Source organism: Vanessa cardui, chromosome 19 (assembly GCF_905220365.1).
Source record: "Vanessa cardui chromosome 19, ilVanCard2.1, whole genome shotgun sequence".
Taxonomy (NCBI): domain Eukaryota; kingdom Metazoa; phylum Arthropoda; class Insecta; order Lepidoptera; family Nymphalidae; genus Vanessa; species Vanessa cardui.
In genome coordinates this window covers 831,411-1,984,843 of record NC_061141.1, presented here as the reverse complement: position 1 = coordinate 1,984,843, position 1,153,433 = coordinate 831,411, and the positions used below count along the sequence as shown (strand labels likewise).

The 1,153,433-nt window shown below is 34.0% G+C and overlaps 15 protein-coding genes and 26 non-coding genes across 45 annotated transcripts; 12 read left to right on the top strand and 29 right to left on the bottom strand.

The window, feature by feature from the left end:
• Nucleotides 1-47,133: 47,133 nt before the first annotated feature.
• Nucleotides 47,134-250,203, bottom strand: LOC124537788. 4 transcript variants are annotated; one of them, XM_047114690.1, is made up of 6 exons: nucleotides 249,847-250,203; nucleotides 232,609-232,682; nucleotides 198,314-198,354; nucleotides 146,458-146,500; nucleotides 48,928-50,375; nucleotides 47,135-48,740 (listed from the first exon to the last, which is right to left on the bottom strand). In XM_047114690.1, exons 5-6 carry the CDS (start codon nucleotides 50,357-50,359, stop codon nucleotides 47,650-47,652), a joined length of 2,523 nt encoding a protein of 840 aa, XP_046970646.1. In that variant the 5' UTR covers nucleotides 50,360-50,375; nucleotides 146,458-146,500; nucleotides 198,314-198,354; nucleotides 232,609-232,682; nucleotides 249,847-250,203; the 3' UTR covers nucleotides 47,135-47,649. The 4 variants fall into 4 exon arrangements, with proteins under 4 accessions (XP_046970648.1, XP_046970646.1, XP_046970645.1 ...); XM_047114689.1 differs by lacking the exon at nucleotides 232,609-232,682; XM_047114691.1 differs by lacking the exons at nucleotides 198,314-198,354; nucleotides 232,609-232,682.
• Trnaw-cca lies at nucleotides 78,900-78,971 on the top strand. The gene has a single exon. It is a non-coding gene; the product is annotated as a tRNA-Trp (tRNA).
• Nucleotides 250,204-266,992: 16,789 nt separating the features above from the next.
• On the bottom strand, nucleotides 266,993-293,732 carry LOC124537941 (venom acid phosphatase Acph-1-like). The gene is made up of 8 exons (XM_047114914.1): nucleotides 293,622-293,732; nucleotides 285,348-285,452; nucleotides 284,634-284,744; nucleotides 277,202-277,459; nucleotides 274,839-275,021; nucleotides 269,490-269,610; nucleotides 267,638-267,855; nucleotides 266,993-267,248 (listed from the first exon to the last, which is right to left on the bottom strand). Exons 2-8 carry the CDS (start codon nucleotides 285,447-285,449, stop codon nucleotides 267,081-267,083), a joined length of 1,161 nt encoding a protein of 386 aa, XP_046970870.1. The 5' UTR covers nucleotides 285,450-285,452; nucleotides 293,622-293,732; the 3' UTR covers nucleotides 266,993-267,080.
• A 12,277-nt stretch (nucleotides 293,733-306,009) lies between these two features.
• On the bottom strand, nucleotides 306,010-306,083 carry Trnan-guu. Its single transcript has one exon. It is a non-coding gene; the product is annotated as a tRNA-Asn (tRNA).
• Nucleotides 306,084-306,177: 94 nt separating this feature from the next.
• On the bottom strand, nucleotides 306,178-306,251 carry Trnan-guu. Its single transcript has one exon. It is a non-coding gene; the product is annotated as a tRNA-Asn (tRNA).
• Nucleotides 306,252-311,945: 5,694 nt separating this feature from the next.
• On the top strand, nucleotides 311,946-314,304 carry LOC124538093. Its single transcript, XM_047115097.1, has 4 exons — nucleotides 311,946-312,210; nucleotides 313,264-313,624; nucleotides 313,983-314,056; nucleotides 314,150-314,304. The coding sequence occupies exons 1-4, from the start codon at nucleotides 311,946-311,948 to the stop codon at nucleotides 314,302-314,304; spliced, it is 855 nt and encodes a 284-aa protein (XP_046971053.1).
• A 14,898-nt stretch (nucleotides 314,305-329,202) lies between these two features.
• Nucleotides 329,203-333,509, bottom strand: LOC124537896 (carboxypeptidase B-like). Its single transcript, XM_047114855.1, has 5 exons — nucleotides 333,376-333,509; nucleotides 332,406-332,618; nucleotides 332,080-332,158; nucleotides 330,430-330,750; nucleotides 329,203-330,077 (listed from the first exon to the last, which is right to left on the bottom strand). Exons 1-5 carry the CDS (start codon nucleotides 333,447-333,449, stop codon nucleotides 329,502-329,504), a joined length of 1,263 nt encoding a protein of 420 aa, XP_046970811.1. The 5' UTR covers nucleotides 333,450-333,509; the 3' UTR covers nucleotides 329,203-329,501.
• Nucleotides 333,510-337,341: 3,832 nt separating this feature from the next.
• Nucleotides 337,342-343,656, bottom strand: LOC124537886 (carboxypeptidase B-like). The gene is made up of 6 exons (XM_047114844.1): nucleotides 343,560-343,656; nucleotides 342,694-342,897; nucleotides 341,046-341,154; nucleotides 340,013-340,135; nucleotides 338,613-338,801; nucleotides 337,342-337,984 (listed from the first exon to the last, which is right to left on the bottom strand). Exons 1-6 carry the CDS (start codon nucleotides 343,625-343,627, stop codon nucleotides 337,388-337,390), a joined length of 1,290 nt encoding a protein of 429 aa, XP_046970800.1. The 5' UTR covers nucleotides 343,628-343,656; the 3' UTR covers nucleotides 337,342-337,387.
• Nucleotides 343,657-351,422: 7,766 nt separating this feature from the next.
• LOC124538029 (carboxypeptidase B-like) lies at nucleotides 351,423-357,111 on the bottom strand. Its single transcript, XM_047115029.1, has 6 exons — nucleotides 356,986-357,111; nucleotides 354,572-354,781; nucleotides 354,025-354,127; nucleotides 353,096-353,218; nucleotides 352,568-352,756; nucleotides 351,423-352,086 (listed from the first exon to the last, which is right to left on the bottom strand). Exons 1-6 carry the CDS (start codon nucleotides 357,063-357,065, stop codon nucleotides 351,469-351,471), a joined length of 1,323 nt encoding a protein of 440 aa, XP_046970985.1. The 5' UTR covers nucleotides 357,066-357,111; the 3' UTR covers nucleotides 351,423-351,468.
• Nucleotides 357,112-363,441: 6,330 nt separating this feature from the next.
• LOC124537869 (carboxypeptidase B-like) lies at nucleotides 363,442-367,922 on the bottom strand. Its single transcript, XM_047114821.1, has 5 exons — nucleotides 367,815-367,922; nucleotides 367,428-367,637; nucleotides 364,942-365,044; nucleotides 364,237-364,542; nucleotides 363,442-364,150 (listed from the first exon to the last, which is right to left on the bottom strand). The coding sequence occupies exons 1-5, from the start codon at nucleotides 367,877-367,879 to the stop codon at nucleotides 363,545-363,547; spliced, it is 1,290 nt and encodes a 429-aa protein (XP_046970777.1). The 5' UTR covers nucleotides 367,880-367,922; the 3' UTR covers nucleotides 363,442-363,544.
• A 4,580-nt stretch (nucleotides 367,923-372,502) lies between these two features.
• Nucleotides 372,503-375,821, bottom strand: LOC124537876 (carboxypeptidase B-like). The gene is made up of 5 exons (XM_047114827.1): nucleotides 375,713-375,821; nucleotides 375,060-375,269; nucleotides 374,427-374,529; nucleotides 373,550-373,858; nucleotides 372,503-373,389 (listed from the first exon to the last, which is right to left on the bottom strand). The coding sequence occupies exons 1-5, from the start codon at nucleotides 375,775-375,777 to the stop codon at nucleotides 372,760-372,762; spliced, it is 1,317 nt and encodes a 438-aa protein (XP_046970783.1). The 5' UTR covers nucleotides 375,778-375,821; the 3' UTR covers nucleotides 372,503-372,759.
• Nucleotides 375,822-393,442: 17,621 nt separating this feature from the next.
• On the bottom strand, nucleotides 393,443-393,514 carry Trnae-uuc. Its single transcript has one exon. It is a non-coding gene; the product is annotated as a tRNA-Glu (tRNA).
• An 11,418-nt stretch (nucleotides 393,515-404,932) lies between these two features.
• On the top strand, nucleotides 404,933-405,004 carry Trnae-uuc. The gene has a single exon. It is a non-coding gene; the product is annotated as a tRNA-Glu (tRNA).
• A 44,607-nt stretch (nucleotides 405,005-449,611) lies between these two features.
• Nucleotides 449,612-449,683, bottom strand: Trnae-uuc. The gene has a single exon. It is a non-coding gene; the product is annotated as a tRNA-Glu (tRNA).
• An 85,058-nt stretch (nucleotides 449,684-534,741) lies between these two features.
• Trnan-guu lies at nucleotides 534,742-534,815 on the bottom strand. The gene has a single exon. It is a non-coding gene; the product is annotated as a tRNA-Asn (tRNA).
• Nucleotides 534,816-534,884: 69 nt separating this feature from the next.
• Trnan-guu lies at nucleotides 534,885-534,958 on the bottom strand. Its single transcript has one exon. It is a non-coding gene; the product is annotated as a tRNA-Asn (tRNA).
• Nucleotides 534,959-538,679: 3,721 nt separating this feature from the next.
• Trnan-guu lies at nucleotides 538,680-538,753 on the bottom strand. Its single transcript has one exon. It is a non-coding gene; the product is annotated as a tRNA-Asn (tRNA).
• A 69-nt stretch (nucleotides 538,754-538,822) lies between these two features.
• On the bottom strand, nucleotides 538,823-538,896 carry Trnan-guu. The gene has a single exon. It is a non-coding gene; the product is annotated as a tRNA-Asn (tRNA).
• A 69-nt stretch (nucleotides 538,897-538,965) lies between these two features.
• Trnan-guu lies at nucleotides 538,966-539,039 on the bottom strand. The gene has a single exon. It is a non-coding gene; the product is annotated as a tRNA-Asn (tRNA).
• Nucleotides 539,040-539,108: 69 nt separating this feature from the next.
• Nucleotides 539,109-539,182, bottom strand: Trnan-guu. The gene has a single exon. It is a non-coding gene; the product is annotated as a tRNA-Asn (tRNA).
• A 6,215-nt stretch (nucleotides 539,183-545,397) lies between these two features.
• Trnan-guu lies at nucleotides 545,398-545,471 on the bottom strand. The gene has a single exon. It is a non-coding gene; the product is annotated as a tRNA-Asn (tRNA).
• A 69-nt stretch (nucleotides 545,472-545,540) lies between these two features.
• Trnan-guu lies at nucleotides 545,541-545,614 on the bottom strand. The gene has a single exon. It is a non-coding gene; the product is annotated as a tRNA-Asn (tRNA).
• A 69-nt stretch (nucleotides 545,615-545,683) lies between these two features.
• Trnan-guu lies at nucleotides 545,684-545,757 on the bottom strand. The gene has a single exon. It is a non-coding gene; the product is annotated as a tRNA-Asn (tRNA).
• Nucleotides 545,758-548,825: 3,068 nt separating this feature from the next.
• Nucleotides 548,826-548,899, top strand: Trnan-guu. Its single transcript has one exon. It is a non-coding gene; the product is annotated as a tRNA-Asn (tRNA).
• Nucleotides 548,900-557,834: 8,935 nt separating this feature from the next.
• On the bottom strand, nucleotides 557,835-557,908 carry Trnan-guu. The gene has a single exon. It is a non-coding gene; the product is annotated as a tRNA-Asn (tRNA).
• A 69-nt stretch (nucleotides 557,909-557,977) lies between these two features.
• Trnan-guu lies at nucleotides 557,978-558,051 on the bottom strand. The gene has a single exon. It is a non-coding gene; the product is annotated as a tRNA-Asn (tRNA).
• Nucleotides 558,052-558,120: 69 nt separating this feature from the next.
• Trnan-guu lies at nucleotides 558,121-558,194 on the bottom strand. The gene has a single exon. It is a non-coding gene; the product is annotated as a tRNA-Asn (tRNA).
• Nucleotides 558,195-558,288: 94 nt separating this feature from the next.
• On the bottom strand, nucleotides 558,289-558,362 carry Trnan-guu. Its single transcript has one exon. It is a non-coding gene; the product is annotated as a tRNA-Asn (tRNA).
• Nucleotides 558,363-560,312: 1,950 nt separating this feature from the next.
• Nucleotides 560,313-560,386, bottom strand: Trnan-guu. Its single transcript has one exon. It is a non-coding gene; the product is annotated as a tRNA-Asn (tRNA).
• Nucleotides 560,387-567,833: 7,447 nt separating this feature from the next.
• Trnan-guu lies at nucleotides 567,834-567,907 on the top strand. Its single transcript has one exon. It is a non-coding gene; the product is annotated as a tRNA-Asn (tRNA).
• Nucleotides 567,908-567,976: 69 nt separating this feature from the next.
• Trnan-guu lies at nucleotides 567,977-568,050 on the top strand. Its single transcript has one exon. It is a non-coding gene; the product is annotated as a tRNA-Asn (tRNA).
• A 69-nt stretch (nucleotides 568,051-568,119) lies between these two features.
• Trnan-guu lies at nucleotides 568,120-568,193 on the top strand. The gene has a single exon. It is a non-coding gene; the product is annotated as a tRNA-Asn (tRNA).
• A 2,911-nt stretch (nucleotides 568,194-571,104) lies between these two features.
• Nucleotides 571,105-571,178, top strand: Trnan-guu. Its single transcript has one exon. It is a non-coding gene; the product is annotated as a tRNA-Asn (tRNA).
• Nucleotides 571,179-571,272: 94 nt separating this feature from the next.
• Nucleotides 571,273-571,346, top strand: Trnan-guu. The gene has a single exon. It is a non-coding gene; the product is annotated as a tRNA-Asn (tRNA).
• Nucleotides 571,347-615,985: 44,639 nt separating this feature from the next.
• Nucleotides 615,986-1,030,392, bottom strand: LOC124537892. Its single transcript, XM_047114852.1, has 6 exons — nucleotides 1,030,171-1,030,392; nucleotides 947,570-947,612; nucleotides 838,713-838,749; nucleotides 729,373-729,408; nucleotides 619,088-620,605; nucleotides 615,986-616,865 (listed from the first exon to the last, which is right to left on the bottom strand). Exons 5-6 carry the CDS (start codon nucleotides 620,529-620,531, stop codon nucleotides 616,012-616,014), a joined length of 2,298 nt encoding a protein of 765 aa, XP_046970808.1. The 5' UTR covers nucleotides 620,532-620,605; nucleotides 729,373-729,408; nucleotides 838,713-838,749; nucleotides 947,570-947,612; nucleotides 1,030,171-1,030,392; the 3' UTR covers nucleotides 615,986-616,011.
• On the bottom strand, nucleotides 708,974-710,408 carry LOC124537891. Its single transcript, XM_047114851.1, has 2 exons — nucleotides 709,980-710,408; nucleotides 708,974-709,321 (listed from the first exon to the last, which is right to left on the bottom strand). The coding sequence occupies exons 1-2, from the start codon at nucleotides 710,140-710,142 to the stop codon at nucleotides 709,155-709,157; spliced, it is 330 nt and encodes a 109-aa protein (XP_046970807.1). The 5' UTR covers nucleotides 710,143-710,408; the 3' UTR covers nucleotides 708,974-709,154.
• A 44,987-nt stretch (nucleotides 1,030,393-1,075,379) lies between the features above and the next one.
• Nucleotides 1,075,380-1,125,960, top strand: LOC124538092 (protein cramped). The gene is made up of 20 exons (XM_047115096.1): nucleotides 1,075,380-1,075,540; nucleotides 1,075,955-1,076,052; nucleotides 1,103,796-1,103,946; nucleotides 1,104,448-1,104,735; nucleotides 1,106,588-1,106,791; nucleotides 1,110,184-1,110,359; nucleotides 1,110,737-1,110,893; nucleotides 1,111,584-1,111,748; nucleotides 1,112,051-1,112,451; nucleotides 1,112,776-1,113,024; nucleotides 1,116,707-1,116,956; nucleotides 1,117,546-1,117,663; nucleotides 1,118,475-1,118,600; nucleotides 1,119,011-1,119,095; nucleotides 1,120,463-1,120,586; nucleotides 1,121,755-1,121,839; nucleotides 1,122,389-1,122,495; nucleotides 1,123,225-1,123,353; nucleotides 1,124,664-1,124,806; nucleotides 1,125,485-1,125,960. The coding sequence occupies exons 1-20, from the start codon at nucleotides 1,075,528-1,075,530 to the stop codon at nucleotides 1,125,590-1,125,592; spliced, it is 3,177 nt and encodes a 1,058-aa protein (XP_046971052.1). The 5' UTR covers nucleotides 1,075,380-1,075,527; the 3' UTR covers nucleotides 1,125,593-1,125,960.
• Nucleotides 1,078,386-1,097,648, bottom strand: LOC124537855 (lipase 1-like). Its single transcript, XM_047114802.1, has 8 exons — nucleotides 1,097,413-1,097,648; nucleotides 1,085,556-1,085,766; nucleotides 1,084,980-1,085,091; nucleotides 1,084,017-1,084,257; nucleotides 1,082,421-1,082,579; nucleotides 1,081,283-1,081,364; nucleotides 1,079,991-1,080,109; nucleotides 1,078,386-1,078,837 (listed from the first exon to the last, which is right to left on the bottom strand). The coding sequence occupies exons 1-8, from the start codon at nucleotides 1,097,506-1,097,508 to the stop codon at nucleotides 1,078,658-1,078,660; spliced, it is 1,200 nt and encodes a 399-aa protein (XP_046970758.1). The 5' UTR covers nucleotides 1,097,509-1,097,648; the 3' UTR covers nucleotides 1,078,386-1,078,657.
• A 2,015-nt stretch (nucleotides 1,125,961-1,127,975) lies between the features above and the next one.
• LOC124537854 (GDP-Man:Man(3)GlcNAc(2)-PP-Dol alpha-1,2-mannosyltransferase) lies at nucleotides 1,127,976-1,135,439 on the top strand. The gene is made up of 9 exons (XM_047114801.1): nucleotides 1,127,976-1,128,191; nucleotides 1,128,518-1,128,745; nucleotides 1,129,051-1,129,283; nucleotides 1,130,158-1,130,375; nucleotides 1,131,874-1,131,996; nucleotides 1,132,869-1,133,030; nucleotides 1,133,720-1,133,918; nucleotides 1,134,588-1,134,783; nucleotides 1,135,282-1,135,439. Exons 1-9 carry the CDS (start codon nucleotides 1,128,172-1,128,174, stop codon nucleotides 1,135,361-1,135,363), a joined length of 1,461 nt encoding a protein of 486 aa, XP_046970757.1. The 5' UTR covers nucleotides 1,127,976-1,128,171; the 3' UTR covers nucleotides 1,135,364-1,135,439.
• Nucleotides 1,135,430-1,138,121, bottom strand: LOC124537856 (ubiquitin-fold modifier 1). Of its 2 annotated transcripts, XM_047114804.1 has the most exons (4): nucleotides 1,138,011-1,138,121; nucleotides 1,137,882-1,137,938; nucleotides 1,136,166-1,136,296; nucleotides 1,135,430-1,135,797 (listed from the first exon to the last, which is right to left on the bottom strand). In XM_047114804.1, coding segments are annotated over exons 1-4 (264 nt in total). In that variant the 5' UTR covers nucleotides 1,138,013-1,138,121; the 3' UTR covers nucleotides 1,135,430-1,135,723. The 2 variants fall into 2 exon arrangements, with proteins under 2 accessions (XP_046970760.1, XP_046970759.1); XM_047114803.1 differs by lacking the exons at nucleotides 1,135,430-1,135,797; nucleotides 1,136,166-1,136,296 and adding an exon at nucleotides 1,136,733-1,137,741 and having other exon boundaries at nucleotides 1,138,011-1,138,118.
• A 405-nt stretch (nucleotides 1,138,122-1,138,526) lies between these two features.
• Nucleotides 1,138,527-1,152,308, top strand: LOC124538089. The gene is made up of 15 exons (XM_047115095.1): nucleotides 1,138,527-1,139,085; nucleotides 1,139,171-1,139,843; nucleotides 1,140,163-1,140,327; nucleotides 1,141,683-1,141,861; nucleotides 1,143,855-1,143,950; nucleotides 1,144,581-1,144,710; nucleotides 1,145,440-1,145,501; nucleotides 1,145,740-1,145,909; nucleotides 1,146,073-1,146,149; nucleotides 1,146,880-1,146,952; nucleotides 1,148,429-1,148,555; nucleotides 1,149,747-1,149,870; nucleotides 1,150,670-1,150,783; nucleotides 1,151,206-1,151,394; nucleotides 1,152,064-1,152,308. The coding sequence occupies exons 1-15, from the start codon at nucleotides 1,138,630-1,138,632 to the stop codon at nucleotides 1,152,231-1,152,233; spliced, it is 2,805 nt and encodes a 934-aa protein (XP_046971051.1). The 5' UTR covers nucleotides 1,138,527-1,138,629; the 3' UTR covers nucleotides 1,152,234-1,152,308.
• Nucleotides 1,152,309-1,153,433: the final 1,125 nt, after the last annotated feature.

Sequence of the window (1,153,433 nt, the reverse complement as noted above, 5' to 3'; positions counted from 1 at the left end):
CATAACAAAACAATTATGGTCTCATTTTAAAGAGTTCCAACAATAGATATGCAGAGAGATGAGTAACTTGCAGTTTATACTGAAATGTAATCAAAACAACACTTGTTTTGATTACATTTGATTACATTTGATTACTTTGACACTTCTAAAAAAATAATCTGAATGATCTGAAGTTAATTCTCTGAATTAGTTACTAGTTAGTTCTCTGAATTATCTTGAGCTTTTTATAATCTTCTTATTTCAATAACATTAAATCCTTAAATACATACGAATACGAATGAAAATTAGTTATTGTATGTAATTTTCTTAACTCTCATAATTAATATATACCTATACATTTATTTGTTATATTTTAGTATAAATTTTAAGTTTTATAAAACTATATAATAACGCCATTATATTCTTTCCAAAATAAACTTCAAGCCAATTTATATTTCAGACATAACGTCATCCAAAAACGTTATCGAAGGCAATCCCCACGTTTAAAACGCACTTATTATTTTGTCCCAAACCCCGTCATGCCCCATTAATCAAGAACTATACACCAAGAAACAGCCCCAGACCGTGTGAATAAAAATGATTTAACATTTAATTATGCCCCACGCGTGATTTAAGCCGCCAAGTTATTAATAACCCCCCTTTTATGGTGACACACGACCTTAAATAATAGAGAACAAAGGTTTCATTTTTTAATATATTATTATCATTTTAATAATTGTTTCGAATCTATAATAATAGTTCATTATAACAAGAACAAAATAAATAAATTAAAATAAAAGAAGACAATATTATATTTATCAAATTATGAGTAGATATAATTATTAATAAAATAATTAGTTGGATATCTGACATTCTTAGTTAAAGTACCTAGTATTAGTTTTAACTTGATAAAGAAATAACTATATTTGTCTAAATAATATATTATTTCTGTATTAATATTAAAAATATGAAAGTCTGTATCTGTTTCTCGCCATTCACGACCAAACCGCTGAAACGAATTTCATATTTTTTAAATGTTGGAAAAGAGTAACTACTGAGTTTCTTGCCGGTTCTTATCGGTAGAATCTACTTTCCGAACCGGTGGTAGCTTCACTTAATTGTATAATGACGAATCAAAAGTGCTTGTAAAAGCTTACTTGAATAAAGTTTATTTTGATTTTGATTGATAAAACATGGTATGAGGCAAAGTTAAAATCCAAGAAAGGACATATGCTATTTTTTTTTCCTGACACATGACAACCAATACCATAAAACGAGCGAAGCCGCGGGCGTCTACTAGCTATAGTTAAATTTATGATGAACTTTTAAATGTTCAGCGTCATATATAACTGTGTGTATCGCGTCAGATACAATCAGCGGGGCATTCATAGTGTAAAAAGTCAATATAGATAGCTCGTTTGTTTGTTCGGGCATAATTATTAAATACTATTTGATTCATACGACTTTCATTGGTTAGTCAATAATAAATGAGGTGTGTTTGTATGGTTTTACGTTAAAATCTGAAATGTATGATCACATTTCCCATATTACTAACAACGTTTTTTTGTTGTGGTATAGGGTGGCGGACGAGCATATGGGCCACTTGATGGTAAGTGGTCACCATCACCCATAGACAATGAAGCTGTAATAAATATTAACTATTCCTTACATCGTCAATGTGCCACCAACCTTGGGAACTAAGAAGTTATGTCCCTTGTGCATGTAGTTACACTGGCTCACTAACCATTCAAACCGGAACACAACCATACTGAGTACTGTTATTGGGCAGTAGAATAACTGATGAGTGGGTGGTACCTACCCAGACGGGCTTGCACAAAGCCCTACCACCAACGTTTAAATCTTACAGCAATTAGGAACCTAAGAAAGGATCGTGTATGTTGTAAGTCCAAACACTATCTGTGTATCTAAATCGCTTTTTATTTCTTAAAGCTATTTTATAATATTCACTAAAGACTATATGTAAAGTACTTAACGAATACGCTATATTATTCTTACGTCTGGTATACACGTTTATAATATGCAAGTAGTCGCCCCCGGATGTTGGTGGTCATGTGTCAGGCAAAGAAGGTAACTGTCCTTAATTGGAGTTCAAGTTTGCGTCATAACAAAGTTCATGAAATTCGCTTCAGCGGTTTGGTCGTGAGCTATAGACAGACAGACGTACTTTCACATTTAAAGGATTAATATACATACATAAATCTATGGAACGTAGTACATTTATTAAAAAAAAAACTTATTTAAATCGACACAGAAGACAAAGAATACGACAAAACAAACACTTTTATTTTTTTTCTCGCTGGAAAAACCCATTACGCGCTTCCCCCACGTAATGGAAAGTGGGGGGGGGGGGCGTGTGGGACTCCTCGAAGCCCTCAACACCGAGTGCGCCCAAGTACGCCGGGTTTACCCACTAAAAAACCAGCGGTACCCTCTCCGTCTTTCGATGGACGCCACGGGAACGCTTACGCATGCTAACGTGACGACATTAAAAACACTAGAAATAAATGTACAACAACAACAACATAACGAAAGAGCCCCATTGTTTTCACAAACAAACGCCACATCTGCCCCATAAAGATTATGTTACAGTAACAAATTTATCGAGTTAATTATCTATTTAAAAGTCAAGGAACGCCGTGGAACATCACTGTATATTATAGGAAGTCATTTATGTCATACCGATGTAATTAATGGCCTTAAAATGTAATATTTACAAGGGTTTTGTGATCTTCGTCGTATAAGTCTGTTTTTATAGATAATACGCCATTATTAGTTGTTTTATGAGCTTTTAATGTGTAATTATTTACGAGATGAATATGAAATATAAATCATGCATCGTAATTGTTAATTGCAGGTTTAAACCCGGGTAATCCCCAATGATTTTATTTGTGCTTAATTTGTACTTTTTTTTTCAGCCATGATTCGCCACGGGTAGGCTGGGAGTGGAGTTGGTGAAAAGAGGCTGAGTGACTGCTCTTCACCACAAGTCATATATTGCGCTCCATCCACGCTTGAACCGTTTTTTGAAGAAAGTTGACACATCGGTAAAAGCATTTCAGGACAAGCACGCCCTTCAGTAATGAAGCATACAAAAAGAAGAAGATATTGTATTTTATAATTCATGTAGTAGGCGATGAAATAAGTTACTTAAAAAATCTAAAAGATTATAGATTCTACCGAAAAAAACTGGTAAGAATATAAGTTATTAAACATCATAATCATCATCATCATCATCCTGCCCTTATTCCATTTTTTTGGGATCGGCGCAACATGTCTTCTCGTGTTAAACAAAAATCATAGTTTTTTTATCCCGCCTAGAAGTCAATAAAATACTAAGTATATGTTATATTATCTTGTTTAGGATAATATACGTTATTTGTTAAATTTTTATATATGTTTTAAAGATTTTATATAGATGCTACTAAATACTACACACACATATATATATTCAGGTTTATCCATAAGTTTATAGTAAGCTAACAACCTTAGCTCTTACTCCTTTTAATTAAGAAATACTGCGAAATAATGTAAAAAAAATCCTATTTGAATGTGGTGACCTTTGTAATTTAATACGAAAATATCGTAATTATTTGTTTTAGGAAGTTAGAAAAAGACCCCGTAACGTTAATTGCTTAGAAGACCCAACATTCTTAATTCGACCCTGCGTATAATCTTACTTTTTATGTTATTGGACGACCAAATGTGTCGCCTAATGGTAAGTGGTCACCATCAACCTTAGACATAGGCGCTGTAAGATTATTAACCATTCTTTATATCACCAATGCACCACCAATCTAAAGAGCTAAGATATTACGTCCTGTTGTTACACTGACTCACTGAAACCGAAATACAAAAATACATTTAATTGCTGTTTGAAGGTAGAATATGAGAGGATGCTACCTACTGAAACGGGCCTTCACAAGGCACAAATACCAAGCAAAATAACAACTAAGAACCTAGTATAACACCTATATTGTTAGACAATTTTACATGTCAAACCTAAGAATAGTGTTTAAAATATTTTTACGGATTAAATTGTTAAAGTAAACTGTAATACCATATCATTATCATTACATACTATAAAACAAAGTCGCTCATCGCTGTCTGTGTCTATGTATGCTTAGATCTTTAAAATTACGCAACGGATTTTGATGCGGTTACTTTTAATAGAAAGACTGATTCGAGAGGAAGGTTTTTGTATATAATACATGGACAATATAGTAAATAAACACTGATAATTTTAGAAGTTTCTAATGTAAGTACCCGTGTGAAGCCGATGCGGCTTGCTAGTTGTATTATACGTGTAACAAAAATAGTCATAATTCTCGTATAGCTAGTAGTACACATAAAGTCTGGTTCAATAGTATAATGATAATTTAGATTAGAATATTCCCTTTATGTTAAACGTACACTTTGATGAAATATTAACCGTGCTCCACCAGGATCGCTGTGCTGACTATTGCTAGATTAGTTGCCATTTGCTTGGGACTTTGACGCACTAGTTTACTACTTTTTAATATATGTATATATATGCAAATATCACAAAACACAGTCGGGTCCATTTAAAATTATCTTCGAAAATAACAATTAAGTACAATAATAAGCCAAATTAATAATTAATTTATAGAAAATTAAAACGATTTCAAAATTAGAAACAACAAGTGAACTAAAAATTAAATATATATATGAAATTACTCAACCGATTTTAATGAAACTTACACATTTTAAGTTGAAGTGTATTTAACTTAAATTAGAAAAGATCATCTCAATACGGCTTTTAGTTTAAGAGAAATTAAGAACAATTTAAGAAGTTTGTTAAAAGGTATACTCGTACCTACGCTAAAGTCAATTATAAATTTAAAAAAAAACAATATACAGACGAATTGATAACCTCTTCCTTTTTGAAGTCGGTTGAAAAGTATATAATCGATTAAAATTTTCTTCTCTCAGAAATTTATTTTCTTTTTTTCTTAAGTTGAGCTAGAGTTGTTTTTCTTTTAATGCAATCCTTCACTAGTCGAAGAACATTCTTGAATAAGTAATCCCATCAAAAACATAAATGTAAAATGAGAGCCAAGTTCAGTATTATTGAATATACCTTGGGTGTTGATTTCAACAACAAAAGAAATGAGATCTAAATGGGTGCCAAGTTCAATAGTCCTTCCCCAAATTTATTTATATGTAAATAAAATATAATTTCTTCCTTACTATGCTATTTAGAATAATGTCGTTTAAGGTCTGACTTGGCTAGTTCTCACAAATTAAGCACGAAAAAAATAAATAATACGACTGTAGAAGTCGTTCGAAGTCGTTCTTAAATAAGTAAAGTAACAGCCTGTAAATTTCCCACTGCTGAGATATAAGGCCTCCTCTTCCATTAAGGAGAGGGTTTGGAACATATTCCACCACGCTGTTCCAATGCGATGGCGGAATGCACATGGCAGAATTTCGATGAAATTAGACACTGCTGGTTTCCTCACTATGTTTTCCTTCACCGCCGAGCACGAGATGAATTATAAACACAAATTAAGCACATACATATATATAGTGGTGCTTACCTGAGTTTGAACGCTCAATCATCGGTTAAGACGCGTTCTAACCACTGGACCATCTCAGCTCCCATATAAATAAATATAAATATAATAGATCCCTTAAATGAGTAATATCTTAAAATACAAATCTAAGCAGGCTAACAATACCGAAGTTTTAAATTCCCCGCATGGATTGCAGGTTGAACTCGGAACCATTCCCGATCGCACTACAAAACTTCAATGCTAGTTTTTCTTGTGAATAAACACGAAAACATGCCATTAACTTTGCAGTTTCGTTAACATTAGCTGTGCTCCGAGGCACGGCGCACTGCGGTTAGCAGGCATAGGGATGTGCGTGATCACAAGAAATTTATATCGATGTCGATTTTTTATATATTCTTTAACACATTCAATGTAATGTTGTGTAAGTACCATGTGTCACCCTTTTTTTGTATAATGAGGAGGAAATGCGTTAACGCATGCCGCCCGGTCGGGGGACCGGGACGGGTATGTGGGTCTCAACCGGAGCCATAAGGGCCCCGTGCCAGGGCCTAATGCCCTGTCCTACCCACTAAAACCATCCTCGGGTTTCCACCATGTCGCTGAGTGGCGAGGGAATGGGATCCCCCAGGGCATGCAACCGCGACCCCAACAGCGGCAGGCGCCGTGAGGCGGCTAAATGACAAAAGTGGAAAGCGCGCCTAGTGCGCGCCTGCAGGGTACACCACGAGGAGTTGACTGACATACAACCTATGTGTCATCCTAGCGGTGCAGCTAAGAAAACATATTCTCTGTTATGTGGAGGCCGTAACATCTATCTTATATATTGTAGGAAAGTGATAAATATATTTGGATGATGTATATTGAAAACTTAATGCTAAGGTGTACCTTTTTTAATACGGGGTCTCTTTGTTAACGTAAATTAGAGAAGAAATAAAATTCGGTCACATCACATCCAGTTTTAATTTCTTAAACGTTACCGGGTCTATTAAGCCCCGTATCGGTATAATAAATGATTTCATATGAGGTCTTAAACGCCCCGTACCGCAGGAATTAAAATAAGTAAAAGATGTCGCTGCAAAGTGTTTAAATACTTGGTGATTGGGCTTAGTTGCTTACTTAGCATTGTTTTGTTTTGAATGGTGAGTGAGAAATTGTAATCACAGGCAGAAGGGACATAACATGTCAAGTTCCCAAAGTGCTATGAAGTTGCTATGAGTTCACATTCCCAAGATTTAGTTGCAGATTTGATCCCCATTCATGCTCCAGACATTTTAATTTTAATTAAATTTTATAGTGTAAGAATTAAAGTATTTCTTTGACAAATTAAGCATTCTAGCAATTCTTGGGTAGATCCCATGAATTAATGCTTGCAATTATATTGACTCGATTACAAAGTATTGATATATTTCATAGTAGGTGATAATGATAAATAAGCAGTAGAGTCAGAGAGTTTTGTCTTTCAATCCACCACGTGATATCCATACTAAAATTTTTATCTGTGAAAAATAAATGTTTTGTTTTTATCGATATTACAATTTCAATAATTCCCATCACTAAGCACACATCCCTGATCGCGTGTTTGATTCCGATGCACCTCTCGCCTCGGGGGACAGTCGACCGGAAAATTTGGACATAGGAGCCTTCTCCAATTGATTCTTAGCGAGGAGTTAGCGGATAACTTTCCTATTTAAAGAATTCTATTTCTATTTCCAACTCGTAATCCTTATTACTATATACATAGAGTTGATAATATTTGTGTGGAGACATATGAAAGATTTATAGTTTTTCCTTGTTAAGATTTCGCTTGGCTTGTAGTTACATTGTGTGTATACACTAGCTACGCGTCGCGACATCGCACGGATATAATAAATATTATCTAGTGATATTATTATTATGTAAACAGTTATTTATACAGGGTAACTCGACGTATATCCGTTAGGAGGTGATAGGAGTGACTATTTGCAATATTTTTAATCCCCATGTGCATATTCCAAAAGTGAACCATTTTTGAGGTTTTTTAGCTTTTTTTAAAATTTGTCAAAAATTCAGCTTAAAAAATTTATTTAAAAAAAGTATCAATTAAAATCTATTTTTTTTTCTTTTGTTTTATAAAAACAATTAAACACTGGATATTTGTTAATATTTACATAATAATTATCGGTCCAAACTTAAAAATGCCAGACGAAAATCGAATTTATTTCAATATTTTGTTTGATTTATTTTCCTCAAAAATGCCTTAAAAACTAAAAAAAAAACATTTTGAAACTTGGCCTGCAGATTATTTTAAAAACATAACCGTTTTCTAAGCTTTTCAAAAATATATAAAAAGAAGGAAATGATTTCAAATCAATCAAAATAAATCACCAGAAAGGACGCTATACCTAACATTACTACCAAATTATGCATTATCCCTGTCTCTCTGGTATATGATATTTTGTCTCGTAATATTCTTTCTATAAGTAAATCTTCGATCATCATCATATGAGGATATTTTTGTACCTCTACTCACTCCAATGAACATGTCATTATGATAATTAATAATCCCATCTTGATCGAATTTGGCTTCTAATGGTTCAGAGTTCTTTTCCAAACAATACGCGACTTCTGAATCCGCATTAAGCACAAATTTACTAAAAATAATTTTCGTTTTAGAGACTTTTTCGTGAAGATAATAGTAAGGATAGAATCCTGCATTATTCATTGTAGAATTACATGCTGTGTGTGCTGTGCTCTGTTATAGAGAGTTTCTCGGATTCGCTTATCAATATTTTATTTAGGCTACATTACAAAATGTGTTTTTTATAACTTAGCTATTGAACTGTTTCTGTTTCTAAATTTTATTTTAAATTTGTATTAAGTGTGTCAGTTTAGTAAGTAAGTAATTTTTTTTTTCATTGGTTTTTATTTTTAGTTAATTTTGTGAGGTTTTTAAAGAGCGACCTTTAGTACGAATTCATTCATGTTCGAATACGAATGTCCACCAGCGTCCTTTCTGGTGATTTTTTTTCGATTGATTTAAAATAATTTCCTTCTTTTTATACATTTTTGGAAAGCTAAAAAAACGGTTATGTTTTTAAAATATATATAAAATAATTGGAGTGTCTGTTTTTAAACACGGTCCATATACCAAAATATTTTTTTTACAATTTCTGTCTTTCTTTCAGTCTGTTTGTTCCGGCTAATCTCTTGAAATGCAGGTTTCCTCACGATGTTTTCCTTTACCGAGTATGAAATGTACTATAAACACAAATTAAGCACATGAAAATTCAGTATTGTTTGCCTGGGTTTGAACTCACCATCATTGGTTCAGATACACGTGTTCTAACCACTGGGTCATCTCGGCTCTCCAACATGTAATTTAATAAAATACATACAAACACACCCATACATTTACAAAATTATTTGTATTTCTTTGTATTGTGTGGCCTAATAAGTTGTACAAGAAATTTCTGTAACGATGTTGATTACAAAAATCATAAGAAACGCCACACGTGTTCACCACGCCTTTCTGTAACGATGTAGAAAAAGCAAGGATCTTTAAGATAAGATACGGCCATTACGAGGTAGCGAGGTATTTACAGGCTGTTACTTCTTACTATTCCATTTCAGCCCGACTTTACACGAGTAATATTCATACAAAGTTAGAATCCAAAGTTGACATTTCTTAAAATAAGTTTCTAGTGCGGTAAGTTAGTTAGTATATTTCGCTTATATATCTATAATAAAATTGGAGTGTCTGTTTTTTATTTTAAAAAATCCTTTTTTACTCAATGCATATGTATGTTTTGTCTGTCTGTCTGTTTGTTCCGGGTAATCTCTGGAACGACTGGACCGATCTTGACGGGACTTGCACTGGCGGATAACTGATATAATAAGGAGTAACTTCGGCTACAACAATATTTTTTTTGTTAAATTGAAGGGCGTATAAGGTCGCGGGCACAGTTCGTCTATAGTAAAATTCCACACATTTTAATAGTAATAAGATAAATTGGTAATAGTAAAAAAATACATTGGTAAAGAAGCCATATTATTCAGTACAAGATTATGTAGAAGATAAAAAGGCGTGGCGTGGCAAATTACTTGAAGACTTCCACATAGGATAAATTACATACCAATATATTTGTAAATAACTAACATGACTGTATTTTTAAATGATGAAAAAGAGTAACTACTGAATGTCTTGGCGGTTCTTCTTGGTAGAACCTTCTTTCCGAACCGGTGGTACCTTAAATTAAAATAGTTAATAAATGACAATTCGAAGGTCTTGTAAAAGCCTACTTGAATAAAGTATATTTTGGTTTATTTTGTTTTGATTACCCGATGAGTCGAGATAGCATAGTGGCTAGAAAGTGAGCATCTTAATTGATGATTGCGGGTTCAAACCCAGTGTCTAATCCATTGGAACAGCGTGGTGGAATATGTTCCAAACCTTCTCCACAAAGGGAGAGAAGGCCTTAGTTCAACAGTGGGAATTTTATATGCTGCTAATGTAATATACAAATTAGTAGATAACTGTGAAATAATAATTGTGAATTCATTGAATATTTTGAATCTCTAATTATAATGTATGAAACAGTTTATCTTTTGTTAGAACCTATGATGATGTCGAGAAAGACAGTAGAGATGTTTTTCTCCAACATATTAGACAAGAGGGTAAATATATAACAATTAACTTCACTAAAGGCCATCTTATCGAAGGGAAAACAATATCTTCTTTTATTTATATTTCAACTAGGTGTGCCCGAGAATTTGGCGTTTGAATTTAACAAAAATTTTTTTGTTGTAGTCTAAGATCCTCTTTATTACATCAGTTATCAATGAAAGCCTCGTCAAAGTCGGTCCAGTCGTTCTATAGATTACTTATTATTTGTAGCGTGTAGAGAGACACATGTGTTTAATAAAAGCGGTTATTTTAATATAACAAACAGACAATCCAGTTTTATTATATAGAAAAAGATATATTAAAAATATTTCTCGTTCAATTATCTTTAAGTTTTTTTTTGTCTTTTTAAACCATGGAAGCGATTGCAAGATTCGTAAAAACAAAGCTAATTTGGTAAAAAAAAAACTGTAGAATTTTTGACCCAGTTCTATTTTAGAACATCTGTAGCTACTATTTATAACTTGACAATGGTATAAAATAATATATTTATGATTTTTATTAAATTTGGACATAAACTAATTATACAAACTTATTAACTTGTCTTTTTTGTATATTTGAAATTGTACGCCTTTCTAAAGCAGGAGATAAAGAGTCAATAAATAAATAAAAATTTTAACAAAAAAAAAAACCGACTTCAAACAAAACACTATTTTAAAACAAATGAATAGGCACTAAAAAGTAATAAAAATAGTTGCGTATTCAACATATTTTTTAGAGTTCTCCTGAGTAAAATGAAATGAAAAATATTAGACTAATTAAAAGTCGATTTACGATTATATATCGTAGTTATAGTTATTGTTATATTTGGAGCCGGTACATTTTTTTTAAAGCAATGAGGTATCAAACCTAAAAAAAATACAGGCGAATTGATAACCTCCTCCTTTTTGAAGTCGGTTGAAATGTCATCAAAAAGTCAAATTATCTATTTTAAGTTTCGTTTGTTTAATCGTCAAATGTTCAGTATAAAATGAAGTCTAAATCCTTTGAAGCATCAAATACAGTTTAAATGTTTACCTATGAAAACGTAACAGACGAACTTACTTACACGTTTAAATATTATAATGATAAATAAATAAATGATTGCTGTAGCTGAACAAACGGGACATTTATATATGACCCACTAGACGGGTGAATAAATGTCCCGTTTGTTCAGCTACAGCAATCATTTATTTATTAAAAATCATTCATTTATTTATAAAAGATTATGTCCTACGTCGGGATTCAACAACAACAACAACAGCTTGTAAATTTCCCACTGCTGGGCTAAGGGCCCCTCTCCCTTTCAAGGAAAAAGTTTGGAACATATATCACACTGTTTCAATGCGGGTTGGTGGAATACACATGTGGCAGAATTTCTATGAAATGTGACACATGCTGGTTTCCTCACGATGTTTTACTTCACCGCCGAGCATGAAATGAATTATAAATACAGATTAAGCACATTAAAATTCAGCAGTGCTTGCCTTAAACCCGCGATCATCGGTTAAGATACACGCGTTCTAACTATTAGGCCATATCGGCTCCGGGACTCAAACTATCTCCACACCAAATTACATTAAAATCACTTCAGCCATTTAACTTTGAAACAAAACATAATTACTCTCGTATTTATAACATCAGTCTTATATATTTAAAGTTAAGTAATACACAACAACGATATAAAGCCTCGTACACATGTGCACATACAGCGTGCATAAATACCTGCATAATTCGCTCGCAGTTCTCGCCAAGTTCGTTATGTATACATACAAACACATACAAGTACATACAGCTCGAGTCTCGAAACAGACAAGTGGGTATATTGGACAAGTCTAGGCAGTTCTATTTCACGCCGCATCTAACAATTTATTCGTTTTCTTATATTATTGTAATCTTGGTGGTAATCGTTTTTTGATTTGTATTATTTAAAGTAGTTTGATATTTAATTTTTATTTAGGGTATATATACTAGCCGTCAGAAGAGGTTTTACTTAGAAATAAATATACAAGTGGTAAAGTAAATAGAACTTTTTGTTTTTACACTTATAATCAAAATAATAAAAGATTCGTTACATTAGTAGATTTTTAACTTAATTTGGTGAGAGGTCCTCTTCGTACAAAATCTCGAAAAAGTAATCTTATACTCCACTACTACATAGTATAAAACAAAGTAGCTTTCCTTGTCCCTATGTCCCTCTGTATGCTTAAAGTCTTTAAAACTACGCAACGGATTTGATACGGTTTTTTAAAGATGGAATAATTCGAGAGGAAGGATTTTGTATGATAATACATGGACAAAATGCTAAAGAAATACTAATAATTTTAGAAGTATGTAATGTGATGTCGTAAATAAACAAATATAGTATATTTAGTATCAGTATTGTACCCGTGCGAAGCCGTGGCGGGTCACTAGTTATAAATAAAATTAAACTTTCATATTTAGTCTTTCGAAAATAATGTATTACGCGTTTATTTAAACTTTTTCAATCTATAACAATCTTTGTATGTAAATGCTATCCTGGGCTACGGTTTGGAGTTTATTCCACCCAGCCAATCTAGTGATGCTTACCTTTGCTAGAACTAAGTTACCACCACAGCTAGAGTATCTCAATCATCCTAATAAAAAAAATTACTCGCATATAATTTTTACGTAGTTACATATAAATTTACGTGCCCTGTAGTGAAACTAATTACCGTATACTTTTAAAGAAACTAACAAATAACGTACACAAATCTTGACGGAATGATGGTTTAAAATCTCAAAGCATCTATTTCCCAAGGAGAAAACAAGGCAAAATATTTACGAATAGTTGCATAAATATAAAACAAATCCAAGTGTACGATTTGTCCTCAAGTCCGAGTTATTTACTTCCCAGACATTTAAATAGCATAGAATAAAGTATTTGCAAGGAATATACATTTAACATCACAACTTGTTAATGTAGGTTCAAGCGGAGCGAATTTAGTTCGTACATTGCTCATGTGATACATTCATGACGCCATCTTGATTACTTTACGAATTTTCTGTAATGTTTGCGTTTAAAATTATATCGTGCAGATTGTTTCTTTGTTCCTATTACTTTAAAGTAAGCTTTTGTGACATCTATGATATCTTAATAATCATTAAAAATATTAACCTATATTATCATTATTATTCCAATTTACAAGATTGTACAGATGATAAAAAATCGTTTAGTTAATACTTGTGTACTGCCAGGTATATATAACTGTATTTAACTAACATGACCGTATTTTTAAACGTTGAAAAATAGTAACTACTGACTTTCTTGCCGGTCCTTCTCGGTAGAAACTACATTCCGAACCTGTGGTAACTTCACTTAATATAGTTGTTAAATTCGACGACCTCCGTGGTCGAGAGGTGTGTACACCGATTTTCAAGGGTCCCACTCCGAGGTCCCGGGTTCGATTCCCGGCCGAGTCGATGTATATTACCGTTAGTTTTCTATGTCGTCTTTGATATGGGTGTTTGTGGTACCATCTTTACTTCTGATTTCTATAACACAAGTGCTTTAGCTACTTATATTGGGATCAAAGTAATGTATGTGATGTTGTCTCATATTAAAAAAAAATTACGATTCAAAACGGTTTGTAAAAGCCTACTTGAATAAAATATATTATAAATTGATTTGCAAGCGACTTTCTGATTCTAATTATTAAGGCTTGTCTTGAGCATTATATGGACCAATCTAAGAAAAAATATATATAAATATGGAAGATTTATATCCATCAAAAGCAAACATTATATAAATTGAAAATTCTAGCTAACAGACAGATCGTAACGCAGAGAAGTTGGCGCACAGTTGACAGGGCGCCACACGCCCGACATTAAGATAGCTAGTATTTATGTCAAGTTTTTGCGGTATACGCTGTAATATGTGTTTGTTCATATATGAAAATGTCTATGTCAACAAAGTCTTGTTATTTTTCTTTATTTAACATTAGAAGTTCACAAGATTCATTGCCGCTTATTAAAATTAAACGAGGTGTTATTTTGTGAGCCGAATTGGCCCAGTGGTTAGAACGTGTGCATCTTAACCGATGATTGCGGGTTCAGACCCAGACAAGCACCACTGAATATTCATGTACTTAATTTGTATTTACAATTCATCTCTTGCTCGGCGTGATCCAAAATATCGTGAGAAAACCTGCATGTGTCTAATTTCAAGTAAATTTTGCCACATGTGTATTCCACCAACCTGCATTGGATGGCTCAAGGGGAGCGGAGGCTTAGCCCAGCAGTGGAAAATTTACAGGCTGTTGTTTTTGTTATCTTGTTGATATTACACATTACTCTTCGACAATTACAATCGCTATGTTCGTTTAATGAGTTTAGTTGTAACAAAGTAATTATAAATTAAATTAATATATCAAAATACAGAAAATAGGTAACGATGAGTCCAACTGTTCAAATTATGAAGTACACACACAGACAAATATTTACAGACATAATGATTTAATTATATATATGTTACAGCCAAAGTAATAAATCTGGATATTATGTCTGTAAATATCTACTCAGTTTGGTTAAAGTGATAATGAACACAAAATTGATCACATTAACTAGCTATTATATATAACGGAGAAGGCACGTCCGAGCCCGTTTTTAAAAAACATGACGTCAGCATAGCTGACGTCACGAGTGACAGAGTTTCGATCTTTAACCATCTTCGGTGGTATGAAATAAAACTCAGGAAATAATCATCTCTGATTTATTCCAATATGAGACGGTCCGATCGCTCCGACGGCTCGACCAAGTCTGTCGAAACCGGCGGTCGCTTGATCTTTTATAACAAAAATAGGTGGGTAGACTTATTCACTCAAGATAACAGTTGTTTACAAACATTAAATTTTTCAGAGTAATTTAACATTTCAAAATTCACTAAAAATTATTCATTTAACAATGAAACAGTTTTAAATTATTAAAATAATCATTTCTGGACACGTGTTTTTCTTAAATTCGTGGTTCCGCGCCGACACGGCCATTCTGACAGGCGGTGCGCGCTCTGCACCTGCCTAAGTTGTGCGATTGGAAATCTGCGAATCAAAAAACATTTTTGAAGCAGGTATCTGTAAGCAACACATCATGTTGACCTTTGATAATTGTTTTGTAAAACAGTACACAAAGAAATCTCTCATGCACCTTTATTATAATAAATGTGGGCAGATTTTACGCATACTATGCTCATAACTGTTAAAGGTTCTCGTAGATCTGTGGTGTATACATGTCTATACCACGGTCCACAAGGTCTCCCTACGGTATCTCATGGTTCTCTGTGGATACATCAAGGATCCGTGGGTAGCTCGAGGGTAACACGTGGTTAGCTCAGAGGTATCACTCTCCAGACTATGGTATATACATGGCTACTAAAGGTTCTCGTAGATCTGTGGTGTATACATGTCTAACCACGGTCCACAAGGTCTCCCTACGGTATCTCATGGTTCTCTGTGGATACATCAAGGATCCGCGGGTAGCTCAAGGGTAACACGTGGTTAGCTCAGAGGTATCACTCTCCAGATTACGGTATATAAATGGCTACCACGGCTCCACAACGCCTCCCAACGGTATCTCATGGTTCACTTTTGGATACATCAAGGATCCGTGAGTAATACGAGGGTAACACGTGGTTAGCTCAGAGGTATCACTCTCAAACGAGAGTGTACGTGTGTAGTTATGGTTGCATGAGGAATCTCAATGGTAATTAATATTCAAAATTTTTTTTTTTTTTTTTCTTTTTTTGTTATTGCTCTTTTTTATTTCTTTAGATTTTAAGAGGTAAGATAAGTAAATTTTGCCTCACAGTTTTATGCGATGATTAGTTCTCGTCGATGCTGACCACTCGCACTGACTGACCAGCTCGTGATATGGACGACAACTCCCACTGTCACGGCCATTCTGCGGGACGGTGCGCGCTCTGCACCGGTCGCGTTTCTGGTTGTGGTGCTCGGCGAAGCTGATCACGAGCGCCCTCTGCCAAGCTGATCACGAACGCCCTCTGCCGACCACCTTCTCCGCTGTCTTAATTTTTATGAAACCTGTAAATCTCGAAAGACACACTTAATTAGTCATATCATGTAATAGTGGTTACGTGGACTCTTAGTCTTTATGTTGAAAATAATTAATTTTAGTTTTCTGAGAATAAAAAGATGACTGTTATATTTCGAACAAGGGTCATTCGTTGCTGTAGTTGTGTTATTAGTGACATTCTGCGGGATGGTGCGTGCTCTGCACCAGTCGCATTTCTTGGTCGCCCGGCTGCGGTGCACGACGAAGCTGATCACGAGCGCCCTCTGCCGACCACCTTCGCGATGCGATGCGTTCTTATGAAACCTGTAAATCTCGAAAGACACAATTAATTAATCACATCAAGTAATGGTGGTTACGTGGACTCATTAATCTTTATGCTGAAAATAATTAATTTTAGTTTTCTGAGAATAGAAGCGATGACTGTTTTATTCCGCACAAGAGTCTCTTGTTGCTGTTGTGTGTTGTTAGTGCTGCAAAGTCCTCTGGTTATTAATGTCCATCAGGTTTAAGAAATTCAGGTGGTATGTGATGTTTTCTTTGTGTAATAAGAGAGTGGTGCAACTCCATATACTAGATGCACTGTTCAGTCTCGTAGTTCTTAATAATAATCAAGAACTAATCTTAACTCGTTTTTGAGGGTAGTAATAACTTTTTCCACTTAGCCATTTGCTCGGCTGTTTCCTGACGTGTTGTTTATCTTAGTGTCTCATTTCCCCGCGATATCCATGATCTCCGTGATATCCATGTGGATCACTTGTTGAGTTTTCAATTAAGATGTTCCACACATATGAACAGCATGGCAAATGAGGATGCCCTTGTAGCGTATTATTCTTAATTGTAAGAAGTAGCCGCCTTAAGTGTTGACGAAGTGGGTACTCCCGCATTAATCGGCCTTGGAGCTGATGAATGATTTACTGGATCCGTGGTTTGCGGTCCTCCCACTTAGATGGGCCCCATTACACCGAAGTTGCTCGTAGATGTACCAGGCAGTTAGTGTGAAGTGCTTAGAGATCTTCTTATCAATTCGCAATATGGTTCTGTCTTGTAGCGATCCTTATGTGACAGGTGGAACCGAAGCTGATGAGGACGTAGCAGAGATCGGAGCTTGTTCCAATCCCGCTTCTGATAACGGAGAAGGCACGTCCGAGCCCGTTTTTAAAAAACATGACGTCAGCATAGCTGACGTCACGAGTGACAGAGTTTCGATCTTTAACCATCTTCGGTGGTATGAAATAAAACTCAGGAAATAATCATCTCTGATTTATTCCAATATGAGACGGTCCGATCGCTCCGACGGCTCGACCAAGTCTGTCGAAACCGGCGGTCGCTTGATCTTTTATAACAAAAATAGGTGGGTAGACTTATTCACTCAAGATAACAGTTGTTTACAAACATTAAATTTTTCAGAGTAATTTAACATTTCAAAATTCACTAAAAATTATTCATTTAACAATGAAACAGTTTTAAATTATTAAAATAATCATTTCTGGACACGTGTTTTTCTTAAATTCGTGGTTCCGCGCCGACATATATAATATCTTCGATGACTTGGATAATGTAATAAAACATGTAGGTATGCGTTTAAAAGTATAAAATTATATTTCAATTTGCCGTAACTAATCATAAAGATTATTTAAAAAATTAAAATAACATAAGATAGTAATTTCACGTCAATTAATATTTTTATAAAGTTATTTAACTTTAATTTATAAATTAAATTTAAAGCTCGCTGGCTATGAAACAAAAAAAAATATAAAAACACAGGGATCAACACCCAATAAATACAAAAATAATAAAGTTTTTAAAACGAACTGACATTAATTAACCAGGTCATAATTATTATTTATTCTTACAAGTAAGGCTCTTGTGACATTTTGAGTTACACGTGAGGTTTGACTTTTTACATTTACACCTATTTGAAACGCATTCTCTAGTACAGTTGCAATGCTGAAATCCTTGGCCGCCAAGATGTAACTCTTTTTTTTTTACATTCCCTGACGGCAACTTCACGTTGAGGAACGGTATCTATTGTAAAAAACGTTTCTTTGCAGACAGTGATCTGATTCCTTGCTTAAAGTTGAAGATGAAGAGAGGAAGGGATAACAAGTCGGCTAGACCGTATTTATTACTTTGACTAACATTGACACGTTATTATGAATAATGTCCAGATAAAGTGATTAATTTATTACTTTGTCTAGTGAATTTGGCCATTATATATAATGACCAGTCATTATGTATAATAGCTATTTAATCACTATGACTGTAACATATACACTAACAGTGCCCAGACTTTTCACACTTTGAAATTAATAAAAAGTTATTGTTAAGTTTACAGTTAAAACGTCATCGGGTCTTAGTTTTTCAAAAATGGCGAACGCTATAGTGCCATGCTCAACTTTCTCCTTCTTCTTCTTCTGGACGAATTGGGACTGGAAAATATGTAATTTAAATATCCTGAAGCAACCATTGAAATACTATTGTAAGATCAATTCTTCTTCACTCGAAATTCTGACTGCATATCCAGGTTACGTAATCCGTCGTTTTGGTGATTTGCAGTGGCCGCAAAAATCACCCAAAGTAACCATTCGAGTCTCAAGTTAGGTCAAGGGTACTTGAAGTCACAAGTCTATGTCAACGAACTTCAGGCTCTTGAAAGCCTCGAAGAAAATATTCGACAGCAATGCGGGAACTTATCGCCGAAAGTTCTGACAACTGTGACGTAAAATGCCATCAATCAACCTCAAATAAACACAGTCCAAATGCAAAACTTAAGTTTTTCATTAATCAAAAAATTACAGTCAAAGAAGATCGAGTGACAACTTTACCGCCATCTTGTATATATATGTATACATAGTACGACACAACTTAGAAGTCGCATCGGCAAAATTCGTAAAACCGATCACGTCCGAAATAAATATGCTATCCCAAATTATATCAATATTTATTTCTCATGTGAATATGATCTTTACACGAACGTCATAACTTGTAATATAGTATGACCTATAATGTATATTCGTCAATTTGACACGTCGATTTACATGCAGTTGCTTTGAACAACCAATAGAAATAGCTCCCTATCGCGCCATTCGCCGCTAGTCGTTGCGTCGAAAAAGCAAGTGTATGTAAATCGACGCGTCAAATTGACGAATATATTAGGTCATATGATATTACAAGTTATTACGTTTGTGCAAAGATCATATTCGCGTGAGAAATAAATATTGATAATTTGGGATAGCGTACTTAATTCGGATATAATCGGTTTTACGAATTTTGCCGATGCGATATCTAATTTGTGTCGTACTATAGCTCGCTCAATCTTAAGGATATTGCAAAAATACCATAGTCTTATCTTATAGTGCTATCTTTTCAAAATTTTTCGTCTAATGTCCACGCAAGCCCCTATTGTAAGGCAACGCCGTCGTAACTACAGATGGGTCTCTGGATGCATTTTGAAACTTTCCATAGTACTATATAAAACAATTAGCGAAACTTGCCATCGCGATGTAGAAATGACAACGATTTGACATAACGCCATCTCGTATTCAGAAGTAACATCATTACTAACATATTTGAGATAAAACTGTTAATATCCCACGGCTGGGCAAAGGAAGCTCATTTAACGTTTCGGCTTTACTCCTTAATTACAAGCACGTACGCAGCTTAAGTACAAACATAAATTTATCATGATTCCTTAGTATGTTTTCTTCAGCTACCGAGCTCAAAGTATCCTGAGACAAACAACTATTTTATTTTTGTTTGTGACGTATAACTTGGTACTTGTCTGGTTTTAAACAAGTGTCCTTTAATTAAGATCTATGATACATGGCATTTTCACGGATTTATTAGTAAAAATAATAAAATATATTGTATATTTCGAGGCGAGATGGCCCAGCTGTTAGAACGCGATGAACGATTGCGTATTCAAGCCCAGGTGTCACTGAATACTCATGTGCTTAATTTGTGTTTATAATTCGTCTCGAACTCGGCGGTGAAGGAAAGCATCGCGAGGAAATCTACATCTGTCTAATTTCATAGAAATCCTACCACAAGTGTATTCTACCAACCCAGTATGCCAGTCTGTATGCCAGCGTGGCAGTATGTGTTACAAAACATCTCCTCAAAGGGACAACATTAGCCCAGCAGTGAGATAATTTAGAGGCTATTGTTGTATTGTCGTATAGTTTATTACTCACATAGTATTTTATGCCAGACGTCATTCGTCTCATACTTAGAATTAACAAAAAACATACACAAACGATACTATATCATATTCAAATAAAATATATTTGGCAAGTAGCTTCGACTAATCTCTATAGGCCGGTCAAATTTGAACAATCATTGCAATTCGAACCTTATCACAAATAAATAAGATTCCAAATAGCTTATAATTTTTATGACCCATTTCGAAATGCCATCCTTGCGTTCATAAATACAGCTTTTTAGGCGTTTCAAATGGGACCTAGGTCTTCACAAAAGGTATGTATATGGGACGTTTCAAATATATCCTCTAGAACTAGTTTTTAGTCAGAGCTTAGTTCGAACGAAGTCACTTCTAGCTTTCAGACGAGTGTAGTTAGCTAGGATTGCACGTAATTTTCTATTTACAACTATAGCTCTCTGTTTTTGTTTCAATGTACGACATTTGCTTTTAAGTTGTTGATATCTTTACTCTGTGACTGTGGGTTTAGTTTTTATAAGATATTTAGTTTTTTTATGGAGAATAAAATTTATGAGTGGAGCTAATACTTGTTGACTTCCAGGATGTATTACATACGTCATACATATATGTATAATTGTATTTAAATAGCAACTTCGTATTTTTAAATGTTGAAAAAGAGTAATTACTCACTTCCTTGTCGGTTCTTCTCGGTAGACTGTATTCCGAACCGGTAGTAAAGTAAAAGAAAGTAAAGTAACAGCCTGTAAATTTTCCACTGCTGGGATAAGGCCTCCTCTTCCATTAAGGGGGTTTGGTACATATTCCAACACACCGTTTCAATGCGGGTTGGTGGAATGCACATGTGGCAGAATTTCGATGAAATTAGACATATGCAGGTTTCCTCACGATGTTTACCTTCACCGCCGAGCACGAGATGAATTACAAACGCAAATTAAGCACATATATATGCATATAGTGGTACTTACCTGGGTTCGAACCCGCAATCATCGGTTAAGATGCACGCGTTCTAACCACTGGGCCATCTCAGCTGGCACAAGGGACATAACATCTTAGTTCACAAGGTTGGTGGCACATTGACTATGTAAGGAATAGTTAATACTTCTTACAGCGTCATTGTCTATGGGTGATGGTGACCATAAGAAAAAAAAAAGAAAAAAAAAATTGCTTCAAGGTATTTTACAAGTGCTTCGAGGTATTTTGCTTGAGGTAGGGTACCTCATCCCATCATGTCAGAACCGAAAGGAGATACGTACCCAATAACTCAGGATTACCACGCTGCTCCGATATATAAATACAAATAAAAAAATAGCTACTGCATAAATAATAATTATTGAATAGAGTATATATTTAATATTGATTTTGATTTTTTTATAAAAAAAGCGTCTGAACTGTTTACATTTACAGTTCTATAAAGTAACCCAAAACTGCATGATATAGGTTACTATTTTATGTCATTTGTTCACCAATATTTTAGTGAGGGAAACGTTTTATTGCAGTTGACATTTTTTGTACCATAGTTGTATATATTTGTAAATATTTTTAACTTTGCCGTTCCGACTTCCAGGCAGGATACATTATATACATATATAATTGTATTTAACTAACATGACTGTATTATTTAAATGTTGAAAAAGAGTAACCACTGAGTTTCTTGGCGGTTCTTCTCAGTAGAATCTACTTTCCGAATTGGAGCTTCACTTAATTGTTGAATGACGATTCAAAAGTACTTGAATAAAGTCTATTTTGATTTTTGATTTCGTTTAGTTAAACTCAAAATCAAAGAAAGATGCATAACTAATTGAAAATACCAGGAAGGCTCCACAGGTCAAATTACAAAGAAGTTTTTGTTAAATAAAAAAAAAACACGAGTTTCCGGAATTCACGAGTTCTTCTGGAGTAGTCGGAAATAGTTCAATTTTTTATTATTAAAACTAAAATTAATTTATTCATTTGTCGTCGAAACTTCAGCTTAATTGCGAAGTTAGACTGAGGCGGAATGTTGAAAAAAAATCTCCATTGTGTTAGCATAAAGGAACTTCATTAAAATTCTCTCTTTTGATAACATTAAGTAAGTTATTTAAGGGCGAAGTTGGTGATTTCCAGCTAAACCTAAATATCCACTAAAACATAGCTGATAATCATATTATATTAGAATTACAATATCATTTTTCTTCATTTATTTTATTTAGGAAAAACCTGAGGATACTTTTGTTCTTCTCGCGACGACACAGAACGGTATCTGATGCCTCTCATCGCAATGAACCTCTGCGGCTTTCGCAGCAGGGCCCGATTCTTAGCGGTGAGGGTAAAACGTGAGGATACCTACATGTGTCCAATTTCAACGAAATTCAGCTACATGTGAATCCACAAATCCGAACTGGTACAACGTGCTGGAATATGGTCCTAATCTTTTCCTCAAAGAGAGGCCTTAGTCCAGCAGTGGGAAATTTACAGGCTGTTACTATAAATGCGACATGCCAAGACAAACTTTTGTATAAAACAACCAACCAACCAAGTTGATCAAGGAAGCACCACTGACGCGCACGTTACGTACTCTCAATGTGATAGCAGGCAGAGTGGATTTGTTTTGTTGCAGCCTAAGTGGACTCAGTGAAATATATCAAATACAACTTAGATGGTATTCATTATATTATAACATAGATTTATAATTTAAATATTTTTACTTTACTTGCTATAATATCGAATTGGGACACCGTCCTGTAATGTTATGTATACAGTTTGGCATTATAAATAAATAAATTATAATATATGATAATATATGAGACAACATCACATACATTACTCTGATCCCAATGTAAGTAGCGAAAGCACTTGTGTTATGGAAAATCAGAAGTAACGACGGTACCATAAACACCCAGACCCAAGACAGCATAGAAAACTAATGGTAATCTACATCGACTCGGCCGGGAATCGAACCCGGGACCTCAGAGTGGCGTACCCATGAAAACCGGTGTACACACCACTCGACCACGGAGGTCGTCATGCTAATTCATCCCAATCAAATAGAGTTAATGCTTCTATATTTAATCAATTAGAATCTTTAACAGCTTCAGTTAATATCCATTTACATACGTAAACGTTAATATTCATGACACTAACGTATGTAAAAAATAAACACAAATTTCATATTAATCCTCGCCATATCCTGCGGCTGTCGGTCTCTCACAATCAATTCACGTTCCGCTGTGTGTATATGTAACCGCATTTTTCGTAACCACGCATATTATTCGTTCGATTTTAATATCCAATATGAAAAACCATTTATTTATACATTCAATTTACACTCGCTACTTTGTAGCTTAGAATTGTTTTGAATTTCATATGCTATTTTTTTTTAAATAAATATGAGACAACATCACATACATTACTCTGATCCCAATATAAGCTGAAGCACTTGTGTTATGGAAATCAGAAGTAACGACGGTACCACAAACACCCAGACCCAAGACAACATAGAAAACTAATGGTAATCTACATCGACTCGGCCGGGAATCGAAGCCGGGACCTCAGAGTAGCGTACCCATGAAAACCGGTGTACACACTACTCGACCACGGAGGTCGTCAGATTCGTCTATTTAATAGTACCCTTACTGATATTATAGTCGTACGTTCCTATTCATGGATGTTTGTTACTATGACACGCAAAAATAACTGAATGGATTTAAATGAAAATTTACAATCATAGCTTATACATCAGAATTATATTGACTATAATTTAAAAATATATTACGTGAATAATACGACCATCAACAAACTAGTATATACACACGGAAATGTGTGTGCAGTGAATTCTCTCTAATGGCTGGGATTTATCTATATTATACACTACTTGAGTTGAGATGTCCCAGTGGTTAGAACGCGTGCATCTTAACCGATGATTTCGGGTTCAAGCCCAGGCAAGCACCACTATATATATGTGCTTAATTTGTGTTCATAATTCATCTCGTGTTCGGAAGTTAAGGAAAACATCTTGAGGAAACCTGCATGTGACAAATTTCATAGAAATTCTGCCACATCTGTATTCCACCAACCCGCATTGGAACACCATGGTGAAATTTGTTCCAAACCTTCTCCTCAAAGGGAGAGGAGGCCTTTAGCCCAGCAGTGGGAATTTACAGGCTGTAAAACTCTATTTAATATATTTTTATCATGTAACACTATTTCTTATTTTAAATATGATTGAACTGTCATTAGAAAACAATTGGACGATAGCGTGGCATTGTAACAAAGGATAGAGAGATTGGAGCATCATTGTAAAACGATAATATTGTTTTGGCCGTCCCGAACTACTGAAATTACACTACCTCTTCCAAGAACGGTCTTGTCTTAAAATAGGAAAGACGTGCCTACTAAAACTTTAAGCATAGCGTTACACACAAAAATAAATTAAAGTAACGCGCTATTTCTTAGCAGAAATGGCTCCGGGGTCTAGAAAGGAGCATTCGCTGGAGGCGCCAGATGGCAGCGGGCATGATACGAATTAAAATTTAAACTGAATAAGCGTTGGCGTCTTGTACGACACACGGAAATATGCTGCAGTGAAGTCACTCTAATCGCTGGGATTTATCTGTACTATACTAGCGACCTACCCCGGCTTTGTATAAGTATTTAATATTATGACGAAATTACGTAAAATCATCATAAATTGTAGCTAATGTGTTATTCTGATTTATAACCTGTATTACTATTACAACAACAACAACAGCCTGTAAATTCCCACTGCTGGGTTAAAGGCCTCCTCTCCCTTTTGAGGAGAAGGTTTGGAACATATTCCACCACGCTGTTCCAATGCGGGTTGGTGGAATGCACATGTAGCAGAACTTCGATGAAATTAGACACATGCAGGTTTCCTACTATATAGTGGTGCTTACCTGGGCTTGAACCCGCAATCATCGGTTAAGATGCACGCGTTCTAACCACTGGGCCATCTCGACTCATTACTGTTACATTTCATCTAAATTCGTTCAGTGTTTTTTTCGTGACTAATAAATTTCCATACTACAAACATACAGCTATGATCACATCCATGAAAGAGGTACTCCAATTTTGTATTTTAATTTATACGAAGGGCCAAAAAGTAACATGTATTTAAACTTTTTAAATTGACATGGTTACTTGTTTATTACTATCTACGAATGTCTTGTTCACGAGACTGACTGAGACTGTGTGAGGCTCTTGATACATTCGTAGTGTTAGAAATATTTCTTTATGCTAATACATTTATATTATAATTATATATTTAATAAACTCATATTTTTTTAGTGTATCCGTTTTCGTAAAAGTCTAGTCGATTTTAGAACGTAATTGGTATGGCTGTATAAAATAATACAAGATGTTTTCCCGCGCAAGCGGATTATTAAAAAAACAAGAAAAAGTCGCGCATGGAACGACATTTAATAATTATTGTAAAAGATTCGATTTGTAAACTTCAGGGCAATAATATAAAAATAAAACCAACAATAAATAAATACTATACTTTCTACTGGCGTATTTAATAGTATTACTTAGCATAGCATTTGATCTATTTGTAAGTATGAATCCATATCTATTAAATATATTCTATAAGCTATATTACCGGACGTAGATAGTAAAGAAAAGAAGTCATCATGAAATCTAACAGTGATAATGTAACGCCTGGAGCTGAGATAACCTGTATTTTTGCAATTGTGACAAATCAAGACCCTTCTCACATTGACTAGATATTAAATTTGAACTTTCAGTAATTTTTATGACGATGATGACTACCTATGTGGTCGAGTAGTGTGTAAACCAGTTTTAATGGCTACGCCACTCCGATGTCGATGAAGAATAAGTTCATTAGTTTTCCATGTTGCCTTAGGTCTGGGTTTTTGTGGTACCGTCATTACTTCTGATTTTCCATAACACAAGTGATTCAGCTACTTACATTGGGATCAGAGTAATGTATGCGATGTTGTTCAATATTTATTTAACTCGAGAGTCTAGTGTCAATACAATTATAGAGGAGTGTTGGAACTAGCAACATTGGGTTTTTCTGTTAATAACTTCTGAGATATGACTCAGTGTTAGGAAATTGGAAGTTTACACTCTCGTGCATCGAAAATCTAATAAATTGGTCCTAAGCCTGAAGTCTATATTTTCTGTTTTCACTTATGTAAACCTTATTAATAAAAAGCCCGAAACTTAACTCTTGATTTATTCTTGAGCAGTAATAAATTGGATGGCATTTTTTATTTCGCTGTATACACACATTACGCGTTTCCCCCGTGAATGAATTGATATACTGTGCATAGTTTTTATATATTTATGTATACATCGCTTATCGCCCATCGCCGGATTGACGTTGATTTCTGGGACCGTGTATAATGATTCTCTCCTAGTATGTGAACTAAGGACCCCGTATATTATTTTGTTGTTTGTGTAATATTTTAAATTGCTCATTGCATGCGGTATTTCCATATATGAAGGGCGCCATAGGATCGCTTTCGCATACTACCATAGCGTCGTCGCCTCCATAGGTTAAAAATATTATTAAAAAGAAAAAAATCCAATAGTTTCCAAGACCAAGTCGTTGCGAACACACCTCGCAGGGAAGTCTCTCCATTAGTGTAACCCCGGTGCCAATCCGCCGGTAAATCTTGTGAGATTCAACTGATATAAAATCAATGAAGTCTTTACACATCCGAACGTAGTTCAAGTATTTTATTTGAAATAAAGACGATGTTTTATTCGAAGCGAAACTGTGAACTGCATTTCATTGCCGCTCAGAATAATCCTTCGACAGCTCGCATGTATTCTTGCAACGGAAATGTATATTGTGTAATACGTTAGAAGGAAAATTCACGCCATCGGTGTATTTGGTAGGAGTTAATGCCCGAAATTATGAGTTCATAATCCGGGTTGCATGTAAGTTATTATGTTTTTCTGTCAAGATATTATTATAATTTATATAAGAAAACGTCGTGATTATGTGCATTCCACTAACCCGCATTGGAACAGCGTGGTGGAATATGTTTCAAACCCTCTCCTTAATGGGAGAGGAGGCCTTAACAGAGCAGTGGGAAATTTACAGACTGTTACTGTACTCTGGCTAGATTTACGCTTTAGAAAATGTGAAACATAATAATTACCCCCTCCTTTAAGCTCATCACTTGTATTAGGAGTGGAGATGATAATAGCCCAAGGGGTCAGTATCAATCCTCCAACTTTTTTCACCGCTTGGTTCCTATACCATTGCATTATTGACACTTCCCGACTCTGTTAATAATGATTGTGTTTGTTTCAAAATATGAATAATCATTCGAAATTATCTTGAGAAACAATATCTCCTCCAATATTCCAAACTTATACAAACATCCACTTATTCTAAAGCAATTTACAATCAGAAAAAAATGGACTAATATGAAGTTCATAACTAAATTTTATAAGTCGGAATATATCCTTTGGTAGGCAGGCTACCAAAAAGGCCTAGAGATAGACATTGCCAATATCGACAATGCACCAGCAACCTTGGAAACGAATATATTATATCCATCAAAGATACATACAATACCGAAAACACAACAATACTAAGTATTACTCTTTGGCGGTAGAATAATGATGGCGTCACAAGGGCTTACAACTAAGTCATTCATACTAGAAGCTAAACTTATGAGTTTATGCTACTTACTTTATGTTTATGCTGGTCAGAAATATTAAGATATATTTGCATATATATTAATATTATAAATGTGAAAGTATCACTGTCTGTCTATATGCCTGTCACTCTTTCACGACCCACCAACTTGGTGGTAGGGCTTTGTGCAAGCCCGTCTTGGTAGGTACCACGCACTCATCAGATATTCTACCGCTAAACAACAGTACGCAGTATTGTTGTGTTCCGGTTTGAAGGGTGAGTGAGCCAGTGTAACTACAGGCTCAAGGGACATAGCATCTTAGTTCCCAAGGTTAGTGGTGCATTGAGGATGTAAGTAATAGTTAACATTTATTACAGCGTCATTGTCTACGGGTGATGGTCATCAGGTGGCCCACATGCTCGTCCGCCAACCTATTCCATATTGATGAGATTTGTTATGAAACAAACTTGAACTCCACGAAAGAACATAGTCTACTTTTTGCTTAGCACATGACAACTAACGCCATAAACGTGAGCGAAACCGCGAGCGAAAACTAGTACTTTATATATTCAATCTTACTCTCATAATATGTCAAGGGCAAGGGCGATTAATCAAGCGCCGAAGACGTTAACGACGGTTTAAAGGTTTACGAGGGAAATGTCCCTTCCGCTGAATATATCACTGTATGGGCATATCGTATGTTGTATATTTACTTGTGGATGATTACCACTATCAATTGATTTATCATAGCTATATTTCGCTTTGAAAGGAGATCTGATATATTTGTTTGAGAACTACGAACAGTCACCATTTATACTTTAATTAATGAAAACATTTTGCGTGAATATGTGTGAGTCAGAGATGGCCCAGTGGTAAGAACGCGTGCATCTTAACCGATGATTGCGGGTTCAAACCCAGGCAAGCACCGCTGATTCATGTGCTTAATTTTTCTTTATAATTCATCTCGTGCTCAGCGGTGAAGGAAAACATCGTGAGGAAACCTGCATGTGACAAATTTCATAGAAATTCTGCCACATGTGTATTCCACCAAGCCGCATTGGAACAGCGTGGTGGAATATGTTCCGAACCTTCTCCTAAAAGGGAGAGGAGGCCTTTAGCCCAGCAGTGGGAATTTACAGGCTGTTGTTGTTGTTGTTGTATGTGTGAGTCTCTGCGGGATCGCCACAGAAATGAGGCGATCCGCCAGAGAACTAAAGTCATCGACATAGCCCACCGGATTAGTAAGCTGAAGTGGCTTTGGGCTGGCCCTATTTGTCGCAGAACCGATAACCGTTGGGGAAAATGTGTTCTAGAGTGAAGACCGCGTCTCGGCAAACGTAGTGTAGGACGTCCTCGGGCACGGTGGAGTGACGACTTACGCAGGACGGCTGGCAGGAGCTGGATGCGAGTGGCCCAAGAACGATCTCAGTGGCGTGCAATTGGAGAGGCCTATGTCCAGCAGTGGACGGAAATGGGCTGATTGATATGATTTGTGTGAATCTTTAAGATGACCATAACATGCATTTTGAGGTATAGTATATAATTTACTTATAGCAGATTATAGCATAAGCAATAATTTTGTATTATTTCTATACTAGAGATTGTTAATCTGATGTTAAGTGATGAAGTTACCACTTACCACCGTCCATAGGCAATGGCGCTTTTAGAAATAGTAAGCATTCCTTACAAAGCCAAATAATCCAAGGTTGGGAGCAAACTTGGAAACTATGCTCCTGCACCTTTAGTTACACTAGCTTACTCATCCACCAAACCGGAACACAACAGCAGTAAACATTGCTGTTTGACGTCAGAATATTTGATAAGCGGGTGGTACCTACTAAACTTCCAAGTACTACAAAACAGTAAAACGAAACCACATTTAATTTTGGAAATAAAGCAATCTATATTAATAACATATTGCAGATTCATATCCAGAATTACGAGTATATACCGTTAAAATATTATGATACTTTCTTTTAGTTGACGACATATATATGCAGAATTCGCGCAATCGAGATATTTCGATATTAAATTCATGAAATTCAATTACGTGACAGTTCCACGGGCGGCCATGTTTAACTTTTAAGGATGCGTTCAGAAGGCTGTATAAAAAAAGATTATTGTTTTACAACCTAAATATAACATATAGTCGAGATAGCCTAAGGGTTAGAAAGCGTGCAACTTAACCGATGATTTCGGTTTCAAACCCAGGCAAGCACCACTATATATATATATATATATATATATGTGCTTAATTTGTGTTTATAATTCATCTCGTGCTCGGAGGTGAAGGAAAACATCGTGAGGAAAACTGCATGTGTCAAATTTCATTGAAATTCTGCCACATGTGCATTTCACCAACCCGCATTGGAACAGCGTGGTGGAATATGTTCCAAGCCCTCTCCTTAATGGGAGAGGAGGCCATTAGCCCAGCAGTGGGAAATTTACAGGCTGTTTACTTTACTTTTATAACATATAGGATATATATTTGATAACAACGTTTTTAAAAACATATAAAAAAATATAAATATAAATGATACACCTTATTCGCTTACTTTAATCAATTCACCCGCGCAAAGCCGGGTTTTCGTCTAGTTAATTTTATAATTACGAGTGCACTAATGTATTTTATCGCTTTAACAACATATGACAAATTAATCAAATAAAACAATGTTTAGATAAACAGTCAGTGAGTTCGTGAACTTTTTGGTATAATATTTATTAATCTTTTATATCGTGTAACGAGAGTAACCTTAGCCTTCAATACGGTGTTATGACATTCGATTCTATATCATAATTTATATCACATTATTATTGCATAATTATTAATATAGTAGGAGCTATTGAATTTACTTTATTATATACAATTATTATTGTAATTAATTGGTCAATAATTTGTAAAACTGTAATTAATATTATTTTATATGGCGTAGCATTTAATTCTGGCATGTAACACTATTTCTTATTTTAAATATGATTGAGCTGTCATTATAAAACAATTGGACTATAGCGTGGGGCATTCTAACAAAAGATAGAGACATTGAAGCATCATTGTAAAACGATAATATTATTTTGGCTATCCCGAACTACTGAAATTACAATCGATAGAATTCATATTATTTATGATTAAATCCGTTTATATTATATTAATCTCTGAATTTATGACTATATTTTTGAAGCAAAACTATTTTATATCGTTCTCTTATTTCTGTGGTTCCGATTTCTTTCATTTTCGAAAGTACGTTATGAAATCGTACATTACATTGAAAGGGTCCTAATCGTACAGGAACCTTACGCTGAATTTAGAAAGTTATATTTTCATACCAATGATACTACCAGAAATGGCAAGGATATTCCATATCGTTGGCATATTATGAGTCGAGATGGCCCAGTGGTTAGAACGCGTGCATCTTAACCGATGATTGCAAGCTACGCTGATTCATGTGCTTAATTTGTCTTTATAATTCATCTCGTGCTCAGCTGTGAAGGAATACATCGTGAGGAAACCTGCATGTGACATATTTCATAGAAATTCTGCCACATGTGTCTTCTACCAACCCGCATTGGAACAGCGTGGTGGAATATGTTCCAAGCCTTCTCCTCAAAAAGGAGAGGAGGCCTTTAGCCCAGCAGTGGGAATTTACAGGCTGTTGTTGTTGGCATATTATAGTATTTCGTGGTCGATATGGTTCAAGACTGATCCTATCTAACTAACGACCAACGAACAGCTTAAGCCAAAATACGTGGAGATGTTAGGCCGTAGATACCTTTTGTTTTGAAATGTAGTATCAGTATGAAAGGATTGCGAAATTCAATCCATCAATCTTTAATTTGATTCATTCCATGTTATTCTAACATGATAAAGGGCAGATAGGCCAACCAGAATCAAATATTAAAACTAAGTGATTACAATCAAAGTATTAATATATTTTTTAATATATATACATGGGTGTCCCTTAAAATTTTTATCTCTAAAATCCTTCAAAAAAAAAATACGTTGTCTGACAATCCTTTACAATTTTGTCAATTGAATTTTTTTTTTAACCTTTTCTGGTATTCTTTTTATTTGGGATATTTTATCCTTGTTCCTGGTATTAACAGTATGTACGTCAGAATTTCTGGAAAAAACATTCGTTGCAAGAATTCCTTTGCGTATTAATTAATATAAATTGTACACACGGAACAAAAACTATATGCCCCAAAGTGGAAGCCTGTAGGTACGTACTGTGTCAATAACTAAAACTTGGCACGGTTGGCGAACCGTATCTACATTGGTCAACAGCCTAATATTGTTTACCGTGAGGTTGCAGAGTCTACACGCCAACTTAATTATATGAGGGCTTAGAATCCATTATAATCTTGGAGCTAGAGACTCTCTTGATATTTTAACAAAGTAGGATAACTCACAGTTACTATATATTTACACCAATATTATGTATTATTTACAATAACATTGATCACTTTGGTAGAATTAGTGGTAATTATAATCATTGTATGAACACGAATCTTCTAACGTAAAGTTATGTCCATTATAATGACAAAGCAATTTTTGAATTTCTATTAAAAAAAATGTGCTGAAATGTGCCCAGTATGTGCTATGATGTGCCGCTTAAAAAATAAATTTACTCAAAACATATCATTTTTATGAGGAGGTCCTTTTTTTCAAGTCCGGTTAGCACCGCTACTTTAGTTTATCGAATTTATTAAAATTTTGCTGTAGTGTGCTCTACATGTGGTACCATGTGCAAATGTCTCATCTCAATGCACGTAATAGCACATCCTGGGCATGTGTCATGATAATGGACATCGTAAAGTTCCCGATACCGCAAAGTCAATAAATCCTTCTTGGGCAATGTATCCAAATATCTTTAGAATAAATTGCGTAGATATTTTTAACTTTGCCGATTCATAAATTCATATGAAAAAATGGAACGAAACCGTGTGTCCAAAATTATGCTAATGGAATAGGCGTCGTGTGTGTTATGGATAAAATAACTTATATTTATAATAATGAGTAAAAAAAATACCATAAACTTACCACTTAAAATCTTTACCTGAATGTAAATATATATGAAAATACTTAATTATATACAATACTATACTTGGTGGTACTTCAAGCCTGTCTGGCTTTTGGGTATGTACCAATATATACAAATCGTTGAAAAATTAATCGAAAACATTTTAAAACTATATTTACTCAACAATATAATAACAATTCTGAAGTATCCTTTCGTGCAATGCGACTTAATGTTTTCCTTAACCGCTAAGCACGAGATAAACCCAAATTAAACCCATAAATACAGCGGTGCCAGCCAGGTTTGGACCAGAAAACTGGTTAAAATTTACAAGTTCAAAGAACTTGACAATCTCGCTCCTTTTTTGGCCTAATTAGATGCTAATGCGTGTTAATGTACATAGTTTCAACAGGCAGACATGCAGCACTTAAAATATATATCTTCCTGAAGAATGCTTTTTTATACTATTGAAGGTAAGGTCACCACCGCCCATAGACAATAGCGCTGTAAAAAACATTAACAATTCCTTTCATCGCCAATGCGCCAATAACCTTGGGAACTAAGATATTTTCCCACTTAGGTCTGTAGTTACACTGACTCACTCACACTTCAAACCGGAGTACAAAAATATCAAGTACTGTTGTTTGGCGGTAGAACATCTGATGAGTGGTTGGTACCTACCCAGATAAGCTTGTACAAAACCCTGCCACCAAGAAAAATGTTGTTTATTTTTAGCTATAAATGAAACGCGGTGTGCTTTCCCTTTCACAGTGCATGTTTCTGTTACGAATACAATATTGAATCAATATATATTCAAGCTTATTGATGCGAATTTATGTGTCTTTTTTTTTGATTACACAATACTATGTTGCCATATTAAAAAAAAAGTGTAACCTTTTTGTTAAATTCGAACGCGCAGTCGACGAAGTCCATAGCTAGTTATCAAACTATATTCTTTGCGGATATACGATCTCGTCACACTTATTTTACGTTTCTTTTTAATGGAAAACATAAATAAAGCTATCATCTCCAATATTCAAAACACCAAATCCAGATGAGCATTACATTAAAGCGTGGGTAACACGTTCGCTATAACTAACGAGCAAAACAAACGCAAGTGTAGCTTTAGCATGTTATCGTGATATTTGGTGAATATTTAATATTGAAGTAGTTAATTTTTATTATAGCTACGTTCTTAGAATGTATTCAAACTAACCAAATTAAATATAGGTCCGCCTCCCATAGTCACCTGCAATACCAAGGCTTCCAAGTGCCTTTAAGAGATGTGTATAGTACGACACAACTTAGATGTCGCATCGGCAAAATTCGTAAAACGAAAACCGATCACATCCCAAATTATCAATATTTATTTCTCACACGAATATGATCTTTGCACAAACGTAATAACTTGTAATATTATATTACCTAATATATCCGTCAATTTGACGCGTCTAGTTACATGCACTTGCTTTCTCTGACGCGTGAATCTATAGCGATGAATAGCGTCGAATGGCGCGATAGGGAGTTATTTCTATTGGTTGTGTAAATCGGCAGCAATCGGTTTTATTTTCATCCCATTGCATTTTCCGATGCTACATCTAATTTGTGTTGTACTATACGTCTTTATTGGAGGTTCCCAAGATGTATCGGTTCGGTAAACTGACGGCGAATGCTGGTTCCACAGAGTTGTTGGGTGAGGCAGAAAAAGTATTTTTAACTCGATGACCGTAAATGAAATAATAATTTTTACCCTATCTATATTAATATCGTAATTGTGAAAGTAACTCTGTCTGTCTGTCGGTCTTTCACGACCAAACTGATGAACCGAATTTAATGAAATTTGGTATGAAGCAAACCTGAAATCTAAGAAAGGACATTCACACAATTTTTTTACCTGGTACACTTCCGATTACCCCTTATATAAAAACTAACAAAATCCTCTATTTAATTTAAGCATAAACAAGTTCTATTTATAAAATATCATGCACAAAGCCAAGTTAAATAACGAACGTTTGCCCAATTTTGAGTTAAAAACTGTTTCCGAGTACGTGATATGCAATATTTGTTTGTTCTTCGGACTTTGGCGTGTGTGGCGCGGGCGTTACAATCCTCTCTTTCCCGCACGGCCAAATGTTCTCGTTTATCACGTGAATATACGGTGAATTAATTATGAGCACGCGTCTTTATGACTATAGGGATAAGGTTCGAAATGCCATGGCATACAGTCATCGGGGAATTAAGATTAATTACAGTGAGACATAATTGCTACGTCAATAGGAGGAGCTGGTCGTTTACGTTACCCGTGAGAGTGACATCTGGAGCGTTCTATGATACCGACCGCGTAGTGAGGCCGGTTAATATGGAGATGTATTCTGTACTTCAGATACATTGAATTGTCGTTAAAGTATAATCAAGTTGATACAATAATTTAATATTAAGTCCTGATAATAAAACACATGGATTTTTAAACTGGTTGGATTATATGTATGCTGTTACATCAACGGGTTTTCTTTCGTTTTGAAAGGAAGGTTTGGAGTTTGCGTGGTAAGTGGTCACCACCGCCCATAGTAATTGACGCTGTATTAAATATTAATCGTCAATGCGTTGAAATAAAACTAGTTATAACGGATTTGAATCGCGTATATTAATTATTTTTGACATCCCGACATTTCGAGCACTTTACAGCGTTCGTGGTCATGGGTAGACGAAACGTCGATTCAAATCCGTTATAACTAGTTTTATTTCAATGTGTAATAATCGCGAAAATTTTAGACAACATTGTGTGAACCAGTAAGAACTGAAAACATCAAACGAAACGTCGGGATGTCAAAAATAATTAATATACGCGATTCAAATCCGTTATAACTAGTTTTATTTCAATGTGTAATAATCGCGAAAATTTAAGACAAACATTACGTCAATGCGTTACCAACTTTGAGAACTAAGCTTTATATCAAGGCTCACTCACTTCAAAACTTTAATATCAGATGTTTGGTTGGTATACCCCAGGCGGGTTTGCTTGCTTGCTGTACCACCAAGTGAATAACGCCGATCTCCCCCAATCCGGTTTATTGGACGATGATGATTACACGATGGTTATCTCCACGAGATGAGTTATAAACATAAATTACCAACTTAAAAATTCAATGGTCTTTACCTGGATTTCAATCCGTGATCACCGATTAAGTTACGTACTCTATGTTTTTGAATTTTCATGTATTTAAATTGTACTATATATCCGCAGCGGTTTAGGGAAATGTTTTGAGGAAAAATGCTCGTTGGAAAGAATCCTGCTGTACGCTCTGATCGGTGCAGTGCAGTGCAATAAGCTCCAAAGCCTTGTCCTTGGATTGAGATGCGCTACGTTTAAGGAAATATAACTCAGAAAACTGACGTTGTGTGTTATCTGACTATCCGTTTGTGAAGAGTGTATTTTGGTGACTACATACGTCACCAAAGTACACTCTTAAACACAATGATGCAGTGACTCTAAATCATCAGTCCAGAAAAATGTAATGTTACTAGAAGTCGCCCGCGGTTTTGCTCGAGTTTTTGAATTTTGGATATTCAAAAATACTTTATGCCCACAACGTTCAATTTCGTCATATAAACTGTCGTCAAATTCGATTAACTATTTTACCTTTGGCATACTAAGAGATGGTCAGACAGAGTTACTTTCATAATTATTCTATTCTAATAAAATTCTGCAGATATTTTTAACTTTGCCGTTTCGTAAATTCAAATCGTTTACAAAAAATACACAATTTGTTACAAAATTTTATAGATGATAAAAAAGCGTGAAGTTAATACTGGTTGACTTCCAAGCAGGATATATTAATTTAAATAATTGTATTTGACTAACTTGACTTTGTATTTTTTAAATGTTGAAAAAGAGTAACTACTGAGTTTCTTGCCAGTTTTCTGCTTGTAAAAGCCTACTTGAATAGAGTTTATTTTGATTCTGATTCTATCATACTAATATTATAAATGCGAAAATTTGTGAGGATGGATTTATGTATGTTTGTTACTTTGTCATGAAATTTTACAGTAATATAGGTTATACATCAGAAAAACACATAGGCTACAATTTATAATGAATTTATGTAAAAAGTAAAGTAAAAAAAAGTAAAGTACCAGCCTGTATATTACCCACTGCTAAGACATCCTCTCCCATTAAGGAGAGGGTTTTGGAAAATATTTCACCACGCTGTTCCAATGCGGGTTGGTGGAATGCACATGTGGCAGAATTTCGATGAAATAAGACACATGCAGGTTCCCTCACGATGTTTTCCTTCACCACCGAGCACGAGATGAATTATAACACAAATTAAGTATATAAATATATATAGTGGTGCTTGCCTGGGTTTGAACCCGTGTCGTCGGTTAAGATGCACGCATTCTAAACACTTGGCCATCTCATCTGATTTTATGTAATTTGGTCATAATATAACGATACGTATCAGGTACCCGTGCGAAGCCGGGGCGGCTCGCTAGTTACATATAAAGATATAATTCCTCGCATAAAATAATTTTCAGTAATATATAAATCAGAAATTGGACCAAGAAGTAGTCTTAAGTATTCCCTTCGACTCTTGTAGTTAAGTGTTTACTTAGTTATTTATTGAACTTTATGTGAAGAAATATGTTAGGGAAGGCGTCTGAAGGCAATTCGTAACTTTTATAACATATGTACAAGTTATGTACGCTAATAAATAAGTATACTTTGTTAGAAACGAGATTATGATGTGTGGAAAATATATGGAGCGATATTTACAAAGTTATGACGTAATCACTTGATTTTAAATTGATGTTAATTTTTATTGCAACGATGTACTTTAACGCGGTTTACAGTGGAATGATTTGACAGAAATCGTCACCCAAGGGAACATCGATACACCCCCTTTGGGTAACCTTTCGCTCTTCTCCCATTCTCTTTCTGTTTTTATCTTTATATTTTTGTTATTGTTTTAATAAATACCAGGTTTTAATAATAATTTTGCCAATGTTAATGTTTGCCAAAACTTAATTGTTCTCAAACTTTATTTATTTATTTAATTATCTGTTAATAACTGGTTTATAGCGTAACTAACTTCATTATAACCGGGTGTCCCACGACACAGATCTTTAATAGTTTAATAGCTCTCTAATAGTTAAGTAGCTCTGTCATCTATAATAGTCTTATAGCCCAACTCACAATCTAGCCAAGATTATATGGTAGTCGAATATCTAAATATGGCGTATGTTGGTAATGTTTCCCTCCCCTCTTCTTTGTGCCATCCTACTGAATAACGTGAGTGAAAAAGTAGATTTTAAATTATTTATTTTAGCAACATCATCGGAACAGTTAGCTTATTCTAAGGATATTGCAACACTAATGAATTTCTAGTTGACTGCATGCCTTGGGAGTGAGATGATCGAAAAAAATCGAAAAAGAATAAGTAAATAAATATGAGACAACATCACATACACTACTCTGATCCCAATGTAAGTAGTTGAAGCACTTGTGTTATGGAAATAAGAAGTAACGACGGTACCACAAACACCCAGACCCAAAACAACATAGAAAACTAATGGTAATCTACATCGACTCGGCCGGGAATCGAACCCGGGACCTCAGAGTGGCGTACCCATGAAAACCGGTGTACACACCACTCGACCACGGAGGTCGTCGTGGATTGGATCCCACTGAGTTTCTTTCGCCGGTTCTTTTCAGGTCTGTAGTATTAAATTCCGAACCGGTGGTGGATTTTTGACTATCAATAAGAAAGTGTAAACACTTCTATTTTGAATAAAGATTTTTGACTTTGATTTTGAGTTATTGACGTATATGGCATCAGGGTAGCACAATATACTCAAAATCTTCTTCTCAATAGGCGTTTCCTTTTACTATTTTACTACAATTAAGAACAGTTATGTTTAGGGATGTTGGTTGTCATGTGTTAAGCAAAAAATTAGTCTATGCCCTTTCTTGGAGTTTAAGTTTGCTTCATACCAAATTTCATCAAATTCGTCGGTTTGGTCGTGAAAGGGCGACACACAGACAGACATAATTACTTTCCCATTTATAATATTATGAAGTGTACGAGTGGATGTTTATGGTGTGTTATTTGTATGTGTACATTACAATATTAGAGAATGTTTTTTTTTAATAAACATACATCTTATGAGCTGAAATGGCGGAGTGGTTAGAACGCGTGCATCTTAACCGATGATTTCGGGTTCAAACCCCGCAAGCACCACTATATATATGTGCTAAATTTGTGTTTATAATTCGTCTCGTGCTCGGCGGTGAAGAAAAACATCGTGAGGAAACCTGCATGTGTCTAATTTCATCGAAACTTTGCCAAGCCGCATTGGAACAGCGTGGTAGAATATGTTCTAAAACCTTCTTCTTAATGGGAGAGGAGACCTTAGCCCAGCAGTGGGTAATTTACAGGCTGTTACTTTACTTTACTTTATACATCATATATTGCTATACTATAGGCAGTGTTTGCGCGATGTGTTTCATAAGTTACAAATATTAAAATCGTTAATTTATGTTCAGTAACACAAAACGTAATTTAAAAAAATGGTCCAGAGCACCGCGTCGAATTGCATTTCGTCACAATCGCTCAAGAATTATGGCTGTTCCACATTTACGTGTGATATATTATGATTGTATATTTTCAATACCAAAATTGTAATTTTTTTTAAATATGAAAATTTTTATTTCAAATTTAATTTTTTTTTTATTTATTTATTTAATTGGAGTACACACAGCCGTTGATAAACAAAATAACAAATACTTAATAACTATTAGACAATTATTAATAACAGTTCTCACATATAACATTAAAGAATAGAAAAAAGAATCAAAACCAAAAATAATAACAACAATACATATAAAAATAAGTATACTGATACTTTAGAGTTTTTACTGAAAAAAAAGTTAAAATTTAAAATAAATAGTTAAAAAGTAAAAATATCAAAACATTATATCTGATTTACTTCTGAATCACACTATATTGGTACTCATATAACTACAGGCACAAGGGACATAACATCTATTATCCCAACCCAAAGTTGGTGGAGCATAGACAGTACAAGATCATTTTTCTGATGCCAATTTAAGGACAGTGGTGACCACATGCCATACTAATTTCACGGTTAAATTTGAGTGTAACTTATCGAAATGTTTCATATATTTACACGAACGAATAAATTGTTTTCTATTAAACTGTGTACAATGTGTAGTTAACGTTAAATAAAAATCAACTTGCATGAAGCGTGTCTCTGGATAATACATTTGAAACAACAAAACTGCGTGAGTGAGGTCGCAGCAGTATTTTAAAAACATTGCTTTTGTTACGAAAAAAAAAAACAAAAACAAAGAAACAATACAGGGTTGCCAGAAATGAAATAAAAATTCGCAATTATATAAATATGTTTTATATTATTGTTTTTGTATTTTTAGGTTTAATTATATTACGCTCATTGTTAAGAATATTGAATTTTGCACCACTGAATTTTCATGTGCGTAATTAGTGTTTATAATTCATCTCGTGCTCAGCGGTGAAGAAAAACATCGCGAGGAAACCTGTGTGTGTCTAATTTCATAAAAAAATCTGCCACATGTTAATTCCAACCTTGGAACAGCGTGGTGGGACAAGATGTCTTAGCCCAGCAGTGGAAAATTTACAGGCTGTTATTGTTGTTGTTGGATTCGTCGAATGTAATATATTAAAGGCTTTATAGGAAGCTCACTTGCTGGATCGTATGCTGAGTAAATCTTAGAACTTTGATATTGTCATTGATTTCCAATATTGCAATGGGATTATTAAATATATATGTATATATTAGTAAAACTATTTAATAAAGTTAATTTGCATATCTTATATATTAATAGAGTAAGCCAATTTTTGTCCCAGTGTACATCGGTTATTCTCTAATTTTGAAGTGCTATAGTCATAGATGGGTAGAAAAATAAAGAGGATTCTTGATTGTGATTTAACAAAGATTTAATATCAGTGAGGGAAAAGGCTCCTGGATAGATAGGTAATAGGGCTGTATAATAAAAAATAAAATAAAATCGTAAACAAAATCAAAGAAAATTAATCAAAAAATGCCAATTCTTTTGAATAGACGATATTCCATGGGAGACCTACTAGTATATTATAAATGAAACAATTGGTCATGTTTTTCATATATGACGTGTAATTTTAATTCAAATCAATTAATTAATCAAACAATCATGTAATTTAAACGTTGGAAATGAATAATTATTGAGTTGCGTTGGCAGCTATGTTCAAATTAAGGAAATAATCATTACACAGTATAAAACAAAGTCGCATACCGCTGTCTGTTCTATGTATGCTTAGATCTTTAAAATTAAGCAACGGATTATGATGCGGTTTTTTTTAATAGTTAGATAATTCGAGAGAAAGGTTTGATATATAGTATATAGACAATAGAGTAAAGAAACACTGAAACACAAAATACATTGGTAAAAAGGGCACATTATTCGATACAAGATTTTGTAGAAGATAAAAAAAGCATGGCAGTTTCTGAGTTTCTTGCCGGTTCTTCTCGGTAAAATCTACTTTCCGAACCGGTGGTAGTTTCACTTAATTATTAAATGACGATTCAAAAGTGTACAAGCACTTTGAAAGGCCATTTCAATAAATTTTATTTTAATATTGACTGATAAACAAATTCCGTTGAATATTTAGTATCACTGGGCGGGTTACTAGTTTACTGATATAATAAAATAAACGTATATTATTAATAACCGAAATCCTCATTTTATTACGAAAGCACGTATTTTAGTTATTAAAGGTAAACAGATTTTGGTAATTCAATCATGTTATTCCATGCCGGCATACTAAAAACCAACTCGATACAAAAATCCGTAGTAACAAATTCACTTGTAAACAAAGCGGCATGTGTTTTTGGCAAGTTACCGATGATTACGAACTACAACGCTAAGTTTAGAATACTGAGCTTAACGTAAAGTAATTCAACGTAAACAGTTGTTTGAACGCGTGATTTCCACCAAAACACTGGTGAGAATTTATGCTTTATTCGTGAATACCTTTAATTAATTCATACCTTGTTCTTTAAAGAAGCATGGTGGAATACGGTTTATCCTCAAGAATCATTAAAGAAGGAGAACAACTGTCGGGTTTTATTTGTCTTTAACGGAATCCTAATAATGTGTTTATAGTGATTTAGTAAGTATACATATAAATGGAAGAAGAAAAAAGATAAACTTTATATCATATTTCAAGCAATTTTCTAGTAACTCATCTGTGTTATGGTCTACTAAGAGTTTATGATAAATGTACATATTATGCTTAACTACTTATATCAACTCTAATATTATTTTCTAAATTTAGATGACAATTTGTCGATGTTCTAAACGCACTTTTTCACAAAACCATAGTGAATATCATAGATTAATCAAGCTCTCGACCAATGGTATCGCGTCAATTTGCTGTAAAATTTTGTTTATTTTGCCTTTCTTTGATTAGAATACGGTTATGATTTTAAAATCGCCAGTGAATACTATAGAGAAAGAGTCACTTAGTCAAGACTCTGTTTGAAGTTCTAATTTTTTAATGTTGATAAAGAGTAAATACTGGGTTTTGTGACGGTTCTTCTCGGTAAAATCTACATTCCAAACCGGTGGTAGCTTCATTAAAATAGTAGTTAAATGACGATTCAAAAGTGCTTGTAAAAGCCTACTTTTCGATTGATTGATTAATTGAATCAAATAAATATATCAAGTGATCTGTACTTTGCTTTGTTAACTTAGCGATTGCAGCTACGCCATTGGTTATATCAGCAGACTAAAACATAATTGTTTAGAAGATATCGTCGAATAAACACTTTAACACTTTCTAGTCTCTGAACGTGAAATACACAGACCAAGAACGGAGTACGAATCTATTTTAGTATGATTTCTGATTGAACACGTCCAGGAAGCAGCTAAAGGTCGTTCACACGAGTTTATTTGGTGCGATTTGAGACGTACTCGCTTCCTCTGTAATGTGTTTGATAAGAAGTTACTTTTATTTACGGCGGTAGGGCTTTGTGCACGTACGATGCTGACCACTAGTCATTATAGCCACTAAACAAAAGTAGTATATTTTACTGAATTGCGGTTTCAACGATGGAATCAAGACATTTTTAAGCGACTTCAAAAAAAGGAGTGTTCTCAATTCGACCGGTATATATATATATTTTTTTTAATGTTTGTTCGCCGATTACTTCGCCATTTATGAACCGATTTTGATGATTTTTTTTTTGTTAGACAGAATGATACCATGATGAGGATATCAAAGTCTGATGTTATCCTAGAGAAATCGAGAGGAACCCTCAAATTATATAGGCACATGTACCGTGTTTTATATATTGGCATGGCTGAAGTTATATTGGCATTTGCTTCTGGCAATCACAATTTTATACTGCTGAGCTGATGATGGAAGGTGTAAGTAATCAATTACTAGGAGTTAGGAAATAGTTCTTTCAACATTAATATATGGATTTATACTTCTCTTCGTAGCTTTTATGAAGAGAATTACTGGTTGACTAAACTATTCTTTTGTAACATAACAATCTTTTTGGACTTTAATTTAATAGACCCTTTATCTAATTTGGTGTCAAATTAAACTTTTATGTTGTATTGGTAAATAGTAATGTGTTTTGTATGGTTCCCGGTTGGATGGTGAGTGAGATGGTGTAGATTACTTAAGGGACTATGACGATATGAGGAATGATTTTTACATAAAGCAATGTTGTTGTTTTGATATAGTGTCACTTACATCAGATGCAGTAATTGTTTCTAAACTAAATTTTTATTAAATATCTGTTACGTTCATAGCTTATATAAAAAAAATTAAAGTAACAGCCCGCAAATTTCCCACTGCTGGGCTAAGGCTTGCTCTCCTAATAAGAAAAAGGGTTTAGAACATATTCCACCACGCTGTTCCAATGCGGATTGGTGGAATGCACATGTGGCAGAATTTCGATGAAATTAGACACATGCAGGTTTCCTCGCGATATTTTCCTTCACCGCCGAGCACGAGATGAATTATAAACACAAATTAAGCACATATATATACAGTGGTACTTGCCTGGGTTTGAACCCGCAAACGTCTGTTAAGATGCACGCGTTCTAACCACTGGGCCATCTCTGATCAGTATATATAGTCGTTACAGTATTTTAATATTTAGAATGCCTTATTAGTAGCCTAGCTTTCACGGAACTTAGTCATTCTAATTCAAAGGTTCTTCCTCTATATGTTTCATATACTACTATTTGCCTGCGACTCTGTGCGCGTTTCAATTTACGGTTTGAGGTATTGTTGTAGCCATAGTTACTCTTTATTACATCAGCTTTCTGCCAGTGAAAGTCCCGTCAAAATTGGAACAAACAGACAAAAATTTATAAAGATACTATTTCGGTATATGTACCGTATATACTGGATATACATTTAGAAGCGGTTATTTTAATACAAACAGACACTCCAATTTTATTATACGTCTAGATCAGAAATATTATATATATATATTTAAAAAAATACCATCCCTAGCGTCTTAAAATTTATGAGGCAAGTATTGGGCAGTAAAAATCACAATGGGAGTGCGTTTATGGCTTGTATTTAGGTCATCGGTTCATTTCTCTCCCACTTCTTTATTACCCCCTCTTTCCATCCCCAAAGGTTTTATGTATCGGTGAAGAAAGGGCTCATTTATGTAGTCGGGTCAGTATTATGAGGTTTCGTCACAATTGTGTTTATGTTCATTGGTTTATAGTTTGCGTCTGTGAGACAGACCTAGTTGTTGAATTTATCAACAAACAATTACGCGACAATTAGTTCATTATAAACTAATATATATTAGTTTATAATGAACTAATTGTCGCCCGTGGCTGTACTCGCGTTTTAATTTGCTGATTGTCATGGGTTAGGTAAAAAAGTAGCCTACGTCTTTTCTTGGAGTTGGTTTGCTTTACACGGAATGAATAAAATTGAAATAAAATTTTATATTTGGATAAGGCTTTAAAGAAAACTAAAAAAATAGTAACTCCCAGCGTGGTAGGACTTTGTGCAAGCTGAGTACGTACTACGTACTTTGCGTATTTAAACGTTTCCATATCTAGTTATGGATTACATATCTAGTTATTGCCTATAATATCTCAATATAGTCATTAAATCAGCTTTTGACTATGTAACAATATAAATTGTTTGTTGTGGGTAGTACAAGCCCGTCTGGATAGGTACCACCCACTCATCAGTTATTCTACCGCCAAATAAGTACTCAGTATTGTTGTGTTCCGGTTTGAATGGTGAGTGAGCCAGTGTAACTACAGCCACTAGGGACATAAATTCTTACTTCCCAAGGTCGGTGCCACATTGACGATGTAAGGAATAGTTTGCATTTCTTACAACGTCTTTGTCTATGGGTGATGGTGACCACATGCTCGTCCGCCAACCTATACCATAAAAAAAAGTTTGTATCGACTCAAAAAGGTAACTTATTTTTAGAGATATTAAAGGTTGAAATAAAAAATAAATATACTGAAATATAGCTTTAATCAGTTTTAATAATGTTCATAGTATGTACATGTAGCGCTTACATCTATATAAAAACAAAAGTTTACAGTAAATATTGTGAAAAACGTACGTTGTACTTTTCGTCTTAAAAAAAAATCATACTGTATAATTGACCACAAAACATTTTAGTCGTCGAAAATATACTAAAACGATTCGTTATTTACTCGACATAGCTCATACATAATTATTAAAAAAGGTTAAAATATAAAACAATTTCACATAAATAATTCATACGAATTTTAAAACGTTTAAAATTGCAATGATGTACTGATCAATACAATACATTATAAGTATGAAATCAGTATAAATCATTTTATTAACCGTTCCCATTACAAAAGTCACTATTTTGATGATTGAACAATATTTATTTGTGAACGTTTATAATAACACGCTGTATAATGTCATTATCGTGCGAAATCACTTAAACGCTAAGCACAATATGACAAAATAAAACATACATGTAATTACTATCGATAAAGTACATTCGATTAAAAAAATAATAAATAAGTTTAAAAAAAAAAACATTACAAAAATAAGCACCAGTAACTAATAGACTAATGTCATCGTAACGTCGATATGCACCACAGTACAGTCAAATACAAAAAGTGCTTTAACATTACACGAACTTTACCATAAATATAATTTTACGCACCATGTATAACATTTTTTTTTTTTTGGTTACGTCTATAGTGATCAATTCATGGTTTAATATATCTTATGTATATTTACAATAAAAGGATTTTTTTTCTAAGGATTTCAAGTTGGTGCAAATCGACTGGCATTAAAATCTCGAGGAACTATATTTTCTAATCGTTTTTAAAATAATTTGTTCAAAGCTACTGGATACATAATCACTGTTTGGAATGGTTTGAATCGAACTCGATCAAGAGACATTTTCGAGACTTTTCTGCAATTATAAGAGGTAGATAAATTCAAGCAATTAATTTTGTACGATCAAAATTTTTACCTCTATTTACAAAATTTTTGATTACATTTAATCTGAAATTGCATATTGTCATTTGTTTTAAAAAACGTCATTTGAAGTAAAATATTTGTTTGATAAAATACACAGTCTTAAAAAGAGCTAACAACTAAAATTATATTAACTTAAAAATTAAGTTAAATATTTCAGAAGTATGAATGTATATGAGTGAAATATAAAATCCACACAATTGGAAATTATCGAAATGTCGCCATTGAAACGAGATATCATTTTTGAACTAATAAGGGGTACTTCGGAACACATCGCGCGTTTTCGGCAATGGAAACTGAAGGATTATAACCACTTTTGGTAACTATTGACGCAATCAACAGTTGAAAAGCTAATCCATACCATCTTTCCATTCAATTTTAGTTCCAATAAGATCTCATTCGAAATTGGTATAGGTATACACAACGTAGATGTAGCATTGGCAAAATTCGTTAAACCGATCATATCAATATTTATTTCTTATGTGAACATGATCTGTGCACAAACGTGACTGATGCGATCTATAGCGACGAATAGCGTCGAATGGCGCGATCGATAGCTATTTCTATTGGTTGTATAAATTGGTGGTAATAAGTTTTATTGAATTTGCCGATGCCACACCTAAGTTGTGTCGTACTGTACATGAAAGTATAATGTGGAATTAATACAAAACAGGAATGTCGAATGCGAGAGTTAATTTAGGATAATCAGTCTTGAAAGTCGATGAATAGACGCCCCTACTAATGGCAAGCGAATCGAAAAGCTACCGTTTCAAATACTTAAAATTATAACCACACATAATAAATACTTAAAATATAACGCATGTGTATTATAGTTCGCAACGTAAATTACAGGGCTGTGACGTTAACTATGACGTCATCGCGTATGGTCCATAATGCAACTGTACGCATTAGTAAAAAATCTAGCACGAGATATTTACACGAGCACCGCAAAATAATGATCCGATTGCACTTCAAATCGTTCACTGATCACTCCACTGACGTATCACTAAAAGCTCGTTGGCACTTTTGTTCAGTCAATCCCGATTTTACTACACTTCTGTGCCGTCCTCGCCTTCGTCCTCGAACAAGGGTTCGTTCGGGTTCACTTCTGTGCTCGGTTTTTTCTTAGGCTTCGGCGGTGGTCTAGGCGGGATCTTACCACTTCTACCCATAGTGCCGGATTGATTCAATGATACATTGCTCTCGTTTTTACGTGGATCTTCTCTAGAGGGTGAACCTATTTCATCTTTATCCGATCTTGGATTCCTTCTTAATGAACCTGTTTCTGGTTTACCCTTACGACTAAGTGTACTGTTGTCAGATATTTGCGACTGAGCATCCGCATTCCTGTTATCCATCGTGTTGATTAACTGCTTCCTGGGCTCCGTTTGAGGAGTGGATGTGTTTTTCGCTGTCCAACTCATTCTTTGGTTCACTGGTTCTTGTGGACCTGGTGTGGAGAGTTGATTTGATATTTGCGAACTAATGCTGTTTCGAGTGGGGGTAAATGGAGGTGGTACAGGGGAAGGAGCCGGTTCTTGTTCTTCTATAGGAGCGTAGTAAACCGGAGGGTGTGGGTTAGGGTAAACAGTAGGTGTTGCTGGTAGAGGTCTGTTCCTCATTGGCGAAAATTGCTGTTCCAATCCCGCTTTATTTAAAGATAAAACAGAACTTCCATCTGCAGTTGTTCTTAAGCCCAGGTTATCGTATAGAGGTTCTTGTGCTTCTGCGCTTGGGAGTATTTGTGTACTGGCTGTGCTTGACCACGATGGTACCCTAGGTCTTCTCGGTATTGTAACATAGCCTTGCCTTGGTGTTACCACTGGTGGTGTAATTGGCGCAGTGAATGGAGATTGTGATCGGGAATACGGTAAAGTTCTGAAGAGATTTTGGTTTGTTGTCATCCCGTAAATAGGTGAGTGGATTGGGCTCACTGGATTTATTTGTAGTCTACTCGTGTCTGGAACTGTAGAAGCGTTGCTCGCTGCTGGAGAAATTTGCGCGGCTCTCGCTGGGAACGATAAGAGGTCCGGCGGATACGCCCGTCCGTCAGTACGACCATATTCTACGTTCAGAGCGTCTTGTGACCTTTTCGTGTGTTGATCAAAATCTAGCGATCTCTTTTCGTCGTCGTTGTGAGCTAAAACAAAAGAAATAGTATATGTAAGTATGATTTCGGAAATTATTTACTACGACTATAGATCACTCCAGTCCATTTTATAAAATATTTTTTATATATTTTACTAGGTTCGTTTACTTTATTAACTAGTAAATTAGATATATTATTAAACCACACATATTATACATAAGTAAAATAGTCAACTTACCGAAAACAGAATCATTATCAAGTAATGTCTTATTTAGTTCCGACATTTCAGTAGCGCTGGAGATCGATAGAGGAGCGTCGTATCTTCTAGGCGGCTTTGTAACTGGATTAACGGCTGTGATCAGACTTTTCTCCATTTCTGGTATAACCGAACCTTCAATTAGAGCCTCGCCATTGACGTTATCGTTCTTTTTCTCTGAACCACGTCTCCGACAGCAGTAATAACAGAGAATTACTAAAATGATCAACAATATTGCTGCAGTGCAAGATATTCCAATTAAAACTGGTAACATGCTGTTGTCCATTCCTGGTGGTGCAACGATACCAGGAGGAGCGTGAGCTATAGCTAACGTCAGACTCCTTTCTTCAACGCCACCAGCATTTTTGGCTACACATAAATATTCTCCATTATCAGAACTACCAGCATCGAAGATAGTCAGGTTTACCCATTTACTATTTTCTGAATTACTTTGAGTCACAAAATATTTAATTTCTCCTTGATATCTGTACGTGCCATCAATTATTTGAGCATTTAACACCCAATTCACTTCTGGCAAAGGATTGCCATCGACTTGGCAAGAAAGGGTTACGTTTGTATCAGACGACCGCAGCGTTGTTTTAGTCGACGGATAAATTATACTTGGCCTGCAAGCAAAATCGCTAGAATCTAGCTCCTTCCATAATTTTCCATTTACTTTTGCCGGTTCGCTACACGATATCGGTGACGTGTAGAAGTTTTTGCTAATGACCCAATTTCTGAAAGGTTGCAAGTAGCAATCACATTTCCAGGGATTATCGTGAACGTCGAGATTAGATAATGACGTTAAGGCGCTGAGCGTATCTATTTTAAGGTGTTCTAATTTATTACCATCCAATCGTAGGATGTTAAGCTTTGGCACATTCATAAAGGTTTTAACTCCTATTTGTACTAGATGGTTGTTACTTAGATCGACTTTTTGTAGGAACGGTAAATTATTAAACAGGCCATTTTCTAACTTCTCAATTTGATTATCATTGAGCAAGATCCACCTTATTTTCGATGTTTCCTTAAACGTTTCAGCGTGTAACGTTTTAAGGTCGTTTTTCGATAAGTCTAATTCGATCATAATCGCGAGACCGCTCAGTCCATTTTTGTGTATCGTTATCAACTTGCATTCTTTTAATATAAGTTTCTTTAGATTTATCAATCGGACGTCTTCGAAGGCGTGTCTCGTGATTTCGTATAGCTCATTATTAGTTAGGTCTAGTATCTGAATCTCTGTGCTTAGTGTTTTCGGTATGTCATGAAAGTTTGAGTGTGAGCAGTCGGCTTGCTTGTTTCCGCTCGCCCAGACACATTTGCATTCTTGTGGACAGTTTGCAGTGAAATCTGCAGTGACTAACGACAGCCCCAGGCTGAAGGCTACTATGTAGTAAAGCGTTCGGATCTCCATTTTGTATCTCGGATTTCTGCAACAAAAGAAAATTCTATTTTATTTTTTATCCTGTTGAAACTTTATATCCTATATCGAACACAAACATTTTAGCCTATATAGTCAATTAATATATATTACAGATTCTATTACATTCCAGTTAACATATTAAATTAAATCAATTTCATGATAGAAAATTTACTTAAATCACCAATTACAAAACGAATGTTTATTTCGGGTCGTTGATGAAGAATTTAATCTACTCCTTACAAGGGTTTAAGGTTACAATAGAAAGCGTTATTACAACTTAAGGACCGGTCTAGTCCCATAAAAACGTTAAGACACTTAAATAAACGTGTTTTGGAAGCGTTATAACAGCAATAAAGTCAGCTGCTGAAAATAGGAGCAGTAATAACATACGGTAGTTTTAATGGTCGCATTAAGAGCCAAACGTACGTTTACTTTCTAGTAGAAGTTAAGTTTACAAATGTAAAGTATTTACAGATGAAACGAGTCAAATAAACACGTTTTGTAAGATCGACGTGAGGAATATTGAGTTGTTTGGATGATAGCGTTTGGGATTTTCACTCTCAGTTTGGTAAAAGATCATGTTTACAATAAATCAAGTGTTTTTTGTTTATAAGAGGTTATATTTCAATCGTTCGTTGGACATTGTTTTATTTTATGCTCCGAGAACTAAACATCTGGTTTTCTTTGACGGTTTAATTTATCGGCGGATTTTTATAGGTTTTTATGTGTGAAAATATATTTGTTTCGGTTGACTCACGAGAAACCAGACATGGGTGTACGCTTAAATAGAAATTCACATTTATAAACACTACTCATATTGAGTATTTTAACAATTTTATTATATTCTTATGATCAATATTATATAAGTAAGACAGGTATGCCAATATCCTTACAATTACTGTAAATGAGAAAGGGTTTGTTAGGGTTTACGCTATTAACTACTAAACTACACATACGAACTTTATGAACTTTTGTATAAAAGTTATCATGCCTACAGAAAATGACATAATATACACTCTACCTTACAAACGTACTATCAAAGTCGCGATTTGAAACTAGTATTAAGCTTAATTAGCCAGACGGGCTAACAGCGTATGGATAAGGTATTTATCACAAAAGTGTACCTAAATAGCAATGTTTAGTATTATTGTGTGCGTGAGTGTGTGTGTGTGAGAGAGTCAGCATGATCAAACTTCCTAAGGTTGGTAACGCATTTCTGATGTAAGAAATGATTAATATTTCTTGCAGCGCCAATGTTTGGGCCATTGGTACCACTTACCACCGAGTGGCCAATTTGCACGTCTACCTTGCTATAAAATTCTTTTAAAGTAAATAATTTTGCAGCTTTATCTCAGTAAAACAATTAAACAAGAAACTCGGGTAACTCTTTGTACTTTTTTAACTTATTTTATGTATTTAACACTCAAAGTACAAGCAATAAAACTAATGGTCTTGCTTATAAACATTGTTTCAAGAATGTTCTGTTAAACAAGTATCTATCTCTTTCCTTACCTTTGATTTGACATTCGAAAGAAAAAGACAGCAATGCTTAGCTAATCAAATCTTAAAGAACTTTTATGTGTTACGCTTTAGGGTTGCTTTATATATAAAAGAGATTTTTGCAAACCCATAAATATTATTAATGTTGTCTGTATGCCAATTTGTTAAATTTTGTATGAAGCAAGTTTGAGGCTCAATAAAAATGTGGTTAGCAATGGTGTAAGATATGGCACATACTACATAAATACATTACAGTACAGTAAAAACCTTCTTCAAACAAAACGCAAAATTAATATGCCCTAAAATCACATCACGTAAAGAGTCGGTATCAACCAAAAAATATATCTAGCAAAAAAATTATACTTTTTAGAAATATTGTTTTTACAAATTAACTTTTACACGAACGACAGTATACTATGAACACTGTGGCCGAGTACCAATACCTAATCAAAATAAACGAACGAACTTTAATACGGCACATAATGCAGTTACTATATATCTCCGACATGACTTATAATAATCAACAAAAACAAAGACAAAATGTACTTCATTCAAATAGGCGTTTACAAGCACTTTTGATTCGTCATTTAACAAGTATATTCAGTGAAGCTACCGAGTTCGGAGAGTAGATTCTAACCAGAACAACCGGCAAGAAACTCAGTTAGTCTTTTTCAATATTTAAAAATACGTCTTTCCTTCGATCATCTTGTATAAACCAATTCTCTTCCATTAAATAAATAAATAATAAATATGAGACAACATCACATACATTACTCTGATCCCAATGTAAGAAGCTGAAGCACTTGTGTTATGGAAATCAGAAGTAACGACGGTACCACAAACACCCAGACCCAAGACAACATAGAAAACTAATGGTAAATCTACATCGACTCGGCCGGAAATCGAACCCGGGACCTCAGAGTGGCGTACCCATGAAACCGGTGTACACACCACTCGACCACGGAAGTCGTCATTAAATAGGTACGCATTGAGCTCGCTGCTCCGAGATGCGTCACATTTTCGGAAGACTGTTCCTGACATTTGTCAGGACAATTCCATTTTAATTAAATCCAACAACTTTCAGGGGAAATAACGCAGAAACGTTGCATAATTTTTTACGTCAGACGACGATAATTTCGTTTCCCGTGTCGATAAAACGCGAGGAGCTTTCGTGTTTCATTACATAGCTGTTTGTTTATCAGATCTTTTGTATCTTATATATTACAAATTCAGCTAGTATGAGTATATATATTTTGGACTAGCTGTGCCCGCGACCTTGTACGCATTTGAATTTAACAAAAACAAATATTAATGTAGCCTAAGTTACTCCTTATTATATCAGTTATCTGCCTGTGAAAGTCCCGTCAAATCGGTCCAGCCGTTCCAGAGATTATCCGGACCAAAAAGACAGACAGACAAAAATTGTAAAAAATGTATACATACATTGCATATGCATTGAGTAAAAAGGGCTATTTTAATATTACAAACAGACACTGCAATTTTATTATATGTATAGATGTGCGGCTTTACTTTAATTTTATAAGACTTTACACAAATGGCATACCAACCGTCACCTCCAATTTTTTCCCTTAAGGAATGAAAAAAGAAGCCTATCTCCATAAACACTTTTATATTATTGGGTTCAGAGGTTTAATTAATAAGGTCATAGAGAATTACTTTAGAAAATATAAGCATAGTTATAGGTTATTAAAATACAAGAATTCCTAAAGTTAAAAAAATGTGCTACAAATTTCTAAAAAAAAAATTCAATAATCATTTGACTAAGAGTTAGATACGTCCACCTAACACATGCACATATAGTCGGGGAGTCTGAGTTACGATCTCCTAAGCGAGCCTTAGCAAATGCGAATTTGATTTGACGGGAGGCGAGTAAAAAGCTCGTTTTAGGTAGTTTACGATAATTATCTTAAACGTTGTGACGGCGACGCGTGAACAGAGCAATTTAGACCTAAGTGCGTTCCGCTGGGTGATCTTTCCCTCATGATTGTGGTGTGTGGTGCAAGCATTATTTATTATTTTAATGTCTTCTTTACAAAGTATAGTTAATTTTTGTACTACACGATGTTGAATGTTACATCGTTCATACACCAACAGCTTATCCTGACATCATCATTCTTGGTAGGGCTTTGTGCAAGCTTGCACACCACACTTACCTACTCATCAGATATTCTACCGCTAAACAACAGTACGCAGTATTGTTGTGTTCCGGTTTGAAGGGTGAGTGAGCCAGTGTAACTACAGGCAAAGGACATGTTGTTGGCACATAGAGAATGTAAGGAATTGTTAATATTTCTTAAAGCGTCTTTGTCTATGGGTGATGGTGACCACGTACCATCAGGTGGCCCATATGTTCGCCCGCCAACCTATTCCATAAATAAATAAAAAATATCATAATAAGAAGATAATGTATGAAAGATTCGTTTATTATATAAGGTATAATTCAACCGATACGACCGTTTTAAGCGCGCAGATAGATCCTAATATTAACGCGTTCATACAAAATTTTCATCTTACTTTCAACAATTTGTAAATGTCCCATTGCTGGTACTAGTAACTAGTAAAAATTCCCATCATTTGGGGATGTTTGCGATTTCAGCACCACTTTGCTCTACGTCAATAGATGTGGCAGAACTTAATTGAAATTAGACAGGTATGTAGGTTTCCTCACGATATATCCCTTCAACGAGAGAAGCACTTTAGCGTTCTATAATAATATAAACATGTACATCTTTATTTATCACCCATCGTATAGCGTTTTTCAATATTAAGTATTAAAGTTAGTAATTACGGGATAATTGCCATGTTTTTTATTTTTGTCTGGTGGAGATCGATATTTCGACATTATCTTTTACGACATTATTACCGCTGATCAGTGTAACTACAGGCACACGGGACATAACATCTTAGTTCCCAAGGTTGGTGACACATTGACGATGTAAGGAATAGTTAATATTTCTTACAGTGTCATTGTCTATGGGTGATGGTGACCACTTACCATCAGGTGGCCCATATGCTTGTCTGCCAACCTATATAACATAAAAAAAAAAATCTACGAATGTCTTGTTCACGAGACTGAAGTTTGCGGGTAGATGTCGATAACGTTAGAGGTGTCCGTATCGGACTACCTCCTTTCTCGTACGTTTGCTGCGTAAACACAGGTCACCACTACTATTGTCGCTTTGACCCCTACTACTGTCACTAGTTATTATAGTCTATATAGTATGTTTTACTAGAAAGTAATCATATAAAAACGCTTCAGCCTGTGACGTGTACAATTGTAATATACATGGTGCGCGTAACTTTGCTCTTTCGTCGTAACGTTATGTCGTAATTCCAAGGCTTGTTATTGGGACAGAGGGATTACAGGAATACCCCGTATATCGCTAGCTGATATTATATGTGTTTAATAACATATATATAGGATACGTTTTCCGTTCTTATTCCCTTCACGCGACTTTCAGACGCGAGTTATACCCGGAATGTCAGTCAACGAAAAATTAATTAAAAAAAAAGACAAGTTTACGTAGACGTATATAATACAAGGTACGTTTTTGAAGTCTGCTAAAAATTAAATGTCTAATATGTAAACGCGCTTTTTTTTATAATTTATCATACATGCAGGTTTCCTGGCAATGACATTTCAATGCTGAACACGTTTAAAAATAAAATGGAACTGGATGGCATTATTTTAATTTCATTACTCAAATTCAATATAACTAAATTAATAAATCGATAATTAATGTTTCTTAGAATATTCTTTACAGAAAAAAGATATCGGCGTGGCCGGAAGTGATATATTTGTATGTAAGTGTATGAGTGCACCGCCTACGCCGATGGTTTTAAAAATCTCTCTCTGATTGGGTTGTCTGGAAGAGATGGCTAATTAGCCATAAGTCCGCCCCTTGTACAACACTTTTAATCTACATTTTTTTTTATATTCTATTTTACGTTTCTGTATGTTATTAATTTTGTGTTACTTTCTTTTTTATTTGTTGGTGGTGTGCAAAAAGTATAATTCCAACAAATTTTAAATTAAAGAATAATTATTTATTGAAATAGTCTTGTAATAATTATCAATGAAACCCTAGACCTCTAAACTAGGAAGACTGGCCTCTACTTTAGAGATATTGTACTTATACTGTACATATAATTAATATATAATACACATAATACATTATAAGTTAGATACAATTTTAAGACATTTACTTGTTAAAACGATCAGGTATCATTTCCAATATGGAACTTTTAACATCTTAACATAAATATCCAATATTTTTTTGTCCAATCGGGATTCGAACCATCAAAAGTATGTAATATTAAAATAGTTCATGTTTTCTGTTACGTATGACATTGTGACGAAACAATGTCGCTATAACGAAAGCAATGTTCAATAAATAAAACGCAATCATTTACTGAAACAAATGTTTGATCACGTTCACGGCGCGTATCTAAAGTAAATATATAACAATCTTGATATGATTCGAATATAATAAATTACAACTCTTAAGTCTTTGTAATAGGGTTCATTTTTGAAAAATCAGTAATATATTAGATGTTGGTCAAATGCCTCCTTAATAAAAATTTTGGAGCGTATTCCATCATACCGTTCCATTAGTGAATACTCATGTGACAGAATATTTTCATCTGGCGCATACAATTTATCACCATACCACGTAAATATTTCACCGTGTAATGACGTCACAATAAAATAATTACACGACATAGCATTCGCGTAGACATAGAAACAAGTACTCAGCAAAAAAAAATCGTTTTTAGTAAAAATTAAATTATTTAGTATATCTAATATATACTAATATTGTAAATCCAAAAGTAACTTAGTCTGGCGGTTGCTCTTTCACGATCACAAATCAATTAAGCATATTAGATGAAATTTTGGTATGGAGCCAGCTTGAATCCCTTACAGGAAACGGGGCTAATTTTTCATACGTAACACGCCTGCCATCAAAAAATTGAAAAATCCGAATGAAGCCGCGAGCGTCAACTGTTTATTGATGTACATAGAGCGCACATACATTTAAACTGATGATTGCGGGTTCAAACCCAGGCGACCACTAAATTTCCATGTGTTTAAAATTCATCTCGTCGGTAAGGAAAAATGTCGCCAGGAAACCTCCACGTGTCTAATTGCAACGGAATCCTGCCACATGTCAATTCACCGACCAGCATTGGATTAGCATGGTGGAATATGCTTATCCTTATCTTTAGCCAAACAATGGGAATTTTCCAAGCTGTTACTATTATATCGTGTGACTTATCTCTGTACGTCCGTACATCGTTTTCATTTATATCGAAAATCGAGACATCTATTCCAACAATGCGACGCTTTCAATGAGGGCTCTGTAAAGGTTACGCTTTGATTGACCCCGCTCCGTTAAGGGTTACGTGATCGTGAGCTTTGTGTGGATAAGACGATATTTAAACTATATTTTCTTTTATGGACAAATTAACTATCGCTGTTTTGTAAAAATCCTTAAATGGAAAACAAATTTAAAAAACATACTAGATTTTTTTAAGGTAAAGGTTGGCGGACTAGCATATGGGCCACCTGATCGTAATTGATCACCATCACCCATAGACAATGACGCTGTAAGAAATATTAACTATTCTTTACATGTCAATGTGCCACCAACCTTGGGAACTAAGATTGTCCCTTGTGCCTGTAGTTACACTGGCTCAATCACCTTCAAACCGGAACACAACAATACTGAGTACTGTTATTTGGCGGTAGAATAACTGATGAGTGGGTGGTACCTACCCAGACGGGCTAGCACAAAGCCCTACCACCAAGTAACAAAGTTACAATATATACACATCAACACCGTCTAGGGATATTTTGTATAAAATTCTTAAACTCAAAAAATCATACCCGGTTTTAAAATCTTTTGATGAAAGACTATTTTGTAAACCTTCTTGGACGATTCTAAATTTGAATTTGAAAAAAATAAATAAAAATAAAATTTTTACGCGACATAATGGTAGCGATGGCCGAAGGTTACGTTTACCTACCGTCAAATTAAGATATTTTTTTGTGCCAAATTTAAGTTTTATAACAAGTTATCGATTAATTTCGAGTTAAACCTATTGTGTGCATCATGCAGCGGTGCCATTTAACGAGAGAAGAAATGCTAAGGGCAGGAGGCATGCTCCAAGCTGGGGCTACTCAACAGAGAATTGCTGAGGAGATTGGAACAAGACAAAACGTCATATCTAGGTTGTGGTCACGCTACCGTGCTACTGGTGAAGTGACTGAAAGATATCCAGGTGGGAAGCGCATAACCAATCAACGACGAGACCGATATTTGCAAGTTGCCGCGAAAAGAGAACCAAATGTTACGGCACTTCAATTGGTTCAGAGGCTCCAGCCAGAGGACCAGTTGCTTGTGAGTGACCAAACTGTAAGGAAAAGGCTGCATGAAGCGAACCTTCATGCTCGCAGGCCGTTTCGTACTCTAGCACTACGCCGAGGAAATCGTGGACGACGACTAGAGTGGGTTCGTGTAAATTTGCTCTCGGATGATAACCAGTGGTCTGTAGTGCTGTTTACCGATGAGTCCCGGTTCGGTTTCCATCCCGATACACGTGGCGTATGTGTTTGGCGATTCCCTGGTCATGATAGCCGTCTGCAACATCTTCAGAAAGTGAATTCATACCATGGCGGCATAATTATGGTTTGGGCGAGAATTTATCTTAGTGGAAGAACAGACCTCGTTTGGATCAGAAACACCATGGCAGCCAAAAAATGTCGTAACGAGATGCTTGTGCCAATAATTTAGCCCCATAGACTAAAAATGGGCCAAGAATTCACGCTCATGCACGATAGCACCCGTCCACACACAGCGGGAGTGGTGGCGAGATGGTTGTAGGAACAAGACGTATCGGTTTTAGGCTGTCCCATTCAATCACCTGACCTAAACCCCATAGAGCACGCGTGGGCCATACTCCAAAGAAGGGCTTCGAGGAATTTTCCTGCAAATATTGCGACGGATGAGCCACTTTTTTGCATCTTAGTCGGACCTGGGACAATATACCGCAGCAAGACTTGGATAACTTAATCCAAAGTATGAAAAATTGTTGCTGGACGTTATAAATGTCCTGGATAGTTTTACAGACTACTGATTTTTTATATGACTGTTAAAAACAATAACTTTACTTCATTTTTCACATTTTCTTGAGACAAACATTAATTGTTAGTTTTACCATTATTTTACGTTTTTTCTTTATTTAAGGATAAAATTGTTTACGCAAAATAATATGGTTTATTTTTTATTCTGGAGTATAGTCAGATAAATGGGCTTTATAAAAATATAAACATGTTGCATGTTATCTCTAATAAATTTTGAAATAATTCAGTAAATTCAAAATATCCCTAGACAATGTTGATGTGTGTATATTTCAATTAACTATTTCTCTAGTCAAATTACTTTTTTCAAGAACTTAGATGGTGAATTTATACGTTGGACTGATTCAGGTCCAGTCCAGATAATAATAAAAATCAGTCAAAAATAATTAAAAGTAAGCCAGAAGTTTATATCATCGTGACTGGAGAGTTCATCGCTTTGATCAGATCGTGATGGATTATCATCCCATCCACATGAGGCCGAGAGCATAGTCAGTTTGACTATGCTTATGGACAGATTTGATTAGCCTCCGAGATTAACTGGCTGAAATATCAGGACCATACTAACTCATTATACAAAATAGCCATAGAAAGTCAGCAAAATTAGGCGTAGCTAGTATTTGAGACACTGTATTCAAAATGAAATCATTTCAAATACAAAAAGTTAATATTAAATGTTCAAATAGGTAAGACTTTATAATTTGTTGATTTGTCGAGCGAGGCGAAGTATTCTAGTACGTTATTAACTTTCATTGTTAAGTCAAAGAGTCTGTAATAGGCTTGAGAGGCAAATTGTTGCGGCTAGCGGTGAGAGCTGTCGTTGACATTGTTTAAGACTTCATAAATCAAACTGAAACACATATATAAATAACATGAGTTTATGTAACATACTATGCATAGCAAAGTAAAGTAAAATAACAGCCTGTAAATTTCCCACTGCTGGGATAAAGCCTCCTTCAACACGCTATTCCAATGCGGGTTAGTGGAATGAACATGTGGCAGAATTTCGATGAAACTAGACACGTGCAGGTTTCCTTACGATGTTTTCCTTCACCGCCGAGCACGAGATGAATTATAAACACAAATTAGGCACATATGTATAGTGGTGCTTGCCTTCCTTGTTCTACCCACTGGGCCATCGCAACTTTTTAGTTTTAGTGTAACTATAAAAATCTACAAAAATTTTTTTTTATTTTATGTGACGTATCCATATATTCCTTTGTCCTTTTATATTTCCTCATCTCGACTGAGTTAAATGATCCAATTCGTGTTCGTGCGTTTCTTCCAATTATTATAGTTAGCGCCTTACTGTGCAATACGAATTGATAAAATTATGCTTTCAATTTGAACGGAATTGATTTAATTCCCTTCGTTTATTATACAACGAGCTTTCATCAATACGAATTGTGTGGCTTATGAAAATATAAGGAAATATGTAACCATGATGAAATTATTCATTAAAACGAAGCATTTCAGTGTTAAATTGTTTCACTATGGTAAGATTTTTCTAGAAAGTGTATTTGTGTGTGTGTGTGTATGTGTTTGTATAATATAAACGTAATTATATTTCTATTCCAATAACATCGAGTTTCCATCAGGTGTCTTTAGAAAGCAGGTTTAGGCAGCAGCAGCAGCAGGAACAACACCGACTCCAAATATAGCAATAATTATGACTACATTATACAATCGTAAATCGACTTTTAAGTAGTCTAATATTTTTCATTTCATTTTACTTAGGAGGACTCTAAAAAATATGTTGAATACGCAATCATTTTATTAATTTTTATTTATTTATTTGTTTTAAAATAGTGGTTGAAGTCGGTTTTTCTTTTTGTTAAAATTTTTATTTATAATCTTCTTCTTCTTGGTCCTCTATTATCCGACAATTCGTAACTCCGACACTGCCCAGGATAAATTACATACACACATAATGATTGTATTCTTAAATGTTGAAAAAGAGTAACTACTAAGAGTAAGATTTTCTCGCCGGTTCTCCTCGGTAGAATCTACTTTCCGAACCGGTGGTAGGTTCTTGATTTTGCCCTGCATAACGTTTGTCGGATTACTAGGGTATTTAAAAACAGCATTTTGATGGCAGAGCACAAAGTAAATATCGTAAGGTCTTTCTTCTTAGTATCGTATATGTTGTTTCTGAACAAAGCTACATACATTAATGGCCTTTGTTGCTGTAATGTAAATTAAAACACCGCACGCAAGGTAAATGAAATATAATTAGAATTTATGTAACATACTCGTTTGTAGGGAAATTTATACTTTTTTTATTCATACAACATTATAAATATTATGATGAGCTTGTGAAACAACTACAAGATTAACGGCGAAGTTTTCCTCTTTAGCTTTGTGCAAGCCCAAGTTAGGTACCACCTACTGTTTCCGTTTGAAGAGTAAGGGAGCCAGTAACTACAGGCACAAGGGACCTAACATCTAAATTCCCAAGATTGATAACGCATTGATGACCAATGTCAAAGAGTAGCAAAATGCCATCAGGTGTGTATCATTTGCGATCTTTCTGACACCATCAAAAATTACCAACATTTTTCTAACCAGATTTAGTCATTGTAAGCTGGGATGGATCTGGGTAAAACACGTTAAACATACCGAATATCGTGGATGCAAACCCTAATAGTCAATTTCAATTATTGTATTGATCCAGGTGTGTGAGTATGTAGGATCCTGTGGCGCCCAATGAATAGACGGAGAGGGTACCGCTGGTTTTTTAGTGGGTATTCCGATGTGCTTGGGTGTACTCGGCCTTCTGATCCACATACCGCTCCACTTCAAGGGGGAAACGCTTAAGGCGTTTTTACAGCAAGAAAAAAAGGGATATGAGTAAGTAACTACACTACCTTAGTATCATGAATTGGTAATGCAATTCGTCACAACCAGAATAAAAAGGTCAATGGATTTACGAGCTTTATAATGCAGATTTGTTTCACACTAACTTATTTCCAGACTGATATAAAACAGCAATGAACGTTAAAATCGATGTGTTCCAAATAATTTCACAATGAGAATGCATGAGCGATACAATTATCACGAATACGAGTACAGTACATTCAGCTTTCTTTGAAACTATGACGCGTTAACTACCAAACACACTTAGCATGATGTATTTGATAAACGTTAGTCATATTGACGGTACTATTTATCTCCTTAATGAGGTGAGGTAGATTGCGATAGGCGCATGTTGACGTATGTTGTATGACGTATGTTTCTGTTTATTTATAATTTAAAACGAAATGGTATACTTCGTGTATACCATTTCCTTAATTTTAAAACTTTGGCTGGCAACGTTTTTTATCATTTCAATTTCTGTGGCACGGGATTTATTAGACCCCGTATCGTTTACGAAACTAAACTTGATGTGATTTGATGATGTGTGTGATCGAATTTTATCGCGAATTTCATCGAATTTTATCGCGAATTTGATCGCGTCGTACATATTTGTCACTTTCCTACAATCAATAATATCTAAATCAAAATAAACTGTATTCAAGTAGGCTTTTACAAGCACGTTTGAATCGTCATTTTACTATTAAGTGAAGCTAATTACATTCTACCGAGAAGAACCGGCAAGAAACACAGTAGTTCCTCATTTTCAATTTTTAAAAAATACAAAGTCAAGTTAGTTAAATACAATTATTTAAATTAATATATCCTGCCTGGAAGTCAACAGGTATTAACTCCACGATTTTTTATCATCTATTAAGTCTTGTATCGAATAATATGCCTTTTTTACCAATGTATTTATAAACGATTGAATTTACGAAACGGCAAAGTTAAAAATGTCTATATATCGTATATGCGTACTTAATAATATTATTAATGTGAAAGCAACTATGTTACGATTTGGATGAAATTAGGTTTGGATAGTTTGAGACCTGATGGCAATTTAGTTTATTCACCCTTCGATGGTGTAAAATTGGGGTATCGAATTGCGTGCTATAGGTAAAGTTTTATAAATTTCGCGCGTAGAGCCGCATCTAGTAATTAATCATTTATTTAAAGTGACAGCGCTTTTCGCAGTTTGTATGTTTATAATCTCCGGAACTGATAACACTCTAAAAATATTTTACAAACAAAATGCTACTTTATTCATAAGAGCTATATGATACAAATTATATTTATATAATTATTTTCTTTATAAATCATTAGTATTAAAGTGAAGCCGGGACGAGTCGTTAGTGTAAAGTGCAGCCGATGTACACAACAACAACAACAGCCTGTAAATTTCCCACTGCTGGGCTTAGGCCTACTCTCCCTTTGAGCAGAAGGTTTGGAAAATATTCCACACACGCTGTTGGTGGAATACACATGTGGCAGAATTTTCATTGAAATTAGACACATGCAGGTTTCCTCGCGTTGTTTTCTTTCACCGCGTAGCTAGAGATGAATTATGAGCACAAATTCGGTTAAGACGCATACGTTCTTACCACTGGGTTATTCTTTTAAACTGGTATAGGATAGGGAATGACTGTGTGAAATATGACTTTGTATTTTTAAATGTTAAAAAAGAGTAATTAGTGAGTTTCTTGCCGGTTCTTCTCGGTAGAATCTACTTTCCGAACCGGTGGTAGCTTCAATTAATTGTAAAATGACGATTCAAAAGTGCTTGTAAAAGCCTACTAGCATAATGCTGCTAGCATTCTTGCCACCATTCCACGCGGTCAAGATTTATACAGTAACTAGTTTTAGTTCATATTTGTATATATATATATATATATTAAAGCCTACTTGAATAAAGTTTATTTTGATTTGATTTGATTTGGAATCGTTTTAGGGTGACCGCTAACAAGCTAAGAGTCTAAAGAGCGCTTTTCAAAGTCTGTCAATGTATGAGCAAATATCTGCTGTTTTTTAAAATTGACCATGGCTTTATAAATGGATTGGAATCCTTTATATCATTCCATTTGTACCTCGGAATGTCTTTGATGAGCGCGTCAATGTAAAACGTACACCATGAACACATACTAATCTCACTATTAATGTGAATATACAAACTTAGGTCCATTTTATTCCGTACATGACTTGTAGTTACAATGGGTGGAAGTAATCTTGCAAATAACACACACAAATTTTGTGTAATGGAATATAATAGCCAAGCCGAGATGACACAGTGATTAGAACGCATGCATCTTAACCGATAATTGCGGGTTAAAACCCAGGGAAGCACCACTTACATATATAAGTGCTTAATTTGTGTTTATAATTCATCTCATGCTCAGCGGTGAAGGAAAACATCGTGAGGAAACCTGCATGTGTCTAATTTCATCGAAAATTGTGCCACATGTGCATTCCACCAACTCGAAGAGGAACAGCGTGGTGGAATATGTTCCGAACACTCTCCTTAATGGAAGAGGAGGCCTTATCCCAGCAGTGGGAAATTTACAGGCTGTTACTTTACTTGGAATATAATACCTGATGGTCACCACTCCTCATAATGATAAGCGCTGTAAGAAATATTAAACATTCCTTACATCGCCAATACACCATCAAGCTTGGAGGTTAAGTTGTTATGACCCTTGTGCCAATATTTACACTGCCTCACTCATCCTTTAATACGAAAAACAATATTATGCAAAATTGCTTTTGTTGACTGGTGTAGAATATCTGATGATACAAAGACGGGTATTTTTACTTGGTGGTAGGGCTTTGTGCAAGACCGCCTGGGTAGGTACCACCCACTCATCAGATATTCTACAATTCAATTAAAAAAAAAATAAACAGAGATATATGTAGTGATATTTTCCGACGTATCTGTGAATACATTTAGTGTACCACCAATTCAATACAGAATCTACTGCCTTAGAATACTCAGTAGTACTGTGAACCGGCCTGAACCGCTGGTTTTCCAGCGAGCAAAAGAAAGGTCAAAGGTAGATAGGTATATAGTAAGTAAATAGCTTTACGGTAGTATTACATAGGTGATGATTTTTTTTATCATATAACTTATTTTAATATCTCTTACTGTTTAACACCGAAACTACTGAATTTTGTTAAAATTTGTTAAAAAACAAAAAGCGAGCGAAGCCACAGGCGACTACTAGTTATACATATATTTTAAATTCCTGTGTTATTATAGGACCATAAATAATATTATTTACCGTCCTATGATAACACGTGTTTTGTTAATTAACAACATTTGTATATTAAACAATCGTCATTAAATTTACCCCAATTTTGATAAATTGAAACTTTTGTTATCTAAAAAGTTATCCAAAATAAACCTAATCTGTGCTTTATAATTAAATAGCACCCGTCTTGGCTTCGCACGAGTACATTATAAGCATCTTTATAATATGACCAAACAACATAAAATCATTATGAATTGTAGCCTATATGTTAACTGATGTATAATCTATATTACTGTAAAATTTCATCCATATCCGTTCAGTAGTTTTTCGTGAAAGAGTAACAAACATACATACATCCTCAAAAACTTTCGAACCATTACATAGTATAAAACAAAGTCGCTTACCGTTTGTCCCTATATATGCTTAGATCTTTAAAATTGCGCAACGGATTTTGATGCGGTAAAGTGATTCAAGACGAAGGTTTTTGTAAATAATACATGGACAATATATTGAAGAAACACTAATAATTTTAGAAGTTTCTTGTGATGTCGTAAATAAAAAAATCTGTAGTATATGTAGTATCAGTATTGCAAATCAAATCAATTTTATTCAAGTAAACTTCACAATTAAGCGTTTTTGAATGGTCGATAATTAAATACTACCACCTTTGCGAAAAGCAACCTCTAGCGAGAAGAAACGGCAAGAAACTCGCATAGTTGCTCCTTTCAAATAAATAGATCTACAATGTTGTACTTTACTATAATTAATTAGTGTCATGTGATAAAACCCGAGCTTAAATCCAGGCGTTTTTTTTCTAAAGAGTACTCTTTTAATCTATACTATATAATAAAAGTGGTATAAAAAAGTGTCTGTTTAAAACATTAAAATAGCTTTTTCAACCGACTTCCAAAAGGAGGAGGTTATCAATTCGTCTATATTTTTTTTTTCCCTGGGTGGACCGATTTTGATAATTTTTTTTGTTTTTTCCGATGACGGTATCCATATGAAAACGACATAAGTCTTAAATTTGCATTATGTATATGCGCGACAAATAGGTGAATAACTGAAAATCACGTTAACCAATTTTGATAATTCTTTTTTTATTATAATATATATACTTCAAGGGTAATTTGGTGAAAGTTTGGTAAGGTTCTAAGCACAGGATCCATGACAAAGTAACGGAACGGAAGGGAACGGAACAATTCTGAGGAGCACGTTAGCGATACTCAGTCGAATCTTTTATTTATAGGTTATTTGGATATTTGAGTCACCTTCCGTAATGTTTATGTAATTATCATAGTCGAATATTATAATCAACTAGCTACCCACCCCGGCTTCGCACGGGTGCAATACTGATACTAAATATACCACAGAATTTGCGTATTTACGACATCACATCGCAAACTTTTAAAATTATCAGTGTTTCTTTACTATATTGTTCATGTATTATATACACAAACCTTGAATCACACTATCTTTTAAAAAACACCGCATCAAAATCCGTTGCGTAGATTTAAAGATATAGGGACAGAGAAAGCGACTTTGTTTTATACTATGTAGTGATGAAACTCCTATACGGCTCGCAGTTAGGGTGCGATATGGGGCAGAATTTCTTACTATCTTTAATCAAATTTTGTGTATGTGATGTGATGTCATATGATGTTCGAAATATAGTTGGTCTTTTTCAAAGTTTTTTTGCTGAGTTCGATTACAGCTCTTTCGAAGGATCCTTGTAGTTTACGCCGCGTGACGTATTAAATCCGCATTTTCGAAAGTCTATTTTTGCTTTATTCGCAAGTTTCCTTTGAAATTGTCCTCGAAGTAGTTTCTGACTCATATAAACGGAACGCTTAATCTATCCATATAAAAAAAAAATTAGTTAGTCAACATCAGCTTCACTTAAAATCAAAAAATAAATAAAAATTTTAACAAAAAGAAAAACCGACTTCAAACAAAACACTATTTTAAAACAAATGAATATGCACGAAAAAGTAATAAAAATAATTGCGTATTCAACATATTTTTTAGAGTCTTCCTAAGTTAAATGAAATGAAAAATATTAGACTACTTAAAAGTCGATTAACGATTATATCATGTAGTTATAATTATTGTTATATTTGGAGTCGGTGAATAATAAGATTTACTTATTGCACCAGTGCGAAGCCGGGGCGGGTCGCAAGTTTGTAATATCGCCTGGCTGCCTGACATAATTTTTAATTAGTCAATGTCAATATAATATTTTTAAAGTTCGATTTAATTTAATTTAAATTAGCTTTGAAGATTATTAAACTTAAAATTTTGATTAACTTTTAATAATAATTATTTGCATCTATACTGTAACTGTAAAAATTGTATGAATTATTTAACATAGGAAACAATTTAGGTTTAAGTAATAATTTTTGTGTTAAAATTTTTATGTATTCAATAGTTACTGTATATTTCCAAAATAAATAAATAAATATTAGTAAGATATAACGTGTCATTAAAGGAGCAGCGATCGACTGCCCGCGTGTTGATTACGACAAACGTACGTCCTTTATTTAATCCGCTCTCATTGTCATATTAATTTGAATCGTAATATTGCCGGTAACGCTTTCTGGGTTAATAATTAATTTAGTAAGTTGACGCGTGGCATAATTTGCAACGGGATCACATACGATGTACATAATTGTAAAATTGGAATAAAATTATATATTTGGATAAGATTCAAGACTGTTTGTTTTACAGTGAAAGCTGTGCGTCAGGATATACAAAGATAGTAAACACGTCTTATGAAAGGATCGCCTGCAGGCAGATTCATTTATGAAGACAATTTGCGAGCAATTTCGGTGTATCTTTTCGTACTGAGCCGAATTCATCTCGAGATCGACGGTATATAAATAAATATGAGACAACATCACATACATTGCTCTGATCCCAATGTAAGTAGAAACTAAAGTACTCGTGTTATGGAAATCAGAAGTAACGACGGTACCACAAACACCCAGACCCAAGATAACATAGAAAACTAATGACAATCTACATCGACTCGGCCAGGAATCGAACTCGAACCCTCGGAGAGGCGTACATAAAACCGGTGTACACACCACTCAACTACGGAGGTCGTCAAACGGTGAAGGAAAACATCATCTGGAAACCTACATGTGACTATTTTCAACGAAAATAAGCCACATGTAAATCCAAACCGCGTTCTGCTCTAGTGCTCTACAGGGTGGAATATACTCCTAACCTTCTCCTCGAAGTGAGAGGAGGCCTTAGCCCAGCAGTGGAGAAATTTACAGGCTGTTACTTCAACTAATACTTCTTACTTCTTTTGACGTCAACTTTACCTGTGTAATATTCTTTTTACGGAATACAATAACTAAGGGCACAAGGGGCATGACCTCGTAGTTTCCAAAGATTAAAGAGACATTAAAATTTCCTACACCACGAATGTCTATGGGCGATAGTAACCACTTATCATGAAGTAGCCCATTTCTCTTCCAACTAAAATAATAATAATAATACATATCCCTAAAAAGGGAAAGGCTTACCTTTAAATTGTGATGGAATTTCTGTCTATATTATATAATTACTATGTTTCGTTGATTGACGTGGGTTAGTCCTAAATAGTATCAAGCAGTCGGGTTTAATTAAAAATACGATTCCTGTTATAAATGTTGAATTTGTTTTATCCCTATTATAATATATACTATATATTTAGTAGTAAGACTAATAGTTTTTATGCTATAGTGTGGCGAACGAGCCTATGCCATCCATGATAGTAAGTGGTCAAAACCACCCACATACAATGACGCTGTAAGAAACGTTACCCATTCTTTAGATCGCCAATGCACCACCAACTGCGGGAACTAATATGTTATGACCCTTGTAACTGTAGTGATACTGGCTCACTCACCCTTCAGATGGGAATACAACAATACTAAGCACTGTTGTTAGGCGGTAGAATATCTGATGATGGGTGGTACCTACCCAGACGAGCTCGCACAAAGCCTACAATCCAGAAACATAAAATATGAAGAAATATAAATCAATATATACATCACGTATAACTATTGTATTTAAAGATCAAAATGGCCTATCACCGTAAAAGGATTCCAGCGCTTCAGTTCCAAAGAGACTGACAAGCAATTTTGACCTTTATTCAAATATTACAGGAAAAATTGTTCAAAAAACGTTCAACAACGCTTTTCCGTAACATTAATAAAGAAAACAAAACTCGAGTCAGTTTTAGGAAGGCGGGACGGGACAATCTTCTGTCATCCCGTCTTGTGGCGCGATGTTTATTTTATTTCGTTTTCAACATACAGTTGAAACTCAAAACTTTGTGTATATAATCTAAAACAGATGTTATAAACCACGATTTGTGAAATTTTGTTTTTATTTCGCGACCAACGCCTTTGTGTAAGGTAAACGGTATGGGAGCTTTAGCTCTTTTGGACATGGATTGGATTAACTACCTTATGTTAATAAACCATAAAAATTAATAAAATAAAATAATCTATTCTGTCTATATCATTATCTACAACTATTTTTACTGATATTACAAAAATGAAAACGGATATTAAAATATCGCGTAAATATTAACGAAAAGGAGCAGCTGGTCTGAATACTTCAGTTTTTTATTTTGTCAAATAATTAGCGTACTAATATCTATAAGTAATGACCACTATCCGTAGTCGAGTCGATATATGTAGATTATCATTAGTTTTCTATGTTGTCTTGGGTCTGAGTGTTTGTGGTACCGTCGTTACTTCTGATTTTTCATAATACAAGTGTTTTAGCTACTTACATTGGGATCAGAGTAATGTATGTGATGTTGTCTCATATTTATGTTTTTATGAAAAAAATGGACTATTACATTATGAAATTTACAGACTGTTATTGTACTGTTCTCAGGTCCAGTGTCTTCGTTTATTTTACTGTACAATAAATAAGGATATATAAAAAATCGAAGTGTTCTCATAAACACATTGATGATATAACGAAATAACTATCAAATCTAAAATAATTTAACCAATTATCTCACAAAAGATTGATTGTTTCATTAATTGCTTGATGAAACAAAACAAAAAAAATTGCGAATCCAGAGATCTTTGCCTACAATTAAAACATTTCCATTCCATCGCTGATTCGAAGCGATATATCGAAATATTCGTATTAATAATAAATGAATTTATTTCAATCCAATTACGACGTGACGATAGATTACTCTGCGTCGGAGTGCGCTGTGACCCGAATCTTGATGTAATAAATATATTTTCAACTGGAATTGCATTTTTTTTTTAAAGAAAACCAGCTTCAGAACAGCCTCAATTATTTACTTTAAGTGTTAAACGCTGGGACGATCTGTCACCGTTACACAAACAAATATACATAATTACTAACTGTGCCCGCGATCCTGTACGCGTTTGAATTAAACAAAATAATATTATCCCTTGGAGTAGTGGTGCAAAAAGCGTCACCAAAGTATAACACCTCGCCTCCTTGCCTCCACTGGTGACAGGAGGGCTGGTTCGTTTTTAGCCTAGAGGATCGGAATTTCGATTCAACGGGGAAATGCTGCTAGCATTCTTACTACCAGTCCACGCGGTCAAGATTTATATAGTACCTAGTTTTAGTTCATGTTTGTATATATTTAAGCATTTAATGTTATTAATTTTTCAATTATTATGTAGAATAAATTGTAATTAATTGTAGCCTTTATATCAGTTATCTGCCAGTGAAAGTCCCGTCAAAATCGGTCCAGCCGTTCCAGAGATTAGACGGAACAAACAGACAGACAGATAAAAATAAAAAAAAAACTTTTTGGTATATGTACCGTGTATACATTCATATGCATTGAGTAAAAAAGGGCTATTTTATTATTACAAACAGACACTACAATTTTATTATATGTATCTTTTATGAAGGCGTACATTTGTTAATTTAATTCTTAAACTTTTAATTATTTTGGCCTTTAAATACATTATGAAGTTCCTCGCTAAACCGCCCACTGAGTGTCAAGCGGATGGAAGTAAAAAACTTCCCAGCTTATCTTATTTTATTACAACATTACTTGGTAGGACTTTGTGCAAGCCCGCCTGGGTAGGTACCACTCACTCATCAGATATTCTACCGCTAAACAACAGTACTCAGTATTGTTGTGTTCCGGTTTGAAGGGTGAGCGAGCCAGTGTAACTACAGGCAAAAGGGACATAGCATCTTAGTTCCCAAGGTTGGTGGCGCATTGACGATGTAAGGGTTAGTTAATATTTCTTACAGCGTCATTGTCTACGGGTGATGGTGACCACTTACCATCAGGTGGCCCTTATGCTCGTCGCTGACATATACCATAAAAAAAACTTCTAATACATGTTATAATGATACATGCATAAAATAAAAGAGAAAAACTGATAGCTTCATCTAATTATAAACAGCTCAGAACGTTGATTATATAAGTATATTTAGAGTATCCGCATTGCACCCGTGTGAAGCCGGGGCGCGTCGCTAGTTACTTCAATAAAGATTAATTAAATAATTCTTAAATTAAAATGACCCAGACTTATCGGTATTCCCTGAGGTTTGAACTCAGAACCTCAAGTTCTGTGACACTATATCTAGCCTCTAGACCAATGTGGTAAGATTGGTGATTACCGTTTATAATAGGCTGTTTACACTCTCGATAAAATTTATAAACTAACTTACATTTATCCAGTGACACACATACATACGTAGATCACATACTCTCATTAGGATAATAAACACACACACGCATACATCACTTCATAGAGACACTAAAGCAATGGAGTAAACACAAATGTGTAATCCTATGCATGAATGCACAAATAGCACATTACGAGCAATTTATGCTTGCAACACACATATGTTCCATTTTGAACTTTATTACTATAACACAATAAGGACGTACTTATTTTATTGCGTTCTGTTATTAACGATTAGAGCAATAGTATGGATAATACTTTGGTAATTATAATATATTTTGATGGTTTTGTTAGGACAGACTGATAATCAAATATGCTTTATTTTGGTAGGTGACCCCCTTCCCCCTTCGAGAGTGGTTATCAAATACTTATCTTATTATTCAACACCACTAACCTGTACTTTAGAAGAATTAAATATTTTTTTTTAACAAATCTATTTTGTAAATCATAAAATCTAAATAAATAAATTAAAGTTCATTAAATCTTAATACGTAAACATACATAAAAGAACCAACAATTAAAACTACCTTTAAATTATCATACCCTATCTAACCTTTACTTGGTGGTAGGGCTTTGTGCTAGCCCGTCTTGATAGGTACCACCCACTCATCAGTTATTCTACCGCCAAATAACAGTACTCAGTATTGTTGTGTTCCGGTTTGAAGGGTAAGCGAGCCAGTGTAACTAACTACAGGCACAAGGGACATAACATCTTAGTTCCCAAGGTTGGTGGCACATTGACGATGTAAGGAATAGTTAAAATTTCTTACAGCGTCATTGTCTATGGGTGATGGTGACCACTTACCATCATGTGGCCCATATGCTCGTCCGCCAACCTATAACATAAAGAAAACCATCACCCCTCATTTTACGCCCAAAAAGAACAAAAAAGGAGTATGTACACGGTGCTCAAACTATCTCAAAAGTTTAAGCGTGAAAGGTAGGAGAGTAACTTTTGCATTTATAATGTTATAATATACTAGTAGTTGCCCGCGGATTCGCTCGTATTTTAGGGTATTGGTTGTCATGTGTTAAGCAAAAATGTAGCTTAAGTCCTTTCATAGAGTTTATGTATGCTTCATTCATGAAATTCGATTCAGCGGTTTGGTCGTGAAAGAGCGCAGACAGACAGAGTTACTTTCACATTTATAATATTAATATAGATGAATGCATTATATAAGGTTCAAGGTTCAATTCGATGCAGGAAACGGAATGCTATATCGAATACAAAAATCCGAAATCGCGAGATATAACCCTAAACATAAACGTAAAATTTCACAGCGTTCTTATACATACGAATGGCGTTATCGAAATCTTCTGTAGCGTAGCGCAGACTTACGACGTCTTATTCCAAATTTGTTTAAAAATTAATAAAGTCTATACAGAGCCGGGATGGCATAGTGGTTAAAACGCGTGCATACCAATATGTATATACCATATACATAATATAGCATACCAATGATTGATTTGTGTTTATAATTCATCTCGTGCTCGGCGGTGAAAGAAAACATCGTGAGGAAACCTGCATGTGTCTAATTTCATAGAAATTCAGCCACATGTGTATTCCACGAACCCGCATTTAAACAGCGTGGTGGAATATGTTCCAAACATTCTCCTCAAAGGGAGAAGAGGCCTTAGCCCAGCAGTGGGAAATTTACAGGTTTTTGTTGTTGTTGTTTTAAAATAACAGCTCGCCCGATTTTATATTCACTGAAATATTTAACAGCGACAGTATGTTTTATAATTAAGACAAAGAGGGCTCAATAGAACACTTAAGAGCTGAAAGAAAGGGTAACAAATTCCATCACAGACACAAACTTAGGACTGATTTGTTTAATCAGTGAAGAAAAATGTAAATTCGTTTGATAATCATTAAAAACATATACATGTACTTCGCACTACAATACTTGTATAATTTTAATAATCAAAATATAAAATTTAACACTTGCTTAAAATCAGTATACAGTTCTGTCCATAATTTATATATCTAGTCTTTACGAATACAGCTCAATTATTGTTTGATATGTAACATACTTGAAATCTGGAAATTTTATGTTATTATTTTTAGTTGAGATGATCTCATACTACGCCGGTTCTTTTAAATATTGACGATTCAAAAACGCTTCATTGTGACGTTAACTTGAATAAAATAAATTTGATTTCATTTTACTGAGGTCCACTCAGTGATTTCAAGCTGAGGGAAAGCCCATTAATCCAACAAAAGGCCATATACTCGTTGTTACTTTTTACTTATCAAATATTTTTTAATTATAAATAGACAAATCTGTCTTAAGACAAATACGTCTCAAGTCGACGATAACATAATATTGTGATGCGGAAATTTCTAGGCAAACGTATCAAAGGAAAGGTTGGAAAATTTCATCAGCCCGATATCATTTGACTGTTAGATGCGTTCGTGTTTTGATTTCATTGGTAGTAAATATCATTTAGACTATTACGTGAATTTGTGTCATGTCAGCTTTGTAGACATTTTATATTGATATAGATTGAGACATATTGATAGAGTATATGTATTTCTGTTTAATCAAAAGATTCTCTCTTAATCAGAAGAATCTCGTGGTTACGTACCAATTTGTAAGGATATTTATCTAGTAATATCAAAAGCAGTCAAGGATTGCAGGTCCTCTGATGGTAAGTCTGCTTTGCCATTTGACATTGAATAAAAATAAACTTGTTACTCCAAATATACTCTTTTTTGGGGTAATGTATAGGATCAAAAAAATCAAAAGTAAAGTTTAAAAGAAACGTTTGAAAAAGAATATTTCAATACAAGTCACTTTTTAGTTGACTGCACACCTTGGGAAAGAGATGATCACCTCAAGGCTGTTTCAAATGACGAATATATGTTTTAATTATTAAAATAAAAAACGCGAAATCTTTTATATAATGGTGTAGATGAAATTAAAAAAGAATATACAGGGTTACAGGTTAAGTCGACCGAAATCCTTTAAGAGAGGATAGATTCCATCATTACTAACCGATTTGACTATGGAACCCCATATCCTAAACCTAACCCTTCTCAAGTTATTGGCCTTTGAATTTATTTTATAAAAATGACAGATTTTTTGACGATTGCCTCTTTATTTTCGTTTTGTGTCCCAATTTTGAATTCTTTTTGCTATTTTTGAGTAGAAGATTAGTTGCTTTATTATTTTAAGCTACAAAACTGCCAGTAACTATACCAAATGAGTCGTAGTAGACAGTCAATTGTTAAAAAAAATAATTACAATTAAAAAAAATATTTTTTATTTCTAAGATATCTTTAAAAAAGTCTATGACAGATGTACTGCAGATATGCTAAAAAATATCTACGGCTCTTCAGCTTTCCGATAAGGTATAATAACATAGGGTATTATTAGAATCCTTGGAAAATCTTTAAACAAAGACGCCCGAGTAACAAACGTTAAGCCGCTCGCAGCGCCTGTTGTCCTGCAATGAGTGCGAGTGGGACATTTTTCAATGTAAATAGGTACGAGAGGCATAGGTAAAAACTATTTTGTTGTTATTGTGTGTGCTTTTTGATAATTTCTTAATTCCTTATTCAGTCTGCTTACGCGATTCGTCCGTGGTAGATGCGATACAAAATGCTCTTGGTTTTTTACTCGATTTGGCTTGTTTTCTGGACTGTTTCTTCCTATTCGTGACTGTGCTTGTTAACTTGTGTGTTATGATAATTAGTAATCCCGTCTTGGTCAAATTTTGACTCATCAGTCCACAAGATTCTTCTAAATAACAACGGATCTTCTATTGGTATAGTTACTGGCAGTTTTGTAGCTTAAAATAATAAAGCAACTAATCTTCTACTCAAAAATAGCAAAAAGAATACAAAATTGGGACACAAAACGAAAATAAAGAGGCAATCGTCAAAAAATCTGTCATTTTTATAAAATAAATTCAAAGGCCAATAACTTGAGAAGGGTTAGGTTTAGGATATGGGGTTCCATAGTCAAATCGGTTAGGAATGATGGAATCTATCCTCTCTTAAAGGATTTCGGTCGACTTAACCTGTAACCCTGTATATATCCTGCTGAGATTCTTTCGCCGGTTCCTCTCAGGACCGAGGTGTAGATTTTTGACTATCAATAAGCAAGTGTAATCACTTCCATATTGAATTTGAAAGATTTTTGACTTTGGCTTTACCATGTAAGTAATACTAACAATTCCTTACACGATGAATCGGTAATAAGTTCCTTGTAACTAATACTCACGACAAATTCAAGAAAAATATATTGTTGTTCGATGGTCAGGGCCGTTTTCAACTCCTTGGAGGCCTTGAGCATATTAGGATATTGGAGATATCACTTTAAAAGTATACATGTTAGAATAGACAAAGAAACTTTCATTGATTTTCAACTTGCGAATAAATAATACTCTATTGACATATAGTTATTTCAACTATAGTTACTAATCTATCACTGTCTCTGTAGGTTCTGGATGTGTTGGATAAGTCAGAATATGTGTTGTGATAAATATGCAGGTCATTTAATTTTGTTTGAGGTGGACCCCTATCGAACTTGCTCACTTGCCCAAAATGCCCTGGGAGTTAAGCAAAATGGGTCTGTCTGTGGTACTGTAATTGATGAGAAGCGAACTTGGACCAAATACTCTTCTAGCAAGCGAGTTCTTCGTTCTAGCTTAAAATTAACACGTTCAAATTTCGTACGCAAAAATTGCGGACGGTATATTGATCCACACATTCGTATCGTCACCACGCCTCGGTCCCATGGTACTCATGTCTCCGCACCAAACACGTAAGTACAAAGCCGTTAAAACTCCTATTTAGGCAATAAATTTCATTACTTTTAGCCAAATAACAATGATTAAATATTTAACATTTATCTATACATATAATAAAATTTGAGTCTGTTTGTAATATTAAAATAGCCCTTTTTTACTCAATGCATATGTACACACGGTACATGTACCAAAATAACATTTTTTACAATTTTTGTCTATCTGTCTGTTTATCCGGCTAATCTCTGGAACAGCAGGACCAATTTTGATGGGACATTCACTGGCAGGTAACTGATATAATAAGGAGTAACTTAGGCTAATTTTTTTTTTTTGTTAAATCGATACGCGTATAAGTACGCGGGTAAAGCTAGTTATACCTAATTCGTGTTCGCTTCACATAATCCTTTTGAATTTCATTTAACGTGATTGAACTAAATTTAAATCGGCCACTGTCACTGTTCGGAATGTAGAATCGGTTCGGAATATTGGGAATTACCGGTAAGAAAATATTTGTTATTGGTTTCTATTAAATACACAGATTATTAAAAACAATACTTATTACAGTTGTTAAAAAAATCATCAATTTTTATAATTGTCAAGTGCAACCAAAAAAATGGAAAATGTGTTAACAAGCAAATGGAAAAGAGGAACTAAATAGCGACTATATTCAGTATAATTTATACGTAGGTTATAATAAAAAAATACTATATAACAAAAAATATACTTTTATACTTATCATTTCATTTTTCATCATCCAATTAAGTAAAGATCTGAATCCAATTAACTATTGTTTATGAATAAATCAACTGTCTAACCAATTAACGAATTAAACAAATATATCATGAATATTTAACGCTTGGTCTGATTCATGTTTAATCAATCAAAATACCTAACTAACAAACTAAATTTGATTGCGGTTTAGAATCATAAGTGTTAATTAAAAACTAAAAGCATAAACACAATACACAAGATTGCAACACGATTTGCAGAAAAAATAGAATCACTATCAGTACATAGTATAAAACAAAGTCGCTTCCTTTGTCCATATATCCCTTTGTAAGCTTAAATCTTTAAAACTATGCAACGGATTTTGATGCGGTTTTTTTAATAGATAGGGTGATTCGAGAGGAAGGTTTTTGTATAATACATGGACAATATAGTAGAAACACTGATGATTTTAGAAGTTTGTAATGTAGTGCCGTAAAATTCTGTAGCATATTTAGTATCAGTATTGAACCCGTGCAAAGCCGGGGCGAATCGCTAGTGAGTAATAATAAAAAACTAAAAGCATACGCACTCTACACGATTGCAACACGATTTGCAGAAAAATAGAATGTGACTTAAAGGAGTTACGAGGATGTAAATCAAAATTGAAAACAGCTAGTGTACAAATCATGACCGCATGGAATAGTGGCGAAAACGCTAGCAGTATTTCCCTGTTGAATCGCTGTATCGATTCTTTGGACGACGAATGAACTAGCCGTTTATACCAGTTCGGTTTCGAGCAGTGTTCATTTTTTTGGAAATATGATCAATAAAAAGCCTGCACAACCACTTTGTGGAACCAGCTTTCGCCGGCGGTTTTTCCGAATCGATACGACATGGGAACCTTCAAGAAAAGAGCGTACACCTTTCTTAAAGGCCGGCAACGCACACCTATGTCATAAAAAAAGATTGGTTTTACTTGGTGATGGTTTTACTATAGCACTCACAATACGCTCTCGCAGTAGACTTTGTGAATGCTTCATCTGGAGGTTTGTGTCACTGACACCTATCTCAAGACTTCACTGTTAGTAAAGTAGGTAGATAAGGATAAGAAATGGCCGCAAACGGCTTCAATTCCAGGTCGGTTTGAAAAAATCTCTAAAAAACTATCCATCATGGAAGTGAAGGCATTGAGAGGTCATCTGTTTTGCACTTACTCGTGTCCTATATGATCGTCATTGGTCATGACGTCATCATCATCATCTCACTGTTGGTTAAGTTAAGCAAAACACCCCTAGTAAAAAATCCTTATGTCATAGGAGTTGAACTCATGAGCTTGTAGATCCTCACTGGTTGACACTTTAAGTCCTATCGATACTTCTTACAAGATGAAGTCTTGCCTAATCTCGTTTATAAATTGTGGGACTGACTTAAAGTCACCCCTAACAATTTTATATCAGTTTAGTCCAACTAATTCATACAGTCTAAGCTGTTCGTTTTTTCATATGATGATTTTAATTCTGTATGTATTGTAATTTTTAAACAAAGCCTTCCATTATATAGATAATATTGAGAATTGAAACACGATTGCAAAATTCGCTCTACATCTCATCGACTCCGTGGCGCAACGGTAGCGCGTCTGACTCCAGATCAGAAGGTTGCGTGTTCAAATCACGTCGGGGTCAAACTCATTTTTTTTTATTTTATAATAATTTACAAATATCAATATTCATACAACAAAAATATATTTACGATTACTAGCTGAAACTAGTACTACTTTTCGCACCGAGAAGATTCTTCCAACTATATTATAATTGATAAACAAAAAAAGAGATACTGTACTGTTTTGTCTTTGCTCAATTACAAATGAGAACAGTTGAGAAAAAAATAAAAAAAACTGCCAGTATCAAGAATGAAATATTTGCGTTCCATTTATGAACTCTAGCAAAAGTGGCGTAAATCACGCCACTAAGAAATCAAATAAATTGAAGGAATCTAAGGGTATCCAATTAATCTTGGTACTGGCTTAATAATGAATGAACGCTTGACACTAATAACCATTGATCCTTAGCTTAACCGGATAATATATTAGAGGAATGGTATACATTTGCCAATAGATTGTTATGAAACATATTTCTTTTGAATTATTTAAAATGGATAAGCAAGCTGAAAAATGCCCTTATACAATCGGCCCCCATATCACCCTTGCGAACTAAGACTGTACGCTTTTCTTTCGCTCATTCATTCATTCTTTAAAACCGGAACACAACTATACTTAGTATTAATTTGATGGTAGATTATGTAATAAATTGGTGGTACAATTCTAGTCGGGCTGGAGCGAAGCCCTACCAAGATAAATCTGGTAAAATAGAACGAAGATTCTTCTTTGATATACATTTAATCTTATATGGAATAGAATTGCCCAGTCCGTTAAATCACCCTAAACACTTTCAAAATTTCATGTAAAAAATTGTCTCAGTAATTTATCTCAAACTCATGTCTTATTTCAATTTTGTCAAATGCGTAAACAGCATCCCACATAGTGAATGTCATGAAACCTCTCAAAGTGGGAAAGCCTTAGCCCAGCAAGCCCAGCATATGGAAATTACATACTACAGGCTACATTATTCCTACTTTGTGTACAATTCATGTATGTAATTTAATTTGTATAAAGTTATCATTGGCCCAGGTATCTATATGTGAATTGGTGGTTGTATTTCTAGATTTTATTAAAAGCCTATGTAAATGACGTATGTTTTCATTTGGATGATAGAAATTCTTTCAAATGAAAAAAGATCGTGGATTCAAAATCATAAATTTCTCATAGCTTCTGGTAAAGTTGAATAATTTTCTGCCTGATTACTCCAAAATTGTCAAAAACTTGAGACGATCAGATCGATAGTAATTTTGTTCGTGGTAATTTTTTTGTAAGAAATTAACAATAACCATTCCTTACAACACCAATGGGCCACCAACATTGGAACTAATATACTATGTATGTGCTTATAGTTACACTGGCTCACGTACGCTTCAAGCGGAACACATCAATACTGAGTATTGTTGTTTGCCAGTAGAATATCTGATGACTACGTAAAGTTATTTCGTATAGCAAAAATAGTCGCGTTTGTAATCCGTACCAAAGAGTATTGTTTAAAAAAATAACAACATTTTACTTACCGGACATTAAAACCGTCCTATACAACACGCCAACAATACAATTTACGATACAAAAGAATCATTCATCAGCGCTTTAAGCTGCGGTAACACTGGACGAAACTTTGCAAAATGAAATTAATTAAAAAATATTACGAGATTTAATTTGTGGAATTACTTTCATATTTCGGTTACAAGAATATTATTTAGAAGAATGTTTTTTTCCAATACATAACCAAAATCAAAATAAACTTTATTCAAGTGGGCTTTTACAAGCACTTTTGAATCGTCTTTTAACAATTAAGTGAAGCTACCACCGGTTCGGAAAATAGATTCTACCGAGAAGAACCGGCAAGAGACTCAGTAGTTACTGTTTTTCAACATATAGCACAATAAACGATTTATTTATACGAGTTCGAAGTTATTTTTTTTATAAGCAATCGTATATAGATCGGTATTGTCAGTTCTTAAGCCTTCAACACTTTTTATAAATAGGGCCCAATAGTGATGTCATTCATGGTATAACATCAGACAAAACGCGTTACAGTACGAAGACCACATTCGCGAAAAGGAATTTATTTATAATCAGAAAATAAATTATATAATATATATTTCAGACATAGTGTTGTATTTCAAAACACTGGACGTATTATAATATTCAAAAAAATTCTGTTTTATGGTTTCAGTAATCCACTTGTTTATTAGGTTTACAGCGTTCTTTGCGAGTTTTTCGGTCTCCTAGAAATGAAAAGTTAATTAGAATACGCGGTATACAGTGAACACGGTATAATATTTTCGTATTTTCGTTGAAAATAATGCAAGACATTATGACGTCACGGGAACAGAGTTCACAAATTGCAATTTACACGTATGCAATGTAATTATATTTTACTATAATGCTCGTGTAAGGAGATAAAACACAGGCGATGTATTCATTAAAAAAATACGAGATACATTCGTGTAATACGTAACATAACATCATATCATGTGCTATCGTTATTGTTTTTGTGGTTTGGCAACTATCAAATATACATTGAAAAGTTAGTTTTCATTTAGTATTCACTAGTTTTCATTCGCGTGTGAGGGGGGGGGGGGCAGTTAAAGCTGCCAAGTCTTTCTACAAAGTCGCCTAGCTACTGCCGGCTCTTCAGATATTCTACTGCTAAACACCAGTACTCAGTATTTTTGTGTTCCAGTTTGAAGGGTGAGTTAGCCAGTGCACTAAAGGCATAAGGGACATGGCATCTTAATTTCGAAGATTGCTGGCATTGGCGATATAAGAAATGGTTATAATTTACAGCTCCATGGTATATACACAGTGGTGACCCCTTACCATTGATCAGTCGATCTATATCACAAAAAAAGCCAAAAGTAGCCTAGTTCCTTCAATAGAGTAACGCTACCTTAATTGGTGAAAGCGTAACAAATACATAGTCAGACAGATTTGCTTTCCCATTTGTAACATTTAGTATAGAAGATAGGAATGGCAATAAGGCCAACTGATGATCAATGTTTGTTGACCCATATGCATTACTGCTGTAATAAATATTAATGCCACCCACAGGAAGTAAGAAATTTGGGCCTACAGTAACACGTACTTCGGTCGGACGAAAAAAATTTTTTTTTTTTTTAATACAAAAGATAAATTATTATCTATTATTAACTTTGATATTCGACGTGTCTGGCCGTATCTTAACAAAATTGAGGACTAAATACATCGGATACGGACCCATTGTCTCTAAACAACCGTGGCACGACCTCTAAACGCTTTTGAGGTCTTTACGGCGAGAAATATCACCATTTCCGATAGCACAGACGATTTCCGATTTTTATATTGTATTCGTGCTTCAGAGTTAATGGACGGGGGAAGACAATGGGGCCGGTTAAGAATCTTGATTGACTTCAAATGATATTCCTTTTTAAGATATTTTTTGTCAGAGTCAATATTTATGTGATCTATCGTGATGTTTTGCCTGCGAATTTTTATTATGAAGTGACTGATTCAAGAAGTGTTTCAAATAAATATATCACAGAACAGTATTAAGGAGAAAAGTGTATACAAACTCACTTGCGATTTTTATTGCAACACTTTCATATTCCTAGAGGACAACCACCCGACACGACCATTAGATATTTCAGACAAAACGTGGTTCACCAGGAACACACATTTTTAACTTTCTAACGCCGTCTTGATACTTAATTTCTTGACAGACTAGCTGTACCCGCGACTTTACAATTTAACAAAAATAACTTTTGCTTATGTATCAGCTGTCGGTAAAAGTCCCGTCAAAATCAGTCCAGCCGTTCCAGATATTAGTCGGAACAAACAGACACACATACAAAAATAAGGTATATGTCCCTGTTAGAGCTTAGAGCTGAGATGGTCCAGTTGTTAGAACGCGTGCATCTTAACCGATGATTGCAGGTTCAAACTCCGCCAAGCACCACCTTATATATGTATGTGTTTAATTTGGATTCATAATTCATCTTGTGCTCGGCGGTAAACGAAAACATCGTGAGGAAACCTGCATGTGTCTAATTTCATCGAAATTCTTACACATGTGCATTCCGCCAACCCGTATTGGAACAGCGTGGTGGAATATGTTCCAAACCATCTCCTTAATGGAAGAGGAGCGCTTATCTCAGCAATGGGAAATATACAGGCTTATGCATTTATTAAAAATACACTCCAATTTCAGTACACGTATACCTAGTATCCATAAATCTGCAAAGAAATATAAGTAGATACTCTCCATGCTATTAAATAACTGGTATTAAAAGTAGGAGACCGACTTACGTGAACAATATCGAAGATGGCTTGCATAAAGTAAGCGATTCCAATACATATATTAAAACTTATAGCGGGTCTGTCTTTCAAGTTAAGTGAAGCAAAAACACCTAATAACGGATATTGGAGAAGTGATGATTACCCAATAAAGAAGATCTCGGGTAAAAAACACGCCGTTACTACAATATTAGTACCCTTACACCTTAAGGTTCCAGAATGTTAGCGCATTGCGTGTGAAACCTTTTTATTATAACTAATAGAAATGCCGAGAATATTGGCAACTTTAACCCATTATTTTTTTTAATTTAGAATAAGTAGGCAATTTATTTATGGTATATCAGTGATGACCATTTCTTACAAACTTGGAAACCAAGACGTCACTTGTGTCTGTAGTTACACTGGCTCACTCGATAAGGAATTTTGAGGAATATTGAGGAACTAACTATGACAGGTTAAGATGATGTAAGGTGTTCCCTGTGCTTGATATACCAATCAGCAACACCAATGGAGGTCAGTAATTGTAATCTTAGAACCTAGATTGACTTTACTGTTTGAGGGCAGTTCGTTATTCTTGCCGGTTCTTCTCGGTAGAAACTACTTTCCGAACCGGTGGTAGCTTCACTTAATTGTTAAATGTCGATTCAAAAGTGCTTGTAAAAGCCCGCTTGAATAAAGTTTGTTTTGATTTTGTTTGACTTCGAACCAAGTCTTGCAATTTGCAGGAAGTCTGAACATAGTACAGACCTAAACATATAAAATTATAAAATAAAAATCACAAGTATATTGAAATACCATTATTATATATCATTGAAATTGTATTCAGAGGAATGTTAAAAATTGGATTTGTCTTCGTTATTTTTTAATTAAGTTAACTAACTACGTCTTGGACAATTTTATAAAGGTCGACTTACGGCTTGTATGGAGATATTTAGTTAGTAGGTAATTTCTTTTTCGTCTTAATCTTTCATCAAAAAATCTTTATTACAAAGAAAGCGCGAAATTTGTCGCTTTTTTGTGTTCCTTTGTAAGATTCATTTTATTTTATTTTATTCAATATTTGATTTTTATAATAGTTGAGTTTAATATTCGTTAAGTTTTTTTTAGTTTAAGATATATGTGAATTAAAAATGTTTCATATTTTTAGGGTTCCGTACCTCAAAAGGAAAAAACGGAACCCTTATAGGATCACCTTGTTGTACGTCTGTCCGTCCGTCCGTCCGTCTGTCAAGACCCTTTTTCTCAGGAACGCGTGGAGGTATGAAGCTGAAATTTATATCAATTACTCAGGTCTACTGTCCCTTGAAACTGTGAAAAAATCAAACTTCTAAGCCAACGAAATCAAAAGATACAGCCGTTTATGCCGCAAATTTTCGACACTTGCAAGGGAATCAAAACCTACAGGGTGCTTCCCGTGAACTCAGAATCTTGAAATTTGGTACGAAGCAACGTCTTATAGCATAGATAAAGGAAAAATTACGAAAACCATAAATTTTTAGTTACATCACATAATATATATTTTTTTAATAATTTTAAACTTACTACCCATTTCCTCATAAACGCGTAGAGGTATTAAATTGAAATTCATACCAAATACTCAGGTCTATAATACCTTTAAGCTGTAACAAAATCAAACTTCTATGTCAACGCAATCAAAAGAAACAGCAATTTAAGCTGCATATTTTGAAACTCGCAAGTACTCGCAAGGGAATCAAAACCTAATGGGTACTTCCAGTCGACCTAGAATCTTGAAATTTGGCATGAAGCAACGTTTTATAGCACACTTAAAGGAAAAATTCCGAAATCCTTAAATTTTTAGTTACATTACAAAATATATATTTTTTAATAAATATAAACTTATTACTTTTTTCCTCATGAACGCGTAGAGCTTCGATTGTCGTAATGAACGAACTTTGTAAACCTTGCAGGTTTGTACGGAACCCTCGGTGCACGAGTCCGACTCGCACTTGGCCGGTTTTTTTTTTTCGATAAAACTACATTCTATAAATATCGTTCTTTCCGCCATTAAAAACACCAAATATTCTTTAACCATTTCAAAAGCTGTGGTTTGGAGTATTTCAATGTAGATAAACTACGAAGGCCAATATTGGAACAAATGTTCCTCAAAATTCTTTAGCAAAACTTCGAAGGCCAGTATTGGAACCAATCTTCATCAAAATCCTGTAGCAGAACTTCAAAGGCCAATATTTGAACCAATCTTTCTAAAAATCTTCTAACAGAACCACGAATGCCAAGGTTTGAACCAATCTTCCTTAAATCCTCCTTTGACTCTTCCATCGTTTCAATATTAGATGGATAAATCAAGACTTCCATTTAAACTAATATTGTTCTACTTACGTGTGGCTTTTATTAGGGTTCCGTAATAAAATACTGAAGCTGCCAGGCGCTATGACAATCTCTTCAAATAACATTGAATCAATTTGAATAAAATTTTCCAAGTTATTTCAGCTTTTAATGAATAGTATAACTCCAGGTGACCGTATAAATAATATTTGATACCTTTTATTTGCATAATCCTATTTGAACTTGACAAATTTATGACTCGATCTATTTCAATTAAACTTTTAAAAAGTCTAATTTAAAATTAACGATGACAAAATAAAGCGGGATAAATAAAAGCCAAGAACTGTTTAGGAAAGTCAAAGGGGGAGGAGGGGAGGTAGTGCTTCAAGGGGGGCTTCCTACTCCTAACATAAGCGTGTCTTAATTGGAGGGGATAATGTGTGTAGATATTTTGAAAATTGAGAGGTGATGATGATAGTTATGATGATCATGATGGTATCTTCCCAACCGATTTGTTGGTACAATTGTGTGGGACATATTAGTGGACAAGTATTTGCTGTTACACAGATATACTCCCTATTCTCTCATTTCTCTCATCACCACATCAATTTCGACTTCAGGCTCACAGGCCTTTAGGTTTTCCGTACAAGTAATCACTAGACTAATACAATGTATTATTAAACTAAGTAAAGTAGCAAAGTAACAGCCTGTAAATATCATACTGCTGCGCTAATGGTCTCCTGTTTCATTAAGGGCTTGGAATTGGTGGAATGCACACGTGGCAGAATTTCAATGAATTTTTTTTTTTCGGTTTTCCTTTTCCGCCGTGCACGAGATGAATAATAAACACAAATAAGGCACACACACATATATATATATATATATATATATATATATATATATATATATATATATATTTATCCCGCAAACAATTGGCCGTCCACTGAAGGCGAAAATGCATTTAAACTGGCGTCCACCTGCTTTTGGCGTCCGTATACCGGACGCCACTTTTTTAGCCGGTGGCACTGAGGTCCAATTCATCCTAGCTAGCCGTAGTACAAAAATCGACGGAAGCTAAAATTCGCTTAAAATAGTTGAAATAAAATATTGAAAAGTTCCCGAAGAAATCACCGCGCGGGTGAGGCGCTGCCGCAGCGCGTATATCGCACACAGTATATCTAGGGGAATTCCTGACTACGGATTCGCTAATTTGGCGTCCAAAATTGCGACGTTGCCGTCTCGCTCATTTCACTTACGACTTGCATAATACCTATTCGGTGCTTGATTATTGTTTGTTTTACATCAGTGTGTAGAAATAAACTGTTATTGAAACTTATTTAATGTTGTATCAAATATGTCAATAATGAATATATGAATTCCCGAGGACTTCGTGGAAGAAATTTTTTAAATATTTTACAATAATTAATATGTATATTAATTATTCATAATAATAACATAAAGTATGTCAGTCTGTCTGTTATCTTTTCACGCATAAACCGATTTAGATTAAATTTAGTATGGAGACATTGTAGAGAAGAACATAGGATAATTTTGTCTCCAAAATCATGCCCTAACGAGGTAAAAAAAGGAAAGTAGAAGTTTGTACAGGGAATCTATATCCGCTTAACTGATTTAAATTAAATTTGATATAAAGATAGGATAGTTTCCATCCACGAAATCATCCTCTAAGGGACTAAAAGGGGGTGAAAGTTTGTACAACATCTATATCAATCGTGATTGGTATCTGTACTGTTAAATCTTCTGTGTAAACAAACCGGCGTAAAGCTTAGTACTTCGTACAGGCGCTAAATAGCCATATACGGACGCCCAATAGCTGTATACGGACGCCCAATAGCTGTATACGGACGCCCAATAGCTTTATACGGACGCCCAATAGCTGTATACGGACGCCCAATAGCTGTATACGGACGCCCAATAGCTGTATACGGACGCCCAATAGCTGTATACGGATGCTCAATAGCTGTATATGAACGCCCAATCAAAAAAACATAATCAAAAATCAAAATAAACTTTCAAGTAGACTTTAACAAACACTTTTGAATCGTCATTTAACAATTAAGTGAAGCTATCAAGCTACCACCGGTTCGGAAAGTAGATTCTATCGAGAAGAACCGGCACGAAACTCAGTAGTTACTCTTTTTCAACATTTAAAAATACAAAGTCATGTTAGTTAATACAATTATATAAATTAATATATCCTGCTAGGAAGTCAACAGGTATTACACGCTCCACGCTTTTTTATTATCTATAAAATCTTGTTTCGAAAAATACGCTTTTTTTACCAATGTATTTTTTACAAACGATTTGAATTAACGAAACGGCAAAGTTAAAAAATGTGCAGAATTTTATTATAGAATCGGATACCTTTGCCCAAGAAGGATTTATTACCTTTGCGGAGTCGGAAACTTGGCGTTATAAGCTTATCTTCAGTTCTAGTGCACATACAATGATTATCACTGATTTTATCAAAGTGATCAATGTTACTGTGAATATACATTATATTGTTGTAAATATATTGCGACGTAACAGTGAGTATTCCTACTCTATTAAAAACACCCCGAAGAGAGTCCCTAGCTTCATGATTATAAATAAACCGGATTGCTCTCTTTTGTAAAATAAAGATAGATTCAATATCTGCAGCGTCAGGCCCGCCGCTAGCTATTTTGTCGCCCGCGTGCAATACCTATGATGCCGCCCTTTTTTTTCGCTGCAAAAACGCATACCACTTTTCCTCCAAATGAGGTAAGGGGCGGGTTGTATACCTGCTAAAAAGCCACTCCGTCTTTTTGGAGGATCTCACGAGATCGTTTGTGCATACTACCGTCACGTCCTGACGGTAGGCTCACCTCTGCGGGGTTCCATTTCCTAGGGAGTTCTCAGGGTACACAAACCCTTAACCCCGGGACACTTATGGCGGGAGGAGAAGACATCCGAAGACCCCTTCTTCTGGTCTTCTTCGGCAAAGCGGGTCAGCAGCACTGTTCCCACGGTCCCACAAGATAAGAGCCTTATTACGAGCATTAAGGGAGTCCAACCAAATAGGGTGTTTATTTTCCTTCCAAGTACAGAATCAGCAAACAAATCCCATACCATTGCATCGAGGAGTGAGACAAGGGGACGTTATTTCCTCCAAATTGTTTACTATTGCAATGGAGGATATGTTCAAGACGCTGAACTGGAAAGGACGTGGCCTCAACATCAATGGCGAATACATCTCTCACTTGAGATTCGCAGACGACATCGTCATCGTGGCAGAAACGCTGCAGAACCTACAACAAATGCTGAACGAGCTGGCTGATTCTTCTATGCGTATCGGCCTACGGATGAACTTGAGCAAAACCAAGGTCATGTTCAATGAACATGTTCTACCGGAACCGATTGCGATACATGGTACCGTCCTCGAAGTTGTTCAAAAATATGTCTACCTTGGGCAGACTTTGCGATTAGGTAGAAATAATCTTGAGGACGAGGTGAATAGAAGAATTCAGCTAGGGTGGGTAGCGTTTCGAAAATTACGTCGAATCTTTACATCGTCGATCCCACAGTGCCTTAAGACGAAAGTCTTCAACCAGTGCGTCCTACCCGTCATGACATACGGAGCCGAAACGTGGACACTGATGGCAAGGCTGGTCCACCAGTTTAAAGTCGCTCAGGGTGCTATGGAAAGGGCTGTGCTCGGCGTTTCTGTGCGGGATCGCATCAGAAATGAGGCGATCCGCCAGAGAACCAAAGTCATCGACATAGCCCACCTGATTAATAAGCCGAAGTGGCAGTGGGCTGGCCATATTTGTCGCAGAACTGACGACCGTTGGGGAGAACGTGTTCTAGAGTGGAGACCGCGTCTCGGCAAACGTAGTGTAGAACGTCCTCGGGCACGGTGGAGTGACTTACGCAAGACGGCTGGCAGGAGCTGGATGCGAGTAGCCCAAGAACGATCTCAGTGGCGTGCAATTGGAGAGGCCTATGTCCAGCAGTGGACGGAAATGGGCTGATGGATTGAATTAGATTTATTGATTTACAATAAATAAAAAAATACCATGCCATAGAGCGCACGCAGGCAAGGTGTTTAAGGTCCTCCTACGTTGGCATTGATGAGCTTCAATCTGAGTTGGACAAAATGTTGCCCGAAGCTCCATCTACCATCCAGGATGAGGCCCTGATCCCTCACATGTATCTTAACTACCGTCCCTTGGAGGGCGGTAGACGCTCCTCGAGGAGACCTCAGCGAGAACCGTGGATTAGAAGGGCATCGTCGTCTGCGTAGGACAACACACCCATCCTGCGGGCACCGACCTTGCCCGGGGGCAAGGTTGGTGCCCGCAGGAGCCAGTCAAAACCAACTTCAGACGCCGGACAAGTCGTCCATCGCCCCCTCCCAAAGGATCACCTGATCCTGGAGGTATGCCCCAACGGCCTTCTGAGATAGGAAGGTAACTCGTGATATCGAAGTGCATCCCCTATGGTCTCGAAAGGACGACGGCGAGCTTGAAGTCCAGCGAATATCTGCTGATGTTAAATAAAAGTCGTTCGCCACGTCCGGTGATACCGTTAGTACTAGTTTTTCATAGGATAACAGACGACGGACTTTTAACTTTACTCAGTGCGATATTTTTCGATGCTTTGAATAATTTATTCTACTTGAGGATTTGTGGGAATTATAATAATGACTTGAATTAGGTACATGATGTATTGCTCAATTTGCCGCCCCCTGGGCGTGCCGCCCGCGTGCTGTGCACGCGCTGCACACCCGCTTACGGCGGCCCTGTGCAGCGTTACCCCATAGTAATATGCCATAACATATTACTGTGAAAATAACCAAAATATACTAGACGAGCGGTATCAACATCAGTTAGTTGTCTAACTTTTCTAACCGCGTATGTTGCGGAGCTGAGTCTTCCTGTTAGGGATGATAAATGAGGACTCCACTGAAGTTTGGAATCCAATTCTATTCCTGAGAACACCGTAGTATCGGCTACATCAAGACGTGTAGACAAAATGTGTAGTTATTACCCTACCCAATGTTGACATTGGGTAGGGTAATAACTACACATTTTGTTTTTTGAGCATTCAAAACTAAATTATATACTGTAAACCAATTGTGTATCTGTGATAATGCACCGTTAACGTTGTCATAGTCAGTTTTTTTTGTCAACCTTTAAAATCTGTGAAGTATCGTCAGCAAACAACACTATATAACAAATACATTTAATATAGAAAGAAAGATCATTTATATATACCAGAAATAGAAAGGGACCCAAAATTGAACCTTGTACAATAGCAGAGCGATAGTAATCTTGAGGCATACAGTATTATTTGAGGTGGTATATGTGGCTGCAAGCTATCAACTATAAAATGAAAGCACTGTTCCCAGTAAATTCATTTTATTATAAATACTATCATTTTATTATTGTAAATATGAAAATTGGTAGGTAGATTTTATGACATACAGGAAAAATAAAACACAGGAGATAACAAATACAACAACAAAATAATGTGATAGAGAGGACATAATTATTCCGATGAAGTTTTATGGGCAGAGCCACTTGTGCTAAGAGCGAAAATGAGAGACACGATCATATTTACGCAAACCAAATATGAATCCCATTTTGAAATCGCCCAAGTTTTTCGCTGATCCTCCGTGAGATGTGTATAACAGTCGTCGGCGTAATCTAGGATAGCAAGTAAATTCGTATTTACACATTATAACATATCGGGCATCCGTATACATGTAGAAGTCTTACGAATATTGGAACAAAATAAACGTTGAACTGTTTGTACAGAACAGCGATAGGAAAAGAAAGAGATAACAAACCTAAAGCTGGCAACGTCGCACTTCCAAATACAGTCCATCCTGTGAGGACGCTAAATAATCTCGATGCCATAGGTAAATTATGATCGATATATCGCGGATGCCTCAAATGTATCATCATGGTTAGGGGTTCAAAAATGTTTGGGCCTGACTGAAAGATGAATATCGCGGATTTTTTTTTTATCAGAAAACAACGTATCCCAAGGACCTGGAAATCAAAAAACTAAGCAGTATTCATTAAGACATGTTAAGTAAAGTAAGGGGAACTTGGGGACGTCGTAATGATGCACCACGTGCATGACGCCAAAAATGTTGTAGGATGTATATATATATATATATATATATATATATATATATATATAGTGCGTTTGAACGAAAGAAAGAACTGAAATCATCGGTTAAGATGTACGCGTTCTAACCACTCGGCTCGGCTCGGCATGTATTATTGAAATGTATTAAATAAAAACAACTTGTTAAATAATAATAAAACCTAATATAACAATAATCATCTATTGCTTAGTTAAGAAGTCTCGTCTCAACCTAGTAGGTCAATAAGAAAACTTATTATGACCACAATTACTTCTAGTAAAAGTATAACCACTATAATACTGTATTATTGAACTAAGGTCCGGGTTTTCTAACACTATTTAATCTAGGAGCGCTTAATGATTCAGTACTTCTCCGTGTAACGTCTTAGGAGTCCGGTCGAGTCTCCAAGCAATTTGTTTTCAATCTCAATAGATAACTAATCTTTAGAGGGTATCAATTATTGTGCTAACGATATTACGCTTTCTAGACTTAGACAAAGCGCTATTTGCTGGATTAATGTTAATGGATTACGGTTATATTTGTACTAGTTGTTGTCTGCGGCTTCACTTGAGATTTAGGGATTAATCATCAGGTGTTTCATATAAAAACCAGTATAAACGTTCTTCCTTGGAGTTCAATCTGGATCATTAAAGTTTGGTCTTTGGACAGACCGAATTACTTATGAATTTCTAATATTACTATCGATTAAAGAGGCTGACGCGATCGTGTGAATGAAATACATGGTGCTCAACAGATCATCACAGAATTCTTGCTTAATTGATTAAAGTGTGGCTCAATAGAACCTACAATGCACCGAACCTACAATACCTACAACCTGCAGTCTCAAGTAACGCATGTAACATACATATGCTTATAGATTCGTATATCCTGACTGACCAATGACCAATCGAAGTTTGGAACACAGGGGGATTAAGCAATCGTCATTGGGTAAAAAATGTACATCAATTTCATTATTAGTACAGAATCATGATTATTTATATTCCCGCGATGCGTTGACAAACCGTCGGCGTAATTACGTTTCGCTGAAATCCAAATTTGTACACTTTTAATCTCACTCGTATACGCTGATAGGAATTTAATTAAATTCAAAATAACCTCTTATACAAGGTACTATATAAGGATTTTGTCAAATACATGTCAGCAGATAAATCTTAAAACATAAGCCAATTTGATATAATGAGAGGAAATTTTGTTTTGAAAGTGAATCTTCTTCAAGTGGAACCATTATGGTTGATTTCCTTTTCTACACGGACGTTACAAAATGTACGCTTGAGGTAAACGTTCTCTTTTCTGTTAAGATCATTGCGATGGCCATTCTTGTCATAAATGGGAGAGGCTACAGGATCCTGTCAATGCAATGCCTCGTGCTGTGCTCTGCTTGTTACTACCCCCCTTCCCCCCGTAGTTCTTGCTAGTGCATTCAGCAGCATGAAATCTTCTATATCTCAAGCATCAGTCCTCAGTTATATCAAGTTAGCTGCAATCTTTCAAAATGTCTGGAATAAGGACGATGATAAATAGGGATATAGTTTCCAGTCATTGTTGGATTCAGAATTGCATATATATACTATATTTATATGTATTTCGATCTGTTTCTGTCAATTTGTTTTTCACAGCCACACAAATTGGACAGCTTCCGAGAACTGAAATAAAATTCAGAGAAAAACTCAAACCGAAAAAAAACTTTACAATTACTGAAGGCCTGTTTACTTAATAAGTATTAAAAGGCTGGGAAATCCAGTTCGCCAGGCTTTGTACTTTTCCCTTTGTTACTTAGTCATTACATTTTGGTATGAAAACTATTAGACTGTTGAAGTTATATTTTACAAATTGCCTTGTTGTTTCAGTGGATAGCCTTAAAACTTAGTGGGGTCTTCGGAAGGTCACTTTAAGGAACCTTAGGAGGTAGATAGCTGAGATAAACTCGCGCTGGCTTATACTCCCTTTATGAATAGATTGAAATTAAAACGAATTCCTTTCTGGTGCCGAGCAACACAGAAGGCTTGAGATGAAACTCTTCAATCGTAACCTAAATTTTATCTTTCGCGATTTTGAACCAGCAACCATCAATAACAATCCATCTATCCTTTCCTTTAAACCATATCAACTTTTATTATTGACTAATTGACAAAAAAAAAAACATAAATACAGCACGTGAAAGGAATAAGAACATGTTTTATGAATGAAGCTCACATCCGCCGCTGGTCGCGGTTTAAAATCACAAAGACTTGGGTCAGGTTATTTTTGCGTCAAAGTTTTGCTCGTTTTTGCGTAACGAATATGGCCGGTCATTCAAGTGTCTGGATGTAGTTCTGAATATAAATCGTAGCGATGAATCATTTGTAGTCGAGTTACGATTATAATTTCCTTTTGGTTACTGGTTTTATGAAGATTGGAGGATGGGGTTAATCTTAAACCAAAAAATTTTAAATAGTATTACTTGTTGCCGTTACATTTTAAGGATATATTTTGTTTGTAAGTCCTCATTGATCTAGTCTGATCACGGATATTGAGGTCCTCGGTTCGACCCCGGCTCAGATCGTTAAAAAGTTACAAAGCTTTTCTTTCGAAGACAGTAACAGCCTGGAATCTGAAAGACGTTTGTATACTTCTGTGCACCGGAAATAAAATAATGTCGTCCTGCTCCTCTGTCCGTACATTTTTGATTAACTAGAGAATACGTCTGTGTGTACGCACACACATGTTAACTCTAAGTAATATATCCTGCGCAATTTCTTGGTCTCCCTTGAGGTATACTGTCGTGACTGAAAGCAGCCAAGATGACGTCATCAATTATTTTGAGTGACGGTTACTGATATCGGATATGAGTAAATAACTTAATCAATTTTAAAAGAATACAATCTTTCGATAAATTGAAATTATAATACATATGTATATGTATAAGCGATACATGAGATGCTATGACAACTCTTTTAAAACTTTTACTCTATGAGCTGAGAGGTCCCAGTGGTTAGAACGCGTGCATCTTAATCGATGACTTAGGGTTCAAACCCAGGCAAGCACCACTATATATATTTGCTTAATTTGTGTTTATAATTCATCTCGTGCTCGGCGGTGAAGGAAAACATCATGAGGAAACCTGCATGTCTCTAATTTCATCGAAATTCTGCCACATGTGCATTCCACCAGCCCGCATTGGAACAGCGTGGTCGAATATGTTCCAAACCCTCTCCTCAATGGGAGAGGAGGCCTTAGCCCAGCAGTGGGTAATTTACAGGCTGTTGTTACTTTACTTTATTTTTACTCTATCTTGTCCAACTTTATCAAACTAATCTATATTAATATTATAACTTTGAATTAAAGTATGAGTGTGTTAAAGAAGAGCGACTTCTGGCACGGGAGCTCACGGCACTCAAAAGAAGTCAACCTTTGAGATGTTATTGTACTGTCTTGGTTATTGATGAAATAAACATTTATTATTATTATTATTTGTGAAAGTAACTCTGTCTGTCTGCCGCTCTTTCACGACCAAACAACTGAATCGATTTTGATGAAATATGGTATGAAGCAAACTTGAACTCCATGAAAAGACTTACTATTTTTATGCCAAGACATAACAACCAACGCCCAAAAACGACTATTATTCACTAATAAGATATACGAGCATTTCACATAGTGATATATTATTTATAAACATGTTTATATAATATTATTTACTGATAGTAAATAATTTAAATCATCATCATAGCCACTTATATGGCAATACGATTGAAACACTTCAGCTTGTAACTCTCAATCCGTGCTAAGCGGAACGCTCATACGAGAGAGTGTTTTAAGTGTTTAGCGAGAAAAATTAAGAATTGGTTCATTGGAAAGACATTTTCACTTTATGAAAAGAAAATAACGTCCTACGCGTGGCATGAGTTTTTAATTCATATAAGCTGTGTCCGCGAAATTGTACGCGTTTGGATTTAACAAAAAAATATGATTGCAGCCTAAGTTACTCCTTATTATATCAGTTATCTGACGGTGAAAGTCCCGTCAAAATCGGAACAGCCTTTCCAGAGATTAACCGGAACAAACAGACAGACAGACATATGCATAGAGTAAAAAAGGGCTATTTTAATATTACAAACAGACAATCCAATTTTATTATATGTATAGATTTTTCTCATCGTTACGATAAACTACTATCGTCGACTTGTTTTAAATCGTACTTAGAAAATATCAATATCAAAGTTCCATGACCTCAGATATATTAAAAACCACAGACACAAGGTTTAATAAATATGTTATATTATAAGTTATCTGTATACAACTATGTATAGTCTGTGGTAAATTTCGTGCCTTTTTCTTTCTTCTTAGCATTACTCAGCTCTGTGACACAATAAAGACTGTTAATTATTAAAACGTTTATTACAAAAAGCCAAATCCACTAATTACTGCAACAAAATACACACACATAATCATCACAACGGTGTAATAACCTAGCAATGATTACTAAACTATTTGTCGCTTACGGCTTTGCTTGCGTTTTCATATCGTCACATAAATTAACTTGTCTATCCTTGCAGATCAAACTTTAATATTGTATGAAATTTGATACAGAGGCTTGACAGTAAACAACAGACAACCGAACAAGAATTACTTTAGCATTTATATACATTTGTTCAAAAGCGAATTTTATATTAATTACTATCTGCTATCACATTTCCAATTTCAATGATATCGCTATTAAATGTAATAATTAAAACATTAATTACTTATATTGAAATGTGTCGTAATTAAAAAATAATACTGAAATAATAGACCAGGTAGGTTGTAAGGGGCAAAGTCGCCTTGTGAGGAAACATTAAGAGTCTTTGGAGATTATTCTGAGCTACGGTAAACAATGCAGGTTGGTGAATACAATGAAACTCGTATCAGACCGCAGGTGTAAGATATTGTTATTTGTAAATTTTATTATTATATCGTTTTGGTGATATGAAGTGTAACTAAATATGTTTTTAAATTCTATTAAAAACATTGAACTGATCGCACTTTACATGATTACTATTGATTGCTTCATTTCATATATTTTATGTAAAATTTCCTAAACGAATACAACAACAGTTTTCATAGGTACGCCACTGCGAGGTCCTGGATTCGATTCCTGACCAAGTCGATGTAGAAAAATTTCATTAGTGTTCTATGAAGTTTCGGTGTTTTTCGTAGCGTCACACGTGCTTTTGCTACTTACATTGGGATCAGAGTAAGGTATGTGATGTTATCCAATATATTAAAAAAAACAATCAATTATTGGTGTCCGGAATAGCTACTGCGATTGATAGATTGATATATATGTATTTATGCATATACATATACTCAATATATTCTATTAGTACCGCTGCAAAAGTGGAATATTCAGGGATGCGCAACGTCCCACTCAATTTGAAAATATATTTATCGTGCTCAATCAATGTGCATCTAGTCTCAAGTAAGACAGTTCATTGACCTATACATATTCTAAAAATAATATACAATATATTTTTTAAATAACTTCTAACAAAAGAATATGATGCTCCATTTAGGCTTCCAAGCACGTGTGCTAAATTTTGTAAGTATATATTTGTATGTTTGTTCAAGTATTTCTCGAAAACTAAAAGTCGTATTGAGATCATCATTTTTAAATTAAGTCAGGTGCGGTTCAATTATGGAACAGTGTAAGTTACATTCAAATCGATTTAGTAAGTCTCGATTCCCGGCCGACTCAATGTAGATTATCATTAGTTTTCTATGTTGTCTTGGGTCTGGGTGTTTGTGGTGCCGTCCTTATGATTTTTCATAACACATGTCCATGTTATAATACATTTAGACTTTTATCGTAGTTCAATCATGAAACTGTTTATAAAGATTATTTTTGTATGGCATAAATAAATTATTATTATTATTTTCAAAAGTACACAATCATTTACTTATTAATCGTTTGCATTTCTATGTTCAGAAAATTTCTATCTTCATTCAGATCCGAGGATAAATTCATATGAAATTTCATTAAAATACGTTTAAGCTCAGTCATTTAGACTAGATTAGGTAACGAAGAGACAAAGTTACTTTCATGTATTATGAAAGTAAGTAATGTATAAAATTAATATTAAACTAGTTAATTTAATGGCAGTCTACCAGTTATATACTAGGTTATAGAATTTAATTTTAAATAGAACAGTGAGTACCCATAAGATTTCACTTGGAATCTCACTCGCGAAATGTTGAAAACCATTTTACGATGATCCGCCATTTTGTTACGTATATCCCATACATTTTATAATCATTAAACCCAATGTTGCATATTGTCTAGAGTCCAGTTTTCTGGTAAAGGAAGATATATAAAGCATCATAGTCATTTGTATGACCAAGCTCTTTAAATACAGGAAAAAAAGTCACTGTCACAATATCTTGGTGTGCTCAGCAAGGCAAGATAAGTACATCATGTCAGCCCATCGTCTAAAACTATACAAGGCGCCAATTTAGCTTCACATGCAATAAAGGTCACCTCTGGGTGGGCAGTTCCGTGCCAGATTCTTCCATTTTGCTTCTATCATGAAATATGTCAAAAATGAAAAAACAAAATCAAAATCTACTTTATTCAATTAGGCTTTTACAAGCACTTTTGAATCGTCATTTTACAATTACGTGAAGCTACCACCGGTACGGAAAGTAAATTCTTCCGAGAAGAACCGGCAAGAAATTCAGTAGTTACTCTTTTTCAACATTTAAAAAATACAAAGTCAAGTTAGTTAAATACAATTATTTAAATTAATATATCCTGCTTGGAAGTCAATAGGTATTTACTCCACGCTTTTTTACCAATGTACTTTTTTAAACGATTTGAACTTACGAAACGGCTAATTTAAAAATGCTATGAAATAGCTAGAACTGGTAAATGGGTAATACTCGGGCGTCATTGTTTTTTTACTTTTATTTATGCCGATAGGACACAGATTATGTCAATGTTAAAAGTAAAGTAAAGTAACAAACAGCCTGTACATTTCCCACTGCTGAGATAAGGCCTCCTCTTCCATTAAGGAGAGGGTTTGGAACATATTCCACCACGCTGTTCCAATGCGGGTTGGTATAATGGACATGTGGCAGAATTTCTACGAAATTAGAAACATGCAGGTTTCCTCACGATGTTTTCCTTCAGCGCCGAGCACGAGATGAATTATAAACACAAATTTGAATTATGTCAATATTAAGCGAGACAAATTTAAATATTCAATTGATATTGATGGGATTATTAGTTAATCCAAGATTTGTGTAATTCAATAAAGATTGAGACTTTAATTTCTGTCTGCATCTAAAATTTAAGGTTACAGTTCATTGACCTATCTACCTACGTCAAGAAATTCAAATACCATTATCAAATTTATTCAACTAAGTTTTTATTTAATAATATTGAATGAAACATGAATCGTTTATAAGACGTGCCTCAATAAAAAAATAAAAAATAATCTTATCTTATACTATGCACAACCCAAATTTATTTATTTATAGTAATTTCAACCCTGTCCCCTTGCTCTGTAATCGTCTACAATTCTAAGAACTCTTCTCTAAATTGTAGTAATTAATAGGCTATTTCTATGCATATACAATTATGTATCTAATTATTTTACAAACAAAGGACACCCGCTGCTTTTCTTTCGCCGGTTCTTCTCAGGTCAGGGTGTTCCTTTTTCCGAACCGGTGGTAGTGTTTAATTTGACCATCAGTAAGAAAGTATACCTAATGCTTCTACCTTGAATAAAGTAATTTGAGTTTGAGTTTGATCCTAATAATACTTTATAGTTAACATAGTTTTCGACAGAATAATTTGTCATATTTCATACAAACTTTATCTGGCCCAAAAATACTAATCATTTTAAGTTTTTTGGTTCGTGCCAAATAGGAACACTCAAATTAGCAGAGTGAATTGTGCGTGCTAACTTACAGTACATATTAGTACAGCTTTCTTTAGGCAGTAACAAAAATACATATCTTTGTAAGCACGTAATTTCAAAGATGGGATGCTGTCATCCTTAGACCTAAATAAATAAAAATGTAGTGTTTAGAAATAAAACACGGAACTCGATTTATAACCTTTTACTGCGCAGACACGAATCTACCGTCTATACTTTTTATTATTATATTTAGGATTATTGAAAAAGTATAAGTATAGTATTTACAATCTATTCATATATTAAAATTGGAGTGTCTGTTTGTAATACTAAAATAGCCCTCTTTTAGCCAATGCATGCACACGGTACGTATACCAAAATAAAATTTTTTTACAATTTTGTCCGTCTGTCTGACTCTGTTTGTTCCGGCTGGAACTGGAACGGTAGGACTTTCATTGGCAGATAACTGATGTAATAAGGAGTAACTTAGGCTACAATAATTTTTTTTTGTTACATTCAAACGCGTACAAGGTCGCGGGCACAGCTTATATACAATATAACATTATATACCTACAACTATTTGTAATAATATGATTATTATGAACACACAAATCGAACCATTTTGAAAGAATTCCAACATAAAAATCTAAAATAGCTTGCCTGATCGTTTCGAAATTTTTCATATTTTCAAGGAACAATTTATGGCAGATTTGTTTGAGAATTATGACAATTAACTGTACTATTGTTTACGTTCATTATGAACGTTTAACAAGTACCTATATGATAAAAATTAAATTTCTCATATACTTATGCAATAGATAACTCGTCGAACCGGATTTTGTAGCGCGTTTGGTTCACTTAGAAGTAAAAGTATCTAACGTCCCAGTTCGGGTATGACCGCTATAAATCAACTTGTCTGCAGTTATCTAGTATTTGCAGTCGATTTTGAGAATACTCAGCTATAAGATAAACTTGTATAACAAACTCGGGTAGTTTTATTTGTAAAGTTATCGGAGACTTAAATAAAATACAAATCGCAACTAGCTCGCTGTTTCCCTCTGGGATATTGACTGTTGGATTTCTGGAAAAACATAAATTAAACTCGACTGGTAATCATGATTGGTATTTGAACTGAATTTATGAAATACTAATGGAATGAAAAATGTGTCATACGATATAATAGCCACTGAAAATTATATACCAGGCCAGCAACGTATCAGCACATACAGGTACTTCCGCTCGTTTCATCTTAAGTAAAAAGCAAAAGCAAATTTACTTGAACCAAGTAGATACTCAATGGAACACTCACTACCGCTCCGAAATTTAAATGCTACAGGAGAACTATCATTAAATTCAATAGATTCTGATATTTCAGCAGATCACATCTGATGATCAAGTACACAATAAATAAGTTTAAAGTCAATGACCTCAAATGAATAACAACTAATAAGCTCTTGCATCCATCTTCTGGTTTCGTATCAGTTGATATGGTAAATGCTATAAGTATTGTATCATCTGTGTTATATAAATTTGCAAACATTTCGATACAACAACAAGCAGGTTAGAATCAACTTTCTATATTTATTTATAGACCGAGTTATGATAGCAGCTCATTATGGACATTAAGTTTTACTACATCACCAACGTTAAGAAATCATTCATCAAGTCATGTCAGCCGAAGAACGTCCACTGCTGGACATAGGTCTCCCCCAAAGATCACAACGACCGGTCCTGTACTGCCCGCAACCAGCGGCGTTAAGAAGTAATGTGATTAAAATAAGCTCTGCCTAACTCGATCCATTGCCCCGTACATTCCTGGACGTACTTGAACGTGGCTATTTCTGTCGGACAAACGCTTGACGTTCGGAAATAAACCGGCAACCGCTGATGGACAGAAAGCTAAAGCAATGTAATAAACACGATCAGTCAATCAAATTATTTCAAGTTTTAAATGGAAGATATACAATTTCATAATTTTCCTAACGTTCCTACTGAAGAATCTCGGTTAACTCTCGAATAATCTCAAAGATTGATGGAAGATCTCCCTAATTGGGATAAGTACTCTTATACACTTTAATTATCCCGTTTAGTTGAGTTTATTGTTCGTAAGATTATCTGTACTTTGCTTAAATGAAATCTTTCAAGTCAAGAATTGAATCTGTGTAATTGAAATCTGTTTTGATTGGACATTTATTGGTGTTCACCGAAGCGATCATCTAGAGCAACAGGTCTCAAATAGTAGTAGCTTGTATTTATCGTATAGAAGTGCTACTTCATAAACCATAAATGACTACGAGGAGCTTTTTAATCATTATTTTGCAACTCACATTTCTATTTCTTGGAAATATCAAGGACAGCAAACTGGTATTAGCTTTTTGACTAATCAAAGGTGTTAATACCTGTCTCTGCTTTGCTGCCTGCCTGCTTTGATTCTACCCAAATAACCCTACTGTAATAAAATACAAATATGCAATATACATAAATTATGTATCTTTGTTATTACTTTTAAATGTCATAAATATATTTAAATTGATACAATTCTGATGCTATCGATAAGGACATATGAGAATTGATGGATTATTCAGTGTTTGGAATCAAGTAAATAAAGTTGGCAAGGATCTCAATTGTCGTTTTAAATTCACAAGCGATTGGTAATCTTGATCGTAGCTGAATTATCGAATGATTCTTGGCTGTTCAGATAGAATTTCAAACAAAGCTTTTAGCTCTTAAGAGAACAAAGTCATATATGTCACAATTAGTCAATTTAACGCGGGACAGATTGTAATCTAACAGTTTAACTTCGATAGATTACAATCTAGTGAAAAATAATGCGTTAAATTGCAAAAAATCATATTACACGGTTCACAATATTTCGACAGTTTACAATCTGACGAAATAGATTGTAATCTAACGAATTTTATAATCTTCCAGTGACATATGTTTAATTGTTTCTTTGCTTTTATGGCTAGTAATAAGAATGCAGTTCCAACATCTTTAGGTTCAAAAACTATGTCGACTAATAAAGAGTGTTTGGATTATTCTGTCGAGATATTTTCAGTAGACCGAAGTTTGAAAGTTGGCGGAGTATACACTTCAGTGCCATTGTATAATAGATTATTTAGGTTCTGCGATGCGATTCTACTCGATTCTACTGAGAAGAGGCTAGGAAGTCAGTATATATATATACTGACTATATATATATATATATATTTAAATTTAAATAAAAGATTTACCTATATTTAGTGTGTATACAGTTCGAGTAATACAAATAAATATAAATATGGGACAACATCACATACATTACTCTGATCTGAATATAACTAGCTAAAGCACTTGTGTTATGGAAAATCAAAAGTACCATATTCACCCGGATCGAAGACAATATAGAAAATTAATGAAATTTTTCGACACTGACTCGACCAGGAACCGATCTCCGGGCCATGGAGTGACGTACCTATGATAACTGATGTACACACTACTCGACCACGGTCATCGAGTAAGAAGACCAGGACATCGATATACATAGAGATGCATATATAATATAACAATGGCAAAGCCTTGATTTTTCCCTCCAAACTTCGTAGCTGTGGCGAAACAGGAATATTACCCGTCATCCATCTAACAAAACCTTGAATAATGATTTCGCATAAAGCCTCGAGGAAAGCAGTGTAAGGGTAGCCTTTCGGCTTCATTGCTACAAGATATGAAAGTGGATTATTAATGATTGACAGTGATGGAAGAAATTATATGGAGTTACGATATTGGATGTCTGTAATCAGATTTTATAGCTTTTCATTCTTTTAGTTAAGCGGTTAATTAGTGTCTGATTTAAAAATATTAATTATTGATTTATTTTTAATTCTAATAATATAAAATCCATGTATTGATTCTCTGTTACCTCTTTACGCTTAAATTGCTAAGCCGATATAGATGAGATGTAGTGTGGAAATTGTCATTGTCATCTGGAGGGGGTAAAATAGGGGTAATGGATTTTGTGCTATATAGATATAAAATAATAATAATAATAATAAATTAATATGTAATAACATAGATAAATATATAATAGCAAACGATAGTCTTAACCGAAGATTGTGGTTGTGGAGTCCAATCTGGACAAAATCCTAACAACTTTCAATCAAATCTGAAAGATAAATAAATTGATTTCTAAAAATACAGCCTGATACTGTTTAAAAGGATATTATTAATAATAGTAAATTTCAATGCAATTAAATTAAAAAAATATTACGTATTGATTTAATTGATAGTCTATCGTCGGTTCGATAACAATTAAGTAATTTATTTAATTCAGATCTTATTTAAGATGAATAAAATACAAGAAACACCGTGTATAAGCTTCCTCATCATATTTAAAAATTAATTATATACACCAATTAACTTTCTTGCCTGGGTTTGAATTCAAAACCATCAATTAAGATTCTTACCTTTTAATCACTGGATCATCACGCAATTTACTACAAGCAACTATTTCATTATTCACTTAGCATATTCAAATCAGGACACGAAACAAAAGAAACAATTGATAGATCCTTCGAGAAGGGATCGCGACTTCAATCGGTTTAAGAAAACAATATTCCAACGGAATAAATCCAAGTAAAACAGGCCTCGATACAAGATTGATCCAATTTATTCATTACGTCCCTATGACAGTTACATTATTCTATTCTAACAAGGTAGGGTGGAAGTAAACTGAAATACATGCGATTCTTACTGTCACTGTACTCGTTATTTTTCAACACTCCTTTCTCTTTCTATCTTGTTATACTTCTTTTGGTGCGAGTGAATAAGTGAATATTTATAGAGCGCGCAGGCATAAAAGCTACATGATGATGATGTCCGCGAAACCGTTCAATTCAAGTGTCAAGACGGTCGAAATAGACAACTTCACTCCTTAGCTTATTTTGCAACTAGATGTACCAGCGGCTATACGCGCGTTTGAATTGAATTGAAATTTTATAACTCTAAAAAAAATAACCTAAGTTACTCCTTATTGACATCAACAAGGAGTAACTTAGGTTATTTTTTTTTAAGTAGCTATTAGTATTAATAAGTAGTTATCTGTCAGTGTCCGACAAAATCGGTCCATACGTTCCAGATATTAGTCGGAACAAACAGACAGATAGACAAAAAATATGTTTTTAAAATCACAAACGGACTCTCCAATTTTATTATATGCATAGATTTGAGCAATAAATTCGCTCTGTTTGTTTCTTACAGAGCGAATAAAAATCGAAGGAGTTTTAATCAAATAGATTAATATAAAAGCTGTGAAACATGAATGTAGGTATAATTATCTGTTAATAAAATCAGAGAAGTCAGACGTGCTGTGCATTTGCGATGTTATCACACCTCCGAGTTGGTCTGGGTCATAATGAACCCGCCACACTTGCGATTACATCAACACCGTTTAATATTTATATCATGCATTTATGTAAACATAACTAGTGAACATTATTTATGTATAATATGTGCCGCACTGATTTCTAAAATCTTCTCTTTCTTTGAAGGGATTTGTTGGTGATTATTTCACCATACTAAAGTTAGATGATAGGAGAATAAGTTGTGGCATTTCGTCCAGTTACATTTTACGAAACTCAGTTAAAGAAAAAAATATTCAGCGATGTCTTAAGATTAATAGAGAATGGATAGGAAATTATTCTTATTATTTATGTATGGGTCACTTGAAACTGGAACCTTAAATAGCGGTTACGATACACGTGTTCTGAGCCAGAACATATATTAAAATGTGTTAGTTAAATAAATCTCATACTTGGTAATTCCAAAGAGATATATAAATTTCTAGCTATCCCCGTTATTTATAAAAACCGCACAGAAATATGACTTTTATTATACAAATTAATTATAATTTAAAAAAATTGCAACGAATATTTAAAAATTATGTATAAGGTTCGTCGAAATGGGGAGCAATTCGTGTTTTAATATAATGACAGCAATTTTAAATTTTAAAATTTCTAAGTTTATTTTTTGTTATATTTTCTCTGACCTTACTTTATACTTTGTAAACCTTTATATCATACTCTCATATAAAAATATATTAAACATGTTTATAAAATATAACTTAGTAATTTGTAACATGTAAATATTTTTATACGTACGTAACGTTTTTTAACAGAAACGATACTCGCACAAGAGCGTAAATATCTGACTAAAAATTTCATTTTAATACATTTTATTATATTTAAAGGTATTAAGCAATGATGTTCTAGTAAACAGATATGTTATTAACGCGCAAAAAGTGAAGACTAGAAAACGTCCTAATTGGGACGTTTGTCTTCAGTCGTTTTACGTAGTAATACGTTCTAAAACATCATAATTACGTAGTAACACATTTTTTGTAATTAAAACATCTAGTTATCCCTTTTACTTATTGTTTTTATCAAGCTATTCTTTTTACTTGTAACGAAATGTAAAATAAACGGTCCCGGCACACTTTTTTCTATTGTTTAGTATGGGTATAACATATCTGTTTATTAGAATATCATTGGTATTAAGTATATCTATATTAATAATATACGGAAGTAACTATGTCCGTCTGTTATGCTTTTACACATAAACTACTCAACTGACTTTGACGAAATTATGTATGAAGCTCAAACATCAAAGCACATATCAACCAGTCAATCAGTCAATCCATTTTCGTCCACTGCTGGACATAGGCCTCTGTGATCGTTCTTGGGCTACTCGCATCCAACTCCTGCCAACCTTAACCTGTCCTGCAAAGTACACATACTAGACTATTTTTATACCCAACATTTCACAGCCAAACCCCAAAATGCGAAAGAAACGCGGGCATTCGCTTGTATCGCATAAAAATCAAAAGGAAAAACTTTACGAAACACGTAAGCATGACAAATGATACGCGTAGTCGTGCGTGACATCGAAAAGAAGGATTCTGTAACGAAATATCTCATAAAAATATCCTTTATTAATGTTCAGATGCCATTATACGATCAATTTATAAGCGGCTACAACCTAACGGCTCAATGGATACACAAGTGTACTGACTGCAGATTCAAATACAAGTTCTACTTGGCGGTAGGGCTTTGTTTGCACAAAGGGCTTGCGCCCATATGGGTAGGTACCATCCACTCATCAGATATTGTATTGTCGTGTTCCGGAGTGAGCCAGTATAACTACAGGCACAAGGGACATAACATCTTAGTTCCCAATGTTGGTGGCGGATTGGCAATGTAAGGATTGGTTAATATTTCTTACGGCACTATTGTCTATGGCGGTTGTTGACAACTTATCATTTGGTGGCCCATACGCTCCTCGTCGAATATACACAGTACCAATGTTTATTGACAGTGGTGACCATACAACAAACAAACAACAACAGCCTGTAAATTCCCACTGCTAGGCTAAAGGCCTCCTCTCCCTTTGAGGAGAAGGTTTGGAACATATTCCACCACGCTGTTCCAATGCGGGTTGGTGGAATACACATGTGTCAGAATTTCTATGAAATTTGTCACATGCCTGGGTTTGAACCCGCAATCATCGGTTAAGATGCACGCGTTCTAACCACTGGGCCATCTCGACTCTTTGATGTGGTGACCATAAGGTTGCCTATTAGCCAGTCCACCTACCAATGACATCATAATAACAATTCGTCTCATGTTAAGGAAAATATGTTTAGAAAACTCCATGTGTCGAATTAAACATTAATACAAATATTGTCGTCAAGGAAATATCCGAACCTTCTGAAAGGGTTATATGGATTATTAGGTTACAGTATAACGAAAAATATTTCTTCCATGTTAATAAATCTATAAACAGTATGCAATGCCGCTTTCTCTTTCTGTCCGTAATGATTTTCTTCAGGAAAGAGAGTAATGGACGACGGTTCGTCTATGAATTTGTGTTTGAAGCCGTTGTTATGTCTAACAAACACACTACATAGTATAAAACAAAGTCGCATTTTTTGTCCCTATATCCCCATGTATGCTCAAATCTTTAAAACTAAGCAACGGATTTTGATGCGCTTTTTTTCATTAGCTAGAGTGAATTGAGGTATATATATTTTTTTATGTTAAAGGTTGGCGGACGAGCAGATGGGCCACCTGATGGTAAGTGGTCACCATCACCCATAGACAATGACGCTGTAAGAAATATTAACTATTCCTTACATCGTGAATGTGCCACCAACCTTGAGAACTAAGATGTTATGTCCCTTGTGCCTGTAGTTACACTGGCTCACTCACCCTTCAAACCGGAACACAACAATACTGAGTACTGTTATTTGGCGGTAGAATAACTGATGAGTGGGTGGTACCTACCCAGACGGGTTTGCACAAAGCCCTACCACCAAGAGAATATACAAAAACATGGACAATTTAGTAAAGAAACACTGATAGTTTTAGAAGTTTCTACTATGGCGTCATATCATTGCACCCGTGCGAAGCCGGGGCGGGTCGCGAGTGTAAAACACGCTGATTTAGCTAACACTGGCTGATTCATATGAATCTGTTACATACCTACTAATATAAATTCTAAACTGTTTCAGTTACGTCTTCACGCTTAAATTGCTACAAATCGATTTATAAATTTGGAGATGTTTTCAATTTTGGAGAAGGACATAGGCTACTGTATCTGACGCACCCCTTGAGGGGGCAAAATGCGTTTGTAATGTTTTCGTGGTAGAACCGAGGGTTCATGTAATATTCTACAAAAATGTATATCTTAATGTTGTCTTAAATTTTCGCGATTATTACACATTTAAATAAAACTAATTATAACGGATGAATCGCGTATATTAATTATTTTTAAACATCCCGACGTTTCGAGCACTTTGCAGTGTTCGTGGTCACGGGTAGACTAAGATGACATTTGTCTATTTGAAGAACAAAGGAAATATTATTTACAACTACCGCCAACGATTTCTCAATTGATGTCTTGAGTAACGTTCCGGTTGCACGCAGAAGGCACTAACTGTATCTTTAGGTCTTGCAGTCTGTTGGATTTGGGATTTTAAATTTTTAATAAGTGGATCCCAGGTGTTAGAAAGTCTCCAACCATCTTCTCTATTGAAGTTCGGATGTTTTTGAATTTCAATAGCCTCGCGTATCATTCTAGGAATGAATCTGTGTTCTCTAGCGAGGATCTGTGGTTTATCAAATCGGATAAAATGGTTAGGTTTATCCAGAGCATGTTCACAGACTGCAGACTTTGAAGAACGCCTATTTTTGACATCTCCTATATGTTCCTTGACCCTGGTACCGATGCTTCTCTTTGTTTGGCCTATGTAAGATAAACCACACTCACATTCGAGTTTATATACTCCTGCAGTTTGTAAAGGGATATTACTCTTGATAGGTCTCAAGAACTGGCTCACTTTCTTATGAGGCTTGTAAACGGTTTTAATCGAAGCTCGCTTCAAGATGTTGCCAATCCTGTCTGTAACTCCTTTCACATACGGTAGAAATGCAGGTTGTCGCTCAACTGTGGGTGGCTTGGTACGGCTTCTGCGATGCTGGCGAGGCACGGGCAGCTTGTTCTGGTGGAAAGACATCCGCGTTAATATCAAAACATCAAGAGAAATTAAATCTGGACAAAAAATCACTCGTGCCTACATGTGCAAAGCCGCCAAAACTGTATGGGTTACCTAAGATCCATAAAACTGGTGCTCCGCTGCGTCCTATTGTAAGCCAAATCGATACACCAACATATAGATTGGCTCAACACATAGCAAGGATATTATCACCCCTCCGAGGACACACTGCGGCGTATGTCAAGGATTCTTACCAGTTTGTTGGTGAAATCAAAGACCTTAAATTAACCAACAACGAGAAAATGGTTAGTTTTGATGTCCAGTCATTGTTTACATGCTTACCCATACAAGACTGCATCGAAATTGTTAAGAGGAAGCTACAGACACACAACATGCCTATTGAATATGCAGAGCTGTTACATCACTGCCTCACATCAGGTTATTTATTGTGGAATGATGAATTCTATGTACAAGTTGACGGGGTAGCCATGGGTTCTCCAGTATCCCCCGTGGTCGCCGATTTATTCATGGAAGACCTGGAGGAGAGGGCTCTTCGCTCAGGACCAATAACACCTAGGTTTTATAAACGGTACGTAGATGACACTTTCACAATATTACCTAGTGATCTGACATCTGCATTTTTAGTACATCTTAATTCTATAAATAAAAACATTCAATTTACTATGGAATTAGAGGCAAATAATTCTTTAGCTTTCCTTGATATCCTTATTATCAAGAATCCTGATAATACATTAAGTCACACAGTTTATAGGAAACCCACACACACCAACAAATACCTCAATGGTGACTCGCACCACCACCCTAGTCAGTTAGCTACCGTTGGCAAATCTTTGTTTCAGAGAGCCCACCATCTCTGCGATGCTGAACACCTAGAGGACGAGCTACGTCAGGTCAAGCTTGCACTCCACCAGAACAAGCTGCCCGTGCCTCGCCAGCATCGCAGAAGCCGTACCAAGCCACCCACAGTTGAGCGACAACCTGCATTTCTACCGTATGTGAAAGGAGTTACAGACAGGATTGGCAACATCTTGAAGCGAGCTTCGATTAAAACCGTTTACAAGCCTCATAAGAAAGTGAGCCAGTTCTTGAGACCTATCAAGAGTAATATCCCTTTACAAACTGCAGGAGTATATAAACTCGAATGTGAGTGTGGTTTATCTTACATAGGCCAAACAAAGAGAAGCATCGGTACCAGGGTCAAGGAACATATAGGAGATGTCAAAAATAGGCGTTCTTCAAAGTCTGCAGTCTGTGAACATGCTCTGGATAAACCTAACCATTTTATCCGATTTGATAAACCACAGATCCTCGCTAGAGAACACAGATTCATTCCTAGAATGATACGCGAGGCTATTGAAATTCAAAAACATCCGAACTTCAATAGAGAAGATGGTTGGAGACTTTCTAACACCTGGGATCCACTTATTAAAAATTTAAAATCCCAAATCCAACAGACTGCAAGACCTAAAGATACAGTTAGTGCCTTCTGCGTGCAACCGGAACGTTACTCAAGACATCAATTGAGAAATCGTTGGCGGTAGTTGTAAATAATATTTCCTTTGTTCTTCAAATAGACAAATGTCATCTTAGTCTACCCGTGACCACGAACACTGCAAAGTGCTCGAAACGTCGGGATGTTTAAAAATAATTAATATACGCGATTCATCCGTTATAATTAGTTTTATTTAAATGTGTATATCTTAAAATAATCTACAGAAAAGTCTGCAATATCATGTATCTACCTTTAAAGTACGCTGATAGTAATTAGCACTACGATTTCTTATATTACAGAATATTAAACACCTAATTGTATTTGCTAAGTCAATTTCCCCGATACAGAAATAAACCAACGTTATGTAATAAATTTACCTGTAACTCTTGTTTCTTGCTGAACGTACTTAGCATTTTTTTAATAATAAATCGCACACGTGCGAAGGCAAGCTGCTGTTATTCAATATTTCATATAATAACAAAGCTTATTACTCTTATACCCCAAAATATACTCTTTATACAAGGTTGGTACAGAGATAAAACATACATACATATGGGTTACCAATAGTCGTACGCGGCTACGCTCTCATTTTAGTGTTGCTTGTCATTTGTTAGGCAAAAAAAGTAGTAGTAGTACTATGTCCTTTCCTGGACTTCAAGTTAGCTTCGTATTAAATTTCATCAAATTCGATTCAGCGGTTTGGTTAAGGTAGGTGGAAGAGCGATAGATAGACAAAAAGAGTAACTTTAACATTTATAATAATGTAAATTGGAATAAGATTTATAAGTAACTCTACAATCAAGCAATTTTGGATATGTCAACAAAACATTTCAACTACCAAAGTTTTGCAAACTGGCGAATAGAGACGGCAATGATACTTATTGCTTTAACTAAACCAGACATGATGATTGCTTGCAGGTAGTGCTAAGGGTTTAGAGCTATTATATGCATATATATGCGGCTTTTTTTGGAGTATATGTAGGCAATTAGGTCGGAGTCACTTTCCATCAGGTGAGACTCCTGTTCGTTTGCCACCTATGTCATAAAAAAAACATTGTCGTTTGAAGATAAAACACATACGGCCTACACATAGACCACCCAATTTCTGCGAAAGTTAATTCACGCGTTTTACTCCCGACCTATCTGAGCTCAGATTCTCTAATACTTTTATTCTAGTATCGAAATACTGAAGATAAAATCTAAAATCCTAGTCCATTCAAGCATAGGCTTTGAGTCACTCGTTGATCCGTCTATACGATCTGAAATCCGTCCTGACGCCCCGTTCACGTTTCATGACGACTTGTATTAGATTCGACATTCTATCGACGTTTTTTTCTATTTATGGTATTCAATGCATTCGTTATTTGCTTTTTTATAGAGATTACAACTGTTTTTATTATTTAACTGACGTTTAGAATAATTATCATTTTTAACTTTGCCGTTTCGTATATTCAAATCGTTTGTAATAAATACATTGGTAGAAAAAGCATATTAGTTGATACAAGATTTAATAGATGATAAAAAAAGCGTGGAGTTAATACCTGTTGACTTCCAAGTAAATAATTGTATTCAACTAACATGACTTTGTATTTTTTAAATGTTAAAAAAGAGTAACTACTGAGTTTCTTGCCGGTTCTTCTCGGTAGAATCTACATTCTGAACCGGTGGTAGCTTCACTTAATTGTAAAATGACGATTCAAAAGTGCTTGTAAAAGCCAACTTGAATAACATTTATTTTGATTTTTGAATGAATTAGAAATATACGATTTAAATTGTATACAATTAAAATACGTTTTGTCATCCAGCAGATTACATTTGAGGTTATTTCAATTGTGGTTTGATTAGCTCAACTAATCGTACAATCAAATGGGAAAATTGCCTGTATTTATAAGTTAATTTAACAGGTTTTTCGAGAAAAAATATTTTTACCGGCTTCATAGATTGTTATGTAATCGTATTCTGTACTTGTTTTTGACAAGGTGACGGTCTACCACTTTCTATTTTCATGAGACACTATACAGTCAGAGCATAAAACTATCAACACTATAAATCCTTAATATTATAAAGTAGAACGCTTTTATGTATAATTGTTTGTTACATGCAAAAAATACTGAATGGATTTTAATGCAATTTAACATAACATCAGAATAACTCATAGGGTATAATTTATAAAGATATTTATGAATAATATCTGACCAGAAACCTACCCCGAAAGCGCGAGCGGAGCCACGGACGAAAATTAGTTATTTTTTAAACATTAAAGTATCTTGTGCAATATTATATACAAATATTAAATTATATAAAACATGTGAAAGGGGATTAACTGTTATTTTACAGGGTTATTGGTAAATCTTTAACATTTTTAAATTTGGACAGATAATTATTATTTTAAAATGACAAATATTCAGTGTTTGATCGTTTTTATAAAACAGAAGAAAAAAATGATTTTAATTGATATTTTTAATTAATTTTTTTGACAACAATTTGAAAAAAATTAAAAAACATGATAACTCAAAAATGATTAATTTTTGCACCATGCATATGGGGGTTAAAATTATTACAAAAGTCACCCCTATCACCTCCTAACGGATATACGTCGAACTACCAATATCCCTGTGTAAAAGTAAGTCTGTAAATTTCTAAGGCCTCCTCGCCCTTTAATATAGAAACTCGCTCGCTTCCATAAAATATTTGGAGCTTATTCAACCACGCTGCTCTACTGTGGTTTGGTGGACACACAGGTAGCAGAATTTTGTTGAAACATGCACATTTCAAAACGATGTTTTCGTTCAAGCGCGAGATTAATTAAAAATAAATTAAGTAAATTAAATATCAGTGGTGCTTGCCTGGGTTTGTTCTGTAATCATCGTTTAAGATGCACTAATACACACACTATATAATTCCTGTTATTTGGTGACGTAATAATGACATCTAAGGGTTGTTTCAAGAATCGCAACTTAAAATCTTGATAAACATATCTGCAGTTTACATTAAGAGATTATGCGCGCAACGAATACCGAGAGATAGCGGGCAATTTATGAGAGGTTATAAATAAAAGATATCTCAAAAAGGGCTCTTTCATTGTTGGGGAGACGAATTCTTTGTTCTTTGTTGGATGACGCGTTATGGATTACACGTTTTGGAAATAAATAAAATTATAGGAACATGTTCAGTTACATTGAACGTTACTATATGATGAGTTAAAAACAATTCTGGTAACAAAGATATAGCCCAGTGTTAAGAAAACTTGAATCATAATAAACTACGTGTTCAAATTCGGGTGAAAAATTAATGTACTTAATCTGTGATTATAATTGCGTTTTATGAATATAAACTACATGTGATATGAGGAATATCTGACAGATAAATATATAATCGATCAAAATGTAACAACAACCCGCATTGAAGCCTCTCTCAAAATCACCCCTTTAGGGATATATCTAGTATATAGTAGATACTATTAATAGTTATTTTAAAGTTTCAAAGACGATTTTTTATCTGTAACATACATTAGAGGTATTTTACATTACAGAAATCAGATGTTATGAAGTTAATCTACTCATGTTTTTGAGAGTTATTATTAATATAATATATAAATGCAAATTATTCAAAGCATCTGACCGGATACACCTGGTTTGACGCATTGAGTCATCCGGCTAACTCCTTAACGCGATCACTCGCCAGACAAGATGCTGAGATTGTTAGTGTACTTAAAAATAAACTTAGATAACACATCGGGAATACGTTTTAGCAGTTTTTTGTTACGTTTTTTTAGACATCTGTCTTTATTTATGTTCGTTCTTTTTAAATACTTACACAAGATTAAATGATTTATTAACTCTGAGGCAATTACACGTGTAATATTTTAAATAGCGATTGTAAAACCATGCAACCTTTGAAAATTGAAAATTATTTAAAGTGCGTGTGTCTTGGTTTTAATTTATTTAATAAAATATATGTATGTAATAAATGTTTCTAGAAAATACTACCGATTCCAAATTAGATGCAAAAACTCGCTCGTCAATGTAATGAGTGATGGTTACCTGTAACAAAAAAATTTAGAAATTTATTTATGTTGAAATTTAAAGTTGAAATTTAAATGTTAAGTCAATTGAAGAATAATGTTGTCTTAAATTTTCGCGATTACACATTGAAAAAAAACTAGCTATATACGGATTTGAATAGCGTATATTAATTATTTTTAACATCCCGACGTTTCGAGCACTTTACAGTACTACTACAGTACTATTACTGTAAAGTTTCGCGATTCAAATCCGTTATAGCTACTTTTATTTCAATTGAAGAACTTGCATCTTTACCCCGGGTAATTAATAAAACGTTACCTGTAGCACACCAACCGTCACCCCCTAGAGGAGTAAAATAGGGCTATTTTACTCCTCAAGGGGTCAATTAAAAGAAGTAGCTTATATCTTTTTCAGGACTCAAACAATCCGTACAAAATTTCATCTTAATCGATTCACTAAAGCGTAATGAAGAAACAGCTAATGATTTTCACATTTGCAGTATAAGTACAGATTGTTTATTGTTTGTATGTATGTTATGAAAACATTATCACGCGTGAAAAATAATTAAATATTGAAGAGTTGTTTGTTTATAATTACAATTGAAAGGCGTTAAAACAAAACATATTCGACACAATGTATCATTAAATGGTATTTAATTCACAAACTATATCATTGAATAATTGTATGTAAAAATATTTAAATACGTGAAATTAATGGATGTTTGGTGCTGTTTTGGATCTGTATTATTCGTAACGTAACGTTTTGGCTGATTGGATTACGTTTGTACTGCGCCCTGTAATTTGAAACATTTAAATTTTAGAAATGATTTAATATATTAATGAGTCATTCTATTGAATGATATTAATTAATTCGAATGTTGAAATTAAAACATTTTGCACTGTTAACTGAAATGGTCTAGATACACTGAATCTTGACGGGAGTCAGGTTCAAACCCCGGCAATTAACAATGACTTCCTTCCTTCCAATATAAAAAATATTTTTGATAATTATCGTCTGTCTATCTTTTCCGGCTAATCTCTGGTACGGCTGGACCGATTTTGACGGGACTTGCACTGACAGTTAGCTGATGCATTAAGCAGTAACTTAGGATCACAAATGTCATCTCATACCCAGATGTGCTTGCTCACAAAGTCGCAAGCACATCTAGGTATATTTATATTCAACAAACAGTAGTATTAAGTATTGCTGTGTTCCAGTTTCAAAGGCGAGTCATTGTAACTACAGGTATAAGGGTATAAAATCTCAGATCCCAAGGTTGGCGGCGCATTGGCGATGTAGGAAATGATTAATATTTATCACGGCGCCAACGTCTATTGGCAATGGTGACCAATGATCATTTGCACGTCCGCCTATAATGTGACTATATTAATATTTCCTTTACATTCTCTATTTATCTTAAGACATCGCTGATTATATATTTCTTTAACTGAGCTTCGTATACTTTAACCAGACGAAATGCCATAACTATGTCCTTCAGAGATTAAGACTGGCGTCCAGATAACTCTGTAGATATAACTTTGCCAATTAATACATTTTAAACATATGTTAACAAAAGAAAAACACATTTCTCAATACAATATCATATAGACGACATATAAAAAATGGCAGAGTTTAATTGTTAATTTTCAGACAGAATTATCATATTAGCACTAGACGAAAACCCCGCGTCTTCGGGATATAAGAATTAAAATTAAAGAGTATGGTCTATTTCATACAACATTTGACTTTTTGATAAACATGGATCTATAGTTTATTGTAAATAAGTAACACGAAATTATTACTTGGAACACAATACTTGAACGCACCCGTAAACGTCAAACATGGCCGACTTTTGAACTGTCATGACATTGAACTTCACAAACATAATAGGAATTTTGCAGACTTATGTTATCGACTAACAAATGAGTCGAGATGGCTCAGTGGTTAGAACGCGTGCATCTTAACCGATGATTACGGGTTCAAACCCAGGCACGCACCGCTAATTCATGTGCTTAATTTGTCTTTTTAATTCATCTCGTGCTCAGCGGTGAAGGAAAACATCGTGAGGAAACCTGCACGTGACAAATTTCATAGAAATTCTGCCACATGTGTATTCCACCAATCCGCATCGGAACAGCGCGGGGAAATATATTCCAAACCTTCTCCTCAAAGGGAGAGGAGGCCTTTGGCTCAGCAGTGGAAATTTACAGGCTGCTGTTTTTTTGTTTTTTTTTTTTTTATCGTAGACGGAGAAATTATTAATATAGCTTCCGCATAGCGCTATATAGCATCCTGTGGACGAGGAATCTAAACAAAACATCGCTCATTCCACAACGTCACGGCTGATTGAGCGCTGTCCGCGTATTTAGGGGACTGTTTGACTTCCAAATTGACGTTTCCGTAACTCATCCGGTGGACAGCGACGTTGATTTAAACTGGAACAAATGCTATTCGCTTCAGTGTTTACAGAAAAAATCGCAGATATAATTATATACAACAACAACAAAAACAACAGCCTGTAAATTTTCCACAGCTGGACTAAAGCCTCTTCTCCCCTTGAGGAGAAGATTTAGAATATATCCATTGGCAGAATTTCTATGAAATTAGACACATGCAGGTTTCCTCACGATGTTGTCATCTACCGCCAAGCACGAGATGAATTATAACCACAAATTAAGCACATGAATATTCAGAGGTGCTTGTCTGGGTTTGAACCAGCATCATCAGTTAAGATGTACACGTTGTAACCACTGGGCCATCTAGCCTCTAATATATGACCCTACCTAACGACACGCTTTATATACTTACGGAAAATAGTTGGAAATTTGCAGAATGTTGTTGTTTTATATAATGTTATCAAAAACATCATCAAACAAACTCACTTATGACATTATTAAATTAGCAAGGATACATTATAATCGAATTTGAACTACTGTTTATGTAGGTACCACTCTACCACTAAATAAAAACTCGTCAAGACAATAACATTGCAATTGTTAACCAGCGGTACCACCTAGTCGTATCTTAAGTGGTATGCGGAAATGTTAATCAACAGTTATGGTCTAACGATGTAAATAATTACAGCTTCCAGCGTTGGCTAATTTCTTACTTCCCGTTTAATGTTTTGCACACAAACTTCTTAACTATACGTGCTTAGACATTAGTGGGTCTGGGTAAGACGGTATATAAACATAGCGTTATACTTTATTTATGTATTGTTAGTTGCGTGATAAATGTATGATGTATTAATTTAAATAATTGTAATTAACTAACATGACTTTGTATTTTTAAATGTTAAAAAAGAGTAACTACTGAGTTACTTGCCGGTACTTCTCGGTAGAATCTACTTTCCGAAACAGTGGTAGCTTCACTTGTAAAATTGTAAAGTGACGATACAAAAGTGCTTGTAAAAGCCTACTTGAATAAAGTTTATTTTGATTTGATTTATGTTATGTTATGTTTTATTACGGACATGTCAAGGCCGAATAAATAAATATTCGAATCCGATGTGATATTGTCTGGAAAAAGACATACAGACGTATAAAACTCATATTCTATCAAATATTAGGTAGGGTAGGAACAATCCATTCATCATATTACTATACACTATCCATACTACAGCCGAACAGCAATATTCGGTATTTTTGTATTTCGGTTTACAGGATAAAAAAACAGTATTACTGCATTCGCAAGTTTCATTTTGGTGATTTTAGGAATTAAAATTTCTTACGTCGCTAATCAAATGGCGTTTTTAGTCCGTCCACCTAATTATGCAATACAAAACAAAACAAATTTCATAGAAATTCTGCCACATGTGTATTCCACCAACCCGCATTGGAACAGCGTGGTGGAATATGTTCCAAACCTTCTCCTCAAAGGGAGAGGAGGCCTTTAGCCCAGCAGTGGGTGTAGCATGATGTCCCACTACCGGGCTTATCGTCCTTGTACCATGCAGTGCACTTGTATTCCTATGAAACCTGCATTGGATCTCACTGTTCAAATTTGTAAAAACAAACGCCCAACTTACACCAATGACTACACACAGTGTACAAGATGAAAAATTAAAAACCATATGTCAGGCACATGAAAAGTCAACGGTGCTTACTCAGATTGAAATTCGTTAACTTTCGAAACAGTTGAAAGACCTCGGCTCTATAAAAAATACTATTATTACCGCAAAAATAGTAGAAAAGGATTGTATGTGTTACAATTCACTAAAAGCTTCCTTTTTAACATAAAATTAGCAGTTAAGCAAATGGGCATGGAGAACACTTAATAGGCCATGGCCTTGAGACATTGGCGCCGTAAGACATCATCACAAACCACTTTCCAACACCAACATTGGTGCATAAGACATTTTCCCCCTCGAGTCTGCAACTAAAGTATCAGAGCGACATTTGTATTCTCAAAAACAAATACGGCCATATTTGTGTTTGTGTGTGTGTGTGTGTGTGTGTGTGTGTGTGTGTGTGTGTGTTTGGTCTCGTAGTGTTAAAAATGATGACACTGAAAGCATTGAGTTCATTGCAACAAGCTGAAGGCGAAATTATATGTATTGTTGAGTCGATTTCCAAGTTTACAAAGTATCACAAAGTAGGTACTATTCATTTTATATATTCATTGCATATTAAATAGAATAAGACACACAAAAGTATGTGCCTTAATCTATATATCCGGCAGAGATTAAGATATTAACTCGACCTTGAAACCGATTCAAGTTAATATATAGTAAGATTATTCAAAACACCAACAAACGCCCACATACAAACACACACCGAAACAAATCACTCAGATACACAGATACAGTTACAAAAAAAGAACAAGCACTATATCACACATCCGTGTAATATCTTATTAAAACAAATATTATATTACTAAAAAAACATGACCGTCGTAGCGGATTAAGACATTCTAAAATACACTACCAATAAAACAGTGCAGGCTAATGTACTGGGCAATGAACTGTACAGAAATAATAGCAACGCTTTCGTGTTACTAGATGTGGCATCAAACAATGATGTGCATCAAGTGATGCTGTACAAAATACTTGTTATTTAATTCTTTGTATGGAATGTATGATTCTTGTATTACCTATCATATCATATTTTATTACATTATTATTATTTATATTGATTAATTATGTTTTATATTTTTCAAGGTCAAAGCTGTTTGTTCCTTTAAAGACGTAACACTTTCTACTATTTTACCTATATTAATTTGTAATTTTGAGTGTTTAGTGAAAAATTGACGGTGTGTCATTCTCAATAAATAGATCATAGTCCAGTTGTGTACATAACTTAATAACTTAAAAGAAATCAGTATTTATTTATAACAACAACAATAACTAATAAAATAGAAAAAGAACCAACACGACATCCGGTATAATTGAAAAATCCCATAGATTTCGATTCGACGTTGAATATGTTGCAACACTAAAAAATAATTTCCTCAAAAAAAAAACACATACACAGAGTCTCTTCTAAGCTCTCTACATCTTCGTATAACCGTGAATTAGATGCTGGAACAGCCGTGATACGTCACGCTTCCTATGACGTCATACTCATTCATATTTTTTGCCACTATGTAATTTATTATCCATTTGTCGACTGAACTTGTAGTTTCATTATCTGTGTGTGTATCAGCTGCATTATTTTAATTAGATTTCGACGTTATAGTTAACAAAATAAAGTTCAAATTTATCCAGCATCATTCGTCGAGAGTGTTATGTTTATAATGCTGTTTCTATTTGTATGAGAGTGTATCTTTCACACGGGTATGGATTTATCGCTCGTATTTAGTATATTTTCGGTTCAATTACTTTGATTTATTTAAGTGGTTTAGTGAATTCTATGAATCATGTTTTCGAAATTACGACTTCGAGTATGTTTTATCTGTGGTGTTCATTAAATTAATTACACATAATAATAATCATCTATATATATAAAATAACATGTTCTGACTGACTGACTCATCATTGCCGAATGTAAACTTTTAAAGTTAGGGCTATGAAATTTGGTAAGTAATATATATCTACCCATAGGGAAATCTGACATTTTTTATGTTAGAAATATGAAACTTTATTTTTGGGATACTGATTAAGAATTAGTCAATAAGTATTTAAGCGTCTCCAAATATCCATCCAATACACGCTACTGTAGTATACAAAAAAATAACGTAATACTGTAAGTGCCAGCCAGTGTAACTACAAGCACAAAGGACATAACATCTAAGTTCCCGAGGTTGGTGGCACATTGACGATGTAATGAATAGTTAATATTTCTTACAGCGTCATTGTCTATGGGTGATGGTGACCACTCACCATCAGGTGGCCCATAAAAAAAAGTTAATTTGTAAATATATTCAATTTCCACACGAGCAATACCGCGGGCTAGCTGCTAGTCATTTTATAAAGCTGAAAAATAAGGTCATTTACCCTGATTATATTGGCATATTCTGACAAATATTGGTGCAACTGTTGAATTGTTTGTTTAGTTGTTTACGTAGTGAATTTCAATATTGACATTCAACAAACTCATACATAAAAGAGTTGTGAACAGTTTGACGGAGATTCCACACCAATTCAGGTCAAAGTGAAGTCAACTATTTCAAAACTAACAACATGCTCTAAATTAAATGGAGAATCTTCTCCAACTGAAGGTATAACGTGTTTAATTCATAAGTATAATGAAGAAGAAATGTCCATCTATGGAAACCCCTACACCTATAGAACCACTACATCTAGATGAATATCTATTTAAGATTTTAAATTAACATAGTTATTTTTATTATTGCAGTTATTAGTTACGGGGTATTTACCATGTTTTTTTTATTTTATCCGTTGGAGCTCGATTGACGACCTCCATGGTCGAGTCGTGTGTACACCAGTTTTCATGGGTACGCCACTCCTCGGTCTCGGCTTCGATTCCTGGCCTAGTCGATGTAGATTACCATTAGTTTTCTATGTTGTCTTGGGTCTGGGTGTTTGTGGTACCGTCGTTACTTCTGATTTCCAAAACACAAGTGCTTCAGCTACTTACATTGGGATCAGAGTAATGTATGTGATGTTGTCTCATATTTATTATTTATTTATTATATTTCGATATTATCTACGAACGTCTTGTTTACGAGACTATCTTCGAGGGTCTATCTTCTATCCGTAAAAAAATATCCCGTAACTAATAACTGTAATAAAGGTGAATATCATCTCATCATTTCCGTCCATGGGTAACGTATTGGCGATGTAAGGATTGTTTTATGAGATCAATATCTATATGCAGTGGTGATTACTTAGATAGATAGCTATTTTCCATCTACCTAGTAATGCTCATCTCATACGGCTCATAAAAGCACATTTGAAACGATATGTATCAGTATTGATGTAAATACAACGCCACTGGTTTTATTAGAATCGCACAATACAAAGCCTAGCCGTACGTTACTGTGATCCTCCAAATCCACCATGGCAACCAATTAACGAAGACTAATTAATAACGCTACGACATTATACTAGCCGTATATATTTGGCCATGCATTTGTGAAAACAAAGATTTATTATCTATTCCCGAATAATAATTCGATGGGGTGAGAATCATGACTAGAAACAGATCAGCACGCCGTTCCAATTTACATGATTTTTGAGGAATGGAACTTTCTAAATCCAAGCTATGGTTAGAGTTATGCAACAACAACAACAGCCTGTAAATTCCCACTGCTGGGCTAAAGGCCTCCTCGCTCTTTGAGGAGAAGGTTTGGAACATATTCCACCACGCTGTTCCAATGCGGGTTGGTGGAATTCACATGTGACAGAATTTCTATGAAATTCGTCCCATGCAGGTTTCCTCACGATGTTTTCTGCTTGCCTGGGTTTGAACCCGCAATCATCGGTTAAGATGCACGCGTTCTAAACACTGGGCCATCTCGGCTCACTGGGCCATCTCGGCAGTTACCCAATTTGCATTACTATATAAAGCAAGATGACTCGTTACAATGTGTAAACTTCTCAACATACTTGTTATTTTATTGAAATCATTCAGGAAACAAAGATATTTCTTTAAGAATAGTAATATTTGCAGCCTGTTTATTTCAGACATTTTCTTTTTACATTTTTATAAACATTACGAGTTCCCCCTACATAAGCCAGGACGTAAGACGGTCACATCGGTGCCTAAAACGTCTTCTAATCAGAATAATCAGTAAAGATCCAGCGCCACCTACAGTCTCTTCTGGGGCGTCACGGGATCTAAGCATCCAGATTCCTGAGTAAAGGACACCTAAACTCTTGAGAAGAAGGGTCAGAGAATACAATGTATCTTACATTGTCTTTTTTCGTCAAAGATGAAATCACACAAAAACTAAATTAACCTATTTTGTACACTGCTGGATTAAGGGACACCTTTTGAGAAGATTAGGAGCTTATTCCAATATATCCTTTAATTCCGTTTCTAAATATAAATTGATACCCTAACAGTTCCCTTAATAACAATATAAAACTATCGTTTCAACTAAAGGAATGTCTGCAAACAGACAGCTCAGTTCGGAGTTACTATTTGCAGAGCCAACAGTTTGTGTTTGTACAACACGTTATTTTGAAGATACGCCTCAAGACAGCGCTGGTGGCGATAAAACTATCAAATGTTAATATTTGCCCAACCGTCAGTAGCGGTTTAAAACAATTTAAAGCTGCTTAATTGTTTCTGTAACTGTCAGATTTTCAGAAAAATGTCAACTCTTTGCTTTTTGATGTACCAAAATTTAGGTTCTCTTTTGTAGAACATCTGTTGTGTTACCATAATACATTATATACCTTGAATACAAATTATGATAACTATTCCGTTTCCTATCAATTATTTTTGATAACGATACAAGCCTTTAATCATGTTAGATTTTTGCCTTATCCTAAGCAAAAAATTTACTTCCTTACCACGGCAAGGGAAAATAAACAATGAAAAAATTGACATTGACTATCTCGACAAATCCCAATAATTAAATTTCTTGGATGGGGTTCCAAGACTTTAGTTCTATATCCTTATAAACCAAACATACAAAAAATACAAATAAAACAAAGTTATATTAAGGCACAGACAACATTTCTGTGAAGATATCTGTTTGTATCTGTCAAATATAACAATAAAAAGCCATATAAATTAGCAACTAGATCAATGAAGTCTTAATTACATCAATGTAAAATCTAAAGCTACATTAAACAATTCACATATGAACATTAGAGACCGTCCCTTTGTATAAGAGCTTAAATCTTTAAAACTACGCAACGAATTTTGATGCGGTTTTTGTATATAATACATGGACAATATAGTAAAGAAACACTGATCACTTTAGAAGTTTTAATGTGATGTCGTAAATAAACAAATTCTGTAGTATATTTATAGTATCAGTATTGGACCCGTGCAAAGGCGGGTAGCTAGTTAATAATAAAGAAAATACACGGATACTAATCGTAGATAAATCCTGAACAACAATATCCTTGGCCATATCTACCACGCGGTGTTTACATGGGCCATATAAAGCACGTTCTTCCCTTAGTCGTAACACTTAAAAACATTTTCCCATGTTTACATTTGCCGTGAAAACGTTGCGATAATCTAAAGAGATAATATTTCACTGAAACGTTTTATGTATTACGTTTTAATACGATTTTAGGTTTTATTACAATGAATATTAGAGATAATATTTAAAGCTTTGAATTATTATAATAATGGTTATAATCTTCAAAGAGATATATTTACTTTACAATACTCAAATGAATTGATAGGTTTAAAGGGAATACTGAAATAGCAAATGTAAAAATGTTATTAGCAAATTAGACAACTATTTAGATGATAATAATGATTTGAACTTTATAAGACAAAAACAGCCTGTCAATTTCCCATTGCTGGGCTAAGGTCTCCTCTCTCTTGGAAGAGAAATTTTGGATATTCTACCACGCTGCTCCAGTGCGGTTGGTGTACTATAAATATGCCTGTATTTTTTCATTAGCGCAATATTTTAAGGGCAACCAAACGATGTTAAAGACGAAGGGCCGATCTTGACACTTGAGTTATTGTCGTCACCACTTCTAACACTGTACCAAACTTTATCACTACTAACCAAAGTTTATCACTATAAACTTTATTGGAGGAGTAAATACGAACATTAGGAATTACTTATGATGGGGTAAAATCATAATTCTTTTTTTTTACAGTATAAAAAAAAATAAACGAATGTTTGTACATACAAGTACTAGTTGATACAAAGTACATATATATATATATATATATAGTTATATATAATACCTTTTTGCTGCAAATTACAGTGCATAGTCAATAATAAAGAGCATTCAGATTCCGTCAACTCGTATTTTTGCTGATTTTATTTTCCGAAGAAAAATAGTTTCCTATCTAGTTATCTATTTTAATCAACGTTATGTTAAATTTTCTGATCATGTAGACGATAAAATCGCTTACAATCTTCCTCATCCAGATAGACTTTCATTGCTGATCACACGATGAAAGCAAGAAGAAAATCAGAGCCAAGATAATATTGAACGGGTGAAACTAATTGCTCAAGACTTAAGAAAATGTGGAAAAATAATAGCAAGCAATTTTGCTTTCTGTATATATGATCATAAGGATTTAGGAAATTGTACAGGTTTTTCATAAGTTTATCTGAGAAAAAAATATGTACAGTCGGGGTGAGAAAAGGTTTGTCACCTTAAGATCTATTTTCGTGTGCCGTATTTCGTGCTTTACCAATGCGAGATTATATGACACTGACTGACACTTCAGTATAAGGAAGGTATATATCTAATTTAAATTTGTAATTACTAATTACGCCTTTAAAAATATTTCATGTTGATGATGTTACACTATTTTGAACCAAGTTATCGATTCTATGTAAGTTTAATTTAAATTGAGTTGTCAGTTTAGTGCTTCAGCTTCAAAAGGTACTATGAGTTTAAGACTTGATAAAGGAATAAATTTGACGAAGATTTTCTTACTCTGAATGTGCAGACGAACACAAGCTATTACCTTATGCATTTCTTTGTTCAAATTCTACAAATTTTGATCAGAGAAATGGACGTGTATGGAAGATGTTTACCCTCGCAATGTAAAGGACTATTGTAGATGACTATCTCAGTAGAATTGCAAACTAGAATTGTAGGTTACCACAGAGCTAGTTCATAATTTTTGCAATACAACAAAGCAGTACACAGGTGGAATAGTTAATATTTTGCTTGGCTTTTACTTTCTTCTGAAGGGAACAAAGAAAATTGCTTCTCGGGCATAATTAATTCTACAGTAAAAACGCTTTTAAAGGGCACTAAAGGCTTCTTTGTGATTCCCTGAGCGAGATGAAAAAATTGCTGACTCGGAGTGCAATAAAATCCGATTAAAGAACCAGTTTTGGAAATATTTATTTATTTTTGTAACTCACTACACATTTTTAATGTAGGTTAATATGGTTTTAGCTTAACCAGACATTTTGAGAAAATATAGGCAGGCGAGAAAATATGCCATAGATATAACTGCTGTAAGAAATATTAAACATTCTTTGTACCGGCAATGCATCCTCTTTGGAAACTGAGATGTTATGTCCCTTGTAGTTTTAATAACGCTGGCTCACTCACCTTTGGAACCGTAATAAAACAATACTAAGTTTGACGACCTCCGTGGTCGAGTGGTGTGTACACCAGTTTTCATGGGTATGCCACTCTGAGATCATGGGTTCCATTCCCAGCCGAGTCAATGTAGATTATCATTTGTTTTCTATGTTGTCTTGGATCTGGGTGTTTGTGGTACCGTCGTTACTTCTGATTTTCCATAACACAAGTGCTTTAGCTACTTACATTGGGATTAGAGTAATGTAAGTGATGTTGTGTCATATTTATTTATTTATTACTTACTAAGTACTGATATTTGGCGTATACGTGATGAATTGTACCACCAATTCAATAAATTAAATTCAAATACCTAAACTTAAAATGATATTATCTATTTACAAACATTTCAAGATTAATACCCAAAATACTCACATGTGGTTATATTAATCTTGTCTCGGTCTACATATTAATTATCATGACAATTAATTAAATGTAAAAATAATTAGACATATGTGTGCCCATCAATCCACTTTAAAGCGTGGTATACGAAACGGATATGACGTCTAAGCCTAGGAATATCTTAATGGATTCAGTCAGTGCTCATACTTACGACGTGTCAGTTTCTTGAAATAAGCGACTGTTAGCGAGTAACCCCAGCCTCCGAAACGGTGTTGTGACACTTGGTTCCGTTCAATAGGTTGTATCACATTGTTGTTGCATATTATGAATAGGTATTAATATAAATAATTGTATATATGTATATTAATTTAAATAATTGTATTTTTTAAATGTTGAAAAAGAGTAACTACTGAGTTTCTTGCCGGATCTTCGTGGTAGAATCTACTTTCAGAACCGGTGGTAGCTTCACTTAATTGTTAATTGACGATTCAAAAGTGCTTGTGAAAGCTCACTTGAATAAAGTTTATTTTGATTTTGATTTTTTTGGTATAGCTAGTCAATAGCTTATTATATATAATTATTTTTCTAAGTTATTGATCAATAATTTGATCAACTGCATTTTAATTCAATATTGGCATATAACGCTTTTTCTTATTTTAAAAATAATTGAACTGTCATTAGAGAACAATTGGATGATTAATCATTGTAACACAATATAAAGATTGGAGCATTATTGCAAAACGTAATTCTATTTTGTCATCCCGAACTACTGAAATTACACGACGTAAGTCTCCTATGCCGGAAATACACATACAAACAATTGACGTATGCTTGAGAAATAGCGTCAAACATTGTTCGACGTTACTTGAAATGACGTAAGTCGGGGACCGCCTTTACTAAGATCAGAACCATTACTAAATGAGATAAATTCAGTCAAAATGTAACAATTCACCATTGACACGAGACACTTGTCATCTACAAGGCGCTGAAACTGGATTCACCACTTTAGGAAATTGTAGAAAATGGTACACAGTTGATGGCATTGAATAGGAAAACTATATCTTATTCCGGTAGCGTCAGCAAAATAATACCGTTACGAATTTTACTTTAGTTTTTTTGGTATCGATCCAGTAAATTGACGAAGCAAAAAAATAAAACGTAAGTTTTGTCAAATCTTTTTTAAGATTCGAAAATTATCTTGAGTTGTTTTTAGTATTTTATGGTAAGAACTAGGCCATAACTTATATATAACAATTTCCTCAGCTTAACAATAACTTTGTACTTAAATTTATGAATATTTAAATTCGAGACCAAAAACTAGCAATAGTAATCATGAAAAATAAGTCATAACTTATTACTTTCTGGAGCTAGAGTGTAATGATATTTTTTAAAGTTAATTATAAACAATTTTTCTAGAGTATTCTGTTGCCAGTACGAGCAGTAACAAGCTTTTAGAATTGAGTCCAAGTTATTTGCATAGCGCCTTGAAAGTATGAGACTTTGTTCTTCAAACCGCCTCAGGCTCTATTTAGTCTCGGATTTCGCTCCGGTATTTTACGCATTTTTATCAAACAATCTATCTTTTATCCTTCTGTGATAAACAAACATAACTCTATATTTACTGTTTATATTGAAGGCTTACCAGTACCAGCCAGAAAATATTTTGAATCTATATTTATTTTTTTCTGACATTTTTTATAGAAATTATTACAGCTACACTAATAGCACGCTGATAGATAGATACGAAACCCATCTTGATTTAAAGAGATCGTAATATATAAAGATATTTTGGATGATTACATATATAAAGAAACATGTATATGTATACATCAAATTTTCTCCTATAACGATGACTTATTTAGACAAAAAAATATACTGTCTGAAACGCGCCAGTTTTGAAGAATTACAATATAAATCATGTTTTTAGATCTGTTTATTTGCAAGATAAATTGAAGAATAAATTGAAAGATAAATTTTTTAGTATCACATAGTTAGTCGGAGGTCATCAAACGGTGCGTGACCATTGGCGCTGGAAGAAATATTAAATTAAATTGATTATCTTAATTTCACAACCAAGTTTTGGAACTAAGATGTTATGACTTGTACCGGTTTTACACTAGATTATTTAACCTTAGATATATAGTATCGGTGATTGAAGAATTTCTAATTTTCAGCAAGTGATAATGATGTGTGTAATAAATATTCAGATTTAATTCAGAACTATGTTTATATACCTATTGACTTCAAAGCAGGATATATTAATTTAAATAATTGTATTTAACTAACATGACTTTGTATTTTTTAAATGTTAAAAAAAAGTAACTACTGAATTTCTTGCCGGTTCTTCTCGGTAGATGCTACTTTCCGAACCGCTGCACCGGCTACCACCGCGTTGGTAGCTTCACTTAACTGTAAAATGACGATTAAAAGTGCTTGTAAAAGACTACTTGAATAAAGTTTATTTTGATTTGCTATTTTATAGATAGCACAGAAGCTGTAAGGTATTCTAGCGACAAAATACAGCAGTGGATATAACGATAAAAGGGTCTAAAAACAACAACAGCCTGTAAATTCCCACTGCTGAGTTAAAGGCCTCCACTCCATTTGAGGAGAAGTTTTGGAACATATTCCACCACGCTGTTTCAATGCGGGTTGATGGAATACACATGTGGCAGAATTCCTATGAAATTTGTCACATGCAGGTTTCCTTGATGTTTTCCTTCACCGCTGAGCACGAGATGAATTATAAAGACAAATTAAGCACATGAATCAGCGGTGCTTGCCTGGGTTTGAACACGCAATCATCGGTTAAGATGCACGCGTTCTAACCACTGGGCCATCTCGATTCAGAGTCGAAAGTCAGAAGAGTCAAACAATATCGAAGTCCACTAATCTCAAACACATAACAACATCAGCTTATATATTCATTGAACTTATGTGTATATTAGATATAGTTTCGAATATTCTAGATCAATTGACATTTACAGACTCGATAAGGGCGTAATATATTCGAGTGAGACTTGAAATATGATAGTTTACTGTGACACGATGATTGGTATCGACGCTCGGGTACTTTTATCGCGCAATATTTTCGGTACATTAGATATTATTGAACGCGTACTTTATGAAGCACTTGGAGTTAGTAATGTGTTGGCATATTATGTATATCTTATACTTATAACTATGTCAATATTAGATTTTAAATTAACGTGGTTATTTTTATTATGACAAGTATTTAAAACGGGATATTTGTCATGTTTCTTTTGTGGAGGTCGAAATTTTGACATTATCTACGAATGTCTTGTTCACGGTACTCTTGAACTTGTCTTTAGCTCCACCAAATAAAAATAAAAACATGATAAATACCCCGTTTTAAAAATTAGTCATAATTTATATTAATATTATAAATATGAAAGTGTTTATAAATATGAAAGACTCTGTTCAGACTTAAACCGCTGAACCGATTTAGATGACTTTTAGTGAGGAAGTAGTCCCAAGGATTTAGGTAACATTTTTAATTTACGCCACGCGGAATAAAATGGGGGTAAAAGTCTGTATGGTATATGTGATAAAGCTTTACAAAATTTGCGCTGTAAAATCTAGAGATATAACTAGTTCATAAATAAATTATTTTAGTATTTCGTTACCAGTTTAAGGTTAATTTGGAAAATTTTATAAGAATAATTTATTATTAATAATAAATTAATACATTAGTATGAAATAATGAAGATTTAATTTCAAGGGTTACACATAGACTACTAAAGCGTTACGTATATGTTAGTTTTAAACATATTCTATTTAACTCATATCAGTGCTCGCTATAAAATGTTTTATGCTAATACATCTGCTATGTTGTGCAGACTATCCTGCATTTTATTAAATGTAGCATAATTTTAAATTTTTCCATCGGAACAAGAGCCTCTTTGAATTTTAAAATATCCAACAAAAATGTTTGAAAACTCTCCATAATAGTTTAGTGTATTTTTTGACGTTTAATATTCGAAATGACGTTCCAGTTTCAAAACTCGAGGAAGACTTTGACGACATTTGAATTTGCAACTTAATATGTCAGACAGAAGTCGAGATAAAAAGGCTTTGATATTTGTAGACTGTCTTAGATTCTTATGTAATAGGTAAGGCATGCGTATTAATGTATTTAAAATTATATATTGTTATTATGTGTATGTTGTATGTATATTAATATTGTAGTTTTATTTTTATAATATATTATCATGAAAAATTGAAAATCAACGTTGGGTTCTTGGAACCCAACTTGGAGGCTGAATGGTCACCTTTAGGACACTAAGCATCATTGTGTTGTTTTGTATTAATAGTATTGTAGTTAGTGAGTAGTTAATATGTTTTTATTTTTGTTGTTTTTCTTTTTTTTGTTTTAAATTTTTTATACTTCTTATTCTTTTATTATATGTGTCTATTATGTACTGTGACTTAATAAAAATTTCTTTCTTTCTTTTTCTTGCGTTTTAGTTCTATGACTAGACTTAAGACGTCTTAAGCTTGAATTAAAAGAATACAGTAATATATTACCGGTGTAATCACCTGGTAATGGGGAGGACACAGTGACCCTTAACTAATCCGACTACTGGTCAGTTAGGTAATCCATACACACAACAACCTTAACTTACCTAAGGTAATTACAAAGTTGCAATCCAATCAGAAAAGCGACCACGTAAACAAAAGATAAATATACATAAACAGATTACATTTATGTATTTAATTTTATCATTTTATACACAATAATAAATACTCATTTTCTTTCCAGATTCCCGATGAAACCTACGTTGCGAACCGACGGCTTAATGTTTAATTTGATTACTGTATCACCATTCAAAATTGCTTCTTATGGCTTATTCAAATAAAGTCTAACATTGTATTAACTCATTACTTAATAAATGTGAATCGCTTAAATAAATGTTCAATCAAATAAATATTACACGAACTGAAACTAATCTTACCAACAAATTAGACAAGACAATACAAAGCGAAGTTCGTGTAATGGCAACATTCATATTTCAGAGCAAAACTCGGATAAGAATAAAAATATTCCAAGCACGCGAAGCCGCAAGAAATATCATATACTTAACCCATAAGCTTTGAAGATAAAACGCAACGTTGTCAATGCTTAAATGACGACTTAACTCTAGGAAGAGATTCTTTTCTAATCCAATAACTATCAGGTTTACCCACGAAGACTAATTATGTAGCTTGTTTGAAAAATTAGCTATAGCTCATATATTTTATTATTGGATTATAGCTGAGCAAAATATATAAAGATAACGTCATTATCACTTATTTCATACAATTCAGAAATTCCTTGTAACTCTAATTACACTGGCTTACTCAACTAGGCAAATATAAACAAACACAGCCATACAAATAATCAGTACTCTACTGATCTGTATAATTGATGTTTGTAGAACGGACTAAAAATTGAATTGGTACAAATACATCTTTCTCGTCATGTAATTATAATTACAGGGTTTGAATTTGATATAAGATAAGTAAGGCTGGTATGAAAAGAAAGTTCGTACTGACTACATGTTCGTAGTCAGTTGCCCGATCTTGGGTTTAACATCAACATTGATTAGATTATGTAATTAAGAGTGACGAATATTTGTAGTGTGTTTTCTTTATGACATAGGTGGCAAACGTGCTGGAGGCTCACCAGATGGAAAGTGACTAGCACCGCTCATGGACATCTGCAACACCAGGGGGCTTGCAAGTGCGTTGCCGGCCTTTAAAAAAGGAGTACGCTCTTTTCTTGAAGGTTCCCATGTCGTATCGGTTCGGAAAAATCGCCGGCGAAAGCTTTGTTAGAGTTTTGCGAGGCAGAAAATGTCTAAGAAATCGCGCTTTAGTGGATTTTCGGACATCAAGGTATAACTTTGCAGCAAGCAGCATTACTTTTTATGGTAATTTTCCAGTTTAAAAGTCAAAGACAAAGTCAAAAATCTTTATTCTAAATAGAAGTAATAGAAAGATAAAAAGAAATTAATTTGCTTATTGACAGTCAATCTACCACCGGTTCGGAATTTAACATCTCGTACCTGAGAAGAACTGGCGAAAGAAACTCAGCGATATCTATTTTTTTAATTTCCATGATTCATATACATTAACAAACATATTTTTGTTGTTTGAAACTTGGAGGCGATAAAGTTAACTACAGGCACAGGGGACCAACACTTAGTTCTCAAGGTTAGTGGTCCATACAAGATATGAATATAGAAAGGGGTGTTGATCACTTACCATTAGATAGCCCATAGCCTAACTATTTCATAACAAAAACAACAACTAGTATAAAATGGTTTTCAATTGTTTTCTCGAAAATTCTAGAAATGAAAATTCTAGAACTTTTCCAAATGTCATCTATTATTTTCTCGAGGAAAAATATATCATTTTTCAACGAAAATACTCTTTGAATGAACACGATTCTGTTTACTCGTTGCCTTTGTAATCGTCTTTCAATCCGACTCGGATGCTGTGATTCGAGAACCAAAAGACGTATTTCGTGACGACAATACTTTTAATAGCAATAACGGTTGTGTATTACACTTTATATATTGATAGGGAATGTTTTTGTATTGATTGAAGTTATAACGCAATAAAAAAACTACTGATTCGTAATAACACAAAGTATAAAACATTTATTCAATCATCATCAACAGACTGTAAATGTCCCACTGCTAGGCTAAGGCTCTCCCTTTGAGAAGAAGATTTTTGGAACATATTCCACCACGCTATTCCAATGCGGATGGAATACACTTGTGACATAATTTCTATGGAATTAGACACATGAATTATAAACACAAATTAAGCTTATGAATACTCAGTGGTGCTTGCTTGGATTTGAACCCGCGATCATCGGTTAAGATGCGTCATCTCGAGCTGAATTTCAATTTAAATGTAATTAGCTCATTCATCTGTAAGATCATACATTCTTAATGAAATCTCTTCAAACAATTCCCTGTTATGCTCCAGTGGAGTTATAAATGTTTAAGCGTTTTTCTAGTAACATTCGTTTCAGCAACGCATACATTATGTAAACAATCACTCATCGCGGTTGAAAAATAAATTAAACTTGGTACTCTCCGCTGACAGCGATAGCTAGGCTGAATTAATTTTTATAGACTGTAATTAAAAAGTATGTTTTTTTTTTTATTTTAAACGAGTTCAACCGAGCGACTTCATTCGTGAATAACATTCGAGAATATATTTTTTTTTATACAGATTAAAAAAAAATACCGTATCGTGGAACAATATCACATTTATGTCATTAAATCCAGTTTCCACATACGCTCAGATCTTTTTAGAAAAATATATTCATTGCTATTAATTGTTTAAGCATTTAGTATTACTCGGTTTTTTCAGTGGAAATATTATATTCAAGGCGACGCTTAAAATTTAAATAGTAAGCTTCAGTGAATTTATATGTACTTTACTGAATGTAGCGGATGTGTCTAGATCATTAGAGCAGTGAGTCTTAGCCCAGCGCTGGGCTATTGACTTGTTCTTATATTAGAATTGTCATTAAAACCAGTTTCATACGCTCAGATCTTTGTAGAAAAATATATTCATTGCTGTTAATTGTTTAAGCATTTAGTATATAGACTCGGTTTTTTCAGTGGAAATATTATATTCAAGGCGACGCTTAAAATTTAAATAGCAAGCTCAGTTGAATTTATGTGTGCTTTACTGAATGTAGCCGATGTGTCTACAGCATTAGAGCAATGACGTCTTAGCCCAGCACTGGGCTATTGACTTATTCTTATATTAGCAACGGCATTATTTGGTGATTAAATATGGAATAGTATATCCTATACTGTTATTAGTTGCGTTGATAAATTACGTCAAATGATTTAGAAATGGTTTGTTAATTTTATTTAAGCAATTAAAAATAATATAACGCCTATGACCTTTCCTGATGTTTACACACTCACCACACAATAAATATGCTTAGATAATTGAAATGGGAATTCACAAACACTATTTATTTTAGTTATAATTTTATAATAAGTTTTACAAATTTACTGGTACTCTCCATCTCTTATTATGGATTTCGAAAAATAAAAATACTGTGGAAATAAATTTGAAGAAAAAAGATATGTGACCGTCGCGGGACACCGAAAATAAATATATTTTTCATAATTAATAGCAACGAAATACACGAGGGAGCAGACAGGAGCGGGCGAGCGTGACGAAATAAGAGGGCGGCGTGTCGTTTACCGTGACGGCATACGAGACCATCTTACCATCAAAATTATTATATATAAAGACTTTAATATATGTTTAGGCTTTATAACTAGTAAATTTAAAACGGTTCACACACATAAACAGAATGATTCAAGAGATTGATATAGCAAATGCATATAACAAGTATTAAAAACGGGATATTTACCATAATTTTTATTTTTATTTGTGGAGCTCGATATTTCGAATTACGAAAGTCTTTTGTATAAATAAAATATAAAAATACTTGTAGTAATAAAAATAAATTACTTTAAAATCTTATATGCGTGTTATAGTGGTATCAAATCGATAATAGCCGGAAAAGTACTAATTTTTTCAATTTATCTCTGTTCTTCTATCTATCTATACTTATATTATAAAGATGTAACGTTTGTTTGTTTGTTTGTAATGAATAGGCTGGACCGATTCAAAAAAATCTATTACCATTCGGAAGGTACACATTATCCACAAGTAACTACTAAATTTTATTTTAGAATAAATAAGGTTCGGACGATGAAGTCGCAAGCAGAAGCTTGTGTTATACATATATATAGAACCTTAATGTAATTTTGTGAAGCCGGTGCAGGTATAAGTCATGTATTGCCGTCACTTTGATCAAATTTCAAGAACTTAGGATATACGCATTATTGTTTGAAAGTTCTTGCTAAACGGGCTGTATTTTCTGAGATACTCATAGTCCGATGGGACGGTAATCCCAAACGACCACAATATATCAGAATGCAGACACATTATTTGAGTTAGCTATATAAAAACTGGAAATGTATAATAATACATACTAATAATACAAGTAATTTGTATTATTAGTATGTATTAATTTAAATTCTGTTACTGTGACAGATTAAATAGATCTAAGTAGAATCAAACCTGAGATTGCCTAATGGTCAGAACGTGTGCATCTAACTATGATTGCGGGTTCAAACGCACGCAAGCCCCACTAATTATTCATGTGCTCAATTTGTATTTATAATTTATCTCGTTCGCGGCGGTGAAGAAAAACATCGTGAGAAAATATTCCACTGTTCGCGAACATGTTCCAAAACCTTCTCCTCACAACCCCATGAAGAGGAGGCCTTAGTCCAGTAGTGGGGAAATTTACAAGCTGTTGTAGTTGTTGTTGAATCAAACCCAAGACCTCATACAGCTATCCAGGCTTGCTCATTCTCCTTGGTCGCATAGTAAAGCTAAACAATTCTCATTTCATACCGTGAGCATGAAACAAAACAATTAAATGATTACTATTCATAAAACTCATCGCATTAATGGCGGTATTGTTAATGAGCTAATTTTTAAAGTATCTCTTTGATTAAATTGATAGCATTCTACTTAACACAATAGTTCATCAGTAATTTTTATACGGAACACTTTGTTTTCTCTTTGCCGTTGTAATAAAGAGTTGTTGAGTATTCTATAAGAACTCAACTCGCTATTATGACGTAGATACCGTTAATTCTTTACATGCTATAATTACATAGTATAAAACAAAGCTTACCGCTGTCTGTGCCTATGTATGTTTAGATCTTTAAAATGTACGCAACGGATTTTGATGCGTTTTTTTTAATAGACAGTGATTCGAGAGGAAGGCTATATTGGCCATATATTAGATACAAAAACCTTCTTCTGTTTAATAATTTTAAGGAATATTAATCACTACGTACTATAAAACAAAGTCGCTTTCACTGTCCCTATGTTCCGTTGTATACTTAAATCTTTAAAATTACGCAACGGATTTGTGGATTTTTTAATAGATAGCGTTTCGAGAGGAAGGTTTTTGTATATAATATATGGACAATATAGTAAAGAAACACTGATAATTATAGAAGTTGATGTCGTATATAAACAAATTCTTTAGTATATTTAGTATCAGTACCCGTGCGAAGCGGGGCGGGTCGCTAGTTATTTTATAATTTCAACATACACGACTGTTTGGAAATGTTACTTTCGAAACAAACATAGCATGTGCGTCTTCTTTTGTCGCTAAAGTAGAGTTAAAGCACGTTAAAATAGGTCATGAGTAAAATTTTGCCCTTTTCAATTATGTACGTAGGAAAGAGATAGCAATATACTTAGTTCTTTAAATAACATTAAAGGTATTACAAAATATAAATAACACGTTATCAGCAATGTTACTAATCATCATTATATACATATAACTAGCGTTCGCCCACGGTTTCGTTCACGTTTGAGGGGATCGGTTGTCATGTGTTAGGCAAAAAAGTACTCTATTACCTTCCTTGGACTTCAAGTTTGCTTCATACCAAATTTCATCAATTTCGCGTCAGCGGTTTACAGAGCGAGCAGACAGACAGATAGAGTTACTTTCACATTTATAATATTAGTATAGAAGTATAGATAGTATACTATCTATACTTCTATACTAAGACTTTTAGCGAGTTAGCTGTGTGGATAGGTACCAACCAATTATAGGATTATAAATTAACCCATCCTCTCTATTGAAATTACTATGATATTTATGGGTTTCAACTGTCTAGAGTATGAAATCAAGTAATAAAATTATGCAAACCCTCGCAAAATAAATATAAAATAAAAAAAAATAATTAAAGGTACAAGAGACAGAAAATTTAAATATAATGGTGTGTAATACTAATAGTACAAGGAATGCCTTGAACACACCTAAATTAAAAAAAAAACGATAAGATATAAAATAAGTGATAGCAAACATCGCTTACAAGTATCGCGGTATAAGTATTACAGGGTGATAGGTTGAAAAAAAAACTTAATTTATCTTTTAAAATGTCAATCTCTTGGTTTTTCGCGCGCTAGAAGTGTGCTTCGTGTACTTTTTTCCCTATCTATTAACGAATATCTTTGAGCGCGGACATGAGACAAAATTTGAACGAGTATTTGTCTTAAATCCGTGAAATTTTTATCAATATACATAGCTTAGCATACATTCTCTCTGCTTAATTGGTAATATATAATAATGATAAACAATATTATCATTTATTTATGTTTTATTGCACGAATACTTAATGTTACGTTATAGCTAAAAAAAGTAGCATTAATGCAACAGGCGCCTTATCGCTAAAACACCGATCTCTTCCATGTCATTATCATTAATCATGAATGATCAGTATTGATTTTGCTCCAAGAATACACTGGTCTTAAACCTCAATAGATTGATAGTTTGAGCAATTTAATGACTGTAAGCTGATGACAGCAATTAAATCGTTAAGATATACCACAATTGCCCATCACATTAATAGAATACATGCAAGCTTAAGTCTCAAAACTGCCTAACCCTTCCTAGAATAGGAAAGGGTCATATATATAAATCTGACACGTAACTATATTGCGCGCGACGAATATGTACATATAATTAAATTCGAATGTCTGTTTTAAATATTAAAATAGCCCATTTTTACTCAATGCATATGTATCTATACTATATGTGTACCGTGACACAAAGCAAAATATTTTTTTTTTTACCATTTTTGTCTGTCTGTTTGTTCCGGCAAATCTCTGGCACTGGACCGACTTTGGCGGGACTTTCACTGGCAGATAACTGATATAATAGTAGCTTAGGCTGCAATTTTTTTTGTTAAATTCAAACGGGTACATGTTCGCTGGCACAGCTAGTCATAAATATAATATGAAATCAAATAAAACGAAAAAATCGAATGAACTTTCCCATCCACCAAGCTTGACCAATTGGCACTCTCATAAATTTAAATAAAACTATTTATAACGGATGAATCGCGTATATTAATTATTTTTTTTTTTTTTTTAAACATCCCGACGTTTCGAGCACTTTGCAGTGTTCGTGGTCACGGGCAGACTAAGATGACATTTGTCTATTTGAAGAACAAAGGAAATATTATTAACAACTACCGCCAACGATTTCTCAATTGATATCTTGAGTAACGTTCCGGTTGCACGCAGAAGGCACTAACTGTATCTTTAGGTCTTGCAGTCTGTTGGATTTGGGATTTTAAATTTTTAATAAGTGGATCCCAGGTGTTAGAAAGTCTCCAACCATCTTCTCTATTGAAGTTCGGATGTTTTTGAATTTCAATAGCCTCGCGTATCATTCTAGGAATGAATCTGTGTTCTCTAGCGAGGATCTGTGGTTTATCAAATCGGATAAAATGGTTAGGTTTATCCAGAGCATGTTCACAGACTGCAGACTTAGAAGAACGCCTATTTTTGACATCTCCTATATGTTCCTTGACCCTGGTACCGATACTTCTCTTTGTTTGGCCTATGTAAGATAATATCAATCTGTCAAAACAAAGTTTAGATGAATCGACTATTGCGGTGTTAAACAAAGGCCTAAATTTTGCACCGGCTCCATCCAAAATACCGTTTGAAGACATTATTTGCAATGTGGAGGAGTGTCTTTTCAAAAATAACATCACAAAGGAAGACTCGGAAGCTATTCGACAGGACATTTCGAGTGTTTTACGTCGAAGCCGGCCACCGAAAAGAAACCTTACTCGTGATGAATCTATTGCACTGAAGAACTTACGCAACAATAAAGACATTACAGTCCTCCGAGCAGATAAGGGAAACGCGACCGTTGTGATGGATACGTGTGATTATAACCAGAAAATTTCCGCGATTTTATCGGATGTAAAAACTTATAAAAAAGTAACTAAAGACCCTACTAATAACATTCTTAAAAAGACATCCGCATTAATATCAAAACATCAAGAAAAACTAAATCTGGATAAAAAATCACTCGTGCCTACATGTGCAAAGCCTCCAAAACTGTATGGGTTACCTAAGATCCACAAAACTGGTGCTCCGCTGCGTCCTATTGTAAGCCAAATCGATACACCAACATATAGATTGGCTCAACACATAGCAAGGACACTATCACCCCTCCGAGGACACACTGCGGCGTATGTCAAGGATTCTTACCAGTTTGTTGGTGAAATCAAAGACCTTAAATTAACCAACAACGAGACAATGGTTAGTTTTGATGTCCAGTCATTGTTTACCTGCTTACCCATACAAGACTGCATCGAAATTGTCAAGAGGAAACTACAGACACACAACATGCCTATTGAATATGCAGAGCTGTTACATCACTGCCTCACATCTGGTTATTTATTGTGGAATGATGAATTCTATGTACAAGTTGACGGGGTAGCCATGGGTTCTCCAGTATCCCCCGTGGTCGCCGATTTATTCATGGAAGACCTGGAGGAGAGGGCTCTTCGCTCCGGACCTATAACACCTAGGTTTTATAAACGGTACGTAGATGACACTTTCACAATATTACCTAGTGATCTGACATCTGCATTTTTAGTACATCTTAATTCTATAAATAAAAACATTCAATTTACTATGGAATTAGAGGCAAATAATTCTTTAGCTTTCCTTGACATCCTTATTATCAAGAATCCTGACAATACATTAAGTCACACAGTTTATAGGAAACCCACACACACCAACAAATACCTCAATGGTGACTCGCACCACCACCCTAGCCAGTTAGCTACCGTTGGCAAATCTTTGTTTCAGAGAGCCCACCATCTCTGCGATGCTGAACACCTAGAGGACGAGCTACGTCAGGTCAAGCTTGCACTCCACCAGAACAAGCTGCCCGTGCCTCGCCAGCATCGCAGAAGCCGTATCAAGCCACCCACAGTTGAGCGACAACCTGCATTTCTACCATATGTGAAGGGAGTTACAGACAGGATTGGCAACATCTTGAAGCGAGCTTCAATTAAAACCGTTTACAAGCCTCATAAGAAAGTGAGCCAGTTCTTGAGACCTATCAAGAGTAATATTCCTTTACAAACTGCAGGAGTATATAAACTCGAATGTGAGTGTGGTTTATCTTACATAGGCCAAACAAAGAGAAGTATCGGTACCAGGGTCAAGGAACATATAGGAGATGTCAAAAATAGGCGTTCTTCTAAGTCTGCAGTCTGTGAACATGCTCTGGATAAACCTAACCATTTTATCCGATTTGATAAACCACAGATCCTCGCTAGAGAACACAGATTCATTCCTAGAATGATACGCGAGGCTATTGAAATTCAAAAACATCCGAACTTCAATAGAGAAGATGGTTGGAGACTTTCTAACACCTGGGATCCACTTATTAAAAATTTAAAATCCCAAATCCAACAGACTGCAAGACCTAAAGATACAGTTAGTGCCTTCTGCGTGCAACCGGAACGTTACTCAAGATATCAATTGAGAAATCGTTGGCGGTAGTTGTTAATAATATTTCCTTTGTTCTTCAAATAGACAAATGTCATCTTAGTCTGCCCGTGACCACGAACACTGCAAAGTGCTCGAAACGTCGGGATGTTTAAAAAAAAAAAAAAAAATAATTAATATACGCGATTCATCCGTTATAAATAGTTTTATTTAAATGTGTAATCATCGCGAAAATTTAAGACAACACTCTCATAAATTTATATGTTAGACGCTAACAGTATTAAAAGTCTGATGTCTGCGCTCCGAGACTTTTCTCGAGACGATTTTTTTTTGCTTTAAAATTGCTTCAAGTGCTATAAATGTTAAATGATAGTTGCTTGGAAATCTTTTATAAAATATTTTATAGTTAAAATATTATATGGCGCTTGTATTTGCGATCATTTCGTATACTAAAGGTATTCTTGACATTTCAAGACCATATGAAATGCTAATAAAAAAGTTATTGATTTTCATATATTTATCGAAAGGTTACGAAAAAATTTAAATCTCAACGTAGATTTTGATCTTAAGACATCTGACAGTGACTCAAAAATTTAATATACAAAGTTCCTTTAATCATCATTACATAGTATAAAACAAAGTCGCTTACCGCTATCTGTCCTAATGTATGTTTTTTTCATCTTTAAAATTACGCAACGGATTATGATGCTGTTATTTTAATGGATAGTGATTCCAGAGACAGGTTTTTGTATATAGTATATATAATATAGTAAAGAAACACTGATAATTAAAGTTTCTAATGTAATGTCTTAAATAAACAAATTCTGTAGTATTAGCATTCGTCCGGGCGAAGCCGGGCGGGTCGGTAGTTTATGATGAAATACAAAGGTTCTTTAATTATTCGATAAGTAGGACACAGTAGGTATAGCGTGTCATCTTAAGTCGGTTTACAATATTTGTCAATTTCCGTTAATCAAGGGAAAAGATAACATTTTGGGAAAACTCCGTGGAAAAATATTCCATGACAGTGACCCGTCGATCCGACCGGCATTAAATTAATTACGCAACAGCGCTTCCAAAATCTTTTTCTCGCAAATATGATGAGAGAGAATATAAAAATATAAGTATATTTGAGTTATATATTTTATAATCCACCTCCGTCGAGTAGTGTGTACATCGGTTTTCATGATTCTTTCGGAGTCGGTGTAGAAAAAGTTCATTAGTTTTCTATGTTGTCTTGGGTCTGGGTGTTTGTGGTACTGTCGTTACTTCTGATTTTCCATAACACAAGTGCTTTAACTGCTTACATTGGGATCAGAGTAATGTATGTGATGTTGTCCAATATTTATTATTATTTATTTATTTATAAACAATATAATAATATTAAAAAATATTATATACATTAGTATACAATATTTTCTAATATTTATTATTATTTACTTATTTATAAACAAAACGAATACTATAAATGTGAAAGTGGGTTTGTTACCCTTTTACATCATAACTACTCAACCGGTCGTGATTTTTTTTGACTTAACCAAAGCCTTTGACTGTGTTCAACATGATATCACTTTGGAATTAGAGAATGTACGTTCGACCTATTGACTACTTATCTTAACAATAGGTATTAGAGGGTCGACGTTAAAAGAAAAAAGCCTCTTGGGGTTTTAGTTGGTATGGAGATCCCTTAAGGATGGTGGTCCCTCAAGGATCAATTGTCGGACCGTTTCTATTTCTCATAATGATAAAATAAGATGCCGTGTTTTATAGAAAAAATACATTGACATAGTATTGTTTGCCAATAATACCTTCTCTGTGTTTGTGTTGTTTTACGTGTGGTCCTGAACACAAGCCGGCATAACTTCACTTAATGTAGTAATTTCATGTATATCATGAAACTTAAAAAATAAAATGGTGGACGTATATAACCTCGGGATATACTACTGATTTTATTTTTAATTGCAATTAAAAATTTTGACGACTTGAACTTAGTACTTAGGACTTATCTAATTTTTTTTTTGCTTGAAGTACACAATCATTTTCATTAATATATTGAATAAAAGATTTAAACTCTTCTTTTTACATATTTTTGTTTTTAATTTAAACGAGTAAATGTTTTGTATGTAAGAGAGTATTAGATAAGTACACATTCGACATTATATTATCCTTACATTATCTATATTATTGTTTATAGGCACAAGACATAAAATTAAATTTGAATTATGAGACAATGATAGCGATTCGAGTGTTATTACCTTTTCACTTATTCCCTTTTCATAACAACAGCCTGTAAATTCCCACTGCTGGGCTAAAGGCCTCCTCTCCCTTAGAGGAGAAGGTTTGAAACATATTCCCACACGCTGTTCCAATGCGGGTTGGTGGAATACACATATGGCAGAATTTCTATGAAATTTGTCACATGCAGGTTTCCTCACGATGGTTTCCTTCACCACCGAGTACGAGATGAATTATAAAGACAAATTAAGCAAATGACTCAGCTGTGCTTGCCTGGGTTTGAACCGACAATCATCGATTAAGATGCACGCCTAACCACTGGGCCATCTCGACTCTTCCCTCCCTTTTCATAACAAATTAAAAACAAAATCCAACTAATCAATCTTCAATAAATATAAATGAAACAAGTTCTAATTGTAATGTTATAAACTCAATAGCTCTTAAAGTAACTCTCGTTTATTCCAATAATGACTTCCTAATCGACATTTCCTTTGCAAGTGATAGGTAAAAATAATAAGGTAATCATTTTTTCAAAATTAATTAAAACCATTGAATATACAACGAGTAATTGGGGTAGCTGTATTCGTTTGAGTTTAATTCTTCTTTCAATTAGTCTTTCGTAACTTGTAAAGCGGTGAAGGCTTAGGTCGTGCTACAAGAATTAATTTATAAACGAAAAACGCTTAAGTGGTATGAAACAGCTTCTTATTGCTTTGAGTGCTCCATCCATTAGGCTCATTTCTCATTATCGCTGATCTTTATAAATGAAAAGTGTATTAGGAATATTCTAAGAACGCCTATTTATTTAATCAATCTATACTAATATTATGAGTAAGTTTCTCTGTCTGTGTTTTGCCCTTTCAATGTCAAAAACCTGCACTGAATTTTATGTTACTTTGTTATTTGGTATGGTTGAATCCCAAGGACGGACATACTTGCCTCTATGCTATGTCTACCTGACCATAGACCACTAAAAAGTATTTATTAAGCAAACATTACCAAATACACACAATCCAAATAACACGGAATTACATATAAATTACGGACAATTTAACGGAAAAAATATGTAATTGGTTACGATATGACTATTAAAATTTATAAAAATACTTATCACTGACGACATGACTGATTTTTATCTTATTCAATTATATATATCGCAGTATACTGCAGTATACTGTACTACTATTAGTACAGTACAGTTAAAGTATTTGGTGGAAATTCCGTAACTGTTTCCTTACATTTAATGATCTAAAGCTTGTATAGATAAGTGTATTATTTTAAACATGCGCCATGTGGGTTTTAACATTTCCATCGGAGCCGTTTTTCATAGAATTACCCAAACAACGGGCGAAACTCGGGAATCGATTCCTGCCTAAACTGAGTCTGTATAAAAAACATTCTTAATTTAGACGAGATATAAACAAACGTAATCTCATCTAATCTTTCACAGAATACTAAATCATTTTAGAAGCAAAAAATATTACTTCCATTGATAAAATGCTTCGTACTTATGATTTAAATGTAGATCAACGCATTTTATTAATAAAGAGTACATTAAGAACGGTGAAGGAAAACATCGTGAGGAAACCTGCATGTGTCTAATTTCATAGAAATTCTGCCACATGTGTATTCCACCTGTGGAATGAACCACAAAGGGAGAGGAGGCTTTAGCCCAGCATTGGGAAATTTGCAGTCTGTTATTATTATTATTATACATTAAGAACTATTGAAAAACAATCCACTAATTTAAATAATGATAAATATTGTGGTTTTCGGTCAAAAGTTTAAGTCTTAATAGTAGTTTCAGACATAAAAGTCGGAAGTAATTAGTGTATTGCACGAATAACTGTTGAATCTAAATGCAGCTGACAGTTTGTCATGCTTTTTTGGAATTAATTTTCCACGAGCACAAGCGTCCATTGTTTTTGATTACTGGGTGACGCAATCTTCTTGTTGTGTTGATGTTTATTAAATGCATCATTATTTATAATAATGATCATAGGGTACGTTAAAGTAATTTTGTAGGTCGTAAAATTGAGCCGAGATGGCCCAGAACACGAGCATCTAAACCAATAAATGCAGGTTCAAACCCAGATAAGCACCACTGAATACTCAATTGCTTAATTTGTGTTTATAATTCATCCCGTGCTCGGCGGTGAAATAAAACGTCGTGAGGAAACCATCATGTGTTTAGTTTCATAAGAATACTGCCACATGTGTATTCCATCAACCCGCATTGGAACAGCGTGGTGGAGTATGTTGCAAACCTCCTCGACAAAGGGAGAGGAAGGCTTAGCCCAGCAGTGAGAAATTTACAGGCTTTTGTTGTTGTTTAAAATTATTTACAAATATATAAACAAACTAGTATGTGATAATACCACTGATAAATTTGACGTAAAATCGTTAAAACATTCAGGATTAGGCTCACGTCAAATGAGACACGTCACTAATTGGATTATGATAATATTAAATCTGATTTTAGTGGATTCCGAATTAGAACTATACGGACACATTCCAATAGTTGAAATTAATAATAAAACAAATCAAATCAAAATATACTTACTATATTCAAGTAGACTTTTACAAGCACTTTTGAATCGTCATTTAACAATTATAGTAACTGAAGCTACTACCGGTTTTGAAAGTGGATTATATCGAGAAGAACAACTAAGAAATTCAATAGTTACTCTTTTTCAACATTTAAAAAATACAGTCATGTTAGTTAATTACAATGACGTATGCATGTATGTAATTTATCCTGACTGAAAATCAACAAGTATATAAACAATGGAATAGATTAATTGATAAAAAAATCGTGATAGACAAAACGCTATCAATGACCAATGTTTGTGCATCGTAAACACAAAGGTGTAAAAGGCTTTTGATTATAATAATCCTCAGAGGCAATAATTAGATTACTTATATAACAATGCGAGCAGAAGTTTGTTTCCTAAATTGTAATCAGTTTGTAAGCCCTGAACGATTTACTAATTTGTGCAACGTCTTAAGAGACAAAGCAAAATGTCTTGAAAATCAAAATATCATAAACAACGTGCGGTTAATTCGGCCCGGATTAACAAGTATGAATATAATTGTAGACAATATTGAGATTTTGAGTTGTATAACTGCAAATGGAACAATAGGTAATTTACAAACATTTATTAATTATATAAATGATGATATGAATGAAGTTCTTACCTTAAATGTACCACGAAACAGGATAACTGCAAACGCTTTTCATCTGTAATTAAGAAGACATTGTTTTAAAATTTTTGTAGAATTACTTATACCTTATGCTATATTAGGTTAAAAAGAAACTCTAATAAAATCATCTATTTTTAAGTGAATTCAAATTTTGAGGAATAATATAGTCGAATCTTCATCAGATATGAATAATAAACTTGTTAAACTTTTTGTTTCAATGTCTCAAAGAACAAATAGGAAATAAATAAATATGAGACAACATCACATACATTACTCTGATCCCAATGTAAGTAGCTAAAGCACATGTGTTATAGAAAATCAGAAGTAACGACGGTACCAAAAACACCCAGACCCAAGACAACATAGAAAACTAATGATAATCTACATCGACTCAGCTGGGAATCGAACCCAGGACCTCGGAGTGGCGTACCCATGATAACGATGTACACACCACTCGACCACAGAGGTCGTCGTATTATATAGTATTTGCTTAGATGTAATTCGGAAATGAACAGTTTTCAGTTTGATAATGGTAACTTAATCTGCAGAAAGGAATATACTTGTTCAGAAACCTGTTCGGTTTCCAGTTCAACAATTTCATTCACTCCGTTAAGAATATTCTAGAAATTTGTCTTTGTAATTTAATAATGTAGTTACGGAAAGGTGAATATTTTGTACAAAAATGCTGACGGAAGTAAGCCAATATGAAGCATTTTTTACAATTTTCGTCTATTTTGCTGTCGTGTCTCCGTTCGGTATACTCGTCACGTACGAAGAATTGAACGGATTTGAATGGGACTCTCGCTAGGATAATCGCTAGGGTCCAGATTTAAATATGGGATATTTTTTATCTCAATTGAAAGGACATATTTCGAACGGTAATTTTTGTTCATAAACATTGTGGCGTTTTGGTCTTTTACGCTTCAACATATTACGCTTCAATATACATATCTGATGGCGGGGAAGTAGACCAGCTGCCTTCACCAGCTCACTTAGTAGCTACCGACCCCCCATTTTGTATCCTGTAAAGGCTTAGACGGAAAATATTGTTTGCATATTAAAAATGGAAATTGAATTTGAAATAATACTTAACAAAACACATATTTCCAGTCCTTAACAGGCATTTTCGCTGCGTTTCTATAACTGTTCAGGTTTTATTTTTTTAGGTGAGTAGACGAGCAAATATGTAGGTCATTTGATGGTAAGCGACGAGATAACGTAACCGTAAGAACTGCAATGCTATGTCCATTGTGTGGGTAATAACACCGATACACTCACTTTTCAAATCAGAACACAGCAGTACTTATAACTGATGATATTATGGTGTTTTTTTAATTCAGAGTATCTTTCGACGACCGCCGTGGTTGAGTGGCGTGTACACCGGTTTTCATGAATACGCCACTCCGAAGTTCCGGGTTAGATTCTCGGCCGAGTCGATGTAGATTAATATTAATTTTCTATTTTGTCTCGGGTCTGGGTGTACCGTCGTTAATCCTGATTTTCCATAACGATAGTGCTATAGTTACTTACATTGGGATCAGAGTAATATATGTGATGTTGTCTCATATATATAACTAAGGCTGCCTTTATAAAAAAAAGTAGTTGTCAAGCGATAACATCACCTGACAAGTATTTATAGTTAGCGGTGCGACAGGAAGAAATGTATCGTATCTGCGACTTCTACATCAATAGTTGACCGTTACACGTGGACTCATCTCATCTGATGTTCCAATTAAAATCAAAATAGATAACTGATTTAATATTTTCCTATTAACAGTTTATACGTGCTATTTATTTCCATAGGGATTATTCACAAGCAAATTATAAATAAATAGAAATAGTTACTGTACAAGCCGTAAGAGCCGAGATGGCTGCGGGTTCAAACCCATTCAAGCGCCGCTGAATATTCATGTGCTTAATTTGTGTTTATAATTCATCTCATGTTCGGTGGTGAAGGAAAATATGAGGAAACCTGCTTGTGTCTAATTTCATAGAAATTCTTCCACATGTGTATTCCACCAGCCCATTGGAAAAGCGTGGTGGAATATGTTCCAAAACCTTCAAAATCAAGAGAGAGGAAGCCTTAGCCCAGCAGTAGGAAATTTACAGGCTGTTTGTTGTTGTTGTACTGTACAAATCATAACCATATGGAATGGTGGCAAGAATGTTAGCAGCATTTAACCGTTGATTTCCAATTCACATCCTCACATCAAAAAAATTAACCAACCCTTATGAGGCGAGATAATATTCTTTCTTTATTTTCAACTAGCGACCCGACCCGGCTTCGCACGTGTGCAATACTGATACTAAATATACTACAGAATTTTTGTATTAACGTCATAACATTAGAAACTTCCAAAATTATCAGCGTTTCTTTTCTAAATTTTCAATACAAAAACCTTCCTTTCGATCACTCTATCCATTAAAAAAACCGCATCAAAATCCGTTGCGTTGTTTTGAAGATTTATGCATATACAGGGACATAGGGACAGAAAAGCGACTTTCTGTTATACTCCGTAGTGATGATTGCTAATTTAAACTTCATTTACATCAACAATTGTTTCAGTATCATCTACAATCAAGATATCATCTCTTGAAGATTTGTCAATGGTAATTCATCAAAAGCCCTACACAGTTCCTTTTCATCCTCTAAGTCCTGTGTGAACGTAAACGTGTTAACAGCCATCACACAATGCCGTCCAGACATGTCATTGAGTTATTAATAATTAATGCGAGGACATGCGTGCTTTCGTCCAATTATATATATCCCTTTGTCACGCTGGTCTAGCGTGTCAGAAGTTTCAACTGGCCAAGTAGCCAATTTCTATATATAATTGATAAATTAGTATTGTTTATCAATGATAAATATCTGTATTGGGTTTTTGTGATTCTCTAATGATTTGTTTAGAATAATATATCTTATCACGTAACCGATAAGGTTTAAATTATAATTGTGATATATTTGCAAATTACAAATTCAAAGGAGTCTATAGAGTGTCTGTACAGAGGATTAAATAGCTACTTGTTGTCAACACGTACTACAATATTTTAATGTTGTTGATAACTTTAAATAATTCAATTCTGAACATTTATAAACAAATGAATTACTGTATCATCATCATGTTTATAATTACACATTATATATAAAATGTCGCTTACCGCTGTCTGTCCCTATGTATGTTTAGATCTTTAAAAATACGCAACGGATTTTGATGCGATTGTTTTAATAGATAGAGCGATTCGACGAGAGGTAAGTTTTTGTATATAATTCATAGACAATATATTGAAGAAACAAGAAAAAATCTGTAGTATATTTAGTATACTCGTGCGAAGCCGGGGCGATTCTCTAATAGAGAATAAAGTTAACGGTATTTACGTCTAATAAGATAATTTTATAGATTCTATAATATCGTAAAAAATATTCAATAATTCCAGGAGATTATAAATACAAATATTTCAAGCCAAAATCCAGTAAATGTGTAAATTATAAATGAAAATCTAAAATGTTTGTTTAGTTTTGTCTGTACGAGTGCATTTCGTTTTTCAGACAGATGAAATTAAACCCGCCTGAAGCCGGAAACGTTAAGTAGCTTTAAGCACATTTTTCGTTTTCCTCAAACTGACTTTAAAGTAAAATTCTCGTTAAGGTTTTTTTAAGCTTAAACCTTATAATCATAATCTATAGCTACATTGAACTACGTTTTTTAAAAAGGAAAATTTAATAATAAAATTTAAATTGGGGGTAAGCTGTTTAGGAAGGTAACCTCCACAATATAATATATTCTACCAAACAGCAACACTCAATGTTGTTGTGTATCAGTTTCAATTGTGAACGAGCCTGCCTAACTACAGGCATCACATCAGGGACATAACATCTGACTTCCCAGGGGTAATGATAACCCATTTAGAGTAGGTTCATCTGTTTTCGCATAAGATCTACTTATTAATATTCATGTCACTTGGTGGTAGGGCTTTGTGCAAGCCCGTCTGGGTAGGTACCGCCCACTCATCAGTTATTCTACCGCCAAATAACAGTACTCAGTATTGTTGTGTTCCGGTTTGAAGGGAGAGTGAGCCAGTGTAACTACAGACACAAAGGACATAACATCTTAGTTCCCAAGGTTGGTGGCACATTTACGATGTAGGGAATAGTTAATACTTCTTACAGCATCATTGTCTATGGGTGATGGTGACCACTTACCATCAGGTGGCCCATACGCTCGTCTGAAAAGCTATAACATAAAAAAAGTGTTTATAAAATATCATGAACTGATAGAAACTACTTAATGAATATCAGAAGATTTTCTGTTACAAATGAATACATATATCTAAATTCCACAATACACAGAGAAACCATACCAATTTTTATGGAACCGCAAAAAATCTTGTATCAACCAGAACGTGATATTCATTACGAAATAAAAGAAAAACGAATAGAACACTTATTCTATTGGGAAAAAGACATAAAATCGTTCGTACGTTGACTTATCCTTCGCTACTGCAGATTTATTAATGGGATCATGTTTGCACGAGACATGAAGATCGTGTTTCGGCGCGTCTTACATTAGCTTTCTTTATCTGACATAAGGCTGTTTGTGAATGTGTGAAGAGGACGAAGTATATAAGATTATGCGCCCACATTAGTGTCGGATTGTGGCTGATATAAAGTTATATGTATGTCACGAAAACTATAATGTCATCGTACTAAATAAAAGAATAGGTGGAAGAATTTTATTAGCCGTTATTGGTATACTTTCTTTTGTTTTTGTCGACAATGGTCGTGATGTTTTTTTAATGAATGATGACAAATTTATGACCAAAGCATATTAACGGAGAAGGCATTTAATTATATCACTACATAGAATAAAACAAAGTCACTTTTCCTGTCCCTATATCCCTATGTATGCGTAAATCTTTAAAACTACGCAACGGATTTTGATGCCGTTTTTTTTTAATAGATACAATTGATTCGAGAGGAATGTTTTTGTATAATAATCCATGGACAATATAGTATAGAAACATTTAAAAATTTAAGAAGTTTCTACTGTGATGACACATTATTGCACCCGTGCGAAGACAGGGCGGGTCACTTGTAGAAATATATAATATAAAATATAAAATCATTCGCAGACGTGCCTCAAGATCCATAGCTGATTGATAGATATGAACCAAGCTGACACGATTTCTATCGGCATTGCAGAAATTCTTTTGATAAACTCGACGCATTCATTGAACGGAACTCGCTGATAAATTCAGATAATCTCGAGAGAAGTAGGATTGTGATTTTAAAACGAATAGTGTTTCTGATCGAAATAATAAATGTAGATGGTAGGAATCAAGTTGGACTGAGATAAAAATGCTCGTACAATACTTTTTTGTGGGTATTATTTTTTATTAATCCAGCGAGTGAGGTTGCTTTAAGCTCTTACTTATAAATTAAATCTCAAGTGAAACATTTTTGTTATTTCCTACAATCATAATTACATAGTATAAAACTAAGTCGCTTACCGTTCTCTATCCCTATATATGCTTAGAAATAAACCATGCGACGCCGGGGCGGGTCTCAAGTATAAATTAAATCTTAACCTTTAAGTACCGACGTGCATTTTTTGTAACGTTAGTACCGACGTGAGGCCTGAGAGGCCGCGTATATAATATCAGTTTTTTATATCAAAAGTATGAGTTGAATATTTTTCCTTAGATTATGTTGAAAACTAAAGGGTTTTACGCAAAAATAAACATAGAAATAAATTCTACTTTATGAAACATGTAATTTTAACACAATAATATTATTTGCCTTCAATTTCGGGAAAATTTTAGACCATTCGATATAAAAAATCAAAACACAAAAAATACTCCTTTCAGAATAGCAAAAAATAGCATTTCTAACTTATGACTAATATACCTCTTAGATAAAAAATAATATATTGTCATAAACCTTCTGAATAAAAAAACATCCACAGTCCAACTTCTCCTTAAATTTTAAGCCCTGCCAGGTCACACTTGTTTAGCGCACTACAAACAAACGTATTTATTACACGAATAGTATGCATAGATCGATTTTCTTTTGAATTTAGGTTGATGTGAAAGAAAATATGAAGCTGAGGAGACACAATTCTTGACTTCCACAGCTTCAAGTAGTCTTGCCAAACTCATTCTACGTACACGTGCAACCTAATACTAACTGTTGACTTTTTTTACAAATATATCTCTATCACAATGTTTTCCCGTATTAATATTATTTAAAAGATAAGAATTGACGCAACTAATATCTAAAATTCTGTGAAAATTGACATAGGCCACCGTCTTGCTCGGCGACTGCATGTGTATACTGTATCAAATTATTTATCTACACCGCCTTTCATAGAATTATAAAAAAAATATAATTTCTGTCTTTACTGTTTGTTTTGTCGTTATGAAGCATTAATTAAGTTAAATTGACTGCTTTTCCCTTCTTCGGAAGATGAGACCAGATCGTTAAATCCTTTGTAAAAACCAAATAAAGTTATATATACCTAATGTTAGTAGGGAAAAACCCTGGGGGGTATTTTTTTTAATTAATTATTTTTTTTTAATTATTTCATTAATAGGCAGAAGTCCCTGGCGTATCTATAGTTCATAATATCTTTAAAAATAACATATTATTTAGAATATAATTTAATAGAAAAATTTACGTTAGTACCGACGTGAGACCTGTGAGGCCGCGTCGGAATTTCAAAAGGTGATTACTCACCAAATATGCCCTCTACAACAATATTCCCTGTTCCAATATCAATGAAGGCGCTAACCATGCAGCTACTGAAAAGCTGGATTCGATATTGTGCAGGGAAAGGGGTAAACTAGCAATTCGTATACCTGTCGGGGCCTGTGAGACCGCACGTCGGTACTTAAAGGTTAAACAAAATATCGCCACAGAAACGAAATGCAATACTTTAAAAGAAACATCAATAGAACTATTTATTTTTTAAGAATGAAGATTCTAAATCTAACTCCAATTTAATTCAAGTCAATATTAATTCAACCGCACAGAATATAAAAAAAAAATCCACAAAACAATTCTCAGCGCAGAATATCCAAATGGATTTATTCCACATGAATTGGACGATGTGTGGAATTTAAAAGCAATTTAACTTTTTGTCATACGAGTCGATGACCCACATCTGTTAATACTGGAAATTGGTAATACGAGTTTTATTATTGCTTCCGACGGCCGAGCAATTAATACATTCTGTTATAGCAAATTTTTATATGTTGATAGAGTTATTATGATGCGTTAATATCTGTCATTTCGGTTTATATAGGGAGTTACGACCTTAAACGATTCGCACTTTTCTAACAACTTGTCCAATAACGTACACGACTCGACTATCTTGACATCGAGTCATTTGGATCTCTTTTTATGGTTAGTGCTCGAGCATATGGGCCACCTGATGACAAGTGGTCAATGCCGCCCATAGACAATTTCGCTGTAAGAAACATTAATAATTTCTTTCATTGCCAATACGCCACTAACCTTGGAAACTAAGTTAAAACCCTTAAGTCAGTAGTTACACTGACTCACTCACCCATCAAACCGGAACACAATAATACCAAGTACTGTTGTCTGGCGGTAGAATATCTGATGTGTGGGTGGTACCTACCCAGACGGACTTTCACAAATCCTTATACAATAGTCCCTTAATTATTTTATTAATTTTGTAGAATAGTTAATACTTCTACATGACCAGTGTTTAAAGTGTTTATCTTTATTATTCTGTCAGGACGTATAATTTTGAATTCCTTGTATTCTGATATGACTTCTGAACAGACAATTGTGTCAGGGTTCCAATAGGATAGGATTTATCCTAAGACTCCATTGTCAATTAGTACGTCTGTCTGCCTGTCACCAGGCTGTATCTCATAAACGGTGATAGACACTTGAATTTTACACTGTTAATATATTTCTGATGCCGCTTTAACAAGTAACAAATAATAAAAAACAACAGAATAAAATTAATATTTCAGGAGACTCCCATACAAGAGACAAATATTTTTGCCGTTTTTATACGGAAAGCTTGCGCGAGTCCTACTTCCGCTTATAAATAACAAATGTACATATAAATATGCAAAAGACTTGTATAGATGGAACTACTTAAGTATCAATAATGGTACCGTCGTTACTTCTAATTTCCATAACACAAGTGCTTTAGCTACTTACATTGGGATCAGAGTAATGTATGTGATGTTGTCTCATATTTATTTAAAAAAAAAAAATACTAACAAAAGGTTATAAGATCCTTCTATAGGTTGACAAAATCTTTTTAAGCATCCGATCAGATGAGATCTCGAGAAAAGTGATACCTGTGTTGTGGCATGATTATATTACTTTATGTAAGCAAAATATTCAAATTGTTTCAAGTTTGCTTTGCGTCAAATTAATTTGAGTCAGAGGTACTCAAAATATGATATTCGTAAGTTACGTTTAGTAGTTTCGTAAGTTATTAAAGTAATAATGAAACCGCTAATAAAGTTTAAGAAATAAATCTAAAGTTAAATAAACGCCTGTAAACATGTCACAACAATGTCCCACAGCTGGGCTAAGGCCTATACTAGACTAGGTTTTGAGGCTAGGCTGCTCCAATGCGGATTGTAAAACACACATGTGACAGAATTACATTGAAATAAGACACATTTCGGTTTCCTAACGATGTTTTCCTTCACCGCCCAGCACGAGATGAATTTATAATACACATTAAGCGCATAAACATTGACGCTTGTCTGATTGTGAATCTGCAATCATTTTTAAAAACCACTGGGACACCTCAGCTTAAGTATAATTCTTAATACGAAACTTGATAGATAGGAGCTGAGATATCCCAGTGGTTAGAACGCGTGCATCTTAACCGATGATTTCGGTTACCACAATATATATGTGCTTAATTTGTGTTTATAATATATCTCGTACTCGGCTCTGAAGGAAGCATCGTGAGGAAACCTGCATCTGTCTAATTTCATCGAAATTCTTTCAATTGCGCATTCCAACAACCCGTATTGGAACAGCGTGGTGGAATATGTTTCAAACATTATCCTTAAAGAGGAGGCTTTAGACCAGCAGTGGGTAATTTTCAGGCTGTTACTTTTTTTACTCACTTTTTACAAAATTTGATAAAGGACTGAAATAATTACATATACATAATCGCGGTTGTATCAAACTAAAGAACATCAAAAATTACTAACAAGTATACTTCATATTAGAACAAATACTAGTTAAAGCATACCTCTAAAACAATTGCATCAGCCAATCGAAAACTAAATTCATCTGTATGTATTGTATTAACAGCGGTATCTATGTGAAACAAAATGTATTATAAAAATAAATTTACAGTGTGTAACTCACTTTTATTGCGACGCCCGTTTGAATATTAATGTTGTACATTACAGAGGCTTTTTGCCACAGTACTACAGACTACTCCATCTTACTCGCTATGTAAGTAAAATATTCGTCTTTATCTAAATCCTAGGCATGTACAATTTTACTAAACGGCTCGCATTTTCTTTCCGAGATATAATGTTATGTTAATATTTAAGTAGGGTTCGAGTAATCATACTAATTCTCTTTAATGTAACCTTTGATATATATTAATATTTAATATGCTAATACTTAACAACAGTTAAGTAGCATTCGGGAAATATCGCTCAGTTGGGGAAAACCCTCCGCTGATTCAATGCTCGAATACAAGTCCAAAATCAAAATCTACACATACTTTATTCAAGTAGGTTTTTACGCGCACTTTTGTTTCTTAATTTTGCAAATTATATTAAAGCTACCGCCGCGCCGGTTCGGATTGTAGATACAAACGCGATGAGCCGGCAAGATACAAAGTTATGTTAGATATACACAACTATATAACAACTAACGGTATTACACGTTGTATCTTCAATGAAGTTCGACGTACAATACACATTCCACTAGTCCTAGCAAATTAGTTGACCTGACATTGATCACCATTTCCACTGTTAATATTACGAAGAAATTCGATCACGTGCCACAAGATATTATTAAGAATATCAAAAACATCAGAGCTGTTAATAGGAAAACTTATATCAGACTTAGAAACGAAAAAGAAAAAAATATCTGCATTAATATAAAGACAAATAACAATGAAAAAGCTGAAAAACATCCAGCGAAGGAAAGTCGAGACGGCCCACTGTGCCTAATATCACAACACGATCAAACGATCATAGTCCGCTGAACTACGGTTATTCTGTGGCCTATACTACGAGTTGGTTGAAATAAAAATACTCCAAGCGAAACTAGTATTTGTGTCTTTAGCTACAAGGCATCAAAATTGCGTGAAAGGATTTTGTAATGACGGTCCCGAGATCGAATATCTATTACATATTCTAAAGCGTTATGTTTGGTCCACGGGGTACAATGGCTAATGTCGAAGACTTGCTTCGGAGCAAACATTCTTTGTAAGTAATATTTCATTAGGTTATCATCACGTTCGTATCTTCTTAAAGGCCTTTATAAGTTTACGACGAAAGTTTTCATACCATTAGTTTAAACTATACTAAGATGATTTGTTACGAACCGAAATGGCCCAGTGCTTAAATAAAACGAATTTTACCAGGTGGTAGGAATTTGTGCAAGCTCGCCTGGGTAGGTACCACCCAATCATCAGTTATTCTACCGCCAAATAACAGTACGCAGTATTGTTGAGTTCCGGTTTGAAGAGTGAGTGAGACAGTGTAACTACAGGCACGACATCTTAGTTCCCAAGGTTGGTGGCACATTGACGATGTAAGGAATAATTAATATTTCTTACAGTGTCATCGTCTATGGGTGATGGTGACCACTAACCATCAGGTGGCCCATATTCTCGTCCGTCAACATTTACCATAAAAAAATTGAAGCATAGTGGTGGAACCAGCTCTAAAAACTCCTTTAAGTACTGAAACATTTACTGTTCCTTACTTTAACTTTTTTTATAATGATAAATATTAATTAGAAAGAAAAATAGTTTGAACAAATAGTGTATCTGATTGGAGGTATTATCTTTACCCAAACACAAAGGCACTATTCCATGTAATAGATTCATGTGGTATAACCACAAAGCCATCTCGTACAGGGCATAAAAATTTGTAACTTAATTTTCTCACACCAACAAAAAGGAAACATGCTTATCGTTATAGATAAAATTTTCTTTTTAGAAGAAGCACATATTATTTTTTATAGAAATTGAAATATCAGATATTAGATATACTTATATTATAAATGCGAAAGTAGCTCTGTCTATCTGTCTGGTCTTTAAGGGCCAAGCCTAGTAACAGAATTTGTTTAAATTGAATACGAAGCAAGCTTAGACCCCAACGAGACCATAGGCAAACTTTTTATACCTAAGAGTTAAAAAGTTATTCTTCATATAAGAACTTTTACTGGCATTATGTACATTATTAATCTTTCAAATACTAACACTATCGACCCACTCCGGCTTCGCACAGTTGCAATACTGATACTAAATATACTACAGAATTTATTTAATTACGACATCACATTACACACTTCTAAAATGATCAGTGATTCTTTGATATATTGTCCATGTGTTATATACAAAAATCTTCCTCTCGAAACTCTATCTATTAAAAATTCCGCATAAAATCCGTTGCGTAAATTTAAAGATCTAGGCATACAAAGGAACATTGGGACAGAGAATGCGACTTTGTTTTATACTACGTAGTGATTAATATTCCTTAAAATTATTAAACAGTTGAAGCAATACCATTAACGTCGACATTCCTTTTATGTGCCAGGAAGCAAATTATACTTTCTGTGGTAAGTTTCTAAAGCTTTGATGTGGCGTTTAAGAGAACATGAGTTTTTAACCTCATTAAACTCATTTACTTAGTTAAACGAGTTTCAAATACTTGGCTACGAACGAAAAGATTTCATTAAACATAATTTTAGCTAAGAAATTATATCGACACGTCTTTTCTCATCTATAAATCGTTTCTTCATAAACACAATACAAGTATTAACATAATAAGGTATATAATTTTTACAAGATCTTTCATGATATAGATAGGTAGAAGAAAACAGTCAGCACTGCCAATAGAGTGGAGATATAAGAGACAAACCTTGAAAGCGTTAACATAACACTTTATCGAGAGTTCCTTGATAAAATAAAATCCAAAGAAGGTGTTACGAGCAAAACAGTTGGTTATAGGTGGAGCAAAACAAGATGCTAAATAAATTCAAACAACAAAACAATCCACTTTAAAATACAATTTTCAAGAGAATCACAAGATTACTGCTCTTGTTGTTTTAAAGAAAACGATAAGAATGTACAAGCTTTTAAGAGTATTCTTCCATTAAGCTACGGAGCACTATAATTTTCTAACGTTCATTTGAGAAATGCCATGTATACTCTCTTGTACAATATACAAAAACAACAGCATATTTCCCACTGCTGGGTTAAGGCTCAATGCGGGTTGGTGAAATTTACATGTGGCAGAATTTCTTTAAAATTAGTCACATGCAGGTTTCCTCACGATGTTTTACTTCACCGTCGAGTACGAGACGAATTATAAACACAAATTAAGTTCATGAATATTCAGTGGTGCTTGCCTGTATTTAAACCGGCGATCATCGGTTAAGATGCAAGCATTCTAACCACTGGGCCATCTCGGCTTAATATATATACTCGGTACAACATATATATTCACTATATTCTATCAACGCTCAATGCCTTTGAAGTTGTAGACAAGTTGGGCTGGCTAATTAGTTACGAAGGCTGGATGTTACCATTGGAACATTTCTTCAAGGCAATATTACAGTATTTATTTTATTCTCTTTACGTTTGGTACTTAATGCTCTTGAGTTTTATGATAAATTTACATTGTTCAGATATAATCTGACCCTTTTTAATATAAGTGCTTACTCAGACGGAAAGGCAACCTGTAGATTCTAGGTTACGCTAATAAACAGATCTTGGCTTTATTCCGAGAAAATTGCTCGGCTCCAATCGTCCACTCAGCGGCCTAAATATATTTACCATTTATGAAATTACGTAACACGTAAGAGGAAATTTGATATTATGGCCATCAGCACTGCTAGGACGATTATAGAAGCCAACCATGCAAACTTAAGTTATTCTACTTTTAAATTAACACCAATTTTATGTATGGATTTTTTCATAGAAATGACGCTATTTGAGGTTCCATGGTACTGGATGATGCACTTTGCAGTTTTATAAATTTAAATCATTTCTAAAAAATACATTTGTAAAGAAGGCATTTTATTCAGTACAAGATTATACAGACTATAAAAAAGCGTGGTATTAATACTTGTTGACTTCCAGGCAGGATATATTACGTATACATATAATAGTAACTAACTAACATAAGTGCTTTTAAATGTTAAAATAGAGTAACTACTGAGTTTTTTTTTCGATTCTTCTCGGTAGAATTTACTTTCCGAACCGGTGGTAGCCACACTTAATATAGATGTTAAATGACGATTCAAAAGCGCTTGTAAAAGACTACTTAAAGTATATCTTGATTTGATTTCATTTGATTTGGTGATACTACTATTTATTACTGTGCCATTGTTCTTGGCAAAGACCACTTCCAAAAAGTATTCCATTATTCTATTTGCATTCCAATTTCAAAATAAATAAAATCGACCAATAATATGACAATGAATCGAGTTGTGATAGTAAGGACCATATATCCAAGTTATTATTGGCTTAAACGACCATAATGTAGCTTTATTGGTGGCACGTGAGGTGTTTGCCCCTCCATATTGAACACCGGAGGAGAAACTTTGGCTAGTGTGGTACTGGACTGGATATTTACGTTATATAAGTAACTAGTTTATTAAGATATTTGAAATTATTATTCGTTTAATTAATTCCATTATAACTGCAATTGTGTCTCAAGCGAAGATGAGCTCTAATGCCTGTAAAATAAATTAAATTTTCATTTATCAAAGTCAATAAATCCTTCTTGGGACAAAGTATCTGTTTTTATAATAAAATTCCACAGACATTTTTAACTTTGCCGTTTCATAAATTTAAATCATTTATAAAAGTTACATTGGTAAAGTAGGCATATTATTCAAGACAATTTTAAACAGACGATTAAAAAGCGTGATATATTACATTCATGTATGTTTAATTGTATTTAACTAAATTGACTGTTTTTTAAATGTTTCAAATGAGTAACTACTGAGTTTCTTGCCGGTTCTTCTCGGTAGAATCTACTTTCCGAACCGGTGGTAGCTTCTTTTAATATAAAAAAGTTGTTAAATGACGATTCAAAAGTGCTTGTAAAAGCCTACATGAATAAAGTATATTTTGATTTAAATTTTGTGTATATATAACAATTCATTAATTCGGATGAAAATCTTCCATACGTGAATTCACCGATCTACATTGGAGAAGTGTGATGGAATAAACATGTCTCAAACGTAAGCGTTAATTCGACAGTAGGACATTTATATAAGATTACAATTAGAAGATTTTACAGTTGGTTACAATTATCTTAATGTCTAGACGTATTGCATTATCTGAATCCTTCAATTTTATTACAACTATTATGTGGCATTTATTTAAAATAAAAGACTTTATTTCAATGAACATTCAAACAAATGAAAAGTAAGATTTGGTCTCTCATAATTGAAGTTTATCTTGAATGTCAATGTAGATTACAGTCTCCGTAGGTGTCTTTATAAAACAGCTTTCATTACGACGTAATTTATTTTAAATTATTTGTTTCAAGTTTCAATGTTTATGATGTCTTTTAAATTGTTATTGTACAGGTTACTACTTCACTTATTAAGTATGGAATTGTTATTTACCTAATAATATTAAAAAAAACAGTATTTTTTTATTTTAATTCTAATTCGTAATAAAAATTGTAACACACAAAATTGTAAAAACATATTTGTAATACCTCTGAACATTCCATATTTGATTTGCAGTTACAATATTCCAATAGATTAATTTCATAATTTAAGAATTATATAATTTTTACAAGAACAAAACAAATACACACTTATATACCTATCTAGTTTTTCAGTTAAACTTTTTTGAATAGAATGACCGTTGGTGAATCAATATATAAAATAGATATCAACCTACCATAACTCTGAAGACACATATTAAGCGTTCAATTTAAGAAGACAACAATGATAGTGATCTTAATTAGAAAGGTAGACGAAACGTGACCATGTTTGGAGAGCCTAGCCAACAAACTACGTGTCACGCTACCCTCAAAACAAACTCACAAACAAGTCATTCCCATGAACTCAAGACGCGTGACATAAAAACTTTGTTACTCCGAAAATTTCATAAAGCCAGCCTATACAGAATTATAAGAGATGGCCCAGTGGTTTGAAAGCGTGCATCTTAACCGATGATTGCGGATTCAAACTCAGGCAAGCACCGCTGATTCATGTGCTTAATTTGTCTTTATAATTCATCTCGTGCTCAGCGGTGAAGGACAACATCGTGAGTAAACCTGCATGTGACAAATTTCATAGAAATTCTGCCATATACGTATTCCACCAACCCGTATCGGTAAAACGTGTTGGAATATGTTCCAAACCTTCTCTACACTGGGAGAGGAAGCCTTAGCCCAGGAGTGGAAAATTTTCAGGCTGTTGTTGTAGGTGTAGAACTGTACCACCGAGTGAATATACAAACTTACGTAATAAATCCTATTTAAATTGAATAATACTACTTGTAACAAACCTAAGGGGTATGAGGTGGTTAAATAAAAGACCTTAAAGTTTAAAAATGTAAATGTATATACAAATGAAATGAGATAATCCATTATGGAATTATTTATCACCTTACAAGACCCTATACTTATAGAAAAAATAATCCTTTTGTCTCTCAAATTACAATCACATTTTTCCTAATACTATCTAGGACGCTTTGGCTTCAAATAGCCCAAATCAAATTAGCTGTAATAAAAAGTCGTTCCTAACCGGTCTGGTCTGCGTGTTCCGAGTGTACTTGCCGACATCCGTCTAGATTTTAGGCTATTAGGGCTGTCAAGATTATTATTTTATACTTTCCATGTTAAACATTCTAATATATGATAAAATCTTTATTAATATTATACATGTGAAAGTAACTTTGTCTGTCTTTCTGTCTGTCGCGTTTTCAAATACCGAATTTGATGAAATTTATTATGAAGCAAACTTGAACTCCAAGAGGGGACATAGAGTACTTTTTTTGCCTGACACACGATAACCATGGCCCTAAGATGCGAGCGAAGCGTTGGAAAAATAGTGTCTTTTCTAATTCTCTTATATTTGTCTGAGAAGTAGAGGGCTAACTCACAACTCAGTCTGCCTGTGACCTCTTCACACATAAACCTGAATCGATCTAGATGGTATTTATTACGGAGATAGTTCGAGTCCCGGGCAAGAACATAGGCTCTTTTAATGTAACCTACACCGTTCAATGTTCACCCCTTAAGGGTGACGGTTTGTATGCCATAGGAACATTGTTTATAAATTTCGCCTTTTTATGGTATAGGTTGACGGAGGATATGGGCCACCTGATGGTAAGTGGTCACCATCACCCATAGACAATGACGATGTAAGAAATATTAACTATTCCTTACATCGTCAATATGCTACCAACCTCTGAACTAAGATGTTACGTCCCTTGTGCCTGTAGTTATACTGGCACACTCACCCTTCAAACCGGAACACAATAATACTGAGTACTGTTATTTGGCGGTAGAATAACTGATGAGTGAGTGGTACCTACCTAGACGGGCTTGCACAAAGCCCTACCACCAAGTAAAAAGCCTAAGGAGGCCAATCCTTCAAATCTTTTTAGATTCAGCTAAAATATAATAACATTATCAAAGAGAATTTACTTGTACCAGCTCGTGTGGGTAACACCTATTAATCCAACATATCCAACTGCCAAACTACAGTACTTGTATAGTATTGTTGTGTTCCGGTTTGCAAAGTTAGTGGAACTACAGGCACGAGGGAAATAAAATCTTAGTTCCCAAGTTTGATGCTAGTGATATTAGGATTGATTAATATTTTTTACAGTGCTCATGTACATAGGCAGCGGTAATATTACGGCGGTAATTAGAAGACATTTGTCAGTCCATTTATTTGTTACATAAACATTAAACTTACTCTAGACGAAAGCCTCTTTTGTATTCAAAGGGTCTGGAGGTTATTCCACCACGATACTCCTATGCAATATACAGAGGTGGTAGATTTATTATCGACAAAAACTTTCTTCAACTGAATAACATATAACAATGTACGCGGTGAACTATAAATAAAAAAATGCTTGACCGGGTTTGAACGCGCAATCTTGAATTAAGATCCACGTGTTCAAACCACTGAGCCATCTCTGCTTTCACAACTGTACAAGATTATGCATGTGATAAAAAACGTGACCTTTTTATCCCTTTTTTATATAGATAAAACAAATTTACTATGCATATAAAGTTAATTGCTGATAGACACAAAATATCAACAACTATAGTGGTTACATTGGTCACTTAATCTTCGATTCTTTTCCAAAATGATTGTAATGGTCCACCAACTCATTGCGTCATATTCTACAGCTAAACGCTTATATACTGATTCAAAGAGTGAGTTAGCCAGTGTAACTCGAGGTACAAGGACACTTAGGACAAGGACCTTAGTTCCTAAAGCCCTGACAGACGGATGCCTACTATTAATTTAGCTAAAAAATAAAGAATATGAAAATATAACAGTTTAGTAACATGATTTGTGTTTTCGTTGAATTTATTTCGTAAACCCTGGATGTGATGCTAGTTTAGCATAACATTGACACGTGTGGATACAGCCATAATATCTTGATCTTCGTTACCTTTTACGATGTATCGTATCGCGTCTTATATTGATTGGTTTCTTTTATCGAGTTCAATGAAACGTGCTCTGGCCTTGATATTGCAATTTGTATTTACATTTTGATTTATTTCTTATCTTACATATACTATATCTGTTTATATATATAGCAACAGAACTCTGAGATAAAATATATAATTTACGATTGCGGAATGTTTGTGTTGAAACATCGTGTTCGAGGAAAATTGAAAATGTTGACGAACATTTACTTAACATATATGTTTATATATTTAAATAAATTGAACATATATAATTATTTGCGAGTGTTTAATTAACTTGTTAGCCAGTGTTAGTCAGTATGACAAAATAAACTGCAGGACTATAATTAAATAAGTATTTCCTATAATTAATATATTTGGTAATTAGTTAGTAAGTTGTATCTCAATAAATAAAAAAAATACATAAAAAGTTTTCAGAGACTATAAACCAATTGTGAAATCGAAAACTAGATATATTCAAGAAAATATTAAAAGTGCAGCTCCATACATCTTATTTGTGCAATTGAAATAGCCGTAACAGTACACCAATGTGACCTACATAACTATATAAGGCAGTCAAACTGCCTGGTAATCTTTGCATACTCGTTTTTGTCTCAATATTCGTACTTCTTTATTACTGGTACAATTAAATGCTATGTAAACATGTAACCCGGCTTTAAAGGCGGGTTTGCTACGAAGTTTCGTGTAAACTTTGTAAGGACTGTCGCTAAACTTCTTAATGTTTTTGTTATAAAAGCGACGAATGTTTAGGGAGATTAAAATTTAAGCAGCTTCAGTGAAAACTTTTAATAAAACTCACAATTTATTTATGAAATTCACGCAACATTGGTATTTAGTGTACAGTCGGGGTAAAGTTTCGTAACCTTAAGATCTATTTTCGTGTGAGCGATAATCTGCTTTACCGATCGAGAATGACATATTGCGTCGCATGATTTGATGTTTAGTTTCGAAAGGCACTAAGAGCTGAAGACTTGGTGAAGGAATTTTAAAATTGACGAAGGTTTTGTTACTCTGACTGTACATTTATATCTAACGAGTCATATAGATATTTTATTATAACGACGTACATGGAATTACGAGCTTCGCGTCTTTATACGACTCTGAAGCCGCGTCTGATTTGAGTTACCTGTCGAGTATTTTGTATGTCATTATTTTTCAGAGACTATAAACTATAAACGAATTAGCTAAGGCCTCTTCTCCCATTAAGGAAAGAGATTGAAACATATTCCACCACGCTGTTCCAATGCGGGTTAGTGGAATGCACATGTGGCAGAATTTCCATTAAATTAGACATACAGGTTTCCTCACGATGTTTTCCTTCACCACCAAGCACGAGTTGAATTATAAACACAAATTAAGCACATATATATGGTGCTTCCGTGCTTGTCTGGGTTTGAATCCGAAATCATCGGTTAAAATGCACGCGTTCTAACCACTGTGCCATCTCCGCTCACGAATAATATTGAAATATGAAACTTTAAATGAATAATAGTGAAATTTGTAAATCTAAAATATAACACATTTGTGACGAAATATTCGATATTTGGTAACGGGACCAAAACGATGGCATCATATTTCGTTAATATTTTTTACGTATAATAATTTCTAAATAAATTATAAAAATCCATATTGTTTTTTCCGAGAATTCCATCATTCCGAGAAGAGAAATAAATTTGATGTTTTTATCATAATTAATTGATATGGAATTACAATTGATATAATAAATAATATATTATGCAATAATGATATAATATACAATTGATTAAAGAAACAACAATAAAAATATAATTATATTAATTACAAACATAAATTAAGCACATGAAAATTTAGAGGTGCTTACCTAGTTTTAAGCCCACAATCACATCCATACATGCATTTTAATTACTGGACAATTTCAGCTCATAAATTAATTTATCGTCAATACTAAAACGTCGCAAACAAATTAACCTCCTTGAAGATAAAAGACAAGAATTTAAGTACTTCTAAAAATCAATCAGACGGAATTTTAAACAGCTTTTTTTAGTGTCAAGTGAAGCCTTGGAAATCTTATTACCAAACTAACAATATTACAATTATCTATTAAACAATTGTAAGCATATTTCGAACCCAATTCCTGTAACGTTATATTAGGCACAGAACCTAGTCGACCGCAAATATTTCTAGGCTCGTTTCCATTATTTCTGGACGATAACCTTTTAATCCTGTAATATTCCTAAACGACTCCGTGACGACGACCTTCGTGGTCGAGTGGTGTGTACACAGATTTTCATGGGTACACCACTCCTAGGTCCCGGGTTCGATTCCCGGCCGAAATGATGTATAACACAAGTGCTTGAGCTACTTACATTGGGATCAGAGTAATGTATGTTGTTGTCAAATATTTAAAAAAAAAACTATACATCAGTTAAATTTACGTTTTACTATTTTTACTTGGTACTACGGCTGTTTGCAAACCGACAGGGCGTCACGGTATCATGCGAAAGTGATCTCGTGAAGAACCATCACCACCACCAACCACCGAAAAGACGGAGGGTACAGCTGGTTTTTAGTGAGTGTTCCGGTGTACCTTGCGTACTCAGCGTAAAGGGCATCGGGCATCGGGAAGCGCGTAACGCGTTGTCCCAGCGAAAAAACAAGGGCTGTTTGCAAGCCCATCTGACTAGGTATCAGCGAGTCACCAGATATTGTACCACCAAATAACAATCCTTAGTAGAGATGAGGGTGAGTGAACCAGTGTAACGACAGGCACACATAATATTATAGCTCCCAATGTTGGTGGTGCAATGTTCAGATGAAAGGAATGGGTAATATTTCTTTTAACGCTAATCTTTAAGGCCAAGGCTGTTACCACTTATCCTCAGGTGCCCAAATTGCCAGGCCACCTGCCTACAAATAAAAAAACAAATCTTACATCACTGTACCTATAAGTCACTTCTATAATGTCTCGATAAATTCGCCATTTTTTGTAAGTCACGACATTTTCGCCGGAACGTTTTCTCGTCATCATGATCTAACGGAAACCGGTTCTAAGCAATGACCGATAAAGCCATTGAATTGGTAAACGCTTTAAGTAAATATCTTATTGACCTGACAGAGCTACCTTGGGTACCAATTTGGAATCTATAATTCAATTTACAATGTTTAGAATTGACATTGTTCTACAGGCTCGAATACATCTGAACATTTAATAGGATTGTTGCTGAGGGCACCTCATAATTATGACAATTGTTAAATAGCCTTTGTGTCAAGTTTTTATCGCCATTGGGACTCTTGATTGTTTTTGGGTATTATCTCATCTCAATACACAATACCTAAAGAGCATGTTTTTCATAAAGCATTTTATTCAACACAAGATTATATACGTGATAAAAAACCGGAGAGATAATATTAAACTACCATAACTAAGTATTTTAAGTGTTGGAAAAGAGTAACTACTAAGTTTCATGTCGCTTGTTCTCTGTTGAGTTTACATTCCTTTTCATTCTTGAATAAAGTTTATTTAGATTTTTCTTTGAGTCGTCAATCGTAGTCATACCAATAGTCAGTACCCAAGAAATTAGGAAATCGCGGAAATATTGGCAAATTATGTAACCCAAAGGATAAATAGAAGGAAGGAAATGCATTCCATTTACAAATATACTTGTCATAGTATAGCCTTGACTCCGCCATGATCCGGGCGCTCATGTACCCTCGTGTTTATATTACAGTATCCACAATAATATCAGCTTAAAGGAGCAAAGCAAACTATGTACCTCTGACCGATACGGTTTATCATGAACTGGTAAACATTATAAGCAAATATTGATTGATTCCTGGATGGATGTCTGGGGTAACTTTATTGACTCAAAATGTATTTATCAGCCTTAATAACAAGACTACTATTTTGATTGTAACTGTAATTTCGATTGAGTTTTTCTAAAGATTCTAATTTATTATGTACTAGCGGCCAGTCCCGGCTTTGCATGGGTGGGTGTACGTTTTTTTGATTTATATTTTTTATCTTTTTCCGAATGTTTAACACTTATCGCTCTATTTCAATTTATTTACACAAAAACCTTAATAAATTATATACCCAAACCTTCCTTATGAATCTTTTAGTCTATTAGTGAAATCTGCATGAAAATTCGTACAGTAGATTTCGAGTTTATGCCGAACACACAGACAGACAGACGAGGTCGGTTGACTTTGTTATATAATACGTAGTGATATACCATAATAAACTTTGCGCAATGTGTCTGTCTCGTGTACTTGAATAGCGAGTTTATTCCCACTGGAAAGATATATTCGTACTTATAAACATGTTTGTTTCGATCTCGATGTGTTGCTCTTATGAGTCTACTTCGCGCACGACAAGAGCACTTAAGCTGTCGGTGCCTTTTATTATCAGATATTTTATTAAATTTCCAACACTTACCTAAAAAAATATTTACGTAGCGACCATAGCATACCAGATGCTGATAAATTAAAAGTAAAAATATAATTATTAGATACAGTTAAGATGCCTGAGATAAAATCACGTATAGCACGTATAAGGATAAAATCACGTACCCAAAAATGTTATGTTTAAACACAAGCAAGAAGCAGCAATTTTGATATGGTAATTTCTTTATTCTAGTTCATGTATATCCACTAACCGGCACTTGAGTAGTGTGGTAATATTAGCTCTTAACCTTCTCCCAAAAAGGCGATACGACCTTATACTAGTGGGTCACCCACAGACTTACGATACTTAAATCAATAAATTAATCAAAATTATAACAACAATACTTGTCACCTTTTATCATAATCTAATAATAAGCTTTTACTCACGATCTTATAAAATCACAACACTAATTTGTCATCCTAAAATTACGATAAAATAGAAACACGTTTCACGGAACAATAAATGTATACAAAACAGCGTTAAATGTGTCAATATTTCATGGCGTGGGTTCTTTTTACGGCGAGATTCAGCACAATTACTCGCTTAAATCGCTTTTGTTGGTAACATTGACCCAAACTTACAAAAGACCTAGACGGCGTTATCATTCAGCAGTTTATGAGGATACGACAATTTGTCTTGCGATACGCTCTTCTGGCAATGAGCCGAGATATCCCAGTGGATAGGAATGTAGGATCTTACGCAAACATGATAGGATCATATCTGGTCAAGGAATTTCGAGATTTTCAATTGTTTATTATATTTATGCGTTATATGCACTTAAGCATTGTGAAACCACTTTCGTTGAAACTTTTGTAGATATTGTTGTCTTTTGTAAAGATTTCTTGGCATAGTATCGGACAATTTATAATAGAATTGTAAGATGTATTATAAAGTATGATAAAAATGTCAAATTGCCTTAAAACGAGAGACAATTTAGGTCTTACAGTTGAATGTCCATTTAACACATTGGATTTGGAAGCAGGAAGTTCTAGATTCGACGTCGTTAACAATTCTTGTGTCGCATCCGGTTCTACGACACGATTACAAAGAAATAAAAACGGCATTGAACTAATTGCTTTCGTGAAATAAAATATACTTCTATTTCAATAACATTAGAAGCCTGTAAACGCACAGTTGGGCCAAGACGCTTCTAAGACATGTTTTGTCTACCAAACTGTTCCAATGCGAATATTTTGATAATATTTGTACATTTCTTGGAACTATTCGTTCATACCATAGACGACCATCTAGTAATTTATCTTTCGTACAAATCATTTATATCTTTTCCTAACAAGTTAAGCTGGTGATAAAAAAACGTTACGTTCACAAGTTTTTTTATAGCGTATCAATAAATCGCAGGACATCTATATTACGAAAGAAATATCCTCTATAATAAATCACGTGTCATCGATTCCCCTCAACCGAACTAATCAGTCAATGTTATTAATCAAAAACACGAACATCCGTCGGTGCGTTCGAAACTAGTGCTTATCATATACGATATAAAGGTCACTTTTAATTAAATACTAATAATTTAGTTGTGTAACTTGAATCAGAAAGGAATCATAAAATTGATAATAAATCAATGAAACAGTTCATATACAAATTAAAACCTTAGCATTGTTTCAAACTTCTTTTACGTATTACAGGATGGTTAGTGTAAATTTGTTTGAAAACATTTTTTTGACGCTGCAAACCTGTGCAAAGTCTAATACGAACAATTTAATGAACCCTTAGGAATCAGATGGGTCTTGTTACAGTAAGTTCCCATACTAAACGAAAAGTTTTTGAGCTTGCTTGATTGGGCGTTACCGATAAACATACCACGGAACCTCTTACCCTATGATCTGTTATTGCGGAGAAGAACGTCATAAGTGCGTTCATAAAAACTCGACCCTCATTGTTTTGTAAGCACAAGAGGGCATCACGATTTATTTCTATTAATTCTTACTGTATATTTTTTTTGGAGGAGAGGAAATGCTATATACCGGAAACAATTACTGAGCAAAAGGAAATGAAGCGATTTCACTCATACCTGAGCAGTAATACCTTTGATCTGATGATGATAGAGAAATAGTTTTAGTACCTCCATATTGTACTTCAGATTCACCTGAAACCAATTTTCTTTTCTACTCTTACTTAGTTCCAAATTTTATTAATACCTACATAAATAAATAAAAAATTAGAAATCGATTGTATTTCGATTTGCCTATTTATGATGTCCTGACCGATTTCGGTATTGGTCAATCTCAAGGGACTACTAACTACTGCCTGATAAGATAAGATTACTTTTTAATCTTTAATAAATTAATAATTACTATTTGTACTGTACATTGTATTGATCTGAACATTTATTACATTTTTGTTAATGTAATAGTACTGTCCTACTGATGACTTTTCTTTTGGCAACGGCTGTCAGTCTTAGGGGAAACTAACTAAATACACAAGATCCATAGTAAATAGAAACACAGATGCACTTTCTATTTCCTCGTTCTCGTAATCCAATGGGACGACAAATCCATCATGACCATAACGAGTTCAGTTACAGGTCGAATAGCTTAACGTGCTTTCCGACGCACGGAAGTGTACAATTCTGACGAGCCCTTAATAAGAATAAACCTGCACTCACTTGCAGCTGGAGAATCCTAAACCTTGAAAATTTGACATGACTAATATTTTCTTTCCAAATACTATCTTGAACATTGTATAAAGATTTTTTTGTTTCAAAATCACTAATAAATATAGAACTATATGAATATATATACACGAGCTATCAACCTATATACAGCTATCTCAACATCTAAACTATCAGGAGGATTTAATCGGACATAGCTGCTCGTATATAAATATATTACCATCTTATCTCCGGACGCTTGCTACCTATTCTGAGTGGACGTAAAGCCATCAATTTCACGTGCTGCCTTAATTGATGACAACTGTAGCTGTTTCAGATCGTTCATTAATTTTAAAACAATTGTTAATTACTGGTGACTGGTACTAGTTGGTACAGAATTGTACTGCATCCGATGAGTAAGTAAAAAAATATCTTCACTATTTGCAAAACTTCTTGATTTTAGGTATAAGAAAAAATAATTCCAATTTTCTTTGGCTAAATCATTTTTTTTGAAGTTGCAAACATGTGCGAAGTCTAATACGAAAAATTTAACAAACCCTTATAATTAGATAAATCTTGTTACGGTAGGGAACATACTAACTGAAAAGTTTTAGAGCTTGCTTGATCGGGCGTTATTTTTGGCTAAATCGCGCAGTTTTTTTTTGACCGTCTGAAATATCCAAAATTGAAAAGTCTTTTTGAAAAGTTTAAAGTAGGTAACAAGCTGTTAACATTCCACTGTTGGAAAAAGGTCTATTAACTATTGAAGAGAAGTGTTGGAGATTACTCCACTATGCTGCTCCTCTGCAGGTTGATAGATATATGTGGCAGATTCTCATCCACCACGTGCAGGTTTCCCCAATATACTTTCCTTCATGAGATGAATCATAAATAAAAATTAAACACATTTATTCAGTAATTATTGCCAAAGCTTTGAACCAGCTTGGCTGTAATCTCTGGACCATCAGGTCTCTGTAAAATAAGCGTATACTTCTGTTTTGAACATGGATTTTAATTTTGACGTCCGACGACGTTCTCTTTGATCACGATACTTGATGTAACTTAGACGATACATATACAAGTAATGTTATATATAGGGCAAAATATAGATCGCTCAATCAGAATCCATTAGCATCAACTGCGTTGGTTTTCAGAGGAGCCTAAAATAACTTTAGTAGGACAATATCGCTGTGTGACGTAAACATTATTTATAAAGAAAACAAAACATTAAAAGAAATGTATATAAAGATATATAGTTAAGTATAACAAAATAATGGATATGATAAAACATTAACAATAATATATTACACAGTTTGTAAAAGCTTGTAAAAACAGTCAGTTGCTGGAAGGCGATAATTTCTTACAAATGGATCGAAGTTGTTGGATATTATCAATCTATCTTATCTAGTAACATTAATCTGTTTTATTACTGACTATTGTATATGTATGTCATCCTGAACCATTTCGGCCTCGGCGGCAAACACCAAGCCAGACAAGTGAACTTCACAGGACATATTCCACAAGCTCATGTACCTCTCTATTCCAAATATGACACGTCCGGTAAAAGATCAGGCATAGGACCATACTCAATGCGCTTTCGGAGTTATGGTTATGAGAAAACTAATAGAAAATCCAGAAACTTTTCATCGGTTTGACCTGGGGTATGAACCAGGTCATAGGAACCTGCAGCCTTATTTCTAACCACCGGGGACCATCTAGCGTTTTCAACCAACTTTGTCAACATTTTGACCTAACCAATTGAAAATATAAAAAACATTAAATAAAAACAAAGTTCTTGGGTAGATAAAAGAAACCCTCCTTAAAAAAAAGAAAGATTTTTGTGGATATTATTTGTCTTGATCCTTTATAATATGATAATATATATGTATTGGCTTATATATTTCATGTTTTTATCTACAGTATTCTACACGAGAATATATGCCACAAAAGAACTGTATGTGTGAGAGAGAAATGCGTCTAGACGTTGAAAAATTTAAAAGTGTCTGGAATTTGTTCGCGACTATCTAGACACTTGAGTACAAAATGTATTTTAATGGAAAGTTAAGAAAACGAAAAAGTAAGGCGACCAAGATAAGATGTCAAGTCAGCCAATAAATACAAAGCGACCAATTTAAATAGATCCTATAACATCAATATTACGGTCAGATTTTTAGGTCAGCTAATATTGAACGAAGTGGATAACAGCTTGTACAAATTAATACACTCATTACAGATAAAATATACTAATTGACACTTGGTATACTTAATGGAGGACTAATATTTGAAAATGGAACGGCGTCTTCCATTTGATAACGGATATTAGTTTTGCGTCTCATTTTAAATAAACGTTTTCCTCCATAATTATTTCTTACGACTTCGTGAAAATTCTACACAGTAAGGACATATCTACAATTTATTAATATGATAAATGTGAAAGTAACTCTGTTTGTCTGTCTGTGGCTCTTTCACGACCAAACTGTTGAAACGAATTTGATGAAATTTGGTATGAATCAAACTTGAACTCCATGAAAGGACAGACTACTTTTTTGCCTGACACATGAAAACACTGAAACGCAAGCGAATCCGCGGGCGACTACTAGTAATATTATAAATGCAAAAGTTACTCTGTCAGTTAGTTCTTCACGCTTAAACAGCTGAGCCAATTTAGATGAATTTTGCTACGGAGAAAGTTGAAAACCCGGGGAAGAACATAGAATACTTTTCAAAATTCACCCCTCGAGGGGATAACATGTGGGGTGATGGTTTGTTGATAAGACCGAAAATCCAGCTATTATAATAATAAAGATACATGGATACTTATCTCCAATCAATAATTATAAATATTTTTTAAAATTTTTAAAAATACCTTATTGAAAACACATGGAAAAAAGGGGAAATACAAAACATGAAATGCTTATAGCGATTTCTCACAGACAACCTTTGGTGATAGGAGCTAAGAACGAAAACAGGTAAGTGAAGTAATGTGGTAGCTTCACTTAATTGTAAAAATGACGATTTAAAAGTGTTTGTAACAGCCTACTTGAATAAAGTTTATTTTGATTTTGAAGAAAAAGATACAGAAATTTGAGGAAAAGTACAATATAATAATATTTATACTAAGGTATAGTAATAAACTACACGTAACTACATCCCAATAATACATACATAGAAATATTTTATAATTATATCAAAATACATATACATAATTATAAACTACATATTGTACTACTATGTCAGATTATAAAACATAATTACTATATAATGAATGAGAAGAGATATGTATTTAAGTATACACGTGTTTCGTTTAATCGTTACTGGAGACTTGGATTTGAAAGGACGTAAGTTTCATTCATAGCGACAATTGAAAGCAACAGGTGTTCATCGCGTCATCATCAACGTACTCGCACTCTTTGTGAGGCCTTGAGGCCCTGTCAGCCAGAAGGTGTAGTACGACACAACTTAGATATAGCATCGGTAAATTCAATAAAACTGCCGATGTATACAACCAATAGAAATAGGTAACTATCGCTCCATTCGACGCTATTCGTCGCTATAGATTCTCGCGTCTAATAAAAAATAATAAAAAATAAATGTTGATAATTTGGGATAGCGGATGTAATCGGATTTACGAATTTTGCCGATACTACATCTAAGTTGTGTCGTATTGAAAAGTAATATTTATAAAATAAATGTTCGAAAATAAGGTATAAAAAAGGATGTAACCTTGTCTGTTCGAATACAGACATCTAACATTAAATAGGTGGTGAAAGAATACACCGTAGAGTCATGGGTAGGATGAAATTCTTCTATACATATAAATCGTATTGGAGCATCTTTGAAACGTATCAAAATTATTAAAGTCATTTTCTACATAACTTTGGTAACCTGGAACGAATAATATTCCTTTTATTTAAATTAATATATTCATTATTATTCTTCGTTATTACATTGCTTCAACTTTGGGCATGGTTCGTCTTTGGGTGTATTTTAAAATCCCTTTTTTTTGCAAAACAGTTAGGTTAGGTTATTTTACATGTGAGTAGGCGGTCCGTCAGGGCGTCAGGGCGTCACGGTAGCATGCGTAGGCGATCCCGTGGCGCCCGCCGAAAGACGGAGAGGGTACCACTGGTTTTTTAGTGGGTAAACCCGGTGGACCTGGGCACACTCCATCACGTGGGGGATGCGTTATTCCAGAGAAAAAAAAATTGCATGTGGTTACTATTTATAATCATTTCAATGTGTGCGTCAAAATTCACACCACTACAAATACTGACGATATGTATTTACTATTTATACTAACTAATTTCAATGTGTGCGTTAAAACTAACACTACAACCACAGACAATATGTATCTACGAATTATTTCATTATATTTTTATTAAAATATTAGTTTAAAAATACATGTTCATAAAAGAAAATAAAAAACAAAATAAACCAGTTAATTAAACCATGAATAAGATTAATGCTAAAATGTTTTGGAAATATTGGAAAAAATAATAAAGTCTGGAGAGAAATGAAGGCTGTTTATAAATATAAAAACACACAGGGGTGTTTTAAACGCCGAAATGAAACGCTTAGTAAGTTATATCGCTGTCTCTTTTTATTGTCTTACTCTATAATATGTTAGTCTAGAGAAAGAAAATAGGATTCATAAAAAAATATAAAATTAATGTCATTTTATGGCTGAAACAGATTAACTACTAGTTTTTTTTGACGATCTCCGTGGTTGAGCAGTGTGTACCGGTTCAAATGGGTACGCCATTTCGAGGTCCTGGGTTCGATTCCCGGCCGAGTCGATGTAAAAAGATTCATTAGTTTTCTATGTTGTCTCGGGTCTGGGTGTTTGTGGTACCGTCGTCACTTCTGGTTTTCCATAACATAAGTGCTTTAGCTACTTACAATGGGATCAGAGTAATGTACCTAAGTGATGTTTTCCAGATCATGAAATGAATACAGATATATGAATAACAATTTACCGGTTTCATATCTGAAACGGTTACGGATACGAAATAAGTCCCGATTATCCGAATGTTCGGATAGTTGCAGTTACGGATATTCGATTATTTAGAAATTGTAATAGAAACAATTACAAGATATCAGTTTAATTTTATTTGTAAACTATTGCTTAGTTTCGTTTCGTTTTTCTCTTTTAGTATCGCACCCACCATGCAAAAACAAAATTATACTAAATATTGTTTATGTCGGTTTCGATTATGGTTAGAGATAGAATTTTATTTCGGGTAAGTTGCTTTCGATTACAATTACGAAGATTTGAAACAACATTTAATGGAATTAATACTTAGTAATCAATGTTAGCTTATTTCTTGATTGTACGGAACAGTTTAACTAAGATCAGTTATAAAATAAATAAATATCCCTTGTGTAGTTTTCACGTCAAACCATACATATATTTGTACACAAAAGCAAAGATACCAATAATATGACATTTGTAAAGAACACAAGTATGTTCTGGGTAGCATTATTATTAAAACTGGTGCACAATATGCTATAGATATACATAAATATATATAAAGGTTTTTTTGTCTATATATCGCATGCAAAGAACCCATCACTGAGCACCGTTTGTTTACTACGAATATGCAAGGGCGTACTATTATAGAAATACTTGGACGCAATCTTGGCCGTATTTCACACGGTCACGGCTATGATTATAACAATACAAATATTAGACATTTATTTATTTATTTTATGGTATAGGTTGGCGGACGAGCATATGGGCTACCTGATGGTAAGTGGTCACCATCACCCATACACAATGAAGCTGTAAGAAATATTAACTATTCCTTACATCGTCAATGTGCCACCAACATTGGGAACTAAGATATTATGTCCCTTGTGCCTGTATTTACACTGGCTCACTTACCCTTTAAACCGGAACACAACAATACTGAGTACTGTTATTTGGCGGTATAATAACTGGTGAGTGGGTGGTACCTACCCAGACGGGCTTGCACAAAGCCCTACCACCAAGTAAAGACAAGACATTTTTTGTAAGTGCATTTGGAGCACGGCTAATATTATAATGTGTTCAATACAATATAAACATTTACATAGTTCATTGACTACTTTAGGTTTACTTTAAAAGATGTAGATTCTAATTTGGACAAAAATTTCTTGGGGAATGTTCATTTCAAGCAAGAACGAACACGATTTTACACTCTTCATAAATGTTAAGCAATATTTTTGTCCGTCAGTGGAAAAATTACAAGTTATTTTTTTCTGTTTTAATGAAATACCAAAATGTTATACGAAAAATATAATCACGTTAAAATTATATCACACAGGTAACCAAGTGAAATACATTATTTGATAATATATTTTTTAATTCATATAATATTTTTAACGACTATGTTTTTTTATTTATTTTAGTTCACTTTCAGTGCCTCTTTCCAAGGAACAACTACTCTTTTTAAGTCCGGCTAAACATAAAGCTTGTGGGACTAGAACAGCTCAAGCTATATAGCCAGCTATTAAGGTTTCAATTAACATTAAAAAGAACACATTATCACAAAGTTTGCATATAAAAATATATTAACCATTACCCCTGTTAAGCTGTGCGATAAAGCAATGTAATAAAATTAACTGAAAACAAAGACTTTTTAAGAATAGGTTAAGTGTGCGTAATACGCGACTGTGCTTCTATGCGGGTAGAAACAATTTCTTTTTTAAATAAATATTTACAATGGCAATTAGCGTCTTTTGTTCCCGTGATGCCCTTTTTATTTTAACGACTTTGTACATACACGGTACCAGAGATTGTATTACCTTTGAATAATGTATCATAACTCAGATAAAAATGTATCATTTCGTATGTATTTTCATTTATTTGCATTTTTATATTAAGTTGTAAATTATTCTCTATAACACTATTAATTTATTTTAGACATCTATGAAACTCAGTCAATTAAAAGCTTTTACAAGCACTTTTAAATAGTTATATTTAAAAGATTAATTATTACACGTATGTGTAAAAAACCCGCTCAACTCAATCCTAACTAACTTAATTATGTATTTATTAAGTATTAATAATGAAATACGTAAATAATCACACTCACAGTATGAAAATAAATTTTTATAGCTACCACGGGCTACCAAAAATTACTAATTAGATAAAAAAGCGAGACAAGTAGTTGACTCATCTATAAATATATTTTTAATAACCTTTGAAGCTCAAGACATATGTAATTATAAAAGAGATTATTTTGAACCATAACTAGTGTAGCCATTAATAATACATCGTTTGAGATATTCCTCTTTAAATTAAGCCAAAATCGATTACTAGTAAATGAATTTGACACTAACGAACTAAAATGTCTCATTTATTCTGACGCTCAGTACGGTGTGATAGATGGCCCCGAGACAGCTGACGAATAATGGACAGGGAGGTAGAATAATCAAATCATACAACTTAACACCTACACTCGTATATATAAAGGTGATAATTGAATATCAGTGTATTTGCAATATGGGGCGCTGTACGGGGTGTTTTAATAGGGGATCGAGCTCTAAAATAGAGGGGATTAGGGGAAATTACGTTGTCATAGCAACGGCGTGCCGTCGAACGAAGCCGGTGCATAAAAACATTTCGGAAGATTTTCGGATTCCGAAGATGTTTGCCGCTTCAATTTTTATGAAAAATTTTAATAATAAGCGATGCGTTTCTTTACTATATTGTCCATGTATTATATACAAAAACCTCTCGAATCATTGAATCTATTAATCTAAGAGAGCAAGAGCATACATAGGGATAGACAGCGGAAAGCGACTTTGTTTTATATGTAAGAATAAGAATGTACGTATGAGGGGCACATTTTAGGGGCATTATTTTATATTATACGTTCATTCAATCACGCTGCTCCAACGCGAGTTATTTATCACATGTTGCTGATTATTTCATCCGATATAAAGTTAACTTTCATTGATGGATACGAGATGAATTAGGATCAAATATTATACCGCTCTTTTATTGATATAGGTAGCCAGACTGTCAAATGAATTTGATGGTGGTCACTACCCATACAAAAAATATATAAACTATGTGATGAGTAGATGGTACCACCAACTAACTGAAGTATTCCGGCATTATCACGTTTGTGTAATAATAAACTATTTGTCCTTTGTATGATTTTGTTCTGAACAAAATATAATGTTAATATTTAAAATTTTTCAACAGCATTACCTTAACTTTAATAAAATACATTTAAAAATAAAACACTAAGTTAAACGATCTGACAAGACAATGATTAATGTTGTAAAATGAATTTGCTTTCAGATATCGTACCTTTAATAATCGTGTTCAGGATTAAAGTGACCTTTTAATAATTCTGGCAGAATTTACCCGTAAGGTCTTACGGACTAGTCATTAGAGGCTTTGTCATTTTACACCAATCATTTTATTAGGCGAGGTGACCTCTGGCATCTGACTGGGCTAATCTTATCTATTGAAACAATTTCGTTTAAGAATTTACCCAGTATTATATATACCATCGACCCTAAATACATAATATAATACTAAGTATGGAAGTAGAATTCCTTTATATTGATGGAAGCTGCTATTTAACACAGTGTCAAGCCTAATCGTACTTTAATACAACGGATTAGAGTTTATTATTTATTAATTAAACGACTCGAAAGAAAGGGCTGCTAATAACGGTGACTGGTGTAATCTACAACTAGTAAATCACATCTTGTTTAAGTCTCAAAACTGAGGAAGACCTCTCCCCTTGACAAGCGAAATGACCATAATTATTTTGTCAGTCTGTCTGTCTTTCTGTCTGCAGCATATAACGCTTAGCGTATAATTATAACCGTAAACAACGTTATGAGAATAAAATGCTGATTTTTATACCTATGCTGATTTTTAATGTAATAACAACGCCATTAGGGTTCCATAACCAAATGGTAAACACAGCCCTATTACTAAGATCTTATGAACCGGAATAGTTAGACGCTATATTTATTTTTCCATTTAAACAATTGAGTTGATTATATTTCTTACAAAACAACCATTTACAAATAATGTTACGGAACTCTTTATGCGTCAATCTGAATTTCAGGCCAGATTTTTCTTAGTCACCACGTTATGATTTCATTACATAGTTAACAAAAAAAAACATAAAAGAGACCAGTACAGAAAGAGGCATTACTTAAAAACTAGAAAGTAATTCACTGCAAATATAATGCGACAAATCTTCGTTTCTGGCTAGTTTTGTTCATAGTCCAGTAATCCTATAGGTTTCGGTTTATCTTTGTTGTAACTGGATTATTTACTGCTAAGTATTTCAGGTATTACTATAATCTATTTAGGGGAAATTCGTCTTGGAAATAAAAGAAGCCCAAAGCTTAACTTACTGTGTACAACGACGATTTGTTCAATATTTCACGGTAAGATTAGTTAGTACTGATTTAAAAAAAATAGGTCAGTGGATCGGAAAGCTGTCTGATGGTAAGTGGTCATCACTGCCCATAACATTGGCCCATTTAACTTTAATGGTTACAGAAACACATGACACATTTTCATCAACAAATGCCATATGTTTATCTGACCGTGTGGTCCCGGATTAGAATAGGAAGAACTCTACTCTTTGGTGTCGTAGGAGGCGACTAAGGGTATATATAAAGGGCCAACCTGATATTTGGGCAACCCACGCGTTAGCTGGTAAAAAACCACGATGGCATTTCTAAGGCAATGACAAGTCAAAGACTTTAAAATTTAAGCCACCACCCTTAGGACAATGAAAACCATACGAGGTCTTGAGCATGAGGATGGATATAGAGGTAGAGGATGACCAAAGAAACGATGGATGGATTGTGTGAAAGAAGATATGGTTAGAAATAATGTTACTTGTGAGATGACGTCACACCTTCCATACTTCTTGTATAGAAGGAGAAGACAAGGGCAGGAGGATGATGATGGATGATGAAATACCATATATTTATCTGGAATTGAATCCCAAATCCTCAGCTAAGACAGTGTGTTTTAATCATTTCTATCTCGACTCTAAAACTACTTAGCTCTTTATAATTACCAAAACATGGTGAACATACGTATTGTAGACCCAGCTTCAGATAAACAGGAACATCAAATAATTAACAATATTTAATACGGTTTACAATATTTATTTTTACAGTTTTCTTTACAATCGTCCATTATTTTTCGTATTTAAAGGCAGATTAACAATTCCCATGTCAAATGTAATAATATTCTATTTCTACTTTTATTTATAAAACTGTCAAACCAAAAAGTATTCATTACATTCATATAATTCTGTGACTGAATGTAGCTCAACAGCTAGAAGTTATATAACATTTAAAGATTATTTATAAATATTATATTTAAAATACTTTATAGGCTTACAGTATATATAAAAGTATAATTAGATTAAACTACAGTAATAAAGATATATAAGCGTTAATGGACACTCTGTTACTTTATCCAGTAGTATAGTTACGTAATTACATTTATACTATTATATAACCTTACTTGTTTCGTTGTTTGTACACTAATTTGAAGACTAGAATACAGGCGGATTTTTTATATATCTACAAGGTGTGAGTAGCTGTGCTGTGGTTTTGCTAGCGTAGAAAATATGAACATATTTACAAATTAACTTAAAACATTACATTGATGTTTACGACCCTTTTTTACACTTAAAAACTAGCCTATCTCCTTTCTCACTCTAGACTATTTGTGTACCAAATTTCATTTAAATAGGTCCAGTAACTTTGACGTGAAAGCGAGACAGACAGACAAATCTACATTCGCATTTATTATATTAGTATGGATTTTTTTTTGTGCGTAATATTTATTTTTTAAACTGTTAATAATGATCAAATATCAAGACCATAAACAACCATTTAACATTTTTTTTAAATTAAATAAAAATATAATCGCAGATAATTACAAGAGCGCTTTAATTAGAAAAAGAAGACGCTATCCGACTGCTCGATAAATTCCCACAACTTCTCCTCTAACTTCAAATTAAGTTCGTAACGAAGAGGATTAAAATAATTCAAGACCAATCAGGCGAAGTTACCCGATCAGCAACTTATCCCATTACACTACAAGATGCATACGTAATAGCATCCTTATTTTTAACGTTAAAACTTATTGCATATATTCTAATCCTTCTCATCAACGACAGCGTGTCTATTTCCCACTACTGGGCTAAGGCATCCTCATCCTTTGAGGAGATCTTTTAGGAATATATTTCACCACGCTGTTCCAATGCAAGTTACTGGAATACGCATGCGGCAGAATTTTTATGAATTTGATGCAATTTTCTTTCAGCGCCGAGCACAAGATGAATTATAAACACAAATTAAGCACATGGATATTCAGTGGTGGTTGCCTGGATTTGAACCTGCAATCATCGATTAAGTGTTGGAATAATATAAAAATTCTCCTCACAATCATTACTTGTATCTCTCCTGAAGTGGTTCACAATCAAAACTGATACAAGATTGATTATTTTGCTCGATCCTTCCAATTCGACGATTAAAGTAAGAATGACCATTTCTAGGCTTACTCCTAGTATTTAATATTTACACGCCCCTCCTCCGACTGTAGCAACATAAATTGTAACAACTATTTCAATCTAATTATTTATTCTGGTAATACTTTAATACAATAAAATATGATTATATTAAAATAAATATGCTAACATAAGATGCACGTGTTCTAACCACTGGGCCAATCATGAGTTATTGATATATTCTGCCTTATAATTCTCAGTAGCATCAGAGTTAGTCTTACAAAGGTGTTCTATCGCGTCAGATTGGCTTCAATTTGATTATGAAGGTGGGCAAATATTCCCCGCCCTCCAATAAGATCGTGCACCTGTTTGTCAAACTCGCAAACTATAATAACTTATTCCCAAGTTAGCTAGTTATTGCCGAAAATCGGTTTGTAGAATCGAAAAATAATTAAAACTAATATTTGAATAACTGATATAATCACGGATATCTATCTTTGTGCAATGTGCATATAATAAAATTGGAACGTCTGTTTGTACAATTTTTATCTGTCTGTTTGTTCCAGCTAATTTCTGAAAAGGCTGAATCGATTTTGACGAGACATTCACTGGCTTAAGTAATAAGAATTAACTGAGGCTATATACATATATGTATATAGGTATTCTTAGATAATTTATATATATCTAGATCACACTACAAAAACTAAAACAAACCAGCTTAATGTCTTGGCATGCGTGACAGCAAAGCTTGACAATTAACTACTTAACGAATACTTAATATAACTACTGGCCAATATATGTATATATAAGTGTGGAGAAGATATGCTGTGACGACCCCAAATAAAATTGGGATGAGGGCAGGAGGATTTTAATGACTTTTAAAGCATTACACATTATTGAAACAATATATCGTATTTGAACGGGTTGTGTTATACGAACTATAATAATACATTTGTCTTGAAATCTATTGATACTTCAAAATCAGCGGAGGCGTGGCTTCGCATCTTAATCCTAAGTGACATTTGAGAGATAATCTGTACTCTACTGGCACAATTTAAGGCTTAATGGCGAAGAATGGAATTTAAAGTAAGTACGCGTCCATAATTTTACATGATATTGTAGCTGTTATTCAAATAGAAATATAATATTAATAGCGTATCTTTATAATCATCATCATTACTTAGCATAAAACAAAGTCGCTTACCGTTGTCTGACATGATATTTATACTATAAACTGGATCGTATGGAGCTAAAATTTGCAACTATATATATGGTATTAAAATAATTCCCAAACAATCAGGCTCAGTTCCGTAGGAACTTCACTTATTACCCCTGAAGTGAGCACAGTCAATAGTATAAAGCTATTATCGATAACTGCACGAATATCCGAGTTGGGATAGTTTGCTTAAATATTATTCAATTCAAATCACTTGTGTTTCAATACATTCTGATTTATATTGTTTTGTTATAGTCTGAATATAAGTACCATTGCCTCATATTAAATATTTACTAATATTATAAACGTGAAAGTAGCTCTGTCTGTCTGTCTGTCGCTCTTTCACAACGCTGAAGCGAATTTGATGAAAATTGGTATGAAGTCAATTTGAACTCCAAGATAGGACATTTAATTAGTTTTTTGCCTAACACACAAAAAATCGAGCGAAGCCGCGGGTCCACGATTAGTTAATCATAAATACAACAACAACAACAGCCTGTAAATTCCCACTGCTGGGCTAAAGGCCTCCTCTCCCTTTGAGGAGAAGGTTTGGAACATTTTCCATCACGCTGTTCCAATACGTGTTGGTGGAATACACATGTGGTAGAATTTCTATGAAATTTGTCACATGCAGGTTTCCTCACGATATTTTTCTTCACCGCTGAGCACGAAATGAATTATAAAGACAATTCACGTGAATCAGCGGTGCTTGCCTGGGTTTGAACCCGCAATCATCGGTTAAGATGCACGCGTTTTAACCACTGGGCCATCTCGACTCGAGTCATAAATAGAAATACGATTATGATATAAAAGTTAATCGCGATAGTACATGTCTTGACATGACATATCTGATGTCATGTTAAGGTACAAAATTAAATGTAAAGGCTTATATCGAGGTTATTAGAAAAATACCTTATTATTAAAAAACTTAGCCCTCTTAATAGTTTACATAATTCAATGTTATCAAAACTCAAGAAACAGGTGCAAGGAAAATGTAAGCGTAGTTTATTATTTATCTTCTGGTTCGCGTGGAAAGCAAAGTGACCTTTAGCTTAGCACAGGTGGTGCTTAAGTCAACAAATGTTTATAGATTCATTATAAACGAACATTAATACAGTGATTAAATCAGTTCTTATGTATAATACATGAATATTGTTATTAGTAGAGAAAAGCGGGAAATTTACTTTCCTAGTCAGCAAGAAAGATTTTTTTTCGTTCGTCAAACTAAAGGCTGTAAATAGACCCTTATGGACAGATGGCTTGTTTTTAATAAAAAATAGCATCTATCAGATGAGTGAGTAGTGTGTACACCGGTTTTCATGGGTACGCCACTCCGATGTATCGGGTTCGATTACCGAGTCAATGTAGATTTTATCATTAGTTTTCTATATTGTCTTGGGTCTGGGTGTTTGTGGTGCCGTCGTTACTTCTGATTTTCCACAACACAAGTGCTTTAGTTACTTACATTGGGAACAGAGTAATGTATGTGATGTTGTCCAATATTTATTTATTTAGTATTATTTTATTAAGTATATCTTGCTTGGTATTAATCATCGCTTATTCAAATAACAATACTTAGCAGCGATAGTTATTTCAGTGTTTAGAATCTGAAGATTAGCCAGTCGGAAATGGCGACATAACAAATTAGTTCCCAAGATTTGTGACGTATTGGCGATATACAGTGACTAACATTTCATAGTGTGACACTGTCACACATACATGATCACCTACTTTCGTAATACAAGGCATTTTACCTTGTAGTATTATGAATGTGTATGATAATTATTTCAATCATTATCACAGTACATAAGTTGTGCGGCAATAAAAAAATAATCATGACTTTATAAATTATTTCCATGTATTAATGGATTATAAATTGTATGTCTTATTTAAGTTAATATTTGTAAGTGCACACACGATTTTATCCTTCTCTAGACATACAGCCGCCAGTGCGAGCGTTATAAATTATCTGTTTTTTTATTTGCGTAACATACGTCTAGTAAAACGCGATAAATATACACAAAATATCTGAACTTGTGTTACACTATCTTATATTTTAATTCAAGTATATTTGTAAGTAATTTATACACATGTGCTAGGTATGTTAAGCTTTTAAGTTAATTATCAGCAATCAGGTCAGGTTGCTTCGTAATATAAGCCTCGTCTAATTCCTACCACTTATTTCTTTTGCTGACCCTTTAAGAGATGTCCCTATGTTTTTATCTGTATTTCCTGTCTCTTTCTATTTCTTCGGTACCATTCTCTGTCTCACGATTCATTTTCATACCTAGTCGTTACAAATCTTTCCTTGGTTACATTTATAACATTAAATGTTACTTCGTATTAAAGAGATGCTTCTTTCTTTTTATCTGTATTTCCTGTCTCTTTCTATTTCTTCGGTACCATTCTCTGTCTCACGATTCATTTTCATACCTAGTCGTTACAAATCTTTCCTTGGTTACATTTATAACATTAAATGTTACTTCGTATTAAAGAGATGCTTCTTTCTTTTTATCTGTATTTCCTGTCTCTTTCTATTTCTTCGGTACCATTCTCTGTCTCACGATTCATTTTCATACCTAGTCGTTACAAATCTGTCACCTTAGTTATGTATCTAATTATACAATTTACTTCGTATTGATCAAAATACTATTTTATGTCGAAAAGACCATCCCTGGTAAATATCTACACAAATTGCGATTTGCATACGTCCGTAACAGCTCGATTTTAATACCTATATCGCTAGCAAGTGACACACATTGTATGAATAGACCGTCCGCTGCTAGGCTAATATTCGGGTGCAGAATAATGAAAATACCTAACCGCGTCACTAAAGTATCACAGCGAAGAGCTTTATCTATACATATAATAAAATTGGAGCCTCTGTTTGTAATATTAACAAAGCCATTTTTTACGCATTGCATATGTATTTATAGACGGTACATATTTAATATAACACAATCTCTGGCTAGACCGATTTTCAAGGGAATTTCACTGGCAGATAACTGATATAATAGGAAGTAACTTAGGCTACAATAATATTCAAAAGCGTACAAGATCACGTTCACAGCTAGTTCGTAATATAAACATACGTTACCGTGACTCGGCTGTAGTCTCCTGTTTTACTTCACGGGCTTAATAACTCACGAGCCTAGAGTAACAAGATAATCCTATTAAAGATGAGATGAAATGACAGTTTCATTTATTGCCTCTTTCAGATTCAAAATTTCTTCATCAATAATTTATGGTATTTGAAGAGCCAGGTAATATGAGATTATTATTTAATAAAAATCCAAAATCAAAATAAACTGTATTCATGTAGGCTTTTACAAGCACTTTTGAATTGTCATTTTACAATTAAGTGAATTTACCACCGGTTCAGAAAGTAGATTCTACCGAGAAGAACCGGCAAGAAAGTCAGTAGTTACTCTTTTTCAAAATTTAGAAAATAATGATAATAACATGACTGATGTTAGTTAATACAATTATTTAAATTATTATAATAAAACTCCAGTAATCAATCGCAGTTAAACATATAACCAATGGGTTAGCTCACCTTATTTATGTAAATGTAATATTAATAAACAAACAATAACAAACGTAAGTTTTTAACATATTTATCTAGCTTCTATCTTTAATGTTAAAACAGTATATAAGTGAGATATTATGGTAATTACCATTACCTTACTCAAAAGAAGTAAAATATCTTCGAAATGTATATTCTTATTGACAGCGATCTTATTCTATTCGGACAAAAATATACCAAACATTCAAACTTTTACTGTAGCGAAGTCACATTAATATAGAAGATTGAAATATTGCAGATATGTTCATAAACGGACGTACGAAATACGACAGTTTCGAACATATTTCATAAGATCGAAAATAGATTACGAATCGCTCGCTAAATTCGAATTCATTTAACGTCTAATCTCAAATGCGGGCATCGTTTAACGATTCGAAGTTCAAAAGTCAAATTATGAACTAAATACCGCAATTGCTTTCTTAATGACGAGTGAGTTATGTCCGTTGATAATACAGAATAATACCGTCATATTGACGTATTGCGTATATGCCGATTTGGTTCGTGCTCAGTCTGACCCGAATGTACATATGACAAAAAAAGATGGTGAACACTTCATTTTCTAGATACGAAACGTTTGCTAATTTATAGTGTATCTGGCAGACTGCCGGATTCTTCTAGTCCAATAGATAGTGGGAGTAAAAAGACCATATAAATTATGAACACACTTGCCCCACCTACATTCAGTTCAAATCGAAGACGATAAACAAACAAACAGCTTTACAAATTCAGCATCAAAATCACTGAACTACTATTTGCGTTTTATATTCACCGTCCGAAGACAATGACGCTGTAAGAAATATTAACTATTCCTTACATCGTCAACCTTGGGAACTATAATGATATGTCCCTTGCACCTGTAGTTACACTGGGTCACTCACCCTTCAAACTAGAACACAACAATCCTAACTACTGTTATTTGGCGGTAGAATATCTGATAAGTGGGTTGTACCTACTCGGATGGGCTTGCACACAAAGCCCTACCACCAAGTCTGAGAACATTCGCCATCATCCAAAAATTAGATATCTTCCAAAATGATTTTTACCAATGGTATTTCGTCAATTTCGTGACAAAGTTGTTTATTTATGTCCCATTCGGCTGCGATTGGTTCGAATTACGTTTAACTTGTAGACCCGTGACCTCCATTGTCCGAGGTATAATTATTTCATCGTGGATTACGTGTATGTCACGCGATCGCCACGATTCCGATGATAACGTACGGCCTTGCGTTTGATTGCCTGTTAAAATTCCATTTGGTTCTGTCGTGCATCGGACCGTGTATATACTTATCCGAGCCGAGTGTAAATTCAATATTCATGGGAAAATAGCCTTAAAAACGAGCGCAGTAAGGCCTACAGGTGCACGGCTTGTTTGTTAGTTGTTAGGTGTACTTTAGTAGGTTTTCGGAAAGCTTTTAGCGTGCAGCATTAAAAATCACTCTGATGTTTGTACACACGAATCAAATAATTTACGTAAAGCTAATATTTCTATTCAATCTGATTTTGTTATTGGTCAGGGGTCAATACGTTTTGGTAACGAATCTGATTGCCTGATGGTAGGCGGCAATGGGAAGTCACGGGCATTAGTTGTAAGGTATTTTTAGTGTGATACAATTGGTAAATATTTTTGTTTGTGTTGTATTGGGGTCGTGTGGCACGTTCGATGGTGACGAAAAATACATGTGTCGGATAAAACTCTGTTGGCCATTGACCAGAATTGGTGCATATATGTGTCAATAGTTAATATTATAATGTCTAAAGACATTTTTTATGACGGCAGGCTGACGAGCAAATGTGCCATCTGATGGTAAGTTCTTGCCTGTGACACTCCCTCACCATCTACTGTTTGGCGATGAAATATCTGATGAGTGGCTGGTACGATCCAAACGAGCTTGCACAAATCCCTACCACCAAGTAAAAATCTAATTTTATAATAACGTATTTGGATTCTAATCTAGACATTGAAATAGGTGATGAAGGAAACGCTTAAACATTTTTTTTTCATGTCGATAAGCAGACAGAAATAAACGTGTAGCCCCCGGAACTGGCACGCCAGACGGGACGGAAGAAGTCGGGGCGGCGCGGCGTGTCGCTACGATTTATCACAACGACTCGCTGACGGGGGCCGAATGCAAATTATACACGTTGCCTACGCAGCGTATGTTGCGTAAATTATTACATGGAAAGATGATCATTATCACAGTTCTGATACAAGTACGTATATCGAATTAAATTAAAAAGAAACAAGCATTTTGCATCATAAACGTTTCATCCAACATCATATTTGACAACCTCCGTGGTCGAGTGGTGTGTACATCGGTTTTAATGGGTATGTCATTCCAAGGTCCCGGGTTCAATTCACAGCAGAGTAAAAGTAGATTATCATTAGTTTTCTATGTTGTCTTGTGTCTGGGTGTTTGTGGTACCGTCGTTACTTTTCATTTTCCATAACACAGGTGCTTTAACTACTTACATTGGGATCAGAGTAATGTATGTGATGTTGTCTCATATTTATATTATTTATTTACTTATTTACGTTGCGCTCAAAGTTAAAAGACGAGATGGCCCAGTGGTTAGAACTCGGGCATCTTAATCGATAATTGCGATTTCAAACCAATATTTATGCTGCTTAATTTGTGTTTATAATTCATCTCGTGCTCGTGGAATATGTTCCAAACCTACTCCTCAAAAGTAGATGAGGCCTTTGCCCAACAGTCCGAAATCTACAGGTTGTTGCCGTTGTTTCTCAGTTTTAAAATCGAAATATCTAACACTCGTTTAGCACATCTTAAATAACTAAAATTTTATTTACCTTGAAGAGTTATTGAGCCAGTGAGCATACACACTGCCTCACACTAAAACAAACAAAATTGAGTACTGCAATTTCGCTGTATCTGATGAGTGGATGGTATCTACCCAGACCCAGTTATGCACAAAGCCCTACCACCAAGTATATATAGATATAGCTGTTTTCCAATTCCGCTAACACAACTATCCAGTAACAGTTCGATCGGATTAGAATCGGAATTGTTTCGTAATCGTAAATTCGTGGAATTATAGGCAAGGCTTAAATTAAGATATTTGTAGGAATTCGTCTTTGTTTGTAGGCTAATCGATAATCTTATCTTGGTCTTATATATGTCCAAAGATTTGCTTTAGAAAGATGAACTTTGCTAACTACGGCATTACTTTATGAATTTTTATATAGCTTATTGAAGTTGTAAGGAATTACAAAATTTAACAAAAATTTACTATTTTGTTCTCGGTTAGTGGTATTTTATTTTTAATTTAACTTCATAATTTAGCCTCTGATTTTCTTCTTTAAGAAATGAAGCATTTTTTTGCACCCTGAACGACATTGGCGACTGTTGTTTACGCCTTTGACTGAACCTTTATATTATACTAGTAGTCGCTCGCAGTTTCACTTGCATTTTAGGGTTGTCATGTGTTTGGTCAAAAAGTAGCCTATGTCTTTTCTTGAAATTCAAGTTTGCTTCATCAAAATCGGTTCAGCGATTTAATCATGAAAGAGTGAAAGACAGCCAGAGTTTAAATAAAACTAGTTATAACGGATTTGAATCGCGTATATTAATTATTTTTGACATCCCGACGTTTCGAGCACTTTACAGCGTTCGTGGTCACGGCTAGACTAAGGTGGCATTTGTCTATTTGTAATAATTAATATACGCGATTCAAATCCGTTTTAACTAGTTTTATTCAAATGTGTAATAATCGCGAAAATTTAAGACAACATTAGAGAGCCAGAGATTTATAATATTAATATGGCTATGTAAATGTTATGATTAAGCAAATTAATAAATGCAACTTAGCTTGATATCTTCAAAATTAATGAGTTTACCGATTGGTTAAAGGATTCCGATGATTAGTACTTACGGACAATTTACCAATGAAATGCAAATGAATGAATACTATATTCGTGTTAAAAAAACCTTTAGTTATCAGCGGGAAGCCAGCGGAAATATTAAATTGAGATCGCGTTTTAGTAGAGAGCTCTTGACCTAGCAGAAATATGAGTGGTAAAAATTCAGGATCATCTCAATTTAAACGCTAAATTGATGGCATTTCATATGCATTTTACTAGCATATATGTTGACTCGCTTTTTTATATAGTAATGTCATTTTGATTTTTAAATATATCACTAGTGATCAATTTGGCAATCAATAACGGGTAATTCATTTTACGTACGACGATTTAGACGCGGAGGGGGTTGATCATTTTTATGTTTTTTTACAAGGGGGTGGGAAGGATTTTCTATAGTTCTGACGTAAGAACAAAAACAAACACAACCTTAAAATAATTTGAAAAAGCGAAAACAGGAAACCGTGTCATTGCCGAGAAGTAACACATAAATATTTCAGAATATTGTTACTTAGAATAGTAAATATTAAAATTAACCAAATGTGTATTGACTGTTTTCTTACGTAATAATTATTAATTATTCTTATTTTTTCTTATAATAGGTGGGAAGGGGTTTGTCGAGGGGGTATTTATACTATATTAGCGAAAAGAGTTTCACGTTATAAATAAACGGTCTTCTTTGTTGACTAAATAAATTTGATTTGATTTGATTTGAGTAGCATAAATTATATTTTGAGTAAATTGCTGCTGGTCTAGAGATTTATCATCTACCTAAAAACCTTTTAAGAATATATAGATTATATTATAGATTTATCCATTATGTTTAATATATGTATAACTAGTTTGTTGATATACTAAATTTGATTACAAACTGTTACGAACAGCGTTGATGAATTAATAATTTATGGTTCAATATTATAGCTTATAGAATATGATGACACGTGATGATTGATAAATAATTAAAATAAAATTCAAATATAAATTACTAGTTGTTGCCCGCGGTTTCGCTCGCGTTTGATTGGTTGCCATGTGTTAAGCAAAAAAGTAACCTATGTTCTTCCTTGGAGTTTAAATTTTTTTTTATGTTATAGGTTGGCGGACTAGCAGATGGGCCACCTTAAGGAAAGTGGTCACCATCACCCTCATCGTCTATGTGCCACCAACCTTGGGAACTAAGATGTTGTGTCCCTTGTGCCTGTAGTTACACTGGCTCACTCACCCTTCAAACCGGAACACAACAATACTGAGTATTGTTATTTGGCGGTAGAATAACTGATGAGTTGGTGGTACAAGCCGTACAAGGTGGTAAAGCCGTACCACCAAGTTTGCTTCATATAAAATTTCATCAAATTCGGTGCTTTGGTTTGGTCGTGAAAAAGCGACAGACATACAGAGTTACTAACACATTTATTATATTAATATAGATTGTAAGTTGGAATACAAACATGGAGAATAGACTATAGCAGAATGTTATATCAATGACGTCACAAATGCTCGTAATATTTCGAATCTTATAAACACCTAATTTGTCAAAAGGGATTAAGGCGTTTATATCGGAGCACAGAAGATTATATATAGATGTGACATATGCATAACCCCTATTAGTAATTATGTGATAGGGGCGAACTGTTATAATAATGCTACTAAATACATATGTTTCTAATTACGCTGTCACATTTTTTAATATGTTTTAGGCCAAAAATCAATCAAAATAAACTTTAGTCAAGTAGGCTTTTACAAGCACTTTTGAATCGTCATTTTACAATTAGAAGCTTCCGCCGGTTCGGAATGTAGATTCTACCGAGAAGAACCGGAAAGAAACTCAGAAGTTACTCTTTTTTAACATTTAAAAAATACAAAGTCATGTTAGTTAAATACAATTATTGAAATTAATATACCCGCTTGGGAGTCAACAGGTATTAACTTTACGCTTTTTGACACAAGGAAGGTACCATCTTAGCACAAAAAGTTACGCGTTGGTAAAATGAGATAATTATTATTAGCGAATTTGTTCGTCTATTTAAAAATGGCTTAAGAAAAGGTAGACTAGAGTGAGATGAGATGAAGTGCCAATATCATATGAATGCATTGTAATGGGACATTTGACGGCCTCCCTGGTCGAGTGGTGTGTACACCGGTTTTCATGGGTACGCCACTCCGAGGTCCCGGGTTCGATTCCCGGCCGAGTCGATGTAGATTAAGTTTTTTATACTTCTGATTTTCCACAACGCAAGTGCTTTAGCTACTTACATTGATATCAGAGTAATGTATGTGATGTTGTCTCATATTAGAGAAACTAGCTAACACCCGATGGAGCCGATGCTCAATTACCGTTTATTGACCCTTCAAGGTCAAATCAACTTCTGACGCTTGAATAAGAACTCTCCTTATATCTTTGTCATGGTAATATTACAATTGAAATTTCAAATTATGTTTGTAATCTGATAACAAGTTAAATGTTTTGTTTTGTTATCATAAGTGCAAAGTATATAATGATAGTTATATTGCTATATATTCAATGTGTTTTTTGTATGAAAACGACATAAGTCTTAAATTTGCATTATGTATATGCGCGACAAATAGGTGAATAACTGAAAATCACGTTAACTAATTTTGATAATTCTTTTTTTATTATAAAATATATACTTCAAGGGTAATTTGGTGAAAGTTTGGTAAGGTTCTGAGCACAGGATCTATGACAAAGTAACGGAACGGAAGGGAACGGAACAATTCTGAGGAGCACGTTAGCGATACTCAGTCGAATCTTTTATTTATAGGTTATTTGGATATTTGAGTCACCTTCCGTAATGTGGTTATGTTTACGTAATTATCATAGTCGAATATTATAATCAACTAGCTACCCACCCCGGCTTCGCACGGGTGCAATGCTGATACTAAATATACCACAGAATTTGTTTATTTACATCACATCGCAAACTTCTAAAATTATCAGTGTTTCTTTACTATATTGTTCATGTATTATATACACAAACCTTCTCCCTGAATCACACTATCTTTTAAAAAAACCGCATCAAAATCCGTTGCGTAGATTTAAAGATATAGGGACAGAAAAACGCGACTTTGTTTTATACTATGTAGTGATGGAACTCCTATACGGCTCACAGTTAGGGTGCGATATGGGGCAGAATTTCTTACTATCTTTAATCAAATTTTGTGTATGTGATGTGATGTCATATGATGTACGAAATATAGTTGGTCTTTTTCAAAGTTTTTTTGCTGAGGTCGATTACAGCTCTTTCGCGGGATCCTTTTAATTTACGCCGCATTGACGTATTAAATCCGCATTTTCGAAAGTCTATTTTTGCTTTATTCGCAAGTTTCCTTTAAAATTGTCCTTGAAGTAGTTTGTGACTCATATAAACGGAACGCTTAATCTATCCATATTAAAAAAAATTAGTTAGTCAACATCAGCTTCACTTAAAATCAAAAAATAAATAAAAATTTTAACAAAAAGAAAAACCGACTTCAAACAAAACACGATTTTAAAACAAATGAATATGCATGAAAAAGTAATAAAAATAATTGCATATTCAACATATTTTTAGAGTCCTTCTAAGTAAAATGAAATGAAAAATATTAGACTACTTAAAAGTCGATTTACGATTATATAATGTAGTTATAATTATTGTTATATTTGGAGTCGGTGTCGAGTATTAAGGTCAATATAATACGTCAAAGCAAAAGATATGTTTAAACCAATGATAATAAACGTTACGTATATATATAGCCTGTACGTGTTCCAATGATGAGCTACCTTTCCCTTTGAGAAGAGAAGGTTTGGAGAGAATTCCACCACGCTTTTCAAATACGGTTTGGTTGTTACCGAATCTTTGAAGTTAGAATCCATCATTATGTTTACCTTCAAAAATTGTATACTAAATTCATCAATGCCTATCCGCAATTAATGTAATATATCATTGTTAAATTTCAGATCTACTAAAAAGTAGATCATAGCGGCTTTATAAAAAATAATCCTTAAGAAAATATCAACATACCTATTTTTGTAAATAATTTCATAGCCATTTATTGAAGCGTGAATAAAAAAAAACTGACACCCGATTTATCCAGTTAACACTACAAATTTTACAATTCTGTATATGCGATGTTATTTTCAATCAAAATCGTTTCAATACATCAAATAAAATGCCAGTTATAACTAACGACAGCTGTTGTAAGCGAATGGTCACCCGATATAGGGCACTTCCAACCCTTTGGAAACCACATGTCGATCCAACCCTTACACAAACGTGACCGCTATGTTAGTTTTTGGAGAAATTAGGAAATTCCTTATAAATTCTATCATAGGTCTTCTTGACCTGTGGAATTTGGAGGGTTTTGTGTTACTATACAAAATTCAACCTTAAAACTTTGGATTAGAGTTAATTTTCGTATGATTGTTTGAAATTTTCGGTTTGTTTTTTCACCCATGACCGATTTTTCTTAGAACTTTGTAGCGCTTCCATTGAACAGTGCATTGAAAGTAATAGAGTGCACTCAAGAGGAAACGTTAGGGCTTATGGTGTAAGTATATAAAACGCTTAACGATATCTTGGTGGTGAAAGCGTTACTTCTCGAACGTATAAAATGAACATGCGCATCGAACTCGTAACCATCAACTGTGGATGTTAGTAGTTTTGGCTTTGTAAGTTTTCTAAGATTGCGTCGACGTTTCTCTTTTAGTTTAAACTACTTTTAATAATAAATATAAAGTGTATATATTTAAATACATAACGCTCTGCTTTTATAATAATAAATATACTTTATTAATATAGGATCCTAAAAGGAAATGTAGAATATTAAAGATTAATAATCCGCCAAATGAATAACAACTTATCCCTTATATACATACATACATAGACAAATAATAACTACACATATTTATATTTTTTAAATGCTGAAAAAGAGTTAACTAGAACTACAGAGTTTTGGTCGGTTCTTCTCGGTAGAACCTACTTTCCGAACCGGTGATAGCTTCAGTTAAAATAGTTGTTAAATGACGATTCAAAAGTGCTTGTAAAGGCCTACTCGAATAAAGTATATTTTGAGTTTTGATATCCGCATATACCTATGTATATTTATTCAACGAAAACAAAAACTATGTACACTAAATAACCGTGAAAGATATAAAATTATTCACGTTTTGTGTTATAATTAAATAAAAGAAAATCATTTTCACATTTATTCAACTCTGCAAAAGAAGTATTTTGACAACTCTTTTTACATTTGAAATAAATTCTATACAAAGGAAAGGCGAGCTATTGTATCGTAATGTTTAGTATCTGGACTTCTAAAGTTAATTGGTTGGGAAGGTTTTAGGTTTAAAGTTCGACCTTTTCTGTAATACTGATTGTATTCGAGTACAATAAAATTAAAAAAATGCTATAGAATTATGATATATTAGAAATAAAATTGAATCAATGATAACAGATGCCATAATTATATAAAAGATTTATAAATCTCAAATAAGTACTTAAAAATCAGTTAAATATATATCTTCCACAAATAAGATGACAATGACCTTTTGTTATAATTCTTTTGAACGCCAATTTAAGTCAATTTGTAATGATATGGGTTAGGTTGGACTATTTAAAAGGATTAAACTGTGCAAGCCCGTCTGGGTAGGTACCACCCACTCATCAGTTATTCTACCGCCAAATAACAGTACTCAGTATTGTTGTGTTCCGGTTTGAAGAGTGAGTGAGCCAGTGTAACTACAGGCACAAGGGACATAAAAAAAAAGTTAAATCATAATTATCATCGTAAGGAGGAAGCTAGACATATATATACATACGTAAATATTTTCAGTGTGATATAAATGATATATACAACACATAAGGCAAAGGGTAACACAGTCCTTAAGTACACCATTCATGGTTGGGTAAATTTAACTATTTATCGCATCAATAGACTCATTCATTCATTCCGCTCGGTATATTAAAGTGTATTTCATAAGAGCTAAGTCCACAAACAATGCTATTGTATTCTAAGTGACCGGGTTATACTATATGGACTGCGTCCGTGACGGTATGGAGTACTGGTGATGTCAGAAATTAATACTATTCGCTGATTGGACGTTTTTACATTGAAATTAATATTATCATCATGAATTGAAATGCTTATATGTAACTGGAAAATATACTCTAGCTATGATATTACTGATTTTATATAATATCCGGTTAGGCATATGACTCCACTCCACCTGATGGTATGTGGAAATGGAATCCAAACGCGAAGACGACTAGTACGCAAAGCAAGGATGAGCTGCACTAGTCACCCTCGCCATGCCGGCCCGCAAGATGCCTCTTCACGCCTCGTTTGAAGGCACCCAGGTTATAAGAGGAGGGGAACACGTGTGCTGGTAAAGAGTTCCATTTTATAGCAGTGCGATAAAGAAAAGAGTTGCCAAATTTCTAATATAGTTATATGTTATTAACTGTTACATCTTTAAGTTCATTGTCCTGCGTTCTAAGTGTTATGGATTTTACGAATTTTGGATAAATTTTTGTTTCGCATAGCTTCAGCATATTAAGAAATTGTAAAATAGTATTGTGCAAAAATGTGTGTGCGAACCCAGATACACTCACAGTTTTCTATCTTATAATCCGATAAATAAAACATCAAAGAAAATTATCTCCGACGTAATCGAGAGGTTATTGACCCTCGTCAGGTTTGACCGGCTTCCAAGACACACCACATATTATATAATGAGAAATAACTTACATTAATTATTTATAGTGCAGATATGGACTGGATATAGACACCTGAAACAAATTAATTAATAACATTAATTTAATCATTGAGAGAATAAGGAATATCTGATACAATATGAGACAATTAAATTTACTAACTTATGCACAGTTATTGAACAATTTCCTTTAAAAGGTTCGATAAGGTACATAACAATCATTTATTTATTGTGATAAGATTTAATTAATTCTAAAATGTCACAAAGTGACTTCTGGTTATGAGAACCAACTGTGTAATTTTAACATTTTTTTTTCAAAAAAAACAACGAATACAAAATTTGGCATACATACATACACGTTTTAAAAATATTTAAATCTAGATATTTAATAAGGTACATTTGATATAAATCAAAGTATTATTAATCGAACATGAAAATCTTTTTTTATAGTTATCAAACTTTGCATCGAATAATATACTTTCTGTATCCTTGTATATGACTAATATATATTATTAACCACTTGATATTTTAACCTAAATAAAATATAAGGAAAATAAGAGGTTTAGATGTCAATTGGGAAGCATTCATTGATGAGTAGATGAAAATCAGATCAAGCGTGAAAACAACAGTAAAATTGTTTGCTTCACATTTTAACTTCTACATATATAATTAGCGAAATTTGCATGCGTTGGATGAACAACGACAAACTTGCAATGAAGTAACGTTATTTTAATAAAGTCATCTGATGGTAAGTGCTCACCAACGCACTTATTAGCCAATGCGCAAACCTTGGAGCCAAAAACTTATGTTTATTCCTTATGCCATTACATTATATATAAAGGCTCACTAGAAGTTCAAACTGGAATAGTATTGTTGTTTAACAGTAGAATATCTGATGAGTGGGTGGTACCTATCCAAACCTTCTTGCATAAGGTCCCACAACAAAATAAAGAGAAAAATTTTCTTCTCAAAAGACAAACCTTAGCCCATCTGTGGGCATTAAGGCATCATAGGCTGTATACATAATTATTTTATTCCCTCATAATATTTCATAACATCTAAAGCTCTACTTCAGAATCATCAAAGAAAATATTTGCACTATAAAGTTGGGGGTACATTTTAATTTATTGCAATTATCCCCATAAATAACAATGTAGTTGGCCCCATAAATAACAATGTTTCGTGTAATTAGGGCAACGTTTCTCTAACATATATAACCGGACACAGGCTTGAAACATTTTTGAATAAGTTTTGCTTACATCACATAAATTACAATCCAGTATATGGCCCGCAACTGTTTAATCATTCTCCTTTATATTATACTAGCGACCGCCCGCGGCATCGCTCGCGTATTAGTATATAGAAGATAGAGATAGAATATCGCGGACTTTTTTGTGGAAATAATTAAGACGAACCAGGTAGCCATACATTGTTTTTAATTTTAAGCAACTGTTTAGCCAGCGCCTGCAAATAATTATTTTTTATGAGATATTTTTTTCCGACTTGCTAGACTAAAGTTTTGATAGCTCGGTTAATATAAATGTTTATACATCAGAATAACATATATTGTAATGATTTAATGTGATTTGGTCATATACATAGAAGCCTGGGCTAGTTAATAATATTAGTAAGGACTGATTGTCAAATTCACAAAATTCAATTTAAAGTTCTAAACCACTAACGTTTGCCTGTTAAAGAATGGAAGGCAGACAGAGTTAATTACGCTATTACAATATTAGTATAGGTTACTATGGATTGTGGAAACCAAAATAAATTATACAGAAATTCAATATATTATTATATTGCTTTAACTGTACCAATCGTAATCGTATAAACGATCTCAGCATGGCCATGTTTTAGCAAGCGACATGTCGGTACGATTAGACTATATTTATAAATAATAGATGCAGTCCGCATATGTGTACGGAAATGTTATTGCGACTGTGGCGCCATCTTGTTTCTCTTTGTATAATATACAGTCTATACTCTAAGTCTATATTGAAATACTTCAAATATCAACAATAAAGAAAACTTATTAGAAAGAGATAGATATACGTTCCAGTTCTTCATTGAAAGCTATTTCTATCTCTATATATACTTATCTATACATATAATTTGAGTGTCTGTTTGTAATATTAAAATAGCCCTTTATTAATCAATGAATATGTATGTATACACGGTACATATACCAAAACAACCTTTTTTACAATTTTCGTCTGTCTGTCTGTTTGTTCCGGATAATCTCTGGACCGATTTTGACGGGACTTTCACTGGCAGATATGTGATATAATAAGGAGTAACACAGGCTACAATAGTATTTTTTTTATTTGTTAAATTCAAACGCGCCCAAGGTATCACCCGCTTTAAGTGTAGACTGTTAATAATTTCGAAACACAAATAAATAATAGGTAAATGATAAATTTTCCACTTATTGTCCCTTAGGTTTCACTAGAGTTTTTCGTATTCGTCATGTTTTAGACATAAAAAGTAGCTCATGTCCTTAGATTTCGAGCTTGTTTGAGTGATATGTCAAAACTATCTTTAAGTCACCATCACCTATAGACAATGACGCTGTAAGAAATATTAACTATTCCTTACATCGTCAATGCGACACCAACCTTGGGAACTAATATGTTATGTCCCTTGTGCTTGTAGTTACCCTGGCTCACTTACCATTCATACCGGAACACAACAATACTGAGTACTGTTATTTGGCGGTAAAATAACTGATGAGTGGGTGGTACCTACCCAGGCGGACTTGCACAAAGCCCTACCATCAAGTAAAAAAAGTTTTTAGTTCCAGCTTGGTTGAATGATATGTCAAAACTTGTTAATGGCACATTTAGGCATAAAACAGAATTTCAGTTTGCTTAAAAACAATTTTCATCAAATACACAGACAAACAGATACTTACGTATTTATAATATTAGTATATATTCTAATGTATCAACGTTATATATCATTGCCGTTCCAATTGACATACTATACATGGTCACTATCGAGAATCAGCGTATTTACGATCGCAACGATAACATCCAGACACGACGGTGGTTTTAATTAGCAATATACACAGATATTATCGAACGATATATATTTAAATGTCAATATAATGTTTACCTATACGAGTGACAAACGACGTAATTAATTAGTATTTTAATTGGTGCCTTATATTAATTACAATATAAATAACATCGTTATTAAATTATACGCACACTTTCAACCTACGCGAAAATTAAAAATATAAAACCTTTTTTTCTTTGGACCTCTTTGTAAGTAACGAGTCTATGTAATCTGTTTGAGAAGATAGGGTGTTGCCAGTAAGGTAAGGGCGCGTGTCCTATCGCGGTCTGTGTCACGATTTACTTTGTTTGTTGATCAGAAACATCGTCTTAACTAAACTTATCTGTGACTAATATAATACAATGTAATTATAAAATGACACATTTATTAACAAAGGTGATCATTATTATTTTATTTGTTTATGTAATTTATTGGACAATATAATTAAATAGTACTAAAATGTGTAAACTCGTAAATTTTTTTACCAGTTAGTACACGGAAATTATTAATATAGTAGCGTAAAATTATCAAAAATATTGTAAAAATAGTTCGCAAAACAAAATATGAATAATAGGTTAATTTTAAATTTACATAGGTACCTACATAATTATATAATAAAATATATAAAAATAGATGAAAAAAATGATAATATAATTTAGGTTTTAGATAAAGATTATTTTTCATTAACCTTCATTAACACCTGTTAAAACCCCACAGCTGTACTAAAACCTCCATTCAAGTTAAGTAAAAAAATATTATTTCCTATTACTGCAGTGCGAATTGGGCATGTGACCAATTTGATCATCAAATGCCAAACTACGCAATTAATAACAAATTACACGAAATACCAAATCGGCGAATAATTCGAATAATAAAAACAATTAATTAGCTATAAAGTGAAGCAACGATGGTTCTCACTAATTACAACAAAAGCCTGTAAATTCCCACCGCTGGACTAAAGGCCTCCTCTCCCTTTGAGGAGAAGGTTTGGAACATATTCCACCACGCTGTTCCAATGCGGGTTGGTGGAATACACATGTGGCAGAATTTCTATGAAATTTGTCACATGCAGGTTTCCTCACGATGTTTTACTTTACCGCTGAGCACGAGATGAATTATAAAGACAAATTAAGCACATGAAACAGCGGTGCTTACCTGGGTTTGAACCCGCAATCATCGGGTAAGATGCTCGCGTTCTAACCAATGGGCCATCTCGACTCTCTCACTAATTAGCCGTACGTTTTTTTTTTAGTACTTCCTCCTTCACACAACATGCCTATTTAAGTCAAGAAACACCATGGCTTAAGACAGGAGACAACTTAAAAATATCTTAAACCGAAACTTGGAACGAAGGGAACAGATCTGAGCGGCTTATAAATATGTATCTTATAATCAAACGCATAAAGACTACAATAGGTTGACGTTGATGCGAGTAACAATAGCACTGTAGAAACCCTTAGAGTCGTACATAATTAAGTAGGATAAACGAAGCCCAACTTCAAGCAAAATGCTTTTGAGTGATCAATCCTTTATATTTATAAACATATTTATTTTCATGTATTTATATGTTTTTTTTAATGTTATTTATGCCATAAATGCGTTTGCTAAAAAGGTGCTTTTGAACAATGCTGTTGGGTTTCGAGGATGCATCACCGCTTTCTGCATTCATAAGTTAACCATTTAATGTTACCAGTTGAGAAATAAAATATACAACAACAGCCTCTAAATTTCACACTGCTGGGCTAAGGCCTCCTCTCCTTTTGAGAAGGTTTGGAAAGCACGAGATCAATTATAAACACAAATTAAGCACATGAATATTCATTGGGTTTGAACCTGCAATCATCGGTTAAGATGAAAGCAGAACGCTTTCATCTTAACCGATGGGCCACTGGGCCATTTCGGCTATTTCTGTTAACTATCAATATTTATTTATGCAAAAATAAGACTATTGAAAGCGATATTAAATAATGTTTTTTGAGGATTACTAAAATTCCTGTCTCCGAGGATTTCGAGGGTACAAAAATAGTTAAGAGCCTGAGATTTAAAGGATTATTTGGCAGAAACAATATAAAACATGGATAAAATCGTCATCAACATTTAATCTTTTATCTTAGAAGGATTCCATTATTTCGAGAAATGGTAATATTTGCTCTTAAAAACTCTACATTTCACCAAAACAAATTAAGGCTAATTTTCGAACTGAAACAAAAAGACCGCCAACTGTGGCTCATTAATTTTATCTCGGGAACGAAAGGATAAAAATTATTAAGGTATCTTAAAACTGAATGAATCTAGTCTTAAAACATTTTCTTTAGTATAATTTTCATTTTCTTACTTCATTTCGGAATTAGGAAGAAAAAAATTCGAGATAGCTTTCCTTTTCTTTGTTATTCTTATTAATATACAGATCTAAGTAGTTCACAAAATAGAAACACCAACAAAATAATTGAAAAATCTTATAGGAGAAATACACGACAGCGTAAGAGCTCTGGCTTTGGAGGAAGAATTTATTAATTGAAAATAAAACGCTCGAAAAATTGTACAATTTCGAAGAGACAAATAATACTTGAAAATTATATCTTTGCAAAGACTTGCAATAATATTTAATAACAATAATATTTAATTAAATAACTTGAGTAGTGAAGACTAAATTGTGAATTCCGTAGCGCTTCCGATGAAGTGAAATTAAGTTAAGGTGTTTCTGAGAAAATCTTAAGATTTATTGAAGAAAAGTTCGTTAATGTAGCATTGCTATGGAAACATCTCTGCCTCTAATAAGATTTTAGATTCAGATTTTGTACCATATTTCTGCTTCACGATAGCATTGATGAGTTGATTCTACCAAGTGTAAGTCTCCAACATTAAGAATAGACAAAAAGTTGATAATAATCATAAGGTCGTATTACGATTGCCAAAAAGAGTTTTTTTTATCTACTGACAACCATAAAATCTTGATTATATATATTTTTTTACATTTAAGTATCCTCTTCGTCGAGAACACTTAACCGTTATCAAGTAACAAAAACAGGGATGTCAAAAATCCACAATAGATACTAAAAGCGTTTCAACATTTTATGGTACATAAAGATAGCTCACGGCAATGTTCGGCACTTAACACCCTTCCCGGGGCGCGACTGAATTGGAATTCCTTGAGCACTGAGTTGCAGCGTGCAGCTGCGATATATGACGACATTTGACGAAATTACTTAGAGTAATCAGCAGCTCTGCAGGATCACATCCTTAAGTCGGATAATCTATGAGACTTAATGATAGCTATTGTGTAGTGCTATGTCGATACTGCTCATATGATTATACACAAGATGTTTATAGCTTTGAGAACACTCTAATTGTATATTACTAATTATACATTATACATTAATTAACACGATTTTATAAAATAGCGAAGGATTTTTTTTTAATATCATTTTTTATGGTTTTAACAAAACTTTCGTGTAGTTTTTTCTGTAACTAGCCGTTAAATTACGGAAAAGCTTTTCATTAAGAAATAAGCAATTTATTTCCAGATAAAACTGCTGCTCGAAATAATTCGAACCGGTGGAACAAAGTTTAAAGTATTTTCCAGTATTTAAAACTTAATATTGTTAAAAAATACAGATACAAAAAGAAAGACCGCTTTCATTTGACATACATTCTTTTCCATTTTTGGCACCTTATGAAAAGCAAATGAAAGTTGGAATGCCTTTGGGGAAGGTTGACGTTAATTAAGCAACAATAAAAGAATCAACAGAACGGCTGGCCCGGGTTCTTTTTGTCGTATTTTTCCAAGTGTGTTTAATATTAACGAAGCTTTGGTTTTATCTGTAAATAGTTTAACTTTGTCTACAGCCTGTTCTTCGAAGTCGAGTATATATATCGAATTATATTACAAATTTATATTTATCATTTTGCAATGGAAATATCTGAATAAAATTAAGAGCTTTAACACTTTTTTATCTCAAAGTAGCGACCCACCCGGCTTCACACGGGTGCAATACTGATACTAAATATACTACAGAGTTTGTTTATTTACGACATCATATCGCAAACTTATAAAATTAACAGCTTCTTTACTATATTGTCCATGTGTTATATACACAAACCTTTCTGTCGAATCACTCTATCTATTAAAATAAACCGAATCAAAATCCGTTGCGTAATTTTAAACATCTATGCATACATAGACACAGACAGTGTAAGCAATTGATCTTTAATATGTAATCATAACGCTTTATAAGAATTATCAGAACTAAATTTTTAACTATAACACTTTTTTATCTCAAATGCTATCTTCATTATCTCGTTCACAAGTTGAATTAATGACTGCGTCTCAATCGCGAGGTCCTAACATATGCACACTCCAAAGTAGTTAAGTGTGTGTCAAGACACATAAGTCGCAAGTCCGTGTAACTTAAGCATCGCTTAGTAAGTTAAATTATGCAAACAGGCAGTAAGTGCCGTTGATAGGGTGACTGTGTTCTCAAGTACACTTTCCGTAAGATTTCTCTAGATATTCGGTTATTATATATTGCTGGACTCTTATTCTGGAACTTCGCAGACAACGAGTTTTTCAAACTTAACCCTTTTAAAAATTAAGTTTTATATATATTGAAGTCAAAAGTAATAAAAAATCATGTTTAATAAATTTTCATGGAGCATATCATTTTCAGCCCTCAAAATGTATCCGTTTTTTGTGTACATTTTTAATACTTCGACATTTTTTTTTCTTTTTTTTTATGAAATAGGTTAGCGGGGAGCATATGGACCACCTGATGGTAAGTGGAAATCGTAATGGTGGGGTGATGGCACCCATAGACTATGACGCTGTAAGAAATATTAACTAATCCTTACATCGTCAATGCGCCACCAACCTTGGGAAATAAGATGCTATGTCCCTTGTGCCTGTAGTTACACTTGCTCACTCACCCTTCAAACCGGAACACAACAATACTGCGTACTGTTGTTTAGCGGTAGATATCTGATGAGTGGGTGGTACCTACCCAGGCGGGCTTGCACAAAGCCCTACCACAAACGAACATTTTTCGGTTGCATCTATTTGTTACAGCTTAATTTTTTAAATATCGAAACTTATAACAATACAAATTTACACATATACATAATTTGCATTTATCACCACTAATGAATATTCAATACACATAGAAAACTATAAAAATCAAACTCCATCTAAATCAAGACTTGTATCTCGTTGATTTATATTTCTTTTATCTATTGAGAGTATTGGGTATAGATTATCTGGAGATAACTCTTAACCTCTACCGAGAACTGCAACGGCAGCTATTTATAAAATACTGGCTAAAATTTTTTGAATATTATGTTTACCAGAGCATTAAAAGGCTTAACGAATGTTTAATGTACACGGAATAGTTGACTTTGGAAGTGTACTTATCACACAAATAAAATTCTAGGATTTTAGCGCACTTTAGACCAAATATTTCATATAGTTATATATAGTATATTAAAGAGTTTATATAGATGGAAATATTTCTATTAAGATTTAAATAGGTTCTAGGTGTGAATAGTAATGGCGTGCATTTGGAGAGGCCTCTGTTCAGCAGTGAACAAAAAGTCTGATGATGATGATGATGATGATTTATTAAGATTGAATGCATGACATTAGAAACCAATCTATATATACCATATACTTTCTTAAATTGATAACTTTATTTAGTCAAAACAGATGAAATCAAAACTATTAAAATATATAATGCAATAAAACGAACGTACCTTGTTTCCATTGAAATAATTTATTTACATCCCGCGATAGGGTATCCACTAAGGTATTCTAACAAGGCTAAGAATAGAAGCGGAATCACGTCTTCCCATCTGATACTTCATGAATCATTTACATACTAAAACGTCTAACCACGAAGCAGTTCTAGCCTAGCTCTTGAACTAGGTTCCATTAAAGGCTTACCTACTGTTTTTGCTATATTTGGCCCTGTTAGGCGTTGCAAAGCGTACATACATTGAAAAGCGTAATCATTCTATTATCAATTCGAAACACACCTTAATAATATAAGCACGACAAAATAATTTAATTTGATAACAATAACTGGGTTCGTGAAATTATGTATTAGTTTCCTCACCATGACCAAATATTCAAAGTTGGATTATTTATGTTACATATCTAGACAGCGTTGTACTACAAATTAATTAAAACAAATTAATTGTATTGGTGTGAGTGACAGCTACGCGCTTGACGCTCACTTATTAGTGTGCGTGTAACAGTAATTTTTCGACACACCCTCAGCATTGACTTTGTCTCTCTAGAAATGTAAATAATGGAAGCATTTTTAGCCTTAAAATTAGATAACAATATCAACAATAAAACACGAACGGACCAACCAAAAAGAATGTACGATACTATACGCGATATGGTACATAAAACTAAGCAAGCAATTTCAAACTCATACATTTTATCATTAAAAAAGTGTCACCGAGGAAAGTTCTCATTTCTCTATAACAACATGATTTAATTTATCTTATTCACGCTTTTAGTATCTTTGCTACGCTTCTTACTATTTTTATATTGCTAATTTAATTTCACAATGTACACTTTTATTAATAACATACTATTATTGATGAGCATACTGATGCACTTGGTGGTAAGATTTTGAGCATTTGGATACATCTCGTCGTATAAAATCAAAATCAAAATAAACTTTATTAAAGTGGTCTTTTACAAGCACTTTTGAATTGTCATTTAACAATTAAGTGAAGCTTCCACCGGTCCGGAAAGTAGATTCTACCGAGAAGAACCAACAAGAAACTCAATAGATAATCTTTTTAACCATTTAAAAATACAGTCATGAAATACAATTATAATTGTAATATATCCTGCCTGGAAGCCAACAAGTATTAACTCCACGCTTTTTTATCGTCTGTGTGATCTTGTATTGAGGTGTTTTATAATAACAAAGATTTGGATTATACTTCCCACCGAGTGATTAAATGAATAAACAATATAAAAGCAATTAGTTGAACATTTGCAGTGATTTATCTTAAATTGAAACAGCTAAATCGAACCGGTTGCAGTGCTACCAAGATCACATAAACAAAAGGAGTACTGTAGCGGTCCGCATATATGTTTAGCTGTCATACGATACTAGTAAATTAGAAGAGGTCTGCATACACTGCGGTAATGTAGATCACTGGGTTAAGTGAAATTAATGATAGCTTTAAATATTTACCTGAACTAAAGCAAGTGTAATAAATGCTAAACAAAAACGACATACGATTTATTTTCATTATTTTTCGTGGAAAACAGTAATTATTAAATACAGATTCTATTTAAGAATATTTTCATGTTTTTAAGACTTAAATATGACTAAGCTTATTTAGTAGGAAATGATATGATTGCGTACAACCTGGATAAATGTTTTCACCAGTAATACCATTGATTTGTTTTCGTCAGTTTTTCTCAATACTTGGATAAGTAACTTTATAATATGTGTCAGATATCGTCATTTGCATCCTTTATCTGAATAGAATACAAAATCTCTAAGACTTAGATAGTAAGGGCTTTCTGATATTAGCATTCATTGAAAATATAGGAATAGTTAGCCGAAAGTTTTCTTACAATATTGAAAACTTTTTTTTTCAAATAGTTAAGTTGTCTGGGAAATAGAACACCTGGTAGAGTGTTGTCACCACACATGTGACACAAAGACTAAGAACTATTACAACGACAATACGCCAGGAGCTTGAGAACTAAGATTGGGTTTGAAGATGTCTCTTGTGCCTGTAGTTCCACTGGTTCACTTTGCTGTTTGACGGTAGAATATATGATGAGTGTAACCCAGACGAGATAATTGAACACCTCTCGAACATAACTTGTTACGAATAAATGAACCACTAAAATTGATCTCTATCTCTAAAGATCTCTAAAGTTATTTAACTACGCAATCAAAGATGTGCAAATTATCCAGCATAATAAACGGATTTCATATTCAAATGTGATAACAAGTTAAAACGTTTTCAGAGTTCGCGGTGACAGAACACACAGCTGGCTGAAGCTTGTCTAAAGACTGCCAAACTTCGCTGAGGATTCAGCGAAGTTGTTAACCAAGTTCGTCTTCTAAAAATTCAAATCCAACTCGACGAATAGGTTTCGAAGAATAAAGATTTGTAAATTCTCTAAAATACACTTCGAAGATGTATTGAGGGCGAATCAAAAGCGATATCAAATTTGGTTTTTGTTGAAGCAATATTTATTATTTTACGTTGACTGATGCCTTCGATCTTTTATTATTTTTACAGCGACCTCAACTGTTTCCTTGTTGACCGATTCCAAGAATTTCAAACCATGACACATATTGAAATTTCCAGTCCACAGAGACACTTTTTGATACAAATATTTAAAAATATAAATAAATCAAATAGGCATCTCTGATTTGGAGTAATCAGATCACGGAATACAATAAGTATTGAATGTATGGTAGCAGTCAAAATAACATGACATGACGACCTCCGTGGTCGAGTGTGTACAGTGTGGTTTTCATGGGTACCACACTCTAAGGTCCCGGGTTCGATGCCCGGCGGGATCGATGTAGATTATCATTAGTTTTCTATATTGTCTTGGGTCTGGGTGTTTGTGGTCCCTCCGTAATTCAGATTTTCAATAACACAAGTGCTTTAGCTACTTACATTGGGATCAGAGTAATGTATGTGATTTTGTCTCATATTTATTTATTTATTATGGTAGCAGTCAAAATAAAATTTCTGATAAATTGTGTGTCTAAATTTAATTAGTTTTATATTGTTCTTTTAGTGTCGATAAAGCATTCTGAGTATCTCTTTACAAGTATTACGTGAACAAAACACACTGAAAGGCACTGATTACGAAGGGAAATTCGTGATATACGAAACAAATCAGAAAATTTTAATTGAAGTGCTCTCAAAAAGATTGTACTAGAAACACGTTGATTGACGAAACTACTCTCCTAAAAGATTCATCAATAAAAGCGAGTCCCCTACAGGAATTTTATTGGACAAAGCACCATAAAATCCCCTTGATTCGAATCAACGGGGGCGTCCTATTCAGTACTATTACATCGAATGGTCGAGATTAGTCATGAAAGAGGTCGTAAGTAAAAGATCGCAGAGACATAGAAGTCTAAAGCAAGATCGAAAACATTAGAAATTTTAATTAAAAAAATATAATTAAGCATTAGTTATATTTATATATAATAAAATTGGAATGTCTGTTTGTAATATTAAAATAGCCCTTTTTACTCAATGCATATGTACATATACCAAGATAACATTTTATACAATTTTTGTCTGTCTGTTTGTGCCGGCTAAACTCTGCAACGGCTGGACCGATTTTGGCGGGACTTTCACTGGCAGATAACTGATATAATAAGGAGTAACTTAGGCTACAATATTTATTTATTTTTTGTTAAATTCAAACGCGTTCAAAGTCACAGGCACAGCTGGTTTACATATAAAACGATTTTAATTATAAATTGATGAAAAAAAATATCAATGAAGTTCGCATTAAGGAATATTCTCTTCGCTTGTATTCACAGCGAATACAAAAAAAGAACCGTTTATGATGCAAACTTGTTAAAAATTCATAGCATTCATTAAGAAGACGCTTCCCTTCAGACTCGAGTAATAAATGAAGAGAGAAACTAGACGACGTGAATTTTGAAAATGATGAAGAAATTACTCATCACAGCACTCAAAGAAGTGTTAGTTTAATATTATATAGAGTCGCTGTGCACTTACGGCGTTTTGCATTTCACGTCGCATCAAAACATTAATATCTTAGGATCAAGCGACTCTGTACACGGACTTATGATAAGCATTGAACCAAAATTGTAGAATAATCCACGGAGGGGAACGCTCGCCCTTCATCTTTGCTTAGGACTTGACTTATTGTGAGGTTCCCAACGAGTGGGGAACGTACGGAGGGTAGATTCAAATTTATCGGCAATACGTGCGTATTTATGGACCACTTATGTGCGTGTAAGATCGCTTGAAGGTGGAAACGCATCTCAAAAACTACTAATGATACGATATTCTTTGTCATATCAAGTTATAAATTTCCTCCCTCAGCTACGATGACGTTAGTATTCATAAAAAATAATACCAGTTGAATTTTATGCCGACCCTTTTTTTATGAAAAGAACTTGTTAAGAGTCTTTGTAAAAATTAAATACACATTGTAGTACTGCTTTAAATATAGATGAAGTGCTGTAGAAAGTTATCTAACACGATCGTGCATATAATTCATATAGAACCATAATAAGACCCATAGAGGTGGCTTGTGAAAATAGGTGATGATAGTCACCTGAACCTTATAGTCAAAAACATATGACTGTATCTATATATAAACGTGAAAGTAACTGTCTGTCTGTCTGACACTCTTGAACTCCAAAAAAGGACATAATCTATTTTTTTGCCGAACACATGACAATCAACAGCCTAAAAAGCGAAACCGCGGTCAACGACTAGTGTTGATATATTTTATAACAATAATATATCCCATTATTTAATAAAACGTAAAGTAATAACAGCGAAGACAAATGATTATTAAAATGTAAAGGTATATATTATAATCACGACGGCACAATAAACAATAACACGAGTCCACGATGAGACGCGATCACGAACGATGCACCCGGTCTGAATATTGAACTGTTCGCTTACCGAAATTATATAAACACAACACGTAGCTAATACCCCTTGAGATGACCAACGTTTTCTCGACGAAAAAAAATGTACACGGTGACAGTGAAACAAATGCCGTGACAGACGACAAACTGCCCAAGAATTTATGGAACTAACATTGTCGGATGTAGATCAGACGATAAATTTAAATATTTCTAATTCATCAACAGCCTGTTAATTTCCCACTGCTGGGCTAACGTCCTCCTCTTCCTTTGAGGAGAATGATTTGACCATATTCCGGCACGCTCCTCAAATGCGATTGAGACACATGCAGGTTTCCTAACGATGTTTCCCACATGAATATTCAGTGGTGCTTGTCTGGATTTGAACTCGCAATGATCGGTTAAGATGCACGCGTTCTAACCAAGGAACCATCTCGGCTCTTAAATATTTTTTATTTAATTAAAATATTTCTAGTTATAAGTTAACAGTATACGTTATGAAATTGACTCAACGTAATAGGAGTTTTTGTAAAGGTTGGAGTTCCTGAAACTCGTTCCAAAAATTCAAGTAAACAGTGATAAAAAGAATAAAACGAGGCGAGGTCCATTGAATTGTTTTGATTTTAAAAGCTTACATTTTGTTTAGAGTTCAAAGGATCAGTTGGTAACTTGTTTCCTTGAACAAAGGTCTATTGTCCTGAGCAGGAATAATATTATTTGTGTTTATGAGTTCAGAACAACCTTACCATTCAATCGTTATTTATTTTATCGTTTTTCTAAACAATCAGTCCAATTTTAACCAAAAATGGACCGACAATTTTGAAATACGAATGAAAAGAAAAAAATAGATACGATTATTGATATTCAAAATTGTAATTTGATAACTTTGATTACAGGATATTGGAAACCAAAACATAGACTTATCCATATTATCGTACAAATATTATATGTAAAAGTAAAGTAACAGCCTGTAAATTTCCCACTGCTGGGCATAAGGCATTAAGGAGAGGGTTTGAAACATATTCCACCAAGCTGTTCCAATGCGGGTTGCTGAAATGCACAGGTGGCAGAATTTCGACGAAATTAGACACATGCAGGTTTCTTCACGATGTTTTCCTTTGGTGGGTTCCTTTCCTGGGTTTGAATCCGAAATCATCGGTTAAGATGCACGCTTTCTAACCACTGGGCCATCTCAGTTCATATTATATATAGTTTGATGTTATATTAGAGTTGGTCTTTAATGTGATTACTTATTAGCACACTTAAGTTGCTATAAAATAAGTAGATAGAAAGACCATACATAACATGATCGACTCCGACAAAGTAACCTAGGTTCCCGTGATATGCTGTAGAAACTTCTAGACTACCGAAGTAGTCAATACGTGTTTACATAATAATGTAAAAGGAGCATTATTAATACTCCATACATTTAAACAGGTAAGCCGTTTTATGTTCTTAAGAAATGTTCGTGATGAAACGGTCACGAATGGTTGAGGTAACTTTGTAAAATAGCAGCAAGTAAGTGCTATAGAAATATGACTAATCAAATATTATAAAATAAGTTTTAATTATTATTTACGATATTCTAAGTAATTTAATAATAGACTACAATATTAAATTTCTTAAGAACTTTGATAATAATAAGTTTTTATATATCAAAATTAATGGCTTGCATTAAAAATAGAGTCTTTAAATTTTCTTGAGTGGATAGTTTTATATTCATTGAAAACTTAAATTAATAATTTTAAATTTAGTTTTAGCAAAGCAAAGCATAGCACCTAATATATAACAAGCCTTATAATCTGCCTACATTTCCATGATTGTATCTGCTACAGCGAAGTCGGACGAGTTTGGCACCGTTAGGCCATTTGCCGACCTGAGCCTTCGTTATGGTGCAAATCTAGATAAACTTAACAATTTCTATCGCAACATTATAATTTCTAAATATCCCCACGCCATTATCATATAACTGTATTATTAAGCAAAGACGTAAGCCAAGATTGCAAAGTACAGAACAAGGAAATCTTTACATAAGATTCCTGGTTCAAATTTAAACAAACAAAACTGAATTTTCATGTCGAGTACATATATGTATTTTTCTTGTATTCGGCGACGCAAAATCACATGTGTTTATACCACAGCCCTCACAAGAAGAAAAGTTCCAGCCATCAAATCAAATAAAATCAAAATAAACTTTATTCAAGTAGGCTTGTGCAAGCACTTTTGAATCGTCATTTTACAATTAACTGAAGCTACCACCGGTTCGGAAAGTAGATTCTACCGAGAAGAACCGGCAAGAAAATCAGTAGTTACTCTTTTTTCCATGCGACTTATACAGACTGTTAGTATAAACTTCTGCACATGCATTAACAGTGAAATGATCAATTCAGGTCACAATCCGTTATATTTGGTACAACATGAGGGAAATAGTAATAATACTACATACATAAAATTTGTCGAACACTTATGATAGAAAGATATCTATAATATTGGCCTTATTAGATAAACACAATGATAACAGTTGGATTAACATGACAACGCCATTGGACATTAGTGGACTATCTGATTAAATCACCGCCATATTGGTCGAGTAGCTTCAGTTGATGATGAAGTTCTAATTTCAAACCCCCAATCTGCCCAGTAAAACTTTTTAAGAACGAATATAAAAAAAGTTATTAATTTTGAATGTATCATTCTTTTTTTGAAAAAGCATGTTCTCGCAATCGTTCTATCTCTGGATCTATCGGTCGCGTTGGATTACTGTCCTATCGGATTACAATACTGAGGAAATTGAGAGGTTGTTCTGCAGTTATATATCTCATGCACAATTGGCTCGTACTTGAAATCGGCCGCCGTGGCCTTAATTCCCTCAGGATAACATTTACTAATGTAAATGTTTTCGTGAAAATTTATTGTTTAATTTTAAAACTGTTTAAAATTGTAAAAATATTTTCTATATGTTTCCAATTTTAAATAATTTTTTTATCCAGTCTCCGAGAATATTTTTGACATGCTATTCTTACTAACATGCCACAATTTAAAAAATGTTTCGACCAAGTCAGAGTCAAATCTTTATTCAATATAGAAGTGCTACATCTGCTTATTGATAGTCAAATACTTACCACTGGTTCGACAATAACATCAGAACAGGCAAAAGAAACTCAGCAGGATTTTTTAGAGTTGTTTTTTACAAGTATCTCATCTGTAGGATCAGATAGCAAAAAAAATGTTGGTAAATAAGGTAATACCTTAACCATCTCTTTAAAGCAAAGTAGTTCACCATTGGGACATTTACAGTCTGTTACTTACAGCAAACAGACTCAAACAGAATCAAACACAATTATCAAAAGAATCTCACGTATCAATACAGGCTTACTAAGCTTACAGACAGCCCACTGAATAGTCTTAATGCCTTGTCTTAGACGGATTGGATTCTGTTCACTAATTAATTTAGCTGTTCCTATTTGCATTCTGGTTCCCAAGATATGCCTCTAATGGACGATCGCTTAATATACTGTGCACAGAATACTAATGTCACCGAGTACGTCCATTGCAATATTGCGTTGAGCCCTTAACGAGGAATTAATTCCACCCTTTCCTTTTATAATGTCTATCCAAAAAAATATTTCGACTTTTACTAAAAATTCAAGCCAGAACTCGTCAATTTCAGTTTAGTTGATCGGAAAATTACCGAATATTCGATGCTCGTCCTCTCGTCCATGTTTTAGCTTACCTACGTGCGGAATATAGTTAAGTCAACACTTACTAAATTTGTAGCAAAATCAGTGTATATGATATTTTCCTATAAATTATTTTGTTAGCTAAAAGTGCCGCAAGTTCATTTGAGAAGAGGCCACAAACATTAAAAAGTCGACTATTTCAACAAGTCTTATATTCTGCACTTGGACTGAAGACGTGATCAAATATTCTTCACCAATTCTCTATTCATTAATTATTTCATGTTTTGAAAATCTTACATTTGGTACATAACCTAATCTGTAAAAATAGTTTCATATCGATATTTAGATGAATATCAATACAATATGCGCGTTCTAGCACCATTTACAACGATTACCATGGAATATATATTATCATTAATCCAACAAGAGCTGTGCAACAATAGAACTAATACAGTTCATCTGTTATTCATTCACAATGGGTAAATTGTACAGTAAGTGCCATGTTAGGTGCCTATAGATCACAGATTTATATCTATCGAAACGGCACTATTCATTCATTCATTCAAATTTACCTTACTTTTTGGGACTAGCTTTTGATGATTTTGATGAATCGTTTTTCTTTTTTTTTTAATAATAAACAAACTAGTGATATATCTGTATCGATATTATAAATCTGAAGACTGTTTGAACGCGTTCACCTCTATAGTTTCTTCCAGTCAGATTTATAAATATAGTTAAGCGTTTGATGACCCAATTTGAAGGAACTTTAATCCTATTTTACGTCAAAGATCACTTACTTAATGGTAGAGCTTTATGAGAGACCGTCGAGGCAGGTACTCACTGATCAGATATTCTACCGCCAACTGAGTCAGTGTAACTATAGACAAGAGGTATAACATTTTAACAAATGTGCTAACGTATTGGAGTTAATATATCTTACATAGATAATGCCAATGTCTCCAATGTCTATACGCGTGGGGACCACTTTCAGCCGAAAGAAGTCGGGACGGATTAATACCCGGGAACTAATACCCGGGATAAAAACAAATGCAACGATCAGAATCTTCTTGGCAGTTATCAACCGCATTGCGATACCACTTTTATCGCGCCTCTTACATTTTTATCATATTTTAAAATAAAAAATATTTTTAAAACTCGTGTTGCATATTGATAAGGTAATTGACATTTTATATGAATAATCTTTTGATATTTACTAATTTATTGTTGGATACTATTATACGTATATATATTTAAGTAAGAGCCTATAAATTACCCACTGCTGGGCTAAGGCTTCCTCGCTGTTCCAATGCAGGTTGGTGGAATACACTTGTGGCAGAATTTCGTTGAAATGATACACATGCAGGTTTCCTCACGATGTTTTCCTTCACCACCGAGCACGAGATGAATTATAAACACAAATTAAGCACATATATGTATATATAGTGGTGCTTGCCTGGGTTTGAACCCGAAATCATCGGTGAAGATGCACGCGTTCTAACCACTGGGCCATCTCAGCATATTATAATTTATTTAATTTGCCATATAATCCTTTGTTATGACTATATATACTCCCTTCTTTTAAATTTCATCCAGATACGTACAGCGGTTCTGACGTGATTTCGTAACTAATATCCATCGAAACTTTCTCCTATATATTATTAGTAAGATTGTAGTAAGTCTTTAATAAATCTCATACTATGTCACTAATGAAAAATTATCACTTATAGAAGTTACAGTAAACATATAATGTGAATGTATATGTTTTATTTTTGAGAAGGTTTATTGAAACATTTTATTAAATATATGATTATTTTTCATCGTTATCGTTTCAGACTGTATGTTCATTAACATTGCAAATATTAATATTATATGAAAGCAAGCATTTTAATTAAATGAAAAATAAATAAAGTGGACAACTGTTCCACGATCAGTTCTGGGAAATCCAGCCGAAGCTCGCAGCTGACAGAATATCATCTTAAATATTTTTAACGTTTTTTTTTTTTTAATTAAAACAGAGCAGGTCGCTTTGGTCTGAATTGATTTTTGTCAATTTTCTTTGCAACTAAATGGCATAGAGGTAAGTAAGGGTTCGGCGAGGCATATGTTTGGATAACATATATATATATCCAATGCGTACCTATCCACTTTACGTTTACATATATGAATTAAATCATAAGTAAATCATTTAACAATCCATATACAACAGCAGCCTGTAAATTTCACACTGCTGGGCTAAGGCGTCCTCTCCCTTTGAGGAGAAGGATTAGAAAATATTCCACCACGCTGTTCCAATGGGTTGGTGGAATACATACCTATTAGACAAAATTTCTATGAAATTTGACACATGCAATTTCCCTGAGAACGAGATCAACTATAAACAGAAATTAAGAACATGAATATTCAGTCGTGCTTGCCTCGGTTTTGAATACGCAATCATCGGTTACGATGCACGCGTGGCACCACTGGGCCATCTCGCCTCAACAAGCCATACAGTCTAAGTCACATTTAAAAAAACACACTTCCTTATAATAATAGATAATCAAAAATCAACGTTTCGAAAACAAACACCACCAAAAGAGAACCAGCGTCAAAAACTCAGCGGGTTATTTTATGTCATATTTTTATAGCACTGGAGACCTCGATCAGTTGGTTCGTAAAACAAAACACAGACAAACATTCATTCAGAACGAGACTGAATCGCAAACGTCAAATAGTAGGTTCATTCAATATAAACTCAGGGTTTCTAAATTAACATCAATTAGAAACATCTGCTATTGCATAAAGTAGGATGACTCAATGGCGTTTGATTGCATTCATTGAAAAAATTCCTTTTATGCTTTTTTTTTATAATTCCCCATGTGATATGTGCCATGTCGAGTAATTGTATATCTGCAGATTTAACACCTGTTTTTTTACAATTTCTCACGGGTCTCTTATGACTTTTTTGTTTAACGAACACAATATAAACACTAATGTTTGTTTTTTAATTAAAACATATATTTATGAATCATAGCTTAGAAAGAAATATTCCTTTTTATATTCAGTTATTAACTCTAGTCAAAAAAAAATTTTTTAATTGTCTCGTAAATTGGCCAACGATACTGAGATATCAAATTGGATATTTACTCATAAAATTCTAACTTTAATTAAATTTCATTCATTAGTCTGTTTGCTTAAGAGTTTGCAACTGAATTAAAATCAGTCCATCCAAACAATAGAATCTGTTTTGTAATGGTGGGGGAAGAACAACTATATACATAAACGTACATATATCAAAATGACACGTATTAGAACACGGATTAAAAAAAAAATCCCTTAATCTATGTCGAATGAAATAATTGCAAATCAAAATATTCTTAATTCAAATAATCCTAAAAAGTTAACACTTTTAAATCCTTATTCGGAAAGAATGTTACAAGAATGTTAGCAAGAAACTCTGATATTACCTAAACAAACAAGATATCAAATAAAACTAATATAGTTGCAAATGAAACGCTTAGCTCATGATTAATTGCAGAAGAAATATAAACAGCTTCAACGATATTATTTTCACTCACAAACCAGTTTGAATGACAGATAATAAAAATCGACACACCAGGTGTGGTTCCGAACATCTGTCGACTCAATGGAACTCCATAAACAAACACATACAAACGTAATGATACCTGCGTGATATTGTTCGGATGAAACAAAACTCTCTACGAGTATATGTATGGGTCGATCTTGACATAGATTTTGATTCCATTTTTATTATATAATAAAATATTTTGACGAGAAACTCGTTTGGGCGCGATGAGAGTAAAACTTCAAGGTCATATGTGTGATGTTTTAACGTGTAGGTGCTACTTGCCACCGATTCAAGGCGTATCTGGGCCACCTGATTGTAAGTGGTCACCACCGGCCATAGACACTTACAGGTTTAAAATATTAACCATTATTTATATCGCCAATGCGCCACCAATCTTAGGAATTAAGATGGTATATCCTTTGTGCCTGTAATAACAATGGCCACCTCACCTTTCAAACTAAGACACAACAATACTTAGTACTGTTTCTCCTACCCAGACGGATTTGCACAAAGCCCTACCACAATGTAGGTCAATAATAACGTAGCATTAACAAAAAAAAATATGTTGTACCCAAGAACCTGTGGATTCAGAGAAATTCCACTTAATTTTACCACTGGACACAAACTCCTTTAAAATTGGACATTATTTTATCAAACCCATCACCCTAACAATACTGCATTCATCCATATACAAGTTTATGTGTTATAAATAGAGCACTATAGCTTTGAAGAAATTAACATTATCAAGTTCAATGACCTTAAACACATTTGCTAAAATTAAAACATCAAAGAACATTACAGTATTCATCTCTTTATCTAATCTTAAACACAGACCTTAGTGTCGAGACTTTGGAAATGTATACTTGGAAAGTACAAAAAGAAAATGTTTAAACGGATTATAATTTAAATAAGATAATGGATGTTAAAGGTCAATAGCCTCGACTTGGTGTGCAGAGTTGTTCTGTAACTGCGTTCATAGGATTTTAGTCGATCTGCTGAAACAAAATCGACTCGAGAATCTTTTTATCAAACTAAAAATACTACGATAAAAGTGTAACTTTCATTGATTCAAATTCTTTTAATACACATACCTAATAGTATGCAGTTTATCTATTGTGCTTAATATCATAGGTGTATGTTTGTGCTCATATTTCTCGAAAACTAAAAGTCGTATACAAATTTTTAATCTAATCTAGGTACACTTCGACTTCAAAACCTGTAGTGCAGGACATTTTATTTTTAGTTCACCAGGGTCTTCTAATTTTGAAGTCGGTTTAATTTTTTGCATGTTATTTATTTCAATGTTACCTATTCGTATTAACTTCGTTCGTGTTCAGTTAATCACATAGTACAACATTTAACTCAAGTTAAACTTGAGAACTAAAACAAGAACACGCTGTACAAGGAAAACGCTCCTCATCCCTGAGGATAGGGAGCTTAGTATACCACGCAAGAATAAGTTCTACCAAGCTAAGCTGGTTTCTGGATAAACAAGTGGCCGAATTGTGAGCAGAAAATGTTGTGGTTCTTAACTTTTACTTTCAACCCATAATTATTTATTTTATGTTATACAAGGAGAGGCAATTGAGTCGATGATGATGAATAAATAACCATCAACTGGTAAGCGCCCCTATGGGCGGTGGTAACCGCTTATCTGTATATTGATCTCTTATGTATGTATTGACATGCTCATGCGCTTAATTCCGATGAAATTTGACACATGCAGTTAAGATGCACGCGTTCTAGTCACTGGGCCATCTCAGCTCATTCCCTTCCCTTTAAAGGGTCTTAGGAGCATATTCCACCAACTCCAATGCGAGTTGTTGGATTCACGTGTGACGGAATTTCGTTGAAATTAGACATACGACGTCGATTACTTCACAGCTGAGCTCGAGATGAATTATAAACACTAACTAAACACATGTAAATGAGTGGTGCTTTCCTGAGTTTCAACCCGCAATCATCGGTAAAGATGCACGCGTTCCTACCACTAGGCCATCTCGATGCCATGACATAACCACATTAAAATACAAAATACTAACGTAACGATCATTATCACATGTTTTAGGCGTCAATAAATTAAACACGTCCGTTCATTCATGATATCTAAAAAGGCGAGCTCTTATGTAATTTATGTTAATCTTTTTAATAAAATTCAATGAAGTTTGTCATTGTTTTTAATATTATGTTTTTGGATATGGGTACCCATTTAAATAGATTTGCTTTGGAGATGTGAATAAAAATAAATAAATATTGACAACATCACATCCATTACTCTGATCCCAATGTAAGTAGCTAAAGCACTTGCGTTATGGAAAATCAGAAGTAACGACGTAACCACAAACACCCAGACTCAAGTCAACATAAAAAAACTAGTAAACTTTTTCTACATCGACTCGGCTATGAATCGAACCCAGGTCCTTGGACTGACGTACCTGAGGTCATCAAATCAAGAACCAAAAGAATTTACGACTCCTGTTAACATTAATAATCAAAACTATCTTCAAAATTAAATAAACAAATCAAGTAGGTCATTTCCTCGATACAGTATAATAAAAAAACACGACATTTACAATTCATGACATAAAAATCTTAGAGATCAAAGGCCTGACCTGAACCGAAATGTCCTTGTAACGTCTATCAATATTAAAACAACAATAGAGGTCTACATTGACGTTGTCCATATCCCTTAATGCTTTAGGGATGAAATATAATAGCGCTGATCTTCATTATGGAACAAATTGAAGACAGCGTTCGGTACTAAAGATGATTAATGCCGAAAATAATTAACTTCAACCTTTAAAAGAAAGAGCTTCCTACGCGATATCTTTAAGGTATTTGCAATGCAAATCATATTACTAATATTTCCGTTTTATATTACGTGCTACTCGCCCCGGCTTCAAGGGTATATATGTCGCCGTAAAATAACAAAATTCATTAGATTACAATCTGTCTCATCAGATTGTAAACTGTCGAAATATTGGCATTTGATTGACATAATTACAACTGTAAGATTGAAGAAGAAACATAAGATTTCTGTCTTTATTCCGCCTAGGTAAAATTGAATTTTTGGCCTTTCTCTACTGTATGCATATAAATCTTCCTCTTAATTTTTTTCTATTTATGAAAATCGTATATAAATCCGTTGCGTCACTGTTATAATCTAAGACATGCGTTTGGAGAAGACTTCAATTTACTTTTAGATATTACGTTTCATTACATATTTATAGTACTTCGAATAGTTTTTTAAAAAAAATAAAATAAACAGTGACGTAATGATGGTTCTTTTTCAATGTAACTGAAAGTCGATTGAAATACATAGAGTTTAAATCGAATTTGATACATTAGTCGTTTGGATTGAATCGAAGATTTTCTCAAATAAAGAGGAATTTTCTTCGATTCTCATTTGAAGCTTACCGCTGGACGTAAGCCTCTCAACGGTTTTAACTTTTCACTGTCGTTTGTTTCACGACGCTCGGATGAAGATTATTTACAATAAGATATTAAATTCCCTCCATCTCACAAAATAGCTATACGTTACGTTTATTTACTTTTCGGTAACTTGAAATATTCCAAAAATGCATTTAAGAGTTCATGTCAAGCGTACAAAAGAATGACTGGAATGTACCCAATTTCGTAGGATGCAATAAGTCTATCCCGTTTTAGAAGAATGCTTTTGGTTTGACGGGACTTAATCAGCTGTTCCATTGAGCGAACCAAGAACGATATATTAGGTCCATTTCTCATTTAAGGGATCCCAAGATTTGTTGTTATTATAGCAATAAGTCGTCGAAGCACACAACATTAATGGGATAATGGAAATCGATCCGTTAAGCCTGAGTATGAGGATATTAATCATTTCCGTATATTTTTACAGGAAACAATGACGAGAAAATCATAAAGACCGGTGCGCCGTGATTTTTTATTAAACTAGGAACTTATAAAAAGCGCTGAAACCGCTCACGTTAATAGTTCCAGTGTTCGCTTATTAAAAAGTTTATAGCTAACATTACCACGAGGGAATAATAGGCTGAAAGTGTTTAAGCCGGGAATGAAAAAATGGATTTTTAACCGTTCATAAAATACTTTCACCGAAGCCTTTACCGGTATGAGATTTTTCATTTAAGTGGCTTTTTGCAGCGTTCGTTGGTCTTAGTTGATATAGATTAGTCAAAGGATGGCTTCAACAAGTTGTACGAGACAGGTCAGACACAAAGGATCGAAACAGCAGACTGAAAACTGCTTTAAGAATGGAATGGCTCACACAAAGCAAGAGACATAAGATAGAGCAGACTAAAAGTTCCTTCATGTTTAAACCTTAACATAGACGTAATTTAATCTTTAAAATTGAGTTTACTTAGATTCCAAGAAACAAGAAGCATCCTTAATGTGCATTAGCTTTAAGTGATATTTTACCTAATTTAATCGTTGTTACTTCCGTACCTTTCAATTAAAAAGGGACTCCAAAAGATCACTTCATTCGTCAGTTTTTGTCTGTTTTTAAGAACGAGTATACAGTTGAAATGAATACCAAATATTGATGCTTCTTGGCCATCACGTATCGAAATCACACTCAAAAGATATGGCCATTTATGTCAAATTTTTCGTACATTCACAAAGAGAATAAAATCCGTCTGATAGTGGACCCTCAGTTCTCGACTCCAAATCACACTTGGCCTGTTATTTCACAACAAAACACACAATATGCCATTCCTTTTTTAAAATCGAGCTAGTCTTGTTGACACAAACGTGATGGTTTCAAATTTCGTAACCCGACGCGATTATTGATGACCCATATGTACGGTTTTGTAAATCATGTTGGCGATCTTTCATTGTGCCGAATGTCAAATTCTACAATTCAGCAGAAATGTAACAGCTTGCGTCACAATTTCGATTCCAATTTCAAATAATTTTAGCAATATTATAGTGAAGTATCGTTTAGTTAAAACTTTAAGACTATTCAGCCAGTATTTTTTTATAGCGTCTTCTCTCTTTCTCACCACAGTAATTTCACATAAGAAAGAAGAAGACACATCATTGTTTGACTAATAACCCACATTATAATATACACTTATGATGTCTTTTATGATTTGAAATTCAGCGAAATTTCTATTCCTTATGTTTATTTACGAAGCCTTTTTTTAACATCAATAGACCTTGCTGTTTGCTTTAATAGAAAACGAATGTTTAATTATAGCAACTCAGAACTGGGATCGTAATTAAAAAAATAACGAGCAAAAATATACTCATTCTAATAACTAACTAATTCCAATTTGTAACAGCCCAGCAGACATTTATATTGTATAAAAAGACTATTCGATTTCGCTGTTACATATACAAATAAAAAAAGCGTCTGTCTCCAATTTCAAAAGGACTGCCTCTCGTTATAACTACATACTATAAAACAAAGTCCCCGGCCGCTTCTGTATGACTGTATGTTCACGATAAACTCCAAAACTACTGAGCTGATTTACATGCGGTTTTAATAGACGTAGGGATTCATAAGGAAGGTTTAGATATATCATTTTTCAAGGTTTTGTGATAAGTTAAAGTACAATGACAATTGTTAAACATGCCGGAAAAAAAACAACAAAAATGTGAGTATATTTCTACCTTTAAAATTAAAAGTACCGCAGTCGTGCCGCTAGTATATATTAATATGCAAGTTATTGAATCTATAAGAAACATTAATTTTTGTTGTCTTTACTGTCTGTTTGTCAGTTACAGTTTTTTAATCAAAATCGATGTAATAAATCAAATTAAAATGGTATTAGTTCATCGCTGTGTAATCCATTCATTAACAATTTTTAAATCGAATAACTTTTATATTTTTATTATTATAATGAAACAAAAATCTATCCCCGTAAAACCGCGAGGCACAGCTAGTTTTAAATATAATTAAAAATCATTGAACCAAGTATTTCAATAATCGCTGAGGATGGGTAAGATGTACTTATGTTTTGCAGTAGAAAAATTACTTATGGGGCGTACAGATACATATAGGATAACAGTAACTGCTCGTGGTTTTCCGAATTTCAGTAGAATCTACATTCCGAACTAAAGACAACTTTAGACATAATATGATCTTGTATAATCTTAATTTACTTGCAAAAGCTTACTTGATTATAACTGAACTCACACCAATTCGAGGAAGTGTAACAAATTTTCTTAGTAATATGTATAAATATGAATTGAATCAAATCTTCGAATGTATTTCCCAAACACATAACAGTATTAGATCACACATATTGTATACGGTCTTTATTTATCTCGGGATTTTGTTAGGACAATCATGAATGTGAGCTGAATATCATTAGATAAGTATTACGTAGATTTACTGTATCGAAATATTTGATTCCATTGTTATATATATATACATATATCATACATATATGTTTATTTTCTTTGTAATATTTTTCTTAATTAATTATATAGCAAATGGTCATATTTGAACTAGGAATGCCTTACATTGTCAAGTAACCACCAAAATAATGAACTAAGATTTTGTGTTCCTTGTGCATGTACTGGCTCACTCTTCCAACTGAAACGTATAACGAAAAGTAAGAATAGTATTTTCACATTTATATATAAACCTACTAGACTGAAGAAACATCCTGTTTACAACGAGCTGTGTAGTCGTAAAGGATGTTGACAATATTTTTTAAAATAAATAAATATTCTACATAAATACAATTTAAAAAAAATGATCACATTGAAAAATATGTTCTAGTGATATGTCGTTTTTTGCGTATTTTGATTAAAGTATGAATAGCTAAAAGATTATTCGAAAGAAATTAGCTTTATTGATAAAATATTTTTTATTAATAATTCTTCGTTCATCAACTTCATTATAATAAATCATGAACGGTAATCAGTATAAATTGCAACTATTCAGCTCATAGATGCTGTAGGACATCCATGAAACTCCATGAATTGAAAGATAAAATAAAAAAATATTATACACACTAGCAACAGTACCGCACGGTTTCAATACGGATACTAAATATTTAAAATATTACAGAATTTGTTTAATTACGACAACACTTTAAAAACTATGTAATGGTGATGATAGGAAACCGATGCATAAGAAAATAACAATTTTTTTTGTAAATTATTTTTCATTGTGCTATTTCAATTTCGTCAATATTTTTTTGCTTCTATTTCTATAACTTTCTCTAATCTCTGTTTGCTGGTATAATTTATCAAAATTGAAGGAATACGCAATTTAGTACTTTAAATATTATTTCCTTGGTTTTTTTGGTCTGTTAAGGTCAAACCTTGCAACCTAAATGGATTATTTAAAGACGTCTACTTATCATGGTTTTTCAGTGTTTTTTTTATCTGTTTTTTTTTTGGGACGTTTTAGCGACAAATCTAAATGTCAGTCCCTTTGATTTCCTTCCTTTAATAACAATTCCACCACCAATAACAATAATAATAAACTACTATCAAATTAACTAATCAAATTCTTGTAGCAATATATTTTATATCAAGCATGACGTGATGAGCAGCGTTGAAGAACAGTCAATGGCTTTTTTTTTCATGTCCAATAAAAAAAAATTATGCATGCAGACTTAAGACACGTGATGGCAAATGTTCACCACTATTCATAGACATTGCAAATTTTGATTATCTTGTAAACTAAGATTTTATATTATATTTATATCCCTTGTGCCTGTAATTACACTGGCTCAAATAGGAACATCACCATTGGTACCATGTCAGCACAAAGCCCTACCACCGAGCAAAGAAAAAAGCACTAAGCAAGATCGTTATAAACTTTTTTCCTATTAATTTTATTCCTCGTGTACAACAACGTTCATTAATCCGAATCCCCTTGTTTTATACAGGGTGTGATGATTTTGCGAAATTAATATGCAAATTCGGACATTACAGACCTCTGTACACGATGTTCATCATGATGTGCATTGTCGTGACTAATTTCACTCGGTTTCATTTCAAACAAATGTGTTGTATTTTCTTTGACGCGAATTCATATGAAGAAAACTTTAAACACTATTTATTTTTTTTCTTTTTAATTCAACTGTCACAGTGTAATTCAATTTTTGTGTAATATTCTGTAATGTCAACTTGTTATAAGTAACAAAGTTGAGACACAACTTTGGAATCCTTTTAAGCCAACATAATAATACGTATTATTATTTAACGAATATTAAATAGCTTATACTTTGTTGCATCTATTTTTTGAGTTATTTTAATATATGTATTGTTTATGTTTGTAATGTTGTCATAACTAAATTATTTAATTACCACATGATTTTAAATTTTAAATGTACTAACGCGAAGATTCTTTAAAAAAAACGCAAATAATGTGAGTTATAAAACTATTATTTATAAAAATAAAAAAATAAATCTATTTAATAAATTTAAAAAAACAACTGTAATGCTGAATTTCTTATCTGATCTTCTCAGTTAGGACTGACTGTAATTGAGTATATTTTTCGATGTTATTTCTATCAACTCTTGTGTAATACTAAATATTAATAAAATAATTAATATTGCAGTCGTTTTTATCAATAAAATCAAAGAAATAAATGCGAGAGACAGTTAATTTGATGGATCGGTGTCATTATCTGCAATCGAATGATTAAGTGATCAGTTAGGAAACCAAATAAGGCACCATTCCCACAGAGTATTTAATATATGTATATAAAACTTAAGTAGTCCAAGGATGGAAAATAATTACAAATAAATACTTGTTTTATTTATATCTAAATACTAGAGAACTACCCCGGCTTCGCACGGATGCAATACTGATACTAAATACACTACAGTTTTTTAATTTACTACATCACTTTACAATCCTCTAGAATTATCAGTGTTTCTTTGGTATATTGTCCATGTATTATACACAAAAACCTTCCTCTCGAATCACTCTATCTATTAAAAAAAACCCTTTAAAATCCGTTGCGTAGTATTAAAGATTTAAGCATACAAAGGGTCATAGGGACAGAGGAAGCGACTTTGTTTTATACTATGTAGTCAAATGACTGTTCGACTGAAATAGTGATCTATCAACGCACAGCCCAGACCACTGGGCGAATTCGCTGAAATATGGAAAAAGGATTTTGATAAATTCCATCCCTAAGGGGATAAAGTAGGAGATGAAAGTTTATATAAATCTTCTTAGATTTTCGACTAATTAAACTGAAATTAAAGATTGGAGCTATTATGACCCCTTATTTTATCCCCCAAAATATTTATATATAAGATACTCCAATATGTGCTACTTTTGGAATACGTGGATCTTAATCGAAGAAAACAACTTCAAATTGCATACGAGCATCGTTGAGTTTTCACGCGTTCAATGTGTTTATAATTCATTTCACGCTCAACGATGAACGAACGTACTCGTCAGGAAATTCGGTCACATGTTTATCCACTAATATGCTGTATAGCAGCGTGGTGAAATAATCTTCAAGCCTTATCTTAAAACGAGGCCTTTAATATCTAATAAAACATTCAGTTGTACAGAATTTCAAATCGAAAACCCTGTGTTACAATTCTTGTAATTTTAAGTCCATGATAAATTAGATAAACAGTCTTTTGAAATAACGTATCATTTCCAGAATCGAGATCTTCAGATGTTATTAAATTATAAATAATTAATTATAATTATGTTATCTGGTTAACTGGTATAAATATGACGATTTATTAACCATAAACAATTTTAATCATATCGATAGAACAATAAGTTTAACACTACGAGCAATAGTAGAGGATTACGACAATTAAATATAGGGATATATTATGATGCATCAGTGTTAATATCACATGGACTTAGGTCTTGGAAATGTGATTGAAATATATTTCTTAGCCGTCAAAGTAATTATATCATATTAAATCAAAATGTCAGTCAATTTTAAAATTCGAACGATTTTGTTCTGTGAATAGTTTTTTTTTATGTCTTCCGTCCATATAAATTGAGTAAGTTAAATGCAATATGCACGTATGCCTGTGCATTTGTATCATCTATAAATCCACAAAACGTAATAGACAAAGGCTTGAATTCACCAGTCTTAGTTTTAGTTGAACTCGAACTAGAACCACGAGATACCGTGAACACAGCCTGAGGGCAACAATCAGCATCGTACTGTGCTTGACTGCTCATACAGCTTTAGAGAAAAATCAACCTTAATTTACCTAGGCTAAAAACTAAATCTCCATCAACTAATTCCGCATCAGCTCACACGGGAATTTTAACCATAACTCAATCAACTTTAAAGTCTAAATTCCAATGTAGCTTATCAATGTTACGGCGTTTCGAAACGGTGTCGTGAAAACCGGTGCGACCAGTGTCTGGCCAGTCAGGCAGTTGCTCTGCATAGCAAAAAATAACCACGGAATTGTTTGAACTTATCACGGGGATATATTTCCGACTTTTAAATTACTAATATGAAATCTGACGTAATATTTCAAAGCAAAATAGACAATTGAGACAATTTTTCAACTCATATTCTAATTAAGCTTTCATATATGTACATATATACATATATTTGTAAAGTTCACAATTTGTTCCATGTCCTAGCATTCCGTCACTGTGTGAGATTCATTTTACAGGTATTTCAACTTTTCAAAAGCAACAACACGTTCAAAAGTTTAAATTGTATAAAGCTTCAACTTTTAAAAGCACATGAACTTTCAACGTCCACAATTCTGACACTGGGATATGACGAATTTTGCCCGTGATTTAATCCTCATAGACTATAAGAATATAGTATTATATTATTATGGATTAATGGAGTGTATTGTATTTAGTATGGAGAGACATACATTACTTAAACCAAGTTTATGTATCACCAGATATTCTGTATTTATCATTCGTAACAAAAGCGTCTCCTACCTAATATTGTCAAAACATTTCGAGACAAATAATTGAATCCGAATGTTATTTCAATATAAGCTATCTCAGTTCGTTTTATAGGTATTTTAGAAAGTATTTATCGTGCTGATAGGTCCAAAAAGACCGTACAATTCATAGGTCATAGAAACAAAACTCGTGAAAGTAAAATACAAGGAAAGTTAGTTACAAAAATTGAATTGTTCACGAAACACTGAGATGGTCTACACTCTCTCATTCATTGGTATCGAATAGAAATCACCAATTATCAAATTGAACTGTGAATAATTGAACACGAGACCACGAAACTGACTTTTCGACATTACAACCACAAGAATGTGCCTTACATGACTGTATTTTTAAATGTCGAAAAAGAGTACTATTGAGATTATTGATTTTCTACTCGGTAGAATCTACTAACCGGTGGTAGCTTCACTTATATTAGTTGTTAAATGACGATTCAAAAGTAAACGCTTGTAAAAGCCTACTTGAATAAATTATATTTAGATTTTGATTTTTTTTGAATAATAGTAAGCGTTCAATGTATATGAACCATTCTCCTGCCCTTATCCCAATGCTACTTGAGGTCGGCGCAGCATGTCTTCTCCTTCTATACTTCTCTCTCGAATGTCACCTCACAAGCAACATTATTTTTAACCACATCGTCTTTCACACAACCCATCCATCGATTTCTTGATCGTCATTTACCCATGGTCATGGTCCACATTCCTCCTCATAATATGTCCATACCATAACAACGTCATGGTACGTTTAATGTATATCAACACTAACACTTATTCATACATGTAATTAGACACTGCTAAAGAGCAAGATACAAATGTAAAGTAAAGTAATTAGTACTCAGTCAGCTTTATTCGCATTAAAGTTAAATTTCCCTCGACCTAAAATTTAACATGTAGAGAAAACTTAGCGAAAAGTTACACAAATCATAGTTCAGCTCAAGAAATTTAGTAACGTTCACATGTTCCAAGATGGTGAATATCCAGCGGCGTCATTAAAGTTTAAGATATGACAAAATTATACCCATAAAATACCCATTGAAACAATTCAAACAAACCCTCTCCACAACTTTAGCATTATAACTTAAAGTGGGGGTGAACGAAGAAGGGTAATAAATCTAGTCTACGATAGCCTGCTGGCAGTACACACCTACTCCATTGCGGTAACGTTGCATTGTGGATTCAAACCCGATCAATGCAATATATTTAACATAATATCGTAATAGTGCTCCTCGAAATTGTATTTCCGACGGTATTTTAAACTTAACTTTGATTTCACGTTGTAATACGTTACTATTATGAAATAAAGTGTTTGGTTAAAATGATACGTTTTTAATGGAAATGGTTGTTTATACTGTTTGTTTTTTAATGGTATTGTACCATTAAAAAAGGTTTTTTTGTTTTAGTAAACATACTATTACATAAAATTATATAGTCATCATCCTCCTGCCCTTATTCCAACTTACTTAGGCACGCAGCTTGGGTTCTTGTCCCATACTTCCCTATCTGACGTCATCTCACATGCAACATTTTTTCCAGTCAAAGCATCTTTCACAGAGTCCATATATCCAAAAAAAAAATTAATTTGGTTTATCTTACATATCCAAATTACATAGACAAAATTCTATTTGAATGGTCCAAGCCGTAACTGAAAACACATTAACTAAAAGCTTAAGCCTCCATTTTATCAGACTTTCCGCATTTTAATTTGGAAGAACAGATCTCTCATTTGTTCCTTCATTCCTGTAGCGATAATTATTTCTAAGTCACGTAGATATTTCAACCCTCATTCAATGAATGCAAATGCATTCAACAATTTAGAAAACTTTACGAAAAGTTATCAGAACGGTTTTTCCAGCTTTTTACCTTATCTTCGAACAATTTCTCGCTGTGCAAATATGCTAGAAGAATTACGCAGCCAACGTGCATACTAGACATTCATACTGGAATTTTCCAACTTAGCAATATAAAGCGGAAGAAGAATTTATGCAAATCGCTGACTTAATTCCTTTTTTTTTTCATAAAATATGCAAGCGGAAATATTTACGAGCAAATAGGGCACCTGATGGTAAGTGGTTAAATATCAAGAATTGTCAACGTCAATACATCGCCAACATTCGTGATTAAGATACGGACCTTTAGTTACACTACTAATCATTAACTGTTTGGCAATCCAAGTATGGCCTATTATCTAACTAACTATATTTAACTACTGTGACTTTGTTGAAAACAGTAACTACTGAGTTGTTTACCAGTTCTTCTCGGTTGAATATGCATTCCGACCCGGTGGTAAAAAGTGATGGAAGTGAATACTTCATATAGTTTATTAAGTGACGATTCGAAAGTGCTTGCAAAAACCTACTTGAATAAAATATATTTTGATATTGATAGAATTTGTGTAGATGTGTGTATACACTAGTCACAAGAATACATCTGTATCAGATATATCCCGAGATAAAACGATGAAGGGACTAGATCTGGACAAATGTTTATATAACACTTACAAACATTTTACTTCTTGTAAGAGCCGTACTTCGCCAAGACAGGTAAGACGAATGGCCATGCTTTATTGCAGCAACTGTTGTTGGACAAAATAAAAAAATAAATACAATGTATAAGGTCGATGTTTATCTTTGAAAATCTGTATAGTAGTAGCATAACACGAACTTTGCAAATTCAACCTTGTTGATTTAGGTAGACGGACGGGCAAATTTGCCAACAGATTGTAAATGGTCACCACTGGTGTAATAAATATGGGATATCTTAGGAACTAAGATATTTCGTTCCTTTTGACTGTAGTTACACTGGCTCACTCACCGTTCAAACTGATGCACAATAATACTGGGTACTACTGTTTGTTGGTAAAATATCTGATGAGACGATGGTTCTTACCCAAATGGTTTTGCACAAAGTGCTACCGCCAAATAAACAAATATACAAATTTTGAAACAAATTTCTGGTAAAGTTATTCCAATACGACTTAAAAGAGATCGTTTATACACCGTTAACGATGTTATATCACCACATACATGCAATATTCATAAAAGCTCCAAGTTTCGTCCAAATATCGCATTATTATCTCAACATCTTTGTGTGAAGAAACAATGGGATTGAGGAGTTGTGCTTTGTAAACTGAATTTATGGCTTGCTATAAAGAAAGATCTTACGCATTGGCAAAGTTGGCATACAACCGCACCGACATCGCCAAGAATGTTAGTCATGATAGCAATTAACTTGTCAAAACTTAACTACTTACTCAGTCAAAAGAAAAAGTTAAATTACAAAAGTGACATTTAATTGAGACAAAAGTATTCTTACAGTAAGTTGTCGACTGTGTTGCAAGTAGACTTGTCTGACCATTTAAAAGATAACTAATGATTCTATTATGCATTGTAAATTTCATCTTAAATAAAAAAAAGGTTTTAACGAGACGCCTTGAAAATGTAATTATTGCGCTATTGTCTGCGTCATCTAATGAAAGACGTTTCTCAAATGCAAAAGATTTAGCTTAATCAAATAAAAGAACACTATAATTTTCTTTTAGGTATATTTAAGAACATACATTTTTTAGTATTCAGAGTCCTTTGTTAACTTTTATGTTATGCAGATTGCTTTTGCACAGAATGGAATAGAGTTATTTATATTCTACCAGTGATCGAAGCACTGCCGACAAAATGAAGCTTAGCAGGTGTGCACTTGGAAGAGAACATTTTTAGCATTTCATATTTGTAATATTTTAACATAAGCATTGTATTTTAAAACCTCTCAACCATATATAATACAAGCTGTGCCCGCGACATTGTACGCGTTTAAATTTAACAAAAAAAATACTAATGTAGCCTAAGTTACTCCTTATTATATCAGTTATATGCCAGTGAAAGTCCCGTCAAAATCGGACCAACCATTCCAGAGATTAGCCGGAACAAACAGACAGACAGACAAATATTGTAAAAAAAATTATTTTGGTACATTGAGTAAAAGGGGCTATTTTAATATTACATACAGACTTAAACTTTATTATATACATATATAACTAGAAGTAGATAGGAAGCCATATGTCACATAATACATTCGAATTCTGAATAATAGATAAGTGTTGCTTATTAAATATTCCCATTAGTATTATCATAATTCATTTCGTCAGTAATTTTGCAACAATGGCGAGAATTTGAAGCGAACACGTAATAAGTGCCCGTAAATGGTTACTGGAAAAAGGCAATGACACTAAAAAACGTGCCCTATCATTCTCACAACTCGGCCACCTAAAAACGACACGGCAGTCTCCAATTCTTTCAACCTACATCGGCTGACAACGTAACTTACGATCACTATTCCACATTTCCCTGACTAACGAGATTTGACTTAAATAACACGACAATTTAAAAAAAAAATTACGTTTTTAACTTTAGAACAGTTATATATTTTTTCATCAGTGTTCGTGTCTCTTTTGTAAGCTTTTTCAGCTAGTCTTTCCACAATTGGTCCAGTATTAAATAATGGGGAACGGGGTTTACGTAACGACTCCAGTTTTAGTTTGACGCTGCCAGATTTTTTATAGGACAGAGGCTTTTGTCGTCTCAGTATTGCACATTACTGAAAAAGTCCAGTGTATGAATGTACGACATACTTTAACAAACGTATATATATATTTTTTTCTAGTGTTGGTTGACTATTTATTATCCATTGTGTGGGGAGTACTGGATGGTCATTGTATTCCGGCTTTTGTTGTACAGATATTGGTCCAATAACTTATTTTGCTACGCTTGCTACAAGTTATACAAAAACAATTTTGAATTTATTTTCGTTCATCTAATTTTACGCTAAAAAGTACATAACATAGATACCATATACATAAATGTAATTTAATAAATATCAGCACTTATTGCAGCTTTATAAAAACACCCTAGTAACAAACAAATTAATGATAGTATATATTACCATTTTCAACGAAACGGGATTGCAAAACGGCTCAATCTGCATCCTTTCATTGAGCTGTTTTTATCGCAACAAAAAAGCGCTTAAAGCGCTACATAAAAATACATACAATGTTATTCTTAATTACAACGTACAGGATAAAACGCTGAACTAAATTAGTTTTTCCGAAAGCAAATATTCTTTATCGAAGACGGGAATTACGGGGTAGACGTACCGCTAATTCAATTTGTCGACAATTTAGGACGAATTGCGCAGAACTTGTTCTCCCCAAAGAGTTGAGGTTTCAATCTCTGAGTACAATAGATTTATTGCTTGTTTGGACAAACGAAGGACGCATGAGGTGGCCCTGCGGTTTGTCAGAACTTTCAATTACATCGTTCAAATAAGGATATCGAAACAATTTGTTTCATATAAGTTTCATTCATTAATAACGAAAATTAACTATTGTTTTACAGCTAGATTTTAAGCATCATATTTTGTAATAGTTTGTAAACAATGGTACGCACAAATATATTTTAACGAGGTTATTAATAAAACTTTAGTAAAGTGCCGTAACATCAATAATGGGTGCTCGACAAAGTTTTGCTTGATTTATTGTACTAGTATGTAGAGTTACTTAACTCGGTATGTCGTACTTAAAAACAAAATTATATTGCATAAATCTTTTGCCTCTTAGACCTACTTTTACAATTGTTTCACCAGCTCAGATACGGCTGCTTATAGTATTATATTCTACAAATATAGTACCCATTATAGCAATATTGCAATCTTATTTATGCTATAAACATGTATAACAAAAACCCACAATCGACATTACAACTTCAAAAGCATAAACGACCTTAACCAAAATACAGTTCTGTTTTGTTTATGTCATCAACTAATAAGACAACCTCATTAAATAAATTTATCGTTTGTAATAGCTGCCTTCATTTTTTTCTAAATATGGTAATACAGCGCTTCAACTATTATAATTATCAAGCCAAGTAATCTACATCCATCCATACCATACATACATACTATTCCATTTAAGGCTAAGAAACATATGAATCTATTATTACTATAAATGATTCTCAAATAAATTGCAAACTAGATACACTAAGAATAGTTGTAGTAGTAACTGTACAAGCTACAAAAACAAGAATACATACATGTGTTACATTATTACTACGACTGTATTTCATAGTTACCATAATGTTCGCAAGTAAAAACAGATTCATCAACGTTTTTTCCCGGTTATGTTGCATCATTAGTTACATTGTCATAAAACGTAAAATACTAAAACATACCACGGCATATTCTTGAAAGTATAGCTTTCATTCCATATTACTTATAAATCTATTCACATATGAAGGCTTCCCCCCCCCCCTCAATGCTGAATAATCGGAGTGCATTAGTCTGAGAGTCGTTTGAGATTATCAGATGGCTTAATACAGAGATGACTAATGTAAGAAGTGAAGAAAGTAAAAAGATATAGATTATGTTTCTTAATGCACACTGATAACGTCGACCGCCTTTGTAAGAACAGACCTCGATAGTATATCTTTAGTAATACGAATAGGAAATTAAACAAAGAATTCATTTGAAATATATATTATTACCTTTCCTCGACGATAAACAATTCTATAGGCTTTTGAAAGCGATGTCATCACTTTGATAGCTGATTAAATTAATTTGAGAGTTAAAATGTAACAAAACTGAATTCCGAAAGAGATCTCAGTTAATTCAATATGATTAATCTTGTCAAAGGTTTTTCAATGGCATTCAAAAACGCTTTTAGATCTGAGAAACATGTTCATTAAATCATCGTTAGTACTCATAAAATACAAATAATCACTGCCGGTAAACTTTATAATTGCTTTTTAAACAATTTAAAATGTTGTTAATTAAGGTCAGTAAATTTTAACCCAAATCTCGTTTCAATCAAAATTGTGCCTATACTTTAACTATGGGTCAGTTACTCAAAAGTTGTTCAGAACTATAATTTAGCTTATTTTAAACATACAGAACATAATATATGTAAAGTTAAACATATAACCAACAGTCTGGTAATCTTAGAAATCTCGTTAATATTTATATACTTAATGACGTAAAAATAGCAGAAATATGCACGATATCCTTTGTATACAATTTCATACCACTCGCCTTTACATCGTTATGTAATGTTATCACGGAATGAACTATTGACATTCTGATTTCCATGCAAGTGAAATGGTCCAAGGCAAATACATGCAACACTTAAAGTATTCAGGTCGATATACCATGGAATGCAGACCTCATTGTTAATATCTAATTAATAAATCAGTCTTATGCATAAAATGCATTTTGAAAATACAAACGTTATGTGACGTGAATTAATGCCGTATCGAAACGTCGATACTGATAAACCGCTGATAACTCACGACGCTGCCCTTCCCATCAACCTCTGAACAATCACACATTGATATCGTCAAGTTTGCAAACTAATAACGACGTTATCTAAAAGGTAAAACGGACGATAGTCGTGTAACAAAAGATGAAAGAAAAGTGTATCGCTAGGTAAATGTTGATAAGGATTTATTTACACACTTGATATGAAATACGGAGGGAACGATAAGTTGATGGCTTATTGCGAAATCAATCGAGGCGTGTTAAAATACTTGATACAGGTGTAATCGCCAATTCGCAAAATATCCCTCATTTATCGGAAGGCAATAATTTGTGACATTATTTCCTTTATCATTAAATAATTGAAATAAGGTGAATTTAAAATTAAAAGCAGTAATAAACGACCTAGTACCAATTAGTCTGGGCAGTGGTAACGCTTTTTGTATTAGACGATTAAGAAGACTTCTTTCAAAAATCAAAATCAAAGTATACTTTATTCAAGTGGGCTTTTACAAGCACTTTTGAATCGTCATTTAACAATTATGTGAAGCTACCACGCTTTGATATTTTGATAATGATAATTACATTTAAATCTAAACTAGAAACGTTTGCAATTTTATATAATACCCGACGATGGTAAACGGTGCAGTAACTTTGTATACAAGAAGATCAAATAAAAAAAAACAACTCAGAGTCAAAGGAAGTTATTACGAGGCGAAGAGAGGAATTCAATTTCCACTCGATTATAACGAAACCTTCTCAGGATATTAAATCTAATTTATGGTCTTTTTTAATAATTAGATCCATTTTTTAAATATCCAACAGGAAATATTTAAGCATTAAGATTTCGTACAAAAAACAGAATCAAACTCTATATCATAAATATGTACAAAAATCTTGCCTACCCACAATAACTAGCTACAATTCGCGGAGCGCAGGATACATTACAAATGTACATATCCCGTAATGAAAAACTGGTTTTAATTAACGTTTAAAGATAATAATAATGTAGTAATAAAGGCTAACCACTGCGATCAGGGTATTGTATTGTTCCATTTTTAATTTCGAAAATTCAAAAATCCTGCGGCTAAAAAATATATACCCAGAAACACGAAATTAAGGCAAACAATGAATAAAACAGTTCGTATGCAAAACGGGCGTTCTACATAGGTACATACACGATGATACTCGTATATCAAAATGTGTTTTAAGCCGGCGCAACAGATTAATTGAAAGCGTTTGTACAAATCGATGATTTTGTACAATTATTTGGAATAATCTGGTGAAAAGGTTCTCAGATTTGTATGCGTTTACCGCAGTGAATAGTTTGTAAAGATTTGGATATTTTCATGGACAAAATTATTTCTTATTTCTTTTTAGATGTTTTAATATTTACTTATGTCATTTTGGTTGGTTATTCAAATACTTGTAAATAAATAAATAAATTATTGGGCAACATCACATACATATTCTGATCCCCAATGTAAGAAGCTAAAGCACTTGTGTACCGACGGTATCACAAACACCCAGACCCAAAACAACATAGATAACTATCGACCTTTCTCTACATCGACTTGGCCGAGAGTCGAACCTCGGAGCGACGGACCCATGAAAACCGGTGTACACACTATTCGACCACGGAGGCCTTAAGAAGAATTCTATTTATTTAGATTAACAGATATTACTTCATGGAGACATCTCGTAGTTTTAAAGGATGCAGAACTGAGTTGACTTTTGAGAATGTCTTTAAAGACGTGAAGGCTTCTACACATTTCTCTTCATCGCATAGCTTGGAACGAAATGCAAACAAAAACTTCTGTAAGAGAACCCACTTTTGCTCAGATTATACCCGCACTTTTCAGTCTAATTCCAAGTTCATTCACTGGACTGTTTCGACTCCATCTTATTGAATTAAAATGAATTATGGCATACAATGAAGTTTGGAGATTAATGGATTTAATTTCATATCAAAATAAGGAGCATTTATCTTTGAAAATTGAGATGATTCATCAATTACCGAAACTGATGGTACTAAAAATTACCAATTAGATATTCCCTTTGGTAGAACCAAATATATTACAATTTATTATATTTTGCCGCGGATTTATCGGCCTTTGGGAATATTATAAACGTAGCTTCAGGCTCGGTTATAATTATCTACAGCGTCAGTTAAAAATTAGCCCATATCATTGCTAATATTTTACCTAACATTGACAATTATTCAAAATAGCGAGCGTGTGAGCGTTGTTAATAAAAAACATGACCTCACTATTTTTGATTGGGAATTCTGAGTAATGTAAAATACAAAAAGTATAATTATATCTGAGGTCGTTTAACAATTTAGGTACAGTTCGGTTTTTATCGATTCCTTTCCGGCTAATTAATTTTTTACTTGACAGAAATATTTTAAGATAAATTCTGAACGATTTAATTAAACATAATAAAAAACGTCTTATGAGTTTGATTAATTGAATAGAAACTACAAATGAAGTATTACCATTTCCAAACACTTTTTAAAAACAAATCATTCTTTAGTCAAATATTGAAATTATTGTTTTTAATCTTGTATTTGTAAAGTATTTTAAGAGAGATAGATCGCAGACCAGATTTAAATAATCCGTAGTCCCTAAAGAATAAATAAACTGGATTATACCCATCGTCAGCAAAGTATCCGTAAAAAGGGTAGGAATTTCTACAATATTAAACCTAGAAACCTCCTGAATGTACCCAGAAAGTTTTTCCTACTACGTTATTCAGCTCATTAAATCATGGTATGGATGATAAAACTTTGCATATTATATTTTCAGCATAAAACTTTCGTAGCGCATTTCATTATTCTGTGAAGTTTTAAATTTCATCCTGGGAGTACACTAGCAGCTGTCCCCTAAATGCAACTTGTTACTGTCTCAATATAATGTCCCCCGAGAAAGCAGACGCCACTCGGCTATAAAGTTGTGAACACAATTTACTCTCTGATACTGACCATTTTAGAGCACACAAAATTCAATCTATAATAACTTCCGCATCGTCAGGTATTGAATCAGTAACCTAAAGGGATATATCAGTTCTAATAGATTAGTTATTCTTATATAATCCTCCAGAAATATGATTATAAAAGGTCACTAGGAACATGATAGATTCTAATAAAGAAAATTGGGTCAACCTCTACGTGCTATGGCGGCAATCTGTCTAGTCCCTTTCTTATCATCAAATCCTCGAGGGCCACTTTTGGGGCAGCGTGCTCAAGAAGCGATAGCGATGTCATTTTCCTACCCACTTATAGGTACTTCAATTTGTACGCAGGTCTTGACTTAATTCATAAAAAAGGTGAATAGATAGAATGGACTGCATTCTCACAGGTAAAATGTGTTACTAAAATTGCAATTTTTAAAACACCTTTATTATTTTAAAAATTTAAAATTTTGGTTCCTATTTCAAGAGGAAGATGGAAGGAGTTTGAAAGTTATTTGTTAGATAAATATGGCAACACAAATTATTTTAATATTAAGTTGGTACGATTGTTTAAGTTTTTTATGTTGTGTAACGATTAGCTATATTGTTTTTTTCTTCTTCCATGTTCAAAGAGTACGCTGTGTTGGGTATGATTAGAAGTCTAATTAATTAAAATAATGTATATAACAGGGACAGTTTTTATTCATTATATTTAACACCATTTTGCCGACCGATTATGCTCATCACATACAAGCAAATTTCACCACGATTTCTTAATCGCCAAGAACGAGATGAATTACAAATGCAAACTAAGCACATACAAAACTCAACGTCACTGATGAAATTTGAACCTTCTTCACAACTAATAATAACATAATTCAACTAAAACAAACGGAAATGTTACTTGAAGCCACAAATTGACAAATGTTTTATCGCACTTACTTCTGAACAATAATTATGACGTCATTTCTTAGCATAATTTCCTATGATTCAAAACTTGTTGACAACGGCGAGAACTTCTTACCGATCCGTTATTTTAATTTGTTCATAGTCATGTCGGATAACTTTTCCAACTCGCGATACTGTGATACATTAAGTAATTTCCTTAATAGGATTTTAGTAGCGAAATCTTTAATCTTTACAATATTAATGAAAGGAAGCACTCCAGTACTGTAACTAATAAAGTATATAAAATTTATTTATCATCCAATAAAGTTTTCAGGAAATGGTTATTTGTGAAATTTGAAGGAAAAAGCATAATAAAAACAAGAAAGAACAAAGACTACAAGTTTATTGTTCAAAATCAAAATCAAAAAAATTTATTCAAGTGGGCTTTTAGACTTACAAGCACTTTTGAATCGTCATTTAACAATTAAGTGAAGCTACCACCGCTTTGATACTATAAAACAGCAATGGATACTATAACATCAACTACAATAGTTCAATATGTACAGTCGGAGTAAGGAAAGGTTCGTCACCTTAAGATTCAATTTCGTGTGCTCAGTATGAGCGATAATTTGCTTTACCGATCGATAATGACATATTGCGTCGCAATGATTTGATGTTTAGATTCAAAAGGTACTAAGAATTTAAGACTTGATAAAGGAATGAGTTTGGAAACTGACGAAGGTTTTCTTACTCTGACTGTACAAATCTTTGTACTTGTTCTTTTGTTATGTTAGAAATGATAGTGTTTATCTTCAAGAATTATTTGGTCCACTACCCAATTAGCACAAGAAGTCCATTCTCAGATTTAACAGCAGATTTCAAACATTAGCAGGTGTCTTCGATGACATTTTTGCCGAAAGCAGTTTCCAAGTTTAGGACACAAGTTATTCAATTAGACGGAAAACGTTCGGGTTTCCCGAACAACTAATCAAAGTCTGCAATTCCGCAACACTCGTTGTCTTAGCCTCGTAAGGCCGACCACAGACCAAGCCACTGTCCATTAATTAGTCTACTGTGGATTAAACGAACAAATCCAGTGATAGTTTACTCCAAACAATTACTCTTCCCTCTTATTTAATATGCCTGGTAGAGTATTACGGATAACGATAGGAATTATTTTAGTATAGTAGACACAACTAAGATGTAGCATCGTCAAAATTCTTAAAGCCGATTACTGCCGATTTACTCAAACAATAGAAATAGCTCCCTATCGCTCTATTCTACGCTATTTGAGATTATAGATTCTCGCGTCAGTTCAACTCGAGAAAGCAAGTGCATGTAAATCGACGTGTCAAATTGACGAATATATTTGGTCATTTCATTCATTCATTGATATTACAAGTTTGTGTAAAGATTATATTCACATAATCAATAAATATTGATAATTTGGGATAGCGTACTTAATTCGGATGGTATCGATTTTACGAATTTTGCCGATGGTACATCTAAGTTGTGTTGTAGGTACTATACTGTTGATGATAAAAGATTTTCTGAAAAAGAGTTTTTAAGTTGCAGCCTCGATATTCTCCGACGCTTTCGATAATGAGACATTCGCTAAAAATCAGGCATGCGTTCATTCCTTTGATATATTCAGAACATCGAATTGATTTATATTGTATTCGGAGATCTAAAAATGTACTATGATTTTTCAGTATTATTATAAAATAAAATGTAACACAAAGATGTTATGCAGAAAGTAATTTAGATACATGCATATTTTTTTACTGAACTTGATACGTTACACTATCCACGTGAAAGGGTTAGCGAGTAAAATAAAAATTCACTCGAGTAGAAAATTAACTTGAAGAAAATGTAGCGGGGACCGAATATGTATATTTGATCTTCGGTAGAAGAAATAGAAACGTAATGTGTGCATTCCGAAGTTTGATTATAGTTGGGTATATTGAATTGTTAAGATGAAGCAAATTAATCCTCAAATTAAATTTCTCCAATTGTGACGAAACTCAAGAGTTCTAGTCGCCATTGAAAGTTTCCCCCTGGCTTTATGACCAATGGAATATGCCAAATCTATGTAATTAAGATGACAATAATACAATGTAAATCTTAAATTTTATGAGTTATAAGTATCTTACCAATTTCACAAAAGCAAAATTGAGTAATTCGCAAGTGGTATTGGCAACATAATCTATCTCCGTATGTATAAATAAGAGACCATTTTTTTTTTTTTAATAGTATTCAATTTAATTCAAATTGGATGAGTGTTATGAGGATCGTGAGGTTTCTGGGTGTAAAGTTCAAGACTTTTAAGCTATTGGAGTCAGTGCGAGGTTACATAACACCTGAATACTGCGACCATTTTAAACTTATAATGGATTTTGGAGCATGCCTTGTATTTTCGTGGCAGTTTGAGTTTTGCTTCAGTATACTGCATTAATTTGAACCGAGCTTGCATTTATTGTAAAATGTTAGTGTATCGTATTACAGGTTATGCATTCCGTGCAAAATTTTCCAGACTGTATGTGGTGTTCTCTAGTATAAACGTCGAGACTTTATGTGACAGATAAAACGTTTTGGGGCTTCATTTATTCTGTTTGGACTCAATATTTTTGTAAAATATGTATGACACTTGATTGTAAGGGGTCATCAGCACCTAGAAGCATTATAGGAATGTCATTAAACATTTCTTACATCAATAATGTGCCGACAACTTTAGTTTTAGCTCGGTCATCTTTCAAACCGGATCACAACTATATTAAGTGTTACTGTTTGGCACTAGAATAAGTTATGAATTGGGGTACCTGCCCAGATGATAGTAAAAAGCTGTAGCACCAATTTAAAAAAATACATAAACTGTTACAAATGAAAGCAACTTGTAATAAGGTTGTATATTATAAGTCTTAAAAAGAGAGTTTAAACTTTAAAAACAATATCAACCAAGATCAATATCGTAAATAAAATTGTAAGTATCGATGTTACGCACTTGTTTAATCTACCATAACTGTATACTGTTTTAACATACAAACATCTCGCTGGAAATTCTCAGTTGTGTTTGTATGCCAAGTTTGTTCGTTCATACACAATTAGGTAAGATCGTTGCTTTGTAAGTTATACCAATAATATTGGGGTGTCTTCCTTTAACTATTACACTAACATTAAGTTTTAAAACCAAATATGATAGTTTGGTTATGAATGAAATGTCTTAAAAAGTTTCTCTTTATATTGTACAGAAATATATGCATAATATCTTTAATCTACACATAGTAGGTACGTGAATTACTTTGTAAAAAGGCTGTAAATTCGTTATCCCATCACGCGTCAAATAATAGATTATTTTTCATTTAATTTGCTGTTGTAATTGCTAAATACATTTCTTTACGTAAAGAGTTCTTTTTAAAAATAATAAACATTTGAATTAATATACCACAAGAAAGACCGTTAGAAGGTGCGGGCACAAAGTTCAAATAATGTTGAAAAATTATGTAATAGCTCTTTTGTTTTTCAAATAAACAATTGTAATAGTTCGTACCCTTTGTAACAGACCCGAGATGTTCGAATGGCTCTCAAAGGAACGGACAGCAGTGTTCTTACTTAAACAGGAAGATCCATGTCCCCTGCGGTAACAAGTTCGGACTTCGCAAAGAGACATTGATTTATATACTTCGTGCCCATAGGACAATTACTTCGTTGTCTGATTGAAAAGGGCTTAACCTTTAAATTGATTAAATAAAGAAATCAAGAAACCTTTGAGAAACAAATGAATTTGTGATTTTTTTTTGTATGGTGGTATGTTCATTTTGGAGAACTATTCAATTCGATTAAGGAAATTTAAAAACAACATATATTACAGAAGGTATTACTTTATCCAACTAGGCAATTTAAGAAAAACCGTTAAGTGAAAACCGTATCAAAATCGTTTCAAATCTTTAAAAGAAAGTGGACATATATAAAACGACATTCTCTGATATTCTATCTAAAGATATACATTATTCTACTATATGATATAGTATATTTCATTATTCGATTGAAACTATGGCTTCAACAAACCACAAAAATATTACTATCCAAAGTTAGACTCTAAGTCAATTATCCGACTGTATACTGTACATACAACTGTTCTGTGTCTTCGAATAGTTGGCGTGTGAATTGGTCCAGATATATAATCGCATATGGGATTATCAAAACTTCGATAAAATACAAACGCTGCATTAAATGACACGATTATTATTATTTCACGTTCCAACTAACAAATGACATTTGTTCTTAGAAAGTATAAGCTCACAATTTTACATTAAACTACAGACGTTTCGACAAGTCAAAGAGAAAAATGATTATGTAATATAGAAAACGTTACACTTGATTATTAATAGTCAACAATCTACCACCGCTTCGAAAACGTACACCTCTGACCTGAGAAGAACTGACGAAAGAAACTGAGCAATCTTTTAACAATTATTGTTTTTATAATGACATACATATATCATTGTAATTAACTAACATGACTGTTGGTATTTTAAGTATTGAATAAGAGTAACTACTGAAATACCTTCCAAGAATTTTAAGAATAACATTGTCTATTATGCTCGAAATCCCTGTAACTGTTGATAGCTTATACCTTTATATAAATCCCCACAAGAAAACGTTACTTAATCTCGTGTATAATATGTATACATATAATAAAATTGGAGTGTGTGTTTGTAATATTATAAATAAAAATTTTAACAAAAAGAAAAACCGACTTCAAACAAAACTCTATTTTAAAACAAATAAATATGCACTAAAAAGTAATAAAAATAATTGCGTATTCAACATATTTTTCTCCTAAGTAAAATGACATGAAAAATATTAGACTACTTAAAAGTCGATTTACGATTATATGACGTAGTTATTGTTATATTTGGTGCCGGTGTGTTATTTTGAATTCGGTTGAAAATAGCCCTTTTTTACTCAATGAATATGCATCTATACACGGTAGTCGGTACATATACCAAAAAAACATATTTTTTAATTTGTGTCTGTCTGTTTATTTGTTCCGGCTAATCTCTGGATCGATTTTGCCAGTTCCGATAACTTTAACTGGCAGATAACTGATATAATAAGGAGTAACTTAGGCTACAATAATATTTTTTTTTATTAAATTCAAATGCGTACAAGGTCGCGGGTAGAGCTTGTATAACATAAGCGCGTAGTAAAAACAGTTGTTCACGTTGTTATGACTTCTTGTTACACAATATAGACATCCCTCATTCTAACTACAGAGAACAATTACGCCTCTTATACAACGTAATTATATTAAATATGTCCGTAAAATAATTTCTTATGACAATTTGTTTTTTTAATGTCATATTTCATTATATACATATATTTTAATTTCTTTAATTCCAGGTAAGATAAATAAATGTAAAATATTAATATTTAAACGAAAAACCAATGTAGTAGTAAACTTATTTAGTTTAGTACGTACAGTACATAAAAGCAAAGTATGTACAAATCGCAGAAATTATGTCAAATTTATTATTTATTTATGATACATTTATATATTTATATCATGAATAAATAAAGTATAAGTGTAAATAAACAACCAATATTTAAATATTCAACATAACGTACAATATACCTACGACAAATTGTTAGCACGAAAATCACGAGCTTACTTTGTCAATCACAGATAAAGGCAAAGGAAAAAAGATTAATGTTGCCAACTTATTATATATATGGTAGGCGTTCTCATTTGCCAACAAATTACAAGTTTGTATTGTATTGTAAACAGCGAGTACCAATGATGTTGTAGTAAACAGATATGTTATTAACGCGCAAAAAGTGAAGACTAGAAAACGTCGTAGTTGGGACGTTTGTCTTTAGTTGTTTTACGTAGTAATATGTTATAATACATCATAATTACGTAGTAATACGTTTTGCGTAATTAAAACATCTAGTTATCCCTTTTACTTATTGTTTTTATCAAGCTATCCTTTTTACTTTTAACGAAATGTAAAAATAAACTAAAATAAACGGTCCCCGGCGCGGCACACTTTTTTCTATTGTTTAGTATGGATATAACATATATATATCTGTTTATTAGAATATCATTGGCGAGTACTATATTTTTACTCAGTCAAAATTCTGTTTCGAGATTTTACTCACACAACTTTAAAAACATGCACACACAAACACACACATGCATCTGATCCTACCAAAACATATTTACTTGGTCACAAATCAAAATACTATTAAGTCGAATATGAATGTTGTTTAATTTTCGACTTTATTGATTAAACATTAAGTCATAATGTCGTAAAACAAAGAGAAATACATGAAACGAAAACAAATATTCGATAAAATCGCTATTTGGTCAAGATTAAAACGACAGATGCATTTATTTCGTCCTTTATAGTTTTTACTTCGAAATGAAATAGGATCAATGACCCTAATTAGACACGTATCGAAATCTCGTTACGGTTAGACAAAAAATTTACCGGATTTCATGCGAATATCGATTTTAACACTAGAGACATTTTATTTTGGACATTTTTTATCTGTGCTCGCGATTTCGTCCGCGTTTAATATGAACAAAAAAGTCATTGTTATAGCCTAACTTCTTATTACATAAACTATCTGCCTGTGAAAGTTTGTCAAAATCATTCCAATCGTTGCAGAGATTATCCGGAACAAACAAAGCGACAAACAGACAAAAATTGAAACAATGACAGACATGTGCATTTAATAAAAAAATATTTTAATATTACAAACACACACTCTAATTTTATTTTATATAAATATACAATTCCATTTAAACATTTTTAAGCTGATTTTGATGATGTATGAATTAATGTTTTTTATACTATAATTTAAATGTGTATTTAATGCTCGTTAATTTATATGTAATTAAAACATCCCTACCATATCGTATTAATAAGTAATACGATATGACGAAGAAAGCCAATATAAAAGCCAAATAAAGTATAATTTATACGCGATTCTCGTAAATTTTTCTACTAATATTGGTCGAAATCATTCGGCAGACATTTTGCGTTTAATTATTACCCGGTAAAATGACGAATGTCATGTCGCATAAAAAGCAATAATACATAACTTATGGTTCAATGTCATCGAATTTGTGGTTTTTGTATTTTTTAAGATAACCTCCATTCCTCTATGAATCATTCCATTCAACAAAATGTTTATAGAATGAGTTGTCAGAAATTAACAATAGTTCTCTATTACGTCAAAATATAAATTTAAATTGATTGTGTTTATTTTTAAATTTATATTTAGTAACTACTAACTTTACTAGCCATTTATATCATTATATTTAATATATTAAAAAAAAGATAACATACTAGAATAATATCACCTAAACGATGACACTGTTATATACAACTAATAAGGGAAATAAAGCTTTATTATTATTATTAACTGGCCATTTTATGTCCTTATATTTTTTTTTGGTACCTATGTTGTCTCTGTGTGTATATATTCATGATTCTTTATTTCGTCTTTAATATCTTGAGAACAAAACACGATATCGACCGGTACATACATTCGAATTTCGAATGCGTTATTTTTTTTTTTCATATCAACTCTGTTGTGACAAATAAGAAACCCTTTCACATGACACATCTATTCTTTTTAATTTGATTCTGATTAAAATTATTGAAAGCGGTTTATGAGATGATGAGATCTGTACATAGATAGTACTTTTATTTATTAAACATATTATGTAAATAAAATATGGAGATATTAAATCATCGAAAAATAATAATAGTAATATTATATTTCATAAAAATAGCGAAATACTTATACCAACCATAATTGCAATAAAAACAACACTAACTTTATAAAAACCAAATTTAATAATAAAATACCCGCATTATGTTGGGTTAGTACCAATTTTGCAAGCTAAAATAAATCATATTTAAAAAACTTGTCCTGTAAGTTATGTATTACCTAAAATATGTAATAAATCCTCAAAGAATAATTATCTTCAGCAATGTTTTGCACATAATAATATAATAACATCAATAAACACGTTACGCATACGTTACTAGTAATTATAAAACAGATTATATAACTACCGATTATAATTTCTTTTTTCTTTTTAATTTCACTTCTTACTATGTCGCAGATCTGATTAATACTTTAAAATATTATGTTTATGTTTATGAATGACATAAAACGGGGCTAATGATTTTTTATAATATAGGGGAAACCCAAGTAGACTAGATAAAACAAATTTCTAAATAAAACAGACAAAGAAATTGTACAGGTGTTTTAAACTATAGAAGCAACCTTTGCTTACTTATTATTAAAAAAATAACAGCAGTCTTATCTTTTGTCTCTTTTTAGTACGTTCAATTTTATGAAAGAGAATAACAATCTGTGCCGTGGTAATTAAAATGTTAATTTATAATATTTTATGCATAAATATAAAGAGACGAGATAAAATTTAAGGTTAAAATAAGGAAAAAGATTTACACTATCAACGGATAATGTCAATTATTTATAAACCTTATCACTTAAAACTATCAAAATTCGTTCGATAAATACGTAACTCATAAAAAAACAGCTAAAATGAAGACGCTTACCTTATTTTACAGCAAACTGGATTTAGGAAAGTCGAAAAATCAGCCAAAGCAATCACAAAACATATTCCTTATAAGGTACACATAACTTGAGATTTAAAATATATGTACAACTATGACACAAACTGAATTTCTTGTTCACAGATGAATCATCGAAGAATGCACTATGTTACACTTTAAAATACCTACACAAACTTACATAACACACTTGAACACTGTTAACTAATAAATATTTCGAATTTCAAGTCGTTTCAATAATATATTTACAATGTTTTCGATGAAACAAAAGTTTTAAGAACGCTTAAAAACGACACGATAATCCCACATAGCATCCAATGAGCGACTGCTAGGCGGTTGACAGAAGTATAACCTAACAAAATTGAAGAAACCCACGCGGCCCGCTTTCGCTATAGAATCTGTTGCACTCCCCAACTTTGTCAGGTTGGCGTTGGAGAAACTATAAACAACACTCGAAAAACTTTTGTTTCGAGTTGTTTAAACGTTCTCTTAGCTATTAAAATACTTGTTAAGTGTTTGGACTAGTAAATAATACATTGTGCGTGATTTTAAGCATTGATATCAGGTTAAATCTCATTTTGTTTGTAGTTATAGCACGAACGCGGTAAGCGGGCAATGTACACGAGTGAATATAGCCACATTTTTACAATAGCAGCGTATTGTAGTGTGCTGCTAACTTCACGCGAGTGAATGAGAAGGCAGGCGGTTACCACTTACCTGCCAGTTTTTGTATAGGTACCTATTTTTTGTACAAAAACTAACTGTAATGATCTTTTGTCCAATAAAGAATTCGAACCGGCAGCTGATAGTATTCATATTGTTAATTGTAAATTTAGAAAGTTAGATCATTTGTTTTAAAAATGCTTTGTGTGGTTAAAATACTTACTTTTTATTGTATTTGCAAATCAAAATATTTTGAAATAATTACGTATAATTATGGAATTTTCTTATCAGCGTGTGTGGTATTAACAATTTATTTGTGTGTATAAGTAATTGTGTTAATTAATTATTTGCCCTATTATCACTATCTGTCATACACTTAATGATACCGCAAATTCTTCTATTAGGTATTTTTTTAAATGGAATCATTAGACAATAAGTGTAATTCTTATTAAAGTTTTGTGACTGTAATAATTTAGTTGTATAATCTGTAGTATTTTATATTTTTTTCACGTGACACAAAACGGTCCTGATTATGATGATGCCGAGCTTATGATGAAGTCACTTGCTTGTTAACCTTGCTTGCCTTCCTTTATAAAATTAAATTAAAATACAGGCAAGTGACGTCACCGCCCCATTGCAGCGCCATATTGTTCAAGTAGCGTTTTCGCGCGCTATTTATATATGGAATTTTTAATGTGATATTTTTCGGCAAATATGTACTAGAAATAAAAAAATCTATTTTCACTGGGTTCCTTAACTTAACTAAATAATATAAAATAGATTTTAAAAACCAGTCAAATATTGAATGGCTTATTTCATTTTACGATTTTTTACATTCGAAATATTTAGTAAACAACTTTTTGTTTATAGGATCCTCTATACCAGGACGACGGGAATAACAAGCCATGTGTTATTATTATTTTTTACTTATAAGTTATCTACACATAAAATGAGTTATACCGTATCCATTTAGTCATTATGAAAAATAATAAATGAAGTTCCCTTATTGGTGCAACGACCAACGTGTGTTATGTTATATTGCCAAATAATACTTATTTGGTATTGTTGTATTCCAATTGAAAGGACGATTTAGCCATTAGACGCAAAAAGCAAGATTACACCTTATTACCCAACAATGAGGAGTAATTAATAATAAGTTACCGCACCTAAATCAATGGCATTTGTAACCACTTACAATAAAGTGGCCTATTTGTAGACCGCCGAACAATACTATGGATAAAAAAATGGCTGGTCGTTCTACTATAAGTTCAAGTATGCAAGAAAAAATCTCTACTACGGTTTGACACTTCAATATGACGTAACAAATTGGCTACCACTCAGTTCGGTGTTTAGGATGATACCCAAACATTACACGAGCTGGAACCATTTCCGGCACAATGAGTTATTATTTGCTTATTAAATGACCACCCCAAATTGTGGTGAGTCCTACACTACGCCTGTTGAATATTTGCATATTCTTTGCATAAAGATTACTTATTATTGTCATGTTTATTAGATTTTTGAGACTTAGATTCTTAGTCAAGGCCTTACTGGTCACGCTATAATGGTTAAATCGCCAGTTCGCTAAAAATCCGATTAATCGAATAAACCGTATCTAGAAGAACCAGTGACAGATGAGCTTTGATGGATTGATAAAAATAACTGATGATATTATTGATAGAGGTGAATGGAAGAAAAACACTAATATTATATAATTATAATAATATTATTATAATATTCGACCCCTATTGAATGTAATGAACAGGCGAATGATGATGCAATTCTATTATCTTATTTTTGGAATGATATTTGTTCGAAATTTGACTTAAATGTACCAATAGTTCAGAAAAAGATAAAACAGCCAAGAAAAACCAGTGAAAGTGACTCGCAAGCTGTGTTTTGTGCGTCAATGATAACAATTGGTTAACAATAAGGGTGAAAACGTGATATTTTTATTCTATGTGGCTTGAGGCTGGGAATCGTTTCATTCGCATTGTGTTCGTCCTCTACGAGTCGTGGTTTTGTAATATCCTTTAGCACACAAACGATTAAGGGTGTCACAAAAAATATAAAATGGTCTGTAACACGACGAATATATATAGAGCGTTTATTATTATTCCTTCATAAGTTCAACCGACTCGATTGTATCATCAAGGTCATCATACTCGCCGTTGTATAGTAAAAGTAAAGTAAAATAACAGCCCGTAAATTTCTCACTGCTTGAAAAAGGCCTCCTATTCCATTAAGGAGAGGGTGTGGAACATATTCCACCACGCTGTTTCAATGCGGGTTGATGGAATGCACATGTGGCAGAATTTTGATGAAATTAGACATATGCAGGTTTCCTCACGATGATTTCCTTCACCGCTGAGCACGAAACGAATTATAAACGCAAATTAAGCACATATATATAGTGGTGCTTGCCTGGGTTTGAACCCGTGATCATCGGTTAAAATGCACGCGTTCTAACCACTGGGCCATCTCAGCTCCACTCGCGGTTGAAGCTCTTATAAAGTAATACCTTGTTATTGTCACACAATACAACAAGTTATAATTTTCCCACGACTGGGCAAAGATCACTCGTTTTGTGTTATTGAGCATCTTTTTTATATAATAAATATCCGAACGGGAAAATTAACCGCCGGATAGATCACTACCACCCATAGATAAAACTACAATGCACTACCAAAATTGGGAGCAATATTATGTTCTTGTACTTATAGTCGCACTGGCTCATTCACGTTTCTAACCACAATGCAACAATATTTGCTATTGTGGTGGTACCTACTTACGCCATCCACTAAGACCTCTTTTTGTTCCTATCTTCAATGACGTCAGTGGATGTACATGTGAATGTACAGTTCATCATGTTTGCTTACATGAAGACGAAGCGTTTTCCAGTTTTATCTACACACAGAGTAACGGATCTAGTTAGTCAATTTCGAATGACTGTTTAATTATACAAATTTATTTGAGTATTTTTCTGTTTATATTTTAAAAATTAGAAAATGAAGTCCGATTTTAGCTCCATAATTTAGGTTTCCTGCTATGAAATATCCGTCATTTGTTAAGGTTATACATATATAGGTACTGATTTGCTATCGAAACTTATGCGATCGATAAGTTTGATTTTCGTATCGAATGAGTATCAGGTATATTTTTTATGTTAAATTTAGTTTTGCTCCTATTAGGGCGCTCCTTAAATAAGTGAGTATTTCTAATTTCCAGCCTTCATGTGAAATATATATTCAAAAAAATAATTAAAATTCAATTTTGGACTAAGTTTAGGTCCTTCTCAAAGAGAAGAAAGAGGTCTGAGGTCAAGAGGCTATCAGGCTTATTTATATGATGTGATATGATGATTCGGTATAAATTTTTGTTTTTGAACATTAACTGCTTTACTTTGAAACTGATAATTTGTGTTTTAACCCTATTTCAAGTAACAATAACTTACCATTAGTAGTTGACAAACTTTTTAACCTTGGCGTAGAAATGCAAAAACTGCTGGGCTGGTTAATTTCTTGGCCAGGAGGAATTCCGATTTAACGAAGAAATGCTGCTGGAATCCTTGCCACCATTCCACGTGGTACAGTTACAATTTTTTTACCCATATTTTATATACTTTAGGCCATAATGTTTTAACTTCATTATTCTAAACATGGGCATGAATCATAAGACTAAACATTATCTAGGTGCAGTATCGAATAAGGCCTTAGGCCATAACTGTAGTCGTAAGCCTGAATGTTAATCCTGCTTTATTCTGATCACTTAACGGAACTGTATATACACTTCTACAAAAATACAAGAGACTAATCTGACTATGCTTAACTTGAGGAAAAGCAGATTCTCCCTACCTGAATGTGATAAAAATTAAGTTCTGACCAAATTTTTAATGCTACGGTATAAAATGTGTAAACAAAAACTATTCATGATAAACTTTAATACCTCACTAAAGATTTAGTATGTTAATGCCTTATAACAAAGACTTATTTAATTAGGCCTAAAATTTTAACATAATATAGGAGGCCAACATGCTACATAATATATGGGATGTATATTTTGACATTATATTTACATAATATATGAGTACGTTTTATTACCGGTACAAAATGCGTAACAGTTTTTCTTCATAAACTAATATTTTGAGTATAAATAACTTAAATCTCAGACGAGTTTTAAGTTATGTATACTCAAAACTCAGTAAGAAAGCCCTGTCTTTTTTTAGTCTTCTTGACCTTTAACTCGTTGAGGATTACGATTACTTGATTTTTGTGCATTTAATTGGAATTCCTTGATATTTGTAGAGTAAAAAAAAATTGTTTCTTAATTTAATTTTTTTACAATTATCTGAATTTCGAAAGAGAGTCTTATTTTTAAATTTTACTTTAAATTAAAAATATTATCGCTTAAAAAAATTGAGAGTGCTAAAGTCTACATTACAAATGTATCAAAAATGTGGTAATGAGCACCTCTGATTTTTCATGATCACGTGATGAAAGGTGAAAAAAAAACATCACAAGGAATCATGTATCATAAATCCTTCCCTGTCAGAACACTCTTCGTTAGACCAGCGAAGTAATTACTGGCGCATTAACGCAGTAACGGTTAACATTTCTTACTATAATTTATGCTCAGTGATGTCCACGTACCACCACTGTCAACTTTATCGGTATAGACACCAATAATAGCCATGTCCACTCCATCTTTTATTAACCTTGTGTATACAACAGTAGTAGACATATCAGTCTGTATTAGTATGGCTTCAAATAAATCATTATCATCCTCCTGCCTTATGCTAATTTTGTATGGGCTCGGCGTAGTATGTCTTTTCCTTCCATATTTCGCTGTCGGACGTCATCTCACACAATACATCCATCGTTTATTTGGTCGTCCTCTACCTCTATATCCATCCAATTCCATGCTCAAAACCTTTCTTACAACATGGTCTTCATTCCTCCTCATAATATGTCCATACCATGTCAGCTGGTTTCCACATAGCTTCTCGGTTACTAGCGCCACTTTCTTTCCTTGTATATGCTGCATAAAACAAATATAACTTCAAATTAGTATTCAAGTGATCATATCATAGTGTCAATTTTTATATCCACATCCTACACATTTATTATTCAGCGTTATGCAAGTAAATCTCGCATAAAGCCGCCATGCCACAGCGATGCACGCATGCATGCACGTTTTTCAGTTTCATTTTGGATTAAAATATATAAGCTATCGAATCCGAACGGAATATCCGAAAACATTTGCCATTTAATAAATTTAATGCTATTAAAGAATCATTAACGGCCTCAGTGGTCGAGTAGCGTGTACACCGGTTTTCATGGGTAAACTCCGAGGTCCCGGGTTCGATTCCTGGCCGAGTCGATATAGAAAAAGTTCATTACTTTTCTATGTTGTCTTGGGTCTGGGTGTTTGAGGTAAGTCCTCTAGCTGCTTACATTGGAATCTGATTTATGTACATATGTGATGTTGTCCAATATTAATTTATTTATTATCAGACTTATTTCTCAGATATTCTTATTTCTCAGATTTTACTACCTGACCAGATTTCATCTTGTCTTATCAAAGAATATTGACTTCGAAGTTATTAATAAGAAAAAAAATGTTTATTATTTTTCATGAGAAGAATTAATTAATATGGCTTTTAAATTTCCTAATTTTACTATTCCGTGCGCCATTTTGATTTTACCATTTGTTAGACATTTCCATCTGACAATAATCAAAACAACTCTGTTTATTTCTCCACGGCATTTATTATTCATTTTCCCATTTGCTGGTGGAAATAATAAATGCTATCTGCCTCTCTGAGTTTTTCTCCTTCACCTCGCTTAATCGGACGTATCATTTGAGACATTGTTGACATTGTAGATCACAAAATAAAGTATTAGCGGTTTTGGTCTCGTTTACACGAGATGTTGTGACCAATGGAAATAGGGATTCTTATATACAGAAGATTTAAGAAAACTTCAAATGCTTGACTGATTTACAATAGACATCCTAAGTCGGTAGGCCTAACCGGATTAAATTTGTCCAGGAATTCCTTATGGAACGTAGATACACACTAAGAAAGGATTTTCTAAATACATCTCCACAGAGCCTCAAGAGATGCTTCTTTATATCTGATGTTTGAAAATGGAAATCGGTATTTAGACTTATTTTTATAACTTATAGGATGTTAATGCTTTTTGGAAAATGCAACAATTACCGTTTAAAAATTGGAACGAAAATTATTGACGTATGGCTGTTGATGTTTATACTTCTGCGTGTATGTAAAAGCCAATTGTAACAGAGTTTTTCGAAATTGATCACCAACGCTTTACGTTGGGATTAAATTTGGATCGAAACTCGACTTTTTGATGTTGAAAATACGGAAATCGGTTCCGATGGGATATTCCACCGTTCAGTAATACGGCTAAAAAAATCTAAAAACTATGAATATTAACTGGTTTATAATATTCGTGAATTTCAAATGAAGATTGCAAGTTTGAAGCCGAGCAAGCACTACTGAATTTTCATTAATTTTTGCCTTTATCCTAAAGGATAAAAGAAGATATCGTTAGGAAATGTGCAAGATAAAATCTGCTATATTTATCTATAATGGGGCCAGCGTAAATGTACCTTCCTTTCAAATCTTACCTCAAGAGGAGAGCAGCCTTTAGTCCAACAGTGAATCACAAAATGCGGCTATGACCGGCTTACTTATTTTTCTTTTTAATAAATTAGCTTATTTATTGCATCGCTTACGGTGGTAAGGCTTTGTGCAAGTCCATCTGGTTAGATACCACCCACTCATTAGTTATTCTCCGGCTAAACAACAGTACTCAGTATTGTTGTGTTCCGGTTTTAAGGGTGAGTGAGCCAGTGTAACTGCAAAAAGGCACAAGGGACATAGCGTCTTAGCTCCCAAGGTTGGTGGCGTATTGACGATGCAAGGAATAGTTAATATTTCTTACACTGTCATTGTCTGTGGGTGATGGTGACCACTTACCATCAGGTGGCTCATATGCTCGCAAAAAATCGCTGTGTCCCTGCTTTGGATAGCTTTAAATAACGTTTAAATGTATGTATTTGTCATTAAAACGTATGATATTGTTATTTTGACAAGCAATTAATACGTAAATTTATATGATTGTACAGTCCAATGTAAACCTGTCATGTAATACAAGTTAACGATGTTTATGTACGGCATTATATTGTGAGCCTTTTTAAATTGACCTGTTGTAAAAAAAAAACCAAAAATAAATTTTCCATATTCTAAATTTAAATTGATTCTATCGAGGCTTAGATTAAAGATCGTTATGGACTGTTGCTTTCTATATTGATGGAAGATTGTGGGGATGACGTTTATGAAATTATTTTATTTTTTATTTTTATCTACATAACAATTAACCCGTGAACAAACCAAATTAGTTTGTATTGAAAAATAAGCTTATGATATATACACACATACATACATGTAGCCTGTAAATTTCAGCTTACAGCTGGGATAAGGCCTCCTCTTCCATTAAGGAGAGGGTGTGGAACATATTCCACCACGCTGTTCCAATGCGGATTGGTGGAATATACATGTGGCAGAATTTCAATGAAATTAGACACATGCAGGTTTTCTCACGATGTTTTCCTTCACCGCTGAACACTAAATTAATTATAAACACAAATTTGCTTAATTACTTATATATGGTACTTGCCTGGGTTCGAACCCGCAATCATCGGTTAAGATGCACGCTTTCTAACCACTGGGTTATCTCGGCTCTTATTATTTATGATATATGATATGATAAAACAAATGGTATTGGTCATATGGCATGCCGTCGTGAATATTGCTCATATAATATATCTCTCATATAAGATATAAATAATTAAATTAATAATCTTAAATATTTAATTATATTAGTTATAAAGTGTAACTGATTTACTAATCTAACTTCCATATAGTTTCTTCAGTAAAAAGTGTCAGTAGAAGTCTCCTGAAATCCAATACGAGAAATTATTGTGTCTTGTGAAATTGCTTATATTTGATATCGGAAGTGGAGCAAAAATTTCTATAAAGTCCCTTCGTTTTACCTGCCGGTTGCAGTGACGCGAAGCAATACGTGCTAAAATAAAATTGGCACAATTAAAGGCCATTAAAAATCTGTAATCAATTCTACTTTACTTTGTTTTATTAACGAAAAAACCGACCACCTCTTAGTGTTATCTGTAATAATAATAAATAAATAATAATGGGAGACAACATCACATACATGACTCTGATCCCAATGTAAGTAGTTGAGGCACTTGTGTTATGGAAATCAGAAGTAACAAAGAACCACAAACACCCAGACCCAAGACAACATAGAAAACTAATGGTAATCTACATCGACTCGACCGAGAATCGAACCCTCAGAGTGGCGTACCCATGAAAACCGGTGTACACACCACTCAACCACGGAGGTCGTCAAAGTCATAGTTATGGTAATAAAGTCGTTATGTACGTGAATTTCTGGCTACAGCCTTGTTCAGCATATAGATCACAGCTTTCCCGAAGCCAGAAGAACCCGCTGCTTCACCCGCATTCATTTCGACTTATAACATAGATACCTTACCTTTAAAAATTGAAGAACTAACACCTCAAAGTTCATACCTTTATTTACTCTATTGAAGGACGAATTACAAAATTTAATTACTTATGTTCTTGCTTAGGATTAGTGGTTACTTTTGAGTGGTTAAATTTTTTCAATCGTTTTTGTGTTACAGTTCGGTAAACGTAAAAACTAAAATAAAGACTTTATTGGATAACTAATAAGGACGAATCAGAAAGTAGTAATATATAATTCACAAGACAGGTTTTTATTAAAAACATAAAAAAAACCTGGCAAGTGGCGCTGGGGGATCTATTGAAACGAAATTCTAAAGGTACACAAATGCTATCCGGTTATAACGATAAATCACGTGACTCATTCACTCCACAAAATGGCGGTGAGGTGCGAAAATTCATTCATTCGCGAGACAGCAAATACACGAATATTAAAATGGGGCTAAACAAACTTGGCCGCAACGTTTCGCTACGTGATAACATTTAGAGTCCGGCTCTTGAATATTCGTGTATTTTTAAGTTTGAAGTCTGTAACCACGTGTTTTAGTTTCATATGATTTTTCATGATATATGACTGACTGAAATGCATAGATTACACGAGAATTCGTATGATTTAGAAATTATATTCTGTATATTTATCGGTAGAATATAAACACTGGATTTGGTAATTATTTAAGATAATATATATTTATTACAGACTAAAATAGAAAAACCATAATTTCGTAACAAAAATGGATTCTTTTCTTATTATAATAATATAAAGGAACAAAGTATATAGAGACATATGGGACATGCATACACAAGATTAAAAATGGTAAAAGCCTTCCATATGCGACATGTATAGAACGGATCTTTTTAACTGATCTTTGGAAAAAGTAACTCTTTTAATTCAAATTTGTAGTTACATCTTCCTTATACTTCATTATAATTAAATATTTAAATACGTCTCATAGAAATAATAGATAGTTTAATTTTAGATTAAATCATTTAAAATATTTAATTCAAAAACAATTCATTTCTAACTAATTACAAAAATATAATATAATACGCTTCGAATTAAACTTTTGACATATGTAATCGTTATTTAATAATCAAAGATATCATTAGTAATCTAAGCATTCGTATATATTGGTAATTAAATTATGTATGTAACTATTTGGAAATATTTTTACAAATATAATTGAAATTGCATTAACCTTAATCATAGCTGATAAATATGATCGTGAAACGAATTACTACGTAATCATTCGTATCTGTCATATCGTATAAACGCGAATAAGTGTCGTTAATCCCGCTCTGAACGTTTCTGACTAATTACGAGCCGAATACGTTTAAATTTTAAAACTTTTACTAATTAAACTGTTTGAGTGTGCACGTGTGTGTGATGTATATATGCGAAACCTTTATTCTTTGCAATAACGAAATAAAGAGCTCATAATTTGACCTCTTTATTTAATAGGGTCTATTGTTTTATACCATACATTAGGATATTCGTTTTATTGTGTTTGTAAGCTGAAAAAGAACATCTCGTTTTTATATATGAAACAGTAACTTGGTATTTCTTTTTAACTACAATATATAAATTCGGTGCTTGTGCGTTCTCTTGCTTCGCGACTTGACCGATTTTGATGAAATAGTTTGTGTACTTTTTTTTTCAAACTGCTACGTTTCAATGATAGTTGAACCGTTTAATTGGTAGAGTCCAACATCCAGATATTTATTTTTAAACAACATTATTTTCCTATACATTTTTGTATCTCATACAAAAAACAAAAGCTTAATCTATATCTATCAATAGCCCAGAAAATATCGGCTTCGCAAGGACATTTACAACTCATTCATTATTTTGTACTTTCCATCGATTTTTCTAAGAATAATTTTAATAGTATTAACCATCCATCATAAGAAGTAATTTGCGTTTGTTTTTAGGTCAATGTGCGCCTGGTTATTTTAAATAGCAAATATGTATTAAATACTTATTTGGTACAACACGTATCAGGCGTTATACTATTAATTACTTATGTTATGTTATACGATAATGTATTTGAATGTTTATGTAATTTAATGTTTTCTATTTAGATATTTCACAGTAATTTTAATTTATTTTACTTCGATTTATAAATGAATGTATTTGTTCAAATTCAAATTTATGTAATGTAAACTTCAATTCAATTAAAAAGTACAATTATTTGCTATTTTGGTAAACAATTTTCTTTTTTAAATTAAAAATGTATTAAGCCCTCTTGATCCTCGAATCCGCTTATGATTTTAGTTAAATATTTTCGAATGTTGATAAGAAGTTTTACCAACATAAAAATAGACCGATTACGAACTTAAAAGCACGTTGAACAAAAAAAATCTCTTAATCCGTTTTTAAGTCTCTTATTTTAAATTTCGAACAGTCTTTACAAAATGGACGGCATTAAGAATAATTCCTATCTTCTCAAAACAGCAACTATGTTCACTATAAAGAGAAGCTCAAGCATTATTTTATTATTACTAGTATTGCTTTGTGATAATTTATTGTCATAAGCATGATTCATTTTAAGTTATTTATAAAACTTAACAAAAATGTTTATACGGCTTTTTATTATTGATTTTAAATAGTTAGTGACTATTTTGCTTTCAACGATGTAATAAGTATAATCATACTTTACATCGCTAATACGCTATAAATCTTTTGAATTAAGATGTTATGTATTGTACCTATACCCACCCAACCTATCCCAGCCGAGTCGGGCCAGGAAAAAGTTCATTAGCTTTCTATGTTGTCCTGGATTGGGTGTTTTTGGTACTGTAGTTACTTCTGATTCCATAGCACAAGTGATTTAGCTACTTACATTGGGATCTGGTATTTATTAATTTATATGTGTTAGGTTATCTTCAGTTTGACCTTGTCTAAATCGGTCAGGACAACTTGAAACATGTTGTACAAAATCCCCCAAAACTACACGATAAAATGAAATTTATCAACTGTTAAAAACAACTTAGAAATCACGGATAGCAAATGGTGTTAAAATTAAACTAAATTTAATAATTATGTAACAAACCCCAAGCCGTGCGGACTGCGGTAACCACAATGCGATTATATTTAATATTGATCTGGTAGAAGTGAATTATCGTCATAATTCGGTATTATAACACGTTTACCAGATATATTGATATGTTTTAACGGTGTATAATTCGCAATGGCCGGAAGTTGGGCTGAAATTAAATTATAATTAGGAAATAAATACATATATCTGTAGAATTAGAAGATGGATTGGATAATGAGCCATCTAATGGTAAATGGTTACCACCGCCCATAGATATTGGAGCTGGAGGGAATGTTAACGATTCCTTATATAGTGCCAATCTTAATGACCCAGTGGTTAGAACGCGTGCATCTTAACCGATGATTGCGGGTTCAAACTCAGGCAAGCATCACTGAATATTCATGTGCTTAATTTTGATTATAATTCATCTCGAGCTCGGTGGTGAATGGAAACATCGTGAGGAAATCTCCATGCATCTAATTACATAGAAATCCTGCGACATTACGCCAACCCGCATTGGAACAGCGTGGTGGACTATGTTCCAAATATTCTTCTCAAAGGGAGAGGAGGCCTAGACCAGCAGTGGGAAATTAACAGGATGTTGATGTTGTTGTTGTTGTTGTTTAAAGACCATGCAGTTTTCAATATGATAGAGATAATATCGTAAGTAGTCACTAATGGAAGTATTTCGAAACCTACCCTTTTCATCTTTTGTGATAGATTTTCGGAAATCTAATATTGAGTTATTGTCTGTGTAGTGTAAGCGTCCATACCGAGTTTGAATTGCGAACAATTTATTAGTTAGAAACAGGACTTTGGTAACTCCAAGGAAATCTTCCAACGAGGTCATATTCAGAGAATTACAGAATTGTGATACGTATCTGAGAAGCTCACATTTCCCGGGATAAAAGTATACTGTGGAGTATTCGAAAACAGAATTCCGTATGCGAAATTTAATTTAAGCCGTTTATTAAATTGCATTTATAGTAAAATACACAGAATTGAATTATGCTGCAGATCTATTGCATAGAAAACGTGCATTTCCTCGGTACAAACAACGCCTCTATCGTTGGACTAACATCCCATTGACAACTGCACCATCACAAAATTAGAATGTTTTCGGCCATTAGGGAATGAAATTAACAGCATATGGTTTGTTTTTTATAAAAAACAGCTTTCTTTCCAAGTTTAGTGATACTTCTTGCAGATTGGTTAATATTTCTTATAGCGGTAATGTCTATGGGTATTGGTCGTAGGGCCGCTTACCATCAAGGGGCCCATTTGCAAGCACGTTTTATCACTTTGGAAGTGTCTCTCGCGCAAACTATTCAGATTAGAAAAAATGCTATTAGAAATCTCTATATAATTTTTGAAGACCTATACACAGATACCCCACACGTCGTTCTTATAGCTTCGGAAAAAAGTGGCTATGACATACGGACGGACAGACAGATAGACAGATATGACGAATTTATAAGGGTTTCGTTTTTTGCTATTTGGCTACGGAACCGGAATTAACGATATTAAAAGAGTTATTCGAGTATTGTAACGATGTCTTGTCCTTCTATTTACAAATAGCGAGGATATTGACGAGGATTACCATCTATTATCAAATCAAATCAAATCAAATCAAAATAAAATTTATTCAAGTAGGCTTTTACAAGCACTTTTAAATCGTCATTTTACAGTTAAGTGAAGCTACCACCGATTCGGAAAGTAGATTCTACCGAGAAGAACCGTCAAGAAACTCAATAGTTACTCTTTTTTAACATTTAAAAAATACAAAGTCATGTTACTGAATACGATTACTGAAATTAATGTATCCTGCATGGAAGTCAACAGGTATTAACTCCACGCTTTTTATCATCTATAAAATCTTGTATCTTATATAAGTAAGTTAAGTTCAATAACAGTTCAATCAAGTTAACATTAAGATATGTTCCAATTTGTAATTCGAAAACAACAATAAATAAAATTAAGGCAGTTAGCCAATATGTTAATTAGACTAATTAATTGAGAGCCAGAACAGAGTAAATCAGAGAACCTCTTAATCTGTATAAGAAATAATCTTTTATAATAGTTCTTCTTTATTAATTCCATCGTCGTTGGGAATAATTGTTTTTATAAATGTAACGTTTTGTGTCATTTCTAAAACATTTAAAAATAAGTAGGGTTTTCCAAATTAAATACAATATCAGTGCTTATGTAACCGACATCATATGAATTCTTTAATTTATCTTCACGCTGATATTTCGAAATTGTCGATGAATCACATGACACGACATGCATCATGAAAAACCTTGAATATATATATTTTTTTCTTTTTTTTTATGTTATAGGTTGGCGGACGAGCATATGGGCCACCTGATGTATAGTGGTCACCATCACCCAGAGACAATGACGCTGTAAGAAATATTAACTATTCCTTACATCGTCAATGTGCCACCAACCTTGGGAACTAAGATGTTATGTCCCTTGGGCCTGCAGTTACACTGGTTTACTCACCCTTCAAACCGGAACACAACAATTGAGTACTGTTATGTGGGTGGTACCTATCCAGACGGGCTTGCACAAAGCCCTACCACCAAGGGCAGTCAAATATAATTAATAATTAGTAAAAAATAAATACTTTATATTTTTTAACGCGTGATAAAGATATGTCATGTTATTTCACAAAGACAAAAAAAGAGTGATAATAGCTGGTAAGTGAACACGACCGCCAAAATAAAATAACACTGTAAGTGATATTACCAATTCCAATATTGCTACTGGGCTACTGGTCTACATTGCAAATGATGGTAAAAGGTAACCATCGCTCATATCTACTTCTTCGTGAGCTCCATTACAGAAGGTCGTCCTTGCCCTGAAATGCTTTCACCGATGTATCGACTGGCTTCGTCCTCACCACTTTGTCCTCGGAAATTCTTAGGACAGTCTGAATATTAACTCCCATTATATTTTGCATCTGGTCGGACCAGTGGGTATGTAACCGCCCATGTATGTAAGTACGAAATAAACATCCTCAACTAAGATGGTACCTGTAATTACACTTGCCATTAAAATCGAAATACAAAAACATTAATTTGTTTTCCATTGGTTCCTCGGCTGATATTTACCCGGACTTGTAAACAACCCAAGCAAGTAAACACTTCTTATAGATCACATCGAAACATTGTACAAAACCACACTGTTCATGACACGCTTATAGCTGTTAATATTATAAGTCATTAACATAACTGTAGGTAAGCAAATTCGCCGTAGGATTAACAATTCCCGTCCAACGTGACAAGGGACACATCTCACAAACGTTTGACGCGGCAATAAGTATACCCTTATCAAAATCAGTTATGCAAAAGGATTGTACACAGTAATTTGTTACTTTATATTCTGGTAATTAAATCTACGAAACATTATGGTTGATATAAAAGTTTATGAAAGACATAAATATTGACATTTTGGGTAAAATTATGTCACATGACGTCACTGATCATTATTTATGAATAAGAGGTCGTTTACTGACAGACATTGGGTGTAAGAAATTTAAACCATTCCTTACAATGTCAACACTCCACCTCCAAGCTTGGAAACTAAGATCTTCCTACTAAGATGTTCCTTGTGCCTGTAATTATGATGATGTTCATCAATTATAGTGACGTTGGATAATTTTATAGCAAACAACCCAACTTCGCAGGACACAGGTGCACTCTCGTTACCGTTATTCTCATAATTCGATGGAAAGACAAATTCTATAGGGTCGAAAAGAGTTCAGGTGTACGATCAACGAGTGTACATACCAGGATTTGGGAATTTCCGAAAATTTGAAAGTGCCGGGACTCGAGACATCTAAAATTATGACTTTCGGACTTTCAGATGAGACGTTCCGAGATCCAAATCCTAATTCACTTCTAACTTCTAGATTTCTTGCCATCTAAGAATTTTTCGACGCAAAAATCCGATAACTTTTTATCACTTACCATTCCAACTTACAACAATTTTAAGGAGCGTGTATTAGTGTTACTACATTAAGTGATTATTGGGTAGCATCTACCCAAAGCAATTGCACCAACACCTACCAAATAAAAAGGTTTTAGCTGAATTACTCAATCTCAGATTTAAGCAAATGCGGTATTTTTTTGGTACAAGTAAATAGTCTATGTGCTGTGGGAGTGCGAAACCACTTACTACCTTTTAAATATACCATTCTTACCCAATTTAATATTGATATGCTCATATAAACTTGAAGATTTGGTTCAGAATTCTAGGGATATTCTGGCAATATGCCCAAAAATGTTCGAGGGAATACGTTTTAGTATGAATATGATTATTAGGACTCTCGAAATAGGAATCTATGTAACTCAATTATCATAATTAATTAATTTATTTATTTTATAATAAAAATGACTTTATTTTAGTTTAAATAGTTCCTATATAAATAATTTAATAAAAAAAAAATCAATAATATAATTCTAATACATACGCATAGGTTCGGGCTATATAAAATATAAAGATACTGTTTTTATCACATACATTACTCTGATCCCAATTTAAGTAGCTAAAGCACTTATGGAAAATCAGAAGTAACGACGGTACCACAAACACCCAGACCCAAGACAACATAGAAAACTAATGATAATCTACATCGACTCAGCCGGGAATCGAACACAGGACCTCAGGGTGGCGTACCCATGAAAACCCCACTCGACCACGGAGGTCATCAATGTAGGTCAGTCTCTGCTAATATAATAAAATTAAAAAGGAATTAAACATTTCTGTAAATTTGGTTCATTTTCCGTTTCCCTATTTTAAATTTCGTAACACAACACGCGTGAAATGGAATTAATGAAACGTCACCGCACCCATGCTTCGTAAAAAACATTAATTTATTTTCTTTAATTACAAAAAATCAATAATACTTATTAATAAATAAATTATCACAGTTCCGTCCTTATATTACATATATTGTAAAATTCCTTTTCAGGTAGTAAGAAGTCTTTGGTGATCTCCTTAAATTTGTCCAGGCTACAATGGCAGCTGGATTCGCAGCCAGTGAAGTGTAGTAATTGCGCTGTTGATTCACCAGCTCTGGGTAAGTAGATAGGCTGAAAAAAGCGAATACATTGTTGCAATTAATTCATCAGAATAATTGGCAAAAATCAGTGTATGAAAACCTGCTTTTTTATTACAGCATAGGAAGCTAATATAATTAACTGTCTAATTGGTCTAGTTAGATGGCTTATAATATTGATTGATGGATTAGTAGACTATTGACTAGACCCAAAGCTGATGGTTCTGTTTCTTCTTCCAGTTGTGTCAGAATTGTCACAGTCGATTATAAGAGCGAAATAGTTGGGATTGAATTTGTTTTACTTACACATGTGTGCGTTATGCATTATAGTATGTGTGTGAATTCGTGTGGGATCCATGTGTGAGTGTCCTTTGCTGAAGTTGGTTTTGAGGAAATTATTATAAGAAATCTTAATAAACTTACCACAACCGTCAATTCTCCATTACCCTTGGACCGATAAAGTTCAAGAGCAAACAAAGAACCGTATTCTGGATTGCTCTGCTCATGTCTGATGACCCTGGTCACCTCCATCATTGAGCCAATATTGAAGTCGTGGGCGGAGAACATCCGGAACCGCTTCTTGACCGGCTTTCCTGATGATATATCTGATGCGGCCTCAATGAAATTGTTAAGGATGACCCCTGGAAAATTTTGAAGAAATTTATGATCTTTGAACGTGAAAAGTTTAAAGTAACGCTCTCATTAATTAACCTTCATAAAACATTAAGCCGTGGGGTTCGAATATCTTGAACATCGCATAAAACAATCTGATGTTGTTATATCAGACTGTTTTGTTGATCAGATAATGATGAAAAAAGAATTATCAGAAAAACCCGTATTTAAACATTTTAATATTTTTATTTTTGTTATTAATTTTATCAAAATAAATGGTAACACAATATTAAAAAATCTATTTGATAAAGCCCAAGTTAATGCCCTTTTTCGACAAGTAGGTACTTCATAAATAACCAAATTAACTCAAGAACTCTTTGTATTTTCATAATTATAAATATTTATTTCATGATAAAATTGACTTTTAAGATAAGATACTTGTAGCTAGGTTTAATTTCCAAGCCGGGTACCAGTCAGACATCAAATTCTACCGACAAATTGCAATACTTAGTAGGTAGTGTTCCTGTTTGAATGTGAGGGACCCTAAGTCGCTACAGATACAAGGAACGTAATATTTTAGTTTCCAACATTGGTGGGGTTGGTTGTACGTTGGTCGTGTAAGAGATGGGAAATATTTCTTAGTGTAAATGTCTATGAACGGTGACCATTTATCATAACCGATTTGTTAAACAGCCTACATATTAAGAGTAGCGATATTATGCAAACATAAAACTCCATTCTAATATTATAAATGGGAAAGTAACTCTATTTTTTATGTTTTCATCGTCGAACTACTGAACTGATTTTGATGAATTTTGAAGCCATGTTAAACCGTGATAAAGGCTACTTTTTCCAAAAAAAAAACCGACCAGTTTTTAAATTTCGAGCTAGACCGCTAATGACAACTTGTATCACATACTCGTATTATATATACATAGTGGTTTTACGTATACCTTTGTATAAAAAATATTTTAATAAATATACGAGAAAAACCAAATGAAATATAAAAATGAGATCGTAATACGTGTCACATGCGGACATTTATTAAATTTAATGAAAAAGAAATTATCTATCCATGTATCCATGGAATAGCTTCTACCCGAGACTTCTCCCTTCGTTGAACATTTTATCAGACCGCATACTTCAGTAATGATTATTCAAACAAAATATACTAGAGTTGAGTCTATTAACAAATCATCGGTCTTTGAAATATAATTAAAACTAAAGATGTATAACCCTTAATTTAATTTATAAAATATTTTTTGGGTGGAAGAGCTTTGCCCAAGCCCGTGTGAGTAGTTACCACTCATCATAATGTACCGCCAAAAAGTAGTAGACGTGTGAGCCAGTGTATTACAGGCACAAGGGACTTAATATCTTAGTTTCCAATGTCGGTGGCGCATTGATGATTTAAGAAATGGTTAATATATCTTACATCACCACTGTCTATGAGTGGTAGTGTCCACATACCAGCAATACAATATGTCAAATAAATTTTCCGAGTAACCATAAAACAATTACGTAATTTCATTTATTAAGGTTTCCAGATATAATACTATTAAATGAAAAAGACACATTTGTTTTAACCTGTGTCAGACTATTTGTAATTATTATGCGATTAAATTAAAAATGCTATCGCGTGTAAACACTCTTAAAGTCTTACCGCCACCGATTTTCTTCATTTCGTCGTATCTAAAGTACAGCCTGTACGCAAGTCTGGCAGCCTCCCCTAATTTCGGCAGTAACGGCTTAGCCCATTCGGGTATGTCTAGACCAAGGCTTACCTGTGAAATATTATTATAATTTGAACATTCGTTAAACTTTAAAACGTGAACGTTAAATTAATTCGATATGGCTTCAAAAAAAAAAAATTATCTTGAAATTTTTTTTTTTTTTAGAATAGTGTAGAATAGAATATTTCGTGAACCTTTGTTATGGGTTTTGGAACAGGTAAATAGTTTTTAATATACAGTAAATATTGTTCTTAAAATTATGAAAACAAATTTAAGAATATATGAAATTCTAAAGGACTGTCTTCAAAGGAATCTTGGAAGGAATACTGATGTCATTTATACAAAAAAATCAATAGTGGCAAATATAAGGCTGTTGAGCCTAAGGTCCTGAGTTCAAACTCCAAGTCAGGCAGATAAACATTTATTGTTAGAAAATCAGTAACAGCTCGGAGTAGAGAAGTATGAAAGTATACTCTAAAAGTGGACTATAAAACTGATGATACCGCACCAAAATTATTTCCAGTTTAATTGCACTCATCGTCCCATCAGATTTTATGAGTGATGGAATAATAAGTGCACTTATTTTTCCACTATAATATGTCGAGATATGCCTAACTGAAAAATAAAACATCTAAATACACAAAAATATGTATAAAAAGGCATATTATTCGATACATGATTTTATAGATGATAAAAAAGCGTTTATGACCTGACTTTCAAGCAGGATATTAATTTCAATAATTGTATTTGACTAACTTGACTTTGTATTTTTTAAATGTTGAAAAAGAGTAACTACTGACTTTCTTGCCGGTTCTTCTGGGTAGAATCTAAGTTCCGAATCGGTGGTAGCTTCACTTAGTCGTAAAATGACGATTCAAAAGTGCTTGTAAAAGCCTACTTGAATAAAGTTTATTTTGATTTGATAAAACTTATCCATACTAGCGACCTGTACCGTTTTCGCGCGGATGCTATACTGATTACTGAATATACAACGTTAAAATGTTTTTTTAAAAAACGTAAATATGTTTTTTTTTTACGATATTACTTAATTTCTCTACTTTATTGCACAGGTATTATATAAACATTTCTATCGAACGAAACTATCTATTAAAAAAAAAGTAAAGTAACAGCCGGTAAATTTCCCACTGTTGGTATAAGGCCTCCTCTTCCATTAAGGAGAGGGTTTGGAACATATTCCACCACGCTGTTCCAATGCGAGTAGGTGGAATGCACGTGTGGCAGAATTTCGATGAATTTAGACACATGCAGGTTTCCTCACGATGTTTTCCTTCACCGCCGAGCACGAAATGAATTATAAACACAAATTAAGCACATATATACATATATAGTGGTGTTTGCCTGGGCTTGAACCCGTAATTATCGGTTAAGATGCACGCGTTCTAACCACTGGGCCATCTCAGCAGCTATTAAAAAAAACCGCATCACAATCCGTTGCGTAATTTTAAAGATCTAAGCATACATAGTTACAGACAACGGTAAGCGACTTTGTTTTGTACCATGTAGTAAAGAGGCAGCTTTGTTACAGTTTTCTCTTTCGTTATATAATATTATTAGAAGCTTCGCAGTTTCTTCCTCTTTCAATTTAGACTATTGACAGGTCAAGCGTGAATTACATGGTTTTGTAATGTAATAACAACTTTCTGATGTTCCTTTGACTAAACTTTTAAATAAGGAAAATTATTTTAAGGAAAATTGACTCGTATTACTTTGCAATAATTTTGTGTTTTTTTTTGTCGTAAATAAAGAAACATCGTGTTTTTTATGTGTGTACATGTTATTGAAACGGTTCTGATATTTATCGTGCCTTCAAATAAGTAAATATTTAGCTTGTATTTGGAATGTTAACAGCCCTAGGCTAAGAATCCGATGGTTCGGAAAATCCGAAGCGATCGGAAAATTTTCAAACGGATCATTGATTACGGGACTCAACTTCCAAATTGCGAAGGGCTATTCAGGTTTATTTTGACAGAAAGACTTTCTAATATTTTATCATTCCAAACTAGAGTTCAACCCGGGACCATAATTTCCTGCCTTATATACCAAGTAGAGCCACAGCACAGTTGTTAATTCGAGAATTAATAAAGGAGTGAACTCCGGTTAGGAAACCAGGGACCAAGATTTGCTGCCTTATATTAACCAAGTAGAGCTACATCACAGTCAGTTTTCAAAAAAAAAAAATTGGAAAAAATGAGTTATATATTGTAGTAAATTCAAATATGGAATATTTTAATGAAACAACAAAAGTGTGACAGTGACAGCAGATTTTAACTTATCATTTTCGTACTGGGAATTTGTATTCGCTTTCTCTTTTGTTGCTTCATTACAATGTTCAGCGCGCTCCATCTGTGTTGTGTTTAATAAACTTCGCATAGAATTCTTGAATTTATTTTGATGTTTAAAAAGACGCATAAGCAAGAAGATAACATTATCTTGGCGAAATTGTCGAGCTAGACAAATTATATTTTATAATGACGCTCTTTGTTAATGGTATGATAGCTGAAGATAACCGAATATCAAACTTTCACCTTCAACTTTCAGCGTTGATACTCTTTAAGAACTCACTTCGTTTCTCACTCGTGATATGTTTTCAACCTACAAAAGTGATACGTTATTATGATACGTATCCTTTAATTTAATTATTCTGGTTAATGTCACATATTATACGCTGACATTTCACGCTCGTTTTCTCAGGTGAATTATGAGTTTCTTTTTATAGAATGCCTCTAAAATCTGTTGTTTGTTATGACGGTTTAAAGACATAATTGTTTTAATATTCTAACTGATAGAGTAAGTAAAGTAAAGTAACAGCCTGTACATTTCCCACTACTGGGATAAGGCCTCCTTTTCCATTAAGGAGAGGGTTTGGAACATATTACACCACGCTGTTCCAATGCGAGTTGGTGGAATGTCGCAGGATTTCTATGAAATTAGACACATGCAGGTTTCCTCACGATGTTATTCTTCACCACCGAGCACGAGATGAATTATAAACACAAATTAAGCACATATATATAGTGGTGCTTGCCTGGGTTTGAACCGCAATCATCGGTTAAAATGCACGCGTTCTAAACACTGGGCCATCTCAGCTTTTAGTAACTACTTGGTAACAACTGTTAGTAGACATTGGTACTATGTACAAGAATAAACATTTCTCAAATCACCAATCTTAGCCCAATTTAGGCTAACACAACAATCAATATTGCTTGGCGGTAGAATAGTGGGTGGTACTTACCCAGACGGGTAGGTTTTATTTATGTAGACATTTTTTCATACGAATGATTTCGTATGAAAAAATGTCTCATACCAGTCAAATTGGCGAATATTCATAATTCTATTTTGACCTTTTCTGAATTCCTCAACATTTATAAGACCTTATGCGTGCCTTCACTCTTTTATCCTCTTTCGGGTTATCATGAAATGAATTTGAGCAATTTTTAAAGTGCTTTCTTTCAAAACATCAACACCTTACTTCAAATTATCATTTACTTTTTAACCTGATGGGCCATTAATTACAGACATTTTGGTTGAGATTTAAAACAGATCGCAGCCCTAGTAAGTTGTACTTAATTTGTACTTAAATATACCCCACTCTGGGCATTGGGACTTAGTGGAAAAGCTCCTATTAAAGCTCTATAATAGAATGGATGTCAGTACCCAGCGGGATATTATATTTTACGGGTCGTTTTAACGGAAATAAATTATGCAGCGTAAATCTTAATCAAATAAACTTTATCTATTTATCAGAGGAGCTTAACAAATCTAAGCGGAAATGTTTTTAATTCGATCAGAGAAAAGTGTAAAGTTTTCGATTTGATTAAAATATTTTTCTCACTTTCGAGTTAGTTTGAATAACACAGAGTTCGAAACACCTTAACTTTGCATGTGAGGTCGACCAACAAACAAGAGTTTTAGTACTATTCTGTAATAACTAAATTCGTATCGCACTGACATGCATCTGAGATGCTTAAAACTAACACAGTGGTATTTTAGTGAGTTTATCATTTATATTGCTCCAAGCCTTCTTTTTACAAAAGAGGGGTGATATTAGCTTACTAAGACCAATACAGGACAACAATGCCAAACAGCTTTCAACTGCAAAAATGTTGCAACACAACGCCAGTTCTTCCTAGTGGAATTCCCAACACTATTTTTTTTATTTTTATGGAATAGGTTGGCGGACGAGCATATGAGCCTGATGGTAAGTGGTCATCATCACCCATAGACAATGACGCTGTAAGAAATATTAACTATTCCGTACATCGTCAATGCGCCACCAACCTTGGGAACTAAGATCCTATGTCCCTTGTGCCTGTAGTTACACTGGCTTAATCACCCTTTAAACCGATACAAAACAATACATGCATACTGTTGTTGAGTGGTAGAATATCTGATGAGTGGGTGGTACCTACCCAGGCGGGCTTGCACACAGCCCTGCCACCAAGTAAATTAACTTAAAGGTATATTTGAATAATAATTATAGAATGCAAACTTTTTACTAAAGGATTTCATCACATAATTTCACATCATTTCACATTTCCCAACTGCACGACCAAGTTCTTAGGCGAGTTTCGAGATCTTCCAAACAGAATATCTCTAGAACTTCAAGTGAAGTGAGTAACGGCTTCACTTAGGATATTTATCGGTTTCCAGCGTGACAAAATAGAGCATGGGAAAAATGCATACTTTAATTATTAAAGTTGCACATGCTGTGTAGTTAGTACCTTTCCAGTAGAAACTGCAACCATCTACCTCAAAGTTAAACATTATAACTTACTACTTATGTACATATGTACATATGTACATACAGGGTTATTGGTAATTCGACGTATTCCCGCTAGGAGGTGATAGGGGTGATTATTTGCAATAATTTTAACTCCCATATGCAAAGTGCAAAAATTAACCAATTTTGAGCTTGTTCAAAATTTTGTCAAAAATGCAATATCAAAAATTTATTTAAAAAAAGTATTACTTAAAACATACTTTTTTCTTCTGTTTATTACACAAAGGATTTTTATCAATATTTCAAAAAAATAGTATCGGTCCAAATTTAAAAATGTGAGACGGGAAAACCATATTATTTCGATATTTTATTTAATTTTTTTCAATGGTAGTTAGGAATCCCATCTTGATTTTTTCCAAATAAGACGCGATTTCTGAATCCACATTAAGCAGGAATTTATAAAAAATAATTCTCCTTTCAGGGACCTCTTCGTGAGGATAATGATAAGGATAGAATATATAATAAAAGTTCATCGTACCTGACTTTTGAACAAGTCAAAGAGCGTTTCATATAAAAGCGGATCCTCTGTGAAGTTCCTTCCAGTTTCCTTCTTCACTATCGTCACTACATCTCTGAACTGCTGGAACTCCTGGTTGATGGCTTCTTCCTTCGCTATTTTCATCAGCTGGTTGAAACGTTCACAGTTTGAGTAATAACGGAGCTGAAAACAAAGAAATAGTTACTACTGAAGATAGGGAACATCAATCATTACGTAATATTTTTTGTCTTAGCCAAAGCTTGCATCATTGAAAGGCTACACGCGTTGGATGATAAATCGGCCACATTTGCATCTGTCTACTTACAGGAGCTGGGTGAAGTGAGCTCCAAATCATATCTTTAACAGAATACCTTAGTTTACCAGTAACACAACAAGGACCAACAGCCTTCTATTCCAAATATGTCGAAACACATCGCCATTATTGTAGGACTCCCAAAATAAAGAAACTCGTTAATATCAGCATCATCATCCTCCTGCCCTTATCCCAATTTTATTTGGGGTCGGCGCAGCATGTCTTCTCCTTCCATACTTCTCTGTCAGGCGTCATCTCTCAAGTAACATTCTTTCTTACCATATCATCTTTCACACAATCCATCCATCGTTTCCTTGGTCATCTTCTACCTCTATGTCTATCCACATCCATGCTTAAGGCCTCGTTAAGGTATAATTAAATAATATAATCTATACACATAATAAAATTGGAGTGTTTATTTGGAGTTTGTTGCATATCAAAATAACTGCTTTTTATTAAATGAATGGTATGAATGTACGATAAATATACCCAAAATAACATTTTTTACAATATGTCTGTTTGTTCCGACTAATCTCTGGAATGGCTGGACCGATTACGTTGGGATTTTTACTAGTAGATAGATGACGTAACAAGGAGTAACATGGGCTTCGTTTAATTGGAAATAAGTTACAGTAAAATTTTACTGTTTATAAGAGAGTAATAACTCTCTTATAAAAATCAAACGTACAGCCAGTCAGAAGTCGCGGGCATAGCTATGACACAATGATATTCTAATAAACACATATGTTATATCCATACTAAACAATAGAAAAAAGTGTGACGCGCCGGGGACCGTTTATTTTAGTTTATTTTTACATTTCGTTAAAAGTAAAAAGGATAGCTTCATAAAAACAATAAGTAAAAGGGATACCTAGATGTTTTAATTACGCAAAACGTATTACTACGTAAAACGACTAAAGGCAAACGTCTCAATTAGGACGTTTTCTAGTCTTCACTTTTTGCGCGTTAATAACATATCTGTTTACTACAACATCATTGCTATGACAATTATAAATTAATTTTATCTATATATTTATACATTACAATTTATATTTACATATCGAAGTTATCATTGCATTCGTTTTGTCATATTAAAATCTATCTTTCATTATTATACACACCGATATCATTAAAGTTCAAGTTTATGTTCCAATTTTAATTACAATTAAGTGATATCAAATGCAAAACGTGACGTTACACGCTTATAAATTAATCATTAGGTTATATAACTAAATTGATAAGTTATTTGCGCAACAAAAGTACATCCGGTATTCAGATAATCTTTTCGTTCCTGAATTAACAAATTTAATCTTTTGACCTATTTATTATTTTCCATTTTCGATGAAAATTTCCTTAATAAATATTATTTTTATCCTGATTTAATATCTACTAATGTTATAAATGCAAACGTGAGTTTGTCTATCTGTCTGTGTATTCTAATCCATTGAACTGCAATTTCTCTCATACTAGAATGCTAAGAAAGGATATACTTTTGTATACTTAATCCCGATCAACCAAAAAACGCGAGGGAAACCGTTGACGATAAAGAAAGTTTTCGTGGTATTTTGTGAGAGAATATATTTATCGTGTATGTGCTGCATTTATGTATGTCAATAAGTTGTGGTCCAGCGGTCATGGTATGGTCCTTGTGCATCTTAGCTTAGATCAGGCACGTTTCAAATGACGTTGACATATCTCATGAGTGGATGATTTCAGGCACAAATGAAAATAGCAGGAAATACAAAGTTGTATTCTTTTTTAATTACCTCTACATTTTTAATAAATTGATATATAAATATTTGACGACAACACTAAATTACTCTGGTCCTAATGTTAGAAGCTAAAGCACTTGTGTTATGGAAAATCAGAAGTAACGGCAGCACCACAAATTCCCAGACTCAAGCGAACATAGAAATCTAATGAACTTTTTCTAAATCGAGTCGGCCGGGAATCGAATCCTGGACGTCGGAGTGGCGTACCCATGAAAACTGATGTGCACACTACTCGATTACGAAGGTCGTCATTGATATATAAAAAAAAAACTACTTACATAATCTTCGGACAGCGGAACAGCAGTGTAAGGTACTGGTTGCCATATTCTTCCAAGACCTTCATCCCATTGCTGGTCGACTTCCGGTGGGTATAACGCAGCCATGGCCATCTGAGCGGTCATCTTCGTCCTCTCCTTATCAGTACTCCTTAAAGCTATCTCATCTTGAAGGTAAAGGTCGGATAATAGGCCGTACCCTTGAACGCCGTATCTTTGCCGAATAAATTTACCAATTTGAAACGCTCTTCGTTTGCCGGTCTGAAATTTCATGCTTATTAGTTTACTGGTCCCAATTTGCGTCGCAAAATATTTGAATAGGATTCCGTTGTTTCGTCACTGTCGTCATCAAAATTGGCTGATTAGTGTTACTGAAGAAATAAATGGCAAAGCGAAAATTTGTTACGAATTTTATTTATTCAGTGTATTCAAGTCTTCACAGTCGAGATGGCCCAGTGGTTGGAACGCGTGCATCTTAACAGATGATTGCGGGTTCCAACCCAGGCAAGCACCGCTGATTCATGTGCTTAATTTGTCTTTATAATTCATCTAGTGCTCAGCGGTGAAGTATAACATCGTGAGGAAACCTGCATGGGACAAATTTCATAGAAATTCTGCCACATGTGTGTTCCACCAACCCGCATTGGAACAGCGTGGTGGAATATGTTCCAAACCTTCTCCTCAAAGGGAGAAGAGGCCTTTAGCCCAGCAGTGGGAATTTACAGGCTGCTGTTGTTGTTGTTGTTGAGTCTTCACAATTCAATTATGTAAGCTACAGCAAATAATCACCAAAATAATATGCTGGACTTCGAAGACTTGGTCTTAAGAAGTCGCTAAAACCCTGTCTAACTGGACCAATAATATAAAATCATAGCCATTAGTCTTTATGTCATAGCCATAGTCTTTATGTTTTACCATTTATAGTGTATTTTCTCAGACCCAGAGCCCAAAAAAATTTTTGCCAAATCTTGCTTGGGGGGTAATTTGAGGGACAAAACGGGATGTATATCACAAATAATATTTTTCAAATCGATTCATAGTTCAAGTTCTGAGGTAGCAATAAAAAAAAATACAAACGAACCTCCTGTTTATAGTATAGATGAACGGTCATACGATACTGATGATATGTGGTAACTACCCTCATAAAGACTGTTGAAATATTACCCGTTCTTTACATTACCAACCTTGGTAGTTAAGATGTTATGGCCCACTCACTCCAAAAAACGATAATAATTCCTATTGCTGTTTGGCCGTATAATCTATCTATATTAATATTATAAATGTCAATTATCTCTTTCTGTCTGTTGCTCTTTCACGACCAAACCGTTGAACCGAATTTGATTAAATTTGCTATGAAGCAAACTTGAACTCCAAAAAAAGACATAGACTACTTTTTTGTCTAACACAAATAAAATCAAACAAAATAAACCTTATTCAAGTAGGCTTTTACAAGCACTTTCGAATCGTCATTATACACCCAAGTCAAGCTACCACCGGTTCGGAAAGTAGATTCTACCGAGAAGAACCGGCAAGAAACTCAGTAGTTACTCTTTTTTAACATTTAAAAATACAAAGTCATGTTAGTTTAATACAATTATTTAAATTAATATATCCTGGAATTCAACAGATATTAGCTCTACGCTTTTTTTCATCTATAAAATCTTGTATTGAACAATATGCTTTTTCTACCAATGTATTTTTTACAAACGATTTGAATTTACTAAACGGCAAAGTTAAAAATGTCTGCGGAATTTTATTATAGAAGCGGATACCCTTCCCCAAGAAGGACTTATTGACTTTGCGTAGTCGGTCACAACAACTAACACCCTAAAACGCGGGCGAACGCAGTTCACATTGGACAAAGAATTCTAATTTTAATTCTCAGTTTTGTAAAGCAAAGATTCAACTAGCAAATGCAACAAATAAATTTTAAAAACATCTCTTCCTGCTTGGGTATGTCTGACACATAAGACATTCAATCCTTGAATTCTGGTAATTAATTCAATATTTATTTTAATTAGTAAAATAATTTAATATATAATAACTGTAATATTACTGTAATGTAAATATTCGTTTATATATGGAATTATTTTATTATTACTCTGCACTATTTGTACTCCAAAGACAAAATGAAACAATATTTTCGTACCAAAAATATTTTATCAATACTTGTATAGTCTACAGTTTCTAATAAATGCGAATGTGAGCTTATTATGCTTATACGTTTTACTTAACTGATAATCAAGAAATCTTTTACAATGTCAAAACAATAAACAAAGTACCTAAAACCTGCACCCTAGCTCACTTGTTGGCAAAGCCTAAATTAAAAACTAGTATTTTAGTACAACAGATTATTTGGGTTTATTTTTCAACCGACTTCCAAAAGGAGGAGGTTATCAATTCGTCTGTATTTTTTTTTTTTTATTTTTTTTTATGTTTGTTACCTCATAACTTTTTACTGGGTGGACCGATTTTGATATTTTTTTTTTGTTTCAAAGGTAGGGCTTCCCGTGGGGTCCCATTTTTTTTTAATTTTTTTCCGATGATGGTATCCGTATGAAAACGACATAAGTCTTAAATTTGCATTATGTATATGCGCGACAAATAGGTGAATAACTGAAAATCACGTTAACCAATTTTGATAATTCTTTTTTTATTATAAAATTTATACTTCAAGGGTAATTTGGTGAAAGTTTGGTAAGGTTTTGAGCACAGGATCCATGACAAAGTAGCGGAACGGAAAGGAGCGGAACAATTCTGAGGAGCACGTTAGCGATATTCTGTCGAATCTTTTATTTATAGGTTATTTGGATATTTGAGTCACCTTCCGTAATGTGGTTATATTTATGTAATTATCATTGTCGAATATTATAATCAACTAGCTACCCACCCCGGCTTCGCACGGGTGCAATACTGATACTAAATATACTACAGAATTTGTTTATTTACGACATCACATCGCAAACTTCTAAAATTATCAGTGTTTCTTTACTATATTGTTCATGTATTATATACACAAACCTTCCCCTTGAATCACACTATCTTTTAAAAAAAACCGCATCAAAATCCGTTGCGTATATTTAAAGATATAGGGACAGAGAAAGCGACTTTGTTTTATACGATGTAGTGATGGAACTCCTATACGGCTCGCAGTTAGGGTGCGATATGGGGCAGAATTTCTTACTATCTTTAATCAAATTTTGTGTATGTGATGTGATGTCATATGATGTACGAAATATAGTTGGTCTTTTTCAAAGTTTTTTTGCTGAGTTCGATTACAGCTCTTTCGAGGGATCCTTGTAGTTTACGCCGCGTGACGCATTAAATCCGCATTTTCGAAAGTCTATTTTTGCTTTATTCGCAAGTTTCCTTTGAAATTGTTCTCGAAGTAGTTTCTGACTCATATAAACGGAACGCTTAATCTATCCATATTAAAAAAAAATTGTTAGTCAACATCAGCTTCACTTAAAATCAAAAAATAAATAAATATTTTAACAAAAAGAAAAACCGACTTCAAACAAAACACTATTTTAAATCAAATAAATATGCACGAAAAAGTAATAAAAATAATTGCGTATTCAACATATTTTTTAGAGTCTTCCTAAGTTAAATGAAATGAAAAATATTAGACTACTTAAAAGTCGATTAACGATTATATCATGTAGTTATAATTATTGTTATATTTGGAGTCGGTGTCAGCCAATAAAACCCTACAGTATATCTATCAAAAAACAATACGAGAATACTTTAACAAATATGTTTTTTACAAATTACCTTTTACACAATAATATACTGGATCAATCAAGGGGCTCGTATCGCTTCTTTCTTTTGATTGTTGGGGCAAGGGCACCGTGGCTGACACCGGCTCCAAATATACCAATAATTATAACTACATTATATAATCGTTAATCGACTTTTAAGTAGTCTAATATTTTTCATTTCATTTAACTTAGGAAGACTCTAAAAAATATGTTGAATACGCAATTATTTTTATTACTTTTTCGTGCATATTCATTTGTTTTAAAAAAGTGTTTTGTTTGAAGTCGGTTTTTCTTTTTGTTAAAATTTTTATTTATATAGATGGCAAACGAGCAGGAGACTCACTTGGTGGAGAATGACTACCACCCATGTGCATCTACAACACCAGGCTTGCGGATGTGTTGCCGGCCTTTAAGAAATGAGTACGCTCTTATCTTGAAGATTCTCAAGTACATCGTATTATATAATTAAACAATCTTAAAGCGTAGAAGTTTTGATACCGCGTGTATAAAGATAACTCGAGTTATGTAATATCCTTCAGGATACAAGAGAAGGCAGAGCAATGTTTAATATTGTTTCAAGATTCTTAGAATACGGAAACCATTATGTTTATAGTGTGCAAACATTCTGTAGAATTTGCCTTTCTCATATAACATGGTTTGGGGGTGACCACTTATCAGGTGCCTATTTGCCAGTCATCCTACCTATTTTATTAAAACGATGGACGTGACTTGGTGGTAGGGCTTTGTGCAAGCCCGTCTGGTAGCAACCACTCATCAGTTATTCTACTGCCAAATAAAAGTACTCAGTATTGTTGTGTTCCGGTCTGAAGGGTGAGTGAGCCAGTGTAACTACAGGCACAAGGGACATAACATCTTAATTCCCAAGGTTGGTGGCACATTAATGATGTAAGGAATAGTTAATATTTCTTACAGCGTCATTGTCTATGGATGATGGTGACCACTTACCATCAGGTGGCCCATATGCTCGTCCGCCAACCTATACCATAAAAAAGAAACGTGACTCTTGCAAATAAGTTATAGAATAGTGTAAGTAGAAGATTTTTTATGGCGTTTAGTAGAATAACCTTGCTGATCTCGAAGCCTGAATGACATAATAAGTTGAGATAATCATTATTTATCGAGGTCGACAGAGCGTGGAGTTCGTGTACTTAATAATAGTAATAATCACTCACTATCCTCCAGCTTCCAGACGCTAGGTAACGCAACTCACGTTTATTTTATTAAAGAAAGCAATTTTACTCAATACATGTAGAATTATTAATTAAAATAACTGTATTAAATCACATGACTTTGTATTTTTTAAACGTTGAAAAAGAATAGCTCTTGAGTTTTTGCTGATTCTTCTCGGTAGAGTCTATTTTCCGAACCGGTGGTAGCTTCACTTAATTGTAAAATGACGATTCAAAAGTGCTCGTAAAAGCCTACTTGATTAAAGTTTATTTTGATTTTGATTTTTTTTGATTGGATGTATTCTTATCCAAAGGCACGGATTAAAAATTAAGGCAAACACAAATGATCTCAGGATCTTTAGCTGTTAACTTTACTTAGCTTGTAGCTTAGGTCACCGAAATTAGGCCCAATTCTTTCCAAATCTCACAGTTAAATGAATAAAGTATACAATACAAGCCTATAATAGCCTCTTAATATTACAATTAAACGACATGAATTGAGAGAGTATTTATTATACAAAAAAAAATGTCACACTCAATCAGTGTTTTTTTCGCAAGTCACGGTGTTTTTCACTTTTCACACTTGACAGACGGGAAAAGTTTTTATACTAATTTAATGATTTTTTCCATTCAATCCTTTTATGAAAATACAGAATTAATTATAAAATTAACTTTGCCTCAGTATGAAACTGTCTAGATTCCATGAACAAATAACAATAAAAAAGTTGTCGAAATGAGGTCGAAAAATCATCGTAAAGCATTCAGCAAGCTTTATGATATTTTTCATTAAGAGTCGAAAACAGTCAATTTATTTAGCAATAAAACTATTTTTCCTTGAAAATATTCTTCTTTATTATAATTGAAGTAACAGTTCGTAAATTTCCCACCGCTGGGATAGGGCCTCCTCTTCCATTAAGGAGAGGGTTAGGAATATATTCCACCACGCTTTTCCAATGCAGGTTGGTAGAATGCACATGTGGCAGAATTTCGATGAAATTAGACACATGCAGGTTTCCTCACTATGTTTTCCTTCATCGCCGAGCACGAGATGAATTATAAACACAAATTAAGCACATATGTATATATAGTGGTGCTTGCCGGGGTTTGAACCCGCAATCATCGGTTAAGATGCACGCGTTCTAACCACTGGGCCATCGCAGCTCTATAATTGAAGAATATTTTTGTTTTATGATAGCGACTAAAATGAATACAGAATCAAGCTCTCTTTAATTCCATAACCCAGTGATGTAATGGTTATATCAATGAATATTGTTATTTTAAATAATGACTTCGCAACTTGCCGGAGAAAAGATAAAAGGTCTTTTTACTAGCTTCATTTTTGTGTAATTTAAATAAAATTACGGAAAAATATACCAAAATTACTTCCTTTAAGGTTATACATCTTAAAACATCAGCTACAGGTCTAAATCAAATAAAATTTACGATGCCTTTGATTAATACGAAGTAAAATCACATGTAGCTGAGGTGGCCAAGTAGATAAAAGATTTGACTTAAATTAGGAATAACTTAAGAGTGATGAGCTAAATAGATATCAGATTTTAAGAGCTCTGATTTTAAGGGTGATTAAATCTGAGGTAACATTCACAAGATTATATAATAACAAAGTTCTCAAGGTTGATGAGCATTAGTGATGTAAGAAATGGATAATACTTCTTACAGCGCACTAACAAAGTATAGTTTGACACAACTTAGATGTAGCATCGGCAAAATTTGTAAAACCGATCACATCCGAATTGAGTACGCTATCCCAAATTATCAATATTTATTTCTCATGTGATTATAATCTTTGCACAAACGTAATAACTTGTAAAATCATATGACTTAATATATTCGTCAATTTGAAACGTTGGTTTACATACACTTGCTTTCTCTGACGCGAGAATCCATAGCGACAATATTTTTATTGGTTGTGTAAATCTTCAGTAATCGGATTTATTTTCATTACATTGCATTTTCCGATGCTACATCTAATTTGTGTCTTACTATACTTACTCATAAGATAGCATATTAACATAATTTTATGTATATTTAAATGCATATTAATGTTATCCTTGACTAAACTGAATGACATTCCATACTATTATTACAAATGTGAAAGTAACTGTGTCAGTCTGCCGGTCGCTCTTTCACTACCAAACCACTGAACCGAATTTGATGAAATAGGCTATTTTTTGTACGTAGCACACGACGAACAAACCCCATAAACGCGAGCGAAGCCGTTTATATCCGACCATTAGCTTATAATACATATGTAAGCCTATTATGTATTATGATTGGGGTTAATTCCACCAGCAGTTCCCAGGTCAGATCTCCAGCCTCAGGACATACATGAACCACGACACACAAACACATGAATTTGTCTTTTTGTATTTAAAATATTTTCTATCGGAACATGGAATTACCACATGAAAACTTGCGACTTGGCAATGTATGACATTCGGCACGATAAATCAATGTACTTACATTTGTAAGTCCCTCTAAACCTTCAATGTATGTTAAGTTCAACAATTTTTCTTTCTGATCAGATAGAGACAGTTCATCTGAATCCGGTGTCCTTTCACCATGGCGGTTGATCTGTAAAAAAATATAATTTGAACTAAGATATTAAGAACAATAAAACACTAAGATCTTTGGTCTTGATACCAAATCCGGAGAGATCCTGTCATACTGAATTGGCAACCTATAGATTATGAGCATGGTACTGTCAATCCAAGATTTTTACATATCGGGAAATAATGAGCAAAATTATTTTCATATCTTTTTTTTTGGAACTTTTTAGCAATAAAGCTAAATGTCAGTCCCATATTTCACGTAACCAACCACCAACAATAATAATAGCCTTATAACTAATTTTATCTTATACTAGTAAATATTTTTGCAATATCTGAGTCGGATATAGACAGCGGGCTTTGAAAAATGCCGACATCCTTTAGATTTAAATCAAAACGTCACGTCAACTCAGGAGTGAGACAGGTCTCATGGCTGCATTTCAGGCGCATTCCACTAGGAAATGACGTATGTCATCCTCTATCCCACATAAATCACAGTTTGGGGAATTTAATTTCTTCATCGCAATACAAAAACCATAACAATTTGTTGCGTCAACCCTAAGTCGTCCCTGGGTACTTATACATCTAAGAACAGGGCACTTATTTTACCTGATAGGAATTGACTCACCACAAAAGCCATCACCATTTCCCTATCACCGTTCAACTCGGTGATAGCGCTGCTGCTCATCAGATCGAACTGCAACATGGCTATGATGAGGTACCAGAACATTTTCTGAAACAAAATATAAATATGAACTCACTACCATAACTAACGTCCTAGAGCTCTCATAATCAACTTCCATAGAACTCCTTTATCTAGCTTGAGTCTAAAGATCTTCCATAGAACTCCTTTATCTTATTTAGCTTGAGTCTAAAGATAATTATTTTTCCTACTCAAGTATCGACAATCAATTTATGTCAGTGTGAAAATTTTAATCGAACTGTTCAAATGACGACGCTTACAAAATCAGATTGCTGATAAGCTGAACGAGTCCCGTTTCGATCACGTGCTGTATCTTTGACCCACCTATCTCTTGTATCTTACTCTTCTTCAATAATGTAACCATTTGTTTTGTTTTTGCTTAAATTATAAGATAAGTGACGCGCGTTTGACCGCTACTATCTTTGAGTAAAATAAATTGTTGAAAATATCTATAATTAGTGAGAAAACTGACATACTTATTAACACTACATGCAGAAGACATCCGAAATTGTTTATAACATAAATAATGTGTTATCTAAACAATAAATTCTTTCACAATGCTTGTAAACAAATATATTTATTTAAGAGATAGTACGGAGAGTAAGATGTTTTTTTTTTACAGTGTCAACATTTTCACTTGATGCATATATGAACGGAAAGGTCTGAATCATTGGATGTTTTAAATCATAATTGTTTTTAATTCGATTGTTTTCAATTAACAACAAATATACCTAAGTACACTCTACACATAGAACTCATCTTAACCGATGATTGCGGGTTTAAACCCAGGCAAGCACCACTGATTATTCATATGCTTAATTTGTGGTTATAATTCATCTCGTGCTCGGCGGTCAAGGAAAACATCGTGAGGAAACCTGCATTTGTCTATTTTCATAGAAACTCTGCCACATGTGTATTCCACCAACCCGCATTGGAATATCGTGGAGGAATATGTTCCGAACCTTCTCCTTAAAGGGAGAGGCGACTAACCCAGCGGTGAGAAATTTACAGGCTGTTGTTGTTGTATGCCCAAGTAAAAAGCAGAAATTGGGTCATGTAAATAAAATGTATGTTATAGGTAAATAAATTAATGAAGAAATCTATTCGTCTCATGTCCGCAGCTGTTCAATCATACTGAACATTAATCTGAATTAAATTTCACACATCAAGCAATAATTAGATCATGATAAAAGAGCGTTGAAATTGGTTCAGTAATATCGGTATCAGGAAATGTATACGTCGGAGGAAGGTCGATGGAAAGTCGAATTCGCGTCCACATAAAACAACTTGTAGATATATTTCCTTGTCAATCTTGTATTGAGTAAAATTTATGTATTTTTATTCGTGTTACACCCATTTGTATAAATTTATCGTCTCGCTTTTGTGATTCTCTCGTGAGACAGAGTTGCATTATTCTGCTTGTTTTCTTGTTATTCATTTTTTAAATCTAATATTGTATATTGTTTTCTGATATATATATGTATGAAATATATTCTCTAGACTCAGAACAAAAACATTATCATTATTGGGTTTGGTTTTAATTTAAATAAGAGTTCAGTTGAGCCGAAATGGTCCAGTGGATAGAACGCGTGCATCTTAACCGATGATTTGCGGTTCAAACCCGGGTAAGCACCGCTGAATATTCAAGTGCTTAATTTGTGTTTGTTATTCATCTCGTCCACGGTGGTGAAGGAAAACATTGTGAAGGAACCTGTATGTGTCTTATTTCATAGAAATTCTGCCACATGTGCTTTCGACCAACCAGCATTGGAACAGCGTGGTGGATTTTTTTCCAAACCTTCTGTTGAAAGGGAGAGGAGGTCTTAACCCAGCAGTGAGAAATTTATAAGCTGTTCTTTTTGTTGTCCAATATGTTCTAAAAACCCAATTTGTCGTTTCAATATTTTTCTTAACCAACTTATTTATGATTCAAGAACAGGTTTATTTTTTGATTTCAGTGAATGATTTGTCAATTGTTAGTATGGCTTACGATGTATTCCAGTCGTGTTGCAATTCGCTTTGTTCAAAGAGAAAGGATTCGAACTATGATTCACATGTCTGTGGCGTAAGAATTATATCTGGCAAAAGACTGGAGCTAATCTTAAAACTTCAAAAGTCCATTTAGATGTTACAACACTATACGATCTTAATGACCATGTTTTAAATCTTTCGGAGTAATTATTTAAATTACATAAGGTTGTATGAGTTTATTACACCAAATATTATACTTTAAATTTTTGCTTATATTTTCTGCTTTTCCTATATAAACTTTTTTAAGATAGATTTTTATGTTTGATTTAATTTACGAGTGAACGTTTCAAGTTTTCACCGTCGAGTGTAATCCAAAACGAAAAAGCCATTCAGTAAATTAAAATGCATTTTGACTATCGATATCATTATAAATATACATGTTCAATGTATAGGAGCTGAGATAGCCCAGTGGTTAGAACGCGTGCGCGATGATTGCGGGTTAAAACCCAGGCAAGCACCACTATATATATGTGCTTAATTTGTGTTTATAATTCATCTCGTGCTCGGCGGTGAAGGAAAACATCGTGATCAAACCTGCATGTGTCTAATTTCATGGAAATTCTGACACATGTGCATTCTACCAATCCGCATTGGAACAGCGTGGTGGAATAAAATCCAAACCCTCTATTTAATGGAAAAGGAGGTCTTATCCAAGCAGTGGGAAATGCACAGGCTGTTACTTTTTTACTTTATATAAGAACATCAAATTTTAATTATACAAAACAAATATACAATAAGATTAATTAGCGTGGTAACAAAAAACACTTTGATTAACAAATACACCAGGAACAGGGAAATGATAAGATCGACCTTTACTATCAAGGATGTACGGACGAGACGGGCAGATTAAATATGGTTAAAAAATGGGGCATTGACCTTACCCAAACTCATGTTAGTCGGTCAAACATCTAATCTGCAAATGGTAAATTAATGATAACAGACTTTGTGGAACATTAGGTTAATATCATTGGAAATCAAAATCGTGTTATATATTTGGTTTGATTTTTTTTCTATGTCATGTTTAATTATTTCTATTTTGATAATCAGCATGCTGTAGAGACTGGACTATGTCTAATAAAATGAAAATATTCTTGAGGTAGGTTATCATTTATTATTAATATTTGAGAATGATCTTTAATTATATGTATATAGCACATTATTGCTACAAAGTAAAAAGTAAAGTAAAGTAACAGCCTATAAATTTCCCACTGTTGGGCTAAGGCCTCCTCTCTCATTAAATAGAGGGTTTGGACAATATTCCACCATGCTGTTCCAATCCGGGTTGGTGGAATGCACATGTGGTAGAATTTCGATGAAATTAGACACATGCAGGTTTCCTCACGATGTTATCCTTCACAGCCGAGCACGAGATGAATTATAAAAACAAATTAAGCACATATATATAGTACTGCTTGCCTGAGTTCGCAATCATCGGTTAAGATGCACGCATTCTAACCACTGGGCCATCTCAGTTCTCTCATTATTGTTATATAGATTGAGAATCTCATAATTCGAGACATGTATCCGAACTCAGATCTAGATGTGGACTTTTGTTGCTGAATATAAAACAGTCGTAAAGTTCGTGTGTGCAAAAGGTTATTATACAATTACTTAGTTCAAGGTTGCACCTTGGTGAAACAATCGCCTGCTGGCTATTTCTTTGTGATATTAAATATATGTAAATAGAAGCGTTCTGAGTTTCTTTTGCCGGTTATTCTCAACTAATTTGTAGGTATTGTAAGTGTTTAATTTGACAGTCAATAAGTAAGCATCCATATTGAGTGAAGGGTTTGACTAGTTATTTGACTTCTCTATTATTTGTTTAATCTGTAGTAATACGATTAATGTGAAAGTAACTCTGTCTGACAGTGTGTTTGCCGCTCTTTCACTACCAAACCAAAGAACCGATGATGAAAGTTGTTATGAAGGAAATTTAAACTCAAAGGAAGGACAAAGACTACCTTTTTTAATCAAAATTTTTTAAACAAATCGAAACAAATCATGAAAACAATTCATGAGCGAAGCCTCGGGCAACAACTTGTGATTGATAATCCGTTGAAGACAGTCAGTGAAATAAGATGATTAATTATGGGAAAAACCCAGACGTGTGTTTATTATTACACTAGCAAATTACAAAGCACAGGTGTTAAGAATTTCACAAAGGAAGACAATAGTTTAATGAAGATGTTTATGTTTTTTTTTTATGGCTTAGGTTGGCGGACGAGCATATGGGCCACCTGATGGTAAGTGGTCACCATCACCCATAGACAATGACGCTGCAAGAAATATTAACTATTCTTTACATCGTCAATGTGCCACCAACCTTGGGAACTAAGATGTTATGTCCCTTGTGCCTGTAGTTACACTGGCTCACTTACCCTTCAAACCGGAACACAACAATACTGAGTACTTTTACTTGGCGGAAGAATAACTGATGAGTTGGTGGTACCTACCCAGATAGGCTAGCACAAAGCCCTACCACCAAGTAAAAATTTATTCTGTTAATTACCCATATCAGTATTAGCTGTAACCAGTTCATATAAGAGTCGTGTGTGTGAACTGCTAATTGCTCTATTTAAAAAAAGTCATAACCGGTTTGATCTGGATTAAAATAAAATCCTGTTAAATATCAAATGCGATCAGCCAATTACTGATCCGGTTCGCGCCGGTTTTTTTTTTGTAGATCGATGCGAACTTGATATAAATGCTCTTCGTTTTTTTATTTTAATATAAATATATAAAGATGTTATAGCACAATATTTATACTAATATTTTAAATATAGAGATATCGAAAGTATACCCAGAGTTACTTTCTATGTCTGTCTGTTACTGAAATATTATGAAATTTGGTATTGAATCAAAATTTTAAATTATAAACCAGTGTTTCTTCATATTTATAAAGTATTAACCATTTTTTACTTCACCAATGCTACCGACCTTAGAAACTAAGATGTATCTTGTGCCTTTAATACCTATTGAAACTTCAAGTCAGAATCACAAATTGTAACGCCTAACTACAAAACCTTATCATCATTTTAATTCTCTTCTATTCTATCTTTCTATCTTTATGTATTCTTTTATTTTTGTGTTTTATTCATGTAGGCTTTTGCAAGCAAACTTGACTCGTCATTTCAAGAACTATATCAAATGAAGCTACCACCGGTTCGGAATGTATATTCTACCGAGAAGAACCGGCAAGAATTATGCTCCGTATTGTATAAGAAATGGTAAACAATTATAGTGCCAATGCAATGATGGTGACCATTTACCAGAATATTACCGATTTGCCAGTCCACTTAACTGACCGAAATATAAGAAAATGAAAACATAGCATAATTTTTCAATATATTAACGTTTCAAAGTGGAGTATACATCGTGCCAACAGTTGGCCAATAACACGCACACCAGTAAAGTAGTATGACGTTTTGTGTTTATAGTCACGCACACAACGATAAATAAGTTGGCTCGTTTTATATAGATCTTCAACACGACAATCTATCTAAGATAAAAGTACTGTGTAATTAATGTATCAATTGTATTCAAGAAAAATTCACAATGAAGCGCTTGTGAATCGCTAATAACTAAATACTACAACCGTTTCGGAAAGCAGCTTCAAGCGAAGAAACGGCAAGGAACTCGCATAGTTGCTCTTTTCAAATAAACAGATTTACAAAGCTGTTATTTACAGTCATTAGTGTCCTATGATGGAACCCGAGCCTAACTCGAGGCGTTTCTTATTATTACTTTACCTTCTGTATTTTTAACAATACTGTATTCATGCGTGGTGTTTTCCTTACAGATATAACTTGTTTTATTTCAAAACATCGTGTTAAGGTAAATGTTATTCTATTAAGCTAATTCTCAGCGTATAGTATGACACAACTTAGTTGTAGCATCGGCAAATTCAATTAAACCGATTACTTCCGATTTACACAACCAATAGAAATAGCTTTCTATCGCGCCATTCGACGCTATTCATCGCTTTAGATTCACGCGTCAGATCTACCCGTAAAAAAGTACAAAGTAAAAGTGTCAAATTGAAGAATATATTAGGTCATTATAATATTACAAGTTCTTACGTTTGTGTAAAGATCATACTAACATGAGAAATAAATATTGATAATTTCGGATGTGATCGGTTTTACGAATTTTGCCGATGCTACATCTAAGTTGTGTCGTACTACCTGGTAAGTGCCTTTGACTTCTCAAATAAGTCAACTTCGATGGCATTTTAGCCTTATCAATAAACTCTACATTTGGAATATGTTTATTTTTGTTTATTGTTTTACATATTCAACAAATTATTATTATGAATATGTTTTATTTTATGAATTTATAATCATGATAAGGATTTAGATTGAAAGCTGATAAAAGATATTACGATAGATAGTTGTATATCAAACGGCACCGCACACACACACACACACGCACAAGTCTACGTATAAGGTATATTCGGCAATGTTACTGCCGGAGATATACGAACGTCTATTTGATTAGCCTTTCGTTTAGGATACTTATTCTGTGATTAATAAAGACGTTCGATGCTGAACACGATCGTAAAATATAGAAAGTAATATATAAAAATGTTTGGTGTGACCGGAGACATCGTTAAGAAACAGGAGAGTTGCTCTGATAGCTTTTTTACAATTATTAATAATTTTTACTTGGTGGTAGGTCTGGGTAGGTACTACCCATTCATCAGTTTTGCCGCCAAATAACAGTACTCAGTATTGTTGTGTTCCGGTTTGAAGGGTGAGTGAGCCAGTGTTAATACAGGCACAAGGGACATGACATCTTACTTCCCAAGGTTGGTGGCACATTGACGATGTAAGGAATTGTAATATTTCTTACAGCGTCATTGTCTATGGGTGATGGTGACCACTTACCATCAGGTGGCCCATATGCTCGTCCGTAAACTATATCATAAAAAAATACTTTTTTTGGCATGGTAACGTAGGATTCGGTGAGAAAGGCCATAAGGTCATGCGTATGAAAGAAATATTTACACTAATATTATAAATGCGAAAGTAGCCTGATACACCTCAATATTAAAATCGTTAAACCGATTTAGATGGAATTTGTTATGGAGATAGTTTGAGTTCTGGAAAAGGAAATACCCTAATTTTTTAATTCGAGGAGGTAAAATTTGTGGTGACAGTAAGTATTGTAGGTAAAGTTTTATTATTTTAATATTGACACCTAATTGCAAACTCACCATCGAGTTCTCTGTCGAGTTTCGAGTTTCGATTTTCGAGTTTCGAATTTGTTCTAACAGAATAATCCCGCTGAATCGTAAATCATCTTTACGGGGTCCTATTAAAGGGAATTACTTAGAAGTCCTTTCTGTATGTTTGAGATTGGGGATGGTGGCCTTACGTACAGTAATTATTAAGTTCTCTTGTTTCTAGGATCAAGTTCCACATTCCAGCTTAGGAATTAAGGATATACTTGAGGAAGATTTTAATTCGATACTGGTTGGTTTACACGATGTTTTCTTTTAGCATCGAGCATTATAAACACATACTAGTGACCCGCCCTGGCAAACTCAAACTCAAACTACTCTATTCAACGTAGAAGCATTACACATTCTTATTGATGGTCAAATCAAACACTACCACAGTTCGGAAAAAGGAACACCCTGACCTGAGTAGAGCCGGCGAAAGAAACTCAGCGGGTCATTTTTTGTCAAATTAATAAGATACATAATTGTATATGAATAAAAACAGCCAGGAGGCAATCGTTTTATTCCCAAGGCTTCTACCGGATGCAATACTGATAATAAATAGTTATACTTCAGAATTTGTTTATTTACGACATCACATTAGAAACTTCTGAAATTATCAGTGTTTCTTTACTTTACTGTACATGTGTTATTATATAAAAAAAAACCTTCCTCTCAAATCACTTTATGTATTAAAAAAACCGCATCAAAATCCGTTGCGTAGTATTAAAGATCTAAGCACACATATGGACAGACAGCGTTAAGCGACTTCGTTTTATACTATGTAATGATAATGATGTTACAAATTAAAATTTTCTTTAAAAAAAAAAACTAATACAAATGAAATATTTAATATAATTATTAACGCTCATATTTACTTAAACACAGACGTGAAAAGACCATCTTTATAAACAAAACACTAACTAGAAATAATTTAAGGTACTTACTGTTTTTCTTAATGTCCACGAAACTATGAAATGAAATAAATAAAATATACGTTGTCAATATACCGCCGTCTGTTGTATCACTGCGGACTGCGCGCGCGCCGCGACCTTTAAAACGCAAATCGTGAATCTGAACTAGTTTTTATATCATACTTTACTTGTTTTTTTTTTAATACGAGTATTGAAATATTATTTTTATGATTGATTTAATATGTTCTACGTTACAGTAACAGTCTCTAAATTTCCCACTGCTGGGCTAAGGCCTCTCCCAATAAGGAGTTTGGAACATATTCCACAATGCTGTTCCAATGCTGGTTGGTCGAAAGCACATGTGGCAGAGTTTAGATGAAATTTGAACCATGCATGCTTCATCACGATATTTTCCAAGCAAGCACTTTCAAGCAAGCAAGCACTTTCCTTCCCAGGCAAGCACCATTTCGCTCCGCCGAGCATGAGATGAAAGGGTGCTTGCTTGGGTTTGAACCCGAAATCATCGGTTAAGATGCACGCGTTCTAACCACTGGGCCATCTCAGCTCTATGTAACTGTTATGTTTGTCTTATTGTGAGACTAGCTTCCCGTCCTAACTTTACACGAGTGTAAAAAGGGTCTTAACTTTTATCTATCTTTATCTTTTAAACTGAACTATAAATATAAAACTATATTTATCTTATAGTATTGATAATATTAACCTTCCTCTTGAATCACTCTATTTATTGATGAGAACCGCATTAAAATTAATTGCGTAGCTTAATCTAAGTGTACATATGGTGAGCAGTGACTTTTTTATACAACGTAGGTATATAAATAAATAATAAATACTGGACCACATCACATACATTACTCTGATCCCAATGCAAGTAGCTAAAGCACTTGTGTTATGGAATATCAGAAGTAGCGACGTTACCACAAACACCCAGATCCAAGACAATATAGAAAACTAATGATAATCTACATCGACTTCGCCGGGAACCGAACCCGGGATCTCGGAGTGGCGTAAGTAGTATGTAATTTATATATTGTGAACGTTGCTCGAAATAATTCAATACTTACAACTGAAATTGGTTCTTATCGAAGTAATGGCAACTTAAAAGTTCGGTACACTCTGCTAGGTACCAAAAACACATTGCAGTTCTGACAGAATCCGCTAGATGGCGTTGAAAGTGAAAATAATATAATTACTAATTTTTAATCGTTGTCATAGCATAGATAAGATTAATATTACTGTCTAGATTTGTTACTACATAATATTATCTAATATATATATATAGCGTAAGTTGATTTTTGATTTGTTTATTTTTGTTTTGGACGATAGCTGCACCTAAAAATCAATTATGTTCTCATTTTTAATTTTGTAGAGGTTCAAATAATTACAGAGAAATAATGAATGAAATTTAATAAATTTTTGTAGAATATAACAAAGAAAAAGAGCAGAAAAATGTTATTGGCCGATTATATAGCGATGCTATAAAAACTATGTATAACTATATATGCTCTGTACTGTATTTCTTTCTACTCGTGCAGCCTGTGGGCTCAATCAAATCAAATCAGGCTCAAAAATCGTACAGCGCCCTCCGAGTACAACATAAAATCAAAATCAAAATAAACTTTATTCAAGTGGGCTTTTACAAGCACTTTTGAATCGTCATTTAACAACTATTTTAAGTGAAGCTACCACCGCTTCGGAAAGTAGATTCTACCGAGAAGAACTGCAAGAAACTCAGTAGTTGCTCTTTTTCAACATTTAAACAATACAAAGTCATGTTAGTTAATACAATTATTTAAATTAATATATCCTGCTTGGAAGTCAATACGTATTAACTCCACGCTTTTTTATCATCTACAAAACCTTGCATCGAGTAATACGCCTTTTTTACCAATGTATTTTTTATAAACGATTTGAATTTACGAAATGGCAAAGTTAAAAATGACTGCGGAATTTTGTTATAACAACGCATTAAGTGTGCCGATGGGGCCGCGATTCTGTAGTGCATCGGGAATGTTCGTGGAATATCGGGTCGATTGTTTTTATACCACGATGAGTAGAATAAGCGCAACCCTAGTGCGAAAAGTCAGTGGCAGCATCAACAGCATGATAAGGATGATCGCCGGCAGACTTGATTACTTGTATATTAATCAATGTTGTGCGTTCTCTAACGGAATGGCACAGTAGTGATTGTTAACACTTCTTTCAATTTGATTTTGTTTTTGTTATGATACGATAATTGTTACTAACAAAAATGGACATATAGTCTGAAATAAATGATTTATTATTATTTATATAGACTGTAAAATAAAATTAAGGTGAATTATTATCGACCAACTGTAATGCTAATTTAATTATTATACGCTATTGGACATTGTAAATTTCATTTCAATAAAATGAGATACAATATATAATTAAATTAAAAATAAAACAAAAGCTATCATACTTTTTGATATATCTTGAAAAAATGCGAATTTTCGAGGGAGACCCATTAGTAGATTTTGATTGAAACTCTTGTAAATAAATATCGGTAAAGATTGGTTCGAAAAATTTATGTATACGGGCCTCTACTCGTTGATACTGTAGGTATAGACGAAAACGATGGACTGACGCGCGTCACATCAATCATCTTTAAATTAATCCATAGTAAAGTAAAGTAACAGCCTGTACATTTCCCACCGCTGGGCTAAGGCCTCCTCTCCCATTAAGGAGAGGGTTTGGAACATATTCCACCACGCTGTTCCAATGCGGGTTGGTGGAATGTACATGTGATAGAATTTCGATTAAATTAGACACATGCAGGTTTCCTCACGATGTTTTCCTTCAGTGCCGAGCACCAGATGAATTATAAACACAAATTAAGCACATATATATAGTGGTGCTTGCCTAGGTTTGAACCCGTAATCATCGGTTAAGATGCACGCGTTCTAACCACTGGGCTATCTCAGCTCTAAATTAATCTATACTAATACTAAAAATGTAAAAGTAACTGCCTGTCGCTCTTTCACGACCAAACCGCTGAACCGAATTTGATGAAATTTGCTATGAAGCAAACTTAAACTCCAAGGCATACACAGGCATAACTTACATTCCTGACACATAACAATCAACCCTCTTAAATGCGAGTGAAGTCGCGAGAGGTAACTAGTTTCAATTTTTTTTTATGGTATAGGTTGGCGGACGAGCATATAGGCCACCTGATGGTAAGTCACCATCACCCATAGATTATGACGCTGTAAGAAATATTAACTATTCCATACACCGTCAATGTGCCACCAACCTTGGAAACTAAGATGTTATGTCCTTGTGCCTGTAGTTACACTGGCTCATTCACCCAAACCGGAACACAACAATACTGAGTACTGTTATTTGGTCGTAGAATAACTGATGAGTGGGTGGTAACTACCCAGATGGGCTTACACAAAGCCCTAACTCCAAGTAAATATAAACACTATGAAAATACTTTTTTATAGTTTTTATATTCATAATATCATTTACGTTACTAATAAAAATGGCTATTAAATAATCAATGATCCTGAACCCTGTTTCAACAAAGGATTACTGTAACAAAACATCTTACAAACTAGCATAATTGACCCAGATCTTGTTGAGCCCTGAAGAGTAATTCGGGACACCGTCACAAAAACAAAATCGATTAAGGCTCGAAGTAATCAAAGTTCGTCGGAAAATGGTCGATTTTTCCGCGACAATTCCTTCCCTCAAAGGGTGGATATAGTGAAGAACTTGGCTCCACGACGATTGTCTAGTATATTTACATCCTAAAGTCATTCGATAAGATTTCATTAATATTAAAGGAAATAAACAGTAAAATGACAAATATCAATTAAATTAAATCGAGTTTAAAGCAATCTATACCTACTAATATTATAAATATGAAAGTATCTCTGTCTGTCTGCTCTTTAACTGCCAAACCAATGCATCGAATTTGATGAAATATGCTATCAAGCAAACTTGAACTCCAACGAAGGACCAACCAACCCCTAAGCGAGTGAAGATCACTAGTACTGAATAAAACGCAATGTGATGCTTTACGATTTATTCAGTAAAACCTTCTTAGTGATTTTAGGTATACTAGATACCTAAAATCACTAAGAAGGTTTTATATGCCGAATGCCTAATTCATTCGACACATCAAGTTTTCTTGATCAGATCAGACCTTGAATAAAATTGGCAGGCTGGCTGGCAATTGGGTCACCTGTTGCTATGTTGTCGTTTTGTTGGCGGTAGGGCAATGTGCATGCCAATGGGTAGATACCACCCACTTATCAAACATTCTACCGCCAAACAAGGGTACTCAATATTGTTGTGTTCCGATTTGATAAGTGTGTCTGTAACTACAGACAAAAAGGACTTAACATCTTAGTGCTCAAAGTTGGTGGCGCATTGGCGATGAAAGCAATAGTTCTAAATGCGATTATCTATGGGCGGTGGTGACCACTTATCAACAAGTAGCCAATATGCTTGTTCGCCAATATATGCCATAAAAAAACCGCCGCAAAACATAAGGGTAAAACTTTAGGAACTAAGATGAAGAAACGATTGAGTGCTAACAATTATTCTTGTCCTCGGTGGAGAATCTACTCGTACTGTCATCATGATGTGGGACTTAGCGCCGAGTGCACCGAAATATTCATTAAATAACCAATACGTACTCCGTATCTTCGGGAGACATCACAGTGTCAAGAGCTCATGCTGTCATGACGCCTAGACACTATGCGGGTCTCCAATACTCACTGGAGTTTTCGTGATAAGGTAAAGAGTATCCCATAGCGAGAGGGTGGTAACCTTGTGGCTTTCACAAAGCGCTACCACCAAGTTATCAACCGACTTCAATAAGGAGGAGGTTATCAAGTCGCCTGTATTATTTTTTTGTTTTGTTTTTTAATGATATCGTATTCGTATCGTCGGTTGAAAAGGCGTTCGAATCACGAGATTATAGAAGTTTGAATTGTATTCTCAGTCATTCTATTTCACTTTCGTTTCAAACTTTTCATAACAATTTATACGGATGAGTATTTACTGTAACAAAAATTTAAGCCGCTATGAAACAGAAGATTTCAAAATTCTACTCAAACTTAATAATATCGAAGATAATAGAGTTGGTACGACTTTATAGTTATACTGAATCTAACGTAGAAACATATATGTACGTTCTTAAACAAAATATTACTTGAATATAAACGAACTTACATCTGTCAACCTCCGTGGTCGAGTAGTGTGTATACCGGTTTTCAAGGGTACGCCACGCCGAGGTCCTGGGTTCAATTCCCGGCCAAGTCGAGGTAGATTATCATTAGTTTTCTATGTTGTCTTGGGTCTGGGTGTTTGTAGTACCGTAGTTACTTCTGACTTTCCATAACACAAGTGCTTTAGCTACTACATTGGGATCAGAGTAATGTATGTGATGTTGTCTCATATTTATTTATTTATTATTATTTAACCTTAGGTCACAATCTTAGGTGACAGATAGTCCCTTCTTAAGTCACACAAGCGCTTGGATACAGGTATAGTACGACACAACTTAGATTTAGCATCGGAAAATTCAATAAAACCGATTAATGCCGATTTATAAAACAATTAGAAATAGCTGCCTATCGCGCCATTCGACTCTATATATTCTCGCGTCAGTTCAACCCGAGAAAGCAAGTTCATGTAAATCGACGTCTCAAATTGACGAATATATCATGTGATATTACAAGTTATTACGTTCGTGTAAAGATGATATTCACATAATAAATAAATATTGATAATTTGGGATAGCGTACTTAATTCGGATTTGATAGGTTTTACGAATTTTGCCGATGCTACATCTTAGTTGTCTGTCATACTACAGTGTTTTGACATATCCTCCCCCCTCACAAAAAAATAAGAGATACTGAGTCGCTTTCTGGTTCAAGGTTTCGACAAGGCACCTCTAATGCTTGGTTCCTTGGTTTTCGGAACCTTTGCGCAATAAGTAAAGGAAGGTCCGCCTAACAAGACATGTAATGAATCATTCAAAGTACATATTTTTTTAAGGTATCAGCTAGTTTACTAGAAACTCACGGAAGATCTGGGTCCCAAATATTCATCAGTCGGCAGATATGTGTGACATAACTATCTTGAGTTATGTTAAAGCGATTGATCTAGACTACTATCTAGACTAATATTATAAATGAAAATTTCTCACGTAATTTACATGCGTACTCACACACACACGCACACGCACACACACACACACACACACACACAGAGAGAAAGAGAGAGAGATAGAGAGACTGACGCGTGCGCATTCTACCATTGACTATTATATATATTTTTGTAATTCTTACCTTGTTTCATCTTATAACTTTGAACTAAAGTATGAGTGTGTTAAGGAAGAGCGACTTCTGGCACGGGAGCTCACGGCACTCAAAAGGAGAAGTCAACCTTTGAGATATTATTGTACTGTCTTGGTTATTGATGAAATAAACATTTATTATTATTATTATTAAATGGGAGACTCACACTGTGGATGGAAATACAAATCATTCCTTGAAATATTCCAAAAATATATACAATATTTTGTGTGCTTAGAGGTGAAATTTTAATCAAATGTTTCCAAATCGAGGTGTCAGAGCGTTTCCAAAGCGTAATATTCGAAATGTTGTTGTCTATTGTTTGGGAAGCTCTGTATTGTTCGATACACTATTGTTCCGTTACTCTAAATTTGAGAAGGTATGGATTTACTGTGTCCTTATTTCCAAATATATTATTCAAATAAATGTTATTTATAGAACATAGTCGCGTTGCTATAACCTGAGTCGGCTCAATCTTAACCAATGGATTATTCGTGTATTAAATATCATTGTTTGTCCCATTTTCTGTCGTAACTCTTGACCCTTGGAGTAGTGGTGCAAAAAGCTCATTGCCTCCACTGGTGACAGGAGGGCTGGTTCGTTTTTTGCCCAGAGGATCGGAATTGTGATTCAACGGGGAAATGCTGTTAGCATTCTTGCCACCATTCCACTAATACATTATGAGTGTCTCTACAAATTCGCGTGGTGAAAACGTTGATATTATATATTAATTAAGTTCTATATTGATATCAAATTATTATACATAGATTTTTAAAGTATACTATTGGGCCATCCCGACTTCGTGCAGTAAAATAAGAGATCTATATTTTTTGATAAAAATTAAAATTGTGAAATCTGATTTGGTCAGTGCTGTTACTTGGTGGTAGGACTTTGTGCAAGAACGCCTGGGTAGGTACCACACTCATCAGATAATCTACCGCTAAACAAGAATAGTAGTTAGAGTAGAGTAAACAAGAGTAGAGAGTAGAGAGTTGGCGGACAAGCATATAGGCCACCTGATGGTAAGTGGTCACCATCACCCATAGACAATGAAGCTGTAAGAAATATTAACTATTTTTTACATAGTCTATGTGCCACCAACACTTGGGAACTAAGATGTTATATCCCTTATGCCTGTAGTTACACTGGCTCACTCACCCTTCAAACCGGAACACAACAATACTGAGTACTGTTATTTGGCGGTAGAATAACTGATGAGTGGGTGGTACTTACCCAGACGGGCTTGCACAAAGGCCTACCGTCAAGGAAAATGAGGAGAATGGCAAATTACCGTGTGTTATTACAAACAGATACTCCAATTATGTTACATGTAGATAATATCTAAGTCCATATATTAGTAATTCCTCGTCCCAGGAGGGATACATTGCATTGTGTATTGTGTATTTTTAGTGAGATCGTAAATAAACTTCTATGGGACACAATTATTCTGTGTCACGATTTCGTACCATACTTCCATACGCTTTTAGCCTAATACACCCGACTCCCTGAAGGAAACGAGACGTAATACTAACGGCGTTACATGAAGATATATTTTCCTTCAATATACCTGCATTACCTTACGTTGATTCCCTCACGTCTAGGGTTGGGAAAAACGAACGTCATAAATATCGATATATTTTTTATTATTAAATTATATTTTAGATTTAAAGTTTAATTTAATTGATCTTCTGATTAGTAGAATTTTTTTTTAATTAATTCGTGAACGTTGAACAAATGGTTTCATTGTGGTATAGACATATGTATATTTCCTGAAAATTTCAACTCACATACTTATTATATGTAGAATTTATTTCACCACGTTGCCCCCGTGGGGTTTAGTAATTTATTGTGTAGTAGGATATACGATCAATTTAGAGCTGTAATTGACAAAAATAAATGTGATATCATTATATTATTGTAATTTTAGAACTTGGACCAATTTGAAATTGACTATATATATCTATTGTAAAACGTTTAAAACGTTAAGAGAAAGAAAGATACTCAAAAAATAAAAATAAACTTTATTCAATTGGTCTTTTACAAGCACTTTTGAATCGTCATTAAACAATTAAGTGAAGCTACCACCGGTTCGGAAAGTGGATTCTACCGAGAAGAACCGCCAAGAAACTCAGTAGTTACTCTTTTTCAACATTTAAAAAATACAAAGTCATGTTAGTTAATACAATTATTTAAATTAACTAACTAAATTAATAACATGAATGTATACTAAACATGATCAAATACGATAAACTGGCAAATTTCAACTTCTAGTTAAAATTATATCATCTCTTCTTTTGACATTGTTTAAAAAGTATCTCAAAATGAATATTTAATCCTAGATATCGATAAAAAAATCAACATCCTTATTGTATTACTGAAGCAATCTCCCTATTTACGAGCATGCAGTGGTGCAGAATCTATTAAACGTATACGAGAGTCGATGGTCCTGAATTAATATCGATTATCTCGCACAACACTAGCCCATTACGCGACATGAGCGACTAATTAGGTGTTAACAGTGCTGTTTAACTTTCGATTAAGCAATGAATTATAATGATCGGAAAATTGCATTAAACGACGCACAGATAACGAAAAATATGTGTTATCTATATTAATGCTATCATTGTGATAGTAACTCTGCATGTGTGTGTGTTGCTCTTTCACGACCAAACCGCTGAACCGATTTTGATGAAATTTGGTATGAAGCAAACTTGAATTTAAGAAAGTACATAGGCTATTTTTTGTCAAACACATGACAAACAACCCCTAAAATGCGAGCGAAGCCGCGAGCGATAACAAGTACTGAATAAAACGTAAAGCATCACTAAAAACACTAAGAAGGTTTTTTATGCCAAACGCCTACTTCATTCGACTCATAGTCTTTTTATTAATAGCCTAGCCATTATACTAAATGGCACCGTTCAACTGGCAGCTTAAATGACATTAAGCCATATCTCAAAATAGGCTAATTTCCATTACATTATCCTGAATATAAATATTGAGATTTGTCAGAGAATGTGACATTGTTTTTAATCGTTATAACATTAAAACGACATACATATCATAATAGCTAAAACTAATCTAGTATAACATATATCTACTAAAGATATATTTTGATAGTATTCACTATGTGGACTAAACTACTATACTAACCTAATCTAGGGTAATGAGGCATAGCAAAGTTGTCATACCTTTACAGGTTCTAATTTAAGCTTGCTATTAACTCTATTTGATTATGAAACAGAAAATTTTCTGTTTCGTGTATTTGATGTTGATATTGTAGAGCTTAGTTAGAACGAATGACGATCGCAGAACGCGATCGTCATTTGTCAGACAGTGATATGCGAAATTAAGTGTAATATTTATAAAATTTTAAGGATATAGGTACCAAAATACCGTATCATCTTAAGTCGGTTATCGACATTTTATAATTGGAATACGTTCGTAATATGGCACTGCTATTTTATTGAAAAGATCTTATCTATACTGATATCAATGTTATAGTACGACACAGCTTAGATGTCGCATCGGCAAAATTCGTGAAACCGATCACATCCGAATTGAGTACGCTATCCCAAATTATCAATATTTATTTCTTATGTGAATATGATCTTTACACAAACTTGTAATATCAAATGACCTAATATATTCGTCAATTTGACACGACGATTTACATGCACTTGCTTTCTCGGGTTGAACTGACGCGAGAATCTATAGCGACGAATAGCGTCGAATGGCGCGATAGTGAGCTATTTCTATTGGTTGCATGAATCGGCAGTAATCGGTTTTACGAATTATGCCGATGCTACATCTAAGTTGTGTTGTACTATATCTCATTTCGATTTATAGATATGATCGTAATTAAATTTGACGTTTAATTTCAAGTTGGATATGGAAAACAATTACAGAATCAAAATCAAAACATGCTTTATTCAATTACATTCATAAAAATTAAAACTATTTTATTATATATATATTATATGTATTTATTTATGTATGTATTTATTATAGTATATATGTATGTTTATATTATATATATATTTATTGCTACTTGTGTATTATGTACTATTATATTATGTATTTTTACGACATATAAGTAAAATGACTTAAAGTTACTGTACCCTTCCCATTATATCAATATTATGATCCTCTGCCCAAAGGTTGCCTGGAAGAGATCGCTGCTTAGCGATAAGGCCGCCTGTTACACTTCGTGCAACTTTTTTGTAACAACAATGGTTATGTTACAGTTTTGAATTAAACTTAAAGCTTCCACCATTTCGGAAGGTCCTAGAAGAATCTATACGAAACTCAGTAGTTACTCTTTTCCATCATTTTCACAGTATGTCAGTTAAGTACAATTAGTCAAATTTGTTCCTCACTATTGAGAATTAGTGTTATTTTGTTAATGACATATATAAACATTGGCGCTGTGAATATTAACCATTCCTTACATTGCCAATATGCCAACAACATTGGGATCTAAGATGTTAATATGCCCTTCCTTTATGCCTTTAGTTACACTGGCTCACTCACCCTTTAAATTTGAACACAAAGAAAGTCTTGCGTTTGGCGTTAGAGTATCTGATAAATGGTTGGTACATAGTCAGATGAATTTCACAAAGTCTTTCTAAATTGTATGGTTAGCCAAGGGTTTCGTATCGATTAGTAGCATAACTTTCACGCAGGATATATTAATTTAAATAATTGTATTTAACTAACATGACTTTGTATTTTTAAATGTTAAATAAGAATAACTACTAAGATTCTTGCCGGTTCTTCTAGGTAGAATCTACTTTCCGAACCGGTGGTAGCTTCACTTAATTGTAAAATGACGATTCAAAAGTGCTTGTAAAAGCCTACTTGAATAAAGTTTATTTTGATTTTGATTTTTGTTATTTAAATTTCATATGAATCTCACTGAATATGAATGAGAAAGTTTGGATGAATGAATTTTTGTTACACATCCGAACGACTGAACGAAACTGAATGTTTTGAAGATGAAGAATGGGTCTATGGCTTTTTCTCGTGGGGTTTTTTCTTCGGATTCGTATTCTATGATATGCAACACGCAAGCAAAGTCGCGGATGGAAACTAGTATTTTCAAAAAAAAAATAATTACGTTATCAATATATGTATGTGCAAGATATATTATATATATCTGTATTATTTAAAGTGTTTATATTATATATATTAAACTATGCTTATAAATAAATATTAAACATAAAAATTAATGAAATGTCAATATAACATCTTAATTATTTTAAAAATTGTAAGTGACTTTATATTATGATTGATATATCATTTTCGGCGCATTATTCTCACTGCACTATGATAGTGCATAATGACAAGCTAGTACATTAGTTCAATAACAGATGGCGCCAGTTGTATTTTAAATCGCGCTATAACTTCTCACATCATAGATCATAAGATACTGAAAAGCGTGTTATGTAATTAACAAACAAACATACATACATACTTACTTTTTGGCGAGCAGGATAACAGACTATATTGTCGGTGATACCACTGCTCAAAAACGTATCTTAAACAAGCACATGTTGTACCAAGTTGTAATGGGACTAAACGCGTGGTACACTTTACTCTCCAGTGTTGTAGTCTGTAGATTTATCGATAGTTTTACTTTGACCTCGAAAACTTTAGGATATCGATACTACTATCAATAGTGTCGATAGCTCTTCGTAAACAATACGAAAGTAAGCAATACTAATTGGTAACAGCGATGCTATTGATAATATTGGTAGTATCGATACTATAGGTTTATCGATAGTTTCTGAATGAATTATGAGAAAAGGATAATACCTAAGTCTTATTTTTCGTTAACGTTTCTTGAATCGAGGCCCTGATTGAAAATTGTTTATCTTCGCAACGCGTCTTTGTACATCGACGGAAAAATAAAGAAAGAAAAATAACTGGCTATCGACAGTACAAAATTATCGATAGATACTATCTTTAAAATCTTAACCATCAATAGACTATATATAAGGTACAGCTAATACTAAGTATACTTGTAACAATACAAAGTTAAATCATTACTAAAACAGAATAATAAGCGCCCCCGGGTGGGCTCGAACCACCAACCTTTCGGTTAACAGCCGAACGCGCTAGCCGATTGCGCCACGGAGGCTTATGAATATTTCAATAAATATACACACAACAAGCAACTGAAATAGCGTTACAACAATAGGTTAGGGTTCCGTTTCCTACACAAAAATATAATTCGCCCCCGGGTGGGCTCGAACCACCAACCTTTCGGTTAACAGCCGAACGCGCTAGCCGATTGCGCCACGGAGGCTTTTGAATAATTTAATAAATACTCACAGCTCAAGAAACTTTTGTTAGATTATTATTTCTCATCTTATATATTGATGTGTACATCTTAGCTCTCGTTTTAAAGATTCATTTAAGTGTCAAGCGACATCAAGTATGCCTTATATTTGTAATTCCCGTCAATTCTCCTGAGTACCTAGTACTCAATCTACCAATATGCAAACATAAAGTTCTTGTTTTTTTCTTTGGTATAGGTTAGCGGATTAGATAGACAATAAAGCTGTAAGAAATATTAACTATTCCTTACATCGTCAATGTGCCACCAACCTTGGGAACTAAGATGTCATGTCCCTTGTGCCTGTAGTTACACGGGCTCACTCACACTACAAACCAAAGACAACAATACTGATTACTGCTATTTGGCGGTAGAATAACTGATGAGTGGGTGCTACCTACCCAGACGGGCTAGCACAAAGTCCTTCAATATAGTTTATCGTCAGAGTTTTTAACTCTGATCAACTGCTAATTTGATTGACATAGTTAATTAACATTCCATATAACATAGACTGATATTTCCTAGTGATATTTGTTATCTATACATATAATAAAATTGAAGTGTCTGTATGTATATTTAATATAAAGAGTTACGTTTTGTATTTGCATATTGGTAGAATTTAGTCGAAACAGTAGGCTATTTGACTGGTTTTTAAACTCCATTTTATGTTATTTAGTAGAGATTAAGGAACCCAGTAAAAGATGTTTGTTTTATTTCTAGTACATATTTGCCGAAAAATATCATTTTAAAAATTCCATATTTAAATAACGCGCGAAAACGCTACTTCGACAATATGGCGCTGCAATGGGGTCGGTGACGTCATTTTGCTGTATTTTAATCTGTGGTAGGTATATATAGTAGAAAAGCAAGGTTTACAAGAAAATGACATTATCTAAAGCCCGGCCAATCAGGAGCGCTTTGTGTTATGTGACAAACGTTTGAATACATGCATTTTTATTTATTGATTTTTGAATAAATTAAGTATTATTTTCAAGTTTCGTTAGGAAATAAACATTTTTAAACTCATAATATACACTGATTACAATAATTCACAATTTATTTTTCGCATTGTCAAATAGCCTATTTTAAATGTTTGCCAAGGTACTCAGGAGAAAGGAGGTAGTCCGATATGGACACTCCTAATGTCGCCAGAAAGCCGAGATGGCCCAGTGGTTAAAACGCCTGCATCTTAACCGATCATTGCGGGTTCAAACTCAGGCAAGCACTATGCTTAATTTGATTAAATAATTCATCAAGTACACGACGGTAAAGGAAAACATCGTGAGTGAAAAATGCATTTCTATAATTTCAATGAAATTCTGCCAAATGTGTATCCACCAACGCATTAGAGCAGCGTGGTGGACTATGCTAAAACCCTCTCCTCAAAAGGGATAAGAGGCCCAGCAGTGGGAAATTTACAGGCTGTTGATGAATGCCGTCAACATATACCTTGCAAACTTCAGTCTCGTGAACAAGACATTCGTAGATAATGTCGAACTATCATAATCATAGTATATGATAATTATTAAAGCTTGAGTTTGAAGTATTTTTTTTCCTTTTTTGATTCATTAAAGGCTGTTTTAGATAAGTAAGTCAATTGGAATAGACCGTATGCTCTATATTTTAGAGTCGATAATCGAATCGATCTTCAATGAATACGTGCCGATTCTTCGTTTATGGCGTAAAGTTTTCGAAATCTGACTCCGGCACCCTCGTAAATAATATTCAGAACTGAAGTTTTTGTATTAGGAGAACTTGTACGACCTTGGAAATTTTATCATTGGTCGGTCATAATTAATACGTATATTAGGTGAAAATGTTGAGAAATATAAAAATAACACAGCACAGTATATTATGCATATAATAGCGACTCACCTCAGTTTCGAACGTTTGTAATACTAATACTAAATGTACTACAATAACAGCCTGTAAATTCCCATTGCTGGGCTAAAGGCCTCCTCTCCCTTTGAGGAGAAGGTTTGGAACATATTCCACCACGCTGTTCCAATGCGGGTTTGTGGCGGTTTCCTCACAATGTTTTCCTTCATTGGTTAGCACGAGATGAATTATAAAGACAAATTAAGCACATGGATCAGCGGTGCTTGCCTGGGTTTGAACCCGCAATCATCGGTTAAGATGCATCCGTTCTAACCACTGGGCCATCTCGACTCGAATATACTACAGAATTTATTTATTTACAACATCACATTAGAAACTTTGATGACGATGACTGTTTCTTGACTTTGAAAATCATCAGTGTTTCTTTGCTATACTGTCCATGTATTATATACAAAAATCTTCCTTTCAAATCACTCTATCTATTAAAAAATACCGCATCAATATTCGTTGTGTAATATTAAAGATCTAAGCATACATAGGGATAGGCAGCGGTAAGCGACTTTGTTTTATACTATGATGATAAACTTTCCACTTGCATCACTGTTTATTATTTAGTACCACATAAATATTAATAATAATAAATAAATATCAAACATCACATACATTACTCTGATCCCAATGTAAGTAGCTAAAGCACATGTGTTATGGAAAATCAGAAGTAACGACGGTACAACAAACACCCAGACCCAAGACAACATAGAAAACTAATGATAATCTACAACGATTTGACGACTACAGAGGTCGTCAAAATTAAATATTGGAAGTGACTTTACTATCCCATGTAGAGTTTATGTGTTTATACACATAACTTATGTTATTATTTGTGATTAATAAATATTATTATTAATACTATTTATTATTTTCGTAAAATTTTATAGAAGATGAAACAAAGTATAAAAATAAACATGAAAATATATTCGAATATTTGGAAACGGAAGTATTTTTCATTCCTCTATTGATACAAGTACATATTTACTTTTTCGCATTTTTTATAATAAAAATTTAAAATATATTTGGGCTTCCACACATGCACATAAATTCTCGATTACTCACACACAGACGCATAACATAATTAATCTTTTATTTTTCCAAAAGTTACAAAGTTTGAGCCCGAGAGGCCAAAATAAACCGTTTAATTATAATATGAACTATTTATCCAAAAAAAACGAAGTAAATAAATTGAAACTACTAAGAAACCTCGGCTTTACCCGCGCCATATTTATAAAACTAATTGTTAATACACAATAATTTTCACCACCAATTTCACCATACAATGTAAATCCTCAAAGAAAATTAAGTATCTTTTCTGTAACTCTTAAGGGATGATCTGTGATAAAATATGTTTCCTTTCCCTGGACTCAAACTATTTCCATACCAAATTTCATCAAAATCAGTTTAGCGATTTAAGCGTGAAGAGGTATCAGACAGTTACTATCGTAATTATCCAATTAGTAACATATGAGCATATTTTCATACAGTGTCTTAAATGCATCATGCATCATTAAATGCATATGTAAATGTGAAAAATCAATACATACAATTAAATTGGAGTATCTGTTTGTAATATTAAATCTCTGGAACGGCTGGACAGATTTTGGCGTGACTTAAACTGGCAGATAGCTTAGGAGTAAGGATAGATAAGGAGTGGCTTAGACTACTTTAATTTTAGAATTATATACAAAATAATATCATTCGCAATGCAATATATAATACTGCTAGTAATGGACGTCGCCTTCAGATTGGATGCCTTGTAACAACGACTTAATATCACACAAGCTGCGTAATACAGAATTAATAGGTTATAGTAAAATCTAAACAATAACTTTTTGTTAAATTCGAAGGCACACGAAGTAGCGGGTAAGTAAGTAGTGAAAATTTAACCCGCCTCAGCATGGCGCGGGTGCAACGCTGACACTAAATATGCTACAGTTTTTGTCTTAATTCTTTACTACATTGTCTATGTTGTATATAAAAAACCTTCCTCTATCACTCTATTTATTTAAAAAACCTCATCAAAATCCGTTGCGTAATTATATAGATCTAAGCATACATAGGGACTAACATATAGGTGATAGTTTGAATGTTTTATAACTGTGCTATTGTTATTAATTTAATCCAGGCTTTACAGTAGCATATATTTACATATTATCATTAAAATTGAGAAGTAATATTTTGAGTCTAAAATATATATCTGAACAACAGTATTATTTATTTATATTGACGTGTTATAAATAAATTCAATTATGTTTTAAAATCAGTTAAAATAAATTATAATTAATTATTATAAACAAGTAAGTACGACCCATGTATTATATATTTGGTCAAAAATTTAAAAGATATTTAAGTAACAGTCACCCTACTGGGCTAAGGCCACATATCACTATTGTGTTGCAGGTTTGGAGCTTACTCCATCACGCTGCTCCTATGCGAATTGGTGGATACACATGTAGAAGGTCATCGAAATTAGACACATAACCTACATGTCCTTACTAATCGCCGAGAACAAGATAAATTACAAGCAAAAATGCAGAATGTGAAAATTAATTGAGGCTTGCCTGGAATCGAACCTATTAAGCACGCGTTTAAACCTCTGAGCCATCTCAGTTTTATAATGTTTATATAAAAGAAAAATATACCGGTCGAATTGAGAACACTCTTTTTTTTGAAGTCGCTTAATAATATATGTAAAATAAAATATAATATAATATTTATGGGTGAATCTTGGTAGCGACACCTATCGTCGCTTTACAAAACTTTAATAGTTCTTAAGTTTGTGCATAGATGGTGCCTAGCGTTACGATTCTTGTATAACACTGAAAATGTATATTATGTAAAAACCCGACGAGATAACTACATAGGCTATTCAACGATGTCGCCTATGTTATAATATATTAGGTACGTATAAAGCGAAATGCATGAAGGCACTTGTAAAATTTAGTCATAAATACAAAATATTTGCAGTGATTGTAAATTATTCAGGTACTTAGTTATGTATTAAATTTTACGATTTATTTTTTAAATACTTATTTCACTGGAGAGATTATTTTTAAGTAACTTAAAAATCATAAACAGTTTTTTTTAAGAGCCTGTTAATTCCTTACGACAGGCCAAAGACCTCGCGCCTATAATTTCGAATTTCAGACACATGGTTTCCTTACGATGTTCCTTCACCGTACACAAATAAGAAGAGACGGCCCAATTGCAAGAACAGTCTTTTTTTTAGTTTGATTTTGTTGTTTTTTTGCTTCAACTTTGCTTTGCATTGTTGTAACAGTCTTATTGGCATAGGTAGCCAAACTGGAAAATGGTCTACAAGGTAATCGGTACGGCATGTACATATTGCCGTTGTAAGGTATTTAAATCATTCATCATCATCTGAGTTTTTCTACAGACGCCGGAAGCTTTGGTCGCGATCATTCCCATCTCAGATACGGATACACAATGATAAATTATATTAAAACGATCTTGCAGATACTCCAATCAATTAGAAGATTCGTCAATCAAAGCTTTGATTTGTCTTAAATAATCCTGCATAAATTTATATTCCAAAGTTCAATACAACGTAGGGTTTATTTTAAACATATATACAATAATTTAGTTGGTATTTTAACTAATCATAATTGCGAACAGGAAAATAAGTTAACGCGTTCGAAGTCATAATTTGCAAAAGTATTTATAAGACATTCCAACGTAACGGACACGTGCAAGTACTAAATAAAATAAAACTATCGTCCATTACTGACGGAAATCTTGAAAAACTTCAAGATGCTAGCATTAATGTTAATATTGCCTTTCGTTCTTCGGCCTTCTGAGGCCACATATGTCATATCTCTTTACGGTGATGTTTATACAGACGTGGAGTTCTTTACGAGGACGTTTCCATGGATAATAGATAACATTGGAGGGGAGATCACCGTGGACTACTATTTGCAAGGAAGTGGGAGGTACTCTGTGCCCCATATGTGCGCATTGAACGAAATGAAGATGAACACATTTCTCCAGGCACAGTACTTGAAATGCGAAGCTGAAGGTATGGTTATATGTTGTATCTCCAAGACTCATTTGTTTAGAAGTTCAAAGGCCGATGATGTCCTGGGTTCAAATCTAGGTAGATCGATAAAAAAGTTGTTTTGTTTTTCAATTGAATAAATTTTGTTACGATGCGGTTAATTATAAGTCGCTTTCAACTCGGTCTAGTTAAATGATACAATAACAATTTAGTCATAAATTGTGGTGAATTCGGTGGTCTCACTAGATACAGAGACTTCACAGTCGATTTTTCTCCTGTCAGTCAGATTCAGAGTCGAAATGGCCCAGTGGTTAGAACGCGTGCATCTTAACCGATGATTGCGGGTTGAAACCCAGGCAAGCACCGCTGATTCATGTGCTTAATTTGTCTTTATAATTCATCTCGTGCTCAGCGGTGAAGGAAAACATCGTGATGAAACCTGCATGTGACGAATTTCATAGAAATTCTGCCACATGTGTATTCCACCAACCCGCATTGGAACAACGTGGTGGAATATGTCCCAAACCTTCTCCTCAAAGGGAGAGGAGGCCTTTAGCCCAGCAGTGGGAATTGACAGGCTGTTGTTGTTGTTGTTGTAGTCAGATTCAGGGACAATCGTTGGCATTCCTTCTAGTCCTGAGAACTTGTAAATTGATCCATAGTGATCGCTATGTATGGGTGAGGTAAAAGAAAAGGTTTGATCATATTCATCATCATATTTTATATCTTCGATTGTAATTGTGCCATAAGTTTCCCTCTTTTGACTTTGTACAGTGGTAGATATCTGTAACAACTTCCTGCCTATGTTAAAATTACAGTTCGGTAGTTGTTTATGAATTTTATAAGGGAAGGGTCGCAGTTTTTCTCAATTGAGTCCCTTTGGGTTATAACCTGATCCTTTCGATTAGTAAGTAGCTTATTTTATCACTTTATTTCCTTTCAAGATTCGGGGCTTATCGGAAAAAATTGTCATTAAATATTTATATTCCAACTGCCTCAAAGTTTATCAGATTTTCTTTTATAAAATTCAGATTTACTATAATATTATTCTATTATGACTGTTTTGTATTTCAGGTAACCCAAGTGAAATATGTCTCTGTGAAGCAGGTATCGATCCCAAGAAGTATAAGCACTGTGTCCTAACCAAAGGCAATTATGCCAGTCTTTCAGCATCCAAGTACAACCAGCTTGGCATCGACGCCAGTCCAATAATAGAAATCGGTTATAAAAACACGATCTTTGGAGTTGATGACAGTTGGTATTTGAAGAAGATTTGCACAATATTCGGCGATAATCCACCAAGAGGCTGTCGAAGACCATTTTCTTGTAATGGAACTGAAATTGTTAGTGACAGAAAAGGAGTCGTTAATTTCGACTGTCTTCATTGTCATAAGTTTAATGTTCAACAAGATGAAACACCATATACAGGGCCGCCGTAAGCGGGGGTGCAGCGCGTGCACTGCACGCGGGCGGCACGTCCAGGGGGCGGCAAATTGAGCAATACATCATGTACCTAATTCAAGTCATTATTATAATTCCCACAAATCCTCAAGTAGAATAAATTATTCAAAGCATCGAAAAATATCGCACTGAGTAAAGTTAAAAGTCCGTCGTCTGTTATCCTATGAAAAACAGTACTGTCGAAGTTAGGAGAATCCCCTTTAAGCTTCCTTATCAATTGGTACATTAGGTATCCGTTACTTGTATTAGGGCGTTGTCGTAGGGGGGCTTGAAGGGTATCGCGCCGTAAGGTATATTGGTGGCCGCTTGAAATAGCAGAGCTATGCCCTCAGTCTCAACGCCAACTTAGAGGTACAGCTGTGGGCCGCACATCGCCAGTTGAAAAAGGAGTTAGAAAAGACGTTAAGTAAGTAAGTAAGAGCAAAGGGGCGCCCCTATCGTGGTTTGCAAGGGAAGCTCCGGACACACGGCGCTCCTGATACGGAATAAATACCGCCAGATCTCCTGCGACTGGTCGGGGAGGTATTTCCGGGAAACCGGGCGGGACACTCAACCATCGATGCCCTAAAACACCCTGAAGACCCGGATATTGGAGGCGGTAGTCCAAGGGAACGTAGTCCTAACGGTATCACCGGACGTGGCGGACGACTTTAATAGTCTTCCTTTCTTTTTTTTTTAATTTAATTAACGATATCCTCGGGCTCATAACTGCCCATGCCTTTTTTATATTTTAAATTTATACACTTGGGCGTTTTATATTTTATATTTTTACTTAACATTAGCAGATATTCGCTGGACTTCAAGCTCGCCGTCGTCCTTTCGAGACCATGGGGGATGCACTTCGATATCACGATTTACCTTCCTATCTCAGAAGGCCGTTGGGGCATACCTCCAGGATCAGGTGATCCTTTGGGAGGGGGCGATGGACGACTTGTCCGGCGCCTGAACTTGGTTTTGACTGGCTCCTGCGGGCACCGACCTTGCCCGTGATGGGTGTGTTGTCCTACGCAGATGACGAGGCCCTCCTAATCCACGGTTCTTGCTGAGGTCTCCTCGAGGAGCGTCTACCGCCCTCCAAGGGACGGTATTTAAGACACATATGAGGGATCAGGGCCTCATCCTGGATGGTAGATGGAGCTTCAGGCAACATTTTGTCCAACTCAGATTGAAGCTCATCAATGCCAACGTAGGAGGACCTTAAACGCCTTGCCTGTGTGCGCTCTATGGCATGGTATTTTTTTATTTATTGTAAATCAATAAATCTAATCCAATCCATCAGCCCATTTCCGTCCACTGCTGGACAAAGGCCTCTCCAATTGCACGCCACTGAGATCGTTCTTGGGCTACTCGCATCCAGCTCCTGCCAGCCGTCTTGCGTAAGTCGTCACTCCAACGTGCCCGAGAACGTTCTACACTACGTTTGCCGAGACGCGGTGTCCACTCTAGAACACGTTTTCCCCAACGGTCGTCAGTTCTGCGACAAATATGGCCAGCCCATTGCCACTTCAGCTTATTAATCCGGTGGGCTATGTCGATGACTTTGGTTCTCTGGCGGATCGCCTCATTTCTGATGCGATCCCGCACAGAAACGCCGAGCATAGCCCTTTCCATAGCACGCTGAGCGACTTTAAACTGGTGGACCAGCCTTCCCGTGAGTGTCCACGTTTCGGCTCCGTATGTCATGACGGGTAGGACGCACTGGTTGAAGACTTTCGTCTTAAGGCACTGTGGGATCGACGATGTAAAGATTCGACGTAATTTTCTAAACGCTACCCAACCTAGCTGAATTCTTCTATTCACGTCGTCCTCAAGATTGTTTCTACCTAATCGCAAAGTCTGCCCAAGGTAGACATATTTCTGAGCAAATTCGAGGACGGTACCATGTATCGCAATCGGTTCCGGTAGAACATGTTCATTGAACATGAGTTGGTTTTATCCAAGTTCATTCGTAGGCCGATGCGCACAGAAGAATCAGCCAGATCGTTCAGCATCTGTTGTAGGTCAGCGTTTCTGCCACGATGTCGTCTGCAAATCTCAAGTGAGAGATGTATTCGCCATTGATATTGAGGCAACGTCCTTTCCAGTTCAGCTTCTTGAACATATCCTCCATTGCAATAGTAAACAATTTGTAGGAAATAACGTCCCCTTGTCTCACTCCTCGATGAAATGGAATGGGATTTGTTTGCTGATTCTGTACTTGGAAGGAAAATACACCCTATTTGGTTAGACTCCCTTAATGCTCGTAACAAGGCTCTTATCTTGTGGGACCGTGGGAACAGTGCTGCTGACCCGCTTCGCTGGAGAAGACCAGAAGAAGGGGTCTTCGCTATGGATGTCTTCTCCTCCCGCCATAAGTGTCCCGGGGTTAAGGGTTTGTGTACCCTGAGAACTCCCTAGGAAGTGGAACCCCGCAGAGGTGAGCCTACCGTCAGGACGTGACGGTAGTATGCACAAACGATTTCGTGAGATCCTCCAAAAAGACGGAGTGGCTTTTTAGCAGGTATACACCCCGCCCCCCACCTCATGTGGAGGAAAAGTGGTATGCGTTTTTGCAGCGAAAAAAAAGGGCGGCATCATAGGCATTGCACGCGGGCGACAAAACAGCTAGCGGCGGGCCTGACCATATACTTCTACAACTACTACTGTACCCCATAATTTTGACCTTTCTTACTAAGGCCGATCTATTTACTTACTAACTGCGTCTTCTCAGTCTCATTAAATTAATCATAATTAGTATCTGCCTAATCAGCATTAAAATTTTAATGAACAATAAATCTTACTTCAAATTTTCATTAAATTTTGACTATAAAAATTTTAGTAGAACATTTTAGAATTAAATATTTCAGTACTCTTTTGATTACGAATTGGGTATAATAAGAAAAATCATTTCAGCTCATTACAAGGTATTATTTATAGTAAATAAACTAGCCATTAAAAAAAATCCGTTACTTTTTATATGTTTTCTGAATTTCACTTTCGGACTTCGCGTCATAATTTGTACCAATTCACTCGCACCACTTAGATGTCCGAAAATCCATGAAAAAGCGATTTTTAAAGCATTTTCTGTCTCGCATAACCACTCATCTCTCTCTCTCTCTCTCTCTCTCTCTTGCAACCAGCCTTGGTTTACGGTGTGTTCAAACCGAGACATAGTAACCTTTAAAAAAAGAGTACACATTTCTCAAAGGCTGACAATGTACCTACAAGTCCCGCCGGTATTGCAGATGTCCATGGGCGATGGTACAGGCAGTCTTGTACTTACGGCATGTTAGGTTCTCGAAATACGCGACGCAAATCGAAACGACGTAAGTCATACTAGATTGCTTTATATATCTTTTTTGATTGATAAAAAGTCAAGGCAACAAAAATTTGCTCGAGGGATAGTGTCAAACATCGTTGGACGTAACTTGAAACGACGTAAGTCAAGGTACTGCCTGTAGTCACTTTACATCAGGAGGCTCCTACTAGTTTGTCTGTACTATAAAAAAACGTGAAGAAAAAACACAATAGATTTTTCATTGTAATGAAATAAATATTTGAAATTTATTTTATGTCCCATTTTTATTTAATTATCAAATGTTAAATCAATTATTGAAAAGTTAAGAGACAGTTTTCTGCACTTAACTTTACTGTGCGACAGGGAATTTACTGGAATCGAACCGCATTAAGTAGCCATTGAATGTCTTTGAGTGTGACTCTTTCAACTTGGTTTTAAACTTGAATCTCAGGCATTGTTGACAAATATCATACCGAACTATACGGAACCCCTTTAATTTAAAAACAATTATGATGTAAAATACTATTAACGGATAAATTATTATAGAGTTTTACTTGGTGGGAGGGCTTTGTGCAAGCCCGCCTGGGTAGGTACCACCCACTCAACAGATATTCTACCGCTCAACAACAGTACGCAGTATTGTTGTGCTCTGGTTTGAAGGGTGAGTGAGCCAGTGTAACTACAGGCACAAGGGACATAGCACCTTAGTTCTCAAGGTTGGTGGCGCATTAACGATGTAAGGCATAGTTAATATTTCTTACAGCGTATTGTCATGGTGACCACTTACCATCACGCCCATATGCTCGCCAAGCTATTCCGTAAAAAAAACAAGTAAGATCTGGTGGAATTGTGATGCTGGACTATATCAAAAAACTTATAATTGTTTTCTGGAAATATTAGTTGTTAATAATCCAATTATTTATTGGACGGTCCATCAAAAATTGTTAGAAGAAAATATTAAAGAGGAAAAACGGATATTGCAGAAAGAGTAAGTAATCGAAATAAATTAGATTAGAGACTCTTATGAATATGTTTTACTATTTTTCATTTATTCAGAAGTGACCCCTGTTTGTTTCCCTTTAATGCCATTCCCTGACTTGCATATGTCATATCAGTGACGCTGCCAACATAGCTGTACGTTGAATCTTTAGAATTTGATTTGATAGAATTTGAATCAAAGATTTCTTGTTCAAATCCACACTTTTTTCTTTCGTAATATGTTTTTATAAACCATATCGTGATCGGCGGTGAAGGAAACCACGCGAAAACCAGCGTCACTGAGTTGGATAAAAATTGGCCACAAATATACCCAAAAACTTATAGATAATCTCCAAAATTTTTAAAAGTTTTCTTCAAAAAAAATTTCTTTTTTTTTTATTTTAGTATTGTATGCAGCAGAATTAGCGCTAGTGGTTATATTAAGAGCATTCTACACTAGAGTAGTAGCAATAAGAAGTAACGGAGCGTTACGCCGCATTGCACGCGTTTGCGTCTACATGCAATGGACGTAACGCAATTTGCCTTTGCGACTACCGCGCCACGATAATTATGCGGAACTACACCGGTATCTTAATACCAGGAGCATATAATATATTTAATTCCAAACGTAAAAAGTGGTCAGAACGCGTATATCTTAACCGATGAATGCGGATTCAAACCCAGACCAGCTGGGTACTGAATATTCATATGCTTAATTTGTGTTTATAATTCATCTCGTGCTCGGTGGTGAAGGAAACCATCATAAGGAAACTGCATGTCTCTAATTTCATAGAAATTCTGCCACATGCGTATTCCACCAACCCGCATTAGATCAGCGTGGTGAAATAAGTTCCAAAACCTTCTGCTGACAAGGCAGAGATGGCCTTAGCCCAGCAGTGGGAAATTTATAGGCTGTTGTTGTTGTTATAAAATGTACTTTGCATGATCTATGGTCAGATATTTGCGAAAATAGCTTATAGATGAATCTTAAAATAATATTCCGGTTATAAGTTTACTAGGGGTAGCGCTGTGTGCCAACAACCTAGATAGGTACCATCCACGTTATACATATTCCACCGCCACATAGCAATACTTGGTATTGTTTTTTTTAAGGTTCAACTTTAACAGTAATTAGTAATTTTAGTTACCAAGGTTGAGTACATTGGCGATTTTCTTTCTGATGTTCTCGGATCGAGAAAATTTGTAGTATAGCAATATTTTCTGGCACAAGTATAGGAACAAATAAAAGACCAATATATGATTGGTTACATCAGTGTTTGATTATCTATCTGGTGGCACGGAACTCTCAGTAGACGAAACCGTCTTGATCTTGCCAGGTTTTTTTTAAATCACCATCTTTAATTGTATTCAGTAAGCAATCAAATTTATATAATATATGGAAATCAATGAAAACTTTGTTTTTCTCGCTGGAAAAACGTATTATGCGCTTCCTCCACGTGATGGAAAGTGGGGGGGGGGGGGGGGGGGGGGCTCACCGGAGCCCTGGACACCGAGTGCGCCCAAGCACACCGGGTTTACCCACTAAAAAACCAGCGGTGCCCTCTCCGTCTTACGCATGCTACCGTGAAAGCAATGAATACTTGCTTGACTCTATTCAACAATTACATTTTTAAAAGGCAACGTTGTTCAAAGGAATTTTATCAAACAAACAAAAGGTAGTAAGTACCCTTTGTTATTGTCGTTGAAAATGACATATAAATATTTGGATCAATAAATCTGGGGGTTATTATCAACTCTTTATAAATACTATCAATATTCACTTATATCGCCCGCATGGACCGATGTCGATTGCGACCGACGATTGATATGCATAGCCACAATACACAGACATACATGCGGATCCGAGAAATAGGCCTTGATAATATTATGCATAATTGAATTTGTACACAAAACTACGCAACTAACATGATTTTACCAGCTATTCCTGCCCTCGTGCGAGTGAAGTTACCAAGTTACGATCGCATGTAGCGCATTTCGAATAAGACTTAAGTGTATTGTATATATTATATTGGAAGTAGCGTTTCGTTGTTGAACTAGTTTTAAATTTACATTCATTTTCTTGTTACTTTATATACTCTATCCGTATCGTATGATTTATGCATAGTAACACCTCCCATTTTCATCTTCTAAACTCTAAATTACCTTTCTAACTGATCGTCAAAGTCGTGAAAAGATATAATATGTTACTTTTTATCACAATCAGACCTATCGTTTCAGAGATCTGATTAATCAGTCAGCTGCATCATATAAATTGATCAAGCTAAATTAGTGAGCATAGTCAAGATTAGCATTTTATGAGGTCAAGCGTTTGATTCTGAACCAAAAAAGTTTGAAAATAATGCATCAAGTTCTGAACTAAAGTACTGTAAAAAATGCTACAGCTTTTTAACGTCCCACTGTTGGGGTACGGCCCGGAGGTTCACTTCTGGTCTATATTCCACCACGCTACTTCAATGTGCATTGTTGACATACAGATGTAACAGATTTTTTTCAACATATGAAAGTTTCCTTCACGGCTGAGCACATAGAAAATTCTGAGAAAATTCAGAGATTACTATCTATGTTCAGTCTAAATCATTTGTTACATACGTGTACTAAGAACTACCAAAAAAAATCAATCTTTCATAGGAAGTACAACTACACGTTCTGCGTTACCCTTTGAGAAGCGGTGTCGGTGTGAGCTCATAATCATAAAGTAACGACCTTCTCAAAGATGAATGACTGTTCCAACAACAACAACAACAACAGCCTGTAAATTCCCACTGCTGGGCTAAATGACTCCTCTCCCTTTGAGGAGAAGGTTTGGAACATATTCCACCACGCTGTTCCAATGCGGGTTGGTGGAATACACATGTGGCCGAATTTCTATGAAGTTTGTCACATGCACGTTTCGTCACGAAGTTTTCCATCACCACTGAGCACGAGATGAATTATAAAGACAAATTAAGCACATGAATCAGCGGTGCTTGCCTGGGTTTGAAACCACAATCACCGGTTAAGATGCACGCGTTCTAACCACTGGGCCATCTCGACTCTTACTGACTGTTCCGGTTAAATGAAATCATACAAGCAACTAGCAGTACGGTGTTGAAACAATCGTAACTGAAACCGTTCCATCTCAATCCATAATTCCATATAAACTTGATATAGTTCTATGGCTTTTAGTATATGAATATCAATAGCTCTCGTTACCTCAATGGTTCAAAGGCACATGGACTGAAGCAATATTATATTCGCCTGTAAAATTCTGTTCATTTGTTTTACGACTCTTAACACAAGCATTTCTTTTTTATATTATAGGTTGGCGGACGAGCATATGGGCCACCTGATCGTAAGTGGTCAATATCACCCATAGACAATGACGCTGTAAGAAATATTAACTATTCCTTATCGCCAATGTGCCACCAACCTTGGGAACTAACTAACACTCGCTCACATCCTTCGAACCGGACAACAATACCAAGTACTGTTTTCTGGCGGTAGAATATCTGATGAGTGGGCGGTATCCACCTAGACGGGCTTGCAAATCCCTATAGTAAGCAAGAATCTGTATAACATTGCTGATTTTACATAAGCTATCAATGATTACTTAATGATTGATCAGAATTCATTAAAACAGTATCATCGCATAAAATTGGTAATGAGCGTGTCTGGTTTTGGCGTGCTTCGTTAATTTGATAAATAGATTTCGGTACTGAAACTGACATATAAAGCTGAGCTACACTCAAATATAAACACTATGCAAAGAAGTTTTGATAATTGATTATTTTCTGGGTATTGTTAATATATAATAGCCTGTAATTTCCCACTGCTGGGCTAAGGCCTTCTCTCCCTTTGAGGGGAAGGTTTTGAACATATTCCACCACGCTGTTCCAATACGGGTCGGTGGAATACACATGTGGCAGAATTTCGAAGAAATTAGACACAGAAATAAATAAATAAATATGAGACAACATCACATACATTACTCTGATCCCAATGTAAGTAGCAACAGCACTTGTGTTATGGAAAATCAGAGGTAACGATGGTACCACAAACACCCAGACCCAAGACAACATAGAAAACTAATGATAATCTACATTGACTCGGCCGGGAATTGAACCCGGGACCTCGAAGCCAACCGATGAAAACCGGTGTACACACCACTCGAGCACGGAGGTCGTCGACACATGCAGGTTTCCTCACGATGTTTTCTTTAACCGCCGAACATGAGATGAATTATACCCGCAATCATCGGTGAAGATGCACGCGTTCTAACCACTAACTAAGTTAAGTTAGCCAAGTATGAGAGCTTAACTGAAGAAAGCTCTAGGTTCTATTAGGAATTTCCATTAGTTTCCTGGTTTAAGGTGTGCGTTAAAAATTTTATTTAGTCGATACATTTATAAAGAGGAATAAATACTCATTTAATTTAAGCAGATAAAACTGGATTATTCTGGTTTATTAATTTTTTAATATTAATATTTTAAACGGTATCACTGGCCACATCATTAGCTCAGTGTTATAGTTTAATAATATAGCTCTCAGTGGAATGACAGCTTATATCTTGAGAGGAATAATGATCGTAATAAACAAGATACGCGTCTGACTTTGTCTGTATTGATTTGGTACATAGCTCGTAAACTTTGGACTATCTGGTAATCTATATTAATATTATAAATGCGAAAGTAACTCTGGTTGAATAAAGCTTAAAACATTAGGGAGGACGTAACTTAACTGATCAAACTCTAAACGGCTAGCAAAATCGCAGAAAAAAAATATTTTATATAGATTTAATATATAACATTACCGAATATAGCTACCGAATTATATAAATGCTGTAAAGTATTATAAGTAGTATAAGTATTTTGAGAACTATATCTTAGCCCCATTTACGTCATCATCGTCATCAACAGCCTGTAAATTTCCCACTGCTGGGTTAAAGGCATCCTCTGAGGAGATTTTTTGGAGGATGTTCAACCATGCTGCTCCAAGTGGTGAATACACATGTGGCAGTGGCAAGTGTGGCAGCTCTAGATGAATTATAAAAACAAATTAAGCAAAAATTCAGTGGGTGCCTGGGTTTGAACCGCAATCATCGGTTAAGATGCACGCGTTCTAACCGCTGGGCCATCTCGGCTCATTTATTTATTAATCTTAATTCAGCTGCTATTGCAAATGTATACTGTATTTTAAAATAAAGACTGTTTTTTGAAGAACGACTCCATCAAATTGCATTTATTTTTATCATTTATTCATATGCATCCAAGTGATTGAAAAATTTTAAAATAAAAAATCCATTAGCTCCCGAGCCTTGCATATTCATTCGTTATGCAAGTTTCGCTGTCAATTTCGAATGTATCACGACTGTAATTAGTATGATACGACATAATTTTTGCTTTAAAATATTATTTCCTATGTGTGTATTTTTAATACTATCGCTTTTCCATCACGTATTATAATTATTTATTATTATTTTATTACAAAATATAAAATAAAGTTGCTTGCCACTTTATGTCCATATATATTAGATCTTTAAAATTACGCAACGGATTTTGATGCGGTTTTTTTTCAATAGATAGATTAATTCGAGAAGAAGGTTTTTGGATATATCATATGAACAATATATTTATTTATTTTTTATTTATTCATTTATTTAAGGACCACTAGTAGCTTCTACATGTTTTAATGACAAATGTAAAACAACTATGCGAAAACAGCCAACATGTGAAGCTTTTTAAAGTAGCCACAACAAATACAATATCTGTTTCAAAAATAAATTAACACACAATTACAACAACATGAGAAGAAAGATTAAGAAAAAAATAATGTCAAAATTGATAAAAATTAAAGAGCATAAAAAATAAACAAACACTTAATAAAATTAAAATTATAAAAACACAAATAATTTGAATTGATATAGGCTCAAACTAAAATTAAATAATTCATTAAATTCATGCAAAGTTTACGTTACAAAAATCACTAAAAATATAATAATTAATACAAAATAAAATTAAGATAACATTATTCATTTATTTATTATTTGCATCTCTCAACAATTCTAGCGCCCGTTTACGATAAATCATGGCAGAGTCATTAAAAATATCTAGATCTTGACTAAAACCATTGTACAACCGAGATGATCTAGGTATTGGTGCATTACATTCTAATTTCGTTTTTGATATTCTGACATCAAAAGTACCCAGAAAACTACGAGCATTGCGCCTTGGAATACGATAGTGTATATTTTCAAGTAAGTAAGTACAGTCGATCTCTTTACGAATTATCTTAAATAGGAAAGAGAGATCTAATAATTGTCTGCGTACAGAGAGACTATCCATATGAAAATCTTTCAAGTGATTGCTGTAATTTTTATTAAATTTATTGTATGAGATTTTTTTGTTTCTGGATAGATGATATACAAATCGCTTCTGTATTCTCTCTATACGCCGACGATGTACATCGTAACAGGGATTCCACACTACACTACCGTACTCCAGTACACTACGCACGTAAGCGTTATAGATTATTTTTTTCGTGTTATTCGTGAAGTGTTTACCGTTTCTAATTAAAAATCCTAACGTTTTGGAACTTTTCGCAATTATTTTGTTGAAGTGCGGGACAAAAGTAAGCTTGTCATCAAAAATGACACCCAAATCACTTATTTCAAAAACTTCCTCCAACTTGATGTTATCAATGCTATATATTGTTTCAATTTTATTGAGCTTTCGCGTAAATTTTATATGCTTGCATTTACTGACGTTTAATTCCATTTTATTATTTTTACACCAATTATATATAGCATTAATATCCACCTGCAAGAGCTCTGAGTCAGCTAAGTTGTTTATTACTTTTGTTAATTTTAAATCGTCCGCAAATAGAAATACTCTACTATATTGTACCGTATCGCAAATATCATTAATGAAGATATTAAAGAGCCAAGGTCCTAAGTGTGACCCTTGCGGAACCCCGGAGCAGGCTTTATATAGACTCGAGCTAAAACCTTTTAAGACCACCAATTGTTGTCTATTGTATAAATATGATTTGAACCACTGAAGCATATTACCATTGAATCCGTACTTACTTAGTTTTAAGAGTAAAATATCGTGCGAAACTTTGTCGAAAGCCTTGGTTAAATCAGTATAAATTGCGTCAACTTGCTTGTGGTTATCAATAGCTGCCACAATGAATTCACTGTACGAAACAAGATTTGATGTTGTAGATCGACCCTTTATAAAGCCGTGCTGGTTATTATTAATCATTTGCTTAACATGACATTCTAGATATGGGTAAACTATTGCTTCAATAAAAAAAACACTGATAATTTAGGAAGTTTCTTTGTCATATTGTTAAAAAAATATCGTAATTATGAATGTAGTTCTGTTGTAGTAGAAAAACAATATTTTAGAAGGGCAAATAAGTCGAAAGGTAAATTGCCTAAGGGCCGTTATGGTCCGGTCTTATTTACCTATATGAGCTTGCAAAAAGTCCTCCAAGTATTTATCAAAACATATTTCATAAAATACACTATTAAGATTGTGTTGTTCCTTATTTTGACGAAATTTTAATCACTTCACCTTGATTTGTATAAAAAATCAATTTCCGAATAATAATATTATATTTAATAATTAAGAATAGCAAAAGAAAGTCAATAAATCCTTCTTCGGACCAGGTTTCTGTTTCTACAATAAAAATCCGCAGATATTTTTAACTTTGCCGATTCATAAATTCAGATGTAAAAAAAAAACAATAGAAGCTTATTATACATTACAGGATTCTAATGATGATAGAAAGGAATGGCGGGAATACTTGTTGAATTCCAGGCATAATAAGAATTTGGAGAATGTGCATTCCGAACTGGTGGTATCTCCACTTAATATAGTTTGTAAAATGACGATTCAAAAGTGCTTGTAAAAGCTTTCTTGAATAAAGTATATTCTGATTTGGATTTTTCTTATTTTATATAATACTTATAACAAGGAATTTCTTCTCATAGTAACGTTATTTTATTTAAGTAATGTTACTCTTTCGCGAACGCGTAACGAGCAATAAGAAGGGAGAGATTAAACCATTAACGCGAACATTTTCCGAAGCCGAAGAAAACAATTTTCTCGGTCCTGTTTTTACCTCTTTTTACACCGTATCCGAAATTAGTAAATAAATAAGTAAATTATTAATTATCCATTTAATACGTTATTTTAAACTTGTCATTGACTACGATGTTCTAGGTCAGTTTAACCATATGTTAAAAAAATTCAATTTTTTTAAAGTAAAATATGTAAATATCCTGATAATATTGGATAAAGATGTCTTCTTTTCTTAAGAAGGTTTTAGACCTGGATCCATTACGGAGTTCCAGTGCGCGTATGAGGTGAGATGACCCAGTGGTTAGAACGCGTGCATCTTAACCGATGATTGCGGCTTCAAACCCAGGCAAGCACCGCTGATTCATGTGCTTAATTTCCCTTTATAATTCATCTCGTGCTCAGCGGTGAAGGAAAACATCGTGAGGAAACCTGCATGCGACAAATTTCATAGAAATTCTGCCACATGTGAATTCCACCAACCGGCATTGGAACAGCGTGGTGGAATATGTTCCAAACCTTCTCCTCAAAGGGAGAGGAGGCCTTTAGCCCAGCAGTGGGAATTTACAGGCTGCTGTTGTTGTTGTATGAGGTGAGATCCTCTACTGAGGAGATCTCCCGTCAAGCCAAAAATGAAGCACATCTCGGGCCAGTTACGTTATATTGTCATGATTCCAAGAGACCCTTGCTGAAGAACGTCATTGTAATGATTTCAGAGGGTAAAATTTGTATCCGGTTTTATACCAAGGGGTAAGAAAGATGTTCTAAAGTTTTCTATAGTTTGAGAGGGTTTAATTCCCGTGTAGTCCCATTAAAGTCCGTATTTTTGGTAGTTTATTTTATAGTTTAAGTCAAGCATAAACGACAATACAATTCAAGATTGATTTTTACTTCACTACAAATACGAAAAATGATCATGTCTTTGTATATTTACTAATTAAAAGATAAATAACAAATCGGTGTAAGATGCGGTCGGCGGCATTCACAACTTGCGCCGTACTTCCTTTTTACTCCGAACGACATATTCATATTTAAATTTATGGTGAAACTTGGGATAGTTTAAGACTAGAAGAAGCAATATAAGTCTGTCTCATTGTTCTAGTTCGTGAAGTCGCCATCTTAAGAGATTTATGAGTTGCATTGTTACGAGATGAGTGCGAGAGTGAAATGTAATGATTTTTTCTTTATTTCAACCATTTTATTTATTTAATCTGTGTAACTAAATTTATGAGGGACGTACCATCTTAGTTTCCAAGGTTGGCGTATTGAAAATGTAAGGTATGGTTACTACCTTTGACAACGCTAATGTCTGACGGTGACCATTTATCACCAGCCACCATATTTGTCCAAAACCATCTGCTTCAGTTCACGATTGTGAACATTGAGAATTTAATTGATGAATTAACTTTAATATCTTATACTACTATTATTAATACAAAAATAACTCTTTCTGTCTGTTGCTCTTTCATGGCTAAACGGAACAGCTTCGGAAATTGGTATCATGTGAGATGAGACATATTTTTTATCTTTAAAACTGAGTAACGTCTTATACGCAAGCAGAATTGCGGGCGCCAAGTTTCGTATAACGTTAAAAGAATACACGCATCCAATGTACAGTCGGGGTGAGAAAAGATTACCTTAAGATCTATATTCGTGTGCCCAGTATGAGCGATAATCTGCTTTACCGATCGAGAATGACATATTGTGCTGCAATGATTTGATGCTTAGAATCAAAAGGTATTAAGAGTTTAAGACTTGATTAAGGAATTAATTTGGAAACTGACGAAGATTTTCTTACTCTGACTGTACTATCGTGAGTAGGTTTTCGTTGTCACAAGTGGGATATGATGTGAGTTCTTTCAGAATAGCACTGCAGAGCGACGGAATGCAAGTGTTCACGACAGTTGCTTTGTCTGCATGTTTATGTAAAAAAGTCAGTGTGGTTGATCTCTTCGTTGTGACTCATCTCGTCCAGAAATGTATGATTTTATTTAATTGTTATAAAAAGTTAATGTATCTCTGCGTGTCTGAATAAAAGTTTCAAAATAGTTGCCTAAAAAAATTTACATAGACATTAAAAAAAAACAAATTTCTCGGCAATTTTCTTTATGTTTCATATAAATTATGATAGTCTGAAACATACCTAAATTTCGAGGAGGTAACGCTTTTGAATGTGACTTTTACGCTTAGGTAATTTCCTGATGGATTTTGGTAACAGCGGCTACCGAAATGCATAAGGTTATTTTTATGGGAGGTGTTACCTTAAGGGTAACCAACCAACTATGCACTAGATTATCGTAGTGCACAGGTGTGGGTAAAGCATAGGTGCACTCTCATAATCCGATAGGACGACAAATCCGGTACGAACACAAAAGAGTTTAGGTGTAAGATTGGTTTCGGAAGCACTTAAGAGTACTCCTCCTGCAAGAAGAAGACTTTTTTCAAGAAAAAATCCAATATTTATTTGTTAGCTTGACATCGGGTCATCCGGAAAACAGAACTAAGACTAATATAGACCAAAGAGGCAATCGGGACAGTGAGGTTACACTTTACATATCACATGACATTTAACGAATCCTACCCAATAAATCTTGAACAAAATTATCAGTGTTTTTTAAATATGAACTTTTAAATAAAAATACATGCATTAAATATAGAAATATTCTACATGTAACTGATGGCATTATATTTTGTTGTCTGTTTCGTTATTTTAAAACGAGTAAGATTTTCTCGACACAAGGGATTATGTTGGATCAATTTTCAAATTGGAAATTTACTTTTCATCTATTTTGTGACGCCAGATGTTTCGTGAACAAAACATTGTATTGTTTTGCTTCATCTTAAATAAGAGGACAAATGCAATCATCTCATCTGATCTCATCAGGATGACAATCTAACATATTCACCAGTTAAGTTCTAATCAGCGTGAGATGTCGCGTCCTGTTCTTTCTTTACAGTGCAACTCCGACCTGTTGAAAAACATTATTGGAAAGGAATATCCAAACATTACTATCGGTTTGATTCTGGACGGCTAGTTGACAAGCCAAGCTTGTAATGTTGTATACAAAAATCAGTATTATTTACAGTAAACACCTTTATTATATTGCTAGCGAGCCGCCCCGAAACATGACTAAAAATTTGTGATGGTGAGCTAGATACAAATAATAATTAAAAAAAGCAACTTTTTAGAAAAAGTATTTATTTTAAACACAACATATACAATAATATAATACGAATGCTAATAAATCATCGCATGCATAATATACCGCCGACTCATCATGTATTCTAACGCCCAGTAGCAATACTTAAGGGTGGAGGGTGAGACAACCATACAGTCACAAGGGACATAACATTTGAGTTCCTGACGGTGGTGGCGAACTGCAGATATCAGGAGTAGATACTATTTTTTACAGCGCCAATATCTATGGGCGAGTGGTCGAACGATTAATACTTAAAATTGTATTAAAAACTATTTTAATTTTCTTCCTTTATTCCGTATCAACTTGTATTCGCTAACTATTTATATTCGCGTTAGGTTTCATTACACTTTGGGCTGCGATAGCTACAGCATTCCATACATTTTCAGCGATAGGTTTAATTTTTGTATCTGGTATGATCACTCCGCTTACACCTTCCTTTTCAATATTGATGTTAAAAGTATACAAAACTTCATTATCCATGACATAATCTGTGCTGGTACCAGACGTCCTATCACCAAGTGCTACAGAACCAACATCAAGTACGTAATCATCACCCATAGCTGATATCATTTGTAAACCAAGTAAGTGATGTTGACGAAACATGCCACTTGCGGCTCTCTCGTATTGCCAAGGATACGAAATGAAACGTCCATTATTCTGCAGCGAAATATACAATCTTATAGTTCTTCCATGTTTTTCGATTAAATTCTTAATCATTTTCGTTTCAGGTTCAGAAAATGCTTCAACACCACCGTATATATGGCTACATGGACTGGTGCTGGTGTCTGAGAAGAGCCAGTCAATGTCAAAGTTACGATTGATGTTGACTCCTGGACAGATTGGACCGAGAGAACTTCTAGTGCTCCTTGATTTTGTCCACAGACGAAGCTGAAATTAGACAGCAAATGTCAGTAATGATTTTTTATAGATTATTAAATAGTGTAATAATAATTAAACGAAATATGTTATTTTTAATATGTAGCTAGAAGTAACGACGGTATCACACACCCAGACCAAAGACAACAAAGAAAGCTAATGAACTTTTTCTACGTCAAATCGGCCGGTAATCGAACCCGGATCTCGGAGTGGCATACCTATGAAAATCCGTGTACACACTACCCCGACCCCGGACCAATTTATCGTAATTGAAATTTGTTAGTGGATTTACTTTAAAAGGTGCTTATATTTTAACTACAATGATACAATCTTATTACTTTTTAACTGATTCAAATATACTTACATTTGTATGAGTATATTCATATCCATCAGGATTTAGTACAGGAATTATAATCCATTGTAAATTTTCCAAGAAAGTCTTCTGATCTTCTTGGATTATTTTGTCAATGACGTTTATAGCTGCAGGTACTGTTATCCACTCTCTAGGATTTATTCCAGCTTCAATGATTACTAAAGGTTTTTGAGTTTTCAGAGAAGATTTGGCAGTAACCGTTAAATAAACCAAAGGTCGATCTTCATCTGTTCTGTCAGCTTCAACCAATTTTATAGAAATTTCATCTGAATTTGAATAAGCTTCTTCAATTGACTTCAAGTAACTAATTATCTGTAACAATATACTTATAAAGATTTATTATAGCAAATTATTTTCTTTTGAAAAATTGCTTTAGACTTACTCATTAATTATAATTTTTTTAGTATTTTTTTTTTTTATTTTAATTTAATTTCTTTTGTAGTCATATTTGTTTTGAAAGGATATATTCGGAATTAACTACTTATCATGATACTATAGTTTCAAATAGGTTAGGTTTAGGTTACTTTTTCCGAACCGGTGGTAGTGTTTAATTTGACTATCAATAAGTAACTGTAATGCTTTTATATTAGATAAAGAAATTTGAGTTTGAGTTTATGATTACTTGTTGGCAGTTCGTCTGGATCGGTAGAATATACATCATATATTCCATCCCCAAACATATACATTATTGACAATGCTGTGTTTTATTTTGAACGCAGAGCAAGTCTAAAAGAGCAAGGAATAATGTCTTAATTCCCAAGATTAGTGATGGTTTGATGATGTAAGGAACGATTAATGTGTCTAGCAGTGTCAATATCTCTGGATAGTGGCGGCATCTCACCATCAGTTGGTCTACTAATATCAGACAAAAGACAAAACGCCAGCTATTACAGTTGCTACTAAAAAGAGTTAGTTTTAATTTATTTGTTATGTAGATGGAAGCCATAACAATCCACACAGCTCTGTATCTGTCATGCGCTAATGTAATTCCGATTCATCATTTGTGTTTGAGTTGCGTCCATGCTGAGATGTGTGTTGATGTGATTAGTGTCTAAGCTTCATGTGCACAAACATCGTAAATCTGGCTTATATTGATACTTGTTTCTCAGTCAATTTAAATATTGAAATGTTTGAACGTATTTTAAGGAAATTTATCTATAGTGGAAACTGTTTTAAGTTCGTATTATTTATCATGTACCTTAAATTGAATTTAACATATTTCAAATTTAATTCTAAATTTAAAAATCTCGTAATTGTGTTTATATAATAACTAGTTTTCACCCGCGACTTCGCTCGTGTTTTAGGGTGTTGGTTATCATGTGTTAGGCAAAAAAGGAGCCTATGTCTTTTCTCGGAGTTCATGTTTGCTTCATAACAAATTTCATCGAATACAGTTCTGCAGTTTGGTCGTGAAAGAACGACAAACAGACAGAGTTACTTTCGAATTTATTATATAAATATGAATTATTCCTTTATCCATATATCAGTGTAATTAAATTCTCAAATTGTCCACAATCTGTGGACGGATGAAATGTAGAGATAAGCTGTTTAAAAACACATTCGATTGGTTTGTGTTTGAACGGTCTGTTCGTCAGACATAGTTTTTAATAAGGTTTTATCTTAAGTTGGAGAAGAACTTACTTTGTCGTACCTGTGGTAATTATTGTAATCAAAATTGGAATCTATTCCTTCTTCATTAAGATCTATTTTATGTAGATATCTGAAAAGAGTTTTTAATGTTTATAACCCATTAATAACTCACCATGTTTAGAAACTATTTTGAAAATATTATTTCGCGAAAAGTAGGATTATTTTTATTTGTTTATCAAAATTGTATATCGAATATCGACGCTTAATTATTTCGATGATTATTATTTAATCGTTAGATAAATTACATGCAAATAAGATGTAATTAAATTTGATAAAACTATAATCAAATCATCACTTAAAATGTATCTAATACTCACTCGTACACATCATCTATGATAATATCTTTTGTTATATTGTTTTCTCCGAGTTTTTCCTCGAACCATTCAAAATGTGATGGTGGTACCATCGCTTGACCACTAACATTGTGTTTGTAAGAGGGTTTCCTCAAAAAGTCAATCAAATCACTTTTTAACACATGAAAATTATTCTCTTGTTGATTATTAAGCAAATCAATGTTGTATATTCGGTATCTGAAATATATATTTAGTAAGCATGTTTGTAAGGAGAGTCGTAACTGAAATAAAAATATAGTACTGCTGATTAGCCAAAAATAAAATGGTGTTCTGTGAGAAACTAATATTGAGATTGTTGTGATATATACATATATTTATAAAATAAAATAAATAAAAGTGTAAGTATGATTTATACAACATTTTTCGCGCAGTTTTTCTTTGACTTTATGACAGCTCACTTCAATTTATATTGTACCACATTACAAGGAATTACTGTTTATTACTATTTACTGGAATTTATCACAAATAGAATTTTAATAAACTCATTTTGAAATAAAACAAAATCGAAACATTGAAAGATTAAATAAAAAATACAAACTAAAATTTCCAAATTGTCCGAAAAATCTTTTATATTGAGAAATCAACTCACAACCAATGATATTCTAATAAACAGATATGTTATATCCATACTAAACAACAGAGCCGCGACGGGGACCGTATATTTTAGTTTATTTTTACATTTCGTTAAAAGTAAAAAGGATAGCTTGATAAAAACAATAAGTTAAAGGGATAACTAGATGTTTTAATTACGCAAAACGTATTACTACGTAATTATGATGTATTATAACGTATTACTACGTAAAACGACTAAAGGCAAACGTTCCAATTAGGACGTTTTCTAGTCTTAACTTTTTGCGCGTTAATAACATATCTGTTTACTAAAACATCATTGCTCACAACTTAATATAATAAGTAATTTAATTTATATACTCACCCCTTATATAATTCATTTTTACACAGACCACTTGAAACTGTTATAATTATTATGTACATAAAAATCGAAAACATTTTTAATTTACCAATTCACGTTTTATGTTTACGTTTCGATCATGTGTGCCAATGATTAATTAAAATCGCGTTATCAAAACGTTATTAATATATAATCCGTTATGCTTATCTTGTAATAATTATGTTTTAAATTATATACTTATATAAAGAGCAATATCACGTGTTGCTGATTATAGCATCAGAGGATTTCTTTGTTTTGGAATATGATGGTGCACTCTGAAGGAATTTCGACCTTAAAGTTGAAGATTTTGATTTGAAAAATGATTTATATTTATAAATGTCGATACGACTGTATTCTTAGACGCTGAATTAGTCTTTAAGGCTTTTTTGCATGGGAGACACTTCCATCATCCAGTCTTCTAGCTGTTATAGTAAGCTCAATATTTTTATCAGTCCAAACTGATATAAACTGTGAATCTGTTTAGGATCTATAGTCATTTTCTTGTTAATATTATTCTATTTAATTTAATAAATTTATTTTACTTAGACATTCATTTTAATTTCATTTTTTTTATTCAACATCTAGTTTTCTCTATTTATCTAAAGTTTCTTACAAGATGATATCCACAGGTTTAATTAAATAGGACTGGCCATCTGTGTACAACATATATCCACAAAGGTGTATTCCCATTCCCTTTTTCTCATAATCAGAAAGCAAATTTGACATGACCAGATGGACTTGCGTGACTCATTAATAACTTCGAATCTCCAAATTGTTACTAAGAAGACAATACGTTAAGGGTGAGTGAGCCAGTGTCACTACAGATACAAGAGACATAACATCATTAGTTTCGAAGGTTGGTGATTTGAGGAATTATTAGTATTTGTTATAGCGTCATTCATTGAAGTAAGACATATTATGCAGGTTTCCTCACGACGTTTTCCTTCACCGCCGAGCTCGAGATGAATTATAAACATATTAAGCACATATATATATATGTATATAGTGGTGCTTGCCTGGGTTTGAACCCGCAATCATCGGTTAAGATGCATGCGTTCTAACCACTGGACCATCTCAGCTCTTCAGCCCTATTTAGTACATACTACTTACATAGTAGAACGTATATATGTAATGCTTGTGTTTCCAATCGTAAATCAGTAGTTATTGCCATTTGATGGCTGTTTTCAATACAGAGTTTGACATTTGCTAATCATAAATAACTGTCAATGAGAAATAATTCATAACCTTCTGTGAAATTGGAAATTAGGTCGTTCGTCCAATGAGTGCGCTTAGATGAAACGAATTCGATAAATTTCGAAGCTATTTTCGCTAACATAAGTATAGATATGTACATTAATTACAAATTCTAGCAGTCCCAGTTCTAGTGTCACATAAGTCCTTTTGTCTTAATTCCTGTAAATCCTTCCGTTAGTACTGTAATATGTAATACTAGCGACCCGCCCTGGCTTCGCATGGGATCAATACTGATACTAAATATACTACAGAATTTGTTTATTTACGACATCATATTAGAACTTTCCAAAGTTATCAGTTGTTGTTCTTTTTTCTCGAATCACTCTTTCTGTTTAAAAAAAACTCATCAAAAACAGTAACAGACGGCGGTAAGCGACTTTGTTTTATTCTATGAATTGAAGCTACAGTACATTGGATTTTATCATTATGTGCGTACTTATTACTATTAGGGCTTTTAATACCAATCAATACTTAGTTTTGCTTAGCCGCTGTAGTATAGATATAATAGGTGGTGCATAAGATATTGCTCCATGGCTTGAAAATGCTGCAGATTCCAAAGTCTTGCACTCAAGTCCATAATAAGTCATTATCTATTGATATGTATGTATGTTTACATGCTGAATTGTCTATATTATATTTAAATAGCTTCCTCTTTATCGATTTTCACATCCCTAGCTTATAAGTACATCACTATGTAACCGTAATTTTAAGATTCTCTATGTTATCTGTGGTTGAACGAGTGTTTAATAAAGTATAGCCTGTAACTTACAATTACGATTTGTTTCACCAAAAACAACAATACAAATATAATATGTATTTAATCAATTTCATTAGAAATTCGTTTACTTTTCAATGCTATTGTTTTGTTTAGTATCAATAAAAATAATGCAAAAAAAAGAAAAAAATCTTTGAAGACAGTATCATCACTGTAGCGAGGCTACGTTGAAAAAACTAATACAGGTTTCAGTAATATGTTCTCGAAGTAATCTCATCTACGTTATCGGCGGTAAACGAGATCTTGCATTAGGTTATTTTAAAAACATCTAATACTAGAGAACTAATACTAGAGTACTTAATATGTATCCTTATATTATAGCCAAATTATATAAAATTGTTATGAATTGATATTATATCACTGTAAAATTTCATCAAAATCCGTTGAGCAGTTTTTTCGTAAAAGAGTAACAAACATACATCCATCCATTATCACAAATTTTCGCATTGATAATAATAATAGTAGGATTTAATAACAGCTAAATTTTATGTATGCTCAAGAACTTTTGTTCGCATAGGCGTTCAATAGAAATGTTTAATTAGTTCATTTTATAAATTAGATAAACCAGTTACTTAACTAACTGACGAGTCGGTCTGGTCTGGTCTGGTCATATGACCAGCATTTATATAATTCATAAAATCTTACAATGCTACATTTACCGGCCGCAGTACAAAATACAAGGAACGTAGTTGGAAAATTTCAAGTTTCTAGATGATATATATTAATAATTGAGTAGTATTTTACGTTTATATTTATAGATTAAAGAAAATGTAAAACAGATATATTTTCTGCAATATAATTCTTTGATTTTATAGGCTATTGTTTGGTAATTAATGGTTTTGGAAAGATGATAATTTCGGATAGCCGATGGAGAGAAAAGGTTGCTACTCAGAATTTCTTACCAGAACAACTAATTGTTGTTTATTGGGATTTGAATCCAGAACCTCTAGATCAGTAAACCAATAAAACAGATGATAGTAATTAATAATACTAATCGCATGAATCCAATTATCATGTTTTGCTTAGTTCACGAATTGTTGTGATGTGTCCCGTAAGCACTGTGTCAAAGTGTTCATCTAGTGACGTGTCGTAATGAACAGATTTATGTGCAGCCTCCGCTTTACAATACTCCATCCGTTATATGAGAATCTAGAGCAGATACGTCGAGATAATTCATTTCACATATATATATTTCTGTACTTTAACTCGAACTAGCGATCCATACTATATATAAATATACTACAGAATTTGTTTATTTAGCTAAACTTCTAAAATTATCAGTGTTTCTTTGCTATATTGTCAATGTATTATACACCAAAACCTTCCTCTCGAGTCACTCTATTTATCAAAAAAGCGGCATCAAAATCTGTTGCGTAATTTTCTAAGTATACATAGGGACAGACGGCGGCAAGCGATTTTGTTTTATACTATGTATTGATTGACAATTAATCATAATTTTAATAGAGAATGATTATATTATGAATTTATAATAGCTATTTTTTGATCAACATATATATAACATATATGTAAATAATAATTAATAATAATTACATAGTAGTCATATATATACAGTAATTATACAGTAGTCGTCGACAAAGAAATATAATTAGGTATTAATTAATTAACCGATAAAATGAACGAAAAGTTAATCGACTATAATTACTGACATAATTAAATCTAAATTTTTAATTAAAGTAAGAGTAACAAAGGATATCAGTCTATTAATCTGAGCCTGCATACTACAGCCTTTCCTAGTTTTTGATGAGAAGTTTGGAAAAGCTCAACTTTTTTCATCAGGAACTACCTGTATTTGAACTTAGTTGAAACGTGTAAGATTTTCTGGCCACGTGTAAGTTTACGTTGTGGAAGTATATAAAATTCTGAGAAATCTTTCATGACGTTAAGTGCAATAGAAAAAAAAATCATTAATTTCGAACATTTTATTGAACGAAAATAGTATAGTAAAAATTAAGCCAAATTCCTGCGGATACTACGTAGGAAATAAGCGCCTTCCTTAATCCCTTCCCACGTTTGAACTGCAGACGGCTTAATGAATTCAGGATCAACTAAAAATCCTAAAATCGTAGAACCAAAGTTCCTAAGACCTGGCAGTTCGTATGTATATGACAATGGAACACCAGCTTTAAGACCGTAGTCCATAGCGGTACCAGATGCTGGGTAAAGTACGAGAGCTGCATTACCGACTCTGTAATTTAAATTCCAATCCTCTTTAACTTCATTGATGGCTGTGGCCATTTGTATTCCTCCAACGTGCAAAGAGAATGCATTTTCGGGCAGTTCACCAGTTCCCCAACCGTAGAGGATCAGATTACCGAAGCTGTGTAAGTCCAAAAACATTTCAATACGATCGTCGCTGTGTAATATGTCCCTAATGACCTGAGACTCTGGTTCAGAGAATGGTGCGGTGCCGTGGTAGATTTCAGTGCAAACATTGTTGCTGGATCCTAAGCCGTAGAATACGTCGAAGTTTCTGTTGAGATCGACACCGAGGCAAACATCTCCGGGTAGTATTCCGTTCCTGCGGTTTTTACGCCAGAAGCGACCCTGTAAGAGACATGGAAGAAAGTGAAATTTTATCCAATATAACATTACTAGCGACTCGCCTTGCTTCGCATGAATGCAATACTGATACCAAAAATTCCACAGAATTGGTTTATTTTTAGAATTACATCACATTAGTAACATCTAAAATAGTCAGTGTTTCTTTACTATATTGTCCATGTATTATACAAAACCTTCCTCTCGAATAACTCTTTCTATTAATTAAACGGCATCAAAATGCGTTGCGTAATCTTAAAGATATAAAAATATATATGTATTATTAGTGGTGACCATCACTCATCAATTGGTCCAATTGCACTAACTAGTTGAAACAAAGAAATAGACGCAATGGCAGTTGAGGTTAACTGATGATTGCGGGTTCTAAGCCAAGTTCAAAACTACTAGATATTCGTATGCTTAATTTGCGCTTATATGTAATTCATCTCGTGCTCGGCGGTGAAGAAAAACATCGTAAGGTAATCTGCATGAGGAATATGTTTCAAAGATTCTCTTCAAATGGAGAGGAGACCTAAGCCCAGCAATGGAAAATTTAGAGGCTGTTGTTGTTTTTGTTGTTGATGCGCGTCCAGAAATGAAATTTGAAATGATAATTTTCAGTTGTAGTACTTACTCCATCGTGACTGAACTCGTAGCCATCTGGGTTGGCGACTGGCATGATGATCCAATCGAAATCATCAATCAGGTCTTGATCAGTGACGTTGACGACTAGTTTCTCAATGGCGTACAAAGTTGTTGGTAGCGTTACCCATTCACGAGCGTGAAGAAGCGATTCAACGAAGATTATTGGTTTGCTTGCGTTCTGTAATAATTAAGAATACAAGGGTTTATGTATAAAGTTTGATTTGAGTTTTTCGGTTGAACTATAGTACGACACAACTTAGATGTAGCATCGGCAAATTAAATGAAACCAATAGAAATAGCTCCCTATCGCGCCATTGATGCTATTCCTCGCTATAGATTCTCGCATCAGTTCAACCCGAAAAAGCAAGTGAATGGAATTCGACGTCTCCAATTGACGAATATATTAGGTCATATGATATTACAAGTTATTATGTGTAAAGATCATATTCACATAAGCAAGAAATATTGATAATTTGGGATAGCGTACTTAATTCGGATGTGATCGGTTTTACGAATTTTGCCGATGTTACATCTTAGTTGGTTCGTACTATACATTCCTAAGCAGTTGTTGTAATATAACGATATAGATCGATCGATCGTTGCATAATCTATGATGTGTTTTATTTATTTGTCTGATACTTGCAAGACAAAATTTTACAACAAAAGTATTGGAGATAAGCATGTTATTTGCTCTAAGGTATTCTATTGGTAACAAAGGTTCGTTTGGAGTCAATTTTAATGCCTGTCCTATAATAAGATTGACATAACTTGGCCTATGAAATCAATTGAATTATTCAATACAAGATTATATCAAAGATAAAAAGACATGGTCTTAGTATTTGTTGATTTTGAGGTAGTATAATATTAATTGTACTTGATTGACATCTGTAATTAAAAAATGGCAAACAACATTAGAAGTCCAAGAGTTTTATAAAAGTATTAAATATAAAGTAAGTGTGGTTAGCAGTGGTGGATTTACAAATCTGCCGATAGTAGGTTATAAGGCTATTAAATTTTTACCACCCCTAATTTTTTTTGCAATATTTATGATTTGTGTTCTATCCTCCTCATTACATCTGTTTTTTTTCCGATATTAGTATGATTATAAACTAGGTGATATTTCGGTCAGTTACTAGATTAGTTTTCCAACCCGCTATGTAGTGACGAGTATACAGATTACGGACGTAATTTACATACATATAATTTTAATTTTTTTTTTAATAATTTCTGTAAGATAATAACAAATTTGGGCTAAATTTGCCGCTCCTCTAAATCTGCCGCCCTAGGCTCCAGCCTACTTAGCCTATTGGTAAATCCGCCACTGGTGGTTAGATTAGATATATATGTATTTCGTATTAAATATGTTTTGGTTATTTAGGAAGATCTCACCTGAAAATTGCTGTTTGATATTTTTAAGTAGTTAATGTCTCTGCCCTCGAAAGACTTTCCTCCACTGACCAAAGTGGCGACATCAGGATACGCTTCAGCTATTTTTTTGAGGTAATTGTTGACCTGCAAAAACCATTGGAAGTTTCACGAAATGTTAATTTTCGAATCAGGTTTCTAGAGTACTTGAGTTCTCATTCACAAACTTTATATATTAATTCTGATCTTGAGATTATAACTTGTTATCGTTATTTTAGTGTAATGGGTTTTTATTTACAAATGCGACTTAAGTTTATCAAGATTAATTACCATTTTATCAGTTAGAATATTTATTCTATAATCTTATTCTAACTATTTTTTATAGTTATTAATCACTAATCACTTTTACGTGAATAAATTCTAAAAATTATTACAAACGTAAAATAGACAAGTGATAAAAAAAAAATCGTCTAAGTACATGTCGCAATGTTATTATTGTAGAGTAAAAAGTAAAGTAAAGTAAGAGCCTGTTAATTTCCTACTGCTGGGATAAGGCCGCCTCTTCCATTAAGGAGACGGTTTGGAACATATTCCACCACGCTGTTCCAATGCGGGTTGGTGGAATGCACATGTCGCCGAATTTCGATGAAATTAGACACATACAGGTTTCTTCACGACGTTTTCCTTCACCGTCGAGCTCGAGATGAATTATAAACTCATCAATTAGTTAAGATGCACGCGTTCTAACCGCTTAGAACGCGTGCATCTTAACCGATGATTGCGGGTTCAAACCCAAGCACTATATGTGCTTAATATATCTTGTGGAATTATGTGTAATTTATCTCGTGCTTGGGGGTGAAGGAAAACATCGTGAGAATACCTGCATGTGTCAAATTACATATAAATTCTGCCAAATGTGTATTCCACCAACATGCATTGGAATAGCGTGGTGAAATATGTACCAAAAACCTTCACCTAGCAGTGGAAAATTTCCAGGCTGTTTTTGTTGTTTTTGTTTGCTTTTTTTAAATAAATAATAATAATAATTTAAGTGTACCTCAGTGAGATTGTAAATATCGTCAAAGTTAACTAACAGATCATTATCAGATCTCATCGCCCTGCTTCTAGCTTTGTCAGCCCTCAATTTGTCTTCAAGCTCCAGTGAACTGAAATAGTAAAATTTTTTTGATCAATTATATACAATCGAATTTAACAAGATGATTTAGTGCTAACAATATTTATTAAGTCTCTTTTCGTATTCAAAAATATTTATGGAAATTTGTATTTTTAATTCATCAATTAAAAATTAATTTTGTATAAAATTGCTATCGAAACATTGTTGCTATCAATGTAGGAACTCAAGTGGCTCAATAATGCACATAAAGAAACATTATTCAATGACAAACGCTTTTTCAAGAAGAGTAAATCATAAGATAATATAAGGTAGACGAGGGATGAAAGATGTATGGTTACATAAAAATTACTGCGATCTTAATCGTGCAACTTTAAAATGTACACATATTATTGAAATATATTTTTATAAACATAATAATTGATTAATCTGTTGTCTAAACACTAAGTCCTTGGAGTAGTGGAGCAAAAGCTTCATCACAAGTATAACACCTCGCCTCATTGCGTCCACTGGTGATAGGAGGGCTGGCTCGTTTTTTGCCCAGAGGATCGGAATTGCGATTCAACGGGGAATGATAGCATTCTTGCCACCATTCAACGCGGTCAAGATTTATACAGTAATTATTTTCAATTCATATTTGTATATATTTAAGTACTTAATTTTATTAATTCTTATGTTAATAATCATAAAAACTGGTTTGTATTATTTGTATGTATTGACTCAAGATATAATGTGTTTTAATGAACTTGGTTGAAGAGGATTTTGTTATTTAATATTTGGTTGTTGGAACTAATGCCTTAAATGAGGTCAAATAGATATAACTATTTAATAGTTATATCAAATACTAATCAATTTAAGAATTCTGAATTAATACTAGTGGATTATAAGATTAACATATATTTATTTATCACTTTTGGACAAAAGTAAAAAAATTCCGGCGTTTATCTTTGTTTATTTCATTAATTTGATAAAATTAATTTATTAATACACACAACTTTTGTTAATTATTGTTCATTGATATAGTTTCATAAATCCTAAATTGAAAATGGAAGTATTTAGATAATTGTAACATGCAGCTTCATATACGTTTGTAAAATAAAACAATCTTCGTAATATTATTTGTCGAAGTAATCGAATGTTGTATGAAATTATTATTATTTTTAATTACGAATTCAACCTGTGATCCCATTTCCAACGAAATAACGATACATAATATATATTTAATTTTCAAAGAATAATTCAAACGATCCAACATAATAAGTAATATTATTTAAAAATCTATCGAGAGAGATTGCTTTAAATAAATTAATATTGGACAACATCACATACATTACTCTGATCCAAATGTAGCGAAAGCAGTTTTTTGGAAAATCAGAAGTAACGACGGCACCACTAACACCCTGACCCAAAACAACAGAAAACTAATGAACTTCGGGACCTCAGAGTGGCGTACCCATGAAAACCGGTGTACACACTACTCGACCACGAAGGTCGTCTGTTGCTTTGACATGTATCATTTTGTTTATAATACTATTTTATGATAACTTATTACAATGTATTGTAGCATACTCACTCTTTAATATTTTCAACTTCAATAACGAACTCTATCCCCTTAGAATAAAGCTCATCTTGGAACTGCTGGACGTAGCCTTTGGGTACGAGAACTAGACCGTTTCGTTCTTGCGTCGCGTACAGCCATATATCCATAGGATAATCCAGGGAATTGAAGTAGTTAATCTGCTCCGCATCTTTGGCTTTTACTGAGAAAAGTGCGGACCTGTGAATTGAAACAAGGTTTGTTTATTAACTGTTAAGGACGTCAGAATATACATCACAAACACCCAGGTCCAAGACCACATAGGAAACAAATGGTAATCTACGTCGACTCGGCCGGGAATCGAACCCGGGACCTCGGAGTGGCGTACCCATGTAAACCGGTTAAAACCAGTCGACCACGGAGGTCGTCAAAGACGTCGATCGTCAGAAGACATACATCATGCTCAGTGTACATTAAAGTAAATTTCCCACATCTGGGCTAAGGCTCTTTCGTGGGTTGTTCAATGTTCATCAATGTAACCAATTAATGACGACAAAAAGCAATAGGTAATCTATACATGTAAATTGTATAAAACGAAGTCACTTTCTCTTCAATCAAATCGAATTGTAACTTATATTAAGTTCATGAATACTAATCATCGGATAAGATGCACGCCTTTAACCACTTGGCCATCTCGGCTTACCATTGCCATTGCCAACTGCATGGAAATCTGGAGACACAGACATATAGGAGACAAATATAGTTATTTTTTTTATTAATATGTAGAGATCCGATACGAGTAGCCGGAGAAAGACCACAGTGGCGTGCATTTGGAGAGACCTATATCCAGCAGTGGACGAAAATGAGCTGATTATGATGATAATGTAGTACATTAAACTTACTGATCATACTGCTCATGCCGCGCGTAAACGCAACTTATGCACACAAATATACCCAAAAACCAACGCATCACTGTAGCGTGTCGAGACCACGAATCGTATGGACATAATCAATTCATATTATATTCATTAAATACTATCTGATAAGAGCTTCCGATTAGGTATTTAGTTATCTTACTTATTATAAATTCATATGTGTGTTTGGATGTTTATTTGCTCATAGCGTCAAAACTATTTCGATTAATTTGATTTGACTAATTGGCTACTGTTTGTATGTTTCTTATACAAAATTAAATTACTGTGTGATGGTAGGTGATAGGTGGTTCTTTTTCAGTATCTCAATTAAACTACTTATATCAAATTATAATTTTTATTTTAAAATATTTAAGCAAAAAGAAAGTAAAAGGTTTAGATGTTTGTATTACCTTGTTTTAACTTAAAATGTCTTATTACTTAATAATGTTAATTATTGTCGAAGATTAAGGCTCGTAAAATTATTGCTTGCATTTTAAAAAGTTAATAATGATCAGCTAGTTGTTAGTATTGTTTACTAGCTAACGATTCTGGCTTCACTTGAGTACAATAATAATCTAGATTGAAGTTAGTTTAATAGATATAGTGATTCTAGAGGAAGGTTTATATGTATAACAAGCTGTGCCCGCGACCTTGTACGCGTTTGAATTTAACAAAAAAATATATAACTGTACCCTAAGTTACTCCTTATTATATCAGTTATATGCCAGTGAAAGTCCCATCAAAATCGGTCCAGCCGTTCCAGAGATTACAAGCAGCCAGACAGACAGACAAAAATTGTAAAAAATGTTATTTTGGTATATGTACCGTATATGTACATATGCATTGAGCAAATATATCTATTTAAATATTACAAACAGACACTCCAATTTTATTATATGTATGTATCGATAAATTTTAGAGAGAGTTAAGTTTCTAATGTGATGTCGTAAATAAACAAATTCTGTAGTATATTTACTATGAGAATTGAATCCGTGCGTAGCCGGGGCGGATCGCTAGTTGATTAATATAAGAATAATCCGGATAGCGAAAATAGATGTGAATTTGTAAATATTTTAATTAGCGACGAACTTATCCTATTAGTTATCCGCTTTATTACTATGTATCCGGTCGCTGCACTCTGAAATATTTAAGCCTTAAACTTTACCTTATAAATTAAGGTTACAAAATTTATTCATATTAATAACACGTCCAAACTTTTAATAAGAACAGCACAGGGATTACATATATATCTAATACATAACTATCTAATTTTCACTTCTTCTAGCTATCCATTCCGGCTTCATTCGTGTATCATAAGATTCTGGATTAAAGTTGGTGGAAAATTGAAATCTTTGACTTTTCTCTAAAGTAATATATACATATATTACAAACATTTCACTTAACTTTAGAGTTAGTCAGTTTACTGGAAACGGTATTTAAATCTGTTGCTTAGTTTAAAGAAATTAAATATACAAATAACCTTTGCTTTTATGATACGAAGTACTTTTCTTCGGTTTACAGTAGAGTATCCTGGTAGGGGACACTTCTGTGGAGATCGTAGCTGTGAGGGCCGTAGCACGGTGGCGTAGAGCGACTGGGTACAGGCGGAGGTACTACAGAGTAAGCGGCGGTTATCTAGGGTCTAGTAGGCCTAACGAGGGAGAGAGACGCTAAGAGTTGTTCGAAAGAGATGGTCGCGTGAAAAGAGTCCCCCCTCCAAGCAAACGCAGTCTCCTTCTTTTTCTCTCTTCCTTAAGTGTAAGGTTTGACATTAAATTAATTAATCTTATTTATTGATATTATTTTTTCAACCATGACTATTCATATTAGTAATATTGGTATTATATCAAACCCTCTGTATTTATTTTTCGCCCCTAGTGAAAGATTTATGGAAATCTAATTTAAAGTTAATATTAAGATTTGATTTACGAATATCTTTCACGAGGGGAATAAAAAAGGGAAGTTAAACTGATTAATTTTAAAATGAACAGTAACAAAATGTAAATTTCTCACGGCAGGTCTCCTCTCGCTTTGAGGAGAAGTAGTAAATAACAGTCTGTAATTTTCACTGAAGGGCTAAGGCCTCCTCTCCCATTGAGGAGAACATTTAGAACTTATTCCACCACGTTGTTCCAATGTTGGTTGATGGCATACACACGTATAATTTCTATGACTTTTGACACATGCAGGTTTCTTCACAACGCTTGCCTTCACCGCCGAGCACGAGATGAATTATAAACACAAATTAGGCACATGAATATTCAGCGGTGCTTGCCTGGGTTTGAACCCGCAATCATCGGTTAAGATGTACGCATTGTAACCGCTGGGCTATATCGCCTCTGCGGCTTAAACAGTTTTTCAGCCATTAGACAATATAAACCGCTATGTCCCTGCATTTTAAATCCATGGTGTCTCTGAAAGTAAATATGCTGTAAAGGGCCATATTGAAATCGGAAAGTACATAAAGCTAAGAATGATTTCTGTGGCTGAAATCGGTGTTGAGGACATAATTAGCCTGATTACTTGGGTTTTAACCATGATAATTATTTTAGACTGAAACTTATAATCAAATTCTTAATGTTAATCAATTGGATTAAATTGATTAAATATTTAAAAAAAGGGTATTATCATAGATATCAGATAATATATACATATATTATATATCCTAGAGTGTTATTATGTAATAATTTTTCGAATTAAATATAATCAATTTACTATTTATAAAATTTAAAAAGTTTATTATAAATTAATAAATAAATCTATATTCATTAAAAAAGTACTTTTTGGGAAAAAGCCTCTAATTTAGATCGGATTTCATCAAAAAACACTTACTGTTGTATAAAATGGCATTGTAAATCTGTTTATTTGAAAAGTGGAAGTGGAAGTATGCCTTAAATAGGCCATTTGACTGGTTTTTGATGTTAATTTTAAAATCCATTTTAAGTTAAGGAAACCAGTAAAAGTTGGTTTTTTATTTCTGGTACATATTTGCCGAAAAATATGGTATTAAAAATTCCATATTTAAATAGCGCGTGAAAATGCTACTTGGACAATATGGCGCTACAGTGGGGTCGGTGACGTCATTTGCCTGTATTTTAATCTGTGCTACATATAGTAGACAAGCAAGGTTAACAAGCAAGTGACTTTATCATAAGCTCGGCCAATCAGGAGCATTTTGTGTCACGTGACAAAATAAAAAAAAATGTATTTTAATTTATGGCTTTTTGAATAAATTAAGTATTATTTTCAACTTTCGTAAATAAATAACCATTTTTAAATTCATGATACATACTGATTACAACAATTGTCACTTTAGTTGTCACAGTGTCAAATAGCCTATTATCGACGATTCAAAAACGCTTCATTGTAAAGTTTATTTAAATAAAATTTATTTATTTATTTGAAAGTAAAAGAGCATGCTGGCTGACCCTTGTAGTTAAGAGATTTTTTTCTATATATATTTTTAATTAAGAAACATGGAAATCCTTGTTAATGATTCTGTTTATGAGTGAAAGCTATGAAAGCCTTTTAAATGTATTGCCTTGGAGGGTGAATATTTTTTAAGTTAAAAATATACTTACTGGAAGACCTCCGTGGTCGAGTGGTGTGTTCACCGGATCTCATGGGTACGCCACTCCGAGGTCCCGGGTTCGATTCCCAGAGTCGATATAGATTATAATTAGTTTTCTATATTTATTTATTGAATTAAGTTAATTAAGGCTTCTGTTTATAAGTAAAAGATCAATGTTGCAGTGTTTTGCGATAACATATCTCATTAGGTACGCGATTTGTATTATAATAATATTATCTCTGAAATCTTTAGGTGTAAGTCTTATTTTTGTTTATTAAATAGATTATCTGTAAGGCGTTCTAAAAAAACCCAACCTCACATACTACTATAGATTAAAATCATAAAAATGTATATATGTATATATTTTATTAGTACCTTTTTTATTTTAGTTACTATTATTAGTCAAAATCAAAATTAATATAAACTTTATGTGTTCAAGTGGGCTTTTACAAGCACTTTTGAATTGTCATTTAACTAGGTGAAGACGACCGGTTTGGAAAGTAGATTCTACCGAGAAGAACCGTCAAGAAACTCAGTAGTTAATCTTTTATCAACATTTAAAAAATACAAAGTCATGTTAGTTAATACAATTATTTAAATGAATATATACGTTTTTATCTCCTGTACATACAGTAACATACACATATCTATAGTAAATTTATAAAGATAAACTGTTTGTTGGTTTGGTTCAAAGCGGTAATATCAAAAACTTGTCCAATATGAAAAAAAAAATCATTGTTAGATAGCCGATTTATCAAGAAAGGCTATCGATAAGCTGTATATATCACTATAGGCTCTATAGTCCACGGCGTAATATTATTCCTTTTGAGAACTTCCGTTGCGTAACGCTTTATCGCAAAATTCGAGCACTAGAGAATCTGTAATATAGCCGAGCTAAGTCGCGACTAGCAGCTAGTCATGACATAAATTCCCAACTTAACTATTTAAAGTATAAGTTAAAATAGTGTAAAAGATAGCCCGCTATATAAAGTCCTTAATAGGGATGGGCGTTTAGTCACAGGGCGTTCTCGATAATAATAATGTGGAGTTTACAGAATGCAGCAATCGTTCCAATAGTGTTATTTACAACAGGAGTCACACCAGTCCATGAAAACTTTAGGTTTGGCTAAGAATACATACATCCAATTGCAAAAAGCTAGCATACTAAATGTTCGGATTAATCCCGGCTGCTGAATTTCACCTTCGGACATTTCGTCGAAATTCAAAGTTTCACCCGTACCACTTCGATGTCCGAAAATCCACAACAGCCCGATTTTTAAGACATTTTCTGCCTCGCACAACCACTTTGTGGAACCAGCTTTCGCCTGCGGTTTTCCGAACCGATACGACATGGGAACCTTCAAGGAAAGAGCGAACTCCTTCCTCAAAGGCCGGCAACGCACCTGCTAGCCCCCTGGTGCTGCAGATGTCCATGGGCGGTGGTAATCTTATAATTTCACTAATGTTAAGGTTTTTTGTTTAGGTTTTTGGGGCAAAATTAAAGACGCTTTTGTATTTATCGATACATATAATTCTGTAGAGCGAACATCACTAAACGTCCAATAGCAGGCATGGCGTCACGTCGCTTCCTAAGACAATATTTTTCGTTTACACTTCACCCTGTTATTAAGAGCAGTCTACATTGAACAAAAAAATAAAAAATTAAAAATGTATATAAATAAACATATTGATACTCATAGTAAGTTAATCGTTTACTAACTAGTGATTTTAGTACCGGTTTTGCTCGGTAGAATCTAATTTAATGACGATTCAAAAGTGCTTGTAATACTCTATCTATATATTTTGATTTGTTTGTTTAGTATCAACTTGGTGATGGACAGCTCGCTTCGCTCAGAGTAACAAATTATATTTGTTGAAATGATTTCTTCATGTTAAAATTCAACAATATCTGTAACTTTTTTGACGACATTATAATCAGAAATTATAATCTAAAAGTTCAACTTTTAGGCTTCAGCTGAATTCATAACAGCTTAGAACATGCTTGACTTACGGCGGTACATCGCGGTAGATTCTACATTTTTCTATAAAACGATGATTCAAAATTGCATCTGATAGTTTACTTGACTAAAGAATTCTTAAATTGATTTTATTTTCGTAATTGGCGGTACATCAAAAGTATATAGAAGAACGCTGTTTATGGGCTAGAGTGAATTAATTAGGCCATTAATACTACAAGTAATTAGACAGATTTAGTGTGTCAAGTGTCTGTGTAGTCTTTACTTTCTTTTTAGTATGTCAAAAATATAATTGTAATAAATATTTGATCAAAATTGTGGTAGGGCTTTGTGCAAGCCCGCCTGGGTTGGTACCACCCACTCATCAGATATTCTACCGCTAAACAACAGTACGTAGTATTATTATTACAGTACTATTGTGTTCCGGTTTGAAGGGTGAGTGAGCCAGTGTAACTACAGGCACAAGGAACATAGCATCTTAGTTCCCAAGGTTGGTGGCGCATTGACGATGTAAGGAATAGTTAATATTTCTTACAGCGTCATTGTCTATGGGTGATGGTGACCACTTACCATCAGGTGGCCCATATGCAGGTCCGCCAACCTATTGCATAAAAAAAATAATATCAATATACACTATTGTCACTTGTTGCTATTAAATTTCTTTAAAATTATGTTTGAGGAGGAAAAGTAAGTGTTAAGAAGCATGTGGTCTTCTTCAGTGTGCCATCTGTGGATTACAACGTCAATGAAGATAGTTGAAGAAGTGTTATTCGAAGATATTTTCAGACAATCGAAATCCGTTACTGAGTGTTGCTTCTTGTTTCAAATATACAGTATACATATATTGGAGTAATCAGTTATTTTGAATGATGACGTCATAAGTGTCTTTTGTCCTTTTTTATTTTTATTTATAATTCATAAATTATATTCACCGTGCGTTGTGCACTAGCCCTTATATGTATTTGAAGAAATATCTCGAATTCCTGCCATTATTACTTACCTGTGTTGAAAAACAACGGATTTCTCACTGATGTCTGTTTTCTCAGCACGAACTCACTCGCAGAATATTTTATGGGAATACCTCGAGGGTATTGTTTATTTCTATTTATTGGTGATTTATGGGAGCCTCGGAGTCGATGGGATTGAGAGTATTGGTTAGTTAAGATGATATATGTATAAGGTTTTCGTTAAGAATGATATTTTTTATAAAGGTTGAGGGTTGCTGATCTGACATTTAAATTACTTTTTTTATTCTTTATGTGTTTCAAATTCAAATTCTTAATCTAATGTAAGTTGTTACGAAGTATTATTTAACTTTCTACGGGTTTTTAAATATAATCGGTCTACAGTGGCTTTACAGTATGTTTATATCATATGAAAATAACACACATCTTTTTGAAAGTAACGGTAGTGAGGAAGGATAAAATAATAACACCTAGTTCTTGACTTCGCACCACTAATAGGTACATACTATTTGTATTTGTACTGGGCCTATTAACAAAATTTAAGCTCATGGAAAAATAATTGAGTACATTTACTAGTTACAGAAGTCCTAATGATGAAAAGCGTATATTTAGTATTTTTATTTGATTTCTAGATATGTTTATAAAAATGTAATTATATTTTACTGGCAAACTCTATTGGAATGATGAAATGGAGTTAAATTGGAATTGTGAAGCTACTGAATTTCTTCTTTTATTCTCGGTAGAGACTACTTTTCGAACTGTTGGTAGCTTCATGTACGATTAGTCTATTGTTTTTGGGTGATAATAAATTTATTTAATTCGTGAATCACCTAAAAGCTTACTGTAATTGCTTTACCGTTTAATGCGTAAAATTTGATATATTAGCACCTACTTTTTTATGGTATTGTTTGGCAGTCGAGCATATGGGCCACCTGATGGAAAGTGGTCACCATCACCCATAGACAATGACCCTGTAAGAAATATTAACTATTCCTTACATCGTCAATATGCCAACCTTGGAAACTAAGATGTTATGTCCCTTGTGCCTGTAGTTACACTGGCTCACTCACCCTTCAAAGCGGAACACAACAATACTAAGTACTGTTATTTGGCGAAAGAATAACTAATGAGTCGGTGGTACCTATCCAGACGAGCTTACACAAAGCCTTACCACCAAGTATTATGACTACTAGCCAGTGAATTTTGCATTTTAACTTTTCGACCAAATTGTTTAAAAAAGTTTGAGACTAGAGAATAAACAGTCAAAATCACAAATTAAAGAATAAATCTTAAGCGCATTAAGGAATCTATAATGTATAGTCAAAATGAAATAACGACAAAAGTTTCATAAGTGTCACATTATTTTAATAGAATTCTTTTTAATATCAAAACATTGTAAAGTCATCGGTTTGATTCTTGAAGTACATTCTGTTCTGGACGACATATCGAGCTGCCACCTTGATACCTTCCCAGGTTTCAAAACCAGCTTGACGAACGAAAGCAGGGTCAACAAGAAAACCGTTTATGGTATTCAGATTTCTATAAGCTGGCAGTTCGTATGTATAGGAGAGACCACGACCTATCATTGACTGGACGTAGTCGCTGGAACCACCAGATGCTAGGTACAATACTGCTGCGATATTACCAACTCTATAATTAGGATGGGATGACCATTTGACAGCGTCGATTCTCTGAGCCATTTGGACACCGACTGTGTTCAAAATCAAGGCATTTGGCGGCAGTTGTCTGTTACCATATCCGTAGAGTATCAAGCTTCCGAAACTATGGGCATCAATGAATAGAGCAAGACGGCTTCTAAATTCGGTGATGATGTTCCTTGTGATCTGTGTCTCTGGTTCAGAGAAGGGTCTGGGTCCGTGGAAGGTATCACTGCAGGCAGAGTTGCTGGAGGCGGTTCCCCAGTTGAAGTCGTGGTTCCTGTTGAGGTCAACGCCAACGCATAAACCGAGGCCAGTTCTGCGGTTCTTCCTCCACATACGAGTCTAAATGATAACATACGTGTCATTAATTAATATAATATCATTCTTAAAAATAAAAACGTAACGTATTTTTGTACATGAATGAAATATTACAAAAAAATTGTTTGGTCTGGATGAGTCCTGTTTAGTTACTAACGGAATAAAAAGTGGCACGAATCGAGTTTTTAGCATTTCTATTTAAATTAGATAGCCAGACTATAATGGGTATTGGTCACCAACACTTATTAACATCGGCCTTGTATGAAAAACAATCTTAATGCACCAACCGTGGAAGCTGAAGAGATGCTATTTATTATTTGCCTGTTACACTGGCTTACTCATTTTTTATGGTATATGAATATAATATTTAGAATGAATGGTAATCAAACTATATAGCCCAGCTATGCGAAGTCATAATAAGCATTTTATTAGATGTTTGATTATTGATATTGATTATTGAAATATGTCAGTGTGATAATAAAATAAGTGTTTGTGGGATACATACTGTGGTGTGAGTAAATTCATATCCGTCAGGGTTGGCAATTGGCAAGATAATCCAATCAACGTTCCTAATCAGATCCTGTTCGGTGACATCAATCACCAGCTTGTGAATGGCATACAGAGTCACTGGGAGGGTGACCCATTCACGAGCGTGGAGGAGTGACTGGATCATGACCACGGGCTTATTACTGTCCTGTAAATATTTGAGAGTTACAAAATATCGAATATCTAAATTGTCCGAAATTATTTATGGAGGAAGAACCTCAAAATTATATATGAATCTATAAAAGCTATTCTGAAAGACTTAAAAATTTGAAAAGTCACTTCAGAAAACGATCGTATGATGTCAGAAAGTGAGCTGTGGCCTTTGTAACTTTAAATAATGATTATATTAAAAGCTACAACAAAGCATAAATCAGTCACTTTTTTACAAAATAGAATGTACAGTTTTAATTATTAATAAGTCTCGAGAGTGCTACAGTACAAAATGTTGCCTGTTCCTATAATTTTGTAAATATATAATTAATAATACCTGGAAATTATTTGAAGATATCCTAAGGTATTTGATGTCTCGACCTTCCACACTTCTCCCAGCGGACACGACGCGGACAGTTGATGGGAACCTATTGCCCAGATCGACGAGGTATCGGTCCACCTATTGGAGTTGTAATATTTTTAATATTATTTATACAACAAGAGCAGAATCAGTCTATATAAGCAAATATCAAATTAAGTAGAGCATACTATTTCTGTGAATATGTTAAGCCACTGCGTGTTCAGATTGAAAATAAAACATAGTTAAAAATGTTTCATAAATTTATTATACTCCTTTATTTTCAAACATATAACACAAAAGGTAAGTTTACGTTATTAATTCTTTCCTATACAAAAACGTTATCACGTTTAATGGTGTTAAAGACCACAATGTTATAACTTGCTCTTCATTTTTATATAAGTTTTGATTTAATGCCAACCCACATTGGAACAGCGTGGTGGAATTTGTTCCAAACCTTCTCCTCAAAAAAAAGGCGAAAGGAGACCTTAGCCTTGCAGTGGGAAATTTATGTTTGATTGTTGTTGTTGATCAAATGCAAACATTTAAAGAGCTAATAATTAAAAAAAATATGTATGCGATAATTAATTTCGTCTCCGATAAGTTATTACGGGAGTCAGCTTATCTTCAAAATTCAATCTAAATTGAATCACTATTAGTTAATCTATGCTAATATTATAGGTACGAAAGAAACTCTTATCTCTTTCTCACGGTCAAACCACTGAATCTGTAATTGAATTTGGTATGTAGCAAGTGAACTCAAGAAGACATAAACACTTTACTTTTATTGACTAATACCTGACGATGAATCACTAAAACACAAGCTAACCGCGTTTAGTAAAAAATATTTCCTATTCGTATCTTAAATTTTCGATAATTTTCCATATAATATTTGTTCGCAAACTTACCACATTGTAACGGTGAATGATATCTAGAGATATACCTCCAGACCTACTGAAATTGCTCGTTCTTGCCGCATCAGCTAACAATTTATCTTCCAACTCCAGTTGTCTATGAAATAATATTAAATTTTAATCGTTATTTATCAAGATGGTAGTTGATTGTGACGTTTCATCAGAAGTATTTTGAAGCAGTCATATGAATTAAAATTATCTTTATCAAGTACTTAATGAAACGGAATATTTACCCAAAAGTAATAATCAGTAATCTTAGTAGTTTCCCAAATGAAAGATAGATATTGACGTTAATGGTAAATAAAATGGCAAATGGATCTGAGTAGGTGGTCACTATCCATAAACATTGGAGTTCCAAGAAATATTAACCATTTCTCATATCGTTAACGTACCAACGACTTTGTTAACTAGGATGTTATGTCCCTTGTGCCTGTAGTTACACTGCCACGTACCCTTCCAATCAGAGCACAACAATACTGAATATTTCTTCTCGGTGGTAGGAGATACGATCTTTTACAACAATGAAAAAATATATACTCACTCTTTAATATTTTCTGAAACAATTTTGTATTCTACTCCAATTTTATTAAGGGCATTTTCGAAAAGAGGTTTCATGTTCTTTGCAACTAGAATGAGTCCTTCTCGGCCAGGAATAGCATACGACCAACGATCCAGAGTCATGTCTTCGACTATTGCGTTTACCTCATCAACTTGTACAAGGTCATTGACCTTGACTTCGTACAAGGAGTGTCTGTAAGGAGAAAATAAAAAGTAATCATCATCTTTATCCGGTACCTTTCAAAGCGCGGTTTGAAATTTAATCAAACCAAATATGTTCTGTTCAAGTAAACTTTACGGTAAACCATTTTTGTTTTTTTTTAGCAATGCCCAAAACGTAAGTAACAATTTCTAATATTCCTACGTGGAGTACATCCTTTGGAGCTTATCACTTGTGTTAGGAGTGGGGAAGACAATAGCCAAGAGGGGTATAATTGATCCTGAACTTTTTAAATCCCTAGTCAGCGGGTAAACTATTGCGCTATTGACGCTTCTTGTTTTTCGCATTTTCAATGTCTCAATTTTATCACCATTTATCAAGAAACTCGCCCATTGTTATTTGAAACAGCCAGTTTTTAAATTGTGTCACAATTATTGTTTTCAATCAGTCCTGTGTCGGATACAGTTCCTACACCTAGGTATCTTTATCCAAAAAATGTTTCTACTCAAGTACCTCATAATTACTTATAAATTTTGAATTCGTCATTCCGACTGGTTCTGGTGCTTGCCTGGGTTTCAATCCGAAATCATCAGTTAAGATGCACGCGTTCTAACCACTGGGCCATCTCAGCTCATCATGTTTCAACTGACTATAGTTTAATGTCGAATTAAATAATATTATAATATAAATCTTCGAGAGCTTCTAAGGATTGTATTCCTTCAGATCACCAAATTAATTAATGTATTTTGTTTTTTGAATTCGATATTGGATAGATATTATAAGAAAAGATAATTTAACAATAACAAATGATAATATGTTTACCATCAATTAATTAAAGCATTCTCATATTATCTTTTACATTCAGAAAACATTATGCAATAAGGAAGAATCGCGAATCAAAACATGAAATTTTTTATCGGATTCGTGTATCTTTATTATAATTAGGTTCTATTAATAATTGTAGTAAAATTATTATTTGAAAAATTATGGAATGCTTTAATTAAATATTTGTCAGACTATCTTTTTTTACAAAGTTACAAAGTTACAAAATTAATTTGATTGTTAAGTTTCCAGTGGTTTTAAATTTTTCTGTTCTGTAGCTGTCCTGACTGACTGATATCATCGCCGAGTGTAAACTATTAATGGGACCATGAAACGTTTTGAGTGGGATCATTTTATTGAGTAGATGTTCACTAAGGAAGGAAATTTGGAAATTCTATCCGTAAGATGGTGGAATATGGATTGAAAATGAAAAAGGCCGTCATTTTTTAAATTAGAAGCATGATCTTTTGGGCTACTCATTAAAAATCGAGAAGATATGGATTTAAGCGTTTCTAGATATTGTAACCTTAGCGATGAATTATACATCAATGTGGTATGCAAAGAGGTCTTATATCAAATATTTTAAGTTAATCTGTAAATATATTCAACTTTAACAACAAAAAAACAGCTCCACATATAAAAAGTATATAATTAAATGCGAATAAGAGCACAATGCTTTATGTCTATTTATGTATGGGACAAGAAGACTTATAAGTTAATGAGTCGGCAGGATGTACCACGGGCAGATGAGGTTGGCTTGGAGCACAAGGTGTAGTTTGCGTTCCCTTACATCCATGGAAAGACCACAGTGGGCTGCACTTGGAGAGGCCTATGACCAGCAGTGGACAAATAGGGCTGATGATGATGATGATGAATAAGAAATAATTATAAATAACTGGTTCGAAATATTATATGATACAAGTTAAAGTGAGTATTATGTCCTATTCCATTGCTCAATTTAGTCATTCAAGGATATATCTCTCAACTTTACTGAACGGTGTTGTTCAGCTCGGCCCGAATAGCATCAGACATTTCCTCTTCCATTAATGTAATCGGTTATTTGATTTACATCTTATTTTCTTGAATTGCGTGTAAAATTATGACTCTGATAACTAACTCTATACGGACTTCTTCTTTTGAAGCAAGTGATGATGTTAAATTGTTACGACACACAAGCTGTACTGTATTACATTTATTATGCAAGTGAAATGTACAGGATATTCCATAGCGCTGAAGTTCTACGATTATTGAAACATATCCTTATCCAATAGAGTCCCTATTCTGTAAACGGAAGATAAATTGCCCACTGGTTGAACGCCGTTTAGTAAAGTGGCAAGGCGTTTTACAGAATGGCTTATTTAGCAAGTTGGTGGTAACATACATCTCACTATATACATATTGTTTAAAAATCTTACCCATCATATTCTTCGTGTTTAGCTTGCACTATATAAACAGAAGCAAATATTAGGAAAATAATTTTAAATAAATCTGCCATTTTTGCGATGGCGAAAATCGGACAAATGGCCAAAATGATTTTGGTTCCTTTTTTATTACATTCGAAACGGATTTACGATTAGCAATCAGCTTAAAATGTATTATCTTGTACGTAAAAGAATATCTGAGATGATTATTCAATGATAAATACTTAAAATATCTTTAATCGTCATTAATCTAGTTCATTAAAATCGTAATTAGATATCATTATACAGTCTATCCTTCCGTAATAATAAAATCCACTTTGTTTTAAAATGGACAACTAAAAGGAAAAACTGCTAAATCACTTTACGCAAAACGAGTACCACAAAATGCAGAGCGTTTTTTAAAAGTTCTTCCGTTACTTTGTGTACATTTTTTAAGCATTTATTTAGTTCATAATGGTATCAATAGATGTCGTGGTTCATTTTATTCGTTGTTCTGAATCACGCTATCCTTTGTCAAAATCAAAATAAACTTTATTCAAGTATGCTTTTACAAGCACTTTGAATCGTAATTTAACTATTAAGTGAAGCTACCACCGTTACGGAAAGTAGATTCTGCCGAGAGAACCGGTAAGAAACTCAGTAGTAACTCTTTATCGACATTTCAAAAATACAAAGTCAAGTTAGTTAATACAATTATTTAAATTAATATATCCTGCTTGAAAGTCAACAGGTATTAACTCCACACTTTTTTATCATCTATAATGGAAATAATGTTAGATTAACAATACAAATTGTACGAAACGAGTGGTAGTTTCCCTTTGCAGTTCCAAACGTGTTTAGTCAAGACTTTTTTACATAACAAGCGTAACATTCATATTATTGCTTAGATAAATAAAAATACTAGTTAAAACGATGGCTTTAACCAACAACAACAACATCCCGTAAATTTCCCACTGTTGGGCTAAGGACTCCTCTTCCTTTGAGGAGTAGGTTTGGAATATTTTCCACCATGATGTTCCAATGCGGGTGGATGGAATACACATGTGGCAGAATTTCTATGAAATTTTGACACATGCAGGATTCCTCAAAATGTTTTCCTTCACCGCCGAGTACGAGATGAATTTATAAACACAAATTAAGCACATGAATATTCAGCGGTGCTTGCCTGGGTTTGAACACGCAATCATCGGTTAATGCACGCGTACTAACCGCTGGGCCATATCGCCTCTGCGGCTTAAACCGCGCGAAATTTATTAAGCTGTCGCATTTAAACGTTCACCCATAATTTATCCCCACACAGAAAGTGATTGATTCCCCATACTTTTATCCTCAAGGGATGGTTTTCGTGATACAGCTAACCGACCTTAATCTATGTTCGTTTTCGATACTCATACTATTCCTACACCAAAATTAATTAAAATCGGTTCAGCAAGGCGAAAAGAGGTGGCAGAATTTTTTTTCTATGCTATACGTTAAGAATACGTTTGAGCATATGGGCCGCCTGGTGATAAGAGGTCACCACCACCTGTAGATATTAGCGATGCTAGAAATACTAACCATTCCTTACATCGCCAATGCGTCACCCAACCTTGGGAACTAAGACATTATGACTCTTGTCCCTGTAGTTACACTGGCTCATTCACCCTTCAAACCGGAACACAACAATACTGAGTCTATGGTGCGGTAGAATATCTGATGAGTGGTTGGTATCTAACGAGACTTGCACAAAGCCCTACCAAGTAAAAGTAAAGTTACTCTCTTATTTATAATATTAGTAGGGATCTATTCGTGGTATACATGTACACGTATAGTTAATTGGATTTGCGTTATTGTGTTTGGTAAGTGTCAGCCTCTGAGCCGAGATGGCCTAGTGGCAAGCACGGGTGCATCTTAACCGATGGTTGCAAGTTTTTTTTTATGGTATATGTTGGCGGACGAGCATATGGGCCACTTGAAGGTAAGTGGTCACCATCACCCATAGACAATGACGCTGTAAGAAATATTAACTATTCCTTACATCGTCAATGTGCCACCAACCTTGGGAACTAAGATGTTAAGTCCCTTGTGCCTTGTGTAGTTACACTGGCTCACTCACCCTTCAAACCGGAACACAACAATACTGAGTACTGTTATTTGGCGATAGAATAACTGATGAGTAGATGGTACCTACCCAGATGGCATTGGACAAAACCCTACCCCCAAGTAAAAGTAGTTACTCTCGCGTTTATAATGTTAGTAGAGATCTATTGTATTATACACGTACAAGTATAGTTAATGGGATTCATTTGGAAATTTGCGCTATTGTGTTTGATCCGTGACAGCCTCTGAGCCGAAATGGCCCAGTGGAAAACATCGTGAGGAAACCTGCATGTGTAATTTCAACGAAATTTAGTATAGAATATTATCTATATACTGTATATAAACATAAATCAATCTGTATCTGTATGTAAACATAAGTCATTCCTAATACATACATATAATTTATTACAATTAGATTTTATCCGTATGTGTGTAAGATTGGACTATAAATTAGTATCGACTAGAGTTAATCTAGCTTCCTTTTAGTAGAACATACATCCCGAACAAACAATCTTTTAAAAAATACTTGAATATTTTGTTTTTATTTTTTTTTTATGAATCTGTAATTCGAAAGGAAAAAACGAACCATTATAACATCAGTTCATTCTCCATCTCTCTGTCTATCTGTCTGTCAAGAATCTTTTTTTCAAGAACTCGTAGAGATATAAAGTTGAAATGAATACCAAATACAGCGCTCAATCAAAAGGTATAGCCGTTTATGTTGCATTTCCCATTTGCCAAGGGCATCAGAAACAAGAAAGATAAGATCTATTTCGTAATACGGAACCCATAGTGCGCGAGTTCAATCCACACTGGCTCAGTTAATTCAAATATATTTTTCTCTCATTTATGAGATAGTATATCATGCAAAAAAAATCGAAATTAATCCAAAAAATATAGACGATTTAAAAGACGATACGGGTGCAAATATAGCATAATAATCTTATCAAAACAACAAAAGTTATATCTGGTTTTTATCTACAAACGTTAGATACGTTGTCGTGGATTTTCCTTTGGACATTTTAGAAAATCGATCAGATGAAGAAAGAACATATTTAATTGATATAACGAGATATCTCATAAAAAATACAACATGTATATCATAAGGTTTCTCTTACTTACTTGTTTTTCTTGTAAAGAAAAACATCGTAAGGAAAATTGCACCTACATTAAATGCCTTCGGAGTAAATAAGCTCCAAATATTCTACTCAAATAGTAAGGATGAGCTAAGGGTCATTTACAAGCTGTTAATTTATTTTTATTTTATGGATTTTTTTACATTATAAATATATTGTATTAAAAGGGAATGATTAGCGTGATAATATCGTCTCGATATATTCAGTTCATGTCGATCTTTCTCCTAAGAGAATTTGTCTACAAATATGGAGTATACATTATATAACATGGTAGTGTTGAATCATCTGCTCAATAATAAGTGCTCTCTAGACGGGTATTTGTAACACCTTCTGCGCCCTTAAACTCATCATAATATGTCAAAGCGCTCAAACAGCAGTCTTTAGTATGGTCCGGTTTGAAGTGTGAGATAGCCAGTGTAACTACAAGTACAAGAGAAATAACGCTTTCGTCTTTATGACGTGGTAGGGGATAGATAATATTTGCAACAGCACCAATTTGATGATGGTGAATACTTAACATAGTGGCACATTTGCGGATAAAAGGACTTGCCATCTTCGCAGCAGACGAAGTAGCGGTCCCCACCCAAAAAAACCTTATTTCATATTTCATCACCTTAGCTAGCTTAGCTTAGCTTATAACTTGAGATGATAAATTGCAATGGAAACATTTTATAAAAAAGTCGGTGTCTTTGCATTGCTGTCTTAAAAAACAAATATACTAAAGTTACTACCGAGCTTGATATATATAATGTTATAAAATTGTTACTCTCAGGTGATGTAGTCAATATCTATACGACATTAGTAATGAAGGTAGTATTTTAATTTTTATTGCTGGGGATAGCTTTAGCTGAATCAAATACTATTAAGTCGTCATATGTAACTTCATTAGTGTACAAGAGTAGTTATTCTACCGCTAAATAATAGTACTCTGTTGATTGAGCCAGTGTAACTACAGGCACAAGGGACATAGCATCTTAGTTCCCAAGGTTGGTAGCACATTGATGGTGTAAGGAATAGTTGTCATTTCTTACAGCGTCATTGTCTATGGATGACGAGGGCCACTTACCATCACGTGGCCCATATGCTCGTCCGCCAACAAATACCATAAAAAAGAAAAGATTTCGTCCACGATTTTTCCCGCGATTGACTAGCGTTATGAATAAGAAATACCAAATTTTAATTGGATACGTTTAGCCGTTCTGGCGTTTTTGAATAACAAAGATCTGTCCTTCTTCTGTCTAAATTTTGTTTTTTTAATTTTAGTTACAATAGTACTTTTAAAGTGAAGTAAATAAACAAATAATTAAATTGTAGTAAGCGCCATCCAATGTAGCTTAACGACATTTATTAAGAAATTCAAGTTGATCTATATTGATGTTATTAGAATTGTTTTAAATAGACAATAGGTGGCGTAACATTCGTCTTTATTTTACTAATTTCCACTGCTTATAACTCGACTGCTTGCGTGATGGTTTGTCACCATCACCGCCATGCAAGAGAGTCAAGGAAAAAAACGAAGTTCCAGTTTGTATTATAATTAAACGTGCCTACAGGTCCTCAGAGATCACACAGAATGAAGGTGAAAGTGAACTCTCTACTGTATTTAAGTGCATACGGTAACGTAAGCAACGCCACGACCAACAATGACCGATGGTTTATATTAGATGGTATTGTATTAAACGCAGAAATCAAGGATGCATAAAATCTCTTTCAAAATATACTATACTAGTAGTGGCCCGCGGTTTCGCTCGCGTTCCAGGATTGTTTTTGACTGTCATATTGTGTTAGGTAAAAAAAGTAGTCATGTCCTTTCTTGTGAGTTCAAGTTTGCTTCATATGAAATTTCATCAAATTCTGTTTTGCGGTTTGGTCGTGAATGATCGACAGACAGACAAACAAACAGTGTTACTTTCACATTTATAACATTAGTATAGATTCTAGTATCTAGTAATTTTTTTGAGCATACGACTACTACCCGTATTGATTGGCGTTGTAAGAAATATTAACCATTCTTTACATCGCTAACCCACCAACCTTAGAAACGAATTAATTTGTATACCGTTTATGCCTTTTGTACATTTACCAATCTAACACCACAATACTAAGTATTGTTATGCAGTCTGTGGATGAAGGCGTTGTTTTTGGGTGTCAAGATGTTCTGCCTTAAGTTACAACTAGCAAATGGTTTGAGAGTGTCATCGAAAGAAATGTTCTTTTTATTTGTAGAACGGAAAGTATTCAATAATATATAGGAAAAAACATTTATTCTTCCTTAGTTCGACCTGGTCTAGAATATTGTACTCAGGTCTGGTCTCCACACTATGAAGTCCACATCAAACGCATCGAAAGGGTTCAAAAGCGTTTCCTATGGCACATTGCATATCAATGTAATAAGGTGAAACAGTTACCGACATATCATAGTCGGTTAAAATGCTTTAAACTAAATAGCTTGCTCAATCGGAGACATTTATTGGACCAGATTTTGCTTCACAAAATCGTCAATGGCAATTTAGACTGTCCTAACCTCGTAAAAAAAATTAATTTTAATGCGCCGTCAAGGTTTCCTCGTGCGAGTAAATACGTTCCTTTTTCGATTCCACGCTCAAAAACGAATTTAGGACAGAATTCTATCATGAGTAGGCTACCTAGACAGTATAACCTACTCATAAAAAATCAAGAAATTGATACTGACGTTTTTTCAGACAGTCTGCCAAAATTTAAAAGCAAAGTTATTGCTAGTTTTAAATCGCCCAGAATAAATTAATAATTGTAAGTTGAAAATAATAAAATAAAGATCACATTCCAGTCCTTCAACATCGATCACGTTTATATTGTGTCGTTTACATTCTGTATTACAGTTGTTTGTTTGTTATGTTTGCTATAAAATATATTATGTTGTCTAAAAAAAAAAGTTTCATTTTATTTATTTTTAATTTTCAATTGTTTAGTAATAAGTTGGTAATTTGTTATTGTCTTTTGTAATTTACATTTTATATTGTATCATTATTGGTAGTATTTTTTGTTTGTATAATAGAAGTAGAAAAAAAAAGTTGTATTAGGTTAATAGAAAATATTGTCCTTTTCCATGCCGTGATAACTTTTAATTGAAACAACACTTAGCTAAAAATGTAATTACCTTTATTTTAAAACTTTTAAGTGGTGTATGTTTTGTAAGTTGTCCTTATAAATAAATAAATAAATAAAACGGCACGTTAATATATTAAAATGAAACCACTGTTTTTTGTACACGTATACTAAATCAGTAGATATAAATAAAAACATTACAATTTATGGTCTTAACTATTTATATACAATATCATAATATTTTTAAAGCACAATTATAGATTTCTTCTTCCGTATAATTCACCAGCCCTTCTAGCCCCAACGACAAAAGATGCCCAGGTTTCTATACAGACCTGATGAATATAAATAGGGTCTAAGTGAAAACCATCAAAACCAGATCGCAGACCTGGCAATTCGAAAGTATATGCCAATGGAACTCCTCTGTAATGAGCATAATCTTCAGCAGCACCTGCTACGGCATAATTGAGGATTAGCATTCCATTGCCTACCACGTAATTAGGGAAATTCGGCAGTGATAATTTATTAATAGCATCAGCCATATCGATGCCAACAGTGTGAAGAGAGAAGGCGTTTTGAGAGAGAGTACCATTATGGCCCCATGGGTAGAGGATCATGCTACCGTAACTGTGCACGGTGATGAAGAGTATCATTCGATCAAGGTTTTCCTCAATTATTTCACCAACAGTCCTACTTTCAACTTCAGAAAATGGTCTACTTCCAGCGTAGATGTCAGAGCATGGGTTGTTGCTTGTACCTATTGTGTTCCAGAAGAAGTTAAAATTACGATTTCCATCGACGCCTGGGCAGATTTGGCTCAAAACGTTCTGGTCAGTTGAACGAGTTTTTCGCCACATTCTTTGCTGTAACAAAAAGTTATATTAAGAATTTAAATTTTTGTCTTTGACGTGTAATATAATCATAAGCGGTATTATTCATTTCAACTTACCCTTTCAAAAGTATGTACGTAACCATCAGGATTGACGACTGGAAAGAGAATCCAGTCAAAGTTATCAAGAAGATCAGGCTCAGTGACATTTTCAACGAGTTTGTGGATGGCGTAAATGACTGGTGGGGGTGTGATCCATTCTCGGGCGTGGATTCCAGCATCGATGAAGATGACTGGTTTGTTGCTGGCAAATTTATCCTTAGAAATCTTCAAGTATTTAAGGGGTCGACCTTCAAATGATTTGGAGTTAACTAAAGTTACAGTTTCCGGATAGTTCTCAGCGATTTTGTCGATATATTCATATATCTGTAAAAGAAGAAGACTTCATGTCAGTGAAACAGCAACAGAATCGCAAATAAGCAATCTGATGATAGCGATGTGATCGCCATTGTCTATATATACTGTTATTACATCGTCAATTCAGTAAAAGAATATTATCTTTTGTCCTTAAAACCACTTTTCAAACTGGGACAAGATTGTACAGCGTACTGATATTAGCAGAAATAACTGCGTAAACCAAAATTGCTTAAAGTAGTTGGTGATTTTGTTATCTTTGGATTTTGTACTTTATCAGATCTTCAAAGACCTGATAAAGTACGAAATCCGGAATCTGGGAATCGAAAATCCGGAAAAAGACGGATTTAGTATATTTTGTAGTTCATTGTTTATACACTACTCATAAAATTATCTTTTCAAATAACATACCACGTCCAGAGGTTGATAATTATCGTAAGGTATCCTGCCTCCATTGACAGAACGTGTTGCTAGTTTTCTTGCTTCGATTTTCTGGTCATCGATGTCAAATTGTCTGAAATAGAAGATAGAAAATTCAATTTATGTTTTGGAGACACCTTGTATTCTTATCGCTAATAAACTTTAAATAAAAGTTATTATATTTTTAAACGATGCTAAAGCTACTTCTGCTATAATCTTATTCCTACATAGAGGAGATTTGCTGGTTAACACAAGTTAGTTTCATAATCTAGCTGGAATAACTAGTCTGTACGCCAAAACGTCTATTTTAGTGATTATAGTTATTTCTTTGACAATTTATAATTATGATACGATGTAAAATAAATTTATTACTTTTTATTAATATTTATTATTACGCTCGTGCTCGGATTAGTTGTGATAATATGCTCTGATTGTGAGTATTTGCTTATCATGTTGATTATGCATGCCCTTCAATCCTCTTTTTCCTACTTGTTTTACTTTTGTGTTTGGGTCTTTATAATGTTGGTATTCAGTCTTAGTGAATTCTATTACAGCTACTGCTTTTCAATTTCTAATCCTTGTAATAAATGTTATGTTGCGTCTATCATAATCGTTTCTATTTTATTTATGAGCCTTTTTCCTAACTAGGTTTTCTAATGAATTCTTATGATTTGTGTTGAGTATAGTATTTTTGCTATCAGTATATTAAATGATTATCTGTAGTACTACTTAAATCAGTATCTATTGGAATAAATTTGAAGTCATAAATTAAAAAATGTAAAACGGCAGCATGCTTTAGTTAAAACCTATAATACACTGATAAATTATTTGACGATCGTTTTATTGTCCAATGTATCAAAGAAGATTAATAAGTCATCCGAAATACTATTGATAAATGAACTTTATAATCTTTTAATGACCACTTGTCTCATAATTAGAACATTCCAAGTGATAAAAGCTAATACATTTATTACTGTAAGAAACGGTTTATAATCTTTTCAAGCTCCTTACTTTAAGTTTTGACATTTGATAATTTTAATCAATGTATATCATCATGAGAATTATATTCAAATAAGCATGATTGCAGAATTGAAGCAATTAAGGAAAATTAAGAAAAAGTAAATAAAAACGGGAATACCCGAAGAAAGACTACAGTGGCGTGCATTTTGAGAGGCTTATGTCCAGCAGTGGACTAATATGGACTGCTTATGACGATGATGACGAAGGAAAGAGATGTAACAATAACTCTTTATGATGAAATTAATAGTCTTTGAAACGGTTTAATAGAACTGAAATAATATATTTAATACATTCTATGGCGAATACACCATGCTTAGTCGCCATATATATTGTGCCGCTTTAGCTTCTATTCACCAATTCAATTTTATTCAACCGATCGTCATTTCATACGTTAAATAAAAATCGAAGTGTAATTTATTCAACTGTTGCTTTTGAATAGTCCTTTTCCAAGGGTTATATCAAACTACCACCGGAATTTTGTTTCTACTGAATAGAACAACTCACAAGCGAGAAACTCAGTAATTAATCTTTTTCAATCAAAAATCTTTGACATAAAATTACCATGCGGTATTATGTATCCTGAGCATTGATGAGCAACTTGCTTTAAACCGACTAAGGGGCGCATGTTTGAGGACTGCTCGGAGTTTCTCTCTCTACTACGTCAAATAGAATTCTAAGAAGTTCGACTCTCTAACCTATGTGTTATTTGATTGGCAGATTTCATTCAGATCCGTTCTGCCGTGATGGCGTAACAAATCTATCCCTTCATACGTTCAAAATCATAATATTAGTAAGATTAGTGTTTTTCTAGTAGTCTTTCTTTTAGTAATCCATAATATGTTGACTATTTTTCAAAAATTACAAAATCTCAATCTGACAATTAGAGCTAATTTCGAGATTTAAATAACTTTAAATCTTTTGTGAATTTGCGCAAGATTATAAGTGAAACAATCCAGTGCCTCAGATGTGAAATGAATATGAAACTTCATGGATAAAAACAATCAAATTTAGAATATAGCTGAATCTATTTAAGTATTTATAAGTAGTTAAATGCTATTTGATAGTGTTTTGTTGCATCTATCCTACCTGATAAATTTGATTAAAGTATACAGTAATGGACTTTACATGTTTCACTGCTGGACTAAGGTATCTTCTTTCATTTTTCTCATGAAAATTTATTCCACCATGTTCCCCAACTCAAGTTGAAAAAAGTCAGAACTTTCCATGGACAACTTAAGGTTTCCTCACAGTATTAATCGTTCACGAGGTGAATTAATAACACAATTTAATGAGACGAAATTAAGTGGATTCATAACTAAAATTTTCGAACCAAAGACCTATTCGGTTCAACAATAACGATGTGCAATAAAGTTCTAAGAAGAACACATTTGCTCAATAATAAGTCACACCAGCCTTAATGAACACTTGAAAGATATAGCCAAAGTTTCAATACTCACTTTTTAAGATCATCACTATGTATCTGATGGAATATGTTCTCGTCTGATAGGAATTTCAAAAAGTCCACTTGGTACTGGGGCTTAACCAACACAACCCCTTCTCGATTCACCGCTGCATTACTGACAAAGTCGAGATCGAACTCTTCGATCTTGCTCGTCAATTTCGACAGCTGATCATGGTTCACCGGTTTGACGAAGAAAGATTTCCACCTGGCACAATTGGTAGATTAAATAAATACAATAATAATCAGCAGATTCATAACAATATGTCAATTATAAATATAGCTCTGATGGCACCAAATAATTTTCCCGTTGAGATATTGAGATATTTTCTTCAAGGAAATTGGCAATCAAAAGTATTCTAAAGTAATATTATGTATGGCTCACCCAGAGTATGTTTCATGTTTGGCGTGAATCGCCGTCACAAAGAGCATCAAAACTAAGAACTTCATCCTGTTCAAATAGACCAAAAGTATATTAAACGTCTTATTTATACAATAACCAAATTGATAACATTGATCGATAAAACTTCGTCAATCCCTGTAATAAAGTATTTTGATGACTTATCTTATTTAACACTGATCGCTTTTGCTCTGATAAACAATAAAATAAGCTACTGGTATTTGTTATTAAACTGATAAGCATAACTAGTTCTTGAAGTTATTTCGATAGATAAAAACCCATAACAAACTATTGTGAATGATTTTTTTTGAATTATTTGATATAACTTTGGCTATCACAAATCGATAACTTGATGATTATGGTAAGTATAGCCAGTAATAACCAATTTTATTCCGACTACTTAACGAGAGTAAGGCTGAATAACTGACTTTATTTGTAGAACATCTGTTACCATAATTATTTCAGGGTTATATGATATTATTTTATTTTATAGTAAGAGTTATATTTTACAACTATAAAAACGATAGATACATACATGTCACTTTGCTTATTTAGTATATAATTTTTGTTAGGTTAGGCTTTGGTTGTTTTGTTGTTTGGATCAGTAAATAGGATTTCTTAATTTGTATAGTGTTCGTTTAACTTTGCTTATACAATTAGTACTGTTTTTAATATGAACACGGAAACAGTAGAATATATTTATTTCATTTATTTGTAGATAACAGCATAAAACATTACTTACTCAAACCGTGTAGTTGTTTATTTATTTATGAGGGTGACACAAATTTAGAATTGGTAGTTATTGACTTTCACAAGTTGAGTTTCTGTATTATTATGTCAGTACTTATTCATTATAAAAATGCTTCGAAGAATACTAATCCTCTCCTAATAACTCATAAAATATGAGACCTAATCTACCTGAATCACAAGAATCTGCAGAAAATTTTTACTTTAAGAAGTAAGTGTCATAAAAAAATGCAATATTAGGGTACATCTTTTATTTTATTTATATAATTATAAACAATAATTTCACAAAAATATTTATTTCGTGTCGGCTGTCCTCATTTTTAGGAATATTTCAACTTAAGCTACCCAAAAAAGGTTTCAAATCTTTGGCTACCACAAGGTGACTGCAATGCACACTTTTTTAAATTATTTTATAAGAATATGCTAAATTATCAGTTATACAAATGCAGTACAGATATTGTTTTCCATACAAGTCACCAACTTTTATAGCCCTAATGAGAAAAACCTCCCAGGTCTCTATACAGACCTGATGAATATAGGATCCAAAAAAACATAAAGAAATTCACCTGTATCTTTGAATTCGAAACCTGGCTGTTCGAATGTATACGTCAATGGAATTCCCCTATGATGAGTATATATAGTTATATAAATATATATATATATATATATATATAGATTAGATTTTGTCGATATATTCATATATTTGCAAAATATTGCACAACATTATAATTAATCAAGGACAACAGAATGAGCAATCCTACAGGATTGCCAGTTTGCTATTATAGTAACGAAGTGATCGTCTTTTTTTTTGTTTTACGATGAGCAAAGGCATTTACGCCTCCCGCCCGGCCGGGCACCGGGACGGGTATGTGGGACTCAACCGGGGCCATAAGGGCCCTGTGCCAGGGCTGAAAGCCTTGTCCTATCCACTAAAACCATTCTCGGGTTTCCACCATGCCGCCGAGTGGTGAGGCAACGGGATCGCCCAGGGCATGCAACCGCGACCCCACCAGCGGCAGCCGCCGTAAAGCGGCTGATTGACTTACGTGGAAAGCGCGCCTAGTGCGCGCCTTCCTCCTCATCCTCCACGTGCTCATGTGACGAACTCCCACGAGTCCGCCACTGGAGGCTGGGCGTCAACGAAGCTGACGCCCTGCTGACGGTGAAAAAGATGGTAGGCTCCGCCGCTGACCGCCTTTGTAAAACACCTGGGAGGCTCGAGTAGCGAGCCCTCCCACTTCCTCCTAGCCAACGACAAATAAATCAAATCGCAGAGTAAGAATGTTACTTCCTTATGCCTGTAAATACCATTTAAAATGGTACATCTCTGAACAGGTCCAAAATTATTTCAAAGGGTTAGTGATTATTTTTCAAAAAATCTTAAAGGTTTGCCAAAAAATATAAGTGCTTTGTCAATTTTTTTTTTGATTCCATAATTCTTAATATATTTTAAGCAGCTCTTTATTAATACCGATTTGCCATATAATAAATCGATCCATGCTTAACACAATCCTGAAATGACATAAAGTAACTTAATACCCGACAACCTCAATACTATTAATATTTTAATCCCATCAAAAACATAAGTGTGAAATGAGGGCCAAGTTCAATATTATGATGCAGGCCTTGGTTGTTGACTTCAACAAAGTGGGATCTATATGAGCGGTACGTTCAATGGTCAGTCCTGAAATTATTTATAACGGCATAGAATATCTTCTTATAACTTAGTCGAATGTATTGTAGCCTAAGGTCTGACATGGCTAGTTCACTAAGTATGTTAGTGTTCCTAATATAATTAATTGAGAAATTATAATTTGAAGTGTCTAGGTCATCGGGAACTTTGGTTATTTTTTACCTATAGGTCAGTCATTTATAAAAATGACGATTTTTGAAGTAAATATCTAATGAACTGTTTAAGATATATTTATGAAATTTAGAGCACATATGAGCAAATCTCAATATATAAGCCTAAGACATGTTTAAGTAAAATAGTTTTTGAGTAACAAGGGAACCAAAAGTGGTTCTTAATGGTTCGTGTAATACACAGTACTGCTCTACAGTTCTGTAAGTTGAACTTGGCTTGACACGCTGCCACGTGTCTAGATAATCGCTAAATAATCTGTTGATTTACAATTACTTATATGGTAATACTTTTATCGCTTCTAATGTTCAAAATAATCATAAATACAACGTCATTATAATTTAAAACTAGTACAACCTAGATACGCGATAATTTTTATCAAATAATCATGACAATTAAATTCGAACAAATAAGCTTGAACAATACTTAAGATTATACTAAAACGTCATCAAGAAGTCTTTATTTACATGTAAAATGGCCGTTGTTTCAGATTTAGTTTGGTATTCTGCACCAAAGATATCGCCCGCTTTATTACTGGTTGATTGAAGGAAAAAGTTAAAAGTCCCATATATGGGACACTAAGACAAACCTGACGCCAAAGCACAGCCTATAAGGTCTAAGAATGTTGAATATAATTTTCCTTCTACCGCTAATTACAATCTCTTTCTCAGCATTCAAATTGGAACACAATTAATATTAAGAGCTGAGATGGCCCAGTGGTTAAAACGCGTGCATCTTAACCGATGATTGCGGGTTAAAATCCAGGCAAGCACCACTATATATATGTGCTTAATTTGTGTTTATAATTCATCCAGTGCTCGACGGTGAAGGAAAACATCGTGAGGAAACCTGCTGCTGTGTCTTATTTCTTCGAAATTCTGCCACATATGTATTCATGTGTATGTTCCAAACCCTCTCCTTAATGGAAGAGGAGCCCTTATCCCAGCAGTGGGAAATGGCTATTACTAATATTGCTCTTTGTTGCTTTAATCCAGGTTGCATTTGCTGCACAATTTTTATTATAATTTGTACTTATAGGATTGTTGACGATGTTTTCTTTCACTACCGTGCGCATTATGAATTAAAAAAAAATTAAGCACGTAGATAATCTTTGTGGAAATCCCTCTGTAAATCATGAATCCCCATCATAAGGAGCACCAAAACTAAGAACTTATACTAAATTGATAATGATTGATAGAACTTACTCAATCTCTTTATTAAAATATATTATTCACGTTTTATATCTTATCTAATTTAGCTATGATCGCATTTCGTCTGATTGATAATCTGATGACGTTTACTATTGATAGTATAATCGACTTTATTTCTTGAGGAAAAATTTGTTCACAAACTATTTCCAATGATCTTTTTGGAACGGTGGACAATCAAGGCCTTTCCAACCATTCTCGATTTACAGTATATAATTCCCTTAATTATTTTTATTATAGGGTTAGATGTCACGTGATATTTTTTTCTACCTTTTATTTTAAGTCCAGAGTTTGCAACCTGAACTCTTTAAGGTCATATCAGATATGCTTCCCACATTAAATTATGGGTGATTTAAAAGTGAACCTGCATTTTTTCAAATATTTGTGAACCAAAATGTATCCTGCTTAATTCGGCAGTTTCGGCTGATCTGCGTAGCAAAAATCTATCAGTACAAACAACTAAACACACCAAAATACCTGAAAAATAAGATATTTTTTTTGCTGGAAAAATGCATGAAGCCTTTCCCACGATGGGGGTGTGCGTATGGGCGGCTCGCCGGCTTTGAAGGCACCGGAATTTCCACTAAAAAACCAGCGGCACCCACTCCGTCTTTTCAGGGGATCGCTTGCGCATACTACCGTGACGTCCTGACGGTAGGCCCACCTGTGCGGGCCTCCATTTCCTAGGGGACTCACAGGGTACAGCGACCGGCAACAATTATGATGTTAGAAGAAAGCTGGTAGATAATATGTATTAAGTCAATATCATATATAGCTATTATTTCAAAGCTATCTCATAGTTATATATCAAAGGTTTAAAGTAATTATTGTTTTCTTATATAAATTAAAAAATACAGTATCAGTAAATATTTTTTATTTTTAGATTATCCTTACTATTTCCTAAAAAATACAGAATAATTTTCATTTAGGATCAGCTGTCTTGGTAATTAGAAGTGTTCAAGACGATCTTAAGTCTTTAGTTTCGTTACCATCACGTAGCTCCAACAACTAAAAACACGTTCTCTTTTCATTTACACTTAATTTAAACTTATTTAAATAAATATTTTTTTATTGTGTTGAAATTAAAAATAAAATTAGCAGTTTTTCAAAACTATTATAGATTCTTTTTTCCATACAATTCACCCGCTCTTCTGGCCCCGGTAACAAAAGCTGCCCATGTTTCTACACAGACCTGATGAATATATTTAGGATCCAAATAGAAACCTTGTGTAAATTCATTTGATTCATCATCTTCATCTTCGAAACCCGGTAGTTCAAACGTATAAGTCAATGGAACTCCCCTAAAGTGAGCGTAATCATCAGAAGCTCCTGATGCGCCATAACCGATAGTTAGCATTGAGTTGCCTACCACGTAATTAGGGAAATTTGGCAGTGACAATTTATTGATAGCATTAGCCATATCGATTCCAACAGTGTGAAGGGAAAAGGCGTTATTTGACAGAGAACCATTATGGCCCCACGGGTAAAGAATCATGCTTCCGAAACTGTGCACGGTTATAAAGAGTACCATCCGGTCAATATGTTCGTCAATTATGTCACCAACAGTCCTAGTTTCTGATTCGGAAAACGGTTCAGTTCCAGCGTAGATCGGAGAGCATTTGTCGTCATCTGCACCGACTGTATTCCACATGAAGTCAAAATTTCGGTTTCCATCAACGCCTCGACAGAGAAAGCTCGTAATACTCCAGTCCTTCAGGGAACGAGTTTTTCGCCACATTTTATCCTGAATTTGAAAATGGTTATACAATTTTAAGATATTATTTTCGAAGCTCATTATCACGAAGCATCAGCGGATATAACGTGTTATCTTTTATAGTAGCAATGGTTATCCTAATTTAGGGAGTTACACAACACAAACAATAATAATAATAATTTTGACTCACCCTTTCATATGAGAATACATATCCATCAGGATTTACCACTGGAAAGAGAATCCAATCGAAGTTGTCAAGGAGGTCAGGTTCAGTCACATTTTCAACCAGTTTGTGGATGGCGTAAGTGACAGTGGGTATAGTGATCCATTCTCGAGCGTGGATACCAGCATCGATGTAGATGACTGGTTTGTTGCTGGAAAATTTATCCTTAGAAATCTTCAAGTATTTAAGGGGTCGACCTTGAAATGATTTGGAAGAACTAACTAAAGTTACGATTTCCGGATAATCCTCAGCGATTTGGTCGATATATTCATATATCTGCAAAATAATGCACAGCGTTATATTAAATCACAGACAAGCAAACGGGGAGCCTCATTGTAGAGAAGTTGCATTAGCCCATAGACACTAACAAGTACAGCACTGTAAGAAGTATGAACCAATCAGAGACGGGATATAAAACGCCATTACCGTTGTGCCTATGCATAGACAGTTATACAAAGTATTGGTTATTTAGTAGTGGATTAGCTGCGTAACGCAAAATTACTTCATATTTCTTGGTTTAAATTATTTATAACTGGTTGTTACAGCTTCTCTCGCGTTTTATTGGTTGGTTGTCATGTGTTAGGTAAGAAAGGTAGGTAGGTAGCCTATGTCCTTTCTTGGAGTTTATGTTTGGTTAAAAATAAATTTCATCTCATTCGTTGATTTGGTCGTGAAAGAGCGACAGACAGACAGCCAGTTAATTTCACATTTATAATATATTCTTATAATTAATATATTCTTGGTTTATCGAATAGCCAAGTTTTCTAAAACCAAAGTAATTTATAAATTTTGTGATATGCTGTTTGTAGACTACACCACAAAATAATATTTTCAATGTACATACCACGTCGAGAGTTTGATAGTTGTCGTAAGGTAACCTGCCTCCGTTTATAGAACGGGTCGCGAGATTTCTCACTTCGATTTTCTGGTCATCGATATCAAATTGCCTGGAATAGAAGAAAATTTCACACAAATGAACACTAATTTATTTTTATTATACGGTTTATATAGCGCCTAATTAATTACTGCGATGGATCATATGTTAATGCATAGCTTAAATAATTGATTAGCTTAGGTACATCCAGATGAACACAGCAGTTTACAAAATACCATATAATTTTACTTATTGATGCAGTACAGGTTGCTTTCGTCATATTCCTTTTTATTATACATAAATCAAATTAGTAATTTCTCGCCTCATTGCCTCTACTGTTTTTTGCCTTGAGTGCTGGTTCGTTTTTTGCCCAGAGGGTCGGAATTGCGATTCAACGGGGAAATGCTGCCACCATTCCACGCGGTCAAGATTTACACAGTAACTAGTTTTAGTTCATATTAGTATACATATATATATTTAAGCATTTAATGTTGTTAATTCCTATGTTTATTAAATAAATTACCCACAATTTTGGTACATCCAAAATTAGTAAGCACATCAATGATAGAAAATATTTAAGAAAAATTATGACGCGATACTCACTCTTTTAAATCTTCAGAATGTATCCGATGGCATATTTTCTCTTTTGCTAAGAATCGCAAAAAGTCATTCTGGTACTGCGGTTCAACCAGCACAATCCCTTCTCGATTCACCGCAGCCTTGCTGATGAAGTCGAGATGGAACTCTGGGATCCTACTCGTCAATTTCAATAATTGGTCATTGTTCACCGGCTTTACATAGAAGGACTTCCACCTGAAAGGTTATGAATGAAATTTTGATCAGCAATCCCAATAGCATTGGCACTTTACTAATATTCCTATCGTGCTAAGTAAAAAATCAGTTTAAAATGTTCTATAAAAGGAAATTGACATTTCAAAGAATACTTGGTGGTAGGGCTTTGTGCAAACCCGTCTGGGTAGGTACTACGCACTCATCAGATATTCTACCGCCAAACAACAGTATTTAGTATTGTTGTGTTCCGGTTTCAAGGGTGAGTGAGCTTGTGTAACTACAGGCACAAGGGACATACCATCTTAGTTCTCAAGGTTGGTGGCACATGGGCGATGTAATGAATAGTTAATATATCTTACAGCTTTTATGTCAATAGGTGGTGGTGGTGGTGTCCACTTACCCTCAGGTGGCCTAATAGTTTATATATAAAAAAAGTATTAAATAAGATATCTGTGCCGGCTCACCCTGAATATTTTTCATGCTTCGCGTGAATCGCCGTCACGAACACCAATAATACTAACAACTTCATCCTATATAAATCAAAAGCAAATCAAACGTCTTATTTATACAACAATCGAATTGATAATGATCTTAGAACTTCGTAAATCTCTTTATTGATGTACAGTGTATATCTTATCTGATTTAAATCTGATCACATGTCCGCTGATGAATAATTCTCTGATGTTTGTTATCAAACTGATAAGACAGACAACTTACTTGGTAGTAGAGCATTATGCGAGCCCTTCTTTCTCGCCTATATATCTTCCACTTATTTTATATATTCTACTTCTTTTTTTTATGACATACGAGCAGAAGGCTTACCTGATGGAAAGTGACTACCATCGCCCATGGACATCTGTAACACCCGGGGCTTGCAGGTGCGTTGTCGGCCTTTAAGAAAGGAGTACGCTCTTTTCTTGAAGGTCATATGTCGTATCGGTTCGGAAAAACCGGCGGCGAAAGCTGGCTCCCCAAAGTGGTTGTGCGAGGCAGAAAAAGTCTAAGAAATCGCGCTGTGACGAGATGTCCGAAGGTGAAATTCAAACACCAAAGTCTTCTTAGTACAACTATACACTTAAAACTTTAAAGATCTTTCAACGACAACAACAGCCTGTAAATTTGCCACTGCTGGGCTAAAGTCTCCTCTCTGTTAGAGGAGAAGGCTTGTAACATATTCCACCACGCTGTTCCAATGCGGATTGGTGGAGTACACATGTGTCACGATTTATATGAAATTAGACACATGCAGGTTTCCTCACGATATTTTTCTTCATCGCCGAGCACGAGGTGAATTATAAACACAAATTAAGCACATGAACAATCAGTGGTGCTTGTATGGTTTTGAACCCGCGATTACCCGTTAAGATGCACGCGTTCTAACCACTGGGTCATGTCGGCTTAAGATCCTATAGCGGTCGATTAATTTGATCGCTTGATTCAAATATTAGAGCAGACAGACGTTTTTTTCCATTTTTTTTGGACAATGGCAACATATGAGTATAAAACCTAACTAAAAAAATAATAACGACGTATCTGCGAACTTTCATGGTAACCGGTCAAACGGTGTCAAGGTCTACTTACCTATTGCTATGTTTATACATAAACGACCTTTTACTCGCGACTTTGCTCGCGTAGAATACGAATATGTTTACTAATTAACTTTAAATATTATGTTGATGATTGGTATTATTATTATGGTAGAGGCCGACCAAGGAAACGATGGATGGATTGTGTGAATTACGATATGGTTAGAAAGAATGTTACTTGTGAGGTGACGTCTGACAGAGAAGTATGGAAGGAGAAGAAATGCTTCGCCGACCCCAAATACAATTGGGATGTGGGTAGGATGATGATGATGATTGTGTTGATAATTGGTATACATAAAGGTCTTTCTTTTACAAAAAAAGTAGCCTATGTCCTATGTGATTATCAGTGTACCAAACTTTATTTAAATCGGCCCAGTAGTTTTGGCGTGAAAGCAAGACAGACAGACAAAGTTACTTTCGCATTTATGATATTAGTATGGATAAAGACTAGTAGTGGGCACGTTCTGCCTAATAGATGTTTGTATGAGCATGTATGTTTGAATTTAATTTGGATGGTGATCACATTTGATTGTAATTATCGCGTATCAGAGTAACTGGTTTAAAATAATCATGACATAATCATCCCGATCACAACGCGATCACCTGATTTAATTAATAATAACATTTTGTATAGCACTTAAATTAATAAGAAAGTTGATATATTTGTTTTATCACACTCTTTACGATACGTTCCCAGCATTAGATAGTCATGCCAAATGTGGGTCACTCCAAAGCTTAGAATTATGTCTTAGAACGAGCTCAAGATTTTTGAAATAGTGTCCATATTTCAGCATAAATATCATGTCAGCCAAGATCCATTGAAAATTAGTTCTAAAACATTTAGTACTACAGAATTTAAAGATTCAAATGTAAATGTGAGTTGTTCTTTGAAATGTCTATACAGAAAATAGCTTGCATACTTATTCAAAACTTTCAGAATCAAAACATGCAATAAATAGTAAAGGAACAGCCTGTAAATTTCCCACTTCTGGGATAAGGCCTCATCTTCCATTAAGGAGAGGGTTTGGAACATATTCCACCACGCTGTTCCAATGCGGGTTAGTGGAATGCACATGTGGCTGAATTTCGATGAAATTAGACACATGCTAGTTTCCTCACGATAATTTCCTTCAGCGCCGAGCATGAGATGAAGCACATGTATATAGTGGTGCTTGCCTGGGTTTGAACCCGAAATCATCGGTTAAGATGTACGCGTTCTAACCATTGGGCCATCTCAGCTCTATCATGCAATGCCACACAATAATGTAAGGAGATTTATATTCAAAGGACTTTTCTCTTAGGTTTGAGTGTTCTGAAAATATGTTCTGCTATGGATGTGTTTGTAATATAAGGACGAAATATTAGGATTAGCCTCATTATGATTGACGTGAACGCAAGCTGCTCTGGTGATTTAATTTATTAGATACAGTCAGAGTAAGAAAACCTTCGTCAGTTTTCAAATTCATTCCTTTATCAAGTCTTGAACTCTTAGTACCTTTTGAAACTAAACTAAATCGACAACTGTATATAAAATCAAACTAAGACGGAGAAAAAAAATAGATAAAACTTAATAATAATCTTTATTTGAAAAAATATAAGCATTACAGTATTTACACCAAGTCGCTTATATCTACACTAATGACTAAACAATTTTTTAAATATTCTTACTAATTTAAATAAAACATACTACGAGGGCAAATTAAATAAAATTTAGTAAAAAAAAAAAAATATATAAACAAAATAAGCTTAAATCTATTTAGGAACTACAAAATTAATCTTTAAAATTCAGGAATATGTAAATTTGTTTGGATATAGTATAAATGGGATCATAAAATATGTCTACATCTCGACAACGTAGAAAGTTATTCACAAGTTTAACAGCCCTAGCATTTTGGCTGTTGCTACCTTGAGGTGAATGCCACATAGGTGGGTAGCTAAACAATCTATATTGCCGTCTTCCAAAACCACGCATATATTACACAGCATCTCCTAATCAATGCGATTTGTCAAATTAATATAATTTCAAACCTTAGCACTGAACATGATCATGAAATTTCATAAAGTTTGTCAAACGTTAACCTAAATACTATTGATATATTAACAACTACCAACTTAATTATCTTTTGATTAAAACTACTTTGAATTTTCTAATTAATAGTAAACATCTCATCCATGTTAAACTACTAGCCCTAAACTTCGATACATGAACATTTAAATGAAATCATCATTTTAATTATATTCAAACAAACAAGCTTGACAAATTACACTATAACGTGATGAAATCTTTATCTACATGTAAATTGGGTATTGTTATATTAGTTTTAGATTAGTATACTTTGAAGTTAGACATTTCCCATTTAATGAATTTGCTTTTAGTTACTAAATTAGTTAAGTACTAAATAAAGTCAAAAGGGTCAAAGACAAAATATGGGATATGGGTATGTTAAGTTTTGTCTAATTTATGCTAGAATTACAATAGGAAATAATTAATGAGCATAAAATACTAACCCATATGCACAAAGGTGTTAAAAAATTACCAAGAATTTTTACTCGTTTTACCACGCTGTTCCATCGCAAAATTGTTGAAGATGCTTTCCAGCCCTATCGATAACGAGATAAATCAGAAACAGAAACTAGTTAAAAACTATTTAACATATAAAATGATGAAGATTTGATTAATGAGTCAAAAACTAGTATTTACAGAACTTCTAGAAGAGATTTGAGAGAAAATGTTAAAAATAGCGCTCCTCGCTGCTTACAACAACAACAACAACAGCCTGTAAATTCCCACTGCTGGTCTAAAGGCCTCCTCTCCCTCAGAGGAGAAGGTTTGGAACATATTCCACCCCGCTGTTCCAATGTAGGTTGCACTGCTTAAGATCCTCTGAATGTATCAGATTTGATACGTTTTAGACGTCTTGGAATTTCAAAAAATCGACCTGGTACTGGGGCTTAACCAGAACAATAGCTCTCGATTCGCTACTGCTTTGCTGAAGAAGTCGGGATCAAACTCTAGGATCCTAGTTTTCAATTTTAACAGCTGGTCAAGACTCACCGGCATTACGAAGAAAGATTTCCATCTGACACCATTTTCCCTTCAAACTGGAACACAAGTCAATTGTGTTGTGACTATGCTAGTGGAACAACTGCTACATTAGAAATGACATCTTAATTCGTGAGGTTAATATTTTTTACAGCGCTGTATCTAAACGTGATCATCTACCATCAAGTGGTCCATTTAATTAATTAATTAATTTACATGCTTGAATACTTATGTTATAAAAACAACATATAAAAGTTTATTCTATTCTATGACGATAAATAACTTAGTAAAGAAGTTAGATGATACAGAAAATAGTTTTGTAAATATTCGATCAACTTCCCAACAGTTGGAGTACTTGGGGATGTTTAAGATTATATTATAGAATGTTTAAGTTCAAGAAGTTTGTTTTAACAAACTCGTGTGTAATCAGCGCAGTATAGTACGACACAACTTACATGTGGAATCGGCAAAATTCGTAAAACCGATCACATCCGAATTAAGTACGCTATCCCAAATTATCAATATTTATTTCTTATGCCAATATGATCTTTACACTAACGTAATAACTTGTAATAATATCATATGACTCAATATATTCGTCAATTTGACACGTCGATTTACATGCACTTGCTTTCAAGGATTGAACTGACGCGAGAATCTATAGGACGTCCTCTTGCACGGTGGAGTGATGATATACGCAAGGTGGCAGGCAAGAGCTGGATGCGAGTAGCCGGAGAAAGACCACAGTGGCGTGCACTTGGAGAGGCCTATGTCCAGCAGTGGACAAAAACGGGCTGATGATGTGATGATGATGATGTGATGTGAGAATCTATAGGGACCAATAGCGGCGAATGGCGGGATAGGGAGCTATTTCTAATGGTTATATAAATCGGCAGCAATCGGTTATTGAACTTGCCGATGCTACATCTAAGTTGTGTCGTACTATACGTAAGAAAATAATCATGAAATAATATATAGTTTACCTTCAAGGTGTTCAAAGTGCTTTAAGTTGAATGCAGCGACGATATTTTTGTAAAGTTTTAAAAATAAATTAATCAATCATTATTTTCTTTTACAGTAAATACTTTAAAGATATAAGTAGGATCTTTTTGTGCTGGTTTCCAAGTTGCGGTTGTAAAATACCCCCAGTAATTGTATAATGCAGAAAATGTTGTTAAATATTTCCAGTTATCGAGCTGGTGTGGATGTAATATCGAATTCTGACGCGCTGTCCGACAGTGAAATTTAGCGGCTGGGATAAGTCTAAGCCATTCCACGAAACATTCCTCGGGAAATTGTTGTAATGTATTTGTGTAGATGCAGTAGTTCAACATCTCTGGGCATAACCAACGAATCTAGCTGGTTAATAAGGGCTGGTCAACAATTCGAATAACTTTTAAGGGACGTCTGGCGTCTGGCGTCTATTGCCACTTTGGAACTCCATTGCGGCTTTGTTTCGTGAAAAAATCAAAATCAAAATAAACTTTATTCAAGTGGGCTTTTAAAAGCACTTTTGAATCGTCAATTAACAATTGAGTGAAGCTACCACCGGTTCGGAAAGTAGATTCTACCGAGAAGAACCGGCAAAAAACTCGGTAGTTACCTTTTTTCAACATTTAAAAAATACAAAGTCATGTTAGTTAATACAATTATTTAAATTAATATATCCTGCGAGGAAGTCAACAGGTATTAATTCCACGCTTTTTTATCATCTACAAAATCTTGTATCGAGTAATACGCCTTTTTTACCAATGTATTTTTTTATAAACGATTTGAATTTACGAAATGGCAAAGCTAAAAATATCTGCATGTGCAACATGGAACTGCGGTTTTCTCACCATGTTTTCCATATACCTAAATTAACCTTATGAAAATTCTGGCTTTTTGTGGTCTGGTATATAGTAACACTGTATTTACAGTGTCATGGTTGATATATAAATTGTATATAGTTGAAATCAATTTCAGTTCTCCGAAATTAAACATTTATTTACCAACTTTCGTAAAGCCTTTGACAAAGTTAGTCATTCGATTTGATCTACTTGAAACAAGAAACTTGATATATGCAGTATCGGAGGAAATTAATTGAAATTTAGTTTTTATTATTAATTGACGATGTGCACCAATTCTCATTTTCTTTTATCGGTCGGGAATACTAATTAATTAATTTAATTAAGATAAACATAAGTTGCAAAAGCAAAAAGAAACAAAAGTAGTCCAAAAATTCAATTTTTATACTGTATTTCATTAACTTAAATTTCAAGTGTTTTACCATATTAATTGAGTTTGATATTTTACAAGTTTTAAATATTTAAAACTTTACTTATATAAGTAATGCAATGATTAAGGGAAAAATTTAAGATTGAAATAGGCTAAATTTTTATTATATAATTTGTTGCAAAACGTTTTGTAAGTACAGACTTTTATGATTCAATTATATTATACTTACTTTTTATTAACAGAAATTTTTTACTGCGAACTACTGAATATTTCAAAATATAAAGGATTTTTGATTGCACACCTTACATCAAAATTTTACGTGAAAACCTTTTCAAAAACAGCAAAATCAATTTTTTCTCATAAACACTGATTTCCATATTTCACTGTGTAAGTCACAATAAAACGGCCCGGTCCTCTTTATAAACTTCCAACCCAAATCCCTTTTGGGGTAAATAATTTGCAAAAACGACGTAACCGCTGTCTCTTAATCATAAACATTTTTCCATACTTCTAACATCAAAATAAAGAATTTTATTCAGACTTAAATTTCCTACGACCCTCATAGAAGACATATTTTGAATAATCCTGTCAGTGCAGTATATTGTGGAAAATTTCAGCTCATTACATAAGATTAGGTTGTGCGGCATATGTCAGTAGGTGTTAAATTTTATTAAGTAGAAATATTCTAGTAATTTATTTTCATTCCACTAAATAAAATAAGAAATCCTAAACTTCGCAAGACTTATGGGGAAGAGTTTAGTGTTAAGTATAAGAGCGATGGTAACTCCTGGTGTTGGTAAGTTAAATCATATTTTATGATGAAAATCAATATGAATTTGGTGGTAGGGCTTTGTGCAAGCCCGTTTGGGTAGGTACCACTCGCTCATCAGTTATTCTACTTCCAAATAACAATACTCAGTATTGTTGTGTTCCGGTTTGAAGGGTGAGTGAGCCAGTGTAACTACAGACACTAGAGACATAACATCTTAGTTCCCAAGGTAGGTGGCGCATTGACGATGTAAGGAATAGTTAATATTTCTTACAGCATCATTGTCTCTGGGTGATGGTGACCACTTACCATCAGGTGGCCCATATGCTCGTCCGCCAAACTATAACATAAAAACGAACGTCTCTCAGCAAGATCTTCCATAGAACTTACTTTAATTTGGTATACTGATGTTTATCAAGATTATAAATCAGGTATAAAGACAACTTTATCAAGAATAATGATTAATATTTGCTTCTCCAACTGTCCTGAAACGAAAAATATTAAGCCAAACTAAATAAACATTTTAAAACATACTTATGAAGTTTCAGAACTGCTTCCGATATAACGTCGTTTTATTTGAAATAGCCGATATAAAATTTCTTATACTCGAACTCAACTAAAAGTTTTATTGAAATGGGACCAATAACGGTACTTTCTTCGCAACTTTGATTATCGAGTAGGGTAAATTTCGAACAGCTGTGTCCGGCAGCAGCAAATAAAAAAATCAGTGTCACTTACGATTTGTAATTGAAAACAAAATTCAAATTTAGAATTAGCATGTTCTGTTTGGTTTGATAATTCTTTATGTATGCTTGTATAGTATGACACAACTTAGATTAGTAGCATTGGTAAATTCGACGCTATTCGTCACTATAGATTCTAGCGTCAGTTCAACCAAAGAAAGCATGTGAATGTGTGACGTGCCAAATTTACGAATATATTAGGTCATATGATATTACAAATGATAACGTTTGTGTAATGATCATATTCACATAAGAAATAGATATTGATAATTTGGGATTGCGTACTTAATTCGGATGTGATCGGCTTTATGAATTTTGCCCATGCTACATCTAAGAGTGTCGTTCTATACGTAGTTAATTACCATTATACTGAGAGGTAAAAAGAATTGGTCGTTTTAAATATCACACAGATTGGAATTTGCCAGTGTAACATTATCGTACCACAAAAAGCACGAAGAAACTTCGTCTCAACTCATTCAAATCAAATCAAAATATAGTTTATTCAAGTAGGCTTATACAAGCAATGTTTAATCGTCATTTAAAAACTATTTTAAGTGAAGGGTGATGAGAGTTAGGAAACAGAAAGTGAACCTGGTTTTACGCACACAGGCGCAAATCCTATATATCTTGCAAATTTTTTCTTCAATATGGCAATAGTGTAGATTTCTGATTGGAATCTTCAACTTATTATGTGGAGTTAAAGTTATTTGATGTTTTAAATTAAATTAAATGGATCACGCTACAATCGCCTTCAGTATCTATTAAAGCCGTTTGAAGTGTCATAATTTTAAGAACATCAAGACAAATATATATTTTTGGCTACTACTGAAACCGCACTGATATATTTAAAAAATATATGTTTTTCTCTATAAATTAATTAGCATAATTTTAACACAGCTCCTGTACCGTGTTCTTAGTTAACAAGTTTTAGTTAGAAACCCTGAAGTTTAAACCAACTTGAGAATTGTCTTGTATAATACTAATTGTTACTAGTATGTTATTATATCTAAGATGGCCAATTGGAAAGACACTTGGATCTCAACAAAAGATCGTGGTTTCAAAAGTATTATATTTCATCTTATTTGGAAGTTGAGTTAGATGTTTAAAATTTTTGATGATTTATTGTCTTCGAAGTATATATTGATCCAAAATTGGTTTTAGCTCCAAATCTTTTGCATAATCTAAAAAAATGACATAGTGTGCCACTTTTCAGGCATCCGATGGCCTCAATTTTCGGGTATCATTGAATTAGATAAGCAGAACACAATGTAATAATTATTAATAATCAATGATTGCTATATATATTGATAATAATTATATTCTTGTTGTGATTTAATATAACAGTAAGCTGATGTCACCTTATATTTTAATAATGACGTCACTTAGTATTGTCGAAGCGATTATTAATTATTATTATAATTGAACTCTGTAATAAAAATAAATAATCTATCGTTATATGCTACGAGGGGAATAACATTATGGAACTCGTAGATATAGTATTCTTAGGTAAGAAAAGGTTCGTCACCTTAAGATCCATTTTCGTGTGTCTGCTTTACCGATCGAGAGTGACATATTGCGTCGCAATGATTTGATGTTTAGATTCAAAAGGTACTAAGAGTTTAAGGCTTGATAAAGAAATGAATTTGAAAACAGACGAAGGTTTTCTTACTCTGTTTGTACATAATTGACGTTTAATTAAGCAATCATGAGATTTATATACTCGAGGTCATAAAGGCTAGACCTGTACCGGACTGACCTGGGGTAAGAATTTTTGCAACGTAGCGTGAGAGGACGACTGAGTTTTTTGCTTTGAAATTGGTAAGACACAGTTGATATTGCTTTATGTTTTCTAGGTAAGAGGTGTCAGAGGGATCTATTTCATAATGTTTTCTCAAGTGATATTGTATGAATTATCAAGAAACGCGGTAGCGTGTCAAAGTCACTTGGCTCGCCAGTACTGATACTAGTGTAATATTGCACGAACCATTTGAAGCCACTTTTGATCCCCTTATAACTCAAAAAATATATAATTTATATATGATATCTCAAACGGTTATTTAGCTCGACGATCTCTGTGGTCGAGTAATGTGTACACTGATTTTAATGGGTACGCCACTCCGAGATCCCGGGTTCGATTCCCGGCTGAGTCGATGCAGAAAAATTTCATTAGTTTTCTATGTTGTCTTGAGTCTCGGTATTTGTGGTATCGTCCTTACTTCTGATTTTCCATAACACAAGTGCTTTGGCTACTTGCATTGGGATCAGAGAAATGTACGTGATTTTGTCCAATATTTATTTATTATTATTATTATATAAATACTTGTATTAAATATAAATTTTAAATTAAGAATTATAAATACAAAAGCCACAGTTATTATGTTCATTTTATACTTGTAGTTTTCTTCCATTTAAGTTGTTTCAAATAGTTCTTATTTGTACGCTTCCTATAAAGGTCCTTAAAGAAATGAAATTATTACTGACTGTTATTAAGTTTTCGCTCGCTTCTTCGCGACCTGAGATTGCTATTATAAGTCCTTCCTATGTCTCGAAATTGGATTTTATTTCAGATCATTCAAGTTCATTCGTCGCGGAGATATTATTAATTTAATACGTTTTACTTTTAAATGTTAACGTTGATTTATTTGATAATCTTTATTAATATTATAAATGTGAAAGTAACTTTGTCTGTCTATTTGTACGTTGCTTTTTCACGACCAAACAGCTGAACAGAATTTGATGAAACTTTGGTATGAAGCAAACTTGAACTCCAAGAACGGAATTAGGCTTTTTTTGCCTGACACATGATAACCGTATGTGACGTTGTCCAATATTTATTTATTTATATACTAGAAAAAATGATATTGGCTAAATCCCTTCCTAAAGCCTTTCTGATCAAGGTCAACCATCGTATGGGTTTTACTGTGTAACAATTCCAAGTAACCATCCCTTGATATGGTATTAATATAATAGTCAGTGTCCTCTAAGAGAAATGTAAAATGAATCCTAGAAATTACGTTTCCTTACAGAAGTAGGTTACATATACGCTTAACAGATTTTTATATCAAGACTTCAGTTAAATCAAACAATTTTAAACAACTTTACATGGTGGAAAGGCTCTGTGACAACCCGTGTGGGTAGGTACCACCCACTCATCAGATATTCTATCGCCAAACCATAGTAGTTGGTATTTTTGTGTTCCGGTTTGAAGGGTGAGTAAACCAGTGTAACTGCAGGCACAAGGTACATAGCATCTTAGTTTCCAAGGTAGGTGGCATTGGCGATGGGCGGTGATGACCATTTACCATCAGGTGGCCCATATGCTCGTCTGTAAAACAATAGCATAAAAAGAAGCTTTTCAAGACATGTCTTTCCAATTTAAAAATTTCACACAGATGTAGAATATCATCAAATGCAAATCTTCGACGCTAATAATAATTTTCATTAAAATCTTCCTCATAGTTAATTACCTGGTAGTCTACAGGAGGTCGGCGAGACATAAATGTCTGTCAAACTGGATATGGCTCAATGAAATTTAATAAGAACATTAAACTTTGAAAATAATAAATCACATTTTATTTAAATAAAATACAATTGAAGCTCATGCTATAGATACATGAATTAATAACAACAACAACAACAGCCTGTAAATTCCCACTGCTGGGCTAAAGGCCTCCTCTCCCTTTGAGGAGAAGGTTTGGAACATATTCCACCACGCTGTTCCAATGCGGGTTGGTGGAAAACACATGTGGCAGAATTTCTATGAAATTTGTCACATGCAGATTTCCTTACGATGTTTTCCTTCACCGCTGAGCACAAAATGAATTATAAAGACACATTAAGCACATGAATCAGCGGTGCTTACCTGGGTTTGAACTCGCAATCATCGGTGAAGATGCGCGCGTTCTTACCACTGGGCCATCTCGACTCATCGACATTAATTAATAAATTGTTACATAATCCTGTATAAGATTGCATGTTACTAGCAAACCATCATGGCTTCGCACGGGTGCAAAGCTGAAATTAAATATTCAACAGAATTTGTTTACTTACACCACATTACTTTCTAAATTACCACCACCACCACCACGCTACATCAATGCGGATTTGGATTCGCATGTGGCAATATTTCTTTGAAATAAGACTCATGCAGGTAGAGCGAGGTGAATTGTAAACACAAATTAAGGACATGAAAATTTTGTGCTGTTTGGGTTTGAACCCGCATTCATCGGTTAAGATGTACGTGTGCCAAACCACTGAGCCATCTCGGCTCTCAATGCTATATATTTATTTATATTCTTTTGACGCTATATATAGGGATAGGTTGGCCGACGACCATAGGGGCCATTTGATGGTTAGTAGTCATCATCACCCCATAGACAATGACGCTGTAAGAAATCTTAACTATTCCTTACATCGTCAATGCGCCACCAACCTTGGGAACTAAGATGCTACGTCTCTTGTGCCTGTAGTTACACTGACTCTCGCACCCTTTAAACCGGAACACAACAATACTGCGTACTGTTGTTTAGCGGTAGAATATGTGATGAGTGGGTGGTACCCATCCAAGCTTGCTTGCACAAAGCCCTACCACCAAGTAATCTAATCCAGGCAGGATATATTAATTTGAATAATTGTATTAATGTCATGTTAGTTAATACAATTCAGAATCAGTAGTTACTGAGTTTCTTGCCGGTTCTTCTCAGTAGAATCTACTTTCCGAACCGGTGGTAGCTCCACTTAATTATTAAATGACGATTCAAAAGTGCTAGTAAAAGCCTAATTTATTAAAAGTTTAATCTAATGCACTAAACATTTGAGATATAAGTTAATAGCACATCTAGATAATCTTATTCAAATACCAACCGAAGATGGCAAGAATTCATTAAAATTTCTCATTTGAAGTCTCCAAGTGGCACCGTCTCCAGACGTACGTGGCCCCGACTAGTAACTCACTCTATTTAAAAGAATTTTAACTCACTACGAATGATCTTGTTCGATTGAAGATCTGGAATTTTAATATCTCAGTGGAATTTGGGACGGATTGAAATACTTTGATTCAGATTCATGATTTAAGGACTGTAATGTTAAATTAGATAGATCAGTACTAATAAATGATTAGACGAATTTTTTTGTAAGGTCTTTTCGAAAACTTATTTAATCAATATATAGTCTATATTAAACAGTGCGCTTCTGAGATTTTTTTCATGTGAATGATGGTCCTGTTGTTAGAAAGCGTGCATCTTAACTACTGATAGTGGATTCAAACCCAGGCAAGCACCACTGAATTTTTGTGTGCTTAATTTGTGTTTACAATTCATCTCGAGCTCTGCGGTGAAGGAAAACAACATGAGTGAACCTTGTGTCTAATTTAAAAAAAAATCTGCAATATGTGAATCCACCGACTTGCATTGGAGCAGCCTGGTGTAATATGCTCCTAACCTTAGCTCAGCAGCGGGAAGTTTGCAGGTTGTTATTGTTGTTTGTTGTTTTATACTAACATCTGCTCTTTGAACGAACCGTTTTAAAAAACAAGTCCCGGTCCAATAAAAATAAAAAACAGTCCCAACCCTGCCCCACCACCGCGTGGTAGGGCTTTGTGCAAGCCCGTCTGGGTAGGTACCACCCACTCATCAGTTATTCTACCGCCAAATAACAGTAGTCAGTATTGTTGTGTTCCGATCTGAAGGGTGAGTGAGGCAGCGTAACTACAGGCACAAGGGACGTAACATCTTAGTTCCCAAGGTTGGTGGCACATTAACGATGTAAAGAATAGTTAATATTTCTTACAGCGTCATACCTATTACATAAAAAAAAAATCATGCAACAGAAATAACAATAACAACAAACTGTAATTGAAAAAAAAAATCAATAATAAATAGCGAATATGTAAATTTACTGAAAAATTGTATTTATTTGACTTCCTGTTTCATTCTCCGTATTACGAGTAAATGTTTACATATTTATTTGTGAGCTGCGCACAAAAGCTGATCAGAAGGGACTTTGTGACTGAAAATTTTGTTTATTGATTTTAATATGTGTTTCGAATGAACATTTGTGTATTATATTGTTAAAATATATATTTCTTTCTTCTATTTTTTTATTTGAATTATGATGAGACTGAATTTAATTAATCATGGTGTTGTTCTACCCTTCCTTATCCTTTTCCTATTATTAAATACTAGCTGTCCGTCTGTTTGTTGTCATAATTATGTAAGGCAATAAAAAGTAGCCCATGATTCTTGGAGCTTAACTGTGCTTCATACCAAATTTCATCAAATTCGGTTTAGTGCTTTGGTAGTTAAAGAGCGACAAACAGACAGAGATACATTTACATTTATAGTATTAGAATAAATATAGATTAGCAAATTACTTGCAATACTTGAAAAGATTTGGAAAAATACATACTATTAACAAAACAAAATTACTTTTATAACAAATTTATTGCAAGGATATAAAATAATAATCATTAACAACAAAATACTTCAATCAATTTCTGGTTTTCTAATAATATTACAGAAACAGTAAAACAATGATGCAACAACAACAACGACAGCCTGTAAATTCCCACTGCTAGACTAAAGGCCTTCTCTCCCTTTGAGGAGAAGGTTTGGAACGTATTCCACCACGCTGTTCCAATGCGGGTTGGTGGAATACAAATGTGGCAGAATTTCTATGAAATTTGTCAAATGCAGGTTTCCTCACAATTTTTTCCTTCACCGCTGAGCACGAGATAAATTATAAAGATAAATTAAGCACATGAATCGGAGGTGCTTGCCTGGGTTTGAACCCGCAATCATCGGTTAAGATGCACGCGTTCTAACCACTGGGCCATCTCGACTCTAATACAATACTTAAATCACAAATTTGTATAATCTTTATTTCTTCTTCGATTGGAATATACTATAGATATCTAAAATACTTTGTTTGAAAACATATTAAAATTGAAAATATTGAAATGAAATCTCAGATATTTTTATCACGAACAGCAAGCAATAATAAATACACATAATAACTTCTTGTTATCAACGCTTACAGAATTGCGTGAATCATTACAGGTAGGTTTAGTACGACACAACTTATATGTAGCATCGGCAAAAGTCGTCAAACCGATCAAATCCGAATTAAGAACGCCATCCCAAATTATCAATATTTATTTGCTACTAGCTGCTGTGCCCGCAAGTTCGTACGCATTTGAAATTAACAAAAAAAATATATCATTGTAGCCTAAGTTACTCCTTATTATATCAGTTATCTGCCAGTGAAAGTCCCGGCAAAAATGGTCCAGCCATTCTAGAGATTAGCCGGAATAAAAAGACAGATTGATAGACAGACGATTTGATATGTGTACCGTGTATACATATATATGCCATGAATAAAAATGGGCTATTTTAATATTACAAATAGACACTCCAATTTTATTATATATATAGATTAAATTTGATCTTTACAAAAACGTAATAACTCTCTAATATAATATCATATGAACTAATATATTCGTCTATTTGACACGTCGATTCACATGCATTTGCTGTCTCGGGTTGAACTGACGCGTGAATCTATAGCGACGAATGTTGCGATTGGGAGCTATTGGTTGTTCAATTCGGCAGTAATCGTTTTTATTGAATTTGCTGATGCTACATCTAAGTTGTGTCGTACTATACCGATGTACTGAGAAAAATATCGAAATCAGCCATCTGAGGAGATTGTTTTTTTTCGACGTCTGATATTTTCAATACCTTACGGTGAAATGATTTTATCAATTCGATGCAAAGGAACACGTTTTTCGATATTAAAATGGTGTTATATTTTGTACTAACCGTGCCCGCGAAACTGTACGCCTTTGAATTCTTTTTTTTTTGTGGCAAACGAGCAGATGGCTCTCTTGATGGAAAGCGACTTCTACCGCCCATGGACATATGCAACACCAAGGGGCTTGCAGGTGTGTTGTCGGCCTTTAAAGAAGGAGTACGCTCTTTTCTTCACGGTTCCCATATCGTATCGGTTCGGAAAAACAAAATTCTTGAATCTAACAAAAAAAAAAATTGGAGCCTAAGTTTCTCCTTATTGTATCAGTTATCTGCCAGTGAAAGTCTCGTCAAAATTGGTCCAGCCGCTCCAGAGTGTATAACACACATATTTGCTATTTTAATATTGCAGACAATCCGATTTTAATATATATATATATATAGATTTCTCGATTGGTACGGTGTTATTTTCAAAGTGTGCGCAGATTCGATTTCTGACTGTCACTAGAAATCTTTTTTTATGAGATAACTTGGCGGGCGAAAAAATGGATAAATGGTAAGTGGTCACCATTACCCGTAGACAATGGCGCTGTAAGAAATTTAACCGTTCCACACATCGCCAATGCGCCACCAACCTTGGAAACTAAGATGTTCTGCCCCTTGCGACTATAGTTACACTAGTTCACTCACCCTTCAAACCGGAAGAAACCAATACTTAGTACTGCTATACAACTGAAATATTATACATTCGAAACATGTAATGTAGTAATTTGTGTTTATAATTCATCTCGTACTTGGCGGTGAAGGAAAACATCGTTAGGAAACCTGCATGTGTCTAATTTTTAGAAATTCTGCCACTTGTGTACTCCACCAACCCACATTCGAACAGGGTGGTGGTTGGTTTGAATCACTATATCGTATAAAACTAAGTCACTTTCTCTGTCCCCATGTCTCTTTGTAAGCTTAAATCTTTAAAACTACTCAACGGATTTTAATGCGGTTTTGAATAGATAGAGTGATTCGAGAGGATGTTATACATGGACAATATAGAAAAGAAACACTGATAATTTTAGAAGTTTGTAATGTGATGTCGTAATTTAAAAAAATCTGTAGTGTATTTAGTATCAGTATTGCAAGCCGCGGCAGGTCGCTTGTAAGAAATAAATATAACTGTTCCCTACATCGCCAATGGACCACTACCCTTGGAACTGAGATGTTATGTCACTAGTGCCTGTAATATCATAAGGCTTCAAATATAACAATAACTATAACTACGTTATGTAATCGTAAATCGACTTTTAAGTAGTCTAATATTTTTCATTTCATTTTACCTAAGAGGACTCTAAAAAATATGTTAAATATGCAATTATTAATAATATAATTATTTTTATTACTTTTTAGTGCATTTTTATTTGTTTAAAAATATTGTTTTGTTTAAAGTCGGTTTATTTTTTTGTTAAAATTTTTATTTATTATTATATTGAAATAACCGCTATTTACTGAATGTATTATGTATACACATTACACATGACAAAATTACATTTTTGCAAATCTTATTTGTTTTCCGTCTGTCATTTTGATGCGGCTGTTTGAACCGGCTGGACCGATTTTGACGGGACTTTCACTGGCAGATAGCTGATGTAATAAAGAGCAACTTAGGCTACAACATTAACTTTATTGTTATATTCAAACGTGCACAAAGTCACGGGTACTACTAGTTCTAAGTCAATACTTAGAACAGCTTGGTGTTATTATAACTGTCATTTGCTTCTCAATGTTTCATCTCAGGGATTTAGAGATGATACGTCGTTCCTTATTTAAATATTGGATGCATATAAGCGACATTCTCTCTTCAGTCATCTGCTTGAATGTATATCATGCAACGCTGCGCAATGCTATCAGGAGCGCGAAGCACTTCGTCATGGCCGTGACACATGGTCTAAGACTTTAAACAACATTATTGGATATACGAAATATATTTAAATTGTTTTGGAATTAAACGCACATAAAAAAAAAAACTATAAAAATAATTATATGGCGTTAGTATTATATGAAATTGAGTTATAGATTTATTTCAACAAAAAATACAATTTCCCGTACCGGGAATCGAACCCGAGCCTCCTGGGTGAAAGCCAGGTATCCTAGCCACTAGACCATACGGGAGATGAGTGGTGCGACAAAATAGTTATTCAATATCTAAAATTAAACTTTAAATGTATTAAATACATATAATTTTATTATATCTTTATAGTGCACTATATTATTGCAACTATGATATATGCTACAATCAATATTATTTATACATGTTTATTTTTTTTTAAATATTATAAATGTTTAGCGTAAACAATATTCTTCTGACGTAATCCTTGGAGACGTCTATTTGATTCCTGGCTTTTTAGTAGTTCTGGTCCCTTACGTCATTAGGTTATTTTAACGAAATACTAAATTATTATCCAAATAAATTATATATACGGCAAAGTTTGTACTAATCAGTAGTTGGGGAGTACCCAATCGAATTCATGGGTTAAAGTAATATTATTTGTTATTACTTTAATCAGATTTTTTTGTGCTATTGGTTGGTGGATGAGCATATGGGCTACCTGATTTGAAGTGTTTACCACCGCCCAGAGACAGTGGAGCTGTAAGAAAGATTAACCATACCTTTTTCGCCAATGCGCAACCAACTTTGGGAACTAAGATGTCATGACCCTTGTGCCTGTAGTTACACTGGCTCACTCATCATTTAAACCGGAACACAGCAATACCAAGTACTGTTGTTTGACGGTAGAATATCTGATGAGTGGGTGATACCTAGCCAGACGTGCTTGTACAAATTCCTAACACCAAGTAAAAAGTTTCTTTAAAACAGCTCTCACTAACAGTAGCATTAAATGTGAACACATCTACATGACTCAATTTATGTACGTACTAGCGACCGTCCCCGGCTTCGCACGGCTGCCATATTGATACTAAATTTACTACAGAATTTGTTTATTTATGACATCACATTACAAAATTCTAAAATTATCAGTGTTTACTATATTGTTCATGTATTATATACAAAAACTTTCCTCTCGAAGCACTCTATCCATTAAAAAACCGCATCAAAATCCATTGAGTAGTTTTAAAGATTTAAGCATACATAGGGATATAGGGACAGAGAAAGCGACTTTGTTTTATACTATGTAGTAATGATTATTTTAAATTCCATTGGCTCACAGTTGCACGTGTCTTTATTTTTATTTTACTCTCTGAAGTCGCAATGTTCGAACAGATTTGTAAGTATTTGAGGCTTTAGAATCCTTATATTGTCGTATTGTCAATAAATTAATTAATTCAATCAGAGTCGGGATGGTAGGAAACGACACAATTTATTTTTGACTTGACCTATTAAACATTAATTAATAAGTCATATTATTCAATACAAGATTGTAGTCCAATCATTATATAAATTTGGAATTGCGAATGAAATGAAAAGGCTTGTTTTTGGGTATGTTGTATGTAGGTCTTAGAAAGCTTAATTTGAAATTGTGATCTTCGTTTTGCAAAGCGCGTTCGCGGCCGTCTAGTACAAAAAGATTGATTTTAGTTTTTGCGATAACTTGCCTGAATAATTATAATAATGATGTAATAATGACACTTTTTTGATGCTTCATTTACGTTTTACGATTGAGGTTCTATATTTTAAGCCTACGGCTGGTTATTGAGATGTCTCCTGGGGCCTCAGAATATTTCAGAAATTAAAATAATACCGATTGTGTGATATTTTCGGTTCGCTGTTCGTAACAGCCATGTGTATCATCAATGAGCAGACTGAGGGCAGTTTTCACGGTCCGTAGTCACAGCACAGCGTAATCGTTGACACAGCACACAATAAACAATTCTAATTCCTTCGCCGTAGAGTGTATAATTGAACGAGATAATGTCGGATTAAGTGAACATACTTGACACACAATTTAATATGATCACATGCATTTACTGGCTTTATGGGCATGTAACATTAAATCATTCATGGGATGATGAGGCAGCATTGTTAATTTTAGGATTTAGAATTATATCAAATACATATATGTTTTGTCGTTTTATTTTCGTGTTTGAATTTAGAAAAAAAATTTTAGCCTGTGAAGTTCCAAAGATTACCCAGAACAAACAGACAGAGAAAAATTGTAATGTAATTTTGGTATATGTACCGTGTATACATTCATATTGTTTTAGTAAAAAGCGGTTATTTTAATATTACAAACAGACAATTAAATTTCATTATAAGTATTGATGAAAGAAATATCTGTTTTGTTCCAAATCTATGGGTACAACTGAATTGAAATTATAGCTTTTGTTTTAGTATTTTATGTAAGCCGGTCTGGGTAGGTTACTCATCATGTATTCTACTGTCAAACAGCAAGACTCAGTATAATTGAGTTCTGTTTTAAAAGAGACAGTTTAACTAAGTACGTACATAACGGAGTTTCCACGGTTGTCTTTATAGGCGGTGGTAACCACTTATCATCATCATACAAAAACCACATTTTGAACCACATCATACAAAAAGGCACACAAACCCCTTTTCGCTGTTTTGCTCCTTAGAGAGGGGAAATAATAAATACGACCTCCGTGGTCGATACACTCCGAGGTACCGGGTTCGATTCCCGGCCGAGTCAATGTAGATTATTATTAGTTTCCTACGTTGTTTTGGGTCTGGGTGTTTGTGGTACCGTCGTTACTTCTGATGTTTCCATAACACAAGTGCTTTAGCTACTTACATTGGAATCAGAGTAATGTATGTCATATTGTCTCATATTAAATAATTCATGTGCCCAACTGCGATTCTAAATATCCATGTGACCCCTTAAATTCTAAGCTAACATACTTATATTTACAATGAGCCGCGAACAAATTATAACTTAAGAGTAAAAAAAATTTAAATTAAAACAGCGTTTTTGCTTAGGCTAAGCTTACTCCATATATAATTTCATGAAATTCGTGAGACAGAATTTCATTCATAATATTAGTATGGATTCTTTGATCTTCTTAATTGAACGATATTCCATTAAATATCTATTTCGTTAGAAGCCACACGATCAAGTTACCAAAATATTGGCAATCGCGACGATCTTCTATACGGGCGGAAATTAAAGGCTGTGAACGAGTTTTCGATATAGAGCACTCCAGCCGCATTCTGGTTATAACCGATTCAAACCAGTTCGAGCAGGTGCAAACTGGCTTATGTCTTCGTTTTTAAAGAGTTTTGAAGAACTTTCACAGTTTAAGTAGCTTAAATGAATAGCACTATATATTTGCTAGAGTATATAAAAAAATAAGAAGTAGCGTTTATATAACTTTTTGAGGAGTTACAATCAACAATTATATTCATAATGATAATGATTACTGAAGACACCATTTGTTATAATATTTTTACAATACATTTTATAACTACTGATACTATTATATACAATTTTAATAAGTCGAATAATATATATTACATATATTATATCTTGTACTTTATATTTAAAATATATATGCTGACCTTGATTTTATAAATATGTGAGAAATTTTGAATCAATATTTTTTTATAATATCCGATGTATTATAAATAATTCTTCGTTAGGTTAGATTAGGATTATATGTAACTCAACTGAAAGTTACTACAATAGATTACAATCTGTCAAAATATAATGACTTAAATTGTACGCAGTATGTTTAAAATGTTTTAACAGTGAACGCGGTCGATTATAATTTAACATACAAATTGGGAATATTTTCTGTCTTTAGGATATATGCCTACAACGCTGCTCCAATATTAGACACACATAGAGCAATATTAATTCGACACGAGCAGATTGCACGCGAAATCCTCCACCGGGCACAAAGTGTATTGTTAACACAGATTAAACCAGTTTGAACCGCAATCTTGACCTACAAAAGGAACCCAGATCGATATACAGATTGTAAATACAAATAAACATCCCAAGTGAGAACAACAACAACAGCCTGTAAATTTCCCACAGCTGGGCTAAGGCCTTCTCTTCCTTTGAGGACATGGTTTGGAACATATTCCACAACGCTGTTCCAATGTGAGTTGGTGGAATACACATGTGGCAGAATTTCTATGAAATTACACACTTGCAGGTTTCCTTCACCACTGAGCATGAGAGTATTATAAACACAAATTAAGCACATAAATATTCAGCGGTGTTTGCCTGGGTTTTAACCCGCAACCATCGGTTAAGATGCACGCGTTCTAACGACTGGGCTGTCTCGCCTCTTCAACCAAGTGAGAAACCCGTGCGTAATATTTTCGCTCTCGTTGCTACGAGATTCGTAGCCCCGCGTGTAATAATCGTATTTGTCAAACACAATCATACCATAAACAGTTTGTGAGACGTTGTCAAATATTGTTTTATGACGACGGCATCGTTTATTTCTCTGGGGCGTTTCATTGTGATCGCTTTTTTTACTCCGGTCTTTAACTCACGCCTCACAAATTACGGTTTCTAAATTCAAAAACAAAACCCATTGTTTTCGGTCGAACCTACATGGTCGAGTAACGTGTACACCGGCTGTCATGGGTGCTACATTCCGAGGTCGCGGGTTTAACTCCCGGTCGAGTCGATGGAGAATAAGTTCATTGGTTTTAGGCGATACTTCACGAGACGTGCTTACCAAATCAAATTTTAAAATTGGAATGAAAGATTTCCAAATATGTAATATGTTATTGGTTCTATTAGCTAAAAAATCTCAACAGGATACAGCTATCGATAAATACGAAGTTAAGTTAAATTGAAGTGAGTTTAAAAATAAGAACAAAGTCAGGGACAATGACTTACGTACTTACGTATAATAATCTACTTAACAAACATAGAAGAAATTTTCAAGTCGTTACGGAATCAACACTACAAAACGCTGTCGAGTGTAAATATGAACGATTTAGGGTGACCACACCTTACTATATTTGAAGGATAAATATATTTTTTTAATCTTATTAGACAAGGATCCATTGTTCCTTTTTTTACACGTCTTGATTATTATTATGATGATACTCTCAACAAGTTCCTGTTCGAAAATTCTCGATTGGGGTAGCTAACAGAGGTAGCAGAGATTGGGCAGAGACACTAACTTATAATGTAAAATTTTTGTCCTACATATTTAACAATTTCTGAGAACGTAGAACAGAGATAACGTATCACAAAATTTGTATAACAATACTATTATAAATTATATAGATATAAAATGTGTCATGAACAAAAAAATCTGCTGGTTAGGTATCATTATTGATGAATTCGCCATAGATATATACTGTCAGGACTTCTTGATCAAACCGTACTTTTTGTTGGACAAATAAATTTTTAAATAATTTAAATGATTATTTTGAAACTCTTAGTGGTAGGGCTTTGTGCAAGCCCGCCTGGGTAGGTACCACCCACTCATCAGTTATTCTAACGCTAAACGCAGTACGCAGTATTGTTGTGTTTCGGTTTGAAGGGTGAGTGAGCCAGTGTAACAACAGGCACAAGGGTCATGACATCTTAGTTCCCAAGGTTAGTGGCGCGTTGACGATGTAAGGAATAGTTAATATTTCTTACAGGGTCCTTGTCTATGGGCGATAGTGTCCACTTACCATCATAAAAAATACTAAACAAAAAAAATCTTTACCAATAAAACTTTGAGAAACATCAAATCGAAATATTTTATTCCTGTTACCTCTGATAGGTACCAAAATTGAGACTGTGAAAACTTTTGGGCATTTCATCCTGACTCGAAACATTATCTTGATTATAAGTAAGCGCAAAAATGGACCATGAAGCCTAGACTATTTATATTATCTGTTTCAGATTAATACACACCAAGTACTTACGGTAAAAATTTGCATATTCGTGTATTTTTCCATTAATAAAGTCAATTTTGATTTCATAACGTATCATGGATACGTTTTCCTTCATCATCGAGCAAGGGACGAAATTTGTTGTTTTGTTAATTCGATTAAAACATTGTCTTTTCGTTATTCATGGTCACCCCATCTCGTCTCCGGTGACTTCCCGAGTTCTGAAGTAACTACGTGACATGATGTGCTTGACAACCTTCCGTTTTTTATCTCAAGGGAATGTATTCTTTAAATCAGATGCGTTACGGCTCACATCTCCTTAGCATATCTCAATCCGTCTGATAATAGCATTTATAAAGCGACAATTTATTACAGCGTAAATATTTTTACAAAACTAACTTGTTATATTTATAGGTAGCTTCACTTAATTGTAAAATGACGATTCAAAAGTGCTTATAAAAGCCTACTTGAATAAAGTTTATTTTGATTTTGATTTTGATTTTGTTAAATTGTATTCAATTTAAATAATATAAATTATTCATCCATAACATATATATTCATATAAATACTAAACTTATCTTATGTATATACTAAAGGATATTACAACACTAATTACTTTTTAGTTGACTGCAAACCTTGGGAATGAGTAACATAAAACAAAAATATGTTTATTGCTGTATATTGTAAATTTAAAATAAAAAAAGACCCCGCTGAGTTTCTATCGCCGGTTCTTCTCAGGTCTGGGGTATTATATTCCGAACCGGTGGTAAATTTTCGATTATCAATAAGAAAGTGTAAACACTTCCATTTTGAATAAAGGTTTTTGACTATCGAAGAATTGTCCGTAGAAGGTTTTAGGCTACTCATTTTTAATTCGATGGAACATTTTCTACTTTTTTCAAGAAACAGTTACTAATATATTGACCACTGCTAGGCATATCACTCCAATAGCACCCCAATAAGCTCGATCTTCAATTCTTAACTTGTGTCAATTATATAACTTCACTTCATCATATGTCTTGCTTGGTTTCCATTTCATAATACGTATGCTCCAATAATTATCGGTTCTGCTACGTTCAGATTACTGCCACTCTAGGTCACCTATCGTTTATGGTTCTCTAGATGATCCTCATATTTGGAATAAGATCTGTCAGGAAATCTTCGTTGTCTTAATTTTATCTAAGTTAATTTGTTCCACCAACCCGCATTGGTACATCGTGGTGGAATATGTTACAAACCCTCTATTTAATGGGAGAGGAGACCTTAACCCAGAAGTGATAAATTTACAGGCTGTTACTTTATCTTACTTTATATTAGTTACTTTTTATTACTTTCTTAATGTAACCTATTGCCGTAACAAATTGGCTTGCAATTAGTTACAAGAATGTGTTTTTTTAACTATATAGCGATGTTTTCCACACCAGAATCTTAAGGGCATTGAATAAAGTCAATAAAGTGGTACGTACAGTTTTGGGCTACGACTTCCGGGCCTACTGCCCCGGGGCCTCCACTTCAAGTTTCTAAAACATCCCAATTCCGACGAGCAAACATATTTAACATAGTATAACATATAGATCAATTAAGATAAATACAAGTATAAGTCTCTTAATTTACTATACGTACAGTCAGAGTAAGAAAACCTACGTCAGTTTTCAAATACATTCCTAAATCAAGTAAACTCTTAATACCTTTTGAAACTAAGACAATAAACTGACAACTGCATATAAAATTAAACTTACATAGTATCTTTGCTAGACGTGGCATATACTGACATTGCGACGCAATATGTCATTCTCGATCGGTAAAGCAGATTATCGCCCATACTGAGCACACGATAATAGGAATTATGGTAACTTACCTTTTCTTACCCCGACTGTACATTTATTTGCTTATAAAAAGTATTCAAATAGTTATATAAAAGTTACTATATACAGAAGCTCAAATACTTTTGTTTTTTTTTAAACACCTAGCTGATTTAATGGTTCAATTTGTTTGGAAAATCATACCGAACCCTTCGAAGCTCTTGGGCACAAGAATTAGTTTAAAAAGCAAAACCGGTAGTGCGAAATTTCTTCTTATACATCAATAGCACCGTCACTTAAATTTTTAACTATCACTACACACTATGGAATTATGTTTGCATTCGCTTCAACTATTAAAAGTATTATTTTATATGGCGTTTCCAATTATATCCTAATTATTCTAATTAATAAATAAATATTGTACAATATCACATACATTAGTCTGATCCCAATATAAGTAGCTAAAGCACTTGTGTTATGGTAAATCAGAAGTAACGACGGTACCGCTAACACCCAAGAGAAAGAAAACTATTGAACTTTTTCTACATCGACTCGGCCGGGAATCGAACTGAGTAGCGTATCGATTAAATCTGGTGTAAACCCTACTCGACCACGGATGTCTTTATATTAATTTATAACGTTAATGTATATGTAAGTGCTACCCCATAATACACATAGGAATAATATGAACGTAATAGGAATTTCAAAATGTTTTAATGCAATTAAGTGAAGGAAAGAGCTTTTTATTAAAATAAATTTTTATAAATATAAAAAAAAACCGCCTTCAAAAATGAACTAAAAAGAAAAAAATAATCAGTTACATCCATATCCAATTTACGATTTTTTAATCACCTCTGATAGTCGGTGCCAACATTGCTAATATAGGTACATAATACATACATGCAATAACTAAATCTATTTATTGTATAGATTTCAATATAGACAAACCTTACTATCGATACAAATTAAATGATTTCAATATAGGAATTTATTTACTTTGTTGGCACCGACTTCAAAAGGTGATTAAAAAATCGTAAATTGGATATGGATGTAACTGATTATTTTTTTCTTTTTAGTTCATTTTTGAAGGCGGTTTTTTTTTATATTTATAAAAATTTATTTAATGCTTTTCAGTGTTGTTTTGTTATTTATAATTATAATTGGTAGTGTTTGTCATTCACTTTATTATACTCAGTACATTTCGGCTTTCGACTCTAAACATAACTCAACGCCGTTTCAATACGATGTGGACTGCAACTCAAATTAAGCGTTACCTAAGTTACAATAGCCTAATGTTAACTGCTCATCGGCAATTAGACAATACCATTTTTCCCGATGCAATGCCGTTAATCATTGAGGAATTCTCCTGGTAGTCCACCATCAGCTAGACTTCATCATAGGCATGTTTACTAACATCAATTGCTTGACGACTATCCTAAAGAAATGGAACCAAACCCGTAAAATAGTTACTTACAAATAGGTTCTGATTACCAGTTGTGGTCTACATCATCAGTTCCACTTCATCAAATGTCACTTTTCGTGAGCATATGATCAAGGCACTTTGAATAAAACCGACATCACTATAGGTGTGCCTATAAAATTTGAGGAATTCCCTCGATTTCTCCAGGATCCCATCATCAGATCCTGATCTCCTGTCAATGGGACCACCTGTAAAACATGCCCTTTCAAACAAAAAAAGAATTGTCAAAATCGGCCCAGCCATCTTCGAGTAATTCGGTAACATACATAAAAAATAAAAAAAAAAAAAAATAAAAAAGGCCCCGACGAATTGAGAACCTCCTCCTTTTTTTGAAGTCGGTTAATTACTTAAATCATTACGTTCACACATTCGTCAAAATAATTCGTTATCGTGTTACCAGGGGAAACCACACTACCCGCGCATTGGTTTAAAACTCGCTCGCCAAACTATACTGCATACAATTCGATTTGAAAACATTTTTTTTTTTACATTAAACAACAATACACGAACAATGACAAAGTACTTGAACTGATATGCTAATAACACTTTCAGTAAACAAAACCGACTTGCTTTAATAATTGTGACAGCTAAACATATATCAAAGAAGAAAAAGTTATATAATATAAAATTACAATCTATACTAACTATACTTCTATACTAATACATATTATAAATGTGAAAGTAATTCTATGCCTGTCTTTCTCTCTTTAACGACCAAACCAATGAACCGAGTTTGATGAAATTCGGTGTGAAGGAAACTTGAACTCCAAAAAAGGTTAGGCTATTTTTTCCTAAAACATAATAACTAACTCCTAAAACGCGAGCGAAGCCGCGGGGGACAACTAGTAATTTATGTTAATTCTGAAACAAAAAAATATCGTTCACTTAAAGATAAACTTAACTTTTTAAACAATATAATATTTCTTATTATGCTAACGTTTGCTTACACTTGCTTGATAAAAAAAAAAGATAAGTGTGAGCATTTCTGTTCTATGAGGGCCCCCTTAAATTTTTATTATATTCTATTTTGTAGTATTTTTTAGTATTGTTACAGCGGTGACAGAAATTCATTATTTGTGTAAATTTCAAACGTTCATGAGACTGTTTCTCAAATCTCATCTTGTGATAGACAGACAGACAAATATTGGAGCCTTAGTTATATTATTTCCCACTGCTGGGCTAAGGTCTCCTCTCCCTTTTGAGGAGAAGATTTATATTTAATTCTAAGAATAAAATTATAGAATCCTTTACGTGCGGAACTCAAAAAAAGCCTCTTTGTTTTTAGTATACAAAAACAAAGAGGCTAGAATTTCTTAATCAGTAATTATAATTATTATAAAACAATGAATTGATTCATTAAATCCTTATTAAAAGTGACACTATTAACAGTCGTACGATCAATGCTTCAAGAATAATCTCGTAAGCCGATTCTGACTACTGACAGATTGTGGAATTATAACCGCAGCGCCCTGAAATATCTATTGCTTATAGTCCTAATATCACAGCGGGCTATATTTGGGATATAAGGATATTGGTGTAGAGAATTTGACAATTGAAGTTTCAATGAATACATGCAGGCTGTATTTGCGCTCTATTTCCAGAACATTTCATTGTATAAAGTTCTATGAATAAACAAATATTGGAACATCACATACATTACTCAGATCACAATGTTAATAGCTAAAGCATTTGTGTTATGGAAAATCAGAAGTAACGACGATACAAAAAACATCAAGACTCAAGACAACATAGAAAACTATTGAACATACTCTACATTCTACATCGACATGGCTGGGAATCAAAGCCGGGACCTCGGAGTGGCGTACCTACCCATGAAAACCGGTGTATACACTACTCGACCACGGAGGTCATCGTTGTATATAACCTTTGTAATAACTTCAAACGTATAGTACGACACAACTTAGATGTCGCATCGACAAAATTCGTAAAACCGATCACATCCGAATTGAGTACGTTATCTCAAATTATCTAAATTTATTTCTCACGCGAATATGATCTTTGCACAAACGTAATAACTTGTAATATCATATGACCTAATATATTCGTCAATTTGACCCGTCGATTTACATGCACTTGCTTTCTCTGACTCGTGAATCTATAGCGACGAATAGCGTCGAATGGCGCGATAGGAACTATTTCTATTGGTTGTGTAAATCGGCAGTAATCGGTTTTATTTTCATTTCATTGCATTTTCCGATGCTACATCTAATTTGTGTCGTACTATATGCTATTGCGTAGAATTTTATTGATTCCGTAAATAGCCAATTGTACGACCTTGACAATCTCCAACCGACAAATAATCTATACGATTATTGAAGCATCAATTTTATAAACTTTTATATATTTTATTATTTATTTTAAAGTTGTTTTTTTTTTTATTTTAACTATATTATTTTTATTAACAGTGATTATAAAATTAAATTTGGATACAGAATAACAATTTTGACAAGTTTCTCATATCCCGTATGGTCTAGTGGCTAGGATACCTGGCTTTCACCCAGGAGGCTCGGGTTCGATTCCCGGTACGGGAAAACAAATTTTTTAAATAGTTTTTTTCTCATTTTTATTTTTAATCACATTGTTAATTAAATTTAATATATTTTGTAGTAGTATCGAAAAAATATTTTGTCCCAATAATGTAGGTTGAGTACATAAGATTTTTTTTTTTAAATATATTTTTCGAAATTAAGTATTTAAATCAGTTCAACATATAATATTATTTATATTTGACTGTTTTGTTCGGTATTACAAGGTTGCCAGCCGGTAGACACAAAAAAAGTCTGAAATGCGTTGCATCCCACGCAGTGTGAACTGACCTTATAAAAAGTTGACAATGAATGTGTTATGATAATTTTTTTTTATTGTAATGATGAGAAATGGTATAAAAATCCATTAACCATATAATCCTGTTATCAGCTTAATATTAAAGTACTATATTTTAATAATGTACAAAGGCTTTTAATAATTTTATTGATTTCAATTATATTTAGTATTGACTAGTACAAGCAAAAAAAAAATTGTGTTACGAGAGTAACCTTAGCCTTTAATACGGTGTTATGACATTAGATTCTATATCATAATTTATATCACATTACTATTGCATATTATGAATATAGCAAGGGCTATTTAATTTACTATATACAATTATTATTGTAATTAACTGATCAATAATTTGTAAAACTGTAAGTAATATTATTTTATATAGCAAAGCATTTTATACTGGCATGTAACACTATTTCTTATTTTAAATATGATTGAGCTGTCATTAGAAAACAATTGGACGATAGCGTGGCATTGTAACAAAGGATAGAGAGATTGGAGCATCATTGTAAAACGATAATATTATTTTGGCCATCCCGAACTACTGAAATTACAAAAACTTCTCACATGATTGAAAAAGAAGGAGGTCATGGTATAAATGCTTATAGCTACCCACATTAGTGGAGTAATAAGCTACATCATAAAACGACAGGAATATAAATAAAAACAAAGATTTCATGTACATTGTACGCGTTAGAAGTTACATTTCTTCATAGTTATTTAAGTTTTGCGTGTAAATAATTGATTACAATAGTATAATTATAGTCAATTTATAAATGATAATTATGAGTTTGAATGTCTGAGTTTATTACGACGGTTCTCAGGTCAGGGATTTTTTTTCCGAACCGGTGGTTAATTAAGAATAGTCACTGTCCCTTATTCTACATGCGTCAATAGACACAACAATACAACTACAACAGCCTGTAAATTCCCACTGCTGAGCTAAAGGCCTCCTCTCCCTTTGAGGAGAAGATTTTGGAACATATTCCACCACGCTGTTCCAATGCGGGTTGGTGGAATACACATGTGGCAGAATTTCTATGAAATTTGTCACATGCAGGTTTCCTCACGATGTTTTCCTTCACCGCTGAGCACGAGATGGATTATAAAGACAATTTAAGCTCATGAATCAGCGGTGCTTGCCTGGGTTTGAACCCGTAATCATCGGTTAAGATACACGCGTTCTAACCACTTTTTTTTTTTTTTTTTTTTTTTTTTTTTTTTCTCGCTGGAAAAACGCTTTACGCGCTTCCCCCACGTGATGGAAAGTGGGGGGGTGTGTGGGACTCCCCGGAGCCCTGGACGCCTCGTGCACCCAAGTACGCCGGGTTTACCCACTAAAAAACCAGCGGTACCCTCTCCGTCTTTCGGCGGACGCCACGGGATCGCTTACGCATGCTACCGTGACGCCCTGACGGTCGGCCCGCCTATGCGGGCCTCCAACTCCTACGGGGAATTCCCGGGGTACTGGGACCCCCCCTGTTCCCTGCGGCGCCTATTGAGGCGGGGGGAGAAGGTGCGCGTAGCGCCTTTTCCTCCTCCCCGGTCGTCTTCTGCGGAGCGAGTCGGCGGCGGCATTATTTTCCCGCTCCCGCTCCGCGGCTTCCTTCTGCGACATGACACTTTCGCAGAAGGAGCGCATCTCTGACCAGCACATCTCGCTACTGAGCATGGCGTTGATAACGCTCGGTAGCGAGAGGTCTCCACCCATAGTCGCCGCAAGGATGTGCCTCTGGGGTCCCCACGCAGCACACTCGTACAGGGTGTGGTACGCCGTGTCCACTGGCGCACCACACTCGTGGCAGGAGGGTGTTTCCTCCCGCCGCGCTATCGCGTGCAGGTACTTACCGAAGCATCCGTGCCCGGTAAGTACCTGCGTCATTCTGTACGACAGTGTGCCGTGCTTCCTTTCAACCCAGCGACTCAAGTGGGGACGGATCGCCTCCACTGTCGCCAGGCCTGCTGTGGGTGACCCCAGATCCTCCTGCCATCGGACGATCAGGGCTTGCTGGGCTAGAGTCCTGATCCGCCCGATCTCCGTTGACCCTGGACGGTCGCCGCGGTCCCTCACCTCGACCCGGAACCGGTACACTTCCGCGAGCACCTCCGCCTGGAGCTCCCAGGGCGGATCGCCCGCGAGAAGTGTCGCCGCAGTCCACGAAACCGTACGGTACCCTCTGATGCCTCTCACCGCTATGACCCTCTGCGGCTTTCGCAGTAGGGCCCGATTTTTAGCGGTGAGGGCGTCTATCCAGATCGGGGCACCGTACAGCGCCATCGACCTCACTACGCCGGAATATAGAACGCGTTCTAACCACTGGGCCATCTCGACTCATACGGACACTCAATACATACACTATAGCGTTGATGTCAGAAGATATAGTACGACACAACTTAGATGTAGCATTCGCAATATTAATAAAACCGATTACTACCAATTTAGTCAAATAATAGAAATACCTCCCTATCGCCCAATTTGACGCTATACGTCGCTATAGATTCTCGTGTCAGTTCAACTCGAGAAAGCAAGCGCATGTAATTTGATATGTCAAATTATCGAATATATTATGTCATGTGATATTACAAGTTATTACGTTTGAGTAAAGATCATATTCACGTAAGAAGTAAATATTGATAATTTGGGATAGCGTACTTAATTCGGATGTGATCGGTTTTACGAATTTAGCCGATGCTACACAGTGGCGGATTTACAAATCTGCCGCTAGTAGGCTAGTAGGCTATTCAATTTTTGCCGCAAATTTATCATTTGTGTTATATCGTCCTCATTACATCAATTTTAACTCGTTATTAGTATGATAATAAACTATGTGAGATTTCTGTCAGTTATAAGATTATTTTTTTCAACCCGCTATGTAGTGACGAGTATACGGATTACAGACGTAATGTGTATACATTTAGTTATAATTTGTTTTTTTTTATTTCTGTAAGATAATAACAAATTTGTGCTAAATTTGGCACCTCCCTAAATCTGCCGCTCAAGGCTCCAGCCTACTTAGCCTGTTGGTAAATCCGCCACTGATGCTACATCTATATTGTGTCGTACTACACTTACTTTTGAGTGTTAAAAAAGTAGGTATCTTGCATCCAACGACAATGGGAAGCATTTAGTGTTTGGGACTGCTGTCCACTCCGTTTCTCCTTTGAACCCTTCACTCCTTGGGCAAACGTTTACAAGATATTCGCTGTTTCAACAGTCAGTTTCTTTCAATCGTGGCAAGTCTACCCTAGGTTTTAATTTTCTAATCAATAAGTAATACTTCTGTATTGAATGAAATAATTTGATTTGAAGCTACAATTTAACTTTGTAACAAAATAAACAGTGTAAAATAAAATAAGGTATGACGTTGTCTATTTCGAGCGTCGATTTAATTGGCGGTTTTGTGAACTTCATCATCTAGGTTTCATGTCACAGGGTGATTGCTGGTCGAAAATCTGTTCTTTTTTTTAGTTAGGGTATTTAAGAGCGTACTTAGAACAAATCATCAGAGTTTCAAAATAATTGAACAAATTTAAAAGAAAAAAAGAGGGGTGTATGTACATAAATTTACAAAAATAAAATTAAAGTAACAGCCTTTAAATTTCCCATTGCTGGGATAAGACCTCATCTTCCATTAAGGAGAGGGTTTGGAACATATTCTACCACGCTGTTCCAATGCGGGTTGGTGGAATGCACATGTGGTAGAATTTCGATGAAATTAGAAGATTCAAGATGTTTTCCTTCACCGCCGAGCACGAGATGAATTATAAACACAAATTAAGCTCATATATACCTACAGTGAGCCGAAATTATCCGAAATTATCGGTTAAGATGCACGCGCTCTAACCACTGGGCCATCTCAGCAGTAGGTACATAAATTTACATATAAATAAAGATTTTCAAATCAAATTAAAATATACTCATTTCGAATAGTACTTGGAGTTAGAACTTTGTGTAAGTTCGTAATAATTAGTATTGTCGTGTTCAAGTTAAAAGGTTTAGGGTTACGAAATAGTTCATATTTATTACACTGCCAAGCTTAGAGCTTTTGGCGGTGTAGAGTTGATAAGTGTTACAACTGCCAGTCCGCCTAACAACATAATAAAAAGGCTCTTACAAACGCTTTGGACTTATTTATCAAAATTTAAATGAATTATAAATTACCGTTAGTTAGGATTGTAGATCACGGTACGAATTTGTCTCTACTACTTGTTGCCCGAGGCTTCGCTTGCGTTTTAGGGGTTTGGTTTTCATGTGTTAGGCAAAAAAGTACTCTATGTCCTTTCTTAGAGTTCAAAGTTCCTTCATACCAAATCTCATCAAATTCGGTTCAGCGGTTTGGTAGTGAAAATGCGACAGACATAGTAACTTTCACATTTATAACATATTAGTATAGAAGTAAAGATGTGTAATGTTTCTGTATTTTTTTTTTTATGTAAAGTGAAAAAGTATATCAAAGTCAAAGTCAAAAACCTTTATTCAAAATAGAAGTGTTTACACTTTCTTATTGACTGTCGAAAATCTACCACCGGTTCGGAATATAATACCTCAGAGCTGAGAAGAATACCAGTTTTAAATAGCACTATTATATTTTATATATGTATGTGCAGACAGATAATGAACTATTTTACTCATATAGAAAATGTATTGTGTGTATAAACCTACTTTTCTTGTTGTCTTTTTAATGATTGCGCCATATTGTGAAATCGACGATGAGTCACAACTACATTGCACAACATTGTGAAATAAACTTGAAATATTTGCAAAATGTGATGAAAAATTATATTTATTGCATTTAAGGATGAAATAGATTGGAAAAAATATTTAAAGTAATATTTTTCAAAATTAGAAAGAGCTAGTGAACTAAAGAAAAATACGTATACCTTTAAAACTACTAGACCGATTTTAATGAAACTTGAACTGTTCCCTACGTTGAAGTATACCTAAACTAGATTAAAAATGACAATCTCAATACGACTTAGGTTTCAAGAAATTCGTACATACAAACAGACACTTTTGAATGTAAGCACAGGTGTTTGGAAGTTTAAATGGATCATCATACTCAAATATAATGGTATTCTGACAATGTTACATACATACATGTCGAACTGATAACCTCCTTTTTAAAAGTCGGTTAAGCAGTAACTATATCTATCTGTTGCTTATCATGATCGATTGAACTGAAGTCCAGGAACATAGAATACTTTTTAAACGACAAATTTTATTATATAATTTTGCATATTTTATGGTATAGGTTGGCTGACGAGGAAATATTAACTGCTCCTTACATCGTCAATGTGCCAACAACCTTGGGAACTAAGCTGCTATGTCCCTTGTGCCTGTAGTTACACTGGCTCACTCACCCTTCAGACCGGAACACAACAATACTGAGTACTGTTATTTGGCGGTAGAATATCTGATGAAGTGGGTGGTACCCAGAAGGGCTTGCCCAAAGCCCTACCACCAAGTTCGAAGTTCTTGTTCGTGTCGAAGCATCAAAAAGTTTAATTAGGATTTTTTTATCGTATATTCTGGTGACGTCAGTATGACGTAGAACAGGGGGCAGCTAAAAAGTCATATTCAGGGAATATTGGAAAGAAAGATATTACGAACGTAAACGGCTAGACTTATATCATCATGTCTGATGACGAGTTTATGTACTCCTCGTTATATATGTGGATACATAAAACCAAGGATACTTATTGGATAAATGAAAGTATAAGGTCATTGTCCTGGTAATATTGAACGTGTTCCAACAGCTTAGTCTAGAATCTAGATCCAAATTCATATTTAGTATGTTTTCATTAATATTATCAGAAATATTATTGAATATGTCAATTCTATTTGCTAGAAAATCTGTGTCATTTTTTAAATTGGTAATAAAGTAGTAACTGCCAATCAACGTGGAGCATTGGTGACATAAGCTGCAAAACTTATCTCCAAATGGGCAGGAAACCTCAGAGAAGTGTTTGGGGTACTATAAGAGTGTTATTTATCTAAATAAAGCTTAAGATAAACAATGTTCGCAAAACCAGTTTAATTTTCTTGCGAATTGAGTCACAATAATTAATTCGAAAAATATTTGCATAACATGATTCCATGCATCTAAAAATTCTGATGAAATGTTATGTTGTTTTTCACGAACGTTACCCAGACTATAATCCGATTTCTGGAATCCGTATAAAATTGTTGTGAAATCGACGCCATATAAATACTAAGGCAGGCGAGCACGGCCACACTTGCAAAACGACTATCGTCGAGACGCGTTGTATTGTATTAAAGTATAAAATAAAATACAAAATGAGGGATCACTTTGGTTGCGGAAGATACATGGAAACTCGTGAGTCACCATGCCATAATTTCGGCTCATTTGGACATGGGCCACGAGGTCCACCTCCATCTGACCAGCAATGCAGTCCGCATGGTTTTGGACATCAAAGAATGGGTCCGTTTGGACATGGTTCACATTGTCATGGGCCCCGTCGTCATAGTCCTTACCACCATGGACATCATGGACACCATCACGGGCATCATGGGCATCATGGACACCATGGGCACCATGGACACCATGGATACCATGGACATCATGGACATCATGGTCATGGTAAAGAGTTCGGCTTCTTCCGGCATCATTTTTGGGGACCATGCGGAAGATTTGGACATGAGAGACCTAGCTGTCGTGGAGGAGAATCGAGATCTTGCAGAGGAAAGTTCGGTCGTGGTCCTGAAGAGCGCAGAGGACATAGTTGCAACCGAAGAAATATGGACCAAAACTCTGATGAAGAGACTGTCTTAGTACGAGGAATTGTCATTGAGAGAGGACAAAGACCGAAGTCAGTTTAAGAGAAACCATATAAATTTGGAACAATGACATACATGTACGTATATTATCTTATATCTTATCTAGTACATTATATTTTCACACAATATCTATACATTTTATTGATTGCTCGATAGCATTGTTTATAAATAGTTGATAATGTTTGTGATAAGTGTAAATACTCAAGGCGTAATTTGCGTCGGTATTATTGACTGCGTAGTTTTTGTAGGATATTAAAGATTTAAGGGCATAGTTGGTTGTATTGAATGATGACAAAGAAGCTATGAAGGTTGTATGTAAAGACACACTTAGTACATTTAGCAGCACTCGGGATTAAATATTTTTTTTTATTTGAATTATTAGAGCTTGGATTTACGTTGGGACATATAGACAAACAATTTTTACCTCCTTGTAATATTAGTATAGATTTATAGGAAAGCGAATACTATTTTCAAAAAGTATTAATTTTATAAATAAATTATGTCACATACGACTTTTTAGACTGACAATTTTATCTGTTTTTAATTAGTATAGATAATACTATTTTCAAAAAGTATTAATTATATAAATAAACTATGTCTCATACTACCTTTTAGACTCATAATTTTATCTGTTTTTAATATAACTTGTTTATCAACTCCTTGTTTATTCATGAGACATAGATGTAAAGATGGAAGGAGAACCGGTCAGCAACTTAGTCGTTCCTTTTGTATGTCATAGCAATAAAATATAAAGACATCCCGTACTAACTCGACGCTTTTAAATCACCTTAATAATCTTGTATTATTTAATATATAATATACTTTACATAGTAATGTTTATTTAACAATCGATAAGAATATATGATTGGTTTTCCCAAGTTTTTACAGTTAGTCAACCTTGCTTTATATAATGTGGATTTTTGGCACAGAATATAAATAAATATACAAATTCTATAAAATTAGAAAGGAACGATATATATGTATTATGTTTCAAATTAACATACTAGTAACATATCGTTTTATTAATATTTTTTCTTTACACTTACATAGAAGTTTTAGTTGATTTCTATTTTGTATTTTTATTCTTATTGTTTTGTTACAGATTAAAAAAATGACATATTCGGGATATGGAAATCGTCGGCCATATTGAATTCACAAGCCTCTAAGCCATTGAAAAATCGCGTGGATCAGTTATCCCATGGCTATTTAAAAATGGAACAAACGAAATCATTGACATATACAAAATTGATTTTCTATAAAATATATTTAAAATATTACTATACAAATCAATTAGGTAAGGTAATAGTTATTATTTTAAAAAAAATGTATTCTACCTACTTCAAAAATTTAAATCATAATTTAAAATTAGTTTTCTTTTTTTTTTAATTTATCTAATTTCTTTTTTAGTATATTTAAGTTCTAAAATAAACGTTCTTATATAATATGGAAACAGAGGATTAAAGGAAGTTCTAGAAGAATGTATTAAAGGATGATATTAATGTGGAGGCTACAGACAGCGGATACAAGCTTATTTTTAGATATATAAATATACGTTTATTATATTGTTTAATCATAATTATAAAATAAATTTATAAGAAAAAAATATGGATTTTTATTTATTTAAATACATTGACCTCAATATTTTAAGCAAGATATTTAAATTTCGAATTTATTTATTGTCGCTATAAATTATTTCTTCCACCAACCCGCATTGAAACAGCGAGATGGAATATGCTCCATACCCTATCCTTAATGGGAGAGGAGGCCTTAGCCCAGCAGTGGGATTACCCACATAAATTACTTTTTTATAAATTCTTTCAATTTAATTGTTAATCCGTTAGTCGATAATTTAAATAATTGTGTTTAACTAACATGAATTTGTATATTTGTATTTTTTAAATGTTAAAAAAGAGTAACTACTGATTCTCTTGCCGGTTCTTCTCGGTAGAATCTACTTTCCGAACCGGTGGTAGCTTCACTTAATTGTAAAATGACGATTCAAAAGTGCTTGTAAAAGCCTACTTGAATAAAGTTTATTTTGATTTTGATTTTGACATAAGTATCGATTGGTAAATTAATATAGTGACATAAATTAATGTTATGTGAGTAGTTTTATTACATTGGTATGATAGGCTCCATATTAACATACATACAAGCTCGTTTTTTTTTAATTATAATTTCTAGGTAAAAACATTGTAGACTAGATACCGTCAAACACATAACACTTTTATATTCATTAGGATAAACGTTTCTCATCGTAACTCTGCGTGTTCGTAACAGATAACTCGTGTAAACAGGATATGTGGAGCGACACACTGCGCCTTAATATGCCGTACAATGAAGTATGTCAAAACAAATGCCTGAAATATGTATGTATATGTATGTCAAAACAATGCCTGAAAATATGATCCTTCTGAGTTAAGGCTTGTGCTTTCATTTATTAGAAGGATTGCTGCTTATCCGTTCCAAAGAGGTTTGATGAGAATGAGGTCGCATATGTTTTTATTTTTTTAAATTTATTTTGACATAATATTATAACGTTGGTTAGTCTGTTCAATACTTATGAACTCTACCAAAATGTTATTTAAGGGTACGTTATCTCCAATTTATAGAATCACTAGCTTTTGTTCGTCTGTCTCATTACAAAAAAATACAGTATGGGATATATATTATATGTGATAGTATGTCGCTTGTGCCATTTATATATAAGGTTTGTTATCATTAATGAAAAATAGGAGTCAATAAAAGCGAAACAACAAAAATGTTGGTTATTGTAAAAAAAATAAATATCATTTTTTTGTAGAAGAACACTCCACGATGAAGTTACGAAGTATAGTAGATGCGAAACGCACACATAAGCAAGAAAAGACTATCGGAAGCGAGAGCAAGTGATGAGTGGCATAGGATAGCATGCTTTTTTGAAATTAATAGACGTACATTGACGCTTTAAAAAAATTGCCAATTCTGTACGTCATGCCCCAACCCTGTCAGCTAAGAAGTTATGTCCCTGGTGTACATTTACTCAAGTTTATAAACCTTTAAACCAGAACACAACAGTGAGTGTTGCTGTTTGGCCTTAGGATATTTAGTGTAGTTTATCCAGACTTGAATCTTGCATCTGGCCCAGTGGTTAGAACGCGTGCATCTTAACCCATGATTGCGGACTCAATCCCGGGCAAGCACCACTGAATATTCATGTGCTTTATTCGTGTTATAATTCATCTCGTACTCGGCAGTTTAGAAACCTCTTGAAAATTCTGCAACATGTGCATTACACGAACTCGCATTGGAACAGCATAGAATATGTTCCAAACGTTTCTCCTCAAAGACATTAGCCCAGCAGTGAGAAATTTATAAGCTGTTCTTATTGACAATGACGCTGTAAGAAATAATAACTATTCCTTTCATCGTCAATTCGCTACCAACCTTGGAAACTAATCAATCATATCAGTCAATAACAATACTGCGTACTGTTGTGTAGCGGTAGAATATCTGATGAGTGGGTGGTACCTACCCTGGCCCTACCACCAAGTAACAATTTGCAAGTATGATGCTTAAGGTTTGACATCCTTTTAGACAGTGTGTTCAATTTTGTACAACGCAGCACCCATAAGGCTGACTTGATTAACATAAATAGTAAACAAGCGCCCGCATAATTGCTCCAAATATTTAATGCAACATTATAATAAAGTGTATCGTGTGAAGGCTTGCCTACACATATATGATAAAATTATAACAGCTACGTATACTATAAATATGAAAGTAACTCTGTTTGTCGGTCTTTCACGACCAAACCAATTTTTTGGAAATATGGTCTAAAGCTAATTTGAGCTCCAAGGAAGGAGGCTACTTTTTTGCCTAACACTTTTTGACAATCATATCCCTAAAACGACAAATAGTAGTTAGTAAGTAACTTTATCACAGTCAATTAAAATATAAACAGCAAAATTATAATGGATGTTCCAAACAACAACAACAGCCTGTAAATTCTCACTGCTGTTTAGCTCAGGCAACCTTACTCTCAAAGGGAGAGTAGGCTCTGGCCTACTCTTGCCTGGGTTTGAACCCGCAATCATGGGTTAAGATGCACGCGTTCTAACCACTGGGCCATCTCGACTCTTCCAAAATTTACACACTATTTTTACTGACTGCTATCTGCGTGTGCATGTATGTGTTATTTATTCATTTATTTACTAACGTAGAAGAAGAATAGTTGATAAAAATTAATTAGTAGTTATCTCATAGGGGATATTGTATATTTGGTACAGCTCGGTAGAGTTTGACAGATTATACCTGTCTGGGTAGTAACAGTCATCATATTGTCGACCTCCATAGTCGAGTAGTTTGTACACCGGTTTTTATGGGTACACCACTCTGACGTCCCGGGTTCGAATCTAGGTAGAGACGGTGTAGAAAAGGTTCATTAGTTTTCTATTTTGTCTTAGGTCTGTATGTTTGTGGTAGCGTCGTTTTTTGATTTTCCATAACATAAATCCTTTAGCTACTTACATTGGGATCAGAGTAATGTATTGCTATCCAATATTTATTTATTTATGTATCAGATATTTTTTTACTGAGACTGTTCTCCATATTGAATTTAATTTAAATGTCTATACGATTGTTCTCTACAAATGACTGATAATATATATCTTATCAAAAGCAATAATACGATATACGAATGATTTAGAATGTGCTAATTAAAAAGGCGCTCTTTGTAAAATATATATAATAAATGATACCCCCATTCCTCAATAGATACAACATTGTAAATAGCGTTCCCTTCGGATTATATTTGAATACTCGGCGTGAATTTACTGCAGTGGTACAAGTATATTTATGTAGCGTTTTAGTAAATATATATAAAGAAGTAAAGAAAACTAACAGCCTGTAAATTACCCACTGCTGGGCTAAGGCCGCCTCTCCCATTAAGGAATCGGTTTGGAACATATTCCACCACGCTGTTTCAATGCTGTTTGGTGGAATGCACATGTGGCAAAATTTCGATGAAATTAGAAACATGCTGGTTTCCAGGTGGTGCTTGCCTGGGTTTGAACCCGAAATCATCGGCTAAGATGCACGCGTTCTAACCACTGGACCATCTCGGTTCAACTGGGGCATCTTGGCTGGGCTATATAAAGAAAGTAATAAATGAACAGTAATATAATGTTGAAACAATCCCTTTAAAACAAACGAAAGAAAAATTGAACATATATTTCAAATTTCGAACTTCGAAATTTGGACCAATCATGTTGCTTATTTTTCCCAGCGCAGAACATGATCGTTGAGGTCGTAAAGTAATAAGCGACATTAAACTTAATAATAATAACATTTGGATGGTATAAGGATCAAAACGGCATATCACATTAAACAGAATAAAAGCAATGTATTCCTTAACGTCTCTTAACATTAACAAAAAAATGAAATTAAGAACTTGTTCGAATTTTAAATTTATCTGCTAAATGTCATCACTCACACCGTATACACATATCGATTGAATACAGATTAGTTGGCGAATTTAGAGACCACTTCAAATCTATCGACGGTGTAAGAGTAACGAACTGTTAAGCCCGGTATTTTAGATAATCGGTCTGCAATATATATTAGCTCTTATTATATATGAAATACGAACTAAAATGCAGTGCGATTATTTAGTGTTAGGATAGGCTCTGATCAACACTACTTACGATTATTTTTCTACCGATTGGATGTTTATTTTTTCCTTTATATTTCCAACAGAAAATTTATAACGAAACGTAACGTTTACAATCTATATGAGTATTACAAAATGTATACGTAACTTTGTCTGTCTGTTTGTCGCTTTTTCACTACCAAATCTATGGATCGAATTTGATGAATTTTGATATGCAGGAAACTTGAACTCCGAGAAAGGACATTTTTTATGGAATAGGTTGGCGGACGAGCATATAGGCCACCTGGATGGTAAGTGGTCACCATCACCATTAGACGACGACGACGAATGACGCTGTAAGAAATATAAACCATTCCTTACATCGTCAATGCTCCACTAACCTTGGGAACTAAGATGCCACGCCCCCTGTGTCCGTAGTTATACTGCCTCACTCACCGTTCAAACCGGAACACAACAATACTGCGTACTGTTGTTTAGCGGTAGAATATCTGATGAGTGATCATAGGCTAATTTTTTGCCTAATCTACGCCAACTAGTTAAAAATAAACTACAAAGCTGATCTCAAATCAATATTTCATACGATTTATAAGTATATTACAATTTGCAAAAAATACATATAAAATGTACCAAAATGTTGTATTCAAAAACATTTTTCTAAATCGCGCTAACGTTTGGTTCACCACAATTTATATATAGGGTCTCGACTTTGAAAATATAGACTTTGCAGTTTAGAACATTTTTCCTCAAAATAATGATAACTGCGGGAGAATGTTCTATAATCACAGCAGGTACATAAAAATCACACTTATTTCTTGAAAATGTAGCTTAAATAGAAAGCCTTAAAAAGTTTTTAAGGACAATCAGACTAACTGCTCCCCATTCCTCGTTCCAGTCACGTCCAGCCTGTTATCTCCATAAATACCTGTTCTTACATTATAAATAATTTTGTCTGGCGCAATCTTTCGTTTTTTGTAAATCGTTTTGTGTTATTTACATTTAGTATTTTTTAAATAACAGTAGTTTTTAATTTTTATCATTATGATAATAGAAGTATGGTGGTCGTATATTCCACTGCTGGGAAAGGACTTTTTATACGAGTTAGTGGATATACATTTTGCTGAATTATATTTAACATTTTTTGAAAATAATAAATAAAAATTTTAACAAAAAGAAAAACCGACTTCAAACAAAACACTATTTTAAAACAAATAAATATGCACTAAAAAGTATTACAAATAATTGCGTATTGAACATATTTTTAGAGTCCTTCTAAGTAAAATGAAATGAAAAATATTAGACAACTTAAAGGACGATTTACGATTATATAACGTAGTTATAGTTACACTTTACTTAATATACGCGATTCAAATCCGTTATAGCTAGTTTTATTTCAAGTACTACCTTTCAAAGAAAAAAAAATATCAAATATATCATAAAAAGTTATGAGCTAACAAACATTAAAAAAAATACAGACGAATTGATAACCTCCTTTTTGAAGTCGGTTGAAAAAGAGATTATCATGTTGATAATTATAGATAACGAAGCTGATTATGGATAATGAATAAAATTATGATATTTCTGATGTGGCTGGATTTTGAAACAATTTGTAATTTCTAACTTACAAACTACATATATCTACAAACACTATATTCTACTAGTCAAATGTACATCTCAATAATGATGGTAATTTTTTTTATTTCAATTAAATTCGACGACTCCGAGGTCCCGGGTTCGATTCCCGCCGAGTCGATGTAGAAAATTCATTAGTTTTCTATGTTGTCTTGGGTCTGGGTGTTTGTGGTACCTTCGTTACTTCTGATTTTCCATAACTCAAGTGCTTTAGCTACTTACATTGGGATCAGATTAATGATGTTGTCCAATATTTATAATTTTATTTATTTATTTATAATTCACCATGGCCCAGGCTATGCTCTAAGATGGCTTGAATAATCTTTACCAAACAAATTTGGTTCAAATAATAGCAATTACACAGTACAGTTACAATGTGTAATACATTAGGTATATCCCAGTTTTGGGCGTTATCTATACCTCGTCGTCTCCCACTAAGCATTCACGGATCTCGTAAATCATACCTTCATGAGCGAATGAAGCGATTACAGTACGGGATATTGCGTATCACTATAGTCTGCTGTTGTCAAATAAATAATCTTGAGGCTTTGAATGCATTTATTTAGTCATTTATGTTTATCAAAATCTAAATATCTTCTATTGATTTACATTCAAAGCTACACTTTACTTGGTGGTAGGGCTTTGTGCATGCCCGCTTGGGTATGACCACCCACTCATCAGATATTTTACCGCCAAACAACAGTACGCTGTATTGTTGTGTTCCGGTTTGAAGGGTGAGTGAGCCAGTGTACTGGCACAAGGGACATAGCATCTTAGTTCCCAAGGTTGATGGCACATTGACGATGTAAGGAATGGTTAATATTTCTCACAGCGTTATTGTCTATGGGTGATGGTGACCACTTACCATCTAAAGCTACCACCGGTTCATAATGTATACTACCAGGTTACTCAGCAGTTACTCTTTTTTATCAATCTGTGTTTTCTCATAAGTATTATCTTGACGACTTTGTATAAGCTCGTCAGATATCACCCACTCATCATAAATTCTACCGCTGAGCAGTAATACCCAGCACTAGTATTCCAGTTTAAAGAGTGAGATCCAGCATTATAATACTATATCTATAATAACTACACTAACAAGGAACATAATATCTCGGTGCCCGAGGTTGGGAGCGCGAACATATATAAAAAAGTTCATAAGCAGTTGTGATCACTTACCATCAGATGGTCATTTTGGCCACGGCCCGTCCGCCTTCCGATGGTATAAGAAATATATCAAAAATGTATAAGAATTAACGTTAATTTTATAGTAAAAGATCTATTAAATCCTTAGTTATTTGCTAAAACAAAAAGCCCAAAAACAATTTCCAGCTTCAGCCTCTTTAAGTATTTAATCGCACCCTGAATTATTTTTTTCTTTATCTTTGTATCGATTCCACCGAGGCTAAGTGTTCGTGCCTTCGCTTAATTTCCTCTCTTTATGATCATGACCATTTAAAAAAACAAGGAACTATAATTGGTTACATCAACAGCCTGTAAATTTTCCACTGCTAGGCTAAGGACTCCTCGAAATGAATTACAAACACAACAAAGTTCGTTGGTGCTTGCCCGAATTTGAACCGGCAATCATCGTTTAAGATGTATGCACTTTAACAACTGATTACTTCAGATAAAATATAATTGGTTACTTCAGATATAATGTAGTGCTTCAATAAACATCAGATAGAAAGAGTATGGTACTTTTGAAAATTGTCAAAAGAAATTTGGTCTTAGAAAACGTTTCGGCGTCGCAAGGGTGCATATTATTAATAAGGCAAATGTTTTGATATAAACATATTTCCTACTTCATAGCACTCAAGAATAATGTAGCTTTCAATGAAAATATGTTTAGCATTCGATCATGACTTCCGGATATAAACCCCTATTATATACAAAAAAATTTTAGCTCTTTAGAATTATTTATAGTATATATTAATACGGAATATTGCAAATAGGATTTCACTATCGGCTCCAACAAACAGTTTTATCAATGTCAACGAGTTTCTAGTTTAGTTTAGTTAGATTTTTTAAATAACCGTATATCGAAAGATATTAACATCGCTTACATTTTGAAATCGCGACAGGACAAGCCACGAGCGGAGTACAGAACGATAAGGATAGCTACATGTGTGTATATATAGGTTATATCGACATGACCCCAAAGCCTCTTTGATCTGTCTCGTAGAAAAAAATCCAGAAAGAATAGGGTTTTTCCGAAAAAATTGCAAGAGGCTAGAGAGTCTGTTACCTTTTATAATAATATTTATATTTATGATTTATTTATGTTATCATAAAAGTATTTATAAAATATTTTTAATGAAAATAAAGTTAATAAAATGTATTAAATAATACGTATAAAAGCATGTATCAAGAGTGATCTATCCGTAACGATCGCGATGCAACGGCTGCATTTGGCGTGACGAGACGGGCGACGCGAAATTAATAGTATCAGTGATAAATATTAATTGTTATACACCATATGTTTTCTACATAATACGTATTTACAGTCGAGATGGCCCAGTGGTCAGAACGCGTTCATCTTAACCGATGATTGCGGGTACAAACCCAGGCAAGCATCACTGAATATTCATATGAAGGTGAAGGAAAATATCGTGAGATTGCGTGTCTTATTTCACAAAAAATCCTCCACATTTGTATTTCACCAACACGCATTGGAACAGCGTCATGGAAAATGTTCCAAACCTTCTCCTCAAAGGGAGAGGAGGCCTTAGGCCAGCAGTGAGAAAATTTACAGGCTGATGTTTTTGTTGTATGTATTTACATACTTGTTACAGTAACACATTACTCTACGATCAGCTGTGCGATTCTGTAAGAATTCGTAATCATTTAAATAAAACTAATTATAACGGATTTGAGTCGCGTATATTAATTTTTTTATTTTTTATTTTAACATCCCGACGTTTCAAGCACTTTGCAGTGTTCGTGGTCACGGGTAGACTAAGATGACATTTGTCTATTTGAAGAACAAAGGAAATATTATTGACAACTACCGCCAACGATTTCTCAATTGATATCTTGAGTAACGTTCCGGTTGCACGCAGAAGGCACTAACTGTATCTTTAGGTCTTGCAGTCTGTTGGATTAGGGATTTTAAATTTTTAATAAGTGGATCCCAGGTGTTAGAAAGTCTCCAACCATCTTCTCTATTGAAGTTCGGATGTTTTTGAATTTCAATAGCCTCGCGTATCATTCTAGGAATGAATCTGTGTTTTCTAGCGAGGATCTGTGGTTTATCAAATCGGATAAAATGGTTAGGATTATCCAGAGCATGTTCACAGACTGCAGACTTTGAAGAACGCCTATTTTTGACATCTCCTATATGTTCCTTGACCCTGGTACCGATACTTCTCTTTGTTTGGCCTATGTAAGATAAACCTCAAGATAACAATTGAGAAATCGTTGGCGGTAGTTGTCAATAATATTTCCTTTGTTCTTCAAATAGACAAATGTCATCTTAGTCTACCCGTGACCACGAACACTGCAAAGTGCTCGAAACGTCGGGATGTTAAAAAAAAATAATTAATATACGCGATTCAAATTCGTTATAATTAGTTTTATTTAAATGTGTAATAATCGCGAAAATTTAAGACAACATTATTCGTAATCATATTTCGCTCTTGAAATATTGACAACCAATTCACAGTGGTGCGCCATTTTGACACGTGTAATCGTGTACACTATAATTTCTATAATGATTATAGTCAATATCGCATATTATATTCTGACATTCCAAGTTTCTGTTCTAGGTTGAGTTCAAGTTACTGAGTAAATTAAGAGGGCTGGATTGTCTATTACATATCGTAGGCCGATATCAAGCTACAATATAAATATTTATGTAAATATTAAAGTTATTAATTTCGTGATATTTACCATGTTTTTTATTTTTGTTCGGTGGAGCTCGATATTGCGACATTGTCTACGAATGTCTTGTTCACGAGACTATTATACTAGACTATTATATATAGACTATAAAAAAAATATATAAATGTTTCCTTCAGACAAACATATCTGCTGTTTTGAATTAAGCTATGTTATACATTTATAATATAGTAGAAAAATGAAGTAATTATGAAAACATATATCGTTAGAAAAGGTGTACTCAATTCTTGGTCAACTACTAATTTACAAACTATTAACAGTTAAAACATGACGTTAATGCTACTAACTTATACTTGAAATTTACATCAAATAATTAAAAATAGAGGAGATGTTATCGTATGCTAATCCTCAAATTAAATACCTTCTATTAAATGATTTTATCCCTTGTTATATAATAGAATAACTTATCTTATGCACTTATAAATTAAATAGTTTTCATAAATAAAATTACATTATTATAATATTTAAATAAATAATCTATATATGTATATATCAACCTAACTAACTGATAAGCCCACACACAAAATTGTAAAAGGAAAAGATTTGAAGGCATCATTGATTTTAGATTAGATTGCAGAGGAGTGCTAAGAGATTTTGCAAAATTGCTAAAAAAGAGGGCAACACCTCATGGGGGCGTTCCTCGATCTTGGAATTTATCCCATCGAAACTTCCCCATTGTCATTATCCTACACCAAGCTATATAAGATTATATATTTTTACGTTTTGGTATCAAGAAATGCTCATGTCGTATTAAAATCTCTTTTTCTGCCCTTTAATAGCTGGGCCTTAATTTGCAGCATCTTCAGAATATCTGATGCACTTAAAAATTGGTACACATACGAATGCCCAATAATACTGTAAATTTTATGTTATCAAATATTCAGGCTAGGATCAACAAGACAAGATTGATACTAACGGCAAAAGTTCATTGACTTGTCTTTTAAGCAATTATTATTTTTATTTATGAGAGAAGTCAAAGGTAGTGCTTGTACAGGTATATTAAACTAGCTATCACCCATGGCGTGTTCGCGTTGAAAATATGAATATATTAACAAATTAATTTTATCTATCACATTGATGTAAGACCTCTTTGTTTACAACACTTTTTTTCGATTAAAAAGTACCCTATGTCCTCTCTCAGGCTATAGACGATTTGTGTACCAAATTTCTTTTAAAGCACACCGGTAGTTTTTTGGCGTGAAAGCGTTTTTTTAGGTATTATCTATTATTTTGTAAAGTAACACGAATAAATTAAAGTGTTCTGAAAAATTAAAAAAAACTAAGTATTAATTAAAAAAATATATGACCTCTTTAACTTAGACGGATAGCAAAAAGACGGAAAAGATTGCCATTAAGGAGCATTGTCTCGATTCCTTTGTCGTCCCTGATTGCGGACTCCATCCGAACAAAGTCCCAATAGCCGAATATCTTAAAGGAAATCTCTGCAGCCCGCTTCTGAACCGCAAACACTTATTTTATGCCTGATCGTCCGTTCGATCGCTCCTCATTTCCTCATCGGATCGTTTATCCTACGAAATGAGGAGGAACTTTGCGACGACTTTCGAGTTTATTCGGGATAATTGACGGCTCTCCCGAACGATCTCGAGGATTCGATTTGTGGTAATGACGCTGACATTTGTTTCATTTAGTAAGAATTCATATTTGAATTAATATTTTTTAGTCATGGTTTATTTGTTACTACATTTTATGGATATCTTAGAATATAAAAATTACGTTATATTAATGGGTTATGATATTTACACTTTTAATTATTTTATTCTTTCATAATTAACACATACATATAGGTGACGGCATAGTCTAAAATAAAGTCGCTACCCGCTGTCTGTTCCTATGTATACTTTGATTTTTAAAACTACGCAATGGATTTTGATGAGGTTTTTTTAATAGATAAATGAACGATTAAAAAGGATAGTTTATATGCATGATACGTGCGTAAGATATTAGTGAAATACTGTTAATTTTAGAAGTGTAATTTTTAACGTCAAATACATTAGTTTTACTATAACCAGCCAGTAACTTTTTACGCTTATTAAATTTAATATACTTCAATCAAGAAACCCTTTTTTCATCTTTGGCTGAAGTTCTTCAAACAAAAGAGGACGTAACTGTTTTTCATCATTTCATTTTATTCATTCATATTCAACTCATTACAGATTTATATTAAGGTTATGATGGAAACACTTTGTGGTTAAAGAACTTTATTTCTCATAAGAATTTACAATTCACTTAAATGAGATTACAGAATATTATATACTAGATTACAAAAATTTTAGAGTTCTCGTATCTTGGAAGCATGCATCACACAGATATAATATAACTAAGCAAAGAAGAAATTTAAATACATATTTTATAAAATTATTTTAAACAAAGTATAAACAAACTTACAATTTTATTATTATAGGATTTTTTCTTTAATATACAACTTTAGCTTTTTTTTAAATACATTTATATTTTCCATTTCTTTTATAGTATGTGGCAAATTGTTAAAAAGCTGAGCTCCCTCAAAAAGTAGATTGTTCTTTCCAAATGTTTTTGTTCGTGGATGACGAACATAAATTTTGTATTTATTCCTTAGACTGTGACTGAAGGTGCGCTGTGTTAATGTTATATTCGTATGTATGTGTTTTTTCAGTATTTTTTTTACTAGAATGCATGTCTTGTATGTGAAAATATGTTTAATATTGAAAAAACCAGTTTTTTTATACAACTCTGTAGTTGGTGTAAGGTAGTTGTAACGAAATAGGGCTTTAATAAGTTTATTTTGAACGATTTGTATTTTTTTAATGTAAGTCTTTGTAGTAGATCCCCATATTTCTATCAGGTACTCTAAATGTGGTTTAACAAGGGAATTATATATGATGGGTCTAAATTTGTGTGGAACATAGTTTGATATTTTACGTAAAACACCTGTTAGTGAAGTTAATTTTGATGTTATTTTATTTATATGAGGGCCCCATGTTAATTTATCATCCAATATTAAACCTAAATATTTTTCACAATTCGATCTTTGTAAAATAACATTATTAATGGATAGTGGAATATGATTTGGTATTTTTTTATTCTTTGCACTAAATATCATGTATGATGTTTTTGTGGTATTTATTGTTAATAGATTGTAAGAAAAATATTCATGTAACAAGTCTAAGTCTTTTTGTGCTTGAGCTATGATGTCATGAATTGAATGAGCAAAGTAAAAGATACATGTATCATCTGCGTATAGCGTCAAATCACCTGAGAGATTTAAGTTTGTGATGTTGTTTACATAAATTAAAAAGAGCAATGGTCCTAATATGGATCCTTGAAGAATACCGCATGTTATGGTTCGGGGCTCACTTTTAAAATCAGATATTTTAACGATCTGTTGACGGTTCGTAAGGTAAGAAGCTAAAATACTGAATGCTGACCCGGTGATACCGATGTTTCTTAACTTTTGTAACAATTTAACATGACTAACGGTGTCAAAAGCTTTCTTAAGGTCAATGAAAATGGCTAAAGATATATGTTTTTGGTCAATATTTGTTTTGAGTTTAGTTATTACATCAATAGCTGCAGAGAGTGTATTTGACTGCGACCTAAAACCGTATTGTTCTTTTATTAAAAAATTTTTCCTATCTAAGTAATCATTTAGTCGATTATATATTATTTTTTCAAATATTTTAGATATCACAGGCAGTACTGATATTGGTCTATAATTACTTGGATCAGATTTCGAACCGGATTTGTAAATTGGAGTAACTTTTGCAATTTTAAGGCTATCAGGGAATTTGCCTTGTAGTAAACATTTATTTATACAATTAACTAGATCAGTGACAACTATTCCTTTTATACATTTAAGTGCTTTTGTACTGATTCCGTCAATACCAGTGCTAGTGTTACAATCTAAATTACTTATTATATTTGTGACTTCTTTGACAGTGCACGGCTGCAGCTGACACAAGACAGTTTCATGGTAATGGTTTTCTTTGTACATTAGAGTGTGAATAACGCCTGAGTGAAATTTTTTTGAAATGTTATTTGCTAATCTAGTACCTATCGTCAAAAAGAAATCATTAAATAACTTACAGATCTCGTTACCATCAGTCACAGCACCCGTTTGTGTATTAAGTTTTGGAAGAACACAGTCACTTTTTTGTTTGTTTAAAGCTAGATTGTTAAGTAGATCCCACATTTTCTTCGGTTTCTTTCTACATTGGTTAAAAGCCTTTTGGTAATATTTGCTCTTTGATGATCTTATCATTTCATTCACCCGAGTTCTTTCTGTATTAAACAGTTTTTTAATTTCTTCATCATTTTTATTTTGTTTTACCAATGACCATAAAAGATTGCGTTTATCTATCATGTTGATAATATCTTTACTTATCCAATCATTCCTCGGTAGATTTATTGATTTAACTTTTGTTATTTTATTTTTCGTAATACACTGCAGTATGAAATTTTCTAAATAGTAGTAGTCATGTTCTTCATTAATGTATTCAAATTCAGAAGCATTTTTCAAGAGTCTGCTGTAGTCAATAGCAGTATATTCAACACGTTGGTATGTTGGTGCCTTACGTTTCAACAATTCAATAAACATTTGTTTGTGGTCGGATAGAGAAGATTCTATTATAGAAAAAGTAAATCTGTCGTTATTTAAATCGGTGCATACGTGGTCCAAAATAGTTTTAGTTGTAGTTGTTTCTCTAGTGTTAAATTCTTTTTCAATTTTGTTTAAAATATCATATCCGGCAAGTTCTATAACCTTCTTATAGTTAGTTATATTATTAGTTTTACTTAGTAAATCGAGATTAAAGTCACCAAAGACAATGGTTCTCTTTCTTCTCTCCAATTGAGAGGAATATATATCTAAAAAGTCACTTACATTACTATCACCAGGTGTATAGATTCCACCTACATGTAGTGCATAATTATTCAAAAATACCCACAAGTAGTGATTTCCGGTTTCTGTTATTTTTTCTGTTATTTCAAATTGTATCGAGTTATGTATAAATATAGATACTCCTCCTCCTCTACAGGTTTGTCTAAAGTTATAGATATGAGTATAATTTTGTAGTTTGAATAGATTTGCATCTTCCTCCGATCTAATCCATGTTTCAGTAAAAACAATAATATGAATTTTTTTCGTAACAGCTTTTAGAATACATTCAATTTCTTCAAACTTGCCAGCCTTTCGTATACTTCGTAAGTTGGTATAAAAGAATTTTAAGGAACTTGATATAAATGGTAAATCACTATATTTTTGAATTAAATAGTGAGAAACAAAATGGGCATTTATATCAATCGGTTTTATATTATTGGTGTTTTTAATAGTGTTAGCTAATCGTTTTTTGATTTTATTATTTTAGGTATTCCTTGTATATATTTAATTATAATATCAGTTTCGCCATTATTTTTTCGTTTTTGTAGTTCGTCCGTTAGTTGTTTCATGTACTTTTTTTGAGACGGTGTTTGATCGGAATATATTTTGAATTGCTTGTCTAATTTAGACTTATTACTGAGTATTTTCTTAGGAATATCGGTACCATTAAAAAACACCTTCAAAGGTCTATTTTTGTCTGGTTTGTATTTACCAAGACGCATGGTTTTTATTGGTTTCGGACATTGATCATATATGGAAGTAATAATTTTAAAAGATTCAAGTTCGTCGTATTTTCGCCGAGCAGTAAAATTTTTATCACACAATTCACGAATACCCACTATGACAATATTTTTTTCTCGATTACAACGATCTTTGAGTTCGAGGATGAGGTCTTCGTTTACAAGCGACAGCGATTTATTTTTATTTTCATAATTTGTTGATGGAATGTCCTGTTCAATTTTCGCAATTTTATTTTGTGCCGTACTATTTTCTTTTTTTAGTGTTTCAATTTCTTTTTCTAATGTGTTATATTTTGTAACTAAGTTTTCGGAAGTAGATTTTATACATTTTATTTCTTCTCGCATTCCAGTAATTTCTTGTCGTATAAGGCGTAAAGTTTCGTTTTGTGCGATCGAGAATTCCTTAAGATATTTATTAATATCTTTTCGAAAATCTGACAGGTCATTTTTAATTTCATATTCCAATGAACGCTCTTTGCGTTTTCGTGGATGTATATTGATATTTGTCTCCTCTTCATCTTGAATAGACAAATTAGGTGTAGAACCAGCAGTGTCGCCGCGTCCGAGATTTCCGCTATTCGATGCTTCCTTTGTACTCATCCTTAAGTATTAAGTACGTAGCAAGTGCGTGTGAGTGAGCGAGTCGAAAAATTGCAATTGTCTTCTTTACTCCTGCGGGTTGGGGGGCGGGTGCGTATAGCACTGCGCTTACACACAGGATTTAGATGATGGATTTGTTCACACAAATTAATACTTTAATAATATTTGTTTGTAAGTGTCACTTTCGTTAAAACAACAACTGCGATTTTATTTAAATATTTTAATCTTTTTAACTAGCACAATGCACACGTCCGCACGATCCGAGAGTGTTTTGTATTTGTTTGTGTTTTGTATTCTTTCTGAAAGAAATCTGTAGTTAAATCAGAAATCTACCTCTCCAGCTGTATATAGTAGTAGTATTTTTTTTTTATGTAATAGGTTGGCGGACGAGATTATGGGCCACCTGATAGTAAGTGGTCACCATCACACATAGACAATGACGATGTAAGAAATAGTAACTATTCCTTACATCGTCAATGCGCCACCAACCTTGGGAACTAAGATGCTATGTCCCTTGTTCCTGTAGTCACACTGGACCCTTCTCTTTTCCTCTGGACCACTGGACTTACTCACCCTTCAAACCGGAACACAACAATACTGCGTACTGTTATTTAGTGGTAGAATATCTGATGAGTGGGTCCAACCTACCCAGGCGGGCTTGCACAAAGACCTACCACCAAGTAAAAGTAGAAAGTAAAAGTAGTAGTAGTAGTGTTGACTATTGGTTGGATTTGGACCTGTTAATATATTATGCTTTATTAAAAAAAAGTCGCACACACCTTCCTTGTATAACACGTGGCCTAAACCAATTAGGATGATATTTCTCAATAACTTTTATAAGAATTAATTTAAAAACAATTAAGCGCCTTGAGTTGAAGTGGGCGTAATAATACCATTTCGGAGTATTGTTTAAATTTCATTGTCATCGCTGATAGTAGAGCCTGTTCGGTCATAATAGCGTCGAATATCTTTAATTAATTTAAGACACCATTGACAGTGTATCGCTAATTAAAGATATCAAGTTTACTAAGTATACAGAATTTGTTTACAAAATCACATAAGAAACTTAAAAAATTATAAGTGTTGCATACGAAAACCTTTTCTCTAATCACTACATATTAAAAAAACCGTATCAAAATCCATTGTAATTTTAAAGATCTAAGCAAATATATGCACAAACAGCGGTAAGCGACTTTGTTTCATATTCCTATTCCTATGTGATGATGTTATCAGTTTTTAAATGACCTTCTTTCTCTTCTGATAAAAAGAGGTAGGTTCTACATTCATTGTATTTTGTTGGATTTTTGTTTGGTAAAATTTAGCCTTCTTATGAATGTCTCACGATGTGTTTCTTTACAAGTGATCGTTACGTTCCGAAAAGCCCATACATGTTTTCTTGTCATACTCCTTTTTTTTTGATTCGCTGAGCGCAAATATAATAAACGCGAATAAAAAACTGGCGCTTACTTTATTTACAAGGTCAAATCTAGGTAATTATTTGCTAAAAAATTTGCAAAGAAAAAATGTCATTGTCTAAAATAATTTTCGCGAAAAAACCCGTCGAAAGAAAGAAAAATGTAATAGCTTAACCTGCGGCTTCACCCACGCGAAATTTATAAAACAAAGTACCAATCCCCGTTTTACACCCTTAGGAATAGACTTTCGTAAAATCCGTTCATACCGGATGGCTATATCCTATAAGGGCCAAAATTTCAAGTGTATAGTTTCTTAGATTTCTAGATTTCGTCATTCATCAAATAAGTAAATAAATATTGGACAACGTCATATACATTACTCTGATCCCAATGTACCACAAATACCCAAGACAATATAGAAAACTAATGAACTTTTTCTACATCAACTCGGCCGGCATCGAACCCGGGACCTCGTGGCATACCCATGAACACTACTCGAACACGGAGGTCGTCAAATCAAATCATGAGTGATTCTTTCGTTTTTACATATATATATTACAAAACACTTACTAAAAATGTTTTCTCTTTCATTGTATACTATCATTAACCTCTAGAGTATTATTATATATAAAATCAAGCAGAGATTTACGGTCTGATACTTTTAAAAGTGTGGCCCCGTACCACTTAATGTTTTGTTTATGACGATTAATATAATAAAATCGTCCCTAAGCTGACGCTTTGGAAAATAATGAGAGTTTACGATCGTATAAAGAGTGCTATAAAATAAGAGATTATACTTTCACAAGCGTTGTAAATGAATGATCGAGCTGTTTTCATTGAATCATTGCTACCTGGTAGCAAGTTGTATGACTAACAGTCATTATATTATATTTTCTACTATATTTTTTTTCCCCCACTATGGATGTGGGGGGGTATGTAGGACTCCCCGAAGGTCTAGACACCGAGCGCGCCCAGGTACATCAGAATACCTACTAAAAAACCAACGGTACCATCTCCATCATTTCGGTGGGCGCCACGAGGTCGCTTTCGCATGCTACCGTTATGCCCTGACGGTCGGCCCACATATGCTGCCCTCATATGTGGGCCGACCAACACCTTGGGGGATTCTCGGGGTACTGAGACACTGGTCTGGTACTGGTCCCTACAGCGTCTATTCAGGCAGAAGAAGAAGGTAATTATACCTACTATTACTATTTAATGATTATAAAATTATTATTATTATTTTCATGTTAAACATGTAACCATGAACCTTATGGAACCGTTTCGTATGTGACCGTAGGTGGTATGAAGTAATGTTCAGCTGTTATTCTCTAATTTATTGTGTACGATTTCTGAATATTATAATCTCTTTTGTGGTTAGGAGTATATTCCACTACGCTGCTCAAGCGTGGTTTGTTGTTTTTACATGTGGCAGAATTTCGTTGAAATTAGACACATTAGTTACATTGTAAATACGGAAAATTCGCTCAAATGAAAAAAGCTTTAATAGGTGCTTAAAATCAATACTGAAAGGACTTTTCGTATTTAAACTGCTGATAGTAAAAAAGATTTATTAAATTGAAAAAGCAATGTTCATTCTATTTTTAATAAAAAAAATGTTACTTTTAATATGTATTTAAACTATTTATTTGCTACACATAAACACACATTACATCGATTATACACAGGAAAATAATTAAATTTAAAGAAGACAGTGTAGGTAGCAAGGGGTTCATCTCAGTATAAGCTGTGCTGTGCATTAAGCACTGATTTTCAGATGGCCCCTGACTATTAGGTAAACATTATCACATGCGCGCAAACGAAAATAAATAAATGAAATTATAAGAACAAAAAACTAAAATTATAAAGCCCTTATCCTTGAAAAAAAAAAAATTACACAAGAAGAAAAACATTACAAGGAACTTACCCGAATAAAAAGACATTAAAAATGAATATGATAAATACTAAGCCACTAACTATGAGGTAGCATGACTGACACTATATTTGGCGGTTGTTATTCTGACTTTTGTTTATTTAAAAATAATACCGTCAAATGTTTTGTATTGTAATGTATTACTAATAAATGCATATGGTTATGAATGTGTGTGTGTGAAGTTTGAATCATAAGTTATTAATGCACATTGACATTAGCGATGTGAGAAATATTAAGAATTCCTAGCATCACCAATCCGCCAACATAATGCGTCACATAACATCTTAGTTCCCAAGGTTGGCAGCGCATTGGTGATGTTAGGATTGGTTAAAATTTCCTACAGCGTCATACCATCATTGTTTACCAGTACGCTCACTGGCGGCGCAAGAACGAATCTTAATGTAGGTAAGATACAGTTTGCGTTTTTTTTTTTCAGTACTCTGATCCCAATGTTTTGTTGTATGGCTGTTTCTTACCAGTGGCGGCGCTAGATTGAATCTAAATTGGGGCAAGAGTTTGCGAGGCCCTTGTTTTTTTTCAAATTTTGGATGCGAGGCCCATTGCATTGGCGTTGACGTTGGCCGCAACACCTAACGCCGCCACTGTGTAAATTTCCCTATTATATAAAAAAACATCTAAAATTAAAGCCAATATACACAAAATCTTTTATAAACACACTTAGCCTTTTCTCACGAATCTGTCTGTCCACAGACAAAGACAATTTCGAAATGCGGCGCGTTGTCTTCATTTCATAATCAAAATCAAATCAAAATCAAAATAAACTTTATTCAAGTAGGCTTTTACAAGAACTTTTGAATCTTCATTTAACACTTAAGTGAAGCTACTGCCGGTTCGGAAAATAGATTCTACCGAGAATTACCGGCAAGAAACTCAGTAGTTACCCTTTTTCAACATATGTAATAATATCTAAAAAAAACCTTTGATGGTGTAACAAACAATTAGGTTGTATTTCATAGTATAAATAAGCAAGGCAATGTAATTACTTAAGTTGCTTTCAAAATGAGCTTGATTAAGCACTTTACATGATGAAAGATAATACAGAAGACTAAAAAACCTTGGCGCGGTTTATAATTGTCAAGGCTTTTACGCTTGTGCTTTACATGTATGAGTGACAGAGTTATTATGTGAACAAATCTAGAAGTCTATATTGAGCTCCTTCTAAACGAATTTATGAATTGATTTTTAAATTTATATTGTATATGCTAATTGCTTTTTCGTATAATAATTTAGTAATCAGTCTATTTACACATGTTAATTATTAATATATGTTCTATTTTAAATAACATATACATATCTATTTATGCGACCTCCAGTACACATTAAATGTATTTTTTTTTTATTTCGATGATTTATATTAATGAAGTTCTGAGAACATAAATTATGTTGCAAAACTATCATAATTCGAGCTGCCTCGTATAGTAAATCAGCAGACTCTGTTAGACGTAACTTTTAATTATTGCACAAAGTAACCCGATGTTGAGTCCTTAGAACAGCGAATTCATAAAAATGGTAACGATACGATGTTTATGTACCAAGTCCATATGGGTAGGTTCAACTTATCACTACCGACAAACAGTAATGTCTATTATGTTCTCGTTAAAAGGGTGTACAATGTAATTACAGACATTGTCGAGCATGGCCATTTCGGACACCAAGATTTATGAACGGCAATAATAATAAATAAATCAATATGAGACTACATCACATACATTACTCTGATCCCAATGTAAATAGCTAAAACACTTGTGTTATGGATATCAGAAGTAACGACGGTACCATAAACACCGAGACCCAAGACAACATAGAAATCTAATGATAATCTACATCGACTCAGCCGGGAATTTAACCCGGGACCTCGGAGTGGCGTACCCATGAAAACCGGTGTACACACCACTCGACCACGGTTGTCAAATGAAAAGCTAATGACCACTTACTTAATCAACCAATAGAAAATTCTATTCACCATAATATAATCACTTTTCAAATTTCGAATGATAACTTTACGGTGATACAATATTTTGAGCTTCATTTTATTTTTGGTTTTTCACGATCGTGTTACGTTTACGATGAATATCTAGTTTACTATTGCATCTACGTTGTTCGATATTTGAATTTGTTCAAATCAAATCAAAATATACTTTAGTCAAGTAGGCAATAGACTTTTGAATCGTTATTTAACGATTTAATATTAAGTGAACCACTTGGTACAGTGGAAGGTAATCTTGACTATATTCAGCTTAATGGAATAATCTAGCCACTTCTAATCCAATCAGTGTTCTGAGTCTGCATTTTCAGTACATCGCCCAACGTGCAGATGTTCTGTCGCTCAGATTTAATTTATTACCGTTAATTAATTAAATTAACAAGTTCGTATTCGCTCAGAATGTCTAAGATGAAGTAAGTGTTTCATACAATGTGCAATAATTTTGTAAAGCAAATCTTACTTACATTATTGAGCAGAGATTTCGCATAAGTTCGGATTTATGTTTCTCATTTATTTCAACAATTATAAATATAAGTTGTCGTAGAACTGTCAACAGCCTGTAAATTTCCCACTGCTGGGCTAAGGCCTCCTCTCCTTTGAGTGTTCATATTCGACATATTCCACCGCACTGTTCCTATGCGGGTTGGTGGAAAACACATGTGGTAGAATTTCTGTGAAATTGTATAATGTAAATTTAATATACGTGCAGATTTCCTCACGATGTTTTCCGTCACCGAGTAAGAGATGAATTATTAACACAAATTAAGCACATGAATATTCAGTGATAATTGCTTGGGTTTGAACCCGCCATCATCGGTTAAGACATTTTCTGCCTTGCACGAGCACTTTGTGGAACCAGTTTTCGCCGGTGGTTTTTCCGAGCCGATACGACATGGAAACCTTCAAGAAAAGAGCGTACTCCTTTCTTAAAGGCCGGCCACGCACCTGCAAGCCTCCTGGTGTTGCAGATGTCGATGGACAGAGGTAGTCACTTTCCATCAGGTGAGCCTACTGATCGTTTGCCACCTATGTCATAAAAAAATTCTAACTAACCAATGGCCCATCTCGGATCTAGAACTGTCAAAATATAGAAAACTCCGTATTAATACTGGCTTACTCAACTTTTACTGTAACGTAAAAAACATTAACCAAAAAATGGGGTCCAGGCACCTGGCGATGAAAAAGGAACAAAAGCATTGCCATAGAAAAACAACGGACCTATAGATAGATAGATAGATACATAGATAGATGACGGAGAGGCCACGGGATTGTGGTCATGACGTGCATCCGCGGGCTCTCCTGTGCTCCACTCTTGGCTCGGTGGGTATATCCCCTCGGTAATGCATATGAAAGGTCACCCCGGCTACTGTCTTCCTCAGGATTGCCAAGGTCACACCTTGTTTCTTCCTGGGCGTTGAGACTGTACGTTATAAGCCACTGCATAAGAGAAGCATTCACATAGTTTACATTAATGTTGTATATGTATATGATATTTAATATGTATTCCATTATCTCGAAGGTTAATATTATGTGCATCGAAACTCAAGAACGTGTCACGTGAGTGATTGTCTGGCTTAACTAGATATATAGGTAATGCATTTGAATCTGTCAGAAAATGTGTGTTTCTACAGTCATCTAAACATAATATCTGATAAAAAATCTCAGCAATAATTTATGTTTAATTTCCTACCACATATTAGGTTTCTGGGTTATGATTGTTATATATAATATAAAAAATAAATGTATGTTTGAGAAAGACCACAATGGCGTGCATTTGGAGAGGCTTATGTTCAGTAGTGGACAAACTCAGGCTGATGGTGATAATGATAATGATGATGAAATGTATGTTGGGTATGTTAATAAAGATATAATATTCATGTACATAATTAATTTATTTGGTGGTAGGGCTTTGTGCAAGCCCGTCTGGGTAGGTACCAACCACTCATCAGTTATTCTACCGCCAAATAACAGTACTCAGTATTGTTGCGTTCCGGTTTGAAGGGTGAGTGAGCAGTGTAACTACAGGCACAAGGGTCATAACATCTTAGTTCCCAAGGTTGGTGGCACATTGAGAATGTAAGGAATAGTTAATATTTCTTACAGCGTCATTGTCATTGGGTGATGGTGAACACTTACCATCAGGTGGCCCATATGCTCGTCCGCCAACTTATACCATAAAAAAATAATAATAATCTATTTTAAAAATGTACAAAAAATATTTGAGAATGCTTTACAATAAAGCATAGGTTATTTAAATCTTGGTGTTTGAAAGTCATTTTTAGCATACAATTAATTGTGTCCAAATTCACGTTGCAAAATTTATCCTGCCCCCATACTCGTTAATTTATCTGGCAATAAAATGCAGTCACATTAAAATAACAAAACAATTGTAAATAATGTGATAACAACGGCACAAACAAATTCGGGCCTATTCGAAAGATTTTGTAGGAAATTCGAAACCTATGAGTAGCTATCGTTCCATAATAAACTATAGTTAATTAATCGGATAACGCTTTTATTATATAATAATATATGTAAATACTATGTATACATAAAATGTTGAATTAGAAACAACCTACAAAACACTGACACCCAATATATGGTTATGTACATGTATGTGTAGATATAAATTAAAAAATAAAGACTTTATTTTTTTATAGATTTCTTACTACTTATTTTAAATTAATTTTATTAAATAAATAAAGTTAATCGGGGTTCATAGCACTACGTAACGAATGCCCGTTAGGGATTCCACTTACAAAGCGTACAATCTTCATAAAATCCGCGCTAGTAATAAATTCGCATCCTAAATAAACTTTCTTTAATGTTACAAGGCCCTTAAGGAACCTAAAATAACAGAAGAAACGTGATTTGGGTATAAAGTGAATCTATTAAGAGAAACAATAAAATTTATAATAAACTTTTCTTAGCGTTAAGTGGCTAACTACACAAAGTACTTAATTGATACACTTCTGGACAAATTGCCCTTCTTCCTTGCGCCGTTCTTATACGACCGAAATTGAATCTGATTATGGGTGAACGTGGGCCTTTCTTGAGCATTATTTTTAGCTTTTGTTTTAATTATTGTGTAACTATATTTCACTCACAATACACAGCTAAATTTGCAGTTTTCTGCCCCCTCAAGGGGTGAATAAAATAAGTAACTCCTACTATCTTTACATCAAATTCCATCTTAATCATCCATCGAAACTTTACGTGCTTTCCAAGATACAGATGTTACAGATTATTCTTCGAAAGAAATACTCAATATCTTTTTAATGGGCCGACCTGGGGTTTAAATGTTGAAGAAGAGTAACTATTGAATTCTTGCCGGTCCTTCTCCATACAATCTACTTTCCGAAGATAAGCTACCACCAGCTTCACTTAATAAATTTGTTAAATGAAGATAAAAAAATGCATGTAAAGGCCTACATGAGTAAGATTTTGACTTTGATTTAGGTTTTTTATTTTGAATTCAGAATGTCGACATCTGACTAATAGGACAAGGTCTGCCATAATTATACCCAATCAAAGACTCCATAATTTGCTTAAAGTGATCAGCTATTTGTCACACAATGAGAGCAATCTCTTTCAAATAGATATCCCAACAGCGTGACGGAGACAATAGAATTGTGCTTCAATTGTTCAGTTTAAACGGTACTTTTGTAATTATGTTCAGCAATTTACCAGCTGACCTTTATAAACCGGACGACCATTCAAATATATATTTACCAAGTTATAAATGCTTTTTTTATGCTGAGAACGGTATTTCGTGGCAATTTGAGTTATTGTATAATTTTAACATTAGAAAAAAAAGTTTTACCTATTATTTAAATCTATTCAACTATCGTACAAAATGTAGGGATTGACTTGAGGATAACGACCTCCGTGGTCGAGTGGTGTGTACACCAGTTTTCATAGGCACGCCACTCCGAGGTCTTAGGTTCGATTCCCGGCTACGTTGTTTTAGAAAAAAATCATTAGTTTTCTATGTTGTCTTGGCTGTGGGTATTTGTGTACCACTCGTCGTTACTTCTGATTTTCCATAACACAAGTGCTTTAGCTACTTACATTGGGATCAGAGTAATGTGTGTGAAGTTATCTAATATTTATTTATGACATATCAGTTGTTAAAAATAATCGGATTAACTTAAATTAAGATCAATTAAATGTGCCATGCTGAGATGGCCCTGTGTATCCACCAATGAGGATTGGAGCAGTGATGTGAAATAAGCTCCAAATCTTCTCCTCAAAGGGACATGAGGCCTTAGCCCAGTACTGTAAATGCGCAATTTTAATGTATAGAAATTAAATCTTAATTATAATGTGCCATACCTTCAGACCCTCATAATATGAACATAACGCCGCAGATACAAACGAATTAGCTAACCACAAAAGAGAAAATAAAAACGCGTTAATGGAAATGTTAAGTCATCTACCAAATTGGCCTTGATTTATTACAGCCTATTGTTATTCAGTGATAAATATAATGTTTATCAGATTAAAATAATCATTAATCTTTTTTAAACAAAAAAAGTAACTGTCAATTTTCTCTAGTCAGACAAACTCAAAGAAGAAGAAAGAAATAGAAATATAATATTTGAATACACTGTTTCTATATATAGGAAAGATATAAAGGTATATGCAAGTTCCAGGGCTGAAACCTCCTCTCCTTTTAGAGGAGCTGGTTCAGACCTTCTTACATCAGTTAGTTGATCATACAAACAGGTTTGCTCAGGATGTTTTCTTCCAACCGAGCACGAAATATATTGTAATCACTAATTATGCTGAATTGGAAAACTTGAAAACTCAATAATGCTTGTCTAGAATTGAACCAATAGGTCAATTCAAATTGACCTTATAATAAAATAATAAAACTTGAAGCTACACTTGAATATTGAAGTACATAAGTTTCAAGTACCTCGAATAGTTATTGATTATATCAAAATCTTTGTTTAAAATTGTTGTAGCCAATTTATAATTCTAAATTTATATAACGTCTGAATAACATCGTCTATTATGTTGAAAATTTTTAAGGTGTTCTTGTTAAATCTTTCTGAAGTAAAATCATATTTTTGTATAATATTTTTTAAGCAATGTATACCTTATTGTTAAGCCTCCGGGCGACCGTCAGGGCGTCACGGTAGCATGCGAAAGCAATCCCGTGGCGGCCATCGAAAAGACGGAAGGGATACCGCTGGTTTTTTAGTGGGTATTTCGGTGTATCTGGGCGCACTCGGCGTCCAGACTATCGGGGAGTCCCACATTCTCCCCCCCCATATCCATCGTGGGGGAAGCGAATAACACGTTTTTCCAGCGAGAATAATAAAAAATAGTGATTTGAAAAATATAATACAATGATAGTTAGTAATACTCGTACAACTTGCTACTAGGTAGCAATGATTCAATGAAAACAGCTCGATCATTCATTTACAACGCTTGTGAAAGTATATTATACCTACCATACCTACTTCAATCACACGGGGGAAATACGTAACGCGTGTTTCCAGCGAGAAAAAAAGGCTAAAATTACTTTTTCTTATAATTTACTATTACTTCACTCAAGATTTCAATTACAAATTGAAGAAAGAAATAAGAGCCAAGTATGTGCTGTTTGAGGTTTTCGTTACAACTGGCCTTATTTACATATGAGTTGGGACCAGTGTGAATCGTTTATAGTCAAAATCAAGTCGTTTGGAATAAAGATTGTATATTTATCACAATATTTCATAGATTCCGAAAGAAACAGAAACTAAAAGAGATATTTATTATTTTTCCAACGATATGAATCGTTTAATATTATTATTTTTATATGTAAAGTAAAGTAACAGCCTGTAAATTTCCCACTGCTGGGCTAATGGACTCCGTGCCCGTTATGGAGAGAGCTTGGAACATATTTCACCGCGATGTTCCAATGCGACTTGGTGGAATGCATGTGTGGCAGGATTTTAATGAAATTAGACACATGCAGGCTTCCTCGCGATGTTTTCCTTCACAGTCGAGCACAAGATGAATTATAAACACAAATCAATCCCATATATATAGTGGTGCTTGCCTGGGTTTGAACCCGAAATCATCGGTTAAGATGCACGCGTTCAATTTTAATTGAACTAGCATGTAGGTACGTCGTATTCCCTATATAATCTTAAAGTCTGCTAGGTCCTATATCAAACAACCTGTCTCCTATTTAACCGGTAACTTTAAATATACATTTTTTATGATATAATACAATATCTGCTTAGTTTTATGCGTGTATGTTACAATGTCTGAAAAATAATATAATGAATACATTTTATATTATGCATATGGTGATGTTATCCTATAAAATCCCTCTTCAGCAAGATAAAGATCGATTTATATTCTCTGTAGTCAATTTATCAAAAAGTGTTTACTCTCGCTGAAGCAAACATCAGCCTGAAAAAAACCTTACTTAATCCCATTATGTACTACGCTACGAATAAAACGATTCTTGAATCGTCAAGATTCCCTATTTGCATAGGCTACATATGTCAAATGGATTTCTATTAAGCTGAGCCTAGTCGAAAGCTAAACTTGAACCGATATCGAACTAACCCGCTCAAGATCATAACAGTAATGACTATGGACTATCTGAAATCAAGAAATGAAGTCGAGGTAGTTTGCGGTACGGAGATAAGGGTATCTAAACCATTTGCCGTATAGCTGATAATTTCCGTTGCAAGATGGTGTCATTTACGCCTGGTTCGTCTGCAGTGTGAGCGGGTTACATTGTTATAAAATATTTTATTAAAAAATCCTGCGTAAAGTAATATAATTTAACGCATATATAAAATAAGTTAACTTAATTGTGTTTTTTCATGTCTGTACACCTATATAATACAAATTGAGACAGCATAAGTATAGAGCTACATAGATAATGCGAATTGCCGTGAATTTCTTAAAAAAGCTACTATGCAGGTGGATTTTGTAGCCTTTTCCAATGGCAGTAGGAAAAAAGATAAGCCTTAAATTTACGTATTTCATTTGTTTTACTTTTTCTAAGAGTTCATGATAAATATATCTCTATTTATCTATCATACTACACTATTGCAAAATTCGAATAAAAGATTTATAGACGTTCAAAATGCAATTTTTTGTGTATCCATAATGAATATCATAGGTTAATCGAGCTCTCAACCAATGATATTACCTTAAATTTGCCGTCCAGTGTGGTTTATTTATTTTCCTACAAAAGTTGAATTAGCGTATAGATATTTCAGATGAACTTTTTAGTTATTTTATTTAAAAATAATTGACAAAGTAATGAAGTTCAACTCTATCCATGCATAAAAATATATGGTATCGATGTTTTCATATAATATATGTTGGGTCGGTGATACCCAGCGAATTTGAATATTCAGGCAATACTAAGAGTAATACAGTTGACCCTATACTTCTTAAATTATAAGGGTTTTCTGTAAAGGAAGTCTCAGTTGAAAAAGACTGAGCCCACGATGGAACTATCCAGTCGTGTGAATTTTCCGCCATATTAAAGGACATGACTGAGGCAATACAAGATACAGGCGTATTTGCACATATATGTATGCATGAGCACTATGACGTCAGAAAAGTGGTGGTTCTAATTATCACTATTGTAAATTGTTTCAGAATAAATTTTAGATATCATATTTTTGATAAGAGCCGATATGGCCCAGTGGTTAGAACGCGGGCATATTAAACGATGATTTCGGGTTCAAACCCAGGCAAGCACCACTGAATAATCATATGCTTAATTTGTGTTTATAATTCATCTCGTGCTCGGCGGTGAAGGAAACCATCTTGAGGCAACCTGCATGCGTTTAATTTCATAGAAATTCTGCCAAATGTGTATTCCATCACGCTGTTCCAATGCGGGTGCGTGGTGGAATATGTTTCTAACATTCTCCTCAAAGAGGGAGGTATCCTTAGCCCAGCAATGATTAATTTAAAGGCTGTTGTAGTTGTTATTGTATTTTTGATTTCATAAACCGCTTAAACTAACACCGCACACCAGAATATCGTACGAGGCAAACATGAAACTTTAGAGCGATTTTGAGTCTTATCCCATCAACATAAGACTCCGATGAGTTATATGTTAACTCCGACCGATTCGAACTGTCTCTTCTATAGTGACTTGAAATGTTGATGTCATTTGCGAGATCTTTTGATTAAGATATTTTACGAAATATTGCAAAGAAGGTATAGAATATCGAATAGAAAATGATTTAGCTGTATTTTCTCGATACATATCTTGTATCATGTAGATATTTTATGTAATGCCAGCTGTGCCCGCGACCTTGTATGCGTTTGAATTTAACAAAAAAAAAAAACAATTATTATAACCTAAGTAACTCTTTATTATATCAGCTATCTGCCAGTGATAGTCCCGTCAAAATTTGTCCATCCGTTCCAGAGATTAGCGGGAAAAAACTGACAGACATGCAGGCAAAAATTGTAAAAAATGTTATTTTGGTATATGTACCGTGTATGCACATGCATTTATTAAAAAACCGGCCAAGAGCGTGTCGGACACGCACATGAAAGGGTTCCGTAGCCATAAGATGGGCCATAAGATGGAAATTTAGCAATCTCTATTTTTACCCTGGCCCACTTCTGTATGTAAGTATGTAACATTCCTACTTATTTTCATAGTTTGTAGGTAGTTATTTCCATACATTACCATTTAGTTAGGGCAAATGCACGTCATAAGTTGGTCGAGTATAAAAATAACTATGTATGATACCTACAGAATCCGCTATAGTTTTCGTTGAAAGTACTTACTTGGAGGTACACAGCACATTTTTCCATAATTATTGTAATAGTATTTCAAAAGTTAAGTATATATATATAATAATTAGTATATCTCGAGACTGGGGGTTTGATCCACATGGTTTCAAGGCAATTTTTGTTGTATTTAAAGACACATTTTAACGATACCCCACACGATGGGGTAAGTCGAAATTTTTTTTTCGAATTAATTTTTCGATGTATTGTCGCTGAGGGGTGGTAAAAACTTATTACTTTTCGATAATTTTAATAATCAATTTTTGGATTATTAGTATACATCTCTCCACCAATTTTGCGTGGCTATCGGTGCAGAAACGGCGGAGAACGAGCCAGGACAGACAGACGGACAAACATGACGAAACTTGTAGTTTCGTCATGTTTGTCCGTCTGTCTCCAGTAGACCCAGTAGTAAAAAGGGACTATTTTAATATTACAAACAGACACTCCAATTTTATTATATGTATAGATTGTCTGACTTGCTATTTTACAGCTTGTAAGGCGAGAGATCGAAAAGTTCCGAGCTCAAACTTTGGAACTGGATACAGACTGATTGGTTGTTCGCGTTTATCTGTAACAAATTGTATTTCGATATTATTCTAAACTTAAAATGGATGAAACTTTTTGATAATCACCATTTCTCACACTTTAATTTGTTTTTTAATAATATTAATAGGTTGGCGGACGAGCCTATGGGCCACCATGGTAAGTGGTCACAATCACCTATAGACAGTGACGCTGTAAGAAATATTAACAATTCCTTACATCGTCAATGCGCCACCAACCTTGGGAACTAAGATGCTATGTCTCTTGAGCCTGTAGTTACACTGGCTTACTCACCCCCCAAACCGCAACACAACAATACTAGGTACTGTTGTTTGGCGGTAGATTTACTGATGAGTGGGTGGTACCTACCCAGACGTTATAACTCTGTTCACTCTAAACCAGAAGTTTTACCTCTGTTCTCTCCAAATGCTAATTCTCAATTTAACCCTCTGTGATAGATTAATAAACAGATGTATAAATATTGATTTACATATTCTTCAATTAATAAAAAAAGAATTTCCGTACGAACTTTCATCCCCAATTTCACCCTTGATGTATTCATTTTAAATATTGCTCCTTCAGCGATGATTGTTTCATAACCTTCAAAATCAATATTGTAGAACCTTTAAAGAATGACGAACAAATATAAATTTACATCATGAAGTCCACTCTCTTTGGTGATTTTTTTTTATGAGATAGGTGGCAAGCGATCAGGAGGCTCATCTGACGGAAAGTGACTACCACCGCCCATCAACATCTGCAACACCAGGGGGCTTGCAGGTGCGTTGCCGGCCTTTAAGGAAGGAGTATGCTCTTTACTTGAAGGTTCCCATGTCGTATTGGTTTGGAAAAACCGCCGGCGAAAGCTTGTTCCACAAAGTGGTTGATGAATTTTGGATTTGTTTTGTGGGATCACTTGCATATGTGTTACAAGGAATTCCTTTGCAAAACTTCATCTTGCTAGACATGCAGGCTGTATGTAGTATAGTTAGTCAGTTATTTTAATATTAAGTAGATATACTAAAACCTCCGAAACAAGAAGCATCTTTTGGGATAAGTTTTATGTATATTGGCTTAACAAAATTATCAGTTACATTACTATAGATTTCAACTCTAGTATATAAATATATGATTACTATTGACCATAATAATTATAATAACCTACTATATACATGTTAATAACAATATTAAATGCTCGTGCAATATTGTCCTCATATTCTTTCATAACAATAAAAGTAATAAAGCCAATAAATAATGATTGCTTTTGACAGCACGTGTAAATTATTAGTTATTTATTAATCGAACATTTATTATGGGTAGGGCTTTTTCTAAGCCTCGCTGGGTAGTTGTCAACCATTTCTTAGGTATTCCACAAACAGTATTGTTGTGGGGTGTTAGAAATTTAGACTGCATTTGCAGATATGACAACTTAGTTTCCGTGCATTATACAGACGTTTTTAATTTTGCCGTTTCATAAATTAAAATCATTTGTAGAAAATGCATCAGTAAAGAAGCCATATTTCAATACAAGATTATGCAGACGATAAGAAAGCGTGGAATTAATACTTGATCACTTCCATGAAGAATATATTACATACAAACATAATTGTAATTAACTAACATGACTGTATTTTTAAATATTGAAACAAACTGTAGAATCTACTTTCCGAACCGCCGGTAGCTTCTCTTAACATATTTGTTAAATGACGATTTAAAAGTGCTTGTAAAAGCCTACTTGAATAAACTATATTTTGATTTATAGTATACTAGCTGTGCCCGCGACCTTGTACGCGTTAGAATTAAAAAAAAAATATTATTGTGGCCTAAGTTACTCCTTAGTATATCTATTATCTGCCTGTGAAAGTCCCGTTCAAATTGGTTGAACCGTTCCAGAGATTAGCCGGAACAAACAGACACTCCAATTTTATTATATGTACTTATATATTAAATATAAGTTAAAATTAAAAATCATTTTGGATCAAATGTATTTTGTAAAACGATTTCGTTAAATATTCGATTGTTTTCGATACTTGCCATGCATGGTGCATCCACTATCATCTACTCTTAACTGTAATTATTTTATTCCCCATATATACGCTTTACAATAGTATCACATACAATTCAATTAATTCAATCCTCGCTCAGTTACGTAACTTGTAACTTGTAGAACTCATAACTGTTTCGTTATAGTGTATATCTGAAGCCTTCGCCTCTACCACGAGCCTCTCTTGTAAAGCAACGTTTGTATTTGTTGTTTGTATTACATATATTTGTATTAATAACCGAAAAGGCCTTTGTACCTCTTTTGAATATTTGTGCAAATTAGGTCCGAGATTTAAAATCTTAATATTTATTTAGTAAAACAGTTCATTATTAAAAAAAAGTAAAGTAACAGCTTGTACATTTCCCACTGCCGAGATAAGGCCTCCTCTCTCATTAAGGAGAGGGTTTGGAACATATTCCAACACGCTGTTTTAATGCGGGGTGGTGGAATGCACATGTGGCAAAATTTCGATGAAATTAGACACATGCAGGTTTCCTCACGATGTTTTCCTTCACCGCCGAGCACGGGATGAATTATTATAATTAATTTGTATAATATAATATTATTATACAAATTAAGCAACCCGGTTTGAACCCGAAATCATCGGTTAAGATGCACGCGTTCTAACCACAGGGTCATCTCGGCTCTTATTCATCGTTATCTTCATCTTTCTGCCCTTATTACAATTTTACTTTGGGACGCAGCAGCCATCTTCTTCAATTTCTATGTATGACGTCATCTAACAAGGTATATTTATTCCAGGCATATCGTCGTTCACACAATTCATTCATCGTTTCTTTGGTCGTATTCTTCCTCTATATTCATCTACGTTGCTCAAGATCTTCCCCACAACATGGTCCCCCGGATAACATGACCGTACCATGATAGTCGGTTTCCACATAGCTTCTCACCTTAGTCAATATATTTATAACAAATACACTATCTATACTAATATTATAAATGGGAAAGTAACTCTATATGTCTGGGGTTCTTTTGTAGGAGAACCTCTAAGCCGAATTTGATGAAATTTGGTATGGAGCTCAACGAAAGGGCACAGTTTTTATAGCCCTAACTCCAACCGACCAACTACTAAAACGCGAGCAAAGTTGTGGGTTGTAAGTATTGTTTTATTTTATGGAATAGGTTGGCGGATGAGCACCTGATGGTAAGTGGTCACCATCACCCATAGACAATGATGCTGTAAGAAATATTAACTATTCCTTACATCGTCAATGCGCCACCAACCTTGGGAACTAAGATGTTATGTCCCTTGTGCCTGTAGTTACACTGGTTCACTCACCCTTCAAACAGGAACACAACAATACTGCGTACTGTTATTTAGCGATAGAATATCTGATGAGTGGGTGGTACCTACCTTGGTGGTAGGGCTTGCACAAAGCCCTACCACCAAGTAAAGTATTAAAGATTCTTAGTTTTCTTTCGCGATGCCAATATCGAAACACGTCATCTTAAACAACTGTATGTAGGGACATTTTTGTCCTATTTTTTGGATTGTTTTGTAAGGTTTCGCTGTCAGTTTGATTTTTTATTTGACAGAAGTATTGTTGTCGATAACGTTATCTTAATTCAATACAAAACAATGAGTCCTATACTTTTAAAAATAATTCAAGATATTTCTGTTTGGAATTCGAATTATTATTTAAGTCTTCGATTTATTTTTCGTAATTTATTGAAGAAATTCTCAATATGTTTTGGTTGATTAATATTTAAGGCTTTGTTTCTTGTTATGTCGAAGTATTTTAATCTGAAACTGTACTACCAACATCTCAATATGAACTGTTAATAATCTTGAGGCTAATAAAACATAGCAAAATATATGTGTTTATAATTCATCTCGAGCTTGGCAGTGATGAAAAACATCGTCAGGAAACCTGCATGTGTCTGATTGTATTGTATTGCCTATGTAATATGCTCCTAACCTACTCCTTAAATAGAGAAGAGCTTACTTAGACCAGCAGTAGAATTTTAATTATATATTAATAACAAATTAATAAAATGTGATATGTTTACCAATTTTTCTCATCACCATCAAATCGTTGGTCAAATTTTAACAACTAAAAAAAGTTATGATATGTTAGGTTTCTATATTTAATAAAACTGAATACAACCACTAAGCGCTTTAAAGCTGCTTAAATATAGAATTCGAATTTTAAACACGAATGAAAAAAAACTAACATGCATTAGTGTGTGTGTTAAATCTTCTGATAACCTATAGTTGCCTCACAGTGTTCGCTTGCGAATTTCTATCGTTGCGGCTCATGGTAGAGTTTCTAATTATAAATCCTAACTTCTGGTTAGGTAACATTAGTTTGTATTATCCGAGCAAGATTCAAAACGGTGTATGTAAAGTTATCAAGCAATATATTTAGCGTATAACATTTCACTTATATGTATATCCATACATGTTATAAGAATGGGAATGACTTATTGTAATATTAAAATAATCGCTTTTTACTAAACGTCATATGCGTTTGTACACGGTACTCATACCAATTTTTTTTTATTTATTTTAATCTGTCTGTCCATTTGCTCCAGATAATCCCCAAATCTTCTGGACTGAACTTAGACGAGACTGTCCCTGGCAGAAAGCTGATGTAATTAGGAGCAAATTAGACTACATAAACCTTTTTTATTAAATTGAAATGTGTATGAAGTCGAGAGCAACCCCAACATATATGTATAGGTATGTAATAAGTACCGGCAAATGCTTTGTAGGACGCCCCCCCCATAAGATAGACGGATGATTTGGTCAAGTCCGCGGGCTATCAATCAAGGTGGAAGTCATTGGGAGAGGCCTATGTTCAGCAGTGGACGTCTTACGGCTGGTATGACATGATGAGGATCATGACATGATGATGATGATGAATAAGTCACAGGATTGATCTTCGAGCTATGGTCGTCCTCACTTCTAACACAAGTGATAAGCTTAAAAGGAGGGGTAAATAGGGATATTAGTAATTCCTTAATTATTTTGGGGCATTATGGCTAAACTTTAAAATATATATGTGAAGTTTATTTATAATAAAAATATTGATGTGTATATCTATTGCCTTGAAGGTATCGACTAGTATGCCGTGACGACGAATGATATATCGCTCTCTTATGACGTCATACTCCCCCTCCGCCCCCGCTCTCTGCCCCCTGATACATGCCAATATATTTAAGACTGTATTTAAGTATTTAACCTACATATTATAAAACAAAGTCTCTGCGTTGTCTGTCTGTCTTATCATAGCACAAAAACTGATGAAAGGATGTTTTATTTATAACATACGAGTACAAATATATCGAAAAATCACGACTCCAATAATTTTAAGTTGAATTGAAATAAATTAGCTAATTAAAATTAATATTTTAGTAAAAATAAACAAAAAGAGATTTCCCGTACCGGGAATCGAACCCGAGCCTCCTGGGTGAAAGCCAGGTATCCTAGCCACTAGACCATACGGGATATGGAAGTTGGTCCGAAATATTTGTACGATTAAAAAAAACAAGTAATACGTGCTGGTATACATAAATAAAATTACGAGACTTAGGTTTATATGTATATAGCAAATTAAACATTACGTTAGAATATTTTAACACGTTCGCAGCAGCTTCATTTTTCCATTCCTGCGGTATGGGGTGAATAAGACCTCGTATGAAAACTATCATAATATCAGTACGGGGCTTATTAGACTCCGTAACGTTTAAGAAACTAAAACTTGATGAATATGATGATACAATGTGATCGAATTTTTTTCTTCAGTGCGGTAGTTTGTCAAAGAATAAATACTGAATTTATTGCCGGTTTCTCTTAGAATCTACTTTCCGAACCGGCGGTAGCTTCTTTTAATATATTTGTTAAATGACAATTCAAAAGTGCTTGTAAAAGCCTACTTATTAGATAGGTTTGTACTCATAGGTAGAATATGTGATGAACAGGATACCGATCCTGTCCAATGGGCCTGTACGCAACCTTACCATCTGTATTATCACAGCAAAAACCTAAATTAAAACACAAGTAGGTACAGTCAGAGTAAGAAAACCTTCGTCAGTTTTCAAATTCATTCCTTATACAAGTCTTAATCTCTTAGTACCTTTTGAATCTAAACATCGAATCATTACGATGTATTGCATAAATTACAATATGTCATTGTCAATCGGAACAGAAGATTATCGCTCATACTGAGCAAACGAACATAGATCTTAAGGTGACGAACCTTTTTTTATCCCGACTGTACATGCTTTTATACAGAGAATGTTGTCTATATAAAACACGTTTTGGAATTTATGCATATATTGGATACAATCAAACAAATTTTCAATTCAAAGACTTTGATTTTTAAGGAAATCCTCAGTAAAGGTACGAAATCTTTTAAATACTTTACATAAACCGTTCTTTCAAAGGCATAAAAGCAATTACTAAATTGGTTGGGCAAACGATTGGACGAGAGGAATCCGGAATATTTATAAGAGCTTTTAAAAGATACGCCAAGTTACTTGACGTCGAGCCAAATAAATTTGTGTAGCGTTTACATTTTATCTGAACGGAGATTGGAAAGTAAAAGACAATAAAGGTTAAAATAGCAGCCACGTGGTAACGGTAAGGGTAGGACCCTTAGAGGCGGTTATTTTAATCTGCTAGGCTATAGTTTGAGGAAAACATAAGGGATCTCACTCCACCATGCTGCTCCAATGCTGATTGATGGATCACACACTCGAGGAAGTGACTGACTGATTGACATCCAACATACGTTTTTCCTAGGATATTTTAATTGACCCCAAACGCAATTTTGCCAAAAATGAAACATATGACAATCTCTGGTTGATTCATGTGTCTGGTATAAGTATTTATAAGGCTCATTGACATTTTAAGGAGATTTCCTTAAAAGCGGCTTTATGGGTTACCATCGTTTTTCAAAGAATTGTAATAAAGGCTGCCAATTATCAAACTCCAGGCTGTTATTGCTTTCTGAAATTAAAGCCCAATATCTTTTATATAGGCCTGACGGTAACCAAGTGAGCTGAGATGGCCAAGTGATTAGACCGCGTGCATCTTAACCGATGATTTCGGGTTCAAGCCCAGGCATGCACAACTATATATATGTGCTTAATTTGCGTTTATAATTCATCTCGTGCTCGACGGTGAAGGAAAACATCGTGATCGGAACCTGCTTGTGTCTAATTTCTTCGAAATTAGGCCACATGTGCATTCCACTAACCGGCATAATATGTTTCAAACCCTCTTCTTAATGAAAGGAGGCCTTAGCCCAGCAGTGGGTAATTTACAGACATTTACGTTTGCATTTCGTTAACCAAAGGATCTCGTGAGACGGTCTTCGAATTTAGCCACGTGACCAATAAGACTATTACATAAGTAGAACTCTTGTAATATACGTTTTTAAGGTTTTGAGAGGTGTAGTCTATAATGCTGATGTCCTTAGTCAGTTAAGTCTGTGCGCCCCAGATAGATATGTGTGGAGGTGACATCGACTGTCGTTGCTAGCGGTGCCCACCGGGCGAACCAAGTTGCTCAAGGAAGCAACACTGACGCGCACGTTACGTACTCTCAATGTGACAGCAGACTGATTGGATTTGTTTTGTTGCAGCCTGAGTGAACTCACAATAATTGCTGCTTGGAATATATCATTTACAATTTAGTTTTATATTATAACATGGATAGATATTTTAAATTTGTTTTTCTTAAAGTGCTGTATATATCGAATTGGGGCACAATCCTGTAATGACATGTATACAGTGTGGCATTAAATAAATAAATGCCATGCCGGAAGGATGTAAACGCGGCATCATCCAAAAACGTGTTTTAAATTCGATTGGCTCGAGAACATTCGGTTTTTTTTATTTATTTTTTTAGCATATCCATGTACCTTTTGATTCTACGCTTGCAATGTTAACGTAGTTTTAAATAATGTATCAGGCGAGTAAGCTACATCAATTACTCTTTATTAAATACTCATTATAAAACTACGAATTGAACGTTGGAGAATGTCATTTAAAGTTTGGATTTAAACCCAACTTTGAATACATCTATTTGTAACTATTAGTCGCCCTTGGCTTCACTCGCATTTTCAAAAGTCAAAGTCAAAAGTCAAAAACCTTTATTCAAAACAGAAGTGTTTACAATTTCTTATTGACTGTCGAAAATCTACCACCGGTTCGGAATATAATACCTCAGACTTGAGAAGAAGCGGCGAAAGAAACTCAGCGGGATTTTTTTTTATAATGTCAATTTACAATTTACAGTAATAAACAAAAACACAAACAGTTTTAGAGTGTTGATTGACACGTGTCAGGCAAAATAGTGATATATCTATATCAAATTTCATCAAATTCATTTCAGTGGTTTGGTCGTGAAAGAATCACAGACAGACAAAGCTACTTTCACATTTATAATATTAATGTAGATTTATTTTTGAGATATTATTAATTAAATATTACCTTTTTGTAAAGAGTAATCTATGTGTGCGTCTTTGTAAGAAGAAATAAAAATATGAATGACATTAGGAGGCCACTGAAAATCAGTGTAGAAGCTACCATGTTTCTATGTATATTGAGTGATCTCCTTTTGGTTGAATTGCACTGCTGCGCACTTATACATACCTACTACCATTTCTTTTCTAAGTTTATTTTATTTATTTATTTTCTTCTCTTTTGTTTTTCATTTTTTTGTTTTGTGTATAATTTTTGTATCACACAGAATAAGTGTCGTTTGGTTCTGTATTAATTACTATACATTTTGTGTCTACAGACACAAAATGTATAGTAATAGTGTAATTTATTCAGCCAATAAAGATTATTATTATTATTATTATTATTATAAATAATATAATTAATTAAGTATAAAAATTAAAATTAATAATAACTAAAAGTCTGAAGCACACACATTTCGCGGCCGCCTAAACTCAAACCCAATGTGACAGACACATTATTTTCTAATATATCATCATCTCATATATCATCGCTACAAGACATTAGTGTAAAAGACCTTAGACTAGAGACTAATTTAAATTCAATTATATCTAGTAAAAGACGTAGGAATTTTAACATAGAGTTTGCTTTGCATATTCGTGGCACGTTTATTACTATAATATGACACATATAACGTTATATAATATGATGACTATAAATATATATTGGACAACATAACGTACATTTCTTTGATCTCACTGTAAGTAGCTAAAGCACTTGTGTTATGGAAAATCAGAAGTAACGACACCACAAACACCCAGACCCAAGACAACATAGAAAACTAATGATAATCTACATCGACTCGGTCGGAAATCGAAACCGGAACCTCGGAGTGGCGTACTCATGGAAACTGGTACACGCTACTCGACCACGGAGGTAGTTAAATATTTTATTTATTTTTCAAAAATTGTAATGTAATTGTAAATTGTCTGCTGGTACCAGCACGACATTGAAAGCTCTTCTATTTTAGGATCACTAAGGGTTATTATCTCTTGTGAGGCCCTTGAAAAAAGATTCCAGAAAACCTTTAAGAATTTTCAATTGTATAATTTAAAAGAATCACTAAGGAACGCTTCTTCGTTAAAAGGTATTACTAAACCAATTACTTTTTAAATTGACCTTGGGAATAAAACAATTATATTCTGGTCGTTTCAAATAAAAGTATATTTCATTTCATTAACCTTCAGACTTTCTTTTTCTGGTTTTTCTTTTATAACTGAACTGGTGGTAGAAAGTAGGCTTTCAGAAGTAAGTAATGAAAATAGTGACATTTAATATATCGTGACGTTAGATGGCCCAGTGGTTACGCAGAACCCAACTGATTTTCTGATGCAAGCATCACTGAATTTTCATGTGCTTAATTTGTGTTTATAATTCATCTCGAGTTCGGCGGTGAAGGAAATCATCATTAGAAAACCTACGTGTGTCTAATTTCAATGAAATTCTGCCACAGTTGAATCCACCCACATTGGAACACTGTGGTGGAATATGCTCCTACTCTTCTTCACAAAGGGAAAGACAGTGGAATATTTACATGTCATTATAATATGTATTGATTATTTAATATATTGTAGTAAATTAAACATGTTCATTGAAGTGAGATCTACATCTTTGTCACGAGGGGTTGCAGAGCCTCAAGTTGGCAAACAGTTCGGAATTCTGATCACGTCATTGATAAGGTTATTTGTGATGAATTTACTAGTCCTGTATTGGCACAATGGATCCTGAATATATCCTAATATATCTATAGTAATAGTATGATTATTTTTATATTTCAAAACAAAGTCCCCTGATCTGTCAGTCTGTAAGTTCGCCATAGACTCCAAAACCACTAAACGGATTTTTATGAGGTTTTTATTCTTGGACCTTATATTCATGTATAAAATTTTCACGATTCTCATTGACTGCCCTCAGCTTCTTGAACTTTTTAAATTTAGGATACCGTATAGGATTTCCCGGCATCCAATTTCTACGTTTCAACCACCCTTTCGTACCAATGTCTTTGGTAAAGGATCGCCGATACCTCGCATGTGTAGCACATTTAATACATGGCTCACAAACAAACCTAAAGATATTTCTCCCTTGGACTCAGCCAGTTTCGTGCACTTTTGATAGAAAACATTCCTAATAAGATGTGTAAAATAAGCGTTTTTTTGATTGTTGAATGATTTGTATGCAACATAGATTTTTTGCATGTTGTACTCGCCTCTAAGTGGCATACATATTAGTATTTAAGACTAAGATGCTTAAGATTTTATTGTGAATATGTTATGCTGTTGGTGTGTCTAAATAAAGAAATAAATATATAAAAAGTATTTTTTTATCAACCATCGGTTGGGAATGTTAGATATATAGAGAAGAACTGAAACTTTACAGTTGATAAAATTAAAAATATCTGCGGAAGGTTTGTTATAGAAATGAATACCTTACCCCAAGAAGGATTAATTGGCTTTGCGGAGTCGGAAACGTGGCGTTATTAGCTAATCCTTACGTCACGTGTACATGCGAATGTCGCTGATTCTATTAACGCGATCAATGCTAGTGTGATACATAGCATCGTTTCAAATATACTGTGACGTAGCTGTGACTTTCTATTTTGTTATTTAAGTGAAGCTGATGTAGACTAACTATTTTTTCTTAATATGGATAGATTAAGCGTGCCGTTTATATGAATCAGAAACTACTTCAGGGACAATTTCAAAAGAAACTTTCGAATAAAGCAAAAATAGACTTTCGATAATGCGGCTTTAATACGTCATGCGGCATAAACTACGAGGTACCACCCTCGAAAGAGCTATAATCGACCTCAGTAAAGAAACTTTGCAAAAGAGCTAATATATGTCGTACATCATATAGCATCACATCATATACATAAAATTAGATGAAAGACAGTAAGTGATACTGCCCCATATTGCACCCTAACTGTAAGACGTTTAGGAGTTCCATCACTACATAGTATAAAACAAAGTCGATTTCTCTGTCCCTATATCTTTAAATCTACGCAACAGATTTTGATGCGGTTTTTTTTAATAGATAGTGTGATTCAAGGGAAAGGTTTGTATATATAATACATGAACAATATAGTAAAGAAACACTGATAATTTTAGAAGTTTGCAATGTGATGTCGAAAATAAACAAATTCTGTAGTATATTTAGTATCAGTATTGCACCCGTGCGAAGCCGGGGTGGGTAGCTAGTTGATTATAATATTCGACTATGATAATTACATAAACATAACCACATTACGGAAGGTGACTCAAATATCCAAACAACCTATAAATAAAAGATTCGACCGAGTATCGCTAACGTGCCCCTCAGAATTGTTCCGTTCCCTTCCGTTCCGTTACTTTGTCATGGATCCTATGCTCAGAACCTTACCAAACTTTCACAAAACTACCCTTGAAGTATATATTTTACAATAAAAAATTGGTTGACGTGATTTTCAGTTATTCACCTATTTCGCGCATATAAGTAATGCAAATTTAAGACTTATGTCGTTTTCATACGGATACCATCGTCGGAAAAAAATAAAATTAAAATGGGACCCGCGGGAAGCAGTACCTTTCAAACAAAAAAAAATTATGAAAATCGGTCCACCCAGTGAAAAGTTATGAGGTAACAAACATAAAAAGAAAATACAGACGAATTGATAACCTCCTCCTTTTTGAAGTCGGTTGAAAAGTAACTATGTCTGTCTGTCACGACCAAACCGCTGAACTGTATTTGATGAAATTTGGTATGATGCCAATTTGAAGTCTAAAAAAAAGGATATAGGCTACTTTTTGCCTAACACGAGCAAAGCCGTGGGCTACAGCTAGTTATGAATATATTTAACTCTCCTTTGTGTAATAAAAATAGATTCGATCTAGAGTTACCCTAAAGTAAAATATATGACATCGTGCTATGGAAATAATCAAAATATACTAGCGAGTCGTATCAGTTATTCCTTTATTTTCTAAATGCATATTCCGTGGAGCTTAGTCTTCCTGTCAGTGATGATAAATGAGAATTCCACTAAGATTCCACAAATCTATGGCTATTCTTAAAGCACCGTAAAATTGGTCACTACAAAATAGTTATAATTTAATGATATATAGTAATAAATTTTAACATTAGGTAAAACTATAAATTTTGTTTAATTTTTTATTATTTAAATCTAAATTTATTATAGGTAACTTATAGTATACGGGGAGTATACTATAAGTTACCTTTATTTAGACCGTCATACTTTATTACTGACATCCTTAAAAATCAGTGAAGTATCGTTAACAAACATCACTATATGACACATCCTTAAACATGGAAAGGAAGATCATTGACGTATACTAGAAACAAAAAAGGTCCTAAAATTGATCCTTGTAAAACTTACATAATATCTACAAAAGATCATAATCACCATTTTAATTGTCAATATTAACTGTTAATATTGAAAAACAATTATATAAATAATCTTTTACAAGATGGTAAGGAGTCGAGATAGCCCAGTGATTAGAACGCGTGCATCTTAACCGATGATTTCGGGTTAAATCCAGGCAAGCGCCACTATATATGTCTGCTTAATTTATGTTTATAATTCATCTCGTGCTCGGCGGTCAAGGAAAACATCGTGAGGAAACCTGCATGTGTCTAATTTCATCGAAATTCAGCCACAGACGTATACCATCAATCTGCATTGGAGCAGCATGGTGGAATATGTTCAAAACCCTCTCCTTAATGGGAGAGGAGGCCTTAGCCTAGCAGTTGGAAATTTACCAGGCTGTTGCTTTACTTTTACTTTATTTTACAAGATGATATTGTTTGTTTTGCAATCTTGAAACTCTTAGCAACTAAATAATCAAAGTACTATAACTGTCGAAATGAGTAACTCCTATATCCAAAACACAGATTCAAAGATAAAGATTACGAGGGAATGGAACGCTTAAGCTAATTTAAACTAGTGTTATCAGTTGAAGGTCGTAAATCAACTTTAGATGAAATATTGCGTGTAGTTTTGAACGTGATTTAGATAAATTATTTCTTAACATTTATTATCTATTTACTATGGCATGATTTAATACAAATAATAAGTAATATTTAAGAATTGTTGAAAAGTCTAATCTCTTAAGATGTTTTAGGCTTTATTCGCAATGCTTCTACTAAATACTGAGTTACTTAATATAATCCTGTCATTATTCAAAAGTTGTTTTATACTATTTAAATAAGGTATTAAATTAAGGTATTGAGTAAGCAAAAATGTATCCATACTTCATAACATCGAAACATTTATACAGGTTTCCTCCTCACCTTCAGTAAAAAACACGAGAAAGACTAAAAACATAAATAATGTACATGCAAACTATGTAGTGCTTTTACTGGATTAGTTACTACTATGTTTATATGGTGAAAATCAATTTCTAATATGAGGTCGACGTTTCTATGTTACCTTAAATACTGCCACGTGTTGCATTAATTTCAATTGTCTATAAAACGAGATGTTAGGCGTTATCAGATATGATGATATTTAAAATGTAAGTCTAATCGTTTATGTTCGTAATATCTTTCTTTCGATATTCCCTGAAATGTCACTTTTTTTCTGTAATGTATTTTACGTCATACTGACGTAGGCAGTATGTACAGTCAGGGTAAGAAAAGGTTCGTCACCTTAGGATCTATTTTCGCGTGCTCAGTATGAGCGATAATCTGCTTTACCGATCGAGAGTGACATATTGCGTCGCAATGATTTGATGTTTAGATTCAAAAGGTACTGAGAGTTAAATGTGCTAATAATTGATAAAGGAATTAATTTGAAAACTGACGAAGGTTTTCTTAAATCCTACTATCCTACTTCCTACTACTATTATAAAGGCGAAAGTTTGTATGTATGGATGTTTGTTACTCTTTCACGTAAAAACTACTGAATGGATTTGAATGAAACTTTACCACAATATAGCTTATACATCAGAATAGTTACTTTCACAGTATAATGTCCTACGGTATTATGCTTTGGGGTAACGCAGCCGCTATCCAAACTATATTTGTGCTGCAGAAGAGGGCTATTCGCGCAATCTATAACCTAGGAGCCAAGGAATCATTAAGGTATAGATGTAAAGAAATTAAGATATTGACTGTTGCTTCTCAATACATATTTTGTAATGTTTTGTATGTACGGAAAAATATTAATGTTTTTATGAGAAAATGTGATTCTCATAATATTGGTACAAGGAACAAACACAATCTTGTTACTCCTGTAACTCGACTGCATAGAGTCAGTAACTCTTTTGTGGGGCAATGTATACGCTTCTACAACAGGATCCCAGAAAGCGTTCAAAATGCTTCTGTTGCCAAATTTAAAAAAATTGTTAAGGATCGCTTGTGTGCAAAAGGTTACTATACAATTAGCGAGTTTATGTTTGATAGCACACCTTGGGAATGAAACGATCGCCTCCTGGCTATTTCTAATCATATACTACTATGTATTTTATTAAATTGACAAAAAAAAAATAACAAAAAAAAGACCTGCTGAGTTTCTTTCGCCGGTTCTTCTCAGGTCAGGGTGTTCCTTTTTCCGAACCGGTGGTAGTGTTTATTTGACAATCAATAAGTAAGTGTAATGCTTCTATATTGAATAAAGGAATTTGAGTTTGAGTTTAATAACACATAGGCTACAATTTTTGAGGTTTCTAATGTGAGGTCGTAAAAAAACACATTTTTTGCCCTTACATTGCAAACGCTGACTGAATCCTACAAGATAGATCAAAGCAATGTACTACAGTATTGTACAACTTAAAAAGATCTACAAAAAAGTCCGTGATGGTATATGTTTATCTCTTAGGATTAACCCACAATAACCATTTTTTATCCTTTACTTTGTACGAGAAATAATGGCTTATTTACGAAGCGATTTTAAGTGATTACTAGACTAGACGGGACGAACCTGAAGTCCACGCGAACGAAGTCTCGGACAAAAGCTAGTAATATAATAAATCCTAATTAAACTTTTGGATCTTTCGACATATACATATATTAAGAATTGCATAAATGTTACGTGTTTCAACGAAATATTTATGCAGATTAATCTTGAGAACATATTATGAAAACTCGCCTGTCAGAGCGAAAGTCAGAGAGAAATGGCTAGACGGATTTTAATAAAAATCCTCAAAGTGATAGATCGTCTCTTGGATCTGAATAGATGTGAAAATTCGAAGTACATTCGATACATTTCATATATATAAAACAAATTGTAGTGGCTGTTTGTAATATTAAAATAACCCTTTTTTACTCAATGCATATGTATGTAGATATACACGGTACATATACCAAAATTTGTTCCGGCTAATCTCTGGAACGGTTTAACCGATTTTGACGGGACTTTCACTGACAGATAACTCATATATTAAGTAGTAACTTAGGGTACATTTTTTTTGTTAAATTCAAACGCGTAAAAGGTCGTGGGCACAGCTAGTCTTATTTATAATTTTAACCTAAATACTACCATTATTTTTGTAACTAGTTTTGAGTTACTAATATAGGCTGGGCTAGTAATTTCTCTGCTTCAGAGAAAATTTTACCAACACGATTCATTTGAATTAGTCCTTCTACAATTATCTTAATATAATTAAATTATGAGTGATCTTTTCTTGATCGAAAAACAAAAAAATCAGGACTTTGTAGAGAGTTTAAAGAAAGCTAATATAAATAAATAATTAGCACAAATATCTTATAATATCTCATATAAAAGATAGCAAAGATTTCCAGAGCAGTATTTACATATTTAATAGTTTAAGATGCTCTACGCAGCTTGTTATTTTTTTATACCAAGAGTTGACATCAGCAACGTTTATGAAAAATACCACTGAAGATACTTTTATAAAAATCGCCCCGTTCATTAAAATGTTCCGGTTAACGCATTAAAAGGGAACATTTAACATTGTAAATAAACATTCTACTTTAATCTCTTAAGTGGTTCATAAGGTGTATAACACAGTAAGGCGTACACTATTAAAAAAATAATATTAAGATAAAATTAATCAATGAATCTTATTATTTACTAGTTATCGCCAACGGTTTCGCTAGCGTTTATGTGTTAGGCATAAAAGTAACCTATGTTCTTCCTTGGAAGTTAAGGCTGCTTGATGACAAATTTCGTAAAATTCAGTTCATTGATTTACCAGTTAAAGAGAGACAGATAGATAGGCAGATCTACTTTTACATTTATAATATTAGTATTTCTTCAGGTGCGGATTCCAAGACCGTTTAAGAACAATAAATATCACTAATAAATATTCCAATTTTGTTTGTTTTTTATTGATGACATCAGTGACCGAGTGGTGTGTACACCGGTTTTCAGGGATACGCCACTCCTAGGTCCTGGGTTCGATTCCCGGGCAAGTCGATGTAGATTACCATTAGTTTTCTTTGTTGTCTTGGGTCTGGGTGTTTGTGGTACAGTCGTTACTTATGATTTTCCATAACACAAGTGCTTTAGCTACTTACATTGGGATCAGAGTAATGTATGATGATGTCTCATATTTATTATTATGATATATTTTTTTGTATATTTAGTTACTGCTTAGGTAATGTACAGATTTTTTTTTATTTTGGTATTTTTTTTCACATATGTGTGCATTTACATTTTAAACCTGTTTATTTAAAAGAGAATCTATGAGAGAATTATATCGATGGAATCTGTAATCAATTAAATCGCATGATTAGGTAATTGTTCATATCGTGCCCCAAATGGTTTTAAATTCGTAATTTTGTGTTTATTTGTATAAATCCTACTACTATTATAAAGGCGATAGTTTGTATGTATGGATGTTTGTTACTCTTTCACGTAAAAACTACTGAATGGATTTGAATGAAACTTTACCACAATATAGCTTATACATCAGAATAACACATAGGCTACAATTCTTGAGGTTTCTAATGTGAGGTCGTAAAAAAAAACACATTTTTTGCGCTTACATTGCAAACGCTGACTGAATCCTACAAGATAGATCAAAACAATGTACTACAGTATTGTACAACTTAAAAAGGTCTACAATAAGTCCGTGATGGTATATGTTTATCTCTTAGGAATAACCCACAATAACCATTTTTTATCCTTTACTTTGTACGAGAAATAATGACTTATTTACGAAGCGATTTTAAGTGATTACTAGACTAGACGGGACGAACCTGAAGTCCACGCGAACGAAGTCGCGGGCAAAAGCTAGTTTTAAATAACTTACTGTTCTGTTGGATTAACATTATTCTCTATTTCATTTCTGCAATAGATGTTATAAAAGTATTTAAAACACTCAATATTAAAAAAACTAACGACGTATGGGGCATTTCGGTAAAATTCATAAATAACATCATACACGATATTGCTCCGTATATAGCAGTAATTTTTAACAAGAGTTTGGACACGGGTTCATTTCCTGACTTGTTAAAATGTAGTAAAGTCTTACCACTTTTTAAGAATGGAAATAGGAGCGATCCCAGTAATTACAGGCCTATTTCAATACTCCCATCTTTAAGTAAAATTTTCGAAAAAAATATTTTAAATCAACTTCTTATCCATTTTGGTACAAATAAAATTTTTCATAGTAAGCAATTTGGTTTTACAAGAGGTCGATCAACAACTGATGCGGGAATTGCGCTTCTTAAGCATATTTACGATGCTTGGGAGAAATCACAGAATGCTATTGGAGTATTCTGTGATTTATCTAAAGCATTTGATTGTGTAGAACACGAGACGCTTCTTTATAAGCTCAAATATTACGGCGTTAAAGGTAGGGCTCTTGATCTCATTGCTTCATACTTAAGTCAAAGAATCCAGCAAGTTTTCATTAATGGAATAAAGTCTACTGGATCTACGCTAAAAATGGGTGTTCCACAAGGTTAAATTTTGGGTCCCTTTCTATTCCTAGTATATATAAATGACCTTCCTTTCTTTGTTAAAGGTATTTGTGATATAGTATTGTTTGCTGACGATACTTCACTGATTTTTAAGGTTTACAGGAAAAAAAACTGACTATGACGATGTGAACGGTGCCTTATCACAGATACAAGATTGGTTTAATGTAAATAATTTGGTTTTGAATACTCAAAAAATAAAATGTGTAGTTTTTACCCTACCCAATGTTAGAAAGCAAAATTATAATATGTCTTTAAGCGGTGGCCCGCTTGATGTAGCCGATACTACCGTGTTCTTGGGAATAGAATTGGATTCCAGACTTCCCCATTGGTCGTCCCTAACAGGGAGACTCGGCTCCGCAGCATACGCGGTTAGAAAAGTTAGACAACTAACTGATATTGATACCGCTCGTTTAGTTTATTTTGGTTATTTTCACAGTATTATGTCATATGTCATATTACTTTGGGGTAACGCTGCAGACATTGAATCTGTCTTTATTTTACAAAAGAGAGCAAATCGGTTTATTTATAATCTTGGAGCTAGAGACTCTCTTCGGGATGTTTTTTAGTAGGAATACTCACTGTTGCGTCGCAATATGTTTACAACAATATCATGTATATTCACAGTAACATTGATAACTTTGATAAAATCAGTGATAATCATTGTATATGCACTAGAAGTAAAGATAAGCTTATAACGCCAAGTTTCCGACTCCGCAAAGCCAATAAATCTTTCTTGGGGCAAGGTATCCATTTCTATAATAAAATTCCACAGACATTTTTAACTTTGCCGTCTCGTAAATTCAAATCGTTTATAAAAAATACATTGGTGAAAAAGGCGTATTATTCGATACAAGATTTTGTAGATGATAAAAAAGCGTGGAGTTAATACCTGTTGACTTCCAAGCAGGATATATTAATTTAAATAATTGTATTAAACTAACATGGCTTTGTATTTTTTAAATGTTAAAAAAGAGTAACTACTGAGTTTCTTGCCGGTTCTTCTCGGTAGAATCTACTTTCCGAACCGGTGGTAGCTTCACTTAATTGTTAAATGACGATTCAAAAGTGCTTGTAAAAGCCCACTTGAATAAAGTATACTTTGATTTTGATTTTTTTGATTTCATTAGTCGTACGTACGGTACGACTACAGACACTAAATGAATAAAATTATAGCTGTAAATGTACTATCTAATGAAAGAGCTTCTTCTTTTTACATAAAACTGATAGATCTCTAGATTAGTGTACAAGCCAATACATTCTTCAGTTTGATTTATAAATTATCATATTAATATATTAATAATAACTAAACTTTAACTTTACTGTTTCGTAAATTCAAATCGTTTATAAAAACTACATTGGCAAAAAGGCATTTTATTCGATACAAGATTTTATAGATGAAAAAAAAAGGTTGGAATTAATACCTTTTGACTTCCAGGCAGGACATATATAAATACATATATAATTTGTATTTAACTAATATGATTGTATTTTTTTTTAATGTTGAAAAGGAGTAATTACTGAGTTTCTTGTCGGTTCTTCTCGGTAGAATCTAATTTCCAAACCGGTGGTAGCTTCACTTAATTGTTAAATGACGATTCAAAGTGCTTGTAAAAGCCCACTTGAATAAAGTTTATTTTGATTTTATACTAATATGTAATATAGATAATATTGTAGAAAATATTTTTTTTCATTTTAGTGTGCTAAATCTTTAAGACGTTTCCGTCAGACACAGCCTTCTTCTATTCAAGGCTTTGTTGAATAAAATGCAATATTCAACATCTTTTTCTAAACATTTTTGTAAATAACATTTAAAATTTAAATTGTTTTAAAGAATACGTTTATTAAACGCGAAGGTATAGTAACTGGTTAATTTAGTAGAATTTTAAGTATATATAGTACGATACAAATTAGATGTAGCATCGGAAAATGCAATGGAATGAAAATAAAACCGATCATTGCCGGTTTACACGACCAATAGAAATAGCTCCCTATCGCGCCATTCGACGCTATTGGTCGCTATAGATTCACGCGTCAGAGAAAGCAAGTGCATGTAAATCGACGCGTCAAATTGACGAATATATTAGGTCATATGATATTACAAGTTATTACGTTTGTGTAAAGATCATATTCGCATCAGAAATAAATATTGATAATTTGGAATAATTCGGATGTGATCGGTTTTACGAATTTTGCCGATGCGACATCTAAGTTGTGTCGTACTATACGCTATTTTATATTAGAAGTTGCTCTTTTCCAGCATTTTAATTACTGTATATTTCAGTAAAATATAATTTAACTCATAAATATCCTGCCTAGAAATCAAGAAACGCGCTTTTTTATCTTAGACATAAACTTATGTTTTTTTTATAATAGGATAGGCATATAACTCCACTCAAGCTGATGGCAAGTGGAAGTAGAGTCCAAATGCGAAGGCCACCAGTACAGTCAGCAAGAATGTGTTGCACTAGTCGCCCTCGCCATGCCGACTCTTCACGCCTTTGAAGGCACCTAGGTTATACGAAGAGGGAAAACGTGTGCTAGTAAAGAGTTCCAGCTTATGTCATATCAATGTTATTGACACGAGTTTTAATTATTCTAATAGCCCAACTCAAAAAGTAAAAAAAAATATAATTGAACCTAAAAATACATATTCGTGTTGTCATGTTACGTACTCAAATTGAATCTAACATACGACGTTTTAAGTACTAATGGTGTACTTGATACACCAAGTACACTACAAGTCCAGAACATAATTAATAATAATTAAGCATGTCCCATATATACGGCTAATCGTAGTGTAAATATAATCTACTGAGTGTGTCATATTTGCAGATTAATATAAATTAACGGTATTAGATGAGTAGCTGCCTCCACAGTGTAATGAGTAAGCAGACGATATTATTGTTAATTATATTTTTATTCTACAAACAAGTTATTTTTATGTAGAATAAACCGTAAGATAAATTCTTTTTTTATGGAATAGGTTGGCGGTCGAGCATATGGGCCACCTGTTGGTAAGTGGTCACCTTCACCCATAGACAATGACGCTGTAAGAAATATTAACTATTCCTTACATTTTCAATGCGCCACCGACCTTTCGAACTAAGATGCTATGTCCCTTGTGCCTGTAGTTACACTGGCTTACTCACCCTTCAAACCGGAACACAACAATACTGCGTACTGTTGTTTAGCGGTAGAATATCTTATGAGTGGGTACCTACCCAGCGAAGAAGGCTTATTAGGTTAGTGAAGTTTTATTTTGAGTATATCTATTTAATTTAACCTTAAACAAAATAGACAAGTAACTCGTGTATATTTAAAAATCGATACGTGAAGCCTTGACGAGGAAGTATGAAATTTTTTACATTTTAAGTTTACAAACATAACTTGAAAATAATTAAATTAATAAAAAGTAATATTACACACACTACTATGCTTTGACACACCCATACAAATACATATTCGGTGCCGGATTAGAAGATCTGCAGGTCCCGTGTGGAAGCCCTAATAATTATTTTATAAACTAATTATAAAGTGTTTCTTCCTAAATGAACTTCCTATGTGAACCAATTTTATCAAATTCTAACATTTTCCAAAAATTTCCTGATATACAAACAAACTGTCGAAATGATTGATTTGACTAATTCAATCAGTGCGCACGTCTGTCAAATCACGGTGCCAATCAACAAAGGAACACATAGTCATTTTAAAGAATACTAACGATGCCCCAAATTAAATAAGGAATTACTAATAACCCTATTTATTTACTTTTAAGCTTATCACTCGTGTTAGGGACGACAATAGCCCAAATAGGTCAGGTAGGTTTATGGGTACGCCACTCCGAGGTCCCGGGTTCGATTACCGGTCGAGTCTATGTTACCATTAGTTTTCTATGTCGTCTTGGGTCTGGGTGTTTGTGGTGACCTCATTACTTCTGATTTTCCATAACAAATGCTTTAGCAACTTACATTGGGATCAGAGTAATGTATGTGATGTTGTCTTATATTTATTTATTATTATTATTAAAAATATGTTTTTGGAGTTCGCTATACTTAGAACTGAAATTAAAAAAATATTTTTTCATCAAACCCATACGTGTCAATGGATAGGTCATCAAAAATGATATTGAGTTTTCTAATATAATTTTCTACCCCTCATGGGCGAGTCCGACTCGCACTTGGCCGCTTTTTTACCATTGCGCTATTGACTTAAAACACACACACTGAAGGATACGATCTTAATCTTTTTTTTTCTTATATTTTCCTGCCATTCTTCTCTATATATCTCCATCTGTTCACCTTCACCTCTTTCGTATTCGTTCACGCTCATCACTCCTAACTCTTTACTCCAAAATTCTTACCTTGGGTTCCTTAGCAGTATTCCAAAAATATCCATTGTTTTATATTACCCTGTGACACAGTTACAGTCATCCGATGCAGCCGTCTTTTGATTAATGTACATTGCAACGGCCGACATTATGGCTCTTCACGCGTAATTAATTACACTACAATCATTAGCGTGTCAGTTTCAGTTGCTATAAAATTTGAGCAAGTTTTTGAAGAGCTCCGACTCGGATATGAGCGTAATGTTAATTGGACGGACTGCCAGTTACTTGCAGATACGAATGATGTATTTCGAAACCTAATTACCTTGTGTTGAATGAATGGCTTTAAGACCCGCAGATCCAAAGTCCTTGGGACAAATCCTGGGTCAATAAAAAATGGTCAGGGTTAGTAATGTACATTTACCTGGTGATAGAGCTTTGTGCAAGCCCGCCTGGGTAGGTGGAACCCATTCATCAGATATTCCACCGCTAAACAACAGTACGCAGTATTGTTGTGTTCCGGTTTGAAGGGTGAGTGAGCCAGTTTTTTACAGGCACAATCAGCACATTTTATTTCCCAAGTTTGGTGGCGCATTGACGATGCAAGGAAGAGTTAATATTTTTTACAGCGTCATTGTCTATGGGTGATGGTGACCACTTACCATCAGGTGGCCCATATGCTCGTCCGCAAACCTATTCCATAAAAAAAATATAACTCCTCGAGAAAACTCCAAGAAATTCATCGGTCCTGCAGCTGCACTCCTTCGGGTGATGGATTTGTCTTACCATAGGCTTATGAGAGAGAAAGGATAAACAGTGCACGTGTATTTGCGCACACATGCACACACACACTCCAATATGTCCAGCGTATTTGGATCAGCGAATAGATTGGTCATTCTGGATAAATTTAGCTTAGAATGCATGCATCTTAACCGACCAAATCCAGAACTGAATTTTCATGTGCTTTATTTGTGTTTATAATTCATATCATACTCATCGTTGAGAGAAAACATCCTGAGGAAATCTACATGTGTGTAATTTCAACGATATTCTGTCATGTGTATCTACCAATCTGCATTGGAACAGTATGGTGAAATATGTTCCAATCCCTTAGCTCAGCTATAAGAAATTAACATTTACAATTAATAAACTTATTTTTGTATAAACGACGGTTATCACTGTCTGATACCCACCCGCTTCGCCTATATAGTTATTATATAATACATACATAGCAATAATCATGCTTATGTAAATCTCGTATTATAATGAAGCATTGATGTTATGATTATATATTCAAATTACAAAACATAAACACATTATCGATTTAAACCGTATTGTAAGCGATAAATTAAATGTTTAGATTTGACTTAGGCTGTTTGGATTTTAATCCATTGAACGTAGGTATTGGTATTGTAACAAAATAATAAAGATTCCTCATCAGAAGCAGGATACTTACATTTTGATTTTCAAAATAAATACTAATGTTTTTTATGGTACAGGTTTAAGGACGAGCATATAGGCCACCTGATGGTAAGTGGTCACCATCGCCCATAAACAATGACGCTGTAAGAAATATTTACTATTCCTTACATTGTCAATGTGCCACCAACTTTGGGAACTAAGATGTTATGTCCCTCGTGCCTGTAGTTACACTGGCTCACTCACCCTTCAGACCGGTATACAACAATACTGAGTACTGTTATTTGGCGGTAGAATAAATGATGAGTGGTTGGTAACTACCCAGACGCACAAAGCCCTACAACCAAGTATCGTTAGGACGTTAAGAAAATATCCTAAACTGAGAAGGAACGGTGAACGAAACGCAGCGGAATAATTTTTGATTATACAAACTGCCTAACTTACCCTCCAAACCGAAACTGAAAAATATTAAGTATTGTCGTTACGATAAGAAGATGCTGTGTACAAGCACGTCAGGGACCTACCCAGAAAATCCTTAGACCAAATATGATTTGTATATTTTCTAATTTGTATAGTTTTTAAAAAGCCAATCTTGTATATGAATTTATCTGTGCAGGAGATAATTGTCCCATTAAGTCTGTGCAAAATAATCTCAGAAGCTTAAAACTTAACGTTGAATACATCTTTCTGGAATTCCATTTTAAACTTATTAACCAATATTTGTAATGCCAGGATATATGCAACCTTATTACAAAGCCCAATTAAGTTTTTTTGTTCTAGTTATTAAATACCAAGAGTAACCAAAAAACCGAATGACTACAAACTCATTATAACCTCAGCAACACTAAAAAGCTAAGATAAGTTGTAACCAGTAATGACTTCAATTCTCGTTACCAACGTAAATATACCCTATTCGAGCTCATTTACGGTGATGAATACTAAAATATTATGAATCACTGAATTACATTTACTTGACCTTAGACTAAATTGTCATGGAATGAGCGCTTGTCTATTCAATTTCAGTATTTATATTAGTAATTTTATTTTTACCTGTAAACACACTATACTTAATCTTAAGAATGATTTAATTCCTAAATTATTACTTCACTTTTTTTATTTACCTTTCAATTAACTTGTATAATTTGAACTGTATATATATCTAACTCTAAATCTAAATTCAACAATAACATATTTTCTTCTTACGAATCAAACAGACCATAACAATAGCACGATTTTTGAAGAATTTTCTGCTCAACCACTCAGTGGAACTAACTTGGATCTGACTGATCTGATCAAGATCCAAAATCTTGAATCAAAATCAAAATCAAAATAAACTTTATTCAAGTAGGCTTTTACAAGCACTTTTGAATCGTCATTTAATAATTAAGTGAAGCTACCACCGGTTCGGAAAGTAGATTCTACCGAGAAGAACCGGCAAGAAACTCAGTATTTACTCTTTTTTAACATTTAAATATTCAATAAAAGAGCCCATACACTTTGGAAAGGTCGGTAATATGCCGCCTCCGTCCCAGTTCGTTAGAGATGTTCATGGTTGTAATCGCTTTCCATCAGGTAAGCCTCCTGGTCAATTGTCACCTATAGTGTAAAAATATGTATATAGTTTCGAATAAATAACGTACTGATATGAATTTTTTTAAGTTATGAAAATGTAGTTATATTTGTGATTTAATATTACTGTGGCGCAAAGAAATGGCCACCACGCAGTTCGTTATCGAGAATACCTTCCTGCTGATACCTGAGTGAATTAAGCGATCTTCATAATAAATCAGCAGATTGACACAGTTGCAGTTTCTATTTATTTTTCCAACGGCTTAATAAAATTCTGTCTTAAATAATTAATTAATAACAAAATATTTTATGTAGTTAAAGTCATCGAAATGAAGTTAGAGTATTTTATGGTTTGTAATTTTCGGTTGTTATACATTACAATTTAAATTGATATACCCGACACTGTCAGAGATCTTCTATGATCAGCCAACAGCTCAATGGGTTTTCGCAAGGAGAAATCATCAAGAAGGATCTCACTACCTATTTCTGGTCATAAGTAGACAAAAGTGATGTTAACATCGATATAAGCGCACATTGTTACAAAAGGAACGTAAGTACTTCTTAAATATATCAGATTATAATTTCCATAGCTATTCTACAAAATATATCCTGTTCTTAGTTTAAAATTTTAATTTGTGATTGTACACACTAAAGTGACTAAAAAGTGCTACTTAATCTACAATGGTAGGCTTTTGTCTGCTTAGGCGGTTATCATCCCCAGATCAAGTACTCTACCATCAAGCAGATGAAGGTTGTATTGCTATCTTTTTTCTTCATGTAGGTGAAGTAGTCTCTGTTAGCACGTACTTTTCAAAGCACAAACTATTTTACATAATTTGGTGTCATTACAATTTTTATCTTATTCATCATAGTCTGTACGACGTTTTATAGCATTTAACCTCGGTCCTCATAAACCTTATCTTGGGCTCTAAACAGCTCGCAGAGTTTGAACAATACCCTCTTGATACTAAATAGGAATTATAAATATTAATTTTGCTATGAACGTTGGCGTGGCCCAGTAATCTCGTGATAAGAGAATTTTGACACTAGATTTTCATTACACTTTAGTGTTTAAGTATAAGGATTGGACCGTATCCCTTAGCTTCTTAATCATGGTCAATGATTTTAAAATCATTCCAAGCATAAGTAGTACATTTTATATAACATAAAGCAGTATTCATGAGTCGAGATGGCCCATTGGTTAGAGAGTCGAGATGGCCCAGTGGTTAGAACGCGTGCATCTTAACCTATGATTGCGGGTTCAAACCCAGGCAAGCACCGCTGATTCATGTGCTTAATTTGTCTTTATAATTCATCTTCTATAATCACAAATTATAACAATTTGTGGTTATAGAAGTCTTTTAGAATAATTTGACATTAGAAGGAACAATTTCTCTAGAATTTCCCGTAGTGCTTCTAAAAGTCTACTTGAATGATATTCCGATTTTTTCGAATATTCCTTTATCATCAAAGGCATTTTTTCCAATCTGATATCAAGAATTCAACGACTCAATACACTACTCATATGACAATGTCAATTATATTAATATTTGTAATAAAAGAAAGAATGTAATTCACAAAGGAAATAATAAAAAACATGTTTTATCAATAAGTGAGTAATGAAACACATGAAAAGGATTTGTCAACGAGATATAAAGTTATATGCAAATAAGACTATGTTGATATCAAAGGATCAGGACGCCTTGACTGGATGACGGAAAATATGTTGCTATAATATACTACCCGAACATATTATTCGATACAAGATTTTATAGATGATAAAAAAGCGTAGAGTTAATACCTGCTGACTTCCAAGCAGGATATATTAATCTAAATAATTGTATTAACTAACACGACTTTGTATTTTTTAAATGTTAAAAAAGAATAACTACTGAATTTCTTGCCGGTTCTTCTCGGTAGAATCTACTTTCCGAACCGGTGGTAGCTTCACTTAATTGTTAAATGATGATTCAAAAGTGCTTATAAAAGCTTACTTGAATAAAGTTTATTTTGATTTTGATAATACACTAGTTGTTGGCCTCAGTTTCGCTTGCGTTTCATAGGTTAGTTGTTACGTGTTAGGCGAAAAAGTAGCCTTTTTCCTTCCATGGCATTTTTCTTCATATCAAATTTCACCAAATTCGGTTCATTGGTTTGATAGTGAAAGCAAAAGACAGACAGAGTTACTTTCACATTTATATTATTAGCATAAGTTATACCTTGAACATTGAGAATTTATTATTTTGAGTTTAATCTCATCATTCTTAATTATCATAATTTAACATAATTAAGTTTAAATACAGTAATAATTCTATATTATACTATATTAAGTACATATATTATTATTAGGATTTTAGACCAATGGATTTAAATGCTGTAAAAACTTTCATTAATAGTAATTTATTATTACTCTTGAAAGTTGTGTTCTGGTTGAATGCCAGGTTCAAATATGACCAAGCATTTGCTGTGATTGGCCAACGCATCTAATTGGTTATTCCAGATTGAGTCAAATTAACATCTAATAATTTCATTCATTGATCGAGTAAAAATCATCCAAAGTTACTAATATAACATTTATATAATAGAAAAACACTATCTATCAAAATTTTACATTATATTCAAGTCATGACATTTATCTTGTAATCTTATAAGGTGTTAGAAATAAAAGACAACAAAATTAGATGTTTGGATTTATGATATATTAATTTACAATTTTCTTTTCTCTATTTTATTCGGCCAGTATTTGTACTGATATTATAAACACGAGAGTCGAGAGTCGAGATGGCCCAGTGGTTAGAACGCCTGCATTCTTGCACCTTCTCCACAAAGGTTTGGCCCAGCAGTGAGAATTTACAGGCTGTTGTTGTTGTTGTTGTTATTATTATAAACACAGTAAAAGTAACTCTGACAGATATTCTTACTTGTACCTAGATGATAATCCGTCTAGGTACAAGTAAGCACTTAAGGCGTATGTATATAATTCCAGCTAAAATATTATAAATTGTCTAGTTGCTTTAATACCAATGTTTTATATAACAACAAAATTGAAACGTACTTTCAAGTAACGATTTAAATTACAAACAAAAATTTCTTTAAATTTGTTTCAACCGAAAATAGACAACTAAATTTCATCACAATTTTTTTTTTACCGTCCAACTTTCGTTAGGCCGAAAGTAATTGAAAGAAAAAAAAAAGTATTAAAACGACCGACTCAATAATTGGACATTTCTCATCCCTCCCATGATTCGAGCGGATGAAATTTTTTTTTTACTACTTAATACAAACTTTTTCGAACAACTTACCTTAAAATATTGAAATATTGGTTTCTCCCCTTGAATCTTTCGTTAATATGACTTTGAAATCATATAACCAAACTTTTATTAAATTTAGTTTGTGGATTTTTTTTTTATAATTAACTTCACTTCCGGCTTTGGAAATAATATGGGTATTATATAATTTTATAACTCTATTGGTATCCTTGGCATCGGTAAATATAATAATAATAATATTTAATAAATATTGGACAACATCACATACATTACTCTGATGTAAGTAGCTAAAGCACTTGTGTTATTTCACCAAGTAATTTTAAGCAGTTTCGCCGGCGGTTTTTCCGAACCGATACGACATGGGAAACTTCAAGAAAAGAGCGTACTTCTTTCTTAAAGGCCGGCAACACACCTGCAAGCCCCTTAGTGTTGCAGATGTTGATGGGCGGTGGTAATCACTTTCCATCAGGTGAGCCTCCTGCTCGTTTGCCACCTATGTCATAAAAAAAACGACGGTATCACCAACACCCAGAACCAAGACAATATAGAAATCTAGTGAACTTTTTCTACTTGGATTCAGCCAGGAATCGAGCCCAGGACCTTGAACTAAGTAAAGTACCCATTAAGTATTACTTCTGACAACATCTTCCATAATCATCGTTATATTGTCTTCAATTTACGTATAACCTCAATGAATTTATACACTTGTATCAAAATCCGCCTATTGATGAAAACCGTATATGGGAACGGAACGTTTTTGCAAGTTATATCACTGATTACAAGTGACAGAGGACGGTAAAACGGACGGACGGTAGACGGTGCCAAAGCTTTCAGTTCACCGCATTTTATATGCAGTTGGGTCACTCCACCCTTTTCATCATCGGTTCACCTCGCTACAGAATGCCTACACTGTATTTGCGGAACCGTGTCTCTACTTTAGGACTAATCCGTACTGCCACTTCTCTGTTCAGCTCGCTGTCACTTCAGTCTGCTAACTTTGCAAGCTATATCAATTTTAATTTTGGTTCTTCTCCAGATTTTATCCTCAATGATACTTCGAGGAGACCTCGCTTCATATTCCAAACATCACTACCAACGCAGGCAAACTGATCAAATTTATTTATATGTTCATAGAAAAATAAGAAATAACTAAAAATGTAATTATTTTTAACTAAAGTAAAATAAAACCTTTTTTGTAAATTTAAACGTAAATCTTTATAATTCAAAATAAAAACCTTACCTTATAATTTCAGTTTCTTGTATTTTAATTTTCAACAAAATATATATCCACGGCAGATGCTTTTAAATTGTCTGTCTAAGTTAATTGAATAATTGCCTCGTTCGATATCACGTTACATTAAAAGCGATACGTTTTGACATTCCGTGAAAGTCCCCGAGATTTACAGATGTGATGTGCCTTAAATTATAATAACAGCTTGAATTTTAACTTACCCACAATGTATGCCATACGTACCATTCAATTGTAAATTTAAATTAAAAAAACAAAAAACGGCGCTAGCTTAACATTTACTCCAATTAAAGAAATTTAAAAGTGTTTGTAAAAGCCTGCATAAATAACACCTCGCCTCATTGCCTCCACTGGTGACAGGAGGGCTGGTTCGTCTTTTGCCCAGAGGATCGGAATTGCGGATCGAAAAAAAAGTTCAACGGGGAAATATTTGTATCTAAGCATTTAATGTTATTAATTCTTAGGTTAATAAACCTAAATAATGTATATTTTAACTTAACAAATATATTTTTTTAAGAAAGGATGTTTTCTAATACATTATCAAAAAATTTTTTATACTATCTAAAAACTGATTTAATTATCATAATCATCCTCCTGTATTTATTCCATTTTATTTCAAGTCAGTACAGTGCAGTTTCTTCTTCCATACTTATCTGTCTGACGTCATCTCACACGTAACATTATTTTCACCAACAATTCATCCAACGTTTCTTTTGTCTTCAAAATTGACCCAATGTAATCTTAAATTTGTAATTAATTAATTTTAATACTAAGTGAGAAATTATTACAATTAATATCGTTTACATTAAGATCAAAATGTCCCAATTAATTATCGGACAATTATAATTCCGTAATCATCTAATAATTATGTCGCCAGATCACATTACAATTCATGGATTAGGGATTCAATTTACTGAGCTTGTAGATACACGGAAATAATTAGATGTGTAAAATCATACTGTATAACCACATGCATCGAATCATATGATTATCTAGCTGATTCAGCGGGATTATCAGCGCCAAATTTAATAAAACACAAACTTCTAGCTTTACCGATGTCCACACCATATAAGGAAACTATCAAATTTCAAGTCTGTTGTTGTTATAATTATTTCCTGATTGATCATTGAGTGGTATTTCGCTTATATAAATATATATATACTCCGTGCTGTTACTGGCCATTTAAATACAAAGGAGTCTGAATATCTAATTTAAATAAAAAAACCCAATAATTTTTTATCGGCCCGTCTTAGGGTTTGAAATCAGAATCTCGGTTTCTGTAGCCTCACCACATCCTACAAATTAGGTATTTGTTCGCAGCTCGAACCTTGAATGTAGAACTGTGATTCTTTTTTTAAATAATCGTAAGACAAAGACAGCAAATGAAAGATGAGATGGAATGTATTTTAAAAGCGTCGGTATAGATGATAATGGATTGGAATCCAAAGCAAATTACCCACTACGAACGGGAGAAGTATTTAGAATGTCATTCAGGTAACGGGGACGCTCAGTGAAATGGCTAGGCTGTTAACTCTATGGCTAATTAAGCTGGTTGCTAGAATGTATAGCAATTGTCATGGAATTTTTCGAACGGTAAAAACGTTGATGTTTATTTCATATTCTTACAAATGTATATTAATATTATAAATGTGAAAGTATGTCAGTCGGTCTGTTTGTCTATTGCTCTTTCATTACCATACCGAATTTGATGAAATTTGGTATGATGCAAACTTGAACTCCAGGAAAGAACATAGGGTATTTATTTGCCTGACACATGACAACCAACGCGAGCGAGGTCACGGGCAAAAACTAGTTTTCTATATTTAAATAATGATTAATCTAAATAATGCATACGTTTAAGACATTAACTTAAATTCAATATTTGACTACTACACGAAATGTCTCCGATGTTTATTAAATTACGCTTAGTGATTTTATTACAGGCCATCGAATATACCTAAGCGAGTTAATTAACCAGTTTTAGGTACCCTTTACCTTTTTTCTTATAAAAAAAAACTAAAACTTTTTTTAGCAGATGTCAATAGACTCTGGAGTTTCAAACCTCGGGTACAAAGATGTTATGTCTTTCGTGTCTGTCTGTATACACACTTCTGAGTTACAACAATTCTGAGTACTGCAATTTGCCGGTAGAATATCTGATGAGTGGGTGGGACCTATCCAGAAGCTTATACAAAGGTCTACTACCAAGTGTTAGAAAATTGTTGGCATATAAGAACGCAACCTACGTTATATAGTAGTTGACAAATATGTGTTCTTACTTTTAAATGTAATTTGAACTGACATGTAAGCTTGTATAAATTTTATTCTTACAATATACGTCGTTGCATTTTCTATGTAATCATTTTTTTATTTATTTCCACCGAAAAATCAACAAAAATGACAGAATTATTTAATTTTAAGAACCAGCGTATATGTGTAAAGGTGACAAATGGACCATAATCATAGTACATTTGCAGTGTAGGACATATTTTCATTGCTTAATACCACAATATAGTACTCAGGATTGGAAATACGATGTTCTATCCCTGACTGACTGACTCACTCGCGGCTAATTAATGAGCACCAAATTCTCCCATTTGCTATTAAAATAAACCTCAGGCTTAATGGCAGTATTATAAAAGAAAATATTCTTACAAGGCTAAGTCAAATTGAAATTCTGTTACGATTGTCTTGTAACGAACCGGTGTCTGTCTTAGACAAGACAAGCGGTGTGATAAATAACAGGCGTCTATTAAGTATCTAAGAGCTGAGATGGTTAGAAAGCGTGCATCTTAACCGATGATTGCGGGTTCAAACCCAGGCAAACACCACTAATAAACTAATTTGGATATAAAATCGGCGGTGAAGGAAAACATCGTGAGGAAACCTGCATGTATCTAATTTCATCGAAATTCTGTCACATGTGCATTCCACCAACGCGCATTGGAACAGCATGGTGGAATATGTTCCAAACCCTCTCCTTAATGAAAGCGGAGGCCTTAACCCAGCAGTGGGAAATTTACAGGCTATTGTACTTTTACTTTTTTTAAGCATGTAAGGAAAGCCTGCGTCAGTACCATGAATACTGGTAATAAATATACTGATTGTCCAGTTCGTCTATAGTATGTTTTGTAATGGCTAGCTTTTAAACAATGCCTAAGGTCCTAATATAAAAAAAAACCTTTTTAAGTCGATTATTCCTCAATAAATCACGTCTCGTGAATTATTTAAATTCGTTGGCTGCTGTCCTTTACATGAACTGGTTTTAAAAATAACGTTTATCGTTGTAAAAGTATATGTTAATTGTTAAATTAAGAAATACTTTTTATATGAGGTTTTTATAGTACGAGTATATGTAAGTGGACGAGAAAATAGATCATTCACATTGGTGCTGTAAAATATATTGAGGATTTTGACATCGATTCATCACCACCAATTAACATGTTATGCTTGTACTTACACCGATTCACCCTTCAAACAGGAACAAATTTTTTTAATCTGATACGTGGCAGGAACCTACCAGCAAGTAAGATTAGTAATTAGTTTTTTTTATTAACATATTAATATATATAATATAGAATTACCTTGATTTATATATGTAACAATAAATTGTTAGTAAATTCTCAAATCAGTTGAAAGTTGACGAACATATTGACTAATTTATTTTCCGTCACATAACACTTGAAATTTTATAGTAAATTAAATGTCTATTAAAATATTCCAATGTCTATTGCTATCATCTTACGTAATAGAGCCTTAAGGCTGGACATTGTTTCGTTTCTTGTATGAAAATTTATCATGAATATTTATAAGACTAATATTTCATTTCGAATTTTTCTCATTAATAGCAGCGATTTATTAAAAAAAAAATGTCCCATTCTTATCGTTTCTTTTTGTATAATTGAAAATATTTTTTAAAACTTTAATTGTTTTATAATCAAAAAAATATTCAAATCACTGGTTGATATACCTTTTAGACTATTATTAATAAAGAACTTTTTTACTTTATGATAAGACTGCGACTATTGTCCAATGGTTAAAGGGCTGAACAATATAAAAAGTCGCAGATTCGAACCTGACCTCTATGTCGTCTTAGATCTGGGTGTTTGTGATACCGTCGTTTCTTCTGATTTTCCGTAACACAAGTGCTTTAGTAGTTAGTATTTACATTATTTGTTTATCGACAATGACTGTCGATAAACAAATAAATATTGGCAATGTAAATAACTAAAGCATTTGTGTTATGAAAAATCAGAAGTAACGATGGTACCACAAACACCCACACCCAAACTAACGGTAATCTACATCGACTCGGCCGGGAATCGAACCCGGATCTTGGAGTGGCTTACCCATGAAAACTGTTGTACACACAACTCGACCATGGAGGTCGTCAACACGATCTAAATAGCATAAGATTTAAATAGTAGGGTGAATAGGAATATCATTAATTCTCTAAAACGGGGCATTCGGTTATGGTTTAAAAAATTTTTTTTTTTTCAAAATAAAAAAAAAAAAAACAAAACGTCGATTACATGAGAATACACTGGCACATATGTAACTACAGGCACAAGGGATATAGCATCTTAGTTCCCTAGGTTGGTGGCGCATTGACGATGTAAGCAATAGTTAATATTTCTTACAGCGTCATTCTCTATGGGTGATGGTGACCACTTACCATCAGGTGGCCCATATACTCGTCCGCCAACTTATTCCATAAAATAAAAAAATAATAACGCATAAAAACTTACGTAAAATTCGTGTTGGTCTTAAAATAGCTACCCATTCAACGCATTGATTTATTATTGTTATTGATATTATTATTATTATTTAACGTGATTGTGCTTTTATGTATTTAGCCAGTTTGGTCTCATTAATTCTAAGGACTGTTAAAATTAGTAAAATATCATCGAATATCTAATTGATGAATGACTACATTCAGATGGACAAAATGCACAATGGAAAATTGTGATCGATCATCGAGCAAGCGGACCAGCACATGAATATTCTAACTATTACGCCACCAAAATTATGCTACTAAAAACCTTGGGGACTAATACACTCTCCATACCATTGCTGTTTGGCGGTATAATATCAGTTAATTGGTACTTACCCAAAGCTTGAACAAAACCTTACCAAAAAGTAATTACAAATGTGACTTTGAGTCAAAACTCAACTCAAAACTCAAATAAATTTATTCAATATAGAAGCATTACACTTTCTTATTGATGGTCAATTAAAACACTACCACCGGTTCGGAAAAGAAAATACCCTGGCCTGAGAAGAACCGGCGAAAGAAACTAAACTTTTTGTTTGTCTCATATATTATATAAATAAACAATTTAATATGAGATGAAATAGAGTATTTATTTGTTTCAAGTGTTATCAAAATCCTGAACTTAAAGATGCATTACATATACTCATGTTTGTTAAAATGTACTTAAATATTGAAAAATAGCGAGTGTTTTTTTATAAATTAGAAGAAACAAAATCGAATTTAATAGATACATTTTTAAGTTGCACTTTTGAAAATTTTTGACAAAATGGTTGATATTTGTATTATGGCTAGGGGTTAAAGTCTTTGAAAATAGTCACCCCAGTCATCATGTGCTAACAGGAATACCTCGAATTACCAATAACCCTGCGTATGATATATTGTTTTTACAAGACATAGTTAAATTAGGCATATACATCATATATTTAGGGATACAAAATTTGTACCTCACCAACCTACTCAGGCGGGAAATAGGTTAAAACATATTACTATAAGGTCATGAAAATATATGAGTACTCAAACTACATACAATATATGTATATAAATGTTTTGGCTAACAAATAGAAATGGCTATTAGCAACTTGGAGTAATTAATCGTAACTAAAAAGTACTTTAATCGTAACTAATCTCTAGAGCTGGGCTTGAAGTCAGACTAACTTATTTAATTAGAGTGCCGTAATGTAGGCGACAATTTGAATACAGAGGACTTACATTTTTAGTTAATCGCAGGCTTATTTGAGTTTTGTTTCTCAACTAACATGGAAAAAGAAGGATTAGGATTTATCATTTAAAATCAAAATATACTCTTAGAACCTTTGAACCTAATTCCATTTTTTACAAGAAAAATTGCAATTTTTTTTTTGGCCGATTGTCTAGCACTTCTTCCACCTTCATCGAAGTTAGCGTGTTCAAATCCGGGCAAACACTAATGAATTGTTACGTTGCCAAATAGCAATACTTGATGTGGTTGTTGTTAGATTTACTCGCACGAGGAATATAACATGTTAGCTTCTGAAACTGGTGGAGCATTAAATTTAAGCATGGTAAATATTTCTTGCAATGTCAATTGTAACGGGGTGTTGTATCTTCTGATTAAAATTTATTTCATGCTCAATGGTCAGTGAAAACAACGTAAAGTAAACCACGTGTTGTACGAAAACCCTTCTACGTGTGATAGCAACTCGGGAACAACATGGTGGCTTAAGGACCAAACCTCAAAATGAGCCTTAGTCTAGCTTTTTAAACATATATATTCCAGATTTTTTCTGCTAGTGACGATGGCGACACGCATATATAGCGATTCTTAACACATTTACTAAATTTTTTTTTATTTGATAGATGTTAAACGAGCAGGGAGCTGCGATGGCCCAGTGGTTAGAACGTGTACATCTTAACCGATGATTTCGGGTTCAAACCCAGGCAAGCACCACTATATTTAAGTGCTTAATTGGCGTTTACAATTCATCTCGTGCTCGGCGGTGAAGGAAAACATCGTGAGTAAATCTGCATGTGTCTAATTTCATTGAAATTCTGCCACATGTGCATCCCACCAACCTGCATTGGAACAGCGTGGTGAAATACGTTCCAGACCCTCTCCTTAATGAAAGAGGAGGCCTTAGCCCAGCAATGGGAAATTTACAGGCCGTTACTTTGATTTTTGTTAAGCGAGCTGGAGGCTCATCTGATGGAAAGTGACTACTGCCCATGGACATCAACACTGGGGAGCTTGCAGGTGCATTGCTGGTCTTCCCAAGTCTCCAAGTTCCCAAGTCGTATCGGTTCGATAAAACCGAGCGTGAGGCAGAAAATGTCTTAAAATTACACTGATGTGGATTTTCATTATTGATACTTCTTACCTATTATGTTAGGTAATTACTTAATTTCTGTACTTTAGCATTTAAAACTAAATTATTCCCAAGCAACTCGTGTTAGTGATAAAGTACTGTTAACATCGTTATAATTAGCTTACTTTGTGCCAAGAGGGTTCACCACAGCAACCGGCACCTGTACCGTGCAACCGCAAAGGCTCTCCTTGCTAACATTCTCGAAAAGACCCAAGCGGAACCTTCCAGATCCGGTACGTTCTGCGGCCGGACTATCGCATTTTCATAAACTTTTGTTCAAACTAAATACCACTAACTCTGCAACTATAATTTATAAAGGGACCGTATTATTATCAACTTTTAATTATAAGGCATATAATTAAATTGAATTATACCATTCATTAATAATGTGTACCAAGGCAGATCTACCAACTCAGAAGCCCCAAGACATAATAGAAAATATGGTTTATTACACCTCTTTTCATTTTAAACATATCATGATATGTTTAAAATGAAAAGAGGTGTAATAAACCTGTATACCTTCGGGTTACAGCCGAATGGGCCGGCACGCCCGGGGAAGTACCACTCTCTCACTTAAAATCGGCGTAAAGTGGTGGCTATGCTACCGCGTTTCGTCCGGTAAGTGAGAGTTCCGGAGGCCCAATCCCCCTCCCCCCCAAAACTTGATGGTTGTGCAGAATTTGGTTAAATTACCCCAGGAGGGTACCATCAGCGACAGCGGTGGAGAATCCCTCTCTGGGCATCCATGCTCAGGACGTACACCGCCTGAGCAGGGATGCCCAGGCTGCCCTCCGAATTCTGGGGGGGGCAATTTTGCGCTCGCCACTGTTCGGGGCAAGCGGAGCAGGCATCATAAGGCAACCCCTACCACCCTCGCTGTGGACTTCTGCAACATAAGGGGACTCAACTCCAACCTCAACGCCGTTCACTATCATCTGGAAACGGCGAAGCCGGCCTTGCTCTTTCTAACCGAGACCCAGATATCTTCTCCTGCCGATACGACTTTTCTCTCGTACCCTGGGTACAAATTGGAACATTCTTTTATACCACGAGCTGGGGTATGCGTTTACGTCAGAGATGATATCTGTTCTCGACGCCTCGGCAGCCTTGAAGGACAGGACCTATCGATTATCTGGCTACGTGTAGACTGCGATGATCACCCGCGAATCTATGCGTGCCTTTATAGGTCCCATAGCGGTAATGCCGAAACCGACCGACTGGTTGAGCACGTCCAAATGGCTACAGATTCCGTGCTTCAGCAGATTCCATCCGCAGAGATCATTATTCTGGGTGACTTTAATGCTCACCACGCAGAATGGCTCGGCTCACGCACCACCGATCATGCGGGTAGATCTGTTCTGGACTTCGCTCTAGCATATGATCTGACACAACTGGTCAACTCGCCAACGCGAATACCGGATGTGGAGGATCATACACCTTCCCTGTTGGACCTTCTGCTGACTTCGCATCCGGATGGCTATCAGGTTATCGTCGATCCCCCTCTGGGCTCGTCTGACCACTGTCTCGTCCGGAGTACAGTGCCGGTTGTGCGGTACTCACGGCCTCGCTTTGTTGGGTGCCGCCGAGTATGGCACTACAAGTCAGCAGATTGGGATGGGATGCGGTCTTTTTTTGCATCGTACCCATGGGGGCAGATTTGTTTCTCGCCGGATGATCCGAACGCTGCTGCTGACTCTGTTGCCGATGTGGTGCTTCAGGGTATGGAACTATTCATTCCTTACTCTGCAGTACCCATCGGTGGCAAGTCCCAGCCTTGGTTTGGTCGTTTCTGCAAAACGGCATCACGCCGAAAGTGGGAACGCTATCAAACCTGGGCTAATGCATCTGCGTCTCGTGATGTAAATACCAGCGCATTCAAAAAGGAATATAACTCTGCCTCTAGGTCCCTCAAAAACGTGATTGCTAGGGCGAAGACGGAGTACATTGGCAGAATTGGCGAGAGACTGGTGCGTCTCCCTTCAGGAACACGAGCGTTCTGGTCTCTCGCTAAGGCTGTCTTAGGGAATTTCTGTCAGCCCTCTTTTCCATCTCTGCACAGGGACGGTGAGTCATTGGCCCATACCGCGAAAGAGAAAGCTGATCTTTTAGGCTCTCTCTTCGCGTCGAACTCGACTCTGGATGACCAAGGAAAATCTCCACCAACAATTCCGCGGTGTGATACCACGATGCCGGAAGTTAAATTCCGGCAAAGTGCAGTTCGTAAAGCACTTCTTTCCTTGGACATTCATAAGTCGAGCGGACCCGATGGTATCCCTCCAATCGTGCTACGGACATGTGCTCCCGAGTTGGCACCGGTCTTAACGCGTCTTTTCCGGCAATCCTACACATTAGGCGTCGTCCCGAATTCCTGGAAGACAGCTTTGGTGCATCCGATCCCTAAAAAAGGCAACCGCTCAGACCCGTCCAATTATAGGCCTATAGCCATCACCTCCTTGCTCTCCAAGATAATGGAGTCCCTTATTAACTGCCAGCTCCTGCGGTACCTAGAGGAGAATCAGCTGATTAGTGACCGCCAGTACGGTTTCCGTCGGGGTCGCTCAGCCGGTGATCTTCTAGTTTACCTTACTCATAGGTGGGCTGAAGCAGTTGAGAGCAAGGGGGAGGCATTAGCAGCCAGCTTGGACATAGCGAAGGCCTTCGATCGCGTATGGCACAAAGCGCTTCTTTCGAAGCTTCCTTCCTATGGGCTTCCCGGGAAATTATGCAATTGGATTACCAGCTTTTTGGCAGATCGGAGCATCAAGGTCGTTGTCGACGGTGCATGCTCTGACTTAAAATTCGTCAATGCTGGTGTTCCACAAGGCTGCGTTCTATCACCCACTCTGTTTCTTCTGCATATCAATGATTTGTTGCAAATCGGGAACATTCATTGCTATGCAGACGACAGTACCGTTGACACCTTATACACCGGCCGCGCTAATATTTCTCGGGAAAACGTCGAAGAGAACCGGAACAAACTTGTGTCTGAAATCGAGTCTTCATTAAACGAAGTCTCGAATTGGGGCCGGCTAAATCTAGTCCATTTCAACCCCAAAAAGACGCAAGTTTGCGCGTTAACCGCTAAAAAAACACCATTTGTCGTATCTCCACGATTTGAGAACATTCCGATAGCCGCTACAGGTAGTATCGGAATACTTGGCGTTGATATTTCGAGCCTCGTTCAGTTCCGCGGTCAATTGGAAGGCAAAGCCAAATTGGCTTCAAAAAAGCTGGGCGTGCTCAGCAAGGCGAGACAGTATTTCACGTCGGCCCATCGCCTAAAACTTTACAAGGCGCAAATTCGGCCTCACATGGAGTACTGCTCTCACCTCTGGGCGGGTGCTCCCCAGTACCAGCTCCTTCCATTTGACCGCATCCAACGTAGAGCGGCTCGAGTTATCGACGATCAAGCCCTTTCCGATCTCCTTGATCCTTTGGCTTTGCGTAGAGATGTCGGATCACTCTGCATCTTCTACCGAATTTTTCACGGGGAATGTTCCGAGGAATTGTTCGGATTAATCCCGGCTGCTGAATTTCACCTTCGGACATCTCGTCAAAATTCTAAGTTTCACCCGCACCATCTTGATGTCCGAAAATCCACAACAGCGCGATTTCTCAGACATTTTCTGCCTCGCACAACCACTTTGTGGAACCAGCTTTCGCCGGCGGTTTTTCCGAACCGATACGACATGGGAACCTTCAAGAAAAGAGCCTACTCCTTTCTCAAAGGCCGGCAACGCACCTGCAAGCCCCCGGGTGTTGCAGATGTCCATGGGCGGTGGTAGTCACTTTCCATCAGGTGAGCCTCCTGCTCGTTTGCCACCTATGCCATAAAAAAAAAAAAAAAAAAAAAAAAAAGCGAAAATCACTTTCAAGGTTTCATAAAAATATTGGCACTGGTCTCGGCGGCCATTTTATGTTAAATACGGTGCTGTATCCAATGATAAATAGAAACTTCAATTAAGGTATATGTATATATATTAATAGCTTGTTGTGGTACCGTCATAACTGTATGTCATGCTAGCTTTGTGGGCGAATGATACTTATGTCCATTTAATACCATTTCGTTTTCTAAATAGTTTAACGATGGTTTGGGAAATACATAGATGCAGCTGATCTTCAAATTAAAAATTCTGTAAAAACTTATGAATTTCCTTTGATGATTCAAATTAAAAATTATCACACCTCCATCACACTAACTATGATTTATTTATTTTCTAAAAATTAACAATTTATCGCTTGGCAATGTATACGTTATGTACACTTTGGCTCGCAGCCATTACGCCTTTTCTCCAAAACAGGAACATAAAAGTGGTTGACGTTTTTCAGGCACGCATGAGTAAGTGAGTTACGTCACTTATCGATTTGGATATTTGCCAGATCACATCTTCTATATTTAAAAAAAAATATAGTTGAAGTAATTATGGCAAATTAAAATTAATATTCTTACCTTTACCTGACAGGACTAGGACTTGACTGATGATCGTGAATTCAAGTTCGGACAAAATAGTGTTCTGTTAAGTGATTGGAGTTTTTCATGCCGTACATGTAGGCGAACTGAATAAATCCACCCGTGGCAATGATAAACCTAAACTAGCTACGAACAATTAAACATTGGCACTAAAAGATATGATTCATAATATATTCATAATTACTAATTAGTACCTTGGTTTTATGTCATTTATATCTGTATTTACACTGGCTTCAAATCTTTCAATATCAAGTCAAATCAAATTAATTTTATTCGAGTAATATTTTGAATCGTCGTTATTAAAAAAAAGAAACTACCTTCGTTTCGAAAAGCAGCCCCGGTCAAAAAGAAATGGCAAGAACTAGCACAGTTGCCCTTTTTAAATAATCATATTTACAATGCAGTTTTTCCATCCAATGTCATGAATTATTATTAATATATATACTGATTGTTGCGTTGTTTTAGAAAACTATTCTATTTTCAAAACGAATTCTATTGAAATGATCTTGAAAGGAACAACCAGTTTGTACGCAATTATAATTGACATAACCGATGATGCCGAAATAACAAGATGATGAAAGCTGGAACACTGATTTAATCCAAAAATAACGACTATAATAACTCCGACCCATTTCCCCTGGCGACTGAATCTACCCCATAATTATGGAAGTCCAACCCCGGTTACAGGAAGTCATGAATTTAAGGCGAGATAACAACGGATCATCCCTCAGAAGAGACGTTAAAGTTTTAAGTAATTAAATTCGCAACAGTAAACATTTTAAGATTTTAACTTTTAATTAAAATTAATTGCATTAAGAAATGTCAAGAGTCGAGTGGATCAATTATATTCTTGACAAATGTCAAAGTTGCTGAATTAATTTCATACCGACAAGGATATGATGAGAATGCGAATCCATTAATGTGAAATGGATGTGGTTCACTTTTTAAAAAGAAGAAGTTACATTCTTTGTTACCGTTGAACCTTTGCATTTATTCACTACTAATTATCGCCCGCTGCTTCACTTGCGTTTTATGGGTTGGTTGTCTTGTATTAGGAAAAAAGGAGTCTATGTCCTTTCTCGGATTTCAAGTTTGCTGCATACCAAATTTCATCAAATTCGGTTCGTTGGTTTAGTAAGAAAATACCGCCAGACAGACAGAGTTACTTTCACATTTATAATATTAGTAAAGATTTTATTATAGATAGTTAAGAGAAAAATTGGTTTTTCTGTAGAAAATCTACCGTACGGAGTAACCTAATATATATCAAAATTAAATTAAAATAAACTTTATTCAAGTAGGCTTCTACAAGCACTTTTGAATCGTCATTTTACAATTAAGTGAAGCTACCACCGGTTCGGATAGTAGATTCTACCGAGAAGAACCGGCAAGAAACTCAGTAGTTACTCTTTTTTAATATTTAAAAATACAAAGTCATGTTAGTTAAATACAATTATTTAAATTAATATATCCTGCGTGGAAGTCACCAACAAGCTATAAAAAATATAACACAGGTTATATAAACATATGGTTCGCTTACCAGCGGAAACATTATTTAGAATACAACAACAACAACAGTCTGTAAATTCCCACTGCTGGGTTAAAGGCCTCTTCTCCCTTTGAGGAGAAGGTTTGGAACATATTCCACCACGCTGTTCCAATGCGGGTTGGTGGAATGCACATGTGGCAGAATTTCTATGAAATTTGTCACATGCATCCTCACGATGTTTTCCTTCACCGCTAAGCACGAGATGAATTATAAAGACAAATTAAGCACATGAAACAGCGGTGCTTGCCTGGGTTTGAACCCGCAATCATCGGTTAAGATGCACGCGTTCTAACCACTGGGCTATCTCGACTCTTTTATTTAGAATACCAACAAATTATTCAAAATTATATAGTTCAACGTCTAGTTTCATATAAATTCTCATCTCCTGTATGATACGTTTATAGGGTGGATATTTTAAACATGACGATCTTTGAAAAGAAAATGAAGAGCTTGTATTATTCTTTCGCAAAGGTGATTTTATTCCTTAACAGATGCGTATATACCAATATTCTAATTACTAATACAAAAAAGACGCATTACCGTGCAAATTTTTGTCTTCCATTTGACCCCATCCATATAAGTTCTATAGGGAATTCCTGGACTAAATTTCATCATGCTGGACCGACAGATGGTTTAAACTGCTTTGCAAGTCATTTTAATGTTTTATTAATAAAATAATGTTAAAAAAATTCTTACGTATTTTTTTTGCTACAATATAAACTTACGATTATCATGTTCTTGATTTGACTCTTCCCGATTTCGATGACCGTACGTTCAACAAAAATGTTATTAACACAAAATACCGATAATATTATTAGCACAATCCTGAATATTTGTCTGTGTGTTGTAACATATACTTACTAGTATTTATAATATTCTAGTATCTAAATTTTACTGCATAAATAATTATCAAAACAATCCTGATCTACGAATCTCCCAGTGCTGGACTAGGTACTTCATTTGAAGAGAATTCTTGTAACTTCCATCATCCAGCTCCAATAGGTTTATTGGTTATTAATTCTGTATTGGTAGATACATGTGGCAAATTTACATCTGGCTCATGTGTCTCATGATGTTAATAGATGTATGTGGATCTATAACCTTTGGTTAGCTACTGTATTGGAAGATACATGTGGCCAATTTACATTTGACCCTTGTACCTCATGATGTATTGCATATAGATCTATTGGATCCTTTGGTTAGAATCCATGAGTTTCAAAAACGGGTCATCTGATCTCATATGTTATTTCGTTGGAATGTTCCTCGTTACAGAATAAACATGGCGCCACGTTCCAGCCATGTTTACTGCTCGGTGCTTGCTGAGCACTCGAGCTAAGCTGGAAATATCGACTAGGCCTGCACTGGAGTATTTTAACGCTACTTGATAAATACATTTCTGTTATAAATATAATAAAAGTTTTTACTTAGTGGTTGTTTTGTGCAAGGCCATCGGGTAACATATTCTACCGCTAAGTAACTCAGTATTTTTATGTTTCGATTTGGAGAGTGTGTGTCAATTATAGGTATAAGGTGTTCCTCATATCTTCCTAATATTTCAGTTCTCAAGGTTTGTGGAAAATTGATTATGCGGCCAGCATACCATCGGTTGGATCATTTAAAAAATGTCTTAATATAAGGATGGCTTTATGCATCTACTGTACGCTCTTTCTTGCATGTGCTAAGGTTGGCTGGTAGATAAGGCTATATAGCTTTAAGCCCGCCTTTTGCTCAATTTATTTTTTGTTAAATAGTTGTGCAATAAAGTTTAAATAAATAAATAAATAAATAAATCAATGTCATTTTACCTTATTAAGGTGACATTTTTCAATCTACCTTACCTTACACAGAAGTATTATGAAGACGAATTTAGGTAGTGGTTTTGACTTCGCGGTTCTAATCTAATCTATCTTCATTACCTATTAACAAGAAGTTAACTTTAGGTTTATTTGTTTGGGACATGATTAATAACTAACATAATTTCTTTTACTAAATCGCATTAACTAAACGTTACATGGAAGAACCTTATGTTTGTTTATTCGAATACCTTACGAGGAAATGATAATAATAGCATTCAAACTTCGATAAAGGTCGTGATAAATATAAAATAGAATAACAGTTGAAAGAAAACGAGCAACAGTTCGAAAATAAATTTATGAAACTTAAACATTTATTGCATCGCAAAATATTTCACTTACTAAATAACACTTAAATACTTTAAACTTTACTTCCATCCTCATTCTTCTCGTGTTCAAAGTCACTATAAAGCACGTCTACGAGACATTTAAAACCTTAGACAAGAAAGTATTGGTAGTGTCATAAAGCATACATAATATGTTATATTAGATCTAATTTGGGGATAGGGCTTTGGGCAAGCAAGAGTAGCAGTATAATAACGTCACACACAAAAGGAACAGAGGTGCTATACTATGTAGTGATAACAAATAGGTAAAATATATACAGTTTTCACTCATTAGGTATACAAACCTATATGTACCTGCGTTTTAAAACTGTAATATCTTCGTAAATATTCATTTAAATTGCATGCTGTAAAGGACCGTATTGTTCTATATTGAATGCACAATTTTTAGAATTTTAGAATGTAAGCCCAAAAATATTATAAATTTACGACATCATATTAAAAACTTTTAAAATTATCAGTGTTTATCTACTATATTATCCACGTATTAAATATACAAAATCATTCTCTTTAAGTGACTCTATCTATTAAAAAAAAACCGCATCAAAATCCGTTGCGTAGTTTTAAGCGTACAAAGGGACATAGGGACAAAAAAAGCGACTTTGTTTTAAACTATGTAAGAATCGTAAATTGAACTCCGTATACAATTCTGTTAGAATTATTATTTTTCTTTTCTATATTAAATAAGTCTAATAATACACATTTTGTCTGTGGGGAATTTTGAATGGACTTATTTTTGTGAAACAACTTAGTATTATGTCATAATTGGGTTTATTTAAATTGTTAAATGTGAAATACAAGGCTGCGGATCAAACTTCAGATCAGACCCAGAAAATGTTATTGCGTTTTGTAGCCAAAATATTCTATTAGCAGCCTGGATCCTTGAAAAACACCAAAGCTTTGATTCTGATCTTGAAATTGATTATGTTGATTTACTTACATATCTAGATCACAGTAACATACACTAATACTACTAATAACTACTAATAAACTAATAGCCAATATACACTAATACACACAAAAAATAGTCCAGGGGAAGTTCAATTAATTCATTCAATACTGGAGTGTTCCTCGAAAAGCACCAAGGCTTTGGTCATAAGCTTGAAAAACTAATTACCTTGATTTACCCTGGAGTCGAGATCACAGTAAGAATCAAATCAAATCAAAATAAACTTTATTCAAGTAGTCTTTTACAGGCACTTTTGAATCGTCATTTAACAATTAAGTGAAGCTACCACCGGTTCGGAAAGTAGATTCTACACCAAAAAACCGGCAAGAAACACATTAGTTACTCTTTTTAAACATTTAAAAAATACAAAGCCAAGTTAGTTAAATACAATTATTAAAATTAATATATCCTGCTTGGAAGTCAACAGATGTTAACTCCACGCATTTTTATCATCTATAAAATGTTTTATCGAATAATATGCCTTTTTTGCCAATGTATTTTTTATAAGCGATTTGAATTTTCGAAACATCAAAGTTAAAAAATCACGCATGTAACTTGCACACACACACTAATAGTCCATATGAAAAAATAGTCCAAGAGAGTTATAACTGCAGTGTTGGATAAGTTAATTCAAAGCCTGTCATAATGAACACATGCCATTTCTACGATAATCGCTGTTCTTAGTTTAAAGCGACCCAGTTGATGGCAGACTACTTTTTCTCAGTTCCTAGCGCCTTCCGAGAACAATTAATTTCTCACAGTTGTACATTGAAGTAGCTAATGGTGTGTTTAGTCGGGATCGCATGTCTCTCTAATGGCTTCTAGAAGTTATTTTTCAAATCGTTGTATAGTAGGTAGCATTAATTCTTGCCCTTATCTCATATACAGTAACGTACAGTAACAATAATAAAGTAAGTTGCCCACTGCTAAGGCCTCCTATCCCATGTTCCAATGCGGGTTGGTGGAATGCAGATGGCAGAATTATTATGAAATTAGTCATATGCAGGTTTCCTCACGATGATTTCCTTCACCGTCGCGCGATGAATTATAAACACAAATTAAGCACATGGGTATTCAGTGTTGCTTGCCTGAGTTTGAACCCGCAATCGGTTAATCGGTTTATATTGATATTATATATGTGAAAGTAACTCTGACTGTCTGTCTGTCGCTCTTTCACGACCAAACCGCTGAATAGAATTTGTTGAAATTTTGTATAAGGCAAAAAGAACGACAAGAAGGTACACAGGCTACATTTTTGCCTTTCACGTAACAACCAACACCCTAAAACGCAAACGAAGGTGGGCTACTACTAGTTAGTGTTAGTTCTATTTTGTGTATGTACATCTCGTGCTTAGTGGTGGAATATTGGTCACAAGAAATCGTATTGAAGCAGCCTTATGTGATGATATGTCAACAGTTTTTACAAAAGAAAAAGGGTGTACGGAGTCACTTATAAACCGTTTCTGATATTATTGTTAATATATATGTGAATCGTGGTTCATTTCTTCGGACGAGCATATGGGCCACCTGATGGTAAGCGGTCACTACCACACATAGGGCAGTGTTTTAAATATTAACCATACCTTACTTCGGCAAAGCGCCAACAATCTTGGGAACTATAATGTTATGTCCCTTGTGCCTGTTACACTGGCTCACTCACTCTTCAAATGGAACACCACAATAGTGTAACAATTATAGATTAATAACAATTTTGACATAATTATACTTTACGAATAACCGTTAAAACTTTGTTAATACCTAAACAGTTAAGTATAGTTGATGAACCAAGTCAGTAATGAAACAGTTATAAAATAATTTAAAACACGACCTTCGTTTGTTTTACAAAATCTCATTAAAAAGATAAAAAAAAAGTTCATAAAAAGGGCTAAGAGCCCTCGTGGTGTTTTAAAATAAATCTTCATTATTTTATAGGCCATGAGGCGATTGCTAAACGTGTAACAATGTTTTATTACTGTAATATTTCGTATTATATGTATTACGTTTTCATAGACAATTGACGGTTTTGAATTCAGAATGAATAATTGTAGAATGAAGTAAAATTTAAACTTATTTCTCAGGTTCACTTTAATTGTGATACAACCAGCGGCCCGTTCCGGCTTCGCACGGGTGGACATAATTATTTTTTTAATTCTTTCCTTCTATTTATATTGGTTTGTAGTTTTTTTGCGACATTTTTAACAATTGTCGTTCTATTTCAACTTATTTAAACAAAATTCTTATTAAATTATATACTTAAAGCTTCCTTATGAATCCCTGTCTATTAATGGAAACAACATGACAATCCGTTCTGTAGCATTGGAGGTTGTCACGAATATAAAGACGCGGCCGGGGCACTTTTTTTATAATAATATGTAGTGATTAGGGTGAGAAAATGAGTCACGTGAAGATTTATTTTTTAATTTTGAAATACAAAATGAAGTTTACATGTTATTGACAATGTTTAATGTGATTGTTTTATTGTTTATGTCATTCAGATCATTTACTGAAATATTTTTATACCGATCGTAAATTAATTTTCAAACAAGACAATGCAATATATAAGTCATAGTAAATTTATAACGTTCATTTTTATAGTTAATTATTCAGTGATCAATTTATATTTGGACTTTATTTCAATCGTAGGTACGATATACACTAATCTATAAAAATACGCGCCTAATATATCATATTTATTAATTCAAGTTTCCAATTATTTAAAAGTGTTAAAGGTGAATCAATAATATAAATATTTTAACAGCAATTTTTCTATTTTTCAGTCACACAAAATCCCTAAAAAAAAACAAGTAATTTTTGTTAACACATTCGTAATGATAATTCCACACCAGTCCCTGGACTAAGCAACAACTCTCCATATAGGTCCCGTTTTATTTGACAGGATGTTTTATAGACGAGACTTAGTTTCATGTTAGTTTATAACTGAAATAAAAAATCTGTTTGCGAATTATTTTAACACTAATTTCCTTCGAAAGTAATTATTTATCAACGGTTTATATTTCTCTTCAGTAAAATGAAAAAAAAAAGATCATTAATATCAAATTTATATCAAATGTTAATTTTACTAAATATCCTAAAAATTTCAAACTACGTATAATACATAGAACAAATTATGAATTTGATCGAAGGGCAATGCTATTGAATAGGATTAGATCACGTACAAAATAAACGCTTAAGCGTACTTTATAAGAACGGCAATGTTTTGAAAAAGTATTACTCTTTAATTGAATATAATATCGCTGTAATACTTTTAGTATATAGTATGCAAACCGAAAATTTTCCCAGCTCCTGGACTATGAGTATATTTAATTTATATAGGCTCATAGTTCATGTCATAGCTCATGTCCTGTATTATTGACAAGATGTTTTATAAGTAGAGTTTTGGTCTTATTTTACTTTATTGAAATGTTTTATATAGGTGTTTCTGCTAATACCTTTTCATTAAATAAATAAGCTTTTATATTTGTTGGATTTTAATTATGATAGATACTTTGTTCGAAGACAATCATTATAGCAGTCCAAACATTAAGCAGATAAAACTAGTTTTTTTTTAAATTGTAAAATATTTCTATCTCTTACATACCTAGAAAAATCTAATCATATCGTTCTTGTATGCCACTAATCCAAATAGCCAGTTAAACAATAAGTGTTGATGATATAGGAAAGGGATGGGATGAAAAAATGACTTTTAATATAGAATACCAGTTATGACATACTTATCCCATTATAGAGAAGATTAAGTAACTTATTCTATCCCCCTTCTACGTAGTTTAGAGAAGAAGGGAAATACATGACGAAGAATTTCATCAGTCAGGATTCCTCGCCGTGTCACCTTCAGGCATAATCTATACATATAATAAAATTGGAGTATATGTTTGTAATATTAAAATAGCCCTTTTTCACACAATGCATATGTATTTATAGACGATACATATGGCAAAATATATATTTTTTTAATTTGTCTGTCCGTCTGTTTGTTCCGGGATTTTGACGGGACTTTCACTGGCAGATAACTGATATAATAAGGTGTAACTTTGATTACAATAATATATTTTTTTGTTATATTCAAAGGCGTACAAGGTCGCGGGCACAGCTAGTTAATTATTAAAATAAAACTAATTTAGTATAAATCAATAATAATCCGACTTTGAACAGATAACCTAAGGTTACGAGTTTGTATTCTATGTAAAGCTATCTTGGTTTAATTATAATTATGAATGATACGCTCATAAAAGTTAAACCTCAGAGATTAACGAGGAATTTATGATTTTATAACTCAACAGTTCAGCGCGTTCAAGGGTTAATGTGGGTTGTGTGTAAACCTGGCTAATCATTTCGCGTTGGGGTGTATGTTGGGGGATATATATAATCACTGAATAATGTCTGACCCAATTTTAATGAATATAATGCTTTGTTATATCACTATATAGAATAAAACAAAGTTTCTTTCTCTGTCCCTATATCCCTATAAATGCTTAAATATTTAAAACTACGCAACGGATTGTGATGCGGTTTTCTTTAATAGATATAGCGATTGGAGAGGAAGATTTTTGTATATAATATATATATGGACATATAGCAAAGTAGCAAGAAAAATTCTATAGTATATTTAGTATCAGCATTGCACACGTGCGAAGCTGGGGCCGGTACTAGTATATACATAAACGTAATACCACTCAGTGATTTAATCAGAAAATCTTAGAAAGTATAACAACTACAATCTTGACATTTGGCAGCTAGGTTCTTTATATAATGTACTAGTAGACAATATACTTAGGATTTGAGGCATCTATACAACCTAAGGGGTAAAACGGGGGTTAGCATTTGATGTCTTAGAAATTTCGCGCGATTAAACCCACGGGTTCAGATATTATTTACATAATAATTGCAATAGTTTATTAGAACGCGTGCATCTTAACCGATGATTGCGGGTTCAAACCCAGGCAAGCACCGCTGATTCAAGTGCTTAATTTGTCTTTTTAATTCATTTCGTGCTCAGCAGTGAAGGAAAACATCGTGAGGAAACCTGCATGTGACAAATTTCATAGAAATTCTGCCACTGTAATATATACTCTGAAATATGTTCCAAACCTTCTCCTTAAAGGGAGAGGAGGCCTTTAGCTCAGCAGTGTTTTTTAACCTAGTCTATAGATGACAGTGACAACCTACCATCGGGTAGGTCCATTTTCTGTTTACGTCATCAACTTTCGATCAACCTACAACACGTATTCGTTAAACAAATAAATACGTATTATATGTTGTCCTAAATGTGCAAAAATCCAGTTAACAATTTTAAAAAGCAATTTATGTAAATGATAGCGTGTAAGTCCACTCAGCGTTTGCCACAAATCTCAGTCTGTGACATCTGGTGTTAACAGTGTGGAAAACGTGAACTGGCCGCCCGTTTTTAATATGAAAAGTGCTATTTTGATATACGATTTTTTAATATTTAAATAGCCTTTTTTGGTTTCGTAACTGTTTTTAGGAGATGGTTCTGAATTTTCGAAGATTTTTTCGGATGTTTCATCATAAGCAACTATTCTGGTCGTTATATGTTTGGATTAAAAAAGTAAAGTCGGCCCTACGTTGTGGTTCAAGTTTGCATACTAAAAAATTATAAATTTGGTTCAGTGGCTTGGCCCTAAAATCGTAACAGACCCAGGAACTACAACATTTATGATATTAATATATAGATAAAATTAGCTAAGCCTGTGCGTAATTTAGAAGGCATTACCTATAGCACAAAAGGCAACAGCACTTATTATTACACCTTAATAATTAATAAAAGTACCCTTTCTCTTTTCCCGGGATTCAAATTATTACTATACCAAATTTTATACAAATCTGTACAAATTTTAATCATCAAATTTGAAGGGTAAGAGATAAGAGAATTAAACTTTAACGTCCTATACGAAAGTAACCTTTTCGTATAGGACGTTCGAATTTAAAATTCGTATCATATATTTCCTCATTTAACAAAACACATTCGTATGGTACATTGTACAGGGTACATTTTTATTCAATCTAATTCGATGTTACTTGTAATTAGCCAAAATAGTAAACAAAACTATTTTGATACTTTATTATTTTGTAACGCATAATACCAACAATCACGTTTCAACTACGCCTTTATAAAATGAGTTTTTTACAGGTTTGATGAATATATAAATATTTGTTTTTATTATTATTTAACATACTAATGAAAACCGTGATGGCGTATTAACGTGAAACATTAACGCGTGTGCTATTTTTTAATAATTGTTTTGTCTTTGTCATTTATTTAATTGTGCTGTCATTTACTACATAATAAGTATTGAAAGAAATTCTACTATTTCTGGCTTAAGACACCTCTAGTATTTTTTAAACTATGTGTAAGAAGCTTACTTGTTGTGTTACAAAACATTTCAAGGTACACTTTTGAATAAATCGCGCATATAAAATATAGTTGAGTTATTTAAGATATATTTAAATAAAAAATAAGCTTCAATCATTTTGATATACAGAGCGATATGCGGCAGGCGATGGCTATAATTTTATTTATACGAAGCGCAACACATAAAAAGCAACATAATATTGTGCGATCAGGGTTGTAAATTCGAGTAGATTCATATCTGTTGTATATAAAGTGAAAATAAAAAAGCAACTTTAAATGATATCTGCAAAAACTCACCAAAGGATATTAAGAAATATATTTATTGCAATAATATCGCTTCGATTAAACATTAATGAAACTGCACTGTGCGTTTTCTTACATAAGGGCGTACTGAATGTACTGACGATTAGACAGAGCGTATAATATGCCCCTGTATACCAGATACTCAATAAAAACCAGCTGTGCTGTGTCTGCGTCTTTGGGCAGCGTGGAATCGCTTTCGTTACTGTGACTGTTTGAAGTCTTATTTTTCTGAGTCAGCTCAAAACAAAAAAAACGTCTGCACTGGTTCTCTTATGAGACGAACTTTTACAACGCGGGTTTTTCTTAATATTTTTACTACATACAGTAAGCACCGTAAATAACATATTTAATAGTAGCTGCTATTTGTGGGTTCTGACGGTGTGTGTCAGCGCTAATTATTATCACTATATATCTTTATAAACCCTTTATTGTTGAACACACATATATTTTGTATGTTATAATTGTGATTATGAAAATAGCGTAAGTTTTATATGTTTACTATGTACGTTAACTGCCTGGTTAGTCTAGCTATTAGGTCTTGCAAATTTCAAACTACGTGTGTAATAAACTACAATAAGAAAGGATTATACAAAATTGTTCATTTAAAATTTAATCCAATCCAATAAAAATATATGTTTTTGGGTTTGAAAGTGAAGCTAGATTGTAAATGTTCTGTCAAGGATTGAAATCCTTGGTCAGCTCTAATGATGATTTTACAGGCGTTTCTATAGGAATTATAATTATTTTCGAGGAAAGAAGCTTCAGTAGAAGCTTCTTTGAAAATGATGTAAGGTATTTAACTCTAGACCATGAGCCTGATTCTCTTCACTTATATTAGACTGGTGTTCCAAATTAGACTATAAGACTGGGACTGCGTATATTGGACCATCTATCTTTGTAATTGGCTGTCAAAAGACAATGACAATAAAAAAATTAACAAAAAGAAAAACCGACTTCAAACAAAACACTATTTTAAAACAAATAAATATGCACTAAAAAGTATTAAAAATAATTGCGTCAGCCTTCCGTTCCGTTACTTCGTCATGGATCCTATGCTCTGACCCTTACTAAACTTTCACAAAACCTTTTGACCTAATTTTGAGTTATTCACCTACTTATGGCGCACATACATAATGCAAATTTAAGACTTATATCGTTTCCATTAATGATACCATCATCAGAACTGGACTAAATTAAAATGGGACCAATGGCATGGAAGCACTAGCTTTCAAACAAAAAAAAATATCAAAATCGGTCCACCCAGTTATAAGTTATGAGGTAACAACAATATCAGATATTTGTTCTAATCATTTCTATTGAAATATTTCCAAAGCATCCGAAGTATGTACAATCAGAGTAAGAAAACCTTCGTCAGTTTTCAAATTAATTTCCTTACCAAGTCTTAAACTCTTAGTACCTTTTGAATCTAAACATCAAATCATTGCGACGCAATATGTCATTCTCGATCAGTAAAACAGATTATCGCTCATACTATGCACACGAAAATAGACCGTAAGGTAACCAACCTTTTTTTACCCCGACTATACTTATTTTATTTACATTTTCTTTTCATAGCCGATGTGAAGCAGCTGTTTGATTGGATATTAACCAAAGATAGTGAGTTCAAATACATCCGTATTATGATTTATTAATAATGAAGTTTAATGTGTGCCAATAAGTCGTATGTGTATATGCCAAGTGTGTGGAACGGAGTGGTAGAACACGATCCTTCATTCATAGCGGTCTTTCTATTTGCTTGAGTTTTGAAACCTGAATTCCAAAATGAAAACGGTGGAAGTCAAAGTAAATTTTTTTATGTTTAGGATCTATTAATCGATTCTTACAGACACAATTATAATTATATCGAGTGAATATGTAAAGTAAGTAAAGTAACAGCCTGTAAATGTCCTACAGCTGGGCTAAGGCCTCCTCTCCAATTAAGGAGAGGGTTTGGAACATATTCCAACACGCTGTTCCAATGCGGGATGGTGGAATGCACATGTGGGAGAATTTTTATGAATAAACAACTTAATAAACTACTCACTAAACTAATGAACAATTAATTACACAACAATTACAAATTATACGTGTTACATGTATACGAGTAACAAATTAAGAAACGACTTATTTCAATAACCATTTACGATCCCATTCATTCCTTTTGAGTTTCAATCCCAACTATTTGGAAATCGTTCGTCTGCGAATGAAGTTGTCGAATGAAATTATATCGTCTCCGCTCCTCAATGAGATTTATTTTCGATTTACTCTCTGTCATGATCCCAATCGAGTCTAAGTTGGTTTTATATCGGATACGAGCTCAGACTTCAACTGTCAAAATGTCTGATTACTAGATAAACTAATAACATCCGATCATTTCTATATATTTTAAAGTACCCACTCATTCGTACGATTTAAATAAGCTTGATAGCAAAGCATAGCATATCAACAAAAATATCAGGTAAATCCTTGATATTTTTGTTTAAGAATGAGATGCGTTACCAAGCTTGGGAACAAAGATGTTATGTAAATTGCATACATATATATTGGCGCGAAACCACGAATTTGAGAAAAACACGTGTCCAGAAATGATTATTTTAATAATTTAAAACTGTTTCATTGTTAAATTAATAATTTTTAGTGAATTGTGAAATGTCAAATTAGTCTGAAATATTTTATTGTTTGTAAAGAGGTGTTATGTTGAGTGAATAAGTCTACCCACCTACTTTTGTTATAAAAGACCAAGCGCCCGCAGGTATTAACAGACTTGGTCGAGCCATCGGAGCGATCGGACCGTCTCATATTGGAATAAATCAGAGAAGATTATTTCCTGAGTTTAATTTCATACCACCGAGGATGCTTAACGATCGAAACTCTGACACTCGGACATGCTTCTTCGTTATATATAATTGTAAATGACTAACATGACCGTATTTTCAAATGTTGCGAAAGAGTAACTACTGAGTTTCTAGCCGGTTTTTCTCGGATCGACTTTCCGAATCGATGATTCAAAAGTGCTCGTAAAAGCCTACTCGAATAAAGTATATTTTGATTTTGATTTAATGTTCCTGTAGTTACTCACTCGCCCTCCGGACGTGGTGCCACTTTGATGTTATTTAGGTACGGTTTTAGTTTAAATAATGTGAATAAAAAAATCCCAAAATATACACGATAATACTTCTTGTGTGTGCAATAGTCAAAATTGTCACCTGGCTGGACAGTAAGAGCTTGTAAATTTCCCACTGCTGGGCTAATAGCCTCCTCTCCTAATAAGGAGAAGGTTTGGAAAATATTCCACCACACTGTTCTAATGCTGGTTGGTGGAATGCACATGTGGCAGATATGGCAGAATTCAAATATCAAACCTAGAGTATGACCACTAACCTAAGCCCAGCTGTGATAAACAGACTTTATACTTTACAATGTTTATAAATTTATTGATATTTAGTTCTGAAAACATTTATGATACTTCTTGAAGTTATAAAACAATTCATAGTATTATCTCGCTCATAAATTTCGCCACATATAAAGTATGTTTTATAGTAATAGTTTCACGATTTCTACAATAAAAGGAGTACGTTGTGGCGTTAGTACGTTATTTATTACATCGCTTAGAAGCGCTCGTATGTGTAATAATCTCTTAGTTTGTAAATATTTATTTTAGTGTAATTAATTAGAAAATATACTATAATAATAATATATTTTACTTGGTGGTAGGGTTTTGTGCAAGCCCGTCTGGGTAGGTACCACCCACTCACCAGATATTCTACCGCCAAATAACAGTACTCAGTATTGTTGTGTTCCGGTTTGAAGGGTGAGTGAGCCGGTGTACAGGCAGAAGTGACATGACATCTTAGTTCCCAAAGTTGGTGGCACATTGACAGTGTAAGGAATTGTAATATTTCTTACAGCGACATTATCTATGGGCGGTGGTTAACACTAGCCATCAGGTCGTCCACAAGCTTGTCTGGCAATAATGCTATAAAGAAATTGCAACAAGCTTGTACTCAAAGGAAGGTTAAATGCTACTTTTCATATCTCATGATATGCCCTAACTCTTGGACGAAGCATTTACAAAAAGTGTGATATATATAATCAAACACTTCTCATAGCAACATTAGAAAGTTATTGCCCTATTACACAGGACATTGGTTACAAAGTTGAATTCTTCTTAAAAATAAATGTTATCCCCATAGAGGTATTTAGTCCAAAGTGTAAAAGACTTCAGCTTTAGAAAATTCGATACGAGAATGTTTTGAGGTATCGCAACTTGGAAACTTAATTTGTCAAAAGTTAACTGAATTGGAAACACGAACACTGCGAAGTGTATTGTTTTGTAAATGGCAATTTATTTTAAACTTGTCGAACATTTTCAATGTGCTGCAAATGTTTGAGTATGGTGTTCCTAACCCTTTGGATTCGTAATGAGACACTGGAACTGACACTGGTAAGGTTTTACATTAACAGCCTGTAAATATCCCAATGCTGGGCTAATGCCCCCTCTCCCTTTGAGGAGAAGGCTCGAAGGATATTCAACCATGCTTCTCGGAAGCGGGTTGCTGGAATACACATGTGGCAGATTTTGTACCCACAAATTCTGCCACAGAATGATCACTGGTGATCCCGAAAAAAAGTTAAGCCCAAAGATGCCGGTTATCTTTAAGGGTAGAGAAATTTTGACCCCCACGGTTCCTTAAAACGACGGCACATTGTATTGTTATTGTATAAAATCAATAATTGTCAAGTATTATATTTAAAATTAATTTATTTTAGAAAGAAACGCCTGGAGTTAGGCTCGGGTTCCATCATAGGACGCTAATTACTGTCAATAACAGCATTGTAAATGTGTTTATTTGAAAAGAGCAACTATGCGAGTTTCTTGCCGTTTCTTCTCGCTAGAAGCTGCTTTCCGAAACGGTGGTAGTATTTGATTATTGACGATTCAAAAACGCTTCATTATGAAGTTTACTTGAATAAAATTGATTTGATTTGATTTGATTTGATTTGAAAAAAGAAAACGGGCTGAGTTTCTTTCCCCAGTACTTCTCGGTTCCGAGGTGATGACTTCCGAAACAGTGGCAGATTTTTAACTACCAATTAGGAAAGTGTAACACTCCTATATCGAAAAGATAAAGATTTTTGACTTTAAGAGGTCACTATTTAACGTTAACTGCCTCTAATTACGGTAAGGTAATGCCGATTTTTAATAGAAACATATTTAAAGCATAATTCAAAGCAATTTTAGCTCATTAAGGATATTCTAAGCCACTTTGATAACGCGGTGCCATTAAAAAAATATTCTTGTCTTACGATATAAAGAGAAATACAAGGGGCAGACGTTGACAATGGATAATTAACGCCCTAAAGACGGTCTGCCCGCGCGATTACAAAATGGCCGCCCCCGCAAAATGGCGGAACAATGATTATGTAAAAAATATTATTAGCGCTGATGATAGTTTAAGAACCGAGCTTTAAATTCACACGATATTTTATTATTTTAAATTAACAATGAATATTTATTAATAATATTAAAACTGAACGAAACTGCTTACACTGATCGATTTATATTATTAACTAGCTGTGCCCGCAACCTTGTATGCCTTTGAATTTAACAAAAAAAAATTATTGTAGATACTCCCTATTTTATCAGTTATCTGCCAGTGAAAGCCCGTCAAAATCGGTCCAGCCGTTCCCGAGATTAGCCGGAACTAACAATCAGACGGACCGACAAAAAATGTTATTTTGGTATATAATGTATGAATACATATATATTAAGAAAAAGGCTATTTAATAGTACAAACTGACACTCCAATTTTATTATATGTATAAATAATTATAAATACTTTAAAATATATAAGAATAATTGTCATTGTCCTGACTGATTACAGCAAGGTGTGTTTCGCTGTGATAGTTCGGAAATATGTACATACGTAGATACAGCACTATCACTGTTTAGATCTGTTTAGGCTTCAGGAACTGGTAAGTCACCAAAGGCGCCGAGGAATAGAAGCTCAGCACGCCAGCTCAACTTAACCACTTCGAAAACCCATAAAACATATTGGGCTGAAACATAAGAAACAAAGAGGAAATAACGCAACATTGTACTGTTAGCGAAAAACTTTAAATGTGTTTGGATAGAGTTACAATCCAATAATGGCTAACTGACTAAATGGTTCGAGTATTTATAGATAATACTAGCTACGCCCGTGTCTTCGCACGCGCTTCAGTTTAATAATAATATATTAATATTGTATTAAACAGATTTTGTGACATAAAGATTGCGAGAGGCCACTGACGTGGCTACGCAGTGGTATAAGCGAGGACTACGCTTGGTTTTAGACAGTATCGGGGCAATGCAGCGTGATTTTATATATAATTCTATAATAAAAGTAGCCTAAGTTTCTACTTATTACATCAGCTATCTACTAGTGAAAGTCCAGTCAAAATCGGTCCAGACATTCCATGGATTAGTCGGAACAAACAAAGAGACAAACATAATTTTTTTGTTACAAAATATTTTTTTAGTATTGTCTTAAATTTTCGCGATACTTACACATTGAAATATAACTAGTTTAAACGGATTTTAATCGCGTATATTAATTATTTTTAACTTCTCGAGCACGAACGCTGTATATACGCGATTAAAATCCGTTTCAACTAGTTTTACTCCATTTTTTTAGTATTTGTACCGTGTATATATCCATATGCAATTAGTAAAAAGCGATTATTTCAATATTTCAATTTATTTTATCCAAATTATTACATGTATATTTAGGTATGAAGCTATTTAAGGTGGCTTACAATGGCCTAACCTGGCCCCCCCTCTCAATCTCTTTTCGTCTCTTTTTATTAAATAACAATTTTATTTCTTGTCACTTGCCACATTATTCTTCAACGTTGTTAATTTATTTCATTATGGTTGTTATTTAATGTGGGGATAGCTACTTCGTTCCAAACGTGTGACCGACGGAACCTCTTGTTTTAGCGAATTAAGTATTTCGTACAGCTTACTGTGTTAGATACCAAACTTGTGAGATTAAAGTAAAATGTTTATATTCATTCATTTCTCCCGCTTTTATTGATTATAATAAATCCATCTTTGTAGTGGACTATTTTACAATAAAAAATATGGCACAACATTTAGAATAACATTAAAAAAAAACGCCAAGTTGGCTCTGTCCCCACATCCAATGGGGATCCCATTCTGATTTGATCGTTGAAAATGACAAAAGTAAATCCAGATATCACCATGCTCCGTACTACCAAGCTCTAATGAGATTCACCCAATTCTGCATAAAGTGAGATGCGACGTGACTTCCAACAAGATTGCATTATTGTTATGTGAAAAGAAAATAAATCACTTAAGACTCATCTCTTGAGCGAATGCGCTGCAACCAAGTTATATATGTAAATTGTGGACTCGTGAAAATTACCTTCCAATTTGATAATTATGGCACTTAGATTTAGGGAGAGAAAATATTAATATCATAATTTTTTTTCTGTATTTTTCTAATAGCTGTTTAATTGTATAATTTAATACTGGCAATTTAGTATAGTATTACAAACACCCACATACATACATATAAAAGATAGATACACACATGACTTATCTTATCATGTGGTGGTAATATCTAGGGGCAATCTTGGGATTCTTGATGTCAGTTTTGTTATTATGGGTTCAGTAGTTAAGATGTGAAAGCGTAAAAATTAAACAAACAAACTAGCTCGAGCATTTACAGCAAGCAAATAAATTCGTCTAAGTATCTTAGATGATAACCATGACTTGGCGACTTTGAGAGAGGAAGACTTACCAATTTATGAATGCATTATCTGTTCCCTAACGGATGAAAATGTCGTTTCATCATCCTATACTACATTTAATAAAATTGGAGTGTCTATTTGTAATATTAAAAAAACTCTTGTTACTCAATTCATATGTACATATATATACATACATGGTACATGCACCAAAATTACGTTTTATACAATTTTTGTCTATTTGTTTGTTCCGGTTAATCTCTGTAACGACTGCACCAATTTTGATGGGACTTTCACTGGCAGTTAACTGATAAAATAAGGAGAAACTGAGGCTACAATATTTTTTTGTTAAATTCAAACGCGTTCAATAGCGCGGTTACAGCTAGTTTCATATTAAAGTTGGTCAAGTAAGTAATCTTCTGAATAATGATCTGAATTTAATAACGTTAGAATTAAACATCAGGCCCTGTGACGTTCGCACAAAGGCGGCAAAGAACAAAAGGCTCGACTTTAATCTGTTTATAATATAATCTGCATTCTCAAGTTGAAAGTGCTTCAGAGAATTCAGTTTAACGTTTCAGATATTTAATAATATCTAGTCCCTTATAGTTTTTAAACGATGATTGCGGGTTCAAATCCAGGCAAGCATCCCTAAATATTCATGTGCTTAATTTGTATTTATTATTCATCTCGTGCTCGGCGGTGAAGGAAAACATCGTGAGGAAACCTACGCGTGTCTAATTTAGAATAGAAATTTTGCTACATGTGTACCAAACCGCATTGGAACAGCATGTTGGAATATTTTCCAAACCTTCTCCTCAAAGGGATAGGAGGCCTTATCACAGCAGTGAGATATTTGCTGACTGTTGTTGTTGTTGTATAATTTCCGGTACAATAAAACTGGCTGATCAATCTTAATGTAAATATGTTCTATAGTCATCATCTTCCTGCCCTTGTGTCAATTTACTTGGGGTCGGCGCAGCATGTCTGCTTCTTCCATACTTCCCTAGCCGACGTCATCACACAAGTAACATCATTTCCAGCCATATGATCTTTCACACAATCCATCCATAGTTTCATTGGCCGTCCCCTTCTTTTATATCAATCCAAACAAATTGTATTAATGTTCTGTATTAATGTATTTGTTTTGTTCTTTTCTTAGAGTATCGTACCCAAATCTGTCCGTTTGTCTGTCTGTCACCAGGCTCCTGATGAACCGCTAATACAATAAATATAAGCAGAATAACATGACTATTTAAGGGACTAAACAAAAAAAAGTTGTTTTTTTGCCTTTTTATGAATAATGATACGAAATCATTTTTGGACGAATTCCACTTGCACTTGATCGGTTTTTTATATCATTATACATATTTGTATTCCCATAGACACAATATAAAGCAAAAAAGTGAATAATGCCATAACAGCAACAATTCGACAATCTTAGTTGGGACCACTGACATATGCATGCCTTTGGTATGTCTTCGGTAAATAAACAGTTTCCATTGTCAGGCAACACCACAATCTGAATTTGAAATTTATATTACAATTGTTCCTTATTCATATTATATACTAGCTATGCCCGCGACCTTGTACGCGTTTGAATATAACAAAAAAATATATATGATTGTAGTCTTAGTTACTCCTTATTATATCAGTTATCTGCCAGTGAAAGTCCCGTCAAAATCGGTCCAGACTCCAAAGATTAGCCGGAACAAACAGACAGATAAACAGACCAACAAAAATCATATAAAATGTTCTTTTGGTATTATATGTACCCTGTATACATACATATGCATTGAGTAAAAAAGTGCTATTTTAATATTACGTACAGAGACTCCAATTTTATTATATGTATACATGGTTTTCATAAGCAGTATGTCTGTCTGTAAAAATTAACTAAATTACTTAAACTTGTATTGCTATTTACAATATCATACTCCTTTTCACAGAAACAGCGATAATCATATACGATTCTTATTAAGAGGTAAGCATTTTTCCACGAACATTCAATTTTCATATCATATTTTATAGTTTTGGTACACCTTCCCGGAAGCATTCGTTTCTATAATGAGACTTCGCAGATATTTTCAACTTAAATATAATATTTAAATCTACTTACACACTTTCTGACTTCCGGGAGTGTTTTTAATAGAATAAACCCAGGAACTTTAATTGGCTCGATGCCAAAAGGGAAGTACTAGACTAATGAAACAGCTTATGAATTATTTATAAATGGGACGTTCGGATAATAACGTATTTGGTTATATGCCCTTTTTATTTTAGCAAAAATCGAACGTGTCATTATTTCACGTAAAGGGAAGTGGTTATCTATATATAACATATTGGTACAAAAAGTAATGAGTGCCAATTCTAGCGCTTTCTTTGTGTTGTTAACTATTAGATTTACAAGGTAACATCCATTGTGGCTTTAATTACACTGGATTGGTCACGTTTCAAATTACATACTTTCAGGTGGGTGCCTACCCTGTCAGGTTTACACAAAGACGCTCCTGAAACCTGTAAAGTAACAGTCTCAAAATGTCCTACTGATTTATTTTTAGAAGAGCTGAGATGGCCCAGTGGTTAGAAAGCGTGCATCTTAATCGATGATTTCTGGTTCAAAACCAGGCAGCATCACATATATATGTGCTTAATTTGTGTTTATTGTTCATCTCGTCCTCGGCGGTGAAGGAAAACATCGTAAGGAAACCTGCATGTGTCTAATTTCATTGAAATTCTGTTACATGTGCATTCCACCAACTCGCTTTGGAGCAGCGTGGTGGAATATGTTCCAAACCCTCTTCTTATTGGGAGAGGAGGCCTTGGCCCTGCAGTGGGAAATTTACAGGCTGTTACTTTACTTTAGTACATCGGATGGAATACCTCCTTAAATATAGAGTATACTAATATGTATTTACTCCTCAGAGATTACTCTATGAATGTATCTCTAGTGATGTTTTAAGTTAGATTTACACAAAAACGCTCCTGAAACCTGTAAAACAACAGCCTCAAAATATCATATTGATTTTTAGGAGGTGTTGGTAGTCATTATCAAATCATCAATAGCAGTTGTGACCATCAAAAATGTCACGTAAAGTCAGTCTACCCGTGAACACGAACGCTGTAAAGTGCTCGAAACGTCGGGATGTTAAAAATAATGAATATAAGCGATTCAAATCCGTTAAAACTAGATTTATTTCAATATGTAAAGTCAAATTGGCATTAAAACAATTAGATATCCACCGAAGCAATGATGTATTTCACGTCAGCCCATAGCATCGCACAACCACTTTATGGAACCAGCTTTCCCTGGTGTTTTTACCTTTGGAATTTTCATGAGTTTACACGTTTTTTAAGACTGGCAAGCAAGGCTCGAGGCTTTGGAGATGTCCATGGGTCTGTGGTCCATGTTATTATTTTCCATCAGGTGGGTCTTTGAATAGTATGCAAATGTTTACCTTTACTTTACAAATAATTAACTTGCATTAAATTTCATTTATTTACACTTCCAATTTTGAAATACGGACTTTCTATTTTATCTCTTGGAGTTTTATGAAGAAATAGTTGCAAATTTACTTGAAGGACTTTGCATATAAAATATAATTCCTTGACTATTCCTTGCGGATTATTTTAAGCACCTTCGCAAGTTTTATTCATTATTTTCTCTTTTAGTCGCAGAAGATATTACTTTACCAATTTCACGTAGTTTTGAAATTCGAAATGACAATCTTCAAACAGGTAATTTTAAATGATTCTTAACTAAAATTCCACTACTTTCTAAAGGCTTCTCTTGTTGACAAGGATCTCTAAAAAATACATGACGGGTATGATAATATATATATATATATTATTAGAAATAGAATTACGAAATGATATTTTTTAAATATTTCAATGGCGGCCAACAGACATTTTCATTCTATGACAGGCAAATCGCTAGAAATTCTGACGATTATCGCCAACCAGTCGTCGTTATATTATATCCGGTCACAGTGTTGCTATTTGTTTTTTTAATTTTCTTCTAATAATATATATTTCAAACATTAAAATAAATATCAATTGTAAATATTGATTATTTGTCTCGTCAAGTTAAAATTTAATTTTCAGTGAATTCCTATACGTATATTAATAATGCGATCGCGTCTTCACTCGCATTTTAAATATAGTTCAACATTGATTTACGAAATTTCATTAGACTTAGTTCAGTAGATATGTAAGAGCAACAAATTTCTACCCAACTACATACTTCAAATACCCAGGGAGCCATAACAAATGACTTCCCTCAAGTAACCAGCACAACACCACATATTAGAACTACGCTGGGAAATAGTGACCAAGGATACTGGCCTGAGAACCGTAAAAGTGGTTTTATACATGGACACCAACTACAAGTCTTCAGATAGACGTTTTAAACGTCAGCAGACCAAAGAGTACAGCAATGTCAGATGTAGTCCCTGTGAAAGGTACAAGAATAAACATTAATCGTACAGTCGGGGTAAGAAAAGGTTTAACACCTTAAGATCTATTGTCGTGTGCTCAATATGAGGGATAATCTGCTCTACCGATCGAGAATGACTTCCGTTCACTTTGACCTTGAGACGGCGAAGCCGGCCTTGCTCTTTCTTACCGAGACCCAGAAATCTTCTCCTGCCGATACGTCTTTTCTCTCTTACCCCGGGTACAAATTGGAGCATACTGTTGATTTATTTTCGTGTGCTCAGTATGAGCGGTAATCTGCTTTACCGATAGAGAATGACATATTGTACTGCAATGATTTGATGCTTAGATTCAAAAGGTACTAAGAGTTTAAGACTTGATAAAGGAATTACTTTGAAAACTGACGGTTTTCTTTCTCTGACTGTACAAAGTACGACACGCGGCGGGTCGAAGTGGCGGAACTAAAGAACACTCTGTAAGGTACACGCGACAAAACGTACTTAATTGACATGAAAGCAGAAAAGACTCCTTCAAACTAATGCTGCTAATAAAATATACTAGAGGTTCTCCCTTAAAACATTGCGTTTATTTAAAAGATTTTTTAGTAAATTCGAAATTTGTTACAGATTTTATTTTGATTTCTTTTCATTGTAAACTGTCAATCATCTACGTTTAGCGCCATTTCTTCAAAACTTATTTTGAAGAAATTTATCATTAGTTCAGATAAAATTGAAGTTCGTCGAAAGTTAACTTTAATATTGTTTACGTTTTTCTTTCTTTCTTCTTATATAGTCGTTTTTTTTTTTAATAAATATGAGACAACATCGCATACATTACTCTGATCCCAATGTAAGTCGCTAAAGCACTTGTGTTACGAAAAATCAGATGTAACGATGGTACCACAAATACCCAGACCAAAGACAACATAGAAAACTAATGATAATCTATATCGACTCAGCCGGGAATCGAACCCAGGAGTTCGGAGTGGCGTACCCATGAAAACCGGTGTACACACCACTCGACCACGGGGGACGTCAAATCGTAGTACTGCTTTCTAACGGGCCTGTTATTCCGCTCTATAAAATTAGTTATTTGTCAAATCGTAACAATTTATTAAATTGCAATCAAGAATCATCTTTAATTATCTATACATCTATGGCTGGATCTTTTTAAACTGAGACCATAACCGTTTTCTCATGTGTTTTCATGCGATTGGCTGGCTATAAGAAATAAGAAATAAATTCCCACCGCGACGGAAATTATATTCTTATTTATTATTCCTTATTTTTGAATTATGAATTGATTAACGGTGCTGGCATCACTGTTTTCCGCTATTCCTTATTTCTCATACCTTATTTTTTCATTGTGTAATGGGTTTAAGATACCAAGAGCTTAATTGAACAAAGGAATATACACAGACATTTTTAAACCATTGACATCTCTAAACTGACAAACTATTAAACTTAATCACGTTGTATTTCTAACAAATGAGTTTGTATACGTGGATATTCATAATCGCTAAACATACATAAGATTGTAAATTTCATAAAATGTAACCATACATTAGTGTATCGTCTACCCATGCGCTATCATTATGCAAGTTTAAATGACCTGTACTTCGATTCTATGTGATTTCGTTACAGAATCTTGTACAGCCATAAAACAACGTGAAGTACATTTTTATCGACGGATATGCTATAAATATTTATAAAATATTGCATGCGTATACGTTGCTTGTCACCAAGCTGGCGTTATCTTCAGTTAATCAACGTCCCTGCTGCAATAACAAGCTAAATGTAACCAGCTTTTCGTTATCAAACACGATCCGAACTCTGCAACTTCCATGAAAAATATTAGATTTTTTTTTTCTATAATCTATATTAATATTATAAATGTAAATTCAACTGTGTTTTACTGTCGCTCTTTCGCGACCAAACTCTAAACCTGAAATGACATTTGGTTTGAAGGAAACTTGAACTCCAAGAAGAGACATAGACTACTTTTTTGCCTAACACATGACAAGCAACTCCTAAACGCGAGCAAAGTCGCGGGCAGCCACTAGTAATCTGATTGTAAATGAAGTCTAGAAACATAAATTACAGATAAAAAAATTATGGACTGAATATGAGATAAATTCTTCATCTTCCTTCTATTCCAATTCCTTCACAGTAAAAGCAGTACGCCTTTGGAACTCCCTTCCTATTAGCATTAGAAAAGCGCAATCCCACACCTGTTTCAAAAAATACTTAAAAGAACATTACTTGTCGCTTAATACGTCATAACTTATTTTACACTTTTGTTAATATGTATGTATATGTATATGTATATGAATATGTATATGTATATATGTGTATGTGTATGTATGTGCATGTGTATGTATGTATATATTTCATTTATATCTATTATTATATATTTATATATTTTTTCCATATTGATATATATTGATTCGCATGTAATATATTTTAGTCAATTAATTTATAACTTTTGTACGCCTCCAAACCGCTTCCATTTATTTTTTCAGTCCTATGCCCAAAGGTTGTCTGGAAGACATTGCTACCGTAGCGATAAGACCGCCTTTGTACATCTACTCAACATCTTACCCATTTGCCTTGTTTTTTATTATTGGTGTACAATAAAGAGTATTTATTATTATTATTATTTATGTTTCTCTTCTGTTTTTTCTCCCTTTTAGAGGGGTAGTGGAACTGATACACGAGCCTAAGCCAAGTGTATCGGCCTTTAAATTAAGGATCTGATAATGCTAAGAACTTACGAGTGAGACGGCAAGTGTTGAGGATAACTGCTTTCTGAATGAGTCTGATGGTGGATGAGGGCATTTGCAGGGCATTTAGGTTATTCGATAGAGTTTTCGGGACAACGCCCGTTGTAGATATTACAATGGGCAAGATTTTTATGTTGATGATATATGATCTACTTGCCATTGCCTTTTAATCTCATTAGCCAGTTCTAAGTATTTTGTTATCTTTTCAGTGTATGTATTAAGGAGATTGTGTGTGTTGCATACTGCTATGTCTATAATAATTACTATATTTTTATTTTTATCTATTACTGTAATGTCCGGTCTGTTATAATGTATTGTCTTATCTGTAATTATAGTTCTATCCCAATATATTTTAAATGTGCTGTTTTCTAATACGGTGTCAGGTGTATATTTGTAGTAGGCAACCTTTTTAGTTATTAATGAATGAGCATGAGCTAGGTTCTGGTGGATGATTGCTGCTACTTGGTCGTGTCTATGTTTGTAGTCAGTTTGGACTATGGATTTGCAAGCCCCGGTGATGTGTTGAATGGTTTCAGAACTACTATGGCATCGTCTGCATAAATCAGTTGGTAAGTTCGGTAAGCGGATGATGTGCTTTTGGTAATTTCGAGTATCTATTACTTGATCCTGAATGGCGATCATAAAAGCCTCTGTTTCTGGAAAGAGCTCTCCTCTCCGTAGCCATTCGTTCGACGCATCTTTGTCGACGTGTGACTGGCCAAGATCGGCTAGATGCCTTCCGTGTAGAGACTTTTGAGACCACAAATCAATTTTTTGTTGTCTATTAATTAACTTTGGTTGAATACTTCTATTGCTTAGATTAAGAGGCGTTAATTTTTTGTCTATTTCGATTGCGTGCTTGTGAAGTTGTGAGTGATCAGCCTTAGAATAGAAATAGGTGCGTAGTTTGTCTGTTAAAGTGTTACGTAAATTTTTAATATCAATTAACCCTGCGTCCTGACGAGGTAATGTTAAGCGTTGTACGCATGACCTGGGATGACGTTTTCTATGGTGAGACATATGTGTGCTTATCATACGCTGTAGTTTTAGTAGATCCGTTTGAGACCAGCTTATGATCCCAAAGGAGTATGTGAGGACCGGGATTGCGTAGGTGTTAATAGCTTTCACAGTATTACGAGAGTTTAGTTGCGTCCTTAAAATCTGGTTCAGTCGAATTTTAAACGCCTTGATCAAATCTAACTTAGTTTGTTTCTGCTCTATTTGTTTTGACTGGTGAAATCCTAAATATTTATAAGTGCTGTGTTCATCCATGTATTCTATTTGCTCACCAGTATCAAGTATGTAAGTATTTCTTTGTGATTTCCCCTTAATAATTGAGTGTATTTTGCATTTGTCTACCCCAAACTGCATTTGGATGTCTGTCGAGAATGATTGTGTGATGTCAGCTAGTTTTGTAAGTTCGGCATTGTTTTTTGCATAGATTTTTATATCGTCCATATAAAGTAAATGTGAAAGGGTATGATATGAGTCGTTATGTTTCATTTGTATTCCCATTTCAGTCTTATTAAGTAACTCTGACAAAGGGTTTAGCGCAATACAAAACCATAATGGACTGAGCGAATCTCCCTGGAAGATACCTCGTTGGATTTTAATTGTTTCAGTAGTAAGTGATGTATTATTTTGTATTAATTTTAGCTTAGTCTGCCATTGAAGCATGGTAGCATGTAAAAACGTTATTAAATTAGGGTGAATTTTGTAGTGTTGCAGAATGTAAAGTAACCAACTGTGAGGGACTGAATCGAAAGCTTTTTTGTAATCTATGTACATAGTGTGAATGTTTATTTTCTTTGTGTGTGCTTGTTTCATTACTATTGCGTCTATTGTTAACTGTTCCTTACATCCTTGACTATTTTTCCTGCATCCTTTTTGTTGCTCTACTAGTATGTTATGTTGATCAATGTGTGAATAAATTAAGTGACTGATACATCCTGTTATTATTTTGTATATAGTTTGAAGACATGTAATAGGTCTGTAATTAGCTGGATTTTTGGGATCTGAACCTTTCGAGACCATGTAAGTAATTCCATGAGATATGAATGAAGGCATAGTGTGTGGTGCATGAATAAATTGGTTTATGTGGCTGTGAATGAATGGATGTACACATGTGAGTTTTTTGTACCAATAATTGTGGATGTTATCAGTCCCAGGTGCTTTCCAATTGTGTGTGCGTTTTATAATTTGAGTGAAGGTATCTATGGGAATATTTATTATTATTAAATTAAATGTGTTAAATATATTAAAACGTTTTACTTTTTCCACTATGTTAAAGTTTTTACTTAAAAAAAGCTAGAACACCACACCTTGACTAATTTTGTAAAATAAGGTGTAAAGTTGTTTAATTCAAGTGACTTGACACTTAATTGATGGTTCAAGTAGGAACTTAGTCAAGTCACCTTTCGCGCATATTAAAAATGAACACTCATATTTTCTCATAATGCGCCTAAAGTAGTATGTTCAAGTAAGGTTAGGTCAGTTAATTTTTTTTTTTTTTTTGTAAACAAACCGCTTAAGTATTTGAGGCCAGGGTTATTGTGTAATGTTTATTAAAGATTATGTATGTTTTAGACTATTTCATTTTAACATTATTTTTGTACTCTGTACGTTGCTTTATACACTGCCTATATTTTCTGACATGAAAAGTAAACATGCCGGCAAACTCACGATCGAAAAACCGCTTCCGGAATCCGGTTAACACTTGTTACCACGCGGAAATTATACAAAACAAAACGTTACAAAAATCTCAACTGTGTTCTAAAAGCCGAGACCCTATATATATTGCGGTGAACCAAACGTTAGCGCGATTCAGAGAAGTGTTTTTTCATACAACATTTTTGTATACATTTTTTTTACATCTTATTTAAATATCTACCTCGTAAGTTCTAATTTCGAATCCATATGATTAATAAAAAATTGAACCAAAATGATTAATAAAAAATTTAAAAGATGTATTGTTAGGTTTAACGAAAAAGTTTTTATTTAAATGCTTTCTTAACGTCCACTCGTCTTAACTTGCACAACTTTATTCTTATGCATTTTTAAAATACCTTCCTATCTTCACTATAAAGTTTTATATGAATTTTTATTTCATTTAAAGATAGATATTACTTTATAATCATTTAAGTAAATATATATTAGTGAGAATTATGAAAAAGAAAACAAAATAAAATAACATTTATTTCGTGAGACATGAGAGAACCAATTGGTGAAACAAAGGATTTACTTAGTGGTCTTCAAGTCTGGATAGATAACATAGATATTTGTATAATAGATAGATAACATCCTTAGATATTCTGCTGCCAAACGGAACAATATTTCACTCAGCTCTATGTCTATGTGGCCCACTTAACAGCATATCATAAAAAATGGTGCACAGTAAAGAATAACTAAATTTACATAATAAAATATCAAAAATAAACACTTTTTTTTCGTTTTAGAGACGGCTTCTAATAAAAAAAAATACTGACTATATATGTATGTATTGTGTTGTGTTATTATTCTTCACTGACAAACTCAGAGGGCGCGTACACAGCTATACAGGCGCTATGTAAATTATAAACAAAAAAATATCACACAAAAATTAAATCATGAAGCTACTAAGCTATTTAACAAGCATAATATAAAAGTTACTGGTGTATAATGATAAAATACCAGCCAAAACCCGTTTCATAGTTTAATAGAGTTACGGAGTTCGGGAAAGGTTCATTAATAATACATAATTTAAACACTGAAAACTATTCATAAGCAAGGCAACGCATTGTTGACAAACTCGTTTTATGGTTAGCCTAAATATATCATGCTTCATGGAGGACGCTAAAGTTTTAAAAACATAAATTGTAATGCATATTATCTATACAATAGGCGGGATGCACGAGTGCAATGTATGTGCGATATACTACAGAATCTGTTTATTTAAGAAATCACATTAGAAACTTCTAAAATTATCAGTGTATATACAAAAACTTTTCTCTCGAATCACTCTATCTATTAAAAAAATATCGTATCAAAATCCGTTGCGTTATTTTAAAGATCTAAGCATTTATAGGGATATACAGCAGTAAGCGACTTTGTTTTCAACTATGTAATGATAATGATAATACAAAGGGCGGCCAAAACCAAATGGCCATAATTTTCTATCTATTCAGCATTGTATAGCGGTGTTTGCCTGGGTTTGAACCCGAAATCATCGGTTAAGATGCACGCGTTCTAACCACTGGGCCATCTCAGCTCTCAAAGCATTATAAACTTATTATTATTCCATTATAAACTACAAGTGCTTCCGATATATCAAAATCATTGTTTTACCTATAACGCGCTTTGCAAATATATTGTGTTGAACTTCAGAATTACAAACAGACGCCCATTGTCTTGTAGATGTTATCTCAATTACGGGAAAGTTTGAGTTTGAAACTTATACTAGAGCGACAGTGATTTTTGTCTTTAAAGCAGGATAACTATGATATTTTAGTACAAAGTTTATGGAAAAAGCATAAAAGTAATTATATTTAAATAGATGCTTTCTCTGTCTGTATATTTCTCCGACTCTTCTATGATGGAACTATAGATTCCTTTGTACCCAGTGCCATGGAATCAAATTAAATTGTATTCAAAATTTATTCTTCATCCTGGGCAAGAAACCAGAGCGAATCTATTGTAACTTAGAAGTAGATAGAAATTTATGATAATTATAGTGTTAAGTGTAGGACGTCCTCGGGCACGGTGGAGTGACGACTTACGCAAGACGGCTGGCTAAAGCGGGATGCGAGTAGCCCAAGAACGATCTCAGTAGCGTTCAATTGGAGAGGCCTATGTGTATGTATACGAGAGTGTGAAGTAAAAGAATGGAATTTTGAATGAATGGAAAATAGAAAATATTGGAGATAAGCAGAAAGATACAGGAGGTGAGAGGCACCATAAGAAAAGTGGATTGGTGGTGTTGTTATACCTCACATTAGGGGTTTTTAAAATTTATTTAGTAAAAAAAAATAGTTAATATGCCGTAAATGTCCTTTAGATTATATTCATAAAAGAGGCCGTTTAGAGGCCCGCCACACAAATGACATAGTTTCACCTGAGTTATAGATTTCCTCTCATTATTTTCATCCACTTCTTGAAATTATTTACATTTACTAATATTTTTTATTGATTTCATTATGTCTGTATTATTATATGTTAAATATGTATGTATCATGTATTTTTTTTATTTAATGTACTACATGCACAGGCTCGCAGTTGCCCGTGCCTTTTTTACATTTTATATTAAATTACATTTTGAGGTTTTATGTTTTATACTAAACATCAGCAGATCTTCGCTGGAAATCATTCTCGTCGTCTTCTTGGGAGACGTGGCCCACACTGACATTTTTTTTTAATAATATATACATATTCTATAATAAATATATTATGTATAAATATATAAATTTATTATGTATCATAATAAACAAATCATAATTTGTCCATAAATGACCGAATCACTTGGATGTAATAATTAACTGGTAACAGGTACATACAGCGATACCATTGGTTGTGAACTGAGAGGCTGGAGGGATATATGGTTCTTAATAATGACTTTAATTAAACTACATATGTTTGTGAACGCACACATATATCATACAATTTCCTGACAACGTTTTTACATCCCCAAATACGATGAATAAACAACAAAATACAAATTCAGTGATTACCACGTGGAATAGTAGCTCAAAGAACGTCAAAACACTTTTTGCTTTAATTATTAACTAGCGACCGTCCCAGGCTTTGCACAGGTGCAATGATTTAACATCATAGTAGAAACTTTTAAAATTATCAGTGTTTCTTTACAAAATTGTCCATGTGTTATATATAAAAAAACTCCTTCTCGATTTCTATCTCTTAAAATAAAACGCATCAAAATCCGTTGCGTAGTTTAAAATATTTAAGCATACATAGGGATATAGGGACAAAGAAAGCGACTTAGTTTCATGCTATGTAGTGACTATTGACGTTGGCCTGCCTGGTTGGTGTAGTTCTCTTTTAGTGAGAAGTATGCCTACCTAAAGTCCTGGATTAAAATACGTATACCGATAAAAAGTTATTGAATTTTTCTATCGTTCTAGCGTTTAGCCCGGAGTCTAGAATTTCGGGCGTGTATTGATTCTCGTGCCTTAGAAAGCACTTATATTCAAACCTATAACAACAGCAGCCATCGTCTTTAAAAAATATTGAATGCTACAAGGTTGTATAAAAAAGAGCCAATTAAAAGTACACATCTTTTTCCTGTTACAATAATACTCATACTCTTTAAAAACAATACAAGGCATTGTTGTTGCACGCTACAATAGTTATATTCATGTTTTCCTCTCAATAACTAATGAACTAGCTATGTACTCAGCCTTAGATCACTTATGCCTTCTACCATTAAATGAAAAATAAACGTAATAATTCAAATCGTAATGAAAATGTATATAGGTATAATACGATAAAAATAAATGCTGCAATTAATGCATGCAAAACCTCCTAATTTATGTTTTCATATTTATATCAAATATATAAACAGAATATCAAAACAAAAATAATCGAAATATACTTTATTTAAAATATACTTTTACAGGCACTTTTAAATCGTCATTGAGGATGACAGTAAATACGATTAAAACGTCGCAAAAATAATTGAACATATTGTTTAATTATTTATTACCAAGACTAGATAAGATATAAATAATTATATAATAATACAGCTTACAGCAGCTGTATAATATAGATATGAAATACTAGCGGTCGCCTAGTACACCTAAAATTCAATCGAAGCTATCGCTTGCTTTTTGGGTGTCATCATCTCAGAAAGATTTACTTTGGTGTTTATATTTTTTTTCTTATAGATAATATAGGTATCATATTTTTATTTATATTAACATTAGGCGTCTGTATATCCTACAATAATATTAATTTAAATTACTTTGTATTTATATTAGTGTGATTTTACAAATACCTTAGCAAAAATGCCACCAGATGCCGCTGTAAAGAGTCTTGGTAGCGAGTGGTAAGCATGCTTTTAGTTCAGTTGATCACTGAACGTTGGCTATGACACTTCCTACCTAGCCTGCATTAGTGACTTATCAAGATTAATTATTTCAATGCTATTTCATTATACACGATACCTTCCATTATCCTAAAATCCAGTTGCGTCCACATATAATCCATCAAATTCAATTGATCAACAATCCTAAATAAATGATATAGATAAGCTTTAATATTCTCTGTATCCAAACACCTCGTCAAAATTCAAAGTTTCATCCGTGCCACCTAGTCCGAAAATCCACAATAGCACGAAAAGAGCGTACTCCTTCTTTAAAGGCCAGCAACGCACCTGCAAGCCCCCGGGTGTTACAGATGTCCATGGTTATGAGCTGAGATGGCCCAGTGGTTAGAGCGCGTGCATCTTAACCGATGATTACGGGTTCAAGCCCAGACAAGCACCACTATATATATGTGGTTAATTTGTGTTTATAATTCATCTCATGCTCGGCGGTGAAGGACAACATCGTGAGGAAAACTGCATGTGCCTAATTTCATCGAAATTCTGCCACATGTGCATTCCACCAACCCGCATTGGAACAGCGTGGTGGAATATGTTCCAAACCAACTCCTTAGTGGGAGAGGAGGCCTTAGCCCAGCACTGGGAAATTTAACAGGCTGTTACCGTACTGTACATGGGCGGTGGTAATCACTTAAAACATAAAAAAATAAGCCAAAAAAGGCATGTTGAGGCCCCTTTAGTCAAATAACAGGTCAGTACATTAATCATATATATCTGAAATTTTAAATTACACTCCGCTGACAAAACCAAAAGTGAAAACAGCCATGTAAAATAATTATCTCTCTAAATCTTTGTACTTTATATTTATTAAGAAAATACTTTATTACGCACAGTTAATTGAATCATAATTAAATATAAACGTTCAAATTATAATCAAACTGTAACATGAATAGTTAATACACTGTTAATACTGCTATTTCAATTAATTAATTATACACCAAGTATTGAGAGAATTCCATTAGTGTAATGTTTAATATATTTGACTAACAGGTTTTAATGGTTAAATTAAATTTATTGATGGTCATTTGATTTCTATGGAGAAGGTAAATAAAGGCTTAGAGCTGGCTCCTTCTGCTAGGTAGCTTTTTTGCGTTAAAAGTAATATATCTCTAAGTGATCTCTGTCGCAAAATTTCATCCAAAAACGTCCAAGCGTTTTTAGGAGTGGACGTTTATTAAAAAGTCCAAACTTATCTTCCATCCGATGTTTGTCTGATGTAAATAATAACTGATGTTATTATTGAAAAATGATATGGTTAGTTAATATTTTGCGTGTTTGTTTGTTACTTTTAAGTCATAACTTATTCGGTCAATATGAAATGTTGTACTTTTCCAGAAGTTCAAATAAAAATACAGCGCATCAGTTTCCTTTCGAAAAACGCAAATGAGATCGCGATGGGAACCTAATACCAATCAAAAGTGAACCAGCTTATTTAAATGAAAAATATTTTGTTTATTTAATTTGTCAACCTGTAACCGTATTTCTTAAGAAGCCCTTTTTTGAATAGATAGAGACAATTACCGTAATTAAAACAATATGTAATAATAAACTAAAACGATATAAAAAATAACTGAAATCCTACAATTATATTAATATGAAAACAATAAACATATTTAATACTTTATTAATTAAAATTAAGCGACACTGATGTAAAATGGCCGATACAACTACGACTAATAAAATTAATGTATAAAAAGCATCATTAATTAGGATTTTGTTTCCAAGAAGTTTTCACCTTTCAAACTTGATTGACGAAAAATTAACTATCACATATTAGTATAGTATTAAAAATTAGTGAAATTATTTTCATTAAATTTTCTTTTTAAACGTATCAAACTATTTCGTAACTACTTATCTCAATTCTGTTAACTAACAAGACTATAATAATAAAAGTAGTTTGAGGAATGACGCGAAAAAAGATCGTCGAGCACTCTCTGCTGCTTCGCATAATGAGTCGTGCAATTAACAATTTTTAGATGCATGCATATTTATGTAAATTCATTTCTAAATGCATTTAGTGAAGCAGGAAGTGATTTAACTGTCCCTCGTGATTTAAGGCCTTTTATTTATTTATTTTATTTATTGCTTTAGAAATACCATCGGCATATTCACAAATCATATTTAGGAAAAACCACAAAAGAATACTTGTACAGTGTGATACACCATTACAGGTATTTACATTTTACATTTTACAACTTACATGTTAACAAAGGTAACTAAACACTACACTCAAACATTTAATAAAATCTGTGAGACTAAATTTTAAACAAAAATAAAATATCAGTACAATAGGATAACAAACAATCTTTGATAACAAAAAGGATATTATAATTATTTGACTTACCAATAACACTAATATTTTTAAATATTAAATATTAATTACTAACTAAAACAGTATTTAAATTTTTCTTAAAACTATCACTACTTAGTTCGTATATGTTCGTATATCTTTTCATTTAAAGAAGAATATTTGGACCTTATTTCAAATGGCTGTTCGCATGCGTCTTCAAATCTATTTACCAATGGCAATGGTTGGCGTGTTCCTTTACCCATGATGATATTAAGTGGTTTTCAAGAAGCACCGTCTCACTCATTGCATCATCTGCTCTTCAGCGAAGTACGTCGTGATAAACCCAACACGTCTAAGGAAAATCCGTCACTTTTACTTCAAGTAAGATTTGCTTAGTTGGTGGTTCCTGAAAGCCAATATGTGTAGGTAAAACCCACTTATCAGATATTCCGATTTGAAGGGATAGCAAATCAGTGTGACTACAGGCTCAAGATACATAACATTTTGGCTTCCAAGTTTGGTGACACATGGGTAAATTAAGGAATGTATAATATATCCACCCACCCGTCCAAGAACATCAGGTGCCCCACACGCCCACCTAACTATATAATAAAAAGTCAATAGTACACAAAAAAGTCATACATATCTCAATGTAACAATGACATACAATGAAGGCATTGTACTTGACTTATGACGTTATAACGTGAACAGTAAAGCCCATAAAGGCATACACACACAGTTGGACATGAAATAAAAAGGGAGTGAGACGTAACAATAAATTTTCACATGACGAGTCTCATAAGGTTCCTCGGACGATAAAAGGGCCCGTAACACGTGTCTCCGACTAGGGTTGTCACTGGAATTGTATTCGAAATAATGTAATTAATACAATTAAATAGATTAAACAAAAGACACAAAAAAACAAAAACAACCTGTAAATTCCTACTGCTGGGCTAAAGGCCTCCTCTCCCTTTGAGGAGAAGGGTTGGAACATATTCCACCACGCTGTTCCAGTGGTTGGTGGAATACACATGTGGCAGAATTTCTATGAAATTTGTCACATGCAGGTTTCTTCTTCACGATGTTTTCCTTCACCGCTGAGCACGAAATGAATTATAAAGACAAATTAAGCACATGAATCAGCGGTGCTTGCCTGGGTTTGAACCCGCAATCATCGGTTAAGATGCACGCGTTCTTATCACTGGGCCATCTCGACTCACCACTGGGCCATATTGGGTGACTCTAAATGGATTAATTTATTTAATGTATCTCTTTTTTTACAACACTTGTTTTCAATTAAAAATTGGCCTATGTCCTTTCAGGCTCTAGACTCTTCGTATACTAAAGTATCATTTATATTGGTCTAGTAGTTTTGGTGTGAAAGCGAAACAGACAGTCAGAGTTACTTTTGCATTTATAATGTTAGTACGGATTAATAAACTCGAGTACTGTTTTTCCAATTTCCTGAATTTTATATTTGTATTTTTTTATCCTATGGAAAATATTTTGTCAGTGTTCATTTTGTTGCAACTCGCCGCTAAATGTCACTGTAACAAAATGCCAATTCAATACCTATATGTTAAGATAAAATCTGCTACCGATACCCATGGAAGTTTGGACATGAAAATGTGTTATTTAACTCAGAATATGTTTTTACAATTAACTTTCTTTGAAATAGCCTATATTCAATTAAGTATGCCATCAAAGAGATTTTGGTAATTTTTAATTTTGGAGTGAGTTAAAGTCTTCTCATTAACCATTTAGTAAGTGAGCAAGAAATAAAACTAGTTATAACGGATTTGAATCGCGTATATTAATTATTTTTTGGCATCCCGACGTTTCGAGCACTTTACAGCGTTCGTGGTCACGGGTAGACTAAGGTGGCATTATTTGGAGAACAAAAGAAATATTATTCACAACTACCGCCAACGATTTCTCAATTAATATAATAGTTATAAATAGTTAATAATAACTAGTTTTATTTCAATGTGTAATCGCGAAAATTTAAGACAACATTAAGTGAGTAAGATTTATGGTTTTCACCCCTATTTTGGGACACTTTTTTCAGCTATAATAATATATATATAATAATATAAATATTTTTAAATTAAAATATTATGAAGTATTAAGCGTGATCGACAGCCCTAATCTCAAACAATTTATAGCATCGCAATCACTCGCGTACGTTACAACGGCTCTTCCGCGAAGTATTATTGTTAGCGACGCAATCAGGGGCATATATGAAACTTGCATTTCTTGACACGAATAAAAGTAATGGCTACGCTTATTACATTTTTGCCCCTTAATACTTCGAACGAGGACCACCCAATCTCCCTGAGTACCTTAACAATAGCTAAAGTGTATGGTTTCACTTAAAAAATACATAAAATGTCGCCTTTTATTTAAAAAAATGGTTTGGAACAACAACGACAACAACATATATTTGAAATTTATAGTCGCTTTTAATGTTCTACTTTCTTTCTTACTCAATTAATATGTATACATACGGTACATGTACCAAAATAACATTTTTTACAATTTTTGTCCGTCTGTCTGTCTGTTTATTCCGGCTAATCTAGAACGGCTGGACCGATTTTGACGGGACTTTCGCTGGCAGATAACTGATATAATATGGAGTAACTTAGGCTACAATATTTGTTTTTTTCGTAAATTCAAAAATCGTGGGCACAACTAGTAAGTAATAAATATTTAATTGATGTGTAATCCACCCGGAAGATAATGGGAAAGACGAGGCAGATCTGGCCTCAAAAATTTGGTTAAGAAACTGAAAAGTTTCATAATTGATTATAAAAGGCAAATCAATTTTATACCAGTTTAAAAAGATGACCAGTTTCAAACCACGTCTTCATCTGCGTGTGAGAGACACAGATGAAACCGTGATCTATTCATATCATTAAAATATTTAATTACTTACCGGTCCCCATCGGTAAATCCTCCCCAAACCGGAAGTATCTTAAAGTTTTGAATAGTTCTTATTTCAATAGTGATTGTAAAAGTCTAATGATACAATAACGTATTTTATGAAAGGAGATTTCCAACTAAATTAGCATGTAATTTAAATAAATACACGAAAACCGTTTCGAATACGCTATGACCCATATTTTAGGATGTGCGTGACACATGACGTGTTTACAACTTTCCTTTCCAGGATTGGTTTTTGTAAATAAAAATCAGAAAATGTTTATACACTATGCATTGTTATGTGGTAGGGTTTAATGCAAGTCTGGGTAGGTACCACCTATTCATCAGAGTAAATGTGTTCAATCAGGTTGGTTTGTCGCTTTGATGATGCATGGAGTGGTCAATATTTCTTACAGCACCAATATTTAATGCCTTATTGACACTCACCGTCAGATGATCCATTTGAGGGTAGCGGTAGGTATTATGTATATTTTTATAAGACAATAAATAAATAAATATATTTAAATTTAGTATAATACATGATGGTATTATTGATGGTGGAGCTTCTCTTTAATGTAAATAAATTAAAAATATTTTTATTTGTACTAATACTACAAAGAGCTAAAACTTTATTTGTTATACAGGGGGTATTTTATTTTTACTATTGGTCTTAACTATTGGTCTGGTTTTTAAAAGCGAAGGTAACATTATTTCTGAGTTATATAGGTTATAAATTATATACATATTATGTCAATTTCTTTATTAATAAAGTAGATTTTATTATTACAATGTATTTATTGTCATTTTCTTATCACATTAAAAGTTCTTATTAATCCTCTTCTATTTAATGTAATGATAGTGCTTGAAGCGAGGACGACAATAGCTTTAGACGAAAAAGGGAAACTGCGACTTTTAAATCTTTAAGTAAGCCGGTGAGCTATTCACTGTTAAAGGTAAAAGTGGCGTAGGATGTGGGCGAAGCGGGTCGCGCTAAAAACTCAAGGATAGAACTATCCCGGATATCGGAGACCGACAGACAACAATCTCCTAAAATATAAACGGCTGCGTTATCATTGCAGCAAAGTCTGTAGGGATGCTCAACGAAACTATATACACAATTCTGTTAGCATCAAGAACACCGGCAAGGTATGGCGTTTTTTGTATGCGATGGGTATTGGCCGTCAGTCACTAGAAGTAAGAAATGTTGACGCTGAAGCGCTGAATAAGCACTTCACGGCGGCTACCATGGACAATGCGAATAAATGTCACACCTTGAGTTCCATAACCACACGTCCTAAGCCTAATTTTTCTCCTTTCTCTTTTACTCTAGTGACTTCTGAGGATATCAGGAAGAGTATTCTTGGTATTCAATCAGACGCCGCTGGATGTGACGGTATCAGTCGCAAAATGATACTCCTGTCCTTAGATACCATTCTTCCTGTTCTATGCCACCTATATAATTTCTCTTTAAATTCAGGTATTTTTCCCAATAGTTGGCAAATAGCTCATATCCTACCCATTCCCAAAATCTCTAATCCTACTTTGTTAGCTCACTACCGTCCTATATCTATCCTTCCTTTCCTTTCTAAGGTTCTCGAACGCATTGTCCATGGACAGCTTTCCAACTTTCTCTCATTAAACAATATTTTAAGCCCATTTCAATCGGGATTTCGCCCGGGACATAGCACCACAACAGCTTTGATCAAAGTCTGTGATGACATTCGCTTTGGGATTGATAACAAAGAAATTACTATTATAGCTCTTCTTGATTTTTCCAATGTCTTTAATACTGTTGACCATGACATTCTCTTAGCTATTCTTGATTCTTTAAATTTCTCTTCCAATGCTGTTTCTTGGTTTCAGTCTTATCTTACAAATCGTCAACAGCGGGTTATTGTTGACGGTAAGTTTTCCTCCTGTTGCTATCTCAGGGCGGGTGTCCCACAAGGTGGTGTTCTGTCCCCTCTCCTTTTCTCAATCTTTATAAATTCTGTCACTAAACATCTTTCTGTTTCTTTTCACCTCTATGCTGATGATTTGCAGGTTTATTTAACGACTCCTGTTGAGAACATCGCTAATGCTATCGATCTTATGAATAATAACCTTCAATCGATTAGTGAGTGGAGCAAGTCATATGGTTTATCGTTAAATGCCAGTAAATCACAGTTAGCTATAGTTGGCAATCCAAAACAGCTTGCGAAACTTAATCAAGTTAATGTTCCTCCCGTAGTGTTTGACGGTACAACTTTGATTAATAATAACATTGTCACTAACTTAGGTCTTATAATAGATGACAAATTTTCTTGGGCAGCGCAAGTGTCAAGTCTAAGTCGGAAAATGTTTGCAGCTTTCGGCTCATTAAGAAGATGGAAGAAGTTGTTGCCAATCAAAACTAAAATTTCTCTTTCGAATGCACTTCTTCTTCCCATCCTAGACTACGCAGATGTATGCTACTTAGGTCTATCCGAGGAGCTACTTGACAAGCTTGAAAGGTTGCAAAACATGTGCATACGGTTCATTTTTGGACTGAAAAAGTTCGACCACATTTCCGAATATCGTACCCGACTTGGATGGCTGACAGTCAGACAAAGACGTAATTTGCACGCCCTTTCTCTCCTTTACACTATTCTCTTCTTTCCCCAAACTCCAACTTACCTCAAAGAACGCTTTTCCTTTCTTGGCTCTAATTCTTCTCTTCATCTCAATCTTCGTTCTCTATCGGACAACAAACTACAGCTGCCTCCCAGCCACTCACACTGTTATAATGATTCATTTACTGTCAGATCGATTAAATTATGGAATGCGCTCCCACATGACATTAGGATGTCACAGTCCTTAAATATATTTAAAAGTCGAGTCAAACATCATTATATGTCTTCGTAACTACTCTTTTTTTATATTTATATGTATGTATGTAGGTAGGTATATATGTATTTATGTAGATATATAGGTATGTATGTATATATGTATGTATGTATATATATATGTATGTATGTACATGTATGCATCATAATATAATTATGCACTACCCTCTTTACAGAATATGTTGTCCTCATCTGTTGGGTTGCCTGTAAGAGATCGCTTTTAGTGATAAGGCCGCCCTTGCTGTCAATTTTCTTTATCTAATCATGTTATATTTACTGTTATTTTATATGATATTGAGTGCAATAAAGTTTTTATCTATCTATCTATCTATCTATCCCATTCGGTTATTATAAGCTCCATTCTATATTTGAATAAAAATTATAACTATAGTTATAATTATAACTATAGTTATAATTTTTATTAAGTTATTTTTTATTAAATATAGAAGCGTTATAAATATGAGTCGAAATGGCCCAGTGGTTAGAACACCTGCATCTTAACCGATGATTGCGGGTTCAAACCCAGGCAAGCACCGCTGATTCATGTGCTTAATTTGTCTTTATAATTCATCTCGTGCTCAGCGGTGAAGGAAAACATCGTCAGGAAACCTGCATGTGACAAATTTCATAAAAATTCACGTGTATTCCACCAACGCGTATTGGAACAGCGTGGTGGAATATGTTCCAAATCTTCTCCTCAAAGGGGGAATAGGCCTTTAGCCCAGCAGTGGGAATTTACAGGCTGTTGTTGTTGTTGTTGTATAAATATGAGACAACATCACATAAATTACTATGATCTCAATGTAAGTAGCTAAAGCACTTCTGATGGGAAATCGGAAGTAACGACGGTACCACTAACACCCAGACCCAAGACAACATAGAAAACTAATGATAATCGGAGTGGCGTACCTATGAAAACCGGTGTACACACCACTCGACCACGGAGGTCGTCAGAAATGCTGATTGATAAAAATGTACTACTACCTACTTCTGCAATAAGCATTTCGGATCTGAGGAGAACCGGCGAACATTTACAGTTGTATATTAAAATAACAATCCTCTGATTGAAATTGTGAATTAATAATAATAATAATAATAATAATAAAGAAGTTTATTCGCCAAGCATAGAGGATGTTAACAAATTTCTTACTACTAAATAAAAAAAAACACAGAAGAAAAAAAAACACATTAATCTATGCTGGAAAAAAGGTCGTAGACTCAGCTTAAAGCTGCTTTTCAGTCTGCACCTACAAACAAATGCTGCCAACACAAAGTGTAAACTAGTTATTTTATAGTAACAAAGTTTAGAAGAAAATAAATATATATAGGGTAACAAAAAATTGTGATAAATTTGAAGTTAGTAGTGAGCTGCCTGAGATAAAATTTTATATTTAATGTAATATACTAAATCATATAAAATCTTGTAACAAAAAACAAAAAAAACTGTCTGTTAATGTACAATTTAAAGTAAATATAGTAATGGAATCATGTGGGTAGTCTCGCGTTTAGCCAGTTTGACTGCGACTTTTGATATTCAGTAAGCCATTATTTGCAAAGTTTCCGAAATGTAAAAATAGATGAGGCAAATTTAATCGGTGGTGGAATATCGTTCCAACATTTTGATGCTGCAAAACGGAAACTACCTCTAAATGATACTAAGCAAGGACGGGGTACAACTACATTTAAAATACGGGAGGGGCGGTGATTACCGGAATCCATAGAGTTTAGTCAGTTCAATTTTCGGGCTAAATAAGGTGGATACTTTTTCTTTTTCAGACTATATACAATAGTATTCAATTTCAGAATACGACGGTGCTTCATATTTAATATATTATAACTATTTAAAATTGGAGTAATATTGGATCAACGTGGGATATCATAACAGAACCTCATACAAGAGTTCTGTACCTTTTGAATCTTAGATTCTGTTTGTTTTAACAGACAAGGTCCATAAACTACATCGCAATAGTCAAGATGTGAGAGTACTAAGGAATCCACCAGTCTTCTTCTAACAGCAATACTTAAAAACGGCCTAAATTTGTAGATCATCTTAAGGGAAGCATAACTTTTGGCAATTTTTTCTTGAACATGTTCCTTAAAACGTAGCGATCCTTCAAATAGTACACCGAGATTTTTAACTTTAGACACCTCTTCGATGGGGCAGTTGTTGATCAAAATAGTAGGATTGCTTCGATGGATTACATCTATTTGTCTTTTTGTGCCAAATATCATAAAAGTACACTTTTGTGGATTTAAAATAAGATCATGATAATTTGACCACATATGAATTGATGCTAAATCTTCATTTAAACTGTCAATATTTTTAGTAAAATCTATATTTAAGTTTAATTTCATTAAAACCTGTGTATCGTCAGCATACATATGTATTATAGAAGATTTTGTGTAGTTGATTAAATCAGACGTATAAACAGAATAAAGCAGAGGACCTAAGATAGATCCTTGCACCACGCCTCTAGTGATACTTAGGGGACTTGATCTAGTTAATTTACCATTCCTATCCGTGCACTCTACGATTTGAAAACGGTCTGAGAAGTAATTTTTAAACCAATTACATACGGGCTCATCACATCCATACATTCGCAATTTATTAATTAAAATATTATGATTAAGGCAGTCAAACGCGCGACTATAATCTAGTAATACCAAAACACACGCACTGTTATCATTTGATGCTGACAAAAGTTCATCGACTATATATAAAAGCGCTGTTGTAGTACTATGCATTCTACGAAAACCAGATTGTTGAAGTGGTATAATATTATTGCTTTCAAAATAATTTGATATTTGATTATATACTACTTTTTCTACAATTTTAGATAAAACTGGTAGCAATCCTATGGGTCTTAGATCTTTTATAGTTTCAACACTGACTTTCTTTGGAAGTGGTTTAATCAGGGCTGTTTTCCACTTGTATGGGAATTCGCTGTTAACTACCGAATAATTCACAATATGAGTTATTGCATCCAATGAATAAGGTAATGTGAGTTTAATCATTTTTATGCTCATACCATCAACTCCCATAGCATTCGAGCTTATAGAATTTATTATTTTGAGTACATCTTCTGAAGATACTTTATGAAAATTAAATTTTTCTTTGGACTGATCAAACTTAATACTGTGATCATTATTAATATTTTTATTACTTCCAGTTGTTGGAATTGTTTCTATAAAACTTTTATTAATTTTATCTGGATCGCAAAGATGAACTGGTAACATATTATTTTGTGATGAAGAACCTAGTATTGTTTGCAGTTCTTTCCACATTTTGCTTGAGTTACGGATATTTTGATTAATTTTGTGAGTAAAATAATACTGTTTTTCAGTACGCGAAGTCGAAAGTACCAGATTTCTATATAATTTATAAGTATTCAAATCACTATGATTATTTGTTTCCTTTGCTCGTTTACACGCGCAATCTCTATCAAGCATAATTGATTTTACGGTATTTGTTATCCAGGGAGTTGGAGGAGCAGTAAATTTTTTAGTTTTTAACGGTACAAAGTGATCAAATAGACCGAGCATCAAAGATGTGAAACAATCCACTATATTGTTAATATCTTTTATTTGGAGTACCCATTCCCAAGGAGTTATTGAAGAAGCAAATTGATAAGTTTCAATATCAAATTGATCAAATGGCCTATAGTTTACAGTTCTTATATCTGTTTTGTAAATTTCAATCGGGAAACTGGCTTGAACAAAAGCGTGATCACTGAGGTCATCGTTATGTTTTAAAATTACTTCATCTGGATTTAGTTCAACACTACAACAAATTACATCTAATAAAGAACGACTATGAGGTGTTATACGTGTTGCATCACGGACTATCTGTTGTAAGCCGTGCTCGGATAATAACTGTTGAAATTCCGATTGATTAATGCCATCCTTACACAATAAATTGATATTGATATCACCTGTGACAAATATATAATTATAAGTTGGACCTATTGCAGATAAAGAATTTTCCAATTCATCCAAAAAAACTTTAAAACTACACTTTGGGGGCCTGTAAAATACACCAACTGCAATTTTATGTCGCTTAAGTTTTACTTCTAACCACAATTGCTCTAATTCAGATGACCCGACACCTAATTCTTTCACTTGAATCCCATTCCGAATGTAAAATGCAACTCCTCCTCCTCTCTGAGTATTCGACCTGGGTTTGTGAATTAGAGTATACCCGTTAATTTTATAAGATTTTATTTCAGACGAACTACTCAGCCAGGTTTCAGTTATTGTAGTTATGTCAGGACTTAATGATGTGATAGTACTAACAAGTTCATCTCTACCGGTATTAAGGGACTGTGCATTCAGAACAGACAGTTTAAAATTAATATTTTTCCTTTTCATCTTTTTGGTAAAATGAACAAGAGAAACATTATGTTGTTAAAAATAATATCTCGCAGCTCAATGACACTAAAACAGTACACATAAGTATAACAAACAAAATTTATCACGCTCTTAATAAAAAGTATATAAAAAATACTACTAAAATGATTACGTTTACTAATGATAGATAACTTTATATTATAATTATTTCTAAATAGTCATATTATAACCGTGTTAATGTCATTTATCTTAGAAGTCTGAATAGCACGCGACTTTTCTGTTTTACGAACAAATATCTTGCACTCCTTCACCCACACGTAAGCATAATTTTTTTCACGTGCCTTTTGTTTTGCCGCACCCAAAATATGTTTGTTCATAGGAGTCAAATGATCGTTGAAAAAGATACGATGCTTTTCGCCGCTGAATCCCGCGTCACTAGTTGTTAGACTACCACCCGTTCGATCGTTTCGCCATGTTTTAGCAGCTCGCAACAGTTTAATTTTTAACTCACGGCTGTTCAATCTTACAACAATTCGCGATTCTCTTGATCCTTTTTGCGTAGAAACTACGTTTGCAAAAGAGACTTCGTCAGATTGAACTTCTTCTTGAGGCGGCGAGGTCGACTCTTTTCCTGAATTCCATACTCTTGTTCTATATGCATGATCGATATCATTCTTTTGTAAATTAATTTTTAAGAGATTAGCTAACTCGATTATTATGTTATAGACATTTTCTTTTGGAAGTTGCGGAATGCCGTAGATTTCAATATTATTAAAACGGTCTCGCTGCTCTTTTAGATTAATTTGGTTTTCTAATGCTTCGTTCCGTTCTGCCAAACGGGTAATCTTAGATTCCATAGAACTTGAGCACTCGGATTTGTTTTCTAAATATTTTACTTTCATTTGCAGTTCGTTTAATTCATTTCGCATCGAGGTAAAACTTGATTGTAACATTTTCAATGCTTCATCCTGCTCATTAAGCCTAATATTAACTTCAGCACGAAATGCTCTTATCTCAGATAAAACAATGTCATTTGTGTCTGTATCAGTGACACCCCGGTTTGTGCTCAAATTTGTATTATTTTTTCCTTTTTTAGATACCGATAAGCACGGCGAACACTTCCATGCTGCTCTTGCGGTAGAAGATTCATTAGTAAAGTTAACGTAATCAGAATGAAACATGTTTGTACAGTTTATACATTTAATCCTTTTCTGATTGGCCCCGATATTTGTATGGCAAGTTTCACAAACAACAACCATGTTTTATATTTTACTTTATTAGATAAAATATTTTAAAAATAAATATCTTATCATGGGCATTGGCCGTGGGTTTGAACCTTCGACTGAGGCGGCAGATCTTGAGTCTCACACCGCTGCGCCACCGTATTCGTTACGAGCTTATGTGAATTTATTGACCAAGTTATACCAAAATAAATATGAGTTATGTATTATAATATTAAAACAAGGTAGAAGTAGAAATTAAAGACACAATATCACTTCAAAACTTGTTTCACTTTGCACTGCAAAACTGTTTTATACTATAGATTTCGAGAGATATTCATATTTTCATATTAGAAACAGTTCTTTGACTAATTAATTACAGGGGCACATACTTTTCTACTAAAACAGTTATTATTATTACCTATTTTTTATTCATGTTTGTATATATTTAAGCATTTAATGTTTTCAATTCTTATGTTAATAAAGATGTTTTTTTATGGTTGGCGGACGAGTTTATGGGCCACCTGATGGAAAGTGGTCACCATCACCCATAGACAATAACGCTGTAAGATATATTACCTTACATCGCCAATGTGAGAACCACAACCTTGAGAACTAAGATGTTATGTATTATCAAACCGGAACACAACAATACTGAGTACTATTATTTGGCGGTAGAATAACTGATGAGTGGGTGGTACCTACCCAGACGGGCTTGCACAAAGCTCACCACCAAGTAAGTGTTGTAACACTAGTATTTATTATTTTTATTTATATAAATAAATGTGTTACAGAACCGTTAATAAGTACCTTAGCTTAGAATTAGCGAATACAAAAGGATTTATATAAGATATCCGAAAACAATTTGTTTGTTTTGAACAAAGTGTTTTATTGTTTTAAGTTGTATTCGTCAAATAAGCTTCTTTTAAATGTCTCTCTAGAAATGAAACAGTTTCAATTGTCTCTTGATGGTACTTAAGAGATCAATTTCGAATCCTTCGTTTGTCCGGAGAAGTTAAATAAATATTGTTTAGTCGGGAAAAAAAAAATTTTTTTGCAATAAAATGTTGCTTCAAAAATTAAATACTCTGAATCACGCTTACGATTGGTTCAACTCGATATCATATATATTAATAGCGTAAATGTCACATTGATTATAGGAAGCATGCAGCGTGCATAAAACGGTTACTATGTAACAAAGAATTAATTTAGAGAGCGGAAAAAAGTTTTCTCGTCTGTTAGAAAATGGTTCGGCTGCTTAAGAAAAGGAAATGAAATACGTAACTAACTAACTGAATTAACGTATACTATTTTATAATAAACATTTCTTTAAAAAGATTTGTCATTATTATGGCGCCAAATGGACTTCATTATATTATAAACTGTAAGTCATTCGACTTGCAGTTTACAATATAATGAAGTCAAAACAAAACTTATCACAAGTTTCGCAATTCCTAAAAATGCAATTGAATAATAACACAAACAAAACAACGTAGTGTCGCGGGAGAAGAGTATATCGTAACATTAAATTAATCAGGTGAACAGCCAATATTGCAATAGAGATCTCCTAAGATTTTTTTAAGATATCGCTACAATAAGTACTTGAAATTCTGTACAGGAATATATTACAGCAACAAAATACTAATCGCCCTCGGGTGGGCTCGAACCACCAACCTTTCGGTTAACAGCCGAACGCGCTAGCCGATTGCGCCACGGAGGCTTCTTTAGTTTTTTATTAATACCACTACAATACATATTAGTAATATACTTACAGCAACAAAATACTAATCGCCCCCGGGTGGGCTCGAACCACCAACCTTTCGGTTAACAGCCGAACGCGCTAGCCGATTGCGCCACGGAGGCTGCTTAGTATTTTTATAAATACACATAACACAAGTAGCAGTTGCAATATCGTTACTTTGCAATAATATTTTAGTTTTTTATTTACATAATAAATCGCCATAGATGGATTCGAACCACCATCTCTCGGTTAGCAGCCGAACGCGCTAAGTGACTGTGCCACCTGGCTCTTATAATCTTCTGTAAAAAATTTTAAAGAACACACCAGGAGTTTCAAAAACATGTTACATTGCACCCAGCACGATGGAAAGAGCTATAGTCATACTTTCATCCTAAGATGTAAAAGGGCAAAGTCACTTAAGTCGAAATAAGTATAATAATATTAACAGAACATGAGTTACTGCTTAAAACAATTTACTCACAGGTGCTAAGAAATAATTAATTGCTTTGTGAAGAGATAAATTATAATAAAATGAACCATATCTTGTAAGGCTAATATCACGGATGTAACAAATAGGTTGAATATGAGGAAGGGAAAATTATTTGATATTTGATTGATATGTCTACCTGTGATTATACTTATTGACTTTCAGGCAGGATATATCGTAAGGATATATAATTGTATTCAACTAATATGACTATGTATTTAAAATGTTGAAAAAGGGTAACTATTTGAGCTACTTGCCGGTTCTTCTCGGTAGAATCTACATTCCGAATTGGTGTTAGTTTCACTTAACTTGATTACACGGTCTATTCTGCATACTGTTAAAAAATTCACAAGAACTTATTGGTCGGTGATCTTTCTATGTTTCGTTTGTGTCCTGGCGCCAACGAATTTATTTCTAGCAATATTTTCTAGAGCTGAAATGGCCCAGTGGTTATAACGCGTGCATCTTAACCGATGATTTCGGGTTCAAACCCAGGCAAGCACCACTATATATATGTGCTTAATTTGTGTTTATAATTCATCTCGGCGGTGATGGAAAATATCGTGATTTGCATGTGTCTAATTTCATCGAAATTCTACCACATGTGCATTCCACCAAACCGCATTGGAACACCGTGGTGGAATATGTTCCAAACTCTCTCCTTAATGGAAGAGGAGGCTTTAGCTCAACAGTGGGAAATTTACAGGCTGTTACTTTACTTTTTGTTTTGAATATTTTCTTTAACTGTGGTTATCCTAATTTGGAGCCGTCTTAGATGGTAAAGCTGTTTATTTTGCGAACTTCTTATTTGTTTATTTATATAGATATTGAGTCACTGAATACGGTGATCGCTTGGGACTATCATCTGTCATCATTGCACAGACCGTGCGATTGAAATACTGCGCTAAGTTTCCAGACGAAATTGGAGAGGTGTTTCCATGCTATGGCAGCTGATGGTTTTCCGTTGATCTTACTATTATTGGTGTATATTTGATGTAATAGGAATTTACAGCTTGGGTTGCAATGTGTCCACGAGTTAGACCTCATTCATTGTGAGTTAGGACAGTTGAACTCATCATATAAATATGTATTCACTAAAACATTTTTAAAAGCCCATCTGGGTAGGTACGACCAACTCATCATACATTCTACCGCCAAACAACAGTACTTGGTATTGTTGTGTTCCGGGTTGAAGGGTGTGTGAGCCAGTGTAACAACAGGCACAAGGGACATAACATCTTAGTTCCCAAGGTTGGTGACGTGTTGGTGATGTAAGGAATGGTTAATGTTTCTTACAGCGCCATTTTATACTTTCGAGAAAACTTTCGAGAAATTCAAGATTTCCGTAATAAAAAAATGTATTGTGAGTAACAGAAAATAAAAAACTCAGCATTATTTGTCGTTGTATTATTCCCGTGCACAAAGGGTGAACCCTTTTATTAAGCGTAAGGAAACGGCCTGTGGAAAATGTTTGTATCTTCCACGGGGTTGTATCCTTAAAACCTCAATAGCTCGCCCATCATGACAAATGACAATAGAAAAATCAAGTGTGCTTCAGAATCCTTACACCGCGATTCAGGCATGTGGCAATTTATTTTATGTGCCAATTATGTTTTATTTTCGTTTTAATTTGATTAAACTTCTAATCTAAAGCCAATCCTGTTGGTCTAATGGCCAGATATCAGAGAGATCATGAGGTGGGATTAAATAACAGATGAGACCGACAAAAGAAGCGCGCTTGCATCTGAGTTGTCTGTTTGAGTCAGTCAGTTTCCAAAATAAGGTCATCTCTGTTTAAATAGTAATTTTTAGATAGTAACCTGAAACTACTTAATAGTCGCCCCTTAATAGCATCTCAACACGTCTTCGCTGTTCGCGATGTTTTACCGGTGCCATACTATGGTAACTATATTAAAAAATATGTTAATATAATAAAAAAAACCCCTTCGTCATCTGGTAAAAGTTTTATGCATATTGGTTCACTATTTTTTTTTCAGTAATAAGTCATCTTTTTTGTTTTTTTTTTATATAGTTTGGCGGACGAGTATATTTGCCGCCTGATGGTAAGTGGTCACCATCACCCGTGGACAATGACGCTGTAAGAAATATTAACTATTCCTTACATCGTCAATGTGCCACCAACCTTGGGAACTAAGATGTTATGTCCCCTGTGCCTGTAGTAACACTAGCTCACTCACCCCTCAAACCGGAACACAACAATACTGAGTACTGTTATTTGGCGGTAGAATAACTGATGAGTGGGTGGTACCTACCCAGACGGGCTTGCACGAAGCTCACCACCAAGTAAGTGTTGTAACAACAGTATTTATTATTTTTATTTATATAAATAAATGTGTTACAGAACCGTTAATAAGTACCTTAGCTTAGAATTAGCGAATACAAAAGGATTTATATAAGATATCCGAAAACAATTTGTTTGTTTCGAACAAAGTGTTTTATTGTTTTAAGTTGTATTCGTCAAATAAGCTTCTTTTAAATGTCTCTCTAGGAATAAAACAGTTTCAATTGTCTCTTGATGGTACTTAAGAGATCAATTTCGAAACCTTCGTTTGTCCGGAGAAGTTAAATAAATATTGTTTAGTCGGGAAACAACATATTTTTTGCAATAAAGTGTTGCTTAAAAAATTATAAACTCTGAATCACGCTTACGATTGGTTCAACCTGATATCATATATACTAATAGCTTATTTTTTTTTCAGTGATTATGGGACGCATGCAGCGTACATATTATGGTTATGGTCTCAATTTTAAAGTGCTCTAGGTATAGATGTGCAGAAAATTAAAGAAGGTTCTTCTTCCCAATTCTTCTTCTTCAAATCTTGATTAAAGTTTACTAAATTGTTACTATGTAACAAAGAATTAATTTAGAGAGCGGTAAAAGGTTTCCCGTCTGTTAGAAAATGTTTCGGCTGCTTAAGAAAAGAAAAAAAAAAAAAGCGAAAATAAAATTAAAGAAAATTATTTTCGATAAACGCCAATTCTAATTGAACTAATGTACACTATTTTCTAATAAACATTTCTGTACTAAGATTTGTCATTATTTTGGCGCCAAATTGAGTTGAATGACTTGCAGTTTACAATATAATGAAATCAAGACAAAACTTGTCAAAAGTTTTGCAATTCTTAAAATGCAATTGAATAATAATACAAACACAATAACTCCGTGTTACGGAAGACCCGTATAACGTTACATCTAAGGTGAATAGCCAAACAATATCTTAAGGTGAATAGCCAATTAATATTGCAATGGAAATGTCCCAAACATTTTGTAAATGTCACGAAAATACATACTGGATATTTTGTACAGGCATATATTACAGCGACAAAACAATAAGCGCCCCTGGCTGGGCTCGAACCACCAACCTTTCGGTTAACAGCCGAACGCGCTAGCCGATTGCGCCACGGAGGCTTCTTTAGTTGTATATTAATATCACTACAATACATCTTGGCAATATACCTCCAGCAACAAAATAATAAACGCCCCCGGGTGGGCTCGAACCACCAACCTTTCGGTTAACAGCCGAACGCGCTAGCCGATTGCGCCACGGAGGCTTCTTTAGTTGTATATTAATATCACTACAATACATCTTGGCAATATACCTCCAGCAACAAAATAATAAACGCCCTCGGGTGGGCTCGAACCACCAACCTTTCGGTTAACAGCCGAACGCGCTAGCCGATTGCGCCACGGAGGCTTCTTTAGTTGTATATTAATATCACTACAATACATCTTGGCAATATACCTCCAGCAACAAAATAATAAACGCCCCCGGGTGGGCTCGAACCACCAACCTTTCGGTTAACAGCCGAACGCGCTAGCCGATTGCGCCACGGAGGCTTCTTTAGTTGTATATTAATACCACTACAATACATATTGGTAATATATGTCGGAGATATATTTGGGTTGTCAGCTTCCATTGCAATTAAACGCAGCCATTTGAATATTATTTATTACATGATATTAACAATTTTATAAAATTAAGTAAATTCTTCGAAAAAGTGTCAATGCGATGTGTCGTTGCTAAAACAATCTTCGTTTCTAAAGCGTTCTTCTAGAATAATTCAAACAGATATTCACAACTACAACTTTGATCATTATTTATGCCAGTATTGCAAATTCATTCTTGAAATACAGTTTAATATTAAAAATGAATATTTATAAGATTCTTATTCTTAAATACAGCTCTTAATCAAATACAAGTGATTTACTTAAAATAAGTGATATAAACCAACATTTCTATTACATAGTCCGTTATGACACATTATAGGTGGCGCTGTATGACGAATCCACATTTTAGTTTTACTTATTACATTGTAGTGTTTTACAAATTTACATAATAAAATAGGAACATTAAAATGATAATTAACAATATATAATTATTAATTAATATCATTAATATTTTAAACCATTGCCGATAAATGGCGACATGAGCTCACATCTTCCAAAGAATAAAACAATCAAGTCTCTATTAATTATTAGAGCCTGATAAATAACATCATGTTTACAAATAGATATTAAAATACATATTTAAGCTTCTTAGACATTTATCTAATTAAAATATAATAATATAAACGATAACTTAAAATATAAATATCGTTATTTAACAATCATTACCGATAGATGGCGACATGCGCCCATACGGCCATACTGACTCCAGCGCGTCCCCTGCGCTGTTACATGTTATAATATAAAATCACACAAGGCATCACCCATTCCGGGATCTAGCCAACACATAAGGCATCACCCATTCCGGGATCTAGCCAACACATAAGGCATCACCCATTCCGGGATCTAGCCAACACATAAGGCATCACCCATTCCGGGATCTAGCCAACACATAAGGCATCACCCATACGGGATCTAGCCAACAAGACCAGGATAAGGATACGCATGGTGGCCAGCCAGCCAGCCAGCGTTTAAGGAAGGGATGTTGGATAGGATAGGTTAGGGAAAATAAATATAAACACACACATTAATTATATCATTAAATAAATCATATCAACACAAAAATAATGTTAATTACTCGATAAAATAAAACATATCAACAAAAATATATATTTGTTAATTACATCATGAAATAAATCATATCAACAGAATGCAATCACACCAACGTTGACCGCAGCAGAAGTAGAAGCATCGTCACGTAAATCGGTCTCACCAGATTCCTTTGCCCATACGGCAAATTCGTTCGAGTCGTCAGAATCATTAAAAAGGTCTGACTGAGCTGTAGAGGCAGGTCGTCGTTTTGAGCACCCACGAAGTTTAACATGCTTAAGTCTGTATAGATCATTTATCAACATTTTTAATATTTCCATCGAACCTTCAAATTTAGAACCTGGCTTAGTGTCGTTCATGGCGTCGCGTTATCAAATCAAATCAAATCAAAATAAACTTTATTCAAGCGGGCTTTTACAAGCTCTTTTGAATCGTCATTTAACAATTAAGTGAAGCTTTTTATTATTTTTATGATAAAATCACCGACTTTAAATGGGCGAATTCTAGCGTCGCCTTGATCAAAGTACGTTTTATCATTAAGGAACCGCTCGTCCATCCTTTTCTAAGCAAATGATCTAACCTTCTCTAAGTTGTCTGTCAGTATATCATCGTCAAATTGTAAAATTTTGATAGAACTTCGGGAACATCCATTACAAATTAATATAATAATTCAAATGGTCTTCGCCTTATAGTTTTTGATGCTGTTTCAGTTAACAACCAGTTGAAATTCTTGTGTATCAGTACGTTATATTAATTTATAAAAAGAACATATTATCTTTTATAACTTTCATTAATCGTTGAATCTGCCGTAAAATTAAAATCTACATGAACTGTGTGGAGGGCATAACTATTTTATCATTGTTATATAAAGTAAAACGTAAATATCTGTTATATTTTTAAAAATAAAATCACCTTTTATTTGTTTTACAAAATTAGCTAGACTTGAATCGCGTTTTTATTCAATAAGTTGCCAATTATGGACCAACGATATGAACAGACCAATTTAATGAACTTGAGTTAATAATTTTGAAACATTTAATTATTTGACATCTATTGGAATTTTAATTGGATTAAAACTGAAAAAAGTTAGCATGTACAAATTTGAAGCCCTTGTGGTATTCAATTTCACATTGAAAATTTTGCGTAAAGACCTATGGGTTTAAGGTCACGTTTATGACTCGAAGTCAGAGAGTTCCAGTCTGTGACTACTATAAATTATCGATCATGAAGAAAATATCGAAAAAGTTTCATTACCTTTACCACAGCAAGAGACTCCAGTTCATAACAGTAATATCTACTGTCTGTTTAAAGGTCTTGTACTAAATTTAAATTATATTTAATCATTAAATTGACATTCCTCTTTTATATTTTTAGGTCTTACGAGCCTGATTTTTTCTTAGATTTGGCTTCATAGTGGCATCTATATTAATATTATAAATGTGAAAAATTCTGTCTATCTGTCTTTCGCTCTTTCACGACCAAAATCACTGAACAAAATTTCATGAAATTTGGATTACTAGTTTTCTATAATCTTACCAAGATATTCAATTTTAGTTTCGCAAAGTAACATTTGGAAATATATAAATAAATATCAAATATGAATAAATTTGACCCATCTATCATTTTACGAATTTATAACCAATCATCTCCAGTATATAAATAAATACTTATATTTTTGCTAATAATAATTACGTTAATGGCGCTATGTTTAATAGATGAACAATACGTAATTAATGCTTTTATTCGAGGAGTTATGTTCATTACTTTGATGCCGGTAACAATTTTCTCAAAATGGCTCTTACGATGATAATAACTACATTCAGTAATCTTAGCGTTTCTATAACTAGCACTAAAGTGGGAATTACTATTTCATTGCAAAAATAAGAGCTAGGCTTAGATGATTTTTTATCTCTACAATCGCGTGACAAATGACCCAGCAATTGAAATATATAATTTGATCCTTTAAAGAACTCTAAACAACACATAATTTTTTAGAATCGTCATATTTACTTTCTCTATTTTCTCTTTTACGTTTTCTTTATGTTTTAAAAATCGACAATAATTTGGGGAGCGCATCGTGTGCACTTCTCAACAACTCGAATCCCAATAAACTAAAATACTACTAAATACCTGTGATCGGTGCATCTACCACCTCGACAACGGAGCTCGTGGTCTAACTCTCTAGTAGAGCGTCCAGGCTGTCGGAGCATACTCAGCGTAGCTGCTCGCCTGTTCCGAAGTGTAGCTGCGCCATTTTTGCACATCATCCGCGTACCGGAACTCTTCACCAGAAGTATAGATCAGCTCCTGCTTCACCTGCTAATACGTTGTTGAGTGCAGCGACCAGGTGTCTTGGCTCGTCTTCCCAATTGCAGAATAGCCTTCATTCGAGCTTTGTGTGGCGGAATATTCAATTTCATAATGATTTCATCAATATTAGCGCAGCAGTCCCTGATGTCTTGTAATCTCTCATCAGAGTTCAACGGCGGTATATAAAAGTCATGGTGTCGCCGCAAAGGTACGGTCTCTGCAGTTAAAGTTGCTCCTGCAGCGCTTGTCACAGCTGTCTTCGTAATAGATTAAACATATAATAGATTTAGAAGACCCATAACTTATTCCATAGTAAATTTTGGCTCATCCGGAGGTCTTGAAGAGTTTGGGGGCTTGTGATCCCACCGCTGCTGTCGGAGATTAGTTGGGTTGTCAGCTTCCATTGCAATTAAACGCAGCCATTTGAATATTATTTATTACATGATATTAACAATTTTATAAAATTAAGTAAATTCTTCGAAAAAGTGTCAATGCGTCCAATGATTCCAGATTAAATAAAGTTGGAGTGGTATCTCCATATTCGGCTAGCTCCTAGTTTTCCCTTAATTCTACTATCATCGTTGTATATTTGATGTAATACAAGTTTACGGTTTCGGTGTAAATGTTTTCACGAGTTCGAACTCAGTTATTGTGAGTTAGGAAAGTTGAACTCATCATATAAATATGTATTCACTAAAAGATTATTAAAAGCCCGTCTTGGTAGATACGACCAACTCTTCATACATTCTACCATCAAACAGTACTTGGTATTGTTGTGTTCCGGTTTGAAGGGTGTGTGAGCCAATGAGCCGAACAAAGCACAAGGGACATAACATCTTAGTTCCCAAGGTTGGTGACGTGTTGGTGATGTAAGGAATGGTATTTTTTTCTTACAGCGCCATTCTATATGGGCGATGGTGACTCGTCCGCCTATCACATTAAAAATTTCGAGAATTTCAAGATTACTGTCATAAAAAATGTATTGTGAGTAACAGAAAATAAAAAACTCAGCATTATTTGTCGTTGTATTATTCCCGTACACAAAGGGTGAACCCTTTTATTAAGCGTGAGGAAACGGCCTATGGAAAATGTTTGTATCTTCCACGGGGTTGTATCCTTAAAACCTCAATAGCTCGGCCATCATGACAAATAACAATAGAAAAATCAAGTGTGCTACAGAATCCTTACAACGCAATTCAGGCATGTGGCAATTTATTTTATGTGTCAATTCTGTTTTAGTTTTAAGTTTATTAAACTTCTAATCTGAGAAGCTTAGATGGCCCAGTGGTTAGAACACGTGTATCTTAACAGATAATTGCGGGTTCAAATCCAGGCAAGCATCACTATATATATATATATATATATATATATATATGCTTAATTTGTGTTTATAATTCATCTCGTGCTCGGCGGTGAAGGAAAACATCACGAGGAAACTTGCATGTGTCTAATTTCACCGAAATTCTGCCACATGTGCATTCCACCAACCCGCATTGGAACAGCGTGGTGGAATATGTACCAAACCCTCTCCTTAATGGAAGAGAAGGCCGAATCCCGCTCTGGGAAATTTACAGACTGTTACTTTACTTAACCTTCTAATCTAAAGACTATCCTGTCGGTCTAATGGCCAGATATCTGACAGATCATGAGGTGGGATTAAATACCAGATGAGACTGACAAAAGAAGTGTGCTTGCATCTGAGTTAAGTCTGTTTGAGTCAGATTTGCTAGTCAGTCAATTTCCAAAATAAGGTCATCTCTATTATGAATAGTAATTTTTAGATAGGAATCCAAAAACTACTTAATGGTCGCCGCTTCACTGTTCTCGATGTTTTACCGGTGCCATACTATGTTAACTAACATATATATGTGAATTGTTACAGATATCTTTCGTAGATTATATAATAAAACAAACCCCTTCGTCTTCTGGTAAAAGTTTTATGTATATTGGTTCAGTATTTTTATTATATTATTGTAATTATTTTTATAATTCAATTTATAGACTGGTTTGAACACGTACAAGATTTATCATTGCAAGCTCTAAATAATATTCTACGTCCTAAAATAGCTCGAGTAATGAGGTCTTCAGAGGATAGAATGTCTACGCTTATTTTGATATTTCACCGTTTACACTCAGGAGACTGGAACGAGCTAATGTATCTCTCAGATGAATCTTCCGTACTTTAAGGCTATAGAGATATTAAACTTAAATGTAACACTTGGTGAGTGTCCATTGGTTGCTTCATTTTGTCTTGGACTGTGGATAATTCGAAGACATATTTTCTGATAGGGATTGTTCAAGCTCTCGGTAGGAACAATAATCATTATATCGTCACCAAACAGCAGTAGTCGGTATTGGTATGTATGACAAAAATAAACATTTAAATTTGTGAATTTTCAAGAATAGATTTTGGCAATTTGTACTTTAATTGAAACTCAGAACATTTCAGGTTTTTGGAATCATATATTTTTTTAATTGAATTGTTTTGAACATTTTCTGGGATTCTGTTGAAAAAAGTAAACATTGTTCCATAAGAATTACTAACCCTGTGTAATCCTGTATTTAGAATAATTAGTTTAAGCTTGTTCCTATTAATGATAATCATTTTTCTTTTTTATTCATAAAAAGTAAAATAGCAACTTATCACCTATGGTAAGGTAATTTAATATAAATCGAGAAAAAATACATCAGTTAGTACTAAACTGGAAGTCGTATTGTAACAATGTCGATAGCAACAAAATACTAAGCGCCCCCGGGTGGGCTCGAACCACCAACCTTTTGGTTAACAGCCGAACGCGCTAGCCGATTGCGCCACGGAGGCTTCTTTACTTCTACATTAATATAACTACAATACATATTAGCAATATAATTACAGCAACAAAACAATAATCGCCCCCGGGTGGGCTCGAACCACCAACCTTTCGGTTAACAGCGGAACGCGCTAGCCGATTGCGCCACGGAGGCTTCTTTACTTCTACATTAATATAACTACAATACATATTAGCAATATAATTACAGCAACAAAACAATAATCGCCCCCGGGTGGGCTCGAACCACCAACCTTTCGGTTAACAGCCGAACGCGCTAGCCGATTGCGCCACGGAGGCTTCTTATCTATCCACAGAAAGAACTTATCTTAGTCATAGCATCGCCTCATTTTTCTATTCGATTATATAACTTATTGTAAAATAAGGTACATGAGCGTATTTCATACTTACTGTTTAAATAATCATTAAATTATGTATATATTGGTATATAAATAAGATTGTACTGCTGTTTGCACGAATGCTTCTGCTTCATTTCTCGTGTGCTTTAGCGTAAACATTTTCTGCACACTTATTTGATGAGCATTATAACTCAGCTATCTTGAAATCAAGATTGAATAGGTATCTTATAAGCAAGTTTGTTCGAAATTTAAAACGCATAACTAACATAAAATAACGCATAACATACGCAAATACTCCTTGTGTTTGCGCATGTAAGTTTAATGAGAAGTTTAACTTCTTCATCATATTGAAAAAAATATGTAATTACATGCAAATAATTATAATTGAAAAATGAGATAAGGAATGAAGTTATCTACATATTTTGAGCGGCTTGGCACTTAATTGGCAGTTTAGCTGGCAACTTGATAACGTAGTGGTCATATCACTCTGTGCGCGCGCATCATAAGCAATCACTTTCAAAATGTTGTCATAAAAGACGTTTAATTAAAAATAAGCCTTTTTTATTATCTGGCAATTATATAAAAGCAATCGACGTTAGTTTTCTCCAATTTCTAAAAAGAATTATGTTTGAAGACAATTCTCTCGTCATCGGATCTTTATTAAATTAAGATGGAACTGTAATAGAATTAATACTGTTGAACAAACGAAAATATATATTATGTGTATAAAGAGTTATGGTGGTAAATAAACGAAAATCAATTAAAACCAACCATAAAAAAGTACATTAAAAAATAGTTTTGTTATTGAAATCAATTATTATTATTATATTATATGCTCACACACATGAGATTAGATAATGGGGCTTGAGTGCGACAAAGAGTTACATACGTTTGTCCTCACCGCATAGCAGTTTGACTAACGACTAAATCTTTATAGACGCTTTAATTCAAAAAAGTAGGCATCGTTAAATATTCGATGTTTCGTCATTATGGAAAAGACACCAAGTTTCTTAAATATCTTGAGAATATATGATACTGTGACAAAGCATATTACACCGATATTAATGTACATGTTATGTTAATATGTGCTATTAGATGTACATAATCTACAGTTTGATTTCTTATATATTTGCTTGACATTTTTCTAGCGTCTTCTATTTTCCATCTATGTGCAATTCTGTCAAAACGTATGAAATAAAATACTTATCAAAAGCTTGAAAATATGCATGCAAAAATACTTTTTCGATTCGAACTGACAGTTCTTCAAATTAATGTCTTCAAAGGAACCTGCCATATCGTAAAACATGTTTCTGATAAGGTTTATTCTATTGAATACTATATAAATATGTCACTTAAGATCAGAATATCATCTCAAGTTTAATCTAGATTGAATCTATATTCCTGCTCCCTAAGGGGGCCAATACAAAATATATGTCTACTCCTCCTCCCAGCAGACCCTATTAGGGATGTTACTATATATCAAAGTGATGGATATCTTGGGATTTTGATAAATATTTATCGAATTATACTCTGACGTGATATCATATAAACTAAAATTTATACCAGCGAACATATGCGTCACACACAATAATAAATACAAAATCAATTTAATTCATAACATGACCTACAATAGCACTTATTGATGGTCCAAGTAAATAAATAACAATTTGGAAAAACCTTGCCCTGAGAATACGGACGATAGAAAATTAGCGTCTTATAGCATTTGTTAAAGTCACGAATTGTAAAATAACAGTACTCAGTACAATTAAGAGATGATGTTATAGTAATTATTTGAAAATTACTTGTTGTAGTAATAAATTTTAAGTGGGCAGTAATCAGACACTATGTCTGGGACTTTATGTAAGCTCGTCTGTGTAGGTATCAGCCACTTATTAGATATTTGTCCGCAAGATCATCATCGACCTCCTGCCCTTATCCCAATTATCTTCTCCTTCCATACCTCTCTGTAGGACGTCATCCCACAAGCAACAATTTTTCTAACCATATCGTCTTTCACACAATCCATCCATTGTTTCTTTGGTCGTCCTCTACCTGTTTCATCCATATCAACAAGGAAGGTCTTGAGCATGACCTTCCTTATAACATGGTCCTCATTCCTCCTCAAGATTATATGAATATATATTCAAGTTGAAATTGTCACCACGCCACCAGCCTCAGATAATTTTTTATGGCGCCAATGCCACTTACCATCAGTTAACGTTAACGGCTTATTTACCGTTTAAAAAGACAGACCATCAATAAAAGTAAAGCCTAAATAAATTGTGTAGTAAGTACACTTATCAAAAACTTTTATATTACATTTTGTTACAATGATCTTTGGTATCCAGTTTGGATTAGTATAAGTTGCTATCGAAACCTTGGAAGTAAACTTAATATTGTTATAAGTTGTTTAGTGAAATATAACCAAGTGCAAGTCGGACTAGCGCATGAAGGGTTCCGTACCATTGATTAAGTATACAAGAGTACACAAATTTCACATTGTGTACGGAACTCTAAAAAAGTGCTTAACGCGACACACTACATATAAGTAATTCCTCTGCAATATATTTATTTGTTAAGTAAAACTAAATAATTTGTGAACATTTTGAGCGTTTACCTGGTACTGATTTGAATATTAGGTAAAAACGCCAAAAAATCACTTGAATAAAGTGTTAGAGTTTTTGTTATTTATTATTAAAGCTAAAATACAACTGAGCTTGTTGTGAGTATCTCAACTGGCTACCTGATGCCATTATTCCCCATCCCGTTTGTACTCTTTGGGCACGGAACCCTAGAAATACTTAATCAAGAATTGTTAGTAGTTCATAAAAAAGAAGATCTATCTTGTATATATATTAATATTCTTATACAATATGCAAATCTAAGTCTGACTTATTTGCTATTAGAATGAACGAGCATGTGTGTGTATGTTCAGTAACTAAATATTTATTATTTAGTTACTGAACACACACACATGAATTGTGGCGATATTGATAAAAACCTAAGGAAGCCTCCGTGGCGCAATCGGCTAGCGCGTTCGGCTGTTAACCGAAAGGTTGGTGGTTCGAGCCCACCCGGGGGCGGTTATTATTTTGTTGCCGTCAATATATATCCAGTATATTTTGGTGTTAGTAATCATTATATTATTTTAAATTTAATTTTCATTTTATTAAACTGTACATGCAAAGAGTTTTAAGGCTCTTAGTAGTTTAAGCCGATATTATAATTTTCAAAACCAACTCAAACTCAAAAATATTTCATCAGAACGGTTGGATTTTAATTTCTGGTTACACAAGAGATATGCGATGATTGTGGTCACAGCGTGCCACATGTGTTGACTGTGGGAAATGAAGGCTACAATAAAAAAAAAAAATTCAAACCAAAATTCTCAAATCATAACGCTGAGCTAATTTTTAACAAAGATTTATTTTGTTTGTTTTCAGTTAGTCGTAACATTCAATTTTCTTCTCCATTTTTTAATCAATCAATCAAAATAAACTTTATTCAAGTAGGCTTTTACAAGCACTTTTGAATCGTCATTTTACAATTAAGTGAAGCTACCACCGGTTCGGAAAGTAGATTCTACCGAGAAGAACCGGCAAGAAACTCAGTAGTTACTCTTTTTTAACATTTAAAATTTGAGGAGAAGACCAAATAAAAGTCAAAGCATGTACATCTGTTTGTGAAATATTCTATTTGAATATTGCAAGATACACCTGAATAAGAAAAATTTGATATCAGCGTCTGTCCTTGTTATATTATTCAAGCGATGGGTAAAATTTATTTATAGCAATAGTAAAGACTATTTCCTTAAGGCTTTTTTCTTACACGCGACACCTTGCAATAATGTTTTACCGATTTTGTTATTATATAATTAATTCAAATCCAATGCTTATTAAAAGACGGAAATATAAGAAAAGGTATCGTAGATTTTGAAAAACCACTATAGAGTTTGGACATACTTAATTTGTGTTTATAATTTGTAAATTGAGAGGATATCTGTTCGGCTGGATCGAAATTTTGAAACATGAATTAATATTGCTCCACTTTGGATAAACTGGTATAAACTCTAAAACTAGTTAATATCGTGTAGTTTCTACAAAACTGTAAAGGCCATTCTGCTCCAATTTTAATTTACGACCGAGAGTAAACTCCAAATATTATTTAAATAGTTATATTTTCACAAACGCGGACACTAACATTGACTGGACTGTCACACTTTCTTCGTGCTTTGGACTGAGTTATACATATGAAATGAGGTTATCAGGAGAACAATTGATGTTAGCGAGATATCTTACAAGATTAACGTAGTATGTGCTGTAAGCTGGTACGTACGTTGAAGGAACGATGATTGTTGGAGCAGATGAATCCAAGAGTAGAACTGGTAGGTCAGCAAATGCAGCAGTAGAACAATGACTTGAAGAGGGGTATAGGATCTGTCTGCATTCGAAAGACAGAGAGCCGGGAGCTCTGGTACAACTTAGGAGAGGTTACGAAGAGAACAATGATTTTAGAGAACAAGATTACGTTCGGCTGACGATGATAAGGATGGAATTGCATTTTTATAGAACATGAAATTATTGAATAGAGGTATTGACTTTCTCCGGTCGCGTCCGTCAAAAATAGAGTGTACCTGTTCAATATAATACATTTTCATGTAGTATATTAGTCTTTGTGTTTAGCCATAATTCTGATAACAGGTCTAGCCTCTACGATAATATAACACATAATAAAATTGGAGTGTATGTTTGTAATATTAAAATAACCGTTTTTACTAAATTCATATGATATTTATACTGATTTTTTTTTTCCAATTTTTGTCTGTTTGTTTGGGTTAATCTCTGGAACAACAGCACCGATTTTACATTTACTTCATGTAACAACGACAGCCAGTAAATTCCCACTGCTGGACTAAAGGCCTCCTCTCCCTCTGAGAAGAAGGTTTGGAACATATTCCACCACGCTGTTCCAATGCGGGTTGGTGAAATACACATGTGGCAGTATTTCTATGAAATTTGTCACATGCAGGTTTCCTCACGATTTATTCCTTCACCGCTGAGCACGAGATGAATTATAAAGATAAATTAAGCAAATGAATCAGCAGTGACTGCCTGGGTTTGAACCCGCAATCATCGGTTAAGATGACCATGGTCGAGTGGTGTGTACACCGGTTTTCATGGGTACGCCACTCTGAGGTCCCGGGTTCGATTCCCGGCCGAGTCGATGTAGATTACCATTAGTTTTCTATGTTGTCTTGGGTCTGGGTGTTTCTGGTACCGTCGTTACTTCTGTATATGATGTTGTCTCATATTATTATATTAAGATGCACGCGTTTTAACTACTGGGCCACCTCGACTCACTTTAGGTAAACTGAGATCGTTTTCAGTTCGTATGAAAGCGCCCTTATGTGTCCCCGTCAAATAAAGAAGGATAAATCGAGTGGAACTTATGATTTTTATGGATATTATTTATCTTCTCCTTACGATATAAGATCATCAATAATACATTAAAACGCAATATTAAAAGTATGACCTTGATATTATGATACTAGAAACCGTAATCGATGCTTCTCAAGTATTATTATACAGTATTCAGGACAATTTTATTATATATCATATACCTCAAGTAATTAACATATTTGTCTGAATTAAGATGAATAATGTTCTGGAAAATATCACTTAAAGATTCTTTTTCATCTATAACCCTAATTAACTTGGTTTAGTTGGTAAGGTAGGCAAACCCGAGTGTTTAGTTAATCTATTCCAAATAGCAATACTTAGCAATACTTTCTATGCTAATGTAAAGGCTGAGTGAGCCAGGATAACTACAGGCACAAGGGACATTACATCTATGCAAGATTTTTGGCGTAATAACAGCGTTAACAACGATGAATGTATCTTACCAGTGTTTAGAAATAGTGGTATCAACAACAAATATGAAGTGTAGTTATGATTTGTATTACGTTTAAAATGGAAAATGAAACCTTCTTTGATGGTAGCATTAACGATATGTGTTTATGTGTGTGTGCACATTACCTCAAGCCTACTAAACACCTCAATTTGGACCAATGAGGTATCATTAGTTAGGAGTGTGGGGCTTAAGATGTTATTATGTCTTATATGGTTGACTGTATATGTAATAGAGATATATTAATTTCTATGTGTTTATAAATAAATAAACATCTGTTTTATATACACAAACCTTCGTACACAATTCACTTTTAATAATGGCCTTTGAGTTATTTTTCAAATGACGATATATTTTATTTATATAATATAAAGGGATCACATGGGGCATTTATTGGTAAGTGTTCATCTCGTCCATGGATTACAAAATTATTGACCATTCCCTATATTACCAATATTCCACCGATCTTGGGAACTAAGATGTGACCTTGAGTAACTTTACATATGCAAAAAATGAAATCGTTTGTTAGAAGAAAATAAGTCATGCTATTTGACACAATATTAAATAGATGTATATTTTCATTAAACTGACCACTTTGTATTTAAAAAGGAAAAAGTGTAAGTACTCAGTTTCTTGCTGGTTCTTCTCGGTGGACATTCCAACTGGCTAGTAATCATTTTTAATTCAGGTAAAAGCATACTTAAAAAAAGCATATTTTAATTTCGATTGAATTTATGTACATAGTTACACTAGCTTACCTTACCTTAGCTGAGTATCGTTGTTTGGTAGTAAAATATGTGGTGTGGTAGATGGTACTACCTGAGACGGGCTTGCACAGCGCCCTATGTTCAAATATTATTATTTTTCATAAATATGCAAACTTATTATTGAAATAAAAACACAGTGATTCAACTTTTTTTTATTGTAAAAATCAATTTTTTCATTAAATCAATAACAACAACAACAGCCTATCACCATTTCCCACTGCTGGGCTAAGACCTATTAAGCATATGACAATTTAGCGGTGCTTGCCTGGGTTTGAACCCGCCATTATCAGTTAAGATGCATACATCACTGGGCCATCAGCTATGCAACCAATTAAACCAACCAAAACTGTTTTTTGTTACATTTATCGTTTTAGGTAGAAAAAAATAACGTCCTTTCAGAATACAAACATATGGGTTAGCAAACATACAATTAACTACGTCCTTTTGGATATGTTTGTTTAATCAAAAACCAAAATAAACTCTATTTAAATAAGCTCTTGTATTGTTTTCCAATATTAATTAAATGTTAAACCAGGTTTCAAATGTAGAAACTAATTGGATGGATTAACAAAAACAATGCCGCTACTATTTTATGCAAATTATGATTTATTTAGGTAGCGCCGCCAAGACTGCTTCTACTAAATTTATCACAAGTGCTTACACGGTAAAATAACCCATTTTTACATGAAAATCTCTCAAGCTTCTTGAAATAAAGTCTATCCGCTTCCAGCGAGAACAAATCTTCAGAAGATGCAATTCTAGCAGTCGAACGAGAAAGATGGTATATATGGATGGTATAGCGCTCTGTGGTAAAGATGAACCATGTAAAGGACTTCCTGGAAGGAATCTGGGAGTCTAACTTGGAACACTATAGGGGAAGTCATCAGGAACGATGTATTAAAGAACACGAAGAAACTCTAGGCATAAATACAGAAACAAACACAATAAACGAAACAGAAAAAAAAGAAATTATAAAGAATATAAAACAGGATCCAGTCCAGGTGTTAAGTTCCTAGCACCTCTGGAAAGCAGAGTAGCTCTGCTTGCGGCTGCTTTCTGGGCGTAATCCAATCAATAATTATACCATCTTACAATATTGTATTATATGTCACTAATGTGATAACCTGTGTAAGTGGCTGCACACAAAGGGAAGAACTCGAGAGAAGAGATACTAGTTCTGTGGGTTCCAATCCAATTGTGGGGATAGACGAGGGATGAAACAAGAATTCTCTTGTAATCCTAAAGAACCTACTAGCCCACAAAAGTCATGAAGGCATATTGAACTTTCTAAAAAGACAAAACACACATAAAAGCGATAACATTCCAGTCTCTCATTATCTGTTATAAAGTATAAAGCATGCATGGAAATCACGTGGTGATACAGGTCTCATCGAAATCACAAACTACGCTTATATTAGTCTTGAGGAAAACTACCGCATCTATCAAGAATATCCAATTCTTAGCGCCCATTTGAATAAAGTTTTAATTTTTGTTAAATTAGAGGAAGTATTATGATTATTTCAAAATTGTAAATTACGTTCATAATTGTTTTGAGGAAAGCTACCTCGTTTATGAAAAATGGGATAAGTTAGCGCCTATTTGAATAAAGTATATTTTGATTTTTAATTAAAATGGAGGAATTATTATTATTCTATAAAGATAATCTTCACACTTAAAACAAAATATCATATAAGTTATCCATATATACAGGTATACCTTGCCGTCCCATGAGTGATACGACCAATCTATCATTTTCACTGTTTGTGTTCGCATTAGCCCCCTGTTGAGACGTTAATGAATGAACGTTGAAACTTGACGACTTTATGTATATATACCTTCGTGACATATTAATCATTACAAGGGACCTAATGACTAGCGGTAAGACTATTCTGTGATAATTCACGTTCAGATTTACGGTGATACAGACCTATTCACATACAAAAGCATCCACCATGCTATTATATCGGCGTGCATGTGTGCTCTTAGGTTAATCGCACGCACACTAAGACACCTTGTAACCACGGGTTAACATTTTGATGCGTGTATGCTTTAAATGCTCTGTGAAATGACGATTCAATAGTGCACGTAATAGCCTGATGAAGTATATTTTAATATGATATTTAATTATTCTTATGATAAAATGGGTGATACAACAAGATTGGAAAATATTCAAGCGAAGGAAAGAGGAAGGAACCTTGTTTGATTTCAATTTAATATAAATACTAACGTTCCAATTTTAGCTTCGCTACGCTACGTCATTAAGGAGTTATACTTCTTTGCAAATATTTAAATATAATAAAATAATATTAACGTACTTATGAATAGTAATAATAATTTTTTTATGGAATCGGTTGGCTGACGAGCATATAGGCCACCTGATTGTAAGTGGCCACCATCACCGATAGACAATGACGCTGTAATAAATATTAACTATTCCCTACATCGTCAATGCGCTACCAACCTTGGGAACTAAGACGTTATGTCCCTTGAGTATGAGATGATGAGTGGGTGGTACCTACCCAAGCGTGTTTGCACAAGCCCTACCACCAAGTAGTATTATGCTATATATTATTACTTATTTTTACAGCACTATTAGTACAGTTAATAAAAAAATTAAATATAGAATAATATATAACAATTTTAATTTTTTTTTTTTACCAGGTATAATAATCTTTATTAACATAAGAATTAACAACATTAAATGCTTAAATATATATATACAAATATGAACTAAAACTAGTTACTGTATAAATCTTGACCGCGTTGGAAATTTGGAATGAAATAAAAAAAACATTAACCTTATAATAAAAGATTTGAACTTGGTGACATAGGTCAAATAAAATTTAAATCACTGAATCTATTTCTGGCACCTTTTTTGACATTATGTGTGAAATCTATTTCGAGCGAGTTGACATTAATTAGGCGGTTCAACTTCTTGCGCTCATATCACTTTACCCTTATCATCTTTATTAATATTATAATTACGAAAGTAACTCTGTCTGAATGTTGCTTTTTCAAGACCAAACCGAATTTGATGAAATTTGATTTGAAGCAAAATTAAACTCCAAGAATGGACATAGGCTACTTTTTTTGCCTGACACTTTATTTATATATAAGCTATAAAGTTTGGTGAGTAGTATCCTTTTATCGAGAAGACACCCCCTAAGGATGTTTTTTGGAAATTCTAACCCTAAGGGGGTGAAATTTCAGGTAATCTAATCGATTTACATGTGAGCAAATCCGTGGGCAAGCTATTTAATATGTGTAATAGCAAGCTATTTCTTAATCCGCCAAAAGCCGAATAAGGTCTCAGAATAAGAGTCTTCTTTTATTAATTTTATGCATAAATATTCACTGTGAAAAAACAAGCAAATCTGTAGCATAATTTGAGGTATTATAACCTGCTTTTCTCCAGTTATTTTTGACGTAATAAATACATTATGCGATACCATTTCTACGGGGATTTTGTTGGTTTATTCACACAGGTTATATCAATCCCATGAGTGATGACTTCAATCTATCACCATAATGAGACAGTAATGAATCTCCGATTCACGATATGGAGTATAATGGAATTATTTTTGACTTTTTCCCTTTAGCTAAAGGTGAGAATCTGTTTGTGTAATCGTGTTTGCTAATATTATAGATACGAAAGTAACAGTCTATTTGTTTTTTCAATGCCAAATCTGACAGAAATTCAAGGGCAAATACGTAAAAATAGAGTGAAGCCGCCGATGACAACTTGTTGAATATAAATTACTACTTTTATCTTAGTTAAATTCCAAGTCGCCTTGTGTAATGGGATATATTGGTAACAAAATCAAAATAAACTTTATTCAAGTAGGCATTTACTTACACGCACTTTTGAATCGTCATTTTACAATTAAGTGAAGCTACCACCGGTTCGGAAAGTAGATTCTACCGAGAAGAACCGACAAATTCAGCAGTTACTCTTTTTCAACATATAAAAACTACAAAGTCATGTTAGTTAATACAATTATTTAAATTAATATGTGCAATTTTTGGTGAGAGACTACAAAATCTGAAAATGAATTGGCTTTAGAAAATAAACAATAACAACAAATAACAACAGATGAATTATAAAGACAAATTAAACACATGAATCAGAATCATGTCCCAAAATCTAAGAACTAAATAGCAAATACGAAAAATATTTATTAATAATTTCATTCAAACACAGACCTTCAATATTTTATTTCAAAAAATTTATGTAAGAGTACTACTATATAATATTATTGAAGTAAATTTTCAAATGATAATCCAATTCTACTTTATTTTATTGGTAGAAAGATACATTCTTGAGTGATAAAGAGTATTTATTAAGTTAAATCATGTCATGTTTCGAGTATCGTATAATGTAAAAATAAAAACACTAAGACCTAAGACGCTATGTCCCTTGTGCCTATAGTTACAGTGGCTCACTCACCCTTCAAACCGGAACACAACAATTTTGCGTACTGTTGTTAAGCGGTAGAATACCTGATGAGTGGATGGTACCTACCCAGACGGGCTTGCACAAAGCCCTACCACCAAGTTACTTTTAACGTTACTTCTTGTTCTGTTTTGGTCAGAGTATTATAATAATTTTGGATACCGTTAATATGGATTATTAGTAAACTCTAATTCTATTTTAAGCACACCTAACAACGTATGTAGGTTAAAATAGGGAAATTTTCAGAATTATATTGGATATATTAGTTGTATATAACATTCGCTTAATGATACCTAAATTCCTTCAGCTGATAATTAGTCATGGCTGCATCAGTAATGGGAATTATTCGCCCCACAATATACCGAGTATGCGTTAATGTAAGTGCTGAGACCAATAAATCATCGTCGTTTGCCATTTCATTAGCGACTCCCTGATGAGCCGTTAATGCGTCGATGCTTGACCATCTTACGTTCCTCAAATGTTATACAAAATCGTTTGTTACTTTAATAAATAACGGTTTAACTGATTGCTTGGATATTGCCTCGAGTTTCTGGGTTCATATCCAACGAATTACAAATTCAGTGAGTAATTTCTGTTGAGAAATTCTTAGCCAGGTTTTTTGGTTGCTCCTTGGAAAGTATGTGAAGCCGTTGTTTCTGCGCCAGTCTTAGTGGTTGTATCGCATTTTGAAAGTAAGGAATACAGCGTGGACTAGTACACCAAAAAATACATCTTGTGAATTTTTGTTCAAATAAATATGAGTAGTTGGTCCCGTACAATTGGATGTCTAGTATATCTGACAGGAACTTGAATCCCGAATCAGTGTGTCATTTTTCTTATATGTTCTTCTTTATATTCTGGTAACATAATTATGGATTGGTACAAAATTGTCGCCCCCGGGTGGGCTCGAACCACCAACCTTTCGGTTAACAGCCGAACGCGCTAGCCGATTGCGCCACGGAGGCTTCTTTAGTTGTATATTAATACAACAACACTACATATTAGCAATATAATTACAGCAACAAAATAATAAGCGCCCCCGGATGAGCTCGAACCACCAACCTTTCGGTTAACAGCCGAACGCGCTGGCCGATTGCGCCACGGAGGCTTCTTTAGTTGTATATTAATACAACAACACTACATATTAGCAATATAATTACAGCAACAAAATAATAAGCGCCCCCGGGTGGGCTCGAACCACCAACCTTTCGGTTAACAGCCGAACGCGCTGGCCGATTGCGCCACGGAGGCTTCTGACTAACTTGATAAATACACATAGTTCAAGGAACTAACATTGCTTTGTGAGAATATTTTAGGATTCTACTCGCTACATAAAAATATATATCACCCCCGGTTGGGCTTGAACCACCAACCTTTCGGTTAACAGCCGAACGCGCTAGCCGATTGCGCCACGGAGGCTGATATAAATGTTATAAAAAAACCTAGTTACAAAATAAAAAAGGGACACTAATTTATAATAAATAAAATCGTATTATTTAGTGTTGATTATTGGCAGAGTGCCGCTGGTCATAAGGTGTCCCATTTGTTGGCCTGCTTACGAATTTTAAATTAAAAGTAATAATTATTTTGTAACTTGGAGTAAGCTTCGCCTTTTGGTTGAAGATAATGCAAATTGTTTATCCTTAATCTTTACTAATAATATAAATGTGAAAGTAACTCTGTATTTTTATCTATAACTTATTTCTTCATTATTACACCACTGATCGGACTTATTTTTCTTTTTTTTTTGATATTTGTCGTAGAACGTCGATAGCCGTTGGGGAAAACGTGTTCTAGAGTGGAGACCGCGTCTCGGCAATCGTAGTGTAGGACGTCCTCAGGCACGGTGGAATGACGATTTACGCAAGACGGCAGGCTGAGCTGGATGCGAGTAGCCGGAGAAAGACCACAGTGGCGTGCACTTGGAGAGGCCTATGTCCAGCAGTGGACAAAAACGGGCTGATGATAATGATGATGATAATTTGACTTAGATGAAATTGGTTATGAAGATAGATTGAATGACAGAACATACTTTTTTTAATTCACCCCTTGTGGGAGGGTGACGCTTTGTGCGATATAGGCATTATAAATTTCAGTTTAACCTTATATAATTATATCCCATCATAAAAAAGTAAGTAACCAAATTGAACCATTTTAAACTTGTATAAATTCGATCTTAAAATGTACCGAATCGTTCATTCAAGATTTATGACGTAAATTTTTAGTCAAGTCTCCAGCTTAGCGCGTATCGAATGAACTCCCTAGTGGCGTCATTACGGATGCTGGTTTATTTTTGGGTGAGAAGAAATTGTAAATAAAAGAGGGAATATAAAAATGTTTTCATTGCGATGTGTTACTATCGAGCGTTTTGCTTTCATAGGATATACGTTTCTGAGTATTTTTAATTCATATCTATATATATTTTGCGAATTTCAGTTATTCTGAGAACCTTTGATCGTTATACTTTTTTGTGTGAAATAGATAGATGAAATGATAACAGCTCAATGGCTTACAAGCCGCATAGCGATGGAAAAAGTCAGAGGATTGATCCTGACACCCTGGCCTATTGTTCCCACTCCCAACGCGAGTTATTGTGAGCTGGGTGTAAAGAGTTACAGTAATTCCTCAATTAATGTTGGGTGTTGCCACTATTCTTGAAAGTAAGCCACTAAAAGTAAGACGTGCTACTGGGTCACCTGGTGGTAAATGGTCAACGAAAGAAAATTTTAATAATTCCTCCTCTACATTTCTAATGCGCCACCAACCTTGGGTACTAAGTCATCAAATCCTTTGTACTTTAGCTCAATCACCCTTCAAACTCTAACACAACAATCCAAATTATTGCCGGTTTAATATTCATGTGCTTAATTGTGTTCATAATTCATCTCATGAAAAACATCGCGAGATGCATGTGCATGTTTCTAATTTGAACGTAATTCTGCTACATGTGTAGTGGAATATGCATGTCCTCAAAAGGAGATGAAGCTTCAGCCCTGCAGTGAGACATTTACAGTCTATTATTGAAGCTTAAGCTGGTTGCTGGTAGAATATATGTGGAGTGGGTGGTACCTACCCATATGGGTTTGCATAAATCCCAACCACCAAAATAATTCTTGTATTTTAATTGAATGTTTAATATTAGCAAAGGGATAGATAATTATTTCTGATTATCATCAGCTAACACTGTTAAGAATTCTTGAGTCTAATGTCTTTTTCTTTGGTATAATATTTCCGTCAATCTGGCTTCGCCATCAGATAGCAGATTCCAGGTTTTTTAAAATGTCTGTGCCTAAAATAAGCCAAAAGACCATGAAGATAAACCACCTTCAGCGTTATCCTAAAATTTATCTATTTATACAAAAATGAAATCGCCCCCGGGTGGGCTCGAACCACCAACCTTTCGGTTAACAGCCGAACGCGCTAGCCGATTGCGCCACGGAGGCTCTTGTCTCATCAATAAAAATACTCCATAGAATCATTCGCGAAGCGTAAAATATGAAAGAATATATACTAAAAAATTCTACAAAAAAAAATCTGTACGATCTATACATATATATTCTTGGAATAAAACTATCCCAAAGGGAGTCTACCTTATTAAAGTCGGTGTACTGTTGCATCACAATATTTTAAAAATAATATTATATCTTTTGAAAGAAGTGATTGAAAGAAGCAGTGACAAACATTGTATATACACGAGGAGGAAAGGTATAATAATAGCACTTAGTTTCCGACTTAGCAAAGTTAATACAACCTTTCTGGGCCACGGTTTCTATTATAAAATACTACAGACATTTTTAACTTGTCCTTTTAATATTTTTAATTTAATTGATTAAAAGGCATTAAAAAAGGCAAACTCAATACAATAATATATTAAGTGATCTTTAGATATTAGGCGACCTCCGTGGTCGAGTAGTGTGTACGCCGGTATTCATGAGTAAGCCACTTCGAGGTCCCACTTCGATTCCCGGCCGAGTTGATGTAAAAAATTGATGTGTTCTCTTTGTTGTCTTGAGTGTTTGTATCGTCGTTACTTTTGATTTTCCATAACACAAGTGCAAAAAAATTGTGAATAAAATCTGACCTGGATGTCATAATTATTATTTTTCGGGCAGGATTTCATTTATAAATTTAATTAAACCTGATTGTTATAAGCTTTGTAACGAAATGGGTAGAAAAGTGTGGCTAAGAAAAAGTTTCTTGTTAGTTTTTATCAGTAAACTCTACATTTCAAACAAACTTAAATTATCTTCAATAAAGATTTTAAGATTTTTGTAGAAATTTTAAATATGGAATTATTTTAATTTGACAGGGAATTACAACTATAATCAATCTCCATTTATTATTATAAATCGTCGTAAATTAAAGCTTGACAATGTTCCTTAAATAATATATTCATTAAAATTGGATTTGTGTAAATCCTAATGCCTATCTCTAGGACTAAGGAGAGGCTTAGGAAAGAGCGTCCCCAAGGGAATGATGGCGGAAATACTGTTTTTATCGCTTAAGATTTCATATTCAAAGTTATAATGATGTTATCATTTTCTTTTAATGTAATATAAATATTTTTTGACATTATTTTTAATTAGTTATTGCATTTTAAAGCTGAAATGGCCCAGTGGTTAGAAAGCGTGCATCTTAACCGATAATTGCGGGTTCAAACCCAGGCAAGCACCACTACATATGTGCTTAATTTGTGTTTATAATTCATCTCGTGCTCGGCGGTGAAGGAAAACATCGTGAGGAAACCTGCATGTGTCTAATTTCATCGAAATGCTGCCAAATGTGCATTCCACCAACCCGCATTCCACAAACCCTGTCTTTAGTGGCCTTAGCCCAGCAGTGGGTAATTTACAGGCTGTTACTTTCCCTTTTTTTACTTTTTATTGCATTTATAAATTGATGTATATTGTTAAATTATCTGTAAAGTGAATTATTTATAATGTTTTCGTAGTCAAATAACGCATTGGGTTACTGTAATGTCAGATATAAGTTGGTCTATTGGGTGTAATTAAATATTTACACCCAAATAAACCGGTGGATATTCGTAATACAGCATTTTTACCTTGAATACGTATGATGATTGTTGTAGTGATACTTTTTCCGTTGAGTAATAAATATCACAAGGATTAATTAGAGAGTGATCGAATGTATAACGTTGAAATGAAATGTTTACATTTAAAACATATTAATAAAAAATTTACCAAAACAAAAAACTGACTTCAAACAAAACACTATTTCAAAACAAATTAATATGCACTAAAAACTAAAAAATAATAATGACGTATTCAAAATATTTCTCAGAGTTTTCCTGGGTAAAATGAAATGAAAAATATAAGACTACTTAAGAGTCGATTTACGATTATATAATGTAGTTATAATTATTGTTATATTTGGAGCCGGTGTCAAGAACACCCTACAATATATCTAGCAAAAAAAATAATTCGTGAATACTTTAAGAAAATTTATGAGGTGACAAATTTAAAAATAATACAGACGAATTGATAACCTTCTTCTGTTTGAAGTCGGTTAAACAGAGCATGACTCGATGAAAAATTCTTGAATATTCCTTAAAATGAAGACGTAAAATACAATATGGCGTTAAATGATGGATGCGCTATATCGCTCATGAAAGTAACACATTTACCTAGAATAATATTTAGGGAATATGAAGCAAACTTAATAAGTAAATTACGTATTTAAGAACAAAGCTGGTGTAGCAAATAGAATAAATAATAAATATGAGACAACATCACATACATTACTATAATCCCAATGTAAGTAGCTTAAGCACTTGTGTTATGGAAAATCTAAAGTAACGATGGTACCACAAACACCCAAACCCCAAGAAAATATAGAAAACTATTGATAATCTACATCGACTCTGCCGGGAATCGAACTCGGAAACTCAAATTGGCGTACTTATGAAAACCGGTGTACACACCACTCGACCACGGAGGTCGTCTACATAGAAGATTGTATATGAATACTAGCGACCGGCCACGCTTCAACAACAACAACAACAGCCTGTAAATTCCCACTGCTGGGCTAAAGGCCTCCTCTCCCTTTGAGGAGAAGGTTTGGAACATATTCCACCACGCTGTTCCAATGCGGGTTGGTGGAATACACATGTGGCCGAATCTGAACGGCCACGCTTCGCACGAGTACAATGCTGATAATAAATGTACTACAGACTTTTTTGAAAACCACATCAAAATCCGTTGCGTATTGTGTAGGATGTAATCATACATAGGGACAGACAGCGGTAAGCGACTTAGTTTTAAACTACGTAGTGATGAAAAGCTGAACCGTAATGCTATAGGACTGAAGTAGAAAAAAAAACCAAGAACTCGTTGTTTCTTAAAACGTGGGGAAATCTCCATGTGTCTTATTTCATACAAATTCTGGAACAACGTGGTGGAATATTTTCCAAACCTTCTCTTCAAGGGGAGAGGAGGCCCTAAGCCAGCAGTGGGAAATTTAGACTTGAATTAGAAATGTAATTTGTTGTTTGTTACAGTGAAGACAAAATAATTTGTACTCTTTTTGGAAAAGTGACTACCACCGCCCATGGACATCTGCATCTGCAACACAAGGGGGCCTTGCAGGTGCGTTGCCGGCCTTTAAGAAAGGATAAACTCTATCTCAGGGCAGAAAATTCTCTGCGACCACGAAAAGAAAGACGTGAATATCGTGCCTGTCCCTTTACTAGGTGGACGATTTGGTGAGAGTTTCTATTATATGTTGGCAAACCTGATGGAAAGTGACTACCGCCGCACATGGACATGAGCAACACCGGAGGGCTAGGGTTCTAGAAGGTTCTAAAAGGTTGCGGGAAGCTTCTCAATACGAGCTACTGTTGTAAAGATTTTTTGGGGATACCCTTCTCCAAAAATGGACGCCTATCAAAATGATAACGAGTGATGATGATGATGATACATCCGTTAGAAAACGGGAAAGATTAATATTTATACACATATTTGTTAATTCTAATTTTTTCTTTGATTTCAGCTACCTTATATATGTCTTATATACCATTTAAGAAAAATGTATGTTTGTATAAATGAGGCTAAAGTTTGACTAGCAAAGCTTAGCTATTTAAATAAAACTAATTATAACGGATGAATCGCGTATATTAATTATTTTTAAACATCCCGACGTTTCGAGCACTTTGCAGTGTTCGTGGTCACGGGTAGACTAAGATGACATTTGTCTATTTGAAGAACAAAGGAAATATTATTAACAACTACCGCCAACGATTTCTCAATTGATATCTTAATAAATAAAATTTAAATAATTCTTTAGCTTTCCTTGACATCCTGATTATCAAGAATCCTGATAATACATTAAGTCACACAGTTTATAGGAAACCCACACACACCAACAAATACCTCAATGGTGACTCGCACCACCACCCTAGTCAGTTAGTTACCGTTGGCAAATCTTTGTTTCAGAGAGCCCACCATCTCTGCGATGCTGAACACCTAGAGGACGAGCTACGTCAGGTCAAGCTTGCACTCCACCAGAACAAGCTGCCCGTGCCTCGCCAGCATCGCAGAAGCCGTATCAAGCCACCCACAGTTGACCTGCATTTCTACCATATGTGAAAGGAGTTACAGACAGGATTGGCAACATCTTGAAGCGAGCTTCGATTAAAACCGTTTACAAGCCTCATAAGAAAGTGAGCCTGTTCTTGAGACCTATCAAGAGTAATATCCCTTTACAAACTGCAGGAGTATATAAACTCGAATGTGAGTGTGGTTTATCTTACATAGGCCAAACAAAGAGAAGCATCGGTACCAGGGTCAAGGAACATATAGGAGATGTCAAAAATAGGCGTTCTTCTAGGTCTGCAGTCTGTGAACATGCTCTGGATAAACCTAACCATTTTATCCGATTTGATAAACCACAGATCCTCGCTAGAGAACACAGATTCATTCCTAGAATGATACGCGAGGCTATTGAAATTCAAAAACATCCGAACTTCAATAGAGAAGATGGTTGGAGACTTTCTAACACCTGGGATCCACTTATTAAAAATTTAAAATCCCAAATCCAACAGACTGCAAGACCTAAAGATACAGTTAGTGCCTTCTGCGTGCAACCGGAACGTTACTCAAGATATCAATTGAGAAATCGTTGGCGGTAGTTGTTAATAATATTTCCTTTGTTCTTCAAATAGACAAATGTCATCTTAGTCTACCCGTGACCACGAACACTGCAAAGTGCTCGAAACGTCGGGATGTTTAAAAATAATTAATATACGCGATTCATCCGTTATAATTAGTTTTATTTAAATGTGTAATAATCGCGAAAATTTAAGACAACATTAAAGCTTAGCTATAAATATCAGACAGAAATTTAATGAGCATTTAGCTTCATTAAAATTAAACGAACGAAAATTCGATTATTTAAAAAAATAACTCTGTTTTTTAATCTTATCTACATCTATACTACTATATAAATCTTTATTAGAGTCCTTTTGTACATTCAAATAAAAATATTTTGTCGAATTTGACCAAAAAGATTCCTTTTCTGAGCCACGGACATCAGTTTTAACATTTTTGAAATTTTCTTCTGACGGTCTTTAGAAGTAGTCTAAAGACAACACAAGCACGATTGAACCGAGCCTTATAAAAATTGGTATAAAAAAACTTTTAATGAGATTTGGTGTAAAGAAAACTTGAAATCCAAGAAAGGACAAAGATTACTTTGTTGCCTAGCACAGGACAACCAACACCCTAAAACGCGAGCAAAGTCGACTACTAGTACATAGTATTATATGTTGTTATGAATTTTTTAAACGAATAACTCTTTAGATTTTAAAACATAAAAGACTATTAAAATAAATTAATAATTATTTTTTATAAATTTTATCGCTCTGTATGTTATAGCGAGCCGTCTGACACCAGTTGCGTAGGTCGTAACAAAATCGTGAGTCATTTACTACGCCTCGCGACACTCCATCAAATTGAAAGAAATCGAGGGGAAATGTATTTGTCAACGGAATGGCTGCGTTTTGTCTCCATCTTCGTCCCACGATTGAGACTCGAGGAAAAATATTCCATATTAATTTAATGCTGTATTTCAAATCATAAAGACGTTTTATGAGAGAAATTTTATTAAATACGAACGTAGAATTCTAAGCTTCTTTATCATATTCAAGACCTACTTTTAATGCAGGTGTGTTTATAATAACTAGCTGAATCAGCACTTAAATTGTAAACTTTACTTATGTCACAAAAATTGTCTCGGTCAATTTTAGCCTGGCCTATAAGCTGTAGCCTAGAAGCTAACTCATTACCAAATATCATCTAATTTGTTTTAGTGGTTTAAGCGTAAAGAGGTAATGTACGGAGTTACATTCAACAACAACAACAAAAATAGACCGTAAATTTGCCACTGCTGGGCTAAGACCTTTTAAGGCGAAGGTTTGGAGATTATTCCATCACGCTGCTCCAATGGAGTTGGTGGATTCATATCCGCCAGAATATCGTAAAAATTTGACAAGCAGGTTTCTTAACGATTTTCCTTCCGCCGAGCACGAGATGAATTATAAACACAAATTACGCACTTAAAAATTCAGTGGTTCTTGACTGGGTTTGAACTTACAATCGTTTGTAAAGATGTACGTTCTAACCACTGGGTCATCTCGGCTCTTGTTAAATTCGGAGTTCCAATATTAATGTAGATTTTCTAAAACGCTACCTTTTTTAGTTTAAGTTTTATGAGTACTATTTTAGTAGTTTTTTCCGTTAAGTATTCTTATTTCATTATATTTATTGGGTAGGTACATTACATTAATTACATATTCTATCGCTACAGGTCGGTTGAAATGGTCAGTGGCTCGAATTTACGGCAGGAGTGACCTAACTAGTTCCCAAGTTTGGCGCATTGGCGACGTAAGGAATGTTTGACATTTCTTCGTGACAATTTCCACAGGAGTGACATGGACTATGTTTCACTTCCTCTACTTATTATATACCAAATTACATAATAGAGTGATATTTATTATGTAATTTGGTAACTAGCTGTGCCCGTGACATCATGAGTGTTTCAGTATAACAATAAAACTATTGTTCAGTTCGCAGATATTGCTATAACTTATTAATTTTCTATATAGCCCAGGCAACGAATGCCAAATTTCGAGATATAAAAATAATAAATACGAAAGTTTTGAAATTTGGTTACAATGTTCATTCTAGCTTATCAATGAACGGGTTAAAAGTCCTGAACAATTGAAGCTACGGAATCGCTGCCATCTTGAATAAAAGGTGCACTTTTATGGTTTTTGCTAAATAACTCCTCAATTATGATATTTATTGAAAAAAATGTTACTATAAAAGTTGGAGAGCATTGAATTTCCTTCAAAAAATCTTCAATTAATTTTTCAGTCAAACTGACATATTCTCGAATAAATGAATAATTAGGCAGCTTTTGTGACATTAAGTTCGTTAGTTTGCAGTATTTAGACATTACAGCTTAATTTTATTATTATTTATATATAATTCTAAAATAAAGCCTTAGCATCTGTGTTGTCTAATTTATTACATCAGCTATCTGCCAGTGAAAGTCTCCTCAAAATCGATTATAAATCGACGACATATATCCAAAGATTAGTTGTAACAAACAAACAAATAAAACAACAAAACTTGCAATTTTTTTTATTATATATGAACTGGATATACATACACATGCATTTAGTACATAGCAGTTATTTAAATATTACAAAGTAATGAAGCATTTACTTTAAAATCGTGGAACCCCACTTGTTTTAGTAGCTGTGCAAATAATTACAGTAAATTTTGTAAGTTACGACACTGCAAATTACAGTAAATTTAGTAAAAGAAATAGTACTGTATTGGTAACTGTATTTTATTTAACATCTCACAAGCCTCCGTGGCGCAATTGGCTAGCGCGTTCGGCTGTTAACCGAAAGGTTGGTGGTTCGAGCCCACCCGGGGGCGTTTATTATTTTGTTACTGTAATTATATTGCTAATATGTACTGTAGTTATATTAATATACAACTAAAGAAGCCTCCGTGGCGCAATCGGCCAGCGCGTTCGGCTGTTAACCGAAAGGTTGGTGGTTCGAGCCCACCCGGGGGCGTTTATTATTTTGTTACTGTAATTATATTGCTAATATGTACTGTAGTTATATTAATATACAACTAAAGAAGCCTCCGTGGCGCAATCGGCTAGCGCGTTCGGCTGTTAACCGAAAGGTTGGTGGTTCGAGCCCACCCGGGGGCGGTTTTTATTATATTTAAACGTACTGTTTTATTTATGAGATTAGCAGTATCATATGTTTTCATAGCAGACCCTCATCACGAGTACGAAGGGATACGGGAGCGAGGTTAGGAATCAGATTCCATCGAGTACTCCACAGTTTAGTTGAATGTTGCGATTTAATTGGTTCTAGTATTATAACTGGCATAGAGATGGCCCAGTGGTTAGAACGCGTGCATCCTTATCGATGATTGCGGGTTCAAACCTAGGCAAGCACCACTATATATATGTATGTTCTTAATTTGTGTTTATAATTCATCTCGTGATCGGCGGTGAAGAAAGACGTCGTGAGGAAACCTGAAAATTCTGCCACATATGCATTCCACTAATACGCATTGGGAACAGCGTTTTGGAATAGGTTCCAAGGCCCCCTCTCCTTAATGGAAGAGGGGGCCATATCCCAGCAGTGAGAAATTTACAGGCTGTTACTTTACATTTTAGTTTATATATGTGATTTCTAGGACTATACCCGTCAATTAAGGTACTATCTATGCATCATAATAAACAACTGTCAGATTGCAGTACTCGTTGTTGTATTCCAGTTTGAAAAGTGCGAACAGAGCCCAGGGATATAACATTTTTGCTCCCAAGTTGGCGGATGAGGCGATCAGAGGCGATGTTAGGCGTTATAGTGTGAGTGTTTAATTTGACCATCAATAAGAAAGTGTAATGCTTCTCTACTGAATAAAGGAATTTGAGTTCTAATTTTCAACTAAAAATATTATATTTTGTTTTCATTAAGTAAAGCATTTTGTTGTATCTAACATGTTTTCAATATAAGCTTTTAAATTAACATGGTTATTTTTATTAAGTTTAAGTTATTAATTTCGGGATATTTACCGAGATTTACGAGAACATGAGAGAAGAGAGAGTCTCGTGAACAAGACATTCGTATATAATGTCGACATATCGAGCTCCACCGAATAAAAATAAAAAACATTGTAAAATTCCCGATTTTTTTTTTTGCCTACACCACATACATTACTCTGATCCCAATGTAACTAGCTTAAGCACTTGTGTTATGGAAAATCAGATGTAACGACGGTACCACAAACACCCAGACCCAAGGCAACATAGAAAACTAATGATAATCTACATTGACTCGGCCGGGAATCGAACCCGGGACCTCGGAGTGGCGTACCCATGAAAACCGGTGTACTCACCACTCGACCACGGAGGTCGTCAAACTATCAAAATTAATAACTTTAATAATGTTTTCAATAGTAAAATAGTTCGTATCAAACTTTTTCTTATCTTATCTAAAAGTCGTTAACCTCCATGTAATTATGACCCAAACCCAAATTTTATTCTTAATTTAACCCGTAGTTGTTATAACAATACAAACTAATATAAGACACAACGCATATAATATAGCACAAAGCAACAGCCTGTAAATATCTCGCAGCTGGGCTTAAGCCTCCTCTCACTTTGAGCAGGTTTGTAGTTAAAGCCACCACGCTGTTCCAATGCGGGTCAGTGGACAAACACGCAGGATATCGCCGCTGAGAATGAATGGAATTATTAATAAATATTTCATCATCATCATCATATCAGCAGTCAAGACGTCCACTGTTGAACATAGGCCTCTCCCAATGATTTCCACCTTGACCGGTGAGTAGCAGCCTGCGTCCAGCGATACCCCGAGGACCTGACCAGATCGTCGGTCTATCTCGCGGGGACGCCCTACACTTGCCGGTACGTGGTCTCCACTCGAGAACTACATTGCCCCATCGGCCATCAGTCCTTCGAGCAATGTTCCCTGCCCATTGCCACTTCAGCCATAAATATATAGCACGTGAAAAAACAGAGTACTATCTGAGGCATGAACCAATTATTATCGGTTAAAATTCACGAGTTCTAACTCGAAGTCATCTGGTCTTTTCAATTGTTACTCTATTGTATATGAGTGGAGTTACATTACTAAATATAATTTGGTACATAATTCGTAACATTTATTATGGTCAATTAAATTATAATAATAAATCTATAATAAATCAGAAATTTGTACCATAAAATATCGGACACAAAATTTATACTAATTATAATAATAAAAGTGAAACTAACAGTGTCGGTCTGTCTGTCAATTTCACTACCAAAGCACTGAGGCGAATCTGATGAAATTTAGTATGAAGCCAATTTGAACTCTAAGAAAAGGACATAGGCTACTTTTTTTTTGCTTACACATGACAACTATCCCAATAAATCGCGAGCGAAGCCGCGAGCGACAACAAGTTAGATAGTTAAAATATTGTAACAAATAATTTCAAAGTAAATACGCTTTTATCTTTAAAAACCTGAAAAGATAACTTAAAACTGCACTAGAGATACATACATAGACCGTTACCTCTGAGGAGTATAGTACTCTACATATATTTAAGGAAGTATTCCATGCGATGTACTACCAATAAATTTCAAAATTAATCAAATTAATTTATCAGATTTAAAAATAATTCTTAAAGTAGGTACAGTGAAACCGGTCCAAGATTTACTAAACTGGTTATTTTTAATAAAAAAATATTATTATTATAAATAATATAATGTTAATAACACTTTGATATATTAGTTACCAACCGCGACTTTCCTTATGTGTTATTGTTGTTGTGTGATATAATCTTCTTGGAAGCCCAGACAGCCTGTATGCTATGCTGCATGTATTAAAAATCTTCATTTTAAAATTAAACATTATAAAATTTTAATTCGACATGACTCTATCGTTACATTTTTAAATTTAAATATGTCTACCTTTTTAAATATTTGCGTTAAATACAGTCTCAAATTAAATTGACATTGTTGTAAGAAGTTTGTATAACAAGAGCTCTTGGTTATAATACTAATGATTCCCAATTGTTACCGTATTATAACAAAATTGATAAGAGCCTCCGTGGCGCAATTGGCTAGCGCGTTCGGCTGTTAACCGAAAGGTTGGTGGTTCGAGCCCACCCGGGGGCGATTTATATTTTTGTAAAGAAAACGGAACCCTAACCTATTGTTGTAACGCTATGTCAGTTGCTTATACTGTGTGTATTTATTACGTTATTCAGAAGCCTCCGTGGCGCAATTGGCTAGCGCGTTCGGCTGTTAACCGAAAGGTTGGTGGTTCGAGCCCACCCGGGGGCGATCATTGTTTTGTTTGATTAAAGATATAACTTAGTATTATTACAATTACACTTAGGATAGCGGTATCTTATATATCTATAGTGTAAGCCGATTTTTTCCCAGTAATTATGGGACGATAGCTGCACAATAAAAATCCTTTAGGGTCTAATTTTGAAGAGCTCAAGCCGTAAGGGGGGTATGATCTTCTTGAATGCAATTTACTAAATTGTTACTCTTTAAAAGAATTAATTTTAAACAGCGAAACAAAGTTACCGTCGGCTCCTACGGCTGTATAAGAATAAAATATGAAAATGCAAACTTTCTTACTGAACTACTGGATACTATTTGATTTAAAATATTACATTTTTAGAGATTTCATAATTTTGGCGCCCAATATAGATGAGAGACATGTTAATAATGAAATTAAATCAAAACAAAACCTCTATCGTTTTTATGTTTCGAAATTCCTAAAAAAACTATTGAATGAACGCGTATTGTCAGGAGACACACTAGTTTCAAAGAATCATTTATTATAATAAAATATATATTGAGTTAAATTGAAAATGACAATACTTTAATATTCATTTCATACTCTAAGAAATCGTGTTTGAGACTTAACGTTTTTTCGTTTATGAAAAACGACATAAATAATTTATATTAAAATTTTAACAAAAAGAAAAACCGACTTCAAACAAAACACTATTTTAAAACAAATGAATATGCACGAAAAAGTAATAAAAATAATTGCGTATTCAACATATTTTTTAGAGTCTTCCTAAGTAAAATGAAATGAAAAATATTAGACTACTTAAAAGTCGATTAACGATTATATCATGTAGTTATAGTTATTGGTATATTTGGAGCCGGTGTCAGCCACGGTGCTCTTGCCCCAACAATTAAAAGAAAGAAGCGATACGAGCCTCTTGATTGATTCAGTATATTATTGTGTAAAAGGTAATTTGTAAAAAAACATATTTGTTAAAGTATTCTCGTATTGATTTTTGATAGATATACTGTAGGGTTTTATTGGCTGACACCGACTCCAAATATAACAATAATTATAACTACATGATATAATCGTTAATCGACTTTTAAGTAGTCTAATATTTTTATTTATTTCTTGATTTTAAGTGAAGCTGATGTTGACTAACTATTTTTTTTTAATATGCATAGATAAAGCGTTCCGTTTATATGAGTCAGAAACTACTTCGAGGACAATTTCAAAGGAAACTTGCGAATAAAGCAAAAATAGACTTTCGAAAATGCAGATTTAATACGTCACGCGGCGTGAACTACAAGGATCCCTCGAAAGAGCTGTAATCGAACTCAGCAAAAATCTTCGAAAAAGACCAACTATATTTCGTACATCATATGACATCACATCACATACACAAAATTTGATTAAAGATAGTAAGAAATTCTGCCCCATATCACACCCTAACTGCGAGCCGTATAGGAGTTCCATCACTACATAGTATAAAACAACGTCGCTTTCTCTGTCCCTATATCTTTAAATCTACGCAACGGATTTTGATGCGGTTTTTTTTTAAAAGATAGTGTGATTCAAGGGGAAGGTTTGTGTATATAATACATGAACAATATAGTAAAGAAACACTGATAATTTTAGAAGTTTGCGATGTGATGTCATAAATAAACAAATTCTGAAGTATATTTAGTATCGATATTGCACCCGTGCGAAGCCGGGGTGGGTAGCTAGTTGATTATAATGTTCGACAAAGATAATTACATAAATATTACCACATTACGGAAGGTAACTTAAATATCAAATAACCTATAAATAAAAGATTCTACCGAGTATCGCTAACGTGCTCCTAAGAATTGTTCCGTTCCCTTCCGTTCCGTTACTTTGTCACGGACCCTTTGCTCAGAACCTTACCAAACTTTCACCAAATTATCCTTGAAGTATATATTTTATAATAAAAAAAGAATTATCAAAATTGGTTAACGTGATTTTCAGTTATTCACCTATTTGTCGCGCATATACATAATGCAAATTTAAGACTTATGTCGTTTTCATGTGGATACCATCATCGGAAAAAAATAAAAAAAAAATGGGACCCCACGGGAAGCAGTACCTTTCAAACAAAAAAAAAATTATCAAAATCGGTTCACCCAGTGAAAAGTTATGAGGTAACAAACATAAAAAAAAAAAAAAAAAAAAAATACAGACGAATTGATAACTTCCTCCTTTTGGAAGTCGGTTGAAAAAGCGACCCGTCCCGCCTTTAGATGGGTATTGCACCCATACTAAACATATTACAGAATGAGTTGATATACAGCATGAAATTATAATTAATACATATTAAACAGGCCATATATAATGGTATCACATTATTCATGTACTTATTTTGTGTGTATAATTCATCTCGTGCTTGGCGGTGAAGGGAAATATCGTAAGGAAATCTGCATGTGTCTAATTTCATAGAAATTCAGTCACATGTGTACTCCACCGATCCGTATTGGAATAGCGCGATGGAATGTGTTCCAAACCCTCAAAGGGAGAGGAGGCCTTAGCCCAGCGGTGGGACATTTACTAGCTGTTGTTGTACACAGGCTATAGAATGAATGCTGTATGCTAGAAATTATTTCGTAAAAAAGCCATAATGGCTTTTTTACGAAATAATTCTTGTAAAAAGTAAAAGAGAAAAAATGATTATTATGGGTTATCCCTAAGAGATAAACATACCATCGTGGATTTTTTGTCGACCTTTAAGGTACAATATTGTAGCACATTACTTTGATTTATATCGTAGCGTTCTGGTAATGTAAGTACAAAAAAGTTTTTATTTACGACATCACATTAGGAACATTAGAAACCTCTAAAATTGACAATGTTCCTATACTGTGCACGTAATTTCAAACTCAAACTCAAACTCAAATATCTTTATTCAACATAGAAGCATTACACTTTCTTATTGATGGTCAATTGAAACACTACCACCGGTTCGGAAAGAAAATACCCTGACCTGAGAAGAACCGGCGAAAGAAACTCAGCGGGTTATTTTTTTTTTTTTTTTTTTGTTTGTCTTATGTATTATGTAAATAAACAATTTAATATGAGATGAAATAGCCAGGAGGCGATCGTATCATTCCCAAGGTGTGCTATCGATCATAAACTCATTAATTGTATAATAACCTTTTACACACAAGCGTTCCTTAATAATTTTTTTAAATTTGGCAACAGAGGCATTTTGAACGCTTTCTGGGATCCTGTTGTAAAACCGTATACATTGCCCCACAAAGGAGTTACTGACTCTACGCAGTCGAGTAACAGGAGTAACAAGTTTGTGTTTGTTCCTTGTACCAATGTTATGAGTATCACATTTTCTCATGAAATCATTAATATTTTTTCGTACATACATAACATTAGAGAATATATATTGAGAAGCAACAGTCAATATCTTGATTTCTTTAAATTTATTCCTTAACGATTCTTTAGCTCCTAGGTTGTAGATTGCGCGAATAGCCCTCTTCTGTAGCACAAATATGGTATGGATAGCGGCTGCATTGCCCCACAGCACAATACCGTATTACATTATACTATGAAAGTAGCTGAAATATACTAAGCGAGCCGTATCAACATCGGTACATAATCTAATTTTTTTGACCGCGAATGCCGCAGAACTCAGTCTACTCGCCAATCCGTCAATATGAGGGCCCCATTGCAACTTGGCATCAACAGTAAGGCCAAGAAACTCAGCAGAATCAATTGGATCCATCGATTCCCCATTGATGAGTACATCGGCTTTTACATTTTGTACATTTGGCGTACTAAATTTCACAATTTTAGTTTTATTATTATTTAGTTTAAGATTATTTACGCTAAACCAATGTACTATATCAGCTATAGCATTGTTTACGTCGTCGTACTGTACCTGTTTTCTATTAATTTTAAAAACTAAGGAGGTTAATATACATATAACCTTTAAAATTAGTTGTTTAGATTTAAAGATATGGGCATACATAGGGACAGACTTTGTTTTATAATATGTAATGAATATACAAAACACTTGGTGATAGATTATAGTGTCTAGTCTTCGCCTTTATTTGAGCACAATCGTTTGGTCGTCAGGTGTCAGTTGGCTATAAGAGATTGCTATTTATTTATTTATTTTGTTTGGTACAGTTACAGATAACAGATTAAAACATTTATATATATGAGATGTAAACTGTACACAGCACTTCAGTGTGTAAGAGATGTAAAATTTTAAACGCAACTAGACGCAATCAACAAAAGGTAGAAAAAAATGAAATAAAAAATAAAAATGACTTAAATTACTACAAAAGGATATAATGCTACTATGTAGCGATAAAATTGCCAAAATTGTATGCGTCTTTTATTTATGCTGGATGCTATGTTATATGTAAATTTAAGCACTATTAATATTTAAAAGGAGCAAGATTACGCTCCTAATACTATTGCTGGTATATAATTAGATTTGAAATTATCGATTTTAATAATTTCACATTCGACAATTAACTCTAACGCTGATCGCAGGTCAAGCGTTCCGGAGTTCGCTGGTCGGTGTCAGCCAAGAAAACCCTACAGTATATCTATCAAAAAACAATACGAGAATACTTTAACAAATATGTTTTTTACAAATTACCTTTTATACAATAATATACTGGACTGGATCAATAAAGGGGCTCGTATCGCTTCTTTCTTTTGATTGTTGGGGCAAGGGCACCATGGCTAACACCGGCTCCAAATATAGCAATAATTATAACTACATTATATAATCGTAAATCGACTTTTAAGTAGTCTAATATTTTTCATTTCATTTTACTTAGGAGGACTCTAAAAATATGTTGAATACGCAATTAATTTTATGACTTTTTAGTGCATATTCATTTGCTTTAAAATAGTGTTTTGTTTTCTTTTTGTTAAAATTTTTATTTATAAGTCATAATATCATTAAATTTGGTTCAGTTTTAGAACAGGACAGACAGAGTTACCTTCGAATTTATAATATTAATATAGATTTTTATACACTAAGTTGCGCTTCTTAGTTTCACTCGCATTAAATACCGGCTTTTCATTCACACGTGGGTGCAAATTTTATGTTATTGCTTGTATCATAACATGCATTTTTTATAAGTAAAGAAAATAAAGTAAAGTAACAGCCTGTAAATCTGACAATGAAGCTGTAAGAAATATTAATTATTCCTTACATCGTCAATGTGCCACCAACCTTGGGAACTAAGATGTTATGTCCCTTGTGCCTGTAGTTACACTGGCTCACTCACCCTTCCAACCGGAACACAACAATACTGAGTACTTTTATTTGGCGGTAAAATAACTGATGAGTGAATGGTACCTACCCAGACGGGATTGCATAAAGCCCTACCACCAAGTAAACCTGTTTGTTGTGACTGTCAGGATATATGCTATAATTTTTTTTGTAAACTATGGGATGGCACTTAAGAATTTCAACTAATTTGCTGTTGACTTGATTGTTATTATATTTGAAGTTCAGAGAGGCGATATCGCTTTTCCGAAAAGAGTTTTTCGAGTCACGTGTGAAGTACAGCAAGCGAATGCGTCTCCACGCGATCTCGCAGCCTCCAATCTGTAGCAATTCATCACGTTCAAGTTCATCACTGGTACTAATGCGTAGCACCCCATAGTCTTTTCTGAAAATTTGTGGGCGATAAAGTAAAAAAAAAAAGGTAAAGTAACAGCCTGTACATTTCCCACTGCTGGGATAAGGCCTCGTCTTCCATTAAGAAGAGGGTTTGGAACATATTCCACCATGCTGTTCACATGCGGGTTAGTGGAATGCGCATGTGGCAGAATTTCGATGAAATTAGACACATGCATGTTTCCTCACGATGTTTTTCTTCACCGCCGAGCACGAGATGAATTATAAACACAAATTAAGCACATATATATTTATATATAATGGTGGTTGCCTGAGTTTGAACCCGCAAGCATCGGTTAAGATGCACGCGTTCTAACCACTGGGCCATCTCAGCTCCTTTTCATTTTTTTTATAGTTTGATATAAAAATGATTGTCAGTTACTCTTAATAAGTAAACCAAATCACACAGTTGAGACCGACATTCCATCATACTTAAGGGAATAGCGGTAAAGCAATGAAATTGCGGAGATATTCGTTTCGATCCACAAATTAGTGGCAAAACCCTAGTGACCGCTAGCGAACTGGTACAACTCACTGCAATTTATCGTGTAAATATAAACCGTTCAAATTATTGAATACTAACTCGCGCTGAGAGTTTGATAGAAATTTCTAAGGAATAATTAAAATGCTTTCAAATGATCTATGAAATTATTAAAGGTTATCTTAATTATCAAAGGCAACCCCGGTTTCGCACCTGTGTAATCTACAATCATGATTACATCACATAGTATAAAAAAGTCGCTTGCCGCTGTATGTTCCTATATAGGTGACTTATATGGCGGCGGACCTACATAATAGGTAGGTAGCTAATAAAGCAATTAATTATTTTAGTATTCTACGCGGTCATGATTTATACAGTAACCATTTTTAATTTTAATTAAATTATATTGTAAATAAAAAAAAAATTGTTATGGTATTGAACGATTATATATATTACCTTTATATTACATGCTATTTCCCGGTACAGAAGAAATAATCTGTCTTAGCTCTTAAGACTTACTTTATTGTATAATCCGTGTTTTGAAACTGGACTTCGAAATTATATTCGGAATGAAATTTATAAAGAGGAAATCTTTGTTTATTTGCAATGAATAGTCTCAAAACCTACAAATATACATATACACATCAACACCGTCTAGGGATATTTTGTATAAAATTCTTAAACTCAAAAAATCATTTCCAGTTTTAAAATCTTCTGATGAAAGACTATTTTGTAAACCTTCTTGGACAATTCTAAATTTGAATTTTTAAAAAATAAATAAAAATAAATTTTTTACGCGACATAATGGTAGCGATGGCCGAAGGTTTCGTTTACCTACCGTCATATTAAGATATTTTTTTGTGTCCAATTTAAGTTTTATAACAAGTTATTGATTAATTTCGAGTTAAACCTATTGTGTGCATCATGCAGCGGTGCCATTTAACGAGAGAAGAAATGCTAAGGGCAGGAGGCATGCTTTAAGCTGGGGCTACTCAACGGAGTATTGCTGAGGAGATTGGAACAAGACAAAACGTTATATCTAGGTTATGGTCACACTACCGTGCTACTGGTAAAGTGACTGAAAGATATCCAAGTGGGAAGCGCATAACCAATCAACGACAAGACCGATATTTGCAAGTTGCCGCGAAAAGAGAACCAAATGTTACGGCACTTCAATTGGTTCAGAGGCTACAGTCAGAGGAACAGTAGCTTGTGAGTGACCAAACTGTAAGGAGAAGGCTGCATAAAGCTAACCTTCATGCTCGCAGACCGCTTCGTACTCCAGCACTACGCCGAGGAAATCGTGAGCGACGACTAGAGTGGGTTCGTGTAAATTTGTTCTCGGAAGATAACCAGTGGTCTGTAGTGCTGTTTACCGATGAGCCCCGGTTCGGTTTCCATCCCGATACACGTAGCGTACGTGTTTGGCGATTCCCTGGTCATGATAGCCGTTTGCAACATCTTCAGAAAGTCCATTCATACCACGGCGGCATAATTATGGTTTGGGCGAGAATTTATCTTGGTGGAAGAACAGACCTCGTTTGGATCAGAAACACCATGGCGGCCGAAAAATGCCGTAACGAGATGCTTGTGCCAATAATTTAGCCCCATAGACTAAAAATGGGATAAGAATTCACGCTCATGCACGATAGCACCCGTCCGTACACAGCGGGAGTGGTGACGAGATGGTTGTAGGAACAAGACGTATCCGTCTTAGGCTGTCCCGCTCAATCACCTGACCTAAACCCCATAGAGCACGCGTGGGACATACTCCAAAGAAGGGCTTCGAGGAATTTCCCTGCAAATATTGCGACGGATGAGCCACTTTTTTGTATCTTATTCGAACCTGTGACAATATACCGCAGCAAGACTTGGATAACTTAATCCAAAGTATGAAAATTTTTTGCAGGACGTTATAAATGTCCAAGGTAGTTTTACAGACTACTGATTTTTCATATGACTACTAAAACCAATAACTTTTCTACATTTTTCACATTTTCTTGAGACAAACATTAATTGTTAGTTTTACCATTATTTTACGTTTTTTCTTTATTTAAGGATAAAATTGTTTACGCAAAATAATATGGTTTATTTTTTATTCCGGAGTATAGTCAGATAAACGGGCTTTATAAAAATATAAACATGTTGCATGTTATCTTTAATAAATTTTGAAATAATTGAGTAAATTCAAAATATCCCTAGACAATGTTGATGTGTGTATATAATGGTGTTGCAGATGTCCATGGGCGGTGGTGATCGCTTTCCATCAGGTGAGCCTCCTACTCGTTTGCCCCCTATAACATAAAAGAACCTGCGCAATCTACAGTCATGATAACATTACATAGTATAAAACAAAGTCGCTTTTCGACTGTCTGTCCCTATGTAACTCATATGGCGGAGTATAGGACCTACTTTATAGGTAGCTAATAGTGCAATTAATTAACACACGAGTAATATGATATAGTTATCAATTTATTCCGAAATTAGTAACCCGCCTCGGTATCCCATGGGTATTTATAAATAAAGAAAATTATTTTACACTAATATAATGAAAATCTTATAGCAATTGAAATAATCAGTCATTAGTACCGAAGATAACCTTCTACAAACAATCTATTAATTATGTTTTAGCTATGATAATATTATAATATAAATGCTATATATGTTGATAAGTTAATTCAACCTTGCATATTCATTCGTCCAATTCGATATTTTTGTTTGACAAGCATATATTTAAACTGGAAAGGACAACGAAAAATCTTCTTGACCAACCACTCAAGCACCGGCACTCTTATTTTCTCACTAGGATGGCAATGATGTGGTTTTGGAAATGTAACAACAACAACTGAGGTTGCAAGGACTGTCACTGAAAAATACTCAATTAAGTATCTTTAACTGGCCAAACTAAAATTTGGGAACAATAATTCAGGAAGTTTAGAGGCAATCAGCGAAGTGATTAAAATGCGTGGAGTTAATACCTGTTGACTTCCAAGCAGGATATATTAATTAAAATTGTTAGTATTTAACTAACATGTCTTTGTATTTTTTAAATTTAAAAAAAGAGTAACTCTTGAGTTTCTTGACGGTTCTTGTCGGTAGAATCTACTTTCCGAACCGGTGCTAGCTTCACTTAATTGTAAAATGCCTACTTGAATAAAGTTTATTTTGATTTTTTTTTGTTTTGATAAATTGAATTTCTAGTTTCATTTATTTATATTACATTGTTTAAAATATCCACGGTCACTATTTTTAAATGTAATTAAACTTTTGAACTATACATATCATAAAAAGGGAGTTTTTGTTTCTAATATTAAAAAACCTCTTTATTACTAAATGAATATGTATATATACGGTACATATATTAGTTATAATTTTTTACAATTTTTGACTGTCCGTTCTGGCTAATCTCTGGAACGACTGGACCGATTTCTTTCACAATACTTTCAAAATTCAAAGCAACCGCGTACGAGTCGCCTAGCGAAATAAAAGTTGCCAGATTGATCCTGACCTTGGTCTATGGTCGTCCCCACTGCAAACACAAGTGATAAGCTTAAAAGCAGGGGTAAATAGGTATAGTAAACATTTCTGCATTAATTTGTTTCATTGCTAGTATTCCTTAAAAAATATCTTATATTAATCCGACAACTGCTTGTGATGCAACTGATTCACGTGTTATCTGAGACGCGAGACTTCAGCACCATCACCTTCCAAATTACTAGCTGCTAAGTGTTTCAACGAACCAAAAGTAATTAATATAGCTTATCTAGATATTATATATCCGTGATAAAAGCTTAAATTGCTTAATTAACTATGCCCCGACCACACCTATGAGTCTATTAGATAAATTAGTGTGGAAACATTTCTAACGCCTATTCCTACTCATTCAAGTTGCTGTTAATCAATTACTGGTGGATTAATTAATTTAATTATAATGAATATATATTTTTTATGTGATAGGTGGCAAACGAGCTGGAGGCTCACCTGATGGAAAGTGACTACCACCGCCCATGGACGACGCACCAGGGGCTTGCAAGTGCGTTGCCGGCCTTTGAGGAAGGAGTACGCTCTTTCCTTGAAGGTTCCCATGTCGTATCGGTTCGGAAAAACCGCCACCGACGACTGGTTCCACAAAGTGGTTGTGCGAGACTTGAATTATGATAATTGCTTCATAGTAAGTTATGTCGTTATGAAAATGATCGGTTATCTGTGGATTATTTCTTTTGTATGCAATTATCGTACTCATTAATTATATTTTATCAAATCATCATTCCCATGTCATTATTAAAACAATATCGATAAATTATCAATCAGATATATATGTATATATATATATATATATATATATATATATATATATATATATATAACTGTCTGTTTGTAATATTAAAATAACCGATTTTTATTGAATACATACCGAAATATTTTTTTTTACACTTTCTGTCTGTCTGTTTGTTCCAGCTAATTTCGGGAGCGACTATATCGATTTTAATGAGACTTTCACTGGCAGATGACTGATGAAATAAGGAATACCTTAGGCTAGAATAATAACATTTTTCTTTAATTCAAACGCGTAAGAAGAAACAGCACAACTAGTTCATTTATAAAGCTTAGAGTTGTACTGTCTGATCTTGTAAATGCAAAAGTTTAGATGGATCGATGCTTTGTTATAAATCACGTCAGAACGGCTGAACGGATCTGAATTAAATTTGACGCAGGCATAGATTATAGTCTGGAAAAGCACGGTTACCTTTTATCCCGAAAAAATCTACCAGCACATTTTCCAAGTGAATATATTTAGTAATTTGTATTAGAATAGAGATCTACCTAATAAGTGTTGTCGTTGACACACATTTGACATTTCACTCTTCTAGAAAGTCCTGTGGTAAGAGCGCGTGCATCTTAACCGATGATTGCAAGTTCAAACCCAGGGGAGCACTACTCAGTTTTCATGTGCATCGATCTCGTCGGTGAAGAAAAACGTCGTAAGGACGTGTCTAATTTCAACGAAATTCTGTCACATGTGAATCCATTAACCTTCTCCTCATAGGAGGCCTTAGCCCAGCAGTGGGAAAAATTATGGGCTCTTACTTGTGTTCTGCGGCGAGTTTCGAGTTTGATTATTAAAGTAAAATTAAAAATCCAAAATAAATAATTTAAGCACGCTTTCATAATATCTTTTGAATACTTTTTTTTACAAAATAAATTAAATTTTCAGTACGGCTCGGAATGAAGATTCTACCGAAAGGAAGAGATAAGAAATTCTTTTTCACTAATTAAATTACGTTATGCAAATATACTAATACTAATTAGTATTTCTTAAATCAAAATATTGCAATATTAGTTTATAATAAATGAGCAAATAATTAAAAATAACACAATATATACTAATATTATACATGTGAAAGTAGCTCAGCTCTATCTGCCTCTCTGTCGTTCTTTCACCAAACCAACGAACTGAATTTGCTGAAAATTGTTAAGAAGCAAAGTTTTACTCTTAGGAATGACATAGGCTACTTTTTTTGCAGTACAACAATACTACTGTCTATCAACCCCTAAAACGAGCGAAACCGTGGGCAACAATTAGCTTATAATATCAATGTAATTATGACTCCTGATATATATGAATAGAGTTCGCCATAGATCTCCAAAGATATTTTTTGTCTATTACTAAGACACTCGAGCTGAGATGGATGTTTGAACGCGTGCATCTTAACCGATGATTTCGGATTCAAATACAGGCAAGCACCACTATATACATGTGCTTAATTTGTATTTAAATTAATCTCGTGCTCGGCGGTGAAGGAAAACATGGCGAGGAAACCTGCATGTGTCTAATTTCATAGAAATTCTGCCACATGTGCATTCCACTAACTCGCATTGGAACAGCGTAGTGAAATATGATCCAAACCCTCTTCTTAATGGGAGAGGCCTTAGCCCAGCAATGGGAAATTTACAGGCTGTTACTTTACTTTTACTTTTTTTTTACTTAGACACTGGATTTCGAAACTCAAATAAAGCGAACTCAATTAAAACAAAACTAGTGCTTCAAAACCTAGTTTATATTAATAATTCTTGTAATCTAATTGTACATTATTAAGTCGTATTAGTATTGAGTAAATAAAGGAATAAATAAAATTTTAACAAAAAGAAAAACCGACTTCAAACAAAACACTATTTTAAAACAAATAAAAATGTACTAAAAAGTAATAAAAATAATTGCATATTTAACATATTTTTGAGAGTCCTCCTAGGTAAAATGAAATGAAAAATATTAGACTACTTAAAAGTCGATTTACGATTATATAACGTAGTTATAGTTATTGTTATATTTGGAGCCGGTGTCAGCCACGGGTACACGCTTCAACAATCAAAAGAAAGAAGCGATACGAGCCTCTTGATTGACCCAGTATAATATCGTATAAAAGGTAATTTGTAAGAAACATATTTCTTAAAGTATTCTCGTATTGTTTTTTGATAGATATAGTGTAGGTCGGCATAAACTACAACCCTCGAATGAGCTGTAATCGACCTCAGTAAAAAAACTTTGCAAAAGAGCAGCTATTCGTATGCTATGTCGTACATCATATGACATCACATCATATACACAAAATTTGATTAAAGAATTCTGCCCCAAATCGCACCCTAACTGTAAGCCGTTTAGGAGTTCCGTCAATACATAGTATAAAACAAAGTCGCTTTCTCTGTCCCTATATCTTTAAAACTACGCAACGGATTTTGATGCGGTTTTTTTTAATAGATAGTGTGATTCAAGGGGAAGGTTTGTGTATATAATAAATGAACAATATAGTAAAGAAACACTGACAATTTTAGAAGTTTGCAATGTGATGTCGTAAATAAACAAATTCTTTAGTATATTTAGTATCAGTTTTGCACCCGTGAGAAGTCGGGGCGGGTCGCTAGTTAATTCGCTAGTTCCGGAAGGTGATTTAAATATCCAAGTAACCCATAAATAAAAGATTCGACCGAGTATTGCTAACATGCTCCTCAGAATTGTTCCGTTCCCTCCCGTTCCCTTAATTTGTCATGGATCCTGTACTCAGAACCTTACCAAACTTTCACCGAACTACCCTTAAAGTATGTCCTTTATAATTTTAAAAGAATCATCAAAATTGTGCCAACCAATTTTGAGTTATTCACCTATTTATCGCGCACATACATAATGCAAATTTAAGACTTATGTCGTTTTCATACGGATACCATCATCGGAAAAAATTAAAAAAAAATGGGACCCCACGGGAAGCACTACCTTTCAAACAAAAAAATTTTTATCAAAATCGCTCCAACCAGTAAAAAGTTATGAGGTAACAAACATAAAAAAAAAAAAATACAGACGAATTGATAACCTCCTCCTTTTTGAAGTCGGTTGAAAAAAAAAAAGATCACAGAGAATTCAATTTGATGTATTATTTTCTCTTTTCAACCGACTTCAAAAAGGAGGAGGTTGTCAATTCGTCTGTATTTTTTTTATGTTTGTTATCTCATAAATTTTAACTGGGTGGACCGATTTTGATTTTTTTTTTGTTTGAGAGTTAGTGCTCTCCGTTTGGCCACCGGCTCCAAATGAAACAATAACTATAACTACATTATATAATCGTAAATCGTACATACTATATACTCATTATATCATACATTATATAATCGTAAATCGTAAATACTAGACTACTTTTAAGTAGTCTAGTATTTTTCATTAATTTTACTTAGGAGGACTCTTAAATATGTTGAATACCCAATTATTTTTATTACTTTTTAGTGCATATTCATTTGTTTTAAAATAGTGTTATGTTTGAAGTTTTTTTTTGTTAAAATTTTTATTTATTAATATATTTTGGTTTGATATATGGTAAAATAATATTAATTAAAATGAAATAAATTTAGATGTTTATATAATATAGATATAATTGAAATAAAAATCGTAGGCACGAACATTGTTAGATCATATTATCAACTCCATTTGTTAAATTTAAAATTCAAATATTTATAATTCGACCCGCCAATGTGCGGGTCTTAGTTACAAATGAAATTAGCTCCTTGAACGACGCTTGGGATTTGAATATCTGTTACGAGTTAACGCTTAAATAATTTTCATATAATTTAAGATATATTGAAAAAAAAATCGCCCATAGAAATTATAGTTCTATTTTTTTTAAAACTATTTTATTCCTCTAGTAAAAATTTTCATAAAGTCTATGGGATTGCTACGCATTAGTACCAGTGATGAACATTGCTACAGATTGGAGGCTGCGAGATCGTGTGGAGATGCATTCGCGTGCTGTACTTCACGCGTGACTCGAAAACTCTCTACAGAAAAACGATATCGCCTCTCTGAACTTAAAATATAATAGCAATCAATTCAACAGAAAAGAAGTTGAAATTCTTTAGTGTCATCCCATAGTTTACAAAAAAAGTTGATATTACATATATCCTGACAATCACAAGAAACAGATTTACTTGGTGTTAGGGCTTTGTGCAATCCTGTCTGGGTAGGTACTCACTCATCAGTTATTCTACAGCCAAATAACAGTACTCAGTATTGTTGTGTTCCGGTTTGAAGAGTGAGTGAGCCAGTGTAACTGCAGGCACAAGAGACAATAACATCTTAGTTCCCAAGGTTGGTGGCACATTGACGATGTAAGGAATAGTTAATATTTCTTACAGCTTCATTGTCTATGAGTGATGGAGACCACTTACCATCAGGTGGCCCATATGCTCGAACTGAACTTTTGTTCTGTGTTTTGTTGTTTGGTTGTAGGTAAATAGTAAAGAACAAATAATGAAAAAACAAATAATTTCTGTGTGTGTGTGATCTTGCGTGTTTGTGTGCGTTCGTATTACTATATGTGCGTGTGTGTGCGTGCGAGTGCTTGCGAGTAGGTATGTGTGGGTCAAAAATAGTATCCATATCAATGATAGAAATAACAAAATTAATTTCCATTACGCAAATAACAATGGCTTATTGGTAAAGTGTAACTATCCGACAAATTGGGTTTAATTAATGTCGTATCAATTAAAATAATTGCTTTATTAAGCTGTTTCTTTTATGTTAATTATGTAACGTATATTCGCTTTCGCTTTCGTAATTAATATAAATATTATGCTCATATGAATTTATTCGTATATAATTTTAATGAAATGGTGAGGTGCTTAGAACATGACTTTTTTAATTTAGTATTAATTATTCGAAAAAATCATTTAATTAAATTTGCGTGTTTAATTTTATTTAAATGTTATTGTAATATTAAACTTTGTCACTAGCTCAAAAAAAAAATCTAATTTAGTTATCAATCAGAGGAATAAAAGATACGAAGAAAATTATAGGCTACGGACATACTGTAAATAACTAATTAACGATGTAAGGAATAGTTAATATTTCTTACAGCGTCATTGTCTATGGGTGATGATGACCAATTACCATCAGGTGGCCCATATGCTCGTCCGCAAACCTATTCCATAAAAAAAAGTTTGACGTAGACACATCGCAGCGAAAGAAGGGTTATTTCAAAAAAATGTCTGAAAAGAAAAAAGATATTACGAACGGGATCAAGGCTTATATTTTGATTATCATAATGTCTGATAACGAGCTGATGTCTGACTCCTCGTTATATATGTAATGATATTGCAGATAACATATACAATTTTCATAAAACACTTTTAAGTTTAAACTGAAGTCATACTGAACGCAAAGATTTGTTTATTTATTAAGAGCAATAAATTCACTGGAACTATTTCAATATCAAAGACAGAAGATTCGTACAACGATCAAACTTTGGGAAATTATTCAAATTTCCACCGTCTTCATAAACTAATCGAGACTCCGGGATTCACATTATCATATATTTGAACTCGATTCGAAGGGCTTTTATGCGTGATATTTCAAGAAAGTTTAACTAATCATTATTATGAATATTCAACATTTTCATATTTAAAATTTGAAATTAGTTTTAAAAACATTAGCATAAATTTCTAATCTAGATAGTAACATACGCTCATAAGGTGCCTTTGATCTATAAAAATTACAAAATAAATGTATGTACAACAACAACAATAACAGCCTGCAGATTTACCACTGCTGGGCTAAGGCCTTCTCTTCTTTCAAGCAGAAGGTTTGGAAAATATTTCACCACGCTGTTCCAATGCGGGTTGGTGGAATGCGCATATGGCAGATTTTCTATGTGTTTGATTTATGTTGTTCTTCACCGCCGAGCAAGATGCACGCGTTCTAACTAATGGGCCATTTCGGCTCTTGTATGTAAATGTAGTTAGTTACACAGGAAATCTATGGAAGATTAATCTTAGTTAGCAAAATATGCATAGTATCACATGATCTTTTTAGGTTATGGTTTTTTTCAATTCGTCTACTACTATTATTCCTTCAAAATTTAATTGAGTCTGTTATCTCGTCTACACGTAGGAGACTTTGCGAAATGATCTGTGCCTTTTTGGCGTAAATAAAATACTTCGTATTAAGACACGCATTGTTGAGGCTTTACCGACAGTTGGCATATGGAGACTACAGATTAGTTAAATTAGGGCTGAAAAAAAAATTTTTTTGGGAATCACTTAAATATTCGTTTTATTCTATTTCATAAGATACGATATGAGGGACGGACGAATAGCAGTATTACAGTACATCAAATTAGGGTCATTTTTTAGCTTTGGGTATGGAACCCTAAATTTCCAAAGTGACCAAAAATCTGAATTTGTTATGATTTTTGCAATCGTGTATCGACCCTAAGCAAATATACTATAAAAGAACTACAATAATCCTAAAAAATATTTTTCTGTGTCATCTCAAAAAAATTAAAATCCAATTAAATATTTAGGCGTACACGATCACGATTTTTTAAGATCATTCACATGAATACATGAAATCGTTTTTGATTGTTTATATGCGTAGATGGATTACACGCGGGTACGAGTCTATAACGCCAGTTGTTCACTAAGTACACATAAATACGCACACTAGTAAACCTGTTTGACATCTGTCAAGTGTCATATGTAGCAGTTACGCACACTAACATAATAAAGTTGAGTTCGTTTGTTTGAGTGTGACACTCAATCTATATGTATATGTCTGCTACATATTAGCGTTTTTCTTTAAAAATGCCGACTATGACTGCCGTCTTCTAATTACTCAGAATTAAGATTACCGCGATATAATATTGTTCTGATTTCAAATTTACTGTATATATGACGTCATAACGTCATTAGTGGTTTCATCAATACAATTTCTTTTTATTTTTTATTTGAATATATAAGTATGGATCCTGGTCTACCCTTCCTGGTGGATAATACAGCCAGCCAGGGTGGTATCACCCAGTTGCAATTGTGGCACTAATAACACCACTTAGTACTGTTGTTTCCATTTGAATGGTAAGTGAGCCAGTGTAATTAAAGGCGCAATTATATAACTTCTTAGTACCCTAGGTTGGTTCCGTATTGACGAGGTAAGTATAGGTTGTATTCTTTACAGCACCAATTCTCTGAATAATGGCCTCTTATCATTAAGTGGCTCATTTTCCACTTCGTCTACTTACTATATAAAAGTTTTGTTAAAGGTAAATTTACTATTAAATTTTCATTAAAAATATATACAATGAAAAACGTAAGTGTGAATCTGCCGAATGTAAAGCCGAAGATCTCGGGTTCAAATCCGGTGGCGGGCTGATTCAAGATTATTGAAATTGTCTACAAGTAGCACATAAAGTTGGTCCCGAGCCTGCACTAATTCGGGTGTGTAGTATACTCGGGCTTACGTAAAGTCAGAGTAAGAAAACCTTCGTCAGTTATGAAATCAATTCCTTTATCAAGTCTTAAGCTCTTAGTACCTTTTAAATCTAAACATCAAATCATTGCGACGCAATATGTCATTCTCGATCGGCAAAGCAGATTATCGCTCATACGAAAATAGATCTTTAGGTGACGAACCTTTTCTTTGGCTGACTGTACATAAGTAATCGACGCATAAACTTCTGTACTATAGCATGTCCTGCGTATTGGTCGTCATACCCGGAAACGGAAAGAACGACGTTATTTCCAAGGATTTTTTTTTTGTTATTGTTGGCAAAGAGTGACCACCTGATAGAAAGTGATTACCACCACCCATACACATCTGCAACACTAAGGACTTTACAGGTGCGTTTCAGGCCAAAGAAAAAGTATGCTCTTTCTTGAAGGTTCCAAGGTCGTATCGGTTCAGGAAAACCGCCAGTAAAAGCTGGTTCTACAGAGATATAAAACAAACCATAAAATTATGGTTATGGCGTTTAATTGTGAATATTTCTTATAAAGTGATAATCATATAAAACACTTGTATCAACAATTGCAACGTACTATATATACTGTCGTCACTAAAATACAATAAGTTGTTAATATAATAAGTCAAAATTAATATTACTTGTTATTTTTAAATTTCAATTCTTAATAATATTTTGAAGTTGTCATTAAAACATTTCTTCGAGAAATAAAAGGTGCTGACTCGTCGACGCTGCGTTTGACGCACGCTTGCTAGGTAAAAAATATTTTTCTCTGCTTTATCGACAAATATAATATCTTTTCCGTTAATAAGGTGTTTACTTTTTTATTTTCATTTATATCTAATGCAGCACCAACCGAAAACTTAGGTGTTATTGTTATGTTCTTTTCAGTCATAGCTAGCTCATTCACCCTGCCAATTGGAACGCAAAAGTATTAAGTATTGTTGATTGGTATTTGAATTTAAAATAATTGCGTGATACTACGGTCAAAGAACTATTAAGTCTTTCACAAAATAAACCTACTTCTCTAATACATGATAAATTTTGCAATGCTATTTTTTTACAATAAAAACGTAAAATCACATAATAAACTATTATGTGATGCAATTAAATAGTCACTCATGTTAACCAGCGTAAATAGTTATCAATCCAGATTTAAATATCGAATATAACATTATCATATATCCAGTTTGCAGAACGCGCGTTTTAACATTCTTAGTGTGATCCAACTCTAATTCGTGACGGAGATTTATATAATGCACGGACGTATCACTGAAAAGCAGAGTGTTCCAAATGTGGGATCTTTTTAAAAATGTCGTCGTATTTTTATCTTTGGACGACAGAACATCAGTGCATACACAGAAACTGGCTCGCTCGCCAAACGCTTACATCTAGACACTACACAGTCATTTTGAAGCATTGTAACACTTTCTGTTTGTATTCTTAATGACGTCACAAAATGTGTTACGAAAGATTATCGCGTAAATACCACAAGATATTGTTTAGCTGATAACATTAGAATAACACCTGTGAGGAAAGCAGACCTTAGTCTAGGGGGACATTTCGTGCTGTTATTTAAATCTATATTTATATTATAAATGAGAAAGTAACTTTGTCTGCCTGTCGCTCTATCACGACCAAACCGCTGATCCAAATTTTATGAAAATTGGTATGAAGCAAATTTAAGCTCCAAGAAAGGACATAGGCTACTTTTTTGACTAACACATGACAACTAATACCCTACAACGAGCGAAACCGCGGGCGACTACTAGTTTTAAACATTTACATTAGCCAAATCAAATCAAATCAAAATATTCTTTATTCAAATAGTTTCAAACAACTGCATATATTCATATTTTAATTTGATTAAAACCAAGTTATTAATAAAATAAAATAAATCGATCCAAATTTCGAATCTCACTTCGACCAAATCGAAGTCAGGTAGATCGTTACATAAAACGATACACGGACGCGTTTTTCACGTAATAATTGCGACATAAGCAAATAAGACTGTGCAAACTGTCGATGTCGCCTCGTTAGTTACTGCGCGTGAAATTATACAGCGAATTTATCGTAACTCGTTTTATATTTCACATTCAACAATATGTTCAGAAAACATCGTTAAAAATAAGGAGGATTGTTGTTGTTTCGCAGTTGATTTAATACATATAAAAACTATTCAATCATTACTCAGCGTAAAACAAAGTCACCTACCGCTGTACGGCTCTATGTATGCTTAGATCTTTAAAATTACGGAACGGATTTTGATGTATTTCGATAGAAAGAGTTATTCAAGAGGAAGGTTTGTATGTATAATACATGCAAATAGTAGACTCTGATAATTTTAGAGCTTTCTGAAGTTCTATAATAAAATTCCGCAGACATTTTTAAGTTTGCCGTTTCGTAAAAAATACATTGATAAAAAAGGCATATTAGTCGATACAATTTTGATTTGATTTGATTTGATGTTGTAATAAAACACTTTTTTTCTGTATAACAGTATTGTACGCATTAAAAAAGTTAGAGATGGTATGTCTATCTCTTAGGGGTAACCTGTAATAACCAATTCTTATTCTTTCTATATCCTTCTGTAGTCTATTTAATATCAGTATATCACCCGTGCAAAGTCAAGGCGCCATATTTTAAATCAGTTTAAAACTGTAATTGGTATACATATATATAAAAATGATGGTGAATCCGTTTGAGACTTTGACACCGTTAAAGCGATTTGCATAAATTAATATTCACTTGGCGGTAAAGCTCTTTATAAGCTCGTCTGGGTAGATACCACCCACTTATCATAATACAGTCTACCGTCAACAGAAATACTTAATTGTTGTGTTCCAGTTTGAACGATGAGAGACAGGATAACTACACAACGACTTAACTAATCTGTATTGGTCAAGAGGAAATGGTTAATATTTCTTAAAACGCCAATATTTGTTGGGTGTTTATAAGCAGTAATGACCTATGATCGAGTTCTCCATTTTTTAGTTAAATTACTATTCTAAATTGAAAAAAAAAAACATCTTGGTGCAATCATATATGTAGTTTTCCTCACAATAATTGGCATATAATTACGGAGAATATTTTACCCCAAATCATGTCGAATGTATAGAAATAAATATATACAAACTCTATGATTCAGGACAGAATCATAGGGTTTGTTAGAATATAGTCCTGGTTGAGAAGAGGGTAGGTCTTTTAAGAATATTATTTATTTTTTAGTATATACAAATTTTAATTATAATTATTTACTACATAATTCTTGACCTTGTGGAATGGTGGGCACTTTGCATAGCCTCGTTGAATCTGATTTCTGTTCCTGTTAGCAAAAATAAACAAACCAGCATTTATGTGACCAGTGGATGAAGCTTTTTGCAATACAAATCCGATAATTGTTAATCTTCTAGTGTAGAACATATAAAATAAAAAACAATTTGATTAAGGACACATGTTTTTTTAATGCCCAACTGAAATTACCAAACCAATAAAAACTTTTATCACAAGATGCAAAGCAATTCGTAGGTGTTCAATCAATAGTAATATTATATATGCGAATATCATCTGTTATGTTTCACGGCTGAACCACTGAACCGAGGGAAGGATGAATATCTTTATATACTTAGGTAGATAATCTGCTACTGTCTGAATAATTAAAGGGTGACGCTGTAGAAGAAAAATTGTGGTCTTATATGCATTTCGAGCCGAGGTGGCCAAGTGGTTGGAAGTTGTGCATCTTAACCCAGGTTCAAACCCAGGCAAACGCCACTGAATATTCATGTGCTTAATTTTTGTTTATAATTCATCTCGTGCTCGGCGGTTAAGGAAAACATCGTGAGGAAACCTGCATGTGTCTAATTTCATAGAAATTCTGCCACATGTGCATTCTAACAGCCTGCATGGGAGCAGCGTGGTTTAATATCCCCCAAGCCTTCGACTCAAAAGGAGAGGAGGCTGTAACCCAGCAGTGGAAAATAGATAGGCTCTTTTTTTTAAATATGAGACAACATCACATACATTACTCTGATCCCAATGTAAGTAGCTAAAGCACTTGTGTTATGGAAAATTAGAAGCAACGACGGTACCACAAACACCCAGACCCAAGACAACATAGAAAACTAATGATAATCTACATTGACTCGGTCGGGAATCGAACCCGGGGCCTCGGAGTGGCGTACCCATGTAACCCAGTGTACACACCACTCGACCACGGAGGTAGTCAGCTCTTGTTTTGTTGTTTTATGCGTTTCATCTTCTTTAAATTTACCAATTTAAAGAAGATGAAACGCAGAAATCAGTTGGTATGACGATTGTTACAAATGAATTTCATGTTTTCATGTTTAATAATTGTGAAAAGAAAGAAAGGTAGAAAGGTATAAGGTAGGTAATTATTATTTTGCAAAGAAGTTTCACTTGAAAACAAACTAAATATGGAATGTTCAGCTTTGAAAAAAAATCTTATTTTCTGCAATACGGGCTTAAGAAACGATGACGTTAAAGTAAAAAGTTTTGAAGATAAAAAGAAAAAAAACTGTAGAGAATCTGATAATTTCTACTTCAGAATTCTCAGCTTGAGATTGGATCTTCAAACTATAAACAAACTCAGTGCAGGCTCAATTAGTATTACGTTTTGTTCTTCGAATAAAATCCAGAATTATGAAAGCTTGATACAATTGTTGTTACCAGTATGTTGGGTCCAATGGCTGGATAAAGTCTATTTTTTTAACTGTTTATTTTTTGGAATTCAAGGCTAACTATTTTGGAATGAATCCAGCAAATCTGGCCATCTTCAGTCGTTTCACCCCCACTACCTTGATGTCTGAAAATCCACAACAGCGCGATTTCAAAGACCGAACCAATACGACATGGAAACCTTCAAGTAAAGAGCGTACTCCTTCCTTAAAGGCTAACAATGCACCTGCAAGCTCCCCGATGTTGCAAATGTCAATTGGCGGTAGTAGTCACTTTCCATCAGGTGATTTTGCTGCTCGTTTGCTTAAACGATATCTTCAGCCCCTACAAGGGATCCATTTGTCTGTAATTTTGGGTCATCTGACATGTATGATGTGATTGACAATACGTCTTTGTCTACGTCTATTTTTAGTAACTTGGTCTGATAATATTATGCTCAAGAGTTGTCTTTATCGAGCTCTGCCATTCTCCCATAAATTTAATAAAAAATAAATGAAAATCATGCATTATAAATGCATGCAAGAAGATATTATAAACGCAAAAATAACTCAGTTCGATGTGTCTCCATGCTAAAACTGTTAAACCGATTTAGATGACATTTTTTATGGAGAAAGTTTGAGGACATACGCTACCTTTTTTAATTCACCTCTCGAGGGTGTTAGGGCGTTTGATAACAGTTTGTGTGTAATAGGTAAAGTTTTATAAAATAGAAAAACGTTCATAAAAAAATATACAAGACAGACACACAAATATTATGATACGGACAATTCAAAGAGCTCAAAGCAAAGCAATCTTTTTTTGCATAAGTTTATTGGAGTGAGCCAGTAACAGATACTAAATATATAACATTTTAGTTCAAGTAATATGCAGCAAAAAGACGACATATGAAATGTTTCTCACAGAAGTATGTTATTAATAGTGCTGAAATGGCCCAGTGGTTAGAACGCGTGCATCTTAACCGATGATCGCCGGTTCAAACCAAGGCAGGCAACCACTGAATATTCATGTGCCTAATTTGAGCTTATAATTCATCTCGTGTGCGGCGGTGAAGGAAAACATCGTGAGGAAACCTGCATCAAAGTAATTCTGCCACATGTGTATTCCACCAACCAGCATTGGAACATCGTGGTGGAATATATTCCGTACCTTCTCCTCAAAGGGTGAGGATGCCTTAACCCAGCAGTGAGAAATTTACAGGCTGATCTTGTTGTTGCGTTATGCGTTATGTTTTTAATAATAGCATACAAAATTACACGAGCAAATCCGCCAGCGATCATATGTGCAGGAAATCCCGTAGAATTAACTTCGATTTTATCATCGCAATAAAATTGAAAACAAATTATTTTAATTGCCATTCGCATTAATCGTTCGGAATTATCGCCCGTATTTTCGGTAACAGATATTAATAAAGTATTGTCATTATTAATGATATTTAAATGATTGTTTATACGTTTTAAAATTAATGATCTTATAAAGCATATATGTAGAATTATGGTCGGCCAACCGGAAGTTATAGTAATCGATTATTAATAGTTGCTGATACTTTTAAATTAATCACCAATGGTAAAACTTTTGATATAAATCTTAAAATATGCACACATAATTCAAATATTGTGACTTTTAACAATACTTGGTGCCAGGGTTTTGTGCTAACCTCTCGTACCTAAAACATATCAGCTATTCTTCAGAAAAACATCTTCGTTCCCAGTGTTGGTGGTATACTGGGGATGTAAGGAATCATTATATATAATAATATTTCTTACAGTGCCAATGTCTGTGGATGTTGGTGACCATTAAACATTGAATAAATTGTCAATCTTCTTGCTTCTTGCAATCGTTTCAGAGAAGGTCCCTACTCTCGGCAACGCTTACAGTGGGGGGAGAAGGTACGCATAGCGCTGATGCTTTCTCCTTTTTCGTCTTTGTCAGAGTGTATCCACCGATGTTATCTCCTCACGCGCGCACTCCGTTGCCTCCTTCTGCGACTTCTGTGACTTCTACGACACTTTTACTTGGTAGTAGGGCTTTGTGGTAGCCCGTCTGGGTAGGTACCACCCACTCATCAGTTATTCTTCCGCCAAATAACAGTACTCAGTATTGTTGTTTTCTGGTTTGAATGGTGAGTGAGCCAGTGTAACTACGGGCACAAGGGACATAACATCTTAGTTCCCAAGGTTGGTGGCACATTGACGATGTAAAGAATAGTTAATATTTCTTACAGCGTCATTGTCTATGGGTGATGGTGACCACTTACCATCAGGTGGCCCATATGTTCGTCCGCCAACCTATACCATAAAAAAAACTTTCGCAGAGAGAGAGACCACCTCGTTCCAGCACTTTTCACTGCCTAACATGGCGGTTATCACGTTCAGCAACGAGAAAGTAAAGTTGTTTTTCTAAGTACCTAGAATATGTCTTTGAATGTAAGGACATAAATGTCAATAAAAATTTTGATAACAATTGTTTATATGTAAGCACAACTTGAATACATAGGTGACATATGTATACATATACATGTGACAGTAATGTTAATTATTATGTTATACATAACAGGCACTTTGGTATGGTTTTGGTGTCGTTTGAGAGTCAAGGCTGCAGAAGGGGTACCGCTGGGTGTTTGTGAATATTCTGATGTACTAGGGCGCATTAGGTGCCCCAGACACTGGGGAAATAACTAAAGCCATAAAGTTTTCCCAGCGAGGTAAAAAAGTATCATTTGCATTGTACAGTGTTTAGTGATGAAAAACAAAAGAATATCTTATCGATATAATATTTAAATTATAATAATTATTTATTATAGACGCAGACATATTCATTGGGCGATAATGATTTTGGGACAAAATATATGATTATTGTTTTTGCAGGCGAATAATCCGCAATGACTCATGTGAATTATATATATTTGCCAATTTATAAATAAGTCATTTTAAATATTCCTTTTCCAGTCAATGAGATTATTTAAATCCTCGCGTATACAAATTACTTTTTAAAACTTGATAATTATCATCACGAGACTATGAAATATTTTATACATCTAATTAATCTGTAATTAGTTGATGGATGTTCTGAAAAGATACAAAAAAGAAAAGGTTTTTAAGTAACTTCCATCTTGCGAGCTCGAACATCTAGGATGTGGCGATCGCATCAGAGCAAAGTCGCGGGTAACAACTAATATTACTTAAAACTGTATATAATGAAAAAAGACAGAGGAAGAGAGAGAGAAAGGGAGGGGTGATCTGAAGGGAACAAAATGTTTTTTTCTTAAGTAACGACAAAATACAGAGTAAACGTAAGTTTACTTTGTATTTTGTCTTTGTAATAATTATTTTATATTATTCCTCATATTTCAGTATATATTATCACTATATAATATGCGCAAAAACAATTCTAGATATATACAATATTTTCCTAAGTTTTGGGTGTGTAGTTCGTTTAACATATTTACATGTTTCTCCTTGATCCTGAATCCTTCTGGCAGCAAGGCTTTGTACGAGCCCATCTATATAGGTACCGTCCATTTATGATAAATTCTGCTACCAATAATTAACAATTTTTAGTGTTGGGCTCTATTTCGAATAATCTTCATCTAAGTTTCTGAGGTTAGTGGCGCATTGGCGAAGTAAGGAATCTTATTTATTCTAATAGCTCTATTGTCTATAATGAGGTTGTGACGACTTACCCTCAGGTGGCATAACATACCTATATAATAATAATAAACAATAATATTTGTAAGAAAAGCCGTTAAACTTGTAAGGATTATCCTAACAAACACATGAATAGGGCCCTTGCTTTCTTTCTTTCTATTATTTACGAAAACAATAGCTTATTAAATGTTTGGCTTCTCAAAAGTATCACAAATAATATATGAAATACTTTTGTGTAAATTAGAGTTCCCAATATCGGTTACCAATATTTTAGCATAGACGTTTGGTAATTCATGTTCTTTATTTAGAATTTTAAAAAATTCAATTCGACCTTACCTGATTCTAACCAACAAATTTTCGCACATTTTAGACGATTTTCTTATGATAGTTCAATGCTTTTTGTTTCTTCCTCGTGGATAGTCTCAGATAACTTAGAATCGGCATTTTTTTATGATACAACAACAACAACAACAGCAGCCTGTAAATTTCCCACTGCTGAGTTAAGGCATCCTCTCCATTTGAGGAGAAGGTTCGAAACATATTCCAAAACGCTGTTCCAATGCACGTTGGTGGTATAATTTGTATGAAATTTGACACATGCAGTTTTTCTCACTATGTTTTCCTTCAATGTCGAGCACGAGATGAATTATAAACACAAATTAAGCATATGAATATTAAGTGTTGCTTGCCTGAGCCTGCAATCATCAGTTAAGATGCACGCGTTCGAACCACTGGGCCATCTCGACTGGGCATCGTCGCCTTTTTTATGATACAAAATACAATATCGTTTTGTAGCTGTATTAACCTGTACTAATTTCAAATATATGTTTACAGACTCATATTAAAGTTTAATGTATTAGTAATTGCAAAGTCACATCGCGTGTTGGTCTATGTTAATACCTTCAAACTTTATTAAAATTTATTGAGTTTTGAACAAATTTCTTATAATCGTATGTCGTCGTATATTTTCGTCACGGTAGCATGCGTAAGCGAACCCGCGGCGTCCGCCGAAAGACGGAGAGGGTACCGCTGGTTTTTTAGTGAGTGAACCCGGCGTACTTGGGCGCACTCGGCGTCCAGGGCTCCGGGGAGTCCCACACACCCCGCCACTTTCCATCACGTGGGGGAAGCGCGTAAAGCGCTTTTCCAGCGAGAAAAAAAAAGTTTTGCGTGAAATAGTGGAATTTTTCTTCACACCAAAAATTGGTGTGCATTGACTTAGCTTACATTAGACAGAAACAAATTGTTTTATACTTCAATAAGTTTCTATGCAGGAATAAAAATCTATAACTTTTAACAAGGCTCAACCGAATGTAGCAACGGTAACACGCAAGGGTCATAACAATCCTCTAGTATGTATCACAATCGTCAACCTACCTAACTGGTATTTTGTGAGCATATTTTTTACCTGAGAGTATTTATAATGCCTTTTTTAATTTCAACACCTATATTATTTTATTACTTTTATCTAAGCTCACCTATGCCTATAATAGGCATAATTGAGCCGAGATGGCCCAGTGGTTGGAACGAATGCACCTTATTCATTGCAGGTTCAAACCCAGGCTAGCTAACCATGGAATATTCATGTGCTTAATTTATCTTTATAATTGATCTCATGCTCGGCGGTGAAGGGAAACATCGTGAGGAAACCCGTATGTATCTAATTTCACAGATATGTATATTCCACCAACCCGCATTGGAACAGCGGGTTAGAATATGTTCCAAATCATCTCTAAAGGTAGAGGAGGCCTTAGCCCAGCAGTGGGAAATTTACAAGCTGTTGTTGTTGTTATATATTCATCACTGCACATTATATACAAATCAGAGAGACAGATGCATGACAATTAACATTGCAAAACATCAACAAATGTAACCTGATGTGTGGCTTGCGTGCGTAGGTCTCTCAACAATGAAACCACATTTCCCAGGAGACTTGCCTTTCGTGAGATAGACTACAGCAATCTTTATCTAATTATCATTGAAAATAAGGAGGATATTAGGTCAATTATTCTTCACTATGCGACCCCTGTAGCTCACTCTGAGTGAGTCAACACTCACCGAATGTTGAAGGAACTCTGTCGGTATTACATGGTTTGTATCTTTATTTTGTGATGATCTGCCAAAATATAACTATAGCATGTAGAGTGGACCACAACATTTCATACAGTTCAAACTTCATAGGCCATATTTAGATACTTTTATAATTGCGCAGGTTTACTTTATTGAAGATATTTAGAACCACTTATCGAACTTCCAGCCAAGGGCATTGTAAAGTCTCTTAATACTGTAAATTATCTGACTTAGCATTGCCTTGCGATTCTGTTAGAATCATCTTCGTGTATCACTTGTGAAATTGTGACAACTGAATTATGTTGATACACAATTTCCATAAGTGTATAGTACGACACAACTTAGATGTAGCATCGGGAAATTGAATAAAACCAATTACTGCCGATTTATACAACCAATAAAAATAGCTCCCTATCGCGCTATTCGACGCTATTCGTGGCTATAGATTGTGACGTCAGTTCAACCACAGAATGCAAGTGCATGTAAATCGATGTGTCAAAATGACGAATATATATCATACGTTATTAAACGTGATTACGTTTGTGTAAAGATCATATTCACATAAGAAATAAATATTGATTATTTGGGATAGCGTACTTAATTCGGATGTGATCGGTTTTACGAATTTTGCCGATGCTACATCTAAGTTGTGTCGTAGGTACTATGTTTTTATAATTACTGCAGTCAATATCGCTACATTTTGATAATTATTATTCGAATTCTGTGATGAGTTCTGAGTTTAATCTTTAGAGAATACTGCAATACCCCAAATTAAATAAGGAATTAATGATACTCCTATTTACCCCTCTTTTTAAATCTAATACTTGTGATAAAAATGATTATTACAAGGGCTTAGATTTGATCTTGTGGCTTGTTAAATTTCTAGGCGCCCCGAATACCCTTGCGCTATTGAAAGTGAATAGTTTATCATATTGTTAGCATATTTATTTTAATATGACCATATTTTATTGTTTTAAAGTATTATCAGCATAAATAATTCGATTTAAATAGTTGTTACAATTTGCGTTGATTGTCAACATCCGGTTTTGAACTAAATTGTTTTTAAAATGGATCGAAACCGGATGTTGCTACAGTCGGAGGAGGGGCGTGTAAACATTAAATACTAGGAGTAAGCCTAGAAATGGTCATTCTTACTTTAATCGTCGAATTGGAAGGATCGTGAACCACTTCTGGAGAGATAAAGTATTGATTGTGAGGAGAGTTTTTGTATTATTCCAACAATATATTGTTGATACCAGGAGAAACTTGCCACTAACATATTCATGTGGTTCCGTACATAAAACGTTGTCTTAAACAAACACGGTACACGCTCTGCTCTTTAAATAATATGTTAAACCGAGTACTAACTTCGTAATAGCATCTCACTTAGCTGTCAGAAGTAAAAGTTTTTCCCGCAATTTTGCTTGAAAACAAAAGTTGGTGCATCGACGTTTTATAAGTTTTGAAAAGCGAAGTTTGTTTTATATTATAAGCCTCGGTTTCTAAGGGCAGTTTTATTAATATTAATGTTCACGGAATAATTTGCTTTAAATTTCATTACGTAATATTTATGATTCTAGTTTAGTTTAGAGTGAGCGTTTTGTTGATTTTTAATTCCTGCTAGTTTATGCATACAAGATTGTCATGGAAAATATTTAATTTTAATAATACCTGATTATGCTTTTTTAATTGATACTATTTTAAATAAATTTTTTTACAGTTTTTTCTGTTTCATAACTTGATAAGTATTACGCTTACAATCCCTATTCTTATCAACTTATTAACTAAACCGTTAATACGACATAAGTATCCATAAGTATATTCAAGATGAAGAAAGTCATTCCTTTCAACCATAGAGCTATTAGAACTAGCGCGCACTTGTGTTTTTTGTGTTATAGATGCAGACACAAATGTCACGTCGTAATGTGCGCGCACCTCCATACATATTCACGGACTTGACAAGAGTGACGTAACAGCCACCGTGACAAAAATAACCAGTGTGCGCTAGTTCTTAGTATGTTCGTATTTTATTAGCACATCAGCTGTTGATATGTAAATTATGTGTAGATTATGTTGGAATTTAATTACAGCCGGCCTTTAGTCGTTCGAAAAGCCTCTCGTCAAAGGATGCCTCAATCTCATGATTGATGAAAGCAATAAAATCGCCTTTGCGTAATGTTGTTTCATAGGTTAATTTACAGATATTATTATAATTATTGTTTTTATAAAAAGGTATATAAATGCACCACCAGTACCATAGACATTAGCGCAGATAGCAATGTGAAACATCCTTTATTTACGTTGTTATTCGAAACTCAACCTTAAAAACTAAACAGTTAGGTTCCTTGTGCCCAAATTACATAGGTTCACCAGACACACATACACACAATATATTACATTCAGGTATTTATTTTGTTTTTCTTTCAATTTATATTTATGAGGATTGGAACGCAATAGTGGTAACTTCACTTAATTGTAAAATGATGATGTGCTTGTCAAAACCTACTTGAATAAAGTATGTTTTGATTTTGATTTTGAATACAGGCCAATCGTAAATGACATTATGGCAATTTTTCTTCCAAACTTAATTTGAAATTTAATCAAATTAAGGCTTGTGAATAAAACACCAAACTAACAGCTATGTTATATTAGTATTTTTTTTATATTAATTTGCTTTTATTTAACTCTAACAATAAAAATATTTTTTCATCAAAATACAATATATAAATAAAAATCACCCTCAAATCTGTACAGAACCTACCTCTAATATTAGCCGTATCTATCAATTAAGTCCTTTTACTCAGCCATTCAATACTTAGATAAAAATACATCAAAAGACTACCTTTCATATGATCCACTGAGAAAACTAACCTTAAAATAATTATTTTAAAAGTTCAATGACCTTAACACAATGCATGTTTGATTATAATTGGAGACACGTGACACAATTACTTGGTAATCAGAGTCGTCCCATACTAACCAGCTCGTGGCCGAGTACGTGACCAGATGACCAAGATTGTCCTGTGACCAGAATTAAGTAGTAAAGTAACAACCTGTAAATTTCCCACAGCTGGGATAAGGCCTCCTCTTCCATTAAGGAGAGGGTTTGTAACATATTCCACCACGCTGATCCAATGCCGGTTGGTGGAATGACCATGTGGCAGAATTTCGATGAATTTAGACATGCAGTTTTCCTATGATATGATATAGATGTTTTCCTTCACCGCCAAGCATGAGATGAATTATAAACACAAATTAAGCAGGCGGTGCTTGCCTGGTTTTAAACCAACAATCATCGGTTTAGATGTACGAAGGGGAAAGAGGGACAATACGCGGCCCGGGTACATGATACACTGTGGCCCGGGGTACACATACACACGTTATAAATTTTATTTATCAATCTATACCAGAAAGTTGGTTTACTTAATGGTTGGGCTTTGTGTCGTGAGTACCAGCCACTCATCAAATTCATTCTACCGTCAAACAAAAATAATTGGTATTGTTGTGTTGCGGTTGAAGGGTGAGTTGGTGAAACTACATGTACAGGATATAATACCATTATTTCCAAGGTTGGTGATGCATTGGTGAAGTAAGGAATGGTTAATATTTCTAACAGCGCCATTGTTTATGAGCAGTGGTGACTTACCATCAGGTGGCCAATATGCTCGTCAGCCAATCTATAAGACAAAGAAACATAGCAAAGGTTGGCGGCAAGTGTCATCGGATAACCAACGATTAATTGCGCTGCAAGAAATATCAACCATTTGTAGCCAATGCAGTACCAACCTTGGTAACTTAAGTTACGTTCCTTATGCCTGTAGTTATACCGGCTTCCTCAATCTGCATAACAATAAAACATTGCTGCTTCGCAATCGACTATATGAAATATAAATTAATCAATATTTTACAACATCACATACATTACTCTGATCCCAATGTAAGTAGCTAAAGCACTCGTGTTATGGAAAATCAGAAGTAACGACGGCACCACAAACAGATCCAAGACAACACAGAAAACTGAACATTTTCTACATCGACGCCGGAAATCGAACTAGGACTTCGGAGCAGCGTACCCGTGAAAATCGATGTACAGACTACTCGACCACGGTGGTCGTCAAATGGTTTTTTGTTATTCATTATATGGTCAATAGGTACCTACCACCGAGTAAACTATATGCATTCATATTATTTCATTTAGCTTAAGCGATAAATATAATGTAAAAAAAAAATGTAAATAAACTTTTACAGACGTACAGACGACGCGACGCGTTTTGGAAGAAGATTTTAGTATTTAATATAATTATATAAGAAGTAGCTAGTAAGCGCTTCGTAGTTTCAGCCACTTTAAATTTAGACTATTTTCATGAATAATTTAAGCTTGAATTTCATTTTCATGTAATAAATTAACACAAGAACATAATTATGATACAAAACGTTTTCGAAGCGTCGACGCCTGTTTCTATTTCGGAAAAATATTACACTCTTGTAATTTCATGCTCGATTTTTAAGGTATTATTTTAATAATACCTTAATTAATAATAACACTGTTCTAGTTAATTATTATACCGTATAATATACGTATTAAATCAATTATTAACATAAGAATTAATAACATTAAATGCTTAAATATATACAAATATGAATTACTCGTATAGGTAGTTACTATATAATGTGTTTTTATTTTTAATATACGTGGTTTCATAAAATTAAGGCGTTCTTTCGCCGTTAGATTTCAAAACATTCATATAAAATAATTTTGTTTTATTTTGTAGTTAACGGAAATATTTATCTATACATACAATAAAATTGGAGTAACTGATTGTAATATTAAAATAGCCCTTGCTACTCAATGCATAGTATCTCAAGATTTTAGTATTTAATATACCATATATATCAATATATACCATAATATACCAATTCATGTATGTATATATACACGGTACATATACCAAATTAACATTTTTTACAATTTTTATCTCTTTTTCCGTTTTGTTCCGGCTAATCTCTGGATCGACTGGACCGATTTTAAAGGGATTTTCACTGGCAGATAACTGATATAATAAGGAGTAACTTAGGCTACAATAAATTTCTTTTCCATAAAGTCAAACGCGTACAAGGTCGCGGGTACAACTAGCATTTCCATATAAAAATACATAATAAAACTGTATTAATTATACACTTATCACATTAGTTAATTGGTCACATTTTTTTTGTGAATGAGCCAATGTAACTACAAGCTTACGGAGGGACATACCTTAGTTCCAAAACTCGGTGGCACTCCTGTATGTAACTGGATTTTTTGGTGTTAATAATACATAGATATCTTTAATATACAGTGTCATTAAAAACAACTTTATAAATTATTTCATTTATACATATAATGAAATCGGAGTGTCTGTTTGTAATACTCAAATAGCCCTTTTTTAACTCTATGCAAATGTACCCTGTACATAACAAAATAGCAGCAAAATAACATTTTTTGCAATCTTTGTCTATCTGTCTGTTTGTACGTCTGTCTGTTTGTGGACTGTTCGATTTATTTATTACCTAAAGTGATATAATTATAACGTGTTTAGTTAAAACGTATACATAAAGTTGAAAAGTAAAGTTACAGCTTATACATTAATCGCTAGCTAAAATTTATTCCCTTTGAGAAATAGGCTTGAGACCCTTTGGTGGATATCATGCCCTAGATTTCCATTTGACACTTGAATGATATAAATTATAAACACAAATGAAACACATGGTGCGTATCTAAACCCACAATTTAAGATTTACGTGATCTAGCCTTTCAGACCTTGGTTATGTTATTTACATGCTAAGTTATTCAAGTGAATATTATCAATTTATATATTTAGTCTAACTGCTTCTTCGCTTGCGTTTAAATGGTTGTTTTTTATACTATATATAAAAAATGTAGCATTTATGTTTCCTCCCCACGTGATGAAAAGTGGGGGGATGTATAGGACTCCCCGGTTTCCTGGAGTTCGCCCAGGTCAACCGGGTTTACCCACTAAAAAACTAGCGGTACCCTCTCCGTCTTTCGGCGGGCGCCACGGGATCGCTTACGTATGCTACCATGACGCCCTGACGGTCGGCCCGCTTATGCGGGCCTCCAACAGCTAGGGGGGATTCCCGGGGTTCGGGGTTGAAGCCTACTTCATGACAAATTTCACCAATTTCGGTTCATTGATTTAGTCTTGAAAGTATAACAAGCAGTGCTACTTTCAAATTTGTGACATTATATTAAATATATTATTAAAAATCACATTAAAAACATGATAATATTTTTAGGACATCTTCCAAAAGATGACATAATCTTCTTGGCTATATTTTCTTTGGCTTATTTTGTCAGGTTATTAAAAAAATCTATTTAAAGGTAAATCGATGACAGATATAAATTAAAACTATCAGAGATCATGACAGTAAAATAAATTAACTATTAATTTAATAAAGCGTGGTTTGAAGAATCTACTACTTACCCACTTACCTACTTCGTGGTAAGGCTTTGTGCAAGCCCTCCGGGGTAGGTACCACCCACCCATCAGATATTCTACCGCTAAACAACAGTACGCAGTAATGTTGTGTTCCGGTTTGAAGGTGACTGAGTCAGTGCACAAGGGACATAGCATCTTAGTTCCTAAGGTTGGTGGCGCATTGACGATGTAAGGGATAGTTAATATTTCTTACAGCGTCATTGTCTATGGGTGATAGTGACCATTTACCCTCAGATGGCCCATATGCTCGTCCGCCAAACTATCTAAGCAAGATATATATAGTCGCTAGCAAAATTCAGAATTAACGCAAACCAAGCAATAAGTATATGCATATAAACAAACAAAGCATATATATGCATAATATTAAAAGGAGACTCATGTACCCCCACGTCATATTGAAGTAGTATATAATCTTCAAAGTTCCAAACCTTCTTTTTCCTAGAAGGAAGGAATTCGTAGCTCCGCTAACAATTGATACTGTTATTCTTACCCCGGCTTAAACCTGATCTTTGTTTAATATTCACAAGCTCTATTCAATCCACATATTCAAATATTCATCTCGGCCCACTTAGAATATAATAGCCATGCACATTTCGTGTAGGAAACCGAAATATTTGAAGCAAGTTAAGATTCATGTCAGGAATTCAGGAAACGTTTTACATCATCCGAAAATGTCTAGTGAAATTTATAACGAAATTCAATACATGAAAATATTTGTGGGTACATCTAACAAACATAAAATGTATATTATATTTCATATCAGTTCCTATATTGATATAACATTTAGGTTTTGTTGAAACATTTTCTCCAGATGGATTGACGTATTTGGTCATTTTTATAATTCCATTCTAAGAATTTGAACATAAATCTTCCGGGATCCAGGAGCTGGATGCGAGTAGCCCAAGAACGATCTGGCCTTTGTCCAGCAGTGGTCGGAAATGGCCTGATTGATTGATTGATTGATTCCGCATATTATAATTCATCTTGTAGTGGTAAATTTAAACGTCGTGAGGAAACCTGCCTAATTGTTAGTCTAATTCTCAACGAAATTCTATATTTTATTTTACTTATACTCGAAACCTTTTCCTCAAAAGGGAGAACCCAACGGTAGGAAATATACAGACTGTTGTTATTATACACATCAAAAATTCTGACCCAATTATAAACTCTATCCAGTAGAGTCAAAGCTTTATTTGCTGAGAAAATTTAAAAAGGATTGGAGAGAGACTAAAACTATATAATTAATTGATAACACTTATAATTAATTATTTATGAAATTGAACATAGGATCTTCAGATGGACACGTTTCTCAAAATTAACCTTTATTTATATCACTCAATAGTCAAAACGAAATATTTTAAAATATTGTTTCAATATTTAATCAAATAAAATTTCGTTTGCATTGTATTTGCAAACTTTAAATAAAATATCGTGAAACTAGCTGAAAATATTTATAACTGTTTTACGTTACGTTCCCAGTAAAAGTAGAAGCTATATGGGTAATTTAATATTTCTGAATCGTGCTGAATATTTATTGCCACTATTGCCTTTGTTCTTTAAGTCACACACTCATATTTATCATAGTTTTGATAGGTGATGGTCATGATTATATTACCAGACAGACCAAGGTCTCCAGAATCCTAAGATGACAAATAGACTGCTTCTAATTAAAGTTGTGATGATGTCTCGTAATATAAATACGCAGGCACCGAAAAATCAAATAGTAATTATAATATTAAAGATTACATCAAAGGTAATATGTAGGAGATCTTATTCAGTGGTGCAAATCATCTTTTATCAAGATTTAGTCATATTATAAGACAGCACTTTTGAGAACTAACAGTGGCAGGCGATACCATATCAGTATAGTATTAACATAATCTTAAAGACCTCAAAAATAGGAATGAAAATATGAAAGCAAAAACACGACATACCGATTACCAAAGCACGAAGGAGTCAACAGGTGAGTTTGTATTGTGCAATTAACTCCTGGATCAAACACTGCGTGGTGTGAAACAGCTGCTCAGCCAGTATTTTGCAAGGAAGTCGTTGGAAAATATGTGGAACTTCATAAAAAGAATATTATTGACTTTGCCGATACTTAATTGGAATCTCATGTTCAATATCTTTACTAATTGAAATATTACTCGACTCAATTAGATAGATGATATCAACGAGTGAAAAACTTACCAGTTTATTATCAGAATTTTTCAGTGATAGTATTAAATTTGATGTTATCCTGTAAAATTACAATTCAAAAGTTCTTCTAAAGGCTCGAATAAAGTAATATACTTTTAATTTAGTCACATAATTAGGGACGGTGTAATTTAGGTAACCCTTCCGTGTTACGAAAAATAAAAAGGTCCATTAAGTCACTCACGTTAATGGCTGAATACATACATAATCTATACTAGCATCATAAATGGGAAAGTAACTATATGTGTTGCTTTTTCACGGCAAAACTGCTGACCTATATTTGATGAATTTTGATACAAAGTTTGTTTTAGCACCAAGGAGTAAGATGTAAGCTTTGTGTTAGCAATAGAGTCGAAGGGGGTCGTCTCAATAAAAAACGTAACATATTTTTATTTAATGACATAAGAAGTGTCGGTTAATTTAAAATATTTATTTAAGACGTTAAAGTTATAAATGTATTTCTATTTATTAATTAGGGTTCGTTTGCAATTGTCGATTTGTTATTTTAGGTTTTTATTAGTCAGCTTTTATAATAGTGATTTATTAAATAGTAAAATTTTATTTGTAACTAACAAAATTAAACGCTATTTTAGATGAATCGAATTGCTTGCTTTGGAAAACCCATGACCTTGTAAATAATATGTACCGTGAAATTGTGAAACGAAAAAAAAGTTGCGTATGAGAACTATTATTATATAAAACTGTACTTTATATACAATTTTATTTAGGAAGAGACAAAGAGAAACAGAAAGAGAAGGAAAGGTATAAAGGGGTCCTAACGCTTCTTTCTTACGTAACAATTTCTGACAGTTCACTCCACAGTAAGTGTAAAAGGTCTTCGTTCCACTAATTAATCAAATTGCAAATTATGTCTTTTAGCATTAGTGGGTGAGGCATTTTTTGTACACCCAACACATAATAACAATGACTATATACTCCACAAGCTAAGCAAAACCGACCAAAGGAATATTACAACTTTGAAGATTTCTTAAAACTCAGCGCCTATTATTTATCTATTTTGTGTTTGTCGTAATTTAATATCCGATACGCTTTTTAGCCAAACCACTAAACCAAATTCAATTATTGAGCAAATTTTGTGTATAGCAAGCTATACCGAAAGCGATTTTGTCCAGTGTTTAGAACACATACGTGTTAATCGGTGATTACGAGTTCAAACCCAGGTAAGAACCACTACATTTACTTGCGCTATTAAGCGCACACATATATTAATGTGTTTAAAATATTAAATTCGTTGGTGAAGGAGAACACAGATTAAAACTGCATGTGTCTAATATCAAATATATTCTGACACATGTGAATCCAAAATCGCGTGGTGGAACATGCTCCTAACCTTCTCCTCAAAGGGAGAAATTTTGCAACAGTAAACAAAAAAGCCCGTCTGGGTAGGTACCACCCACTCATCAGTTATTCTACCGCCAAATATTGTTGTATTCCGATTTAAAGGGTGAGTGAGCCAGTGTAACTACAGGCACAAAGGACATAACATCTTAGTTCCCAAGGTTGGTGGCACATTGACGATGTAAGAAATAGTTAATATTTCTTACAGCGTCATTGTCTATGGGTGATGGTGACCACTGACCAACAGGTGGCTCATATGCTCGTCTGCCAACTAATACCATAAAAAAAGCTTTAATACCGAGGAAAGAGTTTCTCTATTTATATTTAACGCCTAATGAACAACCGAAATTGTGAGTGAAGTTTTATTTGTTGAAAATAAGATTTAATTTTATTATAACCAAAAAACAAAACGTAACAAGTTCACTTTAAAAACAGAAGCACTTAGTTCACTTGTTTCCTGAACAAATTAAATGAGAAAGGATTTTTTGAGGGTAGCGTCTGAGGAGTACACATTTGGGTCAAAACTAATTGAGTTTGGAACCATTTCGTCCACTTTCCTGCGTGAAAATGAGATTAGATTAGAGATGGGTAATGTTTTGGATGATAGAATTTAGGTAACACCTTTACCATCTGTATACGTTAAATGTATATATATACTGTTTTCTTTCCTTTTGTTTTTTTTCTGTTACATAGCAGATGGGCTCATTCTATGTTTTCAACTATGCCGATTCATAAATTCAAATCGTTTGTAAAAAATACATTGGTTAGGAAGGCATACAATTAAAAAGAAGATTATGTATATTATATATATTGTATAAAAAGCGTGGAATTAATATTTGTCGACTTCAAGGCAAGGTATTAAACACTATATATATTTGATCTAATTTGTTGCATAATTTGTTGGAAAGGACAGTGATAACTTTAATTTTTTTCTTGTGCTATATCGTGCTATATTTTCATACCAAGCAGTATATCACTTTAATTTTTGGATAGCAAATTGATGACGAAGTTTGCGTTGACCTCCACGAAGACGACTTTCCATTGCTTATTATTTTAACAATGTTCCGCCCATTTCAAACGACGTAACCTTGAATACAAATTAAACGTCAAACTCTCAGAACTTTTGTCTTCTTCCTAATTGATTTTTTCTTCGTTTCACTCATTTCAATGTAAGAAGCTGTACAACAATTCTAATGAATAGATTTAATTTATTTTACCATTAAATGTAATTAAATTTACCAAAATTCTTCAATAAAATTCGACAATACCAATTTTCACCTAATTTCTGATAAATCTTCTGCGTCAGTTGGGCTGCAAATCTGAAGACCTGTAGTTAAATTTCCAAGGGTAAAGTGATTCGGTATTGCTGACATATTACCTAGTATCATATCATAGTAGTGAGCTGAGATGGCCCAGTGGTTAGAAGGCGTGCATCTTAACCGATAATTGCGGGTTCAAACCGAGGCAAGCACCAGTGCATATGTGCTTAATTTGTGTTTATAATTCATCTCGTGCTCGGCGGTGAAAGAAAACATCGTGAGGAAACCTGAATGTATCTAATTTCATCGAAATTCTGCCACAAGTGTATTACACCAACCCGCATTGGAACAGCGATGGTGGAATATATTCCAAACCCTCTCCTTAATGGAAGGGGAGGCCTTATCCCAGCAGTGGGAAATTTACAGGCTGTTAGTATACTTTACTTTTAACTAGTATCAGACCGGTAGTACACTCAATTTACTTGCAGGTAGTACTATACCACCTAATGATCATATATTCCAAATAATTTACGATCAAAATTTAAGCGTATCAAAATTTAGTGCTGGTCCGGATTCTCAACTGAAATATTAAGGAAAAATTGTTTTTGTAAATAATAAAATAACGTCGTCAATTTAATTCAATTTACCTTATCTAACGATAACACTTTTCCGTTAATAATAATAATTTAATTACAAATGTCCTTGGATGGAAATACTTTTATAGTCGTCCTAGCTGCGATTATTTCTGTAATTAGTCAAATGAAATTACTAGTAATCGCTGTTTTTTTATTCCGTGACCGTTTTTTTTTTTTTAATTTACGTAAAGGTTTATCGAGACTAAATTTCTAACCTTTTATTACGGCCAACTCTTGATTACTTATCAGGATTTTAAAACCCCTAAATTAGAGTTATACTGTAACCTTAATTACGAATTATTAGGCTTTTGGAAAAATTATAAACGTTTTTTATATAATGATTTGATTACTATAATCATTTATTTATCTAGTACTATCGCTCTGATACCTTAATGTAACTTTAATTATTATTATATATAAAATAATATCGATTAAAAATTAAATAGTTTGATGTTTTTCCAATTCTATAAATTTAATATCGTTTTGCGTACTTTAAAAAAATAAATAGATCTTGATCGTCAAAAATATAGATCAAGACTGGTGAGCGACATTCAAAATCAGTACAGAGATATACATTGGTTGGACAAGTCGAGTCATGTACACGTATAGACACAACTTAGATGTATCATCGGCTAAATTCGTAAAACCGATCACATCCGAACAAAGTACGCTATCCCAAATTATCAATATTTATTTATTACGCGAATATGATCTTTACAAAAACGTAATAACTTGTAATATCATATGAGCTAATATGTCGTCAATTTGACACGACGCGACGTGTCAAATTGACGACATATCGACATATCGACGCGTCGATTTACATGCACTCGCTTTCTCGGATTGAACTGATGCTAGAATCTATAGCGACGGATATCGTCGAAAAGCTCGATAGGGAGCTATTTCTATTGGGCGTATAAATCGGCAGTAATCGGTTTTATTGAATTGCTCGATGTTACATAAAAGTTGTGTCGTACTATATACATTGACCTACAAAAACTTGCATGTAGTATTAATAATTGAAGAGGCTGATCTCTTAAACGCTACCACTTTATATCATTATATAAATAACATTGGAGAGAAACGCATGGAGGTTTCTCGCGGTATAATCGCTTACGATTTTTCACCGCTCGCGTTCGAGAAACTCGTCTTGTGTAAATGAGGCTTAATGCTCGCTTATATTAATTTAACGTAGAGGCGTGCCTTCGTGAGTGAACAAAGCTGTGATACCAAATTATCTTAGGTCGATATAAAAAAAAAAACTTGTTTTTTTTTTTTCATAAAAATTCATTTTATAACAACTGATGTAATTATGATACTTGCTACTTTTTATTTACTTGTCACATATTTATTCTCCATTCAGGTTGATGATTCTATGCACTAAACTTTGGTTAAATCAATTTGAGAGTTAGAGCCGAGATGGGTGATAGCGGGTTCAAACCTAGGCAAGAACCACTGAATTTTGATGTGCTATATTTGTGTATAATTATTCTCGTGCTCAGTGGGGAAGAAAAATGTCGTGAGGAAACCTATCTAATTTGGAAGTAAAGTGGAATACGTTCCAAACCTTCTCCTAAAGGGAGAGGAGTCCTTAGCCCAGCAGTAGGAAGGTTATAAGGCTTTTGTGGAGTAGAGTTAAGTATAAAAGGTACACTTATTCCTTGAAATTGTTATGCTCATTTCATAGAGAACACAAAAACAGGCAGAACAGTATATAATTATTAGAATTAGTGTTAAATAAAACGATATATATTTAAAACTGTTTATTTATTGTTACAATAATCTTTCCGCTCATTTCATTGGTCCATCAACACACACGCCAATGTACACCACACCACTTATTATATACTTAAGGATTACATAAAACTATAAAGTCGTGAAACAATAAATTTAAATAAGTATACAAAAATATATGTAACATTATATACTATTATGAAATTCAAATATAGCTTAATATATGCTAGTGCCGTTTTATTATTATTATTCCAGTCGGATAAGTTATTACTATTAACAATAAAAGCTAATTCTATATTTTTAATTGTCATTAAATTAATAAATAAAAATGATGAATGAATTAATTAATATTTTTATTGAATCACTTAGGATTATGTAGAATTTTTAACGATACACTAGTTATGTATGCAATTTTTTCAGACTTCAAAAGTGATGGAATAATAAAAATGTAACTTGGACAGTCGTGTAGTAATATTAATTCCACGATTAAAATAGTTGCGACTGTAATTGTTCCAAAACTATTTAAGTATTTATTGTTTTCATAAAAACTTTAAAAATAGTTGAGTTATGAAAGTAACTAACAAAAACTTAAATTAAAAATGGCGTTAATAATGGTCGCGATTTTGAATTTACTTTATTAAGGGTTTCTCTAGACACTTACACTTATTCCGACTGGAATATAATTGGAAATAAATAAGAAATACAATATTTATAAAATAAAACCTATTACAAAAGCAAGACTTATAATAGTTGTAGAATAAATACGCTTCTGTTGAGACTTACAGTGATACGCGATTCTGATACGTATGTCTTTAATTTTAAATGTTATTATTGTTTTCAATATCGAACACATAACTTTTTGTTAATACATGATCATGTTCTGCTATTAATTTAAAGTTTTCTTTTAATAAACCAGGCTCTACACGTATTAGATTTTACCCACCGATAATTTTTCGTTTATTTTTACTTGCTACGAATCCTGGCTTTATGCGTTTGCAAGAAGGGTATATATATAAGGTGTAGATTGAAATTAAATCAGATATATTATAGGCGGCAAACTGACTGAATGCTTACCTAATGGAATATGATTAGCACTGTCCATGGACAACTGCAGTACTGAAGGACTAACAGATAGGTTGCCAGCCTCTTAGATAGGTGTAGTCTCTTTTTTTATTTTGTTCTTTACTATATTGTAAATAAATACTTATAAACATCCTTACTCACTCTTTTTATTATTGAAAACTGCATTAAATTCCGTTGTGAAGTTTAAAATATCTGAGCGTACAGACCACAAGAGAGATGATGTGGAGATGCTTGCGTAGATTCAATTTCAAAATGTTATAAGTCAAATATCTATTAAAATCTTTAAATCAATACACTGTAAGTTCAAAATCGCAGAAGCGTCTTTATTAAACGATACTTAATAAGAAATACAATTTTTTTTTTTTAATATAGAGTTTTTTTAGTTTCATGTAAACCCCAATTTATTTACATTTATACAATCGTAAACATAACTTTTTTTTCAACTAGCCAATAAAGCGATTATTAAAACCGGTAAAACTTAGTTCTTTCCTTTATATTATTAACTATTTTAAACAGTAATATTTTTTTTTTTCTAACAAGGCTTGGACACACGTATGATATTTAAAGAACCAAGTCTGCAACAATATTTCAACCAAATTGTTATTTTTTCATCTCATATGGTTTAAGTAGTTATTTGAAAGACAAAAAAATAAACTGTTAATAATAATTTTATCGTACTTTACAAATTTTTACAGATGTATTATTAAATTAATGAATATCTATATATATGACTTTATTATTTTGTGAATAGCTGATATTTTAATTAAAATATAATCTCTGTATAATGATATTAAAATAAGATAAATTAAAAAACCCCACAAGTGTATCCAAGCCCTTATATAAAGTTAATTTTGGCGGTAACGAGACATTAAAGAAAGCACTGGAAATTTATTTAAATAACGCAATTATTATTCTCATAAGCACCAATATTGGAATCATAATATAATATTGTATTTATTAAATAATATAATTTTTACAATTTTCTTACCATTAACTATTAAAAGTACGTTTGATTTGATATAATTTTCTAATGAATTATGATATACTTCATGGCTTATTTGTAATATCGCTTCCCAAAAATCCTGATTCAATTCATTTAGTTTTCTACCCAAAACAATTATTAGTTTTTTTATATGTTAAGTAAATTATATAAATTAACTAAAAACATTGTTTTATATTATCATTGAAATTAAAAAAAATACAGAATATTTTAATATATAATGTGATTATAGTAAACACTGAAATAAAATAAAAAATGTAAACGTAGTTCAAAAAAAATTCAATACTTACAAAAACTTAATTAGTATATATGTATATATATAATGTTTCGTGACATTTTAATTGTATATAATAATTGAGATAACAATTAATTACATTAAAAAAATAACACTAAAATTCAAACAAAATTATCAACAGATAAATATTTTTAAACGAATGGCAACAAATTCAGCACTCAGAACACTGAGTATAAAAACACTCACACTCAAGTTATTCCATCGTCATTTAACACTCACTTCACACTTCATACACTTGAAGTAATACTTTAAGTTACACTTGAAGTAATACTTGCAGTTACACTCGAAGTAATACTTGAAGTTACACTTGAGTGGCATTATCGATGGCGTTCAAAAATGTCTCTTTTACGTCGACAGAGTTACGTTTCCTCGGTTTTGGAGGTGCGTTTGTAATTGTTCGACCTTTACCTAACGTACTGGCGACGTTGACACTATAACCTACTTTCAAATCTCGATTCGAACCTCTTAAAAGGCCTTCACTCTCCGTCAATGTCACTTTCAAAGGTCTATGCTCTGATGACCTCTTTGCATGGCCATTAGCCATAGCCTGCAGCATTAACAGCTGGTTGTGTATGTTTGGAGAACTTAAGCTGTTCCGTGGTATAGTAGCATGAGGGGTACCAGGTGCAGGTGATGGAGCTGGTTCAATATCATCCGAAGCATCTAGAAATCCAGTCTTACAAACTGGACCTAAGTCTATTTCGCTTTTATTAAGGCTGTAATAGTTTCCACCGTTACCAAAGAGTTTCATATTAAAATTGTCATAGTAAGGTATGACTCCGTTCAACGTTGAAAATACTTGAGGGCGTAATGTGTTATCTGGATAGCTTAACCTCGGTCGTCTGGGTAATGTGACGTAACCTTTGGTGCTGACGAGTGGTATTTCTTGATAACTCGTGTTCTGAAGTCTGCTGTATAGTGCTGAGTTTATGGACGATACTCCGTAATTTGGAGACTTTGGACTTTCTTGTGATATTGATGGTCGTTCTTGACCTGATGAAATACCGCTGGCAGGTGATACCTGATTGGTTGCCCGCAGTGGGAAGGAGAGAAGATCAGGTGGATACGCTTGAGGGTCTTGAGACAAGCGATCCAGAATTATTTCCTTGGAGATCTTGGGCAGTTCTATCTCCAGCCGACTGTGGTCTTCGTTTACTGCAAAAAAACAAAGTATTCTTTATTTAAAACTTGATACATAACGTGGTGATATTGAGACAGTTTTGCGTTGGACAGTTTTGAAATTTAAAATTTAGAATTGAACTCTCATCCAAAGAAATTGACTCTCGATGAGAAGACTTTATTTAGTATTATTAAATGGCATATGTGTTTTCAAATCGAAAAAAGAATAAAACTAAAAGAAACAGCCAATTTCAATGCATTGCGTTAAAATAGCCCTTTAAACGCAATGCATTTGATTCTATCTATACACGGTAGTAAAATAACATTTTTTACAATTTTTGTTGGTCTGTCTGTCTGTCTGTTTGTTCCGGCTAATCTCTGGAACGGCTGGACCGATTTTGATGGGACTTGCACTGGCAGATAAATGATATAATAGAGAGTAATTTAGGCTACAATTTTTTTTAATTAAATTCAAATGCGTACAAGGTCGCTAGCACAGCTTGTTGCAAAATAATCTTCAAGTTGAGATATTTCGACCGTGTAGTGAAATTTCGACAAAACTAATTTTAACTCTTTGATATTTCGAAAATTTGGCACAGTTTCTGTTGTTCAGTAAGTTCAATCGGGCCTTGGCACAAAGGACCGTAACCTCGTTAATTTTTTATGGTCCAAGGCACGGCAAAGTTAAAAGAATGTTTCATGAAAATAGTCGGCTGTCGGTCCTTGTAATTTATGAGTAACTATTTCGTGCAGAAAATATAGTTAAGCGTTTATATTATTCAAAGAGAAATTGCCAAGTTTAAGTTTAATTTACTTATTTCTGTGTCAGACATATCTGGTAGCGTTATTTATTCCAAATTGTTATTTATTGCCGAACGAAACGACATTTTAATAGGTTTATTGAATGAATATAATGGAATGATTAATTTTAATAAATATGCTAATATATTCATAGTTTAAAATCATGTATTTATACTGTTTCTTTTATTCATAATATAAACTTGAGCTTCATTTATTTGACAAATTTAATTTAAAAAAAAATACTTGCAAACATGTGGTATTTATCATACATGATACCCATTAAAATTACACGCAATATCGACTTTGAAAGTGTATTCTCATTCAAATAACTTCGCTTTAATAATATTTGTATTGAATTTTCAGATAGAGAGACTTCGATAAGATTTTATCTCATTAAAATGTTTTCATCGATAAATTGATAAGTACGAGAAATTTACACTAGTCAGCTTATACAGTGACCTTTTCAATGAAAAAGGTATTGTTTTTAAATGGTAAATTTAAAAAGCAATTATGTGAATATAGAACTTATTTTTCTTTCGGACAAACAATGCTTAGATTTCTACAAAATTATTTTAAGCTTAGTCGTACAAAAGCTACTCCGATACTAAAAATTAAAAAAGGACATTTAATAGGAATGCTATAAAACATTTTTTAATTCAAAATTCTAGCTTACGTTAACTTATACTTAAACACTGCTGTTTTAGAAATCATATTTTGTACATATGTTATCCTTTCATATGAGAAAAAAGGGACATTTTTTTATAATTTTCAGGAGATTCAATAAAAATCGATCACTTTAAATACAATATTATCTACTAACAAGTGTATACACACATACATACGTTTCGTTATTAAATAAAAAAAGTTATGGGTTAAGGAAATCAACGAGGAAAATAAATGGTAAATATTTAAGAGTTCGTTTTTCCAATAGGGTGAGCAGGAATATGAAAAGATTATAGCGTTTAGACGGATATAAAATGATGTGTAATATTTGTTCTGCGACATAATCTCCAAGCAACATTACTTCACGATAAAGTTGTGAAAGTATTTTCATGTCACATGTTTTAGGATCCAGTTAAACCAATTTACATTCAAGTTAAAATAAATTAACATGAGACAACATCACACACATTACTCTGATTCCAGTTTAAGTAGCTAAAACCACTTATGTTATGGAAAATCAGAAGTAACGACGGTAAAACAAACATCCAGATCCAAGACAACATAGAAAGCTAATGATAATCTACATCGACTCGGCCGGGAATCGAACCCGGGACCGCGACACGTGGTGTACCCATGAATATCAGTGTACACACCACTCGACCATGGAGGTCGTCAAGTTTTTTATGAAAGTAGAAAATGAAAAGAACATTGATACAACGACATCTAAATATGTAATATTGCTTTAAGTATTACGTCACATTAATCGCAAATCGCAAGAGATAATAAGTGCTTACCTAAAACAGAGTCGTTATCCAGTAAAGTCTTGTTAAGCTCCAACATCTCTGTTGCGGCGTTCGCAAGGGACGGGGGTTCATATTTTCTCGGCGGCTTTGTAACGGGATTAACATCTGTCTTACAACTTTTTTCGACTTCAGAATTAACAGAACCCTCTATTAAAGCTTCTCCATTCGAGGAACGAGTGTCGGTTTTAATCAGTCTTTTCAGTTCACTGTTCTGCGTCGTAAAATAGCAAACGGCCAATATTGCCCCGAATATAATAACAATAGATGTTAGGCAACCCACTAAAATTGCAAAGGTATCCGCATCCATGCCAGCTATAGTACCCGAACCGCCATATTTTGACAAAACAAGCGTCAACGTTTTCTCGTCTTTTCCACCAGGATTTTCGGCAACGCATGTGTAATTTCCTCTATCACTATAACGCGAATGAAGTATCGTCAAATTAACCCATCTGATCAAATCCATCGTGTTCTCTGTGACGGTGTAACGGATCTCTCCAAAGGATCGCAACTCAATTGTCTTGCCGTTGTAGCGCCATACAACGTCTGGCGTGGGATTGCCGACGACTTTGCAAATTAGAGTCACGTTCTCCTCATAACTTTTGATAGTCGCGTCCGGCAGCGGTTCCAATATAGTAGGCCGGCAGGCGAAGTTCGAAGAGTCTAATTCGTTCCAAAGTTTCGATCGAATCGAGGCGGGCTCCGCACACGACGTCGGCGGCGTGTATAAGTTGTGGCTGATCACCCAATCTCTGAATGTTTGTAAGTTGCAATCGCATCTCCATGGATTGTTGTGTAGATCCAATCCGGATAAGTTTCTTAACGCCATCAAAGTTTCCGGTTTCATGTGGCTCAAACTGTTTCCATCGATTCTCAATATCTTTAACTGCGGTAAGTTTACGAATGCCTTCGTTCCGATCCTGACTATTCTGTTATTGCTTACCTCAACTTTTTGAAGGAACTTCAGATTGCGAAATAGTCCGTCCTCCAACTTATCGATAAAGTTGTTATTCAAGTTTATTAACCTAAGTTTCTCGGTGCCTTTGAAAGTGTCTGGATGCAGATGTCTTATTCTATTTTTTGATAAATCTAATTCTATCATGATAGCTAATGTCATGAATGCCGCTTTGTGTACGGCTTCAATACTGCACTCTCTAAGGAATAGTTTTTTTAGATTACTTAGGCCTACCCTTTTGAAGGCTTCTTGGTGTAACTGGAGTAAATTGTTGTTGGAGAGATCGAGTATTTGTATGTCACTGCTGAGATTGGCTGGCACGACTCGTAAGCTCGAGTTGGAGCAAATAGCAGCTTTATTACCGGATTGCCACCTGCAGTCACAAGGTCTTTGGCATTCCGTTGTAAAGTCGGCGTTTGTGATAGTCGTTACTAGAGTGATTGTTGCGATTGTCAGCCATGTCTGCCAACATTTGTGAGCCATTTTGCTATGATGCTGGTCATTTCTTCGATTTTTTGCATTCCTGACTGACTATCTTCGCTGAACGCATATGTGATCTGTAACAAGGAAAACGTATCTTTTAAGTAATTGCATTTTAAAATTTTTAATTAGTTTCATAGTAATTAGCATTCAATGTAATTTATTTAATTTAAGTATTAATGTTACATAATGTCAATATATTTTTATTTATATAATGTATGTTATAAATTAATTTTAAAATTAAAAACATCAAACTGTATGAATATATAAGTGATACGAGCATGCTGTGTCATGTGTACTCGGCATGCTCGTAATCTGGCTCAAAATTGTGTAAGTCCGTAATTTAAATGTATGTTATGATTATATTGTTTGTGTGCCAATGAATAAATAAATAAATCAATATTATTTTATTTATAATGTAACTCACAAAAATGTTATTACCATAAATATCGGAATATGTAACCATTGTAAAGAGCTCACGACGCATATTTTACACTATGAGGTCCATGGCGGAAATAAAATTAAACAAAAATCCTGTTCGGAAATTGGCTGACTAATGTTTTGTCATTAGTCAGCTAATTTCCACGGACTGACAGTTGAAGATTTTCGAACAATTAGCACATATTTTTGAAATATATACCAAAATGTATGAGTATAGTTTTCAAAAAATAATTTTGGCTTTAGCTGAGATGGCCCAGTGGTTATAACGCGTGCATCTTAACAAATGATTACGGGTTCAAACCCAGGCAAGCACCACCGAATATTCGTAAGCTTAATTTGTCTTTGTAATTCATCTCGTGCTCAGCGGTGAAGGAAAACAGCATGTGTCTAATTTCATATGGTGGTGTCATAGTGGAATATGATCAAAAACCTTCTCCTCAAAGGGAGAGGAGGCATTAGCCCAGCAGTTGAAAATTGACAGGCTTTACTTTGTTTTTGTTTTATTATTCTAAAACAATACGAGCAAAAATATATTTGATTTACGATATAAATTCAATAAATTTCTTGAACATTTTTCGCATCAAATACCAATCATAATTTTAAAATATATTCCTAACGAGAATTTGAGAGAGATTAATCTTTCTGCACGCCGTGCTTACTTGCATCTTAATATTTTCCATAACAGATTTTTCGTTCCCGTATTAGTTTCAAATGTCAGGTATATATTAGAATACATGATTATCATTGTAAACAGTTTTAGATGTTTTTGTAATTGGTATAGATATTGACTGATTTGGACTTATTATAAAAAAACCTTCTTGCCCGTTGACTTAATTTATGTAAAGTATTTATGCGTTACTTAGTACTGTAGTACTTCGGTTTGAACGACGGCACAGTGTAACTATAAGCACAGGGGCCATAGTATTGTAGGTTTCAGGGTTAGTGGCGTATAGGAGATGTTATGGCCAAGGGATGATTAGTATTTCTTACTTTGCCAATGTTACATAAATTATACAAAGTAGGGAAGGGGTGGTGACCAGTGGTAGGATATACTATCTTAAATAATGAATGTGTTATCGTTATCAAAATAAAAAAATCGTCAATTAGACTCTTTCAAAAACTACATATTTTTCATTTTACAGAATTATTTTGTGTTAATCTACTACCGGTTCAAAATGCAGTTTCTACCGAGGAGAACCACGAAACACCATTTAGAAATGCACTATGTTAGTTAAACAACATTATACCTATAATATATCCTGCCTGAAAGTTAACAAATATTACTGTCAGCTTTTTAATCATCTAAATAATCTTGTGTTGAAATGGATGAATCGTCCAAGTAAATATTTTAAGTTATTTATAGAGACAATTAAAAAAAATGTCACCTTATTATTGACAGTTTACCATTTGATATGTTATTGAATCCCTTTTGCCTGCAGTTACATAAGCTTACTTAAGAAACAAAAAAAAAATTGACAATTCGTAGAAGACGAAGGATTAACAACAATTTGGCAATTCCTACATATATATATTCTATCCATTGTCTCGTACTGGTCACGAGAGAGCACCTGGGTCTGTTAACCCATTTGTGTAAACATCAACAAAAATCTACAAGCGCGTTTAACTCGACAAAACGTGTCGCAAAACGAAGGTTTTTTTACAGAGAAACCTCAATCTCACGAAACGGGACGGAATGTTAACAACTTGATTTATTCATCGTCGCATTTATCTTTGTTTCGCTGTCTGCTCGACTTATTCATGACGTCATCTTGTAACCACATCTCAAGCACAAATAAGACACGCTGCTGTTTATAAATCACGTGAATCTGCAAATTGTTTATGATCTTCAAATGTGAAGACTTGAATACGTTTGTTTCCTCTTGTCTGTGTGCATAGTTAATGATGTTGTTTAAATTGACAGTACATTTTAAGGCTTATTTAGATTAATGAAACTAAAATAGACATTCGATGATTAGGAATTACTAGACATAGTGTTTAATATTAATTTCGGGATATTTACCATGTTTATTTTAGTTGATGGCGCTCGATATTTCGACATTATCTACGAATGTCTTGTTCACGAGACTGAAGTTTGCGGGTAGATGTTGATAATGTGAAGAGTCGAGATGGCCCAGTGGTTAGAACGCGTGCATCTTAACCGATGATTGCAGGTTCAAACCCAGGCAAGCACCGCTGATTAATGTGCTTAATTTGTCTTTATAATTCATCTCGTGTTCAGCGGCGAAGGAAAACATCGTGAGGAAACCTGCATGTGACAAATTTCATAGAAATTCTGCCACATGTGTATTCCACCAACCCGTATTGGAACAGCGTGGTGGAATAAGTTCCAAACCTTCTCCTCAAAGGGAGAGGAGGCCTTTAGCCCAGCAGTGGGAATTTACAGGCTGTTGTTGTTGTTGTTGTTGTTGATAATGTTAGAAGTGTCCATATCAGACTACGTCCTTTCTCGTACGTTTGCGTAAACACCGGTCACCACTCCTATTGTATTTAATTTATATACATTAATAACTTAAATAATAAAAATAACTATGTTAATTTAAAATCTTATATTTTACTAGTCAATTATTAAGAAGTGAAGAGTATATAAACAGTCTTTAATGTCTGGGAAATATCGAGAATTTATATCATTGTATTAAGTTAGTCCATACACATGGGACTGATCCTCTGTCTTATCATTTTAAGGCATACAGTTTGAGGTTAATATTTTTATTAGGTCATATCTGTATATATGACCTACTTCTAACCTAGCTGTAACGCGTGAACTTAAAAAAAGATTGCACTTTCAATTGCGGGAAACCAATAAGTCTAGCAATCTGCGGCGAAAGAATATTTGTGAGGAAACCTTCATGAGTGAACAGCGTGATGGAGTAGTAAAAAAGTAAAAGTAAATTAACAGCCTGTAAATTTCCCACTGCTGAGATAAGGCCTCCTCTTCCATTAAGGAGAGGAGGCCTTATCACGCTGTTCCAATGCGGGTTGGTGGAATGCACATGTGGCAGAATTTTGATGAAATTAGACACATGCAGGTTTCCTCACGATGTTTTCCTTCACCGCCGAGCACGAGATGAATTACAAACACAAATTAAGCACATACATATATATAGCGGTGCTTGCCTGGGTTTGAACCCGCAATCATCGGTTAAGATGCACGCGTTCTAGCCACTGGGCCATCTCAGCATCTGATGGAGTAGCCTATTTAAAATTGATTTAGACCTGGCTCTAAAATTAGACAATTATACAGAAGGTTTTATATAATATTATATTGAACTTTTAATTTCTTTATTAACATAAGCTAATGAAATGAACTTGAAATCTGTCGTCGGTGAGATAAGAGATTGCAATTCTACCTAACTCCAGATTGTTACTTGGACTTCTTACTAGATGAACCGAATTCCCAATCACTTAACCACAAAACTACTGAGACAGTCATTAAGATTAAAGGCTTATACAGGATTATACGTAGCGGTTTTTATTAAATATTTTCACTATATTTAATTTAAACCTTTCAAGCTGCAACAGTTTTACATTTCTTTGTAAGGCTTTTAAAAATTAATATAAATTAAATTATTAATCTATATACATATAAAATTGAATCTTCTGTTTGTAATATTAAAATAACCGCTTTTTACTAAATGCATATGTATGCCTACACGATTCTTATACCAAAATTTTTTATTTTCGTTTGTATGTCTGTATTTTCCGGCTAATCTCTGGGACGACTGAATCGATTTTGATGGAACTTTCACTCAGAGATAGCTGATATAATAAGTAGTAACTATATAATAATAATGCCGCAATGTGCAAGTACTATCCAGTATCGCGCGTGTCACTCAAACTAAATTCAAATGCGCGCGAAATCACGGACTCATACCGTTAGTGTTTCATAATACAAAAGGCATGTCTGCTTTTCCCATTTGATAATTAAGTATCTTGTTTCACTCAAGACTCATTATGCGAGGCATAAAGAGACTTCCAATGGGAAGGTATGATTTTGCTCATTTTGACAACTATTTATTTTTTGTAAAGAAATAAACATAGCAATAAGTAAGCAGCATTAATCACTGTAAAAATATTTTAAATCTTGAATTTTGGAAAAAATATTCTTCAAATTTATTGAATGTAATAGAAATATGGAAAAATGTTTTGTTACTATTTATTATGTTTATTATTCAAATTTAGTATTAAATAGAAACGAACTTTTTTCCACCCAATTAGCGTTGAGTCGCGCTCTTTTAGAATTTTCATTTTTTAAATGTTTTTAATATTATAAATTTTTATTATTATTTCCGTCCCGATACGTATCGAATATAATATTGTGTCATTCAATTCAATTCTATTTATATTACAAAATTGTTCGCGTATCAAAACAGCTGGTCTCAATCATCCATCCATTCATATCAAACTTTTGTGTATAATTATTGTAATTATCATAAACAATTTTATGATTCCGTCATACTTAACCCAAATAATATTTATACAGAAAATATTTTCGCCTTTTATAATAACAAGTTTTAAAACGTTTTTAATATAAATCCATCGCAGAGTTCTTTCATGAAAATATATTTCCTTAAACGCTTATCCGAACTGAGCACGCATCCGATGGAATTTAAAAAGTTATAATGATATCGCTTTATTTATTTTTTTTTCGTCTGGTTTCAATATGGTTCGATCTTTTAATTTGTTGGACTTTTATTTCATATATTTTTTATTAATAATATTATATTTATTTCAAGTAATGATTTATTAACATTAATTTAATTTGAATCGTTTACTTTATACAACCGGTTAAAACCGGTTATATAATTCGTTATTTGAAATGGTCAGTAAAGGAAATTATTGTGAGAATATCTGAATGTATATATGTATATATTTTGAGTATATATATAGTTGGAATAACGCACTACGCGTTTCCCACATGTGAAGTGGGGGGGGGGGGGGGTATGTGAGACTCACCGGTGTCCAAGACGCCGTGTGCGCCCTGGTACACCAGAATACCCACCAAAAATCAGCGATACCCTCTTTGTCTTTTCAGAGGGCGCCACAGGATCGCTTTCGCAAGCTATTATGACGCCCTGACGGTTAGCCCGTCTATGCGGTATTTCAATGCCTAGTGGGGATTCCCGAGGTAATTCTTGTTAGTCTAACATAACATAACATTTTTAATATTTTAACATAAGTTGGACTGTTTATTTTTTAATGTCATCTATGCTCTCGTTTTAACGAGGTTTCATTTTCCGTTTTTTGCGGGATTTTATCCAAACAAAAACGGACTAGCTAATCACTTGATAAAAATTTCCGCACAATCCTACTTGTATTGAGAATGACTGCTTTCTGTAATAAAATAAACCTGAGTTTGTTCATATCAAGGGCCTGTAAGCTGGAAAATAGTGAGTATTATTATATTAAGAATAACTTGGCGCCCTATATCTAGGCTTTAGAGTTTAATTAATCCACGTTAATTTCAGTTCTATGTGTCTCTTTGTGTATCTATTTTGTATTATAAACCCATATATTTTTAGACGTTGGTCTAGACTTCAATAAATAACTACTAGTTATATACCGAAGTCTAGACAATCTGTTATTGAACATATTTTATGTGAGAATGCCATGACAGACAGCTGACTATATATTGTAGACACCATAAGACGTCGCTCTCTTATAAAATTTTGTGATATTTCAGAGAACTTATTTTTTATTCACGAATTTTACTAAAAATAAAAAGCAACTCGCATAAATCTAAACGAGGGATATATCTTTATTTAATATTAGTAAAATTTAAATTATTTTGTGGTATTTTTTAAAGAACTGCTGAATAAAGAAAAAAATCATTCAAAAGGTTGTTCTGTTACTACAATAACTTGTATGAAATAAAATATGATATTGAAAATGTTATGTACGTAATTGTTTCAACAGATTCTTTATCTCAACTTTATCTATAACAAAAAAAATCAAGGGCCGAGATGGCCCAGTGGTTATAACACGAACATCTTAAGCGATGATTGCAGGTTCAAATCCAAGCTACCACCACTGAGTTTTCTTGTACTATATTGTGTTAATAATTCATCTCTAAGTTAAAGAAAACATCGTGAGGAAATCTGTATGTACTATTATAAATTTCAACGAAGTTCTGCTATTTGTTAATTCACCAACCCGCATTGGATCAACGTGGTGGAATAAGTTCCAAACCTTCTTCAAAAGGATACCATAACCCAACGTTGGATATTTAAAGATTGGTACTTACTCGTATATTAAGAAAATAATTATTTCAAGTGCCATGGTATGTTTAAGGGAAAATGTTATTTTTTTATTATTCCAAAAATAAATGATTAAAAAATATTTCTTTGGTTTATTTTTTTCACAATCAATTCTTGTACTATTAAATAGTTATATTAGTTAATAAGGTCATCAATAAAATATTATATTCACATTAAAATGCCTAATTCAACATATGGGTACGCTGCACCCACCTTACGCTCTATGTAACAAATATTAACCTTACGCTCGCCGGGTTAAAAAATAGTATTTCTCACATGGTAATATATTTTGATATATTCTGTACAATATGATCAAAGATGTTACATGTAACTAAAAGATTGCTGCATCACTATCGGCCTCAACCTTAAGCTATAAAGACTATAAGTCGACAATCCAGCTTATATTGATTGATCTGAGATAAATCGCCATCTACGATCTGGGTAGTACTGGGATTATGGTCTTATTGATATTGACCAGTGCACTGTACCAGTAAACCTTGAGTACATTTTGAAGAAGTTTTGCAACAATCTTTCTTAACATTTACTAATGTAATATAACTTACTAGCGATATGGCTTCGCACGAGTGCAATACTCATACTAAATATAATACAGAATTTGTTATTTACGACATCACATTGCAAACTTCTAAAATTATCAGTGTTTCTTTACTATATTGTTCATGTATTATATACAAAAACCTTTCCCTTGAATCACACTATGTATTAAAAAACCCGCATCAAAATCCGTTGCGTAGTTTTTAAGATTTAAGCGTACAAAGGGAAATAGGGATAGACAAAGCGACTTTGTTTTATACTATGTAAAGATGCATGAGCCGATTTTTTTCTCAGTGATTATGGGACTATAGCTGCACATAAAAGGTTATGATCATATGTTGAAGAAATACAGTCGTAAACTGTAAAATAAGCATGGACAACTCTTAGCTCGTGGGTGTTGTAAAATTAAATAAAAAAATGCTATGTCACCAGGCTATTTAAAATAACAAAAATATATTTGTATTATTATTAAAAATACACATACATTGTATACGTAACATGACATGAAAAAAAAGTGATCCCGCTGAGTTTCTTTCACCGGATCAGGTCTGAGGTGTTAAATTCCGAGCTGGTGGTAGATATTTTGACTATCAATAAGAAAGTGTAATCACTTCTATTTTGAATAAAGATTTTTGACTTCGACTTTGATGTAGACCTATCAAGTGGCTCACTCAAACTCTACCTATCACATACATACATATAATACGAACTTGAACTATTATACCAGAGAAATGAATCTCTGTTCCCTCAATATCAAAAACCTTTATCAATGTTAATATTTAATTCACCAAATATACCTATACTATTAGATTTTTGGAAAAGATTAACATACAATCTATAGTAGATTGCTTGCCGGTTCGTTTTGCTAGAATCTACATTATGTAACGGTATATATTTACACATTTTTATCGAGAGCCTACTTGAATAAAATACATCCTTTTATTTATAAATTTTTAAACAATATTCACTATTGTTTGCCTTTGGTTGTGCCGCATTGGATATTTTAGTCACGATATTACTCATTCATAATGCAGATATATGTGCATTTCAGTCTTTGAACAAGATATTCGATGTTAATATAATCTAGTATATAAATAAATAAAAATTTTAACAAAAAAAAACCGACTCCAAACAAAACAATATTTTAAAACAAATTAATATGACAAAAAACTTTTTTTTAACATTATTGTAGATAAGATTTTGTCAAAAAAATATTGATTAAAAAAATATTTTAATTCAACGAAACTAGTAAATAGGCCTAAAAGAATGTGAAAATCTTTACATAATATCAAATATGAAGGAGGCATTTTCAAAAGCAAACCAACCATGAAAATCCGCTTCGAGTGATGACAAATCAGCAGATCTCTGTAAAACGACATTACCCTTTGCGTCTCTTTTCACAATCTCGCCTGTGTAGGGTAACCATACAGTTGTATATTAGGAGGACATTCTTTAAGATCTTCTAATGATCAATTAAGGTAAAATTAAATTAACATTTGGTTATGTTTCACTGATCTGACGCCTCCTCTCCCTTTAAAGAAAAACATTGGATATTATAACACCGCATTAAAAAATCTGTAGCCTTGGATTGAATCCACGATAAGGGCTAAAGTACACACGTTTTAACCAATAAGCATATATCAAAAATCAAAATCAAAACCAACTTTATTCCAGTGGGCTTCTACAAGCACTTTTCGTCATTTAACAATTAAGTGAAGCTACCACCGGTTTGGAAAGTAGATTCTACCGAGAAGAACCGGCAAGAAACTCAGTAGTACTTTTACAACATTTAAAAAATACAATCATTATTACAAACATATATACAAATTGAAATAGATCTTGATAATTCGATTGATGCGGGATTACTATCAGTAAACACATTACAGAGATCACTTATCAGGATTACAGGTCATCCGGACAATTTCGACGTATCAGAAATTAAGCTATGAATTCAATTACATATTTATACAAATAATTATCTCAGACCAAAATAAACACTACTATTCACTAGCTCAGTGTAATATTGTCGTATCGTTGTAGAGAAAGGTAATGATATTCAATCAAATAAAGATTGAAAAATCAAATTTAAATATTTTTACAAGTAGTCGAGTCGAGATGGCCCAGTGGTTAGAACGCGTGCATCTTAACCGATGATTGCGGGTTCAAACCCAGGCAAGCACCGCTGATTCATGTGCTTAATTTGTCTTTATAATTCATCTCGTGCTCAGCGGTGAAGGAAAACATCGTGAGGAAACCTGCATGTGACAAATTTCATAGAAATTCTGTCACATGTGTATTCCACCAACCCGCATTGGAACAGCGTGGTGGAATGTGTTCCAAACCTTCTCCTCAAAGGGAGAGGAGGCCTTTAGCCCAGCAGTGGGAATTTACGGGCTATTGTTGTTGTTGTGCTAGTAGTCGCCCGCGGCTTCGCCCGTGTTTTAGGGAGATGGTTGTCATCTGTTTGGTAAACAAAGTACCCCATGTCCTATATGTTATACTATATGTTTAGGTTAGCAAGAAAGAGCGACAGATAGAGTTACTTTTACATTGACACATGACTATAGCCTGACAGACTTACTTTCACATCAAATACAGCATTGAATCAAAAGTAAGTAAGGTTTTGGAAAGTAAATTCTACTGAGATCAATTACAATAACTTGAATTAATTAATAAAATAATAATAATCTCTAAATCAATTACACGAATGCTCTGGATTGATATTGAATTGAATTCAAATTTATTCAAAGATAATTTCCAAATGAATTCTTTAAAACAATACTCGGGTTATATTTGAGATAAGCGAGTCATTTTCAGGAGGTCACTCCTCTTTGGTGATCGGAATAAAATGGTTTAATTTTACAAAACGTTGTATTAATTTATCAAAACGCCTTTGTTGAAGATTCCTTTGAATTCAATTTATCTTTGATGAATTCAACGATGACAAACAAACCTCTGAAGTAATTTTAGTATTAAGACAATATTGTATTTGGGTATTATTTGAACTTCTATAAAAGATATGTTATTATTGTTTTCATTATAATAATAATTATTATTATCACTACATAGTATAAAACAAAGTCGCTTTCTCTGTCCCTATGTCCCTTTGTATGCTTAAATCCTTAAATGTTTTTTGTTTTTTTTTAGTTTTTATGGAATAGGTTGGCGGACGAGCGTATGGGTCACCTGATAGTAAATGGTCAACATCACCCATAGACAATGACACTGTAAGAAACATTAACTATTCCTTACATCGTCAATGTGCCACCAACCTTGGGAACTAAGATGTTATGTCCCTTGTGCCTGTAGTTACACTGGCTTTAAAAATGCGAAACGTATTTTGGTGCGGTTCTTTTTAATAGATAGAGTGATTCGAGAGGAAGATTTTTGTATATAATACAGGGACAATATAGTAAAGACTGATTTTTTTAGAAGTTTGTAATGTGATGTCGTAAATAATCAAATTCTGTAGTATATTTAGTATCAGTATTGTACCCGTGCTAAGACGGGCGGGTCGCTAGTTCTTAATATGTATAGACGCTAGCTGAGCATAGAATAATCTACCAATGTTTCACTATAGAGATTATAATAACATGCTGTAAATTTCCCACTGCTGGCCTAAGGCATTCCCTTTGAGGAGAAGAATGCGTTTTAGTTGATACACATGTGACCGAATTTCTTTGAACGTAACACGCAGGTTTCGTTACGATGTTTTCCATCACCGTCGAATAGGTACGAGATGAATTATAAACATATTTTAAACACATAAAAATGCAGAAGTGCTTGCCTGGGTTTAAACCATCATCGATTAAGATGCACGCGTTCTTACCACTGGGTCATCTCAGTTATTTGTTAGAAATTCTTTTTTTAATTATGAAGCCATTTGTTTTAATTAAAACATACTGGATAATTGACTGGTGGATTTATTTTCATTACAATGACTTTTATAAATGAAAGATATACCAAAAAGTTATTTAATTATTTTTATATAAGGCATTTTAGGAACACAAAATATTATTATGTTTGCATATGGTTTCAATATTTATTAACACTTTAACAAAATATTGTGAACCCTAACCGGCGTTTAACCAACATCATTACATATAATATTTTTTATGAATATAGCTCGTTAGAATAATATTCAGCTTACAGCACACTTACATAGTTTTATTCGATAAACAATATAAAAATATATGTAAAATAAAAAGGAAAAAAACATTGTGAAATATTATTTAAAACCTATAAAGCTTTGATTTAATTGATAGAAATTGCCCTCAATTTTCAGGGAATCAATTAAATCGACTAATGCGAACACGGCTTAATATATACGAGAAACGTAAATGTAATATAAATATCGTAATTACATCTCGAATATATTCATTTTTAACAAACATTTCATTCATTTTTAGCAATGAGCTAAAAATCACATTATTATTAAAAATATTCATAATTAAAACATAAATATGTATTTAATAATACAAGAAACATGGCCACTGTAGCCGTGCCGTTATATGGGTGTCGTTTGAAAAAATCATTTCAGAGCTGATGGGGGCGTGTAATGTCCTCAAGATTCGAACATTGCGTTGAAAGTGAAATCACTTTTAACGTTACAATTCTATTTTCAAAATTGCGTTCTAATTTCGAACAAATTCCAAAAATTAGACGACCTCCGTGGTGGGTAATGTGTTCACCGGTTTTCATGGGTATGCAACTCCGAGGTACAGGGTTTATCCGGCCGAGTCGATGTAGAAAAAGATTATTAGTTTTCTATGTTTTCTTGGATCTAGGTGTTTGTGGTTAGATTTCTTCTGATTGTCCATAACACAAGTGCTTTAGCTACTTATATTGGGATCAGAGTAATGTACGTGATGATGTCCAAAATTTATTTTCTAAAAATTAAATTAAATTTTAAAAATCAACCGCGAAGAGTTTTTAAAAACACAATTTAATTGGCATTCACTGGCACCATTCATCAACCATACCTCGAACCTAAAATTCATTAAGCAAATTAAATTGCCTAGACTGAAATGAGCGTACTCGGTAAATTCGCGTAATTTCCAGACCGCTATCACGCATTTGCAACGATAAAATGAATACGATTCCACAAAACATCGCGCTAATCCATTCATTGCGGTAAAAGACGATATGAGTTTTTCGGGGGCTGGTACTGTGATAGGCGTTAGCGGGCGCGTTTATCATAAACTAGCAATCCGCTCCGCCTTTGACAATAACAACAATAGTCTATCAAATAAATTTCTTCTGGGCCTCCTCTCCCTTTTGAGGAGAAGGTTTGGAGCACGCTGCGCCAAAGCGGGTTGGTGGATACACACGTGGCAGAATTTCGTTGAAATTAGACAATGTTTTTCCTTCACTGCCGAGATGAATTTTAAACAAAATTTAAGCACATGAAAATTCAGCAGTGTCTGCCTGAGTTTGAACCCGCAATCATCGGTTAAGATACATCGTTCTAACTATTGGACCATCTCGGCTTTTACAATACTGATACTAAATATACTACCGTCATTCCCAAAGTTATCGTGTTTTTTTATTCGTCCCCTTCCTCTATATCCATCCTCCATACTCAAGACCTTCTTCAGAACAGTCTTCATTCCTCCGCATTATATGACCAAACCATGAAAGCCGGTTTCTACAAAGCTTCTCGGTTACCGTTGCCATAGTGTTTCTCGTAAAAAGTAAAGCATAATTCGTAACATTAGTATATTTCATAACATATCAGTAATATATAAAGTTGATTAAGAAAATATTTATTAATCGCCTATAAATCCGCTTCCGCTTATGATAGCTTGCGAAGAACCTAACAGCGGTTAATTTATAGAAGTAAGCCACGAATATACCGCCTTTTTTCTGCTAATCTGTGATATGGCAGCTGGAAATATCTTTATGTTCCTTGTACGGTTTTTCTTTTGTGGAAATGACGTAATTGTACTTTGGACGAAGTTTCTGGCTTTCATTCAATGAGTTATATATTGGCACAGGGATTACGCTAGGCTTTATTCGAGGGAAGAAATGGGAATGTGAAACAGAGGTCATAACTTCAAACCCAAAGCCATTATGAGCGATACTAAGTTTTGATAAATTAATCATATCATGTTTTTTTGCTGACCGGCAAATGTTCCACCTGATGTTCAGTGGTCATCACTCACTACGCCAACGTGCCAGTAACCTTGGGTACTAAGATGTAATATCCCTTATGTCTGTAGTTACACTGGCCCAACCTTCAAACAAGAAAACAGCAGCAATACTTGGTATTGCTGCTTGACGAAGGAATGATTACGTATTATTAATTATAATTAAAAATGGTACTATTAGTGCTGATAATGTGCTGAATTTTTGTCAATTATGCACAGCTGATAAGATTTTCATAACTTTGACTGACACTCAATAAAAATCAAGTTCAACGAAAACATGTAAAAACGCTGTCATACCGTTGTCTGAATATGATAGAATCAATTTCCGGAATACTTATCGAAAATTTTCATTTAATTTTCCGGTCATTAACCTATCTTTAGTTATGACGATCAGAATGCGTATCGGGCGGAAAATTGTTGTACTACATAGAAAAAAATAATTGAATAAATTTGGTTGATTAGTAATAGCCTGTAAATTTCCCACTTCTGGAATAAGACCTCCTCTTTCATTAAGGAGAGGATTTGGAACATATTCCAACATGCTATTCCAATGCGGGTTGGTGGAATGCACATGTCGCAAAATTTCGATGGAATTAGACACATGCAGGTGTCCTCACGATGTTTTCCTTCACTGTCGAGCTCGAGATGAATTATGTATAAACACAAATTAAGCACAAATATAAAGTGGTGCATGCCTGGGTTTGAACACGCAATCATGTGTTAAGATGCACGCGTTCTAACCACTGGGCCATCTCAGCTCTTTGGTTGATTATGAACTTTAAAAACTCACACAAGGAGGGAAAGTATACTTAAGTCGGGGGCCATAAAACAACCTTTCTCTCTCATTCTTGGAAATTTCAAATTGCATTAGACATTTCCATTACGCCCTGATGATGGGAGTTTATCATCTATATTACGTCCGGACGCCGTCAGTGATGTATAACCTCAATATAAACCGGGTCAAACCGGTAAATATCCGGATGAATCCGGATAATGAATCCAATGATTTATTCCGAACAGAGATATTAGTTTATGATTGTTCTTCAAACAATTTCAATTGATTTTGAGTAATGGGCAGGCTTGCAAAATTGATTAATGTTCAATGAAGTGGATATCGTGGTGTATGATAAGAAAAAGACGAGTTAAACCAATACTACTTTGATGACTACGATGCAATATCATTACATACATTACATTATCATTTTACTTGGTGGTAGGACCTGTTTGGAAAGTAGATTCTACCGAGAAGAACCGACAAGAAACTCAGTAGTTATTCTTTTTCAACATTTAAAAAACTGTCATGTTAGTTAATTATAACTGCCTGGAAATCAACAAGTATTAATTCCACGCTTTTGTAGCGTCTGTAAAATCTTGTATGGAATAATATGCATTCTTTACCAATGTATTTTTTAAAAACGAATTTCATTTTTACAATGAAACGGCAAAATTAAAAATGTCAGTGGTATTTTATTATAGAAAAGGAATATTGTAATGACAAATAATTAAAAATATGATTTTTTTATATAATGACATTCTGTAGTATATTTAATATCATTTTAGTCCACTAGACTTTTACTTGGTGGTAGGGCTTTGTGCAAGCCCGTCTGGGTAGGTACCACCCACTCATCAGTTATTCTACCAGCAAACATCAGTTCTCAGTATTGTTGTGTTCCGGTTCGAAGGGTGAGTGAGCCAGTGTAACTGCAGGTATAAGGGACATAATATCTTAGTTCCCAAGGTTAGTAACGCATTGACGATTTAAGGAATAGTTAGTATTTCTTACAGCGTCATTGTCTATGGGTAATGGTAACCCCTTACCATTACCCATAGACAAACCGCTAACCTATACAATAAAAAAAAAGTAGAATATAATAAAGTGAGTTGATTAATTAACGTGATGTAAGAATGAGACGAGAATATACATATGTTCGTCTTATTCATTACTGTCTTTGTAAACGAATGAGTACTAGACTCAGTGATATCAGACTGGGCAGGCTAGACTATTCATGCATATGACACTACTCAGTCTAACTAGCCAACCCATTTCGCTATGTAAATTAAATCTAGCAAGTATGAACTATTTTTTTAATTCAAATTAGTTACGAGTCTGTTTATTATAAGTTAAATTATGTGTGTGTAATCGATGATAAATTTAAAATCATGATTAAAAAAGTAGATGTGTAAATGATTAAATCACGTGTGTGTGTGTGTGTGTGTGTGTGTGTGTGTGTGTGTGCGCGTGTGTGTGTATTTTAATTAACAATCTATATTACTAAGCATTGATTCTAGCAGTTTATTTTCTATTATAAGATCAAACTATAAAAATAAAACTAACTGGTACGTAATTTCATGCTAAATACGGCATTTACAAATTGTGTAGGTCCTATAAATAATAATACACACCATATTATTTTTTCCTTTAAAATTGGGTAACTATTGATTTTTTTTACATATTAAGTATATTCCGAGAACATATTAAGTATATTCCGAGCTATTGGTATTGGAGATTCAAAACTACTTACAAAGATTTTCTATTAATTATTTTGACCGGATAAATCGTAAAGTATGCTATAAAGTTGTAAGCTAAGTCATAACTTATGCAAGCTGTAAACCCAGATGTGGAATAACTTCACCATAAAATATTCATTTCACTTATAAAATAACAAGGTTAAAGCCACTTCTCATCCGAATACTTAAAAGTGGTTTTAAAGAAATAGTCTGAGGTTAAGTTCAAGAGTTAAGTTAAACTTTATAGCTTAATATATCACATAAGTGTCAGGAACATAATACGAGCTGCATTTTATAAAAATATGATGGATATTTAATGTGTATACAGATTAAGGAATTGTTATGCAGATTATGATAACTTCTATTTTGTTAACCCCCGACGCAAAATGGGAAACTAAACTCCAAACTATTTAACAAAAATAATAACTAATCTGTACCGCCATCCGCGTATTGTACAAAATAATAATGAGTCTTGAGATGAGATAGGTAATAATGTGACACTAATTAATTAGGAGCGGTCCCCGAACGCGAAGTTTTTTTTTAAATATTAATACATACTTATAAATATAGGTACTTTCGGATTGATTTTCTTTTATTACATTTTACTTTTTAAAGGTAGCTTATGTTTTTTGTGTCAGGGCTTTTTAAAATTTTTTGTTTACTAATTGGGAAAGTAATTTAAGTTAAACTAATGTTGCATACACATTATGAAGGTCATAGGGCACTTAACACATGATGGAACATTCAATATAAATAGCACCGTTTTTGTAGAGTTCTTATTACAGATTTAATAAGTATTTTATATTTGTAGTTTTTCCAATTTTTAGCTGAGATTGTCTAGTGATAAATTAGTATTCACCAATGAAAACAAATATGTAAATTAACCATAATTAATTAGCGTATGCTTCATGAATCTTTACGCTATACGAAAAAAGTTTTATGTATTTATTGAATAGTATTTATTTATAATACCAAAATAATCCATACATATGAGGGGTAGATTTGCGCAGATTCGCCTTTTTATTTAGACTATTGTCGCGAATGACATGATTTCTTAAATATTTTTTACATGTATTGATTTTACAAATAAACAGCTTTTTTATTATATATACACACACACACACATATATATATATATATATATATATATATATATATATATATATATATATATATATATATATATATCTACTAGAATACCTCACTCGCATTGAAAATATAATAATAATAAAAACTCACTAAATATTGAAAATATTTGTCAGTGTGACAATTGTGATCAAAAATCTAATTCAAAATAAACTTTATTCAAGTGGGCTTTTACAAGCACTTTTAAATCGTATTTAACAATTAAGTGAAGCTACCACCGGTTCGGAAAGTAGATTCTACCGAGAAGAACCGACAAGAAAATCAGTAGTTACTCTGTTTCAACATTTAAAAAATACAATCATGTCAGTTAATACAATTATTTAAATTAATATAATAGGTTGGGGAAAAAGTTTCTTCGTATTTTATATGAAAATTCAAAAAGTTTTTTTTATAGTTTATTTACATTTGACTAAAGTATGTAGGTGCCATTTTGTACCATACCTTTTTGCCATCTTTAATATCTTGCCTGGAATAATCAATAAAGTAATATACATACGTCCACAATTCCTGACTCATTTACCTTTATATAAAGGACTTTTAAATGAGATTCCTTGTTTGACACTTAATAAATCAGAATGAAAATATGTACAAAAAAGAAAAACAATTAAATAAATATTCATGGAACCATTATAGAAGATTATTATTTTAGATATATTTCAATGAAATTTAACATAACGTACTCTTGTTAAAATCAACTCCGAAAAACATTTTAATTTCATTTAATGATTTATTAGAAAGTAAAACTTAGTAAATTTATTTGAACGAAAAACAACTAACATTCGAAATGGTCCCAAGATAGAGTTTAATTTAAATTTTAGTTACAGAAAGCGAACGGAGAGAATTTGTTTAAGTAACTCAAGTAATTGTCAGGTGACGTATTTACGGCGCGGGTTCAAGTCCGGGTCAGAACCGTGATTTATGAAGCGGGTCGGGTTTCTCTACGGAATTGGTAATGGATACTTTTTCGCCTTTTTTTTTCATTGAATGAGAAATTCGATTCGACTGAGTGTTTTGATAAATTCGAAGGCTTTAATTTACCAACGATAATATCCGAACTTGCTCGGTTTAAATTTTATATGCATTTCAGTAACAGCCGAGATGGCCCAGAGATGGTCCGATGATTAGAACGCGTGCATCTTAGCCGATGAATGCAAGTTCAAATCCGGGCATGCAAGACTGTCTATCTATCTTTCACTACCAAACTTCTAAACTAAATTTGATATGAAGCAAACTTGAACTTGAAGGTACAACTTTTTTGCTCAGCACATGACAACTAAATCTATAAAATGCGAGCGAAACCGCGGGCAATAACTAGTAAAACATAACAGCAATTGAATAAATAGTCATATACAAGTTCTGTAACAGAGAACTGAATGAGGGAACGTTTTACGTGCATCCGCAATGTCCATCAAAGACAAAGTTGGGAAACCCAGCGACGCCGAGTGCCGCGAAATTACGACCACTACTGAAATGGGACGGGTAGTTTTAAAAGATTGTAGATGTAGCAGAAATAGAAATGGCATCGCGATATTATTTATATGTTGTCAGCTCATAGCTGAGATGGCCCAGTGGTTAGAATGATTGCGGGTTCAAACCCAGACAAGCACGACTATATGTATGTGCTTAATTTGTGTTATAATTCATCTCGTGCTCGGCGGTTAAGGAAAACATCGTGAGGAAAACTGCATGTGACTAATTTCATTGAAATTCTGCCACATGTGAATTCCACCGATCCGCATTAACACCGAACATATTCCACCACGGTGGAATATGTTCCAAACCCTCTCCTTGATGTAAGAGAAGGCCTTATTCCAGCAGTGGGAAATTTACAGGCTGTAACACTTTACTTACTTACTTTTATTGGCGGACCGTCTTGGCTTCGCACAGGTAGACATTATTTGAATATTTTTTGTTGCTTTCCCGAAACGCTTAACAATTGTCGTGCTATTTCAACTTATTTACACAAAAACATTAATAAATTATACGTAAACCTTTTGTAGGAATCGTCAATCTATTAGCGAAAACCGCATGAAAATCCGTTTAGTAGTTTCGATTTTTATAGCAAACATGCAATCAGACAGACGCAGGCGAGAAACTTTATTTTATACAAATAAAAATTTTAACGAAACAAAATCGACTTCAAACAAAACACCATTTTAAAACAAATTTCAATAGAACACAGTCGTAAGAAGCAGACGCGTTATTGTTCCTTCCGTATAAATAAATCTCATTTAATAGTTTAAAGTGATTTTTAACAGTTTATTTAAAGTGAAACGTTAATATTATTGAATACTTTGACTTTCGAGTAATTCGTTTTAATAATCGGAGGATGTTTGAGCCCATTTTTTAAAGAATTATATTGAAACCGTTTTATAAGTGACATTGCCGTGACCTTTGGTGTGTGACATATATTAGTTAAACAAAAGGACTCAAGGATTGTAATTTGTAACGGTGCTTTGTATATAAACCTGTACGCATATTTGGCTTTCTGACGTACAGGCGTTGTTGGTCTAGTGGTACGATCGTTTTTTGCGTTACACCGTTGACCGCTAATCCCTGGTTCAAACCCCGAGAGTACCATATAAGTCATATATTCTTCATAATTATTTTTCATCGAATTTTAAAATCGAAATGAAGTACGAGTGTTGCAAAGCTACCAGAGGTGGAGCCACAGACTGTATAGTTTGCTCCAAGTGCAAAAAGAACTATCACGTCCAATGTTTGTATCCTTCCAAGAACAATAAAGATAATTTATCTAATGAATACAAAAAGTCTTGGATTTGCCCAGAGTGCACTTTGACTCAGCCTCGTCACCTAAATAAAGACAATACACCTGTACGCAACGTGGGTATAGACGACAACATAAATCTGCGCAGAGGCTGCTCATCCACGATAATTTGTTCGCCTGATAATAACTCCTCAGTTCTTGTTGAAAGTGTAAAATCTATAATAACAAAAGAGATTGCAAGCCTGAAGACCGAATTTAAATCCTTTATGTTACCGCTAGAAAATGAATTAAAAGCCTTAAGGCAAGAATTTAATAGTGTTAAGGAAAGTTTGGATTTTTATAACAGCAAATTTGAAGATATGAATGCTAGAATTTTGCAATGCGAAGCAGATGTTAAGAAACTGTCAAGTAAGTCGAATGACTTTGAGCATATAAAGTCTCAATTCGAATCCCTGATAGTCGAAAATAATAGTAAGGAACAATGGGCTCGCAGATCTAACATTGAAATATATGGAGTACCTGAAAGAAAAAATGAAAATTTGTATTCTATCTTACAAAATATTGCAGAAAAGGCAGATACAAACTTAAATATTAACACAGATATTGACTTTGTTACACGGGTGGCTCCAAAGAACCGTGACATTAAGAAAGCTAAACCCATTATAGTGCGGTTCCTATGCCGATGGAAAAAGGACGAATTTTTATCACTGGCTCGTAAGCGTAAATTGAGTTGCAACGACTTAGGTTTCACTTCTACTAGTCCCATTTATTTCAATGATCATCTTACAAGTTTTAATAAATCACTCTTAAGTTTAGTAAAAAAAACTGCTACAGAAAAATGTTATGAATATGTTTGGGTAAAAAAATGTTGTATTATGGTTCGTCGCACGAACTCCAGCCCGGTCATACACATAACATCGCATGCTGATTTAAAAAAGATGGTCTAGGGACAATTTCTATTTTAAAAGGCTTAACAGATTATTATACTTTAGTTTCTATTGGATTTATATTAATATTTGTAATGTTCTTATATGTATTGATTAATGTTCCGTATTTATTCATTTTTGTAATAATATCTCTTAACGTTTTTATCTTTCTAAAAAAACATGTAAAAAATTTTTTTTATTATGTTACGTATTTTGGGACATTATATTTTCTGTTACTTGCGGGCAAATGGGAAGAGTGTATGTTTAACTATTGTATATCTTCTCGATTATGAGTAAAAAGCTTAATATACTTTACCAAAATGTACGTGGGCTGCGTACTAAAACAAATGTAGTCTTTAGAAATTTAATGCAACAAGATAACGATATAGTTTGTTTGACTGAGACTTGGTTACACGAAGGTATATTTGATTCTGAAATATTTGATTCCCGTTATTCCGTGTATAGAAGTGACAGGTGTTACAATTCACGAGGTGATAAAATGGGAGGTGGGGTTCTAATCGCCGTTGACTCTAATCTTTCTGTGTATTCCTCCTGCCCTATTATATTAACGAATCATGCGGCGGAAATAATAAAAGTCTCTATAGTAACTAAACCTGGTCCCTCTTCTATACTATTGCATGTATATTGTTGCTACTTTCCACACTGCAGATCTCAATTTGAAGTATTAACTGAATTATTCGAAATAGTTTCTCAAGAGTATATCTGTCGGACTAATGATAGCTTCTTAATAGTAGGTGATTTTAATATTTCTGGGGCTACATGGACAAGAGAGAGTAAATATATGATTATTAATAACTTCAGTTGTGGAAACGCATTAATTGAGTGTTTATATAATTTTTTACAGTTCAATGATTTTAAACAATATAATTCAATTTCAAATGAGAATGGTCGATTGTTAGACCTTGTTATTACTGGTTGTGTCTGTGCAGTTAATAAATGTAGTGTTCCTCTGGTGAGGGAAGATGCTCACCACCCTGCTTTACAAATACAACTCTTGATGTCTACATCTAGACGTGTTACATCTAATTCACGTAGAATACGTTTGTTCCGTCAAGCTGATTATGATGCGATTAATGAGGCTCTGGCGAGTGTAGATTGGTATGATGTACTAAACGACTGTGATACTACGCGTGCAGTCGACAACTTCTATCAAATTATAAATTCTATAATTTCTGATCTGGTTCCTACTAAGAATATAAAGTTTTTAAATAATTATCCGTGTTGGTATTCCCATGCTTTAATAAAAATTATTGCAGAAAAATTAAAGTTTCACACTAAATGGAAAATTTATAATAGAATATCTGACTACCACACATTTGTTCTTTTACGTGACCGACAAAAATTAGTACAAGGTCAGTGCTATGATCAATACATTTACGACGCGGAAGCCAAAATACGCAAAAATAGTAAATACTTTTGGTCATTTATGAAAAGTAAAAAATCGTACCTGACAGCGTATTTTTATTTGATCGCACTGCTAGTGGTGGAGAGGAGATGTGTTCAATTTTTAATGAATATTTTAAATCAGTTTACGCTACGGACACCTCAAGCCAAACACTTAAAAGCCTAAATAACAGCAACTGTGGTTTGGATATCAGCCTTATAAATTTATCAATATCAACTGTTAAAAAATACATGAAATCGTTAGATGTTAATAAGGGATACGGTCCTGATGATATACCACCAATATTTTTAAGAAAATGTTTTAACACTTTAAGTTATCCTATCTCTCTTCTTTTTAATAAATCGCTGAGTTCAGGCATCATGCCTGTTGTTTGGAAGCGCTCGTTCGTGGTGCCTATTTTCAAGTCAGGTGACAAGCATAATGTTCAAAACTACAGGCCAATATCCAAGTTATGTACAATTGCTAAAATGTTCGAAAAAATTATTTATGACTCAATTTTTCCATTTATAAGGGCTATTCTGATTAACGAACAACACGGTTTTATCAGTAAAAGATCCGTTGAAACTAATGTGTGTGAACTGGTTCATCATGTAATAAAGGCCATGGACTCTGGTGATCAGGTTGACGTCGTGTATACCGACTTCTCTAAAGCATTTGACAAAATATCTCATAATATTCTACTAAATAAATTGGAGCAAGTTGGTATACACGGTGATCTACTTCGGTGGTTATCATCTTATCTTCGCAATAGAAGCCAGGCGGTGATTGTAAAGGGCTTTTGTTCGTCATTCGTACCTGTTACATCTGGTGTACCTCAGGGATCTCACCTCGGTCCCTTGCTATTTAATATTTTTATTAATGATATTTGTAAGATTTTTGAGCACTCTTCGGTTTTATTGTTTGCAGATGACATGAAAATCTTTAGAAAGGTTTCTGGACTTTCGGATTGTTTCTTGTTACAGGAAGACCTCAATAGTTTATGCAAGTATTGTAGTGACAATCTTCTCTCTCTTAATGTTAAAAAATGTAGCATAATTTCTTTTGCACGTAAGAAAGCACCGATCACACATGAGTATCGTTTAAGAGACGAAATTGTTAACCGCGTTACTGAGGTGAGAGACCTGGGTATTTACTTAGATAGCAAATTAACATTTAAATTCCACATAGACTATATCGTTGCTAAGGCCTATCGAATGCTTGGCTTCGTACTGAGAGTTGGCAAGGAATTCAAAAATTATTATACCGTCACTCTTTTGTACAACAGCTTAGTGCGTTCTCTTTTGGAATTCGGTTCGTCAATCTGGAACCCTCAATACAAAACCTATATAGAATCCCTTGAAAAGATACAAATAAAATTTATGAATAATGTCCAACATAAGTTTTATAACTCTCATAGTCAGCCCAAATTCAGTTCATTAGAAGTTCGACGTATGCTCAGAGATCAAATGTTTCTTTTTAAACTGCTAAATAATCGTATTGACAGCCCTTATTTATTAGGTTGTTTAAATTTAAGAGTCCCTAAATTCTATAAGCGAAAATATGCTCTTTTTGATTTGCCCTGTACTAAAACTAAGTATGCCCAAAATGACTTTATCTATCGCTCGTGTAACATGTATAATAAAAAATTTAGTACTATAGATATATTTTCATGTTCCCTTTTAAGTTTTAAAAAGAACATCAATGAATTGCTTAATCAATGAATATTAATTTTGTGTTATGTTATTAATTTTTAATGTTTATTTTTTATGTTTTATTTTTAATTCTTCATATAATGATCCTAGTTTTTATTACTTACTGCTTCTAATTTGTAATAGATATCAGTGGAAACTTGATTGGTTTATGTATTAATTTTTTATGTTTTCATATTACTGTTCTATTGTACTGTTTGTTTCCCGAAAATAAATAAATAAATAAATAAATAAAATAAATTTATACGCACTAAAAAGTAAACAAAATAATTGTGTATTCAAAATATTTTTTAGAGTCCTCCTAAGTAAAATGAAATGGAAAATTTTAGAATAGAATAGTTAATGGGTATTCCTTACAAACCTTATTCCCACCAACGTGGTGAAACAATTAAGTAATGACCTGACAGTCTTTGAAAGGAAAGCAAACAATTACGTATTAATGTAGATATTGAATGATGACCAGACGAGTTTAAAAAAAGCCCCACCAGTTGATTGTACGTAGGAATAATAAATACAGTTATGACAAGATAGCACATATCTGGTGAAAATAATGGCCTAATATCATCAGGTGGCTACATACATAATTATAAATACATACAATCATGAACACACCATTGGTATAAAACTCAGATTTGTAATAAAGTTGTCAAACTGACATATTTGCCAACTGGTAGTCAGGGACCTGTCGCTTATGGATAGATGGTGACACTGGCTCACAAACTCTTCAACGTAGAAAATGTAATGAGTGGCACTCACTCAGCCCAAAAGCACAAAGTCCTATACAAAGTAAAATTTCATTTCAGTTCATAGTGTTATTTTTATCAAAAAGTTTACTAATATTTTTGATAAAAATAACACTATGAACTTTTCGCAATTTAAAATTGGAACACAATTTTTATATACGACCTTTTCGGTTTGCCGTAGCAATATGAACGATAAATTGCTCTAAAAAATACCATGACACACCACAGAATCTAAATTCAAAACAAAATATCCATCATCAACAGAAGGTATTCACATTCAGGAAAGTGTTTTAAAAACGTCCCAGATCTCTAAGCCTCACTGTGACGTTAGTGTGCTGCAAAATTAAAACCAGTGCTGAGATGAAACGGTGTTGATTTAAAAGAAAAACAAAGATCTCTAAAGACTGGAATAACCTTAATTTTTTAATTATTTAAAAAATAAAATGATAATGTCCGAGAATTGACTATTTAGGTCTTAACTGATAATCGCGAGTTCGAATCTGGGTAAATGATTTTTTATAGGTAACTTTATAATATTTTTTTAATTAATCAAAAACGTATTTAATATTTTTTTGTTAAAATGTTATTGAAGCTTTCTGATGAAAACTTTTTACTCACAGGCATCTAGAGTCACCAGACTCTAGATGCCGACAGACAGACAACAGGTCAGACTACAGGTCAAACTACTGACTAACTACTGACTAACTACTGACTGGCTTCCCTTGAGAATGACTGAAAATTACTCAGGAGGATATCATCCCCTTACAAAAGTCGTCGTATAATTTTGTTAGACAATCTCACATTTTACTTTCTGACATTCCGCCTGTGTCTTAGATTTGGTTGATATAACTGCGAAAAACTGTTTTAATTTTATTATTACGCTATACAACTTGATCATATTAGAATTTGTTCATTTCTCTACCTTGATGTTTATATTACTTTTAACATACATTTTATAATTGTGAGTTACATTTACACAAATACACACACATTAAGCTAAACTAATTCCACTCACAAATCTAGCGAAACTCACACAGCCTTTTGACAATGTTATTAAAAAAAATTGATATTCAATTTGACAACTACCCTCAAATCAATTGGAACATGAAACATTCAAATCATTCGATCATCGCTCGTTTGATGTATGAATAAGTATGAAATTATGATTCCCGCAATCTCACGCCGCCGTGGCTACGAAATCCCTGTCATTTCCAGCACGTTAAATTCCGTTACCACAATGTGCTTTGTCCAACCGAAGCGCAACGCAATATTCTATTGTTAAATTTTTTACGCTACAGCCTTTTGAAGTTGTAATCCGTTTTTGATTTCGCTTCGAGGTACATTGTTAATTTTTTTTTTTTGTTTTAATTTTGTAACTTATGTCAGCTGTTCATACTTTATGAAGCTCGAGATGAAATTCTTAATTCAAATTTATTACTCTGTGAATTGTTTTACAGTAAGATTAATTAACAAGGTCATTGATATGAAATATAGATTATGCTCTAGTAAAATATAGCTGTTTCAAAGCAATTTAGGACAATTATGCTTTTGTTTGTTTTCATTTTTTTTTATATTAATTTTAATGTTTGAGACATGAAAAATGAATATACAGATTTGAATAAAAGAGTATTTCACTACAGTGGCGCACTGTACACTGACAAACCCACTCTATCGCATTTTGTAATGCTTAGTCACATGACTAGGCAATACAAATGTATAGGTGCAATAAAGTACTATATATATATAATTGAAATACATGCAATATACCAATAAAATTACTCAAATGGACTATGGACTATGTTTAGAATTCAAGGTCATGTTTGTAGTATACAAAACAACTTATTAATTTGTGTTGTGATCTTCACTAAGAATCAATAAAAACTCAAACAGAAGTCGGAGCATGCACCGTCGACAACGACCTTGATGCTCCGATCTGCCAAAAAGCTGGTAATCCAATTGCATAATTTCCCGGGAAGCCCATAGGAAGGAAGCTTCGAAAGAAGCGCTTTGTGCCACACGCGATCGAAGGCCTTCGCTATGTCCAAGCTGGCTGCTAATGCCTCACCCTTGCTCTCAACTGCTTCAGCCCATCTATGAGTAAGGTAAACTAGAAGATCACCGGCCGACCGACCCCGACGGAAACCGTAATGGCGGTCGCTAATCAGCTGGTTCTCCTCTAGATACCGCAGGAGCTGGCAGTTTATAAGGGACTCCATTATCTTGGAAAGCAAGGAGGTGATGGCTATAGGCCTTTAATTTTTTTAGGGATCGGATGCACCAAAGCAGTCTTCCAGGAGTTCGGGACGACGCCTAATGCGTAAGATTTCCGGAAAAGACGCGTTAAGACCGGTGCCAACTCGGGAGCACATGTCCGTAGCACGATTGGAGGGATGCCATCGAGTCCACTCGACTTGTGAATGTCCAAGGAAAGAAGTGCTTTCCGAACTGCACTTTGCCGAAATTTAACCTCCGGCATCGTCGTATCACACCGCGGGATTGATGGTGGTGACTTTCCTTTGTCATCCAGAGTCGAGTTCGACGCGAAGAGAGACCCTAAAAGATCGGCCTTCTCCTTCGCGGTATGGGCCAATGACTCACCGTCCCTTTGCAAAGATGGAAAATAAGGCTGACAGAAATTCCCTAGGACAGCCTTAGCGAGAGACCAGAACGCACGTGTTAAATAATATACTTGTATGAACCAAAATAGTAATAAATTTATTTCTCTCGCCAAGAATAATTTTGTGTAAAACGCTTAAGATCTAAAATAATTATCAGGTAACCATAATGGGTAATAAACCTCCATAATCTAAAGCAGTTGCTAAGGGTTTTTGCACCGTTATCTAGGTTGTAATGTATATTATTATACCGCCAATCAAAAATGTTTAGTATTGTCAAATTACGTCAAGTGAAGTCAGTAAAACGACACAAGTCATATACAGCCTGATTTCTAAAAGTTGGTAACACATAGAGGATGGGTATCTGATAGGGCTAATATCTGTAAGACGTGATGACCATTATCAGCAATGGACCCTTTTTCAGTCAACCATCCTATTTCAGACACAGAAAAAAACATTACATTTGAATAAAAATTAAAAATATAACCATGATAATATTGACGGTAAGCAAAAATTTAAATCGATTTAAAGAAGAATAACACACTTTTTCACATCGTAAAAAACCTCTGACCGTATTTATAACGCCCTTGTAGACCGTAATCTAAACACCGTCTGAGTTTTACCGAGAGCTATTTGTTCATAGGGCCGCTTCAAACGAGGCAATTATTTAACCGGGATAACTTACAGATACGGGTCATGGGCCATTCGATCCTGGACCTTAAGCTGAGGATTCAGTAATCTGCGTAACAAATGAAAAACTTTTAGAACAACTATAAATCAACACCTATTCGTCGATATAAGAATTCCATCCAAAAACCGATTCATTTACAAAAGAACGACTTCTAACATGTCTTATACTTGGTGATGGCTTTGTGCCATCCTGTCTGGATAGATACCACCCACTCATCAGATCTGCTCCAAGCAAATAACACTATTGTTGTGATCCGGTTTGAAAGGTTAGTGAGTAACTAAAGGCACAAGGGCAAAACACTTTAGTTCACGTGATTGGAATGAAAGGGATGGTAATATTTCTAGCAGCAAAAATTAAAATCAGGTTACCAGTCCACCTACTTTTTTTATGAATGAATTTCAAATTTAATTGATAGATTTGATACTCAAGATAATCCAGTAAATAGAGAATTTTAATCAAATATTGTGAGTTCAAATTTTGGTTACCGTCACTGATATTTATTGAACGTGTTCTGCATCAGGTGAAATTCTGCTATATTCAACCTATAAATAGATATATCATAACGACTATCCATTAGAACAACGTTAGAGATAAACATTTCTTTAAGTTGATGAAAGACATTGTCCAACATTTAGCAGCAGTTCTTGCCTTTTTAATTTTTGACGTTTATAAGATCAGATCAGCACTATCATCTCGCTTCACAGTTTTCGCTTCACATGATTTGACTTATCGTTGCAGAATACCAAATATTTTTCCATTCAAGGTCGTTTCGAAATGAGTTAAGAAATGAAAACTGTTTCAAATCCTAATGTGGTTTTTGCAGAATCGCACAGCAGTATACGTAAAAACATTTCATTTTTATGAAAAAATGAAATGTATATACACATTCATAACTACTTTTTATAATTTTTTAGTCAAATTGTATATGCGTAAAAACAACAGCGTACTATTTTGGTAGACATCAAATTTTCGGTCCTTCGAGCCGGATGCCAGTTCGGCTTATTTTGTTGAAGCATTACAGAGGTTTCGAGCGTTTTGATGGTTTGAGCGCATTACGTCGGTTGAATGGAAATTGAGACCCAAGACCTAATTAATCTTTTCTTAAAATATAATACTGATTGTGTGTTGTAATACTAGTCATTTTAGTAAATACATTTCTGAAAGGGATTTCTATACAGTTTTGACCTAGATATCGACTATTGTTTCAAAGACAATACAATTGATACTATGTAATTTTAGTAAAAGTGTAACAGATTATTTTAGAAATAAACGTTACACCAAAAGTACCTACTACCTACTGCCTTATTCCATACAGAGTTAGTAATACTTTTGTGTTATATACGCCAAAATATGCCAGAGAAATAATTTACCGAAAGAGTTTAAAAACAAATGTCAATCGATATTTTCAGTAGTAATACTAGACTGGTACAATCTCCTGTATTGAAATAAGAAATATAATTAAATACAAAATATTTTTAAACAATAACACAACTTTCTAGTCTCCTTTGCTGGTTTTAATATCTGACGCACAATGATGATTCAGTTACATTATTTATTGTTCTAACAACTGTATTAGAAGTTTAAAATAATATGAATTCTTTAAAGTTTGGTCGTTATAATGTACCTCCAAATTACTTTTTTTATGCTATTGGTTAGCGGATGGTAAGTGGTCACCACCGCCAATAGACAATAGCGCTGTAAGAAACATTAACCATTCCATTCATCGCCAATGTGCCACCAACTTCAAACCGGAACACAACAATACCAAGTACTGTTGTCTGGCGGTAGATTATCTGATGAGTGGATGGTACTCAGACGGGCTTGCAAAAAGTTCTACCACCAAGTAAACATGAATCCTAAATGATCTTAATTGAATCCGAATAAGTGCCGTTATATGGAATATTCAATTTATTTTTGCCTCACGATCTGCGCTTAATAAAAACATTAAGACAGCAACCTCGAAAATGTCGCGAACGAAATTCCTCGAAGAAATTCTAAGACTCCCGCCTTAATGAAGCATACTGGTGTTATAAGATTTAATCCTGTTGGCTTAATAGGGGCTTTAACGCCGTGTGATATTTACGGAATGTAAGACTTTTCCCAACATTTTAGAAATTATATATTTTTAGTAAAACTAACACATTGGATCGATGATTTAATTAGACTAAATTGTAATTATTTAGATTTATTCGGAACATCCTATCTATATGCAAAAGAACTGCACGCACTTAGCTATAATTTAGAGCAAGGCATTGATAATATTTTCTACTAGTTTCCTTGGACAGATAAAAATTATCTCAGGGATATCTAGACTGTGATCTATTTCTGTGTCAAATTTTATCAGATCCTGATTAAGCAACAACCACCCATCCAAACGAACTTTCGATGACTTACCAAATAATAAAATAATACAGTCGAATTGATAACCTCCTCCTTTTTTGACGTCGGTTGAAAAATCTCCATAAAATAAACGAATTTCAATTTGGAAAAATATTAAGACTAAAATATTAGACTTGCAAATGATGTGAAATTTGAGGATATTGGTCATTTTATTAGAGAGAATTGTGTTGGGGTGAGCTCCGAAACATGTACAAAACCCTCTTTGCCATAATGGCCAACGGTTCTGCACAATAATTGGACATTTACTTTCTCATACTTGTACTGATGGGTATTCCCGGATAGTTATGAATTACATTCTACCCCCAAATAGTATTGTGGTGTACCAATCTCAGTTACAAAGACTGGCGGCGTATTGTCAATATGAGGATTGGTTAACATTTCTCATAGTGATAATATCTATGGTGGGTCCGGCGGTAAGTACCCACCACTTCCTTTCCGGTAGCTTATTTGCCAGTCCGATTTCCAATATAAAATTGTTGTTTTTTTTTATATAATACTTACTACTACCACTAATAGTTAATAACCAACAAACCCCAAACATTACATACATTTCATATTCGCTGTTTTCTAAAGACAGTATTTGTTTAATCAGTCGTTAAATAATCAATCAATCAAAATCAATCAAAATAAACTTTATTCAAGTAGGCTTTTATAAGCACTTTTGAATCGTCATTTTACAATTAAGTGAAGCTACCACCGGTTCGGAAAGTAGATTCTACCGAGAAGAACCGGCAAGAAACTCAGTAGTTACTCTTTTTTAACATTTAAAAAATACAACGTCATGTTAATTAAATACAATTATTTCAATTAATGTATCCTGCTTGGAAGTCAACAGGTATTAACTCTAAATAAAAAGTCAAAAAAGTTGAGGAAACATATAATTACATACCAAAAAACAAATTGAACGCTATAGTATAAAGCAAATATTATGTTTTTATTCGAATACAAAACATGACATAGATATTAAAAGCGACTTAGACTAAAATACTCCTGGAATCTAAAACACGCCGAGTCTTCTTTGTGCACCTTTATTACATCAAGTCTTTATATCATAATTTAATTAAATTCCTCTTTCGAATGCTTGATAAGCGAAATGGTAGCTCAAAAAACATACGCACGCAGTGAATGAAGCTCTGAAAGCACTCTAGTCACTTGAAAATCTTTTATGCAAACCTCGTGCCGCCCGAAATTCTGTATACCCAAGTTTTAACTGCAGCATCCGTGAAATATGTCGTCAGGAAGTTCCGACCATTTGTAATTGTGACATACGGATGTGGCAGATACGGTGCGGGAATTTAATGATTAGAATTTTAGCGACGAAAATTAACCCTGAATGTGTAAAGTGAGAACCGTGATGGCCCAGTGGTTAGAAGGCGCGCATCTCAATCGATGATTGCGGGTTCAAACCCAGGCAAGCACCGCTGACGGTGAAGGACAACATCGTGATGAAATCTGCATGTGTCTTATTTCATAGAAATTCTGCAACATGTGTTTTCTACCAAACCGCATTTAAACATCGTGGTAGAACATGTTACAAATCTTCTCCTCAAAAGGAGAGGCGGCCTTAGCCCAGCAGTGGGAAATTTCCAGGCTTTTTTTTGACGTGTTGTTGTGCAAAGTGATTGTATTATATAATACTGCCCAATCAATATTTGGTTTATAATGATACTAGCAACCAGCCCTGACTTCGGTCGGGTGAAATGATATGACAGCACAAAAAAAACTTCTAAAATGATCAGTGTTTCTTTACAAAATTGTCCTTATATTATATATAAAAACCTTCTAATCGAATCAATCTACGTATTAAAAAAAACGGCATCAAAGTCCGTTGCGTATTTATAAAGATTTAAGCGTATATAGGGATATAGGGACAGAGAAGATACTTCGTTTTATACTATGTAATGATAGGATATGATTTATTATCTGTAATAGCTGTGTGTCATATAAGCTAACGAATAGTGGACGAGGTGCGAACCCTGTGATTCCCTGATATTGCTGCGGATCTAAACTTTTGAACCCTCGGCTTTCGAGCTCACGTCGGTTTTAATAGTGAAATTGGGAATCGTTTTGTTTTTATTGCCTTATATCCCAGTATCAACAATCTTTTGTACTGTTAGGGATATTTTCGATGATAAATTCAGCACGCACTTCCTTAATTACCCTTCATTATTTAAGTGATACACGAGTACATTTGGCACAATTTCCTTTAAGATATGCATGTTACCAATTATTTTCTTGTACCAAAGAATACATGGATGACTGAAATATATATTTACATTTTAATTAACCATACAATGAAAATGAATCTCACGGGTGGTGATTGATACTCGTTCATAACTTATGTTTGTACTTATCATTGAAGGCTATCATCCTTTTCTTAGCTAATGAACATCTTTGATATATCCTCCATGGACATATGCCCATTACATAGGCTAGTAAAGTAATCCCAATTTATGGCAGAAGAAATAAAGATTTTATTCGATTTGATGACTTTGAGTAGAATAACTAAGAGACCATGAATGGAGTTATACTGCAAAGTGCTATAAAATTATTGATTTATAAAGTCGAAGGCATCTAAAGGTCCAAGGTTTTGGGGGGATGACGAATATATAAAATGGTTCAGTCAAAACAATCGCCGGTGTTTTTCCATGCTAAAATTTTTGGCCGTTAATAGCTAATTAGTATACGTTTTAAGTGGTTGTCAAATTTCCTTTTCGACAAGATGATTTATTCAAAAGAGCTTTTAAAAGCCTTTAAAAGACAGGCTCAGGACTTAGCCTGAAATTAAGAAGCTTTTATTCAAGTAAAAAGCTACTTATTTCAGACCTTTGCGGCGCAAAACGTTTTGGCAATATACACCAAAACTTTTGCTCGAACTTGTGACGTGACTGCCTTGTTGGACTAGTAACTTGATATAAAGGCACAGATCTCGAGTTTCTGGGTTCAAATCCCAGGTCGAGCTGATAAAAAATTATTGGGATTTTGGATTGAAGTCTTGTGCCTTGTTGGACTATTAACTAGATATCAGGTCACAGATCTCGACTTTTTGGGTTCGAATCCCAGGTCGAGCTGATAAAAAATTATTGGGATTTTGGATTGAAGTCTTGTCAGCAACAGCTCGAAGTCTTGAAGTTAAAAGTGTCCTTCACATGAATACTTTTGGATGTGTAAGATTTGTGTAATTTGCATTATTGCACACACACTTGTGTAGTATAAGGCTCTGCGTAGGTGATTGGTCTCCCATGTCATTGTGGCCTTTACCGAAATCAGTCGGATGAAATTTTACTATTAGTCAAGGATCACGGACTATATGTTTCAATCCATTTTATATTTCCAGATGTGTTTACAATTAGCATTCAACCCACGATACCCCAAACTCAATCATAAATGATTATATTTACGGGTTTTACCCAGTAGGCTGATACTTATTTGAGGGTAATACTGCTTACTATTTTAAAAAAAATTCAATAATACTTTTAAGAGAGTATTCAAGAATAATGAAAATTTTAATGCCACAGTCGTAAAAGAAGCTATATTAATCCTGATTGAAGCACTGGAAACGAATAAAAACTCTCCAAGTATTACTAATCAGAATTTTACGATAAAAATTTGAAGTCTACGAAGATTTTTAAAAAGTAATCGAGGTATCATTTCATGACAGTTTTATTTTTAATAGGCTTTTATATCATAATATGTTTTAAATACTAACTCTTGTCTGTCCATCGACCTTATGAATAGGTTACACCTTCTCGTCGGTTCTTCAAACGTCAAACAGCAATACTTTGTATTGCCGTTTTATTTTAAAAGTGAGCCAGTATAAAACACATACGCGATTACATTTCAGTATACAACAACAACAACAACAGCCCGTAAATTCCCACTGCTGGGCTAAAGGCTTCCTCTCCCTTTGAGGAGAAGGCTTGGAACATATTCCACCACGCTGTTCCAATGCGGGTTGGTGGAATACACATGTGGCAGAATTTCTATGAAATTTGTCACATGCAGGTTTCCTCACGATGTTTTCCTTCACCGCAGCGCACGACATGAATTATAAAGACAAATTAAGCACATGAATCAGCGGTGCTTGCCTGGGTTTGAACCCGCAATCATCGGTTAAGATGCACGCGTTCTAACCACTGGGCCATCTAGACTCTTAGATTTCCGTATATATTGTTGGAATAGTATTCAACTATTCAATAATCTATATGTTTTAAAATGTTTTCTAAGAGTCTCGATAGATCTTTATTTGGATTATTTTCGAACAAAAAATCACTTTCTAAAATAAATTATTTTAATTATAAAACTGTCAAGTTTATATTCCTTAAACGCGATACCAATCTTAATAACTAATATTTTAGATTTAATTATTCATTTTGCGTTTGACTGTTTTTTATTACGAAAGATGATCTATGTTTATAGCTTCCCGGTAATAATATTAGGGGCAGAGTAATAAACAAAAATGTCGAGTATTATAGCAAATTGTATGTAATAAGTAGTAAAGTAACAGCCTGTAAATTTCCCACTGCTGGGATAAGGCCTCTTCCATTAAGGAGATATTCTAATGCGGGTTGGTAGAATGCACATGTGGCAGAATTTCAATGAATTTAGACACATGCAGGTTTCCTCACGATGTTTTCCTTCACGTGTTCGGCGGCACGAGATGAATTATAAAAACAAATTAAGCACATATATAGCGGTGCTTATCTGGGTTTGAACCCGCAATCATCGTTTAAGATGCACGCGTTCTAACCACCAGGCCAACCATACCAACAACCATTTTGGCTCAATAAGCTCGGCTGTAATAAGTAGTAATGATAGTATTTACTTGACGGCAGAGCTTTGTGCAATTGTGATAATAACAAACAAGTAATAGTTAGTATCTGTAATGGAACCATTGGGTGTGAGTTCAGTGAATAAAGACCAAATAAATACTGAACTTCTAAAAAGTTAGAGAAAAGCTGGATTTTACTATGAACCTTCTTATTCTGGTTCGAAACAAAATTACTAGTCCATTGATTTGGGTGCCGCTGTTCATTAGGGTCTAAAGTAGCGACGAACATTTTTTCGCGATTATTTCGTAAACGGTCATTATTGTGGAAAAAAAATAGTTATCAAAATTGTAGCTCACAAAATTTCCTTCGAAAAATATTATGCCACTTTTTCTCAGTAAACATGTTTGTTTTCAAATATTTGTACACATATTCTCTGAACTATACACGTATTAGTGACAACATATCACCACCTGTCCATGTTATAAAAAATATGTCTGCCTCTCGGGAAAGCTGACAGAAGTGATAACTTAAACTAACTGAAAGCGAAGAGGACCTCTCTCATCGCTGCCATATACATAGGAGGAAAGGAAGCCAGATAGAATGATGTCGTAACGCGTTACGTAACGAAGGGATTTACCCTCCCATAAGAAATAATCACTTCAAAGTATTACATAACAGAACAGTATTATACAATGTAAAGATAATTTTGAAAACGTTGATAGCATAATTTAAATTTAGAACGTGATTATTAATACGAAAACAGATAAGATATCAATGAAACAAATGAAACGAAAACAATTCCCAACCATCGTCCTTATAACAAAGAGACAAAATACAATAAAAAGCGTCTCAAAGGTAGCAGTTGAAATAAACTTAAGCATTCACTTTGAAAGAACGCTCTTTGTAATGTTAGCTAAGTGAACAAAAACTTAAAAGTGGATGAAGTCGATCTTCGCGCAGCTCGCGTTCGAACCTCGGCCTTATTTCCTTGCTTTTATCTCGAGGAAACCAAGAAAACTTGATAATCATTAAGCGAATGTTTAATGCAAGAGGTGTAGACGAATTCATTATTTCGCACAGCGAGTAAGAAGGGCGAATAACACGACCGCAATTATGGTAAGTTGCAATTATTATGATAATAACTTACTTCGTTGGGAAGGACGGTTAAAATTTTAATTGCTAGAATTCAACTTAGAACGTATTTATTTACAAGCTCAACCTGTGGTTTTACGCGTATGAAATTTATTAAAATATCAAATTATATTTATTATTACTAATCCGGTGGGCTATGTCGATGACTTTGGTTCTGTGACGGATCGCCTCATTTCTGATGCGATCCCGCAGAGAAACGCCGAGCCCTTTCCATAGCACGCTGTACGACTTTAAACTGGTGGACCAGCCGTGCCGTGAGGGTAAACGTTTCAGCTCCGTATGTCATGACGGGTAGGACGCACTGGTTGAAGACTTTCGTCTTAAGGCACTGTGGGATCGACGATGTAAAGATTCTACGTAACTTCCCAAACCCAGCTGCATTCTTCTATTCACCTCGTCCTCAAGGTTGTTTCTACCTAATCGCAAAGTCTACCCGAGGTAGACATATTTTTGAACAACTTCGAGTACGGTACCGTTTATTGTAGTCTGTTCTGGTAGAACATGTTCATTGAACATCTGATGAGACGCTACATATCCATGTTCCGGTTGGATTACACAAGTGGCAGAATTTCTAGGAAATTAGACAAATGTAGGTTTCCTCACAATGTTTTCCTTCACCGCCGAGCATGAAGTAAATTATAAACACAAATTAAGCACATGAATATTCAGTGGTGATGGTGCCTGGGTTTGAAATCGCAATCATCGGTAGAGAGGCACGCGTTCTAACCACTGGGCCATCTCGCTTTTGATATGTCCTTCATATCTCCACTTTTCCTCTTTCAAAGCGGGTTACACGTGCATTTTTTGTTACAATTTTGAACATTTTCTCAAGAAACATGTGACTCCGTTATGACGTCAGTTAAATTAGCGGTGACACGCATAAAAACACTTGACCCGAACGTTTACGTTGACCTAGAAAGACACATGTGACATATACGGTTTCGTGTACGTTTTAAAAAGAAGGGATTCGTGTAACTTTATTGTACAATTTTATTGCCTTTTTAATTTTGTGCCTTAATCTTATTGGCTATCAATGATAATTTGTGTAATAATAATATATTATGCTCATGTAATGCTCTTGTTTTATGACATAATTCTGAATAATAAATACAAATCCTGTTATGGGGAATACAACATAACAACAACAACAACAGCCTGTGAATTCCCACTGCTGGGCTAAAGGCCTCCTCTCCCTTTGAGTAGAAGGTTTGGAACATATTCCACCACAATGTTTCAATGCGGGTTGGTGGAATACACATGTGGCAGAATTTCTATGAAATTTGTTACATGCAGGTTTCCTCACGATGTTTTCCTTCACCGCTGAGCAAGAGATGTATTATAAAGACATTAAGCACACGAATCTGCGGTGCTTGCCTGGGTTTGACCCCGCAATCATCGGTTAAGATGCATGCGTTCTTACCACTGGGCCATCTCGACTCATATTACATTCGGCTGTTATGGGGAATATTCTTCTGCAATGCTTTGCTTTATTTTTAGTCAATTTCACATTGTGCATGTATTTGTTATTAACTACTTGTCCCCCGCGTCTTCGCTCGTAATTTGGGGGTTTGGTTGTCATGTTTTAAGCAAAAAAGTAACTTATGTCCTTTATTGTAGGTCGAATTTGCTTCATACCAAATTTTATCAAATTAGGTTCGTTTATCATTCTGTGCGGCTTGGTAGTGAAAGAGCGACACAGGCAGAGTTACTTTCACATTTATAAAGTCAAAGTCAGAAATCTTTATTCAAAATAGAAGTGGTTACACTTTCTTATTGATAGTCAAAAATCTACCACCGGTTCGGAATTTAACACCTCAGACCTGAGATGAACTGGCGAAAGAAACTCAGCGGGATCAATTTTTTTTTTTTTTTGTTATATAGTATGACTAAATATAAAATATTTGTAACACTGACGAAATTGTATCGATTGTTGTGGCCATATATTGTGATCAGTATTGTCAGGTGATATTGACCACCAAAATTTACTAAAAGCAATTTAGGATGATTTCAATATATAACAATTGTAAATTACCCAGCATTAAATGGAAATGTTATGGGAATAAATATTCAAATACATGTAATCAGCGTATTATTCTTGGTGCCATAAATCTTTCGTGTAGTTGTTGGTATTACCATAAATATACCATGATTGATAAAAAAGGTATTTTTTATTTATTTGTTGAATATTTAATACATTCGATAGGAAATTAAACCCTTATTATTAGTATGCAAGAAGTTGGAATAAGTTAGTTTTTTTGTAATCTTTTGAATATTATTAATTTAAAATTAATTTCGTCATATCTTTTAACTTTTTTTAGGGCATATACAGACCTGATCACACCAGTTCGATCCTGTCGATCCTTAAGCTAATTGTAGTTCCTATTCGTAGCACAAGATTTAGACTTAATTTGAGAGTTAAATAGGAGAGGAGTATTAATAACTCCGTAAGATGGACCATACTAAGCTCATTAAAAAACATACGACATTGCAGTTTTATTTCAGATATATCACGTTTCTGTTGATAGTCAATTTGGAATAGCGCTACTAATTGCTTTTATAATTCCATACGAACTTTCAAATCAAATTTTAGCCACGTATGAACTATATTTTAATGATAAACAAAAGCCTAAATATCGCCCTTAGAAATTAAGGGCTCCAAAATTGGGCGGGCAAGACCTTCCCAGGCCGAATGTATATCTAGCTTTTGCAGTGTTACGGAATTCTCCTCGTTCGTGTTGGATTAGCTATCCCTTCGGGTTATGATAAGTAAGAAATTAAAGAAGGTATATGCGATGTTAGCGCACTATAATTATTGCGCTAACACCGCTAACGCACACATATTTATCTGTGCGTACTTGACAACTACGTACAGATATGTTTAGCGTTGAGATTGGACGCGATAACCGAAATCGGTCCAAAAAACGACATCAATAGGTGAAGTTTTTTTTATGGCATATGTTGGCGGACCTGGTCACCGCCGCTCATAGACAATATCACTAGCCTTGGAAACTAACATGTAATGTTTCTTGTGTGTAGTTACACTGGCTTACTCACCCTTCAAACCGGAGCTGATTTCTGTTGTTTGGCGATAGAATATCCGACGAGTGGGTGGTACCTACCCAGACAGGCAAGCAATGCGCTACTATCAAGTGAACTGTATATAGTATATTGATTAAGGTTTTGTTTATCTACTCAATAAGGTAGTATTGAGTATTTGACTTACAAATATTATTCAAAAGTAAAGACATTTTATACATAAACAAAAGGTTCCCTGAAAACAAAATAAATGTTGATAAGTTTATACACTTTAATGAACCGTTCAATTATTAAGCGGTCATCAGACGAAACCGGAAATCCCGGAACTTGAAAATATCATCAAATTGAAGAATTTCAATCCAATTAATAAGCCTTTGGCAGTTTTGTTAATTTGTAACATTATTGAAATATTAATTAACAACCATTATTGATTGAGGAAATATTTTGGGACTTTCATTGTAATTTAACAGAATTATAAATTTTATCAGAGAGATTTGACTTAGTGAACTAATTATGTATTGTAAGAGATCAGATAATAATTAAAGAAAATATCTTCATTCATTTTATCATCACACTTATTCATTGTCAAATAGAGCCGAGATGGCCCAGTGGTTTGAACGCGTGCATCTAAACCGATGATTGCGGGTTCAAACCCAGCACCACTGAATATTCAAGTGATTGATTTGTTATTGTAATTCATCCCATGCTCGGTAAACAAAAACATCGTGGGTAAACCTGTATGTGTCAAATTTCATCGAATATTGCTACTTGTTTTTCCATCAAACCAAGGTAGGTAGCCTTACAGAAATAGACAGACGTTAATATAAAAAAATGATTGTCAAATTTAAACGCTAGTACCGGTTCGGAAAAGAAAATGTTCTTGTCTGAGAGGAACTGGCAATAGAAAGGCAGCGGGATTTTTTCCTAGTAGTCTTAGTAGTCTTCATTCGCGTTTTTTGTCATGTATCAGGCAAAAAAGTAGCCTATGTCCTTATTGGAGTTAATGTTTGCGTCATACCATATTCATGTCCAGACGATTCTGTAAGTATCTCCGTTTCTCATTCCTGAAATGTGAACAGACTCACAATAACACGTCAACTTATGTTAATTCTGAAATTTCAAGGTCGTGTTCTGCGGTGAGTTTCGAGTTTCTTTTTATAGAATAGCCCAGTTTGTACAAAATGTGTGGCATTAAAAACTCCTTGGAATTTTATTTGAAGAAATTGTAAGTTTGAAAATATATCGTTTTCGTCCCCATATACCTTCCGCGTGTCACTCGCGTGTTGTCACGTTAACGGTTACAAACTCACCCTTCAAACTTGAGTAACGCTTTACAGGAAATTGATATTCGGCGGTAAAATAACTTCTGAGCTGTTTATACTTGTTGGTGTATCGAACCGGAAACACATATCGTAACAATGTAACTGTTTTTTCATTAAAATGAGACAATGTTTAGAAACAAGACTTTTAGTTCTTTTAAGGAAATTTTCTTATTGGCTAGACACGTGACTATAGTTCCTTGTCTTTAAATGAAGTGATCCCATTGGTTAATCACGCGACTACAGCGCCACATGCGTCATACACTCTCTTCTTATCAATGCCTGAACTGTATGGTCGCTAAGCTAGCTTCACTTAACACAGTTTGTTAAATGAAGATTCAAAATTGCTTGTATAAGTCTACTTGAATAAAGTTTATTTTGATTTGATATTTTAACAAAAGAAAGGTTCAATTTCTTGTCGTCTTTACTTAATTTTCTTTTACTTTAAACACAGTAATAATTAAGTAAGTCTATGGCTAGTGGCATTTTTTGTGTGTTGCTATAAATACCATTTTATCAAAATGATCTGAGATGGTTCGAACGCGTGTATTTTAACTGATCATTACGAGTCCACCACTGAATTATCATGCATTAAATTTTAATATGTGTATCGTATTGTACGCGTTAACGAAAATATCGTCAAGGAAAACTGCATGTTTATAATTTCAATAACATTGTGATACACGTGTGTCCATTGGAAAAGTCTGGTGAAATAATTTCCAAGCCTCCTCTAAATGCCTAACCTAAGCCCAGCTAACATACATTTACAGGCTGTTAATTTCACTTTATATCATTACAATTCCCAAAAGATTGTTTTAAAATCAATTTCAAGGTCCGATATGAATACAAATTACCGAGTAAAGTAAATAATAAAGAAATAAATAAATATTGGACAACATCACATACATACATCACTCTGATCCCAATGTAAGTAGCTAAAGCAATTATGTTATGGAAAATCAGTATGGCGTACCCATGAAAACCGGTGTACACACTGCTCGACCACGGAGGTCATCGTAAATCGTAAAACGCTGTATAGTCGCCCCCTTTGTCCCTATATCCCTATGTATGCTTAAATCTTTAAAACTTCGCAGAGAATTTTGATGCGTTTTTTTTAATAGTTTTGTAGTATTTTTGTATAGAATACATGGACAGTATATTAAAGAAACACTGACAATTTTAGAAGTTTCTAAAGTGATGTCGTCAATAAATAAAGTCTATAGCATATTTTGTATCAGCATAACACCCGTGAGAAGCTGGGGTGCTAGTAAGAAATAACTACAAGATTTTCCTTAAGAATAAAAGCAACCTATTTTTGTATAACAATGTAAGGAAAGAGAGAATTTCTCATTTAGAATGTACGAGGCGCTTTAAATCAATTATTTTGCATTCTGCTGATCATAATAAACTTAGCGACGAGACGCTTCGAGTTTCCTGACCTATGTAAATGGAAATAAGAAAGGCAGTGCATTTAATTCAAGCGAATTTTCATTACGTCAGTGTTGCAAATTTATCGCTTATATTTTTTTGTATACGAGTTCACAATGAATGTTTATATCAATTGCAGAAAATTAACAGTCTGTGTGGAATGTGAACCAATAATCATTATCATTACTTGATATAAAACAAAGTCGCTTACCGCTGTCGGTGTATGCTTAGATCTTTAATCACTCAACAGATTTTAATGCAGTTTTATTTAATAAATAAAAATTTAACAAAAAGTAAAACCAAGTTCAAACAAAACACTAGTTTAAAACAAATAAATATGCACTAAAAAGTAATAAAATAATTGCGTATTCAACATATTTTTAGAGTCCTCCTGAGTAAAATGAAATGAAAAATATTAGACTACTTAAAAGTCGATTTACGATTATATAACGTAGTTATAGTTATTGTTTTATTTGGAGCCGCTGTCAGCCAAGAAAACCCTACAGTATATCTGTCAAGAAACAATACGAGAATACTTTAAGAAATAAGTTGAAATTAAAGAAAACTAAAACTTGATTTATAAATAAAACCCGAATAAATGCAGATTAAAATTATGAATTTCATTTATTTATTTAAAAAAAGTCTTAAATAAATTACTTCGATCATAATAAGCTAAGCGAGGAATACTTTGTAAGCCGAGCGAATAGAAAACGAACGAACTGTATTCCCTGCAGTGCATTTTAATTTGAAATTATAAGGATTGTTCATTAACAAGTTTTAACGATTCTGTTAAATGACAATAATGAGTGATTAAAAGTTTACTTTAATGCCTCATTTGTCTAGTAGTTTCGATTTTTAAAATGACAAATGAGCCTGAAAATAACGGGCGATAATAGGATCGAAGTTAACCACCTATGTGCTAAGGCTGGACATGCAATAAGTACCCTTTTCAACCGACTTAAAAAAGGAGGAGGTCATCAATTCGTCTCTATTTTTTTTTATGTTTGTTACCTCATAACTTTTTACGGGGTGGACCGATTTTGATATTTTTTTTTGTTTGAAAGCTAGTGCTTCCTTGTGGTCCTATTCTATAACTTTGACACCGGCTTCAAATATAACAATAACTATAACTAAGTTATATAATCTATAAATAAATAAATAAGTTTAATACTTAATAAAGGTCCAAGTAAATTTGAAATATCAAAATTAACGATTTGTAAATATTTTCTTGATTTTGATAAAACATCTCATTGTTTAAAACTAAGGTGCAAAGGGCGAGGCCCTTACACCCGGACAATTTGAAAAAGTATGACACATCCAAAAATATACATTGGGATCAGAATATGTATGTGTTGTTGTCAAAATAGGGCCTCGAAAAATGTACCTTGCCCACATTGAGTTTTGATCTTCGCCGCCACTGGTTTAAAATGTACCAGAGAATTTATTTCAAGCAACGTTACATCTTGAAAATAAAAATGACATTAAATATGAAGTGAATATTCTGAACGTTGAATTAATTTCAAGCAGTGATAGAAACAGTGGCATTTAAAATTGTAAGCGGTTTTTTAAATTGTTCCATCTTACTTTATGTAGCTCGCTTTAAATTTTAATATTCAGCATAAAGTCGATTAGAAACCCACAGGGGTTGAATGACTAAACCTCAAAATAATATCGGAGATTCAAACCCAAAGTAACTATTTAGTTTTCTTCAACGTGCTTAATCTAAACTAATCAATATTCAATTCACATTGAATAGAATCGAATTCGATAAAATTTTGTATGGAAAATTTTGGAGAAAGCGAGGGACTTTTTATATCTAAGCGTGACAATTAATATTCAATAAAACTTTATATGTAGAGTCGAGATGGCCCAGTGGTTAGAACGCGTGCATCTTAACCGATGATTGCGGGTTCAAACCCAGGCAAGCACCGCTGATTCATGTGCTTAATTTGTCTTTATAATTCATCTCGTGCTCAACAGTGAAGGAAAACATCGTGAGGAAACCTGCATGTGACAAATTTCATACAAATTCTGCCACATGTGTATTCCACCAACCCGCATTGGAACAGCGTGGTGGAATATGTTCCAAACCTTCTCCTCAAAGGGAGAGGAGGCCTTTAGCCTAGCAGTGGGAATTTACAGGCTGTTGTTGTATTGTTGTAAAACTTTATATAATAGAAGGAGACAGAGAGAAAGAGATGGTAAGGTTATCTGGAAGGGGATAACGCTTCTCTTTAAATTTCTATACAACTGTACGTATATATGGTTCTAAATAATATCACCAAGTTGATCTTGTGATATAATCGTTTTTTTTATTATATGGGTTAGTGGACGAGCAAATGGGCCACCTGATGGTAAGTGGTCACCATCGCTCATAGACAGTAACGCTGTAAGAATTATAAACCATTCCTTACATCATCAATACACCACGAACATTGGACACCTAGATGGTATATCCCTTGTGCCTGCAGTTATACTGGCTCACTCACAATTGAAACCGGAACACAACAATACTGTGTACTGTTGTTGGTAGTAGAATATCTGATGAGTGTGTGATACCTATCTAGATGAGCTTCTACAATCACTTACCACTTACTTACGCGATGGAAAACGTTTTAATCGTGTAATAAAAAGAGGTAATTTTGAGTGGTGAGACAATTTTCTAGTTTTTATTACAGTTGCGTTTCAGCAACTTTGGGAAGCACTGACTTAAAACATTTCGTAATCTTAAATTGATATCAAACACTCATTAATATTGTATAAATAAGAATTATTATCCATTTAAAATCGTGTTTGTAACTGACAGACATATGAAATATATTGGATGATATTATGATCATACATCGCAGGGTTGGAGACATTAATTTCACAGTTCGTTGGTTACGTCTGCTGACAATGACAGGAATCTCTCTGAACAGGGGGCACTTGATTATCATTCCAATATGACGTCATTTTAAATTACACTAGAGCCCTAGATTATAAACTTTTATGACAGCTTAATTTTGCCGACCATTGTGTTATATTTGGATTTAGTATTCACTGTTTTTCATGCGAGTTATTAAATATTATTGGTTGTTATTATATATGTGTAATATGCTCGATATAGAAGGGCTTCGGAGGCTATCAGTCATTCTTCAAAGTATAATCTCCACTTTAAATACAGGACTTAAAAAAAATCGAGGCATGATCGGGGCCGTCTCGGCATATTCCGAGGCCTTAGGGACCATAATAATATGCCATCCTAGAAATTATAGTTTTTTTTTTGACAACATCACATACATTAATCTGATCCCAATGTAAGTAACGACGGCACCACAAACACCGAAACCCAAGACAACATAGAAAACTAAGGAATTTTCTACATCGACTCGGCCGGGAATCAAACACGGGTCCTTGGAGAGGCGTACCCATGAAAACCGGCGTACACACTACTCAATCACGGAGTTTGTCAATAGATGACTTTTATTCCTTGAAAATGTAATAAAATAATATGTAGCTTTAAATATTAATAAAAGACAACCTTTAATATTTGTTCCATATTATACAATATATATTTTATTTCAATTTTTATTTGTTCAAAATAGGTAATTCTACTCTTAACTTCGGGAGGATAGGACGTGGGTCGGCACTCACGTCGCCCACGCCTCTTGACGTCAAAATCTTGATTCAATAAAGAAACATTACACTTGCTCATCAAAAGTAACCACCTACGTAAATTATCTATTCATTATATAAGATTTTAAATTAACAGAAGTATTTTAGTAATTAAAATTTGATAATTCAAAACTTTTTGTTTTGGTGGAGCTCGATACTTCGACATTATCAACGAATGTCTTGTTCACGAGACTGAAGTTTGGGGGTAGTTATTGACGGCATTAAAAGTGTCCAATAGTCGCCACTACCATTGACCACGCAACAGACGTACGAAAAAGGAGGTAGTCTGATAACATGGTAAATATCTCGTTTTAAATACTTATTGTTACCTATTAACCAAGAAGTGCTAATCGTCTAAAAATTAATTAGTTCTGTAGTATTACGAGTATATAGCACACAAACATAAGAAATAATTCTTATAAATTCTATAGTTTAATATTTTTTAATATTTGAACGTGTTCGGAAAAGAACCTTTTGTTGAAGTTTATTATAAACCCACAAAGAGTTAAGAACCCTGTGTAATCGGGTGGTACAAATACGATCGCTGCAACTTAGCTGGTTTTATTTGATGAAAAATAAATTAAATACCATTAAATTTTAAATTTATTTAATTCTAAATTTTGCCTACGTAATATATTTAGCCGTGATTTGAAGATGATAATTTTATTGATACTATAAATATAATAAATATTCAACAACATCAAATTACTCTGATCCCAGTATAAGAAGCTAAAGCACTTGTATTAAGGAAAATCAGAAGTAACGACGGTTCCAGTGATGTTTTAGTAAACAGTAGATATGTTATTAACGCGCAAAAAGTGAAGACTAGAAAACGTCCTAATTGGGACGTTTGCCTTTAGTCGTTTTACGTGGTAATACGTTATAATACATCATAATTACGTAGTAATACGTTTTGTGTAATTATAACATCTAGTTATCTGCGATAATAAAGCGATAATTAATCTAATCAAGTATAAATTCTCATACTTTATTTATCACAAAGAATAAACCCATTCTTCAAAGATGAAAGCAATGCTTTACTTGATGGTACGGCTTTGTGCAAGCTCGTCTGGCTTTACATCATGGCTGAGTTCTGGTCTGGATGGTGAGTGAGTTTGTATAACAAGTACAAGGGACATAACATCTCAGTTCTTAAGGCTGACCCATTGACGATGTAAATAATGGTTAAGATTCCTTACTTGCCATCAGATGGCCCATTGGCTCGTCTGCCTATCTACATGGGAATGTGTGTGTGGCAGGTATGTTATGACATCATAAAGAGGACGATGAAGTTAACTTTGAAATAGGTTCAAGAGCGCACGTTCCACCAGACTAGGGTAAAAAAATCAGGGACAATTTGGTATGAGTTTTACCCAAACGAAGTCTGGACAGGCTGCTATATGAGATAAAAATAAAGTATTTACAGACGATATAAAACAGCTCGCGAACAATGCCAGACATAGAGCTTGTAATGAATAACTGAGTTCAATTTAAATATATTAGTGGAAAGTTAGTAGTTTAAGAGAGTTCAAATTTGTCAGCTACCCCTGTTCGTAACTTTTTACAAATGGAGTTAGTCTCACTTCGTGATATTTTTTATTGTGATTTCGATCATTCTCGAGCGACTGTTTCACTGCGCGAGACAAATTATATAATCCAAATCATCCAATCAAAATCAAAATCAAAATAAAAAATTAAAATATACTTTATTCAAGTATTACTTTTGAATCGTCATTTAACAATTAAGTGAAGCTGCCACCGGTTCGGAAAATAGATTCTACAGAGAAGAACCGGCAAGAAACTATTTTTTACCATTTAAAAATACAGTCAAGTTAGTTAATTACAATTATATATGTGTTTAATTTATCCAGCTTGAAAGTAAACAAGTATGAGTAACTGATGGTAAGTGGTCACCAAGACAATGACGCTGTAAGAAATATTAACTATTCCTTACATCGTCAATGTGCCACCAACCTTGGGAACTAAGATGCTATGTCGCTTGTGCCTGTAGTTACACTGGCTCATTCACCCTTCAAACCGGAACACAACAATACTGAGTACTGTTGTTTGGCGGTAGGATTGCTGATAAGTGGATGGTACCTACCCAGACGTGCTTGCTTAAAGTCCTATCACCAAGTATTGAACATTAATACCCTAATAGTTTATGTATATTTAAGATGTATGTATATTTAAATTCACTTTTTTTTCTTTAAGAATAAGACAGTTCACACAATTATATTATCATGTTTACTCTGACAGATAATTCATTTTTATTACACTGTTATGTTTGCCTTACATATAGTGGCAGGCGTAAACAAATTCTCGATCTTCGACTAAGCTATTTTTAATGAAATTTCATTCACGCATAATAATACACGATAATTTATTTCGCGAATAAAAACATTTTACAGAGGTTTGTATGATCGTCATAATCCGATATAATTTTTCAGTGTATACTGGTCAGGCTGTTTTTTTAGCTTCTCACGTGGGCGTTGAAATTACCAGAATAAAAAAACTTTCTTAGAATAAAGCGTTCGTAGAGAAAACCCCCAACAAGTATCATTTTTAACATTTTGTTCATCTGTTTGTTTGTTTGTCGGACTTTCGCTGCCAGATAGCTGATGTAATAAGAAATAACTTAAAACTACAGCCATAACTTTCTTATTAAATTCAAACGCGCAGCCACAAAAAGAATTAAATAAATAACGTGTCTTATTTCTCAATGCATTACTAAAGCATTCAAATAATTGAGTCCTAACAATATAGAAACCTTCAAAACACGTGAAAATTTCTAGCAATGTATGAATGATATGACAAGGCATTCAAATTGAATAAATAGTTTAAAAAATTTTAAATACAAAAAAAATTTCGAAGCCGAACTTTCTACTTTATCAAAATTATCATAAATAGATAAAACAATGTGAAATTATTTAAATCGAATATCTTCAAGAGAACCATTTAAAGTTTACAGCGGAAAAAGTAAAATTGAATACTACTGACAGACGGCGAGACGCTGAGCCTGACTATATTAAAATACTCTCTCGAAACTATTTAAATGCGGCTCGATAAATAAAATCTACTATTTTATTTACGCGACAACGAAAATAAAAACATACTTTTTTACATCAGGCAGGCAGACTGCAAATGGACCTCTTAATTGATAGACAGACTTTAAGCTAAATTTCGAATCACACAATACAAGGTTGCCTATTGGATAGAATCGTGAATTTGAATCTGTGTTTAAATGTGTTTATGATTCAATTAGTTGTGGACGGAAATATCGTAAGGAAACCTGTAAGTGATAGATAAATATATGAGACAACATCACATACATTACTCTGATCCAAATGTAAGTAGCTGAAACACTTGTGTTATGGAAAATCAGATGTAACGACGGTACCACATACACCCAGACCCAAGACAACATAGAAAACTAATGGTAATCTATGTACATTGACTCGGCCGGGAATCGAACTCGGGACCTCGGAGTGGCGTACCCATGAAAACCGGTGTACACACCACTCGACCATGAAGGTCGTCAAATTATATACCATGTTGTGCTTGTTAAAATAAAATATGACTTCTGATATTTTCATTAGAAAACAAATAATTGTTAAAAAAATGTGATGGGTGTGAACTGTGAACAATACAATGTATAAATATTTTAATATCATCTTAGCACGCAAGATGATAACAGTAAATTCTTTTCAAGCACGTAAAAGTTATATAATTACTTAAATCATGTAATGGCTCTTAACCTTACCCAAAATTTCGTTAAACCTACACATTCACATAAAAAGAAATACTGGTTATAAAGTACGTGCCAAATTACCGGTAAAACTAATATCCAGATTGAAGAAAAAATATCGATTTTAGACATACGCAGGTTTCCTCAAGATGTTTTACTACATTTCCGAGCTCGAGGTAAATTTTAAACCCAAATTAAGTGGTGCTTGCCTCGGCTTGAACCCGCATTCGTCGGTTAAAATGCACGCGTTTTAACACTAGGCCATATCAGTTATTTTTAAGATTAAAAAAAATAGAAAGCTCATGTCAAAACTCATTGATAAATAAGATATGTTACCTTATATAAAATTATATTAAATATATAATAGCGTGGACTTCGAAATTCTTTATTTCTATTTAAGATATATAATATAAATTTAATTTACTTTACTGACATAATCTCTAAACAACATTTTAGAAAATCCGTCATCAGTTAAGATTTTCGCCTTTTAACCACTGGGCTATCTCGGTCTTTTCAAATCATATCAAATTATTGTAAATAATTTATAATTATTTCAAGGAAGATAAATATCGAAAGGGATAAAATCTATTTACATTTTTACATTGTTATATACTTTTATGATACATAAATAAATACAGCAGTTACAATAACAAAAACCAATTTTGTTACATCTAAGCCTAATACCTCTATATGTGAATGCAGTGTTCGCGTCGTCTAGAAAGAATAGCAGTAAAAATGTTCAGATCGAGACCCGGGCTATGCTATAATATAGGCAGAGGGTAAACATATTACATTTGATCCGAGGTCCGTACAAAGTGCGGCCACGAAGACTACTGTGGACTTATTATCTTGAAGAATTTATTTATTCATGTGTTTGGTTTCTCGATTGACACTTGTAGTTTCCTAACCGATGATGGTTACAAGGTTGGTAGCGTATTGGCTATGTAAGGAATGGTTCACATTTCTTACAGTGCTTTATGCGATAGTTACCACTTATCATCAGGTCCATTCGCTTGTTAACCAATGTGTATCGTAATGAAAGAAAAACAATTAAAAAAATCCCCTTTGAGAATAATGTTTGAAACTTATTACTATACTACAATATAGTGGCAGGTTTTTTCATGATGTTTTTCTTGTCCGAGCACGAGATGAATTATAAATACAATTTAAGACCATAATCTTCGGTTTAGATTCACTAGCCACTAAGCCACCAGGCTAGGTAGGTAAGAACCCTTTATCTGCAACTGTAGTACCAAAAATTTCTTATTGATCATCAATGACAAGGACAACGACCTCTTAAACCTAATAACACTTATCAATAAATTGTATTTTAAGCAAAGAATGGCTTATATTTCAATGTCATATACAACAACAGAGTTGAGATGGCACAGTGGTTAGAACGCGTGCATCTTAACTTTCTTTATAATTCATCTCGTGCTCAGCGGTGAAGGAAAAATATCGTGAGGAAACCTGCACGTGACAAATTTCATAGAAATTCTGCCACATGTGTATTCCACCAACCCGCATTGGAACAGCGTGGTGGAATATGTTCCAAACCTTCTCCTCAAAGGGAGAGGAGGCATTTAGCCCCGCAGTGGTAATTTACAGGCTGTTGTTATACAACAATGCTATTTCAAATTGGTGAATACACATGTGGTAGAATTTCTACGTAATTTGACACATGCAGGTTTCCTCACGATGTTTTCCTCGTCGAGCATGAGATAGTTTATAAACACAAGTTAAGCACATGAATATTCAGTGAACACCAATGTCATATAACTCGAGTCGAATAAAACGCTCGTTTCGTAGCTTCGTGTCGTTGTACTCTAGCCAGTTACAGATAGTATAGAGCGAAGAATTCCAGTCTTGCAGCTGAATGGCGTCAGGAGGGCAGTTTCCGCTTGTCGCTTTATTATTTAATATCATCAAAACAAACGCTGGATAAAATAACTGTTAACAATTTCATTTTGATATTCATGAATTGTATTTTCATTTGAGTAAAGTTGCAATAATTAAATTAAATGCATATTATTTTTTTGTTCTAAATTTAAAAAGAGCTGATATGGCCCAGTGGTTAGACGGCGTGCATCTTAATCGATGAATTCGAGTTTAAATCCAGGCAAGCACCACTATATATATATATATATGTATGTGCTTAATTTGTGTTTCTAATTCATCTCATGCTGAGCGGTGAAGGAAAACAATGTGAGGAAACCTGCGTGTGTCTAATTTCATCGAAATTCTGCCACATGTGCATTCCACCAATCCGCATTGGAACAGCGTGGAATATGTTCCAAACCCTCTCCTTAATGGAAGAGGAGGCTTTATCCCTGCAGTGGGCAATTTACAGGCTGCTACTTTACTTTACTTTTAAATTTAAATAATTAATTTGCACTGTAATAAACATTAAAACTAATTAAGTCAAGTTTATTGGAGCAAAATATTTATATCTCATCGAAAAAGTGAGTTCTATTAATGTACATACTAGTGACTATTTCTTATGATGTTGTATTTCTTTGTTAGAACACAGAAATCCTTTATTTAATTGAATAGGTCTTTCCCGAAGATGGTTGCAAATATAACAGTTGTCTCGTTTTTGCTATTTACTGAATTTAGTTCGTTTCTTTTTGTATATTGGACAACATCACATACAATACTCCGATCCCAATGTAAGTAGCTAAAGCACTTGTATTATGGAAAATCAGAAGTAACGACGGTACCACAAACACCGAGACCCAAGACAACATAGAAACGTAATGAACTTTTTCTTCATCGAATTGTCCGAGAATCGAACCCGGAATTTCGGAGTTGCATTTATATGAAAACCAGTGGACATGCTACTCGACGACCTCCGTAGTTTATTCTAAAAGGGGAAGGGAATATTAGAAAACAACAGCTTGTAAATGCCCAGAAGACCTTGAAGGCTTGTAGACCTACAAAGTTAAGTAAGACAAAGGAAAATATTATAAGAAAATGTTTAACAGTTTCAACCTGATTATTCACTTAGACAAGATAGAAAACTAATGAAGTTTCGACATCGACTCAGCCGGGAATCGAAGTCGGGACCTCGGATTGATTTACCCATGAAAACCGGCGTATACTCGAACTGTACTCGACCACAGAGGTCGTCTTTATTTGTTTCTAATATAACATTCAACTGTGTTTTTTTTTATTTATCTCCTTCTCAGTTGCGAAAGGGAATGTCGCGAAGAAACCTAAATGTGTCAGGAAAAACTGACAAGCTTATATGGCAATCAGACGAAGCAGCGACCTGGAATAAGAACAATTCCTTCTTTGGAAATGTTTTTGTTTAGTACTTGATAATTGACTGACTATCACTGTTTTTTTTATACAAGCTCTGGCCCCGACTTTGTATGCGTTTGAATTTAACAAAAAAATATATTTTTGTAGCCTAAATTATTCCTTATTATATCAATTATCTGCTAGTGAAAGTCAAGTCAGAATCGTTCCAGCCGTTCCAGAGATAAGCCGGAACAAACAGACAGAAAGACAAAAACTGTAAAAAATGTTATTTTGTTACATGTACCGTGTATACATACATATGCATTGAGCAAAAAAAGCTATTTTAATATTACAAACAGACACTCCAATTTTATTATATGTATAGATAATCATAAAACACTGATTGAAAACTAGAACTTAACATGCTTCCTTTATTTCTATACAGACGACCTTACTTAATGCATAAATTTATATATAAATGCATTCATAAGTGTATTTAATTGTGTCACAGCCTTATTATTTTAATCACTTAATGTGCACAACACTTTATTTTTCACTAAATATTACATTTTTTTATGATATAGTTTGGCGGACGAGCATATGGGCCACCTGATAGTAAGTGGTCACCATCACCCATAGACAATGACGGTGTAACAAATATTACAATTCCTTACATCGCCAGAAGAAAATTACAAAGGGTATCCAGCCGCTACCCTGCTACACCATACCGCTTGAGGAAACTAGTAAAAAAAAAACTACACCAATTACTAGTATGTAAATAAAAGTAATATTTAAATGTATTACATTTTTACTAACATGTTTCCTAATATCATTATATCTTGGGTACGAATATTTACATAAGTTAATACATCTACAAATTGAGTCTATTTCAGCCCATTAAAACTTTGCGGATATGTTCGCCTACGTATATGTATAAATAATTATTTATGCTTCAAGTATTTCTTTATTCACAAAGGTTCAATTCGACTGCCTTAAATTGTACATCAAAAGAAAATTTGTAATGCTGAAAGTTAATAGCAAAATAAACTTCAGTGTTGCGTATTGTTGCTTTAACAGACATAAGTTTTGATTACATGTCAGATATATTTGGCTCACACACAAAATTAGGAGACATTTCTAAATTCTTTGAATCAACTGAGAAAAAAATATCAATATTATAGATATTCTACTGCCAAACAATAGTACTTGGTATGATTTCCGGTTTGAATGGTGAGTGAACCAGTGTAACTACAGGCACAAGGGACATAACATCTTAGTTCCCAAGGTTGATGGCGCATTGGCGATGAAAGGAATGGTTAATTTTTACAGCGCCATTGTCTATTGGCGGTGGTTACCACTTACCATCAAGTGGCTCGTATGCTCGTCTGCCAACCAATAGCACAAAAAAGTATCATAATTTACTTTATTAAAGTAGGCTTTTACAAGCACTTTTGAATCGTCATTTAACTTTTATTATCAGTGAAGCTACCACCAGATCGGAAAGTAGAATTTACCGAGAAGAACGGGCAAGAAACTCAGTAGTTACTCTTCTGATGATATGACTGTCGGAGAAGACCGATTCAACAGTAAACGGCATAATACTCTTTTATCCCACCATTCTTCCTTCTGACAACCCCGTTCTCTCTTCTCTTTATGTAGTACATATACACTTCGTTGTCATACATGCTATCATATAAAAACATATATTTTATTTTGTTTTTAATATCACTCAGTTGATTTTGATTGGTATTCCAATTATTCCAATAACCATCAGTTTCGATGTTTCTCGTCATGAAATATATTATAGATACAAATGTACTTTAAAACTCGTAGCAGGTTATGAAATATTTCATAGGGAACGTAAAGGGAAGGCATCGCTTGTCCCCATGACAAAAATTACTCAGTAATTAAAATTTAAGCTTTCCATAACTAAGCCTTAAAAGAATTCAAGATCAATACAAGATTATATTCATGTTAAATCATGGACGTAGTATTTGTTGATTTCCATTTAAAATGTATGTACAAAAACATATTTTTCTTCACAGACATACTTTGTAATTAAAGCGGTCTTTTCCACCATTACGAGCGCGTACTACCACAAACTAGCAACTACTACAACAACTGACTATCATGCGGGTTCTTCTCGGTGAAATCTACTTTTCGAACAGATAATTTCAAATTTGATTTAACACTGTATAAATCACGACGATTCTTGAATAAAGAATGTTTTTTTTTTAATAAATTAGTGATATTTGTGACTTACTGACCGACAGAAGATTACTTAACTATCGCAAAATTTGATATATCTCATAAGTATTCTCAAACACAGACGCGTTTGCTGTTCCCTCTAACTTATATACTTCGATGGGACAGTAATTCGACACGATCGGATTGATCAAGCGCAGGATTAAAGGCTTTACCTGTTTGCGAGGCCCGAGATTAGAACCTTGCCAAGTTCCTAACTCCAAATTTTTAACTTCCATTGTTTCGTGTCCTTGTAATCCCGATTTAAACCTCAGTATCTTTGCTAATATCATAAATGCGACAGTAAATTTGTCTATCTATTCAGCTCTTACGCTTTACCACTAAAACAATGAATTGAGTGATATCTTGGTATGGAACAAGCTTGAACCCAATAAGGAACATTTTATACCTAAAATTCACTTGTGTAAGCCCGTCTGGGTAGGTACCACCCACTCATCAGTTATTCTACCGCCAAATAACAGTACTCAGTATTGTTGTGTTCCGGTTCGAAGGGCGAGTGAGCCAGTGTAACTACAGGCACAAGGGACATAACATCTTAGTTCCCAAGGTTGGTGGCGCATTGACGATGTAAGGAATAGTGAATATTTCTTACAGCGTCATTGTCTGGTTGATGGTGACATCAGGTGGCCCATATGCTCGTTCACCAAACTATATCATAAAAAAACCTTCAACTGAACGGTAACGAATTAAACGGTAACTTAAAAAGACACAAATGTAAAAGCCTGCGAAGATATATGACATAAAAAAAGATAAATTTATTTCAAACACACTCCACTAAAAACTTCCAGACAGACATGCATGTAGATACATGCATGTCTGTATACTGTACATAGATATGTAGACGAAATAAATGCATTTAAATCCAACGCTTCCCATTTTAAGCAAAACTAATACGACAACTACATTTGAGGATATAAGTGGAAAATGTTTTATAAAAAGCCTCGCTCAAATAATTTAAGAATGGATTTAGTTTAATAAAAATAAATTACACGCCAACTCACCGTGAAACGCTGGCAAAAGTGGAAAAAATTGAAGTTTTTTGTATAAAGGATTTAAAAACTCGCTAATTACCGCTTGTTACAAATCGCCTACCGCCGCTCGATTTATAAATCCTGTGGTACAATATTTTTTTTAATGGCGTTCTTTTAATTAAGTTTATGAAATAACAAAAAGATTTGAGGAAATATTCAATGATAATCATCCAATAAAGTTTTCATTTTTGTTGCTTCTTTTGATTATCAGAGAATCTTTTATTTTTGTTTCGGTCTGAAACATTCATTACAAGAACAATCGATTCACCGAAAATTGGAACTAATTTTCGGCATTGATGGTTATAAAAATAAATTTTCAAGCCAGTTAAGTTTAAGATCGTCTAAATTAGAACTCCTACACGTGTTGTCGACGTTGCGCTAACAAACCACATCTAAACCGAAGCCACAACTGTTTGTTCAGCTAGAATTAGTTTTGTCTTGATTTGAACAGTCGCTAACGAATGGCACTAGAGCCAGCTTATTAACAGCATCAATCTTTTATTGTGAAATAATATTAGGACTACTGAACATTTCAAAATCACCATCATTCTGTACTAAATCTTTGTTTTCTTTATAATTATTATCCATTTTATTTGTTTCACTTTTATTTGGTATTAAGATTTACTGGCACGAGGGACATAACATCTTAATTCCCAAGGTTTAAATTTCTTTCAGTAAATGTACGGTGGTGACTGTTAACCATCTGGTAACCCTTCTGTTCGTTCGCCAAAACATATCAATAAAAATGATATTTATCTAAAAAATTGAAATAAAAAGAGAGTATTCAATTAATGATTGAATTTGGTATAATCAATTATAGACAAACTTTAAAACTACTAAAAACTATTTAGTATATAGCTGAAGCGATATAAAGAAATATATATGAGGCAATATTTAATATCAATCTTACACCAAGCAAGTTTCACACTGACGATTGTTCCTATCTGGGTCAAGCGGGAGTGAGTCGATTTTCGCTATTCAATTACAACGAGAATTCACTTCGTACTTTTTATCAGAATACCCTGTGAGCCACTTGTATTTGGTTCTTGTTATTTATCTGGTGTTTTATTTATGGGCTTATGAATTGTACCTCATATTGTTAATCAGCAATTATTTATTCCTTTTTTAAAAAAGTTTAACGGTCTGGAAAATGGCGCACTTGTGCCGATAGTTTAACTGGCACTCTTACTAATCAAGCAGAATATAATAACGTCCAAATTAGTTTAAAGATATACTCAGATGGATTTGAACAAAGTTCATACATCAAAATAATTTAATTTTGTCTTATACGTATCAAAAGCAAAAGTTTTCGGCTGTCGCTTACGCTGCCATGTAATTGTAATATTGAATGGTCATATGTTACAAGACCAATCGTTTCGGTATCTAGTATCAGTACCTCGTGTATAGTCAGAATGTTGGAGTTTAGGTTTAGGTAATTCTTCCTTGCCTCTGTACATTTAAAATCTAGAGAATCTTAGTCTCAATTAGTCACCGATTCAGGAACTTTATTACGACACTGGGTGTATGCCACCAAATATTGCACTTCTATGTGTACACCAAAGTTATTTGGGGTCGGCGCAGCATGTCTTCTCCTTCATACTCCTGTTTCGGACGTGATCTCACAAGAAACATTATTTCCTACCATATCGTCTTTCACACAATCCATTCGTCGTTTCTTTGGTCTGTATCCATCCATATCCATCCTCAAACCCTTTCTTACAACGTGGTTCTCATTCCTCCTCATCAAATTATGTGATCATCACTATGGATAATTAAATCTTTTAGTAGTGATTGGTCGATTAGAAATAGACTTCATGTCATAGTCAGAGCGACTTGATTTCTGAACTTATACGCGAGGGTTGATGATATTGTGAATGTCTTTCGTCAAATACGCTTCTAACTTTAAGGTAGTACTTTTAAGATAGATGTTGATCCTATAAATTTTTCTTCACCTCTTTTGTAGTGGCTACAATATATCCTCTTTGTTATAATTTTATTTTAATAACAATGAACTTCACAACTATGATGAATGAAATTCCATTAATTAAACATCGAGGTTTGTGCAAATTATGCATTTGTAACTTACGTCGCTTCTAATTTTATAACATGGTACGTCGGATCGTATGATGAAAACTTTAGTTTCATATTTTGAATCTTAGATAAAGTTTTAATGAAGTATTTGTGTTCGACAAACTCTTGGTGCATAAAACTTGTTAGTGAGTATGTTTGTTACAGAATAGAATTAATACTCCTCCTTACTCGCTCTCCTCACTCCTCATAGCTTGATGTAATATAAATCTGACAATCAGCATTAGGTAATTTTCTAAGCTACGAATACCTTAGTTACGAGGCAATAAATTATTGATCCGAGAAGGCCCAGTGGTTAGACGTGCATCTTACCCGATTATTCCGTGTTCAAACCCAGACTAGTACCACTGAATATTCATGTGCATAATTTGTGTTTATAATTCCTATGAACTCAGTGGTAAAGGAAAACATCATGAGGAAACCCACATGAGTCTCATTTCATAAAAATTCATCTACATGTGTTTTCCAACAACCCGCAGTGGAACAGCGTGGTGGAATATGTTCCAAACTTCTCCTCGAAGGGAGAGGAAGCCTTAGCCTTAGCAGAAGGAAATTTACAGGCTGTTATTGTTGTTGTATGTGGTTGTTGTAAATTATTAAATAGACTTAACCCAATATTTAAGCCCAGTTAGCCAGTTATTATATTATTCTGATGTAAACAAAAATTTAGAAATGATAGATATCGCATCTTTTATTTCAGCACAAAGCTGAGTTTCATCAAAATTCGTTCAGTTGTATATATGATTGAGTTAATACTTTAAAAGACACAAACGTACTAACAATTTTTGTAAGACTGGTTTTATACATAACGTAAAAAGCAATATATTCAGTAAACTTAAACTATATTGCCCTTAATAAGAATAAAAAATACTTTAAAATATTCCGATAAGCCATCAACACGAACGTTAACTAACGATATTTGATTACACGACAAAATCAAGTTTGATTAAACGTAACGCATGATCGGCAAACAAATCCGACGACCAGTTGACCGACTGCTTGATAGATCGGGTAGTTTTTACTATTACAACAAATTTTGCAAACGAACCGAGATGGCCCAGTGGTTGGAACTCGTGCATCTTAACCGATGATTGCGGTTTCAAGCCCAGGTAAGTACCACTATATATGGTATATGTGCTTAATTTGTGTTTATAATTCATGTCATGCTCGGCGGTGAAGGAAAACATCGTGAGGTAACATGCATGTGTCTAATTTCATAGAAATTTTGCGCACATATGTATTCCACCAACCCGCACTGGAATAGCGTGGTCGAATATCTTTCAGAACTCCTCAAAGGGAAAGGAGGGCTTAACCCAACATAGGCTGTTGTTGTTGTTGACAAATTTTGCTTTCAAAATATTGAACTGTAATGGTTCAAGAGTTAGGATTTTTACCAGATAAACATTTCTTTTGGTTAAAGACAGATTGCTAAATAGCAATAAGATGGAAAGCGTTTGTTTTCACGATCAATCAGTTGCTCAGGCATTCATTATTTCCGCCAGGCAAAACCAATCAATGTGTACCGCACCTTTTGGGCCTGATTACACTGGCTCATTCTTAACGCTTAATGAATCTAGGGGGTACAACGTTTTTCCTAATGTGAATTAAAAGTTACTGCATAAATCTTGACCTCATGGGTTGGCAAGAAAGCTAGCAGAATTTATTTAATCTATATAGCTAGTAATTCTATGGCTTGATATAAAACTGACGCCAATTTACGTACTAAAGCCTTGAAAATCGCTCCGTGTTGCCCGAACCTTACTCATATTTCGTTTAATTGTTAATTGTTAATTGATGATTCAAAAGGTGTTCGTAAAAGCCTTCTTTAATAAAGATTCTCTTTATAGGAATTATTTGAACTATATGATAGCTAATATAGCTCAGGAGCTATCTTTATGTGAAATATTTATTTCGTCGTAGATCTTTGTACATTCTGGGTAGTTACACCCACGATACACTTAGGGTAGGGCAGACGGGCAACAATTGATACTGATGGTGAGAGTTCATCACTACCTATAGACATTACTGCTATCATTTCTTTCATAACCAATTTGCCAAAAACCTTGGGAAGTGAGATTTTAAGTCCCCTATGCCAGTAGTTATACTTATCAGTTCTACCTTCAAACCTTAGCATGACAAGATCTGGTACCGACTCTATTAAACTGTTACCAAATTGTATGGTAAGTGAGTGAGTGAGTGAGTAAATTTACTTACCTTAACCCTTCTTTGATTAGAATAAAGTATAATTCCTCTTTATTCATTCATCTTTTTATCTCTTGAGTTTGAGTTTAACGTTCTTTAAGCTCGACCAGGGGCTCAAACCTAAGACCGGGACCATAACCCATCAGGCCAACGATTTCATCATAATTTTAAGTTAAATGCAATTATTATACTATTTTGAATTTCGTTGAAATCAACTAAATCGAACAGAAATTAATGCAAAAGTTTTTTTTTGTTTGAATATTATTTTATTCAACAACGCCGTTCCAGTCCGCCGGAGATTTAGAATAGGCGATTACATTATGTATTAAAATATAAAAATATTATATTTGTTTAATTACTATTGCATTAATTACAAAATTTTGATACAATATCCTTATTTGAAACGCACTGCATCTTTTTCGTAAGCGATTTAGTAGTTTTTCAGTCAGGAATAATGAAAAACCTCACCTTATTAATTAATTATATATGGTCCATTGCTTTGCATGTATGCATCTTAACCGTTAGTTTGGGTTGAAATCCAGGCGAGCTCCAATTTCTTTTAAACATGTTAAAACTCATCTTGCGTCATCAGTGAAAGAAAATTCATCCTTTAAAAATCTAAATATAGTGTTCAATTTCCATAAATAAATAACATGATAATCTTCAACGTGGAGCAGCGTGGTGAAATAAGCTCCAAAACCACTAGTCAAGGGACTAGGTCGTAGACCACTGGGGCATTTACAGGGTTCAACTTAAACCAGACCTTTTTTATATTATAATTCAAATCTAGTCAGCTCTATATATTCACGAATAACCTTCAAATAAAAAAAAAATAACATGAAAGTAATTTATTGTATGAACTTCAAATACCACACGCTTGGCATTTTTTTAAGTTCACAAGGGGTCAGAAAATCGACAACGATTTTACGTTACAAAGGGTAATAACTTTGTATCATATTTTCATATAGTTCTGCATCGCGCTAACGTTTGGTTCAAATTTTATTATAAAAGATGATATGATTTTAATTGACAATATTGGGTTTATGTCTTATTACAGATCAATGTCAAATGTAACAATGTTAAAATCTGAGTGTGCCAATAATAGGAATAAATATGTACATCTAAAATATAACGTTAAAAACATGCAACACACGCCGACCTCTGTGGTCGAGTAGTGTGTACACCGGTTTTCATGGGTACGCCACTTTGAGATTTTACCGGGTTCGATTCCCGGCCACTGTGGGTGTTTGTAGTACCGTCGTTTCTTCTTATTTTCCATAACACAAGTGCTTTAGCTACTTACACTGGGATCAGAGTAATGTATGTGATGGTGATCGATATTTATTTATTTATTATTATACTCGTATTATTATAGGCTCACAAGAGGCATGGATGCCAGCCATGCAATTGGCTGTGAGCACTTTCGTTTACAATCGTTTCTTTTTAAACGATCTTTACGAGCACAACAGATTTCACGTTTAGTTCGTTGTATGAAGTACAAGGAACTCCTTGCCGTACCAGTGTCAGTAAGTTGACCATCTTCTAAAATAAATATAGTAAAACATATTGATTTTTTTTTATATTTCTCGTACAATCTACTAATTGTATTTCAGGAACATTTCAAATTTATGGCAGTTGAATTTTAAAAGACTGCAACCTACATGAATTATAATAAAAAATAATATTTTGAAGTTTATCGGGGTCTCTGCATGTGTATGCAATCAAAGTTGAAATAGTTTCCTACTTACTTTCCAATTAAATATTTCCAGTGTAACAGAACACATCAATACATTTTCTTTAAGTACAAAGCATTCATGCGTTATAAATTATTTATGCTTATAAATATTTAACACGAATAAGAAACATACGCAAATAGATACTCAATACCAATGAGTGCGTTGAAATACATTTGTATAAGAATTACGTACTGGAAATACATTAAACACAGATACTCTTCTTAAATAAATATAACTCACACATATACATTCACAAAAAAGAACACATTCGTTTACAATTAATTAATTTACGCCCACATATGCAAACTCTCACACAGAGACAGCATTAATCAAATTAATCCGTGTAGCATGCATGATACTAAGTTGTATAATCAAATAAATGAAAGCAAAGGAAAATAGCGTGAGGAAATCTGCATGTATGAAATGTAGTATGATGAAATAGACTAAGTCTCAAATCGAAAGGAGGCTTTGTCGACATAGGGTATTCATAATATTATATACATTGATTTGATTGATTGTTAATTAATTTATTTATGGTATAGATGGGAAATGGGCAAGAGGTTCACCTGATGGAAAGTGACTACCGCCGCCCATGGATATTTGCAAAAACAGAAGACTTCCAGATGATTTGCCTCCAAAAACGGTGTAGACGGTTTTGAAAGTTCCGAAGTCGTATCGTGAAAGCTTGTCTAACCATTATTTATCCATTTACATTATTATCTATAAATAAAACCAATTAATTTTTTTTTCAAGACGTCTTTTGGCAGTAGGTCATATGGGTCAGCCAATTTGGCTGCATTTGCTCCGAATGAAATATTAATAATCAGTACACCACCAATGTCGGTAGACATCATGACATATACACTCGAACTGGGATATGGGAGACCTGGTACCCCACTACCAATAATAAATTTAATAGACTACTTCTTGAAAATGTTTTGCCAATGTCTGTATTTTTCTGGCTCACTTATCATTATAATCGAAACCAAACTGAGTATTGTTGCTGGGCAGGAGAATATAAAATACGATAGTGGAATCTACCCAGACTTACACAGATTAGATATTATACAGAGGATCTTAGAATGATTTACTTGGTTGGGCCAAGTAAATCATTCTAAGATCCTCATCAGATTAGAACTTGATTCAAGATGCAGATGTTTGATTAACTATACCATTTCCATCAAAATATCCAACACAGCATTAAGACGTTGGCATTGTAGGTCAATTGAAACGTCGAGATTTCGAACGGTAACCGATACAATTCGAATCACATCGATGGAGTGATCTTCAAATCCTCTGGGAAATTCCGATATATACCGACGAGTCAAATCTGCGTTGTTTAGTCACGATAGGAATAGCCTGCTGGTTCAGTTGAGCACACCGCTAAAAATAATTCCGTGTTGTATTAATGACATATATAACGAAGATTTAGACCATGTACTCGTTATCATAGATGAAGATATTCGTAAAGTCTAGTCGTTCACAATCGTCACATCTTTCTTTTCGATATTTATTGAAAATATTCCTTTTCAACCGACTTCAAAAAGGAGGAGGTTATCAATTCGTCTGTATTTTTAAGGTTCCGTAGTCTACTAGGAACCCTTATAGTTTGGTCATGTCTGTCCATCTAGACAGATAGACAGACATGTAAACGAAACTAAACTGAACTCAGACTAAACTAAACGGCGGAGACTCTCTCCGTCGTTTCTGCACCGATTGCCACGAAAATTGGTGGAGAGATGTATTGTCATCATCAAAAAATTGGTTTTTAAAATTATCGAAAAATAATTATTTTTTAAAGTTTGTTACCTCATAACTTTTTACTGGCTGGATCGATTTTGATAATTTTTTCTTTGTTTGAAAGCTAGTGCTTCCCGTGTGGTCCCATTTTTTCAGTTCTGATGATGGTAACCATAAGAATAGTCTTCAAATATAACTATAACTATAACTACGTTATAGATTCGTAAATCGAGTTTTAAGTAGTCTAATATTTTTCATTTAATTTTACTTGGAGGACTCTAAAATATATATTGAATACGCAATTATTTTTATAGCTTTTTAGTGCATATTCATTTGTTTTAAAATAGTGTCTTGTTTAAAGTCGGTTTTCCTTTTTGTTAAAATTTTCATTTATTTCGCTTTCGTGTGTTCTACGTCATACTGACGTCGCCAGTATGTATGATAAAAAAATAAAGAAATCCTAATTAAACTTTTTGACGCTTCGGCATATAATATGCATTTAAATATTTCAATTTGACAATCAAGCGACCTTATTATAGAGTTCATTAACAGTGTTTTGTTTTATGAATACGACTCGCATAATTTTAATTATCACGTTATTGCTCTTTTATGTATGTACAAAAATACATATATATGTCGTTCCGTCATTAACGCGGTTATCGAAAAGCGTCCTACAAATGCGAAAGTGGGTGCGGATGGACGTATGTATTTTTTTTTAATTAAAAATCAAAATTATGAAACAACATCAAATACATTACTATGATCCCAATGTAAGTAGCTAAAGCACTTGTGTTATGGAAAATCAGAAGTAACGACGGTACCACAAAAACCCAGACCCAAGACAACATAGAAAACTAATGATTATCTACATCGACTCAGCCGGGAATCGAATCCAGGACCTCGGAGTGTCGTACCCGTGAAAACCGGTGTAAACACCACTCGACCACGGAGGTTGTCAAAATGTATACAGTGACGGATTTACAAATCCGCCGCTAGTAGGCTAGTAGGCTATTAAAATTTTGCCGTCCCTACTTTTTTTTGCAACATTTATGATTTAAGTTCTATCGTCCACATTACATCGGGTTTTTCACGTTATTAGTGTGATTATAAACTAGGTGATATTTCTGTCAGTTACTAAAATATATTTCCAACCCGCTATGTAGTGACGAGTATACGGATTACGGACGTAATGTGTATACATATGATTATAAGTTTTTTTTTTTTTTATTTATTTCTGTAAGATAATATATAAATAACAAATTTAGTATGTATTTAGTATCTATATTAATTTAGTATGTAATAATTTAATTTATGTATGCTTGTTATTATTCAAAATGCAGGGAAATAGAGGTTAGTATTCTAATGACAAAAGAGATGTGAACGAATTACATTCTGTAGTATATTTATTGCATGCATGCGTAGCCGGGGCGGATCGGTAGTACTCTATTTTTTATCAACAATACTAAGCAGTGGTGGGTGGAAGAAAAACTATGCCAACGCCTTTTAATGAGCTGGTTCAGGCGGTTTATTCAAATCGTTCTAAGGCAGGTAGGTAAACTCATGTCATCACTCAGATTTTCAACCAATACTAATTTCCTTTAGCAATAATCACTTTTTTATATCATAGGGGGCGAACGAGCAGGAGGCTCACCTGATAGAAAGTGATGACCACTACCCATGGACATCTGCAATTTGAGGACTTGTAGGTGTGTCAAAAAAAAAGCTTGTTCTAAGGAGGTTTCAAGCGCTCTTTTAAAAAACTATTTTAAGTTTGTGAAATTTGAACTAAGAAGTCTTAAGCAGTATGAAATTAAATTACGTACCAAAAAATGGATATTTTTTTATTTTCTTTATTACACTATTTAATGACTATTAAAACTATAGATTTTACCAACTTAGACATAAACACTATTTATCTTTTTATTTTTTTATGAAATCATTATTACCTTCCATAAAATATTTTACAACGTTATAAAAATATAAGATTTATGATACTATACACGATTTTTTACTAACCAACCTCTCAATGTCAAAATATACTAGACATTATTTTTTACCAATTTAAATCTTATATAAAATAAACGATAAATAATGTATATTATTAATACATATAATAAATATATATAACTAGCTGAAACAGCGACCTTGTACGCATTTGAATTAAAAAAATGTAGCCTAAGTAACTCCTTATTATATCATTTATCTGCCAGTGAAACTCCCGTCAAAATCGATCCAGCCGTTCCAGAGATTAGCCGAAAGTAACAGACAGATAGACACAAATTGTAAAAAATGTTGTTTTGGTATATGTACCTGGTGTACATACATAAGCATTGAGTAAAAAAGGGCTATTTTAATATTACAAACAGACAATCCAATTTTATTATAATTTATAGATTGGTAAATAGATTATTAAATTGGGTCACCTTATCATCAGACATATCACTATTTCTATACCAATATCTGAGAGAGTATTTGAGACGAGTGACTCAATAACTCTTCAAACCGAATCACAACAATTCAATTTATTGCTGATTGGCAGTTGAAAATATTATAAGCTACATCAACCAAACAGATTTGTAAACACTATGTCAGGCAAGTATTTTATAAGAAAAATTAAAACCGGTTTTTTCATGTATCATTATCATCATCATTGATTAAATGATTTACAGCTGCTGAGATGGCCCAGTAGAGCTGAGATGGCCCAGTGGAGCTGAGATGGCCCAGTGGTTAGAACCTGCATCTTAACTGATGATAGCTGATATTTTTTTTTTTTTTTTTTTTTTTTTTTTTTTTTTTATGGAATAGGTGGCAAACGAGCAGGAGGCTCACCTGATGGAAAGTGACTACCACCGCCCATGGACATCTGCAACACCAGGGGGCTTGCAGGTGCGTTGCCGGCCTTTGAGAAAGGAGTAGGCTCTTTTCTTGAAGGTTCCCATGTCGTATCGGTTCGGAAAAACCGCCGGCGACAGCTGATAGTTATCTGGATTCAAACCCAGGCAAGCACTACTATATATATGTGCTTAATTTGTGTTTATAATTCATCTCGAGCTCGGCTATGAAGGAAAACATTGCGACGAAACTTGCATGTGTCTACTTTCATCGAAATTCTGCCACATGTGCATTCCACCAACCCGCATTGGAACAGTGTGGTGGAATATGTTCCAAGCCCTCTCCTTAATGGAAGAGCAGGCCTTATCCCAGCAATGGAAAATTTGCACGCTGTTACTTTATCATTACATATTATAAAACAAACTAGCTTATCTCTGTCTTTACCTGTGTGTTCTTAGATCTTTAAAACTACACAACGGATTTTGGTGAGTTTGTTTTCAATAGATAGAGTGATTTGAGAGTTATTTTAAAATGTAGTAAAGGAACACTGTCAATTTTAGAAGTTTCTAATATGATTTTGTAAACAAATAAATTCTGACCTATATTTAGTATCAGCATTGCACTTATGCGAAGCCGGGGCGGATCGCTAGTTTATCGTAAAGAAGATAAATATCCGTCTAATTTATCAGCAATTAAAAGCCTACTTGAATAAAGTGTATGTAGATTTAGTTTTCGATTCATGAAGTCAACATTTTCTAATTTGTAAGCGATGTTTTTTTAAAAAGCGAGTGTGTTCAATGCGCCTCGTTAAATTCGAATGAAGCGATACCAATCAACAGACTTTAAGCTTAAATTCCCGAATTCGCAATTCACGTTCGTTTAAGATCTTTTTCGACCATCCAATTTGTTTATATATTTTATTTTTACTATCGCGAATTTTATCCAATAATTTATTGACCAAATAAATCGTTTAAAAGTTCATAAACATCGGTTTTGCATTCCGAAGCCTTTTAACAAAAATGAACATTACAACAACAACAACAGCCTGTAAATTTCCCACTGCTGGGCTAAAGCTTTAAGGAGAAGTTTCGGAACATATTCCAACACGCTGTTCCAAATACACATGTGGCAGAATTTCTATGAAAGTTAGACACATGCACTTTTCTTTGTGATGTTTCACCACCGAGCACGAGATGAATTATAAACACAAATTAAGCACATAAAAATTCAGTGGTGATTGCCTGGGTACCCCCTTTCATCGGTGAAAGATGCGTACGTTCTAACTACTGGGCCATCTTGGCTCTTAAAACGAATATTAGCAAATATTTTAATATACTAAATAAATAACAACGATACCTTGCTAAAGATTATAAACAACCTAACTGAAAATGTAAAAAAAGTATCGCGTAACTAAGTTAAAATAGCTTAAAGAATTTATGTACTTTTAAAATAGAAGCGTTAATCGACGAACACTCAACTGTCTGGCAAAGGCAGAAACCAAGGGGCTAAAATATTCCAGTCTACTCCAGATGGAACCGGACAAAACCGGCTCAAGCTGGTTCTTATCGGCAATCGGGCTTTTAGAGAGTGCCTATTTTTGGTCGATTGGTACGGATTGCATGATTGCTGCTATCGTTTTAATCACACTTCAATTGCTTTTAGACTTAAGCCGGCTTTTCACTAACAGATATAATATATGTCGTACATTGTTTATAAAGAATATATCTAAATGTTATTTTAATAATACTTATACGATTTCCATTTGAATGTAATTACAAACAATTAATTTTCGATCGATCAAACGATTTTTCTATATAAATAACCTTTGATATGTCTATTTAAGGCTATAATTTGTAGGAGTAATGTAATAGTTCTTGCATTTTTATATAACCGGGCATCAAATTTTAAGTTATATTTACTATTTATAATTTTTAAACACCGCGCCTCATTGCCTCCGCTGGTGACAGGAGGGCTGGTTCGTTCTTTGCACAGAGGCTATCCTCTTTTGAATATGGGAAAGTTGAATTGCGACTCAACGGCGAAATGCTGCTAGCATTCTTGCCACCATTCCACGCTGTCAAGATTTATACAGTAACTAGTTTTAGTTCATATTTGTATATATTTAAGAATTTAATGTTGTTAATTCTTATATTTATAAAATAAATTAAAATATATATTGATCTATTTTTATTAAAAAAATAATTATTATATTCATATATAATATTAATATAATGTAGATATAAAGTTGTAGATTCTAGACGTTACTTCCTTGAAAGTGTGTCACTTGTCTTGTTCTTACGAGTATGTATTTTATTAAAGGTTCTACTTGTTAAGCCACTCTAGCATTTATTATGTCAATTACTTACTTATGTTTTCGTATGTTGGAGAAATCACTTAAAGCAATAAGAATGCTTTTGTATGCTTAATAAATTAAGATGTAAAGTTATTTTGAAGATTTCGATGTCTGATGAAGACGTTTTCACGAGTCACGCGTTGTCGGTCTCAATTTACCGATAAAAAATAAATATTATCTAGTGTGATGTCGTAAGATGAAATTTATGTCGCTCGATATAATATATATCTTAGTGAAACGCCGGCTTAATGTGCTGTGAAATCGGAAAATGTCGAACATTTTTTAAAATAGTTCAGCGACAATTGGTTTAATTTTTTCGTTTGTGACATTTTTCAGTCACAGTTTGTTTTTCCTATCAATGATATATATATTTATATGTATAGATTTATGCGTATGTTCTCTGAATATTATTAGCTTTGTTCTGTAGGTATATGTGTCTATACAACAACATCCTGTTTTCCCACTGGTGAGCTAAGGCCTCCTTTCTATTTTAGGAAAAGGTTCGGAACACATTCCACCACGCTCTTCCAATGCGGGTTGGTGGAATATACATGTGGCAGAATCTCTATGAAATTAGACACATGCAGGTTTCTTACATATCCAATGCTTCATCAACCTTAGGAAATAATGTTATGACTCTTGGACGGCTTACTCGCCCTTCAAAATGGAAGAAAATGTACCAACTCAATCCGTTTTTTAGATGTAAACACGCTACGTTCTTCAGTTAGTTTTGTTTCAATGACTCGTTACAACTACACGTGTAATCTAACATCATCCATTCAAAAATCGATCTTTATCCAAATCAAATCTTCCATCTTCGTTCTAAAACCTCTTTTCTATCAATATAACCATTCAATTTTGACCAAATAACAATATAAAAACTTTACCAAAAACATTTGGCTACACATAAAAACTAACCCAAACAAAACATAAACAGAACACAAAAATAACAAAATAAAATAGTCCTAAACGAGATATAAAGGGTTGAATACATAACGTATCAATTTCAACTAACTCCATACGAAGACCGTTTCAATGATAAAACACGAGGAACACTACGTAAAAGCGCCTTAATAATGTATTCCGTCAGAATTTATGCCGTAATATCAGCGAGGAGCGTGCTCAGTGAACTTTTGGTTTTGTTGCGATCTTGAACTCTGGACTATCTGGTAATATCCGTCGGGTAGACCAAGATAGATTTGAATTCTTCAGCGAGCGAGATAGAATCTGCTCCGGCGTTAAACTTTTTGGTATTAAGCGATAAATTATGGTAACGATCAGCGCTGGAAAATGCTCACCTTGAAATTTTAGATTGTAATTTTAAAGCACTTTAATCGATATTTGTGACTTATTTCATTTGGGCTAACTATCCGATTTAACTGTTTAGGTTAGATTGGGATCTATTAGATCTTAATGTTAATTCTTTAAAAAATATCCAATCGAATGGCTTATCTGAACCAATGGCTTTATTTACAAAATGTCATTGTAATAGATTTATTGACATACTTACAAAAGGAAATAAAAAGAAAGTGTAGGTTAGAATAAAATACCAAAATAAAGGGTATAAGAAAATATGCAAGCATAGATCTAAAAAAAATAACACTAATCCGTGAAGTGAAAATAAGATAGCTATATATTTGCAAAGTGATTTAAAGTAAAAAAAAATACAAACTTGTTAGCCTAAGGCCTCCTCTCCCATCGAAATGAAGCCTTGGAGTTTATTCAGTCACTCTGTTGCGAGTTAGTAGATCCACATGTGACATAACTTCGATGAAATTATACAAATGCAGGTTTCCTCACGATTTTCCTTGACCACTCAACACGACATGAATTATACGCGGACAATATAAAAAGCCGTAAAGAAAAAATTGAATTTTACATAATTTACTTAACGATAAAAATATCGATTAAGTTTTAATAATCAGGCAGTTAAACAATTCACACATATTCTCCAACTTATTCTTCTATAAGTACTGTAATGTAATATAATTTGATATTTTATTTGGCCTGGCCATTATATAAGAAAATCTTGAGACATGACACAGCATCTCATTGTCACGATAGATGTTAGAATAGCTAGCCCATTTTCGCCTCTGAAAAGTGAACAGACATTTTCGGACAAAATCTGGCATAAAGAATCTTCCTACTATTTATTTCTCATAAGTTTTGCGGATAGATAACACACATTAAGCTATCTTTGATTATACAACAACAACACAACAACAACAGCCTGTAGATTCCCACTACTGGGCTACAGGCCTCCTCTCCTTTTGAGGAGAAGGTTTGGAACATATTCCAACACGCTGTTCCAATGCGAATTGGTGGAATACACATGTGGCAGAATTTCTATGAAATTTGTCACATGCAGGTTTCCTCACGATGTTTTCCTTCACCGCTGAGCATGAGATGAATTATAAAGACAAGTAAAGCACATGAAGCACCCGCAATCATCGATTAAGATGCACGCGTTCTAACCACTGGGCCATCTCGACTTTGATTATAATTATTAATAAATTAGCATATCTATTACTTTCGTAATTTAATTAGTAAGAGTAACCATTGGTTTCTTGGCAGTTTTAAAGCGTTGTCTTTAATATGGCAAAGAACTGTTCACTAAAATGACTTAAAGATATTCATATGCATATGTTTAAAATGTACTATAAATGAAAAAACATTATTCTATACATAATTTTGAATGAGAATCCAAAGACGCTTTCAGTGTCATACAAACATATACAATGCAATAATATTAGCGGAATACAAAGGTACTTCTTTCAAATACTGCACTCAATACATCTCACGTCTGTAGAAACGAAGCGAAATGATTGAAAATTTATAAGGCAACAAGATTTGTTCCCTACATACGAAATCTGCAAATCTTCTTGAGGCATTCGGACAGAGTATTTTTGTAAAATTTTTCGTTCCAGCTATTCTCCGGGAAACATAAATTTCAGGCGAAATTATATTTCTGATGCAAAGCATGTGCAAATGTTATTATGGAAACGTTATAATGAAAAAAAAGTGGTCTGTATTGTGTGTTTAATGAATGGCTAGGAACAGCGGAGGTAGAAAAAGTTCAATGACCCGATCAGAAATAATAATAATAAATATTGGATAACATCCCATACATTCCTCTGATATCAATGTAAGTTGCTAAAGCACTTGTGTAATGAAAATTATAAAACAAGTAACGACTGTAGTAGAAACGTAATGAACTTTTTATACATCGACTTGGCCGAGAATCGAACCCGGAATTTTGGAGTGGCGTACCTACGAAGACCGCACACTACTCGACTATCTCCGTAGTCTAGTCAAAAAGGGGAAGGGAATATTAGTTAACAACAGCTTATAAATATTTCTCTGATGAACAAATGTCTCTTATATAGACCAAGAAAATTAAGTAGGACAGAGGAAAATATTATAAGAAAATTTTTAACATATCGAAACCGGTTTCAAACTTAAGATTCTCGGTTTTAAACCTCTTTGCCATCAACATGACATTACGTAATAGACAGTAGGTATTTTACCACTGTACATAGATAAAATTATTTGGTAGGGTATTTTGAAATGTAAATGAATACATTTTTGTGGTCTCTTTGATAGCGTTTAGCGGAAAAAATAATACAATACAAACGTAATTTGATTTTAATTTTACCGAGAAACTTATAAGAAGAATTCATTTTGATTACTGGAATTATTCCACACATATAAACATTTTATTTTTCTTTATTATTTTTTTTTTATGAATGAAAATCATCGTACATTATAAATTCGAATAATAGTGATAATCAATATTCAATATTACAATATTTATGAAAGTTTGTAAGGGTACCAGAAACTCATCAGAAGGTATTCAAACAATGTTTTGTATTGATCTACGGTTTGAAGGGTGAGTGAGTCTACATACAAGCACAAATGTCATTACATCTTAGTAAATTTGGTGGCATGTTGTATATTTGTAATGCCTGTAAGTGTTTGTAACCACTCATAATCAGGTAGCATTTGCAAATTCACCTGCCTGCAAATCTGTAACGAATGATCTAATCTACCAACTGTATTCATTCATTCATCAATCCGCATTGGACCCTTCAGATTCCTTTGCCATAAGAGTCGGTATAAAAAGATTATATTTTTCATCGGAGTCCAATCTTACTTCATAACAAATTTAATTGAAAACGGTTCTTTTAGTTTTTAATTTGTTAATTTAGTTGAAAATGGTTTGGCTGTGAATGAGAAACAGACATACAGAGTCAATTTCACATTTATAATAATTTATAAATCACATTAAATACGAACTAATGAAGTATTTAACGTAGCAAACGAAATCACTGCTGAATCAAACTCCAGCGACGTTTATGGACGCGAAAAATAAACCGTCGATGTAAAAATAATATGGTAAGCTGACTTTGATCGATTGCTCGACAACAGATTGATGGATAAACACGGCTTTAGCTGTTGGAACTATTTGACAGCATTTTCTTGTCATTTTATAACATCTTATCATAAATCAAGACGGTAAAAGTTCAAAAGTATTATATTACATATCATTAGTCATGTTATAAACTGGCTGAGCTAACCGGCGTCGCTCGGAAATGGGGTTCTAAATAAAACGCTATATTTAGGGCAGTGCGTTCGTTGACATATCTATACATATAATAAAATTGTATTGTCTGTTTGTAAAATTAAAATAGCCTTTTTTACTCATATGTATGTATACACAGTACATGTACTAAAAGAATATTTTTTATAATTTTTGTCTGTCTGTCTATCTGTTTGTTCTGGCTTATCTCTGGAATGACTGGACCGATTTTGATGGGACATTCACTGGCAGATAACTGATACCATAAGGAGTAACTAAGGCTACAATAATATTTTTTTTGCTAAATTTAAACATGTACCAAGTCGCAGACAAAGCTAGTGCTAAATACATTACAAAAGTCTCATCACAATAAGATAAATATTTTAAAAAAAGCTGAGGTGGCCCAATGGTTAGAACACGTACATCTTAACCGATGATTTCGGGTTCAATCCCAGGCAAGCACCACTATATATATTCGTGCTTAATTTGTGTTTATAATTCATCTCGTACTCGGCGGTGAAGGAAAACATCGTGAGGAAACCTGCATCTCGTGTCTAATTTCATCGAAATTCTATCACATGTGCAATCCACCAACCCGCATTGGAACAGCGTGGTGAAATATGTTCCGAACCCTCTCCGTAATGGAAGAGGAGGCCTTATCTCAGCAGTGGGAAATGTACAGGCTCTTACTTTACTTTACTTTACTTTAGGAACGCATAACGAAATGGCTTTAATTTTCATTCACTTCATTTAAGCTACATAATGAATTTCGACGAGATTTTGAATATCATTTAAAATATGTAGTCTAAACTGTTTTATTATTTAATAACTTCATATCAAACTAATTTAACACTATCATAAGCTAACAGAAAGGTCCTACTTAAGTTCATAGTATATCTCTTATATGTAAGAGTATATAATTTATAAAATAGATATATAACATACTACTACGTAGTGTAGGACGTCCTCGGGGACGATGGAATGACGATTTACGCAAGACGGCTGGCAGGAGCTGGATGCGAGTAGCCGGAGAACGATCACAGTGGCGTGCATATGGAGAGACCTACATATGTATGTTCAGCAATGGACGAACATGGGCTGTTGATGATAAAGATACCTATCATTATTACTATTAAATAGTTTAAAAAAAATTGTATATGTATGATTATTACTTTTTTAAATATTGCGCTTATAACAATTAACCATTTCAATTATACAAAAAAGTATTCATACATATAATTAATACAATATAAACAATGTGCTGTTATATAATGCAGATATTTCGCTCGGATTGTTACTTGGATTCAAAGAATATTATATAATATATTATATAATAAAACAGCAACTCAAAGAGGCACGTCATATCAAATACTGCGAATAATAACAATAAAGATTTCTTACTCTCTGATTAAATATTTATTTAAATGTAACTATTTAAAATGATACATATTATGAGACCTTTTGCTCATAATAGTACGTTACGATAGCCCAGTAGTATATAGCCTTAATCAAATTAATTCCAGGCTCTTAATAGTGTCATAAAGTATCATTTAAGTTAAATGAAGTAATGCTAACGTAGACGTGAATACAATACAATAGTATATTGTAATTGACAAGGTATTCGCACGTCGCTAGTTTCAAGCAATCAATTATTGCTCGTGCCATAGAATATTAGACGCCATGGAAATGCCATCACACATTTTACGGTTTCACGATTCGAGGCATTGCTATGTACCTTCAATAATTCATTAAAAAATATTATTCTAATATCTATACATAGTATAAAACAAAATCCCTATTCATAGATCATAAATAATACACAGTGAAATTTGTTGTGTTTTCGAGGGACAAATTGATTCAATGGGAAGATTTATATGTATAATAAATGTACAGTAGAGAAACACTGATAATTTTAGAAGTTTCTGAATTGATGTCGTAAGTAAACACATTGTTTCGGCTTACAATACTATATTTATTATCAGAATTGAACTCGTGCGAAGCCGGGGCAGGTCGGTAGTTCTCAATAAATCCGAATTATTTCATTATCCGAAACTTTGGTCAGCTTCTACATATAAACAAAAATATGTCTAAAAAACTACCATGGTACATTCTTCCTTCAATATAAACTTTACTCGTAGAATCGAGGACAAATACAGTTTGCATAATATATTTGAAATTGTGATATATCATAAATAACGATATATTAAACAAGAGCTTGGAAGTCAAGAAGACAGGATAGTGAACTCTATCACCGTAATATAAGAAGTATTTTGGCTAGTTTCATTAGATTGGTTAACGCGAAGAAACAGACTAGTCTGCTGTAATAGCTCAGTTACAAGACAATATTCTTAACCGATGATTCTGATTTCAAAGGGAGTAAATTACATCGAATTCGTGCTTTATATTTATAATTCAATTCATTATTGATGATGAAGGAAAACGTCACGATGAAACCTGTACGCGTTGAATAAGAAGTCCAAAGTTTCTCCTCAAAAGGAAGAGGTCTTTTCTTAGCAGTGGTAGGTTAAGAGGTTGTTTCTAATCATGAACTGTGTGTATAAAATAAAAAAGTCACGTTTTTGTAAATCTAAGGATTGTTTAGCTTTAACCCTTCTTCGTTTGAAATATGCCATATATCATCCCTGCGGATGCCACTTCTACTAATTTCCCTTGTCTTAGGTGAAATCCAGCTGCGTCCCAGGCGTCTAGAATGATTCATATGTTCCAAACATCCGCATTATAGCGCATTGATTGATTACTCAAATAATTGTGTTTTGACAAAACCACACACAAAATACAATTCTCGTCATCATATACCTAACTAGTAATCGCGCCCGCGTTTACGGTATGTTATGTTGGTTTGTCATGTATCAGGCAAAAAAGTAGTATAATATGTGCTTTCTTGAAGTTCAAGTTTCCTTCATACCGAATTTCATCAAATTCGGTTCAGCTTACTTTATAAATAATAAAAAACAAACGACAACAACATAAAAATTTTACTGCTGGGCAAAGATCAATATTTGTGTTATCATTCTTAGGCTAATGTTAGGAGATTATTTTACTTAACTACTCTACTGCGGGCACATTAATCAGATTTACTCGTAACTTCAATATACTTTCCTTGACTACCTAAACGATATAAATATGACATGAAAAATAATTAGGGCTTGCCTGTAAATCATTGAATCAACATAAAATTAAATTACCTGGTTTTAGATTATAACTAATGCAATTGATTTGTAATGTATTGCTGTTCAATTAATTTGTAACGTATTGTTATTTTTAATCGACATCTTGTAAGCACAAGAGTCTCATTAATAGTTACACACCCTGGTAGCGTAAAATTGTGCCTTGCTAAGTTAAATGATTATAAAGAATTATATAATTAAAACAAAAATTCTCGTGAAGTGTAAGGTTTTCTCTAATATATAAAATTATTCGAATTCTGAAAATATCAGATCTCTCCTGTTATACAATCTGTTTCAACAATTTAACTATTCATTTATTCAGACATAGAACTATATAAATTTAGGGCCAGTTATATTCAATAAGAAAATATATCGCAATAACCCTGTCCACAGCTTGTGTAGAGCAATTAACGAAATATAACAAACCTAGTGCAACACACGGATCGATATAATTGGACATCAAAAATACTGTAGTTGCATAGATATCGGTAGTTGGAATACACGAATGGCTTTTTGTGAAGTTTAGAAAATTGTACCAGCATTTTTTTTGCCAATTAGTTCAACATGTAGAACATGTACAGCATGTAAATTTCCCAGAGCTGATCTAAGGCCTTTGGGGAGGAGTTTAGGAGCATATACCACCACACTGCTCCAATGTGGATCGGATCATTGTTGTTCAAAATGTCACTGTATGTTATTTTCTAATAGGAATTTTGTGGTGTAGTGCTGATGATATCATTTGTTTACGAGGGTTAAAGAGCACAGTATAACTATAGGCTCAAGGGACTTAACATCTTAGCTCCTGAAGTTAATGACACATAGACGACGTAAGATATGATTGATGCTTAATAGCACCAATGTTTATGAGAAGTGGTGATCACTTGTGATCAGGTGTATTATTTAAAATGTAAAGTACACAGCTTATAAATTTCCCACGGCTGGGCTAAGGCCTCCTCTTCCATTAAAAAGAGGGTTTGGAACATATTCCACCAAGCTGTTCCAATGCGGGTTGGTGGAATGCACATGTGGCAGAATTTCGAAGAAATCAGACACATGCAGGTTTCCGAGCACGAGATGAATTATAAACACAAATTAAGCACATATATAACATAGAGGTGCTTGCCTGGGTTTCAACCCGAAGTCATCGGTTAAGATGCATGCGTTCTAACCACTGGGCCATCTCAGCTCAGGTGTATTATTTGCCTAACCCAATATAGGTAGAGTTATATTATATACACATATAAACTATTTATAAAGGCTAGTGCATATTGAATATTCAAATTGTAAATTAAATTTATTAAATTTTAATTTAAGTAAAAGTCTGCTCGATATTATTCGATATTTGTTATTTTCGTCCATAATATATTTTTGCTTATCCAACTCGATTCAAATCGCTAATGGAATTATCACATGTCGGACAGACATTATTGTCATTTGGAGTTGAATAATTCAGCTTGATTCCGATTTACAGAGCACTTATATTGATCATTCTATATTTGTTATAACATTTTTTTTTGTTTTATAACGATTAATATTTTAAATGACATCAACTAACGAATGAATAAATATACATACATATTGGGCAACATCACATACATTACTCTGATCCCAATGTAAGTAGCTAAAGCACTTGTGCTATGGAAAATCAGAAGTAACGTCCGTACCACAAATCCCCAACCCAAGACAACATGGGAAAGTAATGAAATTTTTCTATATCGATTCGGCCGGGAATCGAACCCAGGACCTCGGAGTGGCGTACCCATGAAAACCGGTGTACACAAAAACAACAAAAACAACAACAACAGCCTATAAATTCCCACTGCTGGGCTAAAGGCCTCCTCTCCCTTTGAGGGGAAGGTTTCGAACATATTCCACCACGGTGTTCCAATGCGGGTTGGTGGAATACACATGTGGCAGAATTTCTATGAAATTTGTCACATGCAGGTTTCCTCATGATGTTTTCCTTCACCGCTGAGCACGAGATGAATTATAAAGACAAATTAAGCACATGAATCAGCGGTGCTTGCCTGAGTTTGAACCCGCAATCATCGGTTAAGATGCACGCGTTCTAACCACTGGGCCATCTCGACTCTCGGTGTACACAAAAATACCGATTTTTGTGTAGTGTGTACCGGTGTACACACTACACGGAAATCGTCAAATTTATTTAAAAGGTATGACCTTTGTTGGTTTGCGATTGAGTGAATCTAACTGTATATAGGTACGTACTGCGCTCATAAAATTCCACGGACAAGAAATTAAAAAATTAAATGTTACAAAACATTTCATTTCGAATTGTGCAAACGCTGCAAATCCGTGCCTCGAGAGAATTGGAAGCCAGCATTGCGTTAACGAGTACGCTACCTCACTAAGATACCAGAAGTAAATTATTTCTTTATTCGAGTAAAATCACAAATGTGTACACAGCCCGTATTTGTTTTACCAATTGAGATATCTGATGTGTTAGTAATTGAAACTAAACAAGAGAATATCTTGATTGGAATTGTGCAAACATTCATCGCAGACGAAACAGAATCATGACCTTTCCTGTGACCTATATATATAATTATGAGTACAGTCAGAGTAAGAAAACCTTCGTCAGTCGTCAAGTTTTTGCGACGCAATATGTCATTCTCGATCGGTAAAGCAGATCATTGTTCATACTAAGCACACGAAAATAGATCTTAAGGTGACGAACCTTTTCTTACCCCGACTGTACATTAAATTCACGCTTGTCAAGCTGTTTAAATTAAGCGCAACAAGCGCTAGTGAAGTGAACGCGTTTTATACAATAACAATAAATTAATATACTTAAAGCATCTCCGTAAAGCGCTGCATCTGCTATAAGTTTTATGTTTATTGGTATATCATATTTATTAGTATTGATATACATAAACAGAAATAAGAATTTGTGTATAATTCATCTCGTGCCACATGTGTATCTACCAGCTTGCTTTGGAGCAGCGTGGTAGAATATGCTCCAAACTTTCTTCTCGAAGGGGAAGGCCTTAACCCAGCAGTTGTAAATTTACAGGCTGTTGTTGTTATTGTTTTATTCTATAACAAACGGTACATTAATCATACGTCAACAGTACTCTTTCAGAACCTTTGTTCACTAATCAAAATAACTGTACAAAGTGTTAGCGCAACGCATACATTAAAACGTTTTTCGAACTAAGAAAATATATTTTTATATACTGTTAAGTAATAGAGCCGTATAATAGCATATTTATTTTTTCATGGTATAGGTTGGCGGACGGGCACATGGGCCACTTGATAGTAAGTGGTCACCTTCATTCACAGACAATGACGCTGTAAGATAGGGAAACTAAGATGTTATGTCCATTGTGCCTGTAGTTACACTGGGTCAATCACCTTTCAAACCGGAAGACAACAATACTGAGTTCTGTTGTTTGGCGGTAGAATAACTAATGAGTGGGTGGTACCTACCCAGACAGGCTTGCACAAAGCCCTACCACCAAGTAAACAAGAGTTTAACATTAGAAAACTGTTTCCTTAGTAAGTTACTTAAATTTTGTGTGTTATCAGACATACTAAATCTCACAGTGTCAATTTTTTGGATAAGAGTCTTATCAATAAATAAGTGCGACCACTGAATAACACCAGACATTTCGGTAAATAATATTTCATATTTATACAAAAAAAAAGGTTCGTATTTCCCTTTTCCGAGCTCACAATCGGCTTACGTCTGTCAAAGTGCTTAACAAAAAATATTCGTAACTTTTTTTTTATTTAAAATGTTCAACAGTCCAAAAATCACGCTTTGTCGGCTGTCACTAAAGTTTTAGGATAAAATAATAGTATTAGATAAATTAAAGCTAGTGATATTTAGGTCGATTTTCAAGCGACGTTTTGTACTTTAAAATTTCGAATATATATCTCCTTTGGAGTAGAAAATTTGGAGTACATCCACCACGCTCTTCCAATGCTGATTGGTGGCACGTGTGGCAGAATTTTCTTGAAATTAGTTTTATGTAGGTTTCCTTGACCGCCGAACACGAGATGAATTATAACACACATTAAGCACATGAAAATTCAGTGCTGCTGGCCTGAGTTTGAACCCGCAATCATCGGTTAAAATCCACTAACGACTGGGCTATTAGTATTCCTTATTGGCGGTAAAATATATGATGAGTACGTGCTGCCTACAGAGATCGTCTTGCAAAAACCCTAGCAATATTGAAGATGTATATTAAAATAAAATATAGCATAATTGATACAAATTCACTGCATTGCAACTAGGCTATGTATCAAGATTGTCTGTACTACACTATACGGAGATATTTCACAGATGATAGATGTATAGAGAAAATTGACGGTTTTGATAGTTTCCTGAACACGAAAGCTCGCAAAACTGTAACAGATTGTTACATCGGAACTTGTCTAAGAAAATATAAAATACTAGATCTAAAGAAGTTAAGGAAAACTTGCGTTCAGCAAATCTTTTACCGATTTACTAACTTGGCTGTATCGTTACGATGTTGTTATAAAATTGCTTTTTAAAAATATTTTTTACGATAACTTTTGAAGATATTGAGAGATATTAAAAATCGTTTCATTATTTATTGATGAATTATATCAACAACAACAACAGCCTGTAAATTCCCACTGCTGGGCTAAAGGCCTCCTCTCCATTTGAGGAGAAGGTTTGGAACATATTCCACCACGCTGTTCCAATGTGGGTTGGTGGAATACACATGTGGCAGAATTTCTATGAAATCTGTCACATGCAGGTTTCCTCAAGATATTTTCCTTCACCGCCGAGCACGAGATGAATTATAAAGACAAATTAAGCACATGGATCAGCGGTGCTTGCCTGTGTTTGAACCCGCAATCATCAGTTAAGATGCGCGCGTTCTTACCACTGGGACATATCGACTCTTATAATTTAAAATGAATTATATCATTAAAAGTTTATTAAGGAATATTTTATAAAAGGAAATTCTATATTAATAAATGAGAAAGTAATTCTGTTTATCTGTCTGTTTGTCACTCTAACACTTACAAACCAATGAACCTAATTTGATGAAATTTAGTATGAAGCCGACTTGAACTCCTAAGAAAGACATAGGCTACTGTTTTTTGCTTTACACGTGACAACCAACCCCTAAAACAGGAGCGAAGCCACGGGCAACAACTAGGATAAAATAAGTAACGTTCAAAAATGTCTAAATGGCATACAACGTACAGTATAATCCTAAGTGTAATAGAATGAAATTTTGCTCAAATATTCGTTATGGAACGCAGGTGAGCATTAAAAAAGGTATTTTCAAAACGATAAGGGTGTTAAATGTAGGATGAAAATTTCATCTTTCCTTATGTAATTATGAAATATGAAAATCTGCTTATGAGTACTTGTACTCATAAGCAGATTTTGCAAATGCCTTGGCATTTGTTACAATACTTTTCAAAATTCATCACCTAAAATGTTGGAATTGGCATGTTTCTATGCTAATTATTTTTAAAGTAAAACAGGGTAATCATCTTTTTTTCATTTAAAAGTTAAAATCAAAATCAAAATAAACTTAACTCAAGTAGGCTTGTACAAGCACTTTTGAATCGTCATTTAAGCGAAGCTACCGCCGGTTCGGAAAGAAGATTCTATTGAGAAGAACCGACAAGAAACTCAGTATAATTTATTTATAAAGATAATATTACATAGGTGAATTACAACGGCAGTTATAATTCACCTATGTAATAGCTTCATCATCACCATACAATACACCATCAATATTAAACATACCTGCAGTGTGTACTAACCGAAGTAAAATATAGATAGATTATATATATATATAGATTGGAATCTATAAAAAAAGCATTAAATAAATTTTTATAAATAAAAAAAAACCGCCTTCAAAAATGAAATAAAAAGAAAAAAATAATCAGTTACATCCATATCCAATTTACGATTTTTTAATCACCTCTCAAAGTCGGTGCCGACATTGCTAATATAGGTACATAATACATACATACAAAAACTAAATCTATTTATTGTATAGATGACACCATTAGACAAACCTTACTATCGATACAAATTAAATGATTTCAATATAGGAAATATAGGAATTTACTTTGTTGGCACCGACTTCAAAAGGTGATTAAAAAATCGTAAATTGGATATGGATGTAACTGATTATTTTTTTCTTTTTAGTTCATTTTTGAAGGCGGTTTTTTTTTATTTATAAAAATTTATTTAATGCTTTTCAGTGTTGTTTTGTTATTTATAATTACAATTGGTAGTGTTTATCATTCACTTTATTATACTCAGTACATTTCGGCTTTCGACTCTAAACATAACTCAACCCCGTTTCAATACGATGTGGACTGCAACTCAAATTAAGCGTTACCTAAGTTACAATAGCCTAATTTTAACTGCTCATCGCCAATTAGACAATACCATTTTTCCCGATGCAATGCCGTTAATCATTGAGGAATTCTCCGGGTAATCCACCATCAGCTAGACTTCATCATAGGCATGTTTACTAACATCAATTGCTTGACGACTATCTTAAAGAAATAGAACTAAACCCGTAAAATAGTTACTTACTAATAGGTTCTGATTACCAGTTGTGGTCTTCATCATCAGTTCCACTTCATCAAATGTCACTTTTCGTGAGCATATGACCAAGTCACTTTGAATAAAACCGAAATCACTATAGGTGTGCCTATAAAATTTGAGGAGTTCCCTCGATTTCGCCAGGATTCCATCATCAGATCCTGATCTTCTGACAATGGGACCACCTGTAAAACATGCCCTTTCAAACAAAAAAAGAATTGTCAAAATCGGCCCAGCCATCTTCGAGTAATTCGGTAACATACATAAAAAAAAAAAAAAAAAAAAAAAAAAGGCCCCGACGAATTGAGAACCTCCTCCTTTTTTTGAAGTCGGTTAAAAAAAATATTTAAGAAAAATCACTGCGTTTCGGAATAATAGAATGGGGTTCGCGGTCAGTTATTAGACAAAAAACAAGTTTGTATGAAAATTCTTTGATGCATCCATAAATCATTTAATCTACAGGGATTCTAATTCAGCATTGACCTAAGCAATCGTATCAAAGTTTCCAAGTTAGGCTTAAACAAATAAAAATCCTATAGCACATGTCCAATTTTTTTGCAAGCCGAGACCGCTATCTTTTACAATTCTTGTAAACAAGACATTCATAGATAATGTCGAAATATCGAGCTCCACCAACTTAAAAATAAAAACAATTTAAATATCCCGTATTAAATAACTGCCATAATAAAAATAACCATGTTCATTTAAAATCTTGTATAATTCTCGATGTAATTCATATCATTCCTATCATAATATACCACGACAAGATTAACGTGTGGATGCGACATCAAATGAATTAAAAACATTATAATTACAGCACCCAATTCCACAAATACATTGTTTAAAAATTCTTTCCAGCAAATTGGATTACATACAAACAAAAATGTAATCACTTGAATGGGCATAACGAAATGGACTTTATATTATTCGGGTTAAGATTCAAAGTGTTTCGACAAATTTCGAAACGGAAGGTTCGTTTAATTTACGTTTCTCAGCCGTTCCACTACAATGTGCCTTATTACACATGAAACTTAATTTAAATGAAAAGACTGCACAATATTATTAAGAACATTTTAGCTGGTTCTTTGACCTCGCCAGTTATTTGCTGAAGATCGCTAGTTTGACTCCTGGATTAAGAGAAAGTTATTGTGTTTTTATATCGAGAATATAATAGCTTCAATTTTGTATGGACGTGATTTAAAAAAACTTTAGGTCTGGACTGGGTATATTGGTAAAAGGGCCACATATTGGTAAGTGATTCAATCAAAATCAAAATCCAAATAAACTTTATTCAAGGGGGCTTTTACAAGCACTTTTGAATCGTCAATTAACAATTAAATGAAGCTACCAGCGGTTCAGAAAGTAGGTTCTACCGAGAAGAAAGAAAGAAAGAATATATTTTTGATGGTAGTGGTAAGTCATTTCTTACATACAAAATGCCATGCTGGTGTAAACACACTACGCGTTGAAATATTAAATACATAGTTACCTACTAGAACTATAATAGGTATTGCTTGTAATACATATATTTCTGTTAAGTGGTACCTATCTTAACGGGCAAGCTTAACGGAGTTTACGATTTTGGATTTGTGAAACGATTATCCGTAATTAGTAGCATTCCGGAGTAATTCGATTTTCGGGTTTTTAAAATTCGAATCAAAGAATTATTTAATTTTTATGTAAAGAAATTCACAGCCAAAGAGTTTTATGCACGCTCTACGGATAAAGAAGAACTCTTTTTTGAGATCAAAAGAAAAGTCTGGTGAGTTTGTGCTCACACAATTAATCACATTTTTGAAGTAAATACTTCTTAAGCTGCATTGAGCTATTCTTAGTGGGAGTTATGAATTCGCGTCACATGCCCGATGTGCTCGTGACGTGTTGTCACATATATTTATTGCTCGTCGTGTCAATTTATGCACTGTAAATCTGTTTGGGGAGATAATCTCTAACTCATCAGATATTTTATAATTACGCATTGTTAAATTTCGGTTTAAAAAATAAGTGATACATTTTCTCTACGAGCACAAGGAACATAACATATTAATTATTCAAATTTCAAATTAGAATAAACTTTATTCAAGTAGGCTTTTAGAAGCACATTTGAATCGTCATTTTTTAAATTAAGTGAAGCTACCACTAGTCTGGAAAGTAGATTTTACCGATAAGAAACGGCTAGAAACTCAGTAGTTACTCTTTTTCAACATTTAAAAAATACAAAGTCAAGTTAGTTAAATACAATTAATTAAATTAATATATCCTGCTTGGAAGTCAACAGGTATTAACTCCACGCTTTTTATCTATAAAATCTTGTATCGCATAATATGCCTTTTTTACTAATGTATTTTTATAAACGATTTGAATTTATGGAACGGCAAAGTTAAAAATTAGATCTTAAATCCCAAGGTTGGGGGCAAATTTTCAGTGTAAAAATTGATTAATATTTCTTTTAGCGCCATAATGTTGGTCAGGCCTCATCCCAGCCTTTCTATCTGCCTAGCTAAATTACAAAGAAATAATAATAGCCATTTCTCTAATGGTTGTTTAATCAATTCGATGAATCAATTAGAAACACATTCCAAAATTATTACGAATTCAAAATGTTATTCTAAAGTTACAAACTCAAGACTTAAATTAATATATCTCTTGTTGTTAGATATGTAAGTTACTTGAACAACCACTTAAGTTAGTGTAAGGGATATTAAGATAGTGTAAGGAGCTGAGATGGCCCACTGGTTAGAACGCGTACATCTTAACCGATGATTTCGGGTTCAAGCACAGGCAATGTGTACCTAATTTGTGTTTATAATTCATCTCGTACTCGGTGGTGAAGGAAAACATCGTGAGAAAACCTGCAAGTGTCTATTTTCTTCGAAATGATGCGACATGTGCATTTCACCAACCCGCATTGGAACAGCGTAGTGGAATATGTTCCAAGCCTTCTCCTCAAAGGGAGAGGAGGCCTTTAGCCCAGCAGTGGGAATTTACAGGCTATGGTTGTAATAATGATACAACCTGCATGAAACTAATTATATTATCTTACACTAACTTACTAATTATCTACCGAGTAAATGATACTTTAGAATATTGAATAATTAATTTTAAATTATATTATATATGAATTTTAGGTGCGTGTATTTGAAAATACCTGAAATTCTCAACGTTAGACACGCTACTCACTAATACTATAAGCTACATAATACCTGCATTTTCTTAGCAAACTCGAAGTACTCTCTAACAAATTGCATCTTAGCATTATTTTGTAATTTCTTAATTTATTATCTTAACAGTTTAATATATTCCTCAAATGTATCTTCTCATCTCATAAATATATTATGTAAGATGACATAATATATTTATATAAGAGCCTAAGACTCTGACGTCATACATTGAAGTAAACAAATAATGTATATCACAGTTGTTAAAAACAGGATATTAAAAATAACAATATTAGAAACACCTGCCGTCATCTTCAACGTCATCGTCGACATTCCTAATACAAACACTCCTTAACGCTTAGCCGTTGTACTCGTTTTAGGTTTGAATCCCCTCGAAGGAATATTACATGTTAAAAATTATAATATTTATCCAAACCCAGTATCGTTATCAGCACAGAACGGTGCGAAATATGTCTGTTTAGATGTTATGTGGATTTAAAAGTGATATACATGATACTACATTATATAGAAAACGTTTATTTTTATAGTAGACAGTAAATGTCCTGTTGCTAGGCTTTCCATTTTTAGTAGATGGTTGGAGCGTATTCTACCACGCTGCTCCATTACGGGTTGGTGGATGGACGTGTGGAAGAATTTCATAAAAATAAGACATATGCATATTCCTCAAGACGTTTTACTTCAACTGTGTATGAGATGATTTAATAAAACCTTTGAACTCGCTATCATTGGTTAAGATATGCATGTCTTTTTTTATGGAATAGGTTGGCGGACGAGCATATTAGCCACCTGATGGTAAGTGGTCACCATCACCTATAAACAATGAAGCTTTAAGAATTATTAACTATTCCTTACATCGTCGATGCACCATCAACCTTCATAACTAAGATGCTATGTCCCTTGTGCCTGTAGTTACACTGGCTCATTCACCCTTCAAACCGGAACAAAACAATACTGCGTACTGTTGTTTAGCGGTAGAATATCTGCTGAGTGTGTGATACCTACCCAGGCGGGCTTGTACAAAGCCCTACCACCAAGTGGTTATGATGTAGTCTAACCAATGGGTTAGATTACATCATAACCACGCATATCTTTTGGTTACGACATAGCTCAGTAGCTGTCTGGTATCAGTATAATGGTAAAAAAGAATAACATGTTCTTTCACTAAAGTAATCACTTCTACTATATTACTTGCTCTTTGTACTATTTTGAATAAATAAATAAATATTACATTGTGTCAATATTGTTGCTTATAATGTTTAACACAAGTATTTTATACAATTATTTTGTATAGACCGTAGTTTCATTGCGAAATATTCGTTGAATTGTTTAATTTTTTTATCGTATTTGTGGAGTATTTCGAATTACATTATAAGCGACATAAAATATATTGTATAAAAAATAGTATTTTATAAAGTAACGATTAAGAACTAATAAATTTAACAAATATTCAATGATAATGCCGAATACATATTTTCTTTCTATATATTTCATTTTCTTTAGTAAAAGAAAATTGATAATGTATAGACATTTTTTATATTCTGTAAAAATATTTGACATTTTGTCTTAATTTTTTCAATTCCTAAGTATAATATACAGTATTAAGTAATAATACTTATATAAGTGAACTCTTTGCATATGTTAGTGACTTAAAATTCGTATAATATCGTATACGTATATACTAAGAACAGTAGTGGTACCAAACAGTTTCATACAAACAAGCCCGTATCTACCTTCAGTGTACAAAGAGGCTTAGACGCTTGTTCAAAGGCTTAGTTGCGTTCTCGGGGTAGAGAAAGTGGTTCAAGTGGTGTATTTCAAAAACATTTTTGAAGTTATTGTTAAAACACTAAAGAATTTTAACATCATCATAAAAATTTAATAGGATAATTACCGTATTTTTATTGTTATGGAAATTTATATAATATACATTTAGGTTCAGAAATGAAAATAAAGAAAAAAATAAAAAAAATATATGACTACCCTACGTAATTACATTTATTTATTCTTACTTGAGACCAAAATAGCTTACTCTTATAAATTATTACTTAATTTACACTAAAAATCACATATAGGTATAGAGACTAATTACAACAATAAAGCACTTTTACGAACAATGAATCAACGCACTTCCTACTTGCCGCAACGACCACCGAAATCACAATGAATCAATGGCGGTAGTGCAGCTCATTTTATAGTCAATCAAAACATATATCTTATACGGCCTCTCCTGACGTGGAGTCGTCCTCGACGACGTTTGATGAACACCCTTCCGAGTTGTCTTGTGGCATATCAACATCCTCACAGTCAAGTTGTGGCATTGACAAACCTTGGCTTGTTCCAGGCGTTGAATTGTCCTGTTCTCCCACATCATCATCGTCATCTGCGGATTAAATCGTATAAACTTTTATGTTACATGAATATTTTAGTGACATATACTGTCCCGATACCCGCACGACACACAAGGCGCCATTGTGTGCCATACAAATATCGCGACCGTATACTTTATGTCCGTTGTATGAGTTAACTCGGAAGTCATTATGCTTTACATATGTTCCGAGTTACACATACATAAAAACATGTCTTCCGAATTAAACATTAATTCAGGTATCAGAAACGTAATGAATGTCATCCGAATTACATCGTAATTCAGGTATCACACAAATTATATACGTCATCCGAATTACACCGTAATTCAGGTATCACACAAATTATGTACGTCATCCGAATTACATCGTAATTCAGGTATCACAAAAATTATATACGTCATCCGAATTACATCGTAATTCAGGTATCACACAAATTATATACGTCATCCGAATTACATCGTAATTCAGGTATCACACAAATTATATACGTCATCCGAATTACATCGTAATTCAGGTATCACACAAATTATATACGTCATCCGAATTACATCGTAATTCAGGTATCACAAAAATTATATATGTCATCCGAATTACATCGTAATTCAGGTATCACACACACCATAATTATAAGCTCGACTAAAGTCAACATAAAGAATTCGTATTAGCACTTACGACTGAAGAACGACGCACAAGACTCAGGACACCATTCGCCCTTCCACGGCACCATATATTGTGCCGCCGCAGCTTGGGTAGTTTTACTACGATCTCCGCTCAGAAATTTGAGCTCGTAGCGATTACTTGCTAACACTTTAATTAAGCGGTTCATACCCCTCATGGCTCGACAGAGGTCTATGCGGACTTACTGAGTCATATCTTTACATGTGTGAATCGGTGCCCATAAGAGCATGTTTCAATCTAAACTAACTAAACTAACAATAATAAAAACACGAACGTGTATGCCTCGCAGACATCACATACCACACGAACCACGACTCGTCAGAGGCCAACATGTGGCATGACCCTGCGTGTACACCAAGACCACATGTCTGAGCAGCTACAAGACAGTGTCCGAGCACAAACACAAATCAGAACAACTCGCATATAAAAATTTACAAAAACAGATGAATTAACTAAATGCCGAAATAAATGAATTAATTCACCATTAGACATAGCGGAGCTCACATCGGAAGTCCACTCTCCTTGCCACGGAATCATGTATTCCGCAGCCGCTTGCGTTGATTTCCCGTACGAACCAGCAACAATCTGAAGCTCGTAGCGACTGTGGGGAAGAACTCTCACCAGATGGTAGCGCCCTCGCTTCCCAGTCGATCGTGCCTGTTTTCATTCTGCTTCACATTCTGCGGTTCAGGTGTGTCAACCAAAGCCCTAACTTTTTAGTGACTCGGCCTAACCTGACTTTCGCTAATTATACGCCGTAACAATCGTGTACGCCGGCTTCGCGATGGCGATCTCAGAGAAGGCCGACGGCCGGCCTGACGAGGTCGGCGTGCGCATCAGCGATGAGTCTGCACGCGCGCTTACGCAGCGTGGCCTGCCGCCTCTCCTTCACCTTTCAGGGGCTGAGTGGTGCGTCCCGCTCGCACGCTCCTTCAGCTCGTCGTGGCGCAACCGCAGCTGCTGCACTCGCGTCACCGGAAATGTCAACACTGGAAGGCTGGATAACGCTAGGCCTTATTGACTCCTCGTCCTCTGCACAGAATAAAATAACCACACAGAACAAATTCACAAAAGGAGATTATCCGTTATCATTCAATTTTGTACACTTGTAAGCTAAAGTCACAAAAATAGAACAGCCTAAAAAGAGCGGCTATAAAACAAACAGATATGAGTAACAACCACCCGGGTAGTTCCCGTCGGAGGAGTGAACGCTCATGACTTAGATCTTTCACGTGTTATCATCATGTTTATTACGCGAGCAATTTCTTCTATGCCATGACCGTGAACGCGAATGTGAACGATTTCTTCTATACCGTGACCGTGAACGAGTTCTATCGTTACTTAAACGCGAGTGAGAACTATCACAGCGCGAGTACAAGATAGTTTTACTATGACGTGAACGTGAACGGGATCTATCATGGCATGAACGTATTCCGTCATGAGGCGATCGTAAAATATGCCTACGTTCTTGCCGTGATTCACTGCAAGGCAAGCAAGGCGGCGACTCATTAAGCCGTTTACGTGGCATTCTAAATTAAAATTAACGGTTGTTTGAGAGGTATCAAGGCTATTAATTGTGGGCAAATAAGTTGGATCCCACTTCTGAATTTAGGTTCAGAAATGAAAATAAAGAAAAAAATAAAAAAAATATATGACTACCCTACGTAATTACATTTATTTATTCTTACTTGAGACCAAAATAGCTTACTCTTATAAATTATTACTTAATTTACACTAAAAATCACATATAGGTATAGAGACTAATTACAACAATAAAGCACTTTTACGAACAATGAATCAACGCACTTCCTACTTGCCGCAACGACCACCGAAATCACAATGAATCAATGGCGGTAGTGCAGCTCATTTTATAGTCAATCAAAACATATATCTTATAATACATATACCTATTATATTATCCGGTAGAGATTATGTTATATTTGTACACTTAGCCGATTACCAATATGCTAAATAAGTAAGTTCAGAGGTAGAAATGTACAATCATACAAAATCTAAATCGGAAAAAAACCCACTAGCGTTATCTGTGTATCAACCAATTGACATTGAAGAAATGTGGTTAAACACACTCCAAACTATTCCCAAAATGAAAAGAGAGATCCCACTTTTTATACTAATAAGCCTATTAGTATAAAAAGTGGGATCTCTCCCTCTCGGATAGTTCAAGGTATAGGTTTGATTAAAATCCGTTTCTATAATAAAATTCCGCAGACATTTTTAACTTTGCCGTCTCGTAAATTTAAATCGTTTATAAAAAATACATTGGTAGAAAAGGCGTATTATTCGATACAAGATTTTGTAGATGATAAAAAGGCGTGGAATTAATCCCTGTTGACTTCCAGGTAAGATATATTTATTTAAATAATTGTATTAACTGACATGATTGTATTTTTTAAATGTTGAAAAAGAGTAACTGAGTTTTCTTGTCGGTTCTTCTCGGTAGAATCTACTCTCCGAACCGGTAGTAGCTTCACTTAATTGTTAAATGACGATTCAAAAGTGGTTGTAAAAGCCCACTTGAAGAAAGATTATTTTGATTTGATTTGATTTGATTTGAAAAGCGTAAAAAGGATTATTACGAAATTCCTTTAATGATGGGATTGCTGCTATTATTCAAAAAAATTGTTTATATAATAAACAATTATATAGAATTAATTTGAGTAACAGTCTGTAAATTTTCCATTGCTGGGCTAAAGTCTCCTCATACTTTGAGGGGAAGGTAAAGGTTAAGAGCATATTCTATCACGCTACTTTATGCCGGTTGGTGAATTCAAATGTGGCAGGATTTCGTTCAAATTAGACATATGGCGGTTTCCTCAAGCTGGTTTCCTTCACTACCAAGCACGAGATGAGTAAACACAAATTTAGTGGTGCTTGCCTGAGTTTGAACCCGGAATCATCAGCTCAGATGTATGCATTTTAACCACTGGGATATATCAGCTCATAATCAAAATCAAAATAAACTTTATTCAAGTAGGCTTTTATAAGCACTTTGAATCGTCATTTTACAATTAAGTGAAGCTACCACCGGTTCGGAAAGTAGATTCTACCGAGAAGAACCGGCAAGAAACTCAGTAGTTACTCTTTTTTAACATTTAAAAAATACAACGTCATGTTAATTAAATACAATTATTTAAATTAATGTATCCTGCTTGGAAGTCAACAGGTATTAAAGGAATATAGGACATAAGTTCATTTAAACTGTTAGAGTAATGTAAATGACGAAGCTGTAGCCTATTTCGTGAACAAAGGCGTTCGAATTTCGTAGCACCGCTACGAGTGCTAAGCTACACGTAAAACAAAAGTGCAGCAACAAATCAAAACTTGTTGCGGTGTCCAGGCGAGGCGTGCAGATAGCACTGAGTAATAGCGGGAATAGACTACTTTATTTTCAGGAGTATGGACATTCAGAGCGAATATTTTATGCAGAGGTAACTCTGAGGTAACTATTGTTTGGATGGTAAGGAGGTTATTTTAAATAGTTTGTGTATTTCCCACTACTTAATAAAAAGTTAAGACCAATTTATTTTATTCGTATCTTATTAGACTGTTGTATTTTTTTTTATTTTGACATTTAAAGATACTTGAAGTATTTGAATAGACACGCGGCTTCCATCTTTCAAAGCCATATAAAAGTAAAACGCAGTAAGTCAAGTCTGAATTATACATACTATATAATAGTAAAATTGTAAATATCATTAGATTAGAATCTATTTCGTGAGATTGTAAACTATCGCAACATTAAAGCTAAGGCCTTCTCTCCCATTGAAGAGAGGGTTTGGAACATATTCCACCACGATGTTCGAATGCGGGTTGGTTGAATGCACATGTGGCTGAATTTCGATGAAATTAGACACAAGCAGGTTCCCTCAAGATGTTTACAGTCACCGCCGAGCACGAGATGAATTGTAAACAAAAATTAAGCACATATGTATAGTGGTGGTTGCCTAGGTTTGAACTCGAAATCATCGGTTAAGATGATCGCGTTCTGACCACCAGGCCATCTCATCTCACATTGTATAATGGTAATTTATTCAATAATAGTTAATAGGTAATAGTTTATTCAATAAAACGTTTAAAATTCAGATATAAATTTGACTCAAATTAACTTTAATAGATTAGAATCTACCGAAACATAATCTATTACATTGCGAATGGTATACGGTTCATAGATTATGATATAAAGTTATTTGAATTTTGCTATGACATACATACATACAACATATTAGATATATTAAATAAATTGGGCTACGATAAATAACGATACCATAGTTGACGACCGTTACCTTTTCCTACCATCGTGTACCATCTTACATTATTTTACCCCTGGTTAGGTACCATCAACTCATCACATATTCTACCGCCAAACAGCAGTACTCGGTATTGTTTGAAGAGTGATGAAGCCAGTGTAACAGGCACAAGGGACATAACCTCCTAGTTCCAAAAGTTGGTGACGCATTGGTGATGTAAGGAATGGTTAATGTTTCTTATAGCGCCATTGTCTGTTCGCGGTGGCGACCACAGACCATCAGGTGGCCCATTAATCGTCCCCCTTCTGATTTAATAAATATATATATCATACAATGTATTGAATGATTAACAATTAATGACGACGACCGGGTAAAATTCAATTTTAGTATCAACGTCTTTACGTGCTTTCCGAAACATTTACCCACTTATAATTTACAAAGCTGTGCACTTACTGAGAATGTCTCTATAGTAACCCCAATAATTTCCTATTACATAGGCTTTTAACTTAAGAGCTGAATCGTTTATATCAACAAGGCCGTCGAAAATCGTTCCTTACATCGTGAAAACGATGCTTGTATAATATCTGAAAACGCCTATGTACACTGGCTTGATATAAAATATTATTTTGACAGGGTAGCACAAAGTTCTTGATTGGTTCGAATATTCGTTGAGAGACAAATTCAGATGGCACTATCGCTTCATATTGGTTATTTGCTTCGTATTCAAATTTTCGCTATTGCAGTCACTGGCAGGCTAATTGGCAGAAAGCCTTTGACGCCTCAACGGTTACAAGTTCAGTTCTCGTATACAATTACAGGATTAATTTTACATATGTCCATATGCATGGGGTAAAAGTTAAATATTTAATAAAGTTCTTTGGTGACTGGGCGTCGACTCTTGTATTCTTATCACAGTCTTTATCACAGTTATCTATAATTGTTACCTGATGGTAGAGTTTTGTGCTAGCCCATCTGGATAGTTACCAACCACCAGATATCCTACCGATAAGGAGCAGTATCCAGTATTGTTGTGTTCCGGTTTGAAGGGTGTGTGAGACAGTGTAACTACAGGCACAAGGGATATGATAAATGCCACTCACGATTAAGATTAGGTAATTGTTGTGAGTAATTGTTTATTTATTGTTTTGTTTATTGTTCTTTAGTTAATTAGATACTGTCAATATATTTAAAAATGAACTTAGCCATAATATACAAAATTTCAAATACCTTAACATTTTCTTTATATTTATATAAAAAAAAAACGATGAAAAACGACCGCGAAAGTATGAAACCATCCGAAAAAAGTCCGAAGCAAACTAGCACGATCAAATACATTAATTTAAATATTGGCGGAAGCGATGAAAAGATTCGTACAAAAGTTTATAAAAACAAAAACCGAAGCCACTCACTAGATGTAATTAAAAACATTATTGAAACCGGCGCTCGAATAAGTGCAACTACAAAAACCACGGATATGAAATATGGCTGAGGATTCGACGTTGATAATAAAATGCCCTAGAAATGACTACAAACTAAGGTTTAGGGTTATGAATGTGGCTTCGTGAGTGGTAGGGCTTTATGCAAGCTCGTAGTATAAAGTTCCACTATCATGTATTCTACCACTACGCAGCCATGTATAGCATTATTATGTCTGCCATTAACATTACTAATATATCTCTACAGATATGTTTCTAGTGCTTTAGGGAGAGCCGAGATGGCCCAGTAGTTAGAACGCGTGCTTTTAACCGATAATTGCGAGTTCAAATCCAGGCAAGCACTACTGAATATTCACTTTCTTAATTTATGTTTATAATTCATCTCGTGCTTGGCGTTGAAGGAAAATATCGTGAGGAAACCTGGATGTGTCTAATTTCATCGACATTAAGCCACATGTATATTCCACAAACTCGGATTCGAACAGCGTGGTGGCGTATGTTCCAAACTTTTGTCAAACGTTTGACAGTACTTCACTCTACACAAGCAGGATTACGAACGATTTTTTTTCGCCCTCAGATGTATTATTAATACAAAATAAACAAATAAAACTTCAGTGAGTTAAGAAACATGAATCTTCATTTGTACTCACAAAATATGAATTTATTTTGATATATCATAGCTATAGGAATATGGTGACAAGTCTGTTTGGCGTGAAGGAGGTAGGTAAAAGTCGAGAGATGCACGGATAATGAATTGTTAGATTGATATCTCTATTTAGAAGCGTTGTATTTTTATAATAGTTACCAAAATGCGTCATTACAGAATTTGCTGATATACATATATTTTGATACTTTGTATATTTATTGTACATTTATATTTGTATGTGTATGAGCCGAGATGACCCAGTGGTTAGAAAGTGTGCATCTTAACCGATGACTGCGGGTTCAAACCCAGGCTCGCACCGCTGAATATTCATGTGTTTAATTCGTGTTTATAATTTATTTTTTACTCGACAGTGAAGGAAAACATCGTGTGGAAACCTGCATGTGTCTAATTTCATCGACTTTATGCCACATGTATATTCCACAAACTCGAATTGGAACAGCGTGTTGGAATATGTTCCAAACCTTCTCCTCAAGGGGAAAGGAGGTTTTAGCCCAGTAGTGGGAAATTAACAGGTTGTGATTGTTGTTGTATTATATATTTATAGTAGGTAACAAAATGCGTCAATGCAGAACTTGCTGATGTTAATATAGGTTATCTACAGGAATATAAGCTGTGTTCGATCCGTATTTCTGGTGAACCACAACATGACAAATATGAGCGAATAAATGAAGCGAAGCGTGAACGAGACAATAATATTAAATCATATTACGTATATTTGCCACCAAATACACGATAACACAATGAAAAAGCAAAACGTGTTTATGATCATGTACAAATAAATAAATACATAACTAAGGTGGACTTTAAATTAAATAAAGTTTAAATGTAATAATAAATCGTAATATTTTAACAGCAACACTGTATTTCTACAATGCCATCGATATTCATTAGTTTTTTATTACAGTAAATTCATACTTTTTTGTTCAGTCATAACGTTTTATTTTGTAATGAAATTTGAATTCTAAATTTAAATATTGATTCTTTATAGTTCAGTACATAATATCTTGAATATTGGAAATGATAACAGTTTTTTTGTCTTGGAGCAACATTGCATAAACATTTTTGAAACATAACTCCAGGTCCTGTATTTGACAGTGACAGCGTAGTGGCAAGATGACAAGACAGCTGGTTCAATTTTCGGTCAGAGTACAGAACTGACAGAGGAAATACAGCGAGCGTTCTTCCTATAATTCACGTGTCATGATTTGTACAGTAGGTTTTTGTATTTGTATTATTTATGTCAAAAAAGCCAAATTAATAAATAGTCTGGCTTGACAGGAGTAACATGAGGGTACGGGCAACTAGAAAATAAGTTTTTAAATAAAGGTCAGTTTGTAAATAGTATTTCCATGAACAACAGCCTGTAAATTTCCCATCGCTAGGTTAATACCTCCTCTCCTTTAGGGAGAAGGTTCGGCACATATTCCACTACGCTGATCGTAGTGTAATATGTGCCGTTGGTGGAATACATATGTGGCAGAATTTCTTTGAAATTAGACACATGCAGGTTTTCTCACGATGTTTCCTTCACCGCGGAGCACGAGATGAATTATAAACAAATTAAGCACATGAATATTCAGTGGTTCATGCCTCGATTTGAACCCGCGATCATCGGTTAAGATGCATGCGTTCTGACCACTGGGCCATCTCGGCTTGTACTAATATTAGTATTTCTGCCAACAAAGATTAATAAATATAAAATTACCACATCCAGTAAACCATTGTCTTCGCGCACTAAACCTTGCTTATGCTTCAGTGTTTTATCGGAGTTTGTTTACGCCTTATTTTTCATTTTTAGCCGCTATTGTTGATTTTAAACAAGGCAGTTTTTAATAGAGCTCTACAGGCAGTTATAAATGAGATGTAGCATAGCGATATTGAAACCTTTTTTTCTATGAAACTTCTTGGATCTCGATCAAGACTAAGATGAAATTTCTTTTCGAAAGAAATATGAAATGATTAAAAAAATATTTTGAAAATTAAAACTTCTTCATTTTTATTTTAGTATTATATCCGTATTGGGTCAAGTAAGTCAAATCTAAAAATAAGCTTTATTGAAAGCACAACTGCCTCGGAAACAGTGGGGTAATGACAGATTAGCGCACTAATTATTTCAATTGTCAGTGGTACGACTTTTAACTATAATGAATATCAAGGTTTAAATTTATAGTAAAGAAACTAATAACTCTATTGGTAAAAAAATTTTGGTTATCGACGCGCTACATGCTTTGGCTACGCTCTTTGGCTACGCGCATCTGCTACGCGTTTCTGCTACGCGCATCTGCTACGCGTTTCTGCTATGCGCTTTGTCTACACGCTTCTGCTACGCTCTACAGCTACGCGCTTCCATTAAATATTGCTATAGATGATTATTTGCAGCATTTTTGTGTTATCACAATATCACTTCTGTTCAATTGTTTTATATTAAAGAATCATAAATTAGTACAAGACTCATTGTTATGGTATAGAATTGCTACAAAGACGAATTTCAAAATTATTAACTTTGGATGAAATTTGTTGAAAACTTAAGTTAATTACAATAACATTTGTTTGAAAAGCCTGTCGACAAGAAAATGATATAAAGTTTGATTTGGTAGAAACGTGATTGATAATTTTAAACATGTAATTATTAATATTGAATTTCCATTTTTGAATAACATTTATGAATTGTAAAATTTGCGATAATGTATTCATTCGAATTAGGCAAACTGAAATTCATCAAATAAATATTCACAGTTTATTTTTAAATAGGTTGCTATTCTTAAACAAACACTCACACATGTGTACGAACACCAACACACGTATATGCTTCATTTAGTTACGGAACACATTTGAATATTATGTATGACAAACATGTTTGGCAGACTCTACCAACAGGCATCTGTGTGACGATATAACTTATTTCCATATTTTTCATTGATATGAACAACCTACTGAAGTGAAAAATTAAAATAGTACAGTATATGTAACACCTACTCTTCGAATATATAATGAGGTGGGTGTTACATATAAGATTCCGACGTAATACTTAATATTAATATGTTATGTAGTACCAGTATAATATTAGGTATAATAATTTATAACCTACCAGATAAATAAATTATTTTTTTTTTAAATTAACTATAGCTAATTACGTCGTTCGCGATCGAAGGACTAAAAAAACCGAATGTACTTTAAAAGTGAATTTATTTTAATTCACAAACTTATTTATTAATACTAATACTAATTTAATTAGACTACTTCATGTGTTGAGGTTGCAATACAGAATGCTCTGAGAACAAATTATTATATTATTTATATTATAATATTATTTATGTTAATACTTTTCTTAATTCTAAGAGACACATAAATTATAAAGAAAGATCGGTGTGGTCCGTTGTTGGGCGGCGTGATGTTGCGTAAGGGTTGCTGGTACCGGGCCGTCATCGGTGGTCTCGGCGAACGCGATGTCCTAATGTACCTCCATAGGGTGGTCGCATACATAACAAGCTTAAAGTATAATCACACAACTAGTATAAATTGAACTATGACCCGTGTTATTCATCGTTCAAGATGCATCTCATGAAAGTGCAGACGTACAAAGTTTTAGCCCAGTTAACAAAGCAAAGATAATAGATACCATTCGGGCCCTCATAAATTAAACAAGCACTGCTTGTGGTACAAGATATGAAAGTCTGCGTAAAATAAAACCATACTATAAAAAAAATGTTTGTTTTTTTCTACGCATTTTTGTTACATCTCTCGAGTGACTCAGTGGTTAGAGCACGTTAGTTTTAACCGATGATTTGGGTTCAAACTTACTAGAATTGCATTGGCATGTGTTAAATTTTTGTTTATAATTAATTTCCTGAATTCAGCTCGGTGAAGGAAAACGTCGTGAGGAAACCTGCATGGACGAATTTCAATAAAATTCTATTTCATATTTATCCATCAATGCGCATTTAGCTCTGCAGTGGTACATTAAAGGATGCTACAGTAGTACTAAAATATTAAAACGTCGATATTGTCGTGTAGGGGTAATAATACATGCAAACACACACACATAGACTGATTTACGCTGTAAATACTATTACATTACTCCTTGGTGAATAGTAAGAGAATATTTAAACAGCCTGCTAGTTGTTTTATTACTGACAAATTTTCAAATTCTAAAATATTGCGAATAGCCCTTATTTGAAGAAGATCATTATCACAGTATTTTTATTATTATTATACAAAACTGAATTAGTATGTTTGTTACAAATATATTACAGACGTGAATTGAAATATATGAAATATAAATTTGGAAAGAATTTACAATAAACGTTCGAAAAACGAATATTCGCAATTTATCCATAATTAAAATTTTGTATCGAATTGAATAAATCCAATTCGTCGCGATGTATGAAAAATATGAAAAATTCAGCTAACGAGGAAAACTAAATAAACTTACGTTTACACGACACGGGAAAATCAACCTTATAGATGAATAAAATATAAGAAAACGTGAACATAAAATAGCCTGAATTCTGTACCACAATCGTCCGCTATATCGTGATTGAATTATTTATGAGATACACACAAATGCGACCAAATTAAAACAGTGCTCTAAATGAAATCAAATAGATTAGTAACGTATTCACTGAAGTTACTGTTTGTGTAGTTAATTAGTCAAGTAAGCTGGAGCGTAATTGTTTTGTCAATTGTATTGTTGAGGTATCAAAAAGTGACTGATAAATAATACATTATTTAGGATTGATAAAATCTATTTAGTAGAAGTCAGTTGTCTTTTGTACCTTTATTGTTATTTACTGGCAACGCAAACTAACATTGAATAAATTGGAAACAATGACTCGAATACAAATACAGATAACGAATTTTCATAAAATTTTCAATAATTTTATTTTTGGAGATATCTAAAATTTAGGCACAATATCTAAATTAGATCGGTATCTATCCTTGCATGTAGGTACTGTCTCATTTGGATGGGAAAGGAGCTCGTTTGCTTTTACAAATGCATCATCTGGCTGTCCTAACCTGTGTTCCAATTTAAGTTCAGCGGAAATCTACTTAGATCGCAACCTGGAAGCATAATTTGCAGGCGCATACAATACTAACAGTAGTACTGTCTTCCTATAGGTCGATAAAATTTAATATAGAATCAAGCAGTCTTGAGGAAAACGCCTGGGCTAGGGCCGCTTCATTCATTAAGGAGAGAGTTTGGAACACATTCCACCACGCTGTCCCAATGTCAAATTTCGATGAAATAGACACAATATGCAGGTTTCCTCATGATGTTTTCCTTCAAAATCATGTATTATACCGAAATCAGACTTTTAAATATGGAGATTTCCAAGTGAAAATAACTCACCCATAAATATCTATATAATATATACTATATTATATATACTAGATATTATTCCGACTAGTATCCAATTTCGGACTATAGATTTTCTCACTTTTTTATGAGCACTTAACTTTAACTGTTAAACATAAGTTGGCTAAATACTTTTTTATGTAACGTAGACGCTCGGGCAAATAGCTTCCTGATGTTATGTTCCCATAGAGATTGGCGCTATAAATTACAAATAAATACCTTCCTTTAGTTATGCATAAAATAATAAAGTTAAACCAATATCTGTCCAGAATTAACCCAAAATCAAACTAGCGATCTTCGATCATTAAATAGAAATAAATAAATATTGGACAACATCACATACATTAATCTGATTCCAATGCTATAGCTAAAGCACTTGTGTTATGGAAAGCAGAAGTAAAGACGGTACCACCTAGACCCAAGACAACATAGAAAACTAATGAATTTTCTACATCGACTGGGTTGTGAATCGAGTGGCGTACCCATGAAAACTAGTGTACACTCTACTCGACCACGGGGATCGGCAAATCGCTCATCGATCAATAATATTGAACATTATATAATTGTACATACTCAAAAATGTATATATTCTTAAGTGATTTATGGAGCTGAGATAGCCCAGTGGTTAGAACGCATCTTAACCGATGATTGCGGGTTCAAACATAGGCAAGCACCACTATATATATGTGCTTAATTGTGTTTGTAATTCATCTCGTGCTCGGCGGTGAAGGAAAATATCGTGAGGAAACCTGCATGTGTCTAATATCATCGAAATTCTGCCACACGTGCATTCCACCAACACGCATTGGAACAGCGTGATGGAATATGTCCCAAACCCTCTCCTCAATAGGAGAGGAGGCCTTATCTCAACAGTGGGAAATGTACAGGCTATTACTTTACTTTACTTAAGTGATTATGATTGCAGTAATGGCACACAAATATTTCATATTCAAACATATTGGGTAATACATTATAGATATCATCTGTTTATAAATAAAGATATAACAAAACAAACATTTCGAAATTGGAACATCGAAACACGTAAGTTGAATTCAATTACATTACGTAGCCTTCGTCTAATATATTTCATACATTCGATCTAACCTCAGACATCGACATCTTTAACCGAACGCTTGCAATATCGAAATGTATTCAAGCTGTGCAAAATGCATAACTATCTTCCAATAGAAGTACTTAGATATATAATGTAGTTAGTTTAAATTAATCTCTATTGTTCCTGATCCAACGACCAGTAAATTGATTTATGTTTCAATTTAATATTCCATTAAATACTGCGTTACTCGGATTTTAGTTCAAATCAAAGTATACTTTATACAAGTAGGCTTTTACATGCACTTTCGAATCATTTAACAACTATATTAAGTGAAGCTACCACCAGTTCGGAATGTAGATTCTACCGAGAAGGATCTGCCAGAAACTCAGTAGTTACTCTTTTCAACATTAAAAATACAGCCGTGTTAGTTAAATACAATTATATATGTATGTGTATCCTGCCTGGAAATCAACAAGTATTGACGCCACACTTTTATATCGTCTGTATAATCTTATATTGAACATATGCTTTCTTTACGAATGTTTTTTTAGAAATGACTGGTATTTACGAAACGGCAAAGTTAAAAATATCTGTGGAATTTTAGATCAAACATATATTCTGCCTTAAGGTTTTGGATAATTGATGTGATGGCCTTGTAAAATATCCAAAATATTCAAATTCTCCGAAGGGCAGTGGTAATACAAAGTAATTCGGTACAAGTATCCGAGTTCTCCTGAATAAATTAATCGTATGCACATTACCGATAGAGTTATTTAAGTTTAATTATTCACTTATATATATTATAATCAAATCAAAATAAATTACTTCAATTAGTCTTTAACAAGAACTTATTACTGTGAAAAGTAAAACTATCGCTTAGGAATGTAGATTCTACTGCGAGCAAACCAAAAGAAACTCAGTAGTTACCCTTTTATAACGTTTAAAATATATTATGTTAATTAACTAAAATATTATATCTTACCTAAAAGTAAACACGTATTTATTCCAAGTTTTTTTGTCATGTACAAAATCATTTGTTGAATACTTTATTAATATAAAGCTTTTACAAGCTTTCATTTAACTTGTAATATAAGTATGTACGAGTGATATCCTGAAACTCAAAAGGCGATATCTTTAGTTGAAATGTTGTATACACGTTCAGTTATATTGCAGATGCATGAATAACTGTGTGACGTCATTCTAAATCCAAGATGGCTACACACCCAACTTGGCCGACTAATTATTTAACAATTTTATTTAATGTATGAATCGGCTATGTTTTTATTTATTATAAAAAACAGGTGTCAAAATTATTGCAATGCTTACTATTAATACTAATAGTTCTCAAAACCAATTTGAAAAATATTATGTTGACTCAAGATTTAAACTAAGAATAAGTAACTTTCATAAAAGTATTCGAACGTATTTTATAATTAGTGAAAATGTATATTTCAATCTTAATTACTATTGGCTAATTTGATTATAGGTTTTTCTTTTCATTATTCAATAGTCTACAGTAATATTCCAAATGATTTCGAATATTTTCTTTTTCATGAGGCAAAATCTTACTTAGAAAATTAAAAAGACATTAAGGAGTTAAACTATTTCTTTGACTATTGATAAAAGTAACAAGTAGGAATGTCTCAATACTGTTAAGGCTTCCTTTCTAATGGAAAAGCTTGGAGCTTACCGACTATACAAAGTCAATAAATCCTACCTATGGCAAGGTATTCGATTCGTTTCTATAATAAAATTCCACAGATATTTTTAGCTTTGCCAATCCATAAAATCAAACCATACGTTATAACACGAATAAAGTCTCTTATAAATATATATATATATATATATATATATATATATATATATATATATATATATATAAATATATATATATATATATATCGATTATATTTCTTATTCTGTATTATAAACACAAATTAAACATTTGGAAAAATAAATTTTCTTTCAGATCTATGTATTTTGTTTTTGGTACAGAAATGTTTTCCAATTTTCCAATTGATGTAGCACCGGAACGAACACCACAAGAAAGAACTAGTGAAATACAACTTGTAAGTTTTCTAGAATGCAAACAGTATTCTCTATTCTAGATTTCTAGGACGTTTTCAATAAACCAATAAGAAAACTTCGCAAACAATACAACGGCAACGCAGGAATACCCTATATGGTTTCCTCTGAGTGTTTATTCTGTCCTTGTGTTTACCAGCCACATAACTCGGATACATGGTTCATGTATTGCTGAAACTTGTGAATACGCTTATCTAAGGGTCGTTTACACTGACGTGATCACATGAAACGCTTGTTATCAATTTCCTTTAACGCATTATGGTCACTTAGAACGTTTTGGAAATTATTAGGTTTTAAATTATACAAAAAAGATGGTTAGCATAATTTAGTTCACACCCACTCAACATTCAACCGCTATGTTTGCTGCGTTTTGACGGCTGAATGAGTCGGTATAACAAGATACAAGGGATATAATATCTTAGTATCTAAAGTTGGTTGTGGATTGGTGATGTAAGGAATGCTTAATATTTCTTGTAGCACAATTTATATGGATAGTGGTGACCACTTGACATCGTTTGGTCCATTTGCCCATTCGTTATACTTATACCACAATATGTATTGAAAAATGAAATCTATCTTGTCCTAATATTGGTTCCTCGTCTCAACAATCGATGCTTAGTTAGAGATCTAACATAATCTACTGAAAACTTGTACACATGTAAACAGACACGCAAACATAACCAATATTATCCAAGGCTTAAGATTACCTTGAAAATCGGGTTTCCACTATATCAGTTTATTCCACACTGTTTGCGCGTGGATATGTACAGAATGAAATTATTGTGATTGTGCAAAAAGGGACGATGGATACTGAACAATGCACAAAAGCTCAGCCGAATATCGTTCTGTGATTTTTCACAATGGTCCTTTTCACTACAATGATCGATACCAATATTCTGACTTCAAAGCCCAATGCTGCTGTTACTGGTTACTATTAGTTACTGGTTTATAACTTTTCGCCAATTGATTTCTAAATTTATTTATCTCACTAATATCAAAAATATTAATGTAAGTTTCTTTTGACACTATATCTCCTTGGTAGTGGAAGAAAACCTGAGGAAAGGTATCTGATGAAAATCCATCTAATTACTAACCCAATGCGATGTTAAAGTAGCTTGATGAAATAATTTATTTTTTCCTCTTAAGCTTAGAAAAGGCTTCGATCCAGTAATTAGATATTAACAGGTTATAATTTTATTGAACTAAAATAAAATAATTTCTTAAAACTAACTCAAATCAAGAAAGTTATGAGCTCATTAAAAACCATTTTAATGAGCTGAAGCAGCAACTACGAATCAAACTACAAACTTTCAATGAACTAACATACACGCCGACTCATCATATTTTTAAAATTGTTGGATTAGCACCTCTGGATAGCCAAGTAGTAAATCTCAATTATACCCAATTGCTGAGCCAAAATGGCCCAGTGGTTAGAACGCGTGCATCTTAAGCGATGATTTCGGGTTCAATCCCAGGCAAGCACCACTATAGATATGTGCTTAATTTGTGTTAATAATTAATATCGTGCTCGGCCTTAAAGAAAAACATCGTGAGGAACCTTTAGTGTCGAATTTCATAAATATTCTGTCACATGTGTATTCCACTAATCCGCATTGGAATAGCGTGGTGGAATATTTTATAAACCTTCTCCTCAGGGGGAGAGGAAGCCTTAGCCCAGCAGTGGGAAGTTTAAAGGCTTATTGTTTGTTGTTGTTATACCCAATTACTACATTATATACGTTTAGTTTTCTTTCGATGAAAGAATATTCTTTTGGTTATTCTTATAAGGCGGACTTTACTACAGAAATGGGCAGTCGTTTAAAGGTCATCGCTCCTATCCATTGTTGGTTACTACTTTGCTAGTCTCGTGTTAAGGAACGAATGAGATGACCATCAAGTAAACAATTTTCGGAACTTTCTCAATATCAATAAAACATCTCTGAATCTTCTTAGATTAGTTCAGCTGAATCGAATTATACCAGATACGTTTCTATCAAATGTCTAAGAAGCAAGCGTGGTGGAAATTTTTCTTCTCATCATCAACGTTAACCAAATCAAAAATCAAAATAAATTTTATTCAAGTGGACTTTTACAAGCACTTTTGAATCTCCATTTAACAATTAAGTGAAGCTACCACCGGTTCGGAAATTAGATTCTACCGAGAAGAACCGGCAAGAAATTCAATAGTTACTATTTTTCAAACACAAACATTAGTTAAATACAATTATATAAGAATGAAATGTATCCTGCCTGGAAGTCAACAGATATTAATTCCAAGCTTTTTTATCATCCGCAAAATCTTGTATCAAATAATATAAAATAATAACCTTTTTTACTAATGTATTTTTTATAAACAATTTGAATTTACGAAACGGCAAAGTTAAAAATGTCTGCGGAATTTTATAATAGAAACGTATACCTTGCCCCAAGAAAGATTTATTGACTTTGCGGAGTCGGAAACTTGACGTTATAAGCTTATCCTTACTGCTAGTGCAAATACAATGATTATCACTGATTTTATCAAAGTGATCAATGTTACCGTGAATACACATAATATTGTTGTAAATATATTGCGATGCAACAGTAAGTAATATAAAATCATTCATATAAAACAAATCTAGTGCAAATACTTTATTCCGTGAAATAATAATATTCTAAGCTTTAAAGCGAATCTTACTTAATACACATACTCCTACGTTAAACTTGTATGAGAACAATCGCGAGACCTCAAAATAAACATGTTATAATAACTACAGAGCGTGAAATATTTGAAGAGAGCTCATTCACGATCTAAGCAAATAAATTGCTCTTACATATGCCTTGTAGCTAGAACCATAAGGGTCATTTTCCCGTGAAAGTAATTCAATAGTCATCTCACGAAGTTCCATTCATGCGACGTTATTTTTTTTGATATTTCGCGGAATTTTTCCCCGTTTTCGCTTTTTGACGGCCCTTTTTTGGATGCGGCGTGAAAGGTTATAAAGAATTTCTAGACAACGCTGTCATGAAATTGGATTTCGTTGCAGTTTGTTTAGTTGAGATTTCATCATACTTTTCAATGGAGAGGGCAGAGTTTTTGATATTTTTTAACATGTCTAGTGAATTATATTTGAATGATATAAATTTTAATTGATTATTTTAAAAGTTGACACATCTAAATCAAATTTTAAAAGAGATAATGGTCACAAATATTTTTAAGCTACGAGTTGTTCATTATGAAAATATATCTATTATGTAAATAACAAAAGTTAATATTGCAGGTAGTTGTATAAAATTTAGATTTTTTTTGACTAATTTTAATCTGTGATAAATATATTTAATAAAAATGTCTCTATTTATTTTTACTGGCAATTTAAAATTGAAAAATAGATAAAAAGTGGGTTAGTGGAAACAGGGTTAGAAACGTGCAAACCTCAAGTTTATAAACCGTTGAAACCTCCTAACTTCATTTCCATACAACATAATACGTTGAACTAACAACGAGAGCTGTTTTACTTATATAATAACATTGAGTAATTACTGTATGGCTTGTTGATACAAAACGCATAAATGTATATACGGGGCTGAGATGGCCCAGTGGTTAGAACGCGTGCATCTTAACCGATGATTGCGACTACTGCAAAATTCAATTGATCTCAATTTTTTAGTATTCTATAATATAACTATTTTTGGATAGTGTATCCGAGGCTTACTCGTAAGAATTCAGTATAGTACGACACAACTTAGATGTAGCATCGGCCAAAATTCGTAAAACCGATTACATCCAAATTAAGTACACTATCCCAAATTATCAATACTTATTTCTTATTTGAGTATGATCTTTACGCAAACGTAATAACTTGACCTAATATATTCGTCATTTTGACATGTCGATTTACATGCACTTGCTTTCTCGGGTTGAACTGACGCGAGAATGTATAGCGACGAATAGCGTTACATGGTGCGATAGGGAGCTATTTCTATTGGTTGTACAAATCGCCAGCAATTGGTTTTATTGAATTTGCCGATGCTACATCTATGTTGTGTCGTACTATAATTATGTCAACAAATTACGTCTACTTTTAACGTTATTATATATAACTGTTTTGTTACGTACAATTTTTTCCTGTTCTATGTCGTATCGATATTGATAATGGTCGTCAAATCAAAATAAACTTTATTCAAGTAGGCTTAGAAGTACGGAAATTAGATTCTACCGAGAAGAACCGGCAAGAAACTCAGTAGATACTCTTTTTCAACATTTAAAAAATACAAAGTCATGTTAGTTAAATAGAATTATTTAAATTAATATGTCCTGCTTGGAAGTCAACGGGTAAGTCCTGCTTAGTAGTCATATTATATTTAATCTATAGTTTACGGTGTGACAATTGGAAAAATGAAGAGCGTTCTATTTATATCAAATTTGACTTCAAATATTCACCGTTATATTTTTGGTGTAGAATTATTGTTCAAATTAATATACTGATATTTGTATACGTATTTTTTAATATAATATTTTCATTAAATATTTTAGTCTCTTACCTTTTTATATGTCATTGAAGAAAAGCCTCATAATTCCTGTAACAAAATAAAAAACATTAATTAGATAAAATCTTGTAAAAATTCAAAGTGACGTGTGTGTGGTAAATTTATTTATTTTATATTGTGCAACATATATTGGTGCTTGGGCGATAACATGACTTGTATGTACTAACGACTTTGTATGCTATGCACAGTCTCCATCATGTGTGATGAAATATTAATTTAATATACCGAACTCTATTTTTTAATTATTTCGACGACGTCCGTAGTCGTAGTATGTACACCGGTTTTTATGGGTACAACACTCTGAGGTCCCGGGTTCGATTCCTGGCCTTGTCGATGTAGAAAAAGTTCATTAGGTTTTATGTTATCTTGGGTATTGGTGTTTGTGGTACCGTCGTTTCTTCAGATTTTCCATAACACAAGTGCTTTAGCTACTTACATTCGAGTCAGAATAGAATGGGATGTAGATATTCAATATTTATTTATTTATTTTTCTCAATATCTTTATCACACATATTTAAATTCTAAAGTTTCCACACACATCTGCTGGGCGCTTTGCCAACCATACTTTTTAAAGCATATTTATCGTAGCTAATTAAAATACTTGATAGATTTTAATTAAATATCTCATAAAACAAATTGTATAGTTAACAAGATACAATTTATTCAACAAATTTGTTTTGCGTTAATAAACCGTGTACCTCTGTGGACACCGCAGGTAGGCTGAATAAATGTTGGTCCGGAACGAAACAAATTGGCAAGCTATTGGAGCCAATTAATCGTTCTGCTTACAGCTTTGTTATTTTGTTAACAAGAGATCTATACCATTTATATATTTAGTTCTTTACAAAATATGCAGTAAACTTTAGATGTAACAGTCTCTTAAATTAGTTGTCCCCTGTTAACTATTATTATTGTCACTTGTCGAAGATAATAATAAAACTTCCTTTTTTTGAATCACTTGCAATGAAGCTTACATATCTTTTAACTATCGTTCTTCGTGAAAATGTCATATTCAGATCCAGACAAGATCTGTTATTCGCATAGGTGTATCTGTCTGTTCACTTATGTGAATAACAGACGTCTGTGAAGTGCAATGGTCATTGCGAGCAGAACAGATACGGAGAGGGGCCAACTAAGAAGGATAAATTATTATGCATAAGTATGCACCCATGTTCCATAATCCAACGAGGAAAAACTTAAGAATCTATGGACAATGTATTATCCTCTAAATCAAGAAAAAAATGTATAATGTTTACAAGTTAAATGTATAACACAATTCAATGTAAACAATTGTAGAGTTTAAATCAAATCAAAATAAACTTTATTCAAGTTGGCTTTTACAAGCACTTTTGAATCGTCATTTTACAATTAAGTGAAGCTACTACCGGTTCGGAAAGTAGATTCTACCGTGAAGAACCGGCAAGAAACTCAGTAATTACTCTTTTTTTAACATTTAAAAAATACAAAGTCATATTAGTTAAATACAATTATTTAAATTAATATATCCTGCGTGGAAGTCAAAAGGTATTATACGCTTAATTAAATTTTAACGCTATTTTACAAGCAATATGATAATCTTTCTAACGTCCATATAAAATTTCATACAAAAACAGCCTGTGAATTTTCCACTGCTGGGCTAAGGGGTGGAAGCTCTCCCTTTTGGATTTTCAATGTTCTGCTCTAATGGATTCACATGTGAAATAATTTCGTTGAAATTAGATACATGCCGGTTTCCTCACGATGTTTTGATTTTGAGCAGAAGGTTCGGAAAATATTCCAGCACACTGTTCCAAGCGGGTTGGTGGAATACACATGTGGTAGAGTTTCTATGAAATTAGTCACATGCAGGTGTTTCCTTTTTTCTTTTTCCTTCATCGCCGAGCACAAGATAAATTTTAAACACAAATTAAGCACATGAATATTCAATGGTGCTTGTCTGAGTATGAACCCGCAATCATTGGTTAAGATGCACACGTTCTACCCACTAGGCCATCTCGAGTCATAATTTAATTTGCAACTTTCGGATTGGATTGTTTACAAAACATTGTCTTGTTTAGTTTATACAATATGAAAGGAAATTGGAAACGTTCCGTTCAATTTAACACGGACTATTATTTTAACAGGACGTAATATTAATTTAAAGTTCGGACTAAAAGTGATTTGTTTAACAAGTTCGATATTCAAAATTGAGATAGGGAATATATATAAGGGTAATAGACTGATAAACTTTATTTTACTGGCAGGTATACTGCTTCACCTGCTGTGGGGGAAATGGAGGTTCACTATTCCACAAACCGAGGAATACTCGATGGGCAGTTCGTAGTCATAGTCGAAGCAAACGCTACGCAATACGTTTATATACGTTTTTATACGTTATTTAGTGTTTTAAGATTGTGTTAAAAATAAGTGATCTAATTACGTAGTGTGAAGTGATTTTAGTTATGTTATTAAAAAAATCAAAATATACATTATTCAAGTAAACCTTTACAAGAACTTTTGAACCGTCATTTAACAATTAATACGTGTATGTAATATATTCTGCCTGCAATTGAAGAATAAGCTATTTGATAGTGAATATAGTGATAAGGATGTAATAACTAATGACCGTCGCTCTCAGAGAACGTTTATTCTATATATGTATGTCGTTGTCGCAAAGGTACACGCTGTCCCAATGCTTGTTCATATGTGGTAGCCCTACATTGTAACATCAGTGCCATTTTAACCTTTTTGTGTCAACCCTAATCGTCTAGACTGTAAAAAGGAACGGACGAAGTGCAATCGAGCAAATCTTATCGAAGAACGTGATAACTGAACGTGATTCGCATTGCATCTCTCTCATTCTAACAATGAGCTTCTACAGATACTCTTGGGATTTAAGTATCCCAAGTCTTTCCAAATACACAAAACATTATTGGACAACATCACATACATTACTCTGATCCTAATATAAGTAGCTAAAGGACTTATGTTATGGAAAATCATCAAATCAGTACCAAAAATATCCAGACCCAAGACAACATAGAAAACAAATGAACTTTTTCTACATCGACTCGGCCGGATAATCGAACTTGGGACCTCGGAGTGGTATAGCCATGAAGATCTGTGTACACACTATTCGACCACGGAAGTTTAAAAACTATCTACGAAAATACTTTTGATATATTCATTTTGATATTTACAAATAGCAATAGTAAATAAAGCGCTGTACAGCGCTGTAATCCCACATACAGGTTTAATCTTACACTGTCTCTCGTAAATCACTGAATATTGTGACATTTGGATTTAATTCGATAGCATTTCAGTGCAATAGGTGTTCGCTGACATTTTGTTTCAAATATAAATAAATACAACTTCAAATATTATTAATTCATCATCATCATCAACAGCCTGTAAATTTTCCACTGCTGGCCTAAGTCTCCTCACCCTTTGAGGAGAAGGTTTGGAACATATTCCGCCACCAATGTGCGTTGGTGAAATACACATGAAGCAGAATTTCTATGAATTAGACTCGTTCAGTTTTCCCTACGATGATTTTCTTCACCGACGAGCACGAGGTGAATTATAAACACAAATTAGGCACATGAATATTCAGCGGTGCTTGCCTGGGACTGAACTAGCAATCATCGATTAAAAGCACGCGTTATAACCACTGGGCCATCTCGGATCTATATTATAATAATTATTTAGTAAGATTATATTGTGTGCAACATGTATTTAATCCACGATGCGATTCCCATCGTTGGAAACAAAATAATTTTGCAGTTCCTTTTCATACCATCACATACAAAATCACGATGGTTTTTTTATCAACTGGTTACGATGACCTATTTATATACTCTGTCACCAAGGAATGACCTTGATGATTTATATGAATCCATGTGTATGTAGGGGTATTTTTGGGTGTGTGTGTATTACTTTACTACGCTTTTACGACGACAACAAAGGTATAATATTTTACTACTACTATAAATGTTCCAGTACTTGGTTAAGACATTTCCTCCTTTTAAGGAGAAAGTTACTGGATACACATTTAATAGAATTTCATTTTTAGTATGCAGGTTTCTTTACGATTAAATATACGTATACGTAATTTGAGAGCAAAACAAACTTATCAATTTAATTGATTCTGTATAAATCGGTAGAATTTAAAATTTGATATTACAGGTATGTACTTTTAGTAATTCTGGTAATGGTAATAATTTAGTAAATCTAAAAATCGTTATTAACCAAAATTAATAATAAATTACCTTATTAACTAGCTTATGTATTAAATAAAATGATGAAAAAGCAATATTCTTGTTTTTTTTTTATTTATTTAATTTACAACATCCACAGGCTCGCAGATGCCCGTGCCTTTTTTTACATTTTATATTAAACATTTTGGCGTTTTATATTTTATACTAAACATCAGCAGATCTTCGCTGGAAATCATTTTTGTCGTCTTCTTGGGAGACGTGGCCCACACTGATTTTTTTTTTCTTTTAAATAATATATACATAATCTATAATATATAATAAAAATATATAGCAGTATATGTGTAATTCGAATTACAACAATCCAGCGGGTCCTAGTAATTGCCACAACTGCGTGAGGAACACTTTCGTGAAAAGCAATATTCATACAAACTCAACTTGAAAGTATCGATCGGAAAATTGATATCATTAGAACTTTTTGTTAAAGAAATATGTAATTATCCTTAAAGGTAACTATCGTCATAAGATTACACTTAAAGAAAGTATTTATATCATTAGGTGAGACCTTCCTGTTAAAGAAATAAGCAGATATATGGAATTTATCTTATGGTTCTTAATACGGCGCTTTTCTAGGGGGCGCGCCACAAAAATTTTAAAACAGTCATCGAACCACATTTATACACAACGAGATAGTACCTGTGGTGCTTTAGCTTTTCCCGAATGTGTAACGTTAGCGCGATTCAACTACGTACAGCGCCATCTAGTTAATAAATGTAAAACAAAACGTCGACGGAGTTACGTTCTAAAAGCCCATTGCAGCTGGAAAATGTAGGAAGGCAGTTTATCTTGATGACGCGAACATCTGTTTAATCGAGTTTATTCTAATTTTTCAATTTGTAGACGTTATTTACGGAAACGTTTGCTTGAAAAATGTAATTTTGTTAAGATAACAATAATAACAACAACAGCCTGTAAATTTTCCACTGCTAGACTAATGCCTTCCTCTATTTGAAGAGAAGGATTAGAACATATTCCACCACGCTGTTCCAATGAGGGTTGGTAGAATACACATGTGGCAGAATTTTTCTGTAATTAGACCCATGAAGGTTTCCTCATGATGTTTTCCTTCAACGTCGAGCACCAGATGAATTATAAACACAAATTAGGTACATGAACGTTAAGAGGTGCTTGCTTTATATAGCTTTATTTACTTTTTTGTGTGGGTGGCGTGTAAACATAATTATTTTATAATTATGTAAAATGTAAATATTTTTTTGAGAGCCGAGATGTCTCAGTCCTTTGAACACGTGCATCTTAAATGATGATTGCGGGTTCAAACCCGGGCATGCACAACTGAATTATCATGTGCTTAATTTGTGTTTATAACTCATCTCATATTCGGCGGTGATGGAAAACATCGAGAGGAAACCTGCATATGACCACATGCTCCAAACCTTCTCCTTAAAGAGAGAGTAGGTCTTAGCCCAGTTGTGGAAAATTTACAGGCTGTTAATGTAAAATGTAATGAAAAAAATAAATATTTTACTAATGAAACTTACCGTACACATATACATATGTATATTGCTTTTGTATAATTTAACATTATTTCAATAACTAAAACAACATTGGTGCAAATGTGCACTCGGCAGAGTCCTGTAATAGTCTTGTCTCTTTAAGAAGCGACGTTGGGATGGTCCCTTTATTTTATAAAGGGAATAATATATAATTAAATTTCTGAATTAAAATCAACTACGCCCAAGCTCAAACAATTCATAGCAGTCACCAAAGAGTTCGACTTTGATCAGTCTGTATTTCTAAAGTTCTAATAAAATTAAACGCGATGCTTTCAAGAGAAACAACGTTCTGAAAATCGACGATTAAACAACTTATGATATGATTTTTCAAATCCGTTATCCAATTTGTGACTTTCAGCTTTACTTGCTCACAAAACCCTTTTAAGTTTATTTAATTTTAAAAGGAAATTGAAAATGCTTCGTTTAATTTGACACCAATTATTTTATTAATGTTTTAGATTATAATAATACAATTTTCCGGTTTCGTTTTCGTTTCGATTTTCCTTTATTTTATTTTCTGAACCCCTGACACCATGAATCGAAAAAAATATGATTATCGGTAGAATATTTAAATTGTATATTAAGTAGGTAAGTGTGAGCTAGTAACTTGGTGTAAATAATTATTATTTTATCTACATAAATGTTTCTATATTTTCCTCGATAGTCTAGTGGCTATTTGAGAATTGAAAAAATTGAGGTTATATTTTTTCCATTGGAGAATTTATGGTTATCGGATGAATATTTAATGCGTATTTAAAGTACGTAAGTGTGGAGAAACTTTGGTAAACAATTGTTAATGTATCTAAGTAAATATTACTGCATCTTCCTCGATGGCCTAGTGGCTAGTATGAAATTTGTCTACTTCAAAATTATAGTTTGAGACCTTTTTTCAATTCAAGAATTTTCATATTTGTCTGAAAAAAAACAGTGCTTTATTTTTAAATTGACAATCGATTCAAATATAAGGCAAAGTGCATATTTGTATTCATCATCATCAGCCCGTTTTTGTCTACTGCTAGACAAAGGCCTCTTCAAGTGCACGCCACTTTCTCCGGCTACTCGCATCCAGCTCCTGCCATATTTGTATTTTCAATTGAAAGTGCAGCCTTGCACAAGGTACTACCACTAAGTTACTAAGTACGTTCAACTTAATATATTGTTTATTTCCCTTCGAAAAAATATTCATGGAGCCTAAAAAAAGCGTATTCGTTACCAAGTAACGGGTATATTATCCCTTTACAAATCCCTTTTACAAATAATGTTACGTTACTCACGGAAGCATTTTGTTACTCGCATTTGTCGTAATGATGATGTCACTTTGATAAACGCACAAAAACAACTGGTGTCGTACACGCTTCCTATAGTCTGATGTATTCATTTCACCAAATATTTTGAGCTGAGATGGCCAAGTGGTTAGAACGCGTGCACCTCAAACGATGATTTCAGGTTCAAGCATAGAAAGCACCACTGTATATAAATGTGCTAAATTTGTGTTTATAATTCATCTCGTGCTCGGCTGTGTTACATTAAAAATTATTTTCATAATTTTAACTTTTTTTTATAATTATATAAAACGTCAAAAAAGTGTCAATTCGCTAAATTCCGTGCCATTGACCCATTTCCCACTTAATTTATGTCGGTGTTGCTAGTATAACGCTTCAACTTGGCATTTTCTATAACTTTAATTAATAAAATAAATTACATTTATTTTAAAGGTGCATTAAAACAATTATTAAAATAAGATTTTAATCATCTAATTCGCTTGCTGAATTTGATTAGAGGTCATTTCACATCGTTTCAGATTAATTTAATAGCTGTCTTCCAGTTTAAAGGTTAGTTCTTCGATGTAGGTGTCGGAGTCTAGTTATGATAAATTTACTTTGCCTCATATTTGGCTTTTCTTAATTTTAATAATTATTCCAAAATTATTTCCTTGATTTAATTATGGATATAATTCCTTTTTCATTAAGGGTATGTTGGTAGTGATACTGGTCACACTCGCTAACCTTTCAAAGGTTCGTGAACTTTCGATTTCGTTCTTTTTGAATTTTGGAACTATCGGCTTCACACCGAATCCAAACTTTTAATTCGATATACTGAATATATCGGTGAGTTGTCTTAATAATTGAGTTTCTTAATTTGTGGTTGTTTAGTATTCAGTGCTTTAATAGCAGTTATCTTTTCAGAATTTATATTAACAATGAAGTTTTGAAGTTTGACAGAACTTTATATCATGTTTACCGACTCGTAAGAAATTGTAAGTCTTTAATTCTTGTTTTTGATTAAATGCATTGGTTTACAATTCGAAAAGTCGTAGTCATGTGTAAATTGTGGTTTCCAGTGACCCTTTGAAATGGTTCTCCGGAGTTGAGATCGTCAATTTGTGTAAGCAGGACTTTGAACCTCCAGAAGGTAAATTCGTGCTTACATCTCCCGTTAAAGGTATTTATCATTTGCTTATTTGCTTAACTTATTGAACCTGTATATTTCGTATTACAGGAGGTTTTTTTTTTTAATCGGATTTACCCACCACGTGGACTTCTTGAATGGAAATATTAAGAGTGAACAGCTCCAGGTTCCTGGTTGAGTGTGCCCAGATAGCGGCTGGTGCAACTCCAAGGACGGCAGGCCTGTTCCCTAAGCGTTGTCGGTATCCACGTGTAGCTGGAAACTTTGGTGATGTACCCCCTTTTAATTATATCATAAATTTTGTTTACACCGGTCTGGCGAACGGTGTATTCTTTCAAACCACAACAACTAATTTAATCGTCAGTGGCGCCTAATTTTCAACCTTATATTGAATTGCATTGAATTACATTGAATTTTCAAGCTTGCCTTTTATCCCAAGTGACCCACGCTGAGTCTAGCTGGCATAATTTTATATAATAGTCATTATAAGAAGTAACATAAGTAACTAGTAAATTAAGTAATTGGTTGTTTATAATACTATGTTACTGTGCATTAAAAATTTTATAACCGAATATTGTTTCTTTACACCCACACCACCGGAAAGGTAACAGCTGTAAAGGAAAACATCATCATCATCAACACCAGCAGTGAGAAAAAATTACAGGCTGTTACTGAAATATTTTTCATAATTTTTCAGTGATGGATGATAGATGATTGGTAATAATTAGTCTAACCAAAGTTGTTTTCGAAAGATCCTTAGATTATTTAAGAGTTTTATTCAAGTTCTAACAAAAATAAATTCACATTCAAAATAAAGTAAAGTTAAACGTCCACTCCATTTTCACGCTTCACGCTAGCACGTGTTGGCTCTATCGGAAGTCAAGACGCCCGGGGACATGACCAGATCTCTTCGACTTCAAGGAGCTAATACAACGCGCCATTGTTGTTTTTGGTGATATAAATTTACTGGCTAATGGTTCCTCATTTCGTATTCTAAGTACCAGAGAAACCCTAGGCATCACGCGGTATATTGCTTGCTGAATGACCTTAAATTTGTGGACCAGCCCTGCGGCATTTAGGTACCATAAATCATTACAGGTAGGATGCTTTGATTAAAGACCTTGGTCTGAAGCGATTGTGGGAGTGACGATTCATAAACCTTATAAAGGTCACCCAGTAGTTTTTTTTTAGTATAATTTAGCCCAGGTAAATATATTCTCATACCGCTTCGAAATGAAGAATCAAACTAAAAAATCGGCAAGAAAATCAGTAGTTGCTCTTAATCATATTTATTTATTTTAAGTGAAGTTGATGTAGACTAACTAATTTTTTTAATATGGATAGAATAAGCGTGTCATTAATATGAATCAGAAACTACTTCGGGGACAATTTCAAAAGAAACTTTCGAATAAAGCAAAAATAGACTTTCGAAAATGTGGCTTTAAAAACTGCAAGGTACGACCCTCAAAAGAGCTGTAATCGACCTCTGTGAAAAACTTTGCAAAAGAGCTAATATATATCGTACATCATATGGCATCTCATCATATACACAAAATTTGAATAAAGACAGTAAGAAATTCTGCCCCAAATCGCACCCTAACTGTAAGCCGTTTAAGAGTTCCATCAATACATAGTATAAAACATAGTCGCTTTCTCTGTGCCTATATGTTTAAAACTACATAACGGATTTTGATGTAGGTTTTTTAATAGTGTGATTCGAGGGGAATGTTATTGTATATAATACATGAACATCGTAGTAAAGAAACACTGATAATTTTAGAAGTTTGCAATATGATGTCGTAAATAAACAAATTCTGCAGTATATTTAGTATCAGTATTGCACCCGTGAGAAGTCGGGGCGGGTCGCTAGTTGATTATAATATTCGACAATTACATGAACATAATCACGTTACGAAAGGTGATTCAAATATCCAAAAACATATAAATAAAAGATTCGGCCGAGGATCGCTAACGTGCTCCTCAGATTTGTTCCGTTCCCTTCCGTTCCGTTACTTTGTCATGGATTATATGCTCAGAACCTTACCAAACTTTCACCAAACTACCCTTGAAGTATATAATAATAAATACATATATATGGTGCTTTATAATTAAAAAAAGAATCATCAAAATTGGTTGGCACAATTTTGAGTTATTCACCTATTTATCGCGCTTATTAAAATGGGACCCCACGAGAAGCACTACCTTTCAAACAAAAAAAATATCGAAATCGGTCCACCCAGTGGCAAGTTATGAGGTAACAAACATAAAAAAATACAGACCAATTGACAACCTCCTCCTTTTTGAAGTGGGTTGAAAATACAAAGTTATATAAGTTAAATACAAGTATATTAATTATATATCCTGCTTGAAAGTCCACAAGTATTATCTCCATGCTATTTTATCATCTATATAATCTTGTTTTGAATACTATTATTTATTTATTAATATTCTATAATAAATAGTTTGAATTTTAAACCATTCAAGTAATATGGAAATACATGAATTAACCGTGCCAAATAATGATGGTGAAAGCAAAGATTTTACATCAAAAGCGTTAAAAGATAAGACACTGAGTCACGGAACATTGCAGTTCTTTAGATTATGAAAAAAGTTACGGCGATTTAATTAAAACGCATACGGCCTAACGTTTCGCTTCAAGCGCTTAGTAAACAGCGGCGTAGCTAAATAAGAAATAAGGGTAGGTTTATTTTCTCATTAAATTCACTGTAACATTCACGACATGATCGAGTACTATACAATTAATATATTTATAAACTAGCTGTACCCGCGACCTTGTACGCTTTTGAATAAATATTATTGTAGCTTAAGTTACTCCTTATTATATCAGTTATCTGTCAGTGAAAGTCCAGTCTTAATCAGTCCAGCCGTACCAGAGATTAGCTAGAACAAACAGACAGACAAAAATTGTCAAAAATGTATATATACATATGCATTGAGTAAAAAAGGTCTATTTTAATCTGGTCTGTTTTGTAAAAATAAACACTTCAATTTGATTATAATGTATAGATAATATACCTTAACTACATACAAGGTGAGATGGTCCAGTGGTTAGAACGCGTGCATCTTAACCGATGATTGCGGGTTCAAACCTGGGCATATATACGCTTAATTTGTGTTTATAATTCATTTCGTGCTCGGCGGTGAAGGAAAACATCGTGAGAAAACCTGCATGTGTCTAATTTCATCAAAATTTTACCACATGTGCATTCCACCAACCCGCATTGGAATATGTTCCAAACCTTCCCCTTAATAGAAGAGGAGGCCTTATCTCAGCAGTGGGAAATGTACAGGCTTTTACTTATTTACATACAAGGTTATAAATTTGAGAAAGGGGCGATGAATTAATTCTCCTAAATTATTTCCAAACCAAAACATTTATAAATCACAATATAATATTACTATAACGATACAACTTTCTAAAACCAAAAATTGATATCTGTTTGAATACTGTTTAAAGCTTCAATATATTTGAAACGTCAATATATCTAAAATAATTGATATCCCGCATGTATTCGGGTTAAAATAATTCTATTTGTTACTGATATGACATAATTGATTTTGAAGTAAAAATATATATTTTAATTGAAATAGATGGTTTTCCCCGCTCGGATAATTGCATACTAATATTATAAATGAGAAAAAGGGACTCTGTATGTCTGTCTGTTTTCACGTCCAATTTTTGCTTCATAGCAAAGTTGAAATCACAAGGGACATAATATTTTAGTTCCCAAGGTTAGTGGCGCATTGACGATTTAAGGAATAGTTAATATTTCTTACAGCATCATTGTCAATGGGTAATGGTGACCACTTACCATCAGGTGGCACATATGCTCGTCCGCCAACCTATACCATAAAAAAAAATCTGAGAAAGGACAGAGGCGTCTTTTACGTAATATATGATTAAAAAAAACTACAACTACTTTTATTATTAAAAAAACGTTAAATAAAAGAAAACAAAAAAAAGATTTATGTATAACGATTTAACAAAAAAAGGTATTTATTATACATATATCGAAGCAATCTTATCTCTTCGTAATGTCTGCAACTGTGATGTGAAGGTAATCCATTCAGATTTCACGTTGGGTTAGACCCAACGCTGATTATTATCAATACCCTTTGAATGAGACGGGACGTGATAAAGTAATTAATTATTAATTATGGAAAACCGTTACTTCTAATGCAAGGTTGCCGACTATTTTCTCATGTATATTTTTGTTTATATTTCACCTCTCTTTACGAATCAGCTACAAAATTTTCATCAAAAGGAGCCATATTAAAGTCATAGCCATATTAAACAGTCTATTAATGTGCCAAATCTTATTTAAAGCCCTCTTTTGAAGTGGATAACTTGGACTTCATTTTGTCAATCCACGCTCCTTCAATGCAACCCGCTTTGGTGGATACATTTGGTAATTTTATTATAGTAAGTTTTCTTCCAAATTATGCTTATAAAAATATACTTGGTAAGGCTTTATGTTAGTCTCTTTGGGTCGGTATTACCCACTCATGAGATATTCTATTGCCATACAGTAGTTTCTAATATTGTTGATTTTCGATCACAAGGGACATAACATCTTAGTTCCCAAGATTGGCGCAAGTAAGAAATAGTTATTAGATCAGCACCATTGTCTATGACCGATGGTGATCACTTACCATCAGGTGGGATTTTTGCTTATTGTTAAATACATAGAGGTATTGATAGCCCAGTGTTCTAACAACAGAGTTACTACTATTAGCTGAAGTTACATAATTGTACATATTATAATTGTACATGCTGGTATTGATTGAATTATGATGAACGTAAATAAAATTCTAAGCTGTTGAAATATAGAGCGTTTGCAATTGAATAGTGGAAGAGTATTTGCTCTTTACTCACTATGTTGGTAGCGTCCACACTTTTATCTCAATTATAAGCACTTAATAGATACATATGAAGTATCTCTGATTTATATCAATAAAATCTCTTTGTTTTTTTTTAATTGGTGTTGGAAGTAAGATCAAAGTTTTTACCAACATTATAGAAAATGATAGTAGGGTTTTGTTCAAACCCGACTGGGTACCGCCCACATATTAGATATTCTACTATTTAACAGCAATAAGTAGTACTATTATGTTCCAATTTGAAGGGTGATTGAGCCTGTGTAACTACAGGATTAAGGGAAATAACATCTCAGCTCCCAAAGTCGGTTGTGCATTGGTGAGGTTTAAGGAACGTCTATTGATGGTGAGGACCACTCGCCATCAGATGGTCTATTATTTAAAAAAGTTTATATTCCAACTAGATCTTTTTTCATCAAACAATCTATTTACTTTTTTTATTCATGGTTAAAATACAAACAAAAATTTTAATTATTTCCGAAAGATAACTTATAACTTATCGAATTCCAAAAATCATCTGTAATATGACACGCTTCCTTCTTGTTGTTTTATGGTATCAGGGGACGACTTCGAAACCTTCAGCGTACTTTTATCGAAAACAACTAAAGCAGTGTTAATTTAACTTTTGTGAAATGAACGAAGTCGATCGTAATAAATTGGACGCCATTTTTTTACCTTATAGTTATTTTCCTACTAGTAGTCGCCCGTGGTTTCGCCCGCGTTTTAGGGTGTTGGTTGTCATGTATAAGCCAGAAAAGTAGCCTATGTCCTTTCTTGGAGCTCAAATTTGCTCCATAATTTCATCAAATTCGGTTCAGCGGTTTGGTCGTGAAAGAGAGACAGACAGATAGACGAATAAGGTTATTTTACACATTTATAATATTGATATAGATTGAATATAAATATTGGGCAAAATCACATTATTCTGATCCCATTGTAAGTAGCTAGAGCACTTGTGTGATGGAAAATCAGAAGTAACGACGGTACCACAAACCACCAGACCCAAGACAACATAGAAAATTAATATTCTCTCTCTTCATTGACCTAGGAATCGCACCCAGGACCTCGGAGTGGCGTACCCATCAAACCGGTTTACATACTAATCAACCATGGAGATCGTAAAACTTAGTTTTAAATCTAATTAAAGCTTCAGTATAAAATTTTACCTTAATTTTAACAAGTAATATGCGACAATTTGTAAATCGTTATGAAGAAAATTCGTCAATTTTAATCTTCTGGCAATACTTAACTGTCGCTTGAAAAGGTGTTTGACTTTTGTGAAACTTAACAATTATTACGAACACGCCAAATACCAATTCACAATTCATTGTGCTCGTGATAAGAGCAAACTTAAGCGAGCCTAAGTAACAAACCGTGCTTAAATTTATTCGAGAAAAAAGTACGTCAGAAACTTTGAAAACTTGTTCCAAAGAAAAATATTTGTCGTACATTATGCTTCCGTTACAAGTATTTTCGTTATAACTACAAAAGACTAGCTAGCTAGATATTTTTACTTTATTGCACCAGCACTTAATGTTTATATTAAAGCTAATAATTAACATTTAAAGTTGCATCAATGAAAGCGGGCTTATCGCTTAAAACAGCGATCTCTTCCAAGCAACCTATGGGCAGAGGACTGGTTGTAAAATAAATTTGGGAAGGGGTACACAATTTTGATTAATTATATAAATCATATAGAATATGTAATCATATATCATCATCATGTCAGCCGTAAGACGTCCACTGTTGAACATAGTCCTCCCCCAATGATTTTCACCTTGACCGGTGAGTAGCGGCCTGCATCCAGCGCTACCCCGCGGAGTTGACCAGACCGTCGGTCCATCTCGTGCGGGACGCCCTACGCTGCGCTTATGAATTAATATTATAATAAATTATGATCCTGGTCGTTCTTGACACAAATTGTAAAGGCTTCGTCAGCAAGACTGGTGTTGCACACACTCTCTGAACCTTTCTTGCATTACCGAGGAAAGCCTATAGCCCTCTACCTCAAAAAATCATACCTTTAAGGCCACAATCTTTAATCACCATTATTGTGTATTTATCTATACTTTGCTGTAATTTGTCTATACATTTGAATTTAAACCGTTCAGAAGACAATGTCTATGAGATTTATCTTATTATTAGCGATCGGCCCCGGCTTCCAAGGGTGTTATAGTCTTACTAAATCTACTAGATAATTTGTTCATTTACGACTTTACATTAGACACTTCTTATATTATCAGTAATAGTTAACTATATTGTTCATTAATATATACAAAAATATTCCTCTCGAGTTTCTCTCTCTCCCTCTCTATACTCTATGTATAACAAAAACCGCATAAAGATTTTTGCGTAATTTTCAGTGATCACGTTATACAATGTATCCGTATTTGATTTTCATACATTTTCTACAAACATAATCGTCAATGTTACTCTCTATGTTACTTTGTCTACGCCCGCAGGCTCTTTAAAAACGAACAGTGCCAAATCTAAATACGACTTATATGCATACATAATTTAAATACATTATAAATTGTCTATAAAATGTAATGTGTGCATGTAACTGTACCCTGCCTAAATAAATAGTTGGACATATACCTAGTTGTGTTTATGTGTAATTGATGATTTGCTTTTTATCTGGTAGGTATTAATCGAATCGTTAATAAAATATATGTATTAAAAACCAACCAAGTCAGAACAGTTAGTAACATATTACATGTTAAAGATATTATATAGTTACAAAGGAACCAAAGCCATGTATAAATCTTTCGAATAACTTTAATTAAACTTAATTAATGAATGATCATTTGGAGCAAAACATGATTTTTAGTCTAAATAAACAGCAATGCTTTGTATTGTTAGGTTCAGGAATAACAAGTCCGTGAGTCATGATATTTTTATACTATTAATTAGCGGACGAGCATATGTGCTACCTGATGGTAAGTGGTCACTACCGCCCATAGACGATGGTGCTGTAAGAAACATTAACCATTCCTTACATCCCCAATGCTCCACCAACGTTGGGAACTAAGATGCTATGTCATTTGTGCCTGAAACGCTGGCTCACTCACCCTTCAAACCGAAACACAACAATACCAAGTACTGGTGTTTGTCAGTAGAACATCTGATAAATGGGTGTGATGATGTGTCAAGGTTAAGTGCATTGATTTTTTTTTTAATCTTTAGTTTTATTTATAATGTCAGTAAAAATATTCACAAGCCTATAAAAGAATCACGGAAGTATATCGAATCTTTTCATTGTAATTGTACAAAAAAAACTCCGAATAACACTTTAAAAGTATAAAACATTCATATTTTCATTTTCACTTTTCGTTTTTCACTATATTGTTCCGCGTTCATTTCTTTTGTTTATTCAAACTATAGTGTTGGACGCGTACCAAAAAAAACATTAAAACCTACACAGTTATTGCCTCATTTGAAATAACAAACACCTACGTTTTTATTTGATGAAAAAAGACGTAAATGTCAAACAACTAACCTAATATCGGCTGACAATTACAATATCTTTAATATGCGTCTATAAAATTTTGCTACTAAATCTTCTAAAAAAAAAATATATATAAAAAATTATTTATTTGTTTACAAGATTGACAGTTTCGCGTCATGACATACGGAGCCGAAACGTGGTCACGGCAAGGCTGGTCCACCAGTTTCAAGTCGCTCAGCGTGCAATGTTCGCAATGGAAAGGGCTATGCTCGGTGTTTCTCTGCAGGATCGCATCAGATATGAAACGATCCGTCAGAGAACCAAAGTCCACCGGATAAATAAGCTGAAGTGAGTGTGGGCTGGCCATATTTGTCGCAGAACCAATAACCGTTGGGGAAAACGTGTTCTAGAGTGGAGACCCCCTCTCGGCAAACGTAGTGTAGCCCTCGGGCACGGTGGAGTGACGATTAACGCAAGACGGCTGGCAAGAACTGGATGAGAGTAGCCCAAGAACGATCACAGTGGCGAGCAATTGGAGAGGCCTATGTCCAGCAGTGGACGAACATGGGCTGTTGATGATGCTGTTAATGATGAGGTTGGCGAGCAAATACCACCTTCACCTGTCACGGTCACCTGATGATAAGCGATAACTACTACCCATAAAGATTGGCGTTGTAAGAAATATTAACCAATCCTTACATCAACAATGGAGCACCAACCTTGGAGACTAAGAGTGCATGTAGTTGCCTACAGTTATACGAGCTCACTCACTCTTCAAACCAGAAGAACAATACTAAGTATTGCTGTTTTTTGGTAGGATATGGACTCACACTTACCACCAAGTAGATAAAGTAACAACAAACAACAACAACAAAGTAAAAGTAATTTCAATTCAAATACTTAAAGGTTGAATGTAAGATAGTGATAGTGATAGTGCAAGTCAATCAAAGGAAAAGATGTTTTTTATGCTATTGGTTGGCAGATGTACGTATGGACCATCTGATGGTAAGTGATCACCACTGCCCACAGACAATAGCGTTGTAAGAAATATTTACCATTCCTTTCATCGCCAATGCGCCCCCAACCTTGGGAACTAAGATGGTATGTTCCTTGTGCCTGTAGTTACACTGGTCCACTCACCCTTCAAAAAACAATACTGAGTACTGTTGTTTGGCAGTAGAATATCTGATGACTAGGTGGTACCTAACCAGACAGGCTCGCACAAAGCCCTACCACCAAGTAAATTTGACTAACATATAGTCTGAATAACAAATGAGTTAGAGTACTATTGAGAATTACAACACTCTTAAACACTAGCATTTTGGGGTTCATGTATCTATGCTTCTTTCTTACATATATTTTTAATTAAAAAGGATGCATGTATCCGTTAACCTGAATACAAAGGCAATAGAAAAGTAAAATAAAAAATTCATACATCATTTTGATTCGGTTGTATTTTTTAATTTGTACGTAACCATAACTCAAAGTAAAACGTATATTGCGCTTTATATTTCTTAGAAAAACCTTCTTAATAAATTCAATGAGATTTCTATGAACAAAATTAATGTATAGTTAATAAATCACAAGCCGTATCATCTATTTATTTATTTTATAATTAGATAGTTAATTAAAATAATTAAATTATTATGTATCCTTTATGCAATTCAATGAACACTAAATCCACGCTTTTTTATTATTTATAATGCTTTTTTTGCAAGTTTCAATATTAATCAAATAATACATATGGTAATTATTATTAATTTGCATATTTTTTATAAGTTAAGACTTGTATTAAATCAAAATACACTTTATTTAAGTAGACTTTGACAAGCACTTTTCGTCGTTTTACAATTAAGTGAAGCTACCACCGGTTCGAAAAGTAGATTGTACCAAGAAGAAGCGGCTAGAAACTCAGTAGTTACTATTTTTTAACATTTAAAAAATACAAAGTCAAGTTAGTTAAATACATTTATTTAAATTAATACATCATTTTTGGAAGTCAACAGGTATTAACTCAACGCTTTATTATCATCTATAAATTCTTGTATCGAATGATATGCCTGTTTTACCAATGTATTTTATATAAAAGATTTGAATTTACGAAACGGCAAAGTTAAAAATGTTTGCGGAATTTTATTATAGAAACGGATACCTCGCCCCAAGAAGGATTTATTGACTTTGCGGAGTAGGAAACTTGGCATTCAGTGGATCTTATACATGTATGGTAAACATTGGCAATAAATCATTAATGGACGTGTGGTAAAAAAGGGGTGTTCAGAGTTCCACGGATATGAAAAGTTTGAAACGAAACACGCTGCACGATTTTTTCCTTAACCACCAAATTTTTTCGTAAAGTGTACTGGCTGGCTACTTCATATCTGTCAATACGTAACGAAAATGCGTTTTGATCCATCCATACAGCCTTTCCCTCTCTTTCTATTTTTCTCCGTCCCTTTCTATTTTAAATTAAATCAAAACATTAATTGCGTATATGGAATGATAAAAAAGCGATCTCTTCCATGTAACCTTGAAATATGGAACAGAGATAAAAAGAGTTAGTGGTGTGCATAGCAAAGCGTACACGATTCTTTGAAATTATTTTATATAGTTATTCAACTTCATTTTTTTTTAAAACGTAGCTAGGCGAACAAGCCAATATTACTGTAATGGTAAATAAAAAAAAAATCCAGCTGAGTTTCTTACGCCGGTTTTTCTCAGGTCCGAGGCGTTAATGTCTAAAACGGTGGTAGATTTTTGTCCATTAATAAGCAAGTATAACACTTCTATCACTATATATATCGTCTGTCTATTATATTCTATATGTCTATATATTTACGATAAACGCCAAAACGACTGAACGGATTTTGATGCGGTTTTCTCTAATAGCCAGAGCTATCCATAAGGAAGAATATAATTTATTAACTTTTATGTGTAATGATTTGAAATATAACAACTGATTCGACAACTGCTGAACATGTCGGAAAAAAGGCAACAAAAACACTTATATCGACACGTGCGGAGTCGGTACGGGATGCTAGTATTGAATAAAGATTTTTGACTTCGACTTTGGCAACTACATATAATTATGGCACAATTCTTCACATCATGAAATGAGCATGAAATAAAGACAGATTAAGCGCATGTGTTTGAACCTACAAATTCCGATTATATCAATTTGTCTAGCCTTTTTCCTAGCGGCTATTTTTTATTATACTGACTTTATTAACTTTTTATGAACATAAGAATTAATAACATTAAATGCTCAAATATATACAAATATGAACTAAAACTAGTTACTGTATAAATCTTGACCGCGTGGAATAGTGGCAAGAATGCTAGGAGCATTTCCCTGTTGAATAGCAATTCCAATCCTCTGGGCAAAAAATGAGCCCTCCTAACACCAGTGGAGGCAATGAGGCGAGGTGTTATACTTTTGATAAAGCTTCTTGCACTACTCCAAGGACCAAGCGTTTCGATAGAAAATGGAACAAAAAAGTAATTTGATAGACAATAATTGTTTCCTAAAAGTATAAAATAAATATTGAAACACAAGCCTACAAATATCTAGTTCACATTATACTAAGATAATAAATAAAATCCTTTAATATATTAAGCTGATAATTAAACAAAAATCAAATTAACGAAGTCCGAACTGCTTTTAAATTAAGCCCAGAATCCAATTAATTTTACACAATGATTTTCATATCTTATCATATCAGGAGCGCAATATATCAGGGCTTGAGTACCGCAAATGAACTTGAAACATAATTCCGTTCGACCCCTAGAGTGCAATTCTGTAGCCCTAAACGAATTTTGGTAGGGCTATAGCAGAGAAACGGAAGTATAGCGTTTTTCTATAAAATTAATAAATAAAAAAATAGTATTGTTGACTAATATATTATTTTATATACACAAGAGCCGACATGGCCCAGTGGTTAGAACACGTGCATCTTAACCGATGATTTCGGGTTCAAAACCAAGCAAGCACCACTATATATATATTGCTTAATTTGTATTTATAATTCATCTCGTGCTCAGCAGCGAAGAAAAACATCGTGAGGAAACCTGGATGTGACTAATTTCATTGAAATTCTGCCACATGTGCATTCCACCAACCGGCATTGGAACAGCGTGATGGAATAGGTTCCAAGCCTTCTTCTTAATGGGAGAGGAGGCCATTAGCCCATTAGTGGTAAATTTACAGGCTGTTACTTTACTTTTACTTTATACACATATTATGTATTGGTAGACACCCGCGGCTTTTCTCGTGTTTTAGGGTATTGGTTGTCATGTGTTGGACAAAAAAGTTCCTTTCTCGAAGTTCAAGTTTGTGTCATACCAAATTTCATCAAATTCGGTTCAGAGGCTTGGTAGTGAAAGAGAGGCAGACGACAAATTCTGTAGTATATTTAATAACAGCATTACACCATTTACAACCATGCAAAGCCGGTAGTAATATATATAAAAAAAACTTAAATGTCTCTAATAAAAATCCCAACACTCAAACATTCATATACTCACGTTCTATACACATACACACATACGAACTGTTAACTACCTTTGTGTACTATTTCTGTTCGACTGCTTCTATAAATAATAACGTAACCCGGTCCGGATGGGCTGTAATATCACTTTGTCTGTACAAATTCCTTTCATCAAACAAATAAATAAATTCAAAGCGATATTGCTTTATATTTGACGAGAGTTAATATACTTGTGTCAGAATGTCATCCGTGTAGGATCGCGATTTATTACACTGGATGAAGAATTTCAAACCCAGGCCAACGTCACTGAATTTTCATAATGCTTAATTTGTGTTTGTAATTCATCTCGTGCTCGGTGAAGGAAAACATCGTGAAGAAATGTGCATGTGATTAATTTCAACGAAATTCTAGCACATTTGTATCAATCTGCATTGGAGCAGCGAGGTGTGATCCAAACCTTCTCAAATGAAGAGGCCTTAGCCCAGTAATAGCAAATTTATAATTTGTAAATGATGATGAAAATCTTTATTATAGTATTATATGATAAGTATTAAGAGCAACAAAAAAAGCAATGAGTTTCATCAAAACCTCGCCTCATTGCCTCTACTGGTGATATGGACTGGTTCGTTTTTTGCCCAGAGGATCGGAATTTCGATTCAACGAGGAAATGCTGCTAGCATTTTCGCCACCATTCCACGCGGTCAAGATTTATACAGTAAGTAGTTTTAGTTCATATTTGTATATATTTAATGTTATTAATTCTTATGTTAATAAAAAGAACATGTAGAGCAACGCATTCTTTAACTTCATAATTCCATATAATTTATAAATCTCACGTGACGTGAAATATTATGAGAGTGATATTCGTATTTAGAATATCTCTTAATGTCCTTTGGACGTGTAAGATTTTATATGTGACGTTTATTTTATTAAAAATGGAATTATAAACGTGGCATATGGATTAAATTTATCGATATAAATACAATTATTGTTTTTATTTTTATGTAAGAATATTAAATATTAATATTACTTTTACAACTAAACCTGAATCAGAGAACAGAATAGTACATTTACTATTTTTACAAATGTTCAAAACCTATTGCTAACATGAATGTGTTTATTAGTTCGATGGAATATATCTTTGACCAGCTCTTATGTTTTAATTCGATATTATCATGACTATGTAAGATAGTTATCATTCCATATGAATATACAGCAATTATTCCTTTAAAACAATTTTATTTGAAACTAGCGACCCGCTACGGCACTACCCGGCACGGTCTAGCGACGCATACGAAGCGTAGTTGACCTTGCTACGCATTAAACGTGTTAAAACCAAAAACGCAAAGGTAAGCTTAAATTAAAATTAGTATATTACATCCGAACAGCATGACATATAAATTAAAACTGACGCTCATCGCTCCTCATTCCCTGGCAAATATTCAATGGTGTGAAGGTAGTAACAAGCTAATAGTCGCCAACTTCACTCGTTAAATTCGGAATGTCTTCATGAATATGTTTATAAACTGCATTGCTCCGCTGTTCACGTAATCTGATGCAATACTAGTCTTTGAAATAATAATCAACTAATATACAGCGTATGTATAATTATATATGCGAAGAGAGAATATTTTATAAGCGTTTTAATTTTAGTTATCAACGTTATCTCAGAAGATCCTTCTGATACTCGCCTACTTTAATTCACCTTATGTTTTATTTCGTTCATTGTTTTGCGGCCTCTTTTGGGATATTAATGGAATTCATCAGTCGTTAATAGTGACGTAGAAAATAGTTCAAATATGTTTTGTATTGCTTTGCGTTAAAGGTCTATCAGTTATTTCCTTTGATAAATTTGAATGAGGCAAGCAAGAACTCCAAGGAGTCTTTCCTTGGTGTCCAAGCCGAGAACACGAGCAGAGATGCGGGCAACAACAAGTTAACTTTAAGAACGCCTGTTATACAGTATGTCATGTTAACCATTGTCGTCTGAAATAAAATATATAAATAAAGATTAAGAAAAATAAGATTTATAAACAATCAATTAATAACAATCTTAACAAATTTACAACTATGTGGAATGTAGATTCGATAAAGATTAGTCAAGAAATATATACAAAACCTGTTGGTGCCCGTGGCTTCGCTTGTGTTTTAATGGTTTGGTTGTCATGTGTTAGGCAAAAAGTAGCCTATATCTTCCTTTGGAGTTTAAATTCGCTTCATACCAAATTTCATCAAATACGGTTCAGCGGTTCGGTCGGGAAAAAGCGTCAGACAGACAGTTACTTTCACATTTATAGTATTAGTATTTGATTATCAAAATTGGAATACTACCAGTGAAAAAATATACAAAAATCAAATACTAAGTTATAATGTCATAAGTTAAGCCGTATTATGAGCTTAAAGCGTCGACAAAGTGGCTATTAACCTTATTAAGTATTTTCCTCATATAAAAGCTGTTTCTCTTCTCAATCGATAATTGTGGCGAACAATTAACTTCTTAATCAAGATTTTATATTAAATTGTTTTAAACAAGACCAGCTGTAATTAATTATCTAGTTCAGGGGCTAAATATATATTGTACTGAGAATAATAGATTTGTACTGTCATAATCTTGATAATACACTTAAAATAGCTTATAATAAATATTGGATAACATCACATATATTACTCTAATCCCAATGTAAGTAGCTAAAGCATTTGTGTTATGGAAAATCAGAAGTAACGACGGTACCACAAACACACAGACCCAAGACAACGTAGGAAACTAATGAACTTTTTCTACATCGATTTGACGCATGAAAGCCGGTGTACACACTACTCGATCACGGAGGTCGTCAACTTATGACTAGCGGCATTCCTACTCTTATTGAGTCCTGTGAAATTAGATGTTACAAGGCAAGAGACCTATGTAAGTGAACTTTGTTCTTAATGGGAAATAAATCATCTCTAAATCTTAGAGACCTTGTAGAGTTTTCTCTGGAAACGAGGAAGAGTTCTTGTGTCGGACGCACTATTAACGAATTGGTACCAGGAAATCATGATGAGTTGGAGTCGCCAAGGAAAAATCTGAAACGTTTACTACGATACAAATATTCTTCTCCTACTCCCAGTGTCGTGGTTGCCCCATTTGCATCGAATCTTGGAGTAATAGTACAATAACCATTATGAAACTATGTTGAGGCTAGTTCATTTTTGCATGGAAGATCAGAATTGAGATTTAACGGGGAATGCTGCTAGTATCCTGATACCATTCCAAATGATCATGTCTTTTTATGTTTTTGGTTTGGTCTTCAGGTATTAGGTGTTTAGTAGTGGTAAGTGTTTATAATTCTTAGGGCTTAGCTAGCCTGAGCAGGTCACACATATATACCGCCAAACAGCAGTACTCATTATTGTTGTGTGTGTACATGATTGATGTGTTCCGGTCTGAGTAAGCCAGTATAGCTACAGGCTCAAATACGGATGTATTAGATTTATATACTTAAATAAAGTATATTTTGTTTGATTGATATAAATTGATGTAATAGAAATATGTTTTGTTTTTTTTATAAAATACAGATATAAAATATGGGTTAAAGAATTTTGTGATGACAATCAATTGATTTCAGTCACAGCGGGCGTACTCAAGAGACACATTTAGGAAATACTTTGTAGGGCACAAGTGTGCGTACAAAGATATATCTTTGATGTCTAGATTTCTATACATCTATTTCATACTTCGAAACTAGCTCACTCAATCTTAAGGATATTGCATAACAGTAATGTTTAATAATGAAACTATTAAGTGCAACTGTCAAGTGAAGTTTAATGAATCTTTTTTAATCTGAATAATCTGAACAACAAATTAATCTTGCCATCGCGGTGTAAAAATGTCTACGATTTAACGCCATCTAGTATTCACAAGTTGATGTATACACATTAATTACGTGTACACATGCAAAGTATATTTTATATGTAATTAAATATGCATACCTGCATATGAATTGATGTTAACAGTATAAGCACGAATCCAAAGTCTCTTCGGTTGCCAGACGAAATATAGAACAGATATGCTACCAGAAATAGTACACGCCAAAGTAACGATAATTTAAAATTATAAAACAAATGACAGGTGGAGTCTGCGGTGCATTATTCTGAAGCAAAAAGCGAATACAATATTACCGGCAAATCATCTTAAACTGAAATATAAAGCAAATTCATTTTATTTAATTAACTATTATTATATACGTATATATTAATTTAAATAATTGTATTAACTAACATGACTATGTATTTTTTAAATGTTGAAAAAAGTAACAAATGAGTTTCTTGCCGGTTCTTCTCGGTAGAATCTACTTTCCGAACCAGTGGTAGCTTCAATTAATTGTAAAATGACGGTTCAAAAGTCTAAGCCTACTTGAATAAAGTTTATTTTGATTTTGATGTAATATTTCAACTCTTTTACTGTTTCGGAATGTTCACAAAGAAAAAAAAAGTTCTTTTGCAATAAACAAGATTACAAAGATGTATTCACCATAGTTGTCATTAGTCAGTGCTGAGTTTGGATCCAAGCCTTAATCCAACCATCTTTATTCAAAAATATGATTTTAATAAGGAATAAAAGTTATAACAATTTTTGTTGACTTTGTTTGTTAACTCGAAACGGAACTCGATATTATAAAATAAATAAAAGGCACTTATAAATATCCAAACATTCAGTATATTATACCGTATATCATATTGAGTATTAAATATTTTTTTTTTTTTACCATTTATTTATTTACATAAGAATTAACAAATATTATTAGCATATAATATTCAGTATATTATACTGTTGGAGATTCCTCAAGTTAAGAGTGGGATTATGGTGACGTTTGCTACATAAGCGGCTGAATACCAGCGCCTCTTTCTATACGATTTGCATCTGTCGGGCAAGATAGACGTATGTCGTAATTTACGTTTTGTCATATCAGTATCGATTGTTATTTGTTTTAATTTTTAAAGAAAATGTCTCGTTTATTTTCAAATAATTATTTATGTTGTAATTATAAATTTTAGTTTTAGGTAATAGATAGTATTTTTTTTTTAATTTAAACCGCTTCTGATTTCTAATAATAAAGTATATTATTCATTCAGTATATTATACCGTTTGTTAAGTCCATATAATAATGCATTGCCTCTGTAAAATATACCACTTCTGTGATATTATTTGTTCTTAGAACGACATGGGGTTTGAGATGTGGTGTGACCTTTGTAACCTTCAAAGGATGAAAGCAGAAAAACCAGTCATTGAGCACGTCAGCCGAGACGTTGTAATACGAACAATGAAACGCGAAAAACATAAATTCTTATTTCTGTATGTGACGAGTTTACAGTTGAATATATATTTGAAAGAACTCTTATTTTTCATTTTCTTCTATTTTACCTCCGAGGTCGAGTAATGTAGTGTGTATACCGGTTTTCATCGGAGCTCCCGGGTTCGATTCCCGACCGAATCGATGTAGAAAAAGTTCATTTATTTTCTACGTGGAGTCTGGGCGTTTGTGGTACCGTCGTACTTACATTGGGATCAGAGTAATATACATATGTATTGGTCTCCAATATTTATATTAATCTTCGAAATTAAATAAGGGCTACATTTCTTATTCTTTAAGTTTTAAGTTTACCAGTTATTCTTGGTAGAATCTACGTTCCGAACAAGTAGGAGCCTCATTTAAATTACTTTGTAAATTGACGATTCAAAAGTGCTTTTTTTTCAATAATATATATTTTGATTTTGTAAAATAATAACTTATGACTTGTTTTCATAATTTATTAATAATAAAATATGTTATTTATTTATAAATGTTTTAAATAGCTTCAACATTAAGTGTTTCTGTCTAGACTGTCTGTCTGTCAGTCTATCTACTCTTGTTCTATTATTGCTGTACCATTCACTCGACTAATAAATTATTATTCAATTCTATTTACGTAATGCACGGCACAGTGGTTAGAACACGTGCATCTTAACCAATGATTTGGATTCAAACTCAGGCAAGCACCACTATATACATGTGCTTAATTTTTGTTTACAATTCATCTCGTGCTCGGCGGTAAAGGAAAACAAAACACAGGAAACCAGCATGTGTCTAATTTCATTGAAATTTTGCCACACGTGCATTCCACCAACCCGCATTGGAACAGCGTAATGGAATATGTTCCAAGCCCTCTCCTTAATGGGAGAGGAGGCCATTAGCCCAGCAGTGGGAAATTTTTTACTTTACGGCGTACATTGCAATGTTTCTTTAATACGTAAATTATCCGATTGGACTCAGATATTACCGAAATTACAACAGAAACCAAGGTTTGAGTAATGGAAAACGCGAATAATACGAACAATGGCAAGGAAAATAAAAATATACTTCATTCAAAGCTCTTGAGGCTTTCACTGTCACCTCTGCATTGTGACGGTTTAGTTTCATTACATAACTTAGTAGTATTAACTGAGTTTGTAACATTACATCAGCCGGATAGAGATATGGATTACAGTGTAATCATAGAGTTTGTAATCTTACATCATTGAGTAAGAATTGATAGAGTGGTATCTAAGTGACCATCTGCTTATGTGATGAAGGTGTTCATCCATCTGGCCACCAACGTACGCAAGATGAAAAACTCGTGAAGTACCGCATTCGCGAGCTCAGTGTAGCGAGCTAAGACCATGCTGGGGATAAACTTATATTTAATTTTAACGATCTTCATTTTCCTTTCTTCCGATCTAAGTGAACTAGTGATATAACTAATATCAGTACAATGATAGAGCAGAATTAAATCTCAAGCGTCGTAGCGTTTTTATTTCTCTTGAGGATTATAAAAATTAATACTTGAAATCTTGATTGAATTAAGATTTATTTTTAAAAGTAATAAAGATTGCATGAGTCTTTCTACAATACTATTAAGTTTTTCTATTCAAATACAATTATGTATCTTGTTAATTTAACAAAAAAAGACCAGTTGAGTTTCCTTCGCCGGTTCTTCTCACGCCAGGGTGTTGCCTTTTTCCGAATCGATAGTAGTGCTTAATTTGACCATCAATAAATAAGTGTAATGCTTTTATGTTGAGTTGTTGTGTTCCGGTTTGAAGGGTGAGTGAGCTAGTGTAAATACAAGGGACATAACGTCTTAGTCCCCAAGTTGTTGGCGCATTGGCGATGTAAGGAATGCCATCAGTCCATTTGCCTTCACCAATCAATATCATTAAAAAATCTAAATCTACTATTAAACACACGCTATAATATTTTGATATATATATGTCCATAGTTTCACTTTAGGAATTACTATATTCAAATGCCGTGACGTCAAACAACGTGACGCTTACGTAGACGTCATACCCTCTGTGCCATCCCTACTCTCATGTAGTACATTTATTATATTCTTCATAAATAAAACATATTCAGTGTTGATATCTGTTTCTATTACTTCCTTTACTATTTTTCTATTATTATGTTTAAGTTTAACAGCCATCAATAAAGACGTTTCACATCTACCAGGCGTCTCGTAATGGTCATTTCTCAATCGTTCTTTCAAAATCTTCAAATGACATAAAAAATGTAATTTTATACGCAATTTTTTTTCACATAGCTTAAAATGTCCCACTCTTGGAACCTTTTGGAACCTTTGGAACAAGCTGCTACAATGATTGAAAATTTGGCATCTTATATATAATGAAAATTACTAAAAGATTGATAATAAAAATTCAAATTCGAATACGTTTGTATATCTATAATATAAAATCGAACTTCTGAGAGTAAAAGACTATTTAATTAAGCAATCAACCCACTCACTGATTTTTATAAAGATCTGAGGTATTTCATACTGTAATACCTCAGATCTTTCGAATCCTGAACTAAATTGATAAACTGAAAAGCCATCTATTTTTAACCTGCGATTTATTATGTCTACATGAAATATTTTTAAGAGAGGTTGGTTAATTTGTCTCTTCGAACGTAGTGTAGAACGTCCTCTGGCACGGTGGAGTGAAGACTTATACAGGACTGCTGGCAGGAGCTGGATACGAGTAGCCCAAGAACAATCTCAGTGACGTGCAATTGAAGAGTCCTATGTCCAGCAATGGACGGAAATGGGCTGATTGATTGATTGATTGGTTAATTTAGACCTATAGATATCCTCACCATCATCAACACCCCACCAAACTTGGTAACTGTGACTCTAAGTACCTTCACACTATAGCAAAATGATAAAAAGTATTTCTACCCACACACACTCAAATTAAGCACATGGATATTCAGCGGTGCTTGCCTAGGTTTTAATCCGCAATCATCGGTTAAGATGCACGCGTTCTATCCACTGGGCCATCTCAGCTCAAATATAACTTGCCTGTCATAAAAAATAATAAAAGAATATATAGTACCAAAAACTATGTAAGTTGCATACCTAATATTGTACGTATCATTTTTCAATTCCCCTTTTGTTTGAGTATCGAAATCAATCACAGTTACCAATTGTTCGGATGTTAACAGAAACTTGAATATCAAACAAAAAATATCCAATGAAGTTTTAATAAATTCATACATATTTACGATATAGTAAAAATAAACTTACTGCAAATGTTCTTTAACTTTAACTTTAAACTCTGTAAGATACTGTTCTGATTTAATAATAATTTAACTGGACACTGAGATAAAAAAACAACTGCTAGTTCAACTAATACAACTATAAATCATAAATAATTGAAACTTGTTTCTGATAATTAATAATAAATAAATAAATATTGAACAACGTATGTAGCTACAAAATGTGTTATGGAAAATAAGAAGTAACGGCGGTACCACAAACACCCAGATCCAAGATATCAAAGAAAAGTGATTAACTTATCCTGCATCGACCCGGCCGGGAATCGAACCTAGAACCTCGGAGTGGCGTAACCATGGAAACCGATGTAAATTATCAATATTTTAAAGGAAGTAATTTCATTTGTATCCAAGGGTAAAACACACATCCTATTTTTCAAAAGACTTGAAAGGACAATCACGGTAGATAAATAAGCCTATCAAGAAAATATGGTATACTTTTCCTTGCACATGTTTTTTACATAATTCATATCTAATTTAATTACAGAAAAATGCATTAAAAACTGTATTTATATAAACTTTGTAATTTAAACAAATTTCTAAGTTTCTATTAAGTTTGCAGCAAGTATCAAATACTGAGTCATAAATAGGCGTTAATTACAGTTTTCTTATTAAAACTTTGTGTTACGTTTTATACAAGCTGGAATTTCTGGTCCGACTTTATTCCTGTTTGTTTAATGTAAAACTTTATTTATATAATTATGTTACTTGTTTAACCTTTTACAATTTCTACTTTGTTTTATTTGGATAAAAATATATCGATTGTCAGAAATATTTCAAATCAATTTTACCTTCTCTTGTGAAGGTCTTATCTACTTTTATAGTCTTTCTACCCATAATAAAACCTTTATCTATATTTCTTCAGTTATTCTTATAAGTCATTCATTATTTACAAAGATTCCTGATAAAAATTAAATTTATTCGGTGAACAGTATTCAATAAAGTATTGATAATTAACGGTTCCAAGTTTAGTCCCTGTGGTACGCCTAAAATTTTGCAACTACTATTAATAAATAACTATAAACTTTCACCACGCTGGTCCATTGTAGGTCAATTGATAGGTGTTAATATATTATGTGGCAATTTCTATTCGAAATATGCGGATTTCGTCACATTCTACTAATTTTCAGCAGAGCTTGATTAAACATAACATAATAGAATATTATTTTTTATCTACACTTATGTGAGAAATGAGAACAAATGAGAAGAGCTTTTTTTGTTTGATTAAATTTTAAATCTACTAGGAACTACTCGTCTGATTTAAGTAAAAACATTTCAGGACATTTATCTAGAAAGGTTATATATATATGCTATCACGATATACCTAATAGGAGCGGAATTTCAATGAAAAATGTGGCAAAACGGGGAAAAATTAAGAGCTTCCGTTGCGTGCAATGTGTAAACGGATAGTTTCGAAAAAATCATGCATGATAGATATATAATATAGCTATACAAAGCTAGAACAAGCAGCTAGTTAGGTATTTATAAAATACTTCCAACCCCCACAAAAACCAGGTGAAATAAGAATTACATTCAAGAACGCTACGCATACCGAACCCTGGACCCTTCCAATAATATGTAAAAACTTTCATCGAAATAAATTCTAGCGCTTAGGATATTTTGTATATACAAGTTTAGAAGATTTATATGTGTATATGTATAAGTATATATAAAGATATGTTACCACAAATCTCGTTTCAAAAATGTAATATTCAATAAGATTAAACGCTTTTCAAATAGTATCTTGCTACGATAGAATCTGAAAATTAACAATAGCTTAAGCAAGCAGATCGGTAAGCTTAACCGCACCGCACTCCGGTACGGTCAGCATAAAAAAATATTCAGTAAGTCAGTTAAAAAAAATTATAAGAGATATTACTCTTCAGTATGTAATTACACTAGCTTACTCACTCACTCACTCTTCAAATCGAATACAACAATATTATATTTTCTGTACAACGTTCGAATGAAATTCATTACTTGGTGGCATCTGCCCTTTAAAAGTGCTTGCATAAGGCTCAAAACCAAATTAATATTCGCCCTAATTTAAAGATTTACTGTTTGCACTTTAAATCTATCTTAGAATGATTTCGTTGTATAGATTATAAATTATTTTATATCTATAAGCATACATTTAAGCTACTATTATGATAATTTTTGATTCGATTACATTGGTAAATTAGCATCTGTGGAAATCGATATAGTTATAAGAAATGTTATTTATTATTTTATATATTCTTGAGAATAATCCACGACACAAAACTGAAGACGAAGGTAAATAATTCAAGAAATTTAGAGAGTAGTTTAACAAAAGTAAAAAAAAATTATAAATGTATAATTTCTCTTCTGACGCTACTCGTAGGCGTACCGTAGCGCTGTAGAAAGGGTATTTTTACTTCCCAATGGATGATTGTACGTAATTGACTTGGAACAATGTGTGGACTCGATAAAGGATCGTAATTGTAGATTTCATTAGACCATTGTATTTGCCTTGCTACGTATGTTTGAATTACGTCCATTTGAGACAGATAGGTAACGAGAATCCTTTGATCTTATTAAAATTTTAGCTGATTGGGTCGTTGAACTTTGTATCGTTTGATAAAATAATCATATTTGATAAAATTATTGTTGTGAATGCTAATTAATGTATAGGTATTCTGTAAGAAACCAACGCAACACGAGCGTGAATACTCAATGTAAAGGCGACGTTAACTTTGATAATTATAAAATTTATACGATACGTATCAAAATGGCGTAAGTCGCTTGTCAACATTTTAAAAGTGACGTACGATATGTTGTTCTATTTTTCAAATTTAGAATTTGATAAATGACAGGAAGTTACAACGTCGCTTCATTACATAGTACAAAGTCGCTTACCGCTGTCTGTCCCTATGTATGCTTAGATATTTAAAATTACGCAACGGATTTTCATGCGGCGTTTTTCCATATATAGAGAGATTCCAGAGGAAGATTTTTGTATATAATACATGTGCAATACATTAAAGAAATATTGATAATTCTAGATGTTTCTTATGTCAGGTCGTAAATAAACAAATTCTGTAGAATAAACTCAAAATTCAAACTCAAATTACTTTATTTAATATAGAAGTATTACACTTTCTTATTGATGGTCAATTGAAACAGTACCACTGGTTCGGAAAAAAAGTACCGTGACCTGAGAAAAATCGGCGAAAGAAACTCAGCGGGTTTTTTTTGTCTCATGAATTATAATATAAACAATTTAAATTAAATGAAATACCCAGGAGGCGATCGTTTCATTCCCAAGGTGTGGTATCCATCATAAACTCATTAATTGTGTAGTAACCTTTTGCACACAAGCGTTCCTTAATATTTTTTTTTAATTTGGCAACAGAGGTATTTTGAACGCATTCTGGGATCCTGTTGTTTGACCATTGCCCCACAAAAGAGTTACTGACTCTATGCAGTCGAGTAACAGGAGTAACAATTTTGTGTTTTTTCCTTGTACCAATGCTATGAGTATCACATTTTCTTATAAAATCATGAATATTTTTTCGTACATACAATAATATTGTACCCATGACGGAACCGGTCGCTATTATCTTATATATTAAGACTGTTACCAATTTTTGTCCCACTTATATGTATTGGTAGGTATGGGAAGATAAGTGCACATTAAAAATCGGTTATGGCCTCATTTTAAAGTACTCCATCCATAGATGTGCACAGACATATAGACGAATCATGGTTAAAATTTATTATATTGTTACAATTTAAATATTATTTAGATTAGAGAAAAAAAATGGAAAACTTAAACATAATTAATTTCGACGAACACAAAGTCTAACTTAATTAAAAATTAATATATGTATGCTATTCGACATTACACATAATTTTTTTGTTATAACTGTATTTTAGTAAGTACCTACTTGGTTATCTATTTTTTAGTAATCTAAGCAAATGTCTGTGTATGTATCAAAGTAATATTTAAGCCAAAATTTTTGTAAACATATTTTCTGCTCATTTTTCGTTTCGATTTTGTTGTTGTAGCGAGTAATAGTAATTAATAGTGTTTTTTTAGCATGTAGTGTTTGCTTTTAAATGATTTTACATAATCTTTGTATGCATATCATCTAATTTTATATTTATGTTAGAATGACAAATGTAAAATCGCTAGCAAACCCAATAAATAAAATTAAAATCTTCATTTATTAAAGGTTTCATCAATTTTGCGCCAAATGTGTAACTGTGTGACTTGTATTTTATATTCCTAAAAATCTTCTGAATAAACGCGAAGTTTCGCGAAAATCCCGGAAAAATCACAACGATGTTTAATGTGACTTCGCAATAATAAATATTACATCTTTGTATAAAAACTATTATCTTACTACTTAACATATTCATTGGTAAAGATTACTCTAGTAAAAGAATCAACAAAGAGCATCGTGAACTCTTTGTATAGAAGTCATTTAACAGAACCTCGCTCTTTATGGAGTCGGTTAAAAACAATTAAACGAACACCTTTCCTAAATAAGAGAACATTTCAAAGCGGAATCGAATTCCATTCCCTAGAATCGTTTCTTTCCGTGCCATTAAATTAAACTAATGATCCTTTTCAGCCGACATGATTATCATATATTTACTGGTGCCTAATATATTCAGAAAGGGAGCGCTAACGGCGTGGTTTATTTAAATATGCTAACTGTGATATGATTAATTTGAACGGCTTTTCTGGCGCTTTTCTAATATATGATTTCTTTTGTGTTTACTTACCTACACGATGGGAGAGGAATTTTTATTTTGAAATACCCGTTCTGAAAAATTTTGTTGGCAAAGACAACAAACAACAACAACAGCTGTTAATTTTCCACTGCTGGGCTAAGGATTCCTCTCCCTTTGAGGAGAAGGCTTGGGACATATTTCACCACGCTGTCCCAATGCGGGTTGGGGGAATAAACATGTCGCAGAATTTCTATGAAGTTAGACACGAATTATAAACACAAATGAAGCACATGAATATTCAGCGTTGATTGTCTGGGTTTTAACCCGCAATCATCGGTTAAGATGCACGCCTTCTAACCACTGGGTCAACTCCAAAAACAATGAATTGGCTTATTAGAACTACAATAATTTTATGTCAGATTCTCTTTTGTTTAATACATGTTCCTCTGAAGATTTTACGTGAGATTGTATGTATTGCTGGGTTCTTTTGTATGGTGCTGTGATCGTTTTTTTATGTTGGTAGAATGTACCCAATTAAGAGAAGGCAAGCCGAACTTAAATTTGACGATCTGGGTCACATCGATAAATACTAATAGAATTCAATTACAAAAATCCTTAATTACCTCAACTTTACAGATGATTGTTTAGTAATAATAATTACGTCTAAGCAATTAAATATTTTGTTTTTAATCCTTACAACTATAAATAGTTAATATATCATAAGAAATATTCGCTGTAAAGCGACATGATCACTGGACTTACCATCAGATGATTACTTGTCCGCCTACATATATGATATATGTATATAAGATTATATATTTGGCGTGGGTAAAGCCGCGGGGCATAGCTAATAGTCAGTAGTCATACGACGTGTTGAGACGCGTAAAATTCCCCGAATAGTCTTTCGCGGGCAGTCGTGTATAAAACATAATGTTTAATCAATATTGCTCATCTACGTCGCAATACGTGTTCAGAAACCTTTTTAAAAAGAATATTTATAATATTTTAATAAAAAATATACTGTGTAATACAAAATGAACTTTATATTGAAATAAAAAAGGTTTAAAGTTGAATGAAAATACAATTAATAGAATAAAATAAAAAGTTTCTTCATTCGATTTTAAGCGGGTTATGATTTTTGCTGTTTATGTAACTGTTTGTTTATCTATTCCCTAGTAACTCAGAATCTCATATATATTTCAATGAGTTATCGTTAGTTTCGTTTCCGTAGATAGTTATGAATTATTAATTCTAGAATGGTAGATCGGAATTGCGTATGATGCCAAGCAATAAAGGTAAAAATTTATTACTCTAAGTACCTTATTTTAGTGGCTAGTTTATGACACTGTAGACTGTGAAGTCTTCAGTGTCATAAACAAAAATGTGTAATCATCAAGGTTTTCTAACGCCTATATTTGAAGTACTGAGTATAATCATTAAGATTATCTGTCAAGAAGTTCTTAAAAGTATCAAAATTGACAGTATTTACAAACCTTTGCTGTTTTTATATATGTATGATGTGAAGGTTGAAAAATTCTTATTGCTTGCATGCTACTTTGACTGCTTAGGACTTTTTTAGGGTTAATTTCCAGCTGCAATATAATTACTTTAAATATATTTAAAAGCTTAATGACATTGATGTAGGGGTTTGTGCAAGCCCGTCTGGGAAGGTACCACCCACTCATCAGTTATTCTACCGCCAAACAATAGTACTCAGTATTGTTGTGTTCCGGTTTGAACGGTGAGTGAGACAGTGTAACTACAGGCACAAGGGGCATAATATCTTAATTCCCAAGGTTAGTGGCACATTGACGATTTAAAGAATAGCTAATATTTCTTACAGCGTCATTGTCTATGGGCGATGGAGGGACTTACCTATCATCAGGTGGCCCAGATGCTAGTCCGCCAACCTATACCGTAAAAAAAATAATTGATGTATGTGTTTGAATACCTAAAATTGACAAGACATTAGGCACGATCAGCGTGCGATCCGTGCAAGTTAATAAGAAAGCTGTTCCTCAATTGGTTATGTCTATAAGAACACACACATATAGAACTATATTAATAAAACCGAAGATGTTTTTTAAATTAGATTTTTCGAAAAATAACATTGTCAATATATTTGACATCGCGTCGAAATTCCACGTAAAGCATTTCACTTTAGATTATTAATTAATGAAAAATACTCATAACCCACATTCGATGGTTTCACACGCGTACGCGTTTATGGCGCTCCATTTAAATATTCCCGACGGTATTCTACGACCTGGATAGAAGTATCACGCGCCCGCCCCACGTAACAAGCTATGTGCATATTAAAACTCGATAGAATCTAGCAATAAAATATATCAATATTTCTTTTTTGGGTACCGTAGTAAAAATAAAACTTTACATCTTCATAGGTTAGTTATAGGGTTGATTTTAGGTTGGTACTAAAATAGAGTTCCATATTTAGGTTCATTGTACAAAATAAAATTTAAATATATTGTCATTTTCTTAAAAAAAATTGGACAACATCACATACATTACTCTGATCCCAATCTAAGTAGCTAAAGCACTTGTGTTATGGAAATCAGAAGTAACGAAGGTACCACAAACATCCAGACCCAAGACGACATAGAAAACTAATAAACCGTCTACGTCGACTCGGCTGGGAATCGAACCCGGGACCTCAGAGTGGCGTACCCATGAAAAGTGGTGTACACACCACTCGACCGCAGAGGTCGTCAAAAATTTTTCAAATATTTAGTTTTTAATCTTACTAAACTAAACTATAAATCCAAAAATTTGGATGATGTGTTTGTTGTTAATTTGAAATATAAACAGCTGAACGGTTCTGAATGAAATTTGGCACAAAGATAGATTATAGTTTGAGCAAGGCCCTTATCTCTAACATCTTTGTCCCTCTCATCACGCAAGTAAAGACGCGGGTTGAAACGTGTTATATACAAAGAATTCTTACGCAAAAAATAAGTCTTTTTCATTTATAATCTCCTTTTTAAAGCTAAACCTCCTTGAAATTCTGATGTTGATTTTGTACTTGAGATAAGAAATCTATAAATAAGTCTTCTGAAGGTCTTTTGATACCTGAGCTCAAATAGGGTAAGGTTGTATTCTTCAGAGAAATGGTGTGGACGGCTTATAGTTAAATGATTTCGCAGTGTTTTTGATCTGTGACAGTCTTGTAATATGAGTAATAAATCTTTGACGACCTCCGTGGTCGAGTGGTGTGTACACTGGTTTTCACGAGTACGCCACTCCGAGGTCCCGGGTTCGATTCCCAGTCGAGTCGATGTAGATTATCATTAGTTTTCTATGTTGTCTTGGATCTGGGTGTTTGTGGTACCGTCGTTACTCCTGATTTTCCATAACACAAGTGCTTTAGCTACTTACATTGGGATCAGAGTAATGTATGTGATATTGTCACAAATCTTAAATGACGCTGAGGGAGGAGGGAGGAAATATTTTCCATTAAGTAACACATCAATGGTACACAAGTAAGTGCCTAGAGTAACATTAATTTTAGTGTATTTTTGGGTACATATGTACTATACATTTTAATACACAAAAATACGAATATAAGTTTTTGTGAAATAATACCCAAAACTGTGGCCAGTAGTGAAATATTTGGAGTACGCCCAAAATAATAAACTGCTTCGTAGTAAAATTTGTTTGGTGTGATAAAATACGGAACCAAATTACGTCACGATTAATGGATGAATACTGCATGAGTGATGTTCAACTATCCCAGAATATTAGTAACATCTGACGTCTGATGACATAACGTCTTGTTGATAACAATCTGTTGCGGTATAGCACTGGATTACGCGGGCTCTGATTGTTTTGGATAATTGTAATGAAACGGTTTTGTGTTGTGTTAAATAATAAACTTGTAACCCCTTATTTCCATTTGTATACGATAAAGAGAACGTTTTTGGGCAATGGTATACGCATATATAATAATATACCGGGAAATATAATCAATTTACCATTTCCAAAATTTAAAAAGATTATTAAGAGTAAGTTAATACATAAATCGTATTATTCATTGAAAGAGTACTTTTTGGAAAGAAACGCCTGGAGTTAGGCTCGAGTTCCATGATAGGACACTAATTACTGTAAATAGCAGCATTGTAAATTTGTTTATGTGAAAAGAACAACTGTGCGAGTTTCTTGCCGTTTCTTCTCGCTAGAGGCTGCTTTCCGAAACGGTGGTAGTAATTATTGGGATTAAACATTAAATATTTTGTTTAATATTACTGTAAGAAGAAAATCGAAACTCACATCAGAACACAAAAGTGACATGTCAGTATGGTTTACTTGGTGATAGCCAAACAGCAGTAAATCAGTATTGTGGTGTTCCGATTTGAAGGGTGAGTGAGCCAGTGTAACTACAGGCACAAGGGACCAGGTTTGGCGGAAAGGAATTGTCAATATTTCTTACAACGCCACTATCTATGGGCTATGGAGACCACTTACCATCGATTCATATGGTCGTCTGCTAATCTATATCATAAAGAAAAACTGCGATATTGAATAAAATAATTACAATAAGTATAAAATATACTTATCAAAACGTCGTCTTATCAAAAATATTATGTAACTCTGACATCAAATTTTTAATTCTGCTTTATTTTGCCTGAACGATTTCAGTCCCTTTGAGTTCCCTCATTACGCGTGTGAATGTACAGAAGCGTCAATATGATTAAACATGGAATAATGAAAACATCTGTGATTGTGTTCGTTCGGGAAGAACAAAAGGCTTCGAAGTTGTTACAATGTTTTTGCGTCGAAATGCGAATTCAAAGACAAACATTTTCACACAATATTGACGCATATTTGGTTATTGGATTTCAAGAAATCCATCAACAAAAATGCCTTAGACGAACGAACAAAACTCAGAACTCAGGTATTATTTTGGAACGACTATTGGTTTACATTATAATTATTCATATATCTCTTGTGTAATAATGTGAGAAGACATAAACAGTAATTATTTCTTGAAAAATCCCAGTGTTTATGCAAAGAGCAAAAATTCCTGAGAAAGCGCGCTAAGCCATTGGTCATGCTTCTAAAGCCTTTCCAGACATATCGGGTCTTACTATTTTGGCGCCTTACCAGGACCTGCCACAAGTAATTTATATGCTTTCTAGTAAATTAATTGTGTTCTATGGTAAAACTTTATATATGCTTCAAATGTAATGTATCCCTAAAGATTATTACTACATCTACTTTGGTGCACAATCATTATTAGATATAAATAATAATTAATAAATAATAAATATGAGACAACATCACATACATTACTCTGATCCCAATGTAAGTAGCTGAAGCACTTGTGTTATGGAAATCAGAAGTAACGACGGTACCACAATCACCCAGACCCAGGACAACATAGAAAACTAATGGTAATCTACATCGACTCGGCCGGGAATCGAACCCCTGGACCTCAGAGTGGCGTACCCATGAAAACCGGTGTACACGCCACTAGACCACGGAGGTCGTCGAAAATAAAATAATTTAAATATAAATGACCTAAACAAGAAAAAAATAGGACACATTTGAAGTAGTCAAGATATGTCACACGAGTTAGGGAGTAATTTAGGTAAAAGATTCATTAAAGCTTTTAATCTGAACTTCTTAGACTCCTCTTCTTCTAAGGAAAAGATTTGGATCTTAATCAACCCTGTCTCAATGCGACTTGGTTGATATATGTTTCAGAATTTCATTGAAATTAAACTCATGCAGGTATTCTCACAATGTATCATCGTCGCTATAAGAGTTAGTCAGTTATATTTTTCGAATCAATAGGACGTTATTACTTCCGTTTTTTACAGTTCCTCGAATTTTGGACAAAAAAATACAAACCATTCGGAATTACGTCGCTAATGCGCCCTTGGGAACTGGGAACCGGAACACAAAAATAATCAAGTGCTGTTTGACGGTAGAATATTATGAGTGGTACAAGTAAAGTATAATTTTTGTGTATAATTTAGGTGCTGACTGTATCAATTGTCAAACTACTATTTTTAATACTCAAAACTCTTGTTAAGAATGGAATCAAGAGGAAACCTAAGGAAGGCACTTGTCTGGTACTTTCTAGCGGCGCATTAATATTAAAAATTACACTTATTTAAAAATTAAGATGGATTTTAAATATTTTATAAGAAAGAAAATAGAATCCATGCTCATATTTATTCCATATTTTTTAGGAAACCTTATTAGAAAATGTATTGTCATTTATTTTTCTCATGAATACAGGAATTTTTAGGAAGAAATATTCTTTTCGTTAAGCCTCTATTATGTTTCATACATATAAAAGGCGTCAATAAATGTACGAATAAAATTCTGTAACTACCCGAATTACATCGACAGCTAAAAAGCATCGGATACTTTTCGATTTTTAGCTCTAAAATTGACCGGATACTGCCGTAATGGACTTCCGTTTCCGTATGTCATAAAAATCCATCTACTTCTACATAGTTTAGGTAATACATCGAAACGAAGAAAGCCTTTTAACTGTTTCTGTTACAACATATTTTTAAGCTAAGTATACTAACTACTTCGCGAAATTATCACAGCTTTCAAAAGAAAATCCAAGACAGTTCTTAGGAAACCAAAGAGAAAAATAACAGAAAATTAAAAATATATATAAATAATTAATTAATTAAGGGTTTGTTGACTTACCAGACAAATAGAAATTATATTATAGGCTAAAGAACGATATCATAAACAAAGTACTGATACAAATTCAAGTATTATTTACTTTCCTAGATCTGGAGTTGTGGATATCTCCTTAACATATTCGTGCTTGTCAACTTTTGTAATTCATCTATTTATAAAAAGTAAAATCAGTAGTTTGGCGCAAACCTATCCATAACTAAAGTATTATAGGATCCCTTTAAGGAAAAGAACCAAAATACAAACAGAATACAAATTAGAAAAGTTTAAAATTTGCGACATTAATTCCAGTTTCATTTACCTGTCCATTGTTGTCAGAAATTTCGGTAATCGTCGCTAATTTATGCCGTCGAAATTTCAATTCGGATTGTTTACATGTAATTAGGGACGGCTGAAGCAGAACAACAGTGAATTAGTCCCATATTATATTCTTGCATACATTGATATTGAATAATAAAAAAGGTTTTGATTATTGGCATTGGAATTTTGCTGTATGAGAATTTTGATTATCTTCTTAAAAATATTTTAATTTTTGCGAAGAATAATGTTCTTTATTCAAATTAATTCTCGCTTGTAAAATGTTTTCTTTATTTGAACCACTTATAAACAAACGGAAAAAACAATTATGAAGATTATACATTAGTCTACAGGAAATGTTTTCCATTACAAACGAAAAGATAATTATAATGACCAAGAGCCCGAATGAGGCTTGTTTTAAGGTACACTTTCTCAGAAATAGTAAACAAATTTAATGTTTGCAAATATTTAAAATCCCTGACCGATACAAAAAGGTTGATGATACTAAATTTAGGAAACTCCTTTCGTTGGAGACTTTGTTTGTAGACAACAACACTAGGTGGCCCTGGAGCTTATAAAGTTTTGGTGATGTTTTAAACAAAACATAAAGTTTTGAGTTCGATGTTTCTAAAGGAGTAAAAACAGGAATACAATTTTAGAAATGTTATATTCTCATTGCCCTTGAATTTGTTTGAAATGAAGACAAACTATTACATATTTTGAAAATTATCATGATTTTTGACTAAAATTTGCTTTTAGGCGCAATTAATGTGAAGGTGTGATTACCTCTTTATTATTTTTTTATCTCCCATATTCTAAAAGGGTGAGCATAATCAGAGAGATCAGCTCCGATACAGACACAAGTTCATAAATGCTATGCTGCTTAAATAATTTTCTGTCAAAGAACGTGATATTTTTTTTTAAATCTAAGACCTCAGCAATGGTCATAGCATTGTTGTCTGAAAACTACACCAACAAAGCATTTCTGACACATCATAGGAGTCAAGTTAAATTGGTCATACCATTATAATCGTACTCCGTGTGAACAAAGCGAGAGATATAAAATTAGATATCACAAAACCGTGAAATAGAATTTAAGATAATAATAGTCTCTTGAGAGGAAATGGAGAATTTTAGCTTTTAGCATTGTCAAGCGGTGTATTGTACTTTCTGAGTGTTTTATTAGATAATGTGTTATCTATTTCAGAGAAAAAGGAAAGGAGGTCTAAATGTGTGGGTTATGATTAAAAATAAAATGGGAACTCATGGGCAAATAATCCGAAATATTTTAAAAAAAAACTTTTGTTTAAGATGCTATATTTACTTTGGTCAAATCTGACAGGCCTGTAGTAGAACCTCTTTTTATCTTATGGATTTGTAATTTTAGATGCTAGTTCAGTCCTCATGATAGTACATTTTTATGAATTGGCTTCAGATGAATGCACTGCTCGTAGATTAAAAACTTAGAAATTTTGCATTAATATATAATGACATTGTTTTATTTTCTTTAAGAATATTTGAATTAATTTTCTTTAATTAATTAATTTATAAGATCATTGTCCACAAGTAAGGTATGATATAAGATATTATTTATCAGGCACGTATAAAATGTTAAATAATGAAATAAAAACTTTTATTATTAACATTTTTTTAAAGAATATAATAACAATTCTTTCTTACAATTCAGGACCCATTCCTAACAAATGAACTGGTAATTCCAACCTCAAACGAGTTAAAATAAAACGTCTTCCCACAGTAATCCTCCCAATCTCCAGAGGGCAACATGTGTGGAGTATCGTCTGAGTGCATGCTCGGTTCGCTTTTGTCTCATCGTTTACTGTTAACATCTAAAATAACTGTCGGCTGTAATCATAGAATCATAAAAGTCGATCCTTTATTTTTATTTTTAGTGTAACAAACTATTATTATTTGTATAAACTTTAATAGTAAGTATGTAGTTTGGAATCGTTAAAAAATGCCAGTGGTGTAGGAAATTTGGTAAAACGTTAAATTTATTCAATAATTCTAATATTAACAAAGAAGATTATATGCGGAAGTTTGATTGTATGGATGTTTCTTATTCAATCGTCAGGAAGGCTAATCGGATCGGAATAAAATTTTGCACAGAGGTATTGTCTGGAATATAGAGGATATATATATATCTGGCTAAGTACCGTAAATTTACAAAAGATCTAAGTGGTAAGTCGTATGTGTGAGAGTTGTGTCATTTCTGAGTAAATTTAAAAATAAATGGCTAGCACGGCATACAATGTCACGAGTAGGGAGCTGTAGGGTCATTGCATGTTTATTTAAATATCGTAGCGCAATTGAAGTTTACCTTAAAAGAAACAATAGCAATATCGGTTTTCAAAAATTATGAGCACTTATTTTTGAACCAGTATTTGTAAAATAAGTACTAGGAATCCAAACACTACGGATCGAATGTAGGAGTTTAATATTTCAATCTCATATGCCATTGCGTTATTGGCTTTATGCTTGTAAAATTCTTTCAAAATATACAGTTTAAACTTAAAAATCTGATACTAAATTTTTCAAATAATTTGCTAAACTACTATAATGTAAAAATTCATCGTATGGACAAATGTACGATCTATTCAAATACTTCTGGTATCCCGGAGAATGCAATGAAGCATACTCCTAAAAATATGCAACTATGTTATCTGGACTACCATTTATCCGTAGAATTTATTGCAGTAAAATATTTTCTTGACCGTTTCATATTTATATATGTTAATGCTCAACTTGAGGCTGAGATGGTCTAATGAATACGACGCCCTATATATACGAATAATGAAAGACTTATATGTTTCAATTTATCTTATATTCGAACAGAAATTGAATATCGGTTGGGCTTATTTTTCCATAGAAATCCTAGGAAAAATCATCATCAATTCAAAAGCTAGTGATATAATATATTATTTCGATAAAAATATTATTCCATATTTTTTTTTTGTGAGAGCGTTCAGTGATTTCAATTCTTTGTGACATTAGTGGTGAAAAATGTTGATGAAATTTCCAATGTCAAAGCAGACTCTTTTAATACAAAAGAATTTTCATTAATACAACTCTTGCACACTGCTTTTAATGATCTACAGCGTGATTAAAAGTGATTTTGTATTGTTGGAGAGATCCGAAGAGCTCAATGAACGGCGCTTGATATCACGGAACTAAATAACAGGGGTTCTGGTTTCTCGATTATTCAAGCTCGTTCAATTATTTACAAATTATAAAATTAACAAATTGTATCATCATTACATAGTATAAAACAAATTCGCTTACAGCTGTATGTTTCGATCTTTAAAATTACGCAACGGATTTGAATGTTATTTTTTTAATAGATAAAGTGATTCGTGAGGAAGGTTTCTGTATACAATACATGGACAATATAGTAAAGAAACATTGATAATTTTAGAAGTGTGTAATGTGATGTCGTAAATAAATAAATTCTGTAGTATATATGTAGTAACAGTATTGCAGCCGCGCGAAGCGGGGGCCGGTCGCTAGTACTAAATATATATATGTATATATGTAATTAGGATCTTGCAAAGTAATGCCCTTTGTTGAAGGAACACCTTGAGAATTACATGATTACCTCGAGGTTATTTCATTATTGCTGTATAAAAACTATTATCTGAAATTATGCCATTAAAATATCCTGCTGTTTTTCTGTCACCGGTTCTGCTTAGGTCCGAAACGTTTATTTTACCTGGTGGTATATTATTAACAATCAATACGCTAGTGTTAAATTTAAATGGAGCAAAGAAACAGCTGCGCTCTTCAAATCAAATCAAATCAAATCAAAATAAACTTTATTCAAGTAGGCTTTACAAGCACTTTTGAATCGTCATTTTACAATTTAGTGAAGCTACCACTGGTTCGGAAAGTAAATTCTACCGAGAAGAACCGGCAAGAAACTCAGTAGTTACTCTTTTTTAACATTTAAAAAATACAAAGTCATGTTAATTGAATACAATTATTTAAATTAATATATCCTGTTTAGAAGTCAACAGGTATTAACTCCACGCTTTTTTATCATCTATAAAATCCTGTATCGAATAATATGCTTTTCTATTCTATTATCAAAACTATTAGTAAAATAAAATTAATAAATACTTTTTTTTTTATACACATTAATAAGCGGATTGGATCATATGAGCCACCCATGGTAAGCACTGCTTACTAGGCAGCCAACACCATCTCCATAAATGTTGACGATACCTATTCGAAATATCCCTCAGCATGGGAACTAGATATTATGTCCCTTGTGCCTGTGAGTATGGCTCATTGACCCTTTAAACCGAAACATACCAAATATCAAGTATTGCTATTTGGTGGCTTACTCAAAGCCTGCCACCAAGTAAAGTTAATTAATTATATATCTTTATAGTTAATATAGAATCGTACTAGTGAAATAACCCAAATAATACTACTGATGTAGTTAAAATCTAAATTAAAATAATCCACGAAGTAATTAAAGACAATCGTGAAATTAATTGCTTCAGCTCAATTTTCGATTAAAAAGAAAAAAAAAAGTTTTAAGCGGACAGCTTATTAAAATTTTCAGACTTCAAATAATAAAAAGTAAGAACTCTCAGACTTCCAAGATCAAATTATACTATAGTGGTTTTTTTCGACAGCTGGCACTAATGATAATGACGTTCTGAAGTGACTTTTGAAGTTGAACTTAGTTGGAATTCATTGTAACTGCTGTTCTGTTTGAGTTTGAACTCGCTGAATAACTCAGCCTTGAGTTCTATAAAATCTTTATTGTAGCAATGAATACTTTGATTAAAGAATGTACAAAAGACGGTCTTATCAATAATACAGCTGTCTCTTTCACATCCAAAGTAGAATAATGAAACAAAAAAGAAACACAAAGGCATATAGAATACAAATATATCCAGTACATAAGTGGTATTCCGTAAGAACGATTTCGAAACTCACCGCAGAACACGTGAAACGAGCGTGGAATGTCAGAATGATATACGACGTTGACTTTAATAATTGTTAAATTAACTAGCGGTGCCCGCGACTTCGTACGCGTTTGAATATTATTTGGACATCGTAGCCAGACTGAAAATAATAAAACATTTTTTTCTAAACAATAACACAGACTTCAAAGTGATCATTAAAAACTAATAAAATAATTTGATTTAAACACGTATTATTGAAATCGGGCGATCGTATGTAATTATTTCTACATTTTGTTTTTCACTCAAAATAGTCCGACTTCAATGGTAAACGGCGAACAAACATAAAAAAAATATACGGGTCGAATTGAGATCACTCCTTTTTTTGAAGTCACTTAAAATATTATAAGTTACTCCTTATTACATGAACTAACTGCCAGCAAAAGTCCCATCAAAAATCAGCTAGCCGTTCCATAGATTATCCGGAACAAAACAGACAAGCAAAAATTGTAAAATATGTTATTGTGGTAAACTCAGTGTAAACTGAGCTGAGATGGCACAGTGGTTAGAACGCGTGCATCTTAACCGATGATTGCGGGTTCAAACCCAGACAAGCACCACTATATATATGTGCTTAATTTGTGTTTATAATATTATATATATATATATATATATATATATATATATATATATATATATATATATATATATATATATATATATATATATATATATAATATTATAAACACTCGGCGGTGAAGGAAAATATCGTGAGGAAACCTGCATGTGTCTAATTTCATCGAAATTCTGCCACATGTGCATTCTACCAAACCGCACTGGAACAGCGTGGTGGAATATTTTCCAAACCCTCTCGTTAATGGAAGATGAGGCATTATCTCAGCAGTGGGAAATGTACAGGCTGTTACTTTACTTTTTACCGTGTAAACATACATTTCATTTAATAAAAAGAGATTACTTTAATATTACAAACATACAATCGAATTTTATTATATTTATAGATAATATTTACGGATGAAAATGGCGTTTCATTGTAAGTCGTGTGTCAATATTTAAAGAGTAAGATTCGAATTATATTTATACGGAAAAGCACTGCTGAATATACATACATACATTGTACATCAATTGACGAATGTATGATATTTCATATATGTTAAATGTTTATGTTTATATTATTTTTTTTAATTTGACGACCTCCGTGGTCGAATGGTGTGTACACCGGTTTTCATGGGTACCCCACTCCGAGGTCCCGGGTTCGATTCCCGGCCGAGTCAATGTAGATTATAATTAGTTTTCTATGTTGTCTTGGGTCTGGGTGTTTATGGTTCCGTCGTTACTTCTGATTTTTCATAATACAAGTGCTTTAGCTTACATTGGGATCAGAGAGAGAGATAATGTATGTGATGTTGTCTCATTTTTAAGAAAAGAAACAAAAATATTATTTCAATAAACTGGACGTTTCGTGAAAGCACTTAGTTTTATATTTTAAAATAGTTTTATATTGTAAAGTAGGTCTAGTGAAGATATTATCCTAGACTGTGTAAAATCTATCTCCATAATTATTATTTATACTTTCTGGGTAGTATGACTCCACTCCACCTGATGGTAGGTGGAACTGGAGTCCAAACGCGAAGACAAGTACAGTCAGTAAGATTGTGCTCCACTAGTCGTCCTTGTCATGCCGAGCTGCAAGATGCCTCTTGACACACACGGCACCCAGATTACAAGAGGAGAGGAACACGTGTACTGGTAGAGAGTTTCATTAATTGCCTAATTTCTTCATGTGAGATGGGATCGCAGTCACAGTTAGACGGTGGCGCGAGCCAGCCACGTAGATTTGTAAAGGAATGGGGAAGCAGGAATTAGAGAGAATAATTCCTCAAAGCATCACCGTGGTACAGTCGAAAGAGAACGCTCAGCGCTATTTCTCGACGTAATCGTAAGAATAGATTGGCAAATATAATCTTTATTATAAAGAAGGAACAGCGTTAACACCTGCGTGCTCTCTCACAGACATAGACCTATATATGCTCTATCTCTGTCTTTCTTAGGCTTAAAGATGCCCTCACAATCATCTTTTCGGATATTACTAATGGGTATCTCTCGAAATTTCGCGTTGATACAAAATATATTTTCCCGCTCTCTAAAATAAATTCTTTGTGAAATTGTAACAATTTGAAAAATTGCAATCAATAATCCTATTTAATTATCTCAACATCTACGGCTGGAGTTGTTTTAATTGAGACTTAATGTACAGCTATCGAATAATCACTGAGACAGAAATCGGCTTAGACTATTCATATATAAGATAATTATACTAAAATACTCAGATATATATTTCTGGGTAGCAAACCAAGCTAACTAAATAGTACTCTAAAATTTTAACGAACAAACATTAAAAAATACCGTTGATTTTCCATTGAAATCGTTGATTCCCATACAGGATATACAAATTTAATTAATTATACGTACAGAGTTAACAATTAAAAAATATATATAATTGAGGTATTTGAGAAAAAATTTACTATTCGACGCGCCAATTAAAATTTAGTAATAAAGCACTTCAATGAGGAATACTTTGATTATAATTTTGGTAGTACGCTAATGAACTATAGGCAAGTTTATCTTAAGAAAAAACATATAAAATGTATGAAGCGAGTGATGCTGCAAACAGCGGCTATAAATAAATGAAAGCCGGGTTTCAACCCGGAATACAATAATAGAGGTTGTGGTTTTGTTACGTCGAATGTAAAATGAAATGCGAACGCAGCGCTTTAAGCGCTGGATTTAATTCCGAAGATTTGTTTATACGTTCACCTTCAAAGTTATTGAAGGGACGTAAATACATTTTTATATGTTTTATAAAAATTGTATTTCTTTGTGTGCGGGTATATTTATTTGTGATTAATAGATTTAGACATAGTTTAACCGTTTATAGTAGAGCAAAAATATGTATGTAATATTTTTTTTATTGGGAAAACTTTTATATTAACTATATATTATGTACTAGTAGTCGCCCGCGGCTTCATTTGCGTTATAGGGTGTTGGTTGTCATGCGTCAAAAAAGTAGTACCTTTCTTGAAGTTTAAGTTCGCTTCATACCAAACGCGTTCAAAAAGGGTTCAGCGGTTTCGTCGTGAAAGATCGACAGACAGATAGGGTTACTTTCAAATTTATAATTAATTTAAATGTAGATTTTGTTATAATTATCAACTAGATGGTGCTGCAACTAAATTTTTATACTTTGGTATATATCCACAAATATAAAGTAAACAAAATATTCCTTTTTATCTTAGAACTAGCGTGCACTGGTGATTTTTGTCACGGTGACTGTTTCGTAACTCTCGTCAAGTCCGTGAATATGTACAGATGCAGACACAAATGTCACCCAATTGTCACCCAATTGTCACCCAATTGTCACATCGTAACGTGCGCGCACCTCCATACATATTCACGGACTCGACAAGAGTGACGAAACAGTCACCGTGACAAAAGTTACCAGTGCGCGCTAGTTCTTAGGTTATTTCCTCGATCTTAAGGTTACCTGGGATAGATTGCTGTTTTAGAGATAAGGCCGTATGCATCTTTTTTTAAATGTGACTAATGCGTGTGTTTGTTGGTGTACAATAAAGATGATTTTGGTTTGATAGACATTTACTGGTTCTTATAAAATAAAATTCCGCAGACATTTTTAATTTTGCTGTTTCGTAAATTCAATTCGTTTGTAAATAATACGTTGGTAAAAAAAGCATATTATTCGATACAAGATTTTATAGATGATAAAAAAGCGTGGAGTTAGTAACTGTTGAATTCCAAGCAGGATATATTAATTTAAATAAGAGTAGGTAACTACTGAGTTTCGGTAGAATCTACTTTCCGAACCGGTGGTAGCTTCACTTAATTGTAAAATGACGATTCAAAAGTGCGTGTAAAAGCCTACTTGAATAAAGTTTACTTTGATTTTGATTTCTCGGTAGAATCTACTTTCAGAAACGGTGGATGCTATTCACTAAATGACGATTCAAAAGTCTTTGTAGTAGCCTAATTGAATATTTGATTTGGCTATATTTAGGTGCTGCCATCTTAATAATTAATGAATTAAGCGTTAATAAAAAAAACACTTCAGGAAACTTAATTTTGTATTCGCTTTTGATGCTTCACTGCAATACTCCGTGCTTTCAATTTGCCTATTTCATATTTATAACCAGAGTAATGGCAAATTAAATTTGTTTTCTTAAAATCAATTCCCTAATAGCAGTTTATTATAAAATTATCCATAAACGCCGGCTAGAACTGGCTGCGAGTCAGGGTAAGCCGTTATGCTGTCTCACTCTTATTTATTGCTTGTTCGGGATTTATTTATTCCAACTGGTCACGGAATTGCGATATAATTAACTAAATCTTTATGTTCAAGTGACATGCTTTCGTTGTACATGAATAGTATATTATATAAATTTGACTGTATGGTTGGTAATTGACTATTGAGCTCCAATCCCAAGGTTCTAGAATCAAATCCCGGATATGACAAATAAAAAGTTGTCAGTATTTTGTAGAATGAAAATTGTACATACCCTTGAGAAGTGTGTTTGTTGTCAAACATACTCTCCTCCGTGATCGAGTGGTGTGTACACCGGTTTTCATGGGTACGCCACTCCGAGGTCCCGGGTTCGATCCCCGGCCGAGTCGATGTACAAAAAGTTCATTAGTTTTCTATGTCGTCTTGGGTCCGGGTGTTTGTGGTACCGTCGTTACTTCTGATTTTCCATAACACACACTTTAGCTACTTACATTGGAATCAGAGGAACGTATGTGATATTTTCCAATATTTAATTTAATATTAAATCATTGTTTCTGAGCGTAAAATCTTTCGCGTCACGTCGGATTTGCCGTGACAAGATGATTCACATTTGTTTGCATACACTTCTGTACTATAATATATCTTCCGGCATTAACTAATCGGTTTTTTAGGACATACTAGACTCTTCATTATAAAATTCTTATTAGTTATACTTTCATATAGTGCCAGTGAGTGAACCCAGATAAATTACGACTAGATTACTAGATAGAATTAAGACCAGATTGAGCTCTTCTTAACCCTATTGTCTTAGGGGAAAAAATATGATTTCTTTCAAAGTTCAGAAATTTACAGGCGTTACTTTAAATTTCTGAACTTTTTTTACTGGCAGAGTTTAAGTTTACTTCATAACAAATAACATCCAATTCGGTTCAATGGTGACAGACTGAAAGACAGACAAAGTTACTGTTACACTTATAATATACTTATAATATTTATATAGTCCTTCAGCTAGCACTGGTTAGAGTAGCATCTACTGTTAAAGAAACAAGTGCGGTATGTGCTCGCTTTGATTGTCACAGGAAATTTACTATCAATGTTCTGTCAGCTTTCGTTGTTGCTAAGAAAATAACGGATTGAAAAAGGAAACGAAAAATTCCATAGAACTCACTGCGCTTCCTAATTAACAAATCGTCATTAAAGAAGACGTCTACGTAATGATTTCTGAGGAATGCAGATGTAAAGACGTCTGATGACGGCAATGAACAGCTCTCTAACATATAGATTTTCATACAATAGCTTCTATAACCACTTAAGATTGAACCATTGAGATTTTTAAGTATTACTTAATATATAAGAGTTATAAGTGGATTCGAACCTGTTACCGTCGGTTAAGATACACATAGCCAACTCATGCGAGCATAACATAGCATCATACGAATTTGTGTTATCAATTTCATTACATAATACGTATGTAATGTAAATAATATTGAAGACTATAATAAAACCACTAGATATTATATAAAATTTTAACAAAAAGAAAAACCGACTTCAAACAAAACACTATTTTAAAACAAATGAATATGCACGAAAAAGTAATAAAAATAATTGCGTATTCAACATATTTTTTAGAGTCTTCCTAAGTTAAATGAAATGAAAAATATTAGACTACTTAAAAGTCGATTAACGATTATATCATGTAGTTATAGTTATTGGTATATTTGGAGTCGGTGTCAGCCACGGTGCCCTTGCCCCAACAATCAAAAGAAAGAAGCGATACGAGCCCCTTGATTGATCCAGTATATTATTGTGTAAAAGGTAATTTCTAAAAAACATACATATTTTTTAAAGTATTCTCGTATTGTTTTTTTGATAGATATACTGTAGGGTTTTATTGGCTGACACCGACTCCAAATATAACAATAATTATAACTACATGATATAATCGTTAATCGACTTTTAAGTAGTCTAATATTTTTCATTTCATTTAACTTAGGAAGACTCTAAAAAATATGTTGAATACGCAATTATTTTTATTACTTTTTCGTGCATATTCATTTGTTTTAAAATAGTGTTTTGTTTGAAGTCGGTTTTTCTTTTTGTTAAAATTTTATTTATTTTTTGATTTTAAGTGAAGCTGATGTTGACTAACTAATTTTTTTTAATATGGATAGATTAAACGTTCCGTTTATATGAGTCAGAAACTACTTCGAGGACAATTTCAAAGGAAACTTGCGAATAAAGCAAAAATAGACTTTCGAAAATGCGGATTTAATACGTCACGCGGCGTAAACTACAAGGATCCCTCGAAAGAGCTGTAATCGAACTCAGCAAAAAAACTTTGAAAAAGACCAACTATATTTCGTACATCATATGACATCACATCACATACACAAAATTTGATTAAAGATAGTAAGAAATTCTGCCCCATATCGCACCCTAACTGCGAGCCGTATAGGAGTTCCATCACTACATAGTATAAAACAAAGTCGCTTTCTCTGTCCCTATATCTTTAAATCTACGCAACGGATTTTGATGCGGTTTTTTTTAAAAGATAGTGTGATTCAAGGGGAAGGTTTGTGTATATAAAACATGAACAATATAGTAAAGAAACACTGATAATTTTAGAAGTTTGCGATGTAATGTCGTATATAAACAAATTCTGTAGTATATTTAGTATCAGTATTGCACCCGTGCGAAGCCGGGGTGGGTAGCTAGTTGATTATAATATTCGACTATGATAATTACATAAACATAACCACAATACGGAAGGTGACTCAAATATCCAAATAACCTATAAATAAAAGATTCGACCGAGTATCGCTAACGTGCTCCTCAGAATTGTTCCGTTCCCTTCCGTTCCGTTACTTTGTCATGGATCCTGTGCTCAGAACCTTACCAAACTTTCACCAAATTACCCTTGAAGTATATATTTTATAATAAAAAAAGAATTATCAAAATTGGTTAACGTGATTTTCAGTTATTCACCTATTTGTCGCGCATATACATAATGCAAATTTAAGACTTATGTCGTTTTCACATGGATACCATCATCGGAAAAAAAAAATAAAAAAAATGGGACCCCACGGGAAGCACTACCTTTCAAACAAAAAAAAATTATCAAAATCGGTCCACCCAGTGAAAAGTTATGAGGTAACAAACATAAAAAAAAAAAAAAAAAAAAATACAGACGAATTGATAACCTCCTCCTTTTGGAAGTCGGTTGAAAACAAAGTCAACGGCCGCGTCTGTCTGTATGTTTGCGATGAATTCCAAAAGTACTGAACGAATTTTCATGCGGTTTTCGGAAGGTTTATGTGTATCATTTATTAAGATTTTTTGTAAATAAGTTGTAATGGAACGATAATTGTTAGACATGTCTGAAAAAATATATAAATAAGAGATAATTTTTTTTTAAATAAATTATGACCAACCGTGTGAAGCCGGGATGGGCCGCTAGTATAATATAAATATAAATAGAAAACAGCAAGACTACATATTATGCTACAAATGCTAGTAGCTTTTGTACCATTCAGACGACCTTTCTTTTAATAAATTAAGGGAATATCCTATAATATATATGCGGCAGCTTATTAGCGATGCGCATACCCAGCCTTGAAGATACATTGACGTTGAATACAGATACTTGCTGATATTTGCTTTAAGATGCGACGTATAATATGGCGCTGTTCCTAGTGAAGCATGTCATATTTTTATTAATCAAGTAAATTAACTTATTTTTCAACATATTTGTAACAGCGCTTGATACCAATGGATGCAACATGGTGATTACATTTTTTGTTCTTTCCCTATTAATCCAAGGCCTAAGTGCTTAAGATGCGAATGAGATGTTATGGAATATACATACAACATAGTAATAAAATAAATATAGTAAAATAAATGTTTGTTCTCACATTTTCTGCGGCTCCAATTTTTAAGATTGTTTCCCTGATAAAAGTTGAGCCAAAATGTCAATTTAATTACTTGGTTTTGTGCAAGCCCGTCTGGATAGGTACCAACCACTCATCAGTTATTCTACTGCCAAATAACAGCACTCAGTATTGTTCTGCTCCGGTTTGAAGGGTGAGTGAGCCAGTGTACCAACATGCACATGGGACATAACATCTTAATTCCCAAAGTTGGTGGCATATTGACGATGTAATTAATAGTTAATATTTCCTACAGCGTCTTTGTCTACGGGTGATGGTGACCACTTACCATCAGGTGGCCTATATGCTCGTCCGCCAACCTATACCACAAAATAAAAGACTGATACTCGTTCCCGTGGAATCAGCCTCACTCCAAAAGATAACTTATAATCGTCACATCTAATCCCAAGGGGATTAATGAGACGAGTCTTTTTTATTGTTTCATAAGTTGAAACTTAGCGGGAAATACTACCTTAACACTCTTTCTTAGCCAAGGCTATCAAGAAAAAGCGTGTTTCAATCCATAATAATGAGCCTCCTTTCCAGTCGAGCGTTTTCGCTTTGTGAAATTATTGATATGCGGAAACATAATTTGTCTCAAATTGTCCTGAGATTTTTTTTTGTACGCAATCAGTGACTTGTATCTTTTTATTTATTACTAAGTATAAAACGAAGTCGCTTACCGCTTTCTGTCCCTATGTATGCTTAGATCTGTAAAATTACGTAAAGGATTTTGATGCGCATTTTAAATAGACATAGTGATTCTAGATATAGATTTTTGTGTATAATATATGGACAATATAGTAAAATATTTGTCGTAGAACCGATAATCGTTGGGGAAAACGTGTACTAGAGTGGAGACCGCGTCTCGGCTAACGTAGTGTAGGACGACCTCAGGCACGGTGGAGTGACGATTTTCGCAAACCACCTAGCAGGAGCTGGATGTGACTAGCCAAAGAAAGATAATAGTTGGAGAGACCTATGTCCAGCAGTGGACGAATATGGACTGCTGATGATGATGATGAAAATAAAGAAACGCTGAAAATTTTAGAAGTTTCCAATGTGATGTCGTAAATAAACAAGTTCTGTAGAATACATATTTAGTATCAGTATTGCACCCGTGCGAAGTCGGGGCGGGTCGCTAGTTAGTTGACAAAGCTAGACGCATAGCAAGTTTTTTGCATTCAATAATAATATTAAATGAAAGTAAACAAAAAGGTCAGAAACATATTTCCGATGTAAAGAACGTGAATTAAAAAAAATAAACTCAAAGCTTATTTAACTGTTCTTATTTGTATAATAAAGCTCAATATAAATATTCTATATATCGAATTAAGTAAATATTTCAACGATAAATAATTTAATAAAACAGAGAAAAATACATACTTAAATACATTTCAGCAAATATATAAATACTGAATGTACGAACCGTCAGCAGCAAAAAATTTATAGAACATCAAAAAAATAAAATGTGTGATTTTCTCTTTTGTTTATTTCAGAGTCGAGATTCCGTGGGTAGAACCCGTGCATCCCCAACCGATGATCGCGGGTTCATACCCAGTCAAGTACCACTGAATACTCATGTGCTTAATTTGTGGAGAAAAGCATCGAGAGGAATCCTGCATGTGACAAATTTCATAGAAATTCTGCCACATGTGCATTCTACCAACCCGCATTGGAACAGCGTGGTGGAATATGTTCCAAACCTACTCCTCAAAGGGCCTCTCCCTTTAAGGCTTTTAGCCCAGCAGTGGGAATTTACAGGCTGTTGTTGTTGTTGTTTCTCGTTTGTTTTTTTTTATGATATATGTAGAGGAGCAAATGGACCACGTGATGGTTCGTGGTCACCATCGGAATTAAGCATTTTATAACTGTTATGTACCCCATTTAAACCAAATATCTTATTGCTAGGTTCTTCTTTTTGTGTATATTTAAATAGATTTTATAGCAGTAAACTCTACGTCTATCTACGCGCCAGCTACGCTTGAGTTAGGGACGCTCTAAATGCCGTAGCAAATTGGAAACGGTTCACTTGATCTTGATAAAAGCGTTGTATTACGCGTATGCATTAAAACATATGAAAAACATACCTGTTTTCTACAATATTGAGTATAGATAAATCATCATTATTTCGATCATGTTTTTAATCTATGGGGAATTTGCGAATATGACGTTAAAATTATTTTCTGTCTTAAAAATGGTAGGCTTTCTGTAATCCTATCTGAAGGTACCACCCACTCTATATATATCCTACCACCCAACAGCAATACTTAGTACCGTTGTGTTCATTTTTGTAGAGTAAGAGTGGGACATAAATATATTATCATCATCATCTTATCTTCGTTCCCATTTGATAATGATTAAGAGCTGATGCTCTTTCGCAGCAGTTTCGCGAATGGTATAACAGCACTCATATTTGTGAGTAGTGGTAGCTACTTACCATCAGCTATTTGCCCAGCCTAATTTATAAAACAAATATATTTACATTTCGTATATAAGTATATTATAATAATATGAATTTTTAAAACGTCAAAAAAATGTTGGTATAAAATATGATAGATTTATAACAGTGGCAGTGACAGTGGCAGCCTGTATACGTTCCGATGCACCAACAAAGGCTTTAGTTTTGAGAAGACGGCTTTATGTTTATTCCACCATGACGCTTTAATGCGAGTTGGTGACACAATATGTGGCAGATTTTAAGCCAACATAAAAAATGTAAAAGTTTACTATGACCAAGTTTATAAATATAAATTAAACACGAGACAATTTATTAGCGCTTACTCGGTCTTGAACTCCCGATCTTGGTAGGTACACACTAAAAGTAAAAAGTAAAAAGTAAAGTAACAGCCTGTACATTTCCCACTGCTTAGATAAGACCTCCTCTTCCATTAAGGAGAGGGTTTGGAATATATTCTACCACGTTTTTCCAATACGGGTTGGTGGAATACACATGTGGCAGAATTTCGATGAAATTAGACACATGCAGGTTTCCTCACAATGTTTTCCTTCGCCGAGCATGAGATGAATAATAAACACAAATTAAGCACGTATATTTAGAAGTGCTTGCCTAGGTTTGAATCCGCAATCATCGGTTAAGATGCACGCGTTTTAACCACTGGGCCATCTCAGCTCACATACACGCTAACTTTCTATAGAATAAACCACTGCTGTCATTATTAAATTGATTTCAAAACAAAAATGTGAGGTTCATATTTTATAAGTATTTTTATGAGGTCGTTAATCTGCCGAATCTCGCTAAGCTGCTTAAATAGAGAGGATTTTACTTTAATATTTTGTATACGTATATTTAATTTGCAATTTGTTATTAAAATATTTAATCTTTATGCTGGAATTTGATATTGATTATTATTATTAGACAGGATATATTAATTTAAATAATTGTATTAACTAATATGACTGTATTTTTTTAAATGTTGAAAAAGACTAACTACTGAGTTTCTTGGCGGTTCATCTCGGTAGAATCTACTTTCCGAACCGGTGGTAGCTTCACTTAGTTGTTAAGTGACGATTCAAAAGTGCTTGTAAAAGCCCACTTGATTAAAGTATATTTTGATTTTGATTTTATTACGATACGAGGAAACCAGCAAATATCCAATGAAGGTCTACCCATTTTTTATGCAATATGGTAAACGAGCAGGATGCTCACCTGATGTAAAGCGACCTCTACCAGCCATTCACGTCTCTAATGAAAGAAGTTAGCAGGTGCGTTGCCGACCTTTAAGAAATATGTAACTCTTTTCTCGAAGGTTCCCAAGTCATATTGAAAGCTGGTTCCATAGAGTGTTAGGGTGAGTCAAAAAATGCCTCGAAAATCATGCTGATCTACAATTTTGTATATCCAGCTGGATCACACATATACCAACATAGAAGTTCATGTGATGTTTACTTTAAACAGGTCGATAAAATGTCCAGATACTTGTACGAGATATTTTCATAATTACAAAATATAATCCTCGAAAATTTGACGCGCTTAGGTATTGCGAATATTCGAGCAACTTAAACTTGTGAAACAAAGCTTCAGGTGACATATTTTGTAACCTACATGAACAATGTTACAGTAATAATGAAAAATGCTCATTACTTTAAACAACCACTTGCATAATTAGTGTTTATGATTAATCGTTTTTGTAATTTAAAGTATATACGTTCCATTAATCATTGATCTTTGATCCTACTAGAAATCATCAGGAATAAAGGAGCTGACCAGAACTAATAGTTTTATATTTTGTAGATGCAAATTTCAGAGGTAAAAATAACTCCGACATTTTATTCCGTCTGGTTGCCTTTTATAAAAATAAAAAAGTTAATCTCGTACGCCTGAAAATACCAATATTAATGGACAAAGGTAAATCAGAACACATATCTAGAAAAAACCAGATGTATCCGATTATAACTGGTTTTTGCAATACATTTTTATTAAGATTTCATATGACTTTACCTGTAATACAATTTATATTAGATAATTTATCAAACACATATTTAGAAACATACAGTGTTAAAAAATATTTTTGAAAGAAAGAATTAAAATTTAAATACCTAAATGTTTTGATTCCAAGCCAGTCTAGAGCAAAGACTGAGGATTAATTAGTACCTCAAAATAAGCAGCCATTTCTTATGGTATATGTAAGCGGACGATTAAATAGGCTATCTGACGGAAAGTGGTCACCTTGACAACGGACAATGCTACTGTAAGATATAATAAGCATTCCTTACATCACCACTGCGCCACTGACCTTGGGAACTAAGAAGTTACGAGTATTGTTCCTTTTTCACAATAGAGCACTCACTCTTAAAACCAGAAAGGCGTCTTTCCTTATATGACGATGTAATTAATGCTCTCTCTGAAAAATTACATTGTTTTAGTGTTAATGATTTAATGTTAAATAGTAAAAAGACAAAAAGTATTAAATTTACTAGAGAAGATGTCAAAACGATTGTACTTTTAAATGGGGAAGCATTATATGTTTTAGAATGAATAGAGTTCATTGGTATAACCATAGACTCTAAGCTCCAATGGGGTCATCATATTAATAAATTGGCGAATAGACTCAGCTCTGCAGCCTATCCGGTAAAAAAGATTTGACTCTTGGATGACGTGTATACGGCTCGCCTTGCGTATTTTAGTTATTTCCACAGTATAATGTCGTATGACATCCTACTCTGGGGTAATGCAGCTGACATTAATACCATTTTTGTAGTGCAAAAGAATGCGTGCAATGATTAAATGGGCCCAATAGATTCGTTAAGTTGTAAATTTAAAGGATAATAACTTTCGCTTCTCAATTTGTTATGATAATGTTATGTATGTACTAAGAAACATCTTCCCAAAAATTGTGACGTACATTCTATTAATACTAGGAACAAGGATAAACTTGTTACTTCAAGTACCTGATTACTCAGCGTTAGTAATTCTTGTTTAAACCAATGTATGTTGTTCCTGTTTTTACAGCAGGATCCCAGAAAATGTTCCAAAATATTAAATTTTTTTTAGGCACTATTTTCACAGGTGTAAACATCAGTCCCATCGTGCCCTAATCTGAGTTAAGTAACATATTGATAAAATTACTGCATCTCATTTAAATTTAAAACTATAAAGTATCCTGGATGCCTCAAACGTAGAAGAATATTCAATTATAAAATTCAAAAGAATCGTTACAGAGCGTTTGTGTGCTAAAGGATATTACAACACTAATGACTTTCTAGTTGACTGCACACCTTGGGAATGAAATGATTGCCTCCAGGCTGCTGCAAATAACTATGTTTGTTATTGTATATGTAGTATGAAATTAAAAAATATCTATATATATAAAAAATAAATCCCGTTGTGTTAAATTCTGAACCGGTGGTAGATTTTTGACTATCAATAAGTATGTTTATACACTTCTATTTTATAAGGGTTTTGACTTTGACTTTGGGAATACAAAAATAATGAGTACTGCTGTTTAGTGAGAGAATATAAGGGGGCGGTATATAACCAAAAGATGTTTTTGCAAGACTATAATACTAAGTAAAATGAAAAAGTATCAAAACTATATTTTCCTTTTTGGGTGTGCTAATAGCCACAATAACCACTTCACGCAGAAAAACATGCCATTTGTACTATAATTTCTTATCTGGTTTTCTGGTACACAGTTTATTCCTGATATGTAAAAATAGTTATAAAAAGAATATATTTTGTCTGAAATTCCAGCTTTAGCGATAACATTTCAGCATTATTTATTAAATATGCAAATTTATGTCGTTAGTCAACCTAAGATGTTCAGAATTTCTAAAGTTTTAGTATGAATGCTTAAAGAAATATTATATTCCCTCCCCTTCTTTTTTCTCTCTTTGTGTAATATCGATTTAGTAGTAAAAACCATATAAACTTAGACGCCGAGATGGCCCAGTGGTTAGAACGCGTGCGTGTAGAATCTTAACCGATGGTTGCAATGGGTTCAAACCCAGGCAAGCACCACCGAACATATACATACATATATATATACATGTGCTTAATTTGTGTTTATAATTCATCTCGTGCTCGGTGGTGGTCATAGAAATTCTGCCACACGTGCATTCCACCAACCGGCATTGGAACAGCGTGGTGGAATATGTTCCACACCCTCTCCTTAATGGAAGAGGAGGCCCTATCCCAGCAGTGGGAAATTTACAGGCTGTTACTTTACTTTTTAAACTTAGTTTTTGTTACATATGTCCCATATCTGTAGTTACACTGGCTCACTCACCCTTCAAACCAGAATAAGAGCGATGTATGATACGTGGATGGTACATACCCGTTAAGCCTTGTATATAGCCCTACCAATTACTATACTGGCTAGCCGTACCAATCCTAACTTAAGTAATAACACATTATTCATTTAGCTGATTGGATTCGTCTGTCGATAAACTCTCGTTAGTTGGGAGTGCAGCCATTAGTCCTATGCCAATTTTTTTCGGAATACGTATCAGATTTGACGTCACATCCGATTATGTTAGATAAGAAATGGGGGTTGCAGTTATTTTTTTATGGTGTATGTTGGACGAGCATATGGACCACCTGATGGTAAGTGCTCACCATCACTCAAAGACAATAGCGCTGTGAGAAATATTAAACATTCATTACATAAAGCGCCACCAACCTTGGGAACTAAGATGTTATGTCCCTTGTGCCTGTAGTTACACTGGCTCACTCACCCTTGAAACCAGAACACAACAATACCGACGAGTATAAAATCTGATAAGTGTGGTACCTACCTAGGTGCGTTTGCACAAAGCACTACCACCAAGTAATTTATGTTTAAAAAGTAGTTTCCAGTTGAACCGTCTCCCTTAGGCAAGACGTTGTGGCCGAAATCATTTATGGCCATAAAATAATATCCACTTTATTTGGTCTCAATTTTTAATTAATTATTATACAATTTAATATTATATTGCAATTGTTATTGAAGTTAATTTCAAAAGTAAATAAACGGTACACCCAGACCGGTAGACTTGATTGAAAGTCTGTGTAAAGTGTTAAGTGCTGGTGTAGCGTTACAGATTTCATTTCCCATTTCTCATAAGACGGGAGATGAATCGGGCTTCGGACATTTTAACGTTGTATTAAAACACATATAAAATTCCTTTTGATATTAAACATTTTTTTGTAATAACTTCACGTATGTAAGTAATGTGAAATGGATAAAATATACGTTTCAATTCGCTTGCGTTTTTGTATTTTTTCTCCCAGATGATAATATCTTCGCGTCTGATTTCGCCAATGGCAGCTATCCTCGAGGGTTTACAAATGCGCAAAACATGTTATAGAGCCCGTGCTCTAACTTAAAACAGTTTTTTAAGAAAATGACAAATGACAGGCATTTTTTTTAAAATATACTGCTATTTATAGTGTAGTTATATTTATCAAGCTGATATGGCCCAGTGGTTAGAACGAATCATAACCGATGATTGCGGGTTCAAACCCAGGCAAGCGCCGCTATATATATGTGTTTAATTTATGTTTATAATTCATCTCGTGCCCGGCGGTGAAGGAAAACATCGTGAGGAAACCTGCATGTGTCTAATTTCATCGAAATTCTGCCACATACGCATTCCACTAACCCGCATTGGAACAGCGTGATGGAATATGTTCCAAACCCTCTCCTTAATGAAAGAGGAGGCTTTATCTCAGCAGTGGGAAATGTACTGGCTGTTACTTTACTTTTTTTTTACTTTATATTTATCAGTATTTTAATCTATTTAATTTCAATAAATACTTACATAACTAAATGTTAAAATACAGTAGTTTCGATGCAGTATTTAAATATCCAATGAGCGCTTCATTATTCAAATGACCAGGTCTTGGATCAAACCTCAGTTCCAGTCTATCGAAGGTTGTTGAGGTTTTATATTGATGGATTCTTCGTAACTACCCAGAATCTGGAAATGTCTACAGTCCCTTGACACTGAAAGCACGTAAAGCTCAGGTCAGGTCAGGTCTTACACCTGAACTCTTTCCAGTCATACCAATTTCACCATTCGATCAGATTATGTGTAAGAATACTGAGTATTGAAATTGGCTGATTTAAAATCAATCGAGATGACCCAGTGGTCTTAACCGATGATTGCGGCTTCAAACCCAGGCAAGCACCACTATATGCATGTGCTTAATTTGTGTTTATAATTCATGGGTGAAGGAAAACATCGACATCAAACCTGCATGTGTCTAATTTCATAGAAATTCTGCCACATGTGTATCCAATCCGCATTGGAACAGTGAGGCGGAATATGTTCCAAACCTTCTTCTCAAAGGGAGAGGACGCCTTGGCCCAACAGTGGCAAATTTGCAGGCTGTTGTTGTTGTGAAATCAATCAAGATGACATCACATAACCAATTTGTCGCGCCATAGTCCACGGTCCGGTTTTAAACAATACTAATCGACCAATGAAAACACGTTTAATTTTTTTTATGAATAATGTCGGCTAACTCACTTTTCAAGAATTATTGAAGGCAAGTATTGATTAGATCGTCCATGATTCGTTAATTCGTTAATCTTGACATTGAAAAGCCTTTAGAAAAGGTCGCCATTCTTTCATAATTGTAAAAGATGATTGATTATGAGATATTATTATATTGCTATCTCAGTCTCCCACGCCGCTTTGGAGATTAGTTTTTATTTGATTAGACTTTATAATACAGCCGAAATATTTGGGAAATTTATAAATTATTTTGAGGGTTATAATTCAATCTTATTAGAATAAATTGGCGTCTTGTAATACATTCATCAAAATTATTACATTTTATTATCTTACTAACTTTTGGCATAAGATTTTCCAAACTGATATGACTTTATTTCTTCAAGTATTGAACCTGCTCATTCCTTAACGACCGAAGATGTCCTTGCGACCCCTTGAAGTAGCAGATATCAATGGTCTTACCATTAGGTAAGTCTTCTGTTCAGGTGCTACCTATTACATAATAATAAATACAAATATTGTAATTCACATTAGCCTTAGTAACATAGTATATTTAATTATGTATCGTAAAAAATATGACATATCTTTTGGAACCGTTACACAGGCACAGAATAGTCCACTTCAAGGCATGGCATTCCATTGTATTTAATGAACCTTATATAATCTGTTTCAATTTCAAATATTTTTTTTTAATACCAGGTAACATTATAATTAAATATTTTCCATTTAATACTATTTAAGAAAATAATACACAATTCTACCCTCAGTTTGAACTCATGGAATACAATACACATAAACGCAATTCAAACATTGATCAGAGACGTAACAATACTACACACATTAGCATGTAAATTGTATATGTGTGGGTATATGTGCATACATGAAACAGCTTGTTGGAACCATTTCCCGGCATATGGTGCAAATTACCCACATTGTCTAGGGATTCATTTACTTCTTTTGCGTCTGCAAAGATTTCAGAGTAAAGCACATATTGTTACGTCTTTTGTCCCTTTCTAATTAGGTTTATGTGAACGAAAAGGAAATGTTTTGTATGTAATTTTATATTAGCTTTTTTTCCTTTTGTAGAGTTTCCAATATTTATAATGCTTTGTAAAAAATGAAATGGATTTATTTAAAAGGAATACAAATGTATATGTTTTAAATTAATTAAATATATTATTAGCGAAGGTTACAAAACCGTTATCTTTACAGACGTGCAGTACATAAGAGAATTATATTTATTGATGTAGACTCTTATTCTACCCTAGCAAATCTGGCACAGTTGTTTAGTATATATAATGAATTGTTTACGGCATTTATTAAAAAATATAATAAGTATCAATCTGCTAAAGTCACACTATTGAGTTAAGGCCTCCTTTACACACACAACACATTATGACCTGTAAATTTCCTAGGCTAATTATATAAATTTCCCCCACCTTTAAGGAGAAGGTTTGGAGAATAATCCACTACGCTACTTTTATGATGGTTGGGGTACACATGTGGCAGAATTAAGACACACCTAGGTTTCCCTGCGATGTTTTTGCTGATGATTATAAACACAAATTAAGCTCATGAAAATTTAGTGGTGCTTTGTTTGAACCCGCAATCATTGTTTCTGACTTGGACCTTTTTCCACCATGCTGTTCTAGTTTCCTCACTATGTTTTTCTTCGTCGTTTATACAATGATTTATTAACACAAACATATCAGTTTAATTTTTCGTTGCAATCTCCATTTAAGATTCCAATAATTTAACCACTAAGCAATCCTGGCTCTATGAGTTTGTTATCATCGTTATAATTTTCTCTTTGCGTGAAATAAAGTACATTATTATATAAATTTAATATTAAATTTACCGACTATGTACAGAACACTGCACGATCATGTTCAAACAACTTCATTCCAGTTTAATAGATAGAGTGGTGAGCGTTGTACACACTGCCGTGAAATAGTTTGGTTCTAGAATTTTAGAGTTCAGAGGTATAGTACGACACAATTTATATGTGGCATCGGCAAAATTCGTAAAACCGATCACATCCGAATTAAGCACGCTATCCCAAATCATCAATATTTATTACTTACGTGAATATGATCTTTACTCAAACGTAATAACTTGTAATATCATATGACCTAATATATTTGCTGTCGAAACGCTTGGCCCTTGGAGTAGTGGTGCAAAAAACTTCATCAAAAGTATAACAGTATCCTCATTGCTTCCACTGGTGAAAGGAGGGCTGGTTCGTTTTTTGCCCAGAGGATCGGAATTGCGATTCAACGGGGAAATGCTGCTAGCATTCTTGCCACCATTCCACGCGGTCAAGATTTATACAGTAACTAGTTTTAGTTCATATTTGTATATATATATATTTAAGCATTTAATGTTGTTAATTCTTATGTTAATAAATTATTAAAAAAATATATATTCGTCCACGTCACACGTCGATTTACATGCCCTTGCTTCTTGGGTTGAACTGACGCGAGAATCTATAGCGACGTATAGCGTCGAATGTCGCGCGTTGTGTAAATCGGATGTGATCGGTTTTATTGAATTTGCCGATGCTACATCTTAGTTGTGTCGTACTATAAGTGTGTTAATCAATACAGCTAAATCACGCGCTCTGAAAATTTGGGTCTAATAATATGCTTTTTCTACCAATGTATTTTTTACAAACGATTTGAATTTACAAAACAGCAAAGTTAAAAATGTATTATTATAATATATTGTCATATAATTACTATATTAAAAAAACAAATTTAAAGTTAACATTTAAATTTTTACATTTTTGGGTCTATGTTGATGTATACTAGGTACCACATATTCCACTAAAACAAACTTTGTATATAAGTTATATGTATTACTCATTGTTAATTGAATTTTAAGGTTCTTCTCGTGATAAAGTTCTTTAACCTGATATCCGTGGAACATCATTACAAAAGATATTATACTTTTCCGATAACATATACAAATTGAAATTACAAATATCAACTGTACAAATAACGTATAGTATTACCAGTTGCATTACTTCGTCGTAATTTCGATTTTCCGGACCGAATGTTGCTGAACTGTTCTGATTATAATTAAACATATACTTATATCAATATTTAAATATATAACAATTAGTTATCTGAATTCGTTGGCCGATATTGAGGCGTAATTAAATGGGTTGCTCTGATTGAAAATATTCGTGTATTAATGTACGACACATTTCCTGAACATTATACAGCGTTTTTTTTTTATGTCAGGTCAAACATACCGTGAACTTGATCTGGCATCTTGACTTGAAATGTTTATTTATCTACAAAAAGTCTCTACCTATGAATTTTTTTGTTCTATATTTTGTCATAATTTTTTTTATCTATACAATAATTAATCTGACTGTCCGCAACAATTAAAAACAGAACCAATAGCAATGAAACTATTGAATCATCAAAATGGTCTCATAAACTTCATTCTTCAATTAATTTTATGAAATATCTAATATGTATGTACTTGGTATATATGTAGTTAGCAGTAAGGCTTTGTGCAAGCTCGTCTGGGTAGGTACCATTTATCAGATATTCTACTGTTTAAAATTACTCAGTGTAATTACAAGCACAAGGGACAAAACATTTCATCTATCGAGAGTGGTGGTAGGTGGCTCATTGAGGATGTGATGAATATTTATAGTAATATTATTTACAGTTTTTATGTCTGTGGATAGTGGTGACCACCAGTGGTGAACAGAATAGAAATAAGAATGAGTTGTTGAAAGAGGAAGTTACAAATGAAGCAACTACAATATGATATAAGAATCTAATTTATTAATAAATATACTAAAATATAATATTAAATTTTAGATGTAGTTCTATCAGCTTAGAGCTTCTATCTGGAGCAGAGTTTAAAATAATATCTTATACGACCTATAATACGATGTGGTTGTCTAAACTTGGAGCGTTATTGCGAGCGTTAATTAAACCTAGAGATTCCTTCATGAAATTATTTACCGAGAATAAATTGAATAAAGTGTATGAAAATGTTTTATCAAAATATTTACTTTATAGTTTAAGCTGGTTTTATTAACTGAATACTCCATCATCGTCCTGCTCTTATCCCAATTTTATTTGGGGTCGGAGCAGTATACCTTCTCCTTCCATACTGCACTGTCAGACGTCATCTCATAAGTAACATACTTTCTAACGATGTCGTTTTTCACACAATCCATCCATCGTTTCCTTGATCGTCATTTACCTCTTTATTCATCCACATTCATGCTACAGGCGTTCCTCGCAATATGTCCTTCATTCCTCCGCATTACATGCCCATACCATGATAGCCACCTTCCACATAACTTCTCGGCTATCGGTATCACTTTCCAACTTCCTCTTATGTACGTTCATAAGAGATGAACGTGCAAGTTTCCTCACGATGATTTCCTTCACCGCCGAGCACGAGATAAATTATAAACACAAATTAAGCACGTGAATCATCGGTTGAGATGCACGCGTTCTAACGATTGGGCTATCTCGGCTCACTAAAAGAAATTTTGGAAATTCTATCCCCAAGTGAAATAGGGTTTCAAATTTCTGGAAATATAAGCAATTTCCACGCGAGCAAAGCTGCGAGCGACAGTTAGTTTAGCTATAAGTAAAAAGATAAATTACTTCGGAGCCCTGGGAACGGTGTCGGTCCCTTGAGGTTTCATTCGTCGACACGTATTCCAATTCGTTGTTAAAAGCCTGATTTGGAAAAAACTGAAGCGAGAAAAGTATCCAAATATTCGTCTCGTTGTAACTTCATACGGTTTTTTATTTTTTTTTTAATTTTTATGGTATAGGTTGGTGGACGAGCAGATGGGCCACCTGATGGTAAGTGGTCACCATCACCCATAGACAATGACGCTGTAAGAAATATTAACTATTCCTTACATCGTCAATGTGTCATCAACCTTGGGAACTAAGTTGTTATGTCCCTTGTGAAATGTACAATGTATGGCTCAAAATTCAAAACATATACTCTTTAGGATTCCGTATCGATTAAAGAAACAATCAAAAAATCAAATATCAAAATAAACTTTATTCAAGTGGACTTTTACAAGCACTTTTGAATCGTCAATTAACAATTAAGTGAAGCTACCACAGATCAGTAGCAAAACAGATCCCATATATAAGATCACTTCGTTTTTTTTTAGTCTTTATGTCAACATTCTTTTTCACGAGACCTCGTAAAGGTATACTCGTACAGTTAAAAATTAATATCAATTGCTAAAGTGATACCTAAGAAAGAAGGGAAAAGAATCAAACTTCTATCAAAAGATTATTGTAAACATATTCGTAAAGGGTATTAATATCCATAGGGTACTTTCCGATGACCTTGAATCATGAAATTTGATAAGGAGCTATATATAGTTACACAAAGATACTAAAATATCCGAAACCCGTAAATGTATTGTTACATCAGTATTGTGATACGGAACCCTTTGTGAACGAGCCCCGCTCGCACTTATCCGGCTTTTTATATGTCACCACACAACATGCAGATTTCTATAAGAGGGATCTCTTAAAGGAATCTACAACGTGCCGCAAATATTTCAGAAGCTATTTAAATTTTGATGTATGCGGTCAAAAAGTTCTTATCATGTTTTGCATGCTGTTCCAAGATTATCAATACAGAGAAGATTTGCAGTTGATTCTATTACATTGCTGGATTTGTTTACAAAAATTTTGATCGAAGTAATCAGTTTCCTTATATTGTTTCACATCGTCATCGAACATGAAATTAATTACAATTGTCAACATAATGGAAGGCTTAAAAACGTTCGAGATACTCCATTCTTCTTTCTCGGAATTTTTCTCTATCATATTTAAAGTTGTAAAGAATAATATTTAGTTCAAAATAGTATTCAAAGCATTCATTTCAGAATTTAGAACATGTAAATGATGTTGATTTTTCTTGAAAAGTGTTTCGATTCAAAACTTTGAAATGCAAACTTACACCTTGAGCTGATATCAAATGATTCGTATATCACTCGCTGGAAAAGTTCATGAAAGTCAATCTCGCTTGCGGCTCGAATGTGACGTTTTACAAATACTAGTGCTCAGGGTTCGGTCTTAGTTATATGCGGAGCGATAAGCGATTTATAATATTAAATATTTATGTTTCAATGGTAAATGGTTTTGTGAGTTATACAATTTTCGATGAATAATGCAAATGTGCGCATTGGGTTAAGATTTTTTCCAACTTATCTATATTTTATCTTTATCTATATCAAATGGCAGCATTAAAATTTTGGGTTAAAATGAAATCAAATACAAATGACTATTTCTGTTTGATTTCAATTTACTGTCTATATCAACTCATTGACCATTTTAATTTTTTATTTACTGATACGAAATGTAAAATTAAAAAAAAACATTAAGCTTATATGTATTTACAGATTGAGACAGAAGTCGACTGCGTAAGGTTGATAATAAAAAGGCGTTGGTTTAATATTCGTTAATTTTCCCGAAAAGCAATAACTTCAATCGTATTTAATATATCGATTTAAATAGATGAACAACAGTAATACTCAGATTATTGATATTCTTCTCGATAGAATCTACATTACTGGTGTGGTGGTGGTTTTATATATTGTATTGTATGTACTTTAAACAACATGCCTAGGTTGTGGTATCATGTTTGTGAATATTAGGTAACAGTGACAGTAAAAGCCTGTAAATTTACCACTGCTAGGCTAAAGCTCCTTTGCCGTTAAGGAGAGTGTTTGGAACATATTCCGCTACGTTATTCCAATACGGGTTGGTGAAATGCACATGTGCCAGAATTACGATGAAATTAGACACACGCAGGTTTCCCTACGATGTTTTCCTTCACCGCTAAGCACAAGATGAATTATAAATACAAATTAAGCACATATTCAGTGGTGCTTGGTTTTGAATCCGCAATCATCGGTTAAGATGCATGCTTTGCCATTACAGCTCAATATTAGGTAATAGCAGTGTAAATTTAATAACTCATCAAAATACACAATGCATCTTCAAAGTAGTAAATTAAAATACTTTTATTCCACGATTAAGTTGATTTATCTGTTTTTAAAACTGACTGTATAATACCTCGAATACATTTTTTGAATTAATTTTTCTTAATAACAAAAAAGAATGGAGTTATTTTTATTGATTTCTAGGCAGGATATATAAAATAATTTAAATGTATTTTACTAAAAATAATTAAAATGGTAGACAAGGTTGATTGTTGGTTCTTGTCGGTAGAATCTTTCAGAACCGGTGATAGTTTTAATTTTCCCATTACATGACAATTCAAAAGCACTCTTATGACTTTGTTTGAATAAAGAATTGTTTGACTTTGATTCTGAAATAAAATGAATAAATGATAAGAAAAAGTACAGTAAATTTGCAACAGCTGGCCTAAGGGATCTTATAAGTTGGTCATATTTCACCACGCGGTTCAATTGAATCTTGATACTTTCATATTTAGCCAGTTTTCATCCGACACGAACAGCTTTTTTCTTGACCTTCGAGTAGATGAAAGTATAATTGTCAGTATAATATTTGATGGTATACAATTACAATATATAAAAAAAAAATGGAAATAAATTCAAGAAATGATCAGATCTGCTTTCATGTGCAACATGCTATTGCTAAATATAATTGACTTTGAAAGGCAAATAAATCTTTATTCAACTTGCTAGTGTCAATTTTATTGCTTTGCTTGGTGGTAGGGCTTTGTGCAAGCCCGTCTGGGTAGGCACTACCCACTCACCAGTTATTCTACCGCCAAATAACAGTACTCAGTATTGCTGTGTTCCGGTTTGAAGGGTGAGAGAGCCAGTGTAACTACAGGCACAAGGGACATAACATCTTAGTTCCCAAGGTTTGTGGCACATTGACGATGTAAAGAATAGTTAATATTTCTTACAGCGTCATTGTCTATGGGTGATGGTTACCACTTACCATCAGGTGGCATAAAAAAATTCACACATGTTTATACACTACATTCATTTCTTCTGAACAGTGAGTCGAGATGGCCCAGTGGTTAGAACGCGTGCATCTTAACCGATGATTGCGGGTTCAACCCCAGGTAAGCACCGCTGATTCATGTGCTTAATTTGTCTTTATAATTTATCTCGTATTCGGCGATGAAGGAAAACATCGTGAGGAAACCTGCATGTGACAAATTTCATAGAAATTCTGCCACATGTGTATTCCACCAACCCGCATTGGAACAGTGTGGTGGAATATGTTCCAAACCTTCTCCAAGGGAGAGGAGGCCTTTAGCCCAGCAGTGGGAATTTACAGGCTGTCGTTGTTGAACAGTGAACAAGTTACCAGTCATTGATATTCCATTAACCGTAATCAAATTGAATGATATTTTCAAATTTTTACCGCTTAGCATTTCGACTTCCATCATCGAGTTTCAATACATTGAATAGGATATTTGGCTCTTAACGGAATGTTGTAACGCTCAAATTCAACCAAGTACCACTTTAGAGGGTATTAAAAATTCAATTCATGTTCGGCGGTGAAGGAAAACATCAAGAGGCGAGCGGTATTTATCGAATGGAATTCTGAGAAGCTTATTTCATTGCAATGTAAGAGAAACGGCTGTTTCGAATATTTTTCTGTTATGTAATTTAAAAATTATAGAACATAAATACGTAGTAACGTAGTTTAATATGAAACCTATGAGTTTTTCATTGTTGAACCATTTTAATCGACGTCGTTTTATGTTTAGGAATTTCCACTAGCGACCTTTACTTGGAAAAGCACGTACTTGTTTATTTAATGGTCATTTAACAGTGTAATATTCAACAGTAGTTGTTGCTTGCGACTTCGCTCGCTTAGGGTGTTAGTTGTCAAGTGTCTATAAGTCTATAAGTGTCTATAAGGGTCTATAAGTATGTCCATCCTTTGAGTTCCATTTTTTTTATGTTATAGGTAGGTGGACGAGCATATGGGCCACCTGATTGTAAGTGGTCACTATCACCCATAGACAATGACGCTGTAAGAAATATTAACTATTCCTTACATCGTCAATGCGCCACCAATCATTGGAACTAAGATGTTATGTCCCTTGTGCCTGTAGTTACACTGGCTCACTCACTTCAAACCAGAACACAACAATACTGAGTACTGTTATTTGGCGGTAGAATAACTGATGAGTGGGTGGTACCTACCCAGAAGGGCTTGCACAAAGCCCTACCACCAAGTAAAGTTTGCTTCACACCAAAATTCATCAATTTCGGTCATTGGTTTGATTGTGAAAGGGCGAAAGACAGACAGAGTTACTTTCACATTTATAATAATAGTATTGTTTAGTATAGATATTATAGATTGTAATGATTTTTACATTTGGTATGCAAGACTGCACATTATTCTTCAGTAGATTATAATCTAACGAAGTGAAAACCAAAAAATATACCTATAAGTAATCGAAATTTTGTAAATATTTTTGTAATTGGAATCACAGTTCACAATCATTATACAGTTCATAATGTCACAATTTAGATTATAATCTAACAGCATTTACAATTTTACGGGATATACACAATTTAAACTTCAGCAATTTAATCATTTGCTAATGACTTTCATTTGTGCCAATGGGTCTGAAACAACTTTATCAAAGGTGGACAAATTGTGACAGAGTGAGATATCAGTCAAAATATTTTTGAGAATCTACCATCGATGTAATTATATTACATAATTGCTTTGCATCAGAATATGAGAGTTGTAAATATTACAACATTTCGATTTAAATTCTACTTAAAGTATTGTAATTACTCAGCATAATTATGTTTTTATATTTACTAGCAATTTATTGCGTATAAAATATATTACGATCGTGTATGCCACCGGTAAGAATGACAAGTGACACATTACCAAAGTCTATAAAATGCAGTATATTAATATGCCGAGCACAGTGACAAAGAGTCTTTGTTGTAGTCGCAGTTATTCTTATAGTGTAAAATGCAGTATATTAATTTTCTGAGTACACTTTAGTCGCAGATATCTTTGTGTTGATTTTTTCAGAGATGATATTATAATCGGTTCCGAAAAAAAGCTGATCAAATCAAAGTATACTTTATTTTTATTTGGCTACTGGTGGGTACTACTGATTCAAGTATAAAGAATGAGTTAGTCCCTATAACTACTGATACGAACTTAACATCTTAGCTCCCAAGGTTGGTGGCGCTGTAATGAATGGTTAATCGATGTTAATCGAAAATGGGTGGTGATGATCACCCCAGGTAGTCCATTTGCTTGTCCGCCTATCTATATACAACAACAACAACAGCCTGTAAATTCCCACTGCTGGGCTAAAGGCCTCCGCTCCCTTTTTAGGAGATGGTTTGGATCATATTCCACTACGCTGTTCCAATGCAGGTTTCCTCACGATGTTTTCCTTCACCGCTGAGCACGAGATGAATTATAAAGACAAATTAAGCACATTAATCAGCGGTGCTTGCCTGGGTTTGAACCCGCAATCATCGGTTAAGATGCACGCGTTCTAACCACTGGGCCATCTCGACTCTATATAATATAAAAAAGGTATTTTACAAGAATTGTATTAAATGTAAAGCTATCAGTTTTTACTGCAGATTCTACCAAGAAGAAACTGCCAAAAACAAAGTAGTTACTCTTTTCCAACAACACTATTACATTTATTAACCTTATATACGAAAAAATATCGATATAGAAATATGAAGTATATAATAAATAGTAAAAACGTTCCACGAATTCGTAATATTTTGTAAGTAGCTCAACATAACAAACCAAAATCGACTTTGTATTGATCTATAATAAAGTCTATTTTGGTAGTAAGGATTTTTGAAATAGTAGGCGTATTTTTCCGAATTATAGGTTGAAAATTTGGACTAGGTTCTACATTTTTCTTGATGGATTGATAGATTAATAAAACACAAGTTATGAATTCTTATGTATATTAAGAATTTCAACCATGTTTGATCCGTCCTTTTAATTTAGTGTATTTTTCTAATAATTTTAGTAATAAAATAAATATTTTTATAAATGGGATTACACTTCTAGACTGTTTTGCAGATCATTATCAAAGTTCATAGATTTCTATCTATTTTTTTCATTACAAGTACCAATGAGATCTTTCTACCTGGCCTGTCAATATGGATTCATTCATTCATAAGTCAGTCAAGGCATTCATAAGTCTAATATAGTAGGAAAATCTTTATATGGAAAACATTCACACTATCTTCATTGTAACTCGTCGCAAGTTCGACGACCTCGAATAGTGTGTCCACCGATTTTTTCATGGGTACACTCCGAGGTTCCAAGTTCGATTCCCGGACGTTCGATGAAAAAAAAAGTTCATTAATTTTCGAGATTGTATTAGGTCTGGGTGTTTGTGGTACCGTCGTTACTTCTGTTCCATAACACAAATGCTTTAGCTACTTAAATTGGGATCAGGGTAATGTACGTGATGTTGTCCAATATTCATTTATTAAATTATTTACAAGATGGCACATTTTTTGTCCAATTTTTAAATCAACCTATTACACAATGTAATAAATTCCACTGTTTATTTCACACGGTTCTTAAATAAAAAGTATTCAAGCAAATAAAAATTGTATAACATTATATATACACGGCCACACCTGCGTACGAATTTAATTGCCTCCTAGAGGTCGGGCTAATTAGAACAAAACGTACGTCACACCAAACCAATGGCAGGCCAGCCTATTACTTTTTAAGGCCATAGATTATAAAATATATCGGAAATTCCAACAATCAATTTTTTTTATTCAAATTTGAATTATTAGAGATAGATCTGCGCAAAACCAGATCAAAGTGGTTAAAACCTGATAGGAATTTGATTCGATGAATTGAGAGATTGATTAGTTATTTTAGGGTGGATCAAACCTATATGATATTCTACCGCCAATAGCATTATTAATGTGTTTCGAGGATGAGTGAGCCAGTGTAACGGCACACGGGACATAACATCTCACCTTCCAAGGTTGGTGGGGTATTAACAGTTCAAGAAACGGTTTATATTTCTTACAACACCACATGTTCATGGGTGTTGGTGACCACATCGGGTGACCCATTTGCCAATTCGCTTACCTATACTATAAAATAATAATAAGACAGATGAATGAAGAACCTTCTTTTATGACATGAATTTGGAATGATCATAATAGATATCTCTAGATATAGATATATATCTAATATCATTGATACAAACAGAAGTTTGAACAGAGTGTGTCCAACGTTCAAAGGATATTTAATTCAAAAAGCTTAATATCAACGTGTCTGAACAAAACAAACAATTACTTATGTATCTTTTGTTTAACGAAGTATGCCACTTTTAGTAAATTCAAAGTTCTAAGGTTGATTCCGATGATTATTACGCTCTATATAATTAAGCCTGTAAACTGTTTTATGTCAAGAAAATTGTGTTCCTCGCGATTACGTTATTAAGATAAACTATGTCATAATTGTTGAAACTTTTATCGAAAATTAATTGCGTTTCTGAGGTTTTTATACAGGAAATTAAAAAAAAATTAAAGTGTATAATTTTTTTTTTTCAATATTTAATTCTGAAGGTCAATAAAAATCTTGCATATTATGTAGAGTTAGAAAGGAAAATAAAGTGATAGTCTGTTTATATCCCACTGGGCAAGGTCATCTCCATATAACGAGAAGATTGAAAGTTTATTTCATCATCTCTGGGTTGATTACATATGTGACAGAATTTTATTGAATGGTTACGAGAAAAAAAATGATCTAGAATTTAAAGTCTTAAAACTTAAATGATTTAACTTGAGTTTATTTAGTTATGATTCACGTGTATCAATCACTTTGCATACTCGAATATTTTAGAGAAGAATTGTTTTATTGTCATTTTGCTTGTAATTCCAGAAAATGAGAACATATTGCTATATCGTTGAAATTCGAATTTCGAATTAAATTGGCTATTGTTTCATTCATTCATGTTAATAGATTGATCAATAAACAATGTTTTTGTTTTTCTGTTTACATTCGTTTCTGCAACTCCTGTCCGCGCAGGAACCTCGTGTAACAGCCTTAATGAATAATTTATAAATATCCAAGTTTCAAGCAATTGGAAACTAACTGTACGTTCCAGGTATTCCATAAATATCAATTTTTCTGTCAATATGATTTTGTTTATATTGTCGGTTTTAATATTGTGTTTTTTGTATAAACATTGATACTGAAACTTGGATGTTTGTGTATGTTCTATTAGCTTTCTGGTTAGTCTATTCAAAAGAATGTTACCTATATTAACAGTATATTTTCTCCTAACTTTTTCTATATCTGTTTCTTTCTCTACCTTAAGGTTGCCTGGAAGAATCGCTGTGTTAGCGATAAGGGCGACTCTTGTACATCCTTCTTAAAAGTGATTAAACTATGTGATTACCGTTGTTAAATAAAAAGTAATTTGATTCGATTTTTGATACCCATATCAACACGAATGACATAAATTACAAAAATCTATATTGCGTATATTTTAGATTTTTAATAAAAACACAAATAGAGACCAAGCAATAGACATGGCCTGACTGACTGAGATGGCCCAGTGGTTAGAACGCGTGCATCTTAACCGATGATTGCGGGTTCAAACCCAGGCAAGCACCACTATATATATGTGCTTAATTTGTGTTTATAATTCATCTCGTGCTCGGCGGTGAAGGAAAACATCGTGAGGAAACCTGCATGTGTCTAATTTCATTGAAATTCTGCCACATGTGCATTCCACCAACCCGCATTGGAACAGCGTGGTGGAATACGTTCCAAACCCTCTCCTTAATGGAAGAGGAGGCCTTATCTCAGCAGTGGGAAATGAACAGGCTGTTACTTTACTTTACTTTACAATAGACAATAGTGAAGCAACGAAAGCGAATACAAAATCAAAAGCGAATATAAATTTCGACTAGTCTATGATGTAATTAATAACTTATCAATACGACAAAAGATTAATATTAACTTAATCCACTATAATTGAGACGTTGTACCGAACAGACCTGTGACAAACTTCGCCCCAAACGCAGGGCAAAGAGGTTGGAAGATTTCCGCGCGGATTGCTTATAACCCAATCTAGCAAGTTCAACGAAGTATTCGCCACTTAAATCATTATTAAAGGCAATGTTTCATATGAATTCTGATATTTGACAGTACATTAGCCTTCGAGTACCTTACCGTCTCAAATATGGGATACGTAATGTATTAATTTATTTCATAAGTAAGGAATCATGTCCTGAATGATATCTATAACTAAATGGTTTGAAATACTGCCAAGAATCGCTGAGTTTAACGTTGATTATAAGAAGAAGAGCTTGATTATTTTGATATGCATTATTTTAATGACACCAATAAACCTAGCGTCAAAAAAATATTTCTACCAAGCATCCCAATGTCGGTGGAACAATATTGAATGATTCAGAACCAGATCTGTTACCCAAAGCAAGCCCTTATACCATTGCGTTATTGAGGCTTCGATTTCAGATGCAGTACTTAAGACCTTTGGATCTTAAGGTATATTTTGCCGCATATATGTACATCGACAAACCTGCAGTGCAGGAGCGAAATAAGGAGGATGTGTAGCAAAGGAATTGTAACGGATTGAAGCATCTGATTTTTTTTTATAACAGTTCTTATTTCCGATTAATATTATCTGAAAGAGGACTCGAAAATCTCCACAGAACATGAGCGTATAATATCATAATGTAATACGCGCCATTAACTATAGTGATTATATAAATTTGTAATATCCAAAATGGCGTGTTATCGTAAGTCCGCTGTCAACAATTCACGAGTGATATATTAGTCATAAAAGTTGTTAGTTTTGTAAAATCCCATACAACACAATTAATCCTTAATATTGAATAAATTTACAGTTTAAAAATAAAAGCTTATTATTATTTAACATTATTAGGAGTTAGATTCAAGCGTTATATTAATGGATGACTAGTTGTAATCTAAGACTTCATCGTGTTTTAGGGGTTGATTGTCAAAAGGCTAAGTCCTTCCGTAAAGTTCAAACTTTCTTCATAACAAATTACATCACAATCGTTTCAGCAGTTTAACCGTAAAACAGCTAGAGTTATACAGAGATCTTTCGCATTTATATTATGAGTATAGACGTATAGATACATAGATTATATGATTTTATTTTGCTTGCCGCCTCTATTCGGTATAATCCATTTAAAACATTTGAGTCTACTTTAATACATTTTAATTTGATTTTTCACCTTGTTATCTGTAAGTCCTGTCCGCTATTGCAAACGCTCGTCTGACTAACATGTCCTAGTTGTAAAAATTGCATGTCAGCCTCCCAAGCGTAAACGCCGGATCATTCAATTGACCGAGATCTGAACGAATGAAATGAGGTGAAACCAATCGGTATTTGATTCGGCTCGCAACACTGCCTCATTCGTTATTGAAGTCAAATCACATCGTTGGATTTTCGATTTAGAAAATCTTATACTAATAAAAAAAATTGGTTGTTATTTATGCCTAGGAAATAGTTATACGTATTTTCATAAAAATAAGTATAGCTGTGATAGTCTCCTGATTTTTATCTGGGGTGCAATTATAATTAATCGTTCTCAGCGGTAATGGAAAACATCCTGAGTCCATATTATTAATATTAATATAGGAATATGTGTTTTTTGTTGTCCATAGATGACATTAGTAGTTCTTTAAATCGCGCTATTATTGTCTTAAGTTAAGTATCCTATATATTAATAGCATACATGGGTTTTTATATCCGCTATTATGGGATAGCTGTACTTAGAAGATTGATTTTATTTTGGGTCAAGTCGCAGATAAGGCAAAAATTAAATAGTATTCTCAAAATGAAATGTCATAAATTGTTAAAATTTAACAAATAATTAATTTTAGAGGGCGGAAAAGTTACTGGCCGGGTAGAGAGCGACGCTATGGCTGTATATGTAAAACAAATTTGAAAAGTGCAAACAGACTTTGTGGGTATACAATTAAATAAAATAAATACAAAATATCTCATAATTTAAAAATTTGTAACAATCTATACAATAAGTGCGAAGTTTCGTGTGCTACCCATTAGTGACGTTATTAATCATCATCATCAAAAAACACAATTTCCAGGATCAAGAGTTCATTTCGTTCATTTTCTAACATCATGATACCATTATCGGATAACAAATGTTACATTCCACTATTTATAATTTTATATATATTATAGGTAGTCTGGTAAATGGATGGCTTAATGGTAAGTGGTCAACAACAACAACAACAACAGCAGCCTGTAAATTCTCACTGCTGGGCTAAAGGCCTCCTCTCCGTTTGAGTAGAAGATTTGGAACATATTCCGCCACGCTGTTCCAATGCGGGTTAGTGGAATGTACATGTAGCAGAATTTCTATCAACTTTGTCACATGCAGGTTTCCTCACGATGTTTTCCTTCACTGCTGAGCACGAGATGAATTATAAAGATAAATAAAGCACATGAATCAGCGGTGCTTGCCTAGGTTTGAACCCGCAATCATCGGTAAAGATGCACGCGTTCTAACCACTGGTACTCTGTAAGTGTAGTGTAGTGTAGTAGGTGGTCACCACCGCTATATACATTAGCACTTTATCAGCTATCTATAATAATGCTGCTTCACTCACTCTCTAAACCGACATCAGTACTAAATTTTACGGTACTAGAATACGTAACAAGATGAGCTTACATAAAGTTATTAAGTATAACATGAAACGCGTCTTAATTCCCTTAATATTGTTACGTTAAGTATTTAATGGTTCTTCATATGTGCCTTCGAAATATAAATTTCATAGAAATTCTGCCACATGTGTATTCCACTTGTAACAGTGTGAACACACACTGTTACAATGTGAACTGACACACACAGTGTGAGCTGAGGTGTCCCAGTGGTTAGAACGCGTGCATCTTAACCGATTATTGTGGGTTCAAACCCAGGCAAGCACCACTATATTCATATATGTGCTTAATTTGTGTTTTTAATTCATCTTGTGCACGGCGGTGAAGAAAAACATCATGAGGAAACCTGCATGTGTCTAATTTCATCGAAATTCTGCCACACGTGCATTCTACCAACCCGCATTGGAACAGCGTGGTGGAATATGTTCCAACCCTCTCCTTAATGGAAGAGGAGGCCTTATCTCAGAAGTGGGAAATGTATAGGCTGTTAATTTACTTTACTTTACTTTTTTTACTTTTGTAACAGTGTAGTGGAATATGTTCCAAGCCTTCTCCCTAAAGGAAGAGGAGGCCTTAGCCCAACAGTGGCAAATTTACGGGCTTTTTTTTTGTTGTATAAAATAAATTTAATGTTGTCTTAAATTTTCGCGATTATTACACATTTAAATAAAACTAATTATAACGGATGAATCGCGTATATTAATTATTTTTTTTTTTTTTAAACATCCCGACGTTTCGAGCACTTTGCAGTGTTCGTGGTCACGGGTAGACTAAGATGACATTTGTCTATTTGAAGAACAAAGGAAATATTATTATCAACTACCGCCAACGATTTCTCAATTGATGTCTTGAGTAACGTTCCGGTTGCACGCAGAAGGCACTAACTGTATCTTTAGGTCTTGCAGTCTGTTGGATTTGGGATTTTAAATTTTTAATAAGTGGATCCCAGGTGTTAGAAAGTCTCCAACCATCTTCTCTATTGAAGTTCGGATGTTTTTGAATTTCAATAGCCTCGCGTATCATTCTAGGAATGAATCTGTGTTCTCTAGCGAGGATCTGTGGTTTATCAAATCGGATAAAATGGTTAGGTTTATCCAGAGCATGTTCACAGACTGCAGACTTTGAAGAACGCCTATTTTTGACATCTCCTATATGTTCCTTGACCCTGGTACCGATGCTTCTCTTTGTTTGGCCTATGTAAGATAAACCACACTCACATTCGAGTTTATATACTCCTGCAGTTTGTAAAGGGATATTACTCTTGATAGGTCTCAAGAACTGGCTCACTTTCTTATGAGGCTTGTAAACGGTTTTAATCGAAGCTCGCTTCAAGATGTTGCCAATCCTGTCTGTAACTCCTTTCACATATGGTAGAAATGCAGGTTGTCGCTCAACTGTGGGTGGCTTGGTACGGCTTCTGCGATGCTGGCGAGGCACGGGCAGCTTGTTCTGGTGGAGTGCAAGCTTGACCTGACGTAGCTCGTCCTCTAGGTGTTCAGCATCGCAGAGATGGTGGGCTCTCTGAAACAAAGATTTGCCAACGGTAGCTAACTGACTAGGGTGGTGGTGCGAGTCACCATTGAGGTATTTGTTGGTGTGTGTGGGTTTCCTATAAACTGTGTGACTTAATGTATTATCAGGATTCTTGATAATAAGGATATCAAGGAAAGCTAAAGAATTATTTGCCTCTAATTCCATAGTAAATTGAATGTTTTTATTTATAGAATTAAGATGTACTAAAAATGCAGATGTCAGATCACTAGGTAATATTGTGAAAGTGTCATCTACGTACCGTTTATAAAACCTAGGTGTTATTGGTCCGGAGCGAAGAGCCCTCTCCTCCAGGTCTTCCATGAATAAATCGGCGACCACGGGGGATACTGGAGAACCCATGGCTACCCCGTCAACTTGTACATAGAATTCATCATTCCACAATAAATAACCTGATGTGAGGCAGTGATGTAACAGCTCTGCATATTCAATAGGCATGTTGTGTGTCTGTAGCTTCCTCTTAACAATTTCGATGCAGTCTTGTATGGGTAAGCATGTAAACAATGACTGGACATCAAAACTAACCATTTTCTCGTTGTTGGTTAATTTAAGGTCTTTGATTTCACCAACAAACTGGTAAGAATCCTTGACATACGCCGCAGTGTGTCCTCGGAGGGGTGATAATATCCTTGCTATGTGTTGAGCCAATCTATATGTTGGTGTATCGATTTGGCTTACAATAGGACGCAGCGGAGCACCAGTTTTATGGATCTTAGGTAACCCATACAGTTTTGGCGGCTTTGCACATGTAGGCACGAGTGATTTTTTGTCCAGATTTAATTTTTCTTGATGTTTAGATATTAACGCGGATGTCTTTTTAAGAATATTATTTGTAGGATCTTTATTTACTTTTTTATAAGTTTTAACATCCGATAGAATCGCGGAAATTTTCTGGTTATAATCACACGTATCCATCACAACGGTCGCGTTTCCCTTATCTGCTCGGAGGACTGTAATGTCTTTATTGTTGCGTAGGTTCTTCAGAGCAATAGTTTCATCACGAGTAAGGTTTCTTTTCGGTGGCCGGCTTCGACGTAAAACACTCGAGATGTCCTGTCGAATAGCTTCCGAGTCTTCCTTTGTGATGTTATTTTTGAAAAGACACTCCTCCACATTGCAAATAATGTCTTCAAACGGTATTTTGGATGGAGCCGGTGCAAAATTTAAGCCTTTATTTAATACCGCAACAGTCGATTCATCTAAACTTTGTTTTGACAGATTGACAAGTGACGTACGCGCAGGTTTTTGAATTTCCCCGGTGTTGCCATTATTGAAGTTGTTATAATTTGATTTTACCCCGCTGAGTTTTTCGAACTTTTCTATTTGTTTTAATTTTAAGTTATTATATTTTGTAGCGGCTCGTTTATTGGTAAAATCGTTGCATTTTTGCCAATCTGTTTGTGATAATCGCGACTCGAGTTCTTTACTTAGGTTGTCAATTTGATCCGTTAACCGTCGCGCGTCAAATCGATGTTCTCTGATGAGTTGTAATAATAATTTCTTACTTGCCTGATTGAGTATTTTATCACCATGCCTTATGTCCTTCTTAGGTGCGATCCTTACACAAACCGGAATAAGATTATGGTCACGGCATCTTTTCAGGAAGTTCATGGACGTTACGAATCGGGCATGTTTGACTTTTAGGTACTCCAACCGGCGAATTTGATTTGATGTTTCCAGTCCGTACTGGTTCACATAATGTTGTCTTAAATTTTCGCGATTATTACACATTTAAATAAAACTAATTATAACGGATGAATCGCGTATATTAATTATTTTTTTTTTTTTTTTTTTTTTAAACATCCCGACGTTTCGAGCACTTTGCAGTGTTCGTGGTCACGGGTAGACTAAGATGACATTTGTCTATTTGAAGAACAAAGGAAATATTATTATCAACTACCGCCAACGATTTCTCAATTGATGTCTTGAGTAACGTTCCGGTTGCACGCAGAAGGCACTAACTGTATCTTTAGGTCTTGCAGTCTGTTGGATTTGGGATTTTAAATTTTTAATAAGTGGATCCCAGGTGTTAGAAAGTCTCCAACCATCTTCTCTATTGAAGTTCGGATGTTTTTGAATTTCAATAGCCTCGCGTATCATTCTAGGAATGAATCTGTGTTCTCTAGCGAGGATCTGTGGTTTATCAAATCGGATAAAATGGTTAGGTTTATCCAGAGCATGTTCACAGACTGCAGACTTTGAAGAACGCCTATTTTTGACATCTCCTATATGTTCCTTGACCCTGGTACCGATGCTTCTCTTTGTTTGGCCTATGTAAGATAAACCACACTCACATTCGAGTTTATATACTCCTGCAGTTTGTAAAGGGATATTACTCTTGATAGGTCTCAAGAACTGGCTCACTTTCTTATGAGGCTTGTAAACGGTTTTAATCGAAGCTCGCTTCAAGATGTTGCCAATCCTGTCTGTAACTCCTTTCACATATGGTAGAAATGCAGGTTGTCGCTCAACTGTGGGTGGCTTGGTACGGCTTCTGCGATGCTGGCGAGGCACGGGCAGCTTGTTCTGGTGGAGTGCAAGCTTGACCTGACGTAGCTCGTCCTCTAGGTGTTCAGCATCGCAGAGATGGTGGGCTCTCTGAAACAAAGATTTGCCAACGGTAGCTAACTGACTAGGGTGGTGGTGCGAGTCACCATTGAGGTATTTGTTGGTGTGTGTGGGTTTCCTATAAACTGTGTGACTTAATGTATTATCAGGATTCTTGATAATAAGGATATCAAGGAAAGCTAAAGAATTATTTGCCTCTAATTCCATAGTAAATTGAATGTTTTTATTTATAGAATTAAGATGTACTAAAAATGCAGATGTCAGATCACTAGGTAATATTGTGAAAGTGTCATCTACGTACCGTTTATAAAACCTAGGTGTTATTGGTCCGGAGCGAAGAGCCCTCTCCTCCAGGTCTTCCATGAATAAATCGGCGACCACGGGGGATACTGGAGAACCCATGGCTACCCCGTCAACTTGTACATAGAATTCATCATTCCACAATAAATAACCTGATGTGAGGCAGTGATGTAACAGCTCTGCATATTCAATAGGCATGTTGTGTGTCTGTAGCTTCCTCTTAACAATTTCGATGCAGTCTTGTATGGGTAAGCATGTAAACAATGACTGGACATCAAAACTAACCATTTTCTCGTTGTTGGTTAATTTAAGGTCTTTGATTTCACCAACAAACTGGTAAGAATCCTTGACATACGCCGCAGTGTGTCCTCGGAGGGGTGATAATATCCTTGCTATGTGTTGAGCCAATCTATATGTTGGTGTATCGATTTGGCTTACAATAGGACGCAGCGGAGCACCAGTTTTATGGATCTTAGGTAACCCATACAGTTTTGGCGGCTTTGCACATGTAGGCACGAGTGATTTTTTGTCCAGATTTAATTTTTCTTGATGTTTAGATATTAACGCGGATGTCTTTTTAAGAATATTATTTGTAGGATCTTTATTTACTTTTTTATAAGTTTTAACATCCGATAGAATCGCGGAAATTTTCTGGTTATAATCACACGTATCCATCACAACGGTCGCGTTTCCCTTATCTGCTCGGAGGACTGTAATGTCTTTATTGTTGCGTAGGTTCTTCAGAGCAATAGTTTCATCACGAGTAAGGTTTCTTTTCGGTGGCCGGCTTCGACGTAAAACACTCGAGATGTCCTGTCGAATAGCTTCCGAGTCTTCCTTTGTGATGTTATTTTTGAAAAGACACTCCTCCACATTGCAAATAATGTCTTCAAACGGTATTTTGGATGGAGCCGGTGCAAAATTTAAGCCTTTATTTAATACCGCAACAGTCGATTCATCTAAACTTTGTTTTGACAGATTGACAAGTGACGTACGCGCAGGTTTTTGAATTTCCCCGGTGTTGCCATTATTGAAGTTGTTATAATTTGATTTTACCCCGCTGAGTTTTTCGAACTTTTCTATTTGTTTTAATTTTAAGTTATTATATTTTGTAGCGGCTCGTTTATTGGTAAAATCGTTGCATTTTTGCCAATCTGTTTGTGATAATCGCGACTCGAGTTCTTTACTTAGGTTGTCAATTTGATCCGTTAACCGTCGCGCGTCAAATCGATGTTCTCTGATGAGTTGTAATAATAATTTCTTACTTGCCTGATTGAGTATTTTATCACCATGCGATTTTACCAATAAGCGATTTTACCAATAAACGAGCCGCTACAAAATATAATAACTTAAAATTAAAACAAATAGAAAAGTTCGAAAAACTCAGCGGGGTAAAATCAAATTATAACAACTTCAATAATGGCAACACCGGGGAAATTCAAAAACCTGCGCGTACGTCACTTGTCAATCTGTCAAAACAAAGTTTAGATGAATCGACTGTTGCGGTATTAAATAAAGGCTTAAATTTTGCACCGGCTCCATCCAAAATACCGTTTGAAGACATTATTTGCAATGTGGAGGAGTGTCTTTTCAAAAATAACATCACAAAGGAAGACTCGGAAGCTATTCGACAGGACATCTCGAGTGTTTTACGTCGAAGCCGGCCACCGAAAAGAAACCTTACTCGTGATGAAACTATTGCTCTGAAGAACCTACGCAACAATAAAGACATTACAGTCCTCCGAGCAGATAAGGGAAACGCGACCGTTGTGATGGATACGTGTGATTATAACCAGAAAATTTCCGCGATTCTATCGGATGTTAAAACTTATAAAAAAGTAAATAAAGATCCTACAAATAATATTCTTAAAAAGACATCCGCGTTAATATCTAAACATCAAGAAAAATTAAATCTGGACAAAAAATCACTCGTGCCTACATGTGCAAAGCCGCCAAAACTGTATGGGTTACCTAAGATCCATAAAACTGGTGCTCCGCTGCGTCCTATTGTAAGCCAAATCGATACACCAACATATAGATTGGCTCAACACATAGCAAGGATATTATCACCCCTCCGAGGACACACTGCGGCGTATGTCAAGGATTCTTACCAGTTTGTTGGTGAAATCAAAGACCTTAAATTAACCAACAACGAGAAAATGGTTAGTTTTGATGTCCAGTCATTGTTTACATGCTTACCCATACAAGACTGCATCGAAATTGTTAAGAGGAAGCTACAGACACACAACATGCCTATTGAATATGCAGAGCTGTTACATCACTGCCTCACATCAGGTTATTTATTGTGGAATGATGAATTCTATGTACAAGTTGACGGGGTAGCCATGGGTTCTCCAGTATCCCCCGTGGTCGCCGATTTATTCATGGAAGACCTGGAGGAGAGGGCTCTTCGCTCCGGACCAATAACACCTAGGTTTTATAAACGGTACGTAGATGACACTTTCACAATATTACCTAGTGATCTGACATCTGCATTTTTAGTACATCTTAATTCTATAAATAAAAACATTCAATTTACTATGGAATTAGAGGCAAATAATTCTTTAGCTTTCCTTGATATCCTTATTATCAAGAATCCTGATAATACATTAAGTCACACAGTTTATAGGAAACCCACACACACCAACAAATACCTCAATGGTGACTCGCACCACCACCCTAGTCAGTTAGCTACCGTTGGCAAATCTTTGTTTCAGAGAGCCCACCATCTCTGCGATGCTGAACACCTAGAGGACGAGCTACGTCAGGTCAAGCTTGCACTCCACCAGAACAAGCTGCCCGTGCCTCGCCAGCATCGCAGAAGCCGTACCAAGCCACCCACAGTTGAGCGACAACCTGCATTTCTACCATATGTGAAAGGAGTTACAGACAGGATTGGCAACATCTTGAAGCGAGCTTCGATTAAAACCGTTTACAAGCCTCATAAGAAAGTGAGCCAGTTCTTGAGACCTATCAAGAGTAATATCCCTTTACAAACTGCAGGAGTATATAAACTCGAATGTGAGTGTGGTTTATCTTACATAGGCCAAACAAAGAGAAGCATCGGTACCAGGGTCAAGGAACATATAGGAGATGTCAAAAATAGGCGTTCTTCAAAGTCTGCAGTCTGTGAACATGCTCTGGATAAACCTAACCATTTTATCCGATTTGATAAACCACAGATCCTCGCTAGAGAACACAGATTCATTCCTAGAATGATACGCGAGGCTATTGAAATTCAAAAACATCCGAACTTCAATAGAGAAGATGGTTGGAGACTTTCTAACACCTGGGATCCACTTATTAAAAATTTAAAATCCCAAATCCAACAGACTGCAAGACCTAAAGATACAGTTAGTGCCTTCTGCGTGCAACCGGAACGTTACTCAAGACATCAATTGAGAAATCGTTGGCGGTAGTTGATAATAATATTTCCTTTGTTCTTCAAATAGACAAATGTCATCTTAGTCTACCCGTGACCACGAACACTGCAAAGTGCTCGAAACGTCGGGATGTTTAAAAAAAAAAAAAAAAAAAAAAAAAAAATAAAAAAAAAAAAAAAAATAATTAATATACGCGATTCATCCGTTATAATTAGTTTTATTTAAATGTGTAATAATCGCGAAAATTTAAGACAACATTATGTGAACCAGTACGGACTGGAAACATCAAATCAAATTCGCCGGTTGGAGTACCTAAAAGTCAAACATGCCCGATTCGTAACGTCCATGAACTTCCTGAAAAGATGCCGTGACCATAATCTTATTCCGGTTTGTGTAAGGATCGCACCTAAGAAGGACATAAGGCATGGTGATAAAATACTCAATCAGGCAAGTAAGAAATTATTATTACAACTCATCAGAGAACATCGATTTGACGCGCGACGGTTAACGGATCAAATTGACAACCTAAGTAAAGAACTCGAGTCGCGATTATCACAAACAGATTGGCAAAAATGCAACGATTTTACCAATAAACGAGCCGCTACAAAATATAATAACTTAAAATTAAAACAAATAGAAAAGTTCGAAAAACTCAGCGGGGTAAAATCAAATTATAACAACTTCAATAATGGCAACACCGGGGAAATTCAAAAACCTGCGCGTACGTCACTTGTCAATCTGTCAAAACAAAGTTTAGATGAATCGACTGTTGCGGTATTAAATAAAGGCTTAAATTTTGCACCGGCTCCATCCAAAATACCGTTTGAAGACATTATTTGCAATGTGGAGGAGTGTCTTTTCAAAAATAACATCACAAAGGAAGACTCGGAAGCTATTCGACAGGACATCTCGAGTGTTTTACGTCGAAGCCGGCCACCGAAAAGAAACCTTACTCGTGATGAAACTATTGCTCTGAAGAACCTACGCAACAATAAAGACATTACAGTCCTCCGAGCAGATAAGGGAAACGCGACCGTTGTGATGGATACGTGTGATTATAACCAGAAAATTTCCGCGATTCTATCGGATGTTAAAACTTATAAAAAAGTAAATAAAGATCCTACAAATAATATTCTTAAAAAGACATCCGCGTTAATATCTAAACATCAAGAAAAATTAAATCTGGACAAAAAATCACTCGTGCCTACATGTGCAAAGCCGCCAAAACTGTATGGGTTACCTAAGATCCATAAAACTGGTGCTCCGCTGCGTCCTATTGTAAGCCAAATCGATACACCAACATATAGATTGGCTCAACACATAGCAAGGATATTATCACCCCTCCGAGGACACACTGCGGCGTATGTCAAGGATTCTTACCAGTTTGTTGGTGAAATCAAAGACCTTAAATTAACCAACAACGAGAAAATGGTTAGTTTTGATGTCCAGTCATTGTTTACATGCTTACCCATACAAGACTGCATCGAAATTGTTAAGAGGAAGCTACAGACACACAACATGCCTATTGAATATGCAGAGCTGTTACATCACTGCCTCACATCAGGTTATTTATTGTGGAATGATGAATTCTATGTACAAGTTGACGGGGTAGCCATGGGTTCTCCAGTATCCCCCGTGGTCGCCGATTTATTCATGGAAGACCTGGAGGAGAGGGCTCTTCGCTCCGGACCAATAACACCTAGGTTTTATAAACGGTACGTAGATGACACTTTCACAATATTACCTAGTGATCTGACATCTGCATTTTTAGTACATCTTAATTCTATAAATAAAAACATTCAATTTACTATGGAATTAGAGGCAAATAATTCTTTAGCTTTCCTTGATATCCTTATTATCAAGAATCCTGATAATACATTAAGTCACACAGTTTATAGGAAACCCACACACACCAACAAATACCTCAATGGTGACTCGCACCACCACCCTAGTCAGTTAGCTACCGTTGGCAAATCTTTGTTTCAGAGAGCCCACCATCTCTGCGATGCTGAACACCTAGAGGACGAGCTACGTCAGGTCAAGCTTGCACTCCACCAGAACAAGCTGCCCGTGCCTCGCCAGCATCGCAGAAGCCGTACCAAGCCACCCACAGTTGAGCGACAACCTGCATTTCTACCATATGTGAAAGGAGTTACAGACAGGATTGGCAACATCTTGAAGCGAGCTTCGATTAAAACCGTTTACAAGCCTCATAAGAAAGTGAGCCAGTTCTTGAGACCTATCAAGAGTAATATCCCTTTACAAACTGCAGGAGTATATAAACTCGAATGTGAGTGTGGTTTATCTTACATAGGCCAAACAAAGAGAAGCATCGGTACCAGGGTCAAGGAACATATAGGAGATGTCAAAAATAGGCGTTCTTCAAAGTCTGCAGTCTGTGAACATGCTCTGGATAAACCTAACCATTTTATCCGATTTGATAAACCACAGATCCTCGCTAGAGAACACAGATTCATTCCTAGAATGATACGCGAGGCTATTGAAATTCAAAAACATCCGAACTTCAATAGAGAAGATGGTTGGAGACTTTCTAACACCTGGGATCCACTTATTAAAAATTTAAAATCCCAAATCCAACAGACTGCAAGACCTAAAGATACAGTTAGTGCCTTCTGCGTGCAACCGGAACGTTACTCAAGACATCAATTGAGAAATCGTTGGCGGTAGTTGATAATAATATTTCCTTTGTTCTTCAAATAGACAAATGTCATCTTAGTCTACCCGTGACCACGAACACTGCAAAGTGCTCGAAACGTCGGGATGTTTAAAAAAAAAAATAATTAATATACGCGATTCATCCGTTATAATTAGTTTTATTTAAATGTGTAATAATCGCGAAAATTTAAGACAACATTATGTGAACCAGTACGGACTGGAAACATCAAATCAAATTCGCCGGTTGGAGTACCTAAAAGTCAAACATGCCCGATTCGTAACGTCCATGAACTTCCTGAAAAGATGCCGTGACCATAATCTTATTCCGGTTTGTGTAAGGATCGCACCTAAGAAGGACATAAGGCATGGTGATAAAATACTCAATCAGGCAAGTAAGAAATTATTATTACAACTCATCAGAGAACATCGATTTGACGCGCGACGGTTAACGGATCAAATTGACAACCTAAGTAAAGAACTCGAGTCGCGATTATCACAAACAGATTGGCAAAAATGCAACGATTTTACCAATAAACGAGCCGCTACAAAATATAATAACTTAAAATTAAAACAAATAGAAAAGTTCGAAAAACTCAGCGGGGTAAAATCAAATTATAACAACTTCAATAATGGCAACACCGGGGAAATTCAAAAACCTGCGCGTACGTCACTTGTCAATCTGTCAAAACAAAGTTTAGATGAATCGACTGTTGCGGTATTAAATAAAGGCTTAAATTTTGCACCGGCTCCATCCAAAATACCGTTTGAAGACATTATTTGCAATGTGGAGGAGTGTCTTTTCAAAAATAACATCACAAAGGAAGACTCGGAAGCTATTCGACAGGACATCTCGAGTGTTTTACGTCGAAGCCGGCCACCGAAAAGAAACCTTACTCGTGATGAAACTATTGCTCTGAAGAACCTACGCAACAATAAAGACATTACAGTCCTCCGAGCAGATAAGGGAAACGCGACCGTTGTGATGGATACGTGTGATTATAACCAGAAAATTTCCGCGATTCTATCGGATGTTAAAACTTATAAAAAAGTAAATAAAGATCCTACAAATAATATTCTTAAAAAGACATCCGCGTTAATATCTAAACATCAAGAAAAATTAAATCTGGACAAAAAATCACTCGTGCCTACATGTGCAAAGCCGCCAAAACTGTATGGGTTACCTAAGATCCATAAAACTGGTGCTCCGCTGCGTCCTATTGTAAGCCAAATCGATACACCAACATATAGATTGGCTCAACACATAGCAAGGATATTATCACCCCTCCGAGGACACACTGCGGCGTATGTCAAGGATTCTTACCAGTTTGTTGGTGAAATCAAAGACCTTAAATTAACCAACAACGAGAAAATGGTTAGTTTTGATGTCCAGTCATTGTTTACATGCTTACCCATACAAGACTGCATCGAAATTGTTAAGAGGAAGCTACAGACACACAACATGCCTATTGAATATGCAGAGCTGTTACATCACTGCCTCACATCAGGTTATTTATTGTGGAATGATGAATTCTATGTACAAGTTGACGGGGTAGCCATGGGTTCTCCAGTATCCCCCGTGGTCGCCGATTTATTCATGGAAGACCTGGAGGAGAGGGCTCTTCGCTCCGGACCAATAACACCTAGGTTTTATAAACGGTACGTAGATGACACTTTCACAATATTACCTAGTGATCTGACATCTGCATTTTTAGTACATCTTAATTCTATAAATAAAAACATTCAATTTACTATGGAATTAGAGGCAAATAATTCTTTAGCTTTCCTTGATATCCTTATTATCAAGAATCCTGATAATACATTAAGTCACACAGTTTATAGGAAACCCACACACACCAACAAATACCTCAATGGTGACTCGCACCACCACCCTAGTCAGTTAGCTACCGTTGGCAAATCTTTGTTTCAGAGAGCCCACCATCTCTGCGATGCTGAACACCTAGAGGACGAGCTACGTCAGGTCAAGCTTGCACTCCACCAGAACAAGCTGCCCGTGCCTCGCCAGCATCGCAGAAGCCGTACCAAGCCACCCACAGTTGAGCGACAACCTGCATTTCTACCATATGTGAAAGGAGTTACAGACAGGATTGGCAACATCTTGAAGCGAGCTTCGATTAAAACCGTTTACAAGCCTCATAAGAAAGTGAGCCAGTTCTTGAGACCTATCAAGAGTAATATCCCTTTACAAACTGCAGGAGTATATAAACTCGAATGTGAGTGTGGTTTATCTTACATAGGCCAAACAAAGAGAAGCATCGGTACCAGGGTCAAGGAACATATAGGAGATGTCAAAAATAGGCGTTCTTCAAAGTCTGCAGTCTGTGAACATGCTCTGGATAAACCTAACCATTTTATCCGATTTGATAAACCACAGATCCTCGCTAGAGAACACAGATTCATTCCTAGAATGATACGCGAGGCTATTGAAATTCAAAAACATCCGAACTTCAATAGAGAAGATGGTTGGAGACTTTCTAACACCTGGGATCCACTTATTAAAAATTTAAAATCCCAAATCCAACAGACTGCAAGACCTAAAGATACAGTTAGTGCCTTCTGCGTGTAACCGGAACGTTACTCAAGACATCAATTGAGAAATCGTTGGCGGTAGTTGATAATAATATTTCCTTTGTTCTTCAAATAGACAAATGTCATCTTAGTCTACCCGTGACCACGAACACTGCAAAGTGCTCGAAACGTCGGGATGTTTAAAAAAAAAAAAAAATAATTAATATACGCGATTCATCCGTTATAATTAGTTTTATTTAAATAAATTTAACTCAATATAAAAACGACAAAAGCGCAACTGGTGTGAATACATTTAAGACACTTTTTAATCTAAAATAGTTACACGGCTTCTAGTAAATTCTGTAGTAACATAGTTAGTTATAAATTGCAATGCCTCTATCTAGCGCAAAATTAAGTGATAGCCAGCGTCGGTCGGTTGTCGCAAATTGGAAAATAATGGACGTTGAGACGTTTTAATGTTGTAATAAATATTTATTCTTCAAGGAATCTTCGGTGTTTATATTCTTTTAACGTTTTCTGAGAATTTTTATAAACAGTTTTCATTTACAAACAGTAGTATCGTTTTTAGTAGTATTTTAAAGTAAAATTTAAAATGTCGTAATAATTATATGGAATATTGGTAGTATACGTTGTATATCCATTTTTTTCTTTGTTTACTAAACGGATTTTGATTGGGCTTTCATATATATAAAGACCGAATAAACGAAGGATAAATACAGGTACAAGGGACATAACATCTTAGTTCTCAAGGTTGGTGGCGCATTGACGATTTAAGGAATAGTTAATATTTCTTACAGCGTCGTTGTCTATGGGTAATGGTTACCACTTTCCATCAGGTGGTAGGTGGTGGTGGTATGCTCGTCCGCCAACCTATACCATAAAAAATGACAGTAGGTACATACAGAAATTCCTCGTTTAATGATGGAGACACATTTATCATTACATAGCATAAGAAAAAGTAGCTTACAGCTGTCTGTCCGTTGAAGTGATTCGAGAGGAAGTTTTATGTGTATATAAACATGTCTTCATTTATATAATACATGCACAATATAGTAAAGGAACACTAATAATTTTAGAGGTTATGTCCTAAATGAACACATTTTCTGCGCTTACATTTAATTCGTTTGAAAAAGCTGTGAGCGTTGTAAGATTTCAGTAGTTCATTTGTTGTTATTACTTACGTGTATTTTATGATAAAAAAGCGAGTAGCATGGATGCAGTATATAAATAAAGAAATAGTGGTCAGAAAGTAATATTTATTGTAAAACGTTTACTATTTTTTAGTTTATCTTTATCCATATTAATATTATAAATGTGAAAGTTACTCTGTCTGTCTGTCTTTCTTTTACGACCAAGCTACTGATCTGAATTTGATGTAATTTGGTATGAATCAAATTTGTACTCCAAGGCAAGACATGGCTACTTTTTTGCCTAACACATGATAACCAACTTCTAAAACGAGAGCGAAACCGCGTAGCTAATCATAAAGTAGTTTTTCGTATTTATTTATGTAACCTTTTTTATGTAAATAAAATATTTATCTTGCTCGCTTTGTGCAAATATGTTAAACGTTTCGAAACAATAAAAATACTGAGAATTCCAGTCACAACAGAATATTGCTTTAAAACAATTGCATTTGTTAATCCTTTACGAAAAAAGCATCGAATTCTAATTCAGAATTTCAATTAAAAATAACAATAAAATGTTGACATCGGTTTTAAAGCACTAAATATATTTTCTATTTCAGAAGTATTCAGTTGATTAAGTAAGTGCATATAGACAGACATTTAGGCAATATTAACCACTTATGGTTATAAAACATATCATATCTCGCATAGAGCATCTAAAATGGAGCTGGACAGGACACATGTTGCGCTGCAAGTTAAACAAAAAGAGCCAACAGATGACTCCATGGTATCCTAGAGAGAATACCAGAAAACCAGGGTGTCCAAAGAGTAGATGGAGTGATGATATCCGCCTAATCCTGGGATCATTTTGGACTAGAATCGCGGAGGATCGAGCTCAATGGAGAGAGCTGGAGGAGGCCTACGCCAAGAGGCACGCCGAACTGCGCGACATATTATAAATAAATAAATATAGTACTGTGGTTCGGAATAAAAGGGTGTTATTATTATTATTATAACCATTTACGGTTAGTATGAAATATAAAAGAACAGTGAGACGTACATAAACTACTGCAGTTATATTTAATAATTATGAGTTAGCGCATTAGTCCTAAAGTCGTGGATTGGTCCATAACAACAATCCACACTGAGTTTTTCTGCCTAGAAATTCTTAGTGAGTCTTGAGTCGCAGTCGGCCCAAGGTTCTCCTCCTCAACAGGGATCAACAATTTGCCACCAATCATCAAAGCGCCATTTCTGCATTGCACAACCATTATTTAAAAAATAGTATGAGCCCCCAATGTTACTGATGTTCATGGGAGGGAGTCACATTAAATCAGGAGTGCCTATTAAAATGCCAATGCCTTTAAATAAATCCAATCGAAAATACTACACATGGGTCCACATAAGGCCCCCAAAATAGAAAACAGGACTTAATTTAATGAATAACACAATTATTAATAAACGTAAATTAAAAATTTCCACTGTTGACAGAAGGGCTGGTTCGTTTTTTGCCCAGAGGATCGGAATTGCGATTCAACGGGGAAATGCTGCTAGCATGCCACCATTCCACGCGGTTAAGATTTATACAGTAACTAGTTTTAGTTCATATTTGTATATATTTCAGCATTGAATGTTATTAATTCGTATGCTAATAAACGTTACAACAACAGCCTGCAAATTCCCACTGCTGGGCTAAAGGCCTCCTCTCCCTTAGAGGAGAAGGTTTGGAACATATTCTACCACGCTGTTCCAATGCGGGTTGGTGGAATACGCATGTGGCAGAATTTCTATGAAATTTGTCACATGCAGGTTTCCTCACGATGTTTTCCTTCACCGCCGAGTACGAGATGAATTATAAAGACAAATTAAGCACATGAATCAACGATGCTTGCCTAGATTTGAACCCGCAATCATCGGCAAAGATGCAGGCGTTCTAACCACTGGGCCATCTCGACTCACGTTATATAAACGTTAATGATATAAATATTATTAAATAAGAGACGTTGGTGTAAATACAATAGCTATACTGAGAATTCGTTGTGGGTATAAAACATTGGTAATTCAAAGCTAGAACAACGTTCAAATGTAAAGTGATTATTTAGATAAGAACAAAGTTGTTCAGTGTAATGGTCGAATACATAAGGCGTCTAGATCTGGAGATAAATTGGGGCTAATTGTCATCTAAATTTATGTTACCCTAGTTAGAAATTCGTTCTCCAATCTGTTTAAGTACAAAGTTAGTTTTCTTCTATCAACTTTAATGATTATAAATTCCATAAAACTGTGATTTAAACAAAATAAGATTGAAGCTTTAGAAATAATTCATTGTTATTAGCTCCTAAATATCATACTGCAGGGAAATACTTGCATTCATTTCAGGAATATTTGTCATTCTACCATACTTCCGATCGAACTCATTGATTCAAAATCAAAATATACTTTATTCAAATAGACTTTAACGAGCACTTTTGAATCGTCATTTAACAACTATATTGAGTGAAGCTACCACCGATTCGGAAAGTAAGTTCTACCGAGAAGAACCCGCAAGAAACTCAGTAGTTACTCTTTTTCAATAATAAAAAAATACAGTCATGTTAGTTAATTACAATTATATATATGTATGTAATATATCCTACCTGAAAATTAACAAGCATTAATTAATTCCACGCTTTTTTATCGCCTGTAAAATCTTGTATTGAATAATATGCCTTCTTTACCAATATATTTTCAAAGAGATTTCAATGTATCAATTGGCCAAGTTAAAAATGAACAACACAATTTTCTTACAAAATTTTTCCATCATCCTCGTATATCCAAAGCATTAGTATTTGTTCTTGAATGGAAATGATGACTTGGCAAAACTAGGAAAACTCATTCTTGGCTAGGGTGAAGCAATAATCTTGTTGGATGAGACCTATCATGCCTCGTATTATATCATGGTAAATGTTCAATAATGCCAGTGGTGATGACGATGTATTTCAATTATATTTATTCGATATTTAAAAAAAGAGTAGAGATGGCCCGACGCGTGCATCTTAACCGATGTTTGCGGGTTCAAACCCAGGCAAGAAGCGCTGATTCATGTGCTTAAATTGTCTTTATAATTCATCTTGTGCTCAGCGGTGGAGGAAAACATCGTGAGGAAACCTGCATGTGACAATTTTCATAGAAATTCTGCCACATGTGTATTCCACCAACCCGCATTTGAACAGCGTGGTGGAACATGTTCCAAACCTTCTCCTCAAAGGGAGAGGAGGCCTTTAGCCCAGCAGTGGGAATTTACAGGCTGTTTTTGTTGATGATATTTAAAATTAGTGGGGTTTTGTAGCGATCGAGTCGTGTCGATCGGATCGAGTGGTGTGTACACCGGTTTTCATGGGTACGCCACTCTGAGGTCCCGAGTTCGACTGCGTATATAATCAATAGTTTTCTATGTTGTCTTGGGTCTGGGTGTTTATGATACCGTCCTTACTTCTGATTTTCAATATCACAAGTGCTTTAGCTCAAAGTAGGATCAAAGTAGTTTATGTGATGTTGTCTTGACTTGACTAATGAAATGTGGTAATATTGAGGTGTGATATGGTAATTAGGTAATAATATAAATTACTAATTGGTTTCAATTCAGTCGCCTTTTGAGTGAAATATCTCAGGATTATAGCGTCAAAGCACTTAATCAATGACAATTGGTAATCCCTTGAGGTAAGCCCTGGTATCTGATTACGTAAGTCGTATTTTAGGTTATGTAAGTCGGTAACATTTAAAAAGATGGAAATAACATTCTTAATGTTGAAATAATTAAGGCCTAAAATCCCTTACAGGAACTGAGTAGAATTTAAAAAGTTTTCGAATTCAATATATTTTTTTAAGAGTTTATAAAAATGACTATAATTACACACATATAATATTAGTTCAATTTAATAAATTAGTTTCAGAACTTCTATGGAAAATGGTTCACAAACTCTCTCAATGAGCATATTATATTGTAACAATGATTATTATTTTCAATAACGGTTTTTCTTTTCTTTTGCCTTAACTGTTACAGATCAGAGTGGATAAACTTTCCTTTGAAACTCCCCAGACTAGCGGTTCCCTCGATAATTTATTTTATGTAGTGCAGGATTTTTATATTTATAAGTCTGAACGTCAATCAAAATCAGAGTGTCCTAAATAAAACGGGGTCATTAGAAGGTACACATCAAACGTTAAATATGAATAAGAATGAAGTCCATAAAAAAATGTGTAAAATGTTGAACAAAAGAATAAATTTACTTCATTAGCTTCTGTTTTACTTTGCTTGTAAAATTACTCACTCCAAACAAAAAACATCAGATTCCAACAATTGAATCAATTCTGAAAAGTTGGTCCTCAAATTTACAAAGTTGGCATTAACCTTGGAAGCCGGCTAGCCTTAAAAAATTCAAAGTTGGCCAACGTTTGGGAAAATTCCAGTTTCATGAATTTATTAAGGGCTCTTAAAAAGTTTGGGTAAGTATTAAAAATAACTCATCCACTAAGTGGTCGAGGAGCCTTCTGTTATTTATGGACAGAAATTGTTGAAAAGGGTAGTGGATGCTTCAAAAGTCGAGATGATTCTTTTGTTTAACTAATTAAGATATTTTTAAAGCAATAAAATCGAAGATGAATAATAAAAGTATCTTTGCTCTTTAATGGAGTTTATTTTGGAAACAGTTAAGAATATTCCAATAACAAAAGTGAGTACTCCAGTACTGAGAAAAGTTTAGGGAAAATTGGAAAAAAATAACAATCTCGGAAAAATCAAATGATCTAAATTTAGAAATGAAATCGACTAAATTCGAATGAATTGATTAAATCTTATTTCCAGTTGACATCGATTCGAAATGTAGTTCCTATCGAGAAGAACCGCCAAGAAACTCAAACCTCAGTAATATATGTTTTCTTTTGGAAATGTTTCGCAAAATCAAATCATCAAATACAAACATGGATTTAATAAATAAAAAACACAATTTCATAAAATACATACATGATTGCAAAAGCAGTATCAGCGTCTAAATGGAAAATGCCAGTTAATAAAAGTTTCACAACAAAATTGTATCATTGCTACGCTGACAGGTATCACACGCAAACGGATCAAGCTACAGTGACAACTAATTACACGTGTAACCTTTTTGATATTTTTGTAGCAAAATAAATATGGAAATTTCTGAAACGGGATTTAGTTTACGATTTTATTTGTGAATGCGAATTATTAAACGCAGTAAGTATAAATGTTCATTAGGAGACGAATAAAACAATGTTGTGTTTTTTACTTGGTGGTAGGACATTCTCCGTCTGCCGTCTGGGTAGGTACCACCCACTCATCAGTTATTCTACCGCCAAATAACAGTTGGTGGCACATTAACGATGTAAGGAATAGTTAATATTTCTTACAGCGTCATTGTCTATGGGTGATGGTAACCACTTACCATCAGGTGGCCTATATGCTCGTCCGCCAAATTATGTCATAAAAAAAAATTATGAGACAATTTTCATCGATTTCAAGGTAATTTAACAGAGAGAATGTACAAGTGAGGAGTATTTGTTTTTTTATGCTAGTTATAAACCGCGGCTTCGTTTGCGTTTGGGAAAAAATAGCCTATGTTTACCTTCCTTGGAGTTCAAGTTTGCTTCACACCAAATTTCATCAAATTCGGTTCATTGGTTTGGTCGTGAAAGACCGACAGACAGATATAGTTACTTTCACATTTATAATATTAAAGTATAGATGTATAGATTTTGGTGTAAAATATAAAAACCAAGATATAGGCTTTGAATTACAAATTCTATTGCCTAATTCTACCCCAACAGACAGCTGCCGGCAATGAATGGCCAATTTTAAAAGCAACACAGTATTGCGCTAGACGTGACACTTTAATAGCTCTATACAACCTTCCAGCGTAATTTCTGTCACATTGTGTAAACGGGTTACTCTAACTTCAGAGCTAACCCGTTCCACTAAAGGTGGAAAATCAGAATAAGCCGCTTTTAGGGATTCCATGGGGAATGAATTCGCTTTTACCATTTCTCACGCGTGGGTTCTTGCTGCGTTATGTGATAATACGCCATGAACTGAAACCGTTTTCACTTCAAACGTTTTGCCTCATGATATACGTAGATATGAGAGTGCGTTCAAATTTACATATATTTCCAATAGAAATGCGATGTTTTTAGAGAAGATATCTATTCTACCCATCGCGTGTATGTTAAATCTTATACTTGATAGAGTTTTAATTATATCAAGGCGATGATATTCCAGGTTGTTCAAATAAATAATCCATCTATCTGTACCAATATTTAGAGGTAATTTTATTTTGTTTGCTTGTATCCCGAATTAATAATCCAATTCTAAATTTTGTCCCGATTAGACACTACTTTATTCTCGAGTGAAGGGGTTGATAGTCTTAAATAAAGATGTAGGAATTATTAGACAAGATTTAAATTTAATAAAAAATTAAATTAACTTTAAAACAAATAGAAAGGACAAAAACAATTAATCCTAATTTAAACGGATTTGCATCTCTGTCTAAAGACTTAAATCTAACTCTAAACGAACGAGACAGCCCAATATTTAGTATCAGCGAATTCAAAGTTCAAGCTAAATCGAAATTTTCCCAAACCTGACATCTATCAAGGAACGGATATTCCTCCTTCGAGCCGTTGTCTCTGAAGCAGTCGTATCAAGATTTTGGTATATCGAAGTCGTGTTTGTGGTACCTATTACTCAGTCACGTATAGCTACGGAGTTTCATTCAACTTTCATGTGGAATGAAATATCGATGGTCTAGAAAATAAATGTGCTAAGTATAAAAAAGTTATAACATGGATCTCGCTCTTTTGTTTGTACGTAACTATTTGGAAATGTAAATCCTGTTTCCTTCTATTTTATTTTAAAGTAATTTTTAATCAGTTATTATATGTCGAAGCGTCAAAAAGTTTAGTAAAGATTCATTTATTTTTTATAGTATATGCTGGCAGCGTGATTATGGCGTAGATGACATTCCAACGAAAAAAATCACACAAACAACAACAGCCTGTAAATTCCCACTTCTGGGCTAAAGGCCTCCTCTACCTTTGAGGAGAAGGTTTGGAACATATTCCACCACGCTGTTCCAATGCGGGTTGGCAGAATACACATGTGGCAGAATTTTTATGAAATTTGTCACATGCAGGTTTCCTCACGATGTTTTCCTTCACCGCTGAGCACGAGATGATTTATTAAGACAAATTAAGCACATGAATCAGCGGTGCTTGCCTGGGTGTCGCAATCATCGGTTAAAATGCACGCGTTCTGACTACTGGGCCATATCAGCTCTTCAAAAAAAAATCAGATTTTCAAAAAATATCGAATTAAAGATATTACGAACGTGAACGACTAGACTTATATTTTGAACTAGCTATACCCGCCCGCTTCGCTGGGCATTAGTCGTAGAAAAATATTTTTTTAATTTTTCATTTTGTAATTAATTACTGATACAATGTACAAATAATCAAGAAATATGCGAGATCTAATCAAATACTTAAAATTATTTCATTTAATATTCGTCAATGTTACAGTTATGGCCAATCTGCAGCCTATCGAGAACATCTCGATAGGCTGCAGATTGGCCATAACACCCATAAACTTATTTATCAAGATCATATCTTCTTTTTTTGAATTCGGAAACAGAAAAAGTTTGTATCACACCAAAAACGTTCTCTATTATCCGGTTCTATCAAATGTCGATGATATAACATTTACAACCTTGTCATGTGTAAGTATCTCGTAAATAAATGTACCCTTTGGCTCGAAGTTTTGATTGGTTGCATCGAATGTAGCTTAATCCTTCGTTCTCGACCATAGCGTCAACAATGAAATGTTAAGAGTTGACGATACTTCAGAATATAGTTAGATTGATTATCTCTAATTATACGATACGCATAAAAATCAAACTCTTCGATGTCACAGAGCCAGTCGTGAGATTATTTTGATACAGTCCGAGATGATATCCATCTTCTGCTCGCATAATCATAATTGGATAATCGTAATAATTGTCATACGATTGATATTTTTCAGCGATACCTTGATTGTTTTTGTGTCGCTTAGTGATAACAATAACTCGTTTTGTAATTTCTGTACCGAAAATTACAGCTGTGACTTCAGGAGCTATGGAAGCTTTAATACGCCTTTTATGCTCTGCGTTCTATCTGCATTGATAATTACTTTGAATCATTTGTTTTTTCACTTTCTAGAGCAGTTTTAGGCATAATTCTAAATTTAGCGAAGATTTCTCGATTAGTTGTGGTACTGAACATGCATCGAAGATCAATCTGCTTCTACGTTGTCCGTGAAATAAATGTCCAGAAATTGGGGATTTTATTTAGACACTGGAAGAAGTGAACCAATCATATGATACACTTTAAACGTAGACGTAGATATTTGTTACTCCAAAAGATGTCATTTAAAAGCATGAATTGTAATTTCTAATATACTGAAGGAAATATTTAGACTCCTTAATAGTTCCCGTAATGTAGGTAAGAAGAGGTTCTGGTGGTTCAACCAGTTGTGGTAAATACATTTTACCAGTGGAGTAGCATATACCAGCAGTTTATTTAGTGTGACAATATGGGCATACTATATTCATTGAACCAATGATCACATCGGGATTCATCTTGTTATCATAACCTATATAGTAATTGAAGGCTGATTTATTGAGATTGGTTCTAGTTCTTGACTTAGTCTTTTTTAATCATTCATCATCCAGTAATTGGGCTTGTCAGGTTTATCAGTATCTCTTGATAAAGATGCTTGTTCTTAGATCTGGAACTTGATCATTTCGTTGACTAACTGTTTTGGCAGATCTTAAAGTAGAAATTCGGATTCTATTTGTTTCTAAACGTATTTTATGTTGGTGTGTTGTTTCCGTAGCTCTTTTGGATGACGCTACGCATATATTGTTGATATTCCGATTTTTTGTTTCTTCAATGGCATGGTGGTTTCTATTTATATAAATAAGTTGTTTTATTTTTGGTTATGTGTCTTACGTTTACATTTTACACTAAAGATTCATTGTTGTTGGAGTTATGAGTATATTTACTAATTATGATTATTGTTTACTTTCTTATAATCAAAACAGCTAATCACTTCTTCCCATATATGTAATTTATAATAATTATCTCATTTTAAAATGACAATTATTATTGTTGTGATTATTTTATGTTTATTGGCATATGACGGAAATTAAGTTAGTTGTTATGCTTTTTGAATAGATTTTTATTTCATATTTTATAATAATCGGTTGATCGGAATGTAAGTGTATCGTGATACACGTAAGGGCCATCTGTTGGTTATTTTTAATGATACGGATGAAATAATTACTTTCTCCATAAAACAATAGATAAACATACCAATTTTCATAATGAATAGTTTCTGAGTTTATCGATGACACACATACAGACACATTCTTTTGGCTATCTATATATACTTTTGTATGTATAGATAGTCTATGATTTGCGCAAGTGCATGTTTTTCCTGTATGCCAATTTTTATAATGATACAGACACACAAAATTTTCAAAAATGGTAAAAATTAAGTCAGTCTAAGAACACATGACGAATTACGACAAAAATAAGTGTACAGACAGACTCTATTGATTTATATAATAGATTATATTATAGATTTAGTACTCACGTGGGATAGCTTTATTATTAGCGTATTTTATGTATAACTTTGGTGTTTCTATACCGATTTCTATGATTTTTTTATGGAATAGTTAATACTGTTAACTTTTGTAATTTGGGATGATTGAGAGTGTTATAAACGTAGGAATAGATAAATATAATCAGAAAGCTTCGAACTACTAAGCTATTGGGAGTGACACGTGTTATTGTGACTCAACCATAAAAGATAGACATAGGCTGTCATGGGATATTTTTTGTATAATTTTAAGGAGAACATTTCGTTAATACATGATTTCTGTGTAGCTTTAACCATTAAGGCTAAACACGCGACGGAAGCTCAAAATATGGGGTAACTTTCCCGTTTCCCTTCAGTGCTCTGCTCCTATGGACTTTAGCGTGATGAAAAGTATACTATAACCAGCTCAGAAGTATGAAAAATAATTGTACCAAGTTTCATTAAAATCCGTCGAGTAGTTTTTGTTTCTATAACGGTTATATGGACAGACAGACAGACAGACAAAAATTTTACTGATTGCATTTTTGCCATCAGTATCGACCCCTGATCACCCCCTGATAGTTATTTTGTGAAAATATTTCATGTACAGAATAGACTGCCCTACAGATTTATTATAAGTATAGATATCATGATGAGCTGATAACGAGCTGATGCCTGACTCCTCGTTATATATATTCATTTGTTATCAAATCTTTTGTACAGTAAGCCTAGTAATATAAGTGTAATTTGATATTGTTTATGCATTAAATCAAATATATGTTTGCAATTTCATAATTTAATTGTCGATTAAATAAATTACTAACGAAAAGTTTATATAAAGAAAATACTTTAACTGTTTAATTGCTAATTATTTTTAAAAAAAACTTTCATTAATTTCAGAAAACTTAAAATACACAAATCAAAATATTTTCTTAACTGCGCTTATTTGTGAAGTGCATTACACATTGGAAGAGATTTATTACTTGATCGCATATCTTCTGGAGATAGGATCGTCTTTCTTCGTCTCGAGATCGGATTTGAGATTTATTAGAAAATACTTAAGCGTTCTTACTCACTATCTAGCCGTTCATATGATTTAAGTTTGTGATAAGATTAATCGAAAATAATTTGCTTAATTGAAAAAAGAAATAAAAGTTATTCCGTCAAGTCTTACTTGAACAACTTAAAAATATCGCACATATTTCACTGAAAATGAACTCAGTTATATAAAGAGAATAGTGTAATTTCGGTTGTTCGGGATGGCCAAAATAATATTATCGTTTTACAATAATATTTCAATCTCTCTATCTTTTGTTACAATGCCACGCTATCGTCCAATTGTTTTCTAATAACAGCTCAATCATATTTAAAATAAGAAATAGTGTTACATGCCAGTATTAAATTAAATTATTGATCAATTAATTACAATAATAATTGTATATAATAAATTTAATATCTCCCACCCCTGCTGTATTAATAATATGCAATAATAATGTGATATAAATTATGATTAGAATCAAATGTCATAACACCGTATTGAAGGCTAGTGTTACTCTCGTAACAATAGTTATTAATTTCCAAGAACATCCTTGACGTTTGAGGTTTGAGTTCAAACGCAAAAGATCAGTACAGAAATAGAAAATCATTCTTCTCGCCATGCCGGCCCGCAATATGTCTTTTCAATCCATATTTTTAGCAACCCAGGTAATAAATACTCGTTTAACAGAGTTTAGACTCTCTCTTTAGTTTAGATTGTTTATACTCGACGTTAAAGATAAATATTGAGATGGACCTAGTAAGTAGCGTGACAACGGCTCAAAATCTGTGCCACAAGAGATGCGTGCGTCACTTCTGTCTCTCGCTATCATCATTAGGGCCTGTAGGACACTACCAAAGAGTTCAACCACAGGACCAGGGACTTTAAGTTATTTCCAAGGGTGTTAGTCTACACACTTAACTTCCAGACTCCAAATGGCTAGCGACAAATTGAACAATAAAACCCAGTAACTGTTCAAATCCGCGTCCATGCCCAGCCACCAGAGAAACGAGGAAAGGAGGAGAAGCAAACTGTGACTGTTTACATACACCATTACATAGTATAAAACAAAGTCGCTAATCGCTGTCTGTCCCTATGTATGTTTACATATTTATAATTACACAACAAATTATGACGCGGTTTTTTAATACATAGAGATTCGAGAGGAAGGTTTTTGTACATAATACATAAGTAAAGAAACAAGAAAAATTCTGTAGTACATTAAGTATCAGTATTACATCCCTTTGAATAAACTTTTGAATAACTTTATAGGTTATCGAGATGTAGACATATTTTATGATCCTATTTATACTATATTTAAACAAATTTACATATTCCTAAATTTTAATTAATAATTTTGTAGTTCCTAAATAGATTTAAGCTTATTTTGTTTATAAATTTTAATTTTTTTTTTTTTTTACTAAATTTTATTTCATTTGTCTTTGTAGTATGTTTAATTAAAATTAGTAAGAATGTTTAAAATAAAAAAAAAATGTTTAGTAATTAGTGTAAATATAAGCGACTTGGTGTAAATACTGTAATGCTTATATTTTCAAATAAAGATTATTATTATCCCTGCGAAGTCGGGGCGCTAGTTAAAAATATTGTTTACATGCCACATCCATGGCTTTCAGTGTTACGCTTTTAACACATCTTGTGAACACAAAGACAAGGTGTCTTGTTATAACAACGCCGACATCAAAGAGCCGTATGAAATTCAGATGTGTCTCATACTCAAAGTGGTTAAAATTGCCAACTAAAATGTTCTCGTGAGACCTGATGCGACACACTGTACATTCATAATAACCAAATACCCTTGGATATGGTAATTATTATTTGATTAATTTTTGTCTAGACCCGTGATATTTTAACAAAGTTTTGATATATTATAAAATTGAAATAGCATTTGTACATTTTAGTGGAATCTGATTAAAACGATTTTATACATAACGATTTTTTTGAATTTTCGATATTTGAATGCAACCACATTTTCAGAAGGTAGCCTCCAGCGAGAAGAAACGGCAAGAAACTCGCATATTTACTCTTTCCATGTAAACAGATTTTTAATGCTGTTTATTACAATAATCAGTGTCCTGCGATGGAACCCGAGCCTACATCCAAGAGTTTTTTTTTTCTAAAAGGAAATATTTTAATAATTAAGATTTTAGTAGGACTTTTTGCAAGACCATCTGGGTATGCATCAAATATTCTAACAGTAGTAAATAGAATTGGTTGTCTATGTCGGTGGCGCATCATTGTCCTAATCTTATATTGAACCTGATAATATCAATTCATTTTAATATCTTGCTTCCATAGTTCTTATGATCATTTAAATAGAGTATATGTTCATTGATATTTAACTTAGAACTTTTTACAAATTACATTCGTTCATTCATTACACGCCTGCACAATTCACAATGATATCCTTGATGATGAATTAAAGGCATGAACCATTGGGTTTGAACCCGCAACCTTCAATCATGCTGTACATGTTCTGACCACTGGGCTATCATTGTCTATATATTAGAGTAACTATTGGCAAATATAATAAACTCCTTGATTTAGTAATACCCTCTCTAATTGATCATTTCCCTGTCACTAATAATAAGTAAAGGTAACACAATTATTAAGTTAAGCTTCACACAAAGATTCGAACTTCTAACCCATGGATTAAGTTATTACTTAACTTTAACTTTCCTCAAAGGAAAACCCAAACTATAACAGATATACGAAGAGCTTGTGTTGAGGATTCGGAGATAAGTCACGCGTCTGTGAAAAGTCCGTTAGAGCATTCATCTTTTATAGATAAACACGAATACTTAATATTGTTTGTGTGACAGTTTGAAGGGTGACTGAGCCAGTGACATCTTGATTTATATGCTTTAAACCCTATTAAAGATGTAAATAATAGATAATTTTAAAGGCAATTTTTATGAGCAGTTGCGACCACTTACCATCAGGTCAAAATTTGGCAGTCAAAATATTTTTTTAATAAAACATTTATTATACAATTTGCAGGTAATGATATTTTTTTCAAACGTTTTCTATCTATTATAATATATCTGACTTTGAACAGACTTTTCACTAACAGCCTTCTTGGTTTAGTGCGTAGATAAGGCCGCAAGTCCCAATGATCCAAGTTCAAACCCCAGGAGGCCAATAAATGTTAATAAAAGTATAGGAATATGTCTGCCACGTTTCGAAAAGAATGTTTAACAGTTTATGTTGCGCTTGCCTAGTATGTATTCGATTTCTATGATAATCCATACTATACTTTTTATCAAGTCCTAAGAAAAAGTTGAACAAAAACCGATTGCACAATTTGCATTTGAACTGACTGACTTTCAAGTTTAGATTGGGAAAGTGAGTGTTGGGAAAGAGAGTCAGTGGATTTATACGTCCTCTGTGTGTCATTGCCGACGGATGTAGATTTAATGAGACAATGAGACAACATCACATACATTACTCTGATTCCAATGTAAGTAGCTAAAGCACTTGTGTTATGGAAAATCAGAAGTAACGACGGCACCACAAACACCCAGACCCAAGACAACATTGAAAATTAATGATAATCTACATCGACCCAGCCGGGTATCGAACCCAGGACCTCAAAGACCATCAAAACCGGTATACACACCACTCGACCACGGAGATCATCAGATGAGGCGCGTGGCATAGCATTTCACACAGTCCGACACCATCCTAAGCCGACGCGTCCCTTATCCCTGTCCCTTGAGACTGACCGTGTCCGAATTCAGTCAGGCCGACATCATTACATAAAGGTTTGTTTAGTTATTACTTTGATTATTGTATTAACTTAAGTTCATTGTAATTTTTTTTTTTCGAATTCAATAACTTTAACCCGCAAACTTCAGTCTCGTGAACAAGACATTCGTAGATAATGTCGAAATATCGAGCTCCGCCAAGTAAAAGAACTTGGTAAGTATCCCGTTTTAAATACTTGTAGCAACTATAAGTTGATTTCTACGAATTCATTAATATGATTTTGTCTAAGAATTTAAATTTGTCTTTCATAATATTATCTCTTCAAATTATTATTCAATACCAAAACTACTTTAGCCATATACATGAAAAGTATGTCAAATGTAGCATATTTCGCAGAAGGTTGTAGAATAATATTATAATATAATTATCTGTGCTCCAAAACGTGGAACTATTATTAAAACCTTTTAAATTTAGATTATTGATTGATTTTAATTAAAAACCACGTATTCTGTAATCAACTTTAGCTGAAAATTCATACATAAGGAAATAAAAAAACAGCCCACATTTGAACATGTTCTAGCAAATATTGCTTTCAAGATCGATGAAGTAGGGTAAACACATTGTACATACCCTTGTCAGCTGCAAACATTAATGTCGAACGTCCAATCTGAAAAAAAATTAAATTTGTTAAATTAATTCCAAATTAAGAACAATATTCCTACTAGTTTTAGACACAGGCTTCGCCGCGTGTAAAGGAGAGGGTCAGTCCTAGGTCTTCTTTATCGTATAGGTTTTAGATAATATGTGAAAGAGAAACCTTCGTGGTTGAGTAATGTGTAGACCGATTTTCATGGTTACGCCACTCCGAAATCTTTGGTTCGATTTCCGTTCGAGTCGAGTTCGAGTTTTCTATATTATCTTGGGTCTGGATGTTTGTGGTGCAGTCGTTACGTCTGATTTTCCATAACACAAGTGCTTTAGCTACTTACATACATTGGGATCAGAGTAATGTATGTTTTTTTTTATTTATTTATACAATTAGTTAGAAAGTACTTTATAAAATATTTACTACTGCTATTTTATAAAGTCTTCATGTTACAGAGTTGAATTAAATGTAAAGCTCCCACTGGCTTGGAAAGTGGATTTTACCGAGAAGGACCAACAAAAAACTCAGTAGTTAATCTTTTAAACCATCTTAATTAATTAGTGTCATTAAAGTACAATTATTTTATTATATATCCTGATTAGAAGTCAATAAATACTGAACCACGTTATTTTTATTCTTAATGTAATATTGATGTATTGAGTAATATGCCTTATTTACCATTTTGGATACAATATTTAAATTTTTTAATAGGCCAGTTGCTGGAAGTTCCCTTTATGTATTTCCTCCTCGGGAAGAGGTTATCTGGGTTTAATACTTACTACAAAACCTGCAATACTCTACTCTGTCCCTTCTAATAGTGATAGAATACCTGCCATCAGATGGTAAGTGGTCACCACTGCCCATATAAAATGGCGGTATTCGAAATATAGCATTACTTGACACGCCATTGTGACATGACATTATGAACTAGACATTCGTAGATAATGTCGAAATATTGAACTGCGACGGATAAAAATAAAAAAGACATGGTAAATATCCCGTAATAAATAACTTTAACAATAAAAATAGCCATGTTAATTTAAAATGTGATATGACATTATTAACTTGAAAAAAGCAACAACAATTATTTTTAAGAGAAATAATTCCTTCGCATTTTTATTTTCATTTGATTTTACTTTTCTACCTAAGCTATCTGTCACAAGATTTATTTGTGTACAAAACAATATTGAGTAACAAAATAATAAGAGATCCTTCAGCTTATTTTTGGATGACATCAATTAAATATATAAGGTAATTGGTTGTGAATCGCGTTTCAACCCCTCTGCTGTTTAATAAGAACAAACGGATCAGTGACATTTCTCTGCAAATACAGGTCATAGGGGTGAGGCTTTCGCGCAGCAAATTTATTTGTAACGCGCAATCAAGGTCGATGACGTATTTAATGTGTTTCTCATTATGTTTTGTAATATATTAGCCAAATTTCTAGTAAGGCTATTGGTAGTAATATTCATTATGTATTTAAATAATTTGTTTAAAAACAATCGACCCACTGAGTTCTTTCGTCGATTCTTCTCAGGTCAGGGGTGTTTTTTTTTCGAACCGGTGGTACTACTTATTTTGACCAGCAATAAGTAAGTGTACTTTAGTTTAATATATTTCTAATTGGAATCTAATCGATTCGATTTCAATTGGACTGTTATAATATTGAAAACTAACAACCCTTACAATTGAACTGGCATGCCAATGTCGGCTGGGTTATGTTGATATATTTATATTTAATAACGATCCGCTCTACAGACGTTTATATCTCGCTTCACAGCACAACAACAACAACCTGTTAATGTCCAACAGCTGGGCTAAGGCCTCCTCTCCCTTTGAGGAGAAGGTTTGGAACATATTCCACCACGCTTTTGAATTAAACACATGCATATTCAGCGGCTCGCCGGGGTATGAACCCTCAATCATCGGTTAAGATGCACGCGTTCTAACTACTCGGCTAATACAAAGAAAACTAAATTTAAAAAAAAATTAAAAGCCAAATGTCCGATTCCTATACAGATAATTAATTTACCAATATATTAGTTCCAACGCTTTAATAATACCTTTAGAAAATGAATAAAAGCTTTCTAGTTTTCTGTTAAGTTAATCAGTTCGACCTTTTGAGGTCAAATACAAACCGAAGTTAGCTGTCAGTTCCAGACTCGACAGGATTCGTTTCAGTCGAAAGAAAAATAACAATTTTATTTACAACGAATAGAATTTATCCTGCCGAAAATAAACGCACAATAAACGTTTTCGTATATGTTACTATTAATAAAAATAGAATTAGATGACTTTATTTTCTATTATTTTCTATTATAGCATTCTAAGTTTGGTTCTTTATTATTTTTAAACTGAATAGTTTAATAAAATATAAAAATTGTACACGGGAGGCGAAATGACCCAGTGGTTATAACGTGTGCATCTTAGCCGATGATTGCGGGTTCAAACCAAGGCAAGCAGCACTGAATATTCAAGTTCTTAATTTGTGTTTATAATTCATTTCGTGCTCGGCGGTGAGGTAAAACGTTGTGAGGAAACCTGCATCTGTCTGATTTCATAGAAATTCTACTATATGTATTCCACTAACCATACCAATGGTTTCCAAAGCGTGGTGGAATATGTTCCAAACCTTCTCACGGGGAGAGGAGGCCTTAGCCCAGCAGTGGGAAATTTACAGGTCGTTGTTGTATACTTTAGATTCAGACTATAACATTACCAAATGAATTGCAGTAAATTCATCAGGGTACAGAAATCGCAAGAGAAAACTATTAATAAATTTCCAGCAATCAACATAAATTGGGATTTAAAATAAAAGATAAAAGCATTTCAGTTGAAATTGAAAGTTGATTTTACTTTTGGGAATTGCAAGCAGGAAAAAAACGGATTAAGAGAAAAAAAACCTAATTGATTTTTATTTAATTAAACCTTTTTGTAAAAGCCTCCTTGGTTGTACAAATAATGTATAAGGACCTTCTTTGATTACTCTCTAAGATAGTACTTTGCCTTTTTATGGCGTTAGGCGGAAGGAATAGGTTACATTTTCATATAAATTAGCGCTATATCAACATTTAAATAATTTGTAGTAAAGCCAAAAATCGTAAGCAACACATACGTTTTTAAGTCGCATCGCAAAGAGTATGATGGATTATGCTCCAAATTTTGTTCCCAAGACTAAGTGATGAGGATTAGAGCAAAGGAGCCCTTACCATAAGAGGTAAGGTGTCTGTGTTACTCCAATTGCATACACTTTAAGCTTATCAACCGTTACCGTACCGTACCGTTGGGTAAAACGTGTTCTAGAGTGGAAACCGCGTCTCGGCTTAAGTAGTGTAGGACGTCCTCGGGTACGGTGGAGTGACGATTTACGCAAGGCGGCAGGCAGGAGCTGGATGCGAGTGGCCGGAGATCGATCACAGTGGCGTGCTATTGGAGAGGCCTACGTCTAAGCAGTAGACGAAAAAAGGCTGTTGATGATGAAGCCTATCAATGTGAAATTTCTTAGAAGTATTTGTCTGATCTTCGACGACTTAATCAATCGCTGATATCTTCCATGCACTCCATATTAATACATAATTATGTTCCTATTACAAAGGTTTTACTGAAAAGTTTAGAAGTCAAATCCGTTGATACCCAAAATCACAAAAACGGCTGAATCGATTACGGAAATAGTTACAAGGTCAAAAGCTTTTAGAACCGTTGGAAGTCGAGTTTCATGTATAGATATGTTGACACAAAGCCTTAAACAGAAGGCATCTAGCCCAACGCGGATGTAAGTGGAGGAAACTTTAGAAGAAATATTTGTCCATTGTAAAGAATGCAAAACGTCACTAATAATTATGACCTCATCGAAGGCAATATCTAGCAACTAATTACTTGGACTCTCCATTGTCATATACACATTGACTTTTGAGATTGACTGTCATATCAACTATGGAGATCCATTAACTTAAGCAAAAATGTACATTTAATACTATTGAAATATTATCATTTCGAGAAGTATTTGTCATAGTGATCAATTTGAATCGTAAGGTAATCTTGCGCCATATAGAAAGACCTTGGGCATGAAATTGATTACCTACCAACTTTCGTGGCAATCGGTCAAACAGTATCGCTGTCAATCTCGAACAGATCGTTACCATATCTATTTGTATCATATACGTGTTTGTGTGTATGTGTGAGTGTGTTCTTATTATTTAATGTGTACGAACGGAAATTCGTGTGAAGATACGGCATCAACGCCCTAATTCGTTCCTTTTCTGAATTTTCCTAAAGAGGTATAATTTTCGCAATAGAAGTGTTGTGTCGTAGCATGGTTGTGTTTTATGCCAGCAATGCCATTAGTAACATGCAAATGTACGGCAATTGCGAAAACGAGTGACTTTGTGGAAGCTAACAAGTCCAGTCCGATACACCAGAGCGGACTGGGTGTAATGTACATGTCAATCGTCTCGTGCAAAGCTATTATTATTAAAGATATTATATGTTACTTATTAATTAACTATTTAAATTCAACCAAAATACATAAAACCTACATATATAATCAAAACATTTTTCATTCAAGAAAGCTTGTACAAGCATTTTTGAATTGACATTTAACAACTATATTAACTATACTAAGTAAATTCTGCCGGGAAGAACCGGCAAGTATACATTTTATATATTTATGTACCTATGTGCTGATGAGGTCATATAATATATGTATGTTATGTTGTACAATATTGTATAGTAAGTAGAATATGGTGATTTGAACAAATTCAAAATTGTTACTTTCCCACGTCGATATACATTTTTAATATTTTCTTATATTTTAATCAATTATTAATAGAATAACTTTATCAAACAGAGTTGTATATTGAAAATGTGTTTTTGTATATTTTTAATATCCCTAATTAACTTTACAAACGTTGGATAACTTAGAAATAATTTAAAAATATTTCCATAGATACAATCCTAAATTAAAACTAAAAACTATATCAAACTAACTGAACCAGTGGTCTCTTGATGATATTCATAAGACGGAAACTTAAACTTTCTGAGAGAAGGTTCTATCATGAATAACAACCGTTGATTAATATTCCTTGTGCGTCTTGCCAAAAGTGTTATATGAATATGTTTCTGAATTTTGCATTTTGGAATGGAGATTTAGTTAGATCTTATTATAGTTTTAGTTTTGTGCCTCAATTGCTTAGAAGCTAGAATATACTCCTAGTTTATAATGACTCTTTATCTCAGTATGGACGTTGGAAGTGTTTCTAACTTGGAAGCTGAATGGTACACCTTTTAAGGACACGTTCATTATAATTGTTTTGTTTTATTATTGTTTTTTTTTGGAGAGTAAGTTAGTTTTTATTCTTTTAATAATTGTGTCTTTTCCTAATAAACATTTTTTTCTTTCATTATCGTACCAACAGTTAATAAAGCTATAGGCCTTGTGACTGAACTCAGGTCGTTTTTTATTTGTGGTACCATCGGACTATGAAGGTGAACGAATCAAGAATGTGCACACGAATACTTGATAATGGAGTCGTAACAAAAATTGCTCTTAAGAGTATCATCATATAAATAAATGTCTTATACGATCGTTTATCACTAATACTTACTTAAATGTAAAACTCGCTACCATCCAATGAAAATCAAAATCGAGTCAAACATCTATAATTGGTATTGTTATGTTCCAGTTTGAAAGGTGAGTGAGACAGTACAAATACAGGCTCAAAATACATAACATCTTAGTTACCAAGGTTGGTGGCGCATTGGCGATGAATGGCATTTTTAATATTATCATACAGTACTAATGTATGAGAGGTTGTATCCACTTAACATCAGAAGCACCATATGCTCGTCCGTCTATATTTTCAAAGAACAAATATAATATGTAAAAATTTCGTACATAAACAAGAACCTGTCGCAGTTTTATCATATAAATGAAAAGATAAATAAAAAAATGTCCGCCATAAATCACATTTACACATCTCGAGGTCCACGAATTCTATTCTCGTGAAAAATGTACCCATTAGTCACATAGGCGATTCTTGGGGTGATTTCGTATGCCGTATAAGTCCTCAGATAGAATCTACATAGAGAATTTTGATGAACGTGGATACTCTGGCTTGTAGCAAAAGTTTATAGGATCAATCGAAAATCAAAAATCAAAATATACTTTATTCAAGTAGGCTAGTAGGTTTTACTTTTAAATCATCATTAAACAACTATATTAAGAGAAGATACCATCGGTTCGGAAAGTAGATTCTACCGAGAAGAACCGTCAAGAAACTCAGTATTATCTCTTTTTCAACGTTTAAAAAATACAGTCATGTTAGCTGAATACGATTATATAATGTATTCAATAAAATATGTATAGGTGGAAAATTTCAAATAACGCTTCTCATATCCATATAAATCGTGTCACAAGTAAAAGAGATTATCTACCATGGGATCAGAGTAATATGAACTAAATAATAAGGAATTACCTACAAACATTCACAGGAAGAACATCTTCATTTTTTTCACTTACAACAACAGCCTGTAAATTCCCACTGCTGGGCTAAAGCCTCCTCTCCCTTAGAGGAGAAGGTTTTGGAACATATTCCACCACGCTGATCCAATGCGGGTTGCTGGAATACACATTTGGCAGAATTTCTATGAAATTTGGCACATGCAGGTTTCCTCACGACGTTTTTCTTCACCGCTGAGTACGAGATGAATTATAAAGACAAATTAACCACATGAATCAGCGGTGCTTGCCTGGGTTTGAACCCGCAATCATCGGTTCAGATGCACGCTTTCTAACCACTGGGCCATCTCAACTCAAAACAACTTTTTCACTTAATCGTCACCGAATTAGTAAATTTTAATGGCAAACATGTGTAATGAAGTCTATAAAAATATAAAAGAAGAATCTCGAAACTCACCTCAGAACTCGAGTGTAAACAGAATGTTACATACGACATTGAATATAATAATTATAACTTTTATTTAACGCGCGTATCAAAATGGCGTAACACTGTAAGTCGGCTGTTAACATTTTACGAGTGAGATGCGAAGATGAAACAAGAGCTTCTTAGTGATACTAGCACGCGCCTGCAGGAACGCCTACGTATAAGGAGAAGCTATCGGTGTTAGGTAATTTATTATTTTCTATCTACCTAACAAAAGTATATGCTGATTGATGAATAAGTCGTAGTTTTGCATTTATTTTCTTAATTAGGTATAAGATTTCTAAGGCTACTCGCATCCAGCCTGCCGCCCTGCGTATATCGTCACTCCACCGTGCCTGAGGACGTCCTACACTACGTTTGCCGAGACGCGGTCTCCACTCTAGAACACGTTTTCCCCAACGGTTGTCGGTTTTACGACAAATATGACCAGCCCACTGCCACTTCAGCTTACTAATCCGGTGGGCTATGTCGATGACTTTGGTTCTTTGACGGATCACCTAATTTCTTATGCGATACCTCAGAGAAACGCCGAGCCCTTTCTATACGCTGAGCGACTTTAAACTGGTGGACTAGCCTTGTCGTGAGTGTCCACGTTTCGGCTCTGTATGTCATGACGGGTAGGACGCACTGGTTGAAGACTTTCGTCTTAAGGCACTGTGGGATCGACGATGTAAAGATCAATATGAGTAAATAATTATTATCAATTGATCAAACATATAAATTTTATTATTCATTTTAGTTTTAAATTATTTAAATGACAATAGAAAAAAAAATAGCTTTGAATTTTTTTTTATTAGTTATGCAAGATCTGTATACAAAGCAGTCTTGTATACATCTTGTATATAAAGTTTTCGTTTTAGGAATGTCGAATAATTTAATTAACTTTTGCTTACGACCTTATTTCGTAAAAAGAAAACCTATAGATTATTTAGTGGTCAAGCTTATAATAGTGAATTGCCATTTGAAAAAGATAAAAAAAGACTATCGCTTTTGATGAAACTAAACGCTTTTGGTACAAAAAAAACTTCGAAACATTTTTCGTCGGCGTTTATATTTCAATTTTTTTTTATCTTGAACAATTTTAAACGAACGTGACATTTTTAAGAATGACTAATTTTAAAAATGGAGTTTTGTGTACGCTGTAGATTTTATGAGAGATTTTTTAAAACAGCTGTATAGTGGTCAATAGTGCTATATTTTATGTTTATTTATATATATCACTTGAGGTTTCTTCCACGTATTTAAACAGCTAGACAGATATTTAGGAATAAGCAAGCTAATCTTCTTGTTTACCTGACACATACATAGATGGGCGGAAGCAGTTGAGTGCAAGGGGAGGCATAAGCAGTCAAGAAAGCAAGCAAGAAATACAAATAGTTTTGAGATTGCCCTCTTTGCTTTCGTACATGTTAACAATTGTAATTTTTTTTATGGTATAGGTTGGCGGACGAGCATATGGGCCACCTGATGGTCAGTGGTCATCACCCATAAACAATGACGTTGTAAGAAATATTAACTATTCTTTACATCGTCAATGTGCCACTAACCTTGGGAACTAAGATGTTATGTCCCTTGTGCCCGTAGTTACACTGGCTCACTCACTCAAACCGGAACACAAAAATACTGAGTACTGTTATTTGGCGGAAGAATAACTGATGAATGGGTGGTACCTACCCAGACGGGCCTTCACGAAGCCCTACCACCAAGTAAATGTGATAATACTTTTTTCATTAATCTTTTAAGTAATAACTTCTTATGGGGTAGCTCCGTTACGTAACGCGTTACGGCGCCATTCTAGCTTCTCTTTCTCTCACGCATACGCTAGCGGTAATCTAGCATCTCCCTTCTCACTCTAACCCACAGCGCCAGCCATGTATCAACATATCATTCATATAATTTCGAGATGCTTAAGGTATCTTCTGCTTAAGGTAGCTTCTATTAGGCATCCCGAAACGCAATATATTTATTTAATTTATTTTTTAGTCAAATAGTAAATTTATATTATGTTATTTTGATTTGGTATTTAATTTTACCGAAGTTTAAATCAAGATGTAACAACAAGATGATAAAATATAGGTTTATGGTATTCATGCGAGACCGTTACTCATCACTAGTATACATATAAAAGCATTTTATAACCACCCAAAGAAACAGATAACAAGCTCCATCACCACAGATCTCGAGACGACTTCGCAGGAGTCTTGAGACGCAATTCTCGTCTCAAGATTTTTATAATTACACTTACACGCTCACCACAATAATATGCGTTTGAGTACAGACCTTACTGGTTACTGAACTTAAACTACTACTAACCCGCCCGGCTTCGCACGGGTGCAATGCTGATACTAAGTACACTACAGATTATTTTCTTGTATCTTTACTATATTGTCCATGTATACAAAAAAAAAATCAAAATAATCTTTATTCAAGTAGGCTTTTACAAGCACTTTTGAATCGTCATTTTACCATTAAGTGAAGCTACTACATACAAAAACCTTCCTCTCTAATCAATCTATCTATTAAAAAAAACGCATCAAAATCCGTTGCGTAATTTAAAAGATCCAAGCATACATAGGGACAGACAGCTGTAAGCGACTTTGTTTTATACTATGTATATATAAGCTACAATGAAATATTTTAGTCGTTAACTAGATGTATTGTTGGTATAAGTTTTTTGAGTTTTTATGTCAACAAATCTCAATAGAAGATTTTAAACAGCATATAAAATATATACTAACACAGTATATATCCAAAAAATATTAAAATGAATATTTCATTTAATGTACTAAAGAACAACGCTATGGTTGTATAAAAAAAGAGTAAAGCGTGCAAACAGACGTTGTCAGTTTACAATTAAATTAAATCAAAACAAAACCTGTCATATGGTTTGGAATTTTTAATAATCTGTTGAATAAACGCGAAGATTCGCGCGCCTCACAATTATTATAAAATTGCGTAATATTATTGCGTGTTCTGTCAGTATTTTTCGTTTCCTTCTTACATTGCTTATGTTTTTATTTTATTATCTACTTATTAAGGTTTTTGAATTAGCATACAATAACAACAACAGCTTGTAAATATGCCACAGCTAGGCTAAGGCCTCCTTTCCCTATTGAGGAGAAGTTATGGAACAAATGCCATAACGCTGTTCCAATGCGGGTTGATGCAATACTTATGTGGCTGATTTTTTATAAAATTAGACTCATGCAGGTTTCTCCATAATTTTTTCCTCCACCGTCGAACACGAGATGAATTAACTACATGAAATACAGCGGTGCTTGGGTTTGAACACGCAATCATCGGTTAATATGCACGCGTTCTAACCACTGGGCCATATCGGTCTATCTAAATACCACATTTATCAACATTTTTTCATTCGTATAACCTCTGTCTATAATACACCCATTGACAGCATTTATGATGTCTTATTAAATTCGTATTTTATACGAATGATTCCTCCGTAACTCATCGTTTCAATATCTTCAAGGATTTTTCGATATTACAGAAGATAAATAATATTATACCTGATATTTAATACTGAATCAATATTCAATAGAGCTATTCTGTGAGACAAATTCGAAACTCACCGCAGAAAATGATCATGAATTATGAAATATATCACTGGGTGTCAATATTGGTGATATACGATATAATTCTTACAAATATATTCAAAGGATTATTGTAAGTCGGTTTCAACAATTCACGAATATGATTCAATGATCTCATAGCAATAAATTTATGGCTATAAAGAAATTAAAAGTAGTTATATCACACTAATGAGCCGAGATGGCCCAGTGGTTAGAACGCGTGCATCTTAACCGATAATTTCGCGTACAAACCCAAGCAAGCACCGCTGATTCATGTGCTTAATTGGTCTTTATAATTCATGTCGTGCTCAGCGGTGAAGGAAAACATCGTGAGGAAACCTGCATGTGACAAATTTCATAGAAATTCTGCCACATGTGTATTCCACCAACCCGCATTGAAACAGCGTGGTGGAATATGTTCCAAACCTTTTCCTCAAAGGGAGAGGAGGCCTTTAGCCCAGCAGTGGGAATTTACAGGCTGTTGTTGTTGTGGTTGTTGCATATCAAACTAAAAGGCAAATATTTAATTTATGTCGAGGCAAATTTTAATTAATATTATATACCTATTAGCGTAAGCCGATTTTTGTCACAGTCTCAATTTTATTTACGAAATTATTACAATTTGCCAAAGAATTCATTTCAAAGAACGGAAAATAGTAACTGGCCGGTTAGAGAGCGATGCTATAACTATACAAATGTAATGAGTGATTTGCAGTTTACAATGAAATGAAAACAAAACCTGTAGTTTGTTTTAAAATGACTCAAAAAATCTTTTGAATAATCACGAAGTTTTACTACTTTTACTTGGTAGAGCTTTGTGCAAGCCCGCCTTGGTAGGTACCACCTACTCATCAGATATTCTACCGCTAAGCAACAGTACGCAGTATTGTTGTGCTCCGGTTTGAAGGGTGAGTGAGCCAGTGTAACTACCGGCACAACTGACATAGCATTTTAGTTCCCAAGGTTGATGGCGCATTGACGATGTAAGGATTAGTTAATATTTCTTACAGTGTCATTGTCTGTGGGTGATGGTGACCACTTTATTATCAGGTGGTCCAAATGCTAATAAAAAGTTCAAAGACCCACATTTTTATTGAAATACAATATTTACATAAAATATTTAGAATGTACGATTCATTAATAATATTCTCATAATATCCTAGGTTTAACGCATCACAAGCATGGGGCGCTCAAGTTATAACATGTCTTGTACAGTGGGCTCTCCCTCGAGAATCATGGTTATGGATTTTAGTCAGGAGGACAATCATTATTTAATGTTACGTCAAAATTTGTCACGTACAAACCGGATTTTGGCCGGCGTGTCAAAATGAAATATTTATAAGCCTTAATATCTTGAAGATCTCCCAATTGGGTTTGATTGTTCGTACAATCTGATAACGAAGTATTATATTATTCAATTATTACACTTATTTATTATGTTTGTCGAAATATAAGTATATAATAATATTGTCTAATAACTTACTTTATTAAAAACTAGCTATACCCGCCCGCTTCGCTGGACATTAGTCGCAGAAAAATATTTTTTAAATTTTACATTTTTTAATTAATTACTGATCATCGACAATGAACAAATAATCAAGAAACAAATCAAGAAACATGCGAGAGCTAGATCTAGTCAAATACTTAAAAAATATTTCATTTAATATTCGTCATCTATTTCATCTTCTTCAATGATGTTCTCGATAGGCTGCCTATTCATGACACATATAAACTTAATGTTGTCTTAAATTTTCGCGATTATTACACATTTAAATAAAACTAATTATAACGGATGAATCGCGTATATTAATTATTTTTCACTCGAGCACTTTGCAGTGTTCGTGGTCACGGGTAGACTAAGATGACATTTGTCTATTTGAAAAACAAAGGAAATATTATTAACAACTACCGCCAACGATTTCTCAATTGATATCTTGAGTAACGTTCCGGTTGCACGCAGAAGGCACTAACTGTAACTCGAAACGTCGGTATGTTTAAAAATAATTAATATACGCGATTCATCCGTTATAATTAGTTTTATTTAAACATATAAACTTATTTGTCAAGATCACATCTCCTTTTTGTTGAATCCGGAAACGTATGATTCATGAAAATGTTTTCGTTTGTGTAATTTCGGTGTAAAGATGGTGCGATGAAAATTTTAACTAAATTTCTATAGTCTGTAAAAGTTTGCATCACACCAACACGTTCTCTTTTGTCCGGTTCTATCAAATATCGATGTTATAACATTTACAACCTTGTCAATACTTTCGAACTTACGTCAAAGCATGCTGAGCGTGCATATGTTTTGGACTTCCACTTTTCGAAGATCTTTGTCCAATATCAGCAGCTACTTTATCATTCGATATTGTATCTCGTAAATAATTGTACTCTTTGGCTCGAAGTTTTTATTGGTTGTATCGAATGTAGTTTAATCGTTCGTTCTCGACCATAGCGTACATGTCAACATTGAATTGTTTAAACAGTTGCGACCCTTCAGAATATGGTTACATTGATTATCTCTAATCATTATACGATACGCATAAAAATCCATGCAACTCTTCGATGTCACAGAGCCTGTCGTTAGAGATTATTTGATACAGTCCGAGATGATATTCATCTTCTGCTAGCATAAACATAATCGGATAATCGTAATAATTGTCATACAATTAATGTGTTTCAGCGACACCTTGATTCATTTTGTGTCGCTTAGTGATAACAATACCTAGTTTTGTAATTTCTGTGCCGACAATTACAGCTGTGACTTCAGGAGCTATAGGAGCATTAAAACATGCTCTGCATTCAATATCGTTCTATCTGCATTGATAATTGCTTTGAATCATTTGTTGTTTCACCTTCTGGAGCCGTTTTAAAATCTTTAACTAAACAATTATTTTCATAAAGCATAGTCCTAAATTTAGCGATGATTTCTCGATTAGTTGTGGTACTGAACATGCATCGAAGATCAATCTTTTTCTACGTTGTTCATGAAATAAATGTCCAGAAACAAAAACTGTTGATTTGATTTAGATACTGGAAGAAGTGAACCAATCATATGATACATATAATACTTTAAACGTAGACGCGAAATTATTGTATTGTACAATATTTGTTGCTCCAAATGATGTCATTTGAAAGCATGAATTGTAATTTCTAATGTACTAAAGGAAATATTTAGACTCCTTAATAGTTCCCGTAACGTAGGTAAAAAGAGGTTCTGGTAGTTCAACCAGTTGTGGTAAATACATTTTGCCAGTGGAGTAGCACATACCAGCAGTTTATTTTAAACACCATAGCGTGACAATATGGGCATACTATATTCATTGAACCAATGATCACATCGGGATGCATCTTGTTATCATAACCTATATCGTAATTGAAGGCAGATTTATTGAGATTGGATCTAGATCTTGTCTTAGTCTATTTTAATCGTTGATCATCCAGTCATTGGGCTCACTCCTCAGGTTTTTCAGTATCTCTTGACGAAGATGCTTGTTCGAAGATCTGGAACTTGATCATTACGTTGACTCACTATTTTGGCAGCTCTCAAAGTAGAAATTCGGATTCTATTTGTTTCTAAACGTATTTCTTGTTGGTGTGCTGTTTCCGTAGCTCTTTTGGATGACGCTGCGCATATATTATTGATGTTCTGATCTTTTGTTTCTTTTGTAGTTGCTTTTTGGCTGTTTGTCTTACGTTTACATTTTATACTAAAGATTCATTGTTATTGGAGTTATGAGTATAATTACCAATTATGCTTATTGTTTACTTTCTTATAATAAAAACAGCTAATCACTTCTTCCCGTATATGTAATTTATAATTATTTTATTTTAAAATGACAATTATTATTGTTGTTATTATTTTATGCTTATTGACTTATGACGGAAATTAAGTTAGTTATTATGCGTTTTGAATAGATTTTCATTTTTGATTAGATTTTTTTATAGTTATCGGTTGATCGGTATAGAAGTGCATCGTGATACACATAAGGGCCACCTGTTGGTTATTTTTAATGATACTGATAAAATAATCACTTTATTCATGAAAATCGCTCGAACGGTACACCGAAATCTCTATATCGCAGCGCCACCTGGTGGCAAGTAACATCAATGGGGATAGCATAATCACTTTCTCCATACCAATTTTCATTTGGTACTCACGTGCGATATCTTTATTATTAGCGTATTTTATGTATAACTTTGGTGTTTCTATACCGATGTCTATACTTTTTTTATATTGTATATTTAATACTGTTAACTTTTAAATTTGGGGTTATTGAGAGTGTTATAAACGTGGGAATAGACAAATATAATCAGAAAGCTTCGAACTACTACGCTATTGGGAGTGACATGTGTTATTGTAAGCCAACCATAAAAGATAGACATATGCTGTCATGGGATATTTTTTATATAATTTTAAGAAGAACATTTTCGTCATACATGATTTCTGTCTATCTTTAACCATTAAGGTTGTACACGCGACGGAAGATTAAAATATGGAGTAACTTATCCCGTTTTCCCGACATTTTTCTACACTGCTCTGCTCCTATAGACTGTAGCGTGATGAAAAGTATACTATAACCAGCTCAGGAGTATGAACAATAATTGTACCAAGTTTCGTTAAAATCCGTCGAGTAGTTTTTGTTTCTATTACGGTTATACGGACAGACAGACAGACAGACAAAAATTTTACTAATTGCATTTTTGGTATCAGTATCGACCCCTGATCACCCCCTGATAGTTATTTTGGAAAAATATTTCATGTACAGAATTGACATCCCTACAGATTTATTATAAGTATAGATATGTTAATTGTTATATTTTAAACTAGAGGGCATTAGTAGTAGATTAAATCGCGCTATCGTTATGTATTTTTGAAATAATATAGGTCATATGAATGTTTTAAAAAATGCCTATACGCTCGAGGTATAATCTCTCATTTCCCCTGGCTTTGTAGTACTGAGACAAATATAATAAATAATATTATTAGATACTTTTATTTCGATACTTATATGTATGTGTTCGTGTATTAAATGTCGATATTTTTAACTAATATAAAATCTTATACATGCATTGAAGTATGAGTGTGGTTTTATTAATGACTTCACATATCACTACATAATATAAAATAAAGTCGCTTTATCTGTCCCTATATCCCTGTTTTAAAAGATAGAGTGATTCGATAGGAATATTTTTGTATATAATACATGGACAGTATAGTAAACAAACACTGATAATTTTAGAAGTTTGTAATGTGATGTCGTAAATAAACAAATTCTGTAGTATATTTAGTATCAGTATTGTACCCGTGCGAAACCAGGGTGGGTCGTGGGTACATTACTGATGATTGCGGGTTCAAACCCAGGCAAGCAACGCTGAATTTTCATATGCTTAATTTGTGTTTGTAATTCATCTCGTTATCGGTGGTGAAAAGATCTCGAGAAAACCTGCATGTGTCTAATTTCAACGAAATTGTGTCACACGTGAATCCATCAACGGGCATTGGAGTAGCGTAGTGGAATATGTTCCTAACTTAGCCCAGCAATGGGAAATTGCCATGCTACATGTCATATTTAATATCAGGCAATGTCGTTAAAATCTGCTAATAATAGAATACTTTTTATTATTATTGAACATTTATTTATGCTAAAATAAAAAGCTGTGTTTTCCTCGAATAGAACGTTTAAGGAAAATTCACAAAAACCCGTCGTAGCTAATCAGTGTCGGATTATCTCGTGGACACTTTAATGGACAGAGTGTATTTGAAAACGTATTACCGAGAATTGTATTCTGTATATATAATGTATAAAGGGATAAATACAGCTTCAAAAACCCATACAACTATAAGAATTATAAATCTGGTATATAAGTGTCTTGCTGGTTCATATCTAAGTGGTAGGCTTACATTTAATACAATTCTGATATTTTAAAAAGCACTTAATTGTTTAAACTATATTTTATTACTTAATTCCGTCTGAAAAAAATTAAGGCTAAGTTGGAAAAACCGATTTTATTTCTACCTATGTAGAATAGTGTCCGCAACTTTGTGCGAATTTGAATTTAACAAAAATTTAAGACTTATGACGTTTTCATCATCAGAACTGGACTAAATTAAAATGGGACCACACGGGAAGCATTAGCCTTCAAACAAAAAAAAATATCAAAATCGGTCCACCCAGTTTAACAACAACAACAACATAACGTAACACCCTATTATCATCTATCTGCTTGTGAGACCCCTTCAAAATCGTTACAATCGTTCTAGATTTTAGACGGAACAAACCGATATACAGACAAACAAAAATTGTAAATATGTTATTTTGGTATATGTGCCCTGTATATACACATGCATTTAGTTAGTATTACAAACGACATCTGGATTGAAACTAGATACGTAACAAGTTAAAGCCAAAAACCTGACGACTACTGATAATAATTCATCCTCATTAATCTGTACGTTATACCACAAAAAATACCGTCCTCAGGGACACGAGGGCCCTAAATCAATACAACTTTTGGATACTTAACACTTTCTGGGACAGTGAACGCCTTTTAACAATTAATTACATAGTCCCTGAAAGTATATAGATGTTTTGTGATAATAAAATACAGAGCAAGAATTTAAGTAAAATTAAAGAAAGAATGTATAGTTTTTGTTTGTATCAATAGATGTCGTGGTTTATTTTGTTTAATTTTCTGAATCACGCTATCATTTGTCAATGGTAATAATATTAGATTAGCAATACAATTCGGCTACGGGTGACGTCATCACATGGACACATCACAGCGGGATCCGTCGCCGAGGCTCTATTGTTCAGAGGCGTAACCTCACCATAGTATTGCCAACCGTGCTAATCGTATATTTTATAATTACGAATTAAATCGTACGATTTAATTCGTAATTATAAATTATACGATAGATGAATCGAAATCGTACACGAAATAGACGATCTTTTCAAAATCTATAGGTACTTTTCATAATCTTATTTAGACCACTCTAATGACATACACAGCATATGAGTATGGCTTAATACGATATTTTCTATATGATATGATCTTCCAAAAAATGGCAACACTGCTTCACCCAGATCAGACACCAAGGTGGACCACCCACCTAGTGACCCTTCTGTAGTTGCAGACGGCCTCGCTATGACTATAGGTGGCCATCGTCCCGAGCAGCGATGGGCCTGTGTGGACATTTCTCTGTATGTATATAAACAAATGGTGTTTTATCCATAAAGCATACATTAGATTTTAAATAAACATGGTTATTTTTATTTCTAAAGGTATTAATTTCGGATTACCTCGTTTTACGCAGCAAACGTACGAGAAAGGAGGTAGTCCGATATGGGCACTTCTAACATTATCAACATCTACCCGCAAACTTCAGTCTCGTGAACAAGACATTCGTAGATAATGTACAAAAATAAAAAACATGGTAAATATCCCGAAATTAATACCTTTAGTAATGCATATATTTTTTGAAAAAGATATACTAAAACAAAAACAAGCAATACTATATATATTAGGACATAATATTTGATTCATTCATTGATTCCTCTAAAACGACCTACTAAAGGAATAAAATTTGCGAGTGTCTGTTTTCCATTTCCTGGCTGGATCTCAGTGTTAACTCTAAGCGACAGAGTCCAGGCCAGCTAAGCCAAAAAATATTTCGCTATCGGTATCAATTTAACGCATTATATTTTAATAAAAAGCTGTTTCCGCGACTTCGCGTTTGAATTTAACAAAGAGATTATTGTTCAGTTCGCAGCTTTGACTATAACTTATTGATTCTGTACTAAGAAGTCTAGTCTAGTCTGTTTAGTAGTAGTTGGTAGGAGGCATCTAACGTGACGTTTTCATTAATAATACAAATAAGTTATTCCTTATTACATCAGCTATTTACCAGTAAAGGACCTGTCAAAATCGGTCCAGCCATTACAAACAGTTATAAGCAGACACTCCACTTTCATAATTGAATGAAAATTGTCACTACTCATAGACTTTAAAAATATATGATATATCAACATATAACCATCGTGTTGTGACGTTGTGACGTTTCTTGTGCTTGTCAAATTCAAAATCAAAATCAAAATCAAAATAAACTTTATTCAAGTAGGCTTTTATAAGCACTTTTGAATCGTCATTTTACAATTAAGTGAAGCTACCACCGGTTCGGAAAGTAGATTCTACCGAGAAGAACCGGCAAGAAACTCAGTAGTTACTCTTTTTTAACATTTAAAAAATACAGCGTCATGTTAATTAAATACAATTATTTCAATTAATGTATCCTGCTTGGAAGTCAACAGGTATTAACTCCACGCTTTTTTATCATCTACAAAATCTTGTATCGAATAGTATGCTTTTTCTACCAATGTATTTTTAACAAACGATTTGAATTTACTAAACGGCAAAGTTAAAAATTTCTGCGGAATTTTATTATAGTAATGGATACCTTGCCCCAAGAAGGATCCATTGACTTTGCGGAGTCGGAAACTTGGCGTTATAACTTTATCCTTACTTCTAGTGCATATACAATGATTATCACTGATTATAATTGGCTCAGTAATCCTTTAAACAGGAACACATAACATTTGCCAGCCCTCAACCACCACCATTCAGTCTTACAAAGAGTCCACACAAATTAAAACATATTTAAAAATAGTTGACAGAAAATATGCAGCAAACTCAAACATCATACACATGTTAATAAACACAAAAATAAATAAACCTTTTAAAATCAAACGCTAAACTAAATATTTAATTTACTTGACAGCTAGTTACGTTAAAGCTTTAATAACGGTTTAAGCATATCGCTTAAAAAAGCATAAACCTTTGAACTATTTTAATTTGCATCAAGTAATGATACCCACAGAATATCTTTCTGTATAAAGTTTGTAGTGTACATAAAGCACCGGTCTGACCCGAGAGTTGAAACCTTCAACACGGCTCATAAAAATAAATAAGATAAAACAGAGCTCATCCAACTTAAAGGTACGGCTAGAACTGAAGCTGTAAGCGATAGATATAATATAAAATGCTTTTTATACTAAGTAATATTTAAATTTAGAACTCCTCCAGGTATTATTTTTAAAGGTTTAGGTTTATAGACATTTATTCTCAAAAAGACAAAAGTCGCTTACATGAGAATACACAGAAAAAGTAAGGTAACATTTGTGCTCATCTTAAAATAACTAGCCATTCAACGCATTAGTTTGTTATTGTTCAAATAATCATTTTAAATAACAATAATAATACAATATCAAATTATACTATTATTATTATTCAAAATGATTGTGCTTTAATGTAATTAGCCAATTTGGTCTTAAATGCGTTGAATGACTTTACATTTTTTATGTGAGCAGGAATTTTATTATAAAGTTGTGCTCCTTCATATGTAAGGGTTTTTTTTACTGTGTGCTGTTCTAGTTTTAGGTAAAACAAGGAAGCTAGCTCGTCGGGTGCTACGTTTAATATGTTCCTTTACTTTGGTAAATTTTATATTAGTGTGGATAGTTTTGTCAAGAATTTTTCTGATCAAGATACATGTACTATATGTATAGAGCTGTCGGATATTCATTATTTTGGTTTCATTATAAATTTTTGTAGTAGATATTTGAAAGGGATATCGAAACAGAATTTTTATTACTTTATTTTGTGCTATTTGTAAGTTGTCTAGTCTTGTTTTAGTGGCACTTCCCCAAACTTCAATGAGATATAGTAAGTGGGGTTTGACTAGAGTGTTATAGATGGTATAACGCAGCTCACGCGGAATACATCGGGCTAGGTTTCGTATTGAGCCAGTAATTGATGTTAGTTTTTTTCTTATATGTTCTATTTGAGAATTCCAGGTTAAATTACGATTATTAAATTATTTAAAGACTTGTAGTAACTTTTAACACCAGTAAAACTTGTAGAACATGATTTACAATCTGTATGGAGGGGGCTTTATAACAGTAACTCGAGTTATTAAATATTATCTATTGCTATTATTTACTTAGATGAAATATTTTTTATGATATAGTTAGGCGTAAGAGTAAATAAGCCTGATAATAAGAAGTCATCACCAGCTTAGACTTTAGCTCTGTGAGTAATAACCATTCCACACGTCGTAAATGCGCACCAATTTTGTGAACTTACTCAGTCTGCAAACAGGAACACAACAATACTGATACTTATTAATACTCATTGAAGAAAGTAAACAGACCAATAGTCAAAGTAATAAAATTCCGCAGACATTTTTAACTTTACCGTTTCGTAAATACAAATTGTTTAATAAAAAAAAAACATTGTTAAAAAATGTATATTATTCGATACGAGATTTTATACATGATAAAAAAGCGTGGAGTTAAAATCTGTTGACTTCAAGCAGGATATATTAATTTAAATAATTGTATTTAAATAACTTGACTTTGTATTTTTTAAATGTTGAAAAAGAGTAACTACTGAGTTTCTTGTCGGTTATTCTCGGTAGAATCTACTTTCCGAACCGGTGGTAGCTTCACTTAATTGTAAAATGACGATTCAAAAGTCCTTGTAAAAGCCTGCTAGAATAAAGTTCATTTTGATTTTGATTTTTGAGACAATCACTGGTTTTATAATTAACTTAGACTGAGTAATGTGACAAAATTACATTTAAAATTCAAGTGCTTATTAATGTCATTAATACGAATATCAATTACCTATATTATATCAAATATTCATATATCGTTCAGTAATTACATTCGATATATTTATATAATATTTTGATAAATAGAAACTCTCTAAAAAGTCTTTTAACACAAAAGCGTTCCATAAAAATATATCTACGAAAAAGGCTGCGCGAATAGGTCCCTGTAGGAATAGCATTATTCTGAATTCGCTGAAATCGTTCTGAAACAGATTCGATAACGTTGTAATCTGAAATCCACCAGTTGCTTTTTGAATCTCGTAATATATAAAGATTTATAAACTTTTTTTATTACAACAAAATATATTTACACTAAAATTTAGCTTGATTTTTTTTAAAATACCGGTGGTAGCTTCACTTAATTGATTTGATCAAAAGTGCTTGTAAAAGCATACTTGAATAAAGTTTATTTTGATTGTTTTGAAATAAAGAATATTGGTAACTTCCAAAATTAATTGAGTAATTTTTAAAATGAATTCTCCTGTATACTCCTCCTTTTAAGCTGATCACTTCTGTTATCAAAACATAACTCCAAGTGGTCAGGATCATTCCTGCGTGTTTAACTTCGCTAAAGTAAAAAAGTAACGTAAAGTAACAGCCTGTAAATTTCCCACTGCTGAGATAAGGCCTCCTCTTCCATTAAGGAGAGGGTTTGGAACGTATTCCACCACGCTGTTCCAATGCGGGTTGGTGTAATGCACATGTGGCAGAATTTGGATGAAATTAGACACATGCAGGTTTCCTCACGATGTTTTCCTTCACCGCCGAGCATGAGATGTATTGTAAATATAATTAAGCACATATATATAGTGGTGCTTGCCTGGGTTTGAACCCGCAATCATCGGTTAAGATGGACGCGTTCTAACCACTGGGCCATCTCAGCTCTCAACTTCGCTAGGTGGCCCGTAAATAATTGCGCTATCGACGATTGAAAACTGCTATCACTTGATTTTTTTATGAGATAAGACTGATGCTTAGTGGTCACCAACAATAATAGACACCGGCGCTGTAAGAAATATTAACCATTCCTTACATCGCCAGTGCCCCATAATTTTTCTCATATACCTTTAGTTACAAGGGTGAATACCCTTGAAAACAAAACATCATAAGACTGAGGGTAAGTGACTCGCACAAAGTTGTACACCAAGTATACGACTCTACTGATTTTATAAAAACTTTTTCATACTATTCCAAACGTGTTATACAATTTATGAGTCTAATCTAAAACAAAAAAAAATGACGTGACATAAATAAATAAAAATACATGTTTAATATAAATAAATTATAAATATTGGACAATATCACATACATTACTCTGATCCCAATGTAATTAGAAAATCCGAAGTAACGATGACCAATCACCCAGACACAAGACAATATAGGAAACTAATGAACTTTTCTACATCGACTCGACCGGGAATCGACCCAGGGACCTCGGAGTGGTGTACCCATGAAAACCGGTACGCACTACTCGTATACAGAATGATTAAAAATAAAATTTATTATGAATTAAATTCATCGCTTCAAAGTTATCGCTCGCTCACTATTATAACCTCAACCTATTATAGCAACTAAATTATATAATACCTTCAAAATTTACTTTCATTCTCGGTAAGATTTTTTTACGTGAGTTTAACTGGGTCATCGTGTAATACCTAGGCGTGAGTTGGATATTATTTCGTTCTCTGCAACGGATGCGATATTAAAACATCGCGGTATGTTTTAAAATTCCTTTTTCAAGCTTCGTTTGCATAAGTTAAGTATTTATGGTCGTATGTGAGCGTTTTACCGCATAATCGTAATAACCTATATTTAAATGTTAATTGCTTAATACGTTATTTTTTTTAAATATAGGATGGGCATATGAGGCATTTATTGTAAACACTGCCAACTGACGCCAATGTACTACCAACCTTGGTCATTTGGTATTTTGCTTTATAAATTCATAATGGAGGCACATATGGGCCTCGATAGTGATCAGAATAAGTCAAACATATTGGATAAGAAATATACGAGTAAAGCATTATTTACAACGCCAATGCGCCACCAACTTTGGGAATTAAGATGTTTTATCCCAAATGCCTACAGTTACACTGGATTACTGAACCGAAACAAAACAAAACTCTTACTTACTAATAAATAGTCACTAAATAAAGCGAACTGCTAATCACTGTTTTTATAATTAACTTAGCGTTAGTAATGTGTCATAATTATAACATTAAATAATTAAAATGTTCAACCATTTTTTATATCTATTATCAAACCTCCACAGACCGAACGTACAATTAAATTAATTGGCATTTTTATGCACGATTAAATCTATAGTAAAAACAATAACAATTTCATCCAAACGTTTATGAACGGGATATTTATGTTATTTTATATAAGATATATTGTATATATAGGTCTCAAGCCTTTTTCTATCTAAAAGTATGGCTTTCGACCAGCAGTAGGACTTTAACTAAAAGTATGTCTGTTAATTTGGACTTATTTCGCGTTCACCTAGGAAGCGTCTAGGCACTACCGTCTAGATAAGTTCCATTCATCAGATATTCTACCACCAAATACAAGTACCTATAATTTTCAACCGACTTCCAAAAGGAGGAGGTTATCAATTCGTCTGTATTTTTTTTTTTTTTTTTTTTTTTTTTTTATGTTTGTTACCTCATAACTTTTCACTGGGTGGACCGATTTTGATAATTTTTTTTTTGTTTGAAAGGTAGTGCTTCCCGTGGGGTCCCATTTTTTTTATTTTTTTTTCCGATGATGGTATCCATGTGAAAACGACATAAGTCTTAAATTTGCATTATGTATATACGCGACAAATAGGTGAATAACTGAAAATCACGTTAACTAATTTTGATAATTCTTTCTTTATTATAAAATATATACTTCAAGGGTAATTTGGTGAAAGTTTGGTAAGGTTCTGAGCACATGATCCATGACAAAGTAACGGAACGGAACAATTCTGAGGAGCACGATAGCGATACTCGGTCGAATCTTTTATTTATAGGTTATTTAGATATTTGAGTCACCTTCCGTAATGTGGTTATGTTTATGTAATTATCATAGTCGAATATTATAATCAACTAGCTACCCACCCCGGCTTCGCACGGGTGCAATACGGATACTAAATATACTACAGAATTTGTTTATATACGACATCACATCGCAAACTTCTAAAATTATCAGTGTGTCTTTACTATATTGTTCATGTATTATATACATAAACCTTCCCCTTGAATCACACTATCTTTTAAAAAAAACCGCATCAAAATCCGTTGCGTAGATTTAAAGATATAGGGACAGAGAAAGCGACTTTGTTTTATACTATGTAGTGATGGAACTCCTATACGGCTCGCAGTTAGGGTGCGATATGGGGCAGAATTTCTTACTATCTTTAATAAAATTTTGTGTATGTGATGTGATGTCATATGATGACGAAATATAGTTGGCCTTTTTCAAAGTTTTTTTGCTGAGATCGATTACAGCTCTTTCGAGGGATCCTTGTAGTTTACGCCGCGTGACGTATTAAATCCGCATTTTCGAAAGTCTATTTTTGCTTTATTCGCAAGTTTCCTTTGAAATTGTCCTCGAAGTAGTTTCTGACTCATATAAACGGAACGCTTAATCTATCCATATTAAAAAAAAATTAGTTAGTCAATATCAGCTTCACTTAAAATCAAAAAATAAATAAAATTTTAACAAAAAGAAAAACCGACTTCAAACAAAACACTATTTTAAAACAAATGAATATGCACGAAAAAGTAAAAAAAATAATTGCGTATTCAACATATTTTTTAGAGTCTTCCTAAGTTAAATGAAATGAAAAATATTAGACTACTTAAAAGTCGATTAACGATTATATCATGTAGTTATAATTATTGTTATATTTGGAGTCGGTGTCAGCCAATAAAACCCTACAGTATATCTATCAAAAAACAATACGAGAATACTTTAACAAATATGTTTTTTACAAATTACCTTTCACACAATAATATACTGGATCAATCAAGGGGCTCGTATCGCTTCTTTCTTTTGATTGTTGGGGCAAGGGCACCGTGGCTGACACCGGCTCCAAATATAACAATAATTATAACTACATGATATAATCGTTAATCGACTTTTAAGTAGTCTAATATTTTTCATTTCATTTAACTTAGGAAGACTCTAAAAAATATGTTGAATACGCAATTATTTTTTTTACTTTTTCGTGCATATTCATTTGTTTTAAAATAGTGTTTTGTTTGAAGTCGGTTTTTCTTTTTGTTAAAATTTTATTTATTGTTATTCGGTTTGATAACTAAGTAACCTAACCAAAGATATGTAGATAAATCAAATCAAATCAATTTTCAACCGACTTCCAAAAGGAGGAGGTTATCAATTCGTCTGTATTTTTTTTTTTTTTTTTTTTTTTTATGTTTGTTACCTCATAACTTTTCACTGGGTGGACCGATTTTGATAATTTTTTTTTTGTTTGAAAGGTAGTGCTTCCCGTGGGGTCCTATTTTTTTTATTTTTTTTTCCGATGATGGTATCCATGTGAAAACGACATAAGTCTTAAATTTGCATTATGTATATACGCGACAAATAGGTGAATAACTGAAAATCACGTTAACTAATTTTGATAATTCTTTTTTTATTATAAAATATATACTTCAAGGGTAATTTGGTGAAAGTTTGGTAAGGTTCTGAGCACAGGATCCATGTCAAAGTAACGGAACGGAAGGGAACGGAACAATTCTGAGGAGCACGTTAGCGATACTTGGTCGAATCTTTTATTTATAGGTTATTTGAATATTTGAGTCACCTTCCGTAATGTGGTTATGTTTATGTAATTATCATAGTCGAATATTATAATCAACTAGCTACCCACCCCGGCTTCGCACGGGTGCAATACTGATACTAAATATACTACAGAATTTGTTTATATACGACATCACATCGCAAACTTCTAAAATTATCAGTGTTTCTTTACTATATTGTTCATGTATTATATACACAAACCTTCCCCTTGAATCACACTATCTTTTAAAAAAAACCGCATCAAAATCCGTTGCGTAGATTTAAAGATATAGGGACAGAGAAAGCGACTTTGTTTTATACTATGTAGTGATGGAACTCCTATACGGCTCGCAGTTAGGGTGCGATATGGGGCAGAATTTCTTACTATCTTTAATCAAATTTTGTGTATGTGATGTGATGTCATATGATGTACGAAATATAGTTGGTCTTTTTCAAAGTTTTTTTGCTGAGTTCGATTACAGCTCTTTCGAGGGATCCTTGTAGTTTACGCCGCGTGACGTATTAAATCCGCATTTTCGAAAGTCTATTTTTGCTTTATTCGCAAGTTTCCTTTGAAATTGTCCTCGAAGTAGTTTTTGACTCATATAAACGGAACGCTTAATCTATCCATATTAAAAAAAAATTAGTTAGTCAACATCAGCTTCACTTAAAATCAAAAAATAAATAAAATTTTAACAAAAAGAAAAACCGACTTCAAACAAAACACTATTTTAAAACAAATGAATATGCACGAAAAAGTAATAAAAATAATTGCGTATTCAACATATTTTTTAGAGTCTTCCTAAGTTAAATGAAATGAAAAATATTAGACTACTTAAAAGTCGATTAACGATTATATCATGTAGTTATAATTATTGTTATATTTGGAGTCGGTGTCAGCCAATAAAACCCTACAGTATATCTATCAAAAAACAATACGAGAATACTTTAACAAATGTGTTTTTTACAAATTACCTTTTACACAATAATATACTGGATCAATCAAGGGGCTCGCATCGCTTCTTTCTTTTGATTGTTGGGGCAAGGGCACCGTGGCTGACACCGGCTCCAAATATACCAATAACTATAACTACATGATATAATCGTTAATCGACTTTTAAGTAGTCTAATATTTTTCATTTCATTTAACTTAGGAAGACTCTAAAAAATATGTTGAATACGCAATTATTTTTATTACTTTTTCGTGCATATTCATTTGTTTTAAAATAGTGTTTTGTTTGAAGTCGGTTTTTCTTTTTGTTAAAATTTTATTTATATTCAAGTAAACTTCACAATGAAGCGTTTTTGAATCGTCAATAATTAAATCCTACCACCGTTTCGGAAAGCAGCTTCTAGCGAGAAGAAACGGCAAGAAACTCGCATAGTTGCTCTTTTCAAAAAAACAAATTCACAATGCTATGCTATCTATGCTAGATACTCTGTCAACCCAAGATTGATATAATTTTGGTGATATGAGAAATGACCAATATTTCTTAAAGTACCGAAGACTGTGCAGTGGTGACTTATCAGGTGGCCTATTTATCAGTCTAGTAATATAGACATAAAAAAACAGCAACAGAACTAGGAATCAACGTAATTTTTCGTCGTGGAACATTGATTGGCGCGCCTTGAGGGTAAGGCCGAATTACCGAGTGTGTGTCGTGACGATGAAAAGCATTAATGACGTGCGTGGCGCGAATATACTGAACAATTCGTTTGAAAAATGTATTTGTTTTAGTAACGATACTCTATATATTGTATACATTGATTTTCAAATATAAATTTTTTTAATATCCTTCAATTTTCAAGCCGAGATGGTCAAGTGTTTCGAACGCGTGCATCTTAACCGACGATTGCGGGTTCAGATTCAGGCAAGAACAACTGCTATGTGCTTATTTTGTGTTCGTAATTGTCTAATTTCATTGAAATTCTGCCTCATGTGTATCCAATCTACATCTGAGCGTCGTGGAATATGCTTCGAACCTTGTCCTCAAACGGGAGAGGAGGCTTTAACCCAGCAGTGGGAAATTTACAGACTGTTAGTGTACTGTACCATCATTTTTATGGTTCATATCCAAAGCGACGTCTTGATATTCTTGCAGTCTACAAAGATACTCGTATAAACAGTATATATATATTGGATAACTGGTTTTTACCGGATTTGTACTTGCAGTATCGGTACAAATCCGGTTAAAACCAGTTATTTATAAATATAACGACCGACGCAACGCCTGAACATCGATCACTCAATCATCCGAACGATATATTGCCATAAGATGGATGAGAGATATTCCATTCATATTGTGTATGACATTCACGTATTAATATAGTATGATCGTGAAATGTCATGATATTATGACTTATGCATTATACATATCTATTTGCATTGCAGGTAATAAAATATTTCCATCAGTAAAAGATTAAATACGGCATGTACAAAGTTGCATTAGGTGCAAATCAAAATAAACTTTAATCAAGTAGGTTTTTACAAGCACTTTTGAATCGTCATTGGTTCGGAAAGTAGATTCTACCGAAATGAACCAGTAGTTACTCTTTTATCATTTATCATTTAAAAAATACAAAGACATGTTAGTTAAATACAATTATTGAAATTAATATATCCTGCTTGGAAGTCAACAGGTATTAACTCCACGCTTTTTTATCATCTATAGGCAGCATAATCTTGGTATAACAGAGGTCAACGAGGCACGATTCTCACCTGATGGAAACTGACTATCAACCCATTTTACATCTATATCAACGCAATACTCTTAGTTAAAGTCTTATAAGTTTACGTTATCAATAACAAGGCAAATATTATCGAAGTTCGAGGCTTCAAAATAGATAATATTTTAAGAACCTTTTGAAAAGCTTCACGGTAACGTAACATAGATTTCAATTATACGTTCATTGAGAAAATTGCACTTTTTTATGGTATAGATTGGCGGACGAACATATGGGCCACCTGATGGTAAGTGGTCACTATCACCCATAGACAATGAAGCTGTAAGAAATATTAACTATTCCTTCGTCAAAGTGCCACCAACCTTGGGAACTAAGATGTTATGTCCCTTGTGCCTGTAGTTGCACTGGCTCACTCACCCTTAAAACCGGAACACAACAATACTGAGTACTGTTATTTTGCGGTAGAATAACTGATGAGTGGGTGGTAACTGTGTGATGCACTAAGTGCAAACTGATATAACAAACAGTTAATTAACAACATTAAAAAAAGACGTCGACAATAATGTAAATCACTTTTGTATAAACGCTAAACGATCTTATTCATCCGTCAATCATAACCAGAGCATTGTCGACGGTACGATATTATAAAAGGGGCCTTAACAGTAATCCCACAATCAACGAGAACGGAACGTCGGCTCGGACAAGATATTGCCTCGGGAGATGAGACAAGGGGCCACAAGTTTCATATTGTGGAATAAACTTGTACTGTTTCGCAATACACATGGTTTTAACATTCGATGAACTTCTTTCTATATTTTAAACAACCGCGCACTTCGCACGGCTGCAATGCTGATACTAAATATAGTCCTACAACGTTCACAGCTTTGCGTTGTTCTTGCGTTTTAAATCTTCAATATCTTCGAAAACATTCATTAAAATTACATGCTGTAAGGAACCATATTGATCTATATTCAACGCACTATGTATTTAAGGAACTAATTAATGATTAATGCTGCGTTTAAAATCGCTTCGAAAATAAGCCATTATTTCTCTTAAAAGATAAAGGATAAAAAAATGGTTATTGTGGCTTATTCCTAAAAGATAGACATGTACCATTCAATATGTTATTTGAGATATGTGTAAGATGTACAATGCTGTAGTTCATTATTATGATCTAAAAAAATCATCTGCAATGTACAAATACTGTCCAATACTGCGCGCACGCCTTGCGCCACCGAGAGGAGGACGGGTAATGGCCCCGGACTGCCTATGTACGCATCAACGAGAGGTGATACGATCCTGATCCATCATGAGTCGTGCTCCGCCAGCCATGAGCGATCAACATGAGAAAGCGATCTTGTAGCCTCTCCTTTTCCGTGTTTCGGGTTTTTAGTAAGTACAATCTACCATAACCCGACATCCCCAAAGAGTCGGGTATCTTTGAAAATTTATTTATTTATTTATTTATTTATTTATTTATTTATTTATTTATTTATTTATTTATTTATTTATTTATTTATTTATTTATTTATTTATTTATTTATTTATTTATTTATTTATTTATTTATTTATTTATTTATTTATTTATTTATTACATAGGTCGCTAACAGAGCATACATTCTTACAATTGTACATGCTAATTTAAAATGCATCAACAAAAAAAAGCACTTGCGCATACCATTACTGCCATATAAAAAAGCTGTCTAATACACTCGTTAACCGCCAGCACGGCTAGTACATTATATAACATAAATAGAATCAAAATCTAAAGCTATTATAATATAAAACTGTTGAATAACGATTCACTTATAACATGAAATTATTTCCAAAAATATATATTATTAAATTACCCCTCGTTCAGCAACCATAACTGCATTGTGTCACGAATAAATCGTTCTTATGAAAGAGAATTCCGCACGAAGAACCTTTTTACCGTAGGCCTCATTTGTTTTTCTTTTGCCAACTTTCATATAAAATAAGTGTGGGTACGGCCGTTTGAAATTTTCCGCCATGTTTGAACTATTTTACGCCTTCGTATCACGACAGCGTGACGTGCATCAGAAATGTATTTACCCTTATTGTTTTTCATTATATCCCCCTAATCTACACATGTAATAAAATTGGAGTGTGTTTTTGTAATATTAAAATAACCGTTTTTAATAAATTCATAAGTAAATTGTTTAAAATTGTCTGTCTGTCTGCTTATTTAACCGGTATAAAAAATAAGGATTAACTTAGGATATAACAATAACATCTTTGTTTAATTCTAAAGCGAAGTCGCGGCCACAGAAAATTGTAATATATTTACAGTGGTACTACTTGGTGGTAGGGTTTCGTGCAAGTCCGTCTGGGTAGGTACCACCCACTCATCAGTTATTCTACCGCCAAAAGACAGTACTCAGTATTGTTGTGTTCCGGTTTGAAGGGTGAGTGAGCCATTGTAACTACAGACACAAGGGACGTAACATCTTAGTTCCCAAGGTTGGTGGCACATTGACGATGTAAGGAACATTAAATTTTTCTCACAGCGTCATTGTCTATGGGTGATGGTGATCACTTACCATCAGGTGGCCCATATGCTCGTCCGCCAACCTATTCCATAAAAAATGCATATACTTATGAATTTACCTATGGTACATATACCAAAATAATATTTTTTACAATTGTCTGTCTGTCTCCTTATTTAACCCGTATATATATAACTGTAATGACTGGCCCGATTTTTACGGGTCTTTCAGTGACATATACGTAATAAGGAGTAACTTAGGATATAACAATAACATTTTTGTTAAATTCTAACGCGAAGTCGCGGCTACAGAAAATTGTAATATATTTAAGTTCAAAGAAAAGTTTAAAGTGTTAAGTGTCACACAGTAAACTATTTTCAACCGACTTCAAAAAGGAGGAGGTTATCAATTCGTCTGTAATTTTTTTTTTTTATGTTTGTTACCTCATAACTTTTCACTGGGTGGACCGATTTTGATAATTTTTTTTTTGTTTGAAAGGTAGTGCTTCCCGTGGGCCAATAAGACCCTACAGTATATCTATCAAAAAAACAATACGGGAATACTTTAACAAATATGTTTTTTTACAAATTACCTTTTACACAATAATATACTGGATCAATCAAGGGGCTCGTATTGCTTCTTTATTTTGATTTTTGGGGCAAGGGCACCGTGGCTGACACCGGCTCCAAATATACCAATAATTATAACTACATTATATAATCGTAAATCGACTTTTAAGTAGTCTAATATTTTTCAATTTACTTTACTTAGGAGGACTCTAAAAAATATGTTGAATACGCAATTATTTATATTACTTTTTCGTGCATATTCATTTGTTTTAAAATAGTGTTTTGTTTGAAGTCGGTTTTTCTTTTTGTTAAAATTTTTATTTATCATTGTTATTCTTAACAGTGAATATAGATAACTGATGATCATTATGATAATATATTGTACTTCTCGCCTGAAGCCTGATACTTGGTGGTAGGACTTCGTACAACCTGGTTAGATATCAACTACTCCTCCAATATTACACCGCCTCACTTATTATTTAGTTCCCGCTTAACAGACAACTGAGCCAGTAACTTCAGGCACAAGGGACATAATATCTTAGTTCCCAAGGTTGGTTTCAAATTGCTGATATGGATAAATGATATTTTTTCTTACAGTACCAGCCTATGGGCATTGGTGACCAATTACTACAAGGTCTACTTGCCAGTCCAAATAGGCATCCACGATGCTCTCGCGCACATCTCGCGAATGCATTTCGGAACTATATTTATATTAGATTTTGAATTAAAATGGTAATTTTTGTTATTAAAGTTATTGATTTCGGGATATTTACCATGTTTTTTATTTTTGTTGGGTGGAGCTCGATAGTTCACGAGTTTTGTGAACAAGATATTCGTAGACACCGAACAAAAATAAAAAATCATGGTAAATGTCCCGAAATCAATAACTTTAATATATTTATATTTCATATCAGAATAAACACATACAAAGCATTGCGTCACATGACTTGTATTTGGAAAATTGAGCGATATTGAATATCAAAAGAATCAATGAATACCATTTCCTGGTCTATTATTCTTTATTCCATCAATTCGAATGAACAACGACTACCTCCGCTTTCTCACAGCGATTACTCCTGAACGTCTGAATTTTGGAGATGCGCCAGTAATGCCGCTCGTCACTAGCATAAGTTAATGCTACTGCTGTATGGAGACAACGCAAAAGGAACATGGATGCATGACTATCTTGAATCGAAATATGTGGATGTTATTCTTCAAAGACACTTATTGTAAAATCTCTAGGAAGATCAGCTGTCTACGTGCGACATATTATAGTTCCCAATTGTGCGGACGAACACTCTTTTCCTTGACTTTTGGGCCATCATATTGAACGGATTAACGTGGTTTGTAAACACTGCTGAATTCCACACTTGGTCTGCCCAATGATTTTCTCAATAGAAAACTGCATAATTTTTTATTAACCACCCAGGAATGAAATTTGATCTTCGGTATTTGCTATCAAATCAAGCTTACCAAAAGAGAAACGACGCTGTCACTGTTTGTGTTCGTGAACCAAGTAATATAGAAAACATATATCTGGTTAGAATAATAAAAACTAAACGCTTCTATTAAAGGGAAACGTCTAGACGTATTACTTTCCACAATCTTTATAAAGGTGTGCGTGAGTATTGTCAATAAAGACGGACATTTTGAACAGTTACTAAAATAAGCCAAAATATATGACTGCTAGCATTATAGAAGTAATTTTAATTTAAGTTTAAAATAGTTTAGAAATAAAACCCCCTGTATGTATCTCCACTTTGCTTTCAAGATAACAAATTAATTAAATTGATAAGGTTTTTTTTTAATAGAAAGAGCGATAAAGTAATAAAGAGGACAATATATTTTGTCGAAATCAATGATTTATCCAAATAGTTTTCAAGTCGTTACATGATTAAAGTCGGCTTAACCTTAGATACTTAAAAACAATATATTAGAACACGTTGTATTGTGAATGTACAGAATCGCGTTGATAGTTTTTCCCTGTTTCATCAACTCGTAGTACACTTGACCTTTCCTGTCCCACCTCGAACATAACAGTTCTTTTCATTGATAGACTTATACCTACTTGATTTTGGAACTATTGCTGATAATTTGCCTAGTTTTCAGTAAGATTTTTTACTAGAAATATTCTCGTAAATAACTATTTAAAAAACGACAGAACTTTCCCTCCATCCCAATAAATCCATATATTTATACAGACTATAAAAAAAAATTTAAACTTAAATTCTGATGCTGGCTGGTAATAAAAACAAGCATATTAAAATAAGTAATACGTATAAAATGTATGTAAACTTAACTTTATATTAATGCTTTTAAGAGATCTTATGGAGATAAGAACGGATATACACGAAGAGGATCAAATATCAACAAACAAAAAGCAAAACCACCGTAACCACAAATTTCGCTATAAATAAAAAATCCCATCTTCATTTCTTCAGGGAATAAACGAAAAAACATTTAATAACTGACAGCATACAGAAACAAGTGAATGTTTAAATTGTACGTTTGTATTTGTACCAGATTGTCAGGTGGAATTCGTTTAAAAATATGCGTTGATGGTTATTTCTGCAGGATTAGTCCCCTGATACCCATTTTGGTTACAAAATGAGATGAAAGAGCTGACACAATTACGAGACTTTTTTATAAGGTCGTTCACTCTGTAAGATGTATACGTGTTTATATTTGTATAAAGTAAAAGTAAAGTAACAGCCTGTAAATTTCCCACTGCTGGGCTAAGGCCTCCTCATCCATTAAGGAGAGGGTTTGGAACATATTCCACCACGCTGTTTCAATGCGGGTTGATGAATTACACATGTGGCAGAATTTCTATGAAATTTGACACATGCAGGTTTTCCACCGCCGAAAACGAGATGAATTATAAACACAAATTAAGCACATGAATATGCAGTGGTGCTTGCCTGGGTTTGAACCTGTAATCATCGGTTAAGATGCACGCGTTCTAACCGCTGGGCCATCTCGGTTCATCATCTGGGCCATGTATGGTTTTGGCGAATTCTGCCGAATAAAACATTGGCAAGGAAGTCATAATTAAGATTGACGTATTAACAGAAAAATACCATGGAAGAGTCATATGAAATAATAATAAAAAAATGCGATCCCGTTGCCGATCCTTGCAGAGCACACGGTTGTTTCAGGGGATAAGAATCCTACCCAACCCAGATTATCCCCTGGAAGCCGGCTACGTTTTGCCTTTGCAAATCAAGAGATTTTATGTTTGCATTCAGAATGGGACCAGTTTAAGGTATAGAACTTTTCCGTCAAGCAATACTCTGCCATCCGAAGATACATAGCTAATCGTTCTGCTCCCTTACATCGAAAATATGAAAGGCATTCGTTCAACGCTTGATCTATTTCGGTCTTACCAAAATGGGAAAAAAGAGAAGAAAGTGAACCTGTCTGTGCCAATGGTTATGACAACTACATAAGGTACCATGGAAGGGACTAAATGGGTAAGTACAAAATTGAGTACACTTTTTGTTACATTTTCTTTCCATTTTTGTAATTTTTTTTTATAAATTTTATAATTGTGCCTCGTCCTAAATAAACATTTAATATTATTTACTCGGTGTCTGGGATTTCTGTTCCTCATCAATATTCTACCGCCGATTAGAATTTCTTAGTATTACTTTGAAGGGTCACTGAGAAAGCACTATTTGACTAACATCTCAATTGACAAGGATCGTTGTGCATTGATGATTAATATTTCTCACAGTGTCCTTGATGGTAGTGACCACTTACCACCAGGTGGCTCCAATTACAAGTCTGCTAACAAATGTGAAAATGAAGGTTTAATAGCGTGATATCTCTTTATTTTCTAACTACATACAAAGAAATCTTCATAGCACCGAATAATCAATTCGTTGAAAGAGTGCTGAGCTACGTAATCGCTAACAGCGATCTCTTTCAAGCTGGAGGCAAATAGTAAAACAAACGTTACACGACATAGATGTCAAAAATAACGCTATTTTAACTGAAACTGTATAGTAATATTAAAATAAATTTTAACGATACTCTACTAAGAAACTCTACAGGTTCGTATCATCTATAATTTTATAAATATGAAAGAAACACTGTATGCTTGTTATCCAAAATGTAAAGCTGAATTTGATGATATATGGTATGAAGCAAACTTAAGCCCCAAGGGAAAAAAGATTATTTTTGCATAGCAACCTGACTCCTCATCCTGATTAATAAAATGTTTCTGTTTAGGTGTATTGTTCAGCAGACCAACACTGTAGAATTTCACTTCACATCTCACTTGTGAAGTATGATAGACGTACTTGTACCTTATAACCTTTATTTATAAAATGTCATATCCTGGCTGACTGTTTCTAACTGGGGTGGACAATTTGTATGGAAGTAAGTCATTTTGTAAATAAGAAGCAAAATCTTTATTTTTGGGCTACTGATTAAAAATGAAAAGATACGCATTTAAGCGTTTATGAAATAGCGGCTGATAATTCGTTTATAGCTTAGTTTGAAAGACCGCTTTTTTATGGTATAGATTGGCGGACGAGCATATGGGCCACCTGATGGTAAGTGGTCACCATCACCGATAGACAATGTCGCTATAAGAAATATTAACTATTCCTTACATCGTCAATGTGCCACCGACCATGGGAACTAAGATTTTATGTCCCTTATGCCTGTAGTTACACTGGCTCACTCACCCTTCAAACCAGAACACAACAATACTGAGTACTGTTATTTGGCGGTGTAATAATTGATGAGTGGGTGGTACCTACCCCCAGACGGGCTTGCACAAAGCCCTACCACCAAGTAAATTCGGCTTCGCCACGACAATTAATAAAGCACAACATCAAAACTTTAACATGGATGGAGTGGAATTAAAAGAACTTTGAGCAGTCGTGGTTCTGAAATATGGTACACAAAGAGGTATTAACATAATATTTTAATTTAATCTGTAAATATATTCAACTTGCGAACAAAGCCGAGGGCAACAGCTGGCGATTGATATACATATGATTATATGCATTATGAGATCACATTCAAATATTTCACGCGCATTATCTGTAGAACTTACGAAACCACTACTATAAAATATTTTCTATTAAATATTTCTTATCCGTTTAAAGTAAACGAAACAAAATTCACTTGTTTTTTAAACCAGCTTACGTAAGCGGGCAGCAGCTAGCCAATGAAACGTCATAACCAACATTATAACATATTTTATCATAATATATTTTACACTTGGTGGTTGGGCTTTGTGCAAGCCCGTCTGGGTAGGTACCACCCACTCATCAGTTATTCCAAACAACAGTACTCAGTTTTGTTGTGTTCCGTTTTGAAGGCTGAGTGAGTATAACTACTGGCACAAAGGACTTAATATCTTAGTTGCCAAGGTTTGTGGCGCATTGACGATTTAAGGAATAGTTAATATTTCTTACAGCGTCATTGTCTATGGGTAATGGTGATCACTTACCATCAGGTAGGCCATATGCTCGTCCGTCAACCTATATCATAAAAAAAAATTTAGACAACTCCATACCCCAAAAATACGCCAACAAACCAAGACTATATAGGACAATTTCCACCCGTAAATACATCACCTGCGTATCTTCATTTTATTATTTTAAATGAAACCGCGCTGATTTATTGCACAAGTAACCTAACTTATATTAAGCCACTTATCTAAAACGCGGTCACGACAAGTAACATTGAAAGATAAACCTTATTCCATATGAAATAAGTATAACAGGTGTTTCCGTGCTTTTAAACTTACATTCCGAGAGCTTTGGAGCTTAGTAAGATAGTTTGAGTAAGCTGTTATACTGCTAAGTACATTTAAAATTAAATAACATTACCATTCCGACTCCTGAACTTTAATGTTAATTTTGAAATTATAAACTATAAAACTAGTCTAGTTAAAAATAAATATGACTCATGAATTAGTACATTCGAAAGGCTGGTGATTGCTGGTTCGATTCTGGATAATAACCTCTTAGTTTTCATATACTTATAATAAATATGTGTCAGCTAAAAATTTGAAAAAAAAATATTTCAACTAGGCCATTTCAAGTGAAGAGTTGTGATGGCCCGTAGCTAGAAGATTTGAATTCTAATCGATGATTCTAAGTTAATGCAAGCAAGCATTGCTGAATTTTTATGCGCTTAACATGTGTTAACAATTCATCTCGTCATTGGTAGTGCTGGAAAACGTCATTAGAATATCTGCATATGGTACATTAAAATTTGCTAGGTCGAAGATTAAAACCTTGTCTTCAACTCTACTATTACACATACAACAGCCTCTAAATTAGCCGCTGCTGGGTTAAGGCCTCCTGTCCCGTTAAGGGCAAGACCCGAAGCATATTTCACCGCACTGTTCCAATTTTTTTTTAAATTTTGTTGAATTTAGACATATACAGTTTCTACTACCGCCGAGAACGAGATGAATTATAATTTCAATTTGAGTACATGAAAATTCAGTGCTTACCTGGGTTCGAACTTGCAATCTGAGCCATCTCGGCTCACGTCATCAGCTACATATTAAAATGATATCACCTAAGGTTCTATTTTCACTTTATTAGATGACCTTTTGGAACCAACATGATGACTGTTAAGTATCACAAAAACCAGTCAGCATTTTCAACATAAACAATTCAACTAAGACCGCAGTGCTAAATTAAAGTATTTTTTTTGCAGCGTGAATTTAAAATTGCGAGGGATACGCGTATGATTGCATGTCTGATATGTCACATAAAAAAAGTATCACGCGGTTTTATTTTCGCAATACTACTCAAAACCAAAAAAGGTTTCATTCGAATAGGCATTATTTTCCAGATAATAGCTCTATTATCATCTGTTCTAATATAAATACTTGTTGACTTCCAGGCAGGATAAATTACATACACATATAATTGTAATTATCTAACATGACTGTATTTTTAAATGATGAAAAAGAGTAAATACTGAGTTTCTTGCTAGTTCTTTACTTTCGGAACCGGTGGTAGCATCACTTAAAATACTTGTTAAATGACGATTCAAAAGTGTTTGTAAAAGCCTACTGGAATAAAGTATATTTTGATTTTGCTATTTGATCTGATTTATAGACGATTTCCGTGGTCGAGTGGTGTGTACACCGGTTTTCATGGGTACGCCACTCCGAGGTCCCAGATCCGATTTCCGGCCGAATCAATGTAGGTTATCATTAGTTTTCTATGTTGTCTTGGGTTTGGGTGTTTGTGGAACCGTCGTTACTTCTGATTTTCCATAACACAAGTGCTCTAGCTACTTACATTGGGATCAGAGTAATGTATGCGATGTTGTATGTTTATTTATTTATTATTTATAATATAGATAAAAAAATTAGACAAAATACCCAAGTGATTGACGCACTGAAACACGCACTACGTTTAAAATGGAAATGGGCAGGACATATTGTCCGCTCCTCTGGAGACAGATGGGTCTAAGCGAGCAACCAATTGGAAGGGCCCCGGAGGTCCTGGAGCAAAAAGGAAAAAGGGCAGACCCACAGCTCGCTGGGTCGACGACATACCAGAAATAGCAGGAAGAGACTGGATCAAAACAGCTACCGACAGAAATAAATTGAGGTAACTGGAGGAGGCCTATAGCCGAAAGGGGCCATGCCATATTTGGATTTAGTTTGTAGTATTTATTTAGCTTATTGTACTATTTTTACTGTAACCTATGTCTTGGATTAATAAAAGCTTTTTATTATTAATATAGATAAATACTACCTATAACCCACCAATTAATTAAAAAACATACGTATATTCACGAATATAGTAAAGTTTGGCCTGAACTCAGCCCTGTCTCCCAATAGGCCCTTAATAAAGGATATTTCTAAAATAATTGGTTCTAAGCCTTTATATTTGTATAATAATTTTCATAAAACAATGCAACCGCGCTGAAAACATTTAAAGAACTTTATACAATGAGATATTTCCAAATATTTGAAGCTTGATCATGCCCAAAAGAAAAGTTAAGACTCCGAAATCTGTAGCGGAATTATTAATTATCTCTGAAGGCTATTGTTACTATCCCTTTATAAAATAAATTGTATTCTCGGAAAGAGGTTTGTTTTGGTCCAGCCCTTTGAAGGCATAAATAGGAGAAGATTTTTTATTTATATCAAGGATAGTCTGACTAATGAGCCACCTAATAAGCAATCACTACTGCCTATAGGCTGAAATATTAACTATTTCTTATACATTCAAACCATAAGTAGTAGTAGCTAACCGTAAGTAGCTAAAGCACTTGTGTTATGGAAAATCAGAAGTAACGACGGTACCACAAACATCCAGACCCAAGACAACATAGAAAACTATTGATAATCTACATCGACTCGGCCGTCAATCGAACCCGGGATCTTAGAGTGGGGTACCCATGAAAACCACCATCACTCGACCACTGAGGTCGCCAAAATTATTAATCTCAATTCAATAACAGGTTTATATCTGAGGAAATCTTTTGAATTTCAATATCCATTTCATAAGACAATATAAAATCATCCCAGTCCCCTTGAAATATCATTCATTGCTATCATTAATTATCCGCTTTCCACATCATTAAGCAACTCATTTCAATTGAATATTTAAATTTAATTATAATTGAACTTTTGAATGCAAAATTTGTATTCTACAAGAGATCAAAGTGCCAAAATAAGACTGGGAAACCGACAGCCAAACCTATTACCGGGTCTTATCGATTTAATTTTCTGAACTGGTGATAGCTTGCCGTTAAAATGACTTGGTTTTAAAGCCATTTGACGACACCGCTTTTAAGCGTTTTGCAGAATAAATTAATTATAATTCTATAGTTACTTTGGTTTGTATAGCAAATAGATTTCGATCGCATTTTAGGGCGTTGCGTTAAGCAAAGAAAGTAACTTATCTCCTTTCTTTGAGTTCAAGCTTCATACCAAATTTCATAATATCAGCGGTTTGGTCGTGAAAGAGCTACAAATAGACAGAACTACTTTCATAGTTTTAATATTAATATAGATTGATGATTGTGATCATGTCGTTGAAGTAGTTCAAATACGTGAGAAATGAAGAAGCAATATGTTTCATATGCATTTTCACATACGTGGTATCGATGACGTGGTAACATTCCTACAGTATTGTTATCTGTTGATAAAATGTGGTATGACATCATGCACAATCTACAAATACTACGCTACGGCACAAAAAAGTGTTATGGCATGAATACCTAGCCTCTAAGTCAGGAGCAGGTTTGAAACCGCCCAGTTTTACATTTAAATATTGGATAACATCAAATATATTACTCTGATCCCAATGTAAGTATCTAAAGTACCACAAACACCCAGACCCAAGACAACATAGAAATTTAATGAACTTTTTCTACATCGACTCGGCCGGGAATCGAACCCGGTACCTCGGAGGGACGTATCATGAAAACTGGTGTACACACTACTCGACCACGCATAGAAATGTTTTCAGAAGCTAAAGATTATACAGATAATATTGTGACCTACTTATACAAAGCAAAGTGAAGAAATCCGCTTAGTATTATTGTTCCACTTAAGAAGTCAGCAGATTTGGGTGCATATGGCTTCTTGAAAGAAACCGTACATGTTTTAACAGTTTTGTTAATTTGATATTATACCGAATAGTTTTGATACTCTTTATGTTGTGCTAAAGTTTTGCTAACATATTTATTTTTTGTGCTGAGATGGCCTAGTGGTTAGAAGGGGTGCATCTTGCACCGATGATTTCGGATTCAAAGCCAGGCAAACACCACTATATAAATGTGCTTAATTTGTGTTTATAATTCATCTCGTGTTGCGCGGTGAAGGAAAATATCGTGAGGAAACCTGTATGTGTCTAATTTCATAGAAATTATGCCACATGTGCATTCCACCAACCCGCATTGAAACATCGCAGGAAAATCCGTTCAGTAGTTTTGGAGTTTATCGCAAACAGACAGACAAACAGCCGCGACTGGGGAGTTCGTATAATATGTAGTAATTGATACACATATAATCATACTATAAAGTCCTAATGATAATAGCGGTTTCCTAAAAACACTTGCTCCATAAAAATAAATGGATTCCGGAAAAGAATAAAAAAATAACTTTCCTTATATATATCTCCAAAGTTTGTACGAGACACGCAAATTTATCGCCGTCACGTATTTTCTAAATAGAGGATTAAAGGTAATAAAAGCCTTCAAATGAAATTTAGATGAGAACTGACTTTTACGGCCTAAGAATGCGATATTAACAAGAAATCATCGTAAAATTTGAAAATTAAAATGTAATCCCCGATTAAAACAAAATCGAAAAATTAAATGTTTTCGAAACTTGTAGAAAAATTAATACTTTTATTTGCTATCCCAAAATAAAACTTAAATTTTATATTTTAAAAACACCTCAACACAAAAAATAAACTCTAAAAACTAACAAATACTATTTTAAGCCTAATATAAAACAGTTATTGTCATCAGGGTTTTTGGTAATTCGACGTATTACTAATAATTTTAACCCATGCATGGTACAAAAGTGAATCATTTTTGAGTTATCGCATTTTTTAGATTTTTTCAAAATAAGACAAAGTTTAAAAAAATGATTATAAAAGTATCAAATAAAATCGATTGTTTTCTTCTGTTTTGTAAAAACTATTAAACAATGGATATTTGTTAATAATTAAACAGTAATTACCGGTCCAAATTTAAGTAAATGCACTTGATCCTACATTGACATTGTTATTCCTCTCTATAATCCCATAGAAAGTGAGTTTAACAGCGCGATTTAAGAATGGAACATTCAGCGCTATATATACATCATTATTTCTTGTTTAAATTCTCCTATATTCTATTGGTATTTATATTTCCGTCGCATAAACAATATTCGTGCCTGTGTTGCATTCGCTACAACTATTTCATATTCCTCAAAATATTACTGAATAATATTTTATATCGCAGCGCAAACCTTTTCAATTGGCGAGATTCCAAACAATTGATGGTGTTATGGTTATTGAAATAACTCTCTGTGCATTGAAATGTATTGTATCGTAATGTCGTTATGGTTAAATATTTATCCTTCACTGGCTCGTTGTTCTAATATCCATTGTATATTTTGGTAGATGTGATAACAGATTCGGCAAATAAATGTTTATTGGAAAGGAATTATCAGTAGTCTGGAGGAAGTCATCGATACCTTGCCTTGGATAGCTCGCAAAGCCATTGTTTGCTCCAAGTCTCTTCGATCAAACCAGATTGCGGTCCCATTTTAAATGAGTGACTACAGTATGATATTGGGTTTATCTTATTGGTAAATTTCGACAGACGTGGCTATATGTAAAATAAATGCCCATTAAAAAAAGGGGAGCAGTGTTTTATTCTAAACTAGTTGTCGCCCGCGGTTTTGCTGGTGTTCTAAAGGATTGATTGTCACGTGTTAAGAAAGAAGTAGTATGTCCTTTCTTGGGATTCAAGTCTACTCCATAGCAAATTTCGTCATATTCGGGTCATTGGTTCTGTAGTGAAGGAGCGACAGACAGATAGGCAGACACAATTACTTTCACATTTATCATATTATAGATAAAGGTATATTAATGAAGTGTGCTAGTAGCTCAGCTGTATTGTATTTAACTACAATGCTGATGATCTGTTAGAAAATTGTACGGAATACTATTGTTGGAATATGCTATACGTATATTTACTGGATGTGTAAGTTTATATAATCAATGTGCTACTGGGCCATCTAGTAGCGAACCACAATAAAGTGGATAAAAAACCTCATTACATGGTGAAACTCTATTGAAATCTATAAATTTCTAGGAGATAATAAACCCAGGCAAGCACAAGTAAATTTCCATGTGCTTAATTTGTCTAAAATGCCACATGTGTATCCACCAATTCGCTTTGTACCAATCACCGGCACTTTTTGGCTTACTTTACTTTTGGATATTATTTATAAATACTCATATAAACACTTGTTATATTAAATGAAACTTATTTGGCAAGACAAGAGACAGATTACCGTCATAACTCATGGCCTTCATCCTGGGTTTGAGTTTGAAGATACATTGTTAAAGTTCCTAGATTACAATTAATATACATTTACGCTTAAGTGTTGGATTAGAGGACCATTCGTATAATCTCGCCTGAATCTGTTCATAGTTATAGTGAAAAGTGGAATTTAATGTGATGATAAATTAAGTTTGGTAGACAATTGTTGGGGATAAATGAAAAATAGAAGTTTAATTAATATGCATGCGATTAATATAAGAGTGCTAATAACATTTACTTCGTTACCACCAAGTAAAAAGGCTTTGTGCAAGCTCGTCTGGGTAGGTACCACCCACTCATCAGTTATTCTACCGCCAAATAACAGTACTCAGTATCGTTGTGTTCCGGTTTGAAGGGTGAGTGAGCCAGTGTACAGGCACAAGGGACATAACATCTTAGTTCCCAAGGTTGGTGGCACATTGACGATCTAAAGAATAGGTAATATTTCTTACAGTGTCATTGTCTATGGCTGATGGTGACCACTTACCATGAGGTGGCCTATATGCTCGTCCGCTAACATAGACCATAAAAATAATAAATAAATAAATAAATAATAATATAGTTATGAGCGTTTATTTCGAAACTATTTTACCGTCAAAAATTTACATAGTTTCATATTTACGTAAAACGATTGATGACATTTCTACTAGTACTTTTTAATTCATCGATCATCATTCATCGATCATTCATTCGATCTTATGATCGAGGATATCGAAGGCAAGACGAAACTATGGAACTTTCGCCTAATGTACATAAATTACCCGAAGCAGAAACGCAAATTTATGTTCTCATTTGCAGCGTTACATTGTTAATTAATAATTTTAACAGCTTTTGCAGTAGATTATATAATTTCTCTTAGAAAATACAGCAATTGTTGCAGATCTCAAGAGGGATGCGTGAAAGCCAAGTATTTATAGCAGTCATCCGAAGTCTGAAAATTGTTAGAGTTAAATTCTCGTCCCTTGTAAACTACGTAAAGTGGTTCATCACGTCTGCACTCTTAACAGTCCAGTCGTAAGACAAGCCTTAAGAAGTCTCCTCTCAAAGTAAGAAAACCTTCGTCAGCTTTCAAATTCACTCCTTTATCAAGTCTTACACTCTTAGTATCCTTTAAATCTAAACATCAAATCATTGCGACATAATATGTCATTCTGAAGCAAGCAGATTGACGCTCATACCGAGCTCATGAAAATAGATCTAAAGTGACGAACCTTTTCTTACCCCGACTGTCCATTACACAAAGCACAAATCGGCCCTTAGAAAATATGACATACATCTGGAAAAATTTAACCTTATTTATACAAAGCAACACTAATTTGAATTCACACAAAAGCAAAAAAAAAGCGATCGACGCTAAAAACCTTCATCCAATAACACAAAGAATAACAGAATAGAAACAAAGCCATTGTTGACGCGACACAATACACGAACATTATTGACAAGTGAAAGTCATCGTCGTTAATTATCATTGATCATATCGACACTGGAATCATTAAAACAAATGAATTCTACATATTTATTTCATGGATTTTACGATGACAGATCAGCAAATGGACTCTCCGGTGCTAAGTGGTCTTCACTCAATGATACTAAAATAGCAACAATCACACAATTGACGTTTGATATTTGTATTTATTGGAATCGAATAAAAAGTGGCATTTTGAATTTGCTGGATACTGTATTCACTATATAGGAAGAACAGGGATATTCCCTCTTGGAAAATTCGAATTATTGGCAATTTACCGACTTTATTTGGAGACCAAAATTATGCCTGCAAAATGCCATTTATACTTCCGATGGGATAACAATCAAGGGGTCTAAGATTTTCTATCTGGCCTTTAAATCGTAACCTCGCCATACAAAGTATTGAGTTTTAGCTGACGAATAAGTGCTGAATAATACTACAAACCTCAACAAAGGTTGGAATCTATACTAATGTAAATTACCTTTTAGGTAGTTCAGTAACTTCTATGTAAAATTCCTCGTAGGTTTATTAGCTAGACATGAGGCAGCAAAAACCTAAGGACTGGGCTTAATCTGGGCCCAATAAAAATGGCTTTTGTATCGAAGGACGTACTGACATCTTAGAGTCTAGAAATTAGTACTATGTACACTCCCATTCCTCATGAAGCACTTACAACCTTTTTTCTAGTCGATTTTAATTTGCAATCAGAGAGTGAAGGAATAAAGAGATCATCTGTGTGTGAACACACATTTATGTACCATAATAATATCTTGTGTACTTACCGTAATCGATCAAGGCGATATAATCATGCAACCCTTAATTTAATTAATAATAAGCTAAATAAACTACGAGTGTTTTTTTTAGTTTAGATGTTTATAGTACGACACAAATTAGATGTAGCATCGGAAAATGCAATGGAATGAAAATAAAACCGATTACTGCCGATTCCCGATCCGAGCTCCCTATCTCGCCATTCGACGCTATTCGTCGCTATAGATTCACGCGTCAGAGAAAGCAAGTGCATGTAAATCGACGCGTCAAATTGACGAATATATTAGGTCATGTGATATTACAAGTTATTACGTCTGTGCAAAGATCGTATTCGCATGAGAAATAAATATTGATAATTTGGGATAGCGTACTCAATTCGGATGTCCGAAAACCGATCGGTTTTACGAATTTTGCCGATGCGACATCTAAGTTGTGTTGTACTATACAATTATCTGAAGTAATATTTCAAAAGCAAATCCCATCATAATCTATATCCAGAACCGAGATCTACCTTAACATCGTCATGGAACTCTCATTTATTATACCAACTTCAAACCCTGATCAAAACGGAAGGGTTTCACCGGCTTTAAATAAATCAACTAGTTCCAGTAAGGGCTCTGATTCCATATTCTCAATAGAAAATTTATTCACACCAAGCGCCTTGGGATTAAAGGGTCATTCGAGGTATATTTCGGGCCCTTCTATGTCTATGTAAACTGATTCCGAGGTATGTATGCTCTTCAAGTATTTCGTATTTATGTAAATGACGATTCTAGGTACTTTACTAGCTTCTGGTAATACCATTTAAAGGACAATGGCGTAATGCTGATTTCTTTTGTTTAAAAAAATTGTGATTTGATTAAAATTTCAAGGTCAAATGTTAAGTAAGTAAATACATACTGTGTTTTTGCACAACGGAATAATTGAAACTATTTCTTTGTCTAGGTGAACCTCCTGCTCGTTTGCCTCCTATCACATGAACAAACGGGGATAGTATATATAATTATATATGGTGGTATTTATTGACATTATAAAAGATACATCACTGTTAAGAATTTTTTAATTTTCTATTTAAAATGCTTTATTGCACAACACATTACATGACAGTTATTGTAAAGAAACAAAAATAAAGGCGGTTTATTTGTTGTATTTTTTTTGTATCTTTAAGACTGTAATTACTAAGTGTTGAATAAATTAGCATATTAACCTATATAAAGCCGAGTAAAAAATAATTTATAAATATAAAACTACGCTTCATTTAAATATACTCATAGAAGCACTTTTGAATCATCAGAACAGTGTTGAATTTTGAAGCTGGATCGGTTCGGAAAATAGATTCTTCCGGGAACTGATAAATAATAGAAATAATAAGTGTAATAAATTGGAGTGTCTGTCTGTAATATTAAAATAACCGCTTTTACTTAATTTATGTATACACGATACATATACCAAAATAACATTTTTTACAATTTTTGTTTGTCTCTCTCTTTGTTCCGGCTTATTTCCGAAAGGACTAGACATATTTCGACAAGGATTTTACTAGCAGATAGCTGATGTAATAAGGAGTAACTTATGCTACTTTGATTTTTGAACCACCATTTCCCCAAAATTAAAATAAGTTATCATAAAATCTGAATTGAACAATAATTTTTTTTGTTAAATGCATACGCACAAAGTCGCATACCAAGTGAAATTGATTTTTTAAATAATGTAAACAAGCACAGCTGTGTTCCGAGACTAGTCAATTATGGTTATTACAATAAACGAGCATGGAAATGGGGGAAAAGTTTTTCCAACAAAATTAGATGAATTTAGTACATGACCGAATATGGTAATTACGTTTAAATAACATTGAAAAGTTTTGTTTTAATATACCCTGGTCAAGAAATAATATTTGATTTTAGATTATCTGCATTAAAAATATATTTTACCGGCAACATTATTGTATATTCGATTATACAAAATTATGATTCTTCTTTATTACAAATATTGACGACCGCCGTGGTCGAGTAGTGTGTACACCGGTTTCATGGGTACGGTAGGTCCCGGGGTTCGATATCTGGCCAAATCGATGTACAAAAAGTTCATTAGTTTTCTATATTGTCTTGGGCTGGGTAATTGTGGTGCCGTCGTTACTTCTGATTTCCATTACACAAGTGCTTTTTGGAATCGTCTATCTGTGTGTTTTAAAAGTTAAACAGTCTTGTATCCCAGATAAATAATTAAAAAATAATTTTGAATTCAATTAGAGGCTGTCAATTTTGTTAATCTAAGAAATTTCTTTATGAAATCAAAGGCATTTTATTTAAGACAATCTTTAAGCCTCTTTGATACGAGACTGTGATAAGCAGATAGCAGTGTTCATGTCAAATTATTATCTACAAATGCTTCAGCTCCATAACCGAGTGAGATAACTGGAACAAAGATATTTCATAGACGCTTTACCCACAGGTTTAGATCCAGATTTCTAGATAATTCCAAATCAATATAGCGATAGCCACTAGTAAAACAAATCTTCCTTGGCTGTAGCTGTGATTATGGAACTGAAAGTAAAAAGCCGATGAGAGATACTACAGAATACAGATACTACAGTTAGCCAAAAAATGTCAGAAACATTTTCTTTCTTGATTTGTTCTTTGTTTAATAAAAACTAGAAAACTCTAGGTCTATTTATTTCATACTTAAGTAAAGGAATTCAAGAATATTTAATTTGTAAAAGTACTTTGGGTGTTCCACAAGTATTGATTTTGGGGCCTTTTTTATTTTTGGTATACATAAATGATCTTTTTTTATTTTGCATATGGAATTTGTTATATTAAACATAACAATTAAAAAAGAAATTATTTATGTAACGATAAATCAAACCGGATTTTTGATAAGTGGTAAACATTATAATATTAAAAATATTAAAGACTTATCTGAATATAACATTTAATTATTAAGAATATATTTCTGTCTGAGAAAGATACAGCGAAATACAACAATTTTTTCTAAAGCTTTGGTACCAGGGAAAATACGCCGTCGTATCCCATAGATCATTATATGCGCCATTAATACTTTGTCAACGAATCGATCTAAATGCTTTATGTTCATAATTACACTGACTCGTTGCAATACAGTAATACACATTGTGGTTTGGTTAGAATCATTGATGAGCAGCTCGCGTAAAGCTTTATCGTGTAAAATAAGTGCGTCATGTTTCATTGATAACAATATAATAGATTGTTAAATGACTATTCCAAATATTGAATATACTTCAGTAAATATAAAGGTACAGATTAAATTATTTATTTTTTAAATTTCGAAGTATAACTTACGGTGTACGTTATTCAGCTTATACAAATCATTACACTCTCTATAAAATATCAAAACATATCAGATACTGCTTTTAGATGTACATATATAAACTAACATAGCCTTTCTTCTAGTAATGATTTTATCATTAAAAAATTTAAATCTCTTTCAGAAAAGCCTGAAATATTAAAATCATAGAGATATCGTCTAAGTGAAGATCGCAATCCTATCATTTTTTATCAGTATCACGTATCAGTTGTCTTTAATGTATAAAATGTGCTCATAATGTAAAGCTATTTGTTTGATTGTCGCTCATTACGTTTAACAATATTTGCTACAAATAAATTTACGCTTAGGGTCAGCTGTCTAAATATTTCAATATTGAATTAACGAATACGAAATCGACCAAGCTAAACTATACTTTATTTTAACGTATTTGAGTTTATATTAGCAAAGCGGCATTTAAAGCTGTTCAGCCAAGCATGTATCCCCGGAGACCTCTTCAGACCCTTTCCAGACACATTCAAAATGCTAGTATGGTTTCAGAAAAACGCACTCAACTTTTTTACTGCCTATTGTATTGAAATAGGTTTTTTTTAAACTATATCGTAGACCTACCTGAGTGACGCTGTTTGGTCTTTTGTATCGCATTGTTATAAAGAGTCGGTTTTTCGTCAAAATAATTGAAACTTTAAATATTTAAAAGTGTTTTTATTTTTTTAAATTTAAATTTAAAGTGGCGAAAAATTTTGTTAATAACACTATACGATATAAAAGACCCAACAGATTGACGTAATTATAATTATATTTATGATAGAACTATCACATGAATGATAATAAAAACATCACATACATTACTCTGATCCCAATGTATTAGCTAATGTACTTGTGTTATGGAAAATCAGAAGTAGCGACGGTGCCATTAACACCCAGACCCAAGACAACGTAGAAAAGTAATGATAAACTACTCGGCCGGGAATCGAACACGGGACCTCGGAGTGGGGTACCTATGAAAACCGGTGTACACACCTCTCGACCACGGAAGTCGTCAAAATCTATGATAGGCAATTTTTTTATTACTATTTACCTACCATATTCATATCAAGCATTCATTGTAAACAAATTGAACGACCTGTATATCACACCACAGGGCAATGGCTTTCAAAGTAGAAATTAAGTGATTCTAGCTCATTGTGTTCTATTACTTGGCTGAATTCTCCTTAAACCCGAAAGGACACGAAACATTAATTCAACGCACATCTTTTGTGCTATTTATGTAGCTCACAATAAAAACTATATCAATATCATCCTTCATGCTACCATTTTTGACAATAAAGTCACAGATACTCAAACTTTTCGGACCGCATGTTTCAGATTATTCACAGCTTATAATTAAAAAAGGGGAACCTTTTATTGTGTCAGAGTTCGGTACCCTATCACCAACTTCGTCTAAACAAGTCGCTTAGCTTTACAGACCCTTTCATAATATGCTATCTGATCACAGACTCAAATATGTTTATACTTTACGTTCAAAAAATACAAATATATTACTCCCCTTTTTAAAAGGTTATAGATGAAACAAACTAACTTATATATGTAGTTATGTATCTGTTATTTACTTTTATTATTATTATTTATTTATGTACCACTAACCTAACCAAAAAGGAAATAGTAAACTATTTGTTATCAAATGAAACATTTTAGTTAAAACAAGTTATATGAATATTTATCATCCTTGATGTGCTTTCCTGTAATTGAAGGAACATTAAATATTATTGCGCGATGTAATTTTCTCATTAATGACTATATTTGGATAATAAAATCAGAAAAGAAATCTGGGAAGAACGCGACCTACCAACATAGCATAAACAGATTGAAATGGAAGTAGACTGGTTGCTGGTTGTCAAAGGAACGATGGGGCATTGGAACGGAATATTCGTTTTGAGGCCGACTTATCGGTAAAAGCGGTGTAAGGCTCCAATTGGTGGACCGATAACGCGAAAGGGTCTGTGGTAGTCAACTCGACTGAAGGACCAGGACTTTGGGAAAAACCCATTTCCATCAGTCAATTATTGTCTACTGATAATATTAATATAAAGATTTTTTGAATAAATAAATATAGTATTGCAAAAATAATATAAATATTACACACAGTGCAGACAAAAATAGCAATACGCCGTACGTAAAAAACAACTAACGAACGAGCATTTTTCAGTTGAAAATATTTTATCTGGAGTTAATTTATCAAATAACTTATTTTAATACGACTTTTTATGGAAATTCTCTCGGAATGAATGCTTTGAAACGATTTTATATGGAAATAAATACGAAATATGGGAAAACTTAGCTTATAATAATTACGTAACCCGAATGACCAAAGTCACAAATTCTAAAAGTTTTTTCATTTGGAAACTTTTCGTACAATTTTAACGGAAGCCATTAATTTAATCATTTTATTTGGATGTTTCACTTCATTTTTCGTATTCTCGGGGGGTTAAACGATCCGCAATTTGAGAAGCTCTGCCTGGAAGTAAGAAGATTATGCATTTATATAAGAGGTATGTTTGTCACTGCTTTAAAATATAAACATAATTTATGCTCTTTCTAAAACTTATTTATATCGGTCGTTTACTTTACAGGTAACTTTATAAACTAACACATTACAAGTTACCAAGAAAATCAAATAGCGATAGTTGGTACTGTTATGTTCCAGTTTGAAAGGTTAGTGACCCAGTTAACGGCACATTATATCTTAGTTCAGAATATAAGCGGCGCTTTGACGATGCAAAGGATGTTTAATATTTTTTACAACTCCAATGTTTATGAGCCGTGGTGACTGGAATTAATATGGCAATGTTGGCTGCAATGCAAAAAATAAGCCGTGATGGCCCCGTGGTTACAACATATACATATTAACCAATGATTGCGAGTTTAAATCCTGGCAAGCACCATTGAATTTTCATGTGTTTATAATTCATCTCAAACTCGTTGGTGAAGGAAAACACAGTAAGGAAACATGCGTGGACCACCAACCTGCATTGGAGCATCGTGGTGGAATGTTCCTATAGTAAAGTAAAGCAAAGTAAAGTACAAGCTTGTAAATTTCCCACTGCTGGGATAAGGCCTCCTCTTCTATTAAGGAGAGGGCTTGGAACATATTCCACAACGCTGTTCCATTCCACCAATGAACATGTGGCAGAATTTCGATGAAATTAGACACATGCAGGTTTTCCTTCACCGCCGAGCACGAGATGAATTATAAACACAAATTAAGCACTTATTTATAGTGGTGCTTGAATGGTCCTATAATTCTCCTCAAAAGAAGAGGCCTTAGCCCAGAAGTGGGAAATTCACAGGATGTGCTGGTCTACTCTCTCGAAAATAACTATAAACGAGTTTCGAATTTCATTTTACCGAATACCTGTACTAACATAATATACTAACAAAAGAACAGAAGTATTTGTTACTCGTAACTTGAATATTATTATAGAATACGAAAATATAATTCGATTTCAAATTATACAACAAATATTCGTTCCAATTCGTTTTGAAAATAAAACGTCACATTATGTTAAATTTACCTCGTTTTACGTCGAGAACAAAAGTGTATGAACAATCTACATACAGTTGTGGGAAATGAGGGCGAATGTCCGAAGCAATGCTAAAAAAAGTGAGCATATGGTACCGAATACACGCAGTGGGTTCTCATATCTTGGTCCAAGTTACACGCGATTGAATTGTTCTAAATATCACTAACTAGTGACCCGCCCTGACTTTGCACGACTACAATTACACTCATTATACTACATAATTTGTTTATCTACGACATTACATTAGAAACTTTCTAAAATTACTATATTGTCCATGTATTATACACAAAAACCTTCTCAAATCACTCTATGTATTAAAAAGAACCGCATAAAAATCCGTTGCGTAATTTTTAAGATCTAAGCATACATGATGACACATAGCGGTAAGCGACTTTATACTATGTACTGATATTTAACGACCTCCCCTCCCCTCCAACCCTCTGTCTATCTAAAGAGGAGACACGCAAAAACTAAGGAACGGATTTTCATACGGCCGTAATATATATTTGATATATTGTAAGAGAATTCATAAATATATTTATATGATGTCTATTGAAAACCGAACGCTATGGAGTACCTACTTTAATACGAGGTCACTTTAACCACGTACCACACAGATGAAATAAAATTCGATTGCATCACATCATCACGTCACATCGAGTTTTAGCTCCTTAAACATTACGGGGTCTATTAAGCCTCGTAACAGTATAATGATTGTTTTCATACGAGGTCTTAAACGCCCCTTACCGCAGGAATGAAAAAAAACACATCACATCGAGTTTTAGTTTAGTCTTAAATATTACGGGGTCTATTAAGCCCCGTACCGGTATTATGATAGTTTCCATATAGTCTTAAACGCCCCTTACCGCTGGAATGTAAAAAATAAATGAGTTTTTTTGTAAATTGACTGAATTATATTTACTGATAAAGATTACGTGAGCTATTAATAGATATATAATTCGTACGTTTGTGTTTCAATATAAACGTTTTGTACACCCTTATTTTAAACTAAAATTGGACACTGTGAAGGATAGCTAGTTAAAATATATTTAATTCAAGTAACAATTACAAAGAATTTCGACCATTCAAATTTTACAAGAAACATTCCATGCTGAGGTTATAATCAAAGTTAACGACCTACGATTACGATACTAGTAAATAACAAATTGGTTGGTTTAAAAATAAAAAATAAAATGAAGATTTGTAAACATGGCGACATCCGTGGTCGAGTGGTTGTCATGGGTACGCCACTCCGAGGTCCATGGTTCGATTCCCGGCCGAGTCATTGTAGATTATCATTAGTTTTCAATATTGTCTTGGGTCTGGGTGTGTGTGGTACCATCGTTACTTCTGATCTTCCATAACACAAGTGCTTTAGCTACTTACATTGGGATCAGAGTAATGTATATGATGTTGTCTCAAATTTATAAAAAAAAAACTTTTTTTACCATATCGGCAGTAAAAACATTTCGGTAGTAATCATCAATGTAAATTTTATATGACGCCAAAAAATATAAACAATGTTTTAACAGGCGTCGTCCGTTAATACTATACACACATTATAATAATGAAAAACGCGCATGGATGTTGCATGACTCGGAATAAATCCTTCCACATATGTTTCAGCAGCAAAGAATGGAAAAAACTTCAAGCCTTTCCGATACAGGAGAAGTCCTTTCCCAGCGAAATATTTGCAATTTTTACTTTAACTACTTATAATATGCCAAATTTACAAAGAAATACTATCAATCTACATTTCTAACTAGTTGAAATACTGTAAGTAAATAAAACAATGATATAGATCTAACAATAAAAAACAGAACTAAGCATGATCATGTAATCAAATAGCTTGGTAATACTTTTTCTGTTTAGAATATGGAGCTTACTCTAAGACGCTGTCTGAATTCAGATCGGTGTGGTCAACACACACATTGATTTCCACTCGACTCTATACATCGATCATTACGTATGGTTATGAAATTTACTACGAATTAAACTGAAATTTCAAGATAGGAAATAGGCTTACCTTTGAGTTCACTATTGAAAGAGTTAAGCCCTTGGAGGTAGAGGTTTGTTTGGTGAACTTTTTGTAATATTTATGGAAGTGAAATCGCGAAACCAGCTGCCTAAATAATACTGTAAAAAATACTAGATACACCCATTTTCCATACAACAACAACAACAAAAACAGCCTGTAAATTCCCACTGCTGGGCTAAAGGCCTCCTCTCCCTTTAAGGAGAAGGTTTGGAACATATTCCACCACGCTGTTCCAATGCGGGTTTGTGGAATACACATGTGGCAGAATTTCTATGAAATTTGTCAAATGCAGGTTTCCTCATGATGTTTTCCTTCACCGCTGAGCACGAGATGAATTATAAAGACAAATTAAGCACATGAATCAGCGGTGATTGCCTCGGTTTGATCCCGCAATCATCGGTTAAGATGCACGCGTTCTAACCACTGGGCCATCTCGACTCCATTTTCCATAGCACAAGGAAATTGAAACTGCATCCATTTGATTTTTCACCCAACATATCAGTCCCGAAAAATCTAAAACATAATATGAAAACAAGAACAAGCCTTAAATATTTTGGCCAGTGCATTACACCACACGCTTTCATAAGATGCTAAAAGTAAACAACATATAAGCAGAAAGAAACAAGCGAATATTACACCCTTAATATTCACAAAGCATCGCCTTCAGCTGTAAGCAAAATGGAACTACTTATCGCTCCATACGACAAAGCCTTTTAAAACTACCTCGCTTAAATATTGACTATATTTACTTAAAAAAAATGTCTAGAAATGACAATGCAATCTATAAATTGCATTTTAATTGAGAGTAACAGCAATGCTCCAAATTTATAATCATACTATAATAAATGAAGGAATTACTAGCATTCCTACTTACCTACCTTTCATCTCCTTTTAAGCTTATCACTTGTGTTAGGAATGGGGATGAAAATAGCTCAAGAGGTCAGGGTCCATTCTGCGACTTTTTACTAAGTGGTCCGTAAGCCGTTGCACTATTGACGCTCCGGATTAGATATTGGTATAGCACGACACAATTTAGACGTAGCATCGGCAAAATTCGTTAAACCGATCACATCCGAATTAAGTATGCTAACCCAAGTAGTCAATACTTATTCCTCATATGAATGTCATCTTTACACAAACGTAATAACTTGATATATATACAATACCTAAAGGATACAATCGCTGAGATATAAATATTTTATTGAAATCAATCAAAATAAGTTCTTTTATCAAATATAGAAGCATTACTTATCGATTGACGAATTAAACACTACCTTGACCCAAAAAAAAACCGGCGAAAGAAACACCCGAGTTTTTTTGTATCAATTTGTCATTATTTCCATTTTTATAATAACAAGAAGAAAATGAATGCATTGTAATTTGATATAGAATACATTTGCATGGGTTGGTTGGTTTGGGAAAATGAAATAGTTTAAAGGTTTCTAAGCAAAAATTTCGAAATGAATGTTATCTCCCGTTAAATTCCACCAGCGAAATCACTCGCAGTTTTCACAATTGCGGTACATTCGCATGTTACTAATGGTATTGCTCGCGTAAAACACAAGACATATTACGACACAACACTCGTATTACGAAAAATATGCCTCAGAAGAAATGCTCTACGAGACAGTACAAAGAAAACGAATTAAAACGTTGATGCCGTAAACTTTACAGTCCGTACGCAGTAAAAGAAAAAAGAATATTATACTCGTATATATAAATTGTTGTAACTACCCTGAGTAACAACAAGGCGGATGGAGTGCATGGAACATTTATGTGAAACAACAAAAACGAATACGAATTCCCGGTAGTTTAATTTATAATTTTTATAAATATGAGACAACATCACATACATTACTCTGATCCCAATGTAAGTAGTTGAAGCACTTGTGTTATGGAAATCAGAAGTAACGACGGTACCACAAACACCCAGACCCGAGACAGCATAGAAAACTAATGGTAATCTACATCGACTCGGCCGGGAATCGAACCCGGGACCTCAGAGTGGCGTACCCATGAAAACCGGTGTACGCACCACTCGACCACGGAGGTCGTCGAAAAAGACGTCTTATTTAGTGACACACTGGAGAATTTGCCAAATGCAAAATGCAATTGATTTTGTATTCGTTTTAGTTACTTGACACAAATGTTGCGTAGGCTTCACCTATATATAGTAGGGCAGTATATGCCCAAAACTGAGGCCTCCAGGCTCCAGCCTCCAGGCTGTTTTAAATAACAAAACTATGTTTGTTATTGTATATGTGGCATGAAATTAAAAAAAAATTATATATATCCTGCTGAGTTTCTTTCGCCGGTTCTTATCAGGTCTGTGGTGTTAAATTCTGAACCGGTGGTAGATTTTCGACTAAGCATACACTTTTATTTTGAATAAAGATTTTTGCCTTTGAATTTGAGGTTATTGTTTTCAATTATTTCCCATCAGGAATATTCAACTGATTGGCGTGAAACTTTGCATGAACGTTGTCAGGTGGAAAATCTAAATTAATATTACAAATATGAAAGTGTCACTGCCTGTCTGTTTATCTGCCGCTCTTTCACGACCAAACAGCTGAACCGAATTTGATGAAATTTGGTATGAAGCAAACTTGATCTTTAAAAAAGGATATAGGCTACATTTTTGCCTTACACATGACAACCAACACCCTAAACCAAAGACATGTGGTTAAGTACTGGAGCAAAAATACGTGAAGCTAGTAAGTTATAAGAAGCATAAAATTTGTGGATTTCTTTGTATGTAGATTTAGCATTTTTATTTTTAGCACTGCATCTCTTCTCCGCTCCTTAACTTTATCTAATGGATCCTCCGAAGTGTAATTCAGGTGAACGATAAAAAAAGCTTTGTAACTTGAGGACAGAGGGAGAGGAACTTTTCCTGCTGATCTTTACGGAAGAGTTATTACAAGCAGAATCTATGTTTTTTTTATTTAAATTCCCCGCTTTATGTGGTCCGCTTTTTTCATTGTTGATCTTCCTTTACTTTTTGCTGTCGGTCGCCCGCGAAACTTCGCGTTTATTCAAAAGACATTTTAGCTATTACAAATGATATGACAAGTTTTGTTTTAATTATATTTTAGTGTAACCTTATGGAACCTTTATTTAAATAAGATTTCTATTTTCAAATGCTTTAGTTCTTTATTTAACTTTTTCAACTTTGTTAAATTAATTCTTATTTAATTAATTACAAATCAAAACGATACGAGAACACAAACAACCTTTTATATGATAATATAGGTCAATGAAGGGACTGGTATCGCTTCTTTCTTTTGATTGTTAAGGCGCGTGCCCGTGGCTGACACCGGCTCCAAATATAACAATAACTATAACTAAGTTATATAATCGTAAATCGACTTTTAAGTAGTTTAATATATTTCATTTAATTTTACTTCGGAGGATTCTAAAAAATATTTTGAATACGAAATTATTTTTATTACCTTTTATTGCATATTTATTCGTTTTAAAACAGTGTTTTGTTTGAAGTCGGATTTACTTTTAGTTAAAATTTTTATTCATTAAAATCGGTTAATAAATAAATATTGGAATACATCACATACATTACTCTGATTCTAATGCAAGTAGCTAAAACAATTGCGTATGGAAAATCAGAAGTAACAACGGTACCACAAACACCCAGACCCAAGATAACGTAGAAAACTAATGCACTTTTTCTACATCTCGGACTCGGAGTGGCGCACCCATGAAAACCGTTGTACACACTACTCCACCACGGAGGTCGGAGGTTGTATTATGAAACAAGTTCTTTCAATAGTTCCTCCCCCCTTAAATAAAGACTATTGCCTAACAAGCGTGAATTATGGTCTTGAAATATAAAAATAAAAACTGCAGCTGCTGATAAAATATTAAACAACAAAATACAGGATGTTATTTTATTTTAAAGTTTATTTATTGACTGAAAATAAATACATTATTTATTTTGGCAGTGATTAATGCTGCAAATAAATTGAACAAAAGATATTGTTTATTCTTTCTGAATGTGACTAGTAACGTAGTAACTCCCTGGCTTCGTACGTAGATGATTATGAAAGTATATTAGGTATTTACAATATGAATAACTTTCTATAACCTCTTTCTATGTCTGTTTTCCTCAACCTTAAGGTTGCCTGGAAGCGATCGCTGTGTTAGCGATAAGGCCGCATCTTATACATCTTTCCCAATCGTCTCTATGCTATTTACTGGTGTACAATAAAGAGTATTTTGATTTGATTTCATTTGAATAATTAGTCATCGCCAACGGTTTCGCGCGGGTTTTAGGTGTTAAGTCGTCGTATGTTAGATAAAAAAGTAGCCTATATCCTTGGATTTCAATCAAATCCGGTCCAGTGGTTTGGTAGCGACAGACAGACAAAGTTACTTTCACATTTAAAATTAGTATAGTTATAGAAATTGGTTTGAGTCGTAACTGTATAGGCAATTATAGAAATAAATAAATACTATAAATATATCAAAATTGTGAGCTGAGATGACCCAGTGGTTAGAAACGCGTGCATGATTTCGGGTTCAAACCCAGGCAAGCACCACTATATATAATTATGTGCTTAAGTTGTGTTTATAATTCATCTCGTGCTCGGCGATAAAGGAAAACATCGTGAGGAAACATGCATGTGTCTAATTTCATCGAAATTCTGCCACATGTGCATTACACCAACCCGCATTGGAACAAAGTGGTGGAATATGTTAAAAACTCTCAGCAGTGGGAAATTTACAGGCTGTTACTTTACTGTTACTTTATTTATAAATTAAATAGATAAGAACTTAATATAAATAATAATCCTCATCCAGCCTAGTCATTAAGAGTGTGTTAGAATATACATACTATCGCAGGCTTTACTGAAGACCTTTCTTCAATTTTCTTGTACATCCTTTCGTTGTACCTCTCAAGATTAATAATAACCAACCAAAATAAGGTTAATGGTATAATGCTCAACAACAAATACACTTCACTTTTAGCGAACACACGTACAATAAAGAAACTTTCTACTTTTTTATTTTTGCAAACGCTGTTTGGGTTCAATTAATGACCATAAATTAAACTTATAACACAAAAAAATATATATGATCTACTTAAGTGACATCATTATTTATCTATACATATATTAAAATTGGAGTGTCTGTTTGTAATATTAAAACAGCCCTTTTTTACTCAATGCATATGTATGCATACATGGTACATATATATGCATATACCAAAATAACATTTTTTACAAATTTTGTCGGTCTGTCTGTTTGTTCCAGCTAATCTCTGGAACGGATGGACCGATTTTAACAGGACTTTTACTGGCACATAACTGATATAATAAGGGGTAACTAAGTATACAATAATATATTTATTTGTTAAATTAAAATGCGTACGAGGTCGCAGGTACAGCTAGTTTTGTATATAAAAAATATATATATCATAACTTGGGGATAACACAGCTGCGGCTTCAGGGCGAGGCGTATAACTTTTTCATAGAAGGCTTAAGAGAAGCGTGATGGCCCCATTCATGAGATTTGAAAGGCTCTTTAATATGATATTGTGTACAGATAGATAAGCTCGTTTACACACACACACACACAACGAGTTATTATTACAAATGAATATGAGACAACATTACATACATTACTCTGATCCCAATGTAAGAACACCCTATTTATTAAAAAATTACTCATATTCCTATTTAATGCACCAAAGCGTTAAGCTCCTAAGGGTGAGATTCGCTAGGCAAATCAAAAACAATTATTAATATTTTTTTATTTGGAGTGTTGTAAACACCGATACGATACAATGAAAACGAATGATTTTAATAGAAATATAAGATTCTACTACAAACAAAAAGTGGCATATTGGCTTTTTACTGTTTATTCGGTACACGAAAAGTCGATCAAAGTCCGTCGAGTAACTTTTGGGATAATATGTTGAATTTCTTAGAGCACTAATATTTGGACGTGCTTATGGTTCAAAACATGGGATTTGACCTGACCCTTATAAAATTACTATTTTTTTCAAACAGTGATAATGTGATATATGTCTGTTTGGAAATGTGTCAGTATACTATTCGTCGCAAAATGCCAAACATTGTATATCTACATTATGTTCCTTATTCTTAAACTCCTCCACAGGTTTTCCATGAAGGATGTGCGCAGACTTCGCCACCGTCACTATAGTGCAGAAGCCGATAAAGATTCGCAAACCTCATCAAAGGCATCTCAAAAACGCCCTACAATTTGTAGAGAGGAAATTCAAGGTCAAACTATGCGTACAAAAATCGGCGAATTGGAAGTAGTAGGCTTGTTTGGCAGAAAACACAAGAGCAAATCATGGAAGAATAGCTTAAATTGCAGAGGATCTTTTAAACATTCATCAAATCAAATCATTTATCGACAGAGCACTAATAATGTCCAAAGGAGTCATAAAATAAATTAAAATCACATCAATGGTGAAGGAAAACATTGTGAGGAAACCTGCCTGTGCCAAATTTCATAGAAATTCTGCAACATTTGTATTCCACCAACCCGCATTGAAACTGCGTGGTAAAATATATTTCAGTCCTTCTCCTCGAAAGGGAGAGGAGGCCTTAGCCCATCAGTGGGCAATTTAAAGGCTGTTGTTGTTGATGTTGTCGTTGTTGTTAACAACAAGTGGTCACCATCATCAGTCTACTCAGACTAACTCAACCCCCAACACATACTATTTATTTGGGCGAGTAATAACTTTATTTCCACACTGTTAACTTTATAGGGTAAGTTAAGTTACTGTCAATATGATGGCTACGTCTAACGCTTTGTATTTTCCAAAACTTAGCTCAGGTCGCTTAGACTTGTTGAAGCGTGAAAAAGGCAATCTAAAAGTTTGATATAGAGCCGGAACTTCGTACATTCAATAGCGTCTTCGATTTAAACAATACTTGTTTTGCGATGTCGTTGTCAAATAAATATAAGTTTTGTGACGTCACATCTGTAGCCTTTTGGTTTTGTGAAACAGTTTCGAAAACATTTTGACTGAATGAAGCAATCTCAATACATAATTATTCATTGAAACATATCAAAAAGTCAATTATGATGATTATGTAAATTTTGTATGTTTACATGCTCGTTAGTGTATTTGCATAATATATGTGAACAAGCTATTACTATATTAGCAAAATTGAATCAATTCATCCAAATATTTAACACGATTGCCCTGAGACGGACATCAGCGGTTAAGGCCTCATGCCATACGCATTAGGGAGCAAATTCACTTCACTAGAAGGGCTCCACTGATCTACGAGCTCTTTTTTTATGTATGATGTATTGCTGTTGGTCCTACTGGCCTTTACAGCGTCACTGAACGTTCGGGCGAGAACTAATGTCCTCAGCCCTGAGGTTGAGCGCGGGGCTCGAATTTAAAGTTCGTCCTGAGTGTGTCTCCTATGAGATCGCACCTAGGCACAGAACGAAGTCGGTAGGGTGATCTACTAGCGCACACCTATTATATTTATGAACCCATAGCCTCCCTGATCCTTACCGAAGACAACAATCGCAGTGGTTTCACAGATTTAGAATCCCACATAACCCAATGGGAAATGCCCCATACCACCAAGACTCAATATACCTGACAGAAAGTTCCCAATACAGGTTTTTTTTAAATTAACCGAATATCGCGGGCTTGCGCAACTATAACGAAGTTTTCACGTGCTTAATTATTAATCTCGTGCTCAACGACGAACGATATTTTAATATTTTTACTAGTAAAATGGTCCATTTTATATATTTCAATCGGATTATGAAAAAAATCTCTTTTTATTGGCCTCACTTCGACAGAGTTGCATCTGTAAATTAAAAACTAGTTATTTTAATGCAATATATATCACAAAAGCTTAAATCGAATTAAGTAATATTCTATGCTTGAAGAGTGCTTGTAAAATTATAATGAAAAAAGGTTATTTTGATTTATATTACATTCAAGTATTTTATTAATAAATCTATTTTGAATAATAATAATACACTTTATTGATCATCAAAATAGAACAATAACAATAAGCTAATATCCTCTGTATAATAAATGGAAACGAAACGCTAACAAACTAAAATGGGTCTTTTAAAAATGGGTTTTAAAATTAAAGCTTTAAACTTTATTGTCCAAAAAATCATTTTGGCGCTTTAGCCTTTCTTTCACTGATATGACGATAGATGTTACAAGGAAGGTTTTATGTCTAGAAAGTACTTTTCAAGACGACGTAAATATATTAAATTGTTAAGTAAATAATATTTATTTATTGATATTCATTAGGACATGTTCTTTATAAGGGGCAAGGTGATATTGATATTATCTAATGATGTATAAAAATAGTTTAAGTTAAAACACAAAAAAATTACTTATGCATGTATTGGAAAGAAAGTGTAATACACTTACTTATTGCTTGTCCAATTGAATCCAAACGAAAATAGTTATATTTAAGGAACCGCGAAAGAAGCGTTTTTATGTTATATAATATAGAAACGCTTCTTTCGCGGTTGTATTGTATTCGATTCATACGATACTAAATACTATGGCCAACTTTAATCAGCTATCAATAAATTTATAAGCAAGATAAATAACATTGTCATCTCAGCGGATTATCCGACCAGAGCCGCAGATCTCAGGCACGAAGCAACAGCGCAGGGAATATAACAGTTCGCAAGCATTCATATAAACGCAGGTGCACTGTATTCTCCTAAGCCGACGCGATCACGGAGAGATCGTGTACAGAACTAACGACTCAATATGTTTCTCGAGATAGAAGAAAATGTGTTAGAACTGAGCCGAGATGGCCCAGTGGTCAGAACGCGTGCATCTTAACTGATAATTGCGGGTTCAAAACATTTTTTTCCGCTGAAAAAACGCATTACACCCTTCCCCGTGTAATGGAAAGTGGGGGGATGTGTGGGACTCCCCGGTCCTCTGAACGCCGAATGCGCCCAGGTCCACTGAGTTTGAGGAACAGCGTGGCCTTAGCCCAGCAGTGGGAAATTTACAGGCTGTTGAAACTCTCCCGATATTTTCTTTTGTATCTGTTAATATTTACTTTATTGACCGACAATATACTCTTCGTCGACGTAAGCATATTAAACTGTATATTAAAACAGTATCCAATAACACATAATAATATATGTCTAACATATTATCTGAAATATAATTTAGATTCCATATAAATCTGAATTGAGGATTTTCCTATAAACAAATATCCTTACCAAGTACATATGTTAAGTGTTATATCAAGTTACCAGATCAATAAATACATACATGAGGTCACAGTGTCTTGGGTTACTCGATTGTTACCACATCACTGATGACAAGGTCAAACATTGGTCAGACTTGATTACATATGTATTTAATAAATCAAATCTAACTGACTTTATGTATATTTAGTTGTTTACCTATGTGGCCTCAAAATTGCGAAAGTTAGCTTTTTTATATTGATATTGGCAACAGGCAATATATACTGGCGCTGTAAGAAATATTAACCAATCCTTTCACCGCCAATGCACCAACATTTGGAATTGCTAAGCTCACCCTTGAAACCGGAATAAAACAATCCTAAGCATTTAAATAAAACTAATTATAACGGATGAATCACGTATATTAATTATTTTTAAACATCCCGACGTTTCGAGCACTTTGCAGTGTTCGTGGTCACGGGTAGACTAAGATGACATTTGTCTATTTGAAGAACAAAATATTATTAACAACTACCGCCAACGATTTCTCAATTGATATCTTGAATAACGTTCCGGTTGCATGCAGAAGGCACTAACTAAGCATTGTTTTTTGGCCATAGTATATCTAATAAGTACCAACCCGGATGGACCGCCTAGTGATAAAATTAATGTACGCTATACTAGCGTATGATATCTAAAAACAAAAAGAAATCATATCGTTTTCATTTATTTCTCATATGGCCGCTCATAGAAATATTTCTATCATAATTAAGTAAATAAATATTTACGTTTTCTTTTTTATAAGTCTGAATAACGATTAAAAAATATCTTAACTAATAAAAGTACTTTTGTAAAGTTAGGTACACGAATGTTACACTACGACATATACGAGGCTAATGAAAAGCATGCAGCAATGGCAGGGATCCAATGAGAATGGTTTGTTTATTTTATTGAAATAATTAATATTTACAATGTATGATACTTTAATATTATTTTCATTTACATTTTAATGTTATATTACAATATTATAATATGTCATGCAATACTTAATATCAAATTAGCATATCATTGTATAAAATAAATATCATTTACCTTTTTTTGTAGTCCCCATGTTCATTTTCTTTTTAATTTATTTGCAATTTAATTTACAACCCAGGTACGGATTAAAATCCGTACCTGGGTTGGGTTCTAGTAATTCAAGGAGCATATTTAAATATTATTGTAAGATGAAATGTACACAGTCAGTATGTGTTCTTAATTGAAGATCATTAATAAATAAATATTACTTACCAGAATTTGTTGTTTATTTTAGAACTTCTTACGAAAAATATAAAAACTATATTTTTCGTAAATCGAATGACATTGCTTCCATTTTTAGTAGCCGCAAAACTCCTTTGAGCATTTCTTATTAATCCTTGTAGTTTCAAGTGGGAGGGCAACCTGGGCCACACCCTTAAAATATTCAAAATATACAGGATATTCAAGAATTTCATGACCGACGCCTTCAAAGCACAAAGTTAAATCATGCAGGTCAACGCAAACAGTGAAGGGTCGGGAACCGGTCAAGAGCCGGTCCGGGAGAAGTTTTACATTTTAAATGTAAAATTCCATAATTTAATTCCAGTTATGTATCATGCAGAAAATTAAACGCGTTAACCCCGAACGTAACGAGTCTGAAATAAGTCTGTGGTTGAGCAGTTTCATTAATACCACTTGTACCGAAATTCTCAGCTAAGCTAATTTAAGAACGAATTGAAAAATCAAAAATATATTAATTAATTTTATGGTAAAATTATTATTATTTGGTTAAAGTATTAGGTGGAGAGGTTGAATATCGTTGAGCAACTGTATAAGCGTGGAGTACAGTGTGCCTCTCCCAGGGGCACTGGATATTTTGATATATTGTTGACTAGCTGTGCCCATGATCTTGTACGCTTTTGAATTTAACAAAAAAAAAAAAATATTGTAGCCTAAGTTACTCACTATTATATCAGTTATCTACCAGTGAAAGCCCCGTCAAAATCGATCCAGCCGTTCCAGAGATTAGCCGGAACTAATAGACGACAGACAGACCGACAAAAATTGAAAAAAATAAATATTTTGGTATAATATGTACCGTGTATAAATACATACGCATTGAGTAAAATAGGGCCTTTTTAATATTCGAAACTCCAATTTTATTATATGTACATATACATATTTCATATTCAAGAATGTCGTCTTTTTTCATATGGCTTATAATAATAATAATAATAATATACTTTATTGTACACCACAGTAACATAGTAATTTAACAATAAAAATGAAATATATACAAAATAAAAGTAGATGCACAATAAGGCGGTCTTATCGCTAGGTAGCGATTTCTACCAGACCACCTAATGGGCTTAAAAACACAGTCATGATTTCAGAGAAGGGTGGTGTCACATGTTATAATGTTTAATGTATATTAAATAATAATTATCATATAATATACATACACATATTCATACAAAAATATATAAATATATACTTACTTACATACATATATACATACATATATACATACATACATAGATACTTACATACATACATTCAAAATGCTATATCAAATATCAAAAGTATTGTCATCATAAGACAATGCCAGGAAATGGTTATTCACAAGCTTTTTAAAAATTGACAGATTTTTTGCTTGTTTAATAGACAGAGGCAATGCATTCCATAATTGTACAGCTTGTACAGTGAAAGATTTTTTATAAAATTTTGTACAGTGAGATGGAATTCTAAGTGCTACATTATGTTGTGTTCTTAGGAACTTACTAGAAGTCCCCAGATAATGAAATCTTTCTTGTAGGTAGGTAGGTAAATTCGCCATAAATAACACACAGTACAGAAGAGAAAGAGTATGTAAATTCCGGCGAAGGCGAATGGGTAACCACTTGAGTTGATGACGAAATTCTGATACATGGTCATACTTGCGTAAACCAAATATAAACCGTATGGCGACGTTTTGAAGTCTCTCAAGTTTATTAAGTTGGTCTTCAGTTAGGTTGAGATAACATGCATCAGCATAATCAAGAATGGGGAGAAGTAGGGATTGAGCCATCATAATTTTGGTAGGAATGGGAAGAAAGTACCGCAGTCGTCGCAACGAGCTCATAGCTGCAAAAGTTTTCCTACTAACTTCTTGCAGTTGGCAAGACCACGATAGCGTTCTATCCAAATACACTCCCAGATTTTTAACACTATGACTGTAGGGTATTCTGACTCCGTCAAATATAATGGCTGGTAAGTTAATCCAGTCAACTCTCCAGACCAAGTTTGGCGAGCCAATGACAATAGTCTGGCATTTATTTGGATTGACTTTTATACCGTAAGAATTGCTCCAGTTTAAAATTCTAGATAAGTCATCATTAATACGAGCAATGGCAGACGGTAAATCTTCGAGAGTTGACTGTGTATAGATTTGTACATCGTCTGCATACATGTGATAGAGAGAAGATATATTGTGAGTTATAGTATTAATGAAGATAGAAAAGAGTAATGGTGACAACACGCCTCCTTGTGGAACCTCTGCACAGACATTACGCCAAGTTGATAAGGTATCATCAACCTTAATCCGATGCCGGCGTCCATGCAGGTAATTGCGAAACCAATCAATTACTGATGGAGATATGTTAATAGAACGTAGCAGCTCCAGTAATATATCGAAGTCAACGTTATTAAAGGCGTTACTAAAATCTAGTAAGGTCAATACTGTAAGTTGCTTACTGTCCATACCCAAACGAATGTCATCGGTAATTTTTATAAGTGCAGTAGTCGTACTATGACCACTGCGAAATCCGGACTGGAAAGGATCAAGGAAATTGTTTTTATTAAGGAATGTGTTTAATTGTTGGTAAACCAATTTTTCTAAAATTTTTGATACGAATGGAAGGATACAAATTGGACGATAATCAGAGTATGTTGTTGGATTGGATTTTTTTGGGAGAGGAATAATTTGAGCATCTTTCCAAGATGTGGGATAGTCGCCTGAGGAAATAGAATAATTAAGGATATGGGTAATGATAGGAGTGATAATGTCAAGGATGGGTATGATCATATTACGACTAATACAATCACTACCGACGGCATTAGAGGCAATTGACAGTATATTCTTTTTAACATCACATTCAGTGAATTGATTAAAAGTAAACGGAGGAAAATTAGAAGTTGGAAAAGATGATATGGAATTTAAAGTAGTAGCTTTTTGGACGATATCTAAAGAGTTACCCGAAGATGAGAAATGTGCATTTAAGCTTTCTATATCAATGTTATTTAAGGATAACTTTTTCGAGGATTTTCCAACTCCTATCGTTTCAAGGAACTTCCATGTACGGGCAGTGTCGCCGTTTTCGACAGATTTATGAATGTGGCGTCGTTGTGCATCCCTACACAATGTATTGCAGCGATTTCTTATTTTTTTATACTTACGAGCATTAGTTTCGGATTTGTCAGATTTGTATAATGATTTGGCGTAGCTTTTCTTGGCAATTAAAGTTTTTAAGGAATCCGTTAGCCATGGTGCAGGTAAGTGTTTTATTTTTACCAGTTTAATCGGTGCATGGATATCGTACAACTGTGTTAATAGTGCGTTAAAGATGACAACTTTGGAATCAATATTTTCTGCAGCTGTAACAGCACTCCAGTCAATTTGACATGCATCATCACAAAGACGGGTAACATCCATTCCACCAAAATTACGTTGGAGAAGTATTCGTGGTTTGGACTTAGGAGGGCGTATTTTATACGATAGATAAATTAAATTATGGTATGAAAAAGAGTCTGCAGGCAACTGGCCATATTTACAAACTAGATCAGGTGAGGACACTATTATAAGGTCTAAAAGAGATGGCATACAGTTCGGTAGTTAGTGAGTAGCAGAAAGAGGTAAAATGTGTAAATCGCAGGCTTGAATTATAGACACGAGTTTATTAGAGCGATTGTCATTCTTGAGTAAACAGGTGTTAAAATCACCCATTATTATAGTTTGACTATATAATGGGGTTAGAGTCTAATAAACTTTCAAATACAGAGAAATAGTTGATAAGGAGAGAAGGGCTATAAAAAACACCGAGCAAGATTTTACTATGGGATAGCACGACTTCTTAAAGCAGATGTTCGGCCACATCAGGGGGAGGGGGCTGAATCGACGAATTTAAGATTTTAAAAGGAATATGTGAGTGGAGATAAATCGCGACTCCACCACCTCCCCTGCCAATGCGGTCGTTGCAGATGAGATGAAACCCAGGCAAGGAGTGAGACGTGGAGGGCAGACAAGGCTTAAGCCAAGATTCTGAAATTAAAATTGCATGTATGTTTCTTGATTCAAAAGACGCAAGCATGTCTGGGTAATGAGCCGGAATACTTTGGGCATCGATATGAAGTACATTAAATTTTTTCCCAAGAGTGGAGAAATGAGAATTAAGTGTTACATTTAATGGAACGAAACTTGTACTGTGGTGTGTGTCAATACTAGCAGGAGGTGCACTTGGTGGAAAGTGATTCCTGTGGTAACTTGCATTGCTACTCGAGTCATCATCGGATGAAAAGGACAAAAACTGGTCACTCTGTATACTACTATTTGATATAGACATAACTGAGACAGTAGTATATAAATGAATATATGATTAAATTAAATAAAAACAATATATAAGAAAATACTTATAACGTATAAATATTAATAAATAAAAATAAATAGATAAATATAATAGAAAACAGAATTAAAAATAATAATAATAATAATAATAATAAATATGGAGTTTTCAAAAACTGTGTTTCACAACCCACCAGCTTTAAAACATAATAATAATATTAATTTTTAACAATAATTGTTTACAAACAAAGGGAAAACCCACACACAATTTCTTAAAAAAAAAAAAAAACATAGTATACAAAAATTGGCTTACTTGGTAGACTAGCAGGAGGTGCACTTGGTGGAAAGTGATTCCTACTTGTGCCATCGGAAGGTGACATTACCAGCCCTTAAATGAGTAGGCTCTGGTTCTTACAAGTAATACGTGCTAATTTTTAATCGTATCGATTGTTATTTAAGCCCTGTGCCGTAACGGCAAACGGTATACAACAACAACAACAACAGCCTGTAAATTCCCACTGCTGGGCTAAAGGCCTCCTCTCCCTTTAAGGAGAAGGTTTGGAACATATTCCACCACGCTGTTCCAATGCGGTTCCAATGCGCTGTTCAAATACACATGTGGCAGAATTTCTATGAAATTTGTCACATGCAGGTTTCCTCACGATGTTTTCCTTCACCGCTGAGCACGAGATGAATTATATAGACAAATTAAGCACATGAATCAGTGCTGCTGCTGCTGGGCAAACGGTATGACGGTCTCGACATTTCTCTGTTGCTCTGTACACCCCTATGTGTGTGTGTGTGTGTGTGTGTGTTTGTGTGACGCGCATACTTGATTAGCAATACCATATAATTCGTTAACGAGATTGAAGTTACTCAACGATTTTGTTAATCGGTCACTTTTAATTATAAATTCTTTCAATAACCATTAATTCTGATGTTTCATGTCTACCGGCTGACCCGTGACGTATTTTTTTATTAAAAAAACAGCGGCCTTTGGAACCCTTTTAAAACATAATGACAGAATAAGTCATGCCTCTGATGATAAAAATGAAAATATATTTACGCAAAAAAATGTAAATACTCCCTTGGAAATACGAAAATACTTAGTTCCAGTAAACCCTCTGCTACAAATATTTGAAAGCAACGGAAATACTGTTTTATTAATATCGGTATGGAAGTTAAACAAAAGTGAACTTAAACGGCATTAAACGAAAAATTAAAAAAGTATTGCTGTTTCAAAACTTCAAGCTATTTAAGATGAATGGGAAACTGGAATCGTTGAATTTGCAGGCTAACTGACAGACAAATCAGTATACAGCGGTATAATGGAATAGAAAAATTAATCTAAAAAGAAAATATCTCAAAATGTAAGTGAATTGAGTCTGTTCAAATATTTCACCGAAATGGAACAGTGGTTAGAAGGCGTTCATGCTAAGCGGTGACTGCAGGCTCAAATCCAGGCAAGCTTAAATTGAGGAAACCTGCATATGTCTAATTTCAGAGGTGATGGCCACATTTATAAATAAATATTGACAATATCACATACATTACTCTGATCCCAATGTTGGTAGCCGAAGCACTTGTGTTGTGGAAAATTAGAAGTAAAGACATAAGAAAACAAGTTTTTCTACATCGACTTGGCCTGGAATCGAACCCAGGTCCTCGGAGTGGCGTATCCATGAAAACCGGTGTACACACTACTCGACTATGGAGGTCGTCTAAACCATGAAAGCCACATGTCACCACCCAGCATGTGGAATTAGCTCCAAACCTTTTTCTCAAAGTTTGACCCAACAGTCAATTACTGCGCCAGCCGTTTTCTTTAAAATCTCTCCTTCGATTATGTACCTGGAAAATGGCTAATTAGCGATAAGGCAACCCCTGTACTACAATTTTCTGTACTATTTTCTTGTTCCATAAAGTATAAAGCTTCACAAATAAACGAGGGTTTTTTTAATGCCTAACTAGGAAATACAAAACTAAAGTAGCTACATACAATTTATACTATAAATATAGTGCGTTTCTTGAAGGTTTTAGTGACATAATATTATAGTATTTTACTTCGTGGTAGGGTATTGTGTTAACCCATCTGGGTAGGTACCTCAGACACATCAGATATTAGCCACCAAATAATAGTACACTAGTTGTGTTACAATTTTAAGGGTCATTGAGCCAGTGTAACTAGAGACACAAGGAACGTAACATTTTAGTACACAAGGTTGGTGGTGCATTGGCAATGAAAGGAATGGTTAATATTTCTTATTGTCTATGAACGGTGACCACTAAACAAAAGGACGTCCATTTGCTTATCCGCCTACCAATAAATTTTGTCTCTTCGTAATCGCAAGCAGCATTGACTTTAGGGCCTTAACTATATACCAATACGAACTAAATATAGTTTATACAAATTATAACCGCGAAGAATGTTGACAATAATCCTAGGAGCATTTCCCCGTTGAATCGCAATTCAGATCCTCTGAGAAAAAAGGAACAGCCCTCTGTCACCACTGGAGGCAATAAGGCGAGGTGAGTTAAGACATTTTTGTCCTATCTACAAATGAGACAAAACACAATTTGGAATAAGAGACGAACATTTGGTTCGTTCGCGTCAGCTTTTTCCGTGACGGTTCCGGATCTTGAAATTGTTTCTCTGATAGACAAGGCCAGCGCGTCAACGCGTGTACCGTCCCAAATCCCGCCCATGTCCCGTCTTCGTTCCTAGGGATCCAATGTCAGTCCATCAATCTCACGTCAATCTTAATTCCACGGGGCTCAATAAGAGCAGTATTATTGATTGTAGCAACAACAACAATATCAGCCTGTAAATTTAACACTGCTATGGGCTATGGCCTCCTCTCCCTTTTGAGGAGAAGGCCTGAAATATATTCCACCACGATGTTCCAATGCGTGTTGGTGCAAATTCGACACATGCAGGTTTCCTCACGATATTTTCCAACGATCCAACGAAACGCATGAATATTCTGTGGTTCTTGTTAAGGTTTGAACCCGCTATTATCGATTAAGATGCACAGTTCTAACCACTGTTTCTAACCACCTTTTTGTTGTATTTGTTATTCATTATATTGTATAAAGTATATAATCAATAGAGTAACTAAACATTACTGAATAGAACTTGGAACAATATTTATTATGTATTTCAGTCTGTGGAATCTCAAGTTAGCCAATACCAATTCTATTATATTATATTGGCTAATGCTATTGGCTTTTCGTGTTAGATATTGGCCATTGTTATTGGCTTCCGGTGTTGGTGTTTATACCGTAGGTTACCTTAACAATAATTCCTAACGTAGTTTCAATCAGCTTGAGTTAGCACATATAATTTGTTCAATTAATGCTGAACACATAATTGATTTCTAGCTATTTTACAAGATGTATAATCGTAGAATTGCAAGGTGCACTCAATATAAGTATATATATTATTAGTGTTTTTAGTGCTAATAATATAACAGAGATGTATCGTGGGATATCTGAAAAGAAAAGACATAATGGATTCAATTAAAAAAAATCAGAATTAAAATGTCAAGATGTTTTTTGTTTATTAAAAATTCCTCGTGAATTAAAAAAAATTAAGAAACAATTTAAATAATATTATGCAAAACCGTTATTTTTCCCATGGAGGAGGCATATCGCATTTTCTTGGCGTGACGATTTATGCCAGATTTATTCCCCTTCTCTAATCTGTGAGAAAAAAAGTCAATTAATTACTTGGTAAAATCCCAAAGAAATCAAGAATTTTAAGCAGTTGAAAAAAAAACCAATGATAGATTAGACTTCCTTGATAAACCAAACCCAGTACAATTCTGTTTAGTATATAAATCAGGTTGTATATGACTATATAAAATATAATTTAATCGCTGTTGAAATCACGAATCTTATCCGAAGAATCTGGGTCGGAACAGGGTAAGCACCACTACGTTTTATTTGTTAAATTTTGGAGTTTTCGTACAGATATGGTAAGGATTAAAGTCTGTCACATATCTATCCCACTCATCGGAGTAGTATGATGGAATAGGCTTCAAACGCGTCATTATCCTCTAAATAATCAGATATTAGCCCAGCTGTGGGATATTTTCAGATTTTCACAGTCGAAAAACCAAAATCTTTTCAAGGTTTAATCAAACAATTTCAAAAGATTATGGACTAACATTGTATCAACTGATCAAATAACATTCCGCAATTCCACGGAACCCATTACACAACCCTGAAATATCACAGCTGTAGAACATTACCCGTAACTTTTCCAATTATTCCCAATAGAAAAGGGTCACTTAATGAAGGCTGATGAACTTCGCAGGCCTCGTGAGCCGTCTCTTTGACCCCGATTTAGTTCACACGATGTATTATTTAAGTCATATTAACGGAGTACGTGTTGCTTTCAGGAATTTTAAGTGACAATTTGTGAATGTCACCTTTCAATTATATCCTTAATAAACATTCAGAGCAAATATTTTTTATTTACAAAATAAAAATATTTTTAATTTTGTTCTTGTATGCGTTTTTCACCCATATATCCAATTTTTAAGGAAAATTTATATACATTTTTGCAATTATCCGACAAAGTTCCTGACGCTAAAAACAGTATGTTTTTTGTTAGTTTGTAATTTGTAAACGTTTTTAACGTTGCATAATTACATATCTATAGTATTGATGGGTAAAGTCCCCTTGCATGGAGCCCCTTGCGTGGATAGGCAAATAGCCAATAATAAATGACCGCCATTTCCTATAAAACTTCGCACCGTAAGAGCGCCCTCAATCTTGCCAATTAAATGTCCTTCCACTGGCTGAAAACCGTATAAAATCAATAGTGATAGTATTACTATTTGATAGGATATATGTGATGAATGTTTGGGACTTGCCCATGTGGAAAAACTCTTGAGAAAAAAGTTTCCTGACATATTTTTAACATGAAACAAATTCTGTACTTATCTTTTAAATTTTTTGCCAAAGTATTACAAAGTTTTGTTGACCCTTTTGTTGTGAGCTTTTAAACTACATGCATATTTCATGCAAACCTCCCGGGAGACTAGTGTGACGTAATTGTCGCCAGTTCAGTCGTTTGTGATGATGTTCTCCCGACTGATTGACACGAGAGCTATTCCCAAGAGAGTCTTATGGACAGCCTCGAGAGACAAATGATAGTTCAGCAGGAATAACAGCTTTCGAAGCAAGGATTCTTCTCCAGGCTCCTAATCACTAAATTAGTTATAAGAAAATCTTAAAATGTTTTAGGTTCAAAGGATTTGAAATTGAGAACATCTAGTGGCAAATCTATCTTATATAAATGTGAAAGTAACTGTATCTGTTTGTCGCCCTTTCATGACCAAACCCGCTGAACCGAATTTAATAAAATATGGTATGAAGCAAACTTGAAGTCCAAGAAAGGACAAAGGCTACTTTTTTATCTGACACACGACAACCAGCCTTACAACGCGAGCGAAGCCGCAGTGACTACTTGTATGTTTTAAGTGTTAGATATCACATCTAAAATTATATATATTTATATAATAAATATATAATTTTTTGGTGGAATATGTTCCAAACCCTCTCCTTAATGGGAGAGGACGCCTTATCCCAGCAATGGGAAATTTACAGGCTGTTACTTTATTTTACTTTTATTTAAACATTTTTTTAACAAGCGATTACGTTTTTAAAAATTTGTAACTTACGAACAAAAGCAAAGCAAAAATTGTATTTGTATTGTAAAAGTCGAAACCAAGACTAATGTTAGATTGTCTACAAATCATTTCGTAAGTTTCGAAACCGCATGTAGGTGACGTTAAAATTTATTGATGTAATGAAATAAATAGTGCACTTTTGACTAACGAAATATTTATTTTATTATCACAGAACACATTTTCAAAATTTTAATATTAATGCAAGAGATGTGATTCACAGGCTTACCAAGAAAATAAATGCATTGTTGAATTTTTAAACATTAATAACATTTTGACCAACATCACATCCATTACTCTGATCCAAATGTAAGTAACTAAAGCACTTGTGCTATGGAAAATCAAAGATAACGACGATACCACAAACACCCAGACCCAAGACAACACAGAAAACTTTTACTACATCGACTCGGTCGTGAATTGAACGCGGGAATTCGGAGTGGCGTATCCATAAAACCGGTGTACGCACTACTCGACAGCAGAAGTTGTCATTTATCATTTATAGAATAACCTTGAAAATCAAAAGCGTTAAGTTACCGTTAAAAAATAATGATTCCAAATATCTAGGGCATTACATTCGTTATAATGATGTCAAAATATTCACAATGCCTAAAAGTGTCAAAGGAGATATAAAACTTGAAGGCAGTTTGATGAAATACAATGATTGAATTATTGGAGCGCAAAAATTGAATCTATCGGAATACCTAGGAATATCAACTTAATTCAGCGGGATAAGCTTATTTCAATTGCTCACCAAGCAAGACAATTATTTGTATAGACATTGTTTCATATTACAATAAGATGTAATTGATAAGATGTTATATTATGTAAATGACAATAATTAAATGTGTATTAATTGTTTAAGAACAACACGGAAGTTGAGCTTGATTGCTTAGTATGTATATGTCAGCTGGCATCTTCAGATGCCGAGATGGCCCAGTGTTTAGAACGCGATCTTAACCGATGATTGCGAATTCAAACCCAGGCTAGCAATATTGAATATTAATGTGCTTAATTGTATTATTTAAATTAATTATTAAGGAAAACCCACATTAGAACTACGTGGTTGAATATGTTCAGAACCTTCTCCTCAAAGGGAGAGGCGGCCTTAACCCAGCAGTGAAAAATTTACAGGCTGTTGTTGTTGTTGTTGTTGTTGGCATCTTCGAGTAACTGTACTTTATGTATATTTATATAAAATATTTACAAAAACAGATTTTATCATAGCTCGTCACAGCTACATAGAGTATAATTGACAATCAGAATTGGTTTTCGGAAACCAACTTGGGTATGGTCTAAAAATTTAGGTCACTGATTGCTGACATTGTTTATCAAATCTCGTGTTTTTTTTTCTGTTCTATATCTTTGTGTGTGTTTTTAAGATTGAGTTGTATATGCTTTTCTTCTTTTTTGTCACGTTTGTTTATTTTTTTTTTCAATTGAGCCGTGTCCTAAATAAACTTTGCTTTCTTTGTATTCTGTTTCTTGCTGAGCATTTTGGATACCTCGTCAAATACTTGTTACAATTAAATGGTAGAAAATTTGAAATACCACATTGGTCGCCCGCTTAAAGTTTAACACCAGATCCATCCAATAACAAAGTTGGAATTACTCTCGAGATATTCTTAGCGAGCAGCAAGTTTTTTCTTGAGCATGGATATAGAGGTATGGGACGACCAAAGATAGGATGAATGGACAGTTTAAGAGAAGATTTGGATAGAAATAATGCTACTTTTGAGATGACGTCCGACATAGAAGAATTTCCATTCTTAAAGACAGACCCCAAATAAAATTGGAATAGGGCAGGGTAGATGATATTCTTGGCAGGTCAAAGACTTGGTAGTTTGTACTCTCGTGAAGTTCTAATACGAGTTCTGCGCCTGAAGTCGTGTCACGTTTGCTGTCAATGTGGTTTTGACATTGATAAACAGGGCACTGGAGTTTACACACACATATTTGACAATGCGAAAAATAAATTGTGAATTAATGTAATTAGTGTATAATGGGGTTTAAAAATGGTTATTTACTAACGAAACTTGAAAATAATACTTAATTTATTCTAAAATCAATAAATAAAAATGCATTTTTTAAACGTGACACAAATCGCTCCTGATTGGCGGGGCTTATGATGAAGTCACTTTACTATATGTACCACAGATTAAAATACAGGAAAGTGACGTCACCGACCCCACTGCAGCGCCATACTGTCCAAGTAGCGTTATTGCGCGCTATTTAAATATGGAATTTTTATTATTATATTTTTCGGCAAATATGTACTAGAAACAAAAAACACAACTTTCACTGGGTTCCTAAACTTCTACTAAATAATATAAAACGGTTTTTAAAAACCAGTCAAATAGCCTATTGTGCCTTCTAATAATATTAATAATTAATAATAATATTAATTAACGTGACATAAAAAATATACATAACCCGCTGAGTTTCTTTCGCCGGTTCTTCTCAGGTTTTGACTATCGATAAGCCACACTAACACTTCTATATTGAATAAAGATTTTTGACTTGATTTATAATTTAACGTCGTTTTAATGTGATTTCATCATCAAAACCTTAACCACAATAACATCAGATACCCGTTGAAATATATCTTTATAGATATATTTATACACCTCAAGGGAAATTGCGTTCTGGTTACATGAGACAGCCTCAATACAAAGCCTATTTTATTTCAGTAACTCGCCTCAACCCGTGACCTCGTTCGCTCTTTTATTAGTATCACGTTGCAAAATGAACTGTATTTTTTTATTCCTATAATAGCATTACCGACTTCGTATGTGAAATGAGAATTTTATTAATTTTGTTAAAAAATTCCTGGAACCAGTCCACTGAAGGACACAGAAAAGTCTTCAGAATAGGTCTAACCGTTTAGGACTAGAGTGACACACACTCTCCCAAACATTACATCATCTACGTATAGTCGTTTTTTATAAATCATCAACTAAAAAATCTCTTAGACTTTTTTAGGAAAAAATATGCATTTAGTTACGTAGCACACATGTACGCAACGCATATGTGTGTTTGTGTGTATTTACGCGACACATTTAGAAGTAAACGTCGTAGTCGATACGACTATGTATCAACAATCTGATTCAATACCGAAACGAAATTAAGGGATCTCGAAACATCCGAAAAGTATTTGCCTTGACAATAATAATAGAATGCGACACACAAAGGGTATTGTAAGAAAAACTATGACTTTTTTATGTTCCGAAGCACTTTGACTTCCGTCGATTTGATATGATAAGTATCGTCGAGAGATTCGCGTCAAAATCACAGAGACATTGATATTTGTTTCGCCCTAAGAGTCTTTCTTGAGGATTTGTTTAGTGTACAATGGGACGAATATAGTTTGTCCTTATTCAGGAGACTTAAACTAACCGTGAGTTTTCATTGTAATGTTTCATTATTTGGTCCTAATTCCATTACACTCCTTCATACATTAGCAAATACCTTTTATATTTATATAGGACGGGCTAATATACTACCTGTAGTAGTCACTACTGCCCAAAATCACTGGAGCTATAAAAATAAATCATTATTTGAATTGCCATCGCGTCCGACCTTTGCAAACTAGGATGTTATATATCTTGTGCTTGGTATACTAGCTCACTGACCATTCAAACCGAAATACAACACTAAATATAAATAGAATTTATGGTAAATGAGTTGTGGTACCTAGCTAGGTAAGATTGTACGGAGTCCTTTTACCAAGCAAATATCTTAGGATTTATTCAAAATAGCCAGAAATTCAAACAAACCCTAACCATCTTAGTGGAAACGATTTAAACTCTTTTGCTAAAGCTATTGCTTACTGTGTCCGTTTTAGCTCACTAAGTCATTTCCTATTTTAACCTTATGGAGTATTAGGAGTCGAAAACATTGGAGTTACTTATATAGCAAAATTAGCAAATATGACTTCCAAAAGACACTTATATGTCAAAACAACAGTGGTCGTGGGAGTAGCCGAGTTCTTGACTATAGAACTCTACTCGCTGATAGAGATCAAAATGATATAACAGATTTAAAACGCAGAGAAATAGCTTTGTATTAGGTTTTGGATGTTTGAAATAGGTTTGTATTATCCAATGACTGGAAAACTGCGAACGTTGTAAGACACTGTATTATATTTAGTATCAGCATTGCACCCGTGCGAACCCAGGGCGGTACACTAGTACGTGACGTACGTACGAGTGTATTATACACTGTACGTTCTACGTTGGAGTCATAAGTGCTATTAAATTAGGTATTAAAAAAGAGGTACGATATAAAATAAAAAGTTGTCAGTCATTAAATAGGTACATTTGCATAATATGCAAGTGAACCGAGAAGACTGATTTTTGCGTATGTTCTAGGGAGGGGTTAGAAAAGTGTTACTAGAAATTGTCGACCTCGATTTCCCACTGCGTTAGCCGCCATCTTGAAAAAAGAGTTGATTTTTTTTTGCGATAAATCGACTGTGCCTTATACGAGAATCATGATCACATATTTTTTGTTGCTTTATTTACGGTAAATTTAAGCGCATTTTTAAACCTACGATAGATCTTTAACAAGATATCGAGCGCGAACGTAAATATGAATTTGCTCTTTTGACCTTGGAGAGCAGTCAGCATGTACAATCTCGGATCGATCTTGGCCTTTACAAAGGTCCTCAAAGATGGGGTTGGTAGCCGACAGAATCAGACTTTCGTACTATCATTGAAGTATCTATATACAACAACAGCCTGCAAATTCCCACTGCTGGGTTAAAGGCCTCCTCTCCCTTTGAGGAGAAGGTTTGGAACATATTCCACCACGCTGTTCCAATGCGGGTTGGTGGAATGCACATGCGGCAGAATTTCGATGAAATTAGTCACATGCAGTTTTCCTCACGATGTTTTCTTCACCGCTGAGCACGAGATGAATTATAAAGACAAATTAAGCACATGAATCAGCGATGCTTGCCTGGGTTTGAACCCGCAATCATCGGGTAAGATGCACGCGTTCTAACCATTAGGCCATCTCGACTCTTACTGAAGTATCTACATTAATATTATAAATGTGAAAGTAGCTCTGTCTGTCTGTCTGTCGATCTTTGACAACCAAACCAATGAATCGAATTAGATGAAATTTGGTATGATGCAAACTTGAACACCTACTTTTTGGCCCAGTATATGACAACAAACCCTTAAAACGCGAACGAAGCCGCGGGTGACACATAGTTAATGATAATAATGACATCGTTTTTGACGTACTGACAAAAGACTTGTCGTTTCGCTCCACTTGAAGTTTGTATTCGCTTTTATGGCTGTACTTAAATGTTCCAAGCGTTCCACCTCCGAGGGAGATTACCTCAAACAAGACGCCTTGTAAATATTAATCGACACATACATTTTACGGTTAGTAATTTATTACATGTAAAGAAATACGCGGCATCGGTTTAATTAAAATAGATTAGTGAATTATTCAGTTCTTTCAATTCGAACTCTATTACTTAAGTGTTACAGTTGAAAGTCGATTGCACGCCATCTGTAGGTTTTTGTCGAGTAGCGTGAAATGGGTATTCATGCATGTTTTATAATGACTATACGTTACGTTATAAAATTAATAGAGGTTATGTTTACGCTGAATGTAACTTTGACGTACATTTTTAGACCATAGTGGGTGGGAATGGGTATATTTTTAATGGATTTGTTTTATGAAATTTAAAATATAGACATGTCAAAGTAACAGCTATAATTATCCTGTGGATATAATTGTATTGAAAATCATGATTTAAAACATAAGTTAAAATAATTGTTATAAATTAAAAATTCGGTTTTGATTGTGGTAAGGTTTTGTGCGAGCCCGCCTGAGTGGGTACCACACACTCATCAGATATTCTACCGCTAAACAACAGTACGCAGTATTGTTGTGTTCCGGTTTGAAGGGTGAGTGAGCCAGTGTAACTACAGGCACAAGGGTCATAACATATTAGTTCCCTACGGTTGTTGAAGTATTAGCGATGTAAGGAATGGTTCATATTTCTAGCAGCGTCATTGTCTATGGATGGTGGTGACTACTTACCATTAGGAGGCCCACATCCTCGTCCGCCAAGCCTTAAAAAAGAGATTAAACTCTCCCTGAGTTCGAAAAATAACTCGGTTTCAATAACAAAAAGGGGATCGTTATTTGAATATTTAAATAAAGATGTGTCAACAATGTAACCCAGCCTACATTGATTACACTGAGGTAACTAATCGTTGTACTATATACACATACACACTCATACAAACATTACACACACATAAAGCAGAACACTCAAAATAATTTTACAGCTAAATTAAATTAAATCGTGTGAACTGTTATAGAAGCTCGGGGCATACCGGTAACTTACGACGTTACCAACTTCTGTTAATAGTTTTGTAATGTGCAACTGTATCACTGTGCTTTATATACCTAAATTTTTCTACTTGTTAATTTATTCTACCAATAAAATAGATGAAAATGTATCTCTCTCTGTTTTGCTTTCACGGTTAAGCCGGGGAACCAATGATTATGAATACTGAGAAATCTTGAACACTTAGAACGAACAAACTCGTATTCTACCTTTTTATCTTCTAGATGAATGTGAGGGTTTGTATGTAAGGGTTTGAAATACATCATAAACTGAACAACGCGAACAGTGTCACGGGTACATAAAATGTTTACATCGTACAAAAAAATCATATTATTCTATGGCTTCACGCGGTTTACGCACGCCATTAAATGTCCCAGTCAGCATATTTTTCCAATATCTTGAACAACAAACAATTTACAATAAACCTTAATTCCTTACATACTTCCATCCGTTGTCATCATCATCATCATTCTGTCCAGATGAAAACCGTGTAAGAATACTGGCAGTTTATTTTTTTGTAATGTAACAGATAGACACGGTGACATCTCGAGAACTAAGATATTACGTCCCTTTTGCCTTTATTTACTAGTTATGTAGTGATGGAAAGTTATCGCTTACACGATAAAGAAATAACTATCATCCGACAAAAGAGAGCTGAGATGGCCCAGTGGTTAGAACGCGTGCATCTTAACCGATGATCGCGGATTCAAGCTCAGGCACCACTGATTATTCATATGCTTAATTTGTGTTTGTAATTCATCTCGTGCTCGGTGGTAAAGGAACACATCGTGAGGAAACCTGCATATATCTAATTTCATAAGAATTCTGCCAACTCAAATATGTGTACTCCACCAACTCGCATTGTAATAACGTCGTGGAACATGTTCCGAAACTTCTCCTCAAATGGAGAGGAGACCCAGCTTTGGAAAATTTACAGGCTGCTGTTGTTATATGACAAAATTAAATTTCCTCACGATTCTTGGAACTAATTGGTAATCAACCATCATAGCATCACTTGGAATAATATCCCAGTAACGTGCTTCGAAAGATTTTGCACTGCAACTCAATAGAATTAGCACTTAACCATTAAAGTAAATAATGCTCGTATTAACAGAACCAGCTCGCTCGGTTTTAATTAGATGCAGTTATTTGCATTTCACTACGCCGCCGACGATTAAACTTGACTTGGAATTGAAAATCTCTAAGAACGAAAGTAGCATTTGATGAAAATGTAGATAAATTTTAAGCGAAAATTGTTTTCTGGAATTACAAAGTTTTCTAACGTGTTATTAAAAAATCTTGTACATTATATGGTCATGTTATGATAGATTTTTGACATATGTAAGTGCTGTTGATTAAAGATTATACCGCTTTTTCAAATACTATCAGTAGTTTTAGAGATTATAACGTTTAAATAAATAAACAAATACTGCAGTTTTCAACCGACTTCAAAAAGGAGGAGATTATCAATTCGTCTGTATTTTTTTTTTTATGTTTGTTACCTCATAACTTTTTACCGGTTGAACCGATTTTCATAATTTTTTTTTTGTTGGAAAGACAGTGCTTCCCGTGGGGTCCCATTTTATTTTTATTTTTTTCCGATGATGGTATCCGTATGAAAACGACATAAGTCTTAAATTTGCATTATGATAATTCTTTTTTTAATATAACATTTATACTTCAAGGGTAATTTGATGAAAGTTTGGTAAGGTTCTGAGCATAGGATCCATGACAAAGTAACGGAACGGAAGGGAACGGAACAATTTTGAGCATAAAATATGTGATATGTGTATCGCTAACGCACGTTATAGTTATTCTGTAGGGTTTTCTTGGCTGACACCGTACTCCAAATATAACAATAACTATAACTACTTTATATAATCGTAAATCGACTTTTAAGTAGTCTAATACTTTTCATTTCATTTTACTTAGGAGGACTCTAAAAAATATGTTAAATACGCAATTATTTTTATTACTTTTTAGCGCATATTCATTTGTTTTGAAATAGTGTTTTGTTTGAAGTCGGTTTTTCATTTTGTTAAAATTTTTATTTATATTACACAAGAATTAATAAATAAATATTGGACAACATCACATACATTATTCTTATCCCAATGTAAATAGCTGAAGCATTTGTGTGATGGAACATCAGAAGTAACGACGGTACAAAAACCAGACCCAGACCCAGAAAACTAAAATCATTTTGCTACTTCGGCCGAGAATCGAACCCGAGACCTCGGAGTGGCGTACCCAGACCGGTGGTACACAACTCGACCAAGGAGGTCAACGTTTCAATAAGAAGCATATTTATTTTGTATATCATAATTTTTAAAAGTGTTGAGGTTTGAATTTAGTTTAGAACGCGTTAGTGCATTTTCAATTGAATGTATGACGCAAGTATAGTACTTGAATAGTTGTGTAACTTAATAAACTATCTTGAAACTTGATTAACACACAGATGTATCATATTACAGAGCAAAATGTTTATTAAGTGGTATAACTTTTTGCACCAGGAGTTTGTTGTTTTTTTAAGATAACCACCCAGGCATTGGCACTGTAATAAATATTTATTATCACTTTTGTCCCCTGCACTTTTGTATGTTATATATATGTATAGGTGGCAAAACGAACATGATAGCTCACCTGCTTTTAAGTAAAATCTTTGACTTTGTAAAGTTTGTACGAGTCTGAACCATTCCAACAATAGGTAAGCCCATATTTTAAGAACAAAAAATGATCTTGGTGGTAGGGCTTTGTGCAAGCCCGTCTGGGTAGGTACCACCCACTCATCAGTTATTCTACCGCCAAATAACAGTACTCAGTATTGTTGTGTTCCGGTTTGAAGGGTGAGTGAGCCAGTGTAACTGCAGGCACAAGGGACATAACAACTTAGTTCCCAAGGTTGATGGCACATTGACGGTGTAAGGAATAGTTAATATTTCTTACAGCGTCATTGTCTATGGGTGTTGGTGACCACTTGCTATCAGTTGGCCCATCTGCTCGTCCACCAACCTATACCATAAAAAAAAAAAATGATATGTACGTTTTAGTTTGTAAGGTTAATTATGCACGTGAATATTCAGTATAGCCTGAATTTGATCGCACAATCATCGATTAAGATCCATTTTTACCAACACTGAGCCTCCGGTCTACCAAATTATGACTCATAAAATTACTTGAGACATTAAGGCTCTAAAGTAAAGGCTATTACGGACAGAAATACATGCAAATAAGGCAGAATAATGGCTATAACCAGCATACTTAGTTCAAACTCCGTCCGTATGAAAAATCTTTTAATTTCACTCCGAGATTGTAGCATTTTTCACACTAATATAACTCCATTTGAAGTTCTCCTGAAATCCATCCAAATTACCTACATAAAAGTCCTATTCCTGTTCGAGGCTCTCGACCGCGGTGAAGTTTTAACGATTGCCATCAAATATTTTCCATACGAACTTCGATGTGAATTTTAATTTTTATCATTCTGCTTTCCTAATGACGCTATTATAAATGTTTCACTTATATATCAGGCAACTATTACGTATATAATATGGTATACAAACTGTTGCTTGCGAACTTTCATGAGAAATTAAATATATTTACAGATTGCAACAATAACGAGAGCCTGTAAATTCCCACTGCTGGGCTAAAGGCCTCCTCTCCCTTTGAGGAGAAGGTTTGGAACATTTTCCACCACGCTGTTCCAATGCGGGTTTTAACAGGTTACAATATACCAAAAATAATATGTTTCTAACTTAAAAATGACCTACTACCATACACACTTTGAACCCTTATCTCACCCCTTTAGGGCAAAATATCAAACATTTCTTCCTTAGGGGGTGTCTACTCAATAGCACTATCCTACTCATCAAATTCCATGGCCCTAACTTTAATAGTTTACGCTCAGGAGATATTTTTCTTCTGATTACGTCCATCATCATTTTATGAATGTTTTACTGACACGAACGTTATACCTACTAACTCCAAGTACGAGTAAATATAATTTATTTGTCATCAACTGATCTTCTGAGAAAAAATATTTTGTGCAAACTTAAATTGTAAGTGAACCAAGAGAAAACATCGGTCACGGTGTAAGAAGTTATTTATTATTCCTATTTGCCAATCTATGTGTTTATGGGAAAACCTGCATGTGTGATGAGTCTATCACGTTACTACCATCATCAACGCAGCCTGATGACACTTCTCGCCCACCAAAGCCTCGATTAGCTAAACTTTAAATGAGAATATTGCTAGTTATTAGCATACCGCAATTTTTTGGTAACAACTTAATAACGTTAATTGAAACGACTGCAGTTGCTTCAATTATCCAGGATTTACTTAAAGATGACTTAAGCTCTTTGAATATTGTATGCATAAGAAACAGTCCATATTTATCCCATTGCTGGACAAAATTTTCATCTCCCTTAAGGGCTTGGAGTTTATTCCACAACTCATCTGCAAGTTGGAAGTAATTTGATGAATATTGACAGTTGAGGAATACCAATATTATTTATACAGTCACTTACTTACCTCTCTTCGAAGACGAAGTTGCGGTAGGACACTAATCTATATGTTTTTAAGTATTAAATATCATCTTAAATTAAACTATATCAGTAAACACTAGTAGTGTTTCAAATATCTTCAATCTTACTTATAAATCGGAACAGATCTCAGATATTGGAAGGCAATTATTAAGTACAAGTGCACCCAATATCTGGAGCAGGTCAATGACACACTTATTAATTCTATCAAGGGCCATACAAACGGCATCGTAAAACATTGGATAACGCTAATGACCCACCAGTCTTCAGGCCTGGCCAGGCTTCATGCTCTAAAAAGCTGCCTCATTAGGCGAAGTGGGCTCTTCACTAATAGGCACTTTATGGGGTCTCAGGTCGCTGTGATGAGGATGTGTTTATTTTTGTGTAATGCTAGCATTGTTTTGAATGGTGAATGTTTTTAAGTGATTGACTTAACTGTTTTAGATAAACTTTAAACAAATAATAAGAATGATAAAATCCAGACGGAATCAAGTCATTTTTTGTACTCTATAGTAAAGATTTATACAGTAACTGTTTTTAGTTCGTATTTGTAAATATTAAATGTTTAATATTTTTGTTTAAAAAAGTAGTATCATTATTTTGAATGTCGAAAAATGAAAATAATTATTAAAGTTTGTTTAATAATTACGCTTAAAAATATAGTATGGATGCACACGATAAATATATAAAGTATAAATGATAAAAAAGATGAATATTAATTAAAAATAATTAATTATCGTATTTAAACGAATTGCCAGGTAAGATAACTTTATTTAAAAGAAAAATATATGTTTAATTTTTTTATTATATCTCGATTTTTTTCCATGGGTTCCAAATTCTTTATTTTTACAGTACAAACAAAATGACATAATGAACTTTATTAATATTAATCGTTTCAATGAATTTAAAGTTAAGATATAAATAATTTCATTTAAACTAAGGAATTAAATTCGATTAAGAATGATTTTGCAATTAGTATCTGTTGATATAAAAGCGGATACAAAAAGTTCAGTTTCCGAAACGCTAATCAAAGCAAATTGACTAATTATCTGAATGATCATTGGTCGATAGCAGCCGATGACGTAATAAGCAACCAATGAGCGATCAGATTAAACCGAAAATTAGTTTATCTGACTTTGATAAATGTTTCCGAAGCTGGTCGAAATCAAATCCAAACGTCGAGGTATAAAAGCTTATAAATATTTTATTACGTCCGCCAATAATAAGTTGTGTACGTGACAATAACCAAAAGTATACATTGACTCGTGATTTCACCCGCGTTAAATTAATAATGATAGCCCTGACTTATTTCGGCTCCAGCGCTCATACTTATATATCATACACATTATATACATACTATAGCGTACCAATTTGTACGAAAACATGTTCTTTCTCTGTTTACTCACACTCCTAAACTGATGAGAATGAAAATGATTCCTGAAATATAGTTCACGTTCGAAAAAAAAACACTGAAATTTAAAAAAAAATTTACAAACAACGAAAAGATTCAGTACTTTTAATAGTGTTCACTCGGGACTTAAACTTTACAGTACTCAAAGCCACAATCTAAAATTTCTACTTATTTATAAGAAGAAAAGTAAAGTAAATTAACAGCCTGTAAATAATCCACTGCTGGGCTAAAGCTTCCTCTCCCATTAAGGAGAGGGTTAGGAACATATTCCATCACGCTGTTCCAATGCGGGTTGGTGTAATGCACATGTGGCAAAATTTCGATGAAATTAGACGCATGCAGGTTTCTTCACGGTGTTTTCCATCACCGCTGAGCACGAGATTAATTGTACATAGATATAGTGGTGCTTGCCTGGGTTTGAGTCTGAAACGATCGGTTAAGATGCACGTGTTCTAACTACAGGGCAATCTCGGTTCAAAAAATAAATTTAAAAACTTTACCAAAATAAAAAATATTCTAAAAAAATCGCAACAATCCCAACAATGGATTATAAGATCGAATAGTCACATTATGATCCATGCACTTTCGTCTGAAATATTATATTCTAAAGAGTGAGGAAATCTACTTAATAAAATTACAAACATACCAACTCACGTATAACGTACAGGTGGGTTAAGGAGAAATTTTGCACAGGAGTTCCTTGTAAAATGAATATAGTAATCTTTAATTAGGCTTATAAAGAATTAAATCAGACTATAACATTTTTGCAGGACATATTACACACAGATGAACATCGTAATCGTACCCCGTTTGACTCGATAGGACGGCAATTCTGAACTATTAGTTTTACATGCTTTCTGAGACACAGTAATGCACACACTTCAAACTTTCAGAATCTGGGCTGTTAGTAAGCATTTTTGAACCTAGAATCTCGGGTTTTGGGGCCTTAGCTACTAAACCAACAAGGCTAGTATATTACATTAATAAGTAAGGCATTAAGCTAACGAAGACGAAAGCTTGGGATGAACAAAAATACGATGTGTAGGAAATATTAACTGGACACTAAGACAGACAGATGCTGCGTCGTCATGATAAAATATTTATCTCATCTCAAGGCCATAGCAATGAAACGACGTAGAGTAAGTTATAAAAGAAACCTACAAAAATATATTCCACCAGATATAGTAGGTCAGTGTCTTCACAAATGTAACATAGCATAGTACGTATGCGTTTTGATTTTGCTCTAGTATAGTTTTTTTTGAGTCGAGATGGCCCAGTGGTTAGAACGCGTGCATCTTAACCGATGATTACGAGTTCAAACCCAGGCAAGCACCGCTGATTCATGTGCTTAATTTGTCTTATAATTCATGTCGTGCTCAGCGGCGAAGGAAAACATCGTGAGGAAACCTGTTTGTGACAAATTTCATAGAAATTCTGCCACATGTGTATTCCACCAACCCGCATTGGAACAGCGTAGTGGAATATGTTCCAAACCTTCTCCTCAAAGGGAGAGGAGGCCTTTAACCCAGCAGTGGGAATTTACAGGCTGTTGTTGTTGTAGTATAGTATATATTGTTACAGTATAGTTTAATTGGTATAATTTCATTTTAAAATGATGATGATATATAGTAATATAGGTTTCATCATTTTAAAATGAAATTAAACCATAATAAAACCTGTCATAGGATGTGAAATACCTAAAAAGTCTTGAACAAGCGCGGTGTCTCACGGGCGAGTAACTGATATACATAGACAGTCTAACAGTTCCATAACATACATATATATAAAATAATTCGACATCATCAACCACCACAAATAATTCGAGGAATGTTATCTTCATCGAGGTGTAATTAATCTAAATAAAGAGCCTTCGCACAACGTGTGATACAAGCTTTAGGCTTAATTACATAACGATGTGACACACATAACTAATCTAGGCACGTTTTACTTTGATAATCATTAAGATCGTAAAGATAATTATTTAATAGCGATTGGTGTCAACGTCTTACTAATTACATTTAAAAAAAACATCACGCTGTATACAAGACTAGTTGTTGAACACGGCTTTGCTCGCGTGTTACGATTTGTTTTTTTTTATGGTATAGGTTGGCGGACGAGCATATGGAATGACCTGATGGAAAGTGGTCACCATCACCCATAGACAATGACGCTGTAAGATATATTACGTAACATCGTCAATGTGCCACCAACCTTGGGAACTAAGATGTTATGTCCCTTGTGTCCGTAGTTACACTTGATTGTCACGTGTTAGACAACAAACATAACAAATTTCAGCAAATACGGTTCATTGGTTTGGTAGTGAAAGAGCGACAGATAGACAAACAGAGTTACTTTCACATTTATAATATTAGTATAAAATCAAAATAAAAATAAACTTTATTCAAGTAGGCTGTCACAAGCACTTTTGAATCGTCAATTAACAATTAAGTGAAGCTACCACCTGTTCGGAAAGTAGATTCTACCGAGAAGAACCGACAAGAAACTCAGTAGTTACGCTTTTTCAACATTTAAAAAATACAATCATATTAGTTAAATACAATTATATTTTACGCTATTAATTCTACGCTTTTTTATCATCTACAAAATCTTGTATCGAATAATTTGCCTTTTTTACCAATGTATTTTTTATAAACAATTTGAATTTACGAAACGGCAAAGTTAAAAATGTCTGAGGATTTTTACATTAATAATAATTATAATTAAGTAATTATAGATATGTATCATACATATTTAACCTACTAGATGCCGCCTGCGTCTCTTAGATTAGGTTCCATCACAGTTCACTAATTACTGTAAAGAACAGCATTGTAAATCTGTTTATTTGAAAAGAGCAACTATGCGAGTTTAACGGTAAACGGTAAAGTTAGTTTAACGGTAAGCCGTTTCTTCTCACTAGAAGCTGCTTTTTGAAACGGTGGTAGTACTTAATTATTGACTATTCAAAAACACTTCATTGTGAAGTTTACTTGAATAAAATTGATTTGATTTGAAAGTTTATCAAAACCATGTATATATAAACAAAGAAAAAATTGGCAAGCATAATAGTATTATCATCAGAATCAATTTGTGCCAAATTCTTAATCGTTTGGGCGCAACATGTTTCCTAATGAAAAAGTTCCACAACCACAATAATAACCTTGTTTTCATTTGTTTCGTTACTCACGCACACTAACAATTAGTGAAGTTAGATGACCTTGAACAAATTTAATAAAAATTAACAGTTTGTCTCTCAGCTGCGCTAAGACTTCCATTGCAAATGGCGCTTATTCCGACTCGCTGCTCAAATGTATGTATGAGTTAAGAAAGGGTTCGTCACCTTAAGATCTATTTTCGTGTGCACAGTATGAGCGATAATCTGCTTTACCGATCGAGACGTTGCAATGAATTGATGTTTAGATTCAAAAGGTACTGAGAGCTTAAGATTGATTAGGGAATTAATTTGAAAACTGACGAAGGTTTTCTTACTCTGACTGTACAAATGTGAAAATTTTTTATTCAAAACAAATGCAAAATTAATTACACATACAAATTGAACATACAATTTCAATAACCTGCCTGAGTTTGAATCCGCTATCTTCAGCGAGTATTTATCCTTTCTTACCACTGGATCGTTTCGGCTTTAAAGTCTATAAAAATAATAATATGACTCTGATACTTTTATAATTACTGTAATGTCCTTACCGTACTAATCAATTTCGTATGAGCCGTGAAGGTCGTCAAACGTATAATTTTGTCCTTATCGAATTAATTAAATAGTATTAAAAACGAATTAATCCAGACTCTACATAATTATTTTTTTAAAAATAATTAATAAAACTATTTATTATTTATAATCATATCACATAGTAATTAATATTATCAAGCTGATATTCTAATGATATATATGTGGTCTTGTTCTTTTTTTATTATTTTTTTATCGTAAATTACCGATCTTTTCACGAGTAGAACACGTTTTTTTTGTCATAGGATTACAGAAAACATTTTCATAACAAACGAATACATGGTGTTGGTATTTTTATAAGATTAACATAACATAGTATATTTTATACAAAATTTTTGTTTCTCGGCAGACAAATAACTGATACCTTGTTCAAGAGCCGAGATGGCCCAGTGGTTAGAACACGTGAATCTTAAAACCGATGATTGTGAATTCAAACCCATGCAAGCACCACTGAATATTCATGTACTTAATCGTATTTATAATTCATCTTGAGCTCGGCGGTGAAGAAAAACATCGTGAGGAAACCTGCATGTGTCTAATTTCATAGAGAATCTGCCACATGTGTATTTCACAAACCCGCATTGAAATAGCGTGGTGAAATATGGTTCGAACTTTCTCCTCAAAGGGAGAGGAGGCCTTAGCCCAGCAGTGGGAAATTTACAGGCTGTTGTTGTTGTTGAACCTTATTCAAAAAAATATAATACATACTTTCGGCCATTTAGTATAGATCAAAGTTGTCACGTACTCTTTTTCATTCGAATGAATACTTCAGATTCGATTCGATTTCAATTTACGTGCTTTATAAAATCGTTTGCTGAGAAATCGGAGAGGTATTCTGTAAGTTGAAATCAACTCATAGCAGAACGAGCATGAAATCTTAAAGTATGTAAAAGATTATGTGGGACAATGACTATAATTTATACTAATATAAGAAATGTGAAAGTAATTCTGTCTGTGTGTATGTCTGACGCTCTTTCACGACCAAACCACTTAACCGAATTTGATAAAAGTTGATATGATGCAAACTTGAAGTCTCAGAAAGGTCATTACTTTTTTGCCGAACAGATGACAACCAATACTCTAAAATGCAAGCGTAGCCGCAGGCATTTACTAGTGATAATATAATTTATAGGCTACGAGCGTGTAAGTCCTGCTAAACGGCCGCAGAAACCTTAATGTTTTGTATGATTTTCAATGCCATTTGATAGTTCCGGTTGGATCGCATTCAGGACGTATTCTCAATTAAGTTCCACCCGTACCATTATAAGGTTTCTGAGGCTGCAGTTATTCGCGTCAATAATCTTCCATTGAGGCTTACAGGATGTGTTGACTTTTTGAACCAGTTTTTGAAACTATAAGCATCGATTAAAATGACTTTAATCTCAATCGTAATTGGTTGATGATAAATGGTGACGCAATAGACAGCCAATGAGCGTTCAGTGTTCAATCAGATTAGTAAATCTGACTTTGATCAGCGCTTCAGAAATTGACGTAGTCTAGCTGAATAGACAATGTAAATCGCTTTCGCTTCGCTCCACCGCGCATGTAGGCTTAAACCTCAAAACATTAACGTCACCCTTAGTTGTGAAATAAACGCCTACCATCAAAGAATAGGGGTATGGGATGATTTACATACAAACACATTCGTAACGATATTCCTTTATAGCGTGACTTTTAGCAGTTTGTTTGTTATGAGCTATTTATACGTAAGTTCACTTTTCAGGGGGCGTATTCCCTTAGAGGCATTGTTTGTTCTTTGTTTAATTATTTATGTAATTATGGTTTTTTTTTAATGATACACCGGTGACCTCAATCTTGAGATTAGTTTTGGAGTCCTAATTAATATCATTAATAAGAAAGTGTGTTTGTTAGTGGTCTCTTAACTGTGAAACCGATATTTATGAAATTTCGTCATGGGCTCGTAACACGTGGATGGAGTAGCGTGCAGAGAAACTAGTAGTTAATTTAGTAGTAAATTGTGTCGGAAAATTATTATGTACATGACGTATAATTGACTACCACGGTATAAAAAAGAGATTTATTATGTAAAGTAAATGCATCGCCAGTTTTTCCCTTGAACTTGGCATGACGCACTTCCGCGTGTCTAGATAAGGTAACAGGTACGTACTTTTTTTTTAATTTATTTAAATAATTTTACATAAGCTTACAAACAATAATACACTCTATAAATCACCGGGATTTGTCCGGAGTGTTATTTGAGAATATAGTTCTAGTACAAAATCAAGTAAATACAAAATATTAACAATCATTCGACTTCAATAATTAAAAATATAGTGGGTAGTTCAAAGAAAAAGAAATAGGTAGAAAAACATATTACACAAAGCGAATTCTACTAAACTATTGTTAAAAACTTGTGCTATTACTTATATGCGTTTGCGTTTCTGAAATTAATGTAGGTCCCCACGTATATGTAAAAACAAACGTGTTTTTTTTTTCTTAATTTTCTGATTGGCTTCTTAATATTTCCTCTCCATTTCGGTGTCATCTTTTACAGCCAACAAGTTAATATAATCTAAAGATATATAATTCAAAGGACTGACTGACTGACAAAGTGATCTATCAACGCACAGCCCAAATCACTTGACGGATCTGGCTGAAATTTGGCATGCAGGTAGGTGTTATGAAATAAGCATCCGCTATGAAAGTATTTTGATCAATTCTATCAAGAGCTCATGAAAGTTGAACCACAAATGTGGTTTACAGAGAGGTTTGATTTTTTTTATGTGATAGCTGGCAAACGAGCAAGAGGCTCACCTGATGGAAAGTGACTAGCACTTCCCATGGATATCTGCAACACCAAGGGCTTGCTGGTGCGTTGCCGGCCTTTAGGGAAGTACCCTCTTTTCTTGAAGGTTCCCATATCTTATCGGTTCGGAAAATCGCCTGCGAGAGCTGGTTCCTCAAAGTGGTTTTCGGACAGAAAATGTCTTAGAAATCAACGTAATGTTTTAAATTATCCTGTTAAAATTATTTATATCCAATTTCCACGGATGCAAAGTGGCGGGAAACAGCTAGTTAAGGTAAAAGTATTTAGTACTTAATATACTCTGACCAATCCAATGCCCTGATAGTTATTGAATGGTACTGGCCACTGATTGATTGGTAACACACATCAAGTCTGCAGCGTCTGCGGTCTGCGCCCAAAGTTCAAATACAAATACCATGGCCCTATAATATATCCTAAACGAACAACTGCCATTAGTTAAATTGTTGAAATAAGAGCGAAGATGACCCAGTGGTCGAAAGGGGTGAGCTTGCTTAATTTGTGTCTATAATTCACCTCGTGCTAGAAAGAGAAAAACATCGTAAGTTGATTTTTTCGAATTATAATTAAATTTGATTTTTTTCTCGATAGGCTATGATAAAGCAGTTCTATTTCAGCGCGCGAGAGTTAACCAAATAAGCCTAAGACAGAGTTAATGCCTGAAGGCATATTCTGCCTGTCAACTTTGACGTCAAACAGAAAACCATGAAGGTGGTAATTCATAATTGACAATGTATAAAAATATACATACCTATATATAAAACTTCAAAAAAAGAACATACCCATACAGTGTATATAGTAACTGATGTCGATCTATACTTTCTATAATAAAACATGTATAAAATATGATAATTAGTTACTGCCCGCGAGTTCGCTTGCGTTTTAGGGGTTGGACATAGCCTTCCTTGAAGTTCAAGCTTGCTTCACACCAAATTTCATCAAATTCGGTCCATTGTTTTGGTCGTGAAAGAATGACAGACAGAGTTATTTTCATTATAGATATCATGAGAACTAGTGTCCTTCTGACAAAATGTGCTCACGTTGACAATAGTCATCTTTTACAAGTTTGTGACTCAAAAATATACATTGGTCACATCATATGTTCATTCTCACCCTTACGCTATACAATGAGAAGGAGTAAATGAGATAGCAAGAGGAGAAAGAGAGAAAGAAATTAATCAAATTGATTTACATGTGTACTCCAATTTTTTTTAATCCAGATTTTTTTTATTTGTGTCATAATTTTTACAAGAGTTGTATAAGAAATATATAGGTTTTATGACACGACTGCCGACAGTGTTATGTTTTTAGGGATCACGTATGTTTGTGAGTTTATTTATTCCACCATAACTTTTAAATGGCTGCACAAATTTGGATGTATGGAGCATTTTTAGAAGCTACATGACCCTGAATGACATTGGCTATACATTCATTCTATGACTACGGTTCTTTTTAATTTTTAATGTAAAAGATTGTTTTTTTTTTCTTTTTTACGTTTCCATTGGTAATATTTACATGTTGTTCATGTTAAGTAGTACATGTGAATAATATAAAACCTCTTTTATATGTCCTAAGTAATATTATAATTATATAGTTATTTTTTGTTGGATTATATTATGTTCTTTTTTTAAATAAGTAAATACACTTTGATAAGTTCTAGAGATTATGGGAATTAGCAAACAGTTATGTTCACACACACAAAGAAAAGAGTATTTCGTAATAGCTACGGAACTCTGCGCGGCACGCATTCAACAGAACTTTATGTAATCGGCTTGTAGCACGAACGCGACATTCCACGATGTATTATTTTATTTAAATATACCCACCACTTGGTGGTAGAGCTTTGTAAAGCCTTCTAGATAGGTACCATCTCAACAAATATTCCACCAACAACCAGCAATACTACGTATCTTGTATTCCAGTTAAACGTGAGTCAACGGATGTAACAATTTAGTACACTGATTCTTCTTTAGTTAAGTAAAATTTCATATGGCGCTAATGTATGTGAGAAGTGACCAGTTTTTACCAAATTACATTTGACCGTCAGCCTTCTGATGCAATTGAACCCGCTGTCATCGGTTAAGATGCACGCGTTCTAACCACTGGGCCATCTCAGCTCGAGCCTGTGGATGTTGTAAAATAAATAAAAAAACTATTTGAATTTTTTTATTTAAATTTAAATTTTGTTTACTTAAACGTCACCTTTGGGTATCAATCACATTTGAGAATGACTCAAAATAAGTTGCCTAAAGTCTCATACATACAATACATACAAATTCGAGGACTTTAATTTAGTTCAAAGCCACCAGTTTGAATTGTACGAGTATATTCTATACAATGAAATAAGAAGATACAATTAAATTTACGGAAATCGATGAATAGAAATTCAAGGCCTTCATACTATCCCACTAATATTATAAATGCGAAAATTTGTGATGGATGTATGTATGTTAGTTACACTTTCACAAAAAAATCGACTAAAAGAATTTGGATGAAATTTTACAGTAATATATTTTATGCATCAGAATAATTTATAACGATTTAATAAAATTTGGTTATAATATAACGATACTTACAACTAATAATTAAACTTATATAATATATTCCTAACAATTATTAGTAGATTACAGTATTATCTGTAATTTATTTTCATTTTTATTTTTTCCATCAATTACTTATTTTTAAAAAATATTTATAAATATGCAAAGGAGTTAATCAGCTTACATATTTACAGCTTAAACAGAAAGTCACCAGTCAGAGTCATAAATAAAAAACCCGCGCGAATTAACGCCAATCGTGCCAAAAAAAATTAATAGTCAATTAAAAAATAATTAAGCTATACTTAATTAATGTAAAACCCCTTACCGCTTGCCGTCTGTGTTTGTATAAGCCTATATTTATAGTCTGATGTGGTTTTAACTGGAACGCTTGCGGTTTCAACTAGTTTGTACCGGTTTACGACTGTTAAAAGATGTAATTCTGCACATGTCATCTTGCTACAGATTTCGTATATGTACCAATAGCAGAATCTATCTTTACTTTTGGTATTAAAAAAAAAACAGTTCACTGACCTCGGCTATGTATGTATCTCCTATACTAATAATATAAATGTGAAAGTAACTGTCTGTCTGTCCATCTGTCACTTCTAAACCAATTAACCGATTTTGATGTAATTTGGTATGAAGCAAGTTTGAACTCCGACGAAAGACATAGGCTACTGTTGCCATATTAAAAAAACAATGTTAACAAACATTTGTGTGCGAAAGTTACTATGCAATTAGTAAGTTTATGTTTGATTGCACACCTTGGCAATGAAACTATCTCCTGGCTATTTCTATTCATATACAATATGTACCTATTTAAGTTGTTTGACAAAAAAAGACCCGCTGAGTTTCTTTCGCATGTCCTTCTAAGGTCAGGGTGTTTCTTTTTCCGATCGGGTGGTAGTGTTTAATTTGACCATCAAAAAGAAAATGTAATGTTTCTACATTGAATTAAGTTATTTGAGTTTGAGTTTGCTATTTTTTGCCTAAAAAAAGCTTTTTGCCTGAGCAGAGATGGCCCAGTGGTTAGAACGCGTGCATCTTAACCGATGATTGCGGGTTCAAACATCGTGAGGAAACCTGCAGGTGTCTAATTTCATCGAAATCCGCCACATCTGCATTCCACTAACCCGCATTGGAACAGCTTGGTGGAATATGTTCTAAGCCCTCTTGTTAATTGAAGAGGAGGCCTTATCTCAGCAGTGAGAAATGTACGGGCTGTTACTTTACTTACTTTACTTTTTGCCAAACACATGACTACCAAACCCCTGAAACGAGAAGGAAGTACGAACGAGCGACAATTAGTAGATAATATACAATTCAATATGCTATTCACTTATTGTGTTATTTATTGATATAACACGCTGAAACATTACGGATCACGGCTAATTTAATAATAAAATAGTTTATTGCCATTTCGTACGATTAATTTTGTAATTGTTTTCACACTATACATTATTTAAATTATTTATTTAAGACTAAAATGAAAATTTAAATGGATATTTTCATTACCTTTGTCGTTTGGTAATATATTGGTGAACATAATTAGGTATATCTTTAAGGGTATTGTTTTCTTTATTACTGTGTTGACCGTGAGAATCTGTGCTGAGCAATTTTCTAGCTTACCCACCACGCCGCTCCAGTGCAGGGTAGAGTATGTAGGTGAGACAGTCATCCTCCATCAGTGGCGTAAATAGGGAGGTGCCACCGGTGCCCAGGCACGGGGCGTAGAGGCTCTCGGGTGTGCAAGAATAGACAGACTGGACAGGACTATTGTTATTTCGTTTTGCTCTTATTAAGATTCCGCTGAGCCTCAATACAAACGTACGTTCGTACGTACTCGATTCCAATACGAACGTACTTACATGCTAGTATCATTAAAAACATACATCGCGCTCATTTTTTTGGCAGCGCACGAGCGTATTTGTGTTTAGTGTTTATCGTTAATGGGCAACGCATTTGCAGTAGTGAACCTGCGTTTAAGTTTTAGTGAGTGTGACACTAAAATAGGCAAAGGGTCTGCTTAAATAGGGCGCATTTATAGAAGCTCGCACAGGGCGCAGTAAAGGCTATTTATGGCACTGTCCTCCATACACAAGTTACACGAGGTTTTTTTGATATGAATTAATTATATGCACAAATTCAATACGTGCTTGCCCGGGTTTGATCTCAGAATTGATTTCTATCTTCTTATCTTAGCCACGAATTGTATAGTTGAATATGTTTGTAAAGTACAGTGTCAAGTGTTGTTAAATGAAACGATTGTTGAAAAATATACCATTAAAAATAATAGAACATTTTTTAAAACACCGCTTAATTACATAATATTATTTTTATTTAATTTAATATATTTAACTATTATATTTTTACAGCCGTTATTTTTTTGCCTCATCTAAAATTTTTTACCGACATGTATGAAATCCTCTCTCTACCATTTTTAACTAAGTAAATATTTTTAGTTTTACTATATATATTGTGTTGTATTATATTTAATAAAATTTTATTATTCACGGTTTATTTTATGTAATTACATATCAAAAATTAATTAATATAGTAGTCAAAAATTATTATTCTATATAGAAGCGTCATACTTGCTTATTTTTAGTCAAAATTCTACCACCGGTTCGGAAATTAACACCTCGAACATGAAAAGAAACGGCAAAAAAAAGTATTTTTTTATATTTTTCATGTAACTGTTTTCATACACGAACTAAAAATATATTTTCTTTATTTGAAACACCTTGGAGGCGATCACCTTATTTCCAAAGTATGCAATCATCTAAAGTCATCAGTTCTGTAATATATCCTTGTCTAGTTATCCAAGTTGTACCTTCAAAGTCTATTCAGTTTCATAATAATCGGTTTAGTAGTTAAAACGTGAAAACTTCACAAACATACAAACTTCATTCACATTTATTAAATTGTTCTTCCTTTCGTCCCGCATATGTCTAATTACAACAAAGTTGAGTTGAATCTATATCTACATACCAAGTTTATACTTGCATTCAAGTTTCTTGGATAAAATACGTGGTACGAATCGTTTCGAATTATTGTCGTGTTAAACAGTACAATGCTGGCCAAGTATTAACTAGTACTTAATAAAATAAGCCAAAAAGTAATGTAATCAAAACACTTATTCACAGTAGATAAAAGTTTTAATCATTTGACGTATAGTTTTTCTATTTATAAGATCAAAAACTAAGATATCCTTCAGTCCTTTCCAACTAAAATACATGAAATATTTTCCCTTACATTTTTAACTAAAGCGTCTCACATGGCCTTTATACTTTGCTTGGCAATAACATTGCAGGCATGTAGGCTTACGTGACCATACCTTTAATAAATATCTTGCATCTTTGGTGACGTGGAAAGCGTATAATAATCCGTAGTATACACGAAAGCATTTCAAAATTTCTCGAACGTGGCGCAAAGTTTGGAACTCTAGCGCAGGAACGCCACAAGTATCCCCCGGCTTAAGACCTCGGAACATCATACTTATTTTCACTTAGTTACCGTCTCGGGTATTCAGTAAAATATTAACGCGGTGCCGCATTGCGGGAAAGCCTCAAGGACGGCGCACGTGATGCCTTTTTGAGAACGCTTAGGGCGGCCGCTCACTGCGCTGCGTAATAGTTACCTGTGCATAGTGTGCCTTGCATTTTATAGTAACATTGGTTAGGCACTTTATCTGTCCTACCTGATAATGGAATTAAAGACACTTTTCAATCGTAAGCTCAAGATCCTGTCTTGCTCCACAGATAAACAATATTAAAAAAACTCAAAATCAAGAAAAAGTTTTCCAATTATTCAGTCACTGAATATCACTTGATCTGTGCCTTTTAAGCACAAATAAAAGCCACAAAAAAACTTTATTTCACTAAGCAAGTTTAACGACGTTGGGTGAATAATTCTGTAACTATAACCAAACACCGTTTCATTATGAAGGCTATTAAAAAGTCGCATTTAAAATTGTTGTATATCATCGTCATTTAAAGGCTTATTTTTATACGCAGGATTTTGAATATGTTCTATTTCTTACTTTATACATGGTAAGTAAAGATGCATTTTAAGATGCAACGCACTTACCTATAAAATACCTATTTAGTCTGCTGGACAATACTAAACTAAAGACGGATAGGTTATAACACAGACGTCAGCGTTCATTGACATCTTGGATATATTCCAATTATAGTGTTTCAACGTATTATTTACCTAAAATGCTTTATAACATTTTATAGATTACTTAACACGATTTCCATTCAATATAAACTCTTATAACAGTAAAAAGTATCGTTACTATTTTTATTGATGTTAGAAAGTATACAAACAAATAAACTCTTTGCTGGTAGTTTTCTCAGCCATTGAAATGCTCTGCAAAGTGGCTCCTAAGAGTCAATAAATACAGCTAATAATCATCAGAAACCAACAGTATTATTTTATTCATTTATTTTTGAACAAACAGTTACAATAAAAATTCGAATGGTTTAAATAATACACAGGTATCAAACGAGTTTCTAAATAAAATAATTCATCATAAGAATTAAAATTAATTCAAAAGATAAGAAAAACATAATTGTACTCTTATTTTAACGATGACATCCATATTTGTTATTTTATCGTATCTAAATTATTAAAATATTCGTTATATATATTTTGCATTACCAATAATAATATATTTTTAACACTATTAGATTTGCATCTCAGTGAAAGAAAAAGACTTTTTTCCATACAGAATTAATATTACTCAAAATCAACTAAGTTATGAAGTTATTCTGTATAAATATTGGGTCTCTTACATGTCAACGTAGGCCATTGAATGAGTTAATGTAACAATGACCTGTTCTAAAAACCAAATGTTTTAAGCTTTTAAGCAATTTACTTGACCAATACTGCTTTATTTGATAACATATTAATAACAATTATAAACATATTTGATAACAACAGTCATTTACAAACATTTATACGATTGACTTACGTTAAATAATTGAAAATTATCAAAACAATTCAAGCAATTAAAACCTGCATAGGTTATTTATCATTGTAAATAATTTATATTTATATTTGGAATAATTTATGAAGTAATTAACGGACCTCGTTTAAATTTGTGTTATTAGTATTATATATTTTATAACGCTACTATTTTTGTGTTTGTATAAACTTAGGGTCAACGGTATAGTAACAGTAACAGCCTGTAAATTTCCCACTGCTGGGCTAAGGCCTCCTTTCCCACTAAGGAGAAGGTTTGGAACATATTCCACCACGCTGTTCCAATGCGGGTTGGTGGAATGCACATGTGGCAGAATTTCGATGAAATTAGACATATTCCTTTCCTCGCGATGTTCACATTTCCATCATTCCCTTATATAGCGGTGATTGCCTTGAACCCGCATTCATCGGTTAAGATGCACGCGTTCTAACCACTGAGCCATCTCAGCTCTCGGAACTTAGAGTCACTCACTCGCAAAAAATTGCCTGTAATGTAATAATCTAAGATTTGATTTTAAGACTGCGTTAAAGAACCGCCTCACTAACTGATGAGCATTCAGCTACAGTTCAGTTAATTTGTTTTACAGTATCGATTATTTTATCACTACAGTCTGCTCGTAGGTGCTCAGTTATGCTCACTTATGTTATGCTCGAATTGTTACAATACAGGTGAATACTCCTGACGAGGAACTGGCTTTTAGATCAAAGTTAATAGAAGAATACACATTGATTGCCTAACAACTTTAGCTAGATGTTACATTGTAGACAATTTTTTTGCTTGAAAAATATTTCAGTTAAATTTTAATCTTGAAATCTTATTCAATTCAGCATAATAGATCACCTTATAGCAGCGTTATAGGATAAGTCCCATGCATCGAGAGCTCATCTAAGTTGAGAGGGCGAAGACTTCACCACCAATTGATCGTCTAATTAGAGCAGGTAGGATCCAAAGCTTAGGTATTCCAAAGGAGGTATGGAAAACTTCAAGTCCGATTAAAAGGAATATACCTTCCTAAGCTTTCTTAGTATCAAACAGGAGTCTAAAAATTCTTGGCTTTACACTGCTATGCTAAGATACGCTAAGCGATTGGTCCTGTGCTGATCATATCAGTTTTGAAATTTTTGTGAGCACTCATTACTCTATTATTCCGTCTTCGTCGATGATAGTAGATATATGCTGGTTTCCTCACGATGTTTACATTTACCACCAAGCAAAATTATAAACACAAATTAAGCACATGAATATTCAGTGGTGCTTGCTTGGGTTTGAATCCGCAATCATCGGTTAAATGCAAGCTTTCTAACCACTGGACCATCTCGGGTCCACTACTCGTAAATAAAAATCGAAAATATATTTTACAGGAGTTCTTCAATATTATGTCCTAATGTAACCGGTAGGCGATGTAGATTCTATCAAGAAGACCCGCCTCTACACTTATGGTTATACCATGTAACTTTATACACCGACCGACATAACCTTTTAGATGTAATAAAGGGAACGTAAACCGCTTTATTTTCACCTTATCCTATTACGTTTAATAAAACGAGGTCACATCGAGTCATTGGTAAGAATCGTAAGTAGATTACACATGAAACCTCTTGACCAAGAAAATCTAAATCGAAATTCACTATCTATATATAATTCAATACACGAACAACGTAAGTCGGCTGGGCTTAAATTTACTAAAAGATATGTAACTACATTAAAATTAATTAATATAGCCAGTATCATTATCATTAATTATTTATTGATTATTTTCATCGAAAACGGCTTGTAAAAACCTACTTGTGAATAAAGTTTATTTTGAATTTGATATTGTATTTTGATTATTACGTAGTATACAACAAAGTCGCTTACCGCTATCTATGTATGCTTAGGTCTTTAAAACTGCGCAACGGATATGGATGCATTTTTTTTAAACAGATAAAGTGGTACAAGAGGAAGGTTTTGATATATAATACATGAACTATATAGTAAAGAAAATTTGATAATTTTAGAAGGTTCTAATCCTATAAGATATATCAAAGTAATGTATCTATTTGTATTGTCTTATTACACAGAGTTATGAATTTTGTATATATTAACATTCTGCAGTATATTTCGTACCAGTATTGCATCCGTGTGAAGCCGGCATTTAATATGTAAAAAGTAGTAGTAAGTAAAGTAACAGCCTGTAAATTTCCCACTGCTGGGCTAAGGCCTCCTCTTCCACTAAGGAGAGGGTTTGGAACATATTGCACCACGCTGTTCCAATGCGTGTTGGTGGAATGCACATGTGACAGAATTTCGATGAAATTAGACACATGCAGGTTTCCTCACGATGTTTTCCTTCACCACCGAGCACGAGATGAATTATAAATACAAATTAAGCACATATATATATATATATATATATATGTGCTTAATTTGTATTGCAAGCATCACTATATATATATATATATATAGTGATGCTTGCCTGGGTTTGAACCCGCAATCATCGGTTAAGATGCTTGCGAAATAAACACAAGGAAAATTAGGTTATAAGTTATACGTATTGTAATTAGCCTTATTTCTGTAATCTGATAACCTATATCAAACAAAATTACAATGGATATTATTTTCATTTCTAAACACTTAATGCTACACAGCTTTGTATGCAAATTTCAAAGACAGCCATTAATTTAAGTCATTTATCCTTTTATATAGTTTTGCAAGCAAAGTTTCGTTTCATAGTGACTTAACACGCAAGTTTCTGCTTTCTATCTCATATTTTTATAAACAGTATACTATTAAACATGCAATAAAAAGAGCTTTAGATCATCTTTATTTATTAGTCACTAGTTAGCGCGCGCGGCTTCCCTCACATTTTTGCTGGTTGTCACCACTAAATATTCATGTGCTTGATTTGTGGTTATAACGCATCTTGTGTCAAATTTCATAGAAATCCTGCCACATGTGTATTTCACTAAGCCGCATTCGAACGTGGTGGAATATGTTCCAAACCATATTTTCAAAGTATAACACCCTTTATTGCCTTTACCGGTGATATAGGTTCTGATTCGGTTTTTGCCCAGAAGATCGGAATTGCAATTCAACGGGGAAATGCTGCATACTTGCCACCATTCCACGCGGTCATGATTTATACTGTAACTATTTTTAATTCATAACTATAAATATTTAAGGACTTAATGTATGATAAATTATTATATGTAAAAGCAAGATTGATTTGCAAACTAACAAATAATACTGTATATGCGCGGCAGTGTGACGTCACATCTTATATGAGCTCATATAATCGACAGCCTAAAAGATTCATTTTGCTCCCCAGTGCCGCTCTTTCAGTAGCTAATCTACAAGACTATAATAACAGTTGTGTAGTTTTTATTATTTTTGTTTGATAAATACACAAAAAAACTATCAAAATGTAAGTGTATGTATACAAAACTTGATATACTTATTTAAAGTACTTGAAATGCTTTTAAATACTATACAATTCAACGCTCCAACCGAATAATGCGAGTATATCTAAGACTGAAGCCAGGAATTCCCTTGAAATTGGAGACAGCGTCGTGCGTGGGACTACAAGTAACAACTTTATTTTAAAACATGTTTCCGCCCGCGTATATAACAAAAATGGAACAATGCAACAAACTAATTTAACATCTCAGAATTCACTAAATAAAACAGTTTTAAATTATTAAAACAATCATTTCTAGACACGTGTTATTATTAAATTTGTGGTATCGCGCCTAACATATATTTATGGATACGCTGGAATATCTTATAAACAAGAAATATACAGGTTTTCTTTTAATGCCAAAAAGGATAAAAAATATTCGCCGTTGATTGGTTGTCTTCTTTTTAATCAATTCACGTATTTATGCCGCTAATCATAAAGCCTCTAATCAAATTGATTCGTACGAATAAAAAACGTATTAGCAGAGACATATTTACCCTAACATGGGCGTCGCGTAATTAACTGTTACGACATTTTTCGTTTGGAATTTTGCTACGATTTCAGTTAATTTATATTATTTAATGTTAGAATATCAAAGGAAAAGAGCTTATGTGACGTAATATTCTCTTTTATGATAGAATACCTACTAGTAAATTGTTCAAATCAAAGCGTAATTAAGTGTATTTGTCAAAGTCGACATCTTTATTCGGAAGTGTTGTCGTATCTTATTGATTCGTGAACAAGTTGAATATATTTATAATAAAAATATATAATATAGATTAAATTAAAATATTACGTTAGTATTCATTTTTATTTTTTTATTTTACGTACATACTTTTCATAATTTATTAACATAAGAATTAACAACATTAAATGCTTAAATATATTTATATACAAATATGAACTAAAACTAGTTACTGTATAAATCTTGACCGCGTGGAATGGTGGCGAGAATGCTAGCAGCATTTCCCCGTTGAATCGCAATTCCGATCCTCTGGGCAAAAAACGAACCAGCCCTCCTGTCACCAGTGGAGGCAATGAGGCGAGGTGTTATACTTTTGATGAAGCTTTTTGCACCATTACTCCAAGGGCCAAGCGTTTCGACAGCAAATGAATATTTTTAATCAGTATCCAAAAAATAAAGCTACATATCTGTAGCTTAAACTCAAACTCATATTGCTTTATTCGATATAGAAGTATTAGACTTTCTTATTGATGGTCAATTGCAACAGTACCACCGGTTCGGAAAAACACCCTGACCTGAGAGGAACCGGCGAAAGAAACTCAGCGGGATTTTTTGTCTCATATATTATATAAACAATTTAGGTGAAATGAAATAGCCAGAAGGCGATCGTTTCATTTCCAAAGTGTGCTATCGATCATCGGTAAAAATCGGACTTTTATACAACGATTTCAACCCCAATTTTACCCGGTTACACATAGAATTCCTTTTATAGTCGGTGTTTACTAAATGATACGATCCTGCTCACCAATTTCATGGCTCTAACTTTATAGTTTAAGCTCGGCAATTAATGGATAAGTCAGTCAAGACATGTTATTTTATACTTCAAATAGGTAACACTAAAATATTAATCATTTATAGCGAAATTATATAATAATTTATAGCCGGGAAAATATATTTTACAACTTGCGGGTATCTTATTATATTTAAGGTATTTTATTATGATATTCCTTATTCTCTTAACTATTCAAATTTCGAACGAAAAAACCGAATGCTATAAAAAAGGGAGGAGGATTCAATAAAAAAAGAAGTGTTAGATCAGAATAAAAAATTTTATTCGGAGGATGATAGCATCCTGATTCGTCCGCATGTTAAAATGTTAATATTAAACCTCAAAATTACAAATATTTTTATTATTAGTTACTAGCGACCCTCCCCGGCATCGCACGGGTGCAATACAGATACTAAATATACTGCAGAATTTGTTAATTTACTAAATAACATTAAAAACTTCTAAAATTATCAATTTTTTTACCACATTGTCCGTGTATTTTATACAAAAACCTTCCTCTAGAAGCACTCTATCTATTAAAAAAAACCGCATCAAAATCCATTGCTTCCTTTTAATGATGTAAGCATTCATAGGAATATAGGAACAGAAAAAGCGACTATGTTTTATACTATGTAGAGACTACTTATGCGACACCCCATTATAACTTTTGGAAACGACAATAAACTTTGATCAAGATCAAACTTGTGACTTTTTACATAGCTACGCATACCTCATACCATTGCGCTATCAACGCTTTCCTTCTAAATTTCCTAAAACATATACAATATGCAAATTATACAATTATCTGGTTAAAATATTAAATTTCTTACGTTCTAGAATCTGACACTAGATAATATAATCTCTTTAATAATACTTTAAAATACTGCAAACTGTAAAATAAGTAAAGGATTACAATTAACGACGTAATAATTTTGTAAATTTATTCGCGTTTAGAGAATACGAAATTAAATTGTTAAATAAGATGTGTTGGGACTTCTAATTAATTTAAATTATTCACTAAGTTTTTAAGTACACACTTGAGACCTTTGTGCAAGTGGGTAGGTTCTACCCACTCGTTATATATTCCACCGTCAAATAGTAATGCTTAGTATTGCTTCAGTGAGCCAGTGCTACTTCCGGCACAGGGTAATGGCGCCTCGGTGATGTGAGAAATCGTTATTATTTCTTACAGCGTCGTCTATAGGCAATGATAATTATCATCAGTTGGCCCATTTCCCCTCCTAACTATTGCATTAAAAAATCGCTATAGATTTCAAAACGTAGCTAAAATAAGAAGGCTTCCTCCTTATAATAATAGCTTCCCAGAACCTGACTGTTTGGATTCGCCTAAAACAAATTCCACTTAATTTTCTTCAATAAAAAGAAAATCTGTTAGAGTCTGGTGTTAGCAATGGCAGTTATAATACCGTACCTTTGAAAGGACGTAAAGTTCATGGTTTTGCACTTTGTTCCTGTCCGGTCGGATTGTTGTGCGAACGAATCATTAGGACATTTATTTGCACATATACTATTTGTATTTGCAGACATACTTTATGTATTTGCAGACATACTATCACATGGTTTTCGATTCGTTTTTGAGATATTTTTTTTACATACAAGATGAAAAATGTAAATGTTCATGTTCAGCTTACTCGTATAACATTAGCTTGTTTCTAAATATAAGCGTACCTATATAGGTACGCTTACATATATATGTACGTGGGTATTATATAAAGTAGATCCTATCCCAAATAGTATCATAAATACAAAGTTGACCTATATGACAAAAGTAGAATGTAACGAACGCAGAATGTAACGCCGGAAATTTTGAAAATATTAATATTCTAAAACACCAAATTCAAAGTTGTATCATTTTGTCTCGTGTTGTGTAACTAATATATAAAATATAAATTTTCTTACACTTAATATTAATAGCTGAAAATGACAATTGAAATGATTATAGTAATGTATACATAATTTTATGTAGGTATGTTAAATTTTAACTATATTCAGTTTGAACAACTGTGGATAAATCTGTAAATAAATTAAAATACATACCGGTATCACGACGTCACTGGTGAAATGAAGCTCCTACAGATACCTGAAAAGAAATTAAAAACTATTAATAGAGCTAAAATAAATGTCAATCATAAAATTCAATTAATATTTAATATTTAAATTTCGAATTATTCAAGAAAAGAACATTATAAAAAACAGCTGAGCTCATGAATGAATGGTATATAAAGTAAAGATAATAAAATGAAGACATGATGACAACATTAATAAGTCGCATAAAGAAAATAAGGTGGAATGTACCATTAATTAGGCTCACCTTCCCAACAAATAAATAATACGAACAAATTGAAAAGCCACTTTCATCAAAACCATCAACTCAATTTTGGTTAATTAGTAAGAGGTTGGGAAATTGTTGAAGAAAACGACTACCGCAGAAATTCTTCACTGTAACCTAAAAATGTCGAATAATGAATGAATGAATGATATGACTGAATAACAAAAACAATCCTTCATAGAAGATCAATGACACACCAAATCGGGATTAATGCGGCCTGCGTTAATAGGCTATTTGACTGGTTTTTAAAATCCAATTTATATTATTTACTTAGTAGTAAAGCAAGGTTTACAACAAAGTGACTTCATCATAAGCCCGGCCAGTCAGAAGCGTTTTGTGTCACGTAACAAACATTTGAAAAAATGCATTTTTATTTATCGAATTTTGAATAAATTAAGTATTAGTTTCAAGTTTCGTTAGTAAATAACAACTTTTAAACTCTTAATATACACTGATTACAATAATCCACAATTTATTTTTCGCTTTGTCAAATAGCCTATTCCAAAATTAAATAAACTATTTGAAAATGTAGTTATTAATATTAATACTTTCATGCAGGTCTATAGACCCGATTGTAACCTATTCACAATTATTAATCTAAAAAATAATGTTTTTTTAATCAACAACATACATAATATATCCGCATTATTACGATATTAAATCAATGAAACTAAATTATATGACAGTTCAACGAACGGCCATATTTGACGTAACGGGTGCGTTCCATTAGTGTGGTCCAAATTTATACTTAAAAATGAATTACAAATCAACATTACTTTTGATGATGATGATGACAAAAAATGTAGAGAATCAACTGGATTTCTTTAGTTTTATTTATTTTATCCAAACGAAGCCGAGTTTTCATCTAGATAATGATAATAATGCTGTCTAAAAATAAAAATCCAAACCATATAAAAGATAAATAAAAAAATATGTCAGTATAGCTTAAGCTGATATGCATATATTATTACTACACAAGATGTACGTCAGTTACGAAGTTAAACGTCTTGCTTTTCGCTCCTTACGCCTGAGTACTTGGATATCTCTCTGCATTTATATTTCCGGAAAATTATAATTTGAGTATCTTCAAGATATTCTCGGCAAGTCTATTAAAATAAAAAACCGAGGAGGATCCACTGGGTCATATAACTTAGCAGCTTAACTTATAGACTCAGACCCAAGGGAATCTGCGACTTTTATATCATGCTTATCAACTTGTGATTTTCATTTATATATTTTTACTTCACAAATTTAATCAAAATATTCTTTATTCTAATAGGCTCAAAAGATAATAATTATGTAATACATATAATACTATATATTGAATTAAATCTAATGCTAGCAATAAAATATATTTTATCGAGAAAAACCGGCAAGAAACAAAATACGTACTGACATAAACTCTGTTTCTAAACTCTGCTTATGTTTGACACTGTTGTATTTAAAACAATAAACCATCAATAAGCACTAACTCCATATTTTAAACAAATGCCTTATATACATTTCTGTGAACAAAACATATGCGCGATTCAGAAACGTGTATTTTTATAAGTAATATACCAAATGCTAAAATGCATCCTCATGATACCTTGTGCTGATCACGTAATGACATCTTTAGTAATATTCGTCACACTATCGAGGGAATTTCTCTGATCGATATCATCAACCTACGACGATGTTTTTCTTTCCTCTCATAAATACTATACACTAGCAACCCGACCTGACTACGGACGACTTCTATCTATACATATAATACAATTGGAGTGCCTGTTTGTAATATTAAAATAACCGCGTTTTACTAAATGCATATTTATCTATTCAAGAGTCGAGATGGCCCTGTGGTTAGAACGCGTGCATCTTAACCGATGATTGCGGGTTCAAACCCAGGCAAGTACCGCTGATTCATGTGCTTAATTTGTCTTATAATTCATCTCGTGCTCAGCGGTGAAGGAAAACATCGTGAGGAAACCTGCATGTGACAAGTTTCATAGAAATTCTGCCACATGTCCATTCCACCAATCCGCATTGGAACAGCGTGGTGGAATATGGCCCAAACCTTCTCCTCAAAGGGAGAGGAGGCCTTTAGCCCTTCGTATTGTTGTATAACTATTCAAGGTCAAACACAAATTTTGTCTGTCCGTTTGTTTGGTCTGGCTAATCTCTGGAACTGGACTTTCAATGACAGATAGTAGATGGAATAAGGAGTAAATTATGCTACAATATTAACGTGTTTGTTAAATTCAAGCTGCGTTTGCTAATTTCCCGTTTCGTAGCAAAAGATTTTTAATAGCATGTAACTTGAAATCAGTGATTTTAGTGTGAAGTGTATGTGACAACTTTAATCTATACCAAATGCAAAAAGTATCTAACATATTTATCTGAATAAGTATCAATAACATTAATTTAGACAGAGGTAGAATTGGTGTTATAATTTTAAGAGACAGATATTAAACCCAAACAGCAGTACTTAGTATTGTTGTGGTCCAGTTTGAAGAGTGAATGAGCCAGTGGCACACAGTTTCTAAAGTTTCCTCAAGTTGGCACATTGAGGATGTATGAAATGCTTAATATTTCTTTCAACACCATCCATGGACCATGACCATTTATCGTCATCTGCCCCATTTACCCCTCCACCTACCTCTACATCTACAAACAAAAACATCCTTACCAGTTCAATAGAACCCTAACCATCATTTGACCACCTACATACTTTATAAGGCAAATGTATTCCTTATTTACGAGTAACCGTTCTGAAACTGTAATGTTCAAAAGTTGAACTTTAAAAACAGTTCAGTAAAGAAACATTGATATTATTTCAACACTATTCTAGAAAAATCTTCATATCTTCGCTCAATAGATCTTCGAATCGAACGAGAATGTAGTTCGAGAAAATATTTTTCCAGGAAATTCTATTTCTCGAGGCCATACGTATTCAGCCTTTGACGATCGTTTTGCTTTGGAATAAGGTTGAATATCGCGTAATTTATGCAAAGTTTCCTTGGCATTACGCCAGGATGCTTTGGCGTATTTGGACAAACATCTACATGTAAACTCAGCCTTACCTTAATGTCAATCTGACTCTTACGTTTGGACGGATGTATGGAATTGTGCAACATTTATGACGTATACGCGAAATATATTTATATAATATAAAGCATATATAGGTATGCAACTAAGTAAATAACAGTGTCATTGAAAGATTGAAGCTAATTCAACCACGTGGCTTAATTTGACTCGAATGTATACTATACATCAGTCCAAACTTTATTGTTTCGTAGTCCGTTTGCGTCATTTCTGCAGTGTGTGATGGTGTACGTGTAATGATGCGCACACTAATGTAATACTACCGATAGCATAAAAATACTCAAGATCATCATCATCACCATATAATATATAGTAAAACGTTTCCCGAAACACGCTACATCTACTGCTATTAGTTTTATATGAGTTTTTTTTTTTTAATCTATTTAGTGACACATACGAATAAAAAGTGTTGACATTTATGAATAAAAATTAAATTAAATATCACTCTATGTATGCGTTGATGATTTACTTCGCTGCAGAAATATGACGAATTATAAACACAAGCATATGAAAAATCAGGAGAAAGTTGAGGAAATTCAATTGATCGAAAGTGTATTCGGTGTACTTTTTACTTTCCTACAAATCTACATTCAGCACCGGTGCTAATTTATTTAAATTGATCCTTCTATAACCTCTTTCTTTTGACTTTGAGTATGTTAATTAATATTTTGAAAATTGTAATCTTTGACAAACAATCTACGGTCTCATATTTATAAGTATGAATCGTTGTTAATATTTTCCCCATATTTTGTTTCAACTCGATACGACTTACAAACGGCTACCCTTCTGTTCCAAAACAAATACAGTTCATTCAAGTACATCTTTAGAATTGTATTTGTAACCAAAACATAATAATTGAAATCGGTTTCTTAAAGAGAACTTTCCGCGTCTTATTTACTCGGCGTAATAAGATTTCTTTTATTTGTTCTTCACTGAACGACTTTTAATAATTATGTTTGCGGAACAGCAATATTTGTGTGAACACCGAAATTGCTAACATTAACTCTCATTTTAATTTCAGTATGATTATCTGAAAGCAGCAGCTTTAAAAATATTATAATATTCTAATCTAAGCGCTTGTTTTGCTTAATTTCTTAAATTGTTTGTTGTTAGAAGCTGGAAAATTAAAAAAAGTAATTTGTAATTATAATTAGTAGGTACTAGCGACCCGCTCGCCGGAAGGAAAACATGAGGTGAGGTGAGATAAGAAACCCTGCACATGTCTAATTTCAACGAAACTGCTACATCTGCTTCCACCAACCCGCATTGGAAGAGTGTCGTAGAATATGCTGCTAACCTTAAAGAGTGAGTAGGCCTTAGCCCAGCAGTGGGAATTTAGGCTGTTACTATTTTGAACCTACTCACGTCATTATCAAATCTATATAAAAGAGTGACAGTTAATATTTTAATTTCTTTAAAAAAAAATTCTTAAAGTTTTATCGAATCTCGAATTTTATATTTCTGTTAAATTAAAACAATGTTATATTTTAAAATGCACGTAGAAAGCACAATGTACTCAAACTAGCTGACAATGTTAGTATGTTCATCTATAACCGTGTAGCTCCTAAAATAGTAAATTAGCTGCATGCTCCCAAATATAACGCATTACGCTCAAAACTCTGTATCCAATGCCTGGCACAGATTTATACTAACACTATGCTAATCTGGACCTATTTATCCTAACTAAAATACAATTAAAATACATATATTTTCATCGCTAAAAATATATAAAACTTTACATAAAAATATCTTTGAATTGTTGAATGCTTTTAAAATAAATAAAAATTTTAACAAAAACAAAAAAGGACTTCAAACAAAACTTAATTTTAAAACAAATTAATATGCACTAAAAAGTAATAAAAATTATTGCTTTTTCAACATATTTTTTAGAGTCCTCCTAAGTAAAATGAAATGAAAAATATTAGACAACTTAAAAGTCGATTTACAATTATATTTTTTATTCTATTGTAGTTATAATTATTGTTATATTTGGAGTCGGTGTCAGCCACGGGCACGCGCCTCAAAAATCAAAAGAAAGAAGTTATACGAGTCCCTTGATTGACCCAGTATATTATCGTATAAAAGGTAATTTGTAAAAACATATTTCTTAAAGCATAGTTACTCGTATTGTTTTTTGATAGATATATTGTAGGTTTGGCTGACACCGGTCGTAACCATTTCTCTCCACTCATATGTTTTAAGCGAATGTCAAAACATGACATATCGTGTCACATATGCAAATACCCTAAAGTCGGATGTGTCAAGCCTGTTTCGGTAAACGCCAATGATATTTATAAAAACGTCCATTAAAAAACTCACTCTGCGTGGATTTGAATAAAACTTCGAGATTCGTTTTTTATGAATTAAATATAAAAACAAAGGCGAGATTGCCCAGTGGTTAGATCGCGTGCATCTTAATCGATGATTGCGGGTTAAAACCCAGGTAAGCACCACTGAATATACATGTGCTTTATTTGTGTTTATAATTCATCTCGTTCTCGGCGGTGAAGGAAAACATCGCGAGGAAACCTGCATGTGACAAATTTCCTAGAAATTCTTCGACATGTGTATACCACCAACGCGCATTGGAATAGCGTAGTGGAATATGTTCCAAAACTTACTCCTCAAAGGAAGAGGATGTCTTAGCCCAGCAATAGGAAATTTACAGGCTGTTGTATAATACAAAATATAGACCAGCAGGGTTGTTAAGGTTTTTGAGGATAAGACTTAGTAACTTATTCGACGCGTCTAAAATTTTGGTTTATTGGAAACAGACGTTGCACATTTTTCTTTGATGTTCTTCTTGATCAATGAGCTCGGATTGAATTTAAAACACGAATTAAACACATAGTATACTAGTGCTTAACCACTGAGTCATCTATTTGTTCGGAATTTCACAATACCTTTATAAATAGCATAAAATACTTCTGTTATAAGCATTTAATGGCATAAAATGAATCATATGAATAGCTTTACAAATCTAAAGTCCACTTACATTAAGATAATATTAGCTATATAAAAATATTACTTCAAAAACCTTTTGAAAAACACGTAAATCACACTTCGAACTATCACCAGGACTATTTATAGTATAGTCTATAATGTCTGACATAAAGTTTGACGACCTCTGTGATCGAGTAGTGTGTAGACCGATTTTCATAGGTATGCCACCCCGAGGTCCTGGGTTCGATTCCCGACCAAGTCGATATAGAAAAAGTTAGTTTTCTATGTAGCCTTGGGTTTGGGTGTTTGTAGTACCTTCGTTACTTCGGTTTTCCATAACACATGTACTTTAGCTACTTGGGATCAGTGTATATGTGATATTGTCAAAAAAGTCACTATTTTTTGACAATATAAGCAAGTTCAAAGTTTCCTCGGATCAATGGGATCTATCTTAATCAGTATGCCCCTCGTGTATTCTGACTCGGGCTCACCCTTCAAACAGAATAACAGCATTATGCTATATCTCCATTTGTCGGGAAACTACAACTAAAATTTACAACCTTATAGGTGACTAACTAAAATCTGGTCTTGAATTAAAATCTCAAATCATTTTTGAAACAGTTATTGAATATTTTTTTATCATGAAATTTAATCTTATTTTGACAAAGTTCGATTTCAAATTACCATTACCATTATCTGTACTCTTCCCGATTCTACTGGAATGACGGATTTCTCATTTGTTTGTACACCTCTACACTGTAAACCTGTGCGGTTGGCAAATTTTCGAAATTCAGGACGATTTTGTGATCAATATCCAACTACTAATACCATAAGCTACTAAATCCAATTCCTGTGATTCTTCTGTTGAAACTCATCGACATAAATGAGTTATCTTGATATGATCGTCATATCCTTTCACTAAAGTTATCAACAGTAAATAATTAAAAATATATTTTCTCTAATTAAAAGCTTAAATAAATATCAAAAGCAAGTCCACATTAAATATCCTGGAAAACTCATTACAAAAGTACAAACCAAGCCGCTATAACAGTGCGTCAAATTATTACTGCAGAAGCAATTTTATAGCAAAGCAAACATTTCCCCTCTCGCTCATTCGTTAACTTAAGACAGAGACAAAGAACGTCCGTGGCTGGCGTCCTAAGCAATACAAACGAAACATTCATTACTCTTGGTTTACTGAAGTAATAGTTTATCTAAAAGTTTTATTTGGTACGGTCATCTTTTTTTCTGTGATTTGTGATCATGTACATTCATGCAACTGCAGTTACGATATGTTAGCTCGGATTCTTAGGCTAAGTTTATTGTTATGACTGTATCGTAAGATTTATTTACTACTTTTGAAGATTCATTCACGCGCTTGGCCAATCCGATTGGACCAAACATTTGGCAAGCCAAATACGACCATTCTCGATTGCGAATGCTTTTGTTGCTTTGTGAGCCTCCAAGTACGATATATTGAAGTTTTAATTATGTCACTCTTTATTCTATAGCCTTTACATGAGATAAAAATAATCCAAAAAATATCAACGAAATATATGCAGCAAAAATGTTTATTTATCGCATATTAGCAAGTCGTTTTAGACTTTTTTGTAAAAAAATTTAGAAATTGAGATCAAGATTTGTAATGTAATATGTTTATAAAAAAAATACATACATACCAGTAACTAAAGATACATTCTTATTACACACGCAACTTCGTGTGCGTTTGAATTTAACAAAAAAGTTATTGTTGTAGCCTAAGTTACTCCTTATTACCAGCTAGCTGCCAATGAAAATCTCGTCAAAATCGGTCCACCTTTTCCTGATATTTCCCAGTAGACGGACAAAAATTATAAAAACATTTGTTTTGCTATTTGTATCGTGTATACATATTCCTTTTTTTACATTTAAAAGTATAAAGTCATATTAGTTAAATACAATTATATATGTATGTAATATCTTGCCTGGAAGTCAACAAGTATTAGCTCCACGATTTTTTATCATAAACGCAAGTACTGGTCGTTCATTGGTCATATGAATATGTTTAGAGGTGTGTGTTAAATTCACGATAGTGTGTGTGTGGTAAGTATGTTTTTTTTAATTAATTTAATGTTTTCTAATGCATATTATATAAAAAAAGTAAAGTAAAGTAACATGCTGTAAATTCCTTACTGGTGGGCTAAGGCCACCTCGCCCATTAAAGAGAGGGTATATTATATAAATATATGAGCTAACTACAACGTGGTTTAGAAATTAAAATTCACTGGCAAGCTGTATTAAAAATGACATCTAACCTAGTGGCAGTACTGAGTAGGCACCACCCACTCATCACTATTGTTCCGATTTAAAATGCCAAGAGGCAACACGTCTTAGTTCAAAGATCGATGATGCATTGATTTCTATAGTTCAAATGTCAATAATTGGTGATTACCACTTACCATCAAATGCCTCATTTGTCAGACTTTTAATAAATAACTAACAAAATGTACATGTTCTTTATTTAAAAAAATCCTAGCTTTAAATATTGGGTTGGTTTAAATCATCACTGACAGTTTAACGCTTTGACGTTCGTATCCACAGGAACAAAAAAATCCTCGACAATATCATCAGAAAAATGTAAATAAAAAATGCAATCAAGTAAATGCGAGACAATCTTAACGTAACTACTGTTTAATCTCAGCAATCTAGCCGTTGTCGAGATGCTTTGCTAAGTTAAAGACTTACATTAAGTTGTTTAATTTAAGATCATTTCAAATAAAACCCAATTACATTGTCGTTTAAACGCTGAGAATCCTTTATACGCTTTAGTATAACCTGTAGTTCAAATAGCCTTTTTACAAAGGTAGCGCAATTATCCAAGATGGCGGGAGTATTACATTTGCAAATATTCAAATACTGGAAAAGATCGTGTCTCTAGAGATGGAGGCAAAGTTACTGATACCTGTTCTATTTTAAAAACACTTAAAGATAATAGTTTTTAGGATTGACGACAACCTCCGTCGAGTTGTGTGTACACCGGTTCTCATGGGTATGCCATTCCAAGGTCCTGGGTTCGCATTCCGGCCGATTTGATGAAATTATCATTAGTTTTTTATGTTGTCTTGGATCTGGGTGTTTGTGGTACTGTCATTACTCCTAATTTTCCCATAACACAAGTGCTTTAGCTACTTACATTGGGATCAGAGTAATGTATGTGATATTGTCTCATATTTATATTTAATTATTAGGATGATTCATTTACAAATAAGAGAAAGCTGTTTAGTGATAAGACCGCCTGTTACATTCGTCCACCTTTTTTAAATGTAAATCCTTACGTATAATGTATTAAATAAAAATCAATAAATAAATCCAAAACATACATTAATTGGTATCTTACAAATTTGCCAGAAACTCAAAAACCCAGGGCTGTGTAGAGAGAAGAACAGAACACATCAGTACTTGTGGGTGAATGTCGTAGCAGACTAAATATACTTAGCTTAATACTTTAGTAACCAGTATTTTTAATGGAGAACGAAAATTTTAACATTTCACGGTGAGAAATTTACGAGCAAAACCTTTTCCAAATAAAGTTGACGTCAAGCAGGCGACCAGTGATAAATCTGCCAAATTGCTGTTTTTTCCATGCTTTATGGAGCTGACTTCAAATACTTAAGGTAAGGATATGCGAATGATAATAGAGAAAAAAGGTAAGAAATGCTATATTTATAACATTTGGGTAGACTGCGAATAGACAAATGGTTTGACGTGGCACTTACTTTAATATGAGCTGAGTTGGCCCAGTGGTTAGAACGCGTGCATCAAAATCGATGATTTCGGGTTCAAACCCAGGCAAGCGCCACTATATATATGTGCTTAATTTGTGTTTATAATTCATCTCATGCTCGGCGGTGAAGGAAAACATCGTGAGGAAACATGCATGTGTCTAATTTCATCGAAATTCTGATACATGTGCATTCTACCAACCAGCATTGGAACAGCGTGGTGGAATATGTTCCAAACCCTCTCATTAATGGAAGAGGAGGCCTTAACCCAGCAGTGTGTAATTTACAGGCTTTTACTTTACTTTACTTTTACTTTAATACGTTTATTTATATATCCATATCTAGTAGTGGAGTATGGTGAAAAAGCGTCTCATTAACTGGAACCGATATTGCACAAATGCCCATATGTGGGATACAGACAAACCTCAAAAATAGAAGAATAGTCTGTTAATATCCCACTGGTAAGATTAAGCCTCATCTTCGCCGGAGTTTAAAGTTTATTCTACCATTATATAATGGTTCTTGGATACGTATGTATATGTATTGACATACCCGATACACAGTGTTTCTTCAAAATTGTTTTATGATGTGGCGGACGAGCATGTGGGCCACCTAATGGTAAGTGGTAGTGGATTAGTAATATTTCCATTAACCATTTCTTAGATCACCAATGCACCACCAACCTTGGACACAAAGATGTCCCTTGATCTTGTAATTACATTGGCTCACTCATCATTCAGACCGCAACACAACAATACTAAGTACTGTTGTTTGGCGGTAGAATATCTGATGAGTGGGTGGTATCTACACAGACGGGCTAGCACAACCTACCACTAAATTATTTTTCGTCACAAGATGAAGAATGAATAACTAATAATTAAGCAGTTGCCTGAGATCGCAATTTTTGGTTAAAATTCATGTTAGAACGACTAGATGATCTTAGATCACTCACTGTAATAACTAAAATCATTAGACGATGAGATTGTAATTAGACCAAAAATGAGACGTAACGTGAGAGTAAGGCAGCTGCGTTTTTATTCCACAGGCTATTTATACCGACCCTCGTTATTAAAGTGTCATGCACAAAACATACAGCCACGCGCCCTGACCTCGGCCGTTTCATTTATCAAGAGGGATGGGTTTTTTTTCCTAACGCGTTTGATGGGAGGCAGAATTTTACGCTTTTATTATACGAAATAATAAGTGGATTAAGAGAATGATGTTGTAATCTAGATGTCATAAACGGAATCCAGGTTTATCTTGTTATGTCCGGATGTTTTTATTTTATCCGTAAAATTACTCTTGTGAAATATTTTATACCTTTAATAAAAACATGTATATTTATGATCATTTATAAACAAAATATAAAGTGAGAAACTTCTTATCCCGTTCGGATTACGAAGCAACTACCCTAGGGCCTCCACATGAGAGGGGCCCACACAACAGACAGTAGTAGTAGTAACTAGATATAGTAAAATTATAATAATGTTAGTAATTTTATTGTTATAACAATTACCAATACAAGAAAATAAATTACAACTTACGTGCAGAAATTAAGCTAATCAAATTGATGATTAAAATTTTCGTCTCTGTTGCTCTAGGTCCATCAAACTTTTGTGGCCCCAGAGCCTCCAGACTGTTAAATCTGCTATATAAATAGGGATTATTAGTGCTAGATGAGTAGGACACATACATAGACCTACTAAAATACTTAATATTAATTATAAGTATACATACAAAAATCATCTGAGAAGCTTAGGAGTCCCATTAATTTAAACTATTAAGTTTAGAGGATCACCTCATCAAAGCCTCAAGCATTAAAGTGAGATTTTAATAACCGACTCAAATAATTTATATAGAGGGTCTTTCACAGAACACGTGAGAATACTAACCACTTACTGGGTTGAATTTAAGGTATCAGGTGCTTCAACAATGAAGCTTTCGCAAAAATACAATATTTATTATTTTTAAACATTGATTTCAGTCAATAATAAGTAAAAATTTATACTTAACACAATCAAGTCATTGCTCCAGATTTAATGTTGTCCTAGATTTTCGCGATTATTACACATTGAAATAAAACTAGTTTTAACCCATTTAGTTGTAAATAATACTTCGGCGGTAGTTGTAAATAATATTTCTTTTGTACTTCAAATAGACAAACGTCACCTCAGTCTACCCGTGACCACGAACGCTGTAAAGTGCTCGAAACGTGATATGTATACGGATGATAAAAATAATTAATATACGCGATTTAAATCCGTTGAAACTAGTTTTATTTAAATGCTCCAGATTTGTTATCAACAAATATCAGCTTACACTTTTTATATATAAGATACTCAAAGTATACTAATTGTAAGATAGTGCTCACGTGAGAGTAAATAACCTAGATATCCGGAGTCAATACAAGCAGAAAACTAAATAAAAGAATAACGTCTTTCTAAGTGTCCTTACTTTCAGACTTGAGGCTGCTACTAAGAAACCCAATTACTGTTTTATTGGTTCGACTCATCCAGACTGAACTCAACTATTATACAGCTTCGACTTGGGGTCTGAACTTAAAACATCGAGGCCTGTGACCTTATTAGCTAACGACAATGATTCAATCATAGTCAATATACATTAATCCTAATTAATTTTAATCTAGATTGACCCATAAAATACGATGATTTTCTAAAAACTCCAAACCAATATACTTAAAACTTATACCAGAATATGCAGTAACCTCCCCCCCTGTAAAAGCGAGAGAGAATAAATGACTATCTCTTTCTATAACGATTCTTTTTTTTTAATAATTACAAAGAAAACAGAAGTCAGGAAACGTACGCATCATAATAATCGTGAGCCATACGATCTAATTCCTACAGAAGCTCCGTTTTCAAAAGGATACGTGCGTTGAATGTTTGCTGTTGTCTTTATACACATAGATGTGTCGTCAGTTTTATTCGTGTGTACGTCTATCATTAAACATATATACGTAATTATGTTAAAATACTAGAAATGCCTGTGTTTACAAGTGTAAATTTTGGGCCAAAATTTTACCAAATAGGGCATAATGTTGTTACTGGATTTATTACCCAAATATTTTCTTTATTTGTATTTAATATGAATAATCATTAATAAACAAATAAAGATAATTTAATCAAATTGATTTACATTGTTAGATTAAGTGATCATAATCGCACTGGGACAAGCTGAAGTATTAACCTGCCTTAATTATTTAAGTAAATAGATTACAAATAGTAAATTAAATGACTTATGGCTCAAACTTGTGGTACATAATATCCACTCACCTAATGGTTTTCCAATTGAGAATATCCTATGTGTGTTTAACGCCTTTTATAATTATTTTCCTTCTAAATATATTTCACAATATTCCCCATTGAACAAATACACAAAAGAACAATGAAATAATTTGTGCTTCACGAATACGACGTTAAGCCTGAATAAGAACGATCCTGATGGACACAAAGAACTTGGAGACAGTTTAATTTTCTTTAAGGCGGCAAACGTCCCACTACTAAACAAAGCCTCTCATTCCCTCGACAGGCTCGGATGTAATTCCGACGCGGGTTGGTAGATACGTGGCAGATAATCATCTAACACGTGACGGTTTCCTTAAGATGTTTTCTCACTAACACATTAAATACTTGACAAGTTATATGTTGGAATCTTTGGTCAAGATTCACACTACTGGATCATTTCTTGTTAATGAAAGTCAAAGTCAAAAATCTTTATTCAAAATAGAAGTGATAACAATTTCTTATTGATAGTTAAATCTACAACCGGTTTGGAATTTAACACATCGGACCTGAGAAGAATCGGCGAAAGAAACTCAGTAAAAATAACGACCCCAGAAAGTATAACGACATCATTCACAAGTGATTCATACGAGGTATTTCACGCTACCAATAATCAAACAATCTTGGACATAGCTTAGTTTGATTGTTGAGCATACTCAGTTCAACCTGTAAGTCCTCTTGACTGTGATATCTCAGAGGTTCTAGTCTCCGAATATCCATGTTTGCTATTATAGAATGTCAATCATATGGTCATATGGCAGTCTGTAGGGTCTCATGCAAGCCAGTCTTAATTCAACTTAATTTGTGGCGCATTAGTGATTGAGCCCACATTGCCTAGTGGTTAGATCGCGTGCATCTTTACCAATGATCGCGGGTTCAAACCCTGGCAACCACTGAATATTCATGTGCTTAATTTGTGTTATTAATAATTTATCTCGGCTCGAAAGTAAAGGAAAACATCGTTAGGAAACTTGCATGTGTCTAATTTCAAAAAAATCGCTTAAATATTCTACGGCGTCAATGTGAATGGGCAAAAGCGGCATACCATGAGAATCTTCATTTTACCTTAAGCCTAACAATGGCTTAAATAAATTAATCAATTAAAATTTCATGTGTCAAACAGCACGTGTCTTTTTTTATTTTGACACTTATGTGTACTATAAAAGTGCGGATTACACATGAAGCAAAAAATCAGATATATGTAGGCTTTCTCGCGATATTTTCTCATCTCTATAATATAGTACAATCAGTTTTTAAATCGTTATTTTCCATTTAGCTGATTTGTTCTTTATATTATATTGATTGAGGCTACAGATCGGTTACTTGATATTACCGACCTGATAAAAGACCTTTTAATAATAATAATGGGTTTATTAATGCAGCGATGGCTTATAGCGATGTTATTTTGTTTTAAAATTAATTTCGTACTTATAAAATGCGATGAAAACAATATTGAATCTTGCTTTGATATTAGAATGGTTTTAAAAGCTTTTTTTATTATATTCTTTATTGCACTAAAATATCTGTATACAATGATTGTACAGTAAAATAAGTACAGGCAAAGGTGGACTTATCTCTAAAAGAGATTTCTTCCAGTCAACCTATGGAGGTGAGTGACGGAGTGTTGTAGCGGGCAAGATAGTGCAGACTAGTATAGAAAATATATAGAAAAATATGAAAATATAAATACATACATAAATAAAAATATAATACATAAACATACATAAAAATACAGTGCACAAAATACATATACTACGTATATTATTTATATATACTATATAAATACATATACATACATATTTACAGATCGATGTTAATTTAGTATATAAAATAAAACAGATAAGACATGGGGAGAAGTAAGGTTAAGATGAAGGGTTAGCTTGTGAGAGAAAATAATGTTTCAAGCGGCTTCTAAATAACTCAATACTACCACTGTTTTGGATGGATTTCGGCAGGTTATTCCACAGTATCGGAGCTCGTACTGTAAACGATTGCAGTCGAAATTTTGTGTTACTCCTAGGCACATCAAGCATCGAAGTGATGCAAGAACGCCTGGAGCGTATGGGAGTGGGTAGGAGGTTGATCCGGGAGCTAAGGTACGAAGGAGTATGCGGGTTATTGAGTATGTTGAAAAGGACAGAAAGGATGTGCATATCTCGGCGAAATCGGATAGGGAGCCATTTAAGTTGAGAGCGGAGATGAGAAACATGGTCATACTTACGTAGGCCGAAAATGAAACGAATAGCGAGGTTTTGTAGGCGCTCTAACTTATTAAGTTGCTCCTCCGTCACATCTAGAAAGCAGGCATCGGCGTAGTCAATAATTGGGAGAAGAAGTGATTGAGCGAGCATAATTTTGGTATTAAAGGGCAGAAAATATTGGAGACGTTTGAGAGAGTGAAAAGTGTAATGAAAACGCTTACTGATATCGTTGAGGTGAGCAGTCCAAGACATGTTGCAGTCTATGATCAGGCCCAAATTTTTTACTTTGTCATGGTATGCTATTTGAACCCCAGCATACATGACACAGGGTACAGACGACCAGTCTATTTTACATCTTAATCTACTGCTACCAACAATCATGGCCTGAGATTTGTCGGGGTTAACCAATAAACCAAAGGATTTAGCCCAGGACTGAACAGCCGAAAGATCTTCATTAAGGCAATTAACAGTGTTAGACAGCTCACTCAACTCAAAATGACGATACAATTGTAAATCATCTGCATACAGATGATAGGGAGAAGAAATAACACGCGATATATTATTAATAAAAATAGAGAAGAGCAGAGGTGAGAGAACGCCACCTTGAGGAACACCGGCAGTTAGGTTTGTCCAATCAGAGGATGAATCCTTTGTTTTTACACATTGCCGGCGCCCGAAGAGATAGGAGTGGAACCAATCAATGGTAGTTGAAGAGATGTTAACTGCTCGGAGGGCACCGAGAAGAATGTTAAAATCAACACAGTTGAAGGCACTGCTGAAGTCCAACAAGGCAATTACAGTAAGCTTGGTATTATCCATAGCAGACCGTATGTCCTCAGTTATATTCAGCAGTGCTCCAACAGTGCTGTGGGAAGGTCGAAAGCCGGATTGGTAAGGACACAAGAGGTTGTTGATGGTGAAATAGGAATAGAGTTGCTTGTGAACCACAGACTCTAGGACTTTAGAAAGGATAGGCAGTATAGATATGGGTCGGAATTGCGAAGGGGAGGAGGGATTGGAGGTTTTTGGTAACGGAATGACATAGGCATTCTTCCAAAGTGATGGAAAGACATTGCACGATAGTGAGAAATTAATAATGTGTGTAATCACAGGTGCAATATCCTCCAGCACAGGAAGAATCATGTCTAGGCTGAGATTGTCACTGCCAATGGCTTTCGTGGATATAGACCTGACATTCCTCTTTACGGTATCCTCCGAAACTGGTTCAAAAGTGAAAGGGGGTAAGTCTGGTGGGACAAGACGAGACAAATATGATAGGGTAGCTGTTTTAGTGTTATTATCTAATGTTATAGGCGGAGTGGTAAAGTGATGATTTAAAGCATTGAGATCCACGACAGTTTGACAACTATCTGTGGTTTTGCCCACACCTAAAGACCGTAAAAATCCCCAAACTTGCGCTTGAGAAAGATTCTGAAGCGTTAAGTAAATATAGCGGCGTTTAGCATCCCTACACATTCTGTTGCAGATGTTACGAAGTTTTTTGTATGCGTCAAGGTTTTCCTGCGATGGATTTTTTTTGTGATGGGCTTTTGCTCTATCGCGTTTAGCCATGGTTCTTCTGATCACCGGCGTTAACCAGGGAGCAGGCGCGTGTTTCATTCGCACTGGGCGAACAGGTGCATGGACATCATATAAACGTATCAGTTCAGCAGTCAGTGATTCAACCATGTCATCAATATTATTAGTTGACAATAGAGGCGCCCAGTCAATATTTTTTACATCCTCTCTCAAGCGTTCCAGGTCCATATGCTTAAAGTCGCGTAGAAGAAAAACCTTGCCTCTAACCTTGGGAGGTCGCACTTTGTAAGTGATGAAAATTAGATCGTGATACGAGAATGGAGAAGTCATTTGACCGTGAGAGAAAACAAAATTGGGGTTAGAGACAGTGACTAAATCAAGTTGTGTAGGCCTACTGTTTGGAAAATAATGAGTTGGAGTAGTCATGGGAAGAAGGTTTAAATTCAAAGATGACATTAGCATTTTCAAGCTTTGTGCTCTGGAGTCATTTTTCAAAAGGCATGTGTTTAAGTCACCCATGCATATAATGTGATCGTACAAGGGGACAAAATTTTCAAGAAGGCTTTCTAATGTGTTGAAATAATTTATCTTATCACTTGGACAATATAGCACTCCTAGCAAAATTTTTTATGATGGATGACTATCTCCAAGAAAAGATACTCAAGATAGCCTGTGTATTGAGAAGGGGAACTTGACACTACACTGACAGGAATGTTGCTGCGAAGGTAAATACCAACGCCACCACCACCCTGAGCAGTGCGATCATTGCGGAATAACTGATAACCTGGAAGAGCACAACTGGTAGATGGAATAGACGGTTTCAACCAGGTTTCGGACACAAGAATTCCGTCAACCACGCCGGTACTAAAAGATGTGAGAAGATCAGAGTAGTGAGCTACTAAGCTCTGTGCGTTAATATGCACTAAGGAGAGAAGGTTAGTAGTATTATCAAATATTTTTGACAATTTCACTTCAAGTGTTTCAGAGTCTGAAATTGACGTGTTATTGCTACTTGAAACACTCATAAATTCATCCGATGAACAAGAAAAATATTCTTCATCCAACATTATATAAAATATATAATAAATTAAAAATATATATATCTACGTATTTAAAATAAATATATGAGTATTTAAAATAAATAAATACGAAATTGCTAATTAAAAACAATACACAAACCTCAGGCATAAGTTGACCTTTAAGAAAAAAAAAAAAAAATCCATTACACTTAAGAAATGAACACACTTTAAATCCAATATAAATAAAAATAAACGTAAGTTTTATCAAAAAACAAAATAATAAGAGTTTAAGTAAATCTAATATTGAAATGACAAAAAAAAAAAAAGAATAAAAATCTAGTATACATAAAGAAAGATAGATTTAAAATTTGTACAGGCTCAAAAGGTCAGAATCCATAGCAGTAAATTGTGACATTTGACATTAGTTGTTATTTGAACATCAAATTAATAGGACAGGTAGTTAAAAATAAAATTATAAAACGTTAATATAGTTCAAAATAAAGGAATGTGAATGTAAAAGACAGCGGCGGAGTGATATAAACCGACCGAATTGCGAAGTTATAAACAAAGTACCCGTGATCAGTTGTGGCATTTTGGATGCTGAGCGAATAATTGTTTGAGCTCGGAAGATGATGTAATCTTTTTACGGGTATTGTTTGGAAGAAGGATGACAATTTCGCCGTCTACTGACCAACACTTCTTTATTCCAAAGTATTTCCGAGCTTCTACGAAAACAGCTTGACGGGACTTGGTCAGAAATTCTGTAACTGTTATTTTGGAACCCTTCAGCGCCGTCTTGGCCTTCCATACTCTGGAGCGAAAGTGTACGGAGGTGAAACGAATTAATATAGGACGTGGAGCATCCCTCTTCATCCCCAAGCGATGGCAGCAGTCGATCACGTCAGGTGCAGCATCTGACATCTTCAATTGGCCGGTTAATACAGCTAATGTTTTCTTCATGACCTCTTCGCCTTGGTCTTCTTTAACACCATGGAGGAGAAGAACCTTCCTACGACACTGAGACTCTATGCGATCCAACCCATTTGCAACAATCTCGATCTGGGATTTGAGTAGTCCGAGCGATTTCCACACAAGGGACTTAAATGTGTAAAACTCGGCAGACAAGGACTTTATTGTTGGATTGGTAGGAGCAGAGGCGCTTGATGGTACTAAATTTCTTTCAAACTCTTCCATTCTTTGGCTGAACATCGCAGAAAGTTCCTCCATCCCTTTAACCAGCTGTTCAACAGGAGTATCCATTTCTCAGTGGTGTAATAACTTGTGTGAGAGTGTAGTGATGGTCCACTAATGCTTAGGTAGTGTAAGTATTAAAACATAGGCACTAATGTATTTAATAAAATTAAATAAAGATAGAGCTTTGAAAAGTACAACTGTTTATTTTCACATCTACCCGCCAATTTTTATGTGATATTACGTGTTAATTGGATTTTATTATTACTTTCTACGTTTTATAAAGTTATAATTATTAATAAATGCTGGTACGGCTTTGTGCAAACCTGTCTGTATGTTGATCCACTCAGATCATCACAGTTTAAAGGAACCAAGATAACTACAGTCGTCATCTTTGTTCTCAAAAGTAATCAATTAACATCAAGTAAAAAAAAATCTAGAATCAGACCTATTTTTTATCAATAAAGATCTTATATATAAAAAGTAAAATTGTAAATGCCGTTATATTATGAACTATCTCGCGCAATCGTAAACCGTCGAAAGTCTTAACGTTTCTTCAGCTTACATCAAAATAAATGCATATTTTGCTTAGTTTTGAGTTACTATTAATTAACTAAAATTTACTTAGATAGATTTTTACATTAAAAATTATTCATTTTTTTATTACAACAACAACAACAACAAATACAACAACAATAACAATTCATAATTTTAACTTTTTTTATAATTATATAAAACGTCAAAAAAGTGTCAATTCGCTAAATTCCGTGCCATAGACCCATTTCCCACTTAATTTATATCGGTGTTGCTAGTATAACGCTTCGACTTGGCATTTTCTAAAATTTTAATTAATAAAATAAATTACATTTATTTTAAGGGTGCATTAAAACAATTATTAAAATAAGATTTTAATCATCTAATTCGTTTGTTGAATTTGATTAGAGGTCATTTCACATCGTTTCAGATTAATTTAATAGCTGTCTTCCAGTTTAAAGGTTAGTTCTTCGATGTAGGTGTCGGAGTTTAGTTATGATAAATTTACTTTGCCTCATATTTGGCTTTTCTTAATTTTAATAATTATTCCAAAATTATTTCCCTGATTTAATTATGGATATAATTCCTTTTTCATTAAGGGTATTTTGGTAGTGATACTGGTCACACTCGCTAACCTTTCAAAGGTTCGTGAACTTTCGATTTCGTTCTTTTTGAATTTTGGAACTATCGGCTTCACACCGAATCCAAACTTCTAATTCGATATACTGAATATATCGGTGAGTTGTCTTAATAATTGAGTTTCTTAATTTGTGGTTGTTTAGTATTCAGTGCTTTAATAGCAGTTATCTTTTCAGAATTTATATTAACAATGAAGTTTTGAAGTTTGACAGAACTTTATATCATGTTTACCGACTCCTAAAATTGTAAGTCTTTATTCTTGTTTTTGATTAAATGCATTGGTTTGCAATTCGATAAGTCGTAGTCATGTGTAAATTGTGGTTTCCAGTGACCCTTTGAAATGGTTCTCCGGAGTTGAGATCGTCAATTTGTGTAAGCAGGACTTTGAACCTCCCGAAGGAGGTTTTTTTTTAATCGGATTTACCCACCACGTGGACTTCTTGAATGGAAATATTAAGAGTGAACGGCTCCAGGTTCCTGGTTGAGTGTGCCCAGATAGCGGCTGGTGCAACTCCAAGGACGGCAGGCCGGTTCCCTAAGCCGTTGTCGGTATCCACGTGTAGCTGGAAACTTTGGTGATGTACCCTCTTTCAATTATATTATAAATTTCGTTTACACCGGTCTGGCGAACGGTGTATTCCTTCGAACCACATCAACTAATTTATTCGTCAGTGGCGCCTAATTTTTCAACCTCATATTATGGATTAGTAAACATTGAATTTTCAAGCTTGCCTTTTATCCCAAGTGACCCACGCTGAGTCTAGCTGGCATAATTTTATATAATAGTCATTATAAGAAGTAACAAGTAACTTAAGTAACGAGCTAAGCAAAAATTGTTTATAATACTATGTTACTGTGCATTAAAAATTTTATAACCTAATATTGTTTCTTTACACCCAACCACCCAGAAAGGTAACAAGATAATAATCTACCGAAAAACAATGCGTTAAATTGTAAGCAGTATGATATGGTTTACAATCTCTCGAGATAGATTATAGTCTAACGGTATTTACAATGTTACTTAAGAAGTATGTATAAAAATAGTTTAGAAACAATCTAAATGAAATAATTATATTCTTCATCATGTAAGTCCCTGTAAAGACGCGTCATTTATACAGGTTATTATCAAGGATGACGGACGGGTTACTCTTGAGAGTTAGCTCATTTTATACTAAGTGTTCAGCTTCACCCATAGAGTCTGGTACCACAAGCATGTATCACTCCTCACGTCAATACGCTACCAAGCTACTTAAAATTGTATATATCCCATGACTGTTATTATATTAATCAAACTCAATACTAATCTTACTAGAATTAAACAATGCAGAATATTAATGTTGTCTTAAATTTTTGCGATTACACATTGAAATAAAACTAGCTATAACGGATTTGAATCGCGTATATTAATTATTTTTAACATCCCGACGTTTCGAGCACTTTACAGCGTTCGTGGTCACGGGTAGACTGTCTACCGTAACGTCGGGATGTTAAAAATAATTAATATAATCGATTCAAATCCGTTATAGCTAGTTTTATTTCAATGCAGAATATTGTTGTTCAGTGATAACAATCAACTATCAATAAACACAGATTTCTAGGGAAATTTAATGGTAATAATCCGGCGCGGCAAAATATAAATAAAACGCTATTTCATTATCTGAGCTCGAGCTAAACCACAATGTTATGAAAGGCAAATAAATGAGGTCCCACAAAAAAGGTCCGATACGAACCTTAGATTGTACTTTCGAATCGAAAAAAAATAAAAGGAAAGGCGTTTCACATTATCCATATTATTAGTTTGGGTTTAGTGTATATGATATGGTATTCCTTAAAGTCAATATTGTTTCATTTTTCTTTTCAAAACAATTTAATTTTTAGGATATCTTAACGTCTGTACTAATATATTAATCTATATTTTGTTATAGCAGTAGATTTCAAACCAAAATTATAGTATTTGTAAAACAAGCTAGAAGTTGTTATGCTGCTACTATACTTGATAAAATGCTCTGACGAAAGTCTGGACGACTCATATTAAAATGATAGAATGTACATTGATCTTGTTTCTTGATCCGCTTCATGTAATTAACTTGTTATTTTAATTAAAAAAAAAATAGTTTCTTGCCAGTTCTTCCAGTAGAATTTAAATTACGAATTGGTGGTAGTTTAAATATAGTTTCGTAAAATGACGATTCAAAATAGACTAAAAGCCTACTTGAATAAAGTATATTTTAATTTGCAATGACGAATGTCTGACGTAAACGATAATCTTCAACGCTCTCATGGATTCGATTTGTCATACAAGGCTTGCTTGACAAATATTTATATTGAATATAAATTATGTATTCGATCAGGTATTCCATTGTCAGTCATCTACAAAAGATGCTACTATTATTATTATTGGAAATATTTCAAATATAAAATCGACTCGTCATATTAGTGTTAAATCATATGTAAAGCTACCAGTTCGGAATGTAGGTTCTACCGTGAAGTACCCGCAAGAAACTTAGTGGTTACTCTTGCTTACCATTTTAACTAAAGTACCTTGACTTTAGTAAGTTAAAATTAAATGTATGTACTACTTACCGAGCAATTGTTAAATACGAAGTAAAGAAAAAAAGTAACATTCTGTAAATTTCCTACTGCTAAGATAAGGCCTCCTGTTCCATTAAGGAGAAATGTTTGGAACATATTCCACCACGATGTTCCAATGCGGGTTAGTGGAATGCACGTGTGGCAGAATTTCGATGAAATTAGACACATGCAGGTTTCCTCACGATGTTTTCCTTCACCGCCGAGCTCGAGATCATCGGTTAATATGCACGCGTTCTAACCACTGGGCCATCTCAGCTCTTAAATACTAAGCCACACACGTTTTTTATCTTTAACATGATCTTGTGTTGAGTAATGCCTCATTTATCAAATACTGATATTTTCAGACAATGTTTCTTAAGAGAAAATAGTCGAGATGGCCCAGTAGACCCGAGATGATACAGTGACTAGATCACGTACATATTAACCGGCTTCAAAACCTGAGCACCACTGAATTTTCATGTACTTAATATGTGTTTATAATAATTAATCTCGAGCTCGGCGGTGAAGGAAAACATCGTGTGGAAACCAACATGGATCTAATTTAAACCGAATTCTTCTATATTGCGCATTTAGGCAGCCTGGTGAAATATGCTCCTAACATTCTCCTCAAACACAAAAAAGGCCTTATCCCAGCATAGGGAAATTTTAAGGCTGTTACTATAACGCATTAGGCCGAAGATATCACTAACCATCAGATACCCAAGAGCTAGCATTATGATGTTATGCAAATTTAACACATGTTAAACAGCCTACGGCCTGTAAATAATAAAATCGTGAAAAGACGACGCATGGAGTCAAAACCAAAGCGCATTACAAGTCATATATGTACATGTGTATATATGTATGTCTGTAGGCGCGTTCTACACAGTACGTAATTACTAGCGGAAACTTGAGCGCCTGTTTCCCTTTGTGAGCTTTGCAGACTGGGGTCGTACGATTACAATTAGGAACAACTTGATGCTTTAGAAACTCAGGGAGTTTATGTCGTTATTTATTATATTTAAATAGGATCGAATCTCTTTTTAGATTATATATGATAGACGACCTTCGTGATCGATGTGTGTACACCGGTTTTCATGGACACTCTGAGGTCCCGGGTTCGATTCCCGGCCGAGTCGATGTAAAACAAGTTTTCTATATTGTCTTGGGTGCACAAGTGCTTTAGCTGCTTACATTTGAATCAGAGTAATGTATGTGATGTTGTCCAATATTTATTAATTATTATTATTTATTTTTTAAGCGACTTTAAAAAAAGGGGTGTTCTCAATTCGACCAGTATATATAAATATTTTTGTATATTTGTTCGCCGATTACTTCGCCATTTATGAACCGATTTTAATGATTTTTTTTTAGTTAGAAAGAAGATACTCCTAGAATGGTACCATGATGAGGGTATCAGAGTCTGATGATGGGATCCTGGAGAAATCGAGGGGAACCCTCAAATTTTATAGGCACATGTACCGTGTTTTACATATATTCTGAAGTTATATTGGCGTTTGCTTCTGGCAATCATATTGTTATACTGCTGAGCTGATGATGAAAGGTGTAAGTCCTCAATTACTAGGAGTTAGAAAATAGTTCTTTCAACATTAATGTATGGATTTATACTCCTCTTCGTAGCTTTTATGAAGAGAAGCACAGGTTCACTAAACATTTCTTTTGTTATGTTATTGTTTAGTATATCATGCTCCAGAAGTGGTTCCATATAAGTTTGATTGAAATAGGTTCAGCGCTTTTTGAAAAAAATTACATATAACCATTAGTTACATAAGGACTTTTAATTTCTATTTTGAGAAAATAACACTAAAAAGAGTAAAATAAAATATTTTTTCTAAAAAATAACACCGACTTCAAAGTGATCTTTAAAAAGTAATAAAATAATTTGATTAAAACGCGTATTATTGAAGTCGGACGATTTTGATTGAAAAACAAAATGTAGAAACATATACATACGATCGGCCGATTACCACGAATGGAATACGTTCCAGTCCCTCTCCTTAATGAAAGAGGAGGCCTTATCCCAGCAGTGGGAAATTTACGGGCTGTTACTTTACTTTTAAAGGCATTATGGACAAAAAAAGTTAAAAATATTCTCATTTCGTTTGAATTGATTTATTTCGTCCTCTTTTTGGTATTAATATTTATAAGAAATTACATCAGACTTATTGCTTTGACATTGGGATGTATTCATTTCCGTCTCGCGTTTTGTGTGTCTAAATTTCAAATCTTTAGCATTTTGAAGTTATTTTGATCAGCGTAAAAGTTTTTTATTACTTAATAACTGTATTTCAGGAAAATTTTATTTTCAATACTTTCAGTTTATACTGATAATCAATTACCTATACATTGATTATACGTTTAAATTCGACAAATATTTTTTGGTTTATTTTTACTTGGAAAATACGTATCACAAAAATATCATCAGTTCTTGAAAAAAAATTTGAGTAAGTTCACTTTAAATCAGTAGTAGCTTTACACAAATCAACTCCTTAGCAATGTATATCTTCACACCACAACATAATACAGCTTTGTCACTTTGTGGTTAAATGTATATTAAGTAACAACTAGCAAGTACTAAATTACTGGAATGTGTGCGTGACATGGGCCTTCTGTTAATATACTATGAACCGAAATAACCTAAGACGTTGTGATTAGAACATATAAATACAAAACAGATTTAAAATCTGTCAAGCAAAAATATTCATAAGTCTATCTTGTCAAAGTGAAAGGAAAAGATGAAATCATTAGACTAAACTAGCTTTCTCCCGCAGCTTAACTCGCGTTTTAGGGGTTGTACGTCATGTGTTAGTCAATAGCCTATGTCACACCATATTTCGTCAAATTCAGGTTCATAGGTTTGACAGTTAAAGAGCGTCAGACAGACAGACAGAGTTACGTTACTTTCACATTTATAATATTAATATAATTTGACGAAAACGTGTTACTTCACTTTGTATATAACACAAATCTAAATCAAGATAACTTTATAGTATGTATTGTCACTTATATCAATGTCTCGACATATTCGGCTCAAACTGGTTTAAAAATAAAGCAATCGACTCACATACACTAAAATTGTTGTTATATTACGGGCATGTGAATAAAAATGTCCTTTGTCCTAAGAAAGTGTCATGAAATATCAAAATATATGGTCATCGAAAGAATTAATTATTATTACCATTATAGTGCATGAACACACTTTCTATTGCGAACGAAGAGTTCAGGAGGAATGGCTTAATGTGCCAAGGCTCGGAAGTAAACACACTTCTAACTAGCTTCAGGCTGTTCTGAGAATTTTTCAAAGGTAAAACCCAAGTTTTTATCAGCCCGATCTGGCTCTGAATACAAAACCAGAATGCATAGCCTTATATCAAGTCACAAAACTAACGAAGCAGTCAATAGGCTACTAGGTAAGCCGTCAAAAATAATCCAATGCAAAATTAAAAATAATGTCGTTAAGGAACATTTGTATATTCAAATATAATATATAACTAATTCGTTCTTGGATGATATCTTGGAAATAATACGATCGCCTTCAGGCGGTTTCAAATAGAAATATGAAAATTTCTATTGTAAATACATTTATTAAAATTTGTCTTTCTTAGTTTCTTTCATGGGTTCTTCTCAGGTTTGAGATCTTCCTTTCGATTCTGGTTCTTCTATATTGAATGAAGAAGTTTACTGTACGCGCACAGGGTGTGGTGGTCATGCAAATAGAACAACAACAACAACCTGTAAATTTGCCATAGCTGGGCTTAGACCTCCTCTCCTTTTGTAGAGAAGATTTGGATCATATTCCACCCCACTGTTCCAATTCGGGTGGTGGGAAATGGATAATGCCAATAGAAGATTCACATCAATAAACAAATATTTCGAAAACTGTAACTATTTGAAAATATAAATTCAAAAATAAAAATTTGTTTCGTCTGTGTATTACTTGTTCGAAGTTTCTAAAACGTAAGTTTACTAATGTACCTCTCTTCCCTTAAGATTTCAAATAGTCGTGAGTTTCGCTCAGATGTCTAAACTTTGAATAGTGTTTTTTTCAAGTATGGATAGATTTTTATTTGTTTTCTGTAATATTTTTAAAATATGCAGTCTTAGTAGTGAAAGACTATAATATGATTAGCAAGAATGTTATTTGTGAGATGACGTCTGACTGAGAAGTAAGAAAGAAGACATGCTACGCCGACCCCAAGAATTGGGATAAGGGCAGGGATGATGCTATCTTAATGGTGAATAAAATCTGAGTGAAACTACCAATTCATCTCTTAGTCCATCGCTAAATGACAGTATTGTTGTGTTCCTGCTTATAAGATTAGTGTGCTAGTTTAATTACAGACACTGATGGCATAACATCTTAGTTCTCAAGGTTGTTTGCCCATCGGAGATGTACGATATGATCTTTAATTATTTCCACATCATTGATTTTTTTTGGTAGTTACCGGTGGCATATTTGCAAATTTAAATAGGTAGTCACCTTTTTACAAGTTTAAAAAAGTTTATTATTAATATGGCATATTAAGGACACTAATATAAAAAAAAATGTTTTATTTTCCTTGCATCGTTTGAATAAACGATACGACGACGAACGACAAGTATCGCTTTCGGAAAAAGGTTTATCTATTAAGTGTACTTAACACCATACTTTTAATTTTTTTTTCTCTTATAAACACAAAGAAGAGTCTTTACATGTATGTAAAACAAAATCAATTCACATGTTATAGATTGACTCAAACCCAAAACCTGGTTACGGATCTCTTAAACATAATGCAGCTCATCAAATTTAATACTTTCAAAAGGCAACCACAATACACGAAGACATTTCTGTCGCAAATACGAAATAGAGATGGGATTATTTCTATTGATAATTTTTTATACGAAGTATTGCTAATAATTTATATTTACTAATCATCTTATAAATAAAACAACTGATAATTGTCGTGACAACGACACGATCAACTCCGAAACCTCCGGACGAAAACCTCCCCATAGAACGCAAACCATCCCGATGTTAGGCAGCCCACATCTGAAACTGCCACCTTTTGAAATAGTCCGTCCATCACGCCACAGGGCGCCCTACGCTACGGTTAGGCAACCGTAGCTTTGAAAGCCTGGTCCTACTATGACAAGTGTTGGCTCCATCAGCAGAAATCAAGCCGCATGGACACATGACCAGCCCACTTCCACTTTAGCAAGCTTCTAATTTTAAAAATATTTGATTGCCGTTAAAACTTTGGCTGTTTTGAAATTAATACATAGTAAAACGAATTCCAGAATCCTAATGCTTGCTAAAACACATATGTGTGATATTGTCATTGTTGTTTAAAAAAATATACGAACATATTTGTCACCTCACACAAGGCCTCGCACCTGAGAAGTACAATTTTTCAAAGAGAATGCTTCAGTAAATGCGGGGACTGTTTTTTTATGCCAGTAATTACACTGGCTCAATTGCCTCTTACTGCGTAACAGTAATACCAAGTTTAGCTATTTGTAGTCATATAAATGGTGAGTGAGAAGTTCTAGTTATTTGTAATGGATCATACTCAGCTCTACGATGGAGTCTCGTCTGTTTTCCCTCTTTCACATATACAACATGCTACTTGTAAAATCTTAAAATCTAGAAGTTGACCTTTATTAATATTATAAATGTGAAAGTAACTCTGTTTGTCTGTAGGCCTGTCGCTCCGACCGAGTGACCGATGCAAGCTCCTCCATGGTCGAGTGATGCGTGCACCGGTTTTCATGGGTACGCCACTCTGAGGTCCCGGGTTCGATTCCCGGCCGAGTCGATGTAGATTACCATTAGTTTTCTATGTTGTCTTGGGTCGAGGTGTTTGTGTTGCCGTCGTTACTTCTGATTTCCATAACACAAGTGCTTCAGCTACTTACATTGGGATCAGAGTAATGTATGTGACGTTGTCTCATAATAAAAAAAAAAGCTTGAACACGAAGAAAGGACATACTCCACTTTTTTGCCTAACACATGACACCCAACACCCCAAATCAATCGAAGCCGTGGGCTTGTACTAGTCAATAAAAATAAACAAAAACAATGTTGGTTAAATAAACCGTTACTTGTTTTAACCTGCACGTGTATTGTATACTTCATACAATAATATTCATGAAGTATGAAATAAAGAATACTATTCAGTCTATTATATAATCTATATGTACATATGTATGTGTGCGTGTGGTAAAGTGTTTGCGGAATTTTATTAATCGAATACTTTTACCCGAGAATGGTTGTATCGACTTGGCGAAGTTTGAGGCTTTATGTTGTAAGTTATATTTACTGCTTACATTGATACCTTAACTTAGCCATAGGTTACTAACGCACATTACATTATTAATGTAGAATAATAACAAAAGAGAATACGACATTACTATCACGACCTCCGAGGTCCTAGGATCGAAATATTTCATTAGGTTTCTATGTTGTCTTGGGTCTTGGCGTTTGTGGTACCAGCGTTCCTTCTGATTTTCCATAATACAAGTGCTTTAGCTACTTACATTGGGATCAGAGTAATGTATGTGATGTTGCCCCATAAATGTTATATTTAATAAGTTATCGATAATACAGAAAACCGAGTCACATAACTATATGAACATTTAAATGTTGCTGCATACAAAGATAAAGTATGCGTCATAAATATGCTCTTCGTCTCAAGGGATCCCGGAGCAGCTGTTCGTCCTGTGACGTATGCATAAGCAGGGTATGACACTATTCCTTGGGAGAGTTTAGGATGATATTTTTATCTATTGAACTTAGTTTAAGGCTTCACTTTATCATATAAGATTACGTAAAGATTTAGAACCTTTTTTTCAAGCTTTATTGATTCTTTTTTAGTCTAAGTTCTTAGGTCTAAGGTTCTTTTAGAATAAATTCAATGACATTTCTGAAACCAAACTTGAATCTTCCTTTAAATGTTTTAGGGAATCTTTGAACCATGTTCAAACATTTTTGGAATAATTGGAAAAATACTTCAACTGTTCAACACTTGATTTGATACTTCAACTATCAAAAGGTTTAAACTTCTGCTAAACGTCAATCAGATATGTATCAAAACGCGGTTAGTATATTTTGCAAACATAACAAGGTCAGTCGGTAATTCACGTGAAATTCATTTCTGCATTTTTTGGCTGAATTTTGCGTCAGAAGCCTTTCACTTTGAAACGTTGCTTTTACATTACGCTTCCACAATAAGAGCTGACGGAGTAAGCTTCAAAAATCTAAATGTTATTTTTATATACAACAACAATAGCCTGTAAATTTCCCACTGCTGGGCTAAGGCCTCCGCTCCCATTGAGGAGAAAACTTGGAACATATTTCACCCTCTTCCAATTCGGGTTAATGGAATACACATGCGACAGAATTTCTATGAAATTAGATACATGCCAGTTACCTCGCGATGTTTTCATTCACCGCCGAGCACGAGATAAATTATAAACACAAATTAAGCACATGCATATTCATCGATTTTAGCCTGGGTTTAAACCCGCAATCATCGGTTAAGATGCACGTGTACTAACCACTGGCCTATCTCGGCTCTTGGGTATTTTTGTATACAATCGATGTAATACTTAAACAAATAAACTTTTTCGTTAAGAAATATCAGTTACGATACTTTAAAACGGTTTTGTATTCAATACTTCCCTCGCAATGTCAATATTTCAATTTAAAATAGGTTTCATAGTATTCTTAGCATTCAAAACGATTTCCAGTCAGATTGGTAGATTTACATACGTTTAGTTTTGTTTGAAATGTATCTGTAAACGGTATTTTCGAAATAACAAACATGTAATTCAAACAAACTTTCGCATTTATTATCAATAACTCTGTAACACTGGATGACATCCTTGGTCGAGTAGTGTGTACACCGGTTTTCATAGGTACGCCACTCCGAGGTCTCGTGTTCAATACCCGGCCTAGTTGATGTAGATTATCATTAGTTTTCTATGTTGACTTGGATCTGGGTGTTTGTGGTACCGTCGCTACTTCTGATTTTCCATAACACAAGTGCGTTAGCTACTCCCAAATTTAACAGAGCCTAATTAATTATTAATTATCGAATTTCAAGGTCATGTATCAAATATCATCCCGTTAAAAATCTATACTAATATTAAAAATTCATATGTCAGTTGTTACTGTTTGGAACCATCGAACGAATGTGACGATAAATTTAGTATGAGACATAAACTCCGAAGTCGTGGGCAACTTTTTTTTTTATTTTAATGATCACAATAATATGGCCAATGCTTATGTAGTTAAATCCTAACCTTATTGCTACAGAGAACTACGTCAAACTGAGTGAAAGGAAATTATTAGAATATGTAATCAAAATGTTTATCAAAATTATTCAAAACATTTTTTGGTCAAGGCCAGATAAGGAAAAATCGTAATGCCTACTCCAGACAACTTTGATTTTGTCATTGCAATTTGCAAATCTGTAATCTATCTGTAAATTTTTGGTCTATGTTAAAAATATTACCTAGGAAAATCTGGAAACTGTTGGCAAATACCGACTGTTAGGACTAGGTTAATATCTCACTGTGATCCAAGTATACACGAAATCTAAAGATCACTTCAAACTATAAAAACTAAGATGAAGGCAGTTCGAAGGCCACTATGGGCTATAAAAATGATATCAAGAATCGATCGAAGACCCATATAGGTATACAATCTGAACCTGCGGCTTTACCCGCACGAAAAAACTTCAACTATAGGACACAAATCGTCATCTGCATTTGCCCCCTCAAGGGGTGAATGTATCCTATGGCCTTTCCCGGGACTCAAATTATATCAAAATAATTATTCCAAATCGGTTCAGCGTGGAGACGTAAAAGACAACGTTAATTTCATATTTATCATATAAGTTTTGAAAGTAAAGTAATGACCACCCATGGATATCTGCAACACCACGGGTCATGCAGGTGCATTATCGGCGTTTAAGGAGTACGCTCTTGTGCAGATAATGTTATTTAATTTAAATTAAATCATTTCAGATTTGATTTGATTTCCCCACAGCACACGACGCTGCTTTACTGGTAGCAAAATTTCCTATATCTATCAATGGACAGTCAACTGTTTTTGTTCAACTCTTTGGGTTCTTAAGCTTCTCGTATTTATAAATTAATAACTTGGTATTCGAATTAAACTCATTTGACTAATAATCGTATTTTCTTGTATCGTTGAACCCGTTTTTGTAAAGCAAGATCAGATTATCAACATTATAAGAATGGATAAGAAAATCTACCTCATATTTATCAGGTACTAAAATAAGAAGATCGATAAACGATAAAAAAGCTATAGGAATGTGCGGAGCCATTTATTTGCAATATTTCAATATCATCCCCATACTTTAAGCTCATAATATTTTACGATTGACCCCTGGACGAAGAGTTTAGGAGTTATTGGGAGTTTACGCACGTACAGCCATCTTGATTACGTGATACCAATTCATATAGCTGGCGATTTTTCAGGGGAAAAAATCTTAGTATTCAGAATATTTTGCCAAATTTTTTATGGGATTCGATACAGTGAAACGGTTTGACTGCCTCGGATCGATGTTAAGTTTTTCCATCATAAATTCACAGTAGGAAGTTGTTCCAACGTGCCTCATAGAGCACGTAACGCCCTTTAGTCCTTAGCTTAACATTCTCCGGTCGAAGACATTTGCTTTTCAATACAAACTTCAGTCCCTTGTGATTTAATATTTTTGCTTAAAAAACGCTGTATGGGCGTTTTTCCATTAATTTTATAAATTAATTAAGAAAATAAGTTTTAATCAATTTAGTTACTTTTTAAAGAGCAAGACTTTGTGTTGAATTTGATACTCAAGTGTTTTATTAAAAAAATGTAATCTAGTATCATAATGTTGTAAGCGCCAAGTGTAATCAATCAAAGTACGAAAGTAGATTTTAAAGATAATCCCTCAGAACGCGAACCCTTTTCTGGGTAAATTACATTAATAACCAAACACATTAGGAAAATTAAATCGCCTACATCATAACAAAAAGTAAATTAAATAAACTTTTAGTATACAGTCCATGGAGCCTTCTATATATTAAATGATTTATTATGTTGTACTACGTACTCATCAGGATGACAACCTCCCTTTTATCATACACACACACACACACACACACACACACAGTAATTCCTTGCATATGATGCCACAGGTGATTTAAGGAATAATCCAATAGAAATTAAAGAGGCATATGACCTTAGAACACCTTTCGAGTATAGGATACATGTGGATTGTTTTACTGCAACCATTACAGTGGTCAATGTAGTGGAATCTAGAGGTTTAGGGTCAATAAGGCCTGTAACATAATTGTGTTGAGTGAATAAATTTACTTATTACTGACCAAAATATATGGTTAATAATAGATATAGTGTATGTTTGTGAAAGCTCCCGTGTTGGGGCACTAGATGCCCTATATCTAGCCATATATGTTTGTCTTCTAGGCATACCTAAACCTAAAATTGTAATGAGAGCTTGGTGAGCTGTTCTTCGGTAGAGGTTGATAACCCAAGAAAATAAGACCCTTACATGTAATTCAATAGATATATTTCAATATTGCTGTCGAAACGCCTGGCCCTTGGAGTTGTGGTGCAAAAAGCTCCATCAAAAGTATAACTCGCCTCATTGCCTCCACTGGTGACAGGAGGGCTGGTTCGTTTTTTGCCCAGGGGATCGGAATTACTATTCAACGGAGAAATGCTGCTAGTATTCTTGCACCATTCCACGCGGTCAAGATTTATACAGTAACTAGTTTTAGTTCATATATGTATATGTTTAAGAATTTAATGTTATTAATTCTTATGTTAATAAATTTTGTACTAGTATATCTTCCATAAATTTAAACAAAAATCAATTGTTACATCCAAAAGAAATTATGAGAGCTCAAAGTCCATTGCTCCTACGATAAAATGGTCCACAAGCTGTTCAATTCTTTGTAAAGGAACACAATATTATCCGCATAAAGAAATTGTACGAGTAATCTTAATTTTACTTTGCCCCATACATAATAGATCACATGCGTCTTTCTTTCCTTGAAATTTTCTAGGCTAAGGCTTTTCGCTTGGCGGTAACTCGGTTTACATTTTTAGAATAAACGTTTTGAAATTTAAATAAGAATTTATAAACGCGGATTAGATGGAGTTTAAATATTTATTGTTTTACTAGTTTTTGCGCGTAGTTCCTGGCGTGTGAGGGGGCAGATTTATTTCAAACATACATAAATTATACAAGGACAACAATACAATTTTAGGTAGACTTCTTATGCTGCCGATAAATAAATAAATATTGGTCAACATCACATACATTACTCGTTTCCCAATGTTCGTAGCTAAAGCACTTGTTTTAAGGAAAATAAGAATGTAGCAAAAGTAACGAAGGTACCACAATCAACCAGACTGAAGACAACATAGAAATTAGAAAACTAATGAACTTTTTGGGAATCGAACCCGGGACTCGGAGTGGCGTACCCATGAAAACCGGTCTTGTGAAACACACTACTCGACTACGTAGGTCTTTAATATTTATATTGTATATAAATATCATATCATTAAAAAATTGAATAGTCAAACTTAAATCTTGATGCTGCCTAATGATAAAATTATGCAGGTACACTTCAAGATCGTGAGTTCTGAAATAAATAAATAATACTTTATTTTATTCACATTTTAACACCAACCAAAAGATCTTATTACAATAAATAAATCATGTAAACGTAGAGTAGATGGCAAGGACGAAGGATAAAGTACTTCATAGGTCACTAGCTTATTCACACGACTTTGCCCGTTATTTTTTTATCAAGGAGTTTTTACTCTGGACTTAAGGTTACACAAAGCATTTTTACATATTATTTTTAGATGATATAAAACATCAAAATTACGCAGATGGTATTATTCTTTGTGCTTCACTGAAAATAAGATTTTATTTCGTTTTAAAGCAAGCTTTCGCCAAGGAATAGAAGTAGGAAACTAATGGATATGTCTCTTACTCTCTGTACATACGTTACTAGATTATTTCAACAACCTTATATTAAACTTTAGGCTAAGAATGGCTCTTACAAATTTAAGCGATGATTTACCTTCTGTAATTTAAATTTAGAATAAAGGTAATTTAATGGGGATGTAAGGGGGCGCAAATTACATCTTAGCGCCCCAAGCCAACCTCACCTGCCCGTAGTGCATCCTGCCAACTAGCAAACGAGGCTCTGGCGACCGAATGATGGCGGTATAACCATCAAAATAAACGTAGCTAAATACCACAGGCCGATGACGGGCAGCAGCGTCACCGGTGCGAGTAGCTACGTTCTGCGATCGCCAACAAGCCTGCCCAGCGTGGCGATTATGGGCAATATCCTCTATATGAAGCACTCACACAAGCCACGGCCCCCAGTTCCCGGCAGCCCCGCTATTCCTCATCATGGTGGCGATGATGGTAACGGCGGGACGGGGGGTGCTAAGAATCACCGGGCTACGGGAGGCCACCACAACCGACTGACCCTTGCGACGTACAACGGACGCACGCTACGGCTTGACTCGCATCTGGCGCAACTTGAGGTAGAACTTGGGAAAATTTTGGAAGTAGGAATCATAGGGGGCAAATGCTTGTCAACTTCCTCGAACGGGAGGGGCTCTTCTTGATGAACTCCTTCTTCAAGAAACAGCCCCAAAAGAAGTGGACGTGGCAAAGCCCCGACACTATGACCAAAAATGAGATAGACTTCATCATGACAGACAAGAGGCACATATTCAGAGACGTCTCTGTGATCAACAGGTTCAATACCGGTAGTGATCACCGACTTATCCGAGGCTCTCTGAATATCGATTTTAGGGCCGAGCGCGTCCGTCTGATGAAGTCCACGCTCCGACCAAAGCTGCTCCAACCCATTGCGGGATCTGAAACGTTCCAGTCAAACCTGGAGAACCGATTCGCTGCCGTGAAAACCACAATAGACGTAAACCAGACCCTAGAAAATGTAGTTCGAATTCTCAGGGAAGAAGGTACAAGATTTTGTGGCATGCAGCGTAAGGGCAGGAAGTCCAAACTTTCAGAAGAGACCTTAGGGCTAATGAAGAAACGACGTGAAAACCCACCTGTCACTTCGTCAGAGAAGCGGCAACTAAACCGAGAGATCAGCAAGCGCGTACGACACGACCTCCGGTGCTCCAATACTCTTACGATTGAAAGAGCAATCGAGCAGAATCGGGGGTCTAAGGTGTTCGTACAATCTCTTGGAAGGAGCCACCTGACGAAGTTGACCACATCAAGTGGAGAAGTCGTTTCTTCCAAGACGGCAGTTCTTTCGGAATTAGAGGACTTCTACGGCCAATTATACGCATCGCATGCACCTCGACCTGATCCCGAAAAAGAGGATTCTAGAGCTACATTAACACGCCATTTCTCAGAAGACCTGCCCGAAGTCAGTATTGGCGAAATCGAGATTGCTCTTAAACAGCTTAAAAATGGAAAAGCCCCTGGAGAGGACGGTATTACTATAGAGTTATTAAAAGCAGGAGGTAATCCGGTACTCAAGGAACTCCAAAAGCTTTTTAACTCTGTCCTCTTCGAAGGGAGAACTCCGGAGGCGTGGAGTAGGAGTGTGGTCGTCCTGTTCTTCAAAAAGGGAGACAAAACCCTGCTGAAGGACTATCGTCCCATATCCCTACTGAGTCACGTCTATAAGCTGTTTTCAAGAGTGATCACGAACCGTCTTGCACGAAGATTCGACGAATTCCAATCCCCAGAACAGGCCGGGTTTCGGACCGGATACGCCACCATAGACCACATCCACACAGTGCGGCAGATTATACAGAAGTCCCAAGAGTATAATCGGCCCCTGTGTCTTGCATTCGTGGACTATGAGAAGGCCTTTGACTCGGTTGAAATCTGGGCTGTTCTGGAGTCCCTGCAGCGTTGCCAAGTGGATTGGCGATATATCCAAGTGATGAGATGTCTCTACGAAGCCGCCACCATGTCCGTTCGAGTACAGAATCAGCAAACAAATCCCATACCATTGCATCGAGGAGTGAGACAAGGGGACGTTATTTCCCCCAAATTGTTCACTAATGCAATGGAGGATATGTTCAAGACGCTGAACTGGAAAGGACGTGGCATCAACATCAATGGCGAATACATCTCTCACTTGAGATTCGCGGACGACATCGTCATCGTAGCAGAAACGCTGCAGGACCTACAACAAATGCTGAACGATCTGGCTGATTCTTCTATGCGTATCGGCCTACGGATGAACTTGGATAAAACCAAGACCATGTTCAATGAACATGTTCTACCGGAACCGATTGCGATACACGGTACCGTCCTCGAAGTTGTTCAAAAATATGTCTACCTTGGGCAGACTCTGCGATTTGGTAGAAACAACCTTGAGGACGAGGTGAATAGAAGAATTCAGCTAGGTTGGGCAGCGTTTGGAAAATTACGTCGAATCTTTACATCGTCGATCCCACAGTGCCTTAAGACGAAAGTCTTCAACCAGTGCGTCCTACCCGTCATGACATACGGAGCCGAAACGTGGACACTCACGGCAAGGCTGGTCCACCAGTTTAAAGTCGCTCAGCGTGCTATGGAAAGGGCTATGCTCGGCGTTTCTCTGCGGGATCGCATCAGAAATGAGGCGATCCGCCAGAGAACCAAAGTCATCGACATAGCCCACCGGTTTAGTAAGCTGAAGTGGCAGTGGGCTGGCCATATTTGCCGCAGAACCGATAACCGTTGGGGGAAACGTGTTCTAGAGTGGAGACCGCGTCTCGGCAAACGTAGTGTAGGACGTCCTCGGGCACGGTGGAGTGACGACTTACGCAAGACGGCTGGCAGGAGCTGGATGCGAGTAGCCCAAGAACGATCTCAGTGGCGTGCAATTGGAGAGGCCTATGTCCAGCAGTGGACGGAAATGGGCTGATGGATTGGATTGGATTGATTGGTAATTTAATTTGTTACGTACTCCTTACGTGTTGCATCATGTAAATTATGTTACCTTTTTTATTTATAAGAAAAATTTACTCATTCCGTTTAAAACAGTACCCACAGCACATCCTAGCGTAAAATCAGTCAATTTCTTTCACACTTAACCCTTGCTATATCAACTATCAAAAAGATATAATTGTGAAATAGGCTGCGTAACATATAGTAAAGTCATCTGTTGGGAAAAACTAACGACTTTAACAACTCAATATACACCAAACAAAACTCCAAATGCCATATTGTTAACTTTTAAAAATAACGAACCTATACTTCTATACTCCCACTTTAATGGATGATTTTTTATAAATCTATTTATAATACTCACACGTTATAAGGATTGGTTATGCGAGCTAGTTATCGCCAGCAGCTTGACTCGTATTTTAGCTGTCTGGTTGTTATGTTAGGCAAGAAAGTAGTCAATGTCCTTTGGAGTTCAAATGCTTCATACCAAATTTCATCATTTCAGTTTGGTAATGAAACAGCGACAGAGTTACTGTCAGATTTTTAATATTAGTTAAGATTTTTTATATTTATGTGAAGTAAATAGACAGATTTGTAATATATTATGCATCGTGTAGCAATGTAACCTTGTCGAGTAGTGTCGATACCCTTCTTCGATCTTCTTAATAATTTATAAATGTTACAAATAAACAAAGAAAAAGGATATTTTGGTTACTCGTTTTTTCAACGAAGCAACTCGATTGGCGTGATATTGTTCAGTTCATAAGGCTGGGAACGACATAGGATAGAATTAAAAACGCTTTGCTTATATATAACTGGGAAAAATATAACTGCCATATTGTTTCATCAAAAAGTAAAGATATAAAGGGAATCAGATCAACTGAGAACCAATTCATAATTCCTTGATAACAGATGGAGTTGTATTGTTTCATAAATTAAAATAGCACTAACTAAACTCTGTCAAATAAATTCTAGTATGATTTGTCTGTTTGTTTTTATGTGTATTTCCAACACTGTTTCATAATTACCACTATTCAGTTTTTTTATGTGATAGGTGGCAAACGAGCAGGGGGCTCACCTGATGGAAAGTGACTACCACCGCCCATGGAGATCTGCAACACCAGGGGGCTAGTAGCTGCGTTGCTGGCCTTTGAGGAAGGAGTAAGCTCTTTTCTTGAAGGTTCCCATGTCGTATCAAAATTAAGTTGCACGCGTTCTAACCACTGGACCATCTCGGCTCTGACACATGTAAGATGAATTATCAACACAAACCAAGCACATGACAGTTCAATGGTGCTTGGTTTCGAATGCATTTACATTTGAATTTCATTTTCACGATTCACTCGTTCATAATTATATATTTAAATTAATATAGTTTTTACCGAAACATGGTTGAACCCATCAATTTCGAGTAACGAATTATTTGACTCACGCTATGTAGTATACAGAAAGGATCGTTTATGTTCTCAAACCTCAAAAAAGGACGGAGGAGGTTTATTGGTCGCTGTTTCGCGGGATGTTTCGTCATGTAGGGTCACTAATTGGGAGACTGAAGATGAAAACATGTGGATTGTATTAGATATTAATAGTAATCAAATTGTTAAAAAAATCGCTTTTTGTATTGTATACTTACCACCACCTGTAAAAGTAGAAAGTGCCAAGAAGTTATTTGATCATATTGACATTGTAACAAATCAGGTTGATGATGTAATTATAATAGGGGATTTTAATATGGGTTTTATTGAATGGAACACTGGGGCTGATTTTTCTTACATGGTTCCTTCCAATTATAATAACCCACTCGGATATTCATTAATTGATTTCTTATCTACTAACGATCTACACCAATACAATAACATTAAAAATAGTGATAACAGACTCTTGGACCTGATAATTAGTAATATGTCTAATATAACTGTCTCTAGGCCTCTTGATTTACTAAGTAAACTGGATACATATCATCCTAATCTACTAATAAATGTTTCGTACCCTCTAATAACATACCTTCGCCCCAAACAATGTATAAAATACAATTTTGTAAATGCTGACTATGTAAAAATTGTAAATGAATTAAGAAATATAGAATGGGCCAAAAAATTTTCCAACTGTGAAAGTGTCAATGCCATGGTTGAGATTTTTTACAGCATATTGTATGAAATTATAGAGCGACTAGTACCTAAGCGGAAATTACGAAACCTAAAATATCCTACTTGGTTTAAGAATAATCTCACTAAGCTAATCAAAGAAAAGGAGAGGTTACGTCTCAGATATCGTAAATATAGCAATCCTAGAGATAAACTTGAATTTGAAATTTTGCGTAATCGCTGTCATAGATTATTTGATAATTGTTATAATAAACACAAAAGAAATGTCGAACAAAATATTTCTAGGAATCCAACTTTATTTTGGAATTTTAATAAAAGCAAACGAAATTTAAATCCATTATTGCCTTCATCTATGTCTTTGGAAAATAAAAGTACTAATTCGGGAATAGAAATCGCTAATCTTTTTGCATGTCATTTTTCATCCGTTTACCCTGAAGAAACAGTAGCTATGAACAAGAGAAATCAGAATAATTTGGATAACACTAATATAACAACCATTACTAAAATAATATTTAGTGAAGCTGAGGTTGCAAAAAAAATTAAATCTCTAGATCTATCTAAAGGCGCCGGTCCTGACGGTATTCCTCCACTCTTAATTAAAAGATGCAGCTCCGCGTTAGTACTGCCGTTGACAATAATTTTTAACTCTTCCATGAAAAGTGGTATTTTCCCTGACGAGTGGAAGAAAGCTCGAATAATACCAATATACAAAAAAGGTGATCGTTCAGATATTAAGAATTACCGTCCAATCTCAATACTGTCGTGCTTCTCCAAATTGTTTGAGAGCCTTGTCTATCCCATACTTAATAATCATTTTAAAAATATTTTTACACGTTCACAGCACGGGTTTAGAAATGGGTCATCTATTGCAACAAATTTAACTATTTTTACATCAGATCTGGCTTTGGCAATAGATAAGGGTGATGAAATTGATTGTATATACACCGATTTTAGCAACGCGTTTGATAAAGTGAATCACCAAATACTCATTAACAAGCTGTATCAGTATGGCCTTGGCAGTTCTTTGATTAACTGGTTTCAATCATATTTAACGCAGAGGCCACTTACAGTTTCGGTCACTGGTTTTGACTCCGAGATTTACTTTGCCAAAAGCGGGGTGCCGCAGGGCTCACATTTGGGTCCTCTTTTATTTCTCGTTTTCATCAACGACATAACCAAATATATTAAACATTGTAAATATTCTCTTTATGCAGATGATCTTAAAATTTACAAAACAGTAAAATCGAATAAGGACATAAACTTAATACAGAATGATATTAACAGTATTAACGAATGGTGTTGTTCTAATAATATGACTCTTAACGTCAGCAAATGTTTTCATATGAAATTTACCAGGAAGAAAAAACCGCTTGTCTCTAGGTACTCCATCGGCAATGTATTAATCGAGAAAATATTACAAATAAAAGACTTAGGAGTCACTATTGACAGCCGTTTAACATTCATGACGCATATTGATAATATAGTTGTTAGAGCTGCACAAAATCTTGGTTTTATCAAGCGAAACACCCATGGATTTTCTAAAGACACTAAAATACTTCTATACAATGCCTTGGTACGCAGCAATCTTGAGTACGCCAGTATCATCTGGAAACCTTTTTACACTGTTCATTCTCAGCGCATTGAGAGTATACAGCGAGCATTTACCAAACATCTTGCTTACCTTGAAAAAGATTTTTCGCATAGACGATTATATAAGGACCGTTTGGCAAAATTTAATATGGTTTCACAACGGAGTAGGCGCGAAATTATTGATCTAAAATTTTTACATAATATTATAAACAATAAAGTAACAAATTCAGAAATTATTGAAAGACTATTTATATCTGTTCCTTCTAGAACACCCAGAAATACTCACAAAATATTCTACACTCCTTGTTTAAGAACGCATGTTGGCAATCAAGCCCCCTTGATACGAATATGCAACGAGTATAATAATATCCTTAAATCAATCCCTGGCATTGACATTTTTAACGACTCCCCCACTATCTTCAGAAATAAGTTATTTAATTACTATAAAACGCATGATAAGTTTTAGTTTTAATTTAATTTTGATTTTATTTTTATGTAATTTTAATTTATTTTGATTTAATTTTTAATTCAATTTTGATTTATTTAATTTTATTTTTATTTGATTTTGATTTAATTTTTATTTTACTTTAATTTAATTTAATTTGTATATTTATTCTGAATTAATTAAATAATATAAATAATTTTTAAATTTGCACTGTAACTGTAACTATCATTACTTATAAAATAAATATACATACTCAATGAATGTTATGTACACTTGTAATTGACGTACATATCAAACTTTAATATAACTTATAAATTTCAATAAAAATGTTTGTAATATGTATGTTGTAAGTGTGCTTAAATAAATAAATAAATAAATAAATAAATATAAACGTCCAGTGTATTGTTGGTAATATATTCTTATTTGTAGATTGACTCGGGAATGTTAGGGACTAGTTATATAATATTATAGAGTCGCGTTACCCTAAAACTAAAACTAATTTAAATAGATTATCAACACATGTGTAGTTCATTCATTATACCTTACTAACTACAATAATACATAACTACGAAATTAATCCCTTATTTCTAAACTTTAAATTAATTGTATTTTAAGTAGTAGTAACAGTCTGGAAATTTCCCACTGCTGGGCTAAGGCCTCCTCTCCTATTAGGGAGAGGGTTTGCAACATATTCCACCACGCTGTTCCAATGCGGGTTGCCTGAATACACATGTGGCAGAATTTCGATGAAATTAGACACATGCAGGTTTCCTCACGTTGTTTTCCTTCGCCGCAGAGCACGAGATGAATTATGAACACAAATTAAGCACATATATATATATAGTGGTGCTTGCTTGGGTTTGCACCCGAAATCATCGGTTAAGATGCACGCGTTGTATGTTACCACTGGGCCTCTGGATCTCAGCTCCAATTGTATTTTAAACAGATACAAAAATAGCCCAGCTGAGTTTCTTTCGCCGGTTGTTTTAAGGACTGAGCACTTTTTTCCGAACCGGGCGTTGGTGGGATTACATTTCAATCAATACGTAATTGTAATGCTTCTTTATTAATAAAGATATCTGATTTCGACTTGTGAATGTATATATTTGGAGCGTAAAATCGTACAAATCATTGCTATCCATTGCTATCATTGCGAACCAGTGTTACTACAGGCACAAGGGACATAACATCTTAGTTCCCAAAGTTGGTGGCACATTGACGATGTAAGGAATAGTTAATATTTCTTACAGCGTCATTGTCTATGGTTGATGGTGACCACTTACCATCAGGTGGCCCATATACTCGTCCGCCAACCTATACCATAAAAATATCAAATCATAATCAAAAAAAATTTAATATGTGATCATACAAAAGAAATTAATGTGTTCGATTTTTTTATTGAGGTTAATATAATACGTCAGGATATTTTAAAACAACGTCAATTTCTTTATTACTTAATGGTATTTAAGGTAATGAGACTATAAAAGATTATATGAATAACAGGTAGTATTTATTTAACCATAATTATAGCATCTGTAAAAATCATTATATTATATTACTTAATATTTACATTAAAACTAATCTTAATACTAACTTTTTATCTTGATAATTTCAATTTCATTGCGATAAACAATTCATACATTTATATTTCATATATATATATATATCAATAATTTAACAAGCAACACCTATTATACTTTATCACAAAGTTATATATTATATTTATATTATAGTTATTATGTTATCACCTTGCCGATCCAGGGAAAAGAGTCCTCTATTAGGAGCTTCCATCACTTGTATTAGCCTCACTATAAATCATGTGATTCACAATTATGAACAAAAAAGTCAAAGTACCCTCTTATTATATATCAATACAATTCAAAAATAATTTACATGGAATTATTATTATTACAGAATTTACTAAAACAATAAATAATGTTGTTATCGCCATCCGACTTTCGATCAAATTTCATCTCAACGGATGACAGCACTGTGCAACGTGAAGTTCGTAGGAGGCGACTTAATACAGGAGGAATACTGCTTTGAACAGTGTACACTCGTTTTGTTACCTTAGTTATTACAATATAAGTTATAAATGTATATAGTGTTGTATTATGTTAAGTAATAAAGTATTTAATGATGTAAACCTTTTTATCAATATACATAAAACTGTTCCGTTACTGAGTGACTGACAGACAACGCACAGCCTAAACCACTGGACCTAGAGACTTGAAATTTGGCACATGTATGCCTTAAGTGTTCTAAGAAGGGATTTTTCAAAATTCCCACGGGATAGGGAATAAATGGGATTTATATTTTCGAACCAAAGTAGCTCTATCTCCGTAACTATAATTATTAGGGGTTTCAAATTTAGCATCCAAGTAGGTTATAACAACAATGAAAAACGATTTTTAGGATATTTCAGAATTCCTAAGGGATAGAGAATAAACGGAACTTATAATTTTTTAATAATTTCGTACTTAATCTGTCAAACGCGTCAAGTGTTTCCTTTTTTTCATATAGGTAAAAAACATAAGAATACATTTTACAAGCTCGTTTATAAAATAATATATTATTAAAACATGGCATTATTTTCAGTGTCTATGAATAATTCAGATACAAAAGGCCACTTTAATAAATACCTATTACATATACGACAAAATATTTCTAGCATAACAACTATTAATAGATATATAAATATAATTTGATATTGATGAGTTTCTAACTGCTTTAGGACACGACGTTTTTTAACGAATAGTCAAATGCGCAGGACGATTGTATTTATTTACTTATGTGTATGCGAAATGCACAACAACAGCCTGTAAATTCCCCACAGCTGGGCTAAGGCCTCCTCTGTCGTGGTTGGAAGGTTTGGAACATACTATAAGTAAGCTGTTCCAATGCGGGTTGGTGAAATACACATGTGGCAGAATTTTGTATGAATTTGTATGAAAATAGACACATACAGGTTTCCTCACGTTTTTCTTCACCGCCGAGCATGAGATGAATTATGCATACAAATTAAGCACATGAATATTGAGCGGTGCTCGTCTGGGTTTGAACCCGCAATCATCGGTTAAGATGCACGCGTTATAACCACTGGGCCATCTCGGTTCTTAATTGCTTCGAAATGCACTGTTTATATTCTTTAGTCTTTAATTGAAACACACATTCCGTAACACACTTTCGACTTAAAAACTTAATCCATATTGTCCTAACTCGGAATTGAAACCAAAGAACTCGAAGTATGTAGCTTTTTACTCTCTCCATTAGCCCTAAAGGTACTCATATATTAATATTATGGTATTTAGTCCATAGTAAAGAAATAACATACATGTTTTTTTATTTATTATCGTATAAGCAATTTAGTAAAACAGTTGGGTGTTTCCGAAAGTCGTTTACTCGCCTCCAGCAAAATATGTCTTATATCGGGGTCGGGAGAAACATTATTGTAGCGCCATTTGTATTTATTCGCATAACATTTCCTTTTCACGTTTAAAAAAGTAACCATATACTTAGCTGAGGGTCCAGTGGTTAGGATACGTTAGACTTAAACAAAAAAATTGATTCAAATCCTTAGTATGTCTGATAATTCTTTAGTTGTTTATATTAAGGAAGGTCTTGAAAATGCGCAATAAAAAAAATCGGCGAGCCGAGATAGCCGTGGAAAGAACGCGTGCATCTTAACCGATGAATACGGGTTCAAACCCAGGCAAGCACCACTGAATTTTCATGTGCTTAATTTGTATTTATAATTTTTATCTCGTGTTCAGCGGTGAAAACATCATGAGGAAATCTGCATGTGTCTAATTTCAACGAAATTCGGTCAAATGTGTATTCCACCAAACCGCATTGCAGCACTTGATTGAATATGCTCTAAACCTTTTCCTCACAAGGAGAAGAGGTATGTATGTTATATGTATGTCCTGACTTCCAGGCAGGACATATAATATATATAATTGTATTTAACTAACATGACTGTATTCTTAAATGTTGAAAGAGAGTAACTACTGAGTGTCATGCCGGTTCTTCCCGGTAGTTTAACTTAATATAGTTTTTAAATGACGTTTCAAAAGTGCTTGTAAAAGCCTACTTGAATAAAGTATATTGATTTTGAGTGGAAATTTGCAGGCTGTTAATGTACAATCAGCACGGAGATGACAATGCAAGTTGGACATTATCTAATATATCACATAAATTGAAATCTTAATGGTAGTCAGACCAATAACCGAAACCGTTGCTAATGTGGGAATAATTTCCACCATCTGACGGTAAACCACTTAACAGTGACAGCATAACGACCATCAAATGGCTGACAATTTGGATCATGTAATTAAAGCTGGTCGTAATACGTAATAATAGCATACCGTAATTAAAACGTTTATGTGTTCTGTGTAAAAACTCAAATATAGAGCTGTTAGATTAAAAGGGTTGACCTTCGTGGAGGTCACACGTCGGTTTCGGGAAAACAATTGCTAGATTATATTACAATACATTGCACGAAACAAAAACACTTTGTTACATATAGTGAATCGTTCTAGTAACTGGTGTATTGGAATGAAGATCATGAGGTCTTAGGTTTCTGTCTGGGTTATTGAAAGTGAGTGAGTTACCCACTCCGAGTTTCCGGGTTCGATTCCCTGTAGTCGATGTAGAAAAGTTCATTAGTTTTCTATATTGTCTGGGTCTGGTTGTGATGCCGCCGTTACTTCTAAATTTCCATAACACAAGTGCTTTAGCTACTTACATTGGGATCAGAGTAATGTATGTGGTGTTGTCCAAGACTTATTTAATGATTTAAATTGACATTATGGCACTCCCTTGTTTGACTCCATCTCTCTTCGTATCGAATTATTTAGGAATATAAAATATTTTTCAATATTTTAGGCTAGAGACTCGCGTGAACGATTTTGTAAAAAAGAAGAAAGCATTTTTGTTATACTGTATGGAATTAATGAAATGAAATTTAAATTAGTATTATTTAAGTAAAGGCCTTAATTATATATCAAGGAAAGATAAAAATAGTTCCTATACAAATCATTACTATTTGAAATGCAAACGAGTATGCTAGCAACATTTCCCCAATCAAATAAATTTAAACTTCTTTGCTTGTCGATTCTTTTCGTATCACTAACGGTGATAGTTTTACGTTTATATAATTCTGTAATATGTCAATTAAAGAGGGCTTATAATTAGTTTATTTGAAAATGGAATATCTTTTCCTTTCTTAAAATGTTCTTTTATATTAAACTAGCTGTTACCCGCCCCTTTTCTCGCGTAGAATATGAATATATTTACAAATTAACTTATAATATTACGTTGATGATTATACAAAGAGGTCTCCTCTTTGTTTCCAAAAAAGTAGCCTTTGTCCTTCCTCAGGCTCTAGACTATTTGTATACTAAATTTTATTTAAAACGGTCCATTAGTTTTGGCGTGAAAGCAAGACAGACAAACACTTACGTTACTTTCGCATTTATAATATTAATATGGATAGGCGTAGTCAAAACTGTTCAGTACTTTTTATAAACCTTTGTTTGTTAAATGTTCTAGACTATGTATAATTGTAATAGAAAAAAGAATTGTTCAAATATACTCATATTTTTCTCCAATTTTCAATAATTATAGTATGATAATTCTAACACAATCATATTAGATTAAAAATGTAGTCCCATTCGTGTCCACTAAACCAACGAACCAGCGCAATAAGCTTTTTCCTGAAAAGGGAGGCATTTCCCCCGAGGTCTATTTATAGACATTTTTACTTTTAAAACTTTTTACAATTCAAACCAAATTAGGCTGAATTTCAGCGCTCCCCTTCACACGTGGGCGAATAGAGTGAATATATTTATAATTAATTAAGAAAGTTCATTCCTAAAATGTGCCGAGATGACCCAGCGGTTAGAACACATGCATCTTAACCGAACATAGTGTGTTCAAACCCCGGCAAGCACCACTGAATTTTCATGTGCTAAGTTGTGTTCATAATTCTTCTTATGCTCCACTGAGCAGGTTTCTTCACGCTGCTTTTCTTCACCGCCGTGAAGAAAAACATCATGACGGAAACCTGTATGACACTAAATTCAAAGAAATTCGCTCACATATGTATCTCCATCAACGCGCATTGGAGCAGCGTGGTGGAATATGCTCCAAATCGTATCCTCAAAAAAAGGGAGAAGAGGTCTTAGCCAAGCAGTGGGAAATTTATAAGCTTTAGTTGTAAATGATGATAAAGATTCATAAAATACACGTTGTAGTCAAAGTATGATCCATAAAACTTTCAAAAACCTTGACAATATTATTTATCTAGAAAATTACGCATAAAGTATACTAACCAAGGTTGTAGAGCACAAAATATTCGCGAAATTGTAATTACGTATTATGTAAATTAATACCAAAGTATTCTTATTATATTTATGTTAAAATTGAAGAGGATAATTAACTGTTTCTTACTTGACAGCAAGGGCTGAATTACTAAACGTTTCTTATAAACCGGTTTCATAAAAAACAAGATTATTTTGCGTCATCTACATTAGAAACTAGCCAAACCTGCGGCGTTACTCGTACCAATTTTATTAGACTTAACCAATAGCCCATAAACAGTCATCATCCACTTTATTCCCACGAGTCACTGGCCTTCTCCTGTAACGCCGTACCAAATTCAATAAAAAAGAGTAACTACTGAGTTTCTTGCCGGTTCTTGACGATAGAATCTACTTTCCGATCCAAGGTAGCTCCTCTTAATATAGTTGTTAAATGACGGTTCAAAAGTGCTTGTAAAAACCTACTTGAATAAAGTATATTTTGATTTGATTTGATTCAGCAGTTTAAACGTAAAGAGATAACAGATAGCTATACATACGCATTCATATTCTAGTAAGAAAAAAGCGTACATAACATAGCCACCGCTGTTGCAGATATCCATGGGCGGTGGTAGTCACTTTCCATCAGGTAAACATTCTGCTCGTTTGCCCCATATAACATAATAAAGACAAAAAATAGCAATACGAGTATAGTATATTTTTTTAGTAATGTGTATGAGGTCCAAATGAATAATTTAATGTACAGTCGGGGTAACAAAAGGTTCGTCGCCTTAAGATCTATTTTCGTGTGGTCCGAATGAGCGATAATCTGCTTAACCGACCGAGAATGACATATTGCGTCACAATTATTTGATGTTTAGATTCAAAAGGTACTAAGAGCTTAAGACTCGATAGATGAATTAATTTGAAATCTGACGAAGGTTTTCTTACTCTGACTGTACGAGGGTATTTTAAAAAAGCCAACGCATAAATTTCCTTGATAATGTCCACCGTTGTAATTTTCCGATCTTAGGCGTATCGGGTTTTCCTCAGAGCATCTTCTCTAGAGTTAGGAAAGTTCATGCTAAGAATTTAAATTAAAATCCAGATCTACCGACTGATGAAATTAAAACTACGTTTAATTTTCAAAGATTCTTCTCGTGTAAAGATATCGGTTGTAAAATAAATCTGCATATTCAAACTAGTAAAAATAATAAACGTATTTAGTATATCATCGTTAATCTAAATTAATCTATGATATATATTTTCGGAGTAGGCATATAACTTCTTTCCACTTGATGATAAATTATAGTTTTTTAATGAATATAATATATATCAGTTTCAGCATTTAAATGTTTTACTTTCGTTATTATCGAAGTAAGATGTACGACTATGTGGCTTGCACACTACACAAAGCATTTTTGATAGCAATTATGAAATCTATACAAAATATATAATGATGTTTTTTTAAATCAATCACGGGAAAACGACCAATCGTCGGTAGAGAGGCTTTTACGTTTCTTAATTACACGAAAACTACCTTTTTATTTTATTTACGTGAACTGAATGGGTGAAAGGTATTGAATTATAACGCAAATTAAGCACATAAAAACTCAATAATGCGAGCTTCTACCCTTCTTTGATTAGGATTGGTATCATTAAGTCATTTTAACTCATGAAAAAGATTAGTATAAGTTTATTGGTGTCACTGATATTTAAAATTAAATACAAGATATATTAATTGCTAACATATAACCTGCTCCTAATGAAGATTCTATCGAGAATAACCGACTAGAGAGTCGGTAGTTATTCTTTTACAAACGTGATGATTCAACAGAAAAACCCCTAATAATACCTACGATTGTTTTTGTATGATTAAATGGCAAAAGAATTACTTAGTTTAAAAGAATGACTTGCTATTCACCCCTAATTGGATTTCTCTATTAGCAGGAAACCACTATAACTACAACCTAGGTAACAAATGTCGGATATTTCCGAAACTAGAAATTCAACGTAGAATATAAATGTAGTATGTCAGAAGGTGATAAACGACATTTAATATAATGATTATAAAATGTATAGGACACACGTATCAAAATAGCGTATCACCGTGAGTCGATTGTCAACATTTCGAAGTGGATTCTGTCAGGATCGCACTGTCGGACAGGGGCAATCTACAACACTCCATTATTAGACAATCGCAAAACCGGATGACCCTAATCGACTTGTCAAATAACACGGAACCCTAAGAACAGAGACCTCGGTGGAAATGGCTTACTTGTTATTTGGATGCCAATCCATCTTCGTGTCTTAATATCATGAAACTGAAAATGTCAATTACAACTTTTACATAACAGTCCATATATGCCCCACTGATCAACCTACTTCTTGTCTCCCTTCCTTGTCTCTTCTTTCGAAGAATGTTTTTCTCAAAACACTTCTAATCCATTTGATTGATAACCATTTACCGTTATGATGACCTGTGTACCAGTCCACCGACCTACATGTCATATATAAATCCTTACTTAAGATAAAATCAAAATATACTTTAATCGAGTAGACTTTAACAAACATTTTTGAATCATCATTTAACAACTTTTTTTATATTAAGTAAAGCTACCACTTAATACTAATTTCATTTTATGCTTAATTTGTGTTTATGATGCATCTCATGGTCGGAGGTGAAGTAAATCGTTTGTGGTAATAGCTTGAGGAAAACTGTGTGACGTTTGAAGTTCTGGTATCAAAGACCGTGGAGGAACACTCTCTAAACTTTCTCCTCTAGAAAGACCTTGGCCCAGCCGTGGGACATATACAGGCGGTTCATTAAAATAAAATAAATAAGTTTTCTTACAGATTTCTAACACGCCATCGCGTGTGACGTTTTTATTTTTAAATCATATCAAAAACAGGCTGAGGTTTCTTTGACCTTTTTTTCATTTTGACTACGAAAACCACGCAACGCGGCTTGACACGACCTTGCCCGAATTATTATTATATGCTTGAATGCGCTACATCGGATTACTGGATCGAGCTAATCATATGACTTTGTATTTCTATATCGTTTATTTTTTCAACATATCAAATAATAGTTCCCCTGCCTACATACGCCTTATTAGTTGCCTATTTATTTCTTTAAAAAAGAGAGAAATTGCCAATTCCTGGTTCATCTCTGTATAATCTATATTCATTGTAATCATGACGATTCTGATGAAAAGAGAGATGAAAGAGAGATAATTTTATAGAACTTGAGACTTGTTTTACGTTCTGTAGCTAGAGATCTCTAAGTCCTGGACTACTATTCTTTAATAAAGTTTGGTATTTATCCCTCACAAAGCAAGTAAAATGTAAAGGCTTGAAATTGACTAAGGAAGTTTGGCGTTTTTTTAATTAATCATATGAAAAACTATTGTTTAGGTTTGAACACGTGCGTCTTGATTTCGGGTTCAAACCCAGGCAAGCACCACTATATATATGTGCTTAATATGTGTTTATAATTCATCTCGTGCTCGGCGGCGAAGGAAAAAATCGTGAGGAAACATGCATGAGTATAGTTTCGTTGAAATTCTGCCACATATGCATTCCACAACCCGCATTGGAACAGCATGGTGGAATACGTTCCAAACACTCTCCTTAATGGGAGAGGGAGCCCAGCAGTGGGTAATTTACAGGCTGTTACTTTACTTTACCTTAAGTCACTTGTATCCATAACTGTATGTGGTAATTAATACCCTAACAGGGTAAAATCAAGTACTGAAATTTTAATAGGAAGTTACCAGTTTTGCTGCCTAGCTAGTAGTCTATCAAACTATTTACACAAAATGATTACATCATCACTTCCATAAGGTAAGTGGCGTGGCAGGTTACCCAAAAATACATAATAATAATAACAAATAATTTATTGACGCCAAAAACAAATATTATAAAAAGAAACGGATATATACTACAAATGAAGTATGACTATAATAAAATATTATGAATATCTTATTCCTCAATTGACACGTGATTTGACACTTCACAAAGAGTGAAACTTATAATCTCTTATAGGGTAATTTAGATGTGTGTGTGTCTGTGTGTGTGTGTCTGTGATTACCTGTTGACTTCCAGGCAGGATACATTACCAACATATATAATTGTATTTAACTAATATGATTGTATTTTTGTTTTTGAAAAAGAGTAACTACTGATTTTCTTGCCGGTTCTTCTCGGTAGAATCTACTTTCCGAACCGGTGGTAGCTTCACTTAATTGTTAAATGACGATTCAAAAGTGCTTATAAAAGCTCACTTGAATAAAGTTTATTTTTATTTTGAACCCGTGTTAAAGACAATGAGCTCATTCAAATCAAAATTTATAAATAACATTAAATACATGCATAGCAGAGTTATTATTACTATTTGTAATTAATATTATAAATGTGAAAGTATCTCTGTCTGAACCGAATTTGATGAAATCTATGAAGCAAACTTGAACTCCAAGGAGGGACATAGGAAAGCTGTTGCCTAACATGTGACAATCCATCTCCTAAAACGCAAGCGAAGCCGCAGGCAACTACTAGTATAATATCTTTATTAACATAAGAATTAACAACATTAAATGCTTAAATATATATACATATATACAAATATGAACAAAAACTAGTTACTGTATAAAATTTTGACCGCGTGGAATGGTGGCATGAATGCTAGCAGCATTACCCCGTTGAATCGTAATTCCGATCCTCTGGGCAAAAAACGAACCAGCCCTCCTGTCACCAGTGTAGGCAATGAAGCGAGGTGTTATACTTTTGATGAAGCTTTTTGCACTACTACTCCAAGGGCCAAGCGTTACTACTAGTTAGAAATCAATTTAAAGAAAAAAAAACCAGAAAAGCATTGTGGATGAAAACTTGACAAGTATAAGTAAAATCTATAGCTTGGAGAGCACGAATGGTGTCTGATGTAGTTCTGATATATATAACATATTATGTGCCTCTTAGGACATTCTTACGAGTATATGAAATTCGCATTCTTCGCGTAGGTTGTGTAATATTTTTCCTTTTTTTAAGTCGATACAGGTCGATAAATAAGCAAACTAAACGAAAATTTATAACGTCGTCAGATCTTATAGCGTTTATCTATTCATGCGTCATAAACACAAACGTAACGCTTCCGATATTAAAACCGGAGAACAATGGATACGATCAAAGTGTTATATCGGCCATGTCACCTCGGCTCAATTTCGGTTGTAATAACAGTTTTAATAGAAGCGAGGTATGGACCTATCTAAATATATATTACGTATTCATCTGTTATTCTAATGGGCAATTAGTAACGCTTTGTTTAGTAGGGTTAGTAAACTAACGTCAAATTACAAGAAAATTTCTATTTTAGTACATATTTGCTTATGAACCGATTTTGATGTTTTTTTTTACGTCATAGATGGACTTTGCAAATTGGCATTGTATATGGAAATTTATAACCACTGACTGTGTATATTGGTGCCGTAAATATTTCTTCCAAGGTCACCACCAGCCGAATAAGATGTTATATCCCTTGTGGCGGTAGTTACACTTGCTCACACGCCCCTTAAATCGGAAGACCAAAATACTATTTGTGCTTGGCGGTAGAATATAAAATGAGTAGCTGGTAACTACCCAGATAGGCTTGACCTCACACCAAGAGTTTTAAAGAGAATTATATTGTTTGTTGTCTGAGTCCGAATCAGTATTGCTTCAAGGTACTCTCATCTCTATTTTATTGTTCAAATGTACGCTGTACTTTTGAAGCGATATTATCTTATGGAAAGGTAAACCGCTTCGTAGCCTAACGTGTTACGATGATGGTATATCCCATCCCCTTCAACGCTTAGTTGAATTTGAATTGTTTGAGTTCACTTCTGTCAATTGTCCCAGTTTTATGATCAAGACACGTATATCTCGAAGCATCAATTAGGATTCTTTTTTAGAGCTATTGCTGACAACGTCAGTATGAGAACATATGTCATATTTTGATAGAATACAGAAAAGAGAGATATTACGAACGTGAACGACTAGATTTTTATTTAGAATATCATCATGTCAACAAGTTGTTGCCTAACTCGTTATCGGTCGTCCTTACTGACAGATTCAAAAGAGAAACAAAATGACGATTCAAAAGTGCTTATAAAAGCCTACTTGAATAAAGTTTATTTTGATTTGATTACTTGGTGGTAGGGCTTAGTGCAAGTCTGGGTAGGTAACACCCACTCATCAATTATTCTACCGCCAAACAACAGTGCTCAGTATTGTTGCGTTCTGGTTTGATGGATGAGTGAACCAGTGTAACTACAGGCACAAGGGATATAACAGCTTAGTTTCCAAGGTTGGTGGCGCATTGACGATGTAAGGATTAATTCATCTTACTTATCTTGCGTCATTGTCTATGGATGATGGTGGCTCACCATCAGGTGGCCCATATACTCGTCCGCCAAATTATACCATAAAAAAACTACTAGTTATATACATCACAAACAGTAAATTTAAAAACAAATGTTAAATAAGAGTCAAGTAGTCGACACCACTTCCAAAACATTGTTCTTTGTCTCATAAACGTCAGAGTAACATTCCCTTCCGTTCCCTCGTCACATCTGGACAGACGGACAAATAGTTTTCACTGATCAGATGACTGTTCAAACAGTGTTCGCCAAACTATTCGAGACACGACACAAGCTTTATTAGTATTACCTTTTGTTCATTTTAAAAAAGAAAAGCCCTTCTTGATTGTTACTATAATCTACAATCAAACAACAATAGAAAGTGATAATCATTTACCATCTCGTATATATGACTTCACTTCACCAGATGGTAAGTGGTAGTGGAGTGCAAACACGAAGGTCAATAAAGTCAAGAATAATGAACTGTACTATTTGACTTCGCCATGCTGGCCCCAAAGATGTCTCTTCTCGCCCCGTTTAAAGGAATCCCGATTATAAGACTAGGAAAAGTGCTAATAGAGAATTGAATTTTCGGTGTACGAGAAAGAATATAGCTAAGAAAATTAAAGCAACTAAAAATCAACTAAAAAAGTAAAATATTTATTAAAGACAGCTCTCATAGCTCATGGCATATATGACACTAGCGACCAGTGCCAGCTTCGCACGGATGCAATGCTGACAGTAAATATAATACAAAAGGAAAAATACATACATATGTAAATACTCTTGTAAATTTATACTTTAATAGGCTTAATAACACAATAGTCGGATACAAAGATGACAAAGAGCATGGCAGTCGTTGATTTCCATTCAGGATATATACATTTAATCATGTACAGCTGGTAATCATTTCATTTGAGAGAAAGATTAAACATTGAGTTACTCGCTGATTTGTCTCGTGGAATGTACATTCTGAAGTGGTAGTTTAATATTTATTTATATCATATTTACATAGTACAAAACAAAGTCGCTTAGTCGCTATATGTCCCTATGTATGCTTAGATCTTTAAAATTACGCAATGGATTTTTGATACGGTTTTCTAATAGATATAGAGAAATGGGAGTCGAGATGGCCCAGTGTTTAGAACGCGTGCATCTCAACCGATGATTGCGGGTTCAAACCCAGGCAAGCACCGCTGATTCATGAGCTTAATTTGTCTTTATAATTCATCTCGTGCTTAGCGGTGAAGGAAAACATCATGAGAAAACCTGCATGTGACAATTTCATAGAAATTCTGCCACATGTGTATTCCATCAACCCGCATTGGAAAACCGTGGTGAAATAAGTTCCAAACCTTCTCTAAAAATGGAGAGGAGACCTTTAGCCCAGCAGTGGGAATATACAGGCTGTTGTTGTTGTTGTTGTGCTTAGTATAATTAAAAATGTATTTATTAGTAAGTTAATATCACAATTCGCTTATTAAACCAAAATGAAGCTACATGAGTCAGACCCACCCTCACTCGGGTCGATCGTACAACATTAAACAAACATCTAAGGTATCCAGCGTTTACGATACCCCGAATACATTTATTACAGTCTTAATGAAAAACTAGTAGTCAAGCGCGGCTATGTTCGCGTTTTAGGAAAGGTTGTCATGTGTTGGGCAAAAATAAACCATGTCCTTTCTTGGATTTCAAGTTTGCTTCATGCCAAATTTCATCAAATTCGGTTAAGCGGTTTTGTCGAGAAAGAGCGACAGACATACAGAGTTACTTTCGCATTTATTATTTAATGGTATAAGAAAACTGTAACAATCAACTTGGTGGAAACAAATGAAACGTATGTATGTATATTGTATATAAATACATACGTCGATAGCGATAATATTTGTATATATTTAATACATTTATGTTCGTTTCGAAATTTACTTTTATGGTGTTGTTGGGCGTACGAGTAAATAGACTACCTGATGGTATGGCCACCACCAGCTGTAGCCAATTTACCGACTTTAAAAAGGAGGAGGTTATCAATTTTGCATTTTTTCTTTTTTTCACCTCATAACTTTTGACAGATGAACCGATTTTGATAGTATAGTACGGTTATAATAATTGTAACTAGATTATGTAATCGTAAATAGACTTTTAAGTAGTCTAAAATTTTTCATTTCGTTTTGCTTACAAGAACTCTAAAAAATTTTAAATACGCAATTATTTTTATAACTTTTTACTGCATAATTAAATTATTTTTGTTTTGTTAAAATTTTTGTTTATGAAACATCAATAGCGCAATGGTTTACGTTTGGCGTTGTAAAACGTCGCAGGATCGATTCTGACCCCTTCTCCCCACTCCTAATACAAGGTTAAGCCTCAAAGGGTGGGGTAGGGGTAAACAATAATTAATAGGGATCTTAATACATTTCTTTAATAAAACAGCACGTAGCGAAATATTTTTTTCACACTTCACATTAATGGCTTTTGATTTATTTATAAATGTTTGAAATAAATCCAGTAGTTTTTATGTATTAATGTTCTTGTAAGCTCTTTCAAAATGACATTTTATAGAATTGCACTAAACGTAAACCTTAATTGTAAAGGTTCGCAATGTAGATTCTAACAAGAACAACCGGCAAGAAACTCAGTAGTTACGTCAATGAATTTTTAAATAAAACTAGTTATAAAGGATTTGAATTGCGTATATTAATTATTTTTGGCATCCCGACGTTTCGAGCACTTTACAGCGTTCGTGGTCACGGGTAGACTCTACCTTCATTTTCATGATTCAAATCCGTTGTAACTAGTTTTATTTAAATGTGTAATAATCGCGAAAATTTAAGACAACACTACGTCAATGAATTTAACTTAAATTATGCAGTGCTGGCGATCGACCGCAGCTTCGCCTGCGTGTTAGGGTATTGGAAAAGTCCTTCTTTGGAGTTCAAGTTCGATTCACACCAAATTTCATCAAATTCGGTTCTAAGGTTTGGTCGTGAAAGAGCAACAAACAGACAGACAGAAGGAGTTACTTTCACATTTAACATTAAAATAGATATCCCGTCTAAAATGCAAACAGCGTTCATTGATATATATTAGTGGTTCCGTAATATATATCCTAATATTAACTAAAAATAGTATTATTAGAGATTACATAAGGTGTGGCTACACTGTCGAAAGTTTAGAATACACGACTACGTTTTGATTGTATAAGTTTTTTAATAACCCACGGTAGTTTTAGCTAATGTTATAAACGCTGCTTTATACTCAGCATGTTTCGTTTTTTATGATAATCACCGGAGAACGTGGCTTCAAATACAGTTAATTAAAAATACTATAGTTCTAGATATAAATATATTTTTATTCCCTTTTGTAATCTTGATATTTTACTAAATAGTAAAGGATGCGATTTTGATATTTGAATATATATATATATATATATATATATGTATACAAGAAACTAGTTGTTGTCCGTAACTTCGCTCGATTTTTATGGGCTGTTGATTGTCATATACGAGGCAAAAAAGTATGTCTTTTCTTGAAGTTGTAGCTTGCTTCATAACGAATTAAAAATTCAAGCCAAGATGGCGCAGTGGTTAGAACACGTGCATCTTAACCAATGATTTCGGGTTCGACCTAGGCAATCACCACTATATATATGTGCTTAATTTGTGTTTGTAATTCATCTCGTGCTCGGCGGTGAAGGAAAACATCGTGAGTAACCCTGCATGTGTCTAATTTCATTGAAATTCTGCCACATGTGCATTCCACCAACCCGCATTGTAACAGCGTGGTGGAATATGTTCCAAGCCCTCTCCTTAATGGGAGAGGAGGCCAATAGCCCAGCAGTGGGAAATTTAAAGGCTGTTACTTTACTTTACCTTTTACTTTACTCATAACGAATTTCATCAAATTCGATTCAGCAGTTTGGTAGTTAAAGAGCGACAGAGTTACTTTCACTTTTATAATCATAGTAAATAAGTATAGATAGTATAAAATATATATATAAGAGAAAAACATTTATCTTTTCCCTCGAACACTACCCGGCGCTAAATTAAGGACATTTCCTTAAAGAATCGATTTGCGAGCCTTCTCCGAAGTGGTTAATTAAACGAAGATTGATTCGCTCGGCTAAACGGATGTCATACGGCGCGTTTAACCGTTACAAGTAAAGATATATTTATAGATAGATAGATAGTAAATATATTGCTATACTGAGTATATCAGGATATAATATAATTGAAAAATCTTTTATTGTCCATACTTTCTTAAGTTGTGTATAAAATGTAACTAATAATAATAAAAATATATAACGGAAAACATAAACAATAAAAATTTGGTTTAAAAAGTATTAGTTGTTGGGATACGAAAAAAGCGCTCTCTTGTTCATTTTTTATCTAGGAACTATTTTATTATTAATTTAACATATATCAGTTACCACCTTGGCAATAAATATAATCGTAATAGTTGGATACAGTTAAATTAAACGACACAATAATTGGTCAAAATTCAACCATCATGCATTTCTAACAAAATATAGGTAAGAAAAATTAGGCTGAACTGAATGATACCTTGCTCTTATTGCAATTAAAAACATAAATGTCAAAAAAAGTGTCATTGGTTTTGACTTTGACATATCGTTTGTTATCATTGGTAATATGAACTTAAACTGTTCGGACGTTTCATATAAAATATGTATATGTTATTTCGGCATTCCTTTTCCATATAAACTTTCAAACTCCTCCGTGAGCGTAATTTTCGTAAAAGGCGTATAAAGTTGTTCCTCCACGTATTAATATATAGATTTTGTACAAATGTAAGCCTTAATCGTCGCTGTTTTAGTCTTCTAATGACCTCGTATAACTCAGACATATTTATGGTAATTTAAATGCACATCGTGTGTTATAATAGCATGAGTATTTAAGAGTTTATGTTATACTAGCGAGAGCAGAGATGGCCCAGTGGTTAGAACGATGATTGCGAGTTCAAACCCAGGCAAGCACCGCTGATTCATGTGCCTAATTTGTCTTTATAATTCGTCTCGTGCTCAGCGGTGAAGGAAAACATCGTGAGGAAACCTGCATGTAACAAATTTCATAGAAATTCTGCCACATGTGTATTCCACCAACCCGCATTGGAACAGCATGGTGGAATATGTTCCAAACCTTCTCCTCAAAGGGAGAGGAGGCCTTTAGCCCAGTAGTGTTAATTTACAGGCTGTTGTTGTTGTTGTTGTTGTTACACTAGCGACCCGCCCCGGCTTTGCACGGTTGCAATACTGATGCTAAATATTCAACAGAATTTATTTATTTACATCACATTAGAAACTACTTATATATCAGTGTTTTTCACTTCATTGTCCCTGTGTTGTATACAAAAACCTTCCTCTCGAATCACTCTATCCACTAAAAAAAGCCGCATCAAAATCCGTTGCGTTATTAGAAAGATCTAAGCATACGTTGGAACTGACAGCGGTAAGCGACTTCGTTTTATTCTATGTAATGATTTACATAAACACCATATGTACTTGTTAGGGTTTCTTGCCCGTGTCGGTACCACCTCATCAATCATATTCTACAAAACAACTATATAAAAACTATACTTTGTATTCTTGTGTTTGATTTGAAGGATAAGTGAGCTATTTTAAAAAGGGACATTTTTGAAGTACCTACTTATTTAAAGATAATATATAATATAATAATAGGCTTCGTAACGTAACGTGTTATTGCGACAATATTTCTGGCGTGAGTGAGTGATAGTAAGTACCACTTCACCACAGTAGTATAATACAGTAACAGCCTGTAAATTTCCCACTGCTGGGCTAAGGCCTCCTCTCTCACTAAGGAGAAGGTTTTGGAACATATTTCACCACGCCGTTCCAATGCGGCTTGGCGGAATGCACATGTGGCAGAATTTCGATTAAATTAGACACATGCAGGTTTCATCGCGATGTTTTCCTTCACTGCCGAGCATGAGATGAATTTTAAATACAAATTAAGCACATATATATAGTGGTGCTTGCATGGGCTAGAACCCGCAATCATCGGTTAAGATGCACCCGTTCTAACCACTGGGCAAACTCAGCTCACTTCACCACAGACGGCCATTTTTGAAAGTCATCCAAACATTTATTAATAATATCAATAATGAAGGCAAAAAAATGACCCACCTAGCACTTGTTACATAAACACATTGAGGTGAAACATGGAACAAATTACGTGTAAGCTAACAACACTAATCAATCGACTAGAACCCGTTTTCATCACCGATTAAAAACGATTACTCATTCCGCCATCAAAATATCCAATGGATTCTCATTATGAGCCATTTCACGAATGTAATTAATTTTAAATTGTATTTATTTAAGTCCTAATATAAACAATTGTTGAGTAAATAACAGAAACGTAATATGGAAACATTGCATTTATTTTCGCATTAAAGTAATTATATAAATTACTTATTAGTATCGTTTGTTATTTCAAAAGTCTAAATATAAAGAGAGTACTTATATAATATATGTATTTTTAGTAAGTGATTGATTGTAAGTAGTTACCACCCAATGCGCCAATAACCTTGGGAACTAAGATGTTATATCTCTTGTGCCTATAGATACACTGGCTTACTAACCCTTCAAACCGGAACTCAACAATACTGAGTAGTACTATTTAGCGGTATAATATCTGATAAGTGGTTGGTACCTACCCAGACGGGCTTGCAAAGCGCGACCACAAAGTGACTAATATAATAGTATTTTATACTTAAACCTTCTCCAAAACGCGTTTCAGCATCTGGTATAAGTATTACGATTATTGGTTCAGCAGTTCTTTTAGTTGGACATTACAAATAATCGACTATATATATTACAATAGATTATTGTATTTATTCATATAATTTAGAAATAAACTTTGTCAACCTTTCTGCTTTCCTAAAACGCAAGCGAAGCCGCGGTTGACAACTCGTATCTTCTATTAAAACACTCCGTGTACAGTTCGGCTTAGCGTATTTTAAAGACATCGCTAATTGAATGGGAAGAGTCAGCATGAACTGATTACTGGCGAAATTTGTCTTATGAACGCATTTACATTAAACTCAGCTGCCTACAATCCGCCATCCGCTGTTCAAACCCGATTATTCTGATAACAAACCTTTGAACTTGAATCGCTAATAAAACTGTGATAAACTGTTCGTTTATCAACTTTTATAAGATTTTGAAAATATATAACGTTCTAATTATACTTTATTCAAGTCTTATAAGTACTTTTAAATATTCGAGTATTTTTTAAAATGTTATGTACAGTTTAACCCAGGTCCGTCTTCAGACAGATTGCAATGTCTGCAAAAAGCGAGGCCGGTTCGTTTTGGATTCAAGTCAAGTCTTCGATTATAGGTGAGGAAGCCATTTAAATATATTCCAATGTTTGAGGGGAGACCGTCAGAACACTGCACTCTTGATCTTGTCTTTGAGGGAGGGTTAAGAAATCCTCAATATATTATTATAGGCTGAAATTCAACCTTAGACTTCGGCGTTTGCGCCCTTAAACTGTCAGACCAAGGAGTCTGTTGAAATCTATTCTATAAAATTAATGCGGGTAACAACTAGTACAATATATAACATCTTAGTTCCAATGATATGGCGCCATGATGTAAGGATTGATTAATCTAACAGCGCCAATGTCTGAGTACTGAGTGACCTTACAGCATATTTTAAATAAAAAAAAAAAAAAAACATTTATATATATCGGATTTTATAACATCAATATATTGTTAAACATGTTTTGTAATTAAATTTAACATGAACTATTTCTATAACAATATTTTTTTTACTATAAGTACTTTGTTATCAGAAAAGTTTTAGTATAATATTTTAATTGGTAAAATTAATTGGGCATCTAAAAGTATGTATATTATGTAGCTTGTTTTATCAAAATGTATCGAAATAGTTTCAACGGAAAATGTGGCAATCAGATAATTGATAAACGTTTCATTCAATTGATATTGTATGTGGAATAAAATAAAATAACAATTAAAAAAACGATTATCATTAATGATACCTGACCCAGTGTATTAGCTTTGAAAGTACTATAACAATGGTTATTTCTGATATTACTTTTGCCAATAGCATTTTACAATACTATCTAATCGTTACGGCTTCAAACGGGTCAATAAATAAATTTTACATTGAAGAAAAAGCAGCAACAACAACAGCCTGTAAATTTCCCACTGCTGGCCTAAGGCCTTTGAGGAGAAGGTTCGGAACATATTCCACCACGCTGTTTCAAGGAGGTTTGGTGGTATACATGTGTGGCAGAATTTCTATGAAATTAGACAAATGCAATTTTCCTCACGATGTTTTCCTTCACCGCCGAGCACGAGATGAATTATAAACACAAATTAAGCATATATATGTATATATAGTGCTGCTTGCCTGAGTTTGAACCCGCAATAATCGGTTAAGATGCACGCGTTCTAACCACTGGGCCATCTCAGCTCATAGGCCATCTCAGCTCATTATAATATATTATAATGATAATAGGAAATATATATTTATTTTAATAAAGTAACTCGATATTATTATTTATTTTACTACATATTCATTTATTGGTTTTCGTTTTCCATAAATTATTTCAATAAACATAAACTCCAGACGATATCATGAAATATTAATAAAAAAATCATATCAGGTGATTTTTCTTCCCATACTAGTGAAACAATTAAAATAAGCTAATTTGTACAAAAGGTTTACATAGTATAAAAGAGAAACTAGTTTGAACCGGTTATAACTGGTACATGCCAATCCAAAAGTGTCAGTAAGTGCCTACTTGATTAGAGTGTGTTTTGCTTTCGCTGGCTGAAAGTGTTCTTGTTATTGTCGTCATGTTCGTTATCTTTTTCTTTTTATTTCCAATCTGTCGTAATCAGGTCGGCCCTTGTTAATACGTCTTCCCATCTAACTTTGCAGCCACGACTGTATCTTGAGAAGTACAAATGAAATCTGGTAAATATCTCGTCTAGGAACTGAGATGGCCCAGTGGTTAGAACGCGTGCATCTTAACCGATGATTTCGAGTTCAAGCCCAGGCAATGTCACCTTGATGTCCGAAAATCCACAACAGCGCTATTTCTTAGGCATTTTCTGCATCGTACAACCACTTTGTGGAATCAGCTTTCGCCGGCGGTTTTTCCGAACCGATACGACATGGGAACCTTTCTTAAAGGCCGGCAACGCACCTGCAAGCCCCCTGGTGTTGCAGATGCGGCGCGGGCGGTGGTAGTCACTTTCCATCAGGTCAGCCTCCTGCTCGTTTGCTACCTATGTCATAAAAAAAAGGCAAGCATCACTATATATATGTGCTTAATTGTGTTTATAATTCACCTCGTGCTCGGTGGTTAAGGAAAACATCTTGAGGAAACCTGTATGTGTCTAATTTCATCGAAATTCTGCCACATGTGCATTCCACCAACCCGAGGAGAGTTAAGGCTTAATGGAAGAGGAGGCCTTAGCCCAGTAGTGGGTAATTTACAGGTTACTAAATATCTCATCGCCGGACAATTCTTCTGTCTTCTTACATGATATACTGCAAACTACGAGATCAAGTTCATAAAATAAAAATATACTTTATTCAAGTAGGCTTTTACAAGAACAATTGAATCGTCATTTAACAACTATATTAAGTGAAGCTACCACCGGTTCGGAATGTAGATTCTATCGAGAAGAATGGGCAAGAACTTCAGTACTTACTCTTTTAAAAATACATAGTCATGTTACTTGAGTGAGGAGTATGTTTAATTTCATCGAAATTCTGAAACATGTATAATCAACCAATCTGCATTGGAACAGTGTGGTGGAATATGTTCCAAACATTCTCCTCAAAGGGCTCTTGGCCTTAACACAGCACTGGAAAATTTACAGGCTGTATAATCTTGTATTGAATATGCCTTCTTTACCAAATATTTTTTTACAAATGATTTGAATATATGAAACGGTGTTAAAATGTCATAAAATCGAAGGTTTATTGCCAGGATAAAGCTACTTGAACTCATGATCCAAAGTCAAGACACACGTAGTCCATTGAGAAGTTCCCGCCTCGAGAACGAGACCGTTAATACAGCATTCGAAAATTTGCAGTCTGCTAGTTTACTTTCTTTAAAATTCCCGTTTGAGATTAACGTCCAGTAATTACCACCTTTACTTCGCTCCCAATATTTCTTTCGCATTTACTGAGACCCAGATAAATTCCAATTGTTCTTTATATGTCAAGGTCTCAGTGTGATTGCGCTCTTAGTGCCTCGGGCGCTAGATACAGAAAAGATCTAAAAAAACGCTGAATCTGCAGAAAAACCGGTAGAGCTTGCATGCAATACACCGGTTTTTATCATGTTTTTTTTTTTGCAGTTTGTCCTCTATTGGCGTGTACGTTTTCCAAGTCGTTTCTTCGTTGTTATCTCGATTTTTTTTTAGTGTCGTTTCATTGTGGAATTGTTTTAATGATCTTACGTGTTTCGTTTTATTACTTTTGTCTTATAAAATCAATTGCATTTATGTGTGGAATGGAACCTCATGAGAAATAAATTAAATTTTTATACTTTCTGTTTAGTTGGTGGAAAAAGTTGGACTGTAAATGTGTTTTAATATTTATGGCAGCTACTGTACTGTAGCAATGGAACAGAAAACCTATCGACTGTAATTTATTTGATTAAAGATTAACAACTGTGTTTTAGATGGTTCTTTTATAGAAACGATGTATGTTCGATTACGGTTGTAACTTTAAGTTTAATTTATTCTTTTAAAAATACGTATTAAAAGTAGCTCCTTTTATTATATAGGTAGACTGATATAGAGTTTATACCCGGAGACAGCAGGGGCGGATTTACCAATAGGCTAAGTAAGGGCAGCCGATTTAGATAGGCGGTAAATTTAGCCCATATTTGTTATTATCTTACAGAAAAAAAAGGTGTACACATTACGTCCGTAATCCGTATACTCGTCACTACATAGCGGTTTGAAAAAATAATCTGGTAACTGACAGAAATATCACCTAGCTTATAATCATACTAATAACGGGAAAACGGATGTAATGAGGACGATAGATCACAAATCATAAATGTTGCAATATAAGCATATAGGTATATACGAACTAGTTTGGCACGCATTTTAGGGATTGCTTTTTTGGACTACAAGTTTACTTTTTAAAGAATTTTATCAAATCTTTTCATCAAGAAACGGACAGAGATTCTTTCGCATTTATAATATTAGTAAAGACGTTTGTCTGTGTAAATATAATGTCTTTTAGTGTATCTAATGTTCTTATTTAATACAATATGCCTAATGTATTGGATATCCGCCAGATCTCGATGAACCCTCGTCAGATTCAAGAGGTTACTCCTCTTAGTTCCAGTTAAACAGAAATTTGTACGAATAGAATGAATTTGTGGTATTGTAATTCCGAGATATTATTAATATTATAAAAATTGAAAAATCTCAGATTCTTTAAAAGTGAATGAATTATCCGGTAGTGTGAAATGACGTTTATTTTGTTTAGACGTCAAAAATTAATACCAATAAAGTCATCATCCTCCTGCCCTTATCTCAATTTACTTGCTGTCGGGGTAGCATATGCTCCTCTTCTTAGTTCGAGTTAAACAGAACAGTACAAACAGAATTAGTTTGTGATATCGGCCGAGGCATTATTGATATTATAAAAATTGAATAATCTCAAATTGTAATAAAATAAAGCACGTGCTACACGTGGTTTATTACTGTACATTGTAAATTGACATTATAAAAAAAAAAAACGCGCTGAATTTCTTTCGCCGGTTCTTCTCAGGTCTGAGGTATTTTATTCCGAACCGGTGGTAGATTTTCGACAATCAATAAGAAAGTGTAAACACTTCTATTTTGAATAAAGGTTTTTTGACTTTGACTACATATTTTAGCACTAAAAGCGAATTAATTACCCGCTAGTGTGAAATTACGTATATATTTGTTTAGACGTCAATAATTAAAACAAATAAAGTCAACATATTTTCTTTTCGGTTCAGTAAATTGATTCTACCCAGAAAAACCGAAAAAAACTCAATAATTAGTCCTTTCTTATATATTACTTTCAAAGTCAGTGAAATACAATTAAAATGTAATCAATGGTTTTTGTGGACTGGTTTAACACAAATGACATGTCTGGTTTTAATAAAAACGGTTATGTGAAACAATAGTGATACAAGTTATTTCTTATTATTCAGTAATACGATTAACGCGAATTACAACATTTCAATATACAGTATTATTATTTGCTTCTCCGAATTTCTTATACGACAGCATTGCAATTATTACAAAGAAGATATAGTGTGAAAATCCGTATGCAAAACGGGTGCGCTGTCTATTTTTTCTCTCTTCCTCTCGAATCAGATACGATGGGTATACAAGCAGAGAGAGATCACTCGTAGGACTATTGGGTTACCGTGCTTTCCGATGTGCTATTAGTAAGATAACTACAGGCACAAGGGACATAACATCTTAGTTCCTAAGGTTGGTGGCACATTGACGATGTAAGGAATAGTTAATATTTCTTACAGCGTCATTGTCTATGTGTGAAGGTGACTACTTACCATCAGGTGGCCCATATGCTCGTCCGCCAACCTATACCATAAAAACCTTCCAAATTTCCATTGATATTTCTCGAAAAGAGTATCCATAACAGGACGCCCTGTATAAAGCATCGAAAGCTAAAGAATTTATAATTAATTAATCCAATATACGACTTTAATTAAATATTTATACAGCACACGCAACAGCACCTTTAAAATGTTCCCCCATTTCTGCAACTTCTCTCAATGATACTTCGCTGTCATTAATCGTAGCGTAATTCGTCAGAGCCTATAATCTTCCTTGACATAATCCAGTAATGTAATGATTTCAAATCGGACCTCTAGTATCTGAGAATCTGAGAATCTGAGTATCTGATATCAGTACTTACAGTAGGTGCAGTACAAACAGACCGTCAGGGCGTCACGGTAGCATGCGTAACCGATCTCGTGGCGTCCGCCGAAAAACGGAGAGGGTACCGCTGGTTTTTTAGTGGGTAAACCCGGTGTACTTGGGCGCACTCGGCGTCAAGGGCTCCGGCGAGTCGCACCCCCCCCCCCACCTTTTCCATCGCGTGGGGGAAGCGCGTAATGCGTTAAAAAAAAGGTGCAGTACGAAGAGCTAATCAAATTCTTCAGCAGATTAATCTGGATTAAAATAAAAACACATTTATTATAATCATTCAATATAAAGACGCCCCGTACTCCCAAGATATAAATGAGTGGGGATGGTGAGAAACCATGACGGTGTAAGAGCTTCATAATACCTACCGTCACGGCACACGACTCAGTCTTACCCCAAAGCACCAATAAATATATCCCATAAAACTTTACTCGTAACTTGTACCAATCATTTAAACAAAAACAATAAAATCACATATAAAATTGAGTTCATTTCGATCAACGCCGTATGTTCATATGTTAGGATTACACATTATTATATTCTAAAGGAAATAAACGTATTAAGTTCAATGTATCACGCGATACGTCCATTATAAGTTATTATTGGTTTCAGAAGGTTCGGATCGCGCTATATCTAAACCGTAATTACAAGAATTTAACGCCTTGTCGGTTGTAAGATTGAGTTATTATTGCAAATGGTTCGTTTTATCTTTCAATGTTGTTTTTGCTATCTCACTGGAGTTAGGAAAAAGTTTTGTAGTGATAAACGCACTATCTTTGATATAAAGTATATATGTATTAACTCGAGATTTGTTTTAGATACTGTAGCTAGAGATATCTAAGTTCGGACTACTATTCTTTAATAAAATTTGGTATTTGTGCCTCACAAAGCAAGTAAAATGTAAAGGCTTGAAATTCACTACGGAAGTTTGGCATTTTTTTAAATTAATCATATGAAAAACTATTGGCCCAGTGGTTAAATCTTAAACCATGATTGCGGGTTCAAACCCAGGTAAGAACCACTGAATAATTTGCTTAATTTGTGTTTATAATTCATCACGAGCTCGGCTGTGAAGGAAAACATCGTGAGGAAACCTGTATGTGTGTAAGTTCATAGAAAAGCTGCCACATGTGTATTTCACCAACCCGCATTAGAACAGTGTGGTGGAATATGTTACAAACATCTTCCTCAAAGGGAGAGGAGGTCTTAACCTAGCAGTGGGAAATTTACAGGCTGTTGTCGTATATAAAGAGTGCTCGTGATTATTTTTTATCAGTCGTGCTTAAGGCATCTTGAATATCATAAGCTTGTAATACTTGTAAAATAAGATACCCTAACTGACTGATTCCACATCGTAAACTATTAAAGCCATGCAAGTTGGTGAGGTAGAGTCGTTTTATTAAATAAACACGCACTAACGAAGCATTTTGAAAAATTTAAAAGATTTTAAAGATTCATTTTGGGAAACTGATTAAAAATTAATAGGTAATTTAAGTGTTTCTATAAAAAAAAACTAACAATTTGTTTGTCAAATTGTTAGTTGTTTTTTTCATCACACCGATCGGCGAAAATATAGATACGTTCTATATTTGAAAAATTATGCTGTTTTATATCAAATATTTCTTATACTAAGAATATCGCCGCCTAAAGCTCACAATTCAAACCAGTATACACGCGTAAAAAATACGCAGGGCGTGTTTTACGACGCATTAGCACGGAACGGACGAGTTTATCGGATAGCGAATATTTATATCGCATTGATTAAAAAATACCAACGTGGAATCCTTATTTAACCATGCGAGGTTGATGAATAGCTAGTATATATATAAAAGAAGTATTTACATTAAGTGGTAATTTTTTTTATGGTATAGGTTGGCGGAAGAGCGTAAGGGCCACCTGATGGTAAGTGGTCACCATCACCCATAGACAATGACGCTGTAAGAAATATTAACTATTCCTTACATCGTCATTGTGCCACCAACCTTGGGAACTAAGATGTTATGTCCCTTGTGCCTGTAGTTACACTGGCTCACTCACCTTCCAAACCGGAATACTGAGTACTGTTATTTGAAATCAAAGCTTACCGCGAGATTAGATTTAAGATCTGTTAGGTATCGCCTGCTTAGTATGTATTTTATTTAAAATTTTTAATTAACATGGTTATTTTTATTATTACAGTTAATTAGTACGGCATATTTACCATGGTCAGTGGAATAAGGAATGGTCAAACATTCTTATGACGTCAGTACTAACAGCCTGTAAATTTCCCACTGATGTAGTAACGTCTTCTCGTCCTTTAAAGAGAAGGTAAAGATCATATTCCATAACGCTACAACATTGCATGTTCGTAGATACATATGTGGTTGAATTTTGTTGAAATAAGACACATTTTCTCACAGGTTTCCTCAGAATATTTTCTTTAGCGAGCTCGAAATGAACTATTAACACAAATTAAGTACATGGAAATTCAGTGGTGCTTCCCGGGGTATGAATCCGCAATCATCAGTTAAGATCGCACCATCTTAACTGAACCGTATTAACCACTGGCACATCTCGGCTCACTAACGAAGTCAGCTTTAACTAAAATACAAGTAATTTAACAAAATCAAAAGGAGTGGTAATCACTTACCATCAAGTGACCTATGTTATATTTAAAAAAGTCTTAGTAAAGCTTTTTTGTATGAAAAAATCTTCTACATCATATAACGAGGGTAAAAGCAAAGTTTTTTATTTAAAATCTGCCCACGTTATTATAAATTGTCTGGAAGAAACGGACCGCCGCTTGTACACAATAATTAGTTCTAAGCATTTTCCTGCAGATTTCATGTACTTTGTACTTATTAAAAATTACTTTTAGTAAATATAAACTAGTAAGTCTTCTGCGAAATTTCATGTTTATTTTTTTTATTGACGTTTTGTTCTTATACAGCCGTAGCACTGTTCTCTAACAGGCCAGTAACTTTTTCCGCTCTCTAAAATTCATTGTTTATTAAATGTTAACAATTTCATAAATTGCAATTAAGAATCCTCTTTAATTTTCTACACATCTATACTGGAGCTCTTCAAATTGAGACCATAACTGATCTTCTACGTGCAGCTATCCTCCCATAAACACTGAGACAAAAATCAGCTTTCGCTATTATTATATAAGATGTTTTATAGAGAATATGTTAAATTAATGAAGATATTAAAATAATTAGACTGCATATTCTTCATACATATGTAGAAGTATTATGGTATATAGGAGAAGGAATTTAATGAAAGAAAGAAAAAATAATTAGTAGGACACGAGACACAATAAAAAGAATAAAAAAGAAATACAACAAAACCAAAAAACATATTAACTAAGTATAACTACTGACTAACTTAACCTAAAAAAAAACAACAACAAAACAAAACAATGATAATTAACGTTTCCTACAAGGTGTACCATTCAGCTTCCAAGTTGTGTTCCAAGAATGATGGGAATTGAGCTGACTTCAATAAGTATAGTTCAAAAGAGAACTCATTTCGGACGTTGTTAAGTATGTATATATGCATTATTATATCACAGAGATTATTTATATCTAACACAACGCATAAATCAATTATGATTCTTAATGTTTCTTAAAGAAAACTACAGCCCGACTTGTCGCTTTATAGGATCAGTCTAATTAAAGTCTATCAAAGTCAAAATATTTTTGATGATATCAATTTATTTTCAACAATTCAAAAGTAATTTAATTGGAAATTTAGTAAGAGCTATAAAAGATTCTATTATTATAATTGGACGGTGATGTACAGAAAAGTACCAACCTTCAGAAGCGGCAATAAAAGTTTTTAAGGGTTAAAAGAAGTCATAAAATGTCCTGTTATATAAAGCATCCACTCGTAAATATCCCACAGCTGGTCTTAGGCCTCTCTTTGAGAAGGTATGTACCTTATTTCCAAACGTTGTTCAAATGATTGGTATCTACTAACTTTTTTCAGGTATTTAACAGATATATATCTGTGACAGAATGTCATTGAAATAAGGAACATACAGGTTTCCTATCTGTGCTTCTTGACTGCTAAGCATGAGATGAATCATAAAGCCTTGGTAGGGCTTTGTGCTAGCCCGTCTGGGTAGGTACCACCCACTCATCAGTTATTCTACCGCCAAATAACAGTACTCAGTATTGTTGTGTACCGGTTTGAAGGGTGAATGAGCCAGTGTAACTACAGGCACAAGGGACATATCATCTTAGTTCCCTAGATTGGTGGCACATTGAAGATGTAAGGAAAAGTTAATATTTCTTACAGCGTCATTGTCTATGGGTGATGGTGACCACATTCAATCAGGTAGCCCATATGCTCGTCCGCCAACCTATACCATAAAAAACACTCTAATTAAGAGTAATCAATACGAGTGGTGGTGTCAATGGTAAATACCTTAAGCCTGCAATCTTTTGTTTAAGTATTGTAATTGCTGGACCATCAAGACACTAAGAGGTATCTTTTAAATCTTACAAAATTTTATTACGGTAGGTCTACTGTGAATTGGTAAATTTATATGTAATATTGTATGAAAAATTTTGATATTTATTATGAAAAACAAAAAGTAGGAAAAATTAACAAAATAAACAAGAGTCAATTACTTTATCTCTTATAATTCGAAATACTAATTTAAAACATTAGCACTATTTAAACTATTACATTTTCTAAAACCAACACAACCATTAAAATAGAAAAATTACTACGAATTAAAAAACTAGTTCAATTTAACAATATAAGATTTTTACAGTTATAAAAAACGCGTTATTTAACATGTTTTTTATTTAATGGAGCTCATACGAATATCTTATTCACTAGACTCTATTTAATATGTAATATCGAGATCCATCAAATAAAAATAAAAAAAAAACATGGTAAATGTCCCGTTTTTAATAACAGTAATAATTTACCAATAATATGAAAAGGACCATGAATATTACAAAAGCAACTAGCTAACGACCACTCCTCGCAAAGGTTCGTACAAAAGTGAGTTTGAAGATGTCGAGACGCCTCTGACGTAGCTTCTTTCATCCACCGGACGCTTGTCAAACCTTGACAAATAGAGGTTGTTTTCCGAAACGGTGGTAGTGTTTAAATTTCGACGATTCAGAAACGCTTCATTGTGAAGTTTATTTGAATAAAATTTATTTAATTTCAAATAATTGAAGGGTAAAAAATGCTGGCTATGTCTTATTTCCTAGCGGCTCGTCCCGGCTTGGCACGGGTGGACATAATTTTTTTATTTATTTTTACCCTTTATTTTTATTTTGTTTTTGTTGCTTCTTTCCGACATGTTTAATAATTGTCGATCTATTTCAACTTATTTCCACAAAAATCTTAATAAAGTACATACCTAAACCTTCCTTAACAGTTCCTCTGTCTATTGATGAAAACCGCATGTAAATCCGTTCAGTACTTTTGGAGTTTATCGCGAACATATAGACAATACAGACGCAGTAGAGGAACTTTGTTTTATAATATATAGAGATAAATGAATGGTGGTATATAGATTGGGATTAACAGACTTTGACACCGTTCCATCGATCACCATGTCAGTCCGTACGTGGCTTTTTTGTCTCTCATCGCAGAGGCGTAACACTAGGGCGACGTGGGCCACCGCCCACGACTAAACAGTTGTAGAGGCCTCGCTTACAAAGTTAAGGCTAAAAATATTCATTTTAAATGTGCTAACTCTTGAAAATTTTAATGACGTAAAATAAAAAGTAAGGTGTATCAAAGATGTTTCTTTCGTATTTATAAGTGCACTTTCATTATATATGCACTAGATGGACTAGCAAATACGTGCATGATTGAATTGAACAAAAAAATATGTGCTTGTAAACAAAGTAACTGCTTATTACATCACCTAACTTCCAGTGAAATTCCCATCAAAATCGATCCCAGAAACTAGCCGGAACAAACAGACGGACAGACAAATATATTCAAAAACGTTATGTTAAATTTGGTGCATTTTAATTATATATGCACTAAATGTGCTCGAAACTACGTGCGTGATTCAATTTAACAAAAAAAAATATATGTATGTAGCCTAAGTTACTCCTTATTCGATCACCTACCTGCCAGTAAAATTCCCATCAAAATCGGTCCCTGAGACTAGCCGAAACAGACAGACAAACAGACAAATATATTCAAAAAATTTATGTTGGTATATGCACCGTGTATACATACATAGGCATTAAGAAATAAGTGATTGTTTTAATATTACAAACAGACACTCATACTTAATTATATGTATGTATAGACTAACATAAATGAAAATGGTAGATTTAATTGGTTAAGACAGCTCTGATTGGCCAATTTAGTCTTGCTATCCCACTGATTCGATCTCTACATAGTATTGCATATAAATTTCGAGTAATATCGTTCAAGCGATCATTGTAACTATTGATGAATAATCAAAAGGCAACTCTGGTTCGAACTAGGATATAACGGTATTCGTCATTTCCCTGTTTGATCTTTAAGCAAATATACTCATCCACCCAAACATTTACTTGCTTAAGTCAGCTATTAGCTAAAACTGCCGTCGTATAACTGAAATGCCGTTAATTTACATCTGATCGATTTTCACTTTTGATGGCAAATTAATTAGAAAAGGAATCTATCGAAACATATACGCGGTTTTTTGATATCTTGATTAGTTTTTGAAATAATTTTATAGTATTATTATCAGTAAGTTACATAGGTTTACATTTTTTGCACGTTTTTTACTCATAGTTGAGTTAAGTAGGTAACGGCATCACTACACAGTATAAAATAAAGTTGCTTTCTCTGTCCCTATATCCCTATGTATGCTTAAATCTTTAACTACGCAACGGATTTCGATACGGTTTTTATTAATGGATAGAATGATTCGAGAGGAAGTTTTTTGTATATAATACATGGACAATATAGTAAAGACACACTAGTAATTTTAGAAGCTTGTGATGTGATGTCGTAAATAAACAGTGTATTATATTTAGTATGAGTATTGCACCCGTGCGAAGCCGGGGCTAGTTATAAATATGCCACGGCAGAAAAGGATTCAGAATAGCAAACTGTGGGATTATTTTCTCATTATCGTGTATTTCAAAAGATTTTACAAACAACTCGTGATAATGTCACCAAACCCCGTAATTTACAACTTTTAATCACAAAGTTTCATCAATAATTATAACTGCATACGAAGGCTGCACGCTAATCACCATATTTTTTTTCGATTCATGTCGACACGCAAACCGAAATCACCGAAATAAGTTTTCACGACAAAAAGTATCGAGTCTCACGAAGCAGTGGCATTTTTTGTTTCGTTTAACGATTCAATGTTTTTCTATTTTCATTTTAATGTTATTCTTGCATTATTGGTTATCGTTAATTCGCTTTTATTTATTTAATCACCATAGGTTATCGGTACTTCCCGTGTCAAAATAATTTTACTTCTTTATATAATAATAGTCGACAGCGGCTTTTCTCCTCGCGTTTTAAGGTATTGGTTTTTTTTTCTTATGGTATAGGTTGGCGGACGAGCATATGGGCCACCTGATGGTGATCTATGGGTAATGGTGACCACTTGGTCACCATCACCCATAGACGATGACTCTGTAAGAAATATTAACTATTCCTTACATCGTCAATGTGCCACCAACCTTGGGAACTAAGATGTTATGTCCCTTGTGCCTGTAGTTAGACTGGCTCACTCAAACACCCTTCAAACCGGAACACAACAATACTGAGTACTGTTATTTGGCGGTAGAATAACTAATGAGTGGGTGGTACCTACCCAGACGGGCTTGCACAAAGCCCTACCGCCAAGTATGTAGTAGGTTGGCATGTGTTAGGCAAAAAATAGCCAATGTCCTTTTTTGGAGTTCACCTTTCTTTCGCACCCAATTTTATGAAAGTCGGTTCAGTGGTTTAGTCGTGAAAGAGTGACAGGCAGACAGATAGAGTTACTATCGAATTTATAATATAATAATATAGATAATTTGGAACAATATTGTTAAATATTAACTACCTACAATTACAAATATAGACGGCTATCAACCACCAGGACCTGAAATAAAAAAGGAGGAAAAGTCGATCGTTAAATGTTTTTAATTGCGAATGCTCAATTTATTTATTCCATGATGGCAAGACATATACTCAAATTTTTGATGATTGGAGAATGAATTACGGTAATCCTTGTAAATCAAGTAAAACCTTTATAATAGCATAAAACAAAGGCCCACTTCCTCTTAACCTCTATAATAAACTAATAATTGTGGAACCACAAATAACTTGATAGAGGTTTCGTCCAGGACACAACAACGCATTCAATCATTTGCCACCAGCATTTTCAAGTCATTGGCGTACTCGGAGAGTGCTGTTCCCTGCATTCGTCAATTCGTAATCAAGGGCTCGTCTACTCCAGCCATCTCTCCTTCAATAAACGTGACCAGCACGCTAATTCCCGAGCTATATCAGGAACTACAGCTCGTCCCGAATGATTTTATTTCTGATTTTGTCCTTCGACAGCACTCTGGGCACATCTCGCGCCGTTGCAGGCTGACCTACTTTATATTTGTAGACAGTACTTAATATTTTATGAGTAATATATGTAGAACCAAATATTTAAACCGTATACAAGTCTAGTAGTCGCGCGCGGTTTGGCTCGCGTTTTGTTTGGTTTTCATGTGTCAGGCAAAAAAAGTAGCCTATGTCCGTTCTTGGAGTTCAAGTTTGCTTTATCAAATTTCATCAAATTCACTTCAGTGGTTTGGTCGTGAAATAGTGACAGATAGACAGAGTTACTTTCACATTTATATTATTAATATAGATAAAGAAGTTGTAAATTTATTATTTGCTTAATTTGTAAAAAGGAAAACATCGTAAGGAAAATTACATGTGACGTATCAAAATGTGCTACAGATCTGTTCACCAATAACTTAAGGTGAAACCTTCGTAAGTGATCTATTCACGCGTATCCGTATTGTAGCCGGATTGCGAAATAACCTCCAAAACACAAAAGGGTCTCCCACTTAAGCCTTAGCCAAGCTTCGGGATGTATACGAAATACGTTACTTTAGAAACGATGACTGCATTACATAAATATATAAGTAAACTTTAAATAAAAACTGTTTGTACAGTCAGAGTAAGAAAACCTTCGTCAGTTTTCAAATGAAATCTTTTATCAAGTCTTAAACTCTTAGTACCTTTTGAATCTTAACTTCTAATTATTGCGACGATTTGTCATTCTCAATCGGTAAAGCAGATTATCGACCAGACTGAGCACGCGAAAATAGATCTTAAGGACGAACCTTTTCTTACCTCGACTGTACATAACTTTTTCAGATTTCTGCTCAATGAAATACTATCAAAATTAATACTTACTGTAATAATAAACATAAACATATCCACTAACCCGCACCAAAACAATTTGGTGCAATATTCTCCAAACCTTTTCCTCAAGTGGAGAGGAAGCCTAAGCCCAGCATTGGGAAATTTACAGACTGTTAATGTTGTGTTGCTGTAATAATTCGTTCATAAAACAATTCGATAAAGAAAAATAGCCCAAAGATTATTCCTTTAAAACAAACGCGACCAGTTATATATTTTTGGCAATATTCCCAATCGTAAGAGCATTCTGTTTGACCGAAACTTATGGTACTCATTCATATTCAAATTTCCTCAAAGAAAACTTTGGAATACAAAACAACAATCACATTTCGTATTTCAAGATACAGAACGACATGATATTTCTTTTAAAACAAAATAGAGCTTCAATGAATTCTATCATTTCAATTGGCTTGTAAAAGGCATTTGTGCGAAGGTCATTTTCGTATAATACAGCTATTGTGGACTAAGTCGGAACACCACAAAACACAACCATGAAATGACACAAAATCGCGTATACATACTAACATAGATACCTATACTCATATTATAAATGCATAAGTGTCTGTCTGTAACGCTTAAATTACTTAAAAAATTTAGAAGAAACTAGCAACCCGCCCGGCTACACAGGTTCAATACTGATACTAAATAAACTACAGAATTTATCTACGTTTAAGATATAACATAAGCCACTTCTAAAACTATGTGTTTGATAACTATATTGTTCATGTATCATGTATATACAAAAACCTTCCTCTCGAATCAATATTGTATATGATAACATCACATACATAACACTGATCTCAATGTAAATAGCTAAAGCATTTGTGTTATGGAAAAACAGAAGTAACGACGTTACAAACACCCAGACTCATAACAATATATAGAAAACTAATTGTAATCTACATCCATTCGGCCTATATACATATATCTATTAAAAAAAAAACATCAAAATCCGTTGCGTAATTTTAAAGATCTCCGCATAAATAGGAATAAACAGCGGTAAGCCACTTTGTTTTATATCACGTAATAATAATGATTTAACATGAAAATAGTTTGAATGACGTGGGTTACTTTTTCAAATCATCCCTCGATGGCGTAAAATTAGGGGTCGATAGCTATGTATGCTATAAGTAAAGCTAAACAAATTTCGTAAGTAAAGCCGCAGATTCAGCTAGTATGATATAATTGATACACGAATCAAAATGACGTATCACTGTCGGCTTTCATTTAACAAATGAGTTTTTAAAGAATACTGTCGGTACTAGTGTGATACTGATACTAATAGGATTTTTTTTAAATCATCGGTTGGTGGAATTGCAAATGTGTTAGTGTGAGTGGATAACCTCTTTATACACTGTCCATAGATATTGATTACATACAGTTATTAAACCTAGATAAGGTAATAACTAATAACTCTAGATATGATATATCTTGTGCCAGTAGTTACACTGGCTCACTCCTCCTTTAAATCAAAATATAACAATAATGAGTATTGCTACTTGTCGGTAGAATATCTGATGTGAAGATGGCACCTACCCTACCGGTTTGCCATTTATCACAAATAAACTTTATATACATACTAGCGAACCGCCTCGGCTTCGCACGGGTGCAATACTGATACTAAATATACTACAGAATTTGTGTATTTACGACATCACATTACAAACTTCTAAAATGATCAGTGTTTCATTACTATATTGTTCATATATTATATATATACAATATACAAACCATTCTCTCGAATCACCATGTCTATTAAAAAAACCGCATCAAAATCCGTTGCATAACTTGTTGCCTTAGTTTAAAGATTTAAGCATACACAGGGATATACGGACAGAGAAAATGACTTTGTTTTCTACTATTTAGTAGTAATATATACATATGTATATAGTATACGTTTGGATAAAAATGTAATATTTAAAGAAGTCCATCAACAAGTACCAAGACGAACTAACTTCCCGTAATTATCCAAAAAACTTTCTTTTAATTAAATAAAATATCAAAATCCTCTGATCTTTAAAAGTTTGAATTTAATTAATGTGATCATGAAACTTGTAACAAATTACTTCGTTAATATCAAAGGTTTAATGTTGCCTCGTTAAGCTTGTTCAGCGAGGCATTAATAATCGTATAAATAAAATGCTAATTTTCTATCTGTGTATTAAAATCACATTAGATTTATGTTTTTAATTCATCCTGTGATGAAAATATTAATACACCCGCTGTATAACGTACGTGATAATCCTTACGACCTGTAACTAACCAGTAGTAACAGTAGTGGATGAAACATGGAATACACTTTATTTAATACAACGTACAATTACAATCATAGTATTGTGTGAAGTTTTTTTTTTTCAAATAAATTCATAACAAAATTGAGAAGACTAAATGTCTTAGTTCCTATAGTTTATGAATTGCTTAATTGTTTGAAATGAATCAAACGAATTTTTAATACAAAATAAATTTTGTAATAAAGCATTTTTGTATCGTCAATAGCACTCTACCACTGTTTCGGAAAAAAGCCTTCAGAGGGAAGAAACGACAAGGACTACAGTTACTCTTTTCAAATGATAGATTTGCAATTATATTTGTATTCATAGTTATTATTCAATCATTCCTGTGTTGAAATGCGAGCTTAAAGCCTGGAGTTTAAGAAAAATGTTTTGTCTAATATTTTGGTAAATTTATTGCTATTAACGGTACCTTATTACATTTGCGTGTACCATTTCCCTAAAAATGTTTTCTGTACCGTATGCAATTCGAGAAATTGACATGACAAAACATTTTTATAGGATTTATATATAGGATTATTAGGATTTATACATTCTTTTTTAATTGGCAAATTCTGCATTTTTTTTTTGTTTAAAATATTCAATTCAACTAATAAATAGCTTAGAGGCTGTCGTTATAGTGCCAAGGTATATTATATTATTACTACTACTCTTATTCTACTACTATACTAATTAATCTTTAATACACATGTTTGTGCTTACGATTTTGTTTTTTGCGTTTGTATTTTTAAATTTAAATATTACTATTTACATTTTATACAAAAAGTTGTTTTGTGAACTACACCGTGTTGGGCAGAAATTGTCTTCTATGAACCATCTGGGTACCATATAACTAAACTTATTTCCAACATCAAGGAACTACAATACACTACACTTCGATGTTATAAGATTTTAAATGAACATGGCTATTTTTATTATACAGTTATTAAAGAAGGGATATTTACCATGTCTTTTTTTATTTTTAACTAAACTACGATGTTAGGTTTCTGTCTATATTATTAAAATTTTTGCTTTTCCACTTTCCACAGATAATAAAACCTCAAGTTGGGTCATAAGGCCAGTAACATAATAAACGTTCGATTGTAATAAATACTATTCCAGACATTATTGGTTCGAAATACAAAATATTTTGTTATTTATTCACAACATATAAGTAGATTGTGAAAAAGTGAAAACGTAATGTTCATATTCGTTAATTTCCATACGGGGAAATTAATTTAATGATACGTAATGTCTATATATTAAAACGCGGGACAAAAACTTTGTACCGCATTTTACGGAAATTACTCGGACGAAGGAGTATGTAATTTAGCATAGTTAAAATGTATACGAAGAAAGAATGTCCAAAGTACTGTATATATTATACAGTTTAAAAATACAGTAGAGTCTTGAGATAACCGTTGAGAATAAAGTTCAGTTCGCTGTATACTATATATTAAATAACAGATACAATAAAAAATATTTTGAGAAAAGTTAAACACAATAATTGTTATTTTTAATATGTGTACATTGAAATTATTTCAAAAAAGAAAAACGTCGCTTGGCGCTTCAAGTTAAATCTACTGTAAGACCAACAGTATATAAGCAATAACGTTTGACACACACATTTACATAAACATTCATACTGTCAAAACATGTTATTCACTTTTTTTTTATTGTAATTAAAACAAGGTATCGTCTATTTCAGCCACAATTTACGGATCTTAAATTTTTCTTTCATATTTCTGTCAGCCGTAAATGAGACATAGAGCGATCAACAAAATAGTTAACTATGTATTTTATTGTAAATTCTTCTTAAAATAATCTAAATATCTAAAGGGTCAGGGTTTATTAATTACTGTACCAGTTTTTTTATTTTTATTGAGACAACTTTGAGAAAAAATATTTTGATAGGACAAAAGCATTAAAGTTACTGCCAATAAAATACTGAAGTATAAAGATTGTACTGTGTTTGGCATTCCATCCATTTTTATTGGCTCTGACATTGATATAGGCAAAATGGGTTGAAATATGTTACCAGATAATTGTATGGACCCTTAGTTTATAATAAATCTACTAAGTACATATAGTTTTATATAAAGAATCAAATTAATTGTTTTTTTTAAATAAATGCTCTGTTTACATATTTTCGCCCGTTTACAATCTAGACGAATAAGAATATTATTTGGCTGAATACATTATTATACTTTTTTTTTTAATTCAATGTAGCTAAAATATATAATTCAGAATAAAACGAATTTCTCAAGGTTCAATTTATTGGCAAAAAAAGGATAATCTCGTCAATACACTACGAAGTGAAAATGTATTAAAGAAAATTTACTTACAGTAAGACGCTTAAGGGGTATGTGGCCACAGTAAGCTTATGAACGAATTCGATATATTTTTTCACATTAGGTTACAAAACCGTTATCAATTACCTTGATTAATTTTTACCACCTTCCTTTAATTTTAAATAATTTACTTAAATATTCATAATAATTTACTATACCTAAATAAGACAATATATGCATGTGTTATTTAAGTTATTAAATGTTTTTCAAACTATACTCACCTAATAACAATAATTTAAAAAAAAAAGAAATTTTCCTAAATCTACCTGCGAATGTTACTTATATTTATAATTTTATTATTTGGTATTTTAATCTGACAGTGCCATAAAAAACAGTTTCGAAAATTTACGAAAAAAATAATGAATCAAATTTTAGGACTATGTATAATTTATGGATATAAATCCACCCCAAAGATGTACACTTACTAAAATTAAAAAATAATAAACCTCGTTTTTATTGATCTAGATTTGTTTCGATGTTATTTTTTTAATAAACATAATATAGAATTCAATACTAACATACCACTGTGATTATTAATAATATTGTGTTTTTAAACTGCTTCTATTTTATTAATTTGTCCACATACATAGACTTGCTGTTTTCTTTTTATAAGTAGTAGTTAGTAGCTACAATAATACACGTATCGTGAAATCTTGACCATGAAATAACTTATACGAGTTTAAATTATAAATGACAATTTCTAACGTTATTTAAAAAAATAACTACTCACCTCTACATAAATCAATGCTAACACCACACAACACACATCAACAATTTAAAAAATGGAACACAACTAATCACCACAATGCACAGATTATAATTTTAATTCGTCACAAACTTTTGACATATCACAACGCGGGATTTTTTTTTTTTTTACAATATCACTTGTAATAAGTTTGCTGTTCGTCGAACCAGTTTAGAACTGCGGAGGGCGGAATACGACCTCCTTCGCCCTCTGAAAGCAAGCGACTGAATACAGTGTGGCAGTAGACAACCGCGCACACAATATATTTATGAAACAAAATTAATTAATCAGCTATTTTTCTTTATAAGTATATTCAAAATTGAATTCTTTATAAGGTGTTCTTTATCAATCTAAATATAAGTACTATAAATATATTTGCTTACATTAATTTTATAACATTAATAGTTCAGTAGGTAAAATACTAACAGTTGTTATGAATGTATGCTGTAATAATTCGGAGGTCATTTATCTGAGTAATATAAGATCTGCACGAGTATTTAATTCATGTTATCACAATGGTATTCCATCCTTACCCCGCCATCTATCACTCAGCGGGAAAACATACCCGCCCTAAGCATTTCTCTTTCCAACCAAAAAGGTTTTACATCTGAAACTCGTATAAATACATATAGGGTTAAAAAAATATTATCTGTATATAAATATGTATGTAAATTTTTAAAATGTATTAGATTTATTTATAATGACTTCTATTTCCTTTAAATTCACAATATTTTAATTTGTGACACAATAAAAGATTATATGAAGCATAAATATTTTTGTTTTTATGTTATAGGGGGCAAACGAGCAGGATGCTCACCTGATGGAAAGTGATCACTACCGCCCATGGACATCTGCAACATCGGGGGGCTTGCAGGTACGTTGCCGGCCTTTAAGGAAGGAGTATGCTCTTTTTTTGAAGGTTCTAACCGCCGGCGAAAGCTGGTTCCACAGAGAGGTTGTCCGAGGGAGAAAATGTCTTAAAAATCGCACTGTTGTGGATTTTCGGACATCAAGGTGGTGGGGGTGGAATTTATTTAACCATTATATTAGCTGCTGTAATCGTAATATTATTAAAATGAATATTTACTTCAATATTAAAATTTAAGTTAATACTAACGTTGTACGTGTACTAATCTTGATAATTCAGAAAAAAATATATAAATTATTTTTAAAATATCAATAATTTATCTAGCAATAACAACCATACTTTATCTCAAAATCATATCAAATCTTAAATTGTAACACCCTGCGTGGTCCAGGAAAAAGAGTTCTGGAAATGGGGAATTGATTCACTTATAAGACCCACTGTAAATCACATGATTCAATAATGAACAGACGAGTCAAAACAGCGTCTGATTTAATGTCATAAATACAATTCGAAAATAATTATTATTACAGAATTGATTAAAACATACATTAAATAATATAAGCGTTGTAATCATTTAATTATTTAATAATTTCTTGCTTAATCTGTTAAACATATGTGTTTGATAATGTTTTTATGCCACATGTGCATTCCACCAATCCGCATCCGAACAGCGTGTTGGAATATGTTCCGAATCCTCTCCTTAATGGGATAGGAGGCCTAAGCCCAGCAGTGGGAAATTTACAGGCTGTTACTTTACTTTACTATGTCCCTTGTTCTTTATAACTCATGACATATCTACATATAATAAAATTGGAGTGTCTGTTTGTAATATTAAAATAGCCCTTTTTTACTCAATGCTATAAATATCAATATATATTGTATTTATGCAAGGTACATATACCAATCTTTTTTTTACAATTTTTGACAATCTGCCTGTCTGTTCGTCTGTCTGTTTGTTCCGGCTAATGGAACTTTTGAACGGCGGACCGATTTTGACGGGCCCTTTCACTGGCAGATAACTGATATAATAGGGAGTAACTTAGGCTACAATAATATTTCTTTTTTGTTAAATTCAAACGCGTACAAGGTCGCGGGCGGAGCTAGTATAACATAAAAATGTTAATATTAACTTAACTCAGATCAATAATAATTTTCCATTCAACTCTGAAGCAGTGCATAACCACAGCTGGGAAAAAGTTTCTCCTGTTAAGAACTTATGCGTCGTGTCGTGGCTAGCTTTTAAGGCTGCAGATTTCAAGATACCGTTCTAAAAACCCGGTTTTCTCTCGAGATATTCTTAATACAGTTTGGAAAATGATATTTTTTATAAACTACTCGTAAAGTATGTAGACTCGTTTTCGAGGTTGTCTTACAATCAAATTAAATGGTAGAACGACTTAAATGCTGATGGATTGGAACGGGTAAGAGTCTACAGCATTTAAGTTTGGATAACAATAATATACAAAATATAAATGAATAGTCAACCACAAAAGACAACCATAGACAACCGTTGAGAACCTGATTGATTTTATCAGAACATCTTCTATGCCGGATTTCATTTAAATAATTTGGCGTTTATACTAATATATTGAAATATTTAATAGACTTAAAATGGTAGGTTTTTTTGTAGATATTTTATCGAAACAAAAAAAAATTATCAAACATCTAATCTAAAAAATTGTAAAAAATATCACAAAACTTTTTCATCTTTATGGTTGATACAAGCTATATCGAAATATGCGCAACATATATAGCACAGCTTATATTTCGGAGCGGTTTTGATACTTGACTGCCTCGGGCCAATGATCTACTACTCACAAAAGCACGAAAAATTGAATGTTGTATGTGTGATATTTTTTTTAAAGCTGCTACGGTCTATGAAAGTGTCATATTATGATTTAAAAACCTTCACGGAATAATGGGAGGTCACTATCATTACCAAGGATAGCTCATTCTTGTGGAGATTTTTTTTCTGATAAATTGAACTCTGGAGCCTTTAAGAGTAGAGTGAGTTATCTCTTGGATGGGCGTGTACCACCTTCATCTTCATCTACACCTTCCATCAGGTGAGATGGAAGACTAACGCCTATTCCATTACAAATATATATAAAAAAGAATCTTTTGTTCCATCACGCTACGGATTTCATCGCTGAACGCGAAATGAACAGATTAAAGAACATAACAACTTATTAAAGCCTAGCCGGGTTTGAACCTTCAATCATCGGTTACGATTCATTTGTTTTAGCCATTGGGTCATCATCTAGTTTTAGAGTATCCGAAGAAAAAAGGAAGAGAAGAAGAAGTTAGTAGAAGTTCTATGAAATTAATAACAACGTTTAACAAATACTAACCTTCATGAATTTATAGCATTATTTATTTAACGTTTAAACCCGAATAAATTAGCAAATAATTACTCGAAATTTATAAAGAGAAAGAGATCACTGTAAACTTTTGAGTACCCAACTTCTTCGTTAGAACTTTTTAATTTTATTTCAAATTCACTAACAACACTTTACGAGTCTTAAAACGTTTTATTAATATTATATTTCATCATAGCTAACATAAGTTAATGTAATATTATATACTTATACATAAAAATAAAAAATGTACAGCTTATTAACATCTTACTGCTGGATTCCTCCGCTGCCTGTGAAGGTTGTAGAGTCTACTAAACTATGCTGTAATACAGCTTGGATACACGTAGTAGATTCTCTTATTTCACGGGCAGATTTCCTTACGATGTTTGTCTTCATCACCAAGAACGAGATAAATTATAAATACGAATTAAAATTGGGGAAGGTATCCGTTTCTATTATAAAATTCCACAGACATTTTTAACTTTGCCGTTCCATAAATTCAAATCATTTGTAAAAATACATTGGTAAAGAGGGCATTTTATTCGATACAATAAAATACAGATAAAAAAGCGTGAGATAATACTTTTTGATTTCCAGGTAGGATATATTACATACTTATATAATTGTATTTAACAACTTGACTGTATTTTTAAATGTTGAAAAGGTGTAACTACTGAGCTTCTTGTCAGTTACTCTCGGTAGAATATACATTATGTAGCTTAATTTAATATACTTTTTAAATGACTATTCGGAAAGTAAAAGCCTACTTCAATAAAGTATATTTTGATTTAGATTTTGACATCTTATAACCATTGGACTTATTTTTTCTTACTGACTTATTTTTAATTATTTATTCAAATTAAAATTACACTATCACTACCAACTAATCACTAAACACTTTAAATTAACAACTGAATTATATAATATTCAAAATGATACGCCTCTAAAGTTGTAAGGGATAGACAACTCAAGTAACGATTAATATGATTTAGACGGAACCCGGCCCTTACACTGATTCAAATAGCCAAAATACGTGTTTCATTTATTCATTTTCGGAGTATTTTTGAAAAAAAGGATTTAAAATAGGCTTTATACGGAAACTAAAAGCTATTTGTTAAAAATAAAAATATGTGTACAGTGGAAAATGTTTTACAGTTCTTCTTTAATCTGTATATGTGTAGCAAATTTTATTTATATTATATAAAAAAAAATATATTAATTCTGAATGAGAAACTTAAATTTGAACTAAAGATTCGAAAGGACATTTTTGACAAGGAAGACGCCCCTGCTTCACACGGGTGTAATACTGACTTTAATATACTACAGAATTTGTTTACTGACGACATCACATTACAAACTTCTAAAATGATCAGTGTTTCTTTACTACTCTCGAATCACTTCATCCATTTAAAAGAAAACCATCAAAAGCCGTTGTGTAATTTTAAAGATCCAAGCATACATAGGGACAGAAAGCGGTAAGCGACTTTGATTTACACTATGAATAAATTAATAAATAATATGAGACAACATCACGTACATTACTCTGATCCCAATGTAAGTAGCTAAAGCACTTGTGTTATGAAAAATCAGAAATAACGACGGTACCACAAACACCTAGACCCAAGACAACATAAAAAACTAATGATAATCTACATTGACTCGGCCGGGAAACGAACACGGGACATCGGAGTGGCGTACCCATGAAAACCAGTGTATACACCACTCGACCACGGAGGTCGTCACTATGTAATGATGCTGATTATTCATCTCGTGTCTTACAATGAATGGAAACATCGTAAGACAAATCTGCATGTTTTGGATGAAGATTTGCTACGATGCAGCGTACATAACCAACTTGTAATACTCAATTAACAGTCACGTGCCACAACGGCACTTCGACCCACATATATACTCGGCTTTATATTACACTAGCGACGCCCCCCCCCCCCCCCGTTCGCACGGATGCAATACTGATACTAAATATACTACAGAATTTGTTTATTTACGACATCACATTAAAAACTTCTAAAATAATCAGTGTTTCTATACTACATTGTTCATGTATTATATACATAACCCTTCCTCTTGAATCAGACTATGTATAAAAAAACCACATCAAAATCCGTTTTGTGGTTTAAAAGATTTAAGCATACATAGGGATATAGGGACAGAGAAAGCGACTTTATTTTATACTGTGTAGTGTAGACATATTATTCACACTGCATTCAGTACCAAATCATTAAAAAACAAAACACAACGTAAGAACACTAATGAATGTATTGCTATGATTTGCGTTAAACAAGAAATTCGAACAGAGAAAAAAAATTGTAGTTTAAAACAAAAACGCTTCATACAGCGATCTGTACAAAATTGGCTGGATTTAAAAACGGAATGCGCTTAATCCGAGTTTTAAAAACAATAATCCACGGATATACTCTTGTAAAACACTTAAACAATTAAACTTTTCACATTTGACTGGAGGTCAGTGGGCTAGCGGGAAAACTTCGTCTCGCGATTCAACCCGCTGTGAGATCTACCACGCGTTGAAATAAAAAGCGAATGAAATTATTACAATTTCAAATGTATCTTTTATTCTAATACTAGCCGAATTTGCAGTAAAACTGCAAGTTAAGTTTCGGGAAAAAGTTAAAAACTATTTATACACAACAACAACAACAGTCTGTAAATTCCCACTGCTGGGCTAAAGTCCTTCTCTCTCTTTGAGGAGAAGGTTTGGAACATATTCCACACGCTGTTCCAATGCGGATTGGTGGAATACACATGTAACAGAATTTCTATGAAATTTGTCACATGCAGATTTCCTCACGATGTTTTCTTTCTCCGCTGAGCACGAGATGAATTATAAAGACAAATTAAGCACATGAATCAGCGGTGCTTACCTGGGTTTGAACCCGCAATCGTCGGTTAAGATGCACGCGTTCTAACCGCTGGGCCATCTCGACTCGTATTTCTTAGTATTTACACACACAACAATTTACAGTATAGAGAAAAAAAGCTACATTTTTTAATGTAGCTTTTTTTCTCTACAAAAGCTACATTTTTTAATGTAGCTTTTTTTTCCCTAGACCACAATTTTCAAACCAATTTTATCGAAATCGATTCAGCGTTTCAAACTTTCGAGTTTGTTTTTATGCTTATGGCAATCGAGCTAGAGGCTCTCTGACGTCTGAGCATTTGAGAAGTATAAAAGTTCATTTCTTGAGGGGAACCTCCAATCGTATCGATTCGGAAGAATAAGAACGACAGTGTTACTTTCCTATTTATAATATTAGCATAGATGTTCATGAGGAAGTTTGTTATGATCATTGGTCCATCACAGTTTACCAGGCATACTCACCACTTCACACCAGTGCCGTAAATAGCCTTTTCTGCGCCCTGTGCGACCTTCTATAACTGCGCCCTATTTAAGCAGAACCTTTGACTACTTTACTGTCTCACCCACTAAAAATTAACCGCAGGTTCACTACTGCAAATGCGTTGCCCATTAACGATAAACAATAAACGCAAATACGCTCGTGCGCTGCTAAATAAATGAGTGCGATGTATGTTTTTAATGATACTAGCATGTAAGTACGTTTGTACTGGAATCGTGTGCTAAGCGGTATCTTAACAAGAGCAAAACAATAGTCCTGCCCAGTCTGACTATTCTTGCGCCCCTGAGAGTATACGCCCTGTGCCTGGGCACTGGTGGCACCACTCTATTTAAGCCACGCGTGGCCGAAAATGAGAAATTTATAGTACCGCAATGATATTCTAATAAACAGATATGTTACGCGCTGGGGACCATTTATTTTACATTTCGTTACAAGTAATAAGGATAGCTTGATAAAAACAATAAGTAAAAGGGATAACTAGATGTTTTAATTACGCAAAACGTATTACTACATAATTATGATGTATTGTAACGTATTACTGGCATAATAATGATGAAAACGACTAAGGCAAACGTCCCAATTAGAACGTTTTCTAGTCTTCACTTTTTGCGCGTTAATGACATATCTGTTTACTAGAACATCATTGTAGTACCGTTTCTCCTGATAGACGGAGTCAAATATAATTACAAATTATTTTGGAATACTAAACTTTAAATAAATAGGGAGTGTTCGTTGTATAATTTTCACCCGTACGAAGCCGAGCGGGGCAGCTAGTGATATAACAATACGAGCGAGTTTTGATCGTTTATTTGATTAAGAACTTCCCGTCTCAAGTTCCAAGATTACAAGAACTCTATATACATTAATTTTGAGCGTTCTAGGTTATTACAACATGCCATTAATTTCCATAATTCGGACTTTTAATGTTATTTTATAGAATTTGGTAAATATAATAAAATTATATGTGATCAGGCTTAAAAATCAAATCAATTTTATTCAAGTAAACTTTACAATGAAGCGTTTTTGAATCGTCAATAATTAAATACTACCACCATTTCGGAAAGCAGCTTCTAGCGAGAAGAAACGGCAAGAAACTCGCATAGTTGTTCTTTTCATATAAACAAATTTACAATGCTATTATTTACAGTAATTAGTGTCCTATCACCCGAGCTTAACTTCAAGCGTTTCTTTCCAAAAAGTACAATTTTAATGAATAAAACGAAACTTAATAATCTTTTCAAATTTTGAAGATGGTAAATTGATTATATTTCCCGGTATCTTATTAAATATGCGAAATAGGCTTGTAACTAACACCATTTAAAACTGCAATACAAAATATTGCCATTCAGCAGATATGCGATGAGTAGGTGGTACCTATCCAGACGGCTTTGTAGGAACCTCTTCTAAAATGTAACATTTTACCAGCTCGACCTAGAGTTCGATCCCAGGACTTGGAAGCCTTTAACTAGGAATGGATAGGTATCCATTATACCGACGAAGACCAGCTCAATTATGTAACATCCGCTTAACATAAACACATTAATATATACTATACAAATATTTGTGTATGTTTTGTCATTGACAGTGTTCCGTTTAATTTTGCAAACTAATAAGAGTGTTAATCAATGGGTTTTATTACACTGTAATTAATTGAAGTGTTTATATTAAATTCATTGATCGATACAAACAGTGTAAACAATAACATGAGTGTATTAATAAACTTCGACAAATATATGACTGTAGTCACTAAGATATACCTATATGTATTTGTCGTCTTAAGAAGACGTTCAGAAATTATACAACCATGGCGTTCCAAAGCCAAAATGGCCCAGTGGTTCTAACGCTTGCAGATGCAAGTAACCGATAATTTGCGGGTTCAAACCCAGACAAGCACCTTTGAATATGCATGTCATTAATTTGTGTTTATAATTCATCTCGTGCTCAGCGGTGAAGAAAAACATGGCGAGGAAACCTGCATGTCACTAATTTCATACACAATCTGCCACATGTTTATTCCACTAAACCGCACTGGAACAGTGTTAGGGAATATGTTCCAAACCTTCTCGTCAAAGGGAGAGGAGGCCTTAGCCCAGCAGTGGGAAATTTACAGACTGTTGTTGTTGTTTGATGTTCCAAGGTAGAAACCAATGTAGCCTACAGCAACTACAAGCAGACGCTGCATAGAAATTTATGTATATCAGCGCCATCTACTGACGCGAGACTACAAACTGCGTCTTATAAAACAAGAAAAATATTATTAAGACGTTTTAACTTTCTTTGTGATCAGTCAAACGGTTTTAAAGTGTATTCATCATAAATATAACTAGTGTAATCATAACATATTATGATGAAATATTATTATAAATGTTGCTGACTACATTAAAAAAAAACTTTAAGATAGTATAATTCACTTGGTGGTAGGGCTTTGTGCAAGCCCGCCTGGGTAGGTAACACCCACTCATCATTTATTCTAACGCTAAACAGTACGCAGTATTGTTATGTTCCGGTTTGAAGGGTCAGTTGAGCCAGTGTAACTACAGGCACAAGGGACATAATATAGGACGATGTAAGGAATAGTTAATATTTCTTACAGCGTCATTGTCTATGGATGATGGTCCACCTAATACCTAGTAACCTATACCATAAATACAAAAATAATAATTTCTAACAGGATATGCTTACTAACAATTAGTAAATTAAATGTACGAAAATGACTGATAATTGGATTTCAATATAAAAGATTTAAACACTAACAAGACACGTAGCTCTAAAGAGTTTGTTTCCAATATAATCGATAAACAACATAACAAAATATAGATAAGTAAACATATAAAAGCCGTCTACGTGCTATTGGTGAAAATTGAATTAAAATCCACGCGAACAAGCAAACAGACGGCGGTTGGGGATTTTATATAGATTTGATCAGATTTTTTAGTCCAAGGCTTAAGCTCAAAACAATATCATATACGTTAAACAATTCTATTTTCCATGAAACATATTCACTAGCCTTTTGCTACATTTCATACAAGATACCAATTATTTATCACTAGTTTCTGCACGCGGATATGCCCGCGTATGAGAGAAGGGGAAGGGTTAATGTGTATAAGTGTTACAATTAAATACACTAACAAACTTTTGCATTTATATTTGTTAGACCTTTCAGCTTTTAGTACGAATTGTAATGTTTTAGGTATTTAAAAAGATTTGGGTATAAATCGTTGTTTGAAACCTTCAACGACGGCATATATAATATTTATATGTAACTAGCTGAGCCCGCGACATCGTACGCGTTTTAATTTAACATAAAAAAAAAAATTACCCTAAGTAACTCCTTAGAAAGTTACCAGTGAAAGTCCCGTCAATATCAGTCCAGCCGTTCCAGAGATTAGCCGGAACAAACTTGACAAAAAATGTAATTAATGTTATTTTGATATATGTACCGTGTATACATCACTAACATTCAGAACACACCCTATTACAGACACCCTATACACCGGCTGCGCTAATATGTCTCGGGAAAACTTTAAAGAAAACCGGAACAAACTTGTGTCTGAAATCGAGTCTTCGTTAAACGAAGACTCCCCAGTACCAGCTCCTACCATTTGACCGTATCCAACGTAGAGCGGCTCGAGTTATCGACGATCAAGCCCTATCCGATCTCCTTGATCCTTTGGCTTTGCGTAGAGATGTCGGATAACTCTGCATCTTCTACCGAATTTTTACGGGGAATGTTGAGAGGAATTGTTCAGATTAATCCCGGCTGCTGAATTTGACCAACGAACATCTCGTCAAAATTCTAGGTTTCACTCGCACCAGCTTGATGTCCGAAAATCCACAACAGCGCGGTTTCTTAGACATTTTCTGCCTCGCACAACCACTTTGTGGAACCAGCTTTTGCCGGCGATTTTTCCGAACCGATACGAAATGAGAACCTTCAAGCAAAGAGCGTACTCCTTCCTTAAAGGCCGGCAACGCACCTGCAAGCCCCCTGGTGTTGCAGATGTCCATGGGCGGTGGTAGTCACATTCCATCAGGTGAGCCTTTTGCTCGTTTGCCACCTATGTCATAAAAAAACATGCCTTGAGTAAAAAGGGGCTATTTTAATATTACAAATAAACATTCCAATTTTATTATATGTATAGATTTATATGTAATTATAAACCCTGCAAGGCTGATTTCTGATCGCTAACTACTACAAAAATAGTTGCTTCCGAAATCGCTTACTGTGCTGGTCACAACAAACAATTATTTTGGAAAACTGATTTACATTTCGGTGACAACTACCAGTCCTTAAACTGGTAATATCACAACTGACACTCCTGATGACGTCATATAACAAATATGATACGTCATAGCAACAGTATGTTCAGGGAAACGTAGCCCACGTTTAACAAAAGGCGTGCCTGACTTTGATAAAAAAACCAAACATTTTTAAATATAAATTTGTATTGCTATAAGAATTTAAAACTCACAAGTACAGTAAAAACAGTAACAGCCTGTAAATATCCCACCGGTGGGCTAAGGCCTCCTCTCCCACTAAGGAGAGCGTTTGGAACATATTCAACCACGCTGTTCGAATGCGGCTTGGTGGAATGCACATGTGGCAGAATTTCGATGAAATTAGACACATGCATGTTTCCTCACGATGTTTTCCTTCATCGCACGAACACGAGATATATAAACACAAATTAAGCACATATATATTATAGTGATGCTTGCCTAGGGTTGAACCCGAAATCATCACCTTCTAACCACTGGGTCTTTCATCTCATGAATTCAGTGAATGCAAAAGAAAAATACATCTATGATTAAAAAGAATATTTTCTCGCTATTTGTAAAAACTGAAGATGTTTGAGTAGTGTTTTCTAGGAAAGCGCATTTTGAAGCGTCAGAATTCAAAGTAAAACCACAGAATCTAAATAAATCTTTTCATAATAAAAAGCGTTACAAAGTAAGTGGATCGCGTGATAATTTTTAATGAGGGTTCGACGTACATTAAAAGTGCACCGTAAGATTCGACGGCTATAAAGTATTTAATTTAAAAGTAATTTGTGGTCAATTTATAACTATGGGGCAATGACGTTTTAAAGCCAATAACTATTGTGTTTTATACAGGGGTTGTTAGTCTACTAAACGTTTTTTTTTTGTAGAAAATTTTCAGGATCGACGAAGACTGGAAGCCGGTTCGTATCTTTCCAGAGGATGTCCGATGAGAACAACTATATTTCGTGCACTTGTGTAGCCACACTTATGCTCTATACTATACATTTACACAGTTGCTAGTCAATTATGGATGGCATTGTATATATACTATATTCAGATGAAATTCTAATAACATTTTTTATAAATTGCATATAGGTTTAATGAATTTGAAAGAATTGTCATCAACCGTTGTGTATTTAAGTGTTTCAATCGTCCATATTTTGCGATTTTCGAACTCATCAGTATATCCGTAAGAAGATGGTTAGCCAAAACATTTTTCAATGCCAAATCAAATCAATCTTTTATTAAATATTTTATGATTGGCTTTACTCCCGTTATATGTATAAAACACAAGCTTTCAACATACTTTTACCTGTTAGCGGTGACGTTTCGTATAATCTGTATGTCTACGTCATATTAAGAACCCACCTGGCAAATATCTAGTTTGTCGGTGTTAGACTTTTTGCGATTTTAGGATTATTTAGTGAGTGATAGTTTGTTTTTATGCCAATATGGGTACAAGCATTATTGAAGCTTATTGATTTTCAAATTAAACACCTCTAACAATTCAGAAAAGATAGAACCCGATGAGGCAAGAAAACAGAAGGAAGCACAGCGCATTTCTCTCAACTTATAATTTTCATATATAACGTTTTAATAACTCTTTACAATCGAGCAACAGTAGTTACATTTTCTACCAAAATTATTCATATTTTTCCGTACATAAATATTATATATTTAGGTTCAGAAATGAAAATAAAGAAAAAAAATAAAAAAAATATATTCGAATACCCTACGTAATTACATTTATTTATTCTTACTTGAAACAAAAATAACTTACTCTTATAAATTATCACTTTATTTACACTTCAAATCACATATATTCATATAAAGACTAATAACAACAATAAAGCACTTTTACGAACAATGAATCAACGCACTTCCTACTTGCCGCAACGACCACCGAAATCACAATGAATCAATGGCGGTAGTGCAGCTCATTTTATAGTCAATCAAAACATATATCTTATACGGCCTCTCCTGACGTGGAGTCGTCCTCGACGACGTTTGATGAACACCCTTCCGAGTTGTCTTGTGGCATATCAACATCCTCACAGTCAAGTTGTGGCATTGACAAACCTTGGCTTGTTCCAGGCGTTGAATTGTCCTGTTCTCCCACATCATCATCGTCATCTGCGGATTAAATCGTATAAAAATCTTTTATGTTACATGAATATTTTAGTGACATATACCGTCCCGATACCCGAACGACACACAAGGCGCCATTGTGTGCCATACAAATATCGCGACCGTATACTTTATGTCCGTTGTATGAGTTAACTCGGAAGTCATTATGCTTTACATATGTTCCGAGTTACACATACATAAAAACATGTCTTCCGAATTAAACATTAATTCAGGTATCAGAAACGTAATAAATGTCATCCGAATTACATCGTAATTCAGGTATCACACAAATTATATACGTCATCCGAATTACACCGTAATTCAGGTATCACACAAATTATATACGTCATCCGAATTACATCGTAATTCAGGTATCACAAAAATTATATACGTCATCCGAATTACATCGTAATTCAGGTATCACACAAATTATATACGTCATCCGAATTACATCGTAATTCAGGTATCACACAAATTATATACGTCATCCGAATTACATCGTAATTCAGGTATCACACAAATTATATACGTCATCCGAATTACATCGTAATTCAGGTATCACACAAATTATATACGTCATCCGAATTACATCGTAATTCAGGTATCACAAAAATTATATATGTCATCCGAATTACATCGTAATTCAGGTATCACACACCATAATTATAAGCTCGACTAAAGTCAACATAAAGAATTCGTATTAGCACTTACGACTGAAGAACGACGCACAAGACTCAGGACACCATTCGCCCTTCCACGGCACCATATATTGAGCCGCCGCCTGGGTTGTCTTCCCGTAGCTACCAGCAAGAAGCTTCAACTCATAGCGGCCGGCAGGCAGCACTCGTGTGACCCGATAAGGACCTCGCATCCCGGGGTCTAGCTTACCAACGGATTGTGAATACTTAATAACAAAGGCAAGGTCGCCAACGCTATACTGCTTCGGAACCTGTCGATTCTGATTAACACGGTCATCTTGCCTCTGTTGGTTGCTCTCCAATAACTCACTAGCTCTAGCTCTACACATGTCTCGCCACGATTCCCTATTTGGTCGAGTACCATCGATAGCTAAATCGCGAACAACAGAGCGTATTAAGGGTGTTGCTCCTTCCATACCTACCAGCAAATTCAGGGGAGATGACTGCGTGGTTTTCTGACGCGTAATATTCAACGTTAATTGAAGTCTCCACAAGGTATCTGACCAGGCTGGGTTGAGGTCCGCTTCCACGCGTAACATGTTGAGGAGTGTCCTGACGTACCTCTCAACTTGTCCATTCGCATGATGCATTTCTGGGGTGATGTAGTGTATTGATGAGCCCAGCTGCTGTATCCAACTTGAAAATTCACGGGACTCGAACATGCGCCCTCGATCTGTGATCAATAATTTCGGAGCCCCAAAAAGAGCAATTGTATTAGTAAGACATGCCTTCAGTTCCAGCGCATCTTGGCGCTGAATAGGATAGAGCAAACAAAACTTTGTAAATGCGTCCACAACAATTAATATAAACTTGTAATTTTTTGAAATCGGTAAAGGGCCCAAAGCATCAATGTGAATCGTATCAAAAGGTTCCGACGGTTTTTGCCATGAGGTTATTTGTTGTAGTGGTTGACGGGGTATACGTTTCTTTGAAACACATATTATACAGTGGGCTATGTACTTTCGTACAAAGCTGCTCATACCAGGGAACCAAAAATGTCTTTGTATTAGATCCAAGGTTTTTTCGGCATTTATATGCTGATGTTCGTCGTGAAATAGCCTAAGTAGGCTCAACCTATGGCCCTTAGGGATAAAGCACAAGAACCTAGCCTCCTCACCCGTCTGACTATGTCTGTAGCAAAGCAATCCATTTCGAACTACATACCGGTTAGAATCCAACTTTCCTTCCTGCAGCTTTACCATCAAAGTTTGAACCTCATTATCAGCGGACTGAGCGATTTGTGCCCAGTTCTGAGGACGTGATATTTGGTTAACAACAGCTGGAGGGTTGCGGCTCAAATAATCGACGTGTGGCATCATCACACCCTGCCTATACTCTATTACAAAATCGAAATCTTGGAGGTATAACCACCATCGAGCCACACGAGGCAGCAAGTCTTTCTTTCGCTCCGTAGACTTGAGAGCATTGCAGTCAGTGACCAATTTGAATTGCAAACCGATAAGATAGTGTCGAAAGTGCTGTAAAGCTTTCACGACTGCTAGGGTTTCCAGCTCATAAGAATGATATCTGGACTCAGCGTTTTGTGTAACCTTACTAAAGTATTCTACGACGTGCCTACTATCATCAGCGTGAATTTGTAAAAGAATAGCCCCATAGCCTGCACTACTAGCGTCGGTATGGACTTCAGTTTTGAACTTGGGATTAAAAATGGCTAGAACGGGAGCGTTAGTAAGAGTTTGAATCAATTCTAATCGTACCTGTTCCTGTTCTGGTCCCCAATTAAATTTAACACCCTTTTTAGTTAAATGTGTAAGACTAACCGTTTTAGTTGCGTAATTCCTTATATACTTGCGGAAATATCCTGCAAGGCCAAGAAGCTGTCTGACTTGCTTAACATTCTGAGGAGGGGAAGATCTTGTAAGTGCTTCTACCTTACGGGGGCTCGGCTTAACCTGACCCTCACTAATTAAACGTCCTAAGTACTCGATCTCGGTTTTTAAAAAGGAACATTTACTTAAGTTTATTGAGAAACCAGCGTTTGTTAGAGTGCAAAGAACCTCTCGAAGAAGAGTAATCCCTTCAGCGACACAAGAGCTCATGATACAAACGTCATCGATATAAACTAGCACGCGTCCCGAGTTAATAAAATCACGAAGCGTATTATTGATGATACGCTGGTACACAACGGGTGAATTAGTCAAGCCGAATGGCATCTTTAAAAATTCGTAATGACCCTCTGGTGTTACGAACCCCGTATAATGCGTGCACTGGCTATTAATGAGTATTTGATAAAATCCCGTGGCCATATCGAGACTCGTAAAATATTTATAACTTCCCAATCTATCAATATGGTCGTCGATTAAGGGCAAAGGATATCTGTCTCTTACAGTTAATCTATTAAGAGCTCGAAAGTCCACGCACATGCGATCTGACCCATCCTTTTTTTTGACTAAGATGATTGGACTTGCATATTCTGATTGCGACTCTTTGATAATTTTTTTATTAAGCAGATCAGCAATGATATCTCTAACCTTGAGTTTCTCCTGATGGGAAAGTTTATAGGGACGATAAGCGACCGGCTCAGAACTCGTTAACTTTATGCACATTTCACCTGTTTTAACTGTTGTAGTCGCAGTACCAGAAATAAAATAGTCAGAGTAGTCTCTCACTACTTCTAATAAGGATTCATATTCGTTACCTTTAAGCGGGGTGTCTATTTTAACCTCATCGATAGTCGTTACCCGGTTAACAGCCTTTATATCATTCAAAGAATGCGAGAGATATTGTCTGTCTTTAGTCCTTATATAAACTACCCCGTCCCGATTCAAAACGTCCGTACCAATAATTATAGACGTGTTCATGCAGGACGATGGTACGACCATCAAGTCTGCTTCGATCGAAATTTCGTCAAGTTCAATATTAACGGTAACAAAAGAGTCCACTATGATCTCGCGATTGCTAATACCTTTGAGGACACAATAGGTTGTCTGCGGCCGACTTGAAAGATAACGCAAAACATCGGAGGATATCAACGACACGTTAAGTGCCCCACTATCTATAAGAACGTCCATCGGGACTCCTTCTACCACCGCGGTCATAACATCCTTAGAGAAGGAAGTCAAACGAGCTCTGCATAGGTTAACTTGTCGTTGGCCTTGCGTATTCGAACGATTTTTAGCGAAACAATCTTTCTCAACATGACCCATCTTTTTACAAAATCTACACTGTAACCGATCTCTAAAATTCCCACTTGATACTTGACTCGCGTCTACATTTGAGCGTCTACACGAGCGTTCAAAATGACCACGTAAACCGCACTTAAAACACCTAGCATCGCCTTGCCTATTAACGTTTGAATTCAATCGTTTGAGCGGGTGACCGTTATCGTTTCGCGCATTTGATTTATTTTTAACCGTCTTTACATATATAGATAAAAACGACACTATATTATCGACTGTTAAGTGTGCATTTGTAGCTGCCGCCCGTATTTGGGCATCTTCTATTCCGCGTATAACAATTAACGTACGCAACTCATCGCTCAAACCATTAATTACACGTAATCGAAGTAGGGTTCTTCGCGCATATTCAGCATAAGTTACATATTGACCAGATGTTAAGCTCATAACGTCATAAAGGATGTTTGCGTAATCTAAGCGCTGCGGACAGAGAGGCCTAAGTTCCTTTTTAAAATTTGACCATGTACGATCATTCGTTATCCATTCCGAAAGCCATACACGCGCGTCCCCTTTTAGACATGAAGCTACTCTCGAAAGGCACTCACCGTCCGACCAACCGTTAGCGAGGCAAGCGCGGTCTACTTCATCGCACCATGTGTCAATATTGTTGACGGTAGGATCAAAATTAGATATAAAATAACTGTTTGATCTAATGGGTTGTAACATCTTTAGGGCCTCTATTAGCTCCGACGAACCGACTTCCCGACTACGAACGTTATCGCCGTGACTTGATGAGCCCTCCACCAAACGTGCTTGGTGTGAAACATTGCTACGAGGCGTAACGAGAACGGACGGACACGCGGCACTTTGGTTATTTATAGCCTGATCGATTTCTTTGTCAATATTGACATTAGAGTTATTCGGTAACGTATTAGTATGATTGACCAGATTAACACTCGTATTATTAGGTAGATCGCGAGGTTCATTATTATCGGCAGGACTTAACTTTCTTAAAATAGCATCGAGCGTAAGTTGCAATCTATCGTTATTGACAGAACGAGAATATGCGGGTGAGCGCGAATCGTGATTTCGGCGTTCGCGAGAACGTGAACGCGTCTGACGACGACGTCGCGAGCGGCGGTTGTTACGATCAGAGCTAGCACTGCGATTACGATGACGTGACCTATCGCGTTCGTCGTATGGAGTTATTACACGCCGTAAACTACCGCGAGAACGGTGCGACGATTCATTGCTATCGCGAGGCATTGTCAATGTAATTAAACAAACAATCACAAAACTAGTTCTTTATCCCACTTCTGAATTTAGGTTCAGAAATGAAAATAAAGAAAAAAAATAAAAAAAATATATTCGAATACCCTACGTAATTACATTTATTTATTCTTACTTGAAACAAAAATAACTTACTCTTATAAATTATCACTTTATTTACACTTCAAATCACATATATTCATATAAAGACTAATAACAACAATAAAGCACTTTTACGAACAATGAATCAACGCACTTCCTACTTGCCGCAACGACCACCGAAATCACAATGAATCAATGGCGGTAGTGCAGCTCATTTTATAGTCAATCAAAACATATATCTTATAATATATATTGAGAAGCAATAGTTCATACTTTATTTATTTATTTTTAGTTTTGCCTCAATTTTTCTTTAATCAAAATTTATTGTTACCGCCTTCATGATTTTCTGTTTGGCCTAAAGGTTGACTGGTAGAGAATGCCTTCAGGCATTAAGTCCGCCTTTTGTCACAACATATGTTGTTGGTCAATAAAGTATTTAAATAAATAAATAAATCTTTGACTAAGTCAATATTACATTTGCTTCATTTGCGTTTATTCATCTCGTTACCAGCGTTGTATGAAAACATCAAGAGTAATCGCGTCTTGGAAGACGTTCCATGTATATCAATTAAATCGCAATAAAGCAATGTGATGAACTGCTCCAAACCTTCTCTTCATCTGCAAGAGAGACGGCTTTCGCCCGGCAGTGGAACACTCACGGAAACTGTTACTGTTATTGATCAGAGCGTCGTGAACCATTCCTGGCCTATAAATAGCTTATCTGATACATCACATGTCCTTCCACTAACACACGTTTAAATTGGAAGTTTAAATTATAGAGATATGTATTAAATTACGTTGGATCGTTAAATATTACTACGTGCATGATAAACTTATACTAGTAGGAGGGATTTTGGTAATTGTAATTGAAATAAACTCTTAAAGCCTAGTGTTATAATATAAATAACTAGCGACCCGTCACTGCTTCGCACGGATGGACTTAGGTGTTTTTTAACGTACATCTGTAGATCTGTAAAAAAATAATAGTCCATATATTGTTTAATTATATTTCAAAGGGATTAGACCGTGTTTCCGATTAAAGCTCCCTGGCGGTTTGATTTTGTCCGACATGTTTAACAATTGTCGTTCTATTTCAACTTATCACACAAAAATCTTAATAAATTATATACTTAAACCTTTCTCATGATTCACTCTGTCTATTATTAAAAACTGCATGAAAATCCTTTCAGTATTTTTGAAGTTTACAAATTAAAATTAGTAAATAAATGAATGTTATAATAACTCCATCTGTACTCGTATTCACAATTTCATTGAATCGAGTGTTAAATATCGACAATTGAACCGTTGAGACGCGAATAGATAAAGTCGTAAATATCTTGCTCGAGAATCAATTTATAGATAGCTGGGATCAAAGACAATTTCAATTCAATTTAATTCTTTGCTGAGTCAAGAGCCAAGATTATATCGCAAATGTTATGGATACGCTGGAAGTGCCACGAAGGAGATCGATGTGACTCTTATGAGACTCTGCGCAAGGGTGCACCGCTGATACTAATATACTTTACTAAAACTTTCTTATTGAATCACTCTATCTATTAAAAAAACCACATCCAAATCCGTTGCGTCATTTAAGTCATGGACTTTTAAAATAAATATTTACAATAACATACCATAAAAATACAATTAGAAAGATACTTTTCTGTCACCTGTAAGCTCCGCGGTGTTTTTTTTTTATGGTATAGGTTGGCGGACGAGCATCGATCGATCATCAGGTGGCCAACCTATGGATGTACCAGAAAGTCCACACATAGACAATGGTGTATAAATACATGACACATACAATACCTTATAATAACTGTTCCTTACATCGTCAATGTGCAACCAACTTTGGGAACTAAGATGTTATGTCCCTTGTGCCTGTAGTTACACTGGCTCTCTCACCCTTTAAACCGGAACACAACAATACTGAGTACTGTTATTTGGCGGTAGAATAACTGATGAGTGGGTGGTACCTACCCAGACGGGCTTGCACAGAGCCCTGCCACCAAGTAAAGTTTTGTATATTATATAGTCCATGGCCAAAATCACTTTCTTTCAGATGAGCCTCCTGCTCGTTTGCTCCTATAACATATAATAAACCTGGCATATAAAATAGATCGACACTAACTAAAGTTAATGAATGATTCAGTTGGTTTGAATCACATTGTAATGAATCAGTATAAGGAGTAATAATGATGAAGATGTATGCTGTAGGGTACTGGTAGTTCCTAGAATCGATTTCGAAGTTTCACCCGCACCACCTTGATGTCCGAAAATTCACAACAGCGCGATTTCTTAGACATTTTCTGCCTCAAACAACCACTTTGTGGAATCAGCTTTCGCCGGCAGTTTTTCCGAACCAATACGACATGGGAACCTTCAAGAAAAGCGCGTACGTTCCTTAAAAGCCGGCAACGCACCTGCAAGCCCCCTGGTGTTGTAGATTAGGGTTGTTGAGGAAGTGATTATGAGGAAGAGGAGGAGGAAGAGGAGGAGGAAGAGGATTTGTCAAGCGCAAATTTAGAGGATGCGGATGAGGATGAGGATATTTTTCGAGAAAGAGGATGCGGATGAGGAAGCGGATGAGGAAGCGGTAGAGAAAGCGGATTAGGAAGATAGGAAATTGTAAATACTAGCGGACCCAACCGAAAAGACGTTGTCCTATCTATACATAACATATATAGACTAAAAATATAATTAAACTATTCTCAAAACAAACAATAAAGAATCATCAAAATCGGTCTAGCGGTTATGAAGGAGTTCAATAACACAAGCAAAAAATAAGATGAGTGAATAATACAATTTATTTTAGGAATTCAAATGAAATATGTATGTAATAAGAATGCAGTCTTTATTTCTTTACTTATTACTTAAGTGGAATATTTTATTAATCAAAATAAAGGAATTGAATACTAATTAATAATCAAAATTGATTATAGAGAGGTTATTTTTTATAAAAAATAATTTGGACGCTTTTTTCCCTGTCAACCGATTTCTTAACTCATCATATTCAAGCATACGACGTTTTAGCAATTCAGCATTGCTAAAACGTCATTCGCTGGGCATACTTGATGGAGGATATAAATATTACGGATAATTTTTCCACCATAGAAGACTGAGTTCATGGATATTAATTCGTTTTTCTTTAATGTCGTTATTTAATAGTAACTTTAGTACCACGCACCTATCTTCTATTGGTAAACTTTCATTTTCATCGTCACTATTTGGTTCAGAGGCTAGCATTTCGGCTAATTTTGAATCTACAATCTTACCCGTGGAAGCGGTGGCTGTGGGCAGGATGTGTCTACTACAGCTCCAGCTTCCTCATAAATTGCTCTTAAATTTTGAGGAAGCGATAGCGGAAGAGGATTTTTAATTTTTATTTATGAGGATGCGGTATCGGTTGAGGAACCCAAAATATTGCGAAACTTTTGCATTAAAAGGAAGCGGAAGAAGAATCCTCAGCAACCCTATTGTAGATGTCCATGGGCGGTGGTAGTCACTTTCCACTCCAAACGAGCCTACTGCTCGTTTGCCACCTATGTCATAAAAAAATATTACACTTCAGGTACTGGTGCTGTGATAAATATAAACCATTTAGAGAATGGTTTATATTGGTTATATTGGTTTGGTTCAGAGGCTAGCATTTCGGCTAATTTTGAATCTACAATCTTACCCGTGGAAGCGGTGGCTGTCGGGCAGGATGTGTCTACTACAGCTCCAGCTTCCTCATAAATTGCTCTTAAATTTTGAGGAAGCGATAGCGGAAGAGGATTTTTAATTTTTATTTATGAGGATGCGGTATCGGTTGAGGAACCCAAAATATTGCGAAACTTTTGCATTAAGAGGAAGCGGAAGAAGAATCCTCAGCAACCCTATTGTAGATGTCCATGGGCGGTGGTAGTCACTTTCCACTCCAAACGAGCCTACTGCTCGTTTGCCACCTATGTCATAAAAAAATATTACACTTCAGGTACTGGTGCTGTGATAAATATAAACCATTCTCTAGAACGCTGATACGCCTTTGCAGTAGTCTACTCACCCTTCAAACTGGTACACAACAAGTACTGCTGTTTGGCAATGTTATACCTCATGTAGTTAGTGTCTACAGAATAAATCCCTACTCCCAAATAAACGTATTAAGGGGAATTTATTTGTTAATTAATTATCGAAACACACCCTTAAATCAAACGTTAGTAGATTGTATGTAGATTATATTATATATTTACTAGCGACCCGACAAGGCTTCGCTCGGGTCAACAAGTCAAAGTCAACAACAGCCTGTAAATTCCCAATGCTGGGCTAAAGGCCTCCTCTCCCTTTGAGGAGAAGGTTTGAAAGATATTCCACCATGCTGTTTTAATGCGGGTTGGTGGAATACACATGTGGCAGAACTTCTATGAAATTTGTCACATGCAGGTTTCCTCACGATGTTTTCCTTCACCGCTGAGCAGGAGATGAATTATAAAGACAAATTAAGGACATGAATCTAGAATATAATTCTATCTATTAAAAAAACTGCATCGAAATGCGTTGCGTAATTTTAAAGATCTAAGCGTACATAGGGACAGACAGCGGTAGGCGACTTTGTTTTAAAAGATCATCCATAATCATCCTGGTCATCACCATTAGTGGTTACAGTTCCTGTGGGTGTCATCAAGATTGAATGATGACAAAACGGAGAATTAACTGTTTCGTACGGTTTAATTAAACTTTCAACTTCACGGTTATTAGTATTAAACATTAATCAGTCAGTTACAATCGAGTAACTGGTTCGCGACACCAATCTAACTCCAGTAAACAACATTATTATTTATTATTTACCGTCCCAGTTATACACCTCTAGATCTAGCATTTCGCCATTTGCATTACCAAATTCCCGCCAAAAATGTTAAGATGGCGACCGTACTCGAGGTCTTTCGCCGGTTCTTCTCAGGTCTGTTTCTTGACAGGTCTTTTTCCGAACTGGTAGTGTTTTATTTGACCGGCAATAAGCAAGTGTGATGCTTCTACGTTGAATAAAGTAATTTGGATTTGAGTTTGTTTCAAACTCTTTTCTAAATGGTCATAACTTATGATGACGAAATTATATTCCGTCACTTCAAAAACCGTTATAGTTAGGATTCACACGAAAATCTTTGCCCTTTTTATAAAAAGATAACAAAACATCAAATATACAACAATCGTTACAAAAACTACAAATAGAAAAAATTCTGTTCTCAATCCATTCAGCGACCGGACTTGGTTGAATGGCGTCGGAATAAACGTATTCGGGCCTAAACGATAATGGCGACTTTTACAAAAATGGACGCCATTTTGTTTGTTATTTTATTTACTGACAACCCTTGTTTTATAGATTAGGATCTATGGGTCGTCTTATTTTAATCCAATAGCTTAATATCATTGTTGTACCATGATGATATTGACAATTTTATTGTATTTATATGATGTACTTTTTAAACATTGCTAAAATATCATAGTCAATTAATCATTACTAATACTATTATTAACTGAAAAAGCCTATTTGCATTTTTAATTTATATTGCTAAAGGATACTTTTAGTTTCTATACATGAGATGATCGCCTCCAGGCTGTTTCAAATAACAAAAATATGTTTGTTATTGTACATGGAGCATGAAATAAAAAAAACTTAGATCCCGCTGAGTTTCTTTCACCGGTTCTTCTCAGAACTGAGGTGTTAAATTCCGAACCGGTGGTAGATTTTTGACTATCAATAAGCAAGTATAAATTTTGAATAAAGATTTGTTTTGACTTTGACTTTGAGTATGACCTAACTGAAAAAAATAACTAACAATATATACACTACTGTAATTAACAGACTAACAGATGACGCAACATTTTTAATCAATAAAAGGAATATTTGTCGCATAGCATATACGCTGTGAAATTAATCATAATAAACTAATAATTACTTAACACACCGCAGCGTGGCACTGCAGGTTTTAATTGTTCTTTGACACAAATAATAATTATTAATGTTACGCTTACATATATGTTACTTTTCTTATATAAAAAGTAACAGCCTTTAACTGTCAGGTTAATAAATCTTATCTTAGGATGTAATGTGGGCTGATGGATACTACTAATCAAATCAAATCAAATCAATTTTATTCAAGTAAACTTCACAATGAATCGTTTTTGAATCGTCAACAATTACAATCGTCACAATCAACGTTTCGGAAATCAGCTTCTAGCGAGAAGAAACAGCAAGAAACTCGCATAGTTGCTCTTTTTAATTAAACAGATTTACAATGCTGTTGTAAATATGGAATTTAAAGTAATTAGTGTCCTATGATGTCCTACTACTAATTCTAACAGGTAAAGTTATTCTTTCATTCCAACTTGGGTATCTAAACGAAAACACGCTTGTATTTTTATAATTATATTTATATTAAACCAGTAATCGCCCGCTGTTTCGCTTCGTTTTAAGGTGTTCGTTATTATGTGTCGGGTAAAAAAGTAGCCTATATTAAAAGGATTTAAGATTATCTCCAAGTAAATTCGATTATTTTTGTTATATTAATTTTATTATTTACATTTCAACATAAAAAAAATATATTCCCCAAAGAATGTCCAGTCTTCTCTCTTTATTTTTTTCCGTTGCCATAGTTACAGAATTAAAGTCATTATGTGACTATGGCCAGTTATAACTCATGAATTTAAAAAGTTATTAGTGTATATATTACATAGTATTAAATAAATACATCATAATATAATATATTGGCTAATTAACCTTACAATATCCTTCCTCGGAGTTCAAGTTTGCTTCATGCCAAATTTAATCATAGTCGACAGACAGAGTTGCTTTCACATTTTTAGCACGCTTTTACTGTATTTATGTATGTAACGGAATCTTTGAACCTGATTTTCAGTCATATCCAGAAGTCTAATTAATTCGAAACTTTGCATACATATAAAGTGTCAATGACAATGCAATTAGCGTGTTTTTTTTAGTTTTTTAAATTATTATTATTAATACGAAATTAAATTAAATCAAAATATGTTGCGTTAATATAACATTTTGAGAAACCTCTTTGACGCTTTGACTCACTCAATAAAAGACTGTTTAAGAAAGCCTGAAATAGTTCTCGACAAATAAATGATCACAGTATTCGTCACATATACTGCAGTAAAAGTTTATGATTATTATCATTTTTTAAAGATAACGAACTGACATCGCTGCTACAGAGTGAAGAACTATGAACCATAGCTATGTGCGCTCATGTGTCCACTGGCCCAAAGAGGAGTGATGGCGGAAAACATTTCGCAAAAGAGTGAGGTAGCATTTGTTTCACAGCGATACATAAAAGGATGTGGGCCGTACGAAAAAACGACTATAAAAGCGCCACTGTCGAGTGGATTGATCACCGCCATCATCGGACGTTGTCAGTCTATACACGTTATATCATAAAGGACTTTAACGCCATACATAGTAGTGTAACAAGTGCTATTCTTTACATGGTATAAAACAAAGTCGCAGATAGCAGTATCTGTCCCTATGTATGCTTAGATATTTAAAATTAAAAAACGTATTTTGATGCGTATTGAAATAGATAGAGTGATTCAAGAGGAAAGTTTATACGTATAATACATACACAGTGTAGTAGAGAAAAACTAGTAATTTGAGAAGATTTAATGTGATGTCTTAATTTTTTTTTTTGCACCTGTGCGAAGCAGGGGCGGTCGCTAGTAGTAACCTAATAAAAAATAGTACTTAACAATCTTTAATCTAATTGTAAAAGAAAGAAAGTCTCAGATAACAGAAGAATAACGAATGACCATTTACATACAATTAGCTAACATAACTGTATTTTTCAATATTGAAAAAGAGGTAACTACTGAGTTTCTTGCCGGTTCTTCTCGGTAGAATCTACTTTCCGAATCGGTGGTTGCTTCACTTAATATAGTCGTTAGAACCTGATTCAAATATATATTTTGATTTTCGCGTAGTACCTTGATTACTACCTTACTTTCCTAACATGCCAATTAACCTTTGATACCAAGATTTTATATTCCTTGGACACAATTATATTGGAATGCTATACCTACCAAAATAAAGTAATACCACCTATAAGTAGTAATATACGTACTGATTTATTTCAATCATTGGACGAAAACAAACAGAATTTAACAAAGATTGAGAAAGATTTGTATAAGAGGGTAATTGAGATGAATATATTTATATAACCGACCAATCAGCGTCGCGTCTTCCCCCTTCCCACGTGATATTGGCAAAATATATTGTTCACAAATAACACGAATGGAAGCCGAATAAATTGGAGATTGAATTCAAATATCAAAAGAGAGTAACAAGTACGGAATTGATACTGCTTTATTTGACAACTAGATGCGCCCCGCGGTGTTGCTCGCCTTCTTCGAAATGCATACATTTCAAAATGCATGTGAAACAAAAAGGCTGATGTCAATAACCTTGCTATAACTATAAAATCCGTAATAAAAGTTTGTATGTTACAAGCACTTTACGTTTTACAATATTAATATAAAATATACAATTAAAGTTCTGATTTTACTTTGAGAAGAAAATTCTTCTTATTTATGATTTGCTAGGGTACTTTAATAGTCTTTTGGTCAACTAAAATCATACCTTATGTTAAGATGGAGAAGAACCTACTTGCTTAAATAAATTTATTTTAAATTCATTTAAACAAATGATAACGACGGATATGCAAGCATTATTATCATCAAAATTATCATTCGTGTCTTCTCTATCCTACATGACATTGGCGAAATAAACTGTGCCCTGTCGGCACAACTAAAAGCCATTAAAGTAAGAATTGATTTGAATCATCAAAATTATCTCTATGTGTTCTTTATTACAACGTTGCAGTAGGCTATTTGACAATGCTATATGTACCACAGATTAAAATGCAGAAAAGTGACGTCACCGACCCCATTGCAGTGCCATATTTTCCAAGTAGCGCTATTTAAATATGGAATTTTTAATATGATACTTTTCGGCAAATATGTACTAGAAATAAAAAAATCAACTTTTACTGGGTTCCTTAAGTTCTACTAAATAATATAAAGTTAAAAACCAGTCAAATAGCCTATTACAATTATGCTTTTTATTTATAAAAACTATAGAAGACAATCTATTCTAGAATATCTAAATAGTGGATGCAATCTTCTTACATCGTGATTGCTATCGTGATGTAAGTGAAAAAATGTGCATTCCCTATTGGAGGAACGTATTGATATAATCTTAAAACCTAATCATCAAAATAAACAAACATCACATAACGCTTACATACTCCGACCTCATTTCCACAAAACAGTTTCCTATATTATAATGTGGAACACAAAACAACTCCTAAGACCCTCATTTCCTAGGCGCGCTTGTTTTATGGATATTGGTAGACATCAAAGGGTATCCAAGCCGTATATCTATGAATTATTAGCTGTAACTAGAACTTATATAAGAACAACAGCATTGTTATGTAAAACTACGAAGTTTTGTAATAAATATATCCCATTATAGCATATTTAGAAATACTGCGTATATTGAAACGTTGACGACATTGTCTATCATATGATTTTGAAGTGTGTGCATTGTTAGTACAACAACAGCAACAACAACAGCCTGTAAATTTCCCATTGTTGGGCTAATGCCTCCTGTCCCTTTGAGGAGAAATGGAACACATTCCACCACGCTGTTTCAATTTGGGTTAGTGGAATTCACATATGGCAGAATTTCTGTGGAATTAGACACATGCAGGTTTCCTCACGATGTTTAAACTCACCGCCGAGCATGAGATGAATCATAAACACAAATTAAGCATATGAATATTGAGTGGTTCTTGCCTAGGATTGAAACCCGTAATCATCGGTTAAGATGCACGCGTTCTAACCATTGGACCATCTTGCTAGTGTTACTTAATATCCTCCTCCTGTCTTCCAATTACATCACCTATCCCATATTGTGTTCTTCAAATATGTGAAGACCACGGGAGCGCTCCCAAGAAGAAAGAAGAAAGTTTCTTCTGGACCAAGAGCTCGGATTTTGAGGTATGGATCCCCCTTTTCATTCAACATTATACACTCCACTGATCTCTCGCACGTATACCTATAATACATTTTTTAATCGACGCGGAATCGCCCGTTGTTCCTTATTTTCTTTTATGCCCAGCGAAGTGTGAGGGTAACATTACAGCATATACACATAAACGTGTGTAAACATTAAATAAATTTGTGTAAACGTCAGCGGGTGTGTACAGGATAGAAGGACGATTATGTATATACAAATAACATCAATTTACAAATACGTATACGTACGTGATATGATATAACAAGAATACGGAAACACGCTTGTCTTGTCAATAGCTTAAATTTAAAAGGAGTTACAGAAACTTATTTACTAACTTATTTTATTATACATTTCTTTAAACATATCCCTTTTTATTTCTGATGTGACATAGTAGACAGACAACAATATATAAAAGTAAAAGTAAAGTAACAACCTGTAAATTTTCCACTGCTCGGCTAAGGCCTCCTATCCCTTTGAGAAGAAGGTTTGGATTACATTCCACCACGCTGTTCCAAAGCGTGTTGTTGGAATACACATGTGACAGATTTTTTATGAAATTAGACATATGCAGGTTTCCTCACGAAGTTCACCTTCACCAAGCACGAGATGAATCATAAATCATGATATTGAAATTTTACTTTGATAATTTTGAAATGTTATTTTTCATGTGATATTGTATCTACTGTTGGTTGTCCTTATAAAAATAAACATAAATTAAGCACATGAATATTGAGTGTTGCTTGCCTGGGTTTGAACCCGGAATTATCAGTTACGATTCACGTTCTAACCACTGGGCCACCTCAGCTCCATCAACAGTATATACATAAATAATATCCTAATAAAAATAAAATTAGCAAGCGGTAAGGCCTGATACATTCTGACTCCGACAAAGACAAATTTAAATCTTTACTATGTATGTATACGTTTATACTTAATATTATAAATGCGAAAGTATCTCTGTCTGTCTGTCTGTCTGTCGCTCTTTCACTTCTAATACAACTGAACTAAATTGGACGAAAATAATCCAACGGTTTATCCAGACATTGACATTTTTAATGATAAAATATACTTTGCTTTAAGAAAAAAACAGAGTGTTATAAAATACATGTATTTTGTTTCACAGAACATTAGGTTAAAAAATTTGACATATTTAATATTTCAAACTTTAAACTGTCAAGTGCGTTCGTAAGAGGGAGTGCTATTCGTGGTGGCGGGAAAAGATATTGTGGCCCTCTCTATCGAACGTACTATCGAACTATCCTGCGTGGAATTTCCACAGTACATTATAGTCTGCGTGTACCGGCCCCCATCGGGAGATTATTATTTGTTTGAAACCACTATGGAGGACATTCTTAAAAAGCTATGTAAAACTAATAAATATATAATTGTATGTGGGGACTTTAACGTCGACTTACTTAAAGAAACTACGTTAAGTGTTCGGTTGGTCGCCTTGTTTATGTCATTTAATTTAACTCATAGAGTTAATGAACCGACGCGAATAACCGACGGCACTTCTACGTGTATTGATAATGTGTTCTGTGACTATGAAATATATGAAGTATCAATTATAAATAATTTAACTTCTGACCATTGTGGTCAGAAGTTTTCATTAAAACACAAAGAAATAAATCATTTAAAAAAAATAACATACAGGCCAATAACGGCTAACAAATTACATTGTTTTAAAGATATTGTGGCGTATAAATTGTCTAATCTAGATCTTACGACACAGGATCCAAATGAGCTTTATAATTCATTTTTTGAAGTAATACTAAAAGAATTTAACAATATTTTAAAATGAAATCATGTTATAGTAACACGAAATTAAAGTTTAGTGACTGGGCTACTGTTGGTATTTATAAAAGTAGAAATAAATTATACGACTTATATGATATGAGGCGGTGGAATCGAAGCGTAGCCTTTTTAGAATACGTCATTAAATATTCCAAAATTTTTAAAACAGTATGCATTTCTGCTAAGTCCTTATATTTAAAGAAAAAAATCCTGAATTCTGATAATAGAATTAAAGCCACATGGGATGTTATTAGTAGTGTTAGTGGAAAACCCAAAAAGGAAATGATACCAATAGAATTGAACACAGGTAGTAGATACACGAGTTCTGAATTAGAGGTTGCTAATTTATTTGAATCATTTTTTGATAAAGTACCCCATAAAATAACATTTCATTTAAAATCATCTACATCAAATACAGCTAGGTTATTAAATAATAGTGTTTCTAAATGCGTTATTGATTTTTCATTTGAAACGGTTTCTGCAATAGATGTCATAAAAGTATTTAAAACTGTAAATATTAAAAAAACTAACGACATATGGGGCATTTCGGTAAATTTTTTTAATAACATCATATACGATATTGCTCCGTATATAGCAGTAATTTTTAACAAGAGTTTGGACACGGGTTCATTTCCTAACTTGTTAAAATGTAGTAAAGTTTTACCACTTTTTAAAACTGGAAACAAAAGCGATCCCGGTAATTACAGGCCTATTTCAATACTCCCATCCTTAAGTAAAATTTTCGAAAAATTATTTTAAATCAACTTCTCGTCCATTTCGGTACAAATGCTATTTTTCATGGTGAGCAATTCGGTTTTAGAAGAGGTCGCTCGACAACTGATGCGGGAATTGCGCTTCTCAAACATATTTACGATGCTTGGGAGAAATCACAGAACGCTATTGGAGTATTCTGTGATTTATCTAAAGCATTCGATTGTGTAGAACACCTGTGTAAATTCAAATCGTTTGTTAAAAATACATTGGTAGAAAAAGCATACTATTCGATACAAGATTTTGTAGATGATAAAAAAGCGTGGAGTTAATACCTGTTGACTTCCAAGCAGGATACATTAATTGAAATAATTGTATTTAATTAACATGACGTTGTATTTTTTAAATGTTAAAAAAGAGTAACTACTGAGTTTCTTGCCGGTTCTTCTCGGTAGAATCTACTTTCCGAACCGGTGGTAGCTTCACTTAATTGTAAAATGACGATTCAAAAGTGCTTATAAAAGCCTACTTGAAAAAAGTTTATTTTGATTTTGATTTTGAATAGTGTTTATAAATTATAATTTATGGACTATAATAATTCAGTAACTCCAAACGGTTATCCTAGTTTTAAGACGTTACATACAAACTGAAAATTAATATTCAAATCAAATCAAATCAAATCAATTTTATTCAAGTAAACTTCACAATGAAGCGTTTTTGAATCGTCAATAATCAAATACTACCACCGTTTCGGAAAGCAGCTTCTAGCGAGAAGAAACGGCAAGAAACTCGCATAGTTGCTCTTTTCAAATAAACACATTTACAATGCTGTTATTGACAGTAATTAGCGTCCTATGATGGAACCCGAGCCTAACTCCAGGCGTTTCTTTCTAAAAAGTACTCTTTTAATGAATAGTATGATTTATTTATTAATTTAGTCTTAATAATATTTTTAAATTTTGAAAATGGTAAATTGATTATATTTTCCGGTATCTTATTATATATGCGTATACCATTGCCCAAAAACGTTCTATTTACCGTATGCAAACGGAAACTGGGGGTTACAAGTTTATTCTTATTTCTTGTATTAATAGTATGTACATCAGCATTGATAGAATAATTTTTAATATTCTTTTGTATAAAGATTATATTATCATAAATATATTGTGAAACAGCCGTTAATACACCTATTTCTTTAAATTTTTCGCGTAATGATGTCCTGGAGCTAATATTGTAAATAGATCGGATAGCTCTTTTCTGTAGAATAAAAACAACTTCAATCTCTGCTGCATTACCCCATAACAACATTCCATTTGACATAATACTGTGAAAATTACTAAAATAAACTAGTCTAGCAGTACTTATGTCCGTAAGTTTTCTAATTATTTTTATTGCATAAATGGCACTACTTAGTTTTCTTGCCAGGGCATACAAATGGGTGCTCCACTGCAGTTTGGAGTCAAGGGTTATCCCTAAAAAGACCGTCGACTCAACAAACTCAAGCCTTTCATTTTTCAAAGTTATTGCAGAAGGATTTGATTTGACATTTGGCAAGGAAAACAAAACACATTTAGTCTTTTTAGCATTTAGTACAGTACAGAGCACTGCTTACAACGTTGTAGTTGTTTATTTTTCTATCAAGTTTAAAAATGAGGGATGTATCATCTGCAAACAGTACAATATCGCAAGTATTTTTTACGAAATAAGGTAAATCAATTATATATATTAAGAACAAGAGAGGTCCCAAAATTGAACCCTGTGGTACACCCATTTGCGCCACAGCGGCATTTGATTTTGCACCATTAACCACAACCTTCAAAACTCTTTCACTAAGGTAGGAGGAAATTAATTTCAATGCAGGGCCCTTGATACCATAATATTTAAGCTTTTCTAGGAGAATATCATGCCTAACGCAATCGAAAGCTTTTGATAAATCACAAAAAACTCCAATAGCGTTTTGTGACTTTTCCCACGCATCATAAATGTGCTTAACAATTCCTATGTATAATTCAAACTTTCCATTTCGATTATGACATTTTACAATTTCTTACAATGTATTTAAACTCACAATCGATAATTTTGCTTAATTTAATTAATATAATTTATTTTTAAAATTTTGACATAAAACCGTATTAAGACTGTATCCGACTGTCTCTTTATTTTTATTAATTCTATAATGTTTTATTTTATCACTTAACTTTTTACAATGTTGACTTATATAATAATTTCCAAGTAATCTTAGAAAACCTGAACAAAAAAGTAGGCAATTACCCATTTACGTATTATGACTTTTGATTAATGTGTATTTTTGTTGTACTACTTGTTGGTGTTGTCAAATAAATAAATAAATTTGGTATGAAGCAGACTTGAACTCCAAAAAAGGACAGAAGGTACGTTTTGACATGACATCCAACCCCCTACAACAAATGAAGCCGCGAGCGACAATAAGTATCTTATAAGTATTTTTTTTATAATTACTACCAGCAAGACACACACACGCGTACATTTTAAACACATCTATACGTGTGTTGCTACGTTCATGGGACCGCTTTCCAGGAAGAGGAAGGCATAAAGAGTGAGTTCACGCGATAGCAGTAATGTGATAGCTAAATATCGCATAATGTATGTTCCAGCCCTGTAATGCATTACATAAATCCATTTGTGTATATCTCTCCGCATATCTTAATGTGATGCGATAAAATGAATATATCGAAATGTAAAAAAAATATATCGTCCATTTTGTGTAATGGCTGCTGTGTCATAAATATTGTTATTCAATATGATAACTGTCAAGTATATATTTTTGTTACGATTTGTTTTTTATGATGTTACCTACAATGACCGTCCACCATCCATTGGACCACCAGATGGTAAGTTATCACCACCGAAATATGAATTACATCACCAACGCACCGCCAATCTCTGGAACAAGATATTGGCACTATAGGTGCATTGGCTCAATCATCCTTCACTTAAAACTTCACTTTAAACTGAAACATAATAATACTAAGAAGGTATTGCTGTTTGGCATTAGAATATGTGATGAATTAATGGAACCTAATGAGATGGCCCAGTGCTTAGAAAGCGTGCATCTTAACCGATGATTTGTAAATGTGCTTAATTTGTGTTATAATTCATCTCGTGCTCGGCGGTGAAGGAAAACATCGTGAGGAAACTTGCATGTGTCTAATTTCATCAAAATTCAGCCACATGTGCATTCCACCAACCCGCATTGGAACATCGTGGTGGAATATGTTCCAAGCCCTCTCCTTAATGGAAGAGGAGGCCTTATCTCCATCCATCCATCCATCAGCCCATTTCCGTCCACTGCTGGACATAGGCCTCTTCAATTGCATGCCACTGAGATCGTTCTTGGGCTACTCGCATCCAGCTCCTGCCAGCCGTCTTGCGTAAGTAACACCACCGTGCCCGAGGACGTCCTACACTACGTTTGCCGAGACGCGGTCTCCACTCTAGAACACGTTTCCCCCAACGGTTATCGGTTCTGCGACAAATGCGGCCAGCCCACTGCCACTTCAGCTTACTAATCCGGTGGGCTATGTCGATTACTTTGGCCTTATCTCAGCAGTGGGAAATTTACAGGCTGTTACTAATGGAACCTACACAGTACGCTTTAATTAATAACTTCGATTTCCATTTCCTGAACCAATCGCACAGTTATAACAGGCAAGTGACGATAGTCGATATGAAAGCTATGAACGTGTTCTTCACGATGGAAATATTTTGCTATAGTCATATGCACATGTATAATTTTACAACCAATCAGATTTCTACGAATTTACGAAAATTACAGCACCATTTATTTAAAACTTGATTCCTGGTAGAGAATTGTTTCTACATGGTAGACGTGGTATATTGTTTCATCGGTATTTTGTTAAATATTTTGCTAGATATATGTATAATTATAGTAAATATCTGGAATAAACATTGTGGTAATTATATAAGTACCGAATCTTTTATAGTAAAATTATTAATTCGAGTCAGTAAAATGACATTTCCAGTGTTGCAGGTTTTTAATCTCAAATAAATAGTGATGTGATAGAATCTCGACTATAATTTTGGGAATTTCGACTAAAGCACTATTACTAATTCCAGTCAGTAAAATAACAAGTGCAACTGTCACTGATACTGTTCGGCAATCAATAGACATAGACATTTAGTCATGCTTTATTTTATTAAGTATCAAAGCGTTTTTTTATTATAAATATTTAATACATATTGTATTAAATAATACGATTTTAGAAATATGGACCTTACCAGCGTATTAAAATTTCTCACTACAATATTATTACAAAACTGGGAAAAAATGTATAAAGAGGTTCAGAGGAATTAACACTAAAAGGTCAGGAAAATACAAGTAATTTTATACTTTTTTATTCATTACGGTTGTTATTGATTCCGACTCCAATTCTGAATCGGTATATTCAGAATCGGAATCGATATCAGTTACATTTATAACAAATGAATCCACATATTCGTCTATGATGTGGTCGAGTTGACACATTTTGTCTTCGACTTTTATGGCATGGTTGATGCACTGTCTCCAATTTTCAGGTGTCACTTCCTTCAGGCCTACTTCAAATAATTTTTTCACGTCATTTATTTTAAAAGTTTTATTGTTCCTGGTGACGTACCCCTTTGCTTGAGCCCAAATTAACTCTATCGGGTTGAGCTCACAGTGATTGAGAGAAATTTTAATACATTGGTAAGGTCCATATTTCTAAAATCGTATTATTAAATACGGTATGTATTAATTTACAATAAAAAAACGCTTTGATACCTAATAAAATAAAGCATGACTAAATGTCGAAGTCTATTGATTGCCGAACATCACTATTGTAGCGGGTAACCCTTTTTTGTATAAGTGACAGTTGCACTTGTCATTTTACTGACTCGAATTAAAAATTGTACTATAGGTTATATTACGTCATCGATGCGTTAAAGAGAACATTTACAGATATGTCACTTGTGTCTGCCACATTAGAATATCTCATCCAAGTAAGGCATATGTATTTTTGCTCTACCAATATTATAAAACTTACTTTTAACTTTAAGAGTTTATTTAATTTGGCAACTCTTTTCTTTGTCGCACCGCCAAGAAATGGAACTCTTTACCAGCACACGAGTTCCCCTCCTCCTTATAACCTGTGCCTTCAAACGAGGGGTGAAGAGGCATCTTGCGGGCCGGCATGGCGAAGTAGTGCAGCTCATTCTTGCTGTGCGTACTAGTCTTCTTCGCGTTTGGATTCCATTTCCACTTACCATCAGGCGGAGTGGAGTCATATGCCTAACCGGATATTATAAAAAAATAAATAAAAATTATTTGGTTAAGCGCACTAATTTGCACAAGTTGAAAATATGTTTCTGTGTAATATCTATCAAGGAATGTTATAGATTATCACGAAACGACTTATAGACGCCAAATCATGTAGGACAGAATCTGAGATATAGCCAAGCGAAGGCTAGATGAACAACCAGTTACATCATAAATACCTAAGGGTATAAGTGAACACGCAGTCAATAGGGTTCATTGTTATCCTTGGATGGCTTATTCGAAAAAAAGAAACAAGAAAATATTTCCGGTCTCAGTGCTAAGATTTCAAAGAGTACAAACAATTTAAAACGGCATTCCTTTGTGGCAACACCACTGCGACTTTCCAAGGGGAAACGTGATTGACCAACAAACTATATTTCTCCGGAAATAGCGATCGCTGTTTCGATTCTTGTTTGAACCGAAAAATAAATTACGATTCGATTTCGTCCGGCGTTAGAAAAATATATTTTTTTCCATTAACAAAATAAATGATTTCGAAATTTTATTTCCTATGTATACGTCACCGCATGATTACAAAATTCGTTAGATTACAATCTGTCTCGTCAGTATAATCTGTCGAAATATTGTGAACCGTGAAATATGATTGCAATTTAACGCATTACCGCTATATTGTAATCTATGGAAGTTAAACCGTTCGATTACAATCTGTCCCGCGTCAAATTGTCAACTCTTCCTGATTGTTGTAAGAGCGACCAATCATATGTCATCGATATTATTCGGTAGTTTACATTTTCAAAGTGAATTTCAGTTAAATTATAAAAACTCTAATCTGTCTCGTCAGATTGTAATCTAACGAATTTTGGCATATATACCGCTACTTAAAATCGTTATTGTTCTTCTTTTGTGTCTATAACTAGCTGTTACACGCGGATTCATCAGTGTTAAAAATATCATGGGGTCGTAGCGTGATCTTATAGTTCGATAAAGTTGCTAGTGTATTCCTTCCTCAAGTATAGATAGGGCACTATCTGACACAAAAATATATTATAAAATAGAACTATAGTATATTAGAACAAGCGCCTTCAATAAACTCTTCAGATTTGAGTATTTGGTAAAGCTTGATATATAACACAATGTTATTAACGATTTTCAATACGAATTAATGAATGAATTATAGTTTATTGCACATCACAAATAAAAACAAAAAAAGAAAGTAACACAAAATTAATAAAACACAAAAACTTAAAATAGAATATAAAAAATAAATAAATTAAAAGTGTTGTACAACGGGCGGACTTATGGCTAATTAGCCATCTCTTCCAGAAACCCAAATAAGATATATTAAAATAATCAAATTTTCAGTCACCATTTTTATTTTACATAATATTAATCATCGAGGATAAAACCTGGAAAAATATCACTTCAATTCCAACGTTGAGTCACTTAGAGTTTGTTTTTTTAATGATGATGATAGAGATGGTCTATGGAGTGCTTAAAACGCGTGCATCTTAACCGATGATTTCGGGTTCAAACCCAGACAAGCACCACTATATATGTGCTTAATGTGTGTTTATAATTTATCTCGTGCTCGGCGGTGAAGGAAAACACCGTGAGAAAATCTGCATGTGTGTAATTTTATCGAAATTCTACCACATGTGTATTCCACCCACATTGGAATTCAACCCGCATTGGAACAGCGTGGTGAAATATGTTCTAAACCCTCTCCTTAATGGGAGAGGAGGCCTTGGCCCAGCAGGGGCAAATTTAAAGGCTCTTACTCACACTTTTGATGTTGTTCAAGCTAGTGTGTAAAAAAAGCCTCTCGGAAAAATATTTATTATCTGTAATTTTACATAGCCATTATTTCTAAAAACAAACCCATGGATACCCTATTCGCGGTCTATGGTAAACTACAGGCCTCATTAAGAATTTCTCACTAATGACGGCCTACCCATGTCGACATGCTGTGCCTAGGTAACTACAATGAATGGACTATTAACAGTTTTTTTATTTACCGTAAAGGCATAAAGGGCTGTTACAAATGACTTCAGTAATATTTTATAACTAATCATATAAAGCTCTATATTTTCTGTTGCTTTTAACTGTACCAAGCAGAGACAGGCAATATAGATAACAATGTTGATAAAACTTCTATATAAACCGTGTTTATGAATCTAGATTGTCAAATTTATGACAGCAAAATGACAGTGACACTTTTGTTTCTTAATCATTTATAGGTTTCGGTCTAAGAACATGGTATTGTTTTTAATTTTTTTTATTAATTTATAAACAAACGTATTTTATCAGCTTTTAGATTTATCAGGTAGGATAATGTATAAACAGTATTTAAACAAGTAAATTATCTGTGCGAAAATCTTAATGTATTTGATTGGTACTGTGTAGGATGGACATTATATTATTGACAAATGATTTGAGTAACGACAAAATTCACAACAAAACTATTTTTATATTTAGTATTTGATTGATTTCTAATATAATTGCTTTTGTAATAACACTAAAAAAGAAATGATATCAGATGAGACAATGATGATTCATGATTTATGATATCGTGATAAAAAATATGAGGGAAATTAAAACGGGCAGTGTGTGTAGGCAAGTTGTCAGTACCTCCAAGTTAGCGAGTGATTAATAGCTCTAGGGCAAGGCAAACTTGTCAAGTTGTATCGTAACGGCCTCCCAAAAATGACAAGTCATCCTCTGATTGAAGACACAGAGCATACACGTTTTTTATACCAGTATACCAATGCAGGCAATATTTTCGGCTAACTTACTTTTTTGAGTTACGCATCTAAATTTCAAGGGATCTTCTATATCCGTAATTGTACGTAATCACTGTAAAAGTTGGACTGCGTAGCATGAAGCCTGACCTCTTCTATTCTTGAGAAGAACCTCCAGGTATGTAGCTCTGACGCTGCTCGAATATGGATACCTTTTTGGCAGAATTTAGTTCAACAGCATTTTATCTTCACCGTCATAAAAAAGTTCATGTTTTTAAACCAGGTTTGCACCCATAACCTTCAATTACAATTCACACTTTCCAAGCACTACTACATCAACACTTATGATAAATTTTCTCACAATAATTGCACCTTTATCGTTTTATTATAAACGGTGCATATACGTCACACTTTTTTATACACACTAATGAGGCGTGCATCGTGCTCATAAATAACCCGAAGCACCTACAATAAATCTTTCGATCTATATAAAAAGAAAACTTCCCGTTTAAGCGTACTCTATGAAAGACTAAAAAAGGAATGATGGCTAAACACCCCGTTCATACTTCATAGCCGCATCTACGTTCCAGTTTGAAAGGCTCGTAATATAAACAGTATTTTTTTATGTTTTTTTAATTATTGTTGGCAAATCTGAAATGAATGATATACAAAAGTAAATTAAAAAGCTTCTAGCTAAATACAAGAGGAAGTCTTCATTACATAGTATAAAACGAAGTTGCCTTCATATCTGTCCCTATGTATGCTTAGATCTTGAAAATTACGCAATGCATTTTGATGAGGTTTCTTAATTGATAATATGCGATATATTTAAAAGAAACACTGATAATTTTAGAAGTTTCTAATATGACGTTGTAAATAAAGAAATTCTATAGTATATTTAGTATCAGTATTGCACCCGTGCGAATTAATAAAATATTGCACCCGGCCCGGGTTGCTACTATTATTATAAAGTAGTATTATAGTATATATTTTTATATTTATATATATTTATAAAAATAATATATAGTTCTATTATTAAAAAATATCAGTTAAGTTACGTTAAGTTAGTTATGCCTTTCTTTTTCAAGGACCATGTTTCCGTATTCCGTTAACTTTTCAAAGGTTTTCTCATGATGTTTTCATCGCTGTCACGGACAAATTATAAACACAAGTTAAGGACATCAAAACTTATTAAAGCTTGCCGGAAGCAGCATTTTCAAACACTGGACTCCCAGCTCAACTATTTAAAACACATTAAAAGATTTGGAGAACTAATATAAAACATATCTAAAGAAGCAGAGAATTTTGCACTTATCATTATTAAAAAAAAAAAACTATTCACGCCGATTGATCAGGTAACGTTGATATTACATGTAACACAACCAGTAACACAATTGACTTGACGAATGTTATAAGAAATTATAATGTTCATGTATTTTTTCTATAACAAACAAATGTAATAATAAAACAATAAGGCTTTAGGTTCCTATAAGTTCTAAGATTACAAGTAAGCGTTACACATACATGAAACTAGGATCAATTTATTTCAAACTTGGAACTTCATAATGCGACTATAAAAAATTATTTTAAATAAACTAAAAATATCATCCTACACTTTTATACAAGCTGCGAAAGCAAGCTCGCATGACAAAGATATGTCTCAAACGTGTGAACAACTTGTAAACACTAGCAACGTGTAACGCTAGCATTAAAATTTGCATAGCCGCGTAATGGCCGAGCATTAACAGCTGAGCTTGACATTAGCTCTTATCGAGACCCACCGGATGGTTTATAACTTCCTCTTCCGAAAATGCCGGTTTGGACTTCACATTATCGTTGTTAATATACAATGTTTGGAGACGGATTCACGTGGAATATTCCCGTATGAAAGTAATTGTTATAATTTTTCATTTTTATTACGTACCAGCTGTGCCCGCAAACTTGTATGCGTTTGAATTTAACAAGAAAATATTATTGTAGCCTAAGTTACGTCTTATTATATTAGTTACCTGCCAATGAAAGTCCCGTCAAAATCGGTCCAGCCATTCCAGAGATTAACCGGAACAAACAGACAGACAGACCGACAAAAATTTTAAAAATGTTATTTTGGTATATGTACCGTGTAATACATACATATCAATGATGTTGTAGTACCTAAACAGATATGTTATTAACGCGCAAAAAGTGAAGACTAGAAAACGTCCTAATTGAGACGTTTGCCTTTAGTTGTTTTACGTAGTAATACGTTATAATACATCATAATTACGTAGTAATACGTTTTGCGTAATTAAAACATCTAGTTATCCCTTTTACTTATTGTTTTTATCAAGCTATCCTTTTTACTTTTAACGAAATGTAAAAATAAACTAAAATAAACGGTCACCGGAGCGGCACACTTTTTTCTGTTGTTTAGTATGGATATAACATATCTGTTTATTAGAATATCATTGATACATATGCATTGAGTAAAATAGGACTATTTTAATGTTAAAACAGACACATCAATATTATTATATGTGTAGATATTATCTTCTCTTTAAAAAAGAGAAGGTAGGTATTAGTATTTTTATCTACACCAATTTTAGTCTAAATGTACTTAATTACAAACCATGACTTAATCTTTTATATTAAGTCGATTTTGTTCTATCCAGTGTTTATGGGACGATAGCTGCATGTAGAAGATCGGTTATGGTCTTATTTTGAAGAGCTCCAGCATAGATGTGCAGACAATTAAAGAGGATTTTTAATTGCAAATTACTAAATTGTTACAATTTAACACAGAATAAATTTAAAGAGTGTACAAATGTTGCTGGCTGGGCAGAAAGCAGCTGTGGCTGTATATAATATATTTATATAAATGAAAAAAAAAAATGTTAAACGTGCGACCGTGCGTGTTTTCGAAATTCCTAAACATCCGATGAATAAAAGCAAAGTTTCGCGGGCGACCCATTAATCTGATATTATAATTGGAAAGAGTATATATTATTTCAAGATTTAATACATGTAGAGCGCCATATTATCAGAGCTAATAGAAGTTAACATATAGAAAGTCAGCAGGGAAATAGGGTAATTAAAATATTACTAGTTTTAACTTAAATATAAAATGTGCAACAATGAAATGGAAATAATCTCAGTCTATAATGTTAACTGTATTTTTAACTTTAGTAGATTTAAATTATACAGTCAACAGACAGCGCCATCTATAAGTAATAAGCGGTAAGCAGCATGAATAATTTCGCTAGCGTGGGTAGATTTCAAACACTGCTTTACGAAGTTCTATTTGTTCCCTTCGAGATGGCCTTGTGATTGAAGAAATTTAATACAAATAAATTCAATTTCCAAAAATAGAGCTTTTTTGTGCAACTACTATATTCCATGGTTTATATAATTTCTTTTATTATTGTTTGTAAATAGAATAATACCTATCTTACATTATGGTTAATCCTAAAAAAGTGTCAACCATAATTTATGAAATAAGGATTCCATAAATTACCAGAGTGACGCTACTAGCTAAAGAGGATTACCTAAAATTAAAATTTATGTGTTCATTAAATTGAGATTTATAAATTTGAATAACAGAGAGTAACTAATTACTATATAACGCCCTCTGACAGCGGATATCTAACTAATTATACTTTTCTACTTATACTGTGATTTATCTAAAACATTTGATTGTGTAGAACACGAGACGCTTCTTTATAAGCTCAAATATTACGGTGTTAAAGGTAGGGCTCTTGATCTCATTGCTTCATACCTAAGTCAAAGAATCCAGCAAGTTTTGATTAATGGAATAAAGTCTGCTGGATCTACGTTAAAAATGGGGGTTCCACAAGGTTCAATTTTGGATCCCTTCCTATTTCTAGTATATATAAATGACCTTCCTTTCTTTGTTAAATGTATTTGTGATATAGTATTGTTTGCTGACGATACTACTGATTTTTAAGGTTGACAGGAAAAAAACTGACTATGACGATGTGAACGGTGCATTATCACAGATACAAGATTGGTTTAAAGTAAATAATTTGGTTTTGAATACTCAAAAAACAAAATGTGTAGTTTTTACCGTACCCAATGTTAGAAAGAAAAATTATAATATATCTTTAAGCGGTGGCCCGCTTGATGTAGCCGATACTACGTTGTTCTTGGGAATAGAATTGGATTCCAGACTTCAGTGGAGTCCCCATTTGTCGTCCCTAACAGGAAGACTCAGCTCCGCAGCATACGCGGTTAGAAAAGTTAGACAACTAACTGATATTGATACCGCTCGTTTAGTTTATTTTGGTTATTTTCACAGTATTATGTCATATGGCATATTACTTTGGGGTAACGCTGCAGATATTGAATCTGTCTTTATTTTACAAAAGAGAGCAATCCGGTTTATTTATAATCTTAGAGCTAGAGACTCTCTTCGGGATGTTTTTAACAGAGTAGGAATACTCACTGTTGCGTCGCAATATATTTACAACAATATCATGTATATTCACAGTAACATTGATCACTTTGATAAAATCAGTAATAATCATTGTATATGCACTAGAAGTAAGGATAAGCTTATAACGCCAAGTTTCCGACTCCGCAAAGTCAATAAATCTTTCTTGGGGCAAGGTATCCATTTCTATAACAAAATTCCGCAGACATTTTTAACTTTGCCGTCTCGTAAATTCAAATCGTTTATAAAAAATACATTGGTAAAAAAGGCGTATTATTCGATACAAGATTTTGTATATGATAAAAAAGCGTGGAATTAATACCTGTTGACTTCCAGGCAGGATATATTAATTTAAAAAATTGTATTAACTGACATGACTGTACTTTTTTTTAAATGTTGAAAAAGAGTAACTACTGAGTTTCTTGCCGGTTCTTCTCGGTAGAATCTACTTCCCGAACCGGTGGTAGCTTCACTTAATTGTTATATGACGATTCAAAAGTGCTCGAAAAAGCCCACTTGAATAAAGTATGTTTTGATTTTATAATAATCTACCGAATCTTTTAAGTCATATCATCATCAAGTAAGCAGAGTAAATTGTATAGATTTTGAGGTACACTTTTTATACACTTATAAAATACCTCTTATCTAAACATTTCGTATAGTATTTACATTAGTAGAATATGTTCTACAATCTTTGTTTTATAACATCAGTAATGCAAAAGTTCCCATTTACCTAAACCTTATTATGTCTACAACAACAACAACAACAACAACAATCTGTAAATTTCCCACTGCTGGGCTAATGCCTCCTCTCCCATTGACGCTGTTCAAATGCTGGTTGATGGAATACATATATGCCAGCATTTCTATGAAATCAGACACATGCAGGTTTACTCACGATGTTTTCCTTCACTGCCGGGTACGAGATGAATTTTGAGACAAATTAAGCGCATGAAAATTCAGCGGTGTATACCTGGGCTTGAACCCGCAATTATCGGTTAAGTGCACGCGTCCTAACCACTGGGCCATCTCAGATTACAAAATCCGTTAGATTACAATTTGACGACGGATTGTAATCTGTCGAAATATTGTAAACCGTGTAATAGGATTGCAATTTAACGTATTATTTTTTGCTATATTGTAATCTTTCGCAATTAAACTGGTCGACTACATTCTGACCCGCGTTAAATTGTCAACTGTCGAAAGCTCTTCCTGATTGGCTTTATTGTATACCTAATAAGAGCGACCCATCATATTTTACCGTTATTATTCGATAGTTCATGTACACTATAGAGTAAGTATACCGAAGTAAATATCAGATAAATTATAAAAATTCTAACCTAACCGAAATATTATGAACGATCGAAATTGTTTATATTTTATTGCAAATTGAAAAAGCGTTTACAATCTATAGACAGTTTACAATTGCATAAAATAGATTATAGTTTAACCGTGTTTGCCGTATTCGATAGAATACATATCCTTAATTTTACTTTGAAATTTTCGATAAAGGTTTCATTGATGTTCAAAGCACATATTTTCAAAATTGCATCATCAATATCATAAATTAATCAAGTCAAACTCTACCAATAATATCGCTTTGTTGGTTATTCTTCTTGAGATTGAAATAGACTACTGTTGTTGATATAATGTTGTCTTAAATTTTCGCGATTATTACACATTGAAATAAAACTAGTTTTATTTCAATACTGTTTTTGATTCTTTTGCTCTTTGCTTTTTTATTTTTGATGGGATAGCGAATATTTTTTGATAAATTTATGTGAATATATAAGTATATGTTTGGAAAACAAGGTACTGTGTTGTATATTATAATAACAAAATAAAAAACTCTACCTTGAAGCTCGCACACAGCCGAACAAAATGTCTCAATGTGTGTTGAAGACTTTATCATCTATAATAACCTAAATGTCCCCTAATGTCAAAATCTAATGACAGCCGGACTGGCTTATTCAATTAATTGTAAATATTTACCTATTATTTTATGTTTTCGCCAAAAATGTATCTGTTTATATAAAGTGAGAATATATACTTCTACTGATTATTAAATGAAATCAACGCAACTAATAAATCAATGCCAAATAAAGGTAAGTGTCAAGACTATTTTTGAAACTGAAAATTGTGATATTTGTAAATTATTGTATTACGAACCTTTATATACGTGACATTTGAGATCATGAAAACGTAAAGAAAGATATTTCAAGCAATTATTGTCTTATAAAAACGGCCACAATTCTGAGAAAAAAGGTGATAATTGCAAAAATAATCACAAACTGCAACAAGAACACAATAGTGGACTAAATAATTACGTATTATGCTATATTTATGTTATTTTAAAATGCACACTTTACCTATTCAATTGTTAAGTCTGATAAGCTTTTCGCCAAATTATTAGACTTTCCCCAATTTCTTAAAAATGGCACCTTTATCTATTAGTACTGTTAAATAAAAAATACTATAAATACATAGAAACTTCAAAGAGATTAATTTTTAATATTCAGAAGTCCGGATATCTCCAGCTGAACAGAAGACCCCACTCAGCACTCCACAACATGCTTCAAGTGCAAAAGTGTTTACTATTAAGTCAGCGATGAATAAGGTAAGCGAATGGCAATAATTATTACATAAGGAGGAGTTATACTAGATTTAGAAGCACAACATACAGCTTACAACAGTAACACTTTTATAGTGTATAAATATAAAACATACTTGCCTACCTGGGTTTCTTTCTCTCTCTTCTAAATTAAGGAATTGAATACATAATGTTGTCTTAAATTTTCGCGATTACACATTGAAATAAAACAAGCTATAACGGATTTGAATCGCGTATATTAATTATTTTTAACATACCGACGTTTCGAGCACTTTACAGCGTTTGTGATCACGGGTAGACCAGTCTACCCATGACCACGAACGTGATTCAAATCCCTTATAGCTAGTTTTATTTCGAATTGAATACAGTTTTCACTAAAAAAAAAAGAGTGAAATTAATTTGTTCAAAAAGACTGGACTATGGTATGCTTTTCGTACACTTACATGAATGTGACTGGCTAAGCCTTAGGAGATAAATTTAAGCAATGTTCTAGAAAATCATAGGTCACACAATTCACTTCAATGCAGTCATAATAACTATCTTTTTTCTACAAACGATTAAAAACTATTACTAGTTTATTGGTGAGGCCATTGCCCCTAATTAATTATTAATTTATTATCTGTATAAATGTGTTTACTTACCTTTACAAATTAACATTTCTTGTTTACTTCATCATTTAAATCATCAATATCTATACAGCTGGTATAGCTAGGTAGGTAGAAATAAAACAAAAACATCAATTTTCAGTGTTTAATTGTGTATGTGGAAAATTCAAATCAAACATAATTCAAGATTTTGTTTATTTTTTCAAACTATTTAAACACAATTTAAAGATACAGAGTACATTTATTTTTATACAACATAAAAATCTTAATAACATATAAAATCAAAAGCAATTTACCGTTAATAAAAAAATTAAGTTATATTTCAATAAAGATATATCACAAAGTTTTATTTATAATTAGAAAATATTATATTGCACTTTAATAAAAACACTAATCTTCAAAATGCTGGTTATGGTGTATAAAAGCCATACAATTATAAGTTAAAACATCATATAGTAACAAAAGGATCTAACATAACAATGTATATTACATATAATTACATTATAATTATACAAAGTATACAAAAACATTGGTATAGGACACCCATCAAGTTACGAAGTTACTATTTATTCATACATAAAAACCTAGAATAATACATACATATGATACCCTTTTATCCAATACTAAAAGTATTGTTGTATTCCAGCTTGATTAGTGAGATATATATTGGTACAAATACTATGGACATTCTTAGTTCCCAAATGTTACCAAGTTTGGTAACACATTGTGAATATCACAAATGGTTAATATTGCGTAAAGAACCAATGTGTTGTGACTTATTCACATACTTAATCGTTTGAATTATATGAAATTTTATAAAGCTCAAAAATAATTGTTATTTTTATTGCATGTAACATTTTCTAGTGTTATGATGTTGGTATGTTCATATGAATATGTTCTCACTTTATTTCGTTCTAATGCTAAACAACAATGCTGCTTTAATGTAAGGCATTAAGGAATAAATAGAATAAAAATAGGTTAAAAATTATTAGGTTAATTCAATGGATGCGTTGTTACCACTGTCTCATGATGATGTTATGTAATGTTAAGGTATTCCCTAGTTATTCAAGATTACTTTTAAAGTCGTTTTGTATATTTATATGTAAATCTTACCATCATTTACATATAACTAATTCTGACTATATATCACTTCCTCACTTTTCTTACATACATAAAATTTGTTCTGCACATTTATTACTTATGTGATCTTTGCCAAGGTTAGTAATTCAATTAGACACCAAGGATCCTTCCTTTATATTATTTTGTATTTAATTTATGTAAATATTATTTTTATTTATATTGAATCACCTTGGTCCTTGACACATGAATACGTTCTCAAACCACGATGAAGGAATGGTGTAAACTAATGGCATTTATTTCAACTGTAATAAATAATGTCTTTCTGATCGAAATAAACAGATACTAGTCAGCCAAGATATATCACAATGGCACGAATGTGTTCATGCTCACACATATGTATAGTACGACACAAATTAGATGTAGCATCGGAAAATGCAATGGAATGAAATTAAAACCGATTACAGCCGATTTACACGACCAATAGAAATAGCTCCCTATCGCGCCATTCGACGCTATTCGTCGCTATAATTCATGCGTCAAAGAAAGCAAGTGCATGTAAATCGACGCGTCAAATTGACGAATATATTAGGTCACATGATATTACAAGTTATTACGTTTGTGCAAAGATTATATTCGCATGAGAAATAAATATTGATACTTTGGGATGGCGTACTCAATTCGGATGTGATCGGTTTTACCAATTTTGCCGATGCGACATCTAAGTTGTGTCCTACTATAAATGTCGACGAGTTGTAAATATCGTAATATGTATTTTATTTTTCATAATCTACATAGGCAGGTCTTAATCTGTATAACATAAAAATGCTTCTTTTTATGCTTACTATATATACAGCCCTATTAAAATTTTATACATTTTGTATACCATAATTTATACTAAACTTTACAAGTTAAACCATCCTCCATAGTTATAACCCATATTTATAAAACAATGATTTAATAGTCGTGAGAAGAGGTCTGTTAAATATGGACGTAACGTCCTTTGCGAAGACAAAGTCAAGATGATTGAACTTGGACCAGGTACTAGCTGGTCGAACGTCTTCCAACACCCCAGTGGCGTTTAACTCTTCAGCCAGACGTAGAATTTGCTGTAAATTAAACAGTTATTGTATTATTTGTGACAGCTTTGTTTATATGGCTTCAGGCAACAACAACAACAATAGCCTGTAATTTCCCACAGCTGGGCTAAAGGCCTCCTCTCCCTTTGACGAGAAGGTTTGGAACATATTCCACCACGCTGTTCCAATGCGGGTTGGTGGAATACACATGTGGCAGAATTTCTATGAAATTTGTCACATGCAGGTTTCGTCACGATGTTTTCCTTCACCGCTGAGCACGAGATGAATTATAAAGACAAATTAAGCACATGAATCAGCGGTGCTTGCCTGGGTTTGAACCCGCAATCATCGGTTAAGATGCACGCGTTCTAACCACTGGGCCTTCTCAGCTCTATATGGCTTCAGGGTTTTGTGCAAATTCATTTGGATAGGCATCAATAGGTTTTTACATATTCTTTATTTAAACAGTATAAGAGTGAGCCAGTGTAACAGGCACGAAGGTTAAACCCATTCGTGATTTAAGGAATTCTTAATGTTGTCTTAAATTTTCGCGATTATTACACATTTAAATAAAACTAGTTATAACGGATTTTGTTGCAAATAATATTTCTTTGTTCTTAGTCTACCCGTGACCACGAACGCTGTAAAGTGCTCGAAACGTCGGGATGTCCAAAATAATTAATATACGCGATTAAAATCCGTTATAACTAGTTTTATTTAAAGGAATTCTTAATAGTTCTTAGAGCGCTAAAGTCTGTAGGTGGTGATAAACATTTACTATTAAGTGGCCCAGTTGCAAGATCGGCAAACAGTGTAAAAAACTAAGAGAATGTTAAACAAAAGAATACCAGTTTGTGTCGGATTTTAATTAAGGACATATTTTTGTGTTCAGTTGGTAAAAGTGTCAAACCTCCTTATAACAGGAAGCGAAGAGTTCCCAGCAATGGCATATTGATAACACTTTTAACATTGTGACTGCTATTGGTGCTAAGCAAAGAAAAAAAGTTATGTAAACAGATTTAAAAACTATACATTTTATCGTCAAAAATTAAACGATATGAACATAAATTAAGGAGATGAGACTAGTTCTGCTTGCTAACCATAAGTTCAAGCCAGAAATAACCTCCCTCTGCCGGAAAGACAGGATTACTACAAGAATGCAAATAACATGTCAAACACGTACCGATTTCTCCGTCAGCTGATCGTTTTCACCATAAAGCAATGTGACGGGTACTCTGACATTGGATAGGTTGTAACTCCTCACATTACCCCATAAACCGTCCTCCCATGAAGTGAACACATCTGAAAACATACCATAGCATACATCAATAAAAAACTAAAGTCTTATTAATGTACTGCTGGGTTAAGACTTCCTTGAGGAGGAGGAGGAGAAGGTTATAAATACACTTCAATGCTGGATTAATAATCTTAAAACAATTAGGAAACTACTAATAAATTGTCCTGGCCTTGCACATGTACAATAAGTATCTATATAAAACGTGTATTCATTCTCGAGTAAGATTTTGTCAGATTTTTCCAACTGGTGGTAGGGCTTTGTGCAAGCCCGTCTGGGTAGGTACCACCTACTCATCAGTTATTCTACCACCAAATAACAGTACTCAGTATTTTTGTGTTCCGATTTGAAGGGTGAGTGAGCCAGTGTAACTACAGGCACAAGGGACGTAACATCTTAGTTCCCAAGGTCGGTGGCACATTGACGATGTAAGGAATAGTTAATATTTCTTACAGCTTTATTGTGTATGGGTGATGGTGACCACTTACCATCAGGTGGCACATATGCTCCTCCGCCAACCTATACCATTAAAAAAAAATCTGACTTATAAATCTTGACGGAAGGTCAATGAGTCACTCTAGACATTGGTGAAACTCCGTTCAGCACTTATCGACTAAATCGCGATCAGAGAATCACAAACACCGCGTCTGTGTAGCAATTAGAGCCTATGTAACGTATACAATCTAAACAAAACACCTGTTACATATCTAATTAAACATGTATCAATTCAAACAATTGTTATGTAATTTTGTCTTTTACATTTTTAGAATTGGCAATCACCTGTACATCATAATTATTTAACATTTTTACATACATATATTAAACTAACATGACTGTATTTTTTAAATGTTGAAAAAGAGTAACTACAGATTTCCTTGCCGGTTCTTCTCTGTAGAATCTTCCTTCCGAACCGGCTGTAGCTTCACTTAATTGTTAAATGACGATTCAAAAGTGCTTGTAAAAGCCCACTTGAATAAAGTTTATTTTGATTTTGATTTATTAATGTTATGTATATTCCGCATTTCGTAACAAATTGGTATTGGAAAAGGCCTATAGCGGTAAACATTTTCATCCCCAATCGTAACATAAGCGATGAGCTTAAATAACCATTAAATTAGTAAAACCATAAAAAGAAGCTTTAATAGTACTGTAAACAAATAATTAAATATAATAATATTTACCTGTCATAGCAATTTTCCCAAAGTGTTCAAGTTGACGAAATGAAGCTGGCTGAAATCTTGCCAAGAATAATGCTGTTATGTCCTGTGAGAGAGAAAAATTTTAGATGCGAAAAAGATATAATGTCGTACTTTGTTCCTAATCCTTAAGCTTCCACTATGTATGTTTTAAGATTATGAATTTCAATTTCAAGGTCGAATTTGACGTCCACTTATCTGTGTGTAACATTTATGATCGGTATGTGTAAGTCCATCTGTTGCATCGTAGCTCCGAAATACATTTACCGATTTTGATTTCATTTCCTGTGCTAGAAAATTGACTTTACTTGCGTTCCTAGCGTAACCTGTGATTAATGTTTAGCTATTTCAACATGCGCTCTTCCAACTTACAGAAGTTATAACGTGTTTGAGCTCATTGGTTCCAAACCTTCTCCTTAAAGTGAGAGGAGGCCTTTAGCCCAGCAGTGGGAATTTACAGGCTGTTGTTGTTGTTGTTCTTGTTGAGCTCATTGAAGTGGTCTCAAAGTATATGTTATAAGATCGGGAGTCGAGGATATTTTAATAGAATTTCTCCACTTGGTATGGATATTATTTTTTATTTGTGTTTTTCCAAACATTTAGTTTGGGGCCTGTAAATATCAGTCAATGTAATTTGAAATTCTTATTCATTATATTGTTCCTACTGTAGTCGTTACAATATCCTTTTGTGTTTATTGACTTATTATGCAGACTATTGAAATTTGTGTACTAATATGTTGGTGCTTATTTGTTTGGGCTTTGTCCAAGCCTCTCTGGGTACAGTATTATTGTGTACCGGCTTAAAGGGTGAGTAAGGGGAAAACATCTTAATCTCAAGATTGGTTGCATATTGATGTTGTAAGGAATGGATTTTTCTTTGGGCATTAATGTCTATAGGCGATGGTGATTCTGATTACTTAATTTAAAATTGTTATTCTATAAATTAAAATTAAATTATAATACTGCGTAAACATGCTATGGTTTGTTTTGCTGACTAGGTCCATTTTTTAAAGAGCTCATTTAATTTCTTGTACTACATTACACGAATAAAATAAACGCTTTTTCATTGATAAGGTTTTATAACGTGTTACATATTAGTTTGCTTGTTATATTCGTCAATTACCTGATTATATTGTTCATCGTCGTTTCCAACAATCATGTAGATGAATCTTGTGCAGATGTTATCTTGTGGCATTTTTGTGTAACACATGCTTCGGATAATCATTTCGCGAACATCTTGCCGGACGTTCAGATAATGTATCCCCTGGACTCGCAATCGATCCTAAATTATTATACGTGTGTGTTAAATACAATCTATTTTATTCAAGTAAACTTTGCATTAAAGCATTTTTGAATCGTCAAAATATAAACTCTACCTTCGGTTCGGAAATAATCGGAAACATTCGAAAATAATCGGCAAGTTATTCGCAAAGTTGCTCTTTTGAAACTATATTTGGAATGTGATTAGAATCAACAGTGATTCTTGAGCAGACCCGCTTTGAAAAACGAGCATAAATCTATATTTGTAGATCATCTTAATATTAGCCATCACCGCGTTCTATGTGGCGTTTTGTTTACAGTTTGCAATTCATATTTTATATAAATTTATATTTACTTGGTGGTAGAGCTTTGTGCAAGCCCGTCTGGGTAGGTACCACCCACTCATCAGATATTCTACCGCCAAACAACAGTACTCAGTATTGTTGTATTCCGGTTTGAAGGGTGAGTGAGCCAGTGTAACAGGCACAAGGGACATAACATCTTAGTTCCCAAGGTTGGTGGCACATTGACGACGTAAGGAATAGTTAATATTTCCTACAGCGTCATTGGCTATGGGTGATGGTGACCACTTACCATCAGGTGGCCCATATGCTCGTCCGCCAACCTATACCATAAAAAAAACTATTTCATTTCTCTAAAATTTCATATAAATTGTTAGAGAATATATGAAAATATAATTCAAACTTTGCCTTCCGTTTTATATATTATAAAACGCTCCTACGGTCACGAGCTAACTTCAGGTCAGGTCGACAAGCGAATCTTTGTTGAAACGTCGTGTCCGACAAAATGATAAAAACGGTATGAATGTGGTAAAATGCGAGTATGAATAATGCAAGCAAATGATTTTGAATAAGCGATAAGACCTCCTTTGTACTGCATTTCTTGTTTATAAAAGTCTTTGTATATAGTATAAATAAATAGTCCGGTCTATTTATAATCTTGGGAAGAGACGGTTTGGGATATTTTTATTTGATTAAGAATTCTCACAGATACGTCTAATTATATTAACAACCATGCTATGATGATATTTTCCAAATATCATTGATAACTTGATCGGTCATCGTTGCGTTTACACGAGACAATAAATCATTCTTAGCATGGTATTGCCACAGCTAATTTTAACTTTGGCGATTTTTAATTCGAATAGTTTGTAATATTAATCAACACGAGATCATATAGATGATAAAAGGTAATGATGAAAGCGTGAAGCTGATACTACCTAGTTTTCAGATAGAATTTATTATATATAATTGTACGTAACTAACATAACTTTAATATTTTATATGTTGGAAAAGGGTACTGACTGACTAACTGATTTTCTTGCCGGTTCTTCTCGGTAAAATCTACACTCCGAACCGCTGGTAACTCAGCTTAATATAGTTTTTTAAAATAACGATTCAAAAGTGCGTGTAAGTCTCTTTGAATAAAGCAAACTTACCAATATTTTTAAACCCCTTAAAGCCCATTCAGCGATTGGTTTCATGTTGGCCAAGTACACAGCTGGCGCGAGGGCGACGAAAGATATAATTTTATCATTGTACTCCGGCCGCTCTGACGCCATCACGAAGAACGTCGTCGTCCCCATCGAGTAACCGATGTACATGATCTTTGAGAGACCAGTCACGCTAAGCACTTTATCAATAGACGCGGGTAGATCGTATTTGCCATGCTCGTGGAAACTGGAAACGAATGATGAGTCTTACTTAAACGTTTGCTTAACGAACATTTAGTTGTAAATGATGTATTTCTCTGTTGATATTTATTTGACATTTCATGGGAAATACACAGTTTTCTTTAAGAATTTGCCGTTCCATTCAAAAGCCGTCAGTAGGTATCAAAAAAGGGTACCATTGAAAACCTGCATTAGGTGTCCACACCTATGAATTGCTGAATGGTATAGCTATTTTGGACACGTCATACACCTACATATATTGTAGTTGTTCTTTTTCTTTATATTTTTTTGTACCGTTACTTTTTTTTATTGTACATTTTATTTATTTTTTTGTGTAATAGTTAAGTTATTAGTACTTAAGTAATTTTTTTATTATTATTATTTTTTACTTTTTATTTTGTACCTAATTATCATTTTGTCCCAAATAAAAGTGTTCTTTCTTTCTTCTTTCAATCAGCTGTTTACTATTTGACAGTTGCCTAAGATATTAATTATTATTAGTAATTTTAAAATGCGTCATTTAACTATGAGAAAGCTTTATTCAAACAAGATTTTTTTAACCAACAGCATAGTTCGATGATACCTATCAATTAGTGCCCAAAATCGAATCGATTGTTAAAATGTTAGAATGCCGCAATCACTAGTTTCTCCTGTCAAAAAATGAATAGGTGAAGTAGGAAAGAGACAAAATAAGAAGATTATATAAGGATGGACAGAATTCTGTCTCACCTGAATTCCCAAAATTTAGGGTCATTTTTCGTATAGTTTTGGTGAGAGCTATACATGGTGCCTCTGAGATTTGCAAGCCATACGTCGTAGCCTTCGTCGGCTAAACTATAAGCTGAAAATGGAAACGGTATATGTTTAATATTATCAAATAAGATAGTAATCATTTTGGAGTAGAGATGATCAATTTAATACAATATTTGGTTCTATACTAACGGTGACTATTTCAAAACCTGGCAAGCAATTGAGGCTTTACCTGCGTGAAATTTATATAAGTTTATCACACATAACCCACAAACCGTCACACAAACTGTGTCCATACCCATCTAAAGGTTTTAAGCTTGAAGAATTAACACAAAGTTATTTTCGTATCTGATCTATAATATTAGTAAAGATTATCTCATAATCCACCAAATAAATTCACCATGATATAACCCGTGTGCCGATTGATATGACGTTCTTCCCATGAATATTCTTGGAGAATATTTCCTATAGCAAAGCAGCGTCTCGGAATAAGCTGCTAAGGCAAACCTTTGCAAAAGTGGGATATTTTTTATTTTATTAAATATTTTCTTTTACCTAAACTCCTATCTGGTCCCATCATAACAAAGTCGCTACTGCTCCCGACCAGTCCGTGACCTATCAGCACTGTCTTTTTACCCTTGGCGCTGAATGTCTTCCTGGCCGTCCTCTTGCCAGCCGGTATCCTGTGCAGTTGCAGAATGTAACCATCCGCAGTAGTCACGCGGTGCTTCTCTACTGGATAACCGGCTGACATAATGAGCTGCGGCTGGAACGATAAACAATTTCATCAACATTTTTAATTATCAGTTTAATTCACTGGCTCACTGTAGTAGTGGCGCAATAGAGGCGCAGGCGCACGTCCAATCAGTACGGTAGCTAACACCCTGACTACTTGATTGACAGCTACCCCCTCCACTCGTGTACATTAGACAATCCATTATATGTATTGCAATCTATACTTCTATATTTAATATTATAAATGTGAAAGTAACACTGTCGGTCTGTCTGTCGCTCTTTCACTACCAAACCAATGCACCGAATTTGATGAAATTTTGTGTCATCGAACTTGAACTCCGAGAAAGGAAATGAACTACTTTTTTGCCTGACATAATCAACTCCTAAATCGCAGGCGACACCGCGGGCGACTACAAGTTAATTTATGGTAAAATATGTGATCTGCGAAGTCGCGGGTACCGCTAGTGTTCTATTAAAAATAATTTCAATTAATTGTAGCATGAGTTTCAGATTGGTCATTTTATTAATAATATTAAAATAAGGTTTTTATTTTAAACCACTTACGCTTCTAAATATGTGTTATTATGTATACGTATTTATAGAATGTAAATACAAGTTTATAAATAAACCATCAAGTATTTTTGTCAATGAGTCAATTGCCATCAAAATTCCACGTCAAATACATAACTGTTATATGTAATACCTTTTGTCTGTCGATGTGTTCGTTGAATATGAATCAGGACAGAACTGTACGTGATGAATTACTGTAAGTACTTTGTAATAAGGAAATTGTTTTTGCCATTTATTATGAGGTTATCAAACTTTTTCGGGGTTCCGTATACAGTATTAAGATAATTATAAAATAAATATCTAACAGTACTTTCAAGTTTTTATGGTACTAACAATTACCCATTAAAAAATATAAGTCAATTTCGAGAATTATCAGTGTATTAAATTATAAAAACATTACATAAACAGCCTGTAAATTACCCACTGCTGGGCTAAGGCCTCCTCTCTTCTCTTTGAGGAGAAGGCTTGGAACATATTCTACCACTTTGTTCCACTGCGGGTTGTTGGAATGCACATGTGGCAGAATTTCGATGAAATTAGACACATGCAGGTTTTCTTTTATACACGCGAGTTTTTTAAATAAAGCAAATTAACATTATTTTTACAACGGAACCCTATCATAAAGTATCGACTAATGAATCCTACGGATCGCTATCACGGTCCGATAACATCAGAGACAATTTAGAGTATAGTAAAGGTATGCATTATAATGTTTCCGGCTAGTTCATAAAGCCGGTGATGAAAATCTTGTTATAAAAATGAGTACTCGATAGAGAAAATTTTACGTTCATGTATGATTCGAGTCGAGATGGCCCAGTGGTTAGAACGCGTGCATCTTAACCGATGATTGCGGGTTCAAACCCAGGCAAGCACCACTGATTCATGTGCTTAATTTGTCTTTATATTTCATCTCGTGCGCAGCGGTGAAGGAAAACATCGTGAGGAAACCTGCATGTGACAAATTTCATAGAAATTCTGCCACACGTGTATTCCACCAACCCGCATTGGAACAGCTTGGTGGAATATGTTACAAAACCTTCTCCTCAAAGGGAGAGGAGGCCTTTAGCCCAGCAGGTGGAATTTACAGGTTGTTGTTGTTGTTGTTGTTGTTGATGATTCGAATTAAATGTTACAAAATGTTATTAATGAGCTTGAACTTGAACACGATATAGCTAACAATATTAATATAATTGTAATGATATGAACGAACTTACAAAACAACTAACTCTATATTTTGTAACACTAGCGACCCATCCCTGCTTACGGGTGCAATATGTAATGATGCTAAATTAAATATCCTACAGAATTTGTTTATTTACAAAATCACATTAGGAACTTCTATAATTGTCAGTGTTTCTTTACTATGTTGTCCATGTATTATATACAAAAACTTTCCTCTCGAGTCACTCTATCTATTAAAAAAACCGCATCTAAATCCGTTGCGTAATTTGAAATATCTGATACATAGGGATATATAGCGGTAAGCGACTCTGTTTTATACTATGTAGTGATAATGATAATGATCATTAAAGACACGTACCATGTAATAGTGTTCTTTGGAACGAGGGCGATAGAACAACTTTTTAACGCTTAATCAATCATTGAGGTGAGTGCATGTAATAGTGTCCTCTCTGACCCTACATCACAACTAGCGCAGGTTTTGTACCAATTAAAGGATGGTATTTTTAAGGATCGATGTATATAATCAATTTTACCAAGTTTAATGCTATGTAAGCACTATGATGGTGGGAATTTCTTCGAGAAAAAACTCTCTTTAAAACAAATGATTTAAAAAAAGGTAACTCTGTGTGCGTACTTTCTTTATAAATTGTATAATATTAAATAACGGCACTGAGCGTTATTGCTTCGAGCCTATTAATCTCTATAATACAACACAATTCCATTTGATATGGATATCAGTTGAATTTTATAGTGTCGAAGGCACTCAGTAACGTGCCTTTGGAGAGGCCTATGTCCAGCACTGCAGCACCAGCACAGACTAATACAGGATTATAATGACAATGATGACGAGTACACTCTTTATTCCTTCAATATCATTCGACGAGGCGACAAATACAACACAACCGGAAATAATTCTATAGAAAAACGCATCAACTTTTCATCGGTCCTGAACTGAATTCGAACCAGAGACCTCAGATTCTGTAGTCGTATATCCAACCATTAGGATAATGGGACAGATCATTACACGGACCGAACTACCAGTACACAATATTGCGATGCGTATTTTAACGTCGAACTTAAATTATACGCTTTATATTCATGGAAGTATTCTGAATATGGTCTCTCGTGTTTTTTTTATAAGTTAATTTGTAATATTCCTGGGAAGGAACTGCGAAGTTTAGTTTCCTGGTTAAAATTTAAATAATTGCATGTTTTATTAAAAATATGTATTAGTTAATTATTATACAGTTTAAGCGATTTATTCAGGAATTGGAGGTCTTGAGGACATGGGGATAGGAAAGAGATGTTATTATATTGTAAATTAATTAAATACTAATTATATATGCATGTCATATAGCCTGGAAGTCAACTAGTATTAACTCCACGCTCATTTATTATGTGTATAATCTTGTATTGAATAATATGCCTTCTTTACCAATGTATATTTCACAAATGATTAAAAAAATCGTAATCATGGGTTCTACTCGCCGATATCATGCATAGACTTTAAACTGGAATAACAGAATGCTAGTACACATTTCGAATCTCACTCGTGACACTGAGATGATAAGTTATTCCGATGCGAGTGTATTATGTAAATTATATAATGATATATAATCAATGTTGTATATCATTAGTGAGGTTTCTCTATCATGTTCGACGAGGAGTCTTTTTTTTATGGTATAGGTTGACGGACGAGCATATGGGCCACCTGATGGTAAGTGGTCACCATTACCCATAGACAATAACGCTGTAAGAAATAATAACTATTCCTTAAATCGTCAATGCGCCACCAACCTTGGGAACTAAGATATTATGTCCCTCGTGCCTGTAGTTACACTGGCTCACTCACGCTTCAAACCGGAACACGGCAATACTGAGTACTGTTGTTTGGCAGTGGAATAACTTGAGTAGCTCTGTACATACTCTGTAACACAAATAGATAACTGTCTCGTATAATCCGGTGGTAGAATTATGCAGGCCCTTCGTAATAACAATTTTGTGGTGTTAGGGTTTTGTACAAGCCCGTCTTGGTAGGTAGGCACCACATTGTTCTGCATAGAGTTAATAACTCTTTTGTGGGGCAATGTATACCGTTCTTCAAAAGGATCCCAGAAAGATTCAAAATGCTTCTAGAGCTTTGGGCAAGCCCTTCTTGGTATGTACCACACTGTACATCACACTCCTGTTACTCGACTGCACAGAGTTAGTAACTCTTTTGTCGGGCAATGAATACGGTTGTACAAAAGGATCCCAGAACGCGTTCAAAATACTTCTGTAGCCTAATTTAAAACAAATGTTAAGAAACGCTTGTCTGTTACTATACGATTAGTGAGTTTATGACTGATATCACACCTTGGGAATGAAACGATCGCCTCCGGGCTATTTCTATTCATATTCAATATTTTTTTAATTTAATTGAGAAAAAAAGACCCGCTATGTTTCTTTCGCTGGTCCTTCTCAGGTCAGGGTGTTCCTTTTTCCGAACCGGTGGTAGTGTTTAATTTGACCATCAATAAGCATAATACTTCAACATGGAATTTGAGTTTGATATCACATGCTTTTTGAAATATTAATTAAGGTTTTTGTACATCGTGCCTTAGTTTGATCATCATCATCATATGTACGACGACCTCCGTGGTCAAGTAGTGTGTACACCGGTTTTCATGGGTCCACCGCCAATCTGAGGTCCCGGGTTCGATTCCCGGCCGGGTTGTTGAGAAAATTCGTTAGTTTTCTATTTTGTCTTGGGTTTTTTTCCATAACATAAGTGCTTTAACTACTTACATTGGTATCAGAGTCATTTATGTAATATTGTCCAATATATGTCGACACATCATTTAAAATCTAATTAAAAGGCAATCAGACATAAATAGTATTAAAATTATAGCGTGATTATAATTATTATAATTGTATAAACAAAGGAAGCGTGCCAGTCCGGTCACGTTTATGTATTGAAGAGCTCGACTCGACTCCTCTACTTTACTTTTAATTCAATCAGAGAGAATTAATCAACTAATGAATTGTCATTTAACCTTATTAATTATTAGCTGTGCCCGCGACTTAGTACGCGTTTGAATTTTACTAAAAAAATTAAAATCGTAGCAGCCGCTCCAGAGATTAGCCGGAACAAATAGACAGACAAAAATTGTAAAAAATGTTATTTTGGTATATGTAGCTAAAGGGCTATTTTAATATTACAAACAGACACTCCAAATTATATGTATAAATATTGTTTTTTCGGCCCAATTTTTTCATTTCAATTTTAACTTTATTAATATAAGATATAACAGTGTAATAAATTTTTGTTTTATTTGTATTTTTAGGGTATGGTATTACTATTCAAGAAGCAATCTGATGGCAAGTTCTGTAAAAAAGAATCAAATCTGATTAACTAAGATGCTTTCTCCCTTGTGCCCGTAGTTACACTGACTCACTCATCGTTTAAACCGAAACCAACAATAGAAGACCCGCATGTGTCTAATTTCGTTGAAATTCTGCCACATGTGAATTCCACCAACCAGCATTGGAACAGCGTGGTGGAATATGTTCCAAACCCTCTCCTTAATGGGAGAGGAGGCACAGCAGTGGGAAATTTACAGGCTGTTACTTTTTACTAATGTATCCATAGGTTTTTATAATACAATAAATTCGATAAACAATGAAATCTCTCTTCGAGATACTTTAGCGAGTTTCTCGTTGACAAAAAAAGCCAACGATTTTGATTTAAAATTAGCATCACGTTCAACGATTTTGTGCGCGGTTTCGCATTCGGAACAGCAATTATTTCCTACATCATCGTCATTCCACGAGCATCGCACAACGTAAACAATAGATTCGAAAGAAACAATCATAATATATATCGTCTATATATGAGAAAAGCCTGTATTAATATACATACATATATATGTGCATATATTTGGAACGACTTTGCTTTGTTGCCTTGGACCTTGATTTCCATAAACACGATTTCGTTTCCTCGGTTAAAATATTTATATCCATTTAAAAACATAGGGAGGTTATCAATAAGGTATTATTTTTTTTTTGGTAAATTTTTATATATTTATTTATTCTTTATTGCACCCAATCTTAAAACCAAAAATACACTTTTTGATACACAAAAGTTCCATGAGGTACAACATGCGGTCTTATCGCTAAGCAGCGATCTCTTCCAGGCAACCTTTGGGTAGAGGATCATAATATTGACATATTTTTTTTTTATGAGATAGGTGGCAAACGAGCAGTAGGCTCACCTGATGGAAAGTGACTACCACCGCCCATGGGCATCTGCAACACCAGGGGGCTTGCAGGTGCGTTGCCGGCCTTTAAGAAAGGAGTACGCTCTTTTCTTGAAGGTTCCCATGTCGTATCGGTTCGGAAAAACCGCCGGCGAAAGCTGGTTCCACAAAGTGGTTGTGCGAGTTTAAATAAAACTAATTATAACGGATGAATCGCGTATATTAATTATTTTTAAACATCCCGACGTTTCGAGCACTTTGCAGTGTTCGTGGTCACGGGTAGACCGTCTACCCGTGACCACGAACACTGCAAAGTGCTCGTGGTCACGGGTAGACTACTAGGTAATAATTAATATACGCGATTCATCCGTTATAATTAGTTTTATTTAAATGTGTAATAATCGCGAAAATTTAAGACAACATTATGGTTGTGCGAGGCAGAAAATCTCTAAGAATGGGAAGGGTACAGTAGCTTTAAGTCATTTTACTTAAATGTAGTATAAATACATTATATTGTTTTAATCTCTAGCTATTCGATTGTAATTGCGTAACAATAATAATAAAAGCGCACAATCGCTCTTATTTATGTAAAATTTCAGATCACGTAAACTTTCTTAATGTAGAATAAAGAAAGTTTGGATCATTACAATAATTAAAGAACGTGGAAAGCGTCACATCGAGATTCTAGTCTCGCATTTTAGGTATTAACATTATTTGGTAAATATAAATAGTCGTTACGGAACCATCAATGCGATTATGTAATAAATCACTTCGGATCTCACTCGTGATATATTGTGAGACTTACAGTGATTCGCTATTTTGATACATGTGTCCTATACATTTTATGTATGCTATAGTCAATGTTGTATCACATTTTGATATTACAAGCTCATGCTTTGCTGTGAGTTTCGAGTTTCTTGTTACAGAATAGTGTGCTGTGCAGCGTTTTTCACTACATATTATACAACAAAGTCTGTCTGTAGGTTCGCGATAAACTCCAAAAATAACGAACGGTTCATGAGGTGTTACTCATAGACAGAGGGATTCATAAGGATGGTTTAGTTATACAATTTATTGAAATAGAACGAAAAAAACTCACCACAGTAAGTGGTCGTAAAATTTTAGAATGTCTATGATCATTATAGCATTAAACGAGTATCCTATGAGCATCAAAATAGCGTCCGTTTTCTACATTTCATTAGTGAGATACGAAATGAGAGAGAATTAATCATTTGGATTAATAATTTGGACTTAGCTCTCACATAATATCAATGATACTGACACTAAAATTTGAAAACAATAAATTTTTCATTGATTTTCATCTTTGTACTACATTTAACAATTTAATTAAAAAAAAAAAAATTAAAATATGTAAAAATGCTACGTATTTAAAAAAACTCACGAAAAATAAAGTTCATTGAACTTCTAATTTTATAGGTCTACTTAATAGGACATTATACGTGGAAATTAATAACGACGACAAACTTTTTTTTATTATGAATACATAGGCAAAAAAATATTTGAGTAGGTACCTTTTTATACACTGTTTGTCAACAGTTCTTTCTTGTATTTGTTTTGTCAACCCTTCTTAAGATTCATTAAAATAAATACCGTTAAAAGTTCAGCCAGTTCGCGCTTACATTTTAATTTATTTGTTTGATATAACTATGTTACTACTAGCCACTGATAGTAGTGGGGCAATTCTACTAACAAATTATCACTTTAACGCAATCGAATCAAAACGTAAGTAACTATACTACCAACGCTTCGACTTATTTGTGATTAGTCGTCGCCCGCGGCTTCGCTTGCTTTTTAGGGGTTGGTTATCATATGTTAGGCAAGAAAGTAGCCTATGATTAAAGAAAGGATTCTTGGAGTTCCAGTTTGCTTCACACCAAATTTCATAAAATTCGGTTCAGCGGTTTGGTCGTGAAAGAGCGACAGACAGACAGAGTTACTTTCACATTTATATTATTAGTGTAGATTCTGAAGAAGTTGGATCAGAATCGTTAACATATCGTAGCCGTTATACAACAGTGGAATTTAATTAGGATTCCGTTTATGAAATTAGTAGAATTGACCACTTTATTATGATAATTAAGATCGCAGTCATGTTTAGAGATCTGTAGATAATTATTATTTATGTAATTAACCGGTTTGTCCAGTACCTGTCTAAATGTTTGTTTTTTTCTTAGATTAGATAAAAGATCTTATGTACGAAAACAATATCAATGTTAAAAGCAAGAAAAAATATACTAAACGTTAAATAAATATTATAATATACATATGTATGTCTGCATTTGTACCACTCATAAGATATAATACCACTTACCATCAGGTGGCCCATATGCTCGTCCGCCAACCTATACCATAAAGAAACCTATAGAGTAATATGTTTATATTACCAGTTAGTCATAGCTCGTAAATATCTAAATCGAATTTGTGTACAAATACGATTCTCAAATTAAAACTAGTGTTATTATGAATGATTAAGTATATATTTTTGTTATTCGATCATCCGTATAAGTTATTTAACATATTATGCAAATAAGTCCGTTAAAAATGTTAAAGATATTTTATTATGAAAAGGAAACAAAGTTGAACGTTATAATATATTCGAGAAAAATATTAACAGTAAGCTCTACCTCTGGCTCTCATAATATCTCGTCAGTGTTTTGGTTCGAATATATTAAATTATTATTATAGATTTTACAAATATATTTTAAAAATATAAAATAAATGTAAAGCTTGTCAAATATGTAAATTTTCCCGTTAACAGTCAGAAAGAAACATATTTGTTACTATTTTTAATAAAGTAATTAATATAAGTTTATTGTAAAGGCATGTGAAATATAAATACCACACAGACATACTTCACTTGGTGATAGGGTTTTATGCAAACTCAGCACCGACATATTTTACCACTAAGAAGCAATACAGTTTGGTTCTATTCCGATTTGAGCCCATAAGGAATCTGTATTGCCTGTATCAGACAAAAATATTTCTATCTACAAATAACATGTATATTTCCCGTCCATGAACATTTTTTTAAATTTATTTTTTCGAATAAACTTAAATGTTAAATGACTAAAAAATATTTCTAACCAAAAAACAACTAGATCTCGTTTTGCCTTTTGAGATATGAATACATAATTATGTTATAACTAGCGATGCTTCCCGGCTTCGCACGTGTGCAATTATGATACTAAAGACATGACATAATATCTTCCTTCACAGATTACATCTTACATGATATAAAAGGCCATATTGATCTTTATTAAATGCACTATGTATTTGACATCTTTCACAATAATATAAATTATTTTGTTAAACATTCCAAAGATCTCATAGTTCTATCTCAAACCCTATAAGTAGTATGATTAAGTTTTGTTCTTTTTTTTTAAATTTTATAATAAGCTTTTATGTTTTGTTTTAGTTAATTAATAAGATTTTATATTTTACATAGTTTGGTTACTATTTTTGAACGTCAATGTTGTTTACACATATAAAGATGTATCACCTCGAATGTTACCCATATTAAATATTTTTTTTTTTAAGTGTTTAGTGATAAGTCGATGGTGTAACTTTTTACAATGAATAAATAAATAAACGTACTTAATTGGATCAGAATCAGTGGTGTATTGCTTAAAAATTGCTTCGTAAATAAGCCATTGTTTCTCGTAAAAAGTAACGGATAATATTGTTTTATTGTGGGTTATCCCTAAGAGACATACCATCACAGACATTTTTGTAGACCTTTTAAAGGTGGATTAAGCTGCACTGTATTTTGTTTTTAACCAACTTCAAAAAAAGGAGGAGGTTCTCAATTCGTCGGGGCCTTTTTTTTTTATTTTTTATGTATGTTACCGAATTACTCGAAGATGGCTGGGCCGACTTTGACAATTCTTTTTTTGTTTGTAAGGGCATGTTTTACAGGTGGTCCCATTGTCAGGAGATCAGGATCTGATGATGGGATCCTGGAGAAATCGAGGGAACTCCTCAAATTTTATAGGCACACCTATAGTGATTTCGGTTTTATTCAAAGTGCCTTGGTCATATGCTCACGAAAAGTGACATTTGATGAAGTGGAACTGATGATGAAGACCACAACTAGTAATCAGAACCTATTAGTAAGTAACTATTTTACGGGCTTAGTTCTATTTCTTTAAGATAGTCGTCAAGCAATTGATGTTAGTAAACATGCCTATGATGAAGTCTAGCTGATGGTGGACTACCAGGAGAACTCCTCAATGATTAACGGCATTAAAGTGAATGACAAACACTACCAATTGTAATTATAAATAACAAAACAACACTGAAAAGCAGTAAATAAATTTTTATAAATAAAAAAAAACCGCCTTCAAAAATGAACTAAAAAGAAAAAAATAATCAGTTACATCCATATCTAATTTACGATTTTTTAATCACCTTTTGAAGGCGGTGCCAACAAAGTAAATAAATTCCTAAATTGAAATCTTTTAATTTGTATCGATAGTAAGGTTTGTCTAATGGTGTCATCTATACAATAAATAGATTTAGTTTTTGTATGTATGTATTATGTACCTAAATGCATATATAGCAATGTTGGCACCGACTTTGAGAGGTGATTAAAAAATCGTAAATTGGATATGGATGTAACTGATTATTTTTTTCCTTTTAGTGCATTTTTGAAGGCGGTTTTTTTTTATTTATAAAAATTTTTGTCTTATAGCACTCAGCCAGCGTTTGCAATGTAAACGAAAAAAACTTGTTTATTTACAGCATCAAATTAGATACCTCTAAAATGATTAGTGTTCCTTTACTATATTTTGCAAGTTATATATATAAACCTTCCTCTTGAATCACATACACATATATCAGTTGTGTAGTTTTAAAGATCTAAGTAAACACAGGGATAGACAGACATTGGGTAGCGACTTTGTTGTATACTATGTAGTGACTAACTGTCAAGGAATGTTATAATGTTTAATGTAATCTGTGATCGAACATTCCTAAGACCAGATATATATGTCTAATTTGTTTTTATTTGATAGCTTCTTTGATTATTTACATGAAGATATACTGTCAAAAATGAAAAAGCTAAAAGAATATTGATCAGCGTTTGGTCTCTAAGTACACGCACACTACTAAATTAGTATGACATATGTGAGTGCAGTGTGGGTGTCACGCACACTAAGGTAATAAAGTTGGCCCGTTTGTTTTAGTTCTATTGTAGTGTGAATTTCTGTCTATATATAAATAAAGTAAGGTATTTTTATATATGTACTTTTCGTTTTCTGAATGTTCTCGCTCGCTTTGAATATATCTCCTTCACGGGACGTGAACCCTTATGTCTAACGTTACAATATTTTTCACAAGATCTTATAAGAACATTTGTAGATCCTGCTAGATTCTCTGAACAAACATACTCTTCAGTATTATGATATTAGTATATAACTTTTCTCTGTTTTTATGTGATGTTTCATCATATGGTCCGTCTGATATTATAGTCAACACTGCCTATAAATAGTAGGAAGTTATAGTAATATTCATTAATTCCATATAGCGCGTTATATACATTATTTCTTAATAGGCATTGCGATTTAAATTAATTAAACGTATGTATATTAAATTATGTAAATTTTACCTTTAGATAATACATTCGTAGTCATGTTATTCCTTGTATTAAAATTAAAAAAAAAACTCACCACACTATCAAATGCATCTTTCTTCAAAACGTTTTGTTGTTCACTTATAACGAAACAGCACAGAATAAAAATAACGCGGGAAATCGAACCGGCCATTATTATTTAAAAAACTAATGCTCTATATCGCACAGATCCAAAAAGACAATTCCAAAAAATAAAAATATTCTTTTAAAATCTGACGTTACATTAGCACCTTTTTTTTAAATATATTTAATAAGCCGAATGCGCTAAACCGTTCGATTCGTTCGGAATGTGAGGAGATGTGTCCTGTCGGCTTATTTATCGCGAGTCGCTATTAACGCACGTTTTGTGACGTAGAGCGCTTTATTTATTTTTGTATATCCGATTGCGTTGAACTTAAAGAGAGTTCGCTTGTTTATACGACTTTTTATGTGGCATCTATCACGCCCATTTAAAAAAAATGTAAATTTTATTTTTTCGTGTTAAATATATTTTTAAATATTGTTAGTGTATTTCTGAACGATTTTTTTGTGACATTTTCAGGGGAGACTAGATAACTGAAAAATATATTGTAAGTAATTACGTACGTGTGTGCTCGTGAACTAAATAGTAAGGTAATCAATTAATTAGCTAATATTAATTATGGAGGATATCTTTTTCTCTATCTAACTATCTTATGCTACTAATATTATAAATGCGAAATTTTGTGAGGATGGATGTATGTATGTTTGTTACTCTTTCAAGAAAAAAACTACGGAACGGATTTGGATGACATATTACCCTAATACGCATCAGAATAACTATATTACGTGAAGCTACCACTAGTTCGGAATGTAGGTCTACCGAGAAGAATCTCCAAGATAATCAGTAGTTACTCTTATACAATATTTAAAGATCATCGGAGGTATGTGATAACTAATTGTTCACTCAAATTGGGATTTGACCTCAGTACCTTATAATCCAAACAAGACTTACAAAGCAGTTAATATTCAAAATAGATCTATATCTCCGTATCGTTAGATGAAGACGTTTCATTTTTTTTTCATTCAACAAATCTATTATATTTTTTGCCGCGCTTTTATAAATTACAATAGACTCTCCTTGAATATTAATAATAATTTTATTTTAAATAAAATGTCTGATATTTCATATGATAAATAAATATGTCTATATATATTAGAAACGCCTGGAGTTAGGCTCGGGTTCCATCCTAGGACACTAATTACTGTAAATTGCACATTTACAACAGCATTGTAAATGCGTTTATTTAAAAAGAGCAAATATGCGAGCTTTATGCCGTTTCTTCTCGCTAGAAGCTGCTTTCCGAAACGGTGGTAGTATTTAATTGTTGACGATTCAAAAACGCTTCATTCTGGAGTTTACTTGAATAAAATTGATTTGATTTGATTTGATTCAAATTGATATTTATATATGTAATTGAGGAATGACATATTGTTCGTTAGTGGTAAGGTATTGTGAAGCCTATTTGGATAGCTACCACCCATCCATCAGAGTACTCCATACTCTACTGTCGAACAGCAATACTTAGTATTGGTCCGTTTTGAATTGTGAGTGCACTAGTGTATCTACAGGCATAAGGGACATAACATCTTAGTTATAGAGAGTGCTGGTGTATTAACGATGTAAGGGATTGTTAGTATTTCTTACATCATCAATTTGGTGTCCACCTACAGTGGCTGACGCCAGTACATCTCACAACTCACTCTCTTACACCTCATACTCACTACACCGCACTACAGAGAAGTGAGTAACTTCTCTATTTACTCTTGCTCCTCAATATGTATTCTGTAATGTTATGTCATGTTAAGAAAAAAATATAAATGATTTTGTATGATAATACTTATAACATTAATTCAAGGAACAAGTATAATTTTTTTGTTCCCGTTCAGCTTACAAATTAACAAAGGTCATAAGTCATTTGTGGGCGATGCTAAACTGATGTTATGTCTAAATTAATAAATATATATTACGGTACATTTGTGTTTAACATAATATGTCTTATATGATAAATGAGTTAATAGACGATAGTACCGTAGGAAGAAAACGCAGCCTAGCTCATTTAATATAACTACATATTATAAAACAAAGTAGTTTTTTTTGTCCCTATATCCTTTTGAATGCGAATAAAACTACGCAACGGATTTTGATACGGTTTTTTTTAATAGATAGAGTGATTCGAGAGGAAGGCTTTTGTATACAATTTATGGACAACATAGTAAAGAATCATAGATAATTTTAGAAGTTTGTAATGTGATGTCGTAAATAAACAAATTCTGTTGTATATTTAGTATCAGTATTGCACCCGTGCGAAGCCGGGGCGGGTCGCAGGTATTAAATGTTATAAAAAAAATATAAACTGACAGAACTACGAAATTTCTTTTATTGTTTTTTGAATCAGAGTTAGTTGTTCTCAAATCTATCTAGCAATTACGTTTTGACTATTATTAAGTAAGAGCAGTTATAAAGTAAAGTAAACTAAGCCTGTAAATTTCCAACTGCTGGGCTAAGGACTCCTCTACTCCTCCTCTAGAGGCTTTGGAACATATTTCACCAAGCTGTTCCAATGCGGGTTGGTGGAATTTCGATGAAATTAGACACTACAGGTTTCCTCGCGATGTTTTCCTTCACCGCCGAGCACGAGTTGAATTATAAATACAAATTAAGCACATATGTATATATATGTAGTGGTGCTTGCCTAGGATTGAACATGAAATCATCGGTTAAGATGCACGCGTTCTAACCACATCTTATCTAACCACTGGGCCATCTCAAAGAGCAGATATATATATATATATATATACACGTACTTAATAATAATTATTATTTCAACGTATAGATATATACATAAGTGGTTTTGGTGATATTATATATTATGTATATTATTGTAAGTATATGTATTATGGTGCAATGCAATCGTATTATCATTGTTGTATCGACTCTCCATTGTGTTCCATTCAATTCAATTTAATTGATATCATTTATTATGTCATGATAGTTTTTTCTCGTTTTTATATTTTATTTTTATTTATCTCGATAAGATTATATCGATGTATATGTTGTATATTATATTTTTGAATTTCCCACTACTGGGCAACGCCTCCTCTTCCATTAAGGAGAGGGTTTGGAACATATTGCACCCGGCTGTTCCAATACGGGATGGTGAAATGCACATGTAGCAGAATTTCTATGAAATTAGACACATGCACGTTTCCTTACGGTGTTTTCCTTCCCCGCCGAGCACGAGATGAATTATAAACACAAATTAAGCTCATATATATAGAGGTGCTTGCCTGGGCTTGTACCCCAAATCTTAATCGATGTTAAGATGCACGCGTTCTAACCACTGGGCCATTTCATCTCTATCTCATAAATTATTAATAGTTACCATTTTTTTATTTTAAAGAAAGATTTTATTTTAAAGAAGAAGATGTTTAGGTAATTAAGTTATTAATACCCCGTGATATTTTTATAGTAATAAATATTATAAGTTTCAAGCTAAGCAATGTTCCCGCCCACAATGTGATAGAACATTCTACCTCGGACGAGCGTCTCTTGATGTGTACTGTACTTTGGGGTATGCCGTGAAGACTAGTGTATGATATAACTAAGACACTCAAAAATACCTCTGTGTGTGTAACGCGTACACATACATTGTTTTAATATATAATGATTTTGCTCTATTTATTCCCATTTTATATAAATACCCGCCCCGCTTTGCGCGGGTGCAATACTAATACTAAATATACTACAGAATTTGTTTATTTACGACATCATATTAGATACTTCTAAAATTATTATCACATTTTTTTTACTATATAGTTTATGTATTGTATACAAAAACCTTTCTCTCGAGTCACTCTATCTATTTAAAAAAACTACATCAAAATCCATTGATGCCGTACAAACATAGGGACATAGGGACAGAGAAAGCGACTTTGTTTTATACTATGTAGTGATGTTTAACTACTGGTTCAGACTTTAAAGTTTAAACGGCCGTTTTAATAAAAAGTAAAGCACATAATGTGTGACAAAGTAATGTTATTAACACAAACAGGTTATTGTAACTTATCATTAAACATTGGATATGAAGTGACTTTTACTTTTCTGTGCTAACTTCAAAGATTAGTAGTAATCTGCTAATAAAAAATAATTTGTCTATTATTGATACACGTGCACATTTAATCACTATGTTTTCCTTCACCGTTGAGAACAAGATCAATTACAAACAAACTAAGCATATACAAAATTTATTAAGCTGAGTTTGAACCCGCAGTCATCGGTTAAGATGCAAGCTTTCCAACCACTCGGCAGTCTCGGCTCTGATTGAGCAATACGTCGTATCTATTAACATAATATTTAAATAAATTATGAGACATAATATAAAAATATCAACCTATAAACACAAAACCTTGCCCCAGGAAGTATGTTTTGACTTTGCGGTGTCGGAAAAAAATTGTGGTTCGTTATTTATTGTTTTTAAACGTATCTCAATGTCTTCGCTGATTTTGATTAGGTTTTAATGAATAAATATTTGTTAATATATATAAACAAAACTTAACCCCTCATATTGGCGTATAAGCTAAGGATATTGTTTCCTTATTTTTTATACTGCACTATCCAATTTTATCAGCAGAATACTTTAAAAAAACATATATATCCCTGCTTCGTCAATTTTAGATGCATAATAATTTTTAAGTAATTTTTTTTCTATATTAAACGGACTATAAAAAACTATTATAATCCCAATTTGAGATAAAATCTAGCCGGTTTCCGTTTGACGAGTGATCTGAACAGATGAATATTAATAATTGGGCTTATTCTGTATCCAATATAATGTCCAAAGCAATTAGCCACAAACAAATATCACTATTTCACGGTAAGGTCACGCGGTCATACGATAGCCGTATTACAGAATTATTTTGATTACTTCAGCGATTACGATTGACGACAATCAATTACTTCAAACAAAATATAAACTTCCAGAACGTGTTCACCTACTTTAAATATCTAGAATCAATTAGAAGTATTTGTATTTGGGCAGCTTAATTATCTATCATCCTGTTATCAGTGCAATCGTTTTATTTGATTTTTCGCCTATTCTTCTCAGGTCAAACGAAATTGTCGTGACATTTTCAACTATTAAGAATCTGTTTTAAAGTAAATATTTCTTCTTGTTGATTTTTCTCGATAAAATTTACCTTCAGAATTATTAGATTTCCTTTCAATTGAACCCTATAAAAGGGCCATTTAAGTGTTTATAATAGCCAGCTTGGATACAGAATACTTTGATTATGTATTACAATAATATAATATGGTAGTGTTTAATTTGACAATCAATATTTATTTATTTATTTATTAAGATCCTCCAGGAGTAAATACATTAACACAATATTAGTAACAATAACAACATAAAGCTTAAAACTTAATGCATTACCTATAAAGGAGAATACCTCATGCAATGTGGATATAAAAGGAGCTTACACGATAAAAATATGTACATTTACAAGTTTAAACATATTATGCTAGTTGAAAAGTTACAAAAAAAAATATACTTAACAAAAAAATTTGCAAAAAAAAGAGTTTTTAAAAAAAATTAATATGAAAGTGTAAGGTTTCGAAAAAAAGGAATTTGATTTGATTAGATCATCAGGTTTCATTGACTGCTTACTGTACGCTTCTCAAGCCTTGTGGCTCTCCACAGGCGTTGATAGACAGTCAGTTAGGACAAAACTTAATTTTTACATATTAGACAAAAAAATATATTTAAATAATCAAGAAATGTTTAAGTTTTCTCTGAAAGAAATATAAGTCTAATTTGTATATTACATACGACCTCCGGTTGATACAAAATAATAGGCCATTTAATATGTCATATTCCATGATATGTAAGATGTACACGGGTTGTTTTCTCAGACTGATTACAGTGCATTGCTTCTAATTCATAATCATGTTATAATGATTGAAAATGTTATGTAACGTGAAACACAATATACTTCCTGACTCGCAAGTCGCAGTGTTCTCTCTGAAATATAATTGTCATTTGTTTTTACTTGTGACATTGCTAGTAAAATTATTATATTCTTCATATTATGTTAATTGCCCTGCTAAGATATAGAATTTGTCTGTCTCCTCATGAAGTGAATAGAACTTATTTTAAAATAAAATTACTTAATTATACTTCATACATGTATTATACGAATATAGTGTACTATATCTAGTATACATATATTAAGGGTGATTCTATTTTCACCATCACTGAAAATGTGTGAAAAATTTGGGTCCAATCGCTCGCGTATGTGACCGAAATAATCAAAATCAGTGCAAATATTCATACTTATATAAGCCAACAAAACATACATATGATAGTCCGTGAGATACTTATGGTTTTTTTTTTATTTCAGGCGAAAGACACCGCGATGTCCCCTGGGGGCCCGTCCGTCGCAGACGAAGAGCGAACGGAACTGCTGGGGTCCTTGACCACGCAACAACAGCAGCGCACCAGTGCCAGGGTTATCAAGAAGTTGAGACTCGAGCCGCAGACTGACAAACGAGGTGAGGATCAGAGACGAAAGGGTGACGACTTTGAATGCATTTATATAATACCAGAATTCGCCAGACATTGTTTTGCCTATGTTACTATAGTAATATTATTACTGCGAAAATAAGTCGTAAATTCGAACCAGATAAACACACAGTTTATCTGGTTCGAATTTACAGAATTACTGATTCGTATGTACTGAAGCAAGCTTGTGTCCCATTGAACGATAAAGGGTTTTTTCGCCTTCGTTTTATGGATTAATTCAGTCAGCCAGATTACAAAGTCAGGTATTAGGCATAAAAAGTACTATTTGTTATTCGTTCCAGTTCAAGTTTCATAAAAAATTAAACATATTCGATTGAGTGACTTAGATGCGAAAGAGCAACAGACAGATAGACAGACAGCGTTACTTACTACCTAATGCAACTGTAAGGCCACCGTTGAAAATGACAAGGGGGGGTATACTCTCCTGCTTGTTTGACTACCCAATATTATTTCTCTGATATTATTTCCAGATGTAACAGAATGCGAGACGCCGAACAAAGTTGACGACAAAGATCCCCTCAAGTTTCCAACTGTCAAGCAACGAATGCCCAAAGCGCTTTGGTCAGCGGATGAAAAGAGTCTGTTCTTCGAAGCGCTGAATGAGTACGGGAAAGACTTTGACGCTATCACAGCTTACATCTGTGCTAAGATGAAGAAGAAGGGCATGTCTGATGTTAACTTGAAGACGAAGACACAAGTCAGTCACTTCTATTACCGAACGTGGCACAAGCTCTCCAAACACGTGCGTTTTGACGAAAGTAAGTCGAATCATTTATGGTTTAGGTGCCCAGCGTGCTACATTGTGTGTGCAGTAGGAACTAATAGTGATTCAACTCGTTATAGTCGAGTAGTGTGTACACTGGTTTTTATGGTCCACTCTGAGATCGCGGATTCGATTCCCGGCTGAGTCGATGTAGAAATAGTTTATTAGTTTTCTTTGTTGTCTTGAGTCTGGGTGTTTGGGGTAAGGTTACTTCTGAATTTTCATAACACAAGTATGTGATGTTGTCAAATATTTATTATATGTTTGTTGTAGGCAAAATGTAAACATATATTATATGTATACTTATAATCAAAATGTTAGCAAATTTTTTTTTATTAAATAACACGAACGATTATTTTTTTAGTTACAGAATTGCAATTGACAGTATATCTGTAAGTATGTATGTGTGTGTAATTTTGGTATTCTGACGGTCTTCTGTGCAAGTCGACTACTGTGCGGTTTTATACTGACATCAATGACAGTACCAGCGTGAGGAAAGCAGAACCAGCATAGATAACGCGGTCAGAAGTACTACGCAGTTTTGGACTACCCTCTCTTGCTAGCTTTCCGTTGTTTCGTTAGACTTAACGTTATAATAATAGTAGAATCATCTACAAGTTATATTTCAGACTAGTGACCCGCCCCGGCTTCGCAAGGGTGTAATGCTGATACTAATTTTTTTTTTGTGGTTTTTATTTGTGCCAAAAAGATTACAGATTTATATAGGATTTTAAATTAACATGGTTATTTTTATTGTTAAAGTTATTAATTTCGGGATATTTACCATGTTTTTTATTTTTTGTTCGGTGGAGCTCGATATTTCGACATTGTCTACGAACGTCTTGTTCACCTCCATTGTCTACCTCCTACTACGTTACGTACAAGAAAGGAGGTAGTTCGATACGGACACCTCTAACATTATCAGCATCTACCCGCACACTTCAGTCTCGTGAACAAGACATTCGTAGACAATGTCGAAATATCGAGCTCCACCGAACAAAAATAAAAAACGTGGTAAATATCACGAAATTAATAACTTTAATAAGGGACAGATTATTTCGCCAATGTCACGTGTGATGAAGAAAACACGATTGAGATTGATCGGTTCGGTCGAGATTACATGCTCAAATTATTTTTGAAGGCATAATAGTACTAGACGAATTGGAGACCCATAACCTAAAACAACACAACAATAATAATTACATAAAATAAGGCAACTACTATTAAAATGCATAACAACGATCACAAAATAATTTACAACTTAATCTTATTACGTTACATATTTACATAGAAATTTACAAATGGGACTAAACACAAACATTAACAAACATTCGACGTTAATAAGACGAGAGACTTTAAATATACTATAGACCTTATTTATTTACGACATCATAGTACAAACTTCTAAAATTATCAGTGTTTCTTTACTATATTGTCCATGTGTTATATACAAAAACCTTCTTCTCCAATCACTCTATCTATTAAAAACACCGCATCCTAATCCATTGCGTAGTTTTAAAGATTTAAGCATAAATAGGGATATAGGGACAAAGAAAGCGACTTTGTTTTATACTATGTGTATGTAGTGACCTTTGTAATAGTGTACCCGTGTAAATAATAATTAATTATAATACGAAGTCAAGAATTGATTATAATAAATTTTAAGTTGTTTCACTATTAGTATGTATTATTAAATGATGATATTACAATGTATCAAATATGTGATCTTTTATACAGTATGTGTTTTGTTTTAAATGAATGAAAGCAGTCTTGATATTTGCTTTTCGTTATAATTATATATTTTTTTATAATTTCCCTTCATTTAGATCGAAAATTGACGATTCCAGATGTTAAGAAAGTAGCCCAAGAGCTATATGCCCTGATAAATTACGGTGAACTCCGTCGTAAGCTAACATCTGTGAACGAGAAGACATGCGCCCGGCTGGGTGAGATGGTGCGAGGCGGCAGCATGGCGGTGCGAGCGAGAGGGAAGACGATGAGAGTTCGAACGCCGATGTGCAGGGCTCTGAGACGCCTTAACCAGATAGCTGGTGAGTATTGGCAAACCACAAAATGTATCGGGAAGAGGTTGACACTTTGGGTATCCGGGGGTTTACGTATCTATTTATTACATCTTATTACTTGATGGTAGGGCTTTGTGCAAGCCCGTCTGGATAGGTACCACCCACTCATCAGTCATTCTACCGCCAAATAACAGTACTCAGTATTGTTGTGTTCCGGTTTGAGTGAGTGAGCCAGTGTAACTACAGGCACAAGACATAACATCTTAGTTCCCAAGGTTGGTGGCACATTGACGAAGTAAGGAATAGTTAATATTTCTTACAGCGTCATTGTCTATGGGTGATGGTGACCACTTACCTTCAGGTGGCTCATATGCTCGTCCGCCAACCTATACCATAAAAAAAACGTCTGTAAAGTAAGTAAAGTAAAGTAACAGCCGGTAACATTTCCCACTGCTGAGATAAGGCCTCCTCTTCCAATAAGGAGAGGGTTTGGAACATATTCTACCACACTCTTCCAATGCGGGTTGGTGGAATGCAAATGAGGCAGAATTTTTATTTTATTTATTTAGACACAGGCAGGTTTCCTCACGATGTTTTCCTTCACCGCCGAGCACGAGATGAATTAAAACACAAATTAAGCACGTATGTATATATAATGGTGCTTGTCTGGGTTTGAACCCGAAATCATCGGTTAAGATGCACACGTTCTAACCACTGATCATCTCAGCTCGTTAACCGACTGCTGATCTAGTAATTAGCATATAAGTTTTTTAACTCGAGTTAGCTTAAAGCTCAGGTAGGCAGTTAATAGCATTTTTCGCTGAAGAAATTCTGAGTAACATACTACAACGTAAAATCATTAGTCTTGCGCCTAAGCTTTCTAAAGGAATAGAGAGTGGATGTATACAAAACAATAAAAAGGTTTATTGGAAAAAAATACACCATTTAATTTTTCATGTTTTTTCTAACCGTACACGGTACAATAACACCTGGAATGTGATAGCCGGTTATATATTTACACAGACTATAATAGCAAATTAATAATTCCGATTAAATGATTGTTAATCAAACTACGTTTTAAAATTATAGGAAGCTAAAGATTTTTGTACTGATTTAAAAAAAAGTAATTTTGTTATATAACCTATATAGTCCAAAAACAATACATTATGTATTTTTCTATAAAACAATAGACAATTCGTTTAAATGTGCGTAATTATAAAACTTTTATTCGATACAATTTTATAGCATAATTTTCTTAAGAGCGATTGTTTTACAAAGTAAAGTCATTATTTAAATTGTTATTAGTGATGTTAAGCATTAATTTAATGGATTTTTATACGTAATTGTGAGCAATTTGGTTTGTAATAATTGTAACAAAAATTATTACTTGCCCTGGGTTGTAAAACAATTAAGAGTTCACTCAGTGTGAACGTGTTACACGTTATATTCGCACGAGCTAGCTGAAGTTTCACTAAGCGATGAAATAAAAAAACATTTACGTTCTGTCCCATTGGTCTAGTAGCGAGATTTTCTTGCCGTTTCTTCTCGCTAGAAGCTGCTTTCCGAAACGGTGGTAGAATTTAATTGTTGACGATTCAAAAACGTTTCATTATAAAGTTTGCTTGAATAAAATTGTTTTGATTTGATAGGAAACCGTAGGTCCCGAAGCTCTGAGGTCAAGTGTGTTCTCTGTCTCGGAAAGCACGTATAGTACGACACAAATTAGATGTAGCATCGGAAAATGCAATGGAATGAAAATAAAACCGATTACTGTCGATTTACACAACCAATAGAAGTAGCTCCCTATCGCGCCATTCGATGCTATTCGTCGCTATAGATTCACGCGTCAGAGAAAGCAAGTGCATGTAAATCGACGCGTCAAATTGACGAATATATTAGCTCATATGATATTACAAGTTATTACATTTGTACAAAGACCATATTCGCATGAGAAATAAATATTGATAATTTGGGATGGCGTACTTAATTCGGATGTGAACGGTTTTACGAATTATGCCGATGCGACATCTAAGTTGTGTCGTACTATAAATCCGTTGGACTCTTTCCGGTCGTGACAGATTTCCTATTCCATCTGATTGTGAGAGTACATCATCATAAATCGTTATGCATACATTTTCACATTATAATTTCATGAGTAGCAGGCTGGTCTCTCTTGAAATTGACGGCCGAGAACGAAATCAGCGACGATGATGTTATGCAGTATTATGTCAAACTCGAATCCTCTATCTATATATAATTCTTATTTATTCCAATACAATAACCGTGAGAGCCTTAAAAATATACAAAGAGGAAATAAAAATAAGTCTTAATGAATTAAAACTTTTTTATATGTCAGAAGATAAGCGCTCAAAGACAGGGTTTGGTCGTTCCTTAACCGACCGATTTTTGTGGATTTAACGCCAAAAATGTTTAAGTCTTACATACAGCCGAAATTATTTACAATTTAATACCGAGATCGGGAGTAGGCTGTTTTTATATCGTGAGCACGCAATCGATTAATTATCGACTCCGGGACTGTATCTGGCTCGTGCGCAGAGCGCGCGTGCGGCGCGCGGGTGTGCTCGCGCGCGCGGGTGGTGCTGCGCGCGCGCGACATGTTCTTTAACCAATCGATTCTTGTGGATTTAACGCCAAAAATGTTTAAGTCTTACATACAGCCGAAATTATTTACAATTTAATACCGAGATCGGGAGTAGGCTGTTTTTATATCGTGAGCACGCAATCGATTAATTATCGACTCCGGGACTGTATCTGGCTCGTGCGCAGAGCGCGCGTGCGGCGCGCGGGTGTGCTCGCGCGCGCGGGTGGTGCTGCGCGCGCGCGACATGTTCTTTAACCAATCGATTCTTGTGGATTTAACGCCAAAAATGTTTAAGTCTTACATACAGCCGAAGTTATTTACAATTTAAAACCGGGAGTAGGGTGTTTTTATATCGTGAGCACGCAATCGATTATCGACTCCATCAAAAATGTTTAAGTCTTAAGTACAGCCGAAATTATTTACTTTAATACCGAAATTGGGAGTAGGGTGTTTTTATATCGTGAGCACGCAATCGATTATCGACTCCGGGACTTTTTTTTTTTTTATGGTATAGGTTGGCGGACGAGCATATGGGCCACCTGATGGTAAGTGGTCACCATCACCTATAGACAATGACGCTGTGAGAAATATTAACTATTCCTTACATTGTCACTGCGCCACTAACCTTGGGAACTAAGATGTTATGTCCCTTGTGCCTGTAGTTACACTGGCTCACTTACCCTTCAAACCGGAACACAACAATACTGAGTACTGTTATTTGGCGGTAGAATAACTGATGAGTGGGTGGTACCTACCCAGACGGGCTCGCACAAAGCCCTACCACCAAGTGATACCACTGTATCTGTCTCGTGCGCAGAGCGCGCGTGCGGCGCGCGTGTGTGCTCGCGAGCGCAGGTGGTGCTGCGCGCGCGCGACGCGGCGTCGTGGGCGCGCGTGCAGGGCGCCGCGCACAACCCGCGCGCCGCCGCCGCGCTGCCGCTGCGCACGGCGCTCGCCGCCTTCCTCACCGCGCTCGAGCGCCGCTGGAAGACCGTATCCTTTGCCAACTCCACTCCTATCGGCTACTACTGACGCCCAACAGCATCTGGCCAACAGTAGCAGTAAAGAGTAACAGACAAAAATTTGGCCTTAAACTTTGATAAAAATAGACTTGGTACATATGTATATATATGTATAGGTTAGCCTGGTTTCTAATTTAAAACGTCAATATAGTTTAAACTTATAAAGATGTATCACGTCGAATGTCACCCATATTAAATATTATTTTTAAGTGTTCATTGTTAAGTCGATGGTGTAACTTTTACAATAAATAAAAAAATAAATAAACAAGATTTTTTTTAAAACAGTCGATGTGTATAGTTGTTCTTCAGTTCTTGCATATATTTAAAAACTTAACATAACACAATCAGTCAAACTACAAAAAGTCTCTGTCAGAAAATGGCATCGATACGAAATTGATCGAGGAGCAGAGCAAGGACTCCGAGGACTACCAAGACGTGCCGGGCGATGCTGAGGGAGAGCTTGTGGACCATCTGCAGTTAGAAACCGATAGGATTATTGTAGAAGGTAAGCTGTTTGAGTCAAGTCGCTGATCGTCTAGTTTATACAAGGAAAGTCCAAAAATCTCTATACTTACTTGGGCCTATTGCAATTGGCTTGGCTTGGCCAAAAAATAATACTAAAACAAATTGTAAATCACGATCTTGTTTAGAAATATATATAATGTTGTCTTAAATTTTCGCGATTATTACACATTTAAATAAAACTAGTTATAACGGATTTTAATCGCGTATATTAAATATTTTGGACATCCCGACGTTTCGAGCACTTTACAGCGTTCGTGGTCACGGATAGACTGTAGTCTAGTCGTGTAGTCTCGGGATGTCCAAAATATTTAATATACGCGATTAAAATCCGTTATAACTAGTTTTATTTAAATAGAAATATATAACCTGGAAAACCAAAAGATGCAACCGCGTCAGACTACTTCGAAGTTGCGATGGTTGTATTACATAAAAAGGGGCCCCATTGGGCAATAAATATGTTTTGGAAGATTTAGAATACGTATTTTTCCCTACTACTATATATTTCGTGTTGACACTAATAATTAATTTATAGTAGAGTTTATTAAAAACATTATTGTTATATTGTTTTATGATCTCGCTTTATGTAATCAATATTAGTTAATCAACTACGATATTTTCAGTTAAGACTAACTGCAACATGTGAAAAACTAATTTTAACTTTTCACTTTAGAACAGCGATCGCGCAAAAAGTTAGCCCTACACCTGGGCCCTCGTCCAGGGGCAGAGATACACCTACCGGTCCTCAGTCCGAGCGAACAGCTATCCAGCCAGAAGATCTGTTTCTCTTCGTATCTGGAGAGGATGGGATCGTTGAGGAGGGATAAGGACAGTGGTGGTAAATATGAAAAAAATATATACTTCAATATATTGGTATAATTTTCATGGTCTTAAGTCATAAGCACGAACATTTCCTCAATTGTCATAATCCGATGACACGGTATTTCAATCCAGAATCTACAAAATAGTGAGCAAGAAATTAAAAAGTTTGAGTAAATTTTAATTGGTAAAAAAATAATTTAACGTCAATTTCATTAAATTGTTAGAAATTCATTGTAATTTATTTGGATAAACTTAAGGATAAAAGCATACTAATATATATATAATCGAGAAAATATTACCATATTATGTGTTCAACAGTAAAAATCCGAACACCAAAACGACAAAGAAAGGATAGCACGACAGACAAAGATAAAGAACCTGATAAGAAATTTAAGATAGACGACGCGGAACACACAAAATTAATACACATAGACGAAACAGCAATAGATGGAATCGAACTCATGGCCCACTACAAACACAACCACGAAGACGAAGAAAAACCTAGTACCGAAGATGAGAAAGAGATGAAATCAGAGGAAACAGCCGAGGAGGAAGGAGATAGAGATTTGCCGGAAAGGGACAAAGATATGTCCGAGAGGGAGAAAGACAGTTTTTCGGAAATGGAAGATGATGAAAAGTTTAATAAGAGCGATACGGACAACGAAAGCGATGGACGGACGGACAAAAGTCGAAAGGAACGGAAATTCAAGAATCTAAAGGTATGTCTGTATACCTATACTATATAAACTGTATCATATGCGATTTGGGGGTTACTAATAATATAAGTCATTAAAACTTAGGCCATTGAGAACAAAGAGCTTGAGATACATTACCCCACAAAAGAGTTACTAACTCTATGCAAACGAGTAACAGGAGTAACAAGATTGTGTTTGTTCCGTGTACCAATGTTATCAGAATCACATTTTCTCATAAAATCATTAATATTTTTCCATACACACAAAACGTTACAGAATAGGCACGACATGTGTTGTATATTAATTAATTATCTAACCAATATCCAAACAATATTATTTTCATTTCAGGTAAAATTCCGCATACGACCTAAGAAGCGTGGCGGAAGTATCTACACATTGGTACTTGAAAAGGATTCCGAGGAAGCGAAGACTGAGGAAACCAAGGTCGAGGACTCGAAGGTCGAGGATACTAAAGTGGAGGAAAAGGAGGAGGAGTCCAAGCCGGATATAGACGTGGACATGGCTATCCGCCAGATCAGGAAGGGTTGGAGTGTGCACGACGCCGGCGAACTTACTATAGGAGACTTGTATTTGATGGTAAGCGATCCTCTAATATATAATATATGCTATGTATGTACTTAATGTTATTTTTAATTTTCCATTAGGGGTTGGGCTAATTATCCTTAACACAGGTTATGTTAATAACCCATAAAGGATAATAAGTTTCACTCTTTTTAAAGTGCCAAACCACATGTAAATAGAGTACTTAGCTAGTAGTCATATTTAACAATAGTCATACTTATTTTGTATACTCATATTATATAAGCTTATTTTGTAAAATTTCTTCTTTTGTACCAATAAAATTATTTATTATTATTATAATATTATACATGTGAATGTTTAAATGTATGAATGTTTGTTATTCAATTACGCCAAAACGGATGAATAGGTCTAAATAAAATTTGGCTCAAAGTAGATTACAGTCTAGAATAGCACATAGGTTACTTTTTATCCTAAAAAAAGTGGCGGATGGGTAACTCGTATTCAATAAATTGTAAGTCAGCTTTCGTTATTTAATGAACAGTTAGCTCTTATAATATTTGTTTTATTTTATTGTAATATGGACATAAAACATTTTCTTCTTCTTTATGTCTTATAATGCATTGAGATAAAATATTTCGCGAACACTTTTCAGTAACTAGAAAATCATGATATTGTAATGGCGCGTTGTTCGCGAAAATCGAAACGAATGTATTAGTGTGTTTAAGTGTGAAACATTTTTGAGCACAAACAAAAATTATATAAGTATTCAATCGGTCGTAGTTTTAGACCCTTATAAAAAATATACGAAACTATATTTAAATTTATATTTATTTATTTATTTATTTTATAGGATCACCAACAGAAATGACAATAGTATTACAAATTTTATATAGTTAACAATTGAATACACTTGATAATTGTATTTCTTTTTATAGGTAATCACAGCATGCACTAAATATATTGAACATTAGTAATTATCACAAGATTGTTTCTTTGGATCAATTATATAATTAAATTATTTAATTAATAAAAATTATGAAATTGAATTATTTAACAGTTTTATAACAATATCAATTGTAATCATTTAAATGAACATATTAAATGCAAAATAAATTAAATAAACATTTTTTAAGTTAATTTTGAGTTAATAACAATAATTAATAATTTTAGTTTCAATAATTTATATTGTTTTTTAAGAAACTCAACAAATTTGATTTAAAAATAGCCAAATTATTACAAGTAATATCTAGGTTAGAGATCTTCGAGGAGAGATCGTTATATGTGCGTGCTAGTCTAGCTGGTGGAGAATATTTTCCTAAGTTAGATTTGTATAGCGGTACATGAAATAAGGCACTCGGTTTTCTGGGTAATCTTAAGGGAACATTGAAATTAAGTAATTGCAATATAGCTGGACAATCAATATTGTTGTTCAATATTTTGTGTAGGAATAATAGATCTGACATTATTCTGCGCGACTGTAATGAAGTAATGTTGAATCGTTCAAGTCTTCCTTCATAAGAATTATCGGTTAGATTGCAGTTCGAGCGATACGCAAGATGACGCAATAGTTGTTTTTGTACCCTTTCGATTCTATCACTATGAATTTTGTAGTGAGGATTCCAAATTTGGCTGCAATATTCCAGTTTACTTCTCACTAGACTACTGTAAAGTTTAATGGTAGTAGAGGGCTGCCTGAACTCTTTTGAATTCCTCAATACAAAACCTAATGTCTTTGTTGCTGTGGTAATAATATTATCAATGTGGCTGGTAAATCTTAACTCGCTGTCCAGTACGGCGCCTAAATCACGCATCGCTCGAACTACCGTCAGTTTTTCTGTCTCGATGTAATATTGGCTCTGAACGTAATTTTGTTTTCTTGTAAATCTGATTGAAAAGCATTTCTTGGGATTCAGTGTCATCTGGTTATGGTTACACCATTGTATCAACCTGTTCAGATCTTCCTGTAAAAGTGCGACGTCAAAATTGTTTGTAATTGTTTTAATAATTTTAAGATCATCTGCGAATAGGTAGACTTTTGAGTGCTGAAATATCGAAACAATATCGTTTATAAAGATGTTGAAAAAAGCTGGTCCTAAGACTGAGCCCTGCGGAACACCAGACTTGGCAATGTATGACTGAGAAGAATATCCATCTATCACCACAGTAGAGGATCTACTTTGTAGGTAGGATGAGCACCATTTTAAAATTGTCTCATTTAGTCCAAATTCCCTTAGTTTGCTAACAAGTAATGTGTGGTTTACTTTGTCAAAGGCCTCAGAGAAGTCTGTGTATATAGCATCGACTTGCAGTCGATTATCGACATTGCCAATTAATTCAGTGACATATGAAAAGAGGTTTGTGGCAGTAGATCTACCTGACAAGAAGCCATGCTGTTGCCCATTGATACGTCTTCCTAGTAGCTTAAAGCTTAGTTCATACACTAAACTCTCAAAGACCTTTGACATAGTACATAAAATGGAGATAGGTCTATAATTTACAATATTCTGACGACTTTCACTTTTGTAAATTGGCACTATACGCGCCTCTTTCCACTTTTCGGGGAAAATACCTGAATTCAGGGAATTATTGTATATTAAGGATAACGGAACAGACAATGAGGTTGCGCACTTACGTATAAATAAAGGCGGAATATTGTCTGGACCAGCAGCCTTCGATATGTCAAGTCTTTTTAGTCGTTTCTCAATGTCTCCTTTGGATAATTGAATGTTGCCTATATAAGTTTTGGATATGTTCACTGACGGTAAATCAAAGTTGTTGTTTGAAGTATTATTATTAAATACCGATGAAAAATGATTAGCAAATAAGTCGCATATTTCTTGCCTATTGCATGTCTCATGATTATTCAAAGTCATTTTATTGGGGTAATTCGAACCCTTACGTCGCATATTTTTCAGATGTGTCCAAAAATATTTCGGATGTTGCCCAATAGCTTCTTCAATATGTTAAATGTAATCATAGTAACATTTTTTAATAAGTTTGTCACAGTCTTTCCGCAGGTGTGCAAATTCAATTTTGTCAAGTGGATTGTTATATAATTTAACTTTGTGGTGATATTTATATTTTTGTTTTATTAGTTTGATGACTGTAGGAGTAAACCAGATAGGATAACATTTTGTTCTTTTGCAGGACTTCGGGACGAACTTATCAATCGCTACTTGCAGAATTTCGTAAAACTTAGATATCATTGAATTAACATTATCTAGTGTACCTAAAGTTTGAAGCCAATCAATATTATCAAGATACGTTCTAATAGAATCGTAGTCAGCTTTTTTATAATTGTGTGAAGTTTTAGGCTTGGTTTTAAGAGGAATATTTGTGGGCATTATTTTTAAGACAATTTCTAATGGTGGGTGCAAAGTATCTACATTGCGTATGGGAAATTGACTTTCACTAATGTTCATGGTTATGTTAGTAGTAGTAATATATATTCATATAGATCATAATATTGATATAAATGGGAAGGGTACAGTAAATTTTTACTTATATGTGGTATAAATACATAATAAAATAGTACACAATACACAAATAAGAATAAATATATATAATATAAATATACATATATACACAAATAAATGCATAAAATATATGTAATAAAATAGGAGATATTAACTAAACATGAAATTAACAACAACAATGACTGCTTAGAATAACTAATGCGATAAGTAAAAGTCCTTAACCATACTTTTAAAAACGGCTAATGACTTCTTTAATTCAGTTCGGTTCACGTTCGAAACTGGAACTGGACTACTGGTGGGCCGAACCCACGCCGCCGCTGCCTCAGCCGGCTAAATCCCTCAAGCCCGTTGAGCCCAGCGACAAGAGGCAGGGCAACAAGACTCCAGATAAGGTGGACAGCTCCGTGGAGGATGAGAGGGAGAAGAGGGAGAGCGACACGGACATATTCTCCCCGAAGAACACCTTCAGTCAGGACAGCAACGACGGGCTCTCCGGCGATGAGAGGAAATGTAAGTCGACCTGACTGATTTCGTTCACAGCGGCCAGTCTTAAGAGACCAGCCAACTGTGCAAATCACAGGATCACTTTCATGTTCCAAAGGGACGTCAAATCTGACACGATCAGAAATAGCTCATACGTATGACCTACTGCTTTAAGTGTGTATAAAGAGGCATAAAAGTGTATACTTCCAACTTCATCCATTTTCTGCCCTTATCCCAATTCTACTTAGGGTTCGGCACAGCATGTCTTCTCCTTTCATTTTCCTTGTCGGACGTCATCTCACAAGTAACATTCTTTGTAACCATATCGTCTTTCACACAGTCCATCCATCGTTTTCTTGGTCGTCCTCTACCTCTATATCCATCTACATCCATGCTGAAGACCTTCCTTACAACGTGGTCCTCATAATATTTCCATACCATGACAGCCGGTTTCCACATAGCTTCTCGGACACCGGTGCCACTATCAAACTTTATTTTATGTACTCCTTACTCTATCAACACAACTTGTTTATGGGGAATTTTATAAAAGAACAACGTAATAACTTTTTATCATCTTGACTACATATATATATCTTAAAAATGTGTTCAATCCTAGGTGAGCAGTTATCGTCTCCAGACCACAAGTCGTCGGGGAGCTTAAAGCTCGTGAGTAAGCTTATCAATCGTCCCGCGGCGCCGTCCTCGCCCGCCGGCCTCGCTCTGCTCAGCGATCGGTGAGTTATTTTTCTATAAGCCGCCACTGTTTTATTAAATGCCAAGGTCATATTATATTTTTATTCAAACATTACAGATAGATTGGCAAATGGATGATAAATGAAATCAAATTAAATCAAAATAAACTTTATTCAAGTTGGCTTTTACAAGCACTTTTGAATCGTCATTTTACAATTAAGTGAAGCTATCCCCTGTTCGGAAAGTAGATTCTACCGAGAGGAACTGGCAAGAAATTCAGTAGTTACTCTTTTTTTAACATTTAAAATACAAAGTCATGTTAGTTAAATACAGTTATTTAAATTAATATATACTGCTTGGAAATAATAGGGAATAGGGAGCTACTATCAATAGACATCGGTATTACTAATATATCACGACTTGTTCATAGTTATAACGATGTATATATATAGTATTGCTAGTAGAATTCATGATAAGGTGGGGGGCGTGGTCGGTGTATCTATTCTCAAACTGGCACGCACAAATCTTACGCTGGAATTAGTCAGTTCGCCAACGGAGGCTTTTTTAATGGCATCATTAGATCGACTGGTAAATGGACTACCTGATTCTAGTTGATCACCACTGTCAATAGACATTGGAGCTTTATGAAATGTTAACCTTTTAAGTCCAGGAACTAATTACTTAAAGAGGTTACTTTCCCTCGTGGTCGTAGTTACACTAGCCTTTCAAACTGGAATACACGACAGTAAGTATTACTGAGTACCGGCTAGTGGCCAGGCGCGCCCAGGCCCCAGACGTGTGTGTGTGTGTGTGTGTGCCAGGCCGGTAACAGACGTGTGTGTGTGTGCGCAGGCTGAAGCGGCTGCTGTCGCTGGCCGGCAACGCGCACGTGTCGCCGCGCGCCGCGCACCGCCCGGCAAGTCGCTCTGCTCTCCTTATACGTTACCTGAGATCCAGTCCTAAAACATGCTCATTATTGTGACTGATTACTTGTTTAACAGTATCAAAGTATTTTGCTATTTCTATTCCATAATAATTGATTGCTTAAATTGCTATTAAGAACTTCTATTTGCCTTCGACCTGTTTAGTGTCGATTCTGTGTCTGATTATTTATTTAAAAAAAAACATTATCGTATAATAAAGTGTGAATTAAAGTATAAAAATAAAAAATGTATAAATATATATACAAAAGGCACGTACACTTACAACAGCAAATCTTCTACAATTTTGTTTATTTTTTTTCTTACATTTTTTATGTTGACCCTACCTTTTACAATTAAACTCTTGCAATAAAACAATAATTATCGAAATTATTGACTACGATATCATCATTGTATAAATTTTATTGTTATTATGTATTTCTGTATCTAGAAACAACAGGCATGCAGCTCCCAGATCCCGATGAAGCTGGCAGAGACCAACTCCACGATATTCCGACACCCGACACCCATAGCGCCGCGACCTGACACCGATGTGAATATTGTCTTAAATTTTCGTGATTACACATTGAAATAAAACTGCGTGGTGGAATATGTTTCAAAATACCTTCCTCAAAAGAAAAGAAGGCCATGGTCTAGTAACAGTGGGAAATTTACAAGCTATTAATGTATGTAAAAAATGTAACCCCCCCATTTATCTATAGTAGTTCTTAAAAGTGGGGTTATATGTCAACCTGCATTTCCCCCACCGCTGGGCAGTACGTATATACTGAGTCAGATAGATTTATAAATGGGTACTCACATCGGTATAAAAAATAAAACTAGCTATAACGGATTTGAAACGCGTATATTAAAGACTACCCGTTTAGACAGTCTACCCGTGACCACGAACGCTGTAAAGTGCTCGAAACGTCGGGATGTTAAAAATAATCAATATACGCGATTCAAATCCGTTATAGCTAACTTTTATTTTTTATACCGATGTGAATACCCATTTATATATCTATCTGACTCAATATATACGTACTGCCCAGCGGTGGGGAAAATGAAGGCTGATGTGTAACCCCACTTTTAAGAACTACTATAGATAAATGGGGGGGGGGGTTTACATTTTTTACATACATTAACAGTCTGTAAACTTCCTTTGAGAAAAAATATTTTCGAACATATTCCACCACTGTTCCAATACGGGTTGGTTAAATACATATGTGGCCAAATTTCGATGAAATTAGATTCATATAGATTTCCTAACTATGTTTTCACTGCCGAGCAGGAGATGAATTGTAAACACAAATTAAGCACAAGAATATTCAGCGGTGATTGCCTGGGTTTGCTTGGTTCGATCATCGGTGAACATGCACGAGTTCTAGCCACTGGGCCACCTCTCATCAAATTTCAATAGCATTCTTTCTTTGTAATAATTGCTATAACAGTAATATGTAACGTAAGGATCATCACCAATCCGTATTTGAGCAGTGCGTTGGGATATGTTCCAAATCTTCTCAAACCTAGAGGTGTCCCCTAGTGGGATATTAACAGATTATTTTATATATTAATATATATAAAGAGCAGAGTTGGCCCAGCGGTTAGAACGCGTGCATCTTAACCGATGATTGCGGGTTCAAACCCAGGCAAGCACCGCTGATTCATGTGCTTAATTTGTCTATATAATTCATCTCGTGCTCAGCGGTGAAGGAAAACATCGTGAGGAAACCTGCATGTGACAAATTTCATAGAAATTCTGCCACATGTGTATTCCACCAACCCGCATTGGAACAGCGTGGTGGAATATGTTCCAAACCTTCTCCTCGAAGGGAGAGGAGGCCTTTAGCTCAGCAGTGGGAATTTACAGGCTGTTGTAATTTTTGTTGTTGTTATTTTATATAAACAACTGTTTACCAGAGCCAGCGCCAGATGAGTCTGGATGGTCTGCCCAAGTGGCGGCGGGGCCGGCCGCGCATGTCCGACCGCCGGGTGGTGGTACAGAGGCTGCTACCACTGCTGCCAAAGCTACCGCCGCCCAGCAGTGAGTGGCAACCCTTATACGGGCACATTGTGCACCAAAACATCTTGTGTATCCATACTAATATTATAAGTAGTAATTCGAACACATATACTGCTATATATTATATATATATTATTTTTGTTGTATATTATTTATTATAGTTTATATATTATTTATTATACATTAGTATATATTATTTAATAATAAATAAAAAAAAATAAAAAATTCAATGTGGGCCACGTCTCCCAAGAAGACGACAAAAATGATTTCCAGCGCAGGTCTGCTGATGTTTAGTATAAATATAAAACGCCAAAATGTAATTGAATATAAAATGTAAAAAAAGGCACGGGCATCTGCGAGCCTGTGGATGTTGTATTTTAAATAAAATATATATATATATATTATAAAGAGGAAAACTTTGTTTGTTTGTTTGTAATGAATAGGCTCAAAAACAACTGGACCGATTTTAAAACATCTTTCACCATTCAAAAGCTATATTATCCACGGGTAACATAGGCTATATTTATTGCTAGAAAAGATAAGGTATCCTTACTAAAACTTAATTAACGTAACCCAAGGTGGATAGAAAGTTAAGTCCACCCGTCCGAAGCTGGGACGGCCCGCTAGTCTACACTAATATTATAAAGTGGAAAACTTTGTTTGTTTGGTTGTAATGAATAGGCTAAAAAACTACTGGACCGATTTTAAAAATTCTTTCACCATTCGAAAGCTAAATTAATCCCGCATAACATAGGCTAAATTTTATTTTGAAAAAAAATAGGGTTCCGTAAGATATTTTGGGTTTTTCGGACAAAAAAGGAAAAAATCTACCAAAAAAGTTGATTTTTTGCGTATGATGCCTAAACTGTAAAAGATAGAACTATAAAATGTTCTAACTCCGGTCCTTAGAGGGCATAATGGCCTCCGACCCTAAGAACCTCATCAGATTCGTGGCTGATGTTGGTCTGGCTGAGGTGTTGTGATCACGAATTTGAGTCACAATAGATCCAAGCGCCGGTTTTACTGCAACCGGCGCTTGGATCTATTGTGACTTCTTCAAATGTGACCGTGCCTCAGCAGTAGGGATATTAGAAGACTGATTATGAACCGTTATCTACGCGGGCGAAGCCGCGGGCGACCGCTAGTGTGTATATAAATGTTTCAATAACTGTGACTAATTTGTGTACAGATTTGATTCCAGTCAAAATGGTCTCCAACTCGAACCCAACGCCGCCTCGAATCCTGCCGAAGCCGCCTCCCACTCCGCCATCAGAGTACGCCATACTTTACTTAAAGATACTATAATGAAACGATTGGATTACACGCTTGTATATTTTAATATACATATGGTGTTTTTGTTTGTGATTGTGTATGTATGTAGTTGTATGATGCTGGAGCAAAATAACACAAAATTGTATATTTATCTAAAATAGAAATGTTTATTGTTATTATAATTTAGATATTTCAATTCATTAATATTAGATATTTACATGTCTCGAATCTTTATTTACTACTACTGCTAAACTAAAATAGAAAAATCGAAATTTAAAAGTTTTTTACTTTCAATATTGTAATTTAGTGTAAAATAAATTTCTTGACAAGTGGACTTACAATACAAGGAGTATTGTAAGTCCACTTGTCAAGAAAAGTCTAAGTGCCAGATCACAAATGTTAGGTAGCGCTCATGTGCTTGCACTTTAGTCCATGTACACAATATACATTGTACAAAGTTTACATGTATACAACTACATAGACAGCTGTAAGGCATATTGCGTTCAAGACATATTAAAAATCGTTGTAACTTTTTATATTACATTCCGCAGTCTATCGTTCTACTACGTGCTGAGCGAATCCAACGGGCAGTTCTTCTTCCACGACGGCGACCGTCGGATACCAATCACGCCCCTGCCAGAAAACATTAGCGACCAAGGTAACTTATGCAGATAATTTACACCTTTTTTTCTCGCTGGAAAAACGTATTACGCGCTTCCCCCACGTGATGGAAAGGGGGGGGGGACTCCCCGGAACCCTGGACGCCTTCTCCGCCCAAGTATGGCCGGGTTTACCCACTAAAAAACCAGCGGTACCCTCTCCGTCTGTCGGTGGGCGCCACGGGATCGCTTGCGTATGCTACCGTGACGAGATAATTTACATCTTATCTATCAAAGAAAACCGAGATGTCTGTGATTGGAATGCGTGCATCTTAACCGATGATTGCGAGTTCAAGTCCAGGCAAGCACCACCGAATTTCAAGGAGTTCCATTCGTGTTTGTAATTTATCTCCTACTCGATGGTAAAGAATGGACAGGAAACCTGCATGTGTCGTAATTCAATGAAATTCTGACACATTTGCGTCCACCAACCTACCTTGAAGCAGCTTGGTAAAATAAGTCTTAAACCTCTCAGTAGAGGGACATTAACAGGCGTTTTCTATCCGTAAATATACATGAGAGAAATGCTTTTTATATATTTAAGGTATTGCTGGGCTGATGTTGAGGATAATGAAAGACACTAACTAGTTCACGATTTATTAACGAGACTGTACAATTATACGGACTATGACATTAAAACATTTTAGTCATAGAATATGTGAGCTTTATCAATTGTTTACTTTAATACGGCACAAAGGTTTTTAAACCAAAAACGCATTCGTTTCCAGAGGAATCGAAGACGGAAGACGACGAGGAGGCCAGAGACAATAAAGATAAAATCGTGAAGGTGGAGGGCGGAGCGGACGCCGAGAAGAAGAGCGAGGCTGGCGCCAAAGCGGAACAAACAGACCTAACCAGTAAGCTCGCACTATATATGCATCATCATCATCATCATCATCATCATCATCATCATCATCATCATCATCATCAGCCTATTTTTGTCCACTGCTGGACATAGGCCTCTCCCAGTGCACGCCACTATCACGCACGTATCACTATATATGTATATGTTTTAGTATTAACTGAAATGTCTAAAATTCATTATGGTTCAATTTTTGCCCAGTCGGTGGTCAAAACAAAGTCTTTATTTAATATAGAAGTGATTACACTTGCTTTTTGTTTGTTTGTGTTTCATATATAAGAATAATAAATATATCTTCGTTATTAGAAACAGCCTAGAGGCGATCATCTCATTCACATCGCAGTCAACTAAAAAGTCTTTGGTGTTGTAATATTCTTTAGCACACAAACGCTCTTTAACGATTCTTTTGAATTATACAGTTGAATATCTTTGAACGTCGTTGATCCTGTTATAAAACATACATTGCCCCAAAAAGACTCAGTAACTCTGTGTAATCAGGTACTTTAAATGTAATAGTGTAAAATGACGATTCAATCATATTTGCAATACCTTATGTAAGTGAAGTATACAACAACAACAACAGCCTGTAAATTCCCACTGCTGGGCTAAAGGCCTCCTCTCCCTTAGAGGAGAAGGTTTCGAACATATTCCACCACGCTGTTCCAATGCGGATTGATGGAATACACATGTGGCAGAATTTCTATGAAATTTGTCACATGCAGGTTTCCTCACGATGTTTTCACCGCTGAGCACGAGATGATTTATAAAGACAAATTAAGCACATGAATCAGCGGTGCTTGCCTGGGTTTGAACCCGAAATCATCGGTTAAGATGCACGCGTTCTAACCACTGGGCCATCTCGACTCTTTAGTGAAGTATACTTTGATGTAAATGTTTGAAATGTGATGTGTCTGTGTGCCAGGCTTCCTGCCGGGCGAGTCCATGTCGCTGTCTCCGTCGCGCCCGCTATATGCTTTGGCGCAATTTTGCAATGCGATGCGTTGAGGGCCGCCGCGGCTATAGTTTGCGCGAGCCTTAAGAAAAATTTAGTGCTGTAATATCCTTTAGCACACGAACGCTCTCTAACAATTCTTTTGAATTTTATAATTGAATATTGTTGAACGTCGTTGATCCTGTTGTAAAACGTACATTGCCCCAAAAAAAAAAAGTCACCAACCCCGTGTAATCGGGTATTTTAAGTGTAATAGTGTAAAATGACGATTCAATCATGTTGGCAATACCTTATGTAAGTGAAGTATATTTCGATGTAAATATCTGATATGTGACGTGTCACCTGTGTGTCAGGCTTCCTGCCGGGCGAGTCCATGTCGCTGTCTCCGTCGCGCCTGCTGCGCGATGCGGAGGGCTGGCTCGAGGGTTCCGTGCAGGACTTCTCGCTAAGCAGCTTCCTCGGACACCTGGAAGGTCGGCCGCCACCGGATTTGCCGGTCAGTGCCATTTATATATATTTTTTTTAAATGTATAGGCTAGCTCTTGACTGTATCACACCTGATGGAAAGTGGGATACAGTCTAAGATGGAGCGCGCTTGCCTAGAGGGTGCCTATTCACTCGGGACTTGAAGGTACCCATATTGTAGGTGGTGGGGAAAACGGAGGTCGGGAGGGTATTCCAGACCTTGGCGGTGCGTATATACTTCAGTTCAAAGAAGACACAGTATACAAACAATACTCACAATGTATTTATATATTTATGTGTTTGCAATACAAAAGAAATTATAAATGAATAATATATTTGACGACCTCCGTGGTGGAGTGATGTGTACACCGGTTTTCATGGGTACGCCACTCCGAGGTCCCGGGTTCGATTCCCGGCCGAGTGAATGTAGATTATCATTAGTTTTCTATGTTGTCTTGGGTCTGGGTGTTTGTGGTACCGTCGTTACTTCTGATTTCCATAACATAAGTGCTTCAGCTACTTACATTGGGATCAGAGTAATGTATGTGATGTTGTCTCATATATACATACAATATTTCACTCCATATTTTTAATGCAACAGTGGAAACTTTATTGGCATATGTTAGAATTACTTTGGTATTAATTGTATGTTTTCCTAATAAATAAATAAAAATAAAAAATATTGCATTCAAGAAATTTATTAATGCAGGTCGACTCTCACCTGCACTCCTTGATGGCGGAGTCTAGTGTGGACTACGTGGCCAAGTTCGCGGACCTCGCCGCAGAGGTCGCCGACGAGACCGACCTCGCGCACTGACCTCGCGGCCTCTCGTGTTACAGTCCTAGAGTATCCAAAATGTATATTTAGTTTAAGAAAATAAACCCGACTATAGACAACAGCAACAAAACGATGTGGAACACACAACATATGTAATTGATCAGAAAATATTTTAATAGAAAAATGTGAATTTTAATGAATTTTACATAAGTTTGATTTAGTAAGAAAATAATTTAGAATAAATAGATTATAATTAAGTCTACTTGAGTACAATAGATTGTTAATTTCCCATCCCAGACGCCGTAAAGAATTTCATTCGATAACCGGTGCTACAATATGGCGGCTAATGACGTCATAACATTTGACAATTCAACGCACTAACGACATATCATTAGTGAAAAATTAAGTAATTCAAACAATGTAGGGTAAAAAATTATAATTACATTAATAACATTTGCACCGGCGTGTTACATTTTTTTTTTCAGGAAATAATAGTAAAGACGAATAAACAAGATTTGACATTTAATTGACGCAATCTCATTGGTCGAAAATAATATACTTAGGTATTCTTTACGGTTGTACAAAAACATGGCGTTTTAAATGTTGGAATACTTAATTTGGATATAATTTGTTGGGTGGATTTTTTTAACACAAATAAATATAAATAGTACGACACACATTAGATGTAGCATCGGCATAATTGGTAAAACCGATCACATTCGAATTGAGTACTCCATCCCAAATTATCAATATTTATTTCTTATGTCAAAATGATCTTTACACAAAAGTAATAACTTGTAATATCATATGACTGACAATATACTCGTTGATTTACAGGCACTTGCTTTCTCGGGTTGAACTGACGCAAGAATCTGTAGCGACGTTTTATTGTTTGTATAAATCGGCAGTAATCGGTTTTATTGAGTTAGCTGATGCTACATGCAAGTTGTGTCGTCTTATGGGTGGAATTTTTTTTATCATAAATAAATATATACTTATCAAGAACGTTTGGGACAAAGTACAATAGAGCTATTATCAAATCTAACGCTTATTCATCTTTACTCTTTGATTGGAATATTTATGACATAATGTTGATAGTATTTTGTATAGTCTGTGATGACATTAGATATTTTAATTTAAGGATAAAAATTGTATACGTATTCCGAATGGAATGTCACTAGTATTTTTACTTGAATCATGATCTTGATTTTAGTTTTTATTTTAATTTTTAATGTAATATACATTTATAAGACGGTTTCCCGTATTCGTAAAAATAAAATATAAATAAATGACTTTATGTAATGTTTTTTATTGTGATTTTATATAGTCTTCCAATTATCCCCAATAACTTAAGCAGAATTATAAAGTTTTTAAGGTTTCTTTTCTTTCATAATATAATGAAAATATGTATGTATAAATTTGCTTAAACACTGATAGCCCATCAATATCAAAGATGAAGATTGCAGGCTTGACTAGCACCATCATCATATAGTTCAGCTTGACAGTAAAGAAAAACAGGTGAATTCAACTAACCCATACCAACCAATCTATTAAACAATATTGGAGCAGTATGCTCCACTGTTTTTTCAATAGGATACGTTAGCGTTTTTTTTAAGGATATTACATTTTTACCTGTTTCTACATAAAGTCCTTCATCAAATTTGAATACTGTCAGATTTAAAAATACCAGTTTTATAAGTATAGCATTAGATAACTAGTAGGTTTATGCATTTTTAAGTGATCTAAAAAGCCATCTGGAATAAAACAATAACGTTAATTAAAAATGAAATGAGAATAATATACAAACAGAGTAGATAGAATACTTTTTGTTAGGATGATCTTTTTTTTTTAATAAATAATTAAATATGTCTATGGGTGTATTAAGCATGATCGTGACATTTGTCACGCACAGCTTACCTACAACTCTATGGCAAGTCAAAAAAGATAACAAACCATTCACATCTGTGTTGCTACTTTATCAACTTCCCGGATAAAAATGTTAAACACATTCATCATTGCTATCATTTTGACGACCTCCGTGGTCGAGTGGTGTGTACACCGGTTTTCATGGGTACGCTACTCTGAGGTCCCGGGTTCGATTCCCGACAGAGTCGATGTAGATTACCATTAGTTTTCTATGTTGTCTTGGGTCTGGGTGTTTGTGGTACCGTCATTACTTCTGATTTCCATAACACAAGTGCTTCAGCTACTTACATTGGGACCAGAAAAATGTATGTGATGTTGTTTAAAAAAAAAAAAATTTTTGCTCTTGGATATAACTTCCTAAAGATAATTATGATAGCCTAAAAATAGTTTTCATTATTCATATAATTATATCAAGTTTATGAATACTGAAAAATCTGTTATATACTACATTAATTTAGCAAAATAATATTTATGTTTGAGGTAATTTAAATTTAGATACTAGCAATATTAGGTTTCGCTACGTCAATGTTGTCCACGTTATAGGTTATATTTATTTGTATAACAAATTTAATATGAAACACAAAAACTAATGATGTAATAAGTAAACAATGCATTATTGAACTTTCCCAAGATCCTCACTATTTATTTTAACCCCTGACTATTTAGGTTATAGTGTTTTTAATATTTTCATCATGATATTTGAAATTTTCACGTAAGTTTATTATTTCTATTTTTTTTTTGTTAATTTAATTAAATAAAGTGGTTATTACCGTCTTATATAGAATCGCAATCTATTCTTTCATATTGAACGGAAAAATAATTACTTATGTTATAAATTGATTTTATTGACAATTCAAAAATAATATTTTTACTTTTTATAAATTCTATGCAACTAGTTTTTATTTATGATTTATGACATAGTCATTATTAATTCCTTACTATATCTCCAATGGCTTAAATCAAAGGATAAGATATAAAATACTCAGAAGTTAACTAAACTTTACTTCATAGAATCGTTAAAACATTATCACATTTCAGATTAGTTATAATCCTTCCAATGCTATTGGTTGGAGTATTTCTCTTCGGTGCATTTGTGATCGTACCATGTGCATTTATATTTGCATCATGGTACATGAGGATAAAGGAAAGAAAGCTTCAGAGAAGGAAACGGGATGGACCGAATATAGCATTTTTCCATCCCTACTGTAACGGAGGGGGTGGTGGTGAGAGGGTGCTCTGGGTTGCCATTAGGGCACTTTTATCTAGGTAACAATGTTATTTATATTGTAAATCAATTCATAGTAACTTTTGTGCTAAATTTGTCTAAAATAATACGCAATAATGTATCTTGGTCTTAAAATTATAAATGAGTAAATTAAACCATATAAAATAGTGAAAATAGCCATACATTAATATATTTAGTGATCAGTACCGACCTGTCTAATGGAGCTTATTAAAACCAATAGCAAAGTAAATTACGGATATACTACGGATTCTTCCCAAATATGTAGAATTTCTTTGAAAAATCTCATAAGATCTTTTTAATAATCATGTTAACTGTACTTTATTAGGTATCCCGACTCCCATATACACATTTACACAGTGGAAACTGCAGAGGCTACGGCCATAGTCAACAAGGCACAAAACCAGTTCAATGTTAAAGTGGAACCAGAGAAAATAAACTTCATCAGACTGAGCATGGGGAAGGCAATCGAGCCGGAGAGATATCCATACTTTACATTGTTGCTGCAAAGTCTGGGCACTATGGTACTCGGGATGGAGGCATTTATGAAATTAAATCCAGGTTTTTACAATTTATATATTTCATATATCACACATGTGTTGTGATATTGTAAGTTTAACTAATAATTAAACTATTATTAACCCATTGATAAATTCAATATTGATAAGTGTAAATAATTTTATGTAGATTTAAGTGTTTGAATGTAATTTTAAAATAACTTTTTAAAAGTTTAAATGGTTACTTGCCAATTACAATTGTGTTCTTTTGCCTGCCTGTTGTTCCAGGTAATTTTAAAAATATTCAGAAAATGCAAATATAAATAATTTATCCATCATATAATTGGAGGCACAGCTAGGTACTATTTAATAATTATTAAAGGTTAACTGTTTGGGAATTTGTATTAACTGCTATTTTAGATTTAAAAGTAGATTTAGGTGATGATATTTACCAGCATGGTAACTTTACACATAAGACCTTTGATTAGATAGGGCCATTTTTTTTCTAAAATTATATAGTATACTCACAGCTGACCATAAATCTTGAGAACTAGCATTGAAGTCGTACTTGAAGTTAAAATAATTCATTCACTCTTCAATCCTAAACCTAAGTGCTTATATGACTTGGTTGCACCTACTTCCCCCAAAATTTACCATTAACAGACAGTTTGTGTACAGATATTTTGACGACCTCCTAGTCGAGTGGTGTGTACACCGGTTTTCATAGGTACGCCACTCTTAGGTCCCGGGTTCGATTCCAGGCAGAGTCGATGTAGATTACCATTAGTTTCCTATGTTGTCTTGGGTCTGGGTGTTTGTGGTTCTTATTACTTCTGATTTCCATAACACAAGTGCTTCAGCTACTTACATTGGGATCAGAGTAATGTATGTCATGTCTCATATTTATTTATTTATTTAGATATATAATATGTTTACAGATATTTACATTGACACAATGGGTTGTGCGTTCACCTACCCAATATTCCGCTACCTGGCACAATGCCCGGTGGGATGCTATACCCACTACCCCATCATCACGTCGACGATGATGCGTCGCGTCAAGCACCGGCTAACGAGTTACAACAATAGCAGCGTCATCGCTCGCAACCCTCTGCTGACCTGGTGCAAGTTGCTTTATTACAAAGTCTTCGGTTGGGTGAGTTTATAATCTTCACTACTATTATAAAGTAACAAAAAATCGTATTTGTGTGTGTGTGTGTGTGTGTGTGTGTGAGTGCGTGCGTGCGTATAGTACGACACAAATTAGATGTAGCGTCGGAAAATGCAATGGAATGAAAATAAAACCGATTACTGTCGATTTATACAACCAATAGAAATAGCTCGCTATCGCGCCATTCGACGCTATCCGTCGCTATAGATTCTCGCGTCAGAGAGAGCGAGTGCATGTAAATCGACGCGTCAAATTGATGAATATATTAGGTCATATGATATTACAAGTTATTACGTTTGTGCAAAGATCATATTCGCGTGAGAAATAAATATTGATAACTTGGGATAGCGTACTCAATTCGGATGTGATCGGTTTTACGAATTTTGCCGATGCGACATCTAAGTTGTGTCGTACTTATACGTGCGTACTTGCGTGTGTGTGTGTGTGTGTGTGTGTGTGTGTGTGTGTGTGTAATAAATAAACTCAAAGACTACTGCGCCGATTTCAAATTCTTTCATCATTGAAAAGCTATATATACTACTGGAAAAGATTAAGGATCCTAGATAAAACTTAAGTAACATAACTCAAGGTGTAAAGTCCTCTAAAGCGTCTTTTGTCGCATGCGCTGCGGAAACTATTGATGATAGGACATGTATATCAAATAACAAAACGCAAAGTATATGAATACAAGGTAGAAATATGAAAGAGAAATTTAAAAAAATAATTATGGATCGCTTGTGTGCAAAAGGTTACTATAAAATGAATGAGTTTATGATCGATAGCACGCCTTGGGAATGAAACGATCGCCTCCTGGCTATTTCATCTCATATTAAATTGAACCGTTGGTACTGTTTCATTTGACCATCAATAAGAAAGTGTAATGCTTCTATATTGAATAAAGTTATTTGAGTTTGAGTTTGGGGGTTGTCGTCCGCTGCCGCTCTCTAATAGGCTATTTGACAATGCGAAAAATAAATTGTGAATTATTGTAATCATAATAAAATATTGTATATTATGAGCTTAAAAATAGTTTTTTACTAACGAAAGTTGAAAATACTATTTTATTTATTCAAAAATCCATAAATAAAAATGCATTTTTTCAAACGTTTGTCACGTGACACAAAACGCTCCTGATTGGCCGGGCTTATAATAAAGTCACTTTCTTGTAAACCTTGCTTTTCAACTATATGTACCACAGATTAAATTACAGCAAAGTGACGTCACCGACCCCATCGCAGCGCCATATTGTCCACGTAGCGTTTTCGCGCGTTATTTAAATATGGAATTTTTAATCTGATATTTTTCGGCAAATATGTACTAGAAATAAAAAAAATCAACTTTAGCTGGGTTCCTTAACCTCTACTAAATAATATAAAATGGATTTTAAAAACCAGTCAAATAGCCTATTCCCATATACAAACTATTGGTTTTCATACAAATGGCTGCAGTGTAAGGTGTATCAATTTGGCTATTTGTCCGTCAGATGTACGGCGTGGTGGGGCGCTGCGCAGACATCGTGATGGTCAACGGCACGTGGACGGAGGACCACATCAATGAGCTGTGGCGTGTGCCGCTCAACACGCACCGCGTGTACCCGCCCTGCGAGGTCAGCTGCCGACTGGTCGACGACCATAAGGATTCCCTTCATGTCGTAACATCAGAGTCACGCTTTTCGCGTCAAAATTTGAGATTGTTTTTTTTCGCTGGAAAAACGCTTTACGCGCTTCCCCCACGTGATGGAAAGTGGGGGGGGTGGTACACTAAAAAACCAGCGGTACCCTCTCCGTCTTTCGGCGGGCGCCACGGGATCGCTTACGAATGCTACCGTGACAAATTTGAGATAGCGAAGCAAAGCTTCTTATTTTTTTTTTTTATTTATTTAATCGATACACCACAGTATTTGAAATATAACACTTAAAACAAGAAAACAGAAAAATGACAAATACAACTTCAAACACTTAATAGGTATATAAACATTAATTTTTTAACTATACTCCATTCAATAAATACTACAGACTGCAATAATAACACGCTTATTATTTATTTAATATTTAAACAATTGATAAAAAAAAAAATAAAAAAAAATGAGGTGAAAAAACGGATATATACACACAAATGACAATATAAGATTCTTAGATATATTAATATAACAAATGTGAAAGTAACCCTGTCTGTTTGTCTGTCTGTCGCTCTTTCACGACCAAACCGCTGCACCGAATTTTATGAAATTTGGTATGAAGCAAACTTTGCATGACACATGACAACGCACCTAAAAGCAAGCGAAGCTGCGGGCGAATACTAGTGTAACAATCATTTATACTTTCTCTGAAACGCAATTAATTTTTTGGTCTAAGTTTTATCTATATTGGTTTAGTCTTTTTTTAATTTAAATATACATTATTTCCATTTATTTCACACCCTGTGTCTATATACACTATTACAAAAATATGTTATTGTTATGCATATAATTTTTTCAAGGTCACTGAGCTGAAGAAATTGCGGTCTCTGGTAAAGGACTCGGACCCCATACGGATCATATCGGTGGCGCAGTTCCGACCCGAGAAGGACCACCCGCTGATGCTGCAGGCCATGTACGAACTCAGGAACTTGCTCATTAAGAACGAGATATTGTGGAACAAGGTTAGCGATTCAGTGTAATTCGTTTTCGATTCGAACCGTCACTGAGAATTAGATGTTTCGAAAATGTTGCCTATTTTCCTCTAATATAGTTTTTTCCATCTTTATAACTGGTATGTCCACTTGAAATAATCCGTACAATGACAATTAAAAAAAAACTACTTTTATAGTTTTGGATATTGGATACCGTATACGACATACGGTATCACCATCGCGTGGTATATTAAATACACAAAAGGCTCACGTTGTTACCGTCGAGACCTTATCTATATATACGACGACCTCCATGGTCGAGTGGTGTGTACACCGGTTTTCATGGGTACGCTACTCTGAGGTCCCGGGTTCGATTCCCGACCGAGTCGATGTAGATTACCATTAGTTTTCTATGTTGTCTTGGGTCTGGGTGTTTGTGGTACCGTCGTTACTTTTGATTTCCATAACACAAGTGCTTCAGCTACTTACATTGGGATCAGAGTAATGTATGTGATGTTTTCTCATATTTATTTATTTATTATTTATATTGGGGCGAATCAAACGTTAGCGCGATTCAAAACAGCTCCCTAACAGTAACTTTTTAAAAAACATACAATACTTTTTTTGTGGTTTAACTTTATAAAAGGAAAAGACTTGAAAAACAGAGGAGAGAAAGGTTAATGTAATGAATGACTTAAAAAAGGGGGTTATCAATCCAGATCAAGCTGGTGCTGGTGGGCTCGTGCCGGCACCCCGCCGACGAGGAGCGCGTGCGCCACCTGCGCGACCTGGCCAAGCACCTCGCGCTCGACGACAGCGTCGCCTTCCTCGTCAACGCGCCCTACGCGCAGCTGCTGCAGCTCTACCAGACCAGCGCGCTCGCGCTGCACGCCATGTGGAACGAGCACTTCGGCATCGGTGCGACACACGCCCCCCCACCCACACACACACACGCCACCCACACACACACGCCACCCACACACACACACACGCGCGCGCTCGCGCTGCACGCCATGTGGAACGAGCACTTCGGCATCGGTGCGCCCCCCACACGCCCCCCCCCCACACACACACACGCACACACCCCACCCACACACACACACACACCCCACCCACACACACACACACACCCCACCCACACACACACTTCGGCATCGGTGCGACACACGCCCCCCCACCCACACACACACACGCCACCCACACACACACACACACCCCACCCACACACACACTTCGGCATCGGTGCGACACACGCCCCCCCACCCACACACACACACGCCACCCACACACACACGCCACCCACACACACACACACGCGCGCGCTCGCGCTGCACGCCATGTGGAACGAGCACTTCGGCATCGGTGCGCCCCCCACACGCCCCCCCCCCCCCCACACACACACACACACGCACACACCCCACCCACACACACACACACACACACACACACACCCCACCCACACACACACACACACACCCCACCCACACACACACTTCGGCATCGGTGCGACACACGCCCCCCCCACCCAATCCCCTCTCCCCCCCTCCCCCCACACACACACGCCACTGACCCAGCCACGCTCCGCAGGCGTGGTGGAGTGCATGGCGGCCGGGCTCATCACCATCGCGCACCGCTCGGGCGGGCCGCTGGCTGACATCATCGAGACGTCGGAGGGCTCCCGGACGGGATTCCTGGCGTCCGAGCCCGACGAGTACGCGCGTGCCATCCTGGAAGTCATCGCAATGCCCACGGACGAGAAGAAGAGGATCATAGAGGCAGCGAGGTGAGAGTGATAACTGTTTATTATGATGCTTTAGCTCCCCACGAGTCTATTTTAGTTGATCAGACTCTAAATTGTTAACAATTTCAACCGTCTAAATAGCCTTCACAATGACATTAGAGGCAACAAAAATTAATTTATCTGTTGTTACGTATTTTAAAAATAAATTTGTGATCGATATGTTTAATATGGAAATAGATTTGTTACATTTCAGCAATCAATTACTAAAGTTGGATTGCATTATAAACTATTTACTATTCACCGGCTTGTTTATCTATGTTTAATCTATTTTAATTATAACATGTTAATTCAAAGTTATATATTTTTAGCCAGATAATAAATATTGTCAACTAAAATAGAATAATTTTGAATCAACTCTGTTATAATACAACTTATGCTAATGCCAAATGCTCAATTAATTGATAAAATTTATTAAATAATGCACAAATTATTATAGTATTTAATACTATGCATAATATGAAAATTGATGATTTTTTTCAGAGCGTCTGTGGATCGTTTTTCTGAGAAAGAGTTTGAAAAAGCATTCCTAAGAGCAACGGAGCCTTTAGTAAGATTAGACTAAACAAAGCCAGCGATAGCATTGTTTACACTTTCCATTAGTTTTAAGCTTAATAACGAAATAAATTTTACCAAAGTTTTGTGGCGTTTTTTATTTACTTTTTTATATAAAAACATTTATTTATAACATAAAAATATACATCAGTATATAAAATTATTCTTAAATTATCATAACAAGCTCTGACCTTGGTTACGAGGAAGTTTTTATTTGAAACAATTTCATCAATTAAAAAAAAATTACGAAGCAATGTTTCTTTTTTTAATTTTATGTTATTTTTTGGGATTCAGATTGAGTTGTCCATTTGTGAGTTGTATCCAAAGTCGTAATACAAAAATTTGAGAGGAATGTTTGATCTGAATTTGTCTAAGAAAGTGTTGTACCCACTCTGTCTCTAGGTATTAACCTCAGTTCAGATCCGTGCTTGAGGAAGACATTTCCTGAAAAAAAATAAACAGAAGTTACTTTTCAATAGCAGCAGTGAGAATACAGGGGGCCCTTATCATGCTATTAACATTCACACAAAACTGATTAATACAGACTAGACCACAAACATATGACATGCAGGTATACTGGTGATATACCTATCTAGGCTATATTTAGGTCTCTAGACTATAGCTAGTTAGTTAGATAGTCTTATTATGAAATTACCCAACCCATCAGCATTTAAAGTATTTCTGAATTTGCCCCATTTTCTAAAAGACTGTATTTTCGATTTCAATCAATTTACACAATTTTTTTAATTTGTTTTTGAGTATTAAATAAAAATTGGAGATTATACTTCAAATAAAGTACTCAGATAGATTACCCGCTGTCTGCTGAGGGTTGATGCCGATACCATCATCAGTGATTATGGCGCTAGTGGCAGGGTCCACTCGAAATTCTTCTGCCGCGAATTTTAGTACTGCAGTAAAAGGTGTCGCTTCTGGTACACTGAGTCTGTGAAGGAATTTAATGTTTTTTTATTAATATTTTGATTTTATGAGTGGATCATCACAAAATTCTTGGTGGTGGATTGTAGATAGGTAACATCCACTATTCCTTTATTTTATATCCTCTTTTTTATACTTAAATTTATGTGTAAGCTAGTATAATTTAAAATTCTCAATATCGGTAATATAATTTAATATTAGATCTAGATGACACGAAATATATGATAATGATAATTGCTAATTTACTTCAATTCTATATATATATGTAAAAAAACTTCATTAATTTTACAACCAATTCATATTAAAATTTTATTTTGTGTGTTGCCTGCCACCTTAAAATTATTGTAAAAGTATTCACAGTAACAAATAAGAATAAACAAAATTATACTGAGTTATAAAAAAACAAATATGTTAGATAATTTTTTAATTCAATAAAATTATAACATTTACATTTTAATTACTTTTTTTGCATAATTTAAGACATAAAATTATTCCAAAATGTGAAATCTTCATTGCTTTCCAAAACTTGATCTAAAAAATCTAATTTTAAATTTTCATTCTTACATATAGTTTGTGATATTGACTGCAGCTCGGAATAAGTGAGTTCAATATAAAAATAATCCATTGACATATTTTCCCTAACCAATTTCCCACTGTCAATTAAAGCTTTAGATATTAATTTAAATATATCACCATGATTAAGGCACAATTGTAAAAAATTGTCTTCATTTATAGTAAACAATAACTTCCAAAAGCTTTTTCTTGAAGCACTTCTAATCTTCATGTAACTTTCAAATGCTTTGGAAAGTACATCTACGCCTTGCGCATATTTAAAATCTTTACACAATAAACTCCGTACTAACATATCCATATCATTATCTGTATTTGAAAAGTTTTCTATAATTATCTTTGCATTATCTGTATCTTTAAGTTCTGATAGAAGAAATTTACTTTTTAAATCTAATAAAACCTCATTTGGTATCTCAGTTTTGAGATTCTTTAGCAGAGTCTCCTTTGATGCAGCTTCCAACATTAAATCAGACAAATAATCCTCAAGTTTCTGCTCAGAAAATAGATCGAGAAAAATTGTGATCCCTACATTTACTTGGGTGATATTTATTGAGGAATTAAATATTTTCTTTAAAATGTATTTTGGCGGATCAGAAAAGCATTTTTTTAAAAACAAGCTCGATGTATTTTGTTTTTTATTTATTGAGGATAATAATTCATCAATAAGAGAGCGTTTGTGGAACTTGTCTAAACATTTTTCTATGTGTTGGGAAATTAAAAAGGCATTTCTGAATTCTTCTGGTGTTGTATGGTCACTTGGCCAATCGTGTTTCAGACATAAGTTAATGAAGTTTTGGAAAAAGTCGAGAAACTCTTGCACCACAAACGTTTCCATCACCAGAACGATGTAACTTCAACGCAGAACCCACAATTTCTCAGCATCTGCCGAATAAAAAGTAATTTTCAACTAGTTGAAATGCATGGCAAAAACTCAGTAACTCGTAATTTGAAAATGTTTTTCTACGTTGAAGTCACATAAATGGGTTTTACTTAATTATTTTTGAATGTTGATTAAGACTTACACTTTAAAGGGAAGTTTAGGATCCGATGTCAGCGTAATCTTGAAAGTCACTTTAGACCTTAAACAAAAGTTCTTGGTAAAACATAGTTATAACATAAATATTGTATGTGCTGTTAAAATAATCACTTACATTTTGAAAATATTAACTTTGCTAAGAAGTACACAGCTTTTTATTCTGGCTTAATGACGTGACACATCACACAATTCACAATGTGACATTAGACAATATTATGTATTGACATGTGTTCAGTGTACAGATAAAACCGGAAATCAAGGACACAGCTGTCAGAGAAACATTAAAAAGTAACGTTTTAATGAAATATAAAGAGTTTCCATTAATTATTTTAATAAATATTAGAAATATATAAATTAAATGTGGTATTCAAATAGACTTTTTAAATTTTAGAATTATTCCCAATTATTTTTTGTTATTATGTACAATTTCTGAACGAATTCAGCTATAGTTATGTTGTTATTCAATTCACTATTAAAGTAAAACGGAAGACATGGCTTTATGCCTTACAATTTAATTGAATATGAATAAAAATTACAAAAGACTTGGCTGTACGGTGTAATACCTTTGCCTTTTCCCTCTAAGGAAAGAAAAAAGCAAAAAAAAATCACTATTAAAGTCATATGTTTGACATTGACGTCAATCAATGTTTATTGACGCCTGACGGCCTAAAATTGTATCAAAACAAATTATTTTATTGATCCAATAACTAATTACTTAAAAAATACTACTAGAAATGTTGCTGAAAAGAAATTTACTTGAAACTGTAACAATAATATCTTGTAGTGGCACAGTCATATGTATTTTATTAAACTATGTCACAAATATATCGCCTATTACTGGAATTTGGTTCATAATTTATCTTTTATTGTTGTTTATTGGGTCTGTGTTCGGCAGTTTTAAATTTATACAATGGTTACTTCACCTCAATAAACCCTTGAAGTATGACATAGAAATTATTTTAAAGAAATATCCGTTCTTATCATTCCTTACCGATGTTTTACCGAAAATTCCAAAGAAGGGCGTAAATGAACAAACTAAAGAATATGATACGAATGAACTAAGTGTGATAACGTCGGTATTGGAAAAGAAGTTGGTTTCGTCGTGGTACATGACGTATATTTCGCAAGAAATTGGTTTTCCATTTGCGTGCAAGCAAATGTTGGATCAAATGATTGCCAAAACGTTTCAGGTAAATTTTCAGTTCTTGAAATGTTAGAATGGAATGATACATATAAAAAGTTTTTTTTTCTATATTAAGATATTTCTTTTTTTAGATATGTAATAAAATAGAAACCAAAGATGTATATGTAGATACTTGTGCCATATTTATAACTCACTTGAAAGAATATAAAAAAGCTTTAAAAAGACAAGAATCGAACCCTGACAGCTCAATAGAAGTACTATACAAGAAGATACATCCAGTATTTAACAACAAGAAGCCAGTAACAGCCGACCATTGCACTGATGTGTTGAGAATTATTCTCAAAGAATTAGTACCCTGGGAGTTATGGGACACTCCATACTCCGAGCTGCTCATCAGGATTCTTGCTAAAAAGCTAGATAATTTAATTGACAACACAATATCTGACCCAGTATGGCTAAATGATAGATTACTCTCTCTGCTCGAAGTACAAGATAAAATTTCTGAAGAAAAGCCAGCCAGTGAGCCCCCTGTGGAAGTTAAAGAAGCAAAACCTATAAAGCAAGAATATATAAAACAAGAGCCTTCTGAAGTTCAAGTTAAATCTAGTCCAAAAATTGTAAAGAAGAATGTTTCACCAATGATTCAGAATAATACAAATGGGGAAGCTAAAGACGACAAGCCTGAGCTTGAGAAGGCTGTGGAAGGGAGTGAGCCATTGGAAATAAAACCTGCAGCAGTCTTGAGACAACGAAGAGGTAGGCAGGGAAGGAATGAAGTGAAGATATATGACAGAATTATTGAAGGTATATAAGAAATGAATATACAAGAAGTTATTAATCATAAAATTTTTATACAAATACAAACTACCCACCACACCACAGCTTTGCATGGGTGCAATACTGATACTAAATATACTACAGAATTTGTTTATTTACACCACCACATTAGAAACTTCATGTGTTATGTATTATATACAAAAACCTTCCTCTTGAATCACTCTATCAATAAAAAAATCTGCATCAAAATCTGTTAGATAATTTTAAAGTTCTAAGCATACATAGGGGCAGACAGCGGTAAGCAACTTAATTTTATACTATGTAATGATGATGATATACATTTCAGGCAGTGTCAAAACTTGGGACACTGATATGGACTTACAGTGCATCAGTGTTGGTCAGGATCTGCTGGCTAGTCTGGATGAGATGACCCTCAGCCGGCTCTGGGGTCATGAGGAAGCTGAACAAAGTCCCAAGATGCGGGATGCATCCCCACAACCACTGTGGTTTGGTATGTTAACCTTTTTAATATAGTTGATATACATATATGTTTAAATACCAATATTAACTAATCCAGTTGCTATTGTGTATTTAGGAGAGTAAAATATTTTAGTACAATTGGGAACATGCAAATATAATATTTATGACAATTTTGCTATTAAAATGTTAAAAAAGTATAAAAGATAGACCCCAGCAATGTTTATATTTGATATAATTTTCCTAAAAATAATTAAAGTAACTTAAAACGGAACTTTTTTCAAAACACTAATTAGTGTTTAGTGATGTCACTCCTGTTATGACTACTTATTTGTGTTATTTATTGAAACGAAAATTAATTGCGTATTTCGAATAAAAATGGAAGTTGGGTTTCTCAAAGCAGACTCCAGATTCCTTTTTTCAGCTTGAAACCACTTTATGCTCAGTTTTGTGTCAGAGGGTCCACTCAAAAACCATTTTTTTGAACACTTTGTTAAAGTAGATGAACACATTGGCACAAAACATACGTCATACGGCTTTTTTCGGTGTATCGAGTAGTCCGTTTTAAATTTAAACAAAAAGTATCTCAAAAGTCGAGAAAAAATGCATAAGTATGAAATCCAGAATCCAGAATCCAAATCAATCAATGGGCCAGTGACAGACAGGAGTGACGTCATACGAAATATAGATCCGTTTTCGCGCGAAAATTTAAATTGACATTTTGAAAACGCATTTTTTTGCAATAAATTAGAGTGTTTTGGATTTTTAATATACTTGTGGTTTATCATGTGGGACGTTCTTTAAAATAAACACAAAAATAAAATATTGCATCTTCCCTATTGGATAATCTATAGTAATATTATAACTATAATAACTCTGTCTGTCTGTAATGCTGTTTGGCAGTTTGATATGAAACTCAAGATTTTGTAACTAAAAGATAATTAGCGTGCCAAAACTAGTTAGATATTAATGATAATGATATCACGTCATGACGCTTTCCATTATCGGCATTATCCCCTTTCTAGTGGCGCTCTCTACGCCTTTGCATGTGCGTTATTTTATTTATATTTTCAACAACAATAACCTGTAAATTTCCCACTGCTGGTCTAAGGTCTCCTCTCCCTTTGAAGAAAAGGTTTGGTGGAATAGTCATATATTACCACCGCGCTGTTCCAATGCGGTTTACACATGTGACACAATTTCTATGAAATTAGACACATAGGTTTCCTCACGATTTTTTCCTTCACCGTCGAGTACGAAATGAATTATAAACACTAATTAAGACGAATATTTACTGGTGCTTGTATGTATTAAATATTTTATAAGTGTCAATATTTATCGTAAAATTTTAGTTTACGTTATGTGCATAATGTAAGAAAAATATTCTAGGCGAAGAAGACACCATAGAATCTGACCCAGATACTGGCAAGGATTCCAAGAAGGAAACAAGTCCGAAGCCCACGGAAGCCTTGCTGAAAGACATCCAGACCACCGTGCACCACGCCAAGACCAAGATAGGAGACCTGCAGGTCCCATTATACATAGATGTGCCCCGCAAACATTCCAGTGTATGTCTCTTGCACGATCTTTCTGCTTACTGCATACCTATATCATATTTTTAAACCGCTTCACATTTAACATAACCTAAATAAACAGGAAGAGGCAAAGAAAACAGCTTTGTTCACAAATTGTATATAATTATGGAATATTTTTTATCTGTTACCACAGATTTTGGTTTTCGTTCGAATTTGGAACAATTTATTACAACAATAATAACTAAATCACTTTCACGATTGCATGAATATTATTCTTAAACGAATTGCACTTTTAACATGTAATGTTTACTCACATAATTAAATTTACCAAATCACGACAAAATTGATGAAGATAGTGCATTATCTCGGGCCATTCAAAATCAATATACACTTCATTCAAGAATACTTTTAAAAGCACTTTTGGAATCGTCATTAACAAACTATATTAAGTGAAGCTACCACCGCTTCGGAATGCAGATTCTACCGAGAAGAAACGTCAAGAAACTCAGTAGTTACTTTTTCGACATTCAAAAATACAAAATCATGTTCGTATATAGGGATATAAATACTTTTATATGCCTGGAAGTGAACAAGTTAGGAAGTTGATGGGTGTAATCCGGCGAAAAATCCGCAGTAGCAGCCCAGATTCTGGAAGTTTGAAGTGAGTACACTCCAGTGTTCCGGAACAAGGACGTATCGAACTGGCGCCCCATCGGATTAGGATTTTGCACTTGAGCTGCAAACAGTTGTGAACGATAATATTTCCCGTACAGATAACAGGGCTAAGGCCTCCTCTCCCTTTGAGGAGAAGGCTTGGAACATAAGCGTTCTGACCCAGTGGTTATGTAGATTGCTAGCAAAATGATCACTCAGTATTATGACGTCACTAGAAAAATAAAGTTAACACTAGTATAATTAAATTAAGCCTTTTTATTAATGTATAAATACCCTAAAAATAATTTGCAATATGTTTCTACCTTGAAAACAAGAGTATAAATAAATCTTTCATTTTATTGAATATCTTTCAGTAAACAACAAATGATGTAAGTAAGATATAAAATATGGTATATTTCACGATGCATGTTGCATGTTTATGGTCTTTCTCGCTTTGTTTGACTTCCAATGACTTCAACTTGTGTGAGTGTCCTTATGTATGTTTGTGTGTGGTTTTGGAGTCACTGTATCTTCCATTCCAAGAGCATGGTGTGTGTAAGGCGTTTATAGAATTTCACTTTAATAAACGCTTCGATATTTTTTAATTACTAAATTTGACACAACAATCTATACTAATAGGAACATTAGACGGTATTTAAAATAAATCATATATTTGTTATTATCCTTTAAAGAGAAACGATATAGTCTGGCAAAAATTATTTATGGGTTAATGTTAATGGAAAAATAAATCATTCAATTCATGAAGTAACTACCAAAAAATGCCATCTATTAAGAAGTTGAACAGTCTGGTGTGAGATGATGTCCACATCATTGAAATTAAATTATATGATTTAAAATAGCTGCGACGCTTGACGTAACACAAAAATTTAGGCTTTTCAAACGAAAAATTATCTCGTTACAATTTAGATTGCGATCTTCTCAAAATAATTTACATATTGAAATTAAGTTATAAAGAGAATTTCCTTTACGCAATGAGTTTAACCTTTCAAGGTCAAATTTGAATCCAACGTGTCTGATAGCAAGTTTCACGTCTGTCTTGAATTATATGTGAGAATATGTAGAATAAAAGTAATTGTTGTTATGTTACTGTAAGTCCTTTTACTATTTAGAAAATAACACTTGAGTGTCTCTTCTGTCCTGTGCAATAGACGTGTTTAGTAACTTAACACAGATTATAATTTATGGATATATTCCAATTTTTCTCTCACTCAGACAATCATACAAAATGTTCTTCTGAAGTAATTAATGAAAATGATACCAAGAAAACATTTGCATACAAACATTGCTATAGTTTTATTATATGTATGGATGTTGATAATAGACAAAATATTGTAACACTTTTATCCTACAGGATGAAGCAGCGGGCATGATGGAGGGTCTGCTAGATAAAGGTATCGCAGGTATTAAGAAGGGTCTCCGATTCACGGGACTAAGTGATGATTCACAAGTGAGTATTTTCATAGACTTCATTGACATATGAAAAAATATACATATATTTATCTGCTTTTACCATACGACATGTACATTTTACTTTTAAAACATAGTCGACTTAATTAGTCGTAGTGTACGGATGAATGTCCCCATAACACAGGATTTTCTTAGAATGGGGGTCATTTATCTGCTATCTTGTTAAATGTATTTCTAAGTACTCTGTATGTGTCATTTATTTTATGTATTACTGTTATTGGCAAATAAATATTATTATTATTATATAAAGCACAGCCTTCACCGATGCATTTAGGATTTTTCAAAATTATTCTCCTAAAAGCTTTTAATGGATTATGAAAGTTTGTATGCTATACATATGGAAAAGAGTTTTAGGCTTATGTAAATAAATTAAACAGGTATGTTAAAGATTTTGGAATACTTATCAACTGAGAGGAAAAAGGTATTTTTTGTAAATTAAAAATATAGCAATCGAATCAGTATCGGATAAGATTTTTATAAGTAAAAGATAGCTTTTGCGGTGTCATTAAAACCTCTTCATCCAATAGAGTAGAGATTTGTCATTACTTAATTTAAAAATCGGAGTAAGACTTCTGCTATAAATATTTTGTGGTCATCCATTGTTAAACAGGAAAAATCACCAGCTCATAAGGATAAGAACAGTGAAAAAATATCACCCTCGGATCTGCATAAGAGCAGACAGAAGCCAGAAGTCGTCATGGAAGTGAAGGAGTCCTACATGCCTTTTGGTAACCACAGAGGTTGGTTACGCTTCATAGCTGAATTCAATTTTTATTAAACAGACATCAGCAACAACAACAACAGCCTGTAAATTCCCACTGCTGGGCTAAAGGCCTCCTCTCCCTTTGAGAAGAAGGTTTGGAACATATTCCACCACGCTGTTCCAATGCGGGTTGGTGGAATACACATGTGGCAGAATTTTCTATGAAATTTGTCACATGCAGGTTTCCTCACGATGTTTTCCTTCACCGCTGAGCACGAGATTAATTATAAAGACAAATTAAGCATATGAATCAGCGGTGCTTGCCTGGGTTTGAACCCGCAATCAACGGTTAAGATGCACGCGTTCTAAGCATTGGGCCATCTCAACTCCCCCACTGGGCCATCTCGACTTCCAAACAGACATCTGTCGGTGTCATTAGGTAGTCGGTGCAAAAAGAAAGTTCGTAATTATTTTTATTTAAAATAGTCTGCCACTATAGTAGAATAGCAAATGGACCATCTATATGAGATTACGAAAGTCTTTGACTAACAAGTATTAACCATGCCTTATAACACCAATGCACCACCAATTTTGGGATCTATGTTGTTATATTCTTTTAAAGATTTCTACCAGGATTTTGGAATTAGATTACTTATTAGTGCCGACTATGCATACATATCCTGTGCATACAAATAGACAAATTTTCTTACTAAGGTATTAGCACAGATAATTATGTTAGAAATAATAATTGATTTCATATTTTTAGAAGAAAACGGGACTTCTCATCCACTAGTCAAACAGCAGAGAGTCACTTCACAGGATAGTATGGTGAGTTTTCTAACTGCAAAGTGGGTGACGATTATAACAGATACAATATTTAAAAATATTATATTACAAGTGAGACGTGAAATGTTCGTTCGAGTCACTGTTCGTGATGGAAAGTTCTGATTGGTCATAAAATCTATGTTACGAAACATTAACTAACTAATCATTTAATCAAACTGAACTTATTGAGGAGCAATATCTAGGCTTAAACATTTATCCACGATGCAATTGTCTCCGGAAGCACTCAACCACGGCGCCGCAGTCCGTCAGTGCCGGCCCGTGGGGGCGGAGGCCGGAGGGCGGCGCTCCCGAGTCGCTGTCGGAGTCCCCGGAGCCGCAGTACGAGGAGGCGGCCGACCTGTCCGCGAGCATAGCCAAGCTGCGCACATTGTTACAGCACGCCGGACCCAGGTACTCCCATTACCACTACTACAAGTTTGATTGTAAATTATGATAGTGATGATGATTATTTGAGAATTTGGTGATTGGTGTTTTATGGCTAAATATTCCACAGTTGATCTAATACTCCCTGTCTGTGGATGGGAAAGATCTATAACTTGTATATCTGTGTCAGGGAGGAGGCGTGGTGGGAGAGTTCGGATCCCACGCGCACGCGACCGAACGCGCACGTCGACTCCGCCGCGCTCGCCGGTACGCACGCACGCACACACACACGCACACACACACACACAAAGTTTATATTATTTAAACAAACAAGCTTCATGTTCCGACTTTAAGAAAAAAAAATATAATATCTTAACTAAAAATAATTGTTAAATGAATGTCCATTATGATGACACCGCAATTTTTGAATTTCTATTAAAAAAATGTGCTTAATGATGTGATGTGCCTCTTGATAAAGTAAATTTATTCAAAAAATACAATTTTTATGAGGAGGTCCTTAAGTCCTCAAGTCCGGTTAGCACTGCTACTTTACTTAATCAACTTATTATAACTGTGCCGTAATGTGCTCGATATATGCTGCCATGTGCAAATGTTTTAAAAAAGGATATTTTTTACAATATCACAAAGAAAAAACCAAATTGTCAAGGTGTGCCAAAATTTGCCCAGGATGTGCTATTACGTGCATATTGAAAAAATGAAATTGTTCGAAAATACTATATTACACACCACGGGGTGAACTGAGCTATATCATATCACGTGTAAAATTGCAACCCGAGCCGAAGGCCAGTCTTATGACATGACATTTTAAATGACGAATTCAAAAGTGTCAAGCCTACTTGAATATATAATATAATACAATAAACAGCTTTCATTTTTTACCGGCTAGAAAAGTTAGAAAGGAAGAAAATACATACAACCACATACATATAAACCCTTCTCTTGGATCTTTGTATCTTGATAGAAATTTGTGTTTCAGACGAGTACGACATGACCTTGGACCGCGGCTCCTCCCCCGGCCAGGCCACCAACAACATGCAGAGATTAGACAAGTGAGTGCTCTTCGTATTACTTCAAGTTAACTTACTTGGTGGTAGGGCTTTGTGCAAGCCCGTCTGGGTAGGTACCACCCACTCATCAGTTATTCTACCGCCAAATAACAGTACTCAGTATTGTTGTGTTCCGGTTTGAAGGGCGAGTGAGCCAGTGTAACTACAGGCACAAGGGACATAACATCTTAGTTCCCAAGGTTGGTGGCACATTGACAATGTAAGGAATAGTTAATATTTCTTAAAGCGCCATTGTCTATGGGTGATGGCGACCACTTACCATCAGGTGGCCCATATGCTCGTCCGCCAATCTAGACCATAAAAAAAGAAAAAAAAGTATAATAACGTCTTGATATTAGGAAATTGCTCTTTAAAACTCGTCAGGCGCACACAGCCCGAATACTTTAACAGTTAATAATTCGATTTTTGATGGGGAAATCTCCCGAAAATTGCAAATAGTTATAGTTGATATAGATATAGATAGAGTTTGTATTTAAAATAAGCCGTTGGAAATATAATATGTAAGTGGTATTCTGAGCTTATCCGAGATTTTTGTAGAACTTGTATAATAAAAATTCCCTTTTACTTTTAATTCCCTTTTTATCTCTATATAACAGTCGTTAATTGGTTAAACGATATCCCAATAAGTAATGAGGGAGCGAGACGAATATATATGTTTTGATATAAGTAAGAGAGAGTATGTATATTTTGTACGATTGCAAGAACTATAAATTTATAAACTGTATTATGAGTTAGTGTGTAACTTTTTTTTTATTTTTTTTTATTTAATATAGTGTGGCGGACGAGCATATGGGCCATCTGATGGTAAGTGGTCACCATCGCCCATAGACAATGACGCTGTAAGAAATATTAACTATTCCTTACATCGTCAATGTGCCACTAACCTCGGGAACTAAGATGTTATGTCCCTTGTGCCTGTAGTTACACTGGCTCATTCATCCTTCAAACCGGAACACAGCAATACTGAATACTGTTATTTGGCGGTAGAATAACTGATGAGTGGGTGGTACCTACCCAGACGGGCTTGCACAAAGCCCTACCACCAAGGAAAAGCAAAGCTTTTATTATCTCTATATAAGGTCGTTAATTGGTTAAACGATATCCCAATAAGTAATGAGGGAGGGAGACGAATATATGTTTTGATATAAGTAAGAAACAGTATGTATACTTATATTAATCGTTGGTACATATAACATTAAAATATATAAATCCCTGGTCGAGTGGTGTGTACACCGGGTTTCATGGGTACGCCACTCTGAGGTCCCGGGTTCGATTCCCGGCCGAGTCGATGTAGATTACCATTAGTTTTCTATGTTGTCTTGGGTCTGGGTGTTTGTGGTACCGTCGTTACTTCTGATGTTCCATAACACAAGTGCTTCAGCTACTTACATTGGGATCAGAGTAATGTATGTGATGTTGTCTCATATTTATTATTATTATTATTATAACTTGTCGTAGGTTATTCCAGCGCACGGTTACGGGGGTTTTTAACTCGATAAAGACAGCCGTCGGCGCCGAGGGGGAGGAGGCGCCCCCCCGCCAACTGCACGACTGGACGTACGTGTGTACCTCGCCCGAGTTGAGTGTGAGTTGTCAGCCAACCTGCCAGAATGACATTAGCCTTCTAGCAGTACCGAAAGATCAAGTTTATATTTTTTGTTATTTGTTTTATTGTAGTTAAATAATGTTTGTCTTGGATATCTATAAAATGTACATTGTAGAAGAGTCGAGATGGCCCAGTGGTTAGAACGCGTGCATCTTAACCGATGTTTGCGGGTTCAAACCCAGGCAAGCACCGCTGATTCATGTGCTTAATTTGTGTTTATAATTCATCTCGTGCTCAGCGGTGATGGAAAACATCGTGAGGAAACCTGCATGTGACAAATTTCATAGAAATTCTGCTATATGTGTATTCCACCAACCCGCATTGGAACAGCGTAGTGGAATGTGTTCCAAACCTTCTCCTCTAAGGGAGAGGAGGCCTTTAGCCCAGCAGTAGGAATTTACAGGCTGTTGTTGTTGTCGTGTTGTTGTACATTGTAGTGCAATGTCTTAAGTGTATTTTTTAGGTTATAAAGTATATATATAATATATAATACTCTTTACTGCACTGTGAAATTTTAAATGGTAATTTTACACATGAATTTATTGTTCACAATGGCGGGCTTATTCCTAAAAGAAATTTCTTCCAGCTAACCCACTGTAAGAGATAGTGTTATATAGCAGGTATAAATAGTGCAACATTAGATACTCTTAATCATATTATATAAAAGAAACAGTTTTACTATAATATAATATATATACATATAAAATAATTATAATATAATATGTATTATGTTTACATAAATATCTATAATATAAAAAATACATATATACTAAATTATTATACTTTTACTACATCTGAATACACAAATATTATAAATATATCTACAGTAAAAAAAGAGATAATAGTAAAAATCCATTATAAATCCACGATAAATATTTATGAAAGTTGTGAGCGAAAGTGCTCTTACTTTTTTTTTTAAAGAGGTTGATGTATTGTAATATTGAAGAACTGTCCTGAAATATCCCGCTGAGTGAAAGAAACTCAGCGAAAGACCTGAGAAGACTCAGGTCTAAGGTATTATATTCCGAACCGGTGGTAGATTATCGACAATCAATGAGAAAGTGTAAACACTTCTATTTTGAATAAAGGTTTTTGACTTTGTAACATGTGAAAAGATAAATGAGCAAAACACAAACAGAATAGTTTAATTAGACTTTAACGCGTGCGCAGGTGGGCGCGTGCGCGGCGCGGCTGTGGGCGGCGCGGCGCGCGCTGTGGCACGTGGACGCCGCGCTCGACCCGCTGCGCGCGCTGCCCGCCGCGCCCCGCGCGCCCCCCGCGCCCCTCGACCTCGGTAGGACCTCTGCCTCCGTATCGCCGGAGTGCCACGCCTCTTACACGTAGCCAAAGCCAATTCAAATAAACCGATCACTGCCGATTCACGCAACCAGTAGAAATTGCTCCTATTGAGGATAATGAAAGTCAGTAACTGGTTCACGATTTATCAACGAGACGGTACAATTATGATGACTGTGACGCACTTGATAGACACATTCACACAACCAGTAGAAATTGCTAATATTGCTGGGCTGATGTTGAGGATAATGAGTCACTAACTGGTTCACGATTTATCAACGAGACGCTACAATTATGCGGACTGTGACGCACTTGATACACTCTGTTTCACATATGCAATGCTTCGACTTTTATACATGATATATGCCAAAGAATATGAGATACACGGATGTGAAATATTTTAGTCATAGAATATGTAACTTTACTGTTTACTTTAATACCTATGTGCATAAACGGCACACTCCCTATCGCGCCGTTCGACGCTATTCGTCGCTATAGATTGTCGCGTCAGTTCAACTCGAGACAGCAAGTGCGTGTAAATCAACGAGTCAAATTGAATATATAATCATATGCTATTACAAGTTATAACGTTTGTGTGAAGATCATATTCCCATAGCAAATAAATATTGATAATTTGGGATGGCGTACTCAATTCGGATGCGATCGGTTTTACGAAATTTACCGATGCTACATCTAAGTTGTGTCGTGCTATAGTCTGTTACATTAAACCCAACTATTTACTGCACTACACACCTTCCTATTTATATTACACATGTATTGTATGCTTTATGTGTCAGAGGAGTGGTGCGCGACGGTGGGCCGCGGTTGGTGCGCTAGTGCGGAGAGCTGGTGCGCGGTGGGGGTGTCGGACGAGCACCTCGCCTTCCGGCTCGCTACACTACTGTGCGCTGGTAACTTATACCATTGCATATTTCGAATTTTCAGCATTTCAAAACCAAAATAATTAAATCATTCTAACAAAATTTGCTAAATTATTTTCACAATTGTATTTAAATACTACCATTAAACAAGATACAAGTTTAACATGTTATATTTCCTAACAAATTTAAATTTCTCAACTAAAAAATTGCATACACTCTACTTATGCTTTTTGTTGTAACACTGCCTTGTTGATCTAAATCCCGATCTAATCCCAGGTTCAAAAAGGTGACTGTTTTTTTTCAATCAAAAAATTCCCTTCTATACCCGCTAATATTCCACTAGACTACTAACTCGAGTCTAATATGCCTCAGTACAAACGCTTGTACTAATACATTACACGCCTTAATCAGCTGTGATATTTGCCACTACAAGTGAAACCTATAATATTAATTCATGGCATTTACAGACCTAGCTGAAACCCTGATAACCGCGTGGTTGGATGACTTCAGCGGTTGGTTGAAGAAGCAAGTGTTCTTGTACTTCGACCAGCTCTCAAAGCCGGCGGACGCGACCGCCGAAAAGAAACTCAGAAAGTTTGATATCGATGAAACGTGCCAGATTGTGTCGAAATCGATTCCAGGTAGTTTTAGTGCTCGCCTGCTGTAAATGTATACACTTATTTTCTCATATAAATATGGTAACATTGGTAGACCAGTGGTAGATATTGGACCCTAATGGTAAGTAACCAACGCTCGTACATTCTTTATATTATCAATACGTCAGCAATTATTAGAATGAAAACGTTATGTCCTTTGTCAGATACAAAGGTCATAACACTGGCTCTTTTTATTTTTACTGGGACAAAATTCAATTATAAAATTCAAAAGAATCGTTAAAGAGCGTTTGTGTGCTAAAGGATATTACAGCACTAATGACTTTCTAATTGACTGCACACCTTGGGAATGAGATGATCGCCTCCAGGCTGTTTCAAATAACAAGAATATGATTATTACTGTAAATTGTAAATTGACATTATAAAAAAAAAACCGCTGAGTTTCTTTCGCCGGTTCTTCTCAGGTCTGAGGTATTATGTTCCGAACCGGTGGTAGATTTTCGACAGTCAGTAAGAAAGTGTAAACACTTCTATTTTGATTAAAGGTTTTGTCTTTGACTTACTACCCAATACACCAATTGAAGTAATATGTATGGATCATACTTCTTAGGAGAACGCATTGAAAAATATTACTTACACTTTATTTTTTACTTCAAGCCAATATACCTAATGCTACATGTAATTGTATGTTTTCAGAGACATATCTGTTCAGCGAGAAAACCGTATCCGATTCGGTCCGTCTCGTCGTCTCCAGCTTCAGCCACAAGGAGGTGAATAAGGACGTGATATTTCGCTCTTTGGATATTTTCGCGGTTCACTTCAAGAAATCCGCCGGACTGCGGAACCCTTCCTTTGATAACAATTAATCACATTTGGCTAACGTATCCATATATTCTTGTCTATGGTCTCTTAAGAGGCTGTCATAAATATTTACTGCGCTAATTTTCAGAATAATCGTGTAAAAGATTTCTTGTTTACTATTAAAATGTACGAAGAATCACTAAAATTCTGGTCGAGACGCTGATAGCTGGCAACATTTTACTTAGAGGAAGTAATAACATTTCAGTTTGATAATCTAGAAAATTCTTGTAAAGAATTTATTAATACAATGAGGGAAATTTGAAATTTGTCTACCAAAGAAAACTATACGAATATTTGTTTAAATAAGTTTGGACTAAACATTTGCCATCCTTTTTATACACAAACGTGAGAAAGAGATGGTAATACTTTAGTCAATGTTATCATATAAAAAATTTATACGTAATAAAACTGATATAAATTTATTTTTCAAATATTCCCACTTTTTAAGGGACTGGTTTTTTGTTAGTATTGTGACGGTTCAGTTCTTTTATAAGGATGTATTTTTTGTGCTGGTCACACTTTTTTATTGATGTTATATTGTAACACGAAGCAACTTATTACTAAGACTATATTTTAGGTTATTATTGATCTCTGTTACAGCTTTATTTTATTAAAATAGTTAATTATCCTGATGTAAGATTGTGATAATTAATAAAACATTTTAACCATAAACCATATTTTATTTATCTTAAACATATATAAAACACGCCTTACAAATACAGTTATATCACAGTCGGCCTGATATAAACTTACGTTAAAAATACTTATTTCTGCATTAAATTCGATTATCTTATATTTAAAAAATGTCGTAAATCAGTACAAAATTAAGGCAATATATCTTACCGCGTTTAAGTCATCGGTTACCATTGAATATAACATGATTATTCTAAGTAGGAAATATATTCATCATACAATTTCGCCTTTGAAACACCCGTAATGTTATTAAAGTAGCTAGTTGCTATAAATGTTGAGATTTAACTACGATGACAAGGATCACTGAGAAATTGTATAGAAAAAAACATGTCGTGCGAAGAAAATACTTAAAACAAAACAGCGGAATTTTTTTTTTAAATTGTGACGTACAATAATGTTTATAGCACAAAAAATTAACACTCATATTTTTTTTTTTAATGCACAGTCAGAGTAAGAAAACCTTCGTCAGTTTTCAATTTCTTTTCCTTCATCAAAGTGTACGACATACTTTT

What these genes read in the sequence shown, in the direction of transcription:
- LOC124537788 (XM_047114690.1), bottom strand. Translation starts at nt 50,359, where the DNA reads ATGGAGATCCGAACGCTTTACTACATAGTAGCCTTCAGCCTGGGGCTG. An exon ending in TGATAATGATTCTGTTTTCG is followed by an intron (nt 48,741 to 48,927) that starts GTAAGTTGACTA and finishes CTTTTGTTTTAG; the next exon opens with CTCACAACGACGACGAAAAG.
- LOC124537941 (XM_047114914.1), bottom strand. Translation starts at nt 285,449, where the DNA reads ATGTTCTGGTACCTCATCATAGCCATGTTGCAGTTCGATCTGATGAGC. An exon ending in GTTTAGAGGGACTTACAAAT is followed by an intron (nt 277,460 to 284,633) that starts GTAAGTACATTG and finishes ATGAAATTTCAG; the next exon opens with ACCGGCAAACGAAGAGCGTT. An exon ending in TTCCGCTGTCCGAAGATTAT is followed by an intron (nt 275,022 to 277,201) that starts GTAAGTAGTTTT and finishes CTTTGTTTTCAG; the next exon opens with CTCCGTTATTACTCAAACTG.
- LOC124538093 (XM_047115097.1), top strand. Translation starts at nt 311,946, where the DNA reads ATGCTAGCATTAATGTTAATATTGCCTTTCGTTCTTCGGCCTTCTGAG. An exon ending in ACACCATATACAGGGCCGCC is followed by an intron (nt 313,625 to 313,982) that starts GTAAGCGGGGGT and finishes CTATGCCCTCAG; the next exon opens with TCTCAACGCCAACTTAGAGG. An exon ending in GGAGTTAGAAAAGACGTTAA is followed by an intron (nt 314,057 to 314,149) that starts GTAAGTAAGTAA and finishes AAATACCGCCAG; the next exon opens with ATCTCCTGCGACTGGTCGGG.
- LOC124537896 (XM_047114855.1), bottom strand. Translation starts at nt 333,449, where the DNA reads ATGTTTTCGATTTTTATGTACATAATAATTATAACAGTTTCAAGTGGT. An exon ending in ATTACCACAGGTACGACAAA is followed by an intron (nt 330,751 to 332,079) that starts GTAAGTTCTTCT and finishes ATATTGTTACAG; the next exon opens with ATAATTAGTTACTTGAAGTC. An exon ending in ATGAATATACTCATACAAAT is followed by an intron (nt 330,078 to 330,429) that starts GTAAGTATATTT and finishes GTCTAATTTCAG; the next exon opens with CTTCGTCTGTGGACAAAATC.
- LOC124537886 (XM_047114844.1), bottom strand. Translation starts at nt 343,627, where the DNA reads ATGCGTTGGTTTTTGGGTATATTTGTGTGCATAAGTTGCGTTTACGCG. An exon ending in CGGCATGAGCAGTATGATCA is followed by an intron (nt 342,898 to 343,559) that starts GTAAGTTTAATG and finishes TTCAATTCACAG; the next exon opens with GTCCGCACTTTTCTCAGTAA. An exon ending in TATCAAACAGCAATTTTCAG is followed by an intron (nt 338,802 to 340,012) that starts GTGAGATCTTCC and finishes TAATTATTACAG; the next exon opens with AACGCAAGCAAACCAATAAT.
- LOC124538029 (XM_047115029.1), bottom strand. Translation starts at nt 357,065, where the DNA reads ATGGCAGATTTATTTAAAATTATTTTCCTAATATTTGCTTCTGTTTAT. An exon ending in TCATTCACCGTTACAATGTG is followed by an intron (nt 353,219 to 354,024) that starts GTAAGTTTGCGA and finishes CAACTCCAATAG; the next exon opens with GTGGACCGATACCTCGTCGA. An exon ending in ATGAATTTACTCACACCACA is followed by an intron (nt 352,087 to 352,567) that starts GTATGTATCCCA and finishes GTTATCATTTAG; the next exon opens with ACTCGTATGTGGAGGAAGAA.
- LOC124537869 (XM_047114821.1), bottom strand. Translation starts at nt 367,879, where the DNA reads ATGAAGTTCTTAGTTTTGATGCTCTTTGTGACGGCGATTCACGCCAAA. An exon ending in AAACATGAAACATACTCTGG is followed by an intron (nt 367,638 to 367,814) that starts GTGAGCCATACA and finishes CAATTGTGCCAG; the next exon opens with GTGGAAATCTTTCTTCGTCA. An exon ending in ATTATCAACCTCTGGACGTG is followed by an intron (nt 364,543 to 364,941) that starts GTATGTTATTTG and finishes CTTCTTTTACAG; the next exon opens with ATATATGAATATATCGACAA.
- LOC124537876 (XM_047114827.1), bottom strand. Translation starts at nt 375,777, where the DNA reads ATGAAGTTGTTAGTATTATTGGTGTTCGTGACGGCGATTCACGCGAAG. An exon ending in CATTCTGAAGATTTAAAAGA is followed by an intron (nt 374,530 to 375,059) that starts GTGAGTATCGCG and finishes CTTCTATTCCAG; the next exon opens with GCAATTTGATATCGATGACC. An exon ending in ATGTATTCTCATATGAAAGG is followed by an intron (nt 373,390 to 373,549) that starts GTGAGTCAAAAT and finishes TTTCAAATTCAG; the next exon opens with GATAAAATGTGGCGAAAAAC.
- LOC124537892 (XM_047114852.1), bottom strand. Translation starts at nt 620,531, where the DNA reads ATGGCTCACAAATGTTGGCAGACATGGCTGACAATCGCAACAATCACT. An exon ending in GGATAACGACTCTGTTTTAG is followed by an intron (nt 616,866 to 619,087) that starts GTAAGCACTTAT and finishes GTTTTTTTGCAG; the next exon opens with TAAACGAAGACCACAGTCGG.
- LOC124537891 (XM_047114851.1), bottom strand. Translation starts at nt 710,142, where the DNA reads ATGAGGGGTATGAACCGCTTAATTAAAGTGTTAGCAAGTAATCGCTAC. An exon ending in TTGTGCGTCGTTCTTCAGTC is followed by an intron (nt 709,322 to 709,979) that starts GTAAGTGCTAAT and finishes TTTAATCCGCAG; the next exon opens with ATGACGATGATGATGTGGGA.
- LOC124538092 (XM_047115096.1), top strand. An exon ending in TCGAGCGCCGCTGGAAGACC is followed by an intron (nt 1,110,360 to 1,110,736) that starts GTATCCTTTGCC and finishes TAACACAATCAG; the next exon opens with TCAAACTACAAAAAGTCTCT. An exon ending in CGCCGCGACCTGACACCGAT is followed by an intron (nt 1,119,096 to 1,120,462) that starts GTGAATATTGTC and finishes ACTGTTTACCAG; the next exon opens with AGCCAGCGCCAGATGAGTCT.
- LOC124537855 (XM_047114802.1), bottom strand. Translation starts at nt 1,097,508, where the DNA reads ATGGCCGGTTCGATTTCCCGCGTTATTTTTATTCTGTGCTGTTTCGTT. An exon ending in CCTAAATTTTGGGAATTCAG is followed by an intron (nt 1,084,258 to 1,084,979) that starts GTGAGACAGAAT and finishes ATTCGTTTCCAG; the next exon opens with TTTCCACGAGCATGGCAAAT. An exon ending in ACGATGAACAATATAATCAG is followed by an intron (nt 1,081,365 to 1,082,420) that starts GTAATTGACGAA and finishes TCTCTCTCACAG; the next exon opens with GACATAACAGCATTATTCTT.
- LOC124537854 (XM_047114801.1), top strand. Translation starts at nt 1,128,172, where the DNA reads ATGATATTTGAAATTTTCAC. An exon ending in ATTTATGAAATTAAATCCAG is followed by an intron (nt 1,129,284 to 1,130,157) that starts GTTTTTACAATT and finishes ATATGTTTACAG; the next exon opens with ATATTTACATTGACACAATG. An exon ending in AGGATCATAGAGGCAGCGAG is followed by an intron (nt 1,134,784 to 1,135,281) that starts GTGAGAGTGATA and finishes GATTTTTTTCAG; the next exon opens with AGCGTCTGTGGATCGTTTTT.
- LOC124537856 (XM_047114803.1), bottom strand. Translation starts at nt 1,137,694, where the DNA reads ATGGAAACGTTTGTGGTGCAAGAGTTTCTCGACTTTTTCCAAAACTTC.
- LOC124538089 (XM_047115095.1), top strand. Translation starts at nt 1,138,630, where the DNA reads ATGTTGCTGAAAAGAAATTTACTTGAAACTGTAACAATAATATCTTGT. An exon ending in TCACTTCACAGGATAGTATG is followed by an intron (nt 1,145,502 to 1,145,739) that starts GTGAGTTTTCTA and finishes TGTCTCCGGAAG; the next exon opens with CACTCAACCACGGCGCCGCA. An exon ending in GTACCTCGCCCGAGTTGAGT is followed by an intron (nt 1,148,556 to 1,149,746) that starts GTGAGTTGTCAG and finishes ACGCGTGCGCAG; the next exon opens with GTGGGCGCGTGCGCGGCGCG.